We start from the raw sequence: 1,010,406 nt of genomic DNA, 5'->3' as shown, positions 1-1,010,406 counted from the left end.
CAATGTTCACACAGAGGTCTCTGAAGAAGGTTTAAAACATTTTCCCCAAGTTGTGATTTGCAGCTAATATTTATCACATAGCAGAGAATGAGAAGAGCGAGTCCTTGTTGAAACTTCAGTACTTAACAGAATAATTTGTTAATTTAATTGGTAAGTATTGTCATTGAATCAATGAATTTAAGAGCTGGGAGGGACTTTCCTATGACTTCCTCTAGCAGATGGCCACCCAGAAGCCACCTGACTTGCCTCACCTCTCATGAGACATTGTATTGTCTTGCTGAGAGGAGTTGTGGGGCACTTTGGCAGAGACAAAGGCAACATTAGCCCTCTGAAGCTTCACTTTTTAGGAAACAAGTCTCTCTCTGCTCAAGGACAATATTTCATGTGTTTGAATACAGCTTAATCTTCTCTGTACCAGACTATCCATTCCTCCAAACCTTCTGTGGGCCATGCCTTCAGGATCCCTTACTACCCTGAGGCAAACTATAGCATTCTCCTCTGCAGTGTGCTCAGAACCTAAGCAAGGTGTGCTCTGAAAGGATCAGAGTATCATCTACAGTTGAGCACATTTTAAAGGAGATACTATTATTTACAATGATCTCAATTCCAAACATATATGCATCTTAGAGTGCCTTAACCATTCTTTTTTTTATGTAGTGATTTTATTTAGTTAAATGTTTATTTTTATTGTGGTACAATACATGTAATAGGAAATCTACCTCCTTAACAAATGTGTAAGTGTACAGTACAAAATATAAGCCCAGGGATGTACAGCAGACCTCTAGAACTTTTAATCTTGTATGACTCCAATTCTATACCCATTGAACAGCAAATCCCCATTTCTTCCTCTCCCCTGCCCCCTGGCAACCATCATTCTACTTTCTGATTCTCTGAATTTGACTATTTTAGAAAACTGATATAAGTGGAATCATGTGGGATACACATACAATGGAATATTATTCCACTATAAAAAATAAGGAAATCCTGCCATATATTATAACATAGGTGATCCTGAGGACATTACACTAGGAGAAATGAGCCAATCATAGGACACCCAGGGGCAGATGGTTTCACTGGTGGATTCTACCAAACATTTATAGAAAAATTAACTCCAATACTTCTCAAACTCTTCCTAAAAAAATCACAGAAAGGGAACACTCCTATGAAGCCTACATTTCCTTGATACCAAAGCCAGGTAAGGACACTACAAGAAAAAATATTAAAGTCACTATCTGGTAAGTATAACTGTAAAAATTCTCAACAGAAGACTAGCAAATGAAATTTAACAGCACATTAAAAGGTTCATACAGCTTTTATGATCAAGTGTGATTCATCCTTGAAATACAAGGATGGTTTGATGTGCACAAATCAATAAATGTGATACATCACATTAATAGAATTAAAGATAAAAATCACACAGTCATCTCAGTAGATACAGAAAAATAATTTGACAATATTCAACATCTTATGATAAAAATTCTCAACAAACTGGATATACAAGGAACAAATCTCAACATTATAAAGGATATATGTGACAAGCCCACAGCTAACATTATACTCAGTGGTGAAAGGTGAAAAGCTTTTCCTCTAAGATCAGAAAAAGACACAGATGCTCACTTCTACCACTTCTATTCAACATAGTACTGGAAGTCCTAGTTAAACCAATCAAGCAAAAAAATTAAAAAAAAAAAAGGCAAATAAAAGGCATCCAAATCAGAAAGGCAAACTGAAATTGTCTGTATCTGTATGTGACCATCTTAAATACAGAAAATCCTAAAGACCACCAAACAAAACCTGTTAGAATAAACAAATTCAGTAAAGTTACATGATACAAAATCAACATACAAAAATCAGTTGGTTGTTAAACATGAACACAATAAAAAAGAAAAAAGATAACAATCCCACTTATAATAGCATCAAAAACAATAAAATACTTAGGAATAAATTTAATCAATAAAATGAAAGATCTGTGTACTGGAAACTATAAGACATAGGTAAAAGAAATTAAGACAACACAAATACAAATGTTCATGGACTACAAATCTATAGAACCTCACCTCTTGATGAGGAAAGCATCAAAGAGTTTATGGCCAAGTGTTAAAACTGCCACAACTAGTTCACTGGCCCAAAATATTTATATTCCTCCCACATAAAAAAATGCACTCACTCTGTCAAAAAACCACAGAAGTCCCATCCTTCTACAATATCAAGTTCAGGTTTGAGGACTGGATTCTTGGTAACTAAATCAGGTCCAGACGTGGATGAGAACCCTGGGGTACAGTTGCTCAGATACGATTTCTCTTGTTTGAAAGACCAGTGAAGACTTGTCTAAATAGACAAGTCTCTACCCCTATATACCAACATTCAGGACCAAGACAAGCATAGAACCACTGTAATAGATACTCCAGATGAAAAAGGGGGTAACCAGAAGGCACATGGCAGTCACTGGTCCTTAGCAATTCTGAAATGAGTCAGCCCCATGTTGCAAGTTCTGGATCAGGACCCTCCTGGAAATGGCTCACGATGACTCTAGGCCCCACATATTAGGTTCTTGGGTTTATACCAGGTGTCATCATCCTTCCTTTCCTAAAAGAAATACCTCATTTCTGCATCTGATAAGTATTCTCAGTTTGCTTCTTGCCCATAAAAGTTCAGGGGTCCAAAGATCTCATTTCATGTTATACTATTTCCTCCCCTTTCAAGTTGATATAATTCTTTAAAAATTATGTTTCTTGTTGATCCATTCACAATATATTTCACTGGACATACATAGAAATCTCTCCTGGGAGCCTGGCTGACTCAGTTGGTATTGTGTGAGACCCTTGATCTCCAGGTCATGAGTTTGAGCCTCATGCTGAATGTAGAGATTACTAAAAATAAATAAACTTAAGAAGTATAATAATTACAGAAAGCAAGATAGAAAGCAAGAAAGCAAGAAAAAAGAAATTTCTCCTGGGAAGTCTTTCTCTACCTTGGGCCCCTTCTGAGACTGCAAAGAAACAATGACCTTGAGGTTCTCAGGTTTCTCTGTTACATCAAGTTATGTTCATTTGTCTCTCTCACAAAGTCTTTATTTAATGGATAGTGTCTGCCAGACACATTTAAGATCCCTAGAAGATTTTGTTGGTTTGAAAAGGGTCTGTGAGGCCTAAACACAGGTTTAAAAGTCATATCCTGAACTTCATCTTTTCCCTGAGACCACATTTTCCTGACACTAGCTAGAATTTGATCCTTTTCCTGAGGTTTTCTCTTAGTTTGAGAACACTTTACTAGCTGGGAAAACTTGCTTCTGCCCTCTTCCAAACTCTTTACTGCAATGCTCTTCTCTCACATTTCATTATAGGCAGAAATGAAGCCAGGAGAACCTTAGGTATTCTGCACAGAAACCCCTTCAGCTAGATTATTCAATTCATTAAGTGTATTTCCTATTTTCCATTTTATCATAGGTAATAGTTTTACCAAACTTTCTACTAAGATGGTCTTTTCCTCCAACTTCCCATCAAGTATCTCAATTTCCCTCAGTATTTGACCTCATGTCTCTCAGAGTCCATTAGGCTTCCATCAGCTGTCTGGCCCCAAAATGCCAGGCCTTAGGTTTTTTGGGGTTTTTTTTTTTAAGTTTATTTTGAGAAAGAGAGCACACAAGCAGGGGGAGGGGCAGAGATAGGGAGAGAGAGGATCCCAAACAGGCTCTGCATTGCCAGAACAGAGCCTGATGTGGGGCCAGAACTCACGAACCACAAAATCATGACCTGAGCTGAAACCAAGAGTCAGACGCTTAACTGACTGAGTCACCCAGGCACCCCATGCTTTAGGTTTTATTATGATCACATCGCTTTTTCAGGTACCAAATTATACTCCACCTGTCTATTGCTGAATAACCACTCCAAAACTCAGAGGCATAAAACAGCCACAATTTTCTTGTGTTCATGGATTCTGTTGGTGAGGAAGTCAGACAGGATGTGGGAGGATGGGTCTGTTCCATGATGTCTGGGACCTCAGCTGAAAAGGTTTGAATACCTTAAGGACTAAGGTCCAGAATCATCTGGAGGCCTCTTCACTCATGTCTGGCACCTGTGTGAAGATGGCAGAAAGGCTGGGCTCAATGAGAGCTATCATCTAGAAAACTTACATGGGGCCTCTCCAGCACAATATTGTCAGGTTGCTAAATTTCTTACGTGTGGCTTAGGGCTCCCAGATCGAGTTTTTCTCCAAACAAGCTTCATGGTCTTTTGTGTTCCATCATAGAACATTCCATGTCACTTCTGCTGAGCTATCGTTGCAGCCTTCAAAACCTGCCCAAATTCAATGAGAGGGATACTGACTTCACCTCTCAATGGCTTAAAGAATGTGAGGCCATATTTACAAAACTTACAGAACAAGTCTTTGTTTTCATTTTTTTTTTTAATGCTATCAAATTTGCAAAGTTCAGAAACAGAAGTCTTTTCAAGTTTCTTTACATAACTAGCACATACTCCTATTTTGAGCCATAATTTATTAAAAGTACATTGAACTACTTATGAGTAGAATAAGACATTATGAATTGAAATTTCAAATGAACAATAAGTATCATCATGTAGCTGGCAGAAACAGCTCAAATAACTTTAAGAAGCTGCTGAAATTAGATCTTGACTCAACATTAACCTCAATAAAAATGATATATAACTTGGGGAACAATTGTATTTAACCTTATGAAGTAAGATCAATGCAATTAAAATGAATTTTCTCTTGAGGCTGCCACAGGACTTGTGTTCTCATTTCATTAGCCTTTCGTTTGGGCACTTAAGAAAAGACAAAACTTTCAAAGAAAATACTATAATTTGGAGTAGATAGTGTCTTTTTTTTAACAAAGAATCAGCATGCAAATACTAAGCATAGCATATTGTAATTATGAATGACTACTGAAAATGAATTAGGGCTTCATCCTCTTAAATTAAGTGTAAGTTTTGTAGGAAAGAAATTATTGCACTTTCCTTACTCTAGAAACACAAGAATTTCAACTGGAACATTATACCTATGTTTTCACTTCCTTCTTGGCAAACAAATTCTATACTTAGATGAAAAAAATTCAGGGCAGAAAATTTTATTTATTTTTATGGATATTAGAAAATATGACCTTTTAAGATATTGGTTAGAAGTCCATACTGCACTGGTAGAACTGCAAACTGGTATTTGGAGCCTACTTAAGTTTGAGAAGGAAGAAAAATGTTTATATGGTGCCATAAAAACAAAGGTAAATTTTAGCAATCAGTTTTCATTTCTTTTATTAACTTGTTTTATTTTTTTTTTTAATTTGCATCCAAATTAGTTAGCATATGGTGCAATAATGAGATCAGGAATAGATTCCTTAGTGCCCCTGACCCATTTAGCCCATCACACCTCCCACAACCCTCCAGTAACCCTCAGTTTGTTCTCCATATTTATGAGTCTCTTCTGTTTTGTCCCCCTTCCTGTTTTTATATCATTTTTGTTTCCTTTCCCTTATGTTCATCTGTTTTGTCTCTTAAAGTCCTCATATGAGTGAAGTCATATGATATTTGTCTTTCTCTAATTTCGCTTAGCATAATACCCTCCAGTTCCATCCACGTAGTTGCAAATGGCAAGATTTCATTCTTTTTGATTGCCGAGTAATACTCCATTGTATATATATACCACATCTTCTTTATCCATTCATCCATCGATGGACATTTGGGCTCTTTCCATACTTTGGCTATTGTCAATAGTGCTGCTATAAACATTGGGGTACATGTGTCCCTTCGAAACAGCACACCTGTATCCCTTGTATAAATGCCTAGTAGTGCAGTTGCTGGGTCGTAAGGTAGTTCTATTTTTAGTTTTTTGAGGCACCTCCATTCTGTTTTCCAGAGTGGCTGTACCAGTTTGCATTCCCAAATTTTAATTTTTTTATCTATTTATTTTGAGAGAAAGAGAATGGCAGGAGGGGCAAAGAGAGAGAATCCCAAGCAGGCTCCACACTGTCATCCCAGAGCCTGATGTGGCCTCAAACCCATGAATCATGAGATTATGACCTGAGCCAAGATTAAGAGTGGGACATTTAACCAACTGAACCAACCAAGTGCCCCTAGAAATCACTTTTATTGAATTCTAGCCAACAAATTAAATAGTGAAATTCTCTTTTCTTTTCTTTTCTTTTCTTTTCTTTTTTCTTTCCAAGAGAGTGTGTACATGAGCAGGGGAAAGGGGCAGAGGAAGAGAGAAAGAATCTTAAGCAGGCTCCATTCTCAGCACAGAGCCCAATGTGGGGGCTCGATCTCATGACCCTGGGATCACAACCTGAGCCAACATCAAGAGTCAGACACTCAATTAACTGAGCCACCCAGGTGCCCCTTAAACAATGAAATTCTTAAGACAAACAAAGTTGGTTTTGAACCCTTAAGCTGGTCTTCAAACTCAGAAAAATTTTATCTCCAAAACTGCAGATAGATTTTGTGATCCATTTAACATCACCCTTGTTGAAACAGAGGCAAACAATTTTGAATTTAGGAATCACAAGCACAAAATTAGCAAAACCTTATTGTACTTTGTGAATTTTATTTTTTTAACACCTTGTAAAATTTTATGGAGGCTATAGTTCTAGTACTGTTTCTGTGAATTATCTGTATTGGTGTATCTGTTACCACCTTAGGTAGGTAGATAAGATTGGGTTATGTAAAGAAGAGAAATAAAGTTTCCCAGATTTAAATTTTGGATTTAAATTTTAAAACTTAGGTAAGCAAAGAAGTAATATGATACCCAATGCTGCTATGTTATCAATAAAAGGTGCTGCTATGTTTAAAATATAGAGCATATAAATGCTCATTGGGAAATGACCGAGCACATAAGTACTTCCAGAAAAGATTACATCAAGCATGGCAAATGCACAGTACCATTATGCCACTCCTTGCTCCAGAGCCCACGGGAGACATTTCTAATTAATCATCCTTTCCTGCACAGCACTGGAACAGTCCTCCAATTCAGAGCTTCAGACAGCTTCTGCCTTGTTTGGTATTGACATTCAGATGAAGTCTATCTGCCATCTCTGGATGATATGGTCATAGTGATTCCAAACTGAAAATAAGTCATGGACACAGATTCTATTTTATCACTAGGAATATAGCAGTAGAATCTCAAGGCGATGCTGCCATGATACTCAGCAACGATGTGACTGAGAACAAAAACTCCAGCACATTCATGGAGACAGCATGGGGTAGGGGTGAACAAACAGGCCATTTAAGTCTTTAGCTCTGTAACGTTCAGCAAAGTTTTCACATCTGCCAAATAGAGATCATGATACCTATCTCTCAAGGTTGTTATGAAGATTAATAGAGTGAGGCCATATAAATTACCTTAAAACAGGTGCTTGCTAAACATCAGTTCCCAATTCTAGCTACATTAATTTTAAAGGGACATAAAGAGGACCCTAGAACAATGCATCTGAGGTGGTTAACATGGTTGGAAAGTAAAACAGGGAGGATGTTAAAATAATCAGAAGTGTTTGGGGCACACAAGGGGGAAAAAATCAGGCATTCCTACTCAACCCAGAAGATTCAGAGTCACAAGCTTTTCTCTCTTGAGACTGGAGACTCACGCAATGTCACCAGAGGTTCAGTACAGGTGTCTGTGGTGGCGCATGGGGTTCACCACCAGCAACTTCTTACCTGCCCGGCTTTAGATACAACGTGAATTGCAATTTCAAGTATAGCTTTTCAGCTCATACAAGGCCCATCATACAAAGCAGATAATGAAGGGGAAAGAATATCTTTAGGATCCAAGAGAAGGGCTCTTTTGGAGTTCTTCTGCTCCTTCAACGTGGACCCGATTTTCTGGCATGTATTTTTGTATTTTCTGGCATTTATTTCTTGGTATGTATTTTTAAGGTGACCTTTGGCTCATGACAAATTATCCTGATTACTAGTAGTCCTATCAACTTTGCCTGTAGTGTGCCTTAATAAAACAGGAACCACATAAAAATATGAATGGGACATCGATGTGGTGGGAATGATAAAAAATATCTTCTATAGTGATGACGCTAAGTTGGAAAGAGTAAACTGAAGTGTAAAAGAGAAAAAAGGAAAGAAAATAGTAATGAGAGCCAAGGATGTAGAGAAGGATCCTCTCATTTAGGTAGCCCAGAGTTTTCTTCTGTAGGCTCTGCTTTTGACAGTGTAATGCCCGCCTCTCTGCTCTCATCTGTAACTTAGACAAGACAGAAAGGGAGGGTAATTCTAAGGATTCAGCATGGTCACTTTAAAAACTGACCAGATCAGTTAATTCAATTGCTCTCTCTCTTTAATTAAGAAACAATACATGCTTGGCAATTTAGTCCCTTTTGACGTTTCATTAGGGCTTTGAATCTGTGAGGACAAGTGCTATCAATCAGATCAGAAGAGCAGTGATGTTTGGTTGCACCCTAACAGCACAGAGGTGGTGATCACCAGAGACAGTTCACTCTAGATCTATGAGCATTCATCAAGCAAATTTTTTCCACCATTTGTTAAATAACTTCTCACCAGGCAGTGTGCAGCTCAGAGTTTAATAGGCTTTTACCATTTTAAGGCAAGTAAACAGGACAGTTATAATACAGTAGGCCTAAACTAGCTCTGACAGAGGTAAATGAAATACCATGAGTTGCGGAGCGGGTTGTGAAAGGGTTCTAAAGAGAAGGGAAAGCACAGTTTCATTTTGAAGGATGAGTCAGGACTAGCTGGGAAAAAGAGGTGGGGAAGAAGTTCTGTCCTGACGGGGTAGCTCGTGCAAAGGCAGGGAGATCCAGAAGGTGGTGCTAATGGCAAAATTCAAGTGGCCCGTGAGGCTGGAGGACAGCATTGGTTTGAGTTGCAAGAGGGGAGTGTGGACTTAGGCCATGAAGGAGTTAGACCATGAAGGGCCTTCTGGGATATGCTAATAAGTCTGGATTTGTGAAAAACAAAATGCACCAAACCATTAGGGGGTGATTTTATTCAGGCTGTTATAAAAGGGAGACCATTCCTCAGTGAGGACAGTCTCCAAGAAGGAAAAAGTTGAAGATTTTATACAACCATCAAGTCACCGAGAAAAGGTATCAGTGGGTTTTATCTGGGAACATGCAAGGGCAGGCTGATCCTTCCCAGTACGCGTTTTCTCAGAACACAGAAAAATCACAGAGGGTAGGGCGTAGTTTCTCCACCACTGCCACCTCCTATATAATAAGACCCAGATCAAGTTCAATGTTGTCAGACTTTGTCCTGTCGTGCCAAAGAGAGTAATCACAGCACTCAAGGTTTGGAAGCAGGAGTGAAACCTGATCAGAGCAACAGGACATTCACCCAGCAACCACCACTTGCCTCCCTTGGAAGAACTTGCCTGTCGACCTAAAATTGTCAGGAGGCAGTAATCAAGCAACAACGTTTATCTGGAATCAAAGAACTGCAATTCAGAGGACAGAGAGTACATGGGTTTGGTAGCGATCCAAACAGTGCCTCACTAGGGGCGAAAGCCAGGGGTTTTTAAAGCAAAAAGGGAATGCTTATATATGGGTTATTTACAAAGAATTTTTGATTGGTTTGGCAGTAGGAAAGCTAATCTAGACTGAATATAATCGGTTGTTAAGGCTATGTCTAGCAAAGTCTCTCACTGTACTTAGCAAGTTGCAGATTTTCGGACTGAGTCCTTGGAATACTTGCAGTTTGGTCCAGTTCAAAATCTCATGGTTCAGCCAGTGAGGTCATGTCTAAGGCCCATCTCTTTAATGGCTCCCAGCTCCATTTTCAAACTCCTTGAGGTAAGTAACACCATTTCATTTCCCCTTCCACGTGCCTCTGGCCTCTCATATGCCCCTGTTCTCTTCCTTACTTTTGCCTTTGACACCACCCGCAGGCTCCTTGGATCCCTGTCTAAGCATCATGTCTTAGTTTGGGGACCATGGGTCTCTAGCTCTTACTTCTTGCCCTGAGGCTTGCACATACCCAAGACCACAATTCCTCATAAGACTTACATCGTGTTTTAATCCATTTTCCTGGAGAACCTTATCTCTTTCCTCCCCTCCAACTGACTCCTTTGATCTCACACCAGCCCATAGTTCCTAAACCATCCTGGGAATGTCCTGGATAAGTAGCCCTTCCTGGGTAAAGAAAAGTATTGCCAAATCCTGGATTGCTCCAACAACTCAGCTATTTTCCCTACAGTCAGGGTGTGGTCCCACAGCCTGGCCAAGGGCTGGCCTTGGTGATCTAGACTCCATTTCCTATGGTTTGCCAATGTAGGCAGCTGCTGCTTTGGACAAGAGAGCAAGTTCAGTCCTGAGTTGGGCTGCTCAACTCCCAGCCATTCAAGCCCTGAGCCACACAGTAAATGGGCTTTGCAAACCTTGGCACCTATGAATCAGCCAGAATAAGGATTCTACTTAATCTGTTAGCCCTTAAGTGAGCATCATGGGTAAGATTAACATTGTACCATAAGATGGACCGGGGAGCAGGGGTTAGGAGGCAGGAACACAAGTTACATGGTTATAAAATTGTGTCATCAGGTAACTAAGTCCAGCTCAGATACTCTGCTTCAGGGAAGTAAAAACAAAAACGAATAAAATGCAAGCCCTTACTGATGTTACTCAAGTTTCACAAGATGTAATCCAACCGATATAATAATATACAGCTCAGACAGGCATCCAAAAGCTTTGGAAAGATGCAAAGACCACTAGGGAAACCCAATTTCCATCTTGGTGGCTGGGGTATGTTTTCTGGTTGGACTTCATAGGAAATTCAGAATGCTTATGCACTAGGCTTTCTTTTCTTTAGGAGACAGCTATCATGTCAACAGCACATTTTTGATCTCTGTAACAAATGGTTTTAACTAAGTGGTTAAGTTTGCATCATTATTATGAATTTAAACAAAATTAAATTGAGACATGAAACTTAATAATACCTTTAATTTATAGATCACTATTCTTAAGATAGCTCCCTTTATTCTTGTGTATTTACCAAGTCCATCCACTTCTGTCTGATGGATATAATTTTCAAAGTAAAGCATAAGGTTTACCTCTTAAGTCCTCCTCCTCTCCCAGTCAATTTTACTAACGTTTCCCCCTCTCAGTCATCTTTTTGCCGTCATAGAGCGATTTCTGTCTAAGGTCCTCTGAGTGTTTTGCAAACGTTAATTAAGCTTTGCAATACCCCAACAAGGGAAAAGACCAGATCATACCCAGGAGTCCTCCTTGTGCTGTGACAGTGGTTGGAATGACATTTGTTCCTGTCACTCAGAATCAGCACACGGAGCTCTAACCTGGGGGAGGAGGATGTGCTGATTCTGCCAGAATTACAAGTGACACCACGATGCTCTGCTTGCTCTAGCAGAGGAAGATAGGGTGATTTTTCCTATCAAGTCACTGCACTCATGCAGTATGTGAAGGTACTTATTTTTATCCATCCTTCTGGATAACTGATCTGATTTTTTTTTAATGTTTTGAAATCAGCTTAAGTTCAGTGTTCCATATACCCTGTTCTATTCATAAATATCACTGTAGCAGCACAGCTTTCAACTTTATGTAGCTATCCAGCGGAAAATGAGAAATTATCACAGAGACTAGGGGAGAGGTGTCCACCTCTAGATGCACATGGATCTCACCCCACCTTCTAAATGTGCCTGTCCAACCTTAGCTCCTCTACAGCCGCTGCAGTGGTAGGCACTGCCTCGTGTGATGCCTCCGTGGTTCTCAACCCTGACTGCACCTCATCACCATGTAGGGAGCTATTTAAAAATACTTCTGAAGCTACTTCACACCAATCAAAACACAGTCTCTGGGGAAGAGGCAGCATGTGGGCATTTGAAATGCCCCTGGGTTATTGCTACCAGCATCCCTGGTTCATACCCCTTGAGGAACAGCTGCAGAGCTTTCTGGAGTCAGATGAAGCAGCTAAGCCTTTCCTGCAGGCTGTGACCTCCAATTCTAAGGAATGTCTTTGCAAAGAATTTGGAAGTTTTTTGCACTTGTCATATTGCCTTTTAGGATTTCCAATTTTCTCCTATTTTAAGTACCTGCTTGCTGGCTTGAAACATCGTCCAGCAATAGAAAGGGACTGCTAAATTAGCCAGTGCTAAATCTGTTCTCACCTGTGAGGTTGTGAAAATTAACAAAGCGCAACTTACTACTGTAGTCCCAAGGCCACATGGGGAAACTCTCATGCCCTATCATTTTAGTCAACTGCAAAACCAAAGGAGGAGTTGTACCGTTGTAATCGATACTACTACTTTTACCCCAAGAGGAGGAAGAAAGGTTTTCTCCTTGCCTGGAAAAAGCCCACCCAATGACAGACTATCATAATTCAGCCAATGAAAAGCCACTGCCCTTTGAACCCCGATTTATTCCAATGGACTTTTCTTTATAAGAGCCCCTCCCAACTACCCTTCTGAGCCCTTTCCTCTGCAAAAGAGCATTCCTCTCCTTTGATCTCTGAACTTGCCTATGGTTTTGTTTGGTATACTGAATTTCAATTCTCTTCTATTCCCAAATAAACCATTTTTTTGCTGGTAAAAAACAAAAACAAAAACAAAAACACAAGGTCAGTGGGTGTCTGTGGGGGTGTTATCTTTGTATATTGACCAGTGTCTATCTCAGGCCTTACTGGCTAGTCCTGTGATGATAATTCTAGGCTTGGGTGCCTGGAGCCCTTATTGAGCCAAAGTATTACAGAGGGGAATGAACTTGGCTTTGAAGAACATATGGCAGTTACTGTGCAAATATATAGGCCAATGTATCAAGGAATTAGTACTACATAGTTTGCAGAAACATTGCAAAACAGATCAGCTGGGATGATACCAAAGATGTTACAGAGTTCGACATTTAGTTAAGTCAGACATTATCCTCCAGTTAAATCTTTGGGAAGATGGATTTTCTACAAGGATCTTAATGGAGAAAGATCTGCAATATTAATTATGTGGGAACAAGAGAGAAGTTGTGTTTCCAGCAGTGTTTGATACTCTCTGATGGTTTTATGTAGTGCCACAGAAACTTAATTAGGTATGTATGTTGAATCACAGTGAAGAAAATGATTCTTTTCTATTTTTTTTAAGTTTAAAAAAATATTTTAAATTATTCTTAAATTCTACTTTCTAATTATACCAAGGTAATAGTCTCAGTTCGGTGTTAAGAAGTTTTTAACATCTTTCTGGTACTGATAATGTTTCTTTTTAACAAAGAATCTAGGGGAAAATGGTAACCAGCTAGAATTTAAGAACTGTTTTCATTCGTATTTATGTGTTATCTTTTATTCATGACAAGCAATAATGTTTTCCAGTTTGGGGTAGTGATTTAGAGCTTCTTTATAAATCACATTTATTTAAGAAAATGTGAGCTGATTTAAGGAGATAATAACACAGGTGGTGCACATATATAGCAAAAGTTGTGAAGGGGATGTATTAGGTTAGCTGAAAATTATTCCACCATCACCTTTTTTGGAGGTGAACATGTTTTTAAAATCAATCTTACTGCCAACCTTATCTTAGGGCAAAAGTGAAAAGCATCATGCTTATTTTTTTTATGAAGTAATTAATACTTTAGATTTAAATGCTCATCAAATATATCATGCACAACTATCCTTAATTTAGATTTCCAGGAGAAGCCCTTAATAGTGTCGTATTTAACCATTTGAGTTATTATCCATAATTTCACCTTGTTTTTAGTACTCACACTGGACCTGTTTTTTAAAGCCTGAAAATAGGTTTTCTCAAAGTAAACATGTATTTAGTTCAATGATGAACACAAATGCAAAAGTCTTCAACAGAATGTTGGAAAACCAAATCCAACAATACATTACATTAAGAACCTCATACACCATAATCAGGAGGTATTTATTCCAGCGATGCAAGAATGATTCAACACCCATAAATTAATAAATCGGATGCACCTCATTAACAAAATTAAGTATAAAAGTCTTATGATTCTCTCAATAGATGCAGAAAATGTTTAACAAAATTCAACATCCATTCATGTTTATGATAAAAGCTTTCAACAAATTGGGAATGGAGGGAATGTACCACAAGACAGTAAAGGCAGTATATGACAAACCCACAGCTAGCATCATATTCAACTGTCAAACACTGAAAGCTTTTCCTCTAAGATCAGTAACAAGACAAGGGTGCTCACTCTCACCACTTTTTAAAATTTTTATTTATTTATTTTGAGAGAGAGTGCGAGAGGGAGAGGGGCAGAGAGGGAGGGAGAGAGAGAGAGAGAGAGAGAGAGAGAGAATTCCAAATAGGCTCCACACTGTCAGCACAGAGTCCAATACAGGACTTGATTCCATGAACCATTAGATCATAACCTAAGTCAAAATCCAAAGTCAGATTCTCTACTGACCGAGCTACCCAGGATCCCCATCACCACTTTTATTCAACATAATACTTACTGGACATCCTACCCAGAGCAATTAGGCAAGGAAACAAAAGGTACTCAAATCATAAAGGAAGAAGTAAAATTGTTTCTATATGCAGATGACATGATATTTAGTATAGAAAACCCTGAAGACAACAACCAAAAGCTGCTAGAACTAATGAATTCAGTAAAGTTGCAGTATATAAAATTTATATAAAAAATCATTTGCATTTCTATATGCCAACAACTAACAGAAAGAGGAATTAGGAAAACAATCCCATTTACAACAGCATCAAAAGCAACAAAATACATAAGAATAAATTTAACCCATGAGGTGAATTATCTGCGTACTGAAACCTATAAAATATTGATTAAAGGAATTGAAGACACAAATAAATGAAAAGATAGTTTGTGTTGATGGATTATAAGAACTTATATTGCTAAAATGTCCACACTACTCAAAGCCATCTACAAGAGTCAATAAACCCCTATCAAAATTCCAATGGCATTTGTCACAGAAATAACAAAATGATCCTAAAATTTTTATGGCACCACAAAAGACCCTGAAGAGTGAAAGAAATCTTGAGAAAGAAAAATAAATCTGAGGAATCACACTTCCTGATTTCAAACTACATTGGAAAGCTATAGTAATCAAAACAGTACAGTACTGACATAAAACAGACACATAAACCAATAGAACGAATAGAAAGCCCAGCAATAAACCCCCACATCTATGGTCAATAATTTACAACAAAGGAGTCAAAAATATATTATATATATATAAATTGAGTTGGGAAAAACTTGACAGCCACATACCAAAGAATAAAAAATGGACAATACAAAAAAAAACAACTCAAAATGTATTAAAGACTTGAACATAAGCTTGAAACCCTAAAACTCCTAGAGAAAACAGGGGTAACTCCTTGACATTGGCGTTTGGCAATGATTTTTGGAGGTTTGACAATAAAAAGCAAAGGAGACAAAAGCAATAACCAAGTGGGACTAACCAAGCTTCTGTACAGCAAAGGAAACCATCTACAAAATGAAAAGGCAACCAAGGAATGGGAGAAAATATTTGCAAACCATGTATTGATAGGGATTCACATTCAAATATATACAACTCAGTAACAAAATAAAAACCACTCATATAAAAATGGGCAGAGATTCTGAATAGAAATTTCCAAAAAAGAAATACAAATGGCCATAGGTACATGAGAAGGCGTTTAAACATCACTACCATCAGGGAAATGCAGATTAAACCATGAGGTATCAGCTCACACCTGTTAGGATGTCTATTATCAAAAGGGAAGAATAACAACGGCAAGTTTGTGGAGAAAGGAACCCTTTTGTTGTGGGTGGGAATGGAAACTGGTACCACCACTATGGAGACCAGTATGGAGTTTCCTCAATAACTTATATATAGAACTACCATATGATCCAGCAATTCCACTGCTGATTATACATCCAAAGGAAATGAAATCATTATCTTGGAATGCTATCTGCATTCCCTGTTCAGAGCAGCGTTATCTACAGCCAAGGTATGAAAACAACTTAAGTGTTCATTGACAAATGGCAAAAGAAAATGTGGCATGTATATATATATATATATGTGTGTATATATATATACATATGCATAAATACATATACATATATATGTATATATACATATGTATAAATACATATACACATATATGTATATATACATATGTATAAATACATATACACATATATGTATATATACATATGTATAAATACATATACACATATATGTATATACATATACATACATATACATATATACGTATATATACATATATATGTATATGTATGTATATACACAGACACACACACACGTATAATAGATTATTATTCAGCTGTAAAAAGAAGGGAAATTCTGCCATTTCCAACAACATGGATTGAAACTGATAGGCATTATGCTAAATGAAAATAAGCCAGACAGGAAAAGACAACATCAATGGTGATCACTTATTTGTAAAATCAAAACAAAACAAGTTGGGGGCACCTGGTATCTCAGTAGCTTAAGCCTCTGACTCTTGATTTTGAGTCAGGTGATCATCTCACATTGTGAGAGCGAGACTTGTTGTGGAGCCTCCTAAAAATTCTCCTCTCTCCCTCGCCCTCTTCCCTCACCACCGTCCTGCACACACCGATCCTCCACTCTTTCAGAAAACAAAACAAAACAAAACAAAACAAAAGGTCAAACTCCTAAAAACACAGAATAGGGGCTGGTGAATGGGAGAAATAGGAGAGGTTTGTAAGGGCACAAAATTTCAGTTATAAAATGAATAAGGTCTGGGATAATAAGGTGACTATAGTTGAGAACATGATATTGCATATTGACACATGCTAAGAGAATAGAACTTAAATATTATCTACCACTCCCCCACACAAAAGTAATTAATTGTTGTGATAGGTTTGTTAATTAACTTGATGGGAAGAATCCCTTCGCAATGTATACTGTAATCAAATCGTCACGTTGTACACTTGAAATACCTTACAATTTTATTTAAGTATATCTCAATAAACCTGGAAAAAATGTTTTCTTTCTTAGCAAAAATAAGTAAATCGTAATTAAACCTTTGCAGAAACTGAAGTTTTTAAGAGTTTTGTGGTTCTGTGATATTAGACATAGAATTGCCATCACAAAAGTACACTTCACCACGGGGCACCTGGGTGCCCCGGTCGGTTAAGCATCCAACTTTGGTTCAGGTTATGATCCCGCAGTCCATGAGTTCAAGCCCCATGTCAGGCTCTGTGCTGACAGCTCAGAGCCTGGAGCCTGCTTCAGATTCTGTGTCTCCCTCTCTACCCCTCCCCCACTCATGCTCTGTCTGTCTCACTCAAAAATAAATAAACATTTAAAAACAATTTAAAAAAAAAGTACACCTCACCTCACTAGCACTTTTGGGATTCATCCCAAAGTAATGAAAACTTATGTTCATTAAAAACCTGTACCTAACTATTCATAACAGCTATATTCTCAATGGCCCCAAACTGGCAACAACTCAGATGGCCTTCAAAGGCCAAACTATGGTACATCCATACAATAAAGTACTAATCAGTAATAAAAAGGAAGAGTTATTGATACATGCTAACCTGGATGGACCTCAAGGTCATTATGGTGAGTGGGAAAAAAAAAAGCCAATCTTAAAAGCTTATATTCTGTGTGATTCCATTTATATAACATTCTAGAAATAAGAAAACCATATAGATGGAGAATAGATTAGTGCTTGTCAGGGGATGGGGGACAGGGACAGGAGTGGGTTGGGATGAGTGCAAATTTGCAGAGATAGCAAGAGGGAGTTCTTTTTGTGATGATGAAAATTTCTCTGTCTTGATTGTGTAAAGCGATACATGGAATCAAACAGTATGGAAGTATACCTGTACATACACACACGAATGCAGGTAAAAAGAATGTCAAGGGAAATTCTTCTCCTTTACTCTTACCAACACTTCTGGCACAAAATGTATGGGGGTTTCCCACCTCCCCCTAACCAATTCCAACTCCCTGGTTACCAACTAGGTATCCTACCATTCAATTCTGACACTACCTGGAGTTAGCACAGAATGCACAGGTTAAAGGTTCAGTTTCCCAAGACTGCCTCCCACTTCAGGTACCAATGACAAGTAGTCCCAAGTTGGTCTATACTTCTGTCTAACTTTGTTACAGATTGGTGGTTCCCATGAGCCCCTCCTCAGGTTTAATAATTTGCTGTAATGACTCACAGAACTCCAGGAAACATTTGCTTACATTCACTCCTTTATTACAAAAGATATGAAAGACACAGATGAATAGCCAGATGAAGTGCATAGAGTAAAACAAGGAAGGGTCTTGAGTTCAGAAGCTTCTGTGCCCATGGAGTTGGGTTGTGCTATCCTCCCAGCTTGTGAATCTATTAGCCCAACCAGAAACTCTCCTACTCTCGTTTATGGAGGCTTCCTGATGTTGTCCTGATTATTAACTCAATCTTTGGCTCCCTTCCCTCCCCAGAGGGTGGGAAGTGGGGCTAAAAGTTCCAAGCCTCAGATCATGGCTTGGTCTTTCTTTTGGCCAGCTCTCATCCAGGAGCCCACCGGGAATCACCTCATTAGAACCAAAGATGCTCCTATTACCCAGGATTTTCCAAGGATTTAGGAGCTGTGTGTCAGGACTAGGATTAAAGACCAAATATTAGAATAAAGGATGATTCTAGTGCCTCTTTTACTTTACTGCTATCAAGAAATGTCAAGAGTCTTGGGAGCTCTGGGTCAGGAACTGGGGACAGGGACCAATACATGTTTTTCTTGGTTCACAGAATGAAAAGGAGTCAGATCTATAGTTTAGTTAACGGTATTCCACCAGTGTCAGTTTCCTGGTTTGGGTTTTACACTACAGCTATATAAGAAGTCATCACTGGGGAATGGATATACAAGATTCTACCAATTTTATAACTTCCTGTGAGTCTTCTGTAACTATTTCAAAGTAAGCAGTTGTGTTTTTTTTGTTTGTTTGTTTTGCTTTGTTTTGTTTTGTTTTGTTTAAGTACAGTTGATCTTTCCAGAAATGCAATGATTATTTTTAAGACCAGAGACAGGGCATATGCGATTTCTCCTCTATCTACTCAAAACATTGCACAAGCACAAGCACATTTCTGTTGTCTACCAAAAAGTGTGAGAAAATCATCCACAGGTGTGAACCTGTGTAAATAAACTTTCTGAGAGATGTTAACAAAATCCATTCTTTGGAGATATAACAGACATACTTGGCATAAGCATTAGCTGGTCTCCAGTTTACCTGCCAAAGTTGCAGAAAGGATACTTACGGCCAGAAGGTTTTGAAAGAATGAAGAAAAGCAATACAAACATAGCCTCCTTTGCAGAGAAAACCAGCAGTTGTCAATAGGGTTCCCCTGTTCTCCTCTGCAGGCTAGTCCTGCACTTTGCCCTGCTGGTGTGCTGCCGTGATGGGGGGGTGGGCAGGGGGAGGAACATCTCTTCTATTCTCTCCCACCCTCCCTTCCTCCCTCCCTCTCTCAGGAAACTCATCACAAATAAAAAATAAGTAGGTATCAACTGCGGTGAAACTCAAATCCCCCATCCTGATGCAGCTCATTTTCTTGTTTTCTTTCCATGGCCTTTGTCTAATCAGCCACTCTGCATGTGGGCACTCTGTGAGATTGTAAACAGGCATTCTCACATAGTGACCTCCCTCAACTAACTCTAAAATTCTTTTCATCTGAAATCGTGGGACTTCAATCTCAGAAATCACGTCTGAAGCAAAAATAACAAAGGGAGCTTCACATAAAGGCAGATTCTCCAGCTCCTTGGGTGGTGCCACTTACAAAACAGTGGAAGGATCTGGAAATCAGCTTTGTTTTGTGGAGTGAGTTGTGCTTGGAAGGTTCTGCAGTTGCCAAAGCACCAGAACGCCTTTCCTGTGGCTCTTACCTCTCAGTGTACTTGAGGGCCTAGGTGGGGGCTACAGTCATATTTCAATGAAGGTGAATACTTGGACAGCTCAGGTCTTCCCCAAATCCCTCTTAGCCTTATTCTTGTTACCCATAGGGCACAGATGGCCTGGGCTTGCACGATTCAGTTTACACTTCATGTGAGGCTACATAAAGCCATTAGAGTCATCTGATACTCAAGAAACACGAGCATTTGATTACTTCCGTGGTGAATACAAATCAGGAAGCTCACAAACAATTGTGTGTTTGACAAAAGCAATGGCTTTGATACAGAAATGGCTCACGATATACTGAAAGACTTGTGACTGACCTGGAGGGGTTTTAAGAAGTTTTAGGGGCGCCTGGGTGGCGCAGTCGGTTAAGCGTCCGACTTCAGCCAGGTCACGATCTCGCGGTCCGTGAGTTCGAGCCCCGCGTCGGGCTCTGGGCTGATGGCTCGGAGCCTGGAGCCTGTTTCCAATTCTGTGTCTCCCTCTCTCTCTCTGCCCCTCCCCCGTTCATGCTCTGTCTCTCTCTGTCCCAAAAATAAATAAAAAACGTTGAAAAAAAAAATTTAAAAAAAAGAAGTTTTGATTCTTCCATTCACACATGGCCAAGCATTAGGCTACTAGCTCTAGGACCATTTTTCAAAGTCTACTCTCCCCTGTTTCACTACTATCCAAAAGTTTTTCTTTTCTTTTTCAAAAGAGAAATAACATGAGCAGGGGAGGGGCAAAGAGAAATAGAATCCCAAGCAGGCTCCACACTGTCAGCCCAGAGCCTAACGTGGGGCTTGAACTCACAAACCGTGAGATCATGACCTGAGCTGAAATCAAGAGTCAGACGTTTAACCAAGTGTCCAACTTTGGCTCAGGTCATGATCTCACAGTCCTTGAGTTCAAGCCCTATGTCGGGCTCTGTGCTGACAGCTCAGAGCCTGGAGCCTGCTTAGGATTCTGTGTCTTCCTCTCTCTCTGCCTCTCCCTTGCTCGCATTCTGTCTCTCTCCTGCTCCCCAAAATAATAAACATCAAAAACAAAGAACAAAAAACCTTTTCTAATGATGAGGCAGAGAGACTTTTTAAAACAACAGTGTGAAGCATCAGTGTATTCTCAAATAACACTAGCATGCAACTGAAAACAGCTTGAACCCCAGAACTTGAATAGATGCCATGCTTACAGACTGATGTTTGCAGCCTGTTCAACACTCCATGTCAGACATCAAACATCCAAAAACGCATATACTGAAAGGCACTCTTGCTACCCTGAACCAAAAAAATCATGGCCTTCTCCTACTTTTCTATTTCTTTCTTTTTTTAATGTTTATTTATTTTTTGAGAGAGAGAGAGAGAGAGAGAGAGAGAGCAGGCAAGGGAGGTGCAGAGAGAGGGAGACACAGAATCTGAAGCAGGCTCCAGGCTCTGAGCTGTCAGCACAAAGCCCAACGTGGGGCTCAAACTCACAAACCGTGAGATGATGACCTGCGCTGAAGTCGAACGCTTAACCCACTGAGCCACCCAGGCACCCCTTAGTTTTTTATTTCTGATTTATCAAAAAACTTCAGCAAGTTAAAACAATCCAAACGTATTATCTTATGGTTCTAAAGGTCAGAAATACGATACAGTTCCTGGGCTAGAGTCAAGACGTTGGCAGGGCTGCATTTCTTTTTGAAGGCTCCAGGGTTGAATCTGTTTCCTTACCTTTTCCCGTTTCTAGAGGCTGCCCGTGTCCCTCAAGTCCTTCCTCCATCTTGAAAACCGGCGAGAGGAATTCAAGTCCCTTTAATGCTGAAATGTCTCTGGTTTTCTGCAGGTGAGGATGCTTTTCTGCTTTCAAGCACTCCTGTGAGTAGATTGGATTCACCTAGATAACCCAGACTAACCTCCCCATCCAAAAGTCCTTAACTTTAATCATATCTGCAAAGTCCCTCTTGCCATGCAAGATACATTCACACGTTGCAGGGATTGGAATATGGGCACCTTTAGGGGCTGTTATTTTGCCGCCACAGGCCTCTGTACAGAAATATGCCAGGCTTCTGGTTTACACTGTATGTCTTAGTCAGTTACACTTTGTATGCTGTAACAAAGTGCCATAGACTGCATGGCTTATAAATAGCAGAAATCTATTTCTCACCGTTCTGGAAGCTATATGACTGAGAGGAATGTTGGCAGCCTGATCAGGTTCTAGTCAAGCCCCTCTTCCAAGTTGCAGACTGTCAATTTCTTTCTTTTTCTTTTCTTTCCCTTTCTTTTCTTTTTTCAGACTATCAATTTTGTATTGTATCCTCACATGATAGAGAGCAGAATGAGAGGAGGCAAGTGCTCTCATGTCTTTTTATAAGGGCACCAAGCCCATTCAAGAAGGCCCCCACTCTCATGACCTAATTACCTCCCAAAGGCCCCACCTCTTTTTTTTTATGTTTTTAAAAATTTTTTTAAAGCTTCTTTATTTTTGAGAGAGAGACAGAGCATGAATGGGGGAGGTGCAGAGAGAGAGGGAGACACAGTATCCGAAGCAGGCTCCAGGCTCCGATCTGTCAGCACAGAGCCCAGTGCAGGGCTCGAACTCACGGACTGTGAGATCAAGACCTGAGCCGAAGTCGGACGCTTACCCAACTGAGCCACCTGGGCGCACTTTATGTTTTATTTTTATTTTTATTATATATAAAGAGAGAGTGTGCAAGTGGGGGAGAGGGACAGAAGGAGAAAGAGAGAGAATCTCAAGCAAGCTCCGTGCTCAGCGCAGAGCCTGACACGGGAGGGGTTTGATCCCAAGACGCTGAGATCAAGACCTGAGCAGAAACTAAGAGTCCTATGCTCATTCGACTGAGCCACCCAGGTGCCTCCCCAAAAGGCCCCACTTTTAAATATGAACACACTAGGAGTTAGGATTTCAATGTATGAATTTGAAGGGACATAAACATCCAGTCCATATCACCATAGTATGATCTCTTAGTGCTCCCATTTTACCAAACAGAGATAATTCAGTGTTTATGAGGTTACTGAAGTCGACTCTCATCAGCTGTTACTATTCAGAGATTTTAAATCATGCACAGCCCTGTTGTTTTTTATTTATTTATTTATTTTTAATTTTTTTTTCAACTTTTTTTATTTATTTTTGGGACAGAGAGAGACAGAGCATGAACGGGGGAGGGGCAGAGAGAGAGGGAGACACAGAATCGGAAACAGGCTCCAGGCTCTGAGCCATCAGCCCAGAGCCTGACGCGGGGCTCGAACTCCCGGACCGCGAGATCATGACCTGGCTGAAGTCGGACGCTTAACCGACTGTGCCACCCAGGCGCCCCCAGCCCTGTTGTTTTGATGACAAGGTTGTGACCCTTCTCTCGTTACAACCTGGGAAATTTCCGATCATGTGTTGGGACGTTCATGATGTGATCCGAAAGGAAGAGGGGTTTGCATTTATGAAGTTTCTACTCTTGAAAGAGACTCATCTTTATGAACTATATCACACGGATGCCTTTGCCCTCTGCCAGAAGGTTGGCTTTGGTCAATGGTCTGCACTAGCAGATCAGAGGGTATGATAAGAACTCAGGGAACGTGTTCTGTCAGTCCCCATCCCTTTGGGCCCCAGTTTGGCTGTACCTGCTTTCCTCTATCTAAGATTACAGATTTTTTTTAAGTTTATTTATTTTGAGAGAGACAGAGAACGTGAGTGGGGGAGGGGCAGAGGGGCAGTGTAGGGCCTAAGGCAGGGCTCCATCCCATGAACTGTGAGATCACGACCTGAGCTGAAATCAGGAGTCAGATGCCCAACTGACGGGAAGCCATCCAGATGCCTCTGTTGGCTATGTCCTCTCCCATGGCTATGGATCACTCCGGGTTTCAGGAAGTGTTCCTTCTCCTTGGTCCTGGAGGCTAGAGGTTGTGATGACCCCCGTTGTTGCTGGCCCATGCACGCTTCACCAGTCCTTGCTGATACTGCTTATTCCTGCCCATAACTTGCCAAACACTTGCTTCATTAAACTCTCCTCAATTATCTTGTTTATGTGTGCTGACCATCTCTTGCTGGCACCCTGTCTGACACACCTGGATGTGTCAGCATCTCGTGATCTTGGACAAGTTACCTAACCTTCTCTAACCTCAGTATTCTCATATGCAAAATGGAGATTAAAATAGCTACCTCCTGTGATAGTGGTGACAACGAAATTATTTAATTCATGTACAGCTTAACTTAACACAGTGTTTGGCACATAGTGAACACTTAAGTGTATTTTTGTCAAAATAAAGGAAATGAATTTTCTGAGGAACCGAAAGCTCCATCTGGATCCAAATGTTCCACCACATCATTTCTTAAAAAGTACTTTTGGCTCCAGTGAAAAAACATTATTTTCAGCAAGTATTAAACTAAGGTCCTTGGATTTACCAATAACTAATTGTTAATGATGTTGCTGAAGGTACCCACCCAAACAGTCCTCACATCCTAGGGATGTCCAAGTTCAAGTATCTTTACTCTATAATCTGATGTTTCTGGAATTTTCCAGTATGACACTGAGACTCTGCTTTCTAGTTTTCTGGATATAGAACAATTTAAATCATGTAAGCAGAGAACTGTTAGAGTAGAATAGGTAATATTTAGGAAATAAAAGTCTGTCTATAAATCAGCTCAGGCTCGCTAACTGCTTCTCAGCTTAGTACTCTAAGAATATAAATGTAGAATTTCTAAGAGGACATTCAACTTTTTAAAGGCGATGCTTATCATGGAATCAGGAAAAGGATGAAATGCAAAAAACTACAAGAAGTCCCTCAGAATTTTGGTACATGAAGACTCAAGTTGAGAGAGACAGGGACAGAGATTTTGAATTGGAACTTCCCATGTTACCTTTCCAGATATGGATGAAAAAACTTTTAACAGCTGGCATCAGACTCTTTAGGCAGTATTGCTGTTTTTGGTTTAAGACTATACTCTGAAAGATCATGTTCAGAGAGAAAATGAGGCCCTGAAGGTATGATCTATATTAACTGCTCTGAATAAAAAAGAACAGCAATTTGGTGGCGAGAGAAAGCAAGAGAATGGAGGGAGCAAAGGTGTGGGTGGGAGACGCATGAGGAAAATCCACAATGGGTGGCTACAGAATACAAAATTTCAGTTGTTTGCCTTGCTGTGATTGAACCACTCTGTCTCCCAATATCTTTGGTAAAGCTTGCCACACACCCAAATGCCTCATCTGTGTGATTTTCTTAAGAAGAAAGTGGGGCTATAGTCCACATTGGGAAAGAGAAATGGGGGATACATCAGAGAAAGAGGAGTGGGGGTAGGGAGGTCAGACAAAATGACACTAACAGGTCAGCAGAAGTGGGAATTCCAAGCAGATCTATCCATAGAAACATGAGCTCCAAAACCTTGGTGAAAATATCAGGGAGAGCATTAGACTTCTCATAGGACAGAGAACAAAGAATTTAAACCCACTTTATTTAAATCAGAAAGGGTAAGATTACCTCAGCTGATATCTGAATTATAATTTGTCAGGGATCCAAGTGAAAAATAGAAATTTGAAATTAGACCCACTGGTGTCAATCTGTTAGGATAATAAATATTTTGACTGCTAGTATTTTCTAGACCCCTTATTTCAATAGTTCTTGCTAAATCTATACTAAAAACAGAGTAAGAATTTCAAGCCTATTAAAAGGTTAGTCAAATTTTTTTCTTTGATAAAAGACAGCCATTGCTAAAACACTGTATCAGCTGCTGGGCAAATGCAGTTCATGGCATTGTATTTAATCATGTGAATACTTTAAAACATCTTTTTTGGTTAGTTAGTTATTAACTGTCAAGCATTTATTGACTTCCAAATCTATGCTAGCACATGCAATGACCACAAACCATTGTCTTATCCTGTGATAGCTCCCTATTTAGGGGTTAACGATGAAATACTGGATGACATCAGTGTTCACTATTCAAGATCACTGTTTTCAAGAAAATAGAAAGGCACGTGCCCACCCTACACATGCACAGACACACACACACACCCTCTTATTTTGGGAGTCTACAGGTTTTTACAGTGATCTCTAACCCCATGGAGTTTGCATTGATTACAACAGTTGCTTAACTTTTACAATTTATAATGATCGTAGCCTCTTTGACAGTTTTTGTGGAGCTTAAGACTTTCGCCCAGGGCTTATGACTTCACACGTTTCTCCGAGCCTAGAAAAGCCGTTTTTTCTAGGTCAGTGTCTATCAAAGAACCCAGATTCTGTTGGACCACCTCCGGTGGAAGTGTTGATGTTTGGAAGACTTTCCATACTTACCTCTTAGCTTGTGTAAAAGGTGTAAAAATCGAATATGTCCTTGTTTAGAAAGACAACTGACTGAGCAATTTAACAAGAGAGTTTCTCCAACATAAGGGAGATCTTTAATGGTGAGAATAAATTTTTGATTCTCATTCATCATGTTCCCTTGGTTTCATTATATGAAAGTCCCTCATACTTGTCACCTACTTTTCTGAAAATCAGTATGCCCAGAGGAGTTACAGATATGTAAAGAGACAAAGCAAGCAAGTTCCAAATATATATATATTTGGAGTAACTTACTAGTGATGTTTAATTTTATGTGTCAATTTGGCTAGGCCACAGTGCCTAGATTTTGGTCAAACATTATCCCAGATGTTTCCATGAAGGTGTCTTTTGGATGAGATTAACATTTAAACTGATAGACTTTGAGTAAAGCACATTACCCTTCATAGTGTGGGAGAGCCCACCTCAGATGAATCAGATAAAAACATTAATAGAACAAAGACTGACCTCCCCTAGCAAGAAGGAATTCTGCCAGCTGCCTTTGGACTCAAACTACAACTCTTCCCTGAGTCTTCTGCCTACTGACTTTACCCATCAGATTTTGGACTTGTCAAACTTTTACAACCACATGAGCCAATTCCTCAAAATAAGTTATCTGTCTGTCTTTGTCTCTCTGTCTCTCTCTCTCTTTCTCTCTGTTTCTCTCTTGACAGATAAATAGATATAGATATAGATACAGATCTATAGATATAGATATACGATCTATATATCCTGTTGGTTCTGTTTCTTTGGAGAACACTAATATACTACCAAAGTCATTTTTATAATTTAGTAGAAGTAACACCCATAACAACAGGTTTCAGTCAAGTATTCACACTTATCTTGCAGGATTATTCTAGAGAAAAATGCACATTGTAGATTGTTGTAGATTAATTTTTAAAGTATTCCACGTAATTCTAGTTTCAGCCCAATCTCCTGAAGCAAAGGTTGCAGCTCTAAGCAATTGCACTAGGCAGTACTCATGCAGCCAATATTTGGGAAGTGCCTATTTTATGCAAAACACTGTTCACTTTAAGTGCTGAGGACAAAGAAGTGAATTAAAGAGACAAAAATCCCCGGGGCGCCTGGGTGGCTCAGTCGGTTAAGCATCTAACTTTGGCTCAGGTCATGATCTCATGGTCCGTGAGTTCAAGCCCCACATCAGGCTCTCTGCTGACAGCTCGGAGCCTGGAGCCTGCTTCAGATTCTGTGTCTCCCTCTCTCTCTGCCCCTTCCCCTTCATGCTCTGTCTCTCTCTGTCTCAAAAATAAATAAACATTAAAAAATATATTTTTTGGGGCGCCTGGGTGGCGCAGTCGGTTAAGCGTCCGACTTCAGCCAGGTCACGATCTCGCGGTCCGTGAGTTCGAGCCCCGCGTCAGGCTCTGGGCTGATGGCTCAGAGCCTGGAGCCTGTTTCCGATTCTGTGTCTCCCTCTCTCTCTGCCCCTCCCCCGTTCATGCTGTGTCTCTCTCTGTCCCAAAAATAAATAAACGTTGAAAAAAAAAATTAAAAAAAAAAAAATATATATATATATTTTTTAAAAAAAGAGACAAAAATCCCCGTTCTCATGGAGTTTGTATCCTAGCGGAAGGGGATAGATGACAAATGAATTTATATTAGTCAGACGGTGATGAGGATAAAGAAACTAAAACAGTCACCCTGCTTGAGGGTGGAAAGTGAGGAGATGATTGTGTTTGTGTGATTTCATATAGGGTGTTTGGAGTAAGTGACATTTCAGCAAAGACCTAGATGTAATGAAAGAGAGAATCATGGAGATTTATGAGTAGGAAGGGTTCGAGGCACCAAGAACAGCCAGGGCAAAGGCTGTGGGGCAGAAATGAGTTCAGGGCACTAGAGAAAAACAGGAGGGCGGTATATCTAAAGAGGAGTGGGTGAGGGAGAGTGGTAGGAGATGAGGTCAGAGTAATTCCCATGACTTGACTGTGTACACCCCAACAGAAACTGAAGAGAAGTCTGTGGACAAGTCTTGGGACACTCTGGTGGTTGGAGGTCGGAAAAGGAATTGCTTGGAGTCAAGGAGACTGAGGAGGACTAGCCAGGGAGGCAGAAGAAAAACCCAAAGTGGAGTCTTGAAGGAAGTGCTTCAGATAAGGGGGAGTGATTGAAACAGGTCAAGTAAAATGAGGACTGGGAATTAATCATTGGATCTATCCATGTAAAGATTGATTATAGTCTTGCTAATAGGAATTTGAGCACAATAGAGGAAATTAAAGCCTAATTAGAGTCTATTCGAGAATGACTTAGAGGAATGAAAGAGCAGACAAAAATACTGGCAACTCTTTTCACAGTTTTGAGGTAAAAGGGAGCAAAGAATGAAGTTCTAGAGATGTTAGCTAGAAAGGGATACAAGAGGGGTTTTAAAAATGTTTTTTGGGGGGAGCACCTGGGTGGCTCAGTCAGTCGAGCGTCCGACTTCAGCTCAGTACATTATCTCACAGCTTGTGAGTTGGAGCCCGGCGTCAGGCTCTGTGCTGACAGCGTGGAGCCTGGAGCCTGCTTCGGGTTCTCTGTCTCCCCCTCTCTCTCTGCCCATCCCCTGCTCACATTCTGTCTCTCTCCAAAATAAATAAACATTAAAAAAATAAATAAAAATAAAAATAAAATAAAAATGTTTTGGGGTTTTTAATTTTTATCAGGTTATAAATTCACTGACATGCCTGTAACCTAATGGGAATGATCCAAGAAGGGGGCGGAGGGGTGTCCACTGGTAAGGCAGGGTTTGAGGGAACAGAATCAGGGCACAGAGTTGAATTAGATAGGAAAAAGGGCAAAGTTTGGAGTATAGATGCAAATAGGCTTGTTAGATTTAGTAATGGGAATGTGGAGAAACTCTCCTTTGGCCAATTTATTTCAATGAAATAAAAGCCACAAGTGAAGATAGGAGAAGAGATGTTAAATGCCAGAAACTTTCTTTTCTGACAGTGGTTCTCTATTTTCCTCAGTTGAGTTTAAGGAATTGTAAGTGGGAGACTTTCTATCTTATCCTCTGCAAGCAGAAGATATTTACAATTGAGGACATCTTTGAATTTATTTTTTGAAAGAGATTGACCGAGAACACCTGCCAGCTCTCTCATTGCTTAACCTGCCACTCCACTGCTCCAGGTACCAGGGTCTGCTCAGCTACATTACTAATGACAATGTAACTTAAGACTTATCTAGACTTCTGTGTAGGTTTAGATAAGAACTTATGAATGAAACTGTGTTTTAGGTATTGCACTGGATCTTGTTACTTGTTTCTTGTTCTCAGAAGAGTATCTAATCCCCACCTGCTTAGAATTATTAAACACTGATTTTTAAAAACTCACTCCTGGAAATGAGGGTGACAGAAATGTGTGATGGGGATGAAGAGATACAAACTTTCAGTTATAAAATAAAAGGCATGGGGATATAATATACAGAAGGGGAAACACAGTCAATAATATTATATTCATTTTGTGTGGTGGTAGATGGTAACCGGGCTTACTGTAGTGATCAGTTCACAATGTATACAAATGTCGAATCGCTATGTTGAACAAATGAAAATAAGGGAATATTGTATATCAATTACACTTCAATAAAAAAAATCCATTCGTTGTGACAACTTACAAGGCAAATACAAGTAGCTACTAAGTACACACACATGCATGGGACATATCCTTTTTTTAAAAATTATAGGTGACATACAGTGTTAAATAGCTTCAGGTGTACAACATAGTGATTCAGAAATTCAATACATTATTCAATGCTCACCACAATAAGTATAGTCACCATCTGTCACCATACAATGTTATTACAGTATTGTTGACTATATTCCCTATCCTGTACTTTTCATCTCTGTGACTTCTTTACTTTACAACTGCATCTTTGTATATCTTCATCCCTTTCACCTATATCGTCCATTCCTCCCACTCCCTGCCCTCTGGCAAGCACCAGTTTGTTCTCAATATTTGAGTCTGTTTTTTTGTTCTTTTTTTTTTTTTTTTTTTTGCTTTTTAGATTCAATACTTAAGTGAAATCATATGGTATTTGTCTTTCTCAGTCTGACTTATTTTGATTAGCATAATACCCTCTAGGTCCATCTACACTGTCAAAATGGCAAGAACTCATTCTCTTTTATGACTAATATTCCATTGTGCGTGTATATGTATATATATATATACATATATGTCTTTATCCACTCATCTATCAATGGGCACTTGGATTGTTTCCATATCTTGGCTAATGTAAATCATGTTGAAATAAGTATGGGGATGCACATATCTTTGTGAACTAGTGTTTTTGTTTTCTTCCCAGCAGTGGAATTACTGGATCATATGGCATTTCTATTTTGAATATTCTGAGGAACCTTTTATACTGTTTACCAACATACAGTGGTTGTACCAATTTACATTCCCACAAACAGTGTGTGATGGATCAGCATGGGACTGATCTTTTGTAAGATTCATGAACTAAAAGAAGCAGGAATCCTCTGACTCTCACGATTGTTGAAGGCCAACGTCTTAAAAATTTTCATTACCTTGCATTAGTTAATTAATTCTGAGACATCCTTGCAAAAACATTCTACTTGATGATTAGATAAAAATATTACTATGGCATAATATTTTGATGTGACAGAGGGAGCTTTAAGGTTCAATGACAATATTTTTGTTTCTTGAAAGACTCCTTTTTCCTTTGGAATTTCTGTATTGAATTCAGGGTGTTTTCTTTCCAGTGCTGTGCTGGTCCCACTACAACAAGAGTGAGAAAAGAGGGAGGAAGAAGAAAACTAACATTTAGCATCCCCTATCTGTCAGAGACTTTCCAGGGGTTATTTAAGTTTTAAAAAATTATCACAAAATATACCTCGGAATCGCCATTTTGCAAATTAGGAAACTAGTATAATAAAAGTAACCCTAAGCCGCTTGGCATCGTGGAGAGTTGTTAATTAATTATAGTGCCTCAGAAAATTTTGGAAATAAAACATTGTCAAATTTTGCTGCAACATGCCATGAGCTCTGGTGCATAGAAAATCTACCCACGGTGGCTTGGCCTGGCATCCTGGCTTTGAGATTGTCCCACTCCACCAGCCCGACTTAATCAAGGTCATTGAACGCTGTTCCTACCTTGCCAGTGTAAGAGGCTGCTCCAGATTAGTGTTATCAGCAAATTTACTGAACTTCCGCTCACTTCCATCACCCTGTGGATAACTCTGGCCCACAGCTAGCCCTTATGGATGGACACCACTTGACAAATGTCCTCGGAATGACAAGAAGTCACTGATAGCTACTCTTTGATTGCAACTCTTCAGCCACTTGACAGCGCTGTGATCCAAGCTGTGTGTTAACAGCTTGTTGAAAAAAAAAAATGTCATGTGAAATGGGATCAACAGCCTGACTAAAGTCTGGATATATATTATCTATTGCCTCTCCTTTGTCAGTGTGTCAAAGAAAGACATTAAAGTTCCTGGCTCCTTCCTACAGATATATTGGTGGCTCCAGACCACTCTCATTTTGCAGATTTGCCAGTCCATGGAGTCTTTGTATCTTGTTCAGGTTGAGGGCTTTGCATCTCAACTAACAAGCATCCCTAATACCACCGTCTAGAAACCTTCAGACACTTCAGATTGTCTTTCCTTAGATTTTATTCTGACTCTATAAGGTAGAGGGATATGCTTTTTAGGGTCCAGGAAGTAGTAAAAATATTCTCTTTGTCCATTCACAAGCGCCATATTTAAGCTCACGTCTAACACAGAACTACTAGCCACTAGATAAGGTTGTCCTTAAATTCCAGTTCTGACTGCAGTAAAGAGGTGTTATTATTTGTTGGAAATTAGCTGACTTTGTGAGATAAGGAGGACTTGGTTGCAAGTGTATGTGTGTGTGTGTGAAGGACGATGCCGAGGAAAGAAGGAGACAGGCTTTTTCAAGGAAAAGTGAATTCTTTCCTACTACTATGCCTTGTTTCCTTCCCTAAAATAAACTTGTAGAGAATTTTCCTCTAAATTTTTTGTATTGCCAATGAGGGCAATTCAATCCATGGAATAGAAAACTAAACTTAATGCACTTACATTCTGAATGATGGATTGGGTTTTGTATGTTTTCTATCATTCCCAGTGACAAGTCGTCTCTTTTCCCTGGCATCACTTCCCACATTCTTACCACCAACTCTTTTGGTATACTAATCAGTGTCCTCCCGTTCTTGGTGGAGATAATTAGGCTTTGGGTTTGATGATGAACTTACCCATTTGTATCTCATATTTCTCATCATGCTGTTCTTACTTCTGAGAAGAGGATGGAACATGGCTGATAAACGTACGGCATTCCTCCTCCATGAATACAGCAGACATTTAAAAAATCAAACATAGCATTCTTTCTTCCTGAGACTAGCTCGGGGGTCTTCCCAATATAATAGCCTAGACCAGGGATCATCAAACATTTTCTGTAAAAGACCAGGCAATAAATAGTTTAGGTTTGGGTTTTTTTGTTTGTTTGGTTGGTTTTTTTTTGATGTTTATTTTTGAGAGAGAGACAGAGACAGAGACAGAGACAGAGACAGAGTGTGAGCGGGGGAGGGCCAGAGAGAGAGAGGGAGACACAGAATCTGAAACAGGTTCCAGGCTCCAAGCTGTCAGCACAGAGCCCAACAAGGGGCTCGAACCCATGAGCCATGAGATCATGACCTGAGCCAAAGTTGGATGCTCAACCGACTGAGCCACCCAGACGCCCCAATAGTTTAGGTTTTGTGGACCATACAGTCTTTGTTGCAACTACTCAACTCTGCCATTGTAGGGTGAAAACAGTCACAGATAATGTGGAATGAAGGAGCATGGCTGTGTTCCAACAAAATGTTATTTACAAAAATAGGTGGCTGGCTGGATTTAGCCCATGGACTATAATCTATAGTTTGACAGTGATAGTTTGCAGATCCTTGCTCTAAATATCTATCACCAACCAAAGCTGCCATCTGAAGATGGAACCTGCCCAATGCTCTTGGGCTGAAATACAAGATGCTACAATTCTTCAGTGTTGACTCTATGAACATATTGATTTCCACCCAAGGAACTGATTTAACCTAGTTTGGGACCCTCTGCTCTGGGTATCTTGATGGGAAAAGTCACTTTGGGGCCCAGGAAAGCAAGTTTAAGGCCTGACCCACTTTCATCCTCTTTAACTTTATCAGTGGTGGGGCTAAAATGGAAATTCTATACATTCTTTTTTCAAACATGCAAGGAAAAAAATGACATGAAATACCTCAGTCATTGCCTTAGAATAGGTACTATTATATATAGCACTTCACACACCAAAAGCTTTCTCCCCTTTCCCGTGGATTAAAAAGAAACAAACAAACAAAAACAAAACAAAACAAAAAACCAAAATCAAAACCAAAACCAAAACCAAAACAAACAAACAAAAAACAACCAAAGAAATCAAATTACATTATAATGGGGATCAGATGAATTGAAATTCAACTGCACCCTAGCAACCATCAATCATATCTCAATTATTTATGAGACTTAAAATGTGCAGAAGTAGTTTAAACTATCCTATTCCTGATTCTTACGGGCTGAGTCCTTAGCCAAATGGACCATCTAAGTGAAGGTAAATGGGCTTTGAAAGCCTAATGGGACATTTCAGTCAAAAAGAAAAGAAAGAAAAGAAAAGAAAAGAAAAGAAAAGAAAAGAAAAGAAAAGAAAAGAAAAGAAAAGAAAAGAAAAGAATTTTTCTCAGAAGAGTATTGCTTGAATGAAATATCTCTTATTGTCTCTTAGCAAGAATAATTAACAAACCTCTTAGACCTGTTAAATGTTATTACATAATACGCCTTTATATTTTGAATAGAAAACTTCTGTGATTTAAATGATAGGGTGCTAACATGGGCTCTCTCTTAGGAAGTTGTTTTTCTCTTCTCTTAGGCTGGCACTTATCATCTACATGCATTTCATTCTTCTCCTGCCATCACTTCCAGCAGAGACCATAAATGTCCTCTTCTTAGATTATTATCCAGAAGAAAAAGCACAAAATACTTCATTTGATCCTTTCAAGCCAGACATTATGTGAAAAGACAAAAATTCTATTTTTATATCTACTCATTACACTCAAACTCTCTTTAATGTAGTTTTAACAATTTGGACAATAAAATCTCATTAATTTGTACTCCATCACTTTGGAATTGGAGATAATTTGGGCAAGGCTAGCTTAAAGATGATCTGTTCAATATTTATGGGAAAATAAAATTATTCATGCTGATGATTAATGCAAATAGCTTACCGAAGCAAGCTAAAAGTTCAACTGAGATTATTAAAGTCTATACTCATTGGTAGGCTTTCAAGACCCTCTCTAAACTAGTCAGAACATAGCGCTCCAGCTTCACACCCCAATTCCATGTAGCTTCTGCCATAGCCAAAGCCAAACATCATCCTGTATTTTCCTTTTTTTTTTTTTACACCCTACCTGTACTTTCCTCTAATGGGAATGCCCTTGTCTTCTTCCTCTAGCTCTACTTTTCAAAATCCTATTCATCTTTTAAAAGCCAAACTGAAATATCACCAGTATTGTGAAGCTTTCACAATACTGCAACCAAGATGAACTCTTCCAACATTTTGGGACATGGCAGTATGTGGTATGTTGGTACGTTGGTCTACATGTGTGCCTGAATCACTGACAGTGACTTCACATATGTGTACAAACAGCTGACTACTTGATTATGCTTTTTTTAAGTCATGTCTGAAGATTTACATATTGATATAGATATTTTCTCCTCAATCATTTTTCTTTTATTTATACACTATTTTACTGTTGGGTCATTGTCTTAAAGTTTTAAAAGTATGTATATATGTAGGTCAAATTATTCATAAGTTTTCAGTGTAGTCAAGAGACGTTACAAATTTTTTACGTAAAAAGAATGTGTCATAGTTGATAAGGTTGAGAATATCTGAAAGAGCTTATGGAAAGATCTGTTCCCCTTTCATTAATTTCTCTTTCAAAGAACTATACTACCAATGACTCATTTGCCCAAGCCAGAAATTTTAGCAACATCATAAATTCCTCCTTCCACCTCCTCTCCCAATCCAATCAATTGCTAAGACTTGTTGATTCCACCTCTGAGGAGTCCTATCATCTCCAGGCCTACAACCACAACTGCTATGGCTCATCAGAGTCTTATTATATGTGAACTAGATGATTTTCACTTTACCCAGTTTTCTGAGGATTTTTTTAGACATGTAAATCTGATTATGTTATATTCTCATTCAAAAATGTTAGCTATTCCCTATGCACACAGAATAAATAACCTCTGAGCATGATAAAGAAGGCCTTTCATGGGGCGCCTGGGTGGCGCAGTCGGTTAAGCGTCCGACTTCAGCCAGGTCACGATCTCGCAGTCTGTGAGTTCGAGCCCCGCGTCGGGCTCTGGGCTGATGGCTCAGAGCCTGGAGCCTGTTTCCGATGCTGTGTCTCCCTCTCTCTCTGCCCCTCCCCCATTCATGCTCTGTCTCTCTCTGTCCCAAAAATAAACGTTGAAAAAAAAAAATTAAAAAAAAAAAAAAAAAAGAAGGCCTTTCATGATCTGGCCCCACATCCATATCTAGCATCCCCTCCTATTGAGTCTCATTTCCTCTCACTGCTACAGTTCTCACCTTACATTTTCCATTCCAGCAACATAAACTACATTTTCATTTCCAGCCCACCTTGAGCTTACAGCCCTCAAGGACTTTGCACATGTTACTTCCTCTCTTTTGGATGCCACCTGGAAAACTCTTCTCTAAAAACATCCCCGACTTCCTAAGGAACATTGTGTTTTTTTCATCTTTGTTGATTGAAGGTAATAGACCTCTTTGCATCTGTACATCCATAGACAGTAAGCTCATTAACAGCAGCAGTATCTTTGCACTATAGCCTCAGACTTAGCACAGTGCCTAACAATAAATGTTTATGGAACAAATGAATAAATGAATAAATACATACATTTTACTTTCACTGGAATATCTTATTTTGTATGTTTGAAGTAATCAGTGCTATCTGAATAATCTTTATTCGAGTAACCCTACTACCCAGTTAGATCTTACTTTCTGGGTCTTTTCTAATCCTGCTCTTCTTAACAGGTTCACTAAGTTTGCTCTATTTCCTTCCATTTTGCCATCTTCCCATTGATGGTACTTTTTCCTTTTGCACTTGTGGTCTTATTAAGTTAATAAATGACTGAGTTTTGTTTCTACAGCTTAGTTTACCTCATATAAAACACTAATTACCTGCTTTAATATGAACCACACTTGCTAAAAATCTTTCCTTCTATTTTAGCAGATTTAAGTTTAAAAGAGGGTCTCAAGCTTCTAGAAAACATAGAAGTCTCTACCTGGGTAATTTCATACCAGATTTACAGAGACAGCACAGTCAAATGTATATATGTAACAGTCATGACAATATTGTTTGTAATAATAAACAAAGGGATAGAGAAAAATGAGTTAAACTTCAGTGTATATATTTAATGAAATACTCTGCAGCAGTTTCAAAGAATGAGGTAGAGTTCTATATGCTCTATAGAGATATTGGGTTATATTAAGTTAAAAAGATGAAGAACAGTAAGCATAGTATGTGATTCACTTTCTATGCATCATACAAAGTATATGCATATACATGCTAACATTTTTCTGGGGGATAACAAGAAACTTACAATGGTTATTTAGGGAAAAGGGAGTGTGTGAGTGTGTTTGTGTGTGTGTGTGTGGGGGGGGGGGGTGTGTTGATGAGGTGATGGCAAGGGAGGCTTTACCTCTAACTTTCTGTTTTACCTGAGTTCTTTAACACACATTTTTATGTTTATGAAAAGAGTAGAATTATGGGACATTTTTACTTTCTTATACTTTCTTGTATTAAAAGTATATATATAATTTATATTAAGAATGAATATTCACAAGTGCTTCTCAAACTTTATTGCACACCAGAATTAAAGTGCTTTTTATTTATTTTTTTAATCTTTTTTTAATGTTTATTTATTTTTGAGAGAGAGAGAGAGAGAGAGAGAGAGAGAGAAGGGGGCAGAGAGAGAGGGAGACACAGAATCCGAAGCAGGCTCCAGGCTCCGAGCTGTCAGCCCAGAGCCCGATGCGGGGCTCGAACTCATGAACCGCGAGATCATGACCTGAGCCGAAGTCGGATGCTCAACCGACTGAGCCACTCAGGCGCCCCTAAAGTGCTTTTTAAAAAGCAAATTCCAGATTCCTCTCTCAAACCTCTGTATTAGAATTTCTATGTATTAAGGGCCTAAGAAAGTGAATTTAATAAGGATCTCAGGTGATTCTGGCACAGGTGGTCTGAACAATATGCTTTGAGAAATACTTCAGAGGAACTAGTTGATACTTCAAATTTATACCTCTATATGTTTAGGATACTTTCACCAGTAATAATAACGACAGTAAGCTCTTGTGAGGATAAAATTAGATAACCCATGTAGACCACTTAGCACAGTGCTTTGTGTGGAGCAAATGCTACTGGGGGAGTGGAAGCTATCTGTTACTTGGTGTAGTTTGGTGTTTTTGCTGTTGTTGTTGGCCATTACTACTTTTAGTTTAAAGATTCCTGAAAGGAAACCAAGTATTTAAATAAACTGAGATAAGAAATTGTACACAGAGAAAAATTGTTCTTCGAAAACCTTTAAAAATTGTTTAGTGTTCGTTCTTTCCTATTCTTCACTGACATTAGGCACTTTTTAATTTGGTGCAGCAGTTATACACAAAATCATATTTAACTATTTGATGCTATTATTTTATTATAAGGTTTTATTTTTCCTTTACATGTATGAATTTTCATGATGTTTCAAAGTTAAGATTTATCTCGTGTGGAAATATATAGCTTAAAAAACAAAAAGTTGAAGAAAAAGTCTGTGGCAGAATATCATATGATTTACCAGAGTGTGGTTTTCTTCCAGCTTTGCAAAATGTATATCATTATAAGGTAAGATCCACAAAAATATGGGGAGGCCTGCAGTTAATTCTATACGTTTTTATTCATGCTATATTTGCCTTTTCTTTGGTGAAGATGTTCAGAATGAGGCTCTCCAAAATGTGCCACTTGGGCATATGGATTATTTTGAGCTGAAGACAATCAAAGCCCAAAAGACTCGGGAAGAGTTTTTTACACCCTCCTTAATTGATAAAAGAATTTAGGTGGAGAACCTGGTCTAGGAAAAGAGCTATGACCAACGATACTATAAAGAGTATGAGCTGGAGGTGGTGAGGTGGGAGAGGACCGTGACAGTACAGGTTTGTTCAGATTCCTCTCAGTGTTCAATTGTCTCTGCATGCCATGACAAACATCTAATTATCAAATATCTGCTCTTTTTATCATCTTGTGAATCGCCTTCCTTCCCTTTGGAGCCCTAGGTTGCTAACCCGTTCCTTAGCTCAGGATGCCATAGAAGCCTCAACTGCTTGACTTACCCTTGGGTCTCATAATTTTTATTGGGCTCCTGAACATATGTAATTAAATTTGTTTTTCTTCTGCTAATCTATCTTATGTCCATTTAATTAATAGAGCAGCCAAAAGAATCTAGAAAGGTGTAGGAAAAAAAATTTTCCCCTGTACTGGCCTAGAGGATGTTTATAAGTCCTATGGTCAAAGGAAAGATAGTAAATATCTTTGCAAACATCGAAGTCAGCCTCTCATGCTACATATCCATCAGAAAACTGACAGTGAAACACAGTCAACAGCACAAAAAAAGAACCAGTAGATTTGTAGCTTGTTGTAAATCTCGATCAACTAGCTCCACTTACTCCATCTCTATGACATCTTTTGAAGCCCCAGGAACAAGCACAGAAGTCTGCCACATATAACTGGTTTAATCCTTCAAGCACTGCACAAATGTTATTGCTGTAAAGGAAAAAGAGGCACAGCCACTGCTTTGTCAGGGAGCTCCACTTTTCAGGGGTCTTTCCATGATTGCGTGGTATCCCATTCAATGGTAGTTTTATCTGAAGCTGCCCTCAACAATCAGTCCTACCAGGGACATATCTTGGCTTCCTCATCAAAAGTTAACTCTACTAAGGATTTTAGGGTGCCTGGGTGGCTTAGTTGGTTAAGCGTCCGACTTCGGCTCAGGTCATGATCTCATGATTGGGGAGTTTGAGCCGGCGTCTGGCTGTGTGCTGACAGATCAGAGCCTGGAGCCTGCTTCGGATTCTGGGTCTTCCTCTCTCTCTGCCCCTCCCCCACCCACCCTCTGACTCTCTCTCTCTCTCTCTCAAAAATAAACATTAAAAAAAAAGTTAAGGGGCGCCTGGGTGGCGCAGTCGGTTAAGCGTCCGACTTCAGCCAGGTCACGATCTCGCGGTCCGTGAGTTCGAGCCCCGCGTCAGGCTCTGGGCTGATGGCTCGGAGCCTGGAGCCTGTTTCCGATTCTGTGTCTCCCTCTCTCTCTGCCCCTCCCCCGTTCATGCTCTGTCTCTCTCTGTCCCAAAAATAAAATAAAAAAAAAAACGTTGAAAAAAAAAATTAAAAAAAAAAAAAAAGTTAACCCTACTAAGGATTTGAACCAATCTGTTAAAGTATATCTAGGAAAGTACCCATAGACAGAATTACATTAACAGGATCCCCATGTTGCCTAAATCCAAAGATTAAACTAATGTGGAAATATCAGGCTCTAAATCAGTTGGTAGAGAAATGGTTGTCTTTTGTTTTATGTGGTGGTGGGATTTTGAAAAAAAGTTTTATATTTAATGTTATAATTTTATATTTAAAGACAAACAAAAACTCCATTTTTTAAAAATGTAGATGATAGAAAATAAAACCCACTAAAGTCCTCTTCTCTGGAAAGGACTCAAAGAAAAAAACTTTATGTTCTTCATTTAAGAGATTCTCACTAAGGGAAGAGAAAGCTTTCCCAGATGACAAACTGTTTTCATGGGAGGTGGGTGAAGGTCCTTAATGATTTTCAAAGAGTACATGAATTGAAGAGGTTAGCTACATTTCAGCACTCTAATTAGTCTGTGTATTGAACGAAGTGCCTGGGCGGGCCCACTATATTTCCAGGTCTTCTCCTCTTTTAATTTCTGGCCCCAAAACATATATAAAACAATTCTTCAGCTAATTCACCAAGCCCAGCCTGATTAGTGTAAATGGCCACTATCTGCACATCCTGGGCTTACCCTTCACCCCATCCCAATAATGTTAAAACTTTGGGATATGATATTTATATACTCTTTTTACTAAGACTACCTGATACAAAGCATTCTTTCACTTTTAAAATGTTACCCAAAGGAACTTTAGGTGAGGAGTTCTACTTTTCTTAATAAGGTAATTTCATACACTCTATTAAATTGTCCTGGAACAAAATCATACCTTTTTCAAAAGAGAGCTATCTATTGGCTTCTTACCAGCAAACTTGGGCTGAACTCAAATGTCTTTTGAACCTGACACCTCATAAGTGATTTCTTGATTGATTTTTAGACTTTTAACAACGCTCTTCATGGTTTCCATTCACTCCCTGAAATGTCACTAACCTTGGTCCTGGGGTGCTGGGAAGTCTATTAGAAAAAATAATCTAGAAAATAGGATTCTCTTAGTCTGAAAGAGTTAATATAATACTACAGAGGAGACATTGAATTGCCTCTCATCTATAGGTGTCTTAAATTCTCAAACATTCTTCAAAATTTAGTAACCTGCCAATCACTAAAACGAGGATAGCAGCAAACTAAAGAACCTGAATAATGGAAATTTGTTCTAGTCTCAAGTGAGATTTATACCTTATTGTTAACCAAATATGACAACGTTTACGGAAATGTGAAAAATGGTAGGTAGACCTAAAAGTGTTGACATTTTTTATCTTAGTATACATATATATTAAACACCAAAAAATAAATGGTCATTATTTGATCATTTAGAAACAAATGGAAAGAAACTATACTATACTCTTTCCTTTTGCACATTCTTGACAGAGTGTGAAACAATATTGCAGAGAATAAATGATATTTTTTTCAGACATTTCCAAAATGCATAGGTAAACAGAATTTAAAGTTGCTCTCTAATCACTAATACATTTCAAATGTGTTTTGAACTGTGCTGCTTCCATTAAAATCTGAAGCTACACAGCTGGAATAATGTGGAGTAGAATGCTTAAAAACAGCAGCAGAAAGTTAACCAAAAACATAGTTATGAGCCACAGATAACAAATATGCACTCTTTCTTCTAATCAAGCCCTTCAAGGTAATCATCTCCCTCTTACAATCCTTCACACAAGAAGAGATCATACACTGCTGTGAGCACAAATATCTGGGCATTTTCTCCCTTGGCTGACATATTAAATAATAAGAAACCAACATGACATTACAAATGAGTGCTTCTCTAACTGCTTCCAGGAGTCCAGGCCAACCAGCCTGCCTGAGAGTCCAGAATCATTTTGATACAATTTACAAACACTCCTTCCTGGGAGGAGATGAACTGACTTTCAGTGTTGAGCGGCCTCAGACAAACGCAGCAGGACCACACGCCATCATGTTTATCGTGCCTCGTCTGTTCTTTCCCTTTCTTCTTTGGCATCTGAGCAAAAAGCTGGTAGGTGTGCTGGTAAAATATTGCAGGTTTTAAATGCACCATAAATACTCTCAACAAGTCCACCACAGTGCTCCAAACTGAAGTCAAGCTTTTGTCCTTACACCTACCTGAGCCTGTGGGTATTTTTCTCCAGGTAGTTCATTGTTTCTCGTTGTTCCAAAGTCCTCGCAAACCAGGACAGATTTTCTGAGAAGCGCATCTGAGGACAGTATCAGAGATCCACAGGATATAAAGTTTTCTCAAAAGAGTAAATTGGAAAAGTTTTTAGACAGGAGGTTGAATTTTTTTTTTAAATGGCATTGGAAGAACACAGTAATGAGAAAATAGCTAAGACTCGGGTTCTTAAAACTATTTTTTGAGCCACTGGTCCGATACAGCTTTCTCTTCCATCTAAGTACACAGAACTGCTTTCCTCAGGCTGAGAATCCTGAGAGAGGCTCTCACTGGCTCTGGTTGGATGTGGGAAGTGGGCTAAGTCTGCTTGGGGAACCTCTCCTGCATGCACCCCCCTCTCTAACTGCCTCCCGTCCCAGGTTCCAGTGTCCATGGAGTCACCTTGTGTTGCTGTCCTGTCTCTTAGCAACATTCCATCCATCTTTAAACCCTTTCCTTCTTTCCTCACGCACTCCCAATTCAATGTGCCCCTCTCTCAGGTTTTATTCTCATAGATTAGAAATTCTTAAGAGTGGGATTCATTTTCTAGCAAAGCATATCAGAGGCCATAGGTTTTTGAATCATCCATCACACGCACACACACACACGCACCCACGCACGCACACACACACAAGTATACAACACCATCATGAGGAAGGTGAGGGGAAGGTATCCTTCGCCTTGGTTCCTGGTTCTCACTGAAAATTCATGAGTCGAATAATAGTTAAGACAATTGCCTCGTGTGTGGGAATGGTATGGAGGCAGAAACATAGCCTTATTATGGTATTATGAAATTAACAGGGGCTTATTAATTAATCAATGAATTTATACTAAACTATGTCCAAAGTGAAACCCATTTTATTTAAAACAGTGTAACCCTTTAAAAACAATTAATTTCAACACTGGGAATTCGAATAGATTGGCAGGGCAACCTTTTGAGGCACGTTTTCCACTTCATAAGAGGCAAATGAGTCCTCCCTCATGTAAACCTAGGTGTGTGGAGTTTGCCATTGAATATGGACTCACCGGTGGATGAGGCTTCCCTAACGAGATGAAAATAAAACAACAAAAAACCTGCTGCCACAAACTATGCAACAATAAGATCCAGATTATATGGCTGAAAATCTCCCTTCTTAGAAGGGACTAGAAGTGGAAATTGGAGAATTCTGGCCGATACATTGATATTTACCTGTTTTAGATGGGATGGGATAATGAAGTGATGCCATTTGCTACGGAGGCAACTTTGTCCTGTTCTCCTACCCCACCTTCCACTCTTCAAATCCCGAACAAGGATCATGGGTACAAAATGAAACTGTAAAAATAGGGTGACTGCATTAAAACATTTATAATTCATCTAAAATATGTGGGAAGCTATTTGAAGGATTTTGAACTATGGAGATGGTATCAAATTCAAATTTTATTTTATTATATTTTATTTTCATTTTTTTAATTTAAATTCCAGTTAGTTAACATACAGTGCAGTATTGGTTTCAGGAGTAGAATTCAATGATTCATCCCTTACAACACCCAGTGCTCATTGTAACAAGTGCTCTCCTTGATTAATACCCATCACCCATCTAGTCCATCCCTCACCCACCTCCCTCCATCAACCCTGTTTGTTTTCTACCCTTAGGAGTCTCTTATGGTTTGTTTCTCTCTCTTTCCCCTCCCCCATATGTTCATCTGTTTTATTTCTTAAAATCCAAAGACATTTGGGCTCTTTCAATAATTTTGCTATTGTTGATAATGCTGCTGTAACAACATTGGGGTGCATGTGCCCCTTTGAATCAGCATTTTTGTATCCTTTGGGTAAATACCTGGTAGTGCAGTTGCTAATCATAGGGTGGTTCTATTTTTAACTTCTTTTAGGAACCTCCATGCTGTTGTCCAGAGTGGCTGCCCTGTTTTGCAATCCCACCAACAATGTAAGAGGGTTCGACTTTCTCTGCATCCTCACCAACATCTGTTGTTTCCTGTGTTGTTAATTTTAGCCATTGTGACAGCTGTGAGGTGGTATCTCATTGTGGTTTTGATTTGTATTTTCCTGATGATCAGTGATGTTGAGCATCTTTTCATGTGCCCGTCAGCGATCTGAATGTCTTCTTTGGAAAAATGTCGGTTCATGTCTTCTGCTCATTTCTTCACTGGATTATTTGTTTTTTTGTCAAATTCAAATTTTAGAGAAAAATCACTTTAAAGTAAGATATTTAACATTCCAGTAATAACTCCCAAGGTTAAAATCCTGTTATATTTGGGCATGGCTGATTAAAATCTTAAGTTATTTTTCTCTATTTTATTCTTGAATATTTTATTCCATTTCTTGTTTACACAAGTAGTTCCCAGTGATGTCTTTTCTTACTCTTTGTCTACACTACTGGAGAACTTCAGTGTGATTTCAAATTTTCAAAATATTTGTATGTCTTTATTTGTATCTTAAATACAAATGCTATTCAGGAAATGAGCACTACTGACTGAGCAGTACGAACCAACAGACTGAGGCTTCTCTTCCAGTGAGCAGTGAATTCAAACTGACAGAGATGGGGCTGGAACTTCAGAGCTCTGTTTCATTTTGTTTTGTTTTGTTTTGTTTTGTTTTGTTTTGTTTTGTTGTTTAAGTGCTGATGGGAGCCAACTCAGGAATTCAGTAGGACTGGAGAAAACCAGAGGGTCTGAGGCAAGAGCAGAAGAATTAGGTGAAAGGAGCTGGGGAGGGCAAGCACACCCCAGTTCGTGTTAAAATTTTGAAAGAGAGGCTGCCTGGGGGCACTTGGGTGGCTCATTCCAGCGTCACAGTTTGTGAGTTCAAGTCCCACATCCAGCTTACTCACTGCCATCACCGCAGAGCCTGCTTGGGATGCTCTGTCCCCTTATCTCTCTCTGCCCCTCACCTGCTTGCACGCACACGTGCTCTGTCTCTCACAAAAATAAATAAACATTAAAAAAAATAAAATGAAATGAAAGAGAGGCTGTCTGGATAGTAAGAGGAAATAAAGGATGTGAGCCAAATAGTAATTTTTCTCAGAGCTGACTAAAATTTGACTGGGATTTATGGACTTCTAAAGTTCTCTATGGTTGCTTCATGTTTTTTTGTACTTTTCTTTCTTTTCTTTTCTTTTCTTTTTCTTTCTTTCCTTCTTTTGTGTGTGTGTGTGTGTGTGTGTGTGTGTATGTTTCCCTCCCCTTGAATCATGTTAACTTTAGAGTTTCTTAAGGATTAAAACAAACCTAATAAAAGTTCTTGGAGTAGAACTTATGAAAATTTTAAAGGATTGATGAGTATTTCATGTGACACCTACACTTCTATATGTGGAAATACAGCCACAAGTTTGTTTTTATTATCAAACCAAGAAGAGCCCTTGCCTGAATATATGATACCAGACCTTACACCACATTTGCTAAATTATAATTTTCAAAAAGGTATAATTATGACTCTTACACAAATATAAAATGAACAGATGTCAAATATTTTTTAAACATATCTATGATAAAGGAACTGTTAAGATATTAAAACTACTTTAAAAAACATGAAGAACAGACATCTATATAGGCTACCATAGTGACTTAATGAACTTGTTAATAGATACAAATTGGCTAATACTCTTGTAAAGGAGTAAAATGAAATATTTGGGGATCATATTTTCTAAAATGTGGAAATCAATTATGACTGGCAGAAAAAATTGTTTGGATTTTTATAAAATTTCTTTGGATTTATTATTTTTTTTTATAAAAAAGAATCATCTGGAGGTGTCTGGGTGGCTCAGGCAGTTAAGGGGCCAACTCATGATTTCAGCTCAGGTCTTGATCTCAAGGTTTATGAGATCGTGACCGCTGTCAGGCTCTTGCTGACTATAAGGAGGCAGCTTGGGATTCTCTCTGTCTCCCTCTCTCTATCCCTCCCCAACTTGTGCATGTGTGCGCACTCTCTCTCTCTGTCTCTCAAACTAGATAAACTTAAAAAAATCATCTGCATTACCATGAATAAGAAATACTTGCATTGTTATCTGTTTTCTACAAACTAACTGCTTTCTCTATAGCTCTATAGGTTGTAAATAGTCTGATCAATGAAGGACAAAGATACAATATTTTATCAAAAGTTACCATTTCACTCTGGCTGAATAAGCATTCAAAGGTTGTGGCACACTTACTTTTTCATCTTATCCTTTCATCTTCGTTCTATTCAAATGATTTAATACCTTAAACTTCAAATAATCTCTTTATTATCTTCTTTCCTTTCCAACAAACTCTATTTTCAACTTAAACTTTCAGATCACCTAGACTCACTCAAATTCTTTCTATAATATGCTCTCAAAATACCTGTACTTTTTACTCAATTTCTATTATTTTGTTCGATTTGAAAAACTACTCATATAATATAGGTCTCTCCACCTGGACCCTAAGCTTCACAAGGGCAAAACTCTTGTCTGTTTTATTCGTAATTGTGTCTTTACTCCTAGCAAAACTGGTATATACTCCTGGTATATAGCAGATGCTCGGTAAGTATCCAATGAGGGAATGTATGTATTCCCTCAGAGCACCTACTTCCTCCATTGGCTTCCTAGTAGGAAGCTTACAGAGGCAGTATAACATTGATTTTTTAAGAGGGCTTTAATGTCAGATTCTCTGGGTTAAAATCCTAACTCCACCGTTTATTCGCTACAGTCAGGACAAATACAAATAAAAGATAAGAAGCTTATTTTTCCCAGTTAAAAATAGGAGTAGAGAATGACTCCCCTCCTTTCCCTTAAAGCACATAAATAATTTCTCCTCTCTTTGAAATGCATATAAATCCTTTTGAAAACTAGATAAGCTTTTTGTCAGCTTTATGACCCAAGAATGCCTTTCTGAAAGGTGGGAGAGCCATCTCTTTGAAGTGTAAACATTAATGGAGAGAGAGTCCCCGTCTCTGAATTTCCATGGAAGGGTAGGAGCCTCACTTAGGTGGGCTCCTTGCTCCCATTTGCAAAACTCTCTCTTGTCATAAATAAATGTGAAGTTTGTGTTTCCTCAGAATAAAACCAATTAGCTAACACAGATGATCACCCTAATTGGCAGGTAAAGTTAGGATGACTTATGTATGATTAAAGGTGCTGTCTAGTCCTTACTTGAGGGCTAAGTTATTGTTTATGTAAAGAATAGTATATTATGGGTTGTATCTTCTTGGCTACACAAAACACGAGATTTCTTTCGTCTTCACAATCTTTTAGTGGATTGCCTATGATGCACATCACATTCTGGTTTGATGCTGTTTTCTTTCTCTTCTAACCATTGTGAAGAGATTTTTCTGGGTTGGCAGGTTTTGTTTTTCATTATATTTTCCCAACACTGTAACCTTATGCAAGTTACTTTTAACTCTAAAACAGTGCCTCATTTCCCTTTTTATTAAATAAAAACCCTAAAAGTACTATCCATAGGGTCACTGTGGAGATTGAATGTGAATACTGTTGGGAAGGTATAACTTTCTCTGCCCTTCAAGGTCCTTCAAGCTGGACTAAGAATTAAACTGACATGAGACAGATTAACAGGGGAATATCAAATTTAATAGTGTGGGTATGGGAAATACACACAGATGTGGAAATTCCAGATAATGAGGCAATTTGATACTTATATGAGCTAAGGAGAGGCATAGGGGTCAAGTATAAAAGGAGGGAAAGACCATTAACAGGAAGGTGAAAGGAGATGTTTGGCAAACAACAGTTGCCCTGTTATATAGATCCATTTTTTAGGCAAAGAGGGATCTTTAAAGAGAGGTTAATACCTCTCTTCCTGGTCAAGTGGGCAGTTGAGGGGGAGGTAAAGACTTTTCCTAAATCTGCTGAGTTTTGATTACATTTAACTCGAAATAATGTTCATGCCAAAGTGGCCCATCTTGGGGCAGCCTGCCCTTGGCTCCTACAATACTAAAAAGAACTTGAAACAGACCCTGCTGGGAAGCATTTGCCTGCCTTCTGCAGCATGTCCTACCCTGACCCCCACCCCCCATCCCTCCCCATCCCCTACAGCTCAGCAACCTAGATCTCCAGTTGAGGCACAGGTCCTGGAGCAGCGTCTTGGTGAGGAAGAGATGCAAAGTGGTGTCTTCCAAGAAAAGTGGAGTTGAGGCAGAGTCCTCCCACTCACATCCACCATTTCCAACCAACATCCCAGGAATGGGCCCTGGGAAGGGAGGCAGAGGGGTGGCAGGGGAGTGGCTCCAGGCATGGATGAAAGGAGGCCCACGGGTCTGTCATCTACCCCTGGACTTGAATTCAGGCAGGGACAGTGTACATTGAGTACCAACTCTGTGCCAGCCCCTCTTCAAAGGGAGTCCTTGCCTTGAGGGACAAAAAAGCATGCAAGCAAGTGAGATGATTTGAGGTACTGGTAGGGGCTACAAAGAAGATAAAAATGGTAATGTGGTAGAAGGTGAGTGGCTGGGCCACTTCAAGTAGTTAGGTAGGGGACAGTCCCTGGGCAGGAGTCCCTAGCTGTGTACTTGTAATGTGGCCAGTCCGAATTGAGATGTGATATAACACTCACACTGGATTTTGAAGTGAAATGCACACACTGGATTTTGGAGATTTAGTATGGGAAAACAAAGAATTTAAAATATCTCAATGATGTTTATATTAATCATATGTTAAACTGTTAATATGTTAATATTTCAGACATACTTAGTTAAATAAAATGTTACTAGAATATAAAAAAAAAAAAACCTTAAAAACCAAAAAACCAAACACAAAAAATAATGCTTCCTTAGAGTACCTGGCTGGCTGAGTAGTCAGTGGACATGCAACTCTTGATCTCAGGGTCGTGAGTTTAAGGCCCACATTGGGGATAGAGATTACTTAAAAATAAAATCTTAAAAAAACAACAACAATGCCTCCTCCAAATCAAGAACTCAGTAAACATTGGCTATTAATATCATACCAAATTGATCACCATAGCAGCTTCTGGAGTTGATGCTCCGAGACATATCTGCATTTAAAAATAGCATTGTGAAGGCCACCATGCTGTGGATGGAAGTACTGATATAGGCTTTGACAGGTAGAAAGGAAAATGTTGCCGTCTGCCTAACATCTGTGCTTTGTGGTATGTTAGTTTCCCCATCTATACACGCCTTATGGGCAGTTCTGGACACAGGTTTTCACATATTCTATAGCTTAACTTTTAGTTACTTTTTTTAAAAGTCAAGGACAGAATTTTTATTCTTATTTGTCTTTTCAAACTCATCCAATAACTCAATATTCTCCCAGGTTCCAAGTGACCCCCTTTGATTACATACCGATTCTATCCTTATCCATTTCTGTTTCAGCTGTGTTTTCAGTATTCTAGTCCTGTGCTTTTAGCAATTCTCATTTCATAATGTGTCTATTTTAATTTCTTCTCAAACCTCTTTTTTTTTTAAATGTATTATTAAATAGGAGGCAAGGCAATTTAGAGGGGAAAGCAAACTATTTTGGTGATAATACAATAATAATAATTTTGTAATAAATTATCCCTATGGGTTATATGATAAAATCTAAAGCGGTAAAGTATGTTAGCTGCACCCATTTGCCATGAATCCACTGCCAACTGCGTGGAGGTTATTTCAGAAGTTGTAGGTCAGTGTTAGGGCTGAGTTCAGTTAACTGGAGGCAATTCTTTAACATTAACAGCTGAAATAGGGCCACATTAGAAGTGCTGTTGTGTGATCACATTTTAGTGCCTATTATGTCTTGATTAAGACTCCCCTGGATATTCCTTTTTAATGGAATTTGAGGAATTAAAAATGGCTTCACAAATCACTTTTTAATCTGGTGAAGTAAGCAGGGAATGAAAAACACCACGCTGTCATCTTCAAGTGCAAGGAAAGTTGTAAATAAAGAAAACAAATTAGTGGCTGGTTCACACCTCATCAGCTACCTAACAACCTGTTACCAGTTAATTACACACCTTTAAAATGCATGTACAAGAGAAATTATTCAGAAATCAGCCTCTCTAAAGGGGAGGGTGGCAGACAAGTACCATATCAGAAGAGGCTATATTTAACTATTTAGATAACCGAGCATGAAGGGAGAAAAAAAATGTTTTCTCAAGAATTATCATCCTGAAAGTGCCATCTATTAGTAGTCTAGCCTCAATGGCCTCCGCACCAATTATTCACTCTAGACAGATAAATATTTGGGGAGGACCTCATGGGAAATACAGTCTCCAATATCCGTTTGTGACCTATTCTAATCTTCTCAGTCCATCAGCAACCCCCACTGGTTGTTTACTATGTTCAGAGCCCGATCCTGGGCTAATCTAAGAAGAATTAGACCAGGGATGACAAAGCTAAACACTGCTGCCAAGAAGTTTGAACAGTCTCGCTGTGTGCTTCTTGTTCCACAACATGTCTATTTCCTCCTCCTCTGCTGTAGCTTAAATAGAAAGCAGTTGGAAACTATGTATATAGAACAACACATAAATTTAGGATGGAAGCTATCCAGGACTATTATGTTATCTCGTCTATACACACAGCCTTGTTAAGGGACTTGGATGTGCATGTGTGTGATTTATTTCTTTAAAATTGTTTTCAATAAGTAAAAGACTCCAAAATATGGCTTTGCAAATGCTAATAATATGATGAAGCTGGCCTCCTGGATATTGGTCTGCACGCTGGCTTTGACTCCCTGGTTTATCTGGAGTCAATCCTTTTCTTACTCTGTGCCCCAAGTTACCCCTGTCAAACCAGGACAGTCATAACCTACCTCACTGGATTGCTTGGAGGTACAACTGATGGAAATAATTTCAATGCACTAAGCCTGTGGTAAAGGTTAATTATTATTATTTTCCATGGTATTTATGGAGAGTGAACCATGACATTGGTTTGGTTGCCTGCTCAAATCTATTGCCCATACCATTTTATTGTAATTTATGATATAAATTTTAAAAATGGCAATATGTTATGCACCTACTTACTAAAGGCTCTCTTTGAAATTAGCCTATTTTGAAACTGGAAGTATAAGCAGTTTGAAATCAATTAACTCTACAAATTAATATGCTTTATGTTAATTCCATTTGAATTATATTCATTCATAAGTGATTATTTACATGATGTGCATTCAGATCATTTAGCATTAATTCATCATCTAGCAACTTGATTCTTCAATGAGCACTATAGTCAAAAGGCATCTAGTCATTTCCAATTAAAAAATATGTAAGTGTATATACACACTTATACACACACACACACACACACACACACATTCCACAATCTGTAAGTTGTTCAAAATCATTTAGATAAAATTCTCCCAGTTATTTGCCCAAAGACATTTGTCAGTTGGTTATGTAAAAGCTATGATTAGTTTGAGCAGGCTGTGTGGATCTTTATTAAATCCTTGTCTGGATATTGTGCCTATCCATAGAAACCTTCTCAGAGAGTAATGACCTCTCTCTACTCTATGGAAGTCAAATTCAGAATGCTGTTCTATAATCCTCCACATTCCCACTGATAAGCTTCCACTGATGCATTGAAAAAAAAAATGAGTTAATTTGTATGATATGGCCCATCAAGGAATAGTGGAAAAGATACTGCATCAAATTTTGATTCTTTTATAATTATATCTTCACTATATTATTTTGCATGTTACAAAAGTAATGCAAACATATAAAACAAAAAAAGTATAGTAAAGGACTTCCATAGTTCCATCCCTCTAAGATAACCACTTACATATATATATATATATATATATATATATATATATATATAAAACCACTTACATACATATATATAAGATAACCACTTACATATATATATATATATGTTTAAACAAAAAAATGCATTATTATTCTATATACTCTGTTCTGAAGCAATTCCTTATTGATGGGAATTTAGGGTGTTCCCAAGCTTTTATAACAAAACTGGAAATTATCATCCTTGACATATATCATCACTTACTAGTGCAAGTCTTTCACTGATTAAATATCTAAAAGTAAAGTTGCTGGTTAAAGAGTACCTGCATTTAAATCTTAGTAAATGCTGCCCGTCTCCTAAAGAGTTTATGACTTACACTCACTCATAAAGCAGGAATGTGCCTATTCCTGCCACCCGCTTGCCTGTACTGGGTATTATCACTCTTTCGTATTCTTTGCCACTCTCTCAGATAAGAAAAGATAGCTCTTGGTTTTTATTTGGGGATTTAAGACCATTACGGGATTGACCATTTATTCACATGATTTTGGTCATTTTCATTTATTTTTCCATTAATTACTGTTTACCCTTCACCTTCATCTCGCCTCTCTTTTCTGGTTCTATCAACTTTGCGCAAGTCACCCTCTCTGATGCTTTGTCCAAATGAGAGACATCCAAAATCAGTCTTTTTCAATTGTCCCTTTCTCACCTACCTGATTTTCATCTCCATCCCATTTTGAAATGTCTTGTGAAAAGTTAATTTTCAAAAAAAAAAAAAAAAGGTAAAATCATGACTCTTGTGCCAATGTAAAAATGAGTATGTTCTAAAGATTTTACTTACTTATTTGTTGAGGCAAGCAGGCAGATGTTACACCAGTTCAAAGGAAAAGTCAAAAGGTGCATATCTATATGGACTAAAGCAATAGAATTGTAAATGGAGGACACAGTGGTCTTTTCCTAAGGGTGGACCGAAGTCAGTTGAAACTCTACCAGGCAAGACAGAATGTGGCTGTCTATAAATTTTTAAAGAGTTGTAAAATAGATCAAAGACCAAGAAAGGCTAGTGTCTGGTAACACAGAAGGATAGGCTATATGTAGATAATAGTTTTCCATTGACACATAATTTTTTCTATAGTCTCTCCCCTATTGATCAAAAGATAATCTCAAAGAGTATTCTTCACTACAAAATAAGATTGGTGTTAATGAATTTGGCCTGGTTATTTATATAAGTGCAGCAAAAATACGACTTCGCCATATAGTCGTTCTTAAGTTTGCTTTGTTGGAAGCTTTGATAAGGAATCTCAGAATGGACTGTTGTTTGTTTATTTATTTATTTTGAGACAGAGGGGTGGGGGCAGAGGGAGAGAGAATCCCAAGTGGGCTCCGTGCTGTCAGTGTGGATCCCCCATGCGGGGCTGGACATGGGGCTGGATGCAGGGGTCGATGAGCCGAAATCAAGAGTGGGACGCTTAACAGATGGAGCCACCCAGGCATCCCTCTCAGAATGGGCTTTTAAAAGCCTTTTGTTATTTGCTATTCTGAGGTTAGGAGACCAAGATAAAACTCACCACTAGGTTTCACCTCCACTACCTGTAAATCTGGGCAAATGCCTCTCTTTTCTGGTTCCCCAAAATATCCTAAGTTTCTTGGACTTACCAGGAAGTGACCTTCCATACTCAGCCTGGGAATATGGAAGCCTGGGAACCCTGTGAGCCAGGTACCAGGCTAGTGTACTTAACAGAGCTTTTAAGCATTTATTCATAAAGTCTAAAACCTTACTTTCTTAAAAGCATATGGTCATATTTGATTAAATGAACATCATTCTCAAATATAATGGCTGGATATCCATATACAAAACAATAAAGGTGGACCCTTTCTTTGTATTATACATAAATTAACTCAAAATAGATTATGGACCTAAATGTAAGAGCTGAAACAATAAAACTCTTAGGAGGTAAATCTTTGTGACCTTGTGTTAAGCAGAGCCATCTTAGATATGACACCAAAAACACAAATGGCAAAAGAAAGATTTGATTGGACCTCATCATAATTGTACTTCAAAGGACACCATCAAGAAAATGAAAAGACTACACTCAGAGTATGAGAAAATATTTGCAAATCATGTATCTTATAAAGGACTTATAGCTAGAATATATACAGAAGTCTTACAATTCAATAACAAACAGACAAATTTAAAAATGGGCAAAGATTTAAGTCAATATTTCTCCAAAAAGATATACAAATACCCAGTAAACATATGAAAAGATGCTCAACATCATTACCCATCAGAGAAATGTAAATCAAAATCACAAAGTGATACCACTTCACACTTTAGGATAGCAATAATCAAAAAGACAGATAATAACAAGTGTTGGCAAAGATGTGGAGAAATTGGAACCCTCATATACTACTAGTAGGAATGTAAAATGGTGCAACCATTTGGAAAACAGTCTGGCAGCTAAACATAGAGGTACCATAAAAACAGTTAACATAGAGTTACCATATGGTCCAGCAAATCTATTTCTAGGTATATACCAAGAAGAAATGAAAACATATGTCCATACAAACATTTGTACATGAATGGGTATAGAAGCATGCCAAAAAGTGGAAAACAACCCCAAGTGCCCATCAACTGAGGAGTGGATAAATAAATGTGTTATATTGGAATAATATTTGACAATAGTAAGAGATAAAATACGAGTAATACTACAACATGGATGAATCTTCAAATGTTATGCTATGGGAAGAAGCTAATCATAAAAAAACAACATATTATGAAATGTCCTGAATGGGCAAATCCAAGTTGGTCAGTTTTTGGAACAATGGGGAATGACCACTAATGGGTACAGAATTTCTTTTTGAGGTGGTAAAAATGTTCTAAAATGGATTGTGGTGATGGTTGAATAATACACCAAGAACCATTGAGTTGTACACTGAAATGGTTGAACTTTACAGTTTGTGAATTATATCTCAATAAAGCTATTATGTAAAAACTAATAATTGAAAGACTGAAAATATTATACCGTGGTCTGCTATCAGGCAAAACAGCACCAAGACTGTGATAAATGGAAACACATTATGGATGGCGAGGGCATTAATAAATCTCTAGGATCTTCACATTCTGACTTCAATTTCTGAAATGTTTACATTAACAACATTTTGTTCATATTAAGTTTCACCTAGGGTAGGCTGAGCACCTCTTCTGACTTGACAACTCTTCCTACACAACTGAGCAATAATAGCAATCAAAAAAGCCTACTTTTTTTCTAGTACCTCTCTTTTTATGGTGTGAAAGAATAAATCTTTGTGATTTTAAAGGATCCCTCCCTCTGGGAAATCTCAAAGGTAGTTTTAGTTCTTTGGCGTCTTCAAGAGGCTTGAAGAAAACAAAGGAGTTTGGAGACCCAAGATAACCCACTCCTTTAGGACAAAACTTCTTTTCCGTAGAAAATGGAAGACATACACAGCTGGATTTCTCTGAAACTATGGCTCCCAAGTATGATCTGAACCACAGTTATTATAACTTTTAATGAAAGTAGTGGACTTCTATTTAATTCACAGAGAAAACTGAGGAGTGGATAACTGTTTGCTATCACACACCAGCATTTTGCAGCACACTAGAAGAGCTCATGAATACGCATAACGTAGCTCTCTACAGCCACATGCCATCATTTAAATACACTTCTCAAAGTGACAGAAATGAGCACACTCATTACGGACCCAAGAGATAACCCCATAAAAATGAGAACCAAGTGGATATAAACTTAAAATTATAATTACTAATCAGTCTTTCAGTATTCTATCATGCTATCTTAAGATATTTACTATCATACTATTAAATGAATGTCCCTTAATTAACTCAAGTTAGTATTAGCCTAAGGTTTTAAGTTACCTATAGATCTTGTAAATTGTCTTCAAACTGGCATGTGACAAAATGTAATTACAGTTGAAATGGAGTTTATCAGAATAATGATTTAGTTTGGATAAATACAATTTACATATTTCATAATCTTAAACATTAAAAAGAAGTAATATAACTTCAACCAGTAATTCTGTTTAAGATTAGAAAGAATGTATCCAAGTAAAATAGAAATCTGCTCTTTTATATATATATATATATATATATATATATAATTTACACATTTTATGTATGTATGTATACCTAGCACTAACAAAGCTATTTTTTTTTTTTAATGTTTATTTTTGGGAGAGGGAGACAGAGTGCAAGCAGGGGAGAGGCAAAAGTCGAACACTTAACTGACTGAGCCACCCAGGCACTCCTAACAAAACTACTAAAAAAAAAAAAGGGGTACCTGGGTGGCTGAGTCGGTTGAGCGTCAGACTTTGGCTCAGGTCATAATCTCACAGTTCGGTTCCTGAGTTTGGGTCCTGCTGACAGCTTGGAGCCTGGAGCCTGCTTCGGATTCTGTGTCTCCCTCTCTCTCTGCCCCCCCGCCTCTCCAAAATAAATAAAGGTAATAAAAAAATTTTTTTTAAATAAATAAATAAATAAAACCAGTAATCTTAAATTTGTCTCATTTACTAAATTATGTGAAATTGAAGTCTTAAAACATTTCTGGGCTGAATACTTTTTTTAAAATATGACGCATTGAAAATATGAGGAATTCAATTTCCTTATTTTTTGAGAGTTTTGGGGGAATATTTTAATTATATGTGTTTATTTAACTCTGTAAGCCAATCAAAATAAAATTTCTCTAATTTAAGAGATTCTATAATCTAATTTATTAGCACTGTTGAAAGTAAGAAAATATTACATACTTACACAATGAGAGACAAAGGCATTTCTGAATTGTAGTCACATACATACACACAGAGAGACAGAGAAAGCTTATCATCTCCATCCTAAACTTTTAGCCATAGGGCAAGAGCAAACACAGAAATATAAAACTCATCAGTCCAGATACCACCTTCCCAGTGAACACAAAATTCTTAATTTGATCTCAAAATAGACTACCAGAAAAGATTAACATACCAGATTCTCTGCCATCTCTCATCTAGTAGACAGCTCTATAAACTATGAATCCATTTACAGAGATCATCAAATAATCAGATTATAAAACCAAATTCCCAGTAATTACTGGGAAATAATGTTTTGGCCACTGCTAAATATCAAAAATTCAACCCAGTAAATTTTAAAGATCTAATTGGCTTTATTAATCAATCCATGAATCAGTTAGCATCCTGCATAGCAAGTAGAAGCAAGCTCCAAAGGGCTACAGGAGAGGAGAGGTTTTCAAAGGTAGAGAGGGAGTAGAAAAAAGGAAATTATTAGCAAAGAAGCCATTGTTTTAGGCTTGGAGAACACTCCGTGAGTGATTAAACTCCATTAGTTTCACTAAGGTGAACAGAACGGGTTTATCGGTAAATTTCCTACTGCTGATCAGGAAATTACCTGGTTAGAGGTTACATTTCGGGGGGTGGGGTGTTGAAACTGCAGTCGAATCAGGTATTAGGTCTAGGTTTACTAACCTGTGGCCTTAACCTAAATGATGGCATTTCGAGCCTATGATGTTATTTTTTACACCACAAATAATCCAAAACCAAAACACAAAATGTAAAGTAAGTGGAGAGGAAACTTAAAATTAGAAAAGCAGTGAGCAGAGTTGTATTGTCATTTTGGATTCACAAGAAGGCAAGAAAAAAATCAACTTGGGCATACACTGCCCATGGAGCGTGCTTCTCTGCTTAAGAAGTTTTCCTGGCTCTGGTAGGCGAATCCATTGAGCACCTCAGTGGAACCTCTAAAACTGTTAAAAGATAATTTTCTGGGAAATGTAAAATCATGACTCTCATATGGATATAAAAATGAGTATGTGTTAAAGATTTTTATGTTACTCATTCAATGAAAGATCCAGATAGATGTTGTAATTGGTTTATAGATAAAGTCAAAAGGCACAAATTTCTATGGGATAAAGAAATGGAATTGCAAATGGAAGCAAAACTGTCTTTTACACAGGAGGATGGGAAGTCAGTTGCAACTCTACCAGACGAGACAGAATGTGCATGTCTGTCAACTTTTACAAAGAGTCGTAAAGTAGTTCAAAGATTTTGAAAGGCTAGACTCTAATAATGCAGAAGGATATGCTATACGTAGATAACGCATAGTTTTCCGCTGAAACACACATTTATTTTTTCTACAGTCTGTTCTTCTGGACGTCTTTATATAGCATCTGTTCATGTCTCCTGTAGACCCCATAAATGTTTAATTGCTCTTCAGAAAAAACCTGGCTCTCATATGAATAGCAGTTGAGAAAAGATTCCTACTTATGCGGTAAATGCAAAGTGGTTTTATTAATACCTTTTCCCCTTCATATGATATTGAGTAACCAATCTAACTCATTTTTTTTTTAATTTCTCTATTAGGTGTTTGGGCATCATTATAGATTATACGCAAAAGAAAATAAACTGCTCATAGTTGGGAACAATTGAAGTTACAGGCTGAAGTCAAGAGGCCCAAAGATCATTTAATTAATGGATTGATTGATTCAATAATCACTCATGGAGTGTTCTCCATGTGTTAGAATGTGGCTTCAGCATTCAATAATTTTCCCAATATTACACTATATGTTAACTAACTAGGATTTAAATAAAAATTTGGGAAAAATAATTTTAAATATAGCTGTGGCTGTACACAAGGAAATAATCATCTATAGAGAGTGGTGAGAATATTATAATACAGGTATGCAAAGGATGTCTTAGGAGCACAGTCTGGGAGTCAAAGTCACCTAAGACACTTAAGCTCAATCCTCAAGGAGGTAGCAAGGTCAGGGATGTTTATAGAAGAATGTTTCAGGGAGAGTGAGTAACAAGGCCATGCATGGGTTGGAAAGCAAGAGAGCAGATTTCATTTTGGAAATTACAATTCCTCCTGTGTAGCTGGAGCATAAAATGTGAGAGGGAAGGAATGGAAACGGATGAGGTAGGGGAGGAAACAGGGTCAGCTGTGGAGGAGCCAAAGAACCAGGGCTGTCTGCTGCAGGTGAAGCATTTTAAGCTACGGATTTCCATGATCGAATTTACATTTGTAAAAAATCACTCAAGCAGTGGGGTGGGAGATGGACTGTTAACTCTAATGTTTCCCAGTGTATATTTCATTAATGATTTAGCACAGAATTTTAACGGACTCTCAGGTTCCCCCCTACAATCTTTGTTTACAATGTTTGGCTTGAAGCCACAGCTTTGCTGCATTTTGAGTGTGAAGCTGTGACTTTGTGATAAAGGATCAATGAAGAGAACTGAAGGGGAAAATAATGAAATAAAGAAGGGGTCAGCAAACCGTGGCTTGCAGGTCGAAGTCCACTGCCTGTTGTTGTAAATAACACTATTGGAACACAGCCACGCCCATGTTTCAGCATTGTCTAGGGCTGCTTTTGTGTCACACAGCAGACTTGAGTGGTTTTGAGAGGCTGTATAGGGTGCAAAGTTTGCCAACCTCTAATAAAAAGAGTTAAAATTTGAAGGTTAGCTTATTTTGTTTATTTGATCATTTATTATTTATTCCTTATATTCGAAAGGATTTATGCAAATGCTTGTGGCCAGCCCAGTGCAAAATTTCAAACCTTGAAAGCTGGGCTAGTAATAAAACTTCTCAAAATGACAATGTTAATGCCATGCAGAAGATCACCTATATGACATTAATTCTTCCAAAATCTTCTAAGAAGGAACAGGAAAATCTGGTTTATATGCTACTGAGCTTGATTTATTTTTGTTCAAGGAGATACTTGATATCAGATAAATTTTTAAATCTTCTGCAAAATTTTTAGAACCTTGGATTTGAAAATCTCAATGACAGTAAGTACAAGTTTGGGGATTGGGTATTAATAGTTATGATTTTTCTTGGATTCCTGGTTTAATATCTCTGAGCTTAGCATATAATACTCTATTTGTGGGAGAAATGTATAGAAGTATTTTATCATTGACTAATTTTAGCATCTTCTTCTTTTTTTTTTTAATGTTTATTTATTTTTGAGAGAGAGAGAGACAGAGCACGAGCAGGGGAGAGGCAGAGAGAGAGGGAGACACAGAATCTGACACAGGCTCCAGGCTCTGAGCTGTCAGCGCAGAGCCGGATGCGGGGCTCAAACCCACCAATGGTGAGATCATGACCTGAGCCGAAGTCGGACACTTGATGGACTGATGCCACTTAGCATCTTCTTAAAGTCTGTATTCTAGATAAGACTGCCTTGGATTGTCACAAGTAGGCACCTTATAGAGGGTACATGACTGGAAGAGGTCATACACTTTACAGGCTAATGTCTGCAGCACACTTCCCCGGCCCCACAGTCTGCCTGCTCAGCCATCCTTAGCCACTACAACACTTTGAATATTTGGAAATTTCAAGAAGAGAAACGCAAAGCTGTTTTATGGTTAAAGCTTCTGCAATGTCCCAGGTTCTCATCTCAGGAGACTGACTGGGACACATGCATCAGTAGCATTTACTTAATAAGAACCGCCTTTGAGTAGTTGAAGCCCAGAAAACAGTGATGTTTTAAAAAAAAAAAAAGTATATTTCAGTCCTTGATTGAAATTATCCAACATTTTGGGAAAAGTCAATTTGCATAACAGTTGGTGTTTCACCTCCTGGTGTTAAATCCATCTTCCCTACGCTGTCTTTTTGGATCTGTTAATCAAGTTTTCTGCCTTCTCTAGACAGCAGTCTAATTGCTTATGTCCTGCAGAAACCCCTTACTGAGAAAGAGATTTAATTTGTACCTTAATCCAATATTTTTATGCAGTATGGTAAAACACTATTACTTGTTACAGTATTTTGTCAGCTTCATCATTAGTTCCTAATAGAATCCCTTCCTTTGATCTTAATCTGACTTTTATTTTTCTGCCACCTCTGTCACAACTTCTGGTTTTATTTTTTGACCCAGAATATCCTTTTCTGCCAGAGACAAATCACCATCATCACCGTGAGAAATATTGATTGCTTGCCCACAGGGTGCATTTCACTGTACCTGCTGCTGCGGGATTTTACCAGGTTTCATTAACTGTCTTCTGTGATGTAGCAGAAAAAAAAATAAAAATAAAAATAAAAAACAAAACAAGAACAACAAAAAACACAACCAACTACAACAAGCAAACAAAACCCCAATCACAACCCACTTTGTGTCATTCCTTATATTTGGAGACCATGAAAAACGTATTCCAAACTGTGAACTGGGCACTAATGTAGATCTCAAAAATAGGTGATTTAATTAGAAATGTGATTCAAGCCTCTAAGTGCATTAGCCCTGACCTTCCACCCTGTTTGGTTTTTTGTTTCTTACTGGCATGACCTGCTCTTCTATCTAACCTTTTCCTTTTTGCCCCCATTTGGCCTTCTGACAGCTGCAGAATGAGTGTTGGCTATGTACCATTATTTGACATCCTTCTTTTTATAAAATTGAATTTCTTTTGATAAATGTCAGAAGGGGACACACATTCTTCAGTAAAATGAGCTAAGCCCAGAACAGATTTGTCACTGCCACCTCACCAGCCATCTCTTCTGCTTCTGACAAATACAGTATGTCCTGAGCTTGTCTGTCCTTGGTGACCTTAAAGAAATGGAAAAGCGATCCCATCCTTTCTGATTTCGGCACTGTGAATTGTCACAGATGGCAAGTGAGAAATGATTTAAATGTTTACATATTCTTCCTCTGTTGCTGTCCTCTCTGAGCCGGTGTATGCCCAGAAGGGTGCCGGAACAAAGCAGTATGAAAGGCTTTGTGTTAAATAAGGCTGTTTTGTATTTTGGTTTGGGAATTTTTAATACCACAAAGATTCTCCTGTTTTCATTTCCCAAATCCTTTTAGTATCCTGATAGAGGGATCATTTGAGAAACAGCTGATTTTTCAACATTGATACTGTCTATATGGGTCATATTAGAAAGTGAGAATTTACATGAAATAAACTTTAACTTTATTGTAGTGTAGGGGAGGAAAAATATATTTTTCTTCTCCCTTCCTAAGGTCTCTGTTGGGACCCCTGTAACAAAAAAGACATATTAGGAAAAGAAAAGCATACAAATTTATTTAATACAAGTTTTATGTGACACGAAGCCTTCATAAAGAAATGAAGACTTCGGGGCATCTGGGTAGCTCAGTTGGTTGAGGGTCGGACTCTTGGTTTAGTCTCAGGTCATGATCTCATGGTTTGTGAGTTCAAGCCCTGCATCACGCTCTGTGCTGACAGTATGGAGCCTGCTTGGGATTTTCTCTCCCTCTCTCTTTACCCCTTCCTCTGCTCTCTCTCTCTCAAAATAAATAAATAAATAAACTTAAAAAAATGAAGACTCAAAGAAATGGTTAAATCTGAGTGTTTTTATGCTATGCTTAATGAAGAGTGGGAATTCATGGAAAGATATAACAGGACAAAGAGTATGAGCTAAGTGTAGTAAATTGGGGAAGAGGGGTACCTAGCAAGGCCTATTCGTTCTGATTTCTTTCTGTGTCCCTTCATCTTCGGAGATAAGGATGCTCCTTTCCTCCAGGTATAGGTGAGAGAGGGAAGCTGAAGGGACTCCGTAAAAATCTGCTTTTTGCTCCTTTCCCTGCTTCTATTCTTGCTAGGACCTGCGCCCCCACCTTACACTTGCCTCATAATGTATATCCTCTTGTAAAGGGCAAGGAGTTAATGATTTCTTTAGAGTTTTCCAGCACAATAGATAATATCTAAGGAGGTACCAGGTAAGAAAGACCAGATGAAGCTGTCACGTGCTTATTCCAGCCCACTGATGCTAGACGCCTCGGCACCAAGACCCTGTCGCTCCAAGGAATAAGTGACTTCATCTTCTAAACTCTGCTTTCACTTACTGGGCGATCACTTGTGTTTTCTTTCTATCTTATGCGTAGCCAAGGACCCTCTTGGCTGGTCCTGTGGGACCACCTCTAAGTCCACACAGCCAGCCTGCCTGCTTGATAGGGAGGGCCCCTCTCCCAGGAGGATTGTATGGCCTGCTTCAGGGCAAGTTCAGAAAGTGCCTCCGGTACATGCCTTTTCTCAAATTCCTTCAGCTTAAAATATTTAATATGTCAAGTTGTCATACTTTAGGGTAGACTGTCCTGAACCCTGTCACCAGTGAGTAGATCTGTCTTTTTCTGAGAGCACGATAATATTGTTATATTATTCCAGTGTCAAAGCCGTCCTGAAGAGCAGAAAAAAGGGATAAAAAGGAGTATGTTAATGTAGTAATACAAAGTGTTACCTTATTTTCAGGTAGTTATGTAACTGAACTAACGTTGAGTTTGCTCTTCAGTGAGACTACACCAGGCAGAGTTGCCACACAAAGGAAAATTTATTTGCAGCAAATAAGGAGATTTCTGGAAATAACTTCCAAAGCCTTTACTTCCAGAGCAGGGGTGAATGGGTTCCTTTTATTTAGGGTTAGGATGACTATTCAGAAAGGGATGCTTTGTCATCACAGGTAAAGAGGGGCATAAGGTTGAAAACGTGCCTATGTGTGAATTCTATGTTATGCTAATGAAGCTTATGCTTCTCCTAGGGCAGAGACTTCAACATTTTACCGAAGCAGAGGTAACTGTGGGGCAAGGGGATGGGGCTATGGATGTGCTCCCAGAGTGGGTGCACAGTGGATGAAGTCTTGGGCTCACCTAGGTAAGGAATGCAGGGCCTTGCTTACTTTTGTACCAGCACTGGGATTGTTTACCACTGACTGACTGTATCTGATATGGTTAGGCTAGAGACTGTTGGGGTTTTTTTGTGTTCCCTTTGTTCCTTTAAAATTATTAACGACTGAAGGGTTTGCATTTCTTTGTGATTCTGACACTTCCTAGGAAGCTCTGTAGAAGGTGTGTTAGGGCAAGTATAACCAGTGAGGCCAGGATCACGGAAAATAGCTGGGTGACTAAAATGACTTCTCTTTCTTTTTCTGGGAACCCTTAACTCTTTCTGCTTACGGTTTGTCCTAGAAATAATAGCCAGTCTTTCTTTCCCAGATCTGCCTGAAAGTCGATTTTTACTGCACCTTACATTTCTTTCAACTTTGAATTAGGAATTTTAATGTTAGCTATATGAGAAAGATTTCAATTCAACTTTACAGATTATTCAACAATTATCCAATGGTCATTGAATGAAATAGATCATTCAACAATTTATTCCTTGGACAAACTGTCAATCTCTACTGGATGAAGAGGAGATGTTAAGCATAGAATGGGTGGAAAACTAAACAAAGAAGGTTCTTGCCCAAAGGGACTTATTTGTTAGTACAGAAGTAAATTAATCTACAGATTATGATACTGTCATGAAGGAAATAAACAGGAAGAGGTAAAATAAAAGCATAAGGAAGGCCTACGGATGGCAGTACAGAATGTCAGGAGGTTTTACTCTACTTAATGAATTGATAGCGTATTTGTGGTTATTGATCATGTACTGAACATTTACTATATGCTCAGTACTAAGTACTTTAAATGTATTAATTTATTTAATAATCACAACAGTTTCATAAGTAGGGTCTTATTATTATTCCATATTATAATGAGGAAACTGAAGCATAGAGTGATTTTTGTAATTTGTCCAAGGACATAAAGCTAGTATGCAGTACAGCCAGGATTTATCCCAGATACTCTAGCTCCAGAGACTGTGCCATTAGCTACAATTGTTTTTGCAATTTATCCAACAATTATTGCATAAATTACTTAAAATGCTGAATATTGTGCTAGATAATTGAGATACAAATGCAAATAAAAATGGTGCAGTGCCCTCAAGAAACTCACAATCTAGAGGGGTAGACAGAATGATAATTAAAATAATGGCATAAATGCGATACTGAAAATATGAACAAAGTGCATTAGGAGCGTTGAGAATACAGTTTATTGTTTTATTATTTAAAAAAATAATAGAGACAGCAATCCATGATGAAGTTCAAAAAGTGCTGCTAAATTTGCTACGAAGGCAAATGAGAAATCAAAGCACAGCAAAGTACTTTTTCCAGACTTAGTTTGTGCAGATTCATTGCTTCTTGCAAACCAAATTAATTAACTCTCAGTGATGCTAGCTAGTTTTCTCTTCTTCCCCTACCACAAGAAGACAGAGTTTGGGAATGGGCAGGAAACCATTGTGTTCAAGTGGGCATTACAATTATATTCCAAGTTGTAAACTATTGTCCAGTGAAGTTTACTTTTCTGTCTCCAGCAATCTCTTCATGCTTTACTTCACTCTTCAAGCCCAAATCCATGACCCCAATTCCTGCCTAACATCTCCATGTGAACATTTCTCAAATGTCTCATGGTAAACAAGTTTACCCCATGGCAATGGTACCTTCCCAGGCTCCTATGCTCCTGCACCCTGTGTATTAGTTTCCTAGGGCTGCTGGGGCAAATTACTATTAACGAGTGGCTTAAAACAGTGGAAATTAATTTGCTCACAGTTCAGGAGGCCAGAAATTTGAAATCACACATGAGCAGAACAGTAGTCCTTCCAAAATTTTTAGGGGAGGATCCTACCTTGCCTCCTCCAGCTTCTCATGGGTCCTGGTGCTCCTTGGGTTTTGGCTGCATAACTCCAACTCTGCCTCTAACTTCGCATGATCATTTCACTTTGTGTACAAGGATTCTCTCCTTAACCAAACCCTGGTCAGGCTCCTCTAAACTCTCTTCTCTACTAGGCCTCTAACTTAGCCTATAAAAACTACAGACTCTCAGAACAAATGATTTTATCCATTCTCTCCTCTTCCCCACCCCCTCCGTAAACACATTAAAAGATTTGAATCGTTTCTAATACTTCAAGGCCAAATCCCTAGAATGAAAATAAGTTTAGCCCTCTTAAGTTTCTGCCTGGGAGAGCTCAAGACTGCCAAAAGGATTTATTGTTTTTCCAGCCCACAGCTGAAGACCAGGTCCTCATCTCCTGGTCTCTATGAGACTAGGAGCCTGATTTTGAGAAGTGCTAGTTAACAAATCCAGATGGGTTTCACATCGACCAGCCTCCCTCCTCTTCCCACTTGTTGTAAATGTTCACTTCCCTGAATGCTCAAACCCCCACCTTTCTCCCTGCCTACTGCTTCATTCTTCCTTTATTTTTTTTTCAACGTTTATTTATTTTGGGGACAGAGAGAGACAGAGCATGAACGGGGGAGGGGCAGAGAGAAAGGGAGACACAGAATCGGAAACAGGCTCCAGGCTCTGAGCCATCAGCCCAGAGCCCGACGCGGGGCTCGAACTCACGGACCGCGAGATCATGACCTGGCTGAAGTCGGACGCTCAACTGACTGCGCCACCCAGGCGCCCCTTCATTCTTCCTTTAAAATGCTCAGTCACCTCGACACAAATTGGGGTTGAATTTGGTTCATGATGGATCCTCTTCCCTATTGTGGTAGTTTATTGTTGATTAAAACCTGTACTCACTCATATGTGGAATTTAGGAAACAAAACAGATGAGCATAGGGGAAGGGAAGCAAAAATAAGATAAAAGAGAGGGAGGCAAACCATAAGAGACTCTTAAATACAGAGAACAAACTGAGGGTTGCTAGAGGGGTGTTGGGTGGGGAGATGGGCTAAATGGGTGATGGGAATAAAGTAGGGCACTTGTTGGGATGAGCACTGAGAGTTATATATATGTAATGAATCACTAAATTCTACTCCTGAAATCATTATTACACTATATGTTAACTGACTTGGATTTAAATAAAATTAAAAACAAAAAAACAAAAAACCAAACAAAACCCCCCATCTTACCATTTTAACTAATGTCTGGCCTTGTTTTTGACACTTATGTGGACACTGTCTTTGGATGTAGGACCCATCCTAACCCGGGGTGATTTCATCATGACCCTTACCTCATTTACATCTGCAAAGATCCTATTTCTAAAAGAAGTCCTATTCTGAGGTTCTGGGTGGACAGATACTTTAGGTGGACGCTATTCAACCCACTATACTCCATATATCCAATTAATCACTGTGGCAAACTATCAACTGTCTACCTAATATCCATTGCCTATTTATTCCATGCTAATAATATTTTTCAAAAAGACGATGTGATCAGCCCCTCATTATGGACAGTGGTCAGTCTCAGGCAATCAAGACACTCCTGTTCCCCACTTTCCCAGCCTCCACTGCTCTGGCTAGTGATACTCAAGTCACCTGTGAAGGAGAGGGTTGTTCAACAGCATGACACAAAAACAAGAGAACTGATAAGTGTCCCTAATATTGTCAAGCTTCTGCACCAAGCACTCACCTATCTGCATCTACTTAAGTAAAATAAGCCCCTACGTGTTACACCTTGTTTAGCAGAAATTCTGTTTCTTGTATCCAAATGCACTTTTTTTTTTTAAATTTGAGAGGGAGAGAAAGAGAGAGAGAGAGAGAGAGAGAGAGAGAGAGAGAGAGGAAGAAAGGGCCAGAAAGATAAAGAGGGAAAATCTTAAGCAGGTTCTTCACTCAGCATGGAGCCTGACAGGGGGCTCAATCCCATGCCCCTTGGATCATGACCTGACTGGAAATCAAGAGCCAGCCACTCAACCAATTGAGCCAGCCAGGCGTCCCATTTCTAACTTATTTACTCACCAAGTTCAGTTCATTTTCTTTTTGAAAATGATTTTTTGAAAAGTCTCTCTTATTTATTGCTTCTGATGGGGCTCAGGGCAGGCCACCCCAAAATATGCCAAAGTGGCATATTGATTATTTTGAATTAAAATTACTTGAGAAACAGCTGATGCAAGAAAGATACTGTGACCCTCCTTTCTGTCCCCCTGAAAGCAGGAAATAAATCTCCTGTGTGTACCAGGAAGTAGAGAGACATTCTTATCAAGGAGATGAATAAGTCAGAAGAGAGAGGAGAGAAGAGAGAGAAGGCTGTATAAACCAAGTCTGCTTAGTTTCTTTGTAAATTAGTACTGAAGACTAAGTTTCTTTGTCTTTTCAGTTGTTCACAAATTTGTTGTTTTTATTTTGTTTTGTTTTGTCTAAAAGGTATATAAGAAGCCTACTTTGGTCACTTTTTAGGTCCTATATCTATGATACCTCCATTTGTATGAAATTAATTTTTTTCTCGCCTATTAATCTCTCTTGTGTCAATTTAATTATTAGGCCAGCCAAAATGACTGAGAGGGATAGGAGGATATTTTCCCCTCCATGACACTTCCCTTCCATTCAGTCAAGTCTTCCTCATTTCTCACTAGACAATTATAAATATCTTAATTAGCCTCCTGGCCTCACTGCCTCATTTCAGACTCATCTATTCCCTATGGGCCCAAGAGTAATTGTTCTGGAACACAGATCAAGCCCTTTGCTCAAAAACTTTTCTCAGCCCCCTAATTACTAACAGAATAACTAAACTTGTTAGCACTAATGAGCTGGTCTCAATCTATTGTTTTCTAGCCTGGTATACATCTATATCCTTCATGCCCTCTACAGTTTGCATACCAAATGACTTTTCTAGACACACTATGTATTTTCACATCTCAGCCTCTCTCCTCAGTTGGGCATAATTTGTGGGAATCTTATTTATCCCTCAGAATCCAGCCCAAATATGTCCTCTTTCATGAAGCCCTCCTTAGTTATTTGATAGGAATTCATCCTTGAACTCACATAACATGTTGTTTCTTCTTTTTGTTGGGGAGCAATAATTCCTGTCCCCGTCAAGGGTCCTTCTGGCTGGACTAAGAATCAAATTGACATGAGACCAATTAATAGGAGTAAATCAAATGTGATAGCATAGGGCTTCAGAGGGAAGGAATGAAATTTACAGGGTAATAGGACTAAGAACAGATGTTTGGTAATTAGATGTTTGCTCTGCCATAAAGATGGGTCACTCAGATAAAATTTATCTCTGCTAATAACCCTTATTCTTGGAAAGACCCCCAACTAGATTCTTTTATGTAGTTAAAGGAAGGGGAAAAGTTTCTCTTGAGCCTGTACGGTCTTGATTGTCTCTAGCTCAGAATAATCTTCATGGTAAAGAGGTCCATCTTGGAGCAGCTGCCTTTTATTTCAGATGGTCCTAGGCTTTAGAATGCTTGACTTTCGGGGGCGCCTGGGTGGCGCAGTCGGTTAAGCGTCCGACTTCAGCCAGGTCACGATCTCGCGGTCCGGGAGTTCGAGCCCCGCGTCGGGCTCTGGGCTGATGGCTCAGAGCCTGGAGCCTGCTTCCGATTCTGTGTCTCCCTCTCTCTCTGCACCTCCCCCGTTCATGCTCTGTCTCTCTCTGTCCCAAAAATAAATAAACGTTGAAAAAAAAAAATTAAAAAAAAATTTTAGAATGCTTGACTTTCAGATAACTTGCACCTCCATCAAGTATATATGTACACATCTAACCTCTTTTTCCTGTGCTCAGTAAGAAAGTAGACTTTGATCCTTTGCAGTTAAACATTTCCCATCATCACAAGGTTCTTCTGACTGCCAAATGTTTGATCTTAGCAACTTCATTATCTCCAACCCTTTGTAACGCTTGTGCAATTATTTAAGTACCCTAATGCATTTTACTCAATATTTTATAAACATGAAAGTGATACTGTTAATGAAAATATAATTGAGACCAACATTATAATCGTGAAGCAGGCTTAACTTTGCTGTATCTTTAGCTCTAATCAAATACTATTAAGTACAATTTAGTTGTACTTAAGTTGGCCCACTATGTTTAATTGTGAAGAAATGGTATGAAATTGGAGAATATGTAGAAAATACAGGACTATATTGTTGAAGCTTGTGAATTGAGATCCAGGTCTAGAAATGGGAGAAATGGAGACCTATTTTAAATTGTAGATTAAGAATCAGCTGCAAAGGGGCGCCTGGGTGGATCAGTTGGTTCAGTGTTTGAATGCGGCTCACGTCATGATCTCATGACTGGTGGGTTCGAGCCCAGCATTGGGCTTTGTGCTGACAGCTCAGACCGTGGAGGCTACTTCTGATGCTGTGTTTCCTCTGTCTCTGTTCCTCCCCTGCTTGCTTGCACTCTGTCCCTCTCTCTCTCAAAAATAAATAAAAGATTAAAAAAATGTTTTTAATTAAAAAAAATATAATAAAGAGAATCCCCCACAAGGCTGGTATGTCTATAGCTCAAGTTCCGCAGTCACAGTAAATGGGGAGATATCAACTAATTGGGCCCCAAGAGAAAAAAAGAATTCTTGATCCAATGAATTTAGGAATGCTGTTTCCTAAATTCTGTCTTGGAGATTCAAAATATACATTAGCATATTAAAGAAGTCCCACAGTTTAAAAAAATCCACTTAAATTTGTTTAATAATTTCTTTATAAAGAGGAAGAATTGTTTCCTCAGCACACCTGTTAACAACCCTTTCCCAACAAAAGAAACCATATAAACCATATAAAAACTTAAACAGCTTCCTCTTAATCTCAGTTTCAGAAGCACTAAACCATGAATTTCAGGGAAGGAAACGAGCCTTATTTGAATTTTCTACTGTGCCTTGCACAGTGTTTAGGATGAAAACTCTCAAATACTTATTATTTAATTAACTGAATGAGAGAATATAATGAAAGACAATTGGGAGTGTTTGCAGCTTTGACAGAATTTTGAACCCTACTTGACTTCCAAGTAATAATCTGTGTGTGTGTGTGTGTGTGTTTGGTAACCACACATAACACATGTTTTACCATTGTAACCTTTTTTTAAGTGTACAATGTTAGTAGCATTAAGAACATTCACCATAGTGCAACCACCACCACTCTCTATCTCCAGAACTTTTTTTATCATCCCAAACAGAAACTCTGTATCTATTGTGAGGGAAGGAAAACAGTTTTCCTTGACCTCCTTAGGATACCTGTCTGAACTACAGACAAATTAACAGAGGAACATATAAGTTTATTTAATGTAAGTTTTACATGACATGGGAGCCTTCATAAGGAAATGAAGAGCCAAAGGAATGGTTAAGCCCGAGAGTTTTTTTTATGCTAGGTTTGATGAAGAGGACAGTCATGGAAAGATAGGACAGGACAAAGATGAGCCAAGTGTAGTAAACTGGGAGAAACCTATCAAGGCCTGTTCATCAGATTCTTCTTGGTGTCCCTCTTTCACAGGGATAAGGATGCTCCTTTTCTCCAGGTGTAGGGAGGGTGCCTCCACATGAGGGTTTTATGTCCTGCTTCAGAGGAAAGTCAGAAAGTACTTCCTGCATGTGCCATTTCTCAAATTCCTTCAGTTTGAAATATTCAATACGCCAATGTGACATATTTTGGAGTAGTGTCTCCTGAATCCCATCACTATTAAATGATAACCCCATTCTCCACTCCCTCAGTTGCTAAAGCCTCTATTCTTTTTTTTTTTCAATATATGAAATTTATTGTCAAATTGGTTTCCATACAACACCCAGTGCTCATCCCAAAAGGTGCCCTCCTCAATACCCATCACCCACCCTCCCCTCCCTCCCACCCCCCATCAACCCTCAGTTTGTTCTCAGTTTTTAAGAGTCTCTTATGCTTTGGCTCTCTCCCACTCTAACCTCTTTTTTTTTTCTTCCCCTCCCCCATGGGTTTCTGTTAAGTTTCTCAGGATCCACATAAGAGTGAAAACGTATGGTATCTGTCTTTCTCTGTATGGCTTATTTCACTTAGCAAAACACTCTCCAGTTCTATCCGTGTTGCTACAAAGGGCCATATTTTGTTCTTTCTCATTGCCCTGTAGTACTCCATTGTGTATATAAACCACAATTTCTTTATCCATTCATCAGTTGATGGACATTTAGGCTCTTTCCACAATTTGTAAAGCCTCTATTCTTTCTGTCTCTATGCATTTGCCAATTCTAGGTACCTCATACAAGTGGAATCATACAATATTTGTCCTGCTGTGTCTGACTTACTTCACTTAGCATAGTGTTTTCAAGGTTCACCCACGTTGTAGCATGTGTCAGAATTTCATTCCTTTTTAAGGCTGAATAAAATTCTATTGTATCTGCACATTGAAGGGGTTCAGAACATGTCACCCCCAAATACTCCACTTTGATGTGTTGATTATTTGGAGCTAAAGGCACTTGAGAAACAACAGATGCTGAAAATGTTCTCTGACCCCCTTCTTTCTACTTAAAAGCAGATCATAAAATTTCTCATGAGAGAGGTTCCTTCTCTGTATCAGGAAGAGAAGAACATTCTTATCACTGGAGCCTGAGAGCCTACCCTGAGATGGATCTGTGCAAAGAAACCTGCTAAAATAACCCTTTAGTTATTTTAGTGCAAACTTATCAGAATAAAACCAACCTATTACAATAAGGCTCATTAGTGTCCCCCATAGGTGTTCTAGTCACTGTCTTACCATTTATTTCCTCTAACTCAAAGCCTTTTGACTTGTCACATCTACATATTTATCATTCTTTGATAAAAAGAGTACCTTGGGGTGCCTGGTGGCTCAGTCGGTTAAGCGTCCAACTTCAGCCCAGGTCATGATCTCATAGCTCGGGAGTTCAAGCCCCACATCAAGCTCTGTGCTGACAGCTCAGAGCCTGGAACCTGCTTCAGATTCTGTGTCTCCCTCTCTCTCTCTGTCTCTCTCTCTCTCTCAAAAATAAACAATAAAAAAAAAGGGTACCTAAGCTTTCAGGGACAAAAGTTTCTTTGGGTCTTTATTTTCTTTTTGAAGATTCCTGTGTATGCAAAAATAAATAAATAAATAAATAAAATGTGTATGTTTTTCTACTGTTGATCTGCCTTATGTTATTTAATTCTTAGGCTGAACCACAGAAGGAAGGAAGTTCTCTGTCTCCTATAATACCAAATTCTGTTTATCCATTCATCTATTGATGGATACTTGAGTTGTTTCTACCTTTTGGCTATTGTGAATAATATTACTATGAACACTGGTGTACAAGTATCTATTTGAATTCTTGATTTCCATTCTTTCATATATATAGGAGTAGAATAGCTAGGTCACATGTGTAACTTTATAAGGAATCAATATTCTGTTTTCTACAGTGGTTCACCATTCTCAACAATGCACGGGGGGTGGGGGTGCACTTTCTCTAAATCGTCACCAATACTTGTTATTTTGTTTTTTGATAATAGCCAGCCTCACAGGAGTGAAATGTATCTCATCATGATTTTGAACTGCATTTCCCTAATAACTAGGAATGTTGAACATCTTTTCATGCTTCTTGGCCATTTTAACATTTTCTTTGTCCATCTTTGAATTCTAATCAGTGATTAAAAAAAATTGCTTAATGTTTATTTATTTTTGAGAGAGAGAGAGAGAGAGAGAGAGAGAGAGAACATGAGCAGGGGAGGGGCAGAGAGAGAGGGAGACACAGAATCCCAAGTACAGTCCAGGCTTTTAGCTGTCAGCCCAGAGCTCGACATGGGGCTCAAACTGAGCCAAAGTCAGACGCCTAACCAACTGAGCCACCCACGCAGCCCCCCATCACTGATTTTTCAGCTTGTCAGCGATCACTTGTACATATAAGATGTCATAAATTATATAACACTACTTTTAAATATAATTTTTGACAGGTGAACAAAAAGGTATATGAACAGAATTTATTTTCCCCATCTCTCTTTTTTCTAGTTCCCATCTGATTTTGTATATAGTGAGTAACCAGGTTTACTCGAAGAATATGACAAAGAAGAACCTAAAAAATAATTTCATTTTTCATTTTTTACAGATTCTCATATAATTTTTTTTAATCATAAGATATTTCAAACATTATAATTTTCATTTAACTAACAAGATTCTCCCAGGTTTTCTCCTTGGTGTCTTGTCAGGAAACACATCGGGAAGAATTGGGAAAGATTTGGAAATGGGTACAATTACTGGGTGTCCTTTCAATGTAATGTCTGACGCTGTCTGGCTTAATCTTTGGGTTATCTGATTCTCTTGGGGCTTGTTCTTTGACCTATCCTTGACTGAGCTTATATACAGAGCTCAGAGAATCGTAGAAAACTAACTAATAGTAAAATGCAAATTATTCTTGCCCATAAACATGTAAATGAATTTTGTTGTAGAGATACAATTGATTTCCTCTCTATAGAAAAGATACCAAACATTATAATTAGTACAAACGTTATAAATAGTATTCTAATTTGGTGCTTATAGCTACTTTTTGCATGTATTGGCAGATTTACTTTAAGATTCCTGATTGCATTACATATCTGTTATAAGTCTTTTTTTTTAATAGGTTGTAATATATCACTGGTTCCCTCATTAATAAATGAGCTAAATAAAACCTTTAACATATGTTCATATAATATTTGCATTTTACCATTTTGAAAATCATCTTTTAACAACCTTATTATTCTCAATAATGATTATTTACTTAGTTTTTTTTGTTGCTTTAATTGAAACTTCAGTATAAGCAACACTTTACCTTTGAATGAATTCAATTATTTGCCATTTATAAAGAAAGTCAACATCTACTAGGTTTTTCTCACCTATTAATAAAATATGTGCTTATTAATTTAAAAAATATTTAAGTAACATTATTTAATTATTTTGACATCTCCTCCTATATCCTCCCAAATTCTAATTGTTGCTTACCAATCTAGGAATCATTTCCTTTTTTGACAAGGAAGCCCAAGTTGTAGATTAAAGAAATGGTTTATCTGTATATGCAGACTTAAACATTGTATTTATCTTTCTCTGATAATTTTCTGTATAAAATGGAGAAGTGCAGGAATGCCTGGGTGGCTCATTCGGTAAGTGTCTGACTTTGGCTCAGGTCATGATCTCATGGTTTGTGATGTGAGTTCAAGCCCCACCTCGGGCTCTGTCCTGACAGCGCAGAGCCTGGAGACTGCTTCAGATTCTGTGCTCCCTCTTTCTCTGCTCCTCCCCTGCTCATGCTCTGTCTCTCTCTGTCTCTCAAAAATAAATAAATGTTAAAAAAAAATAAAAATAAATGGAGAAGTGCAAACCAGATGAGACGCAATCTGTGCTGCCCCTGCCTTATTGAAATTATACCAATGACTGTTATGTCCATTGTGGGGATGGATTTAGATAAATTTTCATTAAACACATACTGGTTTTTGGGTACTCTTATTGGATCATCTAATTTACAAAATATTATGTTTCTTCTATGTGTGTTCCAGGGCCAAACTAAGATTTGCAACTGAAAGTTACAGGAAAGATAATTTCACTGAATATCAAAGAGCAACTGTTTGGTAGTTAGAGCTCTCTCTCTGAAAATGGAGCAGTACATTTTACGAAGCAGAAAACAGTGGAGGGATTAAGAACGTAAAGTCTGATGTCAGGCAGATCCGTGTCTTTGTGTTCCACGTCCATCATATATTAACTTCATGACCTTGAAAAAGCTTCTCCTTGGCTTCCTAATGTGTAAAATTACGATAATAACAGTACTTACTTCATAGTGTTTCCACGAGGAGTAAAGGAGATAATATTTTCAGCACTTTTAGCAAAGAGTCTTGACATATAGTAAGCCTTTGACAAGTGGCAAGTTTAAAAAATATTAGTAATATTATTTTTTTGTGGTCCAAGGAGAATGAGAAACACAGGGAGTCGAATCAGCTCAGCTGAGCCCAGACTAGATCAGCTAACCTCTAGCTAATCGATAGACATGAGCAAAAATAAGTATTTGTTGTTTTAAGCCACTGAGTTTTGAGATGGTTATACAGCAATAGCTGACCAATAGGCCAAGATCACTTTCAGTTCTAATATTCTAGAATTCCATGGGCGTATGTTGTACCTGTTTGTTTCTGTTATTTGGAAGCTGAATTATAAACACTTCCCACCCAGGGAGTGAAGAGTCAAATGCAACTATTCTCATCAATGACACCTAATCTAAGTTTCCATTTACAATAGAATTGCTGTTTCAGGAATCCATACTTGATTACTAATCCTTTTTCCCATTTCTTTTACAAGCCTCTCACAGCTTATCTCTCAGAAGAATAGAGATTGTCTGGCCTATTACTACAAAAAAGGAAAATCTGTATTGTAAATACACAATAACTTGACAATTAACATAAAAAAGAACTTCTTGGTGTTTCAAAAAATATTGAAACATAAACCCTTAAGCATTGTAGCATTAATCCCTTATGATATGTTCTGCCATTGCTAATGGAAGAGCAGAAGGAAACTTTATGGACTTCTAATAGTCTCACTCATGTCTTCAGGAGTCTGGGACATTTATTTAGTTTATTTAAAGTTCTAATTAATTTTAGTTACTCAAGCTGAAGCATAATCTCTGTGCATCATATTGGGTTTACTTAAAATTTTTTAATCTAATCTTAGTTGTGTACAACTAAAATACGAATAGCAACTTTTATTTATTTGGAACTGATTATCCCAATCATTATTTCTCTTTCTTTTTTCTTTTGCTTAATTTCAGAAATTATCTCCTCTATAGAAATTAAGCAGATCAATACAAGAAGACAAAATCAAATCGCATAGTTTTATTTTATATTACATGGTGGGAAGTACTAAAATATTTTTAACAGAATTTTCAAGTAACTATGAATTTTATCGGTAATTCATTCCTCTGACCCGTGTAGCACAATAGTATTTAGGATCTGCTTATAAGGTATAGAGAAATAGTAAAGTTTAATTAAGTAATCAGTTATTTTGAAAGAACCAAGTTTTTGAAGTGAGTTTAGACTTTTCTTCTAAATTGTTATTCTAAGTTTGGTGGAATAGCAAATTATAGATATTCTAAAATGCTTGTATTGGCCTTTTTTCATAGCCTTACTTTTCCCCCATTAATTATTAATTCACAAGTCAAAATTAATTAATCCTAAGGACAAAAATACAAACCCAATGTTGATTGCTAAGACATATAGGTTCTTTTCACAATCCTGATGTTAATTTCCTGTATGGTCTGGTGCAACTCACTGAATATCTATGCAAAGAGACACTTATTTTGGAGTATTTTCCCATCCTCTTTTCCCTGGCAATTCCTCTTCCTATTCACAGGGGTAGATCTCTGGGAATCAGGTTTCCTCTACAAGAACCTGACCAACTATAATAGCTGATTGTAAGACAGGCAAGTTCTTAGTGGTAAGCAACACAAAACAACTCTGGCATTTTTAAAAAGAAAAAATAATTATTGCAAAATTTAGGAATGCTCATTAATCCATGAGAAGACCTGAAAAACTGGGTTTGGAACACAATGAGCAGTAACTAAGGGAGTCCATAACCCAACGCAGCCGGAGTCTTGCTTCAGGGAGAACCAGGCTAGGATGTGACTGCTGTCATTGCTGAGCAGTTATCACTCTATCACCAGAAACCAGAACCTGCTACTGGCATTACTGCCTTGAGAACTAGATGCCAAGGCCATTGGTACCACAGGTACAGAAAAAAAAAACTGTATGTAGAACTTGGTTGAGATTCAACATTCCAGGGAAGACCATCACATTGGCTGAGCTTAACTATGTCTTTGTTCTAGGAACCAAGACGCTTGGAGCTAGAATTTCTGCCCACTTAACATGACATTCTCTATAATTAGAAAGATGTTAGGGTGTTGAACACATACTACTGATCAATGATAAACTGGGCCAATCAGATTTTCTCCTTGGACATTGCTGAATGGAAACTGCTGATTTTAGTATAGTATCCTTCGTCTGTCAAATAAAAGAGATATAAACTTGGGAGCTGTTGAGTGGCCACTATGTACCTGGTATATGAGAAAACAGAGAAAGCTTATCTCCAGGGACAGAAAAAGAAAGCAAACATGCAGAAGAAGATGCAAGAGATGAAGAAAAACCTCGTAAATTTTCAGCTCCTTCCTTAAGCTTGACTGCTTTTCTTTATTCTTAAATTATTTTCCTGCTTAGGTAGGCTCAAGATAGTTCCTGTGACATATGGTTAGGGACAACAGAGACTACTGTTTAAATCAAAATTGGTACCAGGGGCAGAGTTTTGAATAAGACATTCTTTTTTTTTTTAAGATTATTTATTTATTTTTGAGAAAGAGAGAGAGAGCGCGCGCACACAAGCTGGGTAAGGGGGAGAGAGAGAGGGAGACACAGAATCCGAAGCAGGTGTAAGTCTTGAACTCAAGAACCTCAAGATCATGACCTGAGCTGAAGTCAGATGTTTAACCCACTGAGCTGCCCAGCCACCCTGGAATAGGACTTTTTTTTTCTTACATTTATTTATTTTTGAGATACAGAGCACAAGTGGGGGAGAGAGAAAGAGACACAGAATCTGAAGCAGACTCCAGGCTCTGAGCTGTCAGCACAGGCCCTGATGCAGGGCCCGAACTCAAAAACCATGAGATCATGACCCAAGCTGAAGTTGGGTGCTTAACTGACTGAACCACCCAGGTGCCCCTGAATAAGACATTCTTAATCAGGAAAAATGGAATTAGTAAAGTCAAGGCAGGGTATGGGGTAGGAGGAGCAGGGATGCAGGGAGGAGCTTCCAACCCCAGCCTTGATGCAAAAATTTATCAATCTTATGCAGCATTAAGGTACTGGTTACACTTATTTATTGTGTCATAGAACTCAGACCATTATCCACCAAACTACCAGGGACATTGGTAGAAAACATTTATATACATGATTTTTTTTATCTGTCTGTAAAAGATGCAGCACAAGAAAAAACATCAAGTTGAATTTGCATGCCTAGAAGAATAGAGAGAAAAATCTGAGCTTCCAAACAGATTGCTGAGGTTCAGATGAAGAAATAAATCAAAGAGATGTGAACTTCAGTAATCAAGTCTTGATTTGACTCTTTTTTGTGGAGAAGAAAAATGTCCTAATTGGGATTCTGGAAAGAAAAATGAGGATATTCTGGAAGAATCAGAGAAGTTGGGAAACACTGATCTTATCCCTACCTCCTCACTCTCATCCTTCCAAAGTACCTCTCCCTATATAAAATAGGAGAACAGGGACATACACCATAGCTGAATAGAAAGAAGAAATTCTGGCCCTCTGACCACCACACCTCAGGCCAGTTTCAGGGATGATAGAATCTTCAGAGTTGCTTCAAAAACAAATAAGCAAACAAAACAGAGGCCTGAATGGAATGACCAAGTCCTGGTTATTCAGTTCAGAGGGTGGAACACTTTCAGTGCATGAATTAGTAAGATTTGTGGTGCTGGATTTTAGCAAGTAGAGTCCAAAATGAACAGCCAACAAGACTTTATAATAGGAGTTGCAGTGCCAGTGAAAGAACTAAATGTGGTAAAAGGGCCCCATAGTTGACTCAAACCAGAAGAAAATGGAGACTCAACTCTTAGGACATCTTCCAATGCAATCCAAATATAATAACACCAATTGGAAGTTCACCATTGGATCACCGAGAAATTTGCCAAAGGATTTAAGTGAAAATTATGCCCATATAAGTCACTGATTCATTTGTTTTTCATACTGCCACTGACTAGCAGAATAAACCACATGTTCTGGGTAAATAATCACTATGTGTTTTCTCCTTCTCTCCTTTTCTACATTGGTATTTCCCTCCAGTATCATATGTTAGCTGTATTGGGGGTGGTTAAATTTGTAATTCAATCCACTCATTGTAAGATGAGAACAGAAGTAAAATTGGCTTAGAAGAGTAAATGGACATGACGTGGAAATCATATAGAAGAAGACCAATGACCCTCAGACATCATTTTGGTGTGTGATGGATTATCTATTTGTTACTTTGAGTAGTCTTCCACTGTGAAGCATATGTGAGTGGTTGTGTGTGCATTTGTACTTGAACATGGGATAATTGCACCTTAATGCCAGGAATAGCTTTGTAATGTAGAGTTAGAAGTGTTTGTACTTCTTACATGTGTGCAAGTAGAGAGTGCTCACCTCCTGGACACCTTGCCCATGCAATGACCTGAGTGTAGCCATTAGAATATCTGTCTAGCCCCTTTCTTTCCAGGAATGGCCTGTCATATCCATAATGGTGACCCACTGCCAGTCATCTGTTTTCCTTGACTGTGCTAGAGCCGTAATTGGCCTAGATGAATACCTGGTTTGAAGTGGGCCAGTTGGTCTTCTTATTTCCAGAGATAGAAATTGGTAATTGTGGGAAGGGTATTCTCTTCCCATCTCTGTGCCTTACTCCATCATATGAAATTCTTAATATCTTGAATATATTGTGGAGAAAATTTCTTCCCTTCTCTCCATCTTTCAGTGTCATCCCTGTGGAAGTTGGTGGAATGTTTCACTTAATTAGTGAGTTTGGGAAAAGAGTCATTGCCCATGTTCTGACCAGGCTCTTTTTTTTCTTCTTGTATCTGTGTGAGTGGCATGTGCTCACTTCTTGGATGCCTCCCCCATGAGATAAGCTCACCAGGTCAGGTCTGCTTCTGGGATGGAAGAAATGCTGATGCTTGGTAATCTGCCCATAACTGAGTGTGTTCAACTCAAGGAAAGTTGTAGAAAACTCTATTTCTACCCCAGGTCCAAGTCGCAATCTACAATCCAGTTTTACTGTGGCTATCTATTAACTGGCTTAGGAATCAGTAGGGAGAATGATGTGATGAATTGGCACCATAAAGATCAAAATAATTGAGACTGCTGGTCATTCTGGGCTTGTTTCTTAAATAATAGAGATGTAAACTAGGGAGCTTGGAGTAAATATCTTCCACCCATCATGTGGCTGGGAAGCACAGAAAATACATCTGTAGAGATAGAGGACACAGCAATTTATATAGAGAAGCAGAGTCAAGACATAGAGAGAGTTCAGATGCCTTCCGTCCCATTCTGGAGCTCAGCTGCATTACACTAGCCTTGGGTTCTCAGAAATAGCACTCAATCTTCTACCGTCTTTCATTTTTGCTTATGCTAGCTCAAGTTGCTTTTATAATTTACCAAGGATCTTAACCAATACACTCTCTGAATTTCGTTATTCTCATCCATAAATGACAATTTTAATACTTGTCCTATGTATCTCACTAGGAGAATAAAATGAGATAATAGAGACAGATAGAATCATAAACTCTTAAGAGTCCCTTTGATAATATTCCCAATAAATGGTTGTCCGGTCTTTTTCCTTGACAGGAAATCACTATTTCTTGAGGCAATCTGTTCTCTTTTTAGAGTTCTCTAGTTGCTAGAAAATGGATATATATATGAAATAAAAATTTTCTTCCCATCTCATTTATCCTAATTCTATCCTCTTGGGTCACAGAGAATAAATGCAATCTCTCTTGTTCAGGACGTCCCTTGAAATATACGAAGATAGCTACGAAATTCTCATCTAAGCCTTTTTGGCTATAGGCTGAGCGTTTTAGGCTGTTTAAACATATATCATCGTTTCCCTGCATCAGAGTGTCTAGAATGACCGAGTAGGTTTGGACATATGAGTTGGAGAGAGAAAAAATTTTGATTAAGTCTTTATCATTGAATAAGAAAAAAAAAGTCTTTGTTAATAAGGCAATCAGTTAAGAGCATTCACATTTGTGTAGTGTTTCCAAATTCCTAATAGATATCTTCATGATTCAGGAAAAAAAATAGGAGTTCCCAGGAAATCTCAAATCATAAGTTATTATGTATTTTTTATTGCACTTAAGTGTTTTTAATAATGATAGGTAACTGTAATAATAAGCAGTATACCATTTTTCAATGGTAGGGTTGTACTAAAAGTTTCAGAGGTTTTCTATTATGATAAGGACAAAACAATAAATGCATGTTACGACAGTATATATTTCAACATTGTAAAAAAATGATCTTTATCTTTTAATAGAAAAAAATTAAAAGAGAAAATTAACACTAAATAAATACCAAATAGAATTGACGAAAAAAGTGACAAAATATTAACAAAAATATTTAAAAGTAACAAATATTTTTAAATTTATCATTTCTAAAATAAAATCACCCTTATCTGGTAATCTTGATCCCTGTTTTGTAACAAATAATTAAGATGTAGAACATTTTCTTTCATTTTGTGTTAACATTTGTTGAATTGTTAAAAATGTGTCCAAAACCATCTTGGTATTGAGTATTATAGCACACATAACTTTGTATACATTCACTTATTTTGTCTGCTTGTCTTGATTTTGGAAATTGATACTGCTTTTGATACTTCAGATTTTAGATTAGTTTCTAATTTCATGTTGTAATGTTCCACAACAATTCATATCTTCTTTGCATTTCTTCTATTAAAGTATATAGAAAAGACTTCTGGTTCTGTCCAAATTGAAGTAGCCTCAATCTTTCCAGGTCCTACTTTTCACAACTAGGAACTGGAGGCATAGTTCAACAAACAAGCATAGGAAGACTCTATAGGTTCCAAAGGAGGTGGACTATTTGTGCACCTTAGGACTTGAGGGTTGACATGGCAATGGGTCTCCTGGGTTTCCTTTCCATATTTCCTGGACAGGGCCCTGCAGAAACTTGTAACTTGAAGTACCAACAGACACATTAAAAAAAAAAAAAAGTTTCCAAGAAAAGCCTGTTTAGCCACAACTTTTTGGTAATACCTGCCCTATTCCAGTCAAACACCAAAGGAAAAACTGCATCCTTCCCTTTCGTGAGGTTTTATCAAGGCCAAAGAGGAAACTGACTTTCTGCCCCACTCACTGAAAGCAGGCAGCCACACTCTGATTCCCACACAGGGTGGTGTTGACTGGTTGAATGGGAACTGACTTCTAACCCTGATCTGGCAGAGGGAGGTCTTTGCCATTTCCCCACCAGGATTTAGCATTGAGCTGAGTTTACATCCACACTTGGCAGCAACCAGACTGAATAAAGTGAGGCTATAGTGTGTAGGTTTGTCACAAGCATTCAATTGGTCCCCACCCCTCCCCCTCCCCACCCCCAGCTCAGCAGGGCCTGGGATGGAGCTAAGCCTCCATCCCCATGCAGCACCAACAACACTGAACAAGCTGGTGGGAATCAAGTCTAGTCAGCGTTCCATTTTCTCCCTTAGCCCCTGCACCCACTGTTAGAGGGCCCAGTGGGTTGCTGAGCCTCCACTCCTTGAGGCAGGGCTAGTTGTTACTCTGCTTACTTTTACCTCCTTCTGGAGGTGTCCTCAAGGCCCAGTGCAGAATTGAGAGTTGAGATTCCACCCCAGTCCTGCAATAACAAAAGGTTGTAAATCAGCCATCTGCTTTCCCTCTTCCTGGTGGCACCCCCACTCAGAGGCAGCTACAGCTGTAAATGTCTTACTTCCTTTGGGATGGCGTCAGCCTCACCTGCCAACATTGACACAGCACGTGTGAGTGCTCCACTTCTGCCTGGGTGGTGTCAGTGGGGCTCAGGGGGAGGCAGAACATACAAAATCCTCTGCTACACCTCAACAGGGGGACAGCTTGTTTGAAAAAGACTAAATGAAATCCAGAGACTTATAATAGCCACAACATCCAGGATATAATGGAACATTACCCATGACACAAGAACGAGGAACATCACAACTTGAATGAGAACAGAAAATCAGCAGAGGTCGAAATCAAAATGAATGAGATGTTGGAATGATCTGACATAGATTTCAAAGCCGCCATCATGAAAATGGTTCAGCTAACAATTGTGAATTCTCTTGACACAAAAGAAAAAATAGAAAATGTCAGCAAAGAAATAAAAATTATTAAAAAAAAAAAGAACCACATGGGAATTACAGAATTAAAACACAATAACAAAATAAAGACCTTGCTAGATGGGTTCATCTGTAGAGTGGAAATGAATTGGTGAACTTGAGGACAGAGCAATAGAATTTACCCAGTCTGAATAACAGAGACAAAATAGACTGGAAGAAAAAAAAAATGAACGGAGTCTCAGGAATCTGTGGATGATAACAAAAGAACAAACATTTGTATCCTTGAAGTTCCAGAACAGGAGAAAATTGTGAGACGTAAAGTATTTGAAGAAATAATAGCTGATAACTTCCCAAACCTGGTGAAAGACATAATCCTGCAGATTTAAGAGGTTGAGCAAACCCTAAATAGAAACAATATCAAAAACAAATAAACAAAACAAAAAGATCCATGGCAAGACATCCCAATACTTCAGCAAACTAAAGACAAGTAAAGAAATCCTGAAAGCAGCCAGAGAGAAGTACTGTAGTACTTACAGAGGTACAGCAATTTGAATGAGAGCAGATTTCTCATCTCACAACAATGGAGTCCGGAAGGAAGTGGTCATTTCCTTTCCAACATTTTTTAAGTGTTGAAAAACAAGGATTGGCAATTCTCTATTTGGTGAAGATATCCTTCAGGAATGAGGGAGAAATAAAGACATTTTCAGATGAAGGAATATAGAGAATGTGTTAATTATATACTTTATTCATGAGCAATTTAAGTTGTTGCTAAATTATTTTGTATTGATTATTTCTACTAAATCCATTAACACAGTGTTTTCAGTTTTCAGAGCTAGCAAAAAGGGTAACACTTGTTTTTTTTTCTTCATTTCAACAAATTTTTACTGTGTGTAGTTTTATTTTGAATTGTTTCTACACAAGTAGTTATTATGGGTTGCTGGTTTGTAATCATTATCTGGCTAATTCATGAGAGAATGTAACCTATTCCTACAGATATGTCAGGACTGTCAATCGAAAGCCAATGAAAATAATTGGAAATGTTAGCACTTTAGAATGCCAGGCAACCCGTGGACAAAATGTGAGGCAGGCCAGGGACCTCCATGTCACTGTTCCTTCCTTCATAGATGTAAGGATTTGATCAACTGTTGATAAGATAGAATCATTTAGGAAGGCTTAGACAGTTCCATTCCCAAGAGATAATTTACATAAGTGATGACAAGAGAAAGGAATGAAAAAAGAAGAAAAGAAATGAGCTATTCTTTAGCCTTTATGTTTTATGCGGTCACCTGTTGTTTTCCTGTTTGCTGCTTTGTTATGTGTCTATAATAGAACAGAAGAACCCTGTCTCTTGGTGTACCAAATGAGAATGGCCAAGTGTTAGCTGGATGGCATCATTATTAATCATCTTGTATATAAAAAAAGGAGGTAGGTCACCTACATGTGAAAGAGCAGCTAGGACACATCCATGGAGCTTAATTTTTGATGCTTCTCTCTTATTCTAGTGGTCACCAGACCTTTAAATCCAACATGGATAGTGCCAAGCTATGAGCAGAAAATAGAGGGTTGAAAACATGTCTGATTGATTTTTATGTTGTAGGAGGTCTGAATCTTTACCCAATTTGTACAAATATCCCTTTAATTAATTTGGAGGAAAGGCAGAGAGAAGGAAGTCTTCTGTGACCGTTGATCAAAAATTATCCTACAACACTTAGAGAAAAAATACTGCTTCCGAAAATGTGAATCTAGATCATTCATATCTTCTGATCAGTTTGTGCACTGGGTGCTGACTATCCACAACGCAGGCTGAGCAAAGAGCAAAGAGTAAAGACTCTCTTTGGGGTTAAACAAAGTAGAAATATCCTGCTTAGAATCTGGCAAGGCAAAACAAGGCAAGGCTGACAGATTCAGACAGGAAGGAAGCAACAAGCCAGTTTTCAGATTCAAACAGTTTATTACTTAGTTAGATAGCCAAAGCAAGTGGAGCCACAGGTATCTTTCCCCTGGTCATTTACATGGGGTGACACTGAAGAAAGGGCCCAGATGACTGACTAACATGAATGATAAGACCCTCTTCATTTGAGAGCCAATGCTCTGCATCAGATAAGCAGTTTTATAGCCTGCAGCTATGCTCTAAGAGGGCAAGGTAGAAAGTTTCATTCCTCATCAGGACCCGGGAGGCAATGAGACACTGTCTCAGGACGGCCTTCCTGACGGACAGGGAGGCAAATGAGACCTGTGTGGCTGGTGGCAGCTCCTTACAAGCCTCCCATGATTTTGTGCTATGGGAGGATCAAAGGGCGTTCCACCAAGACTGAGACCAGCTGTGGTCAGGCCCTGCTCACTGGTCTGTGTGGAGGTGTGCAAGGTTGCCTGGGCACCATGGTAGAGCCATTCCTCTACATGTAGTTTCCACAGCCATTTGTGTGATTGTTATTTCGTTAATCAAAAATAACGACTTTGGCCTGAATAAAATTTCTGAGGTAAAAGATCAAGCAGAATTCCAGTAAAAAAGAAGCTAAATTAACAGCCAAGTCTTCACGAAACCTGAAAGTCACTGATTGGCTTAAATTCTAAATTGTTATAATAAATCATCTCAGTCACTTTATGAGACCCAGTTATTCACTTCTCTATTTCCACTCTCTTGCCCCCCACACCCAACCTTTTTCTCCACATGCTTGCCCCACTTTGTGGAGCAAATATTGATGAATAAATGACAGAAAGCAGGAAGAATCCAACAGAGAAAAACTGCTTGTTTTTTCTCCTCCTGATGGATGGTTCTGTTACAGTGCCTGGTGGTTTCATACAGCCTTCTTGAGATGCCCTGTGTGACCAAGCAATCAACTGTACACAGAGTTGCTCCTTGAGGAACATGCATATGAATTTCATGGTTCTATTTATAAGTGGATTTTTCCCTCATACAGTACAGTACTGTAAATATATTTTCCCTTCTTTATTCTTTTCTTTAAAATTTTTTTAAAAAATATTTATTTTTGAGAGACAGAGACACAAAGTCAGAGTGGGGGAGGGGGGAGGAGAGCGAGGGAGACACAGAACCTGAGGCAGGCTCCAGGCTCTGAGCTGTCAGCACAGAGCCTGACATGGCTCCAACTCACGAACCACAAGATTATGACCCGAGCCAAGTCTGGATGCTTAACTGACTCAGCCACTCAGGCGCCCCCCTTATTATTTTCTTAATAACATTTTCTTTTCTCTAGCTGACTTTATTGTAAGAATATAATACATATTACATATACAAAATTTGTGTTTATCAACCGGTTATGTTATTGGTAAGGCTTTCGGTCACTAATAGGCTATCAATAGTTAAGTTTTCAGGGAAGTCAAAAGTTATACACGGGTTTTTGACCCAGCAGGGTTGATGCTCCCTAACCCCTTGGTTGTCAAGAGTCACCTGTACTATGAAGCTATAACCAGCTTGTAACATGACACCTATATTTTCCTTCCTTCTGTCCCTGCCTCGCTCATCCTATCCCCTCACTCTTGTTTTTCTGGCATCCAAAACATTTTAGCACATACACTTTCTCTCAGGGACTGTTTTCTAGGAGATCTGGGCTAAAGCAGTCACTTATATTTAATTTTAAATTTGTATTATGAAAAATTTCAAACATATATGAAAGCTGAGGAAAAAGTCCAATGAACTATACATTTATCACCAGATACAATAATTTTTGTCACATTTATGTCATCTTTCCTTCCATCCTTCCCCGCTCGCCCTCTCTTTTCTCCTTCCTTCCTTCCTTCCTTCCTTCCTTCCTTCCTTCCTTCCTTCCTTCCTTCCTTCCTTCCTTCCTTCTTTCTTAAATGTATTTTAAAGCAAATACCAGCCAGTGTGTCATTTAACTTCAACATATTCTAGAATGTCTCTGAAAAGATGATGGACATTTTCTTACATAAACACAATGCCATTAATACACCTAATAAAATAATAGTATTTCTTTGATGTTGTCTGACAATAGTCCACGGTCAAATGTCAATGATTAACTTATAAGTCTTTTTACTGCTGTGATGTTTCAATCAGGACCCAAACAAGGTTCATACTTTACATTTGATTGCTACATGTCTTTAATCTAGAGCTTCTCTCCATCCTTTCCCTCTCCTTTTTGTGCTTTTACTAATTTGCTGTGAAGATGACATCAGTTGTTTTACAGACTGTCTTATACTCTAGATTTATCTGTTTTTTTTCTTTGTGGCATCATTTAACTTGTTCCCCTAACATTCATGTTTCCTGAAAGTCTGTGAGTAGGAAGTCGGTTTTAAGGCTTGATTAGATTCTGTTTTTGACTTTGTTTTGTGTTTGCAAGAACACTTCATGGGGGTGCTGTGTGCTTCAGATGACATCAGACCAGAAGGCACACAATGCCTGGAGTCCCATTTGTAGCAATACTTAGATTATTAGATGGAGGTAGTGACACCCTGATCTCCGTTTTAAAGTATGCCATTGATCTTTCATGAATGGTTTCAGCCATTGATGATTACTGACTGAATCATTTATTTCACAAAGGATTGCTAAATTTCGACTTTCCAATTCTGTTTTTTCTTTCACATTTATTATCAAAAAAAAACAAAACAAAACAAAAAACCCTTCCCCTGAACAGCTATTTGATTTCCTGAAATACAGCTCAGCAGGAAAGGCAAGGTGAGTAATAATACTTTTCCTTTCTTTTCTTTTCTGTAGAATAAGGAGATAGTGCCCTAGTTGCTTGCAAAAGTGTGCAATCAGTTGTTCTGTTTTTGTTGTCGTCGTTGTTGTTGTTGTTCTTGTGTTTGGCTTGTCATCTTTGGAGTATCATTAAGTGCTTATCGATTTTTATATATGCAATATGTTTAAAACAATTACATTCATTATTTTTGTTGGTGCTCAAGTTGTCCATTTTTGGCCAAAGGGATTCTGTAGTTTTGGTGTCTGTGACCTTTTGACACCCTTATTTGTTGTAAATGAATTCATTGTCTTCGTGGCACAAGATATTCCACACTTATCATCTAGATATCCTGCCCCAGACCTGAAATTAGACATTCCTCTGGGGAGGTGGTTTCTTTTTCTTTAGTTTCTTTTAGTTGGAAATTATATCTAAAAACCCCAAATGAGTGAATTACATTATTTTATTTGTACTAAAAATGAAAGCTTATCTATCTAAAATTTTATTTTAAGGCAGTAGTTTTAGAACCTGGTATTTATTTAGGTAATAAGTAAAACTGTAATTGCTTGTTTTATTTTTATTTTAATCTCACTTTAAAATTATTTATATAAAAGGAAATGCACACTTTTCATTATAAGTATACCTAAAATTGAATTAGTAACTGTACAACAATGTTTCACTTTTCCAGGTGGCATAATTTATATTCAAAATTTCCCAGAAAGTTTGAAATGACAGATATAAATGGAATCTCAAATGTTTTCATATGTATTCAAATAAGAATATCAATTTCGTCAGAGTTGGTATAGTAAAAGCTTTGAAAACACTTTTAGAAATGTGATGGTTTGATATGAGCTGTCAAATTTGAGTTTTAGCTTGGAATAAGTGAAGGGCTATAATTTCAAGTGTTAACAGAGTCTGGTGTGGGAAATGCATGATATTGAAATAAATAAATGCAATAATGCTATTTGGCATCAACTCAAAGTGAGATCAGAGGACACTTGGGATTACTGAGACCCTTTTTAGAGGCTTGCAAGGTCTTCCCTTTTTCAGCTATGAATTTGAGCAAGTGCTGCTTTTCTTCATACTATCTTAGCTGTAACAACGTATCACAACAGACTGCAGAAGCAGATATGGAAATTCACTTGTTTCTCTTAACACTGATGGTAAAGAGATTTGCAAAAAATGTAAAATCCATTTTTTCTAAGTTTTAAAAAATGGAGTCATTATTTTAAAAATGCTCATTATAGTAACATGTGGTGAGTTTATTATTTAAAAAATGAATTAAGCAAATATCTAAAAATTTTCTGTCTTAATTTTTAATACAGTATATATAGACATATATATCCCATACAAACAAAAGCTCTTTATAGTTCTTGTTAAGAATGTAAAGAGATCTTGAGACCAGAAAGTTTGAAAACCTCTTTGATATCTCACACTATTTGCTTACTAATTGTAAGTCTGTATGAATATAAATTGATTCGAATATAAATATATTCATAGAATTTGTAAATTTAATTATTTTGGGTTAACCTTACTTAGATACTTCCTTGAATATTAGACATGTCTAACCATAACTTAATTTTGTACCTTAGTTAGGAATGCATGTATGGTTTATTTTCTCTCTGATGACACTAATGCCAGCCACATGGAGGCTTGTTCTAATATAAGAAGACAAATCATTATATTTCAACCACACACATAAAGCCAAATATTCAGTTTAGAATTTAATTGATGGATTTAAAGAAAATGGGGTGTTCGTTTTTAATAGACTACTTTTTGTGTAGTTTCACAGAAAAATTAAGCAGGAGGCATAAAGAGTTCTAATATCTCCCCTGACCCCACATTTACACAGCTTTCTCAACTATCAATATTCCAGCAATAAAGTGATACATTTGTTACAACTGATGAACCTACATTGACACATTATTGTTACCTGGAGTGATGGTTTCCATGTGTCACCCAGATAGTATCATAGAGAGTATTTTCACTGACCTAAATCCTATGTGCTCTGCCTATTCCTCCCCTGCCCTCTTGCCCCTCAACCCTTGGCAACCACAGATCTTTTTATTGTCTCCATAGTTTTACCTTTTCCATAGTGGCCTATAGTTGGCATCATATGCTATACTACACAAGCCTTTCCAGATGACCTCAGGTTCTTAAGCACATTTGATGAATCTTAGTGACAAAGTCTGGTCATACTTAGCAACACTTTTTGTATGTTAATTAATTTGCATTATAATAAAAATCACACATTCCTGTCTCCATTGTTTATTCATTTACATTCCAATTCAGACTGTCAGCTCTTAATGGCCAAGAACTCCCTCTATTTAATTTGATTAATCATCCAAATTGATTTTTAATTATTAGTGCTGCTAACCTAAAAAATAAAACAGTTACATTGTTAGAAAAATGGTTTATTCAGGAATAGCAGAGAATTGCAATTTGGGATATGCAAGCTATAGCAAAAAACACAGGCAAATGCAACAAACAAAGGAGAGGATTGTTATTTTATGATGAAGGAGGAGTCAGAAGGGTTGTTTTGAATGTAAGTCCACTGGAGAAAAGCAAGAGTTCAGGATGGTAATGGTTTCTTATTGGCTGGGTTGCAAAGGTAGCCTATTTGTGGTAGGAAATGCAATGTACAACTTTCTCTGTTAAGGACTGTCGTTGATGATTCTTTCCTGTGGAGGATTGCTCTGTTGGGGTCTGTAACTGACGTGGTGTGGGTGGTACAGCTGCAGCCTCCCAACTCCACTTTAGTGAGGTTTCCCTTTATTGATTTTCACAATGCCAATAGGACCTAGTCCAATTTATAAATAGGTTCTCAGTGCTATTTGATAAAGGTGGGACTCCCATGCAGTTAAGTGCTCATGGAATTAAATCCTTAAGCATTGGCAGAGAAAAGCTTGCCCTACAGTAATTATTTCAGTGATGAATGAGAAAAACTACAGAGTTGGCACATACCCTCTTTGCAGGAAAGCAATGTTATTCTCAGGAGACTCTAGGAGTTTTAGTTATCAGGTGGTTTGAGTCTCTGAGTAGGTTGTTAAACCTTTAGAATTAATTTTAAGCTAGAGTCCCAGAGCATCTGGTACTAACATTTATATTAAATGATTTGAAAATGCACAGAGTAGTTTGTCAGCATTCGGAAGAATGAAAAATACAACAATAATAAGGCATATAATTGGGGGAGGGATAAAAGAGAGAATAAGTGTTTTATATCTGTTTGGTAGATCTAGGTTCCACTTTCTTTGTGGGTTGTCATAACCCTGTAAGTTGAAGACAAACGCTTAGGAATGAAATTCCAGCTTTCCCAAAGTAAACCACCTGTTTTGGATTATTCCTTTTGGCTTGCCTAGAAATAGTTTCCCTGTGTGCACTTTAGTAGAAAAAACGCAATAACGGGAGTCCAGAAGGGGAGCACTCAAAAGGCTCTTTGCCACTGTAGCTGTGCACTCCAAGCCGCTGCTGGGGTCTCCGTTTCCTGACCTATTTGAAAGGGGGGGGTGCTGAAGACACAGTTTCATAGAGTTTCAGCTCTCTGTCGTCCTCTCTGCCATTAGTACGGTGCAGAACTTCGAGTAAGTGCTCAGTTATTGCTTGCTGAGTATTATTTTTTAATCCGTTGCAAATCCATACCGGGATTTGGGCCTAACCCAGGCTGGCGCTGCCGGGGGGCGGTGGGAGGGGGAGGAGGCGGCACCGGGTTTCCGCGGGGGGCGGAGCTTCGCGCAGCTCCCGCGCGCTGGGGGATGGGGGCGGAGCTTGCCGCCGGTGGGGGGCGGGGCCAGCGCGGGGACTTCCCCTGGGCTGAGCTGCGCAGCGGGTGCGGAGGGCGGGAGCGCGGTGGCGGTTCGGGGGGCTCTGTGAGGCTGGCGGGGGTGGGCGGGCGCGCAGCCGCCGACCCCTGGTGGTCCCCCGGGCTTGGGTCCTTTCCGGAGGAGTCGGCTGCAGGCGGGGAGGGAATTGCTGGGAGGCTGAGAGCTGCTCGGCCGCGAGTCCTGTGGGGTCGCGAGCATGTGTACGTGCGCGTGTTTATCTAAGGCCCCGCGCGGCGGCCGGCACAGTCGCCTACCCTTTCGGCTAACTATGGTGGCTCATCGGCGCCTAACGACGGCGACACGTAGCCGGGAGGCGGCTAGCTCCTCCCCGCCAAGTGGGCACCCCTAGATCGCGCCCGCTCCTTGTCATCCCCCCCCCCCCCCAGAGGGGACAACTCCGGCTCCAAGCCCTGGCCGTGAGGGAGCGCTGTGGGGACGCGCTGCCCTGCGCCTTGAAGTGTTGGGCAGGTGGTGGGAGTTCCTGAGGCTTCAACATCAGGATTTTAAAGCACCTGTCTCTGTCATTTTTACTTTTAGGGTTTTGGCCAAATTGGGCGAGGGCACAAAATAACCACTTACCCCTTCTCACCGAGGAAGAACGGGAGAAAGGGTAAGTAAGGAATGATCAGGGGTGGAAGGAGCTAGGACTATATAAGAGAGAGCAAGGGAGACAAAAATCGAGAGCCAGAACTGCCCCTGGGGGATGTGGGGGCCAAATTCTACTGTTATCATCAGGAAACCGAGGCCCACCTTCAAGGCTCACACACTCCAAACCCGAAAGTTTTCTCAGGCCTAGAGCCTGTAGAGCTGGCTGGGAACTTGACAGCTTGGCATAGATCCCTTTTAGTTACTTGACCCGACAGCTTTCTTGTCGTTACCCTTCCCGTCTTTGGAACGTTGGTCTTGCAGTTGTCTGCCTCCCCACCGTGGCGCTCTCTAAGCTAGCTTTGATTAATCCCCCAGACTGTAGTCATTAAACAATCATGGCCCTGCTTGATTACTGACAGGGACCCACCCACAGATTTTTTTTTTTTTTTTAAGAGACTTCTGTAAAAATTCTTTAGAACGCCAAAGGGTAAAAATAACAATATCATAACGGTTGAAATTCTTTTGGGATCTTCTCTCAAGCTCACAGAGGAAGGTTTTGTTTTTGTTTTTGTTTTTGATTTTCGATTTTTGGCGTGGGGGTGAAATTACCAGGCAGGGCCATTTTTCCTTGACTTTGATACCCCTTCACAAATACTCTCTTCCCTTCTGAAAAGTGGCCAAACAGCACACTGAAACCCTCAGAGGTTTGCTGTGATTTTCAGTGTGGTGTCTTACACTGGTTCTTTTGTGCAAATCACTTGCCATCACTTGCCATCCTTCTGCCTTCTTACTGGAATGAAACACAGCTCCTCTCAGAACATTGGGAATGCCTTATGCATCCTATGTGTCCCATGTAAACAAGTGTTTTCAGTTAGTTAAAATTCAGGTTAGCCCCAAGCAAGAATGTAGCAAACCATTCTGGGATACTTACACAGGAGAGCCAGAATTGCCTTCTGTGGCAACTTGGCCCTGCCTGCCTGTACCCTTAACCTGCCTTCTTACTTGTCTGTGTATATGGCTCAGATAGCCATATACATAATGTATGAAAAACTAGAAAATAGTTGTTTATGGATGATGGGTTCATTCATTAGTGCAGTGGATATTTATTTATTATCTTTTCCTACCAAACGACCGAGCACTGATGGATAAGTTGGATGGTAAGAATGATGAGCCTGTGTTGGAGATGGCCATTTGGGGCAGGCCTTTCATCAGTTTTCTGTGGATTTTCAGAATAGTTAAGTGTTATTGTAAAGACCTTCCCTATACTATTGAGCTTAGTCTATACAGTGTTGTGGGTGGACAGTGCTATTTTTCTGCCTTCTAGCACGTTCAGTGGTAAACTTTCAAGGATTACTGACGTGGTGATTTGTGTCCTTTTTTAGAATAGTGTTGTTACTGGACAGAGAATCAGTTCTGAACTCAGGTTAGGCTGCTGACTGCTTGAAAATCAATACTTGAGAGACAGGTGATGGTGGCAAAGGAAAGATTGCTTTATTGAGGAAGCCGGCAACCTGGGAGGATGGTGGAGTAATGTCTCAAAGACCATCTTCCCAGTCCAGGTGCAGCTGGAGAGTTTTTAAGGGGAAGGCGTGAAGAATGGGAGAGGGGGCATTCTGAATGCCACATTCAGGAGAAGCTGGCGCCCAGGCGGTTAGTTGTGTGTCGACATGACCCTGAAGAGGCTCGTTGGCATCGATGGCAGCTGTTTTCTAATGTGATTAGGTGTTATCTTCTGGGAAGGTTTGGTTCTTCACTCCTCAAGGCCAGCGGTTTGCAAATCTCCAGGAAAGTAGGTTAGTTTGGCTACAGACCAACGGACTTAGGTCAGCAAGCACGAAGGGCATAAGCTTGAGGCAAGTTAACCCTTAAGACTGGTTGGAGTGCTGTTACAGTGTTATAGTCATTTTCCAGTGTAATAAGTGTATTGTACCAGTATAAAAATTACATGAGGATAATGGTTTGAATTGTTGCATAAAGATAATGTAAGATGAGAAAATATGGAGAGAGTTATGGGGGATTCACTTAAAGAAAGTAAGTACTAGGCTGGTCACCTGTATGAGTGTCTGGTATATTTAACCTCATTTTTTTTTTTTTTTTTCAACGTTTATTTATTTTTGGGACAGAGAGAGACAGAGCATGAACGGGGGAGGGGCAGAGAGAGAGGGAGACACAGAATCGGAAACAGGCTCCAGGCTCTGAGCCATCAGCCCAGAGCCCGACGCGGGGCTCGAACTCACGGACCGCGAGATCGTGACCTGGCTGAAGTCGGACGCTTAACCGACTGCGCCACCCAGGCGCCCCTATTTAACCTCATTTTTTATTGAAGATGACTTTTTCTGGTTACATAAGGTTAAAAATGAATCTTGCAGGGATATGAGAGATGGAAAGCAAGTCTCTTTTTTTTTTTTTTTAAATTTTTTTTTTTTTCCAACGTTTTTATTTATTTTTGGGACAGAGAGAGACAGAGCATGAACGGGGGAGGGGCAGAGAGAGAGGGAGACACAGAATCAGAAACAGGCTCCAGGCTCCGAGCCATCCGCCCAGAGCCTGACGCGGAGCTCGAACTCACGGACCGCGAGATCGTGACCTGGCTGAAGTCGGACGCTTAACCGACTGCGCCACCCAGGCGCCCCGAAAGCAAGTCTCTTAAGAGCCTACTCTTAGAAGAACCTTCTCAACAGTTTGTGTCTATTTCTTCAACTATTTGTTTCATGATTATATGTTACTATTTGGCCTTCTACCTCTATGTTCTTGTCTGTGTACCAGGCCAATCCTCCTGTAGAAGTGGCATGGCTTTTAGATTCTTTTAGACATTGGCTTGAGTCCTGGCTCTTATCTCATAAGCTCTGCGACTTTGGACCAGTTAAAACTTTGCTCCCTAACGTCTCACCTGTCAAAACAGAACAATGAGTATATTTAAAAATGTGTGAAAAAACAGCGTCTGGCATATAGATACTAACTGTTAACTTCCCTCCTTTTTTATCTGGTCACCCATCACATTCTTCATGATCTTCTTTGATATTTAAGTAAGGTATCTCGTATTTCACTTTCCTGAAGGTGGATGTTTGCATTTTCACAGTCACCACTTGTTATATCTGATCCTAGAATTTCTGGGACAAGGAGTGACCCTTGACGTGGCTTGAATTCCCCCTACGAAATCATTCCACAGCTATGCCTATAGAGTGTCAGCTTGAAAAATGAAGGGAAAGGGTTTCTATAAATGTGTTTATAAAGCTCTGACACTGTTCCTAACGTGGGAAAGATACTACCACCGCATTTAGCTGAGTGCTTAAATTTAGGATTTCTATTTCAGAAATGTCTTTGGTTTATAAGAATTACAATAAAAATACTGATGCTACATGTCCAAACTGTCATGATTTTGCCAAGTTGTGGGTTTAATATACAGCTAAGCTGTGTATTTAGTGTATCTAATACAGCTCTGGAAGCCAAGAAAGACAAGTCCACAGACATCAGATTTTACACCAGACATCTGGCTTCACTTCGCTAAGGAGTACATTTTGTCAGTAGATTAGAGGCCTATCAGCTCTAGTTGGTGACACTGTATCATCAGCTCTGGTCTGTAGGGTTTAGTGTGATGTTTTATTCAAATGACAGCACACGCTAAATGGGCACCTGGTCAGAAAAGCACACTTCCCACAGGTTTGTTCTGGTGTTGTTGCTCTTACAAGTTAACGAGGTAAAATAGTTTCTATCCTTGGTGATTTTTTTGTGGGAAAATATATTCTTGTATTCCAGAAATTCATTTCCAAGTCCATTTTTGTTTGCAGTGTTGAACGGTGTGCTTACAGAAATCGAATAACAAATAGACTTTAGATTTCCAGATCAGGACCCCAAAAAGCTATTTTAACTCATTGTATGCCCATTATGTATCAGTGGTACTATAGACTCTAGCCAACATTTATAATAGGGTTTTGGAGAATAATATATTCTGAGTTCCAGTCTAGAATAGCGGAACCACATCCCTCATTTTGAGGCAGTCAGGAATATAGAAATACTCTAGATGCTATAACTTCTGGGTTTTCAAGTAGGCTCTGTGATTGCTTAGCTGTGATCTTGGATACAAATTCTTTACCTGTAAAATGGAATAATTGCTCATGATTATTGTGAGATTTAGTGAGCATTTGTAAAGTAGCACAATATCTGGTTCAAAATTAGCCATCAGTAAATAGTAGCTTCATTTCTTCCCTCTCGGTCCTGGTCACAAGAACGAAGGTTACCAACCCCCTAACCCCCACCTTCGATCTCAGAATAATCCACTGGCAGGATTTGTGGCTCCAGCAGAGAGACATTACCCCTGGAATCTGGAATTTAGTAGTGGGGGCTGAGAAAAGGCTATGGAGAATAATGACAAAAGGGAGGAGTGGTGAACTCACAGAGGAAGGTGCCAGTTTTTGCTCAGTCCATGGACTTAGGTTGATGAATTACTTGACTCGTAGAAAGAACCACCTTTATCTCTGGCCTTTCTGTTGATCTTTTGTCAGCTGCTCCATTGGAGATTCTTACCTCCTTATTGATGCTTAGTCCAATTATAGTTTCTTTCTTTCTTTCTTTCTTTCTTTCTTTCTTTCTTTCTTTCTTTCTTTCATTACCTTGCTATTACCTGAATAATCATGTATTTCTATTTTTTTTTTTTTTTTAATGGGTGGGACTTAATAATAGATGTCTGTACTTCCTAAAGATCTGGTCTTTTTCTTTGGCTTAAAAATTTAAAAATTTTCTTTTTATTTTTTTTTAATGTTTATTTATTTTTGAAAGAGAGACAAAGTGTGAGCAGGGGAGGGGCTGAGAAACAGGGAGACACAGATTCTGAAGCTGGCTCTAGGCTCTGCATTGTCAACACAGAGCCCGATGCAGGGCTTGAATCCACGAATCATAAGATCATGACCTGAGCTGAAGTCAGATGCTTAACCAACTGAGCCACCCAGGAACCCCTGATCTGGACTTTTTCTATACTTGAAATCCAGTTGATCTTCTTGTCCTGTCATTAACCATTTTTTTTTTTTTTAAACTATATGCCATGTGCATTGAACTAGTGCTGAGGCTATAGAGATGAAGTCACTGTCCTTGATCAAGGATCTTATAGTTTAGTGGGACAGTAGACATCTTGGCCAACAGTTCAAATATTGTGTACTATTTGCCATAACAGAGGTATAAGTGCAAAGGAAGGCTAGCAGGAGCTCTTGATCCCTGATGGAAATGTCACGGGAAGATTTTAGCAGTGGTTGTGTTTTGAACTGAACCTTGAAAGCGGAGTAGAAGTGGGCAGGTTGACAAGCAGGAGAGAGCATTTCCACATGGGGCTCATAGCCTGAATAGTTGTATGGCATTACGGGGGCATGTTGCGTTCATGGAACTATATATAGGTCAGTTACATTAGGGCAAAGTCAGGAGTGAAAGGAGATGAAACTGGATAGCTAGGTCAGGGCATACTTTCTATGCCACGTGCGGCATTGTGAGCGACATGAAAGGTCACCTTGAAAGCAAAGTGCCGGGTAGATTGGGGGTGGAGTGAGGTGCTGGGTGGGGATGTGGCAAGACTGGAGACCTGAGCAGACAGTGTATTAGTATGGATAATGGCAACTCGAGAGCTGGGACAAGGCTGGAAACTTAGAAGTTTAGGAAAAATATTTAGAAGGAGGGGAAATTGGTTCATCTTCATGACTGAATGTAACAGAAAGGGGAGGGTGAGGGTGCTGGAGTAGCTGCTAGATTTCTGACTGGTGAGAGGGTAGGGAGAAGAGGAAGCAGCTCTGGGCGGGGGGGGGGGGGGCAGCTGTTGAGTTCAGGCTGGGACAAGTGATTAAGGAGCTTGCTGGACATGTCCTTGGCGAGTTGGGACTGTCTAGGAGGCCATTGGATATACGGTCCTGGAGTGTCACAAGAGACGTGGAGGCTGCAGAGGCAGATTTCTGAGTGCTTACTATGTGGAGAGTAGTTGAAGGCATGGGTAAGGACAAAAGTGCTTAGAGGAACTGCATAGAAAGAGAAAAGGGCTCAAGGTAAGTTTTGGAGAATACTGAATTTTTTGGGACACACCAAGACAGAAGGGGAGTGGCCAGAGAAGCTGGGGGAAAAGAGAAAGCAAAACTTTTCAGGCCAACTTGCAGAGTTTCAAGAAGTAGAACCCAATTAAAACTGTAATGCTATGAATCATCAAGCATGATGAGGATTGTAAAGTAGAATCAATGGCTCCGTTGGTTTGGTGGGGGCAGAAAGTACACTGCGTGGGCAAAAGGAGTGAATAGGAGAGGAGGAAGTGAAGAGAGAGTAAGTATGCCTGGGCCCTTTCTCAGAGATTCTGACTTCACTGGTCTGCAGTCCAGAATTTTCAAAGCTCTAATATGTGTCCAAAGATGAAACTCAGTGTGGCAGGCTTCTTTTTTTGAGGGGAGAGACAGCATGTATGTATATTGAGAGGAAGGGGGCCCACAGACAGGGAAGTGTTGAAAATATAATTGCCTGTAATCACGGTTCTTTGTTATGCTTTCTAGTGAATGAAAATCAGGTTGTCGCTGTCTTTGCCTAATCTCCCCTTTAAAACAAACAAACAAACAAACAAACAAAAAAATGCATACCTGACCCCCACTCTTGAATATCCTATTTACCCTTTTTTTTCCTTGTCCAAAGTTCCACTGATAACTTGCTTTCACTGCATCTGGCCTTTTTTCACTTACATTATTCTCTGACCTAATCCAACTGTGGGGGGGAAAAGTCCCCTTTTTATTAAAAACTGAAAAATGTCAACAGAGTGTGTACTAGGAAGCTAAGGGGGAATTAACCATGCCAAACATAAAAAAAAATCATTTGATTTAGCAAACATTTATTAATATCTGCTGTCTTCAAGGCTGTATAATATGGAAGGCTACATAGGATGGGAAGGATGAATGAGATAGGGATCCTGCCCTTAAGGACTTCTCAGGTCAGTGAGAGAAATGGATGTGTAAATAAATGCCTTATGCAATATGTGCTGTTATAGAGGTCCAAGGTAAGATGGATGTAAAACAATGGTCTTCTTTCTTTTGTGTTAGTCACAAGACTTCGCACAGGTGAAATCTCACGGTGACACGTGAGCTAGAACTTGCAGTGGAGTGAAGTTATAGGATGCTGAGGTTCGAGGAGTGGGATCAAGGGAATAAAATACTCCTTGGTGGTCCCATGATAGTGGCAGAATGGGTTTCAGTTTTTCATCTCTTCTTCCTCCTTGTTCTATTTGGTTTACTGCAAGATGTCTGTGTCTTTCAGGGAACTTGGGAGGATAAAGATGTTTCAGCTGACATATAGAGATATCCACAGTTTTTCCTTTTCTAGTACAAACTTTCTATGAATTTACTACAACTGGTTTATTATATTCTAGATGACTAAAACAGACCAGAGCAATTAAATCAGAATCTCTTGGAATGATGTCCAGGTATTGATATTTTTCAAAATGCCCCCAGATGTTCTAATGCAGCCAGGGTAGAGAATGACTGAGCTAAGATATGGTGCAGCAGAAAAGTCTTGGAGTTGGAGCTAAAAAGTAATAGGTCGGATTTTCGTGATTCTTTTATTTGTTTTTTAATGTTTATTTTGAGAGAGAGAGAGTGAGCAAGCAAGCAGGGGAGGTGCAGAGAGAGGGAGAGGGAGAGAGAGAGAGAGAGAATCCCAAGCAGACTCTACACTGTCAGCACAGAGCCCAGTGTGGGGCTCAAACCCACAAACTGTGAGATGGTGACCTGAGCCAAACCCACGAGTTGGACCCCCAGCCAACTCAGCCACCCTGGTGCCCCTGTGATTCTTTTTAATAGCATGTGTCCTTAGTTAAGTCATTTAGACTTCTCTAAGCCCATTGTCCTTTGGAAAATGGGGATGGCAGTAAACCAGTTCTACCTTGTAACATTGTGTGGGTCAAAAGAGGTGATTGTATAAAGGGACATTACATGTAGATGTGGTTTTGACAATGAAATATTCTCTTGACTTTCTCTAGGATAAGACTGGCTAAGAGCTTGCCACCTTGCCCTGCAAGGTAGTAACATTTTACAGATTGGAATGTAAGATTTCACCATCATGAGCATTTTGATGCTATTTTTTACTGTATTTGCATAATGCTAAAATGTTGAAGACCTAAAGCAAAAATGTAAATCCTTAAAGAAACAGCAGTTGAGCATTTCTCATCTGACACATTAATTCTATTTAAAATTATACAAATGTTTATTGTGACAAAGATTGTAAAGTGTATAAAAATTCTCAATGTTAGTAATGTGATTGTTGAGTATTAAAATGCTCTAAATAGGTTTTCATTTTTAAAATCTATACATTAAAATATAGAAATCTTCCAGAAGACAGTAAAAACTCCACAAAGTACCATGGAGCACCATGTAGTCAATTATATTATAGGTCCCATCATGTCTGTTATGTACAGAGGGACATGTAACTGTGTGTTTTATTTTTTTACTGTGGGATGCCTGGTATATTAGTGTTGGTCCTGTAATCACATAAGAATGATCATCCTATGGTATTTTAACATATTTTACTTGAGAAGTAGTATTATTTAATGGAAAGGAAACTGAACCTAAAGCCTCAGATTGGGTTCTAGATCAAGTTTCCCTGCCCACTCCTAACTGGTAGTAGCTAGGTTAGTTTCTCTGAGCATCACATGTAAAATTGGGATGCATTAGCTCTCTGGTTGCTTTGTAACATATCAAAAGCTCAGTGGCTGAAAACAACAATAATCATTTATTAAATCGTGGTTTCTGTGGGTCAGCAATTTGGGTGGTTCTGGCTCAGGGTCTCATGAGGTTGCTGTCAGATACCAGCTGGAGGTGCAGTTATTAGAGGGCATGCCTGAGGCTAAAAGGTTCACTTCCAAAATGCCTACTCACATGGCTGGCAAGTTGGTGTTGGCAATTTGATTCCTCTCCATAAGGGCCTGACCATTCAGCTGCCCTCACGCCATAGGAGCTGGCTTCCCCAGAGTGACATACAGGAGACCAATGTGCAATCTGTAGAGCCTTTTATAACCTATCCTTGGAAGTCACACACCATCATTTTGATGTCTGATTGGTCTCATGGGCCAGCGCTGATTCAGAGTGAGAGTACACAGTATATGAGGCATGCATCATTGGGGACCATCTTGGGGGGTTGGCTGTCTGACAAGATAACCACCTCTACCCAGCACAGCATAGCTTTGAGTTTCAATGAAGACTTTATGGAAAATCCTTTGTAAACCATTAAAGCAATAGATACATTTTCCAACTTTTTCACATCTTCTAGTGTAAAAGTAGTATATCTGATGGGAGAAAATCGTGAGCAAGAAAAGTAACCATAGCAAGAACCTGTCAGTCACCTAGGTAGGTTTTCTCCTAGATAGTCTACCTCCTTGATGAAATCTCTGAATGTCTGATGCTCATTTTTATATCTGTCTTTTGGAATTTGCTCTATTTTGCCTGGATTATAGTCATTTGTGGACTTGTCTTACCCTATGTTGGACTGGAAACTTTTTTTTTTTTTCCAACGTTTATTTATTTTTGGGACAGAGAGAGACAGAGCATGAACGGGGGAGGGGCAGAGAGAGAGGGAGACACAGAATCGGAAACAGGCTCCAGGCTCTGAACTGTCAGCCCAGAGCCCGACGCGGGGCTCGAACTCCTGGACCGTGAGATCGTGACCTGGCTGAAGTCGGACGCTCAACCGACTGCGCCACCCAGGCGCCCCTGGAAACTTTTAAAGTAGGGGCTACATCTTACTTTTCATTGTCTTCTGGCACCTGTGACTTAATGCCTGGTACTTCACTGGTGTTTAATTGCTATTAACCGAACTGAATGGGATCACTGGCAAAACTCCAGTCTTTACGCCTCTCCTGAAATTTCAGATGCCGAGGGTCATTATTTGCTCAGGTGGTATTGATGATGGTGGTGGCTCCTGCCAGAGCCATCTTTAATCCTGTCTGATGGGTCTTTGATTTGCCACTCTAGCCCTTAGCCTCTCCTAAATGCCTCAGATGTTCGGGTCTGCCAGGTGCTTAGCCTGTTCTCAATGCTGACCAAAGCAAGCAAGCACCCCTCCCCCCCCACCCCCAACATACACACAGTCATTCGTGTATAACTGTTTCAGAATCTCATTGAACTCCTGCTTAGTTTGGTAAGTCATAGCATATTTTTGACTTAGATTAAGAATGCCCAGAAGATAATGTCTTTCTTCCATGTGATAAATCATAAAAATTTTATCTTTGCAATTTTATCCAAAAATTTATTCCGAGAGGTAGGTCTTTGTCATGACACTTTGACACACGCACTTGTATATATCTTCCTTTTGAAAAATGTTTGTAGCATTTATGGTCAGCCTTTGAAAAATCATCTTGCTTGTAGCTGGAGGACACATTGTAAACACATTATCAAGTTTAGGTGTTCTGGTTTTAGAATCATGTACAGCAAAGACTTTTTTTTTTTTTAAAGAAGGGGAATGTTTGTAATAGCATATTTTACATTTTAGGAAAATTTAATTTTATGCATTTTTCACATTATGTAGACCAATAAATTCAAAGCATCTCAGGATTCTTTTCTGCTTTCTGCTCTGTCTTGTGGATTTTCCTGCTGATTTCTCTCTTTAGGTATTCTTCACTTCCTTCTCCATTACCTGCCTTCTCTGTCTGTTGTCTGTACCAAATTTTCTGCCTGTCTTTGGGCTTAGTCTACTGATGTCATGTTTGAGGATGAGTGGGCTACAAAGGGCAGAGTGGGCATTGTGAGGGGCACCGAGTCTGTAAAGAAGAGTTCAACTGAAGGTTAGGGTTGATGGTAATCAAAGGTGTTCTTTGCTAAGTAGGTAATAGTGGACCTGTAGAGCAACACTTGGTAGGAAAAGATTAGAGTTGTCACAGATAATTTGTGTTAATTTTTTAAAATAGATTTTATTTTTTTAGAGCAGTTTTAGGTTCACAGCAAAATTCAGGGGAAGGTACGGATATTTCCCATATACCCCCACCCCCACACATGCGTAGCTTCTCCCATTATCAACATTACTTACCAGAATGATACATTTATTACAACTGATGAACCTGCACTGATGTAGCATTATCACCTAAAGTCCATAGTTTGCATTAGGGTTCACTCTTTGTATTGTACATTCTATTGTGCATTTGAACAAATCCATGATAACGTGTCCACCATTATAGTATCATACAGTAGTTTCACTGCCCTCAAAGTCCACTGTATTCTACCTATTCATCCTTCTCTCCTCTCAGCCCCTGACAATCGTAGATCTTTTTACTGTCTCCATAGTTTTGCCTTTTCCAGAATGTCATATAGTTGGAATCATACAGAATGTAGCTTATTTCCTTAAATTTTAGTTTGCCTGGTGTAGCAGATAATTTACAAAGCATTTTGGTATTTTTCCAAGAGCTTATTTAATGAGAGTTTTATTAGTGTCACATTTAAACACTAAGTAATTATTATTTAGTTCTGTTAAATAATAACTATTTAGTATCATTATGAAGGAGTTTGAGGCACTTCATAAACTAATTAGCTTTTTTATGAATCTCTTTCTCATGTGTAAGAGAAGTACTGTAGTCTGAACACATGAGTTACGACAGTAATAGTTTAAGTTTTAGATGAAGATTGTGTGAGACGTGTGCATGATGTTAATATTCTAAACATTTCACTAAAACCTTTATTTTAAAACTTAAAAAAATAGGCAGTAAATATAAATTTCTAGACTTTAAAGTGGTGATGTATGGTGAAAAGATGGAACGAGTTTATGAGGTTTTATTCAAGTGCTAGCTCTACTATCAACTATGCGAACATGAACTTTTCGTCTCTGAACTTCATTTCGTTTTTTTGGAAAAATGGAGCTCACATGGTTATTTCTGAGTACTATCCAAGCTGTTTGTTAGAATCCTATGTAAATTTTAATTCATAAAGAAATGTGAGTCTGGGTGGCTCAGTTGGTTAAGCATCTGGCTCTTGGTTTAGGCTCAGGTCATGATCTAGTGGTTTCATGAGTTCAAGCCCCACATTGGCTCTGCACTGACAGCTCAGAGCCTGTTTGGGACTCTCAGTCTCCCTCTCTCTCTCTCTCTGCCCCTCCCCCACTCACACTGTCTTTGTCTCTCTCAAAATAAATAAACTTAAAAAATTTTTTAAGAAATGTGAGGAATTATTTGGTTAATGAGTCATACTGGGTTATCACATTTAACTTTTTAGATTTTTTTTTTTTTTTTGGTTTTGCAGACAAGTAATAAAGGGCAGTAATAATTAGGGGTTAAGAAGGTAATACTACTGAAAAGATGTATTATTTAGCTGTGTCAGAGAAAAAATGCATTTTTTTTCTTCTGAATATGTCTTGTTTATTAAGGCTGCTTGTATCTTATTGTGAAAGGTATACACTTTGGGATATTCAGCTTGTGTGCTCCTGATCACATTTATTTCCTAGTTGTTAGCTTGAGATGTTAGTTCTCCCTTCAACAGCCCGAATTATATTGCCACCTTCTGTATATAGTCAGAGACACATTATTAGATGTTTATGGTAGGAAAACATCTACCATTGAAGATGGTAGATGATTGAAGCCAGTAGGGCAAGGCATAGTTAGGTAGAAAGATTTTTGGGGGGAAGAGAATGCAAATAGTCTTGTGAAGTTGAAATCTTGAGGCAAGTGATACATTAAATATAATTCTAGTTTCAAAGTGTCCATCTAGTTTAAAATACTTAGAGGAATGGTCAGCGACATACTAATGCATTATAGTTACAGAAAACTCTACACTTCCGAGTTTGAGAATGCTTGATGTTGTTTAGTTCAAGATAAAACTCTAATAGTCACGTCCTTTATTAACATCTTTATTATCTTGCAATCTCATCTTTTTGTATCTGTACTAATTTAAAGTTCTTTTTTTGTCTTCAAAATGTATTCTATGGCCAAAGACATGACATAGTTCTATTTCCACCACATGTGCAGTCAGAACACACACACTTACTGATTAAGTTCACCATCTTTTATGGGCATGGTTTGTCGTGCTCCAAAACAATTAACAATAGTAACATCAAAGATCACTGATCACAGATCACTGTAGCGAGTATAATAATAATGAAAAAGTTTGAAATATTGTGAGAGTTACCAAAATGTGACATTGAGACCTGAAGTGAGCAAATGCTATTGAAAAAATGGCACTAAGACACTTGCTTGATACAAGGTTGCTACAAACTTCAATCTGTAACAAAACAAACAGACAAACACACAAAGCATTATCTGCGAAGCACAATAAAGAGTAGTGCAATAAAACGAGGTATGCCTGTATAGCTTAAAGTTATAGAGGCCGCTGTCCATTCTAGGTTGACCTTCCCTGCTATGATCTTCCATTGCACAAAATTCAGTTACTTTTATACAACATAGTAGACTCTTACTAAAGAGTTGTTGAATCAATGTGGTCTTTTGTATTTGCAGGGAGAGCAGAGAGATCATCTTAACCATTCAAAATAACCGATAGGGTTTGAACAAAAACATTTGGGAAGTACCTTTGTTCTTTAATTTAGAACCAATGAGAAACTATTTGCCTACAGTAAAAGGCCATGGAACACGTAGATTGAGGTTAGATTGTGAATGACCTAAATATTAGATTTAGTAGTCTGTCAGATTGGCAAAGAAACAAAGTTTGAAAACACAATGTGTTATTGAGGGTATAGGGAAATAGGCAGATTGCTAATGGGAGTATGGATTTTTGCAGTTTTCATTGAGACCAATTTAGAAATAGTTAACAAAACTTAAAACACACATATCATTTGATTCCTTATTAGGATTTATTCTGCAGATCTTGTACTTGGATGAAATATATTTAAGGGTATTGTTGGCAGGAATTAGAAACAACTTAAGTGCCCATTCTTAGGGAACTGGATAAATAGATTATGGTACGTATAGTAGAATGTGTAGTAGTTAAAATGAATAAGGCAGTTGATACATACTGAAATGGAATAATTATTAAGTCAAAAAAAGATGCAGAACAGTGGGCATTAGTAGGTTAATATTTTGGAGGAGACTAAATTAAGATATATAGTTTCTTGTATATGTACAGAATATCTCTGGAGGGAATAATTAAAAAATATAAAATGCCTCTGGGGAGTGGCTGGAGAGCAGGGATGAGAGGGTGTCTTATTTTCTATTTTATACTACCTTTTGGATATTTTGAATTTTGTATTATATGAACATTTTTTTTTTAATGGAAGAAACACATTCAACTCAAAGTATATTTCTGTATTACATATAATCCATTATGGAAAGTTAGGGAATAGAAAAGTGAATTTAAAAAATCCCTCTGGTTCATATATCTGATAAGGGGTTAATATCCAGAGTCTATAAAAAAAATCCTATAATTCAACAACAAAAAACAAATAACTCAATTAAAAGATGAACAAATGACATGAATAGACATTTCTCCAACAAAGATACACAAATGACTGATAAGAACACGGAAAGGTGCTCAGTATTACTAATCATTAGGAAAATGCAAATGAAAACCATGATGAGATACTATTAACTCATACTCATTAGGGTAGCTACTATTAAAAAAAAATAGTAACAAGTATTGGTGAGGATGTGGGGAAATTATAACGCTTATGCACTCTTAATGTAAAATGGCGGGCACTTGGGGGGCTCAGTCGTTAAGCATCCAGCTTCCGCCCAAGTCATGATCTCACGCTTTTTGAGTTCGAGCCCCATGTCAGTCACGCTGCTGTCAGTGCAGAGCCAATTTTGAATCCTCTGTCCCCCTCTTTGCCCATCCCCAACTCCTGTGTGCTGTCTCAAGAATAAAGAAAGCTTAAAAAAAATAATAATTGAAAAGTTTCTAAGACCCATGTTCATAGCAGCATTAATCACAATACTCAAAGGTGGAAGCAACCCATGTGTCCACAGCTGGATGAATTGGTAAACAAAATGTGGAATACACATGTAGTAGGACATTATTCAGCCTTGAAAAGGAAGGAAATTCTGATACATGCTGCAACATGGATGATCTTTGAGGTCATTTGCTAAGTGAAATAAGCCAGTCACAAGACAAATTCCATTTATGTGAGGTCCCTAGAGTAGTCAAATTCATAAAGCAGGATACTGGTTACCAGGGGTAGGGGGTAGGGAGGAATAAGGAGTTTAATGGATACAGAGTTTCAGTTTTGCAAGAGAAGAGTTCTGGAGATTGGTTGCACAACAATGTGAGTATACTTATCACTATTGAACTGTGCATTTAAAAATGGTTAATGTGGTAAATTTTATGTCATGTGTATTTTGCCACAGTTAAAAAAATATAACATACCCCCTCCCCTCAAAAAATCACCCTTAGGTATAGTGGTGGGGAAGATGAATATGTAAATAAATGACTGATACAGAATATAATCTAAGTGTCCAAAATGAGGTGTAAACAAAGCTTTGGGTGCCATAGGATGGGGCATAGCTAACAGATTGGAGATTGCCTGTGACTTCATAAAGTATGAGTGAGTTTTGAGCTTGTATTAGGAGACTGCAGCATTAAGTGTGTGGAGAGGGTGGAAAGAAACCTAGGCTGAAAGAGTAGAACAAGTAAAGGCATAGGGAGGGAATGTGAAGGGTACCATCATAAAAGAGAAGAAGATGATGCTGGAAAAGAATCAGGTCAGACTCTGCGTGTCTTTGAATATTGAGCCACATTTTTCCTGCCTAAGTTTGTGTCACTCTTGATTTGTTTGGGGTGTAAACTACTTTGAGGGCTTCCTCAATCCTGCTGGTGTTTTGTTTCTACCCAAGCTGATTCTACCTATTTTCTTCTTAGGGTAGCCACTTACATTCCTTTCCCTGTAAAAAGCCATTATTTTTACGTATGTTGAATGGAAAACTCCCCTTCCCAGCTCCTTTTCTTTCATCTTGTTCTGCTTCTGTGTTGCACTAAGGCAGAGTCCTGTTTGCCCTGTGCCACAGAGGCCATCTTTTCTTAGATTTCTTCCAGCCAATGGAGCAGAATATGTTTAGTACACAAAGAGCTGAAGATGTTGTATTTCAAAGTTTTTCCCTAAATAAAGCAGTGTACAATATAAATTCACCGGGCCTTATTGATTTTCTCCGTGACAGGTGAGATACCTAATTTAGTTGCTTGGCTGATATGTCACTATTTTGTCTCTGCAAGCTATAACCTTGCTCTTTCACTCTTTTCATTAAAGAACTGAATTCATAGAGTTGATAGGAACCGTGCGCAATTTTAAAGGTAGAATTTGTCCTTTAGCCAGGCATTAGATTGTTCTGTTTGTTTCTTCGATCTCTTTTTTTTCCTAATTTTCAGCTGTTAAAGGCAATAAATGGAGATGATGTGGATTCTGACTTCATTTGTCTTGCTAATTTTAATCTGCTAGGAACCATCCAGTGGAAAAAAAAATCTAAGAAAAACTATTTTCTGATCAGCTTCTACTGAAAATACTTAATCAAAGTAGTCAAAGGGGAAAGTTACATTCTCAAGGATTGCTACTTGATTATGGAATTAAAATTGTAAGAGTGGTGATTTATCTGAAGTGTGATTTTCTCTTGGGGAAAATTTGCCATCCTATTAGCATTTATTTGCATATCTTTTACTTTTAACAAATAACATGATTGGATCTGAAGATAGAAGACTACATTTGCTCTTATATAAAATTTAATTTTATGGTAATATCGACTACCTAATTATTATCTTTCTTTAAGTATCTTTGAGGAGTCTGGTTGGTTAGAAAACATGTTGCGATCAGTGCCTTGGAATTAATCAAGGTGGTCCTGTTGACTTATAGAGAGGGCTCATCTTGGCCTTTGTCTGACACGTATTTTAGTTCTCAAGCTAACTAATATGGCTAAATTGGGGAAGAATTAGTCATAGTGGTAGGCCCTACCAGTTGTAGGAGGTGACTGGGCTTGGGTGGTGATGGTTGCATCAGCTTTGTATTTGACAAATGGAGCACACCAATATGGTTATGAATGTTTAACAGGTAAAGTAACTACTGCAAAAAAGTGGTAGCTTAAAATTAATTGCAGTTTTTGTTTAAAAAATGTGGTTGATTTTTAAGTACTTTGTTCTGTATTTGCTTTTATGTTTGCTGAAAGTATTACACATGAAGATTATGCTTTAAATACTATAAAATGTCTTTCTACTATTAACTAAATGATTGTGGAAAATGTTACATTTTAAAGGTCATGTTGATTTTCTGGCATTTCCAGTTTTACATTTTACACATACAGTTGAATTGGTTTAGCTCCTAGTTGCGTGTTTAAAGATCCGGGTAATAAATGTAGAAGGGAAATTGCAAAAGGGCACGATGTTTTGAAATGCACGTATCTTCCAGCTTTCCTGTGTTTCAACAGTGAAATATGAAGTTCTAAGAGCCAATACAGAGGGGCTGAAAGGATAGCAGGATAATAAATGTTTTCAGTGCTTAAGTCCAAATACAACTCCAGTGATATTTTTCTCTTAATTGATGTTGTATATATAGATTTGTACTTTTCTTCCCTTTATACCCCTTCTGCATTTGAAAATTTATTAGAAATTAACGAGACTTGAGCATTTACCTTTTACATAGTGGATTGAACTAATTGTGTATTCAGAACACTCCTCATAAAAGTTGCATCTGAATGCTGTGGTAGCAGCTATGAAATCAATAACTCATGTTATGTTTATTGGGAGTGATGAATATTTACTGGGAGTGGTGACTAAGTGGGAGGTGGGGAACACAGTGCTTAAATATACAGGCCATGGGGGCACATAATCTGGATTCAGCTCTGCTACTTACTGTCTCTGTGACCTTAGGAAGGTTACTCAAATACTGTGAACATTAGTTGATATCTTTCAATATGGGATAAGAGTAGGTGAATGTAAGAGATTAATCGAGGTAACAAAACAGAATAACGAAAATTTTTATATTAGTATCATTGATATAGCGATACAATATTTTAGATAATGCAAGTGACTATTCTTTACTAGAATGAAATTTTTATTTCATTGGTTTCACAATAAAATTGTTTCACAGTTTTTCTTTCTGTTTCCAATTAATGCTTCTTTCAGAGTTTACAGATTTGATAATAATTTGTGAAAGAGTATATCTGACTGATTTTGAGAGTGTCTGCCCATCACTCTATCCTTATTAAAAATGGAAGAAAACCTCACTGTACTGTTAGTCAAAAATTTTTATATGACTATCTAATGTTTGTACTGATGTTAACACCTAATATAGCAAAATGTTGGTATGATTTTGGCCAAGGAAAAATAACATCTTAAATATTGCCTAGGGGATTCTGTTATGTCTGTCTCACTACTAAAACTGACCTTTCATCTGTGATTTTATTATGGCTAGACACAAATGATTCATTTGGCTAGACTCATGAAGAGGTGAGATTGCCATCTTTCTTTGTAATTAATTGGATAACAAATTACTTGGCTAGGGAAAGGGGAAGGTCTTTAGGTGATATGTCTAGCCTTTTTTCAGAACAAAGATATATTAGGTTCTGAAAAACTTCTTCATTATTCAAAACTGATAGATATTAATTTAAATTGCTTTGAATTTCTATATGGCTCATATATTTTTATCTAGCTCATACACTCCCTAAAATCCATCAAAATTGTTACTAAATTTTCTTCCTGAGCCATTTACCGTAACAACCATCGTGATGCTCCCTAATATCATTTGCTGTTGATGAAACAATAAAAATAAGTTTCTTACAAAATTGGAAAGATCAGGGAATTGTTCTCAGGGCCACCAAGCTATTGGTTAAGTTGACAACAACCTATTTGGTGACCCATATGAAAATAATTTTATTTATTGTTACTGGCACTTATTTGTAAATAGGGTTATATTTATCTTTGCTGCTGACAGCAGGAATATATTAGAAGTTTCCCCAAGTGTGTGTGTTATCTTGTACTACCCAACCAGCTATGTGATGTGTGTTTGTTAAATGAGCACATGTATAAAGACCAGGCAAGTGAACATGATTTCATGAGCATGGTAACCTTGCAGCAGAAGCCAGAAGTGGTCTTTGAGCACAGGTGCAGTGATGATGATGATGGGATGTATATTGAAAGACAGGTAATTTTAGGAGTGGGGAGAAGGGGCTATTCTATGGATTTCTGATATGGAAGGTAAAGGCCTGAAGTTAGACTCAGAATCACAGATAGTTGAAGCAAAGAACCTTACAGGTAGTCCACTCAAACAGATGAAATGAATTGCTGGGTCATTGGCATAGCTAGGACTTGAATCCAAGTTTTTTGATTTCTCCTTTGGTGCTGAGCATGGGAAGGGAAGTAAAGATTTAGCTCTAGAATTAGATGGGTCCTTTGGTTCTTTGGGAATGACAGGGAGGTGCTATATCAGATAGATTGGGTGGCTCTCCAAACAGCCTGCTCAGGCCATCCGGTTTCTTTCTTATGCTCCTGACTGGTATTTAAAGGAACGGAGTGCCTGACACAGTCATACCAAACTGTCTCTCCATCAACATTATAAGTAGGTGGTAATATAAACCACATCTAAAGTTAAGTAGGGGTTAAGTGTCGGTTGAGCATCCTACTTCCACTCGGGTCATGATCTCACCGTTCGTCAGTCTGAGCCCTACGTGGGGCTCTGTGCTGGCAGCTCAGAGCCTGGAGCCTGCTTCAGATTCTGTCACTGTCTGTCTCTGCCCCTCCCCCACTCACACCCTGTCTTTTTTAAAAAAGTAAATATCAAAAAAAAATTAAAGGGGCGCCTGGGTGGGTGTATTATCTTGTGGCTCAGTCGGTTAAGCGTCCAACTTTGGCTCAGGTCATGATCTCCCAGTTTGTGAGTTCGAGCCCCGTGTTGTCCTCTGTGCTGACAGCTCAGAGCCTGAAGCCTGCTTCGGATTCTGTGTCTCCCTCTGTCTCTGTCCCTTCCTCACTCACACTCTGTCTCTGCCTCAAAAATAAATAAACGTTAGGGGCGCCTGGGTGGCTCAGTTGGTTAAGTGTCCGATTTCAGCTCAGGTCATGATCTCGCAGTCCATGAGTTCAAGCCCCGTGTCAGGCTCTATGCTGACAGCTCAGAGCCTGGAGCCTGCTTTGGATTCTGTGTCTCCCTCTCTCTCTCTCTGCCCCTAACCCGCTGGCACTCACTCTCTTTCTCTCTCTCAAAAATAAATAAACATTAAAAAATTTTTAAAAAAATACATAAATGTTAAAAAAATAAAAAAATAAATAAAATTAAGCAGACAGTCAAGACACACTTGCTTAGTGCTTGCAAATGCTTCACAAAATTCTAAGACTTTTAGGAGAGAGGAGTAAGCCATGGTACTTACTCTTTAGGGGCTTTGAGCATAGATGGGGAGAATGGACATATCTATACAAAGATAACTAATAATACTGGGTGCCAAATGAGGGTGTGGCTAGTACATGTCAGAGGAGTTTGGGAGTGGAAGACAGTGCCGGGGCTTAGAGTTCTCATGTAAGGTTTCCCAGAAGAGATGAAAATTAGGTTGGTTCCTTCTCAACTCAGTAGATCTTAGGAATAATTATATGTGTTCAATTGTAAAGATTTCGGATTCACCTAACTTAGGAAGTTACGGAGCTAGAAGTTGTTTTCAGATGTTTACCTGACTTGCAGTGGAATACCATTCCACAATTCCAACAGTTGTGCAGAGGACGGCTGAAGGTTTCTGTTTTGAGACTCCCATTTCTGCTTATCACTGCTGAGTTCACCAGCAGGTCAAATTCTCCCTACTGGGGTGTTCCCACTGGTCTTCTGAATGTTGCGATATGGAGCCCCTTGGTTGCAGTTACCCTGTTCTCAATTTTTTCTTTATTGGCCAAATAGTTAAAATTGCCACTTATGTGTGAGTTTGGTGAATTTTCTCATTTAAGGTGATCTTTTTACTAAGAGATTATTAAAGTGAGGTGGGGTATTCATGTAATATATATAAAACATAGCTGCAGCTGGCATTTCCAGTGGGCTTTTCTGTTGTTCAGTTATATTATTTTGGTGTTCTTTGTTATGAATCATTAACTTGAAGATTGGTACACAAATAATGCCATTAAACATTATAAGATAAATAATCTTATTGCTGCATCAGAGAATAAATACACTTCCCCAAGCCCATGTTGTTTTTACTCTACCTGGATATCTGCATTCCAATGATATTTCTCATTTTATCACAAATAAGGGCCTATAAACCCAACAGAGGTGAATTTAAACAAGAAATATGAAAAATGTTAGTGCTCTAATTATATAGTTTGAGCCTTAGTCCACCTCTAATCCTTTAAGTTGGTGGTTTTTAACCTTTTTTTTCTTCTTATTTTTTTTAATGTAGTGAACCCTTCAAAGAAAATCTTTTTTGGAATTCTATTATTAAAAAAACCAAACCGATAGAAGTAGAGTAACTATGACTAAAGAAGGGAATCAGAGCTCAGAGTTTTGGTCACTTTGTGTTTGCTCCCTTTGGCCCTCATGCTTCTAGGGAATCCTTAAGGACACCATGGAGCTTGGGATAAAAACATTGCTTTTAAGGAAAAACAAGCTGAAAACTTCCTCAAAGTAAGCTTTTAACTGGAAAAATAATGTTGATGTCCTACAGTTGAATTTGGTTGTGAAAAATTACTTGATCCTTCTTACCCACCTTTACTGCCTTTAGCCATGAGTGTTGTGCTATGATTTCTGGAAGAAAAAAATACCAAAAAAAATCCACCTCTTGAAGTTCAGTGTACATAAACATACACATACATAAATATACATAATTTAAAAAGAAATACTTCCTCAATAAATATCCTCCAACTGCCAAGTAAAGCTATCAGATGAGAGAGAGGGTAGTCAGACACATGAACATATTTCCCCATGCACACAGACACAACACACACACACACACCTAATTTGTTACAAGTGGTTAGGTAATGCCTTTCCCTTCATCCATGCCTCCACAGTATCCATCATATTCTGAATACAAAGCAGATAGTCTACATGGATGGGAAATTATGAGGTTAGCTTACCAAAATAATTACTTAAAAATTGTTATTAATAATACATTATTGGAAGTAATTTATTAATTTCTTCCATAAAACTGTATTGGCAATCAAACACTGAAGTTTGGCAGGGAACAAGAGTCCCTGCCCTTGAAGAACTCACAGCCAATTGGAAGTAAGGATGAGAAAGTCAAGTGTGATAAATGCTATAGCAGAGGAAGCATAGGATTTTGTGGGAATGTGTAGAGGAGCAATTAATTCAGACCTGGAGAGCCAGGGGGGACTTCCTGGTGGGGTGATATCTCAGCAGACTGAAGGATGAATAAGAGTTGGCTGAGACAGGGGTACCTGGTTGGCTTAGTTGGTAGAGCATGCAACTCTTGATCTCAGGATTGTGAGTTCAAGCCCCACATTGGGCGTAGAGCTTACTTAAAAAAAAAAAAAAAAAAAAAAAAAAAAAAAAGAGTTTCCAAGAAAAAGAAAGGTGGGAAGAGTAATGAAGACAGAGGGGAATATACATAAAGGCCCAGCAACAGATAAAAGCATGATGCATTCTAGAACTTGCATGTAGCTGGGTTTGGCAAGGGCATGATGTGCTAATGAAAGATAAGTTGTATGCTAAATCTAAGGAGCTTGATATTGTGCTACAGGAAATGGAGAGTTATTGAAGGATTTCAAGCAGGTGGAAGTTGAGGTTTGTATTTTTTTTTTAGTACATGGCACTTGGCTAACTACCACGTTGACCTTGGGGCAGTCATTCTCTGAGAGTAGAAGGACCAGAAATTATCGAATACTGTATAGTTTGTCTTTCTATTATATCCCCAGTTGCCTATCTTTTCTATAAAACCTATCTTTCTTCATTTTACTTTTATGGCCCTTGTCACCTTATCACGAGGCCAGATTAATTCAAAAGAACAATGTTTAATGTTCAATATGTATATAGATACACAGGTATATCTTCATTCTTTCAGTATAGAAACTGTATGATGCCCTGCAGGTAACAGGTACTCAAATATTTATTGACATAAAAGGAGTAAATACTAAAGGAAGAAATGCTAGCTCAATTCTCTCTCTCTCTCTCTCTCTCTCTTTTTTTTTTTTTTTTTTTTGTGATCATTTCTCTGCTCAGTGCGTTTTAGGCTTAGATAATTTCAACATCAGCTGTTTCTTGGCAAACCCCAGGGGTCTGACCATTTTATACTAGAACTGATGATAATAAAGTGTGCATTTAAAATAGTTCAAATTCACAACTTTGTTGTGGATCTCAAACTCACAGAACAGCTGGATATGCAGATATAAAATCGAAAAATAGTGGAAAGCTTTATTTACTTCACTCAGTTATTATACTTTGAAAATTATATAGATGGATAATTTATGAACTGAAGAAAAATGTTTGAACCTTCAAGGGAGCTAACTTAATTTCTAACATATATCTGGGAATGATCCCAAAGGAAACTTATTTTAAAATAATATTTTGTAAACTTTAAAAAAATGCATTTTATTTTACTTAACAGTTTATAAAATACTTTCATGAGATTACTTATACTAAAATTAAATTTGCATTACTTAACTTACCTTTTGAGGCTAAATACTCAGTTCTTTTTTTTTGTTTGTTTTAAAATTTTTTAATGTTTAATTATTTTTGAGAGATTGAGAGAGAGAGAGAGAGAGAGAGAGAGAGAGAGATAGCGCCAGCAAGGGAAGGGCAGAGAGAGGGCGACACAAAATCCAAAGCAGGCTCCAGGCTCTGAGCTGTCAGCACAGATGTGGGGCTTGAACTCATGGACCACGAGATCATGACCTGAGCTGAAGTCAGACACTTGACTAACTGAGCCACCCAGGTGCCCCAATACCCAATTTCATAAAATAAGCAAATCTCAAGGTACTTTTTCATAGTTTATAATTATTACTGACCTTAATTATTTAGTGACCAGATTTTCCCATATTTAGTGCAGGAACACCTTCAAGCAGGCCCCTGCGACCTTTTATGTTCTTCTATCATTTTTCTGAGCATCTCTTTACTTAGAGGTGTAACAAAATGTTCCAGGTTCATCTTATACCTTCCCAGGTCCAGCCCTGGAATCAATTTTTTCTCTGAAGAGCTTTTAGTGAAGAATAGTATTAGAACCTAAGATCCAGATACTAGAAGTTCTTGTTACTACTGGGGTAACAAGATACTGGGGTATCTTTTCTTTTCGGTCTCTAGAGGGTTTTTTCTTCACTTTCCCCTGTGTCTCCCCTTTTCCACAGAGCACCATGGTTTCCAACTAATACTTTTATTCTTTTGGTCAAGGCTGCAATGTATCTAATATAGTTTCAGAGCTGCTTCCCTCATTTTTTGCATTTCTTCTTCCCTCCATCCCAACTGAGGGTATATAATTGAATACTCTGTTCAGAAGTTAATGGGATTAGGGACACCTGGGTGGCTCAGTCAGTTAAGCACCCGACTCTTGGTTTCAGCTCAGGTCATGATGGCACTGTTTGTAGGATAGATCCCTGTCTTGGGCTCTGCGCAGACAGTGTGGAGCCTGCTTGGGATTCTCTCATTCCTTCTCTCTCTCTGCCCCTCCCCCATGCTCACTCTTTATCTCTCTCTCAAAAATAAATAAACATTAAAAAAAATTAATGGGATCAAAAGAGAGTGGGAGGAAACTTTTGGAGGTGTCCCATATGTTTATGGAATATGTTGTGGTGATGGTTTCACTGGTATATACTTATTTCCAAACTTATCAAAGTGTATCCATTATATATGTACAACTTTTTGTATGTCGATTATACTGCAATAAAGTAGTATTTCCTTAAAAAAGGAAAGATGATGGGTGAATTGCCATGATGGGCAGTGCAGAGTCAGTATGAACTGTCCACCTCTGGAATTCTTTTATATGAGAAAGAAAGAAATCTCTTTCCTGTTTATACAAACTAAAAAAAAAAAAAATGTTGATTGGATCACTGCCTTTTCCACAGTGGATGCCTGTTTAATTCTCTGTCTTGTTTGGATTTTTTAAGTGGATAGTGGAGCAAAGACCGTTTCTTTTTCGTTAGATATGTAACATGCAATAAAAATGTATGGAGCAAATCACAAATACTGAAATGGTTTTGCCCTGTGTTTCACATCTTTCATTAGAAACCATGGCTGAAGCAATATAAAGTTTAAAGTTTTCTTTCTCTTTCTGTTTTTACTTATGGAATGTTTCTCTACCTCTTTGCATTTTACTCAGAATAGCATAGGCACTTCTCTATTAATGCCATGTTTGCATTCCTGAAAAATCTTTAATTCTGCAAAGTCATGTGCTATGAGTGATAGGGCTTACAGGGAATAGAGCGTTAGGAACAGATGAGAACAGATCATTTGAGACCAGTGGAATGTCGTACACAGAATAACACACGCACAAAATGGCCAAATCTCAACTGGCATTTATACCCAGTGTCACAGTTCACCTTAGGCAGTCTTAAACCTTGGTTTTCCTCCTGACAGTTGTGTCTTCATAGTCCCACTTCTCCCAGAGACTAATTTTGTCAAGGTTAAAAAGGTTGTTGACTTACGAGTTTTACTTTATTCTGAACACAGTGGAAAATATTGTGCCTTCATCGGCACCCTCAGCTTCCTCAAGTAGCTTAACATAGACTAGACAAGTGGAAGCCTTGAAGCCGCCGGATGGAACTTTCCCATTAAGTGTGAGGAAACTCGCTCCTGCTGGAGCCAACACAACTGACGTCATTTTCCTGCATATGAGCTAATTCGCATTAAAGAAATCTCTGTGGTAGCAGGAAAGACTACTCTTAATTTGCTTTAGTTTGCAAAGGAAATATGTACCCACTATTGAAAATTCAGAGGGGCGCCTGGGTGGCACAGTCGGTTAAGCGTCCGACTTCAGCCAGGTCACGATCTCGCGGTCCGGGAGTTCGAGCCCCGCGTCAGGCTCTGGGCTGATGGCTCAAAGCCTGGAGCCTGTTTCCGATTCTGTGTCTCCCTCTCTCTCTGCCCCTCCCCCATTCATGCTCTGTCTCTCTCTGTCCCAAAAATAAATAAACATTGAAAAAAAAAATTAAAAAAAAAAAAGAAAATTCAGAGAATATGGAAAATTACACAGAAGAAAGCAAAAATTCCTTGACTGCCTATAAACACTGCTGTCATCATTTTGGCTCATATTCTTCCTCACCTGACCTCTTTCGATAATTATGATGATGATAATAATAGTCTATGTGCGTATAAAATTTCAAATGAGTTCCCATTATACTTAGAGTTTTCCAACTCCATATGTCAAGCAGTATAGGTACACCATATCCTTTTTAATCATTACAAATGATTCTACTTGATGCATGTCAGTCTGTTGTTTATGTATCCATAGACCCTTTTATAGATTGTTTTCAGGTTATTAGAGTAAGGATTAGAAAATCCTTGATCCTGTCTTCACACCTTAGAATTGGTGCCTCTGCACAGAAGGTGTGTTCATGTAACATGTTGGCACATTTTGCCATGTTACCTTCAAGAAAGGTTTCACCCATTTATAGCACCAGGAGAGCATGAGATGTGGTATTTTTCCACCCTGGGTGCTTTTTGTTTTCTAAATCTTTGCCAGTTTGATAGGTTAAAAAGGTGATTTTTATTTGTCTTTTGTTGTTAGTGTGGTTAAACACCTTTTTATATCTCTGTAAACTATCCATATTTGCTTTCAGTGAAATGCCTTTCACGTATTTTGCCCACTTTTCACTCAGAACATTTGTTTTTTCCCCTATAATTTATAAGAATTACATAATTTTCAAGATATGAAGCTTTGAGGATTAATATATATTGCAGCTTTTTATATCATGCTGATTATCTTTTAACCTTATTTGTGATATGTGTTGATTTTTATGTAGGCAGACCCATCAGTAATTTTCTTTTATGTTTTCTGGGCTTTATTAAATGTTTGAAATGCCTCTTCCTACCCCTAAAAGACTGTTTGCCTTTATTTTATTTTATTTTATTTTGTTTTATTTTATTTTATATACATAACATATATATTTTTATTAGATATATGTAATAGAAGAAAAAACATATATATATTTTTATTTTTATTTTAGAGAGAGAGAGTGTGCAAGCAGGGGAGAGGGGCAGAGGGGGAGGGAGGGAGGGGGAGAGAGAGAGAGAGAGAGAGAGAGAGAGAGAGAGAGAGAGAGAGAATCCCAAGCAGTTTCCATGCTCAGTATGGAGACTGACGTGGGGCTCTATCCCATGACCCTGGGATCATGACCTGAGTTGAAATCAAGAGTTGGACACTCAACCAACTGAGCCACCTGGGCACCCCCAGTTTTGTGTTTATATTTTTATTTTTTATATTTAATTTTTGAATTGTGTGAGATTTATTTTTCTATAATGAGTTAAGTAAATATCCACCTTTGATTTTTTCCCCCCGTACAAATTGTAGTTATTTCAGCAACCTTTGTTAATTCAAGTCCCTTCTTCTCAATGTTAATATCTTTATCATATAAGTTTGTGTCTTTGGATCTATTTCTGGGTCTACTATTTTATTAGGTATTTCTGCAAAACAAATTACCCCAAAACTTAGCAGCTTAAAACATATATTATCTCTTACAGTTTCTGTGGGTCTGTAATTTAGGAGCAGCTCAGCTCTGCACTTCTGATTCAGGATCTGTCTTCCGGTTGAAGTTAAGATTTCAACCCAAGCCACAGTCATCTGAGGGCTTACCTGACAGAGGAGAATCAGCCTTGCAGTTGGCTTACTCACAGGGCTGGCCATGGTAATGCTGGCTACTGGGGAGAGGGAAGCCTCAATTCCTTTCCAAGTGGGACTCTACTGTGGCTGGCTTTTTTTTTTTTTTTTTTAATTTTTAACATTTTATTTTATTTTTTAAGAGATAGAGACGGACAAAGCATGAGTGGGGGAGAGACAGAGAGAGAGGGAGACACAGAATCACAGAATCAGAAGCAGGCTCCAGGCTGTCAGCACAGAGCCTGACGCAGGGCTTGAACTCATGCTGTGAGATCATGACCTGAGCCGAAGTCGGACACTCAACCGACTGAGCCACCCAGACGCCCCAATGTGGCTGGCTGTTCTTATGACATGGTGTTGGCTTGCCTACAAGTAGTGATTAGGAGAGAGAGCTACAAGGGAGTTATCCTTTTCATGACTCACATATCACATAGCATCATTTATACCACCTTCTCTTTGCTAGAAGTTGGTCACTAAATCCGCTCACCCTTATGAAGATGGGAATTAGGCTCATCATTTTGAAAGGACTGTCAAGGAATTTGCAGAAGCATTTTTAAACCACCATGTCTCCTTTTTGTTCTATTTATATATTTAACTCTTTCTGCACTAATATCATACCATTTTAAGAGTCTTCTGTCAAACTGATGGAATGTCACATAATGCTATGCCTATATTATTTGACAGACCATTGACTCTTACTGGTCAAGCGTCTAAAAATAGATATACAAAATAATATTTATAATAATCTGATGACATTTTAAGTTGCCTTATCTTCCCAACTTCTCATTCTTTTTTAGAATTATGTAGTAGGGATCATCATATTTCATTGAAGGTACCTGCTTACAGCATTTTTGAAAAACTTTTACGTTATTTCATACTGCTGTGAGTAATTTTAAATGCTTTGATTGGCAGATATGTCATAGCTTCAGGGCATTGCATCTTGATGCAATGTCACAGTTATTTTTTTAAAAATTGTTTTTTTTTCAACGTTTATTTATTTTTGGGACAGAGAGAGACAGAGCATGAATGGGGGAGGGGCAGAGAGAGAGGGAGACACAGAATCGGAAACAGGCTCCAGGCTCTGAGCCATCAGCCCAGAGCCCGACGCGGGGCTCGAACTCCCGGACCGCGAGATCGTGACCTGGCTGAAGTCGGACGCTTAACCGACTGCGCCACCCAGGCGCCCCTGTCACAGTTATTTTAAACACAATCTTCTAATATACTGGCAATTAGGTAAACTCAAAATAAGGGATTTATGTGTGGGGTGCAATCTAAGTAACATCCTAGTTCCATATGCTGTATACTCACCAGGGACTCATTATGATCCCTGGACTTTCTGTGAAGCAGACACTTGAGTCCAGAAAGTGCTGTGCTCCATCTGCCTTAGTCTCCAGGCTGCACAGGATGAGCCTCTTTGTACTCTGACCTCTTGACTGCTATTTTTTTTTTTAACTTAACGCTGCCAGCGAGGCCGTCATTGCCATTACAAGTGTGCGCCCCCGCCCCCTACACTTGCACTTGTAAATTTAAAGAACCATAGCTCCTTATTCCAAAGACATCAGTTATTGTTGCTTTTACCTTAAATTGCGTACATCTTCCCGTCTGGCTTGCATCTTTGTCCAGCACCGAGCCCGCACTGCTCTTGTTGGAGCTCCCTGCAGACATGCAGCTGCCATAGATGGGCTGTGGGCAGCCTTCCAAAACTCCCCACCATCCTTTGGATAGGTTTTATTTTTGACAGACTAATCAGAGCTTTAATGTGCTTCCTTGCTGGGGGAGCCTGTGTTTCTAATTTTTATCTTTACCATTCTGTAAAGAGTAATAACATTGCCTGGGCTGGCCATAAGTTTCCTGGTTACACTGTATTTTCTAGTCCCACTTTTCTTGTGACCTTGCTTTCCCATCTTTGGGAAAAGATCCCTTTAGGGTCTGTTGGCTTTGATTATTTTGAGAAGCCTTTTTACTTCCTATTTGCAACCCTGATTAAAGGAAAAACCATGTTTTTTCTCCTTATCTCTTAATGTGAATTTGAGGTGATGTTTATATTCACTTACAGGCATTTGTAGTCTGGTGAAGAAAGCAGTGTATTTGAGGCATAAAGAATAGGGATCAAGATAGGATTTTCATGATCCCTGAAATCATGTTCTTTTAAAAAGTTGCTCATTCCGGGGCATCTTGGTGGCTCAGTTAGTTGATTTTGGCTCAGGTCATGATCTCACAGTTCGTATCTCACAGTTCGTGAGTTTGAGCCCCACATTGGGTTCTGTGCTGACAGCAGGAGCCTGCTTGGGATTCTCTCTATTCCTCTCTCTTCCCCCCTCCCCCACTCACACATGCCTTCTCTCTCAAAAAAACAAACAAAAATGTTGCTTATTCCACGAACTGTCAAACCCATTAGAGACCCTGTATCACATAAAAATAGGGCAGAAATAGGGTTAGTGTCAACACTAACTAAGAGAAATGAATATGAAGTATTAGAGAGTGGGCCAGAATCTGAGAAAGCAAGGTAGGTAAGGAACAGCAAAGCTGATACCTCAGATAATTGTGCTACAGGAATTGTGTGTCACATGATGTTTTCAGGGACATTTTAACTTTCCAATATTCTTATTTATTTTGTGCCCTTCTTTTTTTTTAGGTTCTCAATGTTATATTCTCTTTATTTCCCCTGTCTCACTCTTATTTCTTAGTTTTGATCTTTTGAAGAGTTTTGAGATTTTTTTTGAGAAGGATGTTTTTTCCTTTAATAGGCTATCTTAATTGTTTATTAAAATTTTTTTTAATGTTTATTTATTTTTGAGACAGAGAGAGCATGAGCAGGGGAGGGGCAGAGAGAGAGGGAGACACAGAATCTGAAGCAGGCTCCAGGCTCTGAGCTGTCAGCACAGAGCCTGTGATATGGGGCTCGAACTCATGAACTGTGAGATCATGACCTGAGCTGAAGTCCTTTGCTTAATTGACTGAGCCACCTAGGCACCCTGCTATCTTAATTTTTTAAAAGCCAATTTTGCACACAGCAGAATGCTAAGTAATGTGGTATTTTAAAAAAGCTATGCAGTAAGTGTTCTGATACTAGAGATGTGTTCTTTTGCCAATTCAAAATGTTATTGTTTCAAGAATAAATAGGGTTATGGTGAATAGTCCAATATTGTCTAATTCCTTTTTTGGGTTGCAGATGAGTACCTGGTCTGTTTCATTTACACATATATTTAAGTGGCCACATTGTTAGCTTAAAATCCATATTGCCTTTAGCTTTTACTTAATGATAACAGTTATGCTTTTCTATTAAACTAAAAAAAAAAATAGGGGCGCTGGGGTAACTCAGTTGGTTGAATGTCAGACTTCGACTCAGATGGTGGTGATCTTGTGGTATGTGGGTTTGAGCCTGGCATGGGGCTCTCTACTGTCAGGGCGGAGCCTGCTTCAGACCCTCTGTCCACCTCTCTGCACCTCCCCCACTCACTCTCTCTGTCTCTCTCTCTCTCTCTCTCAAAAATAAATTAACATTAAAAAACAAATAGAGTGCTGGGGCACCTGGGTGGCTCAGTCCCTTAAGCTCCCAACTTCAGCTCAGGTCACAATGTCATGCTTTGTGAGTTCGAGCCCTACATTAGGCTGTCAGCACAGAGTCCCCTTTGGATCCTGTCTCCCTCTCACTCTGCCCCTACCCCTCTCGCGTGCTCTCTGTCTCCCTCTCTCAAAAAATTAATGAACATTAAAAAATTAAAAAAAAAAAGAGTGCTGTGTTGACACCCAAATTTTGTGAATATTAGAGTTAAAGCTTATGAAGCTTCTCCTTGCTAATGGTTATCATTTAGTAGAATTTTTCTCACTCTATGGAAAGCTATCCACTTGCCTGTTAATTTTTATGATAAACTATTTTTGCAGAATTTATGGCATTTTAATAACTGAAATTTGAGATTGGGCCTTAGTTGTAAGTGCAGTCAAATAGTGTCTATATGGAGTTAAAGGATAAGGATAATTTATAGGATTAGGGTTGACTGAGTCAGCTCTTAGGTCTAGTGTGGTATTATGGATTTTCTTTTATATGAGTTTCAAAATTATTGGAGTCATGAAGATATCCAAATTGCTAAGGGACAAAACAGAGCAAAATAAAAAAATAAGTATTAAAGTGAGTATCATTCCTCACTTCTCTTAACATATATCCTGTTTGTGGTCTGGCCAGCATTCTTACTATATCAGGCCCTAGGTACCTTTACTCTCAGAATTATATTTTCCTATTGTCTGAGAAATTTACCTAATATAATTTATTTTTCTTTTATTTCCAATATTTAATGATAATTTTTAAATGTATAGAAAAGTTATAAGAATTTTTTAGTGAACACTCTTAAACCTACCTTCTACATTTAAATTCATTTTTTCTTCCCTTTTTTCTCATGATTTTTTTTCTTGCAATTTCAGCTCTTCTTTTTTTTGTTTTCAATGAATGTTATATAACTTACTCCTGTAGTCCAATTCTGGCATTAAGTTATATTTTTCCTTTATTCTGCTTTTTAAAACTTAAATCACCTAAGACAGTGCTTCAGTGTTGCCACTCCATAATTCTTGTCAATTAGCCAGTATCAGTAAATATGGTAGTCCCTAACCAGTGAAATCCTAGAACATGGTTAAGTTCAAAGCAGTAGAAAAGTATCACTCTGTTTAACAGGTAGCCCATGACCTAGAAGATAGGCTTTCCTGATTTTATTGCATGCAATGGACATCCTTAAGTCTACTGTCCTCTTTTGATTTGTTATTACTAGTCCCTTTCTTTTGGCATGGCTAATGCTTTTACCTGAAGAAATAAATACCTTTTATTTGATGATCCAGCCATTGTTCTCTAATAAACATATAATGTACTCAGGTACTACTTTTATGGGGCTTTATTTTTTTTCTTCATACAAATGCTTACTTCAACAGAACAACACGTGCAAACATTTTGCACCTCCAAAACACCCTGCAAGTTTTCTCAGGTGAAAAAATTGTGGCTCAGCAAAGATGAAGTAATTTGTCCAAAGTCACGTGATCGAATCGTGATTTGAACTGAGGTCAGTTAGATTCACAGGCCACCAACTTTATACTGCCTTTCCTCTTTGCTGATGCTGCCTCTGCGCGGAGCACTGCAGGCCAGAGGAAGGGCTCCTCTTCTGTGGCAGAAGGAAGAGTGAGCATAAATGCAGGACATTTGCAAATTGAAGTCCTTACCAAAAACCTGTAAATTGCACCTCATAGTTGTTTTCTGGTGGTATTTTCTCTCTACACCAGTTGTAGTAGAACATACCCATGGAATTCATTTGCGTTTAAACATTCCTGACTTCAAATTAAGTGTGTCAGTTTTAATCTCTCTTCTCTTAGTATCTAGATGCTTATCAGTTTACCAATAGTGACTTACAATTATCTCCATCAAGAGGCAGTTTTAGGTCAAGACAGAGGACCATTACTATCTTCATTAGGCTACTAGTAGTGACTTTTTTGGGGGGGGGTATCTTTGCCAGACATGATTCACTTTATGTCTAATTCCATTACATTTATCCCCTTTATTATTTTTGGTTAGTTTTTTCTTTATTCTTTATTTTTTCTTGCCATTTTGTCCTTTCTGAGAATTTTTGAGCGAGAACTGCTAAGTCACACAGGTTAAAAGGTAAGGGAATTGACGCTGGAGTTCACATTATAAAGATTACCAATTGTCTATTTTATAATCTCTTGTTTATTTGTAAAGTGAAAGGAGCAAGGTGGCCCTGAATTTTTTTAAATTGGTTTCCATAGATTACTTTTCCCAGATCTTCTTCTAGTACAAGCAAAAGTGTTCTAATTCATCAGTTACTATTTTTCTCTTTCATTATAATGTCAATCTAAATGTATCCAAATTCCTTCTGGTTTTGTACATGCTTAGGTTGTTTACAGAGTGAGGTTATTGGGAACAGGAGCTCCTAGAGAGATCCATGGAGAAGGGTGGCCTGATCAAGGATGGTCATCTACTCATTTCTTGTCGTCTTGTAACAAATCGCCCTGGGAAGGAACTGAAAGGTGTGTCTTTTTACCTCTGGTCTCTTAACATCGTGTCTAGCAAAGGAGACAATTAATGTAGCAAGAATGAAAATGTAAGCTCCATGTGGCCAAGGACCACACCTACCTTGTTCTGCATTGTGTATTCATCCCTTATCACAGTTCCAGAAGTGGAGTCGGTGAGCAGTAAATAAATATATTTTAAGTGAGTCAAGATTGGGTGTCAGATTTTCTTGGATTCCTGCTCTTACATTCTCTGATGGTTCATAGTGTATATAAAACTATAAAACTTTTATATAAAAGTTTGAGTTTATACATGAAATCTTGATTTGGTTATCCAAATGTGTAGGCTTATTACTATGACTGAAAGATTACATTTTCTTTAAGATACTGCTTTGTAATTTATTATTTTCCCATTACTTTCAAGCCTCCCACACAATTTTTAAATAGTTTTTGTAATTAGGATGACTTGAGGTGTATTTATCCACCTGGTTGCTATGGATGAGTGACTGGTGACTTTGTAGAGGCTAAAATATAAGCAAGTTTAAGAATCATTGTAGATGAATTCATGCATGATGAAGCCATTATAAGTCATGAGAGGGAAGAGAGGCATTTATGCTGTAGGTCATTATGTGGTTGAGGTCAGCATCACCAAGAAACTTTCCCTTGTAGGTACTATATAGCAGGTGGCAAATATGATTTCAACTGAATCTGAAAGCTTATTTAAAAATATTCTCAGTTCAGCAATGAACCAGGTGTGCCTACTACTTAAGCATTAATTTTCTCAGGAGCAATGTTTTGAACCTAAATGACTTGCGTGGTCCCTAGAAGAGTGAGGTTACTGATAAAAATTATTCCCTTTTTGCTGGGGGTGATTTTAGTAGCATATTGTCATTGCTGAAAGGAAATGTTCTCAGAGGAAACAGATGCTGGGTGCTTATTAGTATGGAGGCTTTATTTTTTATTTATTTTTAACGTTTATTTATTTTTGAGACAGAGAGACACAGAGCATGAACGGGGGAGGGGCAGAGAGAGAGAGGGAGACACAGAACTGGAAGCAGGCTCCAGGCTCCGAGCTGTCAGCCCAGAGCCCGACGTGGGGCTCGAACTCACGGTCCGGGAGATGGTGACCTGAGCTGAAGTCGGACGCTCAACCGACTGAGCCACCCAGGCGCCCCAGTATGGAGGTTTTAAACATAGAAGGTGTGAACAAAAGACCAGGTCACTCCAATGATTCTTTGGCAATTTCTATAGAAAAAGAAATACATAAACTTTAACAAGAAATGTGAATGTGATAGAACTTTAAGCGATTTATTTGTACGACTTGCTAAGGAAATGTAATGTTTGTTTCACTTATGCATGGTTTCTTTAGTATTTTTGTGATGAAAGCTTAAAAAATTTGTTTAATGTTTATTCATTTTTGAGAGACAGAGAGACAGAACGTGAGCAGGGAGGGGGAGAAAGGGAGACAGAGAATCTGAAGCTGGCTCCAGGCTCTGAGGTGTCAGCACAGAGCCTGACGTGGGGCTCGAACTCATGAACTGTGAGATCATGACCTGAGCTGAAGTCGGATGCTTAACTGACTGAGCCACCCAGACACCCCTGTGATAGAAGCTTTTAAAAGTGTTTGATTTTTATGTGGTACAGGTGCCCTTCCAATTGAGGTAGGATAGGACTGTACTGAGACTTTTCTTTTGAGCCTCTGAAAACAGGGACAACTTGTTTACAAGGTAGCTTTTTTTCCCCCCTGGGCTTGAGCAGAATCTGCACACCTTCAAATTGGCACTCCTCCCACATGCTTCTTGAGAGTCTCTCCGTAGAAAACTTCTGGGCTTGACTTTGTGGTGCAGGAGATGGTCGGCAGTGGAGTTGTGAACACAAGAATTGGAAGAGCAGTGGCTTCTGGTTCTTTACCTATAATGAAATGTTCTTTGACGTGATTGGCACTTGTTCCAGCTTCTTTGTTTCCTTTTGTAACCAGTTGTTTAATAAAAGCAAAGTCTTTATTTCTTTTTAACGTTTAGAGTCTCACATGTTTAGAGCAATAACCTGAGTGACTTTTTACAATTTTATTTTAGTATTTGCTGAAATCCCAGAGAAACAATTGAACAACTTATAGAAACATGAGTGTTGGGCATAGAAAGGACCTTAGAAATTGAATCTAGCCTCTTTGTTTTTACAGATGAGGAAACTGAGGCCTGAAAGTGAGTTGGTGAGGCATACAGCTGGTGATAGGTCACCTCAAGGCCCCAGACCCTAATTACCATATTCCTTCCTGGCTGCCACAGTGACCAGACAGAGTAGCAGTTTATGGGAGAGTGATATTGGAAAAGAAGGGGAGGCTCAAAATTCTGGGGCTCCAATTCTGACACAATTGATGTTTTCTCCCCCCCCCCCCTTAATTTACATTATAAGCATGCAGGTTACCCTATCACTGGGTAACTGTGACATCATCGGATTTGAAAGTTTTCCCAGTCTCTATTCTGCACATATCCCTGGTCATATAGTGAAGTTCCATGCATGCAGGACACAAGGAACCATAAAGAGAACACTTATATTTTCATTCTGTCATATGTTTGCTTTTTTAATTCTAAGAGCCACAGATGTATAGGAGTGTGCTTTTCTATCTACATTTGTCCTATCCTTTTCTTTTTTTCTTTTTTTTTTTTTTTTTTGAGTCTAAATCCTCAAGCCTATTTAACCTGATTGTTAAAGTATATTTGTGCTTTATATTTAAGCAAGCATAAGCTTATGTGTTTAAGGCCAGTTTGTTAATTACTTAAAATAGTCAAGTAGTCAAGTTGTTTGTAATATGGATTGTCAGCATTTTTTTTTTTTTTTTCTTGTTTGAACCTAGTGCTTACTCTGGGTGAGTAGGAAGATAAAACTGTCTAAGGCTTTTCAAACTCTCAAGAAGTTTTCCCAAGCATGCAATATTTCAGTATAGCCTGTTTTGGCTACATAAAAGAGCTGCAGTCAGTTAAATATGTTTATTGCTGCATAAATAGGAAGAATCTTACTTGGTGTTTTTTATTCTCAGGGCAGCATAGAGAGTGGACTGAGAAAGGGTGGGTTATTTATCAGGATGGGAAATAGATGAGGACTGGCATCATCCCATACTATCTATGTACTAAAGTGACTTCATAGCACCATCTTTATTTTTTAAATGTTAGAAACCAGTGAAAGTTCAAAGAAGAAAATAGTTATCATCTACATTTCCAGCATCTAGAATGAACCGCTTAGCATTTTGATAAACCTCCTTTTTCCGTTTCTGTCTATAGTTTACTAATTATACATGTGACATATGGGTGGTTATTAAACAATGAACACAATGATGCAAATAATATTCTAGTTTAAATACTTTTATATGCAGATACAAATTTACATAGAAAATATAAAGTGTTGTTTGTGAGAGTTTTTAAATGATATTATATTGTATGCCCAGGCATCTTTATATTCTCTACACTTAGCATTGGTGTTTAGCAGACAATAACTAAATGTTTACTAAAGTAAAAATTAAAAAAGGAAATAAATTGTACACATACTTTATCCAAAATGAACTTCATTTAGTTTCTTAAACAGCTGTATTTTACTTTGCTCCTACACCTTCATACACGCTACCCCATGTGCTTGAAATGCCCAGGTCTCACCTCAAATGCTGTTTCCTTTGCGAGACCTTTGCTGATCATTTGCTGATGGAGGGACTTCCTTGCTCCATGTTCCCATGCTCCAGGGCATGGCCTTTTTCAGTGCTTATTTCCATTTAAAATATTTGTTTAGGGGCATCTTCCCTGGTACACTGTGACTCTTTGAGAGCAAGAATCATGTCTGCTTTTCCACCTCTGTATCCTTAGCACCTAAGTTATGGCCTTGTGCTTAGTAGGACCGAATAAACGTTTGAGAAATCGAATTATGAGCATGTTTTTACTACTTTGGAATGCAGTTCACAGGGATAACAAAATAACAGTGCTTTCATAGGTCACTACTGCCTCTTGACACTTCCTTCTCTTCCCTCCCCTCCCCTCTCATTGCCCATCCATTTCCACTCCTGTCATTTTAACCTCCAAAATCTGTATCTTAAGTCTGATGATGATTATTATTATTATTTTAAGTAAGCTCTATGCCCAGTGTGAGGCTGGAACTCACAACCCCGAGATCAAGTCACATGCTCCACTGACTGAGCCCATAATGTGCCTCTAATTCTGTGTCTGTCGTGACCACTGTGGCCCAGCCTACCATCATCTCTTACCCAGGACCACTAGCGTAATTTGGTCTCCCTGCATCTATCTTTTTCCATTCAATGAAATAGAACAGACTAAAATGATAGCCTATTACGTAGTAAGAATAAGTATTGTTTTGTGAAACTTTTCAGTTCTTATTTGCTGCATTTTGAGGGTATATGTGTAAGTTGTGTGTGTGTGTGTATGAGTGAGTGAGTACGCAGGTACCGAGTTGCTGTATAGACTGTATGTTCTTTCAAAACAGTTTGAAAGTCATTTTCCTATACTGAAAATTCTGGAGAATTCTTTTGCTCTGTCATGATCATAAGACTATGTATTCCTCATTACCATGTGACCCTCTTTTGTGTCTTCAAAGGCAAAATTCCTTTAAAATAAAGTTGGAGGTGAAGTCTTTTCGATGAAGCTATTTGGAAATGATCCCATAACTACAACAATTTGGGTGTCACATAGGCAGTGACACCCTTTCTTCATGTGTTCCTCATTTCAAGTGTAAGTTATATAGGTTATTGGGTAAAATCTTCAGATATGGTGTATGCCTTTTTGGTATATGCTTGGTCTGAATTGCATTTCTGGATCCTTTTGAACCTGCTCTCAGAAGGACAGAAAGAAATCTTAGGTCATCTTGGAAGCAAACTGAGCTGTAGGCTAACCAAAGCCTTGTGATTGTGTTAGGGAACTTTAAAGTTATTCTGATCCAGCTGTACACTGCAAAGAAGGAGGGGTCCTGGGAAATCTAACTCACCACTCCTTTCTCCTCCTCCTTTAATATTGGGTAGCCCTTGTAGCTTGTCTAAGTAAGAGCCATGGACAAAGTCATCATTTATCTTTCCCAACCATGAAGGTTCCTCATCTGTTGGTCTATGTTTGGCTCCATTTGGTCTGGTAGGGTAGCATACCTTGATCTCTCACTATTTTGTTTTTTATTGCATGAGACAGTTAAGGGATTGCTTATCCCTGGAAAATCTGAAAATTAGTCAAATGGATACAGGGTGAGTGTTGGTAATTATCTGTATTGAATTCACATGCTGGGTGAATTCACAAGGCTGGGTGAGAAGACACTTCAAGACTTTCTCTAAAGGCTTTTTTTTGTAGCAGTGCCTGTGGCCATGACTTGCCTGGATTGGGTGGTCTGTGTGGCCAGAGTGGAGGGAGCGTCAATGCAGGTAAAAACGAATGTGGCTTTGTTCTTTACAGCCCATGCTTCATGGTTTCTCATGTACAGCAGCAGGAATTCTGTATATTATTTCTATGATGATACCTAAATCTTTTCCTTGATCTATCATAGATTTCATCATCATATTAGTTAGGATCAGTTTGGCTGCTATAACAGACTCATAGCAGTGGTTTTTAATAGTTCAGATGTAAGCAGTGCAGCATACTTACAGTGTCTTCATGGTGCTGGGGACCTAGGACCTTTCTATTTTGTTGCTTTGCTCTCTTTAACTTGAGATGGCTATCCCTACTCCTGCTACCACCTTGTTATCATGGTATTGTAAAAAGAGAAACAGGAAGGGGAGGGCATATTCCTTTTCAGGGCACAGTGTGGAAGTTTATCAGTTTTTCTCATATGCCATTCATCAGATCTAGTCACATGGTCACTCTTAGCTGCAAGGGAGTCTGGGCATCCATTTGTCCCATTAAAACTTCTGTGACTGTTGAAGAGAACAGATGTCAGGGGTATAAGGAGCATCTCCACCATAATAGTCAACAACCTGAAAGGATTTACTTTTTTAGAATGTTTATTTGTTTTCTAACTTACTGCTTTGTGAAGAGAAAATTTCCACTGAAGTCATCAAGTGGATTTCAAGTACAGAAAAAGAGTTAACCTGAGTTAGTGTATTTGCCTTTGGGATTTAAGTCAAATTTATTCCATAGCTAATAGGGATGGGTATGAAATATATTAAGAGATGAGGTTGCTTTTCCTTAACTCTTATTTTTCTTTTTTCTTTTTTTTTTTTTATATATATGAAATTTATTGACAAATTGGTTTCCATACAACACCCAGTGCTCATCCCAAAAGGTGCCCTCCTCAATACCCATCACCCACCCTCCCCTCCCTCCCACCCCCCATCAACCCTCAGTTTGTTCTCAGTTTTTAAGAGTCTCTTATGCTTTGGCTCTCTCCCACTCTAACCTCTTTTTTTTTTTTTTTTCCTTCCCCTCCCCCATGGGTTCCTGTTAAGTTTCTCAGGATCCACATAAGAGTGAAACCATGTGGTATCTGTCTTTCTCTGTATGGCTTATTTCACTTAGCATTACACTCTCCAGTTCCATCCACGTTGCTACAAAAGGCCATATTTCATTTTTTCTCATTGCCACATAGTACTCCATTGTGTATATATACCACAATTTCTTTATCCATTCATCAGTTGATGGACATTTAGGCTCTTTCCATAATTTGGCTATTGTTGAGAGTGCTGCTATGAACATTGGGGTACAAGTGCCCCTATGCATCAGTACTCCTGTATCCCTTGGATAAATTCCTAGCAGTGCTATTGCTGGGTCATAGGGTAGGTCTATTTTTAATTTTCTGAGGAACCTCCACACTGCTTTCCAGAGCGGCTGCACCAATTTGCATTCCCACCAACAGTGCAAGAGGGTTCCCGTTTCTCCACATCCTCTCCAGCATCTATAGTCTCCTGATTTGTTCATTTTGGCCACTCTGACTGGCGTGAGGTGATACCTGAGTGTGGTTTTGATTTGTATTTCCCTGATAAGGAGCGACGCTGAACATCTTTTCATGTGCCTGTTGGCCATCTGGATGTCTTCTTTAGAGAAGTGTCTATTCATGTTTTCTGCCCATTTCTTCACTGGGTTATTTGTTTTTCGGGTGTGGAGTTTGGTGAGCTCTTTATAGATTTTAGATACTAGCCCTTTGTCTGATATGTCATTTGCAAATATCTTTTCCCATTCCGTTGGTTGCCTTTTAGTTTTGTTGGTTGTTTCCTTTGCTGTGAAGAAGCTTTTTATCTTCATAAGGTCCCAGTAATTCACTTTTGCTTTTAATTCCCTTGCCTTTTGGGGATGTGTCGAGTAAGAGATTGCTACGGCTGAGGTCAGAGAGGTCTTTTCCTGCTTTCTCCTCTAAGGTTTTGATGGTTTCCTGTCTCACATTTAGGTCCTTTATCCATTTTGAGTTTATTTTTGTAAATGGTGTGAGAAAGTGGTCTAGTTTCAACCTTCTGCATGTTGCTGTCCAGTTCTCCCAGCACCATTTGTTAAAGAGGCTGTCTTTTTTCCATTGGATGTTCTTTCCTGCTTTGTCAAAGATGAGTTGGCCGTATGTTTGTGGGTCTAGTTCTGGGGTTTCTATTCTATTCCATTGGTCTGTGTGTCTGTTTTTGTGCCAATACCATGCTGTCTTGATGATTACAGCTTTGTAGTAGAGGCTAAAGTCTGGGATTGTGATGCCTCCTGCTTTGGTCTTCTTCTTCAAAATTCCTTTGGCTATTGGGGGCCTTTTGTGGTTCCATATGAATTTTAGGATTGCTTGTTCTAATTTCGAGAAGAATGCTGGTGCAATTTTGATTGGGATTGCATTGAATGTGTAGATAGCTTTGGGTAGTATTGACATTTTGACAATATTTATTTTTCCAATCCATGAGCAGGGAATGTCTTTCCATTTCTTTAAATCTTCTTCAATTACCTTCATAAGCTTTCTATAGTTTTCAGCATACAGATCCTTTACATCTTTGGTTAGATTTATTCCTAGGTATTTTATGCTTCTTGGTGCAATTGTGAATGGGATCATTTTCTTTATTTGTCTTTCTGTTGCTTCATTGTTAGTGTATAAGAATGCAACTGATTTCTGTACATTGATTTTGTATCCTGCAACTTTGCTGAATTCATGTATCAGTTCTAGCAGACTTTTGGTGGAGTCTATCGGATTTTCCATGTATATATCATGTCATCTGCAAAAAGCGAAAGCTTGACTTCATCTTTGCCAATTTTGATGCCTTTGATTTCCTTTTGTTGTCTGATTGCTGATGCTAGAACTTCCAGCACTATGTTAAACAACAGCGGTGAGAGTGGGCATCCCTGTCGTGTTCCTGATCTCAGGGAAAAAGCTCTCAGTTTTTCCCCGTTGAGGATGATGTTAGCTGTGGGCTTTTCATAAATGGCTTTTATGATCTTTAAGCATGTTCCTTCTATCCCGACTTTCTCAAGGGTTTTTATTAAGAAAGGGTGCTGGATTTTGTCAAAGGCCTTTTCTGCATCGATTGACAGGATCATATGGTTCTTCTCTTTTTTTTTTGTTCATGTGATGTATCACATTGATTGATTTGCGAATGTTGAACCAGCCCTGCATCCCAGGAATGAATCCCACTTGATCATGGTGAATAATTCTTTTTATATGCTGTTGAATTCGATTTGCTAGTATCTTATTGAGAATTTTTGCATCCATATTCATCAGGGATATTGGCCTGTAGTTCTCTTTTTTTACTGGGTCTCTGTCTGGTTTAGGAATCAAAGTCATACTGGCTTCATAGAATGAGTCTGGAAGTTTTCCTTCCCTTTCTATTTCTTGGAATAGCTTGAGAAGGATAGGTATTATCTCTGCTTTAAATGTCTGGTAGAACTCCCCTGGGAAGCCATCTGGTCCTGGACTCTTATTTGTTGGGAGATTTTTGATAACCGATTCAATTTCTTCGCTGGTTATGGGTCTGTTCAAGCTTTCTATTTCCTCCTGATTGAGTTTTGGAAGAGTGTGGGTGTTCAGGAATTTGTCCATTTCTTCCAGGTTGTCCAATTTGTTGGCATATAATTTTTCATAGTATTCCCTGATAATTGTTTGTATCTCTGAGGGATTGGTTGTCATAATTCCATTTTCATTCATGATTTTATCTATTTGGGTCATCTCCCTTTTCTTTTTGAGAAGCCTGGCTAGCGGTTTGTCAATTTTGTTTATTTTTTCAAAAAACCAACTCTTGGTTTCGTTGATCTGCTCTACAGTTTTTTTTAGATTCTATATTGTTTATTTCTGCTCTGATCTTTATTATTTCTCTTCTTCTGCTGGGTTTAGGCTGCCTTTGCTGTTCTGCTTCTATTTCCTTTAGGTGTGCTGTTAGATTTTGTATTTGGGATTTTTCTTGTTTCTTGAGATAGGCCTGGATTGCAATGTATTTTCCTCTCAGGACTGCCTTCGCTGCGTCCCAAAGCGTTTGGATTGTTGTATTTTCATTTTCGTTTGTTTCCATATATTTTTTGATTTCTTCTCTAATTGCCTGGTTGACCCACTCATTCGTTAGTAGGGTGTTCTTTAACCTCCACGCTTTTGGAGGTTTTCCAGACTTTTTCCTGTGGTTGATTTCAAGCTTCATAGCATTGTGGTCTGAAAGTATGCATGGTATAATTTCAATTCTTGTAAACTTATGAAGGGCTGTTTTGTGACCCAGTATGTGATCTATCTTGGAGAATGTTCCATGCGCACTCGAGAAGAAAGTATATTCTGTTGCTTTGGGATGCAGAGTTCTAAATATATCTGTCAAGTCCATCTGATCCAATGTCTCATTCAGGGCCCTTGTTTCTTTATTGACCGTGTGTCTAGATGATCTATCCATTTCTGTAAGTGGGGTGTTAAAGTCCCCAGCAATTACCACATTCTTATCAATAAGGTTGCTTCTGTTTATGAGTAATTGTTTTATATATTTGGGGGCTCCGGTATTCGGCGCATAGACATTTATAATTGTTAGCTCTTCCTGATGGATAGACCCTGTAACTATTATATAATGTCCTTCTTCATCTCTTGTTACAGCCTTTGATTTAAAGTCTAGTTTGTCTGATATAAGTATGGCTACTCCAGCTTTCTTTTGGCTTCCAGTAGCATGATAAATAGTTCTCCATCCCCTCACTCTGAATCTAAAGGTGTCCTCAGGTCTAAAATGAGTCTCTTGTAGACAGCAAATAGATGGGTCTTGTTTTTTTATCCATTCTGATACCCTATGTCTTTTGGTTGGCGCATTTAATCCATTTACATTCAGTGTTATTATAGAAAGATACGGGTTTAGAGTCATTGTGATGTCTGTATGTTTTATGCTTGTAGTGATGTCTCTGGTACTTTGTCTCACAGGGTCCCCCTTAGGATCTCTTGTAGGGCTGGTTTAGTGGTGACAAATTCCTTCAGTTTTTGTTTGTTTGGGAAGACCTTTATCTCTCCTTCTATTCTAAATGACAGACTTGCTGGATAAAGGATTCTCGGCTGCATATTTTTGCTGTCTAGCACCCTGAAAATCTCGTGCCAATTCTTTCTGGCCTGCCAAGTTTCAAAAGAGAGATCCGTCAGGAGTCTTATAGGTCTCCCTTTATATGTGAGGGCACGTTTACCCCTTGCTGCTTTCAGAATTTTCTCTTTATCCTTGTATTTTGCCAGTTTCACTATGATATGTCGTGCAGAAGATCGATTCAAGTTACGTCTGAAGGGAGTTCTCTGTGCCTCTTGGATTTCAATGCCTTTTTCCTTCCCCAGTTCAGGGAAGTTCTCAGCTATAATTTCTTCAAGTACCCCTTCAGCACCTTTCCCTCTCTCTTCCTCCTCTGGGATACCAATTATGCGTATATTATTTCTTTTTAGTGTATCACTTAGTTCTCTAATTTTCCCCTCATACTCCTGGATTTTTTTATCTCTCTTTTTCTCAGCTTCCTCTTTTTCCATAACTTTATCTTCTAGTTCACCTATTCTCTCTTCTGCCTCTTCCATCCGAGCCGTGGTGGTTTGCATTTTGTTTTGCATTTCATTTAAAGCGTTTTTTCAGCTCCTCGTGACTGTTCCTTAGTCCCTTGATCTCTGTAGCAAGAGATTCTCTGCTGTCCTGTATGCTGTTTTCCAGCCCAGCGATTAATTTTATGACTATTATTCTAAATTCACTTTCTGTTATATTATTTAAATCCTTTTTGATCAGCTCATTAGCTGTTGTTATTTCCTGGAGATTCTTCTGAGGGGAATTCTTCCGCTTGGTCATTTTGGATAGTCCCTGGAGTGGTGAGGACCTGCAGGGCACTTCCCCTGTGCTGTGGTGTATAACTGGAGTTGGTGGGCGGGGCCGCAGTCAGTCCTGATGCCTGCCCCCAGCCCACCGCTGGGGCCACAGTCAGACTGGTGTGTGCCTCCTCTTCCCCTCTCCTAGGGGCGGGATTCACTGTGGGGTGGCGTGGCCCGTCTGGGCTACTTGCACACTGCCAGGCTTGTGATGCTGGGGATCTGGCGTATTAGCTGGGGTGGGAAGGCAAGGTGCACGGCGGCGGGGGGGGGGGGCAGGCTTAGCTCGCTTCTCCTTAGGTGATCCACTTCAGGAGGGGCCCTGTGGCAGCCGGAGGGAGTCAGATCCGCTGCCGGAGGTTTGGCTCCGCAGAAGCACAGAGTTGGGTGTTTTCGCGGAGCGAGCAATTTCCCTGGCCGGAACCGGTTCCCTTTGGGATTTTGGCTGGGGGATGGGCGGGGGAGATGGCGCTGGCGAGCGCCTTTGTTCCCCGCCAAACTGAGCTCTGTCGTCCGGGGGCTCCGCAGCTCACCCTCCCTTTGTCCTCCAGCCTTCCCGCTTTCCGAGCAGAGCTGTTAACTTATGACCTCCCAGACGCTAAGTCGCGCTTGCTGTCGGAACACAGTCCGTCAGGCCCCTCCGCTTTTGCAAGCCGGACTCGGGGGCTCTGCTTGGCCGGCGAGCCGCCCCTCCGCCCCGGCTCCCTCCCGCCAGTCCGTGGAGCGCGCACCGCCTCGCCGCCCTTCCTACCCTCTTCCGTGGGCCTCTCGTCTGCACTTGGGTCCGGTGACTCCGTTCTGCTAATCCTCTGGCGGTTTTCTGGGTTATTTAGGCAGGTGTAGGTGGAATCTAAGTGATCAGCAGGACGCGAGGTGAGCCCAGCGTCCTCCTACGCCGCCATCTTCCCCTCCTCCAACTCTTATTTTTCTTATGCTGGTTTTGTTTCTTTTCTTTCTTTCTTTCTTTCTTTCTTTCTTTCTTTCTTTCTTTCTTTCTTTTTTTTTTTTTTTTCTTTTTTTTCTTTTTTACCATTTTTGAGGCTAATTTCATGCTTGTTTTCTTTGCATTTTTAGGTATGGCACAGTCAAAAGGCTGGGTGAGAAGATACTTCAAGGCTTTCTGTAAAGGCTTTTTTGTAGCGGTGCCCGTGGCCGTGACTTTCCTGGATCGGGTGGCCTGTGTGGCCAGAGTGGAGGGAGCGTCAATGCAGGTAAAAACGAATGTGGCTTCATTCTTTACATTCCACGCTTCATGGTTTCTCATGTACAGCAGCAGGAATTCTGTATATTATTTCTATGCTGGTACCCAAAAAGTTTTAAAAATGCCTTGACCTGAAATTTAACTTTACTAATTTTTTTATAAGGTCTCTTATAAGGTTTATAAATAGAGGAGAGGTGAATAAAAATAATTATCAACTAGTTTTCTGTATCTATAGTTTTTTTTTTAAGTTTTTATTTTATTTATTTTACGAATTGTAAGTAGAGATTCTAAAGAAGTTTTATTAAATGACACCATTTCCGGGGCGCCTGGGTGGCGCAGTCGGTTGAGCGTCCGACTTCGGCCAGGTCACGATCTCGCGGTCCGGGAGTTCGAGCCCCGCGTCGGGCTCTGGGCTGACGGCTCAGAGCCTGGAGCCTGTTTCCGATTCTGTGTCTCCCTCTCTCTCTGCCCCTCCCCCCGTTCATGCTCTGTCTCTCTCTGTCTCAAAAATAAATAAACGCTGAAAAAAAAAATTAAAAAAAAAAAAAAAATGACACCATTTCCTATGGATATGGCCTAGGATTTTAAGATATTTTTATTATCCATATTTGAATCCACACTTAAATATCCTTTTAAGACCAGATTGTTAGTGTAGTTGCAGGATGGAGTTTGAATCAAATTCAGTTACTCTGTGTGTGTGTGTGTGTGTATGTGTGTGTAGTATATATACAATTATTATATATCTCAACGTTAGTGTGCATGTTGTGTGTATATATGTATACACACCCCCCCAAATATGTATATAAATATAAAATATGTACACATTATATATATACACATACACAAGTGTGCATATATAAATAAATATGTGTATGCATATATACGTGTACACACACACAAACACACACACACTTACACTTTAGTAGATAGAAAAATCTAGAGTACTGGTCCCAGATGTTCTGGGTGTGTTTTTTAAGCATGTTCCTGATTAAAAAGATTAAATGCAGTTTACATGGAAAGAATTTTTCAGTGGAGATTTCCAAAAGTTATAGGCAAATAGTCTTCTGGAATAACTTAGAGAAGACTTTGTTGTTCTAAAGTTGATGTCTAGAACCTAATTGTGTAAGCAAGTTTATGTAATTAAGAAGAATTTGCATTTTGTAATATGATTTCTTTTCTTCTGTTATGAGCATCTATCAAGTTCATGCATTGTGCTAAATAGCTATGTAAAACAAGTAAAATGAATATATTAGCTTCTAAGAGCTTAACATTATACTTATTTTATTTTTTTCTTTTTGTTTTAGTGAAAACTAGTTAAGGGCATAGGTATCAGCTTTGAGGAGTTAGAGTTTGCTTTTTTAAATGTAATTATTGTATTGAAAATCAGATCTTGTCCTGAGTTCTGGTAGTCATTGCTGTTTTGTCATACAACCATTACTATCTTGAAATAGATTTTTCCAGAACACAAAGCCTTCTTACCTTGGATCTAATTATATTCCAGAGGATCATATGGCAACCAAAGTATCCTAATCTTCGTGTTTTAGCCCAGAATATATCCACTGCACATCTATGCTCATGGCTTGTGCTGAGGACATTCAATAAAAAAAAAATACAAGAAATTGACTCTATTATGAAAAGACAAGGTTTATCAGTTATGAAGGCAGTGAAGGAAGTGTTAAATAGTGTCATTCTTAAATGCCAGTCTATTGACTGATACTAAGTTTGCTGCAGATACATTTCTTATAGTGCTCCCTACCCTATTCCCAAGAAGTCAGATTTGTTACCTTGTAGTTTGTTTGGTATGTTATGTAGAATTTCCTTGGCTGTTGATGACAGGAAAACAGCTTGAATTGAGTTGGCTATCCAGGAGAATTTATTGGAAGGCTTATTATGTACCCAGGAGGAAGGCAGAAGTGTGGCAATCGTCAGGGACAACTGGAACCAGGGATTTGAATGCGGCAGGGTGCTCCGCCTTCTCTGTTTCTACCGTCTGCTTCTGTCTACATCTTGGCTTTGTTCTCTCAGACAAGCTTTCTTCACAATGCACGGCACATGGCTGCTGGCAGCTCTCATGCCTTAAGATGTCTGATTTCATCACCACCTGAGAGTGATTTCTCCTCCTGCCTTAATGTCACTTTGAAAACTCTTGGGAAAGGACTGTAATTTATTCGGTTTTGGTCACATGCCCTTATCTATACAAATATAGATCACCTTTGTCCATTGGGTTAAGGTGCCATGATTGGCTCTGCTTCAGACAGCTACACCCCCTAACCTGTGGCTAAGCTGAGTAAGAAAATGACAGTATGTATTTGAAGCACATTGTTCCACAGGCTTTCAGCTTTCAGGGTAAGGTAGTGGTGACATTACTCAGAAGAGAGGGTGTACTATTTTTACAATAAAAGAGGAAAGGATAATTTTGGAAGAGAATAAAGATGTATGTTTATTACAGTTGGGTCTGTATTTTAGTAATTTTAGACTACTTCTAAGTATAATAAATTATTTATCATCTTATTAGATAGTACTAACTCATACTTAAAATTATTTAGGAGCAGAAATTCCAGTAATGGGATATAGTGATTAATTAATTAAGCATTTTTGAAGACATCTTTGCCACTGTACAGCTTTGATGAACCGAACATGTTTAGAGCATGGGATTCAGCAGGATTTTTGACAAAAAATGTGAAAAAATTCTTGTCTTCACTTTTCTCTAATGACACAAGTACTAAAATAGCTGGCAGGGTCTGTGGGCATCTCTGGAAGTCCCTGAGCATCCCACAGGGAATACACCTGCTTTTATTGACTCTGAGTCCTGAAAATTATATCTGGTGTTTGGCAGTTGGCTGATTTTTTTTGTGAAGGAAGGGAATTCTCTATATGTGTGGTGATGTCTTCTTATACCAGCCTGAGAAGTATTAGAGGAAGGTAGTAAAAGCAAGAGGCAAGAAAGAAAAGAACTGTAGAGAAGAAGAGGAAAGAAAATAACCTAGATCGGTTGGGTAACAGATGACGATGGAGAAAATGAGACAGCTGGCACAACGAATAGGAGACAATGAACAGAGTGGCATAGATGACCAGTAATAAGGAGACTCAAGACAGAAATGTATTCCCCGGAAGGGGTTGATAGGCCCCTTTGTGAGACCTGCCTTGGAATTGTACCGTTGAATCCTGACACATTTCTGTGGCATGTTTGTGTGTAGCACCATGAGATATGTCATTTAGCCATCCATTCTGTATTTCAGTATTCACTGAAGGAACCTTTGCCATTTTGAAGGAATTTGTGTTGGTGTCAGTTATCAGTCTTGAGCACCATTCATTGTGTTGTGCTTTAGAATATCTGTGCATTCAGGTGGAAAGATCGTATCTAGTCATTTCTGTTATTTCAAATATATGAATCATTTTGTGACTCAGGAGGTCATTTTGAGATATGGACAGTAATGAAAAGCAGTGGTCACTTTGAGTTGGAATAGGGAGTCATTTATCAAATGGCTAGGAAGTGTGAGAAACACTATTTTAGGTGCTATAGTGGGGTGGCGGATCAGTACAGATTCTGTCTTCAGTGTACTTTTACTTTAGTAGAAGAGGTTCAGGGTTATGAATCCTGAATAATGGATACATTTTCAGACAAGAAGATAGCAAGCTGTAAGACATATTTGGACAGTATCTAGTACATCCAGAAATGAAAACTCGTTTCGTTTAGTGTACTATTTTGGAAAATGGACCTTGGAAATTTTAATTCAGAACAGAGTGGTACCAGCAAATGATACCTTGAATCCCTTTATTGTTGGCCACTGTACTATTACTATGACAATAAACTACCTTAAGTGTTCAGTTGCTTACATTCAGATATTTATTTCTTGCTCGTGGGCCAGTAGGTTGACTGTAGTCAGTCTAGACTATGGGTTTGGTTCAGTCTGCTTCATGTAGCTTTCATTGTGGGACCTACACTGAAGGAGCCATGGCTACTTGAGATATGTTCTTCTCATGGGCGATAGACAGCAAGATATCAGAGGGTGAGTGGAAATACTCAGAACCTCTTAAAGCCTCAGATCAGAACTTCTACTCTTCTGTTTACATTCCTTTGGTCAAAGTAAGTCACATGTCAAAACCGAAAGTCAGTGAAATTGGGGAGTCATGGCAAAGTGATGAGGGAAGGAAAAATAGTGAAGAAGTAAGTGTATCTACCATACCCCCTATGACTAGGGATACCTGGTTGACTTCAGACATAACCTAAAAAGTTGCTTTTTTACCTAAGGGTCTGCCTAGAATGATCTTAGTCTTTTTGAAATCCAAGACTGACAAAATTAGAATATATTGAAATTTTGAGTCGCTGAATTCTGGGAATGGATTGATCCATTTTTGATATCTTTAGGTTGAAAATCACCTGGGGCTGATTGGATCATCACTTTTGAGTGGCTTTTGTTAAAGGTCACTCTGCAACTTGTAGACATGTTATTTAAGAAAATCCAAGGATCGAAAGATCGAATATCATTAAAGAGATATATAATACTAGTCTTATTAAATAAACACTGTTATAGCAACACTGGAAATTCACCTTGAGTAACAAATTTTGCATAAAAGCAGTTTTTTAAATGGGTTTTAAGAATTCTGTTCACTTGGGATTTAATAAGAGAGGCTTGAGATTCAATAGGATTTCCTCTTACAAGAATCTTTACTTTTTAAACACTACTGAGTAGGTTAGGTTTTCCAATATTAATTTACAATTTATTAGGTGTCTGACTAGAAGGATAGAGGTGATCAAACGTGAGGACTCACAGCTTAGCTGAAGGTAAGTCATAAATGAAAATAAAGTGTTTAATGATATAATGACATAACTCAGTGGAAAATAGGATACAGTTTATGAAGCATTTGATTTTTTAAATAAAGTTGTATAAGTATATCCATTTTATTGGCTGAGATATACCTTTTGCAGTGCTCTGCACACAGGGAATGCTGGCAGAAATTATTCATACTGACCTATTCGCCTCTAGTGCACATGAATCACTTCTCCTGGTTGCTGAAAGGTTACTATGAAAGTGGATGCACTTTTTTTTTTTTTTTTTTTAAGAAGCACCACATTACTCAACATTAATTTAACTCAGGAAATGAGGACTGATACTGCATACAGTTGAAACTACAGAGGGAATTTATGTTGGTGGAATGCAATTATTCAAATTAGAAGTTCAATCCCTTACTGAGGCTTTTAGAGTCAAAAAGGTGCCCTAGGAATAGTTTAATGACCTCGCACCAAAGTTTTAGATTTTATTTGCGTGAGAATGCCTGCAGCAGGGTCACTGGTTCTTATAAAAGGTGTATGCCTTCTACATTTAAAATTAAGATTTACGACTTTAAGAAGTAAGCAAAAGAAAGAATTGTAGGTATCATTGTCCTGTTTTTGTTGGAATTGCTACAGAATTTTTCTATAGTGAACCATCTTCTTTCCAGGTGGCATAGCCAGAGGGGAAAATACTTGAAAACATTACTCCACAATTCTATGTCTTGAGCTCAGATTTCAGAGAAAGATTTATGCAGAATGTATTAGAAAATCAAAGAATGGGATAGAAAGTAGAGTTTAATCAGCATTGAGCTATTTATTAATCGATAACATACATTCTTTGGTTTAAAATTGTCTTGACTTTCAGCTACCTGCAAATGATCCTGAAGAAACTGGTTTGTAATAAACTTCTTGGACTCATTCTTGGCTTTTGCAGTTATTATCTTGTTTCCTGCTGAGTTTAAAATTAAAAGTTCTGTCAAAAAAGCAAGCAAAGAGGCTCACACTCTTTCTGTCTTTGCCACATTTATTTATTTTATTAAAAAAAAATTTAAACCTATGGTACAATTAATATTCAACAATTATCATTGGTTGTAACTATTATTTTGACATTCTGGAAGCTAGATACAAATACAGACTCTTAAGGAAAGAGATATATTGTGATGTATGCGCCAGAATTTAATGTAGAGTTAGGGAGTTTTATGTTACCTGCTGAATTTGCACTTTGAAGATGCTGGGAACCATCCGGCACACATTTCCTGCAATGCTGAATGCTCCGCATTCTTACTCCCCTTGGTCGTCTGAGGCTGACTTTGGAGGAAGCCAGGAGTTGATGCTGGAATGCTTTCTCAGCTTACCTGTGAGCTTTCTTCCCAAATTACCTTTGGCTTAAAAAATCTCACCTGAAGTGTTTACCCCTTAGGATGTTATACATTTTTATGTAGTTCTGCAACCTGTCATTAGTAGAGAATTCAAATAGATCAGTTTGTATTTATAGCAACAAACATATGTGATACTGAAACAGTTGGTGAGTGATAACTTTATAACGTCCCTTCATGGATTTTCTTCACTTCCCATGATAGAAGAACAGGATGCTTCTGTTTTATGTAGCCAGGGTTATATATCTGTTATTTAAACACTGACTTCATAACACTTTTTTTTAAATGTTGAAGTAATTTTAGACTTAAAGAAAAGTTTTAAGAGTGGTACAGAGAACTCCCATGGGTTCTGTACTCAGATGCATCAGTTTTCTACATTTTGCTACATTTATTTTATTCTCTTCCTTTTTCTCACCCTCTCCTTCTCTCTCTCCCTTTCCGTCTTTCCCTATCTTTCTCTCTCTAAAACATATGTATTTATGTTTTTATGTGAACACACACATATGTATGCATATGTATACATACATAAAATCATTGTTATTGACCCATTTAATGAGACTTTTGTATATTCTTTTGAGTTATGATCATTGCTAATTCGAATATTAATGCTTTTCTTTTATGTAATTTTAAATTTAATACTTTATTCAGATTCCTACGGGTAGAACTTTTGATACATTATGGGATATTGACTTAAGTTCTGAACTGTACATTAAAAAACTGAGAGCAACCATTTGAGATAATTTACCTAAGCACACAGCCATCAAGTTTCAGAACTGGTTTCAATTAATTCTGGCCATTTTACTAAATAATAACTAATAAAAGTTGTGCTTTATTACTATGGTGTATAGCCTCCCTCTAATACTGCTCACAGAGATATTTTCTTCCATTTTACTTTTGTTTATGCAGTGGTGTAATTGGTAAGTTATTTTAATTTTGGGATGGTTTTGTAGTACATTTGGAATTTAAACAAAGATAGAAATTAATCTTATGTTTTGGTGGGAGCTGAAAGATTTCAAACTTTAAAACTCAGGTTGATGGAAAATGCCTGATTCTAAACTGAAGATTATAAACTTTGTAATTAGACTTCTTAAAAGAAGGAATTAGATTTCACTTTTTGGAAATACAGCGAAGTAGATATCTAGAAAATATTCCCAATACAAAACTCATAAAATTATAAATAAACATTAAAAATCTTTTAAAAAATGTATAGTGACCTTGAAGGGAGGTAAGAGAAATGATCTGAGACCACAAATAAGGGGAAATACATTTCCAGAGTACTAAGTATGCATTGAAGATAGCAGATGTCCTATGGACATTTGTCATATCCTGGTAACTCAGAGTTTTTTTGTTTTAATAGCCGCATGGGGATCAGAAGACAAGGCCCTGAGCTCTTACAGGGTAGGGAGGTGGAACAGAAATTCTGAATAAATTCAGGATCATGGGGGAGACACATTTTTAGGGAATAGATACACTAAAACCCAAATCCGTTCTGCAAGAAAAATGTTGTAGTCTCTGAGCAGCAGAGAAAAGCTTAATTGGAACTGAGGTTTGAATTCACCTTCACTGCAAATGAAATACTCTCAATTGAGATTTTAATTCACTTTGTACTTGGGTTTAGTGCATCCTCAGGCACCTGGTGAAAGCCATCCCCAATCCTTCTGGGCACATACAAAGTTTGATGAACATGATCTCACAGTAAAAATATTACACAAGGAAATGAGCACTCTCACAAGTGAGAGTCTGTAACAACTTTTAGCAGAATCAGATCTTAAAGACTAGGTAATAGAACTATCAGCTGCTAAATGTGGTATGTTTAAACAAATAAAAGACAAAACTGAAAATATGAGAAAACACCATAAGATTATTTAAAATGGCCAAAGTTTTTTTTTATCACTTGTTCTTTAATTAATATATTTTTAAGGTTAAAAAATCTATAGTATGCATCACATAAAATTTTCAGTGAAATGTGTAATAGCTGAGATTTACTTATAGTAGTATGGGAAGAGGAAGAGTGGAGTGGTGTTATAGATGAAACAAGAGTGGCTGTGAGTTGTAATAGTAGACCTAGATAATGGGTAACATGGTAGGTAGTTCATTATACTATTCTGTTTACTTTTTTTTTTTAAGTTTTCATTTATTTATTAGAGAGAGAGGGAGAGAGAGAGGGAGAGAGAGAGGGAGAGAACAAACTGGGGAGAGGCAGAGAGAGAAGGGAACAGAGGCTCCGAAGTGGGCTCCATGCTGACAGCAGAGAGCCCTATGTGGGGCTTGAACTCATGAACCGTGAGATCATGAACAGAGCCGAAGTCGGACGTTCAACTGAATGAGCCACTCGGGCGCCCCTCTCTACTTAAAAAAAAAAAAAAAAAAAAAAAAAAAAAAGAAAACACAGTTTTATTGAGGTATAATTTATATACCATTGAATTTATCCGTGGTGAGTGATTTAGCAGTTTTAATAAATTCATGTAGTTGTATCATCATCATCTTTTAGAACATTTCGTTTCCCTACAGTGATCCCTCGTGTCTATTTGAAGTTAATTCTTACTTTTACTTATGCCTTTTCTGGACATTTCCTAGGTACCTAGGAATGGAATTGCTAAGTTGTATGGTACATTTCAGCTTAATTTTTTTTAATGTTTATTTATTTTGGGGTGAGTGCAAGTGTGGAAGGGGCAGAGAGAGGGGGACAGAGGATCTGAAGTGGGCTCTGTGCTGACAGACTGACAGCAGTGTCTGATGTGGGGCATGAACCCACGAACTGTGAGCTCATGACCTGAGCCAAAGTCAGATGCTCAACCAACTGAGCCACCCAGGTACCCCTCAGTTTAATTAAAAAAAAACCTGCCAACTAATCCTGGGGTGGGTGATGGTGTGCTAACATGCCCTGCGTTCTTATTCTACCTCTTTGTAGAAGAGGAAAGTGAAGTGAATGTACCGGGTCTCACTGACACTGGGTGTGGCTGGAACCCCATTTCCCTGTTCAGCCCACTAACACTCTGGGGTCGGGGAAGTGTTTCCTTTGGTATTTGGCTGGATTAGGATGGGTATTATAAAAAGTGTTTTCTGTTCCCCTTGGCCATCCTTTTCCTGGCCCTTTGGCTAGGAAGTAGGCTTTTCTTTAAGGTTTTTGGTTCTGTTTCTTGGTGGTTCCTGGTTGCAGGCTTCTCCAGTGCCTCATCTAGGATATATGAGAGGCAAAAAGAAAACCTGGGAACTTGCCACCATGTTGTTCCTCAAGTCTTAATGTCCCTAGCCTCCGATCTGTTTTCTTTCCACCTTTCAGAGTCTTCTTATATTTGTGCATTGTATTATGTTTGGAATATTTTAGTTGTAAGAGAAAGGACTAGCAATGAATAGAAGTACTCCATTTTGGTCCTAGGCTATATGGTTTGCCTTCCTAGTAGTCAAGTGGGACTGAATTCTGGCTAATGGGAAGAGAATGAAAAGTGAGTTGCCATTTCCAGGCTTGGTCTGTAAAAGTCTTCTTTGTAATCCTTGCTCTCTCTTCTGTCTGCTGCTGGATGCAGAGGAACCAGTTGAAGACTCTGAGACCACAGGAGATGGTGGATCTATTAGATAGAAAGAACCAGGGTTTCTGAATCACTGGGTATGGTAAATCTACTCACTACTGTGTTATATACTGAATGTTTGAGCTTTTTTTTTTATAGGCAGTTAGCTTCATTTGGCTATATAGCAAGGCTTATTACTATACCTTTTCCTCTCTGCTTTTTCTTATGTTCAAGGTCAAACAGAAGTCCTACCTTCTTCACACAACTTTCCCTAATTCCATCATTCACTTATTTGAAATCCTACAGCACTGTAAATTTAACTCATGATTATACATGTTTTGTATTGTCCTCTGGTCTTCTAGTTACTTCATGGGTTAATACTAACTGTACTTTGTAAGCTTCTAAAAGAAAAGGACCATATTCCTCTTACCTACCCATTCAGAGGGATGCTGAATAAATGCATATTAAATTCATTCTTTGAAGCATTGAAGTCCCTGAATAATTAAACCCTACAGAAATATGATGAAATGAAATTATCATCATTAGAATTTTTTTTTATTTGACTTTGAGGGTGTTTCTGCACTCTTCACCTGAAAACTTTTTAGCTTCTTGATGAATCCATTATATTCTTTATGACAGAGGTTTTCAAACCTTTTTGCTTATGACTCATTAAGTGATATAGTGTTTCATTGTACACACATACACACAACTGAAATAAAAGTTTCATGTAACAATACTAAAACTGTAATTACCATCATTATGTGCAGTGCCCTCTGATATTTTCTATTCTGGTTGCATCCCATTAAATTGATTCTATGACTCACTCATTGGTCATGACCTGTAATTTGAAAATGCTGCTTTATTGCTGGAGGGAGGCTTGAAAGGGTGAAGCTGCTAAAATTGAGCTATAGTTAAGGGAATGGAGGGTGTTAGCTTTTGAGCCTGAAATTTTAAATGTGGGTTTATCTTAAGGGCTTTAAGCAATAAGTGCAATGCAACGGAGAAGGAGGTCCATGGTCTGAGAAAGCCCTTTGACAGTTAGTGTCATCCTTGGGCCTTTATTAATACCATCCTTGGGCTGATTCGTAAAGATTCCTGAGCTCCTTCCCAGATACCCATGAAAATGGAATCATTACTAGGACCTTTGAATCTGCATTGTGACAAGCTCTGTAAATACACAAGTTTGAAAAAAAAAATCAGAACTATGTATTGGTGATGGATGGTAACTAGGCTTACTATGTTCATTTTGCAATGTACACAAGTGTTGAATCACCATGCTTTATGTCTGAAACTAATATAATATGACATCTCGATTATGCTTTAATAAAAAATACATTTGTGAAACTTATTCTTAGAGAGAAAAAGTTGCTCTCTATTCTTAGAGAGAATAGTTGCCCAACTCTTGAGTAGGGCAAATTGTTGGGGTGTTTGCCAGACATGGGAACTGCTTTTGCTTCAAAAATCCTGATTGTCTTGGTTTGCCAAGCTTTTGAATTCTAACTTTTAATATTTTTAAAAAATATATTGTTCATTCTCCACCCATTTGTCTATTAAGTTTTTCATCATATGCTCAACATCACTCATCATCAGGGAAATACAAATCAAAACAACGATGAGATACCATTGCACACCTGGCAGATGGCTTAAATTAACAACACAGGAAATAACAAATGTTGGCAAGGATGAGGAAAAAGGGGAACCCTCTTACACTGTTGGTGGGAATGCAAACTGATGCAGCCACTCTAGAGAATGGCATGGAGGTTCCTCAAAAAGTTGATAATAGAACTACCCTATGGCCCAGCAATTGTAAGTCTATGTATTTACCCAAAGGGTACAAAAATGCTGATTCAAGGGAGTACATGCACCCCGATGTTATTAGCAGCACCATTGACAATAGCCAAATTAAGGAGAGAGTCCAAATGTCTAATGACTGATGAATGACTAAAAAAAAAGTTGTGTGTGTGTGTATATATAATATATACATGATACATAATATATATATATGTGTGTCAAATGTCTAATGACTGATGAATGACTAAAAAAAGTTGTGTGTGCGTGTGTGTGTATATATATATAATATATACATAATACATAATATATATATATGTGTTTTATATATATATATATATATATATATATATAAAACTCAGCCATCAAAAAGAATGAAATCTTGACATTTGCAACAACATGCATAGAGCTAGAGTATATTATGCTAAGTGAAAAAAGTCAGTCAGAAAAAGGCAAATACCATATGATTTCACTCATATATGGAATTTAAAAAACAGAGCAGATGAACATAGGGGAAGGGGAAAAAAAGGAGAGAGGGAAGGAAACCGTAAGAGACTCTTAACTATAGAAAACAAACTGAGGGTTACTGGAGGGGAGGAGAGTGGGGAATGGGCTAAATGGGTAATGGGTACTAAGGAGGGCACTTGTGATGAGCACTGGATGTTCTATATATATGACTAGTCACAAAATTCTACACCTGAAACCAATCTTACCATATAAGTTAACTATTATTTATTTATTTATTATTATTTTTTAAAGTTTATTTATTTTTGACAGGAGAGGGGAGGGGCAGAGAGTGCAGGAGAGAGAATCCCAAGCAGGCTCTGGGCTATCCAGAGCCCGAAGCAGGGCTCAGTTTCACAACTGAGACCATGACCTGAGCTGAAATCAAGAGTTGGAGGCTTAACCAATTGAGCCACCCAAGCACCTCAGCTAACTAGATTTTAAATAAAAACTTGAAAAAAAAAAAAAAAAGCAACTGGTGAGAAAGTTTACTGTTTGAAAGCCATTTCCTCTGAGAACTTCAAAACTTTCTTAAAAAGAATCCATCACCAGGCGCCTGGGTGGCTCATTTGGTTAAGTGTCCAACTTGGGCTCAGGTTATGATCTCATGGTTCATGAGTTCAAGCCTCCCTGGACCATGCTTCAGATTCTGTGTCTCCGTGTCTCTCTGCCCCTCCCCCTCTCATGCTCATGCTCTCTCTCTCTTTCTCAAAAACAAATAAACATAAAAAAAAAATCCATCACCAAAGGTAATAAATTTCTAAATTACTTTAAAATAACAAAGAAATTTCTCCTCATACATTTATGCTCAGTTTTAGCTGATTTTATTGCTTCTAATGCCTTGTATCAATGGTTATATAAATTTATAATATTTTTAATTTTTGATTTTTCTTACTAGTTTGTAAATTTTGTTTTTATTCTTTCTAGTTTTAGTTTTATATTATCTTGCTACTTTATTTTATTTTATATTTAAAAAAATTTTTAATGTTTATTTATTATTGAGAGAGAAAGAGCATGAGCATGGGAGGGTCAGAGAGAGGAAGAAACACAGAATCTGAAGCAGGCTCCAGGCTCTGAACTGTCAGCACAGAGCCGGATGCGGAGCTTGAAGTCACAGACCGCAAGATCATGATCTAAGCCGAAGTCGGACGCTTAACTGACTGAGCCATCCAGGTGCCTCCTTGCTACTTTATTTTTAATTTTTCAATGTGTGTTGTGTACTTTGTAGCTTGAAAGTATTTATCTTTTGGGGCACCTGGGTGGCTCATTCCATGAAGTGGCTGACTCTGGATTTCATCTCAGGTCATGATCTCACAGTTTTTGAGTTCGAGCCCTGCGTTGGGCTCTGCACTGGCAGTGTGAGGCCTGCTTGTGATCTCTCTCTCTCTCCTCTCTCTCTCTCTCTGCCTCTCTTCTGCTCTCTTTTAAGTAATAAACTTCAAAAAGTGTTTTTCTTTAGTTTTTTTTTTTTGCTACCTAACCTTTCTTTCTTTCTTTCTTCTTCTTCTTTCTCTTTCTTTTCTTTCTTTTTTTTTTCTTTTTTTTTTTTTCTTCTTTCTTTTCTTTCTTTTTCTTTCTTTTCTCTTCTTCTTTCTTCTTCTTCTTTCTTTCTTCTTCTTTTTCTTCTTTCTTAACAATATAAACCATCTTTCATTTCTGTAGTTTTTTTAAATGACCAACAGGAAGCACAGAGTGTCAACTGAGAGAACACCCATTCACTTAACATGGGAATGTGTAGATTTTTACAGTAATTGCTCCTCCATGATCACACCCCCCCCTCATTGATTTGTAGAATTTCTTCCCACATTGTCTCAGGCCATGTGACTTGCTTTAACCAATTGAGCATTAACAGATGTTACTCAGGTGGAAACTTGGTAGGTGCTTGTGAACTGGGAACATGCAGGAAACTCAGGCTGTCCTGCTAGAGGGGACCTTGGAGAACAAGTGAAGCATCCTGTCCAAGAAGCCCCAGTTAAATGCCTGATGTATGAGTAGAGCCAGCTTGGCCTTTCTAGCTCTTTTTGAGTCACAGGTGATTGCTACCACATGTTGGCTGGAAGAGAGACTGGAAGAGGATCTGCCCTTCTGAGTGAAGCCCATGTTTCAGGATTATGAGTAAATAAATGGTCATTCTTTCAAGACACGTAGTTTTGGAGTGTTTTTTTTTATGAAGCAGTAGGTAACCCAAATAAAAATATGGCATTATTAGTGAGGAAGTGCTGCCAAAATAAATTCTAAAATAGATGGCATTGGTTTTGATGACAGACAACTGTTACTGGAAGCTGGAAAGGTGGTGAGTAAACTTATTGGAGACTGCAGTTGTGGTGGCCATGTTTATGGCAGTGAAACTGTTTGAGAAACTGTCACCTGCAGGAACTTGGAATATAGAAGGTGTACTTACCAAATTCATGGATCTGGCTAAGGAGATTTCCGGGCATAATATTGACATTGTAAGTTGGCTTCTTAGAGCTTTTATATATATGGTATAGGAGAAGAAATAACTTAAAACAGAACTTAGAGGAAATACAAGGTGTCCAGGAATTTATGTTTTGGAAAATAAGACTATTTCTTTAGGAGTTTCTGGCAGGCAAAAAATTCTTAAATTAAAAGTGGCCTGGGGTAAATATCAAATCGTGACTGGAAGACTCTTTGGTAAGACCTCAAAAAGATTTAAGATATGATGTAGAAATCCGTTTAGCTAGACAAAAGATAATAAATGTGTAAGAATCTTAAGGGCTTTGTGCCATAGCACCCTGACACAAAGTAGAGAAAGGTCTAGTTAGAAAAGAGTTATGACTATATTTTTATGGGGGAACGGAGTGAATGTCAATGAGATGAATAGGAAGTCTACAGAATTTTAAGGGACTTGAATTGATATATACTAAAAGGAATGGTCAAAATTTGTATGGAACCACAAAAGACCCTGAATAGCCAAAGCAGTCTTGAAAAAGAAAAACAAAGCTGAAGTTATCACAAGTCTATATTTCAAGTTATACTACAAAGCTATACTATAGTAATCGAAACAGTATGGTACTGGCACTAAAATAGACACATAGATCAATGGAACAGAATAGAGAGCCCAGAAACAAGCCCATGGTTATATCATCAATTAATTTTTAGGAAGGGAGGCAAGAATATGCAATAAGAAAAAGACAGTCTCTTCAACAAATGGTGTTGGGAAACTGAGCAACAACATGCAAAGAATGAAATTGGACCACTTTCTTACTGCATACACAGAGATAAAGTCAAAATGGATTAAGACCTAAATGTGAGACCTAAAACCGTAAAAATCTTAGAAGAGAGCACAGGCAGTAATTTCTCTGACATTAGCTCTAGCAACATTTTTCTAGATATATCTCCTGAGGCAAGGAAACAAAAGCAAAAATAAACTATTGGGACTACATCAAAATAAGTTTCTGCACAAGAAACAGTCAAACCTAAAAGCAAACTACTGAATGGGAGAAGATACTTGCAAAGAACATATCCAATAAAGGGTCAGTATTCAAGTATATAAAGAACTTATACAACTTCTCACCAAAAACCCTCACAATCTAATTCAAAAATGGGCAGGAGACATGAACAGACATTTCTCCAAAGAAGACATACAAATGGCCAATAGACACATGAGAAATACTCAACATCAGTCATCGTCAGGGAAATGCAAATCAAAACCACAATGAGATCTCATGTTACACCTGTCAGAATGCCCTAAATCAAAAACACAAGAGACAACAAGTGTTGGTGAGGATGTGGAGAAAAAGGAACCCATCTGCACTGTGGTGGGAATGCAAACTGGTGCAGCCACTGTGGAAGACAGTGTGGCGGTTCCTCAAAAATTTAAAAATAGAATTATCCTACAATCCAGCAATTGCACTATTGGATATTTACCCAAAGAATATGAAAACACTAATTCAAAAAGTTATAGGCACCTTAATGTTTATTGCAGCATTATTATAATAGCCAAATTATGGAAGCAGCCCAAGTGTCCATCAATAAATGAATGAAGAAGTGGCATATGTACACACATATATGTATATATATGGCATGCATATATATATGTGTATATATATATAATATAATTATCCAGCCATAAAAAAGAATTAAATCTTGCCATTTGCAATGACATGGATGAAGCTAGAGTACTATGCTAAGCAAAATAAGTCAGTCAGAGAAAGCAAATACCATCTGATTTCACTGATGTGGAATTTAAGAAACAAAACAAAGGGAAAAAAGAGGAAACCCAGAAAAAGACTCTTTGTTTTTAAATTTATTTATTTATTTTGAGAGAGAGAGCGTGCGCAAGTGAGGAAGGGGCAGAGAGAGAAAATACCAATCAGGCTCCGAGCTCTCAGTGCAGAGCGTGACATGGGGCTCGAGCTCATAAATCATGAGATCATGGCCTGAACTGAAATCAAGAGTTGGATGCTCAACAGACTAAGCCATCCAGGCACCCCAACAGACTCTTAACTATAGAGAAGAAATTGATAGTTACCAGAGGGGAGGTGGGTCGGGGGATGGGTGAAATAGGTGAAGGGGATTAAAAGTACACTTACTATGATGAGCACTGAGTAAAATATAGAGCTGTTGAATCACTGTTTTGTACACCTGAAATAAATATAACTCTGTATGTTAACTGTAATGGAATTAAAATTTTTAAAAATAATGAGAAAGAAAAATAAAAGAGGTGGCCAGTTTAAAAAGAGACCTCTGGGCCCAAGATTACAATGAACAGAAGCATTTCTTTTTTAAAAGAATGCATTTTGGAGTCAGAAGCCCAGAGGGGACAGCAAAGACCCATGGACAGCAATAGATTAGGACACCATTGCAGATAATAAAATGAGTCCTAATGAAAGAACATTCCTGTCCCAAGGGTAGGAGTCCCTGACATCTGCAGCTGAATTTAAGACTTGATATGGACAAATGACTTCTGTAATTCTCTGATTCTTTTTGAAAAATCTATTGTGGTTATCCTGTGCCAGTCTTTCCATTGCATATTGGGTGTTTGGGGGGACAGATAACTTGTCTTTTTGCTTCATAAGCCTGTGATTCAAGATGAACTGCATTTGAAGTCTACCGTAGGATCCTCATACATGGACTTTGATCCTTTTGCAAACGGACTTTGAGAGATTGTTACATTAATGTCCTCTCATCCACCACCAACTGTCATGAGTCATGCCTCTTGGTAACCAAGCTCTTGTGTAGTCCCCTACCCTGACTCTTGATTTGGCCATATTAATTAGTCCCTCTGGCCAATGGAATTACAGGAAACAACATGCAAACAGAGGCTTGTTAGATGCTTGCTTATAACAAGAGCTTGTAGAGTTTGTCCTTTGGGACCAGTACTATCTCTATGGTTGTAGCTGCCTGAGTGATCTCCAGTCAGACTGGTTGACTACAGCCTAGCTAAGCATACCTGAAACTGCAAAATCAAGAGCAAATAAATGATTTTGTATTAGGTTTTAGAATGTTTATTTTGTATCAATAATTGTATAAATAAGTAGTATAAGGACTACATACTTTTGTCTTTTATCTGTCCTTTTGATATGTTATTTGTTTCCTACACAGTTGAACCCTTTAGTTCTGATCACTTTGATTCATGTAATTCAGGAGTCCTGTGGATCAAAATTTCTGATACACTTTTGTATTGCTAGAAAGGGAGGATGTTTTTTTTTTTTTTCTCTTCACCCGAAGGATTCCACATGAGTTCAACAGTGAGGAGCTAAAGATCTCAAATCCATGTTCTCATCTTCACAGATTTGTTCACAAATGTTGTACAAGTGAAGTATATGGATTGGTATGTTCTATCTGTTGGGGAATTTGGCTTCTTTGCAGTTAAGTACACCTAGGGAAATCCAAGCAGCCTCTTAAAAACATTTTATTTGTTGAATCACTTTTTTTCAGTTGCTATGTACCTTACTAGGAACTTTTTTTTAGGCTAGGGGATAAATTAGAGAGATTCTTTTGGGCAATGGAGAAGGACCTACTAGTGACTAAGAAAGCTTTATTCAATTTTATGAGGAAGTTATGGATTTGTCAGTGTATAGATATATCTTGGTGCCAATCTATAGATGTATCCATGTAGTTGGCTTATATTACATATAACAATCTGTCTTTGTGATAATATGTAGAAATTTTAATTTATATAAATTTTATATCTTATTAATTATACATGATCTATATCTTGTCATGATTAATTAGAGCTATTAATTTAAAAAGCTAACTCAATATCTGTTTTATGGAAACACCATACACATATTTAACGGTAGTGTTTTATAGTTATTGCAGTATTGCACTGAACCAGAAAGTTTGCAGTCTAGTTATAGTGATCTGAATTAAGGGGATGCTCAAACACTGAAGAATTTGTTAAAGAAGAAACCACACTTCATAAATATTTGTAATAAAAGGATGTAAAAATCAGATGGTTTTTATCTTTAAAAAATTAGTTTGTTCTTACTCTAAGGCATTGCATAATAATTGAAGAAAACTTGGAAAAAAATAGAAAAATACTCAAAATAAAAATAATTTACATCACCTTCCAGAATTAGTTAATTTTAAGATGATATTCTATAATAATAATAGTTGGGAAATATTGAATGATCACTGTATTTTGGGCATTAGATTCACTTTAAATATATTTGGGCATTATATTCACTTTAAATATAATAATTTATTTAGTATCCCCCACAACCCTGTAATGAAGGTATTATTACTAAACATTTTACAGATGACAAAACAGGAGAAGAGATATTGATTTGTTAAAAAATACCTTATTTTTTTCTTTTCAAATTTTTATTTAAATTCTAGTTAGTTAACATACAGTGCAATATTGACTTCAGGAGTAGAATTCAGTGATTCGTCACTTACATACAATACCCAGCGCTCATCTTAACAAGTACCCTTCTTCATACCCATCACCCAACTAGCCCATCCCCTGCTCACCTCCCTCCATCAACCCTCAGTTTGTTCTCTAAACTATATTAAAAAGCTGTAGTCATGAAGATGCTATGGTACTGGTGCAAAAACAGACACATAGATCAATGGAACAGAGTAGAAAACCCACAAAACCGACAACTATATGGTCAACTAATCTTTGACAAAGCAGGAAAGAATATCCAATGGAAATAAGACCTCTTCAACAGATGGAGTTGAGGGGTGCCTGGATGGCACAGTGGGTTCAGCATCTGACTTTGGCTCAGGCCATGATCTCACAGTTCATGAGTTCAAGCTTCCCATCAGGCTTGCTGCTATCAGCATGGAGCCCACTTTGGATCCTCTGTCCCCCTCTGTCTCTGCCCCTCCCCTGCTCATGCTTTCTCTCTTTCTCAAAAATAAACATTAAAACAACAACAAATGTTGTTGGGAAAACTGGACAGCAAAATGCATAAGAATAAAACTGGACTACTTTCTGACACCATACACAAAAAAAAATTCAAAATGGATGAAAGACCTAAATGTGAGACAGGAAACCATTAAAATCCTTGAGGAGAACACAAGCAGCAACCTCTTTGACCTTGGCCTCAGCAACTTCTTACTAGACATGTTGCCTGAGGCAAGGGAAACAAAAGCAAAAATGAACTGTTGGGACTTCATCAAGATAAAAACTTCTGCACAGCAAAGGAAACTATCAACAAAACTAAAAGGTAGCCTACAGAATAGGAGAAGATATTTGCAAATGACATATCAGATAAAGCATTTGTATCCAAAACCTATAAAGAACTTATCACATTTGATATATGTTTTAAATTTTAATGTTTATTCTTGAGAGAGAGAGAGAGAGAGATAGTGAAAGTGGGGGAGGGGCAGAGAGAGAGGGAGACACAGAATCCGAAGCAGGCTCCGGGCTTCGAGCTGTCAGCCCAGAGCCCGACGTGGGGCTCGAACTCACGACCGCGAGATCATGTCCTGAGCCGAAGTCGGACGCTTAACCGACTGAACCACCCAGGCACCCCTCTAGAACTTATCAAACTAAACACCTAAAAAACAAATAATCCAGTGAAGAAATGGGCAGAAGACATGAGTAGACATTTTCCAAAGAAGACATCTAGATAGCTAAGAGACACATGAAAACATGCTCAACATCACTGATTATCAGGGAAATACAAATCAAAACCATGATATACCACGTGACACCTGTCAGAATGGCTAAAATTAACAACTCAAGAAACAACAGGTATTGGTGAGGATGTGGAGAAAGGGGAACTCTCTTGCACTGCTGGTGGGAATACAAACTGCTGCAACCATTCTGGAGAACAGAATGGAGGTTCCTCGAAAAGTTAAAAGTAGAACTACCCTATGATCCAGCAATAGCATGACTAGGAATTTACCCAAAGGATACAAAACTACAGATTTGAAGGAGTACATGTACCCTGATGTTTATAGCAGCATTACCAACAATAACCAAACTATTGAGAGCCCGAATGTCCAATAACTGATGAATGGGTAAAGATGACATGGTATAGATATACAATGGAATATTAGCCATCAAAAAGAATGAAATCTTGCCATTTACAATGATGTGGATGGAGCTAGAGTGTATTACGCTTAGTGAAATAAGTCAGAGAAAGACAAATGCCATATGATTTTACTCATATGTACAATTTAAGAAACAAAGCAGATGAATATATGGGAGGGGGAAAAAGAGAGAGAGAGAAACAAACCTTAAGAGACTCAAAGAAAATTACAGATTTAAGCCCAGGCTTTTAACTTCAGTTTGCATTTCTGAACCATTATAAATTCTTATCATCCTTTTCTGTACAATTTCCCTCCCTTTCTCCCTCCCTCTCTCTCTCTCCCTTCTTTCTCTATAGTGGATCACACTAATTAGTTGTTTTTTAAATGTATTACATTTTCACCTAATTTATTTCACCAAACATATCCAAATATCTTTAAAATTTTTTGGCAGTATGATTTTTTAAAATATAATTTATTGTCAAGTTAGTTAACATATAGTGTATACAGTGTACTTTTGATTTTGGGAGTAGATTCCCGTGATTCATCACTTACATACAACACCCAGTGCTCAGCCCAACAAGTGCCCTCCTCAATGCCCATCACCCATTTTCCCTGTCCCCTGCCCTCCCCACCCCCATCAACCCTCAATTTGTTCTCTGTATTTAAGACTCTCTTAGGGTTTGCCTTCCACTCTGTTTATAACTATTTTATTCCTTCCCTTCCCCTATGGTCTTCTGTTAAGTTTCTCAGATTCCACATATGAGTGAAAACATGGTATCTGCCTTTGTCTGACTGACTTATTTCATTCAGCATAATACCCTCCAGTTCCATCCACATTTTTGCAAATGGCAAGATTCCATTATTTTTTATTGCTGAGTCATATTCCATTGTGTATATATATCACATCTTCTTTATCCACTCATCAGTGGATGGACATTTGGGCTTTTTCCATAATTTGGCTATTGTTGATAGTGCTGCTATAAACATTGGGGTACATGTGCCCCTATGAATCAGCACTCCTGTATCCTTTGGATAAATTCCTAGTAGTGCTATTGCTGGGTCATAGGGTAACTCTATTTTTAATTTTTTGAGGAACCTCTACACTGTTTTCCAGAGTGGCTGCATCAGTTTGCATTCCCACCAACACTGCAAGAGGGTTCCCATTTCTCTATATCGTCTCCAACACCTGTTGTTTCCTGAGTTGTTAATTTTACCACTCTGACCGATGTGAGGTGGTATGTCAATGTGGTTTTGATTTATATTTCCCTGATGATGAGTGATATTGAGCATCTTTTCATGTGTCTCTTGGCCATCTGGATGTCTTCTTTGGAAAAATGTTTATTCATCTGCCCATTTTTTCACTGGATTATTCATTTTTCGGGTGTTGAGTTTGATAAGCTCTTTATAGATTTTGGATACTAACCCTGTATCTGATATGTCATTTGCAAATATCTTCTCTATTCCATCAGATGCCTTTTAGTTTTGTTGACTGTTTGCTTTGCAGAAGCTTTTTATCTTGATGAGGTCCCAGTAGTTCATTTTTGCTTTTATTTCCCTTGCTTTCAGAGACATGTCAAATAAGAAGTTGGCTGTGGCCAAAGTCAGAGAGGTTGTTGCCTGTTTTCTCCTCTAGGATTTTGATGGTTTTCTGTCTCACATTTAGGTCTTTCATTCATTTTGAGTGTATTCTTGTATATGGTGTCAGAAAGTAGTCCAGTTTCATTCTTATGCATGTTGCCGTCCAGTTCTCCCAGCACCATTTGGTAGAGACTCTTTTTTCCATTGGATATTCTTTCCTGCTGTGTCAAAGATTAGTTGGCCATACATTTGCAGTATGATTTTTAATGTCTTTTAGTATCCCCATACCATATCATTTAACCATTTAATGTTTTCCCTTGGTACTAAGATTAGCTCAATTAGCTATTATAAATAATATATGATGAATATGTTTGTGTGTGTGTGAATATATATATATATATATATATATATATTTTTTTTTTACCATTTCCTTAGGATAATTTTCTAAGAGTGGCATTTTCTGGTCTAAGGATAAGACCAGTTTAAAGACTTTAGATACATTTTGGCAAATTATCTTTTAGATAGTTTGTAAAGATTTTTTATTGTACAAGCAATAGAAGAGAGTGCCTGTTAAATTGTGATGTGTCACTCTCTAGTACATAGGTAATACATCCAGAGGTTAGGAGAATGAAAAATTAGCGACTCACTATACTTCCAAGTTAAATTAATATGGTGTATGTTCATTTAAAAATTGTATTAATAGAGCTCTAAGGGCCTGCTTTTTAAAGAAAAAATAAGAAGTGTAGTATCTACAGAAATACAGGTCATTTTTATGTGAATGAAATTTCATGCAGTAAAAACAAAAAGAGGAAGAATATATTCACTCCAATTTTAAGTGGGGAATGCTGAAGAACTGTATGTCTGTAAGAAAGAGGATGTGATTAAAACAAAGTTATTTTTTTAAAAAGGCTCTCAGATCCCTGAATAAGATGTAACTAGGTCCATATCTGGATTCGCACGGGTGAAGAATTGCATTGTCTAGCACAGTACCTGGCAGAGTTGGAAGTCAGTAGTTTTTCAGGGATGAAGAGTTGAACATGTGAAAGAGAGCACAATTTTTATAGCTTCACATCCTTCATGAAGGCACCCCTTCTCACCCCCCTGTTCTTTAAGTTGGACATGTGGGGAGTCTATCTCTTTCCCAGCTCATGTGGGACCTGTCCAGAGTCTACACGTGAGCAGAAAGAGGCTGCCAGGACTGTTTGGTCAAGGTGGGGTGACTGGACTAGGCCAGAGCTCTAAAGTGACTCTGTAAGAAGGGATTTCTAGTGGGAATTTCATGATATTGCCAGATGCTCCTGTGGGGGAGCCTCTGGAAACTGCAGCAGGCATGAAGAACCCATCATTCTGTACTTATTAATAAAGTGTCAGATATAACTAGGGTTTAATAAGTATAAATTTCCTGAGATGCTTGATGATTTGAATTTCCTCCTTTTAGCACTCAAGTGTAATGTATGTGTGACTCTAGGTTTTAATAGCCTTGTCAGGTTAAGGGCCCTAAGGACAGAAGTTTGAATAATTTTTGAATTAGATGGTTGGTCATTGAAGGGGGTCAAGTATTAAGGAGTAGGGATAATAGGTTTCCTTTAACTGAAAGGAATGGTCCATTTCTAACTTAAATCTTCATGCAGATTTGGGTACAGTTATAGTCCATTTTATTTTGTACACCTAGTGAGACAAATCCAGGAGCTCTACAAGCCTCAATAGCAAGGGAAGGGAGATGACATTTTAGACCATTTTATCCACATTCTTTCAAAAGTGTGGCTTCTCATAGTAATAATAAGTCTATAATCAGAATACATATTTATTTTAACTATACTTCATGCTTCTTGGCCAGCACTGCAGTTTAAAAAAGAAATCATCATTTCTCTTCAAAAGAAATCTGAGGGCTACTATTGGTTCCTCATGGCTGCAACTGGGGACCATCTCACTGAAAGCATAATATTTAATATTCAAACATTTTAGATTGTATATAGCCAGGGTAGATGGTGCTCTTTATAGGCCTGATGGGGTTGAAAGAGCTAGAGAAATGAGGTTAAAACCAGCTTTGTTGGTAGACAATAGGTAGTGAATTATAGGCTGTGAATTTGTTTTTTATTTTAATTAAAAAAATGTGCAAAAACATGAATAAGAAATTCATAGAAAAAATCAAAATCGAATAATATCATTTACTGATTGATGGCTGTGGCTAAATCTTACAAGGTAAGAAATCCATCATGTCTCTGTTCAGTTCTCTAGGGGAGTTTTATTTTTCTAAACCAAGACGTAAATTCCCCCAAAACTGTCATATGGTTTGAACTTGGACACAAGCTGAGAATTTAGGATGCCTTGACAATAATATTTGTTTGTAGGAGGAATAAAAATCCTTCAGCATAGTCTTTGATCAGAGATAGCATTAAAGCACAAATGCTGTGTTGTACTTGTTCCAAAAGCAGGTTTGAAATCTGCTATTTCTAGTTTTAGCATAATTTATTAACATCTGTTGAAATCTGCTGACTTATGTTATCTTTCTTAGAATGAAAGATACAATACCTAGGTCAGAACAAAGCATACCATAAACTTCTTTAATGTTACAAAAATCCCCACCCAAGAAAAAAAAGACAGAAAAGGAAACCATAATCTCATCAGTCAGAGCTAATGACTTAGATTTTTAATGGATATATTTTTATATATGTATGTATACGTGTGTATGTTTAAAAATAATAAGTTAAAACATCATGTTTTTATAGAAAATATTTTTAACTAAATAGTTGTGCACCTTGAATTTTGGGGGGATTAATTCCTAAAAGCCGGACAATTGAGATCCAAAATCAAAGTGTTGACTTCACTTGCTTAAAGGAAATGAAGAAATAATCCATCAAGAATTTAGAAATAAAGGGTTGAATTTTCAGCCTGAAGACTTCCAGTTTAGTATTTAAAAGGAAAAACATTCAGGACAACATGTAAAGGTTTAATCTTACCTTGAGTTTTACAGAAATAACTGTAATTGATTTTGTTGTTGTTGTTGTTCTGTTGTTGCTAGCACCATCTTTATCATCTTTTTTTTTTTATTTAAAAATTTAAAAAAAAAAAATTTTTTTTTAACGTTTATTTATTTTTGGGACAGAGAGAGACAGAGCATGAACAGGGGAGGGGCAGAGAGAGAGGGAGACACAGAATCAGAAACAGGCTCCAGGCTCTGAGCCATCAGCCCAGAGCCTGACGCGGGGCTCGAACTCACGCACCGCAAGATCGTGACCTGGCTGAAGTCGGACGCTTAACCGACTGCGCCACCCAGGCGCCCCTTATTTAAAAATTTTTTAACACTTTTATTTATTTTTGAGAGGCAGAGAGAGACAGACCACGAGCAAGGGAGGGGCAGAGAGAGAGGGAGACACAGAATCTGAAGCAGACTCCAGGCTCAGAGCTGTCAGCACAGCTCGAACTCACCAACTGTGAGATCATGATCGGAGCTGAAGTCGGACACTGAACCGACTGAGCCACCCAGGCGTGCCCCCCCCCCCCATCTTCATCATCTTAATTTGTTGACTCTTTACTCTGTATCATGCATTGTGTTAACGTTTTGTGACACTCTCATTTATTTCTTGTAACAACCCTATGATGTAGGTGGTAGTGCAATCCCCATTTTATAGATGCGGGAATGAGGCATGGAAAGGTTAAATGATTTGTTTAAGGTAATCTGGCTAGTGAGGAAATGGTGCCAACATGTGACCACAGTTTTCTATCTTGAGAGCAAGGGCTATCCAAAAGACTCTCTAAGTTGTTGATGTTTAGCCTTAATGCACCTTGGTAGAAGCCCACAAATCAGTGGAGTTTGAAGATGCAAGTCACTGAAGAAAAGATGGGCAGAGCAACTGTGGGGTTTGTTTTGTTCTTTGTGGGTAATCCCAGTGATTATCAGTGTTTTCCCCCATTACTACTGGAAATCTCTTGACTCCTAGAGGAACATGTAACACAGTTACACGTTTTGAAATTGAGGTGGAAACTACTAAGTTAAATATTCTCTGAGGTTTCTTACTTCAAAAACTTTATATTTTTAAGTGGTTATAATTTTGATGTATCTCAAGGAATCTAGGATTTAAGGTATTAGCAGCACGACAAGAAAATATAGACTCTGGTTACATCAGTTTCTGAAAGTTTATGACTTTTAATTTAGATTTCATGTGTATAACTTCTTTGATTGAAAAGATTACTTGCTCTGTCTGAAGCATAAACTGCCATTCCCACAAGGGAATGTGAGATGTACAATTCTCAAGTAATAACATGACTTACTAATTTTTCTGAAACAGCATTATCCAGATGAGATTTTCTTCATTTTCATATAAGTTTTTCATTTTGAAGTTAATGCATTATTTTCTTCTCAAAAGTTGTTTTAGAAAACTCAGGAACTAAAGTGTTTTTTTTTTCTTTTTTAATAAATTTTTAAATTGAAGTACAAAGAGCTATGGCTGTTATAGTACTGTACTGTAGAATAGTTTCTCAATTTAAGAAATTTTTTTCTTTATGGTAAGTGATTATTATATTCATAATGAACAGTAAAGAAAAAAATTTATTCTATTGTGAAATTTATTCTGTCTTATTCTGTTTCACATAATGAATATTATGTTAGCATTATTTCACTATGGATAATAATAAAGCCCTGTTCAACTTTATTCTTAATGCTTAAATTGCCTAACTTGATGAGACACCGAAGATTTCTTACCATACTTATCTAGAATATGTTTTCATTGAAAGAAATATATACATTGTTTAGATAATCTACATTGCTTAGGAGCCATCTTACTTAAATACGCTTCAAAATTTTTTCAATCTTTAAACTTTAAGGTATAGAAATACTATTTTCCAGCCCTTTTTTCTGGGCGTACAAACATGGGTGAGACACGATTTCTGCAATTGGAAAGCTTACAGTTGAGTGAAAGAGTCATATGTGTAGGCAGATACCTATAACCAGGTTTTAAGAACTATCATTGAAGTTAACCTAAATAGTTAAGGGAGCACAGATGGGGGATGAATAAATTTAACCTTGTAGAGGAGAGGAAAGATAAAAGAAATTCTGTTGTTTCCTTTATAAAACTCAGGCAAGGTCTTCTAGGTGTCGACTGATGATTCTAATATTTACTGTTTGAAATTAGACATGCTTCCTTCTGGATTTTTTTTCCCCTACATAGATTTTTTGTTTACAACTCATTACCTTTTGTTCTAACAACTGGAGTTAGAAAGCTGGTGATGACTGATTCTGTAAGGGAAAATGATTCATGGTGTCAAGATTTGCGTCTATGGGGATTCTTCTGTCCTTGGCCTTGGAGCACCAGGATGTAAATTTCCTATTTTCTACAAGGAAACTTCAGTTTTTTTTTTTTTTTTTTTTTTTTTTTTTTTTTTTTTTTTTTTTTTTTTTTTTTTAAGACGTCACAGAGAAAAGTCACCATCCAAGCAGTCCTTTGAGAGATAAGTCGAATTTTCCAAGTAGGGAAAGGTTTTCTGGGCATAGGGACAGTCAGATGTTGGGAGACCCAAAGGGAGAGTATGAAATTGAGGTTGACTCAAGAGTATTTTAGTCTGGGGAGCAAGGTGAATGGTGATACTGTTAACTAAGGAGGGGGAATGCAGAAGTATAATTGGGAGATGGAGTCGAAATCATCTCTCTTCTGGGCATGTTAATTTGGGAAATTTTTAGGAATTTAATTAATTGATTTTTTTTAAATTCTTTCTGCTGAAAATATTAATCACCTTATATGCCTGGGTGTTAAGAACACAGACATAAGAAACAACATATTCTCAAAAGGCTTATAGACTCTTGGAAGACAGACAAGACAGTGATTACACTGCACATTTAAATATGCGTGATAGAAATGATCACAGGTTGTGATGAAAACTTGAGAGTTTTGCTCACCTAATGGAGACTGAAGATGGAAATGGGGAGAAGGAGAGATGAGGGTTATTAGGAATAATTGCTGTGACCTTGCCTCATGAGACTCAATATTGTTTTGTTGTATGAGTTAACCAGATGGCACAAGGTGGGAAAAGGGGACACATTGCAGGCAGAAATATTTTCTTATACGATGCCTTGAAAGTGTCAGTGGATAACCTGCTTGTGGTTTAATTTAACCTGTAGAACTCTGCAGGTGGGGATTGAATGGGTCCTGCAGATCATGTGTTTTCTTGATTTGATCTTGAAGCCAGTCATGTTGGTAGTGTTGGGAAGTTACTGAAGGACTTAAGTAGGAGAATGACTTGATCAGATGAGATGCCAGCAACCACATAGAGCTATGTGCTAGAATCTCAGAAAAGTAGTTGGTGTTGGAGTATAAATCTAACTGGGGGTTACAATAGTGATAAAATGTACTTCCTGCTTAGTTGTAGAGTCAGGGTAAACAAAAATTACATTACAATATGTAAGTGTGTAGTGTGAAGTGCTATGAATTGAGTATAGAGGAGGAAGTGATTTAGGACTATGCATGTAGGAGTCATTGGTATATGGATGGTATTCACAACTGAGAATATTGATTAGATTTTTCAGAGAAAAAAATTAAAAGCAGGAATGAATGAGCTAAAGGTAGAATTCTGGAAAAATGCAAACTTCATGGCATAATGGTTGAAGAAGAATTGTCTAAAGCTATGAGTTTTTGTGCTGTGGATTGCAATTTATTAGTAGGTTATAAAATCAAATAGTGGATGTGAACTTAATATGGTTGGTTATAGATAGGATTTTAAAAACAGATTAGGAGAGAATAAAAATATCAGGGTGTATGTAGTAAAGGTAATTATTGTTTTGTGAAAGTTTGTTCAGAATTATGTATTTGTTCATGTGTGTAAAATGTTTCTCATTATGAACGGTGGTCACAAACTTTTGAAAAACACCAACAAAAGGGAATGAGGAAGAGCAGTCAGAAATTACTAAATCACTTTTGTTCTTCACTAATCTGATGGTGACAAAAAGAAACAAACTCAATGAAAATGCAATGGGAAGGAGATTTTCTCTTTGTGGTTCAGATGGTGTCCCCCTAGGCCACATTTATTACACCATGTGGTATAGGAGGAAAAATACAAAGAAATAAGGGAAAGGGACTTGCAAGATACTGAACTCAAAGACAGAGAATATGAATGAGAGAGATTGAACCCTTATGGAAGATGAATTTTTTTAAGTTTACTTATTTGTCTTGAGAGAGAATGAGTGTGCACCATGAGCTGGGGGGGGGGGGGAGAGAGAGAGAGAAAGACCGAGAGAAAGAGAGAGAGAGCAATCCCAACCAGTCTCTGTGCTGATAGCAGGACTTGGTTCTCACAAACCATGAGATCATGACCTGAGCTGAAATCAAGAGCTTGGGAGGTCAACTTACTGAGCCACTCATGCACCCCAGAAAGGCGAAATTTTTAATCTAACCCTACTGTGTGATGGCAAAGCGTTCCTTAGCACATGACCCCAAAAGCCCCCAGGATTCATCCTACTACATCAGCTCTGTTCCTTATGGGTGGAACCAGAGGAGGAACCTGGGAAAGGATTCAAAACTACCTTTCATTAAAATTGTGATGTAGTATTACCAATAATAGGGATTACTGAGAGCTTGACTATGGGTTAAGAACTGTTCTATAAACTTTAAGTGAATGATTTCACCAAGTCAGTTAAAACTTGTAAAGCTCTTAGAACAGTGCCTTGCACTCAGTATGTCTGGCTCTTATTAATAGAACAGTGCCATGGTAGCACTCGGTGACTACTGGCTATTCTTGTGTACTGTTATTGATTAGGTAAGTTACTATCTATCATCACTTTACCACTAAGGAAATTGAAGCATAATAAAGTTAAGTAAGTTGCTCAAGATCATTTAGCTCAAAAGAAATGGAATCATTAAGGAATGATTGAAGTGAAGTGAATGACTGAGTTGAAAGTGAAAGACTGATTAGTGTAGATACCATGGTAAGTTATATGATAATTGGTGCCTGACGTATGATGAAGGGAGAGGAAGAGAAAAGGTGGGCCATAAATGAAAGATATTGTGAAGGAAAATAAAAAAAAAAACCTCCTTAGCTGGTGACTGGTTAAATATGAAGTAAAAGATAACTAAGATTTTTAAGCTGGTTGACTGGGAAAAGGTAAATAAGATGTAAGAAATAAGGAAGAAAACCTTTTTTGGTAAGAAATCATGACAAAGTCCATTTAATCATGTTGAATTTTACGTAAGTTCGTTAAATGAAATGAGTAGCCGGAATTCAAAACTAAAGATAGAAATATTTTAGGCATTATCACATAAAGGAGTTGGTAGAAGCTGTGGGGAGTGTTTGAGATCTTCAAAAATAACCAATATATTTTGGCCACAAAAAAAACCCTGGGTAGTCCAAAATAAGATCATGATAATTGTCCCCACACCAAAACTTCTATAGCTTTGCCCACATCTGCTTTGTAGAAATCTTCAAGTAATTTCAGGGATCTCTGAAAAAGAGTACATCACTACTGTTCCGGCGGCTGGCTGTGGTCTGGCATCCACGGCCTTCCTGGCTCCTGCCGTGGCTGCTGTGGCTCTGTCTCCTCTTGCTGCCACTGTCAGTGAAGATGGAGAGGCTCGGCTGTGGTTTGTTTGGCCCTTTCCCACAACCGCAGAAACTGCAGTTTCCCCTCATGGCGTTCTCAGAGACCCTGGAGAGTCCATGGTGAGAAAGCTCTCCTAGTTTTTCTTTTTCTTTTCTCATTTTCACTCTTCCCACCTCAGGTTTCAGACTTGTTATCCACTGGCTGTTTCAGCACCCCTGTCCAAGTGACAGGCCTGCTGGCTTCATGGTTCCTCAATCAAATTTTTATGCCTAGACAGTTCCTGACCTTGAGATGAATTCCTCACAAAATGTGTCTCAATTTTTTTCCCTATTGATCCTGAGGCACATCTAGAATCATCTGAATCCTAGAATGAAGGTCGTTATCAGGTTTAAACTGGGACCACAACCCTTACTCCCTCTTCTCTCTAGAAAAGAGAGGTCAGAGTGGGAAATTCCCATATGTACCATGATTGTTCCATCCTCTGTTTCTTCTGCTCCCTTCTTTTCTTCATGTGGGTGTTTTTCCTGGTGATTGGAGATAATTTCTGCTTTTCCGCAAATGGAACAGTGATGTGCACTACTGTGGAATTAGATCCCGTCTGAATATTCCATTGGAGGTTTGATTCACTTCTTCGTCATTTTTTTTTTAATCCTTCTTAAAGCTTTTCATACCTCTTGCTGGAGCTTAGTAAAGATTTTGAATATCTAGCACATTTTCCTTTCAATAAGTATTGGTAATGTATTTCCTCCCCCTCCCCCCACCCCAGGTTCACCTGTGAAGAATACTGATGAGTCTTTTTGAAAACTCATCATTGGCAGTTACTTTAGAACAGCAATTTATTGAAAGCTACTATATTAGAAATGTTTTATTGCACTGCACTAGAGCTATGAAGTGCAAGGAACCATGAAGATTGAAAAATACAAATGATAGATGTGTCTCTTTCTCCTTATTTTTAGCCTTCTTTGAATCCTGGAGGGAGCCAATCATCTGATGTAGTGCTTTTTGAACCACTGGAAAGTGAGGAATTTTGAAGTACAACGTGGTGACATTGTGTCATTGGTGTAAGTAAATCAGAAACATTCTTTATTTTTATATAAATTATTTATAATTGTCTAATTTAACTGGTAATTTGCTGTGACTATCTTTGCCAATTATTAAATTAATAGGTACATTTTAACTATATATTTTTAAAAATCATTTTTGAAATGTAACAATGCTGTAAACAAGGATTTTTCTTTTATATCTAAAATATATCAGTGATTGAGATATGCGAATTTGGTAAATGTTTTTAATGAAATGTGGATCAGAAATTATACTGATGGTCCAGAGTACTTGTATTTGGTGTTGGTTTGGATTATTTGAAATTTCGCATCTTGGAAGCAACTCTTTTATTACTTTCATTTTTATTAGTTTGTGTAGGTACACAATATTTCTAGAAGATGATAATTGTGACATGAAATTCAGTGACATTTTTTATGTATTAGTAATTGAATGGAAATAAGGCAGTTTGGAGGCTTTTGTCTGGGACCAAAAGGTGGCACTGTTTCTCTGCTAAAGTACTATGACTGGTCAGGAACAAAAATTTCATTCCAATCTTAATGTAGAAAAAGAATGTCAAAGTGTGTATAACTGATGCAGTGATATAATACATAGTCCCAGTACACGCTTGGATGGTTAGATTGAGATTTGTTTGTTTGGTTTAGAAGTAAATTCATACTGAGAAGACTGTAACAGAACTTGCCTGATTTCTTCTGGTTTCAGCTACTTATAAAAATGTTTTAATATGACTCCCTGTTATGGTAGTTAGTGCATTGGGGTAGCAATTAATGTAGCAGTTACTATCATTTGTTTTAATGATAGTAATATCCTGGCATTTGGAGAAGACTTCCAATTTATATTTCCAGTTCTTGAATTGGAAAGATTGTTTTTTGTTGGATGAGAATTTATAATTGTGTGGTAAAAGCAAAACATGATCTACTTGTTCATACTTCACCTTTGGCTAATGGTTTGTGGAAATAGATGTTTCATAAATGTGTCTCCTTCGAGCCTGTTTCATCAGGATTCATTTTAAAACATATTAACTAAATCTGGTTAGTAATTAATAAAATAAATACATTCAAGCAGAGTTTTGTATGGCATACATCCAAGGATGGGGATTAAATGCTTCTCATGTTCTTGAGAGCTTTCTTTAATATTAACCTACGCTTTTTATTTGTCATTCAGAGTACTTTTTTTGCAACCTCCTTAACAACCTTTCCATGCTGGGTTAGCCTGTTGTGTGCTCATTATTCTTTTGCCCTTTGGTTTGACAAGGTTACATTCTCACTTAGTCGGTGATGGAGAGGATACCCACCCAAGTGAAAGAGGTCACACTATAAGCAGACAGTTGTGCAGTGTTTTTTTTTTTTTTTTTTTTTTCCGTGAGAAACATGCTGACTATCCCTAAGCAGTAAATTTGAATAGGTAATTGGAAAAAAAGGGCTCCTTGAAATTCAGGGTTGCATGGGTCCATAAAAGTACACTAGCATATTGTGGACTATGTGAAAAAGAGAGCAGTATTCTCTTATATAAATATTAAACTAATTGATATTTATATATAAATTAATTTGAAAATAGTACATTTGAATTGGGGTTGACATAATAAATTATAACTACTTTGGCTGAACTATATTTTTAATGAGTTAATTATGTGCTATATCTCTATTATGTACAAATAACGCAAATTTTCTTTCATAATGCTTATTGCTAGCAGGAGCCATTTACATAAAAGAATGCTTAGTGATTGGTATAATTATTTACCAACAAATAATCATTAAGCAATGATTGTTATTTTTTCGTGAGAAAGAAACAAAGTCTTTGCTAAATTCTTTTTTAGCATGATGTGATACTATATAAAAGACATTATTAAAATCTGCTTTTAGTTTTATGAGCAAAATGCTTTCTAAATGTCCTTATATTTGTATGCATTTTATAGACTGCTTCATTTGCAAAGATTGATGTTGGTTTGATTTATGTTCATTAATATATATTTAATTCATGTCAACACTGGATATTTTCTTTTCTTACAAAATGTACCAGTCTGATTTTAACTTAGATGTTAATTATCATTACTGTATCAGAACACTCTATCTATTTGAAAAATATGTGACTCATAAGACATGGGTGACTAAATTTGAATTAGGGCTAAATTTAAAATGTAGTTTGTCATTTTGTTTACAGATTGATATAACAAATTTCAATGATATACAAATAACCTTTGGAAACAAGGTAGTATGATAATTTATATTTTAAAAAGTCCCGGGACAGCATTTTATACATTCAGTGGGTGCGGAAATATGGCATTTTAATTATAATATTATATATGCATTTCTGGAAAACTGCAGTATGCAATTTCATAAAGTAGTAGGGCTTAGGCAGCTTTGTAACTAGAGCACTAATGAAAACAATAACAATTCAGTAAAAGTGCTAGTGTCGTTTAAAATACATGACATTTTTAATAAGTAAACATTGCAGTAGATGTAGGATTTATTTAAAACCAAATGGCTGAAGATGCCTTGATGGAAGGCTGTGTAAGAAAGGGTTGAGCTTGTCTACGTACTCAAGGGCAGAGGGACATTTTCATCAGAAGTTACAACTAGAGAAAAGATTGCAAGCTTTGTACAAAGTGTACTGATACCAGAGATGTATCCTCTGCTCATTGTTCATTGTTATTTTACTTACTTACCTACTTACTGACTGACTAGTCGACTTCCTTCCTTTCTTCCTTTCTTTTTTTCTTTCTTTCTTTCTTTCTTTCTTTCTTTCTTTCTTTCTTTCTTTCTTTCTTTCTTTCTATTTTTTGAACAACGATTAGGGTTAACCTTGCAATAAGCACTTCTACGAGAAGAACTGAATGTGTAATTCCTGGCTTACTGCTGTTAGTATACTTAGCCTTCAGTTTCTATTAGCGAGGCAATGCACTAATGATAAACCAGTGCAGCTTCTGCTTTATACTGAAACCCATTCTTCATATTGCCTATGAGCTAATTCATGTTAGAGAAACACATACTGTAGCAGAACAGACTTTTCTATTGCCGGGGGTTTTGTTCAGAGCTCACTGACCAAGGCTGTTCCCTAAAGCATGGAAGATCTGAGGGGTACATGTTAGAATGTGCTTCTCTGCATCTCTTATCTTTTCCTGTCACTTTCTTTATGTGAAAAGTAGGTCTCAGTGGAGCTAATGTTTAAGCATGTTATTCAGTAATGTTAAATCAAAAGGTATATTTATTTAATAACATTACTCGTCACATAAAACATTATTTCCTGTCATCAAGTCCTGAGTATTACTGAGTGTATGTAGGTGACATCATACTCTTTTAGTGGATTTGCAAACTAACAGTGGTGATTAAGGTGGATTTTCTATACCTTGGAATTGACTTTTCATTAACCTGTGTGATGGCCTTACTCAATAGGCTTAACATAAGTAGCGTATTTACAGTGATATATCAATTAACAAATGCATCAGGACAGAAGTTCCTTCATGATAAAGTTTCAAATAACCACATTAAAAGTCTTTAACTTTTTATTTTGAAATGATATTAGACTTCAGAAAGATTGTAATAGTATAGGGAGTTCCCATATAACTTTATTATTTTTTTCAGCTTATTGATGGTGTAATTGACAAATAAAAATTGTGGTATTAAGTGTACAATGGGATGATTTGATATAGTTATACATTGTGATAGGATTCCCCCCCACTGATTAATTAACAGATCCATTACCTTACATATTACTGTGTGTGTGGTTGTGTGTGTGTGAATCTTGAAGTTCTACTTTCTAAGCAAATTTCAGTTATACAGTATGTTCAGTTATATAGTTATACAGTATGTGTAGTATGTCACCGTGTTGTCCATTAGATCCTCAGACTATCATCTTATCCTCCCTTAAATTGAAATTGGTACACTACCATGGTACAATTATTGAGATGAGGAGTTGACCTTGACATAGTACTATTAACCTGATTGCAGACCTTATGTGAGTTCACCAGTTTTCCCACTAATGTCCTTTTTCACACCAAGATCCTATGCAGGATCCCATATTTCATTTTTATTTTTTATGTCTCTCTAGTCTCCTCAATCTGTGATAGTCCTTCCTTCCTTCCTTCCTTCCTTCCTTTTTTCTTTCTTTCTTTCTTTCTTTCTTTCTTTCTTTCTTTCTTTCTTTCTTTCTTTCTTTCCTTCCTTCCTTCCTTCCTTCCTTCCTTCCTTCCTTCCTTCCTTCTTTCAGCTTGACACATTTGAAGGGTCCTTGCCAGTTATTTTATTGGAAAATCCTTACCATTAGAAATGTTGGGGTCAATATATGTTCCACTGGAGAAGCACTGCTGTTGATGGCAGTTGCTGGGGAAGCTCTGGCAGTGGTAAGAGCTGGAGAGGTGGATTAGACAGGTCAGAGAAGGAAACTTTCAGGCATATAAGTCAATTTGGTTCCTTAGGACCACATACTTGGGTCATGACTAAGAGACTCTATGGCTTCTGAAAGTCCACACAGTCACATTTACTGCTGCTAGGAAGCCAGGAGGAAGAGTCATGAAGGTGGGGAGAGCCTAAAATTTCTAGTAGAGATAGAAGAAAGGAACTAAGGCTATCATTGAACCATGTTCAGTTCTAGCGTAGAAGGTTAGGGTGGGGAAATCTCATTTCATGAGTACCTCTATATATCAGGCATTGTGCTAAGTACTTGTGTATGCCATTTTTACTTAATTTTTCCTAACAATATCTGGAGATAGTTATTTTTAATACAATGAAAATGAGGTTTAGCAAGTAAATAGCAGAGCCAGAATGCAAATCTAGGTCTCCTTGACTCTGAACCTGTCCTCTCCCATACAGCAGGCAAACGTGGCTATTGAGCAGCCAAAGTGGTTGCTGCCACTTGTTAAATAGTAATATTTTAGATATCTTCAGCTAAATAAAATACATTATTCAAATTAACTTAACCTGTTTCTTTTTCTTTTTTTTAACATGACAAGTAGAAAATTCAAAATTACACATGTGACACACACACTCTGTTTCTGTTGGACAGACAACACTGTGTCTAAACCTTTTCCATCAACCATGCTACTTTCCTGAGTGTGTCTAAGGTGAGCTAATGTGAGATCCTAAAGTCTGGGGTGGAAAAATACTAAGTTAGTTGCTATGAAGCAAAGGCAGACTCCCAAATATAGCTAAACACTTTGTGTTGGTGAGAGTATTGGGGTGATCAGGTCCAAAGACAAAGAAAAAAAGATGTACAGATCTACGAGAGAGAGAAAACCTGTGTCCTGTATCCACAACAGGTTTTTTGTTTTTGTTTTCTTTTTTAAGTAGGTTCCAATCCTAGTGTGGGGCTCGAAGTCACAACCCTAAGATCAAGAGCCACATACTCAACTGTCTCCAGCCAGCTAGGCACCCCCACTACAGTTTTAATATGTATGACTTTATTGTTTCCAGTCACTGGGCCAAGAGTTCTGTATTCAATTTTATTGAGTTCTTATTTTAACCACCCTCTACAAGTAGGTACTGCTGTTATTCCTATTTTATATATGAGAACAGTGAGGTATAGAGAGGTTAAGTAATTTGCTTAAGGACAAACAATCATTGGAAGAGCAAAGTTTTAAAGTGCCTTTTATCAAATCCTATGTTCTTAACCTTCAGACTATAAAGCCTCTATATATTGTGGTTGTGGTTTGGTTGAGGACACTACTTTTTCTCAGCAAAGAAGCCAATCAGGCCCTAATATCTCTACATCTATCATTTATCCCCATTTCTGTAATGAAATTTATGATATAGTTATTTATGAAAGGTGGCCTCTTCATTAATAGAAATAAGACATTATTATAAACATATAGTGTACATACAGTTTCCACAGCTGTTTTGTGACATGCTAAACTAATTGCCACTCTCTGACAGATGGCCACTATGATGGTGACAGCTCTAGCAGTGAATGTTAGCAAAGAGTTATGAAGATTTCAGCCAGGGAAATAGATGAAATAGAATAGAGCCTTTGAAAAAAAAAATGAAAGGTGCTAGTTCCTTTGTGTCGTGAGTACTTGTAAATCTTTAAAGATCCCTTGATCCATGAAGGTAAATTAATTGGAATCTGCTAAAAAACCAAATTCAGGTTTTGAACAAATGCTTAGAGCAATGATAATACTGTATAATGACCCATAATTGTATTAAAAGCCAGTTATCTGTTGAGCTGGAAGAATATAATTGTGGATGCTTATCTATTAAATCTGTGCTCATTTTTAATTTTTGTTTATAGCCAAATATTTTTCTGAGTTTGTGTGTAATATTGTATGTTTCAGGAACACAAATTTAAAAAGACCATAACTTTTATTTTTATTTATTTATTAAAAATTTTTTAATGTGTATTTATTTTTGAGAGAAAGAGACAGAGACCAGCGAGGTGGGGGGTGGGGCAGAGAGAGAGGGAGACACAGAATCCAAAGCAGGCTTCAGGCTCTGAGTTGTAAGCACAGAGCCCTATGTGGGGCTGAACTTGTGACTGTGAGATTATGACCTGAGTCAAAGTCAGATGCTCAACCAACTGAGCCACCCAGGTGCCCCAAGACCATGACTTTTAAGGAAAGATTGCTATAAGGAGGATTGAATTTCTTTTCTCCTCCTCCTCCTCCTAACTGCCATCCTACTCACTCATCCGCCTCCGTCTTCTTCTTCTTCATTCTTCTCCCTTTCCTCCTCCTCACTCCGTCTTCTCCTCTTCCTCCTCCTTCTTTCTCCTTCTTCTTCTTTTTTCTAATTAATTGACTGTAAAAATGGTGGAGAATGAAATCCAGGTTGTAATTTATTTTGCTGAGAAATTTAGTTTTTGCACTTTCAATTACCCATAGTAGTTTGCATTCATTACTAAGTATATTTGCAGATGATACTTTAAAAAAATGAGACAGTGTAAGTATTATTGCTATTATTGATATAGATTAAACTGATTTTGTAACTGCTACTCATAGGCAAACAAAAAGTTGATACCTTCAAGGTAGTCCTTAGTATCACTTTGCTTTCTTGAGTAGGATAAACTGCCTACACAATTGTTATACATTTAATTGTGCAATAAAACATTTTCTTTAGTTCTGAGACAAATTATAGCTTAGAAATGTTTCAGTGATCATAAATTTCAGTTTTGAGTTATTGAGATTTTATGGTAATGTAACTATAGGATATATCCATAGCTTCTGCTCAGCCCATTTCATAAATCTTGTATCCTTTGAGAGATGACTAGAAATTGTCAAAGAACAAAGTTATGCAAGCAACATTCTATGAAATAGTAGGCATTTATGTTTGTAACTGTCTTTATTTTACTGTGAAAAAATCTAGTATCTGAGAACACTATGACTTTTATTAAAAAAAAAAAAGTTCAGGACAGCATTTATAAAGAAGGAGCTCCCAAATACAGTTATATGTTATATGTAAGGAGTTAGATTGAACTGTTAAGGAGAAGCATTTTGAATATAAGTTTAAATAATAATTCTAGCAGAAAAATAATTAGAATTTTGGAGAAGCAGACAATTTAGGTTTCAAGCAGTGCATGTAACTCAGAAAAATAAACTGTTACATAGGTAGGGTTAACCTGTTTTAAATACTTCTGGAACCAATAAGATACAGGTACACGTATAAAGACAGGCCATTAAGATCAATCAATATCTGATTTCCATTTTCATCTGTGATAGATTAGTTCATTTCAAACTAAGGCCCTTACTGAGAAGCATCAGAAAGCTGTATTAAAAAAAAAAATCGACATGCTTTATAGCTCTATCAAAGGGCAAAGATAAAGTGAAGAGAAACACATGGAGGTGCACCCTGTATTCAGTGCCACTTTTGACCTTGGGTTATTTGTCATTTTGTAAGCACCACGGGCCATGAGACTGAGAAGCCTAAGAGTGGCAGCCAAGATGGTGAGATGCGCAGAATCTTTGACGGTTTTACATTGCTAAGGAGTCAAACCAGAGTTCGAGGAGGAGGAGTCAGGACCCCAGTAAAATATTCCATACTTTTACCTGGAACCTTTGAAGGGTACATCCTGGGAGGGAGAACTAGAAATAACCATAACTTACAAAAATTGAGATGTAGCCTCTGAAACTCAATCCTGATTTTAATGTGGCCTGCCTTTACTTTAACTGTCTTTGCCAGAAGCAAGAGACATCATGCAGAGTCTCTACAAGTTTTTGTACCCAACAGTTGGCATTCCATAAAAAAATCACCATGGATATCAGAAGATAAAAGAAGATAAAAACAAAATGAAACAATAAACAGTAGAAACAATCTTGTACTGATCTAGCTGTTGGATTGATCCGATATGGGCCAGAAAATAATTATAATCAATATATTAAAAATTGATGAAAAGATGAAAAATTCCATCAGAGAATCAAAATCTATAAAAAAAATTAAAAAGGAATTCTAGAAATGCAAACTAATATAATTGAAGACAAGAACTCAATTGATGAGTTTGACAGCAAATTAGATATAACTATGGAGAGGATTTGTGACCAGGGTGAAAGGTCACTTAGAAAGTATCTAGACTTGAGTACAGAGGAATAGAAGATTGTGACATACAGTGAATTGTACAAGAAGTATGTATAGCACATAGTGCAAAAGGCTGACTTCCATCTGATTGGAGTAGCAGAAGAGGAGGAGATAGAATGGGGTGGGGGAAGCACTATGTGAATAAAGACAAAGTATTCTCCAGAACTTATGAAAGATATGAAGGTACAGAATCAATGAAGTTCAGACCTTCAGTTGACCTTAAAAAACCACATTTAGGGCACATGGTGGCCAAACCACTGAAATCCAAAGGAAAAAAAATCTTCAAAAGGGGTGGGGGGAAGACATATTCAAAGAATGGAAAATATAGCTAGCTTCTTAACCAATGGGAGATAGGAGATAACTGAATGATATCTATAAAGTTCTAAAGGAAAAAAAAAGTTCCAGCCTAGAATTTTATACCTATTGGAATTATTTTTCAAAAATGACAGAGAAATAAACTCCTTTTCAGACAATAACCCCCTAGCACATGCTTCATTGTCTTATCAGACTTCACTTCTTTAAAAAAATTTTTTTTTAATGTTTATTTTTGAGAGAGAGAGAGAGAGAAGAGAGAGAGAGAGGAGAGAGAGATGAGAGGAGAGAGAGAGAGAGAGAGAGAGAGAGACCCTGAGTGGGGGAAAGGCAGAGAAAGAGGGAGACACAGAATCTGAAGGAGGGTACAGGCTCTGAGCTACCAGCACAGAGCCCGATGTGGGGTTTGAACTCAGGAACTGTGAGATCATGACCTAGACCAAAGTCGGATGCTTAGCCAACTAAAACACCCAGGTACCATTGGACTTCACTTCTAAAACATTCAAGGTAATAAGACTTTTAAGATGGCAGCTGCAGAGCATTAAGTGCCCAGTATTTGGTCTGAGCTCACTCATGTGTGACTGTGCTGGTCATATCCTTATGAAGCTGGCCCAGTGATTCGTACAGGGGTCCACATTAGACATAAGCAGGGCTGATCTGAGCCATTACTGTAAACAGTAATGTTCGGGGTAAAAAGTTACATTCTTGTTAAAGTTTGAACAATATGGATCTGTTAAAAAACCAGTCACATTTCCTCAAGTTTACATTAATAAAATAGGTGCTAAGTATAATAGGCAGTGAATCTCAGTGGTCTCTGAGAAGATTCTATACCCTAATCCCCAGTACAGTGAATATGATGAGATATGCCCATAAGTATGGGACCTTGCATTGCCAAAAGGGACTTTGTAGATGTAATTAAGGTTGACCTTCAGTTGACCTTAAAATAATGAGGTTGTCCTGGATCATCCAGGTGGGCCCAGTTTAATCACATGAGTTTTTTTTTTTTTTTTTAATCTTTATTTTTGAGAGAGAGAAAAAGAGTGCTAGTGGAGGAGGAATAGAGAGAGAGGGAGACACAGAATCCAGAGTAGGCTCCGGGCTCTGAGCTGTCAGCACAGAGCCCTACGTGGGGGCTCGAACTCAGAAACTATGAGTTCACGACCTGAGCCAAAGTCAGATGCTTAACCAACTGAGCCACTCAGGTGCCCCTCACGTGAGTTTTGTTTTTTTTTTTTGTTTTTTTTTTTTAAAATTTTTTTCAACGTTTATTTTTTGGGGGACAGAGAGAGACAGAGCATGAACGGGGGAGGGGCAGAGAGAGAGGGAGACACAGAATCGGAAACAGGCTCCAGGCTCTGAGCCATCAGCCCAGAGCCCGACGCGGGGCTCGAACTCACGCGAGATCGTGACCTGGCTGAAGTCGGACGCTTAACCGACTGCGCCACCCAGGCGCCCCCCTCACGTGAGTTTTTAAAAGCAGAGGCTGACGTGAGGGAGATGTAGTAGAAGAAGTCAGAGCCAAACACGAGAAGGCTCTGAAGCAGTGTTGCTGGCTTTGAAGATTTAGAGGCCGTGAGCAGGGGAAAGCTTGCTGCCTGCAAGAGCTAAGAATAACCTCTGGCCAGAGGCCAGCAAAGGAATCAGGACCTCAGTCCTATAACCATACATAATTGAATTTTTCCACCAACCTTTTAAGCCTGGAAATAGATTCTCTCCCATTCTCCAGATAAGGGCCCAGAGCAGCTAACACCTTGATTTTGGTCTTCTGAGACCCTAAGCAGAGTACCCAGCCAAACCTGCCAGACTTCTGTCCTAGAGAATGGGGAGTTAATGAATGGGTGCTGTTTCAAACCCCTCAGTTTGCTTAAAATTGTTATAGTGCTAGTAGAAAATTGTGGTAAGCAATTAAAAGTTACAAACAGTTCTATTACTACCCTAAAACGTATAAGGAAATGAACTTTTACAAAAGATTATTAAGCATTTGCAAACACTGATTTTATTTAGGTACTTGACTGATTAAAAGTTATTTTCTTTTACATAAAATAACTGTCAGCCTCTATCTGCCAGTTTCTTGGTACAAAATATAGGACAAAGCTTCAGGAGATCTTGCCTCTCCTTTCAGCTGTATTACCTGTTAACTGACTGAGTGACCTCAGACCAGTTATCTTAATTACTCTTTGGGTCAGTTTTAACATCTACATAATAAGAGGTATAGACTGGTTGGTCTCTAAGGTTCTCTTCCATTTAAGATTGTATGCCAATAGTTTTAGGGAGCAGTATATAAGAATCAATGACTCAATATCAGAAAAATGCATACTTTTGCATACTTTTGAAGCTGGAGTCAAAACCGATTTGAAATTTTTGAAAGAAGCCATGTTGGCACATTAAACAGAAGTTTTACAATGGATAAGGAGACTTTGAACACCAAGGCTCTTTTGGTCAAAGGCATCAAATGAATTTGTGTTTATTAAGGTTATGTCTTCAGTGGAAATTATTGAAATTGGAGAAATTAAAAGTTGGCATGTGAGTGTTTTACAGGGGGTGAGAGCAAAATCCTTTCCTGTTTGCTTAAAATCGTTCAAAATAAGAAACCTGTAGAAATCTTACATTTCTTTACTCCTTATAATTTATGCTGGGAGCTGTGTTACTAGGACTCTAATACTTAATCTTGTTCTGGTTATTTCTGTTTTGTTACTTTAAGATGTGCTCCCTACCAGTTAACACTCTGTCCACTTGTTCTTATAAAAAACGTGAGAGTCCAATATTCTTTTTCATAGGTTAGATCCGGGAAATGCGAAAGAAGTATCAAAACTTAAACATAACCTTATTCGATCCAAGGTCGGTAGTTACCGTCTCATTTTTCTTTACCCTTTATTAAAAAAAAGGCACTGTTTTTGGTGAGTGAAGTTGGAGGTTGCTGGGAAATGTGGCTGTGGCTGATAAGAAAGGGAAAGAGCTTAAAGCAACAGCCACCAAACTTTATCTGTGCTTTGGAGCTCAGGAAAACGTTGCTGTCCAAGAAAGGAACAGGAATCTTTTCTTTTTCTTTTTCTTTTCTTTTTTTTTTTTTTGGAAACTGTTTATTTCCACCAATGAGAAGCCTCAATGACTCATATTATGAAAGATTACTCCTTGCATAATCTAGTGACAGGTTTACTCACATTCAGAGGTCAGGTTAATATTTACTGAAGGCACCACAAATATAAGTTTCACTTTATTAAAAATTGTATGGATGTTGAAATTGCTGACAGAGAAGCTGGCTCAGTTTGATATGGCTATGGATATGATAATTATAATACGGCATTTTGTGCTTTTAGAGGTCATAAGTTATATTGCAAACATTTGTGTATTTGGACTGCTGAAAAGTTACTGTACAGTACTACAACTAAACAGTAGGAAACATTTCAGTGTGAGTAGTACATCTGTAAATTTCATTATAGAATTAAAGAAGGATCATTAAAATATTTTAGGTTTATTAAAAATTCATTATTCTAGTAGAGGTTCTTTAAAGTGCAATAAGAACTTGAAGAAATAATAGGGAAGTTTTGGTTACCGTGACAGTGTGTTAATTGAGTTGAAGGAAGATAAAAAAAATGTTTAACAGAATGGATCCAAATTTGCCAAAAAAAAAAAAAAAAAAAAAAAAAAAAAGAGAAAAAGAAAAAATATGTGTAATAAATCAAGAGGGGAAATCAGTTAATAAAGAAAGAGGCCAATTATCAGTGAAGGAGGGGGGTATATTTAATGATTCTAAATGCAAGGTTAAACTGCTTCAGTGAATTTCAGTTTAACAAAAAAAGAAGAAAAGCAATATGGATAATTAGGCAGTAATAAGATCATACTGGAAAAAAGAAATCAGAAAACTGCCTTAGGTGTTAGGGGAATATTGGCTAATGAACTTAACCTCCTGCAATTATCTTTGAATACTCATTTTTACTCTGGAAATGGAGGGAGTGATGTTTTTAGTTATCTTCAGAGTGGTATGATTTTTTTTGAGCACATTTATTGTATGTAGATTTTTAAATGATAACAAATAATGAAATGGAGAAAACTAATTTCTCATGGGAGGGATATCCTCTGTAATTCATTAAAATACTGTAATTTTAGCTATAATCTTTTTTTGCTATTGATCAATTCTTTAAATTTAGATTCTACTGTACTCAACTGTTTGACAACAGAAACACGTTTAGAGGCTGTCAGCCTAATTGAACCATTCATAGAAATTCAGAACAGGAAATTATAATTCCTATAAGGGTTTCTCAGTTCAGGTTTTATTAAAAACATAAATGGGTAAAAATCCCAAATATTGTCTAAAGGCAGATTTTTCTTTTCTCAGATTAACCCAATTATCTATATGTAAATTATTAAAATTTTATAAAGATGTTGATAAAATATTGGCCATTTTTGTAGTTTGTATCTCGGGCCTCTGAATTGTTGGAAGATCTTGGTTATCATTTCTGGAATCAATATAAGGTCTAATTTTACATGACCTTTACTAATCATCAGATAGAATAGTAATGAAGATAATTAAGTTCATAGATGATTCCAAATTTAAAGATGGTATGGATATAGAATTTGGGTTAATCTCTGCTTCTATGATGCTATGTTGAGAAAAAGGTCATCTGAAATATACAGAAATATCTTTTATAATTATAGCCTTTTTTTTTGGTGACTGATAATCTTATAATTAGCTTGACTTCTTTCATTAGATATTATATCATATATAGTTCTGCATTGTATATTAATGTGGACAACCAAAGAAAAAGCCTGCTTTTAAAAATACTGGCAGCTTCTCAACAGGCTATTAGCTCAAATAGGCAGCAACCCAAGGGGCAATCATGATTGTCTACTCAGAAAAGATTTGGACCAGATATCAAGAGACCTGGGTTCTAGGCTCTCTCTGGCACTAAGGGATTGTGTGTCAATTAACTTGTCAATTAACTTCTGTGGACTGTTTTTTTGTTTCTGTTTTTTAAATAAAATGAAGGGGTTGCACTCAATAATTTCTAAGGTAGCTTTTAACTTGATAGTTGCTTTTTTCTGTGATTATTTTATTTTCCACATGTGTAGATTAAATTTATTTTATGATATGAGATGTATCATAGCATTTGCTGGATACTTACATGGTATTTTATTATATTTAAAAATGTTGACAACTTACTCATTTGACACATATTTTCTAAGTGATTACTCTGGGCATAGAACTAGCCACTGTGCTAGAACAGTAAAGAGATCAGAAGGCAAAGTACCTCCTTTCATGGGAATGGATGAATGGATGTATGGATGTATAAGACATTCATTAAATAAGATGGAATACAAAATAGATATTTTTGAAGCTTGTCAAAATTGTAGCAGGTGGGCATATTAGAAGGGAAGCTCGATATTCTTTAAATCACCAGTTGTGCCCAGATCATACAGTGGCTTGAACTGGCTCCCAAGTCAGTTGTATGCATTTCTTCCCAACACTGGATTTAGTGACTTAAAATCAGCTCTGGTATGAGTGTTTGTGTCATGAAAATTGGTGACCATTACAGACCAGGGCTTTAGAAGTTTTTTTTTTTTTTTTTTAATTAAGTAATCTGGTTTAAGAGCATGCCATTGGTGGTAAATGTTGTCATGTGGCACAACAGAAATGGACACATAGTTTCTACCCTTGTGTATCACTGATCAACACAGAGATGAGGCAAAGACATGTGGTGTATGATGGGTTGATAGAGCCATGTGAAAAACCATTGATAGGATACTCACACTAATGAATCACTGAAGGAAGAGGAGTTGAAAGAAAAATAGGTGTGAATTTGAAACTGGATTTTGAAGATGGGGTGGTGCCTATGGGACCAGAGAAGCAGCAAGAGAGTTTTAGAGATGGCATGTATAAAAATTTTGAGGCAAGTGTGAACAGGTGTATGGAGGAAGTGGCGAACAGGTTTGTTGATATAGAACAAGGTGTTCTCATATGAGCATTACAATGTCGAGATCGCATATTAGCCTGTGCCAGTGAAGCCCTCAACACAGCTGGGTTTTACACCAGCAGTAAAGAATGGAAGACTATCTTTGAATTTAGCAACCTTATCTTTCAGTGATGCCTTGAGAGTTAAGGGAATAAAAAATCCTTGCTACCAAATTATAGGCTTGATGTCAAATTGAAGGCCTAGAAAATATTACGTGTAGAATCCTGATATTTAGTCTACCACAGATACTTATGTCTTCACCGTCAACTGTTAAGTCATTTACTCTTAATATAAAGTAGGTTGACATAAACTCCAACACTGGGAGGCAGCCTTCCAGCACTGCAGAGCGGTAATCCTCCAGAACACCATGCTGGCTTATGCTTTACTAAAAATGGATAATGGTGAAACACTTAGTACTTACTATGTAGTAAGCTAAATGGCAAATACAAGGAAGGAAAACTGGAAAACTCTTCTCAGGATGTGCTGCAGCTCAGCTTTAAATGACACCTGGATCTGTACTTTCAGGAAATAACAGCAGATACCAGTGGGCAGGCTGCCTTATGGGAGTCCAGCTTGGAATACCTTTGAAATGGATGAGTATACTAACTCCCGTCATTTGAAGAAGGGTCACAAACAACGAGGCAAAAAATTGAAAACCTGTAGATCAAAATAGAAAACTTGCTTTGAAATTCACAGTCACCCTGTGCATGCCTAACTCCATGCTAGGTTTGCATCAGTCTTTTATCTGTGTGATACATTGAGATAGCAGCAGATATTCAGGAAGTGGGAGCTGGAATTCTTTATTGCTCTCAATAACATTTTAGAATACCAATAGTGGTTTTATTTGTTAAAATAAATACAGGGTGGGTGTACAGAATGAAATAAACATGCTGTCTAATCAAATAATCTAGTTTTCATTTTTTAGCTCTGTGTTTTGGAGCAATAACTATGAAGAAAATAACTATCATGATTTCGGCAGTTATTAGCTTATTCAGCTATCTCACTAAATTAAGTGCTATGTACAGTTTAAAGTGAGGAGTTTGTTTTTCAGTTTTCACATGGAAAATTAGCATTAAAAGAAAATGTAATAAATGTCATTCTTACTTTTTCCCCCTTCTTAATGTGCCCTTTCTTACACAGGAAGTATAAGTAGATTCATAGTAACTTGGAGTATTCAGGAAATTACATGCAGAGATTTTGGTTATTTATTTCTGGTTGGTGCTTCTGAAATTGAGGTTGACCTTTAACATAGTGAGTGGTTGAATGATCTTTGAAGGTTTCATTGGGCAGAATAGAACTTGAAATGTTGCTGGAATTTGAAACATGGTATATGATCATATACTATAGCAACACTTTGGACTTTTTAATTTTTAACTTTCCATAAATATTGTATATTAGGAGCACCATGTTGTCTTAGTGAGTTACCACTTGTGAATGGTGGGGAATGCCACAGGAGTGAGAAGTAAATTCTTTGAACTTGTTCAACTACATTTTCTTACTATTGTTTTTTAAGAGGTATATGCTTGAATGGGTGATACTGTCTTTTAAATTAGTGTGGAATTAGGTCGAAATAATTTTGGAGTGTATATATGCCCAAAGTAAAACAAAAGCAAAACAAATCCTGGGTTGAGATACCTTAAATTGTTACAGGTTGGCTGGTGAACATAGGAAACTATGTTTATTGAAGTCATGATTTTAATGTGTTTGGAGATTATGTTTTTTTATTGTAAGTAGTCATTTTACTGGATGTGGCACAGAATGAGATGTACATAACAGTTTAGCTACTATTATTTTTTAAAATTCAAATTGTTAAATTTTCACTGATGTCTCAAGAAGTGAAATAATAGCAGCAAACCTGTGGGTGAGTTCCCTGGGTTTTCCTTCGAATGAAATGGGTGACCTGAATAAGCCATCTAATTAGTTATGACCTTAGCTTCTTAAACTGCACAGTCATGAAGTTGTCCTTTGTGACTGCTTTATAAATTTCACCTTAATGTGATAGATACATTGTAAGGGCCGATTCTGACAGAGCCTTTCTGAATTTTGGTCTTCTTCCAATCCAGAATTCATTCCCTGGATCAGGACTGTCCATGTGAGCTATGTATGTGTGTATGTATGTATTATTATTATTATTATTATTATTATTTTAAATTTAAATTCAAGTTAGTTAACATGTAGTGTAATAATGATTTCAGGAGTAGAATTTAGTGTTTCATCCCTTACACATAACACCCAGTGCACATCCCAACAAGTGTCCTCCTTTTTTTTTTTTTTCAACGTTTATTTATTTTTGGGACAGAGAGAGACAGAGCATGAACGGGGGAGGGGCAGAGAGAGAGGGAGACACAGAATCGGAAACAGGCTCCAGGCTCTGAGCCATCAGGCCAGAGCCTGACGCGGGGCTCGAACTCACGGAGCGCGAGATCGTGACCTGGCTGAAGTCGGACGCTTAACCGACTGCGCCACCCAGGCGCCCCTGAACAAGTGTCCTCCTTAATGCCCATCACCCATTTAGCCCTTCCCCCCACCCAAAACCCCTCCAGCAACCCTCCATTTGTCCTCAGTATTTAAGAGTCTCTTATGGTTTATCTCCCTGTTTTTATATATTTTTGCCTCCCTTCCCTTATGTTCATCTGCTTTGTATCTTAAGTTCCACACATGAGTGAGGTCATATGATATTTGTCTTTCTCTGACTGATTTATTTCGTTTAGCATAATACACTCTAGTTCCATCCACTTTGTTGCAAATGGCAAGACTTCATTCTTTGTGATCACCAAGTAATATTCCTGTGTGTGCGTGTGTGTGTGTGTGTGTGTGTGTGTGTGTGTGTGTATTTACTGAATCTTCTTTATCTGTTCATCAGTTGATGGACTTTTGGACTCTTTCCATACTTTGGCTATTGTTGATAGTGCAGCTATAAACATTGGGGTGCATGTGCCCCTTTGAAACAGCATTCCTGTATCCTTTGGATAAATGCCTAGTAGTGCAATTGATGGGTTGTAGTATATGTACTTATAAAGTGTCTGGTTGGCACATTAACAAAGTAAAAAGAAACTGGAGAAATTAATTTTAGTAATTTTACTTAACTCAATTTATCCAAAATATTATTTTCACATATAATTAATATTAAATATTAATGAAATACTAAATATTGAAATACTAAGTCTTGAAAATCTGGTGTGGGTTTCACAGAGTATATTTCAAATTGGACGAGCCATATTTCGAGTGTTCAGTAGCCTAATTGGCGCTTATGGACATTGTATTGGACAGTGTAGCTGAGGTCACTGGATCCTCATATCACACCCATGAGTCACATTTGGGGACTTTAGAATTACCTGTAATTCCTTCTGTTTCCTCCCTTCTTCTGTCCAATAGTAACAGATACTTGTACTCCTTGGAGTTTGTCAGGATTTAGAGCCAAACTGGCACATTTTCTTTGTTTTCAGACTTCTAGAAAGAGTAGTCTGTGAATTCTCTTCTTTAATTCACTTATTCCCTCAGTTCACTGAAATCAGACCTAAATCTTAAATACTCATCAGAAACTCCCTGGGAAAAATTCCCATACCGTTTCAGTACTTAAATGCAAGGGCCACAATATGAATGCTTCCTGATCCCTCAGCAAAATTAGACTCTGTAAATACTTCCTCCTTGAAATTTTTTTGTCCCTACAGTCATTTTTTTTTTTTTTTCTTGGTTCTCCTTTGAGCTCTCTGTTTTGCTGGCTACTTTCTCAGTTTTTTTTTTTTTAATTTTTTTATTTGCCCTTTGCCCACAGCCCTTGACTTCTTGCCTACCTGACTCCTTTTCCAAGCATCGTGTCTTTATTTTTAGCTATCTACTGGATATATCTATATGATGATATTCTGTGGGTTTTCCAAACACAATGTAGCCTTGTCTCCCATACCAAATGTGTTCTCTTCCTCTGGGTATAATTTTGGTTTTTGACATTATTGTATTTAGTCACAAGTCACAGTTACAGACTTAACCATCATCTTTATTTCCATTTTCTTACCATCTATATAGAGTTAGATACAGAGTCTCTTTGGGTCTATGTGTGAAATATGTACTGAGTGTTTCTCTTTTCTCTTTTTGCAATGTTTCTGTTCAGGTCCCCTCACTAAGATCCCATGTGGCTCTCTCTCTTTGACTCTTTTTTCTTGAATACATTTTCCATATTGCTTCCAGGGTTCTTTTGAACACAGTTGGGATAATTAGTCTGTTTAAGACTTGTGCTTATTCCATTTATTCTCTTAAGTGGTGTATGAGCCCTAGATGACTCTTCTATCTCTAAATCTGGACATTCTCTTCTCTATTTCCCTTTCCTCTGAAATCCTGTAAGACCTAAAATTATTTTAGTGATGAAATTTTAGACTTCTTTAAAACATTTTTTTTTCATATTTATTTTTGAGAGAGAGAGCATGCACATGAATGAGCAGGGGAGAGGCAGAGAGAGATGCAAACACAGGATCCAAAGCAGGCTCCAGGTTCCAAGCTGTCAGCACAGAACCCAATGCGGGGCTCGAACCCAGGAACCAAGAGACCATGACCTCAGCCAAAGTTGGATGCCTAATCGACTAAGCCACCCAGGCACCTCTAGGTCTTCTGATGGTTAGTAGAAGAACTAGTCAAGTGTGGGTAATATGGCCTGACTGCACTCCTATACCCAAAACAAATGGTTAAATACATGGTTTACTTATGTGATACTTAAGTGAGCTAGATGAACAAGTAAATTTCTTTTGTTTCTCTGTAAAAGAACCCTTGTGTAGTTTTAGTTCCTGAACAGCAAGAGTTAATAACATTCTGGTAACAATGAATGATGTATGTTTTATTTACAGATAAGCTTTCTATACTTGAAAACTAATATAAAGAAATACCTTAGTTAAGCTGTGCAGCTTGGCTGGCTTTTATAGGAAAACAATAGATTCCCTGAGGTAATAGTAACATAAGTAGAAAGTAATGCTGGCAGTTAGTAGATCTAGTTGGGGTGAGAAAGAATATCTTTAATTGTTACCTATTTCTTAATATTTTTACAACTGGTTGTCTCTTGGCTTTTTTATTCTCCTAGCATATTTCAGTTGAATGAGATATTCATTCTTTATAATGCAACATATTTTTTCACCCAGCTAAATCCTCTTATCCTACTATGCCTTAGCTGGCAGTTGGCTTCCACTAGGAAGCCTAGTCATCGATGCTGCAAGGAAGAGAATAAATATTAATTGGAGGGGGTTACTTGTGGGAGACCTTTAAGAAGTACTAAATATGCTGAGGAAGTAGTTTTTGCTTCTATTTCATGAGTGTTTGTTTAAAATCTAATTGCTTGATTTGAAAGAAAACTAGAGGTCATAAACAGCAATGAATAAATTGTCAACAGGAATATTTTTGCATTTAGTAAGACTATGTTGCCCTTTTCTCAAAAGGAAAACAAGGCACTAGCCAATCATCATGTTTAAGATGGTAATTAACCTTCTCATCTTTGTAATTCCAAGCAAGTCCAGTCATGAACTCAGAATCCAGTATATTGTTGTCAATGTAAGCATCAGTCATCAATGAAAATTTATCCTCTAAAATCACCTGTAGTGTGTGTGTTTAAGCAAGTGTAAGCAGTGTGACTCATACAAGTAGGAGGAAACAAGCCAAAGACTGTAGCGGCAGCAAAATACTCTTTTAATGACAAATTCCATCTTTTATAGAATTGTATTTAGTTCTGGACTATATAGACAGTTGGAAATTTTAGAACTAAAAGTTTCTGAGGACATACTATGCAGTGGGAATAGTTCTAAATGATTTATACACATGATTCATTTAATTGCCCCAGTAACTGTGTGAGGTAAGGATTGTCACCGTACAATGAGGACACTGTACACATAGAGATGAATTAACTTGCCCAGGGTCACCCAACGAACGCTGGAGGGAGGATTCCGAACAGGAACTTGCTACTGCACAGCTGTGCTCTTGGTCATTTGGCTCTCCTGCCAATTAGTCATTCGGCCTGTCAGTCTTATTTTATAATAATGATCTCTACAGATGCCACTCTTTATGTAAACACACACGTATAATTTAAATGTACCTCGGGCACCTGGGTGGCTCAGTCAGTTAAGCCACCTGACTCTTAAATTTGGCTCAGGTTCAGGAAATTGAGCCCCTTGCGTTGACAGCGTGGAGCCTGCTTGGGATTCTCTCTCTCTCTCTCTCTCTCTCTCTCTCTCTCTCTCTCTCTCTCATTCTCTCTTTTCTTCTCTCTCTGCCCCTTCCCCTCCCACTCTCTCTCTCAAAACAAATAAACTTAAAAAGATGTATCTCAAGTGTTTTATACAGTCACAATTATCACTTTTTGTTAATTATAGTTGTTGCAGATGAGTCTGCTAAGCCAAGTAAGAATTTTTTATTAAGGTTTTTGTTTATTTTTAAATTAAAAAGAAGGCTTACAGTTTCCACATATCCATGAGAGTTTCTTTTCACAGGTTCTCTCCACAGTCCCTTACCCATTCCTAGAAAGTTACTAATGTGATGTTTTTTTCATGTCCTTTCTGAATGACACCTGGGCTCAAACACCATCTCTTTCCCCTACAATTAAACAAAAGCATGCACATTTTGGGATGAAAATCACCAGACACTCCCATTTCTATGCCTAAAGCGGGGAGCCTAAATAGAGCTTGGGGTTGTGGGCGGAAGTGTGGTGTCTTACATGTAGCCAGGAGTAGCCTAGCTGGAGGGATTGATGAATATCAAAATCTTGTCTGACAGTGAAGTCATCAAAATGAATTGTAAGGATATAAAACTCCTGAGGATTTAAGATGTACTGCTAAATAGGGGTCAGAGAGCCAGATGGCAGGAGTGATAGGTCTTATTTACCTTTTGAGTGATAGGTAGTTTAGATAGTAAGTTAAACACTTTGGTTATTTCTTTATATATTCCTAGCATGCATTTGATTGGGCAGGTAGGGTTCACATACAATGATCGAGGCTAGATTGACTTGGTTAATGATTGGTTTTAAGTTGAGGGTTACTTTAGTTGATCATTAAAAAAAATTATACTTTGGTGCACATGGGTGACTCATTTGGTTAAGCATCCAGGTCTTGATTTCAGCTCAGGCCATGATCTTGAGGTTCGTGGGATTGAGCCCCACATTGGACTCCTCGCTGATAGCGTGGAGCCTGCCTGGGATTCTTTCTCTCCCTCTCTCTCTGTCCCTCCCTGCACTCATGCTGTCTCTCTCACTCTCTCTAAATAAATAAACATCTTAAAAAATTACATTTCTAGAGTATTGTTAAAATTAAAGCATATAAAGATGTTAATAAAAATCACTAGTTGTATCAACTCCCTAAGAAGATACTATTTTCATTAGTATATAGACTTCTAGGTTTTTTTTCCCGTGTGTGTGTGTGTGTGTGTGTGTGTGTACATATGAGTGTGTATATAATAAATGCAAAACAGAATTATATCACACATTTTTGTAGCCTACAATTTGAAATACTGTGCAGCCCCTGAAAGTGGTACCGTAACAATTGCTTCCAACTTTTGCTGAAAACACCAGGATACAGTTTTGCCTTTTAAACAACAATATGATAAATACCCCTGAAGGTAAATCATTGTGTTATCAGTTGTTCTGAGTGGAATCATGTTTCTATGATGAACCACAGAGCATACAAAAGCAATTGCCAGTGTCTAGAATCAAGTGAAAACTCAGAAACCTATCTCAGTGGAAAAAATGTGTAGTAGGTTAGAGAGACGTGCCAAAGTCACTGTATAAACAAAGACTTGAAAGAGGAAAGGATTTAAAACAGCCTCCTCAATAAACCTTAAGGTTATGTTGCGCTTAAAAATGATTACAGCCCTTAGGGAAGCAGTCTGGCAATGTGCATCAAGAGCCTTAAACTTTTATCTTTGCTAGAATGAAAAAAAAATGACATATTCTAGGAATGTGGTCTGCTTTTTGTTTTTGTTTGAACATATTGTTCTGGAAAATTTTTAACAGACACAATCTTGTTTCATTTGTAATTCCCATCCACTTCCCTATCCTGTATTAGTTTGTTACAAACCCGGACATCATATTGCCTTCTAATTTTGATTATCGTTTTTGATATGTAGGAGTTCAGTTTTGAGTAATATAATCTAGGAAAAGAATTTGAAATACTGGAGAAACTTTATGCCCAATATGTTCTTTACAGAATTATTTATGATGGTAAAAGAAATTGAAAGCAACTGCCCTGCACTAAGGCAAAATATAAATTGTGAAATGCTCACTTGATGGAATGTTGTATTAAAGTGAAGCCTGTGAAGAGATTGAGGTAACATGAGTAAAAGCCTATGTTGTGATGTGTAATAATAAAAAAGGAGAATTAAAGTATATCGAAACAAATGAGCAAGCAAACACTTGGCTGGGAAAAATATGAGAGGGGAATATACCAAAATATGAAATAATGATTTACTTAGATCACAACTTTGCAAGTGATTTTTTCCTCCCTTTTGCTTGCTGTTCAATGTATTCCGTATCTTCTATACTGACCATGAATTAATTTTATGATTGGAAAAAAAATGAACTTGAATTGTGACGAAAGCATCACACACCATATTTGGTTTTAGATAATCATACTATTTAACTGTAATCATTTATAGTAATTGTGGGAACTAAGTATGAGAACAAATAACATCAAAGAAGGATATTCTTAGGATTTCTCTGGATTGCATAATTTCCAAATGACTGCTCTCATTCCTTCCTTTTCCTGGTTAACTTTTCTTCCTTTACTACTTAAATTAAAAAGCAAACACTTATTTAAAAATCTCCCACAAACACCTTCACTTTCAAAATACAAACAATAAGAAAATACCCTGCTCTTCTTTCTACCTTTCTGAAATATTAATTGATTAGCATTAAACTTGCTTCTCATTTCCATTTGGACTTCCTCTAAATTCTTTTTGGTCTTGGAATTTGCACTAAAACTCTTAAACACCAATGTGTTTAGCTGTAGAAGAAATATTCTTTATCTCATGGGATTTGGATCATAACAATTAAAATTCCTTTAGAAACTCAAATTATATGCCTAGATCTTTATATGTTTGTTCCGTTTGGTTTATTGCAGTTAAAATATATCAAGTCGAATTATATTTTATATCTGAGGCTCTGGCCACCCTCTCTTCTTCATCTTCTCTATCCTTATGCTAGGGTGCATTTCATCCCACAGATGGGAATTTTAAAATGAAGCCTGTTGCCTGGTTTCTCAGCACTTTTGGGGGCCTTCTAGAGCTTCAATAAAACTCTTTGAGCTATACAAAGAAGCATCTAACAAAACTTTGTTGGAATTCCCTGAATTAAAGTATTCTCTTATTTTCAAAGTCTGCTTGATTTCAAAGCATAAAGCCAAGGATGCCTTCTAGACTTTGTCAGTTTCTGTTACTGTTCCATATTCTTTCTTAGGAATGGGACAGCACACTTGTAATTCTCCTCTCACAGGACCTCCCTGTAGAGCTCTTTTTAAGGGTACTACCTGTGACTTTCTGCTTAATAAAAAGGGTGCATTTCAAGGGAAAAAAAAACCCTAGGTATTTTACTCTGTGAAAATAATGATGACAAATAATAATTACTTGAACAGAAATGTTTGCTATCATCTTAGTTGCTGTGACAGGGAAAAAGAACATGGAAAATGGCTCATAAAACCTTTGCCTGGAAGCATCTCATGTCTCTGTTGCTCCTGTTTTGTTGGTCAAAGCAAGGTTGACATGGCCAGTCTTAAATGGGAATGGAAAATATATCAGGAATTTAAAGGATTATTTACTTAGTACATGTGAGCATTTTCATAGATCTTATTGACTGATTGATTCACATATTTGGCTAACATTTATTAAGCATGTTCTGTTTGCCCCTTATGGTTGTAATATTATTATATATTGTGATATCACTATTTTGGAAATCAGCTTCTTAGTGTTAATCAAGAATCTTAATCCTTATACCTTATCGTCCAATAACTCCACTTTTGGATTGCTGGACTAAGGGGATATTTTTGAACATGAAAAGAAGTATAATAATGAATATTATAACTTTATTTGTAATAGTGAAAAATTACAATCAAGTGTCCAGTGGGGAAAGAGGAAACCATAGTACATTTATACAATGAACTCATCAGTTGTTACTGAAAACACTTGTTACACTTTTTTGTGTGCGGCTATTTTCAGTGACAGTTTAGTGTCTGGGATGAAATAAAGCAGGTAACCTGATTCATTCTGGGTTTGTGGTTGGCAATATGGTGAGGATTTGAAATGGTTAGGATTATTTGGGAGAATTAGATGTCCCTAAAGATGAGATTATGAATAGTGAGATTGAGAGAAACTGGAAGTTTTGGATTCTAATAGGATATCAGGTCATTACAGTAGACCTGTCTTGAAGGCAGCTGGAAACACAGGATCAGAGATTGGTCAGAGATGAGGGATAAAGTGTCTTGGGGATTCATCAGTGTGGACTGATGTTGAACTGATGTGGACTGTTTGTTGAACTTGTTGAAGCAAATGAGCTATGAAGGGGTGAAGTAAGAGGAAGGTGAATAGGGGAGCAAGGATGAAAGGATCCCAAAGAAAGTGATGAAAAGATTGGAGAAATAGGAGAAAAAAATTTGTTGTTTTGGGAAATTTTTTAGGAGGGAATATTTTGAAGGTAAATAGGGCAAAGAGAGGCAAAGGAGAAAAAGATTAGAGGAATCATTTTACTGGTAATTTACAGCAGTTTTTTTTTTTTTTTTTTTTTTTTTTTTGGTAACTTGGGGCAGTACAGTGGTAGTGCATTTGTTAAAACAAAGTATTATCACAGAAATTAGATGGTAATAACAACACCATTCTAAATTTTTTTTTTCAACGTTTATTTATTTTTGGGACAGAGAGAGACAGAGCATGAACGGGGGAGGGGCAGAGAGAGAGGGAGACACAGAATCGGAAACAGGCTCCAGGCTCTGAGCCATCAGCCCAGAGCCCGATGCGGGGCTCGAACTCACGGAGCGCGAGATCGTGACCTGGCTGAAGTCGGACGCTTAACCGACTGCGCCACCCAGGCGCCCCTAACAACACCATTCTATACAAGTTGGTCAAAGTATTTCAACCATTTAAAAACTACTTTTTGTAAGAGGCTCTATTGATAGAAATAATTTACATTTTAATAGACATTTACTCTTACATAAATATGTATACATACAAGTAAAATTTGCTCACATAACCCTTTTTATGCTAACCCTTTAAAAAACAATTTTATTTATTCACTGATTGAAAAAATAATTTATATCTTGGAGATTGAAATAGCTTAAGTGGCCTGAAAACTGCCACTTGTGGGAGAAAATTGGTGGAAAATTTCTTTTAAATCTTTTAGGCAAAAATATCTAGGTAGTGTGGTTCTACTTAGAAGTTCAGTGATTTATATGCTATATCTTGAAGCAACTAAAGGACATGGTGAACATTTTTCATATGTCAGAGTATTTTATATGTTTGCTTTAAGGGACAAATTAGTGACATTTGGAGACTTTACAATAACTTTGTAGGAAGAACCAGGGCATTTGTAACGAGAAAAGTATAGTTTTGCCATGTACAAGAAAAAGATCTTTTAACCTGGTAAAATGTAACAGCATCCTGTACACCTAGAAGGGCTGCTGTATCAATTTTGTGTGTATAGATCTCTTTTATCCTCAAAACCTTCCTTGTTTGAAGTGAGTACAGTCACTGTCCTCAGTCGAGCAATATGATTGGAATATATTAAAATTTATGTTTATGTATTCTACGGTCTTCTCCCACTGTAAAGTTTAACAGCCAAGTTTCTATAGTTTCCTTTTCTTTCAAGACATTATGGAAGACTAAATATCAAGAAGTAGAAAATTTAGCAGATCTGATTGTTATCATTGATAAGGATTTAGAAGATTAGGTTTTGAATTAGGAAAAGACCTTACAGATCATCTGTATTTCACCGTGCTTTTGCAAAGGAAGAATTTGAGGCATAGGAAAGTTAAGTGTTCAAGTCTCACAGGAACCTGACCACCTGACCGTCAATATTGTATATTTCCATTAGTCTCTGCTGTACCTAGTATTACGGTATCTGTGTTAAATGCAAGTGTAACCAGGTAGAGAATTAGCACATTAATAATGATTAACTCCCAGTTGATGGGGTTTCTGTAACTGAGCAAGCCAGATCTCAGGAGAAATATTTGTTGTGTGAGGGAAAAGAGAGGAAGGAAAGCTTCTAGCCATGGGGTGTTAAGTCTGTGATTGTCAGAGATCCTCTGGACCCAGAGTCAGAGGGCCTGGGATTCGGTTTTGATAACCCTACTTATTAACTGTGTGACTTTGGGAAAAGTTCTAAACTCTCTCAACTTAACTTTCTTTTCATGTATTGAAGGGGAATAATGATTGTTGCCACACTTACTTCACAGATTGGTGGTGAGAATCCAGGTTATTGTGAGGAGTCAAGGTCAAATTTTCTAAAGGCTATGACAACTATGACATTGTAGGCGATATTGCTAACTCCAGCAACAAAGAGACAATTAAAACTTTCTACAGCAAATTATGAAATGCTACAAATAAAGAAATCAACTTTATCAGGAAGTCTGAGTGATGTCATTTATAAGTATTTGGAATATTAGGTTTTTAAGTTAGAAAAAGTACCCAAATCTTCAAGAAGAATTTTGTCTCCTTCATCCTCAAGGAGATTACAACTACTTGGAGCTACAGTCCTTCAGGCAAAAGGCCTTATGTTACATTAATTGAGATGGTTGTTAAAATGACAATTTTGCTAGCTGTTAATTTATACTAGATTTAAAATAGGAAAGATATGTTATCAGGGCATCAAAAAGGAGGACAAAGATGATTTACTTAAGAAGAATGGTGGTGATTGATTTTTTTATTGTTTCATTTTAAAGTAAGTCTTTTATGTTGTATCTTTCTTGCTTTTCTGCTAGAGACCAAACCCCCATTACTATTCTTCTAGTAGTAAGAGATCGAATAACCTTGGTACGTTTGAGGATATTTTATTTTTACCTCTAGAGGACTGTTTGTCTTCCCTGAGATTTTGGGTCATACTTTTAAGATGTATACATTTCTAGCTCCAGTATTGAAGCAAATGATTATCGTCTAGTGATAGGGTTTTTGGTTGTAAGCCATTTACCTTATATAGTGTTACAGATTTATACATTTAGCACAGTGGTATTTTGTGGTTCCTATCATGGACATTTTTGTTCATATTTCACCATACCTGAAATTAGGATGCATCTTTAAATCTATGGCTTCTTAAGATCTCTGTTGGCCTCATGGTGGTTTTGATGTAGTTGTCATTGTCGGTGGGTATATGAATATAGTCATAGTGTCAGTGCTGTGATTGAGTTAAGTGTATTTTAGGTACTACCGTAATTCCTAAATCTTACGACTGGTTTTGGAAAGATAAATTATATGGATACAGAGGCATGGAAGCAGAGCAGTGGAATATATGAAAGAGAGGAGAAATATAAGCAACTTAAATGCTAGGAAAGCATTGTATCATGGTTTAGTTGGCAGCTTCTTTCATTCCTTACTGGTATAGAAACAGCAAAGGAACATCCTATAATGATGGTGTTTTGGATTCACTGAGGCATACTGTATTATTTTAGCTGGACTCATTTACATGGAATGACTTGTGATCTAGAGGAAATTTTAAGGTGTGTTCATGGAAAGTGAATGTCATTTCAAGAGTCATACTCTTAGTTATAGACACTGTTAAAGGTTACTTAGAAAAATCATGACTTTTATTCAAATATAAAATGGACACATGGCAAAAATTTTATTTACCTCATTAATTGAGGGAACCAGTATGTTGAACAACTTGTTCACAGGAGAATTAAAAGAGCACATGGGGTGCCTGGGTGGCTCAGTTGATTGAGCATCTAACTCTTGATTTTGGCTCAGGTCATGATCTCATGGTTGTGGGATCAAACCCCAAGAGGGGCTCTACGCTGGGCATTGAGCCTGCTTGGGATTCTCTCTCTCTCTCTCTCTCTCTCTCTCTCTCTCTCTCTCTCCCCTTCTCCCTCTGCCCCTCCCCCGCAGTGCTTGCTCTCTCTTTCTGTCGCTCACTCACTCTCAAAAAAAAAAAAAAAAAAAAAAAAGCACACACAGATACAGGCTATTAGGGATATTGAAGTGAATGTACAACAATACAAAATTGGTCAGTATGTTTGGGCAATGATTCTGCGGGTTATGATCACCAATGATTTTTTTCTCCACTGGAGAGAATTCATTCGCATTTATAGAGAAAATAATCATTTGTATTATTATGTGTTTTATACCTTACAGAAGTTATAAGGTAGCTGAAAGAGAATAAAAGACTTAACCCCTTATAGAAACAGATAACCTAGAAAGGTATGGTAGTCAAGATACCTACTAACATACATAAATATAATATGTAACATTTTAACAAATATATATTTATATTGTATATTAATATTATGACATGTTATATATGTGTATATGAATGTATGTGTGTGTGTGTGTGTGTGTGTGTGTGTGTGTGTGTCTGTGTGTGTATTTAGCATTTTTCAACGTCTTTCACATTATTTCCTGACAAATTTTAGAGATTAGAAGGTTTCCCATCAGGACTTTTACTGAACTTGAACTTCATAGGGAGGATTACATTCAGCCCATGCTAGAAAGACCATTATGTTATCTTGTCTAATGACCTTTCCATTCACCATTCATTTCCTTCACCATTCATTACTTTTATCTACCTGTATTAAGGTGTTATTAATTTGGAATTTTTCATTTATATCTTTGTATCACTAGACTGCATTTAGCCCAGATTTTAGTTTTGAGTAGAGAAAAAAATTAACAAATTAAAAAAAAAATCAGGCATCTTCTGGGGCGCCTGGGTGGCTTAGTCGGTTTTAAGTGTCCAACTTTGGCTCAGGTAATGATCTCATGGTTTGTGAGCTCCAGCCCTGCATTGGGCTCTGTGCTGACAGCTCAGAGCCTGGATCCTGCTTCGGATTCTGTGTCCCACTCTTGCTCTGTCTTTCTCTCTCTCAAAAATAAATAAACATTAAAAAAAAAAATCAGGTATCTACTAATACTTATTGATCACATACCTTGTAAAAGCCCAGGTAATTAAAATAATTATATTTGTCTCAAGAATGGATTATTAGTAATAAAACTATACAAATTAAAAAAGAATCCTAGCAATATTTTTTAGCAATATTCTTTTGAAATGCTATGAACAACAGACATTCCTAATCAAATTAGCCGTATTTGAAGAAGAGTCTTTGTGTGTAATACCTTTTATTCTTTAGTGAGTTGACAATGAAATGTTTTTCATTACTTTATGTGATTAACCTTAAATATGAAAAAATGGAAAGTTAAATGTATTTGTAGAGCAGAATCAAAATTATTATAACAAAATACACATTTCTTCAAAATTGAGAATAAATTAAAATTAACTTTCTTAGTGTTTTGACTCATTAATTTTGGAAACGAGTATTTACTCTCATTTTCTGGTAGCTGTGTGACTGAGCATAAATCGTTACTTGAGAATTATTTGATTCAAATAAAAAGTGTTTCAATTTATTGTAAAATTGTCTCAGAATGGTTTGATGATGTGTTGAATGTATGAATGCATAAGGTTCTTATTGATCATCCAGATGTATTTATTTAGCTGTTACTATATTTATCAGTTGGTAATACACATTTTTGAGACCTAACCTTTACATTTAAAATTCTGCAGTTTAATTTAGACTGAACTTCCCAAACTATAGACAGTACTCATTGATTGATTCATTTATTTAGCAAATATTTATTGAGTGCTTACTACATACTAATCACTTGTGAATACATGTTATTTTAGGGAGCTGTTTCTTTTGACAACCAAAAGAACAGGAATGATTGGTTTTTGCTGTATGAAATAGTCATTTTGGGGTTAGCCTGAGACCTTGGTTGGTAGGAGGTAGCCAATCACTTAATACCTGCACTGCTCAAAATCACCCAGCTACCCCCAGCTACCCCCTACCCCCCCACTGCCTAATGGTGAGTAGGGGGTACCCCAGCTACCCCCTACCCCCTACTGCCCTATCTGTTTTTCTTTCCTTCACTGATTCAAGGGCAGATAGTCAAGCCCTGGAGTTATCCCATATTAACAATAAAGTGAGCTTTTCATTTTACCCTGTCCTATAGGTAGCATTTACCTCTACATGTATCATTTTAAAGTAAAGCTACAATTTACTATGAATACTTTTACAATAATACATGTTACAGCATCTACTTATATATGTTAAATAGATTCACAAATGTGCATATGAATCTATTATTAATGGACTTTTTTGGTCTTAAACATCTGAGATCGACGTGTTGGCATGATTGGTTTCTTTTGAGTTTTCTTGCCTTGCCTTGTAGATGACAGACTTCTTTTTGTGGCTCCATGTGATCTCTTCTCTGTCTATGCACATGACTCCTTCCAAATTTTCTCTTTTTAAAAGCACACCAGTCATTTTGGATTAGGGCCCACCCTAATGACCTTGTCTAATCTTAATTACCTCTTTTTCTGTGAATAGGCTTTTATGGAGGTTTTTAAGGGACTTTGGTGTTGGTCAGGGGAAAGTCAGAGAAGGAAGTCTCTGTAAGGGTGGGGAGAAGGCATTATGGTGTTGGTCAGGGGAAAGTCAAAGGAGTAAGTCTATTGTAAGGGCAGGGAGAAAGCATAATGGTGTTGGTAAGGTGAAAGAAGAGTAAGTCTACCATAAGGATAGGGAGGAGAAGGCATAATGGATAATGTACATACGAATGAATGGAGGTTGTAAATTTGTAGGAGATGTATACAGGGCAGGATACTTTGAAGACGCTGTCAAAGGAGGGAAAGGAAACAAGTTAAACTATTAAACGTTTTGGTTTCTTGTTGCTATAAAATGAAATGAGTCAAGAACAGAATTATTTGGTAGGGTTTTAATGAAAGCTAAACTATGCAGATATTACTTTGTGGTAACAAACTCTTACCCATGCTAATAACTTTAGGGTGAGAAAAATCACATGCAAATTAAGTAATTAGAATTAGAGCAACATGTGGTTTAGTTTGTGGTGCCTCAGATGGGGACTTTAGTACTGATAGAGCCCTAGGCAAAGTAAGAATTCATTGATTCAATATATTTTTGAGTGTCTACTGTATGTCAGGCACTGTTCTAGGTAGTTGGGATAGGGCAGTGAGCAAAATGACGTAGATCCCTGCCCATGTGAAAATTACTTTCTAGTAAGAAGAAAGCATGTATATATTATATATGAATATATGTATATATGTTATTATATAATTAATTATATATTATAACTTATTTAATTTTAACTTATTATATAATATTTATTTAGATAATATATATTTAATATATTATATAATATATAATTGTATACTATAATTTATTTAATTTATTTAAATAGATACAGTTAAATATATATTATATATATAATTAAATACATATATATTTAAAATGTGAATTATGTGGTATATTAGGAGATAAGTGCTATAGAAAAGATTGGTGTCAAGGGGACCCAGGACTATTGGAGGAGGAGATGATAGCAGTAAGTAAAAAGAGTAGTAAGTTGGCTTTGAATTAGAGAATGGTAGCAACCTGTTATTTAGATTTCTTTCCCTTCCCCTACAACTCCGGAGAATTGGAGTTGCGCCTGCCACAGGGAGATTAGTGGCAGAGGAACAGGAAGTCAACAGTTGGGTATTTTTTCAAGATTGTAATAAAATTCAATAATAATAGTAGATAATCCTGTGATGCTCTTTTGTCCTCTCTTTTCAAGCAATAGAAAATAAAATCTTAAAGAAAAATGGGCAGGAAATTATCAGAGTTTTAAAACTGTGGTAATCTATTGGAAATCAGTCACATTTAAGAAAGATTTTGATAGCATTTGTAAGTCATATGCTTTATAGGAATTTTATGACAATTTTGTGTAACAGGTTTGATTAGGGAATTCTAAGTTTTAGTTCTTGTTCAAAAGACCAGTATAAACAATGTTTCTTTGGCAAAACTCTGCATATCTTGACAGCTTGTTAAAATAATTGTTTGCTTCTGGCTTTTAATTTCAGATATGCACAATAAATCATAAATTGCCTTGTAACTGAGTCCAAGCTCCTTCTGCTTGCCACACAATACGCCTATTAGTCAAGCATGAGATTTGAGCTCCTTTTATGTTAGAAAGAGTGGGAAACACGATGGGGTTGGAGTCAGAAGGTAACTGGCATCTGTAGACAACTGAGAAAGTTGTATAACTTTTTTGCCCTTGGTCAGTTGATCTTTACATACAGGAATCTGGTCATGTTATTCCTGTAAATGTTAAACATAGCATAGTCATTTATGTTTGTGTTTTCCTCTCAGATGAGTAGGTAAAAAGCAGTTTTTGTAAATCTTAGCCATAACATGTCTGTGCGCAGGGCTAAGCAGGCAGAAGTTTCTAAGATATAGGTCACAGGAGCAAGGGAAATTGAAATAACATGGAGTCAGACATGCTAAGTTTCTCCCTGTTACAGCTTCACTCAACTTGATGCATACATATAGTCATGGTAGATTATGCAAACCTGTTGCTGAAAAGAACCTTACAGTAAGGCTCAGAATTAAACAATAAACCTGCATCTTGATTAATATATAAATGTTACTAGGAAAAGATAAGTCTAAACTATTCCTCGTGTCACTGAGTAATGTTAATGTCTCCTAGAGGTATCTCCTTCCCTCAGCCCTACTACCCATTAGTGCCCAGAATTGTTTTAAGTCTCTAGTTAGACACCATTAGTTTTATATTCTTTGTAATCTATATATTTTCTCTTATCTTCTGCTTAAGCCTTCCTTTTAAGAAAGTATTTATTGATTTCTTTCTTATGCTACTAGTGATAGGTCCAGAGAAAATGTAGGATTTCTTTATTGACAAAGTAGTATTTAGGCATTTTGTTTTGATCACATGACATTTCAATCACTGATTATGCTCTATTAATTTTGGCCTTTTGCAATTGTTCTGTTTGATAGGAATTCTTGCTTTAAGACTGAATCAGTTTGCCTTGCCTCCTTTCGCCTTTATTTCCTACTTTGCTCTCTTGTTCCTTCCTTTGCCTCAGTTAATCGTATTTCCCAACCCCTTCAGCACTCCACAAAAAGGATGCTGTAATTTGAGCTCTGAAACATATCTGAAAATGCTCATAATGTCTTGGAGAACGTGCGTGAACTCCCATTCTCTATTTGTACTTTCAAGTTTCATTATTCTCAGTTTTCACATTTGCGCTTCTTTGTTACTTACCTTGGCCTTGTATGATTTTGCTCCTTTGAAGGCTAAAGCAGCTTAATGTATGTATGCATGCCTGTATCTTTTTTTTTTTTTTTTTCAACTTTCTTCCAGGGAAGAGGTGGGTCAATTTGTTAAGAAGGAGGAAAGAGGGTAGGATGTTTACTCACTTGATATTACTCTTCTCTTCAGCAGATAGTGGCAAAATACACGTGGAGTTGTGCTGTTGTTTTTGACACTCCAAGGCTTTTCCGTCTCAGAACAAAATACTGTAGTATGCTTAGGGATCTGTGAGAGCAGAACTTTTTTCCTATAAAGCAGAAGAGAAATGTAGTTGTGAGAAGGGAAATGGGAAAGGGATCCTATGTGGGAGGAGCTTTCTCACTTGGATCAGTTTTAGGAAAGAGTTTATATGGAAGTTGAAGGTCTGGAAATGTATTCCCTCAAAAATACTGTGTGTCTAACTGACCCTTAGAAAGATCTTCGTGTCGTTGATATATCCCAGTTAGAAGACGACTGCATTGTACTCTACATTGTACTCTGTAGTTTCTGTCTCTGTCTCTTATTTATTTGTGCTAGGAATGTACATGATCATCAGGGTCAAGTGTGGCCTGTTGTTTTCTGAGGGTCAGAAGGGCATAAATATCATCTATAATTTTCGGTTTTATATTAAGTGCTTGATAAAGATGTTGCTATGGAAATGATGATGAAGAAAAGAAGAGGAAGAGACGGAGAAGGAAGGAAAAGGAAGTTAAAAGTAATTTTCAAAATTTGAACACTATTCAGATACTTAAAAGTACTACACACTATTCTAATCACTTTACAAATAATCTATTTTTATTTAGTCGTATTTAGACCCTAAGAAGCAGGTACTATTATTATTCTCATTTTATAGATAAGGAAACTATGGTGCACAGAGGTTAAGTTCCTTATCTAAGCTAGTGAATGGTGAGGCCAGAATTCGTCCAATATCCTAGAATCAGGTAGTCTTGCTCTGGAGTCTTACTTAATCACTGTACCACCTTCCTGTTGTGTGTATGTATATATATATATATATATATATATATATATGTATGTATGATATGTGTACATATTATGTGTGTATACAGGTACATATTTGCCAGTGCATTACCTGAGCTAGAATACAAATGTGGGATGTATCAATAGATAAATGAATATGCAGATTGTTTTAAAACATGAGAAAGGGCATTATAATTAATGGAAAAAAAACAAATTCAAGGGTTTGATAATAGGGGAATATAGAAAAATAGTGACAAACTTTATTCTCCCAAGTGATAAAGAAACTGATTTTTATAAAAATGCTGTATTTAACAATTATTCTTATAGAAATTAAGGCTGTACGTTTTAATGTTGTGTGATATTTTCAGAGAAGTAACTTAAAAGCCTATTTAAACATTTTTTACCTTTTGAAATTTGATGCTGTCAAGATGCACACTCTATATTTTTTTACAGTTCAGTTTTAACATCTATAATGCCATTTATAATTTTCCTCCCTTTATAAGGGATAGAAAAACAAATTATTCCCCTTTTAATTCACCACTTTTTTCCATTTTGGCTGTATAGAAAGAAGAGACCGTGTACTAAGTTTTAGAATATTTACAATGATCCCCACATTTAAAATAAGGAAGGAAATGGGTAGCAGCTGCACATATTTAAACATTTTGAGATTTTGATTTTTTTGAGATTTTAATAATTTCAGCCTTTTCAGTGTTATGTCAGAACATTTGAAAAAAGGGATTCTGAAGTCCCTCTTAGATATTTTGAGGAGAGTTTTGATCTGTGGCAGCCTGGGCTGAGAGGGAGTGTAAAACAGTGCACTAATAAATCATCATATTCAGAAGTATACAGAGAGGACTGATAAATGTATGAGCGCTATATGTTTAGCCTTACCATGTCACTTCAAGTTTACCATGTTTATTGGGAGTTCATTTCAAATCAAAGGCCTCAGTTGCATCCTTGACCAGCCAAATCAGGTTTCCTTTGTTGATAGTAGTCATAATGCTCTGATTGTCTTGAAGGTAACATGGTACTTCAGTAGATCTGCAAAACAATTTATTCTATTGTTTTAGAAAAATGGGCTATTTTGTGGGGCATAGGTACAAATAATAGAGGAATTCTTGTTTAATATATTGTGTGGTCTTGGGTGAATCACCCTTTCTTGGTTTTATTTTCTCATCTTTAAAATGAAGGGGATTGGGGCGCCTGAGTGGCTCAGTGGGTTAAGCATTGACTTCAGCTGAGGTCATGATCTCCCAGTTCCATGAGTTCAAGCCCAGCATAGGGCTCTCTGCTTCAGTCAGTGCTGAGGCCGCTTCAGATCTGTCTCCCTCTCTCTGCCCTTCCCTCTCCCACATGTGTGCACAGGCTTGCACGTTCTCTCTTCCTCTCTTAAAAATAAACATTAAAAAAATTAAAAAGTAAAAAAAAAAAAAAGTGAAGGGGATTGAATGAGAGATAATCTTTAAGCCTCCATCTCAAAAAAAAAAAAAAATCAATGCTCTTATATGTGTATGTTTTTACTAACTGATTTAAATGTTTTGTTGGATGTTCTGGAAAGGAAAAGTGAAGTGAAAAATCCTCTGTATTTCCAAAGAGAATGTGAAATTGAGACATTCTAGATGATAGTATGAGGCCTGTGTTCCACTTTGATATTGTTTCTGTCAACATAGAGACTTTTGTTCTGTTGTATTTAAATGGTAATTATAACTAGATCCAAGCCAGCTCCATTTGACTTTTCAATTCACAGGATTTGGTTGGGCACAGCAGTTAACTTTATGGGGGAATTTAATGTTAAAAACACTTATGCTCCTATGATTTGCAGAGGACCTCCTGGCATATAATCTTAGAAAATTCCATTAGTGTTTATATTCAGCATTGTAGTGTTGTGTGCTTTATTAGCTGCATCGAGTCCTAGTTTATTTGTGCCAGACTTTTTTGTTAGTACTTGGCAATCGTTTGAGATAGTTACACATACATATTGCAGTGAACACCTGGGCCTCCTCATTAGCACAGGCCATTACTGAAGGTTAGAGATGTACTTTGTTGCCATCCTTAATCTGAAGACTGGTTTCGGGGTTATTTCACCCAATATCCTGGCATTGATGAAAGTTTATATTGGGAGCAGAGGGTCATTAAAAGGGTAAAATTCAGTATTGAGAAGGTCTAGAAAATCAGTCAACTGCAAATGATGAAGTTCTCAAATATATGTCTCCAAAGCTACTTCCAGTGATTGAAGCTTGTTTTGAGAAGGCAAAAGCCTGAAATAGTTTTGACTGTAAGTTCCTGTAGATAAATGCACTAAGGCTATACCTTAGTACATATGTTTCACAAATGGGCCAATTTGTGGAACATAGATGGTGGCTCCCCAAAAGGCATCCCTACTCCGCAGTAAACATCTAACTGTATGTGTTTGTACATTTTTATGATAAATAGCTCAGACCACATTACTTGCAGAACTCTCATGTGTTTTCACACTGCCTCATTTTCTGGTTAGTTGTGTATTTGTCTTTCTCTTGCGGGTGCAGATTTTCCCTCCCCCGGACATCAAGTATGGAAGTGCAGTTTTGAGGAAGTGTGAAAACACTTGAGGTAGAGAGAGTGCCTGAAATGGGGACTCTGGAGTTCTAGAGCAGGGATTGGAAGGGGCCATTGGGAAGCACCAGTTTTGAAAAGCAGAGATTAGCACTTTAGCTATGGAGTAACTGGCTAGAATAGCTAATTAAGGACACTTATCTCCAAAGGAAGCAGTTCCAGAAGAGGATCAGATACTGGGGTGCAGAACAGCCTGGTTTGAGATTAGTCTATCCTTGTTCTAGGCATAGAAGTGTCAGTTTTAACTGCTGATTTGATATCATGTCTTTGCTACTGCATTGCCAAATAATGTCCTCTTACGAGTGTGAAGCTCCTCTGGGGGCAAGTAGTGTTTTCCTAGTCTTATTTTATTCTATTGGCGCTTAGCATGTAGTAGACAAATAAAAATTTGTTTAATTTAATTCATATTTGCTGGTGGGGAATGGGGGTGTGTGGGTGTGTGAGGTCTGGATGAGGGAACAAGAAGGTTATTATTGGTTATTACAAAGTAAATATTAGAGCTGATAGTCATGCTGGTCATCATTTGTCTGGTAGGAAGAAGAATGGCCCATCCTACGCATTGTTTTCACATTGACCTTTGTATGCTTTTTTCCTGGCTGTCAGCTTCATCCAGATTGTAAGCAATAAGCTAGAAGAGAAAGATTTTATATGCCATTATCATTTCTTCTAGCCACACAGTTTTGTGTGAATAGGACAATATCAAGTAAAGGAGGGATTGCTTACTTTGAATTAGATTTCCCAGGAAATAGATCTAGCCTTCACTTTGATTAAAAGTGGAGTTTTTGTTTCCTGTAGGACTGTCAGGCATTATTACAAAATGAAGTATGTTTGGAAACAGTTAGGACAACTAAATATAATAATTTAAGCTCTGAACCCCCAATTATGAAACAGAAATGGCATTCTATAAAAAAGAAGTTCTATATATTAAAAAAAAATTTTTTTTAAATGTTTACTTATTTTTGAAGGAGAGACAGAACATGAGCAGTGTAGAGAGCAGGGTAGAGAGAGGGAGACACAGAATGTAAAGCAGGCTCCAGGCTCTGAGCTGTCAGCACGGAGCCGGAGGGGGGCTAGAACTCATGAGTCATGAGATCATGACCTAAGTGGAAGTTAGACGCTTAACTGACTGAGCCACCCAGGCGTGCCAAGTAGTTCGTATTTTTTTTAATGTTTAGGATTGCTTTCTATGTTTAAAATTCTAATGGATTAGATTACAGTATATATGTAATAGTTTTCTTTGAAACCATTAGAAAGTTATTTTAAAAATAAATGATCTGTACCTAGTAGTAAACAAGTAATTTGGGGTTGAAAAATACTTCCAAAAATTTACTGTGATAATAACTCATTCTGATTGGCTTTTCATAAGTAACTCTGTTGGATCGGTTTCTGCTTCAGGAAACCAATATGTATAGAGAACAAATTTATAAATTTCATAGAATAACAAGGAGCAAATTCATACATGCTTATGTGAAATAATGTTAAAGAAAAGTCAGGAATTGAAAACTTAGAGGAAAAACTTTTTCTGACATGCATGTTGCAAGTGAGATTGCCATCACCATTAAAGACATGGTGCTGTTAAGATCACTGGCCTTATATGATATGTATGATAATTATTCATAGGCAGGCTTAGCATATTCAGTTTTATAGGTTGTACATTGCCTAACTGTAATGAGGTACTGTTCATGTATGTGTTATGCCCAGAATTCGTGATCCCCAAAGACCACCAGGGAGCCAAGTCCGATGCAAAACAAAGAGCCTTTATTCAAGCTAGCTCGAGCTCAATCCCCTACCTGCACTGACGCAGCTGTGAGATGCCGGGGAGAGAGAGCGAGTTTCGAAAGCACAAAGGTTTTATTGGGGTCTAGGGGCAGTTGGTGAGGTAATGGCTGTGGCCTCAGCCGATTGGCTGGGGAAGGGTCGGAGTCCTGTTAGGCAGGTCGCAGGGCGTGTTTTGATCTGGAAGGTTGAATGGGTGAGCGGGAGGTTACTCAAGGGGAGGAGGCGTGGTCTGAGGTTTCTGCGATTTTCCCGGAAAGGGGCCATGTCGGGGACATAGTCACTCAAGGTGGAGAACACAGAACAAGATGGAGTCGGCCGGCATAGGCTCGCCCTTTCATATGTAAAACCTACATGTCTATATGTGGCAACTCCTGGGATTATTAATGAGGTATAAAACACTCCTTTACTCTAGGAGTCTATTTTCTACAGGGCCAGATAGATAATAAATAAATAAAAGATATATATCATTTAAAAATAAGTGCTAAGCAAATAATTAAAACTGTGATGTGGTAGTGGCTTGATGGCTAGTTTAGGTGGTCAGAAAGAAATAATAAAATGAAAAGAAAGGTAATTTAAAAGTAAAATCTTTGCTAAGTGGCACAATTAAATTTGTTCTCTATACGTATTTTGAGACTGTCATTTTCACACTTTTAACACTAAGGATATGGAGTCTGACACAGTTCTTTGTTCTCTGGGTTTTTTCAAACTGTTATAGCAGTGAGATGTTTTTTAAAGATCTATTTTGGCTGATTTTCATAAATGAGTAAGTGTAGTTTTGTATAATGATTTAATGTTATATTCTTTGAGTTTAACTCAGTGGCAGGACTCCAAGTATAATAAGACAACAATTTTTTAAAAAATTGAGTGACTTTATTTGGATTTTTACAGAATACAAACATTTTTTAAGTATTCAGTGATTTTGTATACCTAAGCATAAGGAGACAAGATCTGGAAGATAACTCAGAACTAACTATCTTAGTTAAAAATGTATGTTTATTTAATTTAACTTTTCTCATTTCTTTAAGAAATACCATGAGGAGCGATTTTGTTGTTGTGGTATTATGACATTTGGTTAAAACTCTTCCTTTTTTTTTGAGGATAGTGTAGTTCCTTTCAACCCATTGCCTTTTTTTTTTTTTTTTTTAAACAAAGCATTTCCAAGTTGGTACTTAGGTTTTATGTGCATCATTTTGAATGACTTCAAAATGGAAGATCAAGTGGGTATTCCACAATTTCTATTATCATTCTATTTTAAAAATTTTTAGTTAATGCTAGAGTTCTGCTGTTTTAAATAATGTTGTATTAGATATTTTGTGGCTTACAGCTTTTTTCTGTATATTAGAATATTATATTAAGTTAGATTGTCCACATGTGAATTTATAAGTACTAATACCTTTGTTGCCCAAAAAGCATAAACATTTTAAAATAGAAATTAGGGAAGTTTTGTTTTTACGGTAATTTCAAATTATGGTTAGACATTCTATGAAGGTTTTAACTAGAAAAAAAAACAAGCAAAAAGGAATCTGAAAGAGAAACTATAATTCTATGACTTTTTATAAAGTTTAAAGCTAGAGTTTTGGCAAAGTCTGATGCAGACAACTAATAAATTGGATCATCAAAACTTGGAATTATGTTTACCAAAAAACAATTTTAAGATATAACTGATCTAATTTATCTTCTTATATTTTAATTTCTGTCTCTGACATCCTCTGAAAACTTTGGTCAAGTAAGATAAAGCTAAAAACAGATACGGTTATTTAGCTAATCTTTAACTGTGCCCAATCATTTCTTTATCTTCTAGCCAAATTATTCATTTCTACCACATTTTTATGGACCTCCCACCTTTTTATATGTTCTGCCATATTTTATGGACATACCCACCCAAAGATCATACTTAAGAAATTATAGAAATGAAGAATAAGTAGACTGGAAAGAAAATTTGTAAATTTGTGTTCTGCACATTATAATTTGGCTACCTATTATGGGTAGATGCTAGGGTACCATGATCTCTTCCAACAAAGGGTTTATAGATGAATAAAACTTACAGTAAATATTTTATTACATACGAGAAGACTGACACCCAGTGACCAAAATGACTTGCTCATGAGTGCACAATTTTCTTTGCCATTGACCAGTAAAATCTTAAAGTCCAAGTGCCCTAGTGATGAATATTATCCCGCTATGGGTTGTATTTCCTTTCTGGTTTATCTGGGTTTTGTTATCTAACAAAAGCCCTATAAATCCTGGCCATATCCCATGAAAGTGCTGCATGTATAATAACTATTACTGAGATTGAGCCCATTTGTCCTCAAGATAAAAAAAGGACGTGGCATATTTAAATTTAATAGTGTCTATTGTGTATTTCTGGTAGTAAGAGAAAACAAGAAAAATATTTACGAACCTGATACACACAGCATCCAGGAAAATACTTGTTCACCCTACTTAGATCTCTTAAGACTTTTTCTTTTTTAATAAATAGTTTAAAATAGTTATCCCATTATTTTTCTAAGTGATAATTTTTACCTGGCTTGCTTAAGTAAAGCTTTTGGCTTGAGATTAGAATATCTGATAAATTAAGGAAGTTTTGGTATAAAGTATAAACTCTTTATCTGTATTTATCTCTCCCACAGGGTAGCATCAACAGATACTCTGAGAGCTTTAGATCTGTTAAAAACTCAGATTTATACAAAAGACATATTGGACTAGGTTAAAATGCATACTTGATGATATCTGTAGCTCTCCCTAAAAATTTATTTTTATTTCCCTTTAAAAAAATTTTTTTATACCAGGAAAGGAAGAAAAAATAATGTTTTATTATGTGTTGCTTTTAGACAAAATGGCAGCAGTTTTTAGGCATATGTCCTTTAGCTTAATTAGGATGCATATTGTAGAAATTATGAAAATATCAAATACGTTTTCCCTACTTTGTTAATAATTTCCAATATCCTTATATATTCTCCAATCTTTTAAAAATTATAATGTTCTAATCAGGATCTCAAAAGGACTTTGTTGTTCCTGAGATAAAGCCGGACAAAAAATAGAGTGCCTCAGGCTATAATGTGTTCCTCTCTGTTTGCTTTGTATACGTGTGGCAGCAGCAACTGAAAGGCAACTACATTATGTTCATTCTTCCCTAGGAGCTCACATTCATCCACCTGATGTTAGAACTAAGACCCTAGGTCTTCTGATTTGATTCTGGTCCAGCATACTTTCCGTAATACTGTGTTGCCCTTTTCCTGCTGTGAATTTGATTCTTGGGTCTGCATTTCTCCAAGTGTGAGCTGTTATGTCCAATAAAGAAACTTATGAAATTATTTGCCACCGTGACAAATGTTTGTGAACAGCTCACAAGGGATCTCTGGGAAGGTATCATTTTTCTAAAGTTCTGTTGCCTTTGAAAGGCAAAATTTGGCTGTTGTTACCTCAAGTTAAGAAACAGTGTTTTGTCTGGGTTGGAGTTCAATTAGATGCGAATCTTTAAATCCTTTACTTAATTCCCCCAGGCTATTATGAAAGGGTGGTGTTTAATAAATATGAAATCAGGGATGCTATGTTGAATTCATTTTTTTTTTTTTGCTGACTTTCAGTGCCTTTGTTACGTACTGGGTGGATATTATCCCGCTGCTCTCTTTTCAGGATCCATGCCTCGCACCATCTGTGAGTGCCAAAGCTTCCTTGGATGTATGGAAAGTGCTTGTTCAAGCTGTCTTGCCAGCTTCTTTCTACTCAGGCCTTGCTTCTTTGGATGTGAGGCGAAAAGACTCTGGCAAAGTACACTTTTAAAAGAGAGTAGGTTAATTGTTTCGGGAAATCGGAAGAAGGGGTCCCTTTTGTTAATGTATTCTAATAAAGAGAGATACGATTCTGTGGATCTGCATGTTATCTTAAGGCACATTGTGGGAACTCAGGTGGTGCTAAGAATTTTCCTTGCACAGAGTACCGAATGCTGATAACTGAGAACTTTTGTGTCCTAACTTCACTGTTAGTAAAAGTAAATTTTGAGAGCTGTCAGTGCCCATTTAGGCTTTTCCTTTTGTCAAAAAAAGTCTTAAATGATACAATTTCCACCCTCTTTAGGGTAGCTAAGGATTCTGTGGTTAACTGAGGATCCAGTGTTTGAGTGTCCTTAGGTTTTCTTGAAATTATCAGCATGGCTTCCTAGCTTTGAGAAGACTACCTAGTATTGCCCTATCATTTGATTCATCATGTGAAACACTTTACAGTAGTGGTCTTAACCTTCTTCTAGGTCATGATACCTTTAAAAACTCTGAATTCTAATAAATGCATAAGAGAATGTCTACCCACACAGAAACTCACACCTACCCTTTTTCTCTTTCACACACACATTCATGTGTCTACCCGTATCAACATGCATCTTCCTCCTTTATAGTTCATGGGGATTCATAAACCCCCTCCTGACCTTGACATCCCTTAGATTAAGTACTTCTATAGATATTAATGAAAGGAGAAAAGAAAGATTGCGTTTGCTTTTTTGCTTTGATAGAAAGCAGCTTATTTATCCATTCACATGTCCTTCTGAGCATCTGTTGATCCATCTACCTGTATATCCATGTACCATCCATCCACCTGTGTATCCATCCATAATCCACCTGTCTATCCACCCATAATCCACCTGTGCATCTACCCATCTTTTATCATATACTTTCTGTTTGTGAAAACAATGTATTTTATTTTTCTACCTATTTTTCTTTCCTTTTAAAGTGAAGAACTATACTGCTTTCTAAGTATTTGTGGAAAATGAAAGAATAATTCATGGCAACTGTGAGGCTGTTCAAGTAGGAAATATATAAATAGTTGTGTCGTATCATATATTTTTAAGCTTTGAGGGATTTGAGAAGGCGGTATTGCTAGTCATTTCAGCTGTGGCTTGGTGTATCGTAGACTTTTTTTGTACTTTGGAAAGTCTTCCTTTGAACTTTTTGTATTACTCTAGTTTTAAAATAAAGCATATTGTCAGTACAGCAGGATAGGATTTTTTTGGGTAAAAAAATTGTTAGGCACCTGGCCATTTCTTTAAAAAGGTACTCTATCAAAGTACTTTTTACCAAGTTTTAAATAAAACCAGATTTTATTCCTTTTACCAAAAACTTTCTCTTTTCTTTTTGAAATGACAGACTTATTTATCTCACATAGGAATCATCTTGTAAAGGCTTTTTAGAATTGTGTGGATTCACCTAAGTATTTTTAAGCATTCAATTTTTTTGTATCAAATTATGTCCTCCTGGTCCTTACTCTTTAAACAATTACTGTTGAAACCTCTATTTCTTCTGACCTTTTTAGTATTCATTTTTCTGCTACTTTATGTCTTCCTCATTTAGTTGAGAAACCAAGCATCTATTTATTTATATTTGTTCGTTCATTCATTCATTCATTCATTTGACAAGAAAAGCAGAGTGACTGATTTGCTAAATAAGGCCCCAATTGCCCTATTGTTTTCTTTAAGACTGAAATACAAGACCAGGGAACAATAAAGAAAATCACTCTCTTAGCATATTGCAAGTAAGAGATTGCAATGTGAAGATTGAAATGCATACAATCTGCTGGCAGGACTCGGCTGAGGATGGCAGCATGAGCACAGGTGCTCACAAGCACACTTGTATCATATCATTTAGATGAAAAAGTGAAAATCAGGACTAATAGCTTTCAGGTTTTTAAATGAGTATAATTAGCATTGCAGCAAAATAAGATTCATACCTGTATCTTAAATTCAACATGTTTTAAGAGAAGAAAATATCAGTGCTGTGGACGTGCCTAATAGAACTGAGTGTTAGCCTCTCTATTTACTTGCTCTTACGGCATTATTAAAGATTTAACTGTTTTTAAATCTTAATGGTATGTTGGACTAGATTTATAACTTAACAGTAAACATCTAGAATAATTTATTTTCACTTAATAGAAACATAACATGGAGATTAATAAACTGATCAATAGTACAGATCATTTTGCAAGGTTGTTCCTAAATTTATAGACCTCTGTAAGGAAGTGTCCCCCACTATTGAAGACATACTGACTTAGCCACTTAATTGTGTCTCAAAGTATGACCTCAAATCCTCACTTCTTTTTATCTCAAAGTGATAAGGTACTGTTCTATTAAATAGTGACAGTCATTATATGTACTAACAAATGAAATCAGGTTTTCTACTGATTTTTTTTTTTCATCCTAGAAATATCTTTTCCCTAGAGTCTCTGAATATTCTTTTTATAATGCAGCATTCAGGCCTAAGAACTCCCCTAATATTACCTTTCCTAACTGACTTTTTCAAAGCTCCTCAGAACAAAACATCTCATTCAGCCTGGGGATCATTTGAAGGTACTGTAGAAAATGGTTTGAAACAAATTACAAAGCATCTTGAGTCTGAACCTCTAGCCCAACTCAGTCACTGGGAATTTTTTTAGAGGATTATTTGAGGTCAAGGTCCAGTGATATTTCTATTCTGAGCCACTCACGGATAAATGATAAAAGAATTCTAAGGTCTTTGCTAGTGAACTCTGTAAAGAGTGCCAGTCTTGGGTGAGCAGTGAAGTAAGGAGTTTGGATCCAAAAGGGAGCAAATGAAAAGCTATCATGACATTGAAGTGGTCAGTAATGCAATGAGACTAAGAGTTAGGACTTGGTAACGAAACTGAAAAGATAAGATGAATTCTGGCTCCCTTTAGCTCGTGGCCCAGATCAAAAAGCATGTCTGTTCAATTGCATGAATAGGTATATGGAAAACTATTTTTTAGTATTAGTTACTATATTGATCAGTAAGTACTAACTGCTTTTCATTTTTTAAAAATCTCATCTAATATTCACATTAAGCATGTGAGATCTATAGTCATACACACATTTTACAGAGAAAATCTATTGAAGTAAAGCCACAGGTATTAGAATTTTGTTATTTGGAGAGGCAAACTAGTCATTAAAGGAAATGGGACCATCTACATGCCTTAAGAGGGAAGATATAAAATATTAAAAATATCTAAATAGATTGTTTACAATCTGGACAGTACTTTGATACTTGTCCTTTGTGCATATTATATTGAGCTGAATTGCTATGTGAGAAATTTGCATTTTTATTTGCTGCCTGGTCTCAGAAACTTTTTAATACCTGAGTATTCACTCTTGGGATTTCAAGACATTAGAGCAATACTTCCCAAAGTGAGTCCTAAAAGGTTTTTAGGAAAAACAAACAAACAAACAAAAAACCCCAAATAGTAATAAAATCAAATGTGGACATACTTTTAAATATTTAATATGAAATACATGCAGCTTGTGTTCAATGATAAAAAAGATACACCTGGATTTATGCTGGTGACTGAAAAGGCTGTCGAATCTTCCAAAAACAGTATATAAGATAGTAAAAGGCAGGGGGGAGTGTCTAATGTATGTAAATTTATTTTAGACATTTTGATAAATTTAAGAAGCAACTACCATAAACTTATTTTTAGCTATGAAATAAAGTTTCTGTATTGCATGCTTACTTATTCAGTTTTCCACAGTCTAGAATTAACTTTCCCCTCTTTGTACTCTATCTGGAAAAATCATACTCATTCTCCATGGTCCAGAAAATGCCTTGCCAGCCATATTCCTATAACACTTGATATATGTCACCTTGTATTACAATTAAGTTGGCTTTCTTCCTTTAGCATTACAGCCATCTGGTACATAGAAGGTGATTGACAAGTATTTGTGGAATGAACAAAAGAATGAATGACTAAATTATATATTTAATTAATTTAACAATACTATTATCCAGTGCTAACTATTGGGATCAATTTTCATAGGTACCTAAAATGATCAAGCAAGGGAGTAACTAAGATCATGGTTCAAAATCTTTGGGAATACTTGCTGATTCCTTTTTCTTTACTGGGTGAATGATGAAGTGAAAAGGATTATGAACCAATTACTTTACAAACTTTAAGATATTTTATTATGAAATTTTCAAATGAAGAACTTTACAGTGAGCACCAGAATACCTACCGCTCACATTTTACCAAACATTTCCCCCTTATATCTCTATCCATCTATTCATCTCTCTATTCATCCATCAATCCATCTTATTTATGATGCATTTCAAAGTAAATTGCAGGCACTTATCCCTAAATACTTCAGAATGCATAACACTAACGAGGGTTCAATAATAATGAAGTTCTTTTTCCTCCTGAGGTGAAATTTAAACACAATAGACGTGTATAAATCTTAAGAGAACCTTTGCTGTTTTGATATGTGTGTATACCTGTGCAACCCAAACCTTTATCAAGATACAGAATGTTACTGTCAGCTCAGAAAGTTCCCTGTGTCCATTACCAGTCAAACTCTGCCCTCACACTCCACTGGCAACCATTTTTTTTCTGATAATTGTCCCCCCCCCACTAGTTAGTTTTGCCAAAAAATGACATCTTTAAGGAATCAAAATATGTAAGTGAGTGAAAAAAATTACAGGAAGTTGAAAAATTGCTTAGTGAGTTGATCTTAAGAGTGATGACTGAAAAACCTGAGAGGGTAGTTGATGAAGGAAAGCTGAAATGATTCATGAAATGACTAATGACATGGATTGAGGGGCATACCAGAAGTGCACACAGCTAGCATTCCATTAAGCCCATAATTGCTTATAATGGCACACACTGTGTAAACCTGAAAGTCACTTGACAGGTTTTTTTTTCCTGGTGGTCAGCAAAAAGTGACACAATTGTATGACCAAAACAAGCTCCTATTTTATAAAGATTATAAAGTTGAAATATGGTGATTGCTTCAAATGTTTTGCTGTTGTGATAAAATTGTTTAATATTTGGCTGCAGAATGATCTATTACAAAATGTTGATGAAAATATAGAGTTTTAATTATTGTACCAGGAAGAAACCGGCTTTGGGATAGATAAAATTGCTATGTGTTAAGGCTGTCTGTATTTAAAACAAAGTTTTGGGGCGCCTGGGTGGCACAGTCGGTTAAGCGTCCGACTTCAGCCAGGTCACGATCTCGCGGTCCGGGAGTTCGAGCCCCGCGTCAGGCTCTGGGCTGATGGCTCAGAGCCTGGAGCCTTTTTCCCATTCTGTGTCTCCCTCTCTCTCTGCCCCTCCCCCGTTCATGCTCTGTCTCTCTCTGTCCCAAAAATAAATAAACGTTGAAAAAAAAAATTTAAAACAAAGTTTTAATGGTGCAGGTGTACATCATGGATGGTTATACAGACGTAATGAATTCCAGGTGTTATTCAGGTACTTTGTATACATCACTAACATATTTAAATTCTGAACTTTAGTCAATAAAGAAAGAACTCATCAATAAAATCTACAAAATAGCACAGCTTACTCTGGGCACTGGCCCCAACTGTCCATCAACTACTCACAGCCTCTCTTCTGCACAGCAAAGCCAGATGCTGAGTACTAGCTGATGGGTTGTTAGCATGTATACAACCCATTTGCCCAACTTCCCCTCCTTTTTTTCCCATCCATTTCCTCCTTCCCTCTCTCCTTTCTTTCCTGCTAATTAAACAGATATTTATTGCCTACTTCCTATGTAACACTCTGCTAGATGGTGGATTTACTGTGATTTACCTTACTGTAAATCACGCTCCACAGCTGCTCCTCAGCTTAATAAAGATAAACTTCTAATGAATCAGGACTCATTTTTAACAAAATATCATGCATCCTAGAATTTGTAAATGGGTTTTCTAGAAGACAGGACATGTTGGTATCTCTGATAGGATGGATTCTTTGAAGTTGATTGCGTGTTCACCCTCTTGACTTAATTCCTTTTGTCTCCACAGTGGAAACAACTAGACTTGCTTTGCTGTTGACACCTTCCCACCCCATCAACTAACTTTCCCTGCTCAGTGTGGCCAGAGGTACAGTTAGCTACCTTTTTGTTTTTTGGAAAAGGTTTCAACTGAACCTCTATCCTATAGGTAGCTTTTTATTTGTTTTGCAGTAACTATTAGAGAAGTTTGGAATTTCTTAGGTGATCTCTCAGTTTTGTAAACTGAATTAGTTTTCTCCATTCTATTTGCTATGACTTTTAATGATTAACTTAAGAACTTAGTTTCCATTATTTAAAGTAAAGTACCTTCAATTCAGGCTAAATCCAAGAAAAGAAAAAAAAAACTCTAAAAATGTAAGTATATTTTCTTCAGAATAATTAAAAATTTTAAATGATAAAATGTATATAACATAAAACCTACCACTTCAACCATTTCTAAGTGTGCAGTTCTGTGCTATTAAGTATATTCTCATTGTACATCCATCACCATTCATCTTCCCAAACTGAAAGTATGTAGCTATTAAACATAACTCAGTAACTTCTTATTTCTCCTTCCCTATCCTTGGCAACCATCATTCTACCTTCTCTCCCTGTGAATAGAACCATTTTTTTGAGTAAAAGTGGTAACTTACCTGTTTACTTCCCATCCTCTTATTTCCGTTCTTTTTTTTTTTTTTTATCTTTAGTAAATGCATCAAGCAGGGTTAATCAGAGAAAAGGAATATATTAGAATATGTGTATTCCAAGTCTAATTTCAATTGATTTTTTAACATAGCCTCTAATTTTTTTATCCAGAGTAAAAATCTTTTTGTCTTGACTGCCAATATATTGCTTATATATTAGAATGACATTATTCTACATCTATCTATAGGAGACAGCAACAAAAACACTGCCGAATCAGTGTGCCTAGGCAATTAAATAAATGCAATCCATTTAGAGCTTTAGCCATTTATGTGAAATTAGGCATTTCATTTGATTTCCACCTATGGCTATGTCTTTCAGAAATTTGATTTACAATTTATTTGATGTAATTTCAGGCTGAATATATCTTTGCAATACAATAATGAGAAATTAGGTTATCTGAAGTATGGTTTAATGAAGTGTAAAGGGTATGGAATGAAAAATAAAATGTTAACTTAGGGAATATTTGCATGAATGGCATTTAGCTATTAGGCATTTTTATACTTACATTGTAAGTACATTTTCGTAATACATAAAGGTGGTTTTACAATGTTGGTATCATTTAGAACGTTTTCTAAGTATGATGACTGAAATTTTTGTTTGTCTTTTATTTACTGAAATGAATTGGTATTGTCAGGCTAGCATTTGGTTCTGTATATTGTTTACTCAGGAAAAAAAAAAGTCATGGTCATTTGAATAACTATAGCTGCAATTGTATTAAGAACTTAACTGCCATTCATAGTACAAAGCTCAAAGGGGTGGGCAATGTAACTTAATTACCAAGGCTGACATTTGTACCAGTGCTAGTGAGGTGTGAGCTTTTTTTGTGCTGAAGGTTGAAGAGATATCAGATAAGGTTCAGAGAGAGTAGACGAGATGTATTTCAAATGAACCCTTTCAAATTCTGGCATTCAGTGTTAGTAATGTGGCTGGGTTATTAAATGTTGTAACACATTTGGAATGAAGAGACAAAAATGTAGAGATTGCTAATTGGTAAATATTTATTTTAATCAAGACATGATTTCCTAGTACCAGGAGCAGATCAAGGTTTTTTTTGGGGGGGACCTAAAAAGTAGACCTTTTGTGGGAGGGAGTCCTCTTTAAAAGAGAAATACAAAATTACAAATACAAGGTTATGTGCAAAAGTCAACATTTATTTAGAACAAAAATAAAATAACAGTTTACAGATTGCAAAAAAAGGTGGCCAATGACATAATGATCACATTATTCAGAAAAATGACATTTTAAAACTGTTGATTGTACTTTTAAACTAAATTTTTTCTACAACTATAGGATGCTTAGTGTTTGATTGCCTCTATCTATCATAGAGCTTTTATGATATGATTTCCTATAAAGAGAACAGAGATAAGTCTTTGCTGTAGCCTGGTTAATAAAATTTTGTTTTTATTGATAGTTGAATTGTATAAAACATGCAGTTTCACTCACAAATGCACCTAGTACTTATAAAACTGTTACAAGTTTATGCTGTACAGAGTTGCAGAGAAGTTCTATTTCATGAGTCCCATCAAAAAGAAAAAAGTATGATGCATTTATAATTAAATATGTTATCAACTATAGTCCCACTAAGAAAATTTCTGATTTGACCAGGCATCAATTAAAAACTGAATTATCTACTTATACTATTTCATATCTCATGATTGGAAAAATTTTCCACAGACTTGTTTCTAGCTGCACACATTTCAGACTGTTTGTCCTCTATTTATAATACCTGTGGTTCTAGTTGCCATGAGACACATTCACGTCACCTCTGACCTCTGGCTTTGTACCTTCATGTCATGATAACAGGTGAGTTGAAGCAGTAGGAAAAATGTATATTCCCAGAAGCTGTTCCTGGGGTGGAACATATGGCAATAATTTATTGCATATGGAAATGACTGAAAACTACATACATATATCCCACTAAACTCAAACCAAACATATATCTCTAATTAACCTTTCTCTTTGCTGGAGCCCCACGTTGCCCACTCATATTCTTTGACACAAGGGAAAGTGTGGTGAAGTGTGAAGTGGAGTGGAAAGAGAAATACTTTTATTATGGTTAAAACATCTTAATTTTGCAAAATGTATGAAAAGGTATCATCATGAGAACACATTGCTAAGGCCAGTCCCAGGTCCCCGAAAGGGCTTTTTCAAATGAGGAGTCCTAAGCTTAAGCATCATGAGGCAATTTTATGGTAAACAAGCCCAACAAGTACTGTTTGGGTAATGATGGAAATCTGCTGTTCAATATGGTAACTGCTAGACTTTTGTGGCTATTGAAGACTTGAAATGTGATTTGTGTAACTGAAAAAGGAATCTTTAATATGCAATTCTAATTATTTTAAATTTAAATAGATATAAGTGGTTAATGACTACTGTATTGGACAGTGCAGGTCTAGCACCTACTTTATTACCGTTTTCATATAATATTAGTACCCATTTAATTCTATTAAAGATGGTATATATCATGTTTTGCTTAATTTATGATGTCATTTAGGTATAAACTCTCAATTGTAACCTGTATTCTATAACATATATGATACTTTTATTGCCTACTGAGTAAAGTAGGCAATTCTTATAATTATGGACAAGATTTGTGCTTGTAAATCTATCTAAATTAAACTAAAAAAATACCTTTAAAGTGTTTCTTCTGATTGGAATATTTTGATTGTCTTGCTAGAAGATAATCTTGAAACAATCATTGAAAAACCATAAATTATGGGTTAAAATGTGTGTTTTCAAAGCAGTGTTAAGATCTTTTGTATGGATTACTATATTTTTTCTCTTTGGAAATTTATTAAAGCATTTCCAAAGATGAGAGTGGATTATTTGGGTTGACATGCTTAATATTTTATTTGATTGCTTAGTTTGCTAATCCTAGTAGTTCAAACCAGATTCCAAAATTTGGATTCAATCTTATCTTGCTTATGACATGGCATTTGGCAATAATTCATTAATATTTAATTGGCAGAAAAATGAGAAAGCATGAATACAGTTTAGTACAGTTTATGTGAACTGCTTCTGTGACATAACATTTTATACAATTTTTTGAAAAACATTGCAAATATTATTCATTATATGTCTAGCACAGCGTAGAACATTTTTATTATTGTTCATGCAGTGAACCAGACGCCCTTTCAAGCATCATGTATAAAGTCTCAATGTGTACTTAAATAGGATAGTTAATGATTTTCTGTTCATGTGCTAGTGATTTTTATTTGCACCATTGAGTGTTCTACAGAACATCTATTCTAAATTTCTATCACTTATATGTAATAGTTTAGTATTTAGACTGACTAGATTAACTTTTTAAATTGAGGTAAAATTCACATAACGTAAAATTACTCTAAAGTGTATAATTCATCGACATTCACAATGCTCTGTCACCTCTGTTTAGTTGCAAAAATCCGTCATCCCCAAAGGAATCTCCCATACCCAGAGTGGATTTACCTGCCTGAATATTTTATATAAAAAATGAGACATGTGACCTTTTGTCACTGGCTTCTTCACTTAGTATAATGTTTTCAAGGCTCATCCACACTACAGAATGTATTAGTACTTCATTCTTTTTTAAGGCTGAAGAGTAATTTGTTGTTTGGATATACCACATTTTGTTTATCACTTCATCCATGCATTAGAATAACTTTTTTTCATTATAATAACTTTCAAATACAATTGAAACTATGTTTTTTAGTAATTTTTCTTAAATAGTTCTAAACCTTGGTTGGCCATATGACCTTCCCTTTAAAGTATTTTTTTTTTTAATGTTAATAAGCTAGTCTAACATAATTGGTCTAAATTTAGTGATGAATCATGGAATATAAGGCTGGAAGGAAAAGAAAACTTGATATTTCTGAGACTGGTATCATTTTTTCACTATAATTTGATAGGGAAGAAAACAAATAAATAGTCTTTATATACCTGTTATAAAAAGAACAGTCATATAAATATTTAGATCTCAAATTTTCCATATTCTCAGTATCAGGGAATATACATGCTTTAAAAATGGTGAGTCCCACCAGAATTTTAAATTCTGTAATATAAGATGTGTTACATCACGGTGTAAAGGGGTTTTTTTGTTTGTTTGCTTGTAATGCCTTGTTTCACTAGGCTGGGCCTTACTTTTGTCTATTCCAGAGATTGGCACAGAGAAAAGCATCAATACTGACTCTGCTTTTGAAAATTGTGTAATGTTATATAAAAAATCTCTGTTCAGAAATCCAAGACTCATAACGCATTTTATTTGCAGATTTTTAAACTTCTGATTTCTCTTTGTACTATATATATATAAAAGTGGCATTTAAAAAAGTTGCTTCCCAAAAGATTTGTTCTTGTATTTTATTCTTGATTGTGCGTATTTTTAAAAGTACACCTTGGTTATGTCATATATGCTAGAAAATGTCAAATGCCAGCTACATGCAACATAATTTACATTTTTATAACAATGAAATTCAGTTATTTCAGAATAAACAAAAACCCCAAATGACATCTTTTAGCCTAATTTGTTAACTTTGGTGGTTTGCCAGCTGGAGGGTATTAATTTTCAATGACTACGTAACACTTAGCACCAACTTAGTGGCAGGAGAGAACATAAATTATCTCATAGTTTTCGTGGGTCAAGAGTGTGGTGGTGTTGGCATAGCTGGACCCTGTGCTCAGGATCTCACAGGGTAAAAATCAAGATCTTGGCGGGGCTGTGGTCTTATAAAGTCCTATTCCATGCTGTGTGGTTGTTGGCCTAATTCATTTTCTTGGGGTTGTGTGATATAGGTCCCCATTTTCTTGTTAACTGTTGTTTGGAGACTGCTGTCAGTCCCTAGAGCATGTCTTAGGGCCTTGCTTCATGATCGTTTTCTTGAAGGCCAATAGGAGAACCTCTCTAGGCTTTGAGGCTTTTCCCTTTTAAGTGTCAGGCTTTAAGTCCCTTTTAAGGGCTAACCTGATTAGTTCAGAATAATCTCCCTTTGATTAACTCAAAGCCAATTGCTCTGGGACCTTAATTACATCTGTGAAATCCCTTCACCTTTGTCATATAATGTAACCTGATACAGGGAGTGAACCTTCTCATATTTACAGTTCTGCCCACACTCAAGGGGAAGAGATTACAGAGTGTGTATAGCAAGAGGCTATCTTAGAATTCTGGCTACCTTATAGCAATTATGTGAAATTAAACAAAAATGTGTTTTACAAATCAATAGACTATATTTTTTAGAGCAGTTTTAAACTTAAAAGTTGAGTAGAAAGTAGGATTTCCATATACTTCTTCTCTCTCTACATACAGTTTCCCTTATTATTCTTATATTAGTGTGGTACATTCGTTAAAATTGATGTACCACTATTGATGCAATATTATTAACTCAAGTCCTTAGGTAACATTAGGGTTCACTTCTTATGTTGTTTAGTTCTATCGGTTTTGACACATGCATAATATCATATATCTACCATTATAGTATCAAACAGAAGAGTTTAACCTTCCTAAAATCCCCTGTGATGCACATATTCACCCTTCCCTCCCTCTTTCTGTACCTCTCACAACCACTACTTTTCCAGAATGTCATATAGTTGGGATCATACAGGAAGTAGCCTTTTTCAGACTGGCTTATTTCACTTACTGATATGCATTTGAAGTTCCTCCATGTCTTTCTAGGGCTTGCCAGCTCATTTTTTAAATTGTTGAAGAATACTGAATTGTATAGATGTATGATAGTTGTTTACCTAGTAAGCCACTTTCTGGGTCCCATTGAGACTCTTTGGGAGGCTTCCTATAGAGAAGTCCCTGAAACTCATTTGGAAGCCTCCTGCCAGGGCAGGAGGATGGGGGCTTCTCTTTGTGGTTCTGGGTTGTGCTCCATTTTCTTACTTCTGTGGTGCATGGTGGAGATGAGCCAACCCCTGAGGATTGGGCAGGATTCACTGGAAAGATGATCATGGGGGTGTACTGAAACTGATTGGGAAATTGCTGGTTGGGGCAAGTGGGACTTGCTGGGGAAACTTCCTGAGAAGTTGCTCAGGAGGGTGCTGCTGAAACCTGCTGAGGGACTGGTGGTGGCGGGTGTGGGGGGGGGTGCGGTGTGACTGCCACCAGACACCCCTATGCTACTGACTGCCACAGGAGCAGGAAGGGAATAAATCACATTGGAACCAGAAACAGAAATGTTTTCTTCCTGCAGTGTTTTTCTAGTACCTTCTGCTGACAAAACAACGTCATCACAGCTGGCAAAGAACAGACACAGAGTCCTGCTGCAGTACAACAAAGTGGGGCAATGAAGGGTAGATTTGAAGCCCACAGGCAAGAAATTGTAACTCCACACTTTACTTGGCTGGAGGGTTTTGTTTGTTTGTTTGTTTGTTTTTTAAATCCATAACAAACATAGTAACATCCTTTCTGCAACTATCAAGATGGTCCTATGGTTTTGTTTAATCTGTTACTATGGTAAATTACTTTGATTTGTTTTGAATGGTAAACTAATCTTTAATTCCTGTGTAAGCTACATTTGGTCATGATACGCTATCCTTTATATATTGCTAGATTTGATTTGGTGTTACTTTGTTAAAGATCTTTATGTCTCTATTCATGAGGTGTATTGGTCTGTCTTGTTCTTTTTTCTGTAATGTCCATCTGGTTTTGGTGGTTTGGTGGCTTTATAAAAAATAAGTTGGGAAGTGTTCCCTCTTCTCTTTCTGTACAAGATTGTTTAGGATTTGTCTCTTCCTTAAATATTTTATAGAATTTACCAGTGAAGCCTCTGGTCCTAAAATTTTCTTCATAAGAAGACTTTTTGTTATAAATTAAGTTTTTGAGATTGATGATTGGTTTAGTATTCAGTTGGTTTATAATTTTATATCTTATAAGCATCTGAGTTATCAAGGATATTGGTATAAAATTGTTTATAATATTCCCTTATTTCAATGTTTGAAGCATCTGTAGAATGTAATCTTTTATTTCTGGTATTTATAATTTGTGTCTTTGATATTTTATTCCCTTAGTCATTCTAAGTAGAGTTTACCACTAGGGAAAAAAAAAATTCACATTTTCAAAACAGCTTTTGGTTTGTTTATTGATTTCTTTGATGTTTATTCTTTATTTCCTCTTTTCTGTGTACTTTCATTTTATTTGGCTTTTTTTCTACTTTTTTTTAAATGTTTATTTATTGTTTTGAGAGAGAGAGAGAGAGAGAGAGAGAGAGAGAGAGAGAGAGAGAGAATGAGCAGGGAAGGGGCAGAGACAGAGAGACACAGAATCCTAAGCAGGCTCCAGGCTCCAAGCTGACAGCACAGAGCCTGACGCTGGGCTCAAAACCACAAACTGCAAGATCATGACCCGAGCCGAAGTCGGAGGCTTAACTGACAGAGCCACCCAGGGGCCCCTGTTTTTTCTGCTTTCTTGAGATAGAAATTTCATGTTTCTTAAAGATAAAAATTGTCCTCTCAACCATTGGCTTTCAAATTTTTTTTTACAAATTGAAATCATGTGGGAGTCTTTAAAAAAATACTGATGTGGGCTTTCCAACTCCAGACTATTTGGTTTAATTGTTTAAATGGATAATGGGTACAATGGGATATTTAAAAACTGGCTAGGTGATTCTCATGCATAGCACATTTTTTGAAGCACTGCTTGAGCACTACTTTAGCTTTTTTTCCACACACATTTTGTTATTTTGTGTTTTCATTTCATTTTCATTGACTTTAAAATTTTCCATGTGATTTCTTTTTCTCCTTTGGTTATTTAGAAATATATTGTTTGATTTCCAATATTTGAGATCTTTTTCGCTTTCGTTTTATTGATTTGTAGTTTAATTCTGTTGTGATTGAAGAAAATATTCTCAATGATTCCAATCTTTTTAAACTTACTGAGTTTTTTTCTCCTCCACATAATTTCTTTTGGTTAATTTTTCGTGTGCACTGGAAAAATGTGTATTCTGTGGTTGGTGGGTGGTGCAGTGTTCTGTAAATCTGAATTAGATCAAGTTTGTTGGTGGTGTCATTCAAGGATGCTATTTATCTACTGATGTTTTCTCTTTGTTCCGTCAATTACTGAAAGAAGAGTGTTGAAATCTACAGCCGTTATTGTATGTTGTTTTATTTTGCCTTTCAGTTGTAATAATTTTTGCTTCACATGTTCTGAAACTCTGTTATTAAGTTCATATATATTTAGGATTGATTGGTATTCTTGATGGGAATCGGTTCCTTTATCATAATAAAATGCCCATTTTTATCCTTGGTGATATTCTTTGTTCTCATATCTACTTTGATATTGATAGAGCTACTCAAGCTTTCTTATGTTTAGTGTTACTATGATTTAAGTATCTTTTAAAATCATTTTACTTTTAACATCTCTGTTTTTATATTTAATTTGGGCTCACTTTAGATACCATACATTAGCTTTATTTACAATCTGATGATCTATGCCTTTAAATTGGATATGTATTAACCTTGCTCAGTTAGGTTCCTGCAGGAAGGTTAAGCCCTATAGAAAATGATTTGAATGATTATTTTCCCAGTTTTCCAATGGGTGGGACATATCAAGTACCAATGTAGGTGCATAGAAGATGAGTTAATTTGTTGCACACAATAAATGCCTTAGGGCATTAGGACTTAATTCTTTCAGGGAGCCCTGGGAAAGATACTGGTTTAAATTATTTACATATGTAATTATTTATATGTCAGGGTTTAAATCTACCATCTTGTTTCTTTGTCCTTCTTTTTTGTTTCTAATATTTTCTTTTCCTGCCTGCTTTTGGGTAAATTGTGTGTATTTTTTATGTCATTTTATCTCCACATTGGCTATACCTTTTTCTTTTAGTTTTTAGTAGTTACTCTAGAATTTACAGTAGGCATTAGCAGCTCATCACCCTGCACTTTAAAACAACTGTTAGTGAAATGGCATCAAAATATCTTACAATAGTATACTTTAAGTTGCCCCTCCCATTGTTTGTGCTATTGTGGCCATATATTTTGCTTCTACATGTTCATAAGTGTTATAGTACATAATTTTTGTTATACACAGTTTTCTTTTAAAGGGATGAAAACTTTGGGGATATATATATATATATATATATATATATATATATATATATATATTTGTGCCTTTTATATAGATGCAAGGTGTTATTGGTATTATTTTCCTTGGTATTTTCTTTTTACTTGAAGAACCTCTGTCAACATTTCTTATAATGCAGGTGAGCCAGCAACAACGCCTCTGCCTTTATTTCATGTTCATTTTTTTAAAGTTTTTATTTTAACTCCAGTTAACATACAGTGTTAAATTAGTTTCAAATGTATGGTATAGTGATTAAATTAGTTTCAAATGTATGGTATAGTGCTCATCATGAGTGCACTCTTTAATCTCCATCACCTATTTAACCCACCCCCCTACTTCCGTCCCTTCTGGTAACCATTAATTTGTTTTCTATAATTAAGAGTCTGTTTCTTGGGTTCTCTCCTTTCCCCTTTGCTCCTTTGTTTTGTTTCTTAAATTCCACATATGAGTGAAATCATATGGTATTTGTCTTTGACTTATTTCACTTAGCGTTGTATACTCTAGCTCCATTCACGTTGCTGCAAATGACACAATTCCATTCTTTTTTATGGCTGAATAATGTTCCATTGTATTTATACCAAATCTTTTTTATCCATTCATCAGTCGATGGACACTTGGGCTGTTCTTTATATTGGCTATTGTAAATAATGCTGCAATAAACATCAAGATGGATGTATTCTTTTGAATTAGTGTTTTTGTATTCTTTGGGTAAATACACAATAGTGTGATTGCTGGATTACAAGGTAGTTGTATTTTTAACTTTTTGAGGAAACTCCATTCTGTTTTTTACACTGGTTTAGCTATTTTGCATTCCCACCAACAGTGCAAGAGGATTCCCTTTTCACCACATCCTTGCCAACACCTATTGTGTTGAGTCTAGCCATTTTGACAGGTGTGAGGTGATAGCTCATTGTGGTTTTGATTTACATTCCCTAATGATGAGTGATGTTGAGAATTTTTTAATGTGTCTATTAGCCTTCTATATGTCTTTTGTGGAGAAATGTCTGTTCATATCTTCTGCCTATTTTTAACCTGGATTGTGGTTTTTTTGATATTGAGTTGTATAAGATCTTTATGTACTTTAGATGCTAACCCTTTATCAGATATGTCCTTTGCAAATATCTTCTCCCATTCAGTAGGTTGCCTTTTAGTTTTGTTGATTGTTTCCTTTGCTGTGCAGAAGCTTTTTATTTTGATATAGTCCCAATAGTTTATTTTTGCTTTTGTTTTCTTGCTTCAAGAGATAGATCTAGGAAAAAAATTGCTATGGCTGATGTCAAAGAAGTTACCGCCTGTGTTCTCTTCTAGGATTTTTATGGTTTCAGGTCTCACATTTAGGTCTTTAGTTAATTTTGAATTTATTTTTGTGTATGATGTAAGAAAGTGGTCCTGTTTCAGTCTTTTTTGCATGTTGCTGTCCAATTTTCCCATTTGTTGAAGAGGCGGTCCTTTTTCCTATTGGAAATTATTTCCTGATTTTTTGAAGATTAATTGACTATATAGTTCTGGGTTTGTTTCTGGGTTTTCTATTCTGTTCCATTGAGTTAAGTTTCTATTTTTGTGCCAGCACCATACTGTTTTGAGTACTACAGCTTTGTAATATAACCTGAAGTTTGGAATTGTGTCTGTTCTCGTTTTGCATGATTCTTTTCTCTCTTCTGTTGAGCTGATTCCTTTGCGTTACTGTAGCTCATAGATCACAATTTCATTCCTCTGCTTCTTCCATCCTGTTCATTCCATCAAGTGTGTTTCTGATTTTGTTTTTAAGCCCTTTATCTCTGCTATTGTATTCCTTATCTCTATGTTAAGGGTTTCACTCATGTCTTCTACTGTTTTCTCAACTCTAGTGAGTATCCTTTTGATCATTACTTTAAATTCACTATCAGGCATGTTACTTACATCTGTTTCACTTACATGTCTGGCCATGGCATTGTCCTGTTCTTTCATTTGGGATAAATTTCTCTGTCTCCTCATTTTGTCTGCCTCTTTGTGTCTGTTTCTCTATGTTAAGAAAGTTAGCTATGTATTCCCCTCTTGAAAGTAGTGACTTCATGCAGAAGAGGTTCTGTAGTGCCCTGCACTGCAGTGTCCCCTGTTCATCTGAATCTGCCACTTCAGGAGAGTAGCCTATGTGTGTTGCTTATGTCCTGCTGTTGTTTGAGTCACTTTTCCTTTCAGTACAGATGACTGCATTGACTCTCTGCCTGTTGTGGGCTGTGCTTACTCTCTGTGGTGTTAATAGAACCCAAGAAGGTCAGCTCTGAGGGGGCATGCCTGCCAGGGAAATTGAGAGCAGGGCAGGAAATTTGTGCTGGGCTGCTAGTCCTATGTCATATCCCCCAAACACTGTGATATCTGGGGGCTGTGCCCTGGGCTGGCTGTGGGGCTTGAGGATGGGCATGGCACAGGGTGGTGGCTGGGTGTTGTGGGGTGGCTGAATGTGGTGCGTGACAGCAGCAGTGCACTTGGAGGCTGGGGGAGGGGCATGATTGCAGCTTTAACAAAATTTGACTTGAGGCCAGGGCCTAGGCTAGCAGGTTTGGAGCCGGTGAGTCCTCAGGAGAACTTGTGGGCATGGCACACTGCTGCAGCTTAGGCAGCAAGGGTCTGTGTAGCGCCGTCTCCTGTAGGTCGTTTCATGTTTATGCTGGTGGGCAGGGGAGTAAAATGGCACGGGCCAGCTCCCTCATTTTCAAAGACCTCCAACATGCTTCAAAATCAGTATGAACAGATCTGTCTCCATTTTGCCCCCGGCATTGTGTAAACTGCTGTTTTATGTTGTCTCTTGAAGGCTGCTGTCTCTTGAAGGGCCGCAACCCAGGTATCACTCCTCCTTCCAGCTCATCCAGTGCTATGTCAACTGACTTTTCAAGCTCCAAGCTCCAAGTCCCCCAGGTTTTAAAAACTCATGGAATTCAGCCCCTCTGGTTTCTAAAACCCAACGTAGGGGGGTTAGTCTTTCCTGGGTGAGCTCCCTGGTGTGAGGGCCTGTATGTGCAGCTCCCTCCCCTCTTGGGCAGCCTCCCTCCAACTTTCTGATCTCCTAAACTTTCAGATACAGTTTCCTCTCTATATTTAGTTGTGGAGTTTTTCCTGCCAGTCTTCAGATCCCTCTCTGGTTTATTGACTTGGATGTGGATGATATCAAGTTGTAAATGTGGGACAGGGTGAGCTCAGGGTTCCTCCTGCACCACCATCTTCCCAAGCCCTCTCTACTTTTGTATTCATTTTTGAAAGCAATTTGCGCTGAATATAGAATTTTACTTTCACAATTTTTCCTTTTAGCAATTAAAAGACAACAACAACAACATTGTTCTATTTTAATTTTGGCAAGCATAGTTCCTGATGAGACATTTGTGTTATTTGTAACTTTGTTCCTGTGTACTATGTGCCTTTTCTTTATCCAGTATGCTTCTAAGATTTTGTTGCTGATTTTTAGCAGCTTGTTTATAACATGTCTTGTTGTGGTTTTTCTTTATGATTAATCTGCCTAAGCATTCTTGAGTTTCTTGGATTCATAGGTATATAGTTTGTATTAAATTTAGAAAATTTGGGGGCATGGTTTCTTTAAATATATATATATATATATATATATATATATACACACATATATATATATATATACACATATATATATATATACACACACACATATATTATTTTCTTCTATACTTTCTCATTTAGCACTCTTAATTATACAAATGTTAAATTATTTGCTTTTGTTCCATATGTTATTGAGACTATATTCATGTTTTCACTTTTTATTCCTCTGTACTTTGGTTAAGATAATTTATAGGAGTATATCTTCAGTTTTACTGATAAATTCTTTCTATGGTGTCTAATATGCTGATAATCCCATCCAGTGAAATTTTTATGTAATATTATATATTTTATTTTTAGACCTTTAATTTGGTTCTCCTTAATACTTTTCCTTTCTTATTATATTCATGTTTTCCTTTAAGTCTTTAATCTTATCAAGCCCATTTTTTTTTTTTTTTTTTTTTTTTTTTTTTTTTTTTTTTTTTTTGAGTCCCCCCTTTTATTTTTTTTTTTTTTTATATGAAGTTTATTGACAAATTGGTTTCCATACAACACCCAGTGCTCATCCCAAAAGGTGCCCTCCTCAATACCCATCACCCACCCGCCCCTCCCTCCCACCCCCCATCAACCCTCAGTTTGTTCTCAGTTTTTAACAGTCTCTTATGCTTTGGCTCTCTCCCACTCTAACGTCCTTTTTTTTTTTTTTTTTTTTTTTTTTTTTTTTTTTTTTTTTTTTCCTTCCCCTCCCCCATGGGTTCCTGTTAAGTTTCTCAGGATCCACATAAGAGTGAAACCATATGGTATCTGTCTTTCTCTGTATGGCTTATTTCACTTAGCATCACACTCTCCAGTTCCATCCACGTTGCTACAAAAGGCCATATTTCATTTTTTCTCATTGCCACGTAGTATTCCATTGTGTATATAAACCACAATTTCTTTATCCATTCATCAGTTGATGGACATTTAGGCTCTTTCCATAATTTGGCTATTGTTGAGAGTGCTGCTATGAACATTGGGGTACAAGTGCCCCTATGCATCAGTACTCCTGTATCCCTTGGGTAGATTCCTAGCAGTGCTATTGCTGGGTCATAGGGTAGGTCTATTTTTAATTTTCTGAGGAACCTCCACACTGCTTTCCAGAGCGGCTGCACCAATTTGCATTCCCACCAACAGTGCAAGAGGGTTCCCGTTTCTCCACATCCTCTCCAGCATCTATAGTCTCCTGATTTGTTCATTTTGGCCACTCTGACTGGCGTGAGGTGATACCTGAGTGTGGTTTTGATTTGTATTTCCCTGATAAGGAGCGACGCTGAACATCTTTTCATGTGCCTGTTGGCCATCTGGATGTCTTCTTTAGAGAAGTGTCTATTCATGTTTTCTGCCCATTTCTTCACTGGGTTATTTGTTTTTCGGGTGTGGAGTTTGGTGAGCTCTTTATAGATTTTAGATACTAGCCCTTTGTCCGATATGTCATTTGCAAATATCTTTTCCCATTCCGTTGGTTGCCTTTTAGTTTTGTTGGTTGTTTCCTTTGCTGTGCAGAAGCTTTTTATCTTCATAAGGTCCCAGTAATTCACTTTTGCTTTTAATTCCCTTGCCTTTGGGGATGTGTCGAGTAAGAGATTGCTACGGCTGAGGTCAGAGAGGTCTTTTCCTGCTTTCTCCTCTAAGGTTCTGATGGTTTCCTGTCTCACATTTAGGTCCTTTATCCATTTTGAGTTTATTTTTGTAAATGGTGTGAGAAAGTGGTCTAGTTTCAACCTTCTGCATGTTGCTGTCCAGTTCTCCCAGCACCATTTGTTAAAGAGGCTGTCTTTTTTCCATTGGATGTTCTTTCCTGCTTTGTCAAAGATGAGTTGGCCATACGTTTGTGGGTCTAGTTCTGGGCTTTCTATTCTATTCCATTGGTCTGTGTGTCTGTTTTTGTGCCAATACCATGCTGTCTTGATGATGACAGATCAAGCCCATTTTAATAGCTGTTTTAAAGTTTGTTTTTTTTTTTTTTTCTGTTAACTGTATCTTTGTTAGTTCTGAGCCTGTTTTTATTTACTGATTCCCCCCCACCCCCCCATTATGGATACTATTTTCTGCCTTTTTACCTGCTGCTATTTTTTTTTCTTTCTTTTTTTAACTGGGTAATGGATATTAGGATTAAAAAAAATTTTTTTTTAACATTTATTTATTTTTGAGACAGAGAGAGACAGAGCATGAACGGGGGAGGGTCAGAGAGAGGGAGACACAGAATCTGAAACAGGCTCCAGGCTCTGAGCTGTCAGCACAGAGCCCGACGCGGGGCTTGAACTCACAGACTGCGAGATCATGATCGGAGCCGAAGTCGGCTGCTTAACTGACTGAGCCACCCAGGTGCCCCTGGATATTAGGATTTATATCATTAAACTGAATGTTACGGTTTTGTTTAGAAAGTATTTGACTTTTTTTTTTTTTTTGCATTCAGTTATTTGCAGATCAGTCTGACCATTTTGAGGCTCATCTTCATGATTTTTTAGGATGATCTAGGGTAGTATTTACTATAGAGCTAGTTTACTCTCACTACTAAGGCATGAATGTTCTGGAGTGTGCAGAATGCCCTGCTTATTCAACAAGGTCTCTATATTTAGGAATTGTTCATTTGACAGCTTCCCAGAAATTGAATTTTCTCTTGTAGTTGTTCTTCAGTTGACCTCTTGAAGCTTCGCCCTAGGAAGCACACACTGGTATTTAAAGCCTTAAGGAGATTCTTATGTTAGTTACTAAAGCTTTTTTCTCTGCACAGCTCCTTCTTCACCAGCACTGGGTCCAACAAATTCTGGCCATCTCCACCTCCTGAAACAGTAATTTCAGTATCTTTCTTTATTCCTTCTATGAGGCTCTTTTTGGGTTCCCCATTCCTATACCACAATCTGGACTTTGCCTCCAGTAAGAAATATGGGCAGTTTTGGAGCGCACCTGATTTGTTTCTCTTCTTTTTGTAATAACAGGCCTGTCTTACCTTTTTTCTTATATCTGAAATAACTTTATATAATTTGCTTACTTTTATAGTTACATCCATGATTGGGAGAGCAGTCCTGTAGCAGTCCAGCATAGTTGTTTTTTTCCTCTTAAATGTATTGTAGTGAATGTAGTTTGTTTAAACCTGAATATCAAATCTGTTTACTATTAGAAGCAAGCATTATGTTGCTATGCATTTTTATTTTCAGGATTTCAAAGAATTGTTTTATGTAGATATTAAAAGATTATTTAGTCAAAGTATCAAAGTTATACCAACATCTTTAAAAAACCAGATTTTTTTCATAGAGGTTAAGATACCGTTTGGATAATTTGTTGTTGTTTGTTTATTTGTTTTTTGTTTTATTTTGTTCCTGATGCAAGCAAGTGATTTCATTCATTATATTTGAAACACCTACAGGTTCTTTAAAAATGGATTGGGACTCAAAATGAACACATGCTTTTGTAATGGTTCTTACCATAACGTACGTCGAATTATGAGAATTACTCATGGCTATATGTTACCCAGGGGGACTATTTACTATACTTGGTTGTATAGGTCTGCAGATTTTTAGCTATGTTCTGATAACTATAGTGAATCATAAATTTATTATTGATGTATTCCTTTCTGAGCAGGCATGTTATTCTCTAAGAGAATTAAGGATAGGAATTAATTTTCTGTTACGGAATGTTTTCTCCAACTTTAAATGAATGCATTAAACATACACATTACTAACTCCTAGAACTAACACACAAGAAAGTTGTTTAATTATTAGTTTGGAACATAAATTAATTATAAAGTTTCCTAATAAAAATACTGAAGAAACATTTAGGGAAAAATATTTCTACATTAAAGCAATTTAACTGACAGAAGCTTGTCAGCACTTAGAAACATTTATTCTCAGTTATAAATGGTGCGTTTTTCAGCACCATTTTTATTCTAGCTTTCCATCAATATATCATTTAGACAGAAAGTGCTGATGTGGGTTTTTCCAGTCTTACCCTGCAAATGTATTGAAGGTGAATGTGGTTTTAGTTAAATATCTTCTTTACTACATAGTCTGGGTATTGGGTTTTATTAGACTGTTCAAAAGACTTTGTTGTCAAATATATAGGCCTGCTGATCATTTATATGAAGTGCCTTAGTTAAAAAAAAAAAAAAATTAACTACGTACAAGGTGGTTCATTTATCAGCTCTCTCATCTAGAGCTATTTCCAAATTTGGAAGTATGTTATTGAAAGATACATGAGAAGTTATTGTCACCAGCTTTTCCATTTATATTGGTTTACTGCCATGTGAAATTTATAACTAAACTTTCGTATGAAGAAGATAAAACACACTGTCATCTCATCTTGTCCCATTGTACTTTTCAGTTAGTTATAGGAGCAATGATATGCCTTCAGTTTGGTGACATGTTGCACTAGAAAAACCTTTATTTTACAGTGTATGTGACTCAGTGTGTGTGTTTGTGTGTATGCTTATACATGACCCTTGCAGAATCAAGTTGTATTTATGTATACCATGATGTTTTTGTAGCTTAATGAACACAGATGCAATAGATTAGATCATGGATATTCTTTGTATTTGCTTACAGTAATTAAGTCCCTCAATAAATATGTTCCAGTTACTGACCAGACTGTCTGGTAATGAGCATATATTTATGACTGGTTTCATTGGTTAGTAGAGATAATGGGGAGTATTGCAAACTGGTCACTTATTAGACCATCTTAAATATGCTATTTATGCTAAAATTATCATGATTATACAAATAAGATGACTTGGTTTGGTTACATCTAGGTAAATGCTGTTACTTACCATTTCAAAGTAGAATTAGTTATTTTTACGAGTATAAATACATTCTTAGTATATTACTTCTCTGATCTTGGTGGTATCACTTATTTTCCTGTGCTTTAGTTATCTCATCTCTGAGATGGGGATGAAATAGATCCTGTTTCATGGGATTATGGTGAAAAATGAGTTAATGCATGAAAAGGTTTTAGAACAATTCTGGATTCCTAGCAAACACAGTGAGTATTTGCTATTATCATTATTATCACTTTAGATACTTCAAGAATCTACCAACAATATTTTTTGTTCTTTTCCATTGTACATATTGATTAATGTGTAATTTATATCCCATAGAAGTCACCCGTGCTAAGTGTAGAAATCAATGATACATAGTGAATTTACAGAGTTGTGTAGCCATTAACACAATCCAATTTTAGAACACTTTCGACCATTCCAAAAGTATTCTTTGTGCCTATTCATAGTCACTCCTCTTGCCTACCCGAGGCCACTGATCATTTATTTTCTGTTGCTATAGGTTTGCCCTTCCTGGGCATTCCATTTAAATGAGATCACACAATGAGTGGCCTCTTGTGTCTGGCTCCTTTCACTGAGCATGTTTCAGAGGTTCATCCTTGTTGTAGCAGGTCTCAGTATTTTGTTCCTTTTTATACCTGAATAATATTTGTTGTGTCTACATACACCATTTTTAACAATCTACTTGCCATTTTTTAAAAGCTTATTTATTTATTTTGAAAGAGACAGAGAGAGTGATCAGGGGAGGGGCAGAGAGAAAGGGAGAAAGAGATAGAATCCCAAGCAAGCTCCGCGCTATCAGCTTGAACTGTCATGCAGGGCTTGAACTCACATGTAACCGACTGAGCTACCCAGGTGCCCCATGAATCTGTTTGCCATTTGATGGCCCATAGGCTTGTTTGCAGTTTTTAGATATTATGAATAATGCTGCTACAAATATTCTTTATAAGTCTTTCTGTAGTCCTATATTTTTGTTTCTCTTGAGTAGATTCCTAGATGTGGAATTGCTAGATCGTGTGTTAAATTTATGTTAATTTGCAAAGAAACTACCAAACTGTTTTCTAAAGCAGCTGTGTGTAACATTTCATGTTCTCATCCGCAATGTGTGATGGCTTTAGTTTCTCTCTTTCCTCGCCAATGTTTGATATTTTCTGTGTTTTTGATTATAGCTATTGTAGTGTTCATGAAGTAGTACGTTGTTGTGGGTTTAGTCAGCATTTCCCTAACTTCCCTAAAGCACATTTTTCTGTTTCTTACCATGGTTATGCCCCCTTTCTGGGGGTACCCTGCATCTCATAATGTATCAGTATGTGAGCTGAAAGTCCCAGCCCCTTGCCTCAATTGGAAGAATTCTGAAAGGCCATTCCCAAGTTGAGGCTTTTGTGTCATTGGCTAAAGCCTCTGTAACAACTGCATTGCAGTCCAGCTTTTCCTTCTGCCTGTCCTGCTTCCTTCATTTCTTTCCAGATCTGTTCCTGAGACCACTCCCCCAAATGCATGCAAATCTCAGTCTTGGAGTCTGTTTCCCAGGGAATCCTATTACAGCAGAAACAGAGTTGACAATAGTCACTAATTTAGAGATGGCCTCTAGTTTGAATTAATATTTGAGCAAAGACCCGAATAAAGTGAGGAAGTAAGCCAAGCAGATATCTAGGGGAAGAATTTTCCTGACAGAGGAGTGGGTACAAAGATCCTGGGCAGGACCAAGCTTGACAGCAAGAAGCTTATGTGGAAAAATTGAAGACGGAGAATAAGTGGATGTAACTAGTGGCCAGATCATACAGAACTTTGATGGCCATACTCTGCATGGCCTTTGAAGTATATTTGGCAGTGGGATTCCGTGATCATTCTGGATGCTCTGTGAAAATAGAATGTAAGGGCCTGAGAGTAGAAATAGGGAGGCTACTACAACAGTCCAGGTGAGAAATGGTTACAGTTTGAGTCAGTGGTAGAATCGGAGTAGGTAAGAAGTGGCAAGATGCTGAATATATTTTGAGGATATAATTTTTTAATAGTTGGGATATGGAATGTGAGAGAAAAAGAGAAATAAATGATGATTTTAAAGTCTTTGGCTGAGGCAGTTCAGTGAGTGGAAATGTGTGTACTGAGAAAGGAAAGGTGTAGGAGAAGGTGGGGGGGGTGGAAATCAAATTTCAAGTTTAATTAATTAATTATTATTTTTTAAGAGAGAGAGCATGAACAGGGGAGGGGAAGAGGGAGAAGGAGAGAGAGAATCTTAAGCAGGTTCCACATCCAGTGGGAGCCTGATGTGGGGCTCCATCTCACAACTGTGAGATCATGACCTGAGCTGAAATCAAGTCAGGTGCTCAACCATCCGAACCACCCAGGTGCACCAGTCCACCACCCTCCACCCCCACTTTTGGATATGTAAAATTCACATGTCTTTAAAAATACAAGAGTAGATGTGACCTGAAAAGTTGAAATGCAAGTCTGGGTCAGGACTGAAGATAAAATTTTGTGAGTTGTCAGGGCATAGATTTACAGCTGTGGATCTGAGACCCCCTAGACAAGGGTTGGCAAACCTTTCAGGTACACTATGCGGTCTTTGTTGCAACTTTTCAACTCTGCTCTTGTATTGTGAAATATGGTGACAATAATTAAATAAATATGTGTGATTGTGTTCTAATAAATCTTTATTTATAAACATAGGTGGTAGGCTGGACTTGGTCTTCACGAAGTAGTTTGCTGACCTCTGAGCTAGACAGTGAATACAGAAAGAAGAGCTCTTAGGCCTGAACATGTGGCGGGCCCCAGGAGTCTAACTCAGAGCCCAGGAAATGAGGAGGAAGAGCCGCTGATGTCAGAGAGAAACTCAGAACATGTGTTTAGGTTACGATTTATGTTTATCCTCTTTTCACTTGTATTTTTAATTGGACAAAAAAAAATTACATATACACCTAAATATGTAATAGTCTGACCTCCTTTGGTCTTAGACATAGTGTTTCTCTGATACTATTTTTCATTAACCATTTTCTAGAATTTATGGATAAATATCATGTAAAATGCTCAGAACTCTTGAGACATTTTGTGTGTGAGTTTCAATACAAAATTTTAGTGCATTGTTCCAAATACATTTTTTTTGGGGGGGGGTATTATCTAATGTGTAAGGTTATTTAAGCTAATGTAGTTAAAACTTTCTATTCCTGAATTTTCACCTGGTCTCTTTGTTGGGGGCACCTACATTCTTAGGAACAGTCAAAAGTAGAGGCAGTGAGTTCAGGAATAACAAATAAATTTTAAATATGAGCACTTCCATTTCTTGAGACGTTTGAAAACTTAGTTGAATAATGTAGTTGTACACTTTCAATGAAGTACCTAAAAAAATGAATTGTGTAAGCACATGTGAATTCACTAACCCATAGTAGGTAGAAGGTGTTTCCTGGACTTCTGGGATCTAAGCTCAGAAAGATGATTGATAGGACATTATCATAAATCTTGGTTAAACTTGTTTTTAATTTGTAGAATTGTATTTATAGCAAACTATACCTGGTGTAATTATTATTTTTCTGACATTGTTATAAGCAACAGATTCCAGGTGAAATAGGAAATAAGGAACTACTTAAGATACGTTTTTTTTTTTTTTTTTTTTTTCCTGGTAGCTTTTTAGTGCTTAGACACCAGAAGTGATTCTGAAATTTTTGTGTTGTCTACTGACAGACGTTATGTATAAAGAACTCCCATTTTCGTAGGTCACTGAATTAATTTAAGAAATACCAATTGACATCACTCCTTTAGGGAATTGTGGGTTGCTGTTTGATATTATTGTCTTTGTCAAATATGAAAGTTTAAAATGAATTTTATTTTTAGTGCATAGGGACTTTAAGAATGAAGTGATGTCTGTTCCAAATTTAATTTTTTCGCAAATGGACCAGATGTGGAGTTCATAGACTTTGTTTCTACCTCTTTTTCACTAAGATAGTTAAGTGCTCGAGTGTTCCACAGACTGTTGTATGTAGTCATTTATTCTTATATGGAAAAAGAGAGTTCCAGGAGGCATTGGAAACACTTTATATTTTGGCTCAAAAATTATTATTTTTTATTTGTGAAAGAGGGTGGTCATAATTGGTGTCCCTTATGTGCCTATTATATTTGAATGCTTTTGTATTCTGTCAAATATAATGTGTTCTAGATGAGATCATCAAGAAAGAACATTTTTCATTGTCATTACAATAGCAGTTGTGCAAACCGTCTTTTTGCTAAAAGGCTCCAGGTAATTCATAACAGTCCTTTTATTTCAGCTGTTTGTGGTAACCAGTTTTAATTGTATGATGTTGACCCTGATTCCTTGGTATACAAGTTATCTTCTCAGATGAATTTATGTCCTTTGTAGTCCGAAATACTTTAGAAAATAGATTGACTAGTATGAATTTATGTGGCCATTTATTTTGTAGTCAAGCAGATAAAGTACTGTGAGCTAGGTCAGTGCTAAATATGATGAATAGGTCATGCCTTCATAATAAAACTCCTTGTATGTTATCCTGTCATTTGCTATTAGTTAATTACTGTATGTGTTTGTGGTTGTTCTAGATATGGCTTTTGCAATAATATGTCAGTTAAAAAAATAATCATAAACCATCCAAAAATCTTCAAAATGGCATGGATAACGTAGCCCAAATATTACCTTACATTTAGCCACATTAAGAATTCAAACTGCTTTTTAAATCAAAGGGTCCTAATTTTTGCAGTATTATATGGGAAGGGGTCCTTGATTCCCATTTCAGTATCCTCTGTAGGATTCTTAACCATCTGAAGAAAACAGAATTTTGGGTTTTAGATTTGGCTCTCAAATTGTATATGATTTTGGAATAGTTACTTTTGTCTTCTGTTTCTTCATATGTTAAAAAAAAAGCTGCTAGACTATTTTATTGAACAGTTTTAAACAGCACATATATTTTAAATAATTATTATTCACCATGTGATATATTAAAAATAGCCTAGGAAATGCAAAATAAAAAGTAATCCATCTGACTTTAAGAATTTTGGGATATTGGCAAAGATGGCGGCATAGGAGGATGCTGGGTTCACCTCTTTCTGCTGATCACTTAGATTCCACCCACATCAGCCTAAATAACCCAGAAAACCGCTGGAAGACGAGCAGAACAGACTCTCTGAAGCCAACCGTAGACAAGAGGCCCACGGAAGAGGGTAGGAAGGGTGGAAAGGCCGTGCGTGTTACACAGATTGGTGGGAGGGAGCCAGGATGGTGGAGGGGCAGCCCGCCGGCAAGTCAGAGCCCCCTGAGTCTGGCTTGCAAAAGCGGAGGGGCCAGACTGCGTAAGATATGACAGCCAGCGGGACTTAACATCTAGAATGTTAAAAGTCAACAGCTCTGCTCTCCGAGAGCCAGGAGGGTGAGACGACTCTGGGAGGAAGAATTGTTTAGCCACAGAAGAGCAGAACTCAGCAGGGGAATGAAGGTGCTGGCAAGCGCCATTTCCCTCTCCCATCCCCCAGCCGAAATTCCGAAGGGAACAAGTTCCTGGCACCAAATTGCTTGCCCCACGCAAATGCCCAAAGCTGTGTTTCTGTGGATCCATACCTCTGACCTGCCTGCCTCCATCCTGGTGCTGCAGGGCCCCTGCTGCAGGGGACCACCAACAGCAAAGCAAGCTAAGCCTGGCCCTTCTGCCCCTGTGCACCTTGCGGATCTACCCCATCTAATACATACATGGCCAGATCCCATCAAAGCAGCACCACAAGCCTGGCAGTGTGCAAGCAGCTCAGACAGGGGCCACAGCACTCCACAGTGAGTTCTGCCCCTGGGAGAGGGGAAGATAAGGTAAACACCAGTCTGACTGTGGCCCCAGGGGTGGGCTGGGGGCAGACATTGGGTCTGACTGTGGCTCCGCCCACCAACACAAGTTTCTCCTGCAGTTTGGAGCTACCACAGGCACTAACCAAAATGACAAAATGGAAGAATTCTCCTCAAAAGAAACTCCAGGAAATAGTGACAGCTAGCAAATTGATCAAAACCGATTTAAGCATTAGAACAAGAATTTAGAGTAATAGTCATAAAATTAATCTCTGGGCTTGAAAAAAGCATAGAGGACATCAGAGAATCTATTGCTACAGAGATCAAGGGACTAAAAAATAGTCATGAGGAATTAAAAATGCTATAAATGAGGTGCAAAATAAAATCGAGGCAGCCATATTATGGATTGAAGAGGCAGAAGAGAGAATAGGTGAATTAGAAGATAAAACTATGGAAAAAGAGGAAGCTGAGAAAAGGAGATTAAAAAATCCAGGAGTATGAGGGGAGAATTAGAGAACTAAGTGATGCAATCAAACAGAACAATATTTGTATCATAGGAATTCCAGAAGAAGAAGAGAGAGATAAAGGGGCTAAAGGTGTATTTGAACAAATTGTAGCTGGGAATTTCCCTGATCTGGGGAAGGAAACAGGCATTGAAATCCAAGAGGCACACAAAACTCCCTTCAGATGTAACTTGAATTGATCTTCTGCATGACATAACATAGTGAAACTGGCAAAATAAAAGGATAAAGAGAGAATTCTGAAAGAAGCTGGGGATAAACAGGCCCTGACATACAATGGTAGACACATAAGGGTAGTAGCAGACCTATCTACTGTAACTTGGCAGGCCACAAAGGAATGGCAGAAAATCTTCAGTGTGATGAACAGAAAAAATATGCAGCTGAGAATCCTTTACCCAGCAAGTCTGTCATTCAGAATAGAAGGAGAAATAAAGGTTTTCCCAAACAAACAAAAACTGAGGGAATTCGTCACCACTAAACCAGCCCTCCAAGAGATCCTAAGAGGGACTCTGTGAGTGAAATGTTGCAAGGAACACACAGTACCAGAGACATCACTACAAGCATGAAACCTACAGACATCACAATGACTCTAAACCCATATCTTTCAATAATAACACTGAATGTAAATGGACTAAATGCTCTAATCAAAAGACATAAGGTATGAGAATGGATTAAAAAAAGCAAGACCCATCTATTTGCTGTCTACAAGAGACTCATTTCAGACCTGAGGACACTTTCAGATTGAAAGTGAGGGGATGGAGAACTATCTATCATGCTACTGGAAGTCAAAAGAAAGCTGGAGTAGCCATACTTATATCAGACAAACTAGACTTTAAATTAAAGGCTGTACCAAGAGATGAAGAAGGGCATTATATAATAATTTTAGGGTCTATCCATCAGGAAGTGCTAAAAATTATAAATGTCTATGCACTGATACGGGAGCCCCCAAATATATAAAACAATCCCAAACATAAGCAACATTATTGATAAGAATGTGGTAATTGCAGTAGACTTTAATACTCCACTTACAACAATGGATAGATGATCTAGACACAGGATCAATAAGGAAACAAGGGCCCTGAATGATACATTGGGTCAAATGGATTGACAGATATATTTAGAACTCTGCATCCCAAAGCAACAGAATATACTTTCTTCTTGAGTGCACATGGAACATTCTCCAAGATAGATCACATACTGGGTCACAAAACAGCCCTTCATAAGTATAAAAGAATTGAGATCGTACCATGCACACTTTCAGATCACAATTCTATGAAACTTGAAATCAACCACAGGAAATATCTGGAAAACCTGCAAAAGCAGGGAGGTTAAAGAACACCCTAATAAAGAATGAATGGGTCAACCAGGCAATTAGAGAAGAAATTAAAAAATATATGGAAACAAATGAAAATGAAAATACAATAATCCAAATGCTTTGGGATGCAACAAAGGCAGTCCTGAGAAGAACATACATTGCAATGCACGCCTATCTCAAGAAACAAGAATATCCCAAATACAAGATCTAACAGCACACCTAAAGGAAGTAGAAGCAGAACAGCAAAGACAGCCTAAACCCAGCAGAAGAAGAGAAATAATAAAGATCAGAGCAGAAATAAATAATACAGAATCTAAAAAAAACGTAGAGCAGATCAATGAAAGCAAGAGTTAGGTTTTTGAAAAAATAAACAAAATTGATAAACCTCTAGCCCGGCTTCTCAAAAAGAAAAGGGAGATGACCCAAATAGATAAAATCGTGAATGAAAATAGAATTATTACAACCAGTCCCTCAGAGATACAAGCAATTATCAGGGAATACTGTGAAAACTTATATGCCAACAAACTGGACAACCTGGAAGAAATGGACAAATTCCTAAACACCCACACACTTCCCAAACTCAAACAGGAAGAAATAGAAAACTTGAACAGACCCATAACCAGCAAAGAAATTGAATCAGTTATCAAATATCTCCCAACAAATAAGAGTCCAGGACCAGAGGGCTTCCCTGGGAAATTCTACCAGACATTTAAAGCAGAGATAATACCTATGCTTCTCAAGCTGTTCCAAACAATAGAAAGGGAAGGAAAACTTCCAGACTCATTCTATGAAGCCAACATTACTTTGATTCCCAAACCAGACAGAGACCCAGCAAAAAAAGAGAACTACAGGCCAATATCCCTGATGAATATGGATGCAAAAATTCTCAACAAGATACTAGCAAATTGAATTCAACAGCATATAAAAAGAATTATTCCCCATGGTCAGGTGGGATTCATTCCTGGGATGCAGGGCTGGTTCAATATTTGCAAATCAATCAATGTGATGCATCACATTACTAAAAGAAAAGATAAGAACCATATGATCCTGTCAATCGATGCAGAAAAAGCATTTGACAAAATTCAGCATCCTTTCTTAATAAAAACCTCAAGAGAGTCGGGATAGAAGGAACATACTTAAACATCAGAAAAGCCATTTATGAAAAGCCCACAGCTAATATCCTCAATGGGGAAAAACTGAGAGCTTTCCCCCTGAGATTGGGAAAACAACAGGGATGTCCACTCTCACCGCTGTTGTTTAACATAGTGTTGGAAGTTCCAGCATCAGCAATCAGACAAGAAAAGGAATTCAAAGGCATCAGAATTGGCAAAGATGAAGTCAAGCTTTCACTTTTTACAGATGACATGATACTATACATGGAAAACCTGATAGACTCCATCAAAAGTCTTCTAGAACTGATACACGAATTCAGCGAAGTCGCAGAATACAAAATTAATGTAGAGAAATCAATTGCATTTATACACCAATAATGAAGCAACAGAAAGACAAAGAAAGTGATCCCATTCACAATTGCACCAAGAATCATAAAATACCTGGGAATAAACCTAACCAAAGATGCCAAAGATCTATATGCTAAAAACTATAGAAAGATTATGAAGGAAATCGAGGAAGATACAAAGAAATGGAAAAACATTCCATACTCATGGATTGGAAGAATAAATATTGTTAACATGTCAATACTACCCAAAGCAATCTACACATTCAATGCAATCCCAATCAAAATTGCACCAGCGTTCTTCTTGAAGCTAGAACAAGCAATCCTAAAGTTTGTATGGAATCACAAAAGACCTCGAATAGCCAAATAATATTGAAGAAAAAACCAAAGTAGGAGGCATCACAATCCCAGACTTTAGCCTCTACTACAAAGCTGTAATCCTCAAGACAGCATGGTATTGGCACAAAAACAGACACATAGACCAATGGAATAGAATAGAGACTCCAGAAATGGACCCACAAATGTATGGCCAACTAATCTTTGACAAAGCAGGAAAGAATATCCAATGGAAAGAAGACAGTCTCTTTAACAAATGGTGCTGGGAGAACTGGAAAGCAACATGCAGAAGAATTAAATTTGACCACTTTCTTACACCATTCACAAAAATAAACTCAAAATGGATGAAGGACCTGAATGTGAGACAGGAAACCATCAAAACCTTAGAGGAGAAAGCAGGAAAACACCTTTCTGGCCTCAGCCACAGCAATTTCTTACTTGCCACATCTGCAAAGGAAGGGAATTAAAAACAAAATGAACTATTGGGACCTCATCAAGATAAAAAGCTTCTGCACTGCAAAGGAAACAATCAAAAAAACTAAAAGGCAACCGATGGAATGGGAAAAGATATTTGCAAATGACCTATCAGACAAAAGGCTAGTATCTGAAATCTCTAAAGAACTCACCAAACTCCACACCTGAAAAACAAATAATCCAGTGAAGAAATTGGCAGAAGACATGAGTAGACACTCCTCTAAAGAAGACATCCAGATGGCCAACAGGCACATGAAAAGATGCTCAATGTCGCTGCTCATCAGGGAAATAGAAATCAAAACCACACTGAGATACCACTTCTTGCCAGTCAGAATGGCTAAAATAAACAAATCAGGAGACTCTAGATGCTGCAGAGGATGTTGAAAAACGGGAACTCTCTTGGACTGTTGGAGGGGATGCAAACTGGTGCAGCTGCTCTGGAAAACAGTGTGGAGGTTTCTCAAAAATTAAAAATAGATCTACCCTATGACCCAGCAATAGCACTGCTAGGAATTTACCCAAGGGATACAGGAGTGCTGATGTACAGGGGCACTTGTACCCCATTGTTGATAGCAGCACAATAGCCAAATTATGGAAAGAACCTAAATGTCCATCAGCTGATGAATTGATAAAGTTGTGGTTTATATATACAATGGAATACTAGTTGGCAATGAGAAAGAATGTAATATGGCCTTTTGTAGCAATGTGGATGGAACTGGAGAATGTTATGCTAAGTGAAATAAGTCATACAGAGAAAGGCAGATAACATATGTTTTCACTCTTATGTGGATCCTGAGAAACTTAACAGACAACAATGGGGGAGGGGAAATGGAAGAAAAAAGTTAGAGAAGGAAGGAGGTGAACCATAAGAGACTCCTAATAAGGGTTGATGGGGGGTGGGACGGAGGGGAAAGTGCGTGATGGGCATTGAAGAGCTCACCTGTTGGGATGAACACTAGGTGTTGTATGGAAACCAATTTGACAATAGATTTCATTTTAAAAATTAAAAAAAGAGAAGAATTTTAACATATACAGTAATTGCTGTGAAAACAGCTGATAGTAACAAAACAGTATTTCCAGGATGAACATTATATTTAATAAGAAAGAAAGTAGTTTGGGATTTGAAGGATCTGAGAAGACTTTTGGAGAAAATGGTCCTGGACTTGAGGTGGAATAGGATTGGGTAAGAGGTAGAGGATCTGCTGTGTGAGGATGTCCATAGAGAGAATAAGTGTCAATAGACACAAGTAAACATCATGTGTTTGTGGAACTAGGGAGGGTATGTGGCTAGAAGAGAAATTCTTGTGGGGAAGGTAAATAGGAAACAGGTGGAGATTAGAGATGGAGGGTCTTGAATGCTACCTTGAGGAGTTTCAGTTGGTTTCGTGTCAATAGTCAGCAAATAGTCATAACAGTAGTATACAAATGAAAAGAGAGACTCCATTTAATTATGTAGATAATGTATACATATGAATAAGAGAACTTGATTCCAAAGACCAGGAATACCAAGTGAGGTGTTTTGTAAAAAGTAGTTTCAGGACAGAGGGCTTTTGCTTTGCTTTGTTTTGAATATATAAGATATTTATATGGTGAATGAATGAAGGATTGGTCTCTGATTTTATTATTATTATTGTTTAAACCGTGAATGTATAACATGGGAGACAGTCTCCGAGAGGTCATTTTTCCCTCATTTTATTTACTAACCTAGCATTTCATACTATGTTTGGAATATTTGAAACTGTAAATAGATATTAGTTTAATTATGAACTTGTAGAGTTGCTAATCCTTTTGCTTAATAGCACCTCAAGTTATTCCTTTCACCTGGCCTTGTGTGTCGTCATGTAGTCCATGGTTTACCAGTTGAATTGCTGTGTATGACTATGCCTTGCCTAACATTTTTCTTATTTACTCATCATGGATTGCAGAGTGATCTCCTGAACAGCAAGTGGTGGTCCACTCCTAGTCACAGCCTATTTTTACAGAAGTATAATCTGCAGTGTATCTTTGGAAAGCACATGTTTGGGTAATTTCCTTCTTACTTATTGCTTGAAGAAGTACTTTGAAATTCTGAAGGGTATTGGAGCTACAGTTTTAATCCTCTTTACTTACCTGTATATTCTCTTAATGCTAAAACTCTTTTTTTTTTTTTTGCCACTACAGAGTGTGTTTATTTATTTGTTTAGAAATTTTTTAAATGTTTATTTATTTTTGAGAGAGAGAGAGAGAGAGAAAGTGAGCTGGGGAGGGGCAGAAAGAGGGAGACACAGAATCCAAAGCAGGCTCCAGGCTCTGAGCTGTCAGCACAGAGCCCAATGCAGGGCTTGAATCCACAATCCACGAGATCATCACCTGAGCTGAAATCAGATGCTTAACCAACTGAGCCACCAGGCACCAGGGGCCAACAGGTGCCCCACAAAATGTGTTTATTTTTTTTGAGTCAATTTTATTCTACTTGTATTATTGTCAGTTGAGCCTAGTTTCCATATGACACTTAGCACAGGTTGACAATAGAAAATATTTGTTGATGGGGCACCTGGGTGGCTCAGTCGGTTAAACATCTGAGTTTGGCTCAGGTCATCTCGTGGTCTGTGAGTTTGAGCCCCGTGTTGGGCTCTCTGTGCTGACAGATCAGAGCCTGGAGCCTGTTTCAGAGTCTGTGTCTTGCTCTCTCTCTGTATCTCCTCTGTTCATGCTCTGTCTCTCTCTGTCTCAAAAATAAATAAACGTTAAAAAAAATTAAAAAAAAATATTTGTTGATTTAAAATGCTATTCTTAATATTTGTATGTAAATATTCACAAGCAAATTGGAATTATATTTTTACAGACTTTATTTTAACTCATGTTATAAGTTGGTTTGCATTTAGAATGATAGGCTAAAATACCTTTTTTTTTGGAAAATGTTATTTATTGTCAAATTGGCTAACATACACTGTATACCATGTGCTCTTGGTTTTGGGGGTAGATTCTGTGATTCATCACTTACATATGACACCAGTGCTCGTCCCAACAAGTGCCCTCCTCAATGCCCACCACCTGTTTCCCCCTCTCTTAGGCTAAAATTTCAAGGCATCTCAAAAAGATAAACACAGTCTCACCACATGTCATCAAATACTTAAAAAAAAAATCGTGTCTGTTTAGTCCAAAGAGAAATTACTCTGAAAATTTATGGAAGTATTTAAAAAATAGAGACAAGAGCAAAAAATATGGAAAACACAAACATAAGACAAAACCTTTCTTTATCAGAATATATTTGAGAAGGGCTCATCAGTCTAGTCCCTTCCTTCCTTCCTTCCTTCCTTCCTTCCTTCCTTCCTTCCTTCCTTCCTTCCTTCCTTCCTTCCTTCCTTTCTTTCTTTCGTGTGATTCTAAAAAATCGTAAATGTCCTTTCTGTTGAAAATTGTTATGGAAATGAGTAGTAACATTATAAAATAACCTTTACTACAGAGATATTTTATTTCAGAGTAGAAATGTGGTCATGCCTCATGCTGTATGCTTTTCCAAAGATGTAGGCAGGATAGGCTGAGAACTGCTACACAGATTTAGTACCTTAACACCTCACATCACTAATACCTCCTTCACCTGCACATGAATTTAGCACAAAGAAGGTACATTAAAGGTATTGTCATTGAGATTATAGATGTAGGTTGTTGATCACATAGAAGAACCCTAAGGAGAACAGGGTAGGAACATTTGAAATGGACAGTGGGGTAGGGTTGAGAAGGTCAAGACAGTTTAGAAGCGCCGTAGGGGGATACCATCAAGGGGAGATAAAGCAGCAGGGAGTCTAAGATTGGGTTCTGGAAATAAAGGTCATGTCATTACAGAATTTTGATCTTGAAAACCTGAATAGATCATCTTATTAAGAAATAACCCGTTTCTGAATTTGACACCATGGGTTATAAAGGTTAAATGACTTGTTTAGTATTTTAATCATTAATAATTGACAGACCTGAAAGAGCCTAGGTGTCTTGAAATCCTGCACCCATTCATTTACTTAAGTCTTTACAAACTGCTTACTGTTAGCTCAGTATTAGGGATAAAACGTTTTTTGAGATGAAATTTTTATTTCTGAGGCTCTAATGTTTAGTGGGGAAACTTTCTGGTAAGTCAGAAAATTGAATACGAGGTTATAAGTGTTAGGAGTAGATATGTTCAGGTGGCTTGGAAAGCCCCAGGAGAGATACCTCATCAGCTGGATTGTGGGGCTGGGGCCAGGAAATGCTTCCAGGGCAAGTTGGCATTTCATCAAAGCCTATTCTCTACTGTGTTGGTATCCTCAAGATAGTGCAGGCATCTCCATGGTAGTTTTCATGGAGCTTACATAGCGTCATCTTCTGCTTTTAATTTTGAATCTTGTTCATTAGCTAGAGGAAGAGTCCACTTTTTTATTTTTATTTTTATTTTTTTAAATGTTTTTTTTTTTTTTTTGAGAGAGAGAGAGAGTGCACATGCATACGTGTGTGATTGAGTGGGGGAGGGGCAGAGAGAGAGGGAAAGAGAGAATCCCAAACAGACTGAGCTGTCAGCTTGGAGCCCAAATCTGGGCTTGAGATGGACACTGAACCGATGGAGCCACCCAGGGGCCCGAGTCCACTTTTTACTTTTATTTTAATTTATTATCTTTGTGTTTTTAATCTTTATTTTTTTTGAGAGAGAGAGACAGAGTACAAGTGGGGGAGGAAAAGAGAAAGAGGGAGACACAGAATCTGAAGGAAGCTCCAGGCTCTGAGTCAATCCGGGGCTCAAACTCATGAACCCTGAGTTCATGACCTGAGCTTAAGTCGGACACTTAACCGACTGAGCCACCCAAGTGCCCCCCCGAGTCTACTTTTTATTTATTTTATTTATTTATTAAAAAAATTTTTAAACATTTATTTATTATTGAGAGACAGAGAGAGACAGAGCACGAGCAGGGGAGAGGCAGAGAGAGGATGAGACACAGAATCCGAAGCAGGCTCCAGGCTCCAAGCTGTCAGCACAGAGCCTGACTTGGGGCTCAGACTCACAAACTGCAAGATCATGACCTGAGCCGCAGTCAGACGCTCAACTGACTAAGCCACCCAGGTGCCCCAACCGAGTCTACTTTTTAAAGCAGTGTATTATATTCTCTGCCTCCCTCTCTGTCTGCCCCTCACCTGATCTCTCTCTCTCTCTCTCTGTCTCTCAAAATAAACTTAAAAAAAATTAAAGTAGTACATTATATATGTATTTGGCATGTCTCTATGTTGAGCCAAAACATAAAACTTTATAATGCAGGATGTTCTGTTGATTATTTTACTTCATAATGCTGGTAGCCTGAGAGTAGGAATGAAGAAGAATCTTCATTCTGTGCCCTGGAAAGAAGCTAAAAAATTGGATATGCTACTTCATATTTATACCCTAGATTAAAAAAACACACATACACACAAAAAAACAGGTTTTGTAAAGTGTAAAAAGACCATTAATAATACATTTAATCTAAAAAGTGTTGATGGTTTAAACTTGGTGTGTTAGAACAGTTTTGTCTGAAAAGAATGTGATTAGCTCTCTACTGGTTCTATATGGAAAATACATTTAGATGGGTTGAAAAATACAAATCCAAAATGGAAACTGTAAAATACTTAGAAGAAAGTATTGGTGAATCATTTGGTAGTAGGATTAGGAAAGCTTTCTTTGATATAAAACCAAAGGAAGTTATAATGAAGGAAAGTTTGATACATTTGAATATATAAACTGAAAATCTTTTATTTGTCAAAAAACTTGAAATGATGTTTAAAAGCAAATGAGAACCTTCAAAAGTATCTGTAATATCTAACCTATTGCTCATGTATGAAGAACAGCCAAAAAAAAAAAAAAAAAAGAAAGAAAGAAAATTAAAAAGAAAACAAAAGAGAGAAAGCATTGAATTTGAGGGAACATGGACAAAGGTCGTGACAGTTTGGTGGTAGGCATAAAAAACCTACAAAATGTTTACATGGCTTTACTTAACATTTTGCACTTCTAGGAATTTTTCCTGAGAAACAATTCAGAGACCAGAGCAAGGATAAGGGTTTGTTGATTATTGCATTATTATGGCAGTAAATGTCCTAGATGTCCAACAGTGGTCATCTGTTAAATAAGTGATAATATATCCAAATGCTGGATGGCCCCTTTGTAACCATTCAAAAATTGTGTTTTGGAAGACTATGTAAGGATATTGAAAATGCTATTATATAATCAAATTAAAAAAGTAACAAAATGGTGTGTGCTATAATTTCAATATTTAACAAGTAAAGTATGTATGTGTAGGCAAAAGACTGGAGGAACATAGACTGTGTGTTGTGAATATGTGTCTCACATGTCATTTTTCTAAGAATTAAAAATACTTCTCATGTTTTCTATTGCACCATATATTTTAGTGAGGAAAAATTAAAAATTGTGTACCAGCAATCTATATTAAATTATAATCATACTGTATTTATACAAATAATTTGCCAACTCTATGTCTCTATTCTTAGGGCAATATGATATATTGAAATTCAGTAAATACACTTTAAGTTTGTTGTGTAACACTGTTCAGGTGAGGGTATAAATTGATTCAATATCTAATAGTTTTCACTTCAGAATGTTACAGAATGATGTTACTACAGTTAGCTGTATAATTTTAGTAGACTAGAGATGAAATTATACTATGCTTTCAGTTAAGTTATTTTAAATATGAAAAAGGTGAAAACCATGAACAGCAGAATAAAAACAACCAGTTTCTTATATAAAAATACCAAAAAAACTTTACTGATGGTAGTATTTTCTGACTTTTAGAAATCTTGTAGCTGTATTATATTTTTCATTAAACTCTGGATATTCCTTATACTTCCACATTCATGGGTAAAATAATTGCAATAGTAATGTGTAGCTAAATAAAATTGAGCTACAATTTTTCAAATCAGTTGCTGGCTTTCTAATTGAAAATACCTTGCAGGTTACTGTTGATGGAAATAGAAAAAAAAATGGCAGAGAGTAGAAGAGCAATGTGAAAGAAAAGTAGCTTACATCATTTAAACATAGGTCTTGGTACTGTAGTTGGGGAAAAATGATTGAGTAGAAATGTTTTCAAAGATGCCTCGCTATGGAATTGTCTTGTGGTCTATTTTCCAATGAGATTGCTAGTTTTTTGATTTGGTAGCTAAAGGATCTGATTTTTAAATTCCTTGGATATGAAAATATCCCAATCTGTTGGGCTTAAATATGGTGAGCTTGAAATTTCTGTTATTCGTTTAGAAACATGATAATGATAGCAAATAAAATTTATTGAGCACTTACTGTATGCTGTATCCAACGCTCACTGCTTCACATGGATTATCTCTAGTGGTCAACTAGAGCCTGTTGGGAGAGGAAGGTGTACCTTTATTTTATGTGCCACTAAGGAAGAAAAACTACTGTTATTTAAACTATAGTATCATTGACTTGCCATATATCATAATTCCAGAAATGACAAAATAGTTAAAGAATTGTAATAAATGAAACTCATTGGTTGGTAGATGGGAGATTTGACTAGCAGACTGATCAGTAGCTGGTTATTATATTGAATGTTGTGTTTTAGAAAGGTTATTATCACTGAAAGGAGAAAATTTTGCAAATGTGTGAACATGGCAATAAAAAACAGCGCGTGCTTCGATTCAGAATGAAGTTGGGTGTTTTCCCTGTGTTGCTTCACTATCTCTAGGCCTGACCTTTTTGGGAAAAGGATGCAGCACCCATTTATGTGGCCAGAGAATCAAAAAATAGGATTCTGAGGAGTCTGTCAACCGTCAGGGAGTGATAGCTTTTTCTCTAAGCAGAAGCTAAGCTTTAATTTCTGCCGGTTTTCGACATTAGATTGTAAAGTTGTACTCCTGGCAGTGATGCCAGGAGCCAGTACATCTCATAGTATTTAAGCCCAACAGGTTGTGATATTTTCATGTCAAAAGAATTTAAACATCAGATCCTTTAGCTACCAAATAAAAAAAAAAAAACTAGGAATCTCATTGGAAAATAGACTATAAGACAATTCCATAGTGAGGAATGGTGATGGGAAGGATTTTAAAAGTAAAACAATATATGGTTATTGAGAAAAAAAAATAAGTTGTTATTTCTAGAGACACTGAACTGTAGCCATTCTTATACATATGACTTTGGGAGCAAAATTAAATAACCGTTACTAATATGCCAAGTGTATAGACTGTAGATATTCCTTTAGCACAGTAGACAACAAAGTATAAGTCTAGTTGAAAATACGTTATGATTTAAATCCTGCCTATTACCTGCTTCAAACTTGAGGAGGGAAGAGGGAAGGGAAGAAGAAATGGAAGGTTTTTTCCCCAAAAGGCAATACAAGGGGACTAGCTGCAGAGGCTAGATACTACAATATCCAATATAGTATTGCATATCTAATAATAGTTGCAGGGAGCTATTACTTGTAAGGTGGTCTGAGGAAAAAAGGAAAAAGAGTTAATGCCTTGTTTTATTGTATAGAGATATTTGGTCTTTGTACCCAGTTCCTAGACAGAGCTCCAAGAGCCCTTGGAATATTTATTTATTTATTTATTTATTTAATTAATTTATTTAATTTATTTATTTAAGTTTATTTTGAGAGAGAGAGAGAGAGAGAGAGAAAGAGAGAGAGAGAAATCCCAAGCAGGCTCTGCACTGTTAGCACAGAGCTTGATATGGGGTTCGATCTTATGAAGTGTGAGATCATGACCGGAACCGAAGTGAAGAGTCAGATGCTTAATTGAGCCATCCAGGTGCCCCAGCCCTTGGTATTTTCTGAGTGATAAGGGTAATATGAGCATCTTTTGTTCTAATGAGGCACCTCTTGCTAGACCCCTTGATAGCTTCAGATGGGGACTGGTCACCAGAATAGCAAGCCTTGACCAAATGCTTGAAATTTCCAACCATCACACAATTTCTGGGTAAAGGAGAGGGACTAGAGATTGAGTAAATCACCAACAGCCAATGATTTAATCAGCCATGCCTATGTAATGAAGCTTCTGTAAAAATCCCTAAATGACAGTTTTCAAAGAGCTTGAGAGTTGGTGAACACACCCACGTGCTAGGAGGGTGGTACACCCCAACTCTGAGGGGACAGACCCATGTGCTTGAGACCCTTCCAGACCTTGCCCCAGGTACTGCCTTCAGCTGACTGTTCTTTCATATTCTTTGTAATTAACTAGTAATAGTTATGAAGGGGTTTTTCAGAGTTTCAGAGTGTCATGACTGACATCTGAAGTTGCCAGTCTTGGGGGGTACTGAGCCCTTGAACCTGTGCATCTGATGCTAAATCTGGGGAGTTAGTATCAGAATTGAAATGAATTGTAGGAACCTCAGTTGTAGTCAGAATTCCTTGGTGTCAAGAAGTGATATGAGTAAAAGCAGCTCAACCATAATTTGGAGAAATAGGGAGTTAAAGGCCATAAAATTGGAGGGGAGAAGTAAGGATATAATAAATAGGTTGATGGGATGTGATTTCAGTGGAAGCAAAGGAAGTTAAATTGATAGAATAGGGTAAAAAGTAGTCAGCTTAGGTACTTTAGGATCTAAATCGCTAAATGCTGGACCATGGCAGAACATTATTTTTGTGGCTGCTCTTGTATGTTTTTAATGGGCAGGGAACATCAACCATTAAAATGTGGCTTGAATAGGAAAGAAAAAAAAGGGTTTGAGTTGTTTAGGTAAACATTTTCCTGGTTAGCCAATATATTCCTTGGCAGGGTGCTTAAAGGATTGGAAATGTGTTCAATTAATTAATTGCCCATGTGACTCTGGGGCTAGGAATGCCTTCTTTTCCGAGGCCCACCTTAGGTAGCAGATGACCAAAGAGAAAGTACGGTTTGAAGATGTGATCTGCTGGATGTGAAATCAAGTGGGTAATGAAGAATCCATATGTGCAGAGCCAGGAGAGAAGAGTGAAGCAAGCAGGGGAAGAATGCTTTCTAAGATTTCACTACCAGCCAGGAAGAATTAGCCTGTGATTGAAGCTGTATATGTTGCAGTTCAAGGACAAGGGGGCTGTGCTCAGTGCCAGCCCTAAGAAGGCTGGAATCCTGCCTGGAGAGTGGAGACAAATCAAAGAGAGGTGTGTTTGTATTACCATATATTAAGGAATTCTATCTAGGCTTCCTTGCATTCATACATTTGTCTCACTTATTCTTTGTCTATTTGGCATTTTTTTGTTTTAAGGCTGAAGCTTTTTCTTTTAACAGCTTGGAGTTTTGCATAGTCATTACTGAATAAAGCAGAGACACAGTGCATTATCTACCATTTGCAGTTTGGGTTATTAAGAGCAAAAATTTAAGACACAAAGCAATCTGAGTGTAGAATACTTTTAGATATGAATAACTGTTTCCTTAATTGTCCAAAGTCTAGCTTTGTTCATACTCAATTTGTTCATATTTTTTTGTGATTCATCTTTATCAGATTTTGCAAAACATTGTAGTTATTTTTCTTAGCTACAATAATTTCTCCCTTTTTGCACTTACATTTCATCAGATTGTGAACAAATTAATTATGCCATTATAGCAAAAACAATTGGTAATAAGTGTGGGAAGAAAACTGACTCTCAGTGAGCGTACAACTCGAGGTATGGGGGGAAGAGCACGTGTGTGGTAGACTGGCTGACAGAGTGTGTGCCCTGGGACATCAGTGTGTGCGTTTCACGGGGGTGAACAGAGAGCTTTGGCCTACTGGGTATCACATGAGATCTGCTCCTGTTTTTGTGATGCTCACAGACCCTCCAGCTCCTCTGTTCTTAGGCTTTGTAGAGATCCTGAGGCCTTTTGAAAATCTTTCATTTATATATTAATCATAATCCATGTTTGTAATTATTACTAAAAATGAACATAATGCAATATATTAGTAGTTGGAGCTAGTATTCTAGTAGATAATAGACTTTCAAATAAAACTTGTAAGAATTCTTGAATTTATAAGTAAATTTTTTTATGATAGTTGAATGAATTTGGTGGTAAATGGTAGGGAGTAATATTACAAATTGATCATTGAGATCTTTTAAACTTATCCTATAATTAGAGTTTTACTCTTCATATTTCTGTATTTATGAATTTGTCTGAATTTGCTTTGTTTTAAAATGTGATACTAAAAATACACACACAGAAATTGAAATTTAGTCCCACTGCAGTCCCATAATCTCCTCCTATTTTGTTCTGTTGCTAAGCCAGAAATTCACATTTACTAGATTATTATCTATTGCCATGGAAATTGTTTTGTTATATTTCAATTTCACTACAGGAACAAGCAGCAGGAGCTAATGGACCATAAGAGGGAAATTTGTTGTTTAAATAATGATTATCTTTTATATTTGGCTAACATGAAAAGGGGAAAGTACAATTCTTTTGTCACACAGCATGAGAAGGTGAATGGATGAGAGTCAGAGGCAGAATTCACCTTAAGAAAATTCACAACTATATAGTGAGTTAGAAATAACATTACCCAGTCACAAGACAGAACTGTAAAAGCTGTCCATACCAAGCTATGTTTAATCGAAAAACAAAGGAAGTCCTTATTGTGGGCTGGGTTCTCCAGCAGTAAACACAGTGATGGAGTTTGGGGTGCAAGATGTGTGTCAGGGGTCATGTGCTTTGGCTGGAAGCAGGAGCTGCAGGATTGGGCAGAAAAAGAAGCTCGAGCTGCCCTGCAGACCTGCTGATGCTCAGGCTACACCGTGGTTGCTCTGGGGGAAGTATTGCCCTCAGGGTTGCCTCCTGTTGCCACCGACCTCCCCTGCCCCAACTTTGTTGCAGGATGTGAGATGCCTCAAGGTGGGACTGCCCTCTGCAGCTGCAGTAGATTGAATTCTCTGCACCTAGAGGCTGTCCACTGACCATACTCCCCCAGACGGCAGGGAGCCAGGGCGTCCTTGAAGGCTGATCTGGGAGACACATCTGTCTACGTGGATCTCTTCCTTGCATGAATATCAGAGATTTCCTGCAGTTTTATCCTTATGGTATTTATAATTCCCAGTATACATCACCTTTAATCAGGCAAGTGTTCACATTTTTTTAGACATATTGATGATAAAAGCCCTTTTAACGTCCTTATTTGGTTTAAGTGCTTTTTGAATTATGTAGGTTGTATTTTGCCTCTAGCCACAACATATCCTTTTTGTTTTTTAAATTCATAGCAGATTGAAGCCCTTCATAGAAAGTTAAGACTTTTCTTAATAGTATAAGAACAGTTATAAACAGACATTTCTTTTTAAAAAACATATTATTTTATAATGATTTCAAATTTAGAAAAACATTTCAAGAAAAGGACAAAGAACTAATATGTTCTTCCCTCACATTCCCCTAGTATTGGCATTTTACTACACTTATCCCATCATATTCTCTTTATTGTCTCACTTGATTTCTCTCTCAGCCTTTACTCTGATACATTATTATTTTGAAGTGGTTTCTTTCTTTTTGGCTTGAGAGTAAAAATTGCAGACATGATACCCTAGTATTTCTTTGGTACTTAAGAGAGCATTTCCTAAAAATAAGGATGTTGTTCCACATAACCCCAATATAATCAAAATAGGAAATAAATATTAATAGGATATTACTGTTTAATCCATAGATCTCATTCACAACTCACCATTTGTCCCAGTGATGTTCTTTATGAGTCTAGAATCCAGGATCATACTTTGTGTTGAGTTAACTGGCTTTCTGGTGTCATTCAGTCTGGAACTATTCCTTAGTCTTTCCTTATCTTTCATGATCTTGATATTTTGGAAGAGTTTAGCCAAATCATGCTTTTCTTTTTATCTGATGTTTCCTTATGAATGGATTCAGACGATGTATTTTGGGTAGGATTACCATAGAAGAATGATGTTGTGTTCTTAGTTCATCATGTTGAAAGTCAGTCCAGCTTATCTTATACTTTTCTTGTTCCAGCCTTGGAATTATGAAGGAATTCGGGTTCCTTTTAATGGAGAAGGACATTTAGACATGGGGAAACCAAGATTTAGGTTCTTTTGTTTTTAATTTTTTTTAATGTTTATTTCTGAGGCAGGGAGAGACAGAGCATGAGTGGGGAAGGGTCAGAGAGAGAGGGAGACACAGAATTAGAAGCAGGCTCCAGGCTCCGAGCTGGCAGCACAGAGCCCGACATGGGGCTTGAACTCACAAACCATGAGATCATGACCTGAGCTGAAGTCGGTCGCTCAACCGACTGAGCCACCCAGACACCCCAAGATTTAGGTTCAAAAGATGCTCACTGCTACTGGAGTATCATTCCTGCTAGGTCTAACCAGGGAATGAAATTAGAAAGTACAGGTTTTTTTTTTTTTTTTTAATGTTTATTTATTTTAGAGAGGGGGAGGGGCAGAGAGAGAGGGAGACAGAGGATCCCAAGCAGGCTCTGCGCTGATAACACAGATGTGGGGCTTGAACTTATAAACCATGAGACCATGACCTGAGCCAAAGTTGGATGCTTAACTGACTGAGCCACCCAGGTGCCCTGAAAATACAGCTTTTATAAACACACACTATATGCACATACATCTCTATCTATATGCATGTATGTTCCTGTAGACTGATCTTTCTAAATATGTTCATACCGATACCTTCTTTTTATACTTATAGTTTCTTTCTCCAGCATTGAAAAACCTGGCTCCCATTAACCTTAAATATTTACTTGTTTGCTTGTTTCCCCTTGTATATAACCAGTCTCTCAGCTATGTGGGTCACTCACTTGGCCCTACTATCTCCAACCAGCTGGTTGAATATTTGATTTTGGCTTTGCTGGCCATGCCAACTACTTGCTCAGTCTCAACCAAGGGGAAGGGTCCCAGATGCTTCTCATGTTTCCTAGTCCTATTATTATTTTTTTGTGGATATAAAGTACTGCAGTGACTCTGAAAAAGATTCAGCTGAGTAGGTAGTATTTGCTATGGGTATATCATAAAAGACATTCCTAAATTAAAAACGGGATTATCTAGTAGTTTAGTGGTTTCTTTTTTTGTTTGTTTTTTCAAAATTATTACTATTCTAAGATGTGAATGACAGGATTTTATTGCTTAGTTTAAGATTCTGTTATGGACAATAATAATAGCACTGAGACATGTGCTAGCCATTTCTGATATTAAATATAGTTTCTGAATAAGAAACCATTTATATTGTTAAGGCAGATCTTTCTTTAGATTCTCTTGGATCTATTTCTTGGCAGTTCAATAAGTGATGGCTATTAGCGAAAACAATTTTTGTTGAGCCTTGTTTATTGGTTGCAATAATGAGAACAGTTATTGAGTTCGATAATTTTGTGCTTTTATTTTCAAGTAACAAAGTGTTCTTATTTTGTGATGATACCAAGGAAAGGCAGTTTAAAAGCTGGCTTTAAAGGATCTGTAGCTTTGAGAGGTTATAATTTAGAATGGAGGCATGGTGGTCAGAGGAAATGAGCCAAAGTTAAAAGCCTTTTCTGTGCCATTGAATCTGTAACCATCCTCAAAGTACTCTGCACTTTATGTCACAAAAAAGCCTCAAATCCCGTGGGTAAATGTTATCTGCAGGAACCTCATCATTTCTGAAAACAGTTCTTTTATTCTTAGAGTGTTTGAACAAGAAATACAAATAATAGTATTTTCTTCTCTTTTTTGCAGGACAACATATGGATATAGGAGTTCCTCTATTTTTGAATAAGTGCTTTGTGGTATAAAAAGCAAAATCAAATTGAAAATTAATGAATGGTGAGGCAAACTTAAGGTGTTGGTTAAATCTCTTTCTTTTGCCTCCTTTGTCAAGCAGCATTATCAATTGTTCTCATCTTGTGGGGTTGTTTTATGCTTGGTTTTCTTTTGGAAGATAAAGCATAATTACTTGTCAGCCAAAAGTTTATGGCATAGACACTTTTGCAAATAGCTTTAAAGGTAGATCTTGATTATATATAACCTGTAAGGAGCACACAGGATATGGGCAAAGCAGTTGATGAGCAGTGGATGTGACTGTACGTGGAGAGAAGTGAGTGAAGTCTACTTCATTTTTGTGCTTTAAATCTGTCCACACTTTCTCTCGAGTCTTTCATGGTTTCTGCTGTCCTTGTCTAATGTAACTTGAGTTGCTTCTTACCCTGTTCCTCATCCCCTTTTCTCTGCCTCTCTCTCACACACAAATACACATATACATACACAAACTCACCCACAAACAAGTACGCATACATTCACATTTGAATTTAAATGGTTGGCATGCTTAGGAATATTTGCAACTGGAGGTCACACAGGCCAACGTCTCTAATTGTGTGTTTGTGTATATGTATGTGCACACCCACACGTGCATACCATTTCCAAATAGTTGACCACCGAAAGTACTTGGCTTACGGTAGGTATGCAGTTCACATTTGTTAAGTGAATGACTCTATGAGTCCAAAATGACAAGTTAATGACTGGAGCAAATGGAGTCTCATGGAGACATTGTTTCTGCTATGAAGATTTGTTTGTTGTAGAGACGGCTACTCCAGATGATATAGTATTTGTATGGAACAGTTGTTAGTTCGAGTCTGAAGCTTTGCCCCACCTCTCTGAACCAAAATTTACTTCTGACTGACAGAGGGTAATTAATTGAACTGCACAGATACTTCACTGGGAAGGGTAAATCATGCCTTAGATGAAGACAGTCACCTGGGTATGGGACCAGATATGTGTACTTTTCCCTCCTCTTGATAAGCTCTTCTTATTGCAGCTCATTTTGTGTCTTGTGACAGCCAAGTGACTCAGAGTAGAGTGAAATGACTTTTGTATGACAGAAACCATAACAAACCACTCAGGACATTTGCCTTTGAAAACAACAATAAAAAGATCAAACATTCTCTGGTTACCACTTTAACATTGTACAGTTTGGAGTGGTACTGCTAGTCCTGTCAGTGAAAATTACCATTTGGCATCTTCTTGGAGTGTCTAAATGTGTAGTTGGGGACCCACTTGGGCACAGGATAGTGCTATGAGCCCTGCTCATGATTTTCTGAACTACTTCCTAATGTGCCTGAAATGCTGAGAGCAGGGCATTGCTTCCCCTACTACTTTTCTAAATGACAAGACCTTCCTCCTTTTTTCCCCCCACGTATAGTCAAATTTATTCCATCATATGGCAGCAATCCAATTTCCCCCTGTTAAAAGGCATCCCTCACCATGTCCGTAGAGCAATCCCCTTCTCTCTCTCTCTCAGAGAGAAAGCCCAAACTTGCCCGTGAGCAGTGTCCACATCTAATTCATTGAAACCATTTTCCTCCATTCAGTACTAAGACCTCCCAACCATTAAGCTCAACATTTTAAGGACCAAAAAATTCTAAAAGTGGGCTATTAGGTATCATAGAGAGCCCAACAAAAATGCATATGTGTGTACACCAAAAGACGTACATGAGAATGTCCATGGCAGCGCTCTTCCTAATAGCCCCAAATGGAAGCACCTCTGATGTCTGTCAACGGTGGAGTGGATAAACTCAGGTATAGTCATGAAATGTGGCCTATTTGTTCATTGGATAGCAGCGAAAACAAATGGAAAACTGTCCAGGTAACAACACAGATGTTAAAGGAGGCAAAAAGAATACATCATGTATTAAATTTATCTAAAGGTTAACCACTGGCAATTTGTGGCTTTAGTATCCTTACCTTTGAGAAGGAAGAAGAGTAATGACTAGCTAGGATAAAGGCTAGTAATAAGGACATATTAGTGTTGTACTTGATATGGGTGGTGGTTACATAGTTATCTTCACTTTGCAACGAGTCATGCCAAATATATTTGTGCACCTTTCTGTATGTGAGTTATACTTCCATTAAAACACTTATTTTTAAAAAGATTGATATCATTGCCCTCTTGTTTGTAATGAATACTTTTTCTAGATGCTTTTAAGATGTTTTCCTTTGCCTTAGTTTTATGTTTGACTGTAACATGTACAGGTGTGATTTTCATGTTAATTTGCCTAGTGTGGTTCACTGAACTTTGTGGATCTGTAATTTTATGCTTTTCACCAAATTTAGAAAACATGCTTCCAGTATTTTTATTAATTACACATAAAGGAAATAGAGGGACCACTCTCACTTCCACCTTGTATACGTTCTGGGAAAGATGGCACCATAAAATGATTACTAGTTTTAAGCATATACTTAATTTTATAGGGCAGCACCCCAAATTTGCAGCTTACTGAAAATTTTATGGGACCAGTTGGTACCATAAACTGAACCAGTTTTCCAGTTTGTTCTAAGTTCTTGTCCAGCCTGGCAACTCCTAAGCCACTAACGATTAATCAGTGTATACCCTTACTTCATTCCATGTCTCCTAATGTTCTTCCCAGTGGAAGGTTTTCTCTTTACCATTGTGTTTCGGGGACACTAATGAGTGGTGGTGTTGTATAGTGGCCACTCACACCTAGCTTTTACCAACTCAGTGTAGATCCTTTTGTGAATGAATGAGACCCATCATTTTTTCTCTTCCATTAACTGGTCAGAGGGAACTTCTTATGCCAATTTATACGACTGCAGGAGAAGTGCTCAAGGAATAGGGCCAGATACTATAGTAGTCTGAGTCATCTGCTCATTCAGCTTAGTTGTGGCCGTGTTCCCAGTCTTGTAGGGAGTGGACTGCTATTGGGCCCATCTAGTTCTATGGTTTGGCGAGTCGGATAACACCAGTTTTTTATGGGTAGTTTGATTATTCACATAGTCACTTGATATCCCATGGGCAGGTGTTCAGTCTCTACCAGGTACCAGTAGTAAATCAGGAGAGCAATCTTAATAAGGCCCCCAAAACCACATGTGATTAGCACTAACACATTGCACTATCATACTGACCATGTAGCTGTACAGCGGTTGAAAGGCACTTTCACATGCTTTATCCCATGAGACACAGTGTCCTTTCTGCTGGCCTCCCGTGTCTACAGATGTGAAAGACCCAATGTGAAGGCAGGCCCTCTTCAAATCAAGGTTTCTTGGAGGACCTGGCCATTCCTGTGGCTCGGCAGCCTGTGTCCCAACTACTGCTGCTACTACTACTACTACGACTACTTGTTGTTGTTGTTGTTGTTGTTGTTGTTGTTGTTCTTCTTCTTCTTCTTCTTCTTCTTCTCCCTCCTCCTCCTCCTCTCCTTCCTCCTCCTTCTCCTTCTCCTCTTTTTCTCCTCCTCCTTCTGCTCCTCCTCTCCCTCCTCCTCTCCCTCCTCCTTCTCTTTCTCCTCTTCCTCTCCCTTCTCCTTCTCCTCTCCCTCCTCCTCTCCCTCCTCCTTCTCCTTCTCCTTCTCCTCTTCCTCTTCCTTCTCCTTCTCCTCTTCCTCTCCCTCTTCCTTCTCCCTCTCCTCCTCCTCCTCCTTCTCCCCCTCCCTCTCTTCCTTCTCCTCCTGCTCCTCCTCTTTCTTCTTCTTTTTTTGAGGAATGAGAATTTAATGTTGGGGAAGGAGGATGCTTAGGTTATAGTCTCTGGCAGGGAGACACCCTGGTTCTGCCCTTGGGCCAGCAAATGCGGAAGCAGGGAGTGCAGGGCCCAACAGACAGGGGTATAGCCCAGGCGGCTCAGATTCCCATTTTTGTACATTTCATGGTGACTTATGGTACTGTCTGAGTGCAGAAAACTAGGGTCGGCATCCAGAAATTGAGCCTGTGGGTGGCCAGCCAGTGCCGTCTGGACTAGCTCATTCACCCACTGGTTTTTCTCATGAAGTATATTAGGGTGCTGGCTCCTGGGAAGCAGGCCCAGCATCATGACTTGGGCCTGGGCTGCCCTTGGTTCACCAGTCATCAGTCACTTGCTCTGCTATGGGCCTAGGTTGTTGGTACCCACCCAGACCACCACAATCTTGGGCTGGATTCGTTCCAGCTCCACATTCTCCAGCCACTGAAGCACATGTTGTATGCTGCCACTGCCAATGCCAAAGTTAAGTGTGTGAAGGGGAGAAAAGAGCTTCTGCCAGATCTTGCACTGGTGCATTAGCTGGACCAGAGAGACCCCAATGAAGACGACTTCAGGTTCCTTATCTTTGCTGTCGACTATAGACCAATGGTGCAGGGACATCCAGAGTCTGACGTTTTGCACCAGCATGGATTGCTGGCTGGGCTCTCCTCTCCATTCATATTGGTGCTGCAGCTCCTGTGGGCCCCAATGTCTTCTTTCAAGGGAAATTGTGGTATTTGAAATAACATAAGCAGTAGCAATCCAAGATTTGGGTTACAGTTCAGATTAGAACACCAACCACTTGGTTTTTTTCCTCTCCATTAGGGTGTCTGCTCAAATGTCATTTTGCCATTAAGTCCTTCTTTGGCCGTCTTATTTAAAACCCCTATTTCCTACACACCTTGCTTTATTTTCCCAGTAGCACCATTTGACATACTATATATTTTATTTATTTTATTATCTGTCTTTCCCATAAGAAAAAGCTCCATGAAAGCAGGACTGCTTCAATCCCAGCGCATTGCATATAGAAGGTATTCACTTAATATTTGTTGTTGAATGAGGCCTTAACAGAACTCCTCCAAATTATCTGAGACTTCATTTCCTCAAGTGTAAAATGGAGGGGTTTAGAAGTACTTTGTGTGCTGTCATGTACTTTATAAGGTGCTTTGCCATTATTAATAATTAAGTTAGAAATTCATTTTTGCCATTATTAATCAAGTTAGAAAATTCATATTTATTAAATATAATCTGTATGCTTCCTAACATACTTTAACCAGTTAAAAAAATATGTGTATAAAATACACTTTCTGAAAATCTGGGGTACAACCCCAACTGCTGGCTGTCTTTGGGGCCTCAGTCCCACTGATTGCTTCATGACTCATTTTCACTGCCTGTGGATCTTCCTTCTAGCCTTGTGATTTAAAATTTCCCATAGCTCCAGGCCAAACAGAACAGTGATTGGCTGAGGAGTCAAAAGATTGCTCCTTGAGTTCTTCCAGTCTGGGCAGTAAGATTACTTCAGATTGGTTATCCATGATACAAAATCCTTCTAGGTCTCTTTTTCTTCTACTTTTCTTTTCTTTATTTGCTTTCTTCCTTCTTCCGAAAAAGTCCTGCTGGTGGAGGACTGCTGGGCCCAGTTGCTGCCCCACAAAGTGCTGTAAGATTTCAGGGGACGAAGAGATGAATTGTGGCTTAGAGCAGGGACCAGCCTGGACAAAGTGCTCTGGTCGAGGATGCACAGGTGAATGTTTCAACCTTCATCTGATTTACTAGGGAAGATACAATTGAGTAAGTAAGGATTTAATAGATACATAAGCAAGGCCTATGAGAGCATAGATGAGGCAGTGATACTTTAACTGAATGGTTCAGAGACGGCTTCCTAGATCAAGAAGGTGACATATGAAATAGATATTCATGGACTTGAACATATTGAAAGAAGGAGAGAGGATTTCAGGAGAGTCAGACTAAGGAAAAGAAAAATGAAAAATAATGAGGCAGAAAAACTTTGTGTAAATTTTCGTTTGTCTGTTACTAAGGGCTTTTGAGTAAGGGAGTTTTAAGTTAAGATTTTGATGTTTTAATTACCTACTTTTACCCTTTCTGCTTTCTGCAGTTCTGGACTGAAGAATGGATTTATAAAAAAGCATAGAAGCCATCAGGGAAATAAAGTGCTGCTTCATAGCTGAAAGAATATTTGGTAACCTTTAATCTCTGGCTTTTCCAGGGAAGGTTGTTGGACAGTGAGGCTTGGGTTTGGAGGCTTACCTGTGTTTCTTGCTCCAATGAGGTACAACCCCCTTACCTCTTCAATTGTAAGTGGAGAGACTCAGGCAGAGATGGGGTGAGGAGCTCCAGGTCTGATTTTTTTTTTTAATCACACAAAATGATTATGACTGTGTTGCTAGGAGTATAGACCCTGCCTAGGCATTCATGCTCACTAGTCCAAAACCAGAAATATTAAGAGTAGAGGTAGAGGGAATTCTGGGTTCTCATCTTTAAGTCACAGTCGTTCTACCAGATGGCTTAAACTGTGGCTCAGTGTGATAGCTGGGACTCTTCCCTTGGGAAGAAGCTTTTGAGGGTCTATGTGGAGAGGAGGAAAGCTCTGTCCCACACCTACCACTCCAGATGTACGCAGGTGGAAATCCTAGAGGGACCTGAGGGTTTCCTGCATATGATACACATTAGCCTCCATTTCCTCCCTTCTTTTCTCTTTAAGACTAATGATAATCACTTCTTACAGGGTTTTTGTTTTGTTTTGTTTTTAGAGCAAAGTAAATCATGGGCCATGGAGTAGATGGAAGTTGACTTGCTCTTAGTGTGAAGTCTGTGCCTTTGGCTTTAGTGCATTTACTGTACATAGGTATGAATCAGATCCATGGAACCACCTTGGACCCACATTTGTGGTTACCATTAACCAAAGGAGCCCAGTGATTACTTTATAACCTGAGTAGTATTTTAATACTGAGTTTCTTTTTTTAAAATGTTTTGTTTATTTTTGAGAGAGAGACAGAGTACAAGTGGGGGAGGGGCAGAGAGAGAGAGGGAGACCCAGAATCTGAAGCAGGCTCCAGGCTCTGAGCTGCCAGCACAGAACCCGACGTGGGGCTTGAACCCGTGAACCACGAAATCATGACCTGAGCCGAAGTTGGACGTCTAACCGACGGAGTCACCCAGGCGCCCCTTAATACTGAAAGAGTTTTTACCTGCATCTGAATTGATTGCCATCTCTTTAGCCACCTTCACTTCCATCTTTGGGGAAGAGATGTTTTCTCCTAGTCAAAGTTGCCTGTGCACCTGTGTCCTAGGTCTTCTCCTTCCCGAGCTCCTTAGGCTTTTGTTCCATTAATTATTTCATTGCTTCCCTTTTAAACTACCCCTCTGTCCTGATTGCTTTTCCGAGCTTTTGAACATATTCAAGTCTCCCTCGAGTCAAAACAAGAAGATGAAAGCACCCAGACCCCTCCCTTGATTCTGTGCTCACTACTTTATCATTCTTTTGCTCACAAGTAGGGTTCTAGAAACAGATGTCTTTACCTATCCTCTCTACTTCCTTGCCTCCCCTGTGTTCTACACCACTCTGCTGGGATCACCTTCATGAAGTTCATCCATCTTTGTCTTGTAAATGTTAAATGTTCTTCCAGTGCCTCTTTGAAACTACTCTTCTTACTTGATTCTAATGAATGTTCTCTTTTGGTTTCTGGGACTCTACCCTTCATGGATTTTTCTCCTTCATATTTGCTTCTCTCTCTGTTAGGGGACTTGCTCTCTATCCTTTCTCTCCTTTTTAGTGTCCTTAGTGTTCTTATTTGGACTCATGGCCCTTATCATTTCTACAGCCTCCCTGTGAATGCTCGGAACCCCTCCTAGGGATCGTCTGCCAATTATATATAATAACTCCAAACTTTCTAGCTTCAGCTTGGACCTTTTTCCTGACACCCATTGCTTCTCAGATATTCTATTAAATATCCTAGACCATAGAAGAAGATAAATAAAGGAATGTCCAAGAATGAGATGATAGATACATGTGATGATAACAGAACTCTTCCTCTTCTTTTATGTGCTATTTCAGTTTGTGATAACAACCTTGACTCCATTCCCAGCTCAGAATGTTGATAAGCATTTCAGACTTCCGTTTGGCTCACTATAGCACAACCAGCACGGTACATGTACCTACCATATCCTAGGCATGCAATGTGATGTTTAGATGAATGAATGGATACATGGCTTCTTCTCCCTCATCCCTTATATCCAGCCAACCACCAAGTTTTGTTTCTCTACTTTGTTTTCTTCTCTTGAACTTTTCTCTCCTATTCCTCTCCATTTTTACTGTTCTGGACCAGACTGTCATCTTCTCTCGTCTTGGCTATTTCAGTAGCCTAACTTTGGCCTCATCACTGCTAGTGTAATTTCCTTCTCTAGTTCATCATCTGTACCATTACTATTCAATTGAACTTTGTTATGCAAGCCATATATGTAATTTTACATATTCTATTAGCCACATTTTAAAAAGCTAAAAGAGGTGAAAATTGATTTTAATAATACATTTTATTTGATCCAGTATATCCAAAATGTTATTTCAACATGTAGCCCTAATCACATTTCAATGTACTCAACCTATATATACCCTGTTCTCTTTTTCTGGAAGCCTTCTATCTTTCTACTGTACAAACTTTTTCATATGGCATCAACCTGAATGCTGTTTCCTTTATGAATCCTGCCTTGAGTTATCAGGCAAATTTCATATACTTGTGGCTTTCAAGGTTTTTTGCCCATACCAAGTAAGAAGCATATTTTACACTGTGGCCAAGATATGTGTATATGTGTGTGTCTTCCTATATTTTTGTCTACAGCTATACTTAAATCTCTGTGTCCATACCTAAATTTATATCTATGAAAAGCTGGAACAGAAGTTCAAAACAGTGTTTTATTTCATGAGGTACATTATAGTGTTTAATCCATTATGTTAAAAAAAAACTGATTGTAACTGATTATATTGACTCTAAGGCTCACAAAATAAGTCAGAATACCTATTTTGAAAAACACAGGTCTATACTGGTAGCAATCTTACACGTGAGTCTACTACAGCATTTACCAGATTTTATTATTTTGTGTATGTGTATGTGTGTGTGTGTGTGTGTGTGTGTGTGCGCGCGCATATATCTCCTACCCAGACTCTATATATCCTTCTCTTTTTTAAAAATCCTTATATTGTTTCTTTTTTTGTGACAAGTCCAATGCCTGGTGCAATGTGTGTGCTCAGTACATATTTACTGACTAACTCAAGTCTGGAAGAGCTGTTCACATGGGTTCAAAGGCATCACTTTAACCATCAGTGTTAATTAGCTACAACAGTTTGTGCAGTGTTGTCTCAGCCCTCGCTGACTGAAATACAAGCTCCTGGGTGATAACAAGGTTTTCCTATTCCCAGTTCTACTTATATCTGAATAAGGATATCAGATAAGGAGCTGAATATTCTCTTCTTCTGGCAACATGGAAAATGGATAGCAGTGAGAACAACTTCATGGTTTTCACTTAGAATCCACTCAAATACTTGAGAGAAACAGGTCTCTTAGTTTCTATGAAGGGAGCCGAAGTTAAGTTTGTACTCTGAGGTTAGCAAATTGTGCCTGGTATTTAAAAAATTTTCTGATGACATGATACAATCTCAGAGTATATCAGAGATAAGCCAGATGGCTCATTTCTAGACTAGCTTTACTGCTAATTAAAGGGCTAATTTTTCTCTCACAAACTCAAGAGTGTGAATATATTTTTTGTCAAAATACTCAATAGCCGGACAAGCTAAATTGGTTCGGGAAAACCTAATTGGGTATTTTCCATCTTGCAAAACTCTGGTGCTTGTATTTAAGAGAGCCTGGGGAATAGCTGTTAGTGAAGGTATTGATTACAAGTCTGCTGCTTTTTAATAGCTGTGTATTAACTCAAGAAGTTGGATTTCAAGAGACTAAAATTTTAAAGAAAAATAAAAATCTAAACAGAACTAGTCCTTTCGCTTCTCCTTAGGTGAACAGTTTTGCTTTTATTACATTCTGAGTGCCGAGTGCCATTTCCAGTCTATGTGGGGAGGCCCACATGACAGGACTGCTCTTACTTTGACCAAAGATCATTATCTGGCTGGAGCATGTTCTAGGAGTCAATAAATATATAATATGCTATTTCAGATTCTTTGAAGATATTAAGTATAATCTCATTTTGAATGTTTGGAGGTGTTTCTTAATAAATATTAAAAACCTCTATTGGCAGGGCCTTAATATGACAACTAATAAATATACTATCGAATAAGTGTTAACAAGAAGATGTTTTACTCTGAAGTGTCTTCAAATTATTTAGGTGAAATAATAAAGTATCACTTTTTCCTAACAATTAAATTTGTAATGATGTAATTCTTTCCTGTTAATTTATATTGAGTATTATACTTTGGTTTTTGATGGAGCTATTTTTTCCCTCTTCTAGTAATTTACTTAATATTTTTGTTCAGATAATTCCTAATACTAAATTACCTGTAGAGTTGCCAAATGCAGCATATGTATATATAGTATTTTTCACCTAAACTTTCTGTATGTGTATGAATCTTTTTATGAATATTGGGAAATATTTAACGAAGGTCTTGGCTTAGAAAGTTGCTATTTCATCCAAAAAATCCAAACTTGAACTGACCTACTTTTTTTTTACTTTCTCTTAAAACGAGTTCCTGTTTATTTGATGAACAAATAGTTTGCATTTACATACTAAACAGTTTTGTTATTTAGGTTTTGATAATATGTGTCATTTCAATATCTCTGGAATTTTCTGTTTTTGAAGCTGAAAGCCTTCAGGTACATAATTATTGTTAATTATTATTCTTTGAGAAAATGACTTGGCTTTCCACTTGCCTTTCAGCATGGTTACTTTCCACTCTATTCGCGTGATAAGGGAACTTTCTTTTATGGCTCAGTGAAATATCAACAGTGCTTTTCTGAGGTGTAGCGATCTAATGTGAGATTGTTTTAGGTGCAGTGTTACAAAATTTTATTTTGCCTTGGAAGCATCATGGCCTATCGTTTAACTGTAAAATGACTTGTATTTAAATGCCTATAACAACTGCAATCCTGGAAAATGGAATAATAATTTGAATACTCTCATTAGATAAGTCCTTTGACTAGAGTATACATTTTCATTTACCTATCAGTTTAAGTGGGAAGCTGACGTTGTACATGGTCTTTCTTATCTCCAACATGACTTTTTCTACTGTAAGGTTTATGAGAAGCTTTCAGTGATATTTTATTTTTTAATTCTGGTCTTCTCTTACTGTGTATAGATGCCACATATCTTGTTCTTCAGTTAATAAACAGCTCATATTCTACTGTCTCATTAGCCTTTCAGTAAATGGGATTCAAAATGGTCTCATTAGCCTTTTGATAAATATCATTTTAATTAAATATGGATAAATATGGAAAGATCTACTGTGTAACAATTCAGTAGTAATTACAGTGTATTTTATATTATTTTGCATTATTATGGAATTGTGTACCTATTTCTGTTGCAGAATAATTACACCATTAGGAGTCTATACTAATCTGTTTTTTGTGTTTATAAAGATCACAAGTTTATCAAGTAGGTGGCTTGAATTAATTTGATTTCACCTTTATCAGAGTGCTAATGAAATTGATAGTGTTAAGTTCTCCAGTGCCAAGAAGTAAAGACCTCAGGTTTATATAACTGTGCTGATTCTGAAAATTGATTTGTTGCTTTGTAAATATAGGTGTTTTAATGCAAATGAATATTATAAAAATGCTTTTGCTTCAGTTCTTCAGCTACTCATTAAAATCTTTTTACATTCCAGAAGTATTGGTTAAGAAAGGAGCTTTAAAGACTTTTTTATTTATTTATTTAAAAAATGTTTTTAGGGGCGCCTGGGTGGCTCAGTCGGTTAGGCGGCCGACTTCGGCTCCGGTCATGATCTCGCGGTCCGTGAGTTCGAGCCCCGCATCGGGCTCTGTGCTGACAGCTCAGAGCCTGGAGCCTGTTTCAGATTCTGTGTCTCCCTCTCTCTGACCCTCCCCCGTTCATGCTCTGTCTCTCTCTGTCTCAAAAATAAATAAACGTTAAAAAATGTATTTAACGTTTATGTATTTTTGAGAGAGAGAGAGACAGAGTGCGAGCAGGGGACGGGCAGAGAGGGAGACACAGAATCTGAAGTGGGCTCCAGGCTGTGAGCTGTCAGCATAGAGCCCGACGTGGCACTCGAACCACGAACCATGAGATCATGACCTGAGGTAAAGTCAGAAGCTTAACCAACTGAGCCAGCCACACCCCTAAAAAAATTTTTTTTTAATGTTTACATATTTTTGAGAGAGAGAGAGAGACAGAGTGTGAGTGGGGGAGGGGAAGAGAGAAAGGGAGGCACAGAATCCAAAGCAGACTCTGGGTTGAGAGTAAATCTTATTATCTCAATTATTTTCTCAAAAAAATTATCCTTGAAGGCAGGTATTGTTATTATAATCACCCAAGAGCACTGTGATAGTAAATGGCAAATCTAAGATTAAAATTAGGTGTTTCTATCTTTAAAGCTCCTTTCTGGGGCGCCTGGGTGGCTCAGTTGATTGAGCAGACTTCAGCTCAGGTCATGATCTTGCAGGTCTTGAGTTTGAGCCCTGCATCGTGCTGTCTGCTGACAGCTGGGAGCCTGCAGCCTGCTTGGATACTGTGTCTCCCTCTCTTTTTGTCCCTCCTCCACTCACACTCTGTCTTTTTCTTTCTCTCAAAAATAAACATTAAAAAAAATTTAAAAAAAATAAAAAAAAAAGAAAATTGAGTTGAATGAGTAGGCCTCAGGAAGCATAGAAATAGATACAGCTCAGAGTTAAGTGGCAGTAATTTGTGAGTAGTTTCCATGGCAGAAGTGGGGTTTGAAGACTTCCCTGATAGCCCTATTAGAATGACATAAAATGGGGAGGGAAGGTAGGGTTTGGATGGCAGTTCACCATCCAAAGGGTACAGGGTATGAAGAGCATCAGAGATTTCTACTACAGAAGGATGTTTTCCATCTATAGTATAATAGTGTAGAATTCAACGGCATAGTATTAGTCACAAAGTTGTACATTGACCAGTCCAATCAATTTTATAATACTTTCATAACCCCAAAAAGGAACTCCATATCCCTTAGCCATCACCTCCAAGCCATCTCTCCACTCTCAGCCCCTAACAGCCACGAATCTGCCATCCGTCTCCATAGATTTCTGCATTCTGAACATTACATACAAATAGAATTATACAACATGTGGTTCTTTGTTATTGACTTCCTTCACTTAGCACAGTATTTTCAAGGTTCATAATGTTGTAGCATATGTCAGTACTTTATTCCTTTTTATGGCTGAATAATATTATTCCATTATAGGAATATACCACATTTTATTTATCAACTCATCAGTGAATGGACATTTGGATTGTTACCCCCTTTTGCCTATTATGAATAATGCTGCTATGAACCTTCCACTACAGATTTTTGTTTGACTACCTGTTTTCAGTTCTCTGGGGTATATAGTTAGGAGTGGAATTGCTGGATCACATAGTAACTCTATGTTTAAACATTTGAAGAACTGCCAAACTGTTTTTCTAAAGTGGCTGCACCATTCTATAATCTCGCCAACAGTGTAGGGAGGTTTCTCTTTCTTCACATCTTTGTTAATGTGTTAAATGTCTTTTTGATTATAGCCATCCTAGTAGTGGGTGTAAAGTGGTATCTCATTGTGATTTTGATTTGCATTTATTTGATGGCTATTGATGTTGAATATTTTCATATGCACTGACTTGGCTATACACACACACACACACACACACACATGCATGTGTATACACACATGGCATATGTATACACACATATGTATACACACATATGGCTATACACACACACATATATGTAGTTAGGATTTTTTTTCACTTTTATAATTTTTTGAACTAAAAACCATGTCAATTTTTTTCATTTTTTCCTTTTCATTACTTTTTATTCTTTATAATTTTGGGTGAGTGTGTAACACAAAGTTAGTTACTCATAATTTCTCTGTGAGCTGAGTATTATGCCATTAAAAAAGAAAAAAGGAGCTTAGAGAAGATAAGTAATTTGCTTAAGATCACAGAGCTAGTAAGTGGTATAGGATTTGAACCCAGGCCATATTAAACCCAGGGCTTGGTCTCTTAGACATGACACTGTAATAACGTATTAGGTCATACATGTTCTTAAGTTTATTGTATTGTTGTTGCTAGTTTGCTTTACCTGCCTTCACGATCTTAGAGAAATAAAGACGCTTAAATTTCAAAGGGATCTCATAGTTCATCAAGTGTCACTTCTACCTGATGTGGGTGATCGGTCCACAGGTTTGTTAAGGCCTGGTTGTTTAGCCAGGATCGCATGTTGTTTTACACCTACATCAGAATCAACTCAGTTGTTTGTTGGAATTGCATATTGGCAGGCTTCACCTCCGACTTCATAAATAAGCCAGTTGTGTACTGGGCCTAGGAAACAAAATTTTAAGAGTGTGGAGTGAGAACCACTTCTTTGGTGGCAGGAGTGCCACCATCTCACAAGACCGTTATTTTGTTTGATGCTTTTTCATGTTTGCTGGTAGCTTTTATCATTCCATCTGCCTCTCCTCTACAGCAACACTCAATAAGCCTATTCTCTTTGATACTTGGCAAACGTACCTCTTGTGTGCTGATAGAGAGGACTTTTAGTCTGTAGTTTCCATCCTGGGAGTTCTGCTGAGTTAATCATTCAGTTAAGAATCTCTTGCTCAGCACCTCCCGAGTAGGTGGGAGACAGCACTGCTATGCATGACCTCTGCTGTGAAAGAGGCAAAACCCTGGTAGGAATTTTAAGCATTAACCCAAAATATTCAAGTCTATTTGATCATGGTATCATTCGTAAATGTACCCAAAGTGCAAGTTTCATATTTTCTTTTTCCTGAAGACAGAAGTGTAGTCCTAGTGCTAACAGTTTTACCTGATTTCATGTAAGAAGTTTTCTGGACAATGGGATAGTTACAGCTCATATCAGATGCAGCATCCAGTGTCTTTGCACCGGTGATAACCCCTACACTTTGTTTTCTCACTTGGGTTACCAAGCTAGGAGACAATACTATTAACGGGTCAGACTCATGTGTTCAGGCTCTATTAGCCTTTGATTTACGACCCAAGCCATTTTACTTATGTCTTTACTAGTCTGACTCTCAGGATTTGACTGTCCTTTGGTTTTAAGTTGATGAGAACTATATGGATTGCTTTCTTGCCTTAATACTGTGAAAAATGCAGGGAGCCTTATGATGCCTTGTACATCAGATGAGTTGTGATTGTTAGATAAAAGGACAATAATAATGTGGAGATAGCATGGACTTGCAAAAGTGAATTTTGTAGAATTGCTAAGCCTTGTCAGTGTTGGATTTTTTTTTCCTCCCCAGAAATAACTTACCACCACATTCTATAGCTTTTTCTCAGGCATTCTCCTATAAAGCCATTCTTTCCTTCCTGTTTTTTTTTTTTTTTTTTTTAACTGACATAAGCCTAGTCTAGGACCTTAGCAGCTGCAGAGTGATCAATAGTAGGAAAGGTTAAAAAGGTCAGATGTGAATTTATTACACAAGTATTCTCTTGATTTATGCAAATGCATTGTCAACAGGTTACCAATTTGCATTATTCAATATTTATAGGCACTTATGACACTGTCAAACTCTAGCATGTGAGCAATTTTTAAGGACTGGCTTGTGCTTGGATAGTTCAAAGCAGCTCCCATTAAATAATTTGAAGTGACTAAAAATGAGGGTTTGGTTTTTTTCAGGAACTAAATGGGGTCTTCACTGAAGACTAAAGTGGAAAGGGTCAGAGCGAACCTAGAATCAGAAAGAGTACTTAGCAATTTTTCCTCCATGATTAACAAAGCAGGAACAGGAAAGCATTTTGAAGCTTTGATTTGGTTCAAAACAGTGTTTTCTAAAACATAAGCCATTCTTGTCCTTAACTTAAAAATAGGTTAATTTAAATCACTGATGGATTTCCCTGTGTTCTTCGTTCATTCTTAGGAGTCAGTTGATTTATGAACCACTGTACTCAGCAGAGGAGAAATTAATTTGTAAAATATGTAGAATCAAATCTTGCTTTTTTTTTTTTTTTGGTGTAAGAATTCATTCTATCCTCATACCATCCCTGAAGGCATTTTCCTTTAGTTCATAATCTTCACTAACCTATTTGTCTCTTGGAGGGACTTAAAAGCATTAGCAAAAGTAATAACTGAAGTTGTCAAGAAAAATAATGAATTAAAATCTACCCCTGAGCAGTTTTGCAAGTGGCAGAACATGGAGCATCAAGGAACCAGGAAAGGGGATCCTGACTGTATTGCCTCTTTTCTACTTAGCCCTACTTTGCAGCATTGAAAGATAGTTTTCTCTCATTTACCCAGTGTTTTCCTCAATTTTATGTTTTTACTACCTGATATTTGCCAAGTACATTTACAAACATCTTCTCATCCAGTTTTCAAAACAGTGCTGCCTGGCTGGTGGTATCAGCCTTTATTCCAGCATGCCACACTCCTTGACCTCTATTATAGTAACTTTTCTGTCCATCTCTAATATTTTTTCCTTTTCATGGAAAATGTGTTTTTTTTCCCCTTTCCCTGGCATATAGTTGCAGAGAAGTTTAAGAAATACTTATTTAACAATCACGGTGCAAAAGGCATGCGATCAGTCTTTTCCTATATGTGGTGGGTCCCCCCCACCATCATGTATGTCACTTTTAAGTGTTTTGGGGTAAATCATTTCCTTCTGTGTAATGAGAAAACTAGACAATTTTATTAGGCCACTTCCCCCAACAAATAAGAAGACAGAAGAAATCAACACTGATTTTCATTTTTATCCTGACTAGTCATTTACTTTATGTATATAGATTTATGGGTATTTGTGACAGGAAAATGAAACTGATCACAAATTCTGACTGCTCACGTTTTTCTATGTTTTGTTTTACTAGTGTAAAACAATAGTGTCTCTTAATATCCATGCCCATACATAGAGTTCATGACCTCTTAGGTAGACTGGGAAGGAAGGGGATGGCTATTAGAGCTTAAATTTCCTTAGATATTTCTCATATACCTCCCCAACCACACACAGAGTTTATTTTATTAACAACTCACATTAATATGGAACATGTGTTATAATTGGTGAGCAAATATTGATACATTATTATCAACTGAAGTCTATAGTTTACATTAGGGTTCATTTTTTTGTGTTGTACAGTTTTATGGATTTTGGTAAGAGCATAGTGTTATGTATCTGCATTATAGTATCATACCTTCCTGCCCTAAAAATTCCCAGTACTCTACCTATTCATCCCTCACTCCTTCCTACCCCACTCCCCCACCTCGTGAACCCCTGTAACCACCAATCTTTTCACTGCCTTTTGTTGTTGTGCCTTCTCTAGAATGTCACTTTGTTGATTTCATACAGTATATAACCTTTTCAGACTGGCTTCTTTCACTTAGTAATAGGCATTTAAGATTCCTCTATGTCTTTTTATACTTGAGAACTCATTTATGTTTATTACTGAATAATATTCCATTGTATGGATATGCCACAGTTTGTTTATCCACTCCCCTATTGAAGAATATCTGGTTGATCCAAGTTTTTGCAATTAGGAATAAAACTGGTATAAACATTTTTATGCAGGTTTTTGTATGGACATGTGTTTTGAACACATTTAGGCAAATATGATTGTTTATACCTTTTTAACACTTAGGAAATTAGAATGCTTATGAATATTTTAGAGCCTTAAAATATTCCATATAAAAGATAGAAAACATGGTCATTAAAATGATTATTATGTGTTTGGTTCTGAAAAATACATTGCGAACAATGGAAACCTTATAGAAATAATCAGAAAAGCAGTTAATTTTGAATTTTTCAAATTGAGAATGTATATTTTATATGAAGTGTCATTATGGAAGTAAAAGAAGCCAAAGTAGCTCATTTCAGAGCAGTGTTCCAGATTGATATTCATAGTTTTTGGTAGCATTTATGTGTTTTGAATATGTTAATTCTGTATATTGTGAGTCAAGCCCTTCTTCACTCCCAAAAGACTAAAATCTGTGAAGTCTAGGAAAAATAAACAAAAACCAGCATTAAAAAAAAAAATATATATATATTAATGTTTATTTATTTTTGAGACAGAGAGAGGCAGAGCATGAACGGGGGAGGGTCAGAGAGAGGGAGACGTAGAATCGAAGCAGGCTCCAGGCTCTGAGCTGTCAGCACAGAGCCTGACGTGGGGCTCGAACCCACGGACCGTGAGATCTTGACCTGAGCTGAAGTCGGATGCTCAACTGACCGAGCCACCCAGGCTCCCTACAAAAACTAGCATTTAAAAAAAATCTTTTGGATAGTCTTCACAAACAATGTGAAAGTATTCTCAGTGTGTGGAGTATACAGTAATTAACAAAAGAGACAAAAATCTCTGCCCTCAGAGGGCTTACATTTTAATGGGAGAAACCAAGAAATAGATTTCATACCAGATATGTATATATCTGTGTACGAGATATTTATAAGTGGTCATGGGAAGCATAAAGCAGATAAGAGGGAGGGAGAGTCCCTGGTTACTGTGGGGTTGTCTCGCTGCCCACAGAGCCGTGTGGGAATTAGATATGGCCTGGCCTTGGAGCTTCCCTGAAAACTGATGAAAAAGGGAAATAAAGGGAATAATAAGATGAACTGTGATGATCCCCAGGACTATAAACTTGGTAAGGTTGTGAGCCCTGCTGAGAGGCAGGGAAGGGCTGTCAGTTTTCACTCCTGTCCCTGGCTGCATAAGCTGGGAGGGGTGGTCCTACCTGGAGCTCCTGCCTTCTCCCTAGAGTTTATGCCGATGGGGTCCCAGGAGTCAGATGAAGTGATATCTTATTCAAAGTATGAAAGCCTCAAGGCTCCTTTGTGCAGGTAGAAGCTGGTCAGGAGTAGATGAGGCTTGATTAGTGCTTTGACTGTGTCACCTGTGTCCCACTTGTGTATCACTTCTCTGCTCTCCTTGTCATCTGCTTCATTCTAAGGTGACTCCTGTCATATCACAGATATGCCTTCTGCCCACTCATCCACATAAAGAAGGATAGAAAGAGATGGCTGTCCTTTCTTTTATGTGTCTCCAGTCTCTTACAGAAGTATTCACCCTAAGACAAGTTTATCCCAAAGTTTTCTATGCCGTGTTTTGTTTTGTAGTTGCCTGCAACTTTTACATGTGAGGCCAGAGCAGAACCGTCAGGCTAGGAGTTGTGCTGTGCTCCTGCTCCTCCCTGGCAAGATTGGGAGGCTGAAGCTTTGGAAAGTAGTTGCCAGGGTGATTGCTTTCTCATCCAGAATAGTGGTCATTTGTTAATGTAGTCTGAGTTTCACAGCATGGAGATGATCCCTTATGGTTGACTAGCTGTAGTCTAAGACATGCCCCTTTGCAGTGCATATTTGATGCCGACTGGCTCAACTTTCAAAGTAGATATATTTCACAGTGTGTTTTGTTTGGATGGATGTTTGTTTTGCTTAGCTTTAAAGAGTAGTTTCTCAAGCTGAGCTTGTTTATTCTAAAACACATATACACATACCCGCCTCTTCACAACATTTTGAATTTTAAATTTCTAGTATATGCCATATATATTTGCCTCCTGTGTCTTGAAAGAAATGACCTAACTTCGTGGCATGACTTGTGAATTAAGTTTCTATATATACAGCCTCTCTGGTGAGACAGTATCTTTATTGCTGAACAGCCCATGGAAGGTGCCTAACAGTTACGGTGTGTCTTAGAAACCATGTGTCACCTATTATGCCATAGTCCTTTTTCAAAGCGTACCTTATGCGTATACCGTCAGGTGTTTTTTTTTTTAACTTTATAAATCATGTCACCCCATTATCTTTACCATTAACTGTAGAAAGGCAAGCAAAGATACATAGTCATGGAAGGACTGGACATGAGAAGTCTGTTCCACAGAGTTGCTGCATTACAGGAGACTGATCAGAACCCTCGTTAAGACCTTCACTCCTAAGGAGAGGGATGCAGTGCATAAAATGATGCAGAAGTGTGCAGTATTTCTGAGAGAAGGCAGGGCACTAGAATCCAGGAGGCTGTGGCAGCCACGAAGAAGGCATTACCACAAGAGAATGGGAAAGGGCACACAGAGAAAGAAGTATCTGGGTAAAGGACAGAGCACACGGAGAGGAGGAGTCCAAACATGGAAGACTGAGTGCCTCCTCCAGTCACCGTGATTCTGAGAACAGGGAGAGTCTGTTCTTCCTCACCTCGTCTTGTATCCTTTCACACCCTGAGTTCCCTGACAGACTCAGAGTGAGGTTTCTTTTCTTCAGCTGCCCGAAATTGCTGATGTCTCACAATTGCTTTTTGAATAATAAATCAGTTTTTGAAAAGTGATAATAGATGACTCTCAAATAAAGACCTTGTATAATAAAATAGATGGTCTAGAACAAGGCTGAAAAATACCAAGTAGGGAAGTGGAATCTCTGAAAAAGAAATGAGATCGTAGGTTTTTGTGTTTATTTTTTTCTTACCATGTGGCAATTTTACATACATGGTAAGCGCTCAAGAAACTAGCTAATAGCTTAAGTGAGGAAGAAAAGAGGTCTCTATACTAACCTGGCTTAAGAGAGCTCACTAACCTACTGCCTTTTATATCAGGTTGTTAAGAGGCACTGATTCTGTGTAGATTTAGAGAAACCTATCTTGATGGTGGTGATGCCAACTATATTCACCTCCATCTATGAATTTCTCTTTGTATGTTAATGTCCATTATTATTTCAAATTTCCCAGTGTTAAATATCTTAAATATATATATATATATATATATATATATATATATATATATATATATATAAACCTCACAGGGAAATGATTTATGAACAAGGAGACAGCAAAGAATTTGAAAAGTGTCTCAAAAGGTATTTTCTGTGTAATTTCCATAAAATTTTATCCTATTTTGTTCACTGATACATACCAGATGCCTGGAAGAGTGCCTGACACATAGTAGGTACTCTGTAAATATTTGCCTAATGGAGACCTCCAAAAGAGATAGGAATTTTCCATAATTTTATGTAAAATACAGATTCATGTTAGAATTAGAAGGGAAACTGAAGATCTTAAAGCATGACTCCATGACTTCCTTCACAGATGAGGAATTTTGAGGTCTAGAGTGAAGTGAACTGCCCAAGATCAGAACTAGTGAGTTCCAGAATGGGGGTTACATTGTAGATTTCCAGAAAATCTGCTCAGTTTCACATGGCCAGAAATGGAAAGAGATGAGGATTAAACTCTGATATGATAGACTCTGAAGTTTATTATCTAGATAAGAGATTTAGTATTCGTATTTTTAATTTTTTAAATAAAGGTTTAATATATCACTTTTTTTCTGTATTTTTTTCTCTGCCCCAAAAGAGAATTAATTGCTTCCTTGACAGGTTGCAGTAGATACCATCTCTCTTCTAGCATTTACCATATTAGTCAGTTTTCATGGCCGTCTGTGCCTTAAGGTCAGGGACCAATTCTTATTAGCTACCCTGGAATTCAGTGTAGTGACCTACATGATAGATGGAGTGCCTTGTGCTTTGAATTGTGTTGAGAGTTAGGAACAAATAGTAAACTCAAGCTTGGGTTTAGGGAAGTAACATTTCATGTCAGAAATAAAATCTCATAGGTTTTCAAATACAGTTAATGCTTGATGCTAATATTAAATAATCACTATTTTGTACACTTAATGATTGTCAGTCTTCTTGGTTTGAATGGCTTTTTGGGGATGGCTCTGCTTTTTAAATTTTAAAGATTCATAACGGTACTCTTTATGGATGTCTCGATTTCGGTACCAAAACTGTTAACTGTATGATATGCCTTACCCCCTGGTATTTTAGATCCTCAGCAATCCATGGTTAATGCCAGTTCTAAAAATTTTGGCTGACTTTGACACAGTAATTTTAGATCTTTGAGAAAAATTAAACCCCTGGTATTGTTAAGGATATATTCCTTGTAAGTGCACCAAACAGTTTTTATATACAGCTAGCAAAACATGTCTATCAAACCGTCAATAAATTTTAAAAGGAATTATTTATTCTCTTGAACTTGAGACTTTTGTGTAAGGATAGTATTATACATTGGAAAACAAGAAGGAAAGCACATTTCAGGAGAATATTGTGATATTAGAAAAGATAAAAATATATAGAAGATGCATTGCTTTGCCTGTGGATCTTACAGTGGTATTTACTGAGCAGTGGTATTTCAAACCTGTGTATTTCTTGCAGCTAAATCTTCTGAGGCATGGGATGTTATTCCCTTAGGGAAACAGCCTGAAACTATTTGATTTCTGTTTGTTACATTAGAAACTACTGTGATATTTTATTTGTATGAGAAATAATATTACTTAAAAAGAGTGGGAAATACTAAATTCAGCATCATCCATGTGCTAATCTTCTTTCAAGAAGATCTCTGCTATTGGTATTATTATTAAGAATGTGATCTTTTCTACAAAGCATAATATTTTGTGAATGCAAGAACACTTGCATTTCAAACCATCTTAATGCATAGATGAGAAAAAAATATCAAACACAAGAGTGAATTCAGCTTTAGATATTAAAGCCACTTGATGGAAAGCCTATACTAGATTCTAGGTCCTCAAATTCTTTGGCCAACATATCTTCCAATATATCAAACCAATGGATAAGAACTGAAGTCATTCAAAGAAATGCTAAACAAAATTAGGTAATTTTATCCCCTTATGACTTTATATTTTATTTTATATCTCTATCACCTTTGTTAATGTCATTGTCAGCACAGGAAACAGATTCTGACTTAAAAGCCAAAAAGTATCTGGATTGGGAGAAACTCTTCAGATTGAAGGGAGTCTGTATAGTTAGTCTTAGAACAGAGGGGAGATGGGGAGATCTATCTGAAGGCCTTCGTAGTGGGAGTACTCAACAAAAATACCCAGGTTCGGTTGCTGACATGAATCAACTGTAACCACAACCTTAGTATGTGCATGGATTCTGCTTAATATACCAAAGTCCCACGAGATTGTGTCTGATTGGCTAACCTTGAGTTACGCGCCAACCAACCTGTACCAGCGAGTGAGCAGAAATTCTCTGGAAGCAGTCTCCAAGGGTCACCTTAAGTTCCATAGTTGGAGAGCATATATTTGAACGTTTGCTCCCACAAGGACTACATGGTAGAGTAGAAGATTCCCCAAAAGGGAGTTGAAATGATGTCAGGAAGGACGATGGATGCTGGGCAGCAACAAAATGGCTTATAGCCACTGTTTATCAGTGATTATACCATGCTGGAAAGCTCTTTTTTTATATCCAGCAAAATCAGCCTTTTCTGAGTAACATACTAAATATTTTTAAAATGTGGTTTATCTAGTGTATATAGATTGAAAATATTTTAAATGTTTTTCTAATCATTGCTTTGTCTCTGGTAGCATTTCAGTTACTCAACAACACTCTTTTTTACTCCAGAAGTGGTCAGAGAAGAAAAGGGGAAATACAAATCTAAGATAGTGTCAGTTTCTAAAATTTAAATACAGCGTTTTCTGCCCACACTGAATAGAAATAACAGCTAGAATTTGTTTTTTACTTACCGGCTCAAAGGACTGGGTTTAAAGTACTGTGTGGGCATTTTACCTATGTTTTCAATGCAAGAATGATTTGAGTCACAATCTTAAATTCAGGAAGGTAATAAAGACACAGTGGAGCATGGTGTTTCCCAGTATGGGATCTGGAGTGAGATTCTCTGCATTCACATTCTAAGTCTGACCCTTACTAGCTGCATGACCTTGGGCAAATTACCTAACCTTTCTGTGCCTGGTTTTTCTCCACCTGAAAAGAAGGAAAATAGCACGATTTGTCACTAGGAGTGATTTGTGAAGAGTAAAAGACATATATCAAATGCTTATTAGCATGGTTCCTGGTACTTAGCAGTATGTTAACTATAATAACTATTTGTATTAACCTTTTTAATTGTATTATGTGTTATGTTTAAAGACAACAAAAACCTTCTTTTGAGGGGGAAAAAGTACTATTAAATTGAGGAAGAAAAAAGAAAACTAAAGAACTGGGCCTGAAACCATTATTACACTTTGAACCTGGTGTAATAAAAACAAATTGATGATTATTACGTTAGAAATACTAATTAGTCAATGTCCTGTTGTGCTTGCATTGTGAGGACTTTTCATATTCTTAAAGTAGTTTGGAAAGGAATTATTAAACAATTCACAGAGCATTATTTTTCTTTTATTCCTTTATTCTCTTTCTAATATGCTATTTTACACAAATAAGAATATCTGTCACATATTTGTAGTTAAGAAGAGCAAATCATGCCCCTGTCATCAGGACCGTGGACACCTCACGCCCAACCGTGCACTTGCCTGTCTGATCCCTCCGCCTCCGTCTCATGTGCTGAATTTTGTGTTTACCATTCCTCTGCTTTTTTTCTTACACCTTTTATTTGGAAATAATTTTAAAGTTGTAAGGATAGTACAAAGGACACCCATACATTTATACATATGTTTATACTTTTGTATACTTACGCATAAGCATACACACACACAGAATATATATTCATTCTTTTGAGAATAATTTACTATCATTGCTCTCTTTTACCATTAAATATTTCAGTGCAATTTCATAAAAATAAGGTATTCTCTTGTATAACCACAGTATAGTTTTTAACTTTAGTTAAATCTAGCATGGATGTAACCTATTATCTAACGTAATATCCATATTCAAATTTTGTCAGTGCCGTCAGTAATGTATTTTACAAGTGTTTATTTTTTCTCCCCAGCACAGGATCCAGAGTAGGACTAAGTATTGCATTGGGTCATTCTGTCTCCTTGGTCTCTTTATTCTGTAATAATCCTTGGACCTGTCTGTCTTTTGTAACATCGGTATGTTTGAAGAAGACCGAATTCTCTTTCTTTCTTTCTTTTTTTTTTTTTTTTTTTCCATTTGCCATTTTCCATTTGCCATTTGAGGCAAATCTGATATTTCCTCATGATTTGCATTCAGATTATCCATTCCTGGACAGAATATTGTATCAGTGATGTTTCCTTTCCAGATAGCACGTCCAGAAGCACTCACTGTCCACCTGGTCAAGGTGTTGTCCAATTTCTCCCTTTTATAGTTACTAATTTTTCCCTTGTTACTAGTGAGTAATCTGAGATGTTTTGAAAACAGGTACGTATTCTGCTCTTAAGGGAAATTTCTCCTCCCGGTTTAGCATCTGTTGATAATTCTTGCCTGATCTATTTTTCACTGCAGTGGTTGCAGAATAGTGATATTTTGATGCTGGAGGCTTCTCCACCTTTACTGGTCAGCTCTGTTCTACTCTCTGAACCTTCCTTTTGCTCACCATTTCTTACTATATTTATTATTTTCCTATTCCTCCAGGCCCCAGTGGTTTACAATTCTGAGTCCTTGTGGCATTTCTTATCATTTCTGTACTTTCTGGCATAATGAGGTGCTCCAGGGTCACTGTGTACCTTCTCTGCTTCGCCCTGGAATCAACCTTTTTCTTCTTCTTTTTTTTTTTTTCTCAAAGAAGTCCTGGTTCTTTATAGTGAGGAATGGCATTAAACACCAAGATCTAGATGCTAGATTTACTGGCTCTGTAAGTTGATTAAATTGTGGTTTTGAACCAGTTGATGATTGTTTCTTCTTTTCACCCTCAAGCAAACTCGTTATTTATTGGGTTTCTCTGACTTAAGATGCATCCTTCATAACCTGTGATGTTTTAATACTTTGCCTTATTTATAGTCATTTATGTATTTGTGAATGTATTCCTCATGCGTGTCAGGATTGGTTGCCATGTTGTAGGACATCCAGTAACTGCTCTCGTGTGGTAGGAGATGAGCAGCTGTGTGAGATTAGTAATGATATCTGTCACAGGCAGGTGAAATAAAGCATTATGATGTGAGATTGTTGAGAAGGATAAGCTTGAAAATATTTTCAATAAATGAAATATTCATGACAGCAGATTGTGTTTCAGCAGCTGACCAATTTCAAAAAAAATCATTTATTTTTCTACATCTTTTTTGAAGTACAGGAAATGAAATACAGAATCGTGAAAAGTCCACTCCAGGATATTAATATTATACTGAATTAAAATTTTAAAGTTCAGCAGCAAAAAGGTTATGACCTTATCATTTAAAGTCTATCTTATTTCTTACGGCATTCTCTGTTAGCTTAAAGTTCTAATCTAGAATTTTTGCATATTGGATATGATTTTAATAACAATTAATTTATATATAATGTTTATGGTGATATGAAATTTTTCACATGCGTCCCTAATTTGATACTACCCACCTACCTAATATGATATAGTAATTACTATTTAATTAATATAAAGAAACTGTGACTGAGACAGAATATGTAATTTCATCCAAGTCACATAGCCATGCTCTATATGTGTATTTATAACCCTGTGTAATTGCCAGAAGAACTGGGGTAGAAGTTTTTGTTTTAAATCCACAAAACAACAACAGCAAAATAAAACCAAAACATAAAAATGATCAGATAACATGAAAACACCAAAAGCATAAGAGCAGGGATGAAGCAAATACGCTAATTACAATAGCTAGTATAGTTCTTGTGATTAAGAATTTAATTGTATTTTATTCAATGTGACTCAATATTCATTACCTGCTTTATGCCATTTATTTTATCAGTCCATGGAGGTTACTGTTTACTTGGGGAGACAGACATTTAGAGAAATGATTTGGATATAAAATAAGTGTTGTGGGAGTACAAAGAAAATAAACTTTCCCCTCTGTGTGTGTGTGTGTGTGTGTGTGTGTGTGTGTGTGTGTACGGGTGGTGGCATCCAGGAAAGCTTCACGGAAAAGAAGATGCTTAAATTGGGCCCTGAAGGACAGTTAAAAATTAGCCAGACAGTAAGTGGGCAAAAGTATTCTAGGAAGAGACAGTTTAATAGACAGTAGAGATAGAAAACCCACATTAGGGTAAAATGCTGGGAGGAAATAAGTACAAATGAGTTCAAACAAAGAAGTGAACGATGTAAAATTTCATAAAAAGTGTATTTTAAAAATGGATAATGGTGTGTAAAAATTGCTGTGGATATTAGATTCCTTTGGTACCCCTAAAAGAATGATGTAACCATTTCATTTTAAAATGGGAGTATTTACAACACACAGGAAATTACATCCTTTGTAACCATTTAAACTTGTGATGAAAAACTTTAGATATCAACTGAAAAAGTGTATTGCAGACTTTTAGAAAATTCTTTCTGGAGTATGGGAGAAAAATAAAAAGAATACCATTGCTTTAGAGCATCTTTCTCTTTCTCAGAACCTTACTTTTCTGTGGGGCTCCTGAGTGGCTTAGTACGTTAAGCGTCGACTCTTGATTTTGGCTCAGGTCATGGTCTTGCAATTCCTGACATTGAGCCCCGTGTGGGGCTCCAAGCTGATGGCCCAGAGACCGTTTGGGGTTCTCTCTCTCCCAGTCTCTCTGCCCCGCCCCTGCTTGTGTGCGCGCATGCGCGCGCTCTCTCGCTCTCTCTCAAAATAAATGACTTAAAACAAAAACAAAAACCCAAAACCTTACTTTCCTCAAGAAGACTTTCTGTAAATTTAGATGACAAAAAGAGATCATGGTCTTTGAGAGCTTATTATATTGTTAGTAATGGAAAGGATATTCCTAGAATTTGGATGCCTGACAAATTAAAATAAAGTGAATCTTCTGCTGTCAGAGGTAAGTGTTCTAGACAGTTCTCTTACAGAGACTCTTCTTCCCTGAATGATAGGAGTATCCCTAGATTTTACCCACAGATACCACCAAGATTGTCCTAAGAAAGAAATCTTTGGATCCATTCAGGCATTTGAACAAATGCGTATTTCGCTGAGACTCCATAGAGCAAGGCAGATGTGATTTGGGTGAGGAAAAATTTTGTGACGGTCTCAGTCATACTCAACTATGCTGTAACTGCTACTATAGAATCTGTAACTCTGAATAGTGAGTAGCTGGGAAATATACTCCCAGATAATTGAATTAGCTAATGTATATAATTACATAAAAATTACTCTATATAATCCTGGGTAATTAAATGTTCAAGAACGCTTGAGAAATGCAGTAATTTTAGTTTTGATATGCTTACTGTTGAGTTTGTCATATTGTATAAGTGAGAATAATAGGGACCAGATGCCAACATAGCTAATAAGTTGGGGAACTGGTATTTAAATCTATGTATTTAATACCATGTTCTTTCTACTATGGCAGTTAGAAAGGCTGCCTAGTATTTTATATTATTCAGAAAGCTGTTCAAATTTAAATAGACTTTATTATTTACTGAAAGGAATTCTGGCATTATTATAGGGTTTTGCTAATTTGTTTATACTTAAATTTTTTTTTAAATGTTTATTCATTTTTTGAGCGTGCGCGCGCAAGTTGGGGAGGGGCAGTGAGAAGGGGACAGAAGATCTAAACTGGATTCTGGATTCTGTGCTGACAGGATGACAGCAGTGAGCATGATGTGGGGCTCGAACTCAGGAACCGTGAGATCATGACTTGAGCCGAAGTCGGACACTTAATCGTTTGAACCACCCAGGCACCCCATGTTTATACTTTTTAAAAACTCTTAAAAATTGAGGACCCCCAAAGAGCTTTCATGGGTTCTTTTTATCAATATATAGCATTTAAAATCAATATTTAACATTTATAAATTAAAACTGAGTAAATTAAAAAAATATATATTTAATTCACTAAAAAACAATACAGCTGTAGTTCTGCTAATGCAAATAAGGTATTCTTGTGAAAAATATGTTTTTCTGAAACAAAAATGTTTAGTGATAAGAGTAGCACTGTTTTACATTTTTATAAATCTCTTTTATGTCTGACTTAATTCAAACAGCTGGATTCCTATATCTGTTTCTGCATTCAACCTGCCATGGTATGTTTTCTCGGTTGAAGTACATGCAGAAAATGTGTCCTCACACCAATATGTACTCGGAAAAGGGTGAGAGCTTCTGGGACCCCTGAAAGTTTCCTGGTGACTGTCAGAGGTCTTGGGACCCATACTGTGAGAACTGCTACTTTAAAATAATGTCACAAGTGTTACATCATAATTCACATGCACCTAGTGAAATGGGAGTACAGTTTTTGCAGTATGTTTGTTTTGATGTTGTCTGCCTTTGATTTTAGCTTCATGTAATATGGAAGACTTATTCCTTAACTCTTGGATGTGTAATGAGGTTTATGACAAAATTATAATGTTAACCTGAAAACACTTAAGTAAAATTACATGGTATTTTAGAATATAAGTTTCAAGAGGATAGAAATTGTGAACAAAATTTTCTCTTACAGAAAAATCAATAGAAATGAAGTTCAAGTATTTTATAATTAATTAAAAAAAGTAGTTGTAATGATACCAAAGCTTTCTAAACTTCAGGAATATTTTTTTCCAATAAATCCTTTAAAATAATCTAGATCTGTCCATCTTTTTCAGTTCTTTCCAGTTTCCCTCTTCCCTCTCTTATTTCTCTTTCACTTTCATCCTCCTGTAACTGATTCAATAAATATTTATTGGGCTCTTTATCAGTAAGCACCAACTTCTGTAACTTCTGTAAGAGATGGAAATGTACACTCATTCAAACACAATGAAACTTTCTTTCTTGCTGCATCCAATTACCGTGTTTCTGTTGGGGGAGGGACTGTGCATTGCGAAGCTGGCCAGACAAGGAAATTGCAGTTTCTGCCGTGTTCAGGAATATGGAGAGCTAGGAAGCCGCCTCATAACTGCTGCTCATGGACCACATCATCTGTGCCATGATTCATGTTAGTAAAATGGATGCCTGGCTTTGGCTGTTGACACTCATGAAAATAGGGATCAGACATTGGGCTCTATGCTGCAGAGAAATCAAATTTCTCTTGGACTGATTCTGTAGGTAAAAACAGCAGAGGCAGCCACAGCAGCCAGCCTGGCCTCTGCCTCACTGTGTTAATTCTGATTCAAAGTCATGCCATTGTGTCTGTGTGGCAAGAGCTGTATCGTGCACCCCAGTCTAGCTGTCAGGGATTTCAGGAAGTGAACTTCAACTTTCTAGCTTAGCTATCTAGCTCTCTAACTGACAGCTTAAAGAACTGTGTATTAACACAGATTAAAGAACTGTGTATTAAAGAACACAACTGAAGTCGAGTTGAGGCAATCAATCTGCACACAGAACAAATGACTGAAACGAAATGTATTAAAATGGTGATAGCGATTATCTCTGTGTAATTAAACCTACGGCACCTTCTCTTTCCTTTACTGTCTTCATTTCTGTCCTCACCTATGTCAATTTTCATTATTTTGAAAGAGATTTCACCTTTCCCCCCATTGCAAGTATCTGGTTGCTGTAAGAGCGCAAGGCCAAAAGTTAGAACCAGTCATTTCTAGACTTGGCTTGAAGTGTGAAGGCTATAGAAATCTCACCCTTTCATAGTTCTCACGGGGATGGGGTCGTCTTGTGAATTGGCTAAGTGAGCCTTTTAGTGAAACTATATGTATGTTAAAATATGGCAGTCTAGACCTTTACCACTTCGCTGCCTGGTGTGATGCTTTGGGGTTGCTTACTACTAAGCTTGGGCATTATGGTAACCAGAGGGTGTTATGCTGCGGAGGAAACTAAGATAATTTTATACTTGGTGATTTTCCCTTGGGCATGTCAGAACCAATCACTTTTGTCTCTTCTGCATTGCTGCTTGTTGAAGATTCTATATGGTACATAATGGGAAAAGATAGTTTGATTAATGCTTTGAAGATGACTAAGTAGTTGGTGGTCTAAGTTATCCTCAACTTAGGGTAAGGTATCTAAACACCACCCTCACTGGGTGGGTGGTATCCCAGTGTTTCAGAGACAGGACATAGAGGATAGTAAGGTAATGCATCAGAAGTCATGGTGCAGGTGATGAAACATGAAAGAGTGGTTTAGGAAGGAAGACATATCCAAACATACCAGAGTCTACAATTCAAATGATTTATTTTAGAGAGTTAGGCACCCAGAGGGTGTAGCAAAAACAAGCCAAATGGCTTCATACTCTGAATCTAAAAGATGAGTTGTTGACAGCCCAGTAAAGAATGGGCTTCCAAAGCTGAACTAGGGTGGGTAGACCTAGGGTGGAAAACCAAGGTGTTCATGCATTGTAGAGATCATTGAGTATTGGGGAGGGGGTGGGTGGTACAGCAGTCATTTCAGTGCTGGCTCCTTCCTTTGCTTTCCTTGTTTATGGGGGATGAAAATGTCACAGATGATTAAAGATACCAGATAGAAATGGACAACAGCATATATATATTTTCTACATTCTTTATGATGGCTCAAGTTGCCAAAGGCTAAGAGGGTTTTTTTTTTTCTTAACACATTTTTCACCTTGTGAAAATCAGTTTGATGGATTCATTTTATTAACCGCTTAATAAAAATATTTAGACATAATAGCTAGAGTTGGTGAATTACCAGTTACCAGTAATATGAATTAAAAACAAGTGCAACATTCAGGCAAAACAAGTTAATTTAGTTGACACTATTCTGCTTTGTAAAAGTACAGACCAGCTTTTGAAGGGAATGCATTTAGGATTTTTAATGTGGCAATTAAACATGGTTAGGGGGCTATGTAAATTAGCATGTTTTTAACTGCATTTATGGTCATCTTAATCTGATATGGCTGACTTAATTTCATAGTCATTTGAGGATAGTTAATTCTACTTTATAGTTGCTTACCAGGAAATTATGCCTCATGCTGTGTGGTGAGGTTTTGTAAATGAATTTAAAGAAAATTGTTATTGTTGGAAAAAATTCATTGTTTAAGCACCATCTAAAGTTGCTGCCTCTAAGGGATCATTGCTGCATGGTATTTAAAAAAAAGATTTTAAATGTGTTTTCGATCTTGTCACTTTTTGAGTAGAAAGACACAGATGTGTGTATTTAACAAAACAAGAAAAAACTTTAAATACCACGTTGGGCCAGTCTGTGTCCACATCTTCTTGAAGTGGTTAGTAATTAATTCCATGGCAAAGAAGAGTTTGCAGTTTTTGCAGTAGTATGCCAGTGGATAGTAATCTTCTGGCTTGTACATACATATATTTAAAATCCTGCAAAATGTATCTGTAAAAATGTCACATTTCTCTGTTGTATTTTTTAAATAAGGATGTTTATCCCAGCTGATCTAGAAAGTTAACTAATTTTCTCATAAACAGTATTGTGTATATGAGAATTCTCCTACAAACTTTCAGTTCTGTGTTACAAAGTGAACATTTAGGGGCACCTGGGAGGCTCAGTTGGTTAAGTGTCTGACTCTTGATTCTGGCTCGGGTCATGATCTCATGGTTGTGAGATCAGGCCTGTGCTGGGCTCTGTCCTGAGCGAGGAGCCTGCTTGGGATTCTCTCTATCCCCCTCTCTCTGCCCCTCCCTGACTTGTGTGTGCTGGTACGCTTTCTCTCTCTCTCTCTCTCTCTCTCTCTCTCTCTCAAAATAAGTAAATAAACATAAAAAAGTGAACATTCTGGATTTTATATCTAATAAGTCATTTTGTAAATGAGTGGAATGAGTCAAATTTATTAGTCTAAAGAGGAATTTGGGTCTATTTAATTTATAGCTGATTATATTTTTATTTAATACTTACCTTTAAGTGTGTGTGTGTGTGTGTGTGTGTGTGTGTGTGTGCACATGTGAATACATATGATGTGTGTATCTAAATCTGTAAATTTTGTCTATGTGGTGTCCCATGTGGCTTAATTGTTGTCCTTGGGAGTTTGTTTTTCAAATAATCATTACATACTCATGAAAGCAAATATTTTTTTTTTAACGTTTATTTATTTTTGAGACAGAGAGAGACAGAGCATGAACGGGGGAGGGGCAGAGAGAGAGGGAGACACACAGAATCTGAAGCAGGCTCCAGGCTCTGAGCCATCAGCCCAGAGCCTGACGCGGGGCTCAAACTCACGGACCGCGAGATGGTGACCTGAGTTGAAGTCGGACGCTTAACCGACTGAGCCACCCAGGCGCCCCTGAAAGCAAATATTTTAAGAAATGGAAGATTTTCTAACAGAATTAGATATTTTCAGATAAATATAATTGAAGACCTATTGATATAAAAATAAAGAATACTATTAAAGCTTAAATGTGGATTTTAGAAATATGAGGCAAAATGAAAATGAATTACACTGTATGTATGTTCTTTTTGATTAGATAATTGCTTTGGGTATGTTTCAGTCATTCCTCCAAAGGAGAATGATTTGTATCACTAAATACAGATTAAATTTGTCGTATAGGTCAAAAATTGAAGCCTTACTATCAGTAACATTTCTGTATATCTTATGAAGTGAGTTGAAGTGTTTAAGATTTTTTTGCTTTCTTATTTTTAAACTGCTTTTCTTTTTTGAGTTGAAGTTTCAAAAAATAGTTTTAAGTACACTGGGGGAAATTTATGCAGGTTACTGAAGAAAGGAAGAAAATTTGGAAAAATATTGAGTTACTAATTCTGATGTACAGGGGTTCTATAAAGTAAGTAATGCTGCTCAGTTGTACAGTTTACGTTGGGTTTTGAAAAGAAATAGCATTTTGCCTATGTACGGTACCTCTGGCAAAAGACTCAGTATATACTTACACTTTACATTACTTATTTTCATAGTTAATTTATGAAAAGAAACCATTTCACCAAACATATTTTATGTATTAGTATTGTCACCTGCATTATGTATGTTTAAATTTTTAATATGTTTCATTTTTATATTTTAAAAATTCCACGTTTATTGTAGAAAATAGGAGAATTGTTAACATGACAATACTTAATTTCACCTTTTAAAGGCAGCCAGTGTTACTTATATTTAATACAAAGTATCATGTTTATTATAATAGAATACATTCATGAAACATTCATAATATGTTTTCTATTGATGATGGTGCTGAAGATTCACTTGGGGAAAACAGAAGTTACTATTGTGTTTCCCAAGTGGTCTCTTTCTCGGCCTCTCATTTCCTCTTTATTCTCTCATAGTTTGTTAGAGTACCTATACAGTTTTATTGATTCTGTTGAGATCTTTAATACATCTGGAATTTGTTTTGGGGTTTGATACACAGTAGGGATTTAATTTTTGGTCATATGAATGGTATGTCTTCATTTTTCAGAACTTCTTTTGTGTCCTTGGGTAAAATTTTATAGTGTTCTTTATTCATACTTGCACATTTCTTGCACATTAGATTTATTCCTACTTATTCCATAGATTTTTATGGCTGTGTTTCAAAAAATCTTTTTTCCCAGTAAAATTTGCAATTGGTTGCTTCTGTGGATGGAAAATCATTGATGTTGATCCTGATTCTGGCCACATTTCTGAATGTTCTTACTCATTCTAATACCTTTTCAGTTGATTGTGTCTGTCTTTGTAGGCAGGCACAGACGACACCTCATACTTCTTTTTTTCTTTTCTTCTTCTTTGACTAAAACCTCCATTCTGCTCCCTGTTGACCTTCGTGGGAACTCTTTACTATTTACCATTAAAAATAATATTTCCTTTGGCTCCTCATATGGAATTAAATAAGTCTTCTTTATTCTCATTTGGTTAAAAAGCTTTTCTGGTTTTTCTTGTTAAATGTTTATCTTAAAGTGGAGTTTAAATTTTGAATACTTGAGCCTTTGCACTAGGCATAGGCATCATTCAAGATAGCAATAGGTGTGTTTTGTATTTTTCTGTTAATATGGTAAATATATTACTCAAATAGATGTCTTTCAATTCATGTGTCTTGTATTATTGTGAATAACCCTGTTTGGTCATGAGGGGATATTTGTACTATGCGACTGGATTTGTCCAGATTTTATTTGGATATTTATAAATGAGAATCTATAGGGTTTTTGGATGTATTTATGCATTTTTGGAATGAGAGATGTTCTGGGCTCATACCTCCATTGCTTATAAATATAAAGCTCTATCCCCTATTCTTAATTTTACGTGCTTCCTAAATAGTACTGTTCTCAACACTCCAATTCATGTCTATCTGTAGTATCTTACCACCTAGAATCCTACCAGAGGACCCTATGTAGGCAGCATTATTTGATATTCCAATATTTTTCAGATGAAGAGGGGGGAGGGAGGAGGAGGCAAAGGACTATTAAAATTTGTCAATAAAACCAGTGTTTCCTTTTCATAATTAATGTAATATATATAACTGGCTACATTTGTGTATATGGGATCTGTTATTATAAAAATGTGAATAGACTTTTGATATATTAAGTTGTATAATTTTTTTTAGTAAATCCTTTTCTGTTAACATATATGTACTTGTACATGTATGCATATGATTTTAATACTCAAATCCCTTTTCCCCTTTAAATTAGATTGACGTTTATGACATTTACAGTCTTATGTCTGAGAATAGAGCAAAGCTACAAAGAAGACTCAAATACTTATTTTTTGAGTTCTAAGTAGGCTGCTGAAATTTACAGTTGATGCAAAAGCCTTGAAATCCCAAATGTCTGAGTTGAAGAAGCTGGCGCTGTGTAAGATAGAAAGGGTCTTGAGTTTTTAAAGTACAGCTCTGATGATACCAGTACATAATTTTAAAAAATTTTTTTTTAAAAATTTAAGCAATAAATTAGAATTCAATTAGCTAAAAAGTGAGATGATCTCATCTACATGTTAACTAACTTTCTTGGCCAGAAGGAAGAGTTGCATTAGAAACAAGAATCCATACACTTGGCAGTCCTATACCCTAGCCTCCTTTCCTCTTCAGTTGAGACCTGGGATGATGATAGGAATTCCCTTTAGGTGAAGGTTTGAACAGGGGAGATTGGTGCTTCACTGTCTAGGTGAAAGCCAGGCAGATGGCAAGACTTCTATAAAAGTGTGCATGGTCCTATATGACTATGGTGTGGTAGTAGCAGCATTGGAACCTCCTGCCTCTTCTGGAACTTTGAGAAGCAACAATCTCATGGATGTATCCTACACTAGAGTGACATGAGTTCAGTAAGGTAGAGATGTTTATGGGAGGTGTCTGGAGACGAAGAACAGGAAAGTTGGTTGACAGACCAGTGCTTGAAAATAGCTCTCAGTTATGATGAGGGGACACAGTCCAAATGGCACCATGGAGTACATGATTAGAGGCCAACCATAGATAATTACTTCACCAAAAACCAGATTGTCCAAATGCTGAGACGTGGAAGGTGCCAGAGCCGGGCACTACAGGTTTGATGCCTCCTACTGGTACCATGTGACTGTTGTGTGAACTGCCTCTCAACACGTAACCCTTACCTCAGGGAGAAGAAAGAAGTTGAGTCGTGAAATTGTGAATTGAAGTTAAACAGGATTACTGAGAAACCCAGATGTGACCAAGTTTATCTAGAAATGCCTAGATTATGTTTTCTGATATTAGGCAGAGCAGGAGCTTGAGAGATACATGATAAACTCTATAGTAGAAAACAGAAATTTTATGTTAAATTTCTGAATTTTTATTTTATGAAATAATACATATGCAATATCAACAATATACTTTAGGACCAAGGGGTTATTGAAATGTGGTTGAGGGGATGCTAATGGATCCCTGAAGCCCTTTTAATGGGTCTGTGAGGACAACACTCTGTACAATAATCCTAAGAATTTATTTGCCTTCTTTACTCTCATTTTTTCCTGAGTGTACAGTGTGCTTGTAAAGAGACAACAGGGCATGTGACTTAACGACAGAAGAATTCGAAAGCAGAACTGAAAATCCAGTTGTTTCTATGCCAGACATGAAGGAGATTTGCAAAAAAAGTGGAACGATGTCACTTTTAAGTATTTTGGGGAAAATAGAGTTATTTTAAACAAAAATTTATTTTTGTTAACATGTAATGGTTGTGTTATTATTATTTTAAAATGAATTAACAAATTTCAAGTTATGAATTTTAGTTTTTAATGTGGCATAAATTCATATATACAATTCAGATAAAGAAAAGGTTTTGGGATCTTTACTGCATTTTAGAAATGGTAGGGGGTCCTATAGCCAAGTTTGAGAACTATTGGCTCAGACTCATTCGAGCCAGCCACTGGATTGGAGGTTGGAAAGTAAAGAGTGTGGAGATTGAAATCTGACTAGTATCTAAATAGCATTGTGTATTTTTTTTTCAAGTTTTCTGAATCTTACTTTCCTTGTTTATAAAATGGGACAATAATGTTTAATTTTCAAGAAATTGTGAGGAATATATACACACATATACACACACATATACACACTGATCACTCTAATATGCTGTTCCTACTAAGTGCTTGACACTTGTTGGATAGACAAATATTAGATATTTTTGTTTCAGATATCATCAGGGACCTTTATGTGGAAATAGCCCATAGTTTTCTTTTCTACTTACTCTGTCTTTTGAAACCCATTCAAAAGTTAGAAAAAAGTTGAGACTATTAATTTTTTCTCCTTTGAGAAAATGAAGAAATTTATAGATAAAGATATATAGACACAGTTGCATGAACCTGTGTTTGCCTAGCACTTTTTGAGCCAGTGATTCTCAAAACAGAAAAGTATTCAGAATCATAGAGATTCACAAAAGTATTCTGTTTCCCTATATATATATATATATATATATATATATACACACATACATATACACACCATATATTTTTAATTCTTTACTATGCATCTTCTCCGCTGACTGGCATGTCCAGATTTTTGTCACCTCTGTACTATGTATATGGTTGGTTGTTTTCACTTCTCCCATAGCCTGTCAAGCATCTCCCTTCAAGTAGGCTCTTTTATGCCTCGGGTGTGTGTGCTTGATTCCAAACCTCTAGCTGAGTGACTGCATTTATACTGATTACTCATAAGTCTTCATATTATGAATACATTTATTGCCTTAGTGAGAAACAGACTGATAGAAAACGATACTTTAAAAAAAGACACAGGGGCGCCTGGGTGGCTCAGTCTGTTGAGCGTCCGACTTAGGCTCAGGTCATGATCTCACAGCTCGTGAGTTCGGGCCCCACGTTGGGCTCTGTGCTGACAGCTCAGAGCTTGAAGCCTGCTTCAGATTCTGTGCCTCCCTCTCTCTCTGCCCCAACCCACTCGCATTCTGTCTCTGTCTCTCTCAAAAATAAATAAACATTAAAAAAATTTTTAAAAATCAAAAAAATAAAAAAAGACACAGAAAAAGGAAATATTCTCAAGAAGGTGACATATTTCAGTAGGTGAACATCATTTCTCTGAAGAATTGAAGCCTAATCAGATTTGTTTTTATACTAATAGATCAAATAAAGTATATTGAGGCAATGTAGTAGCTGTCTTGAAATACACAGGCCAAAAAAAATTGAAAGTGATATTTATTGGATATACAGTACAACATGGATGAAATTGAGATGGATTGCATTTATTCATTTCAAAAGTATGGTTTGAAATTTAACACAACAATGAAATAAGTTGGTAATGAGAAAGAACAGTGAGTAGAAGATTTTCTTTTTCCAAGCTCATTGTACTATAGCCACTCATTTAGCAATTTTTATCTGTGGTACCCATTTGGAATTTGCATAGGTCAGAAGGAATACGTTTGTTATTATTAATTTTTTTTTTTGCCAGGAATGGGAGCAGAACTTGATGACAAAATGATCTTGGTGATAAATTGCTCCTATTGCTGATTATCTTGAATTGGGAGTTATCTACAGTGCAGTATAAGAAAAAAAAAGATGCCACCCCTATTCATTTTGATTTAATGGGTTGGTGTCGAATGCAACATACCATCTTTTCCCCCCGTGTACATTCAGTAGTGAATTGAGCAAAAAATGTATTAAGTAAGCTTTTTAGTTTTACATCAAAATCAATACCAGACTGTTATTGCAAATTTTAACATCATGATTTCCTCATCATTTTGTGTGGTACTTTCATCTCTTCCAATATAACAGTTGGCCGTCTAACCTACAATATTAAGTATAATGGCTGAAAATGCATAGTCAGGTTTTCACCTGACCCTTCATCCCCAACAATTACAGTGTTCATTATTCTGTTCTCAATAAACAGAAACTGAGGAAATTAATAAAATTAAAAAATAGATCAAAGGTGTAAGAGGTGAAGATCCTCATGGTGCCTGTGAACAAACTAATACACGTTTTGGATGATTTTTGGAAAGGTGTTAAATTCTCTTTTCATTTACTCTTAAATATTCTGTAGAAAGGAAATGTCAGAGTTGTTCTATGGTGACATACAGCTGAAATCTCCTAATCGCTTAGCCACTTTAGACAAAATCTGTCATTGCGAGTGTGATTACTTACACAGAATAATCGTGTAAGATTGAGGTAATTAGTGAACACCTAGATCCTCCTGTTGGTAGGAGGAATATTGTCCCCATGTAATGTATTGAGCACCTAGTGTGTACTGCTCTCAGCTCTGGGGATACTAAGAAGACCCTGCCCTCAAGGAGTTCATTACCTAATAATTTATTATTATTATTTTTTAATGTTTTTTTTTTTTTTAAGAGAGAGAGAGAGAGGAAGGGAGGGAGGGGAGAGAGAGGGTGACAGAGGATCCAAAGCGGGCTCCACCCTGACAGCAGCAAGCGAGCCAATGTTGGGCTCAAACTCATGAACCCTGAGACCATGACGTGAGCTGAGGTCACACGCTCAATCGACTGAGCCACCCAGGCTCCCCATTACCTAATAATTTTTAATAATATATTGCATTAATAATTACAAAATGGTGATAAGTCCACCAGTGTAACTATATGAAAATTTAATGATTTGGGATATATTTTATTTTAATAATTGGCATCAGGATTCCTCTTACATAGGGAACATCTTTGAATAAAGAATGAGTTCACATGGAGTAGATGAGAGGCATCATATTGGAGGGGGGGGTAGTGTAGGGACTCTTCTGGATCAGAGATAAGGGGTATTCATTTTGATATGGACAGGGAGAGGGCCTTTGTGGGATGTGGCCAGAATGCTGGGTTGGGAGAGTGGAGTGTCTGACCCTGTCTTTCCCTGCCCTGGCACTCCTTCTGTCGCCTTCAGCGGCTATTCGAGTTCTTCTTCCCCTTTATCTAGGGATCCCACTCTCCTTCTCCCCCTTGTACCACACAGCCGTGCTTCTGCACACATTCTTAGTTAAAGCCTATATAGCAGTTTATCTGTAGTGTTTTAACACCTACACAGTTAAGGCTCTTAGAGCTGTATGAAAGCCAAGACATTATTTGCTTTCCTAAAGCTTAGTGAGAAAAACTGATTTTTAACATTTGAAATTAAAAGACACCTGTTGTAAATTAAGTGGCTGCATTTGTTGGATTTTGGCTCAAAATTCTTTAAAGTGTTTTGTTCTTTAACGTATGTTCTGTCTCACTTGCCTATATAATTCCTGAAGAGAAGGAATAATGTTTCTTGCAGTTTCATTACCATTCCTATACCTAACCTAGCAGCCGCCCAACACAGGTGCTCATACATATTTGTCAAATAATTTGTTGCTATTAGTATTAGCAATTAATCTTTAATTTTTCCCCTCAAATTTCAGAGAAAAATAGAATTGAGATAATAATTCCATGTTCTGACTCTAGTAATTAGGACTCTGGGAGGCTCCTCTGTTTTGATAATGTGATTGTAGCTTAAAAAACATTCTTTTCCTTATGGCACACTACTAAAATTGCAGGAAAACTATCTGGAAATAAAAGGGCCTCTGTGTTCTGCATGCAAGCCCAAGCTTATAAAGTATTAACTAGTATACACAGAACTCAGTCTCCTTGGGAAGGAAATGAATACTTGAAAGGATTTTTGATGAAGAAAAGATTTCTTTGCTAGTTTAAATTTATTCAAGGAAGATCATTAGGAGTTTATGATATGTACACATAAGGGCAGAAGAAGAAATATTCCTTGTTTCAGATACCAGAGCTTTCGGATGGCAGAGACAGTTTGTAAGTGATGGCAGAGGTTCATTTTTTCCCCAAGAACATCTAGGTCCAATGGAGCATAGTTTAAGGCTCTCTTAACAGTTTCTGAAGGCCATTTCTTAATTTTGGTTCTGTTAATGAGACGAATAATGCCATTTGGGCATCTTGAGAAAAAATACTATGGACACAATTTACCTTATTCATAGGGCAGATTCCTAATCACTATTTGCTATTAGAAGAAATTTTGCAAAATTTCTCTATTTTACTTAGATTTAAAATGGCATTGTTTGGCTTCTAACACAGTAAAATAAGGAAGCAGGTGGAATTAGAGTCCAGTTTGATGACTTGCTCACTGGCTTGCTGCTTCTGAGAAAGCTCGAGTGCCACCTGTGTTTTACAGAAATTTAGCATTGAACTGAACGTGACCTAGGGAAGGTACATACAGATATTTTATCATAATAAATGCTTTAATAGAATTTATAAGCAAATGTTGTGGGAGAGATAAAAGTTGAATTTATGAGAGTTAGGGGAAATGCCCCAGGTGACCCCAAAAAGCAGGGATGCCTTTACTTTGTCGTGCTCACCCCCGTTTTAGAATCTAAAACTTTGCCCCCATCTTCCAGTGTACCTCCTTGCTCCTCAGCCTCCCTCAACTGCCTTGGGTCTCAGACTATTAGGAAATAGAAAGATGGTAGAGAAACTCCAATTTCCTGCCCTAAACCTACCCATGCTTTGGCCTCTTTCCTTCCTCTCTAGGAGAAGGAGGATCTTTTGTTCCTCTTTGAGGCTTGTCCTTGTGCTCCGGGCCCATTTCTCTCCAAAGGCTCTGAAACCAGTGCCACCCATTTAGCTCTTTAATCATTGATACCTTCAATCTCTACCTCCAGGTGCTTTTCTTTCAAACCCTAAAGGCTTGTGTCACCCATCAAAAGAAGCCACTTTCTTCCCCTGGCCCTTTGATCCTTTCTAATTGCCTTCAGAGCTTAGTTGCTTTACAAGGCTAGTCTCATGCTGGCATTTACTTCCATATTCTTCAACCCATTGCTGCCTGGATAACCTCAGATATCTGAGGCCCATCATCTTCAAAACTGAACTCACGATCTACTTTTCCCGAGCCTGCCCTCCTGCCTGCGTTCCCTCTCGGAGTTCACCGAGTCACCTGAGTGGAGACCTGGAGTCACCCTACACTCCCTTCATTCCCTCCCTTCCCCTTCATCCTTCTTCACTGTCATCACTAACATTTAGTGTCCCAGTGAAAGTTACCAGCATCTCCACGAGTGAGGTACTCTTGTGCCTATTTTATCGCGGTCGATACTCAAGTGCAGCGTCAGTCCCACAAATCGAAGTGGGACTTCAAATCCCGGCGTCAGACTGGAGCCCACAGTCTGAAACAGCAGTGTACCACAGTTTATCATCTAAACCATCACCAAGTACTGTCACTTCTGCTTTTAAATCTGTTGAGTCCATGTACTTTGTTCCATTCCCACACCACCAATGTAGTTCAGACTCTTGTCCACAGTTCACTGGACTATTGTGAGAACTATTTTACTGCTCTCAGCTTCTCCTGTGGCTTTCATTTTATCTATCCATATCTACTTTCAGAGCAATCTTTTAAGATGACTTTAGTAAATGTATAATTCTAACACTTAAAATGCTCAATGGCCTCATAAATCTAAGGTAAGTTCAGACCTCTTCCTGTAGCACGTGGAAAGTTCTGTCCTCTTCCTTGCCTTGTTTAGCCCTTTTTTCAGTTGCTGGATAAAAATGTAGTTGCTACATTGATCACGTAGCTGGCTTAAATATGTGGGTCAGTTTGTATATTAAATAACAGACTCAGGAGTTAACAGATGTTCAGAAGTTTCTCTTAGCCCGTTTCCTCTTCTGCTCTGGTCAGGTCTCCCTTGAAGTAGTCCAGGACAGGGCTTAGGGTTCGAAGTCAGCCATGAGTTCAGTTCCTGACCTTTCTGATTTCTGTAATCCTCAGTATCTCCATTATCTGATGATTATAATTCATTCCAACCTTATTAGGATTTAGTTCAGGACACCTGCAAATCTCTTACTACATTTGTTAGTTCTTATTGGTAGGTTAGTTCATTTGGCTTTGATTATTGAAATATGGCGATTGCAAGGAATTTAGAAGAGACCCATTTGATTAAAACACTGTGTTTCATTATTATAATGTTTATTAACATTAGAATTGAATAATGGACAGTGGTACAATCCGAAGACAAAGAAAATGAGGCGTGAGGGTATGTAGTAGTTGTTTCCAAATATCTGTGGGGATATGGAAGATTAACTTGATTTATTCTATTGGTTCTAGGGACCATAACCTAGTGGGAATAAATTAAAGAGCCGAGGTTGATTTTTCAGTCAATATAAAGAATTCTATAACAGAACTGCCTTAAAACGACCTGCCCTGTATTGCAGTCATTCCAGTGGAGGCCACAGTTGTCAAGTGGTACATTAGTGCTTTCACTAGAGAGATTCCGACCTGTTAATCATTAGCCAGAACTGCTGCCAGTTAATCTCCATGGTGCCACCCATCTCTGATGTGCTATGAGTCAACTCCATTTTTGTACAACGTATTATTTCCCAGCCTATTCCACGTAGGCCATTTACAGATCATAATTTCTGTGGTAACCAATGCCTGTAATAAGTTGCAGTCCTCAAATAATCAAAATCCATACCTTATTTCTCCTTCTGTAGTTGTTTGATGTCTTTTATATTTCCCCAAAGTGTTAAATCTGGCCTTTAGGAATCAACATCGTCTAAACCCCAGGAGACAGTCTAATGTTGTAGGCAACATGGGGATTATTGCAAACAGCTGCTCATTGCAGAGTGGTGGGTAGCAAACTGTGCCTCAGGTGACCAACGTAAAATGAATCTAAGTGCAATGAGCTCTCATGAAGCAAAACTAAAACAGTATGCAATAAGATTACATCTACTTGACAGTTTTACCTGACCTCAAATTACTAATATTACACATTTAGCAATATTAGACTTGTCTAGGGCTTATAAAGGATTGATTGACTCATAAAATCTGGATTACATTCTATGTGATCTTACATGAAATTTCTAATTTTCATACTAAGTATTTACGTGCAAGGAAAATTCTAGGAGAAAACAATAAATGTAGAATACTCAGGGTTTATCTTTACTACTGCTTCTGCACTCATCAGTTTTACTCGTATTCATAGTCCTGGGTTTGTGGTACTCAAATTTTATTTTCCCTCATTTTCTCATCCAAAACATTATTGTGTGGCTTCTTCCTGATGCTACCACCCTCAGGTAGCACTTCATTTTTAGGACGTTGAATTAATCTCTAAAGTGTCTTATTTATTTATTTCTCCACGATCCTACTCATTCTTCCTAAAGTAACAGCTATCTACTTATATTAATTCAGTTGTATCATCCCATGACTTATTTAAAAAATTTTTGTAAATGTTTATTTATTTACTTTTGAGAGAGAGCAAGCACACAAGTTGGGGAGGGACAGTGAGACAGAGGGAGACACAGAATCTGAAGCAGGCTCCAGGCTCTGAGCTGTCAGCACAGATCCCGACGTGAGGCTCGAACCCACAAACCGTGAGGTCATGACCTGAGTCGGAGTCAGACGCCTAACTGACTGAGCCATCCAGGTACCCTCCCATGCCTTATTTTAGATAATGTATGTATTAATAGTAGACTTTTAAACAGAAAGCATTTATCCAGTTCTACTGGTGGATGTTAGACTGTCAAAGGTAAAATTTAGAGAAAATAGGAAACCTCTGTTCACATCAAAATAGTCTGCACGTGTTCAGACCATGTACAGTTACCCTTCTTTTCTTCTGTCTTCTGGAGACATTTTTAATCTGCTTGCTCTATACCCTGGCACAGTTCTACACATTGAGAATATGCTGAAGGCAGGGGAAAGAAGGAAAGATCTGTGTGTGGTGATAGAGAAAAACAGGAATGTGGGCTGACGCAACAGTTTAGTTATGGTGGACAGGAGGGAAAGTCTCTCTTAACTGACACACTGAAACTGAAGGAAGTAAAGGAATCAACCTTATAAAAAATGAAGAGAAGAGTGTACTACACAGAGTGAACAGTATATGTCAAGACCCCGGGGCAGCAAAAAGTTTGGCATGTTGCAAGATCTGGAAGGAGACCAGTGTGGCTGGAGATTTGTTTGGGCAAAGTTGGACAAGATGAGTTTGGAGGTGTTGTTAGAGGCCATATCCTTTAATAGGGCAGATAAAGTCTTTGAGAGAGATCTTAAGTAAAGTGGCATTCAACTTATAGTTTGATAAAGATTCTTTGACTACTCTATGATAAATAAATTAGATGAGGTAAGAATGGAAATAATATATTTGGAAGTCTAGGAGAGAAACTGGATTACTGTGGGGATAGAAAAAAAGTGGAGAGAAGTGGATGGATTGAAATACTTCTTTGGAGGTAGATTCACAGACATTTTGGTTGGATTGGATGTAATAACAGAGGGGGAGAGAGGAAACCCGAATGGTGACTGGTTTTCTGGTTTGATAAATAAGTGGATGGTTGCACTATGTAATGAGATGGTGACGTTCCCCCACCTAACAGAAGAAGAAGATAAAGCTTGAAGAGGTTAAGTAATTTCCCCAAGGTCGTGTCACCTCTTTCTCTATTCTGTTTTCATTTTAAGCAGACACCTGTACTATGAAATTATTTGTGTGGGAAATAAATTCCTAGACTATGAAATTACTTGCGTGGGAAATATATTCTTATTTTGTGTTGTGTCCCAGCACTTACATCACTTATATTGAAGGCTGGCATTCATATCATTCACTCATTTATCCAAGAGATAATGAATTCTTTAAATATCACGGGGTACAGAAAAGTGATACAGAGAAATGGTCCCTGTCTTGCTGATAGTGGGGAAGGTAGACCATTAAACTATATAGCTCGGTATGAGACTGCTTTAGGAAAGAAGCACTAGGTATGAAGGAAGGCACGAAAATCTTCTCACTGAAGGACATGTCTTGTCTCAGCTGAATGTCGAAAGCTGAGAAGACAGGAAGAAAGAAGAGGAAATAGTATTCTATTTCTGTCAGAAGTGACAGCTCATATTTCGAGCAGGGAATCCACAAAGCTCAGAGAACATGACTTGGAGACATGTGGTTGAAAAATTAAGTTCAGGTGGAGTGGGGAGACGTAAATCTGTATAGGTAAGCAGGGCATGCTACCTCAAAGTTATTTTAAGGAACTTGGGTGTGATCCTGTGGTAGAAAGAAAGCTATTTATAATTTTAAGAAGGAACATGAAGAACATTGGGGAACCTGAGTGGCTCAGTTGATTGAGCGTCCAGCTTCCTCACAGGTCATGATCTCACAGCTCAAGAGTTTGAGCCCCGCATTGGGCTCTGTGCTGACAGCACACAGACTGGAGCATGCTTTGGATTTTGTGTCTCCATCTCTCTCTGCCACTCTCCTGCTCATGATCTCTCTCTCTCTCTCTCTCTCTCTCTCTCAAAAATAAATAAATATTAAAAAACAATTAAAAGAAGAAAGAACATGACATGATAAAATTACTATTGAATTTTTAAAAAATGTTTATTTATTTTTGAGAGAGAGAGAGAGAGAGAGAGAGACAGAGACAGAGAGTGAGCAGGGGAGGGGCAGAGAGAGTCGGAGACAGAATCCAAAGCAGGCTCCAGGCTATGAGCTGTCAGCACAGAGCTGGACGTGGGGCTCGAACTCATGAACCATGAGATCGTGACCTGAGTGGAATTCAGGTGCGCAACCAACTGAGCCTCCCAGGCATCCCGATAAAATAACATTTTAGAAAGACCATGGTAACTATAGTGTGGAAAATGGGTTCGAAGGGGGTACAACCACTTAATAAATACTTGATATTATTCTACAAATGTCTTGTATATGTAACAGGCAGTTACAAGGATTTTCAGTTTGGGTTCAAACTATGATTTAAAACCATTACAGTGTGGCATAAACAGGCCTCAGTGTTGTTTTATTCTGTTATCTGAATTTTTAAACAGTGTGATTTAGGATATGCATTTTTTTAAATTTGGCTCATTTTTTGCACATCTTTTCTGCTAGAATGATATTAAAATTAACTTTTAAAAATCCTGTAAATTTTTAGAGATTTGTATATCTTTTTCTATTAAAAAGGGTGTGGTGACTAACACAAATATTCCTATTAGTGTACCTAGAATTACAGGAAAAGTTAACATATTTAAAATGCTTTTAGGGGCGCCTGGGTGGCGCAGTCGGTTGAGCGTCCGACTTCAGCCAGGTCACGATCTCGCGGTCCGTGAGTTCGAGCCCCGCGTCGGGCTCTGGGCTGATGGCTCAGAGCCTGGAGCCTGTTTCCGATTCTGTGTCTCCCTCTCTCTCTGCCCCTCTCCCGTTCATGCTCTGTCTCTCTCTGTCTCAAAAATAAATAAACGTTAAAAAAATTTTTTTTTAAAAAATAAAATGCTTTTAGACATTATGCTCAAGAGGAAAAAGTAAGAGGGATATAAAATTTTATTGCTGTTATAATTACACTTACATGTAATAATGACAGTATTTTTAAGGTATACAAGATAATACTGAGTAGTTTAAATATCAATTTATTATGAATGTAAGTTGTATATGACATTCATTCATTTTATTAATGTATATGTGCAGTAAATATTTTAAAAGCAAATAATACTTTAACATATTTTCAAAACTCTTAATTGCTAATTTATTCTTAAAATAAAACCCCAGAAGGGTCTTATAGGTCAAATCAAACCTCCTTCCAGAATAAATTTATTTCTCTATAATCCAGTATCAAGTTTCTCTTTAACACTGTCTTTTTAAGTGTTTTGATTATTTGAAGTTCTTTCTGAAACACTGAACTAATCTCTTTCTTTGAAAAATCTGCCTTTTGGTTCCAGCTCTATCCTTTGTGGTTTCAAGGATATGTTTAAATATTTCATACGTTATCAAGACTTATTCATGAAGATTTATGCTGGAGTATTAACCCTGGGAAAGGATTTACTTCAGAGTGTAATAAAATAAAATAGTTACTTAAAGCTAGTTCCCTTCTGTGTTTATGTGTGCTCAGAAATGTTCAGACAGGATTGAAGGTCTCATTTGGTGTGTACTTGTATATTTTTTTCCTAAACGCTGATTGCAGTTTACATTATAATTCATATATTCATTGTGTTTGCTGCATATTTTCTATTTCTCTCCAGTAGAATGTAAGTGACAGGTGCCCGAAATGGTGTTTTATACATAGTAGGCTCACAATGAATATTTGTTAAATGAATAAAAATGATTTAAAATCTTTCTCAAAAATCTTCGGATGATCTATGTGAGATTTATTGGCTATTAATCTTGCCACTGGAAGGCTAAATTATATTAAAGATCATATGGCTAGTTAGTGGAAAAGTCATTTCTATATTCTGATAATTCTGGTTACTCCTGCTGGGAAACCCAGGATGTAATCTCAGAACAAATGTAATACATACTTAAGGACCCTATGTCCCTCATATTCCCTTTGTGTCACTGCCTCACCTGGATGATTTTTATTTCCATAGATTAGTTCTGCCTTTTCAGAAGTGTATGTAAGTTGAGTTATATAGTATATACTCTTGCTGTGTGACTTCTTTCAGTCAACATTATTTTTTTTTAATTTTTTTAATGTTTGTTTATTTTTGAGAGAGAGAGAGAGAGAGTGTGAGTGTGAGTGAGTGGGGGAGGGGCAGAAAGAGAGGGAGACACAGAATCTGAAGCAAGCTCCAGGCTCTGAGCTGTTAGCACAGAGCCCAATATGGGGCTCCAGCTCACGAACCGTGAAATCATGACCTGAGCAGAAGTTGGATGCTTAACCAACTGAGACACCCAGGCGCCCCAATATTCTTTTTTTTTAAACATACCCTTTTTTTTTTTAATCTTCATTTATTTTTGAGAGAGAGAGAACGTGAGCGGGTGAGGGGCAGAGAGAGAGGAAGACTTCTCTCTCTGTCAGCATGGAGCCTGACATGGGGCTTGAACTCACAAGCCGGGAGATCACAACCTGAGCTGAAGTCAGATGCTTAACCGATTGAACCATCCAGGCACCCCTCTCACTCAGTATTCTTTAGATGAAGTTCATCCTGTGTGTGTGTAGCTGAAGTTCAGTTTTATTGCTCTGGAGTCAGATGATTCCACAATTTAGATTTCATTCTGCTGTCAACAGACATTTAGGTTGTTAGTTAGGTTATTATTTTTTTTCTGCTACAAATATTCTTTAAATTTTTCTGTACATGTATGAATATCTCTTAGATATCAACCTAGGAATGGATTTGCAGGGAGATAGAGGATATATATATTCAGATCTAGGAGATGAATCTAAAGATTTTTCTAAAGTGTTTGTATTATATTCATATTTTATAATGTGGTGAACATGAAGGATGTATTTTGATGAAATAGGGATCATATGGCTGAAAACATGCCCGGTTTTAAATTTTGAGAAATCTAAATGTATATAATTAATTAATTAATTTGTTTGTCAGCTGTGCTGACAGCTCAGAGCCTGGAGCCTGCTTCACATTCTGTGTCTGCCTTTCCCTCTGCCCTCTTCAGGTCGTGCTCTGTCTATGTCTGTCTCTCTCAAAGTTAAATAAACATTTTAAAAAGCATTAAAACAAATATGGAACACTTCACAAATTTGTGTGTCATCCTTGCGCAGGGACCATGCTAATCTTCTCTGCATTGTTCCAATTTTAGTCTATGTGCTGCCGAAGCGAGCACTATAATTAATTTATTTTTAAAAACAACTAGAATAATGTATTTTTTAGTTTTCTTTTGGTCCCAGCATTTCCAATAGTGATGGGTTTTCTTGTTCTTTGTATACTATGAAAAGTGACTCATAGACTTGAAATCTTGAAAAACTTGCAGAGTTTTAGTTCATTTGACATCCAATTTTTTTTTCTTTCTTTTGTACTATTATTTCTTGATTATGTGTAACATATTGCAGGCAATGAATTGTATCTAAAGAATTTTGTATACAGAAGAATAGTATTAGTGGTGAACATAGGATTGATATCTCTGTGGCAATTTTAATTGGCTTCTAATCCTAAATTAGCATTTAGAGGCTAAATGTGTTTCTCACCATGTGTTTTAAAACATAGGCATCTTGTGTAATATGGTTTGAGAATGCTATTTCAGCCTCAGTTACTACCTTAAGTATTTACACAGTGTTTGGAAAGTATTTTAATGTATTGCAGGGGCTAATTACTCAGTTTTCATCAAATTCCTTTACTAATCCAATGTAGGTCCAGATGCAAAAGTTGAGTTGAAGTTTGTAAGTGAGTTTGGGAAAGAAAGCATCACTTCATATCTTTCTTTATTTCATGTTCAGTTTTACTTTAATCTAGTTGAGAGTGATGGTGTAATTTGATTACCACTCTTGACTTCTGGTTCTTTCAATCATTATTTCTATAACTTTGGGTAAACTTTTGACTTTATTGAGTCTTTGTTTCTTTATCTTTTAATGGTGGGAGTGGGACTAAGCTCATCTATTTTAGAGCTAATTTTTGTGTGTATGTTCTGTATATTAATGTGGGATATTAGATGTGTTTTTAATAAAGCATTGTTCAAATAGACCTCCCTGGTTTTCTTTCTTTTGCCTTGCATGTGGATGGAAATATTTCAGAGAGAGAATAACTATACTCCACTTGCCAGAGTTTCATAACTGGTGCTAAATGAACCAAGGAAGAACAAGATCTGCTAAATCATGGCATTGAACTTGGTGTTCTAGGCATTATAATTTCTGATGAATGGTGTCTCCTGAGACTTCTGTAAAATGATACATTCTGACATCCAGTGACCTTTTAAACTAATATTTCTATTATGTAATTCAGTTGCTTCTGTTTCCTGGAGATAATAACATTAGTTTGTACTGAGGTAGATAATGATTGTGTTAGCAATTTCCTTTGTGGTAAGTGTTTTTAAAGTAATTTAGTTTGAAGGAAGAATCGTTTATACAAATAAAATCCAGAGGAACTCACCCGTAGTGTACTATGATTAAAAAAAAAAAAAAAAGGAAAAAGAAAAAAGAAAAAGAAAAAAAAAGAGGTAGTCAGTGACTTCTGGGACAATATTTTTGAGATTCAAGGTAAATAGTCTCATTGATTGATTTTTAGGAAAGCTTGTTGCCAACTATAACTCTTTTTAAAACACATACACATACAATATTACGGTGAAGGGACAAGACTGTGGAATCAGACCTAGTGCTATTTCTGTCATGAGTGAGTAAGGAATATTAGACACCTGGATTTTGTTTTATCCATAAAACAAAAGTAATACTTCATATGAGTACATAGTAAATACTAAGTGAGGTGATAACGAGAAGCTTACACTGCAGTACTTGGCATACAGTGGTGCTCGGTAAACAATAGCGATTTTTTTTCCCCTTCATGGATGCTGTAAGGTCTTAAATGGCTTCTAAGTTATTGAAGACAGTTTAAGTTATGTCAGTCAACTTTTACCATTAAGTGTAGTTATTTTATTCTGATTGTTAGATTACTGTTATATCTGTTAAGTCTTGTTTTACCAAAGTAGTTGATTGCTCAGAACACCTAGTCTCTGTTTATGGCTGATAACAGTTTGCTGTGGGTAGAATGATGAGGATGGGGTGAATGGTTGACCTTTAGTCCTAGATTTTCATCTAAAATATTTACAGTTACAGCACAACAAGGTTATGCTAAGAAGAAAGAAAAGCGTTTGTTTCCTTCTACAGTCCGTGTCTTTTCTTTGACCATGCACAACTTCCACCCACCTTTCCCCCATGCCCCCTCTTGTACACGGACTTCATCGTTGCCCACAGATCAACATTTCTGCCATGGTGTCCTGGACTGCAGAACCTTCCTTCCCCTCCCCCCCTTCCCTTCCCTTCCCTTCCCTTCCCTTCCCTTCCCTTCCCTTCCCTTCCCTTCCCGCCTCCTTGAAGTGCTTGTACTGTGCTTCTTGTCTTGTTTCTTTGTCTCACCTTGTTCTCTTTCTCACCTCCTTGCTACTTAGCATAGATGCCTCGAATTGTAATATGTCCTTTTATGTGTGTCTTAAGTCTATACCTGGATTATGTGTAGAGGCAGTCTTGCTTATTTTTTTGTGTGTTTCTGATGAAACTTACAGAGTCCTTCGGACAGCAGATTTGTAGTGGATGTTTGTTGGTGTTGTTGTTCATACTCCTGCTGATATTGTTTAAAAAAAAAATGAAACGCTGACCCTAGATGTATGGTACTTTGGGTAACTAAGGTACTCTAGGTTTGACTAATTTGAAGTCAGACTTGGTTCTTTGAGCTAAATGGTTGATTCATTCCCATTTATATACTTGTTGTTCTGCCCATCCATCCAAATAATTTATTTCATACTTTTATTACAAAGCATGTGCTAGGAGCCATGGGAAATAGAAAAAAAATCAATTGGTAAGGGATGATTACACTAATTACTGTTATTGCCATTCCTAAATAATTGTTTCGTATCTTCAAATAACTTCAAAAGACTGGCAAATCAGGATTTATTTATGTTTCTAAGTTAAAGTAAATTTTTTAATATAATGTATTACTTTTTATGATTGCTTGCTTTAAAAAATATGGCATTTTCATTTAACTGATAAAGGCTGATCCTTGTGGCATCAGTTAGAATTTTAATCCTAATATAAAAATGTTATTGAACCAAGAGAGTACTGCAATATTCCTGAAGACCAAATATTCAAATTTAAATAATAGCAATGTAGGCTTGCTTTTAAGTAACTTGACTAAAATTTAAAGATGGAGTTGAAACAAGATTTGAACAACTAATATTAAATATGTATGATGTGTGCTAACCTGTTTTTGGTACTATTCTCATTTATTTTGTCTACCTCATCATGCTAGTTTTTGTTGGGCCACTTTATCTTACCCACTGTAAACGGTATAAAAAAACATGAAGAAATCTGCTGTTCAGAAAGAAAACTTGATTAATAATGTGAACACAAATTGGCTTTTTATAAAAAAATAGTTTAATGGAAGGGTTTGATAAAAGCTTTAAAACACGTGTATTTGATTTTCATTTTCATGGAGATAAGTGAAAAAATTACTTTCATTGAATTAGAGCAAGAGATTATGTAACCACAAAACAGATAGAAGCAAATATGAATGTATGGATACAAAAAGGAACTAATCTGAAACTGTAGAATTGAAAAATGTTGTCACTGACAGTAAAGCATAACTACAGACAGGATAAAAATCTAGAAAATACACTGTTAGAATTTTTGAGCTGGAAGATATGATCGAGGAATCTATGGATTCCACCAAAATAAAAAATAGATAAAAATTGAAAAGCATAAAAATATTGCTGAGACTAAAGGGTAGGTTGAGAAGGGCCATCATGACTAAAAGTATCTAAAACATCTTAGGCACATGCTGTCTTCAATTTTTTATCTCCTTGTCACATTAAAAATAACTTATTAAGATGAGATTATACAAGTATACTTGAAAACGTTCTTATGTAAAAATTCAAAATTAGGTAAGGACATACTGAGTTGAAATGTGCAAGTACCTCTTTACTCATTTTAGTCATTCACAGTTCCCACCCTGTCGATACCATCATCCATGTGGTGTGTATCCTTCCAGGCCTTTATTTTTGTGCAAATTTTTCATATCATTACACACCTTTTTAAAAGAATTCACAGTTAAAATTGTGTCTCTTTGTAATTGTGTCTCAAGAATAGATGACTGGAGATGGAAATAGTATGGCATGTAAATTTTAGATTTTGATAGGTACTGACAATGTTGTTCTCCAACAAAATTGCACCTTTTTATGTTCCCACCAATATTGTATGAGAATGGCAATTTCCCCATATTCTCACATAACCGGATGTTATAAAGCTATTAAATTTGTAATTTCATGGGAAGCATATCCTGATTTTTATTTGCATCTCTTAATTTATTAGTGATGTTTGACATCTTTTCAAGTTCTTAGGCTTATTTTTATTTCTTCTGTTAATTGAATGTTTTACCTATCTTTCCTCGGAGTTGTTTTTTATAATACTATATACTATGTAATAGTTATATACTATAACTAACCTTTCCTCTGTTGCATGTGGTATAAATGTTTTCTTCTCATCCATTCACCATTCAGCTTTGTTATATTTCCACTCTGTAGACATTTCACCTTTAGTGTTGTACAGTTGAGTTTTTAGAACTGTTAAGGCTTAAAATTTGGTATTCATCCTCAAAATTAACCTTACATAAAGGTGGGCATCGTTTCATCAAATATAGTTTTAAATATCTAAGTTATCCATTAAGAAGAGTGAAGGAAGCTTAAATAAAGCTCTAGTTTCTATCTCTTCTGTAAGAATGCCATTTCTGTCTCCCCTACTGCTGTGCCCGTGTTAAAGTTTAGATTTCAGAAGAGCATTAGGAAGTGTGAATCTCTGCTGAGCTCATGGCACTTGGCCTGTAACTTGCTCTTGTCTCAGGGTCAAAAGCCCATGAAAGCTGCTTGTCAGGGCTTTGATTAATTATGCAAGAGTGATGGGACTGAAGAAGGAATAGGTGTGTTTCAAACTTTTGATTTCTCTTGTTACCAGACCGATCTGACCTAAAACTGAGCTACCTTTCTCTTTCTGTCTTTCTGTGTAGTGAGACATGATAGGAAATGGAATAAATAAAAGTCAAGAGAAATGGCACGAAGAAAGTAAAAGTGAAAAATTAAAAAAGAAGTTACATTTCGTAGTCTGGTATCTCGGTCACTGGGGCAGTTGGTTCCATGTATCTGCAGGGAGCTCCATTTCCAGGAGCTCTTGTGCAGTGTCAGGACCAAGTTCTACTTAATCGGAAGCAGTGAGAACTTGCGGCATACCTGGGTACTGTCTTTCTGTAGTCATGTGTGTATGAAACACCATGTTTTTCAAGTTAGTTTCTATTTTGAATACCTTTCTGAGCTGGGAGTTTAATTTTTATATATGTACAAATATATGTATGTATATATGTATGAATTTGTTTTCTCTGTTACCTCGCTTTTAATGGTGTGCAAGTTGTGTATGTGTGTGCAATTGCTGGATAAAAGAAAATGTATATGTTACTCAGGTTGGCAAAATAATGCTCCCCACCCCTCTCACAGATGTCCATGCCCTAATCCACAGAACCTTTGAATATATTATTTTGTAGACCAAAAGGGATTTGGCAGACATGATTTAGGTTATCAACATAGGGGTGGGAAGATTAGCCTGGACTGTCTGGGTGCCCATGAGTCCTGAAAAATGGGGTGCCTTTTCTGACTGAATCAGAGCTGGGGTAGAAGAAGAAAGAGATGGGAAGTGTGAGAAGGTCTGGAGCTGTCCTTGCTTGGCTTTGACAGTGATTCATATATATATATTTAAAATTTTTTTATTTTTTATTTTTGAGAGACAGAGAGGGACAGACTGTGAGTGGGGGAGGGGCAGAGAGAGAGGGGGAGACATAGAATCTGAAGCAGGCTCCAGGCACCAAGCTGTCTGCACAGAGCTCTACGTGGCGGTCGAACTCATAACCTGAGAGATCATGACCTGAGCCGAAAAGTTGGATGCTTAACCGACTGAGCCACCCAGGCACCCCTTTATATATTTGTTCTTTGAACTTTATTGAGAGAAATGTTTAAAGCTCTGAATTTTTCTCTGATCAGTGCTTTCAAAATATCTCATGTGTTTTAATTTTAATATTTTTAAAGGTATTTTTTTCTTTCAGTTTATATTCATGTTTTCATCCAATTGTTGCTTAAAACAAATATTTTTTTTTAAAGTTTTTTTTTTTTTTTTTTTTTTTTTACCGTTTATTTATTTTTGAGACAGAGAGAGACAGAGCATGAACAGGGGAGGGTCAGAGAGAGGGAGACACAGAATCCGAAACAGGCTCCAGGCTCTGAGCTGGCAGCACAGAGCCCGACGCGGGGCTCGAACTCACGGACGGTGAGATCGTGACCTGAGCCGAAGTCGGCCGCTTAACCGACGGAGCCACCCAGGCGCCCCACAAATATTTTTTTTTTAATCCAAGTAGAAGGGGCTTTTACAAAAATTAAATAATTTCTAGTTTTATTTCATTGAGATCAGAAAGTATTGCTTTCTAATATTTTTGTTTTGTAGAATGTACTGATATTTTCCTTGTGAACTAAAATGGGATTAATTTTTGTGATGCTCCATATGCATTTGAGAAGAAGGTTTATATTCTATTTTCAGCATATAAAGTTTAATATACATCCCTAAAATCTACCTTATTAATTCCATGTTTAGGCTTAAATTTTTTTTTTTGCTTTTTTTTTTTTTGTTGTTCACTTGATCTGTCTTGTACTGACTCCTATTGATAGTTTGCTTTTTCTGTGTGTCCTGATATCTCTGAAATTTTGCTTTACAAAGACGAATGCTGTGCTATTTGCTACACGGATATTTATATTTATTATATCTTCATTGTAGTTTTGGCTTTAAAGATTAAAAACTGTCCCTCTTTTTTTACATTTAATGGTTTCTGTTTTGCATTCTGTTTTGTTTGATATCTGTGTTACTATCCCTGCTCACCTATTGTTTCAATTTTCCTGATATGTTTTTGCTTATCCCTTTATATTTGGGTTTGTTGACTAATTTTCTTTTAAGTATCTACCTTGTTTATAGTGCATAGTTAGGTTCCATTTTATGAGCCACACTAAAAAGTCTTTTCCTTTAAATAGTTTAAGTGCACTCAGAGTTAGTAAAAAGACTGCTGTATTTGGTCTTAATTCCATCATGTTATTTCATATGATAATTATTATACATGTTATGGTTTATTTGCTGGGTTTCTTTTTTCTGTAAGAGTTTTTTCTTTTTTTATTTTCTTTTTTTAATTTTTTTTAATGTTTATTTATTTTTGAGACAGGGAGAGACAGAGCATGAACGGGGGAGGGTCAGAGAGAGAGGGAGACACAGAATCTGAAACAGGCTCCAGGCTCTGAGCTGTCAGCACAGAGCCCGACGCGGGGCTTGACCTCACGGACCGTGAGATCATGACCTGAGCCGAAGTCGGACGCTCAACCGACTGAGCCACCCAGGCGCCCCTTTTTTTTTCTAATTTCTTTGAATTTTCTTAGAAGGTTTTATTTTTGTTTTAGTAGTCACATTGAACTTATGCCTTATTAATGCCTTTATTCCCAATTTTAAACTTTATCCATTTGATATCTGGTTTGGTAATTGTTAACAGTATACTTTCTACCTGATGGTTTTCCTCCTTACCCCATTGTTTTATCATCATTATTTATACTTTGTGAGAACATTCAGATCATAATATATCACACAGAACATAAAACATATTGTATCCCCATGCTTAATTGTCTTTATATCTTACATTACAAATGAAGATATATATGTACACTTAGTTTTTTGCTTAACTTTCTTTTTTTTTTTTTCAACGTTTATTTATTTTTGGGACAGAGAGAGACAGAGCATGAACGGGGGAGGGGTAGAGAGAGAGAGGGAGACACAGAATCGGAAACAGGCTCCAGGCTCTGAGCCATCAGCCCAGAGCCCGACGCGGGGCTCGAACTCACGGACCGCGAGATCGTGACCTGGCTGAAGTCGGACGCTTAACCGACTGCGCCACCCAGGCGCCCCTTGCTTAACTTTCCTAATCACTAATTAGTTGGATTAAGTTCGTCTTCTAATATATTCTTCAAGGACCTGTAGACAGAGAATTTTTTGAGTTCTTACATGTTCAAAACTGTTTTTAATAGTGTTAATACTCAAAGGCAGCTTGGCTGGATATCCATCCTAGGGTTTCCCTTGTTTCCTGGAGATTTATGAAAATGCTGCTCCAGTGGTATGTTGTTTCATATCTTGTTTTTGATAAATCTGTTGCCAGTCTAATTCTTTTTCTTTTGTACATTATTTGAATTTTTTTCCTGGAGACCCTGAGAATTTTTCCTTTATCTTTAATGTCCACTAATTTTTAATCGGATATATTTCTGAATTGATCATTTGCAGGTCCTTTCCCGCTGGTGTCCAGTGGGCCCTTTCAGTGTGTAGATTCAGGTCTTTCATTTTTGAAAACCTTGAATTGGAGTATCAACTATTAATGCTATCCCATTGTACAACAATATCCTTTGGGAACTCCATTTATACATTCTTTGGGTTTTCTTTTGCCTGTTTTACATTTCAGTCCCTTTCTCTCTGATCCATCTTACTTTTTTCTCTATTTCATTTTATTTACTTTTCTCTTGTTTTTCTGATACCTCTTTTGTATTTTCATTCAAATCTATTTTCCTTTTAGCATTTTGCAATTTAGTTTCCACTTGTGGTATGATTTTGTATTCTTCTTCCATTTTTTTTGTGAATTCAGTTAATCCTTGTTTTATCTCCTCCTTTTTTCTTGTCATGCATTTTTTCCCCTCGTTTTCAATTTCTGTTTCATCTACCTAAAGCTTGGCCTGTGGTATTTATTTACGCTGTGAATGTTATGTTAAAGTTTCAGTCTGTCTTGCCAACTTGTGGTGAGGGGTGAAATTCTCATCAGTTGAATTGTTTGGGGTCTCAATTTGAATTTTCTTTTGATAGTTGCTTTTCTGTTGGGTTCTTTTCAGTGAGTTGGGATGGTTCTGACATTACTAGTTCAAGAGCCACCCTCTTTTTTCACTGTAGGCAAAATATTGTTTGTTTCCTGAGTGATATGTCTCTTAAGTTTTAAATTTGCTTTTGTCTTCTGGGATTCTAAATACCCTCCTCCCCCCTCCCACCATGCTTCTTTATCTTTCTATGTACAGTTTCCAAGGAAACCTTTCCTTCTGTTTTAACTCTCTTGCTCCAACATGAGACTTTTCTGACATTGCCTTGTCATGTCCTTGTTCTTGGCAGGCTCTTATCTAACTGCTGACTTTGCAGTATTTTTGTGCAGAGGACCAACTTTCTAGCAGTGATTTTAAGACACATTTAGGCCTGCCATTAGCTCTCCTCTTCTTTCTTTCAGTGTAATTTCTCCTGAACTGCTCTTGGTCCCCATGAGCTTGATGGCTGGAGCACCACTGAGAGCTTGCTGGGACTTAATGTTTAGTTTTGTACTTAAGAGTGATTTGAGGTTGAGAGGTTCTTATCTTCTAGTTATGTTGGAGTCATGAGTTTGTGTAGTTTTACTTGTTCTTCCTCCTCCTCTTCTTCTTCTTCTTCCTCTTCCTCCTTCTCTTCCTCCTCCTCCTTTTCCTTCTCTTCTTCTTTTCCTTCTTCTCCTCCTCCTCCTCGTCCTCCTCCTCACCAGAATATGTTGGGACTTTGAGATTTAAACCATTGCCTCTGCTTCGGCTACTCAGAATCTTCTCTATCCATTGATACCACCCAATATCCTATAGCAACTTAAGTGTTTCTTAGTTTTGCTTATTATGAAACTCGGATATTGAATATACATGAAAACCTTCCAAACAGGAAGAAGATATTTTAACTAAACTTATACACCATAGATTTTATCAAACACATAGACTGAGCGTGTTAGAAAAAAAAGTGGATTCTGAGGTCTTACCAAGGTCTTACTAATGTAAAAATCAATGGGTTTTTGTCTTTCTGTTATTAATGTTTAGAGTCCCTAATGTGTTTTGTGAGACTAAATTATAAAACAATGATCTTCTTTTTAAGTGTGATGCATCATTGACTGCTGTCTTTTTGCTAAGATTGTTTGAGACAACTATGGATGTTTAGTAGTCCAAGGGCACGTTGAAGTTTCATGTGGAATAGTTACATGGGAATTTGCTGAAGCAATTACTCTGCTGTTTAATGACAAGTAATTATCCACATCACTTCCCAAGCTATACATCTCTCTCTTGCCCTTCAGCATTACGAACATCCCACCCATTGGCATGCACATTTATTCTGCACAGTATCCAGCTGTTACCTACTCTGAGATGTAACACACCTCTAATTTATGTAACTAAATGTAAGCCTTGCTTCCTGGGGCTTATAAAATCTAAAACCTTATTTTTCCTTATAACTGATTTTTTATATTCTTCAAACTTTGTAATGTTTTTAGAACCTGTGGCCCCTGAAATCATTTTTGTACCACTAAGGAGCAAGAAGGGACTGTAACTTTCCTGCTGGAGTAAACTGAGTCATCTGTAAATTCATTCCTCGTTAACATTCTCTGGGGTCCTATTCATTTCTAGCTGCGATAGATTTCATTGTAACATGTCATAATTGTGGTAATATTGTTTAAATTATTTTTCCTGAATTGTATCAATTCTTGGAGCTTCTTTAATATTTCTTCCTAACTTGCAGCAGTGTTGAAAAGAACTCCAGCTGTATTGACAGTTTTCAAACTAACTTTGAAGAGCTTATAGGAGAGTACTCCGAGAGAGCTGTTCCATTCGTGCTGTTTTTAAAAATCATACAAGTTCCCTGAGTAAGATTGGATCATTGTACTTTCATTAGTTCTGTTATGACTGAGAGGTCATGAAGTGGGCTACTGCAGTTAGCTTTTATATTCTCCAGCCTAGCAATGAAAAGATGGAAAAATGAGCAGATCTTGTGCTTCATAAGGCTCTATCCCCATACTTATTTCTGTGTGTTATATGTTACTATATACCTCCTCTCCCCAAACAGGTGATCATGTATGTAGTTTAACTCCCATTTCCATACTGAAGATAGGAACTTTTTCATATGTAGATATCTGGAGAGTTCAGAATTTTTCATCTTATATGCTACATGTTTTTCTGTTTCCATTTCTGACCACAAGCCATTTGTGGCTCTCTTATTTCTACCTCTGCATTTATCTTGGATAAACCAGAGGATCAGATGGTAGCATTTATGTCATCGAGATACTAGAAGATTACTTTGTAGCTTCTAATATGCCTCTGAAAATAGTAAAAAATACTTTTCTATTCAGAATCATTGTACTGGTGAGCTGAATTTTCCCACTTTTATTTAGCTGTTGTTAATTCTTTTATTTTGTATTCTGTGCCAGATGACATGAAAGATTTGGTTCAGTCTTCGGGTATCTAATGAGGTAGATGGATACATGAATAACTACTATATCTGGCAGGAACAGTTGTGATAGATACGTATAGCACTGGGAGTGGAGAATATGCTAACACAGTCATAGAAATTACTTGTTTACGAAGACACATTTATGCAAACTACATTATGATTTACTATAAGTTGAGTGGAAACTCAGATAAAGCAGGTTAAATGTGTCATTCTATTCAGGTAATATATTCTCTTACATAGATTTTAAGAATTAGTATCTTTTTTTTTTTTTTTTTTTAAATTTTTTTTTCAACGTTTATTTATTTTTGCGACAGAGAGAGACAGAGCATGAACGGGGGAGGGGCAGAGAGAGAGGGAGACACAGAATCGGAAACAGGCTCCAGGCTCTGAGCCATCAGCCCAGAGCCCGACGCGGGGCTCGAACTCCCGGACCGCGAGATCGTGACCTGGCTGAAGTCGGACGCTTAACCGACTGCGCCACCCAGGCGCCCCAAGAATTAGTATCTTTAATTAAACTTTTCTCTATATTCGTTATGTTTTCTGACTTGAGTTTAAGGGATGTTTACTTCTTCAAAACCAAGATATACAATGTTTTATTTATTTAAATTTTTTTTAATGTTTGTTTTTGAGAGAGAGAGAGAAGAGAGAAAGAGAGAGAGAGAGAAAACCAGAAGGGAAGGGGTAGAGAGAGACACAGAATCTGAAGTGGGCTCCAGGCCCCAAGCTGACAACAGTGAGTCTGACGTGGGCCTCGAACTCACAAACTGCGAGATCATGACCTGAGCCAAAGTCAGATGCTATACTGACCTAGCTACCCAGGTGCCCCAAGATATACAATGTTTATTCTATATTTTATTGTACAGAAGCCCATTTGCCTTATAAATAGCTATAAAAGACTGTCATTTATATAATTATTGAAATTTAAGGGTTTGGGTAGTACATATCTAATTTCATCTAAGCAATGAAATCATACACTATGTTTGTATATAACTTTGGGTTATTGAAGAAGAAAAGGTTTATAAGCAATTCTCTTTCAAAACCTAGTGTTGGAATTTTCTAATTCGTCAATCTACAATGTGAGATAATTTTTGATAGATGCTTTTTCATGTTCTGTGTTTCTGTATATGTCATACATTACATATCTACATGCATTTTCTGAATGCTCAAAATATTTCTTTTATTTTCCATCACTTAGTTACATTGACTTTGGTAGCTGAATTGATTATATTGTTTCTCTATAGTTAGAAAAGTCTTTGTTGGTTCTTACATCTATATCATCTAAAATAATTAGTTTTGAATTTTGAGGTAGTAAAATGAAGCTTGAATTATAGAAAGTAAAATATACATCTAAAAATTATACATGAATAAGTTCGGTGCATGGATAGTTGAATATTATAATTCCTATTTTTATTGTGTTTTCCAAATAGCAACTGCATAGAGAGAAAAAAGATATCTTAAAGCAAAGAGGAAGAAAATGCTCCATAGCACAAGATAAATTAATAGAAAGAAGATGATACCTGCTATAGTCACATATTGTATGCCTCTTTTTGGAGTCTTTCTTAGGGCTACTTAAGAGTTTGAAATAGTGATCCATCTCAAGTTTTCCTTACTATGTGAAGAACAACTACACCTGTGACCAGAATATTGAGATTTAAATAGATCATTTTAAACCACGTCTCTAGTAAATGTGAAGGGCTTTTTAAATAGGAGAAGAAATACATTGCAAAAAGGTAATGTTTAAAATCTAACATCATTGTGAACCCATAATGTTTACCATTACCCTGCCAATTTAGAAGGATTAAAGAATTGCAAATTTAACAATTTAGGTACAAGGGAGCACCCTTTAGAACTTTTCTGAATCACTTTACTTAATAAGACAATAATCTGTTGTTGTCTTTGTATATTTGTTATTATTTAGGCTGTTGCATTTAATGTTAATATTAACTGATTTAAATATTTATACTAGTTCTTTTTCCATATATACAAGAGAGTGGTAATTTTCCTCATTTTCAACACTGTGAATGTTGTTACCATACCTAATTTCAGTTTTCAAGAGAGCAATTTGGAATCAGACATTTGAAGATGAATACTTGAAATGTCATACTCATAAAAAAAACAGAAAAACATTTTCCTCTGTAGAACTGTGACTACCTCTTCACACCTAAGAAAGTTAATTCTGTAATATTTTCTAATATCTGGCTCACAATTATCCCCCAAATATCTTTTATATAATGTTTTTCTGGTACTAAAACCGAAGTTAATAGGGTTGCTATGTCTATGTCTCATACATATATTTTTTTTTTAATTTTTTTTTTTTTCAACGTTTATTTATTTTTTGGGACAGAGAGAGACAGAGCATGAACGGGGGAGGGGCAGAGAGAGAGAGACACACACAGAATCGGAAACAGGCTCCAGGCTCTGAGCCATCAGCCCAGAGCCTGACGCGGGGCTCGAACTCCCGGACCGCAAGATCGTGACCTGGCTGAAGTCGGACGCTTAACCGACTGCGCCACCCAGGTGCCCCTCATACATATATTTTTTAAGTTTATTTATTTATTTTGAGAGTGACAGAGCTTGCAAGTAGGGTAGGGGCAGAGAGAAAGAGAGGGAGAAAGAGAATCCCAAGTCGGCCTTGCACTGTCAGCACAGAGCCCGACGTGGGGCTTCATCCCACAACAGCGAGATCATGACCTGAGCTGAAACCAAGAGTCGGATGCTTAACTGACTGAGCTAGGTGCCCCTCTCAAACATCTTCTTAAATAAAATCTAGTGCTTTCTGTTTGGTAGCTGTGACTGTGATAAAAAGCAGTGGTTCTCTCCCAGGGAATAGCCTCTCTCTCTTAAAAAAAAAAATAGGTTGGGAGCACTTCCCACAAAAGCAGAGTGGCAAATAGTGTGGAAGCACTTTTTTTGCCTCCATTCTTGATTCAAGTGGTATTAACAGTGGAGGAAACAATGATGTCCAGCTCCTTTCTTTTTCTCCCCATTTCACCTTTTGCTCTCCTCCCCCTCTGCACTTTACCCTTAGACTTGTGCTCTTCCAGAATGAAGAGGCAGGATTCTTAACGTGGAATGAATACCGCTAAGAGGATTTCTGAATCAGGCTATGTAGGAGATAACTGAAAATTGAGCTGTTTTGAAACTTGCACAATCATGGGGGAGATTACATGTTGACAATTTTGGAATTACTGCAACTTTGATGAATACAATGAAAAGAGATTTTAATTCTAATCTTTTGTCTTCATTAAAAATTTTTTCTGTGGTTTCAAGAAAATTAAAAACACTTTCATTAAATTTATCAACTGTTTGCTAAACTTTTTTTAGTTTTTTTTTTTTTTTGCAGTCTCATTCTTACCTATGGATAATTGATACTCTTAATTGAAGAATGATGAAGAACTAATTGGTTTCAAAATACCTAAAATATAAAACTCTATTAAGTATAATATTCTTCATATCGTTATACATCTTAAAGTAACAGGAAGTAAGGAGAGAAGATACTTACTCTGGCTTGGCCTCAGAAATTTTATGCAATAGAACTTTTAAAAAAAGGTCTGTACGTAATTTACACACAGGATATTTTAGTCTATGGGACTTCAAGCAATAATAAATTATAAATCATGCTGTGGCTCATAATTCAGTTATAGGCAAAACCATAATATAGTTTAACTTAAAATTGCAGCAGACTATTACTGCAGTAAAATTTCACAAGAGGTTCAACCTCTTTAATAAATAAATGCAGAGGAATCAATGGTGAGATGCTATTTTGATCTACCACCTAGATAATGCTAAACAGTAATATCAAGTGTGAGCAGGGTTTCCAGGTAATAGGAGAAGTTATATTCTCATGGTGGGCATGTAAAATTCAACGTGTTTGGATAGTAATTAGATGATATGTATTAAGATTTGCATTGATTCAGTAATTACATGTCAAGGAGTTTTTGTTAAATAACCAATGATAATAAATACCTGAAATATTTACTAATGAAGGAATTATAAAAACAAAAACATTTTTTAAAACTGAAAAAGTAAAAAATAATTAAAAATATTTTTGTAGGCCCATATGGATATCACAATATGTATTCATTTAAAGTTGCATTATGGGATTTTTTACTGATATGGTAAAATGTCTATAATATTAATAGTAAACAAAAAGAATGGAATATGAAATTGTATTTATTGTGCTTGCTTTTACCTTTGTACTTTTTTAAAAAACATGGGTCTACATGAAAGAATATTGAAACAAAATATACCAAATATTAACACTTATTACTTATAAAGATAACAGATTTTTTAAAGGTTTCTTTTCCTATATTAAAAAAAAATTTTTAACATTTATTCATTTTTTGAGAGACAGAGAGACAGAGCGTAAGTGGGAGAGGGGAAGAGAGAGGGAGACACAGAATCCAAAGCTGGCTCCAGGCTCTGAGCTGTCAGCACAGATTCTGACGCTGGGCTACAACTCACAAACATGACCTGAGCCGAAGTAGGATGCTTAGCTGATTGAGCCACCCAGGAGCCTCTAAAATATATTTTTTAATATTCCAGACATTTACCATTAAGAGATGTTAGTTTAAAAGTAAAGAAATAATTGTTTTAAAAACTGTCACAATTAGTTCAAGGAATATGCATCTTTAGAAATATATATAAATTATTTTGTGACTTAAATATCAGATTACCTCTTTTCTGTGGACTAAACTATTGTTGGATTTTATGCTAGTAAAATAATATTCACCAAATAGTGCATTCTCTGTGGGGTGACATTTGCAAAACTCATAAATTTAGAGAACACAATTATGTCAGCGAATTGAAATTAATGAAATGGCATCTCACACAGACACCATAATTTACATATTAATTTCAGTTAATGTTTTTATGGATGTGACAGACTTATCCTAGTCATATTTGAAAAAAAATAACAGATTATGAAGCAACCAAATGTTGAGCAGTTGTTCCAGTAGATTCACGGAGTTCTAAAACAATCTTTGATGTGCTGTTGTTTGGCACTTTGACTTTTGCTTTGTGTACCTTTTATTGCTTTTTTTTTTTTTTTGTTAAAGTGAAAATGAATTTTGTCAATAATAGATACTTGTTGATAGTGACTATTTAAAAAAAAAATAATGTTTCTATTTTATTTTTTGAGACAGAGAGAGACAGAGCATGAACGGGGGAGGGTCAGAGAGAGAGGGAGACACAGAATCTGAAGCAGGCTCCAGGCTCTGAGCTGTCAGCACAGAGCCCGATGTGGGGCTTGAACTCATGGACTGTGAGATCATGACCTGAGCCGAGGTCAGACGCTCAATCGGCAGAGCCACCCAGGCGCCCCGATAGTGACTATTTTTAACTATTGAAGATTATTTCTTCCCTTTTGGATTGGAATTTATCATTTAAAGAAATTATTTTTAAGTTAAAAATGATCTTACACAATGCTTTAAGTAGATTTTATTATTTTAATCCTGCTACTGTTGTTAAAAATATTCATGGCTTTCTTTTGAGGTGACATCCTTCAGCTTAATTTAAAGAACCTCTTAGGAATTATGGTCTGTAGATGATGAATTGGTTTTACTTTTTTTTTTTTTTTAAGTTTATTTATGTATTTTGAGAGAGAGAGAATCCTAAGCAGGCTCTGCTCTGTCAGTGTAGAGCCCACGATGGGACTTGAACTCATGAACTGTGAGATCATGACCTACGCCTAAGTCAGACATTCAACCGACTGAGTCACCCAGGCACCCCTTACCTCTTTTCTATGCATTTTCTCAGTGGCTTTCTCTCTCTGTTCAGCTCAGTTTTGCCAAATTCATTATTATTTTCACATTTATTTGAATACACAGTAGACTTTTCTTTCATCTTATTCTTTACTTCTTCTCTCCCTTTCTCTTTTTGCTTTATCTCTTTTGTTGATTATTTCTTCCTTGTCATTTCTTATCACTTTGTTTTTGGGCTTTCTACTCACTCTGCCTGTGCCTCCCCCTGCTCCCATCCCCTTTTCTTATTAGGTTGGCTAGTAGTTTGTCTGTTGTGTTGAGATTTTCAAAGAACCAGTTTTAATTTTTTTATTTTATTGAGGTACAATTGACCTATAACATTATATTAGTTTCAGGTGTACAATATAATTATTTGATATTAGTATACACTGTGAAATGATCATCACAGTAAGGCTAGTTAACATCTGTCAGTATGCATAGTTACAAAAATTTTTTTTCTCCTGATAAGGACATTTAAAATCTACTCTCTAAGCAACTTTCAAATGTGCAATATGTTAATTATGGTAACCATGCTTTACATTGTATCCCCATGACTTATTTATTTTATAGCTGCAAGTTTGACCCTCTTCACCCATTTTGCATCCCCTCTCATCCTTGGCAACCACTGATCTGTTCTCTGTATCTATAAAGTTTGTTTTATTCTGGTTCATTTTGTTTCTTGGCTTCTTTGTTTTTGTTTTTCCTAGATTCAACATAAAAGTGAGACCATATGGTATTTGTCTTTCTCTGTCTGACTTACTTCATTTAGCATAATGCCTTCAAGGTTCTTCAGTGTTTGTCACAAAAGGCAAGATTCTTTCTTTTTCATGGCTATACAATAATGTATGTATGTGTATGCATGTATAGATATGCACATCTTTATGTATACATTTATCAGTGGACACAGGTTATTTCCATATCTTGGCTATTATAAATAATCCTGCAGTGTACATGAGGGTGTATATATCTTTTCAAATTAGTGATTTCATTTTCTTTGAATAAATATCCAGAAGTGGAATTGCTGGGTCATATGGTTATTCTATTTTTAATTTTTTAAGGAACCTCCATACTGTTTTCCACAGTGGCATCACCAGTCTGCATTCCCACCAGCAGTGTACAAGGGTTCCCATTCCTCCCCATCCTGGCCAACACTTGTTCATTCTTATCCCCTTTTTTTTTTTTTTTAATTTTTTAGTGTTTGTTTATTTTTGAGGGAGACAGAGGATGTGTGAGAGAGTGAGAGAGAGAGAGAGAGAGATGGAGTGGGAGAGGGGCAGAGAGAGAGGGAGACACAGAATCTGAAACAGGCTCCAGGTTGTGAGCTATCAGCACAGAGCCTGATGTGGGGCTTGAACCCATGAACTGTGAGATCATGACCTGAGCCCAAGGCGGACGCTTAACCTACTGAGCCACCAAAGTGCCCCATTCTTGTCCCTTTGATAATAGCTATTCTAACAAGTGGGAGGTGATATCTTATTGTGGATTTCATTTGTATTTCCCTGATGATTAGTGATATTGAACATCTTTTCATGTGCCCATTGGCCATCCAAATATGTATCATCTTTTGAAAAATGTCTACTCAGATCCTCTACCTATTTTTTAGTTGAATTGTTTGTTTCCTTGCTATTGAGTTGCATGAGTTCTTTATATATTTTGATTTTTAACCCCTTATTTGATACATGGTTTGCAAATATTTTCTCCTATTCAGTAGGTTGCTCTTCATTTTGTTGAGAATTTCCTTTGCTGTGCGAAAACTTTTTAGTTTGATGTAGTCCCACTTGTTTATTTTTGCTTTTGTTGCTTTTGCTTTTGGACTCAGATTCAAAAACTCATTGCCAAGACCAATGTCAAGAAGCTTACTGCCTATGTTTTCTTTCAGGAATTTTGTGGTTTCAGGTCTTGTATTTGGGTCTTAAATTCATTTTGAGTTGATTTTTGTGTATGATTTAAGTATAGTAGTCTACTTTCTTAGGCATGTGACTGTCCATCTTTCTTAGCACCATTTGTTGAAGAGACTGTCCGTTCCCCATTGTGTATCCTTGTCTGCTTTGTAATAATTGAATCGACCATATATGCACGGGTTTATTTTTGGGCTCTCTGTTCCTTTGATCCATGTGTCTGCTAAAAAGAACCAGATTTTTTATTATTCTATTGCTTTTCTGGTTTTATTTTTATTAATTTACTCCTTCTGCTTTTGTTTTACTTGGTTTATTTTGTTCTTTTTTAAAAAAATGTTTTATTTATTATCTTGAGAGGTGAGGGGCAGAGAGGATCCCAAGCAGGCTCCATGCTGTCAGTGTGGAGCCCGACACAGGGTTCGATCTCACCAATGAGATGATGGCCTGAGCCCAAATCAAGAATCAGTTGCTTAACCAACTGAGCCACCCATGCACCTCTGTTGATTTTTTTCTTGCTTTTTGAGGTGAATGTTTAAATTGCTTCCTTTCTTTTAAATACATATGTTTATGTAAATAATACTATGGATTCTCTTCAAGAAAGTGCTTTTACCATGATATACAAATATAAGTTGTTTAATAGCTTGCTTTTTAATTTCCAGGTGAAAAGTTCTTTTTCACTTTTACATTATTGGTTAATAGATTGTGGGTTGTTTATTTTCTTGTTTTGGTTTTTGCATTGTGATGATACAACACTACTTTGTATTTACATAGTGATATTAACATATTATACTATAGCATTAATATTAATTTACTAATATTAGTGTATTTCTAATTTTTTTTGGATCCAGATCCCTCTACCAATCAGATTTAAGTTGCTTCTTCATTTTAGCACCTGGATATTTCTCTCCCTTACTTTCAAATTGGGCTGTGTAACCCAAAATTCTTTTGTTATTCCCTTCTACCTCAGTGTTTCGCTCATTTGGAGCAGAAAGTGACAGATGATTCTGTCTGCACAGTTCATTTTAATATCATGCTGAAGTTATGCCTATGTTTTCTTCAGATTCAGGGTGTCTTTATGATGTGAACTCAATTCCTTATGACTAGTCCTGGGGTTATTTTGACCTCAATAAATATTTATTGGGAATCTATTATCTGTTATGTACTATTCCTGTAGGTCAGGAATAAAGACATAAGACAGCCTCTTATTTACTAGTAATTGTGCAATAGATATCAAGTCATAAAGTCATAGTGTCCACGTTTAGGACTAATTATGCAGACAGTACTACAAAGTGGAAGCGATTGTCTTACATTCCTATAGGGATATCTCTTGGCATTGTTTTCTTTTGCAGAAATTACGAAGGTTCAAACATGAAGGCAAGTCTGTTACTGTGAATGAGGTAACTGGTTATTATGCTTTAGGTTTTAAAATGGATTGGGTTTTAACATAAGGCATTTTAGGCTTAAGGATTTATATCATCTTAACTCAAGGTATTTTAAGGTAAATTACTTAGCCACCAAGGCAAAGATGAAAGTAAAGTCTTAAAATATTTTGCACAATCTTGAAAAGGCAGGCCAAAGTTTTCTACACTAATCACTGTATATGCTATGCCTTTTAATTAAATCACTGCTATTCATGTTGTTTTCTTCATTCTTGGACTTGGAAGAGAGTCTGTTAAGAGGATACTTAAATTGAAATCACATTCAAGTGTGCATTTCCAAGGATTTTTGAATTTAGACATTTGAGGCATAGTTACCTAGTAATTCCAAAGTTTAGATTCAGGACTGCAGTTTTGATTTGCAGCTTTTTAAAAGAACTTCTTTTTATCCCTCCCAGGATGTATTGCTGACACCTGAATAGCTTAACCTTAAAGAGAAATAATTTAGGGGGGAAAAAAAAGATATTTGAAGTTTTTTTTTTTTTCCCAGTTGAGAATATTTGCATTTAATTTAGGACATTACGTACGTTATCTCAAATCAGAGATCTGAGCAGTTGTGAGCTTCTAAGGAGCGCTTGCAATGGATGGAAACATTCTTTATAATTACTGCCATTTATTTAATCAGCGTGCAATGATTAAATCATGTAAGGAAGCAGGATTTTGATTAAAATCCGTTTCTTTCAATAGAAGTTTTAATCTGCTGACACTGAGCCAATTGGTGCTGACTTAAACTCACAGTATGGACAGATGCTTAGTTGTTATGGTGGGAAGATATTCAGGGTCTAGTTGTATCTGAAGGTCAGCATGACTCTATAACTTCTTGATCAGCAAACTTTCTTGGATTCACCAGGAATGTCCTAGAAATTCCGACAGACTCTTAGCTATTATTTTTTTATGTTTTATTTTTTTGGGCAGACCTGGAGGGTAGCTTAGCATAGCTTATATACATATTGGTGGCCATTTTTTTCTAAAAGGAAACACAGATTTACTTAGTATCCAATGTGCACATTTATTTATGTATTCTTTTAGTCAGCAAATATTTATTGAGAATTTCCTGTGTTCCTAATACAGTACTAGGCACCACGATATGAGTATGAATAAAGTTGCTTCTACTTTTAAGGATGTTGGAGTTAGGGATGAAGGGAGGAGAGGAAAAAAAGTAAACAGGACAACATAGTTTGATGACTTTAAGCACAGGGTGTTTTGGACCGTGTGAATGGATCACCTGGCCAAATAGAAGAGGTCTAAGAATGTTTCCTGGAGGATAACAACTGAATTACACTCTGAGGAATGAGGAATTGTGGAATGTGGTATTAAGAGAGTATGGCCAATGGAATTACTCCTAGTACTTTGGTGTTGTTGGCTATTAAATGTAGCAGTGGTAAGAGACTGAGCTTGAAGAATAAGCGGAATCCAATCAGAAAGGGTCTTTTAAGTTATACTATGGAGCTAGAACTTGGTGCAAGGGCATTGAGGAGCCATTTAAAGGTTTTAGGAAGATTACTCTGGCTGTGTTTTGGAGCATGATTTTGTGTATCATAGAACCAGAGGAAGGGAAACCAGTTAGGGAAGTTGGTTAAATAACCTGGATTAGAAATGCTTAAGCAAATGCCAAGGCATTTACTTGGGGAGACGTGAATGGATTCAAGAGCTAACAGGAATTGGGACTGGTTGTGGGATAAAAAGGAAAAAGTAGGCATGACTCTTAAGGTTTTGATTTGGACGAGAAAGTGTGTGGATTGTGATGCCATTGACTAAGTGGATAGAGAAAAATGAGAGTGCATTTTGGGGCTCTGGTCTTTTTCAGATGTGTACCATAGAATCAGCTTCTGGCCCAGAATGACAATCTGACCAGGTGTGATTTTCCAGCATTATGCAGTATCCAGTTGTGATCTGCTGATGTTGAAGCCTCACATGACTTAAAGTTCAGGATGAATGATTTGTCCTCTCTTTTTGAGTAGATGTTTTTTTGAGTAGATGGAGGATAATATGGTGATAAGGGTATTAAAAAAATTTTTTTAATGTTTATTTATTTTGAGAGAGAGACAGAGTGTGAGTGGGGGAAGGGCAGAGAGGGAGAGAGGGAGACCTAGAATCCAAAGGAAGCTTGAGGATCTGACCTGTCAGCACAGAGCCCGATATGGGGCTGGAACTCATGATCCATGAAATCATGACCTGAGCCAAAGACAGTTGCTTAATCAACTGAGTCACCCAGGTGCCCCATGAGGGTATTTTTTAAAAGAAGCCATTAAGCCTAGGAATATACTATAATGACTAGCCAAGATTGGAGGAAAGGAATCTATTTGATAGTACTAAAGTTAAAGATATAGGTAAAAGAGAAAATAAGAACAATTTTCACGTAAAGTCATTGTTATCACATCCTATAGAATGTTGCACCTGAAATATTAACCATTAGTTATTCCCTAATCGACCTTAAGTTTGCCTTGAAGTGCACTCTGAAAGTGTATTTTCAACTAATGTTCTTGTCTTTGTTTAATCTGTTTGTTTCCTTTTTTGTAATAATTGCTATTTTAGCATTTCAGGAAACTTAGTTTCAGTTACAATGTTAATAATTCAAAATCCATCTCTTTCCTAAAATAGTACCTATCCCTATATTTGTCCCTATAGAATGTATTCGTCCCTATTGAAATAGAGTATGGAATTGTTCTTAAGAGCTGGTCTTTGGGGTGTCTGAGTGGCTCAGTCGGTTGAGCGGCTGGCTTCCGCTCAGGTCATGATCTCACAGTTTGTGAGTTCGAGCCCCGCATCAGGCTCTGTGCTGACAGCTTAGAGCCTGGAGCCTGCTTCTGGTTCTGTGTCTCCCTCTCTCTCTGCTCATCCCCTGCTCATGCTCTGTCTCTCTCTCTCCTTCAAAAATAAATTAAAACATTAAAAAAAATAAAAAAAAAGAGCTGGTCTTTGGAACAGTCAAATATATAAAATAGATGTATTATGAGAATTTTGTTAGTTCACTGATAACATTCTCTTTGGACTCTGCTTCCTGTGCCTCCTATACTAGTCCATTCCTACCTTCTCACCAACCAAAATGAGTTCTACTTTGATATGCTATGCTATGAGCCTTTTAGTGTTCTAGAAATAATATTTTATCATACTTGGAAGATATTGAAGAAGTCTATATACTACATATGTAGTATGTAGCATATTAGTGTAGGAGGATAGCCTACTTCTTGTGCAGAAATGGCTTTTAGTGCTTATGAGGACTTTAACTACGGCCTTTAAGCCATGAAACATCAGAATTATGACTTGATATTGCTGAACAGTTCTCTGGATGCTGTGAGGGTGAAAAAAGGATGCTCTCAGCACTTTGTGGAGTGTGACATGATTACAAATGATCCTTCACAACATTCTGTAAGAGTAAGCATGCCCTCAGCCTTGCCCTTCTACTGACACCATATTTGGTAGCTTCTACTCAGACTATCAAAGTCTAAAGTAGTCTAACATTAAGCCACATGGTGATTTTCCGATTACCGATTACCATGATGGTATGAGAAGCCTATTTTCTTCCTTTTGTTATTACAATGTGTGGACAAAATTGAAGGTAATGGTAGCAAAGATAGAGTTGATATAGATGGCTATCCTCTGGCTAATTAGCATGCTAATCTAAGAGTTATTCAGTGAAGTCTGGCTAACACTGAATCTTGTGAAGAGACAATATATTTGCTCATTAATTGGTTTGAATGAACTCTTATTTCCACTCTTGAAATGTAAATAACACCAGTTATTTAACAGTCTTGATTTAGTAACTAAAATATTTTGTAAAGACTCTATTAACTAACAGCAATCTTTGTTAATTATGCTATAGTGATAATTATGTTATTTAGTTATTTAGTACCGACGTGGCTTGGTAAGGTCTTGTCTTTAAAAAAAAAAAAATTGCCGCCTTCCAAGTTTGCCATGTATCAGAGCTAGAAAACCCATTTCTGGTTTGATCTGAGCTGTATCAGTGTTTTACAGTGAATTACTTTGGTCTAGATTGAGTCACGTTGAGGCCTGCTGTAGGCGGCATCTGATCTGAGGCTCATGAATGATTGTGATAACTTCTGGGGTGAAATCTTTCCAGGGGGAGTGGGTTCCCAGATCTCCCTTTTCCTGGTTTCTTCAGACATCTTAAGTACATGCAGTTTGTTACCACCAGACTTCACCCCCCGCCACCCTTGTATTCAACCTTGAATTGTCTGTGTATGTAAACCCCATGCTAGTACCGTGTTAGCTTTCACATCTGTATTAACAGCCTTTCCTGGGGAAAGGCTACCATCTGCTTAGTAGACAGAATCTATCTGTATTTTAATTACACTGATGTTAAGTCCTCTTAAAGGACCTCGCCTGGCACCTGTGGCCCTCCTTCACACTTAGACTTGTTAGATTCTGACCTGTATTGGAAAACATAGCTGTAAGATCATAAGCCAACATACTTTTGCTTCTCTAATCCTCCATAGCTTGAATAAGTATAGCATTAGGAGGGTTAAATCATCAGTCAATGTTTATATTCTATTACTATCTATTTAACATACTTGGTGTTCATTAAAGGGCAGTTTGGAAAAATGTAGATTTTGAAAATATAACTGCCTATTTAATATGTTTCTTAAAAGTAAAAGAAAATAAGAATGCATAGAACTTCTAACAAATTTTATGCAATCTTTCTTGACATTTTGAAAGTTTGATTTAACAAACTGACAGATTTAAGGAACTAATGAAATATTAAAGTCACAGACTTAAAAAAAATTATCATTAATAGGTTTAAAGAACTTGCTTTAAGAGCTTGATATTTCCCTGAAGCAATTCAACAACAAAATAAACATCCTCTACTAACCTAATGAAATCAGTGACTGACAGGCTGTCCCCAATAGCCTTATAATAGTCTCTTTTGGGCCATGATAATTAGACTTGAGAGAATGAAGATGAATTGTTGGTTTTTTAATTTTTTTAAAATCCCATATTCCCTGTGCTAAGAAATGTTGCCTAGTTTAGACCTTTAAATACTTTGTTTCAAGTTTATCTCTGTCTCTGATTTTGTTACTATTTTGTCTTCAAAATATTGACTATATAGGAGTCTTTAAGTGATAAACCTCACTTTCTGCGGAGTCATATCATACTTCTTTGCTTTTATAATACTGGATGTTAACACATAAACTTGCATTTGCCAAATCACATTCAACTTGGCTAAATCTTCATTTGAACATTGTGTTTGAGTAGTGATATGTTGACAGTTAAAGTCTTCATTTATCTAGATCACAATGTCTGCAGAAGTTGCTGAACTTTGTATTATAGGTATTTCTTAGATGAAATGAGGTAGACTGGAGGGGGAACAAGATTTAGGGTTAGAGATCTGGATGAGAATCTGGCTCTTCCATATCCACTAACCTCTCTGAGCCACTTTCATGCCTACATAAAAGAATTAGCAAAACCTCTTTCACAGGAGTTTTGTGAGAATTGAGAGAGATAATATATTGTGAGGTCCTTTACAAATGCTCCTTTATAGTTGCTTATAAGTGCGAGAATATATTTTTTCTTACCTGGGCATATAAATATATGAGACAATACATATTGACAATGAGATGCATTCATTCCTTTTTTATAAATGGTTATTTATTTTTGAGAGTGAGTGTGAGTGGGGAGGGTCAGAGAGTGGAGCATACAGAGAATCTGAAGCAGGCTCTGTGCTGACAGCAGAGAGCCTGATGTGGGGCTTGAACCCACAAATGGTGAGATCATGACCTGAGCCAAAGTCAGATGCTTAACCAACTGAGCCACCCAGGTACCCCTACACTAATTCATTTTTAGATTTTCCTCTTTTTTTCTGTCTACTTTTAAAATTTTTTGCTTATTTTCTTTATTCTTTTTTAAAAGTATTTGTGTGGGAAGTTGAAGTCACCTGGTAGCTTGAGTCTTCTAAGTTGAAGTCCTTCAGAATGGAGTGCTAAAGACTTAGAAGAACGACTATAGTGGTATAATTTTCTTTATTGCTAAAGAGTATGAAAAGATTTTCTTTCTTCCCTATCTATATGTTCATCTCTGAATGATACATTTAAATCACATTAAATAATTTTATTCTCTTGGCTCTTTTTAAAAAAAAAAATTAAAAATGTTTATTTATTTTGAGAGAGGGAGAGAATGCATGTGCATGAGAGGGACAGAGTGGAAGAGAGAGAATCCCAAGCCAGCGTGGGGTTTGATCTCACGAACTGTGATATCAAGAGTTGATATCAAGAGTCAGATATTTAACTGACTGAGCCACCCAGGCAACCCACTCTCTTGGCTCTTAACTCAGTGAGATACATATGGTTTTCAAGCCCTTGCTACTTCTTATTTTTTTTGCCATATATTCTCTTTGTCTATGAATCTTTCACTTAGAGTTGCTGGCATGTGCTTTGAATACGTCCACCATTACTTCTTTGTCTCCTATGCCTCTGCTTATTAAGCCATCTATCTGTTTGTAATTCCTTCCCACTCTTGGGATTCTTTCCTTGTTTGTAGGCATAGTTTAAGTCTATTTCCAACGTGAAGTCTTTCTAGACTACTATAGCCAGAGCGATTATTCTGTTTCTTACTTTTCTTTCTAATGATGAACTCTAGCATTCGTGTTTTTCGTAGTTGAGTAGTAAAGAAACTCTTTTTTTTCTTAAAGATTCTACAAAACCTTTTCTGGTGTTTCATTTACCTAAATTGTCCTCAGTCATTCATCACTGAAGCTGTGGTAGGTGGTGAAGGAAGGTATCACCATGATTGGTTTGGATTAAACAGGGCATATCTCTGAAAATGGGGTGGAATGAATTTGGGGGATCAAAATGCATGATATACATCATTTCCCTCAACACTCCTACCCCGAAAATAACCATGCAAATGTTTAAGAAACCCCAAAGACTTAGAAATAGTTAAAAATGTAAGTCCTTGTTTTAAAAGAAATACGATATTTTTAGAATCCCACTGAAAATTTTTCAAAATTCATTTTTGATATTTATTTATTTACTTTAATATAATTTATTATCAAATTGGTTTCCATACAACACCCACTGCTCATCCCAACAGGTGCCCTCCTCAATGTCCATCACCCACTTTCCTCTCTCCCCCACCCCGCATCAACCCTCAATTTGTTCTCGGTATTTAAGAGTTTCTTATGGTTTGCCTCCTTCCCTCTCTGTAACTTTTTTCCCCCTTCCCCTCCCCCGTGGTCTTCTGTTCAGTTTCTCAGGATCCGGATATGAGTGAAAACATATGGTATCTGTCTTTCCCTGCCTGACTTATTTCACTTAGCATAATACTCTCCAGTTCCATCCATGTTGCTGCAGATGTCCAGATTTCATTCTTTCTCATTGCCAAGTAGTATTCCATTGTATATATAAACCACATATTCTTTATCCATTCATCAGTTGATGGACATTTAGGCTCTTTCCATAATTTAGCTATTGTTGAAGTTGCTATAAACATTGGGGTACATGTGCCCCTATGCATCAGCCCTCCTGTATTCCTTGGGTAAATTCCTAGCAGTGCTCAACAAATCTCCAAAGGCAAGGGAATTAAAAGCAAAAATGAACTATTGGGACCTCATCAAGATAAAAAGCTTCTGCACTGCAAAGGAAACAATCAACAAAACTAAAAGGCAACCAACAGATGGGAAAAGAATTTGCAAATGACATATCAGATAAAGGGCAATATCCAAAATCTATAAAGACCTCACTAAACTCCACACCTGAAAGATAAATAGTCCAGTGAAGAAATGGGCAGAAGACATGAATAAACACTTTTCTAAAGAAGACATCCAGATGGCCAAGAGACACATGAAAAGATGCTCAACGTCACTCCTCATCAAGGAAATACAAATCAGAACCACACTGAGATACCACCTCATGCCGGTCAGAGTGGCTAAAATGAATAAATCAGGAGACTGTAGATGCTGGCAAGGATGTGGAGAAACGGAAACCCTCTTGCACTGTTGGTGGGAGCGCAAACTGGTACAGCCCCTCTGGAAAACAGTGTGATGATTCCTCAAAAAATTCATTTTTGATATTTAAAAGGAAAAATATTTATTTAAGAGTGATGATAACTGTGAAACCATTAGTTTATTAAAAAAAAAGAACGGTCACAGATTGGATTTTCTGGGCAAAATGGAAGCTCATATTTTGTCTTTTACCTTTATCCTACTTCACCTTTCAGTATGTGTCCCTTCTTTTCACCATCTCTTTGTCCCCCACTTCTTTAAGCATCTATTTAGTGTTTATTGTGTGACCATTCTGTACTGTGTGCAGTGAAGACAAGAGTGAATAATAATTGTTCCTGCTGTCAGGAGTATCATATGCTACTGGAGGAGTCAGCTAAATTTTCAGCAAAGTATCCTAGTACTGCAATAAAAATATAGCAAGATGGTAAGGAAACACCAGTGTTCTCCATTGTCCTCTCACCTGTCAGGGCTGGTTCCCTATTTTTTGCTCTATTCTTTGGATCTCACTCTGCTCAACTGCCCACATTTTCCATAGCAGGAATTTGATAAAAGACATTTTGTGCAAAACTATTGATTGTAATTGAATAGGACCTCTTTCCTGGGCAGCTGTATAAAATGGACTGTGATAATGATTGCCTATTTTGTGATATAAAAGAAGTCCATGCTCTTTTGGGGGAGGGCGACCTTAAATGTACTAAGAATCAATTCTTAATTTATCAGTGGGTGGTATTTTTCACTATGCTTTAAAAATACTTCCTTCTTGGTTTCGTTTGGGCAACTTTAGTTCTTCTGGTTAATATGCATGAGGGAATATGACAGAATTTAAATGATAACCCAAACAGAATATTATTATGAGGTAGATTTGCTATAAAACAATCATAGGGAAATAGGCAAATAAAAAGTAGAATATATTTCGTGGCTGAATTTATATTACTTTGTACTAGCTACTCTTTTCAGTTACATTCCTTAGGTCTCAATCTTTTTTTCTTTTAAGAAAAACCTGTAGGATAATTTTATTTACTTAATCTCAGTAGAGAAATAGAGATATTAAATGGACAGTGAAAAGGTATTAATAGTTTTCAAACTAGGCTTAACTGCCACAGATTGATCAGAAGCTAGGGAACTTACCCAAGGAAGGAGGATGAGAGCCAGCCTTTTCTTAGACTATGAATATAGGGCACATGGGGATATGTTCACTTTACTGAACCTTTCATTCTACTCTTATTAGAACAGCTTTCTGACTGATCTTCCATTTCCCTAGTCTTCTCTATCGGAATCAATCCTCCACTCTTCTGGCATTTACCTTTCTAGAATGCTAATCTGCTCTTACCACACTAATTTATAAAGCCTGGAACCACCATCTGATCAGTTGCAGAAAGAGAGAGAGGATCATACTTTCCTCATCTTAACTTGTCCAGTCCCCACTTATCTCCTTACTTGCCATTCCAACCATATACAATTCTGCCCTTTCCAGGACAGCCAATACTTCATCATGGCTATATGCTGCTGCACATGCTGTTTTCTGACCTGGAATACCCTTTCCTCTCTGTATTCTGGCCAAGCTCTAATTTTCTTCCGAGTCACTTCTTTGCTGAAGAGACTCTTACTGTCAGTCATGTTTCTCTCTCCTCTATATCTGCTACACGTAGCCAGATTCTTAATTATTATACTGTATTTTATTTCCTCTGAATCTATTTTCCAACTAGAGTACAAATTCCCGTAGATGACTTTACATAAGCAATTCCAGCGTTGACACAATCTGAAATTTAGTAGACAAAGTAAAGGCTTGTCGAATGTGAAGAAAGCTGAGATTAGATTGAACACGGCATTTTGAGTGCTTCTGTGATATTTGGTTTTGGTTACAATTATCATTATCTCATTGAAGTTACTTTATAAATGGCTAAGAAATGATAAAAATGGCCATAGTTTATCTTCAGTGGTTTGTTTGGTGCTAGTCAGTGCTATCATTTCTCAGCCCCATACCTGCCCATTTCTGCTCTATGCCAGAAACCAAACACCTGAGAACTGTGCCTGCCTGACACCATTGCCAGTAAGTTTTCTGCTATGTGTGACCAAAGGAAGGCAATGGTGGAAGATTGGAAATCAATTAAATTGAAATATAGGCATCAAAATATTTTAAAATCTCCAACCCGTAACATATGTATGGTAATAATAAAAAATAGCATTATTTCTAATAAGGACTATAATTTTAGAGGTAGTGATAAGTCCAACAATACTTTAAGATATCTGTGATTATTGTTGGTCACAGGCACTGCTAAATACTACTGTCATTTATTGCCTACATTCTTTTTTTTTTTTTTTGAGGGACTTTTTTGTTGTTGTTGTTTTAAGTTTTATTTATTTACTTTGAGAGAGAGAGAGAGAGAGAGAGAGCAAGCATGAGGGGGAGAGGGGCAGAGAGAGAAGGAGAAAAGAAGGAATCCCAAGCAAGCTCTGCTCTGACATCTGCTGATATGGGACTTGAACTCACCAACCGTGAGATCCAAGACCTTAGCCGAAACCCAGTCCGACGCTTAACCGACTCAGCCACCCAGGTCCTCCTATTGTCTGCATTCTTAATGGAAGGAAATTTAAATATTTAGTTAGATATTAGAGAAAATAAACACATGCTGTTTTTTCCATCCAAATACAGGAACCATTGGCCCTCTCATCTCTGAATTCTCTCTGTTGAATTCTTTGGTAGGTGAGGGGTACATGAATCTCAGTTAGAGAACTTCTGCTCTAAATAGATTTGTATAACAAAATGGCCCTGAGTATGTACTGTCTTTTGAATATATTTGCTTAATTACATACTTTACCACAATGCTGTATATACTTTATGGGGAAACAAAATCCTCTGAAATAATGGAAAGAGGACACTAAGTGACTCTATGTGAATAAGTATTAATTCTTTGGTGAATGAGATACCACATATTAAATTAGCTCCTCTTATACACTAAATAGTGCCTCATGGACCTTTCATGGTAAAATTGTGACAATACACTTTTTTTTTTCCGTTTTGTCAACTGGTTCAAGCTTGTTTACTTGCAATGCTCAATTAGACTGGCTACAATAACATTTATTTTTTTTTTGTTTTTTTCCAAACGATTGAGTTTCTGCAATAGCCTTCACTAATTGCCTGGTGTAAGATTCTTACTAGAGTATTTACAAATGTATTATTTGTTGTGTATTTGTCAGCTTACTCAAAGAGCCAATAATGAAAACAATTGCATTTTACCCATTTCAGCTACAAAACAATTTCTGCATTTTTTTCTTCCTGCTCCACAATGTCAACCCTGAATTATGACAATTTCACCAGCATTTGAAAAATTATTATGTTTATTGGATTATTTGCAGGTGGGGCTCTGTGATTTCGTCTACAAATCAGTGGTTAATTTAATGATGCGCTAGTTTATATTTAGCAAAATGAAGCATAACAAGCTCAGCTGAAAAAATGATTCTTGCTTTAACCAGTATCTTCACACAGCTGTTTAAATACCATATTGTACTTGTTTTTTTTCCTCTTTCCTTATTTAGGATGGCACATGGTACTTGTGTAATCTTTGCTTATTTTAAGCTGGCATAAAAGAATGGCTCTCAGCAAATTGGAGGCAATTTGCAAAACTAAAGGATATTCTTATGAATTCAGGCCAAGATAAATTATTATTGAAGAGTGTATCTTTTATTCCCCAAAGTTTTTTTAGTTTTTTTTTTTCATTATAATGTTATGTTTCAAAGTTTATGGCAATGGTACCTTCTTTTCATTTGTTCTGTATAATTTTCTTTCTTTTGTATGAAGATACCATTAAAGTAAGATTATCCCTGAAAAGTCAGATCTTTTGAAATTGTAGTAAGTATTTCATGCTTTGAGTTATCAATTTTATAATAATTTTCTTCCTAGAAATGATTGGCTTTTTATATGCAGATGTAAATGATGACTATTGAGATGGAAAGTTTAAATAATTTTTCATAACTATTTTTTTCCACTCCTGAGTCACCCTCTCTGCCTGTCTCCTTGACCCACACTCCTATGCACCAATAAGCTGCAGTTTCCTTTCCTTCTGGATTTATGCCTAATGTACCAAATAAAACTCTCTCTAAAGGTTCCATTGTTTTGTTTGCCCTTATACAGTTATTTGACCTCTATATTTTAATGAAACGTACTGCAGTATTTTCAGATCGTATCATTTTGTCACCATACCTCTGTGACTTGAGACACTGTGCTGTGTCTAGATCTTACAACTGCTTCACATATGGAACTGTATTCCTGTCTATCTGCTGAGCATATGATCTGCTAGAAAATGGACACAACTGACATTGAAAAGATAAGGAATACAGATGCAGGAACATAGTTGTTACTTTAAAGACTGAGGTTAAGTACACCAGTGTAATTGTTGTACTTTGTAAAACACTTCAATCTGCATCTCTGTTTCCTAAAATGTGGAACGTTGTGTAAAATGATCAGTTCTATTCTATATCTTTATTCTGGATTCTGAGTATCATAAATATCAGGACTGGTTTTAGTTGGTAATTTTTATTAGGTAGAACGATTATGTTGTCTTAATACTAGACTTAGATCTAACAACTGGAAGCACTGTCCCAGGACCTATTAATAATAATAAAAGTTGTAGTGCTCTGAGTTTTCTAAGGGATTAGAAATGCAGTGAGGACATATAGGAAACACTTATAAGTAAAGGAAAAACAGCTTGTCAAAGAATAAAGATAAACTGTGTAAATGGTGAATATGGTTAAAACTTAAGGGAAACTTAGAAACTTGAAAGTTATTTTGCTGAATTAAACAATATTGTATGTGTAATTATATTTTATAGCATTATATTAAGTTTTTAAGCAAAGTGTATAAAATATATATAGCATATATTATTTTGGAAAGTATTACCCTGAGACCTTTTTATATTTTGACCTGCTGTGAAGCTGATAATCATAGCTTTTCCTAGTTGAATTTCATAATAGAATAGAGCATATGTGAACATGCTTTGTACAAAGTACATGACTAGAATTCTTTAGTAAAATTAGGAAAAATGGAACCAAAATCAAGTCAGTGACTGAAAAGTAGAGGCTATTAAAATAAAAATAACAATTAAATGGTAACATTTATGATACAGCTGTCAGCCAAATAGGCAAATGTTTAAATAAATTAAAATCTTCCAGTTGTGAGGGGCGCCTGGGTGGCTCAGTTTGTTGAACGTCCGACTTGGGCTCAGGTCATGATCTCACAGCTTGTGAGTTCAAGCCCTGCATCAGGCTCTGTGCTGACAGTTCAGGGCCTGGAGCCTGCTTCGGACTCTGTGTCTCCCTCTCTCTCTGCCCCTAACCCACTCACATTCGTCTCTGTCTCTCTCAAAAATAAGTAAACATTAAAAAAAAATTAAAAAAAAATCTTCCAGTTGTGAGATATATCAATAAAAAACTTCTAAAATTGGATTAAAAATTAAAATGAGGTATTAAATTTTTGTAACATAATTGAGGATCTTGGATATATGCTTTTTGTTTTGACTTTGAGTTTTCCATTTTATTTATATGTGAGAAATGAACTGAAATGGTAAACTAAGAAATGAATAAAAAATAGTTTAAAAATGCTTCTGGGGCACCTAGGTGTCTCAGTTGGTTAATCATCAGACTTTGGCTCAGGTCGTGATCTCATGGTTTGTGAGTTTGAGCCCCACGTCAGGCTCTGTAGTGACAGTGAGGAGTGTAGTGGGGATTCTCTCTCTCTCTACCCCTCCCCTGCTCACTCTCTCACTTCCTGAAAATAAATAAGAAAACAGAAGTTTAAGAAAAGCTTCTTACAATTATTTCTTTGAACATCAGAGAGGCTTTTTAAATAATGAGTGATCAATTCCATAAGCATAAATTTTAAAAGTATAATGCTAATATATATTCATATTTACTATAGTTTTCCCCTTCATTTTGCTGAGGGTAGCAGGCTCTTAATCCTATTAACTTAATCATTTTCACTGATTCACCCCAAGGGACAAAAGTTAGGAGGCATCTCCAAGTTGATAGAATAATTTGGTCAAGAGCTTGATTACTGCACCCTGAAATTAAAAAACAAACAAACAAAAAAACAGGTAGCACTCGACATCCAGATGTGCCTGTTGTTTAGAACATAGTTCACATAAATAGTCAGCTGTTTTTATACCCCACTTAATGGTGAAAGACATGTAGGAACAGGGTGATGGGCTATATCTGATTTGGCGTTTTCTTTCCAGATGCTGTCATCAGATTATAGATCCCGATCTTACGGAGCCACCTTGAAATGAGTAGTAGAGTTTGGCAGTTGATTGTGCTTAGTCCAGTTCCTGAAACTTCACATCAAAATCCCTCTACAAAACTGAGAGTAATTGGCTCTATTTTTATCAAGCTCAACAAAAAGCAGAAATGCTAGATTTCATCTGTCATTTCATTCAATAAACATTTGTTGGTAGCTATTATGTGCTAGACATTCTGGTAGCAATAGAAAGGTGAATAACCCTGGGATGTTGCCCTCAAGGAGTAACAGACAGTGGGGAGCACACACACACCTATGCATACAAGTACTTTGTAGAGGGTGCAGCCCTGGGTTTTGAAGGTTAGGTAGCAGTTCTATATGTAGAAGAGAAGGAAAGGGGCCCTGTATGCTATCATATGAACAGTGGGAAGAAACATTAAAAAATTTTAAGTAGAAGAGTAATACCAATCATTATCTGATGTATTCTGTGAAGATATATTCTATGAATATTCCAAAAAAGTCAGATACTAGAGACTGAAACTGCCACTGAAAATTCTAGATAAATTGTCATAACTGCGTGCTAGTCCCTGTGCTGGTATGTCTATGAGGATGAATAAGGTGCATTCTTGCCTTCTCCAAACTCACTACTAAATTGAGGGATATAGGTAATTCAAAACAAACTGCAATTCAAAGTGCTAAATGTTGTAATAATGTTACAACAAAGTGTTATGGGAAAACTCCAGGTGATTAACGTTTTGTTTTTGTAAATTTCTTTCTCTCATTGGTTATTTTTAATGCCCCCCCCTTTTTTTTTTGACAATCAACTCCAGTGAGTTAAATTACATAAACTACAATGCATCCTTTTTAAAAAGAAGTGAAAAATATTTAGGAATATTTTTCCTCATGAAGGATAAAGACTGTAATCCTATTCTTTACGAGAAAAATATTCAAATTTGGTAAGGCCCAAATTTGACTTCCTGTATTTAGATTTTTATAACATTGAAAGTGTACCTGTATTTCAGAAACAGCCCTTATGCTGAGAAGGTGATATGAGGTCATTAAATTGAGGTATATTTCATAGAAAGAACAGTAATCACTGTAGTTTTGACTGAGAGGGACAAAAAAAATTTTTATTGTTCATGTTAGTTTTAAAACACAGAGTAAAGCAAAAACTATTTAAAAGATATATCAATTCCTGGGGCGCCTGGGTGGCGCAGTCGGTTAAGCGTCCGACTTCAGCCAGGTCACGATCTCGCGGTCCGGGAGTTCGAGCCCCGCGTCAGGCTCTGGGCTGATGGCTCAGAGCCTGGAGCCTGTTTCCGATTCTGTGTCTCCCTCTCTCTCTGCCCCTCCCCCGTTCATGCTCTGTCTCTCTCTGTCTTAAAAATAAATAAACGTTGGAAAAAAAAATTAAAAAAAAAAAATAAAAGATATATCAATTCTTGAGGTTCCTGGGTGGCTCAGTCGGTTGGATACCTGACTTCGGCTCAGGTCATGATCTCACGGTTTGCAAGTTCGAGCCCCGCGTCAGGCTCTGTGCTGACAGCTCAGAGCATGGAGCCTGCTTTGGATTCTATGTCTCCCTCTCTCTCTCTGCTCCTATCCCACTCATGCTTTGTCTCTCTCTGTCTCAAAAATAAATAAAACATTTAAAAAAAATTAAAAAAAATAAGAAAATAAAAGATATATCAATTCTGAAAACACATTAGTTCTAAGAGTATCAAAGGAATCAACAATAATAAACACTTCTAGATTTTTGCAATTAATCAGTTAGGCTAACGATTAGAGCCTAGGCCTCTTTATGGATGAGATCTCAGTCATTGAGTTACACCCTAAAGATTGGTTAGGCCACATTGTTTTATTGGGAGAGCCTGTCATGATAGCATCTCAATCCTTAGACTCCTTTCTGAATTACAAAAAAATATGTATATCCATCCCATTGATCATCAATGTGATCTCCTATACAAAAATTAAAAGCCTTTAAATATTTCTGAAAATATGTTCATGTTGATATGAGATAAAGTCGGATCTGTGCCAGACTTCTTTCACATTTTTTTTGTTATTAATGAAATTATACATGTATTCTTTGGAAAACTTAGAAATACAAAATAGAATGAAGAAGACAATGAAAAGAGAGTCATTACACACATTTTGATCTAAGTCAGTTTTATTTAAATAAAGATATCAAAATAATCCCTGCAAATTTGGGGTATTATATTTTACATTTCATGATATTTGGGGATCTGTACTATATACCCGAAATTTGTGGTACTTTCCAGAAAGCATCTACCATACTCTTTCCTTCCCTTTGCCACTTTTCCCCAGAAGTACCTTCAGCTAATTCTCAACTACTTCTTGTGAAAAACAATGCACATAGAGACCGCTGGAATTGAGACCTCACCCAGAGTGGTGACAGGCTCACAGGGAGGCTGCCGTTTCAAGGACCAGGTTCTAGGAGTTTGTTCTCAGCGTTGCAGGTCCTGGAAATGGACTCTTCAGTATCTAAAAGTTTATCAGTCTTTCTGGGATAGACCTGAAGCAAATTCATGAACACATATGATATTACTGATCCGTAAATCAGTGTGCTAATTGATTAATGGTCGTTCAAGTTTTGCCCTAAGGAAATGGATTTCTTTTGGAAGCCCCAAAGCCAGCTGATCTCACTGAGCTTCACGCTGCTGCCCGTCTGAGTTCCTGCCAGAATGCCAATCCTTTTCCAATAATCTTCCCTCCCTCTCTTTTGCTCATGTAGTACTCTTGACTCCTTTTCCCTTCCCAGTTTCCCAGGCTTCCCAACCCTTGCAACTCTCTAGAGACTCCACTTCATAGCAAAACAAAACAATCTCCCAAAACAAAACAGTTTCCCCCCTATATTCTTAGACTTGTCAAGGAGTTCTCTTAATTCTACTTCCTGTCACAACTAAAATCTGAAATCTGAGGCCACTTCCCCCAATATCAGACCTTCCCTCTCTTAGACAGTCACACTTTGAAATTCTTATTCTAAATCATCCCTTTATAGATGTCATGTAGATCATTCTTCTTTGGGCACATTGTTTTTCTTTTAAGGAGAATGGCAAGGATGGTATTTAAGTTTTCTTATTGACATTTACCTTCTATCATGCTTCTTAAAGTAACGTCTTGATTTTGGATATTGATGTACAGGTAGTTTAATCTATTTTCAAGTTTTTTTCTCAGAAAAAAATATTTAATATGTAATATTTAATATGTAAATAGATGTATGCACACATATGGGTGTGTATATACATATATAAATGTACATATATTTGAGCTCGTGATATTTCTACAAATGGCTGAATGTTACATTTTGACCCTTCTCAATTCATTCTCAGGATATTAACTTCATTTCCATTTGGGATGCAATGTTTGCTGTTGTCCTCTTTCTCTACCCTACAGCCGCTAGTATATTTTTGCTTTGGAAAAAAAGCTATCTCCATAAATACTGTGGCATTTATTTGCTGTAAAAGGCTTTAGCTGCACGTTTTACTTGGACATTGATTTCTCATCATGTGACAGAAATGGCAAGGTTAGCATTTTAGGGGAACTTCTCTTCTGTTAACAATATCTTCATCCCCTCATTAGTTTAATTCATGATAATAATCCAGACAAGCTTTGACCATTAAATCCTTTTAGGCAGCAGAGTTTCCCAAAGGCCATTCTTCGTTTTTGAATAATTAGTTTTTCAATTCATTTTAGTGTATGAAGGTAATAGTATATGGGAATTCATTTTCTTCTGATGCTATAAACTTTCCATTAATGTATGAGATTAACTTTTATGTTTTTCTTTTCCTGTAGAGCTGACTGTTAGAGTATCCAATAGAGTATTTTGTAGTATTCAGACTAAAGCTCTTTTGGGGAGTTTGTGGTTTTAATAGGTGTTCCTTCAATTCTGTTCCTTCCATCACACCTTTTTCTTTTATTGCACGGGAAATGATGAGGTCTCTCCAAAAAGCATTTATGAAATCCCTGAAGAACCCTGGTAAAGGTACTGAGATTGATTTTTGTGTTTCTTTTTAAAAAAATACTCAAAGAAATTTGAGAAGCCCATATCCTTTGGAAGCTTAATATTAAAAAAAATTGTCTACCCTGTCTAAAAAATTGCCTTGTTATGCCATTATTATTTCTGACAAATAGATCAGGTAGAGTTACAAAGAACAAAAGACTTAACCTTAAGTTATTTCTCCTCAAAATTAGAAGAGAGTCTCACAGAATAATATATAGGATATTCTAACTTTGCATAGTCATGATTACAGAATTAAAATCTCAAAGCACTTTCTAGAGATAAGGAAAAGCAGTGCAGGAATAAATAATCAAGATTGGCTGCTTCCAAACAGCAACTGTAAGTACCTAAAACAAGAATTGCTTTATGAGGCTGAGCTTTTTCATTTATTCAGCCAAAGATGCATTACTGTGTTTTTTTTTAATGTGATTTTTGTCTTGAAGGAAGAACTGAGAATATATTCATACTTAAGGAGTTGCTAATACTTACTAGTTGATATAATAATGAAATAACTTATAAATAATAAATGTTTTACTTTTTAAGATTCCTATAGTCCCCTTTGAAAGAGGGGAAAAAAAGGAACTTGAACTCTCAGTAGAGCTGAACAAGGCAATTAAAGGTAGAAATTTTTTAGTCAAAACAATGCATTAGGGTTTTTAAAAGTTTGTATCTTGGGTATTTATGAAATTTCAAAATTTAAAATGACATTTATATAAATCCATCTTTGACTTTCTAAAGTTTCAAGGGTGGGGGGCAAATGAGGCAGTATCATGAGCTATTTTCAGGCTACGAGGATATAATTAAGTTTGAGAAGAAATGTAGTGAATACTGTATTTGGTGTTTAAGTCACTGAAGTAGAGTGTAAAGATACGGATGTTGTAGCCCTAGTAATTATCTCACAGATGAGTCATGTTGAGAAAATGCTCCTTAAAATCTATTCAATGTCATACCCTTTCCTGATATAGCAATATATTTGTAGGTGAGTGGAACTAGAAGTAATCAAATAAAAGGTGCTAAGTAATAGATGGTGGCAGTTGTCATAATTTCCATTAGAGAAACCAAAGAGAAGAAAAGAAAACATTTTTTATTTCAGTGCTTTTTGAGTGTGATGACGGAGTACACAAACAGCCTGGGCCTGAATTCTTGCTCTGCTGCTTAGTACAACAGGTAACCTTGGTTATATACCTAATCTGTTTGTGCCTCAATTTCCTCATTTATAAAATGAGGACGATAATAACAAGTTTTAGGAAAATTGTTAGGACTCAGTGAACATATTTGCATATGCGTGTGTATTCATGTGTGTCTGTGTACAGAGAGATCTTAAAAGGGTGCTATGTATAGGTATTAGTTGTTCTCATTATACCATAGTTACTATTTTCCATTCTAGACTTCATAAACACTTTAAATTTATTCCACAAATATTAATTAGGCTCCACTGTGTGCCAAGCACTACTCTAAGTACTGGGTATACCATAATGAACAAGGCAGTTTAGGACCCTGTTCTCATGGAACCCTGTTCTTATATTTTAGTTTGGGATGTCAAGATAGACAATTTGACAAGTATGTAAGTGATAAAAGTGTCATGTAATACTTACTGCTACATAGAGGATTCAAGAGGAATGATGCGATAGGTTGAGTAGTCCAGGAAGGCTTTTTAAGGGAAGTGACATTTAAATTGAGAGCTGATGACAAAGAAACAATCTTGTGAATTTCTGGTGCAAGAACATTCCAGTGAAGAGTTTCTAAGATGTGCTCAGAGAACAAAGACTGATGATGGGTAGTAGGCTGGGCATGAACCCTGTGAGATACTCTCTGAGAAGGTGGATAGGATCTGGATTTGTAGGGCTCTGTGAACCTGAATAAGGAGTTAGGATACCATTTTAAGTGTGGCAGAGAGTTCTTGGAAGATTTTTAAGTGGAAGATTGATGTGACCTAATTCACACTGTAAAATTTATTATGATTAAGGTCTGCTGTAATCAAAACAATATGGTATTGGAGGAGAGAGAGACACATAGGTCAGTTGCAATGAATATGGAACCCAGAGTAGACTTGCATAGATATGCCCAAAGGTACAAAAGCAATTTAATGGAGAAAGGGAAGGCATTTCAACAAAAGGGCTCTGGAGCAATTGGACATTCACAGGTGAGATCGTGAACCTTGACCTAAGCCTCACACCTTATACAAAAATTAACTCAAAATGGAGCATGGACTTAAATGTGAAGCATAAAAGTATACAAATTTCAGAAACAAAAAACAACAGGATAAGATCTTTAGAATCGAGGGCTAGGCAAAGAGTCTGACTAGACACCAAAAGCAGGATGCACAGAAGGAAAGGAAAGATTGGTAAATTTCACCTCATTTGTTTTGTAAGAGACCTTTGTTAAGAGAATGAAAACATAAGCTACACATGGGGAGAAAATATTTGAAAACTGCATATCTTACCAAAAACTAGTGTCTAAAATATGTAAATAACTATTGAAACCTAACTGCAGAAAACCAAACAATCCAGTTAGAAAATAGGCAAAAAGCATGAAGAAGCATTCCACTGAAGAGGGAATACAGATGACAAATAATCACATGAGAAGATGTTCAACATCTTTAGCCATAGGGGGAAAGCAAGTTAAAACCATACTAAGTTATTACTACACGCCTATTAGAATGACGAAAATAAGAAAGTAACAACCAGATGCTGGTGAGGATGTGAAAAAATGGGACCACTCACACTTTGCTGATGGGAATGTAAAATGATACAGTCACTCTGGAAAACAGTGTGGTAGTTTCTTAAAAGCATGCAGTTACCATGACATCCAGCAAGTGCATTCTTAAGCATTTATTCCAGGGATATGACAACTTACATTCATACAAAAACCTGTACAGGAATGTTCACAGCAGCTTTATTGGTAATTAGCCCAAACTGGAAACATCCCAGATGTTCTTCAAAGGTGGATGGTTAAATAAATGGTGACACATATGTACCATGTAATCCTACTCCACAATAGAAAGAGATGATACATGAAACAACTTGGCTGAATCTCCAGGGAATTATTCTGAGTGAAAGAAACCAGTCCCCAAAGGTCACATACTGAATGATTCCATGTATGTACCATTCTTGAAATGAGAAAATTATGAAATGGGGAACATGAGTGGTTGTCAGGGGTTGGAGATAGGGGGAGGAAGGAAGTAATTGTGTCCACAAAAAGGATGACAAGGAGGGATCCTTGTGGCAATGGAATCGTTCTGCACCATGACTGCTTCAATGTCAACATCCTAGTTGTGATTTTGTACTATAGTTTTGCAAGGGTACATGGCTTATGTCTGTATTATTTCTTAAAACTGCATATGAAGCTACAATTCTCTGAAAATAGCAAGTATAAGTAAAGAAAAGAACACATTATTTTGAGTGATCAGGAGAGAATGTATAGCCTCCAGCCCTAGTTATTCTGATTTAACTGGTCAGCAGTGGGGGTCTGTCGTGTACTTTTATAAAGACCTTCAGGTGATTCTACTGTGCAGACAGAGTGGAGAAGCTCCGTAAAGCTGCAAACAAATCCCTCTGGGCTTCAGTGCCAGATGTTACCCATGCTTTCTTTAGGTTGTGATACTTGTTCCAGACTTTTGACTTTGCAAGACTGTGATGTGATCCCAGAGGACCAGTGTCACTTCCTCAACTGAGGCCACGCAGCAGAGAATGCTTGAGGTATCTATATATCTATGAATATCGTGATATTTTCCCCTTGAAAGTAAGTTTTACCTTAATGTTTTTTTCCCCAAAGTCCTATTGAAATAATTACTTTCATTATGTTCTAGTTACTGTAATTTTTTTGATAAGGATGGAGGCACTGCTTATTCACATTTGCAGATTGCTGTTCATCCTTTTGTTTCTCTTTCTCTTTAATATGGTCCCTGGCTGGGCAATAAAATCCTACGTCTAAACAGGACATATGCGAATTTTCTTGCATGGTAGCTGCAGGAGTCTTCAAAAAAAAAAAAAAAAAAAACAACAACAACCAATATTTAATTCACATATGAGATTCCTCTTTAGAGTACATGCTGCTTGTGATTAGAGACTACATAAATTATTACCTTATAAATAAGTTTAATACTTTATTTTCTAGGATACCTGCTTGCTTTTCGTCTTTTTAAAGTAGAGAAGCATGCATTTGTTTTTCCTCTGACTCAGCTACTTTTAAAGAATATTCTGGCAAAACCCCACTGGTAAAGAGATTGTATTTGCTCCTGAAAATGTCCAACTCTTGTTTAATTTACTAGTGCCTGCTTAATTAGTGTTTCATTTGGAAGATTATGTATTCGATATAGAGCTCCGCAGAACATCTACTACCTAGTAGGCATTCAGTGATTGTTAATGAATAGGATTAACAGTTGTTTGGATATCACTGCTATGTACCAGCACTGAGGACAATCCTGTCTTCATGTAGCTTTCAGTTTTGTGTTGAGTTATATAAATATTAAGAATGTTTTGAGATTTGTTATCATAATATCTCAGTTATTGGACATTATGAAAACTCTAAAATTTGCTGAATCCTCGTGTTTGTATGTGTGTTTGCATGTGTATGTGTGTATAACGGTATGCTAACCTTTGCCCTCTGTCTTTGTCTCTCTTCTTTCTCATGACTCAGTCTTATCATTATACACCTGTTATTTATAGTTCTGATAGTTCAGGACAAAGAGTGAAGTCTGTAAGTTGTTTCTTGAATCAATTATGGTCCAAATAGTTTTGCCTTTGGACTCTACTTTTCCTCCTTTATGACCTGTAGTGAACAGAATTTGTTTGCTCATGGCTGACTCTCATCATTGATCAGTTTATAGCCCCTCTTTTAGTTTAGTTCATTACTTATTTTCCTCCTGTTTCCATTCCTCTTTCTTCATTAAGTATTGATTTAATGGATATCCCTACAATTTGCTCTCCATCAGCTTATTGAGATATATGTGTATCCTTCAAAAAGGATTATTCGGTTTTATTTTTTGTATTGTTTAACCTCATATAGCATTTTTCGCATCCCAGATATGGTTTTAAGCTTTGGTCAACATTAATTCATTTAATCCTCACAGCAACCCTGTGAGGTAGGTACTGTTATCCCTGTTGGCACAAAAAGGTTGAATAATTTACTTAATGGTACATAACTCATAGGTGTGGAGCCCGGATTTCAACGTGGACCCTTTAGCTCTAGAGTCTACACCTTTAACTATGATTAGCTGCCTCTCCATGAATACCAAGTATTGTGCTATAAATCCTATTTGGCTCTTTCCCTTTTGTTCATGTTGCCATGTGTACATCAAGTTCATGACCTCTAATTGCTACCTGATACTCTGTTGTGATGCCACATTTTACAAACATCAACTTTACTGAGGTATAATATACACATAATAAAATAAACTTGTGTTAAATATATAATTTCCTGGGTTTTGGCGAAGGTATACATACCTGTAACTAACAACACAATCAATATATAGAACATTTCCTTCCCCTTGAGATACACGTTGGAGTCCCGTGCCACCTCAGTCCTACCCCAGGCCCAAGAAACCATTGATCTTTCTGTCACAATGGGTTAGGGAGTTTTTTTGTTTGTTTGTTTTTGTTTCTTTTACTAGATTTTGCATAAGTGGAATCAAATAGTATGTGCTCTTTAAGCTGGCTTCTTTTGCTCAGCGTGTTTTTGAGATACATTTATGCTATTGCTTGAATTAGTAGTTCATTTGTCTTTATTACTGTGCAATTTTCCATTGAATGGATGTACCACAATTTGTTTATCCATTCATCTGTTGATGGACATTTGGATTGTTTCTAGTTTTTGGCTATGGTGAATAAAGATGGAAAGAATATTTGTACACAAGGCTTTATATGTTTTCCTTTTTTGGGGGAAAATGCCTAGGAATGGACTTTATGGGTCTTATGATAAATGTATGTTTAACTGATAAAAAAACTTACAAAACGTTTTACAATGTTCTTGTGTCATTTTACACTTTCACTAGTAATGAGTAAGAGTTTGAGTACCTTCACATTCTTGGCAACTCTTGGGATTGTTTGTCTTTTTTTAAATAGCTTTTCCTTTTGGAATAATTATAGAATGATAGCTGTAAAAATAATACAGGAATTTTCTATATACTCTTAACCTAGTTTACCCACTATGGTAATATCTTGTGTAACCTTAGTACAGTGTCAAACCCAAGCCAGTGACATGAATGTAATTCACAGAGCTTATTTAGATTTTACTAGTTTTACACACACTGATTTCTATGTACGTGTATATGTAGTTCTATGGAATTTTATCATGTTGAGATTCATGTAACCACCACCATAATCAAGATCTAGAACTGTCCCATCACCACAAAGATTCCTCATGTTAGCCTATTACATTCACACATCCCTCTTGGCTCCCTTCCCTCACCTCTTGCTGCTTCCTTTGTGAAGCCCTTGGAAAACAGTCTCTTCTACCATCTCTGTAATTTTTCATTTCAAGAATGTTATATGAATGGAATCATACAGTATATAATCTCTTGAGGTTGGCTTTTCCTTATTCAGCATAATGCCCTTAATATCCATCCAAGGTATTGTCTTATGTGTGTCATTAGTTCTTTCCTTTAAATTACTGGGTGACATGGATGTAGCACCATTTGTTTAACTATTTACCCATTGAAAGACATTAGGATTGTTTCCATTTTTCACTGTTACAGACATGGCTGCTATGAACTGGAGTGTATATGCTTTTTTGCAGACATAGATTTTACTTTCTCTGGGATAAACGCCCAGTAGTGTATGTTAACTTTTCTTTTTTTCTTTTTAAAGAAACTGCCAAACTATTTTCCCGAATGGTTGTGTCTTTTTGCATTCCCACCAGCAATGTATGATTTATCCAGTTTCTCTGCATCCTTGCCAGCATTTGGCATTGCCATTATTTTTTATTTTAGCCACTCTAATAGTTGTGTAATAATATCACATTTTGGTTTTAATTTGCACTTCCTTAATGGCTAATGGTGTTGAACATCTTTGCATATGCTTATTTGCCATCTGTATATCTTCTCTGGAGAAATGTCTGTTCATGTGTTCTACTGCCAATTTTGAATCTTATCCATTCTACTGGAGTGCATTGGTATCGCACTGTGGTTTTCATGGTTTTTTTTTTTTTCCCTGATAAATTCAGATGTGAGCATCTTTTCAAGTCTCTATTGGTCATTCTTATGTATTTGTGAAGTGTCCGTCCAGAATTTTTTTGCACATTTTTATTTGTCTTAGAGAGTTATGAGAGTTATAAAAGTGATTTCTCCTGGATACCAGTGCCTTGTCAGATACATGTTTTGTAAATGTTTTCCTCTGTTGTATGGCTGGCCTTTTTCATTTTTTACATAATTTCTTTAGAGGAGTAGTTTCTAATTTTGATGAATTTAAATTTGTCCATTTTTTCTTTTATTGTTAGTGCTTTTAATTTTTTTTTTTTTAGTTTTAGAGAGAGAGAGAGAGAGCATGCACAAGTGGGGAGAGAGGGTTAGAGGGAGAGAGAGAGACAGAGATCGAGAGAGAGAAAGAGAGAGAGAGAGAGAGAGAGAGAGAGAGAGAGAGAGAGAGAGAGAGAATCTTAAGTAGGCTCCATGCCTAGTGGGGAACCGAACATGGGGCTCCGTCCCAGGGCTCTGGGATCATGACCTGAGCCAAAATCAAGAGTCAGATGCTCAACTGATTGAGCCATCCAGGAGCCCCTATTATTAGTGCTCTTTTACATCCTTCTAACAAATCTTTGTCTACTTAGAAGCCATGAACATTTTCTCCTAGAAATTTTATAGTTGTAGGTTTTATATTTAGGTCTAAGGTCTAAAGATCCATTTGGAATTAATTTTTGTTCATGTGCCACATTTTAATCTAATTCCCTAGTGAATTAAATAGTTACTAGGTTTACTAGCATAAATAACAGTGTCGACACATTATCACACATGGCTCCATGGGGCTATGTAGAAAAGTATCTCACACAGTATATGCAAACTGTTATCCACAATAGTTATGCACATTTATATTCCTGCTAGCATGGCAGAAAAGTTCCTGTTTACTTTATTTTGACTTCTTATAAATAATTATTTACTAAGGTTTCCTTCTATTCACTTGCTCACAAACTCTGATTTCATATTATGTTGATCTCAGCATGCTTTTCTGTGACAGTCTTGTGGCTCTTTCCCATTGTAGTTATTATAATATTTTGTGGATGGGAAAATCAGTACTCTTACTTTGAACTGTGTCTAAATTATGAGTACAGAGGATGAATGAGGATGAGTGTGAAGGCCTTAGGGCTGCACCATTGGTTCAGTATGTAGGCATTATGATATGTATTTTGCCAACCTGACCATTCTTTGATCTCCTTTTTGGTTCTCATCTTTGGTCCTTATTTTCCATGATGTTGAATTGGTGACCCCAGCTAAGTAAGATATTAATACATATAATTAAGCGCCAAATTGTGTGAAGATAATATTCTAATATAGTTATGAATGCCATATAATTTTAGGTGAAAATATATATGAGCATATGGTGATGTGAGCAATAACTTTGGTACCTCAATACAGGTCACACCTTAAAAGTCTCTTATCTAGTAAAGGACAAAACCATCATGTTATAAATATGCCACAAACGGCTGTAATATGCAATTTGAAACTTCATGTATTATAAGAAAAACTTGTATTGAACAGATGTTTAAAGTCTTAAGGGCAGCAGTATAAACTAGTTAAATTTACATAATGATTTTATAGGCTAAAATATTAGTTATCTTCTCACTGAAAAGTCCATTCATTGTTACATAACACTTAGCTGGGGTAAGAAATACCTGTACTAATCTTTACCCTGAAGTTCTGACAAAGTTGTGTATGAAAATAAAATACTCCTTTTTTGTAGTTTTCTTTGCTAAGTTCTTTCAATATTAATATTAGTTATGAGTTATATTCAGGGAAGCTGTTTTTTGCATTAAATGTGTCTTGCATTGGGTGAACATTATTTTACAGTATTAGCAACGTAGTTTGAGTCTGTCCTTGACAGTTTTGGTATCAAAACTGGAATATACTGAGAAATCTTGGTTCATCTCTGGCAAGGTCTTGATAGTTTCTTTACCATGTTCGCATAAAGTGTAAATTTTTTTCCCTTCTGTTTGGTAGCTTAGTGTCTAAATTATAGAAATATCAAAAGAAAAAGAAAAAAATTCACAGCATAGAATTAGGGCTGTTACTTGCCTACAGATTTATGTGTAAGTTCAAACTGCTCCGTCTTGTTTAGAGAGAGAGAGAGGGAGACTTCTATTAAACACATTTTTTCCAACCATGTTTTCTTGATAGACAAGTTTTGTTTATTTCTAAAGCCATATACCATGCCTTCTGGTTGCCCACGACAGTTCAGGTTTATGCCTATGTTCCTGGTATAGTTCTTGATAGTATCCCTTTTCACTCCCAAAGTGCAATATACCTTATAATGTACATATTTCTTAAATCAGTCTACTTTCAACATCCCTGGGCTCTTGCTGACCCTGCCACCAACTAGCCATATGACTATGGCTGTAGAAAGTCATCTCAACCTCTTTTGAGTGTCTTCATGTATAAAGTGAAATAGAATGGTAGGACTAAATGATCTCTGAATATTCTGGAAAGCTTTAAAGTTTTATTTCCAGATGCTTAGTCACTTCTGGTATAACAGTGGTGTAGTGAAGTTGCTTTCCAAAAAAAGTTTATTATTTTCTATTTTACTATTTATGGTCCTATTCTTTTCTATCCTATTACATCCTATTAAAAGAAACTCTAGTCATCACCTGTTAAATTGATTTCATGACCAGAACTGGGTTGAGATTCATATCTTGATTCAGATATTCTTGAGTATCTGTCTTATCTGTGACACTCTGAACAGTGACTTACTTTCTGTTAGTTTCAATTTCCTTATCCACTTGTGTTAAAGATGTTGTGGGGGTTAAATGAGATAAGCCATATAAAGCACTTCATGTGGTGCCTCGTGTGTGGAAGACCTCATGGCATGTCCGTTATTCTCTATTTATGCTATAAACAGTATTTTCCTCTGCAAAGATTATATGGTATAGCATATGACTGATTAAAAGTTTTACCACATTATTCATAAATCTGGATAATCACAGATAAAATCTGGATAAAATCACAGATAAAATTATATTCCTGTAGACCAGCAATTTTGAAGTCTATCTATAGGTGCTTAGCCAAACAGTAGTTATGTTTTGTGTACTCCTGTGAAGCAAGGAACTCTGGTTTTCCAGCTGAGTTAAGATCCCCACCAAGAGGTCAAATGTCAGGGAAGTCCACAGGGAAAAGACAGTAGTTTGGAATTTCCTGCCCTGTTCTAGTTGGGATTAATTTAAATCTTTTAAAAGACAAATTGTAATCTTGTTTTTTATTTAAAATAGTATATAGCCTCTTGACATTGAAACATGCATGCCTTTTTGAGACATTGGAATCCAAAATTATTTTCACAGAAAGTGAAAAGCATTAATATTTTCTTTTTTGTTGAAACAGTAAGGTATTATCTTTTCTAAAATGAAAAGTTAAATTTATATTTGAATAGTCCTTTATTATAATACTCAGTAATAACTTGGGCAAGTGGTCACATTCAGATGTTTGGTTTCTGAGTTTATTTTGCCTCTATCAGGTCTTCTGAGTTTCCCTTCTTTTCTTACCAGTGCGCCATTGCTTATGTCCCATTCTACGTGTCATTGCTGCTGTCTGTCCTTCCTGAGACACAGGGCATTGAGAGGTGTATGTTGAACATGAAGTCCTTTGACTTACTGGCATGTCCAGCCTTGCGTCCTCCATATTGAGTTTCATTCTGAAGAGGAATGAACCTTCTTGACCTTTGCCATTGTGCTGCGAAAGTAGTTCAAAATGGCAAGGATGGTTGTTCCATAAAGAAGGTAAAGCAGTTAAGTACATATCAGGATTATGGTAGAGTTCATATCACTCTGTCATATTCTTTCCATTATTAACTGAGTTCATTTCTCATGATTGCCTTGTGAATTAGGTTTACTAACCTCAGAAAAGTTCAATATTTGCTAAACAGTCCTGAAACTGGTAGATGGCAGAGTTGAAATTTAAGCCCAAGAGTGTCTGACTTACTTTATTTTAGGCTTATCCTGGGAAGTTTGTGAAAGTGCATTCTGAATAATACTCTGGAGATCATATTTCTTATGCTGGTGTTTTCATATGATTTGTCAGTATCACCAAACCAGGCTAGGGTTCTAGTACTCTGCAAAAGAAAAGCAGGATTACAACTCAAAGATAATCCTGGCAAATTGGAAGAACTAGTAAATGTAAACAGAGCAGAGCTCAATAGAGATATACGCAGGGTAATTCACAAAAGGAGAAAAAACTAAGTGTACGAATGCAAGAGTATAACATTAAGAGGTACTAGGCAATTCTCTATTTCTCCTGCAGCCGTGGTCATGACTTAATTATGGAGAATTTGGAGAGAATCCAGAGGAATCCAACAGAAAATATTAAAAGGTTTGAGAAATTTACTCTGTGATGAAAGTCTGAAGGACTGGGTTTATTTAGCCTAGAGAAGCGAAGTCTGAATAGGGACTTAATTACAGTCTTCAGGTTCAGTGAAATCATAGACACAGAGGCCATGAGTGTTTCTCAGGAGAATTGTCTTTTGACAGGCATTCTCAAATATGGTTGTTTTCTTGGTTTTCACTGCGTGTGAAAGGATATTATATGAGTGATGATGAGCAGCTGTTCTTTCTTCGCTGCAGGGGGACAAGCAAGAAAGAGCTTAAATCACCACAGGAGTGATTTAAGGAGAACTTTTCAGCTGGTGGAGATTCTTCTCTCTAAGCTCTATAAAAGTATGAGAGCACCTGTCAGAAATAAGGCTGGATGATAGGCATTTTCATGTTATAATTTTAAGCCTAGTTCAGTTTGGTTGGAACCACTTAGGCACTTTCTGAGGTACTTGTGGGCCAAAGCCCAGGAAGGTCCTGAGTTTTGAGAAAGGCAATTCAGATGATGTGAGCTGCTGTGACCACTGGTCATCTGGCAAGTTCTGTTTTCTTTCTTAACATTTTTGGTTACTGCTCCTTAAAAACTCTCTTCGGACTGAATCTCCCCAGATTGCATACTATTATTTGTGACTCTTCATTGCTTCTTTGCATCTAGAAAAACATTCATTTCCTTAGTAGTTGGTCTCATCTAATTTTAAGGGAGGGTTGGTTTCTTTTTCTTTCTTTTTTCTTTTTTTTAAAGTTTATTTACTTTTGGGAGAGAGAGAGAGAAAATCCCAAGCAGGCTCCACACTGTGCAAAGCCTGACCTCACGAACCATGAGATCATGACCTGAGCCGAAAGAAAAGACGTTTGACTGACTGAGCCACTTGGGCCCTGAGGAAGCGTTTCTAATTACAGTTACATAGTAGAGTATGGGATGCAGACAGATACCTCCTATAGGATCTTTACTTGGATTAACTACCTTCTTCCCTTCCTTCCTTCCTTTCTTCTTTTCTCCCACAAATAGCTACTGAAATCCTGCTAGGTTCTAGGCACTGGGGATATAAAACAGGCAAAAATCTCTGCCATGGAGAAGTGAATAATAATAAAAAAAACATACTTGGGGGTGCCTGGGTGGCTCAGTCAGTTAAGCGTGCAACTCTTGATTTCAGCTCAGGTAATGATCTTGTGATTTTTGAGAGTGAGCCCCACTGAACTGCCCTAACAGCGTGGAGCCTGCTTGGGATTCATTCTCTCTCTCTCTCTCTCTCTCTCTCTCTCTGTCTCTGTCCCTCTCTCTCTTAAATAAATAAATAAATAAACAAATAAATAAATAAACATAAAAACAACATAGTATATTAAATAGTGATAAGTGTCATTTGGGGAAAAATGAAGCATATAAAAGGAATTATACAAGATCAAACAAAGGTCAATTTGAAATATATTTGTCAGAAAGGCCTCATGTATGTAGGCATCAGAGATATTTTTGAGGTGCCCATTCTGAGCTTCTGCTGCTCTTTTCCCCTTGCTTGCCAGAAATTGGAATCAGCAACTTGGCACATCATTTCTTATAGGGGTGCTGACTTCTGATATAAAGGGAGCCTGCAAGATTTAAATACTTAACTTCATTTTTTAAAAAGAAGCCCATCCATCAGGTTTTAATAAACACTAATTGTATTTTAAAATTACCTCTGAAGGCATTGAAGACATCCCAGAAATGGTACAAATAGGGCCAGAATTTAGTAAGTACATAAAACAGTTTATTTACTGCCTTCAGTGTATTTACAGGAATATTCCTCCTCACTTTATATTTTGTCTCATGTTGTGTGTTGCATGTGTGAGTGATTTTCTGCAAAGGGCACTTGGCAGTGGAGTGTGAAAGGACTCAGCATCCTCACTCCCCGGCAGCCTACTTAATGCACATGATCCAGCGATAGTGGGTCAGTAGCATAACCTTTATATTTGAAGAAAGCCTTTTTATTTTTTATTTATTTATTTTTTTTGAGATAAAGCATTTATTCTATTAAACTTTATTTTCTTTTTTTTTTTCTTTTTTTTTTTTTATGAAATTTATTGACAAATTGGTTTCCATACAACACCCAGTGCTCATCCCAAAAGGTGCCCTCCTCAATACCCATCACCCACCCTCCCCTCCCTCCCACCCCCCATCAACCCTCTGTTCTCAGTTTTTAACAGTCTCTTATGCTTTGGCTCTCTCCCACTCTAACCTCTTTTTTTTTTTTTTTTTCCTTCCCCTCCCCCATGGGTTCCTGTTAAGTTTCTCAGGATCCACATAAGAGTGAAACCATATGGTATCTGTCTTTCTCTGTATGGCTTATTTCACTTAGCATTACACTCTCCAGTTCCATCCACGTTGCTACAAAGGGCCATATTTCATTTTTTCTCATTGCCACATAGTATTCCATTGTGTATATAAACCACAATTTCTTTATCCATTCATCAGCTGATGGACATTTAGGCTCTTTCCATAATTTGGCTATTGTTGAGAGTGCTGCTATGAACATTGGGGTACAAGTGCCCCTATGCATCAGTACTCCTGTATCCCTTGGATAAATTCCTAGCAGTGCTATTGCTGGGTCATAGGGTAGGTCTATTTTTAATTTTCTGAGGAACCTCCACACTGCTGAAGAAAGCCTTTTTAAAACAAATTAAGAAAGATGTGGAATTACTGCTGTAAGTATGGGAAGTGATTGAATTACATTGTCATTTTCTTTGTAGTAGCAAGTTGGGGTAGGGAAGACATTAAGAGATAGGGCGTAGGTTACTGATTTACAGTAATGTCTAACCTAGTATAAGTTAGTAGGTGTGTTTGAATAGGGTATGACTCAATTCAAGGACCTCCCTTTGAGGTGATGGATATTAAGGGAGATTTAACTGTACTAATACTTACTATGTTCACTAATAAAATTCCAATTCAGATGGCCTTTAAAATGTAAGATCTGGGGCTGTGACAAGGTCAAAATGCTTCTGTGGGTACAGAACACTTAATGCAAAGACAAAACAGTCAAGGATAAGGAAGGTAATTATATTAATGATTTTTTTTAAAGCATTGGAGGATGCTTTAGGTTACTCTCTGGAACTCCCAAATAGTTTGGATCTCTTCCCTAAAACTCCCAGAATTGGTCCTGTGATTTGTATATCCCTTTGGAGTCACTGAAAGAATAACCTGGGATACTTGCCCAGTGTTGTAATTTCACATCCAGTTCAGTTCAACACCTTCACCATTGCTTAAACCTTGCCTCAGTATTGAAGTCCATTCAGAATTTGCCACCAACTTGTCTTTCAAGGCTTTTCTTTACTTCTTAAATAAATTCCCTAAGTCTTAATTTAAAAAAATATTTTTTTTCCCTAAGGCAAAGAGAAATAGCTTCTTATAGAATACTTAATTCCTTTTGACGAAGTTTGGCCAACCCTACAATGACAATCTTTATTCCTACACTTACCCACAACTGGGTGTGATGTCTCCTTTTTTTTGGAACTCACGTAAGCACTTTGTTTAATATACATATGTCAGTGCCTCAGAAACAGCAGTAACAACAAAAACAACAAGCTAAATACATACATACATACATACATACATACATACATAAACCCAAATTAAATTGCAAGACAGTCTTCATGTGACTCTTAGGAAGTATATGGTGGGCAAATCTGATGTTTACTTGTGGAGTGAATTTGATTATTATACTTATGGAAACTTAGATTCTATTAGGTTGACTTTTATACAGTTTACATTTCTCAGCCTTATGGATGAAAATAAAATATCGCAGACTTTATAGACTTCAACACTTCCTTCTCTTGCTTTCTTGTAACTATACTTGTGTAAGGACCAGCCCAGTGAATTGTCCATCTTTGAAACTGAGGACCATTTCAAAGTCCTGGCTTCTACCCTTCACCCATGTTGGCTCTACATTTCTGGTTCTTGTGATAGGACACAGAAATCCCCCTTCCCCACCTTTTTAAAAGAATCATCATCTTTCCCCCAACACTAGACTCAAATCAGAATATCTGGCAGCTTTTAAGCTCATGGAAACTGAACAAAACTAGGAAGCAGCTTTTGCTGTTTTTCATATTCAATACCATGAAGGAAATATCTTTTTGTTTGAATAATGAAGCCTTAGCATTATTATTGTCATTATCATCATCCTCACTACTACTAACTACTATTGCTACTATTAGTATTATTTTGGTGGGGGAGTCTTGATTTTGTGGAACAGAAGACTAATTTATGTCTATTTTATGATATAGGTGCTCTCCTCTCTCTTCCATGCAATTATGGTGCCTTAATGTAACAGTCATGGTCAAAATCAGAATCTATAAATGTTTTCCTGACACTTCAGTAAATACTTTTGGTCAAGTAAAGCAGGAATATGTTTGGAATTCCATTTTATGTCTTAATAGCTTGATTCACTACTAAGTGAGCAGGGAATATGTCACTCACATTTCTTTCCACTGAAAGAAGAGAAACAAAGTTCTTTATTATGCTGGTATTTGGAATTTATTGCCACAAACTAGAGGTGGTGTTTAAAGAAATTGTTTCTTATTTCTAATTATTGTCATTAAGAATGGTTTCATAGAACATTCTCTAAAATCAATTGCAGACATCCTTTAGCATTTTATTAGTTTGTAGCTAACAGCCACATAGAGTAAATCATCTCACTTACCTAGGGAGAGTATGTTTTGGAGCCAGTTTATCTTGAAAGGTATCTTGAAACATTACCTAATGTTAATTATTCTAAAGATGTCTTATCAAGTGTTTTCTTTTATAATATGGTGATTGGGAATGCTGACCTTAAAAATTGTGTATCCTAAAATTGGTTGTGACTAGGCCCCAAGTCTCTAGGATCTAAGGCACCCAGTGATGAGTTTTAAAAAGGACCCATGACCTTTTCTGAAAGAAATCCTAGTCTCCCTCTGATAAAGAATGGGATAATATCCACATGCAGCCGTTAGGTCTTCCTGAGATGATGCAATCCTGGCTGTTGTTCAGTTGATTGGCAAAGTTCGTTATGCCCTTATTTGGGTCTTATTTCTTCTCAGAGACCACAGTTTCTAACTCTGTGCTACTTATCCTTTTTTTTTTTTTTTTTTTAAATTTTTTTTTCAACGTTTTTTATTTATTTTTGGGACAGAGAGAGACAGAGCATGAACGGGGGAGGGGCAGAGAGAGAGGGAGACACAGAATCAGAAACAGGCTCCAGGCTCTGAGCCATCAGCCCAGAGCCCGATGCGGGGCTCGAACTCACGGACCGCGAGATCGTGACCTGGCTGAAGTCGGACGCGTAACCGACTGCGCCACCCAGGCGCCCCTGTGCTACTTATCCTTAATGAAACTCAGTCATGGTAAGTAATATTTGTGGAAGATTCCAGAGGAATATGTAATACATCCATCCTGTTAGAGATTCAATTTTTTTTTTTTTTTTTACCTAATTCAAGCTAGACCATCATAGAGCTATGTTTTACTCCCCTTGAGAGTTGTTTTTACTTAGTTGTACTGTCGCATTAGGTCTTGGCCAGATGAAGGGTCATTATGCATAAACAGCCTCAGGGAAGTGATTATTGTATTCATCACAGTGGAGTTGGTTCATGCAACACAGTGTTTGCTTTATGAACATCCATAGAAGAAAGTGCTTAAAGGTTTTATTGTCAGGGAAAGATGAACCTCAGAGCAACTGTTGCTGAGAATCCACTAACTCATGATTTTGCTATCTATCTCTAAATAAACTTCTGTTAGACTATGGTGAACTTCCTTGAGTCCATCTTGTTTCTTTTATTATTACTTTATTTTACTTCAATAGCTAGCCTTTTTAGTATGATGCCGTATTTGCAGAAGTGGTTAAAAATCTTTCAGAATGAGGTAGGGGATGAATGAAAAAAAATATACAAATGAATCCTTTGTATCTTCTTCCTTGATTTTGTATTAAAGTAACGTTTCTTTACCTAACCTCCCTATCAGATGTGAGGTCTGTCAGGGTAAAGATTGTGTCTTTCATTTCTTTTTTTGTGTAGAAGTATTAAATACAGTGCTTTGCATTTAATAGGCTCTCCATGAATATTTTTGCATTAAATCAATATGCATTTATTGAATCAAAGTACTGTTGGGTATACAAATACCAATAAACTATGTTGCCTAGCCTTAGGAAATTTAGTTACAGTTTGGAGAGACAGGAGAAAGGCTGTGTTAAGAGCTGACATATGCTGTGGAAGTCTTTGGGAGGGAAGAAGGAATTCTGATCGGTGGAGGTGTAGTGGTGACATAAGGTGGGTCTGGAACAACGAGTAAGACTTTACCAGGGGAAGACTGGCTTAGCATTGAAAGTTGAATTGGGTGGAACATTTATACAATTCTTATATGCTCCAGAATCACTTTTTTTCCCTCAAGCTTCAAGGATTTTCCTTTAAGTTAGTGTTCTGAAATTTAGACAAAAAGACCTTATTGATGCCATGATTTTATAGACTTCAGTCTTCTCTGGTCCAAACTTTAGAACCTTAATCTTTGCAGTTTGTCATGGTATATTAACCTCTTCCCTTCATTTTCTGAATATGTAAAAGCTTTTATCTGGATCTTCTCACGTCCTATTAGATATTTCCAAGGAAACCTTATTTAAGCCATGGTTTTGTAAATAATGATTTTTTAGTTTTTTTAATAATTTTTGTTTTTACTTTCTGCACAATTTGTCTTACTTAACAAGATGCCTTTGAAGTTGTTCTTTGGGCTCTGGCATTGTATTAAAGGCCATTTGTGGTCTCCATCCTGATGACCTTTCCAGCCTTGTGTCCCTTTACCTCTTTCTCCCAAGCCACAGTTACGCTTATATACACACATATACACACATATATACACACATATATAATTTATTGTCAAATCGATTTCCATACAACACCACCCAGTGCTCATCCCAACAGGTGTCCTCCTCAATGCCCATCACCCACCTTCTCCTCTCCCCCACCTCCCCCATCAACCCTCAGTTTGTTCTCAGTATTTAATAGTCTCTTATGGTTTGCCTCCTTTCCTCTTTGTAACTTCCCCCCCCCCCCTTTCGCCTCCCCCCTGGTCTTCTGTTAAGTTTCTCAGGTTTCACATAGGAGTGAAAACATATGGTATCTGTCTTTCTCTGCCTGACTTATTTCACTTAGCATAATACCTTCCAGTTCCATCCATGTTGCTGCAAATGGCATGATTTCATTTTTTCTCATTGCCAAGTAGTATTCCATTGTATATATAAACCACAAATTCTTTATCCATTCATCAGTTGATGGACATTTAGGCTCTTTACATAATTTGGCTATTGTTGAAAGTACTTCTATAAACATTGGGGTACAAGTGCCCCTATGCATCAGCCCTCCTGTATCCCTTGGGTAAATTCTAGCAGTGCTATTGCTGGGTGATAGGGTAGATCTATTTTTAATTTTTTGAGAAACTTCCACAATGTTTTCCAGAGTGGCTGCACCAGTTTGCATTCCATCCAACAGTGCAAGAGGGTTCCCATTTCTCTACATCCTCTCCAGCATCTATAGTCTCCTGCTTTGTTCATTTTAGCCACTCTGACCGGCATGAGGTGGTACCTCAGTGTGGTTTTGATTTGTATTTCCCTGATGAGGAGTGACATTGAACATCTTTTCATGTGCCTGTTGGCCATCTGGATGTCTTCTCTAGAAAAGTGTCTATTCATGTCTTCTGCCCATTTCTTCACTGGATTATTTTTTTTCACGTGTGGAGTTTAATGAGTTCTTTATAGATTTTAGATGCTAGCCCTTTGTATGATATGTAATTTGCAAATATCTTTTCCCATTCCATCAGTTGCCTTTTAGTTTTGTTGATCGTTTCCTTTGCTGTGCAGAAGCTTTTTATCTTCATGAGGTCCCAGTAGTTCATTTTTGCTTTTAATTCCCTTGCCTTTGGGGATGTCTCAAGTAACAAATTGCTACGACTGAGGTCAGAGAGGCTTTTTCCTGCTTTCTCCTCTAGGGTTTTGATGGCTTCCTGTCTCACATTCAGGTCCTTCATCCATTTTGAGTTTATTTTTGTGAATGGTGTGAGAAAGTGGTCTAGTTTCATTCTTCTACATGTTGCTGTCCAGTTCTCCCAGCACCTTTTGTTATAGAGACTGTCTTCTTTCCATTGGATATTCTTTCCTGCTTTGTCAAAGATTAGTTGGTCATACATTTGTGGGTCCAGTTGTGGAGTCTCTATTCTATTCCATTGGTCTATGTGTCTGTTTTTGTGCCAATACTATACTGTCTTGATGATTACAGCTTTGTAGTAGAGGCTAAAGTCTGGGATTGTGATGCCTCCTGCTTTGGTTTTCTTCTTCAAAATTCCTTTGGCTATTCGGGGCCTTTTGTGGTTCCATATGAATTTTAGGATTGCTTGTTCTAGCTTCGAGAAGAATGCTGGTGCAATTTTGATTTGGATTGCATTGGATGTGTAGATAGCTTTGGGTAGTATTGACATTTTGACAATATTTATTCTTCCAATCCATGAGCATGGAATGTTTTTCCATTTCTTTGTATCTTCTTCAATTTCCTTCATAAGCTTTGTATAATTTTCAGCATACAGATCTTTTGCATCTTTGGTTAGGTTTATTCTTCAGTATTTTATGATTCTTGATGCAATTGTGAATGGGATCAGTTTCTTTATTTGTATTTCTGTTGCTTCTTTATTGGTGTATAAGAATGCAACTGATTTCTTTACAGTGATTTTGTATCCTGCGACTTTGCTGAATTCATGTATCAGTTCTAGCAGACTTTTGGTGGAGTCTGTCGGGTTTTCCATGTATAGTATCATGCCATCTGCAAAAATCGAAAGCTTCACTTCATCTTTGCCAATTTTGATACCTTTGATTTCATTATGTTGTCTGATTGCTGATGCTAGAAGTTCTAACACTATGTTAAACAACAGGGATGAGAGTGGACATCCCTGTTGTTTTCCTGATCTCAGAGGGAAAGCTCTCAGTTTTTCCCCATTGAAGATGATATTAGCTGTGGGCTTTTCATAAATGGCTTTTATGATGTTTAAGTATGTTCTTTCTATCTGGTTTAGGAATCAAAGTAACGCTGGCTTCATAGAATGAGTCTGGAAGTTTTCCTTCCCTTTCTGTTTTGTTTGGAACAGCTTGAGAAGCATAGGTATTATCTCTGCTTTAAATGTCTGGTAGAATTCCCCAGGGAAGCCCTCTGGTCCTGGACTCTTATTTGTTGGGAGATTTTTGATAACTGATTCCATTTCTTTGCTGGTTATGGGTCTGTTCAAGTTTTCTATTTCTTCCTGTTTGAGTTTTGGAAGTGTGCGGGTGCTTAGGAATTTGTCCATTTCTTCCAGGTTGTCCAGTTTGTTGGCATAGAGTTTTACATAGTATTCCCTGATAATTGCTTGTATTTCTGAGAGTTTGGTTGTAATAATTCCATTTTCACTTAGGATTTTATCTATTTGGGTCCTCTCCCTTTTCTTTTTGAGAAGCCTGGCTAGAGGTTTATCAATTTTGTTTATTTTTTCAAAAACCCAACTCTTGGTTTCATTGATGTGTTCTACTGTTTTTTACATTCTATATTGTTTATTTCTGCTCTGATCTTTATTATTTCTCTTCTTCTGCTGGGTTTGGGGTGTCTTTGCTGTTCTGCTTTTAGTTCCTGTAGGTGTGCTGTTAGATTTTGTATTTGGTATTTTTCTTGTTTCTTGAGATAGGTGTGGATTGCAATGTATTTTCCTCTCAGGACTGCCTTCGCTGCATCCCAAAGCGTTTGGAATGTCGTATTTTCATTTTCATATGTTTCATATATCTTTTAATTCCTTCTCTAATTGCCTGGTTGACCCATTCATTCATTAGTAGGGTGTTCTTTAACCTCCATGCTTTTGGAGGTTTTCCAGACTTTTTTCTGTGGTTGATTTCAAGTTTAATAGCATTGTGGTCTGAAAGTATGCATGGTATGATCTCAATTCTTGTATACTTATGAAGGGCTGTTTTGTGACCCGGTATATGATCTATCTTGGAGATTGTTGCATGTGCATTCAAGAAGAAAATATATTCTGTTGCTTTTGGATGCAGAGTTCTAAATATATCTGTCAAGTCCATTTGACCCAATGTATCATTCAAGGCCCTTGTTTCTTTATTGATCCTGTCTCTAGATGATCTATCCATTGTTGTAAGTGGAGTACTAAAGTCTCCTGCAATTACCACATTGTTATCAATAAGTTTGCTTATGTTTGTGATAAATTGTTTTATATATTTGGGGGTTTTCTGAATTCGGTGCATAGACATTTATAATTGTTAGCTCTTCTTGAAGGATAGACCCTATAAATATTATACAGTGCCCTTCTTCATCTCTTGTTACAGCCTTTAATTTAAAGTCTAGTTGTCTGATATAAGAATGGCTACTCCAGCTTTCTTTTGACTTTCAGTAGCATGATAGGTAGTTTCCATCCCCTCACTTTTAATCTGAAGGTTTCCTCAGTTTTAAAATGAGTCTCTTGTAGACTGCAAATAGATGGGTCTTGTTTGTTTATCCATTCTGCTACCCTATGTCTTTTGGTTGGAGCATTTAGTCCATTTACATTCAGTGTTATTATTGAAAGATACGGGTTTAGAGTCATTGTGATGTCTGTAGGTTTCATGCTTGTAGTGATGTCTCTGGTACTTTGTGGTCCTTGCAAAATTTCACTTACAGAGTCCGTCTTAGGATCTCTTATAGGGCTGGTTTAGTGGTGATGAATTCCTTCAGTTTTTGTTTGTTTTGGAAAACCTCAATCTCTCCTTCTATTCTTTTTTTTTTTTAATTTTTTTTCAATGTTTATTTTTGACAGAGAGAGACAGAGCATGAACGGGGGAGGGGCAGAGAGAGAGGGAGACACAGAATCGGAAACAGGCTCCAGGCTCTGAGCCATCAGCCCAGAGCCTGACGCGGGGCTCGAACTCACAGACCGCGAGATCGTGACCTGGCTGAAGTCGGACGCTTAACCGACTGCGCCACCCAGGCGCCCCTCCTTCTATTCTTAATGACAGTCTTGGTGGTAAAAGATTCTCAGCTGCATATTTTTTCTGTTCATCATATGGAAGATTTCCTGCCATTCCTTTCTGGCCTGCCAAGTTTCAGTAGATAGGTCTGCTACTACCCTTATGTGTCTACCTTTGTATGTTAGGGCCTGTTTATCCCTAGCTGCTTTCAGAAGTCTCTCTTTATCCTTGTATTTTGCCAGTTTCACTATGATATGTCATGCAGAAGATCGATTCAAGTTACGTCTGAAGGGAGTTCTCTGTGCCTCTTGGATTTCAATGCCTGTTTCCTTCCCTAGATCAGGGAAGTTCTCAGCTATGATTTGTTCAAGTACACATTCAGCCCCTTTCTCTCTCTCTTCTTCTTCTTGATCTAAGCCACAGTTTTATGTCCAAGGGTCAGCTGTTGTCTCTCCCTGGAAGACCTTGTTGCATAATGCTCTCTATGCAAATTCCTTCCCATCCTCTATGATGGTGTCATGCTGTGAAGTCTTTCATGAACCCCAACCCAGTCACTCTATCCCTGCACCTCATAACTGTAAGCACACAGCTCCATTAGTCCTTTCATTGATTGCAAACAATAATTTTCATTTCTTCCTCTCTGTAAGATTTAAGCTCCCAGAAGACCATGGGTGTGTTTTATTCAACTGTCTTCAACGCATGGTAGAGGGAGTGTGTTTCTCTATTTGCAGTTTTCTGTCTAACCATAAAGATACACAATCTTGCATTATATTGCAGACTTCTTGAACTTTCATTGTCTCACAGAGCCTTTGTCATGCTTGAGCTGGAGATTTCACTCTACACTTCTTTATAAACATATTAAATAAACACTGTATTAGAAAGGCTTTCTGAGCAGCACTTGTGTATACTACTTTGATCAGAGAAGTTCCTGTTCATTATTGTCTTTTTTCTTCTCCCTAAATTAATTATTTATGATTAACATAAAATTAGGCAACTGCCATTAAATAATTTTTTTTGCAGAAAATTTCAAGTTTCTAATTAAAAAAAAAAAACAACTTGGAACCTATTTTGTTTTGTCATACTTATTTTGGGTGTTTGGAACTATATCCTGGCTACCCTGAATAATGTTAGGCAAAGCCCTCACTTAGTTGGATATTCTAAAGACTTCCTATCCCATATTAACTTGATTTAAAATATCTTGTTAGAGTTAAACTTGACCAGATGTTTCTCTGTCTATGGGCACCCCTTTCAGAAATTCAAATAGGTTGGTCAGATATCATGTTTCCTTATGGAAGTCAGGTCTTTCCCTCCTGAGGTTATGTGTGCTTAGGTAGCTATGGTTGTATATCACATTTATGAATAGGAAAATGTATTACTAGTTATTTTTTGAATTTTTCTTATATACTCATCATAAAACTAGATGCAAATTTATTTAATATTCTGGTTCTGTCTTTTGCCTTCACTTATTTTGCAAATCAGAAGAAATTCTTGTATAGTTGTGGGAATTAGACAGTTAGCTAGAAAGCAGGGATTGTTTGCAAATTCTTAAAATAATTCCTACACTTGGTTTCTGAAAATCGTTCCTGGCTCTAATCCTCACTGATAGTGGGACACTTAGTGCTCTCTTGATATTTTTACAAAGGTAGGCAATGTCTGGTTGCCCGATGGCTGAGATTATTTTAGGATGATATCTCCCCCTGGCAATATATAATTAGACAATTTTATTTTGTGGTTATATTATTATTATTATTATTATTATTATTATTATTATTATTTTATTGCAAACATTTTGATTTTTTGAAAAATGTCAGGAGAAACCTCTGTCTGTATTGCTTTATCCAATTGATTTTGGATAATAGAAAGTATATCCTGACAGCATGAATCATGTTAGGCAAAACTAGGGTTTAAGTGTATGTATGCTCTATAATTCCCTACTGATCAACATATAGTCTATGAACCAGCAGTATCTTTACACCTGGGATGTTGAGAAATGTGGAATATTTGGCTCCACCTGAGATCTGCTGAACCATATCTGCATTTTAACAAAATTCCAAAGTGATTTACATGGACTCTAGAGTTTGAGAAACATTCCTTAAAGGCACACACCCATCACATATTTTGAAGGTCCTGAAATCTAGGTCCTTGTTACTGTTAGTGGTTTGCATACCATTACATAAGTATCACCTGGGAGCTTGTTAGAAATACACACTTTCAGGTCTAAGCCCTGATCTCTTGAGGCAGAATTTAAATTTTAACAAGATCCCCTGGTGGTTTCTATGAACATTAAAATACGAAAAGCATTGATCTAGATTACACCATCTTGTTGAAGCTAGCTTAACTTGAATACTAGTTGTAGAATAAATGTCCCCCCACCCCTCAGGTACCTCTTTAGTAGTCTTAGCTAGAGCATTGCCAATTTAGTAAAGATGGCTACAGTCTCTAAATACATAAAGGAGGAATCTACTCAACTTCTTTAATAATTGATGTACACTTCTGACATTTGCCCTTGACTACTTCTCTCCAGACTCTATCATGGATAATTCTCTTACTCCCACTTATTCTTATAAAAATAGAGGAGGAGTCTGTCATATTTTTTTTTCCTACTCATATGATTTCCAGAGCATTGTTCTACAAAATTATTTAACAATTTCTCTTAAGACAACAGGTCTGCATAGGCATTTGTTTCCTAATTCCCATTGTCCCAGCCATGTCCCCAGTGTTTGCTGTCCTTCTGGGCATTTTCCCTCTGTCCTGGATGGCAGCTCCTCATTCAGATTTCTTCTTCCTCTCAAGGCCTGCTACCTTCCTTGTCTGTGGCATTCTTAATGCCACAGGTCACAGGCATTCTTGGTGGTATTATCTTTATTTTCTCTTTACTCATGGTACCCTAGGGTAATGTCATCTTTGTCATTCCAGTTCGCCCCTCTCCAAGCTCCTTCTTCCAAGAATCTGGACTTTCCTTTCAAGTTTCCTTTCAGTAGACTACAGCCTTTCTTCTCAATTTCTTACTCTGGTTGTCTCCACCCAAACCTTGGATTCCACCACAACCATAAGCCATCATAACAGTGCCTTTAATAGCATCTTGGAAGGTTCTCTTTGACTTTTCCTGTATTCCTCTCAACCCTAGACTGCCTCTGCCCACCTGCTTTCTCTGCTTTTGTTTTCAAGCTATTAAGCTTGCTTGTGGAAATTATGAAACAAAGATGATTGAGTCAGATAATGTTTTTGGCTTTATCACCTCAGCCAGATGGTCTCTTCTACTCCACTGTCCTTTTACATGTTTACTGTAGTACCCAATCCCATGTGTGTCTTTTTAATTTCTTAGAAGTGGGAGATACTCTTTTCATAGTGAATGGTGGTAAGGATCTATGCTTTCAGATTAAATTTGCTGGTAGGTTTCTAAATCATGGTGCTTTTATTTCATTACAATTTTTCTTTAGAACAGTTACAATAAAAATATATTTGTCACATTGCTGTGCTGCAGATTTTATTATGGTCTTTAGATGCAGATGGCTTTTACCTTCTTGTGGATATAAACCACAGTAACAAAGATCTGGTGCTTAATTGGTCTCATTTCCTGTTAAGCATTGTCACTTTAAAAATTGCTACTTAGAAGAATGAAAAGAGGACATTAAGATTTCTTTCCTAGTGGCATTAAAGAGTAAGGAGCACAATTCAGTTATAATTTGTTCAGTCATATTGGATAGCCAACAAGACTAAATGAATTAAAAAATAAAAGAAATGCTTGTTGGTTTATGGTCAAAACATCTCTAGGAATTTTGTGCTGTTGGTGCAGTAAAAAAGTAATTGTTTTATTAAATTGCTTCAGTGTCCTCAGCATTGCACCACTAACTGTGATGGAGCCAGAGGAAGTCCAGGATATTTTATCTGACTGGAAAAACTTGTATTATACATTGGAGAAAAAAATGGTAATACACACGAATGCTGTGAGATAGAATGTGATATAAAACACAACCTTTTTACAAAGGTTAATGATGTCCTGTTGCCCAAAATAGAGTCCATGCTCCATGGCATAGTGTGCTGGCTCATTAACCTCTGGGTCCTAACCACCCTTCCCAGCATCATCTTCCTCCATTGCATGCCCCTGAAACATGCCCTACACTCCAGTCACTTTGATGTGCTTATTATTGTAGAATGTATCATCTACTTCAATACCTGCCTGCTTTGGTAAGCTACTTTTATTATTATTATTATTATTATTATTATTATTATTGTTGTTGTTATTATTATTATCATTGTATTATTATTATTATTATTATTTTAAATTTTTGCTTTATTCTCTTTCTCCCTGTCTTCAGGTAAATTCATACTCATCTTTTAAGACCTACCTCAGATGTTGCTTCCACTGCAGAACTTTCTTGGTTTTCCTAAATAGAATTAGTTTTTACTCTCTATATGATCTTTTATTTCCTTGTTGGCTTCCTTTCTGTCATTTAGCAGATTTTTTTTTTTCTGATTTTCCTTTTGATTTTTTTCTTTGACCCATTGGCTATTTAGGAGTGTCTTAGTCAGTTTGGGCTGCTATAAGAAAATACCATAAACTTGGTGGCTTATCAACAACACAAAGTTAGTTCTCATGGTTCTGGAGTCTGGAAGTCCAAGGTCAGGGTGCCAGCATGATTGGGTTCTGGTGAGAGTTCTCTTCCGGATGTGCTAATGTCCATCTTCTCATATTTTCACATTTTCAAGAACAAAGAGAGGGAGCAGCTTATGTTCTTAAAAGGGAACTAATCCCATTCATGAAGTCTCCACCTTCATGACTTAATTACCTGCCAAGAATGCCACCTCCTAATACCATCACTTTGGGAGTTAGGAGTTCAAAGTATGAATTTTGCTTGGGGAACACAAGCATTCAGTCCATAGCAAGGAGTATGTATCTGTGATTTGCAGAAGAGTACCCTGATGTATTTGATTCTTACATATAATGCATTTTTATAGCTGTTCAGTCCAGCATTCTTTCTGGTATACATGGATATAATAGGTTTTATGTTGTTGTTTGGTTTTGGCAAAAATGATGCTTCTTGCATTAGTCGTACAGGGTGAAACTTCTGTGATGTTCAGTAAGCCTCCTGAGTATCTCTGCTGGGTTTTTTTATTTTAGAGACCGTTTTGAATACTGAAAATTTTGATGGAGCATTAAAAGAAGAATTAAACACATTCATAAGTTTCCCAAAATGTACCTGTTATTAATTTTTAATCCCATTCCATTTTTGTTGCAGAAAATAGATTGTATTATTTCTGTCTTTTCTATCCCTACCATATAGTCTGTTCTGGAGAATGTTCCATTTTGTGCTTAAAAATAATATATATTCATTTGTTTGGTGGGGTGTTCTTTAGATGTCTCTTGGGTTAGTTGGTTTATAGTGTCATTCAAGTCTTCTATTTCCTTGGTCTTCTGTCTAGATTTTCCTCTCCATTATTGAAAGTAGAGTATTAAAATATTATTGCAGAATTATCTTCCTCCTTTTAATTCTGTAAGTTTGTGCTTCATATACTTCAGTGAATTGTTACTTCCTGCATATTTGCTTATAATTGTTTTATCTTCCTGATGAATTGACCCTTTTATCATTGTAAAATTTCACTGTTTATCTCTGAACTAGGAGCAGAAAGAGAGGGAGCAGTGTTGGTACAAATGTTACCGTTTTGCCTTTCTTGCACGATTTCCATAGATTTTCTTGAATAGATGTTTTTTTTTCATTTGCTATTTGCCATTAGGACCATTTGAAGAAGCTTTAAATTTTTAAAGATAATTTCACCAGTTTTTAATAATTCTGCCAGGTTTTTTTCCTAGTTTTAAACCGATTAGTGGAGCTCCTCATGCTATCATACCAGAAGTTGATCCATATGTCTCTTTCTATAAATTGTTTGTGTATGTGTTTCTTTTCCTTAAGAGGTCTTATGAGTTTTATAAGCCTTATGAGACTGCAACCTAATCATTTGTATTTGCATAGTACTTAGTATGATGCTTAAAATATTGCAGATCAGTGATTCTCAAATATTTTTTCTTTAAAACATTTTTTTAATGTTTATTTATTTTTGAGAATGACAGAGACATAATGCAAGTGGGTTAGGGGCAGAGAGAGAGGGAGACACAGAATCCAAAGCAGGCTCCAGGCTCCAAGCTGTCAGCACAGAGCCCGTCGCGGGGCTTGAGATCATGAGCTGTGTGATACTGACCTGAGCCGAAGTTGATCCCTCAACCGACTGAGCCACCGTGGTGCTCCCCTTTTTCTTTAAAAAATTTTTTTTAATGTTAAATATTTTTTATTTTAGAGATCGTTTTGGATACTGAAAATTTTGGTGGAGCACTGGAAGTCATTAAAATGATCAAAATAACATCAAATAACTTACAATAATTATGATGCATTAATTGTTACAGTTAAATAGCATTATGGTGCCTGTAACAACAACCGCAGCTGTCCACCATTCCTGTGGTCTCCTTTCAGGAGAAAAACCAGTGCCTTGTCATGTTCAGAGGATCATTGACTTACCTGCCATGACTTACCTGCCTTATAACCTTTTGAAATCAAGTTTGTTTGGTTTTTGTTTGGTTTTAGTGCCATTTGACATCAATTTCTATCTGTGATTTGCAACAGAGTACCCTGATGTATTTGATTCTTACGTATAATGTACTTTTACGGCTGTTCAGTCTAGCATTCTTTCTGGTAAACATGGATATAATAGGTTTTGCATTGTTGTTGTTTGGTTTTGGTAACAATGATGCTTCTCACATTAGTTGCACTGGGTGAAACTTCTGTGAAGTTTAGTAAGCCTCCTGAGTATCTCTGCTGGTTCTTAGTTTATGTTTGGTTACTGTTGGATAGACCAAAAATGAAATTATGAAGTGTAGACCAAATGTTATGGAAGTATTCCATGAACCTGAGCTCTAAGGCTTGGGAAAATTCTTGACTTTCAACATTACTATTCCTGTATCCTGTGTATTTAATGGGTCACCAAATTTTTTTGCCTTTATGTCCTAGAGGTCTCTGTATTTCAGTCTTTCTTTGCTGTTTTTGCCTATGCGGTTCTTATCCAGGCCCTCAAACATTCACCACTAGTTTGCACTAACAGCCTCCTAATCTGTGTATTTCTCTAGTTTGTGCCTTTTTGGAAGCCATCCTGTACTCTGCTACACAGACCAAGTTTCTTAGAATCCTAGTCCATCATGCAATTTCCTCAATGCTTATGACAAATGTTTGCTGGTTTTTGTTATGTGCCAGTCACCGTTTTGGGTGCTGTGTTTTAGTGGCACAAAAGCTATACAAATTCCCTGCCCTCTTGGACATTCTGCTCTTTGTTACACTAGATAGTATATAAGTAAATAAATGAGATTCTTACATTGTGGTAAGTGCTATGACAATAATAAACACATGATGGAGTGACATCAGGACAGCACCTGAGGTAGGTGCTGAGTGAAGACCTCTCTTGGGAGATGCCATGTGAGCTGGAATCTGGAGGGTGAGGATGGGCTAGCCACACAGGAATGGGAAAGAAAGGACTTCTTGCAGAGGAAACAATAATTACCAAGGCCCAGAGACAGATAAGGGCTTGATGTGTTTGTAAAACAGAAAGGAGCCCATTATTGATGGAGCATAATGAAGGATGAGAGTGATGATATGAGATGATGTTGAAGAGGAAGCCAGATCATGGAGGACCTTGCTTTGGATTTTATTCTATGACCACTGGGAAGTCATTGGTGATTTTAAGATAAGTGAGATGACTTGTTTTTAAAAGGGAAATGAGGCTTGTGTGGAGAATGGTTCAAAAGGGCAAGAGTAAAACTTTGCTACTACATAGGAGGTTGATATTTGTTCTAGGTTAGTGATGTTGGTAGCTTATTCGGGAACAGTGTTATTTAAAGGTGGATTAAAGCAGGCAGATTCAAGATATATGTTGAAGGTTGAACCAATGCACTTGGCAATACATTAAAAGCCTAACCCATTTGTTGCTGTGTCATGGAGAAAATCTTTTGTCTTCTTTTCAAGGTCCCTGTAAACTGACCTTTTTATATGTCTGCTTATCTCCCTTTATACCCAAGGTACACTTTGTTCTTCTGGTAAAAGAAAGTATAATATAGTAGTTAAAAGCACATGCTGTGGTGTCAGACTTTCAGGGTTCTGGTGTTGACTTTGTCCCTTTCTGTGTGATCTCACCTCATACACTCTTTGTACTACAGTTTCCTCATTTATAAAATGGAGACAATATTTCTAACTCATAGCATTGTTTTTAGGATTCAATGAATTAATCCATCTAAAGTGTTTGGAAAACACTTGGCCATAGTAAGTGCCCAATATATGATTAGTGTATTCATTTCTTAGGGCTGTTTTGACAAACTGTGACAAACAGAATGACTTAAAACAATAGACATTTATTCTCTCACAATGCTGGAGGCTGGAAGCCTGAAATTAAGGTATCAGCAGGATTAGTTCTGCCCAGAGGCCATGAGGGAGAATTTGGGTCTTTGGCATTCTTTGGCTTATAGAAGAAGCACTCCAGTGACTACCTCCTTCCTCACATGGCCACCCTCTTGTGTTCCTGATTGCTTCCCCTTTTCTTCAAATGACCTGTCTTTGAATTTAGGGTCTGTTTTAATTCCAGATACTCTCAAGCTTCTTTTTTTTTTTTTTTAACGTTTTATTTATTTTTGAGACAGAGAGAGACAGAGCATGAACAGGGAAGGGGCAGAGAGAGAGGGAGACACAGAATCGGAAGCAGGCTCCAGGCTCTGAGCCATCAGCCCAGAGCCCGACGCGGGGCTCGAACTCACGGACCGCGAGATCGTGACCTGAGTGAAGTCGGACGCTTAACCGACTGAGCCATCCAGGCACCCCTTCAAGCTTCTTAATTACAAAGTTTTCTCTTCCAAATAAGGTCACATTTACAGTTTCTTAGTATTGGGACATGGGCGTATGATTTTATTGTTTGCAGAGGTCACCATTCAGATCACTACATTTGCCAAGACCACGCTTAGGACCAGTTTTGCTCCTATTCTGATATTTTGTAAATACTAGCCAATTTTCAAAGTCTGGTTCCAGTCTTACCACTTGCATAAAATAACTCTTAATTCTTTAAAAAAATTTTTTTTAACATTTATTCCATTTGAGAGAGAGAGAGAGAGAGAGAGAGAGAGAGAGAGAGAGAGAGAGAAAGAAAGAAAGAAAGAGAGGAAGGGGCAGAGAGAGAGGGAGACACAGAATCTGAAGCTGAGCTGTCATCAGAGCCCCATGCAGGGCTCAGACTCACCAACCGTGAGATCATGACCTGAGCCAAAGTCGGATACTTTGACTGAGACACCCAGGCCCCCCTAAAATAGCTCTTATTCTAAAAGATTTGTTCTCTTCCACCAGTAAAGTCAAATAAAAAATATTTTTGAATGCCTATGATTATAAAAATAACATAGGAGACTTGCTCCATATAGACAACTTCTGTGCCTTGCCTTTTGTTGATTATTCAGATATAGTTCAAGTTTCCTTCTCCATGTTTCATTTCTTTTTTTTTTTTTTAAATTAATTAAGTTTTAAAGAGTGGGCTCCATGACCAATGTAGGGCTTGAACTCATGTCCCCGAGATGAAGAGTTACATGCATACTGTCTACCAACTGAGCCAGCGAGGCACCCTCCTCCATGTTTCATCCTGTAATGATTAGGAAAAACAGTTCATTCTCATCAAAATTTTTTTCAGTGCCCCAGAAACTGTCAAAAATGATTATTTTGGATCTGAAATTTGGACTGGAGCTAGAGTCTTGAGTCTCATTGCTGGATACAAGTTAGACCTAGATTCTAGGGAAGTGGTTTTGGTCATCAAAAACTAGATCATTGGTGTATGTGAGAAAGGCAGAATAGTACAATGAATATGAACTAGAAAATCATAAAATATGTTATAAATAAATGACTATGCTTCATTAGGTTTTCCTTCCTCATCTTCAAATTCCTAGCTTAAAAATTAAAAAGTATTCAGTTGGCAATTTCATACAAATATGTATAAATTATACATTATTACAGAGTTTCATGCTTGATGTGTGTAACTCATATGTCTATGTCTGTGTCTGAAGACATAAATGGAATAATGTTTACTGAAGCATTCACCATGGTTATCTTTGAGCTGTGGGATTTCAGGTGTTAATTTGATTTTTAAAATCATCAGTTCTGATGGAATTTTTTAGCAATATAAAAGTGTCATTTTATAAAGACAGTGGTTGTGGTGGGAGAAATGAAGGCTTAAAGAGGGGTTGGACCTTCAGGTCAGTTACTTCCAGCTGCACAAGCAGGTTTCCATTATCTACTCCTGTTTCATATTTACTCCTGTTTGCATATTTACTCATGTTCAAAGGCCACAATTTAGTCTATATGCCCTAGGGAAGAAAAGGTTGGGAAGAATTGCAAAATACATGCATATGCTAAACCTTAGTGTGCGTTGTAAGTAACTCATGGGCACAATACACACACACACACACACACACACACACACACACACGTCCAAGTAAGCTCTATCTGATGTGTTAAAAGTGTGGAATTTTTATTATTAAAACTTTAATACAATTACTTGCTTTTCCTGCCAACTCTCCCATAACTGTTTCTGGAGTGAGGGGCAGTTACAGGATATAGCTGAAGTGGAGCTATCCTAGTGGGGAATGATAATCTTGGTCCAAAGCCGTTAGGAATTCAATCTAGAACATAAACTACCTTTGTAACAAACTGGTTTCCTTCAGAAATACTTGAGTTTGTCTTTCCAACTATATTTATGTAAGAGTGTTTTACTGTTAGTGTTACTGTTTATATGAGTGTTATTTGCATAGAAAGTGTCATTTGGGCCACATCCATATCTGATTCGAGGTCTCCCCCCACGTTAGTGGGCACTTAGAGCTTATTGACTTACAGGCCACGACCTGAAGCCCGAGTCCCTGTGAACACATGTTCTCTGGGATTCCAGTGAATATGCAGAGTGCAATTGCATTTTTCAAAAACATGAAGAAATTCAAATAAGCTGGAAACTTGCCAAGTTTAATTTTTGACACATCTCAACATTAGAATGTCCGTGTAAATGGAAGGTCAGAGTCATGCCTTGTGGCTACTGCTTTGGGACCCAGGACTGCGGGATGTCCCGCAGACAGGGCTGTCAATGCTAGTGTGTGAGTGTTGTAAGTACCGATGGGGAATGCAGGCGTCTTTTCATGACAGCACTCTCTCAATTTCTCTCAAACAGTTTAAACCACTAAACTGTTACTCTTTCTGTTGGGAATGGCAAGAAAAGCTTTTCTCTCTGTATTCCATGCTCCTGGGACATGTGCCTATTTGCTTCAAGACTGGTTTTTGAATTTAAGGTTGCAAAACAGTTGTTCAGAAAACAACCACAGCAGTCTACTTCAGAAAACCCTTCTCTCTTTTGAGATATAACTGGATTGGTGATTCGCGTCTGTTTGTTAATTGCAATAAAGCTGCTATTGTAATTTAGAATGCTTGTTAAGAATAGTCCAACAGTCCTCTAAGGGACAATAGATAACCTGCTATGTGTCTTGCTTAGGGAGCTGGTAATTATTTTACTGTAAATGAATCTAACAATAGCCCATTGGAAAACCACAAGAGGGACAAGCTTTGAGGGAGGAGTGTTAAAATCAAGGCTCTTCTTTATTGACTACATTCATCAGCCCAAATTACTGGCAATAAAGTTTTTAGAGAGGTTCAAGTAAAGTAAGTAAAATAATTAAGGTTCTCTTCAGTTACTGTTAAAAATTCTTTGTATGAGTGCATCTTACTTAGACTCATTTTCACCTTCCTTTTAATGGAATTTTTAATGTTTTATATTATGTAATGATGACTTTTTGCTTTTTAAAAGGCTACCGTACCAGATCAGAGATTTGTAAATTTTTCTTGTAGGAATTGCTGAGCTGTTCTCACTAACTTGACTGCTTAGAGCTCCCTGCTATATTGTGTTTTTGACTTTGGCTAATTTTTTTTTTTGTTTTGTTTTCTGAGGAAAAAAACAGGTGTAGTTAAAAGTCAGGTGCAGGGGCGCCTGGGTGGCTCAGTCGGTTGGGCGTCTGACTTCGGCTCAGGTCATTATGTCGCCGTCCGTGAGTTTGAGCCCCGCGTCGGGCTCTGTGCTGACAGCTCAGAGCCTGGAGCCTGTTTCAGATTCTGTGTCTTCCTCTCTCTCTCTGACCTTCCCCCATTCATGCTCTGTCTCTCTCTCTGTCTCAAAAATGAATAAACGTTAAAAAAAAATTAAAAAAAAAAGTCAGGTGCAAATAATGATTTGGGGTGGTATTGCCAGAGTAAATAAAAGAAAAGTTAGACAAGCACATTTTCCTCCCATGGAAAGACATTCAAAATTATGTGTTGGCTGAGGAAATGTTAGGTTATTATTTTTCAAAAATGTCAAGAAACAATATATATGTGCTCCTCAAAGCCCAGTAGAGCCTGTTGCACGTCAAGCTGATGACTCAGGTATACTCACCCTTCTAGCGTTAGATCACACCTACTTTTGGTCCCTTTTCACTCTGTCCCGTTATGCCTCCTGTGCTCCATCCAGGCATAATTATTAGTTCTCAGAATGTTCCATCCACTTTCGAAGTTTGGGGCATGATATTCCTCCAGTCTTGGAGGTACATCCAGAGCTTAAGAGCCCTTCAGATCCAGCTTCCTCAGTAAGTTCTCCCTAATTGGGTGGAATAAATGCCCCGAACCTCTGACATCCTGCAAAAGTGTACGTGAACTCTATGTAACCTCAAAACAGAAGCTTATCTGCCCTGTTCATCATGATCCCACTTCCCATGATAAAATAATTGTTCTCTGGTCTCCTAGCATTTCCTTTAACTTAGAGTATATCACTTTTTATTACATTTAGTTTTCCAGATCTTCCTTGTTAGGCTGTGAGTTCCAATTTCTCACATGCATTTCTTCTCCTCCATTCCTACTGTCTTTGTGCTGGTGGAAGCCTTGTTATCTCTTAGATGACTACTGTGACCCCCTCTGTGCCTGTCCCCAGTCTTGTGCCCTTGAATCTCTTCTCCACACTATCCTCTAGAAGTATCTATTAAAGTTTATATCTGACTAGACTAGTCTTCTCCATAGGTGTCATTTGCCATGAGAACAAAGTGCACTCTCCTTAGTGTGACAAATTAAAAAAGGCTATCTGTGATCTTACTCCTGTTTTTTTTTTTTCCTTGTATCCCACATTCCCACTAACTTGGGGCTTCATAGCTTATATGCTAGTAGTGCTGAGCTAATTTTATTTCACTATGAGTTTTCTGATATGTTATGATTCTGGACTTTGCTCAAGGTGTTCCTTCTGTTTGTAATGTTTTTATTCAAAACATAATTTCTGATCATCCATCAAGGTTCCCTTATCACCTCCTCTGGGAAGACCTCTAGATCAGTTAGCTGCTCTCTAGACCCTCAGAGCATCTAAATACATACTTGTATTATATTCTTAGTGTATTATGGTGTATTATATTCTTAGATGTACTATAATCTTAGCGATCTGTTCACCAGGAAAAGTTATTTATTATTTATGATTGTTTCCTTAAGGTCTAGCATTGTATTTGGCACCAATAGATTCCCCGTAAGTGTCTGAATGAATGGATGGAAGAGCAGAGATTAAGAATATCCCACAGGCCATAAGAAGAAAAGCCAGGAATACAAATCTTGGAGAAAAATCAAGATATGAGTTTTATAACAAATATTCCTTTGGTAACTTTGAATTTAAGAGATGAGTCTGTGGGGATAAGGGCTAGCAGTGTAACTCTTGTGGAAAGCCTGCATTGATTCTGCAAAATGTCCCTTTGGGGCAGGTAGATGCTTTTGTGGAGAGAAGGCTACCTTTCAAGATTCAGGTTGGTGGCTGTAGTTGGGAACAGTCTTAAAGGGCTAGCCTGGATTTCATCTTTATTTAGTTGGGATTCTGAGTTATCCTGGATTTTGAGGCAGAAAAGCACTTACTGGGGAATTGGGCTGAAACACAGGCTGAAATCTTGGAGGATAGCTGGAGAGGAAGAGAAATGGTTACAGGATAACTGTATGGAAGCTTGACTACTGCAAAGCTGGGCTAGATTATTTAGAATGTGCAAAAGGATTGCCGAGCAAATCGGAAACTGAGTAGCAGATCTTTATCTTTTTTTCTGCTAGTGGCCAGGATTGGTTCTGGATTCTGGGGTATGTGGGCACAAAGAGGAGGGCTAAGTGAGCACTATCGAGAAGATCAGAGCTCCTCAATGGGTTCAAGCCCAGGCCCAACATTACAGTGAGCTTGGCTGGCCCCTTTCTACTTTTGTTCACTTCCCATTTCTATTAACATATCAACATTTTTGCAATTGCATATGTATCAGCCAGGCAGTGGTTTCTTTGGGACTCTTACTACATGTTAAGCACTGTATGAGGCTTCAAGATTATAGTGGTGAACAAGAAGCAATGGTTCCTTATGGTTCTTAACTAGTGAGGTAGATGTACAATGAACAAATAATTTCAAATGTGATTAACCACACTAAAGGGGCAGTGTGCAGTGACTTGGGAGAGTAGAGTTTCAATTTAATTTATTCTCGGGAGTCAGGGAAAGTTTATGGTAGACATGACATTTAAGCTGAGATCCAAAGAATGAGAACTTTGCTAGAAAAAGTAAAGTGGGGATTGTATAGGGTCGTCAGCATAAACAGAAATCCTAAGGTAGGATAGAGAAGTGTGGCAGAGGGCCAGCATGGTTGGGGGAGAGTTTACACTACATGAGTCTGAAGAGAGAGAGAGTAGAGGCTGTTTTTTGTTTTTTTTTTTTGTTTGTTTGTTTGTTTTTTGTTTTTTTGTTTTGGAGGTTTTTGGAAACTGCATTAAGGCTTTTAGATTTTGTTCTAAACAATGTAGAAGTAATTGGAGAGTTTTAACCTCATCATGTTTGTTTTAGAATGATTGCTCTGTCTGCCCTGTGGAAAATAGACAGAAGCAGGGGCAAAAGTAGAAAAGGAGTATCTGGTTGAGAGGCTATTGTTGTGATCCAAGCATGAGATGATACTGGCTACACCAAGGTAAAAGTGGGGAATAAGTCAGTGGATAGATGGGAAAGATATACAGGAATAGAATACACAGTTTTGGCCAATTGATTAGATGTGGCCAGAGAGAGAGAGAGAGAGAGAGAGAGAGAGAGAGAGAGATAGAGGTTAAGGGTGACTTGTAAACTTTGAGCAACTTGCTATATGGTAGGTCCATTTTTTTTTTTTTTTTTTGAGGTAGGTTTTGCACAGAAAATTTGGGTAGGGCATTTTCAAGAGGGATAAGTGCTCCTTTTAGAGATGCCTCTTTTGTATGCATAACATCAACAAAATCCAATTGTTTCTTTCCAGAGGACTGAACAAAAAATGCCATGAGTAAGAAAATAAGCAGATAAATACTTGCATTTTCATTAGATGGGGTCTTTTCAGGTCATAGTTGCAGTCTGTAAATTATTGAAACATAGGTATCATGTAGAAGTTACTTTGATTAAACTCTTTACCTTGGAAGCTGCTTTCTAAAGGGTAGGATGCTATTTGGTAAGCCTTTTAAAAGTTGCTTTTGACAGCTAATTTGCTCACATAATAGCATAAGGTTTCTTCTCTTGTGCTTCATATTTTTTAAAAGAGAAAAAAAATCCTTTATAATGAACTCTGATAAATATGAGATAATTGATGGATTATATCTGCATAAAAAGAATTCAAGTTGCTAAATACAATACTCATGATAAATGGAATGCATTTAGACTTTCAGTCTGGAGATTGCATTCTGTCACTGTGCTCAAGAATAATACCGAACATTTTGAAAAAATGAAAAACAGACCAGTAGAAGAGGTTTCTTTAAGGTAACACTGAAGTTTATTTATCATAATGGGAGGCAGGTAATGATAACTTTGAGGTAATAGAATCTTTGCTATAGTATATTCACTTGACACATTTTCTCTGAATATAGTAGTGTTTTTTTTTTTTTTTTTAAAGTTAAGGTAGAGCTTCCTCTTGCTCCATTTAATGGGCAGCTACATGGTAGGCACTAGAAAAAGCAAATTGATGGTTTTCAGATCAGTGGGGAAGATACACACACAAACACATGCATGCATACCTGATGGTGTAATGGGTAGGAATTGCAAAGGTGAATAGCGTGCAGATACCAATGGGTGATGCCTCAATTGAATCTTGAACTACAAAGAATAGTTAGTCAGAATGGAGAGAAGTATTCTAGAATCACAACACAGTATGTGGAAATGGCAGATGGACAGAGATGTTAAAGACCATGGCACATTGTATGAAGTATAGGTCGTCCAAGATAGTATGGCCAGAACATTGGGTCCTTAAGAAGGAGACACAGCGGTGATGCTGGAGAAATAGGTAGATACCTGATTGCAAACACCTTCCTGTGCAAAACTAACAAGGCTGACCTTTATCTTGAAGACTTTGGGTTGCTATATAAAAGGATTTTAAATAGAGAAGTCATGTACTCAGATTTTCATTTTAGAAAGATCACTGCCCAGTATTTTGTTAGTATATCAGAAGGGACAAGCATGGATGGCTCCCAGGTTTTGCCTTCAAATGAGAAGTCTGACTATCTTTTGGTCATTGCTACAACATTTATAAGCATCAAAATGTGCTTGATAAACATAGTTTGATGCTTATAAATGTTGCATAATTGGGGGAAAAAAGACCCAGGAAAAGTGACAGAGAAGCATTGATAGACAGACAGAAGGGTAAAAAGAACCTGGTTTCTAGATATGTGCATGCCTCAGTAGTGAAGGGATGGGTTTCAAATAGGAACTAACGGCCAACAGTGTAGCATGTTAGAGACAAACTGAATAAGGACTAAAAATTCTCTATTGGGTTTCACTAAAGGGAGTGTCCCTGGTCACTGTGAATAGAGCGGTTTTGACAGTTATTGAGGGTAGGCAGATGTGAGATTGTTGAAAGCTGAAGACTAATTATACACTGTAGAATTAGAGTTGGGATATATAGTTGTTTCTTCAGTGTGTTGAGTGAGAAAGGGAAAAGGCACATAGGGTGGTAGGACTTGGTGATGTGTGAGAGGAGTGGTTTTAAATTGCAGGAGGCTTGAGCTTATTTGTTTGCTTAGGTAAAATTGCAGGAGAGAGAGAGAGAGAGAGAGAGAGAGAGAGAGAGAGAGATTGATTAAAGATGCAGAAGAGGGAAGGCAACACTGATGGATGGCAGTCCCTGAGGGAAGAAGAATGAATGGAATCCAGCACCAAGGTGGTAGTTTGGTGATAGAAAAGATGGATGTGTTTCCTCCGAGAGAAGGTGCAAGTGGCCAAGAATGGTGTAGCTCTAAGTAAGTTTCTAAGAGGACTTTGATTAGGAAATGCTTGGAAATGCTTAGGAAAGCATTTCCATGTGGTGTCTTTGTATGTTCTCAGTTTTCTTTCATATGACTTAGTGGGGCATAGTTGGACTTAAACACATGATTCCATATTTTGATAATTCTACAATTTGCTCCCTTTTCTTGCATGATGTGAACACTGATTATTGTTTTAAACTGTAATACACTACTACCAGCAATTAGAATTTGTATTAACATCATATACACAGAGAAGAAAATACTTTATTCATTGTGTAATACTTAAAATACTTACAATGATTATAAGTCTGTCTTTTTATTCTTAAAGTATTAAATGAAATAAATGACACTGTCTCTGAAGAGATAGGCCATAGTATATAGCAAACACATAGTTTTTGTGTTTGCTACTTACTTATACAATTATTTGCACACTTAATATGTTTTTTAAGATAATATGGTTCTGATTTGGCTTAAAAATCTTGTCATTTGTTTATTCTTCCCCATGAATGATTTTTTACTTATACATATTGCAGTTCTTAATGCTTACTTACATGTTTTTTGAGCATGATGAGACAATGTAGTATTACAAAAATGAAAAAAAATGGTATTTGCTGCGAAGGAAATGAGTTAAACAAAGGTGTTTGTTAAATGGGAAGATGCTGCTTTTGACACAGATTTTCATGGAAGCATCTCTCATCTCCCCAAACACTGCTCTGCCTGATCAGTCATGCCTGGGGATGCAATCTCAGATGCTGCCAGCTTTGCTGACAGGCCTAGTGTGGTCCTGATGCCAGTGTTCTGAGCCTGGGGTCCTCTCTCCCTGGGTGGGCTTGGCTTTTGTTTCCTATGTGGTCACTGGGCTTGGCTCTGCTTAATTTAGAAGCAGCGAAGAATGGGCAAGATTTGCAGATGCCTCCAAGTTACCAAGGACCAGCAAAGATAGTAGTTTGTATAGAATTGTGAGGTTTTATTCATATCTCTACCCTAGGGGTACGCTTTTCATCTTCTATTTTTTTGTCGAGGTGAATTTTTGAAACCAGCAAGTTTACCTTTTTGCCATTGTGTTTTCCCATTGCTACCACCACAGAGCTAAAGTCTATTACTGGAAGGCTGCCTTGGGCAAAACCGTGAAATAGGTAAAGTTTGTCTTAGACATCCGCTACTTCTTTTTCTAGCCCTGCTTCTCCACCCCCCCCCCCCCCCCCCCCCCAAACACCTAATACTCCTGAGTTCCTTCTGCCTGTGGGGCTTCACACAGTGTTAGTGATTGATTGCATCTTAATATCCTACATCTTCCAGGGATATAAACATTTGGAGCAACTGTTTTGGGGGGAGGGAAGTTGGGGGGGAGTAACATCTCTAACAGCAGAATTTGAAGTTTTAGGGTTGGGGGTAATGGTAATTGAGAAAATAGGGGGCAAAAACCTTCTAATTCTAAAACAAATGTGTAAATGACTGCTTCCTGTGCTCTATTTGAAAAATTGGGGTTATTATTAATAATGAGTGCCAATTAAAAATCCCTTGAATTATCATACTGAAATATGATAATATGCTGGCATGAATGGGCCAACTTTTCCTTACTCTTCTGTGAAGAAGACACTCTGTAATGATGTAAAGAATGAACTGAGACTATTTTTATACAATGGCTCATGAACTCACAGACATGAGGGAACAATCATTGTTTAGCATTTCAATTTGTGGTCTATCTTGGAATCATATTTTAATTAACCCAGCCAACACCTTTGTGTGCGATAAGTGATATTATCCCTGGAGTACAATATATAGAAAAAAAAAGTAATCTAATCTAAAAGCATGAAAGGGGGCAAAATACTGCTCTTATCAAATCTGTTAAAGATTGGGTTAAAGAGATAGCTCAAGGTTAAGGGTCTCCTGCTAAGAAGTTGCCTAGTTAATCAGTAAGAGAATTGGAGTGAGAACATTTGAGCTTCTGGCCTCCTTGAGCACAGAGTCACTGTTTCCTTTGAGACTATGTTAATAATCACCGTTAGTGACCTCAGGAGACCACAGCTCCTAGCAATGAAGCAGATGGCATGCTTCCTCCATCACCCTACAGTTCATGAGCCATAATGCTACCCAAGTGGGATGCGAATGTTAAATAATAACAAATTAGGCTGTGTTGAAATCATGGCTTTGAATATATCTCAATAACTTTCTGTTTCCAAAGGACTTTGAGTTATATTTATAATCCATTCAAACTACTTAAAATTCCCATAATTCAAAATCACTATGCTTCTTTTTAGTGCTTAAAGAAATAGCTATCTGGTAGGACCATATATACTCTGATGGTGAATTTGTATTTAAAAGGAAGAAAGGTTATCAGCCTTACAACTGGGTGAGGTCCTATGAAAGTTTATAGAAATATAGCATATTAGCACTGAAAGGAATCTTGGAAGTTGGGAGGAAATGAATTTGTAACTGAGATCTTCAGACCAAACTCATTATCAAAACTGCACAGATAACAGGTTTTAAATCAGTTAATAATAGCCTCTGGAGAAACAAGCTTTCTGGAACACTGGAAAGCTAGGGGAGAGAAATTGACCAAGGACACCCAGGCCCTGACTCTGCTTTCTCCATATGGATGGGGGCTGTGACCTTGCTCATGCTGAGTTTGATTTAACAACTAGAAGATCTGCTGTTTGTAAACATTCCTTTAAGTGGAAGCATGCCTGTGGCAGTATAAGTTCTTTCTGGGTAAGTGATTTTAACCACATGTATAAAAAAGGCCAGTGGTGTGGCAAGCATTTGGTCATTTCACAGATCTGGCTGGAAGATTCTACATCCTTGGCTAATTAAATTGGGATTTGTCTAATCCTACAGTGGGTGTATGTAAGTTCACTTAATCGCTAATTTTACAGATGAGGGAAATACAGTTTATGGAAGAAAAATGACTTTTCTAAACTGGCATCTTTTGTATTAGAACTGCAGACAGAACTGAGGTCTCCTCACCCCGAGTTTGAATGGGTTATAAGTATAACTTAAAGTCCTTTGGAAACAGAAAATCATTGAGATATATTCAAAGCCATGATTTTAACACAGCCTAATTTGTTATTATGCTCTTGTATGATTATCTATAGCCTCAGGACTCAGAAAAGAGAACCTTGACCCTGTGGTTTCTATTATTGACACTATCATATTTCAGTCATTTTTGCCTTCATTCATTTAGCAAATATTTACTAAGTTCTTGCATTGGTAGAAGTACAACAGTGAACAAAACGGATCCAAGTTCCTGCCCTGATGACGCTTACATTATAGTCAAGGAAGACAGACAAAATAGGTAAGTAAGATGTGGTTTAAAGTATGTCTAAATATGTTTAATGTATATCTGTTGGGGGTAAGTGCTATGAGAAAAGGTGAAGTGGAAAAGAGACATGGGGTTGTGTGTGTGAGTAGGCTGTGGTAATTTTCAATAGAGTGGTCAGGAAAGAGACCTCAGTGAGTAATCACTCATTTTCCCGGTCATGTAGGTTCTACTCTTACAATGTCTACAATATCTATATTTCTTTTTCCACTTCCTTGAAATGGAAATTGAAATCGAAACCTGCCACTGTGTCTCTTCCTGACCACAGGTTGTCTCTTTTTCTCTCTCTGTTCTCTCTGTCTTATTGTGAGGCATCCATTATCCTTCCTCCAACCTAGTTTTCAAGAAATCAGACCTGAATCCTATCGCTTCCCACCTCTGAAAGCTTCAGTGACTCCTCATTCCACACAGCCTCTTGACCAGGACATTCAAGTCTTTCCATGTGGCCACATTTCCTCTGTCCATCCTGCATCCCCTCCTGCTTAGGTAGGCAGGCCGCTGGTCCCCCTCTCCATCTTGCCTCACTCTTTCCTTTTTTAGGAATGCCCTTTTACCAGTTGAAGCTCTGGCTATCTTCACAGTTGATCTCAAATTATTTCCCTTTCCACAAAGTTTTTTCTGACCCTTTCCTGTTCCACCACCCCCCATGTCCCAAACACCATGAGAAAATCCAGTTAGCAATTTGAGGATAAAATTGATCTTCTACTCATCTTTCAATAGCATGGTTCCTGGTACACTGTCACTGCGCCATAAGGGTTTGTTGAGTCAAAATGAATGATACTTGTCAGATTCCACTGACAATCAGGTATCTCAACAGAAAGTTGAGATTTCAATGTGGGTTCTGTATATTGCTCATGAAAATGTAGCCAAGGCATAGGAGAAAAAGTATTTAATAGTGTATATTTCAAGCAGGAAGAGGCTTTCAGTAATATAGTGTATTCTATGCTCAGGGACAGTTGGAAAGAGAATGTACTCACGTGAATTTACGTGGGAGGCTGGCTGTCAGCTGAGCTGTGTGGAAATGAATCTGCCTTAAACTGTTTTCTGCTAAAATAAGCAACATTTAGAAATGTTGTCTATCTCTTTAGGTTAGTACTGAATTATCCCACAGCTTTCTGAAGCTCATCAAATTAATAATTGTTTCCAGTGATCTGTAAACAAGCTTACTTTAAGCAATTAACCCATTTTCTTATTAGCATAAAAGACTCCAGTAACAAAGAATTAGAAGTTGATAGGGTCAGTTCAGGATAGCAATGTCTTTGCCCATTAGTTCCTTCCCTGATTACCATGCTGCATAGTTATGTTACCAAAGACTTGCCTCTGGAAGATATAGCTTTTTCTCCACCCAAATCCACACTGACCAAGATGGAGAAGCTACTTTTAAAGTAGTGGACAGTGTGGGAATGGACAGCTGCTTCTATAAGCAGTGTCCCTGGCATTGGGGTGGAGGGGCAGCCTTTCAGTAGGCCACATGAATTTTCCCTGGATGCTGACCTTACCATCTAATCTTTACTGTCTTAACTACTCAGTCAACCTCTTGTCTCTTTCAGTTTCTGGCTTATAATCAATTTGTGACTAGTGCTGGGATTCAGCCCTAAGTTTTCCCATCCATAGGTTGGATTCCTTTTGGGCAGCAACCTAAAAAAATTCCTGCTCAGAGGATTAGTTTCTTCTGGATAAGCTTTCTAGAAGTGAATTTGCCAAGAGGGTACATATAAAACAAAGCAAAATAAACAAAATCTCCATCTGCTGTTTCTAGCAGAAATGATTTGGAAGCATCTTTCCTACCCAAAGGATTAGACTCTGTTGGGCAAGCTCCTAGACTCAAATCTGGATCTCTTCTCTTAGAGGGGTGAAGTCTTTTAATCCTACATAATTCTGATGATAGATGGGCTCAGTACTGTTATTCAGGTAATAGCCATGATCTCACTTTAAGAAGAAACAGGTAAAGGGGCGCCTGGGTGGCTCAGGCGGTTAAGCGTTAGACTTCAGCTCAGCTCATGATCTCACAGTCTGTGAGTTCGAGCCTCATGTCGGGCTCTGTGCTGACAGCTCAGAGCCTGGAGTCTGCTTCAGATTCTGTGTCTCCCTCTCTCTCTGCCCCTCTCTCCCCTGCTCATGCTGTGTCTCTCTCTGTCTCAAAAATAAAATAAAAACACTTAAAAATTAAAAAAAAAGAAGAAACAGGTAAAAACAGTTAGTGATGCTTTGTTATGCAATTGTTGGTTATGCTTTGAGACTTTTTTTAAAGTATTAATATGTTGGTATTTCATTTTAGGTGTTAATACTTTATTAGTTAGAAATGGATTTGGGGATTTTTCTTACACTCTGAAGCTAAGCATGGAAAATTAGGACTGTACTCCCTATATCTGTCTGTGAATATACTATCACTCAGTCACCCTAGCCAGAACAGTAGAAATCATCTTAAAATATCTAAAACCCATGTGTTCTACCTTTTAAATTTCTGTTCTTATTAAGGTTATCTGAGGCCTCCCTTTTGCTAAATTCAGTGAAAAAGTCTTAACCCTCATTTTTCGTGCGTATCAATTAAGATGACATAGATGGTCATTCCCTTTATCTTGGATAAGTTTCTTCACTTGGTTGGTTTTCTTTGTTTGTTCTTCCTGTTTCTAATCTCTAATAACTGGAATCCCTCAGCGCTCATTCCTTGGGCCTTTTCTTTGACAATACAAATCATCTCTTGATGATTTCATCCAGGCTCGTAGTTTTAAACATCATCCATGTGAAGATATTTCCCAAATTTGTCTGTTTAGCCCAGATTTCTCTCCTGAACTGCAGACTCATTTAGGCACTGGTCCCCTTCTCATTTCTATTTATATGTCTAATTAGCTTTGGAGTCTAATATATGAAGCTGAAATCCTGGTCATTCCTATGGAACCTGCTCCTCTCATAGTCCTCCTCATCTCAGTAATTGGTTATTTCATCCTTCCAGATTCTCAGGCCAAAACAACTTGGGGTTATGCTTGACTCCTCCCTTTTCTCATACTTCACATTTAATCTGTCTGTAAATGTTGTTGGCTCTATCTTCAAAATATATGCAGAATATAGGTTACTTCTCATTACCTCTACCTCTCCAAGCCACCATCATCTTTTACCTATTTTTTGTAAGGACCTCCTTTTTTTTTTTTTTTTAATATTTATTTCTGAGAGAGAGAGAGTGAGTGAGCTGGGGAGGCGCAGAGAGAGGGGAGACACAGAATCCAAAGCAGGCTCCAGGCTCTGAGGTATCAGCACAGAGCCCAACATGGGACTCGAATCCACGAACTGTGAGATCATGACCTGAGCTGAAGTCAGACGCTTAACCAACTGAGCCACCCAGGCACCCCGTGTAAGGACCTCCTAAGTGGCCTCCCTTTTTCTGTTCATGGCACCCTATAGCCTTTTCTCAAATCACTAGTCACAATTACCATGTCAGTTTTCTACTCCAAACCCTTCAGTGGTTTCCTATCTCTCTCAGGGTAAGAGTCAAAGGCATTACAATCTCTAGTAAAGCACTATAATATCCAGTCCTTTATTTACCACTCTGAACTCCTCTTTCTGTGACTCTCCTTTCAGTCACAGTGTGGCAGCCTCACTAGCCTCGTTGTTTTCCCTCCCTGAGCAAACATATGGGACCAGACTGTCAAATGAGACCAGCATGAATCAGCACTTTTAACCTGTATTACTCTATTAAATGATGTCAAGGATACAGGCAGTCCAAAAGATTATACAAAGTAGAGAGTGGTCCATGATATCATTGGTACCTCCCAAGGTCCTTCCTATGTTGGATACGATTATCTGGCTTAGAACAGATGAGCTATCTGAATGAGATTCATGAGATTACCTCAGACAGAAGGAATATTTAAATTATGAAACATCTCCATTTTGTACTCTAGAGTGTTATACTTGTGTATGATAGAGATATGATGCATATCTAATACCATATAGGGAGACACACATCATAAATGTTAGGTTCTATTTATTTAGGTAATCCTTAATATAGAGACATCTTGCTACAGGCATTTCAGAGATTGTTTCTTTCCCCTGGGTAAAAACCATTAGTTTAATTATCCACAAGTCCAGGTGATAGGCGTTTAGGTAGTTGTTACCTCCTTTTTCTTCCCCCATACTCCTTTCCTCCTGGTAAATTATTTCCACGATGATGTCTCTCAAACTCAAATCTGCTTTGTGGTCATATCTCTCTCCTGCTTAAAATTCTTCAGTGGCTCCCATAGCCTTCAGGGTAAACTCCATATTTCTTAGCATGACACTCAAGGCCCTCTTTACCTCTCCAACCTCTTTGGAGTTTCTGTCTCTCACTCATACTTATGTGCCTTTTCCTTTTATTTTGTTCCTGAATTTTTGTGCCTGGAACGATCTATTTGAGTCATCTGACTCACTAGCTCCTTAATGATTTAGCCTAAAGCTCTTTCGTGTAATGTTTTACCTTATTCCCTTTTGTTTGGATTAAGTGTTCTTCTCCCATAGCAACCAGCGCCTGCCTCTGCTAGAGCATTTACACCCCATGTACTAATTGTCCTTGAATGTATATGTCTTATTTCCTACACTTCAAGCTTCTTTTTCAACGTTTATTTATTTTTGGGACAGAGAGAGACAGAGCATGAACGGGGGAGGGGCAGAGAGAGAGGGAGACACAGAATCAGAAACAGGCTCCAGGCTCTGAGCCATCAGCCCAGAGCCTGACGCGGGGCTCGAACTCCCGGACTGCGAGATCGTGACCTGGCTGAAGTCGGACGCTTAACCGACTGTGCCACCCAGGCGCCCCTACACTTCAAGCTTCTTGAGTTCTATTTATTTTGTATCTCCAAGACATTTAGTAAACTTAAACTAAAGAATACAGGACCTTTAGATAGGTAGTAGCTTTCAAATAGTTCTGACTTGGTTACACCAGACACAGAAGATTGTCTCCTTGATCAGTTCTCGTAAGAGGATACACAGAGAATGGCAACGAAGTAGGTATCCCTGCTAGGATCAAGTCTGGGAGGCAATGAAGACATCGGTGGTGTTGGTGAATGGTCAGAGAATATTATGTAGAGAATTGCCTTCATAGTGCTAAAATGTGAGAAGGGGACTTTGAGGAAGAGCATTGTTCATCTTTATTCCATACTTAAAAGCTCTGGAGAAATTAGCCATAATGAAATCCTTGTCCTGTTGTTAAATAGGTCAACTTAAAGAAGTTAATGGAAATTTTTTGACCCATGATTTGTTATATTATCCTGTGAGTCAAGTGTTAACTAGAGAAGAGCATGTTTTCCGCTGAGCTTCACAACTCTTGACTTGCTAGAATTTTTATTTTTGATTCTAAATGTCCAAATTTATAATTTACAACACCACAGTTTGTTATCCCCATGGATATTTACACTGAAATCAAGATTAATAAAAATAATTGTGTATGTCATTTACCTACTGATTTATTAATTTAGGCTGGTCTGTTTTATTAAACTTATACACATAGGAAACCTGATGGAGTAAATTGAAAACTTCTATATTTTCAGGTATTTTAAAATATGTTATGTTTCTATAATTTATAATATCTTTTTCAAGGATTGCATTGTCTTTTTTGAGAAAACACTGTCCTGTTCATATATTGCATATAAGAATAACTAATTCATATACATTTTTTAAGCAATGCAATCCATTATGTTTCAAATGTTTTGGGAAATGGATTTACAAGGTGTAGAAGAGAATTGATAGGAGAAGATCCTTTATAGATTTAGACCTCCACATTGCCTTATAGGTGTTATCCCAAAATATTATCTTTTTTTTTTATTCGCGTTTTAAAATTAACATAGTCACTTTAGTTTAAGTCCAAAATGACCTGCCTTATACTAAATTCTGCTCTGTAGTGAATTGGCCAAGGGGCCGATATAGCTAAATCTCAGAATTATAGAATTCAGATTACATTGTAGATAATTACTTTGTTTCCTCAATTATCTGCTAGTTACCATAAATATAAGCATTTGAAAATTGAATTTTAACGTTAGTTTTGTTATTTATGTTTTAGCTTATTTATTTAAAGTCAAGTTAGTTAACAAATGATGTTGTATTGGTTTCACGGGTAGCACCCAGTGATTCATCACTTCCATATATGTAACTCCCAGTTCTCATCCCAACAAGTACCCTCCTTAATGCACATCACCCATTTAGCCCATGCCCCCACCCATCTCCCCTCCGAAGCCCTTAGTTTATTCTCTGTGTTTAATAGTCTCTTATGGTTTGCCTTCTGTCTGTTTTTATCTTACTTTTACTTCCCTTCCCTTATATTCATGTGTTTTATTTCTTATATTCTACATATTAATGAAATCATATGATGTATGTCTTTCTCTGACTGACTTATTTTGCTTAGCATAATACACTCTTCTTCCATTCACATTGTTGCAAATGGCAAGATTTCATTCTTTTTGATTGCTGAGTGGTATTCCAATATATATATATATGCACATATATACATATACACCACATCTTCTTTATCCATTCATCAGTTGATGGACATTTGGGCTCTTTCCATTTGGTTATTGTTGATAGTGCTGCTATAAACATTGGGGTGCTGTTGGTGGGAATGCAAACTGGTACAGTCACTCTGGAAAACTGTGTGGAGGTTCCTCAAAAATCTAAAAATAGAACTATCATATGACCCAGCAGTTGCACTACTAGGTATTTATCCAACGGATACAAAAATGCTGATTTGAAGGGACACGTATTAATTTTAAGAATATACTCTTTTTCACGGGCACCTGGGTGGCTCAGTCGGTTAAGTACCCAGCTTCGCCTCAGGACATGATCTCACGGTTTGTGAGTTCAAGCCCCGCATCAGGCTCTGTGCTGGCATCTCAGAGCCTGGAGCCTGCTTTGGATTCTGTGTCTCCCTCTCTCTCTGTCCCTCCCCCACTCATGTTCTCTCTCTCAAAACTAAATAAAAATTAAAAAAAACTTTTTGAAAAAAAGAATATACTCTTTTTCAGAAAGTCAGTATTTTAAAGGGGACTATTATAAATATGAGCTACAATACAGAAAATGTACAAACATGAATGAACAAAATGGAAGGTTCTTAGTGATTAATTGAAGTCCATCCTGCTCTTTTGTAAACGTATTTTATATTTTGCTCTTGGCCTTGTTATTTTCAATCAATCTACCTTTTTTCTTCTGAAGTGTGTACATTGTACATCTTTGTGATTATCCCACATTTGAGGGGTAACATGTTAGCTGATCTTTAATTTATTCCTCCAAATATCTTCTTTATTCAAATGTGTGATAGAAGGAAACATATAGGAACAACCCTTAGCAATCATTATATAAAATGAAAAAGTTGTGGGGTTCAGTAATAATACATTACTATGCTAGAAAACTATACCTTGCTTCATTACTGAATCAAATATCCTTTGGAAAAAAAGGTGTTTTAAAGATGTATAGGCCATATATTTTATACTAAGATAATCATTCACTGTGTTGTTTAAGTAAATAAGCTAGTTTAAATAAGCTCATAATGAGTTTTTAATTTATAGAGAAATGAATCAGGACAAAGAGAGGTGCAGAGTCTTAAAAGAATTTGCCTTGTATAATAATTGAAGAATCACTTGAGTAAAATCCCCACTGATCTAGCTTTTGTTGGACGAAAGAATGCAATTACATTAAAAATTAATACTTCAGTGTAATATGAAACCAATGCTGCCTGAATTATTATGTGCCAAATTAGGTTGCTGTAAACAATAACAAAATGGGTGACTGTGCAGATGGAAGCGTGGAGTTATTTAAACTTGCAGTGGCTTGTTTAATGAGATGCAGTGAGAGCAGAAAATGTTTAATTTAGTAACGGGTGACCTGAATCACTCTGTCCTACAGAATGATAGGCTTTGGATTAATTTTCAGTTAAAACAAAATAACTGAATAACAACTCCTATTAATATATAATGTAGACTATTTCATATTATTCTGTTCTTAGAGAAATGGCAGCTTTCAGTGGGGTTATTATGGTTTCTATGCGAAACATGGCCAACCAAATTAGGTCTTTGTTAAGTTTTATTTATTTTTTTTTTCTCCTTAGAGACTCTGAGGATACTTTGTGTTTCTTTCTGGTTCGATTCCATTAAGATCATAATCTAATAGACACCTTGAAGGAAATCTTATTTTGGTATTTGTCTGGAATATAATTGTGTAGGTCTGGTCTGCTGTTATAAATTGTAGGTGGTTTAAGATGATTAAATAAAAACAAGAAGGACTGATCTCATATTTAGAAAGGTCTCTGGACCGAAATATTCTTGAAACTGATTTTTGCCATTGTTTTCCATCTTTTAGAGTTAGTGCACCATCCTCACAGTTTGGGTGTATGGGAAACTTCTTTCTCAGAGGGTGTGAGGTCACAGTTTATGATAATGAAATGTAGCAATTCAGGGCAGGGAGTTGAATTATTGAAGAGTCACCTTGTATCACTTTAGGGATACTCAATCTATGGTTATCCTGTGATATGGAAACACACTTCACACTTACATTCAATATTTAAAAAGAAAACAAAAAAACTTTTCACTCTAGAGGGCATGGTCCTCTATGAACAATGGACATGTAGTGAACATCTGTGGTGAGAATGAGAATCTGAAAGTATCTTTTAAACTTCTTTGTAAATGTGGAATACAGTTTATTGTTTGCATCCTCCTTCAATAGGATGTTCCTTGATAGATCTTATTCATTTGGAGTTGGTTTCCAAACTAAATAAAAAGAAAGAAACATGTACCATCTTAATGCGGTGAACATAAACGTGTCTCTGGAGTCACATTTATAAGCATTTAGTGTAGGGACATTATTGTATTTCTTTCTCACATATGAACTCTGTGCAGTTATAAAATTGGAATTTTTTTTAAAGATGCTTAACATCACTCATCATTAGGGAAATCAAAACCACAATGGGGTATCACTTAACACCTGTCAGAATGATTAAAGTTAACAACATAAGAAATAATAGGTGTTGGTGATGAAGTGGAAAAAAGGGGAACCCTCTTACACTGTTGGAATGAATGCAAACTGCTGTGGCACTCTGGAAAACAGTGTGGAGTTTCCTCAAAAAGTTAAAAAATAGTGGCATGTGGGTGGCTTAGTCGGTTAAGCGCTGACTTTGGTTCAGGTCATGAGCTCGTGGTTCCTAAGTTTGAGCCCCACATGAGGCTCTGTGCTGACAGCTCATCACCTGGATCCTGCTTTAGATCCTGTGTCCCCCCCACCCCCAGCCCCCGCCCCTCCCTCACTCATGCTCTGTCTTTCTCAAAGAGAAAATAAACATTAAAAAAAAAAACATTGAAAAATAGAACTACCCTATGACCCAGCAATTGCACTGGTAGGTATTTACCTAAAGGATACAAAAATACAGACTCAAAGGGGTACATTATACATTCACCCTAACATTTATAACTGCATTATCAACAATAGACAGACTATGGACAGACCCCAAATGTCCACCAACTGATGAATGGATAAAGAAGATGTGATATATATATATATATATACACACACACACACACACACATACACACACAATGGAGTATTTCTCACCCATTGAAAAGAATGAAATCTTGCCATTTGCAATGACATAGATGGAACTAGAGTGTATTATGCTAAGCGAAAGAAGTCCGTCAGGGAAATACAAATACCATATTATTTCACTCCTATGTGGAAGTTAAGAAACAAGACAGATGAACATATGGGAAGGCAGAAAAAGATGATGGCAGAATGGAAACAAACCATAAGATACTCTTAAGGATAGAAAACAAATTGAAGGTTGATGGAAGGAGGCAGGTGGGGGATGGGCTACATGAGTGATGGATATTCAGGAGGGCACTTGTGATGATGAGCACTGGGTGTTGTATGTAAGTGATGAATCACTCAATTCTGTCCTGAAACCAATATTATACTTTATGTTAACTAACTAGAATTTAAATAAACAGTTGAAAAAAGTGGTATTTTTAGAAAATATTGAATATTACATTCAAATTCAAAAAGCATTGTAGTTCATATGTTATAAGATGCAGATGTGGAACCTTAGATCTGTTTAGTGTAAAAGGCAAAACAAAGTTCTTAATTTGCATATGCTATTTTGTAACTAACTTTGGAAATAAATGCTTTTGTATAAAAAAAACAGCATAATAGTTGAAAAGAAGAAAAAGGAGTAGATTCTTGTAAGAACTTGCTAGAATATTATCTAATTCAAGTGACTAATTCTTTTATTTCAAATAAAAACAATCTTACTTTTCCCAAGAAACAACATGCTTTGTACCATATAAATCTCTATGCTTTAGTTTCCTTTTGGAAAGATAATTTTTCAAGGTTTATTCTTTAAAATGATGAGACTTTAGAATGTTACAGCTATTGAATATCTCTGAAAAATAGAAAAAAAATAACAAGCATTTATTGTTTCAAGAAACATTCCTTGGTAATTGTGGCTTTGAACAATAGAATACAGGGAGAGCTAGTCTGTGGGAGTTATTTTCTGGTTAGAAACAGTATATAGATAGATAACCTTTCCTTGAAAAGAATTCTAATATTTTGTTAAAGCTTTTTGTTTGGGTAGTAATTATTAGAGGACGCTTTCTGCACTCTAAGTGTTCCACAAATGCTCATATTAACCAGAGTATGCGATTTAGAATTAGTAGGCTTTAGTTCAAATCCTGGCTCCTGTATCCCTGGCTCTTTTATTTTTTAGATACTAGACCTTTTGCTTATATTTCCTGAGCCTCATTTTCCTCACTTGTAAACTTGTGTTTATAATTCATAACTTCCAAGTTTTTATTAGGGTAAAATGACTTATATGTAAATGTTTTGTTAATTATACACTACAATATCATTATTATATGTCATAGACTCTAAAGTTCTTCCTTGTCTAGCAAGAAAGCGGGACGCAGGATTAAAAGTAAGAGATGGCTAATGTCCGGGAAAAGACAAGAGCCCCAGATAAGGGTCCTTGCCCTGTTTTTATTGGGATCAGAAGGGTTACGAACATGGTGATGGACGTGCACAAAGAGACAATGAAACTATGAACATTAACTCTTGGACGTGAGGGGAAGGGGGTCATGAAGATACTCAGGGTTAGGGGTTTGGGTTAATACAAAACAAAATCCTGGTGCTGGGCAGCCTGGTGGAAGGTTGTTTACAGCAGACAGGAGGCACCACCTCTGTTTATCTTAGCTAGCCTAGGGGGATGAGACAGATAGGACACGTGACCTCAGGCACCTTTCTCTTGTTAATCATGTCTGCTCTGGGCAGCTTCACCCCCAGCTTGGGTCTATAGCCCTATTTACCTGTTTACCTAACTTGGTCCTTCCCTCCTGGGCTCTCCTGCCTTGAATACCTAATCTTGTTTATTTCATATACCTATGTCATATATTGGGGTCTTTGCTCCCCTCTCTCTATACTGGCGCTTCTGCCCCACCTTCTCTATACTTATTTACCTAACCTTGTTTACCCAAATTTGGTGTAAGTGTCCTATGGCTTTGTAATTCGTTATGCCTATTTAACCCATTGCTGTAAGCCCAGGGAATTTCTAAGCTTATTCCCCACAATTACATATGACACCTAAAAGTTTTCTTTGTAAAGGAATCCTCTATGTTGAATCACTTTAAATGGAGAATTTCTTTGTAAAGTAAATGATTTTTACATTTCTTTCTCTCCCTTCCACCGATTCTTTGTTGCACTAATTGTGTACTCTGAAATTTTTAAACACTGTGTTTAAAAGTGTTTCTATCAATATTGTACTTGTGACATATTTGAGAATGCATATTAGCCCCATGGAAAAGATAGTATTCAATTTGTAGTTGTGGCTTCTTGGTTTTGTTTTGTTTTTTTTGTTTTTTTTTTTTTCCTTTGGAGAGAGAGAGAGAGAGAGAGAACAAATGGGGGAAAGGCAGAAGAGAATCGTAAGCAGGCTTGACACCCAGTGCAGAACCCAAGTTGGGGCTCCATCCCATGACCTTGGGATTATGACTTGAGCTGAAATCAAGAGTCAGACACTCAGGCGCCACCCAGGCACCCCTATTTGTATTCATTAATTATTGATATTTCCAATATTTTTTGGAAGAGAAATTAGTCTCTCGGTATTGGCCCCTGTTTTGATCACTGTGGGAAGAAAAGCTTAAAACTGTATTGGTAATATGCATTTAAATTTCCTCCATGTCTTTTCATGGTGTGGTATCTCATTTCTATCTAGCGCTCAGTAACATTCCATTGTCCAGATGTACCACATCTATTTTGTTTACCCATTTACCTACTGAAGGTTGTTTGTATGTTTTGGCAATTATGAATGAAGCTATTATAAGTGTTCATGTGCAGAATTTTGTGTGGATTTAAGTTTTGATTCTTTGAGGTAAATACTCAGGAATTTGGTATTTGCAATCAATTAAAACAAACTTTGAATCCCAATTTAGCAAAAATATTAATCCCCAATAAAGAATGCCATTGTTTTCATTAGTAGATATATATTACTCTATCCAATATATAGAACTCTATCTATCTATCTATCTATCTATCCATGAAAATCTGTAGAAATGGAATACAAATGGATTGGTGGTAGTGGTTATAAAAGTCGGGGTTGTTGAGAGGAGATGGAATTGCATACAATTGGCAATTTGATCAGTCCAGAACTACTGATCTATTAGTTTGGAATAATAGATTAAAAATGTACAATGCCTATATCTGCGTAGGAGATCATGGGTAATTAAAAATTTTCCACTTCATGTTGAGTTACATCTGAGAGTTGCATGTATGTTTCCTGTGCAAAATTAACATTGATAAAGAGCTGAAGATTTTTTCCAGAAACAAAATATATAAGCTAGATAAACCTTTGTATGCAGCTTGAGTTTTTCTTTTTGCCTATATTAATACATTGGGCTCATCATTTATCTTCTAAAGTAGTGTTGAGTAAACTAACAGTATACTTGAGGATTAAAGTAGCACGTTGTGTACGATATTAGATAACGAAATGTCCTGTTTCAGGGGTGTTTTTGGTCCATGAAATAGCTTTTTTGTGTTCATTTCTGTTTACCAGATCAGATATTCATAGGAGAAAGCAAAAGTATTCCGTATTTGTTATGGTCCATATTTGTAAGCTTTCCCTTTTGCAGATTTGCATATATTCAGAAACTTTGGGGATTATTTTAGAATGCTTAGGACCATCCACTTGACTTTGAGGTGAACAAAACCAAACAAAACAAAGGCAAACAGATTTCTGCTCAAATGAAAACTAGTTAACTTGTTTTTCTCTACCATTCATAGGCATCAAAGCAAACTTTTCAAACCCATTATCACTCAGAAATCTCTTCCAATGAGGCTATTTTGGGGAAAAAAATGCTTAGCTGAAATCAGAGGTAATTTGATGCATGTCTTCTGTGTTTTAGTGAAATGGTTCTAAATGGCCTTGAAATCTGTGCAGTTAGATAATTTCTGAAGATATTTTGTTTAGTACTTCAGTGTTTTGCACAGCATTGATGTAGTTGCTGTTATTTAAAAATCAATATATTTTACCTAAGAATCTTGATTTCTGGTTTTCCTTAAGTGTTAGATCAGGCCGTTCTGTACCCACAGCTCTGCCTGGTAGTGGGTTTATGGGGCTGGGTTAACATTCTCCTCCTTGGTTCACCAAAGACCCCACTGGGACTGTTCACTTACTTTACTTGCCCAACTTCTCTAAACATTTGACTTCATCAGCCTTGGCCTAAATGCTTGTCTGACTTAAAACTTGTATGTAGCAGTTGTTGAGAGCCTTAGTACACATCGATCCATGTTCTGTGATTCTTTGGTAACAAACTTTGACCACAAGTAGTTTTCTGTGCGATCTTTCTGAAACACAAACTTGAGATTGCCGTGATTAAAGCACTTTGACGTTTAAGGGATTCTCTCTTCAGGTCTCTGATGTTGCTTTTCATGCCCTTGACCTTGGCTTTCTCTCAAGGGCATTATTATCTGGCATTGGCCCACAGGCAAATGGAATCACCTCTAACTTCCTCTTATCTGTGAACCTTATATGTTCTGTTGTGTGGAGTGTGCCCCACCCTGTTCATCTGGCTTCCAGCTCCTCCTCTTCCCCCAGGCAGCCAGCCCTCTTTGCCCACTCTGCCTCGAGCAGCATGCCTACCCTGCTGGCTGAGAGCTCCTTGAGATTGGGCAGGGTCATCTTTTCTGCACTTGCTGCACCTGTGAGTATTCATTTAATAAATGGTTCTTAAGTTTTTTTTTGGGTGTCATTTGCCTGATATAATTGTCTCATAGCATTGAAATTTAGGTAGTTTACATTTTGAGAAATGTTTAATTTTTGTGGAGGAGTGACAGATTTCCCTCCACCACCCCCCAGCCTCCCAATAGATATTCTAAGCACCTTTATCACATAACATTTTATTGGATTACAATGAGTTTCTTATCTTTGACATTCTCTTTCTACTTAAAAAAATTTTCTTTTGTTGTTTATTTATTTTTGAGAGAGAGAGAGAGAGCACAAGCGGGGAAGGGGCTATTTTTTTTTAACTATATTTTCTACTTAAGATAAAATTGGAAATATTTTTAGAAATTAGAAAAAGCCTAGAAAGTATTAATAAAATCTGTGAATATTTTGTAACTCTTATCATATCATTTCTACTTTTAAAGGAAACATTTTATATAGACAAAAAATAAATTAATAATGACATTGTCGATCTTGGGACTTAGTAAATTTTAAAGTGTAGTTTTCCAGCAAGACTCTCTGTTTTAGCATGAAATGCAATAGGAAGCACCATTTTCTAATGCTTGGGGCTAAAAAACCAAATTCATGCATCTGAAACAATATCAAAAGATATCTCTGAATAATTATCTGCATATTGTGCCAATGTTACTAATCTTAAATAGATTCTTCACAGGTCCTCAAAAATAGAATTTTAATTTAAATACTCAAAAAGCAGTTTAATGTTAGCTTCAATCCTAATGCAACATTGGAGCCACATGTTATTCATAGGTAGCTGGTGTTCTTTTCCTTTCCTACCTTCCATCCCCAATTATTCCCTGTCCCCTTTCCCTTTTCCATTGGTGATGTCCACTATTTAAAAAAAAAAAAAATAATGTATTTTTGAGAGAGAGAGAGATAGAGAGTGAGGGGGGAGGGGCAGAGAGAGAGGGAGACACAGAATCCAAAGCAGGCTCCAGGCTCTGAGCTGTCAGCACAGAGCCTGATGTGCACTTGAATTCATGAACTGCGAGATCGTGACCTGACCTGAAGTCGGATGCTCAACCGACTGAGCCACCCAGGCGCCCCGTGATGTCCACTATCTTACTCTTTTCTAATCATGTGACGGCTACTTAAAATACTCTTATGACAATATTTATAGTACTTGTTCATCTGCTATAATACTTTGTATCTCCGGAATCAATTGGCCAGGTCCGAGTTTATAGTGCGCAGTTGAGAACTAATTCCATGGGCATAATTCTAAAAGCCCCATACACAAATATTTATAAACATTTACATGCGCGCGCGCACACACACACACACACACACACACACTGATTTTATTGTCCTTGTGGGTTGATGGTACCTACCTTTTGTATGTACCATCAGCTGAATAAATTGTTGCTTTGATCGAACTCATTCCTAACAGAAAGAATCTCATATGTGGGCTTTGAATAGAGAGGAACATCGTTCTTCACCTTAGAATAGAGAAGAATACCACATCGCTTTAAGAAGTGATGATTGGTGAGATTTTGAGAAATGCTCTCTTCTCTTGGCTAAAGTAAATGCTGTTCCTCTTTTCTGTTCATGTCAGTTTTCACAGATAGGAGAATCTTTTGTTAGAAGACAATGCACTAGATAGGCCTTCAGAGAGGTTCTCATGTTAGAGAGTAAAACTCATGAAGAAAGAGGTGACAGGGACATTACATTTTTAGATGTAACAATGGAAGTTCAATAGAAAAAGTACCCCCCCCCCCAAATGGATGGTTTTATATCCTTAGTAGGGTGTATGGGTTTGTCTTTTACTTCTCTAAAGTTGGAAATTTTACTTCTCTAAATAAAGCATGTAACTTTCTTGTCATATAGGATTGCAGCCTAATACATGAAGGGCTCTCAGATCTGTTATTGTGGGAGTTACTACTCCATGCAAGAATACCAACTCGAACAACTTTGGGAGTTTACTCGTGTAGTCTACGTTTCTGTCAGTGTGCTTCACTTATATGGCACCTTATAACTCGGTGAGAGATTTAGATGGAGAATTACCAGTGGTAGTGAATACTGTATAGTGTTTTATAATTCACCATATTAATAAGTAACTATTTATAATCTTTAGTATATTAAATATTTCTGGAATGGTTGAATGACCAGTGAATGATGCAGCATCATGCCACATTTTTTTGCTAGTTTTTTTTTTTTTTGTATTTTTTTTTTAAATAGATGTTGTTTCTTCTGAATACAACTGCTACTTACATGGGGTAAAATGAAGAAGCAGTTCTTTTGGTAACAGTATTTTTCACCGTCAGATGTTTGTGTCCCAAGAAAAATGCACAAAAAGGGATTTGTTTCATGACAGAAAACAATACCTTGAGGTCTCTCTTTTCTTCCCTACTAAAATATAGCATAGTAAATCTAGAAAATCAAGAAATAAAGACCAGATAATAGTTTCTAAGTGATGGAGTCATCACGGAAAGAGAGTGGTATGCTAGAGGCCAAACTTAATTAGTTGAGGAATTTTTATAAATGTACTTTTCTTTCCTTTTTGGAAAAATTCGAACATGTTCCTGTTTTTAGCCTCCCACATTTGCTGTCCTTCACGCCACAGTCATGGTCTAGTCATGCTGTAGTGTTTGGTTGAGTTGGAGGAACATTTAGAGTGGTCATCTAATATGTCTGGCAATTCGGTGAGGCACACAGCCTTTAGAACTAAGAGGGATGGTGAAAACGCCCCCAGTAAGCTTTTCTGTGAGATATGAATGGCTCACCAGGTGAAATACAGCCGATGCAAAAGGTACCTGAGCGGTTCAGGTTAATGAATTGTGCTTTGTAGCCTGTTCGATTTTTTGGCACCCCAGTAACCGCTTTTCCCACTGTTCCTTTAACTGGTTCCCTGGATTGTGAAGTATGTTTGTGATAGCTCCCTTTTGTTTTCTTTTCTGCTCTGGAGTTGGAGCTACGAAAGGCACATTCATTTATTGTTTAGTTGAATCAGAACGACTGCAATTCCACAAACAAATTGGACTTCAGTTAGGAGTGCTTTGTCATAAATAATCTTGGAAGAGATTGGATTCTTTCCTAGCTAATACACTTCAACTGTATGTTAAAATCAGTGTCTCAAAGGGACTGATTTATTGGTGAGCTGAGTGCCCACTGAGCATCACACACTTGTCCTCACCCTGCTTTAATGCAGCCATCTCTGCATCTCTATTTCCCTAAAGCACATTCAGCAAAAGTTTATGGTAAGGCAAACAAGTATTCTATTTTCTGAATTATTCTTTTCATTTTAGCCTCCATTTAAAAAAAATCAGTTCTATGATGCACAACTCTTTCGGTGAATAATTCTTCATGATCTGGAAAGAAAACCTATTTCATAGGTCGATTAAGGGCATTTTCCATGGCTGGGTCAGGTGAATCACATCTTTCACATATAATGTTAGGACATTTTAAAATTTAACAACATGGTTTTGCTAGAGGCTTCAACTACCTTAACAATACCTGCAAATGCCTCTTTCTGTTCACTGTAAAAATGTTATTTTTTGTCCCCATTAAAGTATATTTACTTCATTTTGTTTCAAGTTATTCAGTGGAACATATGTATATATAAAGCATGTGCCCTCTATGCATGTGTAAAGATAAAACTTAAAGTCTGTTGTACATTTGGCTGCACCACTGGCACTTAGTGATAGATGCCACAGCAAATTGTAGTTTGCTTCCTTGACTCGTGTTGCTGCGGTCAGTTGTACTAGGTTTGTAAGACTCAGTTCGTGCAGATAGGCTAGGCTGGCATTAATTTTTTAAACTTTTTTTTTTTGTTTGCTAGACACTTTACACATGTTATTTAACTTGAGGTAAATATTATCTCCATTTTTACAGAGGAGAAATCTAACACTTACAAGTGTTAACTGAGTTACCCTCAAATCACACAGCTAGCAACTTAAAACCAAATTTACACATAAGTCTGTCTAGCTCTAAAGCTTCTAGACTTAATCTTTGGCTACTTACTCATTGTCTTGCATACGAATAAAGTTCTTACCAAGAAAATCATATGTTTCGATTTGATACATGATAGAAAACAGCCGTGGATGTGTTTTTCAAGTAACTTTTTTTCCCAAAGGTCTCTTTGTAACTCTGAATTACTGTCTATTTGTCTCAAATGAGGTATACCCCGAGTGACTTGGATCGTCTGAACAGATGTTTTATATGGATGCACTCTTTTTGGTAGTATTCAAAAGGATATTCAATTAAGTGCTTAGGAGAGAAGATGGAAACACAAATTTTTGCCTAACTCAAGCATAAAAAATAGGATATTTTGCCTTAAGATGTTTCAAGGAAGAATGTGTTCACAACACTAGCATTTGCCTGTGCTGGATGTGCTCAGTCGTATTGTACCCTGTGTAGGTGTATTTCAGGTGCTTCACGGTTTGCATTTTAAAAGCGTTGAGTGTTCATAGCACTTCAGTGTCTCTAAGATACGGGGTCTGAGTCGGCCTGGTGTCTAATGTGATGTTGATGAACACTTCACTCTAGCAGAGACTTAGAGTGAGTAGGTGTTGGAAAGAAAAAGACAATGTTTAATTTTTCTGACATGGAACTTGGATGCTCACAGAGAAATTTAGCAAAGGTGATCGAACTGAGTACCAATATAAATAGGTCCGTAGCCCAGACCTATGAGCACTAGCCTTTATAACACATTTGACAGCAACACAAATCTGTTAAGAGAAAGTGGAACTGTCCCTGCTATGAAATAATGGGATTGTCATAGATAGGCCACATTTTACAGTTTTTCTTTTAATTATCGTTTGAGAACAAAATCATTTTTTGCGGCTGGTCCTTCTTCATTTTCATTTGCCTTGACTAAATCTCATGCTTAGGGGTTTAAAACATGACATACAACAGGTGTGAATCTGTACCTAATAATTGAGTGCAGCTTCTGTCCTTGCTTTAAAAATTAACTAGGTTGTGAACATCTGTAACAATAATAAAGACGGCCTTTTTTTCTCTTACGTGTAAAATGCTTTCCAAACCATTGTTAGATTATATGTCTGAATGAAATCACAAACTTAGATAAGCAAAGTTATTAAATTACACTTTCTAGAAAAGAATAGATTTTAAAGAAATAATGAGTTTTCAGTCAGTTTAACTGGAGCTGGCAAGCAGCCATTCATTACAGCCTGGTGCGACATTGACTTTTGACGGGAAGAAATGGAAACATAGCAGTAACTATGTATCCTTAAGGAAACATTCTATAGTATTGATGTTGTTGGTTGCCTTAAGAACCACTACCAAAACTTTATTCAAATTGAATTTTGACTGTGCTAATGAGGAAATCTATTCACGATCAAAGTCAAAACGTATTATTGTGAAAATAAGATGCTAATCCCAAACTATTATGTTAGCAACTATTTCTACCATTCTTCCTTAAGGACACAAAATGTTTTATTTTAGACAAGACCTCTTTTTTTTTTTCCAAGAAAAATTATGAAATAACACTTAATTACATTTAGTAAGAACACTTAGGCTTACTCATTGTGCAGATAGTCTATCGAAACAAAATCAGTTGATTTGGCTCATTTTTTTCCTCCTATATTTTCTCCAGTGATTACTGCTCTCAGCTGCTTGCCAAATTGATGGGACTTGGCAGTAAAAAATAAGCAGTTGAAAATGTAGGAGATTAAGTTTTCTGGATTACATAGATGATCATCAGAGATAAAGAGATTACAAAAAGTTTTATCAGGTTGACATGCTGCATCATGAATTTGTCTGTTTTCAGTCATAATCAACCAGACCTAATTTAAGAATCCTTCTTTAAGAGAGAACGTTATTTTTGTTTCCCACATTTTCATATATTTGGTGGATTCAACCAAGGAGGTGTTTATAACTCTTGTACAGTTTGTCATTGTTTTGTCATTAAGTATGAGAACATTATATTTAAATTGTATTAAAAGTGTGGGGAAATTCACAGTGAAAAGTGGTACAATGTTTAATTGGCACAAAATAGGTCTCTTGGCAATTAACGCCTAGGAGGTTGAATGCTGGCTTTGAGGTCTGATCATACTGAATGCTATACCTAATAAAGTCCATTTGTGTAAGGGAAATAAATGAGGGAGGTGATTTCAGGGAAACTAGGTAGTATTTACTCACATGGTGTCCCTGTGCTGGGGCTCAGTTGGGGCAGGGATGGCCTATGATGTGCCAAACTCTCCTGGAACCAGGCTGCTCAGGGCCCTTGAGACTGTCTATCACAAACATGCATGAGCCCCTCTTCTATACCAGGCAAGTTCTGGGCCCTGGGGACCAGACAAAGACCAGGTCAGTGACAAGCTTCCCTCGGTCCTTGGGAAGGGTGGCAGGGACAGTCCATGGGTTACTGGATGGCGGTGGGGCCATGAACATGCAGTGGTCCATATGCATGCACAAAGCTATTACAGACAGGATGCTGAGCAGAGGCCTCCCTGAGGCCTCATTCGGCTTGAGGTCTGAAGAGCAGGAGCAGAGGGGAAAGCTGTGGAGAGGGCAGTGCAAAGGCCCAGGGGCAGGAACTCACTTGGCATGGGGCCAGGACAGTGTGTGTATGTATATATATAAAAGTCAACAAATCACGGAAGGAAGAAGGAAGAAAGAAATGTACTGGTTTGGGAAATTGAACTTATCAGAGACAGATTTAGCAGAGATAAGACCTGCCTTTCCAAAGTCCATCTCTGTTTTGTTGCTTTCACACCCAGCTAAGTTCTCTCCAGATGATGGCTCTGGAGTTCACATAAAACTAAGTGATTTTTTTTCTTGCAAAAAATAAAATCCCTTCATACCCCTCCCCACCATGAGTTAATATGGTGAATTATTTATGAAAATATATGCACTTCTGTGGGATTTGTTAGCTACTATTGATGTTTGTGAACCTTTAAATGACGATACTCCTTTAATTTAAACTGTTCCTAGGATTATAGATATAAATATACTGGCAGCAATTCTGTATGCTCATCTTTCTCTAAAGTTCATAGGAAGGATAATTAATAATGTTGAAGTATCACATGTAAATTCACGTTACCTCTCTACACTTACAAATGTAACAAAAATAGTTGTAGAAGTAGTAGACTTTTATTCATTCCACATTTGTTGGACGTTTCTTTTGTATCATGTATGATATTGAATCTCTGTGTTTGTGAAAGTGATTTTGTTTAGTAGGAGTTTTTATCTGTGAGGTTTTTTTTTTTTTTTCCTTTTCCCAATTTCCATTTTGAATCGTCTTAGGATTCAAATTGTCTTCCTGGATAGCACTCTGAAATTGAGCAGTATTCCTCATAGAAAAAAAAATATTATACTTGACAGTGGGATCATATGATATTCTTTGAGAATTTCTCAGAGGAGTTTTTCAGTTATTTTCAACGTGTCTTCACTTATAGAACTTTTTAATGAACATTATAATACATATTCATTCATAGTTTTCTGTCTTTATCTTACTGATTTACTCAGTCATCATTCATTTTCAGTTAATAAATATTTACCAAGCCTCTAACATATGTGTTGGTCTTTGTAGATAAACTAGACATGAATATTTTTTCTCATGGGGTTTGCACTGCCTTTTCTGTTGGGGAAGACAGATTAAACAAACAAACATCTAAACAATAAATAAGTTGACAGCTGGTGTAAGGAAAAGAACAGTGTATTAGGAAGGAGGCAGCAATTCATGTTAGAATGAATACGAAGGGCAGACCTCACTGGGTAAACACTTTCAGCTGGATGTCTAATGGGAGAGGAGTTGTGTGTCTTGGTAGAGACTTGGGAGTACGCCTGTGTAAGTAAATTGAGGAGGGAAAGAGCTAGACTTTTCTGAAGAATCAAAGAAGACATGTGTAGCCCTTAAGAGTGAAGCCTAGAGTTATGCCGGATGGCGTTTGCAATTTGGCGGTTTCCATTTCCACATACGAAGTGCGTTGCCCAAACATTAATGCACTGATTTCAGTAGCCACAAATATATGATGGCATAAATATCGGAATGTTTTACTTTAACCGTTTGAAGATGGAGACATCAGTGTTACACTTGTGGTCAGTTTTTAAATACTTGCAGAGGAGGACAGTGCTGATAGCACATCTGAACAATTCTTGGTCTCAGGGTTATGAATGTTTTCTTCTTTCATATGTGCATACACACACACACACCATTCACTTCTTTAGCTATTGTTCTTTAAAGAAATCTTACTTCTATTATTTATTAAAGTGTTTTGAGAGACACTATTAAAACTAACAGTAGTTTCTATTAAAATTTGTATTTATATGCCATATACTCTTTTAAAAAACAGGATGGAGTCACTTTCCACTTTTCATTTGTTGAGTTGTCTTGCAAATGAAAACCCATAGTCGTTTTCAAGATCATAGTCTTAATTTGCCAAAGTGAAACAAAACACACATTTATGTATGGGTTGATGTGTGTGTACACAAGTCTGGTTGCTTTAGGGAGCAGTGGGGATGGTGTGATCCTTGAACTAATGATGTGAATTGAATATTTTAGCTTAAATGAACTACTAGAAGTGAGCATATTTGTCATTTGTGACAAGTGATTCCTTTTGTATTTCATTTTCCAAAGCTATTACTTTATAATTACATTTATTATTATTGTAGCAGATTCTGGATGCATTCCTTTGCGAAGCTAATTCCTCTGAAACTCAGCAGGGTGGTCCTAAGTGTTTTCTTGAGAATGTTTTGTTCCTCAAGACAACTTGAAATTCTTTGTTGCTTGAATGTTTTAGTGGTTTCTCAAGTTTTCTCCATTTGTCTCAAAAGTAACACTGATGATAATGAAAGAAGTTAAATATTACTGACAGTATAAAAGACCAGATACATTGGGCATCCGACTTTGGCTCAGGTCATGATCTCACAGTTCATGAGTTCGAGCTCCACATCAGACTCTTTGCTGACAGCCCAGAGCCTGGAGCCCGCTTTGGATTCTGTGTCTCCCTTTCTCTTTCTGCCCCTCCCCGCTCATGCTCTGTCTCTCTCTCTCTCTCTCTCTCTCTCTCTCTCTCTCAAAAATAAATAAACATTAAATTTTTTCTTTAAAGGATATGTTTCTGGGTCATGCTAATGTTTGCACCTTAATTAATTATTTCATTGTTTTAAACCAAAGGAATAAATAATCCACGAAAATATTAGGAGTTGAGCTTAGGCCCAAAATAAACATTTCATAGCTTTTTCTCAGTTTACATATCTCAGGCACCATTTTAGGTTAGAGATATTCTCTTTAAAAATGGTACTTCTGCTATCCTGCTATACTCTGACTGCTATGCCAGGTTTCTCTTCTGAGCTCCAGTTATACCTCTGATTATCTACCTGACCTTTTCACTTGGATATGTCACAGCCACCTCAAATCCAACATGCTCCAGAATGAACCAGATTCTCTTCCATTGTTTTCTGTCCCAGTGAAAGATATCACAACACATCCAATGGAAGAAGCACCATGTCTCAAATTTATCCTAGAAACCTCTTGCTACCCCATTCTCATATTTCTTCTACCACAAAGTTCTTTCATCTGATTTTCATCCATGACTATCCATGTCTAGTGACAGCATCTTTATCCAGGACTACTGCTGTCATCGATTTCCCTGTCTCTCCTCATCCCATCCACTCAGTCTCACATAACCTTTTGCCTCACTGCATTCAAAGAGATCTTCTGAAAATTTAAATTTATCATCACATGAGAAGCCTTCCTTGTCTTCATCGATCTTAAGGTGAAGACCAAAACTATTAGTGTGATCTAAATGCCCTTACAAAGTCTGTTCCCTGCCTACCTCTCCAGGGTCATACCCTGCCCCTCTCTCTGCATTTTCGTGTAATGTTTGAAATAAAATAATACATGCAAAGAAACCTGTAAGCTGTAAAGAACAGTAAAAAACTGAACGGCCATGAATCTACGCCCCATCTTAGGAATCACTGCATCTCCATATTTATGTGCTTCCTCACTGTCTTACTCTTCCATCTGCTTGACGAGACAGAGCCATTATCCTGAAGGTTGTGTTTTTACAAATCTTTGCTCTAAAAAAAAATAGAAAAATAGTATTATCAGAGAGAGACAGAGAGACAGAGACAGAGAGAGAGAGAGAGAGACTGGTTTCACTTACTCAAACAGAGTAACTTGCCAACACTGCACCTGAAACTTTGCTATGACTGGACCTGCTTATAGAGCATTGAAGGTCTCCCCAAGAATCTTGGTCTGCTATATAGCCCGAGGGAAAGCCTTCTTCAGATTCGTCTGCTCACTTCACTGTCTATATTCCAGCTTCATTGACTACTTATTTTTGTGTCTTGATGATCTCTTGCTTTTTTTCCTTCTACCAACCTCCTCCCTTCATAGCAGTTCTGTGTATTTCATTTTTTTTTTTCAGATCTCATGTCATCCCTCTTAACCTTCACTCCTTATTTATCTCTCACCTCAAGCATTTCTTTTTTAATGGAAGGCTTTCTTTACCCTTCTTCCTCCAGTAACCCCAAGTCTAAAGACAGTTTTCTGTGTTATAAATCTTACTAGTTCTGTGTTTCCTTTCTTTAGATGGTGTTTCATTTTGTAATTGCACACCTGGTAGTGTAAGTGTTTGATTACTGGTGTTTTCTCTCATACCCACTCACTAAACTAGGAGTTGCTGCAGCATTATAATATTTTTTAGGGGATGGGCACAGACGCTGACACCAGAGTGGTGGGTGATGAATATTTGGTGGAAAAAAAAAGTGAGTGTATGAATATGTACCTGTAATACTACCTCAGCTTCAAATCTCCTATAAAACACAATGACCATTGTTGTCCCACATTTAGTTTCTTTCAAGATAAACTGAAGTTTAATGGTGTAAAGTTTTTAAAATTATGTATTTTTTCTGAATCTGTAGATACACTGTCATCAAAATAAGTATTCTACCTTGTTGATCTTCCTTCTCTGTTTTTTCCCTTTTAAATCTCTTTATTTCTCATATTCCTGTGTGATTTAGAGTATAAAGGACCTTGCTAAGTTTGAGTTGATACCAGACCTCAGGAGGTACTTGTGAAGTAAAGAAATGAATTATTTACAACACACGAGGCTGTCCTTCACGTTTACTAAATTGGTTGTAGAAAGATCAAGCAATGAAGATAACTGAGTACTAGATAACCCATTTTTGTGATGAAAACAAAGGCCTTAGGTATACATTTCTCTTTTCTCGCCATCATAGCAAATGAACACTGTGTCATCCCACAACTCATTATTGTTTCTTTTCTATATGGTAAAGTCCAAAGAGATGTTCTGTGGTTATGGTTAGAAATTTATGGAAACTTGCAAAGCCCTGTTGTTCCAGAAAGCTCAAAATAAACCATATGCTAGCCTATCCCACACTGTCCAGAGTCCTTTTTGGAAGTATATCTAAGAGCTGAGAAAATGTAACAGAGATTTTTACCAAAGCTTACATAATTTTCAGTTCTTTACACTTGGGCTTTTTCTGAGCATTTCTGAAATGTGACATTTCCCACATATTTAGACATAGTGATTTAAAAAAAAATGCTTCTAATTGAACCTTATCAAACATTTGCCTTTGAAATGGAAAAACCTACCATACGCTAATGTTATGGAGTGTTTAATATATACAATGATTCCTTTTGTCTTTCAGTCAGATACCCTACAAATTCTTCACTAAATCCAATTTTATTCATGATTGAGTTCACTCTCAATGGTAAATACTCTGTTTTCTCTTCAGATTGTATAAATTTTTCGCCTTTTACTCAATGATAAATTAAATGCTGGGGCACCTGGGTGGCTCAGTCAGTTGAGCGTCCGACTTCAGCTCAGGTCATGACCTCACAGTTTGTGAGTTTGAGCCCCACGTCAGGCTCTGTGCTGACAGCTCGGAGCCTGGAGCCTGCTTCATGTTCTGTGTCTACCTGTCTCTCGGCCCCATCCCTGCTCATGCTGTGTCCCTCTCTGTCTCTCAATGATAAATAAACATTAATTTTTTTTTTAAATGCTTAAATGACACATGTTAACCTAGAAAGGTGGAAGAAGATGGTGGGCAAGAAGTATGGGGTAAGGTGCATGTGAACATTTGGAACAACTGTAATGAATAGATCAGTACCCTTCCTATCAGAAACCAAGTGTGATTTTGACCCTATGAAAAAGCAGTTTCCTTGATCGCTTGATTGTAATTTTCATGTCCAGAGATGATAAAATCATAACTGGTAGATATGTATCACCATCCTAAGCCATAGTGTAGGTGCTTTTAATAATCTTAGTATTTTTTTCAAACAGAAATTAATTATTTAAAGCAACCATTTAAAAAAATAATTACAAAATGTAATTATTGAGAATTAATTAGTGTTGCCATTGGAGTATATCTGTCATCGTGGAGAGAAATTACTTTGTAATAAAGGTGACTAAGTATAAGACCTCAAAGTTTGTAAACTGCTAGCATGTTGATAAATTGTTAGTTTTTTGGATACATGACATCAGGCTTAGTATGATGTTAAGAGAGAGGAGCATTGCTAGTGCTTGTTGATTTCTTTCTTTCTTGTACTTTACTAGCTTACTGATGTAGCTTGGTCATTTTGAAAGATATAAATTGCTTTACCTTTGTTTTAACATATATCCATTAATATTCTTACAACATAATAAAATGCCTTTTGCCTTAAATGGCTGAGGTCTTTGGTTAAATCTCTTCTTAGAGATGGGTATCTGTGCCTGGGTGGCTCAGTCGGTGGAGCTTCCGACTTTGGCTCAGGTCATGATCTCATGGTTTGTGGGTTCGAGCCCCAAGTCGGGCTCTGTGCTGACAGCTCAGAGCCTGCAGCCTGCTTCGGATTTTGTGTTTCCCTCTCTCTCTGCCCCTCCCATGCTCATGCTCTGTCTCTCTCTGCCTCTCAATAATAAATAAACTTAAAAAAAAATTTTTTTAAATGGGTATCTGTAAGATCAGGGGCTGTATTTGATTATGATATTCCTTGTGTAAATAACTATAGAATTTTTGCATTTTGTACATTTTTTCAGAGACTGAAATATTGCCCTTGCTCAATTTAGGAAAGCTCATAAAAAAATCACCAATGTTGCCCAATGTATGGTCAGTTTCTTGGGATGTGTACAAGTGTGAACTTCAACTTGTTCGCTGGTCTTCTTGTACCTTCAACACAAACTGGTGAGAGCTATTGAACATTCTGTTGCAAATGCTGTTGAAACCAAAACTTGTCATGTTAGACTCTAACAGATACAACTAATGAGAAAACAGATTAATAATAGAAATTTTTTTTCAAATATCCCAAAGTATTGATTCCCTTGGAATGTTAGAAGTACTAATCTGGATTAACATTAAAATGAACAACTGTGTGAGATCTTTCTTTCTTCTAGATGCTTGTTTATAAGAATGCTTTATGATAACATTTTGAATGGGAAAAGATGTATATTGACAATTATATACACTGGGTGTCAGATGTCTGTTGTATGCTTGCAGTTCTAGAAGTGGCTTATTCCTAGCTTCTGTGGAATTATGAGAGCAGCTTTATTGAGTGTTTTTACTCAGTTTTTGTCTTTATAGGCACTGACTTTTTGTAGACACATATATGCCTTGGGATTCCTTTTTTACTGTTGTCCTGTGAGACTGGCAAAAGAAGTTTTAGGGAGATATGGTTTTGTACAGAACAGGTTTCTATGACTAGTGTTCCCTCTTGGGTGCTATAAAAATAACTGACTCTTACAGTCGAAGCCTAAAAGAAAACAGGTAGAAGTTCTGTAACATATCCTGCTTCTTCCTTTGCTTATTGATTTCTGGGAATGAGTGTTGACTGGAGGCAGAAGTTTGTGGTCTCTTAAAGTAATGAATTGGAAAACAACTGAAATATGAAAAAAAAAAAGGGCAGGGATTGAAGAAGCAACGGTAATGGAATAAGGTAGAATAGTCTGGGAAATGCATATTGGTCCAAATAGAGTGCTGGTGAGTAGGAAATGGCAGTGTGGCTGTTTGCAAGGTGAAGCCAGGTGGCAGCATGTAGCAAGTGCTGCTTTCTGTGCTGCAGATGCCAGAGAAAGATGTAAGGAACTGGCATACGTTGCCTGTTTACTTGATCTCTTCTCCTCCCATCCTCCCTTTTTCCCACCTCACCACTTTCTGTGTTCATTCTCCCCTTCATCCATTACCTCTTTCTTTATCGCATTCCCCCCATTTCATCAAAGATCTCAATCCCCCAGTCATCTTTCCTTTCTAATGGCATTCCCAGTGTTTTCCACGCATGAGTAATTTGACCTGTAAACTTGCTCATATGTTTCTATGTAGTTCTGTCTCTTCTATCCCATTGCAGTGTTGCTACATTATTTCCATTTCTTTACAGCCAGTTTTTAGAATATTACAACATTGTAGACTCAAAAATTTTATAGTTGATAATGTCCTTTTCGAAAAGTGAACCAAACATCATAACCAAAATTTGTTTGTTTGTTTTTTTTAGCAGAGTTGACATTTCTTCTTTGATTTCATTCACTTCACATTTGCCTGTAATTAGGTTGATATAAAATGACATTGTACATGAACCTTCCCATTTTGTGAGAATCAAATGGATCACTGCTTACCAGAAATTCAAAGAGAGCATTAATCAAACCATTGAATGACTCTTTACTGGCTATCTGATGTTGGATTCCTTAGAAGCAGATACTAACATAAGGATTTATTTAAAAAGAATTTATTAAGAAAATGAGAAATCAGTTAAGGGTGACAGACAGGAAGGACAGGTCAAGGAAAGGGAAGAAGAGGTGTGTGATCTTAGGCAAAATCTCGCCAAGGGTAGCTCCAGTTTAAACTTTCATGAGAGCCCTTTAGTATGAATTATGTCTCTGTTCCAACCCATGTTAAATGAGCTGGATATCATACATATATACTTGTCAACCATTAACTAAGGGCCACAGGATTGGAGGAAAAAGGAGGTGAGGGAAGAACCCTTGTAGGTGTAATTTTTTGGAAGCAAAATCACACTGAAGTGTGTAAGGCAATATGTATTGTAACATGCACAGATCTGGTTGAAGAATTGTGTGATGGAATTGGGCAATTTCCTTTCATTTCCAGCCCACCACTTACTCCACTAGTCTCCATTCCATTCCTAATTTTTTTTTTAATTTGTGGTTTTTTTTGTTTTATTTATTTATTTATTTATTTAATTAATTTATGGTTACAGCCAACTTCACTAATTAGAGAAGGGAGGAATATTTTAATAGTGCTATTGGTAGTTATGGACATTCTTTTTGGTATTACACTAAAAATCATCAAATGGTGTTTTCTTTAAAAATTTTTTTAAATGTTTTTATTTATTTTTGAGAGAGAGAGAGAGAGAGAGAGAGAGAGAGACTGAGCATAAGCAGGGGAGGGGAAGAGAGAGAGGGAGACACAGAATCAGAAGCAGGCTCCAGGCTCTGAGCTGTCAGATGCCCAATGTGGGGCTCAAATTCGTGAACCACGAGATCATGACCTGAGCCGAAGTTGGACGCTCAACCAACTGAGCCACCCAGGCACCCTGTCAAATGGTGTTTTCTTAAAGATTAGTTACAGTGTGGAATCTGAAACCATGTTGATTTATTTTTTAAATTTTGTTGCTTTAAAATCCATTGATCTATCTTGCACTTTGGATAAATATATTACCCATATGTAATATTGTAACATCGTGCATTGGTCATTTGAAAAATATTGATTTACTGAGTTTTGTAGATTCTCCAAATGTTGATGCATTTCATTATACAGCATATATAAATCCCATTTGTTGATATCACCACTGATCTAATTAGAGAAAATTATAATGGGAACCTGTTTTGCTCACATCGACCATTATAAATTTTTCAAGCTTGCTTGCTTGCTTGCTTGCTTGCTTTCTTTCTTTCTTTCTTTCTTTCTTTCTTTCTTTCTTTTTTTCAAAATATTTGAACATATTTTATTATAACATGTCAACAATGGTTGACGTTATAATTCTTTTTCTTTAAATATACAAAAAAGTGAAGTAGAAAGAAATTAAATCTTTTTAGCTTCTCAGAAAAATGATGGCATGTAAATACAAATTATCAGTAAGTGATTTGTTTTTTGTTTCTTTTTGAAGTTTATTTATTTATTTATTTTTATTTTTTATTTTTTTCTAACAATAACCAGCTTTTTTTAATTTTATTTTTTTAAAATTTACATCCAAATTAGTATCTAGTGAAGCAATGATTTCAGGAGTAGATTCCTTAATGCCCCTTACCCATTTAGCCCATCCCGCCTCCCACAACCCCTCCAGCAACCCTCAGTTTGTTCTCCGTATTTCTGAGTCTCTTTTGTTTTGTCACCCTCCATGTTTTTATATTATTTTTGTTTCCCTTCCCTTATGTTCATCTGTTTTGTCTCTCAAAGTCCTCATATGAGTGAAATCATATGATATTTGTCTTTCTATGACTGACTAATTTTGCTTAGCATAATACCCTCCAGTTCCATCCAAGTAGTTGTAAATGGCAAGATTTCATTCTTTTTGATTGCCAAGTAATACTCCATTGTGTGTGTGTGTGTGTGTGTGTGTGTGTGTGTGTGTGTGTGTGTGTACATACACACACACATATCTTCTTTACCCATTCACCCATCTTCTTTATCCATTCACCCATCGAGGGGCATTTGGGCTCTTTCCATACTTTGGCTATTGTTGATAGTGCTGCTATAAACATGGGGGTGCATGTGTCTCTTTGAAACAGCATACCTGTATCCTGTGGGTAAATGCCTAGTAGTGCAGTTGTTGAGTCGTAGGGTAGTTCTATTTCTAGTTTTTTGAGGAACCTCCATACTGTTTTCAGAGTGGCTGCACCAGCTTGCATTCCCACCAACAATGCAGAAAAGATCCTCTTTTTCTGCATCCTCGCTAACATCTGTTGTTGCCTGAGTTGTTCATGTTAGCCATTCTGACAGGTGTAAAGTGGTATCTGATTGTGGTTTTGATTTGTATTTCCCTGATGATGAGTGGTGTTGAGCATTTTTTCGTGTGTCGGTTGGCCATCTGTATGTCTTCTTTGGAGAAATGTCTATTCATGTCTTTGGCCATTTCTTCACTGGATTAGTTGTTTTTTGGGTGTTGAGTTTGACAAGTTCTTTATAGATTTTGAATACTAACCCTTTATTTGATATGTCATTTGCAAATGTCTTCTCCTATTCTGTTGGTTGCCTTTTAGTTTTGCTGATTGTTTCCTTTGCTGTGCAGAAGCTTTTTATTTTGACGAGGTCCCAGTAGTTCATTTTTGCTTTTGTTTCCTTGCCTCTGGAGACGAGTTGAGTAAGAAGTTTCTGTGGCTAAGATCAAAGAGGTTTTTGCCTGCTTTCTCCTCGAGGATTTTGATGGCTTCCTGTCTTATGTTTAGGTCTTTAAATTTTTAGAACCTCTAATTTTTGCTTGAAAGCTTTAATGTGATCATTTGGAATGAATATTGTCAGTGAATGCAGATCCACTTCATTTTAGCAAAAATGTCTGCCAAAAACCCAAGTTTGAATAATTGCAGTTTGTCTGTCAATCGTCCCTTGAAGTAAAAATTCTGTTACATGAAAAATGTGGCTAGTTCAGCCTGCAACTAAAACAACCACACAGGTGCTGCTTCTTAAAAAAACAACCCTTGTAGTTTAGTATGGGGCAAGTGCTCTCTGTGTATTTGCTATTCCACCACGAAGAATATAACAATGAATTGAACTCAAGAGTTGAAATAAAACAGAATAAAGATTTTTTTTTTTACTCCTTCATCAATGACATTCGTTTAAAAATTTTTTTAAATGTTTTTATTTATTTTTGAAGGAGAGAGAGAGAGAGAGAGCGAGCATGAGTGGGGGAGGAGCAGAGAGAGAGGGAGACACAGAATCAGAAGCAGGCTCCAGGCTCTGAGCTGTCAGCACAGAGCCCGATGCGCGGCTCAAACTCACAAACCAAGAGATCATGACCTGAGCCGAAGCCAGATGCTCAACTGACTGAGCCACCCAGGTGCACCATCAATGACATTCTAGTGTTAAACTGGCTGTTTGTTGTTTTTTTTTTTTTTTTAATTTTTTTTTTCAACGTTTATTTATTTTTGGGACAGAGAGAGACAGAGCATGAACGGGCGAGGGGCAGAGAGAGAGGGAGACACAGAATCGGAAACAGGCTCCAGGCTCCGAGCCATCAGCCCGGAGCCCGACGCGGGGCTCGAACTCCCGGACCGCGAGATCGTGACCTGGCTGAAGTCGGACGCTTAACCGACTGCGCCACCCAGGCGCCCCTGTTGTTTTGTTTTAATGCATGTGCATGGCAGTGAAGAGTACAATGATGACTAATACAGTTTGGTGCTGTGGCCCTGTGATTTATTCTAAAGTAATAGCAATTCTCCCATCAGTGCTTTCATACCATCTGTGCAAATATCTGTACAGAAAAAAGGGCAATTAACATCTTAGTGTTATTATGAAAATAATTTTGCCCTCACAGGTTCCTGTAAGGTTCTCAGGGACCCTAGAAGTCCGTGAGCTCACTTGAAGAACCACTGTTTAAGGAAAGCAACAGCTCTTGGCATTCTTCATCATGTAATCTCCTTCAGCTAGTGTCTACTGTAATTTTTGCACACAAATTTCAATTACGATCCAATTTAGTCCCAGAGCAATTTTGGAATAAAATACTTCAGACACCTTTCTTCAACTTCCTTGAATAATCCTACTTTGAACAGAGCTCCTTCCTAAAATATCATTAACAGTTGTTTATATTCTCAGGGAAATTTTCCTTTGACAGATATACTTACTCATGTACAAGCCACAACTTGTTGAGGTTACCAACTTAACTACTCTTATCTCTTTGTTTCTGAGAATTTTATTGTATTTATTTTGCCAGCACATTTTTTAGTTCCAAGAGGATCAGAATAATGGCAATCACCCTTTGTGGTTTTTGAATAGTTTATCATTCACGAAGCACTTCCACATGCATCATCTCTCCCCAGCTCACACCATTCCTGTGAGGTTGGCAGGACATTGTCATTTTCTCCACATGAGTAATCCCAGGTTGTGAGAGGGGATGTGGGTTGCCTAAGGCCACAAGGAGTGAGTGATAGATCGGAACTGAGATGCTCTGTTTTCTATCTCTAGCGTCCTCCACTGTAGAGCACTATTGCTTTTCTTGTAACAATTTAAAAAGGCATTTCATACTGTTTTCCCTAGTCTAGGCAGCACATTTCTCTTATTCTCTTACACACACATACTTATTTCCTATCACATGATGCCTGCATAGGCTGCTGACTTAGATAAAAATACCATACAACTGAAGGAATAGCAACAACCCATAGGAGCTGTGGGCTCACAATTCTGCTATAAACATGAAGGTGAATACCTTTTTAACCTTAATAAATATCAGCCAGCCCAGGTACAAAATTTTCAGCTGCAAGGACAACTGCAGGAAACAATTTAAATAAACCCTACAGTCAATATGAGGCAAAACAATACAGAGAATGGGGATATGCTGGGTAATTAAGCATGTTACAAAGTAAAGTTGACTGACTAATCTATAATCATATGCTGGGATTAATAATACAAAGGCTGAAGTACATGGTGAGAATTAAAAAAGGTTTCGAGGAATTTACAATAGCAAGGAGTGTTTGCATATGGTAAAAATTAATTAAACATTAGTTTATTGTATTTCTTTGTGGTATTCCTTTTTGGCCAGGAGGGTTGAATTGAGCTTCCTAGAGTTTACTTTGCTTAATTAGAATTAAAACAAAATTGTTAGATAGCATTTTTGAAACACTGCAGATGGTAAGAATAACCATCCATGTGGCCACCATCCAGTGTTATCATATTTTAACATCTTGCTATATGTGCAGTTTTTCTTAAATAAAATATTTTGAGACAATTGAAGCTCCCCGTGTGCCTCTCCTGAGGCTGTACTGGTCACTCTGCCAGAATTAATTATTAGTCTGAATTCATTGTTCAGTTTTCATAATGCTTGTTTTTCTGTTTGGCACATAAAATGATAGATGTATAGTACTTTTTCATGTTTTAATACTTTATGAAATTTGGTGTAATTTTGCAGCAGTTTTTCCCCCCTCGGTGTTGCTTTTGAGTTTTCCCATATCGACATGTGTAGCTCTGATCTAGGTATCCAATGCACAGTGTTCATTGACTATGCCATATTTCATGTATACATTCTACTACTAATGGCAATTTAGATCATTTCTTATAGCAATACTTGGAAGAAACGTCATAACAGACATTCTTATGTTTACTTCTTTGTGTGCATGGAAGGTATATACCTTTAAGTATACCTTTAATGCATAGAACTATAGGTACATGTCTGGGGTATATGCTTGTTCAACTGCAGTCATCACTGCCAATTTTTTTTTTTTTACCTTGAAAAACTGTGCTTTTACTTTTGATTTTGAAGCCATTTTTAAGTTAAAGAAAACTTGTAACAATAGTATAGCATTTACCCATATTTTTAAAAAATGTAGCATTTTGTTAAAATTATAACATTTGTCTGCAATTATGTGTCTATGTGTATGTGTGTGTAAACTATATTTTCCCAACCAGAACCATTTGAAGGTAGGTTGCATGGATCATGCCTCTTCCCTTTCTGATACTTCACTGTGTCTTTCATAGGACTGGGGACATTTTTCCCCCCCAGAGTAGGCTGATGTGTTATATTTAGCTGTCATGTCTCTTTTGACTTTTTTTTTAACCTGGAAAATTCTTCAGCCTTTCTTTATCTTTTATGACATTGAAATTTCTAAAGAATCAAGGAAATTATTTTATTGTTTCTTTTTTTTTTTAATTTTTTTTCAACGTTTTTTATTTATTTTTGGGACAGAGAGAGACAGAGCATGAACGGGGGAGGGGCAGAGAGAGAGGGAGACACAGACTCGGAAACAGGCTCCAGGCTCCGAGCCATCAGCCCAGAGCCCGACGCGGGGCTCGAACTCACGGACCGCGAGATCGTGACCTGGCTGATGTCGGACGCTTAACCGACTGCGCCACCCAGGCGCCCCGTATTAAGTGTTTCTTAATTTGTGTATCCTGTACTTTCTCATGATTAGATTCAGATTATGCATTTTTGGCTGAAATGAACATTAGTCATGAAATGAACATGTCCTTCTCAAAGAACTGTTCCTTATTGTTGACATTATTTTGATTATTTGGTTAAAGAGTCATTCAGTTTCTCTACTGTATTTACTTGTATTCCTTTCTAAACTAATAGGTATTTGTAAGGGAATACCTTGATATGTTATTAATACCCTGTGTATAATCAAACCTTCCCCCCTTAGATTTAGCATCTGTTGATGATGATTGCCTGAATCACTTTTTAGTATTGTAGTTGCAAAAATGTGATTTTCTAGCTTCATCATTCCTTTGTTCTTTCTACATTAAGTGATACCATTCTTTAGTAGAACCTGAAGAAATACTGTGAGCGTGAATTCATAAAATTCTTTCCCTATTAGCCATATATTGTCCTGTGAGAAAGTTAAAATGATATGCCCATTGCCTGAATCAATCTAAAACTACTCTAAGGTCACTTACCTGTTTCAGATTTATACCTCATTTACTTCCATTAAGGATTGGAGGAAGCTTTTTAACAAATTAAACATGATAAAAACAGGACAAAAAGGGTTAAAAATACAATTAAAGTTCTGTTATATAGAATAGAACATTAGTATTGTTTACTTACTGCAGTTGAACATTGATTTCATATCACAGAAAACTGGCAGCTAAGGCAAAAAGACGAACATTTATTAGATGTGATTTCGGTGTCTCATAAGGTAAGACATCTATAAGAGCTTAATAAAAATATGGAAGCAAGAATAAAGACTTAGGGCGGCTGGGTGGCTGAGTTAAGCATCTGACTCTTGACTTTGGCTTATGTCATGATCTCACTGATTGTGAGACTGAACCCTGCATCGGGCTCCACACTGTCTGTATGGAGCCTGCTTGGGATTCTCTCTCTCCCTCTCCCTCTCTACCCCTTCCCTATTTGTTCTTTCTCTCTCTCTTTCTCTCTTTCCCTCTCAAAATAAATAAACTTAAAAAAAAAAAAGAATGAAGATTCAATTTGAATGACATGTAACTTAATGCCAAGTCATCAGGAGGGCAATTTTTTGTGTTAAACTAACTCTTTATTTAAAACTAATGCCGTGGCAAAAACAACAGCTCAAACCAGTGCAAACTAAATTTAGAACTTTTGTTTAAGGTTTAGGGTTCTAGGTTCCAACTCCAGATATTTTGGTTCACTAGGTCCTGGGAAAGGCCTGAAAATCAGTGTATTTGAGAAACCATGCCTCTAACAACACCACCACCACCACCACCACCACCACCACCAACAACAACAACAAATAGTTGTGATTTATTGTTATTGGGTCAGTATTCCAGACTCTATAAAGAGGCTTTTAAAATTCTTTCAATAGTCTGGTATTTAAAGTACAATAACTTATGGGCACCTGGGTGGCTCAGTCAGCTAAGCATCCAAGTTTGGCTCAAGTCATGATCTCACAGTTCATGAGTTCAAGCCCCGCATCAGGCTCTGTGCTGATAGCTCAGAGCCTGGAGCCTGCTTCAGATTCTGTGTCTCCCTCTCTCTCTGCTCCTCCCTCTACTCACACCCTGTCTCTGTCTCCCCAAAATGAGTAAACATTAAAAAAAATTAAAGAAGATAAAGTACTATAACTTAGAAATTTCAATATAAAAATAATTTGGGATAGTAAACAGCTAAAAAGCTAAAATGAACTATTAGAACCTACATCACCGTTTGATTTAGTAAGTCAGCAATGTAGTCTTTTCTGCTCTAGCCTAATCCCCATATATCCTTAATTATTTTCATAACCTCATTAACCCCTTCTTTAGTTTTAGTGGGTCAACACAGATGACTTTTTAACTTGTGCAGAATATTCTAAGTTACAGAAATATTTGTTATATCAACTTTTAAGCACATCCTTGGGTTTGTTTTTTAATATTCATTATTTTGTATTAGAAGGGACAGGCCACTGAATTCAAGATTTATTACTCTTTTGCAATAACTGGCTTTAGCCAGAGGCCTAGATTTCAGAACTTCTCATAGGAAAGTAATTTCCGTTGGTGTCATTGCTAACTAAGTGAGTGACTTTGACACACATAGCTCTGGCCTACAACTGGTCACCCTGAAATAATTAATTAGAAACAACAACTATTTTTTTTTTTTTTTTTTTTTTTTTTTTTTTTTCAACGTTTATTTATTTTTGGGACAGAGAGAGACAGAGCATGAATGGGGGAGGGGCAGAGAGAGAGGGAGACACAGAATCGGAAACAGGCTCCAGGCTCTGAGCCATCAGCCCAGAGCCTGACGCGGGGCTCGAACTCACGGACCGCGAGATCGTGACCTGGCTGAAGTCGGACGCTTAACCGACTGCGCCACCCAGGCGCCCCACAACAACTATTTTAGTAACTGACTGAATTCCAACCTTACAGTTTATAAACTAGGTTAATTGGATATCTTTCAACAGTAGAGACTTTCACTCCTGTTGGGTTAATGAAAATATTTTAGATCTAGCTGAAGATATAAGCCTTGGACAATTTCTGTTGTTTCTTTTAAGACTGGGTAGGTGACATTTTATTTATGTTTCCTCTGACATTGAAGTGGAAAAAACTGATAAAACTTCTGAAATTATGCTGAAAGCTCATCCCTTGGTCTCATTAAATGTAGCAAATATAGCATATAATAGCACAGATACATGTGTTCTTGATTTGCAGCTCTTTCAGGAGGAAGACATTTATTTTCGTAAGAAATGTGACATTCATAAGGGATTGAACAGCTTAAAAGGGTGTGCAGAGAAATTGGTAGGACTTGTAAAACTTTGGTTTACCAGGTCTGGTTGATGCCTTGTACAAGAAAACTCTAGGACAGGAGCAGAGACTTCGTTCCCAGCTTGGAATATTTGTTTATGTTTGGATATTTATTTATAAAACCATAGAGGTATGGCTAAACCAGCTTCACATGGGGAAAGGTTGGTAAAGGGAGAAATTTTTTATTGTTGTTATTATGCCAAATTTTCTGTCTCCCTTAGAGTCCTTTGAGTTCTACTGGTTATGAAAATATAACCAGGAGATAGCATTTTCTTTAGCTTACTATTTTGGAAAGAAAAGTGAAAACAAAATCAGAAATACTGTTGCTTCTCAGCATTCTAAGCACCATATCCCTCCCAACCACCCCAAAAGAGATATTGAAGGCCTTCAATTAATAGTAGAGATCTACACACCCCAAAATCATTATATTTAGTTTTATATTAAAATATATGATTTCTGTAGTATGTAGGGCTGGTTAATAGTTATTTCCTGTCTAATAGTTTTTCTGCCTTGCATTTGAATTTTACTTGTAATGAGTAGTTTGCAGCTTTATGATTTTGTGGTGAAAGTTTTCCTGCAATTACTGTAATTTGCTGCTAATCAGAATATAGCTAGCTTTGTTGTTGTTTACAAAGAGAAAAAGGAAAGTGTAAAAAATTTCATTACAACTTTCATTTTGATCAATGGCCATTGGTTAGTTGTCTACCCAGCATCCATTTCCCTTTGCTTCTTTCCTTACAGCACCCTGTTTTCTTGATGAAGCACTCAGCTCTTCTGTAGGCCTAATGCTTCCCAAGGAGCTGAGCCCAGTCCCAGCTTCAGCACCAGGTTTGATGTGTCTCAGGTGAATACCCATCTCTTGTACCTCTAACAGTTTCACATGAAGAGGGTCAGATGATGGCTAAAGCCCACCGATGTTAGGAATAATGTTGCTTTTGTTGTTTTTTGGAGGGGTCTTCTTTATGCTTACAAAGAGAAAGCTTCCAGAACTGGTTCTCTTTCTCTTCTGCTGGGCTCCTGGCTGCATTCTAATACCAGAAGGAAGACTAGCTTTAGGACAAAGATTCACTGTAGATCATAGAGCGGAGAAAAACATTCCCAACCAGGAACATTGTAACTAATGTGTGTGTGTATGTGTGTGTGTGTGTGTGTGTGTGTGTGTGTGTGTGTGTGTGTAAGACAGAGAGAGAATGAGAGAGACCAAAAGATAATCGGTCAATGGGGGAACATCGTGGATAATAAGAACGTATGTCTGCATTTTTTTTCCCTTTGGAAATTCACAAAGGGAAAATTAAAATGTGCCTTTTGGGTTTTTACTTTAAATATCTGTATGAACTAAATCATCTGCATGCATTTAATAAAATGTGTTTTCTCCTGTTCCCCTTCCTCTCAAAGATGTTGTTTTTCTCACTGAAAAATTTTGAAATGCTTATGTGGTTGACTGGATATAAAATCATAAAGCCAAGCCTTCTGAAGTTGAAAGTCTTATTGCCTCACATGATGTTCTTTTGATGATATAGTTTTCTAATATTTGCCTTTTTTAGTGCCTCATAGAGTAGAATTGGACTTCTTATCTTTTGCCCAAAAGATATTTGAATCTGAGAAACTATTTACTTGCAAATTCCAATTTATTAGAATATCCCCCAAATTAAATTTCAAAGCAATTCTAAAATGTGGAATACACTTTGAACCACTCCCTCTTTTCTGAGGGAAGACAGAAAAGGAGATTTGGTTAGTCCTTCATGTGATTTCCCATTCTTCTGCCTTGATAGGCACCATTTAAAACAATGCACGTGAAAAGAGAATACCTCAAAGAATATCTGCTTGGGACCTCATGAAAGGAATGTGAGATGAAAAAAATTGGCGATGTGTGACTCCATGCTCTAATGACTGAAAAGATAATTACAGCGAGGTATCCAGAGTAATTTAGAGGGGAATTGGAATTTTATAAGAGAAAGCGAAAATGCATTTGTGAAAAAGAGGGACGGTTGGGGGGAAATGTTATTTTAGCCACATATTCTGGCCCTACGTGACATAAAAGAGTATGAATTTCAAGAAGACAATATAAAAGAAATTATAGTAATCAAGATAGGAAATTATTAAGGGATAGGAGAAAATTTCAGCTGAGAGGGAATGTGAAGATTAAGTATAAATTCTAACAGTCTGGTTGACAAGTTGATGAGCACATTTACAGATGAGAAATGTAGAAAGAACAAAAGGATGACTTCAACCATTTTGTGTAAGAGCCACTGTTAGGTTTGTATTAGAAAGAATGAGAATGGAATTTCAGTAGAGAAGTTTCTGAAAAAAGGAGAACAGTAATGTTTTGCCAAAGTTTTCTTGGGAGGTTTCCTTCAAGACTGACATTCTTTTCTTTCATAGGTGCCTATTGGTGGGTGCTTTAATGTTTTCTGTATCTAATTTTTCTTTTATTGTTGAGGGAAATAAGAGGGGAACTCAGAGAGGAGAGATATATATTGTTTTAGGAGGTAGACTAAATGGATGCTTTACTTATTTTGCCTGTTGTATAGAGTAAATTTGGTCCTGTGATGTAAAAATGTCTATATTCATAAACTGGAATATCTTCATAATTCCTGTTTGGGAGAAATAACTTGGCTGGCAGTATTAGCTGTACCAACGCTGGCAAAGCACTGGATTTGGGATCTGAGGATTCAGATTCAAGTCTGGGTCTTTGATTTAGCAGCTTTTTGACTTGAGCAAGACACTTAATTACCTTAGGGAGGATATGGTCAGATGTATGCATGGGAGGCTCTCCTGGGAATGGAGTGGCTCGTGTAGGTGATCTGGAAAGTACCTACAATGCTGAGGAAATAGTACTTTTGTTTTCTTTATTTGTTTTTGTCTTCATTTTTTTTTTTTTTTCTGATACACTTATAATGTCTGTGTGGAGGCAACCATAGCCACTTTGGACCAGTGGTAAACAGTGAAGAGTGGTGGAGACTGCGACAAATCTGTGTCTGTATGCCAGGACCAGAAAGTATAGTTTTTTACTCAGCTCAAAGTGGTTATTGACATGGGGGATTGCAGGCCTCATTTGCAAGAACTTCTAGTTTTTTGTTTGGTTTTAATGTTTTTTAGGAGAAGACTGAAATTTGGATTTCTTAGTGAAGTTTCTAATATATATATAGTTTCATATATATACATAAAAGTCTGTTCAAATATATATATATATATGTGTGTGTGTGTATACATATATATATATACATATATATATACACATGCATACACACACACATAAAGAGAATATACATACATATAAACATACACACACACATACACAGAGAGAGCGAGAGTGAGCGAGAGAGAGAGAGAGAGAGAGAGAGAGAGATGCAGTTCATCAAAAAACAATTTTGCCCACACTGTTGTGGGCTGAGCAAAACAAGTCTCTGAGCCAGATGTGGCCTGCGGCTGCACTTTGGGTCTTGTACTTTAAACTCTTTTTCTTAGGTGTGTGTTGAGATCCTGATAAGCTAAATAGCATTGCACTAGATTCTTTTTTAAATGTTGAGCAATATTCCAGGAAATTCCTAATGTCCTATATTTCGTTTAGGTAAGCTTTAAACTTTTGCTTAAATTTGAAAAAAAAAATTACTTTATTGGGTTGAAAATAAACATGCTATTGAAGCACGGGAAGGATTGTAAAGGAGGGGATTATTGATTTGATTTCTTTATTTTTATTGACTTATTACCACAAACTTTGTTTTCAGTGTTTCTTACAGAATTTTCTAAATAAGCAAGAAAAGATATTTTTGGAAAGTACTGTGGACACCAAAGGGTGAAAGATGAAGAGTTTTTATTAAAAAAAAAGTCTCTTCAAAATACTATCACTATCTATTTTTAATTGACTTATGTATTTGAAAAAATATGTCTCTGTTCTAAGGGTCACAACCAATTGATCTGTTCTTTCTTTCTTTCTTTCTTTCTTTCTTTCTTTCTTTCTTTCTAGTGTTTATCTTTGAGACAGAGAGAGACAGAGCACGAGCGGGGGAGGGGCAGAGAGAGAGGGAGACAGAATCTGAAGCAGGCTCCAGGCTCTGAGCTGTCAGCACAGAGCCCTACGTGGGGCTTGAACTCACGAACCCACGAGATCATGACCTGAACCGAAGTCAGACGGTTAACCGACTGAGCCACCCAGGCACCCCTGTTGATCTGTTTTATGTTGGAAAAACATGGAGACTTATAACTCTTCATTATTTGTGTGATTCAAGTCATTTTTTATACTGTCCCTGGTGTTCTGTGGCCATAGAATTGCAAATTAAGAATAATTTAATTTTGGCCATTTGATTACTTTTTGGTTTTAGAGAAAACTCTAGAAATGGAGGAAGCAGCCATGGTTTGAATCAAATTATCAAATTACCCCACAGATGATTGATTTGGGAATGGGCACCTATTTCAAAGATACTCAAGCTCTAGGTCACTGGCCCTGTGACACAGCCTGACTAAAACATAGGAGGAGTTTAGACAGATCAAGAGAAGAGAGTTAACAGTTGAAACAAAGCTGACAGAATGCCACAAAGTAGCAGATGGCCGTGAAACAGAAACTATGGATAGATGAGGAAGAAGATATTATGAGACAGAGATGAAAACATGCAGTGTGAGGAGCGGAAGTGTTCAGGAAGAAGCCAAGGCAAAATAAAATTTCTACTCTGAGAAGGCACACGAAGAACAGCTGAATCATATTAATGGCAGAGCCCCAGAATGCAGATCCATCAACACCCAAGGCTGAGGCCCGTAAGCTCCCTTTCAACTCCTGATCCATGCTTCAGCTTTTCCCAAGGCCCTTTTTGTGGTTCTTTCATCACAGGGTGTTCTTTTGGCACTAGGTCTTTGCGCATACTAGTCCTCCTTCTCAAATGACTGCAGTTTTCCCCTTCTCCCTCACATCTCTGCTTCCTCCTTCTTCCATTCCTTCTGCCAGCTCTTAATCATTCAGCAAGTCTCACTCAAGATTTCTTTTCCTCCAAGAAGCTTTGCTGCACCCCCCCTCCTTTTTTTCTTTTTTTCTTTTTTTTTTTTAAGCCACGGTTCCCATCTTGGGATAAGTTACATCTCAATTTTTTTTTTGCCCCTGCCATTCTCACGCTCTCTCAGTTCTCCTTCCCTCCACCATATCCTATGTGTTTATGGCCTTTAAGTCTTGCCTTTTTCTGTGTCAGCTGATACAGTGTTGAGTCCTTGTTATCTCACTTGGATTATAGGTTTAGTCCCTAAGTGACTTTTCTAACTCTGGTTCTCCCTATCCAGAATTCCAGATACTTTTTTCCTAAAGTGAAGGAGAAAATCCTATCACTGTGCTCAAAAATTATCATGAAACCTCTACTTCATACATAATTAGATATAAATTAATTAAGCCTATTATTGCAAGACTCTCCAAAAGAAGATCCTGGTTTTCTGTCCAATTCTTTGGTTCACTACTCACCTGTCAGGAATTTACGAGGGCACCACATTATGCTGCTTGCTGTTGTGTTCTTCTCAGCATCCTTGTTTCTTCCGTTCTCATCTTCTGGATTTCTTCTTTCCACACTCCCAACAATGTATTTTTTCCAGCTGTCATTTAGAGTCATATTTTTCCATTCTGCTATTATGTGCTTGTTTTGTTTTTTTTGTTTTTTTTTTGTTTTTTTTTTTTTTTTTCCACACATACAGTCTCATGTACAAAAGGAAACAGAGCACACTGATTAAGAGCCCTAGACCTGGTATCAAACTGCTTGAGGCCCAACAGTTCTGTCTCCACCTCTTATGCTCTGGCCTGAGAGGTGTTATATAATCTCTCTTTACCTTAGTGCTGTCCTCTGTAAAAAGAAAATAATTAGTGCCTATCTTGTAGGGTTGATTACTAGGTCGAATGAAAGGATACATGAATACATGACCCATAGGACACTGTCTGGCACATAGTAAGTGCTTCTAAACAAAAAGAAAAGGAGAGACTCATCACCAACAATACACTTGAGTAAAGATGTAGTGATTTGGACAATCAAGGCATTCTCTGCTCCATTCTGGGCTTGAGTATTAAGGCAATAAACATAGAACCATTTTAATCTAATTTTGAATAGTTTTCTTCTGGACTTTAAGAATTTCATTACAGAAATCTCAGTGTAAGGATGGCTACTTTTTCTTAACTGAATTTTCAAGCTCCTTAGAGTAAAGGTAAGATCTGTACTTATTTTTCCTCATTCAAGCTTTTGATGTCTTTCCTCTCTAATATCACTTCTATTAATGAGAACACCTTTCAAATCATGGTTTAGCTTGTCTAGTTAATTGTGTTTTTCAGGAATAACAGGCTGTATTATAATAATTGACTAAATGACTAGGTTAAGAAGGAAGATGAGAGCAAGTTGAAGAAATCATTTTCATTTCAATATGTGACCTCCAGTTGACCCTTGAGAAATGTGCTGTGCGGAATGTGTTTGCCTAGACAGAAGCACAGGTCAGTCTTAGTTTATATAGTTAAGTATTAAAGGTGAGGTGAGTATTAAAGGTGAGGCACAGACTGTCTCTAATTACATATACATTTTAAGTGAATTTGGAATAGTGAGTGTGCCATGAAGCAGAGACATTGGTATCAGAGCAGATACCAGATTTTTTTTCTCTCCTCCTGGGAAGCTAATTTCAGGCTTCCCCCTCGCCTCTCCTCAACTCCCTCTTGCAACAGTCCCCAACCTCTACAACTACTGTGCTTAGTAGCTGGGATGGCATTTGCACTGCACAGACTGCGTTGGGCATCATAACTCACTTGTATATCCAGAAGCAGAAATCTAAATCAAATTAGCTTAACATTTCAAGGGATGGATTCGGAAATTTGGAGGGTGGTTTATCGACTCATCAAGTTGGGAACTCCAGGGGTGAAACTGACCTCAGAGAAACTCCATGTGCTCAGCTGCTATTGTCACATTTCCCTCTTCTTCCTCTTTGTCCCATCCTTTCCAACTGTGCTTCTCTGTGTTTGTTTTCTCCTATGGGAGGTAACTTTCATATGGGCACACGGTAACCAGTATCTTCAAATATACATAGTCTTACCTCGGTTGCCTAGAAAGAAGACAGTCTTTTTCTCTTGGTGAACATTTATAAAATCCCAGGGAACAATTGAATCGACAGTTATAGCGCCTTTAGAGAAAAACTGGACCAAAGAAAGATTAGTCTAAGGATGTTATGATGTGGTTAATGCCTGCAATTTGGAATGTGTCCTTTTGATAAATCATTCTCAGTATCTCTCAAAGCCTGCTTCCATGCCATGCACTTCCTCTAAGTTGCAACCTTCTATCTACCCTTTCTTAGCACACCATCTTTTTAATTGTCTAAAAACAACCAAGTATTTTTATATAAAATCCTTCGCCATTCTTGTTTTGCCTCTAACATTGCCCTAGGCTTTTAGCCTGTTCCTTTTACCTTCTTCTGTGATCTTGCTTGAGAAGTGATTTTCCCCTCACTCCTGTATCTTCCACTATTTCCTTTCCTCTGACTAAGTCATTATGCAGAGTTCCCCCCTCTTTCATAATCCCTCCTCAGGTCCCCACGTCTCAACCTTGCCATTCACTATCAGATTTTGCAAAGGGGAGGAAAGTCGCTGTGGAAGTTGTTCCCTCTTACACATGCCCATTCGCCTCTTCCTGCCTTGTGTCCTGCTGTGCTCGCCACGCCCCCCCCCTCGCCCGACACCCCGAAATGGCTGCTTTCGCAGGGCCACACATTGTTGAGTTCAGTGGCTTTTTCTTCCTGTTTTTCTTCCATGAACTCTCTTGCATTATTGACCAGCTTTTTCTTCTTAAACCCTTTTTCTGTAGCTTCAGGTTCCCTAGGTCCATCTCCTTCCTCTCCCTCATTGCCTGTTGCTCATATTTTTGCTTGGATTCCTTTTTGACTTTTTATACATTTGAATTTCTAGGTTCTCTTCCAAGTTTTTTTTTTTTTTTTTGTCTCTGCTTTCTCTCTTTTGATCTTATTTCCCTTTTAAAAAATTTTGATTCTATATTAATAGTCTGCTAAATATTGCTAAATCCAAATTTTTCCATCGTTAATGTTTCTTTTGAGTTCTTCCTCATTTTTAGCTTTCTTTATGTAATATTTTCTTATTTTTAGCTCTTGATTAGCTTTCTTTTCATCGATATCTCACCAGACCTCATCTGCTTTATTTCAGTTAATGTGTATGACCTCCTAGACACAGGATATGTATGACCTCCTAGACTTGGAATCATCATTCTTCTCTTTCCTTTATAGTCATTTATTTTCCCAGTTAGGTCATTTCTGAAAATGTATCCCAAAATAATTTAAATTTAAAATATGACAATACATGTTAATATTTTGGACACAGGAAATAATATGTACAGCCTACCATGTAAATCGTGTTTGTGTATGTGTGTACATATGCAGCATAGTAACAAAATGAAAATCCATGAACCCATTATCCAGTCCAAGAATGAAACCACTGTGTTTTCCAAATTTATTTCTTCCTTTGTGTTCTAATTCGTTTAGGATTTGTGTTTCAATAATCATTTTTTCTCCTTGTTTCATATTATGCTTTAAAACTATATGACATTTCTCTGGTTCGGATCATATCCCCTTGATTAAAAAACTTCTCAAGGTCCCCATTACTTTGGAATAAAATAGACTGAGCCTAATATTCATAGCTTTGTGGTCTCGCCCAACCTATGATTCCGACTGTATTTCTATTATTCTCACTGAATCATTCCATGCTTTGAACTCAAAGTGTCTTCCTTCTTTCCTACCTCCTTTCATTTCTTTTCCTGAATAAGCCATTGCTTTATTCTGTCCACACTTTTGCTCCTGTAGTTGCACACTGAAGCCTTCCCTGGGATATTTTGTATCTTATCTGCTTTGGTTAAAATCCAACTCATGGTTTAGGGCCTATCTGAAATGCTCTCATATCCATCAGGACAATCATACATGGTTTCTTTCCTCTGAACTCCTATAGCACCTGTCAGTTATTGTCTTGAAGTACTTATAATTTTCTTTTATTTCCTCATCTCCTTCTCTGATGGCACAAAGTCTTATATATAGAATGAATTTATTATATATATAATTTGTTATTATTATTATCATTATTATTTGCAAGGAAGCAGCTAACTTCTGCCTACCTTAAAATTCTTACTCTCCTTCCCTTTCTCTTTTCATCTAGGTAAGGCTGGAGGCTTTGTCCCTATATATATTGTTGGGGGACATATCACAGGATTCTCAAGTTCTAGTATTATTTCCTATTTGACTAATGCTTCAGTTCTCTGAGAAGAAGATTGCTCTTTGTTAATTTGAAGATTTCTTTATGGGGATTCTCACTTCGATATTCATGCTACTATCATGGTACAAGGGCAATTTTTGTTTTCCTTGAGATCTTCCCTTAAAGGGCAGTACTATGATTAAAAATACAAGTATAGGTACATGCAGTATTTCTTATATTTTGACCGGTTGGTGAAACTAGAGAAATGAACAAACTTAAAAATGTGTTATATAAATATATTTAGACACAGAAAAAGAGAAATACTCCCTCCTATGGCAGTGAGAAGACATCTTAATGGACACCTATCTGCCTTGTTGAAGAGGCTTCTACCTAGAGACATCAGAGCAAATTAGATGAATTTTGTAAGATTTTATAGTTTTCAGTTTAGAAACTGAAACAAACCCGGCTTGGAAACTTCAAACTGATGAATAGAGGTAGTCATATCATGTTGGAAGAGTGTTCTTTCTTTAAAAAAGAACATTGTAGTTGTTAATACAAATGTCCTAACTAAATTTCTAGTAATCCTTATATCAGGGGTTTCTTGTTATGGAAATGCCAAGGCTGAGATAACTTTAGTAAAGATGAGGCAGGGAGTCAAGAACATAATAAACAAAGTCTCAGCCAAAAGGAGTTACTTAGAAGAGAGAAAAAGAAGAAGGCATTGATCCCTCACTCCTGGCAGAAAACACCTTGCTTGAAATCTGAAAGGACAGAAGGAACACTTGGCCTCCATTTGCAGATTGGAAAAGCAGGTAGCATGGAGCCTAGAGACCAACACCTGAGTTGGTTCTTTATGTGACTCAAACTCTTAGGTCTGCCTATTACTGTCCTACCCCCTTATTTCTGGGCAGGTTTGTGATGTCATATTTGTGCATTCTATAAAGATAAATGAAAGGAAGTTATTTTATAGTTTGAATACCCTTCTGTATTGTTGCTAGAATAGTCAGGTAATATATTGTTTAGAGACTTATCTAATACAATTAGATCTTCTAAAAAGTCATTTGCTCTTAAAGGCTGATTGAACCATACTTTGTGTTATTATAGCAAGGCAACTTTTCCTGATAAAAATGGTAATTATTTATCTAGCTAAGCAATCTTGTTGATTGAATATAGCTAAATGTTTGGCATTTAGGCTAAGAAATACCTTTAGGCTTGATTGGTATGTGAATAAATTGAAGATGAACATTAGTTTTACTTTTGTTGGATGAAACTACATATTAATTTTTGAGTTGAAATGTAATTAGTGATTTCTTACTTTCTGAAAATTAATATTTTTTGAAAAAAATATCATGCCCTTTAGGTTATCATCACTGTATTTTCATAAACGCTATTAGTTTTAAATGATACATATGGAAACAGCACCCATAGTAGTAACATAGTGAATCTTTAAAACCATTTGTGCATAAGCTGCCTCAAAGGATAATTAGATGATTATAATGGTACTTGCTTTGAGATAGCTAATTAAAAAAATCTACTGCTCCCGAGTCTAATTATTTGAGTAATGATAACATATTAACAGCCATGAAGCTTCAGTACCGCCAACCCCATTGAAGAAAAGAAAAATAAATACTTTAACATTTTCTACAAAGACCCCGAGGATGGCACCAGAGCAGTCTTCGCATTTTCTGCTCTGTGTTCTTTGCCCAGCCTCACATACGGGATGTGCTCTAAACCACCTATACAAGTGCCTTTCATCTGATTCACTCCTATAGGTTTTCATTTATTTTTTAACTTCCTTTGGCAGCAGGGAGATAATTTTCTCACTCTTCTCTACCCTTTGTGAGTCTCTGAAAGAAGGCTTTTGTAATTAGACTTCATAGCTTTAACAAACATTTCATAACCTGCCAGTAAAAATGTCAGTTCTCTGGGCCAGGGCATAATTAAATGAATAAGTATCAATGTGGTGATTCAGCCACAGAATCAAATAATTTAAAGGGGTTATTAATTAGGGACTTGCTTTGATTTTGGAATTCTAATCAATAATGAGCTATGTTATGAACCAAAGCTTTCTTGCTTTCACCATTCCCATTACTTGGACTGTTAAAATTATTAAATAAAACCATGTCAATGAAAATTTTACTTTATTGTTCTTTTCCTGAATGATTAATCACCTGAGGGGATGTTGTTAAAATAGCAACAAAATTGGATATGGTCAAAATGAATGTTTTGCTATGAGCCTTTAAGACCGGAGCTGAGTGATGCAAAGAATATATGAAACTTTGTAACTGACTCTGTTTGAGGCCATTACTCCCTGACTGAAGTCTGAAAAAAAGAGCACAAATTGAATGTTGGAGGCTGATAATAATTTGGTAGGAGACCCTTTGAGCTGAGAGCAGTAGAAGGAGGACAGATATGTGAAGTCTTGAGTACTGTAGGGATGAGGGATAGTGAGGATAGGTAATAAGTAATGGTGGCTCTTAGAACAGCAAAGAGTGAAAAGCTGAATTTGAGAACAAACCAAAAGGCTGATGGAGTCAGATTAATCTTTTGAAACAGAAAGGATCTTTCTATTGTTAGAAAAATAGTTTATTTTATATTTTAAGGAGTCTCTTTGAAGTCTGGGAATGACTAGGGTGAGCAATGACATACAACTCAGCTTAATTATGAGCAACAGTAATTGAAATCTTCATTCTAGGGGCTACAGTAAGTGTTTTATCTTTATCATCTCAGTTCTTACAACCCTGTGTAATAGGTCAGTCTCCCATGAGGAAACTGAGGCACAAAGATTGCTTTGTTAGTGGCTGGATTGAAGTGTTTAAACCAGGCAACCCAATTTCAGACTCCAAGTACTTGGCTACCATTCTATATCCCCTCCAAGGTAAATTTTATCTATAGTGATGCTTTATGTACATTTTGACCAAAGCTGTACCCTAGTGATAGTTTTCAAAAGGCTGTTACTAGATGAAATCTGTTGAGAAAAAGTTTCATGTTATAGATTCCAAAGCAGGAAGAGATATCCTCAAGTTTAAATCATAGAGTAGATTTCCTCAAATATCTTTAAAATATTTTTTTGTAAAAGGTACTTTTATTCAGAAACATTGGAAGAATAGTAAATGGCAATTTCTGGTCTTCTTTTATCTGTCTACTGGAAGTTTTTTACTTGGTGTGCCCATCAGGAGCCTAAGAGTAAACCCTCAGGAAAATTTAGGTCTCTCCTGATGAGGCTTATTGTTTGTTGGTTCTGTTCTTTTTTATTGTTCTTTTGCTTAAACGATATGAGAATAAGCTTCTAAGGCAATGCTCTGATTTCAAAAGTCAGAAGATCAGAGTCACTGGTTGGGTTACTTTAGTCCAAAAAGAGCATAAACATAGACCCTACCTTTATTGGATGAAGTACCTTTACTGGAAAATTGCCTAGCAAGTCTGGGCATATGTAACTGAGAGCTGGAAAGCTAAGGGGGACTTACTTGCCTGAAGGGGTATAAAAAGAATCATGGTTTTGTTTGTTTGTTTGTTTCCTCTGGATGGATAGAGAAGAAATAGGGTTAAATTAAAGCAAGCAGGATCTAGTGTGCTAAGACAGTTGCAGTGAATAACCTCTGGACTTGACTAGTAGTGAGATGTGCAGAACTTTATATATTTTTTAAAATCACAACTGTGCAAGAATAAGACAGAATATGAGTTAGTTTGAAAGCAGTCTAGTGTATCACTAGGAAAACAGACTTCCTGTCATTGGGCTATCTTTGTAGATTTAACACTGTGTATCATAGCATGTTTTAATTGTTGTATGCACTTGGGCTTGGAGCTGTACAGGCAGTTCTCCACTTAGACTGATTGCACTTCTAGATGATGCAGAAAGACTGCCAGCCAGTTTTACCTGTCTTATTATGTAATGGCACTTAATGCAAGCAGGGCACAAATGAACTCACCCCAGCTAGTCTGATTCCTGATGTGAATCAAATAAGGCCCCCTCATCAACAACCTCAGCTTGTTCCCATGGGCTCCTCTGTGGAACTCTATATAGGATTAGATTCAGCTCCCCAGCAGTGGCAGCTAAGAGAGAGAGAGCAGAGTGGGAGCAAAAATAGCATGGGCCACAGTTTCTGACTTGACCTTTTTTTTTAGTGTGTAAAGCTCCTGGTATTTAGTTGTTGTTGTTGTTGTCATTTATTGTAATTTAATGTCATTCATTGTATACTGAAGTGGTTAGTTTGTAAATTTCATTTATGAAATCAAAGATGTAAAGATGGAAGAAGGAGAGAACAGTATGTGTTTGGCTAACAGAAGAGACATCTTTGACCTATGATGTCCGGTGACTTTCAGTGGGACCTATTTCCCTGAAGAGCTGGTCAGTTGGCTCTGTGACAGTCACCACAGAGAAGTTCTAAAAGTGCAATGACGTTGCCTTTGAAATAGATATATAGCCTGTCCAGCAAAAATACTTCGAAGGGCTGCACTCATTTGATGTATGGTACTTGCTGTATTATATGTATGTATTATATTTGATGTATTTGTGAGAAAGAATTCAGTCTTAGTACTTTATAGTCACACCTTACATCCCAATATACCCTCAAGAAAAAAAAAATACAAACAGACCTTCTAAGCAGCAATGTTCAAGTAATGACTGTACCAGTAAGAGCATTTTTAGGTAGATGAAAAAGACTTGATTATGTCAATTTTGTACCTTTGGTATTTGTCATTATTCACGTCAAAGCTTTTGAAAGTGGGTATTTTTTTTCTTTTTGACACTGTGAAGAAATCCTGTAATGAGAGAAATCAAAGCAAGTAAAATTCGATGCGATTGAGGATTGGTTCATGCGTGAAGCTTTCGCATGTCACCAAAGAGTGGCTGTTCGTGGCAGCGCAGACACTGGAGGACCCGTTCTATTTACCCAGGGAAATTTGCTTTGAGAAAATGAGAACAGCACAATAAACTCTTTTAAAAACGAAAGCCATTGTCTGAAAAAACCATCAGGGATACTGTTTGACTCAGAATCTCCTCCAAAACCTTCAAAACCTTCTGTCCTCACGTAATCTTGTTACACAGATAGTACTTAATATTTTCTATTTTGATTGTTTTTAGTCTCTTTTTTCCTGTCAAACAGGACTTCTTTAAAGTTATGAACTCATCTTTTTTGTTGTTTGTTTGTTTGTTTTTTGCTTTTCCTACCTTGCATTGTGTGTGTTGCATAGAGGGGCACAGAGTACTTCTATTTACTAAATGTCTGACTCTCAGAGTCTCCCTGCAAGAAACCTAAATTCTGGTCTTGAGGGTTTTTTGTTTTTCCTGTTTGTTTGCTTTACCTTTTCCTTCAAATTTTTTTTTCTATAAAAATAAGCAAAACTTTTAGGAGGTAGTAGTAGTGAGGTAGGAACTTGGAAATGAGACCTAAATCTAGATTATTATATCTTCTTTCTACCCATTTTTAAATTTAATTTTTATTACAGTAAAGAACACATAATATAGACATTATTATTACTTTTAGATGTCTCAGAACTCTTAAGAATTGTAGATACCTCAGAACTATGTGATTTATAGTCCATAAAATAGTTAATTAAACATGCTGCTTGCTTTATTTCTTCAGGTTCTTTTAGTATTAAGCCTTTGGTAAGGATTGTAATCTCATAATTTCATTTCTTTGAGAAAATAGCATCAGTTTATGTCATTCTGATCTAATGAATTTTTCATTTTTTCTTGGAGAGATTCTGGCAGGTGACTGTGAAAGACTGGAGTTTGAATCCTAGCCTCTTACCCTGTGATCTTGGGTGGGTTAGTTAACTTCTCTTAGCCTCCTTTAACTTTAAAATGGAATGGCAAAATATACCCCTTAGGCTGTTGTAAAGAGTAGGTGACTTATTATATGAAAGTATTCAGTGTGATACCCATATGTAGGTGGTGGTCAAGAAATAGTGTTTTTTTTTTAATTTTTATTTTTTTATAACCTCTTCTTTGTTAATCCAAATAGCAAAGTATGCAATTTTCATGGGAAAAGAGAACTTTTAGATCATTGAAGTATTATCAGACATAGCTACTTTATGTTTATGTGCTAATATACATAATAATAAGCATAATAAACATCAGTCAGCCTTATTGAATATCTATACATGGAGAATTGAACAGAATATTTTATTTTAATCAGTTTTTTTTTTCATGTGTGTTTTAATACAGAGGTGACTATATGCACTGGAGTTTATTACAAACTAAAATGAGATTTTTGTTTTATGACTTGCAGTTCCTATTGTAATTTATTTAAACAGAAGGGGATTGTAAATTGCATTTTAAAGGTAGATGCCTCTCGTGAGACATTTGCATCAGTGCACACTGTGGACTCTGGAAAGTATTTTCAAAGCTACTCGCAGCAGGATTTATCTCAGTCATTGAAGAATTCTTGGACAGGACATAATAATTTCTCATCCACTAGAGAAATGATATTATTTTAGAATAATATTTTAAAATGCAGATCTTGTAAAAGGTGATAGATGACTATTCTAAAGTGAGATTTATTTCCTTTCTGAGGGTAGATTAGGATGGATAGACTTTAGGAGCATGACTGATCAGTGAGTCTGGGCTATTCAGCAGTTCCATAGTGTATAGATTCTTTGTATTATTAAAGTAACTATTTTAAACTTATTCCTAACAAAGCTCTTGCAAGGGTAACCACTGTAATGTGGTCCCAAGGAAAGGAAATTGTTTCCAAGAGGTTTTAAATTTCAGTGATTTTTCAACCAATTGGGAGCTATTTTGGGGGGATTACATTGCTCTGCTACTGATTGTACTGCATGATATCCTCAAGATCCTTTTAGTTTTTATGGTTCTTTTTATCAGATCCGTGCCCCTACTTCCAGAAAATGGAAAAGAGGAAGCCAGAGATACGTTATTTTACATGTCAGATGGAGGCAGAGCAAGTAGCACTGGAATCTGATTTCTTGGTTTCTTTGCTCTTCCAGTTTTAATAAAAAAAAATAAAACACAAAACACTGAGTTTTAAAAATGTAATGTAACATTAGTACTTATTTTCTTTAAAAACATATGTTGAACATCCAACTCTTGATTCGGCTCATGTCCCAGGGTTGTGGGATCGAGCCCCTCATCAGGCTCTGCGCTGAGTATGGAGCCTGCTTAAGATCTTCTCTCTCTTTCCCTCTGTACCTCTCTCCTGCTTGTTTTCTCTGTCTCTAAAAATAAATAAAATAATTAAAAAAATAAAGTAACATCTTCCCCAATATTCCCTATCTCACTGGCTTTCTTTGCTTTATAACACTACTGTCATTTGACTGACTGTATATTTTTCTTGTTTACTTATTGTCTGTCTTCTCTGTTAGAATAAAAGTGATGCGAAAGTGCTAATGTATATCTGTTTTGTTTACTGCTGTATCCCAGTTCCAAGGATAGTACCTGAAATATAGGATACCTTCATTAAGATTTTTTTGAAAAAATGCAGTCAAGACAACACAAAACCTATGCCTTGCTTATTAAGATGATTGAGTTCTTTTTATAGAAGCATTTGTTTTCATGAATCAATTGATTTTAAATGAAATACCCCTTTAAATATTAGCCATTTCATTTTCCTGGTATCTGCATCTGAATATATATTTCTAGTTTGGGAGATTTTAATTTTTACTTCTGCTTTTTAAGATAACAAATGGGCTTTTTGCAAGGGTCTAGGTTACTTTCCCACAATTATCCATGTTTGTAGTTTGGGGCAAGAGACTACTTCTCAAGTCATCTCTACTTGGTTTCCCAATATGGTGGGTGCCTATGGATTTATTTCTTTGTTTCTTACTTGCTTGCTTGTTTCTATCCACCATTTTTCAAGAGTTTCAGGTTGCCAGCTGTCTACAAATCCCCAATGTCCCATGCACACTCATCTCTGTTTCTACTCTACTAATCAATCAGTATTGGGTCAACTAGAGTTCATTGAGTAAAATTGCTTATTATCCCTTTATCCCATTCCTGAAGAGAAGTAGTCCATTTCCCCTAACTCTTTTTCTGCTCATGTAATGTTTTCCTTTGATGCTATTTTTTAGCACTGTTTCAACCAGTCTCTGTGAAGAGTCAATTCTACATATCCTCTTTACTGTCGATCATTAGAGCACAGCAACCTAGAACAAAGTAGAGGCACTTGAATCGCTGTCTGGGTTCATGAGTGAAACTAACTGTGAGGACACTCATCTTTGCCCCTTTGGGTATATTTGGAGTAGAATCAGTTTAAATGATAGGCTTCCATGGGAGAAAGGAAGACACTTCTCCAACAATGAATTCTACGTGATAGGAAGCTATGAGTGCATGACAAGTGCAGTTACTTTTGATTCTTGAAACTTGTCATCAGAGAATTGTTAGTAAGGTAGACATAGGGGCCAGCACTCCAGTGAATAGTTTGCTTTTCTAGATAAATTTCAGTTCCATTAGTGGATTTTAATTGCACTGATATTTTCTGCCAATAGTGGTCATCTTGGAAGTTAATAACCTGATATTAAAGGAAAAGAAGAAATCCTTCATTGGACTTCTGATTGTTTCTCAATTCTTCTTTATCTTAGAAATGATACCTTTATTACAGCATTTGAAATATGTTTAGTCAAGTAAAGAAGCTACTTCTTGAAAGATGTGCTTTGAGATTAATATCTAGTTTGTCACATGGGTTGGGTAGAGTATAATTCTCCAAAAATTGCATAAAGATTGCATTCTAGAAGTTGAGGCAATTGACTCAATATGATAAATGTCAGTTGGGGACAACACATTGATTTTAATTATATAGCTGTAGGATGTAGGCATGCTCTGCATATCCGTTTAAGGCAGAGTTTGTGTTTAAAAGATGTCTTTGTGCCCTCCGAACATGTGTGATGCTAGATTTTTCATATGAATTCCTTAGAAAAATTGGTAAGAATTGTCCCCAAATACCCAGACAAGCTAAGATGGGAATCAGAATTGTATGAGTAGGTCTGAGTTGTCTTTATGGAAGACTTAATCTAAAAATAGATTGGGAAAAGTGTCCTTGTTTCGTAACCCTAACACTGTATTTTTGTTGAGATCGTTGTTGAATAAAGTGAGGAAGAATTAAAATACTAATTTGTGCAGTGGCATTAAATTTGATTAGCCATCGTGTGTGGGTTCTTCCTATTGTTTACAAAGCCTTTATGTCTTTAATATGTTTAGTGAACTCCTAGTCATCCTTGAAGTTCCAGATGAAGCAGCACTTCCATGAAGTCTTCTCTCTGCCAGCCAGAGTTGCCTGATCTTCCCCACTGGTCCCATTACTGGTCTGCATTATTTATTCTGGATACAGATATCTGTTATAGCCATATCACAATGGATTATGAATGCTTGTGTATCTGTTTCTCCCTTTTCTCCAGCAGATAGTGAGTTTTTAATGGGCAGAAAGAATGCCTTACTTATTTCTTTAGTGTCAACTTCTTAAATAGGACTGGGTTTATAATGGGTTCTTTAGTTGGGAAAGTAAACAAACATAATTGCCTGTATCTGCCCTTAGTTCATTTGTAATAATCCCTGCTGTTGGGCTTGGATTCGACCTAGATGATGTAAATAAAGCCAGTATGTCTTTCAATTTCATATGGATGTGCTAGGTATAATAAAAAGACTGATTAAAGATCCACCAAGTTAAATTAAACAGTGGTATACTCTCTATTGCACCAATAAGTCAATGTAAAAGGATTGTATTATGCTTTATTCTGAAAAGGCAATATCACGAATCCTGTTTTATTAATACCTAAATATGTTATATGCCTTGATATAACCATTAATTGGTTTTGAGAGGTTTTGTATGATGGAAAGAAGAGAGAAGGAGTCAGATTAAAAAGAGATTTTAATCTTCTGTACTTTTCCCTGTGATTTTGTAAACTTGCATCCCATATATGCCAGTAAAAATAACTCTATACCTTTATTAAAACTTCAATATCTTCATTTATATTTAGAGTGGTAGCAACATAAAATTGAAACCTGAGAGTCGTGAAAGATATAAAGTCATGTTTTAATAGAGAAACTAAATTGCTCCTTCAAAGAGCCTATAAAACTGAAAAGCATTCATTATAAATGTAATAAAAACTTATGAGTCCCATTTTATTAAAACTACACCCCGTTTCCTGAAGGGACTGGATCATTTAGAGGTAAACCAGTGACACTTTATATCTAGCAACATTCTTTATGTGAGATAAGACATCTACTGAAATGAAGTTGGTGGTTTTAACATGATCCCTAATGGACATCCATTCATGTTATAAGATTAGAATTTCTCTTTTAGCAGAGTTTGCAGCTTCTGATGATAATGTACCTTGATCAGGTTAATAACAATAGTAAATTACTTACTTCTTTAAGTTCCTTCAAGAAACAGAACAATCATGAAAGATAAAGCTTATGCTTCTACTAATTGGTGTGCTACATCATTCTATCATTCTGGAAACTTCTTACTGAAGTCAAATTATAAGATTAACATTGTTGCAGGATAATAACTTTCTAGTGATTACCATTAGCCTTTTTTTCACTTTTTGGATACAGTAATATTTTTAGTGTGTTAAAGGAGAAGCATTTCCTTTTAGTCTTTAACTGCTTTCAGTGTTTTTAAATATTCTGTATGTATTCCCTAGATGATTCTGTTTTACATACTCCATACACCTATTTCCATATTGTTATTATTATTATTTAAAGTTTTTATATTTATTTTGAGAGAGAGAGAGAGAGAGAGAGCACCTGTGCAGGTGAGTGAGCACCAGTGGGGAGGGGCAGAGAGAGAGGGAGAGAGTGAACTCCATGTAGGCTCCACGATCACAGTGGACCCCTGACAGGGGGCTCGAATTCATCAACCATAAGATCATGATTTGAGCCGAGATCAAGAGTTGGATGCTTAACCAATTGAGCCACCCACGCACCCCTATTTCCATATTATTTTAATTGATTGTGGTTGTACTGGTGTTAGTGGTTTTAAAGTACAAAAGGAAATAGGGTGAAATGACAGGTAGGCTGTTAATTTACTCTTAGTTTTAGAATCAAATAGCTTTAGATAGAGATTCTTGGATGTTTAAATGAGAGAATTGAAGTATTTGAATTAATATACATTTGCCATGTGGATTTATTTAGAAAATAAGGCAAGGTTTCTGGAATTGCTGGAAGAACAAAAATGTGTGTATTCTAATTCATTTCTGGAAACACAACCCACATATAAATAAATGCAAAATAATGGGGGAAATGGGAAGAAATTATATAAATAACTAGGGAACAATTAAAATTTTAAGACACAGTAACTAACATATATGTCAAATTCAGTGGAATTTGGACCACACTGAGGGAGGACACTAAGAGCTCAAGTATACTTTTCTGGATCTCTGCCAGTTTGTACATACCTCTGAAAAAGCACATACTCTCTTCTCAAACATTCACTTCAGTAGGTGTTTTTGGCCTACTATGGCAAATATTGAAGAGGTTACAAAGATAAGTAAGAGTATACTTTCAAGGATCTTACAGTCTAAAGAGAAAAATATGACAAGGACACACAAGTATAAAGCCAGATGTAAGTATTATGTAAGTAACATAAGGTCCCACAGTGAATAGCTTTCAATAACAACCAAGGACAGGGTAGGAGAGGCTTTTATGATGTAGCATTTGCAAAAGTGTCAAGAGAAAGATAAAATTCCAGTAGTTAATGATGGAGGAAAAAGACATTGATTATAGAGGAAGTAGTAAGAACAAAGGCAGAAATCTACATAGCATATTTAGGGAATACTTGTCAATTCCAGTCGGGTTCCTGCGGGAGCTACATGCTGAAGTGGAAGCATCACTGCTTCATAATGAGCTATGGTTAACCAGAGTGACCCAGCACTGTCACTTTGAGTTTGTTTGTTATCTCCATTGAGCCTCACAGAACCTTATGAGATAATAACTACTAGTAGGTTAGGGAAACAAGACTCAGAGAAGTTGCCTGAAGTTACTCTGCTATTGAGTGGTTGAGCCAGGGATATAAACCCAGACCTTTTTTTTTTTTTCTTTTTAAGTTTATTTATTTATTTTGAGAGGATGCAACAGGTGGGGGGAGGGGAAGAGGGGGAGAGGGAGAGAGAGAGAGAGGGTGCAAGGGAGAGAATCCCAAGCAAGCTCTGCACTGCCAGCACAGAACCTACAGAGCCTAATGCAGGGCTCAGACTCACGAACTGCGAGATCATGACCTGGTCCAAAATCAAGAGTCGGTCACTCAACAGATGGAGCCACCCGGGCGCCCTGAACCCAGACCTTTCTGACCCATGTTCTCACTCACTTTATTATATGATTCTATAGGTGTATCTGACACTGTATTTGGAGGAATCATCCTGTCAGGCCAAAGCTTCAGCCAGTTTGTGAAGAGCATTGTCTCCTTCTCCTCCTACTTCTCTTCATCCTCCTCCTCCTCCTCTTTCTTTTCCTCTTCCTCCTCAGTAAAAAGAAGGCGGTGTTTATTCTCAAGTTAGTAGTTGCATTCTTGTGTTCTGGAGGACAAGGAAAAAATACTTTATCTCAAAATACATTGGAATTCTTGGAGAAAAATGATAATTACAACCTAAATATCCCCAAATGTGGTTTATCCATGGAATCTCCATTACTTTGTGCATTGTCATCTGTCTACTGATTTTGAGACTATATTCAGTCAGGGTTTTTTCCTGCTTGATGTTTGCCTTTGTTACTGTAAGGCAGATACTTACCTCTAAATCCCTACTAATGTGTGACAATTCCAAAGTATGAAGAAACTTTTTTTTTTGAAAGCAATAGCTTTGTGTCCAAGAAATTTTCAGGCAAGAATATCATTTTAGACTTTTGAAACTGCAGTTTCAACATTACAATTGGGCTAGTTTATCATTTGACAGTACTGAGTAAACCACTAGTTCTGGTGGGTTTTTAAACATGGTTATTTTCTCCATCCTTCCCATCTGATATCTCCTTTAAGGTTTGTTGGAACTGGTGTTCATATTTCACTTTTAGCTAATGGCATATTCCACTTTGGTTTGTTGAAGCCCAGTTCTGTAATTATGTTTATATTTGTTTCCCTTTTTAAAGATTATGAAGATTTCTTCAGCAGGTAATTGGCTATATTGCTCTGAGAAATATTTTCTTATAAATACTTGGTTTATTTATAAAGTAACTTATTGGCTTATTGGCTCTTCATGACAGTTACTGTATTTATTGCCTCAACATTTTCAGCATTTTTAGGCCTCAGTGCTTGTAAAATAATATATCATTATTTTAAGAAGTCTTTGTGAAATCTAGAAAGTCAAGGAAGTTTAGGGAAGCTTTATAATAATGAAAACCTGGAAGTAACCTCATAGGAATAAAATAAATTGTGAAATACCTGTTCAGTGAAATACTACACAGCTATGGAAACCAATAAACGAGTTTTGTTTGTACTGCGAGAGATGTCTAAGATACATGTTTAAATCAAAAGTCAAATCTAAAATGCAGACAGAAAAAGCGGCACCTGGGGGGCTCAGTCGGTTAAGCGTCTGACTTCAGCTCAGGTCATGATCTCACGGTTTCTGAGTTCAAGCCCCGTGTCGGGCTCTGTGCTGACAGTTCAGAGTCTGGAGCCTGCTCCGGATTCTGTGTCTCATTTTGTGTCTGCCCTTCCGCCACTTGTGCTCTGTCTCTCTCTGTCTCTCAAAAATAAATAAATATAAAAATTTTTTTAAATGCAGATAAAATGAGTGCATCTATGTATAGACAAAGCTATATAGATACGCGAGTAACAAACATACACACAGAGAAAATTTTTGAAACTTTACAAAGAACCATCAACTGTAGTTACTTCTGAGGAAAGAAACTAGGAAAAATGAGAATTTTCATTTTCATATATTCATTTTGTATTTCTGTACACTGCTTTAATTTGTCTTCTTTTTTTCTTTCTTTCCGCCCCCCCCCCCTTTTTTTTTTTGATGAGCATGTATTACCTTTAAAACTGAAAAGCTTTTGGGGCACCTGGGTGGCTCAGTCAATTAAGCAACTGACTCTTGATTTCAGCTCAGGTCATAATTTCATGGCTTGTGAGTTCGAGCCCAGCATCAGGAACCATGCTGTCAGTGCGGAGCCTGCTTGGATTCTCTCTCATTCTCTCTTGGCCCTTCCCCTACTCAATCTCTCTCTCAAGATAAATAATAAACATTAAAAAAAAATTTTTAAATTAAACTGAAAAGCTTTTTAAAGAAAAGTACCCCTTTACAGGGGTGCCTGGGTGGCTGCTTCAGTTAAGCCACCTAATCTTGATTTCAGCTCAGGTCATGAATTCATGGTTCGTGGGATTGAGCCCCGTGTCTGGCTGTTCTGATGGTGTGGATCCTACTTGAGATTCTCTCTTGTTTCTCTCTCTGCCTCTCTCTCCCACTGTCTCTCTCAAGTAAAGAAACATTTAAGAAGAAATACCCATTTACTTAGAAAACAAGAACTAGGAGAGTATTCTTTTGAATATAACCTTTTTTGCATTGAAAATTCAGTATCTTCTAGGATTTACAATGATCATAAGAAACCTGTAGGGAAAATGCCACATTGTTTTAGTTGAAAACTTCTAGTGCTGAATGGGTCATTGTATTAACTTTTTTCCCCCCTAGTTTGATTTTTTGGTTTGATTCTGAAAATGAAAGCAGGGCAGTGCCTCTGCTTGTGTGGTGCCGTATAAAAGGTTACTACCACAAAGCATCTTGTTCTTTTGAGTGAACAATGTAAACATGTACTTCATTCTAAAAGATTAATTACCTTGATTATTCAGTTTTTGTGCTGCCATAATTAAACATGGTTAAAAAAATAAAATTTGACTACACATTGCAGCATTTTATTCATATTGCCAAAGTAAATTATTGATTTGGAGAGACCTCAGATAAAGTGTTCTGAGTATGTGGCTTTTAATTTATTTTACATTTTTCTGAGAATTTCTAGACATTGAATCCATAATGTGCTAGAAAGAATATGAATTTTGAAATTATGTATACTTGTGAGAAAGTACTTACTGGGTAATTAAATGAAAATAAAGGAGATAACATATTTGGTCCAATATCCCAAAGACTCGGTGATATAATAGATCTTCAGAAAAATATTGTGTCTGTTTTTAAGAATAAAAATACCTTCGGGGCGCCTGGGTGGCTCAGTCCGTTAAGCATCCAACTCTTGATTTCAGTTCATGTCATGATCTCGTGGTTCGTGAATTCAAGCCCTATGTCAGGCTCTCAGCTGACAGTCCGGAGCCTGCTTGGGATTCTCTCTCTCCCTCACTGCACCTCCCCTGCTGGTGCATGTGCTCTCCTCTCTCTCTTAAAATAAATAAATAAACTTAAGAAAAAAGAACAAAAAATACCTTCATAATAAAATTGTCATACAATAAAAAAAGTAGTGTAGTTCATTGGTAGAGTGTTGCAATTGCAATTTTACACTGAATTTTGATTCGACTTTGAGTATATTGATGGTTTGTTTTGGATATAGGAGGCACTAGTATTGTCTCTTATATTCTCCCTGCCTGTCTCATTGCTATTCCTTGCAACTGTATGCTTTTGTGAAACTAGTCTTCAGAAGCACCTTGATAATGTCTGTCCATTTGTTAATGAGATCATAGAAACTGGTATCACTTAGAGCAGAGCTGATGAGTTAAAAAAAAAAATTGTTTCTAGCCTCTCATCCCATCTTCCAAATATACTAGTGGGATTTAGGTTTCCACTGTCCTTATTACTTTAAGTTTGAGTAAGTGGTCCTAATCCAAATACTTAATAAAGTCTTTATAATTCTATGTAGTGTAAATGGAAGCCAAAAATCTATTACTTGGGTGCATCTTTCCTATACTTTACAATGTAAGTTTTAAGTAGTATCTATTACACCGTTAGAAACTAATATATTAAATAATACACCAAACATTGGCAGGTTTGTGCTACTTTAAAATAATTTATCATTTTTTAATAATTCACTCAAATGCATTATTCAAAGATTGTTATATCTATCAAAGATATAAATAATATATTTCTGCAGAGGGATTATCACTTCTGAAAAAGTAAGTAAAAAATGTTTTATTGCAATTTTTTGGATAACCTAAACGTAAAGCAAAATAAACTATTTGGTGTCTGCATGCTAAATGTAATTATAGAAGCTGATACTGACTGGGGGTAGGCAGATATGTTCTGTGTAAGTGGTTTTGTCATTTGTGATTTAAGGTTGGAAACAGCGGCAAAATGTGCCTACCTCAAAGAGTTGGTGAGAATAATTTATAAAAGAAATTTTATATAGGAAATACTATATGTTTCAGGTATTACTTTTCCTTTAGAAACGAATACTGATTAACGTTTATTATTTACATGTGGATTTATTGAATAGAGTAGATATAAGTACTATTCATTTGCAAACATTTATTGAGACTTGTACTAGACATTGTGCCAGGCAGTGGGTATAGTGATAAAGAAGATGGGCTTCGGACACTGATGGAGCTCATAGGTTTTAAAAGAGAGAGCATTAAAAACAAATAATTATGATAATAGCAACAAATGCTGTAAACAGAGATAGGAGTACAAAGGAGAGATTGATTATGCTGGGGATCTCCGGGATCCTTCCCTGAGGCTGTGCTTAGAGCAGGGGAAATAGGAGTGTTAACAGAACAGAACAGTAATGGTTATCACAGGTAGACTGGAATTAGGTAAATGTTTATTCCAATATTAAAAGAATACTAAATGTAGAAGGGCAACAATACTCATCTCATTCAACATTTACTGAACGGCTACAAGGAGCAAGTCCCTGTGTTATCCCCTGAGGGGTAGACAGCTGAAAAGCTCTGGTGCCTACTTTGGAGGTGCTCACAGTCCTGCCTGTGTGTGCACGGGAGAGCTGTGCCCAAGGCAGAGGTCAAGTAAAGGTGTTGTGGGAACTTCACGCTATCCAGGCCATGGTGTAACTGTTAAATCCCAAAGAGACAGTTGTGAATTTATAAGTAAGTTAGCTTCCTGAGTTAAAAATGGACTGGCATGAAAGAAGAGAGAAATTTTAAGAAATCAATAATAGTTTAAAAGCACATATGACATAGCCTTGAAGAGTTAAAGACAATGAATGCGTAGGATCCAGTGTAAATAAAGGCATGCAGACCTGTAGTGTGGTCAGAGGAAGTGTTGTAAAATAATAGATACAAACAAGCTACGTCAAAAGAGATCTAAATTACACGGTCTAAAAATGCTACTGGCCAACCCATCTAGAATCTCTTAACTAGGTTTCCTAATCAGTCTATTTACTAGGAGATTCCTTATTCATCTCCAAGTCATTGCTCACTAAAATGAGGAGGCTTTTCCCAACCTAGCCCCAACTCTCAAGATCCCTGGGTATTGAGGACTTCCTGTGTACCCCGTTTCTTCTTAATCTCAGGCAATCACTCTTGAGAATTATAAAACCTGGGTGAAGTAAGAGCTATCTTTTCTTTTAAAGAGGCTAGGGAATGGGTGCTCAATGTTTTACGGTTTTTAAGAGCATATCTAGGTTTTTCATCACAAATCTTTACCACTTCCTTTTCACCCCTGGACATAAATTCTCCCAGTTTTATTTTTACTGTACCTTTGGATTTGCTTATCCACTGATTCATTCTTAACTCCTGGAGTGGGAGAAAGGCATTTGAATTCACTTCAAAGGGCAAAGCTTCCACCTGTGCTCTTTTGTTGCTGTCTGCTTCCTATCAACTTTCTTGTGTATTATAATTCTTTTTCCCTTAGAGCCCTCAAATATGCAAAATTGTTACAAAAAGAAATAATAAAGGGGGGGGGGGACAAGGAACTCCCTCACACCAATTTCCCCTCAAATTACTCTATTTTTTTTCTCTTCCATCTTTAAATGGTTGTTTTTACTCAATATGTCTATTTATGTATTCCTATTAATAGTCCATCCACTGAAGCCTGGCTTCTGCCCAAACCATCCATTCTACTGAAGCACAGCTCACTGAGGTTGCCATGGACTTCACATTGCCAAACTCAGCCTCTCCTCCGGTGCTCAATTGCTGCCCAGTCTACATGGTCAGCCATCCCCTCTCCAAACCCCTCCCTTGCCTCATCAGCGGTGACTTCCTCTTCTTTCTGTGACTTGTTTTTGGTCTTAGCAATTTCTTCTCTCTTTATCCTGCTCAAAAAAAGTGGCTATTCACTTGAGTTCTGTATTTGATCTTCTCTTTTTACTCTTCGCACCCTCTTGGGCAGTCATCCACTTTCCTTGATTAAACTGTGCATATGACTCCCAAATCCAGAGCTCCCGTCCAAATTTCTCCTGAGCTCTAGACTCGCAGCTCCATCTGGATGGACCAGGCACTCCAAACTTGGTATGTTCCCAACCCTTTACTGATTTATATCTGGTGTCAAGTAGAATCAAGAGTTCTTTCTTTCAAAACAAACAACTCATGCACTTTTATTTAGAATAAATATTTTACATATTAAAATAGTTAATGTTTAATATTTGGTTGGAAGAAGTAAGAAGAAAATAAAGGTTGGTGGCAGTTTTTGATTCTTCAGTTTGCAGACTAAATACAAACTTAGGGAAAGAGGAAACAAAAACACAATTTTTTGAAAGAAATTTGCATAGGATATTTTTAAAAGTTATCACAGGAAACGACTTTGTTACAGTTCCTTATACTTATGTCATAGTGTAGTATTTTATTTTAAAAATATTTGCCTTTGACTTTAATATATGGGGGAATGGGACCTCATAATACTTTCATGGCATAAGGTAATCTGATTGTGGTTGATGAGGGTTATAAAAATTCATTGTATTCTGATTTTGTTGGTTTCTGGGTAAGTCTGGGAGAAAATTACTTCTTCCACTTGGATACGTAGTTGATCAGCCAAACTCTAGGTAATACCCTACGGGAGGTTGCTCTGTGTAAATGCAACTTCTATTTGCTTGGGTTACCTTCTGCCAAATCTTGATAAAACACAGATTTCCATGTGACCACCTCCCCCCCTGCCTCTGTGAACAACCCCCTTCAACTGTTTCTGCCACATTGTTCTTGGCTGTAGAGATAGAACCAAATAGCCTGCTTTGGGGGAGTGAATGCTTTCATCCTTATATAGCAATGGAGAATTAGAGCAAGGTGGTAGGGTGGAGGGATATGTATACAAAGGATGTAAAATGTGAAGTGCTTTTTTAAAAAAAAATTTTTGCTTAGCTCATAGAAGTTCAATTTTTGTTTGGCCTGACTTCATTTTCTAAAAGCACTCACTCGTCCCGAGACATGTTTAAGAGTAAGAGAGGCTAGAATCATCTTACCTTAGGAACTGGATTGTGCTACTAACCTAAAATACTTCCAAGTCAGGAGGAAGGAATATAAAGTTATTTGCCTTCACAGGGATTGCTTTTAAGACTACAGGAGAAGTCAGTTTCAATCAAGGCAGTTTGTTCAGAAATAAAAGCATGCAGGTGGCGTGTGTGTATTTAAACAGCAACATTTTATCTAGCTGCAGATTTTAACTGTTTCTGGAAGTGTTCTGTTAGCCATGTAACTGTGATGTAACGAATGCATTTTATATGCAGTAATGGAATTTAAATTGATCTGTGAGGCTAAGTTAAATAGTTAATCTCTTTTTGCCTTAGTTTTCTTACCTGAAGCTTGGGGGAGTATACTGCCAAGAATATTAAAAAAAAAAAATGCAAAATGCAAAGTAAGGTACTATGAGCTGCATTAAGTCATTTAACTTTGTTAAACTGAAAACTTGTAAGCCACGCTAACCTTGGAAGAAGTGGCGAGCAAGGCAGCATGCTTTCCTTGCTTCTCCACTCTTGCCATCCTCGTGGTATTCTGTTACCTCTTATTTCGGATTTGCAGTGGTCAGTGCCTTTCTATATTCTTCAAAGCTTTCTCTCAGGGCAAGAAAGTAGCATGATTGATGTTTGCCATGTCAGACTTTATATTAGATGTTATACATGTATTCTCATTTGGGTCACTAAGATGACTGTCAACTTGTGATGCCAGCTCTTTTTCCCCGATTTCAAACCCCAGTTAGTCAAACTGCCTAGTCATGATTGTTATGAGTTTGATTCACATTACATAACAATGTACGTAAATACCTATGTACCTACCTACCTGCAGAGATGAATAATCCTGTTTTATATAGAGAAGCAGTGTGCCCATAGTGGTGAAGAATGTGGCTTTCGAAGCCAGATTATTGAGGAAACCAAGGCTCCAGAGATTGCCACCTGCCCAAGGTCACATATTATTGGACATATCTATAAAAGGATTTGCTCCTGAGTGTGACTGACTCCAGTGGCCATCCTTTGAACTGCTTTCAGCCTTTCCTCTCAACCATGCTTTTCTGTGTGTTTCATTAGTGCATAAAAGAGTGAAATATTTTCTGCAATCCTGTATTTTGCATTATATGTATCACACGTTTTATGCAAAACAATTTTTACTTATGTTGAGTCTAAAACTATATTTCGTGATGAATGAAGAAGCTCTATAATTTGAATTCGGTGATATGGTAATGTTAGATTTAATTTTAAACCGAAGCCTGAAGGACTAGTAGAATCAGAGAAAGCCTTGTTTTTTGCTTGGATGTCATTGTTTACCTTGAACATGAAAAATAGAGCAAGTAGCTAGGAAGCTCAGAGGAATAAAAAATAATAACCATCATGCTGCCCTGGAAATAAAAGGAAATGATAAAGCATACACCTACCAGCTCCATGATCAGTGATTTTAGCTATTGGCTAGACATTTAATTTAGTGTAAAAAATGGTGTGAGATGATGCCTTATAATGTATATCTGCAGACAGTTTTTTCACGATTATTTATTTTGATATGCTGACAACCGGCCACTTTAATTTGCACTGGTGATACAACTTGAAATTATCTCACGAACATACACCTATACAACTCCCCACCCTCACCACACACACACAGAATTGTCCTGTAAGCACAATTTTATTATACTGGAACTGATATATTAAGGCTAATCTATGATAGCAATTTTATTGAATAAGCACCTAGTAGAGGAAAGACATCCTTTCACCTTGAAAAGTGTGGTTAAGTCTTCCTGCCCTCCCCTGACAGAGCCCTGGACTCTCCAGTGCTGGGTGGTTTGGAGGTGGAGAGATAACCTCAAGCCAAGTCAGTTCAAGATCATAAAAGCTATGAAGAATTGTAGTTCTCTGAAACTTCACTGTATTAAAAATAGCATCCTTATTCTCTTACTTTCATCTTTGTCCTAGTTCTTTGCTAAAAGATGCCATAGCTTCTTCGGTATTTGTGGAGTTTAGGAGAATGTGGACCAGTGCATCTTTCTTCTTTCTATTACTTTCTGTACTTGGGTTATCAGTGACAAGAAAGTTAAAGGAAAATCAATGAGTAGAGTAAAAAAAAAAAAAAAAAAAAAAAAAAAAAAAATTAAAGGAAACTCTTGAGAAGATAACTCTGCCATATTTATTAAGTATTAGTGCAGTCATTAATGTTGAGTTAATTTCCTTTCTGACAGGCCCCACTAATACTTCATTTTTTTTTTTTTTTTTTTTTTAGAAAAAGATGGGTTCCCTGAGAACAGTGATGTCTTTGAATGGTTATAATTATTACAGAGGACACTCAGGACTCTGGGATCGCAGAGGCAAAGCTTCTGCTTTGAGACCCTTTCTCTGCTTTTTTCATCTGTCTCTAATTGTTTTCGTTATTTTGATTGAAACCTCTGAGTTGTAGGAATGGAATCCTATAGAGCCTTGATTAGAGAATGGCCACGGTAAAATGTCAATTTTCTCATGTTTTTCTAAGTAGCACACTTAGCACACTTTCTAAGTAGCTCCTGGCACATATAGACCACTCTCTAGAGTTCTCTTCTATTTGCTACTTGAGGGCAATTTTCTCTCCATTGTTCTCCTAGTTGGTGTGATTAGCATAGCTGGCTGATGTTAGTAGGAGGTACTTATCCCTTAAGTTTCCTGGTAAAGGACTTGTAACCAGTTTCTGCTGGATTTCCATCAGCAGCTGTTCGTCTCTCTTTTCCATCTTGTGCAAATCTGCCCATCCTGCCCCTAATCTGTATTTCAAAGTGCTTTGTCAGTAGCATGGTTCTATATAAACATCAAGCTGAAATGGTGCTTGAACAAGAGAACCTTTTTTTAATAGGTAATTTTTGTAGGTCTGAACTGACATGAAATTAGCCAGTTGGAATAAGGTCCTTGGCTTACAAAATATTTTATTAGGTAGGAAATCTTTCTATTGAACAAGGGGTGGTTTTTCTTGAGGATTAATAACTAAATAACAAACGAGCCTGTGCAATGACATAAATCTTCTTTTTGGGTTATCAGTAATGCCAAGTTTGACAAGTGGCTGTGCCCTTGGTCCCTTCCCATCATGCACACGTGCCTGACTCTGTTTCACTGGGAGGTTGACCCCTGAGTCCTCCCAGGACAATACAGTTCTTCCCTTTAACTAAAAGATCCAGGTACCATGGTCCAAGCCCTCTACTGTGTGCTATGAATTGACCTGAAACATGTGGAACACAATCTTGATGAAGTCCTTATTTAAAAGAGCAACAGAGAATTTAAGTCACATTGCAACTGAGGCTGACAAACGATAAAGGAAGCAAGAGTAGTAGAAGCTGGCAAAGGAGGACAAGCCCTGACTTTGACTGTGTTCTCCATCCCCTGCCTGGCAGGTCCCAACCTTTCCAACTAAATTCTGACAGGTCTAAACCTGGTCTCCATTTCCAACCCCATTTTTTTTTTTTTCTTTTCAAAGCAGTATCATCAGTCTAGATGTAAATCTTATCCTAATTCACCTATGCCATTTTGGCATAATGGTGAAGTGGCTAATGTGTCAGACTCTGGAGCCAGACTGCCTAGATTTGATTCCTAGATCTGTAGTTCCTGAGATAGTGGTTTTGGGCAGAGGATTGCAGATCTTTCTGCCTCAGTTGTTTCTTGTGTAAATAACCTTTGTAGGCCTCAAGAAGAGAGTTAGGTGAGTTACTATTTTTAAAGTGCCAAAACAATACCTATCATATGATAAGCTCTTTTTAAGTGTTTGCTATGAGATGATAATTATTTAAAATATAATCCTGACTGATGTATAAAAACACTCTCTTCTTACTTGTCCTATTCGTTCAGTCAGTCACTCACCAAATATTTGTTAAGAGCATGCTATGTGCTCAGCATAGTATTCAATATTGTCTCGTTCTCAGTAGGCTCCATACAATGAGTAAAGCCAAAACTAGAATTATTACAATATAGCAGTCTTAATGCCTTCCCTAATACTTTGTTGGAAAGCTAAGAGTGTACATGGATTTTATTCACACTCTTAAAAATATTAGATGCATAACTTGAGCTTGGGTAGTGTTGCCCTGGAAGTCTGGGTACTCTTAATAAGTGGCATGATTAGATTTGGTTAATTCTGAAAAGGAGCTCTTGGTCGTCCTATAGCCTCAGGCAGCAGAACCTCCCACAGGGTCATGCAGTTACTCTGCTTCTGAGATTCACTGCTGGAAGGGATAAGACCCCTTTGATCAGAAACAGAAGGACCTAATTTCCTGAGGGTGCACAGACTAGTGGAGCAATCCCACCTTACTCCTTTCTACATCATCCTATGCACACACCACATGTGTTCCGTGGTCCTGGACAACATTAATGTTTACTTATATTTTACCCAGACTTTTTGAGTCTTTTTTGTCTGTGTAAAGTATGTTCATCTGGTGGAAGAATTCTACTCCCAGAACTAAGTGTACTAATTTATTCTGTATTGGGAGATGGGAAGGTATTAAAACTGAAAAACTTTTCTGTAACTTTCTGGGGGAAAGTTATAGAAAACTGTAGGGGGAGATTTTCAAAAAACAAATGTGGCCTCTTCCAGTGTTGCCACAGTCTGACCCTGTCCTTAATACACAAATACCAGAGGTTCTTGAAGAACAGGGCAGTAAGAACCATCCTTAGGTTATATATTGAAATTGATTTCCTCATCAATCTGTCTGATAAAATTTGAGATATGGTCCTGGCTGCTTAAAACTATGAAGCAGAATGATATTAAGATATGTACTAAACAGAAGAGAAGAATGAAGAAGGCCTAAGTAGGCATGAGGGAATGAGTAGTCCCATGGCTGTAATGCCAAGTGTTGTCATAGTCATGTGCCAGAGCACATACATTGGCATTACTGTCTGTGTGGTGTTTCCTTTTAAAAAGAGAATTGGCACCCTGTTTTTGCATTATGCAGTCCTTCTGTGGGAATCTCCTATAGCCTATAGACCCCTCCTTGGAATAAGTTTTTAAATGCATAAAATAAAATATGTAGAATTATAAGAGAAACCAGTTATATTGAATACATTTATCAAAATATTTTAAAATTTATGATATCCTATATTTGTGCTATTTTCATGTTGTATTCAAATATACTGATGTGATTTAACATTGGGTCTAAAAACAACCATAATTTCAAAGCAGTGTTCAAATTTAAAAAGTATTTTAAGATACATGGGTGACCAAGTCACAGGAACTGCTAGTATAATTTTTTTTTCTTTTCTTTACAATAGAAAGGGATGCTCAGATAGAGGTTAGCATAAATAAAGATATATTTTTTTCTCCCAGGCTTACAGGTATTTCTGAATTCTTTGTGTGGGCCTGTGGCTCCATGAACCCCAGATTAAGAACTGTATTGAAGCAACACTGAAGGCAGTGCGTCCAGAGTGGGAGTATTGGGATAGATACAAGGAAAATACTGGAAAATTCTGTATTGTTGACATGCTCTGTGATGATGGAAATTTACCCTCCCTGTTTTTAATTCAAAGGTATATGATTTTATAGTAAGATTGTGTTCAAACTTCTGGGACCTTTTCATTTTCCATAATAGTGCCTTGATTTCTCTATAACATCAAAGAACCATATAATTTTTTTGATTTAAGCATTGAAGATTTGATAACATAATAAGAGATAATTTAGGATTATATTTTTCTCTTATGATATATATGTATATATATGCATATGTATATATATGTATATACACATATATATGTGTATATATATGTATATGTATATATATGTATACACACACACACACACATATATATATATATACACACACACATATACGTATAAAATCTCCCTCATTATAGGATTTAGAGTATAATGTATTTCCCTACCTTTCAAAAAATTAAGCAAGCTAATAACTTGTTTCTGTACTTCTCTTACTTAATGGAAAATGCTTAGGATCATTGAAATAAGCATTTGAATGAGCAAAATTGTTGGATAATAATGCAAAGGGATGTGGCATACAGTTTGCTCTAATGTTCTTGTTATTCTTTTCATTAAGTTATAGACATTATAATTTCCTATTATTGTTCTGACCTACAAGAATACACCCAAAGTTTGAGCTTCAGCTTTGGTAATTGCTGTTTACTTACGTATATTGAGCTAAATATATTTTTATGTTTAATTGTTTAGTTTGTTTAGAAATAAATCCTTGGAGGTGATATGCCTAGAACCTATAGATTTTCTTATTTTGTTGTCATTTTTAGATCTTCAGTCCTTATGCCTCCTGACATCCAGACTTATTTTTCCCAGTGTATTTTATTTCCAGTTGCTAAATGCAACGAACACAGTCAGACATAGTCAGAAGAAAAAGGCCTGTGAGTTATGGGTGATTGCTTTTATGTATTAGTAGTGCCTATGGAGGGTCTCATTAACACACACAGCATGGGGAATTTTTGCAGCTACCACACAGAGCTCAAAAACCCACTGCAAAGCAGACTTGATTGTTTATGTCTCAGTATTTTTATTTGGAGCTTTAAAGGACATTAACAAAACTTCTTGGGGCAGGTGGAGTGCCATATGGCACAGGGACTGGACCACCGCCATAGCTTTAGAGATTTATCGAAGCTTCTCCTTCTAGTGGGAGTGATATGAATCCTTGGACCGCTTCCATTCAGTGATGACATTCATGTACAGATCGGCAATGAACTACTTAAAAACAAAACACAGCAGCAACTGTTTAGAGACTTCTCGTTTTAATATATATTTATTGATAAGGCCTGCAAGAGAGCATCCTTATATCTTTATTAACAGTGACTTTATTGGATTCAAAATGTTTGTACCTTTATGACTTGTATGAATTTCATTCAATACTATTGTGGGGTAGTTTTGGGGTGAGGGTGGGGGATAATAGATAAAGTGATTTTTTGTACCTTAACTGAATACTCCAAAATTCATATATTATGTCTTCCTCTCTCTCTCTCTCACACACACACTCACAAGCACACACATTTTCACATCTATGTATAATTCTGAATATTGGCATACCCATTAAGTGGCAGTGTTTGGGGCCTGCTGGAGGTAACACCCGATGTCACACTGGTGTTTGAGGTCTACCATTAGCACAAGAACCTTACTTACCATGGGGTTTTTATACCAACCTTGAGGCAGGGTGGAAGGCCTTTCTGGTGCTGCTTGCTACTGTGCTCCTAATGGTCTCTATGGCAATAGTGAGACCAGAAGCTTTAGAGGAGAAGACAAGAGGATTTTTTCAGTGTTTGAGAGACTGAATGGAGTATGCCCTTGTTTAATAGAATACAGAGAAATTGAATATTTGTAGTTATGTCACTGACTTCAAATTATCAGTATATATGAATTAGAATACTCAACATAGTTTATTCTGTGCAATATAATTTTTATAAAGAATGAGGCTGCCATTTAATATGAAAATTGGCACTGCAAATAATTTTAAATAAAGATTAAAAACATGGAAGAACATTTACTTATTGACTGAATTTTCACTTTTGTGTGCACCTATTTCTCTTTGACTCCTAAGGCAGAATCTTAATTTCTCTCAGGAAGGCCCCAGAGTATTCTTTGATTCTTGATGGCTGCTCATATACCTATAATAAGTAGTGAACCATAATATGAAAAAAAATGCCTTTCATTGAAGATAAAATATAATAACTATCATTTATGGACACTTACTGTTTTCATAAATGGGTTACACATCTTATATTTTCTTTATTATTGTGGCAACAGTGCAAGCTAGGCGCTATCATTTCTATTTTATAAATGCCAAAAATGAGACAAAGAGAAAATAAGTAACTTCCTCAAGTTCCTTTAAGTGGCAGGGTGGGTTTAAAAAACTATAGGGGTGCCTGGGTGGCTCAGTCAGTTAAGTGTCTGACTTCACAGCTCAGGTCATGATCTCATAGTTCATGGGTTCGAGCCCCGCTCTGGGCTCTGTGCTGACAGCTCAGAGCCTGGAGCCTGCTTCGGATTCTGTGTCCCTCTCTCTCTGCCCCTCCCCAACTAGTGCTCTGTCTCTGTCTCTCAAAAAATAAAATAAAAACGTTGAAAAAAAATATTACCAGTTGAACTCCAGAGTCCGTACTCTTTTCTCTGTGCCTAAATTCTGTCTCTTGTTTCATGGCACATCTTTCCTAGGGATTTGTAATTTCTTGATTTGGGCATTTTGCCCTTTAGAATTAAAAGGGCTTGGGATCTACAAATAAGTCCTCTGGAAGGAATTGCTCTTTTAACAGCAACAAAATCTTATAAATGAGAGGTCACACTAATGTACAATATAACTGTCTAGGAAAGTGCCAACACAACTTCTGGCTGGAAGTCTGAGAATATAGCCCCTGCTTGTCCCAGTTAAGCTGTGAATGCATATGCAGGCATTTCTCTTTATAACTCTCTGTGGACAGAGTTTGCAATATCAGATGTGAGATGATAGAAGTGGCTCCCAGGAAAATGAAGCCAAGGAAGCTATGGCCTAAAATATAAACTCTTTTTTGAAAACTTGTTTCCTTACTGAGCTTGCCAATTTCCATAATTAGAGGCAATTAAGTACTTTAATTAGTTTGATCTTTATGGAATTTCCAGCATATTTTTGTTTTGTAATCAGAACTAAATTTGAGTATGTGACGAATATCCCGTATAAAGGCTTACGTTAACATGCATCAAAATGGTTTACTTCCCTTCCAGGATAGACATATTTTACTGGCATAATTTTAACATGCATTTCGTAAAAACACAGTGTTTATGCCTTATTACTTATTTGAAATACCACACCATCCATCTGTAGGCAGCATGGGGTTAAGCAGAACATAACGGCTTTTCTTCATTTTTTGGTTTAGATGCAGCCACAAAACAAATATTTAAGATGCATTTATAAATACTTAATGTGTCTTAGCATTTAATATAAATGATACTTTAAATTTTTGGTATAAAATAATTGTTAGTATAAAAGTTCATGTAATTTTCGAGGAAGCAATTTAAAAGAGAACTGCCAATGTATGTCTGTAAGATTTAGCGTTCAAATCATAGTACAAATTAAGGTTGATTTGATTAGTGAATTGCTGACTTCCAAATTTCAATTTACATAAGTACTTGACAGGATCCCAACTATTGAGAAACTGGCCTGAGTTCTCTTATTTTCTTGTGCATGTCTCTGCTTCTAGGTCCACTGGATGGATATATCACCAAGGTGATTTTGTTTTTCTTATTTGCAACTAACTCCATTATTGAAAGCATAAGAGCCCTAGATTCATACCACACTTTCCACCTTCACCCTCGACCCCAGAGCTTTTTTCTTTGAGGAACACGATTGATTGTCTTTATTTTCTTAGCCCTTTATTTTCTTAACTTTTTCATCCCTGGGGTACTCTGTGCTCTATTTTCAAGTTCTCATTTTTGAAATTTATTGTCTTCCTTTTTCCCCTTTTTGGTTGATAAACTGACAAACTCTATTTTGAATCCAAGATGAGTTTTTGAAATACTCTGAGGATTCCTTTTAATGGAGTGCATCATAGAGGTTTGAGGGCACTGGGCTCAGTTGCACCCTCAGTTATGTTGCAACTTTAGGATAGCCTCTAACTTCCTTACATCTAGTAGGATCAAAGGAGTAGTAAATACCTGGTGGTAGAAGAGACTAGAAAATATACAATGGATTTAGTTCCATTTGTGCTCTTGGCTTGGTAGACGGGAATTCTGCCCCATAGTTCCATTGAGCATGCTAAGTAATGGAGTCCTGAAAACAGGACCATGATGGGCACTTAAAGAATTAACTTTACTGAGGATGGGACTTGGGGAAAAAAAAAAAACCCCAAAGATTCCATATTTTATATTTCAGTTGCACACTCATTTCTTTTGCCACTTAGTGGAAAGAAGTTTAAAAATCTCTTTTTAAAAAAGAGGCAAACAAAACACCAGACTCTTAACTATAAAGAACAAACTGTTGGTTATCAGAGGGGAGGTGGGTGGGGGATGGGTGAAATAGGTCAAGGAGGTTAAGAGTATTTACCATGATGAGCACTGAAAAAGTGTAGAATTGTTGAATCATTGTACACCTGAAATTAATATAACTCTGTATGTTAATTATACTGGAATTTAAAAACTAAAATAAAACAAAAGAAACCCCTAAAACAACCATATGACCCAACCATATGATCCATTTCTAGTTATTTACTAACACAAAATAAAACAATATGTCCACACACACAAAAATCTTTTTTAAATGCTTTTTTTTTATTTTTATGCTCTTTCTCTTATTGGAGTGAGAAGTGGCTGTGTGTATTGAAATGTTTATTTTTAATATTTTTGAATGCAGGAATTTTATTCAGTACTCATTCTATATGTAAGCAAGGTTTGAGCATATCTAAAGTGACAGATTAGCTGGCTAAAAAATTTATAGCTATTGGTTTTTACTATAAGAAGTAATCAGAAATGTGGAAGCAATGATAAGAAGCCCTTAGTGTACTTTATTCTTATGTTAGCTTTTATCATGTTATTGAAAAGAGTTATGAGTCATTTTTTTGTTGTGGTTTGTGGCATACAACTAGATTAAATAATGTTGGTCATTTGTTTAGGATTGTATAAAACCTTTGCATTTATTCCAGTATCCACTTTCAAAATTGGAAATTTCAACTGTGTATTTTGGGACATCAGAATCTTCCTTTTTGCCTCTCATTGATCATCTGGATTTGTGCTGACAAATAGTAACTGTGTATATGGGGCCATAGCCTATGAATGAAGCTGGGGGTACCCATGAGAATGTACATAGTAGCTACTCGACATTTCCTTTCCAAACCATTACCCACTTCAGCATTTCAGTGCTCAAATACACAGTTCACTCATTTACCAAATCTATTTTTTTGCATATTTATGATGTGTTAGGTGACATTTAGAGGGTGGAATATATAATGAGGAACAAGACAGTCAGGAATCCTATTGAGAGCTTATACTCTATTAACATTCTATAAATATAAATAAGACAATATCAGAAGAGTGATCAGAGTGACAAAAGTATAGGGCTACTTATCTGAAACAGGTTTCTTAGTACCTGGTTGGGGGAAATATTATCTATTCCTGCTTTGGAAAAGCACATGAAGATATTGCTTTATTTATTCTCCAGCCAACCACAAAGAGGAAATTGGGCTCAGTGATCATAAGGCAGTTTTTTTTTTTTTAATGTGAATCTTAAATGTATGTACAAATTGTCTACTCATGGTATTAAGGATATCAGGTAATAAAGAGTCCTAATTATATTTAAATAGGTCTACATATAGTGATAATAATGGTAAGATGAGTTAGTCATAGTGATATAGTAATAAGATGGTAGAGAAATAATGGTATAATATTTGGTGGTTGTAAAAACTGAATATCCCTTTTCTTTTTTCAATAGCATCAACTAAGCACCATAATATATGTTACTTTAGTATGCAGGATTTAGCTTCAAAGAATAACATTTTTCTATCCTGGAAACATCATAGGAAACTAATAAACAGTATGTCAAACTTTTTCTTAATTTATGCAATAAAGCACATATCCCATATAGAACAGCCAAAATGAAAAAAAAAATTGGAGGCTTTGTCAATATGTATGCATAATCGAATCAAAAATAATTAGTACATTCATTTCAGCACAATTTTAGTTTTTGATTCTGTGTTTCATGGGAAAGATAGTTGCTGGTTCTTGAGAGAATGTAGATGTCTCCTAGCTAGTTGGAAATAGTAATGTGAAAAGGAATTAGAATAATCAAGCCAATACTATGTCTCATTTAGGGTATTAAGTGTTTTCTTATTTCGTTGATTGTCTGTAGGACCCCATTTTTACAGTAAAAGAAAGTGAACATCCAAGCAAATGCACCCAGGGAATGTGAAAGCTAGGATTCATTTTCCTGCTTTCTGACTCTGCAACATGAACCCATCCTCCTGTCATATTTGATATTTGTATATGTAAATAAAAGTAATCTCACAGGTGCATAACTTTTAGGGAACATTTTAGGGAAAGCCTAATTTAGTTAAATTAAATTTGTGGGTCATATACAAAGGGCATTATAACAATAGTTTTAATTATGTCATGAACTAATGGTTCTACAATTAGTACATAACAACATTGGTCTTTAGTTTTATATTCTATTACTCAATGAGACAACCTATACCATTAAATTTGGATGTAAAAGGTAAAATAAAGTTAATGGAGAGAAGGACAAATTTTCAAAGAGTGGGGCAGTTTGATACTCAGCAATTAAGTCAGATTTTATTTTAGTGAAAAACTTTCCCTGAACATTTCTTAATGAAATTTTTTGTGCAGTACTTTCAAGATTCAACATTTTTATTTTTTATCCATATTCACCAATGAAGTTAAGGATTGCTAGTCATCAAATGAAAGTGCGTATTTGGGAAGAAAATAAGTAATGGAAAAGACATTGAGGTGACACAGATTGTCCTTTTTTTTCTAATTTTTATTATGTTTACAGAATAAATGAGATTAAGTAAACAGTGTTCTATAACTGGAAGAGAATCATTGAAAAGCCAGTATTAATAGAAGAGTCCACACCACGGACCTTTCATGTTTCCCATGGTTTAAATGAGTTTAGGGGCACCTACCTGGGTGGCTCAGTAGGTTAAGTGTCCGACCTTGGCTCTGGTCATGATCTCCCAGTCTGTGGGTTAAAGCCCCACATCCGGCTCTGTGCTGACAGGTCAGAGCCTCCAGCCTGCTTCAGATTCTGTGTCTCCCTCTCGCTCTGCCCCTCCCCCACTTGTTCTCTGTCTCTCTCTCTCTCTCAAAACAAACAAAAAAATAAACAAACATCCAAAAAATTTTAAATGAATTTAAATTGTTACATTATTTTTAGGTAGCATATTGTGATTTTCATGAGCTAGCAAAAGGTGGAAGTTTGATGCCTTTTTGCCATTCTGTGTAAGTGAGTAGATTTACAATATGCTGTAGACTTAACAAATGACTTTCGTATGCCAAAACTAAATCTGACACTTCATTTTGTATTTGATACATATATGATACTTTAAAAATGCAGGATATCTGTAGATTACAGTGAGAAAAATAGATTTTTCCTATTGACATGTTTAGAAATATATTTCCCAATATAAAGTCACTTATTCTGCTTTTCATAAAAGAATAAATGTATTTCTTAAACTTAATTTTCTCTCTTATTCTGTGTACTTTTATTTTTAAAGTTCCATGTGCAGATCTATTTTGCTTTTCTTGAGATAATTTACGATATTGTGAACTATATGATTTCCAATGCCACACATAGTTTTTCATATACAAATTATATTTTCTTTTTGACAGCAAACCTAGGATGATTATTGCTTAAAAATGTATATATTGTAGGGGCCCCTGGTGGCTCAGTTGGTTGAGTGTCAGACTTTTGATTTTGGTTCAGGTCATGATCTCACAGTTCATGGGATCAGACCCCACATCAGGCTCTGCACTGCTTGGGTCTCTCTCTCTCTCTCTCTCTCTCTCTCTCTCCCTCCCTCCCTCCCTCCCTCCCTCCCTCTCCCTCTCTCTCTGCCCCTCCCCTATTCACATGTCTCTCCCCCCCCCACAAAAATATATATATATATATATATATATATATATATATATATGGCTTAGTGATAAAAGAATAAATAATGTAGTTAAACTGCAGTGAGTTTGCAATCTGCATCAGGGAAAGAAACCCCTTGGAAATGATTTTGATGATATTAATAAATGATATTAACTCTTAGGTAATATAGTTCATATACCTCAAAAAATTAAAACTCAAATGCATTAATCTGGGAAGAATAATGCATTGATATGAGTGAAGATTTACCAGAAAATATTTTCATCTTACCTTATGTCCCCCTTTGTATCAAACCATACTTTTTTTGTATTTATTTATCATATACATTGTTACATTTTTTTTTTCTGACTTCAAAAAAGCTTTTTATGGCCCATGATTTTTAAGGCAAAAATTTCCATTTCTAAGCTGTTAGTGATTTTTAAACAGCTTTATTAAGATTCACAAATTATGCAATTCACCCATGTAATGTGTACAATTCAATGGTTTTTAGTGTATTCATAGGTAACATGCAACCATCACTGCAGTCTGTACTAGAACATTTTCATTGGAAGATGAACATTTCTCAGGAAGAAATCCATTACCTGTTAGCTTTCACCGTCCTTCTTCACATCCCTACTGCCCCAAAATTGTAGCAATACAATTGATTTTTGTATATTGATCTTGCATCCTGCAGCCTTGTGGAACTTATTAGCTCTAGTAGCTTTTGAGTGGATTCTTGAAGATTTTCGATATACATGGTTATGTTGTCTATCAATAGAATTGGTTTTACTTCTTCCTTTCTTTTTGGGTGCCTTTTATTTCTTTTTCTTGCCTCGTTGTTCTGGCTAGTACCTCTAGTACAATGTTAACTAGAATTGGCAAGAGCAGATATCCATGGCTTGCTCGTGATCATCTGGGAAGCATCCAGTTTTTCACCACTAAGTATGACATTGGTTGTGAGTTTTTCATAGATGTTCTTTCAAGGAGGAAGTTCACTTCTTTTCCTAGTCTGTTGAATGTTTTTTGGTTTTATTGGCTTTATTTTTACCCCATGAAAGGGTGTTGAGTTTTGTCAAAGGCTTTTCTGCATCTATTGAGATGATCATAAGATTTTTGTTTTCTATTATTTTTGTTTGAAGTACTATATTAATTGATTTTTCAGATGTTGAACCAACCTTGTATCCCTGGAATAAATCCCATTTGATTATGCTGTAATCAATCTTTTTATATATAGCTGCGTTTAGTTTGCTAGTATTTTATTGATCTTTTTGCATCTATATTCATAAGAGATGTTTTGTTTTCTTGTGTTGTTTTCATTTGGTTATGGTATCAGGGAAATAATGGCCTCATAGAATGTGGTAGAATGTGTTCCCTCTTCTATTTTGAGAGAGTGAGTGAAAATATGATATTAATTCTTAATATGTTTGGTGCAATTTAATGGAGAAGCCATCTGGATCTGGGCTTTTGTTTGTGGATATATATTTTTTTATTGCTACTTTAATCTCTTTATTTGTTAAGGGTCTTTTCATATTATTTATTTTTTGAGACAATTTCAGTAGTTCATGTCTTGCTAGGAAATTGTCCATTTTATCTAAATTATCTAATAAGGTGCCATACATATTGTTCATAGTTTTCCTTTATAATCTTCTTTAGTTTTGTAGGGTCAGAAGTAATTTCCCCTGTTTCAGGGTCAGTTCCTCTTTAGGTAAACTGTGCCTTAATAAAGAAGTAACCATGGCTTGGTTTTTCTGGTGACCAGACTCCATCTTGAAGCTATCCCAGAGCCCACTAAGAGTCACTTCTTTGAAAAAAGATACTCCTATCACCTAGAAAACTCCAAACAGTTTAGGAATTCTGTGTCAGGGACTGGGATCATAGACCAAATGTTAGAATAAAAGGTGCTCCTAGCACTTTATCATATAGGTAATTACAAAGGCCTTTAGGAGCTCTGGCCAGGACCAGGGGACAAAGACAGTATATATATGTCTTTTTATATCACAATATCACAGTCTTCATATCAACCCCTTTAGGTAGAAAATCTTCATTTTAAAGAAGAAGAAATCAAAACATGGAACAACTGGCATGCTTACCTTGATGCCAGGGGTAAAGGCAGCATCTTTCTGATTGAGACTTGGTTTTGTCTTTATCTCTTATAGATGAAAATTGGATTTAAGTTTAACTTTTAAAATTCAGAAGTAAGTAGTCCTTCCTTTTGCTTGTTAAGGTAAAAATTTTCAGTCACTTAAATATGGGTAGTGGCTTCAAACACAGTTTTTGTTCCAGAAGTCAAACCTATCAGTGTTAACTCAGCTCCCCATGAACTGACATCTCAGAAATTACTTGAGCTCTTCTCCTCCTATCTTTGAGTGGGTGAGGAAAGTTCACAGCTATGATGGGAGAGTGTGAGATGGTACTTCAGCTTTTTTTTTCTTGAATGTGGCTAAGCCAGGATGGGGGAAGTGCTGGAAGTGTTGCCTCTTTTAGTAAAACGTTTTCCTTGACCTTCTGCTTTCTCTCATACTGAATGAGTTGAGAGGCCAAAGGTTGTAAGGGGCTGTGTAGTTCATTCTAGCCTGCCTTCATACAGCTGGGATACATAGTGTCATGAAGACTCTGAAATGAAGGCATTAACTTTTTTGAATTTCACTTAATTTTTGATACATATATACATACATATGTATATGTATATATGTATATATATGTATACATATATACGTATGTATATATGTATGTATATATGTATATATATGTATACATATATATGTATGTATATATGTATATATGTATATATATATGTATATATATGTATACATACACACACATATACATACATTTAAAATAGTTTTCAGTTTAATAGAGCTTAATAGTTGCTTTTATAAAATGTAAAGGCTCTTAAAGGCAGTAAGAATCTATTCAGTGTCTGTTGTATGCCTGGTACTCCGCCAGGGGTCTTATCTGTCTTTGATTTGTTGGCTTTTTATTCTTTATTGGAAGGTCCAGCCCACTTAGAGGAATTCTTTAAATGCTAAGCTTTATATATGCACACCTCCCTTGCCTTTCATATTTCTCTGTGACCGTTTACTGTGCATGTATTGATTTGAAAATATCTTTCAAATTCCTTTCTTGGCAGTTTTAATTTGTGCATCTTTGCCAAGAAGGGATTATATTTGTTGCCATGCACATGCTTTATGGGGCTATGTTCTTTTTTTTCAATAATTGTTTTACTAGAGTCAATAGGAGGCTGGTTAATAGTTTTTCATATGGTAATAGAATTTTCTGAAGCAGGGAAAATGTAATTGTGAAATTTAAAAATAAGCAAACAAGGACCAGAAGATTTAGGCAGTATATTTTCTGTAAGTACTGTGAACTTTGAAGCCAGCAATATGTTTTTGCATTCGGGGAGGTAGTAGCTTCAAAAATAAAACATACAATAAAAATATAGATGATGTCTATAAGTGGTATGTGTATAAAGGTGCCTGTGTATATACATGGCAATATGTGTTGAATCAGGAGTTAAAAGACTAGGTTTTGTCACTTAACAGCTGTAGGAAGTCATTAAAACCCCTGTCTGCCTCAGTTTTCTACTTTGTAATAATACTTGGATTGCCTATTTCATTTGTAAGTATGTGATGAGATTAACCATATGAAAGGCCTGAAAATCATAGTTGTTAAATTGTAAAATATTGTTATAAGTCTGAGAGTATAGCCAATTCACCACTGATTAATCATTTTAATGAGATTGAACCTGAGGTCCCAAGATTAAAAAAAAAAAAATTTTGGACTTGAGTGTATGTGTGTGTGTGTGTGTGTGTGTGTGTATTTTTATTATATTAGGCATGTAGTGAAATTGAAGGATGGTATTCCCTACAGATGGATGCCCATGGGAGGTTCCTATTTATGAGAAGTGTCGATATTTAGAATTTATTTTAAGAGATGTTTAAAGTGATAAGTAAGCATTGTTATATTAATATATTTAGCCTCACTATAAGGTAGATATTTTTAGAATAGTTGGAAATTTTAGATTTGTTTCTCTTTTTGGAGATGATAAGATCATGAAATGATACAACAGAGAAAGACTGATTATTGCTTGTCATAATAAACTTATAGGCTCTTTTCTTCATATTTGAACTACATTTTCTTAATAGATATGTTCTATAATTGATATACCTCTAACTCTTCTTATTTTCACTTAATATATGGATTACATTTCACTCCTGGCTTGTTCTTCTGAAAATAAGATAAACATCCCAGGATGCACACTCCATCTGCTCTCCTGCTGGGAATTGGAAATGACATCGTTACTCCAGAAGTGCATTTACTCTTGCTCTCTGATAGGGGACAGACAGCTTATAGTTTATTATGCACCAACCATGAGGATGAAAATGAATGCATAGGTCCCCAAACCATTGCAGTGGTCAAAAGTGGTTCAAATGACATATGAAAATCACAGACTTTCTTTGCAGCATGTTTCTTCCATTGTGCAGACACAGCCTTAACATTTGCAGTATCTTTAGAAAGTTTATGAAGTAGCTCATAAGCAATCTGTAACAGAAGGGGTGTGAGGAGCTTAAGTGCGGACAAGTAACTCAGTGATTTAGGTTAACTCAACTTACTTCTTGCATCAGCAGTGTTTACTCTCTTGTGAACACTTGTACTCAGTCCTTTGTAAATTGTTGCGAGAGATTATTTAAACTGTTCTATAGAAATGGTTAATAATAGCCCTGCCATTGTGCCCCTGATAGCATGTATGTGTAGCACTTGATTAACAAATACATCCACAGTACCTAAATGGCAGCCATGTCCCATGTATTGTACAAATATTAGCTCCTTTAATCTCATAATAACTGTGATGTATTTGCCTTCATTTTATGAATGAGGAAACTAAGGCAAAGAGAAGTTGTATCGCTTTCCACATAGGTCGTAGTAAAGCCACATGTTAAACTCTCCACCATCCAAGCTCTTAACTACTATGCTATGCTGCTCTCTAGTCATTTAATCAAATTGTTGGTTATGTCAAATGCTATTTTGCTTGGAAAATACATGAGGTACTCTTCATGTTTCCATTGAGGAAAGTCTACCATGGGGCATACCGGTTAATGCTTATGAGCATTTGCAGTCAGTAGTATCTGATTGTGTGCGAGAGAGAAGTAATCATATACATTAGTGGTTGTTGTTGTTTGTTTTTCAGTTTACATTACCTTTGGAATATTGCTTGTGGTGGGTGATAATGGTAATCCTACCATTCTTTCTGTAATTAAGAGTAAGACATTTTGAATGTCATTTTGAATGAACCTGAAGAGTAAGACATTTTGACTGAATTGTGCATTGATTCTATTAGATGCCAGGCACTATTATGAACCTAGGACACACAGTGGAGATTAAGACAATGTCAATGTTGACAAGCTACTTATAGCCTTGTGGTGAGCATTTTGGCCTTTGAAAAATTGATTTCTTATGTGAGTATGTAAGACTCTTGGTCTATAAAATGAAGGGATTATTGTGTTCATATTACATTGTGCAATGAGTTCTTAATTATGAGTTACATATAACACAAATATAATAAAACAAAAATTAAATGAACAAATTCCTACTTGATGCAAACTTAATGCTTCTTTTCCTTTTAATCTTTATTTATTTTTGAGAGAGAGAGAGAGGAGAGAGAGAAAGAGAGACAGAGTGTGAATGAGGAAGGGGCCGAGAGAGAGAAGGAGACACAGAATCCAAAGCAGGCCCCAGTCTCTAAGCTATCAGCACAGAGCCTGATGCAGGGCTTGAACTCACGAACTGTGAGATCATGACCTGAGCCAAAGCTGGATGCTTAGCCAACTGAGCCACCCAGGTGCCCCCAAAATTAATGCTTCTTAATTAGATATTGAATCATTTTTTTTTTGTTTCTCCTTTTTTTTTTCAAGTTTATTTGAGAGGGGGTGGAGGGAGAAGGAGAGGGAGAGGGAGAGGGAGAGGGAGGGAGGGAGAGAGAGAGAGAGAGACAGAGAGAGACAGAGAGAGAGAGAGAGAGAGAGAGAGAGAGAGAGAGAGAGAGAATCCCAAGCAGGCTCCATGCTGTCAGCAGAGACCCTGAAGCGGGACTCATACGGCAAACTGTGAGATCATGACCTGAGCCAAAATTGAGAGTTCGATGCTTAACCTGCTAAGTCACCCAGGCACCCCTGTTTCTCCCTTTGCATCAGCAAATAATTTTATGTGTTGTTAATTCTTAAGTTTTTATTCATGTAGAAAGTTGTTTTAGAAATGTCTTTCAAAATCAATTTGTAAAAAATCAATTTATTGGAAAGTGCGATATTTGACAAATAGGCTTGTATTTTATCTAAAGAGAGAATAATGCTTTTAGATGCCATTGTCTAGTATGTTAAATTCTGAAAAAGAAAGTTAAAGTTATTAAAAATCCTTCTCTGACTGGAGCACTTTGGTAGTGATGTTAATGCTTTGAGAGAAAGCTCTACTTTTAGGAGATTAGAATCTCCTGGGGCTTTTATGACCTAAACTCTTAGTATTCTTTGCTGGAATTCTTATTGACTTCATGTATTTGTTCATTTGTCTGTAGCATATGGTGCAATAACAGCCCCTCAGCAGGTTACATTTCCTTCTTTACCATAGAGAAAACAATAGTAGTCATACATTACATAGATTGTCAGCACGGTGGTATTTCCAACACTTTACCATGCATTTTCTACCATTTGTTAATTTCAAGTTGATTTTAATTAATTTGATGGTATGTTGCCTTTTAAAAATGTTTTTATTACATAGCATATACAAGTTCAGATTGGGGAAGTGTTGACAGAGATAAGAAATTGCATCATAGAGTGTTTCAATTTGTAGATTAAATTCAATATTGAATCCAACATCAATAATAAATAAAGCTGCTGAGTTTCTTTTCTATATTCTCCAAAGAACTTGAAGTTAAACGGATTCTGCTTAGGATCCAACACTATGTTGAATATTTGCATTATAAAAAGCTCTTACAGGAGCTCCTGGGTGGCTCAGTCAGTTGAACATCTGACTCTTGATGTCAGCTCAGGCCATGATCCCAGAGTTGTGGGACTGAGCCTCTGCTCTGCTCTGAGCATGAGCCTGCTTGAGATTCTCTCTCTCTCTCTCTCTCTCTCTGTCTCTCTCTCCCCCCCTTCTCCTCTCCCCCACTCTCTCTGTCTCTTTCTCTAAAATAAAAAAAAAGAAAGAAAGAAAAAGTCTCTTACATTTTATACTGTTTAGCAAACAGATTTAGCAAGTGACATATATGATTTCTTTATTTTCACCATATATTCTCAACAATACGCATGTTCACAATATCAAAGAAATTCTTGGGGGCATATGTTACTTTCTTTGTTGAGATTCGTATTGTTTTCTGTTAACTCAGAGAAAGTATTACCAAATGCCTGTGTCCGTTTTTCACCAAAACCATGTTCCACTCATTCTTTTCTTCAAGTTACTGATGCCTTGATCCATTTACCACCCCTAACCTTCCTTTATTACTTGGCCCTTATATTTTGAATTATTGATTTAATATTTTTTACTTACATTTCTATCTGCTTTTGGTGCAAGCTACCTATATTATTTTAACTGAAGCAGCAGCATTGTAAATGAGAAGAAAAATTGTTCATGTTGCTTCTTGGATTGACCATGTGCTCTTTGAGGCAGTAAAATCTTGAGCCTTGAGAGCGGAGGCAGGAAAGCCTTACATGATTTATGCTCTACAGGTTGTCCCTTAATGGTTCCATTGGCCTTTCTGGGCTTTAAAGAAAACATTTAAATTTTTGTTGTGTGATATTTATAAAATAAAGAGACTCAACTATCATTTCCCTTGAGATCAATGATTCCCAACATTAGTTTTATGCTACCCTAGTGAGTTTCTGATAATTTCAAGGTGGTATAATATTGAAAAAGCCTTAAGGGAAAATTTAATACATGGTAATTTTAAATATAAATGTGTACCATCTGGTTCTCTCTCTCTCTCTCTCTCTCCCTCTCTCTCTCTCTGTATATGTCTTGTGTGCATATTTTTCTTTTCAGAAAAGTGTTGTCGAAGTGCCTGTGAAAGAAGTTGATTGCATTCATTGCTTTACACTTAGAAAAATTTTAGATTCTTAGACTAATTACTAGAGGCAAAAATGGACCAGTGAAATCCAATCAATTACACACTCAGATGTTTTTTCTTGCTTTCTGAGCAGTTGGAACCATCTAGAATAGTATGATTACAAGATAAAATCACTGTCTTTTTAATACTATGATTGTATATCTCAAGCTTCATGTTTCTGTTTTAAGAATCTTTCCAAGTACAAGAAAATAATTGAAGGAAAAGTGGTACCATTGGTGAACCAGGATCTAGGAAGTTAATGACAAGAAACCTCAGACCTTGATATTTAGACATGCCAGTAAACGGGTAGGTTTGTAGGACTGTCATTGCTAGAGCTAGTCTGCCTATTAGGTCACATTGTCTACCTCTCCATGTTTACTTCAAATCTATTCATTTCTTCTGGAAATAACTGCCCAAAGCTTTATTTCTTAAAGGTGTTTGCCTTAAGTTTTGTATTGTGGGCCTCTCTTCTGGCCTCAGCCTTCTTTCAAACAACTGCATTTCTGGCCTCTAGATTTCTGCCAGTTGTTCTGGACTTTTGCTCCTGTCATGATCATCTGGGGTAACTGAAGATTCCATTAGATGTGTCCGTTCTTAAATTGGCATTTATATCCTTGCCAACCCATTTGTTGGTTGCCCATCCAAAATCCCTGGTTTGGAAGTTGCCTTGATTTCTCACCTTAGTATTGGGTGTTCTGGTGGAAGAGAAACTAACATAAGAAAGAATGAGAACTTTTTTAGGAAAGCATTCTTAGAATTAATTTCTTTTTTTTTTTCTTTTCAGTGATAATCATAATATATGCCAAAATATAATTCCTTCATTTTAGTAGTTTTGCTTGTTAAACTCCAGATTTTTAAACTTCAGGATTTTTAAAACAAATCCTGAATGTAGGTATATATAAAGAAAAAGTCAGGTATGAATATATTTCATCAGGAGTATATATGTGTTATTACAAGTTAAAAAATCTGTATACATCTGTTTTCTGAACTTGAATTAATTACAATGCTTTTAAAATCTCATACAGAAAGTTAAATTAATAACACCAATGAATGAAGACCTAACAAAAGATCAGAACCACTGGATCTCATAGAAATATGGGAAATACTAGTGTGCCTGAGAAGTCTATGACACTTCTTCATGAATTAATTTTCTTATGGGTTGAATTGTATCCTCCAAAAAAATGTTGAAATACTAATCCTCAGTACCTGTGAGTATAACCTTGTTTGGGAAACTAGTCTTTACAGAAGATTAAGTTAAGATGAGGTCATTAGGGAGGGCCCTAATCCCCAATATGACTGTGTCCCTATAAAAAGCAAAAGTTTGCATTCAGAGATCAAGACACAGGGCGAATGCCATCTGAAGACTATAATTATGCTGCCACAAGCTAAGGAAAGCCAATGAGTGCCATTGCCAGCAAATCACTGGAAACTAGGAAAGAGGCATGGAACAGATTCTTGCTCACAGCCCTCAGAAGAAAGTAGACCTGAAGCTACCCTGATTTTGGACTATGAGTATCCAAACTGAGACTGAAAATATCTGTTTAATTTGCCACCCACTTTGTAGTACTTTGTTACGGTGGCCCTCGTAGACTAACACAGATTGAATTCAATAACCCATGATCTAATATCCATTTAAGAAGCTGTAGCAACTTTACTTTTAGTGTCAGTTGTAGGGTCTAGACTATTTCTTCATGACAAGTTATTTCCTATAGAATGAATGCAGGGAAAGGCCAGACTATCATTTACAACCTTGCTTGAAAGGTCTACAAGTAGGTCTTTAAGATTATCTTTTAGATCTCTTTTTCAAATGAAGGAAGTCCTTGTTAAGTCAAATCTACATAGCAGTTTGGAAGATGCAGGGGTAAAAAAGCAAAGTAAATTTAGCGTAGGTCAATAAGTGTATATACATTTGCCCAGAAAGAAATGTAAGCTAGCTAAGCAGCAAGACTCCTTTCTTCTTTAATGATGCGCTGGTTTAAAATGCACTGACCTACTCTCAACCTGTAAGACTGGCTCACATCCAAATCTCCTGTTTATAGATGCTGCTAGGTGGTTTGCTTAGCAACATACTTAATGGGACCACAGGGAATTTGCTTTTCCAGCTAAATAGGTTTAGAATGCTGAAATAAAAGCAAAGGTTCAGATTAAAAAAAGAAAGAAAATTAAAAAAAAATTAAGAAAGCTTACAAGTAAAAATCAATCACAGATAATTAGATCATGTACAAATAGTTTTTGTGAATCTGTACTTATAAATAATTTTAACACTCAAAATTAAATCCATTTTTTTTTGCAGAAAACATATCCAGTAGAAAGTTAGTTATCAGGTTTTCACCAGAAAGATTTAAATATCCAATATTCTTTAAATATACCTAAATGAATTTATAAAGAAGAAAACATTCTTTTTATAAATAGTTATTTTTTAATTTAAAAATGCTAAATTATTTTGTCATTGTTGAGCTTTTGCAGATTGGCACTTTAAGGGGGCTGGGGTTTTCCTAGGGGTGTGACCTTGAGTGTTAGAAATGATGTTAGTGTTAGTTCATGTCTTTTAGTGTGTGTGGGGGGGGGGAGGGGAGGGGAGGTTAACTTGTTTAGAATACTAATTATTCAGATTCTTTTTGATTTATATTTATTTCTTTTGAGACAAAGACAGAGACAGAGAGTGAGAGTGAATGGGGAGGGGCAGGGAGAGAAGGAGAGAAGATCAGGAACAGGCTCCTGTACTGTCAGCACAGAGCCCCAGGCCAGGCTGGATCCCATGACCTTGAGATTGTGACCTGAGCTGAAAATCAAGTTTGATGCTTAACTGACTTTGCTACCTAGGCACCTCACATTCTTGAATTCTTAAAGAATATGTGCCGAAGTGTTTGTAAAATTTGATTATGCTATGATAGGATATTTAACAATTCATCATTAAATACTCCTGAAGGTTTTTTGGTAAATGCCTTTTTCTTTTTCTGGTTTTCTAACAGTTTTTACTATGACTAAGTGTTAGATTTCATCAAAGGCTTTTTCTGTATCTGTTGAGAGGATAATAATCTTCTCTTTTAACCTGTTAATGTCATGAATGACATTTATAAATCTTTCAGTGGTAATCCCCTTTGCATTCCTAAAGTTGATCTTAGTTAAACAAAAATGTTTTTATGTGTCACTGGATTTTTTTAAAACATATTTTGTTCAGTATAGTTACATCTATATAGACAAATGACGTAGGCATATAACTTTCTGTTATCTGGTCATTTTCTGGTTTATTGTCAAGATAATATTGGCTTCATAGGCTTGGAAATAAATCACTCTATTCTTTCTCTCCCTCCTCCCCCCCCCCCCAACTTCTTTCTACTCTCTGGAAAACTTTATGTTTGAAATGCTTTGCTTATTGAAAGTCTGATAAAACTTGCATCTAAAAATCTCTGATTCTGGTATACTTGCTTGTGGAAAGATTTTTTAAGCTAGCAATTCCATTTATTTAAAAGTTGTAGATATATTTGGATTTTTATTTCTTCTTGAGATATTTTTTTAAGAAGTTTATTCATTTATTTGAGAGAGGGAGCAAGAGCATGAGTAAGTGAGAAAGGGGCAGAGAGAGGGAGAGAGAGAGAATCCCAAGCAGGCTCTGCACTGTCAGTGTGGAGCCTGATGTAGGGCTCAAACTCACAAACCATGAGATCATGACCTGAGCTCAAACACTTAACCGACTGAGCCACCCAGGTGATTATATTTTTATAAAGATATATCCGCTTGATGAAATTTTCCTAAATTGCTGGAATACAATTTTTCATGGAATTATCTTAATATTTTTAAATTGTTATGTCTCAGATTATGTTCTGTTTTCATGCTCAGTATTTATTTGGCCTTTCTAATTTTTCAAACTCATCAGAAGTTTATATGAATTACTATTTTTAAAAGAATTGATTTTGATCTTAGTGATTTCCTATTTATTCTTTATTTTCTTTTTAACTTTTGTTCTTATATTAATTATGAACATTCTTCAACTAATTTAATTTTTATTTTTCATTATCTAATTTCCTAAGTGCCATATTTAGCTCATGAATTTATAGCCTTTTTTCTGTCTTAATAAAATATTAAACATATGTGAACTTAAAAAAACTTTTTGTGTGTGTATTTATATTTGAGAGTCAGAGAGTGAACATGAGCAGGGAGGGGGCAGAGAACAAGGGAAACACAGGATCCAAAGGAGACTCCAGGCTGTGAGCTGTCAGCACAGAGCCCTACATGGGGCTCAAGCTCAATAACTGTGAGATCATGACCTGGGCTGAAGTCAGATGTTTAACTGACTGAGTCACCCAGGAGCCCCAACATATTTGAACTCTTAACAGAATTCTCTTTGTATATGTGATCATGAGTAAAGAGCCATTGGTTTATGGATAGATATTCATCAGTTTACTGGCTTTTTTATAAGCAAAGTGACTTGCTAATAACCATGTTAACCTTAAAATGTATATGATTTAAATTTGAGTACTAGCAAAAACTTTTCCAGCAGGAAAAGTATGGAGATTTCAGTGCACTGCTCTGGTAAATCCAAGCAAAAACTTTGATTAAAGATTTGTTAGTGGGATTTATCATTTGTTCCTATGTATGGCAAGTCTATTGAGCATTTTCTAACTTGAAATTTTTTTTGAATAACTTTATAATAATATAAACCTAACAATGACATAGTTTTATCAATATAAGTGAAATCTGCCTCCAATTAACTTGCCATCTTATTGTTTTTGAGATATTTAACAATCATTTTGTTTGTGCATGTTTATGAGATGAGGAGGAACCTCACATCATATCACCGTTGGTCAAAAAAATTTTTTTTTTGAGAGAGAAAGAGGGAGAGAGAGAAAGAGAGAGAGAGAGAGAGAGAGAGAGAGAGAGAGAGAGAGAGAGAATCTTCAGCAGAGTCCACACTCAGCGCAGAGCCCAATGCAGGGCTTTATCCCACGACTCTGTGATCATGACCTGAACTGGAATTGAGTTGGACGCTCAACCTACTGAGCGCCAATCAGGCGCCCCAATCATTGGTCACTTTAAACAGAATTAGAATTTTACAAACTGAGTGCTGAAATATTCTTTACAAATCATATCATTCAGTAAGTGAAGAACCAACAACCTAAAGCTGCACTGTGCAATATGGTACTCCTACCTATGGAGCACTTGAAATACAGCCAATCTGAGCTGTTTTCTCAAGCATAAAATACATGTTGGATTTTGAAAAATTAGTGGAAACAAAAGAATACAAAACATCTCAATAATTTTTATATTGATTACATGTTGGGATTATAGTATTTTGGTTATATTGGATTAACATACTGTCAGATTTAATTTCAACTGCTTTTATTTTTACTTTTTTAGTGTGGCTATTAGAAAACTTAGAGCTACATGTATGTATGATTTACCTTATATATCTATAGGACAGTGCTGGTCCAAGAGTATATTTTTTAATTTAACCTTTCTTGGCACATTGGTGAGAAACTTGGAAACAAGACCCAGGCCTGTTGATTCCCTACCTAAGGCACTTTGCTATTTCAAAAAAAAATATTTATTTTCTTCTCTTCCCTTTTGTTTAATGAGTTTATTTTTACCAACGTGTTTTCCTAATCTGGAGAAGTTACAAGATGTAACAGGAAAGGCTATTGTTTCCTTAAGTAAAACACATAGACCAGATAAAGTGTTATAAACATTATGAGCAACATCTGAACAGAAAATACTCTGTTAGTAGAATGCTTCCAGAAACATTTTAAATTTAAAAACAGTTATAGAGTGTCGGAAGATGGCGGCGTAGGACGCTGGACTCACTTCGTCCTGAAGATCACTCAGATTCCAACTACACCTGCCTAAATAACACACAAAACCACCAGAAGACTAGCAGAACGTATTCTCCAGAGCCAAGCACAGACAAGAGGCCCACAGAAGAGGGTAGGAAGGGCGGAGAAGTGGTGTGTGCTCCACGGACTGGCGGGAGGGAGCTTGGGCAGAGGGGCGGCCCGCAGGCCAAGCAGAGCCCCCGAGTCTGGCTTGCAAAAGTGGAGGGGCCGGACGGAGTGTGTTCCGACAGCGAGTGGGACTTGACATCTGGAAGGTTATAAGCTAACAGCTCTGCTTGGAGAATGGAGGGCTGGAGGACAACGGGAGGGAGAGTTGTTGAGCCCTGGAGGACAGAGCTAAGCTTGGCGGGGAACAAAGGTGCTGGCTAGCGCCATCTCCCTCGCCCATCCCCCAGCCAAAATCCCAAAGGGAACCAGTTCCTGCCAGAACTTGCTTGCACCGAGCAAACACCCAACGCTCTGCTTCTGTGGATCCATCCCTCAGGCGGGTGTGACTCCCTCCTGGTGCGCAGGACCCCTCCCGAAGCAGATCTCCGAAGGAAAAGCAAGCTGAGCCTGCCCCTCCCGCCCCTGTGCACCTTGCCGATCCACCCCAGCTAATACACCAGATCCCCAGCACCACAAGCCTGGCAGTGTGCAAGTAGCCCAGACGGGCCACGCCACCCCGCAGTGAATCGCGCCCCTAGGAGAAGGGAAGAGAAGGCACACACCAGTCTGACTGTGGCCCCAGCGGTGGGCTGGGGCCAGATATCAGATCTGACTGCGGCCCCGCCCACCAACTCAAGTTTTTCAAGACAGCACAGGGGAAGTGCCCTGCAGTTCCGCACCACTCCAGGGACTATCCAAAATGACAAAACGGAAGAATTCCCCTCAAAAAAACCTCCAGGAAATAACAATAGTTAATGAACTGATCAAAAAAGATTTAAACAATATAACAGAAAGTGAATTTAGAATAATAGTCATAAAATTAATCGCTGGGCTTGAAAACAGTATAGAGGACAGCAGAGAATCTATTTGCTACAGAGATCAAGGGACTAAGGAACAGTCAGGAGGAGCTAAAATATGCTATAAATGAACTGCAGAATAAAATGGAGACAACCACAGCTTGGATTGAAGAGGCAGAGAAGAGAATAGGTGAACTAGAAGATAAAATTATGGAAAAAGAGGAAGCTGAGAAAAAGAGAGATAAAAAATCCAGGAGTATGAGGGGAAAATTAGAGAACTAAGTGATTCACTAAGGAGAAATAATCTACACATAATTGGTATTCCAGAGGAGGAAGAGAGAGGGAAAGTTGCTGAAGGTGTACTTGAAGAAATAATAGCTGAGAACTTCCCTGATCTGGGGAAGGAAAAAGGCATTGAAATCCAAGAGGCACAGAGAACTACCTTCAGACGTAACTTGAATCGGTCTTCTACACGACATATCATAGTGAAACTGGCAAAATACAAGGATAAAGAGAAAATTCTGAAAGCAGCTAGGGATAAATGTGCTCTAACATATAGAGGGAGACCAATAAGACTCGTGACAAATCTCTCTCCTGAAACTTGGCAGTCCAGAAAGGAATGGCAGGAAATCTTCAATGTGATGAACAGAAAAAAAATATGCAGCCGAGAATCCTTTATCCAGCAAGTCTGTCATTTGGAATAGAAGGAGAGATAAAGGTCTTCCCAAACAAACAAAAACTGAAGGAATTTGTCACCACTAAACCAGCCCTACAAGAGATCCTAAGGGGGATCCTATGAGACAAAGTACCAGAGACACCACTACAAGCATGAAACATACAGACATCACAATGACTCTAAACCCATATCTTTCTATAATAACACTGAACGTAAATGGACTAAATGTGCCAACCAAAAAACATAGAGTATCAGAATGGATAAAAAAACCAAGACCCATCTATTTGCTGTCTACAAGAGACTCATTTTAGACCTGAGGACACCTTCAGATTGAGAGTGAGGGGATGGAGAACTATTTATCATGCTACTGGAAGTCAAAAGAAAGCTGGAGTAGCCATACTTATATCAGACAAACTAGACTTTAAATTAAAGGCTGTAACAAGAGATGAAGAAGGGCATTATATAATAATTACAGGGTCTATCCATCAGGAAGAGCTAACAGTTATAAATGTCTATGCGCCGAATACAGGAGCCTCCAAATATATAAAACAATTACTCACAAACATAAGCAACATTATTGATAAGAATGTGGTAATTGCAGGGACTTTAACACTCCACGTACAGAAATGGATAGATCATCTAGACACACGGTCAATAAAGAAACAAGGGCCCTGAATGAGACATTGGATCAGATGGACTTGACAGATATATTTAGAACGCTGCATCCCAAAGCAACAGAATATACTTTCTTCTCGAGTGCGCATGGAACATTCTCCAAGATAGATCACATCCTGGGTCACAAAACATCCCTTCATAAGTATACAAGAATTGAGATCATACCATGCATGCTTTCAGACCACAATGCTATGAAACTTGAAATCAACCACAGGAAAAAGTCTGGAAAACCTCCAAAAGCATGGAGGTTAAAGAACACCCTACTAAAGAATGAATGGGTCAACCAGGCAATTAGAGAAGAAATTAAAAAATATATGGAAACAAGCGAAAATGAAAATACAACAATCCAAACGCTTTGGGATGCAGCGAAGGCAGTCCTGAGAGGAAAATACATTGCAGTGCAGGCCTATCTCAAGAAACAAGAAAAATCTGAAATACAAAATCTAACAGCACACCTAAAGGAAATAGAAGCAGAACAGCAAAGGCAGCCTAAACCCAGCAGAAGAAGAGAAATAATAAAGATCAAAGCAGAAATAAATAATATAGAATCTAAAAAAACTGTAGAGCAGATGAATGAAACCAAGAGTTGGTTTTTTGAAAAAATAAACAAAATTGATAAACCTCTAGCCAGGCTTCTCAAAAAGAAAAGGGAGATAACCCAAATAGATAAAATAGTGAATGATAATGGAATTATTACAACCAATCCCTCAGAGATACAAACAATTATCAGGGAATACTATGAAAAATTATATGCCAACAAACTGGACAACCTGGAAGAAATGGAAAAATTCCTAAACACCCACACACTTCCAAAACTCAATCAGGAGGAAATAGAAAGCTTGAACAGACCCATAACCAGCAAAGAAATTGAATCAGTTATCAAAAATCTCCCAACAAATAAGAGTCCAGGACCAGATGGCTTCCCAAGAGAGTTCTACGAGACGTTTAAAGCAGAGATAATACCTATCCTTCTCAAGCTGTTCCAAAAAATAGAAAGGGAACAAAAACTTCCAGACTCATTCTGTGAAGCCAGTATTACTTTGATTCCTAAACCAGACAGAGACCCAGTAAAAAAGAGAACTACAGGCCAATATCCCTGATGAATATGGGTACAAAAATTTTCAATAAGATACTAGCAAGTCGAATTCAACAGCATATAAAAAGAATTATTCCCCATGATCAGGTGGGATTCATTCCTGGGCTGCAGGGCTGGTTCAACATTCGCAAATCAATCAACGTGATACGTCACATTAATAAAAGAAAAGATAAGAACCATATGATCCTGTCAATCGATGCAGAAAAAGCATTTGACAAAATTCAGCAACCTTTCTTTTTTTTTTTTTATGAAATTTATTGACAAATTGGTTTCCATACAACACCCAGTGCTCATCCCAAAAGGTGCCCTCCTCAATACCCATCACCCACCCTCCCCTCCCTCCCACCCCCCATCAACCCTCAGTTTGTTCTCAGTTTTTAACAGTCTCTTATGCTTTGGCTCTCTCCCACTCTAACCTCTTTTTTTTTTTTTTTCCTTCCCCTCCCCCATGGGTTCCTGTTAAGTTTCTCAGGATCCACATAAGAGTGAAACCATATGGTATCTGTCTTTCTCTGTATGGCTTATTTCACTTAGCATTACACTCTCCAGTTCCATCCACGTTGCTACAAAGGGCCATCAACTGATGAATGGATAAAGAAATTGTGGTTTATATACACAATGGAATACTATGTAGCAACCTTTCTTAATAAAAACTCTCGAGAAAGTCGGGATAGAAGGAACATACTTAAACATCATAAAAGCCATTTATGAAAAGCCTACAGCTAACATTATCCTCAGTGGGGAAAAACTTAGAGCTTTTTCCCAGAGATCAGGAACACAACAGGGATGTCCACTCTCACCGCTGTTGTTTAACATAGTGTTGGAAGTTCTAGCATCACCAAGCAGACAACAATAGGAAATCAAAGGCATCAAAATTGGCAAAGATGAAGTGAAGCTTTCACTTTTTGCAGATGACATGATATTATACATGGAAAATCCGATAGACTCCACCAAAAGTCTGCTAGAACTGATACATGAATTCAACAAAGTTGCACGATACAAAATGAATGTCCAGAAATCAGTTGCATTCTTATACACTAATAATGAAGCAACAGAAAGACAAATAAAGAAACTGATCTCATTCACAATTGCACCAAGAAGCATAAAATACCTAGGAATAAATCTAAGCAAAGATGTAAAAGATCTGCATGCTGAAAACTGTAGAAAGCTTATGAAGGAATTTGAAGAAGATATAAAGAAATGGAAAAACATTCCGTGCTCATGGGTTGGAAGAATAAATATTGTCGAAATGTCAATACTACCCAAAGCTATCTACACATTCAATGCAATCTCAATCAAAATTCCACCAGCATTCTTCTCGAAGCTAGAACAAGCAATCCTAAAATTCATATGGAACCACAAAAACCCCAAATAGCCAAAGTAATTTTGAAGAAGAAGACCAAAGCAGGAGGCATCACAATCCCAGACTTTAGCCTCTACTACAAAGCTGTCATCATCAAGACAGAATGGTATTAGCACAAAAACAGACACATAGGCCAATGGAATAAAATAGAAACCCCAGAACTAGACCCAGAAAAGTATGGCCAACTAATCTTTGACAAAGTAGGAAAGAACATCCAATGGAAAAAAGACAGTCTCTTTCACAAATGGTGGTGTGAGAACTGGACAGCAACATGCAGAAGGTTGAAACTAGACCACTTTTTCACACCATTCACAAAAATAAACTCAAAATGGATAAAGGACCTGAATGTGAGACAGGAAACCATCAAAAACCTAGAGGAGAAAGCAGGAAAAGACCTCTCTGACCTCAGCCGTAGCAGTTTCTTACTTGAGACATCCCCAAAGGCAAGGGAATTAAAAGCAAAAATGAACTACTGGGACCTCATGAAGATAAAAAGCTTCTGCACAGCAAAGGAAACAACCAACAAAACTAAAAGGAAACTGATGGAATGGGAAAAGATATTTGCAAATGACATATCAGACAAAGGGCTAGTATCCAAAATCTATAAAGAGTTCACCAAACTCCACACCTGAAAAACAAATAATCCAGTGAAGAAATGGGCAGAAAACATGAATAGACACTTCTCTAAAGTGTCCGGATGGCCAACAGGCACATGAAAAGATGCTCAACGTCGCTCCTCATCAGGGAAATACAAATCAAAACCACACTCAGATATCACCTCATGCCAGTCACAGTGGCCAAAATGAACAAATCAGGAGACTATAGATGCTGGATAGGATGTGGAGAAACGGTAAACCTCTTGCACCGTTGGTGGAAATGCAAATTGGTGCAGCCACTCTGGAAAACAGTGTGGAGGTTCCTCAAAAAATTAAAAATAGACCTATCCTATGACCCGGCAATAGCACTGCTAGGAATTTACCCAAGGGATACAGGAGTACTGATGCATCGGGGCACTTGTACCCCAATGTTTATAGCAGCACTCTCAACAATAGCCAAATTATGGAAAGAGCATACATGTCCATCAACTGATGAATGGATAAAGAAGTTGTGGTTTATATACACAATGGAATACTATGTGGCAATGAGAAAAAATGAAATATGGCCTTTTGTAGCAACGTGGATGGAACTGGAGAGTGTAATGCTAAGTGAAATAAGCCATACAGAGAAAGACAGATACCATATGTTTTCACTCTTATGTGGATCCTGAGAAACTTAACAGAAACCCATGGGTAGGGGAAGGAAAAAAAAAGAGGTTAGAGTGGGAGAGAGCCAAAGCATAAGAGACTGTTAAAAACTGAGAACAAACTGAGGGTTGATGGGGGGTGGGAGGGAGGGGAGGGTGGGTGATGGGTATTGAGGAGGGCACCTTTTGGGATGAGCACTGGGTGTTGCATGGAAACCAATTTGACAATAAATTTCATAGATTGAACAACAAAAAAAATAAAAACAGTTATAATTTTATTTTAATTTATTTCTAATGTTTATTTATTTTGGGGAGGGAGAGAGAGAGAGGCAGAGAGAGAGAGGGAGACACAGGATCTGAAGCAGGCTCCTGGCTGTGAGCTGTCAGCACAGGGCCCGATGCAGGGCTCAAACCCACAATCTACAAGATCATGACCTGGGCTGAAGTCAGATGCTTAACCAACTGAGCCATCCAGGAGCCCCTACAGTTATATTTTTAATTGATCAGGTTCAGAATTTCTAAAGGTACTTTATGACACTGAGTGAAATAAGTATCTAGGTATTAATCATATGCTTATAAAGAAGATGAATCTGAATTTAATTTTGGTCATGCTTGTTTCATTGATGGTATAAATTTAGGTGAATCCACCAAGTATCTATTAGAGAAAGGTTAGACCTACTTCTGATTGCAAATTACATTATCCCTGGGCTGAATAGTTTGAATAATGGAGGCTTAGGTTCTACTTAACAGAACAGCTTCTTTGTTTTTAAGTTTAATAATTAAATAGAAAACCGGAGTAAAGAATCCTATTTATTATCTACATTATCCAGCAGAATCCATATTTGTGGATCTTTGAGAAAATGTGTACAGAGTATAGCTTCTTACCTGTTTAGAAACAATATCATAGTGTTAGATAGCATCCATGAATATGGCAGTGTTCTAAAATAACTGAAAACAGTGTGATTTGAAAAATTGGCATTTTGGATAGAAGTTAAATTTGCATTTCATAACAGTTTTTCATTCTAAAATTACACTTAGCAATTGTAAAAGCACATAATTACCTCGAAGCTTAATTACCACTACTTTCTGTGTGAAGTGAAAAGTGTTTAGTCTTAAGTGCTATAAGGGATTATATTACACAATTAAAAAATCTCACCCTTATGAATTGTGTGTTGACTGTCTGTCAACACTGTCATTGGTGTTGGGTTTATTTTGTATTGAACATTGTTTGGAGATTATCCGTGCCTGCGCGCGCGCGCGCGCGTGTGTGTGTGTGTGTGTGTGTGTGTGTGTGTGTCTACCTATATCTACCTATCTATTGATTATCAGACTATTTTGAAGAGTTGGAAATACTGGAATAAGTTTTCTTTGACATAAAAAGATGTAATAATATTATTTTATAATTTTCTAAATCTGTGCCAAAACACGTGTTTTCTTCTTGAACAGTAAAAAGCTAAAATAAAATGTTCATTTTGTAAATAGTATGTGGGTCCAGAAAGTACTCACATGTTAGAAAATAAATAAAAACTCTGACAAGCAGTGCTGACAGTAATGCCTCTGAATGTTGCCATCACTGAGACTAGATTTTTCCCTGCTTGTGCTACCATGTAGCTGAATAAGTTAATATAAGTGCTTAATAATCAATAATAGTCTCCAGAAGATGTGTTCACTATTAGGTTATGTTTTTTCTTCTTTTATTTGACCTTGCAATTGTATAGTACAATGCTACTTTAAAGTATTTAAAAAAATTTTAATGTTTATTTTTGAAAGAGAGAGAGAGAGAGAGCATGAGTGGGGGAGGGCAGAGAGAGAGAGAGAGGGAGACACAGAATTTGAAGCAGGGTGTAGGCTCTGAGCTGTCAGCACAGAGCCTGATGTGGGGCTCAAACCCACGAACCATGAGATCATGACCTGAGCTGAAGTCGGATGCTTAAGCGACTGAGCCACCCAGGCACCCCAGTATAATGCTACTTTAGCAACGGAGAATAAAGTTCTATCACACAATAAACTTTTACCTTTCCTTTCTTTGCAAGGTGTGTTCTCCCATGCAGGAAAAATCAATTTTTATTAATGGATATTTAAGATAATTTATAACAGAGAGAAGTTAAAACAATTTTTACCACGAGATAGTTGCAGAAAATGATAGATTATGTGGACAGATTTCAGTAATACAGATGCTTCCTGAGTAATTGTTCAGAATCAGCAGAGAATTCACGTGCAAAGCAGGTTGTGTTCTGACCATTCCTAATTATTTCTAAGGATAGTATTTTCATAGTTCTTATCAATAAAAATTTTTGGCATTCAAAATTCCATAGACATTATAGCATACTACAGTATTATTTTGAATATAGAAGGGTAAATCTGTCAGAGGATAAAGGTCTTATCATGTGTATGCTATTTAGTGATGCTTGAGGAGAAGGAAATGTCTGTTTCGTTATTTATAATGAAAAATAAGTAGTCTTACATCCTTTTAGGGTGTGTTGTTATATAAGCAATTATAAAATAATAAAGTAGTTGTACATGTGAGTCTTTTTATATTTTTAGTGCTAAGGTGCTGAATTAGTATAATAAAATGAGTTTAATATTTTGTTCCCTAATATATCTGGGACCTGTGAGTTCAAATTCTTTCAAGAATAAGAAAACATTTTTGTGATCAGAATGTCCTGTCTGTGCAAAATATTTAAGACTATGATTTTGTCTCTTATAAACTTAAAATCATAACGTTTGATTCCAAAGCTGCTTCTCTTTTTAACATGAAATGTTCTCCAGCTGAGGAGACTAAATTGGTGAAATCTTTCTAGACAGCAGTTTAGCAGTATCATTAAGATTAATATTGACTTTTAGAAATTTATTTTATGGAAACAAATATATATATATAACTAGATATATATGTATATATAACTAGATACATATATATCTGTACTCTTTTGTGTCTGATGTCTTTTATTCCAGATCACAGCTGTGAAATTTATACATGCTCTTTGTGTTGTAATATTTTATTACTTTTCAGTGATCTATAAAATTTAAATTATATCCCCATCTTACTTATCAATTCTATTCTAGGCAGATATTTCAGTTGTTTTCAGTTTGGAGCTATTTAAAATAATGTTGTTTATGAACACTCTCATAATTCTTCAAAAATCAATCACCACTTTCTTTCTGAAAGTTATGCTCTTTCTAACTTCTTTCCACTTAGAAATAAATGCAATATAAACTTACTATATAGTTATATGCATGTAGAATTGATACGTAAGATGGGGATATAATTTAAATTTTATAGATCAGTGAAAAGTAATAAAATATTACAACACAAAGAGCATGTATAAATTTCACAGGTGTGATCTGGAACAAATGACATCAGACACGAAAGAATCCATCTCATGTAGTGGTGTTTATATGAGCTAAAGACAGGCAAGGTTAATAACAGGTTTTAGAAGTACAGAGTTCTGTTGCCTTAGAAGAGGGATAATGACTGAGATGTGGCATGAGGGAGGCTTCCTGCAATGGTATACACCGATGTGTTCATGTAAGGAAAATGCATCCAAGATATGCTTAAAATTGTGCATTTTACAGTATTTATGTTATGCAACAGTGAAGTGTTTTTAAAAGCAAATACATATTAGTTTACTTAAGTTGAAAACATGCATTGTGATGGAAAATTGTGTACAATTATGTACATATACACTGAATGTAAGTGAAAGGCTTTTTTTCTTTTTTTTTAAAGTTTATTCTTATTTATTTTGAGAGAGAGATAGACAACAAGTGGGGGAAGGGAAGAGAGAGAGGGAGACAGAATCCAAGGAGGCTTTCACACTGTCAGCACAGAGCTCCATGTGGGGCTTGAACTCATGTGCCATGGGATCATGACCTGAGTCAAAGTTGAGTGGGATGCTTAACTGACTAAGTCACACAGGTGCCCCAAGTGAAAGGCTTTTTTAGTGAAACAATTCTTTTGTATTTTTAACGTTTATTTATTTTTGAGACAGAGAGAGACAGAGCATGAACGGGGGAGGGTCAGAGAGAGGGTTTCTTTTTTTTTTTTTTAATTTTTTTTAACATTTATAATTCTTTTGTATTTTTTAGTCTTTTTCTTTTAAATTTATTTGTTTATTTTGAGAGAAGGAGAGCAAGCAGGGAAAGGGCAGAGAGAGAGAGAGAGAGAGAGAGAGAGAGAGAGACCAAAGCAGGCTCCGTGCTGCCAGCATGGAGCCTGACTTGTGGCTGGATCCCACGGACCATGACCTGAGATCATGACCTGAGCTGGAACCAGTGGTCTGACTCTTAGCCAAATGAGCCACTGAGGCACCCCCTACTGAAACAATTCTTATTGACACTTGGGAATTTCAGGTGGTTTAGGGAACAGTCAGAAGAGACCATAGTTTTAGTCACTATGAAGTCTTGATTCATTTGGCCAAAATTACACAACTTCACAAAAGGATAATGCCTACCTAGAACTGGTCTAAATACTGTTTCTTTTAGAGAGGGCATTTCTTAAGAAGCCCCCTGGTTTCCTACCAGACAAGCAGTTGCCAGTCACATTCTCCCCACAGGCACAGCCAACCACAGTTGAATGTTATGAGCCAGCTTTGCCATCATCCTGCCAGGCCAGGACATGTGTCACCACCCCGAAAGAAAGGACACGTTCTCTGTGGTTCTGCATGGGAAAATGTTCCAAACTTTTGACTCTTTTATTTCTTAAAAGAAACTCACAGACAGGAGGGCTGCGTTCATCCTAATCCTGGGGAAGAAGGCAGATTTATTATACATACATCTCTGAATATATCTCTTCCCCCCACATAGTTTTAATAATAACTAATTTATAGTGATTTTTATATTACACAGTCTCCTTTGTGAAATGTAAACTGAAACTGCTGCTAAGGAGTTTACTGATTATCCCCTGTTCGCAGCAATTAAGATTCAGAACACCGGGGCTCTATACTCCAATTAAAATTCCTTTCTGTGGATGGTATTGCTTGTATGGGTCCATCATTACCATTTTTCTCTTTGCTGAAATTAATTTGAAAGTCAGATTTAACAACTTTAGTGATATAAGGGGATTTTTTTTCATGTTGAAGTATGGCTTTCTTGGTGTTATTTTTCTCATTGTACTTTAAAAATAAAATTCTAGTTGCTGATGTGATGCTTACAATTCTCATTAGGCAAATCCTAAGCAATATATACATAGTGGATAATAATGCTAATGCCCATCTCTCTACTGTTATTTATGTTTCTAGAAGAACTTTAAAAATCGAAGTGAGAAATAGCTAGCCAGTCAGTACATGATAACTCAGAAAAGATACGGCAGTGGTTAGAAATTTCCATTAAAGGTGTTTCAGAGTAGTTTTAATTTCATTTTTAACATTTTAAAGCCAACTATTGAATATAATAATGTGGCACAACAGGGCATGTGCATCTTTAATTTTAATAGACTAAGAAACAAGATTAAGTAATGAATGAATTATTGTACTGTGAAATTAGTGGGGCTCCTTTTCTTTTTCATGAAAAGCAAAAAGCAGTGATACATGAGAGCCTTGTTAGTATGAATCTGACTGGGAGAATAATTTGATGAAATGTGAAGTCTATCTGCAGTGCAGTTTTTAGTCCAAAGAATTTGAATAAGTGTTAGGAAATATGAATTTGTTTCTGCTTCATCTAACTAGATTTGGTACAATGGGGTGTGCAGTTAGGGGGAAAAATTCCCTGGTACTTAATAAGGCAATAATTCATGCTGAATGGATATGAGCAGTCATTCAGTGAAAAATTGATTTTTATAGTGTCCTAGACTTGGTAACTTTTGGAGATTTGTGTGCTTATTGTATAAGTACCATAAAGAAAATATATAGTTCTCATTAAAAGGTGAACACATTTTTTTTTCTGTACTTCACATATATTTGTTAAAAGTTTAACCATTTTTCATTTGCAATTTTACATGCTCTACATTCAAGAACAGTGCAGGTAAATAACATGGCTTCAGAGTTCACTGATTTCTTAGGAGTGGCTTTATGCTTAAACCAACTAATTTTCATCCTTAGCAAGAGAGGTTTAGTTTTAAATCAAGACATCCTTTAGCAGGTTACAAAAGGTCATAACGTCAAGATTACTCATCAGAAAGTTAGACTAATTAGTATGTTGTAAATCAAAATACAGCACTAGTTCTGCATAGTAGCATAGTGTTTATTTTTAGAGCATGTCATGATCTGTAAAACAAAGAATTCACCTTTAGTGTATGTATAATGCCTTGTGTTGAAATTATGAGAGAAGTTTGAGTACCTATGTATTAATCTGCTTTAAACTTTGCAAAGTTGTGATAGCTTATAGATATTGCTTTGATGAGAGCTTTCTTTTAAAAGTGGAGTAAGTAGTCGTTTGCCACGAGGCAGTACTCCCAAACATGTAAAATATTCTCTTAAGGAGTTACGATTATTTTCCTCTCCTTGTAACATATTTTCTTAAATGCATTTTGAATTCTTTACAGTAAAACTGGAAGGTTTTGCAATTATATTTAGTTCAGAAATACACACAAAATGTTACTTTGGAGCTTGATATCCATCCATCCAAATTTTTAAAAATGGGCTTTTTGTTTGTTTGTTTATGTTTTTAATTCACTATTTACCTGGCACCGTGCTAATCCACAGGATGCTGATAACAATTGGTTCCTAAAGTGTTAGCTCACATTCCAGTAGAGACGGATAGTAATTTAAAAAGAGAAATTGAAGAGGTGGGATTAGATTAGAATAAAGTATAATAGAGATAGATGATTTTTGTAGTAAAACCGTGAAGAAAATGAAATAATGGACTTTCTGTCTATTAGGAGGAATTGAATTGTGGATAAAGGACACAGACATCCTGCTAGCATCTGCTGTATTCTGTCTGATAGAAAGTTTTATGGTCAGAGCTGAAGCTAAGTAATTCTCTTCATCAGGGAGGGTGATGAAGGAATGTTTTTGTGTATGTGTAGCTGTTATTTATTATATTTTTTTACTATACCAGGCCAAGTATATTAGGATTTACTTATCTGAAATATTTTCTACTGAAGAAATTGCCAGTGTGAGAAACAAACAGCACTAACATGTGATGTGTGCAGTAATAGAGGTGTGAGCAGGGTGCATTGGGAAGAATGAGCCCCATACTTGTGCTGAATTGAAGAGGAGATTCAGAAGTTACATATAAGAGGTAAGGTAGTGTAAACAAAGCCAACATGGTGGTTGTATTAAGTACTCAAGAGTACTTAAGTCCCCAGCTTCAATAATTCCACTTGATTCTTCCCTTCTGAGATTTTTGAAAGCAAATCCAGGGACGTGACATTACGTTGTCTGTAAATATTTCTATCTCTATCTGTAAAAGTTCTCTAAAACATAGCCTTCATACAATTGTCACTCCTAAAACTTTGATGACAGTTCCTTAATATCAAATGTTCAGCGTTCAAATTTCCATGATTACCGCATAAGTGATTATTTTGTTTTTTACAGTTGGTTCAAATCAGGATCCTAAACAAGTTCCACATTTGTATTTTGATTATGTCCTTTAGATATATTTTAAAATCCATAGGTTAGTCAGTCTCATTCTCTTTTTCTTTCTCTTATTACAATTTATTTTTTGAGGAAACCAAGTTAGTTGCCACGTAGGAAGTTTCTCAAGTTATATTTTGCTGATTAAGTCCCTATATGGTCAGTGAACCTATTTCTCTGTGCCCTATAGTTTACGTAAGTGGGCAGTTAGAACTTCCCAGATATTTTAAAGATCTGGAAAAAAAAAGTGGACTATCCTTGCTGGGTATCAGTAGAAGTGAGGCTGTCCCTTTCTCAATTATTTAAGACTAACAAATGCTGATTGAACCTTCTCTAGGCTGAGGTATGCTGACAGGTGGCCTAGGGATTACAGAAATCAATAAAAATTCCAGTTCTCTTTTCAAGTTCTTATAATACTTATAATAGATCCCCACGATACAGGAGCAAAACTGGCTAGCTTGCTCAGGATTCCCTGGGACAATTTTCTCTATAAGATCCTGACCCTAACACAGGCAGACAGAGCAGCTCTCTAGTGGGAAACAGCTTTTCCTATGCAGTCAAAGCCATCGTTGCTTACAACCTCTCAAGACATCAGTAATGGACTGTGGCTAATGAAATGACACTGTTGGTCATATGGAAGCCATGCAGAAGAGCAGGTAACCCCAAGAAATCTGCTAGGAGGCCAGGGTGAAAATTGAGCTAAAGCAAGATGAGTAGAGAGATTTAAACAAATCTGATAAATTTCCCTGAGAAAGAAGTAGCAATAAGGCCTGTGTTTCTGCCATAAAATGAATATATACATACGTATGTCTGTAGACACACATACATATTTATATAGGTAGTGCTTTCACTTCAAGGGTGCAAAATTACAAAGCAATGAATATCTTGAGTGCTTAGTGGAAAAACAAAGTGCATAAAATATCCAAACCTTGTTTCTCCTTGGTTGGCTTTGTTTCACGTTTGAAATGAAAAGCCAGCTCTGTGGCAGAGCCATTTAAAGCAAAGATCCGTCAGATTCAGTCCCAAGGACTCAGTTGGAGGGGTGGTCCAAATTTGTAATGTCCAGATGAGTGGTTTGTTACATGATCTTAAAGGTAGCAGCAGGTAATGCACTCTTTAGTGCCAGGGGGTTCATTTGACTGTTGTGGAAATGGTACAGCTGTGGAGGGGGAGGTTTGTCAGTGTCTCAGAATGAGGGCCCCCTGACTGACTGCCTAGGGATGAGAGCACACTGTGTGCCTTAGGGATGATGGGAAGATTAAGGTTTTGTTTGAAGAGAAGATGGGAGGCCGTATTTGAAAATTCAAAATCTGTGTATCTGTGGTGGAGTATTATCAATGCCTTTATCAAACCTTAATGCAGTATTTAACCCTGAAAAGAAATCATTGTATTCTGTTTGGCTTTCACATTATGAATGAGACTTTAAGTTTTCTTCAAAGTTCCCACATGGTAAGGGCAGGTGTGACAAAGTCAAGTAAAACAAAGTAGTGCTGAAAATAAAATAAAAATTAAAAAGTAAACTAAAATTCTGTTAAGGTTTGGCTTTCTCACATAACCCAAATTTATTGGTGAACTGACAAAAGTTATTTCCTAGACAATGAGAATAGCTAGAAGTTGTTGTTTGGATGCTTTAAATAGAAAAGTAACCAGTTGTTAGTGCCACCTGGTCCCCCAAAGAAAAGTAATTTTGAGCATAAAGTCATCCCCTGGTTTTTCATATACACGATGGCAGATGACTCAAATATCTATTTAACATTTTATTAATTTTGTTATAGTAGTTATTTAAAACATATATAATTTGTTAAGTAGTTCTTTTTCCTCCTATTATATTTCATAAATAAAGTTTCACTTTTTTATGTTCATCTTCAACATCAGTGTTTTCATTTCTAGAGCCACGCTGAGTCATTTAATAGTGTTTCAGAGTGTATCATCTTATTTTTTCTGAGTTCCAACATGATGTTCTAACTGGAAATCATATCCCAAGCTCTAAGAACCTATTTACAAAACATTAAGAAATTGTTTCTGTTTTTTTTTCCCAATTCTCCCTCTGGTATATATTTGTGATGTCCTTAACATAACTACTTATTGTGTTGCTGTTAGTGTGCTATTCAAAGGTTTTTATTCCAGAGGCAGCATGGCATGTGGTTCAAAGCACAAGACTCTGGAGCCAGTCAGCCTAGGTTTGAATTTCAGCTCCATCACATACATCTGTGACCTTGGCCTCATTAATCTATTTAGTTTTTCTTTGCAGTTAATGATAGTACCAGCCTCCAGAGTGGCTTTGAGAATTCAATGAGTTTTTCCACATGAAATACTTAGAACTCCCTGAGAATAAGCATTTGATAATAAATAAACTAATATAAGCATTTGGTAATAACACTACTCTACACACACACACACACACACACACACTCCTCCACTATTTGCATTTGTGAGATCATATTCCCAGAAGTAATTTCTAGAATGATTAAAGATGGAGGTAGCCTGTCAGGTAGTCTCTGTTAAGCTCAAAATACAGAAATTATTTTAAGTTTTTTTTTTTTACATTAATGTGGCTTCTTTAAGTGATAATTTTGCTCCAGGTAAAAATTATCATCTACTGAAATGTTTTAAAAATAACTTTATTGAGATACAATTCATAAACTATATATTTCACACTTTTAAAATATATTATTCAGTTCTTGCATACTCACACATTTGTAATTACCACCACTGTGTAATATCAGAGTGTTTTAATCACCCCAAGGGGACACCCGTAGTCTTTAAAAGAAAGTTTTTTTTAATGTTTATTTTATTTTTTGAGATAGAGACAGGGCTCACGTTGGGGAGGGGCAGAGAGAGAGGGAGGCACAGAATCCGAAGCAGGCTCCCAGCTCTGAGCTGTCAGCACAGAGCCTGACACGGGGCTTGAACTCATGAGCCATGAGATCATGACCTGAGCCGAAATCGGACACTTAACCAACTGAGCCACTCAGGCACCCCAAGGGGACACCTTGAGGTGTACATTTGTTTCCTATTCGGTTCTCCCCCCAGCCTTAGCAAGCACTAATCTACTTGTATTGTGGTTATATAGATTTGCCCTTTCTGGCCACTTCATATAAGTGGAATCATAACAGTGTTTAGTCTTTTGTCACTGGCTTTTTTCACTCAGCATCTTTTTAAGGTTCCTGATGTTGTGGCATGTGTCAGAACTTTATTCCTTTTTATAGCTAAATAAAATTCCATTGCATAGGCACACTAAATTTTATTTATCTTTTCTTCAGTTGATAGAGACTTGGACTTTTTCTATTTTTTGCCTATTGTGAATAATGGTGCTGTGAACCATTTAAAACCATGGAGGTTTTCATGTGGGCATTATGTTTTCAGGTCTCAGGAAATTACTGGATCATATGATAACTCTATATTATACTTTTCAGGAAATGCTGGATTATTTTCTAGGCTGAACCTCTCTGATCTTAGCAAGATTCACCCATTTATTATTCAGTAAATGCTTCTCAGATTGTTGTGCGTCTTTGGTTAATTTCTAGAATTAGAAACTCTGAACTCTGAAAGAGTTCATACTGACAATTCTTTGTGTTTTGGTTGCTCCAAGGTTTGGAGACTTTCAGTCAGCGTGTGGGTCTACTTCGCCATTCCCAGTGTTTCTCTTATCTACCCAAACTGAACAGTTGGCCTAGGGATGGCTCAGGCTTCTGGAGTGGTTTCAGTTCTGAGTGCAGGACTAAGACTGGTGTCTTTGAACCTCTGAACACTACAAAAGAGAGGGAAAAGCTGCTGCCCAGGGGAAGCATGTGCAGAAGTGACCCACAGGGGAGAATCCCTTTTTATGTGGAGTGATAGGTATTGCCAACATGTTCTCTGATTTTCCCCATGCATGTTGACATGATGTACTAGTTCTCCTGCTGCCTTACTTTTCATAAAATGGTATGTTACAGTAACTGGTAACAAGTATGGTACAGATCCGCTAACTTTGAATTTCAAGTTGTTATGTTTTTCGTTAATGTTTTAAAGACATTTTTAGCTAATACGTTCATCTGTGGGTGTATCACATTGAACCCTCTCTTCAATAAGTTTTTTTTCCTTTGATTTTTTTAAAAAAAAATTAGAAACAAATATTTTGGGTTGGTATTCCTTTAATCTGTCTTAGCAAGTCGGAATGTCTATGTTCTGGCTTCCATATTTTCCAATAACTACAACTGAATTGACTTTGAATGAAGAATAGAGCCAACCTGTTGAGAGAGCAGCTACCCGTTACCATTTGTTTTAATAGCACACTTTCCAAAGCCATCCTTTGTAAACCTGTTTTTTTATTAATTTATTTTTAATTGACCATGAGTTTTACACATCATTTCTACCACTCCCCCAAATTTTGCTCCACAGAATTAGGCTTCTTAATAAGTGGTGCATGATTTTAACAATCCCTTCACTTAGTTTTCGTGTCTGTGGTTATCAAACTCTGCAATCAACCTGACGCTCAGGTGACACCCTGAGAGTGAGTGGAAAAGTTCATCTAATGACTCTTTTAGGAGACATACCATTCCTGTAACATCATCTTATTTGGCAATTCCTATTTTGGTGGTCCAACTGATTCATATATCTATTCTAGGGGATTTCTTTTTTGTTACCACTTACAATGGATATTTGCCATCTGTAACTTGTTTATAATTAGATTGAGTCATCCAAAATGTCAGTCCCCTGCTGAGTCAACTCAGTGTGCCATTTTCTGTTGCTCAAAAGGTATCCTAGATATGTTCTTTCTTTCCTCTACTTTTGATACGACTTCACCAAGATCAGTATATATTATTAAAATTTAATTATTTGAGAGAAGAGATAGATATTCTTAATTTAATGCTAATACATTAAAACAAATTGCAATAGGGATCACTCTAGGTGGTATCATTTATACTCATGACTTAATTACAATTTATATGCTAATAGCTCTCAAAGATCCAGCTTTAGCCCAGCTCTTTCCTTTGAGCTCCCACTATCTATACGTGACATCTCTATTTGGATACATTAAAGGTACCTCAGATGCATGCTTGTGGAAAGCAGAGTTTCAGCCCATACCTGACTGTCTTTTAGCGTTTTCTTGTAGCGAATGATACCACCATCCATACAGGTACCAGTCAGAGGTCTAGGATTCCTTTTTGACAGATTCTCTTTCTGACTTCCATTATGTGATCCATTAGCACGAACTGTTGATTTTATCTTCTAAAACTGTCATCATTCTGGTTTTTTACTATCTCCATTGTTCCCTAGGCCTCCCCAAACCACAGCAATAGCCTCCTATTTATTCCCTTAGCATTCACTCTCTCTCCAATCAATTATTCCTAGTAGAGCCAGTGACTGAAATATATTTAACATTGTTTTCTTTTAAATAGATAATAAAAAAGTACAGATATGAAATCCACGTGGTAGAACAGACAGTGCAGTGAACAGTAAGTCTCCTTTCTCCTTCTGCCATCCAGAGCCTCTTAGTTTCTGTCCTCAGAAGCACTCCCTGTATTTCTTGCAGATCTAATATGTGCATTATTAGCAAAGCACCTTCTTATTGGATAAGACCCAAAGCCTTACTTGACATACTTGCCTGCCTATGTAAGTGCTTAACACTTTTAGTTCCTTTCCTCCACCCACAATGCGCTGTCATCCCTGCTTTTAGTTTTTGGCCCTGCTTTTAGTTGTTGGCCCCGCCTTGCTTTTTCTAAACTCTTTGCACATGCTATCCACATTTCTGCCCGGAAGATTCTTCTTCATTCTCTTCATTTAGCAATTCTACGTACCCATCTTTAATATTCCAAGTTAAACACTACTTACCCAGGAGAATCCTCATCGAAACTACAGTCCAGATCGGGTCCCTCTGAAACAAGATCTCACATTTATTTAGCCTTCAGAGCATTTGTCACCATGAGTTTTTATATTTAGTGATCGGTTAATTTCTTTCTCATTTACAAGACTGTATATACCGTTAGGATTTGTGTTTTGTTGAACATTGTTGTTCATTATTAGCACATGAATGGTCAATAAATATCTGAGAGGGCTATAGCTCACCTTTGGGAATCACCTCTCTTAAAGGTACCCAGTTAATTGTTTATTTCTATCTGCTGTTTTTGTACACAGCATGTCTTCCAGAACTCCCATCCTCTGTGGGTTTCAGATATTTTACCTCGGCAACCCTCAAATAAACAGTGATATTCTGGATGGTAAGAAAGGGGGGAAAAAAAGTAAAAGCTATGTGAATACAAGGGAAAGGGTGATTCTTGGGTTACACAGGTTGTATTTGAGTTAGTCTGCCAGTCAGTATTATCATCAGCTTCTCTATGGAAGATGGGATTTTTCTCTCAACAAACTCTCCAAATATATCCACTGCCAGCTTGTATGGCTTTTCAACTCAGATCCACAAGGGCAGAAATAGTGATCCATCTTGCTCACTGCTGTTTTCCCACTACTTACTATCATGCCTGGCAAAGAGGCACTAAATAAATATTTGCTAGCTTGAAATTTAAATTGCATGTGGCTGCATTGTTTGATTTAGAAGTATTGTAGGAAAAGGAATAGTTATTCAGGGAGAATCTAGCACATGGTGATGCATAAAGAAGTGTTATTTGCGCTTATAGTTTTGGCTCTGCTTTTGTCTCGTAAATGTAGTAGATTTCGTCATAACAGGGTGGGTTTGCCTTGAAAGTAAAATTGCCTTATAATACAGAGGTTTTGTTAGTCCAGCACGTAAATCTTGTCAGTTGACAAGGTTGCAGTGTATAAACTATGACACTAAAGTTGAAATAATAATTTAACGAAGAAAAAAAAAAAAACCTTTTCCAAAATGGAACAGGATAAAGAAAGAATAAAAACTATTTTAAAGCTTTGGTTAGATCAGTAGTTTGTGCCTAAGAGTAGCTTTAAATATATAGTATGTGAGTTGGTTTCTCTCTAAGGCACAAAGTGATTACTATTATTACCATTTAAAATGAGAATACATTTTCCGCCAGTAGGTAGCTCCATAGATATCCAGAGTCTCATAATGGCCCTGATGAAAGGGTCAGTTATTGAGTGTGTTTTCAATTTACTTTTGTGTCCTCCAGTTGTGAGAACCATTTTCATTAAAGGTATTATTTCTTCTCTTGACTTCATTTGACCTTAGTGAGAGAGAATATTTGGAGGTAAAGGAATATAAATTTCTAAAAAATAAGTATTTGTAAAATGATCTGAGGTGACTTTTTATTTATTTTAAAGTTTATTTATTTATTTTGAGAGACAGGAGAGAGAGAATGAGTGGGAAGGGGGCAAGGAATGTGGCCGGGAAAGAGAATCCTAGGCAGGCTCTACACTGTCACAGATCCCAAAGTGGGGCTTGAACTCACAAACCATGAGATCATGACCTGAGCCAAAGTTGGATGCTTAACCAACTGAGCCATGCAGGTGCCCCCTGCCCACCAAGTGAGTTTTTAAAATGTGGATGGGATAGGGGCACCTGGGTGGCTTAGTCACTTAAGCATCCGACTTTGGCTCAGGTCATGATCTCACGGTCCGTGAGTTCGAGCCCAGCGTTGGGCTCTGTGCTGACAGCTCAGAGCCTGGAGCCTGTTTCAGATTCTCTGTCTCCCTCTCTCTCTGACCCTCCCCCATTCATACTCTGTCTCTCTCTGTCTCAAAAATAAATAAACGTTAAAAAAAATTAAAAATAAAAAAATGTGGATGGGATAGAACATTTCTATAGTTCTTTTAAAAAATATAATGCAACAATTTTACTGGGAGTATCTTGTCAGTACTTTTAGGGTAGCCATGGTATTATGAATTTATTTCTGGAAGTTTTTTTTTTAAAGTTGTTTGTTTGTTTGTTTGTTTATTGGAGGTGGGCCAGAGAGGGAGGAAGAGACAATCCCAAGCAGGCTCCACACTGTCAGCATGGAGCCTGATGCGAGGCTTGATCTCACGAACTGTGAGATCATTATCTGAGCAGAAATCCAGAGTCCAGGCTTAACTGACTGAGCTACCCAGCCACGCTATTTCTGGAGGTTTTGAATGAGTCAGTGCTGTGTGGTCTGTAGTCATGGGTATTTACTTATTTAGCCTGGGAAAGAGCTAGGGAAATGGGAATCCTCAAACATGTATCAGGACAGTAAGTTACTTCCTAGTAGTTATATACATGATTATATAATGCATGTTTTACCTCTTTAATATCCATGCTTTTTCTTATTCCTCATTTGTATAATAGCAGTTTCTAATGATGGATTCTTTTATGACGTGTGTGTGTGTGTGTGTATGTGTGTGTATGTGTGTGTGTGTGTGTGTGTGTGTGTGTGTGTGTGTGTTTGTAAACATTGTTTTGGCTTTTTTGACCTCAAACATGTACACATAAAATTTTAATTGGACCTCACAGAAAAGTTAAGAATTATGGTACTTCAGCTACTGAGTAACTGTAAACTTGGGAAATACGTATATCTCTTAAACTTAAAAAAAAAAAAGAAGCACACAACTCTGTAGTGTAGGTAGTAGTGTAGGGCAGGTTACATTCTGCTTTTGGTCCATAACAACAAAGATGTCACAATCTAAAAATAAAATCAGAATGATGAATTTCAATGACAACAATGAAAGTTTTGAGGCCAGGAGAGTTGTTCATCTAATTGAGGGCATTGCCTTCTCCTGTCCTCAGGTACAGAATATTGTTCCATTTTAAGCCATTGAGGAAAGGGGCTTTATATTTGAAATTGCAAGCTAATAAATGTTCTTTTTCTCATTAACACACATGACCTTTATGATTTATGCTCTCATGCATACTGGCCCACTTTCTCAGTCTCTGTTAATAATGCTGAGAATCTCTGTTTAATGTGAATTATTTTCTAACCAAATTCCTGGGAATTCATAATAGATATTCACTGGAGTCATGTGTTAGTCCTGTTCAGGAAAGAAAAATATCAAAAGGAATCCAGCTTGCTGTGCTTTTTCTGATTTCTTCAACATATATCTAAAATGATTCCATGTATAGGAATTGTGCAGGCAACTTCATCAGGCTTCTGATACTAGAGATAATACATGACTTTCTTATTTCAAATAATAAGCTATTTGCTGTTCAAATAACAATTAGTAGAGCTGGAATGAGAAAGACAGATGAAGGATGACTGATAATTAAGTTTAGAGGGCTCTGTCCTATTTTATGTTCTCCTTAATTTATAGTGGATTAAATATTCTCATATTGTTTTTCCCTCTTTGACACAGATGGCTATGGAATTTGGATTTAAATCCAAATCCACAATGTCCACAGTAAAGTCCTAGAAAATTGTAATAAATGCATTCATAAATCTGCATAATTAATGAACAGATTGAGTTAATTTTTAGTTTTTTAAAGTCGATGAAGAAGATAATTTAGAGAACAGAGTTTTAGCAAAACATGCAGCTCAGGGCAAGCTAATATTATAGCCTTTTTTCTTTCCCATCATTTGACATGGCTGTTGGGTTATCATTTTACTGTAATTAACATAAGAAATGAATAAGCAAACAAAAAGCAGAATAAGACCTATCAATACAGAGAACAAACTGATGGTTGCCAGAGGGAAGCGGGGTGAAGGGTGGACAAATGGGTTAAGGGAAGTAGGAGATATAGGAAATATGGTTAGGGAATGAATAAGTCGCAGGAATAAAAGACACAGCACAAGAAATGATACTGTAATAGCATTGTATAGTGACAAATGGTAGCTACACTTGTGAGCATAACACAATGTATAGAAAAGTTGAATCACTATGTTGTACATCTGAAACTAACACTGTATGTCTACTCAAAAAACTACTTTAAAGTGGATAAAATTATATTTTCAGGAAAGTATGGAAAGGTATGAGAAAATGGGAAAAGGTGGAGAGGTATGAGAGAATGGAGTTCTCATTCTTCATAGCAGTATTTCTAGTTAGCCAATTATATCTAAGACTTGAGCATTAAATAGTAGTAGTATGGGTATGGAATGTGGTGGGAACACCAGAAATAATAGCTTGGTTAATGTTAGCTGTGTGTCCTTGCTTCCTTCCAGTTCTAACCATGCCAGAATTTATAGATATTGCGGTGCGTAGAGACCATTGAATTAACAGTCAGAAGATCTGGTGCTGGTCCTGCTCTGCCACCAACTAAGCATATATTTTTCATGAAAATAGGTATAATGAAAAAAGGTATAATATTCCATGATTCTTCACCACTTTATTATTCAAGTTCTATACTATATGCCAGATATTTTCTTCTATTGTAAGCATGGTGGACAAGAAGAGACTATTTCTAGCACATCTATCAATGGTATTAAGTTTTGCTTTGCTTTGTCATTCAGCCATTTACCCAAGTAGCTTTAGAATTTACCCTTTTAGGTGAAAAATAGACCATTTTTCTTCTCAAGCAGCCAAATAGTCTTAATAACTTGGAGAACAGTGTGGACGGCCATTAGCATAAATGAGAAGCAATAGTTCTTTTAGTTAAGGCAGATGGAAATGTTTTCAATTCTTATACCCTGTGACATTTGTGAGAAGTTCAGATATTTCCAAAATTGCAAAAAGCCGTCTGGCCAAAATGCCTTGGCCTTCTTAACTTATTTAACCCCTGCCCAACTATATTTCTTAGCTTTTTCATTATTTGTGTTGCAAATTTTTATTGTTTGTTCAACAGAACACAAATTAAGTGAAGTATAGTATTTTTGAAAGGTACATAGCTGTCACGCTGAATTTCATCACTTTTCAGAACCCTGAAGGTTGAATGTGCAGGTAGAAAATATGTAGTATTGACTCACCTGGTCTCAGGAATATATGATCCTGTCCAAAAGGTTGGTGTTAGCCAGGTCATTGCCACTTCATGTCATATCTGCCTTTGCCAACCGAGTTTTTAAAGGGCAGTAGAGAGCAAGTGATAATAGACACAACCTAACATTTAATGAGGACAAATGAACTAACACTTCGTTCCAGTGGACACAGAGAGCTTTGTTCTCTTCAATGCCCCTGCATCTCAGTCTGTCTCCCCCCTCCCCCCCCCCCCACCGCCACCATCTCTTGCTTCAATTCTGTTTGTACCTTTTTTCTTACCTCACTCTTTAGTCTCGTGTCTCAAATGTTAGGGATTTATTGGCTCTGTTTGTGTCTCTCCTCTTTCTTTTCTAGTCCACTTTCCTTTTTTCCCCACTCCTGTTCATTGTACTCCAAGCAAACAACATAGTTAGGAAATGGAAATAAAATTGTGATGGATTTCGTAGATGAGACACTGTGGAAATAAAATTAGAGTTTCAGTTTTTGAAGAAGTAGTTATGTCAACAGCACAAGGTGAACCACATTTTCAGCCGGTGAATATATCTTAATAGGTGTTTCCTTCCCTAGCTCAAAATAGGTTTTTAATTCAGAGAAAAATTTTTTTTCCATTTCAGAAAATGGAGATTTATTGCTATTTTTATTTATTTATTTATTTATTTATTTATTTATTATTATTATTTGCTATTTTTATTTTTTTTTTTTAATTTTTTTTTTCAACGTTTATTTTATTTTTGGGACAGAGAGAGACAGAGCATGAACGAGGGAGGGGCAGAGAGAGAGGGAGACACAGAATCGGAAACAGGCTCCAGGCTCTGAGCCATCAGCCCAGAGCCCGACGCGGGGCTCGAACTCACAGACCGCGAGATCGTGACCTGGCTGAAGTCGGACGCTTAACCGACTGCGCCACCCAGGCGCCCCCTATTTTTATTTTAAAGAGACTTATATGTCTTCTATTGTAAAAAGAACTTTCTAGATAGGGGATATAATTAAGCTGCATATTAGAATCAGGTTAATGACTATTATCTGGAATTTTCACAAAATACATCTGGAAGGTACTTAACTGCTACAACACTTCTTATCTCTCTTTCCTCCTGCATAGTTTTCCCTACCATGTATACTTGTCTCCACCCTTGCAGGAAAGGTGCATATCTGGTCCATCTTTGTATGTCCTGAAGCTTTTAACATTTTAATTTCTTTGTAAATACTGTTGGACAAAGAAATATCAACCTATTCCAGTCTCTGGCCATTGTTTTATTAGTTTATTGCCTATTCAGAAAACCATTGAGAGTTTTTGCATTTGGGGAAGGGTGCCACTGAGATTCATGGAGGAGTAAAACTCTGTCTTCATTTAGTTTTTTGTTAGCTCATATCCAATAGCGTTTCTTCACTGTACAACGTAAATAGGGCAAAGATGAAAATTTCAGTTTGTCCTTGGTTTATCTGTTGCTGACATACTTGACACCAAATGGACATATTATTCATTGGTTTGGTCATTTAGCCTCACAATAGCTAAAAAGACTTAAATAAAGGGTTAAGTAGAGAAATTTTTAAAAATGATGCTAACTGAAAAATATTTAGCAGTGTTTTTTCCTGTTGTATTTGTGGTATTTGAATGTATCATAACGTTCAGTAATTTTTCTTCCTAGGATATATATACAAGCAGGTCTCTTTTGCCTCAAAGGGTTTTACAAGGAAGCTATATTATTTGAAGATGAACAAATGCTAAGCTATTTCAGGCAAGTGACCACAAAATTTCTGGCATTCTTCATTGGCAAAGCAACTCACTATACTTTTTGGTTTGTAAGAATGGAATATGAGATGAATTAAAATAAGAGGAGTACATGTTGGGAGAACCTGATATCTAATTTTTTTTAGCTGTGTTCTACTTTTTTCACAGGACCGTTTTCATTTTTTGTAAGTCATTTTGCAGGGTTGTATCTATAAATTACACATAACTTGGAACCAGTTACGCCATTTGTTTGTTTGTGGGTGGCAATTAAAATTTAAGATGGGTTAAGCAGTTAAATAAGAAACAATGAATTATATTGCCTGTGTCATAAAACATAGCTACCACAACTAAACAGGGAGGCACACTGTTTCCTTCTTACTTTGGTCCTGTGGCCCCAGGAGTTAATGTAAGGCACAAAGTGCCAGTGCTGGAAGGATGCCAAGTCATTGGACAGACTGAGTGCCTTCAGTTATTTTATGAGACCGTCACCCTAGTTGTGTTAGTGCTGAACAGACAAAAGCAGAGGAAAACCTTTAGCTGGAGGGATCTTGTTTCCTGCAGTAGAACAAAGGCATCAAGATTACTCTAGGCAATGTGACATTATCCATATCCTCCAAATAACTGAGAAGAATGAATGAGCTAACTTTTTCTGTTTTAAGGTTACTTTATACAAAAGTGTAGTGAATCTGTTTTCCAATTGTATTTCAAAGTGAGATTTTAAGTATAATTTCTTAACTCATTCGTACTAAAGGTCTCACAAAAATTCAACACTGTTTTCTATTTTGTGGTAAACCTGTTGAATTACTCCTTGTTTTAAGAAAACCGAGCTGGGGACGCTTGGGTGGCTCAGTCGGTTAAGTGTCTGACTCTTGATTGTGGCTCAGTTCATGATTTCACAGTTCATGGGATTGAGCCTCATAGAGTGCTCTGCGTTGGCAGCATGAAGTCTGCTTGGGATTCTTTCTCTCCCTGTCGCTCAGCCCCTCCCCTGCTCACTTGCTCAAAATAAAAAACTTAAAATAAAAACTGAACTGCTTTTGACTCTGTGCTTTTTATCATTCATAACACTGAAGTGGTGATTTAATGTATTTATCGCTCAAATCAGATTATTTTTTTTTTCCCCTATCATTTACTTGGCTTCTTGGCGTATCAAGCTTGATTACATTCGCCTTTTCTTACTTTGAGCAATATGTCTGAAAGTGGGAAGTAGAAAAAAACTGATCTTCCTAAGTGTATAAAGCAATATGCCAGTGTTCTGTGTAAGTTTTATTTTGCATAATGGAAAATTGTAATTCTGGCTTGACATCTTTTTTTTTTTTTTGCTATGATTAGGAAATGGTGAAATGAGTTGAAAGCAACTAAATAAACACTTATTAAGAAATTCTTTACTTCAAACAAATTTTTTTTTAAATTTTTTTAACGTTTATTTATTTTTGAGACAGAGCATGAACGGGGGAGGGTCAGAGAGAGAGAGGGAGACACAGAATCTGAAACAGGCTCCAGGCTCTGAGGTGTCAGCACAGAGCCCGAGGCGGGGCTCGAACTCACGGACCCCGAGATCATGACCTGAGCTGAAGTCGGCCGCTTAACCGACTGAGCCACCCAGGCACCCCGAAAAAAATTTTTTTGAAGACATCTAAATGGCTCTTCCAGAATGGTAATTATTATAAATTGAACAAAGAACAAATTCCTCTTGAAAATTAATTTTACTTTATATGTGCTTGCATCTTTGTTATACCATTGTAAATATTTTCAAAGAACTGAGATGGAGGGAGTTTGACACCATTCCATCCATACTCTGCTACTATTAGCACTTGAACTGAGCCATCTTCACAATATTCCAATTCGACTGGAACTCTATGGTTGACATCCTAGATTTATGCATTTATTTCTGCTTGTAGTGGGTTGAAAAGACTTAGTCAAGTCCTAACCCCATTACCTGTGACTATGACCTTATTTTGAAGTAGGGTCTTTGTAGATTTAATCAGATTAAGATGAGGTCCTACTGAAATTAGTCCGATGACTGGTGCCTTTACAAGAGACAGCAGAGGGAGATTTGGGCATAGAGGCACAGAGACATAGGGAAGAAGGCTGTGTGACAGCTTATTCACTGCTCCTTTCTTTAAATGAAACTCAGGAGGGGCGCCTGGGTGGCGCAGTCGGTTAAGCGTCCGACTTCAGCCAGGTCACGATCTCGCGGTCCGTGAGTTCGAGCCCCGCGTCGGGCTCTGGGCTGATGGCTCAGAGCCTGGAGCCTGTTTCCGATTCTGTGTCTCCCTCTCTCTCTGCCCCTCCCCTGTTCATGCTCTGTCTCTCTCTGTCCCAAAAATAAATAAAAAACGTTGAAAAAAAAAATTTTAAATGAAACTCAGGAAAACATTCCTAGTTGAAAGCCATGGAATCTACCAATGGAGGTTCTTGCTTAGAAATCTATAACAAGAAAATCTACTGATTTAATTATTATAAGATTTCTTCTATCCTTTGAGAAGTTTTTAGTATGGTACCTTTAGATGGATGCATTCTAGAGATGTTGATTGTATTCCTGTAGTCCATTCTCTAAGCTATTAAAAAATTAGGAATTTTGGAGTCATACAGATTAGGGTATGAAATCCAATAATTTCTTTTGGGCACGTTATTCAGCTCTCCTAAGCCTCAGTATGTACGTATCAAGCTCACCCTCTTCTATTCCTTCATGTGGTACCACTTTACTACCTGCTCTTGTCATCTATTCCTCTCTTTTACTTTCCCTTTTTCTCCTGGAGTAAAGAGAAACAGTATTAAGCTTTGAACTGATTCAGACAAAAGAAGAGATGCTAAATGGCACTTGCACAGCCATTTCTTGAGTCTTGCTTCATTTCTGACCATGATTGTACTAGTAGGTGCTCAATGTTTTTCAAATTGCAGATCATGACTTATTAGTAGTTAATGAAATCAATTAATAGATCATCCAGCATTAAAAAAAATAGAATAGATAATATGAGTTTACATTGCCCAGAGTTTTCATGAAACTTAAATTGTGTGTGTGTGTGTTGCAATGTATCAAATTTATTTTAATGTGGAGTACAGTTTAAAATAAATTTAGAAGCCAAATCGCTAAATGAAAACAAGCTTTAGTTATTCTAATCTATACTCTCCTCCTCTGCATCCTGTTAACTCATGGTGGGGATTGACTACTGTTATTAAGTTAAGCAATAAAATAACCAGGACAAATGGAAAGAGTTTGTATTAGTTTTCTTTTTGAGTAGCTGCTCTCATGATAACTGCTGGTGCTAATTAAGTTGCCATAAGACCCACTCCTACTATCTGCTGAGTGACATTTACCTAAGAGGTCGTATTAGTTCATGTGATAAATTCCAAGGTTTATTATAGGTGTTAGTAAGCTAACAAAACCAGTCAGTTTAGTTTTACATAAAGTCCAAGTCCATTTCATCACTGCACATAAAAACTAACTAGTGAAGTCTTGGTAAGTTGCTTAAACTTTCTAAAATGAACTTTTCTCACCTGTAATACAAATATGCTCTGGAAAGAATCTTCCTCATAGGGGTTAAACAAATGTATATGTATTCTAGGACTTAGTATTTATTAACTGCTGGTGATGATGGTATTGGTGATGCTGCTAACCACAAGATTTGGCATCAAATATAATGACCCTCATCTGCCTAGAATTGGCTGTTTTCATTTGAAAAGAGTGCAAGAATTTGATTAAATTGCTCTCCAACCAAATAAAGAGATTAGATTTTAGCACACCTAGAGGGTTGCATTCTGTTTTCAGTCCTATATTTTGAGACTCAAATGGCTTGAGTCACTTCCAGAGAAGAGTGACCTGAATTGCTTTAAGGACATGGATTCCTTCAGTTTGGAGCAAAGACATAGGGACATGATGGCATAGTGGTCTTGTAGAGGTGCTCTATGGTATATACATTACATTTATTCGTTTTTCTTTTTGTTCCCTGAAATGAAACTGGTGTAGATTGGAAAGAAGGAAATGCTCAGTTTAACATGAATGGAACAATCTGTTTACTTGTAGAGTTTTCAAAAATGTAATAGATTGACATATAAGGGACTGATCCAGTAGAGGATGGTAACATCAGTTAACCATGTTGTTGGGAGATACAGGGGTTTGGTGAGATGGTCGGGTGAGCACTGAAGTCTTCTTTCATTCTGAAATTGGACATCTGCCACTTTTAAAGTCTGGAAAGCTCTAGCCTGGACTAAGAGTGAAGGTAGTAAAGTCCAGGATAATACAGAATTTGTGGAAGGCAAAATCGTAGGCTTTAAAAGAGTGTATATGGGGACCATAGAGAACGTGAAGCTCTCTTTTCTGTATTTTCTTGATATTGTATAATGATGTTCAATAAAATGTATTAAGATAAAATAATATACAATTATATTTTAAAACATTGTGTTTTAAAAGAGTAATGTGACATCTTGATGATAATCTGGGGATTTTAAGTCAAGGAGACTTTAGGAAAGGTTTGTGGGTTTTTTTAAATTTTTTTTAAGTATATTTATTTTTGAGAGACAGAGAGACAGCATGAGTGGGGGAAGGGAACAGAGAGAGAGAGACATGGGATTCGAAGCAGGCTCCAGGCTCTGAGCTGTCATCACGGAGCCTGATGTGGGGCTAAACCCCATGAACCGTGAGATCATGACCTGACCCGAAGTCGGACGCTTAACCGACTCAGACACCCAGGTGCCCTGAGGAGAGGTTTAACATAAAAACTCTTCTGTAGCCAGATTATTTAAAGATCACAAGGTTATCTTTTCCCAATACAGCAAAAATCTTTATCGATAAGTCTCTTGCCCCTGGGAAAGGCATCCACAGATATTTGACAGTGCTCACTTTGGAGCAATGGGAAGATTGAACAGGTTTGAAACTTTGTCTGATGGTAATTTTATTTGATATTTCCTTCCTCGTGACCAATAATTAATTCATCAAGGTAGGTTAGCACAGTTTTCCTGACATCACAGAGTAGTTATGGATAATATATTCAAATACCAGATATAATGGGTATGAAAATGTCATATCTTAAGACATACTTTACAGATGTGTAATCAGTAAAATTTTATAGCATCCTCATAAGCTGAAGGTTTTAATTTCAGTTCCAAGTCTTGGGCTCCTGATATCAGACTTTCTAGTACTTTATATATTCTGGCTTCTGTGAAGTTCAAACCTAACTTGTTTTTTCAAGAATGAAATGACAGCCTTAATATGATCTACATATTCTTACCTGGTGTTTTAAGTATTCACACTGAACAACAGTAGACCTGAATCCTGCAGCCAAGTACTGGGGCAGAGTTACTCTTATCAATAAAATAAAGGCCACTCTCTTGTTACGCTTATTTCAAAATGTAATCATTTTTTGTAAAAGCTCTCTGACCCTTCTCCATTGTCTATACCAGGGTGAAATGAAACAAACGCATCCGCCATCGTTAGTTGACATTCTCTTCACAAATTAGCAGCTAGCATCATGACATTGTAGAAGTCTTTCTGAGCATACTCAGATACTGCCATTTTAAGTATCTTCAGAAAGTAGATGTGCTTTTACCCAGTTTATTTTCTATTTGGAATTGCCCTCTTGGTTTCAGGTGAAAATATACAACAGTGTATTCAACAAGATATTGAAGAATTGAGAAATGACTAATTTAATAGTCATTATATCACAGTTCTCTCAAAACATTATTGAGAAAACTTGATAGAAGTGTCTACAAATTTTTATGCTAATGTTTATCTTTTATTGTTTATTATGTTCTATTATGTTTATTATGTCTCTTAATGCTTATGTCCTTTATTAATTTTTAAGTACATCTTCAAAACTGACCCTTAAATTATTTGCTACAATGTACTTCTTTACTCTGCAAACCTATATTATACTCATATTAAACAATCTTTTTTTAAAATAATGTTTTTATTTTATTTATTTTTGAGAGAGAGAGGGGTTGAGAGAGAGAGAGAGAGAGAGTGCGAACATGAGCGGGAGAGGGACAGAGAGAGAGGGAGGCACAGAATCTAAAGTAGGCTCCAGGCTCTGAGCTGTCAGCACAAAGCCCGACACGGGGCTCCAGCCAGTAAACCGGGAAATCATGACCCGAGCCGAAGTCAGATGCTTAACCCACTGAGCCACCCAGGCACTCCCTCATTTTAACAATCTTAATGAAACCTTTCTTCTTGAGAGAGTGTAGTGGTGAGAAAGTAGAGAACACCTAGAATGAGTATCCTATTTGTGTGAATCAGTATTTCTACAAACACTCTTTCCTATTTTAATTTGAGTTCAAGGTCTCACTTAGATATAAATGATACAGGACAATTTCTTTTTTTCTATTATCTGAAGAAAGTGATACCTGTGAGATCTCATTAGAACTGTGTCTGGTATTGTAGAAAGCATAGTCCATGTAAATGAGACACAATATTTTTTTTCCCCTGGTTTTCCTGTATCTATTTTTGTACTTATATACTTATTAAAGTCTATGTAATATATTCGTGAAATTTCTTAAAGAGAAATGCAATTGGCAATGAAAATTGAAGTAGATTAGTCTTAAATTCAAAGACATAGACCTTAATTTTATATTACGTTTGGGTTTTTATGTACAAACCTCACAGAATACCTACAGTCTCTTTCATTTATTTGCCTTTTGGGGAGAGAGTGGAGAGCTGCAGTAATATTTTCACCCTCTGTGATTTCATGGGAGATGTATTTTTCAAAATATCTGAAATGAAAATAATGTGCAAATTATGAACTCTCCTAAAACTGAGCATGAAGGTTGTGTGTCTGAGTGTATGCTTGTGAGGGTCTTGAGTGTTTGTGTGTGTGTGTGCACGCATGGTGTTTCAGACTAGGGAAGACCTGACTGAGAGGGTGGGGTACAGAGTGTGCTTAATTCACTTTCCTTTTTTATTTTCCACTTCTCATATGTTCAGCTATGGATGACTAGGGATACGATGGGAGATTAGGGTTTGGCTACAGAGGGAGACAAGATTGAAAGATGGAGAACTAGTATTTGTAGCCTTATAAATTAGTCCTGGTGTTTTAAATTTGACCTTGTCATTTTCTCTTGGATAGTAGTATCTGCCAAAATATTTGTTAGAAACAAATAAGGTTTGATTTCTACCCATCTTTCCAGTTTTCTTTCTGAGGCCAACTCTAGCTTTTTTCCTTCCTGAAGACTTTCTCCTAGTTACACAGCACTCTGATGCTATTCAAATCCTTTAGCTTATTGTCATCTCTACACTATCCCTAGCTTATCTCAGCATTCCTCTGCTCTTTAATTGGAAGATCGTGTAAAGATAGTCTTAGTTGTCAGAATCCTTTCTGAGGCCCTTTATAATAACCTATATCCCCCAAATACGTGTAAGCTATCCTCATGCCTATACTGTTTTTATTAACATGCACTGCATTTGCTAGATTTACTTGTTGTCACCTACCTATAGATGATAAATGTTGTCAGGTCAGGGAATTTGTCTATCACAGTCAATATCGAATCTCTAGTAGTTAATAATGTGTCTAGCACTTAGTAGATCCTCAGTAAATGAAGACTGCATGGATAAAATTCATGGATGAATGAAAACATGGGCCACTTCTTGCTTTTCTGTTCAGTAACTTTGCTGTATTATTTTCCAAATCTTATTTCTCAGAAGGAATTCTACCATACCAATGATTCATTAAAAAATAATCAAGGTGGGCATATCATTTGGAATTAGAACATGGTTTACCATAGTGACTTTCAAATATTTGCAAGTAAAATTTAGTATTCACTGAATACTGAGAACGTTCTTTACACTTAAAATTATTTCTTCATGCCAGTTTAATTACATAGAAACTTATTAACCTGTGGATGTGTTCGTTTTGTTTGTTTGTTTTACCAAACTACCTTGCTTCTTCTCCTGGAAAGTATGTATGATGAACTTCCAAATAGGCATCTGTACATCTTAATTACATTGATACGTTTGACAGTGTCAAGTTTTCATTTAATATTTTTTGTTGTCCCATTTTTCAACAAACTGTGTCATCTAACCTCTCTTAAATAATTCCGTTCTCCTAGAGCGAAATTCATTTATTAGAATTCCTCAGAACCAATACACAAATTCCATTTCATAAATTTACTCCTCAGAAGCCAAGGTTTATGACACAAGACATGCGATCCAACAAAGATTAACTCCATCAGAGCACACTGACTGCTGAGTCTCTTAAGATGATGGCGGTAGTGCTCCAGTACTGGCAAGGATGGGGATGATGGCAAAGCAGCGAAAGAAAAATGTTTCTCCCTCAATCCTTACTTTTAAAGCAGGATTCTCCTTCCAAGGTCAGAGTTACTGTATATGATATTATCATCTGGGAGTCAGAAAGAGGGTTAAACAAGTAATTGACCATCTTGTACTTTTCTGTGATGGGATTGAAAAACAAGAGCTTTATACATTGGGACTGTGAAATGGATGCATGGGAACAATCACAAGAAAGTCTTTTAAAAGTCCCTAAAAGTGCTTTGCATCCAGTGAGTACTTCGTGAATATACTTACTTTAAAACTTTTATTTGTAAGAATATGTGCAGGTTTTTGTCGCTGTTATTGTTGATAAACGAGTGCTCATTTTTCTGTCTTGGGTAAATACTAACTGGAAGTTGACAGATAGGGTCCCTTTATATTTAATTCCTCATGCAAAACTGAGTTAAAATGTTATAAAGAAACATGTTGATGGAGATAGATAGAAGATAATAGGCATAATTAATGAATCTGGCATATTATTGATGGGTTGTTCCTCCCCCAAAATTTTATCTGATAGTTATTTTTGTGGGTTGTGCATGCTTAAAAAAGTACCTGAATGTTATTATTTGCCATGATGTTGTATATTTGGTTTTTCTGCTCTGTTATTATATTGTTCTCTTAGGAAGGAAAATTACTCAACTTCTCTGAGGCCGTTCTATAAAATGAGAGTGTGAATACTGTACTACTGGAAATTTCATAAAAATTGAATTTATATATATTGTATATAAATATATATACACACACAGGCACACAGACACACACACAGACAAGAGAGGGAGTAAGCATATTCATTAGTATACCTGACATACTAAGATGGTAAATGTTCATTTTTTTCCATATCCTTTCTCCTTAAGAATCGGAGTAGATTTCTTAGGACCCTAGCAAATTGTTAGTTGGGCACATGCTCAGCATTCAGTAAATATTTCTCTTATTCCTTCCTAATTTTCATCTTGCTATTCAAGTATATATTAATGCATATTTATTCAACTATAATAATATGTTAATAATATATTAATTGCTAAGCATTTTATGTGCCAGAAAAATATCTCAAGCATTATATTATCACTTTCGGACTGAGCCTGTACTGAGACACAAATAATCCATTGGACAGAAACCCTAAATTCCCTCACCCTCACACAGTTGTTTTTGATGTAGTTCCTCTTTTCAGTGCAATCTGTTGTTATATATTTTTATAAAGATTTTGTTCATAGAAAGAAATGAATGTTTTCTTCTATTTTTATTCCTTTTCTATATCATAACCCTTGTTTGAAGGAGTTTTAAGCTCAAAGGTTTGAATTGGATAGTTAAAATTTCATAGTTATATAAATTCATGCATTCTGTTTGTAAATGTATTTTAATCTCTGGTAAAATAAATAATTTAATATGAAAATGATATAATGGAATGTTGGTTTATTGATTAATTGACTAGTAAACAGGAAAAGGGACCCTAGATGACTTAAACTTCTCTTGGAGACACGTTTTCTTGTTCTTTATTGAATATATGACTGGTCTCTGAAACTATTATTACAAGGATGTTTGCCAGAGGTATCCAACTTTGATCTGAATTCTAATAATAAATTTCATCTTTATAAAGTATTCTTTTGAAGAACTCCTTTGGTGTGTTTGACCATATTGCTTTAATAGTGGCAACTCTCATGGTTTAAGAACTATTTGTCTTTACCAGCCCTGAATCTGGTACCACAAATGACAGATTTATTATTATTATTATTATTATTATTATTATACTCTCATGCTCTCAATGCTAGGATTAGGATGGTCAATTTATGTCCTAAGCTTACTCCACTATTTGTTCCAGTGGCTAATAAACATTATAAATGGATATTGCAATTGGATTTTGAATCAATAACTTCAGACACTGAACCATATGTTTTAATGAGAAGCTGGATTTTCCTTACATTGGTCACATAGTACGATTAGTTTTTTTAATGATATATTAGAGTCGGAAAAGATAAATATAAACACACAAAATGCCATGAGGTCTTCAAATTCCGTTATAGTTCATTCTTCTGAAAGACTTGCCAAGGTCAACCATAACTCTCTGTGCTATGCTTTGTTACTTTGGGCCACTCTGCAATTATTTTGAAATCATATATGGTATTTTCTCTGAATTTATTACTTATTTGAATACCTCAGTTTGCTCTTAAGAGAAAGTTGTATTGATATATCTGTGATGTATCTAACCCCTTAGTTGGTATTGACTGTATGGCTAATTTCAAAGATAGCTTTAGGAGCCCTCTGATGTGTATATAAAGTGAATCAGAATAGTAAATTCAAATCTCTGTGGGCCTATTTTCAGTAGGAATAAAAATGAATTGTGTTCTGGTTCATATGATCTTCTTACCTAAGCCTACTGAATGCTTACTACTCAATTCAAGGGCACCTATGTTATATAATTAATAAAATGTTTAGGATAGATTTTGGAAATAATCTATATTTCACTGCAATATTCTTTTTTAAACATTTATCTTTTAATGATTTTTCTTAGGACTGGATATATGGATTATGACTTTCAGAATTAACTCTGATTTTGTCATTTTATTCCTGTGTACAAATGGTGTTTTTATTTTTCCCTTGCTTCAGAGGAATAAGATGAATCAAAGTGGTAGTCACCCTTAATAATAGATAGAGCCCTCATTTTACAAATGAACACACAGAAGCAGCCACTATTGTGTTGAAACTGGAATCAGTTTTTTTTCCAGAGCTCCATGGTGCTGATTAGTGCATTTTGATTCTAGGCATGGTTCTTTCATTCCACTAACATACTGCCATGATCCCAAGCAATGACCTAGTTAACAATGTATTAGTCAGGGTAAAATGATATAGAATAGGGACTGTAGAACTAAGGGTGAGAATATTACCATCTGAGAATGTGGTGGAAGAGATCATTGTAGTTTATGACCATTTGGGATGCTTGATATAGTAAACATATCTGGCAACTATACACTTAAAAAAAACTTTTACTAATTTATTATACTTTGTTGGGAAGTATACTTTATTATACTTTGTTGCGTGGGAAGGAGAGTATTAGAGAAAGGGAGAGAGAGAGAGAAAGAGAGAGAGAGAGAGAGCGAGCAGGGAGATTGGATCAAAGAAAATGCAGCCGCAATTTAATCACTGTTCATTATTACGTATCTCCTAGACTGCCAACATTGGGATGAAGCTGAAGATTTTGTTTAATAGTGATATAATGAGATTTTTTTCCTGACACTTGTGGCAGCTGTGAGGTATTTCATTGGAATTTTCCCTTGCTTTAGCAAACACATAGTTTTAAACCTTTCATTGTTTTTATTGTTAGCTTTATTAGTTAATGACATATCTCTTTTGATTTTTTCATGTGAAAGAATAATCTATAAAATTTTAAATTTTTTGCTCATAGTTGGTAGACATGACTCTTGATTTAACCAGTTGAGGTATAGATTCAGGCTGGTGTGTGTGTGTGTGTGTGTGTGTGTGTGTGTGTGCGCGCATTAAAGCCCATAATAAATTTGAATTAAATTCTCATATCAAAATATAATAAGTAAAACCTTTTAGAGCAAGAATAAAACATGATATTTTGAGTATTGTTATTCTGTGAAAGTATAGATTGAAACTGGGACTCTTACTAGGTAACCTAATTAACACATACTTGTGAAAGCAGTGATATATAACCAGTATGTAATCCAGTAGAATATAAGTCTCTTAAGTGGTGGGAAATATGTCCTGTTCACTTCTGTTTTTCCAGTGATGAATAGCCATACAGTAAATATTTATAAAGGGTAACCAAAAAAATTACAGTTTCACAAATAGACTAAGGAATTATAATTTTAAACTTATGCTTGCTGATATGTAATTTTGCTTAAAAACCTTTTATCTAATTAAAATAAAATTTTAAGAATTAAAACAAGTATCAAAAGATAGATAGAGACACCATAAATGGATTTCATTTCTTTCTAGGCAAAATTGTCAGCACATGACTGGCAGCATATTGTTGATTACCTTTGCTAACAAAGACACATTTTGCTCTGCATTGTTTTCATACGTCACTTGTATTCAACGGGGCATGCTTATCTTCAGAAGATTTGAATTTTATTACATAGTATAAATTATAAAGCATATAATTATTTTAAAATCATTCTTGTAAAGGGTTGCCTGGGTGGCTCAGTCAACTGAGCATCCGGCTTACGATTTCGGCTCACGTCAAGATCCCAGGTTCATGGGATTGAGCCCCGCATTGGGCTCTGTGCTGGGCCTGAAGCCTGCTTGAGATTCTCTCTTTCTCTTTCTCTTCTTTTGCCCCTACCCTGCTTGTGCACATGTGCTGTCTCTCAAATCAAATTTTAAAAATTTTTAAATATTTTTGTGAAAAAGTGTTTTTCTCCATACAAGGTGAGAAGATCCGTTGACATTCACAGAGGTATAAACTTTAGAGTTTTATTTGTTATAGGTAAAGTTTGCCATTGCATCCATATAGTATCACCAAAGTGTAAGTTACATGCTTTGAGTATTCTGACTAGTGCTTAATTTTATGTGAGGTTTAGAAGGAAATGCTGTTCTTGTTATTGAAACAAATGTCTTTTTACTCTCATTGGCAATTTAGATTAAATTTTAAGGAAGTAAATAGGATCATGATTTTCTTTGAGCATCTGTATTTATTTGGCTGTAACAAAAATACTTCATTTCATTGTCCACTGTTAGGTAACTATTCAGAGTGCTTATTTGCTACAATTTTTCTAAGAAAAATGTAGCTTGAAATGCATTTTAAGCTTTCTGCTATGTTTGTTATAGTTCTTCGGGCAGATAGGTTTAAAAGAAACATACAAGATACCTGAGAAAGTTCTTGCTGACCTATGCAATACCTGCCTCCTAATAGGTCATATTTCAGCTCCTATATTTTTGACAAATAGCCTGGCTCTAAAAAGCTCTGTCCATGGTGCTGAAACATCTCATGATGTATGAGCATGCCTTCCTGATAAATTCTAATGTCAGCCTCTGTCTGATAGTGATTCATCAGACTGTAAAATTTGTGTTTGGGAAACACATTGAATTAGCAAGTTTTATATTTTCGATGTGTTAAAATTAACACAGTTTGTCCTTTTGTTTTAAAGAGTTCATAACAATTACCTTCCACTTTGTCAAAAACAGCAGGATTTAATTAGAAACTGTCAAGGCTATCATAAAAGCAAATGTCTGCATTAACAAATAAATTGATATGGCTACGGGCTGGAAATGTTCACAGACCAGTGACATGTTGATAACATGCAGCAAGCTATTGTAAGAAAAGTTAAACACTTCATTATGAACAGGCAAAGCAACAATTAACATGGAAGCCTTATTGCTTTGTAGAGGTAAGCGATTTGCCTATAAAAAGTATGGCTTATTATCTTAGAAGGTTTTTATTGTTTCAGGATTTTTTTTTGTACACAAATGCATTTATTTTTTTAGGACTGTGGGTCTTTGTTTGGAAATATGACTTAAAACCCTGAAAGACTTTGGTTATTTTCTCCAAGTGAAATCTTTATATTTCCTATTTTAGAGCTTTAAGTGATTAGTAATGTTTTTGGCACTTCAGTGATTTTTTTAAGCTGTGTTTTTTAGGTGTCTTAAATATAGTCATAGAGAACTAAATCTTTTCCCTTTACTCTAAATTAGTCTTTGAAGCTTTTTCTGTTTATTATCAAAACTATCCTCTTAAATTTTGTTACACTCTGGAATCATCTGATTTATGTCATTTTTGTATGGTGGTGAACAAAATAAAAGGGAGAAATTTATAAAATTGAACCTGATAAGCATACTCTACCAAATATCTAATATGTTTAAAGTAAAATTTTAAAATCCTACTCTTGGAATATCCTAGTCTTCTAAAATTCTAAAACTTATGGTCATCCTGGGGAAAGAACCCTTCACTCTGATCATAGCAGATTTCAAGTCAGCACCAACCAGGTAAGTTGCTATGCAAGTATATAAACCTCCCTCTTTTGGGTTCTTGTACAACGTGTTTGGTTGTTAGATTTGAAACACAGCAAATTGTTATATCATTTTCTTCTTACTGCAGTGAAGCACATTAAATATTCAGAATCAGAGATTTGAAAATTAGACCTAAATCCTAAGTCCTGCCAAAATTTGGCAATATTTTCTGCAAAGCAAGCAGCTTACAGTTGAGGTACTACTAATTATTAAAATAAAATTTTCAGTTCCTCAGATATTGGATTTACATTATGTGAACTTAACAATTAAATCCACTCCAAAAGTTGCTTGTTAAGAAAGTATTTAAGTGATTGCATGATATCCCTGAGGATTTGTTTCTGTCAATAAAGGGTTAAATAGAGTGTTGTTGTTGTTGTTGTTGTTGTTGTTGTTGTTATTGCCTTTCAATACAGATAAAATGTCCTAAATTCATTCTTGTACATTACAAATATGTAATTACAGAACCCAATAAAAGTGTCTTAGCATTCCAAATTTCATTATAGAAAAACACTTTTAAAAAATGCTGTCATTTAAATGACACTTGATCAGATGACATTTCCCAGAAATTATTCTTTATTTAGAAACAAAAACAAGACAAAAGCAATTGATTTTAATCCAAAATGTATTTTTTTTCTTATAAAAGAGACCCACATACTCACTGTGTCTACTCTACAGAATTTGTCCATTTTATTACACCACGTGTCAATTCAAGTTATCTAGTCACTGCAAAAACTCGTGGCTAATATGTGTAATACAACACAGGAGGAGGTATTGCTCAGTTCAACTACTCTTATATACTTAAAAAAAATACAGAAATGTTTTTGTCCACTTTAACTGTAGTCCAGACATAAAAGTTACATGAAAGTTCTAGAAAATGGAATTATTTTATTTGGTTGCCACAGTACCCTTTGAAGCCAGGTAATTAAAATGCTGAACTTGTACATATTTCCCTTGGTCAGGAGCAGCATTGGTGAAGCTTAAACTTCTTTCTAGAAAGTAATATTTCTCTGCTTTTGTCTTTTTTCAAGCACAGGTGCAGTCTTAAGATTTTCTTTGAAGTAGGTTTACTTAGTTGTTTTTAGGACATATTTGTTGGCACACCTATAACAGTTGCTTTCACTTCCAGTGCTGTACTTTTTTCTTTGCCTGCTTCCCAGAGGTTGATTAGAGGAGGATAAAGCTCACTGAATGCAAAGGTTGGTTTCTGTAAGTAATTCCTCACATAGCTATGTCCACCATCACAGTTCATGTCTTGGGAGAGGCAACTGAAAAGATATATCACACCAATAATCCCCAGAAAGCCTCCAAGGCAGGCCATAAATGTGGTAGTGTTACTCTTTTCATATTCTTTTTGATCAGGGTCCAAACCTTTTGTGGTGACATTTACACATTGTTTTCTGGTTTTTTGATAGATGGTGGGGATATCAATACAAATTTTATACTCAGTTGATGGGTTCAGATGAGTAAGATTATATACCTTGACATCAGATGGTATTCGAGCACTTTGGGCAGCATGAGCATTTTCAGTCTTGACAAAGGCTGTCCACTTAACACTAGATTTGAGAATTTTAGAACTTGCTTTCCAAGACACCAGAACTGAATTGGCCTGAACATCTTTTATTTTAATATTTAAGGATTCATTGTTATCCTGGGGAAAAGAACCATCAACTTTGATCATAACAGACTTCAAGTCAGCACCAACAAGGTTAGTTGCTATACAAGTATATAAACCCCCTTCTGTTGGGGTTATGTCATTTATATCTAGTGTGCCTTCAGAATGGACATAGAACTTGTCTTTCAGAGTATTAGGTAAGAGTTTTTGACCAGAAGGTGTTATCCAGTAGATTTCAGGCTGTGGCTCTGCAGTAGCTCTACAATGCAAGGAAACATAGCTCCCAGTGTCTAAATCCAGATTAGAAGGAAAGCTCTCAGGAGCGATAAGAGGGAGACATATTTCCATCATTTCTCTGAAGTGCACCTGCCGAACATTTTGTCCTTGGAATTCAGGTGGGTCCACACAAAACAGTGAGTCTGGCTCCATAAATCGAATGTTGGTTTTGTTCATATTAATCCAGCGGATGACACAATCACACCTGATAGGATTGCTGTGTATGCTGATCTCCTTGAGGTTTGGCAGAGACTCAATTGTACCATGGTACAGGGCACTAAGGGCATTGCTGTTAAGCATGAGTGATTCCAGCTTGGGTAGTCTGAAAAATGCATTTGGGTGAATGTAAGACAACCTGGGGTTGTTTGTAGCTTCTATTTTTCTTAAATCTGGCAGGTTATCCACTGCAAGACTGTCGATGGAAATCAGCTCAGGCATATTATTTATTCCCAACTCTTTTAAGTGTAGCATATTGCTGAAATCACCCCTCCGTATTCTATTAATGGGATTTTTATTTAGATCCAGGAATTTGAGGTTTATAGCTTTTTGGAGAGCAACATGGGGCACTTTAATAAGCCTGTTGTCGTAAAAAGAGATGCTTTCTAAGTTTTCAAGTCCAACCAAGGCATTATCTGGTATTTCCGTGAGGTTTATACCAGCTATAACCAGGCTGCGAAGATTGATAAGCGGCTTAAAGTTCATGTCTTTGATTCTGATGATTGGATTTTCCCCAATCATCAGAATCTCCAGATTGGGAAGAGCATCAAACCACTTACTGTTGATCATCTGCAATCTATTTGAGTTGAGATGAAGTCGAAGAAGATTATGTAGGCCAATAAAGGCTCCGGGTGAAATTGTAGAAAGCAAGTTGTGATTAATATAGAGTTCTTGTAAGTTGCTCAGTCCAGACAGACATTTTTCAGGCAGCTCAGTTAGTTTGTTTTCCTCTAAATACACAGAAAGAAGCTGAGGCATCTTTTTTACATTAATATTGGTGACTGAGGATAAATTGTTTTGAGATAAGTCCAGGCCAGTAAGGTTTACTGGAAAGTCTATGGAGTATTCAATTTTTGCAATATTGTTAGTCTGTAGGAGCAGAATCTGTGTGTCAGCAGGCAATCTGGCTGGGAAACTCGAAAGACCTAAATCATTACAATCCACTGTAGATGCTTCCATATAAATGGATCTGGGTGTAAACCAAGGCCTGATTTCACATGTACATAATTGTGGGCAATCCGCTTTTTTATCTACAGCTTGTACTAGTGTAGTGATAGCGAGGCCAAGTAGCACATGAATTCGGAGTGGCATGTCCTTCATCTTAGCTTTCTTCTTCAGAAATTTAATGGGCCCTTAAGGATTCCACAGTCACTGCGAGTAAGTTCAGTAAGAGCTGATTGATAAGGAAAATAGGTGCATTTGTCAAATGATGAATGCCATAAAACCACAAAGTTTCTCTTCATGGAAATAAGTGCTGGTGTCACAATTGTCTTGTCCAGAGATGTCATGCATATTGGAAAACAGACCACTATCTCCTCTATGATAGAACACTGATACACTTTCTGAAGATGGAGGATGTATAGATGGTCACAGGAAATTGAGCAATTCATTTATTTAGGAGTGTGATATTCACATCCCATGCTTGTTCAGTACTTGCGGGAATAGCAGCATGATGCTGACTATAATAAAATAGAACATAAAAGAAAAAAGAGAAGAACAATTAGTACAAAGGAAAAAAAGATACCATAATTAATACCCATAAAATACCATGATTGATTAACTAATTATGATTATCTTACATATAATTTTTTTTTTAGTTTACAATTAACTCAATATGTTTTGATGACTTTGTCCTTGTTATGACTATCCTTGGCCCAGACATTGGACAGGCTGAGAAATCAAGTCTTTAGAAGGCTGAAGTTATATTAAACACAGTGAATATGTTTCTAGAATTTTTCTGTTACTTCCCATCTTTACTTGTTTATACATGGGAATTTTGTTTATTATATTTGTCATTCTCTTTCATAATTAGTTATAGGGAAAAAGAAGAGCCTTTCAAAGATGATGGCTTGCTTTTTTCTCTTAGAGGAGCAAAATTAAATGGTTACAAATAAATAATACTGTTCAATTACAATTAAATGAGTTAGCCTGTGGTTCCTCGGGTTCCCAAGAGACAAAATTTAGAAACAAATTATGAAATGAACTAGAAGTAGTGGGATTTAGCCAGATTTCCCATTGACATTCATGTTTCTCTCCACAGTCTCCTTTGTATAAAGTGACTTGAATTTTTCAGTATTTGGGAGCGATTAAGTCTAATTTGCCATGGATGTACCTGTATATTGTCATTCTTTACTGACATTCAGATTAACGTTTGACTGTTTTCTTTTTCCCTGCAAATAACTTACATCCCATTAGTCACTAAAAATGAAAAAGTAACTTTATTACATGAGGAAAACAGGCACTTAGATATTCCATCTTTTAAGTGGATACTCATGTCTTTATCACATAAAAATAAGCAATCCAAAATTAGGTTGTAGTTTTGATATGTGCTGTGTTTTAAAATACCACACTGCTTTTAGATGTATACTCCATCAGTTGGACTGTGGGTGAACTCTTCCTGCAACTAGAGCATGCCTGCACTCCTCATTCTGGGGCTTTTTGCCTCCCAGCAATAGTGGTCTTCTGAATGATGATTTTGTAAATACTGTTATTTCTTTCATCTCTGCCCAGTATTGACATTCATATTGGCATGTTGACTTGCTCTAAGATGGGTGTTTCTATGAGAGAGATAAATATATTTGGAAATGCAGTCTCTACAGAGAGAAACATGTTTTTAAGTTAAAAAAATTATTTTTTAAAATTATAAACAATTTACAGTTAACAGTTATACCTAATTTTCCTCTTATCCTTTAAGACATGTGACTTTTATTTTAAGAGTTTAATCTCTACCCCCACCATTGGTCTCAAACTCATAACACTAAGCTCAAGAGTTGCATGCTCTATTGACTGAGCCAGCCAAGGGCCCCGAGTTGTGATTTTATCTAAAAACTGAATCGTGAAGTGCGGATAAGTAATAAGTTGCCTTGAATTAAAAATGTCTTTGTTTTTCTTTTTTCATTACTTCATCTGTTAGCTAATCTAAAATTCCACTTTTTAAGGAAAAGTTTTTTTTTTTTTTAATTTTTAGTTGATGTATAGTTAACATATGTTATATTCATTTCAGGTGTACAACATGTACAACAGGTGATTCAAGAGTTATGTACATAACAAAATGTTCACCACAATAAGTGTAGTTATCATCTGTTGCCATAGTAGTTATTGCAATATTATTGACTATATTCCTTACGCTGTACTATTCATCTCTGCAACTTATATATTTTATAACTGGAAGTTTTTACCTCTTAATCCCTTTCTCTTATTTCACCCATTGCCCCACTCCCCTCCCCTTTGGCAACCACTGGTTTATTGTCTTTATCTATGAGTCTGTTTATTTGTTGTGGTTGTTGTTGTTGTTATTCATTTATTTTGTTTTTCAGATTCCACATACAAGTGAAATCATATAATTATTTGTCTTTCTCTATGGGGCTTACTTCACTTAGCTTAATACCTTCTAGGTCCATTCATATTGTTTGCAAATGGCAAGATTATTTTTTTGTGTGTGTGGCTGAGTCCCTTTTTGTCGTTGTTTTGCTTTAAACTGGACGTTTTGGCTATTATTCCTAATCTGTTTCAAGTAGACTCTGAGTCCCTTGAAGAGAGAATCTAATATACCTCCTTCTTCACTGAAGATTCCTGATAAATCATTGACCCATAGGACCCTCCACAATCTGGGATTTCTCTTCTCTTTCTCTGTGTTTCTCATCATCTTATGCCATTCTGCATGCAGCCTTCCCTCTGTCAATAGAGCTCTGGGTACCTCATCTTCTCTCTGCCTGGAATGCCTGTTTCTTTGTTTTAGTTACTCTTGCTGTTTGGTCAATCCTCAGTTCAAGCATCACCTCTCTGTGAAACCTTCCATATAACCCCTCCCCTCCAGCTGTACCTGACTGCCCTCCACAGTCATTCCATGGTCCCAGCACACACCTCTATCAGAATATTTACTTGATTCTTGGCCTCACCAGGTAGTCATCTCCTTGAGAGCTTAAGGCCTGCCTGACTTTCTATCCCCAGTTCCTGAGCATGGTGATTAGAATGTAGTAGATTTTCCAGAAATGTTTTGAATGAATGTATAAATGAATTATATTAATAAATGTATATATTCATCTTCTCTACATATAATTTAAGCATTTCCATCTGTTTAATTTACCAATTTCAATATTCAGCTGCTTTAACATGCATAAATCTATTATACAGAATACATGTTGACTATATTACTAAATTTCAAAGATTAAATTTGAGTATAATCCAAAGGAACATTAGACTTTAAAGAAAAGTCAATCTAATATATCTATAGTTTTTTCCTTAATTTATTCTGTCAATTAATGAGCACCTTCTGTGTTCCAGTTATTGGGGTAATAGCTAGAGGGTGAAAAAATGACCTGGACATGTTCTCTTCCCTTCTGAAGGTTCTAGTCTGGAAGGGGAAGCACAAGTAGACAGATGGTTATAATTCATTGTAGAGCTGATATGGGAGCACATGGGAAGGATACCTGAATATAACTAAAATTGAAATCTACTGCCTCTTTCTTCCCCAAATGAAGAAAAAAACCTAGGTACAAAGTACAAATACATTTCTGCATGTTCCCATAAATCATTCAGTTGAGAACTAAGAAAGCATCACTTCTGCCAATTAATCACTTAAATTGACTTTCTCCAGCAGAGAGGCCTATATCCTTATGTTAACTAGAGGGTTAAAAATATTTAAGATGAACTCTTCTTTTGAGGGATGTTAACCTAATAATGCCACTTTTTATTTTGAAATTACCCTTCTGTTTTCTTAAATTTATATCTTTGTTTAATTAGAAACTCTTTTCTGACCTCATTTCATTATTTACATAGCCATATGCCAGAAACAACCACATTTGAACTAGATTTGTTCTGGAAGTTTTGGAAAGGAGAGTTCTTATAGTAGTGAACAAGTTCAAATTTTATTTCTCCCAATCTGTAGAAAGAAATTGTCAGTATGAGAAGCACAATAGAAGATGTGGAAATTTTTCCTTTCTTCATTGTAATATTGATTTTTTTTTCTCATGTCTTTGGAAATGATTATGATGCTTTCACTAATGGACTGTTTGGCATAGATTGTTTGCAGGATAATAAGGTAGTAATAATATCTTATATCTTAGTGCTTCATGGTTTTCAAAGCCTTTTCATATTCATTGTTTATTTTATGTTAATAATGACCTTGTGAGAGGGGCGCCTGTGTGGCTCAGTCGGTTAAGCATCTGACTTCAGCTGAGGTTATGATCTCGCGGTTCATGAGTTCAAGACCCACATCAGGCTCTGTGCTTATGATCTCGCGGTTCATGAGTTCAAGCCCCGCATCAGGCTCTGTGCTGATAGCTTGGAGCCTGGAGCCACCTTCAGATTCTGTGTCTCCCTCTCTCTCTCTCCTCCCCTTCCCCACTCATGCTCTGTCTCTCTCTTAAGAATAAACATTAAAAACAAAATAATGACCTTGTGAGTTTGGCTGGGAAGTAAATCCCATTTTCCATTTTTTTTATGTAAGGGTATGTGAGACCCATCAGCCAGAGATCACACAGTTAATAAATGATGGGGTGATATTAGAACCCAGGTTTTGTCTTCAGGTTCAACAGTTCTGTCTAGTAATCCACACTGCATTCATGTGTAGAGATGAGATGAAATAATTTTAACAAAAGGGTACTGTAGTGATTTTGTTTCTCAGCAGGGCTGTCACTACTTTGGTCTTCAGCTTTTCAGTTAGAAAATTAATTTCATCAATCTACTAATAGTAACTAGTGTGAGATTCACACTAACCATACTTGCAAAGGATGAAACAAAATGCCGGTACATTACAATGAGAAATGTGACTGTCAGGAGAATACAGATGTCTGAAGCTGCTGGCCAATGCTGTTACTTTACTAAAAAAATATACTTGGAAATACAAATTATGTATCTGAAATTTGTGAATGTAGAATAAGAGGCAGGTAAGTCAGGTTAGAGTTCTTAATTACCATAGCCATTGTAAATGATAATCTGATGTTACTGCTTTAGTAAAGATTGTATTATCACAGGAACCAGACCTCTTGAGTCTCATGGCCCTTGGAATGATCTCAGCCCCGAAACCTCTGTGCTGGGAAACTTTTCCTGGATTCTTTCTTGGTCCCTTCTCTGTGTTTTAATCATTTGTTTGCATTTCTTTTTTTCCCCTTACTGAACATAAAAGTGTTAGACATTAGATTATTAGATTACCCTCTTATTAGATGGAGATGACTGGATTATTATTTCCTTACTAGATTATGAGATTATATTTTTAGGGTCTGGGTTCCACTTACTTTTGTGGTCATATTATTAGTGCATTTGATTGGTTGAGTAGTACCTAGCCTTGTACCTCCAGTGTAGGAGTAATTAAACAAATGTGTGCAAAATAATGACTCACAAATGTGTCTTTCTATAATTTGTATTGGATGATAGCATATGGAATAGTGATGAAAATGACTTTTTTTCTTCCTAAGTAACTGCCAATAAGTAACACAGAACAAAATAAAGAGAAACAGATACGCCCCCAGAGTTTTACAGAATTTTTTTCTTATTGTCTGATGGTTAAAAAGGAGACATATCACAATTGTACAACAAAGTATCCACTGGCAAAACAGAAAATGGTTCACTTTATAGGCAACAATTTAAAAACATAGCTGTTCTTTAAGGCCACATTTTAGCTTTACCACTGAGACAATGGTTACTGCTGTTGGCCATGTCGGGATTTTGGCTGAATAATTATAATGGCAGTATTGATTTAAGTAGAGATTTTTGTTTTTTATATGCAGCTGTATAAAAATTTTTAAAAATATTAAGCTAATTATATCACTAAAAAATTGACCAACTTAATTCCATGTTCATTCTTTGAGAATTTTAATGCCATAAACCCTCTTACTTTTATTTTCTCTCTTCCCCGTCTTTCCCTCTCCTCTGTTTCTTTTTGAATACATTGAAAAAATAATAAACTCTGAAAAATTATTTTCAAGCTTAGAAAACTTGCATTACATAATTATTGGTGTACTTACATAATTTCCCATATCAAGATACCAGGAATTTTTTCTTCTAAAATAAGAGCAGGAAAATTGTACTTCAAGAAATCAATATTTCAACTTGAGTTTTAATGGTTTTAGGGCTGTTGCTTGCTCTGGAACCTAGCATAGGCACTGGAACGTAAGTCTTCAATAAATATTTATAACGTGGGTGGGCGGTTGTAAACAGATAACATGTAGGTAAACTATCTTACTTTTCTTCCTTAAAATAGAGTAAATAAGCCATATACAAACTATTGTTATGAACAGTATATGCATTGTCATTAAATGATTCCCATTTTTTATGGTGAACATTCGTATATATGGTCATATTCTTAGGAGGTAAGGACTAACTCATAATTCACTATTTTATTTCCAGTTGTTTTTTAAAGGTAAAACTATTTTAGAAGGTCATTTTTGTATCTTCTTTGAGTTTTAAAGGCAACTGAATCTTTTATATATTAAAGCAAAATAAATTATAATTGAATATTATAAAAGTACAGCAGATAATGTTAATGAAATGTCACCAGGAATGAAAACTGACATCTCAAGGAAATGTATTATATAAAGGCTCTTTTAAATGATTTGAATGAATGAGTCCTACAAGTTCAATGTCAGCCCTCATTAGAGATTATCATTTATCTACTCTTTCATTTATGCTTCCATTCCGTCTTTCCATAAATATTTGCTGAGGGCCTGCTGCATCGGTCATATGCTTTCATTTGTAATCTCATTTCATAAGATTTGTAAAAATTGAAACATAAAAAATTATTTTTCATTGACAGAGTGTAATTTGACAGTTAAGGCTTTTTTGTGTGTGTAGGTGGAGTTGGTTCAGAAGACCTTTTTAAAAAAAATTAAAACATTTTAAGATGGGGAATTTTATTAAAATTATTTTCTTAAGTTTATTTATTTTGAAAGAGAGAGAGAGAGAGAGAGAGAGAGAGAGAGAGAGAGAGAGAGAATCCGAGGCAGGCTCTGCACTGACAGCGTGGCTCAATCTCACCAACTGTGAGATCATGACCTGAACTGAAATCAAGAGTCAGACACTTAACCAAGTGAGACACACAGGTGCCCCAAGATGTGGAATTTTCATTCAACATATGTCCTTTGTGCTTTTTCAATTTTTCTTCACAGTATATTTCATTTTTCTTATTGGCTCCCCATGTAGATTTTGCCTGAGGGAGAGTCAAAGTCCTAAAACATTTTATGTTTCAAATTATACATACAATATATGTATAATTCTACTCTGGCTGGCAGCATGAAACTTTACAGTCCAGGATATTAATTAAGAGAAAGAAGTTTTAGGGCTTCCCAAATATTAGAATATTTTTAATACCTGTGGATACTCATTATAACTTGAGATTTCTTTAATCTAAAAATAGAAATTGTTTCTAGACATACTTTTATATGGAAACTTTTAGGGCAAAAGCTACTTTTTTCTTGGTAAAAAAGTTCGTTATTCCTTAGCTTCATCTGTTTTTCATCTCTTAAGAAACATTTTTGGGGCGCCTGGGTGGCGCAGTCGGTTAAGCGTCCGACTTCAGCCAGGTCACGATCTCGCGGTCCGTGAGTTCGAGCCCCGCGTCAGGCTCTGGGCTGATGGCTCAGAGCCTGGAGCCTGTTTCCCATTCTGTGTCTCCCTCTCTCTCTGCCCCTCCCCCGTTCATGCTCTGTCTCTCTCTGTCCCAAAAATAAATAAACGTTGAAAAAAAAAAATTAAAAAAAAAAAAAGAAACATTGTTGAACAACTACTTTTTGGCAGGCACTGTTGTAGACACTGGAGAGTCAGCAATAAATCAGATGCAGTATCTCCTTACCAAATTCTCAGTTATCCAAGGTGTAAATGGTTAGGGATGGTGCACAATAGAGTTGACACAATAAAAGTACATGCACTGTTCTCTGATATATATAGGAGGGGATGCTCCATTCTATCCATCCAACAGAAGCAATCTGAATGTTCTGTGTTCTTTTATGTTGCTTATCTAAAAAGTCAGCTTAAGTATACCGAGGAAACACGGGGAAGAAGATTTAAAATCCACTATCTTTCAGATGAATTTTTACAATGCTAAAGCTTAAGAACAAAGTGCGCTTGTTTCCTGTAACTCATTATGTATATTATAAAGACTACAGAGTCTGAAGAAGAGAAACATTTGGATATTTAAGTTCAGAGATTTGTGAAGATAGGAAGTTGCCATGGCTACATTAAAGCCCAGTTTTTCCTTTTCTTCTATAGCAAATTGCTAGCTAAGTTCATTTGTTTAAAGAACTTAAATTCTATTTTCCCATTATCTGGTTTTATGCCTTTGTTGTAAGTCTCAGTCTTTCTTCAGTTCTAATTGAAGGTTCCATATCCCAAAGGTATTGCTGAATTATACTAAATGCATTCCTATAAAAGGGTATTCATTTTGCCTTGAGAAATATTTATTTTCCAGTTTTCAAAACTAATTGTTTGAATTGCGGGTCAACTCTCAGGAAGTAGATAATGGTAACTATTTAGAACAGTTTAATGAATGTTATCTTATAGTATTCGTCTGTTGACAAAAAATTGATATAGAGAAGCAAGTTTGCTTTGTGATATGAAACATGGGTCAGGTTTACTAGATGATTTTGTAATTGTGGACAGGATACCTTATTTCCCTATGCCTCAAGTCATGGATCATTAAAATTTAGAAATCAGTTATATGACAGTTAAGGTTCCTTCCCATTGTAAATGTATTTATTACTCTGTAAACATGAAAGGGTTTTAAAAAGATATCTAAAAAATGGTTGTGGGTAAAGTGACTTATTCAATTTTAACCTCTGTATTTAATTGATCATAGGTTTACATTCAGTACTCTAGTCCTATGTCCTTAACACATCAGGGTCAGTGAATTTTAGTCATGAGGTTTTTAAATGCTATCAGATTAATTACCTGGAGTTATTCCTATTTAATTTCATATTTTTATCTACATAGTAGCAAATGAAAAAAGCGAGTTACTTTAGTCATCAAATTCAGGCATGCTAACTACAGGGTAAATAAATTGCCTGGATATATATTGATATATAAACAATGTAACCATTATGACTGAAATGTTTCTATATATAACCATTATGATTTCAAGGTAGGGATTTTTGTTACTATTGAAGTATCAGTCACCCGGCTATATTGGGTATCATATAAAATCAGCATATTTTTGGTGTCGCACATTTTTCAGTGGAAATGGGTATAGAGATCCATTTGGTACTCAGCCTCATTTCGACTATGAAACTCTTTGTTCACATACAGTATTACCTATTTTTACATTAAGTAAACCATAGGAAATATCTATTCCGGTTAGCACAGGGTGGTGTAGGAGAGTGTGGTAAGGCAGATATCTGGAAGGATATAGATCGTACTCAGCTTGGCTTCCTGTTCATAGCATCTGATCCTGAAAGGGCTCCAAAAACCTCACTTTCTGAACCATCCATCCTCTCTTAGAAATAAAGAAATGGAGACCCTCAGAGGTGAGGTGACTCATGTAAAGGTGGTGTATTCTGGAGGACTGTTGAAAATTTGGGAAGACTTTAGCTGTTGTTTCTAGTGCAGATTCCTCCGCCATCATCCCAGGTTATAGGCCTGCCACAGTTAGGTCTATTTCCGTTGGCCCTGACCAAATCCAAATTAGCCTCTCTCTTGTAAGGTGGGAAGAAGCTCCAAGTGTAGTATGATAGCACTCAACCTTCATGATAAATATTAGCTACATAATGGATGGGGCAGGGAAGAAGGAAATGCTCAGGAAGAAGATGGGTAGAGTAGTGGCATTTAATAATAATACAGCAATGGCAAACATGTCCCATGTGCCACGGGTCTCATACCGTACATGAATTCCCACAGGTGATCCTCATGTCAGCTCTTTTTGTAGACACCATTGTTATCGTTATTTATATACAAGTCCAAAGAGGTTAAATGACTTGCCAGTTTACACTCCCTCAGATGTACATTCACATCCCTTCATTTTGCCTCTCAAGCCCATACTTTACCTTTAATCTGTTGAAATTAATTAAATAAGGAGGCCCTAGACTGAGGTGGCCCTAAGGCCAGGGGTCTGCGTAAGCAAACCAAAATTGAAGCTGTAAATGCCTCAAGGTTGTGAAATTGAAACCAACCAGGAACAGCCAAGTAGGCTTTAAACTATAGCCGATCAATAATTCTCTTTCTTTGCTGCCACACTTTCTCTATAAAAGTCTCTCTCCAAGTGCCTGTCAGTGGAGGCTCCGGTGAGGTGCTGCCCTATTGGAATTGATGTAGGCTCAAATAAACTCTTAAAATTTTAATATTCGTCAGTTTATCTTTTAATACTCCTAAGCTCTACTTTCTTTCAAGTGTTTATTAACATAGGACCCGTTATCTTATTATCTTTTTCAGAAAGGTATTTCCTCCAACTGGATAGGTACACTGGTTTTTGTTAATTTGTTTCTCCTTCTCTGATTTTAAAAATAAAGAGTTTTATGCAAAGGAAATTTCTAAGGCAGCTGAGTGTTGCAGAAGTGAAGCCAGAATAAGAAAACCTGTTTTCTGGGTCTAGTTTTGCTGTGCCCTTCAGATAAACCATATTGTTCTCTGAGTCTTAGTTCCTTGCAAAATGTGAGGCATGAACAAAATTCTCACTATTGTTTCCAAATTGATTATTAATGTTCTTTGAAATCCCATAGAGGTTTCTTAAACAGTTGCCATTATACAGAAGTCTGTTAATAGGAGCAAAATTGTTTTTGTTATTGTACAGAATTTATGTACTGAAATGTAATGTATACCCATACAGTTAATGGCTACTATCACTGTGGCTGATTTCCTTAGATTCTGGCATTTTCAGATTCTCAGATCAGGTATTTTGAGGTTCTCAAACTAGCTTAGATTCTTTTCTGTTGCTTTGGAAGGAATAGCTATAGGTATTCAAAGGTATACAAGGAACCTTGTATAGGTATACAAAGGAAAAAAGAAGAGGATATATTGGATATGATTTTGTATCTGTGTCATGTTTAAGACCTTATATTTGAACATAGAGAACATTCATGCAGATCTTAAGTCATATACTATTTCCATCCCTTATGAAATTAAGCTTGCGATGAATTTCTTTTAGAGAAACCAAGAGTAACTTAAATAGCACGATTCTTTTTTTCTCCCAAATCTTAAAATATGCTGTTAGGCAGATTTTGAGGGAGTCTTGGACTTTTTATGTTTTTCCTTCTACTGTTTTCAGAGTTGAGGCTTGTGCTGCATGAGGAGATCCACAGGAATAAAGTAAAACAGGGACAAGATAGTTTTCTTTAAAAAATAATTCCAGGGGCACCTGGGTGGCTCAGTCTGTTGAGTGTCTGACTCTTGATTTTGGCTCAGGTCATGATCTCATGGTTCCTGGGATTGAGCCCTGAATCAGGCTCTGTGCTGACAGCGTAGAGCCTGCTTGGGATTCTGTCTCTCCCTCACTCTCAAATAAGTAAATATTACAAAAAATAAAAAATAAAAAACTTAAAAATAATTCCTAATGTGGCACCCCAAAACATGAGATTTGTGGGAGCTAGTTATAGCATAGCTAAAATCAAGAAGGATAATTTTTAGTGCAGAAAATCCCCCATTATAATTTTCTTTTAGAAAGTAGGGAATGAAATCTGAGTCTCAGAAGTGTTTCATATTGGTGTAGCGATTTCTGTATACTCACAAATTACCAGCTTGTAGTGATACTGTCATTTCTCATTATGAAAAGAATTCTGATTTGTATTTATTTTTAATTATAGTTTTTGCTCAACTGAGCGCTTCATTAATAGCATTATATGTGAAGTTGATTTCTGTACATGATTAGCAAAACAAATGATATTTCTAAGCCAGAACTTGTCTCTTTATGTTTGTATTCTATGAGAATCACTTCATGTATTGAGGAACTCTACAAAACAGTACTTCATTCAATATCCCGTGAGAGCCAATGGATTTGGTTGCCTGCTTTGCTTTTTTAACTCTTTTTTAAAAATTTTATTTATTTATTTTGAGAGAGAGAGAGAGCGCATGTGAGCGAAGGAGAAGCAGAGAGAAAGAATGTCAGGCAGCATGGAGCCCAAAGCAGGCTCAGTCTCAGGAACCATGAGATCATGACCTGAGCTGAAATCAAGAGTCAGTCACTCAATCCAACTGAGCCACCCAGGCACCCCTTAACTCCTTTTTTTATTATTCCCTTGTTATTTAGCATGTTTCAAGTGTAAATGTCTTTGCGAGAAAAGCACTCAGCTATGCATTAACCTTAACATTCACTTATCTTAGACTGTAGTATATAATCATCTTATTTTCCAATTTTGGAAACAGACTAATGGAAATCTTGCTTCAGGTTATGATGGAACTATAGATCTCTATTTAGGTGACTGAAAGTACTTAATTTTAATTTGTAATTTTTTTAAGTTTATATACTTTGATACAGAGAGAGAGAGAGAGAGAGAGAGAGAGAGAGAGAGAGAGAGAGAGAAAGGCAGGCAGAGAGGGAGAAAAAGAAAATCTCAAGCAGGATCTGCACTGTCAGCTTAGAGCCCACTGTGGGGCTCGAACTCATGATCCACAAGACCATGACCTGAGCCAAAATCAAGAGTCAGATGCTTAACAGACTGAGCCACCCAGGCACCCCATTAAAAAAAATATGACAGTACTTTAGCAGCAGCATTTTGAAAGCATGTAGATCAAGAATTGAGAGAAGACCCCATGACCTATAGACTTCATTTCTAAAGTAAGATATCCCTTACATGCTATCAGTACATAATTTGTGTTAAGCTCAAAACTATTTCACTATATTGCCTCGTGCAAACATAATATTACTGACAGATAAATTTACATAGAGATTTCATATTTTCAGGTTTTCGTCATGTTTGTTTACATTTTAAATGTCTGTCAAACTGTGGCATATTACAAGGGTGCTACTTTTACTAAGATCAGAAGTAGTTTATGAAAGGATTCTTAGTATATTTACAAATTCATAAAGATCTTTGAGATTTTGTTTACTTCTATCTCAGAAGTATATATGTATTTTTATGGGAAAATAATTATTCTCTTGACAAAATGCATGTGTGCACGTACATGTCTATATGAAGATCACTTCAGTTATGTTCAGAAAATCTTCAGTTTGAATTGACTAACCTTTTGTACTAAAGTTTCCTCTTTTGTTCCAGTTCTTATTCCTACAGTAGATGTTAAGGGTAATTGATTTAGTTTGGATGAATTTGTATTTAAAAATTTACATGGGCGGAGGCCCTGGGTGGCTCAGTTGGTTGAGCCTCTGATTCTTGATTTTGGTTCAGGTCATGATCCCAGGGTTGTGGGAATGAGCCTTGCCTCAGGCTGTGATGCATGGAGCCTGTTTAAAATTCTCTTTCTCTCTCTCTCTCTCCTTCTTCCCCTCTCTCTGCCTTGTGCGTGTGCTCTTTCTCTTTAAAATAAATAGACAGAGGGAAACCTGAGTGGCTCAGTCGGTTGAGCCTCTGACTTTGGCTCAGGTTCAGTTCTTGAATTTGAGCCCCACATCGGGCTCTCTGCTGTGTGCGCAGAGCCCGCTTCAGATCCTCTGTTCCCACCTCTCTCTGCCCCACCCCCACTTCTGTGTGTTCTCTCTCAAAAATAATAAAAACTTTAAATAAAATAAAACAGATATATAGAGCTATATATAAGGAAATAAAAAAGCAAACAAACAAAATTTTACATGGGTGAAGAGGAAAACTTCCTAAATATGCTTTCCTATTTCCCTTCATACTTTTAATTTCAAAAACCTCAGTCTCATTGTTTAGTTCCAGTTTATTTGGGAAGCTCATACATTGAGGTGATTTGTAAATGATGCCATCCTTTTATCTTCACAGGCATTTCCAGCTACATTTGGAGATAGTTTCCCTAATAATCCACTGATTGAATGACAAGAACTACTTCCAGTATTGCCTTATAGTACAATAGTTTTGAAATGCAGGTCTCATGCAGACCTGCTATCAATTATCCTACATCTCAGATGAAAGCATTTGGGGTAATTATGCAGATAATTTAAGCAATTTTTAAATCATTTTCTTCTTCATTGGAAGATAGCCAAATACCCTAACCTAAATCTTTGAAGTCTCTATCTTTGATTCACCTGAAGACTGTCCATAGTTAAAAGAAAAGAAATAAACCATGATTCCAGCTTGAGTTGGTTCTATGGACCATGCATACCGCCTTGTGTTTCTGATCTTATAAGCATTACTCTCCCTTAGTCTTATAATTGAGAGGACATGATGAGCATATATGTGCCCCTCCTCCCTCAACAACAACAACAACAACAACAACAACAAGAAAAACGTGCATTCTATATTTTTGCCACAAGGCAATGCCTTTATACCAATCTTAGGAAGAATGGTTTTTCAAGCAAAGATATGTCACAAGAGGATGGTAGAAAAAAGATCTTGATCACATCTGTACTTCTTGATTAGCTCAATTTGGCAGAACAGAAAGTCAATGGTTTGTAAAGAAGATAAGAAAACCTCTGGACAGAAATCCTTTGATGCACTATAGATAGAGAATGAAGAATATGTTAGTTGAAATATTATTATAGAAAACTCAAAATTACATTCCAGAGAAGAATGTTCCTCTGACAAGAACTCAGAGTAGAGGGTCTCTGGGCAGTTCAGTTTCTGTTCTGTATATGATAAAATATTGTTTTTTCTTTGGTATTAAACAAAACAGCATGGAGATCAGTGTGTTTTATATTTTTACTAAGGATCATGAAAATAAGTTTTGAAAAGAATTTAAATAAAATGAGCTCCTGTGGTCAAAACATTTCTTCAAATGCAATGAACAAGAGAATAAATCATAGCACCACATTTCAAATGTGTCATGGGTCAGCACATGCCTGCCATGCATTCAGTGATAGATGATGCTTTTCTGTTACTGTAACTTAGAGCTGATAATGCTGATACAGTCTGTATCATTAGTTCCTTATAATGAGCATGGAATTGTCTATTTTTATTTGAAAAGTGTGCCAGATTTCCTTCATGCTCTATGATTTTCCCCTTATACTCTTGACAAGCTACTTAAAACAACAGAGTCATATTTGTGTCTATGGCTGTAAGATTTTAAAACAGAACAAGAAACACTCCATTGAAACCTTGAAAAAATATTCTTGAGTTATGGTTTTGAGTTTCAAAAGTAATTGTGTAAACAAGGTATAGAGGCAGTTTACATGTCTTTGTGTGTGTTTGTGCATCTTTTGATGAGAAGAAATTCATTACTGGACCAGTCCTGGACTCTCCCTCACACTTACATTGACCAATGATTAATTTGAGAAGACCTGGTGGTCCTTTGAAGGAGTCTGAAGGGACAGACAAAGTTAATTCTTGATGTGCAATAGGTCAGGGAAGCTTTATTGTATGTTTCATGTGTGGAATAAAAGGTACTATATGCAGATTACACCTTTGAGTTTCCTTCTTCCTGTCGCTTAACTTAAAGCCACTTAACTTTATGGAAACATCACTACAGCTCTTTACTTGGGGTTAATTATGTAGGACTGCCTCATGTAGACAACCTTGTGAGATTTGGTTGCCTAAAACCCTCTTGAATTCATTAGAAACTATTACTGACACAGGGGATACAATTTAATTCACATTATACCTAATCATAATGGGCTTTGTGATGAATTCCACCTTAATAAGTTTCTAGTGATATTTGACCACTCTACTATTTAAGGATTAGGCTACATCTGGGTAATGAACATTTGAGGGAATATGAGATCCCTAAAAACAGTGACATTAAAAAAAAAAGAAATAGGTAATGCCTTTGGGTAGTGGATAGAAAGGACTAAAGCTAAATGAGGAAGTAAAAAAGGCGAAATGGCCATTTCTTTAAAATGAAGTGTAGTACACTTTGTGGTTGCCTACCAAATTTTAATTTTGTGTTAATGGACAATATAGGTTTTTGCTAACATTACTTCTTTTACAATAGCTGCCTCCTGAAGAGCTTGGGCAATATGCCAAATTAAGCATCTTTTGGGGGCGTTGCACATGGCTAGAGGACCAGTCATGGAAAAAGAGTTCTAAGTCTTATTGGGGAGAAAGGGTGCTTTCAAAATAATGTTGTAAATTTACATGCACTTTGTACTTAAAATCCTGGAATTCATCTCTTATATGGAGTAGGTGAAAACTGGGTGAAAAATCACCTTTGGAAGAATTTCTTAGTGATAATCTCCCTATAGATAATTTAAGAATATGTGTCAAACTATCATTTTAGGCTAAGAAAAACAAATGGTTTTACACTATGTTATAGTAGCTTCACAGGGTAGGATTCAATACATTTTTATTTTTGATTACTGGATTTCAGTTATGAGAAGAAATTTTCCTTTCACACAATTATATGATTCAAAATCTAGAATCCTTTAAATTTGATCTGGGACATTCATCTAAATTTACTATTCCCATGTGTCCAGCCAAAATTACTTTGTGAAATAAAGTTAATTTACCATTATTTTCTCTTACAGGAATATTTCTCATTGCTCAATCAAGAATTAGTCAACATTGATTTATATTATGAGAAACTTTCTCTGAAGCTTGAGTTGTTTGTATTTTGTACTTACTTTTTTTATATTATATTCATATTTTACATATTTTCTTCAAGTACAGCTATGTAATAAAGTTTAGATTAAACCACCGTGGGTTGGAGTTCGAGATATAAGTTGCACATAGATTGAAATTTTTTTTCCTGATTTAATTGTAATTCATGTTGCTGGTTAGTAACATTACAATGTATCTTTGTGATTATTCCTGGTATCAAGTCGATTTTCTTGGAAGTTACAGTTTTGTTTCAGTGAATGAAAACTATCTTCAGTATATGAGTAGAATTAAACTGTATCAGGATAATGAAAAACATGGAGCTGAAAATTTTTAGTTTGAGATTTTTTTTAATGACTAATTCCCATTAACTGGCTGAAGAAACAGACTAGAAAAAGCATGTATTTTTCTCTAATGTAGATTTAATTCCAGTATCCATGGACATGTAGGGTCTTTGCTGATTTACTTATCCTTGCATAGTTTACTACAGTTCTGATCCTGAAAATTCTTTAAGGTCCTTTTCATTTCCATTAATTTCCTATTTCTATCATATAACCATATCCACAAACAGCAAAAACAACAAAATAGCACTCACAATGTGCTACATTGCAAAAATGTAGTTTGATTTTCCTTTATGTCCTTCTTTGATACCTACAATAATTCTGTTGGCCTGTGTTGCTATGCCCTCTTTACCAGTGATGTCTTGTTCTGTCCTACCTTACCAAAAAGTACCACTTCGAGTCATTGTCCCTGTTTTGTTTTCCTTGAATGGCATCCAAGACTACCAGCAATGATTTATTTACTTTTGGTTTATTGCCTGCCTTTCCCCACACTAAACCAATTTTCTAGAGGACTTTTCTCAACACTGACAGACTTTCCGGTTTGGTGTGGGTGGAGGCCAGACCTTGTTTGTTGCTTGCTGATAGTGATCAAATGCAAAGTAGTCATTATCTCAACAGCCTCAAGTTTGTGTCTTTAATGAAGCCTAGTTGGAATAAAGAATCTGTGCTAGAAAATGATACTTATAGAAGACACTGTGTTCCCCTAAATACTTTAGGGCAGAAAAAACACCCTTGTCATAATAACATTCATATACACTCTTAACGAAAAAAGTTAATGCAAACCAGAACAAGAGCCGCTATTAGTCAAAACTGGGCAAATATTGTTGGTACCAAGTTTCAGCAGAAGCCCCCAGAATTCATGAAGCACATATGAAATGAGTAGAATTTGCTTGAAAATTTAAGCTCTGTATACCAGATTCTATAATATTATCAGCAGAGTCGGAAGTGTAAGTATGATTCAGAGCTTTGAAATGGACAGTTGAGTGTGACAAATAAATCTTCAGGGGTTCACTATTATCCAACAAAATGATTGCCCACTGTATCTGCAATAACAAATCAGTGGCCTTGACATATAATTTGAGCATGAAAAAACATTGATTGAATCTCCTTTTGAGGTTATAACTTCAGTAGCACCATAATTAAATAAAGCATGTGGACTTAAAAACTTCAGACACAGTAAAATACAAAATGCTTGTTGTGCATGTGCAGAATCTTTTTATTCATTGCCTCATGCTCAGTGGCCTCTTCTTGAACATGCTTATTTTGAGTTTTTAATGAATAGAAATGGCTTTGATGTAAATGTACAAAGAACAAACCAAGACTTTTTGTGTGTGACAAAGGAACCAGAGGGCTGAAACTGCCCATATTCCCCTGTGACTGATCAGTTGAGTGTAAACTATTTATAACAGAATGTTGTCAGGAAGTTTCTCCCTGCAATACCGGCTGGTATTGCAACATAAGGTGATTTTACATGCCTACATATTTTGAATTATTAGACTTTAAATAAAAACTGTATTTATTCTGAGTCCAACAAGAATAAAGGAAGAGATGGAGGGAGGATAGGAAAGGACAGAGAAAGGAGGAAGAAAAACAGGAGGGAGAGGGGGCGGGAGGGAATCTCTGAATCTCTACCAGCCTCTTTCACTTTCGAGTGAGAGAAACTCTAAGTATTGTCTATTCATGAGCATCTGCAAATCACATTGGAGCTTAACTGTCTCTTCCCTGATTTAATAGAAACTTTGATTGTTTTCTAGGATTTACATTCAGAGTAATTGTTTTTGCATTTTAATATAGTAAGAAGTAGATTGAATAAATGCATAACATATTAGAAATGCTATTAAGCAAATGATTCTATGTGGTACTGTTGAATGAATGTTTTCCTTTCCTCTTCTGAAGAAAACACAAATTTCTCCAATTATTTTTAAATTGATTGTTCTCTATTGTTGCCCAAGGAAGAGTGAGAAAAAAATCTATTTGTGTGTTCATTCCATTTCTTCAGTATGATTAAATGGAGCAGCAGAAGACTAACACAACATACAGTCAGGTACTTTCCTCTCCAACATCTGTGAAGGGTCTTTTCATCTGTATTCTGCATATAGAGTATTTTCACACACTGACACTTCCACTCACGTTACCTTATTTTTATTTCAATTTAAATCCCTAGAATCTCCTAGTGGCCATACCTCACCAATCTTTGTCCTGTTTGTGTTCCTGCGCCAAAATAGTGAGTCCCGTAATCAAGCCTAGGGTGGTGAGAAGCTCCTGAAAGGGTTTTCATGTGGCATTCGTGGTGGTGGTGAAGGGCCTATCTGTTTGTTTTTTAAATGGATCATTTTTCTTAGCTTGCTCAAACTCCCTGAACTTCCAGAGAAAAGAGACTTCTATTGTTTCAAGAGTTGATAATGGAGCTCTTTTAAAGAGCTGACCTTCCCACATCAGACTAATATCTGGCGAGTCTGGAAAGTTATCAAACTTGCCATTCAATAAGAACAACAATTACTGGAGCTTTTATTGTTCCATTTTCAGGGCCTTAAACGTATTTGCCTTCACTCTCTTAGGTCCCAGTGGAGAAGTAAGTAGGGAAGTAAGTAGAAGTGAGTAGATAAGGGATAGGTATTCTTCTTCCCATTTTGTTCAGCATGGACGTGTTAATTTGCTTGCTTCATTGTGCATAGATGTTAGTAACATGATGTGTTCTGAGGTCCCGCACAGCATTTTTGTGAACAGACTATGTTATGTGTTACTGTGAGATTAAGTATATGCTTCCATGAAAATTAATGACCTTCTCTTTGCACCTTGCTCTTGGTTTTTGTTCAGAAAAATAAGCTTGCCCTGTCGGTGCTTTAAGAATTGAGCTCTTAGTGTATTCCTGTGAGTATGATGCATGAATTTGATACATGCATCCACGGAGTTAAACTGGCTAAAAGAGCTGCCGATGATAAAAGTGGGGATGCTATATATGAAACGGCCCTATCACATTCATGTGACTCAGGCAATCTGTATCCATATCCTTTATATTTCTATGGATTTTTTTCTTTCCTACTTGCATAAATTGGTGGCATACATGATAACAAATGCAAATGACAGAAAGCAAACCCATTTTTAAAGCTCTGAAAAAGTAGATCTACTATCGGGGGACTTGTTCTCTTGGGGCAGGAGGAACAATAAAAATACATGCTGTATTTGTGTCTTAGAAGGTAGTTTGAGGTTTTTGTTTTGTTTTGTTTTTCCATCCAGCAAGCTAAATAGCACATGACAGTTGCCACAGCAACCCATTTTTGTGACTTGCAGAATAAGGGAGCAAACCAGATGTAAATTGTTAGTCAATAACTGTCTGTTGTCATAGAAGATGGTAACATACACAGTCTCATTTGGTCAATTTATACACTTTTGTGGTGTTTTGTTCTCATCTGCTCCTTTCCACCTGCTGTCATGAATTAGTATTCCATTCTTTGGCTGCATAATTTCTGAGTTTCATATGTGATGTTGAGTGGAATAACTAGATGTCAGATTCATAGAAAGTTGTTGCAAAAGGAAGGTTATTTGACATCTGTTTTGTCATTTTTCAGCATATTGACACTTGGATTCTTTGGTTTATCTCAGGGAGGAGAATCAAATTAACTTTTAAAGGGCTCTTTAAAACATTTTGTGATTATTTTATTTGGAAATACAAATTTATTTACAAATTTATTTGTAAATTCCCAGGCTACAGAAATGAGTACACTTCTGTTTTCGTGATTCCTTTAATGTAGCAACAGAAATCTTTCTGCACTGGGAGCTCATGGAAGTCTATGGTCATGCTTTTGTCTCTGTGTTTTGGCAAGCAGATCCATACGTTGGACCCAACTCACTTCTAACTGCTGTTGTACCTGCAACTCCTCTTCCCTTCCTTCCTCTTAGTTTACCTTCCCATGTGTATAAGACTAGCCCCTTCCCTCAGCTTGCTTTTCCTTTCTTCCCCATTATTCCAGAAGTCATGACTATCTTGTTCCAGATTTTGCTTCTGCTTCCAATGGGATGAGAGCCAGGGTATTTGTGTGCATATTTTTTAATTGATAAATAGTGCAGCTTACAGCTTACCAGAATACATTAATACCTCTTCCCCCGCTTCCCCTTGGCAAGTTCTCCACATCTTACATCTCTACTAACAACCCTCCTCTTCCCAATATCTAAAAATCTGCCTTAGCAGGTGTTCCAAAAAGCCAAAACCCAAAAAGACTAGGTAGAGGCATTAATGACAAGGCTTCTCTCTTATTCAGCACCATTTTAAACTATTTCTGGCAATCATACTTAATACTTTCATGTATAACATCCCCTCCTCCCTTGTTAAACTGATAACAGCAGCAATTGAAGTAATGGTGGTAGTTACTTGACTGACAGCATAATGGTACTCAAAATCTATAAACTGGGAGCATGAGCAGCAGATGTGATAACATTTCTAAAACAGAAGGTTGAATGTGGTAAATCTTAAGCAGATGACAAAGGACACTGTTTAATTCTCTAAAACTGTGGCTTACAGAACTCTACATTTATAGGACACCAGGACACAGAGGGAGTGGGAGAAAGAGAACTGTATGACTTCTTTCCTCTCTACCTGGGGTTCCAGCCTTCCCAGCTCTGTAAAACCAGCTTGAGCTGTGAAAATTGAAGGCATGCTTGGAGGAAGGATACAAGGAATTTTTCAACAGTAGGAGTTATTTCTCTAGCCAGGTTGACTTTCAAAAATGTTGCCTGAGTTTAGGCCCAAACCCAGAGATATGAGTGGTGTTATGCTTGAAAATTGAAAATGAAAATAGAGTCTTTCCTCCAAAGCGGTATCGCAGCAATATCACTTTTCATTGTTCCCACTTTGCCCCAGACTTAACCTTAAGATTTCTTAACTAGCCAATGCAAATTCTTTATCTGAGTCTCCTGCTCTCCAGAACTCTTAAAATTGTGGTCAGTAGAGGTGGCCTCGTAATTAAGGGATCAGACATGAACTCTAGTTCTTTCTTTTTCTTTGTCATTGACTCCTTATCTATTAAAAGGTGGGTGATAGCAGTATCAACACAGAGGAATAGCATAAAAATTAAATCAAATAATGCATTAGAAGTTCTTAGTATAAAAAAGTTCTTATTTCTGCACCAGTAACATAGAAAGTAATCACTAAATGTTAACCACTATCAAATTAATAATGGTCATTATAATGGTTATAGCTTAGTAGAATTTATTGTAACAGACTAATTTTGGAGGTAGAGATGTGAGAACAGGAGAAATGGCAGAGCAAAACAGAGCTTCTTGAATGGTATTTGACTCTAATTTCCATTAAGGATTGCAGAATTTTATTTGCCAGTGGATTTTTTCTAGTTATTTCTATGAAAATAACTCTTAAAATGTTATAATATTTGTTATATCAGTTATATGGGATGTCTTAGTAGAAGAAAAATTATTGGAGACTAGGTACAAGTGTGGCTAGACTTAATCGAAATGTTTGTAAAGTGGTCAGAAACTAGTAACAGTTGGCAGTTATTTTTTTTTTATTTTTTTAACATTTATTTATTTTTGAGACAGAGAGAGACAGAACATGAATGGGGGAGGGTCAGAGAGAGAGGAAGACACAGAATCCGAAGCAGGCTCCAGGCTCTGAGCTGTCAGCACAGAGTCTGACGTGGGGTTTGAACTCACAGACTGTGAGATCATGACCTGAGCCGAAGTCAGACGCTTAACTGACTGAGCCACCCAGGTGCTCTGGCAGTAATTTTTTAAGTCCAGTATTTGTGTGTGTGCATGCATGCTTATTTTAAGATGGCATTGGAATAGACAGGGATAGAGAAAATACAGTTGTTAACTAAATCTCCAAAGGAAAAAAAAAAAAAGCTAATACTGCTTTTCTGAGATGATGGAATAGGGCAGTTGTTATTTCTTAAGATGTGGTTACATTTGGGGGCATATAAAGTTTTACATAGATTGGGGCGCCTGGGTGGCGCAGTCGGTTAAGCGTCCGACTTCAGCCAGGTCACGATCTCGCGGTCCGTGAGTTCGAGCTCCTCGTCGGGCTCTGGGCTGATGGCTCAGAGCCTGGAGCCTGTTTCCGATTCTGTGTCTCCCTCTCTCTCTGCCCCTCCCCCATTCATGCTCTGTCTCTCTCTGTCCCAAAAATAAATAAACGTTGAAAAAAAAAAAGTTTTACATAGAGTGTTAAAATTTAAACCTTATTCATTAGTACTCACAACAAGGATTTTTCACATGAAAGAAAAATACGAACTATTTCTATGAAATCACTAGAATAAGTGGACACCATGATATTAAAGAAGATCATGTTGGGGCTCCTGGGTGGCTCAGTCGGTTAAGCGTCCGACTTCAGCTCAGGTCACAATCTCACAGTCCGTGAGTTCGAGCGCCGTGTCGGGCTCTGGGCTGATGGCCCAGAGCCTGGAGCCTGCTTCCGATTCTGTGTCTCCCTCTCTCTCTGCTCCTCCCCATTCATGCTCTGTCCCTCTCTGTCTCAAAAATAAATAAACGTTAAAAAAAAAAATTAAAAAAATAAATAAATAAACTTAAAAAAAAAGACATTCTTCAGCTGATTGCAGAATGAATCAAAATTTAGACTTCACAAATACAAAAGTAAGATACTGAAGGACTGGCAGTAGGCAACAAATCAACTTCAAAAATCAAATTATAGATGGCTCAGTCATTAAACATCCTGCTCTTGGTTTCAGCTCAGGTCATGATCTTGGGGTCATGGGATCAAGCCCCATGTTGGGCTCTGTGCTGAGAATGGAGACTAATTAAGATTTGCTCTCTCTTTCTCTCTCTTTCTCTCTCTCTCCCTATCCCTCTCTCTCTCTCTCTCTCCTTGCTCCTCTCCTACACTTGTGTTCTCTCTCTTAAAAATAAAACATTTAAAAAAGAATTTAAAAATCAAATTATATATAAATTGATTCAGAAAATATTGTGTCTGGATGAAATGTGCATGTTCTATTTCTTGGAAGACGATCACTGTGTTTAACTTCTCTACTGCATCAACAATTTCAGTGCTGGGGCACCTGGGTGGCTCAGTCAGTTAAGCAATCGACTTCAGTTCAGGTCATGATCTCACTGCTCATGGGTTCAAGCCCCAAGTTGGGCTCCGTGCTGACAGTTCAGAGCCTGGAGCCTGCTTCCGATTCTGTGTCTCCCTCTCTCTCTGCTCCTCCCCCGTTCATGCTCTGTCTCTCTCTGTCTCAAAAATAAATAAACGTTAAAAAAAAAAAAAAAAAAAGAAGAAGATCATGTTATCGTCAACAACTTAAAAATTTCAGTGCAGCAACTCTGGGCCTTGAGTGCCATTATTCTAGACGCTGCCTTCTTTGGGAATGAAACTTACAACAGGGTCTTAACAAAAGTTCACAAAATAACTTGGCAATGACATTTATAATTTCAAAGACTGCAGTTATTTTATGTGTGTTATAAAGTTTCTTAGGGACCCAGCAAAGAGGATTAGGGTGGATCCCAGAGGCTTTTAAATTTGGGGTGGAATGTCCAAGAAGAGAAGGAATTTCCAATGGAGTGCCACAAAGAACTGGATTGTTCTATTTCTATTTTGTTTAAATATGAAACTTTTTGTATAGTCTCTGTTTTTTGTGTTTTTCCTTTTAAGAATTTCCCTCTCTCTCTCAATCTCTCTCTCCTTTCTCTCTCTCTCCCTTTTTTTTTTTTTTTTTTTTGCCTGATTTAAAAATGAAACAAGACAACTCTTCAGCTAAAATTGCTTTAGGGCACATATTCAAAACCCCAGTTCCCAAATACTTAACATGCTTAATGCAGAACAGCAGCAACATATTACTGTTGATAAAATGCCCCTCTACAGAGGCATCTTGAAAAGTGCCTGGAGAGTGAATTGGGCTTCTACGAGGCTCCCTACAGCTAATAGGTTGTACATACATGGACCCTTCATGGAGAAGGCACTCCTGAATCTCCCTACGGGTTGACTTTGGGAACTTTTGGTCATAAGAATGCTTAAGAAAATGAATGATTTCATAGGAGCACACAGCCCAATCTTGTCGAAACCCTACCATCACAGTCAATGTGCTGTGAAATAACCACGAGGCAAGGATAGAATCACCTGGATTTTGGTTCCAGGTATGTATTTAAGTAATGAATCACTTTGAGCAAGTGACTTAATATCTGTAAAATCTCTCTCAGTTTGACAATTTAGTTACACCAGTTCTCCTTATATTAGTTAATGACACTTGAAAGCAAATCAATAGGCAGTATAGAATTCATTCATTAATGATACCACTGGGCAGTTTCTGGGTGACCCTCAGTTGAGTTGCATGTGAAATGTAATATAATTAAACAAAAAAGGCGGTGGGGGGCACCTGGCTGCCTCAGTAGGTTAAATGTCCGACTTTGGCTCAGGTCATGATCTCACAGTTCGTGGGTTTGAGCTCTGTGTTGGGCTCTGTGCTGACAGCTCAGAGCCTGGAGCCTGTTTCAGACTCTGTGTTTCCCTCTCTCCCTGCCCCTCCCTCTCTCGTGCTCTCTCTCTCTCTCTCTCTCAAAAATAAATAAACATTTAAAAAAATTTTTTTAAAGAAAAAAAAAAGATGTAGTATAGTAGATGAAAATAAAGGAATTCACGAACATGTGGGAATAAAGGGTATTGTCCCCTTCTGGTAGATACTCTCTCTAAGGATATGTACCCTACCACACTACAGGCATTATCCAAGAGCCAAGAAAGGACTGTGAATGGCAGTAGAGATAAGGACCATGGTTACCATAGACTTACAAGCATATTGCTAGGAGCATCCACTTGAACATCTGTCAGATCCCTTATCAAATTCCTAACTCACTTGGCCATATCCTATTCCCAATCTTCTCTGAGGAAAAATTTAACATAATGTACCTATTCTATAAATATTTTGTATCAATTTAAGCAATTGTTTGTCTCAAATAAGTAGTCTTTACAAACCTGAAATAAAACTGGCAGACAATGGACAAAAGAAAAGGACATGAATCTTCAATCTTTAACCATCAGTTCTGAAACTTTGTGGGGAAAAAAAAGTCACTAGGGATTCTTCTATTCTTGCAGAGATTCTAATATTCTGTGTTAAAAATAAGCACCTAATTGAGTTTGAAGATAGAGACAGCCTAATTGATTTTGCTTGTGTGTTAAAAATGAAACAAAATATACAACCATATATACAACATCTAGACAATGAATGTATTTAGCAATATTTCTGGAATATGGTACCTTCAAAAATCTTGATAGATGGGAAAATTTACATAGATAGATAGATAGATAGGTAGATAGATTTGGTTCTATTGGCTGTATCATACATACATCATTCCTTATCAATTCTCGAGATTCTATTTATTGACTATTATCCATGGTCATTGAGTAAATGACCATGATGACATGTCTAAATGAATGACTAAGTGGTATATTATCTTAGAATATCTCTCCTTTCATAGACATCTCAATCAAGTAAAGTGCAGAGTAGCACATTGATTTATACTTTAACATGATTATGTCAAATAGTAAGCCTCTGGCTTAAGTGAGGTTAAGAACTCAATATACCATTACCTTCAGCGTGGTGTGGAAAGGAGTAGAGGCAGGATGTGACAGTCAAGGAGTTACTAGTTTCAGATAGGAAAAATTCTTTATGGGACAGGTTTAAACTTGTAAGAGTTCATCACCTTTCCTAAGTGTACAAAATACTTAAAAGTATAAAGAAGTTTTCAAATATTTCCCAAATCTGGTAAGTGATGTGGGATTGAAATCTTGTTCTGTGTGTTCAATCTGCAAGATATTCATGGTAAAGAAAAATTGTCTTATTTTGTTGCTGATTTACATTCCCTAAGAAATGATAAAGATCTTTTTAAGTCCTTGGAATTCAGCCATGATTTTTTCTTAACACACTACACTTTTGAAGTTACATGGATTAATGAGAATGTTTAAGTAAAAAATCTACAAGTAATACTTTTATTTTAGATTAGTTGAGTTGTATTAAATGTTCACTATGTTATTCTTGAAATACTATCATGTTGCACCAGGTGGTAAAAATATCAAGTTTGATTAATTGTGTAAGCTTTCTGAGCTTTGCTGAGAAGCTTAAGACTATAAAAAGAACCCATTGTTGGATGCTTCTGCATAAAAGGTAAAATGCTTCCCAAAAGAGAAATATGTTGTGCTTATTCTAAGGTGTGATAGGAGAGGCACAGTAACATGGTTTTAATAGAATAGGATTTGGAGTTAGACATTCAACTTGGGCCCCTGGGCATAGTAGGAAGTTGTGTAGATGCTTCCCCGTTCTGAGCCTCTGATCCCTTGTGGGGTTGTATGCTCTGGTGGCATGAGGTGTGAAAGAACTTAACCAGGGTCTAGGCTGTGGTACATGTTGAATAGCTGTTGGCCAACATCCCTTCTTTCTCCTCTTCTCCTCACTATTGTATATGAACATAAGATGTAGTAAGAAAAAAAAATAACCCAAACCAATAATCTAAAATTATGCATGTCCTTTACTTCTTACATGTGATAAGTTAGGTTTTTCATGATGCATGTATATTTTAGCCATCTATCACCTCAAGCTTGATTTTCACTTTTCGTTTGTCTAATGACTTAATTTTTTAAAATCTTAATTCTGAAAAGAAAATATACATGAACATGAGCTATCTAAGCCCCATTCCTAACTATGGGAAGAATCCTTAGTAACATTTTTCCTTAATTTCACATTCAGCTTTTTCTATGTAGGACAGTCAAATCGAAGGACTCCCCAGATAGCTCTTTGAGGAGGTCACTCAGTGAGAAACGCTGAAGTTTTGCAAGCAGCTGGCGTAGAACACTTCTGCTGAAGATTTAGGTTTGACTCAGCATGCTCAGTTTGAAAAACAGATTAGAGCTTTCGTCTATTAACTTTGCAGAGCGAGAAGCTTATTAATACTGACGAGGATTGAGGAATTTCATTGAAAACTGATGATCATACTAGCAGGGAAACAGTATTCACCGTTTTCATGCTTCTGGTTTAAGAGAATACATGAGTAAGGAACTATCTACAGATTGGAATTGGGGCTGTGGATGGACATTTAATCATGACAACTAAGACTTACAAGCTAAGCGTTGCATTTTTCCTTTGTGCCAGTTATTGGGGTGCATGACCTGGTGAACCATGTTGAATTGTGCTTGATGAAAAAATGGTGGAGGAGGACTACAAGCTCTGCCAGCTCACAAGTCTGGCTACAAACTGAACTACACAAAGCATTTTAGTTAATCAGATAGATGGTGATACCCATCTATAAATAAGTAAATCATCATTTTTCTGTCAGAAACAACAACAAAAATAAACTACGAATGAATCTTGCAGAGATAATACGCTCGTGTGAGAAGAATGGCATGGCATGAAATGATAAATGGAATGACTGTATTTTGGTAGAGAATCCAGCTCCTAGACAGCAGTATAGATGGGCTGTGTTCCGGCAGTACCAACAAGAGGCAGTGTTGCCTCATGCATAGAGCCGTGTCTTTTGAGCCCAACTGACCTAGGTTCCTTTTCCTCTTCTCCCTTTCATTAGTTGAGGCAAGTTGCTTTTCTTCTTTAAGTCTTAATTTCCGCATTTGTAAAATGGGGTTAGCAATAGTACTTGCTCCATACGGTTATTATGAGAATAAAATGAGAAAACACATGTGAAATATTTTGCACAGTGTTTGGCACAGGAAATGTCTGTATGTAATAAGTGGGATCTGCTAATGTTATGATCATTCCCTTAGCCAGTAGAGGATTGTCTGAGAGATAATGTGATCTGAACTCTTAAAGTCTGTACTGAAAACATTTTGTCATAAAACATTTAATTCTTCACTTCCTTGTCCAGTAGCCGCACACTGGGATACAATTTATAGTGTAAATGAAAGGTGAGCCTTGGATATTTACATGGAATTTGCTTGCTCATTAAAAATAAAGTAACTGATTAAGGAAATGGTAGTTTGGCAAATGCTTCACTGATTTTAAAAAGTTAGCCGAACATCACCTTATGACACTCCCCAAGCAGCTGTCGTGTTTGTGTAAAAAAAATGCGTGGGTGATAAACTACAGGAAGAGGAACAAATATAAATTATGTGTTTGGTAAGTGAATCAGTTCAGCTATTCACACAAGAAATTGACTTGTTGGATGAATACAGTCTAAGCTCATATCTTATGATGGCATATGTTTTTCCTTCAAAAATTACTAGGAATAGAGCTTCCAAGGTTTATATGTACTTAGAATGTATTTCTTTTTCACATATGGTGGTAGCATTGTTTTTCTCTTTCCATCCTATTGTGCTTTCTCTTAAATGATACAGCATTGTAACCTAGACTCAGCCCCCATTTTGCCTACTTCATCGTCTTGTTCTCAGTCCTTAGGCACATGCAGTGGAAGGCCATTAACCCCCTGGCCTTTGTAGAAATCAAAATATGATCTGTCTAGATGTATTTTCAAATTACTCCCTGCAACTATTGAGATTTCACTAAGGGCCATTGTGGTTCCATATACTCTTTGCAGAATATATTCAGTAATTTGTGATTCTGAGTGACTGGTTTTTGATGAAAATAAAATTAAATGTAGAGCCCAGAGACACTGTTAGCAAACAATGATAAGACCACTGACTGTGTCTTAGGCTTTTCAATATAATGATGAGATAAATATTCTAAAGAGATATAAAGGCCGATATGAATTGTATCTTTGAAGATACATGTCGGTTTTTAAAATTTTTTGATTTGTGTTTTTTTCTTAACAAAAGTAAAGTGTAAATTAGCTGACAGTGTAATTTAAATGCCTTGACCTTATGAGACTGTAAGATATTATGTGGATAAATTTTACTCCTGTGGAATGAATCTCCCAAAATATTTGCCTTTGTTTCTTTACAGTCATTTTATTAATTCAGTTTTATAATTTTAGAGAAAATTTGTAATAAGCACAAATCAGTCTTCACCACAAGGAAAATATGTCTCTTTAAGTATTTTCTGTAGTCAAAATACATAGCATTATTTAAATCATTGTAATTGTTGGATGTCCTGAGCCTTCCTGAAGGCCATGGTCTGTTAGCAGGCTTGGTCCTCAGGGAATGCATTCTCCCATTCCTGGAATCCCGGCTTTGAACAAGTCAGAAAACACTGCCTCCTCTCTTACTCTTCAGGGAATTAAATCCCAGGGGTTTCAGGCCTCTGGAAATAGAAAGTGTTTCCTTCCTGTTGATGCTAAGCCTTTAATTGATCCAGTGGGTCTTTGGGGATTCCATGGGCCTTTTCAATACAGACATGGTAAAAATTGTGGAAAAAATGTTTACATTCCTTCCTACACAGAATAGCTGATTATTTGTGGAAGGCTTCACTTTCTGGAAATAAAACTTTGTATGACAACCTTCAATACATGTTGTTCTAGGGATTTATCTATTCCAAGGACAGTATTACTTTTGAAAGAAAAAATTTCTCCCAAAGGGCTTTCAGAATAATGTGAACACATTCCCTGGCATGTTGAGGTCTTTGTGTGTCATTCATTATCTGCCCAATAGAGACTAACCAGGAGGTAGATGCCAATGATATTCCTTTTATATTGACACTTCATCTGTTGGTGGTACGTCAAGTGACTTTAAGGATTTTGTTCATAATTTTCCAGCAACATGGAACTTGCCTGAATATTTACTCATCCCATTTTATCCAGTTTTTGAGACCTTTACCAACTGTTTATCAAAGTATTAATGCTGTCAGACAAAGTATGGATGAGGAGGTAGAACAATGTGCAGTCTTTTTCTCTAAGAATAGATATTGGTTGTGTTTTTCATGTTTAAGTTGGTCACATAATTAGCTCTGATTTAAATGAAGAAGTACAGAAGTTTATCTGCAAAAATCTGTCCACATTGAGTATGGTATGGTTTGGAGGACATACAACTTGGAAGGGTAAGTGTATAATGGGAGTTCCGGAAAACAGGAGTGTGTATTTTCTAACAGACTCACAAAGTGCCAGGTACTATTATCAGTCTTGCATCCATCTTTGTAGTTAGAAGACCCTAACTCCTCCACATGTTAGCTCCCTGACTGTGGCAAATTTCTAACCTCATGGAACCTCATTGTCTAATCTTAAAAGGGAGATGATCAGCATCATACCTTCCTTACTAAGTTGTTGTGAGAAACAAATGTCATTGTTGAAAAAGTGCTTTGTAAACAGTATAGCGCTACACAAATACAATTATTATTTTTTATGTCCTTTTTTACTTCTCCAAAGTTTTTGGGTCAATTCATTACTATTATCCTAAGCAAAATTTGGAGAGCACCTTTAGAAAGCAAGAAAAATTTGCTAGGAAGAAAAAAATAGGGCTGTAGAGTGAAAGGCAGGTGTCATTGCCTACAAAGAGTCTCACTCAAACTTTGGAAATGAAAAGGTAAGACAGGATGAGGAGATGAAGAGAGGGAAGTAGGGATTACCATCCTGAGAATGTCCTCACTGTTTTCAGCAAAGTGGATAAGCCAAGCATAGACCCTGAGAAGGGACTCTATTTAATGAGGGCACATGTAAGTGCCTTAAAATGTTACAGTGAAACCCAATAAAAAAGGAAACAAAGATTCTCGTCAAAATTTCTGGAAAAAAGTTTTAATGGATGACCAATAGTTGAATCGCTAAAGCTGAAGGATAGCAATAATATTATTAAGATGTTTTAAAAACTGGGCAAAGATCATGGGGCGCCTGAGTGGCTCAGTTGGTTAAGTGTACAACTTCAGCTCAGGTCATGATCTCACGGTTCGTGAGTTTGAGCCCTGCGTTGGGTTCTGGGCTGACAGCTCGGAGCCCGAAGCCCCCTTCGGATTCCGTGTCTCCCTCTGTCTGCCCCTCCGCTGCTTGCACTCTGTCTCTTGCATTGTCTCAAAAAATAAGTAAACATTTAAAAAGATTAAAAAAAAAAACAAACAGGGCAAAGTTCTAATATTTATGACTCTTTACAAAACATAGAAGAGTATATCCAAAGATTATCAGTTTGAAATACTTGGGTGTTATATACTTACAAATTGTTATTGCTTCTATTGTTGGATGCTTACTTTTGCTTTTAAAGTACTTGATTATCTGTATGAACATTTCCTTAATTTTTTTTTCTTTTTAAAAAATAATTGAAAGACTGAGTAGGCAGACTTTTAATGGAGTACTGGAGGGAGCACACTAAAGGGATCTACTCTAGGCCTTGATAAAGATTTGGTCTTGTGTGGTTTGGTCGAAAGATGTTAAACCCTTTGTGCCTCAGTTTCCTAATCTGTGAAATAAGCATATTATACCATCTTCTAAGGGTCGTTTTCAATCCTAAAATTCTTTTATTGTATGAAATTATGTTTCCCTTTTTTATTCTCTCATGCTGAAGTTGTGTAAGTTGCTTTTAATAATGACACCTTAAAAAAAGCCCTCCCTTATCACGACCTAAAGATAAATGAACATAATAATAGTAAGCAGTTTTATACAAACTTAACAGTTATGCAAATATAGTAGATGGCTGGTTGGGTACTGTACTTCTTCATATAGATTTGAGATGAGCATTTTGTCTCCCCGCCCCAACCCTGTATTTAATGACCTCTAAATAGCATCTACTGAGATCTTCTTCCACCCCTCCCGTCACATTAAAGAAAACATTTTTATTTCTCCATTACTTTTTCTATCCTCTGACACCACCTACTTTTTGATTTCCTTTTACATCGTGGTCAGAGGAATAACTGTTACCATGTTCTACTTCCTAGGTGTCGAACCAGGCATCACTTTATCAGAAGACAGGCAGGGAGGAATTCACCGAGCTCTGGGCGGGACCTGTGTTCAGTGGCAACACAGTGAAGCTTTCCTAAGTACTCACTGCATAGCCAGTATCAGAGAGCTTTATCCTTGACAGTACAGATAGGACGTACTGATGTAGTGCCCGGTGTTTACCTGCTTTATTTAGTTTCATGGGACTAATGAGTGATACATAAGTGATTGAATCCTTAGAATCAGGTCTACCTGAAACAGTTTAGTGGGCTGCAAATGTGTCCATTGTTTCTTCACATAGGCTAGAGCTACGTTATTTTAAATGATTCTTTTGGGGGCATCCTTACTGAGGCTAGAAGGATGGACTCATTTTTTCGTATGCTAGTAGCTTCCTTTTAAAGATCTCCTTCAATATCTCCAACAGATACCTCATCTATGACCATCTTCAGTGCCTGCTAAGTACTAAGCAATAACATTTAACTTATGTAAGTGTTTTATTTTTTTTAACTCAGGTTACAAACCTTTCTGATCAACTCAATTAGTTTGCAATAAATATCACCGTGCCACATCACACCAGAATTTTGCACTAGAAAAAATTCAGAGTAGGGGGAAAAAGGTAAAACATCAAGCCTATTTTGTGGCAAAAGAGAAAAAAGGGGGGGGGGGAAGCAGTAGTTGTAAAAAAGAACAAAGAAATAATAAAATACAATTAACGATCCTAAGTTGACCACCTTTTTCATAGGTCCCTAAATTTCTGGCCTAGGAAGCAGATAACACTGTTTATTAAGCCATTAACAGCAACAACAACAACGAAAGACAGAAATTCCACCTTCTCATCAGCATTCAAACTCAGTGTGTTGCCTGTGACAAGTGACACTCTGAAAAGATGGTCCTTTGAAGCTTGTCTTGCCAGAAACCTATTTCTGGTATAGCTACATGACTGGGGAGACTATGGTTAAGTTTTCCAGGCATGCTCCTGTGTCCATCCTCTGGCATTGGTAGATGCTGATCAGATCACCAAACTCACTGGCATACACAGAGTGACAACACCAAGCGCCTGGAATGATGGTATTTCTCAGACTCAAGTGGGCACAATGTTGATCTGTGTAATCCACAAAATATATATGTGAGCTTTACCAAGGTTAACAAGTGAATCCGCTGTTCTTAGGTGTCATTGATTGCCATTTAAAAATAGGCTCTGTAAGGATTTAAGTATGTGTGTGTTTGGTATGGAAAGTTTCCCTGGAATAGGTCTAAGAAAAACTGAAATCAATACTGCAATGCTACATTATACAGGAGTTTGCAATGGGGAGGCTGAGCATCTACTTCCAGCTTTCCCTCCTGGTTAGGAACTTAGGAGGTATCTTAAAATATCAGATCTGTTCTGTGGCAAAACAGCACTTCTAATGAATAGCAGAAAAGCAAATAAAACACCTTCTCCTCTTCGTAATAAATCATTTTGTTTTTTCTATAGATTGCATGTGGCGTTTGAGGCAGAGTGAGCAAGCCTGCCAATATTGGAGCTAATGCTTCAGCACCTTTCATTTTTCACTCTGAGCAGGAAACCTCTTCTTAAACTTGTTCATTTTACAGACGGAAAATCGAAGCCAGTGGCATATTGTCAGAGCTGCTTTATGGTCATCATTTACAAAGGTCGCTGGAATTAACTGACTTCTTACGAATTGCAAAGTGACTCATATTTCGACACGTTTAGGGGAAAGTGGCAGGATCTAAGTGGCTGGTTATTGTCTTTTGGTTTTGCCTCATATTATAAACTAGGAAACCAATAATAACTCTGAAATCACAGTTGTAGGGGAAAAAAATACCATGCAGTTGGAAAGAATCAGATTCCATTAACTATTTGGTTGGTTAAACTAAAGGAAGGGAGGAGAGAGCTCCAGAAGATGAAATGCAAATTCTAGATTTGTTTTCATGTCTTTACAGGACCCGTTAAAGGAGGTAGTACATGTTTCCACGAACATCCTCAATTGACGTTGTCTGTTTGTAAGCATGTTCGAAGTAGCTGGCTTCCTTTTACAAGACTGAAAGTATAAATTAACCCACACTGTATTCCATGAATCATCAGTACATGGATGCTCATAGTTTACTGAGAGTAATTCTGTCTCAAAGGCATTGCTTCTGAAACTAAAGACAAATGTAGGATATGAGTAATATTTATAGTACCAGGGCACACTATTCCCTAGGTAGATATTTTGAATCCTTACTTCTTCTCTTTTTATTTTTCGCATTATCTCCTTTTCACTGAATTAGGAAGCTTCTACTCATATTCATAGCCTGTTCTCACTAAAATTAGAGGCATGGAAACAAGGACATATTGTTAAAAATAAATAAATTAGAGGCAAATGAAGCCACATAGCTCAGTAACAGCAAAGGGAACATAGTGGTCGGTTTGAACAAAAATCTTAAATAGGAAATGCACTTTAAGGCCACCCTGCTGTGATTCTGTTAATTACCAAAGAAGATTAGAACTCTTCTGGTTCATGGGATCCTTTTACCTCGTGTGTGTCACTTGCAGCTGCATTAGCAATCAGACATTTGCACTGTCCCTTCAGACCAGCGGGAGGATGTTATTAAAGGGAAGTCATTTACCCCAATCCGTAAGATGTAGCCTGGCAGAAATTCAATAACTGTTTGTGATATGCTCATTCTGCCACTCTGCTTAATGGTTTTAGCTCTTGACATACAGCAGCATTTGCCTTAATCTCCATCCACTGAAAGGGAGAAAAATGCCCTACTTGGGGGGGTTGCTTTCAAAATACGGAATGATGTGTGATCTGATTTTTATTACAAGTAGTGTGAAGAAAAAAGAAAATTCCCCTCTTCTCCTTTCCTCTCCTCTCCACTCCCACTGTCCCCTTCTCCCCTCTCACCCTCCTCTCTCTCCTCTCCCCGGCACTGCTTTTTCTCTCCCACTCACATCCTCTGATGGGCGTTCAAGCTAGTAAAATGCATGTTGGAGAATCCCACAAACACAGCTAAGCATACCCAAAGCCAGAGGGCTTTTGCATTTGAATTTCTCCTCAAAAGTAAAATGGGAAGAAGAATGCTTTAGGATTCAGATAAGAAGAAAACATCAACGGAGAATTTAGGTTTGACTAAAACAAGCATCCACTATACAAGAAATAGAGCATATTTAAATAGAAATGGATATTTTAAACTTACCTTGCAAAAGCAGTTTCTGTGATACACCACCTTTCGTGTCCCTGTGTGCTGGGTTCCTCAGTTCTTTAGTTGCGATAATCACATGGTTGTGTTCTTGCCCGAGTGTAAATAGGTGCATGTGTGTGTGTAATAAAGTATACACAAACATGTACTATAGGTGGGCACACATGCAAGCGATCTTATCTCTGTATTCTAAAATATAAAGGGAGGCAGGAGGCTGCAGCTAGGGTTCCTTCTTTTCTCCGGAACTCTTCCTCTCGGTCGGCAGGCAGGCTGACGTTCTCAATCCAGTGTAGAGAGATCCTGGGAGCTGGCTTTATTTTCTCCTTGTTTCCATGGTGGTTAGTGGTGCATCGTTCACCCGATCAGTTGTCACACTGACATGGTGCTGCCTGCTCAGCGGTCATTAATAACTGAACACCCTCCACTCCCCAGAGAGGAGCCAATCACTTCAGACTGCCAAGATGTAGCATTCGCAGCTGCTCCCGTCTGGTTGGCTGAAACAACCTGTCTGTTCTATGACACTGCTGCTTAGGATACAAATAAATGAAACAGGCTTGCATATTTTCCTAGGTATCGTTTCCTTCCTTCCTGCCTTCCTGCCTTCCTTTCATCCTTCCTTCCTTCCTTCCTCCCTTCCTCCCTTTCTCCCTTTTCCCTTTCCTTCCTTGCTTCCTTCCTTCCCTCCCGTCTCTCCTGCTACCTTCCTTCCTTGCTTCCTTCCTTCCTCTTTTCCTCCCCCTTCCTTCCTCCCATCCTTCCTCCATCCTTTCTTTCTTCCTCTTGTTTTTAAGAGGAAGAAATTTTTGACACGCTTTCCCATTTTTAGGTGATCATTCGTCTAGAGAAACTGTGTTTTCTCTCTGAAAATAGCAGGGCATGCTACAAATAAGGATTTCCCAAATATTAAAAACACCTGGAGAGACACAAATCCTCTCTGTAAAGTTCACCAGGGACTGTATTATTTACGAAGAGTAGCTTGAAACTGTTTTGAGTGGCATTTGGTTTTCTGTAGGTTCTCCTTAATTTAGTGCATGTGCTTACTGTTCAATAATACTTTTTTTTTTAAAGCAATGCCATTTCTTATCTGGTTTGACCACATTTTAAAAATAAAGCATATATTTGCTTCTCTATAATTCACAACATTGGCATTTGAAGGGGTATTTTTAAAAAGTAAGCATTTCCAATTACATTCATTTCTTTATATCTGATACAATTAGTCTGACAGCTACATATGAATGTGTACATGTGTCAAGGTTTTTGTGTGGGTATTTCTGTGTATGTGTATTTAAGGAGGTATGTTTTACTACTCTGGGGGGGTATTTCAAGTATAATAAATTAAATCCTCAAGACAATGATTTTCCTTCATTCTTAGACTTACTAATTCTGAATGTATATTTACCAGGAAAATATGATATATATACCACATATGTAAAACACTTACTGAATTATCAGAAATTTAGAAAAGAAACAGAAAAGTATAGCAGTGTATATTTCTGAATGAACACCTATGAATAAATAGACAGCAATTTTAAAAGTGCATGTTTTACAGCCTTAATTAGTATCCTAGAGGAACATCTTGTTGAGAAGAATGGAACATGAGGATTATTTTATCAACAGGTCAAAAACAGGCTAGATTCATGGCTGCAAGCCCCTGTTTTGAGAGACTACCCTCTAGTGGAGTAAAATAAAATGACATTTTCATGTTACTAGATTTAGTTTGGAGGGGGAGGAGGAAACTTCGTATCTAATTGCTCCTTAAGTGTTTATTGAAATGACATAGACCAGTAGTTTTTGGTTCTTATAATCATAATACTAGGAAATTTATAAGAACAATAACTTTGTTTCTAACCACAGAATACTTTCACTTTGTAAGATTTTTTTAAGTTTTCAAATGCTTTTTGTATTCTCCACAAATTAATTCAAATGGCTTCAAATCTTTTGAATAAAAATGAGTTCAACACAAAAGTAGTTTCTTGGTTAACCTACTAACACTGATTTCAGAAAGTTTATCGTAAGGCTTTATTCTTTACTAGGCACTGTAGTGTTTATAATGTTGCTCTGTGAATGGTAGGGATTATGTCAAGTTGGCGATGTTGAGATGGAGGGTGTCTACATAGAATCTAATGTATTTGTAATAATAGTAATAATCACCCTCATTATTCCACCCTCAGTTTTACTGTTCCTAGCTTTAATTCCTTGTGTATTCCATATCATTTCAACATCTGCAGGATTATATTTCCACATATTGGAAGAATTATAATAAAATTGAGATAATTATTTGAAAAAGGAATTTTAGTTTTATGCTGTTGGCTCCTTAAGCACTTCATTCTGGTTGATTGGTATTGACTGTATAATTGACAAATCCAGTAATCAAACCAATTATAATGCACTTCCATAATGAAAGTAAGTGGTGATAATCAGATACATGATTAAACCACTTTCTTAGTTTATAAATGAAACCAGCAATCATACTTAATATTTTAAATTTCAGTCTCTTTAAGAAATGAAAGAAAAATCTAATTTTTAATTTAGTGAAAATTGAATACTCTGAAACTCTAGCTTATGCTATATCATAAGAGATTGTTTTCACTCACTGTTCACCTTTTCTCTGGCATATGGGTATAAGATTGCTTTTCTTGCTGAGTTGTCCTTTTGCTGTAGGCGCATGACAAATTCAAAAGGTTCCAAACTCATTTTTATAAATTTCATAGCATGGCACATTAGAAGTGAAATTGTAATGTGAAAGAGAAAAATAACTCTGGCTTTGGGTGTAGAGGATGAAGAGTTTGTACTTTGGCCGTGGTTTCCTTCTTCCTACAAGAGCATCAGCAGCTTAGTAGAATCAGTATGTGGTCAGGTGATTGTCCATTATCAGCCATTTACTGGAAATACGAAAGGTAGGTCTTCAAAAAGACACGTTAAAAACTTATTTAGCTATCACAACCATATAATGAAGTGCCAGGTAAACACATTAAACTGTGATTGAATAGGATTTCCGTGATTTTGAATTAGTACAATTGTGAATAGTCATCGGATGAGAACCATAGAACCTTAAGACACTAATGCCCTGAATCCTAAAAGGTCAAGAGACATGTCTAAATGCACACAGCTAGTCAGGGAGAGCAAGAATAGATCCTTCCATCTTCTTTTTTTTCTTTTTCCCCTACCGTATCACCCTCTCATCTACTGCATAACTGGTAGATCTCCACTTCTTTTTTTCCTCTCCATTTTTTCCTTTTCTTCCCCTTTCTGGAGATTTTACGTCGAACGCACTAAAACTTCAGAGAAGTTGCACATTCCAAATATGCTGTATTATATGGGTGTGCATGTCAGCTACATTGTAGTAAATAGCTGCAGGGTTTCCTGAATGAGTATTCTGTTCTAATTAAAATGTATTGAAATTATTTTAAAACATAAAGGAATAATTGCTGCCCTTAACTTATGTTGAAAAAGTTCTGTCTTCATCACCAAATGAATGATAGGGGTGCAATAAGTATTTATTCATTGATTTAATGGTTGAAGTTCTTATTAATTTGGGAAGGTTTCTCACTATTTCGTGCAATCCTAGGCAGTGCTTACCCTTGCACCTTTGTTAGAAGTGGTCTGGGTTGTGGGTCAGAGTGCAGTTTCTGCGAACAGATTGCCTGAGTTTGAATGCTTACCTTGTCACTTCCTAGCTTTGTGACCCTGAACAAGAACTTAACATCTCTGTGTCTCAGTTTCCTCCCAGACTGTTATGAGGATTAGAGTAGTTTATATGTGTAAAAGCTTAGAAAAGTACTTGGGATATAGTAAGCTTGAATGAATGTTTGGCACGGCCATTATTGCCATCATTGCCATTGTCACTCTTATCATTATCATAACTATCATCATCCTCTGTTCCAGTTTTCTGCCTTGTTTGGAATGTCCTTTCTACCTTCCACTCCAGGTTCCTGCCTCTACCTACCTGGTCCTAAATAAGTGAGCTCAGTCAAAATGCTACTTCCTGTGTGAAATCTTTTCTGACCCTCTAACAAGATATGATCTCTCAATCTTTACCACCCCCCCCCATCATTTATCACTTTTTAAAATGTATTACAGTTGTTTCTATAATTTGACCCATGTCCCTTTATAGCTTATGGAGTCTCCTGGAAGGGGGGTCTATATTTTATTCATCTTTAAGCTCGATAGCATATACAAACATGGAAAAAAACAATGTTTGTTGAGTACTAACTGTATGTTATAAAAATTGTTAAATCTCTACAACATAAAATAGATGTTTATTGCCATTTGACAGTGTAGAAACATTGGCTCAGAGAAGTTAGATTTCTTGCCCAATGTACCAAAACGATGAAATAATGGACAAAAATTTGAACTCAGTTCTATCTGCCTATAGAGCCAAGACTCTGTTACTGCACAAGGCACTCAATATTCATTTGTAAAATAAATGAATGCTTGACTGATGACTGAGCCAACCAATTCATTATAGTCAGCAACAAGGGATGCTAAAAATAAAATACTATTTTTAAAAAGGAATGAATTTTTGCACTAAGCAGTGGATCTTTTATATAGTTACGGTTGTTCAATGTTAATGAAAGAATTTGCTGGCCCTATTTGAGAAATAGAGCTCTGAAGAAATGCAGTGTCTAGTTGGAAAGTGAGTTGATATGCTCAGCAAGCTAAATAACTCTGCATGGGCCACTGATGAGGAGGGGCTGACATTGTACTGGAAAGATCTTCAGTGACATGGTCCTTTGTAGTCTAATTCTGATAGCAGATTAGCTCTTAATTAAGTTAGAAGCATGATGTAAGGGGAGTGGCATTGGCTGTTTGTTAAAATGTTGAACAAAAGCACGTTGGATCAGAGAGCTCTCATTTTCTTTTTTCAAAAGGATTTTAGAAAGTAGAATTGGAAACAAAAATAAGATTCTCATTTAACGATAGGTCTTATTTTTGTTATGACTTTCTTATTATGGTAAAATATATAATATTAAATTTATAAAAAATTAATTTAAAAAAATTTTTAAAAAGCTTAACAGTTTTTAAGCTTGCAGCTCTGTGGCAAAAGTACATTCACATGGTTGTGCAACTTCATATTGGCTTTTTGTGAACACTTAAAATCATAGATCCACCAAATGTTCGAACTGGAGAGGAAAGAGATCTTTACATGCTGAAATACACAGATTCAACTATCAGAATTTAGCAAACATAAAAAGAAACAGAAAGATTGATGGGGGTGGGGGCGGGTAAGACAAGTGAGCCAGTAGTATAAATTTGCTGCTCTTGTAAGGACTCCAGTCCCCTTTCTGCTTCTCCCAGGATGGCATCTCTCCATGTTCAGGGTGATGATGGAGTTAAGATTCATATTTTGCTGTAGCACAGCATATAGGTCTTATTTTTAATGAGGGATAGAGCTCCACCTGAAGAACAAAAGTAATTTTATCACTCAAGGAAATACACCATCAGGAATGAGAAAGATGTCAGAAATCAAGGAGATAAATCACTGTCTCTGTCTGTCTATCTTCCCCAGACTCCTTTAACTCTCTTTCCGTCTTACCTTTTTCTGTAGATCCAAACTGTCTCTCATCTTGGCTTCTCTCTGTGCATCTCTTTATTCTTTTCTTTTGACTATTCTTATTCTCTAGCCATGTAAACAGTTAGTGAAATACAACAGTGAAAATCCTTTAAAAAAAATATATATAGCAGGTAGACAGAGAAATAGCCAGATAGGCAGATAGTTTGTAAGTTGCACAGAAATAATTGAAAAGAAACACATCAAAAAAAAAAATATACCAAACCACTGGTAGTAGTTATCTTCAATAAGAGAATAGGTGGTTTTTATTTTTTTACACTTCTCAAATGTTCTACAGTAAATACATGGTATTTTTATAATCACATATAATAGCTATTACTTAAAAAATAAGATATGAATTTCTTTTGAGGTAGAACTTGATTTCTACAACTGGAGCTGTCTTGTTTAATAAAATATCTGACCTACTTAACTTAGTATTCAATTCTTCCACAACATAATAATTAAGACAGCAGCAACAATAATAGTAGATATTAACTGTGTGCTTATTTTGTGCCAGGTAGTCTGTTAGGAGGTTTTCATGAATTGTCTCATTCATTCCTCTCTGTTAGAGTACTAGCTGTTAGTTTCATTTTGCAAATCAGAAAACTGAGAGCTGGGTGTGCAAAAACTCATGGAGTTGCTTATTGGTGGAGTCAACAATCAAACCAAAGTGTTTCTGACTCCAAGGCTGACGCTTGGAGCCACTCTGCGATGTCAACTCTGATATGTGCCCCCTATTACTGGCCAGCCTTTCTCCCTATTCCTAACTCCAGTCATCCCCTTCCTCAGCACATCACATGCCTCATCATTTCCTGAATATACTCTGCACATTGCATTTTTAGCTCTTTGTTTCTTCTGTGAGTGTGCCAGTTCTATAATGCTTCTGCTCAAAGATCTCATCCTTTAAGAAGTTCCCCATCTCAGTGAGAGTGGGTATTTTCCCTATTTTATCACATCTTAAATTTACTTTTTATTTATGTTGTTCCAACATGCATTATCATATATTATATATCATACACTTTATTTGTGCCTAGAGAGTAAGCAACTTGAAGGCAGAAGTAATGTCCTATTTACTTTGTATATTCAGTAGCACATTTTACATATTAAAAGGTTTCATATTAATGAAACCTCACTGAGTGACTGAAAGAGTAATTGACTGTTCTCTTCTTTGTGCTGGTTTTGTTCCAAATATTTGACTAAAATCGGAGAATTGTTTAGGTAATGAAACACCTGCCCCCCAAGGGGAGAGATTTTGTCAGATCAGTGACTTCAGTTACACATAAGATTTTTCATAAGAGAGCTATGATTTATGGGAGAATAGAGTGTGTCTCTTGACTTAGCTTCTTTCTTTGCTGGCCACTTTCTCTTTTCATCTTCTTTAATTAGGACACAGTAAATGCAGTTGCGTTCGTATAACTACTAAGATACATGCAAGTTCTAGGCAAAAATAAAACTCCAATAACCAAGATGGCGTAAGATAACAGTCTGCCCCTGGTGCAATATTTGCATGTAATGTCAGTTCGGATTTTCCTGATTTTACATGGGTTCTTTTGTAGAGGTGGGCTAATGAAAATGATCCCTTCATTATCTAAGCAAGAGATCAAAGCAGTGGTTTCTTTGCAAGAGAAATATTTTTTGTCAGTACAGTATTTAGGCATCTAGTTATATGGCACCATCTAGAAGTTAAAGGGTCATTTGAATTTTCATGAATATTTTATGTCACTTCTGTTTCTCGACTTCTGCTAGGCAGGAGAACAAAGGTGACTGTTAGCGTTCTCATTGGATTGTCTTCCTTCATTGATGGGGAATGCAGGAAGCTCAGAGCTAAAGCTTTCTGTCTAATCTTCTTGTGATTGTTCAAGTTATCCCTTTTAGTCTAGGGAAGGTGCTTTCAAGAATGAAAGGTACTTACTACAACTCTCAAGAGTGGTAGACTAGATGGATGATTCTTGTAGTTGTTACCTACACTGGGGCCACCACTGAATGTTCAGGTCTAAATTCTATTTTATAATCTCTACTGTATTCTTGTCGGACTGTTTGGTAACAGAGGAGGGGTTGCTCCAATCTTTGGTCTTTAGACTGACTTTTTTTTTTAATTTTTTTCAACGTTTTTTATTTATTTTGGGACAGAGAGAGACAGAGCATGAACGGGGGAGGGGCAGAGAGAGAGGGAGACACAGAATCGGAAACAGGCTCCAGGCTCCGAGCCATCAGCCCAGAGCCTGACGTGGGGCTCAAACTCACGGACCGCGAGATCGTGACCTGGCTGAAGTCAGACGCTTAACCGACTGCGCCACCCAGGCGCCCCTAGACTGACTTTAAAAATAAGTTGATTAGATGATCAAGTCTAGTTCTGGGCACATCGTTGTCACTCAATGCACATTTCGTTTTGAGAGCTCCTGCTTCGTTTATTACCACTCTGTATATGTTATTTGGGTCTCACTGTCTTTGGATTCAGTGCCTATTCATCAGCTGGTTTCTGATTCAGGGAGCTGGAAGAGTTTGGGTAGTATAAGGAATGCTCAAATCAGGTCAAATGCATATGGATAAATTTGCAGACTTTACTGGTAGAATTCAGGGTTTGGCTGTCAATGGCATTTATTGATCTCTGGGTGTGTGTAGAATATTCTTCAAGAAATCATGCGAAGAGATTAACAGCTGTGGTCCCTGCCAGTCACGCTATTTTAAATTTATTAGTAGCTATTCCACACTATGGATACTTACTTTCAGCTGCCAGGGAGACAAACCCTATTGAAACTAGCTTGGATTTAAACTGGCTCAACTTAAAAAGGTGAGGCTGTAGCAAGGGTAATGTCTCACATGCTGTAACATGAGCAGAGGGAAAGCTGGGCCTCAGAGACAAATTAGCCATGGACTCAGATGCTGCCGGGAGATTGTGTCTCTGTTCTCCCCTGCCTGCTTTTCTGAGCGCTGGCTTTATTCTCTCTTACTGCAGACCAGCTTTCATTCCATGTACCGCAGCCTGGCCACCGCCAGCTCTCAAGTCCTTCACCTCACAATTTTGCCACCAGAGACTGTCCCTTTCTCTTAGCTCAAATTTGAAAGTTTTTTTTTGGGGGGGGGGGGGGGGGGGGGGGGGGAAGACCTTCCACTAGCCTACCTGGGCCATATGCTTAGTCCTGGATAAAATACTCTTCTGTCATCTCTACTCCCCTTCCCCCAAATTAGAGCGTAGAGGATAGTTCCCCCAAAAAAGGAAATTGTCCAACACATTGAGCAGTAAGGACCCGGTAATACTAGGTACCATTTATTGAGAGCTGTATACCGAGCACTGAGCTACATGAACACTTTACTGGCAGCACATCTTTCTTAGAGTTTCTTATAGTTAGCCTCTAAGAAGATGCCGTTTTCTCCATTTGCAGATAGAGGAAGCAGGTTACTTTACCTCCTGTGGTAACATGGCTTGTAAGTGGCTTAGCCTGGCTTGGAAGCCGCATCTGTCTGGCTCCCAGGCTTGAGCTCTGAACCACTCACTAAGCACTGTGCTAAGTGCAGTGTTGTTATCAAGTGAGACCTGGATATCAAGCTTCCCCCGGAGCCACTGAGCACACAGCACAGCAGTGTTGTGTGGCCGGTCAGGCCTGTGCTTCCCGGCGTCAGTAGCCTCAGTGCCAGGGGTCTGGGGCTGCTGACCACCCTGTGTCCTGCCCTGAAGGATGGTGAGTCAGACAGGGTGGGCACTGAACCATGTCCTCTCTGCTGTCCTTACCATGGTGAGTAAACTTTAGCTGAGTTCAAAGCCCTGTAACCCTCACCATCTGTCTGATTCTCAGTCTAATCACTCTCTGAGACTTGGCCCTTTTGGTCTTTGTGGATCCTTGTGGACGTTTGAGGCAGGCCTCTTCACCATGCTTCTCATGTTGCGTGGTTTTCTCTGTCTCGGATAATAAGGCCTCTGGCATCCTCTCGCATACCATGGTGTAGCTGCTGCCCTATACTTCATCTATGTGAACCCTCTCTATTCTTTTCACGTTTCCTATTACCCACTTGTAAGCACATTTGCCTTCCTTTCAGCTAGTTCCCAAACCTCCCCTTCTATTTCCTCCTTTAGCTGAAATCCAGTCTCCTTTCAGGGCCTGATTATTATGACTTCTCTGTGCTTGGGGGCCATCATCATCTTCCCATATCAGGGCTGGGTAGGTGGGTGCAGGCACCTGCAGATGTGTGCGTGTTTGGGGGGGGATCGTGTGCTTGTGTGTCCTCTGGCTTCCCAATCCCAATTTCAAGCCATTAATTAGTATGCTTTTCTATAAGGCCCGTACCACTCCTTGCCTTCCCACTTTGTTCCTACTTATCTACTTGTCAGTAGATATCCACACTTGATATCTGGTGAAAAATATTCTATTCCACCCAAGTACTGCTAAAATCTTGGGAGATTCAACTTTTATGTATAAAACCAGCCCAAATTACTAAGTTTCCTTAAAAATAAATGTCACTTTTGTCTCATTTCAGAAACCCATTCCTAGAGATGCTCTGTTGATCTTATTGGTAATTAGAATTGTTCTGTGTTGGAAATCTTGAACTGAATTACCCTGCTTTCTGCCATAACTCTCTATCTAGCTGCCTATTTTAAAGCTACGTTCCTCCTATGTCTGCTTTTTGACACCACAAAGACCTCAAGGTCACCACAAAGACCTCTGAGGCCAGTTCTCTCCTGGTCATCTTTCTTTCTCTCCCTTTCCTACCTACCAAGGTTGGTTGTGTAAGCCAGTCAGTCACCTTGATTCTCTTGCTCCAGTCCTCCACCACCAATAGAACCCCCTGAACAATGCCATGATGGTTCTCGGCTGCTGTCTCCAGGAGGTGTAGTGTTCCTGCAGGAAATCATGTGGTGGTGCACACAGCACGCCCATATAAACGTAGAGTATCGTGTTCCAGCCGGCTCGTCAGCAGTGTCCTTCCCCTCTTGTATTCATCCCAAGTCTGCTCTTCATCCAATCGTCTACAGGGATGATGCCAAACTTTCTCTTGTTGATGATTCTAACATCCCTTCTCTGATCTGAATATTCGTAGGAAACTGTCATTGCTTTTAACTTCATTGAACTCATGCCTTCAGGTGTGAACTCCCTTTATTTCACACCCTCCTAACTTATTAGTGTCTCTTTATGCACACTCATCATTATCTGTCATTTGCAGTTTTAAAGGATGAGGCTTTTACTTATTACTAATCTCTGCATCCCTGCCTTCTTTTTTCAAATTCATCCATTTCTGTGTTCTTAGGAATTTGTCTCTAGAAGCCTATTCCCCCATGCCAGTGTGCAGTTGACTTATTACACAAGATGAGGCATGCTGAATTCTTACTCATACTAAAATATTAATGACAATCCTCCTTTTAACCTTTAACCCTACTATTGTCATTCCATCTCTATCTTCCTCATATAAATTTCTTAAGAGACCTGTCAACATTTGCCACTGTTGCATTCATCACTTTCTACTTACTTTTCCAGTTCACTTTTGTCTGGCTTCCACTCCACCCATGCCACGAAAACTCCCCTTTGAATCTCATCATTGCCCTCCTGATTTGGCTGTTGTGCGTCGAAACCTCCCGGTCCTGCTTGTACTTGCCTACATACTCTTCTTGCTGCCCTTGTGGGCTTGTCTGCCTCTTAAATATTTATTCTAAACTTCTTCTTTTTCCTACTGCTCTTCCTGTGCTCTCTTAGATAATATAATCTGCTTATGTAATCATTACTCTCAAATGTATATCACTACTCCTGCAAATAATATTCTTCCTCCATATCTATTATGCATAGTCCTCAAACTGTCTGAGAGATGTCCCTACTTTCATGAGACGGGTACCTCATGCCCTCCACGTCTAAAACTGACCTCTTAAGCTTGCCTGAATACTGGCTTTCCTTCCTGTATTTTTCTACTCATTTCAGTTACAGTAGTACTACCCATTTACTCAGGGGAGTTCAGGATCTTTGACCCTCCTTCTGTCTTATATCCTACATTCAACTGGTCTAACTCCTGCTGGTTTTACTCCCAAATTTTCTTGAATCTTGTTCTCTATCAGCTAGGCCTTCATCATCCTATGGCTTGTTTACTGCAGCAGCTCCTGACTTCCTGCTTCCAGTTTTGTCCTCTCCAGTCTGTCTTCTGCAAAAAACACACACACAAAAAAACCAAAACAAAACAAAACAAAAAAAACAAAACAAAACCAACAAACAAAAAAAAACCCTTATTTTGTTTCTCATCACAAATGGAAAAATATTCCACACTCCTTAGCACTCAGTTCCTCCCCTTACCTGGCTCTTGGATCCCAGTACTCATCATGGGTCACCTTTCACTCCTGCCATGTAAAGTGTTGTTCCTCAAGTACATACTGTTTTATTCTCTGCTCTGTGTCTTTGCCGATTCCACGTAGGGCACTTGGAGTACTACCCCCCCCCCCCCGTAACACACAGTCAGGCACACTGCTCTCTTTAGCAAGGCTGCCTCCCAGCTTTCACCTTTATTCCTCCATTTAAATAGCCCCTCTTGTGGGAAATCTGTCTCCTGCTCAAAGAGGCTGGGTGTGGTGCTCTGTCTCTGGGCTCATAAAATAGAATAATTAAGCAGAATGTATTATTGAATCAATGGATGAGTGAATTTTGTGTAGAGGTTTAATGGATAAGAAAGTAAAATTGCAAAGTATTTAAGCATAGCAGCATTGAGTCTTTAAATCTCTAAGAGCGGACCTGTAGACTTGTACCAATGAGAGTAAGGCTATGCTTTGGTCCTTGCGTGAGACAATTAGCCATAATCCATGGCTAACTGGGTCAGAGATATTTGTTCTTGACTACATAGAGAACCAATGTGCAAATAGGATCCATGAGAAGGAATCCATCATGATTTCTTGAGAAGAAGAGCTCACTACTATCAACGATGAGGGTGCAATATTCTCTCTGATAGCAAATTTCATATTGTTGTTATTTTGTGGTTACATTTATTATTGCTGTTGCTCAGGGAAATACAAATGATTTTCCTTGAGCTAGCCACAAAACACCATGGAATGGATCAGAATTTGAAGTGTATTCTTCTCTGCAAGTGCAGAAATTATGTGTGCTGAACTCATGAGTACCTGGTATAATAATAAGTAGCATTTGCTGAGTATTGCCCATGTGTCAGACTCTGAAGTGTGTACAGCACTGTGTACATATGGTTTTATCCTTATAAAACTGTGAGACATTCAGGAACTTTCTCCTTTTCCCAGAAGAGGAAACTGAGTTTTAGAGAGGTTTGTTTATGTTGGCAATCACAGAGATAGTGAGAACCTAGGGCTGGAATACAGGTCGAACTCCAAAGCCAACTCTCTAAAAATGGTATTTATTTCTCTCCAAATACCTTTTGAGGCTCTCATTCTATTCTGTGCCTGTTCTTTAGCATAACTTTTGCTTTGTGTTTGATTATTTGTGACCAGATTAGTGGGAGAATGCTGACAATAATTTAGCTGTACCTCACTTTGCTCACTTCAGAATCTTTGACTATATTTCTGTCTTTCTGGATGATTTCAGCATAATATGGAGATATCTACAAACTATTGTCCTCAAAGACAGGCCTTATATCAACTCTGATATATATTTTTTTAATGTTCATGTTGTTTTTTTTTTTCCAGGGTAGCCTATGTCTGGCTGCCTTTTAAATATTTAAGACGAATGACGATTGTTATCACTCTGTTAAAGAAGCCAGCTATTTTTTTTAGTGTTTTGTTGTCCTGAAAATAAATAAGTGAATGGATAAATATATATACATATACATAAAACTTCAACAATGCTATATATAAAACTGCTATTTTGTTAACTATATTTGAGACTATAAAAAGGCAAAACACATACCCTTTCCTAACAACAGAATTTCAGAGCTTTATCAAAGATGATTGCTATGCAGAGAACTAGAAAATCACAAGAAGCAGTCTTTAGGCATAGACAGAAAAAATAATAAGACAAGGTTAGGTTTTTAAGGAAAGGAAATACCTTAAAATATGCTCAGAGGAAAACATGTATCTCTTTTGTGAAATCTCTTATCTTTCTTTCCATTCCATGACATGATGCAGAAAATGAGTAAATTAACCCTCACCATTAAGAGCACTTCTTGCATCCTTAACCTTTCATAAAGGGTAGGTTTTATTAGAAATTCAATGAATATTCAGTGTTTTAGCCATTTCAGACTTTGGAGATACTCCCCAGCGGTATAATGCTCACTGAGAGCCTATGTGTGAACTGCAAGGCGGGGAGAAGCCTGGCTGGCTGGAGGGGCTGTGCTTTCACATAGTTCCCATTACTAAGGAAACCACTCGTTTTGTCTGAACATGCTCTGAATAGATGTCTCATTTGAAGTCTAGTGCTCAAACCATGAGGATCGCATTATGGAGCCTAGAAAGAAATGAGGGGAACAAAAAAATGCTTGAAAATGCCACCAAGCATTCACAAAGCATCTTACTGTAATAACATTCCATGAGACAGAAGGTGCATTTATTTTTGCTGCATTCCAAGTTATTTTGGTGTTAAAAAAGCAAATTCCTTTGCCTGCCCACGTAATCAAAATAAGCAAAGCAGATGTTCTTCTGACCTATTCTTAATTCCTGCTCTTGTTAGGGTCTCACTCAGAAGTGTGACATATAGCACAGGAAGGACAAAATATGGATTCTCATATTAATCTAGATTTGTTCCATTGTGCCTTGTAACTAAATGGTATAGTGCTATCTCTGTGCCAGTAAACAAACACATGTTCAGAGTCAGACCTTGGAATTTGCAGCCTCCAAATTGTCACTATTAAATTCAGAATGGCTACTGTAAACTGGTTCTTGGCGTTCTTTAATGAGCATCCAATTCAGATAAGGAGTGAGCAAACAATGCTTCTAGAAAGAAGGCTCCTGTTCCATTCTCTACTCTCGCCAGTCCACAGAAAAGAATGTAGCTCCTGCCGAAAATCAGATGATCTTTATTTCTTCCTCACCCTGAAAAGTAGGGTTTATGGGACTTTGATTACAATATAATCTTTATCACCACCCTCCCCATTCTGTGATGTAGGCAATTGACATTTTGTTAAATGCACGTAAAGTGCTGTGCAGACACCCCAGTTAGGGGTTGCCACTATAAACCCATAAAGAAACTCAGGAGCTTCCATTGCAGGGAAGGGGGAAGCATTATTATTTTCATTTTGAGCTACTTTAATCCTTTCGGCAAATAAGAGATGTATCAGTACATCAAGTAATCCATAAATGCAGAAATTAACACATATTTATAGATTCCTTGCCATTTTGCTATTTTGCTAACACTCCGTAGCAGTTAGATGACTCGTCCACAGGAGAGTCAGTGACTGAATGAGATCTTTGGACTTGTAACCCAGCGCTTGGGGTCTGCACTCTGGACAGTCCCTATGTGAAGGAGGTGCTCAGGTCTGTCCTGGGGCACCAGTGTTACAAAGTCTAAAACCTAGAAACAAACATGATAAGCAAGTACAAGTTTATTTCCTTCATAAATTCTTAAAGGTCAATAATATAAAATTAAAATGTACAAAGCCATCAGCATTGTCAGAAAGCCTTGTGTATGTTTTTTAAATCTATTTCTTTCTTCTATTATACCCTTAAATATATTGATGGTTGTGCATTACAACTTTTTTTTAATGTTATTTTTATTTTTGAGAGAGAGAGAGAGCTTGAGCTGGGGGGGTTGCAGAGAGAGAGGGAGACACAGAATCTGATGCAGGCTCCAGGCTCTGAGCTGTCAGCACAGAGCCCAATGCGAGGCTCAAACTCACGGACCGCGAGATCATGACCTGAGCTGAAGTCAGATGCTCAACCGACTGAGCCACCCAGGCGCCCTGATGGTTGTGCATTTTTCATAAACGTGTTACTTCAGTATTGCCCTTCTCAGATTCCCTGCCTGACCAAGTTTAAGAAATACCAATAAACTAAGTTGTTTTCTAGAATTTAGTTGCATCCCAACACCACTTAAAAGGCCCTAGATTTGAAAGAAAGTTTATTCTTGTGAAAGTACACAAGTACTTATCCTGTCGATAATACCCTCACTAGTTCTGATTATGAGCCTTCAATTCATTTTGAAATGAACAGCCTGAAGCTGCCAGCTGTTTCTGATCTGATGTGCCTACGGAGTATTTACTTAGAGTGTGTGTTTAGCACTTTAGTATCGTGGCTGCTGACAGGAGAATTCTAATACTGCGACTTATTGTGAAGTTTTTTTTTTTTTAATTTTTAATGTTTATTTATGAGAGAGAGAGAATGAGCAGGGGAAGGGGTAGAGAGAGAGAGGGAGACACAGAGTCCTAAGCAGACTCCAGGCTCCGAGCTGTCAGTACAGAGCCCAACGCGGGGTGCGAACCCACGAACTGCGAGATCATGACCTGAGCTGAAGCCGGACAATTAGCCGACTGAGCCACCCAGGCGCCCCAGAAAGTTCCTGTTTTCTTTTTTTTTATTATTATTTATTTTTGGGACAGAGAGAGACAGAGCATGAACGGGGGAGGGGCAGAGAGAGAGGGAGACACAGAATCAGAAACAGGCTCCAGGCTCCGAGCCATCAGCCCAGAGCCCGACGCGGGGCTCGAACTCACGGACCGCGAGATCGTGACCTGGCTGAAGTCGGACGCTTAACCGACTGCGCCACCCAGGCGCCCCGAAAGTTCCTGTTTTCAAGATGACTATACATTCGGTCCCTTATAGGTTATCTTGTCATGGTTTGCCAGAGATCCGGGTGCATGAGTCTTCGTATCTTCGGTACTCAGCACCATGCCTGGAAAACAGTGAGCATCTATAGGGCAGATTGAAGTGCATTGTGCGATAGGAGAAAAACAAGAGCCATTATTTGTGTTATAATATATATATATATATATATATATATATATATATATGTATATATATATATACATATATACATACACACACACACATATGTGTGTGTGTGTGTGTGTGTGTGTGTGTGTGTGTGTGTGATATCATTGCACTGAAAGGATTGAGTCAACTCTGTCGAACAGCATTTGCTCTGTTTCAAGCCTATGTGGTTGTATTTGTATTTTATTCTCTTAATGGGAGAACTCTCAAAATGTCTCCAGGTACCACAAATCAACAGATATCCAGTATAATTTTGTTTCTGCCTATAGCAATAATTTCTTCACGCTGTTGTAACAATTGTACTTTTGATTCACATCTAGCATCATCTTATTTGGGGAAGTCCTATTCAGAAGGCTTAAATTTTTTAGTAGACCAAAGAGATTATAATCTGAACAAGAATGGAGAATTTACAGTTACAAGCTAAATTACTAGTACATAGCTCTGATTTGGTAAAGTTAGAAGCTTATTTAGTAATTTGTTTTGGAAAGTTATTGTCTTTAATATGCATATTCTAGCATTCCTATGTTTTATTATAAAGCATGTATCTCATATATAATTTAGGACATTATATTAAGGCCCAAGTCAAAACTTATCTTCTCAGGACAGATAAAATTATAAGGATGATCAAAATATAGTGAATTTAAATATAAGTAAAGACTCATTCATGCACTTTTAAATTTAGAAAAACTGAGTTTTAAAAAAAATTCTCATATTTGACTCAATGGGACTTGTATTGATTATTTCTTTTACATTTCTTTAAATAAATGTGAGTTTAAAAATGTTTATTAACAAAATAGCTCAGGTTTATTGTAGAAAGTTTGGACAAGTTAGAAAGGAACAAGGGAGGAAAAAGTGTTTATCCACCAAAAGAGACATGGCATACACTTCAGTATACTTTGTTTTGGTACTTTTTTTTTTCGTGCTTAAATGATATAATATATTCCAGATTTTAAAAATTATATCATAAAAAAACTTAATTACATTTAGCGCATCTATTAATACCAAATGGATGATTGATCCCCCAAATACTGGACATTTATTCTTTACAGTTTTTTCAATGTTTCATATTGTAGATAACACAATGATAAATGTCGTTTGATAAGATTGCCATAATGACTTTCTAGACTGAAGGATTTGGGCCTTTGAGACGTCTGACATCCATTACTGCTAGCTTTCCTGAAACCTCATACCAAATTCACACAACTATTTATGCATCTCCTTCTTACCATGCCTTTGCTAGCATTCATTCATTCATTTACTTAAGAAATGTAATTGAACACCAAGGTATTATACTAGGTGCTGGGAATATGAAAGTAGAAGATAAACTCACTGATCTCAAAAATGCTTTGTTGTTGTTGGGGACATATAGAGAATAGGCAATGATAAACTTGCAAATATATAATGAGATGATTCCAGAGATTGGTATACATTGTTTAAAAAATTAGAACAATCTAATAGCGTGGGGTATAACAAAGAGGGATGATTAACATACAGTATTAAAGGCTCAAATGGGGACTAGGGCTGAGTTCATCTATGGTCTTGCAAACCACGAGAGGGCATCAGATTTTAATTGTATGGGCAGCCATTAAATGGTTTTAAGTAGGAGGAAATATTACTGGATTTATCATTTTTTGTTCACCATTTCAAAAATTACTAGGCTGCTGTATTGAGAATTGGGTGGAGGAAGGTAGGAGTTAGGAGTTAAGAGGAGAAACACATAGTAATGGCTGGACTTCCGTGGTAGCTGAATAGATGGTGAGAGATTATAGGATTCCAGAGGTATCTTAAATTTAGGCCTAAAATGACAGCCAGTGGGTAATATGTGGAGGATATAGGAAAAGATGATTGAAGCAAGACTGCTACATTGTAACCACCTGGGTGGGTGATTGGTTTTGCTATTAAATGAGATGTGGGATTCTGAGAGAAGAGCAAATTGTCCCCATCCCCACACAGATTTCTGTTTTGCCTTGTATAGTGGAGCGGTGATATTTTAAAATGCTTAAAATGCTTTGATATTTTGCTCCACTGTGGAAAGCTAAAACCAAAACAAACAAACAAACAAACAAAACCCACCAAACAAAAAACAAACCAACTTTGCTCTCTTCAGTTGTAGTCATTCATTTCCCAGAAGGGAGATTAAAATTTGTAACAGAAGCAATTCAATGTCCAATACTCAATATGAGTTTTTAGTTTTCCGTAAGATCGCATTATACCTCCAAATATAGACCTTTCCTAAGTATGCTTAGTGCAGGAAGTATATAGATATACTGTTCTATAGACTAAAGATTGTACTTTGTGAAAAATTATATTTCGTTCTTTGGGAATTGTATCTTAATTATAACCTTAAACTACTAAAATAAATATAAACTGTCTAAAAAAAGTCAGTATACCGTTTAGCTCTGTTTCTAAAAAATGTAATTATGCAATGAGCAAAAGAAACAATTGTACATGGACCACAAGCTATGCATTTCTAGACCAGATACGGCAAACTAGGCTTTCATCTGTAGATAAGATTTTCCAGATTCTACCTGAGCTAAAGTGACTCAGTTTATGTAATTTTCCCCTAGTTGGGAAGAGACTTTATACACTATTAAGGCCTCTCTGGAATCAGAAAGAAGAAAAATAAGATGTAGTGAAAGGAAAGGAGAAAGCCTTTACTTTGCTCTAGTCTGACGGAGGACCTGTAGGAAGAAAAGAGGGAGAGAGATGACAGGAAGGTGGTTGGAGCAGTGTCTGCCAAAGAGCCCTGTGCCTTTGGCTTGCAGATGGTAGATACCTTAGTAAACAGTAATATCAGTGCTCTGGTCCCTAAAATACCACCTCTACGCTCTCCTGTCACTCTTACTCCAGGCCATAGCAATTTGACCACACCATAGAGTCAGCAAAAGGATTCCTCAAGATTAACCTTTCCAGAGCCACAGAAACTGAGCTGAGAGATAGTGAGTCAGTGACCGAAGAGTCCCTATAGCAGAAACTGGGCTGGTCCCTGAGCTACACACTGAATGGAAGACAAGTCAGGCAGTCAGGGATTTGCCACCAGTGGAAGCTGACTTGATGCTGATTGAACTACACAGAACTACCAGGCTCTGAGCAAAGCAAAGCAAACCAACCAATAAAAATATCACAAAAATTGTAACAACCATAAATCACAGCTCTAAACATCAGCCAAGCAAGAGGCCTGGATGTCAGCTTTGCAGTGCTTCTCATACTTGTGAATCGCCTAAAGATCTTGTTAGGATGCAGATTCTGGCTCAGTAGGGCTGGAGTGTAGCCTGGGATTGTGCATCTTGGACCAGCACAGATGATATCCATCTTTTTGGTCCACAGACCACATTTTGAGTAGCGAGGAACTTGTAAATTAACAGGAGCATCACAAAATCCCACCGATGTCATGAGGGAGACTATTTGAAGAACCAAGCATTGTTATTTTTTTCCCCTGCAGAAAAAAAATTAATTATTTGAAGGATTTCTCAAACTATCAGACTACACCAAGTTTAAAATAGATAGGATATCTTTCGTTCTTTTGATTTTCTTACAGCTAGCAAGTACAAGGCTGAGAAAGATTGGCTACCATGAAAGTGAAGCATTCCTTTTTTTTTTTCCTCTATGCATTTCAGAATAGTGACTTAATCTGGGGTTGCTTTTTTAGCCAAATAATGGCCATGTAACATTTTGGAAGTAGGAGCCTGGTGCCCAAAGGAGAGATCAGAGTTGCAGATATAAATATAGAAGTCATCAGCATGTCTTTATATGAACCCCCGCCCCACTGGGGAAATAGCATACTCAGACACGACAAAGAGGTCTGGAGATTTGACCTGAAGCACTCTATCGTTTAATTTGAACCCAAAGTGTAAAAGCTGCCAGAAGAAGAAGAAAAGGAGCAGCCGGCCAGAAGGGAGCCAGAAGAGCTCAGTGTGACAGAAGCCCAGAGAAGAAAGGAGGAGGTGTTTTAGATGCGCCTGTGATATTGAGTATTACGAAAACAGAATATTGACATCAGATTTGACGACTACTGATATAGATTTATGACCTACACTAATGAAACTTTTTAAAAGTTTGAAAGCAAGCAGAAAATAACTGCTACATTTTTCTGCTTCCATTACAATCAGACTTGATGAGAATGTTGCTTTACAGCCATTGCCTCTACTCCCTGGCTTCCCATCGTGTCTTCATTCCACTCTGCTTGGCCTTTGACCTCTTGTCATTCCATCCAGTGGTTCCTAGCAGTCACCTCCATGTTAGTGACTTCCCCCAGATTTCTTTCTTCTTACAGATTCTATGCAAATAGATTTTCTCAAGATTTTTAGCATTTCTCTTTTTTGATGATAGCAAAAAGTACTCCAAAACTGCCCTTATTGCTAAAATCTGACATGTGATTCCAATCTTGGCTAGAACTAGAAGTGGAAGGAAAAATGGGCATTGAGATGTTTTTGGAAGTAAAAAAAAAATTGTATTTTAAGAAAAATTGGGACTCTCTCACCCTTTTCTACTGTAATCAAGTCCTATTAGCAAGAACATTAGAATGTTGATTCTCAGGAGTGTCTGTATGGATGAGCCAACTTCCCTTTTCCAAGTAAGCTAAATATTGTTCAGAGATTTCTAGGTATTTGGCAGAGGAACAAGCATTTAGGCAGAACTATGTCCAAAAATAAGAGGGCTAAAGATACGCTTCATGCGCCCATGTATTTTGCATGGGACCAAGATTAACCGGGTTTTGCCCTAAACCTTAAGAAATAAAGCTCCTTCAGCTTTGTTAGAAATAAACTTTGCTTTCAAAGATGATTGCAAGTGTAGTGTTTATGAAAAACAGATTTTTTATTCTATAAATTCTTGTGGACATTTAAAGTGGTAATTAGCTCAAAGAAAGACCCTGAGCCATTTGATGAGGTATCATGGTAAGTGGAAAGATTACAGGTCAGGAAATGAATAGAACAGGTTTCTTATTCTAGCTCTGACCTCAATTTAATGTATTAGTTTGTGCAGGTCATTTAACCTTTCTGGACCTTGTTTCTTTATCTATAAAATGAGGGAATTAAACCTGGTTATCTCTGAGGTCCATTTCAGCTCTGATGTTTTATGAGACTATAGTTCAATAGTCAAAATCACTATGTAGGATCCAGGAAATGTTTTTTTGTATGTTAGTGATTTCATCTGAATTATTGGATTTCAAAATGTTCTATATCCTAAGGAAAGACCAAAGGATAGAGAGGAAGAAAGTTCTGGCCAAGTCAGTAAACACGTAAGTTCTCACTTAGAATAATTTTATCCCAGATAGACTATTTCCTAAATTTTCCTACAAAAAAGCCAAAGGTTAATAATTAAAGGAAGTTGGTGTACCGACCATTAGAAATAAGTATTGTCTTTCTGAGTGGCAAGTTCTGCTATGTAATTGGTAACATGACTAAGGAAACATTGTAGGGAGACCTGGATTTCAACAAATAACACTTAACAGAAGATACCTCTCAAGGGAAGTGGTGGAATCCCAGACATTTGAGATTCCTGAAAATGGGCCCAAAATAGCAGTAAATATGGTGCCATGGGAAATAATCTTGCACTGGCAAGCAGATAGACTTGATAAGCAAATGAAATTTCTCTTTCTGTTTGCCATGTTTCTAAAAGGAAAATAGCAATTAGGAGAGAATATGGCTGAGAACACAGTCTCTGATTTTGAACAAGCTTACAGGCTTGAATAAAAATAGGCTTGTCTCAGAAACACAATTAAAAAAATAGTTTTTAATTTTGAAAAAAAAATTGCAAACTTGTAGAAAAATGGCAGAGAGTGCAATGAATTTCCAAATACCCTCAACAATTGATAGTATCTTGGCACATTTGCTTGTTTGTTGTTTCCCTTTCTTTCCCTCCCACTGTGTGGTGTGTGTGTGTGTGTGTGTGTGTGTGTGTGTGTGTATCTATACATATATACGTGTATGCATATAGGTCTATTTAAGCATATGCACATATTGTCATTTTTATTGCTATCACTATTGCTGCCCTACTTGAAGATAAAATGCAGATATGATGACCCTTTAGCACTAAATCCTTTCTAAGAAGTTTTTCTCTTATATAATCACAGTACTTTTATCAAATTCAGGATTTTTACTGTCAGTGCAGTGTTATGATCTAATATATCATCTATGTTTCCATTTGGCTAATTGTTCTGATAATATTCTTTATAGCCACTCTTGTCATAAGAATCCACTTGAGAATTACATATTGCCTTTAATTCTCATGTCTCTTTAAACTTTGTTTTTCATGACATTGACATTTTTTGAATTTCATAAAATATTCCTTACTTTGGGTTTTCCTAATAGTTCCTCATGATTGGATTAAGGTTTTGCCTTTTGAAAGTATTACAATTTTGGGACACCTGGATGGCTCAGTTGGTTAAGCAGCCACTCTTGATTTTGGCTCTGGTCATGATCTTGAGGTTCATAAGTTCGAGTCCCACAGTGGGGTCTGTGCTCACAGTGCAGAGCCTGCTTCAGATCCCCTGTTTCCCTCTCTCTGCCCCTCCCCCGCTCATGCGCGTGCGCTCTCTCTCTCTCTCTCTTGCACGCGCTCTCTCTCTCTCTCTCTCTCTCTCTGAAAAATAAAAATGTTAACAAAAAAGCAAGATTACAATTTAGGTATATCATACCAGGAGGTCCATGATGTCAGTTTGCCCCAGTTTTAGTGATGTTACGCTTGATCCCTTAGCAAAGGTAGCATCTGCCAGGTTTCTGCGCTATAACATTAACTTGTGTGTGTGTGTGTGTGTGTGTGTGTGTGTGTGTGTGTGTGTGTTAAGTAACAACTTTTATGTATATATTCTATTTCTTATCAACAATTATGCAATAGTTTTAGCATCTAGGGATGATTCTTACCTGAATCAAGTACTATTATGATGTTGCAAATGGTTGTTTCTAATTCTGTCATTTCTTTTATATTTATTAGTTGGCATCCTTTTAATTTTTTTTTTTTTTCAACGTTTATTTATTTTTGGGACAGAGAGAGACAGAGCATGAACGGGGGAGGGGCAGAGAGAGAGGGAGACACAGAATCGGAAGCAGGCTCCAGGCTCTGAGCCATCAGCCCAGAGCCCGATGCGGGGCTCGAACTCACGGACCGCGAGATCGTGACCTGGCTGAAGTCGGACGCTTAACCGACTGCGCCACCCAGGCGCCCCAGTTGGCATCCTTTTGTAAAGTACAGCTTTCTGTTCTCCCTTTTTGTTTAGTACCAGTAAGGGCTAATGGATTCTCTTTCCCCACAATGAGTTATAAGCTATTACCATCAGTGTTCATTGTGATTCTTACATTGTCCCAGATTTGGCAGTGGGCAATATTTCCTTTTAAAAATTCTCTTTCACTCATTTGTCATGACCCCATCATTTTTTATCGACACTTATCAGCAGCAGACTCTTGGGAAGCCTGCTATGAACTTAAAAAAAAAGAAATGAAATCGCATAAGATAAAATTAACTATTTTAAAGTGCACAGTGTCCAATTCAGTGGCATTTAGTATACTCATGGTGTTGTGCAACCACCACCTCTATCAAATTCCAAAACATTTTTACCACTTCCCAAAAAATTCTATCCACAGTAAGTAGTAGTCTCTCTTAGTTGTTCTCCCTTCTCTTTAGCTCTTGGAAACCACCAGTCTGCTTTTTGACTCTGTGGATTGACTTCTTCTGGATATTTCATATAAATGGAATCATACAATATGTGACCTTTATGTCTGGGTTCTTTCATTTAGCGTAATGTTTTATAGGTTTATCCACATTGGAGTATGTATCAATACTTCATTCCTTTTTATGGCTGAATGATATTCCACTGTACGGATATACCACATTTTGTTTATATAGTCACCCACTTGTGGACATTTGGGCTGTTTCTACCATTTGGCTATTGTAAACAGTACTGCTGTGAACTTTCCTGTGTAAGTATTTGTTTGAGTACCTATTTTCAGTTTCAGGGGGTATATACCTAGGAATGGAATTGCTGGAGGAACCCCTGAATTGTTTTGCACAGTGGCTATAGCAGTTTACGTTCCCACCAGCTGTATGTGAGGTTTATAATTTCTCTGTATCCTTGCCAACACTTGTTATTTTCATTTTTTTTTAATTGCCATTATTCTAGTGGGTACAAAGTGATATCTTGTAGTTTTGATTTACATTTCTTTAATTCCTATGTTAAGCATCTTTTTATGTGCTTACTGGTCATTTGTATATATTCTTTGGAAAATGTCTGTTTAAGTCCTCTGCCCATTTTTGAAGTGGGTTATTAGGTTTTTTTGTTGTTGAGTTGTAAGTGTTCTTTATATGTTATAAACTTTTAGCAATGCTTATCATATAGGTAAAAAAAAATTGCAGATATTTTTAAAGTCATATTTTTTTCTGATCTGAAATATAAGTTGAGACTTGAATTCATAATAGTGTCGAAACAATATCAGATAGATAATCCTTTTTTTTTTTCCAACGTTTATTTATTTTTGGGACAGAGAGAGACAGAGCATGAATGGGGGAGGGGCAGAGAGAGAGGGAGACACAGAATCGGAAACAGGTTCCAGGCTCTGAGCCATCAGCCTGACGCGGGGCTCAAACTCACGGACCGCGAGATCGTGACTTGGCTGAAGTCGGACGCTTAACCAACTGCGCCACCCAGGCGCCCCTAGATAATCCTTTTTAATTAGTTAACTGAAATTTGAATATATGTTTATATAAACAATTAAGAAATGTATGCTTATTGTATCTTTAAGTATCTAGGGTTCAGTTAAAATATTATATATCTGCTGTCCAAGTCACTTTTAGTGGTGCAGTAGAGACTTGTGGGGTTCTCTGGTGAACCAGTAGTTCAAACTTACCAGGGCAAATCATTTTACACTCAGCATTTCCCTGTGGAGGCTCATTTCTGGGAGACTTGGAAAATCTAGTTTGCAAAACAACTTAGCTGGTTACATTTTTTACCAACTTTTTAATTTTCTTAATAAAAATTTCTCCAATCACTAGTTCCTTTATAGACAAATAAAATTTTTATTTAACCAAAAAAAAATTAAGAAAAAGTAACAAGCTTTCACTAACCATTATCTCCACATATAATTACTTCCCTACGCTATTATTCATCAACTGACTACTAACCACTCTTTACCATGACAGGTATCAGCAGTGTAGCCATGGAGTATGCTACTTAATATTTTGGTGGAATGTTCTGCAGTGGTGTTGGATTGCTGACATTTTCAAATGCAAAGATTTCACTTTTTTTTAATGTTTATTTATTTTTGAAAGGGAGAGAGAGAGAGCATGAGCGGTGGAAGGGCAAAGAGAGAGAGGGGGAGACTCAGAATCTGAAGCGGGCTCCAGGCTCTGAGCTGTCAGCACGGAGCCTGACGTGGAGCTTGAACTCACAAACTGTGAGATCATGACCTGAGCCAAAGTCAGCTGCTTAACCGACTAAGCCACCCAAGCACCCCAAAGATTTCCTTTTTAGGTGGAGACTGCAACCCTTTAAAGTTTTGTGGCACTCACTTTTTTTTCCCAATGGAATTTATAGCTTTCTTTTCAGTATTCAAAGCTTCTTTGGACATTACACATTGGCAGGTGTTCTTCTCACTATGGTTTTACATCTGGTCCTATATTTCTGACAAAAAAAATGTGAACTACTTTTGCTAAAACTATTTTCCTTTCAACCTATAAATCTATGATGTTGCGAGTTTCTGTATAGTATTTATCACCTCTGTTCTGTTATATATGGACTGCCTTTGAGAAGGGCAAGGGTTGCCGATATCGTGAATATGAAACCTAAGGGATGGCTATACTGGAGGCTGAGATGTGATGTTTCATGATATATTTGCAAATGCTGAAAGAAATCTGGGGGGGACATTGCCCTGTCTTTGTCCCTGGAAAGTGGCTCAATATCACATTCTGGGCAGATCTGAACAGAGCCTGGGCATCAATTCTTTGAAATTGGTGCAGCTGCCTTTCCACCTTAGCTGTCTCTCCAAGAAGGAGACCAGTTCCAGATGGCCCATCTCCCAGGGGCCTCTGAGCCCTAAATGATAATTTGGTGGGGATTAGTGAGAAGCAAAGCCAAGGGTGCCAGGAGAATCATTGCTTTGTATATCTATATGTTGGGAATCCAAATGCTACTTTACATTGGTCAATATAATCAGAGTGTTCATTATGATTGTTAATCTCCAAATAGCAATTAAGACACATTTAAAATCTTTCCTACCTAGAAACATAGAGTGTTCTAGTTTTAAGAGACCCCAGATATTTATCCATTATAACTTTCCAGTTTTATAGATAAAAAAAATACTCAAGTCCAGTGCTCTTTATGCTCTATTGTTATAGATTAGTTCATTATTATTCCCCGTCATACCAAATGTTTGAACTCAGAGTATACCTAACAATCACCTAGCAAATAAACAGCATTTCCACTGCAGCTTGCTCATGGCCGACATTTCTAATTGATCAAAGTGTTTTTTCCTACTGAGCTCAAAGCTTCTTCCTCCTGACTCTTTGCATGCCCAGCAGTCATTACCAGTAAAAAGGAGTTGGTAGAAGGAAAGGAATCTATTTGCCTTACCACATCTAGTCCAGTCCCTTCAATTTAAAGATGAGGAGATTAAAGAAAAACAATAGTGAAGTTGTATGCTTAGATTGCAAAAAGAATCATTTGCTGAGCAGACCTCTTGACTCTTCGTATAACATCAACTCTACTTTGCCAGAGCATATCCACACACCCAGCCTTCCCTCATAGCTGAGTACCAGGCTGAGGTCCGAGTAAAAAGCAACTCTCTGAAGGAATTCCTTTTTTATTGCTTTTGGCAGAGAGTAGCCAGCTTCACCCTCTGATTAGCCCATTAATCCAGTGAACAAAAGAACAAAGGGATTTGAGTTAGATTTCAGAGATGTCTTGTCTAAAGTTAGAATGACCTTATGATTTGTTCTCGGAAGTTTAAAGTTCGGAAAACAGACAATCAGGGTGTCTTTCAACATTACTATTTTCTATGTTAAATTTTAGTAAGATATTAAAGGAATATTTTAGCTGCTTTTGATAGCACTAGGAGGCTTTTCTTTATAATGCCTGAAGTTGACACACATGCTATTATAAAGATGAAAACAACAATAGCTTGGAGAGATCATAATTTATTGGTTGATTTTCTCTCTCAAAAACATTTTTTTGTTTGACCTAAAAATCTTGGCTAAATTTTACAGACAACGCTTAGTGCTTTCTGTCATTTATCCCCTGGAACTGGAAAGCAGTACTGTTTTACTAAATATGCGTAAAATGGCAAATTTAAGCCACATGTTGATTTCATGAAAATATGAAGATCAATCACATTTTTCCTTGGTGATTTTTGCATATTAATTTATGTCAGCTTGGAAATGTGCGAAATTATTTCATATAGGATACATCTTTCTCTGCCAAAGTTTATTGTGAAATGTTCCTTTTCTACAATGAAAAATGGTGCCCATCAGTCACAAAAATTTTTGCAAAATTAATAGTGATACATGAAATAAATTTAGCAATCTGTCTTCTTACATACTTTCCTTCTCTTATTCTATATTGTCTGCGTCTCTTCATATATGTGAGTGTATGTGAATGTAGGTAAGTATATATAAATGCAGAGATACACACATACACTCTGTTCTTCACCATAATTAATTGACCTACATAATGTTTACATGAGTTTATTTATTTATTTATTTATTTATTTATTTACTTATTTCTTTTTATTTTATATATGTTATTGCTTCACTCTTCAAATGTCCTGGTGTCACATTGGTTTAACTTACAGATTGCTAAGCACTCAGTCATTCTTTGAAGGATTTTATACCTTTGACTGCTCTTCACATCCTCAATCTCTTGCTGAAATATTTCTATTAGAGACTGTAAACATGCATTTTCCTGCTTTTCTGCCTATTTCTCTTGCTTTTCTTTCCTTATTTCCTTTGTCAAATTTCTTTCTGCTTCTTGTAAATGCAAAGAGCATATGTTCTGCCTTTAGACAAACCTGGGTTCAAATCTCAATTTTACCCTTACTTATGGGAATTTAAACAAGTTATGTTTACCTCTTTGAGCCTTTTTTTCTCAAGTAAAATGATATAGTGCTTTGCTATATCAGTAAAGCTCCCAACAGGAAAAAAAAAGGCCCACTCATTTTAGAAAAAAGATCAGAAGAATTTATTTACAGAAGGACCGGTTACAAAAGTTTGGGTGGGCTGTAGGGAAATAATCAAGGAAGGTAGTGCAGGAACCAAAGCCAACATCATCAGAACTGCTATCACCCTCCTTCACTCCACATCTTCCTTTTCCATCCAAAGGGAGAAGGTAAGGGGAGAGTTACCCAGATTCTAGAAAGAAAAAGTGTAAAAGAAGCATGTAGAGCGTTCTGCCTTAAGAAGAGTGTTGACCTTCTATCAAAGAGGGACACAGCTGCTCTGAGACAGTCCTCCTGGGAGAGGAAGGCAGGAATAAATTCTAGCTTCTCTCTCTACTTTCTCTGTATCCTTTGTCTGGGCTTCCCAGTGGCTGTATTCAACCTTAACACAAAGATTGAGCCCATTTATATAATCCATACAGGTCAGCTTCCCATGTCAGAGATCACGGTGTGTGCAAGATTTTAAGCCAGTTACAAAATTAGAGGGAACAGGCCCTAAGACTACCCTTACTTCTAAAGCCACTTGCATTTTGGGAGGAGACTCTCAAAACCAACCTTCAGGTTTGATACTTTTCCAGAAAGACTCACATAACCTAATGAAAGCTGTTGCACTCACAGTTAGGATTTATTATAGGGAAAGGGTGAAGACTGATATCAGCCAATGAAAGAAGCACATAGGGAAGGGTTTGGGGAAAGTACCATATGCAAAGCTTCTGTTATACTATTCTTATGGAGTCAGGACACGTTATTTTCCTGGCATCAGTGCCTGATAATATGCATGTATTATTGCCAACCAGGGAAGCTTACCCAAACCTTGTCATTCAGAGTTCATATTGGGCTCTATTAAATAGGCAGGATTGATTGATTGATTGCCTCTGTGGTTGATCTCAGTCTGGAGGTGGACTGAGACCATGTGACCCAAAGCCCCCCTCTAAATCACATTGTTACTTTTTCTGGCATGGCTAACCCCTGCTCTAAATCATATAGATAGACTATCCAGCATGACCCAAGGCTGCCCAGCAATCAGAGACACTCCTAACATTTCAGGGGAATAGCGATTACTTTCCAGAGGCCAAGGGCAAAGGCCAGACCTCATTTTGCCAAGGTTAGATTATTTACCACACTGGGAAAGAATGATGAGTGCATGTGAAGGAGCAAAAGTTAATGATTAGGCCCATTGCCTGTAAGTGTTACTTGAAAGAGTAAATAAAGGAAATAACCAATGTAAAGTACCTCCTGTCGTACCTGGAACATGGTCCCTGTGTATTTAAAATGTTTCTTCCCAAGCAGTTTCTTTGGTCCTTCTCTTTTAGTTCAAAAATAGCATTTGTTTCTATTACTTTAGTTTTTTAATGATTCTCATATTTTGAAATCTCTTTCATTTGTCTATTCTTTGTTCATTGATTTTTCACTAAGTATTTATTGAGTGCCTACTTTATCCCAGTACAGAAGTTGTTCCTGACCCTGTAGAATTTACAGCCTAGTGTGAGAGACAAACAAAAACCAATTAATAAATTGGTTATTAATAAACATCACATCAATAAAATATTAATAACATTAATAAATTACACATTAATTAATAACACATTAATAAAATATTAAATGTAATAAAATACATAATAAAATATAATGAAATAAAACAATTACACATTAATCAATTAGTTAATTAATAACACATTTATAAAATATTAAATATTAATTAATAATATTAATAAATAAACACATTAATAAAAATAGAATAGCTCTAAATTGCAGAAAGTACTTAAAAGAAAAGATATAGAGGCAGAGAATAACAATGGAACTCCATTGAATGAAGGAGATAAAGGTTGGAAAGGAGGCAGCTCTGAAACAATCAGTTCGTGGTGGAGAACACCCTGTGAAGAAGGAATACTATTTCTAGAGGCAGGAAAGAGCTTGGTGTGACGAGTAAGTAGAAGAATATATATGCAGCTAGAATATATTGTAAGTGGAGGACTATGATAAAGAACACTGATTTTAATGGAAGTGCCACAGGACAATCATTAACGGACCTTTATGCAAATAAATGAAATCAATTTACACTTCTAAAAATTATGTTAGCTGAGCTGTGGAGAATCAGTGGGTTTGGGAAACTGGGTTGAAACAAGCCAAACCGGAACCCGGAAGACTTCTTTGAAGTCTATTAGAGCAGCCAAAGATATGAGCGTGGCTTGGATGATGGAAGCATGGTGAAGAGCCTGGGGACTTGAGGTAGATTTGAGGTAGGTTTGATAGGACTTGCAGATGAGGAATGCGAAGGAGAAGTAAGAATGGAGCATGACTCTCAGCCACCCTTACCTACCCCACCCACTTTGAGCCATGGGAGCCAGTCTCTGAGCTAGAGGAGACTGTCCGCAGACACACAGCTTCATCATTTCCAGTGCCTGCAGGCAATCCTAGTTAGCATTCCAGCTGTATGAGACCAACAATCCTCCTTGCCTGGAAAATGAATTCCAGACTCAACCAGTCTGTCAAAGCCTTTGGACATTTGGTCCTGGCCTTTCCTACTTCATTGACCACCTCTTCACTAGTATATAGGTTCAGTAGCCAGTCTTGTTAGTTGCTATGCTCTCAACAGTGTGCCCACTTTTCTTGAGTCTATACACCTGACTTAGCCCAGACTCTCTGCCATGTTTACCACTGAAATCTTACTTACTTTTGAAAACTAACTGATAGGTGATCTTCTGTATGAATCTCTTCCCCCATCCCACCCCTACTCTGGTTAAAGAGCTAGACTAAAAATGTGTGTATAAACACTAACAGACATGCATGTTAAGAATGCAACCAGGGGGCGCCTGGGTGGCGCAGTCGGTTAAGCGTCCGACTTCAGCCAGGTCACGATCTCGCGGTCCGGGAGTTCGAGCCCCGCATCAGGCTCTGGGCGGATGGCTCGGAGCCTGGAGCCTGTTTCCGATTCTGTGTCTCCCTGTCTCTCTGCCCCTCCCCCGTTCATGCTCTGTCTCTCTCTGTCCCAAAAATAAATAAAAATGTTAAAAAAAAAAAAAAAAAAAGAATGCAACCAGATGCATGAAAACAAGCACCATTTTATTCCAAGTTTACTTTATCTTTTATTAAACATAAGAGATTATAGAATTTCAGAAATTTTAAAAAAGGGCATTGGATCCTAACTCGGTCTGAATCCTGGAAACCTAATGCTATGGTTTCTTATGGTTTGTGGGAGTAAAATTCATCTAAGTCAGTGAAATACTCAAACTTCTAAGAGTATCTCGGGGTGCCTGGGTGGCTCAGTGGTTGAGTGTCTGACTCTTGGTTTCAGCCCAGGTCATGACCTCGTGGTTCGTGGGATCAAGCCCCACATCAGGCTCACACTGACAATACGGAGCCTGCGTGGGATTCTCTCTCTCCCTCTCACTGCCCCACTTGCTCACTCTCTCTCTCTCTCAAAATAAATAAATAAACTTGAAAAAAAAAAAGACAGTATCTGAGTCAAAACAGAGGGAAAGCAAGCTCTGAAAATATACACAGTATTCATTTTCCCGAACAGCTTAATTTTAAATCAGTGATCCATATTGATGCATAATAATAATTAACTTTTATTGAGTTCTTAATGTGTCACAGGCATTGACCTAACACTTTACATGAATTAATTCATTTAGTCATTTGAAGAAAACAGTGAGATGGATACTAAAAGATCTCCATTTTGTAGATTTAAGACTGAGGCTTCGAAAATTGAGGTAACTTGCCCCAAGTCTTACAGCCAGGAAGTGCTCCAGGAACTCCTAAGGATTCCTAAGGGCAGCTTGAACTCCTAAGCATGTCTAGTCTTGAACCCTACTATGGTGCCTTTTCCTAGAATCTCCATGTAATACAATTAATGTAAAGTTGAAGGTTATATGCAGGCATGCTGAGGGAGAAAAGTGGAATTCTTGAGCATTATTTCACTTTGCAGATTTATATTATCAGATTTTTCTGAAAGGTCAGAAAATAATAAGGTACATGGGTAAAATAATGTGATTCCTTATATAAAAGCCACAGGAATGCAAAATTGAGAACATTTTAAAACTTGACTTGTAGTAGTACCTACAAATGTAGTTAAGATAAATGAATGTCTATCCCACATAGTCTTTCTGAATTGTCAGTAATAGGCTTAGGTAAAAAGGTCATATCCATCTTGATAGCAAATGAGTATTTATTTTTAAAAAATTTGCTTTTTTGGCTTCCTTGGGTTTATTACACCACTATTTACAAAAATAAATCAGTGAATACTTGGCACATTGCAGACTGTGCTTTCTAGACACTGAAAGAAATGCTGGCAAAGTTTCTATTAGCTTACTAACTAATGAGACAGCATTGGCTACTTTCACAGGACTTGGATTCTGGCAAGAACAGCTCTTTTTTCACAATTAGGTATTTAATTTCAAAGTTATTACCATATGCTGTAGAGTCAGAAGTATATTTATATGTACATGCCTGGAATGAAAAGTTTCTACCTTCTTATGGCAACAGATGGCTATAATTTTGACCCTTAAAGTCACTAGCATGAAAAGGTGAGGATATTAAGGTTACCCTTGGGGAAAATTCACTCTGTGGTCACCCGCTAAAATTTTGAGCATTAGCTTAATGCTTGTCCCACTTGGTCAGCAGAATATGTAAGTGACAAATATCTGTGTCAAAATATATGAAATAAATTCCTTGAACATTTAGTGAGTTCCTTGTATGTTCTAGCCACTTTTCTATACACTGGGAGAACAGGGATGATGATAAGGTAGTCTTCTGTCATGAAGTATGTCATCCAGCAGAGGAGATAGGTCTGTCAATAAATATTTTAGGCAACTAAAGCTGGGTACTATGGACTATCATAGTGGATAGTGCAAAATTTTCTCCTCCTGTAGAGGAGAAAATGCTTAATTTGCCCTGGAACAATTAGAGAAGGCTTAAGTTTTTCATAATCCATATATAAGCATATAAGTTCAAATAACTTTAAGCAACATGCTTAATTTCATTTCAGTTTATGGCCCTGCTTTCTGTGGCTAAGGTATTGCCTACTTAACTACCACTGATAAAATATGAGAAGGCTGTAAAGGAGGAAGAAACATGGTGAGAAAGCAGCAAGGTGAGAAAATACAGTGCATTTTTCTTTAAGAAAAATCAAATTATTTCCATTATTCCATTTGATTTTCAGAGGCTTTTTTTTTTTTTTTTAAAGCAGAAATTTGGTACTAAGGTTTAAGTCAATGTATGTTGGGTCATTTGTTGAAGGTGAGTGTATCCCTTTGACTTTTGTTAACTTCTTTGATGGCCAGGGAATATTTTGGATAACTATTCTTGGGTTTCAATATGCTGTTGTATTTTGGAGGTTTTTAAAGCATCATATTTAAGACAGATGTGTTAGATGTAGTATAGCCAACTGAACTCTAGATTTATTCTTTGCTCTTAGTTGTTTCATTTTCATAGATGCTAAGAACTTAATTGTTTTAAAATGTATAACATAAAGAATCATGTTCTGGGGCACCTGGGTGGCTCAGTTGGTTAAGCGTCCGACTTCGGCTCAGGTCACAATCTCGCGGTATGTGAGTTCGAGCCCCGCGTCGGGCTCTGTGCTGACTGCTCAGAGCCTGGAGCCTGTTTCAGATTCTGTGTCTCCCTCTCTCTCTGACCCTCCCCCGTTCATGCTCTGTCTCTCTCTGTCTCAAAAATAAATAAATGTTAAAAAAAATTAAAAAAAAAGAATCATGTTCTCTTGAATTGTAAGATTATATGCAATTCAATTCTGAGTTCATATTTAATGGAAACATACTGTGTCCTACAAACACCAAGAACTCTTCTTAGTTTAAGCTTGTTCTTTACAAGAACTATTTGTTCTTTTATGCATAAAGTTTGAATTATTTCAGGTAGGCTTGCCAGCGCATATCAGAAATCAGTCTGAAATACACATTATAATGTTGTATGGTCCTGGTGTCAATTTTTATAGGTATATTTTTATTAATTGTCTTTTTTTTTGACTCATAACTGGAAATAAGCTTTGACTTTAGTGATAACCTAAGTTAGAAAGGATTTGGCTTTATTCTCCCTCTCAGATCCCTGCATCTACTTTTATATGGCTTTGTAGAAGAAAGTAAATAACTTTATGAGTTTATAGCAATTCAAGACATTATAATTTCTAGTTGACCAAATGTCTGCCTTTTTTAGAAATGGAAATGTTAGTTACCTTTGGCCTATATGTTGTAATGGTGAGAGATCTGCTGAAGAGTGTATAGAACAAAATTTGAATATATATATACACACACACACACACATACACAAATATATACATATATATATACACACAACTGAGGAAATTTTTATGGATAAAAATGTTTTACAATGATCACATGTTTTATATTAAGAAAGGAAGTTTTTATAATGATTATTTGATTCTGTTTTTAATTGCTGAATAATCAAATGTGACATTTCAGGGTCGCCTGGGTGGCGCAGTCGGTTAAGCGTCCGACTTCAACCAGGTCACGATCTCGCGGTCTGTGAGTTCGAGCCCCGCGTCGAGCCCCGCGTCAGGCTCTGGGCTGATGGCTCAGAGCCTGGAGCCTGTTTCCGATTCTGTGTCTCCCTCTCTCTCTGCCCCTCCCCCATTCATGCTCTGTCTCTCTCTGTCCCAAAAATAAATAAACGTTGAAAAAAAAAATTTTTTTTAAAAAAATAAAAACAAAACAAAACAAAAAAAAAAACAAAACAAATGTGACATTTCATTTGACTTGAAAGCAACCAATAATGTTTAATGAGCATCTGACTGATGAGAGTTTGACCAGAGTTAAACCTAACATTCATGATCCCAGAAGATTCATTGATTAGATTTAAGGATATTAGTGCCACTGACAGGTGTTATTTCACTGAAAATCTTGTCTTACAGGTGGTCATTTATTCATTTCCATTTAATATGTATGCAGGCTGGGGCGCCTCAGTGGCTCAGTGAGTTGAGCATCCGACTCTTGGTTTAAGCTCACGTCACTGTCTCATGGTCATGAGATTGAGCCCAGTGCTGGGCTTGGAGCCTGCTTAAGATTCTCTCTCTCCCGGGGCACGTGAGTGGCTCAGTCAGTTAAGCATCTGACTCTTGATCTCAAGTCAGGTCTTGATCTTGCTGTTTGGGAGTTCAAGCTCTGCATTGGGCTCTGCTTGGAATTCTGTACCTCCCTCTCTCCCTCTCCCCCTCTGCCTCACTCTCTGTCTCTCTCGCTCTCTCAAATTAAATAAATACACTTAAAAAAAATTCTTTCTCTCCCTATCCCACCATCCCTCTCCTGCTCATGATCTCTCTCCAATCATCATCATCATCATCATATGTTTGTAGACGCTTATGAATGATAAATGCTGTTAAACCCTCTTTAAAATAAATATCCGTTGGATATTAACCAGGGGATCACTTTTATTTGTCATACAGATCCTTGCATTTCTTTTTGGTGAGACTTGTTTTGGCATTAGACTATGACAAATAAGAATTACAGTTGAAAATGACTATTACTTTAAGACCAACTTGGTATCACCTTTTATTCTCTGAGGATGATTAGCTCAAAGCAGTTTAAGTGTCTCCAGTCTTCCGGAGAGGTGGAGGAGGCAGATGGCTAATGCCTATGTCATGGAAGACATCAGCCTGCAAGAGGTGAAAGCCCTATGCCAGTGAATCAAATGTGGGAAGCAGCCTCTGAGAAATGCAGCGAAGGGGAAGTGTGATGCATGAGGGAGCATTCTTAAATTAGTTACTATCACCGGAAGCCAAAATGTCATGTCCTTTATGAACTCAAAAAAGAACGTTATTTACAATTTGGAAACATGATGTCTCAGAGCAAAAATGAAAGAATTCAAGGTAATTACATCTAGAAGTGAAATCCAGCTGAATGTGATAAACTCTATTATGTAGATTTGGGGTTCTGGTATAATTATCATGAAAGGGCTTTGTATCAGACATTTTAAGTATCTAGAATTTAAGGCTATTTGGAACAGTGTTGATTTATCAACATCCTTAGAGGTATTTACCCCTATGAGTATCTTTCCAATAAATATAGTATGCAAGTATAAGAGTTTCCCTCTCTTCTCCTTTCATATCTCCGGCTTCATCTTGGCTCCAGGCTAAAGAGGCAGGAAGAAGATAGCATTGAGCAAAATCATCAATGCTATTGCCCAGGCTTATATGGCTGACAGAATTCCATTAGTGTAGTGTTTTGCATAATTGAATATGCTATAGATAATAAAACCTACATTAGTGTTATCCACTTTATTTTTACTAGAAGATTTTCATTAATAATATTAATTCTGTTAAATGCTATGCTATGCTAAATAGTCAAGACTATTCTCAGAGACATTTTTTTCAAATAAATAAATAGCTTACCCTGAAGTACATCTTTAAATATAAAATTAGAGATTGAATTTTGTTTTATTTTAGTTTAGTTTAGTTATTTTTTAATGCTTATTTTTGAGAGAGAGAAACAGACAGAGCACAAGCCAGGGGAGGAACAGTGAGAGAGGGAGACATAGAATCCAAAGCAGGCTCTGGGCTCTGAGCTGTCAGCACAGAGCCATCACGATGCGGGGCTCAAACCCACGAACCATGAGATCATGACCTGAGCCAAAGTCAGACGCTTAACTGACTAAGCCACTCAGGAGCCCCAGAGATGAATTTTAAATAACATAATTTATTGATAATTTAGACTTTAACTGATAAAACCTAAATCATACAGAATATCAAAAAACAGTTAAATGTCACAAGTTTTTATTAAATGTACCAATTCGAATGCACTAGCTTCAGTATGTGATTCCCACATATACATCAATCTATTAAATTTCTGGCATTAGCATGTTGTAGCTGCCATAATTCTCCCATCATATCCTCAAATAATAATAAGGGACATTTAAATAAATATATGTGTCTGCTGGTTAGGCCGGTGTGTATAGGCTTGCAACTCATTCCCCTCTCTCCCCTGAATTCCCTCCTTCCTCGGCTCACTCTATCCTTTGAAGCCTAGTGGATGGTTTTCATTTAGTCATTGCTATACATTCTACCATGGACAATAATGGCGCTAGTGCAGAGGGGCAGAGAGCTGCCTTCCAAGCATCCAATTCAAGAAAGCAGTTGAGTGGTTCCCTAAGGCAGGCACGGGTCAGAACAGAATTGGAACCAGCACCCAGCAGAAAGGTAGACAGTGTAGAGGAGAGCAGAGGCCCAGGCAAGGGCTTATGAACAAGTCAGTGTTTGGAATCCAAGTGGTATCTTAGTACCAGAGAGGAACTTCCCAAGAGGAAGTAAGGGCAGGGATGCTGTTAGAGCCTTTGCCTTCTGAAGCGGGCGCTTCCAGGCCTAGAACCACATGCCGGCATAGACCACCTCAGTGCCTGGAGGAAGGAGTGAGGGTAGGGTCAGTACTTCTCTTGGTGGCCCCTTGTGACCTAGCTCCATTTGTTTCAGTTCCTGTTAATTTATTGCTATTTTTTGTTTTTCAAGTGAAGAAGCTCTACATTGAGCCTGTCACTTTACTAATAATTCTCTTCTGCCTTTGCTATTTTATCCTTCAAATTTATCACCTTGAGAAGACTTTTTCTGCACTATTGGAGAATTATTGTCTCCTAGAGAAAGGAAAAATTATAGAGGTTTTCCTCTTGCTGTTGTTTTTAAGGGCCTGATGTGGGGAATATTCTTTCCCAGAAAGGGGTGCTGGTGGTTTCATTTTCCTCTGGATGCAGCACCTCGCCAGAAGAAGGCATTTACCATCATTGTGTTCAGCTTGGAAAGCCTCCTCTCTTCTGTAGTGACTAACATCCTCCAGTGTATGTCTGAGACAAACCTCTGCAGGGATTTATGTGCTCAGTTCCTGAGGCACAGCTCATTGGTAAAGATAATTCTGCATGAGGAGCCATCTGACATTTCTTGGGTACATTTAAATCGCGTGTTGCAAAGACTACAAACGGTTTAATTGAGCCATTTGGTGTGCCCTGATGCCAAGCATATGTGCCAGTTGATAGCCTTTGGATAGTTTCTTCAAAATGAAGTATTTCTGAATGTCTTCAAGACAGTGAAGTTTTGTCATTGTTAAAAACTAGCAGAAAGAGAGAAAAGGACATTTAAAAAGTCAAAACAAACGATTAAAAAATCTTCTGTCTCTCAGGCATAGATTAAAAAAAACATTTGATATATCTGTATGTTGATGAATTTTAAGTGCCTATATGTTGAAATGTATCAAATAGATTTCTTTTTAAGTGTCGTCTTAAAAATATGTTTTCATAAAGAAGATGGTGGTTTTAAAGATTTTAGTGCACTGATTTGCTTCTTTCCCTAGTGACTCATTTTTTCTTTCCTTCTATTGCAAATTACCACTTCATTGATTCTTCTCTTACTAATGATTCATATAAATCTAATTTCTTTTTGGAAATGATTTGTTTTTTTCCTGGATTACCTTACCTTACTACCATAAAGACCTTGATTAATTTCAATTAAAATACCAAATACAACATGATTAATTTGTTTAGCAATTAGGGGTTTTAATATTCTATAATCTGATACAGTTCCCTCCTGCTAAGTCTTGTAGAATTGATTCAACAGAGATACACCTATTTATCAGAAGATCATTTGCTACATTTTACACAGAGTAGAGTCTCCTATCCAGATGTATCTCTTAACATTCTTTTTTGACTATAGGTTATTGTCTGCTCTCTGCTACAGAGTTCAGCTTATGTGATGCTGAATTGTGGTATGGGGGGAAAGATGCCATTAGGAGGAGAGGGAAAGAACAGGGGTGATGACCAAACCCAAACTTAAACTGGTTATCAAACACCTGTTCAGAAGGGGGAACAAGACTATAAAATCTCTCCTTTCTCTGCGAGCTAGTAACACCAATATTCTTTATTACCTGTTCTAAAAAAGCAGCACTTATAATTAATCATGATTCTTCTTAAACTGGTACAATCTAAGGTTTCAAAATAAAGGCATTTCAATATATGACTACTTCGAAGATTTTTTTTTTACACTACTGTGATTAGTCACAAAGTAAATTTACTTTTCATGTAACATCCAACCTTTGTCTCAAAAGGTAGACACTTCTCAAATGTCTTTTTTATTCCCCAAGAGATTTTGTAAGTATGGGAGTGTGAGCTTTAATAAATCTCTGAGAATTTTTATACAAAAATAAGCAGCCTTATATTTATAGGGTATTTTTTATTTAAGGATTTCAAAACACTTTAGAAATGTTTCCTGATGATAATAAGAATAGACATGACTCTTCAGAATACACAGAACCAAGACTGATCCCAGGTTTCTTTGTCCTGTGTTCCATTCACTAGATGCATTTACTCAGGAATGTTCCCTGGAGCCTTTCTCAGGCTCCCCAGGGGAAATATACTGTGGTCTCAGAAACAAAATAACTTAGTGACATAAGAGAAAAACAAAGCATGATTTTAGTAAAAATGCTGACAAAATAGAAATGAACAGTCATGTGCTAGCCTCTCTTTGCCTTTGTGTTTCAAGTGGAGGAGTTGTATAAAAATACTTAGATCATTAGAAAAAAAAAACCCAGAAACTATCTCACATTCTCCCTTCGTAGGATGCTGAATATGTTTCTTTCATCCATTGTTTCCAATAACTCTTAAGTCAGCTTTCTCATTTGTTAATTTCTTTTCCTGTAATCAGCTCATTTGCTTTCACTGAAGTTTTCCAGACAAGAGGCCTGATCACTAAAACAACTTGAATGTATCCGGTGTGTTTCAATTAACCCATTTTTTATTTTATTTTTTTAATGTTCATTTGTTTTTGAGAGAGAGAGAGAGAGAGAGAGAGAGAGAGAGAGAGAGAGAGAGAGAGACAGAGAGTGAACAGGGGAGGGGCAGAGAAGGAGACACAAAATCCAAAGCAGATTCCAGGCTCCGAGCTGTCAGCACAGAGCCCAATGTGGGGCTCAAACTCAAAAGCTATGAGATCATGACCTGAGCTGAAGTCAGATGCTTAACCTACGGAGCCACCCAGGTGCCTCCCGATATACTTTAGAGCTATCCCGTGAATGCCACAAGGCATGTTTTAGGGGCTAAAAAAATACTTTTGAAAGGATATTGTACACATTAAGCACAAATGTGGTTGAACCCAAAGGGATGTATTTTTTAGGCTTGCATCCCTAGTTAGGCAGTAATTAGGCCCAACACTGAGTCATCTATAAAACTGAGACTTCAACTACTCAAATCCACACATAGTAGATAATTCACAAATCTGGCAACATTACTCTAAGGAGGCTGGCAATCTGCCAGGCAAAAAGCAGAAAAAGGTTTTTCACTTTAAACCAGACTGTGTGACATTAACATACCTAAAGAGAGAAAGACTACATCAATAGGAAGGAAGGGACAGAGGGTGGACTACAATTTTCGGTACCTTGTGCTATGATGCAGAAGCTTTATATGGGGTTTATTGTTTTCTTTTGTTTTTTTATTTTGTTTCTTTTTTTTTTTCCTTTTCTTTCTCTTCTTTTTTGTTTTTTTCCTTAGAGAGAGGGAGGGGGGGGAAGGGGAGAGAGAGAGAGAGAGCGCGAGCGCAGGTGTGAATTGGGGAGGGGCAGAGGGAGAGATAGAATATTAAACAGGCTCCATGTCCAGCCCAGAGCTCCAACATGGGGCTCGATCTTATGATCATGAAACCATGACCTGAGCCCAAATCAAGAGTCAGACACTTAACTGACTGAGCCACTTAGGTGCCCCTGTTTTTATTATTAATAATAGGTTTTATCATCCCTATTTTATAGATGGGAGAGCTGAGCACATAGAGGTTAATTGAATTTATACCAAAGTTTTAGAAACCAGAAATGACAGAGCAACAATTTAAAATATGGTGAATTTAGCTTCACAATATGTCAGGTTCTTTGCTGTACTGCCTCCAGCAACATCAAATTCTGTACAGTGAAAGCTTTGGGGTAAATTAGAGACAGGTTTTTTTGCGTGGATCCAGAATTGTCCAAGAACGTATTGAATGCTTATTACATACTTCATTCCTAAAAATGAAACTGTTTTGGAGCAAAATCATTTACCTTTAATGCCATAATTAGAAAGAAAGAAATCTCAAATTTGAGAATGTACCCTGGCCCTTCTTATCCATCTTCCTCACACCTGGTCCAGGGGGAACTCAAAACTCAAACCTTTGTCTAGGAGATGAGTTCTATTCCTCAGATTTCTAGGTGGAGATCTGGCCACTGGGTCCACTGTGATCCCAAATGGTATGTTCCAATGGCTGCTTTGATTCCCAGCCCTTTAATAAACTTCCCCAAGGAGCTGTTTTTCCAAAGAGATGAAACCTTCATATCCTTGAAGTGGAAGCTAAACCAGAAAACTTTTTTTACCTCGCCCTTTGCAAGTCCTGTACAAGCGAGCCAGCATTTTGCCTGTGTTTCGGCATTCGTTTTAGAAGTACTTTACTTGGAAAACTTTCGTTCTCAACCTTTTGGGGCTTCGGGTAAATTGGGACAAAGAGACCAAATTTAATATCCTCTTTTACACACTATTTTACAAAGAAAGAAAATTCAGTAAGTAATGTAGAATTTAGGTGAATCAAAGGGAAATGATGTTCTAAGGAAATGACTGACTTCTTACTGAGAGTAATCAGTTATCAGAATTTTAAAGGGAATATAAAGCCACTTAATTATGGACAGAAGTCATAATATCCCATAACACTTTTTAGAAGTATCATAAAAATCAATGCCCTAAATTTTAAACAGAGCAGCTTCTTTAATATTGTGATTTTAAAAGAGGCCCTGGGGGTATTTGGGTATCAGATGTAATGGTATATATTTAAGTTGGTCTCTGCTAGTGATTGGGAAAATGCCAGTGTAACAACTCTGAGTCCACTTAGTAGATGATTTTTCTTAGATTTCTAACCGATGTAGCTGGTATTTGGATATGTTCTGATACCCTTCCGTGGCATTACCGCTCGTCTCAGGGGGCACAGCTCATAGAGTCACTGTAGAAGAACGGGCCTTGAATCAGTTTGTTGTATCATGTGCTGACTGCAGCAGCATTTTTAGCTACTAATACTTATAACTGATCAAATAAATGATCTAGAGAAGTATATTTTAATAAAAAACTGACTTCAGTACATAGCTCTACCCAATGGTATTTTCCCAATGGTAATTACCCAATGGTAATTTTCGAGATTACCATAGTCACTTAAAAAAATAAAAAGCTATGTTCTCTTTTCACACATGGAATACAAAGGATGAAAGTCTCAAAGCTGAGTGAGCCCAAGAAGGTGCAGTTACTTGGGTTCTATGCTGTGGGGCAGTTGTCAGTTTAAATGGAAGTTGGAACAATCCTATATTGCAGAGTTTAGGGGTTGGGTATCGTGAGCTAATCTGCAAAACCATTCTCAAAAGCTGGGAAGGGAGTTCTGGCCAGTGTTATCCCAACTCATTTTGTGCCTCATGGTTTCCTTAAATAAGGAAAAGAGTCACTGAGGATCTTTTAACAAAGGGACTAGTCACTTAGCTCCTACCTCAAGATCATTGTCGGTGCTAATTCATTGTTGTCCTAAGTGAAATAACCAGATAATTTGCAAAGTAAAATACACCTGCATTTCATTTTCCTGTTGCTTTTGTTGTCTTCTCTGATACTGGCTATCCTCTCTGTCTCCTCTCTTTTTCCTTGGATGGACATTAACATTTGAGTCCCATTTGCAAATCGCTAAAGAAATACCATATGGGAACTGGCAAAATATTCCTCAGACGTATGTCCTGACTTTTCAGACTTGAATGAAGAACAGTTGCTTTATGTTTCAATAAAATGCTGAGCATGCCTATTTTGTCCGTATTTAAATAAGTCTCAGGAACATTTAGAGTAATTCTGTATATGAAGGTTCTTTTCCATCTCTTTCACTGAAACCTCATAAAAATATTTCTCTGTGACACTTGAGAGGTAGTACGTTTCTTACCTCCATCAGTTGCTCTGGGACCTTGTCTTTAGCATTCCTACTTATGGGCATAGTGGATCTCTGATCAATTACAGTTTAGTGGTTACATGGTTAAAAAGTTTCACCAAGACTCAGGCCCTTTAGGTAAGTGGTTTCCAAACTTGCCTCTACATTGGAATTCCCCAGGAAGCTTCGTGAAATGCTGATGCCTGGGCCCCACTTCCAGAGGGCGATTTAATTATCCAGGAGTGTGGCCCAGGTTTGGAATTTTCAAAAGGATTCCCAGCTAATTCTATGGTGCAGATAGTTTTGGGGATCGCTGCATTACAATCATTTAGGGGCTTTGAAGAATACTTCTGCTCGTATCAATCCAAGTGGAAAGTTGGGGGCTCAGGTTGGTGTGCAGCCAGGATTACCAACCACGCCTTCAGAGAAACTCAAAAGCTGATATTGTTCTTAAAAAATGGAGGCTTTCATGAAACTGGTGACTTAATTATTTATTAGTTCTTTAGTCAGTTATTGAGTGGTTTCTAAATAGTGGGATTTATGATTTAATTTACTAAGCATTCTAACTAAACATGTAATTAATTATTAATGTGTGTCATCTATCTATTCTGTTTGTAAGGAAGCTATAGAAAATGACTATCTTTTGGTTCACTAATACCTTCTCGTGAAGACTTTTGACAACAAGTGGTGGGATCTGGTTCCCTGACTGTGAACTTCCCTGCTTCCTAGTCACTGTAACAGTCTCTCTTACTGAACCCCTTGGCATCTCATAAAGTAGCACTGACCGGTGACTATAGATGTTGCCAGGGTTTTTTAGATACCCCTTTGAATTAGCTCAAGAATCATCTTTAGTTGTATATATTGTAGTCAGCAGTTACCCTTCCTTACCATGGATTTTCTAACTTTATACACATGTGGTTCCCTTTGTTCATTAATTCTACCAGTATTATTAGCACTTTCTATGTATCATGTATCCATGGTACGTACTGGGGATACAACTGATGACTAAACATAGCCCCTGGTCTCAGGGCACTCACGGGCTGTTCCAGTTAATGATGATGAAATGCTAAGACAGTGGTGAATACAGAATGCTTAATATCTATCTTTTTTTTTTTTTTTTAATACGACCACTAGGAAAAGTGGCTCACTAGGCAGTGAACACTTGCTTGCTCTCTTGTTCTTTCTTTTTGAAATTGGATTCTGTAGGTTTCTTCACTGTCCTCAGGCAGAGAGAAACATAACCCTACTATATCCCTTTTCCTCTTAAACTGATCAGCAGTCCACAGAGGAGAGAGCCTTAAATGTAATCTCAACACTGGTAACGTATTGTTATCTGTTAGTACGTCATTTCACACACATTTTCTATATACCTCTTAAATGGCGAATGGAGTATATTCTCTGAAGAGCTAGGCTCACTTTAGTTTATGATTCTGATTTAGTTTATTTTATACTATTTCCTCTGAGGTAGGTGCCTTCATTTCCTTTTCTAGGCAGGAATAACAATCTACATTAAAAAAGATTGTAGCAGATGTAAAAGAGGGTGAGGAAAAGCTAAGTTTCCCCTATTTACCAGTCCAGTGTCTTTTTTATTGAATGACATTAACTTTGAAAAGTAGTTACCATATGACTCTGTTCTATGAAACACTTCCTCCACGTAATATGTGAAGGGCTTTCAGGCTATTCTCTGAGTGGTCCTGGTGATGCTTCATATTACTGAACAGCTAGTATCATCCTGAGCAGACTAAGCACTAAGGGAAAATGTCTTACCCTCTGAGGGCTTTAAGGATTTCTCCTGATGGCAGAAGCTGAGCCTCGCTAACCCATTCCCCATTGCCAGCCCTAAGAGTGTGACCCAGTTTGATTGGTTGCAGAGCCAACAATCTCATTTGTAAAGGGAGAAATTCTTTGCTACTCCCAGATTATAAAAAGGTTCAGTTAATAGCTACCACATCCAAAAACTGTCCTAGATTTTTTTTTTTGGTTATATAAATTATAAGCTTATGCTTTTGAGGCCAGTGATTCTCCACACTTACACTGTCGTCTTCTTTACAAGGGCACATAGTACCTACCTCTAAACCACCCATGCTAATATCAGTTAGAATAGTTTGACCCCTCTTGTTTAAATACAAAATTTACTTATTTTTAATTCCCTATTATCAGTTAAGCCTTTGAAAACACTTTCCTGATTTCCGTGTTTATGATTACTACTTTTACTTTCTCTGGGTTCACTTTTCTTTTTGCTGAAGTCAAGGGCAGCTCTGGTTTTATGGAGCCTACAAGTAATCACTTTGGGCCCTTATTTTAATAAAATACAGAATTAGGAATGGAACAGTGTTTTTTGTTTGTTTTGTTTGTTTTGTTTTGTTTTTAGAATAAGAAAAGAAGACCAAATAATCACTCAAGCCTTGGAAATTCAGGTTCTTTCCTTCTGAAATCTCTGTAGGCAGTTTTCCAGAATTGTCTCATGAACATGTATTGCCCTGTCTGTCTGGAACACTCTGCAAGTTCCAACAACTCCCAGCATCATAGGTAGGTGCCTGTGCACATGAGGAAACTGATGCTTACATTTCATTACTTTATGCTAAATCCATCTATGCCTGGTATTATCCTTTACATGACTCATTCTTGATCACTAGTTTAAGTGCTGTAACGTTCTATTTCCTTCAACATCTTGAAGGTAATATTTAATAGTCTTCTGTAATCTGTTGCTAATGAGAAATTTGTTCCTGGTCTAATCATCATCTTCTATAGATGATTGTTTCTTTCTGGAAGCATTTAAGCTTCTGTCTTTATCTTGACATATAACCATCTTCGATGATTCTACAGGTTGATTTATTTTTTTGGTTTCTTGTTTGATCCTCAGTGTATAAATTCCCACATAACCTTCTTCAGTTCTAGAGACTTCTTATCCATTATCTCTTCTGATGTTTGTTTTCTTTACCTTCATCACTTTTGTCTCCTTGTATAACTCCTGTTGCATGTGTGTTGGACCTTCCCAGGCTCCCCTCCATGTCCTTTAAATGGTTTGTCACATTCCTATTGCATTATCTTTCTGGGATGCATTCTGAGTCTTTTCTCAATTCTATTTGAAACGTATTCCATTCTTTCTTTGATTATATGGTAAGTGTACAGGTTATTCAATCTATTTTTATTTTATTTTATGTCACATTTTCATTTCCAAATTTCTAGTTTTTTAAAATGTGTACATGGTGTTCTTTAATTTCTGCCTGTTTTAAATTTCTTATGCTTCATCATATGAACTTATTCTTTCATCTTTTTGATTCAAACACTATCCTTATTTTCTTTCTCTTATCTTTTTTATTTAAAAACTGTCCTTATTTTCAAGTCATTTTAGATTATACTAATATTTTTTTTTTCTGGTGACTACTTTTCTCCAATGTTATTTTATTTGATTTCTTTTTTATCCTTATTATTTTAAAATGTATTTTGATATTTTTGCCTGCATTATTGTGTGAGAGGTTTTAATTACAATCTGTATTAGTTTCCTATTGCTGTTGTCACAAATTACCCCAAATTTAGTGGCTTAAAACAACACAGATTTTTTATCTTACAGTACTATAGTCAGAAGTCTGACATGTATTTTATGAGCTAAAATCTAGGTGTTTGCAGGGTTGTGTTCCTTTTGTAGACTCTATGGGAGAATTTGTTTCCTGGCTTTTCCAGCCTCTAGAGGCTCTTTGCATCCTTGGCTTGTGACCCCCTTCCATCTTCAAAGCCAGCAATGGCCTCACCAGACTTCGTATAAAGCATCAATCTGACACGGGCTCTTCTGCCTCCTGATTCTATTTTTAAGGACCATAGTAATTACATTGGGCCCACTGGGTAATCCAAAATAATTTCTGTATTTTGAGGTTTTCTGATTATAGCTTTAATTCTGTGTGCAACCTAATTCCCCTTTGCCAAGTCATATAATATGTTCACAGTTCCAAGGATTAGAATATGGATGTTTTTAGAGAGCCATTATATTCTGCCTACTCTATATCCCCACCATTTTTGCTGTCTGGCTAGTAATTTGCACTGCCTCCAGCCTGCTTTCTGGGTCACGCAGTTTGTAACTCCCAGCTGCCTTTATGTGCTTCTGGATCTGGAGGCCAGCAGTCCGGAGCCTCAGGCTCCTTGACTCCTTGGTGTTTCTGTTCTTGGAGGCTGTTCCAGACAACTCAAAAGGGGCATCGCTTATATGTAAGCTGTGCAGTTTATTATTTTTGGAGTAGAGATGCTTTGTATAGGTGGAAGGGTTAGGATGGTTGACTTATGTTGAGATGTTGATTTTTTTTAACACAGGAATTTCTTTTTAATTTGCTCTTCTCATATTTATCTTGTGTTGCTTTGTGTTTGTCACAGAGGCATGACCTCAAAGCATGAAATCACAGTGTGATCTTGGCTGAAAATCTTTCCAAAATTGCCTTCTTATAAAATCTATTTGTTGGGGCCTTGGTTCAGGTAGGAATGGAGTGAAGGTAGGTTATTTCCTACTTTTCCATTAGGATGGACTAATTAATGCACCGTATTTGCCATACCTTGGCTGCCTAGAGTAGCTACTTTTCATGGTAAGCAGATTTTCGAATTCATTGCTCCTCCTTTAAAAATCCTGGCTGAGAGAAGCAGGAGTTTGTGAAGAATATGAAGTTCAGCGATCCTTTTATACACTCTTAAGATCTATGCATTGATTATATCAGACCACAGGGAGCTGAATGCTGGTAATACATTCCCTGGCATTCACCCCTCCTATACGGTTGCTTTTACTGAAATATAAATGGTCATGTCAATGATGGCATATATTTTAAGAGAAAAAAAGCCTGTCATTTATTGTGGAGAAGTTTCTCTTGATCTTAGTGTCTGGAATTTTCATTGTGTTGAGCTCTGACTTCATGTTATGGGGCTGACAAATTCTGTCCTCACAGCAAGTGTACATTTTAGTTGACAGCAGGGAGACAGACAACAAACAAATGGCCAAGGAAATAAATAAGATAATTATATTTAGAAGTGTTGTGCAGAAAATAAAACTGGGTTATTTGACTACTTGTGTGCGTGTCTGTGTGTGTGTGTGCGCACATTTGCTTTGGGTTTTTAGTGAAGTTCTCGGTATTTGAAGTGAGCCCTGACAAAAAAGTGTTAGTCATGCTAAAGGTTAAGGACTGAGTGTTCCAGGCAAGAGCAACGGCCTCGAAGCATGAATGAACTTGTCATCTATTGAAGAAGAGAACAAATATGCTGGGGAATGCTGGGCCAGAGGGAGAGTCATAGAAGAGTTCAAAGAGGTAGTCCACGTCCAGATGACCAAAACTCATGGTGAGGGGCTGGCAATTGATTAAAAGTACAATAGGAAGCCATGGAATGTTTTATATGGATGAGTGACAAGATTAGATTGGTGTCTTTAAATGACTCTTTTGTCTGCTATGTAGAGAATAAATTGTAGGGAGACCACACAGGAGGCCCTCTGAATAATCTAAATGAGAGAGCGTAGTGTAGTGGATTAGGGTGGCGACACTGGAAATGGAGAAGAGTGGGCATATTTTGAGGATATATTTTGGCAGTAAAACCTATGGAGTTTACTAATGGAAAACGTGGAATGTGAGGGAAAAGGAAAAATCAAGAATGACTCTTGCTGCTTCGGCCAAGTAGGCTAACTAGTAAGCCAAATAGCTGTGCTTCTGCAGAGAAGCAGGTTTTGCTTGACCTTACAGCTGCTGTGATCTTTGTGTCTGAAAGCTGAGGGTACAGCTTGTGAGTTGTTTTTAGCACTTCCTTCTAGCAGGATTTCATTACAACAATTTATATATTAATCTCACTTGCTGTCTCCTTCATACTTTTCTATGTTTATATTCTCTCTACCTTATTTTTCTCACTTTTAAATTATTTTTCTCATTATATTATTCACATCTCTGTAAGCTGCTTTAAATCAAGGTAGAGTATAAATAAATGATAAAACAATTGTAATCAGATAGCATCCTGCATTGTCAGTTATGTGCTGTCCACACTTCAAAATGATCATCATTTATTTCACTTAACATACACACACTTGATGGTATAAAACAGTTTCCAATTTAATCAGTTGTTAGTTTTTGTTTGTTGATTGTTTTGGTTTTCCATCAGTCTTGTCTGAGTTTGTTGTTGTTCTGTCACTCATTAACCAATTTTGAATTGGTTTTTGAATGTCTTTGTTTGAAAGAAGACAGTAGGTTGATGAATGGCTGATCTGGTTTGCTCATAAAGGTTTCCAAAATTGCAGAGTGTGTGCAGTATTAAAGTCTAAGTTTCTGGAGGTCAAAAGCATCATTGGCTTATTGTTTTCCATCCTCTTCATTCCTTGCTCTTGGAAGATGAGATGGTAATGTCGCTTTTAATGACAATGTTGAGCAAATGACGATGATGTTTCAGATAGTTCAAAAGGCATCTAAAGAACAGTAGTTTTACTCCACTGAAACTGGTTCAGAGAACCCACTTGCTTGACACAATATCTTTTGCTTGATACTGAACGACAAGAATTAGTTTGGTGAGTGCCTCAGTGTTTTATTATCTTTGTTAAAGGATCAGTACCTTTCTTACACATCTTTATCAAATGCACTCTCTTACACATGTCTATCAAATCCCTTCACTAACAAAAGAGCTGACAAATTATTCACCATTCTCTAATAATTGAAGCCTGAGTGATGATCTCTATTTAATATTCTTGTCCACACCTGTTTTCATCTCATATTTAGTAATTAAAATACTGTCTTCTTTGCTACTTTTTTGCTGGAACACATTAACTAGAACTTCTTCATGTGGCCTCTGCAGAGGTCACATGAAGAAGGCCACTGATACAATACTTCTGTTTTAGACTTAAAAATTGTTATATCAAGGGTCATGCAATAATACTGGCATTTTTCAGTATTGAAACACTGCTTTTTACTGTTCTGTTTGTTCTCTTTTTATAGCTAATTTTTAAACCATTGTATTTATTTAGAAGGAATCAGTTCATACCTAAAGAAAAATCACAAATTCAGCTAAGATGGAGAATATAAAATTCTGCAAGACTGAAGTGGCAGATGTCAAATTTGCATCTCCTTTAATGTTTATGTATTTTCCTACAGGCATTTTTTGAGTACTGTATGAATAAACTGTTAACATGGTAATGTTGGGAGCAGGAGGGGTAAGAAGGGGGGACACTAAGTAGCCATGAAAATCTAGGCTTCTTGGCTGAGTTCATTATAATTCTGCATTACTGTACTCTATTAAAACTCTTTGTCACTTTCTTGTTACTTTTTAAAAATCAACCTGTTGGGTATGTTTAATTCAAAAGAGATCTTTAAAAAAAGGAGCCAATATCAGTTTTTCTTTTCAAATATTGAAAATTAGTGGAAGATATAATAGATGCCCTTGGAACCCACCACAGATTGGGAAATCAGCTACTACTGTTAAGCATTATTGGAATGTGTGTGGATGGGGTGAGGTGGGTGCCGTGTGGGATATGGTTGTTTCTTAGGCAAATAGAGTCAACAGAATGAGCTGTAGAAATAGGAATTGGACTTCTTCCTGCTTCACTTTTGATACTTATCTTTTTAGTCAAAAACTATTTCTTGAGCTCCAGTCATGTGCCAGGCGCTCTGCTAGGTGCTAGAGTATAGTGAACAAGACTCCCATCTCTACCCGTTTAAAGTGTGTAGCTGTCTTTCACTTCCTTATTGTTTTTCCTAGCCTTGGGATACCAGAATGTGGGAAGAGGCAAAGTTACCATGGATTAGAGGCAACAGAGAAAAGTTGAGATTTATAAACTTCTTTAAAAATACTGAAGTCCCAGTTTAGATGTCAGCTATCTGTTGGAGCTGGGCAGGGCATGCTGTTCAGGATGTTGATGGTCACCACTCAGATCCTAGGCAGAGTCTTAAACAGATCAACTCTTACCTAGCCTTCCCTACTTCCTTGTTTCTTCTTGCTTACCAAGGACCAATGACCCTTGCCAGCATCTAGCTTTCTGTATGAGCTCATTGTTTCCCTCAAGTGCCTTAAGCTGAGATATCACCAGTGTGATATCACCTTTTCCGGGAGATAAAATCTTTAAATGTTATATATGATGTCCATATTAGTATTCAAGACATGTGGCTTTACCAATACAAGTGTACATAAGAGGATTGATTATAAGGGGTATTTTAAAGGTCTTAAATTATTTTGTTACTTATTTATTTAACAAATACTTTATTCAACACTTATTATGTGCCAGGCTCCATTCTAAGCTCATTTCACCCTCTAGCAGCCTTATTAGGTAGATGATGATGATGATGATGATGATGACGACGGTCTCTATTTTATTGATAAAGAAACTGAGGCACAGGGAGTTTAAATGACTTGCTCACATTCACACAGCTATTGGACCTGGGATTCAAACCCAGGCATTCTGGTTCCAGAATCTATGCTCTTAACATTAACTATTTTAGATTGCTTCAGATCTCTCTGATAATATGCGTGATGTCCAGGTGTCAGCGCCCCAGTAGAAATTCCAAGGAAAGGCATTGGCCAAAAACAGATCAGAAGTCATGTGAGTATAGGTGGTGGTTGGAGCTGTGAGAGTACGTAAAACCCCATCAGGGAGTGCAAATGGAATGAGGAAAGTAGCTTCTCAAGTTCAGGATCCTGGGATCTATCAACGTTTGACTCTTGAAAAGAGCAGTCAGAAATATAGGCAGAGTGAAGAGATTCAGGAAAGTGGTATCTTGGAAACCAAAGGAAGACATAGTTCCAAAAAGTTTAACTTTGCCATGTGCCCCTGACAAGTTAAAAGAATGCGGACTGGATAAAGCCACTGTATCTGGCAGTGAAGAGGTCATTGCTGCCCTTTGGTACATTTGTATGTTTAGAGTGAAGAAGGATAGAATGAGCTCCCACAAAGACACATTTTGAGGCAAGTGCAAACTTAAACTTTTTTTAAAAACACATTTATTACTCATTTTGGAAACATTCAGTAGATCAAGCTTTATTATTTTTTTCCTTAAACTTATTCTTTTGACCACAACTTGGCTTAGTTTCATATATTTTACCTTGTAGGCACTTACATGTTTCTTCAATAAAAGAATATCAAAAATTTATAAGCCCCAGGAATACATTAATTTAAATTTCCTTAGGTGGTACATGGCCATCAGAATTAGCCACTAATCCATAAGCAGGATTATCTTCTGGAAGATTTATCATACCAGAAATACCAGCTGTGAATCATAATTCAAAACAGCCATAATTATGTGATGACATTATACATTTATAATTGAATGCATGCTAAAGTGAGCAATTTGAATATGTCTCTTCAGTGCAATATTTGAGCCAAGTAATGGCAACAATATTAATTTATGATATTTTCTGATGTAACTAAAACTTGATTTGTCATACAGTGTTTTATTGCCATAGTTAAAGTCTTACACATCTTTGTTATATGTCATTCTTTTTTTTCTTTTTTTTTTTACATTTATTTATTTTTGAGAGACAGAGAAACAGAGCACCAGTTGGGGAGAGATAGAGAGACAGAGAATCCGAAGCAGGCTCCAGGCTCCGAGCTGTCAGCACAGAGCCTGATGCGGGGCTCAAACTCACAAACCGTGAGATCATGGCCTGATCTGAAGTCAGATGCTTCATTGACTGAGCCACCCAGGCACCCCTGTTATGTGTCATTATTAAAGTATATGTTCTAAAATCTGGGAGCCATCACAAATTCTTAAAATAAAGAATAGAAAGTTTTAGATTAAAATGGTATTTCAGGATATATAATAAGATATTGGATAGATTTGGTAAACTCTTTATATAATTGTTACCTTCAGTATTTCATTAAATTCAAGGAAGAAAATCCCCTAAACTGGTTGATTGTTTCAGTAAGAGTGAAAATTCAGGTCGTTTGATTTATTTTCAATGCCACTGTTGTTAACACTCTCTATATCCTGACATTTCCCAACTTACAAAATGTTCGTCACTTTGGTAACTCCCAAAACTATGTGAGGAATTTAGTTATTTAATGGAAATATCAAATTCTTTACAAATAAATCATTTTAGGAAATTTAGTTAAAGATTCTCATTAATGGAAATAACATCGAGTGTGGTGGACATATCCTTCTGTAAAATGAGCCTAAACGTATAGAAGTTGGCTAATGTGCTGCTGGTATGTCTCATGGTAGCTGAAAACATACTTGGAGAAATGGAAAAATATCCATTAGGTAAAATTTTCACATGATTAAGGGAGGAATGGAAATGTGGGAATTACTTCCTGACTTCCCTATTTTTGTGAACTTTTGATTAATGTAGCCAATATTAATTTTTGTGTTGCCATACTTTACCAGTAACTGTGTTAATATTTTATTATACGGTCCAACAAATAAATAAGGAATACAAAGAGGAGAGCTCACTGATCTAAATTTACATGAATTTATTTGAATTAGGCTATCTACACTTGATGCTAAATATAATGCTGTGCTGTGTGGGTAACATTTACCTACTAATGAGCATTACCAAACATAGCATATGAACATGTCTTCCTTAAAGTACCATAAGTATAATATTTATGTTAATCATAAAGGTTAATAGACTGCATATGTTTATAGAATTATATTCTGTTTTTATTAAAAACAAACTAGCTGTTTTGAAATTTTTTTATGATTCCCTTAGTGGAACGCTCCATTACATGTTTTCATGCCAGTGGTAATCTGAATAACTTACTCTTTTTATTTTTAAATATTTGTTTATTTTTGAGAGGGATTACGAGCTGGGGAAGTGCAGAGAGAAAGGGGGGCAGAGGATTTGAAGTGGGTTCTGTGCTGATAGCAGAGAGCCTCATGTGGGCTCGAACTCACAAACCATGAGATCATGACCTGAGCCAATGTTGGACGCTCAACCGACTGAACCACCCAGGCGCCTGAATAACTGAATAACTTACTCTTAATAAGTAAATTCTGAAACTTCAGCTTTCAAATTTGAGCTTTTATGTTTTCTGAAATTAAAATGAAGTACGTGTTCTGAATTAATGGTTGGAACAGATATAAAAAAATAATGACGAAAGACATGAGATCAAGGTTTTCTTCATGTTACTAATGCCGCCCAACCTATTCTGTACTTTGTGGTTATCAGAGTTTGGAATAGGAACTGTGTTCAAAAGGAAATGACGCCTGTTTCCCCAATATTTTGTCAGAGATGAAAAAGAAAAAAAAATTCCCTGACTTCTGAGGCTTAAAATGGTTTTCTATTACCTTCTTTTTTTAATATTAGATCAAAGTGGAAACCTTAATTTTAGTTAATGAGTTATCATTCCCAAGTTTGATCTTAGCTATTACTTATGCTCTGAGAAGGTTCCCCAAATTTGTTGATATGTTCTCTTTTAATAGCCTGATCTATGAGGATGGCCTCCTTTGATTTTAAACTGTTTGATTTCAACTAATTTCAGATAAAAAATTGGCTCTAGAAAAGTATAGAAAATGATACCCTTCTCCATACATACTCAACTTAAAAACCAGTATACTTTTTTACTGTTTATTATATTTCCATTATATTTCTACAACTAAAAGCAGTTGTGTGCCCAAGGCTCATGTTACTGAACAAGCCAGAACTCCTCTTCACCTCTTTCCATTTTACTTAGATGCTGGTGCCTGTGCGTCATTGTGATTGCTTGGTGCACACTATACAGGATTGTAGTAGAATTTGGTGGACTTGCTAACCTAGGTTAGGGTATTTGAACATACCCTTTTGCTTCAACCAGGAGTGGGTTTTAGGTTGGAAAAGAGGATGACTTTCACTCCCTCCCCCCCCCCCACCTTTACTGGTAGTGATTGATGAGGATAGACTCCTCAACAATAAGTAAACCAGGCAGTGCTGTGCATTATCTCTTTTTCTATTGCTTCTTCAGTTTACTTTCCCTTAATCTGTTAATCTGTTGTTGATATTTTCATGTTTGCCACCCAGGAATTCCAAATAATTACATTTAGGTTTTATAAAAATAAGAATCTTTGGACCCTCATTCCCTTTCTTTGTCTTGTAAATTCTGTAACTTCTCTTGAATGGATGCAAGCTCTTGACTTAGAATACAGTGCTATACCTACCACTGAATATGAGAAAATGTTTCAACTCCAAATTAGGGTTCTTCATTGCAACCTTTACTAACTATGGGGTGGTTGATACTTTACCAGCATTTTAGCAATATCATACTGACCTTTGGGAGAGTTTTCTATGATGGATAATTTTTTTAGGCACAGATATTAGGTAGGGTACATCAATACAACTTTTTTACTTCTTGATAAAATACATTGCATTTTAACTGTCATCTGGAAATAGATATGTAAATTTGAACACCTCTGTATCTAATTTTCTGTATTTTCTTCAAGTAATTAGTCCCTTTTTATTACCCTCCCTTACATTATTTAAAATTATGCATAATTACTAACCTTAAGTTGTTTTAGCAAAGCTTTCCTCCTGTCTGATGTTGAAAAGGCTGAGATTCTATCATGTAAATCTCAATATATGAGATAACCCAGCAAGTAAATATGTGAATAATAATCACGTGTTTTGAAGAGAACTGAGTTTATTTATACTGTAAATGTTACTTCTCAGTTTAGTCAGTTACCTTCCCATGTAATGAAGACTCTGAAATTAAAATGACCCCTTTTCACAAAAGATGGCTGTGGCATTCATTTACTACAAAACTTGCCTCGGTTTGATATTACTCCTCATGCAATAGAAAATGATATCCTGCTAATGCATCCACAATGGGCTTTAAAACCATCTAAGGCACTCTTGAGAAATTAATGACTTCTGCTTTTTACTTCAATTACATCTGGTGATTCTCCTGTACTTTCTTACTTTTCCTGTTTCTCCTCTGACTTTGTAATATATCTTAGTGGTTGCATTCCAGATCTTTGCGAAACCTCCACTTCAGGAAGAGTATGTGTTTACAGCTGCCTTGAAAACCTTTAGACCTTTACAAATTTGAACACGTAATTCTTAAGACTAATGTTCCGTAGTAGATGTGGTAGTCTAAGGTCATCTTAGCCTCTTAAGTATATAAGCGCCTAACAGCTTGATGAAGAAAATCAGCTTACAACAGAACAGTATGGTGATGACAAAATGTTAATTAAATTTTGCCTTGTAAAAAATTTCATTTTCAGTCTGAGTGAGCTTATACAACAGTGTTGCTAGCTAAAAGTGAGGGGTCTACTCAGCACTTCTGACTGCTTCTTATTGGTCCTTGACATTTAGTACCTATGCATATTTATTCTGTGGTAAAACACTATATCACTTGACAATAGTAATAAACAAAAATGTTTCCTTTTAATCACAAAACTACTACACAATGATCTCTTACGGCATTAGGGAGAAGTTTATAATCTTAATGGATGCATTAGGAAAATAAGTGGCACCGATTTTGAACATGTTAAGGCCTATATTCATCTATCCAAAACCACAAAAAGGATAAAGGTATTTGGTTTGTAAAATACCCTTGTACATGGGTACAAGGTACCCTTAAAAATATCCTTTTACATGATAAAATGAAGCAGCTTTTTAATTAAGTAGTAGTATTAATAAAATATAAGTGCAACATCGATAAAATTCCAGATTGCTTCTGTAAGTACTGATAGCTTTATTAATCCTTTATTTTTCACTCACTGGACATTTTTTGGCTAATCATCTAATTTCTGAATGAGCAAAGTGCTAAGGAGAGAAAGGAAAGGAGAATAAAGATCCTGCCCTAGAGGATCCTGATGCTTATAATCTAGTTAAGTGTCTAGAGATAAATTCTAAAGTGTCAAAAAGCCAAATTTATAACGTCATATAAATACATTAAAGAACACTAAGGGATTTATTGAATCAGAATATTAGAACTAAGAGGGACCTTAGCAATCTTCAAGTACAAACACTTTATTTTAGAAATGAGTAAGCTGAGGCCACCAAAAGGAAGGTGACTTACCTGGGGCTCACCACCTGTCCTTGGTAGAGCTGGGACCACAACTGAATTAACAGTGTTTTCTCACTGTCATTAAGGGCCTTGTTTATGCAAAAGAAGGCTTCTGGGAAAATGCACATCTTGAGTTTATAGGGAATAGAATTATAAACATCAGTGAATTTGACCTAGAGATTTGGGTTTCTTGTGTCAGCTCTAAGGTGTTTCTAGTTCTAAAATGCCCTGTTTGTTGATTTAGATTGGTATGAAAGAGGGAATAATTAAAAGCAAACAATAATGAGAAGCAGTAATAACAATAATGTCTTAGAAGTTATAGAACTTCCTATCTGTGAGGCTCTGTTTTAAGCACTTAACATTCACAGTAAGCTTATGAAGTAAGTGCTGTTTTCATTCCCACTTTACAGATGTAGAAAATGAGGCCCAGAGATGTAGCTCATCCAGTATTAAACATGGAATATAAGAAATATCAAACATGAAATGTTATAAGAGGGTGTGTGTGTGTGTGTGTGTGTGTGTGTGTGTGTGTGTGTGTATAGTGACCAGCCTAGTCAATAGTCAATATTAGGTGACTTTCTTTAGGAGGAGAAGTACTCTGTTGATGACTAGAGATAGTTAAGAAGGACTTCCTCAATAAGAAATTTATTTGGAAAAAAAAGAACCATTTAGTATTGCCTTACTGCTATGTAACATGATTGTGTCTGATATTTCTGTAGCTTCCCACAAACTAATAGGGGGGATAATCAGTGATTTCAAAAAGTGCCCAACCATACATAGCCTGTGCCCATAATTCTCAAAGATATTATTGCTAGCATTTAAATATGTCAGCATGTATATGACTGAGGCAAGAAATGTTGGTGTGTATGTGTGAGTACATACATGTTTGGCCCATTTCACTTCTAATCTGTCATATAGAGAGAGGCAGTCACTGTTTATCCCTGTGTTCTTTGGTCAAGGTCTTATTCTAACACTTGCTCTATCTGAAAGTGTTTATAACTACTAATTCATGTTGTTCCATATTTTTGTTTAGAGTTGTGTTGTCTTCTATTTCTTGCATGCTCTAGGATTTTCATCAACAGAATGGACAATCATCTCCAAGTGTGGAAGCAAAACTGACACTTTGCTTTGCAACCCATTCAGAAGAAATGTGTATCACATCCCACGGTCAGGGCAGGGGAGGCAACTGCTATTTACCCTGAGATAAAAGACCAAAAAAGCCCGTTGAGCTTTTTTACTTTAGGGGGTACAGTTGTTTATGTGGGAATATGTGAACAGGGTTAACTGATTATACCTTCCTTGTCTTTACATTTTAGGCCTCTACCAGTATTATTTGTCTAAGCGGTGCAGGAAATACAGAATGAGGTACTAGTGGTAGTTTAAGTAAAAGTACACATTTTTGGAGGCTTGGGGAAGCTGATGCCTTTTTGATGTAGGACTTTATTTGATCCTCTCAAAGGTATATTGAATTCCATAATGTTCTCTGGTTTCATTTAACGTCTCATTATTGAACTGACTAATAAAATGATTTAAAAAATAGTATAACTGTACAGGATCTGTAATGGAAATACAGTTTCGTATATGTGGAGTTTTTCTGTATGTAGTTCGATAAACTTTAATTAACAATCTGTCTGTTTTGTTTTCATTCAACAATATTTACTTCCCACTAAGCGGTAGGTACTGTTACAGGTGCTGGAGTGTGTGTCTGCTATTATGATGACACCTGTTGTTACTCTAGGTTACACACTGAGGTAGATAAGTTTCTCATAGGATCAGACTTAAGTTTTTGCAGCTAGGATATGTAGCAAATATGCAGTGTCATACAGTCCAAATTTACTCTTAGCTGTTCTTCAGAAATTATTAAACGTAAAGCAGAAGACAATAAATTCTGTGGTACAAAGTCTGGAGTGTTGCTATTCTACAATACACAATTTTGTCTACAGCTCTTTTCTTACCTCCTTCTCACCTCCCGTCTTTTCTTCCTTTATAGAATCAATAGAAAAAAAAAAAGTAAAATTATGTCTATAAATTAAACCTATTTTCTATTAGTTCTAGCTAGTGAAAAACAGACTTTTATTTCAGACATTTGGTGATGCCTTGACAACATGTTGAGTAAACTCTAAAAATCTGCTGCAAAGTGTATTTAAAACTGAGAATAATGTTTTATAATCTAATATCAAAACAAATGAGAGCTTGATAACCAGTTATATAGAGGTTGATGTACCAATATAATTTGTATCTATCATGATGACAGCTTTTTTGATATATCTGGGGTGACCATCTCTTCCCTGTCTGCCTGGAATTTTCCTAGTTTTATCATGGAAAACCTAAGCAACTGGATGGTTGCTCACCCTTAATTGTATCTAAATTTGAAGATTTAATTTCCTCAGTTTCTCAGTTTCTCAGATGAAGTGGTTAATGGACAAAATCTATTTAGCTAAAGGGTGGATATTAATATATTTATCTAAATACAGTGGTATTTGAAAGATGAAAGAATAGGTAGGTGGATGGAGGGATAGACACACCTAAATATATAGGAACAGTTCACAATTATGCAGTTGTGATCACCTATTAAAATCCTAATCCCCCTTGGGGCACCTGGGTGGCTCAGTCAGGTAAGCATCCGACTTCTGCTCAGGTCATGATCTTGAGGTTCGTGAGTTTGAGCCCCGCATCGGCTCTGTGCTGACAGCTCAGAGCTTGGAACCTGCTTCAGATTCTGCATGTCCCTTTCCCTCTGCCCCTTCCCTTCTCATGCTCTGTCCCTCAAAAATAAATAAATATTAAAAAAATAAGTAAATCCTAATCACCTCTTAAGTCCCCACATAGTTGCCATGTTTTTGTCATAATTTCTCTTGCAGAATTCATCTTTCTCCCCTATGCATAAAAAATTCCATTTATACATCTATTATTGACTTATCATCAGTATATTGTAGTTGGCTCTATGCATATCTATCTTCTCCACTAGACTATTAATTCTTTGCAAAACAAGAACTGTTTCCTTAATGGGTCTTTGCATTTCATCTCTCACATACCACCCCGTGCTGAGCAAGAACTGAGTGTGTAAGTGAGCATTCATTCCTCTCCCCTAGTTTGGTAAATACTTTGTTTTTAGCCATTTTTATTGAAATATGATTCACCTACAATAGCATTCACCAATTTTAAGTGTATAGTTCAATGAAGTTATAACAAAATCAAGATAGCGAACATTTCAATCCCCTAAATCACCCCTGTTCCCCTTTTGTACAAGCTCTGATGTACCTAATGTCACTACAGTTTTGCCTTTTCTAGCATTGCATATGAATCTCATACATCTAGCTTCTCTGACTTAACATAATACTTTCTGAGATTTACCCATGTTGTTGCATGTGTGAGTAATTTGTTTCATTTCGTTGTTGAGTAGTATTCCATTATATGGATAATATCACAATTTGTTTATCCATTAACCTGTCTGTAGGCATTTGGTTATTTCCAGTTTTGGGCTATTATAAATAACACCACTGTGGATATCAACATACACATTTTTGTATTCACATATGTTTTCATGTCTCATGGGTAAACATCTAGGGGTGCAGTTGGTGAATCTTATGGTAAGTGTATGTTTCAACTTAGAAGGAATTATTAAATGTTGTGCAAAATGTCTGAACCATTTTTGCATTCCTACCAGCACTGCAGGAGAACTCAGCTTGTTCGACATCATTGCCAACTCTTCATATTGGTCAGACTTGGCAGTTTTAGCTAATATGTGTAGTGGTATCCCACGGTGGTTTGACATTGCATTTGTTAATGGCCAATGGCTTAACCATCTTTTGATGAAGTTTTTGGTCATAGTTTGTATAGCTTCATTTCTAAGGTGTATGTTCAAATATTTTGCCCATCTTTAAAATTCAGTTTTTTGTCATTGAAATGCAAGAGCTCTTTATATTTATTGCATTCAAGTCTTTACCAGATATATGTCTCATAAATATCTCCCACCAGTCTAAACTTTTAATTTTAAGAGTCTCCCAAAGCGTCTCTCAAAATTTAAATTTTGTAGTTCAATTAACTAATTGTTTCTTTTATGATTCATACATTTGCTGTTCTATCTAAGAAATATTTGCATAACATAATGTGATGAAGAATTTCTCTTATATTTTCTCCTTAAATTTTTAGAATGTTAGGTTTTTATATTTAGATAAATAATCCATTTTGAGTTAATTTACCTTGACAGCTCTGTAAATAATAATAATAAATGGACCGTGTAAATGTGGGTCTATTTTTAGACGATTTTGTTCCATTAACCCTTTTGTGTATCTTTATGCCACTAGCACGATGTCTTTATTAAAATAGCTTTATAGTGAGTCATAAAATCAGGTAGTGCAAGTTGGTCAACTTTGTCTTTTTCAAAAATATTTGGTCTGTTGCAGGCTTTTGCACATCTGTTAAAATCAGCTTGGATTAAAATCTAGGATTTTTACTACTGGCATTTTTTATTCTTTTGTATTAATCCACATTTCCATATAGTATCATCTTTCCTTCTGCTAGAAGAATTTCTTTAAACTCTTCTTCTAGAAGTGAATGCCTGGTGATGAAAACAAAGTTACAAGAAAACAATTAAGACTAATGCTGTTCATAAACATGGGTGGAAAAATGCTTAACAAAATTTTAGCACATCAAATCTATCAATACATAAAAAAGATAATATATTATGACCAAGTAACATTTATTTCAGGAATTAAAGGTTGGTTTAACATGAAAACAATATAACATAATTTCCAAATTAATAGACTAAGAAAGAGGAAACCTGATCATCTCAAAAGATGCAAATAAAGCATTTGACAAAATTCAACGCCCACTCATGATAAAAAAAAACAACAAGAACAAAAACTACCAGATAACTATGAATGGAAGGGAAATATTTTGCAACCTGGCTTTCAAAGAGAACCTACGAAAGAGATCTACAAGTAAAGTTATCCTTAGTGGCAAAAGATCAAATACTTCTAAGATTAGGAAAAAGGTGTTCACTCTCTTGTGTTCAATATCATTCTGTTCAACTTTTGTTGAACTGCTGTTCAATACTGCACTAGAGATCCTAGCTAGGGCCAAATTTAGATATCTTAATTCAATCTTTTATTTTGTGTGTGTAATTAAAAAAGAAAACAACAGCATTATTTATTGAGAACTCTGTTAAGCTTTATGGAAGCTTACACTCTCCTGGTGAACATTCTGTTAATTTTCCCTATATTCTTCTGGGGAAGTTAAACCTTGATGTTGACTGCAACATTTATTTCTTACTTTTTATATGTGCTAACTAGATAATTCATGGGAAGTCTAATGGAATGGATTAGCTATGTTATAGGAATTCATATGTAAAACGATGTAGTTCTATTATGTAGACTACATGGTTACTTTTTGCAATGGAGGAAAATGTAGTTAAGTCCTATGACTATAGACATACTTTTTTGCATAGTCTAATGAAAACATATTACTTTCTTAATCACTTTTGTAATATAATATAAACTGCTGTATCAAGATTAAACAACTTTCCATTTATAAAAATAATAGTTGTAGTATAGGCAACATAACATGATTTGCATGTATCAAAATAACATCTTACAGATGACTTCAAAGCACATTTGAGCTATATAAAGAGAAATGTAATTTCATTTTGTTTCAGGAAGCTTGCATGTTAATACTTAATAATTAGTGTGTTCTTTTCCTGTCCAAATCCTACCCATGTACCAGGGACCAGCTCAAATTTCTGCTCCTTGGAGTTCTTCCTAATCAACCTCACTGGAAATTACATCTGCCTCCTCTAAATTTTCTTCAGAGCTGTAAACTTTACCAGATGTATAATGACGTGTATCCACAAAGACATTATTATACAGAATACTTTCACTGCCCTAAAAATGCCCCCTGCTCTGCCTGTTCATCCCTCTCTTTTTCTCTCGTGATCCCAACCCTTGAAACCATTGATATTTTTACACTGTCCATGGCTTGCTTTTTTCAGAATATCATATATTTGGACTAATACAGTATGTAGCCTTTTCACATTGCCTTGTTTCACCTAGTAATGTGTATTTAACATTCTTCCATATGTTTTGATTAGTTGATAGCTCATTTCTTTTTAGCATTTAATAATATTCCATTGTCTGGGTATACCACAGTTTATTGATCTATTTATCTACTGAAGTACCTCTTGGTTTCTTCCAAGTTTTGGAAAACAAACTGCTGTACGAGCGAAACTGCTACAAACATTCATGTGCAGGCTTTTGTGTGGACATGTTTTCTACTCTTTTGGGTAAATACCAAGGAGTGTGATTGCTGAATTGCATTGTAAGTGTATGTGTAGTTTTCTAGGAAACCGCCAAGCTGTCTTCCATAGTAGCTATACCATTTTCTTTTCCACCATCAATGGATGAGTGTTCTTGTTGTCCCACATCCTTGTTATCATTTGGTATTCAGTCTTTGGGATTTTAGCCATTCTGATAGGTGTATAGTGGTGTGTTATTGTTCTAACTTGCTGTTTCCTAATGACATATGTTGAGCATCTTTTCATATGCTCATTTGCAATCTGTATATTTCTTTTGGTGAGATGTCTGGCCAATCTCTTGCCCATTTTTAATCTAATTCTTCTTGTTCTCATTATTGATAACTTTTAATAGTTCTTTTATATTCTGGGCATAAGTCATTTATCAGATAACATCTTTTGCAAATATTTTCTCACAGTCTGTGGATTGTCTTCACTTTATAAAATGATGTTTACAGTTTTAATAAAATCCAAGTTACCTGTTTTTTTTTTTCTTTCATAGATTGTGCTTGTGGTGTTATATCTAAAAAGTACCCTCTACCTGCCTCCTTAATGCAGTTGGCAGCATATCAGTCTCATAAAATGTCCTTACCAACCGAAGGTCACCTAGCTTTTCTCCTAAATTATCATCCGGGGCTTTTATAATTTGGTGATTTACATTGAGATCTCTGATCTATTTTGAATTAATTTTATAAAAGGTGAAAAGTCTACCTCTAATTTTTTTTTTCTTGTTGCAAGTGGATGACCAGTTATTTGAGGACAATTTGGTGAAAAGACTATCCTTCCTCCATTGAATTACCTTTGCTCACTTGTTACAGATCAGTTGACTGGATCTGCGTGGAGCTCTCTCTTCTGTTCCACTGATCTATTTGTGTGTTCCTTTGCCAATACCACACTGTCTTGATTCCAGTAGCTTTATGGTGAGTTTTGAGGTCATGTGGTGTCAATCTTCTGACCTTGTTCTTCTTCAACATTGTGTTGGCTATTTTGGGTCTTCTGCCTTTCAATATAAGCTTTAGAATCAGTTTGTTGATATCCCTGAAATAACCTGCTGTGGTTTCAATTGGGATTTCATTGACTCTGTATGTCAAGTTGGGAAAAACTGATATCTTGACAGTATTCAGCCTTTCTATCCATGTACATGGAATAGGATTCATTTAGATCTTCTTTGATTTCTTTCCTCTGAGTTTTGCAGTTTTCCTCATATAGATCTTGTGTGTGTGTTGCTAGATTTATTATACCTCAGTGTTTATTTTCTTCTTCCCTTCCTCCCCACCCCCTCTCCTTTCTGTATGTGCTCAAAGTATTTAGAGTTCTCCAGGAAAATAGAAACCAAGGTAGGGAAGTATTTTTGCTACCATGGGGTTGGGGGTTGGTTGCTTCTAGGCCCTCTCACCTTATAAAGCAAAGAAATACATTTATCTGTTGCTTATCTGTGTATATACACACTTTTACATGTAATTATTTGTATGTATATTAACCTAAACATGAGTTCATACTGGTGTCCACTAATCTATTATTCTAGTAGAATTAGAACTATCTATTCTATTATCTATTAGAAAAATAATCGAGTCACCATTCCCTTGCTTTCCTCTGATCTCCCACTCCAGCAGTGAGGAATCTGTCTCCCACCATTAGTTACCCATTTATTTAACTGTTCAGTGTGTGTAGGGATGCATACAGTTTTTTGTTGTGGTGGTGGTTATCTTCATGTTGACACATTTTTCCCTCTAAAGTTCTTTAGCCTTTTGTAAATTTTTGCCCTTAATTTATCATGTTTACTACAGGGTCAGCCATTCAAAATATGCAAACGGAAAGTGGCAATTTATGCGGTACAAATAAGAAAATGTGCAAGAAAGTGCTTTTTCAACTGGGAAGTTCTATAAACCTGTACGAGTGGTTAACTAATTGTCACCAATAATATCAATATTTTTATGTTTCATTTTATCAAGTCATTAATTCAGCATGAGAGTCATTTTATAAAATCAAAATAGTATCACTGATGACTCTCATTAGCTTTCAACTTTTCTCACCAAATACATTTCTGCTTGATAGTAAAGTAAATACAGTGGGTACCTATGTAAGTCATGTTTTACTAATGCAAACAATGTTACTATTACTCTTTTCAGCCACACATACTTGATAATTTCAGTTGCCTAATGCTCCCCTCACCCCCACCCTACCCCACCCCACACGGCCAGGAAGTTTCTGGGCTTGAGTGTTAGTGACAGCACTCAATGAGATTTCTTTAGGAGCTGCAAAGCTAAATCTTTCATCGGACTCAAAATTGGCATCTTCTCTGACTTCCCTGTTTGTTCTGTAGAAGCTTCCAACTATACCAATGCCCATTTAAAGAAGAGGAAAAGAAGCCAAAATATTTCATGATAACACAACGAACCACACCATCTATTGACACTTATTATATGATGATATGTTTTCATAATTAAAAGAAACCATGGCTGATTTTTAAAATTAAAAAATATTAATTTAAGTTTATTCATTTTGAGAGAGAGATTCAGAGAGCAAGTGAGGGAGGGGCAGAGAAAGAGGGAGAGAGGGAATCCCAAACAGGCTCTGTGCTGTCAGCAGGGGAGTCGATGCGGGACTTGAACTCACAAAACATGAGATCATGACCTGAGCCCAAACCAAGAGTTGGTCACTCAATGGACTGAGCCACCCAGGGGCCACGAAAGTTGCCGGTTTTTTTAAAGTATCTAATTCAACTCTCTAATTTCCTTTTAGTGATTAGTTGCAGTGGTTTCAACCCCAAAGTCTGTACCTCCCTCCCACTGTCATTTGGTTCTGGAGGGAGAATCTCACCAGTCTGGACCCAGTCTTCCTTTGTAGTAAGGAGCTGGATTGAGCTGGATAACGGCTTCCTGCAAGGAATTGGGAATGTGGGAGAAGCAGTGATTCTGGCAGACTGGATTTTAGCATTCTGTCCCTATGATTCTGTCACTGTTACATTATAGTGACTGCCTTTTGTTCTCTTTTCACACTGCCTGTGAGACATGATCTGGAATCTTGCCAGAACCTCTCTTATGCTGTCATATTTTTGTAAAGCTGCTCTTCTCTTTGACTAACAATGATTTTCTTAAAAATCAGGAGTATCTGGTTCACTCTTTCAGTCATTTCAAAAATGTGTTGCTGGGTTGAAGCGGCTGAAATTATAGCTGGTGTGGAAAGTGATGAACTATAAATTGAAATACTCAAATACCTTATTTTTTAAGTATAACAGTCATTTCATCTTCCTCTAACATGGTAGGCTTACATTTATATACTGTTTTTAGACTCATGGCAAAAGAGCCATAAAGGTGTATGACCATTACCTGTGGACTGTAGGTATTGATAGGGTAATTTGGAGTATTTAGTTCTCTGCCGAGGCTGGGTGACTTTCATTACAACCTTTGGTTCTTGAGATGAAACAAGTCTTTGAGAGGAGCTTATTCCTCCTTGTCCAGAGACACCTGATCCAGAGAGACAGGGAGCTCTATGTCTTTGACTGCTTATCTGTGGTTTGCCCTGAATATGTCGCTTGACCTCTTTATATTTCAATTGTTTCACCTCTAAAATGGAGAAAGTGCCTCCCCAGAGGACCCCACTTCTCAGAAGAGCACTCTGGAAAGTGTGGAGACATTGTCTATTGTCATCTCAGCTGGCCCTGGGACGCAGTGAGCTGAAGCCACCTCTTTCCCTTATGTAATTCTCTGCTTCCCCTTCCCTGGACTATGCCCCCATAGAAGTTGTTAAATTCTCCATTATTGCACCCAGGTGATGCCACTGGTTTATGGAAATCAGATCAATGTTCATGAGTTTTAAATCAGTTGAAAGCTCATGTGGTAACTGTTCTGTAGTGGCATCTGATCAACTGTAACTACTTAGAGAATCCTGTTTGCTTCCTTTAAATTAACTCTGGTTTCTTCAATATCTTTTTAATGGTGATTTTTCAGAAGATGCTTTAATAAAAGCTGTTTGCTAGAACTTATTCTATGAAAATTTTTTTTTTTAATTTTAAGTACAGTTGATACATATTAGTTTCAGGTGTACAGCATACTGGTCCAGCTACTCTCTACCTCGTGCTTTGTACACCACAGGTGGAAACACCTTAACACTTTCTTTAAACATCTGCTTGGGGGCGCCTGGGTGGCGCAGTCGGTTAAGCGTCCGACTTCAGCCAGGTCACGATCTCGCGGTCCGGGAGTTCGAGCCCCGCGTCGGGCTCTGGGCTGATGGCTCAGAGCCTGGAGCCTGTTTCCGATTCTGTGTCTCCTTCTCTCTCTGCCCCTCCCCCGTTCATGCTCTGTCTCTCTCTGTCCCAAAAATAAATAAACGTTGAAAAAAAAAATTAAAAAAAAAAAATAAACATCTGCTTGGATACTAAAGAGGAGTAAAGATTATGTAAAGATATGCGATTATGTAAAGATTATTTAATTTTAATTGATGCACTATGTGTCCTAATCCATTAGAGTATACCTCAGATTTTTTAAGAGGAAGGTTCAGATTCTAGTGACATTTGGGGAAAATCTTATTTTATAACTTAGTTTTTGCAGTATTATTCATACAATTTTTTCCCTCTTCCAAACCCAATCATTTTAGATTGCAAATATAGGTCATTTTTTTCTTTTTAAATACATAGGCTTTTCTTTAGCAACATATGTGATAGTAAGAGAAAATAAAAGAGACTGACCTCAGAATACTACTAAAAGCTTAGTATGTTAGCAGCAGATAATACTTGCTAGAGAAACAAGGTCTTAAATAATGAGGTCTATTCATTTTTTTTCCAGAAAACTCCTTTTTGTTGGCATATTTAATAAGCAGATGCACAAACAGTACTATATCCATTACTAATAAGTTACAGTTTTTCCACTGCATAAAAAATTCATCACAGTCTTTTGCTGTTATCTTTGTTTAGAAAGATGATTATTGAGTATATTCAACAATAATGGCAGGCATAGAGATTTCCTTGTGCTGATTTTTCTAATGCTGATTGCAAAATCTAATTTGTATAATTTGTAGAGCAAGAATGGAAGGGAGAGAACGTGGTAGAGTGCAAGGAAAAAGTCACATTCCGAGCCATACACTTGCAGTTTATCACTGACCCATGTGTTCATCATAAGCTTGTTTGATGTGGAAGCTAATGGCAGAGCTGCAGAGGTTTTGATTACTTGTTTTAACAATGCAAATTCATTTTACCAAGCTTTGGCTTAGGTTATAACAAATCTCATGTTCATTGCTGTTTTGGCGACTTATTTGCAAACACTAATAAGGAATAGTTTTACCCCCAGGGTTGTTCAGATGTCTATAAAAAGACACAGCAGAAGTTGACTGACAGCTGCACTCTTTTTTTTAGATTTAATCTGCCGTTTGTTTTTGAGCTTCTAAAACTTTTAATCATATTAATATCCTTTAAAATATAAACTTTAAGAAATTAATTCTCTATAATACACAAGACTTATTTTTGCCCTATATTCAAATCTGTTAGCTAAATATATGTTTTGTTTTGCTTTTGCCTTTTAAGAAATTATTTCTCCTGGTCAAAGGTGTGAAACTTTTGTGATTAAAAATAATAACAATACTGCTACAGTCTGTGAGTTTAGATTTCTTTCTATTCTGACACCATTCTGCCCTATGAAATAGCAAGTTAGCACTTTTTTCCTATAAATATATCAAGGTTTGTGTCTGAACACTGTGTAACTTGTAGACAAACAGTATTAGACTTCCTGCACATGATAGGTACTCAGTGATATATGTGCTTTATCAACTGCGGATGAAATTTACATAGTCATTTTTGTAAGCACTTTAGCTATATATGTAGATCAGTTGTGTTTCTGCCATGTGCACTGTCCAGAATCTCCCCCTAGACTAAGTGCTTGCCACTAAATGTCCTTAGTTATCCCCTTTATAGAATGGTCTGCAGTTTCTCTGTCTCTGTATGTCTCTGTTACTTACTCTCTTTCACACACACACACACACACACACACACACACACACACACACACCATTATTAGTAGGAAAAATTTCAGCCATTTTATCTGCAGAATTCAGTGAACTATTTTCAGTTCTTGACCTAGAACAAATAATTATGATATATTTTGTAAAATATAAAGAAACACCAATATTATTTTCAATTCATGAACAGTTAGCAAAAGCAGCATCCTTTTCTCTGGGTGCTATCTAGACCCATAAATGAATTGAGAAATCTGAACTCTGCCCATACTGGTCACATACAGACTTGTTTGTCTATGCCATCTATCAAATCCAGTTGTGAAACTGAAGTGGAAGTTGATGTGGTTCTTTAGAAGCAATAGATCAATAAATGGAGTAGTTAATCTGTGGCGAGTTAGTGGTTAGACTCTCCTAATGAGGTTATACTCATTACAGAATGTCTTCCAGTGTGAGAGACAAGGACTAGAAATTTAAACCAGTAGGACCGAAAGATAAAAGCACGTTCTGTTGGCAAAAAGCAACTTGATCCATTTATGTCTTTTATAAGGCACTACCTAGGTCAAGGGCCATCTCTAATATAGACCAGACAAAACCTGAGAGAAAACAAAAAAACTGCATTATCTATCCCAGACATCACATCAGGCTACAATGCTATACAACCAACTACTTATCCCCCCCCCTTTTTTTTTAAAGCAGAAAACCTGACAGCATGCTAACAGAAACCTTGACTGAAGGGTTTAAGAGCTGTGTGGGAATAATTTCAATAATTTAAAAAGATGTTGCTTTCTGTAATAAGAATTGACTCCATTTCTTTTATTTACTTGAACACATGCTTGTTGTAAACACCTTAAAATTAAATTGAAATGCACCTAATCCATGTTTTTCTGAACTACTTGATTCACTGTTTTCAAGTACATTTGTGTTGGAATTTCTGAGCTATTTATATGTAAATGGAAAGTCTTCTGTAATTGGCAGGGGAAAGCTTGCTAGAAGCCCAGTAATCTAATCTAAGATGCACATTTTTTCTTCTCTGTTATGCATTCATCATGGCATTTGAGGGCAAACAGTTTGATCCTTCTGTCAACATCACTCTCTTTTGCAATAAGGCAAAGACTAGGGAAACTTTGTTTTAAGGATTAAATGGTGAAATTTTTCTGTGACACACCATTTTAGACAGAGCTGCCAGGTCTTATAGGGAGCAAAAAGATATCGTTAACTTCTAACTCCTTGGAATAGGAATTTAAATTATTGGCTTCAGGTAGTAGAATGAAAGTAAGCTTGCACCATCGCTCTGGCTGTGATTGTTTTATTGAATTTTATTGTATGCTTTTTAAAAAATATGTGCTACCCGGGACTTCGGTGACAATGATACCAAAGTAATTTTTCTGGTTTTTGCATTTTTCCTAATTTGGATTTTTTGAGGAAAATCTTAGCTATATATATATATATATATATATATATATATATATAGCAATGTCTACACACACACACACACACACACACACACACACACCTATCAGGTTAGACACAGACATTTAACTATGCTAAATAACCAGGAAACTTGTGACATGCCTATTATAAATCATGAAATGTTTAAACTTTAAGGGATCTGAGAAGATACCAGAATCCCAAATCCCATTCCAGAGTGAGCGAGCAATGTTAAAAAGAAGATTTAATACTAAATTAGTTAAAATAGAGATTTGTTGTTCATGCAGCCATCTTGCCATCCATTGAGGTAACTGCATTCATCTATTCCTTTGATAAATACCATGCCCAGCTGGGCTTGAGCACTGGGCTGGATGCTGGGAGTACTGTAGTAACCAGGAAACTCACATTGCATCCATGGGGAGTACTATCTTATAATTAGGTCTGTAAGCCAAAGTACATAGTTGAATGAAAACTACATTAAAAATTTAGCTATTTTCCATTTTTCAGGAACTACATGGTTCTGAATATTTTTCTTCTCCATATAGATGGTTAAGAGTTAACTATTTTTTTAATGTTTATTTATTTTTGAGAGAGAGAGACAAAGACAAGTGGGGAAGGGGCAGAAAGAGAGGGAGACAAAGACTCCAAAGCAGGCTCCAGGCTCTATCTCAGCTGTCCAACACAGAGCTCAACGTGGGACTCAAATCCATGAGCTGTGAGATCATGACCTGAGCCAAAGTCGGATGCTTAACAGACTGAGCCACCCAGGTGGTCCAAGAGTTAACTATTTAAGCATAACTGTTTTAGATGGAAATCTTTCTAATATATGACCCCTTTAGAAAGTATTTGGTATAATATTGATATTTTCAGAATCATTTTTTTAGATATCAAGATGACCTGTAACTCAATACCTAAATAGCCTAGGTGGCCAAATTATTCTTCTTGATTTGGATTTGTATTTCTTTTCTGAACTCTGGGCTATTAGCTGTTGTATTCTTGCTGGTCATTGTGTTTGCTGCCATAGCAGAACCTTTCTCTTCTCTCACCCCTTTTAATAATCTCTTTTAATCTCCCATGGGTATGGACACAGGAACATTAAGGTTATTAAAATAATTGTAACTATTTTTTAAATAAGAGGTCCTCTAGAAAATGAGATATCTCCTATGAATAAAATGCATCTTCTTTACTAAATTTATTTTTGCTGCCTACAGGTATCCTTTCATTATCTTCCTGGCCCTATTCCTAGTAGATGAAACACTAATTTAGTTACACTTTTAACAGTTCAGGAAATCAAGTCAAAAGGATGGTAGCACCAAAAATTCAAATGTAAATCAAAGAACATATATATATATATATATTTTAGTATTTGTCATAGTCCCAAACTAAAAACAACTCCAATGTTCATCAGCAGTTGAATACATAAACAAATTAGTATATCCACATGATAAAATAATATTCAGCAATAAAAAAAGAGTGAGAAATTAATATATACTGCAACATGAATGAATCTCAGTAATTACGCTGAATGGAAGAAACCAGGCAAAAAAGAATATGAATTAATTTCCTGTGGCTGCCATAACTAGTCACCACAAACTTGGTGGCTTTAAATTCCCTGATAGTTCTTAAGGCTAGAAGTAAAACAATCAGGGTGTTGGCAGGGGTGCACTGTCCACAGAGTTTCCAGGGGAGAACCTTTTTCTTTGCATCCTTCAGCTTTTGGCGGCTTTTGGCATTCCATGTCTTCTGGCTTGGAACTGGTAGCTTCTGCCTCTTTTCTACCTCTATGTTGACATTGTCTTTTCTCTTTTTTTTTTTCTTCCCAGTGTGGTATCACACTTATCATTAGAATTAGGACCCATCTGGATAATCCACGATTATCCATATCTCTTATCTCAAAATGCTTAACTCAGTTATATCTGCAAAAACTCTTTTCCCAAATGTGGCAACGTTCGCAGGTTCCAGAGATTAGGACACAGACATATCATTTGTTTTATTATTTTTATTTTTATTAAAAAATTTTTTAATGTTTAGTTTTGAGAGAGCGAGAGTGAGCAAGGGAGGAGCAGAGATAGGAAGACATGGAACTTGAAGCAGGCCCCAGGCTCTGAGTTGTCAGCACGGAGCCCAACGCAGGGCTCAAACTCATGAACTGTGAGATCGTGACCTGAGCCAAAGCCGGATGCTTAAATAACTGAGCCACCCAGGCACCTTAGGACATAGACGTATCATTTTGGGGGTCACCATTCAACCATTTATATAAAACTCTGGGAAATGCAATAACATTTTGGGGACAGGGCTCAAGGGTGGAATTACTAAGGAATTGTGGAGAAACTTTTGGAGATGATGGACATGTTCACTGTCTTGATCATAGTGATAGTTTCACAGGTGTATTCTTGTCAAAACTTATCTAATTGTATAATTTACATATGTACTGTTTATTGTATGCCATTTATAGCTAGCTATTTTTAAGTATAGGGACTATCTTACTGAAATTGTAACCCAGAAATTTTTGTCTTTAGTAGCATGTGTACTCTCTTTTTCAACTCCCCCAGATAATAAATTCCTGAGTCATAATTTAATAGTGGAACTCACCATGGCCCAGTATTTTGGATCTATTCAGATATGTGTCTAAGGTGGTCATGTATACATAACTGACATTTTCTGTTTTCTCTTACTTGTGGCATGGGATTGCAATTGAATATACCCTTGACTTCTCACTCACCTGTCTAAACTACTGATTCTTAAACTTTCTGGAGTCATTTACCTTCTTGAACATTTGATGAGAATCATGGACTCTTGGCCCATAGAAATACATATGTGATTCTAAGTGGTTTCATAACCCTCTGAAAGCCCATGCATTAACCACCCACCCCCAATACTTATGAAGCCTAAGAACCTGTGATTTGAATGAAGTTATAAATGTATATGTGTTTGAAAAGGGACATTTTGTGCTGTAATAATCTAGATGATTTGTTTATTATGTATTTTTTACCAAGACTATGAGCCCTTGGGTATTTAAGTATGAATTTCACAGGAATTGATGTCATTTTGTGTGTACATGTGTTTAGCTGATACCAAAAAAAAAAAAAAATGTACGAAATCAAAGTTTACTTTGAATAAGTCCTCACATTATTGCAGATGCTAAGCAAACACTAACACTTGCCTTCAGGGCACCATTAAAGCAGGTGCGGAATCCCATCAGGTCCAGCTTCACACATCATGTCCTCATGTCCACAGCAGCAGGTTTGTAGGGTCTTCTGTGACCATATAGCCCTGTCAACGGTTTCACGGCTACATCATGTATGGCTCTTTTATTGAGGGCACGAGCATTTGGTACACAGCTGCAAGGGTGATTTTGTGTTGTGTCTGGTCAGAAATGAGTTGCATCTGCTTTGTGTATTTGCTGTCTTTCTCATTCAGTGTTGCAACATTTTCCCATTATTAAAAAAAAGAAATGAAAGAAAGAAAAAGAAAGGTCAGCATTAAAAATGAATGAAATTTATTTTTGATCAGAGTTCCAGGATGTGTTTTAAGGTCATCTCAGGTCTGTTAAACAGGAGGTTGGGGAAGGGATCAGTCAATTTGGTGACCCAACAGTTGAATGTCATGATATGAATTGGTGACCCTTCTGTTTCTATTTTTAGACCTGGAGCTATAGGGTATAGATCATCCTTGAGGAGAGCCAAGGCTTTTAGTGAGTGCAGATCAGTGTTTCTCTCATCCCTCCCCCCCCCCCCGCAACATTCTCAAGGGCCATGACATGCCCCCATCAACAGCAGCTAATCCCTAAGAGTTTTAAGGGAGCAGGAAGTCTCAGGATGTCTGAGGAGGAGTAGAGTTTAAAAAAGTCCCACCTTCTCCTAACACCTCTGGGGAAGCTTCTTCATCTCTACACCCCCAGTTGAAAGATACTTGTACAGATTGATTCATGACATAACGTCTGTTGGAAAATCGTGTCAACGTAGATCAAGTGTTAAGCTTTGGTGTTTCCTTAGTTGGCTTGATGGGGACTTCGTTCCATGGATGTCACTGAAATTCTGAAATGATGATGCCAGAGGGATGAATTTCTTCTATCACTTATCACCCTTGTCTCCTTAGGAATTTTTAAAGCTAAGCCATGTCTCACCTATACTTGGGTGGAAAACAGAAGATTTAGAAAATGGTTCTATCTTCAGATGAAGGTTTATTGGCAGGACAAGGCCAGGTTTAGTTCACTTGGAAGGAGGGCAGCATAATGCTCCGCACAGGTCAGTCTGCTTAAGAAATACTGCTGATTGATTAGGCTAAGTGAGGGATCGAATTGTGAAGCGTATTTATTATTTATACCCTGCTTGCTTTCAGATAGAATTTTCTGAGGCTTATGTGAAAAATAAATATTTGCTAAATACATGAGAAAAGGAAATGAGAAGAGGGAGAAGAGAAGTAAGTAAGATGCATTGAATTATAGGAAGAGCTTTATCTCCCCTGAGGAAGTCACTAACCTATAACTTAAGTGTTTTTTTGTTGTTTCCTGGTGTAAATAATAGTGTATTATAGACTCGCTGTCTATGCTGAGCAGTATCTTTCTCAATAGTGTGGTCACTACTAGGTGATTTATTAATTACGTTGAGGTTTCCATCAATGCACTTGACTGTTTTGGAGATTAAAGTCAGATGAGGAAGTACTTAATCTATTCTGGTTATTACAATTGTCATACTTTCTCAAAATGAGCAGAAATTTAAGAAACACTTCATTACATACTTATTTAGATTCCTTTGAGAATAATTTCAATTAGGTCAGTCACTGGTTTTAAAACTGCTTCTTCTACCCCTCTCCCTTAACTTGTTTTAGTAAATACCCCTTTGGAGAGTACTTCACAAGATTGTTTTTAAATTTTTGTTGTTGTTGTTATATCATTTTAGTACATTGGAAATAGAAATGGAATGTTTCCTTTCCTCTGACCAAGTGTATATATGTGTCCACTTTTTCATGTCTAGAGTATGTGCTAATATATGAGAATTTATTCCAAATACAAAGGTAAGGTTTTCTCCTGGAAGTTAATCAAAGGTAGCATGTTCCAGTACTATATGAAGTCTAGATTTCCTACTGGTTTCAAAGGGTGGAACTCAGGTTGGTTTCTGTTTTGTTTTGTTTTGTTTTGTTTTGTTTTAATGCATTGTGGGCTCTGTGCAAGACAATCTGCTAGGCAAGACGAGACTTCAAAATGTAAGCAACATGAAGGCTGCCTATCACAAGTTTATTGTTCAATAAAGAGACTTATAACAATATGTAATATGTAGCATAACAACCATAATTTAATACACCATATACGGTAGTAGAATCTAAGCTCCCTTGATGCCAGAATTTGTGTCCCTTCTGTTCACTGTATCTCCACGTGCCATTGGATCTCCTGGCACATCACAGGCATGCAATATCTGTGTGTTGAATAAGTGAAGAGGTTACACAAGTGACAGCTAAGAGCTATCTGGATAAAGTGTCATTCCTGTGATCAGGAAAGGCCTCACCAGAAAGATGGCATTTTGGCAGCATTCCAGGAAAAGGCAAAGGTGTGATTCAGGAAGGCCAGGAGAAGCAAGGTCATTGAGTTTCCTTTCAATTTATGCCCTTACTTCCAATATTTTTTTTCTGGGAATAATTAACAGTGTCAGCAGGCCGGGCTCCAGAACCTGGTAGTGTGTCCCTTTCAAAGGCATTAACTGCTGATTTACACTGGCTCTTAAAACTTGTTTTAACTCTAGGCATGAATCCGACTTTTCCTCTGTGTTCCCTTTCAACACTGCCTTTTCTTTTCTAACACCATCTTCAAAGGAAGACAGAAGACCCTGAGTGAGAGGAGGAAAAATCCTTTTCTCTTTCAGTTTGACTTCTTGGTTCTTTGTTTGAGAACAAGGTGAGGGCCCCTTGCTGCCTGCCTCCCACTCACCCCCTTATGCGATGTCTCCCTCCTGCCAGCCATCCTGGATGGAGGTGTGACTCAGCCACTGCAGCCTCCCTGCCAGGGACCCTCTGATTTCTGACTTCACTCTTGGCTCTTCCAGCCCCTTGCCCTGCTGCCTGAACTCCCTTCAAGCGCAGAAAGATGTGGTGGAGCCTGGGCCACGGAGTTCTTGCGAAGAGTAAGGAAGCCGTGGGACAAAAGCGGGGAGGAGGAGCTGGCGGCCACCACTCTTTTCCCTTCCTCCTCCCTCTTCAGTGTGCTTGTCTCTTGTGCCACACGACATCTCCTTTATGTGGTGTTGATTTATTTACCTTCTATCCTCATTCGACACACTTATTGAATGTTTACACTAGGCTCGATGCTCAGAATACAAAGATGGCAGCCCCTGATTTCAAAGAGCAGAATGATCCGTGTAGAAACGTGGCCCAGAATAACTAGTCATCACAGTGGACTCTACCATCTGACTGGTCTATACCCCCAGCTAGTCTAAATGTGTTCACTAACAATGTTGACAGTTTCTCTTAATTAACCAACCGTGTTTATCGGAAAGATTGAACCACATATATGTAGGTATAGCCACGTAATTAAAAAAAAAAAATCACTGTCACTGTAAAATGGATATCATAAAAAAAACTGATACTTGTTAAAAAAATACATGTTTTATTGGTTAAAAACATAGACTTGAGAGCCATGCTATGTGATTAAATTTTGGTTTCTCTGTTAACTAGCTGTGTTGTATCAGGCAGGTCATTTAACCTCCCTGCACCTCGGGTGCTTTATGTGAAATGGGAACAATAATGCTATCTTTTGGAGTAGCTGGGGCGCTTGAGGTTTACATGAGTACATGCATAGTACTGAGAACAGTGGCTGGTGCATGCAGAGTGCTACCTAAGTCTTAGTCACTGTTAGAAGTGTTTTTACTTTTTAGGTCTTAACGATGGAACAGCCTGGATTTAAATTCCTTGTTTGAACATGAGAAAAATGTTTCTTTTCCCAGACACTGTCCTGTATTTCAGTGCCCTACCTTTCATACATCATTTCATACTACTTCAGCGAAGGATCTTGAGATTCCCGTATATATCATCATGGACGATTTGCAATCAGTATCAACGCTTGTTCCCCAGGGCTGCTAACACTGTGTCCCATTAATTCTAGGTCCCACCGTGCTGCCTGGTGCTTTTAATGAACATCCAGGCTGGCTCTGCAGCAATGAAAATTGTCTTTCTACCTTTTATAATAATGAACTTGCAGGAAATTACTAGATTTTTCCTACTTCTGAGGAATAGTTTGAGTTCAAGTAATAGAATAATGCTGCCTAAGATTTGAAAAACAGAAAAGCAAACTAAAGCCCTTTAAGAATAGCTGTGACTTACAGGTGATTGATGCTCCATATTTGAGTCTAAAGATACCCATCTCTTTTATTTGCTAAGATGACTAACAGTTCGTTCAAAAGATAGTGTTAAGTGGATTTGTTGCTTTGGAAAAAATAAGCCTTTGTGTCATTCAGAATCACATCTTTTTGTAAAGTCAGGAGCCTTTCTTTCTACCCAATGGGTGTTTTCTCTGATGTTGTTTCTGTTGGGTCTGTTCTCCTGGTGGTTCTTGCTATATCTGTACTTTCTAGGGGGCTTATTGAGTCCTGGGTGGAGGATGCATGGTGGGTCCTCTGTTGGATATTCTCGGGGAGAGGACATGAACACAGCACTGAAGGTTAAAACCAGAGAGGGTCCACCTATCCCTATGGCTGGTAAAGAGGGGATTGTATCACACATAAAGGCAAGTTGAAAGTAAACTGAGTGGGGAGTAAAAAGAAAGGTTAATAAAAGGAAGAGGCTTGAAGACAATTTCTGTAACCAGGACTGGGATGTGTGAGTCTACTGTTTCATGTTCACTGATCTGTGGTCTTTGAGTTTACCGGCACAAGATTGGCACACACATGACCCCCCTTCTGACTGACCCACATAATCATTTCTATTAAAAGTAAGAGGTATTATATTATCCTGGACTTCTGAGATAACCAGAAAATAAGGAACAGTAACAGAGCTTAAAATAAGCAAATATATGTAGAAAATACAATTTGAAGTTCTATTGATTATAATCATTATGGATTATCTGTTGAGATGAAGTGATTGCTGTCATCTTCATAAAATCTCTACTTTGTTTTTCTGCTCAAAATGTTATTAAAGTGTCAGCATAATATATCTTCAAAATAGTTATCGTATTATTGCAAGATATTTACAAATTACTGAACTTTTTTTTTTCAAATTTGAGGGGGAAAAAGAAGACAAGCAAGATTCTTACACCTAATCTTCTTCATACTGAATTCTTATCTGAGTTTAACCTAGATGAAACACAAAGCTTTTAGTGCAAATTGAAGATGTAGTTTTAATTTTACATGTTGAGATAAGATGTCAAAACATCTTATTCAAGCTGAGTGATCCATATAGTTGTTTCTGCAATGCACACTAAACTCTCAAGCAAGGGAATTTCATATTTTTATTCTTGAAATCATTTGGCATCATGCCATCGTTTTTAGCATAACATTATTAATGCTGCATTCTAGCTTGTTGCCTTAGGATTCCTAGGGAGCTGAATGCAGTGGTTCAAAGAGAATAATTCTTAAGATACCCGAAAGAAGTCTTTATATATTAGTGTTTGAAGGGGGTGCTGAATGGTGTGGAATTGCTTCACAGTCTTTGGCAGTTAAGAGAGTCTGTATAGAAGGAAACACAAGTGTGTCAGTCACTAGACAGCAAAAAGCCTTTTAGTTGTACAATTCAATGGTTTTTAATACGTTCACGGAGTTGTGCAACCATCACCAATATTAATTCCAGAACATTTTCATCACCCCCCAAAGAAACACTGTATCCATTAACAGTCACTCCTCATTTCCTCTAATCTCCCCAGCCCTGGCAGCTATTAGTCTACTTTCTGTCTCTATAGATTTGCCTGTTCCTGACATTCGTATGATGGAATCATACATGTGGTCTTTTTTTCTTTTAATGTGATAAAAATCAGGAAACTTAAAATTGACCAGTTAAAAAATACGAATCATTTTTACGTGTATAGTTCAGCAGTATATGCACATCATTGTGAAACACATCTCCAAAAATTTTTCATCTTACAAATCTGAAACTCTATGCCCATGATAAAGCACATCCCTACTCCCCACTTCTTCCCAGCCCCTGCTAACCACTAATCTTCTGTTTCTACTTGCTGTTTCTATTAATTTGACTACATTAGCTGCCTCATGGAAGTGGGATCATACAGTTTTTGCCCTTTTTGTGACTGGCTTATTTCACTTAGCATAATGTCCTCAAGGTTCATCCATGTTGTGGCATGTGACGGGATTTCCTTTTTAGGGCTGAGTGATATTCCACTATGTGCACATAGTGTATTTATCCACTCAGCTGTCAGCGGACATTTGGGTGGCTTTCACCTCTTGGCTGTTGTGAATAGTGCTGCCATGAACGTGGATGTACAAATATCTGTTCGAGATTCTGTTTTCAGTTCTTTTGGATGTATACCCAGAACTGGGATTGCTGGATCATATGGTAGTTCTATTTTTAATTTTTCGAGCAACCTCCATCCTGTTTTAGCAATGCCATCATTTTACAGTTGTACCAGTAGTACACAAAGGTCCGGTTTCTCCATAGCCTTGCCAACATTTATTCTCCATATGTTCATTTGTTTTTATTGTAGCCATCCTACTGGGTGTGAAATGATACGTCATTGTTCTTTTGATTTGTATTTCTCTGTGAGTAGTGAAGTTTTTTGTTGTTATCGTTACATACTTGTTGGCCATTTGTGTATAATCTTTGGAAAAATGTTTAATCAAGTCCTCCACCCATTTTTAATTTGGATTGTTTTTGTTGTTGTTGAGTTGTAAGAATTCTTTTTAAATTCTAGCTATAGCCGCTTGTCGGGTATATGATGGGCAAACATTTTCTCCCATTCTGTAGGTTGCCTTTTCATTCTCTCGTTTGTGCCATTTAGTGCATAAGTTTTTAAGTTTGATGTATTCCCATTTGTCTATTTTTGCTTTTGTTGCCTGTGCTTTTTGTCACACATTCAAGAAATCATTCTGAAAGCCTTTTACAAATGCATATGTATGGTCAACTTCTGACTATAAGAACTAACAGAGGTCAGTAACTCAAAAATTAATCCAGGAGTCATTAATATTTACATTTAAAATGCAGTTTGTATTTAGGTCTGATTATGTGTGTACCTATAGTTCTAAAAAGTAATTGCCACCAAAGGGATGAAGCTTTGCTATGACTGTATGAGTCAACAAAAACTGGAAGTATGTTTGCTTTTTCCTGGCTTGAACCCCAAGTCAAGAGCTCCCTGAAGGAACTTTTTACATACCTGTCTTTCAAAGAATTTTCTTGGTAGGATGTGGACTCCAAAGGAATTAAACAGGATTTTTTTTAAAGAAAAAATGAATGAAAGCACACTATCTTATGTTTAATCTGTTGAGATATGCCACAGATAAACTGAACTTGAATGTAAGATCTGTATAACTAAGATTTAACTCTATAATAATGCCCAAGTTACAGGGACTTATGCTACTTTGCTGTAAAATACATTCTTTTCCCCACTTTCCAGCAGGGGCGTATGTATGAGTTTGTATGTGGGAGGGGTTTGTTTGGATTCATGCATATCCTATGCTCAATACTTCTTTCTCCTCCTATGTTTTTTGTTTGTTTTATGGTTTTTATTTTTTTAATGTGTGGATGGCTTCCTGTTTACCTTACTTACTAAAACAGGAAACTGGGCACCCTCTCTGAGTCTTCACCTCCCTCACATTTCACACCTAGTCAGTCACAAAATTCTTTCGGTTTTACCTCCAAAATATAAGGCCACTTCTCTCTGTTGAGACTCCTGCTTTCCTTGTCCAAGATGTTGTGTTCTGCCTCAGATACTGTGGCAGCCTTCTCTTTGGTCTGGCTGCCTTGACTCTCCCCTTTTAAATCAGAAGTCATCTTTCTAAAATACAAGTTGTTCACATCTATTACTTCCTTAAAATTCTTACATGATTCTCCCTTGTTCTTAAGACTAGTGTTAAACTTAGCAAGGCTCACAAGGCCTTCTGCAGTCAGACACTTGCTTACCCCAACAACCTCAGTCTGCCATCATTTATATACCCCTCTCTGAGACTTTACTTTGGGGTCTTCCAACCACCTCTCTACCTTTGTGTATCCCTCACTGGACTCTGATGTTCATGAGGTCAAGAATCCTGTCTGTCTGGCCCACTGCTGTAGCCTGAGTGTCTGCCTAGCACAATGCACAATGCAGGAGTCATGCAGTAAAAGTGTGTTGAATGAATGAAAGCTGCAGTGTGTGCAAGCTATATGGAGCCCCTGTCCTCTTGTTAATTGCCAATTTTCTTACAATAACTTAGTACATTCATTATTATCTGCTTTCCAAGGAGACTTGAACAAGTTCTGAAGAAATAAGACACAGTGAATTCTCTTAAGCTTCCATTTCCTCATTGTAAAATAAAAGCTAAAGCCTCTGCAGATAAATCAGTAATCTAAAGGGGTTAGACTAGGTCATTTCTGAAATGCAGTTCCATGATCCTATATACATGAAGCCACTCTCGTTTCACCTAAAACTCTCTCTTTACATACATATATGTATGTATGTGTATAACTATATGTATATGTAATATGTTATGTGTTTATATATAACATGATATTACATAATAATTTCTATAAATATATCAATGCTAGTTCTAAACCTACATTTATTTGCCCTTTAAAGCTTAATCTCTCTTAAGGTTTATTTAAATGTTTTTAATGTCAAGTGTGTATCTTTTTCAACTTGTGTTTGATTTGCCACCATGTTAGTATCATAAACATAACTGTATGTAAATACCTTCAATGTGAAATGACAAGCTATAAAAATAGAGAAAATGAATGCATTCGTGTTATTTACCTCTGTAAAATATTATGTGTTTTTATTTTATTAGCTGCATTATTATGAAATACTAGTACCATTCTAGTGAGGATATTTCTGAGGACAGTTGCTGTATTGTATGAAGTTACTGAAGCCCTTTGGAGAAATAACACAATATAGCTTCCAAAATAATAATGGAAATAATTGCATTGCTTACTCTGAAAACTCATGCTTGGACATCTCATTAGAAATGGTGCATATAAAAATTAGCTAGATCAAATATTAACTGAAAAAGCATAGAAATGTATTTTATTCGTGTACTTCTGGTCTACCTCACATTTCAGCTTCTCTGCAAGTGGAATTCTCCTTCTTGTACCTCTTCCCACACTCTGTCTCACCAAAAACCTGTGTTGCCCAACACAGGCAGGGCTAAGAATTGAACATACTTGCCTCTGGTGCTCTCCCACATGTGAGCAGAATGGCTTAGGAAAAGCAAGCTCCAGTTCTGAGCTTCCCAGACTGCAAAGCCCCAGAGGGAAATGTGGCACTAAGGCGAGGGAGGTGGGGGGTGGGGGGGTGACACACGATGAGCATTTTGCTCTGGTCTCCTGCTGGGGAGGTACCATGTCCGAACTGACGCCCTGTCCTTCTCCACGTAAGGCACTGTTTCTTCTTGGTGAATGGATCCGTAACCTACCAAAATCGCACAAGCAGATGAATAGTTTCTCCTTTTGTTCATTTGTTTATTCTCTCTTTCATTCTTTACAGAGAAACTCATCACTTGACGCTCTCCCTCTCCTCTAAGTCTTCAGTTCAACACTGTGCCAGAATTCATTCCTTTCCTGGTGCAGAGTTACAAACTATCAGATCACGCCAAAGAGACATCTTGGCTAGGAGGACAATTACTCAGCTATAGTGAATGATCACGGTCCACAGAAGGAGGCTTTAATATCCCACAGGTTCTCTATTTATTACCTCCCTCCCCACGGGTTTCATTTCAGAGGGACAACAGAGTAAGGGCCTCTTCTCTTCAGCAAACTGTTTTTCAAATGTGCTGCATCCCTGCAGGAAAATGTCCCTTGAGCATGTGTTTTTGATGTGTATTTTATTCTTCAGTGATAATACATGTACTTGTCCATTTGGGGTACACATGGCTTCAGGAAAAGGGCAAGAGCAGGATATCTCTAGGCAAACAATCTACCAACACTAGCTGTAAGTGCTACTGAATTAGATGTTAATGAATATTGCTTTCAGCAAATGGAAGTCCCTTTAAAATTTAGTCTCAGTAACACAACGTGATTAAACCAGCACACCATTATCTCTCTTTCCCATGATGCCTGGGCCCATGTATTTGAAAATCGTCTCTGATTTTTTGTTCTTACTGTCTGCAGTCACTGCCTGTCCCTCTGTCCTTCTGTGCTTCTCACTTCTACAGCCCTTTCCTAATTGTCACCCTCATCTGTCCATATGTGCAGCACTCTCTTGCCACCTGCAGTGATGGGGCACCTGCCACATCTCATCCTGGGGAACACTTTCAACACCTGAGTCTACATCTTGCCTTTTTTATTCTTAAGTTCTGATAGCCTCATTAAATTGTCATCTTTGAAGGCATCCCTCAACCTTGTCTTCAGTTGAAATTGGGCTATCTTTGTAGCCTTGAGCCTACAGTGCTCTTTCTCAGGACAAAATATGGCCTATGCTTGCCAGTCTCCTTCCTTTATGTTTGCTCAACCTACGCTGTGCACTAACACAAGCTTCAGTTATCTGATTTGTCTCAGTGTATCTGGGTGAATGACCCAGCTGGCTGCATGACCTTGAAAACTCCGTTAGATGCCCACAAACCACAGTTTCCTTCTGTGCAAAATCGTTGTCTGGCCCAGAGCTATATGTTCCCTTTCGGCTGTAAAATTTTATAAATTATGATCAGTAATAAGAGTCTTTGAGGTAAGCATGCTGAGTTGAATTGTAAATTCTCTATAGTTCCAATGTGAAGTATCCTTTTTGCTTCCTTTCACATGCGAGGATGTGCTACTTGATTATTCATTTTTTTTTTTCCTGGTCTGAAGGCATCTACGTGAATATATAGCCATGTAAATGGAAGAACTCATTAAAATGATTAAACATGATTATTGGCACTAGAAGGAAAAGGAACCAGGGTAATAGGAAGGAAGTTAAAGTTGTCTCCATATAAATAATTGTTAAACTAAAATATCTGTTACATTACTAAAGACATAAGACTCTGTGATTTCTCTAAAACCTCCTATTTGTTGTTAATGAAAACATTTATATTTGAAATAGCAGGTCTTTGAGAATATGTGTCAAAAATGAGATAGAACTAAGAAAAATAAGCAGAATGATGTGCTAAAGATTCCGCAAAATCCTGTCTGCTCTAGGACTCTCGTTACTATTTTCTTTGCATATAAAATCTACAGGAAATGCTTCGAATATTTATCTAAGGAACCTGCAGATATGCTGATATAGTTAAAACCATAACTGTTCAATTAGTACTCAGTTGTAAATCAGCCGTTGGCTACGTTATTTTGGTAGCAGGGACACTGACACGGGGAGTTCATTTCTTAATTTCCTGAGTAAATGAGGGCATACATTTAAAAGTAAAAATGTTGCCTTGAAGCAGTGTTACAGAACACAAATAAGGTTCAGAGTCTTTGTTTAATTTCTCTTCAGTGCTTTTTGCAGTACTCTCAAAACCATAGCATTTGTTTTTCAGCTCCCACTCAGGATGCTCCAAGAACCCTAAATCCTTTCTCCATGGTAGGATATGAATATGAATGGGGGAGTGGCTTTGTGAGCCTCTGCACTGTGCTGATGGTTGCCAAAGCTCTTTCTCCTTTTATTCACTTTGGAGACAGACTGAAAACAAAAACAAAAAGTAAATGTGTTTAAAACTGTATATAACATTTTCAGTGTGTCAGAATTTAAAGTTTTCACAGATTAGCAATTCAAATTGGAAGTGTTTCATCTACAGGATACCCTTACATATGTGTGCTCTATGCCATGGTTCATCATTATTGGCATGGTTTTAGAGCCTCTTACATGTGGCGTATTCTGCTAGGTGCCCTTAGCTACACAGTCTCTGCCCTGGTGGAACTTACAGTCTTAAGAAAATTGTTAAAATCAAAATTAATATGAAAATATAGGCTGAGGGACACCAGGGTGGCTCAGTCAGTTAAGTGTCTGACTTCGGCTCAGGTCATGATCTCACGGTTCATGAGTTCAGGACCCACATGGGGCTCTGTGCTGACAGCTCAGAGCCCGGAGCCTGCTTCAGAATCTGTGTCTCCCTCTCTCAGCGCCTCCTCACCCCCCAAATAAATAAATAAATAAATAAACATTTTTTTAATTAAAAAAAAACAGAGAGGGGCGCTGGGTGACTCAGTCAGTTAAGAGTGTGACTTCGGCTTAGGTCATGATTTGACAGTTCTTGAATTTGAACCCTGCATTGGGCTCTGTGCTGACAGCTCAGAGCCTGGAGCCTGCTTTGGATTCTGTGTCTCCCTCTCTCTGCCCCTCCCCAGCTCATGCTCTATCTCTTTGTCTTTCTTTTTCTCAAAAATAAAATAACACAGTAAAAAAAATAAAAAGAAAAAATAGGCTGAGAAATATATAAACCTTCTGCATTACATTTACGATTTATTTAACTTGCTAATATAGTGTTACTAATATCATTTTAATTTTAGCTTTTTACCAAATAATTAGGACACCCATTTTGTCTAAACTAAAAAAATGGTTTGTAACACTAAAGGTACGTATGTGGCAAATTTTTGTTATCTAGAACATTCTGATAAGGCCAGATAACCAAGGTTCTTATTGTTTTTAGAAAGAAGATACCCTGGCAGATTGTTATAACAAGCATATAGTAGATAAACAATAAATACTTACTGATTATATTAAAAGAAGAGCCAGAAAAAAATAATATTGAAGTAAATGCTAGATTATGTGTCATAGATCATATTTGCCAAACATATTTAGATATGAAAACAATCATTGTACACTGAAATTAGTGTATTTTGGGGGGAGAGGTCCTTTATGAATAACTGACCACCAAGATTACTAAATATGACACAAGACCACTGCATATTTCTGCTTTTGCTTAGAGTAGCCTATTTCATTTCTGGGAAGCTCCAACTCATTCTTTATAACTCAAGAAAGGCCAATATTATATGTTTCTGTTGTATCTTGCTCCTGAGTACTCATACACACATAGTTTTGAGTGCTGACTATATGTCAGGCATTATTCTAGTCCCTGAGGATATAGCAGTAAACTCAACTGACCAAATTCCTGGTCAACATGTAACTTACACTGTTCTGTGTGCATGTAGGGATGAGAGAGGAGACAAAAGTAAACAACAGCAGTAACCTTGTGTGTATGTGTACCAATAAATTTAAGTGTTAGGGTTAAAAGTAAGGTCTACAATGGATAAGAAGTGCCTAGAAGCGTGGAGAGGATGTCTTTTATATAATTGTCAGGGAAGACTTTTCCTAATAAGATGACACTTGGCCAGGGACTTGAAGGAAGTGAGGGAAGGAGCCCTGCAGATATCTGTGGCAAGAGTGATCTAGGCAGAGAGATTATCAACTGCAAAGTCCCTTCGGAAGTACCAGTCTTGCCCTGCTCAAAGCATGGCAGGACAGCCATTGCCATTTTGAGTAGGGCCAAAGAGGGTGGATGAAAGGAGATAACTTCAGAAGAAAACTGGAGAGTCCTGCTGTGTAAGTCCTTAGAGGCCACTGGTGGATGTGGGCAAAGGACTGTACTGATCTGGTGTGTCAAAAGACTCACACTGGTGTTATGTTTAGAATGGACAGTAGGGAGGGGCAAGAAAAAAATAGGGAAAAAAAGGGTTAGGAGCCTCTTGCAATGGTCCAGAAAAGAGATGATTGTATCTTGGACAGATGGTAGCAGAAGTAGTGAAAAGTAGTTGGATTCTGGATATGTTTTGAAGAGAAAGTGAACAAGACTTCCTGATAAATTGGATATAGGTGAGACAGAAAGAGAAGGGTCAATAATACCTTAATATTTTTAGCCTGGAAAAATGGAGCTGCTATTAACTGCAGTTAGGAAGACTGAGAAACAGGGTGGAAAGTGAAGAATCAGGCTTTTTGTTAGGGACATGTTAAGTTTTAGGTGCATATGATACGTGCAAGTGGAGTAACACCCAGGCAGTTGGATCTTTGGATTTGAAATCCAGAGGAAGAAGTCTGGAATGATTGCATGTACATACATGCATATGTATACATATGCAGACACATATGTATGTATGCATGCACTTACACATTTTTGTGTGTGTATATATATATATACATATATATATATATATATATACATGAGCATATCAAAGATATTTAACCACATGAGTCTGGATGAGGTTAACTAGTGAGTGAGTATAGCCAAAGGGAAGCATGAGGTCAACCCTGTAGAATTTTAGCATTTAGAGGTCAGGCAGAAAAGGAAAACTGACAAGGTAGACTGAAAAGGTACAGCTGATAAGGTAGAAGGAGAATTAAGAAAGGATTATATTTCAGAAACCCAACGAAGTACACGTTTCCAGGAGAGAGTTATCAGCTGTCACATGGAGAGGCCCTGGCAAGAGCTGTTTTGATGGAAGTAGGGGCCGAAGTCCAAGTGACATAGGCTCAAGAGAAACAGGGAAGAAAGTAGGCAAGTCTGAAATATGGCAGAGATGTGAGGTCAAGGGAGCATATGAGTGTGTTAATAGGAATAATACAGCAGAGAGAAAGAAATTGGTGAATCAAGTGATAGAGGGGAGAATTCCTAGAGCTAAGTGGAAAGAGATGGCTCTCAGGGAGCTTCCATGAATACAATGGGGGTCAGGAGGAGAAAGAAAAGTACATAGACTCAAAAGGTCAGAGCCTGGTGTCAGTGGTTCAAATAAAGAAACAGCTGAAACAATCAGATTTTGAGATCCTGGAAGGAACTGCTGACAGTCACCTGATGACAATGAGTGAGGACTTTAGAATCTGGGACACTGAATAAAACTGTTGCTCATGAAAGAAATAAAAAAGCAGGGAAATGTGCTTCCCCCAGTGTAGCATCTGTCAACGATTTGTGCTTAATAAATGTCTCATGAATGAATGGATATTAAAACAAATGGCTGTTGTGGGAAAATGTGCTTTTGCTTGAGGGGATTGAACTGGTTGTTTTTTTTAAAATCACTTTTTGTGTTAAAAGTCTATGAGCCTATATAAAAAAAAGCACATTATACAATGTGGAGACCAAATAATATGATACAAATGCCGTCAATTTTCCTTTGTTAGATTCTTATCCGTCATTGTTTATCAGTGTATTCTCCTTTTTTTCTCAGTGAGTCTTTAGTTGTCCTTAGAATATTTTTTAAGTTGATCAGCTATCAATTTTTGATTGATTTTGGCCTTCAAGATCAAATTTGTATATCATCACTAATATATATTTATAAGACGACAGCAGCAGTTAAGTCTTTCTTAAATCACAAATGAGGTGTAGCACCCTGAAACATGAGAGTGCCTTCTAGGTCCCGACCTGGATGATCCCCTTGAGAGTTGGTAGAGGGGACAGGGTGTGTGGAGGAACTAGAACAGCTAAGCTTTCATTAGGGACGCTTACTGAGTAGTCTATAGGTTGAAAAAATTGGAAAAACCACTGGCCTGGTTGAAACTAGTGTCTATAATCTACTTCATATTATGTTGTTCACTAAGCCATGTTCCAGCTACTAATTAAATCTAGAAAGAATTATCCTGTGGTGCAGTCGTAAGCATTTCGTGACTAGAAAGGAAGACCTTTTCAAAGAACACACTTGCATTCTCTACCCTCCCCTGAATAACTGGATTCAAAATCAACCCCCCCGAAAAAGAGAATTGAGTTCTTTAGGAACTGTTTAATTACAGAAAACAGTCTGGCCATTCACAACTGTGACTCTTTTTTTTTTACAGGGACATCAGTAAGTGATGAACTGTATAGACCAATTATCTGCTTAACTAGGCAACTGCAAATTCAGGGCTCTGATTGTATGTGATCAACAGGTGCTAGAGTAGTTTTTGTGTAGATTGGTGATATATATACTAGATTTAAATGGTTTCCCAAAACTGTATTGTAGCAAGGTAAACGTCTCTTTCTTTTCTCTGTGAGAAAAGATTTAGGTCTTAGCTTTACATATAGGTCAAAACTGCTCAGTGATTTCCACGAGCTACTTGGAAGGAGGGAGCCCTGTAGATGTCTGGGGCAAGATTGATGTAAGCAGAGAGACTATCAGTTGCAAAGTCCCTGCAGAAGTACCAGTCTTACCCTGCTCAAAGCATGGCAGGACAGCCATTGCCATTTTGAGTAGAGCCCAAGTGGATGGATGGAAGGAGATAACTTCACTTTCCCTTCAATGTATATCCAAAATCCAACTACTTTTCACCATTTCTACTACCATCGGTCCACGCTACAATCATCTCTTTTCTGGACCACTGCAAGAGTCTCCTAACCCTTTTTTTTTTTCCTATTTTTTTCATGCCCCTCCCTGCTGTCCATTCTAAACATAACCCCAGGGTGTATCTTTTGCCACACCAGATCAGTACAGTCCTCTGCCCACATCCACCAATGGCCTCTAAGGTCCTACGCAGCAGGACTCCCCAGTTTATAAAACAGAAGTGTTGTTGCTAATAAGAAACACTGGATATGATTTCCTTCTTTTTTAGCCTGTAGGAGAGATAGCATAATGATGGAACAATCTTGACTGGATGTATGCCAGCCATTCTGGGTAGACCAATTTGCAGACCTACAATAAAACAGGTGAGATTTTACATGCAACCACTAACGTGGAAAGCAACAGAATGAAATACTGAAGCGGTGGTCACATAGGTAGGACTATAGGCACAAGTCCTTTGAATCTGGAAATATTAAATTCACGTATCCCAACCCTTCTGGTGATGGAAGTAGCTGCCCTTAGGGTGGGCTCTTGACTTGCTCATTATTTAGTGGCTGTGATGTATATTGGATCTATTACAACCTGGGGCAGTTTGAAATAGATTTGACTACATTTATTTAAGAACCTGGATGTGATAAGTGACAATATTTTTGTTTTCCTTTGCACATCCACCCTGAGATTTCAAAATCTGACTTTTATATACTCCCAAATGCCTAGTTGCTTTATTAATGAATTTATTTTTGGAGGGTAAGGAAATGAACCACCCATACAGCACGTGTTGAAGAAATAACCATGCCCAGTTATAGGTGTCACTGGGTACATATCGAAAAATACAGGCTTCATGCAGAATCTGTAAAGCTTTGCCTTCTTTGAAAGGGACGGGTGGTTGAGAACACTTTTCATTTTATTCAGCTCTGCTCAAATGTTATGTACCATGGTATTTCTTTCATTCTGGGGATAATGATTTGTTTCTCAGAAGACCTTAGAACACCATTTTTGCGAGGAAGTAGGAGTGGAAACTTGACACAGTAATGGCAGTCATGTTAACTAATCAGTCATATTAACTAATATTTATCAGATGTTTACTCAGTGACAATTGTGAGACTAAGTGCTTTGTGAGAATTATTTAAACGTCATGGCAACTCTGTGAACTTGATATATAATTTCTTTTTTTAATAGAAGCTTAGACCATTTGCATGAGGGCCCTAAGATAATATGTGGTGAAACCAAGTGTCTCAGCTGAGTTGGTCTGCCTGGACCTCAGATTTCTCTGAGCTGCGGCAGGTGGTGGGGGCGGGGTGCAGTATTCTCACCATCTCTTTCCTTTTCAGAGAATCTGTGATGTTTGGCAATGACTCAGGGCTTTTTTCTAAAATGTATTAATATGTACTTGTTGCGAATATACCAAGTGGTATCTTTTGGTTTGTTAAATAATTTTTTTCTGAAAATTTTCTCTAAGTGAAATTTCCAATGCTAAAATGAGAGATGCACTCTGAGGAGTGGGGAATGAATACTTGATTTGAAGTTCATGACGCTGAATCACTCAAATATTTTTTTCTTATGAAATTTAATGTTTATTGCGATATTTTGTACTTGCTCAGCTATGATCTGAGGATTTATACAACTAAGAATACTGACATTAAAACGGACGTAACAATTTTTTATTTGCCTAGTACTTTATAGTTTACAAAACTAAAAGATTTTTTATGACCTGACTTTATCTAAGGGATATTTTGGTGATATTTTGATTGAATAAAGGAGTGAGTGACTATGTAAGAAATAAGTAGTTTAATAGCTCACATACTATTTCAGAAAGGATATAATATTTGGTCACACAAGCCTTTAAGACGGAGAACAGAGGATATGGATTAATGTTGTCTCCACTTACAGTAAATAAAAATTAGGCCAAAGAAATTATCAATAATAAAAATTTTAAAACCAAGCCAAACCCAGATTGTTCTGATTCAGTGTATGATAAAATGCTAACATAAATTAAGAATAATAACAATAGTAACAATTACAGAATAGTATAAAAATTCTCTCAAAGGGCACTTACGGTTTGAAGGTTCCAGTGGCAATGTGTGTAAGCAAGAGAATGTTCTGATTTCTCAGAGGAGAATACATAGGCAGGCATCACATGCATGGTATGATGACCACAGTCTTGGGCTCTGTAGCTTGGGATACCAGGTTTTGACCATGTTACCCAAGATTCTTGGCCTACTGTGCACTGGCTCACCCTCACCAAACTTGTAAGGCAAGAGCCACTTACACCAAAGCAAAACAAACAGAGTGCAAATGTGTTATTTCCAAAAAGAATCTTTCTTTTTAATGACCTCTACCCATGACAATTTCCAGAGTCAGGATGCATGGAGATTAAAGTGCTGTCTGGAATACCATGTGGTGAATCTGCAATCAGAGTAGCAGGAATGATTTCAACTAAGCCAGTAGTTTTTCCATGTTTTTAGAGCCACAGATAAAGTGTATAGCCAATGAAAACAGAACTGTTCTCAGACCCTCTATACCCTGTATCCTCTCCCGTTTCCTGCTGCAGCATCTGAAGGGGCTGCAAAACCTCAAGGCTTAGAGGATTTGAAACCACTCATCTGGGCCATAGAGAGTTCTGAAGAAGCATCTTTGCCTTACAACAGATATACATCTTTAGTGAAAGGGTCAGGTGGCCCAACTCTCCCAAATCCATCATCTCTTTTCCTGAAGACCTTGCTGGATAAAACTTTGGCTCATCGGGTCGCTCCCTGACTTCATTCCTTGCTCTTTTTTTCTGACCAACCTCATCTGTTAACATGTTCTTCTTTAATATCTATGCATTTGACTGGATAATAGCTGGCCCTGTTCCTCCCTTTCCGGACCTGAGAATTCTTTAGTATACCTTTGCCTGTATCTCGCTTCTTTCTGTCTGTGGTGGTGTTATTAAACTTCTCTTCAAAATTCCACTGGCACCCCACAGGATCTCTTCATTTATACCCGCTGCACCTCACTGTCATGGTATCTGGAAGTTCTGTTAGTTTTCTCAAGCAAAGGAGAAAAAGCTATAGCTATTAGAATATTATTGATATTTTATGTGTCAGTGGGCCCTGAAGTTCAAGTTTAGTTTGCTCAGTTGCCTTATAACTACTTGAGCCCCCATCTAGCTTGCACTGGTGTGTTGGGTTGGAATAATTTGGGTGTGGTCAATTTTGTCTCCCACAGCCGTAGCAAGTCTCCGTCCTAATTGTTTTCTTCTGTCTTACAAACATTGAAGTGGATTATATGTCTGTTTTTCTTAGTGGCTGGTTTCGGGGGTGATGTCAGGCTGAAATCCTTTGATGAGGAAAGAGTCTGAGTCCATTACAAAGTGACCTTAGTGTACCAGTAATGCTGTTAATGATTCATATTTGAAATTGGTCTGACACTTAAATATAATTTTCATCATGTTTTAGCAATGAAGGCTTTTGACAGATTATTAATTGTGAGATTCTAATAAATGTTTCTTTAATTGAGTCATGTAAGGTATAATCACCTTCCACAAATTCCATAATAGTAGTTATTCAAATGCTTAGTTACAATGAAGTAAGATCTCCTTTTTGATATAAAAGCAGCTGATTTTATCCTGCCCTTGCAAGTTTTTTTTTTAATCTTTAAAATGAATCTGTCAAGTGTTCTTTAAGGACCTACTATATTTCTTTAATAGTTTTATATTTTTATCATATTTTTGTACATGATTGAATATAATAATATAAGGTAATAAAAATATGTAAGTTGAAGTTATGCCTCACTGGATTTTAATTATATTGGGACCCTCATGGAAGATTGCTTAAAAAGATGTTCGAAATAATTAAATACTACATTATTTTATTTTGTAGCAGCAAAATAATGTTTTGTTATAATAGCAACTGACAATGATTTTGGCACCTGTGTTTGAGATTTAAAAATGATGTTTTAGTTTATCCTCTGTGGCAGTGGAGTCCATACACTGTGATTCTCCATGCAGTGGTTTACTTGTGATTCAACGATAATGCTATGTCTGTGCATTACCACCAACTTTTGACACATTGATGAATTGGCTGTTCAATATCATTGCCTACATAGAACATTTATAAGCAGTCCCTGTTCATGCTCTTGCTACTAACTTTGGCCTTTCTTGCTCTTTTATTATCTCTTTTGAACATTTGCAAAGCAAACAAGACTATGTAAAGTATTGATAAGAATTTCATATTTTGAACCTATCACAGGGGAATCACCCTCTGTTTATTAATGAGTGCTTGTTAATACATTATAAATGGTATATAATGAAAGGCATTTACAAAATGAAGTACCCCCCGCCCTTCATCCAAATGTATAATCACCCAACTTCCCTTTGTGTTCTATCACACTATCTTCTGGTGATCCCTTGAAATTTGTAAAGGCAAGAGTTGTTACCACCGCTAAGTTGAGACTGTATATACAAGATTATTAAGAATTTTTATTTAGGGGCACCTGGGTGGCTCAGGCAGCTGAGCTTCTGACTTCAGCTCAGGTCATGATCTTGCGGTTCCTGAGTTCGAGACTTGCATCACACTCTATGCTGACAGCTCAGAGCCTGGAGCCTGCTTCAGAGTCTGTGCTTCCCTCTCTGTCTGCCTCTTCCCACTTGCACCCTCTCTCTCTCTCTCTCTCTCTCTCTCTCTCTCTCTCTCAAATAAATAAACATTTAAAAAAAAATTTAAGGAATTTCTACTTAGAGGCAATAGGTGAGGAACATGTGCTTGCCTTCTATTTCTCATGAAATATTTTAAAAGGGATGAAACCTTTAAGAGGAGAGGAATTCTTCGTTGAGAGTTAGCAAGTCCATAGGGGTTTTGACAAGAAGAGAAGCTATAAGCAGGGATTAATGGAGAGTCCTTCCATCCCTCTCCTCAGTTTCTGTTCTTAGACTCATATGGCAGGTGTTCACATAAAACAGCAACACAACAGATTTCTTCAATAAAGAGATTGAAGGACTGACTTGGGAAAGCTAAGGCTTCCTTATGGATATTGACGTTCCAGAGCAAAGGAAGTAAAGCTTCTCTTGTTCCGTCAGTTGAAAGGTTGGCGGGGAGAGGGGTGCATTGATTAAATCCCTCAGGTGGCTTCCTACTCTTTTACCTTCATTTGCAAGCTGACAAATTTAACCCTTTGCCTTTGATTCCTTCCTCCCATGCTTCCCTATCCCAAACAAATATCCCAGCCAGAATTCCCACTCATGGAAAAGACTCAACAAGGAAAAAAAATCCTTCTTAAACAACTGCAGATGAAACCTCTACTAGCAACTCGGTCTTCCTACACAACAACATGGAAGTAAAAGAAAAAAAAAAGATCAAATAAGAAAAGAAGAAGAAAAACTTATCCAGATGAAACACAACAATTCAGGGGATATATGTATGTTATTTTTGTTATTCATCTGACATTCAGAAATATTTGAGAGCATTTGTATTCTTAAACTAAGAATTAAGGATATACAATAAAGAATCCAGTAGAGAACTAGAGCAGACTCTTAAAGAATAAAAAATATTACTGTCAAAATTATATCAGTAAAGTTAGAAAACAACTTTGAGGAAATCATGCAGAAAATGGAGCAAGAGGATAAATGGAGAAAAAGTATGAAAAACAAAGCTGTAAAGCCTAGCTACTGATAAAGGAGGTATAATATATAGAAATCTCAGAAAAAAATACGGAAGATAAAAAAATAAAGAATTAACAAGAAAAGAGTAGAAGACAATAACCCAGACCTGAAGAGGAGTTTTGCCCTTTGGTTGCTCCATACAATAATCCACACCAAGATATTGAATTCTTGAAATGGTAAGGATAAGTATGAGGTCATAAAAAACTTAATGAGAAGAAAAAAAAAAATGTCTTAAAAAAGAACACGGGTCAGATTTACATCTGACTTCTCAGGCACAACACAGGATACCAGAAGAATGTTTTTAGAATTATGAGGGAAAGTCTCTTTTTCAACCTATGATGGTGTCTGTCTTTTCTTCTGTAATGGCAGACCCAAGACATTTTCAGATAATTAAGAACTCAGAACATTTCTCTCATAATCTACCACCAAATCCTGTGGTGGGTTAAAGATTGCTGTAAACTCTTTAACATTCTTTGAATTGAGACATGTAATCCTGTATCCTCTCCCCCTTGAACGTGAGTGGGTTTTTATGATGGCTTCAACTAATCAAACACAGTAGAAGTGACACGGTATCAGTTGCCCTAGTCCAGGCCTTAAGAAATACCAACATTTACTTCTTATCATTTGGAAAACTCTTCATGGGATCCCTGAGTCACCATGTTAGGAGTCCAATTACTCTGCAATGGCCTTCTTGAATTGGCCCCATTTAGGCCTTCTAGTGGACACTCCCAGCTGAGCCCAACTTTCAAGTCATCCCTGCCAAGGGGATGTGAGTTAACAAAATTTTCATGAGAAACCATTTGAATATATGGAGTTTGAAAGAGCAGAGTATATATTGCCAAGTAAGCACACTTTGATTACTTAGATAAAATATTTACTATTTTGCAATGCTTAGCTGATAATGGCTGGAGAAAGTAGATGTGGAGATGACGTTCAATTTCATAGTAAGAGGATCGTGTGCCTTGTGTCATAGAACTCTATGTGCCCTTCATTCTCGTGACAGCCCCAACGTAGGAGACCAAATATAGCCCTCAGTATTGGAGACTTTTGCCAAGTCTCTTGGAGTCAGTTTCTTGGTTATAATAACAATCGTAGAAATTTTAAGGCAGAGGAGGTAGGAAGAAGGAGGCACTTTTGGTCACACTGTGATAACTCTTAAATACTAGGTTGACAAATTCATACTTTTTAAACTGTTAGAATAATTGGAAATTTTTGAGTTCTTAAGTAGAAGGAAAGATTGCTTTCAGGACATACTGAGAGGAGGACAAAAACTTCGTGATCTGGGACCCATCTAGCCAGATATCCTGAGAAACGTCAGTTTGGGGCAAGGAGCTGCGCTCTTGTTGGTATTGATTTCTCCTAAGCATAATGATATATTTGGGAGGAAAGAGCCCAGATAAACAGTCGGCAGATGTGGAAGTGGGGGGGAGTAGTGGCAGCAGTGTAAACCATATGCTCAAAATATATAAAGAACTCTCAAAATTCAACAGTCAAAAAAGACTAACAATCCAATTAGAAAATGGACAGAAACTACAGGTAAAAAAAAACAACAAAGAGGATATACAGATGGCCGTTAAGCCCATGAAAAGATATTAAACATCATTAGTCATTAGGGAGACACAAAACCACAATGAGATGTGACCACACAACTATTAGAATGTCTAAAATAGTGACAGCACCAAACGCCACCCTGGATCATCCATACATTATTGGGATGTAATGTATGAAATGGAATTTAAATGACCCTGCAGCTTTAGAAACTAGTTTGACAGTTTCTTGTGAAACTCAGCCTGTGGCTGTGCTGTGACACAGCAATGTTACACTAAGGCACGTATCCCGGAGAAATGAAAACACGTGTTCACACAAAACCCTGAACGTGAATGTCCATGGCAACTTCACTAGAAACAGCCAGAAGTGGAAAAATTCCATATAGCCCTCAGCAGGCAAAAGCTTAAACACAACTCTGTATATCTACACCATGGAGTACTACTCAGCAGTAAAGAGAAATGAACTATTGCTACGTGCAAAAACTGGTTGGATCTCTAAGGATTATGCTGAGTTAAAAAAAAAAAATCCAAAAAGGTAAATGTGGTATGATTCCATTTATATCACCTTCTTGAAATTACAAAAATACAAAGATCAGAGAACAGATGAACGGTTGCCTGAGTTTGAGATTGGTGGGAGGGAAGAAGGTGGCTGTGGCTATTAAAGGGTAACGTGAGGGCCCCTTGTCACGGAACCATTCTGTATCTTGATGATGGCAATAGTAACGTGAATCTATATATGTGGTAAAATTGCATAGAACACACACAAGTGCATGTAAACGCGGTGAAATCTGAATAAGGTCAATGGATTCTGGCTGAGATATTATACCATAGTTATACAAAAGGATACCATTGGGGAAACTGATTGAAGGCTCTACAGCATCTGTATTATACACCTGCATGTGAATCTGTAATTATCTCAAAATTTAAAAATGGAGAAAAATAAGGAAAAGACCTGTGTGTTTTTGTAGCCCACTCAGAGAGAAGCTTTTAAAGATAACATTTTATTAAGGAGAGAATGCTTACTGGCTCCATCTTCTGGTCCTAGAATCAATGACCTTAAGTCCATGTCTCCCCAGCTCAGGTGCCATTTCCCACCAGTGATGATAACGTTAATATTTACTAAGTTCTTACCATGTGCGTGTCATCCTGCTACCCCAGACCCCTCATTGAGTAATGGCTTATGATGTACTCTATTGTCTGAGATTTGCATACACATCTGACTTCATCATAGGCTGAGCTCCCTCCACACCCTGCGCTCCAGCTACAGTTGCCCTCCTCCATTTCTGAAAATGTGCCACACTTTCTCCCATCACATGCCATTCTCCTTGCTGCTCTCTTCACCTAGAATGCTTTACCGACCTGTGCTTAACCCTTTTCATCCCTTTAGATCTTAGCTGTAATATTACTTTTTCAGAGAAGGCTTTCTGATTTTACAAACTATGTCAGGTGCCCTGTAACAGATTCCTACAGTTTTTTGATTTATCATAACACTTACCACAGATGCAATTGTATGTTTGTCTGTGTTGTTATTTAATCTTAATTTTGCAGTATAACACACCAAACCGTAGGGATGTTTTTTATATAAGGTTCCGAAAGTTACCTACTACACTGGTAAAGCTGAGATTATTTGATGCAAAAGCCCATGCTTTTACCACTGAGTTCTAAGGCATCTTATATATATTACATCTGGAGGGATTTCTTATTTCAGGATTTTATAAATGCCACAAAAGGATTTGTTGAAAATGACCTAACCTGTAGAATTATATTTTTTCCTCCTGTAGCTTTTCTGGTTGATTATAGATACGTAGGAAACACATACACAGCTTGTGATTCATTTGGCTAAGGATACCAAGACTATCAGGAACTAGGAGGGAGTTGTAGCATATGTTCACCTGCCTTTCCTTTACCCAGGACCCTTATTGGGACTCACAGTTGCTTGTGATGCTGCAAGAATAATTAGGGTCTTTCCAGGTCTGAGAAACTACCTGCTTCTTGAAACATTGAACCAGAAAGAATTGAAATGCAGAATTTCTATACCAAACATGTCTATTTCCAGGACTGTCTCTGAATGTTGGAATCCCTTTGTCACTAAGCCAAACTCAGTAACAACAATGCACCTCCTCGTCTCAGGGAAGAAACAAAGTGGTTTCACTGTGTCTCTGATCACTTTGTTGGCCTCTCGCTCATCAGCATCTGGAGAAAACCATTTTCTCACAAATACTCTGTAACATAAACAACCAGATAACCATAAATATGTTTCACTGGGTTCCAGGTATCAGCTCACAATGTTTCCTTATTATCATGTTTACTTGAGGTTCTATATTTGTTCTGATCTCTTCTTAGCTTCTCTTCCTGTGCTCTTCCAATTCCACATCTCTTTCTCACTGGGCCCCAGAATGTGAGTACCCTCTCCGGTCAGCTTCAGGATTGTAGCCTCTGTTCTTCCTGCTCCTCATTTCCAAGTTCTAAGTCATGTGAGCCAGTGAGTGATGTTCATGTTAGTTTTACCTCTATTGTGCTCTTCAAAATGTCTCCTTTTCTTTCCAATAGAAATAGTGTGGTTGCTAGAGCTCTCTAATTGTCTATCTACTTTGAATGCACTGTAGCTGTGGGCCTTTTTCAGGGAAGATTTATTTTCTTATTATGGCCCAAACTGAAAATATATTTCTCCATTTCTTGGACCATGTTTCTCCCTGTGTAATACCAATTAAACCTTTCTCCTGGCATTAGAAGCTCAGGAGTGTTCCTGCTTAACTCCTTCTGGCTATACAGTATCTCATGAGCCACACATGTCATCGCTCTTCACTAGTAGGAGGGATGTTGAAGAGATTGTGTCTATCAGATAGCCCATCATATTGGCTAACTTAACAGAAACCAAAATAACAAAGTACTAAACAAGGTAGAAGTTTATTTCTCACACATACAAACATCCAAACTATAGGTGGTCTGGAAAAGGGGGATAGGAGAGCTTGGCTCTGCTCCAGGAGGTTATTTAGGAACCAAAATCCTTGTTTTTCCCTAGCTCCTAGGGTGTTTCTGGCATCTTCATTGTCAAAGATGGCAACTGGGAAAGAAGTGGAGAGCATACTCCTTTCTCTTAAAGGCACGATCTGGAAGCTTTAGGTATGGTATCTAAATTTAGATATGGACTAATATATTTTCTATTGTTAAACACAATAAAGTGATAGTCGTCATTCAGGATCAACTTAGTTCCTGTGGTTTTAGGCTTGGGTGGTGGGGGGAAGAATCCCAAGAACATAGTTAACAGTAGGCAAGGTTCCTATGACTTGTGGAATATGAAGAGAGAACATAGGAAACTGATGTGGACCCAAGCAAAGGTTAACTGGGGCTGATCAGTGGAAAGTCAGGTGTGTGGTTTCTGTATAAAAAAAGACAGAAGGAGAATAGTGAATATTTAAGGCATGAGTGAATAGTCAGAGCTATTTCCTAGCACATTCACATGAGACTGGCATTAGGGATGGAATGGATAGGGGGTAAATAGAGGCCTTTTTCTTTTTTGTCTAAGTAAAAGTCAATGAAAGCTAGCTCTGGAGTGTGGATTGTGAAAAGGGTGAAGACAGGAGAGACACTGGAGAGGCAGACATCCTCAAATGGGCAGAGAGGGGCTAGAAGAAGTCAAAACTGACACTAAAGTGTCAAGCATGTTCCTGTAGGAGGAAAGTCTTCAGTAAGAGAAATAGTAATATCAGAAGGAGGGTTTTTGTTTTGTCTTACTGTGTTTGATTTTTGTGGCTTGTGGCAGTATAGGAGAAAAGAACGATGTGTATTTGATTATCGACCATTTGAGTTTGAGGTATCAGTGAAGCATGCAGGTGGTTATGTTCACAAGAAAGTCAGACTGTTGGATGGGAAATAAGGAGAAATTTAGAACTTCAAGAGAAGGAGATTTTAGATCTTTGTGTCATTTTTATGGGGCTAATAGTTAAAGACATGAGGATTCCCAGGCAAAGAGAGGAAAAGGTCAGGTTTGGGGAAGACCTGTTCATCAGGGGATAGCAAGAAGAGCTAGAAAAGGAAATAAACAAACTAACAACAAAAAAACCAAGAATCTTCATTAATGTTCTTGAATAGGAGCAGTTGCCAGGGTAGAATTTCTAGAGAAAACAAGGGGAAGGAAATCAGCCCAAAAGATTCACTCATTGAAAAATTATCATAACGCTTAACAGACCAGTTTTAGGAGAGTGATAGGGGTATGAGTCACAACTTCACAGTTAACTAATGTGCAGAGTGACAGCAAACAGAAGGGGAAGCAGGCTGCTGTGTCTTTCCCTTTCCTTCTTATTTCTGCCATTTAAAATGGCATATATCTAGAGCTCCTGGGTGGCTCAGTCAGTTTAGCGTCCGACTTCAGCTCAGGTCACGATCTCCCGGTTCATGAGTTTGAGCCCCATGTCGGGCTCTGTGCTGACAGCTCAGAACCTGGAGCCTGCTTCGCATTCTGTGTCTCCCTCTCTCTTACCCCATCCCCACTCATGCTCTGTCTCTGTCTCAAAAAGTAATAAAAAATAATAATTAAAAATAGTAAAATGGCATATATCTATTATTTTGAGCTGTAAGGAGCTGGCACAGACTGAAAGGTTGAAAGGCAGAAAATTCTTAGGGAATCTTAACCTTTTTTTTCTTTAACACTGTAACACTACTTTTTTCTCAATTAGTTGCATTACTCTCCTTGTGATTTTAAAATAAATATACACCTTTCATTTTTGCATAGCAGGGTTATATTGAAAACTCAGTACATACATGTAAGTAGGCTATTATTTCGTGCATTATGTATCCCCTTTGATGCAGTGAGTTCTCACTAACGAAAGGATCTTTTTTTCTCCTAAGTCATTTGCAGTTGGAGTCCAGCCAAGTTATTTTAACTCTGGGGACCGAATACAAGTGGCCTACAAGGACAACATTAATTTATTTGCCCAGAAACTGGCAATTTGAATAAGCATTAATTATGGCATTATTTCTGAGTATATTCTTAATTATAGTTATATTGATATTGGCTGAGAGTTTTGATACATTTGGATGAACTTTCCATGTGAACGAATGCCTGAGCGATCTGATTAAACCTCTTAATGAATCTGTTGTATATTATAAAGCTCTTGCCAAGACATTTAAGAACTCGGTTAAGTTAAAAAAAATTTAAAAAAGTAATATATCTTGATTTGAATTTCAAATATGGCTTTGATTTTGTTTGGAAATTAAACTAGATCATGATTATGATTTATCTTACTTTTGAGGGCTGATAGCATTATTGATGCATTATTTTTTTTTTTTTTTTTTTTTTTTTTTTTTTATGAAGTTTATTGACAAATTGGTTTCCATACAACACCCAGTGCTCATCCCAAAAGGTGCCCTCCTCAATACCCATCACCCACCCGCCCCTCCCTCCCACCCCCCATCAACCCTCAGTTTGTTCTCAGTTTTTAACAGTCTCTTATGCTTTGGCTCTCTCCCACTCTAACGTCCTTTTTTTTCTTTTTTTTACCTTCCCCTCCCCCATGGGTTCCTGTTAAGTTTCTCAGGATCCACATAAGAGTGAAACCATATGGTATCTGTCTTTCTCTGTATGGCTTATTTCACTTAGCATCACACTCTCCAGTTCCATCCACGTTGCTACAAAAGGCCATATTTCATTTTTTCTCATTGCCACGTAGTATTCCATTGTGTATATAAACCACAATTTCTTTATCCATTCATCAGTTGATGGACGTTGATGCATTATTATTATACTTTTTTCCTTACTTAATATTTATGAACTATATATTTTATGCCTGGTATGCTTGAAATGGGCAGCAAATCTAAATTTTATGTGTTATTTAATAACTCTCCTGTTAAATACATGGTTGATTATTTAACTCACCAAAATCACAAAAAATATTTACTTCAGTAAGCCTGTTGCCAAAATCTGTGGCTACTGTAATTTCTAATTAATATATATTTATTGGATGTTTACCATGTGTAATACATTTTGCTAGGGAGCACAGGTAATGTGAAGCTGTATACAAGGTTTTCCTTGTCCCCAATAGAGTTCTAATATCTTGGGGAAATAAAAGAAATGCACATATAATTGTATCATATGTTACAATTTATGTAATGAAAATGTATGAAATATAATCAAGGCTTAAAAAAAAAAGTCAGGATCACTGACAACTGCATAAAAGAGAAGACGTTTAGAGAAAGGTTTGTCCAATGGTTGGATTTTGGTGGCAGAAATAGGAAGGATTTCCCAGGCAAAGTGAACAGCCTCAGCCAAAACGAAGAGAAAGAGCATGATGTAAATTTGGAGTTGAATGGGTAGACCAGATGCAGGAGGTAAGCCTGAGGAGTGATGGAGAGGGAGTTATTGTGGACAGTGTGTTAGCTAGAAGAAGGTATACAGAGACATTTAGATTCACAGATAATAGGAAGCCGTTGTGGTCGTGATCGTTATTGTTGTTAGAGCCGTATGTTTTCTGCGCAATTAGCAGAGTCTAGTAATAGTTATGTCTTCCAAAAATTATAAGATTAGTCACTGGTCTGTGTCTGAAGACAAGAACTTAAACCATGGGGATGGGGGGCAGAATGGTCCTGTGGACCTGCTTTCCCATTGAGAAAAGGCCTAAGATGAAGGGTTTGGATAGTATCATGTAGTGATGAAGATGCACTGACAAGATTGAAAAAAGATGGTCATCAAAAAACTTTTAAGCTTTGCTCCTATTACTGGACCGCACCACCTTTAGCATACTGTGAAGAAGCCATTGGGATGATAATGAATCTTAATTATTTTGTGAGTAGCACAGTTTTATTGCATCGCATTTTTAAATGTTGAACATGTTCATCTGTTAAATATAAACATTTAGAACAAGCTACACTATATATAGCCATGTTTTGGCTCTTCTCCACTTTTTAATATGTTTAGAGGCTCAAAAAGTGGTAGTGGCCTGGGCCTGCCTTGACCTCTGAGAGGCTTTGTCAGGGCCATAACATTTTCTTTTATGTACAGAGCATGATCATTTATTAATCTTCTGTAGACTTTGCATTGATCATCCTAAATGATGTGGTTTGAAGTACCAGTACTGTGTAAACAGTTGATAGGATTTGTGCTAATCCAGTGTAACTCGTGAAATTTACTTTTAATTATGAAACACACATTTTCATCTTATTGCATGAGAATCAGAAAAATTTCTGAGAGAGGATAAAGAAAGTACATTAAAATCTGCTATTAATAAAAAGGTGCCACATATGAATATGAGTTTATTCTTGTTCAGTGACACTTCAGAATTTGCCTTTAAGAGCATGTACAGAGTGTAGAGCTCAGTACAATAGGGTCAGGTCTAAAAGTCCTAACTTCCTGTATATCATTTAACTGGAGAACCGACAAAGGTTTGTAAGCAGGAAACGGTGTCCCTTGGCTTATGTGCTTACAAGCCAGTCTTGATTGTAGGGTGGCTAAAAGCAGACCTGCACTGGAGCTAGGGAGATTGGTTAGAAGGGTTATGCAGTAATGCTGCTCCAAGCTAATAAATGCTTGGATTTGGAATGTGACTGTGAAAAGGAAGCTTTCCAAAGCAAAAGTCGAAAACAGTCAGTCTGCCTCCAATGACTGGTATTTCTGTTTTTCTAGTTTGCTCATGAAAAATAAGTATAAGAGCCCTGCCCTCTTGATATATAACATCTAGTTAGGATATAACTAAAATAATTGAAATTATGGGGTAGCTGGGTAGCTCAGCCGGTTAAGCATCTGACTTCAGCTCAGGTCATGATCTCTCGTTTCATGAGTTTAAACCCCATATTGGGCTTGCTACTCTCAGTGCATGGAGCCCACTTCAGATCTTCTGTCCCCCTCTCTCTCTGTCCTTCCCTGCTCACGCTCTCTCTCTCTAAAAAGTAAATAAAACATTAAAAAAATTTTAATAAAGTAATTGGGATTAAATATGTAGAGGAATGGTACTAGCTTTCAGGACAACCCTGGTGACAGATGTAGGTATAAAGATATATATGTTCTGTGGTCTTAAATATGGCCTATTCAGATTACTTACTTATTAGTCCATTGCATCAAAATATTTAAATTTGAATTATTTTGCTAGGATTATTTGTGGAGGCAATGGCCTTTTATACCTTTTAAGGTATTTTTAAAGAAGTTCACAAAAATGGTTACTTAAATGTTACTTGGTGTTTTCATGATTATAGGAGAGAGCTATAAATTAATTTATAGTTGCAAAGCAATAAGGATATTGTCATAATAAATATTATGAAAGTTCCTTATTCCTTAAATATGTGTATAACTATATATGACTTGATATATAGATTTGATATATTTGATATGGATATATTTGGATCATTGTTTTATAAACCATTATTTGTTACATATTCCCCTATGCTTCTTATTAGGATCAATAAACAGAAAATAATATATGGGTTTCTATTGTACAAGACTCTTGATAGAAAGTAATTGGCAGGACATCAGTCAGCACAGATAGTTGGTGGCACAAAATAGCTGTGACATTTGTCTATGTAGGTATGTAGGTCCATAGCGAATGCTCAGAAGTATTTTTTGCTGCTTATTGAATTAATAAAATAAAAAAAATAGATTCCAATAAATGTTATTAACTTTTTCACTACTAACAATCACTTTATCAATTCTTTTTTCATGTCTTAAAGGATTTGTCCATCAGAGGTGTAGTAGGGAAAGAGATAAAACATGTAATTTTTTGTTTTGTTTGTACACTTAACTATGAGACATCTTCAGAATTTTGTCATCAGTAATTTTAGTTACATATTTATGGCTTTATTTAGAAATATCATTTGTTATAAATATGCTACATATTTTTAAACATGAGAAATTACAGGTAAAAATTTAAAAATTAAACAAATATAATCCCAGCACCCAAATAAAGCTGCCCCAAAATAATATCTTAATCTGTCCAGATATTTTCTTTCATATACTCATAGCCATGTATATTTTTCATAAAAATTAGATCAGATTGAACATATCCTATTTGTGTATCTTAATATATTGTGAAAATCCTTCCAGATCTTCAGATATTATTCTACGACATCATGTTTATTGAGTACATTCTACTCTATTTTAGGAACACTGCTAACACTATTAACACTAACACATTTAATTGCTCTCTTATTTTTGATGTTTGGATTAATTTAAAAAAAAATTTTTAATGTTTATTTATTTTTGAGAGCAAGAGAGACAGAGTGCGAGTGGGGGAGGGTCAGAGGGAGAAGGAGACTCAGAATCCGAAGCAGGCTCCAGTTCTGAGCTGTCAGCACAGAGTCCGATGCGGGGCTCAAACTTACTGACTGTGAGATCATGACCTGAGCTGAAGTCGGATACTCAACGACTGAGCCACCCAGGCATCCCTTTGTTTGGATTAATTTTAATCTTTCTTTTCAAAAATAAGTTTGCTTGTTTTTTGTTTTTTGTGGGTTTTTTTGATGATACAAACAATTCTAACACTAGACAATTGTATAGACCACATTTGTTGTTGTCCTTGTTGTGCTTTGTGACTTTTCCTTATTGGTACAACCTCATTTTTACCTTATTTTCTCTATAAATACGTAGTATAGGCTATCTGTCCACAAAAATCTCTGTCTCTTCTTGCTGTGCATCAGCTGGACCACATTGCACTACTTCCTCTGCAGATATTGCAGTTACATGACTGTATTCTAGGCAAAGAAATGTGAATAGGAGTGATGTTCACCAACTATGGGTCTGGCCCCAAAATATCTCCCATGTTTGCAGCTCTATTCTCTATTTGTTCCCCACTGACTGGAATGGGGGCAACCCCTAGGATGATCTTGGTAGCTGTGTGTTGAAGATGGAAGAGCCGTGGCAGCATAGCTCCTGCATGGCCGTGTGGAGCTGTATATGGTCTACGGTGTACTTCAGGCTGTTTGAGCCACAAGTGAATTTTGGTTAGGTTTGAGCCTTGATGCATTTTGGGATCACTTTGGCAGAGCAGTTGGTCTGCCCTCAATGCTGTAGACCTAAATCTCCTTCCTTGAGCCTCCAAAGATTGAGAGGTGGGTCTCTACTTCGCCCTCCACAGTCAGTCTCTCATGCTACTTAAATATCTCTTTTTCCTCTCTCCTGTTTAAATTTGTGGCATTAATGTGTTAAACTGATCTAGAACCAGGCTATTAGAGATTGATAATGGGATAATAGGCCATCTTTCTGAAGGGTATTTTTAGTTTAGTAGAATATTCTGGGAGATTAAGGACCTTCGTTAACAGGATAACTATAGTTTTTATTTATTGTCTTTAAATGAATGTAACGCTTCTCAACGAAATCGTAGTGCAGTGCCGTCCATACCATCTGTGAGATGTTAACACGTTTGAGGCAAAAAAAGAGATTCTATTCTTAAAGACATTTTGGACACCTGCATACTCTATCCATCTGGTAGCAGAGTATAGTTCATATTAGCAAATGAAAGCCTCTTAGAGCCGTTGCAGTGAAGAAGCCCCTCTCCCTTCTCTAACCTAGTGTTTCCAAAGCTTAAATTCCCGTAGATCCCTTGTCTTGAGGCTCTACCGTTAACATCATGGGAAACTAGCCTTCCCTGAAGCTAGTGTTCCGTGACACACAATTTGGGAAGTGCTATCCCAGGATATTAGAGTTAAAGAAAGCTTTGAAATGATTAACCAAAAAAAAAAAAAAAAAAAAAAAAAAAAAAAAAAAAAAAAAAAAAACCCAAATGGAAAGACCATTTAAAGTTTTGCATGTAGATTTGAAGAGGTAACTATTCTGGTTCCAATAGCGTTGTCAATTGTTTTTTTCAAAAACCAGGTTTATTGAATGGAATACAGTGCATTGTGAATAGCTGTCAACTCTGATTATCCTTTACTCTGTCAAGAGTTTAAAAATAACAAGAACACTTGTTTTTGTGAGAATTCAACTCTTATTTTCTACCTTGACATCTTTATAAATATTATAGATTATTTAATTCAGTTAAGTGAGTTGTTTAACCTGTCTCTTTCTCGAATTTTAACTTGTTGCCTGCCTATACACTACTGGTGAATATAAAAGTGATGGAGTAATCTTGGAAAGGAACATTTTTGATATTTTAAAGTTTTTATCCTCTCTCTGTACTAGTTTGATGTATATTTCCTTATTTTGCTGTTGTCGTTTGGGTTAAGAATTTTTGACTATTTGAGTGGGAGTGAACTGGAGGTCTGAACTATCACATTATATAGCACTTTATCTCCTCATTAAAAAAAATAGGTAATCCAAGAGGAAAAATATTTAGAAAACAAAATATGTGGAGCATTATAGCAAGTCCTAGGATGTTTTCTTGAGGGAGATAATATTATTGTTTGATTTTTTTTTTTTAATCAACTGTGAAGATGTGCTCTAACGTGCCCTGGGCATAGTGCCACAGCACCTGAGGGGGGTGTGGAGATCACATTCTACAAATAAGCCCTTTGAGACCTGGGAGGCTATGAGATTTGACCAGGAGTCAAAACTAAGTTTCTTGAATCTGAAATGTGTGTTCTCTCCTCTATGGCATATCGTTTCTCATTTATCTTTTAAAAATTCTTTCAGCTGGGACAGGCTTCACCCTAGGGAGAGTAAGATGAAAGTCTCTGTGGCAGGATTTGCAAGAGACCTGGGAAAGCCCTGAAATCTAGATTACTTCTTCCACAACCTGTCCTATGTGACATGGTGGAGACAGACTTTTCCATATCTTTAAGGGCTTTGTAGTCTTTAAAGGCCTCTTTGGTAAAATGTAACTATGCCTGGAAGAATCTCTCCTAAAGTCATCCTGGACTCAAATTTTGTCTCAGAGATCAGTTGATCAAATTGCTTTCTAACCACATGGCTGACAGCAACAGCCTGGGGAGAGGGGACACTACACCTCCGAGTGGGGGCTGGTGTGTGGGTGGGGGGGGGGGTCAAGGTAGGTAGGTAACAGGGTTCTAAAATTTTTTCTACCTTATAAGCATAACTGCCCCTGTATAAATTGTTGTTTTTCTCTCAGTATCTTTCTTTTCTTCACTCAGTGTATTTTAAATGAAATAGATAGTTAACAAATTCTGACTGGATAGATGGAATCACTGATACTGCAAGGCAGAAATTGGAGCCAGATGGCAACATGGGTTTGCCAGTGCTCAGTCTATGCTGAAAGCTTAATTTCCCTCAAAGCATTAACAAATAACATTTTTTTTTTTGGTAAGTGTTTTAATTTTTAAAAGTTCTGGCTTCCACTTGGTGTGATAGCTGGTTATACCTGTGGTACTTTGGTTTTCTTTTCTTTTTTTTTTTTAATTTTTTTTAATGTTTATTTTTGAGACAGAGAGAGACAGAGCATGAATGGGGGAGGGGCAGAGAGAGAGGGAGGCACAGAATCGGAAGCAGGCTCCAGGCTCTGAGCCATCAGCCCAGAGCCCGACGCGGGGCTCGAACTCACGGACCGCGAGATCGTGACCTGGCTGAAGTCGGACGCTTAACCGACTGCGCCACCCAGGCGCCCCATTTTGGTTTTATTTTCAAAGGAAACATTTCCAGTGAGCTTCATGTGCTCGTTCAAGTTCACAAGCTGTGTTATTTAGTTTTTAAATTTTTTAAGTTTATTTATTTATTTTGAGAGAGAGAGAGAGAACACATGGGGGAGGGAAAGAGAGGGAGAGAGAGAATTCCAGGCAGTCTCCACACCATGCAGAACCTGAGGCAGGGCTCAAACTTACCACCCATGAGACCTGAGCCAAAATCAAGAGTTGGACACTTAACTGATTGAGCCATCCAGGTGCCCCTACAAGTTGTGTTATCAGTAAACCACCATTAAGTTACTAAATGTGACTAGCTGTTTAGGTTTTCACTTATAAACATTGCATTCTAATAACCTTTATCCTTTTAAGGATGTATAGTTTTCATTTTTAATTAATGATAAGCATTAATTAATTATTTAATTAATGCTTGTCATTAATAAAAAGCATCTCTGTCTATGGATATCAAATAAAATATAGATTTTGCTGACTTTAGGGGGAACTGCATTCATCGATTTGATTCTGATGTTCTAACTCACTTGAGAGGAAAAAAAAACTTAAGAACCATGGTATTTCATGATATTTTTTAAATTTCATTGCTTAACAAGTAAGTTTACATTCCAAAAAATTAAAGCATACTCACATTTTCTTTTTAATTTTTTTTTTCAACGTTTATTTATTTTTTTGGGGACAGAGAGAGACAGAGCATGAACGGGGGAGGGGCAGAGAGAGAGGGAGACACAGAATCGGAAACAGGCTCCAGGCTCTGAGCCATCAGCCCAGAGCCTGACGCGGGGCTCGAACTCATGGACCGTGAGATTTTCACATTTTCAAAAGTAGTTTTAAATTCGAGTCCCTTACATTTTATTTATTTATTTATTTATTTATTTATTTATTTATTTATTCATTCATTCATTCATTCATTTATTCATTTATTCATTTATTTATGTAAGAGTTGTATCATCAACCTTGACTATATTAAACACAGAGGCTGATAGTGAATATCCACATGTCTTTGTACTTGATGGGTGATGCCAATTAAGTATCCTTTCACTTTTAATTTTAAGGTTTACTAGTCATTTCAAACAGTGGTTGTTAAATTTCACAGCAATAATCTAGTGTGTTATAATATAAATTCTACCGCCCTAGAGTCCTGGTGGACGGCCAAAGCATCTGCATTTTTAACAAGTGAGCCTCAGAAAACAGTTGGAGGGAAGCTTCTTATATGGGTGGCTCTGGGTTTCCCTCTGTCTTCAAAGCCAGCAACATAGGATCTCTGACCCTCCTTTTGTCATCACACCTCTTTCTTTGATTTTTTTTCTGCCTCCTCTCCCCATTTTTACCTACCCTACTGATTGCATTGGGCCCACCTGAATAATCCAGAATGATCTATTTTAAAATATGGGCATTAAGGTCAGCTGATGTACAGTCTTAATTTCCTTTTGCCTCATAAACTGACATATTCACAAGTTCTGGGGATTTGGATGTGAGCATCGTGGAGGGGCCATTTTTCTGCCTACCATACTGGCTTTAAATAAAAGTTTGAAATGCAAGATCAGCCCTGAAGATACTATAAATTTTTGTTTCTTAATACACTGGATCTAAGCCCCTAATAATTAGTAATCATAATTGAGGAAAACAGTAGTGGTTTTTGTTTATGAACAAAAATATTTTTATTAAAATAGCCAAGCATAAACCTTGACTATTGTTTTTGTAAAGGATAAAATGCCGCTAAAAGATGACGTAAAGAAACATGAACACTTAAGTGAAATTATTACTCATCTTTTCAAGTTTAGTCACTATCACAACTATGGTTTTAACCAGGCTTAAGTGATTGTCTTAACTCTTGTACAGTGCAAACCATTAACTCTTCTGGGATATATTCTCAATTATAGTATTTTGAGATTGAGTCTAAAACATTGTATTTAAAAACATTCATTGATTTAGTTTGATAATCCTGTTTTTTTTTTCTTGAATTTGATCTAAAGATAGATAGGAGTTTGCTTTTACCGATCTCCTTCTTTAAGAATCAGGTTTTGTGTGTATGTGATAAAACACCAAACCTTTAAACCAGCTTAAGCAAAAAGTGAATATTTGAAATAAATCTGAGATCTGAAATACCCCTTTCTCTATTTCCTCACAAACTAGGTTTCATTGTGTCAGAGTATATGCCACCATCCATGAGTGGTTCACAGAGCTGCATTTATATGTCCTCTGTTAAACAGTCTAAGAGATTGAGTCATTTCTGAATTCCTGGGGAAGAGAATCTACTTATACTACTCTGTGTCAGGTTTTTGTCTTTTATTAAGCCCTGAATGACTGGCTGGAATAAGACTATAGAGCAAAAATGTGCCACCTGGAGCCCATACATTTTTCACTTTTGTGTGTGTGTGTGGGGGGGGGGGCAGGTGGTTAAGTGGTCATGAACAGGGAAGATGAAAACATACAGAGTTTATTTTTTTAAGTCCGTTAATATTTAAGTGGTTACTATACTTAGCACGGGGCTTGAACTCATAACCCCAAGATCAAGAGCTTCATGCTCTTCCAACTGAGCCAGCTAGGTGCCCCAAACATACAGAGTTTAAATACTACAATATTAGTAGCTAAATAAATTATAAGGGAGGAGTAGCTCTCTTCCCCATTTTCTGCCCTTGATACTGCCTGGGTATGTGTAGACAGAAGGTACTTCAAAGTGCTTGATGCTCAGCCAGTATGCGCTTGTACACCAGTATGCGCTTATATAGCCTATCTTCCTTCTACTTGGTCTTTGCTTTATCATAACATTTCATAAGTACTTTGAATTTTGTCTTTGGTCCTTTGTACAATTTCAGCAAAACAGGTAGTGTCCAATATTTAAGTTGTGTGTAGGAACGAAGAGAGATTGTAACGGTGGTACATATTATTAAAAGCATTTCTTATGTGACTCTTGTTGATAGTGTTGCATCTCCTCAATTCTGGTAATTAAATTTCTAAATGCTAATGGGAAGAGAAGCAATATGTGGAGGCAGTGATTTCCGAAGTGAACACTGAGAAGATCCTGTTGTTCAGAAGGCATTATAAGAAGCAATATGTATTATCAATCTGACAAATTAATAGCATTAAGACTGTATCAACTGTTATTTTTAGAAAGGATGGCATATATATCTTTTGTTATATTCATGTATGCATTACCCTTGAACAATCAAGCTATTAGGCTTCCTAGAAGTCTGTTGCCAAATAACTTGGTTACTTTACTTTCTCTCCATACTTAGTTGTTTTTTGTTTCATGTTGAATAATTTCCAATAACTTCTACTTGATGGCAGGCTGGCCAGTTTATCTATATTTCTTTATTAAAAAATACTTATGTAGGGGCGCCTTGGTGGCGCAGTCGGTTAAGCGTCCGACTTCAGCCAGGTCACGATCTCGCGGTCCATGAGTTCGAGCCCCGCGTCAGGCTCTGGGCTGATGGCTCAGAGCCTGGAGCCTGTTTCCGATTCTGTGTCTCCCTCTCTCTCTGCCCCTCCCCGTTCATGCTCTGTCTCTCTCTGTCCCAAAAATAAATAAAGGTTTTAAAAAAAAAAATACTTATGTAGAATTAATCAGATGTTTTCACTTCAAGGAGGATTTATTGGTTGATAGTCATGTGGGTATAAACAGAATAAAAATTATGTATGTTTGATGTTAATGATTATAAGCATTATTTAAAAAAAAACCTTTAAAAATTTTTTTTAATGTTTATTTTATTTTTGAGACAGAGAGAGACAGAGCATGAACGGGGGAGGGGCAGAGAGAGAGGGAGACACAGAATCAGAAGCAGGCTCCAGGCTGTGAGCCATCAGCCCAGAGCCCGACACGGGGCTCGAACTCACAGATCGCGAGATCGTGACCTGAGCTGAAGTCGGACGCTTAACCGACTGAGCCACCCAGGCGCCCCTATAAGCATTATTTTAATGATATGTTCCTAAATCAAGGTGGGGTGGGTGTTAAGAGGTTATAGTTAATGATCTTTAACATATAGATTTTTGTTTGGGGGATTAAGAGAGCATAGTTAATGGTTCTATCACATGAGTTTTCAAATTAGATGAGAAAAATTATGTGACTTAAAATTCACAAAGTTCCATTTCTGCAAGAGACTTGACTTGGCAAAAATCCTATCTAAAATATACCTTTAGCTACTTGATGGTTTGAAACTAGATTGTTTAATTTATGATAATTATGAAACCCTTAACTTATATGAAAAGATAAATGTGGTTGGTATATACTGTTCATGTCATTTCAGATATATATTAGTTCTTACAAAGTATGCTTGTGCAGTCACAGTGAGTCTTTTTAGGTAGTTCATGGACTCTGTTGTGTTAGCTCCTTCATGATACCCACCAATTTGCTTCATTTCTGACCTAGTAGGACCACCTCCAGGGATCAGAGAATTGCTAGGTCTTCATGTCTATTCAGCCCCAGGATTCTCTACTGAGACTGCCAACAGAGGTGCAAATTTTGATGTTCTGTGTACCTTTTCCCCCATAATATCAGCACTTATGCAGTAAGAACTCAACTAAAACTACTTGACTTTGAGTAACTAGTGATCTAACCAGGGTCAAAATGTTGCCCTAAATGGGAGTGCCAAATCAATGGCTTCTTCATGGAGGCGTGTCCTTGGATATGTGACCTGATTCAGTTTTGTAACTTTGCCTCAATGACGCAGCAGGACCTCAATGACTAGCTTTTGGAGGACAGTGCCTGAAATGTGTCTGTATTATTTTTGAAAACATGAGAATTACCCAGGGAAAATCACTATGTTGTCTCGGGTTTTCTCATAGAACCTGAAATTAGATGCAGGTATTAATAAATATCTGCAGTTAATACATGGCCAGCCCTCACAGTTAACGTTTTTAAAAGTCTTTGAAAAAGGCCTTGCAATGTATGTTTCACCCTACATGTCCTACTATTAGTTTTTTTAATTAATCCCTCTATATTTAGACTCCCATTCCTTTTCCCAGGAAATGAGAGAACAAAGGTTAAGAGAAGGTACTTATTATTCCAGACATTGACTACTGTTGTTTCAACTCTCCTCACTGAGAAAGTGGCAGGTGTTGCTTTTGTGCGGTGCATGTCTCCATGGAGCACAAATAAGGAAGGCAGCAGAAGTGGAGAGGACCAGATGCAGGGAAAGAAAAGTGAGTGACTTCATAAGACAGCTCTCACATTTATTGTAAATATTTTGTCGTGCCCCAGGAGAGTAGTTATAATCGTTTATTTTGTTAGTCCCAGTCTTAATTGTGAGTCGAGCAACGTTTTCCTAAATGCTGTAGGAAGCATGACCAATTGGCCTGAATTGCCAAATACAGTCCTAACTGTAGGCAGGAACTGTTAATCACCCACATAATTTTAACAGTGTGACTGCTGCCAAACCCAATAATTCAATTACCTCAAAGCCCTAATTTGGGTTAGTATCTTATCGACCATCAGTATTGATAGAATCAATCAGATAATCACGAATCTTTCACTTTTAATTTGTGTTAGTCCTAGTTGAAACTTCTCATTCTGCTGGGAGTTAAGAAGTTAAGAAGAACTTGCCCTAAACCAGTAAACTATGAAAAAAGAAGATTGCCAAACATCATATGTGATTCCCTTTTTAAAATATAGGTATATATGGCAGTCGGATGAACAGACAGTAGCCACGCTTGTGGTGAGCATAGCATAACTGTATAGACTTGTTGAATCACTATGTTGTACACCTGAAGCTAATGTAGCATTGTATGTCAGCTCTACCTCGATAAAAATAAAAACCAAAAACCTTCCTCAGGAGGAAAAAAAAGTATATCTTGAGTCAGAAAAAAAGAGAAATGATAAATACCAAATTCTACTAGCAATTCTTTCTGAATGATGGGCACAAGGGTCATTTTGAAAAAAAAAAAGGAAAGAAAAGAAAAGGAAAAAAAAGTAAGTATTAAGAAATGAAAAGTAGCAGGAAAGTTTTGAGCAATTTGACAGCCAGACAACACAGTACATTCTGCCCCAGAGAAAATTAGCATAATCTATGTGGGTTTATGTGGGTATTCATGTTGTACATACACTATGGGAAAGTTGTATTTTAATCCTATGAAGCTCTTGAAGAACACCTTATCGGACCAACAGCTAATGCAACACATGATCCTCTGTAAGTGTAATACCAAGTGTTACCTTGGCCAAGTGTTGGCCTTAAAATATCAAGAACACCAAACCTCCTTAATTTCCTCTATCGATCTTTTCATTAATTAATTTAAATTTCTAGTAAGAATTATCATCTAAAATTTCTTTATATATTTCTAATTATTTTTTTGAACTCACAGATTTTAAAACAAAATGTTTTGGATTTAGCAAAATTATAGATTTTTCCTTTTGTATAAGAGGGCTTTGTGGTTTTGTTGTACACGTAAGAGAGATTTATCAAAGAATTGCAGAGATCACAGAGTCAGAAAATTAACTGGAGGGTTCTAGAGGGACTTTGTATCAATCAATAATCTAATTTAAACTTGGATTCAATACTTTTATTTTTTCTCACATGAAAATATGAAATAGTTAGATGATAATCTTATTTTAAATAGGATTTGTCATTTTAGCTATTGGATACACAACTTTTTAGGAAGAATGAGAATAATTTTAGGTTGCCATCACTGATTTCTCTTTGGTGATGTTGTTACACATTTCTTTATATATATTTTGATTTTTTTTCACTGAAAGCTCATTGTGAATAATAATAGCCACTGTGAGAAATTATAATATAGTGTTCTGAGTAATAGAGGGTGAGTCTTATACCCAAAATCCTGGTTTCAGTCTGAATCTGATTTGTGCTTTTTGGAAAATACTCATTTGTCTATGGCATACCTTTCTTATTATAAAATATAGGTATCCATTATTTCACTCTTTTAAAATGTTACCATAATTAAGTCAGAACATTTAAAAATACTCAGAATAACAGCCTAGGAAATATACCAATAAATATTATAGTCCATTATCCTAGAAAGAAAACATTGAAACAGTGAATATGGGACTGAAAAGTGGACAAATGTCTAGCATTTGTCGACCTGCTAGTGGCTTATGGTGAATGTCTCTTAGGCCTTGGATTTCTCCAATTGTGCTGGTTTTTAAGGATGTTCTGTGAACTGTTTTCTGTTATTTCCTGAGCATTGTTAAAAATCTTTAAAAATGTTTTTACTTGTTTTTGAGAAAGAGAGAGACAGAGTGTGAGCTGGGGAGGGGCAGAGAGAGAAGGAGACACAGAATCTGGAGCAGTCCTAAGCATTTTTAATACAATATCATTGTCTTCATTTTTTTTTACCTCATTTTTGAGTGAGGAACAATTAATTAAAATACACAACAGATAGAATAATTGGATTCCCTTCACTTTCCACACAAAATTGGTTGATTGAACTTTTGCATTTCACTGGAACAATTAAATTGTCCACTAAGAATACATTTAGCTACAAATGTATTCTACAAATTTAACAGCTCACAAACTAATGAAAAAAATCAACAAATTACTGGGCCTAAGAATGGTTTAATCTATGTAACCATCTCAATTACTAACAAGGTTTTATGAAGAAGTTTCTAAGAAGGAAGGAAGGCAGAAAGACAAAAGGAAAAAGGGAAGGAGGAAGAGTAGAAAGAAAGAAAGGACAGTGGGAGAGAAAAACTATTGACATTTCTTTGGAAGTAGAGTCAAACTTTCTATCTGGTGCACACTTGCTATCTGGGCATGATAAATTACAACACACACACATCACAGAAAGTTACGTGGTGATCTTGGTAGTGAGAAATTCATTCCGTGATCTCAGTTTTAGAGAATATAACTTCTCTCCTACTTCAACTAGGAATTGGACCATTGGAGCTCACCAATATAATTTATTATATCATTCTGAGACTCCGATAAAAATCAGATGCTTAGAAGCTTGTAATTGATGAGCTTGTTTGAACCCTGCAGCAACATTTGGGGGAGGGAGTCAGTGGTACCAGTTGTCAGCACCTCTTTTTACTCATGAAAAAATAAATGGTAAGAGAAATAAATGACTTGCTCAAGACGATACAGGTAGCATTTGGGCCTGAATCCTAAAAATGCCATGAGGGCCATAAAGGAATAAAGGCTGTTTAGTAAACTAGTGCGTACAGAGTGCCTGATACCTGGTTGTCATTTCGCAAATACTTGTTGAATGAACCAATGACGAAGAAATAAATTCTTCTGTATCTAATACCATATAGCCTTTCTGTTAATTATGGTTTCTCTTCATTGTGTTTGATCTGAGCATGGTTTTCATATTCTAAGAAACCCTGGAAATTTATATTCTAGGAACCCCTGTCTTGCTCTTTCTTACTTGTGTTCCATTGTTTCATAGTAGTTGTAGATCCAGGTCAAGGCTGAAGTGAAATGTGGAATTATTAGCGTGCCTTTTCCCTCGTAGGAAATTGTTGTTTTCTCACTGATTTAGAATTATGTGCATGCTTTACTATTATATTTATATTATGTGTTATGTTTATTGTGAAAGTATCATGACCAGTATTTTTATTGAATGTGTGTCTTTGGTGGGGGGAGGGTATGCTGAATTTCATAGGATTTTCATGTGAGGGTTCCCAGCTGTATTCATCAAAGGGGTCTAGGACCATCTGGATCAGAATCACCTAGGTGCTTTTTATTTATTTTTATTATTATTTACTTATTTATATTTTACCTAGGTGCTTTTTGAAATGTGGATTCTAGATTTTCAGGGCTCCATCCTAGATTTTAAAGTTTCAGAACCACTTATCCCCATCTGCCAAGATATGCAGATGACAGAATCATTTATTTTCATGTCAGTATAAATTCTCTTTGGAAAGAACTGAGTAGTTATGAGTTTTGTTTTGTTTTGTTTTCAAAACTTTAGGTGCCATTAAAAAATTAGATTATAAGAAAGATACTAAGATATTGTTACTAGGTTAATAAATCATTTTGGATATTCTTGAAACAATAATCAGCATCAGTCATAAAAATGGCAAGGAATGAAATTCTGATACATCCTACAGTGTGGATGAAGCTTGAACACATTATGCTCAGTAAATAAGCCTGGCACAAACTGACAGTTATTGTCTAATTCTACTTACACAAAGATACCTTTTGGCAATATTGTGGTGTACTTATTATGACCTAATCATTATCATCAAATACTTATTATTTGTTTTGTTTTCTTTTTTAAAGTTTATTTATTTTTTCCAAGAGAGAGAGCACGCATAGGGGAGGGGCAGAGAGAATAGGAGACAGAGAATCCCAAGCAGGCTCTGTACTGTCAGCCCAGAGCCCTACACGGGTCTCAAACCCATCAACCGTGAGATCATGACCTGAACCGAAACCGTGAGTCAGACACTTAACTGACTGAGCCACCCAGGTGCCCCTGTTTTGTTATGCTTTTGAATGCTAGTTACTGACTTGGGACTGGATACAATGAGAAGGTTAAAACACTCACTACTTTCACATCTTATGGTATATAGGTGAAGATAGGAATAATCTATAAATAAATATGTATCAAATGGGAACTTCTGAAATATTATATGGTATCAGTATTAATGGAATTCATGAGAAGCAGGAAGATTCTTTGGTTTCTTTTGGCTTTGAGGCTGGTTTTTCACATATATACTTTCACGGGTATCAGTAAGACTTTACATATACACTGCAAAGGACATTTTCATATTTCCTTTGAAGCTGTTTTCTTGTTCTGGTTTGGTGTTTCAAGATTTCAGTATGAGATTATACTACTGAGTTTAATGTAACTAAAAGTTTATAGGAGAAGTTAAAAGTACATTGGAAAAAACAATTCACTATCAATTTACATACCTTCAGTTTATGGTGAAAGCATTCCATTTTTGTATGGTAACACTTGTAATGAAACCAGTGTTTCCCTGTTACTGTGACACTACAGTCCGTTGCAGTGCTAGTGTGTATCTTTACCTGCATCAAGGGAATAGTTTAGCACCAAAGCTTCCATTGAAAATGAAGAGGCTCTCTTGGAAGATGATGTGCCACCAGGTCAATACGTTGCTTTAGCTGACTCTAGCATAAGACATGTAGGAGCTGTGGTCCTGAAAATTAGCTTTCTGGATCAAAATGGTTTATTAGCTGGCAGTTAAGAAATTCTGCGTGCATTCTCCAAAGCTAAGGTTAAGGTGATAAAGCAATTGAGCCTTTTAACACTTAAAGAAAGGTGGAGGTGAAATGAAATAGCCATTCAAAACAGCAAATAATTAATTGAGTCTCTTTGTTAACAGGCAGGAGGTCAAGTACACATAACCACAGCAGTGATACAGTCTGCATTCTAAACAGCTGAGTCTTTGACTTGAAAGTGATTAGATTGGATACTACAAAAGAGATAAATATGGTCATTTACCTTATTGTTTTTCATTGGTTCTGTGGAGTTCCTACCTTTGAGCTCCATTTCCTTGCCTTTCATTTATTAAATCATGTTACATATTTTAAATCTGTAAGAATTCTGCTGTTGGATATTGATTGTGTGATTAGGTCAGTGTACCTAATCACACAAAGTAGACAGACGTTTATGTATTAAAAGTTAATGACAAGGAAGCATGACTTTTCCAGAAGCATTTGTATTAGCTACTTCTTCACCACACAACTCCTCTGAATGTAGCGTTTAAGTCTTTAAAGCCTGGAATTATAAGGATTTTGTTGAATTGTAATTGTAAAAGATGAGATAGCCAGAAAGTTTTCCTCCTAGATATAACACAAAGGAACATAACAGGAAATAATTGTGTTTAAAAGAGGGGACCCAAAGCAAACTTGCATATTATCTAATTGAAAAATGATATCTGAGGAGAAGTATCCAAAATATGCAGGGGGGGGGTGGTGTTAAGGAAAATCTTTGGGAAGAAGAATTGGAAAAGACCCGGGACATTTCTTGGACTGTGCTATAAAGAATTAGAGGGAGGCATCCAGGTGCCAGTGAACAGCCTGGAGGGATGGGCAACGTGCTGGAAAAAAGCAAAGCAAACAGATGGCAGTGGCAAGAAAGAACTGAGAAAAGGTGGGAGAGACAGGGTATATGCATGAGCAAGGCTTTGGGGCTGTACCTTTTTCAATGAAGCTGAGTCAGAAGATTTTGAGGGAACTGGTTATATGATTTTGTTGTATCTTTTCAAGGAAGATGTTTTATTTTAGGGAGTACGCTTACATTATTTAAAAGTCCAAAGTAGACCTTAATAATGTTATATACATCAGAACATCTCTCCATGTGGTCAATCCGAAACATAATGCCACTGCCTATAAACCCATTCTAAAGTAGATTGGACCTCTGAAAACACATTTTATACTGGAGATCTTTCTTAATCACTGATGTTTGTGCTTCTGCCTCTTGGCAAAGCTCCAGTGCTACAGTGAAATGAAACTCCTTAGTTCCTACCATTCAGATGAAGAATGGTGGGTGGTGAGCATGTGTTTCTGAGAATCTGCCTTTATTTAAATCAAAGCCTCCTTCATACATTTAACCCACAGGCATGTAAGGCCAGTTGGAGATTATTTTCCTTAATTCTATTTGGACTTGTTTTACTCCATTGTAGAGGTATTTGAGGATTATGACAGTTGTACCTGTATCTGGAAGATAACTCATTAAGCTTCAGCTGTGGGAACCATATGGAAATCAGGCCCCCTATGAATTTCCTGCGCACGTGAAGATGAGGGTTTGCTCCCGTTTTGATTTAATAGTCTCTCACTGCTGCTCTGGTTTGAGGAAAGCTGTTGATCATGTTTGAGCTGCAGAGTGATTTTAGAGCCTGTGAAATGTACAGCTCACGAAGAGCTTCAACATGACAGCTGTAGAGATTAGAGTCCATTTTGTGTGTGTACAGAATTAGGGGACCGATGCTCAGAAAGCAGGCAAGCCTTCTCACATTAATCACTGTCTTTCAACCGAGGCTCAAAGTGACTTTCCGTAAGGAACAACACATGTGGGTAGACATCATATGTTCCATTTTAAGTGGGTACCGATTGTTCGAAATAAATTTCTATGGACTAGAAAAAGAAGTGATTACAGTATGTGTATACTAAAGAATGATAAGGGTAAATAATCTGGCAAACTGTAGCCTCAGCATAGCTCAGTTTATATATATATATATATACACACAAAGGCACACCTGAACACATTTGTTAGTTCTTACTCATTGTGTCCACCAAAACTAGCAGGACAAGCTTTAGCCTTAAGAAAGGATGCATCACAAGTTGGGATATGGTTGCGACTTTGGGAAAGGGATTCCTTTGATGTTCTATATCTAGGACACTGGGCACTAGGAATATTTTGGTCTCTGAATGTCCTTACAAAGAATAAAACCTTTCCAGGATAACCCAGCAACGGAAAGGACGATCATGGGAGTGTAATAACAATGTAACCAACTTTCTCTGATTCTGAGGCTCTGTTAAATTACTAGAAAGCAAATTTAGCAACTTCAAGGGTCTTCCGTCTCCAAACTGAGATGTCAGTGCTTCTGTGCCCCCTTTGATGAATCTGTAGGCACATCCCTCTACTTCACCTGGCTGTGTACCTCTCTAGTGACTGCTCTGTACCTATGCGGTAGGTTTACCCTAATAAGGTAACTTCTGTTAGTTCTTGGTAATCTCCCCATTTTTCTTCCCTTGTTTCCAAAGTTGCCTTACAACCACTTGGAATTCTTTTTTTTTCTGTTCAGAATTTTTAATTTTATTATTATTTTTTAAATTTACATCCAAATTAGTTAGCATATAGTGTAACAATGATTTCAGGAGTAGATTCCTTAATGCCCCTTACCCATTTAGCCCATCCCCCCTCCCACATCCCCTGTAACCCTCTGTTTGTTCTCCATATTTTTGAGTCTCTTCTGTTTTGTCCCCCTCCCTGTTTTTATATTATTTTTGTTTCCCTTCCCTTATATTCATCTGTTTTGTCTCTTAAAGTCCTCATATGAGTGAAGTCATATGATATTTGTCTTTCGCTGACTAATTTCACTTAACATAATATCCTCCAGTTCCATCCATGTAGTTGCAAATGGCAAAATTTCATTCTTTTTGATTGCCAAGTAATACTCCAGCTCTTCTTTATCCATTCATCCACTGATGGACATTTGGGCTCTTTCCATACTTTGGCTATTGTTGATAGTGCTGCTATAAACATTGGGGTACATGTGTCCCTTCGAAACAGCATACCTGTATCCCTTGGATAAATACCTAGTAGCTCAGTTGCTGGGTCGTAGGGTAGTTCTATTTTTAATTTTTTGAGGAACCTCCTTACTGTTTTCCAGAGTGGCTGCACCAGCTTCCATTCCCACCAACAATGCAAAAAAGATCCTCTTTCTCTGCATCCTTGCCAACATCTGTTGTTGCCTTTGTTAATGTTAGCCATTCTGACAGGTGTAAGGTGGTATCTCATTGTGGTTTTGATTTGTATTTTCCTGATGATGAGTGATGTTGAGCATTTTTTCATTTGTCGGTTGGCCATCTGGATGTCTTCTTTGGAGAAGTGTGTATTCATGTCTTTCCCCATTTTTTCACTGGATTATCTGTTTTTTGGGTGTTGAGTTCGATCAGTTCTTTATAGATTTTGGATACTAACCCTTTATCTGATATATTGTTGGCAAATATCTTCTCCCATTCTGTTGATTGCCTTTTCGTTTTGCTGATTGTTTCCTTTGCTGTGCAGAAGCTTTTTATTTTGATGAGGTCCCAGTACATTTTTGCTTTTGTTTCCCTTGCCTCCAGAGATATGTTGAGTAAGAAGTTGCTGCGGCCAAGATCAAAGAGGTTTTTGCCTGCTTTCTCCTCGAGGATTTTGATGGCTTCCTGTCTTACATTGAGGTCTTTCATCCATTTTGAGTTTATTTTTGTGTATGGTGTAAGAAAGTGATCCAGGTTCATTCTGCATGTTGCTGTCTAGTTTTCCCAGCACCACTTGCTGAAGAGACTGTCTTTATTCCATTGGATATTCTTTCATACTTTGTCAAAGATTAGTTGGCCATATGTTTGTGGGTCCATTTCTGGGTTCTCTATTATGTTCCATTGATCTGAGTGTCTGTTCTTGTGCTGGTACCATACTGTCTTGATGATTACAGCTTTGTAGTATAGCTTGAAGTCTGGGATTGTGATGCCTCCTGCTTTGGTTTTCTTTTTCAAGATTGCTTTGGCTATTCGGGGTCTTTCTGGTTCCATACAAATTTTAGGATTATTTGTTCTAGCTCTGTGAAGAATGCTGGTGTTGCTTTGATAGGGATTGCATTGAATATGTAGATTGCTTTGGGTAGTACCGACATTTTAACAATATTTCTTCTTCCTATCCAGGAGCATGGAATATTTTTCCATTTTTTTGTGTCTTCTTCAATTTCTTCCATAAGCTTTCTATAGTTTTCAGTGTATAGATTTTTCACCTCTTTGGTTAGATTTATTCCTAGGTATTTTATGGTTTTGGGTGCAATTGTAAATGGGTTTGATTCCTTGATTTCTCTTTCTGTTGCTTCATTGTTTGTGAATAGGAATGCAACCGATTTCTGTGCATCAATTTCGTATCCTGAAACTTTGCTGAATTCACGAGTCAGTTCTAACAGTTTTTTGGTGGAATCTTTTGGGTTTTCCATATAGAGCATCATGTTATCTGTGAAGAGTTTGTGACCGCTAAACCAGCCCAGCAAAAAATTTTAAGGGGGACTCTTAAATACTCTTAAATAAATACCAAAAGCAACAAAGATTAGAAAGGACCAGAGAACACCACCAATGTTCAACTCCAACTCTATAAACAACATAATGACAATAAATTCATATCTTTCAGTACTCACTCTAAACGTCAATGGACTCAATGCTCCAATCAAAAGGCATAGGGTAACACAATGGATAAGAAAACAAGATCCATCTATATGCTGTTTACAAGAGACCCACTTTAGACCTAAAGACACCTTCATATTGAAAGTAAGGGGATGGAGAACCATCTCTCATGCCACTGGTCAACAAAAGAAAGCCGGAGTAGCCATACTTATATCAGACAATCTAGACTTTAAAAATAAAGACCAAAAAATAAATAAACGTTGAAAAAAAAAATTAAAAAAAAAAAATAAAAATAAAGACCATATCAAGAGATGAAGAAGGGCATTATATCATGATTAAGGGGTCTATCCACCAAGAAGATCTAACAACTGGAATTCTTTTAACTCCTCATTAAATCATTTGTCGTGCTCAACTTTCCTCTTCTCACTAACAGACATTTATTCTCAGCCACTAAAAACTCTTTCTAAATTGAAACCCTTCTAGCTTCTAAGACATTATATTCTTCCCCTCTCCTCTAGCTCCATATACTCCATCCAGCAGAAAGGAATAAGGTCATACATGCTAGGAGACCTAGAACTAAATGCATACCATTAAGAATAAGAGACATTTAACTTAAAATTAGTATTTTTTTTTAGTTTAAAGCATTGATAAACTGTCATAGTTATAAGTTATTGCAGTATAAATAGTAGAAAAAATATATATGCAGAAAAAGTTTCTGATAGCTTAGAAACTGGAGCAGTGTAAGTGGCTGTCCAGATGAGCAAGTAAATGATATTGCTGTTTGCAGAGATGACCAGTTGCAGTGGATTCTATAAAGTCCCAAAATATCATGGCCTTTTTTTTCCCCCTGAAGACAATTTACTAATGCTATTCAGTTTGTTATTGGGGGCATAAAGTTGACATTTTCAAGGGAGCAAATTATGTATGGTTATTGGAGCCTAACTTAAAATTCTTCCATAGAGCAATAGTACCATATAGTATTTTTAAAATTAATAATTTCAGCAGGGTTAGAACAGAAGCAAGCCAGGATGCTTCATATTCTACTTATATTTTGACCTCTATACTATCAACATTCTCTAGGAGATTGAGCATTTTAGAGAAATTACGATACTCTCAGTGATTATGTGGAATTTCACTTCTCCTGACACATATACCTAACTCAATTTTACTGGAAATTTTGAATCTAGCAGCATACTTGCAACATTAATAGTGCATGTCACTACAGTCACTAGAGAGCATATTAGTCTACTGATACATGTGATGGAATAAAGAAAATAGAATGGGTGCACGTTCTCATGTCATAACAATAATGTATGCCAAAATATATAACTTTATTTTGCCATTACTGGAATTTAGGTTTCTTATTGAAAACAAAACCTTATTCTTTTCAAATTGGGGTAAACTCAAGAATGTTCAAAGGTAATTCAAGTCAAATGAAGTCTGGCTTTTGTTCTTCATCTTGTCAGAGTAGCATTAGGCTCTGGGGAGTTTAGAGTGTGACAGCAGCAGGGGCAGGACACCTGAACCTCAGTTGACAGCTGTCCATGCTCTTGTCCATTGAACGGTATATTGGCCTGTCTGGTTGTAAAAATCCAACCCCTCACCCCCATGTTGGCAGCTACTGAAATGCCCCCATTCCCGTCTAACTCCTTATTTTCTATTGCCTGACTTTGCAAAGTGTCATATGGTGACTATCATCATGAGCCAGAAAGGCAGCAGGTTGGCACATCAGTGTATACCTCACAATTTTATTTGACCACAAAAGGTCACACTGAAGAACTTCTATCCGTGTTGTTTGGCGTGCGCACCTCTAATGGATGCATATGGAATTTAACAGCTTCTGTTCATCACAAACACCTGTGGAACACAATTAGGCCGATTTCAGAAACTTAATTCACCATAGATAAGACATTCATTTCATGTTTATAAGGAAAATAATTTTGTTTCTTTTTTTTTCCCCTTTGGATATTTGTCCAACAAGAAATTAATTATGGGGTGGGGCTTAAGTGCTGGCTCCAGGTTAAATGATCAAGACTGCCTTTGTTCTCCCTCTCTTTGCTTTTACCAAGATCCCTCAGGCCCTAAGCTTGTTATCTCACACCCCATAATATGACAACATTGAGGCAAACTGCAAGTGGGATGTGAGAGACAGACTGGCCCCTGGGCGGTCCTTCCAATAGCATTCTCTAGGTGAGTGCACCTATTGCAAATATCTTGCCTGGACATCGGTGTAAGTGTTTTGTCTTCAGCTCTTAGGTACTAGTATGTGTTTTGCATCTCAGTTGGTCTGCCTTTTCCATGATGTGTTGATGGATACAGATATGGCTTGATATAGAAAATGTCAATACCTTGTACTTTCAGGCTGTTTCACGGTTTGTATGTTCTTCAAGTCTACTAAAAGAATGTGGCACTATTTGCTAACCTGGTTGAAGCTAAAGATATAAAGCCAATTAGCTTAATTAATTAAGCCAATTAGCAATATTAGGATTATAAAGTTAGTTTGAAGGTTTGAGTCCTTTGAAGACTGGTTAATTTTTCTTCCATGGCCTTAACTGGTACCCTATTACAAAGACATACTCACTGAATGTGGGTAGAGGGGCAAAATCTAATTGACCACAGGAGAAACAGCTCAGGTACTCCTGAGTGCATGTTGTACTTTGGGCACAGAGTGGTAATACTTTTATACAAAGGTTTGTACTTTGGTAGTCTAATTAAAAGTATAGTCAGTATACATATTTATGTTAAGTATTCATCTCCTCCAGTTCCACAGATATGCCAACTTTAAGCATATTCAATGTGTGAAAACCCAGATTTACAAAATAAAATCAGTGAATGTATTTTTCAGTCCAGGAGTTTCTTTACAGATCAGAGGAATTTCTTTAAATAGCAAGATGCCATATTGCATGATAGAATACACATACATACACATACATATATATGTTTTACATATATGCCATGTATTTTATATATGTGCTATATAAATATATTCATTTACATACAACCTGTTCTAGACTGTGAGGTAGAACTATAATTATGTTCAATACCTGAAGATTGCAAAGTTCTGTGTTTTGACATGCTTGAATTTAATAAACTGATGGAAATGAACTCATTGTTATGATTATACTGAATGCCTTAAGTTTTTCATAGTTAAGAACATTTATTTCAGAATCAAATACATGATTATAAAACTATTACTACTCTTTTATTTTTATTTGTTAATTGTTTATTTATCCAGGGAAACTATTTCATAACCCAATATTCATGTTTCCTAGTTTAAGAACACGAGTCAGTGACAAACTTCCATAGAACTCAACCCAAAGAAATTCTTTACGCTCCAAAATCACTTTGCACTCTAAACAATACCAGCCTTCTTCAGCTCCTCAAGATCTTTCATGGAATCATGGTTTCTGTAGAAATCCGCATATGCCTTTTTTCTTTGGCCACAGCAGACTTACAGAGGGCTACAACCCCCAGGGATACAGTGACTGCTCCAACAATATGAAATCACAGAGACTTGGCCAGGAGGCTAAGCATCTAAGGTTTTTTCAAAGCACTGGAAGTCATGGTAGTTATTCTCCTCAACACCAACTGCAAACCCAACGTCCTTCCTAGGTGACATAGAAATGGACCTCATCTCTTTTCAAGTAGAGAAATTGAAGTCATAATACACACTTAATTGATTTTACATAATCAAGGCTGATTTACTAAGAAGGCCAGTTGTCACTATTTGCTTATTAAATATCTTACAATCCTAATTAGTGACAGTGAAACAAGTCTTTGACTTAACCAAGAAAAATTTTTATCAGTAAACAACAGCTTAATTCTTTAAAGCCCATGCTTTTGTTATTTCATCAGTGCTATTAAAATACATTTGTGTAAAGAATTGTAGAAGATAAATCTGAAACACAAGCTTGTCGCTCCTGCTGCCACATTCTTCTATTGCTTAGAAACTCTGACTGAAGTCTCTCATGTTCTCTGAAATACTCTCTTGCTGCTGCTCAGTAGCCTGATTCAGGTAGGCTATGCTGTGAGAAGATAGCCAAAGTGGATAAATCATCCCTTCCCTGTTCTGGCCCTATCCTACATATGAACATGCTAAAGAAAATTGGCCCCAGTGCTCTAAAACTCCTTTTATCTCAAGATTTTCTATGCACCTAACCCTCTCTGCCCCTGCCTGATGGTACCTTTCCCACGATCTCTCCACAAGATCTGGTCCCCATAAAAACTCAGTTATTATTGAAAGCTCATTTGAAACATTAACCTGGCTTTGGCCACCTCATCTGTCAATCCCCTTAATAATAAGGAGCCTGTTGGGTTGGAGCACTTTCTGAGAAATCAGGGCAAATGTGATTGTTTGGGATTGAAATACAAAATAATAAATACAAATATTGGCCATTATATTAATATTATATTGAATATATAACTATTATATTGAAATATAGAATATTCAAATTCCGAAAGTATATCTGAAGTTACAAGCTCCGCATTTGTGAGTTTATTTCAAGAATGGACCCAAAGGGCAACGTAAGTCCAGATAGTGTGTTTTCTTTAAATTTAAAAGATTCACGTGATACAAAGCAAAGTCTGTAAGGGCAACAATGTAGCTGAAATGATGACCAAAGTAAAATGTTTTGAGAGTACTAATTAATGCAACTGCACTGAATTAAAGAAAAATCATTAAAAGTGCAGTTATATGTGAAAGTTCATATTACTGAGAGTGAAGAAAATCTACAGAATTCAACATTGAAAATTGCTCATTTTTATCTTGATTTTATAGATAATACCCATTTAAGTTAAGACTAATCTGTGCTTTTCACTGTGAATAGTATTATATTTAGTTTTAATGTTTCTTTAGTTAATTGTATAATAAAGTTTGGCCAAACCGTTAAGATGCCTTTCTTGCCTTCTAATTCAACAGTCTGTGAAAATCCCTTCATTATAAGAGGGGTTTTGAAACAAATATTCTGTGAATCTAAAAGAAGGATTGTAACAGTTTGCTTGGGCCCAGCTAATTGATCTCCTTTATGAATTTATTTTAAGACGAGATAGATAGCTCTAAAATTTACCTATTTACGAGGTACTAGGCCTGCCTGCCAGAGATTTTATACATGTTGTCTCAGTAGTTATGTGATGATAGAAGTGAAGGAAATCGCCAAGATTTCTAGAGATTCCTAACCTCACATGCCCTCAGCCACTAGAGATTTGTTCAACAAGCCCTTGGAACTCTGGCACTCCCGTAGTCTCTGCTTCTCAGCTCCTACAGACATTTTTTCTTGCAAGAATGTGGGCCTAGGACTGCCAGATCTTCCTATTTTTTCAAGAGGAACGAGAAATTAGAATTTTTGTGTGAAGTCTCCTGTTTTATTGGCTAGTTCAAGATTGAAACAAAATTATGCATGAACCAAACAAAACCTTTCCACAGGCTAAATTTGATTGACTTCTTGTGCAGGACCTCTGATCTGGCCTTATGTCCCTGAAAATGAGACCCATATTGGTTCTGTAGGATGATTGCAGTCAGTGGCTCACTTATAGCAAGAGAGTGACAGCCATCTACATTGTAACAGGGTTGTGCCCCATGGAAATTGTACCCCAGTTCATACATTTGCAAGGCACAAGGCGACCCAGTAGTGACACTTAGGCCATGGGTGAGATCACAAGCAACAGGGAAAAGGCTAGATACACTCATAGGCCTTTCTAGCTCTAACCTTCTATGAAAACCATGTCAGACCCAGGCAACATTTTCCAAAATTAAAAAAAAAAGTGTGTGGTGATGGATATTAACTAGACTTATTGTGGTGAGCATTTTGCATTATATGCAAATATCAAATCATTATATTGTACACCTGAGACTAATAAAATGTTATATGTTAATTATATCTCAAAACAAAAGGAAGAGGGATGTTATCACTTGATATGACTTTCTTTTTATATGACTTTTTATAACTGTGTTGAGTGGACTTTTTATTTTACATCTTATTTTGATGATTCAAACAGCAATGTTCCCATTTTTTTATTGTGATGGTGTAGTTATGTGTTTTAATGCATGGCCATTCTTTAGGACAGTAAAAAACACCCTGTCTAATATAAGGCATGCCTAGAATATTAGTTCTTCTACCTTATGAAGGAAGAGTTAAAATTTAGACTGCACTGTATATATGTAATTAGTGTGGTATTTTTGCGGTATCAATGCTTACATTAGACTGTCATTAAAATGACTTCTGATAATAAGATTAATTCTGTGATAATCTGGGCCAATCCTGAGTCAGGTAAACATAAAAATATTTACAATCTGGAGGGAGGTTTTAGGATTTCATTATAAATGGGAGAAGAGTGAGAGCCTAGACACAGGATTAAGGTATGTGTGTGATGGAAGCAGGAACAGAGAGCGTGGCACACTTGCTAATCTTTCCATCCCCACAAAACTCAAGAGGGCATCTCCTGAGTATTCCAAAGTACCTTCCTAGTGCTCCAGACAGGATCAAAATTACAGTGTACAGAAAGAACATACAAGAGCATGAAATCGTTTCCAGAGATTATGAGACCTAAGACATGGCTCTGTCCGTCCTGTAACAGGGTGAAAACAGCATTTTTATCAAGATGGGAAGTGAAATTCAAGAACATTAAGTGTCATAGAAATGCACTGACCGTGCTGCATCCTGTTCTCCTCCCGACAGCCTTTGCATTTAGACAACCACCCATTCTGCCACACCAAACTCATGTGCGGAGCCCTGTGCGGATAATTCTAGGAATCCTGTCCAAGCCTCTGGAGGAAACGTGCCTAATTAAATCATCAGCATATGACAGAATGCTTAAAAGTCAGGATCCAGAGATAAATAATGTAAAACAATGCTTATTATGAAAACACTGAAATTACAAATTTAAATGCAAATTTTAGTATTTGTTGGACACCATATATCGTATCCCTAAAGGAGGGCATATAATCCTTCGCTTGTTATTCTTCACACTTCCCAGGAGATGGGCAAATGGCCAAGGAAATTTAGACAAAGGGAAGTTCAATGACTTTCACAATGTAAATCTATAATAACTCTCATACCACTTCTACTTACATGAAAGTAGTATATTCAACAGCATAATGATTAAAATATAGATATAGATTTTGAGCAGTAATGGGATTAATGTTAGTAATAGCTTTTTTTTCATTTTGAATCTTTTGATTAGATTCATGAGTTTAATATTACATTAAAATTTATAGATATATTTGAAATAGTAATTCATAAGACTTTAATTATACAGATAGCTCACTTTGCATATTCTATTTTGCCTCATGATCTTAAAATATAGATTATTTTAAAACATAAAATTCTTTTCAAGCACCTCAAGAGCTTAAAAGTTGTTGGCATAAAATATTGTTTTACAGTGATAAGGATTGCTTTTCATATTATTTCATTGGCATTAATACCGCATCAGTGTGAGGTGGGGGAACTTGGCGATTAGTTCAGGTCTCACGCCTTTCTTGGGGCATTTCTTCTTAGGTAATGTCATATGATACCAACAGTTGTCATCTGCTAATAGACTTCCCACAAATCTGAACCAAAAACTCTAGGCACACTTTTTTTTTTTATCAGCTACAGAACTCCCTACACCCCAACTTTGGTTTTATGTCCTTCCTGATTTTTCCCTGTACAATTGCATGTACATTATCTCTCTCTAATTACAGATGTGAGGTCACAGTATGCATACTATTTTCTAGCTTCCATTTCAATCTATGCATTATGTTGATATTTTCACATCATTAAAAATTCTTTTATAATATTTTAATGACTGGTAAATATTTTATTATGCGGATGGACTATTAATCTACTCTTAGAATTTTTTTCTCTTTTTTTTTTTTTAATTTTTTTTTTCAACGTTTATTTATTTTTGGGACAGAGAGAGACAGAGCATGAACGGGGGAGGGGCAGAGAGAGAGGGAGACACAGAATCGGAAACAGGCTCTAGGCTCTGAGCCATCAGCCCAGAGCCCGACGCGGGGCTCGAACTCACGGACCGCGAGATCGTGACCTGGCTGAAGTCGGACGCTTAACCGACTGCGCCACCCAGGCGCCCCAGAATTTTTTTCTCTTTTTAAAAATAGATAACATCCATACTGCTAAAATTTTGCATATGTTCATAATTGTTTCATTAGGGTTAATTCCTAAAACTACAATTGTCATGTTGAAAAGAATATAAAATCTTGTCACTGTTTTATGGAAATGCATGATTACATTACCATATGTTTTATACATAGAGTACCCATGTCCCTAGACCCTCAACAACAAACTGTATTACTAGCATTACAATTGTTGTTGTTGTTGTTATCATTATTATTTGTTTGTCAGTGTAATAGGAAAATGGCATTCCATTGTTCTAATATGCAATTCTTTGGTGATCACAGAGGCTGAATATCATTTTATACATTTCTGGTTATCTAAAACAAAGAGACAAAGGAGGGGAATTTCCTAAATGTCTGTAAGTGGTCCTGCACAATTTATTCAGTTTCACTGTTCCAAGAACCCTCACTCTAGCTGCACACAGATGACAGTAAAATTATAGAGATGTAACAGTTAGTCAGTTCAGTGAAAGGGACAGTTCAGTCAAAAACTCTGACCAAATTTCCTTTTAAAATAAAGAATACTTATAATTTAGTGAAAAACGTGAGACTAATTTTCACAAGTAGATGCAAATGATTTAGATGATTTCATTTTCTCAGCAACATATAATGTGAAATATAAATCTTATTGAAACTGCATATTTGCTTTGATGAAGTGTTACATTTTGAATATATTTAATCTTTTCAGTTTTGTGCATTTACCTTCCTTTTTCAAAAGCAACTCAATTCAAAATGTGACTTGAATTGAAAATATTTTTATCTGTCTTTGATTTCCAAAATCATATTACATGATCATTTATGTGATATGAGATGTTCCTTGAAATGTGTCTGTTAAAAGACTTAAAACATTATTGGCAGGAAATTGGCCTTAGTAAGACTGAGTTAGCCCTTGCTGTGTAACAAATTTTCCCAACATCTAGAAGCTTAAAAGAACAAATGTTTATTATCTCACACATTTTCTGAGTATCACGAAGGCAAAGGCAGCTTAGGTGGGTGGCCTGGCTCACGGTCTCTCAGGAGATGGTAGTGACACTGTTGGCCAGAGCTGTAGTCTCTGAGCACTTGACTAGGCTTGAAGGTTCTACTGCTACGCTCACTCACATGGTCGGCAGACATTTCCTCAACACATGAGTCTCTCCATAGGGCTACTCAGGGCAGACATGGCTTTCTGCAGAGTGAGATTCTAGGGATAGAGTGGGATGTCAATACCCTTGTTTTAGCGCTCCAAATTACAGAGTTTTCAAATGACTAAACCTGAATGCAGTTTAAAAGACTCTTCTGATCTTTTTAAACACCTCTCATCTTCTTCGTTTTCTTGTGGATTTAACTAAAATTCCATTGTTTATTTTAAATGAAATAAAGAAACTTTAAGTATGTGATTTTAAAGAAACATCTAATTTTCTTTATATATGAATCCTCTCTCTTGCAAGTACTTAGCTTTAATACTAAAATTCTTATCCTTCTCTACTTTTTATTTTAATAAACTGTCATCATGGCTTCTCCTCCAAAGGTTTAAAATGAGAATTACTTCAATAGTAGCTTTATATCACTTTGGGGACCTAAGTAGGACTGAGGCCACGTCATGGGTGCAAAGGATTCTGTAATGATTTTAATATAGCTTATTTTGTTGCAGAATTTCTTTTCATTTCCTTAAAACAATAGAGACATAACTGATTGTATAATCTTATTTTATTCTAGGTCCCCTAAAAACCCAGAACAGAAGATCATTAAAAGAGTGATTGCTCTTGAAGGAGATATTGTCAAGTAAGTACTTACACTGAGTTCAAGTTATAAATTCTGGAATTTTGTCAAGTTTTAAGTCATGTTCCTTGGGAAGTACAACTCAGTTCAAAGAGGACCAGAGCTTTGGAGACATCCCAAATGAACTGGTACATTTTTAGCGAGCATCTCCAACTATTTCAGGATAGAAGGCACACAGAAACTTTTGATTACATTATCATCCTTTTTTGTTTTTTTTAATGTTTGTTTGTTTGTTTGTTTCATTGAGAGAGAGAGAAAGGAGGGGGCAGAAAGAGAGAGAGAGAGAGAGAGAGAGAGAGAGAGAGAGAGAATCCCAAGCAGGCTCCGCTCTATCACTGCAGAGCCTAATGCAGGACTGGAACCCATGAACTGTGAGATCATGACCTAAGCCTAAACCAAGAGTCAGAAGCTTAACTAACTGAGCCACCCAAGTGCCCCAATTATATTATTCTTTAAATGTGAGGCACAGGAGAAATAAATACTAATTCAATTTAATGTAGTCATGTTTTCTAAAATAACAACTAAATAATTATTTTTCAAATATTAAAATTAGCATGATTATTTTAGATTATGGTATCGAGGTTTATTTTAGAAAAATTCAAAAATGTTTTATTATTTTACAAGCATATACAGAAACTAGGTCAGAGCTTTCAGACTCATAGCAATGGTAGAAAACGAGAAAGGATATAAAACAAAAGCTTCTGAATCCATGACTAAAATAGTAGCTTTAGGAAATAACAATGTAGGGGCAATTTATCTGCATAGCTTAGTTGGTTGAGAGTCCAACTCTTGATTTCTGCTCACGTCAAGATCTCGCAGTTGGTGGGATTGAGCCCCGAGTCTGACTCTGTATTGATGGCATAGACCCTGCTTGGGTTTCTCTTTCTCCCTCTCTTTCTCTGCCCCTCCCTTTCTCTCTCTCATAAAATAAATAAATAATCTTAAAAAAAAGAAAATAACAATCTAACAATCAGGTATTTTAACAATCTGTAGTATTGTCTTATTTATTTTACTTGCTGATGAATCTAGAACAGCATTTGAGATTCAACAAGTAAGTATTGATGTGGCATGATGTGTCTCATTTTGATTGCTTACTTTTAAGTAAGTTTAGTCAGGTATATACAATGTAGGGGTCAAAATGCTCTGAAAATTATTTTCAGAAAGTTTCCTGATCCTGTTTTCCAATAATCTTAATCCTAAAGTAACTGTATTAAGCATTCCCCAGACCCTTTGTGGGGGTCAGTGAGATCAGAACTACTTTCCTAATAATACTAAGATGCTGTTTGCCTTTTTCATTCTTATTCTCTCTTGAGTATACAGTGGGGTTTTCCAGAGGCTGTGTGATGTGAGACATTGCTTCAGATTGCATGCAAGAGCAGATATGGGAATATGGTTGTCTTCTATTAAGCCAAACACGAAACGGATTGGCAAAAACATAAAAAATGCCACTGATTTCAACTCTGTTTATTTTGTTTTGGAAAATAATTATACTTTTCATTGAACATATTTGTTTTTATGTGTTAACATATAGGTTTGTTATTATTTTAGATTGAATCTATAACATTGTTTTTATTTATTTTTAATTTTTTTAATGTTTTTAATGTTTATTTAGTTTATCTTTTTTTAATATGAAATTTATTATCAAATTGGTTTCCTTACAATACCCAGTGCTCATTCCAACAGGTGCCTTCCTCAATGCCCATCACCCACTTTCCCCTCCCTCCCACCCCCCATCAACCCTCAGTTTATTCTCAATTTTTAAGAGTCTCTTATGGTTTGCCTCCCTCCCTAACTTTTTTTTTTCCTTCCCTTCCCCCATGGTCTTCTGTTAAGTTTTTCAGGATCCACATAAGAGTGGAAACATATGGTATCTGTCTTTCTCTGTTTGACTTATTTCACTTAGCGTAACATTCTCCAGTTCCATCCACATTGCTACAAATGGCCATATTTCATTCTTTCTCATTGCCAAGTAGTATTCCATTGTGTATATAAACCACAATTTCTTTGTCCATTCATCAGTTGATGGACATTTAGGCTCTTTCCATAATTTGGCTATTGTTGGAAGTGATGCTATAACATTGTTTTTAATTTGCCATTTTAATTCCTCATATGGTAAATATTGACAGAGTATATTTGCTAATATGGTAAATATTGACAAATGGTATCCACATAAACAACAGTTCTTTGAGATCCTCAATTATTTTTAAGAGTACAAATTATTTTTAGAGTATAAAGGACCAAACAATTTGAGAACTTGTTGATATAGGAATGAATGGGCAAAACTTTCATGTCATGAATTCCTGTTCATTGGTAGTCTGCACGGTATTAATGGAGATATTGAGGTATTGTTTGAATGCTTTACATTTATGAATATTTGTGTTTTCTTCAATATCTTTATTGATGTATAATTTATATACTGTATAAATCACCCATTTTAAATATAGTTTAATGTTTTATTATAAACATTATTGTATATAATATATATAATATATGTTATTATATATATATTATTATATATAAATATAGTGCAACCCTCACCACATCTAGTTTTTGAGAGCTTCCATTACCTTCAAAATTCCCTCCTCCCATTTGCACTTAACTGAAGCTACTCCAGTGCCAGTGGCCAATCCCAGACAACCATGGATCTGCTTTATGTCTCCATAGTTTGGCCTTTTCTAGAAATTTTATTTAGACAGTATTATACAATATGTAGTCTTTTATATCTGTGTTTTTTCCACCACATATCAGAATGGTTTTTTTTCTGTCTCCTCCAATGTGTGAATATCTGTAGTTTGTGCTTTTTTATTATTAAGTATATTCTATGTATGGACATCCCACATTTTGTTTGTGTACTTACAAGTTAATGAAGATTAGGATTTTTCCAGTTTGGGGATATTATAAGTAAAGATATGGACATTTGTGTCACTGTTATGGACATTTGTGTCTTTGGGTAGAAATATGTTTTTATTTCTACTGAGAAGTATTCACATATATCATTGTTAAAACACCTATATACCTAGGGATACTGGCTATTTTGGTGAAATATATGTTTAACTTTGGTAGCTACCAAACTGTTTTTGAAAGTGGCTATTGTATTTTATGTTCTACAGTCAGTGTAAAAAGGGTTGAGGTTCTTTGTACTCTTGTTAACACTTGGTACTATGAATATTTTTTTATTATAACCATCCTCGTGGATATAAAATAGAATCTTGTTGTGGTTTTGATTTGCATTTCCCTGAAGGCTACTGATGTTGAGCATGTTTCCATGTGCTTATGTGCCATTTATATATCTTCTTGAGTGAAGCGTCTGTTCAACGCATTTGCTTGTTTTGTACTGGTTATTTAATATTTTGAATTATAAGAAGTCCTTTGATTTTGAGACCTTAAATAGATTGGGCATTTTGGGGGGAGGATGAATGTGCATGTATAATAATGCGATTTTAGTTAGGTGTAAGTGTGTTAATATCAAAGAGTTTAGTTTTTGTTACCTGGAGGATTTGCATTTTCAATTTGCAGAATCTGAGGACTGTGTGTTTTTTTTTTTTATTTTGAAGAGGCTATCTAGCCTTCTGATATCTGGGAACTGGGAAGGGAAATAATTTGGAAAACCATTTGACATACATGCATAAATATACAAAATATTCTTTTAATATTTGGAAAACAGTGTGGATATGATGCAAATCCCATTTAAAGAATGAGTTAGCAAAGCTTGAAAACATTATGTTAAATGAAAGAAGCTGATCACAAGAGACCATATACAATTTAATTCTATTTATGGTGTATGAAATGTCCAGAATAGGCAAATTTATAGAGACAGAAAATAGAGGCATAAAGAAGGAGAATGAAAGATATGGGTATAGTAGGTTTTTGTGTTTTGTGTTTTGTTTTTGTTGGTTTGTTTGTTGGTTGGTTGGTAGGGGACATGAAAACATTCCAAGATAAATTGTGATAGTCTCACAGCTCTGTGAATATATTAAAAACAGTGAATGTACATTTTAAGTGAGTAAATTATGTGTTATATGAACTACATCTCAGTGAAGTTATTTAAATAAAAGAATTGGTCAACACAGGAAGCAAAAATTTTATCTATGTCAAATAATCTAACAAGATTAGGAATGCCAAGGGATTCATTTTATAGTATAATACAAAGAGAAGACAGTTTTAATTCAGATGTATCAATATTGATTAGAGCTGAAGAGTCAACGCAAGATTATAAAACTTGGTCAGACATAAAAATCTCTGTACAATTAGAAATCCTACAACAGACCTCCCTGAGAAAAAACCTGGCTTGTTCTTTCCTCAGTAAATGTAAATACTGTATTAGGTTCACAGAGGGGAGGCAGAGCTGGAGGGAGGATTATCGGCACAGGGTTGGGAGATGAAGAAAAGGGAGGTGGGATGTAAGAGATTTATACCTTTTCCCCCCACTGATGCAACCCATGTGCAAAGTCTGGCTTCTTTGTTCTAATCCTGAAAATTAACTCTTTGGACATATGTCCCTTTCTGTCCCCCTTCACTACACCTCTACCATGAACCCATGAATAGCATACAGAATGGAAGTGTCAAGGCTCAAGACTTTCCTAGTATGTAGCCTCTAAAAACTATTTGATAATTGATTAGAGAAAATAATTTTTGTATTTGGTGTTTTAAAAGAAAATTTAAAATTTTATTCCTCTGAAATATTGGTATGTAAGAATTATAGTCTTCCTGGGTTTTAAATTAATAGTTGAAAATATTCCTGGGGCGCCAGGGTGGCTTAGTCAATTGAGCGTCTGACTTCAGCTCAGGTCATGGTCTCACCGTTGGTGAGTTCGAGCCCCACATCAGGCTCTGCGCAGACAGTGCAGAGCCTGCTTGGGATTCTGTGTCTCCTTCTGTGTCTCCACCCCTCCCCTGTACTCTCTCTCTCTCTGAAAATAAATAAATAAACTTAAAAATTATTAAAAAATAATGGAATAATTCCTATAATATATTTCTAACAGCATTTATAAATATTAACAGGTATTTAAGTATAATAAAGTATTATTTACTATTAGGCTTACCTTTTTTTCTCTATGACACATTTTTTCAATGCCAAAACATATACAAAAAATTTTTTAAATTTGCTTTCTGTCTACCACTAGAAATCATTTGTCTATTGGTGTCCTAACATGTAGAAGACAGGGTGCTTTGATCTGTAATGTGGACTTTCCATTCCCACTTTTAACTTGGATAATGCTTGATTTCTTAGTAGGCAAGCTAAACATAAATGCACATCACCAAATTCTTTCTATTTTTTTTTGGAAAAAACTTGATATATCATAAAATGATCAAAGAAAAAAGTTTTGACTGATTACAACTCAAGTTACCCTTATTGTGGGTTTTGTAGTATTTTTATTGTGAATTACACGTAATTAGAGGGTAGAGAGGAAACGATTATCTTTTCAGAGCTAAGCACTTCAAAGTCTTAATTTAATCCTCAATTTAATGTTCTGTTAGTTATAAAAAAAAACAGATATGTAGTAAAGTATAGTTTAAAGAGCACTTTTTTTATTAAGGTAATTCAGCAGATGATTGAATTATGTTCTGTTTCTACCTGGGGAAGGAAGGGTGTTAGAAGCCAGGGATCAGCCTAGCCTCACTGAAGAATCGGAACGGGAGTTCAGCAGGACTACTGGTTTCTGTTCATTTGTACCCTCTGTCTGCTGGCGTGTTACTTTTGCCCATCTTGTTGGGTTCCAGTTGGCTTCTGCCCCATTGCTAACTGCTGACTTCCTTGGGTTTGCCTCTTGTTTAAACTACCTGAGAGAATAGGAGTGTGTCCCTTTGAGGTGTAGATCTAGGATATGCCCACCTGACAGGCCACTGGTCGGCCAATAAACCAGCTGCCTTTGGGGTAGGCACCCTTCCTTGGTCTGGCCAGTGTGGCTGTGTTGGCCAGTTGCCTAGTACAGACCCTGCGGCTATAAGGGACCCCTTGGAAGGGGCTCGCAGGTATGGCATATAGTGTGAGGCCTCCCAAATTGGATCACTGTGATTAGCATTCACTTTGCTCAAAATTACCCTTTGAAACCTCATGTTCAAGAAAACTATAATCTCTTCTCCTTGGTAGTTGTTTTGACATTACTCTCTGGGGAAGATTTACCTACTCACTTATTTACTTACTTATTTAAATTACAGAAATAACACAAATTTGAAAAATTCAAAATGCTATAATGAACATCCTTGCACACATACTTTTTTGGACATGTGTGTGTTTATTGTTGTAAAACAGAGAGCTAGAAGTAGAAATACTGGGTCAACATCTGTTGCTGTTGTTGTTGTTGTTATTTTTAGTTCTAATATACAGCTAAATTTCCCTCCTAAGAGTTTCACACTCTTACCAATATGTTTATACTCTTACCAACAATACATGAAATATGATTTTCAGAAAAAATTGATTTAAAGATCATATGCAATGGGGAAATTGTGGACTTCAGATTCAGAAGTCAAAACATTTCCACACAAATTGTGAAATTAGTTTAGATGATTGGGTTACGTTTGTTTTAATCAGTTCTATAGACCTTAGAAACATTCATTTAATGAGCACTGGTCTAGCCACTAGAGAGACACAATTGAATAGAAGAGACAAAGTCCCTGCCCTCATGGAGGTTACATTCTAGTGGTTAGAAGCAGATAATCATTGGGGCGCCTGGGTGGCGCAGTCGGTTAAGCGTCCGACTTCAGCCAGGTCACGATCTCACGGTCCGTGAGTTCAAGCCCCGCGTCAGGCTCTGGGCTGATGGTTCGGAGCCTGGAGCCTGTTTCCGATTCTGTGTCTCCCTCTCTCTCTGCCCCTCCCCCGTTCATGCTCTGTCTCTCTCTGTCCCAAAAATAAATAAAAAACGTTGAAAAAAAAATTAAAAAAAAAGAAGCAGATAATCATCAAATACATAACACATAATGCAATGCCATGAGCTCAAAGTACTAAAGAAAAATAAAGTAGGAAAAAAAGTATAGAGCAGGGGTCTGGAACTGCTACTTTAGGTAGGATGTTCATAGTCAACCTCTCTAATGAGAAGATATTTGAGCAAACTTCTAAATTAAGGGAAAAAGGAAGAGAGCCATGTTAGTATCTAGGACAAAGGAAGTTCAGACCAAAGAAATAACAAATGTAATCCTGAAATGTATATGCATAAAGTGAGTTTAAGGAATTGCAAGAAGCCAGCATATCAGACCCTACTGAATGAGGTAAACTGAGGTAGGAGACTAGGAGTAAGAGGTTTGCAGAGCTTTGTGGCTCATAGGAAGGATGTTGGATTTTATTGTAGTAAGATGGCAGGCCTGTGGAATGTTATGAACCATGACTGATAAGATATGATTGGCATTTTTAAAGGATCATTTTATCTGCTGTATGGAGGAAAGACTAAAGGGAGACAGTCTGACCCAAGTAACGGGTCCAAGTATTTCTCTCTTGAGGAAATAATATGTAGCTTCCTCTAAAAGTAGTTAAGTATCCTTGTTTATGACATGAATGGTGACTACTTTGATATTTTCAGAGTGACTCATTTAAGTAGTCACATTATTTGTAATCACAGTCATTATGATTATATTGACAAGGCAAAAGTACAGTTGAAGTATTTGTTCAGCGAATTCAGCCAAATACTTCTAAGACCATAAAAGAGGTGACTTGGCAAGTCTGAACTTTCTGTCAGGATGTCCACATTAATTAACATCACAAAGCAGTTTCTCGATTGTGTGGATAACTTAGCTAGGAATGTAGTCATTTTCATGTTAACCCAAATGCGCCTACTTATCTATAACAAAAACAGTAAAAAGCTGATGAAAGTAATATTTAGACAAGGCCATTAGTTCCACCAAAATATTTTTCATAGTTATTTGCTTTTTCTTATTAATTTGTTATGACTCACATAGAAGGACTGTTTTAGAAAAAGATAAAATGAATAGAAAGCACCAAACTGCAGGAAGTCAATGTGAATCAACCACAATTGAAATTTGTAAGGCATCAACATTTTTTGTTGGGCACTTGTATTTCTGTTTCACAGATTTTCTCAGCCCTGTCAGAAACGAAGTCTATTATCATTTCTCTTCTTACCTACTGAAATACAGTTTACGACACTTGGAATCTGGGATTCTGTGTAGTTAGCAACCTCAGTGAAGTGAGTCACCAGTGAAGAGGGTAACCGTATAATTTATCACCTAAAGAAGGACACATTTGGGAGTGAAAGGGGATGGTTACTGTGTTGGATCAATCAGCATAATGTGGTGGCCAAGACTGACTGGAACAAATGGTCACCCTGCCAATGAAATAGAAGCTACTTTATCATTCATTCACTTTACATAATTTGATTTCCTTTAGTCTGTGGCTCTCCTTGTTCAGGAGGAGTCCAAGAAGTGTTCATAGAAAACAGAGTCACTTCACTTCCTGTCCAGGGAGGCCTTAGGTCAGGCAGGATCAATGGTGTTGTGGAAAAGCACATCCTGCTCACAACACAGGCATTTCCATGCTAGAAAGTACAGTGCAAGACTTTCTGTAATAATTATTGATATTGCAAAATATTCTGAGGTAGAGAGGCATGAGACTTCTCTCACTGCAAAATATTTAAGTGATAATTCCTCTTCAAGTCTAGAGACTCTATTGTAAAGTGTCAAAACACCCTAATTTATTAAAAATAACTTCCTGGTATTAGGAAAAAAATTCAATTGAATCACTAGAAATTAAACATTTTAAAGCTTGTTGATTTTAAATGTGCTGTTGAAGATACGGAAATCAATACCAGCCTATCACAGATGGTTGAATCATATTATGTTCCAGGAAATGATGAAGCTTTATAGGAAGAAAAACAGAACTAAATTGAGTTTTCTCCAGTAAAACTAAAAATCATGCTTGTTTAATAACTTTTTTTCTTTTCTTTTTCTTTCTTTTTTCTTTTTTCTTTTTTTTTTTTTTTTGTGCAGTAGCTCTGAATAATAGAAGCCTAATATGTCTCTGTAGCAGTCTTTGAAGACCTTGCATTGATTTATGACACTTTGGGCAGATTAGGAATTAGGACTGCATTCTGTCCTAAAAGCAAGGACAGAATGAAAAAGAAATTTGGAAAGAAACTTATGTCCAGGATCCTGATAAAGATTGCTAAATAGAATGTTTTAGAGCATGGAAGCCAGTGGTTTTATTTTATAGTTCCCACCACCCGGGTTGGTGGTGGCTTGTGAACACAGGAGGATATTTATACACTGGGCCTTAGCTGTTAGCAACCTGAACAGAAGGCTTTCACAAATTTCTGAGGCTCATAAGCCTGGTTTAGTTTGAATTCTGAATTTTCCCAAATCAAAATGGCATGGCACATTTGTATTTAGTACTTAGGGTCCGAACAACACTATTACTTAATAGATAAGGCCTTGGGCATGAAATTAAGTGTCCCAGGGTCTGTCCAATAAGGGTTAGTTACCGCTAAATTAGAAGCTTTTGTGAAAAACCATCAGTTTCACTCTCATGTCAACCTGAGAAATTATTAATATCTTCTGGACATTCCTTCCTTCTTCTTGAAAGAATGATAATTCTTCTTTACTGCAGAATTATAGATTTGTAGGTAACCCATGACATTGTGGAAATTTTCTCTCTTTTATGTAATTACAGGTAATTATTTATCATGCTGCTGCTGCATCAGTGAATAAAAATGGAATGGCTAATAAAACTATATGCATTAGCAATAGGTATTTCTTCCTCACCATCAAAAAATAGCCACTTTAATTTTATATGTAAAAATGTTGATCTTGATTTTTAAAGTCAAAATTATTTCTGTAATCAATTGAGCAGTGTAGGGAGGTTTCCAGAGGCATTTCCCCAAACATAGTGTACACGCTTTCATGTAGGAGGATGCAACGGTTGCCGGAAGTCACTAGACTATTTAGATTGAATTACTTTTTCTCATAATCGTGACAGCTAGTATAGTGTGTGATTCTCTCCCTGCCCCCATAAGTGGTTTCTTTGGTTTCATTTTCTACCTTAGGCTACCCGTCTCTTGAATAGGATTCTTCCTTAGATATGAACATTCTCACTGTTTATTCTTTCAGGCATAGTCATGTATCATTCATTGTGGTGTAAAGGTTAAGAGCACAAACTATAAATTCAGACTTCCTTGATTTGTATCCCAGCTTTGCTGCTTCTTATGTTACTTTGCCAAATTATTTAATTTTCTAAACTTAACTTTCCTTACCTGTAAAGTGGAAATTATAATAGTACATACTCCATAGAGTTTTCTTCAGGATTACATAACGTAATGGATGTAATTTGGTTAGCACGGTGCTTGGCACATAAGGATGTATTCAGTAATTAGATATTCTTAGTAGTAGTCCTGATTTACTCATTATTTATTGAGTGCCTTGGGTATTTACTAGGTGATAATCGTTGTCTGAGATTCTGAGGTTAGAAGTATTAAACACTGTAGATAGTTGTTGCCTTCCCGAAGCTTATGCTCTGGTAGAAAGACAACAAAATACAGAAATACAATGTAACAAGAGAATTGCCACCAAGAAAATGTCCTAAGGCTGCCTGCCGGAGCCTCCCTGGAGGGAAACTATCTGGTTTACCTCGGGAGCTGAGCTGTGTTGTGTTCACCTTTCTGGTTAAAGTTTGAGATGAAAAGGAGACTTATAGTCTCCTCCTTAACTGCGAAAGTAATACAGGCTTAGTATAATTTAGAAAATTGAAACAATACTGGAGCATATGGGGTAAAAAGAAAAAGTCCTTTTTTCTAGTACTCCTAATCACGCTTCCAGAGGTATATATGGTGTTGTGTATATCCTAGTAGCAGATTGAAAAGATTAGAAAAAATATTTATGTAATAGCATTTTGCCTTGAATATTCCATAAAGAAAAAATATATACTTCAGATATATCTATAAGAATTTACATTTCCCAATATGTGTATTACACAGATATACTGATGTTATGGTAATAATATACTCCTATGTCTCTACTAGGTAGGTATTTGGAAACGTGGCAACTCCAGAACTGCTTATCTATTAAGCCCTAAATTATAAACAACAGCCCTAGGAGTAGCCCACACAAAAGTACTATGAGCATATTATTGGGTAACAATAATTGGTGACCTAGACAAAACCATTTATTTTTTTTTTATTTTATTTTTTTTTCATTATATGAAGTTTATTGTCAAATTGGTTTCCATACAACACCCAGTGCTCATCCCAAAAGGTGCCCTCCTCAATACCCATCACCCACCCTCCCCTCCCTCCCACCCCCCATCAACCCTCAGTTTGTTCTCAGTTTTTAAGAGTCTCTTATGCTTTGGCTCTCTCCCACTCTAACCTCTTTTTTTTTTTCTTCCCCTCCCCCATGGGTTTCTGTTAAGTTTCTCAGGATCCACATAAGAGTGAAAACATATGGTATCTGTCTTTCTCTGTATGGCTTATTTCACTTAGCATAACACTCTCCAGTTCTATCCATGTTGCTACAAAGGGCCATATTTCATTCTTTCTCATTGCCCTGCAGTACACCATTGTGTATATAAACCACAATTTCTTTATGCATTCATCAGTTGATGGACATTTAGGCTCTTTCCATAATTTGGCTATTGTTGAGAGTGCTGCTATAAACATTGGGGTACAAGTGCCCCTATGCATCAGTACTCCTGTATCCCTTGGGTAAATTCCTAGCAGTGCTATTGCTGGGTCATAGGGTAGTAGACAAAACCACTTATAGAAAATTACTGGTAAGAAAAGGAAAATGAGGGGCGCCTGGGTGGCTCGGTTGGTTCAGCATCAGACCCTTGGTTTTGGCTCAAGTCATGATCTCACGGTTGGGCCCCACATCAAACTCCATGCTGACAGCATGGGGCCTGCAAAGGATTCTCTCTCTCTTCCTCTCTCTCTGCCTCATCCCTCCCCTCTCAAAATAAATACACTTAAAAAAAGAACATAAAAATTAATATTCAATGATATCCTCATTATTTAATATTCGTCATATTAAACTCACTGTATCTAAAAGGAAGTATTAGGAACGTCGTGTTCTCTCTGGGCTGTCCATGGGCTGAAATACCTGTGGTGCTTCAGGTAGCAAACCCATTGGCTGAACTTAAGTAAGGAAAGTTTTCTGCAACTAGGAGCCTAGCAGGATGCTCTGATCTGGCTCCATCCTTGTCAACATCTCCTTGTTGCTCTCCAAAATATAGTAGCCCGTTTCTAACCTTGAAGCTTTTCACTAAGCTCCTTTTCTCTCTTTTCAGGCTGGCTTTGGGGACTGCAGTTCTGCCATGATCCTCCTTCACCTCCCCCAGTACAGACAGATTATGTGAAGTGTTTTTGTGGAGTCTGGTGTTTCCTAGAAGGAAGCACGTCACACGGGGGGCCGGCTAGTGTATTAGTTTTATCAGCCTCTTCACTTCTGGCTTAATTACAATTCTTAGGAGTAGACCTTTCTGAAGTTGTGAACGCCAAGTAAAAATATAGAAAAATGCTAACTTTTGTACATTCCTTGCAACTAAATATTGATTTTTATTTTTTTCTCTGCTCACAGTAATGTAAGTCTGTCAAATATTTTGAAAAGGCATATAAGTACAATTATCTTACTAGGAAGCTAAAAAGATTGTCTTAAAATACCTTTTTAACTAAGCTTAAGATGCATGCCAGAAAGACTTAAGAATATTTCATCCTGAATAATTCCTTAATAATTAAGGAACAGATAGGTCTTCTATTTGTGTGCAGTTTCAGTTAACCTTGTTTAAACTTAACATTGACCCCTGTTTCTCTTTTAAAATGTTTGGAGAAAGAATTTCATGCAGAGAGCAGATGTGTTTAAGGTATTAACTTAATTAGTTATGGATGCTATTAAGTTTTTGTAACTTTTTTGTTTGTATAAAACCTTTTTTTAGATGTCTTAGAGCAATGAAGGGTAGCATGATAGAGTAGAAAGAATTTTACAGTTGAAGTAAGATGATAAATTCAATTCCAGCTCTGTTCCTTACAAGCTGTGTGACCTTGGAAAAGTTTTTGACCTCTCTGATTTTTTTTTGTTATCTATTTTCAGAGTTATTTTGAAGAACAAATACCTCCCAATACTTTGTAAACTTCAACACACTACTAAAATTTAATGTATTATGAACTTATTTTCTGTTTGGCTTCCCCAGAGCTGAAAAGAATGCCTTGCCCATTTGCCCATTTTAGATGATCGACTTTTTTTTTTTTTTTTGCCACTGTTGAAAAAATTTTTATTGTACTGGTAGGTCAAGATATGGCTCCATATTTTATAAATTCTGAAGTTGGAAGAAAACCACTTTTACAACTTCCCATGCAAGAACTCAAATGCTGGCTACTATATCTTTGGGATCTTGAACTGGTTCCTCATGCACAGTCTGTAGCAGGTGTCAATATGCTTTTTCTGTAAACATCCAGATCGTAAATATTTTTCGTTTTGCAGGCTATACTGTCTCTGACAAAACTACTCCATTCTGATACTGCAGGGTGAAAGCAACTATAAAGGATACATAAAATGAATGTTCCAATAAAACGTTAATTACAGAGACAGATATGGGACTAGATTTGGTCCCTGAGCCATAGTTTGCTAATCCTGGTCTATATTATCTACTTTTATTCCTTTAACCTTAGAAATAAGTAGAAAATACTAAACATTTCTAGTCCTGGACAGTAGTTTATTTATTTATTTATTTATTTATTTATTTATTTATTTATTTATGTTTTTTAATGTTTATTTATTTTTGAGAGAGAGAGACAGAGTGCAAGCAGGGGAGGGGCAGAGAGAGAGAGAGGGAGACAGAATCTGAAGCAGGCTCCAGGCTCTGAGCTGTCAGCACAAACTCTGATTCAGGGCTCAAACTCACAAACAGGAAAATCATGACCTGAGACAAAGTCAGATGCTCAACTGACTGAGCCACCCAGGCACCCCACCCCTGGCCAGTAGTTTAAATAGTAGGGAAGAATTAGCCTAAAAGCTATGGGTTCTTTGGCTCTAGGTTGGTTGAGGCAGAGGACAGGAGGAAAGAAAATCCTGAGCTTTGCTACTCTAAGTGAGGTTTTTGCTACACTGCTAGAAGCCACATGGGTGCACCTGGACAGTAAAGATATTTGTCTCGAGCTGGGTGGGGAAGAGCTATTAAACTGTAAGAACACTGCAGAGAGTATCTTCACTGGCAAGCAGCCACAGTGCTCATAAAAGTGTAGAATAAATTTCATTGCCCAAATAGTTTCTTCCTAATACAAAAGGAATAGCCCTGCAGAGGGGAAAATTCTGTATCAGAGTACTACCACAGGCTATTTAAGCTCCTCTTACAAGCCCAGCATTAGAACTCCAATTATCTTCTGGCTGTTATTTTAGCTCAATCTGCCTGTGCTGGACTTAACTGATAGTGAAGAGAGGAAGGAGCTAATAATCTAGGGGATCCTTTTTTTAAAGTAATTTGTTTTAGTTCCCCCATTTACTCAGTGTGTTATGGAAAATGTTCAAATGTTACCTAATTTATTATGAGGGATACCTATATACAAATAAGAGCATCTTAGTTTGGCGAAAGCAGTAATCATTCCCATTTTTTAAATGTTGATTTTGAAACTAAAGCCTATGTTTGTAGTTTTGTGAGGTTGGAACATTTGTAACATTTGTAACATTGGAACCATTGTTCGTAACATTGAAACCATTAATCTGAGTGGTTCACAGTAGCAGAACTAATAAGATTTTGAAATTGATCATCTTGGTAGTTGCAACTCAAATGAGAATTTGAGTGAAAATAATTAAATTTTTGTTCGTTATTAGGGGAGTTGACAGTCGTTGATATTTTCTTTCAGAAGAGTCAATTGCATGATGAAAGTTGTATATTTGGGGTATGATAAATAACAAGTCATTAACTTTGGGCTTCTGCAACTGGCCACCTGGGAACCAAGGAGATTTTCTCCTTTGCTTATTACAAAAATAAATTCTACTCCCTGACCATTATGCGATACCTAGTTTTAATATGCAGCCCGGAGCAGCTACACCTCAAGGTGTATCGATGCTTCCCAGGAACATTTCTGCAGTTTGGATTCCAGTTTTACATACATCAAAAAGTAAATGACTATTTAATCTCTGACTATAACATGAAGAGGAGCAAGTAATACATACTGGAATGGAGTTTAGTAGGATGGAAAGCCAAACTGAAAGATTTTCTATTTGAGATGAAAGTATAATAAGCAGTAAGCTTTATAAAAAGCAAGGAGTCTGATAATAGAAAAGGAAATGAATGAACAGATTAGAATTTCCTATGTGTATGGGAAAGTAAGGTGACCCTTAATGGATTTCTGGGGCTGTCTTTGGGGGATTATGTAAATCAAACCTGAATTCTAAGTCTAATATGGCTATCATTAAAATCAAGAGAATGCTTACGGCATGATGGAAATTGAAGTGACTTCTAACTGTATGTATCTGAGCTCTCCTATTCTCACATGACTTTTTAAAAAATAATGATTTGTTAAAATTAAAATTTGCAACATCCTTACCAATGAAGTGAAGGAAATCAAAGAGGATATGCATAGGAAACATATCAAAGTTCCACTTTTCACATGTCTGGCAATGTCTGAAAACAGGACTGAGTATCGAGCAAGCAATGAGTGTTAACATCGTTTTCGTCTTTGCTAATCCAAAAGGTAAAAACGTGTTTCTCATTGTTTTTGTTTATATTATTTTCATTGCTAATAAGAATGAATATGTTATACACTTATTAATCTTTTACTTCCTTCTCTAAGAACTATTTCAGAATTGCCCATTTTCAAATGATGTTAAATGTTTTCTTGTGAGTTTGAATATATTATGTGCGTTAATCTTCTGTCCATATTTAGATCAGATGTATTTCTAGTTTGTGAATTGCCTTTTAGTTGTATTCATCTCATAGATTACTTTAGGAAATATTTTTTTTAAGCCATTTATTTTTGATGGTTAAAAGTCCGTGAGGTAGAACTTTAGAAATTGAATTCTTTGATATAACGTTTATACATTTGTCTGCTGTGAGTTAACGCTATTAGTGTGTTAATGTTAATCTATGAGTTTTACAAAAAAGAGAAAGGAGACTCCACCAAAAGTTTGTAGCATATTTTTCTCAATATTTTAAGTTATAAAAATATAGTAAAACTTTAGTGTAGAAGACCACATAGATATCTAAATATGTTCTGTAAGCCACGTAGCTACCGTATGGAGGGCAGCATTGTCCTAGTAGCTTGTTTCTCAAAGTTGATCTCCAGACTGTAGCATCTTCATCACCAAGGAACTTGTTAGAGACACAGATTCTTGATTCCCACTTCCCCATGCTGAATCAGAAACCCGGAGGCTGGAGCCAGCATTCTATGTTTCAGTAAGCCTAGCAGGTGACTCCGATGCATGGTGAAATTTGAGAAAACGTTCTAGTATTAGGTGTCTCACTAACGATCTGTTTTAACTTGATCCTGGTCAAGTTCAGATCCTGGTCTACTTAGCCTGTTCAGATCCTGGTCTACTTAGGCATAAAATGATGCTATCTTCAAATCGGCTCCATTGCCACCCTGCCTCAACGTAAACTTGCATTGCTGGGATTTGGGTTCAGAATTATGGGTAGGAAAAAGCACAGTTGTGTTGTGTTTCCCGGTTCCCTTTGCAACTTTAATGAACTGTCAGATCCTGACTGCCACCCAATCTTTTTTATCCTTTAAGAGTTCACTCTCACTGTCTTCATAATCTCTGCCCTCCCTGTGATCTCATGCTTTTAGGAAAAAGGAAAGCATCTCACAGTAGATTTGAAGACCCTTGGACTAAATGATTTGGAATATGTTTTTCAGCTCTTAAATTCTATGTTATTTATTCTGTAGAAAAGAGGGAGGCAGTCCACAAATTTTTATAGAAAGATTAGCACCAGGAAAAATACTTTCTCATGCCGGGGTAGAAGGGTGGATCTGGTCACGGGTTCACTCCCTAGGGCTGCTGCTTTTCCATGAGGCATCTTAGACATTGGTCTTGAAAGTCTCCCCAAAGGAGAAATTCAAGAGGCAAGCAAGGGAGGACTTTATCTAACATTGGCCAAGAAGACAGGTTACCAGGCCTTCATGACTTCTTCCTTGGATTACTGTGTCTGTCTCCTAACTGATTTCCCTCTCATATCCTTGCCAATCCATCCTCCACACTCCCACAAGAATGTTTGTTTATGCCTTCCACATTCATGAGCCTGGTAATAAAGATCTCTTATGATCTGGCCCTGTGTCTCTCCAGCTGTATTCTCCCCACTACATTCTAGCCACACTGATAGTTTGTAGTTTCTTGGCAGTTATGCATCTTTTCAAATACCTTTGCCTTTACCTGAAGCCCCCTTACTTTTGCCCTGTTCCTTTGTTTTGTTTTTGCCTGACTAACTCTCTCTCAGCAATTCCATTGCTAGGAATTTATCTGGTAGCTAGACCTACACACGAGGGCAAAGGAGTGTGTACAAGGGAGTTACTTGCAGGGTCGTTTATAATAGCAAAAGATTGAAACCTTCTAGATGTGCATCTACACAGTTAAGGACATTGTAATGCATTCATAAGAGAGAGACTCAGGAATAGTTAAGAAAAGATCTATATGTGCGCGCGCACACACACACACACACACACACACACACACACACACACCAGTAAACTATCAGATATTGCATCCTGAATACCACTTCCACACCAGTCATTTTTCTAGGACTTCACACTCAACTTTCTTTGTAGTATAAACTAGTCAGTAGGTACTAGCAAATGTGGAACTTCCACCATTAGAGAAGGGAACTAGAGGGCTGGAAGGGCAGGAGTGTGAGGGGAATTTTACTGTGTAGCCTTTAGAATTACTGGATTTTACCTTGAACATCTCTCTCTCTCTTTCTCTCTCTCTCTCTCTCACACACACACATATTATGGATATAGATATACACATACGTATGTACACACATGTGTAGATACGTGTGTAGGACAGAGATTCTGTTCTGGCAGCCCTTTTTAAAACCCTCTGTGATTGGGACTACATCCCTTTGGACTCCTGTTGAATACTAGCTTCCTCTTGCATAACATTGACCACTCACTGTGGGCGGCCTTTCCTTTCATCTTCCTCCTCTACCCACTCTTCTTACACCCATGTGACTGTGTGGGTGTGCGTGCACACACACGCACGAACACACACACACACACACACACACACACACACACAGTGCTAGAGCTATATTGTTCCAGTTTTAAAAGTGCTTCCGTACTTCTCTGTGTTCATGTTTTATCCTGTGTGTGGCAGACACCTTTCCCTCCCCCCATCTAACAAAATCCTGTATCCTCACCCTGACAGAAATGATTGTCCTCTTCTCTGTTTCCACAGTACTGTATTGATCCTACTGGTATAAAATGCATCTAATTGTATTAGAGTCAGTCGTATATGCATCCTTCTGCCGGTGTGCAATTTGAATCAAGGGCAGAGGCTCCCTTCTGGATCCCGGCATCTAGCGCAGTCCCGTCTTGCGAAATTGAGCATATTGAAGGTGTGCTCAATAAGTATTTGTCAAATTAAATGACTGCAGGAAGCTCTGTGCAATATTTATAAAACATCACTCCTGAATATCACTCTCTGAAGTGATTCTGTTTATGCTGGAAATATTTCAACTTAGTCCAATTAGTATCAGTCCCAACTCCTTATCTTTAAAAATGTAAACTCTCTAATTTGCTGAACGTTTTCATGTTGCTGAAGGTTAAGGAAAGCAAGTGGTAAAGAACATGAGTCTCAGCCATCTGTTTTTCTTTGCTCTCTCCAGCAGCATACATGCTGCAGGGATTGTCCCTGAATAGCAAGGGGGATGAGAACACACTCGTTTATTGTTGAGAAGGCATAAATGGGCCCTGCGTCAGTCAGTTTAGGCTAACTTATTCCATGGTAACAAATGACCCCCAAATCTCAACGGTTCTTTGCAGTAGAGGCTTGTTCCTCACGCTGTTACATGTTTACCACAGCTTGTATGAGTCGCTGCTCCATGTTTTCTTCCCTCGGGGATTCAGGATGACAGGGCATTAATGGTCGCAGGGGAGATGGAAAAGGAAGCATGGTAGAACCATAAGATGGATCTTGAGGCTTCTGTTTGGAAGAGGGACATATCGTTTCTACTTGCGTGTCATTGGCCCAAACCAGTCGTATGGCTAAACCTGCTATCAATAGGGTGGGTAGGTACAACTCTCCCTCAGGGATGGGAAGCACCCATGCTGGACAATAGTAGAGTCTACTGAAGCTTCTTTAGAGTTCTCTTGAAAAATAAATTGGTTTTGTTCTTGCATCATTGTGCTTATTTCGCACACATTAATTGAGCGTGTACCACAAGCAGAGAACGATGGTTGGGAAGGGCAGTGAGGTGAAGTCAGAGACTCTTTTTGAGAAAAAGGGTGTATCAGAAGGGTGTAAAACTAACCTCCCTGCACAGTGGTCAGGTAGGTACTGGCATAGCATGAAATCGTACACATGAACTACTGATTTCTTTTTTTTTAATGTTTATTCATTTATGAGAGAGAGAGAGACAGAGCACAAGCAGGGGAGGGGCAGTTAAAGAGGGAGACACAGAATCTGAAGCAGGCTCCAGGCTCTGAGCTGTCACCACAGAGCCCGAGGTGGGGCTTGAACCCACGAACCGTGAGATCATGACCTGAGCCAAAGTCGGATGCTTAACTGACTGAGCCACCCAGGCGCCCCATGAACTACTGATTTCTGAAATAATTTTATAGCGTTACAATTTTTTTTAATGTTAATTCATTTTTGAGAGAAAGCGTGCAGGCTGGGGAGGGGCAAAGAGAGAGAGAGAGAGGGAGACAGAAGTTCCGAAGCAGGCTCTACGATGTCAGCACAGAGCCCAATGCGGGTCTCAAACTCACCAACTGGGAGATGATAACCTGAACTGAAGTCAGATGCTCAACTGACTGAGCCACCCAGGAACCCCTTGTTACTATTTTTTTAATTTCACATATAAAGGTATACTGTTTGAGGATTCATCACATCCATTTGCCCTTTATTATTTTCATTATTTCAGAAATGTCATGTTGTGTGTATATGTATGTATGTGGATATATGCATACATACACAAACATATATACTTACATATGTTTATTTAATAAATATTTACCTGTTGATGATACAGTGGTAACCGTGATCAAAATATCTGGTGTTACCTCATTAGTCATACTCCTTGGGTATTGGATGTGTATAGTGGATCCAAAACCTACAGTATCTTGTATTTTTAAGCATTCTGCTTATGTTTCATTTACTTATTTATTGTGTTATGTAGCTTTTTTGTTGTTTTGAGAATAAAAGCCTGCTTATTCCCCATTTGGCCTTGGATTTCCTAGCTTAGAAATGACTGTTTTGTCTATACCCTGAATACATAGTGCTGATGCCCTAAGTGGCTAGTGTTTTTCTGTTGGTAGATTATTCCTTGTCCATTGCCTTTTAAATATATATTCAGAAGGATCATACTTTAAGAAAGGATTAAGTATTTCAAGGGAGAAAAACCATTCTGCTGTTTCTAAAGCATACACAGCTGTTAAACTTTAATTAAACAGGTTTGTAGGAAAGGGGACTAGAGACCAAGTTCATAAAACCAGACAGATATGCTTTGTAAATGAAGAAGAAAGTTAATTAAGCCAAGCATAGCAGCTTAATATTAATTTTTAAAACGCTTCCAGGGTATTTGTTGTAAATCTTGACACTGCCATTGCATGTTTCCTAATGAGTTATTCTACAATTTAAGTTCAGCGTTTGGATGTCAAAGATTCCTAGTCAGTTGGAAAATTATAAGATCTTCCCACATCGTGTTAATGTTTATTGTAAGAAACTTAACTCTTGAATGAAATGGAATTCATCGATGAAAGTAAATGGTGAATTTGTACTTTGGAAATAGCATTTGTTATGTAAGCCACAAAAATAATCCAGAGCAACCCACTGGTGTTTAAAACTTGCTTAATTACCAATAGATTCTGTATATCACAAAACAAGACTGATAAAACAAATTTAGTATTCAGTTGTGGTGTCTTTGAGCTTATCCTTAAGTCTTTTAACTAAGTTACAGTTCTTTTAAAAAAAAATACGAAAAGAGAGCTATGTATGCCATTTTAACAAAATTGAGCTCAACAGTACACCCATAATTCTGTGAAGGAGAAGGAACAAAAAATCCTAATGAATTAGAATTTGTTACCACACTGTCAGACCCTAAGAAACTTGCAGATGCATTCAGTTATTGAATTGAGTTCATGATTTTCCTTTGTGTTTTATTATGCATGGAATCCGTGAAGGAACACATTTAAGATTTAGATTTCACCTTCTCAATAGGGAAGGCATACAGGACAAACTTTAAAAGCATAAAGGTGTTTAGATTAAGGCTGCTGGGTATGAATGCAGCGAATAAACCAAATTGTGATTTATTTAAATTATGCACAAGTTTAAACCTCTTGTTTCCCAGGCAGGGGTGTACTCTGCTTTATTGTCTAACTAGGAGTGTAAACCGTACATTAAGCATTGACTATATTCTTAAATACGTCAATGTAATTATAAAAATTCCAAACCATTCCTTCTTCCTAACTGAAAAGATCTTTTGCTTGTGTTAAGCAAAAGGTTTACAGGCGCTGTTTATTCAAAAGACCATGGAAGAAAAAGAAGGGTATTCGAGACCATCAGTAGTTTCTCTAGACAGTCACCATAGCTGCAAATGAATGAGTATTTACAAACAAATTATGCTAAGCAACGTAAATAGTACGGCGTGTTGTCTTGTCGTGCTTCGATTGATATACTGGGTAGCCCTTAATAGTGCCATCAACAGAATATCCCTGAAGATGGGATGTTTCTCCCAGTAGGATGCTGGGTAAAATGAAATGTTTTACTTATGCTGGAGATGAGAAATGCACAAACCACTCCTCTGAGAGATGCATTCAACCTAAAAGGCTGGTGTTACTCTAGGTGCTCATTTCCATTTTAAAGACAGTATTGTCACAGATTATGCTGAATGTGACTCTTCATAGTAGCTATTTCTTCTGTCATTGCTGGATGAGTATCAACAGTGATGATTGGTCCCCGAAGTATTTTATCAGGCCGGCTTCCTTCATGCAGCACACTGTCAGCATGTGATATGGTAATGATTAAAACACCACTTTTAAGTGTATTAGTCATAAAGACTTACTGAATTCTTTCATTTTTTTTCCCTCGAGCAATCTAGTAATCTAAATATAATCTCGTGGTTTTGTTTCTCATGACATTTGAGGCATTTCCTGATAGTCTGGTAAGTTGTTCCAGAATATTAGTCATCTGCAAGAAGCCTGCTGAGTGTAGCATCTCATCTAAAGATGTTTGTTGTCTTCATGTAATTACTAATTTACAAAAATAGAGTGATATACATTTGCGTAACTAGATCCAAACTTTGAGTTCAGTTCACTTGGGTCACAGATAAGGAAACTGAGCCCTGAAAAGTTATGTGACTCACCCAAGTTTACCTGGCTAGCTGAGGAACTAAAACTCAGCTCCTTTAACCCTTAGTCTAGCTTGATCAGATGGTACTCTTTGGAAATCTATAAATTTCATTGCAGCTGTCTTTTGTTTCATTGGGTGGATGAGTGATTGGACCTTTTGTCTCTGAGATTCTACAATTTTATGATTTCTAATGAATAACCACCAGCTATGCATATTTGAAATTTTATTTCTACTTGTCTATATTATTACATAAATATTTGTTGATTTTAACTTTCTTAATGGTTACCTGACTATGATATTTCTGAAATTAGATCTCCTTTATTTCCAGAAGCAGGAACTTTGGGCTAATGGTGGACTTATAATGTAGCACTACTGTTTTGTCCACATGAGTTTATAATGTCAGGATCTGTTTCTCCTTTCAACAAAATTCAGCAAAGTGTTCCCCCATTGTGTTGCTGTGTTGAAACTCTCAATGGTCTTTTCTTTGTAAGCTCTCTTTTGCTGTGTTGTGATTTGGTGTCACATGGCAACTTTTTCTAATAGCCTACTAGATCCTTCTATTGTTGATATAATGAGTACAGTGAGATGTCTGCATTTTATTTAAAGTTAAATACTGAGCTCTACCCTAATGCCTGATTATATGGCTACTTAATAGGGGTATGCTTTTCTAGGGGTAGATATATTTGCCTTCCCTTAAATGCGGGCAGCAGAGAAACTATTTGGTCTACCTTTTAAGGGTAAGCATTCAAGAAGGGGAGGCTTGATCACTGCTTTATAGTGTTGTCAACATTACTTTCCAGGTATCCCAGAAATTGTGAGGTCTTTGGAGCCTGAGAACAGCCTTTGTCCCACAGCACAAGGAGTCTCAGGACATACATTATTTTCTGACCCTTATGCACTGACTTTGTGATTTTGGAACCAACTGACACTGCTTTCTGCAATTTTGCTTTAGATCAGTGGTTTTGTAAACATGGCCGAAAGGGAAGCTCTTGGGACAGTTTTAAAAACACAGATTTCTAGAAGTCACTTCAAATCCACTGACTTGGAAACAACTCAGAATGGAGCCCAAGAATCTGTAATTCTTTTCATTTATTTAATTTATTTTTACTTTTATTTGAGAGAGAGAGAGAGAGAGCATGAGTGTGCATGCATGGGCAAGCAGGGGAGAGAGACGGGGGCGGGGGGGGGTGTGGAGGGAGAGAGAGAGGGAGAAAGGAGAGGGAGTTTCTCAAGCAGACTCCACACCCAGTGCAGAACCTGACAAAGGGCTTGATTCCAGGACCCTGTGATCATGACCTGAGCTGAAATCAAGAGTTGGATGCTCAACTGACTGAGCCACCCAGGCTCTTAAAAGCTTGGCTGGGACACTTAAGACCACAATGGTTGGGTCCCTTGCCAGGCCAGTTGAATCTGAACTGATGGAGGTGATGCCCCAGAATCCAGCATTTAAGAAACTCCCCTAGTAACTCTCAACCACCAGGGTTGAAAACCACTTCTCTAAACTTTCTTCCACCTCTAGGATTCAGCACTTCTCCTTCAGAGGATCTGATTATGTAAGCTTTGGTCTTCAGGAGCAAATAAAAGAAACTCTGCCTGTCATTTGTATGTTTATGAGTGAAGTGGTCTGGTGACCTCCGTTCTGTCAGTTGCAGAATCTGTACTATTGGAAGCTTAAATTGAGTGGTATATTTAGACTTCCTGATAGGTTCAAGGAAAGTGATTTGCATATAAAATGACCTAACATTCAAGCCTCCATTTTATCTCACCTTCTGCTATCTCATCTTCTGGTAGGAACTAAATATTATAAGGATATTCTTCCTCTTAAGTGACCGTTAGAAAAAAACCAATTTTCTTTTTAATCAAAACTTCATCAATGTTTGCCTCACCCAAATGTGTAAGCCGTAATTGGCATATGTATATGAATTAGTTTTAGACGGACTGTTTGGATTTCTTGTGGTTTCATTTACAGAAAGGTGTTTATTAGGAGCATTTTTTTAAGTAAAATATGTGTTTCCTGTCTTATTTCCAAGTCAGTTTGGCTCAGAAAATGCTGTTGCATAGCATGTATCCTCTATCTCTTAAACAGTACTGTTTTTGTTATGAAATGTCTGCCTACCCAGCTAGACTGAATTCCTCAGCCAAGAGGTATTTTGGAGCCATTGTTTTATACCCCTCCCTCTCTACTAGCACCTAGCATGATGCTGACCACAGATCAGTAAATTGGTAGGTAGGCCATAAATGTGTGTTGAATCATGTATTGACAACCTGAACTGCACTGTAAACAGAAGAGATCCTACTAAATTGTTTTGTCATCTGCCTAATAGATGGTAACATGGAATTTGGGTGGAGGCGGGGTACCTGGGTGGCTCGGTCAGTTAAGCGTGGGATACTTGACCTGGGCTTAGGTCATGATCTCACAACTTATGAGTTCGAGCCCCATGTCAAGCTCTGTGCTGACAACTCAGACCCTGGAGCCTGCTTCAGATTCTGTGTCTCCAGCTCCTTCTTCCCCTTTCCCACTCATGCTCTCTCTCTCTCTCTCTCTCTCTCTCTCTCTCTCTCTCTCTCTCCCTCTCTCAAAAATAAATAAACATTAGAAAAACAAAAAGAAATTAATATACAAAAAAACCATGGAAATTGGGAATCAGCAGCCAGAAAGCACTGTACTGATATGCACAAGTGAAGGAGACAGACCTGGGAGTGAGGTATGGGAGAGGGTGTGAGGGGCAGGAATTGGAGATGTTAAAAGGGGGCTACTCACATGACGAGAGGCCACTCTGTAGACTCCCAACTTTTCCAATAAGCGTTTTAAAATTCAAATTCTTGGTGTCTGTGGATTTCTTGTAGAAACCAGCAGGGGCTTTTCACGCATTTTTGTTGGCACAGGTGATACTTCGACAAGATTCACCAAAGGAGGATCCAGAGACCGAGGTTTCCATGAGAGCATAAAAAAATCCCTTCTCTCTTCTGCCAGACCATGGGATAAACTACTAAATGGGTTTTCTGTTTCCACAAATGAGAAATTGGTGGCATGGGCCTAGCTGAACTGGCTTTGCAAAGTGAACTCCTTCCCATTCTCTGCCCCCAGTTGTAGGAGAGGAGGTTGAACCAAATGATACTGACATCTTGTCAACCGCTTGTGTCTAATATGAGCAGGCGTGTGACCTCTGGGTTAGACTGACTAGAATCATTCCTCAGAAACTCTTGCCATTAAGTTTCAGAGCCGTAAGTCACTCCTAGAATTCAGAGTGCTCTGAACCTGTGCTCAGATGTGTAAGCTCTTTCAACTGGGCGAGTCTCTTCACCCCCACACTGCACACTGGGTACACATGAGCCCAGTGGTCTGTTCCTCTTAATAACAACACTCACAGCCTGAGAAGGGACCTTTATAAAAAATGCTATTTCTTGCTGTTTTTGCTTTTCGTGCTTATTTTCATCGTTAATTAGGAACAGAAATCTGAAGAGGGAGAATGTGTACTTTCTCTTTATTGAAAATGAGCCAGAGCCCAGGGAGAGCCCTATAAGTAGTTAGAGCCCAAAGGCCTTATCCTTGGAGTGGGATTTGAAAAAAAACTGAAAATATCTCCTGAACCAAAAGTCACATAGCCTAGAACACTAGCATCAGAGCTGAAAAGTGTAGAGAAACGCTGAAGACTTTGTAAATCTTCATGAGTCCTGTTTTTTTTTTTTTTTTTTTAATTTTTTTTCAACGTTTATTTATTTTTGGGACAGAGAGAGACAGAGCATGAACGGGGGAGGGGCAGAGAGAGAGGGAGACACAGAATCGGAAACAGGCTCCAGGCTCTGAGCCATCAGCCCAGAGCCTGACGCGGGGCTCGAACTCACGGACCGCGAGATCGTGACCTGGCTGAAGTCGGGCGCTTAACCGACTGCGCCACCCAGGCGCCCCGAGTCCTGTTTTTTAAAAGCACATATTTTCTGCAAAAGCATCATATAATTTCTCTCTTCTAATATCACAAGAAGGCTGAATTAATTAATTAAATTAATTAATTCTCTATTATGTACCTGCTCTGTTCCAGAAAAGTATCTGGGAGTATAGAGAAAAGTAGGTGGAGAATTTCTTTAAAGGAGTTGGAAATTATATGAAGACAAACTTCATGGTCTCTTGGGTTATCTGCCTTGAGAACTTCTAGATATTTCATCTGTGTTCCACATGGTGTGAGCCAGAGGCCCCAGTGTTTGATGAGTGCCCCATTACTCCCCTCCGCTCTTTGGGCATCTGGCTATACTGCTTAAGTGGAGTGCGGCTATGTCATCACCAGGACCTTCTTCTAAGTCTCTTTCTCTACATCGCATGCTATGAAAACGAAGGAGCATTGCTTGCAAGTGTGCTGAATATTTAACTGTACATGATAAAGTTAATATAGCTGTCGTTTCCACACACTTCTTATTTGTGATTATGTTTCAAAGTATGCACAGTAACAGCAATCTTAAAAACCCTGTGGCAAAGTGAAGAGAGTAGAGCTCTTCCCTGATGTAATATTCTGAAATAACATTTTCACAGGTTCCCCTTATTACTGAGGGCATGTATAGTAATATATCATACTAGAAAATTCTATTGCATTCTCCAGAAAGGCAACATGTTTTTTTTTTCACTGTTCTTTCAATTATCTCTTTTATCCTCACATTATAATTCTGAGGTTAGATTCCCATAGGGGGAACCACAGTATTAAAAGTATGTGTATAAGGGAAATGTAGGTGACATATCCTCCTTTCTTTGCTAAAGCAAAAATATCAAATATTTTCTCTAATAATGTGAGAATGTAAAACCATATTCCACACACTCCAAAAGTAAATTCTTATACAGCAATTTCAAGAGGAGCTTAAGCACATAAGACTATGCAATTCATTCATGTATTCATTCATTCTGGGAATCACTATTGAGCCTTACTATGTAATTAATGTTGTTCTAGGTAATGTGGATAAATTAGTAAGATTTCCTACTCTCATGGGTATTTATGAACTGTGGTTTAAGGAAGTAGGGGCCAGAAACAGGACTTAAAGACAATGCGTAAGTAAATAGATAAATGGCAATGTTAAGTGCTATGAAGAAAATAAAAGATGTGGTGACATCCATTGACTGGATTCAGTGGAGTAACAGTGTTTGAGGGTTTAGGTAGTCAGAGAAGATGGCTCAGACCTGTGTAACTGGAGTACTCCTGTTAAGACACAGAGTTAATTCAAGGTAGAGGGAAAGGCAAGACCTTATGGTGTTAATGAACTTGGCATGTATGATAAAGGGAAAGAAAGGTCCTTGAGTAGACTAAGAGAACAGTAGCAGAAGATGAGGCCAGAGAAACAGGTACGGTTAGGCCATGTAAAGCTAGTGAGCCGTGGTAGCGCTTAGACTATTTCAGTGAGATAAGAAGCCTCAAGAGTGTTTGAAGCAAGAGAAGGATGTGATCTGATTAATACACTTAAATCATCATGAGGCTGGTATGTGTAAGTCTATAACAGGAGGAGACAAGAATAGAAGCCGGAAGCTAGGTAGCGGGAGTGGGGCTATAATAATCCAGATGAGAGATGATGGTGATTTTGACCAGGGTGATAGCGTGGAAATGGAAAGAAACTGCAGTAGATGGGGACAGGATGTGTTTTAAAGATCGAATCAAAAGACTTGCTCAGCATTAGGTATAGGGGCTGAAGGAAAGAGAACAAAGGAATGTGGCCCCTTGCTTGGGTTTTGGTCTCAACAATTAGGTCCATGGTAGGAATGTTCACTGAGAAGGGGTAGACACGATGGAACGGGGAACAGGTTAGACAGGTTAGATTCTGAGGTTAGATTCCCTTAGGGGGAACCACAGTATTAAAAGTAGTGTATAAGGGAAATGTAGGTGACAGGTCCTCCTTTCTTTGCTAAGGCAAAAATATCAGTTTTTGATCATGGGAATTTTTATAATGGGAATATGGGGCAATGGGAATGAGGGATACATTACCTGAATGCTATACTCAGTTAAGAAGGGTTACTTTTGCTGCTGCCAATGATGTCCCTTTTTAAGGGTTAGTGACATCCCTGCATTTTGATATGTTTTTGCCCAGGGAAATTCTTGATGTTCTCTCTTCTTTGTCCCCAGGGAAACATTTGGAACATTCCTGTAAAACATATAAAAGGAAGTAGAGTGTATCTCTTATGCACCTCCAACCCAGGGCTCTAATTCTAGTGCTGATCCTCTACTTTCCATCGTCTACTTGCCTTTCTGAGCTCTCCCTGAGCATAGCACTCTACCACTTATCCCCTACCCCATCCTTCCCTGGACCATTATAACTCTTCTTTTTGTTTCTCCCCCGCCCCTAGAAAAATTGCATTTTCGTTCTTTAGATTTAGGTAACTTTATCCTTTGAGGCCCTAAGAGGGTATTTTGAGATCACATAATTTATAATTCATTGAATCTTTATATATTGATCATTTTTATGGATAGCACTGTGGTTGGCACTAAAAAAGAAAATTTAACTTATCTGAACATAGCTGTTGCTCTTTATGAGCTTAGAGCATAATTGAAGATATAAAACACATTCATATGAAATAATAATACTAGACAATAAGCCTTGTGGAAACCATAGCGCTGAGTTTATCATCCAGCCCCGTGGGATTGCTTCCTTACTTGAGTATGGTTATAGTGATACCATGGTAATTTTGATCTCCTCCTATAACTTAAAAACTTTACTTGGCAATGCCAATCATTAATGTGATGATTAAGTGCATTGGGCTTTATAGCACAGTTTAAGCCCTTACTGTGCCACTTCCTGTGACTCTGGGCAAATTTCTTAAGTCTTACAAATCTCACTGTCCTCCTTAGTAGAATGGGAATAATAGTATTACCTACCTATGTGGTGTTTGTGACAAATACATGAAGAAATTGTCTGACACATGGTAAAAACTAACTCAGCTGTCTTCCTCCTTTCTATCGTCATTATCAGTTGCTGGCATGAGTGGTATAAACAATGGGAGTTTCCAGGTATAGTCTGCCTGAAGATAAGTCAATTCCTGGGGCAGGCGGTGCTGGGGAAAAAAGATGGTAACAACAGCTCTAATGTTGACCAGGACCATGCCAAAAGAGAAGGAAGGTGACTTTGATGAAAGACGGTAAAAGAAACAAGAGATACTGAAGGAATCTGGCTGGTGGAAGAGCTGGTCACGATCTTTCCAAATAATTGTACTGCAGAAGAAAAGGAAGTAAACCTTTTAGCCCAATGATGAAGTTTTATTGTTCCATCTTGAAGCATCTGTTAACTATGTATTGACTTAATGGTTTTCTGATTTTTACTGCTCAGTCCTAAATATAATACAATTATTAAGAGCTGTATACTCATCAGCTGTAGAACTGATTACTTCTTCTGAGCTAAGACTAAATTTACCATCAAGACTGATAAATTTGTCTCTTGACAGACTAGTATTTAATAGCACTTATCTTCCCCCATCCACCACCTCCTTTTATGGTCATTTTCTTGTTATTGGGGACTAGAAGAAATTCACAATTCAATCATTTTATGACATTTCTTTTTGTAAATGGCACCTTCTCTGTCACTTCTTGATCAGTGAAAAATCAGACAGTAAGTGACTCATTCCTGATTTGTTAATGCAAAACCTTTTTGTTATTTAATCATTTTGAGGCAGCGTTGGGTAGTTATTTAGCTTTGCAGGTTCTTATAAGTCATGAGGCTGCTTAGGCAGAAGATGTTCAGTAGCTTGTTGAATTATGCAAAGTTAGGTTCAGAAAGTCAATCTTGATTTACAGCTGTTGCTTGAACAATTCAGTGCAGGCTCAGTGAAGCACATTATCTGCAAATAATACTCTGTACTTGTATAGAAACAGCCTGAACAGAAAGAGACTACCTTCTATATGATTAATGCACAAGTGCTTTATAAACTGTGACACACTCTACTGATATAAAGTGGAATTCATAGACAACATTTATGTGCATATGGGTGGCCCTTTCTCAAGGATAATGAGGAGTTCATATTGATGCCCAAGATTAAAGGGAACCTTACTTTCTCAAATAGGGGGAGATACCTTAGTATTTTTATTCACGTATGCTACTTTACAGGTTTCTTTATTGTATTGACTATGATGTTGAGAGCAATTTCAATAGTCATTAAATCCTGTGGGCATTAAATGCCTGTCTTTGTAGAGATACAAGAAAGTAGAAGATTCCCAAGATTTTGTTCTCCTTCCACATTGACTCCCAATAGACAAATCATTTTGTTAAGTCAAGGGACTCTGCAGAGATGGGAATACATATACACTTCAGCATTGGTTTTTTTTTTTTCTTTCTTTCTTCTGGCTTGTAACTGACATGCAGAGTAACTTTGCTTTTGCCCCAGTGTAGGGAACCTTTCTGCCATTTCTTCTATAAGCAAAACTGTACAGATAGAGCTGGGCTAGTGACCTCAGTAAGGTGTCCAAACATACAAATTATAATGTTGAAAGGGAGTAGAAAACTGTGACCAGGTGGAAAACAGCAACAGGAATCTATGACTAGGTACTACGTATTATGGCTTTGTTTGGTACATATGTTTTAGAGCAAGACCCCACCCAGCAGTATAAAGTACATAGGAGTGACAGGTGCACATTTAATAGGTTGTATAGCCTACAATCTGCTGGGGGTAAGAGCAGCTAAGGGAGACTGAGGCAGAAGCCTAGTGACCTGGATGTGGTCCATAAAGGGATGATTGCAGGCAGGTGGCAGGTAAGGGAACAGGCAAGTGCAGAAGAGTCACCTAAAGTAACGGGAAGGATTCCAGGTGTCAGGCGATGCTTCTGCTCTGTCCTCTTTGTCCTGGTTACCTCTGCCCCAGCTACCGAAGAGGTTAAGCTACCTTCAGGGCACTTGGTTTCTGCAGCTGGGAAGACCTGGGGAGGGTCAGGTTCACCAAGTTTGTAGAACAATTGCTAAAAGATAGATAACATCCCTATTATTATTTTAGAATGTTAAAATCCAGTGTAATATCAGAAATTCTCAGTGAGACTATCTCCAAAAGGTACATGCTAGAAGTGTTACTTCTGCCGGGAAAGCTTTTCTCTTTTTTTCTGAGACTACCTCTTTTTGTATGAATTTTGTCTACCTTACTGTTGGATTCTTTATCTCCTGTGTGTCTCTCGGAGCACCCAGATTCCCTCTATCTCTCTTTCCTTCTCTGTATTCCAAACTTTTTAACGTTTTGTTTTATTTTATTTTATTTTTTTATTTTATTTATTTTATTTTTGAGACAAGAGACAGAAAGTGAGCAGGGGTGGAGCAGAGAGAGAGAGAGAGATGGAGACACAGAATCTGAAGCAGGCTCCAGGCTCTGAGCTGTCAGTACAGAGCCCGGTGCGGGGCTCCAACTCACAAACTGTGAGATTGTGACCTGAGCTGAAGTCGGACACTTAGCCGACTAAGCCACCCTGGTGCTCCTGTATTCTAAACTTTTTAATATCATCTCCTTTTCCTTCTGTTTCTGTGTCTTTCTCTGTTAATTCCTGGTTTTCATTTATCTCTTCCTTTATTCTTCTTTAGGCAGGCAGAAAACAAAACTGAAACATACATATAATACTAATATTCATTATATATTTACATATATAAAATTATATGCTTATAATATTATACATATTATATGTATAAAATGTGCATATAGATACACATACACATATGTACATATGTATTTTTATTACATTTTCCACAACTTTTTATTTTTTGTTCTTAAATTGATAAATAAAACTGTTAGACACTTCATTTCCCTAGTTTTAGAAAATATTCAGCCAAATTACAGGCTTGCTTTTGTCTTCAGTTGATGTGGTCCATAGCTATCGATCTGCTTTAGAGTTTCAGTCTTGTTCTTAACAGAGACAAAGAAAAGATACTTTTCATTCTATCTACTTCATTATTTATGGTAAGTCATGGTAAATATATCATTTTAATCAATCTTATTTATTTATTAGTGGTCCTGTTTTAAAAGGATTCAAGATAGTATAAAAAAATAGGCCTAACAAAAGAGAGGAAATGGGTCAAGAGAAAGGCTAAATTAGGGTGGAGATAGGAGGTCCCGCAAAGTTGCCAAAGGTAGTTCATTGATTTGGTTGAGCTTTCTATAGGCCATATATGCAAATTAGGCCAGATCACTGTCCCAGCTATAGAATGGCAGGTAAGAAAGCCCCCCAAACTTAGAAACTTAAACCAGAGTATAGAGTTTTCTCTTGCTACTGTGATAAAGTATCACAAGATTAGTAATTTAAATAACATTTATTATCTTAAAACCGTGGAGGTCAGAAGTCCCACATAGATCTTAAATTGAAATCAAGTTGAATTTATTTCTGGAGATTCTAGGAGAGAATCTGGTTCCTTGCCTTTTCCAGTTTCTAATGGTTACCTGTTAGGGTGTTAGTTAGATATGAACGAGGAGGGATAAAGCAGGTGCTGGCCACACATAAACTCTACCTCCCTATTCTGGTCTTGGATCTCCCAATTCTTTGGTGCATCTGGTACAAAAACTGAGTGATCTTGTAACATACCCACGTTACTTGGCTCATTGTCCCTTCCCTCCATCTTCAAGCCAGTGATGTTGCCTCTCTGACCCTGCTGCTGCACTCATATCTCCTTCTGACTTTCTTCTGTCTCCCTCCTCCCTTTTTAGGAGCCCTTTTGATAACTTTGGCCCACTTGAATAATCCAGAATAAACTCCCTACCTTGAGACTAACTAATTAACAAATTTAATTCCATCTGCAAATCTTAATTTCCTTGCCATGTAGCCTAACATATTCATAGACTTCAGGGAGCAGGATATGGGCATCTTTGGGGAGCCATTATTATGCCTATCACAGAAGAGTAACAACATTTATTCTGCTCATGAATCTGTGATTTGGGCAGAGCTTAATGGGGACAGCTTATTTCTCTACCACCTGGCATCAGCCAGCTTGGCTGGAACCCTGAGGCTGGAATCATTTGAAGTTTTTCTCAAATATTTGGCAGTTGATGATGGGAAGACTCAAAAAGCTGACACTGGGGCAGTTGGCATTCCTTGATGTCTGTCTGTGTCTGTATGGTTGTTCCATTTGGTCTCTCTAGCATAGTGGCTCAGGAAGCTAGATTTCTTACATATGTTGGATAAGGTCTCCAAAGCATTGGTAATGGGCAGGGAATGGGTGAAAGCTTTGTTGCCTTTTATACCCTAGCCTCCTAAATCATGCAACATCACTTCTATCACTTTTTATTCACTAGAACCAAGTCATAATAGCAAGGCATATTCAGTGGAGGGGAATTAGATTCAAGAGTGTCAAAGAATTTGCAGACATGTTTCAAAACCACCATAGTCACCTAAAAATTTTACAATGTCCTCTAAACATCTTTTTCTTGGGGATAACAAATAAATAACTTTTTTTTCATATGTTTCATAAAAGGACAGTGGTGTGATATAAAAGACGATGGCCTTATCAGTATTTGTACCCCCCCAAATGCAATAATAAAATTCATAGAGATGTTTATTATGGCATTTCTAGGTGCTAGCATCAAAGTACATTTCAGGAAAAAAAAAAAAAAAACAAACACATTCTACAAGTTACTAAAAGCCTTTATCCAAAGTATACAGGTCTCCAATGGACTAAGAGAATCCAGGCAGAAATTTCAAGGCTATAGAAGAGAAATTAATGGACTTCAACCAATCTTTCACGAATATATTTTAAGATAAAACATTTTAAAAGATGGAGGCATCCCAGAGGTCAGGATTATATTCCTTGACAAGAACCAGAAGCAAAGATAATCTTCGCGGCTACTTCAGGGCTGGTCTTTTGGTTTTTAAACAAGTTTGGCATTTAGTTCTTAGATGAAGTGAATAAACTGTACTCTTCCTCATGTAGTCGTGAATTTCAGGCAGAAATAAACACAGACAGTTTTTTAATATATGGAGTATTAAAACATATCAACTTAAAAAATGGTTGTTTTCAAGTTTCATTGTAACAGCCTTTCAGCAAATATGCATTTGTTACTCTTGAGCTCCCATCCTTGTGCATAAAATGATTATAGTAATTGATTTTCATCATCAGTGTTTCCTTGCAGATGTTTAAACCTTACGTGACATATTTGTGCTTTAATTTGGGGTATGAATAAAATGAGTAAGATCAAGTGCAGGAGTTAACAAAATCCATCCTCATGCTATCTGTTCTTAAGTCATGTTTTACTAAGATGGCAGTATAAACTTTTGCTGATTATGTCCTCCTATTTTTGCCTTTTTTATTTTGTCTTCATTAATATATTTTGGATTGAGATCAGGATCATTCAGTCACTTACACATTTAGCAATTAGTTTGCACGCAAGCAGTCTACTCTTTTCTTTGCAATTAGGTAATGCAGGATGCAGACTGGGAAATGAATGAATAAAAGCTAATTACATGGCATACTTAAGAGAAAGCTAAGTTTACCAGCTTTTAATGTTCTTTCATTTAAGTATCCATACTTGATTATTGCTCTGGTTTTTTTTCCTACTGCTACCCAATAAAACAGGAAATTACAAAGATCTTCCGAATGCCTGTCAAGTAGTCTCATATCATTTTACCTCAGACATAATGACAGTAAGTGGATCTCCATGGAAATTGAATGCAGCATCTCCTGTAAAAGTGTATGGCAAAGTGGAGCTGTGGCAGTATTTAGGGAAGGGACCCTCAGAGGGCTTGTTTTCATTTTTAAAGATGGCTCTTCATATACTCTGTATGCCTAGAAAGACTGATATCCTTGTGTGAGATCATGCCCTTGAAATTAGGGTTAGCTCAAGACCAGATATCCACAAGTATGCACAGCTGTTTATTTTCAGTTCACTCAACCTACTAAAAAATAACATAGTTCACGTTTGAATTTCTGTGTGGAAAATAAAAGCTGGTCTTCCTTTGCTCCTACTTTTTATCTCTAGTGTGTTTCTTACTGTCTTTTTTTCCCCACCTCTTGTGCCATGAGTTGTTTACCTCAGCAAAACAAATTTTAAGAGACAACCTTTCTGCTGCCTACTGCTACCTATTCTTCCTTTGTTATATGAATAGCCATGAGTGGTTAGATGTAGTGAAAGTTTTCACTTGTTCCTTTTGTTTTCTTTCTCTTAGAGATAAGAATGATAGGTACGGAGGCTCTAAGGCAATGTAAGGGCAGAGGCATAAACAAGAGCATTCCTCTAAGTTCGGTAACCATCTGTATACCAATTCTTCTTCAGACCAATAATTACAACACAAAGATGTGATAAAAAGTGAAACATCCAACAGCTATCTACATCTTTTCCTCTAACTTGAGATTCCTGTTCTCCGAGTGAGAACCTTATTACCCACGGGTTATTTTATTTATATTATTAGAATATCCAATATTTAAAATAAAACCTGCCTGTACGGTCCCCACAGTGACAGAAACATCTGATAAATCTGGTGCCTTGCAGTCCAGAGGGCCCAGGACTGACAGGAAAGATGGGGCCCCTGGAAGGCTTTGGCAGGACTCCTTTGGCCAAGGTACTACTGGGTTGGAACCTTTGGAAGCCATCTAATATCTGGAGATCCTTTCCCTGAGGATGAATACTGACTCTAAGATATTGAGGGAGATATAAAAATAAATAAATCCTGATCCCTGTCCACACCATTTTATGTGCCTACAGAACTACAAATGTTTTCACCAGAAGCCTTTTCACAGTTTTCCTTTAATAAAGTGGATCGAAGAAACTCTGGGGAGAAAAGGAAACAGTTCATCCATGTCCTTATTGGTCAAAACCTGGCTTCATGGTGACAAAAGCTGGCTGTTCAAAAAAAAGCAGTATTCCATATAAAATTACAAAGGGGGTGAGACAAAAAGTTTTAGACAAAACACAGAATTTTAAATCATCCTCTGAACTTTTACTTTGTCACACATTAGACTCAATCAGATAAAACTCGCCACTGAATGACAAGGTGAGCTGAATGCCACCTTAAAGCCTATGAGGAGTAGGCTGTTACCCACCCATATAGTCATCTGGGTCTGTTCCTGGGCAAGTGCAAATCTGGGCTTCTGTTGTCAATCAGTAGGATTAAGGCGACAATGTGAAATAACCTATAGGACTTTGGGATATAGCATTCTTATTAACTTGAGTTGGAAATCAGTTTCTATCGCAAAGGAGGAGTGCTTACACAAAGACTATAACGTGGTAGTGATAAGAAGCAATGTTTTAATTAAAAAATGAGATCTTTTGAGTCACAAGTTAGATGAAATTAACAATGTGTTGACAATATATTTCAATTATTAAGCAATAATTAACTGCGGCCAAAATATTTATGTTTAAAGTTTATTTGATAGACTTTATGAAAAAGTCATGCTTAAATATAGTAGTCTTAGTGAATTATTTTTAAAGCCTTTGTTATATAAGGGTAGAATCTCTGTTAAAGGTAAAATGATAGTAAAGCCTCCTTTCAGGTAAAATCCACTCTACCTGAGAGTTTACTTTTTTATGAGTCTGCTTTCTATCTTTTTTTTTTTTTTTTTAAGATTTCACCTTCTGTTTGTTTCTTTTCTTGTGATATTCACGACACCGAATGCATACATGCTGTCTCTATATGGAAAGGAAATTTGCTGGGTTAATTACCCTATCAAATACTTTATTTTAATTAATTCTCAAAACAGTGCTTTTTAACAGGAAATTATCTTTTTTCCCTTGTATTTATGGCCAAGAGATAGAAGTTTTTTCTAATAGTACAAGAATTACTTATTTTTTTTAATTTTAAATTCCAGTATAGTTACAATACAGTATTATAAGGAATTACTTATTCTTGAGGGGAAAAAAAAACATATTCATTGTTTCTTCATCAATGAAGACTGATTTACGATGAGTAAATGAGTCACTGTTTCCCTATTCTTTTTCCCTGCTGCAGTCCGAGGACTAAAATTCCCAAGAGCTGTTTATTGGTGGGGCAAGTGTGTTTGTGCCTGTGGGTCTGGCGTGGGCATCGTCACCACAGCACCTGCCCCAGGCTTGCTTCTTCCAAGGTGGAGATTTGAAATGGTGCAACTCTTTGAAACAACTAATGTAATTGTTGACTACGCCATACAGTGGAGCAAATCAGAAAATCAATCAGATTCCACCGGTTTCCAACTTCTATCTTGTTACACATAAAATGAAAGTCCTGACAATAAATCTATTAGAAAAACATTACAGCCAGAATTTAGCAAGAAAGCAAATGGCTTGCTCATGCTAGATGTCTGGAGCAACAGGTCAGTCTCATATTCGTGGCAGAAAATTTTTAAATAAATCTAAGTCCTTGCTTGAGATATAGAAAACAGGACATAGTCCCAGGATGTAATTTCTGTGATCCCCTCAGCCAAAACCAACCAATAGTGTAAGTGGAGAAGAAAAAATATATATAACATTTTAAAGCTTCATTTAATTTTTGAAGTCCTCTCCTAGCCATATGAATGTGTCAAATCATTTCAATGGCTCAAATAAATTTATAAGCAACATCAACAACAAACAACCACAACAACACAACTTGCTGTTGCAAGCTTCATATGATTGGAGTTTTGTATCTTGTATACAGTATATATTTCTATCATGTCTATTTAAATACAATTAATGACTTTGGCATCTCTTTTCACTATCAAGCTCCTTTGGACCAAAGATAGCAGACAATTGACAAACATCTCAGTACTTTCATATGCAAGGATCTGTGAAAGATACAAAGACAATATTTGCATTAAAGCCTGAAGTTTGGGGTGCCTGGGTGGCTCAGCTGGTTAAGCGTCCGAATTCAGCTCAGGTCATGATCTCACGGTTTATGAGTTCAAGCCCGGTGTCAGGCTCTGAGCTGTCAGCACAGAGGATTCTGTGTCCCCTCTTTCTCTCTTCCCCTCCCCTGCCTGCTTCTGTCTCTGTCTCTGTCTCTGTCTCTGTCTCTCTCAAAAATAAGTAAACATTAAAAAAAATCCTGAAGTTTACACACTTCTTTACAGTTTACAGACATTAGCACATACATTCTCTCCTAAGCCCTGGGCCTCCCAAAAAGTTCTTAAATAAGCAACAATTATTTCCATAATTTTATAAATGCTTTTCTTTTCAAGGAAGAGTGGAATTATTATTTTCATAGCATCTGGGTGCTGTGAATGCTGTATGGGAGTGGTAGAAAACACTAATGGCCTGCAGTTTATTCTTATTTAACCAAAGGAAGTACTGTTGCTATTAATGTGTTTTTCTAGCTAATGGACCAAATCTATAAGGCTACAAGTTCTACAAGTTCTAGCTACAAGGCTACAAATCTATAAGGCTAGAAATGACACTGCAAGAAGAGACAATTTCTGAGTAATGCCAGGGACTCTGGAGAATAATAAAAAAGCAACTCCCTGACCAGTTATATCGAAGTCGTCTACTGTTAACTTCTAGGAGAGATGGAGTATCCTCCTTGTGCTGGGGCAATTTTTACTCCCAGTTTTCACATATATGTCAAAATAATGTTCCTTGTGGTGTGCCATGGGAACTTAAGCACATTTGTTATTCCAAGATCCAAGCTTTCACATTACCGAATAAATGAAAATATAATGTGATCCCAGCAAATGCTACCAGTATGAAAAGGAGAACGGAAGAAGAAGTAAGTATGAGGGGTGTTGTCTAGGCCATTTTCTCACTCTGGCCTGGTTTCCTCTCATTATTATCATGTGCAGTTTACAATGAAACCCTTCAAAGGGGGAATAATATGAAGTTAAGCACCTTGGTTTCTTTAGGCTAATCGGTAAGAAATGATGCAGAGGAAGAATTGGGGATGTGCAGAGGTTCTGGTGATGAATCATCTCTTGCTTTGGTGTTAAGCAGTGAAGGAGCTCTTGCTTCCAGCAAATGAATCTCAATGCGGGTGTCTGCACCTGCCACTCTCCTGCTAGAATGTGGCACTTACAAATACTACTTTCTTGTGAAACTTCACCAGATGGGACCGAGCCTTCTATCCGCCATGTAAAGAACCACCTCTGGTCAGTAGAGGATGGAATTGTGAAAATGTGTTTCTGTGTCAGACGCCCACATCTATGATGTGTCACAGTTCAGCAAAGGTTATACAATGGGTGGGTATAAAATGACATTGAACAAAGCTCATCTCTTTGAACAAAGCTTATGTTTTGAAGCACAAAACAAAAACTGTTCTTAAGTATTAATGTTTCATTTAAGAAGCTGGCAATTCTAATTCCTATTTCTTTTTTCTTGCTCACATAACTGGTCATTCACTAAGTTATTTCTATTAAAAAGATTTAAAAAAAAAAGCCAAGATGTCAGAGGAGGTAAAAGACATCAGTAGACCTGTTGACATCTAAATAAGATTTGTAATTTAGTAAATAGTATTAAGCCAATGTTAATTTCTTAATTTTTATAATTACACTGATGGCTATATAAGAAGTTAGCATTAGGGAACTCTGGATTAAAGGTATATGGACACTCTCCCTACTATTTTTGTAACTCTCTGCAAGTCTGTAACTGTCTGAAAATATATATTTTTTTTTTTTTGAGAAAAACCTCAGACCAGTTCCTGGGGGAGAGGGATGTTGTGAGTTAGAACTAAGGATAGTTAGTAGGATATACCTCATAATGGTAACTTCTCTTTTAAAACCTCCAGATATAATGAGAGCTAGAAGCTTAGGAAAGCATATTTCATCAACTATGAAAATGCAATTTCAAAACTATAGGATCACATCCGATCAATTTCCAGCATTCAGACTTTCCCATTTACCCGACACCTGGCAAGCGCCTCAGTAATGCAGGGTAGATGACGAGATACCCAATCTGAAAGAAGCAAAAAGCCAAATTACTTCCAAAACCTTTCAAAGAATAGCTCTTCTGTGGCTTTTCTCTCTCAAAGATATCTGTGAAATGTGTCTGAACCCTCTAGAATAAATGAGCTCTACCCTCTGCGTGCTTCCCACATCACCTCTCCTTGGTGCTTCACATACCACCACACAGCACTTAATGCATCTCGCTGTGCCCCTAACTAGGGTGCCTACCCCTCAAGGCACATAACTACTTATTGTTTATCTTCCCTTATGTCTTAGTTCACAGTAGGTACTTGTAGAATTTTTTTTTTCAAGGAATCAGTGAATTTGATTGGTGGAGGGTCAGCGGGTGGGGAGAACATGTACATTGTAAAACCTTTTCTGTAAGTGCACCTTTGGTTCAGTGTCCTCCCCAGAGTTCAACTGAGGAGCAAACCATGAGGCAAACACTTCTCTGAAGCCCTTGTCATCTTGAGGGTGCTTGAAAATATGCCCTCCCTGCTCTATAGAATTAAATATAAATGATCCTGAAAACAAGTGGCACCTCTATGACAGAAGCCTTGGGTAGCATAGGCTCAATATATTTGCTGACTTGTTCTTTTAAAGTTCATTTGTGATTTCTAATACTGAAATTGTGGGTACTCGAAGGTTTAGGTTAGTGTAATGTATCTCACAATTTCTATCCCAGCCAGTTTCTGTCTCTTACAGCTCATTTCAGTGGATCGTAATAGGGCAAGTCAATCAAAAATTAATTGCCAGTTATCAGTTTGTCATTTTAAACACTCTGTTGAAAGTACGGGGGGTAAAATAACATTTGAAAGTAAATATACTGAAAAGAGAAAGTCATGCAAAAGTCAGCATATGGAAATGGATCATCCTTGGACGGCCCTGAATTGGCTTTGGCTTCATTGAAGCATCTTGTTCATGGTTGGTGCATTTAGTATGCAGTGTGGCTGCCTGCTGTTTGAAGGTTATTAAGTTTGACCTAGATTTTATTGGTGTTCACTCTAATCTACTCAATTATCTTTGGGGGTTTGCATGTGTCTCTGGGAAAAATGAAGCACTGACTTCGATTGGCATATTGAGTAGTTGTAAAGATTTGATAAAATGCTAATTGATAATAATGAAAAGCTGAGTCACTGTTTTGATAAATACTTATTTTCTTGTTCTTTTGAAAATTATTAGGGGAATTCTTTTTTAATGAAAAGAGGAGTGGCTTAGTAAGAAAGAATCCCAGGAAGAGGGATATAACAATAAGAATCTTATTTCTTTGGTATTTTTGCAGCTCACACATCTTAGATTAGAGGATTATGGTGAAAGGCACTAAAATTTTAGAGCCATTGGTTCAAGAATAACTATCAGAGGTCATAAATATTTCCTTCTTGGAATTCTAAATCTAAATGCAAATCACTTAGGACAGAAAGTCTCCATTTTCTTAAATAACATCCGGAGAATACAGATTTCTAACTCCCTTGATAATAATTTCGCAATTTGTGTTTTGAGACACCAAATTTCTCCTGACTGTTAGGCTACATTATCAAACTTTTAAGAACTACAGGAAATAGAAAAGAGAAATACCTGAGGAAGAGACCTGAAGATTTAACACTGGGATATTCACTTTCTGTTGTTCCTCTTGGCCTTTTGGCAGCGATGTGGTGGAATCTTCAGAGTGGGGCAGAAGGTGAAGAGGTAGGACAGGTAAAGAGGCTTGACTTTCATTTAAATAATGACAAAAGGGGGACCCCTGGGTGGCTCAGTCGGTTAGGCTTCCGACTTCAGCTCAGGTCATGATCTCGCTGTGGGTGGGTTCGAACCCTGCGTGGGGCTCTGCGCTGACAGTTCCGAGACTGGAGCCTGTGTCTCCCTCTCTCTCTGTTCCTCTCCCCTCTCACTGTGTCTCCTTCTGTCTCTTGAAAATAAATAAATGTTAAAAAAAAACCCACTTTCAACAATAGCCAAATTATGGAAAGAGCCTAAATGTCCATCAGCTGATGAATGGATAAAGAAATTGTGGTTTATATACACAAAGGAATGCTACATGGCAGTGAGAAAGAATGAAATATGGCCTTTTGTAGCAACATGGATGGAACTGGAGAGTGTTATGCTAAGTGAAATAAGTCATACAGAGAAAGACAGATACCATATGTTTTCACTCTTAAGTGGATCCTGAGAAACTTAACAGAAGACCATGGGAGAGGGGAAGGGAAAAAAAAAGTTAGAGAGGGAGGGAGGCAAACCATAAGAGATCTTAAAAACTGAGAATAAACTGAGGGTTGATGGGGGTGGGAGGGAGGGGAAAGTGGATGATGGGTATTGAGGAGGGCACCTTTTGGGATGAGCACTGGGTGTTGTATGGAAACCACTTTGACAATAAATTTCACATTAAAAAATTTTTTTAATAACAACAAAAGGTACAGCAGCATTCCAGTAGTCACCAAATGCTTTCTTGACATGTTTCCATGTTTTCTAAGTTGGATATGGTTTCAGTTATATTCATAAAACTGTTCATTTTGCTTATAAGTTTTTATTTTTACTGATTTATTGTTATACATTTGGAGATTAAATTTTTTTCTTTTGTTAGATGACTGCACTTTTGCTGTTGGTTTTTAAATATATAGTACTTTAACATGCTTCAGATATTTTTAAAAATGTGGTAGAATGCCACATACTCTCTCACCTTGTCCTTCAACTCCCTCTTCCTTCTCCTCCTTCTGGAGGCTTTCTCTATGCAAATGCAAGCAAGGAAGTATTCATTTGCTTTATACTCTTCCTTCTTAGTATTTTTAATGGAGGAGCAAGGCCCAGGATCAGACTGACTTGGCCTCTCAGTTTCTTCATCCCTAATAGGAGTTAATAATGTCATCTTCATGAGACTTAGGAAGGTTAAATGAGAAAAAGAATGTAAAAAACTTATCACTATTTCTGACATGCAGATGGTACTCAGTGAGTGTGATTATTATTATTCATGACCTTTGAATGAATGGAGGGGCGTGAAAAGAAAAAAATGTATTCCTTTCCAAGGGCTGCCAGAACAAATTACCACAAACTTGGTGGCTTAACACAACAGCACTGTCTTCTCTCCCATTTCCTGAGGCCACAAGTCTGTTTACAGGACGGTGCTCTTTCCAGAGGCTCTAGGAGACATTCTGTGCTTTGCTTCTTCCACTTCTGGTGGTTGTCCATGTTCCTAGGCTCCAAGCTGTCTGTATTGATTTAATCTCTGCCCCCCTCCTCACATGGTCTACTCTCTTCTCTCTGTGTTGTTCCTCTGTGGGTCTCTTATAAGGGCTTGTCATTGGATTTAGGACCAGCCCAGGTAATGGAGGATAATCTCATCGAGATCCTTAATTTAATTACATCTGCAAAGACTCCTTTTTCCAAATAAGGCCCCATTCACAGATAATGGGGATTGCAATGTGGACTTATCTTTTCAGGGGACACCAATCAACCCACTACAAATATCTTTTGGTAACTTATTTCACGATGATTAACTTAATACAAAATGTGCTCTTGAGAACCATTAATGTACTGCAAACTGTAATACTGCAAATAAGGAAGCATTCACTGGCATTTTATTTTAATATCACACATAATATAAGTTTACTGGCAGCCTATGAAATATAAAAATTATCAAATAGATGGTAACAGAATAGGCACAAGCTAAGAAAATATTTTTTCCTAACACAGCTGTTTGGTTTTCCTGCCACCCTTTGGTTCTGTACGTGTGTTTGTGTGGGAAAGAGAGCAGGAAATAGTCAAGAGGTTAAAAAAAAGAAAACACTGATGGGAGTTTTAATCCCACTTGAGAACAGAAACTTGAATTGGCTTGTCACATCTTCAAGGATTCACTTTTACTCTCTGTTGTAAATTTCCTGTAACATTGGGGATCCACCTACTTTATATAATAATAGAATCCCTTTTCATTCTGTCCTGGAGCAGAAGATATGGAGGATAGAGAAGCACGAGTTGTATTTTCTCTATATCTTTCAGAACAAAAAGAGTAGAGAGAATATTAAAATTCTTGTTTAAGATACATACATGACTCTGCTTCAAAGAACCACCATCTCTGAGAGAGAAAACTCTTGAGTGCTGTACAAGCATCCAAACAGAGGTGACTTATGCTGTAACATCTTCATTTCATCTACCAGTATCATCATAGTCACTGCCACGTCCTATAATCTGTGTATGACCAAATCATATGGCCAATACACTGATTTCTAATTCTGATCTCTTTTGTAGTTGATTAACTCATAGCAACTCCACACATCCACAAAAGTAATTGAGTGCTAGAGATGCTGTCTGTGATGTTAGCCTTTTAGTAAACATTTTTTTTTGGGGGTGCCTGGGTGGCTCAGTTGGTTAAGCGTCCTACTTCAGCACATGTCATGATCTCACAATCTGTGAGTTCGAGCCCCGCGTCAGGCTCTGTGCTGACAGCTCAGAGCCTGGAGCCTGCTTCAGATTCTGTGTCTCCCTCTCTCTCTGTCCCTCCCCTGCTCATGCTCTGTCTCTCTCTGTCTCAAAAATAAATAAAAACATTAAAAATATTTAATAAACATTTTTTTTTGGTTGGCAGAATTTAAAATGTATTGGCCATGTTAAACAATTAACCTCTCACTGGCTAAGAAATACCTTACCAGTCTTTTTAATTCACTACTCAGCCTATGTGTTAGGAATGCTTTAAGAGATGGTATGACTTCTCATTAGTAAATAACTTACATTATATTATTAAACTTTTCTTAAAGCTCTTCTAAATCCTACTCAGAGATATTCTTTCCTCTCTTACATAACAGGATATTTTCACTGATGCAAATTTGTTTTGTGGATTTTTGAGGATGGTGAAACTTAGTCCTGTTTGGTTTGTCCAGCAAGATAAATAGTTTATTCTTGAGTGTTCTTTAAATCTCATTGTCAGATCTTGAGCTGGAGGGCAGGATACAAGCATAGGTCTCACCTACTGTCCAATACCCAGTGGTTATTAATCTACCAGGACAAAGTGACACATCTGCCCCCCCACTTTCTCCTTATCAGTCTCTAAGGAAGACTGCACATGTCCTAGCAGTGCTAAGCCAGACTTCAGATTTTCTTTGACAACAGCACATGGAAAACTACAGCTGCCCAACTTTACTGCTCCCAGGGTTCTTCCTGACGGTTCTTCACTTACATATCTTCATCATGAGATAATCTCAACCTTCCCAAGTGCCATCTGCCATCATCTATTCCCTCTCTAGCCATGTCTGTCTTCCCTGCCATTGCTGACACTAGGATATGTAGCCACTGGGTGGGTGCAAATTAGCAGGATCTCATGGCATAAGTTGGGACAGTAGGGCAGAGAAGAGGTGGCTACCTCAATTTTAGAGCGGTTGTAAACCTTGATTATCAACACAGGAGCAAATAGCATCTACTTCCCAGAAACTCTCTGGCATTTAGTCAACCTTTTGCTTGCCTTCTTGTTTTCACATGACATTAAAACAAAACAAAACAAAACAACCCAAAAACTGAACTGTATAAAATAAAGATAAGAGTTCCTCTTCTTAAAAAATGTATCCTACTCTCGGGGCGCCTGGGTGGCGCAGTCGGTTGAGCATCCGACTTCAGCCAGGTCACGATCTCGCAGTCTGGGAGTTCGAGCCCCGCGTCAGGCTCTGGGCTGATGGCTCAGAGCCTGGAGCCTGTTTCCGATTCTTTGTCTCCCTCTCTCTCTGCCCCTCCCCCGTTCATGCTCTGTCTCTCTCTGTCCCAAAAATAAATAAACGTTGAAAAAATGTATCCTACTCTCATGAGGTGAGCAATCTTAACATTTAAATAATTTTTAATGCTCATAAAAGCATATATATACGCACCTGAATGTTTCTGATTTTTTTTTTGAAATCCAAAAATTGGGTTTTTTTAACTTGATATTTCCAGTCTGAGATCTGTCATGAACATTATATCATTACAAATCTAACTCATGACTTGCCATTGGTGCCCAGCATTCCACAGTTTAAATACTTATATTTTTTCAGCCATTTATTTATTGTTGATCACATATTGTTCATTATGTTTTGGCTACTAAAAACAATGTTGCAGCTCTCATGTTCATATAAGCTTTGCAGTTGCTTTTGCTATATAGAGTCTCAAATTTGCTGGGCCCAGATATTCACACCTTTTCAAATCCAACAGGTCCAGCCAAATTGCATATTTTTAAAAAAAAAAAAAAAAAAAGAAGGGGAGTGCTAAATTATTTTGCCTTCTTTCATGTACAGTATACTTGAGAGTTTTTGTCTTTGGTTTGTCTGTATATTTGTTTCTTGCATTTTAACTGGATACTGGAAGAGAGTGTATTTGTAAAGGCCAGACCTATGTTTTGTAGTATGGATGCCTATCCACTATTTTTAACATTGCTTATACCATAGAAAGCCTTCTAGAAACTCCTTCTACCAGCCAAGAGGAGAAATTTCTCAATGCATTTACTGTGATTTCAGTAGAGGAAATTAATTTGATACATATTTACTGTCCCATCAAGTCCCTGAAATAAATACATGAATTTTCTAGGAAATTTTGAATAGAAATGGAAGGATTAGACAGGTTAAAGTAGATAGCAGTAATGATTGTCTCTTCCTTCTTTGATAAATGCAACACACACATTTTTGCGTGTGTTCACAGTACAGAGAACAGGGATGTTGTTATCAAGATGGAGAAATAAAAACATATACGGTTCTGTACGGTGCCATACATTTAACTCCTGAGCCCCAGAGGATTTTTCAAAACTCTACTTTCAGCCTCTTTTAGCCAACTTGGTGTATTAGGGGTACTTAGCATTTACACGTATAAATTTCTCTATTTGTGCAGTTTCTGATGTACTGTTTAAACAAGGACAAGTCATTTATTCTTCATTCTTCTGTTTTTGTGTCCGTGAAGATAGAATAACTTCCACATAATTGAAATGAGAGCGTGACTGCTAAAATCAAGTTTGCCGAGTGCTTAAAAACCCTTGGAGGGAAAGGCAATTTTAGCATAAATTAATGCCTTTTGATTTACATTTTGTAATGTATTTTTAATTTTACTTTTAAAGCTGAATTTGAATTCATGCATTTTTATAACTTCTGTCTTTTAGATTTAAACTTCTTACCATAGAAGATAGCTCAGGTAAATTGTGACAAGCAAACGTGCAATTCTTGGTTGAGTAATTTCCTTTTCTATGGCTATGTGTATATTCGAATTTTAATTTCTAATTGCTCATATTTATGCCTTGTCTTAAATAGTAAAAAGTATTCAAAAATGCCTTTGGAAGATATATGTGGAATTACTGATGATTTATTTGGATGACATCTTGAAGAAATGCTTGATAAACACACACACACAGATACACATTTATATATATAAATGTGTATCTGTGTGTGTGTGTGTGTGTATATATATATATACACATTTATTTATGTATATAAATATAAGTGATTATGTATATTCGTAAATACATAAACATACTTCACATACATTTAAAAGTAAATTATAGTGGTTTTTCCTAAATATCTTTGATTTTCACACATCCTGCCATCCTCCCATTTGATGCCATCTATATTAAATCTCATTAACATGAGCCTGAAGGCAGAATGTTGAAATCAAAGCTTCTCTTGAATCAAAAATATCTTCTTCAATAACTAGGTGTAATATTATGAGTCCCAACCACTAGAATTATGTATTGTCAACCAGAAATAATGAGTGAGAAGAGAGGATTATCATGAGCTCCATTTGTCAGTGGGATCTCTCCCCTTGATGAAGGCACTCATCATCTGAAGCAAAATTCATAGATGAGATTCATCATCTTTCCCCCAAATGTGACCCAGTCTTCTACTCGATATAACAGTCTTCTCATCTTATAGGCTCCAAACTACGGAGTCAGCTCTGATGCCCTTTTTTCAGCTCAGTGATTAATCTATGAAAAAAATGTCAAAGTCTTTGAGATACTTCCTTTCTTTTCACAATGTTGTCATCTACATCAAACTTCTCAACATTTGTAATAATGAATATCCCCCCACACACACACACACACTGGCTTATTGTCTACCCTCCCTAGTACCTAACACTGTGTTTGGCGTATTATAGGAATTGAGTAAATATATGTTGAAAGAGTGGATAACACAAGATTCATTGCAACAGTTTATTAAACTACGACTCTCGTTAAGTTACTGTGCTGCATGATTCCCAGCAGATCTCAGGTAGCAACAGAGGAAGGACCTAACTCTTCACTGTAGTGTTTAGAGCCGTTAAGAACTTGCTATCCTTATTTTATTTTTATCAGTACTCTCCTCTGAATGTTCTGGGTTTTTTTTGTTGTTGTTCAATTGGTCCTAATATTTCATGCTTCATCCCAGGTCTCTGTTTTCATGCCAGATGCTAGTGTTGCTCACTCTAGAATGACCTAACCCATCCATTTTCCTCTTCAGCCCGAGGCTTAACTGAAGTTCCCGTACTTCGAAGTTCTCTTAGTCATCTTTGGGCCATGTGTATCTCCTTCTCTGGCACTCCTAAGGATGTATCACGCTTCCTTAACACCGCTACTTTTCTTGAGTATTAGGCTTCTTCCCGTAACTCATGAGAGCAAGAATCTTTCTACTCTTCTGTTTCCCTGGTGAAGACAGATACAGTTTACTGAACAGTGGGAATGGTAGGTGGAATTTACAATCCCTCGGTGTTTGCAGGTAGAAGATGGAGATGGGTGGATGGAGGGGAGGTTGCTGTTGTAGGGCTGTCTCAGGGCAGAGGGAGCTCAAGAGTGCCTAGAGGGCACGTTAGATGCAGAGAGTAGCCACTGAAAGAGAAAGAAGTTCAGGAAAGTCAGAGGCTCTTGAGGTGAATGTTTCTTTCTTCAAAATTTTGCCTTAATATAGCCTGTTTCCTGGGTAGCAGAAGTAGAGTAATTTCATGGTGTTATACTCTGGCTGTTAATGCATTGGAAGTTTTCTCAAGAACCTTTAGGTGAAAGTCATATAACCTCATTACACCCTATCATGCCTCATAAGGTACTTCTTTTTGAGCCGTCAATAAATGAATTTCTATATTAAATGAACTCATTTCTCTTGTGACTGAGTATGCAATTATCTCATCTACCTTGACTAAACTATTTATTCAGGCACCTAACCAACTGGATAAACAAAATCGGTGCACTAATATCTTTAATTCTCCCAGCAAAGTGCACCACAGTTTGGACATTGCTCATGACTTCTCCCTCATTTCCTACTACTCTCCCACTCTCCTTGCCCTCCTGCCACTCTGACTTTCTTTGAGTTACTCAACTGCCCTAGATTTCCTCCAGACACAGCACTTTTGCATATGTTCTCAATCTTCCTGAAATGTTCCTTCTCTGTATAGTCCTCTTCACTCTCCCAGACTAAGTCAGATTTCCCTGTTAGAAGTATTTGTGGCTTCAGGTTACTTTTTTTTATAGTTCTTACCCCAGCTAAGACCTTAGCACGTTGCTGAGTGATTACTTGATTAATGTCCCTCTTTCCCACTAGATTTGAAGTTCCTTGAAAAGATGGACTGTCTCTAATTTTTGCTTAATTTTGTTTCCCAGGGCATGGTACCGAGAAGGTACTCAAGAAATGTTTATTAAATGAAGCATAGTGAGAATTTAAATTTCCCTTGTGAGTCCAGTTATTTTACTACTCCGTAGACACATATTTCTATAACATTGTTATCCCCCTTATCTAAACCCTCTAAAGCACAGAAGATTCTAAAAGCATATGAAAAGACTTCTAAGCATAAATAGTTGAAAATAAGGCTTCAATAGTTTTAAAGTTATCTATCGAGCCAATATTTTTTTTTGTCTTTCATACAAAAAAGAGGGCATGTTGACAGTTTCTTAAGGATATGGTACCTTCCTCAATCTGGTTTTGGAAACCTTAAATGCATTTTAAGTATCAATATTTACCTGATTCCAGAGAAGGCTATACACAGAGATATCTGAAACATCCTCAAAGTCTTTTACGTTTCAGTAGAAGGAGCATAAGGCTTTTACTACTCAACTTTGTTGTACAGAGTTTTCTCAGTAGAGTGAACACTAAATCAGTTATCCAGCAAGTTCATATGAAAGAAAAGATGTTCAAAGAATTATTCCACAAGACTTCTCATGCCTGGATCTTCAAAGAACGCCTGCATGGTTTAGTGAGACTAAACTATAAATAATTTTGAAGGGGAGAGAGAAGTTTGATGGCTTAATAAGGTAGAGGTCAGTTCACTCTGAACACTGAGGTTGTTGCATGCAGAGTTTCTGTTTATAAAGATAAGGCCTTTTCTCCTTTTGTATCTGATTTTGTGAATTTCTTAGAAATATCTGCTTTGACTTTCTTACTACTTTCCTGAATTTACCATAAACCAAAAGGTAGTGAATGCAGCTGCATAGAAAACAGCTTCCACAGCAGATGTCTTTACCTCCTCTCTGTCATGAGCCACATCTGGTCAAGTAGCAATTATTGTCAGTTCTGCCACCTGAGTGTCTGGACTCTTAACTTGTCTTCTACCATTCCAGCCTGGGAGTGTCTGTGTTCAGCACCAGTAACCTACTAAACATTCTCCCTTTTTGGGGTTTGGCCCCCACCTACCGCTCAGTTCCTCCCTCTCACTGTCGGCATGGTTCCTTCTGACATACAAATCTGATCGCTCTTTCTTTGGAAACTTTTAAATGGCCAACAACAACAACCACAAATTAATATAAAAACTTGATTACATGCCAGCACTGCCCAAAGTGCTTTACATATATTGTCATGGCTGTGTCCTGGGACAGCAAATCTAGAAACGGTTACCAGCCATCACTTTTGGTATAATAATAAAGTTGATGTTGATTGAGCGCCTGTTTTGAGCAGGCACCATTCTAAGCACATGTTTTACAATATTAACTCATCTAATCCTAACAACACCTGATGAATAACAACTTTTTTTTAAATTGTGGAAACTATCACTACATAAGGTTTAAGTAACTTGCCCACGGTGGCATGGCTAATAAGTGGAGAGACAGCATTCACACCTAGGTAGGCTAGCTCCAGAGTCTGTGTTCTGAAACCCTGCTCGTATTGCCTTTCCTGATAGGCTCCCTGATTTAAGAGCCTAGATCACAGCACCTATCTGGTTTTTCTTTCCAACTGCAGTTTTCCTTGCTGTTGTGTTCTCCTGTCTTCTCTTCTGTCACGCTGAACTAAACAGATGCTGTTCACAAATGAATCCTTCTCTTGGACCACCTTGATTCACTCAAGCTCTTCATTCCTTCTGTCAAACATCTGTCTGAGGTTATGACCCAGCATGCTCGCAGCTAAAAGGTTACGCTCTAGTAATGCTAGGTACTCTTGTTCCCACTAGCTAAAATGTATAGCCTAAAAAAAATCAGTGGTGGTTATTTCCAAACGTGTTTGTGCCAGTTGTACCTGTTACTGTATACATTTACTTTAATTATTATGTGACTTGATGAAACACGAATAAGAAAATAAAAACAGTCGAATGTCTTGAAAGACTAACTTACAATGAATTTTCTTTTTTAAATAGCTGTCCCGTATGGTGAGACAACTGGGAAAGCCTGGGGAAAAATTTGTAAAAGTCTCAAAGGATTCTTTCTTCAGATTTTGTCACAAATTGTCTTAAAGTTTTCACTCTGAGGTAAAGAAAATAAAACTGGGAATTCTATACAGTGTAGTATGAGTATGGTTTAGAAAGCCTTGTTGGAGCTTCAGCTTGTGGACTTCTACCCAAAAAGAATGACTTCTTCTCTCAAGAGATTGAATTAATTGGGCATTCTATGTTTCATAATACAATGATGTGATTTAGAAAAGAATGTATAATTTTTTAGTATAATTTCATGTCTTGCCTACTTAAAAAATACTTATCTGACAAATATCAATATGGATTGTGTTGGATGAAAGGATTTCTAATGTCTCTGAAATGTGATACCATACTTACCATCACACCCACCCACTAGCCAAACCACAGAATTCAGTGTTCTTACAGTATTTACATATGTGGCCCTTTATTTGTGGCTCATTTTCTGCATTTGAAAGTGCTTCTCTTTTGTCTGATATGCCTTTTCCTACCCTTCTTTTTGCAAATTGATTCATCTGTTAGTTTTAGATATCACCTAATCTGCAGTTTCTTTCCAGACCTTTCAAGACTGGCTGTGTATTCCTCTAAATGTCTGTTAGAAACAACTACCCCCACCTCAAAAAAAAAAAAAAAAGAAAAAGAAACAACTACCCAGAAAAAACATATATTGTAATTAAAAATATGGAGGAAATGAATGTATTCAGCCTTTTTACTTTTTTTTTCTCTTATGGGGAAGACATGACAGGATAGTTTTATAAAAATATTAAGATATATAAATATAAGGATAAGTAATAAACTTGTCTAATCCTAGTATCCTATCCAAGATAAATCTACAGGGCTTGATCATGACTTAATGATTAATGACATTATGGTGCTGAGGATAGAACCCATATGACAAAGGAATCATGCAAAATTTTGACTTGAGAATAAACAGCTCCAAAAACTTTTTAAAGTATTTTTAAGTATTGTGGTTAGTCTGAATATTTGTAAAAGGGAAAGCTGTTAGTAATAGATACACAACTATAAAGCAGGTTATGAAATATGATACCTAACTAGCAGTAAACAGCAAAATGGGGTTTAGGTAGATGTAGTGGTTTCCATGGTAAGCCTATTTCATCTAATCAAAGTGATATTTTGTAATCATGAAGAGGATATAATTATAAGCATTTATTATCTAAGTGGGATGATTTTTGATAAGGGTGAAAAAGGATTGCTTTTATTAGAATGGGGTAGAAATCTAATCAGAAGGTATAAAGATTGTGTTAATTATGTGGTTCTGGTACTTATGAGGGAACATACGCTTCTCTTGGACTCACTTTCACTGGTAAATAGCCATTTAACCTAAGATGTGCTAGAGTTGTAAACCTGAAGTGCTTCAATGTTGGGCTTTCCTGGTGATATGTCTGTCTAGCAAGCCCCCAAAACAAGGGGGTGAGGTGAATGCTCTTAGGTCTCAAAAAGAATGGTCACCCCAAAAGGAAGTGGTTATACACCATGTACACTGAAATATTGTCCCTGTAATCAGTAGGATCTTGGTATGTGTAGAAAGTAAGGGCTTCATTATGGATGAGATTAGTAGAATTGAATGTATCTGGAAGAATGGTTCTCACTGGCAGCTGAACATTCAGCTGTGTCCATTTTGCCCTGGGCAAGTCCTGTTAAGATAATTGTGTGTGAACTTGTCACTTTTTATTAACAACTTTCAACTGTCTCCCATCGCCTACAAAAATAGAGTGTATACTTCTTAGATTGATATTTAAGTTTCTCTACCATCAGTCCATCCCCAAATGTAACATACATTTGCTAGCTTCTTCTAAACTGCATTCTAGCCAAACCAAAGAATACAGGGATTTTATAACATGGATGCTTGATACACTTTATCATCTATGTACTTTTTGTCGCATTTTGTAGTGCTCATGCCCATACTTGTATTTTTCTAATTTCCCAGATCAAGTTCAGGTCAGCTGGAATTAATCTTTTTCTTAAAGGAGGATGGAATAGTCATTAAGTGCACAGGCTTTTGTGTATCTGGGTTCAAATCCTTTATTATTTTCTTTGTTTGACAAAGCCTAAATTACTGTCATTTACTATACTACTTGGTCCATAATAAGTACTCAGTAGATAGTTCTTTATTATCTTCATCATTATATCTCGCATCCAGCATTTATCATGTTCTGCTTTGTGTTATAATTTCTATGTACATTATCTTTTGCACTACATTATAAGGTTCTTGAGGTCAGAGGCTTTGCCATACTTAACTTTTTAATCTTCCTAGGCACACTTCGATCAAATTAGTCTATAAAGTCCACAAAATGAATCCATTCAGATAGTGCTGGTGCCAGTGATCTAATTCTATATTGTATATATTTTGAGTTATTTTTGTTTATGACCATAAATTAATTTCATTTCTATAAACTATTCTTTAAACTATTCTTTAAACCATTTCTGTAAACTATTTACTCTTTTTACTATCTGGTATGATCCTGAGGGAATTTCCTATCTAAAAATCTAAGACAAAATGATCCTCATTTATCAAGATGGCAACTGATAGCCTTCTTAAAGTATCTTATACTCAATACCTATACTTATGTTTGATTCAAATTCGTAGACATTTGATTTGTAAATGAAGTTTCCATCGATGTGGGTAAAATGCCCATAAGGAAGACTATAAAGAGAAGCCTTGAAATTTGGTATTTACCATTTTGATTTTTAAAGGTCAATGAACACAAACTAAGTCAATCACTGTTGACAAACTAACCTCTCCAGGTCTCCAATTTCTTATCTGTAAAATAACTGTGTTGTCTGAAGGTATCAAATCCTTTTCAATTTAAGATACTATATGATGCTATTGTTAAAAATGTGAAAAAGAGTAACCTTGATTTTTTTATAATGTTATAAAGAAGACTATTATCAGAATTCACACTCACCTATTTAGTCAATATATATTTATTGAGCACCTATTGAGAATACAGACAGGTACCATTTTAGGAATTAGGAAGCCAGGGTTGAACAAGACATTTAAAGTCTCTGCCTTCATGGAATTTACAGTCAAGTCCAGAAGATAGACAAAAATCAAGTAAGCCATAAGACCGATTATAAAGCCAGGAACAGATAGTGCTATGAAGAAAAGTGTGCTAAAGAGTAAAGGGTGACAAGAGGAGCTATTTTGGACAGAATGTTTAAACGGGGACACAGAATGCAAAGATCATTCCATTCTGTGCAGAGAATAGCAAGTGCAGAAGAGGTCCAAAGTCCAGAGGACTCTTGGTGTGTTGGAGGAACATTGAAGAGGCTAGTGTGGATGAGGTAGAATGAGCAAGAGGGGTTGAGACTGAAGGTGTAGTGAGCAAACAGATCCTGTAAAACAGTGATTCCTGGAGGCAGGGAGGTTTTGTCCTCCCAGCCCCACCCTGGAGATATTTAGCAATGCTTGGTGACATTTTTGGCTGTCAAAACTGTGAAGGGGATGCTATTGCCATCTAGCGAGTGGGAGCCCAGGATGCTACTAAACCTCCTAAATTACAGAGGACAGCTACTCAGGACTAAGAATTTTCTGACTTAACCAATCTAGAGTGCCACGACTTGGAATTATTGGATGTAATGGCTTGGAGGTCACAATGAACAATCGGGATTTTATTCTGTGTGATGGGAAGCCATTGGAAACTTTTCAACAGGGCAGGAGTATGACCGGATTGGACTTGTGTGGAGAATGATTAAAAATAGTAGAAAATAGAGACATAAAAACCAGTGAGAAGGTGACTGCAGGAGTCCCGGAAGGCTAGTGGCTTGGACCAGTATGGTAGTTAAGGAAGAAGGAAGTTGTTGTTGGACTTCAAGTATAAAGAAAAGTGAACCCTATTTTTTTTCTTTTTAGCTATGAATTTTCCCTCTGGTTTTAAGTTTCATACAGTGATTTATATTATTTAAAAATTTACTTTAAAAGGGCAGCAATTTATCTGCACAGCAGAATATCAAGAAGATGTGACTATGGAGGACTGACTCTTCAATTTATATGATGCAACAAAAGAGAAATCGTATCTTTTAAAGAGTCACTTTATCCACCTGAATCCATTTTCTTAAAAGCCAGACATTCACCATCCAAACTCAGTGGATATAGAGAGCTATTTTATGCTGTTTAATATTATTCTGGGTTACGTTAGAAGTTTAATAAACCTCATTAAAAGTGATTTCCTGTTCTTCTGATCTGAATCGCACATTCTCTGAATACTATTTTCCATAATGGAAAAAACAGGCTTACAGTCAAGAACATATTTCTTGGAAGTTGAGAGGATTGCTCTTTGCTCTTTGAGGCTTAGGTCGTTGATAGCAAATATTCAAAAGTAAGTATGAAACAAAATACCTGAGAAGCTTTACATAAACTTTATATTCACAACAAAACAACTTGGTGTGCAGGCATTCTGACCCATAGCCTCTCATGCTTTGTAGCCCCTAGTATTCGTTGGTCAGGACTGTGCCACCACATCATAGTCCAATGTATGGAGAAAGAAAAACATGTCTGACTTTCAAGCAATTCACTCACATGTTTACATGGTACTCTGGTATTCTAGATATTATGGGTTTATAATACAGATTCATGTAGGCTGAAACAAGTAGGGCTTGAATTACCAAGTCCTCTTTTTGGTACTTTCTAAAACCTATTTTATTCATATTTATATTTTATGAAGAGTAATCTGTAGCTGTCAAATGTGTAATCTAGTATGGTGACTTTAAAGAAATCATTAGATTCTCTGTCTATAATACTATTTGTTTGAATGAAACTGTTAAATAAAGATGTATTAAGGAATATTCAGTTGGGAGAAATGATTGATGATTAAATGAATCCCTGCTGACATTAATTAGGTAGCTCCACTATTTTGCAATATTGGTCATGTAAAAAGAAAGATCTCAATTCAAATTTAACCAAATTCCAATTGCTTCTTGTGATGTAGTTATATTTGGAAATGTTATTGGTGGGTAATTAAAACTTAAAAAATAGTGATTTAAAAATTAATTACTAGTAATAAATTACTAGAGATTTAAAAATTAATTGCTAGTAATTTAAAAATTGATTACTAGTAATTAATCCAAAGGCTCATTAATTTTGTTTGTAGGAAATAAAGAAAATAGTATATATTCTTTTTAATGTTAAAAAGAATATTTAGAGTGAATGGAAGGGAAATTGTTCAAATTTCCTCCAATATTTAAGCATAATTGGACCTTACATTAAAAAACACTGAAATGTGTTTCTTCCCCCCTGTACAACCAGCATGTGGGAAAAACCTACTGAAGTAAATGACAAATAATACAGATACCCAGGAAATTACTTTGAGAGAGGACTTTGTGAATAAGTGCCACAATACCATTTATAATAAACACTGATTTGTTTTGGAAAACAAAATTATGCATTATAAGCCCACCGGTTTATGTAAATTGTGCTTAAGTCGGTTAAGCCTTTGACTCTTGATTTGGCTCAGGTCGTGATCTCATGTTGAGATCAAGCCCCATGAGACTCTGCACTGATAGTGCGGAGCCTGCTTGGGATTTTCTCTTTTCCTCTGTCTCTGCCCCTCCCCTGCTCATGTGCACTCTCTGTCTCTCAAAATAAATAAATAAGCATTAAAAAAAATCCAGTGTAACAGTAGGTAAATTGACTATGGTGTTTAAACCTTTGACATTTCATGTTTTTATCATGTTAGGAAAACCAACTTTATACAAGTTAGATACCTTCTTTACTACTTGGAGTTATCTTTTGTATATTCAGATAGCTTATACGTTTATAATTATGATATAACTCAATAATATATTTACCTACTTAAATACTCTTCACTTAATATGATCTAGTATAAATTAATATTGGATATATTATAATAGCATTTAGAATATGAGAAAAATAAGAAGAATTAAGGAAAATAAGAGAAAAATTAATGATATCTTTAGAATGAAATGACTTAAATATGTTTATTTTTTGTATACTATTATTATAATACAAAAAAGTCTTCATTATAAAATCTTTATCACAGCATTTATGATGCTATATATTGAGGAAATAATGCTCTATAAGAGAATGGGATTTGAGTTCCATACTGCCGTCTTTACCTGTTACCTTTTACCTATTCCTTCTTTATATCTTGATTCAAATATGCCTTTCCTGCCTATTCCAGACTAAAATAATACCATCCTTTGAACGCCTATGCAGTTAGCAACATTTGACATTTGTTCATTTATTAATTCCTCTTTCATCAGTTATATTCTTGCAGATGCTTCCAACGTGTTAAATTTACTCTTTGGTAGATTGTCATATGTGTTTCACAGACTTTATCTGCTTATGAATCACAGTATAAGTTATAAACTTGGTAGTAGAGACAAGATCTTATTCTTTTCTGTGCCCTCACCCACCCTATTTATACTGTTTCACATAGTAGTCATTCGACATGTGTTTATAACAGGAATGAAAAAGCAGAGTCATGTTTCTCATAGGGTTCATAAACTTATCCTCATAAACTAACCATTACTCACAAGGTAACACAGGATAACTGCCACCTCATTGCCAGATTGATCCGCACAGCCTAAATATGTATTATATACATGGCCTGATCTAGCAGGGGTGGAATAAATGTTGGATAAATGTTGGATAAATAAATGCTGGATAAATGTTGATATCTTTCTCAAATTTTCACTAACAATTACACTGATTTTTATGGGCAGCCATAGATATTGTAAATAATTATGTTTAACAGGAGAAAGCATTCTATATATTAAGGAAATTGTCACATCTACGCTCTTATAATCCAAATTTATTTTTCTTAAAAGTACATCAGGAATTTCATTAAAAAAATTCTTAGGTATACTAAGAGCATTCATATTAAATTTATAAAATTAATTCTGCAACTTTATTGTGAGAATGTATCAACCTAAGTTCTGGTTTAAATGAACTAAATAGATTTGCTCTGATCACCTAGCAACAATCTACAATCTATTTAGAGAATGACATTTCATTTTTCTCCAGTGAAAAGATGTTAAGACCTATTCTTTGAATCTCAAGTAGTTATGATCCATGGTGCAATGGAAAGGAAATTATAGAATCTGGTTATACAGTCTTTGCCCTGCCATTAACTAACTAGGTGACTTCACCTAAATGCTTTTTGTCTCTATTTTATGTATCCAAAAAGGAGTTTTATTAGATCATTGCTGGTGTCTTTCCAACTGTGATCTTAAGAAATGTCCTCACTTACAGGTAGCTCTAGGTGATTCAACTTCCTAGAAATATTATCACCTAATTTGCTTAAATTCACCCTCTATTAATTACATACATTTCTCTTTTTTTCTTAAATTACATACAATTCTAATTCAATACAAACTCCAAGGAAAAGAGTATTGAGTCTCCATACCTCAGCATTTTTATACAAAGCAAATGTAACAATTGGTAGCATTTAAAGTTAGAAAAGAGAATGGTTATATTGAACAGTAGAAAAGTTTATCATGTTGTTATAGCAGAGATCTTTGGACTTTTTAGAATATTGACCCTGACCATAGATTTTAATAAACAAAATTTAACTTTATTTATTAAAGAGTTTTAGGCTTACTACCCTGCTTCAAATACTTCCATAGGATAAAATAAACATCAGTGGTTTCATGATCAGGTCCTGTAGACACTTCATTCTCATTTCAGAGACCTGATCTCATTTGGGTACTAATATAGCTATTATTTATCTGATTTATCATTTTATTATTTATCAAATTATCTTTATCCTTTTGTTTTATGTGTCTCTCTTATGAGCAGCATGTAGCTAGAATTTTTACACAGTTGGACAATCATTTTTTTTCTAATTAGCTTTATTAATTCATCTGCTTTAATTATGATTACCGGTGTACTTAAATACCGTCTTATTTGTGCTTTCTATTGATCCTGCTTTTTCTACTTGCTTTTTAATTTATTGAATTCTTTTGCATTAATGGAGGTGTTTTAATTCTATTTTCTGTCTACTTATTAGGGAGTTATAGACTATATTTCCATTACAATTCCTAAAATGATTTAAATGCATGCTGAACAAAATCCAAAGATAATAAATTCTTCACTAGAAAAATTTAAAATCCTTAGAAAATTTTATTTTAAATCAATTTCTTCCTTTTCTGCATGTTATTTGTATAAGTTGTGACATGGTAGAGTGAGAGAGTAGGAATGGGGAGTGGAGGAAGGAGAGAGAGATCAGACAAGCTCTCTCTGCTCTCTTCTTATAAGGGCACTAATCTTTCATGAGGGCCCTACCCTTTTGCCCTCATCTAAACCTGATTATCACCCAAAGGTCCCAGCTCCATCTGGGAGATAGGGCTCCAGCATAAGAATTCTGAGTGTACATAACTTATCCACAGCACAAGGTGATTCAAGTAAGAAAAGAATAGTCTTTTTTTTTTAAAAATGGTGCAAGAAAATTTGGATATCCCAAAGAAAGAAAGAAAGAAAGAAAGAAAGAAAGAAAGAAAGAACTTGAGCTTCCTTTTGTATTATATTAAAAAAGAAAAAAAGTCCACGGGGCGCCTGGGTGGCTCAGTTGGTTAGGCATCCAGCTTCGGCTCAGGTCATGATCTCGCGTTCCGTGAGTTCAAGCCCCGCATCAGGCTCTGTGCTGACAGCTCAGAGCCTGGAGCCTGTTTCAGATTCTGTGTCTCCCTCTCTCTGACCCTCCCCTGTTCATGCTGTGTCTCTCCCTGTCTCAAAAATAAATAAACTTTAAAAAAAACTTTAAAAAAAAAAAAAGAAAAGAAAAAAAGTCCTAAAACTAGAAAAGTGGAAAAAAATAGAAGAAAAGATTTGTGGCTTTGATTAGGCAAAGATTTCTTATGGCATAAAAAGCATGCATTATAAAAGAAAAAAATTGCTAAACAGACTCATTAAAATTAAAAATGTCTGTTCTTTGAAGAAAACTGTTAAGAAAATTTTTAAAAAAGGAAACATGCCACAGGTCAAGAGAAATTATTTGCAAAAACATATATCTGATAAGAGTTATATCCAGACTATATAAAAAAGTTATACAACTCAATAATAAAAAGACAAACCACTGAATTTCATTTTTAAAACTGTAAATCATTCACCGAAGAAAGTAAATGACAAATGCATACTCAGAAACATTAGTAATTAGGGAAAAGCATATTAAAACTATTGTATGGCCCTAAAATGGCTAAAGTTGAAAGAGTGATAATTATCCAGTGTTGGTGAGGTGTGGAATACCTGAACTTACCCAAGACTTCAGTTACCATATGATGCAACCATTTCACTAACAGATATGTACCCAAGCGAAATGAAAACATACATCCACACAAATACATATACTGAAATGTTCATAGTTGCTTCATTGATAAGAGTCCCAAATTGGAAACAACCCAAGTGTCCATAAACTATTGCTTGATAAACCGTTTATTTAGATCATGAATTAATCTAAAATACATTAGATTAATTTAAGCAAACCAGAAATAAAAGAATACATGTTGAATAATTTCATATGTAGAAAAGTCTAGGAAGGCAAAACTGTAGTAATAGAAAGCATCTCAGTCCTCAGTCCAAGTACCTGGAGCCAAGAATGGGAGTCAGGCAGATTTGCCTGCCGAGGGGCCTGAGGAAACTTTATTGGATAATTCAAGTGTTTTAGATCTTGATCTAGTGATTATAGGACTATATAGATTGCTAAAACTCATTGAATTGCATACTTGAAATGTTTGTGTTATATTTCATGTAAATTATACCCTAATATGGGAACTCTGCTGTTTAATGGTTAGTCCTTTGAAGATAATCTTTTTTTCCCCTGGAAGCTTCTCAGAAATTTGTCGTTGGGGGGAAGAGGGTCTTTAGGGTTCTACCAATTCATTATGTTATAGCGAGGTGTGGTTTCTTTGTACTTGTCCTGCTGTTGTTCTGCTGTTGGCAGAATCTGTGAATTTATGCTTTCATCAATTATGAAAAGTTCTCTACTACTGTCTCTTCAAATATTGTTTTTCCTTGTTTTCTTTTATTCTCTTCCTTTGGAACTTTGATTACACTTACGTTACATATTCTAGTAATGTCCTCCATGTCTCTTAACATCTCTTACATTTTCTTATATTTCTTTACCTCTCATTTCTAAATTCTAAGTAACTTTTTTAGATATATATTCCAGTTCATTACTTCTTTCTTTAGCTTTCAGTAATCTGCTTTTCTGTCCACATATTTAATCATCTACAGTTGACCTTTGAACAACATGGATTTGACCTGGGTGGGTCCTCTTATATGTAGATTTGTTTTGATAAACATATAATACTACTATAAATGTATTTTCTCTTCATTATGATTTTCTTAATAACATTTTCTTTTCTCTACTTACTCTTGTAGAAATTCAGTATAGAATACATATAACATACAAAATACATGTATTTTGTGAGTTGACTGCTTATGTTACCAGTAAGGTTTCTGGACAACAGTAGGCTATTAATAGTTAAGTTTTGGGGGAGTCAAAAGTTTTATGAGGATTTTCTACTGCACTGGGGGGTCAGTGCCCAACCTCCACATTGTTCAAGGGCCACTGCATTTTAAAATTTAGAAGTGTTAGGGGAGCCTGGGTGGCTCAGTCAGTTAATCAACTGACTTCAGCTCAGGTCATGATCTCATGGTTCATGAGTTCGAGCCCCACGTCAGGCTCTGTGCAGACAGCTCAGAAACTGGAGCCTGTGTCTCCCTCTCTCTCTGCCGCTCCCCCACTCACACTTTGTTTCTCTCTCAAAAATAAATAAATGTCAAAAAAAAATTTAAATAAATAGAAGTGCTATTTGATTCTTTTTCAAAGGTCCTTCAAAATAGGGTAGTGTTTCTTGCTCATTTTTTAAAATTCCCTTTTTAATTTTTAAAAATATTTAAATATGTATAATTTATATTTTATGTTTGATAAATCCAGTATTTTAAGTCCCTGGTGGTCTAATTCTGCTGTTTGTTGTTTGTCTTGACTCATTAATACTGGCTATTTCCTGGTGAGTTGTGTTGTTTTGAATTATGAGCTCTTACTGGCTGGGACTTATCTATAGCAAACTCTGAAATGAAGGATTATTCTTGAATAATCTTAAATTTTCTTCTGCCAGATTCCTAATAATTCAAAGTTAATTCTTAACTTTGTTAGACCATACAAGCAGTATGAATTTGAACTCCTATCTTATCTGAGAGCAGGACAAGGATTCTCAAGGGAGAATTATTGTCTCTTCTAGATGCCAACCCTAGATAGACAATTGTCCTTGTTTTCCTTTCCTGATTACCATCAAGACCTTTTTTTTCCCCCCTAGTCCAGTCTATCAGTGATGATGATGATAGAAGGGATCTGGTTCCAATTCCTGATCTGGCTGATTCCTGAGCCGGTGACACCTACTCCCTTCAGGACAATAAAAATCCAGGTGTCTAGGATCCAGAGAGTAGTATACACACTCAGGGCAGCACTGCTTTGGATAATGAGGATAATCAGTATAATCATTTGAAAAATATAGAAATAAAAATACTTTGGGGCGCCTGGGTGGCTCAGTTGGTAAAGCATCTGACTTCGGCTCTGGTCATGATCTCATGGCTTGTGAGTTTGAGCCCCGCATTGGGCTCTGTGCTGACAGCTCAGAGCTTGGAGCCTGCTTTTGATTCTGTGTCCCTCTCTTGCTCTGCCCCTCCCCCACTAGTGCTCTGTCTCTCTAAGAATAAATGAAGCATTAAAAGAATTTTTAAAAAAAGAAATAAAAATACTTTAATAAATCATGAATTATTACTGTTAATTACCTAAGTTAAGAATGTGTCTTTGTGCATGTGTGTATTTGGGAAATATTTTAAATATGAATTTGTTTCCTACTTGTATTAAGGATTATGTTGATAATTTTGTATTCAACTGATGACATTCAAAAGACTGAGATTCTTTAAAAAAATGTTTTCAAGGTCAAATCAAATTGGAGGCAATCATTCTTCATTCCATTTATAAGACCTAGGTAACTTGTCTTGGTAAAGCTAGTACTAAAAATGCCTCTTTGTAGACAGGTAGTTAAAATACCATACAGAACTCATTTTTGACTGTCAAACCAAAATTATTTGCAACCCATAGATACATACAACCTTGTATGCTGACACCTCACTTAACTGTTAAATCACCTAAAAGATTATCTTGTCTTTCTTTTATGTGAATTCAGAAGCACAAAGCTATTTAAAATTCCTTCTCCAGAGGAATTCTATTAGGAGTATTATATTTCTTTGGCAGTCCTAAAAGGAACCAGCTCGATATTTTAACATCATATTTTTTAAAGATACTTTGGGTTATTTTTTAAAAAGTTAGATTGAAACCTGAGAAATATGCACTATGTAAATGGAGTGAATTTTATCAGAGTGCTACAGTTCAAAGTGTTCTTTCACACCTGTCTGGTATTGAGGTAAACCACTCCTATTAGCACTGTGACATTCAAAAATGCAAGTGATTAGTTGGTGAAAAAACACAAATAGAGAGTTTTTTCACCTACTACTCTCTGCATATTTAAATATGCACAAACAGATAGATTGTGTTTTCACATATAAATTTTAGAGTATCCCAGAAGGGCATACGAATAAAAAGGAAAAAAAAATTTATCGTACCATAAAAAATAGTCTATAGTCACAGTGAAACTGTGGGGAAAAGAAATTATTGAAGCGTAGCTCAGGTAATTTTAAGAGTCTGATGCTAATAGATAGTGGAGGCTGAACACATTCTGAATTTTGAAAAGAAAGAAAATAGTGGACAAAGGAAGACAATAGCAATAATAACTACCACTTATTGGGTTCCTACTGTATATCAGAAGTATACTGAGTGCTTAAAAAAAGTTTCAAATATAAGAAAGTCCATTTATCAAGTGTTTAATACATTCCACTTTATTCATAGAACAACTTTTTGAGTTAGGTACTGTTTTTGGTCCATTCTCCAAATGAGAAAACTGACAAGTCGTATCAACTTGCCCAAGGTCACATGAAGTTGAAAGAGTTAAGCCAGATATAAAAGCCACAATAGGCTGATTGCAGAAACTATGCTCTATAGTAACCTCTCCATTATAGTCTCATTTAACTACTGACCTTCCTCTCAACCCAGTTAGAGTATGTCTTATTCCTCCTGTTTTAAAGATAGGCACATGGAGGTAGAAATTTAGTAACTTGCACAAGATTGCTTATGAGTTATGGTAGCGAGATTAAAACTGGTTTAGTCTGGTTCCAGACTCTGAACTTTCCATTCTGTTATTCTGCTTTTGTTGCAGTATTCTTCATTCTTCAGTTATTCATTTGATCATTTATTCAACAAATAATTGTTGAGTGTTTTGTACAATGCTTTCTTCTGGGCTCTAGCAATACAAAGAAAGTGAACAACGCAACGTGCCAAAGTTTACATTCTAGGTGGGGGGAGATAGCCAATAAAGAAACCAGCAAGTGAATGTCAAGTGTTAGTAGCTGCATTGTAAGAGGCTAGAAAATGATGGGAAGATGGGTGTATTTACATATTTTAGATAAGATGGTCAGTGCAAAGAAATTGTGACTGTCACTGGTAATTTTATGATACTGTCACTTTCTATCACAAGTATCTTGACTCCTCAGTTCATACGATACTGAAATTCAATCTGACTTTTATATCATTCTTCTGGTTTCCAGAAGACTCTGCTTGTTAACATCTACCATTTCATTGCAGAAATGATTTTATGCTGGTTTTATTTCATAATTCTGCTTGAAGAGACAAAATGGGCGATTGTTTTCTTTCTAACTATTCTAAATAGCCAGCTATTTAATAAGGTGAACAAATGTTTGGACTTATTAGGAGAGTCTGCCTTGCCAACAATTAAGTAAAAGGGTCTTCTCCCATCATTAACACTTGATGTGGGATATTAGTTCTTAGAGGCATTCTCATGATAAAAGCAGTATTGATGTCAAGAACTAACTGACAGATTTTAATTGAAGAACACTTATATTACAGAGTATATGATGGTGAGATGTTTTCAACTTGTTTTTGCTTTTCTTTTAAAAAGCTGAAACTCTTCTTCCTAGTAGTAATTAAAAATAAACGACAGTCATTAACTTACTGTGGGCTTTTAATGGCTACAACAATGCTTCCTTGCATGAATGATTTACTGATCTCAAGCAAAGTAATTCAACACTGAAGTTATCTTGAAAATTAAAAACCATTCTAGATAATGAATAGTTTCGATTTCTATAGCACCAATTTATGTGTAGTCTTCCTTTTATATGTATTCTTCTGCACATATACAACTTGCTAACTAACAGAAATGGTCTGAAAGGGACTCTACCTTAAAGAATAGCTCACAAAGCTCAGTTTTTGTGCTTAACTCTATAGACTTGGGGGTGACGTTTACTCATTCATTCATTCAACCAACATTTATTGAGAAGCTTCTTTAGGTTAGGCATTTCCCAAAATGTTTGTGGAGTAAAAGAAAAAAAAAAAAAAGGACAGACTCTTCCCCCAAAAGAATTTATTATTATAGAATTGGGTAATATTTTATTCTAATCTCATTCCTTTTATTAAATTGGTTGTATCATAATTTCTTTAACCATGTGTTGAGAATGTGAGGGTGATTTTGCTGCGATATTTCTCACTCCATTGTTCACCAAGGTTGATTCCACCCATCTGGCTAGGTGGATGTCCCCTTCCTCCCTCACCGCTCCCTGTGTGTCCCTCCTAAAGCTACTCCCTCTGTCAAAGTGGATGACCTTCCCAGATAGAGTTCTTCTGTCGAGTGTATGGGAGTAGCTGCACTCCCCTGCTAAAACCTCCAAACAAGCTCCCCAGGTCCATTTGTAGAACAGAAGTTTGTCAAGCTTCTAAGATTCCAGACACATCCAAATGAGGCACTGCATGTGTCAGTCTACCTTTCTTTTAAAAAACAAAACAAACAAACAAAAAACTTGTGTTGAATACTCCTGATAAGTATTTGTTCACATTCTGATTATTTCTTTGGAATGGATTTCTGCCAGCATAATAACTTAAGTCAAAGGCATATACATTTTAGCCTATTAACAAATTTGCTGAAAATAAGCCCCAAATTGTAAAATAGGAGAAAATGTTGTATCATTTTATATTGTCACCAATAGTGTATGAGAGAGCCTTTCCTTATTCCATTTCCTTGTCAGCCTTAAGAATATAGAATGTTCCACTAAATGTGTATCATTGATCATCTATCTTTAAACAGTCTTCAAAATTGTTAAAAAACTTTCTCATTTTAAAGAATAATTTATGAAATAAAATAATACTGATCAAAACAATTTTAGCTGATACTGATAGTTTCAATCTGACAAGATATCATCCAGGTTTTTGTTGTTGTCTCTTATATATGCTTATTTTTAGAGTATTAAGACATTATGAAAAATGCTGTCTGTTGGTTTGAGAAGTTTATTTGACTAAAGAAATAAAGATTACAGCTGATCAAGTTGAACATTGAAATAAAAGCAAATGTCAGAAAATAAATAGATCTATATTTTGTTAGAGCTTATTTCATAAAAATATATCTAGGATATTGAGAACTAAATATAGTAGTAAAACTTTGTATTTGGTGCTAGTGCATTTTCTTTAAGCACAAAATTCTTTCCTACCGAAAAGTGAAAAAAATTTTACTGTGCATTGGTTTACAACGTCCTAACCATATGTTACTTAAAAATGAAGATATAGGGGCGCCTGGGTGGCGCAGTCGGTTAAGCGTCCGACTTCAGACAGGTCACGATCTCGCGGTCCGTGAGTTCGAGCCCCGCGTCGGGCTCTGTGCTGACTGCTCAGAGCCTGGAGCCTGTTTCCGATTCTGTGTCTCCCTCTCTCTCTGCCCCTCCCCCGTTCATGCTCTGTCTCTCTCTGTCCCAAAAATAAATAAACGTTGAAAAAAAAAATTAAAAAAAAAAATGAAGATATAAAGTAGCTTCATGGTTCACCTGTAATTATCTGTTGCATCTTTATAACAGCATTTTGCCCTCTGTTTCTTTGTATGCTCAACTATTTGATCTTTATATTCTCATCTCAATGGTTATATATGCCCTTTATTTCTAGAACTATGGGACACAAAAACCGGTATGTCAAAGTTCCCCGGGGTCACATCTGGGTTGAAGGTGATCATCATGGACACAGTTTTGACAGTAATTCTTTTGGGCCGGTAAGTCATTTGTCACATGATATAATTGGATGTCACAGGTAGGAACAAAATTATGTCAGGTAGATTGCTCAGGTAATCCAAGCACGACTGATCATGAATTTCACAGTGGAGCAGTTTATATTTGGACAATTCCTTTTAAATATTATATAGATGATATAAGCTGTCAAGGTGTGTGTGTGTGTGTGTGTGTGTGTGTGTGTGTGTACGCGCGCGCGTGTTTCATAGTAAAGAAATTAGACCCTTCAGTAAAGTACCAAAGATAGTTTCAGTTGGCTGACTAATCCCAGTAGAAAGGTCTGTTTTTTTCTCCACAGAAATGCTCTTTGTCTTATGTTTTCAGTTAGTGCTTAACAGATAAAATGTGCAAAAGACCTATAAGCATCAATTTTCTAAATTGTTTGTTAAAAATGCAAGTATAATGGAAATCATAACGGTTAGTACCATTTTTTTTGCCCACATTTATTTTGTAGAAGAAATGCAGACATTCCTTATGCCATGTTTATAGTCTATGAAATATACGTCTAAACTGATATTTTGTAATTTTTTTCATTTTGAATGCATATAGAAATTCTCTGAACTCCTGAAACCACTAAAGTGAAGAATATTTTAGTTAATAGAAACTAGACCTGATTTCTAGTACCTACGTCTACTTAAAAACTTGGATCTTTAGCCAATTAGATTCTCTTACCACTGGGCATATCTATACTTGTTATGTATGTATAAATTAATTTTGAGCACCTTCAGATATGTTTGCAAAGAACATTATCCACATTCTTTTGTGTAAAACTAAGTGTTGGACATCTCTATAAAATAATTTCCATGACATATTATGAGAGATTACTATTATTGTCACTGGAGGAACAGCTACTTTGACTTACCTTTGGCCAAAAGTACAGTAAGAAGTGAAAAAAAATCTTATATGAGACCACTCCTATGTCTTTTTTGAGAGGAGGGGTTTCAGTGATGATAATAAAACCTTCTAAGGTCTGTTTTGCTTTTGAAGAGTAATTATTACAAAAATGCAATTTAATCTTCTTACGGTATATCAAAGATGGAATGAACAGATTGGAAATGTGACCTACAGGTCACTTAATAGTGTCATAGAAGTGACTGTTATGAAGAAATTTAGTAGCAACTTGAAGGCAAAAAGAAATAATCTAAAAGCAGTTTTATTTCTCTCTCATCAATCAGTTTAAATCTATTTAGTGCATCATGTTGTTGGCCAAATCCACATTAAAATTTTGGTTAACTTTAGTTTGGGTTTTAACTCATTGGGATAGTGACTCTGAAATCAAGTGTTAAAATTATTGTGTTTTGTTATCAGATGTGGGGGGTGTGGTGAATAATAAAGTACTAATATGTGAGATTGGTTTGTTTTTCCTTTATAAATAAATAAAGCCAGTGCAATATTGCTTATATAATTAATATAATCCTCAATCAGTTTATTCTACATGCTTTCTTATTTTGGAAGGAAAAGATAGAGTTGATAGCCAGAATACAGAGAATTGCATGTAACCCTCGGTGTTTTTTTACCAGTGATAAGAATCAGAGGCCCCAAACCATTTTGAAATTTAGTGGTTGTTTTCTTCCCTTCTTAATTGTTATTAACAAACAAGCAGAGAGGCCCTTAGTCCATGGGGTAGGCTAAGCAATTAATGTCCATTCACTTAATTAGTTTTGTTTTTATTTGTCAAAATTAGGTGAAGAACCTTTATAGAAGGAAAACATTTGTCATATCACTTATAAAGCTAATTGTATTTGATGAGTTATAGTAAACATTTTTTTTTACTTTGACAATAAACTCTCCTGTTTTGTGTTCCAATAGCATTTATAATTAGGATGAATTATTAATATTGATGCCCCCAAGCACATTTTAAAAGGACAATAGGGGAAAAATGTAAAATAAAACCCTGCAATTCTTATTTAAAGCTAAACTATGATATTGGAGTATAGAATTTTCTTACTGCATTTTTGATTAATAAATGCTTATTGGAATATTTTGGTAATTATTTTAAAGTTTTTATAATTCTAAAAAATAAAAAGTAAGGTTTGTAATTCTAAAAAACTGAAATAATCTTGAATTTTAAAATTCATATACACTTGAAAATTACTATATTTTTCCAATAATTCTAAGTTCCATTTTTTGGCTTATCAATCAGCATACTTGGAGGTTGTATATGTAAGGTCAATAAGCTCCAGGTTTTATGGATGGTTGATTCATTTCTCTTCTTGGAACTAGGGATTGTACTTTTTCTTAATGTAAACAATCTATCTTTAGGCAGTCAGGATTGTTTCTAAGATGCTTATCTTGACTTGGTGCAAACTGATTGAAGCTTTTACCCTTCATTTGCCTTCCAAATAATTTCAGAAATGTATCCAAATCGTTTTACATACTTTAACTCTTTGAATAGTAATGACACTTTATAATAGACTCTCCCTTGCTTATTTTAAAATATGGCCTATTAGTGATCATAATGGAGCTGACTTTTTCTATATTCAAGTAGACTTTTGATTGAAATCTAAAGAAGAATAAGAAAGAATGTCTCATTCTGGTGTTTTTCTAGTTTGTTTTATTTCTTCTTGCTATTTTAATTTGCTTTACTGATTTGTTTTATTGCCACTCTATGTAGGCTCTAGAGGGAATGAAATAGTTATGAGTAAAAGATGAATAATAGATTAGGAATTTAAAGATAGCAATATTGATATAGCAATAGAATACATACAGCAGAACAAGATCCAACAGCTGTACTTTTAAATTATAGAGAATTATTTATGGAAAGAAACTAGTAAACTCTCTTATGAACGTAGATGGTATGTTATAAAACAGAAAATTAGATAATTTTGGTTATGGACCTCATCAATCAGTTAACTTGTACTGGTCTACATTTCATCATGTATAAAGAGAAGAATTTTTTCTTCTCTGAATCTATTTTAAATAAATAAATAATAAAATGAGTACATATTTTATCAATGAGTGATAAAATCTATGTCATTATACTCCTATGATATTTATAATCAAAATATATATCATCAAAATTTTAATGAACATCCTCAGCAACCTAAAATAGGAGTATAATTAAATAAAGTATGATTCATTCAGAGGTTTAAATATTATGCAGTCATTAAAAATTATATTTGTGACATAACATGGCATTATGTTCATATACTGTTTTAAGTAAAAAAATAAAGACTGGAATATACAATATCATGTTATCTCTAGTTGCTATGGTTATAGTTGATTCTTTTTCATACCTTTGTATTTCTTTTTATTTTAAAAAATTTGCAACAATTTTTATTATCTTTATAATTAGAAACAAAGCTAATTCTTTAAAAAGTAGGATAAAGGTGTTTAAATGACTTCTGAGTTTCATTTTGACTGTAAGTTCTATAAATATGTTTTATGGTTCTGTGGCCAGAGAGAAAAATGTCACAGATGTCATTGGTAGGAAATGTTTCAATTATGAAAAATATCTCTGTGGAATATTTTCATGGTAAACATCTTAAATATATCATTATAACACAATGATAGAAAATGTCCTGGGGAACCTGGGTGGCTGAGTTGATTAGGTGTCCAACTCTTGATACTGGTTCAGGTCAAGGCCTCATGGTTCCTGAGATCAAGTACCTTGTCTGGCTCTGTGCTGACAGTACAGAGCCTGCTTGAGATTCTCTCTCTCCCTCTCATCTGCCCATCCGCTGCTTACTCACACACACACTCTCTCTCTCTCTCACCCACTCAAAATAAGTAAATAAACATTTAAAAAAAAAGAAAGAAAAAAGAAAATGTCCTATCTTCTCATAACATGGATTCACCAATGTATGACTATACTTAGGTTTCTAGTGTAATAGCTTTTGTAATTTTTTTAAAAATTATGATAATTATCTAGAAGTGTTTTTCAGTGTATGTTACTACTTTATCTTACTAGATTATATATTAAAGATATATGATGATGGCTGAGAACATTTGATAACCTCTTATCTTACCAATTCTTTTGTTCTCTGAAATTAGTCTTTCCCTTTACCATCCCTACTTCCATGTAAATGACATTGAGACATTTTCTCCTGTAGCCATGGTGTTCTTTGCTAGCACTCAAAAGTAACTGATTATAATAAATACTGATGAATTTTCTGCTTGCCTCAAAATTAAAGTGCATTAAAAAGCAAGTTTTGTATTTGTATGTATGCATCCATTTTCAAATAATTCAGATTAGCAGACTTTTCATCAGTTAAAAATGTATATAGCATTTCATTCTTTCATTTATCATATTCATTTCAGTACTTAAATTTGAGATATTCTCATAGCTATTCATTCTTTGTGGTAAAAACACAAATAAGGATCTTTCCATGGCTTCCATTTAGCTCATATATTTTCTCTCTTTGAAGTTTTTCTTTTATTCTATCTAGCACTAAGTCATGAGCCACTGAAATCCTCTCACTGTTTGCTGTGTAGTGATTTGTTGTAAAGAATATATGTTATAATTCTAGGCACTTAGTGTCTAAATCAAGTAATTCATTTTTACTTCATTGATCAAAGAACATTAGAAAAAGAACTTTTGACTTAAACATTTCAGGGCAAAGATAACCTTTCCAAGAATGTATAAAAGTGTTTTGATTTTTAGGTATGTGATCATAGTGTCACCTTGTGAACAATTTGTGTGCAGGAAGCATGAAGCAGAACTGAACAATTTGAATATAGAAACTATGCATGATATACTGCCTTTATCTGAGAGTGGAAACTGCAAGGTATACTAAGTATGAATTCTTTTTAGTTCCAAGTCATTTGGAAAATAGCTAACCTAATCACTTATTTCATGGATGCCTAATTAAATAAAATATTAGGCCCCTAGAATGTTTTCTTGAAGGAAATATACCTTGAAGGAAATCACGGTTGTAGAATAAATGAATAGTAGAAATATTACTTATTAATTAAATGAGCTGATTGTCTATAAGTGATGATATATAAGCAAGCACCGAAGTTGAAGATTAAAATGCCGTAGAATTCAAAAGAGAACCTAGTGAAGTTCAAAAAGTTTTTTGCTTTTTAAAAAAACTAGTGAGGGGGCCTCTGGGTGGCTCAGTTGCTTGAGCTTCCGACGTCAGCTCAGGTCATCATCTCATGGTCCTTGAGTTTGAGCCCCACGTGGGGCTCTGTGCTGACAGTTCAGGTCCTGCAGCCTGCTTCAGATTCTTGGTCTCCCTCTCCCTCTGCCCCTCCTCCACTCATTCTCTCTTTGTCTCTCTGTCTCTCTTTCTCAAAAATGAATAAATGTTAATTAAAAAAAAAAAACTAATGAAAAATAAAGGAAAGGAGCAAAGTTTATGTTTTATATCATACAAGCCTTTTGTTTATGTCTTCAGGGCACATTTTGAGCGTCTACTATTTGTCTAGATTGATTCTGACCTGGACTCTGATAGGTGGAATGGGTCAGGAGAGATGAGGATTGTATTAACTACAGAGATGTTGCTAGATTAGCTAATACATGTGGGAAATGAACATTTTAATAGGTTTACTACTAGTCATGCCTGTTTTGAAATTTTCCCCTATATTACACACTTTTGGTAAAAGAGAAATACAGCATGTGATTAGGCAATAAAACAAGATTGTTGGAAATGCAAGAAGACTGAAAGAAAGCTAATGGGTCAGGCAGTCTTTACATTTTTGAGACCAAGGACAAAGGGAGAAATTGAAATGGAGATTTGGGAGATATTTAAAACATTCAGAGATTTTAGGGACAGAGATTCAAGTCCTAGATAATGAAGAGTGCATTGAATTGTGGGTCTTCCCAAACCTTTGTCTCTGTCATCAGAGATGCACTGATGCTTGGGAGGAGCAGGGATGAGGGTCAAGAGATACCACAATGACTGAATTACAATCCCTATTTCAAGGAAGGACAACGTAGACGGGAGGCAGATAATCAATCAGGCATTCACAACACAGCCTAAGAGGTACTCTCCGTGAGGGTGTGACAGGGTCTCTTAGAGGAGCAGACTTTTATATACTAAAAACCCATAAGAAAGAAACTGGAAAACTTCCTAGGAGAATTTGGTAGAACAGAGTGTTCTGAAATCTGTGAAAATAATAACTATTTGGTAAAATCTTGTATTGCATAAAACACTTTAGATGCTGCATGTTTTGTGAATGAAGTGGTTTATGCCTTGAGTGCTTAATTGGTTTCAGCTGCATTGAAAACACTCTGCTAATACAATACAGAATAATCTTGTGGACTTATGATGAGAATGAATTGACATTTCATTTTATTTATTGTTGAAGTATAGCATTTTCCTTGTATAAGTTCTCTTGAACAGCTAGAGTAACTTTTATTTAAAACCAGCCATTTTCAAATAAAGAAGAAGGTCATTAGACTGTGCTGACAGGATCCAAATAAAGTGTTCTATTCACACTTTCTTTAAAACATGTTGCTCAGACATGATGCAATTTGGTGATATTTTCTTGTTTTCTTGTAGTGCATGCTTTTTTTCATTAAAAAATTTTGTTAGGAACTAAAATAATCTATATTTTATAGGAAAATAATGGTAGCAACAGTCCTATGGTTCTTAAAATCATAAAACTGTACCTTGGTGTTTCTCACAGTTCCCTTAAACAGTGCTGGAACCGAATAACTTCACGTTTTACTTAGGTGTAATTTTCATTTGGCTGATGTAGACAAAGACATGCATTTCATAAAAAGTCCAAAACCAAGGAAAAGAAATGCCAGTGTAATTAAAATATCTGTATAATGAAAGATGGCTAACAGTAAGGAAAGAGCCCATTCTCTGGAACAATATTAGAAACTGAGAAATACCTATGCAAAAAAAAGGAAACAAAAGTCCCTTGGGATTAACATTGCTTTTAGTTAGATTTGTTACTGTACAGTTAAGACATCAGAAAAAAATGATTTTTAAAAAGAGAGTATGGAAGGATGATGTCAACTAAAGATCTTTGGGACGTAAATAATATCATCTCCCCACACACCCCACTGAAAACAGAGACAATCTGAGCTTCCATTTCTACCAAATCAAATTTCGCTTTCTGTCTTAATTATTCTGCTAGTGTAGAAATCATTTTCCACATGACTTCATTTTCAGATATGAGAAATGTCAGCAGAATTGTCATTAGACTTCATTGCTATGGCAGATACCATTCCTTTGGGCTGTTTAGTTACAGAATTAAGCATGTTCATTTTATTAGAAATGTATATTTACTGACAGTGGGGTCAGGAGCCAAGATTTGGCGAAATACATGCAGTGTTATTAATTTAGCAATTTTATAAGCACTTAGAATTTTTTTAAGTGGAATTGAAACCTTTGTCTTATTGTTTATAAGACATAATTGGTGTCTGTCTACATAACTGGCATCTACCCAGAAAGTAAAATGGGAAATAGGAGGGGTCCAGAAGAGAAGAAAAATCTGCTATTGCCTAGTCTAGATAACAAAAGGAGAAAAAAATCTGCTATTAAATATACTGTGATTCAAGGCTTGAGATTGAATTTCCTCATTTAAATGGATATCTACTTATAAAATATTTATTGGGTAATTTTTTGTTCTCCACTTCTCTAAATATGCAAACAACAAACTATGTAAATGACTTTGTCTTTTGACTGAGCTTCTGGGAGATAACTTTCTTTGGAAATTTTACATTTCCCTAAAGCTTGTAAGATAATCTTAAAAATGACTTTGCTTGTGTCAGCATCTTATTGGTTATATTTATCGAAATGACTTGAAAGAGAATTAAAAGATCAGTTTGATTGTCAGTGACTTGAGTGGTTTTTTTTCCCCCGGTGTAATAGAACCATGTATGGAGCCTATAATCAATCACGGTAACCACAGTTTTAGATACTATTCATAGGAAGACCCATATGGGTTTGTGGTATATTAAAATTTATCTAACTTTGGTGAATTAAAAAAAAATGCAGTTCTTTGATACAGTGGTAGGAATCGTAGCCATGAAGCATGTTCTGTTGATGGGGCCTTGGAGGCCCCATGGCTTTTGCACTATCAGTAAGTGATTCCTGATCCAGTGACTCCCCGATATTTCTGCTCCAACCCATCCTGTCACTAAGAATTTTTCTGAAAACTCTGATCACATCATGCCACTTCTTAAAGCAGTATAATCAGCCTATAGCATCTAGCGTAATTAATGAAGAAATGTTAGAAGCCTTCCCTTTTAAATCAGAAACAAGGCAAGAAGGTCCACTCTCACCACTTCTATTGAATGTTGTGCTAAAGGTCACTGCCAGTACAGGTTAAGGTAAGAAAAAGAAATAAAAGATGTTGAGATTGGAGGGGCGCCTGGGTGGCTCAGTTGGTTAAGCATCCAACTCTTGGTTTCGGCTCAGGCATGATCTCATGGTTCATGGGTTCAAGCCCCACATCAGACTCTGTGCTGACGGCACGGAGACTGCTTGGGATTCTGTCTCCCTCTCTCTCTGCCCCTCCCTGCTCTCTCTCTCTCTCTCTCTCTCTCTCTCTCTCTCTCAAGAAAAAATAAACATTAAAAAAAATTTTAAATAATAAAAAAAAGATGTTGAGATTGGAAAGGAAGATTCTTAACTCTCTCCCCCCCTTAAGTAATGTATGTTATTATCTACTTAGAAAACTCAAGAAGAATCTGCAGACTTATTAAGACAGTCTTGTAAGTTTACTAGCATAAGAGCTGTCATGTACAATCATCAACCATGTGTAGACTTTATTAACAAATAAGAAACACACCCTTAAAGAATTTGCCATTTAAAATAGTGATAAAGAAGTCAGGACAATGGCTCCTGGGAGGCTTAGGTGGTTAAGTCTGTGACTCTTAATTTTGGCTCAGGTCATGATCTCAGTCTGTGAGTTCAAGCCCCATGTGAAGTTCTGCGCTGATAGTGCTGAGTCAGCTTGGGATTTGCTGTCCCTCCTCTCTCTGCACCTCCCCTGCTGTGTGCACATGGACACATACTCTATTTCTCTCTCAAAATTCAATAAACATTAAAAACACTGAAAAAAGAATTCAGAATAGTGGTTTCTTCTGGAGAGGAGGGAGTGAATGTGATTGGGGAAGGTTGAACAGGGATACCAAATTACTGGTACTGTCTTATATCTTTAGCAGGGGGTGAGTATATAGGGGTTTGTGATATTATACTTTATGCCTTTTATGTCTGAAATATGATAGTATATTTTTAATAACTACATAAACAAAAATATTAAAAGTTGGTGTCAGTGGCCACATGTCACATGGCAGTTTCCCCCTAACATCTGTAGGGTCTAAGTCACCGAAGTTCACGTACAATGTGTCTAAATACTTGACAGCTATGAATCAAACTAACAAACTGCTAAATGAAATATATTCCTTTGTCTTAACTTGATAAATATACCTTCATATGGCTAAAACCAGAAAATATAACAAGGATGGTTGAATTTAATTATTATTACTAGTCTGAATATTCTGCTGAAAGACCTGTGATGTTTGGAATAGTGATATAATAAAAATACATATATTTCAAAAATTATTATATGTTTTCCATACAATTTTTCTGTTCTCCATTTTAGCAAGATCATTATGCTGTTATAATACAGATTTTCACATAATTTGCATTGTATTATTAATAGTTACAAAAAAGAGTAAAATAATATTTAATCGCATTTATAGTGACAAAAGTATGAATATATGTTTATCAAAATGTAAGTGAAAGTAAATATAAACAATTAAAAAGTAACTTTTTTTGAATTTTTCCAAAAACTTTTTTTTTAAAAATATCAAAAGTCCATTTTAAAATCAAAAGGCAAGATAAAATGACTACTAACAAACATAAAAATATCAAAGTGATTTTAATAAAACTGAAATTTTTAATATTTAAAAAATCAATTAAATTTTTATTATATTTTGTTATAAAAATAAATCTACTTACAGGATGAGGGTTTAATTTCTATATAGTTGTCCATGTAAAAGTCAGTATTACACTTTATGCATGTTATAATATCCTTAACTACATACATACAATTTAAGAGGCACCTAAATCCATTTAAATTTTTGGACAGGAGGTTAATAAATAAGAAAAGGCATGTTAGCAAGACTGATTTGGGAAAATTATGAATGGAAGCTTAGATTGCAAACAGGCTCTTGGTAGAGAATACAATTACTTGATGATAGTATCCGTTAAAGTGGGAGATGATTAGTCCCTAGACCATGGGGGCAGTAATAAAAATATGAAGAAGTGGATTGATTTGAGAGTCCTTAGGAACCAAGAACTGATTGGACGTGTGTTAGATTCTGCAGCCGGGAATTAATAATGCACCATATCTGTTAGAGAAGTTTACCAGCTGAAATACTGAACTGCCTTCATGTTCACCTATGATCAAATTTTGAGGGATCAAGCCTTAAAATTAAGTTATATTAAATTATAACAATATATAATTTTAATAAATTAAAAAATAACAACATAACAAATATACATCTGTGGTTACTTTTACGTGGAAGACCAAAAGATGGAATTGACAATGTGATGTCTCCAAGCTCCTTTAGTTTGCAAAGTACTTGGAGAGATACTTCATTGAGCAGTCTTGGCTACCTAATGAGAATTGTAGTGCCTTATCATGATTACACTTGCTGTCCCAATCGTGGGAAGGATAATCGAGTCATGCTCATGATTCATTTAAACATACAGGCAAGTATTATTCCATCAAAATTCTGTCCCCTTACACTGAGCATCCATGCCACCCAATGCACTACCTACCCATTTCACAGGGCTTTCTGCTCTTTTTCTCAAGTGTTCACGTATTTCAACAGGTGAAAGCGATTCCTAGAAAGTAGAGGCTAGTGAGAAGGAAATGTATTTTGTAATAGCTCAACTATTGATTGTTGAGCTGGCCAACAGAGAAGCAGGTTTAAAAAAAAGAAATTCCTTTCCAGGGCACCTGGGTGGCTCCTTTGGTTAAGCATCTGACTCTTGGTTTTGGCTCAGGTCATGATCTCATAGTTTATGGGACCAAGCCCCATCTCAGGCTCTGAGCTCAGTCTTGAATCTGCTTGGGATGCTGTCTCTCCCTTTCTCTTTGCACCTCCCCCGCTCATTCAAAATAAAGGCCCTAGGGCCTGTGCTCGCTCTCTCAAAATAAATAAATAAAAAGTAAACATTAAAAAAAAGAAGATCTCTTTAACAAATTTCCCGTCCAGGGGCACCTGGGTGGCTCAGTCAGTCAAGCGTTCGACTTTGGCTCAGGTCCTGATCTCCTGGTTTGTGAGTTCAAGCCCCAGGTGGGGCTCTGTGTTGACAGCTTGGAGCCTGAAGCTTGGTTTGGATTCTGTATCTCCCTGTCTCTGCCCCTCCCCTGCTCATGCTGTGTCTTTCTCTCTCTCTCTCAAAAATAAATAAATATTAAAAAAAAAAATCCTGTCCATTATTGTTATTCTGACTTCGGTTCAGGCCATGATCTCAAGGTTCATGAGTTTGAGACCTGCATCGGGCTCTGTGCTGACAGCTCAGAACCTGGAATCTGCTTCAGATTCTGTGTCTCCTTCGCTCTCTGCCCCTCCCCCACTCGTTCATTTTCCCTTTCTCTCTCTCTCAAATATAAATATTAAAAAAATTAATAAAAAAATTTGGAAGTATTTTTAAAAAGAGAAATCATTAATTTTGCTGATGGAATGGTGTAGAACGTTCACACAAATTTCAATTTACATTAAATAAATTAATTAATTAATTAATTAACTAATTAAATAACAGTTTTAAAATAAATATGTTGGTATTGTGAAAGGGGAAATTATAAGTCCTCATTGAATTGTGGAATCTTGTGCTTAGTTTGTTTATATTAAACCTTATTTCCATAACAGTAATAATTATTAATTAGAATCTACTTTAGACTAACAACCACATTAGGCCAAAGTTTGACACATAGACTTCCATGACTTTATTTATAATTAAAGAGTTGTAACCAAACCATTTTCAGAGCTACTTAAATATCTCTTATTGTGAACTGTATTTGCCTATTCCCTACAGAGTCTTTAAACTCCCTCTACTGGGAAGCTACAGGCAAATGAAAGATCCCTAAGTCTTAAATGAGCCATGATTCTATTTAGGTTGTTCATAGAAATTATTACATTTACAAAAATACTAATGAGATTATATATTATGTCATTTCTTCAGATCATTATGGAATTATGTAGATTCTTGTCAAGGAAAAATTCTGATCTTAAAATGGTTTATTCAGAGGCTTTTAAAACAGACTTAATTGTGTGCTTCTTCTGACATTGAAAACAAACCAAAAACACCCCCAAAATAAAAACAGGTATTTGCTCAGTCTTCCAAACAAAGAAAAATTAAGTACTGATTTGGGAATGGTAATGCCATTAAATGAATTAATTCTTTGCTTCTAAAGGCCTGGTTTCACTGGGTTGCTACTTCCAGATTTAATATATTACGCTGAACTGACTGCAAACTAATAGTTCAAAATGGGCAAGGCCATTTAAAAGGTCATTCATCAAAGTGCATGGTATTTAAATAACCTTTTTTGCCCAGATGGACATTGCTGGTTAAACTGCAATATCTTTTCAAATAGTATGACACTGTTGAGTCACACAAGTATACTTTATAAGAGCTTTAAATAAATTTTCAAGAGCAAGTTCTTGTTTGATTTTTTATACTCACATAATACTTCTCTGTATTTGAATTTGAAAAAAAAAATCCCCATGCTTTAGCTGCAATATTTTTCCCCTTAGATGAATCTACTATTTGATTGCAGGAAATTTTCTCGATAGCCTTATATATTTCATATAACAATATTATGTTAATGTGAAATTTTATTATTGGCCTCTCCACTCTATCATTAACCCTGTCTCACTCCTCATTCTTTTGGAGTTTATTATCTGTGGTCTTTTGTTTTGTTTTGTTTTTTTAATTGCACCAAAGGAAATTTGGTATTTAGTTTTAAGAAAGATTGTGAATAAGATATCCTTTTATGGGGGCGCCTGGGTGGCTCAGTCGGTTAAGCGTCCGACCTCGGCTCAGGTCACGATCTCGCGGTCCGTGAGTTCGAGCCCCGCGTCGGGCTCTGGGCTGATGGCTCAGAGCCTGGAGCCTGCTTCCGGTTCTGTGTTTCCCTCTCTCTCTGCCCCTCCCCCGTTCATGCTGTGTCTCTCTCTGTCTCAAAAATAAATAAATAAACGTTAAAAAAAAATTAAAAAAAAAACAAAACAAAACAAAACAAAAAACAAAAAAAAGATATCCTTTTATGGAAGGGGTTTAAATAGGGGATAGGCCTGTGTATGAGGACATTACCCTGAATTGATATATTATTATCATTTAGATTTAGTAATATGGCCCTCTTTATAAAATTATTTTCTATACTCTTTGTTTTTAATCCCTAAAAGTGTCCAATATGGCCATAGGGACTATTACCATGATCCTTTGATGAATGTGTCTGTTCAAATGTGCTTTTGTATAACCTCAGTCCAGTTTAAAAATAAACCAGCCAAAAGCATCATGAATCATGCAAAGCAGAATCATTTTCAAATACATGAAAAATATGCTCTGTATTTTTTTCTTCGTGCTTAATTGTAAGTAAACTGGGCCTGGAGTAAATTATGTCTTCATAGCTCATCATACATTCCATGTTCCCAGCCCTTGATTTCTCTTACTCCACAATATAATATAGGGCCTCCTTCTACCCTAGGAAGCTGATCTCTTCTGCTGTGAAAATTCTGTTTCTCTTTCCTTCCCTCGAAGAAATCTAATACCTTCACAGAGCAAGTTACTTTTAACTTTTTACAAATGTAGCATGAACCTTTCTCCTCCACTAAGCATCAACATAAAATAAAAAAATAAAAATAAAAATAAAAATAAATAAATAAAACAGAAGATAGCTAGTGGGCATAAGGAATTATTTATGCAGTGACACTCCCTCAAAGTACCACAAAGTCCCCTCGCTTGTCTCTGAAGGCAACGGTGAATAGGGCTTTAAGAGTGTTTTGATCCATGAGCGCTAAAGCCTCACCCTGACCAAATGCTTCTCTCTACCACCTAAAGGCCTTCTGAAGCTGTGGAAAAGCCTAATTCCATGGCCATGGCTCTGGACAGCTTCCCAGTTTGAACCACAGGAGAGGGGATAATCTGATCTCTGGCTCTCAATCCGTAGGGCCATTATGGGTTACATGCCAATCCGGAACCAATTAACTGTGACCAGTTGACCAAGATCTAGATGAAAAAAGACTGTGATTGGCCTAGCTTGAGTCAGGTGTGCATCCTAGAACAATTATTGTCAAGGCCAGGAGCACTAAGGTAACTAATTTGAATCAGATATCTACCTCTAGACCAACTAGTGTGGCTAGGGGTTATGGGTATATAAAAATATGGCAGTTCCCTGAAAACCTATTTTGCTCTTACTGAAATAGAGGAATTATTGTTCCCAGCTTTTGCATGGCGCTGGGCAGACCAAAGAATAGACCACACTATCATATAATAGAAAGTAGAAAGCATAAATGTCGTAACAGAGACAGACATAAAATACTCTGAAGTTCATAGAAGTGGTTATTTCCAGCAGGAAATAATTGGAAAGGCTTCCATGAGTTCAAATTTGAAGAAAAGATAGGATTTGGGCTTGTGGACAAGTAGAAAGTCACTTTCCAGAGGTAGAAAGCAAATTAGCAGAAGCAGGGAGGTGGTGTGCTTAGTATGATAGAGAAAGACTGGATTCAATAGGCAGAAAGGGAGAGGCTAGGGCTTGAAGGTTCCTGGGTGGGGAGAAACACATACTGTATTTTAAAACATATCTTCTGGGAACCTCTGATCCCGAGCAAACTCCCTCAGGCGTATAGTTCCTCTTAAGAATATAACAGACACCACCTACTCCCCCTCAGGTTTCCCTCAGGAATTTGACGGACAAAAGACCTGAGTAAAAATAAGTGGACCATAAAACATAAGACCTGCATGGAACAATGAATACTATGGAAATGAGCCAATCAAAAAGGAATGACTAAGCATTTAGAGTTACCTAGCCAATAAGGGTAGAACCTGAGAAGGAACAAGAGGGAAGGAAAGGGGCAGACCCAAACGCTATCGAACAAAATTCCTTGCCTCTAGTTGTGGGCATTCACTTCCAAATACCCCCTTTCTGTAAAGAGAGCTTCCATACCATTCTTATTTTCTGATCTTATACTCTAAGAAACTTTTGCCTGCTTCTCATTTTATTCTGTGTTGTCCACCTCTTCACTCTTCAAAGCAGCAATACAATGAACCGTGGACATTGAGGTAAAGAATCCTGCAACATTAGGACATGTAGTGGGTATTTAAGCAATCTTACCATTTGTAGTGGGTAATTTAAGCTGTGGAAAGGGCAAAGTCTGAAGCCATGACTAAGGGCCTTCATTGTCACCCAAAGAAGTCTGGACATTATCCTTTGGGCCATGAAGCACCCAGAAGGCATTTGAGCATGGTAGAGGAATGATTAGAGCTGCAAGTTAGGAGCAACATCTGGCAGTGTTGTGTAGAATAAGTTGGAGAATGAAGAAACACAAGGTAAAAAATCCTCAACCTATAGAATCCACAGTAAACAGATCAAACTTCGGTGTACTTAGAAAACAACTTGGGTAACTTATTAAAAATGCAGATGGCTAGGCCTGCCACTTGATGATTTTGGTGAAATGGGACTTTGGGTGTTTTCTTTCTTTCTTTCTTTCTTTCTTTCTTTCTTTCTTTCTTTCTTTCTTTCTTTCTTTCATCGTTTCTTTCTTTCTTAGCACCAGTGATCAGGTAGGTGTGGCAAAAGGACCACTCTGAGAAATGCTGATCTTGAGAAGTAATTTGGAGAATCCGTTTAATGATTATTTGTGTCTCAAAGAGCCCTGGTTCACCCTTGCAACCTGCTGAGCTTTCTGAGTTCTGGAAGTCAGCTTTGGTCTTGGTATGATATATCTGAAGTCAGAGCCAAGCAGAATGTTGAAGGAATGAAGTCTCACTTTTCTCTAAAGTTTACGTGGGCTCTGTTTCATGTGGTGCTATCTCTGTGGGTAAGTCAACTAGAAATTTTACAGCATGACTCACCCGAAGAATAGCATTGAGTTCTGTGGTTACAGTGGGGGAGCAGTGCCAGAAAAGATTAATGTATTCTGTTTTAAGACTAAGTGTGATTATTTTATGTGGCTTCAAGATTCTGTTCTCTACTTGCAACCTATGCAAATTCAAATTCAGTGCAATTTAAATGACAAAGGGTGATTTGGGCTGTTTAACACATGGGAGATTGGTATTAATCATCTGGTCTTTGGCAGTTTCCCCTCTGGAGAGAGGGAGGAGTGGTTAGTACTCCCAGGAGTACTTGCAGAGGAGAGATGAATTAGTAGATTTTGTTTGGCTATTTTTTATTAAATAATTATAGGTCTTTTTAAAAAATCTCCTTATGTCTCCTGAATTAGGAGCAATAATATGGTTATCCTGTGCTGATAAATTCTGAGATCCAAATTTAGATTGATTTTGTGTGTGTTCCAGACAGTATTTTTTTCTTAATTCTATCGTAAGTCATTCTTGTGTGCAATGTATGGCTCATCGTAATTTATCTAAGATTAAAAGCTACTAAAGTTCTGAAGCTGTGGTAAGATGTTTTTCATATGCTCTCCTTTTTCCTTTTCACCATTCTACCTTTCTTCCATAATTTTCTTTTGCAACTCAGCTAGATGCTAGTCTTTGAAAAGATAATTCTTCCACTTGGCTCAGGGTTTGTCAGGGTTACCTTCATGTTGCCAAAACCAGTGATGGTTTCCACATACTCATCTTATTCAGTCTTTCAGCAGTATCCGATATGGTTGACCACTTCCTCTTTAAGCCATTTTGAGAATTTATCTGTCCTTAGCTTCCTTGAACCTATAAAACCAGCCATTGTTTCTAGGCCTTTTTTTGCATTTCTATCCTTCTCTGCCAGGCCTCTAAATTTGGCATGCCCCTGAGCTCTGTCCTGAAATTCCATCTCTATTTAAAGCTCTCTGGCTAAGAAAATTGATTCCATGTCTTTAACTTTTTTAAATGTTTATTTATTTTTGAGAGAGAGACAGAGTGTGAGCCGGGGAGGGACAGAGAGAGAAGGAGACAAAGAATCCAAAGCAGGCTCCAGGCTCTGAGCTGTCAGCACAGAGCCTGATGTGGGGCTTGAACTCACCAACTGTGAGATCATGACCTGAGCTGTAGTCAGATGCTTAACTGAATCACCCAGGCTTTCCTATCCCATGTCATTTTAAATTTTTTTTTTTCAACGTTTATTTATTTTTTGGGACAGAGAGAGACAGAGCATGAATGGGGGAGGGGCAGAGAGAGAGAGAGACACAGAATCGGAAACAGGCTCCAGGCTCTGAGCCATCAGCCCAGAGCCTGACGCGGGGCTCGAACTCACGGACCGCAAGATCGTGACCTGGCTGAAGTCGGACGCTTAACCGACTGCGCCACCCAGGCGCCCCTCCCATGTCATTTTAAATGATGTTTTTATGCATGGTTGCTCAGATTTATATCTTTGGGTCCTATCACACTGGGATGTTCAAAAGCATCTCATTAAGGGGTGCCTGGGTGGCTCAGTCAGTTGAGCAACCGACTTCGGCTCAGGTCATGATCTCACGGTCTGTGAGTTCAAGCCTCACATCGGGCTTTGTGCTGACAGCTCAGAGCCTGGAGCCTGCTTTGGATTGTGTTTCCCTCTCTCTCTGCCCCTCCCCCACTCATGCTCTGTTTCTCTCTCTCTCTCTCTCTCTCTCTCTCTCTCTCTCTCTCTCTCTGTCAAAAATAAACATTAAAACAAATTTTTTAAAGCATCTCATTAACATGTCTAAAATGAAACGCCCTGTTCCCTTTCTTCCCACCGCCATTTTATTTCCTCAGACTTGCCCCACTTAAGTAGATTGGCATCACCATCGACCCAGTTATACAAGCCAGGCAGTTGGGAGGCATCTTTGATGTCTTACTTTGCAGCACTCCCAACTTCAGCCCACCATCAAGGCCTATTAGCTCTTCCACCATCAGATAATTCCAACTCATCTGCATTTCTGCTTCTCTAATTCAAGTCATATGGCATATCTCTCTGTAATAGCTTCCCCAACAGCCTACAAGGCTTTCCTTCTTAATTTTCTCAACTCCAATGTCTAGATCGTAGTTGGGGTCATCGGACCCTCAAACAGGTCCCTCTCCTACATGAAACACTTCCGTGGCTTTCTGTTGCTATTAGAATGAAAAACCTCCCTACAAAGTTTTCTCTGACTCATTTGACCGTGGCCTTCAGGGGCCTCACACTATGTGGCCTCTGCGTATCTCTCTATTCTTGAACCACTCTGGTCTTTTTTCGGTTCCTTGGGCATGCCAAGGTCTTTTGCACTAAATAACTCCTGTTTCTTGAATTCTCTTACCTTAGGCTTTTGTATAGCTGGCCCCTTACTTTCCCTATTTCAGAGAAGATTTGTCTGTGTACCCAGTCTAAAATGGAACACACATATACACACAACCCTCTGCCATCACTATCACTACTGTGTTATTTTCTTCATAATTCTTATCACTATCTTACATTTTATTTATTTACTTTTTTTTTTTTTAATTTTAGCTCCTCCAGTCGAAATTCAACTTCATGAGATCAAAGACATTGTCTTTTGGGCTCATTACTATAGAACAGTGCCTGGTCTATAATAGTCACTTTATACATATTTTTTAGATGGATAAGTGAATTTTTGTTCTATAAATGAGCTTAGCTCTAATGTGTGTATGCATGTGCGTGTATGTGTTTGTGTACACATAGTGGAATATAATTCAGCCATGAGAAAGAAGGTAATACTGCTATTTAGGACAATACGGATGGAAGTTGAGGGCATTATGCTAAGTGAAACAAGCCATACAGAGAAAGACAAATACTGCATGATATCACTTATATGTTAAATCTAAAAAGTCAAACTTCACAGAAACAGAGAGTAGAAAAGTGGTTGCCAGGAAATGGGGTTTCGGGAAATAGGGAGATGTTGGTAAAAGATAAAGGGTACAGGGGCAGCTGGGTGGCTCAGTCCATTAAGCATCCAACTGTTAATTACAGCTCGGCTCATGACCTCAAAGTTTGTGAGATTGAGCCCTGCATGGGACTCTGTGCTGACAGCACAGAGCCTGCTTAGGATTCTCTTTCTCCCTCTCTCTTTGTCCCTCTCCAACTCTCTCTCTCTCTCTCAAAATAAATAAACATTAAAAAAAAAAAAAAAAGGTAAAGGGCACAAACTATAACCTACAAGATGATTAAGTCCTGAGGATCTAGTGTAAAACAAGGTGACTATACTTGAATTTATATATAAAATATATAAATTTATACATAAAATTTATATATAAAAATAATATGTAAGGTGATGGATGTGTTAACTAACTAGATGGGAGGACTACTTTCATAGTGCATATGTATATGAAATCATCACAATGTATACTTTAATTGTCTGACAATTGTATTTGTCAATTGTAACTCAATAAAGCTGGAAAAATTGAAAAAAAAAGAAAAGAGAGTGGAGAAAAAAATAAAGCTAAATTAAGTAAGTATTTGTCTAGAACACTCATGCTCTAAATTAACAATAGAAGAGCTGATCAGAGGAAAAAACAGATAGTAACGATTCAATCACAAGCAGACAGGACAAGGAAAAACACGGCCAAGGAAAGGATTTCTTTCAAGTGGCACACAGGGCTTTTATAATAGGTCAGTAGACCAAGGTTGACTGAAACCTGGAAGAAGGGCAGAGTAGAAATGGGCGTGGTAGGAATCACTACCTCCCACTAACTTCCCCGTCTAGAGAATCTGTAGTAGGACTATAAGATATTGGTGCTACCAGTGTATCACTGAGTGGCTAAGAAGGCACAGGGTGACTTGAAATCTGGGAGTTAGCAAAATCACCTAGGAAGGTAGAGAGGACAGAGCCAAAGCTCCTGATTGCATTCTGAAGCTCTCAACAGAATCCTGTGATCCACACTAAAATCTTATAGTGCCATTTTCCAAAGTTTAGGGTACATCGAAAACACCTGGGAGTGCTTGTTTTAACAGATTTTCTGGCTTCCTTAAGATCCTGGTTTAGTAGGACTTGTGTGGGTTTTGGGAAGCTGCATTTTATCAAGTATTTTCCAAGTCGAACTCATGCCATTCTAATGCAAGTTCAGGCCATGCCTTGATAAACACTGGCTTATAGAAGCCCATTGTGTTATCTGTTCTCACATAGCATTTAAACAGAGTTCAGGACTATTGGGAAGGCTCGTGTGTGTGTGTGTGTGTGTGTGTGTGTGTGTGTGTGTGTGTGTGTAATTGTTGCTTATGTAGATATATGGTGGAACAACAGACACATCTCATTCTAAAGATTAGACGTTCTCATTGTTATTACATGTAAGTGGACTCTGCCTTTTCTCTTTTTTTTTTGATTGAGTTTTGTAAAATGTAATTAGTTTCAGATCATTTATAAATTATTTGAATTTGTAGAATCAGACTTTAAATTAGGAAATTAGAAGGGACAAATGGGAGGGTATTTTAATTAAATATGTATTTTCTCTTATTAGAAATTTTAATGGCCTCGCGTATAATTACTTCTACTAAACATAATTTTCCTGAATTCTAGGAGCAGAATTTCTACTATTTGGTATTTGTTTACGCAGTCCATGTATGACCAAGTAAAAACTGCAGAAAGAAACTATACTGTAAAACTGGCAAAAATGATAGAATTCCCTAGAAAGAAACATTCTTGCCTTAGAAAAACTCAGAGCTTACTTTTCCTAGACAGTGTTAAAATAATTGTAGTCTTCCATGATCTTTTTTCCCCCCTCTCAGAAGTGTTGTTCCTTTTTTAGGAGTTTCTCTTTGCATTCAGTTCAAGAACTGTTACAACTTGGCTATTTTCCAGAATAAGACATTGATTAGATTGTAGAAAGAGTAATGGGGATAGGCTGGTTGATTCCAGAAAAATTATATGTGTAAAAAGCACCAAATACAGTGTTTAGTGAGATATTCTGTGCATTCCCATCACTCATTTAAAGATGGTGGCTGACTGTGTAAACAGAGCAGTGCCTGCCCTGAGCCACTTCATATATTCAACTGTTAGAGATTTTCTGAAGATAGAAATGTCCTAGTAATCTTTGTGCCTGCCCTCTTTGCCCACAACAAAGCCTAACACTCAGAGGTTTAATGAATGTCTAGATTTGACCAGAGCAGGTAGGAATTCCGTATGCAATAATTGGGTGCTGTGATTTGAAACCCCCTAGCCCCTGGGCCCACATTTGATGATCAAAATTATAACTAGATAACCTTCTAGGCTGCTGATAGACTTCGGGTGATTGATTGTGGTTCTTGAGGCCAAACTGGCTCGGAGACTTGTCTTGATGCAGCGTAGCTGCTGTTTTGCTGTAATTACTGAATCTACAAATTTCATGCCTCTTGTTTCAAACAGGAAAAAAAAGGGCTGGGGGAATAAGAAAAACAAACAAATCTTTAGCCAAAATAATATACACCAGGTGTTCTTTTCCTCTGCTTGATTTAGTTAGTCTTGCTCATCCAATACCTCATGCTTGTCTCTATCACTGAATTTTAAAGCTGGTTACACATTTTTTTTTACCTCCCAAGAACTTTGTATTCAAAATAAAAAGAACTTCAGATGGAAACTTTTCAGTTTGTGTCTCTTTGAGGGTCAGCTGCCTTTCACTAATTGCTCTCTTTTGCTGTTTTGGGTGTCGATTATTTGCATCTGGAGACCTAACAACTGGTGGGGCATTCCTAGGGTGACTTGAGGGTGCCTTGAAGGAGCAGTGCTTGCAAGGGGCTGGGAAATGTCAGCCTCACAAACCTCAACAGGAGGATAATGAGTTCAGGCATTTCAGAAGCCAACCAGCTTCAGAGAATGGCACTCAAATGTGCTCGTGCTTATTTTTGAAATATGAGAGCTTGAGGCTCACCTACTAAAATAAAGAGCATTAGAGCAACAGCCTGGAGGAATCTGGATTGGTGGTTGCGTTCACATGCAAGGGAATAAATAGCATCACCATTCAACTTGATCCAAAGTGAAATCTAGAGATGAGGGCAAAGAAAAGAAACTCAGGGACAGTTAAACTCCCAGAAACCTCTTTTGAAAAAAATGGTCAGTTTTTTTTTTCTGGTAATAATTATGTTCTCATTTCTCTCATCTCCTCCACATACGCATACGTTGTTTTATTACTCATATATTTTATTTGTAAACCTGTTTTAGGGAGTGCTTGCTCTGTGGACTGAATTATGTCTTTCCATAATTCATATGTTGAAGCCTAAGCCTCCAATGTGGTTATTTTTGGAGTTAGGGCCTTTAGTAGGTACGTAGGTTTAAATGAGATCATGAGAGTAGGGCCCTTATGAAAGGACTAGTGCCCTTTCAAGAAGAGGAAAAGACTCTAGAGCTCTCTCTGCCCTGTGAGGACCCAGCAAGAAGGGAGCCATCCGCAAGCCAGGAAGAGAGCTCTCATCAGAGACTGACCACCATGGCACCCTGGTCTCGAACTTCCAGCCTCCAGAGCACTGAGAAAACAAATTTCTTTTGTTGAAGCCTCCCAGTCTATGTTGTTTTGTGAAGCCATCCTGAGTAGACTAATACACTCACATAGTAACAATTAGTTACCATATGAATAGGTTACTGGTTGAGGAAGGTGTGAATAAAAAGATCTACCTAAATAAAATTTCTTTTACTCAGTAGGGTACACAGAAGTGTAATTTGTGTGTGTGTGTGTGTGTGTGTGTGTGTGTGTGTGTGTGTGTATGAAAATGTATCATTGGTTTAGTAGTTGGTAACTAGTGTGAGGTTCTATTTGTTTATTTTGGATTCTTTGAACATCTTGTGAAATACTGCCACGGCTGGAGTAAGGCAGAAGAGGCAGCTGCATGTATATGGTTTGATTTAGAGAACGCTGAAACCTCCTAAGAACTGCTCAATAGATGTGAAATGCCCAAGATTTGAGATTCATTCCTTTAGGTCTCAGGCTTTGTGTCTCTAGGAAATGCTTGGTAAAATGTAAATATCCCTCAAAGAATAATAAATTAAAACTTTGCTATTATTTTTCTCAACATGGAGTAATCTTTCAGATTGGCAAATTGTTAATTAATTAATTAATTAATTAATTTGAGAGAGAGAAAGAGAGAGAGAGAGAGAGTGAGCACACATGCATGCACACCCGCCATGTGGGAGAGGGACAGAGAGAGAAGGGGAAGAGAGGATCCAAAGCAGACTCTATACTGATAATAGAGAGGCAGATGTAGGGCTTAAACCCAGGAATGATGGGATCATGACCTGAGCCACCCAGGTGCCCTAGCAAATTGTTATTTTAGAAAGAAGAGTTAAGACACTGAGGGATAGGAGATTGGAATAGGGAGGGTGCACAGTGTGGGGACCCAACATGCCTCAGGGATGGGGAATGGGGGGAAGACACTTCATGGGAGAGCTTAGGTGGCAAAGGGAGAACTGACAGGCACTCAGCACCTGGAATATGCCAGGAGCAGGATGTACTCTGTGCTCTCTGCTCTGTGGCTCCATCTCCCTTTTCTCTGCCATCACCCTGTAATCTGAGTATTCTCAAACTGCTACCTCTGTGTTTTTTTTTAATCCTTGATTCCATCTCTTACAACCAAGTGCCAGGTACTTATGGGACCCTTGCCTTGTGCTTATCCCCAATCCCCATTTCCATTTCTGTGACTTCGGTTTCTTGGTGAAATTAATGGTTTCCATCTTCTCTTTACCCCAATGTGAACTTACCCAAAAAAAGAGTAACAGCAAGAGCTTCAAGTTCAAACCAAAACAACGAATGTAATAGATACTCATGGTAAGGATTTGTGATCAGGTTTTGCTTTTGAAAAAAAAAAAGCAATTTTTAAACATGTCAATTATGTTCTTAAAATATTATCCAGAGGTTAGAAATCATAGAAATCTCTTTGCTAGACAAAATCCTTGAATTAATTTTTCTCAGAGATATTTTGCCTTCTCTCTATCCCTTTACCTCCACAGCTCCCAATGTTTAGCTGTATCTTTACATACTTAGATGATTTTTGAAGTAATTCTGCTTTTTATTAATTTTAAAACTATTTTTATTTTTAAAACATTTTTTGAGAAAGAGAGTGCCAGCAGGCAAGAGGGACAGATGAAGAGAGAGAAAATCTTAAGCAGGTTGCAAGTTCAGGGTGGAGCCCAACATGGGGCTCAATCCCATAAACCTGGGATTACAACCTGAGCTGAAATCAACAGAGGCTCAACCAACTGAACCACCCAGGCTCCCCTGCTTTGTTTAATTTAATCTATACTTATGTGCACTGATGCCTACATACTCTTTGAAAAAAAATTAATTTGAGAAATAAATGCAGGATTCTTAACATCCCTTGTTAAAAATGGAGCTGAAATCTGGTTAAACACTATAAATGGAAAGCTGTCTCAACTCTTAACCTGCTCAATTAATGAAAAGAGAAAAATACAGAAAAGTCTATATCTAAGACGACTCTTTTCTTTGGGTTCATCAGTGCTGCCTGGCTGATTGTTTTTTGAAGGAGAGTGTCTTTTGTGATTAAGTCACTTGTCAGATTTGCATTGATATGCAAAGTCTCATTTTATATCTCAAGAAGCTCCACCATCTGTTACTAACATTCTTGCAGCAGGAAGTTCGAGAGAATAGCATTTGTAAGGTAAAAATACACCAGCTATAGCTACAGCTTCAAACAATTGTTCCTAATTAAGAAATAGAACTCAGAGTAAACGTTGATTGAATGTAGTTGATAAGAATGAAATGAAGGATAGCACTGAAGAGCTGAGACAGGATGTGAAGGACAGGAATTGTGTTTACATTTCTTTTTAGAAAAATTTCAGGAAAATCTCAGTCTTTTTTTTTTAAATAGTGTTTAATGTTTATTTTTGAGAGAGAGACAGAGAGACAGAGACAGAGGATGAGCGGGGGAGGGCCAGAGACACACACACACACACACACACACACACACACACACACACACACACAGAATCCAAGCAGGCTCCAGGCTCTGAGCTGTCAGAACAGAGCCCTAAGCAGGGTTCCAGCTCACAAGCTGTAAGATCATGCCTGAGCCGAAGTTGGACACTTAACCGACTAAGCCTCCCAGGCGCCCCAGAAAAATCTCAGTCTTAGTTCTTTAAAAGGATGGTTAAAATTTAGTGTTTGTTAGAATTTGTCTTTTCATTCATTTCAATTAATACTTATTGGTCCCAACAATGAGTGAAGAAGTGTGTGTGTGTGTGTGTGTGTGTGTGTGCGCATGCACAGAGATATATGCACTTCCTGACGCTCAAAAACCTCATATAAGTAATACAGAAATAGCTCAATTTTATTTTTAATGTGTAGATTTCAAATACTGAAGTAAAAACACATATGATAAATGTGAATGAAATAGTTAAATAATTGATAATGCTAGATAAATACCATGATAATAGATATTTAGATATTTAAAAATTTAGATAATTTAGAAACTATCCCTTGAATAAAACATAGCCACTTAAAAAAATAGATGTAATCAGTACATCAAGGTACACAGATTCGTTAAATTGAAGAAAAAAAATAGTTAATCATAAAAAGACTTTAAAGTTAAAATGGTAGAATGGAGTTGATGGACAGTTCTTAGAATCCCAAAATTATGATTTGCAATTAGGCATATAGAGTAGGTAGATAATATTTAGTTGGTTTATTGGCTTCAAAGTAAAGCATGTTTATTTCATATCAAGGAGTATAATATGTGTGTATAATTACTCACATAGGTAACGAGTTCAAAGATATTATTTGATGAAAAGATAGCTCAAATGATGATTATGTCTAAAATAATTCACAGGAAAAGTGATAAATAATATGCACCTTATGCTCCTTGCTTGTGCTTTGAGAAAAACAACAGAAAATTTCAAAAGGGAACATGAGAGAGGCTTAGGACAGTGGTTAAAGAATTCTGCTAGGAGCTTTGGCTACAATTATTAAATGATGGTTTCGTCAAAACTTTGCAGTATGCATATATTCTGTTAATGGTAAACTTATTTCTCTTCATTCCTCTTAATGTGTATTTCATGTTTGTGAGTCCTTGTGCATATTTGTGTATATATGCCATCTTATTGAGCCCATTTCTAACCTGTCAAGTTTTAGAAAAATAATCATTAAATTTTGGTATAGTATTTACTATCATAAGTATAATACAGAACAATTAGAAACAGTTTTGAAACATTGAGACGATCTTTTAAATTGTTCATTGTGTCCTAATAAAACTCATTGTTATGCCATATCCTAATATAACTAGTCCTAACGTAGTTATCAGTTTCTGAATCTGTGTTACATGTGGAAGAATGTATTATTGTCTCCACTGTTCACCTTCTTTCCTTGTAAGAGGATTATGCATTACTGCTTTTTTCTGTAGGGGATGAGAATACTTTAGTCCTTCCTGTGGGAACAGTGTACTAGCCCACCCCAATGATGTAAGGCTTGTAAAGTGACTTGCTTTGGCCAACAGAGTATAAGAGAAAGTGGTAGATGCCATGACTAAGTAAACATTTAAAAGCCATAACGTGGCTTCTCCATTGATCTTTTCTCTGTGCCCTGAGAGTAGACATGTCCCAGACTGGGGCTGTTCTTTTAGCCTCGGAAGAAGATATGGGGAGCAGAGCTAAGATGACCTGTAGTGACCCCTGGCCGATACATAAAGTGAGTAAAATGTAAGGAAAGTGAAAAGCAAACCTATGTTATGATAAGCTCTCAAGAGTTGGAGATTTTTGTCAAGAACTATGGAGGGTCTAAAATTTTACCCTACTTGCAAGCCAGTAAGTTAGTCTGCAATAGGATCATGGATGTTAGCAGAGGATTACAGACTCCTGGCCCAGAATCAGAAGGTAGTTTACTATTCACAGCAATCCCAGTAGCTTGAAGATCAAAATTTGTGCTGGTTCCTGAGCCCCAGTTTCCATAGGGTGAGGTAAAGAGGGCTAGGTGACAAACGCACATACAGTGTGTTGTGTTACAGGTGAGGAATCCTGAATGTAGGGAGTCTAAATCTTCTATGAAGAGAGGGAGGTATGCCAGCCCAAGGCTTCTCAAGGAGACATCTCTGACTTCCTAGGCTATAAACAAACCTGTCCTTTGCTGGAGGGGGAGGTATCTTCATCTTCCAAGGGTGTTTACTGTACAATTGTCCCTAAAAGATAGCCTGGAACAAAGACAGTCTGTAGATGCACCATACTGCAGGAGACCTATGGGGAATGGTCCCCCAGCAGTTTTTAGTAAGGTATAACGTAGCAAAAGTCATCAATACACTGTACTGGAAGTTTATCTTTTACCATTTCACATCTATCAAGGACTCTTCACTGTTTGAGTTATCATACAAATAACTGATTTATTGAGTGCTTATTATATATGTGCACTGTATTGTACTAGGAACTAAAACATGTATAACTTCGGTCTGTAACTGAATAATTATTATTATTTCTGTTCTGTATGTAAGAAAACTGAATGCCAAAGAGGTTAGTTTGTCCAAGGTGATACTATTGTTAATCTGAGGAGCCAAGATTCAGACTTGGGTGTTTTGGACCCCGAAGCATGTGTCCTTCAAGCTACTCCTTCCCCTTATCTATTATTTCAAATTGGATGAATACACTACCAAGTCTTTCTGATGAAAACATCAGCAAAAAAATGAGCCAAGGAAAAATTCCTTTTGTGGCTTAGATCTACTCATTCATCAGACTCCACCCAACTGGATTGTCACCCATCCCTCACATTTCCATTTTGCCTTAGGATACTGTGATGGGATTTTGGCCCTCCCACTCAACCTAGCTGTCAAGTAACTCTATCACAAAAGAGGATAGCAGGTAGATTGTGTGTCTTTTCTTGTATTTTTCTAATTAAACACAAGTTGGCCTCTTTAAACCATTGCTTTCCATTCTAACTGGTTGTATCTGTACCCATGGTTTCTAGGACCTACATTTTCAGAACGCTTGTGTACTTTGTTAAGCAAATTTGGGTTTTTGAAGGTTGCTTATAGTTTAGGAACCACTTGGAACAGTGCTACTGCCGATTTAGGATTCGTAACAAAAGAAATTAAGGAATAGGTATTTAGCACAGCCCTTTAGCAATCTCAAGATCTATTGTGAGAACAAAATAAACTTCTAAATGAATGCAGATGAGAGTTTGTATATGTTCTTTTGAGATTTTGTATATGGAATAATTAAGGGCCTGATTCAAACAAGTTAATTCAGTAATTTAGCCTGGTTTGCTTTTGGGGAAATTTCACTGAAATTGTGTGTGTGTATGTGTGTATAATACAATATATTATATATAAATATAAATATAATTTATATATAATATAAAAATAATTTATATATAATATAAAAATATTATATAATAAATATAAATATATGTATATAATTTCATATGTGTGTATATATAATGTTAAGCTTGGAGGGAGGCAAGACAGAAATGGCATCTGCCTCCATAGATTGTATAGCCAACAGAAAGCAAGAGACATTAATAAATAGTGTATAAAATAATAGCTATAACAAATGCCACAAAAGAAAACCCATATCATGCCAAGAGAACTTATAAAAGAAAGAAGTGAACCAGTCTCTATGGGGAAGGTAATCAGATTCTATTTTTTAAAAATTATTATCCACAGGTAAAGAGGTTTGGATACAGCAAATACACCATAGATAAATGGCCTTTTTCCACACACATCTGTATTCCAGAAAATCACCAATTTAAACAAACATCATCACAATTTCTATGCAGTGAATAGCAGGGAAATTTTTTCTACCATGTTTAAGTTGCAGAATAATTTGAACTGGTAAACCAGAAGGTTGACAGTCATATTCTCTTGAATAGTTGGGTCAACAAATACCGTGTTGAGTGCTGAGAACTATTCCAGCCCTGAAGGAACTTCCATTCTACTGGGAAGGTAGGAACTATGATACAGATGAATAAGAATAGATTAAATGTGTATACACACTGAAGTGAGTAGATAAATGGTAGTTTTGCCATCCTTATAAGGAGAGGCATTAAGAAAGACTGTTTTCTTTCCTTTTACAGTTTCAAAAGACAGAGAGCAAACAATTTTTTACTACTATCCTCTATATTTTTTTTCAGCAGTGATGCAGAACAAACTATGATATTAGTCAATTAAGAAGAATATGTTCAAAATTGTCACATTCTCATGACAAAATTTAGTTTTTGTCATTATTTTGCATTATAATTAGGTACATTTGAAAACATAATTGTTGATCCTTACTGAAAAAAAACATTTCAAATAAATTCATATGTTCAGAAAATACAGTGGTCTTTATACACATTGGAATAATGGATGAAATTTAATAATTTTGAGAATCCAAATTAAAGTTTTTCTTTTGAATTTCATTTAAAAAATCTATTTCTCTAAAGAAATTCCTGTCCTTCCTGAGAGACTGTGGCTGTATAAAAATCTGCATATATGTATGTATGTATGTGTAATATATGTTGTTTACACACATACACACAATTTCAGATAACACATGATACACTAGAGATGTAAAAATTTCTAAAATATAAGTTTTTTTTAAGCTTATGAATTTGAGACAGAGAGACTACATGTGCAAGCAGTAAAGGGGCAGAGAGAGAGGGAGGAGAGAATCCCAAGTAGGCTAGCACAGAGCCCAGTATGGGGCTCAGTCTCACAAACTGTGAGATCATTACCTGAGCCAAAATCAAGAGTCTGACGCTTAACTGACTGAGCCACCCAGGCACCCCTAAAATATTAAGTTAATATATGTATATATATCACATAAAATATACATATTTTAGAAGTAAATCATACTGGTCATGTGGACATAACTTAAAATTTTTGTAGTATGATAATGTTAATTTGAATTAATAACTTTGTTTCCCATGTTCTCTGAATCTGATCTAGGCATTTGGGTATTACAATAAATACTTAAAGGTTTACATGACATTAACTCTGATCATAATATTAAATTTTTTTATTAGAAACCTGCTTACAATTGGTCAAACTCTTCAGAATTAGTTGAGAAATAAGAAACATATTTCTGGGGCTTTTTTTCTTTCCGGCCTATGGTTAAATCACAGGCCTTTGAGGACTTTTGAATTGTATTTTCAGATTATCAATATTCAAGCTGTTTAGAGTGAGAAAATCACCTCTCTAAAGGTTTGCCAAAGTTTTGGTGTGTAAAGTCATTCCTATTTTTTTAGAAATGATTTTTCTCCTTAGTGAAAACCACCAAAAAGCATTTCACTGGTAGAAATACAGATGATTATCTCCTCTTGATGGAAACGAAATTAGCCAAACTGATTTTAGCTCATTTGTCTTCTCTTTCTCTAACAGTAGATCCTTTCCTCATACACAATAAATCCATCAGTGGGACAGCCCAAAACATGACCATCATTCTTTTTGCTTTTCGCTTTGAGATAAAACAAATATCTTTAAATAGTTTGTAAATTTTTTTATAATCAGGAAGGATTGATGTCAGTATTTCAGTATAATTGTTTGGATCCTTTATATACACTTTTATTGCTTAATATTATTAATATGACTAATTCCATGTAAGTGTATTTGAGCTTTCAAATACACTTACACTTTCAATTCCTTACACTTATGGAATTGAGCTTTCAAATACACTTACAAATTCCATGTAAGCTATTTGAGCTTTCAAAATGGTTTTGATTTCTTTAAAAATGAACAAAGAAAGTTAACTTCTGTTTTAGTCTTCCTAGTTTTTTGTTTGTGTTGTTATTGTTGTTGTTTTTCCCATAATGGCTTTCAGAAATGCAAAGGAAGTAGGTGAGTTCACTCACAAAGTGTGTTTGGAAGAGAGCACAATTGTGATTTTGGAGGTATTGATGATGGAGGTAAAGGCTGCTATTATAAGTTTAATCTCTATATTAGCAAACCATCAGTAGGGTTGTAGCATCAATGAAGGGATACATTTTTTTCCCCATTTGTATAGAAAACGATGCTAGCACTAATCCAGCTGCATGAATCTTAAAGCTAAGCTTCTGATAATACCTTTATTGTACTAACTCCACAGTAGTGACAGACATGCTTTCAGAGCAGAAGATACTTTTTTTTTGGCTTGGAAGCCAAAGTACATTTTTCCATTCAGTAAATGTGTCTGTCAACATTAAATTGACCAGTAAAAAATACTACCCTCGACATTGCTTTTTAACTATTCTTAGGGAATCCAAGAACACACTATATATGCAAACACTTCTCTATAGGAGATAATATTTTCTATCAACTTATCCCTCTATTTGTAGCATATTCCAATGAATGAAATATTTTAAAAATATGAGGTAAAGTGGAAGATGTGTTATTTAAAAGCTAGGTGGTTTAATCCTTTAATAGTTTCCTTTTTTCCCCAATCCACTTTGTTCACTTTGCCCACTCTGCTAAATGGAACATAATGCTGCCCAGCAGTTGATTTGTTTGTTCTGACCATACTGAACATTGACACTGACCTCTGCTTACTCAATTCAGAATAGACCTAATGTTGTTTATAACAATGGCAAAAATAAACAATGATGCGGGTTGCATATTAGTTCATGGATTCCTCATATTAATATTTTAAGCCAAAGATGTGACAGCCATTTAAGTCCATTGTAGATAAGATCAAGTTATAAATTTATAATTCAGAATTCTATATGATTATGAAGGATGGTCTCTAATAGTTTAGATACTTTTCATCTTCTAAGCTTAAAACTGAAAAACTATACCACTGACAAAGAAGATAGTTTTTAAGGTTGTATTTGTATGACATTTTATTCCTAAATGACATATTTTAATAGACTTTGTTTTTTAGAGTAGTTTTAGGTTCACAGCAAAACAGAGCATTAGTTATAAAAATTTCCTTTATAACCTCTGTTCCTACATACTCAGAGCCTCCCCTACTATTAACATCCCACACCAGAATGTTACATTTATTATAATCAATGAACTTGTACAAATACATCATTATCATCTAAAGGCCACACTTTACGTTAAGGTTCACTCTTGGTATTGTACATTCATTGTATGGGTTTTGACAAATGTATAATAACTATATTCACCATTATAGTATTATACAGAATAGTTTCACTGCCCTAAAAAGCTTTTATGCTGTACCTATTCATCTCTCACTCCCCACTAATCCTTGGCAACCACAATTTTTTTTTTTACTCTCTCCATAGTTTTGCCTTTTCCAGAATGTCACATAGTTAAATCATATACTACGCGGCCTTTTCAGATTGGCTTCTTTCTCTTAGTAATATGCCTTTAAGTTCCTTCATGTCTTTTCATGGTTTGATAGGTCATTTCTTTTCAGTGCTGAAGAATACTCCATTTTCTAGATGTGTCATGGTTTATTTATCCATTTACTTAATAAAGGGCATCCTGGTTGATTTCGAGTTTTGGTAATTATGAATAAAGCTGTTATAAACATCCATGTGCAGGTTTTTGTGCGGGCACTACTTTTCATATCATTTGAGTAAATACTAAGGAGTGTGTTGTTGGTGGGAATGCAAATTGGTGCAGCCACTCTGGAAAACAATGTGGAGGTTCCTCAAAAAAATTAAAAATAGACCTACCCTATGACCCAGCAGTAGCACTGCTAGGAATTTACCCAAGGGATACAGGAGTGCTGATGCACAGGGGCACTTGTACCCCAATGTTTATAGCAGCACTCTCAACAATCGCCAAATTATGGGAAAAGCCTAAATGTCCATCAACTGATGAATGGATAAAGAAATTGTGGTTTATATACACAATGGAGTACTACGTGGCAATGAGAAAGAATGAAATATGGCCCTTTGTAGCAACGTGGATGGAACTGGAGAGTGTGATGCTAAGTGAAATAAGCCATACAGAGAAATACAGATACCATATGTGTTCACTCTTATGTGGATCCTGAAAAACTTAACAGAATCCCATGGGGGAGGGGAAGGAAAAAAAAAAAAAAAGAGGTTAGAGTGGGAGAGAGCCAAAGCATAAGAGACTGTTAAAAACTGAGAACAAACTGAGGGTTGATGGGGGGTGGGAGGGAGGGGAGGGTGGGTGATGGGTATTGAGGAGGGCACCTTTTGGGATGAGCACTGGATGTTGTATGGAAACCAATTTGACAATAAATTTCATATATTGAAAAAAAAAAAAAAAAACCAAGGAGTGTGATTGCTGGATCCTATGGTAAAAGTATGTTTAATTTTATAAAAACTGCCAAATTATCTTCCAAAGCAGCTGTACCATTTTGCATTTCTACCAGCAAAAGTATGAGAGCTCTTTTTGTTCTACATCCTCTCCAACATTTGGTGTGGTCAATGTTCTAGATCTGGGCCGTTCTGATAGATGTAGTGGTATCTCATTGTTTTGATTTATAATTTCCTAATGACTATGATGTGGAACATATATTCAGATGCTTATTTGCCATCTATATATCTTTGCTGAGAAGTATCTGTTGAAGTCTATTGCCTATTTTTTTTCAGATTATTTTCTTATTGTTGAATTTTAAGGGTTCTTTATATATTTTGAATATCAGTTCTTTATAAGAGAGGCATTTTGCAAATATTTTCTCCCAATCTGTGACTTGTCTTCTCATTCTTTTTGACAGTGTCTCTCACAGAGAAGTTTTAAGTTACAAAATCCAGCTTACTAATTATTTGTTTCATGTATAATGACTTTAGTGTTATATCTATAAGTCCTCACTGTACCTGATGCCAGCTAGATGTTTTCCTGTATTATCCTCTAGGAGTCTGATAGTTTTGTGTTTTACATTCAGTTTGTGATCCATTTTTAGTTAGTTTTTGTAAAGGGTCTAAGGTCTCTGTCTAAATTACCTTTTTGTATGTGAATGTCCAGTTGTCTGAGCACCATGAATTAAAATATCAAATTTCTATTGGCAAAAATCAGTTTGTGGGCTAAACATTTTAATTTCATACTTTACCCTGCAATATTCCTAAGAACTTTATCTGAATTTATCACATTTTTTGCTTTTAGTTTTTTCTGTGTGACAGATATCAGACTGCTATCATTAAAGACTGAAAAAAAAAAAAAAACTTCAAAGCTCTAAATTCTCTAATACAGTTTCCTCAACCAAAAGCCTTTAAAGAGACCTTGGAATCCTCAGACTTTTGATGAGTGTTCTCAGTTTTGTCATGAAATTGTCATTTCAGCCTGTAGAACTCTAAAATCACCTTTTATACAAATCAAAGGAGCTAATCAATTAGTCATTTCCAGTGACACAGAAAAGTAACAATAAATAAAAAGAACATCAACCAGTCGTTTATCTGTTTTGGGCTATTATACCAAAATTGTTGATCTAATGATCTCAGAAAGATTTGATCAGAAAGCAGAAAGGAGTGATTTAAAAGTTCTTTCAAAGTGGTGCAAGCTTCCCATAAGTCTACTCCACCCCCTCTGCTATTTCAAGGAATTGAACTTATTTTAGTATGATATGAAAAGTTTAGTGTGGAAACAGTAATATTGTTCTAGAACTGTTTCTTAGGGGCTAAGGATACCTTATGACTAATCTAGACCTACCACATTTCTGTCCAGGTGAGTGTATGGAGAAAAATAGAACAAGCCCATCCTCAAATCGATACCAATGAATATTGTAAATCAAAGAGGTTACAAATTTAAAAATCATTATAATTTAAAATTTTGTCCATACCCTGCCTCTTTCCAAGAGAAATTTTAGTGTGTTCTTTTTTTAACTTACAGAAAAAAAGATTAATACAAATATCATTGAAAGGGAAAAGAGATCAAAGAGAAGGGAAGAAACAAACATGCTTACTGCAGGGTTTAATGTGACTGCTGTAGTTAGGCATTGGTTTGGTTCTGACCTTCCTGGAAGGGGAAAAGGGAGATGTTATGAATAACATAGGCTTTTTTTTAAATTTTGTTTTGTTTTCTTTTTTTATAATGAGGAAAGTGAATTCAAACTATTTCTTAGAAAGGGAGTTAACACTAAGTCTTATACTACAGTGCCCTTAACATTTTTATGGCAAAGACAGAAGCAGAAAACACATAGTTGTTTGTGATAGTGAACAAAACAAAAAAGATGATCTTCTAACATTGAGACACTATGTGTTGTAATTTTTCATTTGGTGTAGTTGTTAATCTCTGCAGAAGTTTAGTGCAACTCAAAGGCAAAAGAGCCTCAGGTACCTTGAGGACTGACAGAATTCTAAATTCCTTAGACTAGGTCTTCAATTTGAGTGTTCATGAAAATCTAATAAAATCCTTGTGTGAAATACAGATTCCTGGGCTCTTTTCCTGGAACATCTGATTTAGTCAGTTTAAGATAAGATTCAGCTATCTGTATTTTTATCAGTTCTGTGATACTACTGTAATTCAACTAGTCCAACTAGCATTTGAAAAACATTTGGACATTCTTGGACATTCCTTTTCAAATTTATTTTGTGCTAGTCAACAATTTTTATAGGAATTCGATAAATAATTCAGTGTTACAGGATCTAAAGACAGCCTAGATGGCAGATATTGTATAGTGCTGAGTAAGGGCAGGTCTACAATGGATCATGCAGATGATAGGACTTTTATTCTACTATAAAAATTATAGAGCCAGGCCCATACCCTAGTCTAGACAAGAGGCCAGCCACCCATAGATGTCTTCGGATCAAGGCCAGATTTTCTTCAAGTAAAAATTTGAGTTTGCTCCAGCACTTAGGTCACTGATTAGTTCAAATGTCAAGTCAGAATCAGTCAGAGATAGTTTTTGTTTGGAAATCTTTGGAGACAGTGTTACCTGTGTCACATCATAGTTGTCAAGAAAGCCTTAATGATCCTGTGCAGGTCTCCAGGTATGTCTGCCAGAATGAGTGAACTGCAAAATGTTCCCTAGACAACTGAACACATTGACCTCTTTTACAGTGCTATTTAATATCGATCAGATGAATGTTAAGAAACGTCTGCCAGAGGCAGTGGTTTTTGTTTCATCAAGGTTAATGATAATTCATTCTTCCAAACAGCTGGTGGATCCCAGAGTTCTTTGTCTCTTAAGACCACTCCTGTTTAATGAACACCAAGCCATTACATCAGCATTTAGGAGACCTAAAATACTGAGTTTTATTTCTTATTAATTAAAGGCCCCTGGTCCCAGCCTCTGATGGTTAACTGGTAACATTCTTTTTTTTTTTTTTTTAAACATTTATGTATTTTTTGAGAGACAGAGACAGAGCGTGAGTGGGGGAGGGGCAGAGAGAGGGGGAGTCACAGAATCTGAAACAGACTCCAGGCTCTGAGCTGTCAGCACAGAACCCAACGTCGGGCTCAAATTCACAAACTGCGAGATCATGACCTGAGCCGAAGTCAGACACTTAACCAACTGAGCCACCCAGGTGCCCCTAACTGGTAACATTCTAAAGCATATCTAGATATAAATGTTCATTAAACACCACTATTTTTTTTTTGTACCAGAAAGAATGATGAGATGGACATTTTCCCTTTTTCAAATCAATTTCTCTTAAGTGGAAGATTGAGTTGACATGCCAGGTCTTGCTAGCTGCTCAAGAAAACACTTCTATAATTTTTGATCTCTTATGAGAAAATAGCTTGATTGTCCCTTTTCATGAATTTGTATCAGATAAAATAATGTCACTTCCAGTACACATCACTAGGCTTATGGATGCTGCTTTTGTCTTGCCTTAATTTCTAGGTGCCTTGCTTCATGCTCTAGGTGATTGGTTTCTCTTCTAGATATTAACGTGGGTTTTATATCCATCTTGGTAAATGACATCACTCTGCCCTTAATTAACTAAGTATACTTATAAAACTTCCAGAATCTGTACATGCTTTTCAGTTGAGGACTTAAAAAAATTCTTTTTTGACACAAAAAGGACTCTTGCCTTAAAAAGATAAAGTCCCTGGGGCGCCTGGGTGGCGCAGTCGGTTAAGCGTCCGACTTCAGCCAGGTCACGATCTTGCGGTCCGTGAGTTCGAGCCCCGCGTCAGGCTCTGGGCTGATGGCTCAGAGACTGGAGCCTGTTTCCGATTCTGTGTCTCCCTCTCTCTCTGACCCTCCCCCGTTCGTGCTCTGTCTCTCTCTGTCCCAAAAATAAATAAACGTTGAAAAAAAAATTAAAAAAAAAAAGATTAAGTCCCTTACACTGCCTTTCCCCCACAATTTTAATTTACTTTAAGACTTGATTATGAGTGTTTTTAAGTGGTAGTTTTGATGCAGTTCTGTTTTTTACTGAAAGTTTTATAAATGTGGTTAATTTTTAAAGAAAACATGTTAAGTCAGAAAAATGGTTGTTGTAGTGGATGAGCACCTCAAATCTCATAAGAAGTATGTGGAAAAGGCAATTTGAGACTTCAGATATTTTCAAAACCTTTCCTAAAACATATTTTACTATAAGCACATAGTTTTCCATTGTTGTGCCTATCACATTATTTTTTGAGCAGTGAGTTGATTGATTAGTTAATGCTCATATATTAAGTATAATTTGTGAAGAGATTACCCAGAGAGGTGCCCCTATATAAATTAAGACACAGATTGACAAGTGCCTGTTTAATTTTAACTTTAAGGAGTGGCATAGCTAATTGAACAATTGTGGGACTGATTATAGTGATCAAATAAAGGTGAGATGTTTGGCAAGGAATCTTCGAGAAGATGAGTTTTGACAGATTTTGAAAGAAAGAGGAGAGATAAACTTGGACTGGAAAATAGAAATATCATCCAAGTTGAATAAATTGACAGATGGCTAAGGGTACAAGGGATAGTAAGTGTTCTCTTTAGGACCATGAGGAATGACCTTCCTTCTTTTTCAGGGTCTGCTTCTGCTCAGATTGGTTCTTAGTGTAGAATCAGAAGCATTTGGAAGATTGACTAAGTTATTCTGCACGTTGCACCTTATGAAATGAAGGCCTGACCAGTGAGTTTATTTCCTATGGGCCAGACAATCAGCAGCAGTGGAGATGGAGCAGGAGTGCCCAGTTTCTGATAGACAGGGTATTATGCTGCATTGCACAACCAAATCATCCCCTAGTCATTGGATCTCTATTACCCTAGGCATTGTAGTCTTGCAGAGACGATAGAAGTGTCCAGCGTGCAAGGCTTTAGGTTGTGTAACTTTCATTACCCATTTAATCTTTTTTGTTCCAATTTCTTCTTGGGCAGAAACTTCAGTAATCTTTTAAGATAAGATTGATTCTCTATTACAGTGGTGTATTTCACCTGTTATCTTCTTAGTGTGTATTCTTAAATTGGCTGAGTATTTTTGGACTTCTTATCTTGGTGTGTTTTCTTAAATTGTGATGGAACTGGCCTTAAAAAAATGTAACCATCCTTTCATGGGATTCATTATTAACATGGGTTTTGGAATATGACAGATTTTTTTTTTTTAAGAGGAAAAAGCCAACAACTCCAGAAACCTTACATTTTTTGGTCTGTATTCAAGAGCTGATATTTGTTTTAGACTTGCTATGTATCAGGCATGGTCTAAACACTGGGAATACAAAGCTGTATGTGGATAGTCACTGATTCCAGAACACTGCAGTCTGATAGGAACAGTCTGAGGGAGCTAACAGTTCTAGAGACTCAGACAAACCACTTTATTTCAAGAATGTGGCATGCAGTTTGAGGTCTGATTTTTTGATAAAAGCCCCTTTAGCCGATCCTTATGTATTGGTCTGTAGAGTGTCTGTGGCTTAGATACATTTTTTAAAGTAATGATAATCTTGGAATCTTAGTGTCATCTTTTATTTAATTTGAACAGACTAATGATTTGTCATGGAATTCAAGGTCTACTTTTGTGTCATATTCAGTAATGTTTTAAGTTTCTGCACTTTTCAAGTTATAACATATTCAGGATGGAGGAGCAAACAACATGTTTGTATTATTTTGACAAAATGAACCTTAATGTATAACAATTTTAAAGACTAGTATTTTACATTAATAGTAACAAAGACTACATAGTTCTTTCCTGTGTATTTTCTAAAATTATCCAGAGTAAATATGTGTTCACTGTTACTGTTCCCCAGGGTTCATTCCAGAGGGATTTAATAAAGCATAGTGAGTGTCATATTAAATTTATTCTTTGTTTCTTGCTGACACATAACAATTGTCAAATTAAAAAAAAATGTAAGTGTGCTAAGTAGAAAAGTAGGTAATTATTTCTTTATAAATTTATGGTAGTATTATATACTTGTAAAATATTAGAATGCATATGTTTAAAATACATATGCATGTACTAATAAGTAACACTAGTTAGTTTTAAGAATTTGGGACTACTTGGGGCGCCTGGGTGACTCAGTTGGTTAAGTGGCCAACTTAGGCTCAGGTCATGATCTCGCGGTCCGTGAGTTTGAGCCCCGCGTCAGGCTCTGTGCTGACTGCTCAGAGCCTGGAGTCTGTTTCAGATTCTGCGTATCCCTCTCTCTGACCCTCCCCTGTTCATGCTCTGTCTCTCCCTGTCTCAAAAATAAATAAAAAAACGTTAAAAAAATTTTTTTAAAAAATAATTAAAAAAAAAAGTTTGGGACTACTTATCATAAGAAATATATTATTTTGTTTTCATTTTGATTTGCTAATATTCTTAGTAAATAATATTACACTTTTTAACTTACATTTTATTATTATTTTTTTTAAGTAAGCTCTATACCCAACGTGTGGCTTAAACTCATGACCCAGAGATCAAGAGTTACATGTTCTACTGACTGAGACAGCCAGGTGTCCCAGTGAGTCACACCATTAAACAGGAAGATAATTCTGCCTAATGTTAGAACAGCACTTATAATATGTACTAAAATCGATAGACTTTGTTATTATTTACTATAGAAGTTATCATTTCTTTGGCTGTTTCAAAATAAATTACATTGTCCAGGGTGCCTAGGTGACACTGTCAGTTAAATGTCCAACCCTTGATTTCGGATAAGGTCATGACCTCACAGTTTGTGAGACTGAGCCCCCTGTCCCTCTCTGTGCTGACACCGCAAGTCTGTTTGGGATTCTCTCTGTCCCTCTCCTGCTCATGTGCACGCACACATGCTCTCTCTCTCTCTCTCTGTCTCTCTCTCAAAAATAAATAAACATTAAAAAATAAAGTACATTATCTAATAAACTACAGGTTTGCTGGATAACCTACATAAATAGTCATTATTGACTATTTTGCTTTAAATTCTCTTTAATTAAATTTTTATTTTATGAAAAATTGCTATATGAAGTTATTGTATCTAGCACTTTATCTTTAACAATTATAATTTCAGCTTTTAAAATTTCTTAAATCTGTTCTCAACAGGTACTTCTAGAGAGAAAAATAGGAACATGATAGTCAAGATCCAGCTTTAAAATAATAGAACAGGTGCTATCTATCTTCATATATGGGAGAGCACTTTCTTCTTTAAAAGTCCTCTAAAGGTCCTATCATCTCACATGGTAACCAAGACTCTAGAAAAATGGCCTGACGTTTCTACTTTAAAAGAAACCAGCTTTTACTGTCTGAAAGCATTCCCACTGCTATCCTAATTACCTCACATCACTATATATGTACTCAATGCCTACTCTTTATAGAAACTTGAGGGTGGGGGGAAGAAAATATAAGGAAGACTAAAAACTTATGAGCACACAATCCAGAGATGAAGGTGTATATATATATTGTTTTATAAAAACCAAAATCTTTTTTTCTGATAAAACTTAATACATGTCTTTTTTTAAAATTAATTGACACATATATGTACAAAATAGAAATCTCAAGTCCCACCAGAATGACCATTTTGGTATATCATCATAATATTTTTGTGTTTGTTTTTGTCTGCTTTCCGTTTCTGTGTCTGTATATAGATATATGTCTTCAATGAAACAAAGTTATACATTCCGTTCTGCAACTGGTCATGTAGTTGAATTTGTCATGGACATTCTCCCTTGTTCCAGTAATCTCTTGCTGCATAACAAACCACCTCAAGATGTAGTGGCTTAAAAACAACAGTAGCATCTTTAGTCTTGGGTAAGCCTCACCAGGGACAGCCCATTTCTGCTTCACCCCATATCAGCTGGAATGGCTCAAAGTCTAGAGGCTGACAAGTGAAAAATTTCTTCATTCATGTATCTTGCAATTGATACTGGCTCTTGGCTCTGCCTGTCCATGGAATGTCTCCACCTGGGTCCTCCACATGGCCTGGGAGACAATTATCCATGAATATCTCATGTCTCTACATGACCCTGGTGCTCTGAACATAGATAATAACAGCCCATTTATAACTGTTTTTATAAAGAGATATCCCAGGAGGTGGTGAAGCTTGGAGACATCTCCCTCTCTGGAGATACTCAGTGTAGTAAATATAAAAACTTGTCCTTCTCTCTCCAGAAGATTGGCTTATGTTCCAGGATAGAGAGAAGGCCAATATCTCTCTCCTGGAGGGAGGATTGGCACATCACCAGCAGCTCTATATAAGATCAGAGTTTCTGAATTTGAGGGTTTCTATCCTATAATACACCCCACTGCATATGCAGGTACCATCTGGCCATTATTGTGTCATCCTGCCAAGTGGGACTGGGGCTTGAGAAACTCATGCAAGATGTTGCTCTGATTGCGGCTTTTGCTATGAGTCACAGTTTTTGCCTTTAATCCAGATGCCTCATGCTTTCTGTATGTCCCTATGTGTGTGTATATCAGATAATATTCATAATATTATATATATATGCATATGTATATCTCCATATCCATCCATCCATACATACATACATACATACAGTGACAGTCTAAATCATTTACTTGCAAATAGGTAAAATCTCAGACCCTTCACGGTTTCTGACATAATTGTTTCTTCACAAAATGGTGGCTGTGTTCAAAAGGCAAGTGTCTTGAGAGACAGAACCACGTGGAAGTTGTATGACCATTAATGTAATAGCCTCAGAAGCCACACTGTGTCAGCCTCTCTGGATTTTGTCAGTCGGTCACTCACAAAGGCCTGCTTAGGTTCAAGGGTAGAGGAAGTAGACTCTAACTCTTAATAGGATAGTGGCAAGATTCTGGAAGAGAATGTGAAAATGAAATATTGCTAGGCCATTTTTGGAAAATTCAGCCTGCCACACATATGAATATAAATGAAAGTATCTCATCCTTTTTAACTTCTACATAGTTTCAATGCCTAATGATGGGCATTTAGAATTTCCACTGTTCTTGTATCCTGGAAATTCCTATATACCAATGTTTAAGGCAAAGGCTTTTGTTCCATAACTTTATGAGTTAGTCCAGTACTAGGGGGTAAGTGAGAGAGAGAGAAAGGGAGTGAGACCGGATGCCAAGAAGAACCAGATTGAAGATGATTCGTTGAGCTGACCACTGCTCGGTATCCAGCACAATTGATTGCTCAGTCTTGCAGAACTGTATTCTGAGAGACAACAAAAACATTATCTCAGGAGAAGGAGGAAGGAAGGAAGGAAGGAAGGAAGGAAGGAAGGAAGGAAGGAAGGAAGGAAGGAAGGAAGGATAACACATCTGTTGACTCTCATCTCCCATTGGTCAAAGTGTCCTCATTGGACATTCATTGCTCCATGCATCTTGCATGACCTGGGTGATTCCTCCTCTGCATTAAACTTAGTAAATCTAAAGTGGCTTTATAAGAAGTTGTTGAACCTTTATTTTTTTACTGTCATGAATTTTGGTGGAAAGATTGTCTATCTACATAAATTTATATGTACCTCCCAAATTATATACTTAAAGTAAGTTCTACAATTGCAGTCTCAAGATCATTGAATATATATATATATATATATATATATATATACACACACACATATATATGTGTGTATATATATGTGTATATATGTATGTATATACACATATATACACACACACACGTATGTATTTAAATACTATTGTCAATTGACAAGTATTACTTCTTTTCCCTCTAAAAAAATGTATACACATTTATACTTTACCAAGGAATCAGAAAGAAAACTTAATCTCATACTCTAGACTTAATTAGTATCCCAATTACTGCCAATCTAATAGGCAAATGAAAAATAAATCTTTTTTGTTTTCCTAGTTTCTGTTTGATTTTTTTGTCAGGATGAACATCTTGTCACATGCAGCTAGCATCAGTCAGTTTGCAGCTTTTCAAATGGGCTTCTTTCCCTTGGTAATACACATTTTAGTTTCCTCCATTCTAGTCTTTGAGTCTTATAGTTCTTTCAGCCCTTTCTGTGATTTTTGCTTTTTCCTTGGCTACAGGGTAGACCTGCCTTTGGGAGCTTAGCATCTCTTTCATTAATTTCAGCCCTGCTCATTAATTCTGGGCCAAGACTCATTCATTGCCCTATTACAAAGGGACATAATCGTAAAACATATATGGCAAAGTATTTCGAAGTGATTAAATAAAGGAATGAGTTTTACTTTACTCTTTATACTTTCTGTATTATCTGAATTCTTTTTTCAAATGAGCATGTATTACATTTATTATAATCAGACTAAAAGAAATATATTTAAAATAAAATATAAAATGCTAGTGCAAAAATAGAAACAAAATCAATTGCTTTGCGTATATTAAATTACATGTCCCCACATCCATGCTGTACATTTTTAAAAGCTTTTCAACAAATCTTTCTAATGTATGATAGCCTAAGTTTTTCTAAACCTTACTGGAAAAATCCTATAATTTTAATTTACTAGAATGTGTATGGTTTGATTTTTAAACAACATCACTACCATTCAACCAGCATTTCCTTAGTGCGTATGCCAAACATATTTGTGCCTGTGTTGTGAGAGATATAAAAAGGCAATACTTGACAATGTGATATAACAGCTTATAGGACAGGCGTTCTTAACCTGACTGCAGAGGAAAATGACCCGAGAGTATTCCAAAAATACTGATGACCAGGCCCCACCCTAGATAATTGAATAAGAATCTGGGGATTGGGGAGCAGAATTTTCAGAAGTTCTTGGACTGAAAGAAAAATGAACAACTAACATGTATTTCCATTCATTCATTCATCAACTACTATCTTCATAAATAAACATAAACCAGTATTAATTCACTGTCTACTACCTGCTAAGTACTGTGCTAGGTGCTGAAGAAGACAGATCTGCAAGTAGATAATAAATGAATGAAGGAGGGAGGGGAAAGGAAGGTGAGAGAGAGAGGTCTGAGCACACTCTGGCACAAAAGCAGCTGCTCTCTTGGATTTCAGGTTGAAATGAGAAAGTTATGACACATGCCACTTTCAAATCTCTGCTGATGAGAGTTTGCAGATAGAAGCTGAAGCCATCCAATTTTGTAGACAAAATGAGGAAGGCAGGAAATTCGTGCTTCAAGGTCCCTCGTCTCCTTTTCTGGGACCCCTCTTCCATTCCTCCTTATTACATATCATCTCCAGGCACTCTTACGTTGCCCTTGGTGTGCAGGTCACAGAACCTCATGGCTCTCCTGCAAAATTTCCAGCTACAGGTTCATCATAGGAGAAGGAAAGTTAGAAATGTGAAGGAATTAGAAGAGCAATTCTGTCCATCCTTGCCATCTCCATACTCTCCCTTAGGTAATGCCTTTACTGTCTCAGTCAGCTTAGGCTGCTACAACAAGATAATGTAGACTGGGTGACTTAAAAATAAGACAATTGTATTTCTGACAGTTCTGGAGGCTGAAAATCTGAGACCAAGCGTGCTGCTATGCTTGGGGTCTGGTGAGAACCATCTTCAGGCTTTACACTGCCAACTTCTTGATGTGTCCTTACGTGCTGGAAAAAGAACTGGTTGTCTCTCCCACCTGTTCTTATAAGGGCACTAACCTCATTCATGAGGGCTCCCCCCTCATGACCTGATCACTTCCCAAAGAACCCACCTTCTATTACCCATCTTGTCATAATCGGGGATTAGATTTCGCATGAATTTTGGAGGCACACAAACAGTCTGTAGCAGCATCTCTTCTCTGGACCTCTGCAAAAATTTCTCAATTATCCCTTTTGCCACTAATGCCTTCCTCTTCCATCAGGCTTACACATGGATCTAGAATTATCTTTCTAAAACACATTATCTCATCTGGCTTGAATTCCTTGAATAGTTTCCTCATTGGCCATGGGATAATGTTCAAATCCCTTAGCATCTAAAATACCCCCATCCAGTTGTTTCCCAGCCTCTTTTTCTTTACTTTTGTCTAGATCCAGCATTGCTAAACTTTTTGTCTCTATTCCATTCCATATTCTTTTATGGCTCCATCATTTTGCCATTTCCTGGAGTATTTTTCCTCTCTTATGGCCTTACAAGACCCAGCTCAAAGTTTATCACTTCTGTGAAGTTTTTCCCTGGTCTCCCTTTGCCTTTTGTACATACCTTTAAATACGTGTTTACCTCTAATCATATTTATTTAATTATTTGTTACATTTCCTGAAAGCAAAATCTTAAGCCTTATTGATCTTTGCATTTCTCTCTTCTTCAGTGGAACTGGCAAACAACTGATGTTGAAAAATGTTTCTCAAATGAATGTAAATGAATCCACTAACCAGTGTGCTCTGGGAATCCAGAGACCTCTACCTTGTGATACTGTTGTCTCAGCAGCAGTGACAGCAATCTTTTAAAAATGTACATCAAATCATGTCAACTTTCTGCTTAAACCCATCCAAAGGCTCCATGCTTCCCATAGACCCTAAACCTTGGCACGAAATCCACAATCTTTATTGGCCTACAGCCCCTTTGTTCTTCTTTGGGCTCATCTCTCCTCACCCTCCCCTCATGCACCTCACGTAGCATGCCTCAGCCACCCTGACCACCCTTCCTGCCTCAAGTAGGTGGGGCCTCCACCAGGGCTGCCCCCTGTAAAGGGTATTCTTCCCTTGGGAATGATCAGTTGTTCCCTCCCTCAACTTCAGGTCTTGGCTTGAACATCACTTCCACATCCAGGCCCTCATTCAATCACATTTCCTTAGTATCACCTTAAACTGGTGACTTTACACATTTTATGGTGCTCATTTCCATGTGTAATTTGTATTTATCTATGTTATTTTTGTTTAATGCCTATCTTCTTTACTAGCCTTTATTTTCCATTACAGCAGGGACCTTCAATATTTTGTTGTAAAATGTATTCTCAGCATGGTGTCTGAGACTTTCTTGTCCAGTGAATATGAATGACTGAGTGACAAGCTTTAGGATTGTATGTACTGTAGATATTTTTCTCTTCTTCTCCTGATCTCCCATACTTACCTAGTAAAGTAATGTTCTGTTGACTGTTTGACTGGCTCTCTCAATACCCATACTGTTACCACTTTTGAATCACCATGGTTTTGTGTAGATTTTAACTCTCAAATGAATAATAAATTGGGATATTTGTTTTGTTTCTTCTATTTTTTTTTCTTTTTTTTTGCCCAACAGAGTTGAAGTTAAGCTTTTCTTTGCTATTTTTTTTTTAATGATACTTTGGCACGGGAAGTTATTAAAACATCTTAAAATCTATACTGTGAGATTACGAATAAATGCAATACTGTTTACAGTTCTTGCTTTCTATCTTCTTTGTCTTGTTGTTGTTGTTATTAGTCCTCATAAAGGCTAACTTGTACAATCACTAGCACAATGCTATGCAGACTATCTTGGGTAATCCAATAATAACCGTGCATTTTATCTTAGATTTTTTTTATCTGATTCGATAGAGCTAATTTAGTTTTTCTAAGCTCTGGTTTTAAATCTAATTAAGACATCTTAAATTGCTCAATTTCCATTTGGGTAGCCTGCTTTGCCCATAATTTTCAGGTTTCAAGACTTCTCTAATGAATTTCTTCCATTGCTTTTCTGCAATTAAGCTTCTCTTCCATTAAGCTCTGTCAGAGTTAGTCATAAGGCAGACTGCTAACCAATCAGTCTCATTAATTAAGAGCAATATAAGATTTCTAAGAAAATCCCTTTGTGTACAAGGTACTTTAGAGGAATGGCCTATCAGTGTGCAAATGTCCACATATTCTTTTCTCAGCAGAGCAGGATATGAGTAGTTTGGAAACCAGTTTTTTGAAACTTGATTCCTCACCTCATTGTCTCTCTGACCTCTCACAGTTGCCCCATCCCCACACCCCCAAAAGGTTAAAAACACAGTAAGCAGCCACATACCAAGATAGAGCAGGGGCATGAGGAAGATGGCATTTGATTTGCCCTTTGGCAGCAGGGTACGGCAGCACTTGGCAAGCCCAATTCTTCCTAGTTGAATATATCACTTGCACGTCGCAATCTGCCTCTGTTGTCCTGTGGCCTGTGAACCTGAACTCAAGCCTCTCTTTCAAAGGCATTATGTTACAGCACACCATCTGGTCAGCTGGCCCTGTATTCAAAGAGATTTGGAATCACAGTGTAGAGGAGCTAATTATGTTCAGTGAGTGTTTCATGATTTGCTATTCTAGCCAAATAAACAAAAATAAATTATTGAAATATTTCCTTTCTGTTCTTTCTGTTCAGCCGATTCAGAAGTGTAGGGGGAAAAAATCCCCAAATAGTGAGAAAATTATTGGGGAAGCTGTTGAATCCATTTTGCATAACGGATCCTGCATATGTTCTAAATTGTAATCCTTTTGGAGTTGAGATTGATAAGAATATTTAATGTGTTTCTGCCCTATTTTATAGTGGATGGTTTTCATGCTAAGTGCTTTAATGTATGTCTATACTGCTAATGTATCACTTGAGGCTAAACAGTTCAAAGCTTTGAGTGTATTTTATGATTTGAGATTTATTGACCCAGTGTTTATTTTAACTAGGACATATCTATGTTTGTGCCCTTTTGAAAACCAGGCCATTGGGACAGAGGCAAGTTTTAAAATCTTACATCTGTCCTTAGGCAATTTGGTAACATGCTAATTTTTTTTTACAGTTACTTCTGCAAGTACTTAAGCACCTTTTGTTTGCCAGCTCCAGATATAATCCAGCTCTTGCTTAGTAGCTCTCAACTAAACATTAATTTTCTCCTAACCCCTAGTTTTTAAAAGAAGAGTTCAAGTGATAGTATTTCAATATTGTTAATTCCTTAGTATATCTATTGACATCATGTAAAATTTGATTTGAAATGCAGCATGAATGACAAAGCTATACAAGACAAGCAGGAAGCTGTAAAGCAAGCGTGAACATTTTCATGTAGGCGTAGTTGTCTAAACTCCAATTAAACTAAATGATTCCACATTAGCCTTGCTTGTAGTCTAAAAATAAATACCTATACAGAAATTATTCTACTTTGTTGTAATCTATCATTAATTTTCATGTATGGATTTTCCTTTATAAATGTTAAGGCTAAGAGCTATCTCTTTTTTTAATCATCTCATCTATTGTTTATATATTGATAACATATTAATGTCAATTAAAATTTTTAAATTTTATGTTCTTTTGAGAGTTGTGTATTATATACTTGTTAACCCATCTAATTTACCACTACAGCTTTAAAATCTAACACTTACTGTAAATGTAAATGTGCTACTTTTTCCTGTGTATGGAATGGACCCTTGGGTTAAATGAACACCATTAAGTAGTGTCCTCTTTGTTTGAAAGCTTACTGTCTTTTACTACTAGAACACAGCCAGTGCTTTGCTACAACTAAATTAGTATCAAAATTGAGTGCATCCCTACCAAACTGCTAAAATGTATAATTTTTTAATTTCGAGATGATTTTAAAAATTCTATGGCAGCATCTTTTATGTGGGCGTGTATGCAACAGTCTAAAAGAAAACAAATATTGCGTATAGAAAATAAGCAAGAATTTTTTCATAAAATAAGTATGAAATTATTTGGGGCAAGGCACATAGCTTTTAATTACCCTTTCAAAACCACATTGCATTCTGAAGACATATTAAAGTCTGGTTAAAGTGTTTCTACATACAGTTTCATCCTGTCGTGTGTAAACTTAAATTATTCCAATCCAGCCTATAGATAACAAGTCATCCCATGGAATGTTCTACCAGTCTTTTTTATAACCTACATTAATGTGACAGTACTATCACCTTCTCAAATGTATCTAAACAGACCTTAGCCAATGATATCAGATGAACCACGGTTATCTCCTACACCAGATTATGTACTGTTTGAGAGTGAATCAATTTCTAATTTATTTTTATGGGTTATGGAGCCCTTAGTCGATTTTTTTTGCATATATATATGTGTATGGTCAGGATCCATAAGGAAATAGATGGCATGCTTAATGGGTGTAATTGTGGAGTGTTTAATAAGGGGGTTATTTACAAAGCAGTGAGCCAAGGTAAGGGGAACAACAGGACAGTGAAGCATTACTGGGGCAGCAATAGCAGGGAGATATTACCACGCGTTGGTCTGAGGGGCAAAAGTGGGGACAGATCTGAAAGAGTTGTAGCTCAGGTGGTATCTAGAGGAGAGAACTGCTGGCAAGAGCTGTGGCCTTTAGAGGAGACTTACTCGCCTCTACTCACCTTCCCACTGCTTTTCATTGGCTGGCTATTGGTTAAGCCCAAACAAAAGCCAGGGACAAGGAAGTCAGTCAATACAATCCATCAAAGCCTGCAGCTGCAAGCACAGGGCAAGATGAAGAAAGGCGGAGAAGACTTGGATATAAGGGAGGGAGATATGTATCCAAACAAAATATCTAGCTTAGCGGATGTTGAATTAATGGTGAAGTCTTTCAATGTTTCAACTTAACTAAAATATATTTGCGTAATTCTGGTTGATAGGACAGGGACATTAAGTGCTTAAATAAATTTTATTGTACTTTCTCAAACCATTAATTTGGGCATATATGTATTTGAGTACTTGAGTAAGGAGATAGCCATCGGAAGAGGTAGAAGGCCAGGGAGACATGCCCAACATACTCTTGCAGGAACTGATCTTTGTTGTCATAAATGTGATTTCTGATAAATCAGTACCCAGGTCAACAGAGAATGACATTTGTATTCACCTATGTTGAAAATAAATTAATCTTTCAGCATAAGCTGGATTAGTCTAACAGATTTTTTGTTTTTGTTTTGATTAGCTAAGCTTATTTCTAAGCCCTAATGAATGATGTTTCTACTGATATCTGTCCATAACTAATATATATAAATAGCATAATTTTCAAATAACTAATGGAGTTAGTTATTTAGAAAAATCCGAGATCTTTTCTTCACTGAAGAAAAAAAAAATCTCTTTAATGTGAATCATCATCTCCTAATTTATTTTTTAAGTCTGGATTTTCATATATTAAGATGGTTTAAATCAAGGGATTTCAAGGCCAAACAACAGCACTGACAGAAATGTTGAACCACAGTAGACCTGATCTCTGAAGAATGCAGTGATAGTGATTGTGTTGTTATATCAGGACATCTTAATAGATCTAAATGTGGAGTATTCATGGGAAATAAAATCAGTAGTTAGTTCTCAAAACATTTAAGGCTACGTTAAGGTCCACAATTGAATGGCAGTCAGAGATTTATCCCTGTGATACATTTTTCTGACTCAAACTAACTGTTCAATGTTTCTAATGGAACGTGTAAGTGGAGTCAATAAATAAATTATTAGGACCTGTAAAACCATAGATATTAAAGAGGAATAAACATTTCACAAAAAATACAAACAACAATCCATTGGAGATGCATTAAGAAAAAATAATAAAATACTATTTCTCTTCATTAAATATTAAGTCAAATTCTTGATTGACAGGGGTGCATGGCTGGCTCAGCCAGTGGAACAGGTGACTCTTGATCTCAAGGTCGCGAGGTCAAGCCCTACATTGGGTGTAGAGCCTACTTAAATTATTGATTGACAGGAGAACATATATATTGTTTATAAATAAATTTATATTTATTTGGAATGCATGTTCAAGGATTCTCTAGGAGTATATGATTAAAGGCCCCCTTAGCTACTGACTGAACCTGATTATTTCACGGGCTAAGAACTAGTGTATTGAAAATTCTAAGCACCATTTCTACCTAAGACAATAAGCATATATCCTAAGCCAAGGCTTGTCCTGGAAGAACAGTGGCATTTAATTATTTCAGAGATTTATTATGCAGAAACAATCTGAGTGCCCTTAGTCTAGGCCCAGAAGCAGCCTGTCAACAGAAGTCTTCCCTAACCTATAAGTTGGAATTCACAGGTACAAATTGAAGACTCTATTGGCCAGGCCTTCCAGGTCTTTTCATGTCCAGACAATGCTGGACTGCATGCTGGAAAGGAAAGCACCTTTTAGCCTCTACCCTCAAGTCCACTCCAGTCATCTTAAAGCTTCATTGAACTAAAAATTTATTCCATCTTACCAAGTAGTTGGGGGTCCCTACGTGGTCTGAATCACCCTTTTTCAGATTATGTTATTGCTATTTTTAGACAAAGACAACAAAGGTTATTCACATTCTCTGTAACCAAATAAAACCCTACAGAGCTGTATTAAACATTTACAACTTCACCATCCCCCCTCCTGTGTTGTTCCTGTAAATGACGAGTGTTAGGTGGTTCCCTGCAGCATAGCATTCCTTCTCTGTGCTGATATAAAGCTAGACACACATATAAATAGATTTTTGTGTTTTCCCTGCACTCACCTCTTTCCTTTGCCCCCATCTCACTCTCCACCCTTTCTCCCTCTACTTCCTAAACTGAAATGATACTATAAAATATATTCTGTAACTTGTCTTTTTAAATGTAGTGTATCATAGACTTTCTCTAGATGCCCATACCTACAGATCTACCTCCTTCTTTTTAATAGCTGTATAATATTCCATGTGGATGTATCCTATTTAATCATTCCTCTACAATGAACATTCAGGTTGTTTCTGGTTTTGTGCCACTACTAACAGTACTGAAGCAAATAATTTTATACACGGATCCTTAATGTATGCTCCTTTAAAAATGTACAAAAGTATCCCCTAACATGGGATTGCTGATTCAAAAGGTATGTACCTTTAAATTGTAGTGTATATTACCATATTGCTTTCCAGAAAGGTTGTAGTGGTGAACATGGCCATTAGCATTAAATGAGAGTTTCCCTGCATCCCTAGGTATCTTTACGTGTAGTGGATGTTATCCATCTCTTCCATTTTTTCCAATTTGATGGATAAAACAAAATAGAATTTCATTAGTGCTCTATGTTTCATTATACCATATCAGCAACCTGAAATAAAAGGACAATAAACAGAAGGCCTAGCATCATAGAGGTTTTTAAGGGGATTTTCAATAATTTACGATGCATGAGAGAATTTGCCATGTGTGTTTATGCATGTACCTCCTCTCCCCAAATTATAACAATACTTGTAAATTCAGGCCTTACCCTGAGAGAAATTCAGGGAAACAACCAGTTGGAATGTATGAATTGAGTAGGTTGACAGAACAATGAGAATACAGGGACCAATATTAACTCAACCTTATCATTTCTTTTTTTTTTTAAATTTTTTTTTTTGAACGTTTATTTATTTTTGGGACAGAGAGAGACAGAGCATGAACGGGGGAGGGACAGAGAGAGAGGGAGACACAGAATCTGAAACAGGCTCCAGGCTCTGAGCCATCAGCCCAGAGCCCGACGCGGGGCTCGAACTCCCGGACCGCGAGATCGTGACCTGGCTGAAGTCGGACGCTTAACCGACTGCGCCACCCAGGCGCCCCATCAACCTTATCATTTCTTAACTGCTTCTAGAGGACTTCCATCCCACCAGGTCGTATATTTACAAAGAGCTCAACTTCTCCCCACCCCACTTTATGCAATACTGACTGAGACTTGTTATCCTATTAACTCACCACAGGATCTGTAATTCATTAATATATGTCATTTGTAGGTGCTTCCAGATACACATGAGAATAACAATTGGGTGTTGCCCCAGGTCTAAATGTAATTACAGTGTTCAATTCAGCATATGCCATGCTCTACAAAGTCAATGACCCACCAGGGTAGATAGTAACCCCCCAATGTGAAGCATTTAAAGAAAGATTTGTTACATGAAAAGAACAAGAGAAAATAGGCCATGAGAATAACAAATAGGGTTATGAAAAGACTTCTAATCTTCTATTATTTAGCATTTATTCAATATGGTTTCATATATGCAAAAATAATAGATCTCATTCTTACCCAGTTGAATTCACAAAGAAAGGAAAAATGATTTAGGAAAAGAAAAACAGCGACTAAGTTTAGCACAAAATTATCTTTAGGAACAAAGGCAAGAATGTCATTGGAGAAATAATTTGAAATTTGTAGTCGAATAGCTTAATTTTTCTGGCTTTGATACCTCTGGTCATTTTCTTTGGTTTCTGGTTGTCCTTGGCCCCAGGGTTCTCTACATATTTGGGGAGAACAGGCTGATGAGCCAGAGGCACTTAACTCCTTGGCATTTTTCTAAGAGTCTTTATTTGATAATCTGAGACTTCTTAGGACAAAAATTTTCACAGTCTATAGGAAGCTCTGCCATACCCCATATTAAGTAGTGATCAGACCTTTGGTCTCAGGAAATAAACACCCTTATTCTTCAGCAGTCAATGATAGATAGTCATACTACTACTGTGCAGGCACATTCTTACATTATGTTCCCTAAACTGGGTCCTGGGCCATAGCTTTTTTGATCCTTTTGCAACAAGAATTTGTTTCGTTTCTCTTTTGCGAAGGAAATACTGTGTGCTAGAGGTGATTCATTGCTTATTTTAAATACTTATTCCTTCCCAAGGTACTCTGATGGTGGCATTATGAGCCCAGATAACATGTCCATATCCAGGAAGAAATTTCCAAGTGAGTGCTTCCACCTGAAGCCCATCCCTACAGATGCTTCTCACTAATTGTCTCTAGTCTGTTCCTTGAGGCTGACTGGTTACCTCCTAAGTGTGTGGCCTACTACCAGGTAGCAAAAGGCACCTATGTCATGGAACCAGGTTCTGCTTTGCTCCATAACATTAGGGTCTCTGAAATCACCATCGCTGACTCTAATTTATTCTTCTAGTGCTTTCTGTAAAGTTTTTATTAAGTTCTACAGTTTTTTGTTTTTGTTTTTGTTTTTGTTTTGTAGCAGGAGGAAACCACAACCATAGTCTACTTTCATGCCCTGTGCTGTCACATTCTACAATTTTCTCTTCCTCAACCTGGCTGGAACTCACAAGTTTTCAACTATATAATAAACATCAAACTACAGATGTTGTAATTCTTTGTTCCAAAATGTTATACTGGTGACACAGAAGCAAGATAAAGCTTTCTTCCCTTCCACAGTTGTCTTCTATTCTGTTATCGGTCTCTCTTATGATTGGTTGCAAGAACAGTGATTAGACACTTCCTTGCAGGACTAATTTGGGCTAATTTATATGCGTATTATAGAGGAGGAAAATACTCCTTCCATCCTCTTAGGTTCTGTCACTGGGCCTGAGAATTAAACTAACATAAGGCAGATCAACAAGAGAAAAGCTTCAAATTTCATTGAATACTTTGATAGGCATGGGGGAGTCCTAATAAGAAAAACAAAGATTCAAAGAAGCAGTTAGAACTGAGAGCTTATATACTGTTTTGTTTTTTAATCAAAGGATGATAAATTTGTAGAGAAGTGACAAGACATGGATTTGGGTTAGGAACAGTAAATTGTGGGAACATTACTAGGAAATGTATGGGGAAAACTAAAAAAGAAAAGGTCTATTTTAATAGGTTTGTTTGTATAGATCCATTTTGGCAAAGATACCCAATCTCCAGTGATAAGAATGTTCTCTGCGTGGTACAGAGTGCACTTATCTCAAGAGATAATTTTAACCTGGTTTTGGGTACAAAGAGGGAGGTCAGAGAGCCCTTCCTGCATCTGTGGTCTTTGCAGTGCCCTCAGCTCAAAATAATCAATATGCCAAAGCAGTGTCTTTTGGGTGACATGTTCTGATCTCCTTCAGTACGTAATGTGTATGTAGGATTAAATCCCACTTAACTTTTTGTATTAATATGATAGATGAGTTCTGATTTATATCCAGCAGCCATTTTTTAAATTATAGAGAGCTGTGCTAAAATGGGAGAGACCTATACTAAAGCAGGAAACATACATCTAGTATATTTCTGTATAAGCCCTATTTTAAAATTACAAGTAAGATTTATTTATTATTTATAAAGAAGATTTGAGAACCCTTTAAAAATAAATTGCAGTAAAAAAAACTAGAAAAATTTGAAAGAAATTCAGAACAATGAAATTATAAGGAGAAAGGAGTTAGAAGCCACTTCAAATGGATTTATTAATGTAGATGAGCACTGAGCTGAATTCTGAAGTTATTGGCAGCCAAAGCAAAAAAGAAAATATTTTACTTTATCTTGACCTCAGTGTTTAACTAAAGAGAGCTTTCGTATTTATTTAAGGGCCCTCAGGGCCCAAGCTGGTGGATGAATGAGAGAAGAGTCTGGGTGTGAACCAAAGAGAATTGTACAGCTTCTTTTTGTCCCATCCAAAGGAATTCAAACTGTAACAAAATCATTGCTGGCCGAATAAAACCAGAGGCAGTGACGGGGATAGACATGAAGTGGCAACTCTAGCCACAGTTGAGATCTAGAAGAAATGTATCATATGGGTCTGTTTGGCATTCTCTAACATAAAACACAATGGGTAATGCCTAAGTTATTTTATTTAAAAAGCACAGAAATGGCCATTGCTTTAAAGGGTCTTTCTAAAGTTGAACTTCTGAAAAAGCTGAGGATTTAATATTACCATTTTCCTTAGTGAATTTACTATGAAGTCTCTAGAAATTGCATATGCCCCAAAGTGGCCTAAGAATGCCCCTAGGTGGCAGGACACACTTAATTAATAATACTTGGATTTTGTGATTAGAGTACTTCTAAGAGTTCCTGTTTTCCTTGTGCTGGAGTAAATATCTCCCATTCCTGGGAGTCACTAATGCAAAAAACTTTCTACAGCCCTTGAGTTAAATGAGTGTCATTCAAGGTGTTTTGATTACATCTTGTGTTTGAGGTTGGGAATGTTGAGGAGGAGCTGGGCACTGTACATCACCTATAAAGTTCCTAGGGGAAAATAGATCAGGAAATGTACTGGAAGGAACAGAAAAGCCTCTTCTAATCCTTTCTCCTACTGTCATGGTTACCTAAAGTTAGCGTCTCAGATTAAAAAAAAAAAAAGGTCATCTCCATGTTACATATGGTTATGTCATTTGAGTCTCCCTCCCTTTCCCACATTCTCTTACTGTTGCATAATTTCTGTTTTCCAGACTCCTTATGTAGAATTCTAAGTTGTGGTGCTTATGAAGAAACAAACTTTTCCCTATTCTCAGTGTCAAATTTCTGTGAAATCCCCGTCCAGGGTTCACTGGCAGGCCACATGAGAGAGACTCAGCCCAGGTGACCGGGAAGGAGGTTGCATGGCACAGGGCTTGGGTTTCACAAGGTTCTGAGTCGACCAGTGGCAAAAAGACCAAGTAAAGCCACGAAATGTCACCAATAGTCCCCTTTTGGACAATGAAACAATTCAAGAAGGCTGGCTTGTCTGCTGAAGAGAGTGGTCAAACCTCTGACCACTGGCAACAGGACAAGGACTGTGTTAACTACTGGGAATCCCTGAATTCTTAGATGGCTTACTCTGCTCAGATATTACTTAGTAAAATACATGAATATGCCAGGGTAGAGATAGCACTGTGCAAATACTGGCTGCAACAAGCACGGCAGAGTGGTTTTGAAATCAAGTCAGTTTGGAAGCAAGGTTCTCAGAATCCAGCTGGGATCTTTAGATTCAATTAGGGTCTTTCACCGAGGCCTTCAATAAGACTCAGAGTGCTGTTTGTTTCAAATCTCAAAGCACTTTAGACCTCACCTGGAAGAAGTAACACCTGGGCTCCTCTCAATAAATCAGTGACCCCAAATGTCCAGAGAACAAATGAAGTTTCTGCAGGCTCTTTGTTGTATCTTTAGCGTGTGCTTATTTTTATACTTGATGTCACAACTCTTTATGGTTTTATTGAAATCTTTGTAGTGTCTCATAATGTTTTCTTTGCTATGTTTTCATTCGGTTCTTCATTTTGCAAACAAAATTTTATTTACCATCTTGGCTGCCTGCGACTTGTGGCTAGATGTGTGCTATATTTTAGGGACTATAAGGAAGTATGTTTGAGAGACCAAGAGTTTATTCTCACAGTGTGAGAAGAGAAATACTAACGGTGTCTTCCCAAGATTCCCATTCTCCTGTTATTTAATCAAAGGCTCAGCAATTGCTATGGAAGCACTTTGCTATCGAATGAAGGTTAGTAATCACCTGACTTTAAAACAGGGAGAGGCATGTGGGTGGCTCATCAGTTACGTATATGACTCTTGGTTTTTGCTCAGGTCATGATCTCACAGTTCCTGGGATCAAGCTTGGGTTTGTGCTGACAGCCTGCTTGGGAGTCTCTGTCTCTCTGCCCTTATCCCTCTCACGCGTGCATGCACTTCCTCTCTCTCTCTCAGAATAAATAAATGAACTTAAAAAAGAAAACAGGGCAAGTAGCCTGAGTTTTTCCAGGTGGGTCCAATATAATCACACGAGTCTTTAAAATCAGAGGGTGGGAGTGGGGGGGAGGGGGTACAGGGGGGTGTGGTTGATGAGGGAGGCAGGGAGAGAATGACTCAACCCAATGTCGCTGGCTTTAAAAAATGGGAAAGAGGGGGTTAGGAGCCTCTAGATGCTGAGAAGGTCCCCTTGCACTCAGCCAGCGAGGAAATATAAGACCAAGTCATCCAGCTATGTGGAACTGATTTCAGCCAACAACGTGAATGAGCTTTCAAGCGGATTTCCTTAAGAACTTCTGACACTTTGACTTCAGCCTTGGAAAACCCAGAGCAGACTAGCAGGGGCATTCACTTCCACCTTGTGATCTACAGAACTGTAAGATAGAAATCTGCATTGTTTCAAGCCTGTATTTGATCAGAGTTGTTTTAAGTTTGTGGTAACTTGTTATGGTAGCAGTAAAAAACTCATACATGTAAGACAAAATGCCTTGGGGTACCCCAGTGTCCAGAGTTACTTGATTTCGACTGTAACTGGTAAGGAAGAGAGATCTGCTAAGGGAGGAAACAGAGAAAGAGTGAAAACAAAGGAAAGAGGAGAGGTTTAACATTAAGAACAGTGAAAGCAGGTTAGCTTCCATTCTTTTTAAGGAGACTAACCCCAAGTAGATATTTGCATGCCTCATGGTATTAGTTTTTCACAGGACTGCGTGTGATTCTAATACTTAAATACTTCAATGGCTTTTATTGTTGTTGATACAGGATGGACTTCTTTATTGTAAACTGCATTTAGTGTATTCTATTTATGTGTATTATGTACAGGTTTGTATTTGGAAAACTGTACCTGCTTACTTTAAGGAAAATAGAAGGGATCTTTGAGAATCTTTTGAGTTTAGATTAATTTTGCCTTACAGGCTGATTGTAGAAACAAACTCCCCTGTAAGATACACCGTTGTCCCACATGCTGCCTCCCCCAGTCACAGCCTTTGGAGAATTTGAGGTTCTAGAAGGAGGCAGTCCATAGGAGAGTGAAGTAGCCACGCCCTCTGTTGCTAGAAAGACCCAAGATTCTTGTACACGGTCAGCACATGAATTCTCTCAGCTTTCTCCATACAAAAGTATACCATACGTTTCTCCTTTCCAGGCACACCACTGGTTATTACTTTACCTTTTTCTCACACAGAGTAATCTGAGGTGTTAGTGGTAAGTAATCTGATTCAATCTAGGTTCAAATTAGAGGATGAGGGAGGGGATGGAACAGCAAACACACCTGTGATTTTATTTCCTCCATGTAGTTTCCCCTTTAGTGCCCTCTTCACCAGGGAACAACAAACTGATAAAGATGAATTTCCTCATCCATTATAGACTTTGTGTTTGCATAATCTAGCTTCTGTGTTGCTGCTTTCTCAAATCTCTTTGTAGTTTTCTATGTAGGCCTCCCACAGATTGGCTCATTTTAATAAAACTACATTTCTTCTGCCCTCCACAACCTTCCGGAGCCTTCAAAGGTGAATTTAATTATACATATTAAAAGAGGAAACCAAATTCAAAATTTTGAGGATTTCAGTTCTCAGACCAAATTTATTATGTTCAAAGTTGTGTCTGGATAAAAGGCAAGTATAACATTGAAATATTAATCCATTCATGCCACTTAGTGATTTGAATTATTCACAGCTGCTTATGTTTTATTTTTATAAGAATATGACTTTTTATCTCTGCGGCCAATCAAATTGAAAGGAATCTCCTTTGCTTTTAGAGTCCTTACCAGTTGAATTTGTTTTAGTTAGAACACCCCCCTCTTCCTTCATACATTTTATGAGGTGTATTTATAAAGCGTTTACATTTGGTTGAAGCACTTAACAGAAAAACTAGGTAAATTGAACACGAACAGCTCAAGCAAAATGCTAGGCAACTATTTCCAAATTTAAAGTGCTTTGAAGCTGTTAAGCTGTTAAATCCCACTCCCCCAAGCTCTCCTTCCCACCAGAATATAAGTAGATGGTGTTGTACAAAATATTTGGTGGTGTCTGTTTTTAGTGTTCAGTCTACATTTTCTAAGCTGATTTGGGAGCTTAGCTCTAACCCCTTCCCTTTTTATGATATGAAGTCAAGAATCTTCTAGGTAGAGAATAAGCTTTTGAATTCCCCTTTCTTATTTGTAAAAGGGCAATAATATTTATCTTTGCCAGTCTCATGGGGCCAAGAAACTCAAATGATATAATACTCAAGTATATAAACTGTATATAGTGATGCAAATAAGAGATTAGTGACAATGTTACTTCAAGATTGTTATTAGCAATAACTTTGTAGACTGACGATACAGAAGGCACAGAATTTATAATTGATCAGAATCCAGAAATCAAACATGATTCCGACCCAGAATATTATAATTATGTTCTAATCTTTATTTCCAAGCATTTAAAAAGTAATAATATGCACAGTGAATCACTACTTTGCACTTTTTGCCCAATTATTTCAAACATATGTGTTTTGCTAAAATTGTCAATTTTATTGATTGATTGATTGATTGATTGTCCTGGGTTGCTTTCCCCTGGACAGTCTTAGCGTTTTACTCAGAATTGAAATTTACTTTTGAAGAGTGGAGCAGCCCTGCACCCTCTTCATTTGAGTAAACCTTTCTATTAATATCCTCTAAGGTCACATTCATTTTTTATCAGTGTCACTCTTTTGATTTCATGATGGAATGAATTAGGAAAACCTGGGTAAACAGTTACTTTGCAGTGATTCTTTGAATTTCAGTAAGGGTTATTACTGATCATAAAATCTAAAGATAGTTGATTTGATCAAGAAATAGGTAACAGAATGGTAAAGCAGTCTGCTTGAGATCACATAGCTGGTTTTTAGCAAGGTATAATTAAAATCCAGTTTTCCCAATTCTGGGTCTAATGTCCTTCCAGTATGCAGCGAGGAGGATACATAAAAGAAACACGGCTTACAGCAGCAAGCAGCAAACAATTGGGTTATATGTGACCCACTGCCTATGTTGTAATGTTTTATTGGAACACTGCCTTGCCCGTTCATTTACATATTGTCTATGGCTGTTTTCATACTACAAGGGCAGAGCTGAATAGTTGGGTCAGAAACCATCTGGCCCGTAAAGTATACGATATTGAGTATCTGGTTCAGTACGAAAAAAGTTTGCTGATCTCTGTCTTAAAAGAAAGATGACTAAAAAGTCTGGTTGGGGTACTTTGTGAACAGTTTCTTGAGTTTACACATTTGTTTCTAATTGTAATTTATAATATGCTATTTGGCTATTAGACAAAATTGGCTTTCTCACAACTATAGATTAATGTTAACAAATGTGAGTATATACTTGCAAAAGAAGAGTCAGTACATATGTTCAGAAGGCATTTCCCATTATATGGGGATTTGTTTCCTCTCCTCATAATATATTCTTGAAAACAATGGAGATATTTAATTCAAAGTAGTGGCAACTTAGGCTGGAAACATGATAGCTGTATTCAGGTAAGTGAAGGACCATCCTGTAAATAAAGGGATTTGATGTATTTGTCCTTCAAGTTCAACTAAAATGCACTTTTGCTGGTAAACCCCTGATTCCCCTCCTTCCTTCTTTGGACAGAATTAATCACTCTCTTCTGTGCCTCCAAAATACTTTGTACAGAGTACTATTATGACATTGATCACACTGAATTACAGGTAGTTTGCCCATTTGTCTCCCTAGTTGATTGTGAAGTCCTTGGAAGTGAAGACAATACCTTACTCATTTTGGCATGCCCATCATGGGGCTCAGTCTCTGGCTCACAGTCGATCAAAATGCTTGATGAATGAATATTAAAACCTGAGAGGGCAAAGTGAAGACCAGAGTGACATTTTATTACAAAGAACTTTGCAACAGTACTGGAAACTGATAGAAAGATGTCCTAAGCTGCTAAGATGTCCTCAGAGACCAGAACTTGAGATTAGAACGCCCAGGTTTGAATTTTAGCTGTGCTGTTTACTGTTTGTCTTTGGGTAGATTCCCTAATGTTTACACCTCAGTTTTCTCTCCTTTGAAGTGGTGGTGATAGAAGCAGCAAATAGTTTTCTAGGTATGGTCTGTAGAATCCTGAGGATTCCCAAGATCCTTTTAAGAAGTCTGTGAAGTCCAAACTATTTTTGTAAGACCTTGTTTGCCTTTTTCACTGAACTTCACTGGCAGTACAAAAGCCATTGTAGGAAAACTACTGGTACCTTAGCACAAATAAAGAAAGCAAGTTAAAATAGTAGTAATTACTTTCTTTTTCATCATATACTTACAGAAAAAAATGACATTTCATTTAAGAATGACCTTGATGGAGTAAAATTAGTAGTGAAGTTTCAACCTTTGTGTACAGTGTCCTTTGAAATATTTTGTGTGATGAAATGGGAAGTATGTATAAATCAGTTTTGCCACATTTTGAAGTACAGTTGCTGTCTTGAAAAGTACTTGTACTATTGAGTTGCCAGCTGAACTAGCCTCTGTTTTACATGTAATACCACTTTTACTTGGAAGAGTCATTTGGAAGAATCCAGGCTTTGGCATTTGGCAGTTATCTTCTCAAAAGTTAATGAAGTGAACTTATTACTTCAAGGAAAACAACTGATAATACTTGTAGCCAATGAGAGAATTAAGCTGTTTGGCAATACTTTGAATTTTGGAAAATTTGTATTTTCCACCATGAGCTTGAGAGGCTTCTCAGTATTTAGACTGTTCTTAAGAGATTGGCAGTGATGTACATGGGATTTTCGAATATTGTATAATAAGACAATACTTGGAAGATTTATCTAACTTAAGGAACTGGTATTTTCCAAATGAGCAGTGCATGATGTTAGAAAATCCGCACGAGTCAAGATCCATTGAAAGTACAATATGGATGTACCTCAACCAATAGAGTTAAGGTAAGAGTCATTATATTAAGGGTTTTGATAGGGTTTCAGATTTTACATTGCATAGAATCCTTTAGAAAATACTGCTGTCACGTTTTGGTGTGGTATCAAAGAAGAGCATGGGCAGAGTTCCCCCCACCCCTTGCAACTCCATACTTTCTGTGTGAGGCCACTTTTCTCCAGTACTTCAAGCAAAACAGCATACTGCAACAGACTGAATGCTAGAGCAGATAGGGAAATCCAGATGTGTTCTATGAAGGCTGACAAAAAAATGTAAAACAGAGCTGTTCGCACTAATTTTTTTGTTTGCTTTGACTAGGTTACTTAATTTATGAACCTGAGTTGAGAATTCAGATTATAGTTATCATAAAAACGGGTTTTCATTTTCATTTTGGGCAAATACTTAGTTTTTCACTTAAAAAAAAAAAGGCTTATTCATTTTTGTGAGAGAAAGCATGAGTGGGGGAGTGGCCAGACAGAGATGGGGACCGGGATCACAAGCATTTTCTTAAATTTCGGGTAAGAGTATAAATTTGTACTAACTCTTTGGAATTAATTTGGCAATATCTGTCAAAACTTAAATTCACGTGGTCATTGAGTCAACAATATAATACACTGTTGTTTGTAATAGCCAAACAAAAAAATGGCTCTAAAAGTACAAGACAGTAGAGGCAGGTTAAATAAGTACATCTCTGAAGTGAAGTAGCTTATATTTTGCAGGCATTAAAAATAGGTATTTATGTGGAACTATGAAAATATTTTCAAGATTCTAAAATATGAAAGTATTTTTTAAAGATCCAGAAAATTTTTAGCAAGATTACATTGTACATATAATTTGCATTTTTCTGTTTATAGAGCTAAATGCCCAGAAACTAGGAACCAGAGTTATATTGGGGAAACAGTGATTAAAGATCGAGGAAGAGGGGTGCCTGGGTGGATCAGTTGGTTGGGCAACCGACTTCGGCTCAGGTCATGGTCTCGCGGTTCGTGGGTTCGAGCCCCACGTCGGTCTCTCTGCTGACAGCTCAGAGCCTGGAGCCTGCTTCGGATTCTGTGGCTTCCCCTCTCTCTGCCCCTTCCCTGCTCACACTCTGTCTCTCTTTGTCTCTCAATAATAAATAAAAATTTAAAAAAATTTTTTAAAAAAAGATTGAGGAAGAGGTAGTAGGGGGCATTCACTTTGCACTTCACACCCTTACGTATTGTTTTAGTATTCTTGATCATATGCACTTTCTTCTTTAAAGAATTGAGGTGATAATACTTATAATGAAAACTACTTGAGATAATGTCTAATCTCTTGGCTTATAGTAAATGCTCAGTAAGTGTTGGCTGTACAAGTGAATGACTGCCTCAGGTATTTGTGTGGTGCCACCAGTAGAGTGTTCTCCAAGAAATGGCTAAATGATAGCTTGACAGAAATGTCATAGGTAAGAATTCTGCCTCTAAGTATATGTAACTGACTTATCGGGTTGAATTCTGATACTCTCTGGATCTTCATATTTTTGAAAGAATGGCCATAGTATTTAGAGAATGAAAGTTGTATATCAAATGTCTTCCACCAAACGGTTCTCTGAGCCACCTTACAAATCTTCATAATTTATTTTCCATCCATTAATTTTTATAGCATTCATTTTTCCCTTCAATTTTGTACTCAAAGTTTGGAGGGGCTGCTGGGACAAATAGACTAACATGCATTTAACTTGACGCTGTGCCATGTCGGGAAGCTCTCTGTTCTTTATAATCGATGGCCATTTAGTATACTTGCTTCATATTGCTTATTCCATACAGTAGAATTTATTTAGTTGGATGCCTCTGTTCTTAGGATAAGCTTATCTTTAAGATATGTTTAGCCAAAAAAAAAAAAAAAAAAAAGAAAGAAAAAAAAGAAACGTTTGCCTTCGTAAATAGCATGCCAGATTTTATTGTATTTTTTAAAAAAATCACTTAGTGAATTGCCAGCCCTGCTTTTTCAAGGGTCAAAATATAGTTGCAAAAACGTATACAAACCGTATGCAAATATATCTTAAAGAATATTTGGGACTGAGGTTTGGACCTGAAATGGATGCACCTTTCTGGAAGAACAGAAATTAATAATTTATCCCAAGCATCTTATTGAAAGAAAAAAGCCAATTTGAATAATGTTAGGAGATTAAGCACACCAGTATTATTCTTTATTTCTTATATTAATGAAATACGATACAAAAACTCAATAAAAATTACATTAAAAACTCATAAACATTGTTCAACTCTTTTTTCCCTATTAGTCATATTCATGAAACTAGCATTTCTATTTAAATGGTAGTTAACAACAATAAGATTTTAGTGAGCCAAACAATACATGGGCTCATTCATTTACTCGCTGGACATCTGTAACATGCCAGACCATGTGCCAGGTCCTAAGGCCTAAGTTTTGAATAAGATAAATTTCTTGCATTTTAAAAGTTCAATGTCCAGTGGAGCAGAGAGACGTATAAACATGTAAGAAATTATGGGAGGGGAAAAAAAAAAGAGTATGGGGTTTTAGAAATCAACAAATTTAAAACATGAGCTTCACCACTTTTGAATTATAGTCCTATTTTTTTTTAATGTTTACTTTTGAAAGAGAGGGAGAGAGAGTGTGAGCAGTTGAGGGGCGGAGAGAGAGAGACACAGAATCTAAAGCAGGCTCCAAGTTCTATCCTTGCTTCAAGGATTTCATCTGTAAAATGGAGATAATATTTTCATTACGTGGGTTTTTTATGGGTTAAACAAAATCTATTCAAAGAACAAAGCCTAGAACTAAATCTGACAAATGGAATGTATTTATTACCCTTAAAATCCAATATGAAAGGTCATATAATATGGGCATAGACAAGAAAGAAAGTGATTAATTTGAAGATGGGGACAGGTAAGGAGAAATTTCTTGGAGAGGAAAGTAGGTAGGATAAGGAAGTGTTCATAACAGAGGGAAGAATTCCAGCCAGAGGGCTTTGCCTGCACAGAGGCATGGAACTTAGGGTAAAGTGTAAGGACTGTGGATTGTTGGGGAGGTTGTAGCCTAAGGTACAGAAGGGTTGAAATGACCATGGAAATTTAATGGTCCTTAATCACAGAGGACATTTTATATCCTGCAAATAATTTGCTGCAATAGGAATGACATAAATAGATTTGAGCAGTATTTTGAAGGTAGACTTTATGGAATTGAGTGACAACGTGAGACTGTGGGAGAGAAGAGTTACATATTTTTCATTTAGGGTAGTAAATTGTTGGTATCATTAATCAGAAGAAGCAATTTAGGAGAAGTAGGTTTGGGAGAAAATGATAAACTTTATTTCATTTTATTAAATCTGATTTGTCAAGACCTTAGACAGGAGAGAAACCTAGGTTGAAGATTTGAGAGTCCTAAACATTCAGACAAGGGTAGAAGTTAGGCATCCCAAGTTTTTAACGTGGCTGTGTTGTCCATCGGCTTTGTGACTAGTATGTTCTCCCTTGTTCTGTGAGAGCTTAAAAGTAACTTAACTTTGTAATTGGGAAGTCTCACCAATGTCAGGGCCTTAGCTCTAAATTTTCTCATAAATGCAATTCAAATAAAAAAACTATCCCATATTCTTCATAGGGTTGTTTTAGGGATCACATTTTTTGATAACTCAAATCCCTTTAAAATATTGCACACACAAGCAGAGAATGACAAAAATAGCAATTCAAGATTTAGATTCATATCAGCAGAAATGGAACTGTTAGTAGATTCAGTAATTAAAAGCTCACTTTATAGTTAAATTATAAAACCTCATCATCTATCATAAAGTAGCATGATAGTTAGGAATGTGAGCTCTGAGTCAAACTGCCTGAATTTGGATACCAGCCATTTACATCTTGATCTTTGGGCAAGTTACTTAACCTCTTTTCTAAAATGAAAACAATCACAGCGTCTACCACATAGGTTGTTGTGAAAATGAAATCAGTGTATTTAAAGTTATATAGGACACTGGCCAACTCATAATTAAGGCATCCTTGTGTAAGAGATGTTTTTACTATTATCAGAGACTTTGGTGGCATCATAATCATTCTCATCAACCAGCAGAACTTTAGTGCAGTGGGGAGGATGTTGGAGATAATCCTATCAGTTGTATAAATGAGGAAAAGGAAGCCCAGGATAGTTAATGTATATTCAAGCATGTACACTCAGCAAAACACAGGATTGAGGTTCAAGTACTTTACAGCTCCATACACTTGCTGTTAAAGTAGGACCTTGTGCCTTCATGAGCAGGTTAAAAGAAAATACAATTGAGGTTGATAATTCGTATGTCTCATGAATTGGAAATGTTATGCTTTGTTAGTAAATTTGCCTATGGTCAGACGTTCCTTGTTTATGATATTACTTCATGTTGAGCATGGATTGTAATGGGGATATGTATGTGTGGCTATCCGATAATATTCAGAAACAATACATATATATAAAAAATATTTAATAGTTACTCAAAAATAGTTGCAGCCTGCCCAACATTCAATGGGAAACAAAATACCAAGATCCGTGAGACATTTTCATGATGTAACTTTGATTTTATACATTTTTCTGATTTATTAAGTAAGTTAAACTCTTACTTTAAGAGATATTTTCTTGTTTTGTAAGTTTAAAACTTAAAATATTAGACTTGAGGCTAAAGTTATTGAACTTGCACATATGCACGCAAAACACTGATAGCATCAAAGAATATTATTTAATAATACTTGAGTTTCATATAAAATATTTTCACCTGCAGAGCCCAGAGCATTTCATAAATATAGATGCTGTTAATCAAAGACTTGAATAAATAGATGGTTTTTGTATTGTACCCTGAAGATAAATAGATTTGGATTCTTATTGAATTTGTGTAGTCGACTTTAGGACTTAGGTAGAAGTGATAAAAATGAGTGCAGACTTTTATCATCTGCCCATAATAAATGCTGCCAAATAAAACCTTTGCAAGTGTTACCTGACAATAGCCAAACAGTCAGACATTAAACATGAGAAACTAAGGTAAAAATGGCAAATTAAAGAAAATAAACAAAAAGTATTAGCTAAATGGTATAGAGGAATTAAGAGAAAACATGGAATTGATCTAAACACACGTTTATACAGCCTCAATTTAAGCACCCTATGAAAATGAATAGTTCTAGGTCTGCTTAGAAGTGCTTTATAATTGGAGTTTCGTCCTCTGTTTCCTTTTAATTTGTATTACTCATTTTGTTTTTTCCAATCTGAGTTCCGTAAGCTCTAAAATTCACTTTTTTTCAGTGGGACATTTTATTTAGTAAAACTCATTAGGGCCTAGCTTACTAAAAGCTCATACTGTGCAGTTTAAGTAATTTGTAGTGAATGGCAAAATTTAATTCTTGTTTATGGCTGAGTAATATTCTATTGTACATTTATCTATATATCTCTCTATCTATCTATCTATCTATCTATACATACCACATCTTCTTTATCCATTCATAAGTTGGTGGACATTTGGGCTCTTTCCATAATTTGGAAATTTTTGATAGTGCTACTATAAACATTGGGGTGCATATGTCCCTTTGAATCAGTACTTTTGTATCCTTTTAGTAGTGCAATTGCAATGATGTGGATGGAGCTAGAGAGTATTATGCTAAACAAAATAAGTCAGAGAAGACAAATACCATATGATTTCACTCATGTGGAGTTTACAAAACAAAACAGATGGACTTAATGGAAAAAAAAGGCAAACCAGAAAACAGACTTTGAACTACAGAGAACAAACTGAGGGTTACTCAAGGGGAGGTGGGTGGGAGGATGGGGTAAATGGGTGATGGGCTTTAAGGAAGGCACTTGTGATGAGCTCTGGGTGTTGTATGTAAGCAACAAATCACTAAATTCTACACCTGAAACTAATATAACACTGTGTTAACTAACTAGAATTTAAATTAAAACTTGAAAACAATAGTAGTGAATATCTAGCAACCATCATGGTATTGTGGTCACTGCTTTGGTTGTTCTGTGATCTTGGCACCTTGGGTTGCCCAAGTGGATAAAATACTGGCTGAAATAAACCCTTCACCAACATACTTCTGGCGCCTCTGCTCTTACTTGACCTTCAGAGCATTCCTCATCTGTTTTTTAGTGGGCCCACTTGTCCGTATCGGTCAGAACATTGGCATCACATTTCCACGTAGAGTCATGTCCACCACAAACTAACTGCTTTGGCTTGAAGATCTTTCTCAGCCATGTCATGGCCTCCTTTACCCCAGTCCTCGTAGCCTCTCCAAACACACACAAAACTGCTTCTCTTCTCTGGCGCCTCTCTACCCTTTTTCTCCATCAGAGTCCCACCCAGTCTCCGTTCTTTGATGAACACTTTATGGCCTTCTCCAAATCTTGGCACCTCACAGTGGAGCAATTATTGTTCAGTGTGGTTTTATGAGGCTTGCTATTGTCTCAATTATATTTTAAGCTTCTATAGGAAAAGGACCATGTGCTTCATTTCTGTAACCTACATAGTACCCAGCTCAGTGAGGAGAAAATAGGTTAAACATCATAATAAATGCCTGTTAGCAAGTTAAGTACTGTGACTGCATTGTGCTTTTAAAAGTCCATTTTATGTTTACACTACTTGTTTATAGTGGGATTACTTTTTCTGAGCCATCAATTATTAGCGATTTACATGAAAATAAATTTTACTTATATATATAGCTCTATACGTGACAGTTTTTGTTGAAAAAAAAAATCAGACTGTCTTTGTAAATGTAGAACATATTAACAGCCAAAACAGTTTGTATGTTTGTGATGGTATTTTTAGACATAAGCACTATCTGTTTTAATTCATCTTTTATTCATATACTCTGATGATGGGTTGTTGTTGCTGTTTTCTACATAAAACTGTTTTACTTTGTTTTCTCAAGGTCCTGGATGTTTTAATCTTAGAGGAGACCAAGTTGAGAGCAGATTTTGTTGTTCAATCTTTGTTTAGTCATAATAGACTTCTAAGCCAAAATATGCAAAACTGTGATTGAAATATAAAATTCAAGTGGGTCTTACTTCATGATACCAAAAATGGCAATTGCAGATAAAAACATTATACACCATTTCTGTGACCGAGGAAAAATTCCCCAGAGAGGAAAAACAGGAATGGCCTTTGGAATGGTGCTTCACTCTTTCTCTAGAGCTGGTCCTGAAAAGAAAAAAGTGGAATTGAAATGGAGCAATTTAATGGCTCATTTCCTAAACAGAGAAAGCCCTGTCCTGCCAATCAAAGCAAGAGTGCCCTTTTCTTCACTGGGAATTAAGATCTTTAGTTAAACTATTTTTTTTAATGCTTTTGACTATAGATTATATTCTAAATTAAGTATAGAAAATATTTTTCGGTCTAGGAAGTTAGCTTAGGTGAAAATAATTTTATCTGCAGAAACAGCACAGTAAAATGACTTTCCTTTGGGTGTAATTTTGAAGTGTTCTCTTTTTTTTTATCTTAAACTCAGATAAAGTACTAAAAATGTATTTTAGTAGAGACTTAATAAATATTAAATTAGCCAAGGGCTGTATGTATATGGAAATGAAGAAATCTTGAGTATTTACGTAGAATTTTTGATCTTTCTATATGGAATTAAAACCTTGGTTTCCTTATGTCAGATCTACAATTAACTACAGTAAAACATCCTCCCATTCCCCCTGGTAACTCCGCTTTGATTAATACATGTTTTACCTTGATGTCTTTAAATAATCCAAAATGTACAATTAGGAATTATCCTATTTGGTACAAACCCAAAGTGATTCTGCAAAACTTTTTCCTGCTAAAAGGACCCAATCAAAAAAGAAAAATTGTTTGACCTAATTTTTTGCTCAAATGAGAAAGTTTCATTTAGAATCAGAATTAGTTATTGAATAAGGTGCAAAAGGAGATGATTTAGAAACTTAGGAAAACTCTTCAGGTACCTCTTTGCACTCAATATCCTTTGGTTTTATGACAATGCTTTCACAATGTATTTAATCCTGATAAGAAAGCATAGCCCTAACATAAAGGGGGAAACACTTGAACTGCGGAGTGATTTCTCGTAACTCTTACTCCATTTTAGGCCGCTTTCAGTCTTCTAAAGGGATTTATTAAGCAAACTAGGTGGCATGTTTGAAACAATGCCGTTTGAAAATGCCAGTTATGTGAGTATACAATGCCGTTTGAAAATGCCGTTATGTGAGTATACATATATCTTGATATAATGCCGTTTGAAAATGCCAGTTATGTGAGTATACATATATCTTGATATAATAAAAATAGACTTGGCATTTGCCTGACTTGCCTTTTTAAGAAGAGAGAAATGTGTAAGAAAGTGCAATCTATATAGATAATTTTAGGTAAGAATGAACAAAAAACCAAATGGAGCCATTGTAATCTCATTCCTTTCAAACTGTGTCCTAATTTTACTTTGCAAAGAAGATAGCTCTTCATGGAATACTGTTACCGATGAAGGTACGTAATTTTGAAATGAGCTTTGTTCTTCTTAGGCTCTTTCTTTCTCTTCCATCGCTTCCTTCCCTCTCTCCCTCTTTTCTCCTTTCCCCTACTCTTCACTGCTCATAGATACATTGAACAAGTGTATTGGCTATTGTACATGCCACATGGGCCAGGCATATGCTACAGAATAAAACAGATGTGGTCCCTGTCCCTATGGAACTTAAACTCTAATAAAGAAAGGTCTTTAAGTAAATCATTACAGTTAATTAAATTTTCAAAACTAGGGAGTGTAAGGTATATCAATATTCAGTAATGACCCTGCATACAATACACTGAGTATTTATAGAAACTTGTGTATGTGGAGTATTGAGTAAATATGGTTCCAGACCTAAGGAATTGATACTTTAAAAATGACTGGTTGCTATGATTCATATATGGACATTTTCTGTGTACTGAACAGTTAGATGAACCTATGTACTTTTGGGCTTTCATGAGGTCAAATATGAGCCCGTGAACAGCCAGTGGTCCCTGGGTCTTAGTCTTCACTTACTTCAAATTTCCCTGGATGCTGCCTTCATTCACCCCCAGCCTCCATCTCCTCTGAACCCCCTGAAATCACCATTGCAAACCCAGGAGTCATAGCTCAGGTCCAAGGCTAACCTGAGCTTGATTTTACTAGAACCAATTTATGATTGTTGTCCCCCTGCTAATAAAATCTCCTGATGCTAGATTGTACCCTCCTAGACGAGAATTTGAGGAAGATAGCAGTGATCTGGTTCAGATTACATTATTTTTTTTTTCCCCTGAGTTGTCCTGAGTTTCTATTTTCATTTTCCTCAAACCCACCTTCTTCCACAGGACTCGCTGTCTTTAGCAATGGCTCCTTCTAAGTCTATGGCACTCCTGCCGTGGCAAATAATGATGCAGGGTGTGTTCCAGAAAGAAGCCTATTGCTTCTAGCCAGTCATTCTCTCTTTTAATATATCACTATAGGATAAAATATCCTATTGGTTATTTGATAAATTGTTTTTCTCTATATGGTACATTATTATGCAGTAATTAAGCAAATAAAGGTACTTCTGTTGCCCTGAAATGGAAAGATTTGAATAATCTAAATGTGAATTAAAGAAGTAAATTAGTTTCATAGAGTCTATCACTGTATTGAGAAACTTTATACATGCAGATATTTACATAAATATCTGTAGACATAAATGTATGTATACATATGTGCATATATGTATATGTCGGCTTATATGTGACCGAAAAATAAGTCTGGACGGAAACATACCAAATTGGTATCAATGATTATCTGTAGATAATAGAAATAGGTTGACGTAGCAGCAAAGTTCTAAGATGACTCCTGCTAAATGGCTTGGGTTCCTGGAGCATCTCTGAGCCAATCTCTGTGGTCAGATGGGTAGCTTACTGTGAGGAGGTGGGCTCACCCTAAAGCCAGGAGCTTGCATCAGGTCCACCCAAACCACATGTATTAATAGCTGGGGAAGGGTGGCTTTTCCCAAAGGAAGGGATACTGGATGCTGGACAGTGAATACAGAAGCAGTCCATAATAGTACTGTTCCAGATTTCCTGATCTGTTTACAATATAGGTGTACTACTTTAATAATCGAGGTTACATATGGTGAATCCTAAAAGATAAAACACAAAATACACAGAATATCTTCTATTTAAATTGTCATAGAGGCTGAATATTTACACCAGAAATCATAAAGATAAAAACAGTACAGAAAAGGTGTACACCCTTTACCTGTACAGACACTTTGATGAATAAACCCTGTATAGTATTTCTAATAAATTGCCACTCTTATTTGTTTATGAATATATTACCCTTTATCACATTTCTCACTAGACTAATGCTTGACATTAAGGTCTTGCAGATGTGAATTTTAGGATTTTCTGTGACTTGTTCTTGTGTAGTCACTATGGTTATTCTAGAATTGCAAAGTAAAAGTTTTTTCATTAAATCTTATGGTGCTTTTGGATTCCATGCGGAAATTAAAGTATTTTGCAATATTGTAGGAATAGAGAAAATTGCTTAGAAGTAATAATGTTCCTTAAGAAAAAGGACTAGCAATCCAATAAAAAAAAAAACTAATAAATTTTACTGGTCTTATTACCTGACAAGTCAAAAACATCCAAGCATATGGGAGAAACCCTCATCCTCAGACGTGAGTCCGGGAGTCCGTCATTCACCCCAGCCTCTGTCCCCTGTCACCACCTCAGCCTCTTTTGTCATCCTAGGGAATGTACATGGCATTCTGTATTGCAGGCCTAACAGAAGTGAAAGTGGTTTCAGCTTTACCCATCTCAGAACATTATCAGAGAAACGGAAGCTTCTAATAATGAGTCATGGCACCCATTATTGAAGTTTGAGAGAGATTAATTGTATTATTACTTTGAGGAAAACCACATAGTTGAGGCCCAAATAATTTCCCAGTAGTATGTAACAAATTCATGTATCTTTCATCACGACTAATCCGCTCTCCAGCTGAATTAGGCTATAGGCTCTTTCTCCTTCAGCTCCATGCACTGCTGCTAAGAAGCAGAAGCATCCTAAGGATATTTGAGGGCCATCAAAGCCCTCATCGTGGCCCAAGTTGTGACAAGCACCTGTGTATCTTAGATTTAAACCCTCATTCCCATGAAAACAATTCAGCATATCTTTATAGGCTGCTTAGCAATTAAGAGATCCAGAAAGGGGTCATATGCTTCCCAGTAAAATATGATTTTTTGGAGAGGGGAAAAATTAGCTTCTCTGGAAACACTATCAAATTTTAACCAATTACTTCCTCAGTGTGTTACGGCACAGTTTTTCTGCCTGAAGGATTCAAAGGGAGTCTTGTTACTCGTTGGGCTGGAAATGATAGCTGCAGCCATATGTGAATTCTGTATAGTCCTTTTTAGCTGAACATTGATAAGTGAATTAAATGCAGCCGTTGTAGTGTTTTACCAAGTTAAGTGAAAGGCAAGCAAGTGAGAAGAAAGAAATTAAGAGGCCTAAACAAGGGATAAGCAAAAACACTTTGAGCTGGGAGTCGGGAATGAGAGGGATGCTGGCAAGGCAGAGTGGTGAGGACGCCTGCTCCAGATGGCAGGCATTTAGGAGAAAAAGACGTCACACCAGCGACCAACCACTTAGAGCTGGCGTTGGCATGGTTTGTCTTTGCTTTTTTCATAATGCGAGGCTATTGCTGTTTTGCAAAGTGTGTGAAAAGCTTATGGAACTCAAGTATGGGGAAGAGGAGAGCAGTGGAGAAGAGGTAGAGTTTTTCTTTTCTTTGAGGTTATTCTGGGTGTGATGCCATTGGGTAGTAAGTAGGGCTTAAGAACATATTTTGACTGAATTGTTTTTGCTGTTTACAACTCAAGAACTGTCTAAGTGATGAAGCACCAGACTACCCTGTTAGAGAAATGCAGGAATGGTTTATTTCAGTTTTTGAAGGTCTTTATTTTAATACTTGATTTTCTAGGAGGGTTGAGAACACAGAAAGAAATTATTGTATTTACCTAATGCGTTACTTAATTTGCATAAAGTAATACCATATTTTGGTTGGAAACTGCTTGCTATTAATAACGTATATACCATACTGTTTTGAATAGCTCCTGATTTTAGAAAATCCAGGTAGCATCTGACCAAAAACAAGTTAAGAAAAATTATCCATAAATAGTAGCCATAATCCTATTCTTAGTTTTATCTATAGTCAGAAAGTAAAAATAGTGATATTTTGGTCTTCTTTATTCTGATTCTATATGAAATAGTAGGTGTGTATGTTTATATGCATAACAGTATTATGTTATTGCTACAACCCCAATGTCTAGAAGAGTGTCAAATGCATATTTGTGTAACCAGATGTGTGTTTACGATTAATATCTTAGTTCTTCATTGGACTTAATATACTATTACTACCTGTGAGGCCATTAAGAGGCCCGACCGATTCATTGATAGGACTTTGCTCTTTTCCTGCCTACTAGCCAGTCTTCCATTTAATATTTTCTGTCTGCCAAAGTAGAATAAGTGAGCGCGAAGTTGAAACGGCACTTTTTTACTTAAAGGAAAGGCAGTGTGTTAGTTACCACACCAAGGAGAAAAAAATGAAGGTTAACAGCTGTCTCCATGATTTTCATGTAACTCCTTTAGGGAAAGGTGATTTCAGCTTTACTCATCTCAGCATATTTTCAGGGAAATGTAAACTTTTGATGATGTCGAAGATTATGAATCATGACATCCATAAATGAAGTTTCAGAGAGATTTAATTATATTGTTACTTTGAAGAAAACCACACAGAACCATATTTAGGTACCAATTCAAAATAATTTCATTCAGTTTTCACATCTCTGTTTTTCTTTTAAGCTATCTGGTAAACATCCAGAGATTCTGAATGCTTCTCCCTGATAGATGCAAAGAGCATTTAAGCTAACACTCAGCTGTTTGTTTATTATGTTTTCAAACTTTTCCCAGTTCCTGTTTAGTATTCAGTGAAATGGTGTAAAGAAAACCATCTGCACTGCAGCTGCAAAGGGATTACCTTTGGTTCTTCTTTTCAAAAAGAAGCCAAATGCCCCCTGTGCACAGCCCTGGCCAGTTGCTTGGATCTTGCACCATATGTTTTCTACAGTAGTCTTGGAGCGAAGTCAATTAATAGCTCAGAAGATACAATTAGCCTTTTAGTGACTGCATTCATTAATAAAGGGCTGCCTAAAATAAACTCTTGATTCCCTGCCCCTATTGTAATTGCAGACTAAAGATTTGAAATGTTAGATAATAGGGAATTAACTGCTATCCTCAGACTGTGGCACATGCTCTGATTTCTATAGCCTACTGCCGCCATGCCACATTGCTAGGTGTATGGTAGGATATTGGCACAAAATAAAAATGAAGTTATTCTCAACAGAATGTATTTAAATGGAATCTTACAGTCCTTATCTTAAGACAGACAGCTTAAGTGTCTATGCAAATACATATTTTAAGCAGACACTGAGTGAAGAACATGTAGTGAAATGTAATTATTGTAAGAAAATCATTATTTTACAATTTCCTGTGCTTACCTTAGCAATATTTTTTCAGGTAAAATTAAAACCCTTTGAAAATATTTCAGCCAACTCACTTGTAACTATTTCTTAAGCAAGAACCTCTAGGCCATGTGTAACTTTAGAAAACATTATAATCATAACACATGGATGTTAAGCCAATGCATGTCATCATTGCATTGCAGAAGTTACACTGGTTTCTTCTGAATTATATCTGGTTTGAAGGACGGTCCAGAATAAGTCAGTTGGCTAGATGGGGGTCAGTTTTGTGAGAATGACAGGACTTGCATATGGAATTGAAAATTTGTTGTTTACTAGGTAGGCTGGCAGTTTAAATGACTATAAAATTGGGGCGCCTGGGTGGCGCAGTCGGTTAAGCGTCCAACTTCAGCCAGGTCACGATCTCGCAGTCCGTGAGTTCGAGCCCCGCGTCAGGCTCTGGGCTGATGGCTCAGAGCCTGGAGCCTGTTTCCGATTCTGTGTCTCCCTCTCTCTCTGCCCCTCCCCCGTTCATGCTGTGTCTCTCTCTGTCCCAAAAATAAAATAAACGTTGAAAAAAAAATTTTTTTTAAAATGACTATAAAATTAATGAGGTAGCATTAAAGGGATGAATTTAAAGATTCCTAAATGTTAAATTTTAATCATCTTTAAAATATATGTGTGTATGTATATTTAAATGATTTTCTCAGATTACTGTTTTGGGAGTACCAGTTACTTCATGTGAGTCCTAAGTAATTTATTTCAAAGTATCAAGTACTTCCTTGGCAGACATTAGACTTGGTGTCTGAGTAACTATGAGAAGAAAGGTGCCACTAACAAAGGAAAGTCATTAAGAAGAGGTAGGGGGTGTTCCCTCTTTTTGCTTTGTTCGAGATGGAAATTGAGTAAAAGAGTTTTTTATAATACATGTTGCAAACTTGAGATGCACCTTTAAGTTGGTTTTTTCCATGGCCAAACAGAGAAATGTCTTTCTGGGTTAAGAATAAGGAAGAGGATACTGAATTAGAAAAAATGGAGCTAACTCTATCAACTTTAAAATGGAACAGAACTCCATGAAGACTAGAAGAATCTGCTCCAAATAAAGCTGCTCTGGCGAGGGAAAAACAGGGTAAATGAGTCAAGGATGTATAAAATTAGAATATGTTATTGGCTTTAATGTGCACATAGAAAGATGTTAAAACCAAGAGCCATAATAAGCCTATCAGTAATGACCAACAAGTGATACAGAGATAGATACTGTCTACTTGATTATGGTAGCAATTCATCCTAAGAAAATATTTAACTCTTTTTTACTGCTTTTTACTTTCTCAGATTCCCTTGTAAATTCTGGCAAGATTTTCTCATCTTTCACATCACCCTTCTCTGAAGATGCCAGAAAATTTGAGGGTTTTTTTTTAAAAAGCATTTGAATTGGATCATATTTCTATATTGGGAAGTTAACCAGAAATTTGGCAGGCATAGATCTGAGCACAGAAATATCTTATTATCTTAATTGCTATTTTAGTGTGTAGTATCCCTTTAATTGGATATGTTTTTTGAGGCCAACCGTTTCTCTTTTTTTTCCCCCAAGATTAAAAATTCCTCATGCTTAACATAGAATGAAGAGAATTATCTTCTAAAGCACACAGATAATAAGGGCTGAGACATGGAATACTTTTGAAACTACGGATAAATCTTGCTAGTAGTAAAAGAGGTTTAATGCTATGTTAGATCCATAACACATCTTCTTTCCATAGTCTATATTTTATCACATTTTATCATGTTAGTCTATTAATGTTTACATGAGGTAAATGGATGGGAAACAGCAGGTGCATCAGACATAATGAAACATTATGGTATAGTGAAGTCTAAAGTAAATCACCCAGAATAATGAACTTCAGAGCCAGAACATGAACCAACTCTTTTGAACACTGACATTTGATCTCCTTGTCTTGAATGTATATAAAAGTTTTGCACTGTTTTCCTAGTACATGAATTTATGGATTAACCTATCTATCTTATTACTCCCTCTGTGATCAATAGCAAGCTTTCCTAGTAAAGGGTGCAGTCTTTTTTCTTAAAATGGAACAAAGATAACTGGTCTACTAATTGATTTATGGTATTAATGGTTTGCCTACTTTAGCAACTTATCAAACTGGAGTAGTTTACTGAAACCTTGAAAATAGACTAGATAATGCCAAATATAAGGTCTTTTTGACCTTTTTACCTGGCATAAAGTATGTGCTCTGAGTTTAGCATTATGCAACTTCATTAATTTAAAGATTGAACAAAGGTTTCAAAATACTAGCTCTAAAACCTAACACCTGATGGTAAGGCCAGTGTATTCCATTGTTACAAGGGAACTCACAGTGTTTATGTGGTTGTGATCAAATACAATTTCATATTATACTGTATTTTTGTTAATATTTCTAGTCTACATTATTCCCTTGACATGACTGTTCATAAATCTTGTATTAGTAAGTTCAACAGTAAAAGTTTTGTTAATTATAGGATCTTGGGATTTTTCCTGATGCAATAGCAACGTGGATGGAACTGGAGAGTGTAATGCTAAGTGAAATAAGCCATACAGAGAAAGACAGATACCATATGGTTTCACTCTTATGTGGATCCTGAGAAACTTAACAGGAACCCATGGGGGAGGGGAAGGAAAAAAAAAAAAAAAGAGGTTAGAGTGGGAGAGAGCCAAAGCATAAGAGACTGTTAAAAACTGAGAACAAACTGAGGGTTGATGGGGGGTGGGAGGGAGGGGAGGGTGGGTGATGGGTATTGAGGAGGGCACCTTTTGGGATGAGCACTGGGTGTTGTATGGAAACCAATTTGTCAATAAATTTCATAAAAAAAAAAAAGAAAAAAATTCAATTGGATTTTATTTTTGAGAAGGTTTAATGTATGTCCGGACACTTGAAAAATCTTTTTTTTTTTTTATTTTTTTTTTCAACGTTTATTTATTTTTGGGACAGAGAGAGACAGAGCATGAATGGGGGAGGGGCAGAGAGAGAGGGAGACACAGAATCGGAAACAGGCTCCAGGCTCTGAGCCATCAGCCCAGAGCCCGACGCGGGGCTCGAACTCACGGACCGCGAGATCGTGACCTGGTTGAAGTCGGACGCTTAACCGACTGCGCCACCCAGGCGCCCCTGAAAAATCTTTTAATATTAGCTCTGTATTTGTCTATTCTGATCATTCAGATATTTGACCATAAAATGAATTATTGATTGATTCTGTGGTCTTACACTGTGCCTATCCTGTGCCAGAAATTTTTTTCTGGGTTCTGTGGATATTGCTAATACACTATTCATTACCCTCATGAAGCTTACCTTCTAGTAGTGATTTGTATAATTGAGCAAAATTTACCAGATACCATTCCGGTAAGGCTTGGTCTTAAAAAATTTTAAGATTTCTGTTAAACTTTAATATACATTATGTTAGTGTTAGATGAAGCACTTCCTGGATGTCATTGTTATTTATTTTGTGGGACTTCTGAATTACTCTCCTATCTTTTAAAACTGGTGAGACTTATTTACAGTTCAAGAATAGGAAACACATCAGTATGCCATCTATGATAATATTTACAAATGAAACATTTATTTTTCAAGCTGTTCAGGAATATGAATGTAATCAGTGACCTCATTTCCTTATTACAGATGATGTCTTGTGACACAGTGGCTATAAATGTACAAGTCAGGGTTAAGCATTTGAACAAAAATGAGAGAGGGTTTATTTCTCTGCCCTAGACTGGCAGGGTTGCTCTGAATATTTACACAAATTTCTTAAATGCTGTATTTACGTGTTCTAAATTATCCTCAATGGCCTCATCAAAGCTAGATTCTTGATGTATCTGCATTCCAACCCCTGGTGGAAGTGGGTTGGGAAAGAAGTGCAGTGAAAGCTGATCACGTTTAAGTTGAAGATAACCGGAAATTGTGTGCTTTACTTTTCTCCCATTCTGCTGACCCAGATGTGTGTGAGCATTACATGCTGCAAAGAAAGCTGGGAAATGTAGTGTTTACTTGAGTCAGCTTGTGCCCAGAAAAAATAGGAGAATGCATTTGGAGGATTAGTGTGCCACATGATTCAGTGTACATTAGAAACCAGAGTTCCAAAGTACCCTGGCTTCTCATAGGGTTTGGTGATAAGTGAACCATTACTCTTCTAGACATCAGACTCCATGAAGTTAGGTTTTGCTCCAGAAACTGAACACACCCTACAACCAAATAGTTCATATTAATAGTTCATGGTGATAGGAACTTTCACTATGAACATATTCAGTGTTCAGAAGGTTCTTTTAGGAGTACTACGTAGAATGTTTTTTAATCTAAAAATAGTAATTGGAATGAATGGAGGATAGTATTTAAATAAATATTACGTATTTAATAGCCTGATCATGGTGTGAATGTTTACCAATCTTAGATATTTAAGTTTATTAGTACATGCTTAATAGGGCATAATAGGGCATCCTATAATTCATTTGTTTTTGTTTTTTTAATTTTTTTAACGTTTATTCATTTTTTGATAGAGACAGAATGTGAGTGGGGGAGGGGCAGAGAGAGAGGGATATGCAGAATCTGAAGCAAGCTCCAGGCTCCGAGCTGTCAGCACAGAGCCTGATGCAGGGCTCAAACTCATGAACTGTGAGATCATGACCTAAGCCAAAGTCGGTCAGACGCCCAACCGACTGAGCCACCCAGGTGCCCCGTATAATTCATTTGTTTTTAAGAGGGTTTACATGTAGATTCAGAGTAGTACAAGTTAGATGTAGAGTTTTGGAAAGTGAGACCATACCCTCATTTACTCACTGATTTACTTACTCATCTTTCAAATACTCATTTTACCAGTTCTTAAATTTCATCCTCTATCCTAATCACAGGGAAATATAGGTGAGCAAATTCCTGGATGGTCCTGTTCCCAGAGTTTGTTTCACTAAGTCTTGTGTGATGTCAGAAATTTTGCATATCTAACAAGGCCTCAATTGATGCAATGTTGCTGGTAACAGGTCCACACTTTGAGAACCACTGCATTGCACTGTTAAATTAAACTGGCAACTGTAATTCCCCAGATCCTCTTTCAAGGAATGATTTATCCCAGCTTCTGGAAGCGCTACCTGTGGACAGCCTGTCAGCCCCTTTAGGGACTACCTTGGTGGCAGACAGCTACCTGGTCCAAGATCACACCTGTTCCCAGAATGGCCCACATGAAATGACTGCCTGCAACAGAAGTATCAAGACCCAACACCAGATTCTCAGCCTGGCTTCCTGGCCGTTTCCACTGCAGAACCCCCTATGGAGTCAGCAGACTTCTCCCTGGGCTTTATTCTACTTTCTCCCCCTTCCTTCTCAGGTGTTGATCCCAAGGGCCCTCTCTAATAAATACCCTGAACAATAGACTTTGTTTCAAAGTCTGCCTTTCTAGAGGGGTCACTCTTCAACAGTAATGGTTCAGCTCATAGTGTGTCTCTGTGGCCATCAAATTGAGTCTAAGCTCTGCAGTTTGATATTCACGGTTGACCTCGACTGGCCATCCCTGAACTCTGCAGTGTACACCTCACTGCTGCTTTCTTATCCCCCATCTCCTGTCTGTCTGACCCTTAAGCAGCTCTCCACAGTACCTTCTGTGCATTCCTGTCTCATGCATTTGGTTCATTTTGTTCCTACCACTCAAAATGCCTTTACAATGCTGTCCATTTTCCTGTCCTAATCCTACATGGCCTTTAATGCTCAGATCCAGACTTACTTAGTTCAAGAAGTCTTTCCTATGAAACCACTATGGAGCTGATCTTAACCTTCCAGTAGTAATTATGTTTACAACCTATACTTGTGCTTATTTCTAGAATTCATGTAGTATTGAGAAATGAAAATTTTTAATGTTTGTATCTGTCCTTGTAGACCAAACTCCCTGAGGGCAGTACCTTTAGTTACCCTTGAACAGATCAACTGGCCCAGAAATAGGTAGCACCGTGTTGGACGGGGCTGAGTAATGAGCCCATGTGCTTTATAATTTCTCTACTGGCCTTCCGTATCTATCTTCACACTTCATTCTCTTTACAAGTTCCTCAGGGACCGGCTTTGTTTCCTAGCTTTATGTTCTCATGGTTCTAAATGCTGTACTTTGAAGAAAGCAGATGTTCCATAAATACTTAGTGAATAAAGGAACCTTGTATAGTTAGTGGTTTTTATGGCCCATAACAAAGAACATGCTAATAATATATATCCTGAATAGAAGACCATGTCTTACAATTCTATTACACATTTCTTGGTATTTGAATGTGTATAGTGTCCCAAGATAATGAGCTCCTCGTAATCTAAATATTTTACAGTCCATATATAAATAAAATTACAAAATAATGCTATACGATATTAATTTGAAGTAAACTACAGCACTCTACCTAACAATGTGGGGAAAAAATGTAATAAAAGAATTAGTGTTATACCTACCAAGCCACACACACACACACACACACACACACACACACACACACACAAATTATCTTTAAAATAAAAATTGCTTCTAAATGTAATTTTACCACTGAGTTAACCTCAAGTCTTCCAATTTCATGAAAGTTCAGAAGATAATTTTGTGTAACTGGCTTTTAACTTCAATTCTAAATTATACTTTATGCTAGGCTAGACCCATATACTTTATGCTATGTCTTACCTAGATTCAAAGATGGGCAAGATCATTGACTTGGAGTTAGTTCAAGTTTGCTTTTACTCTGGTCGATTCCTAACACAGCAAACAATATATATTCCAAGGTGTATGTCCAGGGCTTCATGTGTTTAACAGAGACACACCTGAAGTTTGGTGATCTTGGCTGCCACATAGAATGATATGTCTTTGCCAAGTCAGAGGATCCTAAACCTATGGACTTGCTGCCTTCTAAACCCACCTAACCTGTTAGCACCAGACAGACCCATAAAAAGCAGTAATTCTGCTGGTCAAGAAACCATGTCACTCAGCCCAGTATCTGTTATCCAATGTCCCAGGCCTTGACAATCCTGCTGTGCCAACAGGGAAGTTGTACTTTACCAATGCATGTGTACAGGGCCTAGGTATTTTTCATTTATATACAAAATGGGACTTTGTTTGGACATGACTAGCCTCCTTTATTAGTTTGAGATGGTTCCAACTAGAATTATTGAAGAGTAAAGTTCTCTTTACATTCTGCCATCCTATTCAATGTCTACCTCTACTTAAAATTTTAAGTGGCATAAATAAATAGGAATGTCAATTCTTTTAACCATCCTGTAGCTCTTGGGCCGCCTGGGTGGCTCAGTTGGTTGAGTGTCCGACTTCGGCTTAGGTCATGATCTCACAGTTTGTGGGTTTGAGCCCTGCATCAGGCTCTGTGCTGTTTGCTCAGAGCCTGGAGCCTTCTTTGGATTCTGTGTCTCCTTCTCTCTCTGCCTCTCCCCCGCTCACACTTTGTGTCACTCTGTTTCTCAAAAATAAATAAATGTAAAAAAAAATTTAAAAAAAAGGACATTACTCTTTATGGTCTTGTTTGTTTTACGGGCAATCCTTAGTCCTAATCTCCACCAACTTAGTCTTCATGAAAAGAACAACAAAAGTATAAGTCAAGAGCATGGTTGGGAGGTGGCTGGGTGGCTCAGTTGTTTGAGCATCTGACTCTTGATTTCAGCTCAGGTCATGGGATCGAGCCCCATGTCAGGCTGTGTCCTGGATGTGGGGCCTACTTGGGTTTCTCTCTCCCCTGCTCGTGCTTTCTCTCTGTGCCTCTTTCTGTCTCTCTCTAAGAAAATAAAAAATAAAAACACAGTTGGAAAGTCCACTTGTGAGACCAATGTCTACAGAACACACATACATTTCTATTTGGGCAGTTCAAATAAAGTTCACACAGTATATTAGAAGGCTTTAAGCAAAATAGTATATTCAAACAGGAATACACTCCTAGAGGGGCAAGTACATCAGCTGTAAGTGGCAGATAACATGTGTGAGCTTTGTGTCAGAGGCTATGCATGGTTTTGATTTTCTAGCCAGACCTAAAAAGCTGCAGAAAACCTAGGGCTGGCATCATTTTCACCTATGTAGAGCAGAATCAATGAGCTGAAGGAAATCACAGGTAATAGCATGCTATCATCCATATATAAAAAATGAATCTACTAAATCACAGCCTGTAAGCCATGTGCTTTGATTTTATTTGATTAGGGTTTTTTAAATACTTGATCCACATTCCCTGTTAAGGTTCCTCTTCTGACTAGTGGCTCCCATTTCTGAGATAGTTAGCTATTTGGCTAAGGCAGTAAATAGAGCATGTTCATCTTTAGAGACACTTCTTCACTGTACATCATTGGCATTCTGCCCTTACCAACTGCGCCGTGTTAAGAAGTTATGATTGACCATCATCTAATAATCCACGTACAGGAGTCTTGAAATGGTAATGTGCTTAGGGCCAAATGATTCTGACCTGTTACTGTTTCTTAGCAAATGTGCAGATGCCTTCTGTAACAATGAGTAAAAATAGTATAACATATTTTTATATTATTGTATTCAGGAAAACTTGCTACGAGAAAAAATGATTTACTCATATGTGGAATTTGAGAGACTTAATAGAAGACCATGGGGGAAGGGAAAGGGGAAAAAATAGTTTCAAATAGAGATGGAGGCAAACTAAGAGACTCTTAAATACAGAGAAAAAAACTGAAGGTTGATGGGGGGAGGGGCAGAAGAGAGGGGAATATGGGTGATGGGCATTGAGGAGGGCACTTGTTGGAATAAACCCTGGGTATTGTATGTAAGCAATGAATCATGGGCATCTACTCCTGAAACCAAGAGCACACTGTATACACTGTATGTTAGCTAACTTGACAATAAATTATATTTAAAAAAAAGATAAAAAACGATTTATATATTATCATTCAAACAAGAGTATGAGCTCTGTGGGAATAACCCATCTTTTTGTTCATTCTTTTCATGACCTCTCACGGAGTTGGCAGGCACACACATACAGGAGAGACTTTGTGAATTTTCGTTGATTTGATATTTTGCTTAATACGTGTTTGAATGTTTTCTGGTTTTGTTCTCCATCTCCCTTCTTGATCATTCAAAAATTGCTTGGTAAAACATTAAGCCTTAGCTTACACAGAAGAGGCCCATCATTAGATCAGATGTCCATGCTATTCGGCCATGGGTGGGAGGGAACTTGGTTATTTGCTTTTTGTAATGTCTTACTTATTTTCAAACTGCTTCTAATACTCAGTTCTATTTCATTCCTCAGACTTCTTGCTTGATACTTTCTTGAGTTTCCTGCTGATTTCTTTTAGTTAAGTGCTTTGTGGAGTATACAACCACAACAAATGAGAAACTTGAAAGTGATAAGAAAACTGGGATTAGAAGAATAGCGATCAGATTTTTCTTTCAAGTGCCTGAATTCTGCTTGAACAGATAGGACTTTACAATAAAGAAATGATTAATATTTTAAGTATGCACTTAATATTTTAGCAGACCTTTAAGGTCAATTTTGTGTTAAAATAATTTATGGAACAACTTCAGGGAACTTTTATGGAAATGAATTTCAAAATCCAGCCTATTGTCATGGGATAATTTATAATGGATTTGGACTGGTGTTCAGCACTCCTAAGCTGCTTGTTAGAGACTCTTGAGTGAACTAGAACAAATTGTCAACCAGTGAAATTGGTAATTCTGGTAAAACTATTCATATTGCCAAGGAGTCACCCAACTCGTTGGCCTATTGTGACTTGACTTAACTTGTGGATGCTGATGCTGAACATTTTCTTTGTTTAGTTTGGAGAAATAAAATTGTTGGTTAAGAAAAATGGTAAATTATAATCTTTGACCTCCTAGAAATTACATACTCTAGTTTCTTTAGTAACTGTGACTCTAGTATGTTCCTCTACTAAAGTATTTGAGAAACTATGTAGATAATTCAAAATGGGTAATAATCTATACTTTACATGAACTGCTTCTGAAAACAAGTTCAAAGATATAAAGATAGATTATTTTTAACCTTAAAAGGAATAAAAACATTAAAATTGAAATTGGTCTTATAATAGTCTCAATAAATTAGTCTTAAAAATATGTTCTGACCTGGATTTCAGAAATCAAAGCAAGTTGTCTATTTAATCTCTGTTGAATTTTCTTCAAGTTTCCTTTTGACTTAGTTTTAGTGAGAGTCCCCCTTTTTAAAACTGGTTTTAACATCCTCAAATTTGGACTTTTGTTTACTAATTCTAAGCTTTACAGATGGATGTGGGAAACATCCAATTAAGAAACACAGGTGGCTATACTTTGAGCATTCTCTGCAAACACCTTAGCCTTGAACAGAGGACTGTACAGCTCCTGCCAATAGCATCAAAGGGAGATAACTGGCACTTGAGATTGGTGGTATTCAACACTCACTCCTGTACATTTTTCCAAACTTCATTTATGTTAAAGTCATCAGAAAGCAACAAGAAAATTCCCTTATTCGAGTCACAGTTTATTCCCATTCTTTTGGATTTTATCAAGTCAGTTAAAACAAAGGACTCCAGGAAGAGCTTTTTCTACATCTTCTGCCAAGAGACTGTTGACATCCTTGCACATTAAGTTACCCAGAGCTCCTCATATATAAATTCTTTATATATAACTTTCTGTAAGAAAAATTGCTCTTAGAATATAGTTTCAAGAAAATATCTGCTTGTTCTTTGCACCTTGCATAATGCCAAGCACAGAGTAAATGTTCAACAGAAAGGTGTTATCTAACTGATGGCCTCTTTTAATTATTTTTCAGGCTTCATTTATTTGAGTATTTTTAAACAAGATAAATTTCACCTGTCTGAATTAATTATAGCACTTAAACTTTAAAATATCTGCATTTTCCCCCTGTAATTGTGTCCTGGTGTAATTAGTTACACAAAGAACAATATTTTATATTTTGTTGAGTAAAAATTAGCCATAAACTCTATGACCTCCAGAGTGTTCTTAAGACTTTGTGATTAATTGCAAAGTGTACCTGATTCTGTATTTTGATATTTCTTGTGTCTTCAATAGCCCCTGTTTTGTTCTTCTGTTATTCTTAGGTATGGTAGTTATTCTTTAAATTTGTCTTCCTTGTTATTTAATTTTTCACAGGAAAATGCAGGAATTTATTTAAAAGCAAATAGGCTGTGTTAGGTTATCTGGCATTTCTTGATGCAGGCATGACTCTTACTGTAATTGTTGATGTATATATTTTACTTCTATTAGATTTTAACTTCCAGGAGGTCAAGGATTATTTCATAACTTGAATCTCCCATTGGCCTAGGAGAGTGTCTTCCCCCTAGTAGGTAGCCGAGAAACAACAGGTGAGTAAATTAGGGCCCAACGAATAATGTAGGTGTGTGCAATGGCAGGTACACTTGTACCTAGTGTGTTCACACTTAAAAGCCTGAGATTTCTCTGGCTCAACAGAAATCTGTTGTGTAAACGGTTGCCTCTTAATTTTCAGGCTTAATATATTTGAATATTTCAAAATAAGATAAATTTTACCTGTCTGAAATAGTTAATTACAGCAAGGACGAGAAAGGCAGGAAGAGTATGTTTTAATTCATTCTAAAAATTCAAACTGTCTTCTTTTTTTATCCTTACATAAAGGCAGTTTTTTAAAATTCAACATTATTTCTCCCCTCAAGCTGCCTCTGGTATTTTGCATAAGGTATATTATGTGATTTTGGTGAGGCTTCAAAGTAGGTGAGATGTTCCATTTAATTGAAGGTTTTTTCTTCACTCAGATTTTTCCATTTGTTGAACTAAGGTAATAATTTAAGTTTCATAGCAGGGTTTGTTTGTTTTTGTATATGCTGATACAGAAACAACTTACTCCCTGAGCAAAAGGATGTTGAAAGATCACCTCACTCTCTGCCTTTTACATTGAGAGTTGAAGCTCCCTAGATGTCTGTCTTTTAATAGTTCCAAAATGAGTTGTTTACTTAAAGGTTGGAAGGAAAATGAGACCCTGTCAAGGAACTATTTTGGGAGGAGCTTACAGAGAATCCACTCATTATTTGGTAAGCTTCTAATTCTCCATAAGAGAGTAGCTGATGGGGGTGAAGGCATTTAGCTATAGCATGTGTGCATTGTAAATGAAGAATTTTTTGGAGGTCTCAGGTAACACCCTGTAAGTAGTCAGTCTTTAGTCAATCAAAAATTCAAGGAAGAAAGCCCATCTTTTCACCTGTTACCTTTATAAGGCTTATGAGGTAACTGGAGCTGTGGGTTGTGACACCATAATGCTTGTTGGTATGCAAAATCTGCTGAGGTGCTTCCTTCTGTAGCTTAAATGGTTTCCTCTTCCTTTTAAATATATTCCATGCTGGGGTGCCTGGCTGACTCAGATGGTCGAGCATGTGACCTTGTGATCTTGGGGTCATGAGTTTGAGCCCCATGTTGGGTGTAGAGGTTACTTTTAAAAATAAATATATTCTGGGCTGTAATATAGTGTATACTTCCTGTATGGGGTGGGGGAGGTGGATCTCTAAATTTGAGATTGTGTTTTAAGCTATCATCAGATGGGAACATGGTTCAATGATATTTAATTAGAAAGTTTTGTCTAGAAAACCTCCTTCTAAAAGTTAGAAACAAAGATTTTAAACACTAAAGAGAGAAAAAAAAATGGAGTCAAAGGAGAATATTTTCACTTTTGGCTGGTGTATGGGAAACAGCCCTGAGCCAGCAGGTAGGAGACTGGAGTCCTATTTCTGCCACTACCTTGAACTCATTACCTTTCTGTGCCATGGCTTCTAGGGGAAGCACTGGATGAATTCTGAACACATCTATCTCTGTATATCTGTCTCCCTGAAAAGCTAAGCATTGCTTTGTCAAATTCTTTGTACCCTCTTCTTGGGGGGTAAGAAGGTGCTTTATCCACTGTATCCTAGAGCCTGGGATTTAGTAGCTACTTCTTGAATATTGGTTGATCGCTATTGATCTCCCACGTAAACGACCATTGCTAGAGTGATTCCTTGGTTCAATGTACATGGCATCAGCTCTAGGGCTAAAATGCAGGATATAGACTTGAATTCCAGAGTGGTCACGTTGCCAGTGCTATCTTTTCTTTGGGTCACAGATTTGATGTGTCCCCATATTTTTGGTTCAGCAGATATTTCTCTATGGCTACCCTGCTCATGCTTGAGTTGGTTGTCAGGGTTCTTAAGCAAAAAGTATTGTCAGCACATTCTTTTGCCCTCGAGAGAATTGTATGATAATATTCAATATTACTGCTACAGGAAAGTCCTGTGCTCATTTTAATCATCACTAAGTAGAAATATGGAATCAATGTGATAAATGGTGAGCCAATGGCCAGGGAAACTGTAAAATCTTGCTTCTGTGATCATGACAAGAAGCAGGGCTAAGGTGCAAACACTGAACTCAAGAGCATAATGTAATCATAATACGCATTTTGTTTGGGACTTATCACAAAATTAGCAATATTTGTGTTCAGAATGTTCTGGCTGCTTTCCATGTTCATCCTTTATCTCATTCACTCTGTACTCAAAGTACTTGTTGTCTGTAGTCACCCTGCATCCCCACTACATCTCTTCCTCTGTGTTTCCTTCCATATGGCTGAAGAAGAGGAAGGAGCAGAGAGCCAGGAGTCAGAACACAATGAATAAGAACAAATCGTGTAACTTCAAGTCATTTAACCTTTCTTTATCTTGGTTTTGATACATTTTTTGAATAAAGGGGTTGGAAGAATAGTAAAATTATTTTTAGCTCTTAATAGATGTGATTTTAAAGGATCTTCATCTCATTATCAAAACATATTAAGCTTTCTACATGCCCTACTAAATAAATCTGGAAAGGACTTTGTCCCATAGTGACATTAGCAGCGTTCATGCACTGTGGTCAGGATGCTGAGGATATTTGTTTCATGATGGTGGTTTGTTTCGTTGTGTGTGTATGTGTTTTGAAGATTCATGTCATATGATAGCTATATATATATTAGTCCCAGTGACTGTTAAGATCAACCAAGTGGCAAAGTTGTGTTTTATTCAATATAAATTTTAATTCTTATACTAGTCTTGAATCAAAAAAGAGATGGCATTAAATCAGTGCTCATGCCAAGCCCTTAAAATTTCTTTTTATTTAATTCTAACAGAACTCTAGGAGATAGTATAGTCACTTTTCAGGTAAAACATGCACACAGAAAAGGTTTTGCTTAATCCCATAAGCTAGAGATGGAGGTTTCAAACTTCTTCCTCTGCATCTATGCCTAGTAGCCACAACTACCTCATTAACGTATGTCAGGAATAATGAAAAGGGAAGATATATGTAGATTTTTTTTAAATCCAACTCTACAATTAAAGATAAAATTTAGTTCCCTTGTCCAATTTAGGAGAGTCAGATGGAGGAACATTTATTCTTAACTCTTTATGTTTTCATGGAGGGAAGGTAATTTCTACTCTATTCTCCAAGAGAGAAAAGCATGGGAGGAAGAGGTCTGTTTCTCTACTTCATCATTTGCTCCTTCCAGGGCAGAAGGAGTGGCTTCTTTTCATTGTTGAGTTTGGCAGAAGAAAATGATTGTGCCCAGATCGCTCTTTTTGTCTTCTCTCTCTGAGACACACATTCTCTGCTCTTCTCTGCTTCCAGGACAGGGTCTCACCTGAGTGTCTGGCAGGTGTCCAATTCAGGAGTATTAGAAGGTGTTAGAGGGTTCACTATGGTTGCACCTGTAAGCCACATTCTTTGGTCAGCTTTACCAGTAATAAAGCTCACATTTGATTCTCTTACTTGTCTGTCTCCCGGTGAGTTCCAGACTACGAGAAGAAAATCATTTTTTTTTTTTGGCCACTGAAAAAATGTAAGAATAGGCAGGACAAAGAAAATCCACATGGTCAATTTTAAAGATATATATCATATAAAGAAATATATATGTAAAGATATATATTTGTGTATACATATTTGTGTATGCATATTTGTGTATATATCAGAATAATTATCGCTGAAGATAGTACAGTAATAGTTTTCACTTCTCCTTCTGGAGAAGAGAGGAAGAAAAGTGACTGCCAAAATATGTTCAGGAAACTGAATGACAAATACGTTAAGAGTTAATAGTTTACAAATAGAAGAGATGTTCAGGCAAGCTTACTTTTTCTGCTTGATAGCACCAAGTCACTGAAGCCCATTTTAATGGCTGCTCCCTACAGAGCTGTAGTTCTTATATATGGTTCAATATTTTACATTCCTTTTTAGCCTTGGTCAGCAGCTGTCTTACAAATTTGTTTTCTTTTATGTGCATGTTGGGAGAAAGACATGTAAGTACTTAATTCTTTATATGAGTAGTTTCATACTCGGGTTTTAGTGTATTTTTTTTTTCCTGATGCATCTGTAAATGTTCTGAAGAGTTATGTCTCCTCAGGCAGAGGTCTGTGGAATTTTCTTGATGGCTTGCCTGACATATACCAAATCTGTCAGTCTTTAGGTTGTTTTAGGCCATCTATGCATGTAGGTGTTGGGTGTTCTTCTTCAAGACAGTGGCATATATGGGTCTCATTATATGAAGCTGTCATTGTTAATCTTTTGGTGTGTTTTTATTCAAGTTTAGGTATTATGTCCAGGGCTTTCTGAGAATCAAAGTATTCACCCATTGGTTCTGAGGACTTTTTTTTATCTAAGCCATCGTGCAATTGAACATTGCTTTGAGACTTGCCAACTCTGAATTTATCATATAAAAATAGGACTCTTGTTTAAAGCAAAATCTCTGCTAAAACCATACCATGGTTTAGCCATTTGCTATTACCAGAATTTTAGGAGTTATCCCTGATTGCTTTCATCATCTTCTATCAAAACTATCAGATCTTTTCAGCTCTGCTTTCAAAATACATCCTGTATCTGACCACCTTTGAGCCCTTTGTCATTACTATCACAGTCCAAGCCACCATCATCTCTTGCTTGTCTGAATTACTGTAAAACCTTCTGAACTGGTGTCCCTAATAGTTCTTTTCTTCATCTTTGTATGGGCTATCTTCTACAGACATCCAGAGTTAAAATTTTAAAACACCAATCAGATCACATAACTGTCCTTCAGTTTTCACCCCTTGGTTTTTGCCATTGAATTTAAGGACCTGTGTGTTCTGGTCTTTGACTTCTGCTGCTGCCTCACCAGATTTGCTTTCCTCCATGTATGCTCTCTCTTGGTCACTCTTGGTTTCTCAAATAGGTCAAGCTGGTTCCTATTTCAAGGCCTTTGTACTTGAACCCCCCCTTTGCTTAGGATGGTGTTTAACAAGAAGCAATATTTATTAAGTTCTGTTATCAGTAGGGACCACTGTAGCTCTGGGGACTAGAACTTGCAATAAGACAAAATTTTTTTCTGCATGAAGCTTTCATCCTATAGGAGAGAGACCATAAGCAAAAAATAAAATGTATAGTAATGCACATGATGACAAATCAGCATAAGAATAGAGAATGATGGGTATAAGGTGTGCTATCTTGTGTAAGTTATTTGGAGAAGTCCTCTTTGACAAGGTACTTTTGACTACAGACCTGGGGGAAATGAATAAGTGGCCACATGGCCATCTGGGAGAAGCATACTCCAGGCAGAAGGTACAGCAAGTATAAAGACCCTGAAGCAGGACTGTGCCAAGTATTTTAAGGAAGAACAGGGAGGCCATTGGCCATTGTATCTAGAATGAAACAAGCAAGGCAGGGAGACTGGAGAAGAATAAGGTCAGCAAGTTGTTAAAGGCCCAGATCATGAAGTGTCTTATAGGCCATTAAGGATTTCAGCTTTTAAGCTGTATCACAGAGAAAGCCATTGGAGAATTTTGAGTGTTGAAGTGACATTAGAAACGTACTCTTCATGTTGTGTTGAGAATGGATAGTATGAGAGGGAAGGCAGAAGCAAGACTAGTTAGGAAGCTACTATAATAGTCCAAATAAGACAGAGAATGGTGTGAAGTTGTAGGTCCTGGATGTATTTCGAAGGAAGAGCTAGATTTCATAGGGTTTCCTGATAGATTGACTGTGGACATGAGAGAAAGGAGAAAATTAAAGGTGATTCCCAGAGTTTTGTCCTGAGCAACTGGTAAATCCATTCCAGTTGCTATTGTTGTAATAAACCTAGTGGCACAAAAATTGCCATAATTCTTTGCTTAAAGTTCAATGGGTTAGTTTCAAACAGGGTCCAAGATAGCCCTTGTCTGTCTTCTACAATATCTGGAGCCTCGGTTGGAAAGATTTAAAGCCTAGGTTTGACTCAGTAGTGGAAAACTGGAATTATCTGGAAGTGTCTTCATTGACTTGTCTAGAAATTGATACTGTCTTTTGGTTAGGACCTCAGCTTTGTTGTTAGCTAGAATACCTACACACGACCTCTCCAGATAATCTTTCCATGTGGGCCAGTTAAGGCTTCTGCATAGCACAGAAGGTAGATTCTGAGAGTGAGTAACCCAAGAGAACTGAATGGAAGTTCATGAAATTTTCATGACCGAACCTTTTTTTTTTTTTTAAGTCTACTTTATTTTTGAGAGAGAACGAGCACACATGCATGCATGTGAGCCGGAGAGAGAAAGAGGAAAACAAAAGATCTTAAGCAGGCTCTGCACAGTGAGCACAGGGCCCAATGCAGGGCTCGAACTCACGAACCATGAGATCATGACCCAAGCTGGAATCAAGAGTCAGCCTCTTAACCGGCTGAGCCACCCAGGCACCCCACATGATCTAGTCTTAAAAATCACATAATATCAATTCCCCCGTACATTGTTAGACAAAGCAATCACAAAGGCACACCCAGATTAAAGGGAGACACATTACCACTCAATGGAAAGCATGTCAAAGTCATACTGCAAGAAGAGCACACAGGGTGATGATATTGTGGCAGCCATGTTTGCCACAATGAGGAAGACTGGCGGAGTATCAAGCATGTGTGGGAATAAAAAATTAAGAATTAGATTGAGGCATTTTATTTGTGATAGCTATTAGACAACTAAGTGGAGATGTCAAGTAAACAGTTTGATATCTGAATCTGGAAAGGTTCTGTGCTGCAGATACATTTGGGAGTCCTCTATATGTTGAAAAGATGGCCTAGATGAGCCAGAGTGAGTGTAGATAGTGAAGGGAAGGTACAAAGACCGAGGCCTGGAGCACTTCAATGTTCTCAGTAAGGTGAGAAGGAACCAGAGAAGAAGACTGAGACAGGTAGCCAGTGCTTCTAAGAGTGTGGTGTGCTCAAAGCCAAGAGAATAAAGGATAGAAGAAGAATCCAGTGTGTCCAGTGCTGCTGGAAGATGTAGGCTGAGAATTGACTTTGGCAATTTGGTGTGGGTTCAAGAACAAATGGAAGGGAAAAAAAAAACTTTGAGTACAGACAACAATTTTTTTTTAATTTTTAATGTTTTTTTTTTTTTTTTTTTTTAGAGACAGAGCATGAGCATGGGAGAGGCTGAGAAACAGGGAGACACAGAATTCAAAGCAAGCTCCAGGCTCTGAGCTGTCAGCACCGAGCCCAATGCAGGGCTCGAACTCAAAGCTGTGAGATCATGACCTGAGCCGAAATCGGACATTTAACTCACTGAGCCACCCAGGCACTCCACAGACAACTATCTTGAGGACTTTGTATATAATGGGAAAAAGATGAATGGAGGGAGATGATTTTTGGGGAAGGTATGGGGTTAAATATAAAATAAATATTATGCATCTTATTATTTTTAGAATGGAGTATGTTAGAACATATTTGTATACTGGTGAGGAATAATAGCACATGGAATAAATAATGATGGAGATGGGACACCTGCAGGAGCACAGTGAGCAGGAAAGAGGGGAAGGCATGCAACATAATCAGTATTTGCTTGGTTCCTTTCTTCACCTTATCCAGATTCCCGTTCAACTGTTCTCTCTTCAGAGAAACACACTGTAACTACTCTGTAAAAGCTCCTATCCCATTCTCATCAGCTTGTAACCTCCATGAGGGCAAGGATTTTGCCCATCTTGTTCATTGCCCTATTCCTAGTGCCTAGATTCTGGCATATAGATGAAATTTAGGAATATGTTTCGAGTAAATGACTGCTGAATGAGTGGGAGAGTGCATATTTCTTTCTTTTTAAAATTTTTAAACTTTTTTTTTTTTTTCAACGTTTATTTATTTTTGGGACAGAGAGAGACAGAGCATGAATGGGGGAGGGGCAGAGAGAGAGGGAAACACAGAATCGGAAACAGGCTCCAGGCTCTGAGCCATCAGCCCAGAGCCTGACGCGGGGCTCGAACTCACGGACCGCGAGATCGTGACCTGGCTGAAGTCGGACGCTTAACCGACTGCGCCACCCAGGCGCCCCAAAATTTTTAAACTTTTTAAAAAAGTTTATTGTGAGACAGAGAAAGAGAGTAAGCAAGGGAGGGGCAGAGAGAGAATCCCAAGGAGTGCAGAGCCTGATGTGGGGCTTGAACTTACAAACTGTGAGATCATGACTGGAGCCAAAGCCATGAGTAGGACACTAAACTGACTGAGCCACCACGTGCCCCTAGCACGTACATATTTCTATATGAATCATTTTGTTTGGGCTTAGCACCTTTCAAATTTATTTTACAAACATAAGCAGTTCAAATGTGATTTTGACATCATTTTTAATTAGAGCATCACTTTGAGACTTCTGAGGATGAAAACAGGTCTTAGTGGGAAAATAATTTGGCAGAATTTATACTGCCCAGTACTAAGTTCATCCTTCGCAACTTGAGTTCTGAAATCAAATTCTCATTTCCTGGTCTTCCTAGGTAAGAAATTGGTATAACCAGTGTATGTGCTCTTCTGCCACCCTCCAGTGTTCACACTGAACAGAGTGCTGTTGCTCAGGAGAAAGGACTAAAAATCAAGAGAAAAGTCATAAGGAAACTCCTGGAAGGTTCTTGAAAAAGTACCTGTCCATACTCTAACTCCTCTTACATGTTAGGAAAATGAGTGTGATAACCCATTGATTCTTCCCTGGGTGTATATATTGAAATACTATCAATTAATGCTAGGGAAGCACTTTCAAATCCTCAGATAAAAGACTCGCTGTAAGTTCACAGTTGTCATTGTCATGGTAACTATGACAAATGAAAACATTCACTTCACTTTTCTCTCTTACACAAGTCACCTCTTATTGATGTCGTGTCAGATAATATTGTATTTTATTACACATCTTTTTCCTTTTTCTGTGTTAGAGTAAGAAAGTAATTTCACAGCAAGAGAAGAATACTATTGTCGTGGAATATCATGCTGTATATCCTGTTTCTTTTATTGAACAAGCACTCCAAATTCAACTATCGACTTACAAAGCTGTGTTATTTTTCATTATGTTATGTTTTTGGCTTTCAGTATTATGGAGATATGCCTGATTAAAAGGAAGCCTGCAAGTTAATTCCCAACATGCCCTTTGGCAGCTTTTTCATTTCACTTAGAGGTGGGAGCAGGTGGTGTCATTTAGAATTAAATATATTATGTCTCAGTTGGCAGGAAAACAGCATTCAGTGATGAAATATCCCTGCAATGAATCTCATTAATTGTTCACCAATTTGTGGTAACTTTATTTATATTTGCATACTGTACTACAAGTACAATGAGGTGTCATACATTTAGATTATACTTAGTGTTAAGTTTAACCATGAACAGTAAAAGGCCTTTGTTGTAACGACACTAAAGGGCTGGTGTGTGAGTGCCAATCCATCATCTACAGGAGGCCCCCCAGAACAGACTGGTTTCATTTCCAACATTTTCCAGTGAAGTGATAGCAATTTCACAAAACTGGCCCAGCCTTAAACCCATGCTATTTTTAGCATCTTTACTCTGTAAAAAGATAGAACACATCTTATTTGAACTCTCATGTGTCTCCAGAGGCATAATACTCTCGTAAATTATAATGTTGCCTAGCATTTAAATATCTGAAAATTCTATCTGATGTGTTTTCTACGACAAGAGATATATTTAGATTCAAGTAACCATGTATTATTTTTGATATGGTTTATTAGAATAAATTCTAACAATTCTAGGAACATTATACTGAAATAATTACTTAATGTGCCTAGTTCCATTATAGAATATTTGAGCAAATATAGAAACTTACATTAGTTTACAAGGATGTATTTGTACTTAATATACAAAAATATGGCAATCTCATAAGTATTATTTTTCTGAATTTCTTATTTATGTTTATAGATGGACTTAAGATACATCTATTACATGCCACGTTCGGGGCTGCCTTGTGAAAAAGGTGAAAGAAACTTAAGATAGCCTCTGTTCTCTCTCACGGAACCTAAAGTGTTTTGAAAAACTAGATATAAACATAGGAAAAAAGAGGTATTAATGTACAGTTGACAAATTATGTGGAACAAACAATAAGTGTTATAGGTCAGAGTCAAGTAGTTTTGTCGCACTATTTTCCATTATTAAATGTTTTTACTTATAACCTTGCTAACTTATAACCTACTTAACATGACTATTTATATCTGGATCTGTTCCTCTGACAGGAATGTATTATGAGATAGATGGCAAATTATGATTGATTTATTTCTAACTCAATATAACTTCTGATGTCATGGTTCAGAAAATATATTACTAGTATCCTATTGAAAAAGTATTACAATTTTATCTAACATGGAAATGTAATTACAGTTTTAAAACCTATCAGTGATTTCCAGTAGGGAAATACACATGCATGCACGCGCGCACATACACACACACACACACACACACACACACACACACACACATACACTCACGCACTAGCTTGAATGAAGAACTGTGTGACCTCTGCTTTTTATACCTGTATGATCTTAGGAGAATAATTTCATATGGCTGACCTCAATTTCCTCATTTATTAAGTAGAAAGCAGTAAGAGCTACTTTGCATGGTTCTTGTAAGAAGTCATCAGGTCGTAGGCAATGATGTAAACTGCAAAGCAATGCTCAATTACAGAAAGAAAAAATAGCGACTCCTAAGAAAAGAAGTATTACAATAAAATTTCAGCTGGGGAATCATTTTTGTAGTTTTCTTTCGATAAGTCTATGGTCAACTTTTTAGAGCTATTTACTTTTCTTCATCTAACAGGTGAGTCATCAACAGCTGACAGACCAAATCTGGCCCAACACCTATTTTGAAGTAAAGTTATATTGAAACACAGCCATGCTCATTCATTTATGCATTGCCTATGGTTGTTTTCATGCCATAGTGACAGAAAAAGTTTGCTGACCTCTGATCTAAGTCATCATATTGAGTTGAATCATGTTTAATGAAAATTGTTAATGAAAATTAATGAAATTAATGAAAAGAAAATTTTAAATCAGTTATTTGAGATTACATGGGACAAAGTGTTTCTCCAACTAGGTCAATGAACCATGTGCTTTAGTTTAATAATTTGCCTTGATCACCCTCTTGGGAGTTATGTATTTTAAAATAGGAAAAGTTGGATCTTACCAAATGGACAAATCAGTAGGAAACCTCACACCTCATTGGCCTCCCTCATGGAGACGACTTTGCAATGGTAAGGATTCAATAATGAGTTGACTGGGGCTCAGCTTGGTTTATAGAATAAGGCTGGTGGATGAGGGTCATGTTAACTTTTGTTAAAGGCTTTTTTTCCCCATTAAATTTCATCATTATGTCTTTATAATAAAATGAGACTCTTTCTAAAAGACCCTTTCTCTTTTTCTAAAAGATAGATTGTATCAAGGTGATTTGAATTAACCATGAAAAGTATTAACCACAGTAACTCTTCCATGATGTAGCATATCTCATAAAAGTACAAGGATAGTGATTTTATTTATTTTGCTTTATATTTGTGTTGTAACTGTTAACATTCACATCCATTATTTATGACCATCATATATAATATATATACATATATCACATATATATATACATATATCATATACATATAGTTAACTCAAAGAAAAAGGAATTATTTACTAAAATGTTGAAGAACTATGTGCTTCCCACTTAAAAATGGTTACAGATGTTCTGAAGAATCAAGTAGCATTCTTTGAGATATTTCCTTCTCTTCATATAGAAAGTAATGTTTTTCTTTAGCACCTTTATAAATAATATGGTTCCTTTTGCCACACTAAAAGCTTATTTTTATCCCCATGGTTAGATTTTAGCAATAAAATATTAAAATAGGCAAAATAGCATTAAGAACACAAACCTACATATAAGTATATATGTATATATATAAATATGTATGTAAATATAAAATTAGCTTACACTCTCAGAGTATCACTGTAGGAGGAGGTAGAGAATATATACATACATATATGCACGTGTGTGTGTCTGTGTGTTTCCCAGATCAGAAAGTCATCTGAAGTTTGTACATATTAGAAAAGGACTTTCTGGTGTGTGGACAAATGTTTTATAGATTTAGTATTTCTAATATGACTGTTTCTATATTTTTGATTCTGGTGTTAGGTCCTTTAAAAATATTTTTTTAACATTTATTTTTGAGAGACAGAGCATGAGCAGGGGAGGGGCAGAGAGAGGGAGACATATAATCCGAAGTAGGTTCCAGGCCCTGAGCTGTCAGCACAGAGCCTGACGTGGGGCTTGAACCCACGAACTGTGAGATCATGACCTGAGCCAAAGTTGGATGCTCAACCGACTGAGCCACCCCAGGGCCCCTGGTCATTTTTAGCAGATATATAAGTCAAGCCATCATGCAAAAGCAGGTATTAACCTCAGTTTTCACAGGGCTTACTATAGGAGAAATGGACATTATGTGGTCTCAGAAGTTTGTGTGTGTGTGTGTGTGTGTGTGTGTGTGTGTGTGTGTGTGTTTGGCCATTGGAGACAGATGTGGCCTATTACTTCTTGACATGAGATCTAAAGGATAACTTGGAGTTAATGAGAAAAAAGAAGGGAAAGAATGCAGTCCGGACAGAGCACAAATGAAGACCTTGTGGTGAAAGAAACAAAATGAGTATCAGAAATTAAGAGAAGTCCAGGGCAAAGCAGAGGGAGAAGCAGGAATGTGATGCTGGATAAGGCTCTACAGTAATGCTGTCTGATGGAAATGTCATGGGAGCCAAATATGAACCTTAAAAGTTTCCATTAGCCACATTAAGAAGTTAAGCAAAATTGGGGCGCCTGGGTGGTTCAGTCGGTTAAGCATCGACTTCGGCTCAGGTCATGATCTCACGGTTCATGAGTTCGAGCCCTGTGTCAGGCTCTGTGCTATCAGCTCAGAACCTGGAGCCTGCTTCAGATTCATTCTCTCTCTCTCTCTCTCTCTCTCTCTCTCTCTCTCTCTCTCTCTCTCTCCCTCTCTCCCCCCCCCCCCTTCCCCCACTCGCAGTCTGTCTCTCTCTCTCAAAAATAAAATATTTAAAGAGAAAGTTAAGCAAAATTAATTTTCATATTGTTTTAATTAACACATATTTCCAAAATATTGTCATTGTGATGTGTAAAAAGATACTGAGATATTTTGCTCTTCTTCATACTAAGTCTTTAAAATCTAGTGTGCGTTTTACAGTAGCAGCATGTCTGTGTTCAGACTAGCCACACTTCAAGTGCATAATAGCCACATGTGCTAAATGGCTTTCATATTGGATGATGCAGCTTGGAAACACCAGTTCTCAGCCCCTGGTGGCACAGGTTTTCTCTGGGTTGAACGTTAAGGGACTGGGTGGCTCAGTTGGTTGAGTGTCCAACTTCGGCTCAAGTCATGATCTCATGGTTTGTGGGTTTGAGCCCCACGTCAGGCTCTGTGCTGACAGCTGAGAGCCTGGAGCCTGTTTCAGATTCTGTGTCTCCCTCTCTCTGACCCTCCCCTGTTCATGCTCTGTCTCTCTCTGTCTCAAAGATAAATAAAAACGTTAAAAAAAAATTTTTAAAAACAATAATAAAAAATAAAAGTAAAAAAAAAAAATTAAAAAAATGCAGCTGCCCAGCCCTACCCCACACCAATTACATCATAATCTCTGAGAGTGGAGCCCAGGTGTCAGCATTTTTTTTTTTTTTTTTTTTTTTTTTTTCTTAGCAAGTGATTTCAATATGCAGCCCAATATGAAGACCAATGTGTGGATTAAGGACCTTGTTGAGGGGTTTTTTCTTTTTTTTCTTTTTTTTTAAGTTTATTTATTTATTTTGAGAGAAACAGAGACCTCATGAGTGGGGGAGGGGCAGAGAGAGAGGGAGACACAGAATCCCAAGCAGGGTCTGCCCTGTCCACGCAGAGCCTGATGCTGGGCTTGAACTCATGAAACCGTGTGATCATGACTTGAGCTGAAACCAAGAGTCTAACTGAGCCACCCAGGTACCCTGGGTTGTGCTTTTATTTTAGAAACAATGACAAACCTTGAAAGAGTCTTAAACAGGGATATGGCATACGCAGATTTACATTTTTAAAAGCTTACTCTGGTGAAATCAGAGAGGACAGATTAGAGTGATATAAAGCACTTGGAAATGCTAGTGCATCCTGTAGGTAGCTTTGGCAATAGCCCATGTCAGAAACGATGGCTTCCTGGTAGTTGGAGGTGGAATCAAGAATCATTTAAAAAATGAAAGGTCATGATTACAGATTGAATGTGGAGCAGGATGGGGAAGTGCTGTTCAATGTGACAGTGGACACTGCAAGAAGATGGAAAAGTTATGTGATTTTTAAACACCAGTTTTTGCGTGTCATGAGTTTTAAGCCAGTGCATTCAGAAACTTTAAAAGGTGGAAAAAGAGCTTTCCTTTGCTGAAGACATCCAGAGGTTTTGCTAATGAAGTGTTTAATTCATTAACTGCAACTCTGATGGCGTTTAAGAATTGTATCACTGGAGAGGAATATTACTTGTTTTACTCTTGTTACCTAGAAGATAAGTCATCCAAGGGAGAGGCACGTTGGAGAGTCATTCCTTGATTGTTGCACTCAGTACTCATTGAGATCCTTGGGAGGAAAATATTTATTTGTTCCAGAGTTATAGCATGTTCTAGATCTCTGTTTTGCATGTTCCCTGGTAGCTGGGTTTAAGGTAAGAGACCTGAGAGAGAGAACAAGGGAACTTGGCCCCATATATCCCTGTCATATTCCCTGTTCCTGCTCTGGTCCCAGTGTACTCAAGAGTTCCCATATCCTCCCAGGAAAAGTTACCATTATCCCTATTTATGACTCTTTCATAACTAGAAACTACACACTAAGATTTATTTATCTTCACTAGGGCTCCTGTTCCTTTCTCACGCTTTGTTTTTAGAGTCTTTCCTATTTTTTCTATATCCCTGTTCTTTGATTCTCTTCTGTTAGTCCAAGGAAGCAATAACTTCTCACACTCCTGAAAATACCACCTAGCCATGTTCTTTATCCAGGGCAGGTGATAGTTTTGTGCATAACCTGAAGATTTAGTGCAAGTCTAAACCAGGCATTTCTAGAAGATTCAGTGCTCTAAAACAAAGTCATATGCTGATTTCTAGCCCAGTGCCTAGCACATAGTAAGTAATTACCTCGTTTAAGTTTTGTGGTTTTGTGGATATAAACACAATTTTCTTACATAGATTCTTTTTAATTGAAGGGACTGAATATGTGCAAATAAACATGCTTTAAAAAGAATACTGTGTCCAATTTCCTTAAAGACAATCAACACAGTACAAAAAAATAAAGTTTTGAAAAGGGCTTACATGGTTCATACAGGTGCCTTTCCATCTGTTCTCCCTTCCCAGCTAGGTTGCATTAACACATTTAAGCAAACAACATATTGTCAGAAAAGGAAGCTGTCAAGTTGGAAATGCTAATGTAAAACCTCCTAAAACTGTCAGAATCACATGGCAGGTTAGACTCCTACCCTGTTTGATTTTTCCCCCCTACTGTTAATTCTAATTTAAGGTAGTCATGTGTATTGTCTTCTTTGAAAATATAATCTTCCTGAGGATTGAAATTGTACCTTGTCCACTTTAGGCTTAAAATATGTTTGCAGTCATAAATTGTAAGTCAGTGAATGTCTCCGAATCCCTTTGTCATGTACGTCTGGATTTAAAAGCTGAAGATGGCCAAGGAATCCTATTGAAGCAAGGCTAATGGGAGCTGAAACTTTACTGCCCTGGACGGGATCCTACCCCATTCCAGAGCTAAGAGGGCTGACTCAGCCAGTGGCTAAGTTAATCTTCAAGTCTCATTTCGTTTATGTGCAACCAGGTTAGGAAGAAACTGGAATAACAAGCTAATCTTGTCTACCTTATATTCAAGGAGAAGGCTTTAAATTAATTGAATAAAGTGATTATTTTCCTGTATTGGAAGAGAGAATTTGATTGCTATTGCCTATTTTTCAAAGAAGTTTAAGGGCTATATAGCATATCACCTTAGTATATAATTACAGTGAAACTTTATGTGTACTTTTTGTTATTAAAATAAGTATAATTAGATAGGCTGACTTCCCTTATAATTATCTCTTTAAAGTTTTATTTCAGGCATAGGCTATTGTTAATATTTTATATGGGTCTGTTTTATTTGGGATGAAGATTTTTGACAATTCATAACATGTTGTCAGATAAGTTCCATTTATATCTTGCCTAAATTATATTTGAATGTGGAAAATGAATATATTAGTTCATTTTAGGAACATACTCTATGCCTGGTTTTCTTGGAATAAATTATAAATTATCTTTATCTTAGAAATAATATATTGAATTGAGTAGGTATTTGGTACTATTGATAACTAATAATACCAATGGTGGCAAATTAAAAATCAGTGACATTTTGACATTTATTTTTTGTGACATTTTGAAGTTGGAAAATACATTTTAATATACTTAAGGGCAAAGTAATGCATTTAACTCATTTAAAAATTATTTTTAAAAATCAATATGTATATTTATAATATATAGAATAAGACATGTATTATGCTGATAATTTTCACTTAGTATAGTGACTATAGATGTTCTACATTATTAGAGAAGAGAAAGGGGCATAGTTTGTCAACTATTTATTTCATAAATGGATGATTTTCTATAGCATGAGATCAAATACATTACTAGGAAAATGTACGTACTTTTCTTTCGCCCCCTATTAATGTCAAACATGGTATATATAACTTAAAGCCTCTTCAGTGATCCATGAGTCCTCATAGAATTATAATCAATAAGTGTCCTTATATTTTGCAAGGTTAACAAGTGGTCCATATATATATAAAACCTTAATTTTAAACTTCTTATTCTCCTAATGAAAAGCCAACATTAGCAGATAATAAGCCCACACTGGTATAACTACTGTCTTAGGCAGCTTCTAAACTCCAGAGACAGTGAATGAAATAACAAGAGAGGCAGAGACTCAGAGGAAGAAGGCTGGCACTCTGACTCTGTACTGTGAGGACCTAGGGTTTTGATGAAAGCACACTCTTCCCTAATTGAAATGCTTGACACTTTTTTAAAAAACCATTAACAACTTATTTTATTTTTGTTTTAAGTTTTTATTTAATTTTTTTAATGTTTATTTATTTTTGAGACAGAGCATGAGCAGGGGAGGGGCAGAGAGAGAGAGGGAGACACAGAATGTGAAGCAGGCTCCAGACTCTAAGGTGTCGGCACAGAACCCCACACAGGGCTCTAACTCATTAACTGCAAGATCGTGACCTGAGCCGAAGTTGGACACTAAACCAACTGAGCCACTCAGGTGCCCCACAAGTTTTTATTTAAATTCTAGTTGGTTAACATTTGTTTTGGGAGTAGAATTTAGTGTTTCATCACTTACATACAACACCCAGCGCTCATCACAAGTGTCCTACTTAATCCCTGTCACCCATGTGGCCCATCCTCCTCCCACTTCACCTCCAGCAGCCCTCAGTTTGTTTTCTGTCATTAAGAGTCTCTTATGGTTTGCCTCCTATCTTTTCCCCCTTCCCCATGTTCATGTTCGGTTTCTTTTTTTTATTACATTTATGTATGTATGTATGTATGTATGTACATATGTATTTAGAAAGAGGGAGAATGTGCACACGTTCGGGAAGAACTGAAAGAGAGAGAGAGGAGAGAGAGAGAATCCCAAGCAGGCTCCATGCTGCCAGTGCAGAGCCTGACTCACGGCTAGAGCCATGAGATCATGGCTTAAGTTGAAATCAGGAGTCAGTCCCACACTTAACTGAGCCATCCAGGCGCCCCTGTTTAAATTTCACATATTAGCGAAATTATGTGACATTTATCTTTATCTGACTGACTTATTTCACTTAGTATAATACACTCTAGCCCCATCTACGTCAGTGCAAATGGCAAGATTTCATTTTCGATGGCTGAGTAACATTACTTTGTGTATATATACCACATCTTCTTTATCCATCTATCAGTTGATAGACATTTGGGCTCTTTCCATAATTTGACTATAGTTGATAATGCTACTAATAACATCAGGGTGTGTGTGCCCCTTCGAATCAATAATTTTTATTTCCTTTGGTAAATAGCTAGTAGTGCAATTGCTGGGTTATAGAGGAATTCCATTTTTAACTTTCTGAGGAACCTCCATACTTTTTCCAGAGTGGCTGCACTGGTTTGCATTGCTACCGACAGTGTAAGTGGATTCTCCTTTCTCTACATCCTCACCAACATCTATTATTTACTGTGTTGTTAATTTTAGCATTCTGAAAAGTGTGTGAGGTGGCATCTTATTGTGGTTTTGATTTATATTTCCCTAATGGTGAGTGATGTTGAGCATCTTTTCATGTGTCTGTTGGCTATCTGTCTGTCCTCTGTGGAAAAATGTCTATTTATATCTTCTGCCCATTTGTTAACCGGATCATTTGTTTTTTGGGTGTCAAGTTTGATAAGTTCATTATAGATATTTGATACTAAACCTTTATTTGATATGTCATTTGCAAATATCTTCTCCCATTCCATCAGTTACCTTTTAGTTTTGTTGATTGTTTCCTTTACTGTGCAAAAGATTTTTATCTTGATGAGATCCCAGTAGTTCATTTTTGCTTTTGTTTTGCTTGGTTCCAGAGACATGTCTAGTAAGAAGTTCTTACAGCCAGTGTCAAAGAGGTTGCTGCCTGTTTTGTATTCTAGGCTTTTCATGGTTTCCTGTCTCATACTTAGGTCTTTCATCCATTTGTAATTTACTTTTGTGTATGATGTCAGAAAGTGGTCTCGTTTCATTCTTTTGCTGCTATCTGGTTTTCCCAACACCATTTGTTGAAGAGACATTCTTTTTTCCGTTGGATATACCTTCCTGCTTTATTGTGCAATAGTCGATCATATAGTTGTGGGTTAAAACCATAGACTTTTGAATTTAAGTAAGTAAGAGTCACTGATTCAACTGCAGATAAATTTTAAGATAAGACTTCTAGAGTTTTTAAAATCAGCTGACACCTTTCTCAAGAATTAATTAATTACAGGTTAAGAAAAACACCTCAGTGAGAATGGACATTGAGTAGAATTGGCAGCAGGGAAGGGGTGGTGGCAATGGGAAGACACCATCTGGGTAGGCAGGGTTGTGAGCTTGAAGAGTTGTGGTTCAAGTCCGAATCAATGGGAGTCTGAAAGTTCACCCATGAATATACTCTTGATGTCTGCATGGTAGTTAGTTCTACAGCATTTGCAGAAATATAGAGACATTGGAAAATGATTTTCGTAAGTACATTTCTCTTAATTTTGCCAACGGTTAGTTCTCAGTTCTCTCCTTTTTTAAAAAAAAAGTTTAAGTTTTTTTTTTTGGAGAGAGATAGAGCAAGCAAGGAAAAGGCACAGAGAGAGGGGGACAGAATCCCAAGCAGGCTACTTGCTGCCAATGCACAGCCCACCATGGGGCTCGAACCCATAAACCATGAGACCATGACCTGAGGTGAAGTCAAGAGTCAGATGCTTAACCCACTGAGCCACCCAAGCACCCCTTCAATTCTCTTTTCAACACCACTGTAAACCATAATATTTGACTTAAAAAAAAAAGCCAAAAAAAACCATGATACCCTTTTTTTCCACCTAATGTACAGGAAAATAATCCAGAGAGTCAGCTTCTAATTCAGTTACAGGAATTGAACAGTACACTTAATTTTCTGAATACTGATTTGGAGCAGCCTTGTTTCTTGAGCTTTGGTACAAAACACTCTATTGCAATAAAGCAGAAAAAGGAACAAGGGGATCTTAGCGCTTGGTCAGGAAATTCTTACCTAAGCCAGCCAGATAAATAGCTCACATGATAAAGATGACTTTGAGGACAGTACAAAAAGTACAAAAACATGACCTACTGATTTTATTTAATTAGCATTAGAGGGTATGTTATTGATAGTACTCAAGGCAAAAAGCATGTGTAAAATGGTCATTTCATGTATTTGTTTTATAGCCACCCTGTGATTTAAAGGGGAAAAAAATGAACTTCTAAATCTCTGTCTGCTATTAATGTCCTGGGTAGAAAGTTACCTAGGAGCTTTATTTTTCTGTTTCTCTTACTGTAGAAAGAATAATAGTAATTATTGCTGTTACCACAGAGCATGGACAACTAATGAATAGGATCTTTCTAGGAAAAGAGAAAACTTCAACTCTTGTAGATCACTTGAGTAACATTTATTCAATAACATTTTAAGGTGTTCTGTGGCCTTGAGAGGTGATAATATACCTGTTAAGCAGTGTTTCCTTACCAGTAGAAGTTGGGAAGTCTTAGATAAGCCAACAGGCTATTCCTAGAAATGGCACTGTGTGTACATTATAGACTATTTTACTGCATAAACTGTTGAGAGTTTAAAAACCAGCTGTATACTTCACCATTTGACCAAAAATGTCCATGAGTTAGTACCATATTACCCCTGCCATACCTCACTGTAAGTCGTGCCCTTCTCAGTAACCAAAGCTCCAGTGTTCAAGTTCTAAGATATTTCCTGGTAACCCAGATTTGCTTTGCCTTCACCATGATGTATTTGTGGTAACACTGTATCTTTTAGATGTGGAAGAATTTTGAATACAAAGAAAATTCGGTATAGTCACATATATATGTTGTATTCAATTGTATTGGCCTATAGTAACAGCTATAGCTAATAGCTAAAGATTAGTGGAATCTTACTCTTCATTTATTATTTATGTATCAAACTAATGTTAAGCAGATAAAATAAGGACTCTTACAGCTAATATGTGCTGGAGCTGACTTCAACTGGTTTATGGGAGCCAATTATTAAATTTTTTTGGAATTTTGTTAATGGTTCTTAAAACAACCATCTTTAAAAGTTACATTTTATAAACTTAGAAATCAACCGAACCAAAAAAATAAGGGTAATAAGTCCTCAAAACCTCATTTTCTAACTATTTGACCACATTTTACTGTTACATATGGTGGACATAATGGTGTGCCACTGAGCATGTCTTCCCACTTGCATGTTTAGTGATTTCATGTTGGTAGCTTGAACATGGCCACACTGGGAATATTTATACCATGGAAATAGGCAGGCACTACAAATTAACCTCAGCCCACCCCCCCTGAAAGTAAGTTGTTGCACATTTTCCAACCCACCACTTCTTATAGCTGAGTTTTGGAAAAGAATATACAGGTGCTATTGCAGTTCTTAAGGCCCCATATCTCAAATGACGGTTCTTACAAGCCCCTATGTTCCAGTCCCCTCAAGGGCTTATTTAAGACTGTAGTTTCTTTGGTTCTACCCCTGAATGTTTCAGGTTTTTTTTGTCCAAGTAAATTATTTTATACACTAAAATTTGAGGACTGTCATAGAGCTTTCTAAATTATGGGAGAAATCATAATAGTTTTGCTTTGCTCTATTTAGTTTATTTTTACATTGAAAAAGAAGGTTAACTCAGATAACACTAGTGCGAAAGCAGTAAGAATAAAATCATTCACTAACTTAAACAGAAGTAAATGGCGATGAATATCTATATCCTAAGATATTTTCTTCTTCCAATTTTTGGCATATGCTAAATAAATGTTTCTGGAATTAAACACAACATTCTGAATTGTTAGATATTCTCTATTTGCTATATTTTGTTTAAAACACTATTTCCTTTAAGATCCATATTTACTCACACATGTGAAAACACCTACCAAATTTCAATTCTGTTTTTCTTTTTTATTTGCAAAAGCTTCCAGACCCTGTGTCCATTAAATTTCTCACTGGAAAACTTTTATATGACAAAATATTTTCAAATCCTACATTTTTGCCTTCATTTTGTGTCTCTAGAAGCCAGATGTTCATCTTAGTAAAGGTGACATATTCTTATCTTCTTCTTCCTAACCCAGGGCTGCCTTAAAAACTGCCAAGAAGTTTTAAGTGTGGGTGTTTCAGTAAAAAAAAAAAAAAAAAAAAAAAAAAAAAAAAAAAAAAAAAAAAAAAAAAAAAAAAAATTCACTGCTGTCCATCAGCTAGAAAATGTTAGGTTTCCCTTTTTAGACTGCCAGAACAATAAAGGAAAAACAAGTCAGATTCTTAGAACAGGAAAGACTTATTTTCAGGATCTTAAAATTAAAATAATTTCACTTAGTTTTAAAATGATTTTGCATCTCTAACCACCAAGCTATATCTTTTTTGACAGTTTATTTGGTATTAGGATTATTTTCTCTCTTGTAACTGTCAATATGGAAGTTTTAGTATAGTAGATCTGCAAGCCACCACTATAACAGATCCTCAGAATAACACATATTGTAGCAAAAATAATGCAGAATGACACTTCTGCCAGGCGTATTTATAGGATGAAGCTTATATAACGTAAGACATCCTATTCTAGAAGCAGTGTTCGTTCTCTATCTCGGCAGCTTTCTCAGCAGTATTCCTCAATATTATTTTTGGTATAAAATGTTCATATTAAATTAATGGGCTTAAGAAACTTGAATTCATGGGGTCTTTTGGAGAAGCAAGTTTAAAACTATTTTTTTTTTCTTGGGAAAAATGTAGCATGAGAAATGTGCATGAGTGGCAGATTTGATTGCTCCCAAATTGTCCCAAATAATTGCGTCTTGCTTATTAATATTGTTACACACCCATTTTTCCCTCATAGGAAACAAGGGCATCTGGGGCTGTCATAGCTCAGAAGAATTACATTCATATATTTATTTATTGCCTGTGTTTCCTAAATGTGGCCTGCCCCAGTGATTGTCAGGCACAACTACTGAGATCAGCTCCTGTGACAGATGCACAGGGAGCCAGAATCCTATTCAAGAAGCCCACAGTCTAGAATAGTGTGTTGATGGCTGATGAAAAGAAGTCCCATGGAAGAGAATCTGAGACATTCCCAGGACTTTGCTCACTACTTTTTTTTTAATCCAAGTTTAACATGGTGCCTCTGTCAAATTTAGAGCTATAGACACTAATAAACACCATCCTAGGAAGTCAGAGGGATGAAGGTAAAATAGTTCCTTCTCTAAATTTTAAAGTGTAAAGAAACACATAATCAGTGGGGAAGACAAAAATTAAAAAAAAAAAGTCAGTAATTGTCAATATGGTAGAACAAACACGCTACCATATACGATGGAAAGCATGAAGGAGAAAATAAAAAGCTTGCCAAAGAAGGTGACCCTTGATTTGGGTTACAGTATAGCTGTCAGGCTTATTTGTTAAATACCAGTAACTACCAGGAATTGAGGGTAAGTGGGAGATGGAGAGTCCCCTCACTGCTTATTAAAAGAAAGCAAGTCTTAGTCTGAATCCTGCCATACTTTTATTAGCATGAAAGCACAAATACCGTCTATTCTTTGACCATTTAGAAACTCCCAAGAGGTATTTAATGAAAGCTTCCTTCCAAAGAAGATGCAAGGATATGTGCGGGGATCAGAAAGCCCTCTAGTTTTTTCAGATGATGGTGTCCTCCATTAAAGGAGTGCACAGCTGAAAGAAATTCTAGGCCTTGAGTGCTGTTGGGCTATTGGACCTATTGGGTTTTCATATTTTGCATATGGAAGGGCAGAGATACCTGTGCAATCTTTCTAAGAAACCACCTCTCATAAATACCACTTACTTTACTAAAGAATATTTATTTTAACTATTAAGCCGCTTAACTTACCCTATGGTACACATACACTGGTGATACTTTAAGTAAGTGTATGGCATAGTCATCTCTATGGTGTGGACTGTTGATAACGATTTTTAGATGCTAAACCCTGAAGTGTGAATTCCTGATTAGACTACTTAATTTTTCATTAAACCTACACAAGGTGTAGATTAAAGGTAATTTATGTATACTCAGATAGTTTATTATGAAATATTTTTTATACATTACAATTTATTATTGGTCAGAGTATGCTGTTTTAACTCTGTTTTGAGGTTTCTAAGTTATTTTCTCAAGAAGTTATTTTTTCCACAGATTTTGCATGTTATGTGTGTTTTGGGTTTTGTTTTCATAACGGCAAGTTGACTTTGTTACCTCTGGGCTTGCACAGAACTAGGGTTATGTGTGGGCAGGATATGTTAACAAGGAGAAGGAGCTTTTCTGTTTGGGAAAATCCCATGGGGTTTTTTGTTGTGTTTCTGTAGGAGAAACTGAGATCCTTTTGTCTCTGGCGGCTGCTTTAGTTTTAGTCTACATTTACTTCACATTTAGTATTTTGTTTTCCAAGTAAAGAAGAATAACATTAGATGCAACAAAAACAAAATACATTTTTCTTCATCCATAGCTTTCCATTACAAAAGAATAGTACTTGAACAAGATGAAAGTAGTTGAGGGTTTCTTTACAAATGGCTTTGAACTAAAGATAAGTGCGTTTGTTCGAAACTTTAAAACATTCAACATACATTTTTATATCTTGGAATATCAGAATGAAATCCACATGACCTTTTTTTCCAGTAATGATTTTCTCTACCAGTTTAGGTCTAGAACAGACTTCATGCCATTGCCCTCTTCTTTAGGTTTCCAACTGCTATGAAGTGTTTACTTGGAATTTAAATAGAATGTTTGAATTTCAGGTGACATTACTTTTAGCAATGAATTCAACCTACAGTCAGTTCTATTTTTGAAACTGATTGCACTGTTAGCTACAAATATCAGCTAATGTTAGATGAGAACCACACATACACATACACACACACACACATTTTCTTGTAAGAAAATTACAAGAGATCTCTCATTACAGAGATGATTAATGCTGGATGTTAATGTTGCCTGCTAGTATTGCTGTATACACATTTTGTTACTTAAAAATTACAATAAGGTATAGGACAGACTGGGTGACTCAGTGATTTAAGTGTACAGTTTTGGCTCAGGTCATGATCTCATGGTTTGTGGGTTCAAGCCCGATGTCAGGCTCTGAACTAATAGGTCAAAGCCTGGAGCTTGTTTCAGATTCTGTGTCTCCCACTGTCTCGCTGTCCCTCCCCCATTGTGCTCTCTCTCTCTCAAAAATAAATGAATAAATAAATATTAAAATTTCAGTACAGTATATGAAGTTTGATATCTTCCATTTCACCTGCTGTGAACATCTTCCTATATCACTAAATAATCATTAAAGGTGTAATTTTTTTTGGCTGCATAATATTCTATCCTATGACTTTATGTTGATTTGTTTAACCATTTTGCTATTCTTTTTGACACTTAGAGGTTTTGGTTTATAATTTAAAATGTAGGGGCACCTGGGTGGCTCAATCAGTTAAGCGTCCAACTTCTGCTCAGGTCTTGATTTTGGGGTTCGTGGGTTTGGGCCCTGCATTGGGCTCTGTGCTGACAGCTCTGAGCCTAGAGCCTGCTTCAGATTCTGTTTCCCTCTCTCTGCCCCATCATCTGATCACACTTTGTCTGTCTGTCTCTCTCTTTCTCTCAAAAATAACATTAAAAAATTTTTAAATGTGCTTTCTGGGGTACCTGGGTGGCTGTCAGTAAAGCATCTGACTCTTGATTTTAGCTCAGGTCATTATCACCATGGTTTGTAGGATCGAGCCCTGCCTGCTGGGGATTCTCTCTCCCTGTCTCTCTCTGCCCCTCCTCCACTTGTGCCCTCTCTCAAAATAAGTAAATATTTTTTTAAAAAAGGATAAAATGTATTTTTGAAATATGTATGTATATGCATATATGCATATATTTAAGTTGAATATAATAGTTTTAAAATAAGATTTAAATTATTTTGATATAGTAAATGGATTTTGGTTTGTATCTAGATAAAAGTAATTATCTTTAGAGATAAAGTAATATTTTTATAGATGACCATTTGCACTAGGGCTGAGTGCAGTAGGTGGTGATATTCACTTAGTGACATGTTCAGGTGTGAATTTTGCCCTTCCCATCCTTGTTTGGTGAGGGTAGTAGTTCTGCAGAACAATTTCAACTACCATCCAACCATGAAGCATGATCAAACTTTGTGTAACTGAGATTGATAAATCGCTGAGTTTATTTTCTTTCCCATTGTAAAATGTTTTCCACAATTATGTGGACTAGTTGTTTGCAAATTTGATGAACCTACAAAAATACTAGATCATATCTTCATATGGCACACATACAGTTTTTCATCCTGCTCCCTTCCCAACGCATTGCTGAATATTAGCATTTCAAACAGTAACCGCAAAGACAAGAAGGAAATAATTTCATTTCTATAGAAAAGTAAATGGGTCCATTTTCAATACTATCCTTTTGAAATGGCTAATTCCATAATTATTTTTTCAAATTCTTTCCCCCAATGTTACGGTTTGGAACTAGTGCAAAAGAGCTTAAAGGATACTAGGGCAGAAACTTTAAAAAAAATATCTATACATTTAAAAGCAGGCTGTTCAATTGCCTTTGAGTTTGATTGCCCTCCAGGACCATCTAATCCCCCAAGTGAAATGAGTGATTTGGTTATGCTGTTCAGTCTAACGTATGATTTCTAGTTCAGATGGCCAACTTGCTAGAAATGCTTCTGAACAATCTGGTCAGCTGGTATAATAACATTAGCATAGCTGTTTTGTTGTGGTTATTGTTTTTATATTTGTAGCTCTTTGGGAAATACAGTCTAATGAAAATTGTTCTTACAGATATATGTTATAAAGCAGCATTTGGCCAAATTTCCAAATTTAATGTATTTCTACACCTGACACTTAATGAGTGATTTTCTAACCTTATAGACAGGACCCCTAATGTAAAGTGTTTCATAATATTAGGTTGAGATGCTGGTTCACAATGTCTTCAGATAAGAGTGATCTAATGAATCATTTTTACTGTTTCCTGAAACACCTGAATTTGCTCTGTGTTTCAGCCAATTACGAGGTAGATTTAGTGCTCTTTGCTTAAAGCAGTTGCAAGATTATAGCCCTAGGCAGGTTGTGAACATTTTGTCAGTATAGAGACCCTGAAATATTGAAAAGTTCAATATTTCATTTGTTTATACAGTTGAAAATCCTTGGTTTTCTAGCATATACTGACTAAACTAATAATACCAATTTTTCTGCTTTGATAGACTCTTATAAGACTTTGCTCCAAGATGACCAGGAACCTTTTTAGGTATTGTTATTTGGAATTTCTATATCACCTTGGGAATATGTATACACATGCATACCTGTTCATATGTACATGTATATGTGTGTACATATATGTGTATACCTCTATGTGTGTATATGTATGTATGCACATACATAAATGTTACATTAATTACTTTCTTAAATTCCATGTTTGTAGTTACTTTAAGAGTTGCACATATTTTGGGGTGCCTGGTTGGCTCAGTTAAGCATCCAGCTTCAGCTCAGGTAATGATCTCATGGTTTGAGTTCAAGCCCCGCTTTGGGCTCTCTGGTGACAATGCGGAGCTTGCTTCACATCCTCTCTCCCTCTTTCTCTCTGCCCTTTCCCCATTCATTCATTCTCTCTCTCCCTCTCTCTGTCTCTCTCTGTCTCTGTCTCTCTGTTTTTCTCTCTCTCTCTCAAAAATAAACATTAAAAAAATATTTTCAAAGAGTGGCACACATTTGAAAGGACAAAGGGAAAAAGAAATGAGGATGGCAGAGAGTGCTTCCTGTTTTGACTGAGGTTTTCTCTACACAATTCAGAGTACAACTAAGTTACTGCAGGCAGTCCATGGAATGCAGTGCTTGAGGCCTTCTTCTAGTAACAGTGTGCAGACCGGAAGTCCAAGTTTGTCCTTCCTGATGTTCTGTACTCCAGGGTTTTCATGTGCTTCCACATGACTTGAAAGGGAGTCAACACTAACTTGGTCCCATTTTGCAGCAGTCAGGAGGCCCTGGCTGTTGAATAGAAATGGGCCTTGGTGACCTTTGTCCAAAGCCAAGAATTCTGGGGAAAAAAATACCCCCTCCAGTGACACTCACAAGTGATAGAACAGCATCATTCCCTTTGAGAGAGAATCTGCAGATTTTGCAGCATCACATTCATTGAGGGGCTCCCAGCCCCCATCCAAGCTGTCCGTGGCCACCATGGAGGTAAGATTATGGAACTATGAGCTGTGCAGCAGCTGTGGGTCAAGAGAAGTGGGTGGCTGTCTGTGTTTGAATGAAACTGTCCTCAGGGATCCAGAAGGCAGGAGCCGAATCATATGACCAAATGCCAGAGTGGGTAGGATTATAAGAGAGAAGGCGGTACTCTGGCATCACTCTCAGACATGGGCCCATGTGCCCTATAAATACTACGCAAATTCCTGCAGCGTGTAGGAGTCACCATTCTCAGTTGGTAGGCTGAGCCAAGTCTCAAGGCAGAACATCTCAGGAGCACTAGGCAGGATTTGTTTCATTTTGTATCACCTCGGTGAACCAGAACCACTGTCTTCCCCCTTAACACTGATGATTAAAGCCTGATCATCATCCACAAGGAAACTGAAACCCTATTAGGTTAAATAATTTGCCTGAAGGCCACATAGCTAATAAGTGGCTGAGCTGGTGTCAGGCAGTCTGGTGGCCCTGCTTTTCACCATTCTGCTGTACTAATTCTTCCTTTCCAAGGCCTTTCCATTTACAGTAGCCTGGTCTTCTCCTGGTTAGATACCTTGTTTTCTCCTCAGTACTTCTCAAAGGTATAGCAAGAAGGCCCTGGGCAACTTCTTCATCCTCCTTCCTAACATTAAACTAATGCTTTGCCAGATCTTACTTAGATTTTCCTACAGTATCTCAATCCCAAGTGGCTTTCTTGACCTAGTCTCACCTCCTAACTTGAGGTAATTTTGCCACAAAAATTACAAAACCACTATTCCTTCTTTGCGGAAATTCCAGGTATTTACTATTAGGATCCTTCAAAGATTAAATTTCACTGTCCATTGTCACATGTTTTCTTTTCCTTCTTAACATCCACATTCAGTCTCCTGTTCAGGCCTTGATGGTTAAGCCAATTCTGGGTATGAACCCTATGAGTACAGCACAGGCCCATGGAGCGAGTGCCATTTAAGTGCCGCTGGGACAAATTGGTTCTGTGGGAGACATATTAATTACATGGTGAATTGGCCAGAGGGATACTCTTTTTACCATAAAGCGCTATGTGCTGCACAGGAGTCCCTGATCTTCCTAGAATGTCTTATAGACAGTCAGATATTCCAATAATGCTACATCTACCTGATAACACAACATTCCGATAACCTCTTTCACCGAACAGTTGTCTTTTTTCTGTTTATCGCTAATGTAATAATTACCCAAATATGAACAATAGTACAACCTTTAACATCTTCCTATGAAGGTGCAAAACAGCTCCAAAGGAACATTTGACATATTGTATATATAAAAATAACCAAAAAAATCTACCACCACCAGATATCAAAAGGCTATTGACAGGAACAAGACAGTGCATGACAATGCAAGGATTTGTATCTCTATGAAGAAGTTTGGGAGGTGGGATAGAGGTTATTTCATTGTTAGTTTTAATGTATTCAGGAAAGTTGATGAAATAAAATACATTTTCACTGATGTTTTCTAATTATAAACAAAGGCTAATTTCTCTTAAACCTTTTAATATAGTCACAGAAATGTTTGTACATTCACTAATGAGTGTCATTATATTGAGGGGCACATTGCCCACAGAGGACTGCATTTTTGCAAGAATGACCCTGCATAAATGCAGATGGCTTCACAGTCACTATCAGGGAATTAAGGATGAGAACCTCCCTCCCCTGAGTTCTTCACAGAAAAAGGTTAGTAATTGGTTTACTTAAGTGCCTTAGATTTCAGAGCACTAGTAGTTTTTTCTTGAGCTTGTTTTCTTAAAAATTTGACCCTCTAGGTCCCTATGAGATTAGGAAAGAACTAACTTTATGCCATCGAGTCGTGTGTGTATGTCTGTGGGTCTGTATGTGTGAGTGTATGGGGGCTGGGAACTCTGCAGTGACTCATACCTACTTGAATCAAGAAGACCATTGTAAAACAGAACAGTTCAGATAGTCACCCACTTGGTTTTTTAGTCTATGGTGTTCTTAATAGTCAATCATATGCATGTTTATCTGCAGATTGAAAGTGTTTCCCCACCAGGAGACACAGCCAGTGGAAACTGCTTCAAATCCAGGGTAGCCTGCACTCAGTGTTTGGATAAGCCATATTGTAGGATAACTTCTATCTCTTAATTCTGTTTTTTCCTACTTTTCATTTATCACTATCTTTTGTTTTTTCTCTCATTCTATTTTCTTCCCAATTATCCATACTAAATGGTAACTAGAAATAGCATGGATAAGTGACATTCATGGACAGTTTATAATTCTCAATTGAGCCAATAATTTCAACCTTGTCTTCCATCAACTCTTTTTATGAGAGCTGCTCACAATGACCATAATTGATTAATTTGCATTTCATTGCTGCCCTTCATCTCTGCATATAATCTAGTGAAAATAACGCTGTGGCCAAGAGAAGGACAGTAGGAGAATGAAGGGGGAGACCTAGGTAATCTATCAATTGGGAAATTAATCCCAGAATAATTAGGAATTATCCAACTCCTAACTTAAAAGCCTATATGCAAATAGGTGGTGGTATAGAGCAGTGTGTGTCTTTTCTGTGCAAGAAGTAATTTCTGTTATGCTAGATGAATACAAAATGGCCCAGAAGTGAATGTGGAAATTGATGAGCCAAAGAGTCTGGGCATGAAATATGAAATGCAACCAGGGAAGAGTGGGTAGTAGTCTAAGAAGGTAAAGAAAATAACAAAGAGCACCTGCAATGAAAAAATAATTAGAAAAATAGCAGAAAAAGAGTAGAAGAATTCAGTTGGTCTTTAGAAGTGCTTGCTGAGAAAAAGAAAATGCATTCAAAAGATTGGACCAGAGGGATCAAAGTACTTAGGAACTTCTGATATCAGACAAAGAGGTACTAAGACATTTATATGGATTTTAGGAACATACTCTGTTTATTTTCTTTGAAAAACTTTCATCATACCTACTTCTGTGTTTGTTTCCATAAAGCCATCTATCTCTACTGTTAGGGAATTTTTTTAGGGATTACTGAATACTTACTTTATTCAGAAAATGTATTTCAAATGTCTGCTCTACATTGGGGCTCTATGCTCACACCAGATGAACAGGAATCAACTCAGCCATGCATGTTTTCAAAAAGCTGGTGATCTGGTGAGGGACATAGACAACTCATCATGTTGCAGTAACTGGTAGGATGCTACAGCTGGAAAACAGAAGGAGGGATACCTATCTTAGTTTGGAAGGGAGAAAAGGCTTCCTCCAGACAATATTACCTGATTGAGAGATCCAAAGGGTAAGTGGAAGCTAGAAGGGAGGGAAGGATATGTCACTGAAAATATTCCAGGCAGAAGAAAAAACATGTGCACAAGCCCAGAGAGACAGTATGCATCTCTCAGGAGCCACAAGTAGTAGTTCAGTATGGCTATAGCATAGCGTGAGAGAGAAGAAAGTGAAGAGGGCACAAGGGAGGTTTTTTTTATCTATATTTTTCCAAGTTTTTTTTTTTTTTTTTTTAATTTTAGAGAGTGTGAGCAGGGGAGGGGCACAGAGATTGGGAAAGACAGAATCAGAAACAGACTTCAGGCTCTGATCTGTCAGCACAGAGCCCAATGCAGGACTCAAACTCATGAACCCATGAGATCATGACCTGAACCTCAGCAGAATGCTTAACCAACTAAGCCACCCAGGCATCCCTATTTTTCCAAGTTTATCGAGATATTCTGGACATTGTGTAAGAGTAAAGCATATAATGTGATGATTTGATACATGTATATATTGTGAAATATTTACTACAATGTGGTTGTGTAATATAGCCTTTACCTCACAAAGCTACCATTTTGTTGTTGCTGTGGAAAATACTTAAGATCTACTCTTATAGAAACTTTAATGCATATGAGACAGTATGGTTAACTATGTGCATTAGATTCTCAGAACTTAGTTTATAATGGAAAGTTTGTATCCTTTTACCAACATTTCCCCAATTCTCCTGCCTCTTAACATTCACAATATCATTTTTGTAAGTTCAATCTTTTTAGATGCCACGAGTAATAGCATACAGCATTTTTCTCTGACATAGTTCACTTAGCATAATGCCCTCAAAGTCCATCCATGTAATTACAAGTGATAGGTTTCCTCCTTTTTAGGACTTTTTTATTCCATTGAGTATAAATACCACGTTTTCTTTATCCATTCATCCATCGATGAACACTTAGGTTGTATCCATGTTTTGGCTATTAAGAATAATGCTGCAGTGAACATGGGAGTGTAGATACCTCTTTGAGATAGTGATTTCATGTTTTTCAGGTATACATCCAGAAGTAGGATTGCTGGATCATTCTACTTTAAATTTTTCTAGGAACCTCCAAACTGTTTTCCATTGTGACTTTACCACTCTACATTCCTATCAACTGTGCAGTGTTTTATTTTCTCTACATCTTTGCCTGCACAAATCTCTAAGTGTTTTTTGGTTTTGTTTTTTTTTCCTAAATAATAGTCATTCTGTCAGATGTGAGATGATATCTCAGCTGTGGTCGTGATTTGCATTTCCCTGATGTTTGCTGATGTTGAATGTCTTAACATGTACCTGTTGGCCATTTGTTTGTCTTCTTTGGAAAATGGTCAAGTCCTCTGCACATTTTATAATAAGATTTTTTTTTTGCTATTAAATTGTCTGAGTTCCGGGGCGCCTGGGTGGCGCAGTCGGTTAAGCGTCCGACTTCAGCCAGGTCACGATCTCGCGTTCCGTGAGTTCGAGCCCCGCGTCGGGCTCTGGGCTGATGGCTCGGAGCCTGGAGCCTGTTTCCGATTCTGTGTCTCCCTCTCTCTCTGCCCCTCGCCCGTTCATGCTCTGTCTCTCTCTGTCCCAAAAATAAATAAACGTTGAAAAAAAAATTGTCTGAGTTCCTTATATATTTTGCATAGTAATCCTTTATCATATTTATGGTTTGCAAATATTTTCTCCTATTGATTTCCTTTTCAGTGTTCTTGACTGCTTCTTTATGCAGAAACTTTTTACTTGGATGTACTCCACTTACTGATATTTGTTTCTGTTGCTTGTGCCTTGGATGTCATATCCAAAACATCGTGCCAACGCAAGGAGCTTTTCCCCTATGTTTTCTTCCAGGACTTTCATAGTTTCAGGTCTTATATTTAAGTCTTTAATCCACTTTGATCTATTTTTGTGCGTTGTGTAAGATGGGGGTCCAGTTTCATTCTTTTGCGTGTGGACATCCAATTTTCCCAACACTACTTATTGAAAAGAAAATTCTTTCCCTATTGAGTATTCTTGGCTCCCCTATCATGCTGACCATGTATGCATGGGTTTATTTCTGGACTCTCAATTCTGTTCCATTGGTCTGTATGTCTGTTTTTATACCAATATACTGTTTTGATTACTATAGCTTTGTAATATAAACTGAAATCAAGATACCCCCAGGTTTTTTTTTCATATATGTAAGGTTCAAGTGTACATTATAATTCAACATCTATATATAATACAAAGTGATTGCCCCCAGAAGTGTGGTTATCTTCCCTTACCCTCCAATTTACTTCCTTTGCCCCTTTTGCTCACTCCGCCTCCTTTTCCCCCTCTGGGATCTGTTTTCTGTGTCTGAAGGTGTGGTTTTATTTCACTTTGTTCATTTTTTTTTTAAAGATTCTATATATGCTTGCAATCCCATGGTCTTTGTCTTTCTCCTTCTGACTTACTTCACTTAGCATAATACCCTCAAGGTCCATTCGTGTTTTGCAAATAGCAAGATTTCATTCTTTTTAATGGTGGAGTAGTATTGTGTGTGTGTGTGTGTGTGTGTGTGTGTGTGTGTATACACACCACATCTTTATTCATTCTTTTGTACACATTTAGTTTGTTTCCATATCTTGGTTGTTGTAAATAATGCATCAGTGAACATAGGGGTGCATTCATCTTTTCAAATTAGTATTTTTGGTTTTTTTGCATAAATACCCAGTAGTGGAATTGCTGGATCATATGGTAGTTCCATTCCTAATTTTTTGAGGAATCTCCATGCTGTTTTCCATAATAGCTGCTACAATTTGCATTCTCACCAACAATGTATGAGTGTTACTTTTTCAACACATCCTCTCCTATACTTGTTATTTCTTGTGTATTTGATAATAGCCTAATAGGTGTTACATGATAACACGTGGTGATTTTGATTTGCATTTCCCTAATGACTATTGATGTTGACTATCTTCTCATGTGCCTGTTGGTCATCTGCATGTCTTTGGAAAAGTGTATATTCAGATCCTCTGCCAATTTTAATCAGGTTGTTTTTTGTTGCTGTTGAGTTCCATAAATTCTTTATATGTTTTGGATATTAACCCCTTATCAGATATATGGTTTGCAAATACCGTTTCCCATTCAATACATTGCCTTTTTGTCTTGATGATGATTTCTTTTTTTGTGTCAAAACTTTTAAGTTTGATGTAGTCCCACTTGTTTTGTTTCCCCCTTCCTCCCCTTTGGACTTTGACACAAAAACAACCCTAAGACTGATGCCAGGGACCCTACCATCTATGTTTTCTTCTAGGAATTTTACAGTTTGAGTTCTTGCAATCATGTCTTTAATCTGTTTGAGTTAGTTTTTGTGTATGGTATAAAATAGTGATCTAGTTTTAGTCTTTTGCTTGTAACTGACCAGTTTTCTCATTACCATTTATTGAAGAGGCTGTCAGAGAAATTAAGAAAAAATCCAATTTACAGGTGCATCAGAAAGAATAAAACATCTAGGAATAAATGAATCAAGCAGGTGAAAGACCTATACACTGAAAAGTGTAAGAGGCAGATGAAAGACAGTGTTACCTCCAGCTTTGTTCTTTCCAAGATTGCTTTGGCTGTTCGGAGTCTTTTATGATTTGAGACAAATTTTAGGATTGTTCTTTCTATTTCTGTGAAAAAAGCCCTTAGCATATTGATAAATATTTCATTGAATCTATGTATGGCTTTGAGTAGTATGTATACTGTAACAATGTTAACTTCTAATCCATGAACACAAGGTATCTTTCCATTTATTTGTGTTTTCTTCAGTGTCTTTCACCAATGTCTTATAAGTTGGTGTGTAGATGAGGAGAGCCTTTAATGTTGTAAGTCACGTTACTCCTCTTTCTACTTAAATCCCTCTAGTGTCTTCCCACTGTGAGCAGAACATAACTGAAACTCTGTTTAATGGCCTGCAGAGCCCTTTGTAACTGGTCCCCTTTCAACACTGGCCTCATCTTCTTTGCTCTGGTCTGTCTTTTATTCTTCTTCATCCTGTGCCTTAAACATATTAAGCTCCTTCAAGGCCCAGAGTGTTTAGATTCAGGTTTCCTCTGGTTTTTACACATTTCTGCTTATTAGTCAAGGTTCCACTCACATGCCATCCCTTTCTTGAGGACTTCTCCAACCACTTTTAATTAAAGGAGCATTTCAAGTCGCTCTGTATCATTTCTTCTTATTCATAGCACCTATCAGTCCTGAAATTGGTAAGTATGTGCTCATCTGTTTGTTTTCTACCTCTCTCCCCTAATGGTAAGGCCTGGTGGGCAGGGACCCTGTACACCAATTATTGATGTATTCTCAGTATCTCAAACAGTTCTAGGCACATGCTAAAAAAAGAAGAAGAGATCACCTCCATAAAATATCTTAAATAGGATGCTTAGGCTTTGCACAGAAAGCGCTGAGTTTTAAGCACAGTAGGGATATTATCAGAAGTTTGTGCTTAAGGAAAATCATCCTTGCAGTATCATAAAGCATGAGTTTGGGGCTTGGTGGAAGCAGAAAGACTAGTTAGGAAACTGTTGAGGTGATGCTGCCTCTATCCCCACCCCAAATGTTGACCTGGAGCAGGGAATGACATTGGAAAGAGTGAGATAGAATACACTGAACTTGATGATAAATGGTATACACATACGAAGGAGAAAAGGAAGTCAAGGTGATATCCAGGTGTTTTTCTTGTGTATCTGAGTAAAGAGAGAAGTATGCACAGAAGATCTGGAAATGATAATCCTCAGCAGATGGATGGTAAATGAAGCCGTGAACTTGGGTGAAATCCTCCTGGGGGAGAGGGTGGAAAGAATGAGACCAGGAAGGGTTAGGGCTGAAATCCTGAGTTACACATATGAATTTAAAATCAAGTTGTTGTTTTTTTAAAGGTTTAAACCCATACTGAAGATAAAGTAATTAGAAAATTTGGGTATGAGGATGTAATTCCTCCCTTGTGTGAAGCCTCTTTCTGTTTCTGTCTACTTGTGTCTCTGGTTTATATTTTTGGCTTTGCTAAATAAAACAGGTAAACTAGTTCTGTAGTAGGTAAGGTTATATTGAGGGTAATTCTGCCTGACTGAGAAGCAACAACAATATGGCTTAATAGGATAAATAAATTATATGACAGACTTAAAGGTCAGTTTTGCATCTTGGAAAATAAATATTAGCGCGCGCACACACACACACACACACACACACACACACACAAACAGGAAATACTGATAGCATTATAATGACTGTAAGTTAATGCTTCCAGGTAATCATTAATCAAGTAATTTTAAATGCCAAACAAGCAGGACCTTGTTTTCCTCCCCTCACATAGACAGGATCCAATGGCCCAATTAAGCATGAAAACTGCTAGAAGCTTCATCAGAAGCACCGGGAACTCAAACACCAGGTCCTACCCTCTGAATACTTATTGCCTGAAGTTTCTGATTATAATTTCTCTGAATTCATCAGAATTTCTAATTAGTTATGATTCTGTCTTCTTTATAGAAGACTCAAAAGCCAAGAATTAAGCATGTTCTCTTGAAGAAATAAAAAGTTTGAACAAATGTAAATTATCACTTTTCATAAGGGAAACATAGTTCAAAAGGGATTAAAAAATGATAAGTTAATGTGATTTCATTCCCTATCCTCATCCCCACCATGAAAATCTCTTATTCTCTAATAGGAAATGAAAAACTATTTTTCTAGGTCACATACATTTATATTGTTTCACTAATACTTGACAAGTTAAAAGTCCTTAAGAGTTTGAGTCAAATATAAGTTTATTAAGAGCCAGAAAATAATTGGAAATAGCCTATATTTAGCTTGTGTTTAACTAATCCATTTATATAATCTCTATGTTATTTGGAAATGTCTAATTTATTCTATTTGTGGATAACTCAATTGTCAATATAGTCACAACAAATTCTAGTATTTAATAAAGTCATAAGAACCAAGAATAATATGGCAGATAAACTATAGTGCAATAACATAGAATTTCTGCTTTAACCTGATACATGTGGTCCTGAAAATACTCACAATCTGCAAAACTATACTCTGAAAGTACCCAAGTTTTGGTGGGGGGGAATAGGCTTGAGGAAGACCAATGAAAACTTACACAACTTTGCAACCAGAGCACTTGCGAAAACAATTGTGAAAAAAACCTAATAAAAATACTAGCTTCTTTGAAAAGACATGTTTAAATTCCTATTTAATAGGTAGGTGAATGTTAGAGTAAATACAGGATTTAGTGTTGAAGGAAAACTGAAAGTAGCTTGATGGAAGATGCAAAAGGAAGGTTTGAGGCTGTTATAAAAACAAGACCAAGATGAAGTGAACAAGTGTATGGGAGAACTGCATGTTAAGCTCGTCTCACGACAGGTAGGATAGACCACCTGATGCAGGAAAGATTGAGTGAGATGATTAGACATGGTGCACAGCCCTGTATTCACACGTGTTTAGCTGCTATTTCTTGCTGGGGAAAATATTAGAAAATCGCAATGATTCCCAGTTCACAAGTGCTGACTTCAGAGGAATGAACATGACCTTTAGACACAAAATGCTTGATTTCAAGTCTAGGGTCTTCTACCTTCAATCTCGGTTGTTGGGGGCAAGTTGCATGACTTCCAGCCCTCTGTTGCTTGTCCTTAAAAATGGGTCTGATAACATCAGCTGCCTCCTATGTTGTTGTGAAGATTACAGAAGATAATACAGGAGGAGAGCTTTCCAAAGTAACGGACACACGGAAAGTGCTCCTAAAGCACGTTGTTAAGGTTAAATAAAGATTCTTTGTGACATTCAGCCCTCTATAAACTGTCTGTATTACTTCTAAACTTATCTTAAATAAGGCCTTTTCTTGGAAAAGTTCCACCTTTTCAGCCAGATGTCATCCTAGTCAACTTTGCACCAAAGGCTCTTCTCAAAGGAACAGGTTAGGTCTTTTAAAGACATCCAGGTAAGTCCTAGTTCTGCCCCAACATGATGGGTCCCCTTGTGGCCTTCCTTCACCGTGAATTAGAGTAATTAGGAGGAAGAAAGGTCTAGATTTAATTAACTTTGCTTTTTGTAGTAAATTTAGCTGTTTTGACGTTGTTATAACATAGTCACTTCTCCAACACCCCTCCCCAAAAATAAAGAAAGAAAAGAACTTGGGGAAATGACCATTGACATTTTTGTCTACACTTCTGAAAGGATGCTACACTGAATGGAGTATTTCTTTTTACCAAATAATAATGATGGAGTTTTACTTTACAATCTTATGACTATAATTGCTGTATAAATTTTGTAGGAAGAGCAGAAAAGCCAGAAGTTAAACAACACCCTCCCTGAAGGGGAGGGGAGGGGAGGGGAGGAGAGGGAAGGGAAATAAAAGGAAGGGAAGGGACCTCCCTGAGTTTTGCTTCTAGAAATATAGGAAACCCTTTAAGTTCTAAAAGGCATCTATAGCAGTATAACTAGATACAGAAAAAGTGCACCAAAAGTTATTTTTAATGCCTTCTAGACTTAGAAGAAAATGAAAAATTTCCAGCAGTTAAAAAATTCATAAACATATTGGGAGATTCTATAAATATGAGTAAACCTAGTCCAACAACATATAAAAAATAATCTATATGACCAAGAGGGTTTATTTTACATATGTGCAGGGTTGAATATTAGAAAACATAAAATCTAGTTCACTCTTATTAACAGATTAAGGGAGAAAAGGATATGATCATCTCACTAGATGAAGAAAATGTTTGATAATATTTGACCTTCATTTATTATTGTAAAAATCCCCAAGCAAACTAAGAATAGAAGGCGACTCAGCTGTCCTAATAAAATGTACTAAAAGCCAACCACAAATACCATTTTAAGGTAAAAAGTTAGAAAACTGTCCTTTTACAATCAGAAAGAAGATCAGGATATCTGTTGCCATCACTTCGGATCACATAGTAGTAGAAGTATTAGACTAAACAATAAAAAATAATTGGGGAGGAAGATATTAATAAAGTAAGCATTGAAATTTCTAGGAAAGTCAACTAAAGGATAATATATAGAATGGGAACTGTCAAACTAGTCAAGCAAAAAGAGAAATTTAAAGTGAAGGAGAAAAAGAAAAGGTGGAATAGATTTAAAGTGCATCCATGTCCCTGTTGTCCGCCCACAGGCACATACACGCAAAGATACTGGAAAGGAATCTGAATCTATCAGCAATTAAAATAAATTATGGGCACTTGGGTGGCTTAGTTGGTTGAGAACCCAAGTCTTGATTTTGGTTCAGATCATGATCCCAGGGTCATGAAATGGAGCCAGAGTTGTTGGGCAGCTCACTTATTGTGGAGCCAGCTTGAAATTCTCTCTGTGTCTCTCACATTCTCTCTCTCTCTCTCTGCCCCTGTCCCCTGCTTGCTCACACTCTCTCAAATAATATTAAAATAAAATAGATTTTTAAAAATAAATCAAGAAAATTATAAACACAAAAGGCTGGAGATGGGGTTATCTCCTGGAAGTACCACAGAGAATGGAATCAGGATGAAGCCTAAATGATATTTGCCGTTACCTAATTCTGATATAGAATGATGAGGCCTTGGGTATCTTTTTATTGTTCTCCGTATTAAATATACAATTAAGTGATCTATCAAATATCACAAATTTTTTTTAAATTCTTTTAATGTTTATTTTTGAGAGAGAGTGAGCTGGAAAGGGGCAGAGAGAGAGGGAGACACAGAATCTGAAGCTGTCAGCACAGAGCCTGATGCAGGACTTGAATCCACAAACCATGAGATCATCACTGACTGAGCCACCCAGGTGCCACAAATATCACAAAATTTTAAAAATAAACATTTAAATTTCCTAAAAAGACTTAAACTATAAACTAAAGCCCCTCCTTTTAAGGGGCTTAATGCTAGCAATTAATGGTAGCAATTTTGGCAACATAAGTATCCTGTATGTAAAATGGAAAATAGTTCAAATAAATAGAATATTATTGACAAAAATAGCTCTGACCCCAAAATACCCTGGAGTCCCAGATGTTCTCATTAATGTATAAAAATGTTTAGAGATCGGATAAATGCATAAAAATTAGGAGAGATTGATTAATTCAGTAACAATACGGGCAAATCTCAGTATTTGGATTAAAAAAAAATGTTCTCTAGTTCTATGTAATTTGTTATCTTAATAAAGCTTAGCTGTCATGTAGGATTTATTTAAAAACTGAACGTTCCAGGGGCCCCTGGGTGTCTCAATTGGTTAAGCAGCCAACTTCGGCTCAAGTCATGATCTCACGGTTCATGGGTTCAAGCCCCACTTCTGGCTCTGTGCTGACAGCTCAGAGCCTGGAGCCTGCTTTGGATTCTGTGTCTCCCTCTCTCTCTTCCCCTCCCCCGCTCATGCTCTGTCTCTCTCTCTGTCAAAAATAAATAAAACATTAAAAAAAAACAACAACTAAACTTTCAATAGTGTAAGGACATTTATATATACAAGTATAATGTATATAATGTTAGTTGGTACTTTAAAGATTTCTTGAATGAATTTTATCCCTAGTTGTTATGACCTAACCATTACTTCCATCTAGTGGCAACATACCCTAATTATAGGCAAAGTAGTATGTGCTGAATTTAAAATCTTAAATATAAAGTGATTATGGTAATGTCATGTTGAGGAAATCATTTGAAAAATATTGAACATTCTTCTCCATCCATACTGACCCCCCCACCTCATTTTTAATGGGCATATACTTAGAGTCATAATAACTGCTGCAGCCTACCCACAATTTTTGCAAACCTAGGTTCTCATTAGTAATCTTGCCTTCTCTTCAGAGTTATAAATATGCCTATCATTCTCATCTATAGATACTTAATTTCCTATGATAATGTTTATGGTTAGAAACTTCTATTCATCATTAACCTTAGCAATCTGATTTACTATGGGCATATAACACTTTATGAAGGGAAAAGAAAACCATTCCTCTTATTTTACATAGTTTTGCATTGTAATTATGGACCGTCAAGTATAGGAACTATCTTGTACCTTGACATTGTGTTGTATTACAAACGCTAAACTTTTTTTCTTTCCAGTTGCTGACTAAGAATAAACCAATATAAATAATATCTAGGTTAGCAATATTTCTTCATTTGACAGATGAAAAAATTGCAGTTTGAGCCTTTTACTAGAGTGGTAAGGATTTCAGTAGCCCCTCCCTTTGTCACCTTGGATCAACATAAGAAACTACAAAGTTATTAACCAGTTTGTAACACATTTAATTTTTTTTTTTATGAAATTTATTGACAAATTGGTTTCCATACAACACCCAGTGCTCATCCCAAAAGGTGCCCTCCTCAATACCCATCACCCACCCTCCCCTCCCTCCCACCCCCCCATCAACCCTCAGTTTGTTCTCAGTTTTTAACAGTCTCTTATGCTTTGGCTCTCTCCCACTCTAACCTCTTTTTTTTTTTTTTTCCTTCCCCTCCCCCATGGGTTCCTGTTAAGTTTCTCAGGAGTACTGATGCATAGGGGCACTTGTACACATTTAATTTTTTAATGTTTATTTATTTTTGAGAGAGACAGAGACAGAGCATGAGCAGGGGAGGGGCAGAGACAGAGGGAGACACAGAGCCTGAAGCTGGCTCCAGGCTCTGAGCTGTCGGCACAGAGCCCAACGCGGAGCCCAAACACACAGACTGTGAGATCATGATCTGATACCTAACTGACTGATACACCCAGGCACCCCTATAATATTTTTAATAACAGCTTGGTTGCCTAGAAGATTAGAAGTAAAAGAATAGTAGCATTTATTTTCAGTTTGATAGATTTACGAGTACTGTGTTCAAGGGTAGTGATGCTCTATTTAAATACTAACATTTTCTTCTCAAGTAATTTAGCAATACACACACACACAAAAGCTAGATGCTTATTTTCCCTCTTTGGGGTCATAACTCTCTTTCACTGACATACTCATTTCTCCTACGTTTGAATTTTTTATTATTGTAATTAAGTACTACTTTATGAACAATCATTTCAAAATACATGTTTGTTGATTTGGCAAGTTCACAATTATTTTTACACAAGTTTTGTTGAAATTAATTATGGCTTATCTGGAAAATTCCCAATACCAATGAGTTATGTAAAAGCTTGAACATGTTCCGCTGATACGATAGAAATATTTTGTGCAACTATTCGTCTCATCTACTCATTTTCTTTTAGATGAAATAAATAAGAATATTTGGCATTTTGAAGGAGGAGAGGCCCTTGAGTTGTTTTATGATTAAATGAACTAGAAACCTCAAAATCAGACTCTGATTATTGTTCATATGCAAAAAGGTTATGCATTTTTATGTGATATCATGAGCCTCGTTGCACCAGGAAGCGAGGGTATGTGACTTTTTTCCTGTCTCTAAATGATTTTCTGTTTGGCGTTGTCAGTGAGTGGTCAGAGTCCTCTCATTTTGCCAGGAGATACACTTGGAAGGTGATTTCAATCTTGGCAGATGGTTATCGAGTTCTTTTACCCTGCATTCAGGTCAGATTTACATTTCTCAATTGTTGTTTTCATTAAATGGAAACAAGGATGTGTCGCTTCATTTAAGGCTCCTGTGAATTCAAAGCTTTGAGTAAAACCTCATTAATCTGTACCCCATTTGTTGAGAGGATGTAATAATTTAGAAAAGTGCTGGGCTGAAGTTTACTTTCCTGCTTTCCATAAAGAAAGGATTACTAACCCATTAACCAAATTAATAGTGCAAACAAGATTGGAAGAACAAATGGTTTTAAACACCCTGAAGCACTTTGGAAGCACCCATATACCTAAAAACTATCTAAACTCAAAATACAAAATATTCCTAGCTTTTTTAAAAGCAGGATTTCTGTCCAGCAGCAATGATGAGAGTTTAAAATGGCCCTTATTTAAGATACTTCCTTACTTTGCTATTCCCCTGCTTTAAATCCATTGACTCCAAATCCGTTTACTCCAAATCCATTGCCTGCTTAGCTGAGCTTGGCAGGCAAATTATGAAGTTTTATAAAGACTGGGTTGCTTGTCAGGTTTACATAACAATGGCCAGAGAAGTGAGAATGTCCTTCCTGATCAGTAGTGTTCAGGTACAGCTTTGGTGTCCAGCTTCTAGAGCAGCCAGCTATTTTAAATGGGAATGTTTAATTCATCCTGTGTCTCATTTTTAGTATGTTTTAATACTCATTTTTAAATGTTTTGATTTTTTTGAAGAACTTAATTTTTTTCAGAGCAGTTTTTAGGTTTACAGCAAAATTGACAGAGAGATTTTCCATTTACTCTCTTTCCCCACATAAGTCTAGCCTCCCCGTTATCAACATTACTCACCAAAATGGTACATTTTTACTAAGGATGAACCTACATTGTCATATCGTCAATACCCACAGTCCATAGTTTACCTTACGGCTCACTCTTGGTGTTGTGCATTCTGTGGGTTTGGACAAATGTATAATGGCCTATATTTCTCATTATAATATCATACAGAGTATTTTTACTGCCCTGAAAATACTTCCGGATCTATGTATTCATATCTTCCCCCTCACCCAGAAACCTTGATATTTTTATTGTCTCCATAGTTTTGCCTTTTCCAGAATGTCATGGAGTTGGAATCATATGGTGTGTAGCATTTTCAGATTGGCTTCTTACACTCAGCAATATTCATTTGAGTAAAGCTTTTCCATGTCTTTTCATGGCTTGATGGCTCATTTATTTTTAGCATTGAATAACAATCCAAATAATCAATTGTCTGGATATGCTATACATTAGTTTTTCATAGAAATTGACCATGCAAATGCCCATGGCTGTGGACCCTAGCACACTGCCTACCACAGAGCCCTGCTTATGAATAGCAAGAACCCAGTGAATTTTGAATGAATGCATGAATGGATCTACTTCAGTATGTGCTAGAAAGTGTGGCATCAAGGTAGAGAATTCTTTTCTGCTCTGTTGAATAGGAAATGAATTCTTCATCTCTTTAGGGAACTAAAATAAACGATTTATTTCATACCTTGAAATTCCATAACGAGCTTACTAACAGTTTAAGCTTGGTCTGTCACTTGATATCATTTCCCATTCCCCCACTCCCAATTACCTCATAAGATTGTGGACTTCTTTCTCAGGATGTTATCCCAAGGAAGGAAAGAGACCCAATATGGAATTTCATTTTCTCCTCCTCATCTTCTGAACTGTGATCACACACTGAAAGCTTCATCCTGTACTGATGTTTGAGAATCTGTTACCATGGAGCTATTCCCCAGCTCAAAGGATGGTTTCATTGCATACAGTGTTACAGCAAAAAAGAATGATCAAAATTAAACCTTAAAAAATGCTGATTAATAATAGACATGGGGAAAATATTTTCCAAAGTATTAGGTAGAGCACAATACATTTTTATGGTTGCCCTTGTTCTGCAAACATTGCCTTCTATTTTTTGCTTTATGTTTTTGGGAATTGTATTGCTTCTAAAAGTCCCTGCTGTCCACTAGCTTCTGGGCAAATGTCCAAAATACAAGTGGACATTAACTCAATTCAGCAGATAAGATTTCCTTAGAGACCTCCAGAAGACTTCACTAGTCCATTTCAACCAACCTGCCTCTGACCTGTGCCCTGCCAGACAAAGCTACTTAAAGAAAAATAATAAGATTTGGTGCTTGTATGAAGCTTAAGATGGACAAAAAAAAAAGAATGAAGGATAAATACAAGATCTTGAAGCAAAGGTGACTTAGAGAATGAAGGTTACCCTGACACTAAAACAAATCCAGAGGGCATGTTGAGGCATTGTGATAAAGTCTCCAAATGAAGGTGTGTATCATATACAGAACCTGCCACTTTATAGCCAGTAATGATCCTACCGTGTGAGTTGTAACCTGTTTTTCTTCCATGGATCAAGAGGTCAGCCCTTATAGTTCTTGTGGGCCCACTCACAATTTTAGCAAATTAGAATTTTTCCATCGTACTATAGCTCAAATATTTTATACCACTTTGAATTATATTAATGATGAAAATAAAAGTGGTATGTTTACCAAAGCTTTTTTTTTCCTGATAGAAACTGATAATTTATTTTTTACAACTTTTAGGGGAAATAAAGTTTAGAAATACATTAAGAGGCAAATGAAACGAGTCATAATTAAATTTTATGGATTACTTTCATATAGCTGTTAAGATATTTTCAAACTCCATGATTCTTTGGAAGGTGAAGGGTGATGGCTTTGTTGCAGAAGGAATTCAAGGCATTCTCTGCTTAGAGGACATTGGTCTAGACAGAAGCAGAAGCTCCATAAATGTGGGGGCTGCTGGTGTGTGGACCCAATAGTGGCCAGATGGACTACTGGCAGTATTTAGGTTTGGAACAAACTGGACACTTGAGGTATGCCACATAGTCCTGGCAATTGTCATTATGACGCTAGGGGTCAAAAGCTAGAGAAATGAACAGGTTGTGACTTGTGCTTAGCATGGCATAGAGGTTAAGAGCTCAGGCTTCCAATTAACAGGTAGGTGTGTTTGTTTAAACTCTTTAAGCCTCAAGTTTTTCATCTGTGAAATTGGATTCATAATTTTATTTACCTCATAAGATAGCTGTAGTGATTAAATTAGATTATGTGTGTAAATTCGGTTGGCCATTTATACATAATTCTGAGCATAGAGTAAGCATCTGGTAAGTATAATATTCCTGTAGAAATTTAAAATCTACCTGATAGATGCATATATGCTTCACTTCTATGGCATTATGGTTCTTCATTATGTTGAGTTTTGGAGATCATGAGGAAGGGCTCAAGTATATTGTTCTTGATTTCTTATAACCAGTGTAGGTGAGTCTAAGTCTGCCTTAATAGTGTCTCTCAATTTAGGTGAAGAGTTCAAGATGTTTCTGTCATGGAAATGACATCATTGATCATTAGAAAGTTTTATTCTCTAATCAGCAGGGCTTGATGTAAGGAGAATAAAAAAGGAATTACTATACTTTTCTCTTTCTTACCACCTCCATCCTAAAGATGTCCTGATTTCTTTAATATAGTCCATTGTTGTCCTGGTGGAGTGCTAGGTATTCCAAAGCCTGAGAAACCACTAGCAGTCCCGTCTGGGATTCCACCATGTTAGGTTCGCAGAGTCCAGATATTTAACAGGTGATTGGCTGAATGTTGGACTGTCTTGGAATTTCAGCTGTCCAGGGAGGCAGCTGCTCTGATTCAACCAACAGCTCCTGTTCTCCCTGACTCACAGCAAGTCCTGTATTTGGCAGCAGACCGCTCTTAATTCACTAATTTTCCTTGCCATTGGTGCATTGCAGCATTTGCTCTCTCTTTTCCTCCACCTCAGTAGGCCCATTTTTGCAAATCAGAAATCTGGTTTGACTTAGGGTCTGGCTTCTGTAGTTAGTTGGGCCCTGATATTCTCTGGGGTCTTCAAAATGCTTGTGAGGTGACAGTGGCAGTGACCATATGTGATGTTCTACACATGTAGTAAGAAATGAGTGTTCAATCGTAAATGTTACAATAGATGACAAGCCTTTGAGATTTTCTAAGTATTGAGGGCTACGAGAGACTTTCAAATAAATACAGAGAACAAAAATAGAGCACACACAAAAAATTCATTTCTGTGGTGTATTTGGAGGAAAACAAAACCAACACTTTCTTTCCTCCCTTTCATATAATCTGGTATCTTCTAGGCACTTCATCCTTTGCAATAGTTGCCCTCCTGAGAGTTGGGGACAACAAAAACTCTATTTTCTTTTTTTTTTTTAAAGAAGCTGAAAGCAGTTCATTCATAATAGACAAGAGCCTTCAACTTCTTAGTGGTTGATGTGGGCATTTCATTTCTGACCTTTAATGTATTTACCAGTACAAGCAACTGATAATGGAAAACATCAGCTTCAAAGCCCTTCACAGCTCTGAAACATTTTCATCTATTGCTGAATTATTACAGTTTCCTGAAGACAAATGGGATACAGATTACTTTATTAGAAAAAAATGTTTCCTATTTAAACTTAATGTGAAGGGTGGTCCAACACTGGATGTAAACAACTTATCTGAGGTGGATGCAGATAAATGCTAACTGAAAAGGAATGATTGTATCTTAGGCCTGGATGTGGAAAATTAAGACTGAATTTTCACGGTGACACAAAGGCTAGTGAATTATTATTTTTTTAATTTATTTTTATTTATTATTATTTTTTTATTTTTTAAATTGGTTAGCAGATAGTGCAATAATGATTTCAGGAATAGATTCCTTAATGCCCCTTACCCTCTTAGCCCATCCCCCCTCCCACAACCCCTCCAGTAACCCTGTGTTTGCTCTCCATATTAAAGAGTCTCTTATGTTTTGTCCCCCTCCCTGTTTTTACATTATTTTTGCTTCACTTCTCTTATGTTCATCTGTTGTGTGTCTTAGAGTCCTCTTATGAGTAAAGTCATTGATGTCAAAGGCCAGTGAATTCTTAACCCAAAACTGATAAGCAGATAATAATTAGAAAAATAAAACTTTTTTTCTTTTCTCTTTTCTTCTCTTTTCTCTTATTCTGAAAAAGCACACATGTGTCCACTAGATTTCATATTAAGTTGAAGGCTTGACTGCCATTGTAGGGTAGGGGTGGGGGAAGGAAGCTAAGCTTTTTTTCTCAAACTGCTAAAGCAGATTGTCTATTAAAAAACTTAATAGAGAATTCAAAAACAGAGACCTTCACAGTAGGGGAAAGCGGTCACTAGGTTGGGAAAGAGTGAATCTAATAGCAATAAGCAACTTTAGTTCTTCTGCCCGGAAGTTTAGTTCTAAAGATTGACATAATGTAAACTCAATCCATTTATACGCTCTGTTATTTCAGAATATTAGAGCTATGGCTTCAATAGTTCATTGCTGTCAATATTTGCCTAAAATAAAAGTTGGATAAAGGCGTTTGTGTACTGTCTTCAGGAAACATGTAACCCCCTCAGTGTGTGTGTGTGTGTGTGTGTGTGTGTGTGTATAACATATGTTCACAAAGAGAGGAAACAGAACAACTCAGAAATACATTCTTAATATTGAAAAGCCTAGTCAAGAAAGTGTTCCCTGACTCTGTTCACCAAACCAATCTTTGAAAACTAGAGCTTTTTTGTTTTATAAAATACTCATAATTGGTATGTATATGTACTATGAATATCTTTCATGAATACTTACATACACCTCCTTAGTACCCACTTACTCCATTTCTTGACTTCCATATCATACCATTTTATTTGATCAGCCTCCATTCTGAAATTTATACACTGGAATTCATTCAGCAAATATTTATTCTATATCTATTCTATGGAAGTCACTCCAGGGAGAATAAGATAAGGGGCTCACAGTCTGGAGGAGGAGACAGAAATGTCAACAGATCACTCCAAGGCAGTCTGATCTGTATTGCAACACAGGTATGATCAGAACAAAATGGGGACATAGTAAGATACATTCTCCCCAGGGGGACCCAGGAATATCCCTCAGTGGCAGTGACGTTTGAGCTGCCTAAGAATTAAAAGGGTGTGTTTAGAATCTCTAGTTAAGATTAATAGGCAAGATATTTATAGAAATAATGGCACCTAGATAAGACGTATGCTGTTTATATAAAAGATAAGTCTTCTCAGGAATGAAATAAGTTTCATTTATTTCAAGTGTCTTCCTTAATGCCCCTTACCCATTTAGCCCATTCTTCCTACCCACAACCCCTCCAGCAACCCTCAGTTTGTTCTCTATATTTAAAAATAAAAACTTAATTTTAGAGTGTTAAGTCATAGTAAATATTTTTCATTTGGAGGAAATTTAAAAAGATCACCAAATGGGAACAATGCACTGTGAAAAGACCTCCACATGACTTTTGCTAGGTAGACATCTGAGTCTATATGTACCTTTCATTTTTCTCTCTATATGAAGTTCTATAGCAGAAAACATCAGAGAGAGTTGAAGCCTGGGAAGGTTTACCTAATCCGGTTAATTTTTCCACGTACCGCAATGACCAGTAGATATTTCATAATCAAACACAAACTAAGTCATAGAAAGGTTGTTTGGGGGTCTTGGAACTCACAAGTGACAAAATAATAAATTGAACTTTAAGATCTTAATTATGCACTAATGTCCTAACTGTTCACAAAGTATTAGGTGGTTTTGTTGTGGGAAGACTGAAAGTCGATATTGATTGATTGATTATTTACTAAATAGCTCAGTGTCACATGCCCTGAGAACTCTCTCTGCTTGTATTTAAGACTGGTACTTACTTACCAGAACCTATTCCTTTTCTCCTACAAGGACATCACTCTGGTAATTCTTAACCTCTCTTCTGCATCATCAATATTTTTCTGTCTATAAGGTCTTTCCTAACAGCATACTAACATGCTGTTCTTTAGTCCAGTGTTAATTTTTTTTCTCTACTCAGCTTCTACAGGTAGCAACTTCCTACTTCTCTCCTTTACACTGTGAAACTCTTTCAAAGAGTTGTGTACGCACACACAGTGTGTATTTCCTCTCCTCTTATTCTCTCCTAAGGCCCCCCTCTAGTCAGGCATTCACCCCCACCACTCCACAGAAACTGCTATTATAAAGGTTACTCGTGTACTCCAAGTGGTTGACTTCAGTGGTCTTTTTCCAATCTCATCTTAATTGACCTCCAGCTGCATTGACACAGTAGATCCCTCCTTCCTGCCTCCTTGAAACATTGTCTTCTTTAACTCCCAGGATAACATGCTTTCCACCCATGTCATAACTATTTGAATTTCTAATCAAAATCAAAGCTTATAATGCCTGAAACTGAGCTCATGAGTTATGCCACTCCTACACCTACATCTCCATTCCCTCCCACCAGCTTCCCCAACTCAGGTAATGGCAACTCCATACTTGGTTGTGCAGGACAACTTGTACTCAGTCTCTCTTTCTTTCACACTTCACATTCAGTCCATCGGCAAACTTTACCCTCACAATCCATCTAGACTCTGACCACTTCTCACCAGCTCCACTGCGGCCACCCTGGTCTAAGCTATCATCATTTCATTCTCTTAGCTGTTCACAGTAGTCTCTTATTGTCCCTCTGATTGTATTCTTGCTTCAGACTATTCTTAAGGCAACAGTCTTAGTTGTTCTGGTTAAATAGAAGTCTTCTCCTCAAAACTTTCCACTTTCCCTTTACAGTGGCTCATAAGGCTCTAATTCATCCACCCTCCTGTTACCCCTGTAACATTGTCTTCTCTTATTCTCCCTCTAATCCATGAAGCCATAGACTCTCTGGTCTCCTTTCTATTCCTCTATTTCAAAGGTCGGCATATCTTTTCTCTAAAGGGAAAGATGGTAAATAATTGAGGCTTTGTGGGCATATGGCTACTGAAATCTGAAGTTGTATCATATAAAAAGTGCCATAGATAATCCCATGAATAGATGGGGCCATGTCCAATTAAACTTTATTTACAATAAAAGACAACAGGTGGGATTTCTCTCACTGTGGTTTATTTTTTAATTTTTTTAATGTTTATTTATTTTTGAGACAGAGAGAGACAGAGCATGAATGGGGGAGGGTCAGAGAGAGGGAGACACAGAATCTGAAGCAGGCTCCAGACTCTGAGCTGTCAGCACAGAGCCCAACGCGGGACTCGAACTCACAGACCGCGAGATCATGACCTGAGCCGAGGTGGGCCGCTTAACCAACTGAGCCACCCAGGCGCCCCATCACTGTGGTTTAAATAGCCTTTCTGATTCATGAAGTAAACCCCTACCTCAGAACCCTAGTGGTTTCAAATGCTTGGAATCCTCTTCCTCCAGATAGCTGCCTGGCTTCCCCTTCATCTCTTACTGGAATCTACTCAAATGTCACCTTCTTAATGAGTTGGTTTTTTTTTTTTTTTTTTTTTTTTTTTTTTTTCACTCAGAATACTGGTAGAACACAGATAGCATACTCAAATGAGAAAAGTTGAAGAAAAGTTTAACAATCAATCATAGGGGCAGGGAGTAAGGAGGCCAGGAGGGATAAGTATATGCCAGGCCTGCTAATGCAGAGCCTTAGATGGGCCTTAGATGGACAAGGAGTGGGGACAGTTGTAGAACCTAGAACAGAGGTGGGTAGACAAGGCCCCCTTGAGAGAAGCAGCAACCTTTTGAACTTCTGTTTAAGTTCCTTATTATTCGAACCAAATCTGAAGCCAGAGGGCAAAGGAGTTCACTGATACAATCTATATGGTCAGTCTCTTGGAACAGAAGAGTTGAGAGAAAGGTGGAGAGTATATCTGGTGAGCCAAATGAAAGATGTCACACAAAAAGGGCTTTTCACCCACCATATGTAAAATTGCAACCAGGTCCAGCTACATCATTTAAGGGGCCACCTGTTAAAAAAAAATTACTAGGAAGTTCGAGATGATGACAGTGGAGCATCAGAGCCAATATGGAGCCCTTCTGAGTGTGAGGCCCTATGTGACAGTAGAGGCTGCATATCCATGAGACCAGCTTTGGTGTCTGTCCTTGTCCCCGGCACAGAACTTCCTACTCCTCTTCCCTACTTTATGTTTCTCCAATACACCTGTCTGGATCTTAATGCTGTAGAACTTATTTAGTTTATTTGTTACATTGTGCGTATAATGCCTGGAACACTCCCTGATACATAGTAAATGCAATATGTAATTTACATGAATAAGCCATTCTCCTGAAAAAGTAAGAAAGACCACAAAAAGGGATCATCTAATGATTCATATTGGTAAGTAGCCCTGCTCTTTCTTTTCACTAACCATAACTCAAAGCTAAGTGCAGGCCTGTGTCTCCCATTGGAAAGGGTAATTTTTTAAACTGTCAGTATTTAAGGTTATCTGTCTTAACAATTTCCTATAAAAAGGTAGTAATCAAAACAAGGCATCTAACAAATTAATGTTTGGTGTTTAGAATAAAAATGTGTGCATGAACATAATTTTTAAGTTTTCTAAGGATTATTTCCCTGATATGAATTTAGCTAATATTCATTGTGGTTTTCCTGCTCACTCCACAAGCAGTGTTTGTCAGAGTTCAGTACCTGGCCTACTTCTGTTCTCACTATGCACTGTTTTTCGTGTTTTTTTTTTTTTTTTTTTTTTAAGATTTTATGTTTAAGTAATCTCTACACCCAGTGTGGGGCTTGAACTCAGAACCTGAAGACGGGGAGCCACATACTCTAGTCAGCCAGGTGCCCCTTTGCATTGTCTGCCACAAACTCCCCTATAGCCATGGGATCAAATTAGCACTTTAAGCAAATGGGGCACTAACACTGTCTCCACCCTGTATCTTCCACACGAACTTCAAAGTGTATGTGCTACAGTCTACGTGCCTACCACATATCATTACTTGTAGATCTCATAGGGACCTCAAACTCGTTCAGAATGCATGAAATCGCATATCCTTTGTCCCACTTTAGCCACCAGCCTGCTCTCCCTGCTTTGTATCTGAGGACAGCATCTTTATCCCCCATGAGCCATGTCAGAAATCTGGGACTCATTAGTGGCTTCTCTCTCTTCCTCATGCACTATCAAATGGATCCCACAGTTCATTGCTCTTCACCTCTTAAATATCTCTCCTATCTTTGTCTTCCTTCTCACCTTCGCATGTCTTGTCCTAATCCATTTTGACAGTGATTTCTTAAGTGGTCTTCTTGCCTTTAACATGTTGTTAATTCTGACATTCACAGTGCTGCTAAAGTGGCCTTCTCACATGAAAATCTTACCATGTCTCTGGCTGGTAAAGTTCATTCAGTAGCTCCTCCTCACAGCATGAACACTGAGCTCCTTCAGAAGGCAAATAAAATCCTCCAAGGTATTCTCTTAAAGTCTTTTCAATTTATGCTACTTTACCAAGCAACTGTACTTATTCAACCAAGTCTTTTCCATTCCACTTAATGTTGTTCATCCTGTGGAGAATGCTTTCCCCGCTCTTATCAACTCAACAAACCTCTGCTGCCCTAGAAGACTCACCTCCCTCCCCTCTATTGCTGCTGCAACTTGTAACAACTCCATTGTAGCCGTGCATAGCACATTGTAATGGTCTGGAGATGCCTTGCTCTTTACCAGACTCTAAACTCCTTTGGAAAAGAGACATTTTTTTTATCTTTGTATCCCTGTGCCTGGTACCTCGTCTTAGGTGCTCAATAAATATGAGATGAAGAGATGCTACGTAATGATAATGTTCATATTTGTGCATCAACTTAAACCGCAGGCTAGAACTATACAAGCATACTTCTAAATATTTAACTTTAAAGTCTTTTAAACAATATTCTAAATAATCTGTTAACCAATTATTTTTGTCTACAAAGCATTAAAGGAAATTAGTTTTATTTTTTTCTAATGATTATGAAAAATTACTTTATTAATAAAAAATTAGTATTTTATAATTTAAATTTATATAAAAGCTTTAGAAAGATAATGAAATATATTTCTCTGGATACACGCAAGTACTTGATACTTAATCACACTTGTGAATAAAATATTTCAGGAGTTTTTTTTTTAATTATAGTCATATGGTCTAAACTGAGGGTCAACCATATCTAATTGAAAGTTAATATTTTATACACACAGCTAATGTTGAAGTTATTGTTATATATGTCTTAATCCCATTCTTATGTCATTCGGCATCAAATAATAACTGCATTCTGTTAAAATATATACTAATATTAGAATGCATTATCACAGCCTGATGGTCAGATTAAAATTTGACTATAATGTTTGAAAAGAGTACCATGTGCTATAACTGTGCAGTGTTCCCTGGTTTTCTGTGGGGCACATTAAAAGGATAATGTTCTTGTTGGAGGAATATATAGGGCAATAAACAGTTTTGTGGGTGATTAAACAGAGAAGTGAAGCCGAATCTTCCAATTACCAGCAAAAGGCTCTTATTGCAAATATGTTACAGTAACATGAAAATTTCCTTTTGTATATTAGTTTTTATTACATATTATTTAATGAGCTTGATTATTAGCTTTATACTAAGCAGTAAGCAGATGTGTACACTTAAAACATCCTAAATTGAATTTCCAAAATCAAAATCCAAGTTAATATCACTAGACCCCAAAATAACTTTTCACTTTCTAGAAACTATTTCTGTGCCCATAGAAAAGCAGGAAGAAGAGAAGAGAGGACTGACATTTAATCTAGAATAGATATGCCTTTGGGTAGAGATAGCTGCTGAGTAAAGCTGACAGATTTCTACAAAAAGTACAGTTCATAGATAGAAAAACTGTACATCTACAGGCTATTAAATCTGGACTTTCTGAAGAAAGACAATTCAGCTAACCCTCATCATCTCTGAAGTAAGATTATTATTCATCTTGGAGTAATATCAGCATCTACTGATTATATTAACTAGAATAGGATTATTTTTTAAATAGAAGTAAAATACAGAAAAAGGACTGGAAAACCATTATACTTTCTTTTAGGACTGTGAATTGAATGTTGATATCTTCCACCCTGTGACCCCATTTTTAAGGACAGGCTTCAAAAAGAGATACATTATTTGACGGGGATGTGTAAGCCTGGAGAGAGAGGATTGGAAAAATGTCAGCCAGAAGAATTTCCCTCATATTGAAACACGTATGATGGTGGTTTTCTACTATACACCAGATTTTGTAGAAAGAAATTCAAGACCAGTCTACTGGGAAGCTTGTGTGGTACCCCAAAACATTTGCGACAGGAAGTAAGGAGAGCTGGGCCTCCATCTGTACATCCACATCCTTTGTAAAGTAACTCAAGATTTGAATGGGCCGTTTATTACAGTGATGTTTAGATGCAATTTCGTCCCATTGTCTATATTCTCTTCCTCTATCAATAGCTACACACACGCATGGACATACACACACACAAATACACAAACTTTCAAATAAAAGTTTCTTACCTCTTTTGCCACATCCCTTTGGTTATTTTTCTTTGGAAAATCAGACATAATGTGCTATCACATGTCATTCATATATACCAGTATGAATGTCCATTTAAGAGCCATCCATTAAGAGTCATGAAGAAGTTGCAGTTTGTATGGGTGATTAGAAAATGGAGGTATCTTGTCATTACTCTGTTGGTTATGGTTCAACATTTCACTGGAACAGGCAATTCTTTATATATAATTCCATTATAACATTGCATGGGATTTTGTCATAAGAGTTAAGTATCAGAAGGTAGTTGCCCATTTACAGGAGTCAGTAATAAAAATAAAATGGATGTCAACCTCTGGGTTATGAATTAGCAAATAAAAAGAAGTGTTCTAATCATAGGAAACCACCATGGGGCATTCCTACTTTCCTCTATTCCCTTTTCTAATATCTTGGATCTTTTTGAGTGGAGTCTTCTATTTGAGTAGGTGGTTTGAAAGGTATAGACTCCATAACTAGATAATTTGAGAGAGAAAGATTGGAGGGAATTTAAAAAGTAACTGTTGATTTACAATAAAGTGTGGTTTTAAGGAATATTTGCAGTCTTTTCTTCCATTTTCTTTACCTTCAACTTCCCCACAGTCAAGCATTTCTGTAGAGCCTAACTACTATGGATAAAAAGCTTATTTATTCCAGTAGGGGTTAAAGAGACTTCATGGAAACCATAGTAGTGTAACTGTTATAGTAAGTTATAACTGTTATAATAAGTTGTAACTTCTGTGTGCTTTTTACTTCCTCACTGATAAAATCAAAGGTCTTATTTTTTTTCCATTAAAATTGTTCTAGCTTTAACCTTCTGTAATCTATGATACTTGGTTCACTACAGATTCAGTTCTTGTTCCCCACTGATGGATTAAAATCTATTCTCAAGTTCTTTAAGCAAGCTGTTCCTTCTCTTCCCCACATCCCTTCACGGTGTGGAGGTTTCCTCCTTGAGTGGTTGAAGGTAGGCCTGCTCCCTCCCTGAAGTGGTAGAGAAATATGTACCAGAGGGATCTTCATGATGCCAGAACAACCATGCTGCCATGACAGTGGAGGGTGGAGAATCCAAAAATGCTGGGTTGCTGGACTTGAAAACAGTCGTATTATTAACAATAGCGAGTGTCCCAGTCATTTTGTTGTTCAATGGAATTGAAACCAAGATTTTAAAATACAGTTCACTTATATGCGATAAGATATAATAACCATATATTGGTTACTTTTAAAATATAGGCTTTTATGATATGGGACACTGCCACATTACAAAAAGAAGTCAGAAAAACACTAATTTTTAGACATTCTAAGACAGGCATTGAAGCATGCTTTTTTGTTGCTTTCTGTTTTTGTTTTGTTTTGTTTTTTTCCTCCCGTGGTAATGGCCAATCATGAACCCCAAACAAGCTGTGGCAATTACCATGAGTAAACCTCAGTTCAACTAAATGAGAGGAAGAGATCTTGTATTTTGTAGCTGATCATTTCTGTGATACTGAACCTCAAAATCTATCCCATGAGCTGTTTTTTGAAATCCCAAATTAAACCTCTACACTCAGCATTGGTTCTCAACTTGGACATAAAAGCATTACCAAAGACACTTCTTCAAAATGCGATTTCTGGGATCCTAAGCCTAAAGATAGTGATTTAGAAAACTTAATGTGGGACTTAGGAATCACAAATTTCAATAATCTTCCCCCACCAAGAAAATGAGGATTTATGAGATGAGAATCTAGAGTTGGAACAAAGCCACTCAGAAGTTAACCAAATTTTCTAAATCTTCTGAAGTCATACCCATATAGTCTTTTATTTTAAAATAGTACTAATAAAATAGTACTGATTTACTTTTTAAATTCTTCAGGCATAAATAAAATGATCATATAACATAATTAACATCATAGGTATATGATAATAATATAAATGAATATAAAATATTTTAATGTTACATGTAATCACTGAATTATTAATTTGATATTAACTGTTTTTATTCATAGAGCACAGGATTAAATAAACTAGTCTTTAGCTCATTAAATATCAGAGTTTCCTGGTTATCAAGTTTCTGTGCCACAGTTAGGAGGTTACCTTCTTTATCTTATTGCCATTTGTTATTTTACAGCTAAATCGTGTTTCAATGTTCTAAAGAAAATTTTCCTGGAGCCCTGACTGGTGATCACGGCTACTCTTTTTTCTCTGCAGTGTTCTTGCTTTTGTTTTTGTGAATGTTTCATCTTATTTCCTCAAGGCCTCTTAGAGTTGTTTGAATGTTGGCTTTTGAAAAGATTGTTTGTAAAAGGCTTGGGGAAATAAATTGAAATGTCTAGACAATGAGAAAAGAGGTTAGCCAAATATTAAATACTAAAGGAATATCATATGACTTAAAATTTTTTTCTGTTGTAACCATCCATCACATATAATGAGATTTGCTTTTTAAATACCAATGCGTTATTTTTCCATAATGGCTTTCTTCTGAAGATCTGTGTCTCACACAAATTTTTTTTTGTGACTTAGTGAGGAAGTGGAAGTGGAAGCATTCTGGCTGGTGTTTTGTCATGATGTTCTCAAGAGGAAACTGTGTAGAGACCCTAAAGTATTAAAAATAAAGATGTTCCAACACCTGGGTGGCTCAGTCAGTTAAACGTCTGACTTTAGCTCAGGTCATGATCTCATGGTTTGTGGGTTCGAGCTCCATGTCAGGCTCTGTGCTGTCAGGGCAGAGCCTGTTTGGGATTCTCTCTCTTCCCCCTTCTCTCTGCCCCTCCTCAACTTGCACTTTCTCTCTCTCTCTCTCTCTCTCTCTCTCTCTCTCTCTCTCTGTCTCTCTCTCAAATAAATAAAAAAAAAGTTATTCTACAAAAAAAGATTTCTTATTTTCATTCTAAAACACTTTTCCCTACACTGTTAAATTCTCTTTTTATAAATTGAGTTATAAAGACATAGGACATTATGTTAGCTTCAGGTATACAATATACTGACTTGATATTTGTATACATTGCAAAATAAGCACCACTATAAGTCTAGTTAACATCTGTCACCATACGTAGTCACGACTTTGTTTTTCTTGTAATCAGAACCTTTAAGATCTGTTGTCATCAACTTTCCAATATTCGATATGGTTTTATTGGCTATAGTCACCATGCTGTACATTATATCCCCATGAATTATTTATTTGATAACTGGAAGTTTGTACCTAAAAACATTTTTAACATGGAATTTTTAAATTATTTCCACTCAAAGTAGTATTTTATACATTCTTTTTTTTTTAGGTTTATTTATTTATTTTGAGAGAGAAAGTGTGTGTGTATGCTTATACGCTAAAATGAGCCAGGGAGGGGCAGAGATGGAGAGAGAATCCCAAGCAGGCTCCATGCCATTAGCATACTATTAGCATGGAGCCTGACTCATGGGGTTCAAACTCATGAACCATGAGATCATGACCTAAGCCAAGATTAAGGGTCGGGTGCTTACCTGGGCCACCCAGGTACCCCTGATTCATGCTTTCTGACAGATCTTATCTAGGTTAAAATTTTGCTACTTTGATCATGGTCCTTTTTGCATTAATTTTATTTTTTAAAACATTTCATTAAAGTGTTGTTTATCTTGATAAAAGAGGGTGTTTGGTGCCTCCTTAAATGTGATGCCTGAAGTAAATGTGTAAGTGGTCTCACATTAGACTGGCCCTATTCCCTATTAATATGCTGTGTGGTAAGAAAGTACAGTATTAGGAGGCATTAACAGTAGATGTCAGCAACCAGCACGTTGTCTAGCATGGGCAGACCCTCTTTAAATTCGATTAAAATTTTGGTCAGCATTTAGTTGTTGAAAGTTTTTCTTGTTATTGTAAATTCTAATGAATTACCATAGTTGCCATCAATTTATTATTTTCTCAGTATTTATGTTCCTTTTTATTGCTGTAAAATAAGGACTAATGACATATAGTTAAAATACATAAAGATAAATGCAATATAATGTATATTATTTCTTTGTTTCTGTTGGCAACATACCCAAAATACTCCAAAAGATATTCAGAGTTTTCCCAAATTTGTATGTCTTTCTAGGGGTTTCAGTGCTCTTCAGAATCATTCTCTTAGAATTTGCCCTTGAACAATCCCTTTTTAGAAGTGAAATAAACAGTGCTGAGTCTTCCTATAATGCAGTGACCTTGCTTTGTATTGACAGAAAAATCTCTTACAGCTGTTTCTTATGTACTGCATGTATTGATGTGTTTCTGAAGGCCCAGATCAGTGAGGAGATGCTCTAACCATACACTCTTTTTATAGATGTTTAAAAAAAAATCCTTTTACACCACAGAGATTTTTGGCAATATCATTTCAGGTTGAATTTGTACTTGGAAACTTAAACCAGGTAATCCTTGTAGTGTTTATCTATTGGAAATTTTTAATATTAAAGACTTATTTTTGCTATTAAAGTTTGGTCCTGAAAGGTTTTCCAGTAAAACCACGACTTTCTGCGAGCTGAATGTTAGCTGCAAAGGTTTACATTGATCTGAAGTTTAAGGTAATGACAGTTGTTTAATATAACGGTTTAAATAAATAGCGTACTTTATTTTGATTAACTTTTAACACTCTGAAAGTTATTTCTAATGAATACAGATATGAATTCTGCATACCCAAATTCACATGAATCATTTGATAATGTGTTATCACTATAATATGAATAATTGCTGTCTTAATTATAATTTAGATGTTTCCTGTCACATGAAATAAAATTGACTACCTGAATGTCCTTCAGAGTACCCTTTCTGAGATCTGAGGACTCTGTGTCTCTCTCTTGCATAGCACATACACCTATAGCACTTGTTTTAATATTTATTAATTTTGAGAATCTACATACTTACATTTTCTATCAAGATAACTTTCAAAAAGATTGATTTTCAGTAACATTGAGTTCTGATTATATAAATATAATGTGTTTGTGCTAGGAAATTAGGAAAATAAGGAAAACTATAAAAAATAGTAACAATCATCACTGATACAACTCCCCAGACAACATTAAAATTTGAATGTGCTTCCTTTCAGGCTCTCATCTATGTAATCTATATAGGAACATGTGTGTACAAGAGGGAGAAAGGTGTGTGTGTGTGAATTAATTTCTTATGTTGCTTTTCTCACTGTTATGGAAATTTTTTCTATGTCATAAAACAGTTTTTGAAAATATAATTTTTAGTAGTTATGTAGTGCTTCATCATATGGCTGTCATAATTCACTTAATCATGTTTAGATATATAAGCTGTTTCTAATTATATTTTAATACAAATTATTTTGCAATGAACACCTTTATTTATAAACCTGTAAATGTATCACCACATCTCAGATCATCTCCCTAAGATTAGTCCTTACAAGTTTACTCACGAAATACATTTTTAATGCTTTTGTATACATATTGCCATTGTACTTTCCAAAAATGTTAGTCTAATTACAGTTTTAGAAAAAAAAGTCCCAGTTTAGAAGAAATATACCACAAAAAAAACCAAAGTCTTCATATACTAACACCTATTAATTTGTATTATTACTATTTTTTACATTTTTGCTCTGTAATAAAGTACTGGCATTTGAATATGCTGAAGTAATAATTCTTGAGGCTATATTAAAGCTTCTAGTCTTGGAAATACTCAGAATTAGTCCAGCTGTCTGAGTTAGTAACTTGCCTAGGTGAAATAGATTTTTTTTCTTTAACAAACTAAGGAATACTTCGTATCAATATACACTGTAAATTCTGTGACTGCTTTCTTGCCAATCCATAGAAGTAGCATCTTACATAATTGTCTCCTAGAGCAGTGATTTTCAAAATGGATCTTCATTTCACTGAGGTTTGAAAGATTAATACAGAAAATTTTATTTATAATTATTTTTATCTTATTCTTTAAATTATTTGTCCATATTTTATAATTTACATAAAATAATAATGCAATAGCATATTATAAAATTTATAAATCAACATATATTGTGGTTATGAGTTCACATCTTCATCTGTAAGTGTATATTTATGGCAGAAACTGAGAATTGCCTTTCAAAATCCATCCATCCTATCGTGGTTTCTTCCTTCTGCCTTCAAAAACCACACTTTTTCAGCTGTGCACTTTACCACCTATCTTGAAAATTATATTCCTTGGCCTCGCTGTCTGTAGTTTGCCAGAGCCTCATGACTAAAATTTGGCCAATAAGATTTAAACAGAACTGTGTACACTTCTTAGAGGATGCCTTGCAAAGGAGAAAGCATTTTCTTACACATTACAAGGTGAAAAGTGTTGTTCACCTTTTTCCTCCATCTTACTTCTTACACCCCTAATGTGATGACTGGCACTTCAGCAGCTAGCTTGGACTCTGAAGTCATCTGGGAAATAGCAGCTACTATGGTAGAAAGTTGAGATACAAGTGGACTAGTCTGTAATAACCCTGTAGAGTAGCTAAAACTGGCATCAGACAGCATAACTACAAGTGTCTTGTTTCAGCCACTCTTTGGGGGACCTCTATTTCTTGCAGCCAAGTCCAGTCTTAACTGAGAAGGTATCAAAGTTGGAGTCCACTGTACTTGACTGTTCATCCTTTGCATTTAGCAACTCTTAGATCAGATGCCTTGGTCATTTAGTAGGCAAGGAGTAATCACTGTCTATTAGCAAATTGAACCTGTTGACATGTATCTAAAAGTTAGTTATTTAGCTTAGGGGACCCTAATTTTCCCATGAGTTTCTGGTGTTAATGGACAAAGTATAAAACCGTTATGAAAGCAAACTGGTATAAGGCCAAAGGAAAAAATCCCCTTCCTGCATTCTGTGTCCATTCTTTCTCGGAGAAGGTGAATCATTACCCTTTTGCAAGCTCTCATAATGCACACTGCCAGAGGAGGGAGAGGCCATTCCAAAGATCTCTTTATTGTTAATTTAAAAAAGATTTAGAGTAGCTTTTTCTTAGATCTTTGCACTTTCTTTTTTATTAAAATTTGAAGCTTCTTCATACGTAACTAGCTATTAATAATAATAGAGAGAAAGAAATGAATATGCTTGCAAGACCAGGAAATATTTTTATGCATTGTTATTACTCTTAACATTTCTCCTGAAGAGTCCTAGCTCATAAGACTTTTTATGATCTGTCCCTGGTGACCTCTTGAGCCTTCTCTCTCCTGACCCCGTTCCCTGAGCCACTGAATTCTTTGTGCTCTCAGTCCTCTGAGCATCACCATTATACCTGTTCATCTAGTACAATCACCCATGCACCACCATCCCCTCCCCCTTAAGTTTCAGCTTTGGTATCACTATGCACAGGGAACTCCGCTGTAAAATGTCTGTCTTGTGGGTTCTCACAGCCTCCAGCACTTCACCATTCCTAGAAAATCTCCTGTTCTTTCCAAAGTGCTAGTTAATTGTATGTGTCCCTAACTAGTCTCAGAACTCCTCAAAAAGGCCACTGTTTTTTACCCAGCACCTAATGAGTACCTGGCACAAAGCAGGTGCTCAATAAAGATGGAATGAGGACTACGTGATATATAATTAGTTGTGGCTATTTTACCTGTCTCGTTCTGATATCAGTGAAGAAAACAGATTTCTTGATCTCCTACTCATGACATAAACACCATAAAATTTGAGCATGTCAAGAATTCTTCACTTAATTATTAGAAGGTATTATTTTTAATGTCACTTTTTATGGTTATATTTGTGTGTTTGCCTATGCACTTAAGGGGGGGAATCTCCGAGAACTCTGGCATGATCTTAAATTCCAGGTCAGGACCCTCACATGTACTGTGTGTGTTTGCAAGCTCCCCATCATGTCTTCCCCAAATTACAGAGGCTGCAGGTAGAATTTGTTATGGCAGTGACAGTAGTAGGAGTTCACTGTTCACCTTATTTCTGAATGCTAGATACATTCTTGCTGTTATTAAGGAACTCAGAACGTGTACATTTATTTAACATTTATTGTGCACCTTCCATATGTCAAGTACCATATGCATTTGGGCAGCTAAATATTTAGATTTTTTATGACATTTTTGCATATTTGTTATATCTCATAACAAATATGGTAATAACATTTTATAGCCTTTTCCAGTAAAAAAGATCATTTTTACATGTGTCTGTATAATATCCTTTGATTCTGAAAACAAATCCTCATTTTAGATATCAGGAAACTGAGGCTAACAGAAAGTCAGAGAAGACATGAGATAAAATATGACTATTTGGAAGAGTTCACCTGATTGGATAGTGTGCTTTAAGTTCATTTAAATTGCCACCTCTTTCTATTCAAACCCATTAAATAGTGAACCCATCAGTTGCAATATGTTTATTACTCGGTTTTATATGTGTTCCGACATGAAATTCTTTAACTTGGAATTAAAAGACAATTAATTTGATTTAACTTTGCAATGTTGACTGTATTCTAAAACATTTCAAAACATGACTAAAGAAGGATTGCTTCTTCCTAAAAGATGCATTGCTTTGAGTTATTAGTGGTCTGTGACATGTAGCATATGAAATATTTGATACCAACATGAGACCAATTTTGATTAACCAAATGATTATCCTCAGTTTGCAAAATGTTGACAGTAACTGTTTATCCTAGCTCTCTCACGTACTAGTTGTGTTAGCATGGGCAAAGTCCTTAACATTTCCAAGTCCTAGCTTCTCATCAATAAAGTGGGGTTACAAGAATAGGTACTTTCTGGAGGGTGGTGAGGAATGAGTGAGATCACGGGCTCAGAGCTCAGTGCATGGCCAAAGCAGGATCACAATAAACATCAGTTGTTACTTTTGTTATTGTGTGTGGGGGGGAGTGGGGGGTTGTTTGTTTTGTTTTTTGTTTTTGTTTTTGAAGCTGGACTTACTGTCTGTTGGGTGGGAGGAGCTCTGGTGGCATTATTTGGATCTTTTGATTTGAAAGTAGCAAAAATGGGATTACATGAGACGTAATAGTGGTGAGCTTCCTGCTCCAGTTGTTCTTTGTAGTCAAGGTGGATGAGAAAGAACCTTTTAATGTTACCAATAATAACAACCACTAGCATGGCAAATATAACTTACAGAGTGTGTACTGTGGATGTAGCACTGTATTAAAAGCTTTCACATATTGTTTCATTTAATCCTTTGGACAACACTGTGAAGTACATGGGGTCATTACTCCTGTTTCACAGATGAAGATGCTGAGACACACTCAGGCATGCTGGCTCCAGATCTCAGCCTCTGAAGCTCCTTTGCTGCCTTTACACTTTGAACGGAAGTGGGCAGATTTATACATGTGCAGGTGCTCCATGTAGAGATTGTCATATACATAGCTGTTATGTTGACTGAGTGCAGTTTGTTGAATATAATTATAGATTAGGGGCGCCTGGGTGGCGCAGTCGGTTAAGCGTCCGACTTCAGCCAGGTCACGATCTCGCGGTCCGGGAGTTCGAGCCCCGCGTCGGGCTCTGGGCTGTATGGCTCGGAGCCTGGAGCCTGTTTCCGATTCTGTGTCTCCCTCTCTCTCTGCCCCTCCCCCGTTCATGCTCTGTCTCTCTCTGTCCCAAAAATAAAATAAACGTTGAAAAAAAAAATAATTATAGATTAAATTTACTTTAAATCCCTTTCAATCCACTCTGTGAAGCAGGTTCTTTCCTTGCCCTTTGATAGAAATTCAGGCAGACCCATGACTTTTCTGGACACTCTTGGATAATAAAATGCCCTATAGCACTTACTGGGCAAAAACACAGATCCAATTTAATATTTAAAGATTCAGGCTGTGTAATATTTAATATTCTTAACTTCATATAAAGCTTCTCCCCTTGGGGTGCCTGGGTGGCTCAGTCGATTGAGCATCCAACTTTGGCTCAGGTCATGATCTCATAGTTTGTGACTTTCAGCCCCGCGTTGGGCTCTGTGCTGACAGACTGGAGCCTGCTTTGGATTCTGTGTCTGCCTCTCTCTCTGCCCCTCCCTCACTTGTTCTCGTTCTCTCCCCTTCCCCCTCCCCCTCCCTCTCCCTCTCTCTCTCTCTCTCAAAAATAAATAAGTAAACATTAAAAAGAAAGTTTCTCCCCTTGACCTCCAAGCGGAGACCTCCTGGAGGCCGGAAGCCTGCCATGGAGAAAGGGTACTTGCTCTCTGGTCTTTCCCTACCTGGCCTTCAGCTTCTCCATCCTGTTTGCTGACACAGCTCCTGACTCCTCTGGGTTTGATGGATGGAAAGGGAAGGAGAAGAGATAAAAACTGTCTCTCTTAAATACTAGAGTATTGGTTTTAACATTGCTACTGTCTGGATTTGGGGTGTTAAAGGTTTTTGTTATTTTCTTTTTACTTTAATGCTTGAATTTTTTTATTGATCATATTTATCTGCTGCAAAAATATGTACATAAGTTGACTTTAAAAAATTTTGAGTATGGTACACAATGTTACATTAGTTTCAGGTGTACAACATAGTGATTTGACAAGTTTGCACATTATACTCTGCTCACCACAAGTGTAGCTCCCATCTGTCACCATACAATCCTATTGAGTATCATTGACTGTATTCCTTATGCTGTGCCTGTTATTCCCATAACTTATTCATTATATAACTAGAAGCCTTTATCTCCCACTCCCTTTCACCTGTTTCGCTCTTCCTCCCACCCTCCCTCTCCTCTGGCACCATCAGGTCTCTGTTTTTATAGGTCTGATTCTGCTTTTTGTTGGTTTATTCATTTGGGTGTTTTTATTCCACATAGGAAAAAATCATATGGTATTTGTCTTTCTCAATCTTATTTCACTTAGCACAGTACCCTCTACATCCATCCATGTTGTCACAAATGGCACTATCTCATGCTTTAAAAAAAATTTTTTTTAATGTTTATTTTTGAGAGAGAGAGAGCATGAGTAGGGGAAGGGCAGAGAGAGAGGGAAACACAGAATCTGAAGCAGGTTCCAGGCTCCGAGCTGTCAGCATGGAGCCCAATGCAGGGCTCAAACTCACCAACCACAAGATCATGACCTGAGCTCAAGTTGGATGCCTAACCAACTGAGCCACTCAGGCACACCTATGCTTTCTTTTATGACTGGTTAGTTCATTTTGTGTGTGTGTGTGTGTGTGTGTCTGTGTGGGTAGATAGATCTACACATACATAACACATCTTCCTTATCCATTCATCTATTGATGGACACTTAGGTTGCTTCCATATCTTGGCTATTGTGAGCAATAGTGTAATGAACATAGGAGTATATGTATCTTTTCAAATTAGTGTTTTCATTTTTTAAAAAAAATGTTTAATGTTTATTTTTCAGAGAGAGAGAGAGACAGAGACAGAGTGTGAGCTGGGGAGGGACAGAGAGAGACACACACACAGAATCTGAAGCAGGCTCCAGGCCCTGAGCTGTCAGCACAGATCCTGATGTGGAACTTGAATTCACAAACCATGATCATGACCTGAGCTGAAGTCAGATGCTTGACAAACTGAGCCACCCAGCTGCCCCAGTGTTTTCAGTTTCTTTGAGTAAATACCCCGTGGTGGAATTATTGGATCATAGGGTATTTCTATTTTTAATTTTTTGAAGAACCTCCATATCATTTTCTCCACAGTGGCTGTACCAATTTACATTCTCATCAACAGTGCATAAGTGAATAAGGTTTTTTTTCTCCACATCCTCACCAACACTTGTTTCTTGTCTTTTTGTTTTAGCCATTCTGACAGGTGTAAGAAGATCTTTCATTATGGTTTTGATTCTCATTTTCCTGATGATTAGTGTTAAGCATATTTTCATGTGTCTGTCAACCATCTTTGGAAAACATGTCTCTTTAGTTCCTCTGCCTATTTTTCAATCAGATTCTTTTGAGGTTTTTTTTTGGTGTTGAGTTGTATATAAAGTTATATATTTTGGATATTAACCTCTCATCAGATATGTCATTTTCAAATATCTTCTCCTATCCAGTAGGTTGTTGGTGGTTTCCTTTGATGTGCAAAAGATTTTTATTTTGATGTAGTTCCAATAGTTTATTTTTGATTTGTTTTCCCTTGCCTTAGGAGATCTACCTAGAAAAATATTGCTACATCCAATGTCAGAGAAATTACCCACCTTTGTTCTCCTAGGTTTCTTATGGTTTCAAGTCTCACATTTAGGTCTTTAATCCATTTTGAGTTCATTTTTGTGTATAAAGTGGTTCAGTTTCATTCTTTGGCATGTAGTTATACTGTTTGCAAAGCACCATTTATTGAAGCAACTGTCTTTTCCCCCATTGCGTATTCGTGTCTTCTTTGTTATAGATGAATTGGCTATATAAAAGCTGACTTTCTTTTAAATGGTTTCTTTGGTTATTTGTAGACTTGTCCCTCTGCAGTTATTTTAACGGGGCAAAGAATCCCTATTCTGGCTAAGAAAGCACATGGTCCCTCTAGTTTTTGAGATCTGTTGACCCCATCCAGGTAGCTTTCTTAGATATGATGGTAGGTGACCCTATTCTGATTCCCTCATACAAAATGCCCTCTGATCCACAGAAAACACACACCTACGAACCCCAGTGTACACTAGGAATTGGGTGATTCCCAATATGGCAACCTCCCCTTTGTTCCACCATGAAGTGGAACTAACCAATCGTTTGGCATTTAGGTTTCTCACGCATAAGTTAGACACTAGTCCACATGCCCATCAGATTGCAGGGGACACATATTAAGGTCTCCAAAAGGTCCTGATGAAATCCTTCTCCCCAGGCAGACATCTCTTATACCTCAGAGTTTAATCCACAGCTTATCAGTCCACATAAATCCTTCTCCCTCATTTCCAATTTCAGAACATTGGTGTGGATGTGGCATTTAAGAATTGTGTAACTGGTTCTCAGAATCCTCCTTTGGAAATTCAGCATATGGTCTAACACCTCCTTTGGAATGTGTTAATTATTGTCTTGGTGCTTCAGCTAGGACTTCCATTTTAATATTCTATTATGTATATAATAACTTCTAGATAAAATGGATTTCCATGCTTTCTATGCTTTCTTCATTCACTTTCTTCCTTTTTGTCTTTTCTATCAGAACAACTGAAAGGGAAGCATATGGTGAGAGGCATAAGGGAGTTCTGTGTATTTAACATATCTACTCGGATCGTGAGGAAGATGTTCAAGGAGCCTAGTGAACCAAGACAGCATAATCATTTACCTCCTAAATTCATGCTATGTTCTTCTACCCTCTGTTTGGGTTGGCCTGTTAGCCTTCCTTCTTGATGAATTTCTATATGAGGGATAGCCTGTTATAGTAGTCGAGTGCAGACTCTGGGGCTAGACCCTCTGGATCAAATCTCAGCTCTACCACCTCTTGATTGTGTGTTCCTGGGAAAGTCATTTAATCATTATGAACCTCAGTTTTCTCATGTGTAGAATAGGGATAATAGTACTTGCCTTACAGAGTTATTGTGAAAATTAAATGAATTAACATATGTATGGCTCATAGAACAATGCATGCCATATAGCAAGTGCTATGTCAGCAGCAGCAGCAGGAGTTGTAATTATCATTATTATTACTACTACTATTTATCTCCTAATGTTCAGTTTAATATCACCTACTTTATGAAGTCTTTTAGCACTGGAAATGATACTGATTGTCCCAATCAGAATAAGCCTACTTTTAATCTGTTGTCTTACAACACTTTCTTTGCTTTACTACCACCCTGTCACAGGGTAACAAGGTCAGTTTTATTATATCACCTTCACCACTAGCCAGTGATCATTTCAAGGTCATTGTATTTCTTGCTGGGCATGGTACTTAAACATAGACCTGGTCAGCCCCACCCCCCACCCCTGCCATTTTTGTTGAATGGTTAAATCTAACTTTTAAGATCTAAATTAATTTATAATATTTAAAGAATATTATAAAATAAGAATATTCTTTTAAGAATGAGTGTGTAGAAGGTAAATACCATGTAAACTAAAACTGTTTTTGTAATTATTAAATCTGCCATATAGTTGCAATTGATATTAGGTCAAGAAAACATTGTTTTGTATTTATAGTAACAAAAGCCAAAATTTAGCACAATACTGGCTTCTTAAAAGAAGTAGGACAGCAAAATATTTAGAATAAGAATTTCTTTAGTAACTTGAGTACATATTAGTGAAAAATGTGAATCTGGATTCAGTGGTTTATATATATTGCCTTTTCCGGTTTGATAGAGATGAACAGGTCTGATCTGTGTCTGAAATGCTTTTGTGGCAATAGTGATAAGGTGAACTCTGGCACAATGACTGTAGTTTCTAGAGCAAACACTTTAAAAACACCACAACTAGTTATAACAAATGTGTTGTTTAGACAGGTTCTGCCTCATTTTATCTGTCTACCCCAGGGGAATGGGAGCTTTACTATTCTCATAGTCCCTCAGTCTCAGACCTGTCATCCAGCATAATGGTGTAGTTAAATGAGTTGTACTTGGAAATGCTTTCACTTTAGTGAAGGTCGTGAAGGTTTTAACATCTCACAGCCAAGTCTTGATAAGCCGCTCACAGGTATATGGTGCCTTTATGGTTAATGATTCTTGGGTGAAGAGGAGGAGTCAGGTGATTCTTGATGGGAGGAGGCTTAGCTTAGTTCTGGTGAATTTTGATAGTTATTTAAAAACAAGCAAACAAAGACCCTAAGGCAAAAGACCATATTTATGAAACATATTTACAAAACTATTGGAATGATTGTATATCTTTATTTTTTCTTCTCTGAATCTAATTTTTAAAATACCTCTTATCTGACACAAAAAGAGGCTAAGGACTTGTCCCCCAATATTTAGCAATTGCCCACCCAACACTCACCAGGACATGCGGCATCACTCTCAAGACGGTAATCCCAGTGTATCTGACTATTGCTTTCCTGCACTATAACAAATAGACACTTGGGTTCCAGATGATTCCTGAATAAAGCACAGTAACATTTCTCGATGGGAAGAGTTTATAAAAGATGTCATGGAAGGGATCCAGTTTAGAAATTAAAGCATTAACTCTGACAGTAGTATTTTCCCCATCTGAGCTTAGTTTGCAAGAGTTGGATATGGGGCAGGGTCTCCCGAACAGTTCCCCTTAACTCTACTGAAGCATAGTTCTATTTCACTTTGCAAACCACACCAACTAAAATTTTAAACCAAGTAAATGGTGATCCTTTGATGTCTGGTTTACAGTTACTAATCTCACAACAGTATTCATGTTTAAAATAGGAAGTGATATTTTGACACAGTCATAAATTGGTTTCAGTATCCTCAGTGTTCTACATTATTTTAAGGATTTGTTGATAAGAATTAGGTAAAGAACAGAAAATAACTAGAAAAAATATTAGTCAAAGTATAGCATAAACACTTGAGTATTATTCATATAAACTATTTATAAACCCTTTATTTTCAGCATTTGCAAATGTGTCTGCTAAATTTTTCTAAGTAGTGTTTCCCTCCTAAGTTCCTTGTTGTTATAATCCAAAATATCTGTTCTCAGGTGTCGGAATATTTGAGATCGTAGCTAGCTGAGAGTTACTTGGGATATCTGTATAATTACTTCTGCTTTCTAACTCATTTGTCTCCAGGACCATAACCAGAGGCTATAAAATAAAGGTTCCAGTAAGTATCCCTCAATACTGTGGGTGTTTTAATTTTTTTCACAAAAAGCATTTTATTAAAACATATCACCAGACATATGGACTGTGTCTTTCTCCATCAGTTGCTTTTTAGAACTGTTTCGATTGCTACTCAGCAAAGATTCATTAAAAAGCTTAAAAAAAAAAAGTAACACTCTAGTGAATTGCCAAAAAATTGCCTTTTATTCTTTTTGGCCAATGAAAATGATACTGATCTCAAATTATAAACCAGACACACATACACACATGGATTTAAGTTTGCCTGCGAGTAGGATTGCCCTGTGGCAGGTAACTGTAGGATCAAAAGCTTGGGTCTAGGCTTTGTATCAGACTGGTGGTAGTTTATTCCATTAGCTGGTATGACAGTGACTTCTAACCATCTTCTTTGCTTGGAGAAGAATGTTTACACACATGCATAGTTTCTGTCCTTATTGGTGAATAATACCTCAGAGTCCATACCCTAATGCGGCTTGACATCCCCATTTGTGGTCCAATGACCAAGGTTTCAGACTATCGTGAATTGGTCATTTTATTATTTTTATTACTTTAAAAGACTATTTCTTTTTAGCTTATAGTTAGTTAATATCCTTTTCTTTTAATGGAATCTTTCTTTTAATGAAGACTTGGCAATTAGGACACAGAACAGGAGAGAATTTTGACATTTATCTTCAAAACCATCCCAGCTGGTAATTCATAGGAAAAGCTAGCTGAGTTAGGATATCTTCCGTTGTCATTACAGGAAAGGCCTAGAAGACAGGCTTTGATTTTCTGCCAGAAAGAATGATACGTGTTTTAAGTTTGCCTTTTAAACTCTTCACATTTTCCATAGAAACAAAAGTCGGAATATATTTTCACATTGATTACAAAGTATGGAATCTATTTCCCAAACAAACAGAAATGGATCCAACTATGGGGAGAGGATGGATTACATGATTTCTTTATTTCTTAGCTGTCATTTTATAGAGAAAATATTCATGTGAGTTAAGTAATTTACCACTTATTACCTGTCTGACTTTCGGCAGATTCCTTCCCTTCCTTGCGCTTGGTTTCTCACTTTTCAGAACAGGTGGTGTACATGTCTTTAGTTTTGGAGAATTAAATGAGCTCATGAACATGAAGTGCTTGTGAGCACTTAGTGGGTAGTAAATAAGCACTACCTATTTAATGAGTCCTACTATTGCTAATGTAATTCCTGATGTCGCTCCTACTGCTATTCTATTAATACTTGTTTTTAGTCTGCTCCACTACTCAGAGCCCTTCAGGCTTTCTGCTGCTCTATTCTCACCCCATTCCCCTTACTTGACTATCGGCCTTTTACCTATCTTTTCCCAAATATTCCAAAATATTTATGTATTCACGTTTATCCTGGAATTTTCTCCTCATCACCTATTAAAATCCTATTTATCTTGAAAATGCCGGCCCAAATCTGTTTTCACACTAAATCTTTATCAGTCTACCGAGTTAAAGTCAGTCCTTCACACAGCTCTGCTCTCAAATCCCATGGTTTTCACCTTTATTATAATACATTAATTCATTCTTATCTTATGACTGTTTACGACTCTGTCTCCCTCCCCTTGTATTGTAAGGTATTTGAAATACTTTCTTGCTTATCTTTATCTTCTCCCACAGCATACAGTCTTCACCAGTGAGCACAAGGCTTCTCCACATGGTCACAATTCAATCAATATTTGTTCAATTAAACTGTTATACAGAGTTCTCTAATAGCATTTCTTTGCTAGTAAAATGAAAACTGATGGTCATATAGATAACACTGAGGCAATTAAGAGACTGAAATGTTCTCTGAATAAAGCACATTCAACATGTTTTAGAATTGTTTTGTCATATTCTGTTCTTTTGCTAGTTGGTCACCCGTAGATAGTATATTAGTTTGCTAGGACTGCCTTAACAAAATACCCAGTCTGGGTGGCTTAAACCGAAACGTAACTTCTCATACTTTGGGAGGCTAGAAGTCCAAGAAAAAGGTGACAGCAGGGTGGTTTCCTCTGAAGCTTCTCTCCTTGGCTTGCAGATGGCTGCAGTCTTGCTCCGTCACGTGGTTATCCATGCATGCACTTGTACCCCTGGCATCTGTCTGTCCTACTCTCCTCCTCTTACACGGACCCCAGTCAGGTGGATTGAGGGCCCATCCTAAGACCCTTATTTTGAGTTAATCATCTCTTTAAAGCCCCAGTATCCAAATACGGCCACATTCTGAGGCACTCGGTGTTAAGACTTCAACATGTGAATTTTGAGGGAACACAGTCCATTCCATAACAAATGACAGCTCATTTTTTAACCAGGTTTTTTGATTAACAAGAAAAACTCATTTCCTGATAATTAGTCCCCCTCAAAATAACATAACCTATGATCCTATATATAATTCTTCATAAATTAAATCTTCAAAGCAAGTAGAGTACTTTGTATTAATTATTAGTAAACAAAAAAAATTAGATTCTTCAATTCCTATTATTTCTTATGGTTACTATTGTGGATTTTTTTTCATTGGATAAACTATCTGCAAGGAAAAATTGCAATAAACAGTAATAATGGTAGTAACAATAATACTGAAAATGGCTGGCCTTACCTGAATACTTAATATCTGCCAAATACTACCCGAGCACTTCACAATGTGTAATTTTGTTTAGTCATTGTACCCACTCTAAAAAATCTGAGACCCAGGGAGATTAAGTCTCCCCAATGTCAAACACCTAGAAAGAGATGCTGTCTGCGCTTTTCAGCTTGTATGGGTCAGAGTCTGTCTGATTCTCAAATCCATGTATTTGACCCATATACTAACTATGCTGCCACTCAGCGATGACACTAGGGATAGAATGGGTGTAGGGTGGTGATTCCTTTGGAAGAGAAGCGAAAGAAGTCCTCTGAAGCTGATTTGGTATAACAGACACTATTACTACATGTTGTGTATTAACTATGATGATGACTAGGGGTCAGCAGCAGCTGAGAGAGCTAGGGCTAAACCCTCCCAAAGCATTACTTGGTTCTATAGTTGTTACCAGTCTACAATCACAAAGGGAAAGGAATCTGTGTTTACATATCTGTGAATGAAAAATCATTTTGAGGGGCGCCTGGGTGGCGCAGTCGGTTAAGCGTCCGACTTCAGCCAGGTCACGATCTCGCGGTCCCGGAGTTCGAGCCCCGCGTCGGGCTCTGGGCTGATGGCTCAGAGCGTGGAGCCTGTTTCCCATTCTGTGTCTCCCTCTCTCTCTGCCCCTCCCCCGTTCATGCTCTGTCTCTCTCTGTCCCAAAAATAAATAAACGTTGAAAAAAAAATTAAAAAAAAAATCATTTTGAATTCTACCTCTCTTGGAAAAACAGAGTGGCAAGAATCCAAAAATATTTGTTTGCTATTTTAAAGTAGTGGTCATAGCCACTAAGCGAAATGCATTTAAAAGATTTCAAAAATATTCAGTATGAATACTGCATTTCCAAGAGTCCTATTCCAATGAATATAAGATAGTTCACATAAGCACAGAAAGACCACAGGCTCAGGTCCACACTTGTGGTTACAGCCAGTGTCATAATCTCAACCATTAATAGTAGAGCAGAGACTAGATTACATCTTACTTTTCAAGACTTAAATTGTTCTAGCACATGTGCATAAATGATTCTGTGACTTTACTAAATTGTTTTAAAATAATAATACTGACATAGTGATTTTGACTTGGAAAACCTCAGACAATGATGACTATATTCCCCTTTGGTGGTGAACTGTTCTCTTATTGTTTATATTCTTGCTTTAACTTATCCCTTCAATCCTCTTTTATTTCTTTTACTAATTGTTACAACAGCTTTGAAGAAGAGCGACTACCCTCTACATAAATGTTTTGTTAGAATAATGACCAGACTCAACTGGGGCTCTGACTACCGTTAGCTGACTTTCTAGATTAAAACGGAATATAGGTCTGTTTTATCATCCCGTTAACAGGCACACCTTAATTCCAATTTAGGTATCTCTTAAAATTTTGTCTTTTATCATCTCTTGCTTGTAAGTTCTTAGTTAATGGTCCCTTATTATGATTCCCCTATGAGTTTCCTCCAGCATCGATGATCTGCTCATGCCCCTCTCAGCTAATTTTCCAGACATCATGAGATTTCCAGGATTTTAGTTGGAGTGCATCTGGTCATACAAAATTGTGATGTTTTGACTTCAAACACTGAGATGTAAAATAACTCTTGAGTTTTACAGCTGTCAGAAGTGAGAACATACTGAATCGGTTTAAGCCGAAAATATTTCATCTCCAATTTGATTTACTGGATATTTTGGCTAGAAGTGCAGAAATGCCATAAATAGTGATTTACAGTGTAACTACATAAAAGAGTGCCATAATTCAGAACTATAGGATAGAGCATGTGATGAACTCTTGTTATTGTAACATGGCCAAATTAACAGCTTCTTCTCATTTAAAACTGTTTGTTTTCTATAAGATCACAGACAAAGGTCATTTGACAATGCAAATGACATTCTGCTTGTTTGATCATTGCTTCAAAGATGTTCAAGCACAGTAAAGCATCTTGTACCCCACTGACACACAGAAAAGGTTATACTTATAAGCATCCCAGACTTAAAGAATTTCCTATTAGTTTGTGTAGTTGCCAAACAGAAAAATATTAGGATATACTTTTAGAAGTAAAATTTTGTATTTAAACAGTGGGCTAGATTTTCCCCCCAGAACACTACTATGTCATTTGTAAAAACTCTACAGTTATCAGTTACCTATTTTTTTAATTTCCTGATTAATTGCCCATGATACTTGGTTTTATGTTATATGAGTAATTAAAAATAGTGGAAGTAAGCCTTACTTCTTATCACCTTGAAATACCCATTCCTGAAGTTATGAACTCCAAATGTCACCTTCATCTTCACCCACTTCTCTGTTGACCTATCCTTGCTTTTTTTCCTCTCATATCCAGTTCAGTGTTTGCCTGGATTCAGATCCTAATATCTTTGTTTTGGGCCTCTCATCCTTAACTTTCTGACCTAGGTCATAAGTCATTTGATTTTTTTGTTGTTGTTGTTCCTTCAATGTTTTCTAAGGTAAAGTTTTCCTAAATCAGCATGTTCTGGTGTACAGGCAACGAATGGGGTGGAATCAGTGATAAGTGTGTCTGGGATGTGTGTCAGGCAGAAGGTAATCCTTTGATCCAGTCACCTACACCTTCAGGAAGCCTCATTTCTTTATTCTAGTGTGCCACACAAATATGAGCTTTTTTAACATGTGCCCTACTGCCCTAGGGTGCTTATTACCTGACCTCTTGCTCCTATTGCTTCTGGATTTTTCACTGCCATTGTGTCTTGGGTCCTTTCTCTCCCACCCTGATGGAGGGATTCAGGACCCTAATCTCCTAGCTGTGAGGCTCCCACACTTCCTTACTCCTCTATCGCCCCCTCACACTCTTGAGACATTTCAATCACTGCCACCCCTTCCTTGTAACCTTAAAATATTACCACCCTCTTCCCTTTGCACACAGTCTAACTTCCAAGTGCATTGATTTTAGCACGGTCATTTCCCTGGTCCTTATCCATTCTATCATACTTCTCTGCCAACTTCTAGCCTTGGGTTAAACCTGCCATCCACCTCTTGGTTCCTATACCAGGACTGCTGAGTGCCATTGGAGAAAGCTAAACCTCTGAAGCAGATTGGTACAATTAATCAAAACCTATCATCTCCTCTTCACTTGGACAGTGGCAGCCATTTCCATGTATCCCTATTTAAATTCCTTAATCTGGTGCCAGATTTTGCCCCACATAGCTACCATTCTTTTCACAATCCCTACTTTACCCCTAACCCTTCTAAAAAGATGGCATCATTGCTATTTTACTGAGAAATGTGAAGTGTAAGAGTCCTCAGACTTCTGTTACTATACTAATGTGCATGCCTGCATTTGCCCTTCTCCTCACCTATTTATGTGGATATAGAGGTAAAAGGTACAGATACAAGGTACCACCTTATATCAGACATCTTGGTGTTATTTTTGACTCTTTTTTTTACACTTGTTCCTCACATTTCCTCCCTCTATAGATAGAGAGGACTTTCCTCTGGTCTTAGACTGATTTCCCCATCTGTAATTTAGAACTCATCCACTTATCCCACTTTATCAACTATGCACCCACCCCACCCCACCCATTTTTTTTTTTTTTTTTTTGCCTTTTCATTTTCTTCTTCCTTTTGGCTTTTTTCCCCACCACATAAACCTGCTCAGATGTCTCCCAGTTTATGAAAAAAGTTCTCAATAATATTTCTTTATCTCTATTTATTATGAATTCCTGCTCTTCTCTGCCATTCTTTTTGGAAAAAAAAATCAGTCTGCAACATCTGCACTGCTTCATTATGCATTTGCCCCTCAGTGCATTCCAATTTGGGTTTTACTACCAAAACTCCACAGAAGCTGTTCTTTTTTTTTTTTTTTTTTTTTTTTCTTAAAATTTTATTTTTAAGTAATCTCTACACCCAGTGTGGTGCTCAAACTCACAACCCTGAGATCAAGAGTCACATGCCTTACCACTGAGCCAGCCAAGTGCCCCTCTGCAGAAGTTGTTCTTGATGAGATCTTTAATGACTTTCTAATTGCCAAATCCAGTAATCACTACTGTAGATTATTTCCTCCTTGACATGCTCTATGCATTTACTTGGGCATGACCTCACTCTCCTGGATGTTTGTTCATTTCCTTCATGAATGTTTACCTATTGTGTTCCAGGTAGTGTAGTTAGGTGCCATGAATACAATGACAAGCAATATAGATACAGTGCCTGCCCTTTGAGAGTGTACCTATGCATTTTTTATATTTTAGACTCTGCCTTTCTATGGTCTATTTATTTTTTTTAAGTTTTTTTTTAATGTTTATTTATTTATTTTTGAGAGATAGAGTAGAGGAGGGGCAGAGAGAGAAGGAGAGAGAGAATCCCAAGCAGGCTCCGTGCTATCATCGCAGAGTCCAACATGGAGCTCGATCCCTTGAACTGTGAGATCATGACCTGAGCCAACATCAAGTGTTGGATGCTTAACCAGCTGAGCCCCCTCTAGTCTATTTAGATGCTTCCTCCCCTTTAAAATAAACACTTCAATGTTGCTGGCCATTAGGATTCCCTCTTCTGTCTTCTTTTACATTCCAAGTGGTCTCCTAAAATATTTTACTCAAATCTTCAGCGACTTGTATTTTTCATTGTCTCACTCTGAAATATTTCTTCATTCCAGACATCTATCATCAGCTTTAATTCCATATTTCTAAATGCTTACTACTTATCCAGAGTTTCCATTTTCAATGACTGGAATCCCCATTTTATCCTAGAAACTTGGGAGTTATCGTTGAGTCTTGACCCACTCCCTTTCATTTTAAATCACATCTCATCAGTCAAAAAATTCTACATATTACATACTTTTATCCTTAACATTTCTTTTTCTTTTTTTGAGAAAGAGAGAAAGAGAGAGAGGGAGAGAGAAAATCCCAAGCAGGCTCCATGCTCAGCACCAAGCCTCATGTGGGCTCAATCCCACAACTCTGGAATCATGACTGATCTGAAATCTAGAGTTGGACACTCAACCCACTGAACCACCCAGGCACCCATATCCTTAACACTTCTAACAACCAGTTTCTTTTTCCAGAATTGATCATTCCTTCCCTTGATAATATTAACACCAGAAACACTGGGATTTTAAACAATTACTGCATTAGCATAACATTGAAAACTTATGAAATAAATTATTTTTATCCTTTTCAGTCCTTTACATTTGTTTCAAGACATTTTGTAACCTTTTATCAGGAGAATATCTTTAGGGCTTGGACAAATCGGCTCACAATAAGCAGATATAGTGTTTCTTAGTAAATAATAAAAGTACCATGAAGTAAGTTTAAATGTGTGCTTTTTTTCCTCCTCTCCAAGATACAATCAGATGTTTACTTTCTGTTCACCTGAAACATTACTGGAAACCATTTAACAGTCTCTTTCCTCTAACCCAACCAACTGTTAAAAATAATGTATTTGAGGTTGGAGGTTTTTTAGCCAACTTTTGATGATCCTTGGTAATGGATCAGCATGGATGAAAGACATTCACAGATCATTTTAAACTGTCTTGTTAGCCAGTAGCTATAAATTCCTTGATCACTAAATCCCTCATGATTAATGCTAATAAAGAGCAGGAAGTGTGTGTCTAGTTTAATCTCCTTTCAGTTCTCTATTATTTCTGATAGAAATAATAATAATGAACTGATTATATATAAGAAATGACTACTGACTTTTTATCGCTAGATTACAAAGTAAGTTGACTTTTTTTCAAGTAGAAGAAATTGGCTCTGGTCTAAGCAAATGCTTTACTGGAAGTTTTCTTGGGTTTGGCATGTGCTGTGGAATCAGGGTAAACAGTGATAAGTATCCAAGTGTAAAATGCAGGGCAGAGGGACAGTGTCAGGCAAAGAAGATGAAGCAAGAATCTCAATTACCTCCCAAACTGGTTAATTAACTTAAAGATGATTCTCACCAGTACTTAATTTTTTCCCCAAGAGTCCTCTGAGTTGACTTTTCCTGATAGTTTTACTTCCTTTGCTTTTCCTTGAAGAAGGCAATTTATTCTTAGTCTAGCAGAGCCAAGTGGAAAGAAATCAAGTGAATAGAAATTGACATTTAAAACACAAAAAACTTGACAAACTGGGTCAGACAAAGTTAATAGCTTAATAAATGGCTAACCGTGTGGTCTAATGTGCCATGTTGTCACCTGAGTTCCTGTAGGGACAGTGTGAGGGAGCATTGCCACAGTAGTGGTTCTCCATGACGCTGAATTCACCGCATAACAAATGGTGAGGGTAAAGTCTGTCAGCAATTAAGACAAGAGAGCTATGTTTCTGAGAATAATTTACAATTACACATTGCATTGAAAACGTGCACTATTTAATAGGTGTGATAATACTGTAAGAGAAACAGAAATGTTAGAAAGGAGTGATATTCCTAAGGGAAACTAATCAACCTGAAGTAACTTAGTCTTGGTTTTTCTTTTTCAGTAATCTGAAGGTTGTTATTAACACATTAAATTGGTGATTTCCCCACTACACACATTTAACAGTTACTTTGACTCTTTCCTTAGAAATAATACAACAATTGAGAATATTAGGAATTTGAGGAGGTGACTCAAAATCTTAACAACTTTTGAGAGCAATTAGAAAACTATCCTATATAATTAAAATTCAATAAGATTTTGACTATATTACATGTTTTATTTTGAAACCCAGTCATTATATGAGCAGTAGTCTTCATCACAGAAAGACTTATTTGAAAACATCAGAGTTATTTTCTGAATACAGTATTCTGACAATATTTTGAATTTCTTTGCACCTCATTGCTTCTCATAACTCATGCTTCTACAAAATTATTTCTACAAGCCCAACTGATTTTATATCGATCTGTTTTAAAATATGAATGAGCTACACACTGAGGTTTTGAAACACCTGAGTAAAAGGAATTATCTCTGGGGGATGGATGTGTGAGGAAGTGAAGTGGAAATTATGCTGGTAAAACTCTACTGAATTCTGGACATTTATTTCTAAATATAACAATATATAAAAAAGAGGAGGAGGGGAAACACTTCCTAACTCATTTCAGAAGGCAGTAGTGACTTGAGATCAAAACTAGACAAAGACCTTAAAAGGAAAAAAACTACAGACCAATATTCCTACAAACAAATTCTTCACCAAAATGTTAGCAGATTGAATCCAACAGTGTATTTTTAAAAGGATAATACATCATAACCAAGTGGGGATTATTTCAGAAAAGTAGTGATTAACTTTCAAAAGTCAATGTAAATTATCATACTAACATAATGAAGGAGCAAAACCGATTATCTTAAGTGATGCAGAAAAGGCATTTTACAAAATTCAACATCCATAATAAAAATTCTGAGAAAAGTAGGAATTTAGGTGGACTTCATTATTCTGATAAAAGGTATCTATAAAAACCTACAGTAACAACATATTTAACCCCAATATTTTCCTAAATCATGAAGAATTTTATAATCATAAAGCATCAAAATGCTTCTTTTTTGAGATGAGAAACAAAGCATGGATATCTGATCTCACCCCCTTTTCAGTGTTGTAATGGAGATCCTAGATCATATAACACTATAAGAAAAATAAAAGGCACACAGATTAGTAAAAAAGTAAAAGTTATTAAAATAACATGATTGTATACATGTAAAATATTAAGGTATTTACAAAAACACTACTAGAACTAATATGCAAGTTTAATATGGTTGAAGAATATAAGGTCAATATTTTTAAAAAATCAGCTTTGCAATCAGTCTGTTAAGCACCTGACTTCCGCACAGGTCATGATCTCACAGTTCGTGAGCTTGACCCCCACTTTGGGTGAGCACAGCCCCACTTTGGGTGAGCCCCACTTCTCTTTCCCTCTCTCTCTGCCCCTCACTCACTTGTGCCCTCTCTCTCTCAAAAAAAAAATAAAATATTTAAAAAGCAGCTGTGTTTCTGTATGCAAGAATAAACAATTAGAAATTAAAAATTTCTAAACCATCTAAACCAGCAGATACTTAGCAATAAATTTAGTAAAATATGTATAACACTTACACTCTGGAAACTACAAACCACCACTGAAATAAATTAAAGAAGACCTACATAAATAGAAAAATATATGATGTTCTTGGAAAGTCACTTTTGTTAAGATGTCAGTTATCCATAATTTAATTTACAAACTCAATGAAATCCCAGCCACTCTGGTTTTAATATTTAATATTAGCTTTGTCTGTTTTCTTGAAAGTGTTATCTATTATATATTTGGCACTTTTTATTTATAAGTCATTGCTGAATCAAAAATTTCTGTTAGTACACACGTGCATATATATGGTTGTGGGTATTAAATCCAAATAAAATGTGAGCCAAAAATAATCCAAATTTGTGTTTTAAGCTCATCACAATTACTATTTTTTTTTTTTTAATTTTTATTTTTTAGACAGAGAGACACAGAGAGCCAATGGGGTAGGGGCAGAGAGAGAGGGAGATAAAGAATCCAAAGCAGGCTCTAGGCTTCAAGTTGTCAGCACAGAGACTGATGCGGGGCTCCAACCCATGAACCGTGTGATCATGACCTGAGCTGAAGTCAGACATTTAACCAACTGAGCCACCCAAGCAGCCCTCACAATTGATATCTTTCAATGAAACTTTAAAACTTAGGAATCTAACAGCAACACAGTTTATTTTACTGTGTAGATAAAGGAACAGAATTAGACCAGCACACCACAATAGAACATGTCAGAAAAACCTGGATTTGAATCCTGATTTACATTTCTCTTATCTTTTGAAATTTATTTGTTGTCTTTAATCTTTTAGTTTCTCACCTATAAAATGGGATTAATCACTCCTCTGACATCATGTTTTGCCCAGATTTAATGAGATAATGTACATAGAGCATTGTAAATAATACCTTACTTTTAGTAAGCACTAAATAATTGGTAGCTTTTATTATTGATAATGGTAATAATCTATTACAGGCAGTAAATACTATATACTACATTATATACAGAAAATACCCAATGTTCACTGAAATTTATAAAAACTATAATATGATAGGTTAAAGTGCATAGTAACTTTCTCACATGAATTTGGTAATAAATCATCATTTCTTTGCTATTCAAGATAGCCTCAAGATGGTCTCAAGTTTATCAGAAAAGCTATATATGTCATAAAACAGATTTATTAATTATAATACCTCATAATAATTTAGATCTGTTAAAAATAACAGATTTGCTTTAAAAAAAAACAAACTATGTTTCAAGGCCTATAAAATGGATGCAAACATTTTGCAAATATTCCTTTGGCATTACAACTCTTCTTGTTTTCCCAAGATTGAACATACATAAAATTAAATTATACACCTCTACCAGTGTATAGAAGTACTAATATGCTGGCCATACTAAATGTTTAATACTGAATTTGCTTTATTCTTAGAATTGATGGGTGGGCCTTTGTTTATTTTTGCTTTGGTGGTTTGTTTTGTTTTAGATGTAGAAGGAAGTAGAGGTTGAAATAAATGATCAAGTAAGAAAGTCTAGTATCCAATAAATATTGTAATCTCAAGTTAAAGTAAACCCATCAACACTGAGAGTCGACAATAAGCGAAAACATAAGCTAAGAAGTAGTGATACAAGGAATTGAAGATGGGAGGATGGGACGAAATACTTTTAGAAATCCGGGTTCACAGATGGCTATTTACCAGGAGACCCATCCATGGGTAATGTCTGAATACTGCATGATCTTTGTGCCAATCTTGGTGACAGGTATGAGAATTGCAGTACTTAAAACCTGTATACTTAGAAATATGGGATTAACTAAATTAAGGTAGAGTCTACAAAGCTCAACAAGTCTATAGGTTAACAAGTATGTGGAGGTGTGTTTGTGTGTGTGTGTGTGTGTGTAGGGATGGAGAGAAGAATGGTTCTTAGAAAAGTGACCAAAGCTGAAGTTTTAATGCTGTGGACTAGAACTCTTGGATTGAAAGGGCTTCAATTAGGAGAACAGTAGAAAATCAATCCTGATTGATTGATTTCTAGAAATCCTGAGGTGCTTGGTCCCAGGTCAAGCTGGAAGCAAAAGAGATTTGGGAGTGCATTAGTTTTCTATGATGTTTAACAAATTACCACAAGCTTAGTGACTTAAAACAAGGCAAATTTATTATCTCACAGTTCTGTGGGTCAGGAATCATGACTGACTTAGATCCTCTGTTCAAGGCCTCTCAAGGCTGTAATCAAAGTGTTCTCTGGGCTGTGGTATAATCTGGAGGTTTGACTGGGGAAGAATCCGTTTCCAAGCTAGTTCAGGTTGTTGACAGCATTCATTTCTTTGTGGTTGTAAAACTGAGGCTTCTGGCTTCTTACTGGGTATCAACTGTTGGCCCTCATTAGGTCATAGAGGTTGCTTTCAGTTCCCCACCATGTGCCCCTCTCTGTTCGCAGTGCACAGTATGGCTGTTTGCTGCTTTGAAACCAACAGGAAAATTCCCCACACTCCAGCAAGACAGAGTCTTATATAACATAATGTAATATAATCATAGAAATGACATCCCATCACTGTTGCTACATTTCCTAGAGTAGAATCAAGTCACAGGCTCCACCTGCACTCAAGGGGAGGCAGGCCATACTCCCTGAGTGGGGATTATAGAGGTCATCTCAGAATTTCTTCTACCACAAAGAGTGAGCCCAATGATGTTCCCAGGAGTAAGAGGCACTAGGTCTTAATATGTAACTTAATAGCTTAGGCCCCATTAAATGGCATATTAGAAATGATAGGTACTTCAAGACTCAGTTGGGACAGGCACATAGTCTCGGGCAGAATCATTCTGCAACTGGTGGTATCTCTGAATATAACTGAAAGAAGCTTGGGAAAGCTGAGGGCAGGGAAAACAATAGGGGGTGGACGGGTTGTGGGGATGTGTAAACATGATTTCTTTGGTGGATACCAATTTTTAGCAGCTTAGTATCAGGCCAAATTAAGGCCACCATGAATAAGGGCTTTTAAATCTTCTCACCTTTGGACACTTTGCTTACAGCTGTCACACCATCTCAGCCTTAACTGGACATTCATAAAAACAGTTAACATGTCATTAAAATTTACTTTAAAAAATTTCAGAATATTTCTCAAAGTAGCTCAGATGGACACAAGGCCACAGACTATCCAGGCACGTGATGGCATCTTTCTCTGCTTTGATGTTTGTGAAAACCTTTGAATGAATTGCAAACATTATAGTTTGAATTAGCCAGCGTCTTAAGGCTAGAGTGGTGTAGTGGAAAGTTAAGAACTGAATACTGGATACGGTGTGAATTAGTTGTGGTTAAATTTAACTATATATATAACAGAAGATCCATTTGGCTTTCTCCCACTCTTAAAAAATCCAGAATACCTTCTATCTTTCATCCCTGCCATTCTTAGACCACAGCTTTTAAAGGCAACTGAAGTTTCTATGTCAGTTTCTGTGGCTGCTAAGCTTCTGATGCTAGTCACCACTTCTGAATTCTAGAAAGGATGAAAGGGGAAGGCAGCAGGAGGAAGGGGAAGGGGTATCCTTCTCAGTCCTCTCTTAAAGATCCTTTGTGGAAGTTCCACCCATTAACTTCCATTTTCATATCACTGGTCAACCTTGGTAACAAGGGAGGCTGAGAAATGCAATCTTTACTGGTATATGGCCATTGGAAGAAAATCAGGGTTATTGTAACAAGGAGATTAAAAAATGTTGGTTAAGCAAGTAGCAGTCTCTCCCACATACTACAAACTATGATCTTGTAGTGGTGTCTAAACTGGAGAAAGGATTATCCCTCCCTCCCTCCCTCCATCCTCTTACAATTCTGTATATTAAAGGTTTGAGTTACAATGAAATAATACAATTTATCTATTTAAGGGTAACTACTTTGTAAGCACTATGAGTAAGAGACCATATTAGCTTATGTTTTATATGGGGACATAATATTAATATCTCAAGACTACATAATGACTAAACCTATTTATTTTATTGGGCGGCAGTTAGAGATGATGGATTTCTCTTTGCAGAGAACATGTTGTCTTTGTTAGGCACTTTCCTAACACCTTATTTGCAGTGTATTTTGCCATTATAAATTGACTTTTCCTGCCAGTACATAGAGCCAGTGACTCTACTGTGGAGAGTTCAGATAGGAACTTCATTTCCGCATCTTCCCTTGTGTTTAATTGCCAGGTCCTACTGCCTTCTCATGGAATCTGAACAACAAATTCTTCAAATGGAAATAGCTAATGACTTAAAATATTGAAAGGCACTTTTTATAATGAGTATTTTAACAGAGGTTAACATATAGTGACATGTACAAATAGCCATGGTGTATTAAATAGAAAATTTATGTGAAAACACTGTACAAAGACAACCTGCTTTGTTTAGCAGTTTCCTTCCAAATACTACAAAGAAGTCCATCTTATTCTTGTGAGATAATTTTGTACTTTAAACCAACAAAACATTTTGTTAAAATTCTCTTGGAGTTTCCTTTCAAGCATCCAATGAGATAAATATACCGTTTCTTTAAAGTAATAGCATTTTAGTATAAAGTTAATATTTTTTAGGCTCCCTGATTAAGTTGGTACTGATGCCATAATCAGTGTACTTCAGGTATTATTACTCAGTCCATTATGATTCCATCTCTATTTGTTGTTGCCCCTGACATGTTTCCATTTTGGCCATAATCACAAAATACTTGTGAAATATTTAGCTGAAATCAAGATATACTATGTCTAGAACACTTGTCTGATTTATAATCTAGAAACCTTGTCACAAAGAAATTGAAGTTGATTTGGCATAACTAGCTGGCAGCAAACTTGTACTTGCTTCTGGCTGATTTCATTTCCCCAAGAGCTCACTGACTATCTGCATAACAAACTTCAATCAAATTTCAACCCGTAAACCTTTTTCGATGTCTACTGGTCTTCTGATCTCCCTCAAGCTCTATTGCTATTAGGCATCTTCCCTTGCATGTTTCTCCAGTATTTCAAATGTAATACATGTAAAATGGAACTCATGTCAGTGCCATTTCCACTTTCTGTCTAATTACCTATGCTACTACCTCTTTTAGCTAATGACCCAGTCACCCTCCCAGTCTTCCAGTATCAAATTCTTGGAGTAGCCCCTTTGTCCTCTACTTCAATCACCTTTCTAATAGATGTTTTATCTGTCCCTTTTCTCTCATCCCATGGCCATTATCTCAATGCAGGTGTAATATTCTCTTACCTGACAATTAGAGTCAATTTCTTACTGCTCCCGTACCCTCTTATCAACCCTACACATGCCTGCCAGATTAATTTTCCCAAAGCACAGTTTATGTCATTCGCTACTTAGCAATCTGCATGGCTCCTCATTAACTAATGCATAAGATCCAAACTGCTTAGCCTGACACTCAGGCACTAGTTGGGACACAGCTTTCCTTGCCAGTCTTGTTACTTATAGAGCCTCTCTTGTTTCCACGTGCTTGTTCACCCATCTTTCCCCCACCCTCATCTTTGATCATTCAATAAAGGACAGTGCAAATGTTGATGAAGTTTATTGCTCTTCCCAATTTTGAAAAACAAGTTCTTCTTTCTCCAAATGATCCTGACACCTATATTCACCTTCATCATGGCACAAGGCCTTCAGAAAGTCACAGCCATATTAGTGTTAGCTTTTGGAGACAATGACCTCCCCTTATTAACCTTTGAAGTGTCCACAGTATGTGTCCTTTATGCAAGACATCATACATCTTGTTTATGTTTTGCTTCCTTTATTGGGAAGCATTGATCTTAATGGTCTGTCTGACTAGGTTGTCTGTGTCTTCCTTTCATAATTCTGTTCCTTCAATGTGTCTCCACACGGTTGGCCTTGTGAAGTACACTACATCATGCTGCTACTCTGAGGTTTAGGCTTTCCTGTAAGCATATCTTTTTCTATCACATATTGCTGATCTCTCCACCCTTCCCCTCCCTGTCCTTTAAAAATTTTAAGAATTTTTTTAACCTTTGAGACTGTATGTATTCTTTTATTTATTGAGAGGAAATTCACATGCCTTTACTTTAAAGTGAACAATTCTGTGGCATTTTGTACATTTATAGTGCTGTGCCTCTATCTAGTTCCAAAACATTCTCATCATCCCAGAAGGAAACCCTATACTCATTTAAGCACTTGCTCCCCATTTTTCCCTCCCTCTAGCGCCTGGCACTGACCAATCTGCTTTCTGTCTTTCTAGATTTACGTATTCTGGATATTTCATAGAAATGAAACCAAACAATATATAACTTTTTTGTGTCTGACTTTTTTTCACTTAGAACAGTGCTTTTTGGCTTCTCTTTTAAGGTTCATCCATATTCATGTATCAGTACTTCATTCCTTTTTTATATCTGAATAATATTCAATTATATGCATATATCACATTTTGGTTATTTGTTCATCCATTGATGGATTTGAGGTTGCTTCCATTTTTGGCGATTGCAAATAGTGCTTCTAATGAGCATTCCTGAACAAGTCTTTGTTCAAATGCATACCTATTTTCAATTCTTTAGGATAAATACCTAGGAGTATGATAGCTGGATCACAAGGTAATCCTATCTTTGGCTTTTTGAGGAACCACCAATCAGTCTGTTTTCAATCCTGAGTACCTTCTTGCAAAGCCTTAATAATATCCAAGAGATCATATTTACTCTTTTGTGTCAGAACGTATGCTCTGATTCACAGACAGCTGAGGATCTAAATAGTAGACTTAATTTCCCTTTCCCTTAATTTTCTTGGGGACTTGCTGAACTCTATCTTCCACTATGGTTCTTTCTTCTGCATCACATCTGTTGTTCTCCTATATTTCATTTTATCTGCTTTTACAACATCTTCTTCCAGTAGGTGAGGCTACCTAATACTTTCTTCCTGGTCTCCTTGAGATTGTGCTCTGTCCCTGCCAGGAGCCAATTATTTTAAAATTAGTCATCATCCAGAAAAACAAATTCTAGTCTATTCCTCTTTTTTTAGCTAGCTATTCATTGGTATGTGATCTTTTCTTTTTTCAAAGGCAAGAACTTTAACTGGAAAAAAGGAAGAAACCCTTGTGTATTCCTGAGTTTCACAGGTCTGTAGGGAAATAGTTTTATATTTTTACCAATGTGTCTTTCTTCCAGGGTCAGTCAGCAGAAATTGTGGCATCAGTATTCTCCTCTATTAGGGACACTTATCCCAGGTAGGAAACCTAGCACCTGATTGAGATAATGGTCCACCCAGAAGAGAAGCATCCATCACCAGCACGTGACCTCCTATTTGCTAGGGTCTCTATAGCTTCTCCTGCGTCTCTGCTACTGCTATTATTCCAGAAGGACTAGACCTTCTATGAAAAGAGACTGATTTCTCCCAAAGAGTTCCAGAGGCTCAGAAATTCTTCCTTTTTTTTTCTCCTTTGCTGTGATATTCTTTCCCACATCAAATTCATGACATTGGTTTGATTTGTGCGACATGCATGAGGCATCTTCTTCTCTGGTCACTCTTAGGATTATTTTCCTTTTCTCTCCAGGAATCCTCTATCTGCTCTAATAAACCACAAGGAATAAAGGCCTTCTTTAAGCCCTTTCATTTATTTGTTCAGTTAATACTTGACAGGTCTCCATGTGTTCTAGGCAGTCTTCTAGGCCCTAGGGATACAACAGTTAACAAAGCAAAGTCCATGTTTTATGATTTTACTGCCTGGCATGTGGATATAGATATAGAAGAAATTAATTTTATAATATGTAATATTTGCATATGAATATATGTGATAATTGATAAGTACTATGGAGAAAAGCAGCACAGGTTTAGCAAAACAGAGAACAAGAAACCAGATGATGCTATTTTAAATATGGAGGCCATAGAAGGCTTTTCTAAGAAGGTGACATTTGAAACCAATTGGGGCTAATGCAATAGTGCTGGTAAAAGATGATGGTGTCTCAAACTAGAGTGGTTGGAAAGATGTGATTTTCTTCTGTTGTGTCTTTTTAGAGCTGGGATATCATTCAACATTAAAGCCCACAAAACTGTCCTTTTGAGAAGTAGACAATTTGGTATATATCCTATAGTTTATATAGGGTGTCTCTGTTTTTCATTCCTCTTTGTCTCAAATGAACTTCAATTCTTTTTGATGTGACCTATATTTTCTCATAAAATTTTTTATTTTTACACACTTAACCAGTTAATCTCAAGCTCAAAAGTGAAGAAGCATCATCAGTAGGTTGTTTAAAATGGAGATTGAAATAAGCACCCTGGGAGATTCTTATGCTGATGTGAAGGGACTGCATTTTGAGAAATGCTGCTCTTAGCCCTATTCTAAGTCCCAATCTGCTATTAATAACAAAATCAATAAAAGTAACTAATGGTTACTAAGCAATATCTGTCTTCTAATTGTCACAACTCTAAAAGAAGATATTTTAATATTAGGTTAAGTTTTATCTAAGTTCATACAGCTAATAACAGGCAGATCTAGTGTTCAAGCCTACTCTGTCCTACTTCTTAAAAAGAGTGCTAGTTACTCTCTGCCATATTGCTAAACTAATGAATTCTCATATTGCTAACAACTAACAAAGAGATCACATAAGTTGTATTGAACATATCTGATGCAATCTCTTGCCTTTCATAGGAATAAGTGATAATTAATTTTCTGCTTCTGTTTTCACACTGGTTCAAATTGCTCTGAGTTGTAACTCTTCCTATAAAGAGCTATTTATACCCTTAGCAATAGTCTACCAAAAATAAAATAAAACAAAATCTTAAATAATCATCTTATTATTTACTTTAATAAGACTTCAGCTCCTAAAATCAAATGCAACTATTCTAATTAACAATCCATAGATTTGAAATTGAGATACTATACTAAGCCCATTTTTAATAACTGAATTTTAAAAAATAAATTGCAAGAGCAATATAACATTAAAGAAAACGTGGAAGGTCCATCAATATGGCAGACTAAACTAATAAGAAATTTCCCCCTGCCCTAAGCATTTTAAAAATGCTAATTTTGACTTTGAGGGGGAAATTTTGTAGAGAAAAGAAAGAGAAGACACAAAACCATGAGAGGGAAACTCAAGATGTGAAGCTGTCACAGTTTGAAAGATGATCAGGTCCTAGCATCATAGGGTGGGAGATGTGGCATGGTGTGAAAGGGTAAGTGAGACCTGAGACAAAGACCCCCATCAGACCTGGACTCTGAAAGGTCTGACCCCTCAATCAAAGGCCAACCAGAAAAATTACCCAAGGTGTAAGGAAACAACTAACTAGTCTGTTTTGACTTGAGACTCTGAACAATGATAATAAAAAGGGCTCCCATGAGAAACAGACCCTAGGCTCTTACCCTGTAATCTAAAAATCAGTTTATGGGTGCCTGGATGGCTCAGTTGGTTGAGCATCTGACTCTTGATTTCAGCTCAGGTCATGATCCCAGGGTTGTGGAATCATGGAGCATGGGCATAGAACCTGCTTAAGATTCTCTTTTTTTGTGGAATCTTTATTTATCTGGTTTGGTATCATAGTAATTCTGGCCTCATAAAATGAAACTAGAAGGCTTCCTTCCTCTTCTATTTTCTGGAAAAATTTTAGAAGAATAAATTTTAACTATTTAAATGTTTGGTAGAATTCACCTGTGAAGCCAGCTGGTCCTGGATTTTGTTTGCTGGGAGTTTTTTGATTACTGATTAAATTGCACTGCTGATAGTTGGTCTATTCAAGTTTTCTATTCCTGCTTCACTTTTGGAAGCAGGAAGGTTATATGTTTCTAGCAATTTATCCATTTCTTTTCATTGCCCAGTTTTTTTGGCATAAAATTTTTCATATTACAATCGTTTGTATTTCTGTGGTGTCAGTTGCTTTTTCTTTCATTTGTGATTTTGAGTCCTTGCTCTCCTTTTTTTTTTCTTTTTTTAATGAGTCTAGCTAAATGTTTCTCAATTCTTTTGATCTTTTAAAAGAAATTGTTCCTGGTTTCTTTGATCTGTTCTATTGTTTTTCTATATAATGTATTCCTAGTCTAATCTTTATTATTTCCTTTATCATGCTGGTTTGGAGTTTTGTTTGCTCTTCTTTTTCTAGCTCCATTAGGTGTCAGGTTAGGTTGTGAGATTTTTCTTCCTTCTTGAGGTAAACCTGTATTGCTATAATTTTATCTCTTTGCTGCATCCCAGAGATTTTGTACAATTGTGTTTCATTTTCATTTTTTTCCATGTAATTTTTTATTTCTTCTTTGACTTCTTGGTTGACCCACTTACTGTTTACTAGCATGTTATTTAACCTCCATGTATTTGTGCTTTTTCCAGATTTTTTCTTGTGGTTGATGTCTAGTTTCATAGTGTTGTAATCCAAAAAGATACATGGTATGACTTCGATCTTTTTAAATTTGTTGAGACTTGTTTTGTGTCCTAATATGTGGTCTATTCTGGAGAATGTTCCAGGTGCAGTTGAAAAGAATGTGTAATCTGTTGTTTTAGGATGGAATGTTGTAAATATATCTGTTAAATCCATCTGGTCCAGTGTATCATCAAAGTCACTGTTTCCTTGTTGATTTTCTGTTCAGGTGATCTCTCCATTGATGTAAGTGGGGTGTTAGTGTCCCCTACTTTATTGTATCACTGCCAATTATTTCCTTTATAAATGTTATTAACTGTTTTATACATTAGGATACTCCCATACTGATTGTGTGAATATTTATGATTCTAATAACTTCTTGTGGGATTGTCCCTTTTATTATTATATAGTGTCCTTCTATATCTATTGTTACAGTCTTTGTTTTATAGCCTATTTTATGTGATTTGAATATTTCTGCTCTTTCTTTTCACATCCATTTACATGATAAATGTTTCTCCATCCCCTCACTTTTAGTCTGTATGTGTCTTTAGGTATGAAATTGGTTTCTTGTACACAGCATATAGATGTCTTGTTTTTTTTTAATCCATTCCATTACCCTATGTCTTTTGATTAGAGTGTTTAGTCTATATACATTCAAAGTAATTACTGATATGTACTTACTGTCATTTTGTTACTGGTTTTGTGGCTGTTTTTATAGTTCTTATCCTTTCTTCCCTTGTTCTCTTTCATGGTTTGTTAGCTTTTTTGAGTGATATAATTAGATTCCTTTCTGCTTGTTTTTTGTATGTCTATTACTGTTTTTTTGGGGGTTTTTTTTGTTTTTTTTTTTTACTTTTGGTTACATTAGGTATTATATGTGACATTTTTTGCATACAGTGTATATTACATTGATGGTCAATTAAGTTTGAGCTCATTCTTTACTCCTCTTTATTCTGTTTTCTACGTCTTTATTAAGGGTTTCATTGAGGTCCTACACTCTTTCCTCAAGTCCAGTGAGTATCTTTATGACCATTACTAAAGTAATATGCTTGATATCGAATCTTATCTCTATTTCATTTAGCTCTTTTACTGAAATTTTGTCCTGTTCTTTCATTTGGTATGTATTCCTCTGTATCCTCATTTTGTCTAACTCCCTGTGTCTGTTTCTGTGTATTAGGAAAGTCTCCTTCTCTTGAAAGTAAGGGCATTATGAAGATGTCCTGTAGTGCCCTGCATGCAGTATCCGCTGTTAAGCAGAATCTGGCTCTTCAGGGAGGTCTCCTGTTGTGTTGTGTACATCCTACTTATGTGGCTGCTCTACATTTGCCTTCAGTCCAGTTATCTGCAATAGCTCTATTTGCTTGTTGTGGGTCTCTTGTTGTTAGTGGGCCATTCTGGGGCTTCCTTGGGCTTGAATTGAATCAAACCAGCAGTTTCCCAGAGTTGCATTACCTCCAAACTACAGAATACTCTCCCTGTGTTGTCCCTGAGAAGCTTTCGTTGATGTTTGGGGCCTGCAATCAGACCAGATGTCTGCCCCCAGTCCACTGCTGATGCCAGAGTTGAACTGGTATATGTGGTTTTTTTTCCCCTCTCCCTGGGGTAGGAGTGTCTTTGAGATGGTGCTGACCACTGTCCATGTTGCTTGCACACTGCCACCAGGCCTGTGCTGCTTTGGATGGACACTCGCCCAAGCCATGTTGGAAGGGGTAGTCCTACAAGAGACTGCAGTCACAGGGCACACTGTTAGCATGCCATCTGGAAATTGCTTGTGCTGTGGTGGTTCCTACAGGTGTTAGTGTTTCTAGGCTGGGGCTCAGGAGAGGGAAATGGTGCCCATGAACTCTTTTGTTCTTGGAGAAATCTCCCGAAGATCCCTGTACCTCTAGCACATGCTCTGAGAATAGTAAACAAATCTCCCTCCTGTATACTCCACGTATTTTTCAAACTGATATTTCTATGGTGTATCTCATAGTGGCTGTTTGTTATGCTGTCTCTTTAAGGTCAGGGATTCATTTTCCTATTGCCCTCCTGCTCTCCCAGAGTCAAGCCACTGATTTTTAAAGTTCTAGGTGATAAGCCCCGCTAATTGTAAGAACTCAAAAGTTTAAGTCCCTCTGGTCTTCAAAGTCAGATGTTATGGGGATTCTTCTTCCCATTGCAGGTCCTCTATATCTGGGGTTCCTGTGTGGGATCTGTTCCTCTCCCTTCTCCATGCTTGTGGTATCCTTCCCTCCTTTGTATAGTTTCATGAGTCCATTTGGCCCCCAGCTGCATCTCAGCCCTACCTACCCTCTGCGATGTGGCTTCTCTGAATTTAGCTGTGGAAAGTCTGTTCTGCCAGTCTCTGGGTTGTTTTCTGGATTATCTACACTGATGTAGGTGTTATCTGTGTGTATCAGAGGGATGTGGTGAGCTTGGGATTCTCCCATTCTGCCATCTTCCACTGAAGTCCAGAAAGCTCACTTTTTAAAAATTAGGCCATGCAGGAAACATATTCACTTATTTAAAAATCAGAAAATACAGTAAGACTGTAGTTCTCAAGCTTTAGCTTGTATCCCAGTTGTCTGGTAGCACTGTGGAGACAGAATGCTGAACCCTACACCATAGTTTCTGATTAGGAAGCCCAAGGTCCAGCCTATAAATTTGCATTTCTAACAAGTTCCCAAGTGTTGCTGATTCTGTTAGTTGGGGAGCATACTTTGAGAACCACTGCCTTAAAAGCACTTAGAGATGACCTATAATGCCACCACTAAGGATAATGACATATTGATGTGCATCCTTTCAGACTTTGTGTCCTGTAGGAAAAAACACTGTGGTGTGTGTGGGGGGGGGGTGCGGTGTAGGGGTGGAGGGTGAGAGGAGAGGACCAATAACTATCTTGTCTTTAATAACCCAAAATGAGATTGTACTGTTCATCCAGTTTTATAATTGGCTCCTTTCATTTAATGTATTGTGTACATTTTTATTATGATTGTAGCTATATCATTATTTTTAATGGCTATGTAGAATTTCAATATTAGGATACATCATAATTTATATAAACTAATAACAGACATACCAGAATATATTTTTGCAAACTTTCCCTATCATTTACTTATAACCTGTGTGTCTCAAATAGTCTTCGGGTTACTGTGTAATTTACCCTTTACTGTAACTTCTGTAATGGAGGCATGACTTTGAAAAATATGACTAAATATCTTTAATATTTTTTTATTGATTGACTTTTTGCTAAGGACAGAATTAAAGTTAGTAAATTGGTCAGTATTAGGTTTTATTCTGCAGCACTTAGATGGCAAACATACCAGTTTTCTTTGTAAAATTAACTGTCTTCTTTGTAAGCATACCATCTTCATTTTGTTCTTCTGTGACCACAGCTGTACATTTCGTAAGTGGCAATGAGTAGTTTCTATTATAAATTGCTGTTTAACATGACACACTAAAATTTAGTAATATAAAACAGCCATTTTATTTTGCTCACAATTGTATGTATTAGGAAATTGGGAAGGACTCAGCTGGATGGTTTGTATCTGACTCATCTGGTATCCAGTGGAACAGCCAGTGCTGGATGGTCCAATTCCAACAGAGCTGCAGTGTCCTTTGGCCTTTCTTTCTCTTTCCAAATGGCATTTCATGATCCAGGTGTCTCAGTGTGGCTTGGGCTTCTCACGGCATGGTGATCTCACAGAGTTACACTTGTGACATGATGGTTGGTTTCCAAGAGGCAAGAAAAAAAAGCTTCCAGGCCACTTGAGTCCTATGCCCAGAATTAATTAAAGCATTCACAGGTACCCACCCCAACCAGATTCAAGCAGATGAAGAAATAGACTCTACTTCTTGAAGGAGCAGAGGGGTGGAAAGATTACGTTGCAGAAGAGCATTTGAATTGGGAGGTATTTTTGTGGTCATCTTTGAAAAATACAGTGTGCCACAAGTTGGTTGTTTATATAAATAAATAAGTAGAACTATTTATGTATATATGCATTGAATACATCAAAAAGTGCAAAATCTTAAAAATACCTAAATTTTAAATAATATTATGAAATATATGCCAAAAATTAATAACAGGTTCCTTTGTCAGCCATACACACCTGGTAGCTCCTTCTTAACCTAGTCTTATCTAAGGAATGCCATTTTTTGACATTCTACTATTTGGATAAAATGTTACATTGAGTTCTTTAAAGAATAAAAGATAAATTAGACATGATTCTGCCTTGGAGGACTTTATAGTAATCTGGAGCAGATGGGGCATAATATATAATTATAAATAAAGTAATGAGAAACATGTAGATTTGGGAATGGAAGGGAGTAATTTTATTAAGGCTTATGGAAAATGTCACTGGATGTCAAGGGATGGGTAGAATGGGGATACAGAGATGATGATGAATACTTAAAGGAACAGCAGGAGTAGAGACATAAATACAGAGTAACCAAACAATAATTATGGTCATTTCAGTTTGATTGTAGCTTAGAGCAGTAGTGCTCAGGCTTTGGTGGGCATTCAAATCACTTGGAGAACTTGTATGGAACTTGTATAGTGTACATGGTAAAAGAATCATGAGCAAAAAGAATAGAAAGATCGGTAGTGGGCATAATATTGTGATGGATCTTGAATATCAGGCTGCATATCTTTTATTTTAGTAGGAAGTGAGAACTATTAAAATGTGTTATTTAAGAGAATGACCTGATTGAAGCCAAGCTTTAGAAAATTAATCTGGTACCAGTGAGTATAGCAGTTGAGGCAAAACAAGGTTGGAATTAGGGAATTTGGCATAAAGGTTACTGAGTTCATCCAGGGAAGAAGAAATCTTAACCTGTCCCTTGATGATGGCAGTGTGAATGGAAATCAACGTAGGTATTCAAACAAAGAAGAACCTGGCAACAAATTTGATAAGAAGATGGTGAAGCACAGACAGAACTCCAACTATGGGCTGAAGGTTGCAGTTAAAGCTGGGCACGAGGGAGACCCCCCGGTTGAGAAGCCAGGGTAAGATCCTCATTTGGGACAATAGATGAAAAGCTGGATGTCGCATACTTCACCTTTGTGTGATAAGGAGGATACCTGCCTGAGGATGTGTAGCAGACCACTGAGAATCAGATCTGGAGGTAAATGGTCAAGCTATAAATAGAGATTTGAGGGATTTTGGGCAGAGTGTGAGTTGAAGAAATGGCAGTGGATGAGTTCACCAAGGGAAAGCATATAAAGAGAGGATTAAAAAAATCTGAGGGAATACCTACATTCAGGAAACAGATGGGCGATGATGAGTGAGCAGAACTTTACAGTTTCTTCGGAGCACTAACAAGAGAAGTAAGGTAGTCATTAGGGTGCCTTTCTAGCAGAGGGTGGTCAGCAGGGTTGAATATTGCAGGGGAAGACGGAGACTGAAGACCTTCCTTGGAAATTTTAGTGATCTTTAAAAACACAATTCTGTTGAACAGTGAAAACAGATGCCATCAGGGTTTAAGGAATGAGTCGGTGGTCAGGAACTGGAACCATTTATAATGCTTTAGTTTGCTAAGAAAATTTCTACTTCCAATGGACCTTTTAACTGGTATTGTGGAGCTGGGAGAAAGTCAAGAAAATAATGCTCATTTACCTAAAAGCAATTTCTTTGTGATCTGTCAGATATGTAATTTAAAACAACACAGAGTCCTCCATTCTTTTTGTTGTTGTTGTTCATTACTGCAAATGCCTTTACCAGAGGCAGAGGTCTCTTAGGGATGTTACCTTAATCCAAAGGATTTCATTTTTATTGAGCTCATCTTGGTACATAGAAAAACTCCTTCAAAGTTCAGCTCTGCATCAAAAATGAAACGTAACAACAGCCATGTTTTATTGCTGTTGGAGATAGAATTCCTAGGCAGAAAATTTATTAGGACAAGACTTCTTACAATCATTTCTATGCTTATAAATCACTATCACAAGCTAACTGAACAGATTTTTTCTCAAAGGCATTACTCCTAATTGGACACCATTAACAGTTAACAATGGGATATAATATATCGTAGCTATTTTCAATACCTCATTTTCTTAACTCCTGTTATTAATGTATTACACCTCAGGCATCATCTGTACCTGACTTACTATGGGGCTATCATAGCAGTTAATGTGTAGCAGGGCTCTGTGCTATATTAGTGCAGACTTTACACCCCTTAATTCTCATGGCAACCTTGCAGAGCTGATATTCTTGTTCCCATTTCGACAATGAGAAAAGACTGAAAGAAGTCAACTTACCAGAGATGATATAGCTATTAATTTTTCTGAGTCTAAATCCCTATATGGTTTTCTGACCCCAAAGCTTCTGCTCTCTACACGCTGCTTACTGATGGCTCCCCACTCTTCTTCCTTGGACCATATGTACATCATGATATTCCAGGAACAGGGGCAGTGTGATGCTGAATTATCAGTGTTATTGATGATTAGAGACAATCTCTTGTGAGTCTCAGACTAAAGAATAAGTTTGGGTTGATCAGTCCCCCACCCCTACCCCCTTGAGTTAAAATTTCTTTGAAGTAATGAAGCAGTTGTCTTTTCAGGTTACGGAAGACACAGAAAAGCCAACAGGAAAAGAAAAACACTTAAAGGAAACGGAAAGCTAATTGGAACCATAGTTTCCAATGTCAGTCAGTACTAGATGCAGTGGGCTAAATATGGCCAGGAATTTTCATGACGAGATTTCATCCAAGAGCAGTATCTACTTCTGGTGCTTTGTGCATACCTTATTCCTCTCCAGTTTGTTAGAGGAAATGACTGATGACAGTTTCCTAACAGTGGGAGGGTGGCACATGGCATGAATGAGGACAAGAGTGCCAAATCTGTTGAACATTCATCATTAGCCAAGCCTCTCTTCCTCTCCATAGGGCAATAAGTGTTCTACCCAGCAGTGTGACCATAAGGCCTAAGCCCTCCTCACTCTTCAGGTTGAGGTCCTGACAATTTAATATTATCCATGGATTTATAAAGCATCAGGAGTTTTAGTAGTAAATATCAGCTTACTGCACTATCAAAATTGTTTTATAAAAAATTTTTGCTAATTAGCATCAGCGTTCAATTATCTGAGTCAGTGGAGTCAAGTCATGTATAATCCATAGCAGTGGATAATCTCTAGATAATTTGTAACTTTGCACTGGAAAAAATTAATTTGTCTCTGTTAAATTTTCCTTAGGCTGTTGAAGTTATCAACCTTTTCCCAGGCATAGATGCATAAATGTAAAGAAAAAAGATACAATTTAGAATTACTTAATTGAGCAAATATCAATTTGGAATATAGAAATTGTAATAGGTTTTGTCTGTATCTCTATAGGTTCTCTAGGCTCAGGAAGGAGAACTAAGAGCTGCAGTTTTAAAGGTGATTTACAACTATTTCCTCTCCTAAGCTTTGCTCTGTTCTCTCATGCCTAATAGCAATGCTCACCTTTTTACAGCTGAGCATAGGATTCTAACTGCACCAAAATCTCACAAGCTCTGGTCTAGGGGTACATGTGTTACTGCTCAAGGAAGTTTATTTTTACATATCAGCTGATAGCCTTCTAGCATTATCTTTGAATTGCTGCATTCCCTCAGGTGTCTGTCCTGAGCACTTTTACTTTCTAATTCTTCTCTAGGAGAGCACTTTAATTCCCACAAGTACAGCCTGATGATGATTCCTAGATCTCTATGTTCTGCTTCACACACTTGGCTGAACTCTCACAGAGACTTGTCAATTGCACGCAGGATGTGTCCCTGTGACATTCAATAGCAATCTCAGATTGAATAATACAAAAGTGAACTCATTGTTTCTCAAATCTGCTCCTTCTGCCATGATCCCTCTGCTATTAAAGGAATTACTATCTTTCCAGGCAGGGGAGAAAGCAGTCAGCTCCACGATCCCTTCTTTTCTCAGCCCCCATGTCCAATCAGTTGCCAAACCATATCCGATCTGAATCCACATTGTGTCTCGTTTCACTTCTATAATCCATATATATTAAGCTTATTTCTGTTTTCATGCCATGGATTTAGAACACGAGACAGTGCCACTTCAAAAAGCTCATACCTAGTAAAAGAAACATAACAAAATAGATTATCAATGGACAGTATGATAATTATTAGTTGCCATTAACTAAGTACCGGTTGCCAAGGCTGGGAGGAAAAAGTGGAAGCCTTCCGCATCCTGGAGAAAGTGACATGAAAGTTAGATGAAGGAGATTGATGTAGGTAAAGAGCAGAAGACAGCCTTTCAGAAAGTAGGAAAAAGTAGTATGTGCAAAGGTACAGAGATGTGAGAGAGGAAGGCCTTTTTAAAGAGGTGTTAAGAAAGATCCAGGTACACATTAAGTGCCAAGAGATAAAGCAGAGGTACATTTATGAAGGGCTGTGTCTACTGTGGTATGAAATTGCAATTTCATTCTCAAAGTAGCCTTTCTTTCCTCTTCCTCTTGATACGATCATATCTCTTGTCAGCCCTCTTGTAAAAAATCTCCTGACTGTTCTCTTGCTCTCTGCTCTTGCCTTTTCTTTTGTTAGATTGCAGTCAGAGGTGGCACCCCTGTTCGATTTTTGAACAGTCTCTTTCCTAATCCTTCACTGGCCTATATTTCCAGATTACACTCATCTTCTGCAACCTCCACTTCTGCCAGACACATCCCATGGATCAAGCTTGTGACAACTGCCTTTTCCTCTTAAGTTATAACTCCTCAAGGCCAGAGTCTGTGGCTCACCCATCTTGGTAGATTTAAATTCCATGTCCTATGCTTTGTACACAGTAGGCTTTTATATATCTGTTGTATTGAGTAATAGGAATATACTTTAGAATCTTGCCACATTTCTTCATTTTTCAAGCTCTTTTATGCACAATGATATAACTGCATTGCTGTAATAAGCACCAGCTTTCTTGTCACTGTCAACAAGTGTTCCTTACAGCCCAGTGGCTCCTAACATGTCCTGCTGCTACGTATCAGCAACAGTTCCCAGAGTGGCATGGATGTGTACAAACCTTAATGGGCAATGTTTGCTTTTCTCTGCAGAAAATGAAAGGTCTCACTTTTCCCTGGGGTAAAAGCAGTTTTAGGAAGCACTGATGCAGGGCCCCTTGCCAACCTTTACAATTTCCAGGACTCTACACCTCATTTCACTGACAGGTGTGTTGAAAAGGGCTTGGAACTAGGAGTCAGGGCTAGGATTTGCATCCCACCCTAACTAACTGGGTACCTGTAGGCCATATTTCTGAGCCTTGATTTCCTCACCTGTGGAATTAGGAATTAGACTTTAATTCCAAATATCCTTATCAACATTCCTTCACCAGTATTATCATGGTAGCTTACCAGTTATCTTAAATACAAAAATTACAAAGCCATCCTGACTTCCTTCTTTTCATCCTCATTTAAGCAGAAAAGATGTTATTGGAAGGATATTGAATAGTCCACTGAATGGATGGGATGAAAACTAGTTTTCAACATAAGCTGTCCCTATGTTTACACAGGAGCAGGGTGATGAGTTTGGCAGTTGCTGTCACTGGATACTTCCTGGCATTCATCCCTCTGCCAGTAACTCTGATGTTTCTGTGTCTCTGCATCACTCCCTCCATCACTTCGGAGTTCCACATGAGGGCATCCAATTGGCTGAGCCCAGAATAGATCCTGTAGAAAAAAAACACAATTGAGGACATAATATTTAGAAAAGATTATTTAAAAGGCATGCTATGTATCGAGGCTTCTAGATAATAGAAGTTCCTATCATTGGAATAAATTAGATCCTGAGATGACATACAAGATTGCATTGCCTTAGTCCCTTGCAGAATAACATTCACCCAGTTTCCTGTAAGGTGAATCCTGTAAGGTCCCTGGGGGAAGCTACTGCAGTGACACTGTCCATTATGATACTTAGAGTGTCCTGTCACAGACCTGATGTGAGAAAAGTTTGCAGAAATTTAATCAGAGAAAAACTTTCCTCTTGTCCTATAAGAGCTGTGTGAGTTAGCTTGTTCTCCTCTTCACATTGACTCTCAGATAGCCAAGAACGAAGTGTGGGGCTTTCCACAGCAACTGCCTTCCCCCTAATAGCAGTCACTTTTATTTATCTTCTTTTGTTCCTGGTTGTTTATTTTGTAAAGCTCCTCACATTCTCTTTGAAAGAGAGAATAAAAGAGAGGTAGGAAATGGGGAGAGATGTATACTAGCCACCCAGTGAACAGAGATAACCATGGTGGTAAAGTGGCTGCATCCACCATAGGAGAAGGCCTGGGAATGGGTATCTGTTTACCTTGTTGTTCCAAATCTTCTTACCCATGGCAAACTAGTCTATCCCTTTGGCTGCCTTCCCACTTGATACAAATATGGTTTAAGACAATGTCAACAACAATAAAGACTTCCACACCTCTTCCCTTATGTATTTATATGAACTGTTTTATCTCCTACATAAAACTAGCATGTGGGTGGGACATCAGCTACTAGAGAGTGCACAAGTAAACAATGAAATATCAGTAATGCCATCCATCTCCTGTGGATTATTGTGGATACTATGAGTTGCTAACTATCCAAATGATATTCAAGTATTTCATCACCTGCTTAATCAAGCTGCAAAATAAGGAGTTAGACCACTTCAACTCCAGTGATTTGATTATGTGGTAAAGAGAGTAGTGCATAAACATTAATCTTGGGAAATTAATTCATGAAAATTAGCTGAACATATCCCTAGAGGCCTGTTTTGTATCTATTTTTGCATAAAATGTTGAACTAACTACTTACTGAAGGGGTCTTGGGGGAACTAGAATGATTATGCATGATTCTGTAGTTATCTAGAGAGAATCATGAAGAGGCCATGAAGTGACCTGAAAATGCATTCTGATTAAAGCTAAGGCTTGAACAGGAAAATTGCTTTGAAATGATTAAAGTTAAAATTGTTGGTAATGAGGGAAAACACTTGTCCTAGAATGAGGAGTTTAAATGAGAGAATCTCGTTTTGAATCTTTTGTAAGGCATATGGCTTTTACTTTTTCATTGAAAAATATTGGGTTGTCTCAATTTGAAGTTCAGTGGAGGGCAAGGAGGACTTGGAGAATGTTCTAGATAAAAATATGACAAAGGATTGTCTTAAGTGAAAATCTTCCCTCAGGAGAGGGAAATTTAGTATCTTTTAGAATCAGTCCAAATGCACCCACTCAGTGGAGCTTTCCTAAGGGTTGGCCAGAGTACTCTGTTGGGGTACTTGGCTCCTTTGTATGTCTACCATGTCAGGTATGGTTTATTGAAACATCCATCCTTCCCACCAGATCATGAGATCCTAGGGGACAGAAATCATCTTTATTGTGTGTATTTCCAGCATCTGTCAGGGTGCCTGTCCTGCTCAGAACTAAGCCCATAACTCTGATTACCTTTATTCTCCTTGGCAAATATTCACCTTTGGAGATATTTAAAGATATTAGTATTGTATCTCAAATCTTGAAAGGCAGATGTATTTCAGAATTCAGACTTTTCAGATGTTGGAAAGGTGTTATCAGTGTCTATAAACAGTGTCTATAAACAATGTCTATGCCATATGTAACAATACTTGCAGCATAGTCTGGGAAGTTTCTATAATCAAACACATTAATTGTGCAGCAAAAACAAAGAGGCTATTGTAAAGTTGTAATAGGCATAGGGGTGCATATATCTTTCTGAATTCGTGTTTTAATTTTCTTTGGGTACATACCAAGAGTGGAATTGTGGGATCATACAGTGTTTTTAATTTTTTTTTTATTTTTTTAATGTTTATTTATTTTTGAGACAGAGAGAGACAGAGCATGAATGGGGGAGGGTCAGAGAGAGAAGGAGACACAGAATCTGAAGCAGGCTCCAGGCTCTGTCAGCACAGAGCCCGAAGCGGGGCTCGAACTCACAGACCGTGAGGTCATGACCTGAGCTGAAGTCGAACGCTTAACCGACTGAGCCACCCAGGCGCCCCTCTATTTTGAATTTTTTAAGGCACCTCCATACTGTTTTCCACAGTGACTATACCAATTTACATTGCCACCAACAGTGTATGAGAGTTCCTTTTTCTCCACATTCTCACCAACATTTGTTTCTTCTCTTTTTGATTTTAGTCATTCTGATAGGTATAAGGCAATATCTCATTGTGGTTTTGATTTGCCTTTCCCTGATGATGTGTGATGTTGAACATCTTTTCATGGATCTGTTCGCTGTCTGTATGTCTTTTTGGAAAAATATGTATTCAGGTCGTCTGCCCATTTTTAAATCAAATTGTGTGTGTATTGAGTTGTACAAGTTCTTTATATATTTTGGATATTAAGCCCTTATCAGATATATCCTGTGTAAATATCAACTCCCAATCAATAGGTTGCTTTTTAGTTTTGTTGATGGTTTTCTTCACTGTACAAAAGCCTTTTATTTTGATGTAGTCCCAACAGTTTATTTTTGCTTGTTTTCCCTTGTCTTAGGAGACATACCTAGAAAAATGTTGCTACAGGCCATGAACAAAAAGAAATTACTACTGTGTTCTCTTCTAGCATTTTTATGGTTTCAGGTCTCACATTTACGTCTTTAATCCTTTTTGACTTTATTTTTGTGTATGGTGCTAGAAAGTGGTCCAGTTTTACTCTTTTGCATGTAACTGTACCATTTTCCCATCATTTGTTGAAGAGACTTGTTTTATCCCCATTGTATATTCTTTACTGCTTTATCATAGATTAATTGATGATATGAGTGTGGGTTTATTTCTGGACTGCAGAATTATTTAATATAGCCAAAACAAGGAAGCAACCCAAGTGTCCATTGGTAAAGAGGATGTAGTGTGTGTGTGTGTGTGTGTGTACACACATACATACATACAGTAGAAGTTTATGCAGCCATAAAAAGGATGAGTGAGATCTTGTCATTTGTAAAAACTAGATAGACCTATAGGACATTATGCTAAGTGAAATATGTCACACTGAGAAAGACAAATACCATAGGAATTCACTCATGTGGACTCTATAAAACAAAATAAATGAATACAAACAAATAACAGAAGCATCCCTATAAAGACAGAGAACAAACTGAGGGTTGCCAGAGGGGAGGCAAGTGGGGGGTAGGCAAAATGGGTGAGAGGGAGTGGGAGATACAAGTTACCAGTTATGGAATGAATAAGTCATGGGAATAACAGGTACAGCATAGGGAATATAGTCAATGATACTGTAGTAGCATTGTATGGTAACAGATGGTAGCTACACTTGTGAGCATAGCATAATATAGAGAGAACTTGAATCACTGTGTTGTATACCTGAAACTAGTGTAACGCTGTGTGTTAACTATATTCAAACAAATTTTTTTCAATTAAAATGGCCACTTAAAAATTATGAATAGGCACACAGCATGAAATAAAGACTAGAATTTTATAACTGTTAGGTCAGGTCAGGTTTTGCTACCAGAGAGTTACAAAAAAAATAAATAAATAAAACATGATTTTAGGGGGAGCTCTTTGACTTTTGGAATTGCGATAAGATATTGTGGTCCAGTGTTACATCTTCAGGAAGGAAGGCCTTCTCATCTCAGGGAAGTATTCCTGGGTACAAGAACCCTTACTCTTGTCAGTTCAGGGAGGAAGGAGAGAATAGTGCTGGGTTTTTCTGGATGGTTACATGTTCTCATAACTGGCATTGCTACCAGAGTCCCTACAAGAAGGGGTGAAGGAAGTGTGCCACCACTGCCTCTGTGCCTTTGCTGTTTCTCCTCAGCTTTAACCTATTTCTTCTCTTTTCTAGAGCCTCCTTTTGTGTTCTGCACAATTCTTTGGCAGACCCGCATGTTCTTTATTCACTTAAACAACCAAAGCTTTGCTGTTATTTGTCTTTGAGTAGATCCAAGTCAGTGATTACTTTAGAAAGGGAGCAGTCTATACACGTGTTTTGTTTAGAGGGCTTATGTTTACCTATTCAATATGGCACGGATAAGAATCTTAGAAATGTATGTGGATGACGGGCCAGTACTATTCTCTTTATGACCCTTGACAAATCCGTATTTGTTAATACGTGTTTAAAAATAGAGTAGGTAGTGTCATTTCTATCTTTCAGTCTTTAAAAATAGCCATTTCATAACATTTTTTTAAACTGCAATGGCTTATCTTTGAATATGATACTTGCTTTTGTGTGTATTTACAAGAAAGGTCACTTCTATGCTATCTGGTAAAGGAATTATATTCTGCTCTTTTCACACCATGCCCTTCTCCACCCCCACCTTTGTCTTTTAGGTTGTTTTAAAGACATGCCTTTAGTAATGTTGCTGTTGATGTCCAGTGTTGACATTCACAAAAATGGTGACTACAGAGAGTGGGGTCAAAAAGGCAAATCTCTGCAATGTCAGGACATCCCTTTCTGTGGAGCAGAGAACTATGGACACCCACTATTGATCTCACTCTGTTTCTTCTCTGAGTAAAGGGTTGTTACATCCAGTACCTGACTGCATCGAGTTTTCTTTGGTGACTCTGATACCAAGAAACGGTCGGTGAAGTGATGGACTTCTACTCCTAGTGATTAGTATTGTGATAATTTAAGCTATCATGCAATTGGAGTCCCTCCATGGGATTAATTAACTGGTTCATGGTGCCCTATTCCTTTGGGATTGATAACTAGGGCGTGGTACTCTGGTCTACACTCTCCATTTGCAGCATCGTGTTGAGTGCACAGTACCAAAGCAGAGGCTGTGAGTGAAGTCCGTGTTTCTCTGCAGTCACCTGCTCTTTATGTGCCACTCACATCCCTGGTCTCCATAGCAGTTAAGACAACATCTTTCTTTGTGTTACCCAAATCCAGAAAGAGTTGACAACCTCTGTCAGTGCAGCACGGAGAAGTGTCACCTGGATACCACCGTGAGAAGATTGATGGTGATGTTGTATTCAAGAAAATTTTTATGTGTGAAGGAGGACAAATAGCAAGAACGGTGGTCTATTACCCAAATAACACGTGGGACTCATCCCAGGGGTTTGGGAATCATTTATAAGTTTCTCTCCTCCCTAATATCATTAACTTGGTTTGGAAGTAAATGGTGGTCACCAGAGGCAATCCAAACCAATTTTCTTTGCCTGTATAATATATTCAAAAAATTCTTACAATGCAGTAAATAGGTTGTAAAATTTAAGTCTAGGCATTACATATATGTGTTTTAAATTACATACTGTATCTTGAAAATAATTTTTTGAGACTGAAAGAACCATACCCCAGTTTTTTGGTAGCACTAGTTTATGGTCAGTCTGTTGTGGCGCATCATCTATGAAGCTCTCCTGTCACTTACTACTGTTTTCTGAAAAACTTTGGATGTCTCTCTTTAGGTAGGTTAGGGAATTTCCTTGATGTCCAGATAATAAAATATAGCATTTCCAGATTTAAGCTTTCTTTACTCAACATTCACTCATTCAACAGATATTTACTGCTGACAAGTATTTCATGATCTTGTCCAAGATATTATGCTAATTTCTAATATAGAAAAGGTAAGATATAGGCTCTGCTGTCATAAATATTATAGAATCTAGATTATAGACCAGGAACTGGCAAACTATGGGCTTCGGATGAAATTCAGCTTGGTGCTTTTTTGTTTTTTATTTTTGTAAATAAAATTTTGTTATAACAAATCTTATAGTCACTTATATATTGCCTGTAGCTGCTCTGTGCTACAAACCAATGACAGTTGAATACTTGGAACAAATACTGTATAGTCTGTAAGCCTAAACAAGTTACCTCTGGCTATTATAGAAAAAGTTGGCCAACTATTGCTATAGACATGGAAACGTAATTATTAAATAATATCATAAGAGAAGCAGGACATTACAGGGAGGAGCAGCATGAATTTTTAACCACACCTTTTTCAAATCCTGGTTCTATCATATACTAGACTCATAACTTTCAGCATAAGGCTTACTATTTCTAAGCGCAAGTATTCTTTTTTGCAAATGAAAATAATGTCTATTCCGCAAGTTTAATATAAGGAATGAGAGAATGTCTATCTGAAGCATTTCGGATATAACTATAGTCATTAAGTGTTCCCTGTCTCAAAAGAAGGGGATGACCATGTGTCCTGGAGACATATGTATGCCTCTTGACCAAGCATAATTATTAATAGCCTTCTTCACTCTAAAGTTTCCCAAGTCGTATAATATATTACATGGCCAACACTATGCCTAGAGATTTTTTAGAATTTCAATTCAAATATACTTGACAGCATTACATTAGTTTCAGGTGTACAATATAGTGATTCAACAGTTGTATACATTACTCAGTGTTCATCACTATAAGTGTACTCTTAATCCCTTTCACATATTTCACCCATCCCCCCCACCCCCCCTCTGTTAACCATCAGTTTATTCTCAAGTTGAGTTTTTGTTTCCCTCTTTTTTTGTTTTGTTTCTTAAATTCCATATATGAGTGAAATGATATATTTGTCTTTCTCTGACTTATTTCACTTAGCATTATACTTTCCAGATTCATCCATGTGGTTGCAAATGGCAAGATATCATTCTTTTTTATGGCTGAGTAATATTCCACATATATATAAATATCTTCTTTATCAATTCATCTATCAATGGACACTTGGGCTGCCTCCATAATTTGGCTATTGTAAATAATGCTGCAATAAACATAGGGGTGCATGTATCTTTTTGAAATAGTGTTTTTATACTCTTTGGGTAATACCCAGGAATGAAATTCATGGATCATAGGGTAGAACTACTTTTGATCTTTTAAGAAATATCCATGCTGTTTTCCACAGTGGCTGCACTAGTTTTCATTTCCATGGACAATGCACAAGAATTCATTTTTTCTTCACATCCTCACCAACACTTGTTTCTGGTGGTTTTGATTTGATTCTGACAAGTGTGAGGTGATAGCTCACTGTGGTTTTAATTTGCATGTACCTGATGATTAGTGATGTTTATGTGTCTGTTAGCAATCTGTTATGTTCTCTGGACAAATGGATATTTCTTCTGCCCATTTTTTAATTGGACTATTTGTTTTGGGGGTGTTGACTTATATAAGTTTTTTATATACTCTGGATACTAACCCTTTATGGTTTATGCCATTAATAAGTATCTTCTCCCATTCAGTAGATTGTCTTGGTTTTGTTGATTGTTTTCTTTGCTGTGCAGAAGCTTTTATTTAAAAAAAAATTTTTAATGTTTGTTTTTGAGAGAGAACAAGTGGGGAAAGGGCAGACAGAAGGAGACACAGAGAGCTGTCGGCACAGAGCCCAAGCGGGGCTTGAACCCACAAACCGTGAGATCATAACCTGAGCTGAAGTCAGATACTCAACTGACTGAGCCACCTAGGTGCCCCAAAAGCTTTTAATTTTAATGTAACCCCAATAGTTTGTTTTTTGTTTCCCTTGACTCAGAAGATATATCTAGAAAAATGTTACTACAGCCAATGCCAAAGAAATTAGAGCCTGTGCTCTCTTCAGGATTTTTATGGTCTCAGGTCTCACATTCAGGTCCTTAATCCATTTTGATTCTGTTTTTGTCTATGGTGTAAGAAAGTGATCAAGTTTCAATCATTTGCATTTAGCTGTCCACTTTTCCCAGCACCATTTGTTGAAGGGACTTTTTCCTATTGCATGTTCTTGCCTCCTTTGTCAAAGATTAATTGACCATATAATCATGGGTTCATTTCTAGGCTCTCTATTCTCTTCTGTTGATCTGTGTGTCTATTTTTGTGCCAGTATCATACTGTTTTGCTTATTAGACCCTTGTAGTGTATCTTGAAATCTGGGATTGTAATACCTCCAGTTTTGGTTGTGTCTTTAAAGATCGCTTTGGCTATTCAAGGTCTTTAGTTCTAGTTCTGAAAAAATTATTTTGGTATTTTGATAGGAATTGTATTAAATCTGTAGATTGTTTTGGATATTATAGACATTTTAACAGTATTTATTCTTTCATTCCATGAGGATGGAATATCTTCCCATTTTTTTGTTTTGTTTTCAATTTCTTTCCTCTGTGTTTTATAGTTTTCAGAGTACAGGTCTTTCATCTCCTTGGTTATGCTTATTCCTAGGTATTTTATTATTTTTGGTACAATTGTAGAGGAGATTGTTTTATCTTTCTGCTGCTTCATTATTAGTGTATAGGAAGGAATGTAACTGACTTCTGTATATTGATTTTGAATTCTTTACTGAATTCATTTATCAGTTCTAGTAGTTTTTGGGTGGAGTCTTTTGGGTTTCCTGTATCTAGTTTCATATCGTCTGCAAACAGTGACAGTTTTAGTTCTTTTTTGGCCATTTGGATGCCTTCTATTTCTTTTTCTTGTCTGATTGTTGTGGCTACTACTTCTAGTGTTGTATTAAATAAATAAAAATGGTGGGAGTTGACCGTGTCTTATTCCTGATCTTAGGGGAAAAGTTCTGAGTTTTTTTTACCACTGAGTATAGTGTTCACTGTGGGTTTTTCATATATGTCCCTTATTATATTGAGATATATATTCCCTGTATACCTACTTTGTTGAGGGTTTTAATCATGAATCAATGTACTTTGTCAAATTCTTTTCTCTACCTATGAAAACAATCATATTTTTTTATCCTTTCTCTTGTTGACACATGTATCATGTTGACTGATTTGCAAATACTGAACCACCCTTGTATCCCAGATATAAATCCCAGTTGATTGTGGTGAATGACTTTTGAAATGTATGTTGGATTCAGTTTGTCAGTATTTTGTTGAGGATTTTTGCATCTATGTTCATCATAGATAATGGCCTATAGTTGTCCTTTCTTGTAGTATCATTATCTAGTTTTGGTATCAGGGAGAAAGCTGGCCTCCTAGAATGAATGTGGAAGGTTTCCTTTCTCTTCTATTATTTGGAATAGTTTAAGAAGAATAGGTATTAACTCTTCTTTAAATGTTTGGTAGAATTCACCTGTGAAGCTCTCTTGTCCTGGATTTGTTTCCTGAGAGTTTTTTGATTACTGATTTAATTTCATTACTGGTAGTCAGTCTGTTCAAATTTTTTATTTCTTCCTGCTCCAGTTTTTGGAGTTTATGTTTTGAAGAATATATCCATTTCTTTTAGATTGTCCAATTTGTTGGCATATAATTTTTAATGATCTTTTATAATCTTTCATATTTTGGTTGTTATTTCTCCTCTTTAATATGTGATTTTGTTTGAGTCCTTTCTCTGTTTTCTTTTAATGTATGCTCTCATCTTTATTATTTTCTTACTTCTGCTGGTTTGGGATTAGTTTTTTTCTTTTCTAGCTCCTTCAGGTGTTAGGTTGTTTTCTGAGATTTTTCTTACTTCTTGAGGTAGGTCTGAATTGGTATAAACTTCCCTGTGAGAACAGCTTTTGCTGCAATCCAAAGATTTTAGAATCTTGTTTTCATTTTCACCTATCTCCATGTACTTTTTAATTTCCTCTTTGATTTCTTGGTTGACCTATAAATTGTTTAGTAGCATATTATTTAACCTTCTTGCATCTATAGTCTAAATAGATTTTTTCTTTTGTTTGATGTCTAATTTCATAGCATTTTGGTCAGAAAAGACTCATGATATGACGTTAATCTTTTTAAATTTGTTGAGACTTGTTTTGTGGCCTAATATGTGATCTATTCAAGTGCACAGGGAACGGTCTCCAGAAAAAAAATGTTTATTCTGCTCTTTCATGATGGAATATTCTGAATATATCTGTTAGATCCATCTAGTTGAGTATGTCATTCAAAGCCACTGTTCCCTTGTTAGTTTTCCTTTTGGATGATCTATCCATTGATGTAAGTGGGGTGTTAAAGTCCCCTATTATTGTATTACTGTTATTAGGTGCTTTATGTTTGTTGTTAGCTACTTTATATATTTTGTTTCTTTCATGTTGGGTGCATAAATATTTACAATTGTTATAACTTCTTACTGGATTGCTCCTTTTATGATTATATAGTGTCCTTTGTCTCATTACAGTCTGTTTTAAAGTCTATTTTGTATGATGTAAGTATTGCTGCTCCCATTTTATTTCACTTCCACTTGCATGATAAATGCTTTTCCATTCCTTCACTTTGAATTTGTGTGTTTCTTTTTTGTTTTAAATGTTTATTTTTGAGACAGAGCATGTGCACAAGTGGGGAGAGGCAGAGAGAGGATCTGAAGCGGGCTTGTGGTGCCAGCAGAGACCCCGATGCCGGGGCTTCAACTCATGAACTGTTGAAGTGTGAGATCATGACTTGAGCCAAAGCTGGCTGCTCAACTGACTGAGCCGCACAGGTGCCCCTGAATTTGCATGCTTCTTCAGGTCTGAAATGAGTTTCCTGTAGGCAGTGTATAGATGGATCTTGTTTTTTGTTTTGTTTTTCTATTCCATCAACCTGTGTCTTTTGAATTGAGTGTTTAGTCCACTTACATTCAAACTAATTATTGGCAGGTATGTACTTACTCCCATTTTGTTACTTGGTTTATGGTTGTTGCGGTAGTTCTCTGTTCCTTTCTTCTCTTGCTCTCTTCTCTTACAGTTTGCATTCTGCAAGAGGGAACATACAGCTGCCCCAAACCAAGGCAGGAAGGGTTGGAGGGGTGGAGTAGTCGAAGCATGAGGATGGAGGTGTGTGGGTACACTGTTAGCAAGCTAGGTAGTAAGTGTTGGCCCTGGTTTCTATAGGCTGCATGTCTAAGCTGGGGGTGGGGGAATGAAATGGCTTCTGCCAGCACTTTTCTTTCCTGAGAAATCTCCCAAGGATCCTCCCCTTCCAGCACATGCCCTAAGATAAGTAAACAAATTTCCCTCTTTTATACCCCAGCCATTTTTCAAACTGCTCTTTCTATGCTGTATCTCTGCAGAGCACTTTGTTGTGCTCTTTAAAGGCATGGACTCAGTTTCCTCTAGCCTTCCCTGCTCTCCCAGAGCACAGCCTGCTGAGTTTGAAAGTTCCAGGTGTTAAGCCTCACTTACTGTAAGAACACATGAAATTTGACCCCTCTGGTTTTCAAAGCCAAATGTTACGGGAATTCATCTTCTGGGTGAGGTTTCCCATGCCTCACAACAGGCCTCCATGCCTGAGGTGTCCCTCCCTCCTGATGACAGTCCCTGCAAGTCCATTTAGATCCCAACCATATCCCTGCTCTTCCTACCCTCTTTGATATGACCTCTTCTCCACATTTTGCTGTGGAGAGTCTTTTCCTGGGTAATTTACACTGATACGGGTGTTATCTAGTTGCATCCATAGGAGGAGGTGATCTTAGGCTCCTTCTACTCTGTCATTTTCCCCCAAAGTCCCTTTCTTTTCTTGTTTAAGAACCTGATATTGGGTAGACAATCACCAGGCCTCAGTTCCTTAAAAAGGAACAAATGGTTGAGAATTGCGGTGGCTGGAAGGGCTCCATGGAAAAGTTAGGCTACACTGGGTTTTATAGGAAGGTCCCAGGGATATGAGGAAGAGGATTACAAACTGAGTACAGAAGCCATCAGAAGCAGGAAGGTGGGCATGATATGTGGAGTTGGGTATACCATGGAGGCCCTTAGAGTAGAACTTGCATACTGAGAAATCATGTAGGTAAGTTTGGAAAGATGTGGGTATAAAGGATGTTGGACGACAGAGTGGAAAGCTGGCTGACTTCTTTAAGTTCTGGGAAATCGGCAATTCATTTAAACAGTGTTCTTCCAAGTTCCAGCGTTGTTTCAGTTTGACTTGACCTTCAGAATTGTAGGTAATTTAATAATGCAGAATGAATATCATGTGGCTGCTGCCTTGTTTATGTGGAGATTTTTCTCTCTTATACTGCTAAGTAAATTCATCAAAGACTGACTTTATTTGCTAGTAGTGATTATATAAAATGTGTTTTTTTTTTCTTAAGAAAATATTTTAATCAAATGAAATTTTGTGCTTCATCTCATTTTTCATCCTGGTCCATTTCTGACCCTGGCTCTAGTTCTGAATGGCCTTTTTAAAAAGTCTTTGCTTCCATTAACAGTCATCATCTTCTTCCTCTCCTATGTTTCCCTTTCTATCCTGTGGACTCTTATGCTTTTGCTTGTCCTTATCTTATCCTTTCAAGCTCTTCCTTCAAGAGAAGAGGGTATCCTGAAGCCAGGAATTGGAAGACTGATGGTCTATGAATAGGGGGTGGAGAGAACCAAAATAATGCACACCTGTTTCTTTGGCACCTGAAGAAAAGGCTGGGCTCATGAAGGTTGTGTCTACGACATGCCAACATAACTTCTCTGTGGATCCAATTCAATCAAAGGCAGGCAGTTCAGTCCATGTGCTTCTTTGGCATTGTGTGGACAAAACAAACTAGTTGACTGATAGTGCTGATCAATTTTCAGCTAGTATTTTTGGTGTTTCCTAGAGCAGAGATCTCTAAAGAGGGGAGTGAGACTAGACAAGGGGTGTGTATAATGATCCCCAGGATACAAAAACAAAAAATTAGTACTCCTGAACTAAAAAACAAGAGTTGGAGCTTTACTAACATTTGGTTTTATGGACTGTTAGTACTAATTGTAATAATTTTTATTATATATAATTTTTAAATGTGTAAATATAGAGGTCAGTTCTCCAATATTTTTTACTGGTAGGATGCACAATTAAAATAGATCATTCTAGATCATTGATTCTAAATCTATGGGCAACAGTTATTGTAAGAGGCCTATTAATATATGTGGATGGGCAAATTTCTCATTAAGCAGACAGTAAAAAAACAATGATCTGCTTAGGATTTCTAATTTAATAAGTTTCTGTTGTGTTCAAAAATTTACTGTAAAAGTGGATTTCTTATGCCTAAAAATGTTGTGAATCCATTGAAAAGGAGACATAGCTACACATGGGACACAAAAGAGCATAGGGTAGAGTTAAGTCCCAGTAAAATGTTAGGTTGGTTGGTCAAAGTAACAAAACCTATTGAAAAAATTTTAGTTATACCTTGGAGTATTATAGGGTCTGTTCTAGATCACTACAATAAAGTGAATACTACACCAAGGCATGGTAAATGAATTTTTTAGTTTTTCAGTGCATATAAAGGTTATATTTATACTATACTGTAGTCCATTAAATTTGTAATAATGTTGCCTAAAAAGTTTACATGCCTTAATTAAAAAATATATTCTAAAGAAGATTAATCCACTGAACTTTCAAAAAGTCTTTGTGTGCGTGGCGGGGGGGGGGGTAGACAGTCTTGCCTCAGTGTTGATAGTTGCTGGAGGGGGGGATGGCTGTGACAATTTCTTAAAATAAGACAACAGTGAAAGTTGTTGCATAAATCTGCTTTTCATGAACAATTTCTCTGTAGCATGTGATACTATTTGATGCATTTTCAAAACTGGAGTCAATCCTCTCCAACCCTGCTGCTGCTTTATCAACTAAGCTTCTGTAATATTCTAAGTCCTTTGTTGTCATTTCAACAGTTTTCACAGAATCTCCACCAGGAGTGCAGTCTATTTCAAGAAACCATGTTTTGTTCTCATTCATAAAATGATGAGCACCTCCTCATCCATTAAGGTTTTATAATGAGATAGCAACAATGCAGTCACTTTTTCATGTTCCACTTCAAATTCAAGTTTTCTTGCTATTTCCTCTACATCTGTAGCTACTTTCTCCACTGAAGTCTTCAGCCCCTCAAAGTCATCCATGAGGGTTAGAATCAACTTCTTCCAAATTCCTGTGAATGTTGATATTTTGGCCCCTTTCCATGAATCCTAAGTGTTCCTAATGACATCTAGGATGGTGAATACTTTCCAGAAGGTTTTCAGTTGACTTTGCTCATATACATCAGTGATACCAGTGTTTGTGGCAGCTATCGTCTTAAAGAATAAGACTTATTAAAGAATAAGCCTTGACAGTCCAAACCTGTCCTTGATGCATGGGCTGCAGAATAGTTGTTGTGTTAGCAGGCATGAAAACATTAATCTCATTGTACATTTTCATCAGAGCTCTTTGATGACCAGGTGCATTGTCAGCAATATTTGGAAAGGACTTTCTTCTTTAAGCAGTAGGTCTCAATAGAGGGCTTACAATATTCAGTGAACCACATTGTAAACAGATGTGCTGTCATCCTGGCTTTGTTGTTCCATTTATAGAGCACAGGCAGAATAAATTTAGCATAATCTTTAAAGGTTCTAGCATTTTTGGAATAGTAAATGAACATTGGCTTCAACTTAAAGTCACTAGCTGCATTATCCCCTGACAAGAGAGAGAGCCTGTTCTTTGGGGCCAGACATTGACTTCTCTCTAGCTATGAAAACCCTAGTTAGCATCTCAGCATCTCCTTCCAATAAAAGGCTATTGAATCTACATTAAAAATCTGTTCACTAATATAGCCACCTTCATTAATTATCTTAGATATTCTGGATAACTTGCTGCTTTACCTTGTTCTTTTTTGTTATGGACATGGCTTCTATCCTTAAACCTCATAAACCAATTTCTGCTAGATCAAACTTATCTTCGGCAGCTTCCTTTCCTCTCTGCCTTCATAGAATTGAGAAGAGTTAGGGCCTTACTCTGGATTAGGTGTTTGTTTAACAGAATGTTGTGGCTGGTTTGATCTTTTATCCAGACCACTAAAACTTCCTCCACATCAGCAGTAAGGCTACCACTTATTTATCATTTGTGTGTTCACTGGAGTAGCTTTTTAATTTCTTTGAAGAACTTTCTTTTTTCATTCACAACTTGGCTGTTTGGCACAAGAGGCTTAGCTTTGGCCTATTTTGGCTTTTGACATGCTTCCTCACTAAGTGTAATTATTTATAGTTTTGATTCCAAGTAAGAGACCTGTGATTCTTCATTTTACTTGTACACTTAGAAGCCATTTGGGGTTATTAATTGGCCTAATTTTGATAGTGTTGTGCCTCAGGGAACAGAGAGGTTTGAGGAGAGGTAAAGTGATGGGGGAACAGCCAGCCAGTGAAGCAGTCACAACACACATTTATCAATTGTTTGCTGTCTTAAAAAGGCGCAACTTGTGGAGGCCCAAAGCAATTAGAGTAGTAACATTAAATATCACAGATCACCATAACAAATATAAAAAAATTATGAAATAATGTACGCATTATCAAAATACTACATGGATACAAATGAGCAAATCCTGTTGGAAAATGGCACTGATAGACTTGCTCACCACAGGGTTGCTGCAAAGCTTAATAAAACTAGGTATGCCTTTGCATGCTTCAGCATCTCTCTTTTTAATAACAAAAAAAAACTTTTTTTCTGTCTTCAACCTGTTTCCCTATTTTGAGTGATTATTGGCACGTTATGGAACTAGCTTCGAGCACGGTATTCCTGTTTATTCATGTCTATATTAGTGTTGGGCTGCCATAATCAAATATCATAGACTGCATGGCTTGAACAACAGAAAATTTCTCACAGTTCTGGAGATAAGAAATCCAAGGGCAAGTGTCAGAAAGTTTTGGTGTTGGGAGGCTTCTCTCATTGTCTTGCAAATGGCCAACTTTTTGCTGTGTCCCCACATGCAACCCTGTTGATTGTGTGTCTTAATGTCCTCATCTAACAACCATTCCAGCCCAATTGGATTAGGGTCACCTTAATGGCCTCATTTTAACTTAGAACCTTTAAAGAGGTAACTATCGCCAAATACTCATATTCTGAGGTGCTGGGGATTAGGGTTTCAACCTATGAGTTTTGAGAAAAATAATTCAGTTTGTAACAAGCATTTCCATTATGATCAATCTAGGTGTTTCGGGAAAGTATGTGGGACCTAACAAAACTCAAAAGCAGTATAATTAAGTTGACCCAATCTTGATTTGTCCAGGACAGCCCCATTTTACTATTATCCTGACTTAATTTAAAAGGGCTCCCTTTGACAAAGTGTCTCATTTGGAAAATAAATTACATGGTAGATCTTGATAGGTTCAAGAGCCAGGGGGCATGCACTTCAGTCTTGGCTCAAAAGAACCTATTGCTGTGCCTAGGTTTCCTCTACTATGGAGACCATCATAGAACCTGCATCACACAGTTATTGTGAGGATTAAATGCATCAGAATGACTGAGTCATTCAGAACACTGACCTGTGTGTAGTAAGAACTGAGGGTAACACTGAGTAAGCGACAGGGAGGAGGATTATATTTGTTAGGTGTGATGGTTAACTTTGTGTTGATATGCCCCGATTCAAGAGACCCCCCGAAAACAAACCACCAGAGTCCAGAGCCAAAGCCAAGGGGCCAGGGTCGTTTATTGCAGGTTCGAACCCGGTCCTCTGCGCACTCGTCGCCCGGTGACGCAAGAGGCCCCGAGCAAGGATCTTACAGCTTCTTTTATAGACAGGCACAAACAAGTTAGGGATTTTTTTGAGGTTACAGAGTTGTTATAGGCTGACATTTAAATTTGAATGCTCAGCAGAACTTGATTGGTTCCCGCCTTTATGGCAGACTATGACCGGGCGCGCCCTGGCTGGTTTCGGGAACGGCAGGGGAAGGGAAAGATCTTTTCTTTGCAGTTGTGAGTACACCTGGTAATTTTTCTCTTAGCCTCTCAGTGTGTCACTTTAGCTGGGCCTAGGTGCCCAGCTCTTTAGTTGTTTCTGTAGAGTGTTTTTGGGATGAGTTTTACATTTAGATTAGAGGACTTTGAGTAAAGCTGATTGTTCTCCAATAGGTGGGTGGGCTTTGTTCAATCAGCTGAAGGTCTGCTTAGAACAAAAGCCTGACTACCCGCAAGCAATAAGGGATTTGCCTGGAGACTACTGCCTTTGAGCTTAAACTGCAGCTCTTTCCTGAGTCTTCTGCCTTCTGGCCTTTCCACATTAGATTTTCAAAGCACCAAGCCTCCACAATTACATGAGTTAAATTCTTAAAATAAACATTTCTCTATATACACACAAATCCTATTAGTTCTGTTTCTCTGGAGGACCCTGCCTAGTATGGTATGTATGGAAACGAAAGCTGGTTTATTTCAAGTATAGCTTTTAATTTTTAAATATTTCCTTTATTTCTGGATTTTTTCTGTCCTTCATTCGCTGTACCCTTTGCATGTCTGTATGCATATCAATAAAAAAATAAAGATCTGTGATAAGACTGCTAAGAGAGTATATAGGCATTCTCTGTACCTTAGTGTTTCTTAAAGAAACACTTAAATATTGCATTCCATCCAATACTTTTAAACCATACTAATATTCTACATCTATGAGAATTTTCACATTCATAATTCTAAAGATGAAATTTTTTTCAGAAAGTGAGTAGTATACCTAATAAATGTTTAGAATAAAAGAATTCTAGGTTTTAGTAAAATGAATGTTGATTTAAAAAAATCCAGTCACCAAGAAAGCAAGCAAATATATTGGCAAGGGTTCTGCAAAGTTAAAAGACTGGCAACTCAACCATAGGAAAAAAAAGTTAAAACAACTTGGAACCGCAAATAAAGGCTTGAGGAACAACTGAGTAGCAGCTATCAAATCTAAAAAGGGTTATTGTGCAGAGGATGGAGACCAGCTGTCCTATAGCTCCACTGAGCCCAGACATGAACAAAAATAGATAAAAACTTTACTATGACAGACCATTTAGATCGAGGTTCCTGGCAGTTAACATGTTTGGAATGGTTACTTAGCATGTTTCAGAATATATTGAAGGGATTCTTTAAAATTGGTCAAGTTCACTTTTTCTGGGTGTGATGCTAAGTGGAAAATTCAGATCCTAGGTTCCCAATGAGGTTAATCAGAATCACTAAGAGGATGGGGTAGGGTTGTAAAAACCATATGCTCCCTTTCTATGAAATGTTAGGAAATGTTTTCTAGGATGTTATAAAAGGGAATGTGTAGTGTTCTACCTTTGGTATGAGAAAAAAAGGGGGAAATAAGAGAATGTTTCTTTTTTCCAAAAAAGAAACAACAACAAAAACTGATGAAAATACTTAATCTATAGAGGTGCAGTGGTGGATGAGAATTAATTTGTGTATATTGTTTTTTGTATCAGTTTCCCATTGCTAATACAATAGATTACCACAAATACAGTAGCTTAAAACAAATCTATTTCACAGTTCTGGAGGTCATGAGTCCAATATGGATCTCACTGGGCTAAAATCAAGGTATCCGCATGGCTACATTTATTGTGACAGCTATAGGGGATAATCTGTTTCCTTGCTAGTTTCTAGAGGCCACCTGCATTCCTTGGCTCATGGCCCTTTTCTCCATCTTCAAAATCAAGCAGTACAACATCTCTGTCTAAATCTGACCCTTCTGCCTAGCTTACCTACATTTAAGGATTCTTATCCCATGAACCCAAATATAATGTTATAGAATAGTCTTGTTATCTTAAGGTCAACTGATCAGCAACTTTAAGTCCATTAGGATATGGTAATCCTTACAGAGTAACTGTGTGTTGGGGGGCATTCTGCCTACCTCACCTTTTAAGAATAATTTTAACTTCTGAACCATGCAAATGTTTAAATATTCAAAAAAAATACTGAGTCCAAAAGGATATCAAAAGCACACTAAAATTGAATACAAATAGAAGCAAATCTACACTGTGGAGGAAAAAAGGACAAATTCCAATAAATATACCCTTAACATGAGATGTATTTTAAGGATTAAAATAATTTCAAAGAAACCTTGATTTTACTAAACTGGTAGTTGTTGGAAATCTGAGTGCTCACTCTGGAAGAAAGGAGCTAGAAATATAGAATGGGGAAAGTTGAGGGAAAGCCCTAGGGTTTTGTATTTTTTTAATGTTTATCCTATGAAATGGCTTTGAATGTTGACACCCTCAGAGCAATAAGTACCTATAGTAGCAGGTTTTGGTTTCTAAATAGTATTCCTTGGTAAAACCAAGCCTCTTTAATGAGATGTCAAATATCAGGCTGAACCACTATCAAGTACGAGTAAGCCTACAGCATTCAGTGGTACCAAAAAGGAAGTGCTCAGAGACTGATGGAGATATGTCCATCATTGATCAAGAACCTCCCCACTGCTCTGAGGACATTGGAGCATTAAACCAAAATCTCATAACATATTTTGAAATTAAAAATATTTGATATTAAAAGAATTTAGGATTAGAAGGAGAAGCACTTTAGAGAAAAATGAAAGCTATTAAATATAAAAGGAATAATAAATTAGGAAACTCACTAGTGTAATCATCAATGTAATAACTGATTCAGGGAGGATCATCCATGGATGTTAAAACTATCAGATGATTGAAAAACCAGCTTCTTTCAGAGACAGTGAAATGATTGGATAAAATTTTGATGCAAGATAGTGAAATATTTCAAAATATCATCCCACAGCTTAGTTATTCATGACAAAAGGAAAACAGTTTGTTTATAGTGGAGAAAGCTGGTCAATATCACATTAATCAAATTATCCAACTTCATTCATGTCACAACAAGAGGACAAACAGATATTTTGTGCCTTCTGACATGACAGAATGGGAAGAATACACTATCAAGCACATTGTGTTCTTGCCAAGAACATTTCACTTGAATCTATTCAGGAAGGGAAAAGTCGAGCAATTCTAAATGTAGGGTATTTTACAAGGCAACAGCCCCAAACAGAAATCATGACAATTATGATGTAATTCTGGACCCTTGATTAAGAACTTAAAAAATAGCTATAAAAGACATTATTGGAACAGTTGGAAAATTTTGATTGTTGTAAGCAATATTGATCATTAATATATTACATAGAATGTATTATGTTTATGTAGTAAAGAGTCTTAGTTCTGAGGAGATACATGTGGAAAATTAGGAATAAATTCAGAACGTCAGCAACTTTCAAATGGTTCAAAAAATATGTACACAGGTACACATACAAAGAGAAGGGAACAAATGCAACAAAATGTAAATGGTGAATTTGGGTGAATTTTTTTTTTCTACCACATTTTCAAATTTTCTGCAGGTTTGATTTTCAGAGTAATATTCCTTTATTGGGCTCTCGGGGCTTCTTCATAGACTTTGGGCTTATTTTGTTTGTATTCCAAGTTGTTGTGAAGGGTTTTTTTTTTTTCTACTTTTTAAAAAAAAAATGTATTTCTAGTTGCCTTTTTAGAATCTCTCACTTGACATCCAGTTCTTTGAGTCTCTGTGCAACATATTTTCCTGAATGCAGATGCTAGGAAATAGAACTTCAATGAAAGCGGTCTTGTATGCTAATCTCTATGGAGCTTCAATTTATAGGAAAACATTTGAAAATAAAAAGTGGGCCCATAGTATTTGGTTTGCAGCTAGCACTAAATAATGTGCTGAATGTAAGTATTTTGTAAACTTTTAAATGCTATTAAATATTATCTAATAACAAAAATAGCATCCACAACAAAAGATACAGATTTCTAGACCCTGCTTCTGCTTTGTTGAAGGGTGATCTGTGAAAATAGAACCTGGATCTGCATTTTAGACAGGTTTGCCCCACTCTTCCGCTCACTGAAGCTCATGTCCCTATGGAAACCTAAGCTGTCTTTAAGGGCTCAGCCTTCAGTCCTCCAAGACGACTTCCCTCTAGTTACCTCCACTTTAATCCTGGCACATCTCTGCTGATGGGGGTTCTTTGCCCTCTGTCATGATCTTTATACTTGATTCTTTTTCCTGCTTCCCATCCTCCATTGCTGGCTTTCCCTTGGTTTTCCACCTCCCTCTGGGAGCACTAGTTCCATCTTGCTTCCTGTAGTTTCCAAGATCTAATTTCTGCTGCTCAGCCAGTAGGTGGGAAAAATATTTTTTCATGTCTCTGACTTTTCCACAAAGTCCAGTCCCTCTAAAATAGTGGCAGTTATATAGGAGATTCTGAGAATGCAAACCAGATTTATGTTTCCTGGGTGTATGCAAGGTGGTTAGGGAGGAGTGTGTTTAAGGTTGCATGCAGACTCTGGAGTTGGATGGCTCAGCCAAGAAGCCAGCCTCCACCCCGTGGTAGCTATAGCACTTTTGGTAAGCTCTTTAACCAACCTTAATTTTGTTTTCTCATGTGCAAAATGGGGGTAATACCTACCTAAAATGATTCGTGAGGATTAAAGGCATTCTATCAATACTTCCGTACATTACACCTAGAAAAGTACCATCTAAATGTTTACTATTTTTAATCATCTAAGTAATTTTTTTCTTATGTTCTTTGTGTCTCTCATGGGTTCAGGTTTCCCTAGGACTTCTGCATGCCCATGCTACACATATCTTGTGGCCTCCAGAGCGCTGGCAGAAACTGGAATCTGTTCTTCCTCCAGAGCGTTTACTAGTTCAGAGCGAAGCAGAATGATGGCATGGGTCTCCCTCATCTGCTGACATTGGGAGGCCAACACCACCAATCACAGGAAAAGTAATGGATGAGCCTTCAAAAGGGCAAAGCTTGTTTCAAATGAGATGATCCATATTATTAAAGAGTTTTAAACAGTATTAAATATCAGCTGATTTTGTGTTTAATTGTAATACCCTATTGTTTAGACCTTTGGGAATATGAAAATCTTATTCCCATGTCTTAATTTGGGGATAAATCTGAGAATCTTTGTTATGTATACTTATCCCATTGATTGCTGAGTTTTAATTTTGGTGCTTGCTGGTGAAAGAGTATGAAAATTAATACTGGATGAAAGTAATTGAGTAATGTCATTTACTCTTAAGATGAAACATGTAGTGATGGGAATTATGTCATGATTGACAGTATTTACAATACACTGACCACCAGTTAGGAAGAACAGTAAACTGTGATGTAAAAATAAAATACTGATTTGCTCAGGTACTGTTTTGGGTATTTATCATTTAACCTATACCTCCATTAATGAGGAATGTATTATCTTTTTCTTGGAAGCAAGGAATTAAAGTAATGGAGAACTAATTCTATCAATACAAGTAAACCTTTCTTATTGGCCCTTTTAAATCCAAAACTGCTGAGTGATCTCATGCCCCTTCACATTGATGAATAAACCTGTTTAGCAGTATTTAGTCACTATTTGGTAAAATTTTCTGAGTGAAATGGAAAGTGGTTACTCCAGGTCAACCAAGTTTTATTAGTCCCCCAGTGATTTTCCGACTTTATGATACTGAAATCACCAATTGCAGCGTGGAGTAATATTAGCATAATAGATGCTGTAAATTGCATAGATAAGGAAGTAAATTCCTATATACAAGTCTATATTTACTCTTGCAAATGTAGATGCAAACTTCCTTGGTCTGGAATGCAAAGAGAAACAGCAGAAAACCATACACATAGTAACAGTGTATGTTACTAATAATACTTCATTAGCATTTTAATAGCTCATTCAGCAAACATCAATAAGTACTTATGTACCAAGGTTGGTAAAAACTTTTTTTTTTTTTTGAGGGAGAGAGAGAACATGCAAGAAGGAGGATAGGGAGAAAGAGCATCCCAAGCAGGCTCTACACTGTCAGTACAGACAGAGCCCAACAAGGGGCTTGCTCTCTCCCACCATGAGATCATGAGCCCAGCAGAAATCAAGAGTCAGAGGTTTAACCGACTGAACCCATAAGCCCCCAAATTAATGTTTTTAAAAGTAGATCTGCTTAAAATCTTTTGTTATATCTTCATTGTCCTGATCAATTCTATTTCTGTCTATTCCCCAACTTGTATTTCATAACTAGTATAGTACTGGCATAAAAAGAGACACATAGATTAGTGGAACAGAACAGAGAGCCCAGAAATAGGCATACACCTATACAGTCAATTACGTTATGACAGAGGAATCAAGAACATAAAACAAGGAAAGGACAGACTCTTCAAAAAATGGTGTTGGAAAAACCGGATAGCCACATGCAAGAGAAGTAAACTAGACCACTATCTTATACCATACACAAAAATTAACTCAAATTATTGACCTGAAATTGTAAAACTAGAGGAAAACATAGGCAATAAGCTCCATGATGTCAGTGTTGGTGATGTATTTTGGAATTGGCACCAAAAGTTGGGGGGAGGGGGGGGAGGAACCCATTAATGTAAACATACTTCACAGCAAAGAAAAGTATCAACAAAATAAAAAGGCAAACTATTGAATGAGAGAATACATTTGCAAACCATATATATGATAAGGGATTAATACCCAAAATATATAAAGAACTCATATACCTTAATAGCACAAGAAAGCAAAATCTACCCTCCCCCCACAAAATGGGCAGAGGATCTTAGCAGACATTTTTCCAAAATGAACCTACAGATGACAGACACATGGTAAGATGTTCAACATCACTAATTATTAGGGAAGTGCAAATCGAAAGTAGAATGAGATATCACCTCACAGCTGTTAGGATGGGTAGAATCAAAAAGACGAGAAAACGAATGTTGAGGATGTGGAGAAATGAAACACTGCACTAATGGCAGGATTGTAGATTGGTGCAGCAACTATGAAAACAGTATGGAGGTTTTTCAAAAAATTAAAAACAGAACTACCACATGAGTTAGCAATTCCAGTTTTGGGAATTTATTGGAAGAAAAAGCATTGATTTGAAAAGATGTAAGCACCTCCATGTTCATTACAGCACTGCTTATAACTGCCAAGACATGCGTACAAACTAAATATTCATTGATAGATGAATGAATAAAGAAAATGTTGTATATATCCAATGGAATATTATTCAGCCATAAAAAGAAGGAAATTTCACTGTCTTTGACAACATGGATGGACCTTGACCACATTATGCTAAGTGAAATACATCAGAGAATAACAAATACTTCATCATCTCACTTACATGTGGAATCTAAAAAACAAAATTAGCTCATAGATACAGAGAACAGATTGGTGGGTTGGTATGGCATGGGGGTGGGCAAAATGGATAAAGGGGGGTCAAAAGTACAAACTTCCAGTTAATAAATAAGTCATAGGGACGTAATGCATAGCATGGTGACTATATTTAATAACACCGGAGACCTGGGAAGATGGCAGCATAGGAGGATGCTGAACTCACTTTGTCCTGCTGATCACTTAGATTCCACCCACATCTGCCTAAATAACCCAGAAAACTGCTGCAAGACTAGCAGAATGGACTCTCCAGAGCCAAGCTTAGACAAGAGGCCCACGGAAGAAGGTAAGAAGGGTAAAGAGGCAGTGCATGCTACACAAACTGGCAGGAGGGAGCCGGGGAGGTGGAGGGGCAGCCCGCCCAGCAAGGCAGAGCCCCCAAACTCTGGTTTGCAAAAACGGATGGGCCAGACTCTGTGAGTTCTGACAGCCAACAGGACTTAACATCTGGAAAGTTAAAACTCAACAGCTCTGCTCTTGTGACTAGGGCGAGAGGACAATGGGAGGGAGAATGGTTGAGCCCAGAAGACAGAGTTCAGCTCCGTGGGGGAACAAAGGCACTGGCCAACACCATTTCCCTCTCCCATCCCCCAGTCAAAATTACAAAGGGAACCAGTTCCTGTCACAGAACTTGCTTGCACCACACAAACGCCCAATGTTGTGCTATTGTGGATCCATTCCTCCCTCCCAGTGGATGCGTCTGCCTACCTCCCAGTGCTGCAGGGCCCCTCCTGCAGGGGACCACCCATGGCAAAGGGAGCTCAGGCTGCCCCTCCCGCCCCTAAGCACCTTGTGGATCCCCCCAGGGCTAATATGCCAGATCCTATTGAAGCACCACCACAAGCCTGACAGTGCAAGCAGCGCAGACAGGGGTCACACCACTCCACAGTGAATCCTGCCCCTGGGAGAGGGGAAGATAAGGTACACACCAGTCTGACTGTGGCCCCACCGGTGGGCTGGGAGGCAGACATTGGGTCTGACTGGGGCCTCGCCCACCATCACAAGTTACTCGGGACAACACAAGGGAAGTGTCCTGCAGTTTGGAGCCACCGCAAGGACTACCAAAAATGACGAAACGAAAGAATTCTCTTCAAAAGAAACTCCAGGAAGTAGCAACAGCTAACGAATTGATCAAAAATGATTTAAGCAATATAACAAAACAAGAATTTAGAATAATAGTCATAAAATTAATCGCTGGGCTTGAAAAAAAAGCATAGAGGACAGCAGAGAATCTACTGCTACAGAGATCAAGAGATGAAGAAAGAGTCATGAGGAGCTAAAAAATGCTATAAATGAGGTGCAAAATAAAATGGAGGCGGCCATAGCACAGATTGAAGAGGCAGAGAAGTGAACACATGAATTAGAAGATAAAATTGTGGAAAAAGAGGAAGCTGAGAAAAAGATAAAAACATCCAGGAGTATGAGGGAAGAAATAGAAAACTAAGTGATGCAATCACACAGAACAATACCCGTATCATGGGAGTTCCAGAAGAAGAAGAGAGAGAGGAAGCAGCTGAAGGTGTACTTGAACAAATCATAGCTGAGAATTTCCCTGACTGGGGAAGGAAAAAGGCATTGAAACCCGAGAGGCACAGAGAACTCACTTCAGACATAACTTGAATCAATCGTCTGCATAACATATCATTGTGAAACTGGAAAAATACAAGGATAAAGAGGGAATTCTGAAAGCAGCTAGGGATAAACAGGCCATAACTACAAAGGTAGACACATAAGGGTAGTAGTAGACCTATCTAGTGAAACTTGGCAGGCCAGAAAGGAATGGCAGGAAATCTTCAATGTGAAGAACAGGAAAAATATGAAGCCAAGAATCCTTTATCCAGCAAATGTGTCATTCAGAATAGAAGGAGAGATTAAGGTTTTCCCAAACAAACAAAAACTGAAGGAATTCATCACCACTAAATGAGCCCTACAGAGATCCTAAGGGAGATTCTGTGAGTGAAATGTTGCAAGGACCACAAAGTACCAGAGACATCACTACAAGCATGAAACCTACAGACATCACAATGACTCTAAACCCATATCTTTCAACAATAACACTGAATGTAAATGGACTAAATGCTCCAACCAAAAGACACAGGGTAGCAGAATGGATAAAAAAACAACCCACCTATTTGCTGTCTACAAGAGACTCATTTTAGACCTGAGGACACCTTCAGATTGAAAGTGAGGGGATGGAGAACTGTCTGTCATGCAACTGGAAGTCAAAGGAAAGCTGGAGTAGCCATTCTTATATCAGACAACTAGACTTTAAATTAAACGCTGTAACAAGAGATGAAGAAGGGCATTGTATAATCACAGGGTCTATCCATCAGGAAGAGCTAACAATTAAAAATGTCTATGCACCGAATACGGGAGACCCCAAATACATGAAACAATCACAAACATAAGCAACCTTATTGATAAGAATGTGGTAATTGCAGGGGACTTTAACACCCCACTTACAACAATGGATAGATGATCTAGACACAGGATCAATAAGGAAACAAGGGCCCTGAATGATACATTGGATCAGATGGACTTGACAGATATATTTAGAACTCTGCATCCCAAAGCAACAGAATATACTTTCTTCTTGAATGCACATGGAACATTCTCGAAGATAGATCACACACTGGGTCACAAAACAGCCCTTCATAAGTATACAGGAATGGAGGTCATACCATGCACACTTTCAGAGAACAATTCTGTGAAACTTGAAATCAACCACAGGAAAAAGTCTGGAAAACCTCCAAAAGCATGGAGGTTAAAGAACACCCTACTAAAGAATGAATGGGTCAACCAGGCAATTAGAGAAGAAATTAAAAGTATATGGAAACAAATGAAAATGAAAATACAAAAATACAAATGCTTTGGGATGCAGCAAGGGCAGTCCTGAGAGGAACATACATTGCAATGCAGGCCTATCTCAAGAAACAAGAAAAATCCCAAATACAAAATCTAACAGCACACTGAAAGGAACTAGAAGAAGAACAGCAAAGATACCCAAAACCCAGCAGAAGAAGAGAAATGATAAATATCAGAGCAGAAATAAACAATATAGAATCTTAAAAAAACTGTAGAGCAGATCAATGAAACCAAGAGTTGGTTTTTTGAGAAACAAACTTGACAAACCTCTAGCCAGGCTTCTCAAAAAGAAAAGGGAGATGACCCAAATAGATAAAATCATGGATGAAAATGGAATGATTACAACCAATCCCTCAGAAATACAAGCAATTATCAGGGAATACTATGAAAAAATATATGCTAACAATCCAGACAACCCGGAAGAAATGGACAAATTCCTAAGCACGCACCCACTTCCAAAACTCAAACAGGAAGAAATAGAAAATTTGAACAGACCCATAAGCAGTGAAGAAATTGAATCAGTTATCAAAAATCTCCCAACAAAGAAGAGTCCAGGACCAGATGGCTTCCCTGGGGAATTCTACCAGACATTTAAAGCAGAGATAATACCTATCCTTCTCAAGCTGTTCCAAACAATAGGAAGGATAGGAAAACTTCCAGACTCATTCTATGAAGCAGCATTACTTTGATTCCTAAAGCAGACAGAGACCCAGCAAAAAAAGAGAACTATAGGCCAATATCCCTGATGAATATGGATGCAAAAATTCTCAACAAGATACTAGCAAATCGAATTCAACAGCATATAAAAATAATTATTCACCAAGATCAAGTGGGATTCATTCCTGGGCTGCAGGGCTGGTTCAACATTCTCAAATCAATTGATGTGATACATCACAGTAATAAAAGAAAAGATAAGAACCATATGATCCTGTCAATTGATGCAGAAAAAGCATTTGACAAAATTCAGCTTCCTTTCTTAACAAAAACCCTCAAGAGTGTTGGGATAGAAGGAACATACTTAAACATAATAAAAGCCATTTATGAAAAGCCCACAGCTAACATCATCCTCAATGGGGAAAAACTGAGAGCTTTCCCCCCTGAGATCAGGAACATGACAGGGAAGCCAACTCTCACCGCTGTTGTTTAACATAGTGTTGGAAGTTCTAGCATCAGCAATCAGACAACAAAAGGAAATCAAAGGCATCAAGATTGGCAAAGATGAAGTCAAGCTTTCACTTCTTGCAGATAACAGGATACCGTACATGGAAAACCCGATAGACTCCACCAAAAGTCTGCTAGAACTGGTAGATGAATTCAGCAAAGCCACAGGATACAAAATTAATGTCCAGAAATCAGTTGCATTCTTATCCACTAATAATGAAGCAACAGAAAGACAAATAAAGAAACTGATCCCATTCACAATTGCACCCAGAACCATAAAATACCTAGGAATAAACCTAATCAAAGATGTAAAACATCTGTATGCTGAAAAGTATAGAAGGCTTATGAAGGCAATTGAAGAAGATACAAAGAAATGGAAAAACATTCCATGCTCATGGATTCAAAGCATAAATATTGATAAAATGTCAATACTACCCAAAGCTATCTACACATTCAATGCAATACCAATCAAAATTGCACCACCATTCTTCTTGAAACTAGAACAAGCAATCCTAAAATTTGTATGGAACCACAAAAGACCCCGAATAGCCAAAGTAATATTGAAGAAGAAGACCAAAGTGGGAGGTATCACAACCCCAGACTTTAGCCTCTACTACAAAGCTGTAATCATCAAGCCAGCATGGTATTGGCACAAAAACAGACACATAGACCAAAGGAATAGAATAGAGACTCCAGAATTGGACCCACAAAAGTATGGCCAACTAATCCTTGACAAAGCAGGAAAGAATATCCAATGGAAAAAAGACAGTCTCTTTAACAAATGGTGCTGGGAAAACTGGACAGCAACATGCAGAAGAATGAAAATAGATCACTTTCTTACACCATTCACAAAAATAAACTCAAAATGGATGAAGGACCTGAATTTGAGACAGGAAACCATCAAAACCCTAGAGGAGAAAGCAGGAAAAACCTCTCTGACCTCAGCCGCAGCAATTTCTTACTTGACACATCTCCAAGGCAAGGGAATTAAAAGCAAAAATGAACTATTGGAAGCTCATCAAGATAAAAATCTTCTGCACTGCAAAGGAAACAATCAACAAAACTAAAAGGCAACCAACGGAATGGGAAAAGATATTTGCAAATGACATATCAGACAAAGAGCTAGTATCCCAAATCTATAAAGAGCTCACCCAACCCCGCACCCGAAAAGCAAATAATCCAGTGAAGAAATGGGCAGAAAACATGAATAGACACTTCTCTAAAGAAGACATCCAGATGGCCAACAGACACATGAAAAGATCTCAATGTCGCTCCTCATCAGGGAAATACAAATCAAAACCACACTCAGATACCACCTCACACCAGTCAGAGTGGCTAAAATGAACAAATCAGGAGACTATAGATGCTGGCGAGGATGTGGAGAAATGGGAACCCTCTTGCACTGTTGGTGGGAATGCAAACTGGTGCAGCCGCTCTGGAAAACAATGTGCAGGTTCCTCAAAAAATTAAAAATAGATCTACCCTATGACCCAGCAATAGCACTGCTAGGAATTTACCCAAGGGATACAGGAGTGCTGATGCATAGGGGCACTTGTACCTCAATGTTTATAGTAGCACTTTCAACAATAGCTAAATTATGGAGAGAGCATACCTGTCCATCAACTGATGAATGGATAAAGAAGTTGTGGTTTATATATGCAATGGAATACTACTTGGCAATGAGAAAGAATGAAATATGGCCTTTTGTAGCAACGTGGAGAGAAGTGGAGAGTGTTATGCTAAGTGAAATAAGTCATAGAGAAAAAGACAGATACCATATGTTTTCACTCCTATGTGGATCCTGAGAAACTTAACAGAAGACCATGGGTGAGGGGAAGGAAAAAAAAAAAGAGAGGGAGGGAGGCAAACCATAAGAGACTCTTAAAATACTGAGAATAAACTGAGGGTTGATGGGGGTGGGAAGGAGGGGAAAGTGGGTGATGGGCATTGAGGAGGGCACCTGTTGGGATGAGCTCTAGGTGTTGTATGGAATCCAATTTGACAATAAATTTCATAATAAAAATAAATGAAAAAAAAATTTAAAAAGTAGTGGTGAAAAGGGGCAAAAAGAAAAATAACACTGTATGGTATGTTGCTTCACAGAATAGATCTTAAAAGTTCTTACCGGGGTGGGGGGGGGGGAGGAAAGTTTTTAACTGTGTGATTATGGACATTAACTAGATTTATTGTAGTCACCATTTCACAACCTATATAAATACTGAGTTCTGTTGTCCATCTGAAACTAATATTATTGTTAAATGTCAACTATACCTCAATTAAAATAAAAGAACTTGGAGACCTCTCTGTCACCAGTTTGGGTCTTCATTTTTGAAGTCCTATAAATTCTCTCCTCTTCCATTAAATCCAAGTTATATAAGTGAGCCAAACCACAAATTTTTCAGCAAAAGCCACCCTCACACACCCCACATTTTCCTCCTTAAAGCCATAATAAATCTTTGTTAAAAATTTAATTTTTACTTTTATTTTTTTTTAATGTTTATCTATATTTGAGAGAGACAGACAGAGTGTGAGTGGGGAGGGGCAGAGAGGGAGACACAGAATCCAAAGCAGACTCCAGGATCTGAGCTGTCAGCACAGAGCCCGATGCAGGACTTGAACCCACCACCTGTGAGATCATGACCTGAGCTGAGGTCAGACACTTAACCAACTGAGCCACCAGGCACCCCCAAAATGTATATCTTAAAAGTAAAATCTCTTGAGAAAGTCTCTCAAAAACAAAATCCTCACTAATGTCCTTTTCACATAGTCACTATCTCATTCATTGTTATGTCAGAGACTTTAAACAGTTCACAAAAATCATCATCTTCTTTTTCCTAAATACTACTGAGTTGTTTTCCATGTTATGACCATGTTCCTAAGTTCTTGCCAACTCAGATTATGATTAAAAGTGACTGTAATGTGCCTGGCACATAGAGCCTCTGAAGGGCTCCTCTGGGCTCTTCCCATTTCTTGCAGTGAGATATTCATGATTATAAGGCCCTAACAGTAACAGAAACACACTATGGAAAAATATATGGGTCCTTGAATGATCATCTGACATAGAAAAAACCCACCTGAACTTCCTCACAGGACCAGAGAGTAAGCAAGAGACCACTTTCTATTGTGTAAAGTCACTGAAATGGCAAAGTCTATTAGCACAACGAAATCTACCCTAATAATGTAGGTTAATTAGTAGAGGTTTCTGTAGAAAAGAATTCTTAGTATAATTTTTAAAAGAACTATCTTTGGGTCAGCTCTGCTTTGGGCCAAGACTATCATATCCATTTCTAGGAGGTTAAGGTCACTATTGGCCAAATTTGTTAACCTTACACACATTTCAGTCTCAAAATCAGCTCATTACTCAATTTTTGATTTTCAAATATGCAAGATACCATTCTGAACCATGTTGATATACAGGCAGTTGGACAGATTATAGGATGGGAACTTTCACTTAGCAGGACAAAATGGGAAGAGTATCAAACTCATCTGGGAAAATATACGAAACTCAGGAAAAATATCATATATGCTGAATAGTTTACATGATCACAGAGCTTCTACTGTTGTTTTTTTTATATTAATTTGATCTCACATTTATGTTGAAGTTATAGCAATCTTATTATTGCATTATACACCTTTAATCACAAAATTAGCAAGTCTTTAAGTCCTATTAAGACCTTAAAAGGAGGGGAAGATCCAATCCCCAGCTGCAAAGATTCTAGATTCAACCACAGAGAGCTGGAAGTACACACAGAAAACCTAAAGACCATAATAAGAGAGTTCATCTCCAAACACAACATCCAAGGGCTGATAATAACTAAGGTCCAACTGACATTCTCCAACACATATCTCTAGTTCTTCTCTTTTCAATATCTCACAAAACTTATATCCTGTATTTCTGGTGAAACATTATTTCTCCAAGATCACAGAGGAGAATGGGAATGTTAAGCATGCCTATTTCCCCTTAGATCATCCCAACCCCACTCCTCTCTGCAAGAACAAAATTCTTCTCATCCATTTTCTCGTATTGCCACAGTTTCTGCATTCATAATACAGAGCGTTACTCTTTTGTGGAGACGGGTCATAGATAAAAAATGCCGTCCAGCCCCAAACCATAGCACGTGTCTATTCCTCTCCTGCTTTATTTATCTAATTCATCTATTCACCTTCTTAAAAGAGAGTTTGTATCTTTTCCTCTCACAAATCTTTTATACCCTCTCCTAATGCTCACCCTCTACCACTGACTTTGCTTTCAATCTAATGAGAATATATAAGAAGTAAGAGGAATCCATATACTCTGCTTCTTTCCTGTTTTTATGGATAAACTAATTAAAATGCACTTTTCCATTTCAGAAAATTAAATTCATGACTAGGAAGGTAAATTTGAAAATACACCCAGACTATAGTACCAATTACTTGGGAAAAAAAAGTAAACATAAGAATTATCTTATGTCCAATGTGTACGAGATCCAAGTCTTCTAATGTAGTCAAGGAAATTCCTACAGTAACTGACTCATCTCCCTTATATCCTCAATTTTCCTTTTCTCCTAATCATACCCATTAGCATGTAAATATGCTATAGTTTCTCCCACCTAACAGCTCTTTCCCTTGACACATGCCCCCTTGTAATCTAGTCATTGTTTTAGATCTATTCTCCCTTTACAAAACATCTCAAGAGTTACCCACATATTTGGTCTCTAGTTCCTTCCCTGTTATTTCCTTTGAAACTAAAGCCATTCTAGCTTTGACTCCCACCATTCACATACAATCTTGCATACCAAGGTCACTAAAAACTCCAATATGCCAAAGTCAATTCTCACCCCTCATTTTATTTGACTTCTCAACAATTTGATACTGCTTTTCACTCACTCCCTTATAATTTTATTATTGCCTCCCTTTATTGCCTCCTGTGAAGTGATTATTTCTTGGTGTCCCTATACTTCTCTAACATTTCCTATTCAGTAGCCTTGGTAGGTTACTTCCGTCTTCTCAACTTCTTACTATTAGCATCCTCTAGGGATCTTTCAACTTCTTTTCTATGTGCAGTCATCCCACTGGTGATCTCTGAGCTTTGCCCAGGATGTTTTGAGCCCTGGAGCCCCTTAAAAATACAATAGAAAAATAATTCATTGCAAACATTTTCTTCCATTTCATTGGCGGCTTTTGCATTGTGTTGTTTCCTTTGCTATACAGAATTTTTTTTTCAGTTTAATATCATCCCATGTTTTTAGCTTGATTGTGGTAATTATTTCACAGTGTATATGTATAGTGAATCCTCATGTTGTATGCCTTAAGTAGATATATTTTATTTGTCAATCATACCTCAATAAAGCTGGAAAACAAAAGACTGGAGAGGAAAATATGGCTTTTACTTTTCAAAACTAGACAGGTATATTAAAATCACCTGGAAAATATTATCAAACCTTATTTCCAGAGATTAGATCATTACAAAATATTCTTTGAGTGAAGAAATTTGACATTCCCATTATATTTTAAAATTAAGTGTAAAGAGCCAAACCCTTTTTTAGTGGGATATCTTGCATGTGCAATAGAGAAATGAGTCTAATTCTATACCAAATGCCAACAATCATCAATATATTGACAATGGTGACAGAGGTATTGTGGCTCTATAGGGAGATGTGATTATTCTTGGGAAATATATGTGGAAGTATTAGGAGTTAAATACTACTGGGGTTAGGTATACTACAAAAATATTTACATCGTTGAATATAAGTGAGGGCCATATAGGTGCCCATCACCTCATTCTTTCAATTTTTCAATAGACTTGAAAGTTTCCAAATTTTTAAAAATGAAAGTGAGGAGGAGGATATAAGAAACAAGGATAAAGCAATAGCTTTCTGCTTTCCTGCTCCCCATCCACACCTTCCTGGAAAATGTATAAATAACACCATGACAATGATATTGCAATCTGTTTCAGTATAATCTCTGTGCTGCTCTTTTAGGGATTAGTTTGTATTTTGGCTCTTTCTTCTCCTTATATAACAAGAAATCCTTCCTAATTACTTTCATATATCATATGCAAGAAAAACCAAGATAGAAAACTGGGAAACGGGAATCCATCAAGAAAAAACACATTCTTTAAAAAAGCTTCCAGGAGTGCTTACTATTCATGGCTCTATTTTCAATCTATGTTCTACTCTCCCTTCTTGCCTGATTTCCATTCATTTGTTTTGTGGGTGGTTTGGGGCAGGTGGAGTTGAGTGCAGTGGAATTCACATGTAAAGAATATCACAGGCAGGGAAGGAGGTGAAAAGGATGTGGGAAAAGACTAAAAGAGTAACAAGTATAGTCAGAGGGAAAGTTAATGATTTTTACAGTTTGTGAGCCTATTAAGTCTTCCTGAGATGAAATATAGTCCCCTCAGTCATAAGAGTTCTTTCTGTCCTAAATTGTTTCTGTGTTTCTGAGGGAAAAGGATATAAATGGTTGTGAAGATAAAGAGGAGTTGAAAAAATCTTGAGAGTGAAGTAAAATTAGAAGTTGGTAGGGAAAAGAGATGACAGTAATGGAAAGAAAGTTGGTGGGACATTTTAAACACTGACCAATGTGAACTTAAACCAGCCTAATTCCCCATACCTGTGTTAAACAACATTGCAACTGAGCAAAAATTAACCTAGCTGCAGTAACTGTTCTGGAAATGAAGACTGTGAACTGACCAGACACAGCTTACTCATCAAGACTGACTTCAACACTCTCACTTTGCTTTGTCCACTAATCCAAAGCTATTATGTCATATGTCATGTTGTCTAGTATCAAGACTAGTTCCCCTTCTTGTCAGATCCATCTTAAAGTGATTCATCCCAAGTCCCAAATCCCTTAAATACCCTTTTGTAATTTCCAATTTTGAGATCTCAATAGTAAAATTTTGGGAAAGTTGTATTCTCCCTTACCACAGCACATCTACAGGTGTGGCTTTGTTTAATCAGGTTTCTCTAGTGGTCTTTTGAGAGGTTGGCAGCTTAAATCAATGTACAAAAAAATTATTTTAAAGCAATACTGTGAATAAACAAATTCATGCCCTAGTTCTTTGAAGTGAGTAACATAAGACAGAGACATCTGACAAACATGATCGTAGCCACGAATGAATCCCTAGGCCTTGATCCCAGTTTAGAGCCCTTGGAGTAACTCAAAATACTGGAAGAGGGAGAGAAAAACGTCAAGGAAATTTTCTTTCAAGCCTTCCCTAAAGAAGAGGCTTTCGTATAACCTTTATTCCCTATGTGTTGCTTCCCAAGTTCCTCTCCCAATACTGAGAGGAAAAAAAAAATGAGGAAAGAAGGTGTAGTCTTCGAATCCAATTTGATTTAATGACAAACGTGCCTTTGTGTTTTTAAGCACCAAGTTACTTTCATCTTTTATCTCATTTGGAAGTGTTTCTATTTTTAACTATTGAACTCTGGGGTAGAACCTAGAAACACCTTGGAGAAGTAGATAAAGGAGAAACTTTCTGAACTCAAAAATTCCTTCCAAATAATATTAGGATTATACACTATTATTAACGGCACACTTCATGCTGGGAGAAATGTAATGAGAAGGGGAAATAACTATAGGGGTAGGGGAATAGGAAAAAGGGGTGAAGAGGAGTGGGAGATATAGGCTTTCAGTTATGGAATGATTAAGTCACAGGGATAAAAGGTACAGCATACGGAATATAGTCAATGACATTGTAATAGTGTCTTGCATGGTGACAAATGGTAGCTATACTTGTGTTGAGCATTGCATAGCATACAGACTTGTTGAATCACTGTCTTCCACCTAAAACTAATGTAACATTTCACATCAACTATACTGCAGTTAAACAAAACAGTGATAAAAAATCTAAGAAAATTAAAGAAACAAAAGTAACTCAAGAAAAGCACTGATACTTTTGGTTAAGCAAATAAAACTGTGATCTCAGGGGCACCTGGGTGGCTTAGTCAGTTAAGCATCTGACTTCGGCTCAGGCCATGATTTCACAGTTCATATTTTCAAGGCCCAGGACAGGCTCTGTGCTGACAGCTCAGAGCCTGGAGCCTGATTCAGATTCTGTGGTCCCTCTCTCTCTACCCCTCCCCCACTCATCCTCTGTCTCTCTCTCTTTCAAAAGTAAATAAATATTTAAAGAAACAAAAAGACTGGCCTGAAGTAAAATCCTCCACAAAATCCCATTTTCCAACTTTCATTCTATTCTTTTTTAATCCTTATCTTTATTACTATCTCCCGCACAACAAATGAGTATCTATATAAATGGTATTTTTACTTTACAAAATTGTCAAAGAAAGGGAGTTCCTTATGCATCACCATGAAAGCATCAGCTATTACATTTCTGGAGGGGTATCAAGCCCCTAAGATTTCCGCATGATCTTTGGCCCATAATTTTATTTCTACTAATTTATCTATAAAAATATTCAAAATGTGGGCAAAATTCTATGCACACAAATTTCAGTATCTAGAAGAGTACCTAGCTCACAGTAGTCCTAGCACATTTTAACTGAATAAATGATCAACATGATTTTGAATATTTTGAAAAATTGGAAAACATTTAAATGTCTAAACAGATCATGGCACATCTATGAGGTTGGACACTATGCACTCATTAGAATTCTTTTTTCTTTTAAAAACAGTGGCTTTGGAAAAGGATCACAATGAAGCTTCAAGCAAAAAAAATAAGAGTACTACAGTATATATACAGCATGACTACAGGAGTGTGTGCAAGCAAGTACATATACAAATTTAAATATAGATATATCATTATGTAAACTATAATTACCTGTGCTATATAATTATTGGTGATTTTTATTTACTTCCTTTTTCTTTCTATATTTTCAACATGTTTTGGCATAAAAATCCATTAATGTTATAATCACATATATGCAATATATATTATAAAGAATGAAATGTTTTTCTGATTTTATGAGTAATTACTATATTATATAGTGTACATAGTATTTTTTAGTATCTAGCTCATCATGATTGTAAATGACCATCTTTTTCTAATATTTCTCTGTTGATTTGGTTAGTTTGACTTGCAGCCAAAGATTACTATATATCCTTATCTATCTACATCACGATTCCTATATTAACACCTATCTATCTGCCTACCTATCTTCCCTAACCATCCCATTTTGATGATTTGTATGCAGAGAGAGACTTACTATAGAGTTAATGAGGCATAAGCTTCGTAGCCACATACTTGTATGAAACTCAAGGGCCTAGAAGGTGACAGTCCTAAGATTTTTTTAAAGGAAGATATTCTAATTGTCATCATTTTACTGTTTTCTTTTTCTACTCAGACCTACTTCCCCTCCATGATACCTAGAATTGATAAAGGTGTTTTGGGAACTTAGCTATTTGAAGGTCAAGTTGGAAATGCATTTGATTTGGGTTTGGTGAAATATATTTATGCGGTGTTTGACTGCTTCCATGCATAACCTAATTACTGATAGAAGTCTGTGTAGGAAAAGCCTTAGGGGTTGAAACACAATGGTACAGGGACAGGAGTCATCCTGTGATATGAGTTGTTCTATGGCACCTATTCTGGAAGTATGGTAATAATGATGGAGAAACAAAATTTGCAATTTATGGAGCCAGAATCTAGTTTGTAGAAAATTTGTTCAAATTTTACAGCACATTAAAAAAAAAAAAAGAAAAACATGATAGATTTTTTAATCTAATTTGACTATAGTGCTAAATTTTCACATTATTATGACAAATTTTATAAAGCTGAAATAAACTTTTTAAAGCTATTAATTAGAATTACATTGTTTTTTTCAATTAAACCTACTGATGACTGAATTATCTTTGTCTCCACAGAAAGTAATTTTAATAACTGTTACCATATGAAGAACTCGTCAGGGTTTTATAAAATGGAGATACAAGGATGACACAAACAAATGGAAAAATATCACATGCTCATGGATTAAAAGAATAAATATCATTAAAACGTCCATACTTCACAAAGCAATCTGCAGATTCGATGCAATCTCTATCAAAATAGCAATAGCATTTTTACAGAAATACAACAAATAATTCTAAATTTGGTATGGAACCACAAAGGCCCAGGATAGCCAAAGCAATCTTGAGAGAGAACAATAAAGCTGGAGGTATCACAATCCCAGATTTCCATATACACTACAAAGTGACAGTAATCAAAACAGTATGGTACTGGCACAAACAGACACATATCAAAGGAGCAGAATATATGGCCCCAAAATAAACCCACGCTTATATGATCGATCAGTCTATGATACAGGAAGCAGAAATATATAATAGGGAAAAAAGTGTCCTCAATAAATGGGACAAGGAAAACTGGACTACTTCCTTAAATGATACACAAAAATAAACTCAAAATGGATTAAAGACCCAAATGTGCAACCTGAAACCATGAAACTCAGAGAAGCAAACATAGGCAGTAAATTCTTTGACATTGACTGTAGCAACATTTTTCTAGATATGTCTCCTAAGGCAAGGGAAACAAAAGCCAAAATAAACTGTTGAGACTATATCAAAATAAAAAGCTTTTGCACAGAGAAGGAAGCCATCAACAAAATGAAAAAGCAGTCTACTGAATTGGAGGAGATATTTGCAAGTTATATATCCAATAAGGTATTAATATCTAAAAGTATATAGACAACTTATACAACTCAACAGCAAAAAAAACCCAAATAATCAGATTTTAAAAATGGGAAGAGGACCTGAATAGATATTTTTTCTTAAGAAGACATACAGATGGCTAACAGACACATGAAAAGATGCTCAACATCTACTCATCAGGGAAATGCAAATAAAAATCACAGTGTGATATCACATATGTATGTCAGAATGGCTAGAATAAAAAGGACAAAACTAACAAGTGTTGGCAAAAACATGGAGGAAACGAACCCTCATGTACTGTTAGTGGGAATGTAAATTGTTATATCTATTGTGGTATAGCCATAGTGTGAACGTAAATTGGTATAGCCCTAGGTATACTATGGAGGTGCCTCAAAAAATTAAAAACAGAAATACCATATGATTCAGTAATTCCACTACTAGATATTTACCCACAGAAAATGAAAGCACTAATTTAAAAACATATATATGTACCCCTATGTTTATTGCAGTATTATTTACAATAGCCAAGATATGGAAGCAACTCAAGTGTCCACAGATAGATGAATGGAAAAAGAAGATAGACTATTATTTAGCCATTAAAAAGAAAGAGATCTTGCCATTTGTGACGGCATGGGTAGACCGAGAGGGTATTATGCTAAGTGAAGTAAGTCAGACGGAGAAAGAAAAATACTGTATGGTTTCACTTATACCTGGAATCTAAAAAACAAAGCAAACAAAAAAATGAAAAGAAGAAACATACCCAAAAATACAGAGAGCAAAACTGATGGCTTCCAGAGGGGTGGGGTGGGAGATGGGCAAAATAGGTGAAGCGAAATGGGACATATAGGCTTCCAATTATGGAATGAATAAATCACGGGAATAAAAGACACAGCACAGAGAACGGAGTCAATGGTATTACGATAGCAGTGTAAGATGACAGATGGTAGCTACACTTGTGAGCACAGCATAACATATAAAGTTGCCAAATCACTATGTTGTACACCTGAAACTAACGTAACATTGTGTGTCAACTATACTGCAATTAAGAAAAAATAAAAAGACAAGCTGGGGAAAGGCACCTATGTAGTTTACTGATTGGCTTTTTGATATAAATTTCAAAGGCCAGGAATAAATACCTATTTTTTTTTTTTAACAAAAGCTCTAGTATTCTAATGTATCAGGTCCATGAGATCACACACATTTGTACCTCCTTCATAATAAAGTCGCCTGTTTATTTCCCAAAAAAATGTAGGAATAAGTATTACAGACATGTGTCAGGTAGTTAATAAAAACATTTTTTTCGGAGATTTTATAATTTTTGTGGTATTTGTTAGATCTATTTTTTTCATTTGTTGTATTTATTTTTTTCATTCTAAAATTTTTTATCATAAGTACTTAATTTTGTGCCCATAATTTTATATTCTTTTTCCTTGTATTTTTTTTCTCAAATACGTACAAAGTTCAGATCAAAACATGTATATGCATGTGTGTGTGCATGTGTGTGTGTGCACACACATAAAAAGAATGGGTATGGAAGAATATATATCAAATTTTTATTAGGGATCACCATTTCAAGAACTGCAGTGGACTAAGGTTTTATGGCATCTGATAGAAGGATTTCACCTTCTAGTTCATTTAATTCTTTTAAAATTGAGCTCCAAAATCATTTATTACTGATTATAAATTAAGTTTTAGTCAATTAGATATAACATATTGTATTTCCATGACTGGTTTTGTTTTCTGTTTCCTATTCTGCACCAAGTATGACATTTTTTTCCTTTTCACTCGCTTGTAAACAGAATCTTCACATTAGGTAAATAAGTATGTATGCTATTGACCATTCTTTTCTTTCTCACTACTGAGCTTTTTAGTTCCAACAGAGATTATTTTATTATTTTTAAATCCTTTTAGTACTTTTACTTCATCTAATAAGAGGTTGACTTGGAACTGAGAATAATAAGGAGAAAAGAAGCCCAGCTTTATAACATATCGGTGAGATAAAAACAAGATGCCAAGCCCAGAGAGCTGCAGAGAAGAGCTAATACACTTTGTATCTACACAGTGTAGATACACTCAGGCCACGGTGACCCTTTTCCCTGCTGTCCTTGGGTGAAGCCACTTTAGGGGTACTAGCTTATTTTACAGAGGTCTCAAGGGTATTACTATTAGGTAATACACGCTTGGTCTATACAATTATGAAGACATTTTCTGTGGTACATCCTACAACCAAAGGACAATACCCTGTAATAAAATGCTGGGGATTCTGCCCAAATTTGTCTTAAACTGAAATTCTGAGTATACAAATCTCTCCTGAATCAACCTCCAGCATTCAAAGTTTAGAGTCACTACATGATTTCCCAGCACTTTAGAGCTCAGGAACCATTTCTGCCCTGGGGAAAGCCTAAACTTTCAAATAGTTCTGAGCCTATTTCAATCCAAGTTAGACTGAGGATCTCAAGATTTTTGAGGTGATTCTGTACAAATTATAGGTATCCAGACACCATTTTAAAAAATTCTGAATAGATTAAGGTCATGAAACTATCACCAAAACACAGGAAAATTATGCTAAATGTGAAGTTGGAATGATGTGAAGTCTCTCTTATACTTGTCTACTTTTGGGGTGTGAGGTTTCAGAAAGACAATCATTTATGCCTTTTAGGGGGGCAAAATCTCGCTAATTATCAAATCTAGGTGATAGGTTTATGGAGACTCAGTGTAATATTCTCTTCACTTTTGTGCCTGTTTGAGATTCTGTCATAATAAATTTATGTGTAGGCAGGTCTCAGGACAAAAAGGTTCTGAAGCGTCAATAAATTAACATAAGTGGGGAGTGTTGAGTGGGCGGCACACTGTCTTTGCAAAGAAGATGAAAACAGTGTGTGCTCTCAAACTTGAAGGAGTTCTGCGGAGATAGGATCATGATGCTCCTTTTTTTCTTACAGCTCCCCTCAGAGTGACAGCGGTGGGAAGCCCCTCCCACCAGCAAGCTCCATACAACTGCTAAGGAGTGTTTGAAAAGCATTATTCATTTGATCTACGTATCATTAAGTTCCAGGTCATGGGTTCCAGGAAGTATAAACCACGGTCTAGGCTCATTTATTAGTTTGTTTATTTATCCATTCATTTAACCAACATTTACTGAGTACCTATGATTTTTCAGGCAGTGTAAAAATGCTGAGAAAATAGACATACTTAGGATCCAGTCCCTGTCCTTAAGGACTCACCACATAATGAGGAAGATAAATGCAGAATTAGGTAGTTACAGTAAAATGCCCTAGAATCTATGATAGAGGAACATGTAGAATGCCATGGAGAGCATAAAGGACGAAGCAGCTATGCCACTGAAGATATTTCTATAAAGCAGAGAGGGTAACATGAGAGCAGTGCAGTGTCAAGGCTTTCTTTATTTGGTGATAGCCAGAGGGAAGGAATAAAACAGGTGGGCTAAAATAATACTTACCCAGTTGTTTGCCTGGAGATAGAAATGTTATAAGCATTAATGAATATTTCAGTAAACCTATAATGAAAGAGTGATCATTGTGTGGCACAACAGACGTTAAGTATCACACAGTAGATGGAAAAAGTATTTGGAGGCAAGAAGCTGTCTCCCCACACTGACCCCAAAACACCTAGGATCAATTCTGATACCATTATCTCCCCATTTATACATTCACTCTCACTCCTCTGAGTGGCCATAGTGCTTTATCTACTCTTTTCACATGGCATTTTTCTTTAAGCCTGAAGTAAGCCTTCCATAGCAAAGCTTTGCAGAGTTTTATGTCTCATTTGTGTATCTTTTAGAACACCATACCAGAGCCTTGCATACTGAAGTACCCGTAAATATTGATAGGATGGGTCACTAATATGGAAGGTAATACTAGAATTTGTAAATAATGTTATTCACTTAGATTTATGGTCTTTTTTTTTTCAGATTTGAGAGATTGAAGAAATAATGACAAAGGGGAAAATGAAACAATCAGGAAATGAGGTGAGGCATAGATGGTAACAGGGAGGTGAGGCGACCATGCTGAAAATGTTGATAGTCACAAGGAGAAAGATCTCATTTCATTTCCATGATTCCCTTGGAGAACTCCAAGATCACCAAGAGTTCTGCTTTTAAATGTATCCCTATAGAAAGTCTCACTCTAAATTTACTGTGTAGGTATGTGTGTGTGCAAAATCACTGCAAGGATCTTTAGAGAACTGGGCTTTTGTCACTAGTTCCAAGGCACCATGACAAACAGAATATTAAAAGACTCAAACTGGCCAAAATCCAGGGAGAGTAGACAGACTGAAAAGATAAGGCAGGTAGTTAATCTTCTGGAAGGTACTGCAAGAGAAGACAGGTTTGTTCACCCAGCTCTCTAAGTCTACTTTTGTTTGATTTGTTATCTTACCCAGTGGGAAATCTATGCCTTGACATTGAATCACAAAGCAAGGAAGGCCTGGGTCACTAAATAAGGTTAGTCAATGAAACAGAAAAAGCCTTTAGTCAAACTTTATGCCAGAACTGAACTCTAGGCAAAATTTGGCCCCATGTATAAATGTCTCTAAGCACATTTATTATGACTTGAGGAAAAGAGAAACCAATGAATTGGCAATGAGTCTTATTATTACAAAACAATCTTTTTTTTTCTCATCATTTAATAATGACTGTAGATAGATATCTCAGCCAAAATATTGCTCTCACTGCAGAAAATTATATTATATGTATTATCATAAAGATGACATCTCAATTGTCAAAAACATTAAGTGCTATCTAGGTGGATAGCATAGATCCTACATAATTCTCAAATAGGTGAATGTTTCACATTTGTTCTCTAATATGATGTTTTTTGGCTTGATATAAGCAAATGAAGTATTTTAATAGAACTAATGTTGTATCAGCTTGCAGGGCAAGCTTAAGTGTTTTTGTCATCTTCTAAAATATAGCTTACATGATTGGTATAAAATGCTTTTTCTCCTGCAAAAATGTGCCCAAGAAAAGATTTACATATTGTGCATTTGACATTGTGATTTACATCCCTACATCTACTTCAAGTTTGCCCACTCTTTGTAATATGCAGCTCGGGGGACTGACCCCCCCCCCCCACCTCCAGAGGTAAGCTCTTATAAACCTAAGGTAGCCAAGAAAATCTCATGGGTCTTGCTAAAGTATTTGGTTTAAGGATGCACAGACTTGGAATTTTCCTCTACACAGGCATTGCTTGAGAAATCAGTTGTGACTCATTCCAAAACATTGAGACCCAAGAAGAGGTTTCCTGGGTTCTACTAGAAAGAATATTTTCTCACTGTTGTGAGAGTTTATTTAGGCAACTCTCTCTCTTCCTCTCACTACTGTGGTGTATGGTTGTAAAGCCATAGGGAAACATAGTGTACAACCAAAGGACCACAAAGAAATGGAGCTAAAACCACTGAATTTCTGCTGATCCTAAACTTTGTCTGCTGCTTAGACATATTTATGTGAGTAAGCAATTCTGTTACTTGAAGCCAGTATCTTTCTAATGCATGGTGAACAGACGCTTATGTAAAATAACTTAAGTATGTATTCGAGTTGATGACTATCTGCCTAAGCCAGATTAACAAAAACCGATGGATAAATCTTGATTAGGAAAGAAGGGAAAAGAGGCAAGAAGAATGAAAGAAAGAAAGGGAGGTTGGGGAAAGGAATGAGGGAGGGAGGGAAAGAGAAAAGGAGTAACGTGCCAGGTCATGTGGTAAGTACACGTTAACGTTTTTAAGAAACGAACTTACTCTTTTCCATAGTGGCTGTAGTAGTTTATACTTAAACTAGCAATGTATGAGAGAGAGTTTTTCTGCATTCTTATCAGCATTTGCTACTATCAATATTTTTTTTTTATTTTGTCCATTCTTTGAGGTGTGGAGTAATATCATATAGCGATTTTCATTTTCATTTCCCTAAAGGCAAGCAATGTAAAACTATCTTTCCATATGTTTATTTGCCATCCATATTTCATCTTTGGTCAAGTGTCTGTTTAATTATTTTACCCATTTTTTAATTGGGTTCTTTGGTTTCTTACTATTCAGTTTATAGGGCTCATTATACTTTCTGTATGCAAGCAATTTGCCTGATATGTGACTTAAAAATATTTCCTCATAGTGCTTTGAAACTTTGTATCCTCTTTGCCTTTTCACCTTCTTAACAAGATCTTTTGCAGAGCAATGGTGTTTTGGTTGTTTTAAGTCTAATGTATTTTTTAAAATTTTATGGGTCATGCATTTGGTGTTATGTCTAAAAAATCTTTGCTTAATTCTAGGTCACAAATAATTAATGTAATATATATTATATCACATATGATGTAATTTATATATAATGTAATCTATAATATAAATTACCATATATTTAGCATTTCCATTTCTTACCTACTTTCTTTTTCATCATTCCCTGCCTTCATTTCATAATCACCTGGTCCTATCTCAGCCTTTGCATCAGACCACAGAGTCAGTGTATCAGCCTTGGTCAAAGTACTTGTCTTCATATGGGTCCCAGTCATAGATGTATCAACATGGGTTTACTGTAGCTCCTAATCTGTGCTTTGATCCTTTCATTTTGGTGGCCTGTTCAGACCCATTTCATGGTCAGGGTTTCCTTTCCTAGCTGGAAGGTAAAAGGTAGGTTTATTTGGATACCCAGGGTAGGATAATGGAGTAGAAAGTCCAGGGGCTTCTACACATAATCTGTTAAGAGTGTGTTCAAAGGAAAACAAAAGTCCAACCAAGAATAGCTCAAAAGAAAATCTGTCATTTTGAAAAGATAGACTAAAAAGGAGAGCTAGAGAAAGAAGTTAAGACAGAGAAACCAGGAAGGTAAAGGAGATATGAGAATTGATATAGGTAGGGGATACTGAAAATGTGAATGGGTATTAGCTAAGATATTCCTATTAGCTTTAGAAATAAGTTAATAATAGCTAATCATTTCAATTAGATTCACTCTGTGTTAGGTAGCTTTAAATACTCTGTATCAGTAGTCCTCAAAATGTGATCAAGGGAGCCTTGATGGATCCCCAAGTTCCAATCTATTTCCATGATAATAGTAATACATTATTTGACATTTTCACTCCTTATTGTCTTACGACTGTCCAGCTGAGTTGTCCAGAGACCACATGATGTAGGGTATTGCAATAGGTTGAAAGTAGAAGTAAATATGAGAATCTAGCTGTCTTCTATTAAGCCACACAAAAGAGCAGATAGGGAAAAAATGTACAATACTGTCACTCTTCTCACAACTTTTTTTTCTTGCTTTGGCACAGACAACTAGGTAGGTAGGGCCCTACGTAGAACCAGAGAGAAACACAAATGCTCCAATGAGGAAACCCTTTGATGGATTTCATTTATTCCCTTCAGACCAGATGAAAGGTTGTATTTAGTTTCCAGTTTACAGAGTGTTCTTTTTACTACATTGTAATCTCTTCCAGGAATTTCCCTACCATCATCATACTCCATTATACTCTCTATTCCTCTGTGTTAGTTAAGTGTGGGGATACTGCAGTGAAGGAAAAAGCATCCACCAAGGGCATCATGATGCTACTGGAGGATAGACAGCTAGCCCAGAGTTCCAGCGACTGATGAGCAACAAACCAGGGGAGCTCATAGTTACCGATAGGAACTAGACAAGAATGGAGACACTAGCTCCAGCAGAGACCAAAGAAGGAGCAGGTGTAGGACAACACCCCCCACCCCCATATAGTAGTGAAAGGGCGGGCCTACGCCGGCCGACTCCATCTTGTTCTGTGTTCTCCACCTTGACTATGTCCCCGACATGACCCCTTTTCCGGGAAAATTGCAGAAACCTCAGACCGCGCCTCCTCCCCTTGAGTAACCTCCCGCTCACCCGTTCAAACTTCCTGATCAAAACACGCCCAGTGACCTGCGTAACACGACTCTGACCCTTCCCCAGCCAATCGGCCGAGGCCACGACCCTTCCCCAGCCAATCAGCTGCCCCTAGACCCCTATAAAACCTTTGTGCTTTTGAAACTCGCTCTCTCTCCCCGGTATCTCACCGCTGCGTCGGTGCAGGTAGGGGACTGAGCTCGAGCTAGCTCGAATAAAGGCTCTTTTGCTTTTGCATCAGACTTGGCTCCCTGGTGGTCTTTGGGGATCACGAAACATGGGCATAACATCGGGGGGCTCGTCCGGGATCCCCAAGACCCCCGAGGGACCCCCAACCCGGAGAGCCTGACTGGCCACGGTTAGTGTCTGTCTGTTTGTTCTGTCTTTTCTGTGTGAGCTCATTTCTGGAATTCTGGTAGTGCCCGACGCGGTCTAAGTGGACGCACTGGAGGACCACGGGCCGGGAGTTTCGGAAGACGTTCCGATTCTCCCTTCTGGAGGGACGTGGAATCCCCTCAAATGTCTAAGCTAGCTTTCAGTTTTGCTTCCATGGAGTTGGAAGACTTTCTAGGGGCCCTCTGTTTGTCTGTTTTTGTGTTTCTCTGTTTTGCTCTGTGGAATTACTGGACGGACGTTATGGGACAGACTCAGACTACTCCTCTAAGTATTATGATTGATCACTTTAAGGATGTGAGGGGAAGAGCTAACAACCTCAGTGTGGAAGTCCGAAAGGGTTGGTGGCAGTTTTTTTGTTCTAGTGAGTGGCCAACTTTCAATGTCGGATGGCCACCAGAGGGGACCTTCGACCTCCCTACCATCCACCGAGTCAGGAGTATCATCTCTCGGCCTAAGACGGGCCATCTTGATCAGCTCCCTTACATTATCACTTGGCAGGACCTTGTAGAAGACCCACCCTCTTGGCTTAAGCCCTTCCTAGCCCTGCTCCCTCCAGAGCCAAAACCCATTCTTGCTTTGCAGGGGACAAAGAAGAAGAAAAGTCTTATCCAACCTTCAGCACCCCTCTACCCTGTCTTACAGGGGGGTACTGAAGAAGAATTAATTTTTCCTCCCCCGTATAACCCCTCTAGGATGACAGAAGAACACCATCCTCCCCCTCCGGGGGAGGCAGACGCTGTTCCGAGAGCGGGAGGCGGAAACGCTCCAGTGGGAAGCCCGCCCTTTACCAGACAAAGGGCTCAGAGGGAGCAATCCGCCTCCACCGCTGACTCCACTCTTCTGCCCCTGCGAGCCGCCAGACCCCCAGACGCGGAGGGGAATCAGCCCCATCACTATTGGCCTTTCGCCACTAGTGACCTCTACAATTGGAAAGCTCAGAATCCTAAGTTTTCTGAGAAACCGGCAGGGCTTATTGATTTACTAGACTCTGTTCTTTTTACCCATCAGCCCACGTGGGACGATTGCCAGCAGCTTTTGCAGGTCCTGTTCACGACTGAAGAAAGAGAAAGAATCCTCAATGAGGCCCGAAAACTAGTTCTGGGTGCAGACGGGAATCCCACCACCAACAAGGCTCAGATAGATGCCTCCTTCCCCTTAACTCGGCCCCAGTGGGATTTCAACACGGCAGAAGGTAAGGAGAGGCTCCGGGTCTACTGCCAGACTCTAATGGGGGGTCTCCGAATGGCTGCTAGAAAGCCAACCAATTTGGCCAAGGTAGGAAATGTACAACAGGGAAAAGATGAATCTCCAGCTGCCTTTTTAGAACGGATCATGGAGGCATTCTGTACCTATACCCCCATGGATCCAGAGGCTCCGGAAAGCAAGGCAGCTGTTATCATGGCCTTTGTAAACCAATCGGCCATAGACATTAGGAGAAAATAGATAGACTAGGAGAAAAAAGTCTGCAGGACTTACTGGTGGTAGCCGAAAAGGTATATAATAACCGGGAGCCTCCTGAGGACAAGCAGGCTCGCGTCATGGCGGCTGCCAGCAGTAAGCAGACTCGAGACCTGGCCAGAATACTACTAGCTACCACTGCTGACTTCCCCGAGGAACGAGACCGCCGTCTCCGGCAGCTGGCAGATGACGCAAGAAAAGGTAAAGGAACCACCAAGGGGGGGGAAGCAGAGGCTGCAGAAGGATCAGTGCGCATACTGCAAGGGGATAGGGCATTGGGCCCGAGATTGTCCAAAAAGGGCTGGCGGGAAGGGAAGCAAGACTGATCGAGTAAAAGTCCTAGAGCTAGATGAACTAAGTGATTAGGGGAGTCGGGGTTCGGACCCTCTCCCCGAACCCAGGGTAACTCTTAAAGTGGAGGGGACCCCTGTTGACTTCCTTGTCGACACCGGAGTACAACATTCAGTCCTCCGCACCCCACAAGGAAAACTAGCCAGCAAGAAGTCCTGGGTACAAGGGGCAACTGGTATGAGCCAGTATTCATGGACTACCCGAAGAACAGTAGATTTGGGAACGGGCCGGGTATCCCACTCCTTTATGGTAATACCAGAATGCCCCTACCTGCTGTTAGGACGGGACTTACTGACCAAGATTGGAGCTCAGATAACTTTCAGACAAGGGGGGCCTCAGGTCACCAATGGCAAGGGCCACCCCATCCAGGTCCTGACCATGAAACTGGAGGATGAATACCTCCTCCACCAGGAGGCGCTCCCGAGAGAGGATAATATAGACAGATGGCTACAAGAATTCCCCTCGGTTTGGGCAGAGACGGGGGGGATGGGACTAGCCGCTCACAGGACCCCAGTCCTGGTAGAGCTCAAGCCAGGAGAGAGTCCGGTAAGGATCAAACAATACCCCATGTCTCAGGAGGCCCGGAAGGGGATCCAGCCACACATCCGGAGACTACGAAGCCTAGGGGTACTAGTTCCTTGCCAGTCTGCCTGGAACACCCCCCTACTGCTGGTCAAAAAGCCTCACACAAATGACTACCGATCGGTACAAGACCTCCGGGAAGTAAATAAGAGGGTCGCGGACATACACCCAACTGTTCCCAACCCATATACTCTCTTGAGCTCCTTGGCACCCTCCAGGGTCTGGTATACTGTACTAGATTTAAAGGATGCCTTCTTCAGTCTGCCGCTGGCACCCCAGAGCCAACCCTTGTTCGCCTTCGAGTGGCATGATCCGGAGGAGGGCTACAGTGGGCAACTCACCTGGACACGGCTACCTCAGGGATTCAAAAATTCACCCACCATCTTCGACGAGGCACTACACGAGGACCTGGGTGAGTACAGAAGGGAGCACCCTGGCCTCACCCTCCTACAGTACGTAGATGACATCCTGATTGCTGCTGACACGGCCAAAGACTGTGAGCGAGGGACCCAGGATCTGCTGGCTACCCTGGGGGCCTTAGGGTACTGGGCATCCGCGAAGAAGGCTCAGATATGCAGGGAGAGGGTAAATTACCTGGGATATATCCTGGAGGGCGGACAGCGGCGGTTATCAGATGCCAGAAAAGAAGCTGTCCTAAAGATCCCTACTCCCACCTCCTGAAGAGAAGTGAGGGAATTCCTAGGATCAGCCGGCTACTGCCGCCTGTGGGTTTCAGGTTTTGCTGAGATTGCCAAGCCCCTATATGAAGCTACCAAAGAGGGGAAAACATTTAAATACACTGAAAAAGAAGAAATTGCCTTTAATCAGTTAAAAAAGGCCCTCTTAAGTGCCCCAGCCCTGGGCCTACCAGACATTATGAAACCCTTCCACCTCTTTGTAGACGAACATAAGGGAATAGCAAAAGGGGATCTAACTCAAGCCTTAGGCCCCTGGAACCGCCCAGTGGCTTACCTGTCTAAGAAACTAGATCCAGTGGCTGCCGGCTGGCCGCCATGCCTAAGAATTATTGTGGCGACAGCACTCCTAGTCAAGGATGCAGACAAACTGACCCTAGGACAGGAGATCTGGATCATGACCCCACATGCCATTGAAGGGATCCTGAAACAGCCTCCGGATAGATGGATGAGCAATACACGTATGACTCATTACCAGAGCCTCCTACCCAACCCTCCACAAGTGCGGTTCCACCCCAGTGCAGCCCTCAATCCTGCAACCCTGCTGCCCGACCCTGACCTAGGTGCTCCACTACATGACTGTGCGGGAATCCTGGAACAAGTACATGGATTCCGGACGGACCTGACCGACCGGCCCCTCCCCGATGCCGAGGCTACTTGGTTCACTGATGGCAGCAGCTTTGTGCAAGACGGACACAGGTATGCGGGTGCAGCGGTGGTCACTGAAACGGATACCGTATGGGCGGAGGCTCTACCCTCCGGAACGTCAGCCCAGCAAGCAGAGCTCATAGCCCTCACCAAGGCGCTGATGCTGGGAGCTGGAAAACGGCTTAACATCTACACAGACAGCTGTTATGCATTTGCCACAGCTCATATTCATGGGGCAATTTATCAGGAGAGGGGGTTACTGACGGCAGAAGGACGGACTATAAAAAATAAGCAGGAGATACTTAACCTGCTTACGGCCTTATGGCTTCCTGCCAAGCTAGCCATTATCCACTGCCAAGGGCACCAAAAAGCTGATAACCCAGTAGCTAGAGGTAATCGAAAAGCTGACCAGGCAGCCAAGGCAGTAGCCCTTACTCCCGTCCCCACCATGACCATACAACTACCGGACCCGGGAGACCCAGTTTTACCAGACCAGCCCAAGTACTCCCAGGAGGAGTTACATCGGATCAAGAAACTCCCCATGGCCCAGGAGATAAAGGGATGGTGATATACACCTAACAAGGAGCTCGTGCTGCCAGACCAGCTCGGAGTCTCAATATTAGAGCACATGCATCGGTCTACTCACATGGGGGCCCGAAAATTAAAAGACTTAATCCGACATGCCGGAATCAAGATTCACCAACAGGACACCAAAATAGAGCAAGTTGTATCTGCCTGCAAGACCTGCCAACTCACCAACGCGAGAGCCACATCAAATAAAAAAGGAACCAGGCTCAGAGGCACCAGACCAGGAGCCCAATGGGAAGTCGACTTCACTGAAGTCAAACCAGGAAAGTATGGTTATAAATATCTTTTAGTATTTACAGACACCTTCTCTGGCTGGGTGGAGGCATACCCAACCAAGCATGAAATGGCTCAGACGGTGGCTAAGAAGCTACTAGAAGACATCTTACCCAGGTGTGGTTTTCCTGCCATGGTAGGATCAGACAATGGACCAGCTTTTATCTCGCAGGTAACACAGGCAGTAGCCAAGGCGGTGGGGGCAAACTGGAAATTACATTGTGCTTATAGGTCCCAGAGCTCAGGACAGGTAGAAAGAATGAATAGAACCCTAAAAGAGACCATTACCAAATTAACCATGGAGACTGGTGGGGACTGGGTGACTTTCCTACCGTACTCCCTTTACCGGGTTAGAAACACTCCTTACACTCTGGGTTTTACTCCCTATGAGATCATGTTTGGCAGGCCACCCCCTGTTATTCCCAGCCTTCGAGCTGAATTTATTGCTGAGTTTAAAGGTCAAGAACTTTTTCTTTCCTTGAGAGGGCTCCAGAGGGCGCACGAGGACATTTGGCCGCACCTCCGTGCCATCTACGAGGCTGGCCCGACCCCGACACCTCATCAGTACAGGCCGGGAGACTGGGTCTATGTCAAGAGGCACCACCGAGAGACCCTCGAGCCGCGCTGGAAGGGACCCTACATCGTGGTGCTGACAACCCCCACCGCCCTCAAAGTAGGGCATCGCGACCTGGGTCCATCACACCCACGTTCTGCCAGCGGACCCCTCCTCAATCCGGAAGGACTTCGTCACGCGATGGGCCATCAGTCGGGACCAACACAACCCGCTCAAGCTCAAGCTACAGCTCATTCGACCCACCTAATATTGGTAACTCTCTTAACTCTGCTTGTCATTGCTCATGCTGCCAGGAGTCCCCATGCCCCCCAAAACATCACCTGGCAGATCATAGACACCAGCTCGGGGACAATACTTAATCAGACCTCCCAGAGCCACCCCAGGGACACATGCTTCCCAGAACTTAGCATAAACCTCCAAACTCTGTTCCCCTTGTCACCATAAATGCAGCCGGTCCCATGATTGGGTCCGTAAGCTACATGACAAGGGGGGAATGAAAGGGCGGGCCTACACCGGCCGACTCCATCTTGTTCTGTGTTCTCCACCTTGAGTGACTATGTCCCCGACATGACCCCTTTTCTGGGAAAATCGCAGAAACCTCAGACCGTGCCTCCTCCCCTTGAGTAACCTCCTGCTCACCCGTTCAAACTTCCTGATCAAAACACGCCCAACGACCTGCATAACACGACTCTGACCCTTCCCCAGCCAATCGGCTGCCCCTAGACCCCTATAAAACCTTTGTGCTTTTGAAACTCGCTCTCTCTCCCCGGTATCTCACCGCTGCGTCGGTGCAGGTAGGGGACTGAGCTCGAGCTAGCTCGAATAAAGGCTCTTTTGCTTTTGCATCGGACTTGGCTCCCTGGTGGTCTTTGGGGATAACGAATTCTGGGCATAACAGTAGAGGAAACAGATCCTTGAACATGGGATGGCAGGCAAGTAAACTATAAAAGCAATAGACAAAGTACATGGAGAAAGAGCAGGCTATTGCCAAAGAATTCTTCAAGAATGTGAAAGGGAAAGGAAAGCCAGGCTATGTAGTCCTGAGGAGCAAGCAGAGAGATGGACTATTTAAAAAATTATTTAGCAAACCTGTATTAAACATTCATTGTATATGAGAAATAACTGCTCTTGACCTTAGTGACGTTAGTTCTCTATTTCTCAAACTGGAACATACCTATGGTATGCTGGGATGAGAAACTTTTGGAGTATCGGTTTTATCTGATGGTAAGTAGTTAAAATGTATTTTTATCTAGGGGCACCTGGGTGGCTCAGTTGGTTAAGCGTCCAACTTCAGCTCAGGTCATGACCTCATGGTTCCTGGGTTTGAGCCCCATGTTGGGCTCTGTGCTGACAGCTCAGCACCTGGAACCTGCTTCTGATTCTGTATTTCCCTCTCTCTCTGCCCCTTCCTGCCTTGTGCTCTGTCTCTCTCAAAAATAAATGAGCGTTAAAAATTTTTTTAATGTGTATTTATATTAAAAACAGCAAAGCTATATTACCAAGTAGAAAACAAAACCCACATATATTTTTAAGTTGAAAAACAATTTGGTGGGGTTTTATTTGCTGTCATTTTTATAGGAATCAAAGTCCCCAACTCACTAGTGTTATGCCCCCAACTTCTATTGCCAGAACTTTATTTCATATATTATTACTGCCATTTCATCAATATTCCATCTTGAAATGGAAACACACACTGAAGTTTCAATGATATGGGAAAAGTATCAAGGAGTGATTTTTTTTAATAGGAAAATATCAAAAAGTTCCACTCTTCCATATGCCCAAAACTTGACCATTCATTTAATGTGTCCCTTTTATAAAGTTTAATATATAATCTATTGCTGACCCTTCATTTGGGAGAAACTATTGATAATTTTATAACTGGCAGTTAAGTAGATACAAGAAAAATTACTTTGTAGCTATATTAGTGCTATAAATATAACCTATAAAAAGTATGATACACTTTATGTATGTTTTTCATCAGGAAAAAGAAATCCTACAGTGGTGATATGTTTTTCAAGGAGCTATTCAGTCCCATGGCATCAAGACTGGTCTACAACAGTTTAAAGCAATAACTATTTCTTTTTTTTTTTTTTTTAACTTTTTTTAATGTTTATTTATTTTTGAGAGACAGAGACAGAGCAAAAGTTGGGGGAGGGGCAGAGAGACGGAGACACAGAATCGAAAGCAGGCTCCAGGCTCTGAGCTGTCAGCACAGAGCCTGACACAGGGCTTGAACTCACTAACCTTGAGATCATGACCTGACCCAAAGTTGGACGCTCAACCAAATGAGCCACCCAGATGCCTCCTAGAATAACTATTTCTTAACCACAATAAGTAATGGGTGAAAACCACACAGGTGGAGCTAAAAGAGGATTCAGAGATTATGAACACTTTACTAACAGTACTGGTTGAAAAGTGAAGCAAACCAAAGTATCAGAAGGCATATTCTTGAAGTAAATGGTTAAGAGTATAGTGTAGTTAAGAGCATTCAGTTCAGAGGTAGACAGACTTTGGTGTTTATCCTGCTCCACCAGGTATGGAACTGTGTAACATCGAAAGTTCCTTAATGTTTCTGAATCTCAGATTCTACATTTCAATGCTGAGATAATTACTACACCTATACCTGGATATTTAAAACATGCTGTAAAGTATTTTAAAGGAATAACAACATTGTAGAGTGAACGTAGCACTTATTTTTCTTAAAAAAATTTATTACTTTAAGTTCTAGACTTGAACTATAGACTATCTTAAGTTATATCATAGATTTAGTTATAGTCATAGAATTAGACTGGTAATGCCATCCATTAAAATATTAATGTTAAAATATTGTCATGGCTAAGAAAATCAGAGAAGAGAGCTGAAGCATATGAGGGACACAAATCTCCTAATTTTACATACAGGGGACCAAGATACATTGTCAAAGTTTAGACTATAACTTAGATGGTTTATAGTCCATACTCAATTTGAAGCTTAAAAAAGTAACATATACAAATTTATCTGTTTATACATAAATGAGACCTGAACCTTCATGAATAGAACGAACTAGATGAAATTCCTAATATTCAATCAGAAATAAAATAATAATATAAATGACAAAATGAGGATAA

At 37.1% G+C, this 1,010,406-nt stretch overlaps 3 protein-coding genes, 1 long non-coding RNA gene, 1 other non-coding gene and 1 pseudogene across 5 annotated transcripts; 3 read left to right on the top strand and 3 right to left on the bottom strand.

Annotated features, from left to right (window-relative positions):
* Positions 1-91,291: 91,291 nt before the first annotated feature.
* On the top strand, positions 91,292-977,251 carry IMMP2L (inner mitochondrial membrane peptidase subunit 2). Its single transcript, XM_030308243.1, is given in 8 exon segments — positions 91,292-91,388; positions 91,726-91,798; positions 137,711-137,847; positions 169,301-169,345; positions 169,347-169,405; positions 699,525-699,590; positions 767,372-767,474; positions 976,656-977,251. Coding segments are annotated over 6 exon segments (528 nt in total). The 5' UTR covers positions 91,292-91,388; positions 91,726-91,798; positions 137,711-137,712; the 3' UTR covers positions 976,776-977,251.
* On the top strand, positions 251,504-261,957 carry LOC115509089. The gene is made up of 3 exons (XR_003967229.1): positions 251,504-253,366; positions 253,852-253,857; positions 261,946-261,957. It is a non-coding gene; the product is annotated as an uncharacterized LOC115509089 (long non-coding RNA).
* Positions 264,854-265,543, bottom strand: LOC115509087 (annotated as a pseudogene).
* On the bottom strand, positions 310,387-310,493 carry LOC115509572. The gene has a single exon (XR_003967436.1). It is a non-coding gene; the product is annotated as a U6 spliceosomal RNA (small nuclear RNA).
* LRRN3 (leucine rich repeat neuronal 3) lies at positions 526,806-565,384 on the bottom strand. Its single transcript, XM_030308242.2, has 2 exons — positions 564,974-565,384; positions 526,806-529,679 (listed from the first exon to the last, which is right to left on the bottom strand). Exon 2 carries the CDS (start codon positions 529,318-529,320, stop codon positions 527,194-527,196), a length of 2,127 nt encoding a protein of 708 aa, XP_030164102.1. The 5' UTR covers positions 529,321-529,679; positions 564,974-565,384; the 3' UTR covers positions 526,806-527,193.
* Positions 977,252-1,002,357: 25,106 nt separating the features above from the next.
* Positions 1,002,358-1,007,546, top strand: LOC115500706. Its single transcript, XM_030295350.2, is given in 4 exon segments — positions 1,002,358-1,003,568; positions 1,003,571-1,003,719; positions 1,003,751-1,007,400; positions 1,007,402-1,007,546. Coding segments are annotated over 4 exon segments (5,142 nt in total). The 5' UTR covers positions 1,002,358-1,002,370.
* Positions 1,007,547-1,010,406: the final 2,860 nt, after the last annotated feature.

Source organism: Lynx canadensis, chromosome A2 (assembly GCF_007474595.2).
Source record: "Lynx canadensis isolate LIC74 chromosome A2, mLynCan4.pri.v2, whole genome shotgun sequence".
Taxonomy (NCBI): Eukaryota; Metazoa; Chordata; class Mammalia; order Carnivora; family Felidae; genus Lynx; species Lynx canadensis.
Note: the sequence above shows the minus strand (reverse complement) of the source record. Positions and strands in the feature narration are given on the sequence as shown.

Bases quoted from the DNA above. Each gene is read 5' to 3' on its own strand.
- LRRN3 (XM_030308242.2), bottom strand. From the start codon at position 529,320: ATGAAGGACATGCCACTCCGAATTCATGTGCTACTTGGCCTCGCTATC.